The 1,153,433-nt window shown below is 44.2% G+C and overlaps 4 protein-coding genes, 4 long non-coding RNA genes and 5 other non-coding genes across 19 annotated transcripts; 4 read left to right on the top strand and 9 right to left on the bottom strand.

The window, feature by feature from the left end:
• Nucleotides 1-35,006: 35,006 nt before the first annotated feature.
• On the bottom strand, nucleotides 35,007-46,711 carry TLR4 (toll like receptor 4). Its single transcript, XM_029062102.2, has 3 exons — nucleotides 46,420-46,711; nucleotides 39,297-39,463; nucleotides 35,007-37,790 (listed from the first exon to the last, which is right to left on the bottom strand). The coding sequence occupies exons 1-3, from the start codon at nucleotides 46,591-46,593 to the stop codon at nucleotides 35,546-35,548; spliced, it is 2,586 nt and encodes an 861-aa protein (XP_028917935.1). The 5' UTR covers nucleotides 46,594-46,711; the 3' UTR covers nucleotides 35,007-35,545.
• A 3,591-nt stretch (nucleotides 46,712-50,302) lies between these two features.
• LOC100077751 (CMP-N-acetylneuraminate-beta-galactosamide-alpha-2,3-sialyltransferase 4) lies at nucleotides 50,303-112,371 on the bottom strand. Of its 3 annotated transcripts, none has more exons than XM_029063427.2 (11): nucleotides 112,021-112,371; nucleotides 69,036-69,197; nucleotides 63,131-63,182; nucleotides 62,759-62,806; nucleotides 59,355-59,467; nucleotides 58,485-58,548; nucleotides 57,097-57,192; nucleotides 53,968-54,160; nucleotides 53,453-53,581; nucleotides 52,113-52,259; nucleotides 50,303-51,295 (listed from the first exon to the last, which is right to left on the bottom strand). In XM_029063427.2, the coding sequence occupies exons 2-11, from the start codon at nucleotides 69,127-69,129 to the stop codon at nucleotides 51,245-51,247; spliced, it is 987 nt and encodes a 328-aa protein (XP_028919260.1). In that variant the 5' UTR covers nucleotides 69,130-69,197; nucleotides 112,021-112,371; the 3' UTR covers nucleotides 50,303-51,244. The 3 variants fall into 3 exon arrangements, with proteins under 3 accessions (XP_028919260.1, XP_028919262.1, XP_028919264.1); XM_029063429.2 differs by having other exon boundaries at nucleotides 69,036-69,150; XM_029063431.2 differs by lacking the exon at nucleotides 112,021-112,371 and adding an exon at nucleotides 96,600-96,664 and having other exon boundaries at nucleotides 69,036-69,150.
• Nucleotides 112,372-208,543: 96,172 nt separating this feature from the next.
• On the top strand, nucleotides 208,544-260,955 carry LOC114811109. Its single transcript, XR_003758813.2, has 3 exons — nucleotides 208,544-208,615; nucleotides 259,881-259,995; nucleotides 260,829-260,955. It is a non-coding gene; the product is annotated as an uncharacterized LOC114811109 (long non-coding RNA).
• A 3,551-nt stretch (nucleotides 260,956-264,506) lies between these two features.
• Nucleotides 264,507-1,134,064, top strand: ASTN2 (astrotactin 2). Of its 3 annotated transcripts, XM_029062728.2 has the most exons (23): nucleotides 329,302-329,390; nucleotides 400,021-400,208; nucleotides 464,881-465,271; nucleotides 516,989-517,138; nucleotides 547,717-547,824; nucleotides 593,163-593,309; nucleotides 609,196-609,363; nucleotides 633,968-634,052; nucleotides 634,539-634,613; nucleotides 635,555-635,692; nucleotides 710,263-710,413; nucleotides 737,407-737,573; nucleotides 746,172-746,360; nucleotides 806,636-806,760; nucleotides 808,536-808,640; nucleotides 810,321-810,500; nucleotides 884,354-884,619; nucleotides 918,237-918,370; nucleotides 918,867-919,015; nucleotides 1,051,518-1,051,659; nucleotides 1,111,051-1,111,151; nucleotides 1,112,073-1,112,256; nucleotides 1,133,172-1,134,064. In XM_029062728.2, exons 2-23 carry the CDS (start codon nucleotides 400,023-400,025, stop codon nucleotides 1,133,407-1,133,409), a joined length of 3,579 nt encoding a protein of 1,192 aa, XP_028918561.1. In that variant the 5' UTR covers nucleotides 329,302-329,390; nucleotides 400,021-400,022; the 3' UTR covers nucleotides 1,133,410-1,134,064. The 3 variants fall into 3 exon arrangements, with proteins under 3 accessions (XP_028918562.1, XP_028918561.1, XP_028918563.1); XM_029062729.2 differs by lacking the exons at nucleotides 329,302-329,390; nucleotides 1,051,518-1,051,659; nucleotides 1,111,051-1,111,151; nucleotides 1,112,073-1,112,256; nucleotides 1,133,172-1,134,064 and adding exons at nucleotides 264,507-264,571; nucleotides 933,164-933,751; XM_029062730.2 differs by lacking the exons at nucleotides 329,302-329,390; nucleotides 400,021-400,208; nucleotides 464,881-465,271; ... (5 more) ...; nucleotides 634,539-634,613; nucleotides 635,555-635,692 and adding an exon at nucleotides 666,103-666,315.
• Nucleotides 324,717-328,994, bottom strand: LOC114811163. The gene is made up of 2 exons (XR_003758845.2): nucleotides 328,849-328,994; nucleotides 324,717-324,962 (listed from the first exon to the last, which is right to left on the bottom strand). It is a non-coding gene; the product is annotated as an uncharacterized LOC114811163 (long non-coding RNA).
• Nucleotides 365,679-365,813, top strand: LOC114811852. The gene has a single exon (XR_003759548.1). It is a non-coding gene; the product is annotated as a small nucleolar RNA SNORA7 (small nucleolar RNA).
• Nucleotides 417,176-417,313, bottom strand: LOC114811680. The gene has a single exon (XR_003759376.1). It is a non-coding gene; the product is annotated as a small nucleolar RNA SNORA7 (small nucleolar RNA).
• LOC114811162 lies at nucleotides 438,430-457,015 on the bottom strand. Its single transcript, XR_003758843.2, has 4 exons — nucleotides 456,864-457,015; nucleotides 452,647-452,687; nucleotides 444,080-444,146; nucleotides 438,430-438,883 (listed from the first exon to the last, which is right to left on the bottom strand). It is a non-coding gene; the product is annotated as an uncharacterized LOC114811162 (long non-coding RNA).
• LOC114811617 lies at nucleotides 480,504-480,641 on the top strand. The gene has a single exon (XR_003759313.1). It is a non-coding gene; the product is annotated as a small nucleolar RNA SNORA7 (small nucleolar RNA).
• On the bottom strand, nucleotides 531,043-531,180 carry LOC114811644. Its single transcript, XR_003759340.1, has one exon. It is a non-coding gene; the product is annotated as a small nucleolar RNA SNORA7 (small nucleolar RNA).
• On the bottom strand, nucleotides 802,306-802,443 carry LOC114811943. Its single transcript, XR_003759638.1, has one exon. It is a non-coding gene; the product is annotated as a small nucleolar RNA SNORA7 (small nucleolar RNA).
• On the bottom strand, nucleotides 830,952-840,766 carry TRIM32 (tripartite motif containing 32). 3 transcript variants are annotated; one of them, XM_029062732.1, is made up of 2 exons: nucleotides 840,686-840,766; nucleotides 830,952-834,704 (listed from the first exon to the last, which is right to left on the bottom strand). In XM_029062732.1, the coding sequence occupies exon 2, from the start codon at nucleotides 834,616-834,618 to the stop codon at nucleotides 832,609-832,611; it is 2,010 nt and encodes a 669-aa protein (XP_028918565.1). In that variant the 5' UTR covers nucleotides 834,619-834,704; nucleotides 840,686-840,766; the 3' UTR covers nucleotides 830,952-832,608. The 3 variants fall into 3 exon arrangements, with proteins under 3 accessions (XP_028918565.1, XP_007660034.1, XP_028918566.1); XM_007661844.3 differs by lacking the exon at nucleotides 840,686-840,766 and adding an exon at nucleotides 837,436-837,850; XM_029062733.2 differs by lacking the exon at nucleotides 840,686-840,766 and adding an exon at nucleotides 835,561-835,682.
• On the bottom strand, nucleotides 879,636-890,980 carry LOC114811164. The gene is made up of 2 exons (XR_005659925.1): nucleotides 890,811-890,980; nucleotides 879,636-879,913 (listed from the first exon to the last, which is right to left on the bottom strand). It is a non-coding gene; the product is annotated as an uncharacterized LOC114811164 (long non-coding RNA).
• Nucleotides 1,134,065-1,153,433: the final 19,369 nt, after the last annotated feature.

The following is a 1,153,433-nucleotide window of genomic DNA, read 5'->3' as shown; positions in this document are numbered from 1 at the left end:
AAATGGGTATAAACAAGTATCAAAGTGCTAAAGATTGCTGGTAGGTTCATGTGACCTGGGATGCTGGGAATTAATTCAGAAAGGCACAGTTGAAGGAAGTGGATTTTCAGGGGAACATTGAGTATGGGGCAGACTGTGGACTGTCAGATTTGAGAGGGAGGGAGTTCAACGCCAGGGAAGCAGTGTGAGAGAGGGAACAGAGGTGGGAGAGGTGGGGGTTAGGGGAGAGGCTTCATTAAGTGGTTAGTTCTCACTGCTTCACTTGATTTCATCCTAGAGTTGTGAAGAAGGACCTGGAGGTCTTCATAAAGGATTATTGTCATTTATAACTATGACCCATTTATTGAGAGAAGTCCTCCAAGATGAGCAGTTAAGCTGCTCAGTAGCTCACCATCTCATCCATTGCCTAAATGGCTCAAAATACATGGTTACCAGCCTAGCAAAGAGGAGGTGGAGCCGGGGGAGGAGGAGGGTCGGACATTCTGTGAACCCAAGTCCTACCCCTTCCACAGTGGCCTCTCTGTCTCCCTCCTATGCAACACATCAGCAGAACACAATCTTATCCCCATTTTATAGATGAGGTAACTGAGGGACAGATAAGTGAAATGGCTTGACCAAGAGTCTGCCAACTCTATTGTTTTGTACTCTCCCAAATGCTTAGCACAGTGTTCTGCATGTAGCAAGCATTCAATAAAACCATTGACTGATTGCCTGGAAACATATTCATAGACATAGAAACAATGCTTGTTTTCTCTAGTTCTAGGCCCAGCTGTTGGGAGATTGGGGAATGGGGGCTTAATTTCCCCCTGTGATGAGTCTGTGGAGCTGGATCCTGGACCTCTGAGCAGCTGTTGGTGGTGCTGGCAGGGGCAAATGGCTCTCATTCCATCCACATAACATTTCCTCACTTAGATGTTTGATCACCTTCCGGGGCTATTGACACTGATCAAGCAATTACTGTGAGTTTCTATCTCCCATATAATCAGAGGTTGAGAAGTCCATTACAACCCATTTTGTACTGGAAAGTAAAATTCCTTTCAACAATTGACAGAAATACAGAAAGATAGGTCAGAAAAGAAACGTATGAACATGAAATTGTTTTTAAGGGCATGCTTCAGGCAGTCATTTATTCAACAATATTGAATGAGTACTTACTTGGGAGAACACAATACAATTGGTAGACATGATCCCAGCCCTTACGGAGCTTACAGTCTAAAAGGGGAGGTGAACATTAAAATATATTATAGGTTAGGGAAGCAACCAGGTATAAGGACATGTACATAAGTGCTATGAGGTTTAGCATTAAAGTACCTAGGAGGTGAGTCTAAGTGAATGGGTGAGGCAGTATGGAAGGAAAATATGGTGGGTGGAATGATCGCTTAGTCAAGGAAGCTTTCCTGGAGGACATGATTTCAGTAGGGCTTTGAAGATGGGGAGAATGCTGATCCTTTGAATGTGTAGTAAGAGAGAGTTGTAGGCAGGAGGGAGGGTATGAGCAAGGAGTTGATGGCAGGTGAGACCAGAGTGATGTTCCGTGAATAAGTTGGGGTAAGGAGGTACTCTGGAGACAGGAAGGTCAGCACAGAGGCTGATACAGTAGTCAAGATGGGATTTGACAAGTGCCTGAGCCAGTGTGGTAGAAGTTGGATGAAGAGGAAGCAGCAAATTCTGGAGTGGCTATGAAGTTAGAATTGACCAGATTTAGTGGCTGCCTGAATATATAGTTGAAGAAGAGGGATGAGTCAAAGACAATGCCAAGGTCCCAGGTTTGTTAAATCAGAAAGATCCCTTTTTTGGGGTACAATATCATGAAGGTTATTCTTTGTGGTTCCCTTAATTAAAGGAACCCTACAAGACCACCAGATTACAACCTGATAGAACTTGAGCTGTTCAATTTCTGCAGGGCCTCACAGACAGAAAGAAATATTACGTACCACAAAGCTTATTATCGAAGGCACATTTGCAGGATTTCGATTTCCTTCTTCTGGATCTGAGAACATCCCATACCCTTCTTCCTATTCCTCCCTCCCGGCCCACACCCAGCTTCTTTCTTGGGCTGGGAGAATGTTGAGCCTGCAGTGATATTGTTAGTTGTATTAATTTGTATCTCCTTCCAAGAGAAGAGGCCAAGATATTAATTGTTTCTCTGTGGTGCCAGGCAGCCAGATTTCTTCTGAAAAGTTTTGTGTCCCTCCTTTGGCAATGGTTTCTTGCAATTAAAGCCATTCAGAGCCAGAAGTGTGATTAATAGCTGGGAGGTTTCTTCTTTGCTGACAAATGAGAAAAGAGAAATCAGATAGGGAGAAGCCGGCTGCATTTGCTAAGCACAGGGGCAGTGTAATATATTCTGCAAAGAAAGAACCAAAGCAATTTCCTCAAACCTGAAAGAGAGAAAAATAGAAAGAGTTCCAAGTCTAAGATACCTATTCACAAGCCAGAGCTGGCTGGAGACTGCTTGGAGTCTGGACTTATGGTGAAGGGTATGTCAGGAGTGAAGTATGGATAAACTTCTGCTCTGCACTAGCTCTGTCTCACAGACTGCTCCATTAGGTTCAGTGTTGCTACCAGGGCTATCAGAACCCCCTGCCCCATCTCTGCAGACCATTCTCTCCCTCCATGTTCAAGGGGGTGGTGACAGTGGCACAGGAGGAGGATCAGGATTAGGTCTGGGAGCCATGGTGTCCATTCTGAGGATCATTATTATTAATGATAATTATTAATGATAAAAATTTGTAATTGTTGAGCATTTATTACGTGTCGAGCACTGGCTTGAGCACTGGAGTGAACAGTAGACACAAGTTAATCAGATCAGATATAGTCTGTGTCCTGTGCAAGGCTCACAGTCTGAGGAGGGAGAGCAGGTATTTAATATAATTTTACAAATGAGGAAACAGAGTCTCAGAGAAATCAAGTTATTTGCCCAATGTCACACAGCAAGCAGGTGATGGATCCAGAATTAGAACCCAGGCCTCCTGGCCTTCAGGCCTGTACTCTTTCCACTAGTCCATGCTGCTCAGTCCTCTGTCAGTGATGGGGTGTCCCATTTGGTTCCCTCTTACCTCTAGTCCTTTAACAAATATACCAGTCATCAGGCAATGCATTTTCCAACACTTTTTATTTGGAAGATAATCATGGAGAAAAAATTATTCTTTTCATTTTGCAGATGGAGAAGCTGAGGTCCACAGAGGGAGAAAACTCTTGCCTAAGGCCGCTCAAGCTGTCAATTATCAACCTAGGAAGAGCAACCAAACCTCATCACTTGCATTTTCTCCCTTCTGGGTCTGCTAAACTTTTCCCTGCAACTCTGGAGCCTGAATAAGTTCAAGGAGGCTCATGAGATTGAGACTCCTGATCCCACAGATGTAGCCAAGAAAAACCCTACTAGGTTTAGGTGCAGCTCAAATTCCACCATGGCCTCCTCTCCTCAGTCAATCAACCAATTAGTTGATAGTTTTTAAAGGGCATCTACTGAGTGAGATACATTATACCATGCCCTTGGGAGAGTATAGCAGAAAAAGAAACATATTTCCTGCCTAAAGGAGCTCCCAATCTAAGGGGAAAGATAGACAAACAATATGATCAACAAACAGTGCATGAAGCAGGATAGGACAGAAACATGAAGCAGAAAGTAGTTTGAGAACATCAAGATGAAATAGATGACTACATAATTGCACGTACAAATGCAGTAGCACTGCCTAATGGGTAGACCACAGACCTGGGGGGCAGCGGGATCTGAGTTCTAAATTTTACTCCACCACTTGCCTGCTGTGTGATTTTGGGCAAGTCACTTAACTTTTCCGTACCTCAGTAAAACCTCATATGAAAAATGGGATCAAGACTGTGAGTCCCATGTGGAATATGGACTGTGTCCAACCTGATTAGCTTGCATCTATCCCAGTGCTTAGTAGAGTGCCCTTTATGTAGTTAAATAACATTAAAAAGAAGTATCTGAATGTAAGCTCCTTGTGGGCAGAGGACATTTCTCTGTTGTATTACACTCTCCCAAGTGCTTTCTATAGGACTCTTCATATAATAAATGCTCAGTGAATACCACTGATTGATTGTCTGATTGATTGGAAAAGGAAGAGAGGAAGAGTTTGTGGTAATCATTCACTTACCACCATGTTTTTGAGGACTGAATACTGGACAGAATGTATCATGGGGTAGACAGGAGGGGTGAGGTGATTCCCTCTCATTATGATCAGCTTTGGCCTAGGTAAGGATACCGGAACAGACAGACTTAACTAGACTACAGTAATCAGATGCAGCGTGATTCTGTTTGATCAAAAGGGTCAGGTATTCCATGTGTGAAAGTGGTAGAGTCTAAAATATTAATCGTCTCTGTCAACAGCAGTCAGAATCCCAAACCACAGAACAGCCTAATAGATGATATGGAAAGCTTGATGACCAAGTATTGGTTCTTTGATGCAAACCCACCCATATGGAGAGCAAAATCTAGAAAGCAATCCACTCACAGAGTGTCTGTCATCTTTGAATACAATTGGCAAGTTTATGGAACATACGCCTATATATATATATACACACACACACACACATCTATGTCAAGTTCTCCACTAACTCTTATTTCGAAGTCCCAACTCTTCCCCCCAGAGTTAATTTTCACCTGTGTCACCACAAATGCTCATGCTAAACTGTAAATAATTCAAGTTACAATGGAGGAAACTCTCACTTATGGTATTGCCATAGTTACCGAGATTGCAAGTTTAGCTGCTATATTAGAATTAAGAGCATGGTAATAATAGAAGCCAGAAAGAGTGCCAGTTCTTGTTTTCCCTTAAAGCACCCTTCAGGGCACATATACTAGAGACAGTTTTCATTAAATTGCAAAGTTGGGTGTTTCTTTTTTGAGAAAAAAATTCAAATAATTGCTTTAAAATCTCTTGGCCTCCTCAGGCTGGTTAACCCTAGCACTGCCCATACTGTCCTGAAACAATAAAAGAAGGTTAAAAGAAAAAATAAGTGCCCAGTGTTGCTATGGAGACACAAGTGAAAGAAAAAGCATGTCAATTTAAGGTCTAAAATATATGTGGAAGAAGAGCAAGAAATAGAGATAACAGATAGATAATGTTAACTCTGCCTCTTTTCAATGTATAGATTATCCAACTTTCCTCCTCACTATCAAAAATGGAACTTTGTCTCTTCTTACCAAAGATTTGGAGGTCAGATTTCAAGCATAATAGAAGCCAAGACACAGCTGAATAAAGTAACAAAATCCAATGCAAATTGGATGGAGCAATTTAGTTCAAACCAAGAATTGGAGAAATGGTCTGATAGTCTCTTGTGCCAAGCTATATCATTCTATTATTATTGACCTCCTACTGTATGCATAGCACTACACTATAACCTTGGAACAGTGTGATAAAAGTAGAAGGTATAGTCCCTGCCCTCAAGAAACTTACACTTAAATAGGAAAAATATGAATGATATACAAAGAATGGGAACAGGAGAGGAAACAAAACAATGGTTGATCCCAGGTATACAGAAGAACCATAGAAAAATAAGGAAATGAATATATGAGAAGCAACATGGCCTAGTAGATAGAGCATGGGGAAGGGATTCAAAAGGATCTGGGTTCTAGTCCCTGATTTGCCACTCATCTGCTATATGATCTTGGGCAAATCACTTCACTTCTCTGTGCCTCAGTTACTGCACCTTTAAAATGGTGATTATGACTGTGAGCCCTATGTGAGACATGGACTGTGTCCAATCTATCTTGTATCTATCCCAGCACTTAGTAAAGTTCTAGCACATAGTAAGCACTTAAGAAATACCATGTAAAAAGACGAGATATATGTAAAATGCAAAGGAGAGGTATAGCCACTGACTGGCTCCTAGACCCCCTCCATTCTCTCCTAGACCCCCTCCAATCTGGCTTCCGTCCCCTCCACTCTACTGAGACTGCTCTCTCTAAGGTCACCCATGACCTCCTTCTTGCCAATCCAATGGCTCCTACTCCATTCTAATCCTCCTTGACCTCTCTGCTGCCTTTGACACTGTCGACCATCCCCTCCTCCTCCATACCTTATCTCACCTTGGCTTCACGGACTCCGTCCTCTCCTGGTTCTCCTCGTATCTCTCTGGCCGGTCCTTCTCGGTCTCCTTCGCTGGTGCCTCCTCCCCCTCCCATCCTTTAACTGTTGGAGTTCCTCAAGGGTCAGTTCTTGGCCCTCTTCTGTTCTCCATTTACACTCACTCCCTTGGTGAACTCATTCGTTCTCACGGCTTTGACTACTATCTCTACACAGATGACACGCAGATCTACATCTCCGCCCCTGTCCTCTCCCCCTCCCTTCAGGCTCGCATCTCCTCCTGCCTCCGGGATGTTTCCACCTGGATGTCGGCCCGCCACCTAAAACTCAACATGAGCTAGACTGAGCTCCTCATCTTCCCTCCCAAACCCGGTCCTCTCCCAGACTTCCCTATCACCGTGGATGGCATGACCATCCTTCCCGTCTCTCGGGCCCGCGATCTCGGTGTCATCCTTGACTCGTCTCTCTCGTTCACCCCACACATCTTATCCGTTACCAAGACCTGCCGGTTTCACCTTTACCTTGGGTATGGTACCACCCAAACGGCTACCCCTTACTGCTACGGGCTCTCGTTATATCCCGGCTAGACTACTGTGTCAGCCTTCTCTCTGACCTCCCTTCCTCCTCTCTCGCCCCGCTCCAGTCTATTCTTCACTCTGCTGCCCGGCTCATCTTCCTGCAGAAACGATCTGGGCATGTCACTCCCCATCTTAAACAACTCCAGTGCTTGCCTATCAACCTCCGCTCCAAACAAAAACTCCTCACTCTAGGCTACAAGGCTCTCCATCACCTTGCCCCTTCCTACCTCTCCTCCCTTCTCTCTTTCTACCGCCCACCCCGCACGCTCCGTTCCTCTGCCGCCCACCTCCTCACCGTCCCTCGGTCTCGCCTATCCCGCCGTCAACCCCTGGGCCACGTCCTCCCACGGTCCTGGAATGCCCTCCCTCCTCACCTCCGCCAAACTGATTCTCTTCCCCTCTTCAAAACCCTACTTAAAACTCACCTCCTCCAAGAGGCCTTCCCAGACTGAGCTCCTCTTCTCCCTCTACTCCCTCTACCACCCCCCTCACCTCTCCGCAGCTTAACCCTCTTTTCTCCCCATTTCCCTCTGCTCCTCTCCCTCTCCCTTCCCATCCCCTCAGCACTGTACTCGTCCGCTCAACTGTATATATTTTCATTACCCTATTCATTTTGTTAATGAAATGTACATCACCTTGATTCTATTTAGTTGCCATTGTTTTTACGAGATGTTCTTCCCCTTGACTCTATTTATTGCCATTGTTCTTGTCTGTCCGTCTCCCCCGATTAGACTGTAAGCCCGTCAGACGCCAGGGACTGTCTCTATCTGTTGCCGACTTGTTCATTCCAAGCACTTAGTACAGTGCTCTGCACATAGTAAGCGCTCAATAAATACTATTGAATGAATGAATGAATGAATGAATGAGTGCTAAAGGCAATCGTTGGATAGACATATGACTCTGTTCCCTTCCAAAGACCTCTCGACAGTTGAGCCAGAGATTCCATCATTTTTGTACCCAAGAATGATGGGTGGTGGCAGAGTAGATTTGTTCAATCAGTGGGATTTACTGAGTGCTTACTGTGCAGAGCACTGTAATAAGTGCTTGGAAGAGTACAATACAACAGAATTGGTAGACAAGTTCCCTGCCTAAAACAAGCTTCCAGGTGGGGCAACACTGTCATCTCCAAGAAATACTCTGAGGGTCAGAGACCAGCTTTAGTTGCAGCAGGGAAGAGCAAGTGAGATACTTCTTGAAAGAAAATTTCAGAGCAAGAAAATAGAATTTGGATTTTAAAAGTTTTGAAACCCTGATAGAGTCAATTGCTCCACATCTACAGACCTGGTACCTATGGAGCAGTTTTTTAAGTGAAACCAAGAGATTCCTCTGCCCGAGGGTAATCCTGTACATGGAAAGACTGGGAGAGTCTGTTAAAGAATATATAATGTAATATAATTGTTATATATATTTTTAATTGTATTTGTTAAATGCTTTCACTTACTATTTATGAGGCACTGTAATAAGTGCTGGGTTAGATAGAAGCAAATCAGGTTGGACACAGTCCAAACCCCACATAGGGCTCACAGTCTTAATCCCCATTTTATAGATTACATAACTGAGGCACTGAGAAGTGAAGTGAGTTGCCCAAGGTCACACAGCAGACAAGTGGCAGAGTTAGGATTAGAACTCAGGTCCTTCTGACTTCCAGTCCTGTGCTTTATCCACCAGGCCATGCAGCTATTTTTATATTGCCATATTGTACTCTCCTAAGTACTTAGCATAGTGCTCTGTTCATAGTAATTGTTCAGTAAATACCATTGATTAATTGATGGATTGGTGAGGCAAGGGTGGAATCTGGAATTTTAGGGAAGATTCAGACCAGTAAACTCCTGTCCACTTTCAGATAAATCTGAGGTCTGCCAGGCTGCCGTGTCTGTGCTAGCCTGGTTTACCCCTGCAGAGCCATTTACTGTGCAGGCCCTGAATTTCTGCCTGCAGTTTCCATTCTGCTCACTGGAAACAGCACCTCTTCAAGTCCCAGATGCCCCTACCACCCAGCTGAGCCAACTGGATTTCACTGAATATATCGCACCCTCGGGAGAAAATGGATTCTTAGCCCAGCTCCTGTGATTGGAGAGAAGTTCAGAGTTTAGCTGAAAACAAGCATTTGCTTCATTTTTGCAGCAATCACTGTATGATATTGATGTCAGGAGTGTGGGAATTGCTGTCATTTTTCTACTTTGCTCCAGACGCCACTGAGGCTTTAAATGCTAAGAGCTGTGAAGATGGAAAGCCTGCCCACCGTGACTCAGTCTCACTAAGCCCCCAGAAACCAGCTTGTTTGGGGCATCCTGGAGGATTGATCCTCAGCTCCAGCAAGAGGGATTATCTCCCTGGCGTAGTGGCATAGAAAGCTGTCTGCAACATAAGGTGGACAGTACACCAAAGAAACCATTGACCGATTAACTCAGTCATGTCATTCCTACCAATCTTGTCACTGTTCCCTACTCAACCCACTTCCACAGCCCTGGGAGAAGCAGGAAACTGGACCTCTGCCTATCTTCCAGCTTGGCTGCATGGATGAGCGTGGGTGGAGTCTGGCGGAGGCACTAGTCCCGCCACGCTGCACCCACAAATGGGCTGTCCCTTTCCTCAGCTGGCCAGAGGGGAAATCAGGACTCTTTGACTTTGATCCTGCATAACGTAGTGAGCCCAGGCAGGCACCACTACTATCTGCACCTGGTTTCCTTTTCTCTCCTCCCTCTACCATGGCCAAGCAAGGAAATCATGGCAGAAAAGCAGCATAGACTAGGGGAGAGTGCACATGCCTGGGAGTTGGAAGGACCTGCATTCTAATCGTGGCTCTATTTGTTTGTTGTGTGACCTTTGGGCAAGACCCTAACTTTTTTGTGCCTCAGTTAGCTCATCTGTACAATGAGGATACCTGTTTTCCCTTCTACTTAAACGGTGAGCCTCATGTGGGACAGGAACTGTGCCTGATTTAACTAACTTGTATCTGTCCCAGTGCTTAGAACAGTGTTTGACACATGGTAAGAACTTAACAAAAAACATTAAAAAAAAGAAGAAACCAGTATCTGCCACCTTCCTTACAAACAACCATGGGCCCTGGGTATCATCATGTTCTTTGTGTGCTGGACCATGGGGATATGAGCTGATGCCACTTGGCTTTTCCCCACAGAAACACTGGACAGTCAGCCATGTTGTTTCCCTGGAAACTGGTAAATAATAATAATGATGTTGGTATTTGTTCATTCATTCATTCAATAGTATTTATTGAGTGCTTACTATGTGCAGAGCACTGTACTAAGCACTTGGAATGAACAAGTCGGCAACAGATAGAGACAGTCCCTGCCGTTTGACGGGCTTACATATGTTAAGCGCTTACTATGTGCCAAGCACTGTTCTAAGCGCTGGGGTAGATACAGTGTAATCAGGTTGTCTCATGTGAGGCTCACAGTCTTAATCCACATTTTACAGATGAGGTAACTGAGGCACAGAGAAGTTAAGTGACTTGCCCAAAGTCACACAGCTAACAAGCGGTGGAGTCAGGATTAGAACCCACAACCTCTGACTCCCAAGCTCGGGCTCTTTCCGCTGAGCCATGCTGCTCCTCAAAATAATAATAATGGTATTTGTCAAGCACTTACTATCTGCCAGGCACTGTATTAAGCATTGGGGTAGATACAAGCAAATCGGGTTGAACACAGTCCCTGTTCCATATGGGGCTCACAATTTTATTCCCTATTTTACAGATGAGGTAACTGAGGCACAGAGAAGTGAAGTGACATGCCTAAGATTGCACAGCAGACAAGTGATGGAGCCAGGATTAGAAACCATGACAGGTTTTCCTCCACCCTGACAAGAAGACTCCATTCCATCCTGCTCCCCACCACACCAGGAAAGAGAATATCACCTGCATCATGAGGTCTCAACAAAGATTTGGGAAGGTGGGCAGCTGCTGTACTAATTGTTGGGAAATCATTCAGGGGTGGAAATTAGACATGACCCCTGACACTCAAAGAGCTAACAATTTTAAGATGTAAAGACAGAGGTGGGAGCTGGGGACAGACCAATAAAGAGTGATGAAATGAGAAAACATTATCATAATGGTATTTGTTAAGTGCTTACTGTATGCCAGGCACTGTATTAAGCGCTGGGGTGGATACAAACTGATTAGGTTGGACCCAATCTCTGTCCCGTGTGGAGCTCACAGGCTTTATCCCCATTTTACAGATGAGGTAACAGAGGCACAGAGAAGTTAAGTGATTTGCCCAAGGTCACACAGCAGGCTAGTGGTGGAGCTGGGATTAGAACCTATGAAATTCTGACTCTCAGGCCTGTGTTCTAGTCACTATGCCATGCTGCTTCTCTACTAAATCAACAGATATGAACAAATACATGAAATAAAAATAAAAATAGGCAGGGTGCTGATGGTAGAGGAACAGAATTTCAGGGTCCTCAAGGCTCAAAATGTGTTCAAAATGAATAAATCAACACTCTTTAAAGACATCAATCCCCAGTTACTTGCTGGTATTTAAGAACTACACATATATGGGCACATGCTACATACCTCAGTCTACACACATGTTCCCAACTTGGTTCCGCCAATGTTGCATATGTGTCCAAGCACCTCTGTACAGGTCTTCCCACCCTAACAGGTCAATCAGTCATTTAATCAATCAATGGCATTGACTGAGTGATTGCTGCATGCAGAGTGCTGTACTAAGCGCTTAGGAGAGTACAATAAGTACAATATAACAGAGTTGGTAGACACCTTCTCTGCCCACAATGAGTTTACTATCTGGTGGGGAACCAGACATTAAATAAATAAATAAATAAATAAATAAATAAATAAATAAATAAATAAATAAATCATAGATATGTACATAAGTGCTATAGGGCTGAGGGAGAGGTAAATAAGGGGTACAAATCCAAGTGTAAGGGTGATGCACAAGGGAATGGGAGAAGAGGAAATGAGGGCTTACTCAGGGAAGACCCCCTAGAGATATGCCTTCAATAAGGTTTTGAAGTTGGGGAGAGTAATCATCTGTAGGATATGAAGGGGGAGGACATTTCATGTCTGCAGCAAGACATGGGCAAGAGGTCAGCAGGAAGATAGATGAGATCAGGTTACAGTGAATAGGCTGGAACTGGAGGAGTAAAGTGTGTGGTCTGGGTTGTAGTAGGATAGCAATGAGGTAAGGTAAGAGGGGACAAGGTGATAAAGTGCTTAAAAGCTTATAGTAAGGAGTTTCTGTTTGATGCAGACGTGGATGGGCAACCACTGGAAGTTCTTGAGGAGTGGAAAACATGGATTGAACATTTTTGTAGAAAAATGATTTGGGCAGCAGAGTGAAATAGGGACTGGAGTGAGAGAGATGGGAGGCAAGGAGGTCAATCACATGTCTGATGCAGTAATCAAGGCAGAATAGGATAAGTACTTGAATTAATGTGGTAACGGTTTGGATGGAACAGAAAGGGCAGATTTTAATGATGCTGTGTAGAACCTACAGGATATGGTGACAGTTTGAATATGTGGGTTGAATAACAGAGATGAGTTGAATATGACACCAAGGTCATGGGCTTGTCAGGCAAGAAGGAAAGTAGTGCTGTCTACAGTGCCAGGAAAGTTAGGGGAGGACAGGATTTGGATGGGAAGATATGGAGTTCTTATCTTTCTGGCCGGTCATTTTCGGTCTCCTTCGCAGGCGCCTCCTCCCCCTCCCATCCTTTAACTGTTGAAGTTCCTCAAGGGTCAGTTCTTGGCCCTCTTCTGTTCTCCATTTACACTCACTCCCTTGGTGAACTCATTAGCTCTCACAGCTTTGACTACCATCTCTACGCAGATGACACACAGATCTACATCTCTGCCCCGTCCTCTCCCCCTCCCTTCAGGCTCGCATCTCCTTCTGTCTCCAGGATGTCTCCACCTGGATGTCGGCCCGCCACCTAAAACTCAACATGAGCAAGACTGAGCTCCTCATCTTCCCTCCCAAGCCCGGTCCTCTCCCAGACTTCCCTTTCACTATGGATGGTACAACCATCCTTCCCGTCTCTCAGGCCCGCAATCTCGGTGTCATCTTTGACTCGGCTCTCTTGTTCACCCCACACATTCAATCTGTTACCAAGACCTGATGGTCTTACCTTTATAATATTGCCAAGATCCGCCCTTTTCTCTCCACCCATATGGCTATCTTAATGGTACAGGCTCTCATAATAACCCGGCTGGATTATTGTGTCAGCCTTCTTTCTGATCTCCCTTCCTCCTGTCTCTCCCCGCTCCAGTCTATTCTTCACTCCGCTGCCCGGCTCCTCTTCCTGCAGAAACGATCTGGGCATGTCACTCCCCTTCTTAAACACCTCCAGTGGTTGCCTATCAACCTCCGCTCCAAACAAAAACTCCTCACTCTAGGCTTCAAGGCTCTCCATCACCTTGCCCCTTCCTACCTCTCCTCCCTTCTCTCTTTCTACTGCCCACCCCGCACGCTCCACTCCTCTGCCACCCACCTCCTCACCGTCCCTCAGTCTTGCCTATCCTGCCGTCGACCCCTGAGCCACATACTCCCGCAGTCCTAGAATGCCCTCCCTCCTCACCTCAATCTAATTCTCTTCCCCTCTTCAAATCCCTACTTAAAACTCACCTCCTCCAAGAGGCCTTCCCAGACTGAACTCCCCCCTTTTTCCCTCTGCTCCCTCTACCGCCCCTTCACCTCTCCGCAGCTAAACCCTCTTCTCCCCCCTTTCCCTCTCCTCCTCCCCCTCTCCCATTCCACCCCCTCAGCACTGTACTCGTCCGCTCGACTGTATATATCTTTATCACCCTATTCATTTTGTTTATTTTGTTTAACGAGATGTACATCACCCTGATTCTATTTAGTTGCCATTGTTTTTATGAGATGTTCTTCCCCTTGACTCTATTTATTGCCACTGTTCTTGTCTGCCTGTCTCTGCCGATTAGACTGTAAGCCCGTCAAATGGCAGAGACTGTCTCTATCTGTTGCCAACTTGTTCATTCCAAGCGCTTAGTACAGTGCTCTGCACATAGTAAGCACTCAATAAATACTATTGAATGAATGAATGAATGAATGAATGAGTTCTATTTTGGACATGTTAAGTTTGAGATATCAGTGGGACATCCAAGTAGAGATAAACTGAAGTCAGGAAGAAATGCGAAAATGCATTGAGAGAGAGAGAGATCAGGGTTGGAAATATAGATTTGTGAATCATATGCATAGAGGTGAAAGTTGAAACCAAGGGAACACGTGAGTTCTCCAAGGGAGTGGGGGTAGATGGAGAATAGAAGGTGACCCAGAACTGAGCATTAAGGCAATCCCACAGTTATGGGGTAAGGCAGAAAAAGCGCTTGCTAAGGAAGCTGAGAGTAAGTGGCCAGAGAGATAGGAGGAGAACCAGGAGAGGATGGTGTCAGTGAAGCAGAGGTTGGATAATATTTCCAAGAGCGGGGGGCGGGTGTCGACGGTGTCAAAGGCAGCTGAGAGGTAGAGGGGGATTGAGATGGAATAGAGACCATAGGATTTGTCAAAAAAGGCATCAATTGTGACCGTTGGGAGGGTGGTTTCTGTGGAGGAAAGGGGCCGGAAACCAGATTGGAAGGAGTCAAGGAGAGAATTGGAGGAGGACCTGAAGACAGCAGGTATAGACAACTTGTTCAAGGAGTTTGGAGAGGAATGTTAGGAGGAAAATGGGGTGATAACTGGAGGGAGCCATGAGGTCAAGGGAGGTTTTTTGTGTTTTTTTAGATTAAGGGAGACATAAGCATGTTTGGAAACAGTGGGGAAAAAAACCACTGGAGAACTAGCAATTGAAGATGGTGATCAGGGAGCTACGAAGAGAGGGGGAAAGTGCATTACTAAGGTGCGAAGAATTGGAATTGGATGTGCAAGTGGAGGAGGTGGATTTTGAGAGAAGCCAGGAGCTCTCTTGAGATACCTCTGGCAAAGATGGGAGAGTTGAAGAAGGGGCAGGGGGAGGGAAGGAGTGAGATGAACAGGGGAAATTTTAGGGAGCTCGCACCTGATGGTTTCAATTTTCTCAATGAATAATAATAATAATAATAATAATGTTGGTATTTGTTAAGAGCTTACTATGTGCAGAGTACTGTTCTAAGCGCTGGGGTAGATACAGGGTCATCAGGTTGTCCCACGTGAGGGTCACAGTTAATCGCCATTTTACAGATTAGGTAACTGAGGCACAGAGAAGTTAAGTGACTTGCCCACAGTCACACAGCTGACAAGTGGCAGAGCTGGGAGTCGAACCCATGACCTCTGACTCCGAAGCCCGGGTTCTTTCCACTGAGCCATGTGACTAGGTCATTAGAGACAAGAAATAGGGGAGGCAGGGGGATTCGGGCTTTGAGAAGGGAGTTAAACATCTGGAATAACTGAAGAGGGCAATTGGCATCATTTTTCTGTGCAGAGTTAAAGCACGCAAGAATGGACTTTAGGTGGACGTGGTTGGCCTGATATCTAGAATTCTGACAGTAACCCCCTTTGACTCATGTGCAGGAGTAAAGGAAGAAGACTGTGGAAAGATCCAGGGCTGTGGGTTTCTGGTACAAGACTGATGAAGGGATAGGGAGTGAGTAAGTTGAATTCAGTAGAGAAAGTGATGTTGAGGGTGTCAATTTGGTTGTCAAGGGAAAGTAACTAGGGTATGGAGGCTACATGGGGCACAATGACTTGAGAAAATTGGATACGGTCAAAAGATTGAGCCCAGTCCTGGGAGTCAGAAGGACCTAGGCTGTAAACCCAGCTCTGCCACTTGTCTGCTGGTAAACCTTGGGAAAGTCACTTCACTTCTCTGGGCCTCAGTGACCTCATCTGAGGTCAAATGGAGATTTAGACTGTGAGTCTCCTGTGGGACAGGGACTGTGCCCAGTGATTAGCTAGTATCTACCCCAGTACTTAGTACAGTGTCTGGCACATGGTAAGTGCTTAATATATCACAATTATTATTATTATTATTATTAAGATTGGAAATCCCTGCGGGGGGAGCAGGTCAGAATTGCAGGGAAGGGGTGTAGGAGAGAAGCCAGGTGAGAAGGTTGTAATCAGAAAAAGGGATTTCAGAGTTGGTGAGGGTAAAGATTTTTCAGTGACTAGAGATGATGAGATTTCCTTCTCTCCCTCCTCCCTGCTTTAGCTGGGCTCTATTCCATGCCCTATGGTAAATACATTGAGTAAGCCACCATCTCTTTTCTCCCATTCTCCCTTTCTCAAAATAAATTCTCCTCATCCCATTCCAACCCCAGAAAACAAAATCCCACTTCTCATTAAATTCCAATTAAACACTGAAGTAGTTGGAACCCTTCCTAAAGGTGGGATTCACCTTGAGAGTAATCCTGATGCAGCTATGCAAGAAGCAGATCCTTTTTCTCTGCTGCTCTGTCAGCTTCACTTTGCATCAAAACCTCCTTGATATGTCACAGAGTTATTAAAGTTGTGGGTTGCAGTACAGTGTCCGTTTATGTTGTGTTTAAACTGGGTCAGAGAGGGATATCTCCCTGTAAAACTCTGGCTCCATCCAAATCTGCCCATGCGTGTTGAGGCTGCAGTGATGGCTTCATTTTCTTTTCCCATCATGCCTCAGGGAGAGCAGATAATTCCCCTGTCATGAGGTTCCTAACAGTATGTCTTCAATTCCACCATTCCTGAGGTAAATAATTTCCAACCTGTGAATCTTAGGAGATTCTCTGTTTTTTCTCTCTCTCATCCACTTCGGTCACTGAATGCTCTGAGGTCTCGCTTTTATGAGGCTATTTTTATTGCACTTCTGTCACAAGAGGAGTAGCTAAAGGGCAGCAAAATCAGCTCTTTTGAAGATAATCCAGGTTTTTCCTCTGGGGATCCTTTATTTCTTTCAACCCCAAGCCCCTGCAAGTGAAACTAAAGTTAAAGTCACCAGATGTCCAGCATTATGGGGAAGGGTTGGGAACTTCTCTGTTCTCAGGTTTTTGTTTTTTTACATATTAGGGAAGCAGGATATGTTGTTGACATGTTGTTCAGTCTGCCCTTCAAGACTTTCACAACATCTCTAGAATCCATCTTTTCCTCTCCATCCAAACTGTTGCTACACTGATCCCAGCACTTATCTCTCCTTGACTACTGTACCACCCTTCTTTCTGACCTCCCTGCCTCCTGTCTCTCTCCACTCCAGTCCTTACTTCACTGTGCTGTCTAGATCATTGTTCTGTAAAGCCATTTAGTCCATAGCCCCCCATTCCTGAAAAACCTCCAGTGGATGCCCCTCCATCTTAGCATCAGAGAGAAACTCCTTACCATTAGCTTTAAAGAACTTAATTATCTCTCTCTTTCGTACTTTCTTTGCTGATCATCTTCTACAAGCAAATCTGCACATTCCATTCCTCTATCTCCAACCTATTTTCTATACCATGATCTCATCTATTCCAACCTTGATCACTTGCCCTCATTCTTCTTCTGGTTTGGGACTACCTCCCCCTTCATAACCAACAGTCCACCATTCTCCCCACCTTCAAAACCCTTCTAAACTTACATCTCCTCCAAGTGGCTTTCTCTGAATAACCCGTCATTTCCCCTACTTGCCCCCAGCCGCACATATTATACACTTGTCTATGCACCCTTAAGTACTTTGATACTCACCTCAGCCCCACAGCACTTATGTAAAATATTCTTAAACTCTAATATTTCCCATATCTGTAATTCATTTTCAAAACTATATCCCCCTGTAGACTGTAAGCTCCTTCAGGACAGGGATTATGTCCACCAACTGTATTATAGTGCACTTCCTTAAGAGCTTATTTCAGTACTCTGCACACAGTAAGTGCTCTCTGAATACCATTGATTGAATGAAAGCTTTCCCATATTTCTCCTTTCCCCGAACCCACATTTATTATTACTATTGTACTTGTTGAGTTCATACTCTGTGCCAAGCACTGTTCTAAGTGTTGGGGTAAATACAAGTTAATCAAATTAGACACAGTTCCTGTCACACATGGAGCTCATAGTCTAAGTAGGAGGGATTAGAATTGAATTCCACATTACAGCTGAAGTAACAAGCCCAAAGAAGTTAAATGATTTGCCCAAGATCACACAGCAGACAATAGGTGAGCCAGGAGTAGAACCCAGGTCCTCTGAGTCCCAGGACCGTGCTCTTTCCACTAGGCCATGTTGCTTCTCAGGCCATACTCTGCTTCTCATTTTTGACACATTTTCATCACGTTATTGACCCCAAGCTTCAGCCTCCTGGCTCCCTAAGTCTACCACAGGGAAGGTCTCAGGTCTGAGAGCTGACTCTCTAGCCAAGTCAACAGATCTTTGAGAATTGCTGTACTCTACCCCTTGCAAGTGCTACTCATCCCATCTTCTTTCTGAACTGAAAGCAGGCCTCTATCTTGATCAGTGGGGTAATCAATGACATTTAAGTAGAGACTACTGAAGATAAGGCTCTGTATTAATTCTTTGGAGAGTTCAGCAGAGGCATAAACAAATTTCTTGCTCTCACAGACTCCACAGTCTAATGTGGAGGACAGAGAGATCTCTAACCATCTCAGGAGTTCACTGAATCATGGAACCTGGGACAGTAATCTAGGAAGGCCTTAACTGGTGCTGGTACATGCACATTCAACTGGGATTCTCCAATCCCATTTCACTGAATTCAGCTGCAAGACCTGTGCCAGGTGCAGAATGGTTCCAGCCTCAGTACCACTGGTGGCCAAACAGTAACATTTTGTAGATATTCACATGAAGCTGAGGGATGGAATTTGGGACCCAGCAGTTTCAAGATGGATATGGCTTCTTTCTGGTGATGCCTTCAGCTCAGGGAGAGAACGATAACCCTGAGCGTGACAGCAAACCCCGGGGAGAGTGACACTGGGTCCTGTTTGATTTCAGTGACCTCGTTGACCAACCGGGCTGGCTGCAAGACAAGACCATCAACCTTGCTTTTGAAAGGGTCCCAGATGGCAGAATTGCTGTTCTGCTTTGGGTGAAGGCTTGTCAGTTGAGCATGAGAGCAGGAAGCTGCTCCAGAGCTTCTCCACCCTTTCCTCTCTGTATTTCCTCTCAGAATTCCCTGGATCAGAGATCTCCTGACAACTTCATATGCTGATGATGAAGAAAACTTCTATCCTACAACCGATCTGCAGGTCCTCTCCTCAGATGGAAAAATCTATCAGTGAGGAAGAAGCTTAAAACTAACTTAACACTGCAGAAAGACACTAGCTCCAGAATCCTTACAAAATCTGGGTACATTAGGAAGAGATTCTTTTTCTTATTGCAGGGAAGGAAATTGAGGGGCAAACAGAATATGTGCCTCTGGCTACACAAAGAATCAGAATACACTGACAAACATTATTTGTGCTCAAATCTGAACTTCAATAGAGGGACTATGTAAAGGTTCACATTAGGGTAAATTTTTGCTAATAGCACACATCATTCCACTCCTCAAAACCTACAGTGGTACTTATTTCACATTTCCTTCCACATCAAGCAGAAGATCCCACCCATGGCCTTTGAGGTTCTCCACTAACTCTCTCCTTCTTAAATGTCTTAACTCTGTATTTACCAGGCCATGCTCTCTGCTACCTCTAAACTAACCTTCTTCCTGTGTCTGGCTCCCAACTCTCCCACCTCTTACTCCCTTATGCATGCTCATTCCCTTATCTGGAACTTCTTCCACCTTAAATCTTTCCAAATCGTGATCTTTCCCATGTTCAATGACCACCTGAAAACTCGCCTCCCCCAGGAAGCCCTCCCTGATTATTTCAACCACTTGACTTTTCCCTCTCCCCTTCATCTGTAGGCCCATTTCCACTTTCCTCCATGACAAACAAACCATATCCTACCCAACACTTCCCCCTCCTCCTTCCCACTCTAAGAATATGCAAGCATGAGTGATGTCATTGCTGGGTCGTGTCAATGCAGCATCGAACTCATATTTCGGTCTTCGCCAGTAGCAACATAATGCTTGGAGGATCCATGTGATGTTTGCCCTCAGTGACCTTCAAGAAGCATGACGTAGTGGATAAAGCACGGGCCTGGGAGTCAGAAGGTCATGGGCTCTTATCCAAGGTCTGCCACTTGTCTGCTGTGTGATTTTGGGCAAGACACTTCTCTTCTCTGTGCCTCTGTTACCTCATATGAAAAATGGGGATTGAGACTGTGAGCCCCATGTGGGACAATGATTTGCTTGTATCTACCCCAGTGTTTAGAACAGTGCCAGGCACATAGGAAGCATTTAATAAATACCAAAACTATTATTCCACAGTTAGTTTTGGACCCTCTCATCACCACTGGTATTCAATGAACACCTAAAGTGTGCAGAGCCTAGTTCTGATTAATGGGTGTTATACAATAATGGCAGAGAACAACTTCCCCCTTTATATCCTTAACTTTCCCTCTAGGAGAGCACTTGATAGATTGTCTTCTTCCAGAAGTTACTGAAGGCCTGGTCCTGCCTTTTGATTCCCAATTTGGCATGGAAGTGCTGTCATTAGAACTAGGCCCAGTTTTGATTCTTTCCTCTTACAGATTGGGTGACTCTGTTGCCTGGTAAACCTTTTGCTTAGCCTGGGTCTTGATGCTGTCCTAAAAATAATAATAATGACAATAATTGTGTTAGTTGTTAGGCACTCTGTGCCAAGCACTATACTAAGCCCTAGTGTTAAAAACAGCATTCTGAGCATAGCAGCTCTTGATCTAAATGACTCTGTTTTTGTCTCAGGAAGTCCCCCATTTCAGGTGGGATGTATATCACATCTGCAAATTCCAAATTCAGGGGGACAGGAGATTGCTTCTTACCCAAAACAGATGAGGCCTGCTTGGACAGGAGATTGCTTCTTACCCAAAACAGATAAGGCCTGCTTGAAGAGTCTCTTTTGTCCATTGAAGAAAACACATTGTCCGAGTTCTTTTGTGATTGGCTACTTCTCCTATATGTTGCAAATAAAGGCACAGCCAAACAGGAGAGGGGGGCCGTTGTGTCACTCGTACCTCTCTGGAGGTGAACGGGCAGGGCAATCGGTCACTTTCCTCCCTTTTCTGATCTATCCAACACTGTCTCTGAGTGTTGCTTTTCCTTGCTTGTGTCACCACCTTGTTTTCGAATCCTCACTGCCTTTTAGTTCCATTCCCTTTTCGAGTACACCTAGGATTGGTCCAAGTTCATCAGGTTCCACATGGGGCTCGCAGTCAGTAGGAGGGAGAACAGACATTGAATCTCCATTTTACAGATGAGGGAACTGAAGCTGAGAAGTAAAGTGACTTGTCCAAGTTCACACAGCAAGAAATTGGCAGAGCTGAGATTAGAACCCAGGTCCTCTGACTCTCAGACCCAGACTCGTTCCATTAGGGCACACTGCTTCCTGCCAACCAGCTCTAGTTACCATTCTCCCAAAGCTGCTCAAGCCTTTTTTTGACTCGGCTTTCCGGTCCTGTTGGAACATTGTTGGAGTATTACTGAGAAAGCAGAATTCACCAATGACATGGAACTCTGTTCTGTGTTCTCCAGCCTTCCCAACCCTGTGCTTTGCCTTCAAGGCCAGGATAAGTGAGCATTAAACCATTTGGTTTCACCTTCCCTTTGTGGTCTCAGGCAAAGCTTGAGAATCTAACTTCAACCCTGCCCTTGAGCCCACTGAATGTGTTTGTGTCTAGCTCTGAGCCTATGATTGGGGGAGGGACTAAGGAACCTCCAGCAACTTTCTGCTCACTAGGAACACTGGGTTCCACCTATGTGATGAGTCATGAGGGGCTCTGGATGCTTTGGATTTGGTGAAATAAAAACCAATTACACTTGTAACCAGGTCAGCCTAGATTTCTTATTCATTAGCTCAGCAATGAGCTTAGAGGATCTCTGAGCCAATGACTTTTCCACTAATTGTGAGAAATGATACATGATATGCATATCCATCGATCTTTCTGTCCTTTGTGAATGAAGATCTCCCTCTTGGTATCCTATCTGGTGTAACTGAAAATGGTCCCACAAGCCATTCTACACTGATTTCACAAAATGAGAGACCCAGTGATGAAAGATGGATGTGAATTTTTCCAGAACCAAACTGCAGCAAATGCTTTTGCCAGAACTGGCTGCCTCTGGCCGCTGACCCCTGGGCCCTTGTCCTACCTTGAGCCTGGAATGCCATCCCTCCTCAAATCTGCCAGACAATCACTCTGACTCCCTTCAAAGCCCTACTGACCGCACATCTCCTCCAAAAGGCCTTCCCAGACTAAGCCCCACTTTTCCTCAACTTCCACTCCCTTCCACATCACCATGACTCACTCCCTTTGCTCTTCCCCTCTCCCCACCCCAGAGCACTTGCGTATATGTATGCATCTATAATTCTATTTATTTATATTGATGCCTGTTTACTTGTATTGATATCTGAGGGCAGACTGTGAGCCGCTGTGGGCAGGGATTGTCTCTCTTTATTGCTGTATTGTACTCTCCAAACACTTAGTACAGTGCTCTGCAAAAAGTAAGCACTCAATAAATATGATTGAATAAATGAATTAATTAAAAAGGTTTCTGCTGTTATGCCCATCACCTAGAGCTGAATGTTTGGTGGAATACTTATATTATACTCCTTTTCCTGCCTGCCTGTCCCTACCAACTGTGTTTATGGCAGTGCCTGCCTTCCTGGACTCTGATTACAAAGACAGTGAACACATGGGGAGCCAACAGGACATAAGTAGATACAGCATGCCTATATAAATGCTAAATATAATGTTTTCTTTTAACATACTGGGGCTAAATTGGGCCTCTTTTCCCCACTGACTTTTTTCCGAAGCATAATCAGGAAACGGAAGAGAATGAACAGAAGTAAAAAACAAAAAAAAACAAAACAAAAACAGACCAGATAAAGATGGGTGATTAGATTGGGTAAGGCTGACTGCCTTTCCCGCTTTGGGAGTGTTTGCTCAAATCAAATTACCTCCTGCCTACAATGTTCCATTGTTATTTACATAGTGCTCCAGATAATGAGATAAATGTGCCTCCTTTTACCAGCCTAATGGAAGAGAGAAGAGGAAAGAGACAGAGCAAGATCACTATAGGTATTTTATCATGAAACAGCTGAAATTTATCAGGCCTACAGGCCCTTGTCATAATCTGTGTTACCTGGCACTGAAAGGACCTTAATTTAAAAGGAAAGAAAAGATAAGAGCATTTCCTTATGTACTACATCTCATTCTTCCTCACTGACCTTTACTTCTCCCTCAATTTGTTCCTCCATGGTCAGAAACAATAGAGTTTGTGAGTCTCCCAAGAAAACACCAGATGCTAAGTCTCATGCCCTCCTCCTCCATCTTCTCTTTCTACTCCAACTTGGTAATTTTCTTTCTGTCCCCATATCTACCTGCTTCTTAGGTCTCTCTCTCTCACTCCCTCTCTCTCAACACTCCCCACCCCCATACAAACACACACATTCTTCCTGGATGATTCATTCTTCACCTGGGCAGCCCTAACAAGAGAGATTAAAATAGTGCCTGGCATATAGTAAGCGCTTAACAAATGCCATCATCATCATTATTATTATTATTATCAGGCACCCAGCACCATAAGTAGACATTTTAGTGCCTGGAACAAGAAAGATAGTGCCACTTACAAGGGCTGCCCTGAAGATGACCCTACAGGTGGTCACAACCCAGATGGCTGGTCAACTTTCCTTGATGCCAGACCGCAAAGGACATTTAGGCATTGAAGCAGTGGTTCACAACAGACCCACAAGTGCCTCCTAGCTCTAGAAAAGCAAAATAGTCCCTGTTCCTATTCCATCTTTCCCAACTCTTGAGAGGAATGCAACACCACAGTTCTAAAACATGAACATTTCAGGTAAAAGCATTACATAAAGACACTAAATTTCCAATAAAACATGAGTGACTGTGGCTTGAAGAGCAGAGATTTATTCCCAATTAGCATACTAGGAAGAAGGTTATTGGGTAATGTCCTTTAGTATGCCTAAAACTGGGATAGAAGGAATCACATTATATTAGATAGTCCCCGTTCAGATTTTTATTGTGCTATTTCACGGGCTTCATCAGGAGCTTCTGGCCTGATCGCTGCAATATTACAACAGAAATACCCTTCATTCATTCATTTGTTATTGTAAGTGACTCTTCTTGTAGGAGTTTTGTACTAGGTACTTAGAAGAGCACAGGAATATTGAAGACCTAGTCCCTGCCAATATGGAGCTTAAAAATAAACATAGGAGGCAGCCAGACAAAAAATTATATACATACAGTGGGAGAAACAGAAAAAATATAAAATTAGTAGGGTATTGAAAATAAAATGAATGGATATAATGAATACATGAATAAAAATGAATACATGAGATAATATAAGAACATATTCATCAGTGTTAATGGTGAATGTAGAATGGCATGACCATATCTAGTAGAAATTACTTCGGAAAAGCTACTTGGAGGTGGGTTTTCAGGGTTTTTTGAAAAGGAGGAGATCTGCGGTCTGGTGGATTTAAAAAGGAGAGATGTCAATGGTTGGGCAATGGTGCATGCAACAGACCACAGATGGGATTGATGAGAGGAAGTCACTGTGAGAATCAAAGATATTTATTGGGTGCTAATTGTGTGCGGAGCAGGGAACTAAGAGTTTGGGAGAGCACGATGCAATAGATTTGGTAGACACGATTCCTGCCCTTCAGGAGTTTATAATCTAGAGAGAGTTGATTTGGGAGAAGAGAAAAGTCTGGTAAAGGAACAACTGGAGACCCTTGAAGTCAGTCATCAACTGCTTCCTGTGCCCTTCTAAAACCCATATTGCCATTGTCACCAACAATTAACAAATGACACTATTTTTAATTCTGTATAGGAACTGTGTCTTCTATTGCTGCTCTACTCTCCCAAGTTCTTAATACAGTGAACGGGACACAGTAATTGCTCAATAAATGCCACTGATTATTTGTTGTTCGCAGTATTATGGGTGCTTATGTGTTTTAACACACCTACCTTTTTTGCTGTAAGGTTAGTGATAGATTTGTGAATCGGGATTTGCATAAGTACCCTGAGGTCAGAGAATATGTCTTGCTCTTTTTCCTTTTAACCCTACAGGTGTGCTGCCCATGATGAGCCCTCTAATAATAGAGCAGAAACACAGGAGCAAAACTGGCGGTCCTGGTCATTGTTCAGAAACAAAATAGAAATGGATATGAAACAACAGGCTTTGACTTGGCTAGGTTGAGGATTCCTACTTCCAAGGGAAATGCCGTGACCTAATGAAAAGAGCACAGGACTGCGAGTCAGGAGAGATGAGTTTTAATCCTGGATCTACCCCTTGCCTACTGTGTGACTTTGGTAAGTCACTTCTTTGTGCTTCAGTTTCCTTACCTGTAAAATGGGGATGCAATACCTGTTCTCATCTGCCACTTAGACTGTGAGCCCCATGTGGGACTGAACTGTCTGATGGTATTATAGCCATCACAGTGTTTGGCACATAGTAAGCACTTAATTGTGTTTTACTTAGTACTTTTTGTGTGCAGAGCACTGTACTAAGTGCCAGAGAGAGTACAACAGAATTAGCAGACACGTTCCCAGCTTATGAGCTTAATACCACAATTATTATTATTCCTGGCCATGTCACAAAAAAGCACTGCTCCCATCTCTGCTCTTAACTCAGAGAAAGAAGCTGCCTGATTTAAGGGCTGGGTTTATCCCTAAAGAGAAGTTGAATTAGTTAATATGTGCAGATCAGGAGCAGAGTCCATAGTAAAGGGGCTCTTGGACAACTGCTTCATTTGCATTTAAATAGATTTTAAGGGAGGTGATCTCTCTTATTCTATACCACATTTGGAATGCTCAGTTTTATTCAAAGACCTAAACGAAGTAATCCAGACTGATCTACTTAGCTGGAGTGCTAATCCTCTGATTCAAGAGAAACATGGAGTCGGCTTCTTGCCAAGAGGACTACTGTCCACATAAATGGCCCCAACACGATATTTATAATCTAGTTCTTGCTTTCTCCAAAGAAATTCAAGGACAGTGAGATGTGTCCTAAGACAGGAAATCCCATCCCAAGCCATCAGATGATGATTCTCCAGATAGAAGGGAGGTGGCTTCTGCTAAATCAATCAGTGACATTTATTGAGCACTTACTATGTGCAGAGCACTGTCCTAAGCACTTGGGAAAGTAAACCAGAATTAACACATTCCCTGCCCAGGCTACTCCTGCCCCAACTCCCCCAAAAAACTCTTTGCCTCCCATTTCCACTGCATAGAAGTTGATTGACAGCTTGGAAATTCTACTCACCTCCAAAAAAACCACATTGAAGTCAATCTCTCTGTGCCCTCAGGAGAAATGCTACCTTCTCACACAAGATGAATTAGAGAATCAGAATCTGTCAACTTCAGACAATACCCAAAATGACTTTGCTTCAGTAATGCGTGTTATTGGGTGGTGGCCCCTAAAGAGATCATTTGGTCCAGGTCCCTGCCTCTGTGAATAACTAAATCATACAGAAAAGATGGTTCTCTTTTCTTCCCATGATATTTCTCCAGTGTCATTCCAATGTTCATCTCCAGAACAAGAAGAGGTTACTTGGACACAACTTTGAAAGTGAATTACTAGCCCAAATAAATAACCTTCCAGGTTTGACCATTTCAAGATCTCTGGGGCTAGACTGCTCTAATAGATTATTTTATTCTCTTGTGCAGGTAGCCTCAAGTGCTTTACCCCCATCTTCTCCACCATCTTCAAGTCACATCTCCGATTATGTCAAGGGAGAGAGGCATACATGGCATGGTGGATAGAGAACAGGCCTAGGAGTCAGAAGGTCATGGGTTCTTATCCTGACACCACCAGTTGTCTGCACTTAAAAAATACCATAGTTATTATTATTATCATTGAGCATCCACTTGTTATGGTGCGCTGTATTAGATCCTTGGGAAGTAATAATAATGATAATAATAATAATAATGGTATTTGTTAAATGCTGATGTGCCAGGCACTGTACTAAGCGCTGGGGTAGATATAAGCGAATTGGGTTGGACACAGACCATGTCCCACATGGGACTTACACTCTCAATCCCCATTTTACAGATGAGGTAACAAGCACAGAGAAGTTAAGTGATGCCCAAGATCACACAGCAGACTAGTGATGGAGTCAGGATTGGAACCCATGTCCTCTGACTCCAGGCTTGTGCTCTATCCACTTTGCCATACAAAGTGAAAATGGTCTCTGTCCTCAAGGAGCTTAGACTGTAATGGCTTAGACAAACATAAAAATATTTACAAGTTGGAGTAGCCAGAATAAATAATTAAGAATGCATATTGGCATGAGTGCTGAAGAGAGGCCTAGTGGCACCTAGCAAGTCTTGTTCTATCTAGATTTGCTGTTTTCCTTTTTTGAGTCTGGGGAATTTCCCCTGCTGGGCAATCAAATCTGTTAGTCAAGAAGCCACTCAAGCTTGTTCATTCACCTATCGCTGGAATGTGACTGGGTGCTGATGCTATGGAGGGAATGGGACATTGATTTCTCTTTTAAATTGGTTTCCAGGAAGTGAGAGGGGACCAGTAGGCCTTTCTAGGGTTATTAGAAGTGGGGAAGTGAATCTGACAAGCTGCAAATCATAAGAGACGGTTGCTTAAAAAGGGAAGGGGAAATTGCATAACTCAATTAAGCAATTTGCTGTTCAGTTCAGTGACAAGTCCTAGTCCAGAAGTTTGGTCAGGCAGAAATTAAAATAAAATAAAGTCTAATTTTAACACGATCATTTGCATGAACACATTTTCTGTGAATGGCCACCGTTAATCACCATTAATACAGTAAGTGAACTCCTGAAGTGGATTGAAATGAGGTTCAATCAGTCAATCAGTGATATTTATTGAGTGCTTACAGTGTACGTAGCAGTATACTAAGTACTTGGGAGAGTACAATACAAAAGTGTTAGTAGACATGATCCCTGCCCAGAAGGAGCCTACAGTCTAAACTGGCATAAGCACAGAGCTGAAATTGCTTAGGCACATTATACAGCCCGCCAGAGAGACACCTCCACTACTTCTTGCTTGTAAGCTCATAGAAACATGCTCACATTCAGATTTAAATCACTCCCACATTGGAAAAGATGGAATCAGTAAGGAATTTTAGAATTTAATGTTTGGCAAAGCTTCAGAGACAGGCTAAAGAGACTTTCACTTTTAGGTTTCAGATTTAGCCTAAATCATTACCAAATGGCTTTGTGTTGTTTTTTTTCTTTTAGACTCTCCCAAGAGCTTAGTACAGCCTACTGATAGTCAACTTTGGTTCAGGGGCAAGGATGTGTCTCTGAAAGATCAGAAACGTAGATTCTAGTATTGGCTCTGCTATAGGGGCATACTTGTTGGGGTCATTCTAGACAGTAAGCTCTTTGTGGGCAGGGAACAGGTCCACCAACTCTGTTATATTGTACTCTCCCAAGTGCTTAATATATTCCTTGGCACAGAGTAAGCACTCAGCCAATACCTTGATTGATAGTCCATGAACGTCTTGATGATGGCTTAAAATTGGGTAGTGATAGTAAGAGGAGAAAGGATAAGGTTTGAGAAATATGCCTGAGGCAGGCCCAGCAGGATTTAGACACAAATTCTACTTGGGAGAAAACATAAGGCTGCAAGTCACCAGGCTATGGAAGGTGTTGATGGGGGAAAGTAGGAAGAGGAAAAGATATGCTCTGCCACCTGTTTGCTGTATGATCTTGGACAAGATATTTAACTTCTCTGTGCCTCAGTTACCTCATCTGTAAAATGGGGATTAGACTGTGAGCCCCATGTGGGACAGGGACTCTGTTGAACCCAATTTGCTTGTATCCACCTCAGTGCTTAGTACAGTGTCTGGCACATAGTAAGTGCTTAACAAATGTCAGAATTATTATTATTATACCATCAGTGGGGAGATTTCTGACCAAAAAACCACCTCAGGCATTCCATGTGGTAGACAGAGCCAGATATTTTTCAGGATTCTTCCTGGATAACCTGGGTGATGAAAACCACAGTGGCTTCCAAGGTGACTACTTACTGGGTTATGGCACTATGGCACGTAATGACACTATGTTATGGTCATGTTGGCCCTATATGGGTCCTATGAGTAACAGGAAAAATATTTCTTAAACTCCACAATGTGCCACACCCAGCCCTGCTACTCCCTTGTTGCAATTTATACCCCAGAGGGAACATGAGAATGTGAACGAGACATTAAGCAAACTGCTAGCATTATCAATAATTCCTTCAGATTCGTTCCTGTCCTGAAGTCTTCCACATCAAATAGAAATTCCTTCCCGTTGGCTTTAAAACACTTAATCACCTTGCCCTCTCCTATTTCCCTGATTTCCTATACAACCTGCACGTCACTCCTCTAATGCCAACTTACTCACCGTACCTCGGTCTTGTCTATCTCACTGCTAACCACTCACCCACATTGTGTCTCTGGTCTGAAACTCCCTCCCACTTTATATCTGACAGATGTTCACTCTCCCCACATTCAAAATCTTATTTAAAATACATCTCCTCCAAGAAGTCTTCCCTGACTAAGCCTTCATTTCCTCTTCTCCCACTTCCTTCTGTCACCCTTGGACTGGGATTTTCACCCTTTATTTACCCCTCCTTTCGCTCCATAGCATTTATGCATAGATCTAATTTATTTATATCAGCACATAGTTCAGTACTCTGCACATAGTAAGTGCTCAATAAATATCATTGATTGATTGATGTCTTTCTCCCCTTCTACATTGTGGCAGGGAACATGTATATGAACTGTGTTATACTGTACTCTCCCAGGTGCTTAGTACAGTGTTTTGAACACAGTAAGCGCTCAATAAATCCAATTGATTGAAGTATTAGCACTGAGGGCCATCCACTGTCCTAGAGAGACTCGATTACTCTGTACACAGTAGGAAAGTAGGCCCTTTATTTACTTATTGATTTTGTCGGTGCTATGAAGACCAGTGGGATTCAATCATTGATGCCCAGTTCAACTGGGGAGCTTTTCGAACTGGGCTTCATGACTTCTCCCTCCAGGCCCCTGACAAGGCCTGAGAGTTTCCAGTCAGAGTTGAAAAAAAACAAAGTGGTGCATTTTTGGCCTTTTAGTTCTTTAGTTCTTAGACACAATCTTAATCCATCCCCTGGCCTTTTTCTTTTTGATGGACATATGTCCATTTGAACCACAGATCCTTCCTGGGCCTGTAGTTAGTGAGGCTTCATTATGTATCTTCCTAGCTCAACCCACCAGCCTGGTTTCAGAGAATGCTTTCCCAAGAAATATGCCCAAGGATTATTTGTGAAATAGTGAAAATAGTGGCTGGGCAAGAGATTCAGGGTTATCCCCTTACTCAGATGCTACACCTATACCTGATTTCCTGTAAGCACTTACTCTGTGCAGAGCACAGTACTAAGCACTTGAGAGAGACGAGATCCATCTCTCAAACTAAGCACATACAAAAGTACACACAGTTCCATAACAGAAAGACTCTACTTACCAGAAGTCTGGAATGCCATTTATGTTTAGACTGTGAGCCCGTTGTTGGGCAGGGATTGTCTCTATCTGCTGCTGAATTGTACATTCCAAGCACTTACTACAGTGCTCTGCACATAGTAAGCACTCAATAAATATGATTGAATGAATGAATGAATGTAGGTCAGATTATTTTGGTGCCAAATCATTAAATTGCTTCCTGCATTTACATTTAGTTGTTTGAATGCTAGACAAATTATATGCATGCAAAACAACATTGACTTCAATCCATATAATTGAGCGCTTACTCAGTGCCAAGCACTGTACTAAGTGCTTGGGAGAGTAAAATACAGTTGTTAGTTGACAAGATGGCTGCCCTTGATGATTCTATGATCTAATAGGCAAGTCAGACACTAAGGTAAATTATAGGTACGGAATATCAACAGAATTTAAAAAAATACACTAATGCGCTACCCAGGTGGAGACGGGGCAGAGCCGGGGAGGAGGCAGAGGGAGAAGTGGGAAAGGGGTGCATAGGGGAAGGGGAAGTGCTGAAGTGGCGGTAAGAGGAGGAGAAATAAGAGTTAATCAGGGAAGGCCTCTTGGAGGAGATGCAATTTTAGAAGGGCTTGGAAGATGTGTGGAGAGAAGTGTGCTTTGGAAGCACATCTTGAAGAACTATTATTTCTTATACTAAATCTTATATAGGTTAGCTGCAGAGTGTTGGAACATCAGAATGCTCATGAAGAAAACAGAAAAAAAGCATTTAATCAGCACATCTGATAATGAAACATTAATAACTAGTCCCTTTGGTGAATTCATTTGCCTTCACCAAGAGTGACCTAATTTTTCTCTTCACCCTAGGATCTTAAAAGGAATGACAAGGGCAGCAAAACAGCATAGCCTAGTGGAAAGAACACAGACCTGGTAGTCAGAGGTTCTAATCTCCTCCAGTTGTCTTCTCTGTGACCTTGAGCAAATCACTCTTCTGTGCTTCAGTTACCTCATCTGTAAAATGGGGATTATGACTCTGAGCCTCAAGTGGGACATGGTCTGTGCCCAACCTGACCTACCCCAGTGCTTAGTACAGTACCTAGGTACTGGAAAATGCTTAACAAATACCATAAAAAAAAGAAAACCCAGAAAACTCAACCTCAGTCCTGGATTTTAGCAAGGCAAAGATGAACTATTTCCACCTATGGCTGAAACCTGTAAAGATCGAGCTGGGGTTACTAAAGTCTAATTCTGCCTTGGTGATTGAAGGCATTTGGAAGGACTAAGTTTATTACGGATTGGTTTATATTTAAATATATACTTGGGAAGTCTGTGAAGAGTACAACCTAAACCTAAACTCTGGTTTAACATTCAAGCAAAACATTCACCATCCAAACAACACATCTGTTTTAGAACCTCACAATGAATCTGAGAACTTCCTGCAGACTTTCAGGAAGCCATTATTTTATCATTACAATCAAGAATCTTAGGACACTGTAGTCTGTGTCCCAAATAGGTTTTTAGTGCATTCTGGATTGCTAGTCGTGGATTCAGAGATATGTATGTTTCTTGCATGAAACTCAAGGTCAGGGAAACCAGGGAACTTGTATGTTTTGGTCCTTGAATCGGATGGGTCCCAAATTTTTCCTCTTAAACTGATTTTAGCCCCCTGGTGGCCCCTCCATTGCACATCTTCCATGGGCCGGAAACCATCAATTTCACAGAGAAGATACAACAGCAGTTCAGGGTGTTGACACATTTTCCCATATGCTTTAAAAATGCACTCTGAGTTTCAACAGTCTCATCACTATTCACCTCCCAGTTGCCCCTCTTCTCTGGCCTGCAACCCTATTCCCAACCATCTATATTAATCCAGTTCCTATCTTTTTTGTTCCCCTCCCCAAGAATCCCCCCCTCTCTCCTGTCAGGACACCTTCCTTCCCTTCCTACTAAGGGTACACACAGCATATACAGTCGATTAGATGGTAAGCCTGTCATTGGGCAGGGATTGTCTCTATCTGTTGACAAACTGTATATTCCGAATGCTTAGTACAGTGCTCTGCACATAGTTAGCGCTCAGTAAATACTACTGAATGAACGTTCACTGATATTAGCTACCTACAGGCAGAGCAGGACTATAAACAAGGTCTCTGGATTTACAGAGCAATGCTCTTATCCACTGGACCAACAGCAGAATAACTTTAAGAATACAGCTGTACATGCATCCAGAAAATCTGCTGCTGGAACAGCAGGAGATCCAAACAACTCTATATGGAGAGCTGAAACTGGAAAAGTGAAAGTAAGGAAGGAGGAGGGAATACCTTAAGGATATGATGGTTAAAACAGTCTCAGACAATGCTGCATTCCAGCTGAAAGCTGAATCAATTTCAGAGTCAGTCAATCCTATTTATTGAGAGCTTACTTTAGAATTTCACCATTAACGATGTCTTCCTCAAAAACAAAGGAATACATATTGTTTCACTTTATGTATCCTGCATAGGTAGAGTTTTATTTAGTATCTCTACCCATGCATTCACTCTCATCTGAAATCTATCTCCTCTAAAACCCTCGTCTAGATCAAGAGGGAGAGATGTGGAGGGAGAAATACACCAACTCACAGCATTCAATTCCAGATTTGTCACAAGTTCCCCACTGCCTAAGTCACCTTAACTAACAGATTGTCACAAGTCAATTATTCAGGACTAAGGTCAGTTCAGACTACTGAACATTTGGAAAACCAAACATAATTGGGTTTGGTTCTTGCCCTCAACTTCACACCCAATTTTGACCATGCTTTTTAAAATGATTCAAATTAGGCTTGAGAAAATCAGATTTTCCCCAAAATATTATTGCAATATAATTACTGATGCATTCATTTATTTTTGTTCGCTGGTATTCTTTATGTATCTGATATATATCATACACATTTAATGTTTTTATTTACATGTATGCCTCGTTGCCCTGTTTTTCTAGCCATCTGTATGCCATGCATTGTACTTTATGTATAAACTACATAAATAAAATCATTGGATGTGTTTATTTGTATAACTGGATTAGAGCGATTGATGAAATGGAAAGCTATTGATTTGAGACATCACACATGCCACACATACAACTGAACTTGAGGATAGGTACAATTTCTTGAAAGCACAATTTGACTAATTAGAATGCATATCTACTAAACTATTTTTCATTGAGAAAAATCTCCATTATGCCCTGTTCCCAGTCCTCAATATTTTCCTTCAAGCCCCGGTACACAGTGTGACCTAGTGGAAAGAGCATGGGACTGGAGGTCAAACAGATCTATGTTATCCCAGCTCTGGCCTACTGTGTGGTCATGGGCAAGTCCTTTAACCATTAAGTGCTTCATTTTCCTCATCTGTAGAATGGGGATGTTAGCTCCAAGACTGTGAGCTCTAGGTAGCTTACAGATTGCAATTGAGTTGATAATCTTATATCTACTCTAGTGCTTAATAAATACCACAGTTATTATCCTGTCCCTTTCGAATGTAAGCTCCTTGTGGGCAGGGAATTTATCTACCCACTCTGCTTTATATTCCCAAGTACACTTAGTAAAGTGCTCAATATCCTGGGTCTTCCACTTTTCTGCTGTGGGACCTTGGGTAAGTCACGTCACTTCTCTGTGCCTCATTTCCCTCATCTGTAAAATGGGGATTAAGACTGTGAGCCCCATGTGGGACTGGGACTGTGTCATATCTGATTACCTTGTACCTATCCCAGCACTTAGAACAGTGCCTGGTACACAGGCTCAGTGGAAAGAGCCTGGGCTTGGGAGTCAGAGGTCATGGGTTCTAATCCCAGCTCCGTCACTTGTCAGCTGTGTGACTTTGGGCAAATCAATTCACTTCTCTGTGCCTCAGTTCCCTCATCTGTAAAATGGGGATTAAAACTGTGAGCCCCACACGGGACAACCTGATCACCTTGTATCCCCCCAGCGCTTAGAACAGTGCTTTGCACATAGTAAGTGCTTAACAAATACCATCATTTATTATTATTAACAAGTACCATTAAAAACTCAGCAAATACCAGTAATTGATTCATTGATTCCTCCAACCTACAGAATTGGTGCAGAGCAGTCAACAGTCTCTGTCCTCAAATTAAAGCTCATGCATACATTAAAATAAGCATAACTGGAGCACTGGTAGTGATAACTTATTACTCAAAGATTTGAAATTACAGTCTGTGACACATGACAAAGATGGGCAGAGGGGAATTCTTAGATTGGGAGTTCTATGTAGGACAGGGTTGGACTCTGCTTTGAATACCTTGTACTCCAATGTGAAGCACAAAGTAAGAGCTTAATAAACACTATAATTATTTGGTCCTCAGCATCCATAGATACAAGCTAGCTGAGACCCTCCTCCACAACTCCTCCTCACTTTGGGGAGGGGCTGGGAGGAAGTGAGCAGTTATTTTCCCTTTCTCCATCCCAGAAGTAATGCTGCTGCCTCTGACTGGCTCTGCCACCCTCCAGTGCTGCTTCTCACTGCCATGATCTCAGAGGTGGAACCCTTCTGCGTCACTCTGACTTGCTTCCTTTACTCAACCCCCCTCCCAATCCCACAGCACTTATATACATATCTATAATTGTAATTATTTTAATGTTTGTCTCCCTCTCAGACTGTAAGCTCATTATGGGCAGGGAATGTGCTTGTAATATTGTTACACTGCATACTCCCAAGCACTTAGTTCAGTACTCTGCACACATTAAGCACTCAAATAGGATTGACTAACTGGCTGACAGGTGGTATCAGGACTCAGGAATACTGACCATCCCTTTACTGCCTCCACCATGTCTCTCAGCACTTAGAACAGAGCTCAGCACTTAGATCAGTGCTTTGACACATAATAAGCGCTTAACAAATGAGGACAATACTACATTTCTGTCTCCCCCAATTAGACTGTAAGCCTGTCAAAGGGCAGGGACTGTCTCTATCTGTTGCCGATTTGCACATTCCAAGCGCTTAGTACAGTGCTGTGCACATAGTATGTGCTCAATAAATACTATTGAATGAATGAATGAATGAATACTATTCATGATAATGATATCCCAATACCAAACAGGGCATAAACTAGCTGAAACCTGGACAAACAGCTAGCCTAGCCCAGAAAGGAATTTGATGGGCAGCCCAGTATGCAAACTGCACCTTCTAATGGCTAGGGTCCTTGCAGGGAGCCCTAGGTGTCCCAGGGCAAGCTGTTGCCCAGTGTATACTTCCCAATTCCTCCACATAGCTGTAAAATCTCATTCCCAGGCCTAACCACTGGGGAACACATGTCTAATGCAGCCATTCAGCCTTGGAGAACTTGGGAGGAGCACCAGCCCCAATTCAAATTTCCCAGAGTTGTCAGGTGGTTGAATTTGACAATGGGAGGCAGAAATTTCAGTCAGGGGATTGGTAAAAGACAGTAAATTGGGGCACAGACAGTGATGGAAAAAAAATGGAGCCTTAAATGGAGGAGAAGGATCTCCATGAGTTGTTCCTCTCTTTCTGCAGCTGCCATTAGGTCCCTACTTTTTCCCTGATTCCACTGGGCACACTGCCGTCCAGGAGGGCATTTCTGAGCCGCCTCCAGAAGATGTGTCGACTGATCTTATTGTCCTCCCACTCCAGGTAAGTGTTCCTGTGGAGATAACGAGACAGCCCCATCCGCCGCTGAAGCTGAGACTTGTCCACTTTCTGCAGGACAATAAGGATGATGCCAGCCTGACTCTCGAGGAACTGCCAAGTCTGAGCAATCTCGAACTCAAAGCTGCACCACCGGCTCTCCATGAAGTGCTTGGAGACAACCACGATGACTTTCCGGCTCTTGTGAAACCCTTCCTGGATGATGTTGGAGGTGATCGCCACCCCTGGCATAAAGTCTCTATAATGAAGGCACAGCTGGAATGGAGGCACCCCTTCTTCAAGATTCTTCACTAGCTCGTTCCTCACCCACTCCTCATCCTGGCTGGAGTAGATGACAAAAGCATCGTAGGTGTTCCCTCCTGGGCCATATCTTTTGCAACCTGAAAGGAGCATGAGATGGAAATAGAATTTATAAACCAAGACCACAATGAAAGCTATAGCCAACACCCCAACAACAGAGACCCACATCAGGATCCTTTTGACTTCACAGACAGAGGGCTTAAAATCCAGGACTAAGGTGTTTGCTAGATCGGATGGTCTGGCACAGGTCATTCGCTCAGGCTTCCATAACTGCTTTCTATGGTCTTTGACCCACTGCAGAAACCCCAGATGGTCACAAAAGCAGTCCAAAGGATTCTGGGAAAGATCCAAGCGAACCAGAGTCTGTGATAAACTTCTCAGGGCTTCTTCTTCAGGTGCTGCTATGAGATTGAAACTGCAATCCAGGACCTTGAGGGACTGGAGTGGGGCACAGGCGACTGGAAATGTGAGGAGCTTGTTGTGACTAATATTCAATTCTTGCAGCTGATGGAGAGAAGTAAAAGCCTGATGGGACACCTGTTCCAACTGGCAATTGGAAATGTCCAGATAAAGCAGGCGAGTCACATTTCTGAAGTTATCCTTTAGGAACCTGTTATGGAAGGTGTTACCTGCCATTTTGAGTACTTGGAGGCTTTCCAAGCCATAGAAGGTGCCTGCAGAGTCAATGTGCGTATTGGTGTAGGAAATATCAAGGTAGATGAGTTTTGTAAGCAAGACAAAGGCAGAAAAATGGCCAGGGCCATTCAACTTTGAATGCTGCAGATCCAGGTACTGCAACTCCACCAGCCCCATAAAGTTTACCGTTATGTCGATATGAAAGTTGAAGCTCAGGTTCAAGTGCTTCAATCTTGGAGTGCCAAACAGCGTTTCAGAACAGCAGCTCTTGAAATTAAGACGGTTTCGACTGAGATCCAGGGATTCAAGATTGGGCAGACAAAAATCCTGCTCAAATTCCTTGAGTTCATCATTCTCAGTGATCTGGAGCTCCTTAAGCTGGGTGAGAGGTCTAAGTGACTTAGCGGGTACCTCTGAAAATCCACACCTATTGAAATGTAGGGTTTGCCATCTGGTAGCCGCTGGGAGGTTGGCTACCTCATTTAAAGATGTGGACACCACCCTAAGAACAGAAACATTCAGCAGGCAGTTGGAAAAAATGTTGGTATTATAGATTAAGCCCTTATAGTAAACAATCCTAAACTCCTCAATGTCCACCTTGCACAACCCATCAAAGACACCAAAGTCCTCAGGCATGTCATTATGATTTTCTCTAAAGTCTCCAAGGACAAGTTGATGGACTTGCAAACCAGCCAGTGCATTGATACAAGTCTTTGTGACATTCACATCATTAAAACAACCTCGCATCTCCAGTGCTTGGAGATGAAGCCCCTCAAAGGAGCCTAGTTCAATATTCAGGATATTATTCAAGGACAGAACTAAGGTGAGAAGAGGCTGCTGTCTTTGTTTCAAAACATTCAGGTCTTCTAACAATATCATTGAGATCTTATTTTTGTACAGGTTCAAATACTGCAAGGAGACCAGGTGAGCAAAATACGAGGGTAGTTTGGAAGATCTGATGAAATTATGGCCCAAATTCAGCTCCCGAAGGGCAGTCAGATGTCCCAGGGGCAGATCCTCCAGAGATACCACCTGCATCTCCACCGCAACCAGCTTCTGTAACATCTTCAGCCCAGAGAAGGCGCTTGCTCCTAATCTTTGCACAGGATTGCCAGTCAGAATCAAGGTGGACAGATTGCATAGACCTCGGAAAGCATCATCTTCAATCACCTGAATTTGACATCTGGAAGCAAAAAGGACTCAGATGAAGAACAATCACTGCTGGGGAACCACCCAGAAATGTTACTTTCAGCACAGCTGCTTTGGTAGACATGTTAGCTGGGGGATGTGCACAGGCAGAGTGATCAAGCCAAGCAGGCTTGACACAGACACAGGCTCGTTCCAGCCAGGTGCATGCACAGACACTGTATTATAACACCAGCGTCTCAGATAAACATGGTATTATCACACCGGGCACATATGTAAATCAAAGGCAACACTCTTGAACCCAAGGGAAACAGGTATTTGAACCGATATAGCTCAGCATCACAGCCTAGAATGTTGGATCTCTGGGGAGCATTTCAGAACAATGGTCAGGGAGAGGAAGAGGTTGGAGGGTCTCTCCTTTCCTAGAAAGGGATGTATGGCTGTTGAACACCTTGTTTATGAACATCAACGTTTACCAGCCCACATTCTCTTGCTGCCTCTTCCTGGCATCTTTTACAGCTCTCCTTGCCCAAATCATTCCTGTTTCTTGGTGAGTGGTTGGTAATTGTCCTCCTGGGAAGATTGGGTTGTGACTGGCAGGCAGAATCTCTGCCCAACTTTTCCTGCCCCATCTTAATAGTTAGAAGGCATAGTGTTCTGCAGGGTTAAACAGTGATTATCTAATTCATCACTGGTTTCTTCTGTCCTCAGGTTGGGGGCCCTTCCCTGCATTGTCTCCCACTTGAAAATCTATTGAGTGCAATGTCCTCAAACTTATCCCTGCCCTTAGAATCTGAGAGGCTCCCCCTTTCAGCCAGTCTCACTTTGTGGAACATAATGAGCTTCCCTAAGTGTGGCTATATCTGATGTTCATGTAGTATGTCTTTTTCCAGGAATTTCCAGACCCGCTTTTGAGTCAAATGAGCATGATCCCTCTTTCCTGAGAAGCAGTGTAGCCTAGTGGATAAAGCACGGGCTTGGAAGTCAGAAGAACCTGGGTTCTAATCTCATCTCTGCTACTTGCCTGCTGTGTGACCTTGGGCAAGATGTTTCACTTCCCTGAGCCTCAGTTCTCTCATCTTTAAAATGGGGATTAAGACCATAAAGACCATAAAACCCATGTGGGACAGGGACTGTGCCTAACCCTATTTGCTTGGCACCACCCCAGCACTTAGTACAGTGCTTGACACAAAGTAAGCACTGAAAAATATCAAAATTATCATTATTGGGGGCTGGAAGAATAGAAGGTCAATGTCTTGGACTGCATCCTCAGTGGAGGGAGGAGGGTGGGGAATGGGAGAATCGGGTTCAACGGAGCTCCTCCCAAACTGGATCCCACCCCTGTATCACTGTTCTCAGCTGCACTTAGAAGGGTCAGCCCTTGTTCTTTGGAAGAATTGGTCTTCATGTATCCATAAGAAGCTGACTAGAAAAGAAGGGCAAATGAAGAAGATTGGGTCCTTCCAAGCCCTCCAACATTTGGACATGTACTCTGCCTTTCTAGCTAGGCTCTCCTAGCTAGGGAGATTTAAGGAGGTGTTACCTGGTTAGGTCCAGCATCCTCAGGTCAGGGAGCATTGAGAAGCCCTTTGGAACCAATGTTCCCAGTGGGTTGAAGCTCAGGTCGAGGTTCTGAGCCGAAGATGGGATCTCAGCAGGGACTTCAGAGAGATCCAGTTCCATGCATTGGTATGTAATGTTAGCAACAACCTGTAAGAGTCACAGACCCAATCCAGAGATAAGCAGCCGTACCTCACTACCCACAACAATGTTCTGCACATCACAATGTCCCTCTCCTTCTCCCTACACACCAACCTATTAGTGCAACTTTGCCAGACTATACAATAGTGAATAATGGTGGTATGCTAAGCATTTACTAAGTGCCAAATGACTTCTTAAACACTAGGGCAGATACAAGATAATCAGGTCAGGCACAGTTCCTGTCTTAAATGGGAGTCTCAGTCTAAGAATAGGAGGGAGAACAGGTATAATCCCCATTTTACAGGTGAGGACAATGAGGCACAGAAAAAATTAAGTGACTTGCCCAAGGTCATAGATATCAAGTGGCAGATTAGGACCCAGGTTGTCTTATTCCTACATCCATGCTCTTTCCATGAGGCCAACCAGGGAGTGGAAGTTTTGAAATGTGTTTCATTCTTGTGTCTGTCTCCACCATCTCTTCACTAAATCCACATCCCAGATCACAGATCCAGGGCTTTTCCCCTTTGGTTACCTATGGGTCATTGTGGATTATGTGGGAGGGAACATATGATTTTTCCAACATTTCCAACATTTTACCAACATTATTATTTTTCTATCAGGTTGGAGGTTGGAGATAGGAAAGCAGCATGATCTAGTAGAAACAGCATGGGACTGGTCATCAGGAAATGTGAACCTTAATCCCTGTTCTGCTCCTGGCTCTTAGCATGACCTAATGCAAGTCACTTAATCAATGGTATTTACTGAACATTTACTTTGTGCAAAGGACTATGCAGAGTGCTTCAGAGAGTATGTAAGCTCATTGTGGGCAGGGAATGTGTCTGTTTTATTGTTAAATTGTACTCTCCCAAGTCCTTAGTACAGTGCTGTGCACACGGTAAATGCTCAAATAAATACATCTGACATTTTACAACTAACTACAATAAAACCGATTTGGTAGAAACTTTCCCTGACCTCAATGATCTTTAATCTCTCTGTGACTGTTTCCTCATCCATAAAATAGGGATACAATATCTGCTTCCTCTACCTCTTAGATTGCAAGTTCCCTCTGGAAGAGAGACTGTACCTGATCTGATTACAGAGAAGCAGCGTGGCTCACTGGAAAGAGCACGGGCTTTGGAGTCAGAGGTCATGGGTTCGAACCCCGGCTCTACCACTTGTCAGCTGTGTGACTTTGGGCAAGTCACTTAACTTCTTGGTGCCTCAGTTACCTCATCTGTAAAATGGGGATTAAGACTGTGAGCCCCACGTGGGACAACCTGATTCCCCTGTGTCTACCCCAGCGCTTAGAACAGTGCTCGGCACATAGTAAGTGCTTAACAAATACCAACATTATTATTATTATTACTTTATATCTACCTCTATGCTTGGAACCTTATGTGTACTTAACATTGTTATTATTATTCCACAGCATTTATGTATACATGCATAATCAACTGTACATTCAATTATTTTGCTTACTCTTTTTGTAAATATTTCTGTCTCACATATGAGTGTAAGCTCCATTTGTATCCAGTGAGTGCTCAATTAATGCCATTACTACTACGATGAAAACAGGATCTATTATACTACTACGACTACTATTGTTCTTAGGCTGTTAGACCCATTGAAGCTGAAAGGTCAACCAACCCATTTCCAGGGAAGATGTAAACCTGGGAAATGGAAAATCTGGGCATATTTACTCTTGGAAACTCTTGGCAATAAATACGATCGATTGAGATATCAATCGATCGTATTTATTCAGCACTGTGTGCAGAGCACTGTACTAAGCACTTGGAAGAGTACAATATAACAACATAACAGACACATACCCCACCCACACTGAGTTACAGTCTAGAGGGGGAGACGGACATTAATATAAATGAATAAATTGTGGATATAGACGTAAGTGCTGTGGGGCTGGAAAGGGGGATGAATAAAGGGAGCAAGTCAAGGTGATGCAGTAGGGAGTGGGGGAAAAGCGGGCTTAGTCAGGGAAGGCTTCCTGAAAGAGATTTGCCTTCAACTTTCAATAAGGATATGAAGGTGGAGAGAGTAACTGTCTGTCAGATATAAGGAGGGAGGATGTTCCAGGCCAGAGGGAGGATGTGGGCAAGAGGTTGGTGGCAAGATAGATGAGACTGAGGTACAGCGAGTAGGTGGGCATTAGAGGAATGAAGTGTGTGGGCTGGGTTGTAGTAAGAGAGTAGTGAGGTGAAGTGGGATAGGGCAAGTTGATTGAGTGTTTTAAAGACAATGGTAAAGAGTTTCTGTTCGATACTCCTGCAGGTTCTTGAGGAGTGGGGAAACATGGATTGAACATTTTTGTAGAAAAATGATCTGGGCTATAGAGTGAAGTATGGACTGCACTGGGGAGAGACAGAGACAAGGAGGCCAGCAAGGAGGCTGATACAGTAGTCAAGGCAGGATAGGAAAAGTGCTTGGATTAACATATCAGTCTGGATTGAGAGGAAAGGATAGATTTTAGTGATGTTGAAGAGGTTGATCTATATGTCTACAGATCTGTGTGTGTACACACACACACACACACACACACACACACACACCATGATCCGCAGCATTCATGTACTTAGTTACTCCCTCTTTAACACTCATGTATATATGTATATTCAGTTTTTTAAATCATATTTTTTATATTTGTCTCTCCTATTGTAGTGTAAACTTCTTGTGGGGAAGGAATCTGCCACTTCATTATTCTGTATTTCCCAAAAGTCTAGAACAGTGCATTACACTGCTGCTACTACTACTACATAAATGGCAAGGAACATGAGAAATTCATTCAAAGCAATGAGGTACTATGGATGGAGGAACAAAGTTTCAGGCTCAAGGTCTGACAGTAGTCAACAGACTGCGAGAAGCAGCGTGGCTCAGTGGCAAGAGCCCGGGCTTGGGAGGCAGAGGTCAGGGGTTCAAATCCTGGCTCTGCCACTTGGCAGCTCTGCGACTGTGGGCAAGTCACTTAATTTCTCTGTGCCTCATTTACCTCATTTGGAAAATGGGGATTAAGATTGTGACCCTCACAAGGGACAACCTGATTACCCTGTATCTCCCCCAGTGCTCAGAACAGTTCTTCTCTTCTGTTCTGCTCTTCTGTTCTCTGTTCTCCATTTACACTCACTCCCTTGGTGAGCTCATCTGCTCTCACAGCTTCTACTACCATCTCTATGCAGATGACACACAGATCTACATCTCTGCCCCTGTCCTCTCCCCCTCCCTTCAGGCTCGCATCTCCTCCTGCCTCCAGGACGTCTCTACTTGGATGTCTGCCCGCCACCTAAAACTCAACATGACCAAAACTGAGCTCCTCATCTTCCCTCCCAAGCCCGGTCCTCTCCCTGACTTCCCTATCGCCGTGGATGGTATGACCATCCTTCCCGTCTCTCAGGCCCGCAATCTCGGTGTCATCCTTGACTCGTATCTCTCGTTCACCCCACACTTCCAATCCGTTACCAAGACCAGCCGGTTTCACCTTTATAATATCGCCAAGATCCGTCCTTTCCTCTCCACCCAAATGGCTACCTTACTGCTACAGGCTCTCATAATATCCTGGCTAGACTACTGTGTCAGCCTTCTCTCTGATCTCCCTTCCTCCTCTCTCGCCCCGCTCCAGTCTATTCTTCACTCTGCTGCCCGGCTCATCTTCCTGCAGAAACGCTCTGGAAATGTCACTCCCCTTCTTAAAAATCTCCAGTGGTTGCCTATCAACTTCCGCACAAAACAAAAACTTCTCACTCTAGGCTTCAAGGCTCTCCATCACCTTGCCCCTTCCTACCTCTCCTCCCTTCTGTCTTTCTACTGCCCACCCTGCACGCTCCACTCCTCTGCCGCCCACCTCCTCACCGTCCCTCGGTCTCGCCTATCCTGCCGTCGACCCCCGGGCCACGTCCTCCGGCAGTCCTGGAATTCCCTCCCTCTTCACCTCCACCAAACTAATTCTCTTCCCCTCTTCCAAACCCTACTTAAAGCTCACCTCCTCCAAGAGGCCTTCCCAGCCTGAGTTCCCCTTTTCCCCCTGCTCCCTCTACCCCCCACTTCACCTCTCCACAGCTAAACCCTCTTGTCCCCCCTTTCCCTCTGCTCCTCCCACTCTCCCGTCCCATCCCCTCAGCACTGTACTCATCGATCAACTGTATATATCTTCATCACCCTATTTATTTTGTTTAATGAGATGTACATCACCCTTATTCTAATTATTTGCTATTGTTTTAATGAGATGTTCTTCTGCTTGACTCTATTTATTACCATTGTTCTTGTCTGTCTATCTCCCCTGATTAGACTGTAAGCCCGTCAAAGGGTAGGGACTGTCTCTATCTGCTACCAATTTGTACATTCCAAGCACTTAGTATAGTGCTCTGCACACAGTAAGTGCTTAACAAATACCAACATTATTACATCTGTCTATAATAATTAATAAAGGTCTTATATGCCAAAGACTGAATATAATCCAAACCTGTACTGAGTACTGGGGTAGATGCAAGTTAATCACGTTGGGCACAGTTCCTGTCCCACATAGGGCTCACAGTCTAGGTAGGAGAGAGTAGCATTTAATTCCCATTTTGCAGAAAAGGAAACTGAGGCACTGAGAAGTTGTGACTTACCCAAGGTGACACACAGACAAATGGCAGAGCTGGAATTAGAGCCCAGGTCCTCTGAGTCCCAAGCCCAGGCTCTTTCCTCTTGGACACCCTATTTCTCTATTTATCTAAATCTAAAGATAGATTTAGAACTGCAGAAAATGACGGTTTGAAAATATCTACAGATGGGCTTATTTTTCAAAGATGACATAAAAATATTAGAGTCATGAATGGAGCGGACAGAGCAAACAGAAATGTTATCCACCAAATCCCTCACCAGTAGGACTAGGGGACATCTATTTGCTCAAGACAAACAAAAGGAAGCATTTCTTCATTCAGTGGGTGGGAAGCTTAAGAGATTCATTACCATAGGAAATATAAAAATATGAGGTGTTTCAAGAGGATTTGGATAAACTCATGGGCGAACAATTCATAATAGTTTATCGCAGGGAAGGATAGATGTACGGGGAGGGGTTGGATGATATACATCCATAAGTATGAAGATGAATGACATGAAAGGAAACCATCACAATGCTTCTCAAAGCATTTGACAGTGGATCTATGGTATTTGTTAAGTGCTTATTATGTGCTCGGGACTATACTAAGTGCTGGGGTAGATATAAGTGAATCAGGTTGGACACAGTCCATGTCCCCCATGGGACTCAGTCTTAATCCCAATTTTACAGAAGAGTTAACTGAGGCACAGGGAAGGTAAATGACTTGCCCAAGATCACACAGCAGACAAGAGGCAGAAATGAGATTAGAACCCAGGTCCTCAGACTCGAATCTTCTGATCTTATATACTGTATGTTAGCACCATTTTCCCAGGTTTTAAAACTCGGGTCCATAATATTTGATGAGGAGAAGGTTGACTGAACTAACAGCATGGTAAAAGCTGCAGAACAGATTCAGAAATAGAAGGAAGACAGCTCAGAATGTCAGTGCTTGTAAATCTATTATTTCATGTTATTTATGGTAATTAGTAAGCTTTTATTATGTGCCATGCACTGGAGTAGATACAAATTAATCAGCTCAGACACAGTCCCTGTCCCACATGAGGCTCACAGTCTAAGTAGGAGGGAGAACAAGTTTTGAATCCCCATTTCACTATTGAGGAAACTGGGGCACAGAGAGGTTGAGTGATTTACCCAAGGTCACAAAGCAGACAAGAGGCAGAACCAGAATTATAAACCAGGTCCTCTGACTCCAAGGACAATGCTCTTTCCATTACACCATGCTCCCAGTGGTTGCTAAGTGCAGGGTCAGATGCTCACTTGCAGCTCCTAAAGCACCTGAACAATGGCTTTTGATCCCTGGGAGACTGCCTTTCCTTTTGTGTTCTAGTGCAGTAGCCAAGATCAGCTAATGTATTGCTACTGACATTTCCCCGGATTATATACAACACGGCATCTCCCGGGGAAGAAGAAACAAACTCATCCTGATTGAGCGATCAGTGATCTCGACTATTGATCCATGCGAATGAAATAATTTCAGGCAGCAAATCCACAAGATAATGCTGCTTTTGCTATTTTCAAGATGATCAGCCAATTATACAATTTTAAAAAATCAATTGATCATGTTCTGGTATTTATTGAGTACTGTGTGCAAAGCACTATACTAAGTACTTAGGAAAGTACAATACGGTTGACAGACATGATCCCTGGCCTCGAGGAGCTGATAATCTAAAAAGTGAGTCAAACAATAAAATCAATTATAGGTTAAGGAAGCAACCTAGTATAAGGATGTGGGCATAAGTGCTTTTGTAGTTGGGGTGATGAAGTACCTGAGTACTTAGAGGCGGAAGGACTAAGTGCAGAGGTAAAGCAGTAAGGAGAGAAAATGGAGTGCGGAGGGATGAGAGGTTAATCAGGGAAGGCTTCTGGAGGAGATACAGTTTCAGGAAGATTTTAAAGATAGGGAGAATCCTGATCAGTCAGATCCACAGGGGAAAGGCAATCCAGACAGAGTGAAGGACATGAGGAAGGGGCCGACTGTGGGTGAGGTGAGAATGAGGGACGTGAGGAAGTTGGTATTAGAGAAGTAAAATATGTGAGGTTACACTGCTAGAGGAGTGAGGCTAAGGAAAGGGGAGAGTGCTGATTAATGTTAAAGAAGCATCACTAGGCAAAAGGAGAAACCATAAACTCCTCTAGGGCAAGAGATTATTTCTACTAGTGATACTGCTTTCTCCGTAACTCTTAGTACAGTACTGTGCAAACAGGAGGCGCTCAATAAATGCTATTGCTTAATTAATGGACTTTTAAGTTAAATAAAGAGACTGTAAATGGCACAAACAGTGTTGCAAGGTGGGAGGCTCAGAAGTTCCCACCCAGGGAATCCAAGCCATTTCAGGAAAGGCAAAAGTTTGCATACCTCCAAGCAGAGCTTCCGTTGGTCAGCAATCCAACAGGTCCAGAATAGCACTGATGAAATCAAAGCAAAGATGGGCAAAGATGGTGTTTTCATCCTGGCATCTTTGGTGAAGAGTGGAGGTGAGGTATATGCATGAAAATCACAGCTGCTGCCCAGGACAGAGACCTGAGTCATATGCAGACTCACAGCAACTGCAGGATAAAAGAGGGGCAGGGGCGGGGAGGAAAGAGCACTAAAGAGGAAGTGAGAGTGACTCCGCCAGCATGCTGGGTAAGCTTTGCTCTGATGCTTCTCTTTCCCCCGTGCAAGAAGCGACAGGAGGAAAAAAAAATCACTCATATTTGTGGTTGACAATTGCAATAACTGCGGTATTTGTTAAAAGAGCATACTCTACGCCAAGCACTGTACTAACTGCTAGGGTCACTGGCCCACATGGGGCTCAGTGTTAAATTGGGAGGGAGAACAGATATTTCACGCTCATTTTATAGATGAGGAAACTGAGACACAATGCAATTAAGTGACTCATCCAAGGTCACACAGCAGGCAAGTGCAAGAGCCTAGGTTACAACTCATGTCTCATGATTCACATGCCTGTGTGCTTTTTTCACTAGGCAAATACTAGACTTTGAATTGTAGATTTTGGCCATCCCACATCGTCTCTGTCCCCTCCTCCTGCAGGGCTGAAATATTTTTATGTCTTCTCTCAAGAACTCTAGAGACTTGCTACTTCACTCTCCCAAGCACTTAGTACAGTGCTCTGCACACTGTAAGTGCTCAATATGATTAAGACCTGCATCTCCTGCATCCATCCCCAACTCCAGAGGTGGAGGAGGAGAGACAGGTCATTTCTGGAGTTTACAATTGGGCAAATTGAGGCACAGGAAGACTGAGTCCCTTTCCCAGAGTCACATGATAAATGAGCCAAATAACAATAACAATAATTATTATTATGGTATTTGTTAAGCACTTACTATGGTACTAAGTGCTGGGATACATGTAAATTAGGTTGGACACAGTCCCTGTCCCATGTGGGACTCACAGTCTCAATCCCCAATTTTACAGGTGAGGTAACTGAGGGACAGAGAAGCAAAGTGACTTGCCCAAGGTCACACAGCAGATAAGTGGAGGAGTCAGCAGTAGAACCCCTAACCTTCTGACTTCCAGGCCTGTGCTCTACCCATTATACCACGCTACTTCTCCAGGTACAGATAGAAAGAGGTGTCACACCTCTTGCCTCCACAAACAGAATGCAAGGCTTAGAACAGACTGCTTCCTTTTTGGCACCAACAGTCTAATCAGATGCATGCAAACTTGGTCCGCAAAGAGTCACTTATTGGTAATTCTGACCATCAGGAATCACTGCAGCAGACTCATTTTCAAGTGGCTGCATGGTGAGAGGGACCTGCAGGAGTCCTGATGGATCATAGATGATGAGAAGCAGCACGGCTTAGTGGAAAGAGCCGGGACTTGGGAGTCAGAGGTCATGGGTTCTAATCCTGGTTCTGCCGCTTGTCAGCTGTGTCACTCTGGGCAAGTCACAATTTCTCTGTGCCTGTTACCTCATCTGTAAAATGGGGATTATGACTGTGAGCCCCACATGGGAGACCCTGATTACCGTGTATCTACCCCAGTGCTTAGAACAATGCTTGGCACATAGTAAGCACTTAAATACCATAATTATTATTTTCAGTGCAAAAGAACACTAAACTGGGAGACGGACCACCTAAATTCTAATCCCGGTTCTGCCACTTCCCTGCTGGGTGACCTTGGGCAAGTTATTTGGCTTCTCAGTGTTCAGTATTCTCATCTGTAAAATGAGAATTGAACACCTTTTCTCCCTTTCCCTTAATGATGGAATTTGTTAAGTGTTTACTATATCAAGCACTGTCCTAAGCACTGGGGTAGATAAGCTAACCAGATTGGACACAGTCTCTGTCCCACATGGGGCTCACAGTCAATCTCCATTTTACAGTTGAGGAAAGTGAGGCACAGAGAGGTTAAGTGACTTGCCCAAGATCACCCACCTGGCAAGTGGTGGAGCCAGGATTAGAACCAAGGTCCTCTGACTCCCAGACCCATGCTCTTTCCACTAGGCCATGCTGATCCCTTCTGTCTTCAAGACTGTCATTATTTCATTTGGCATCACTCAAGAAGAGACTCTATCTTTCTATCTAAGGGTTATTGGTTGGTAGCTTAAGTTTTGTGGTTATGCAGTGTGGAAAACTAACCACCAGTGAGTACTCAATCTTTCCTTTCTTATCTCTAGTGTTTAGTTCCAAATTAGCCCGCTGGCAACAAATACGGATCACTGGAATCAGCCTCAACCTAATAAAATGTTGAATGAATGCTGGTTTGGCCCTGGCTGGCATTTATGATGTAGGTTAATTCCCTCATCGTGTTCACTTCATTAAGCACCCATACATTTCCCTCTGCCTGGGCTCTAATCAGCAAGGTGTAGTGAAAGGATAAACAAGATTGTTGTGGCAGCTCATGAAGGAAGGAAACAGAGTTGGCTTGGGGATGTGCCCTCTAAGGGGTTGTAATGCAGGAGTGACACTGAACCTCCTTTCCTCCATTTCCTCACCACCCTTGTTGATTGGATCACTCTCTTGTAGGGCTGAGCAAACCCAGGAACTCAAAATTCCTCAGAGCAAAGGGAAATATTTTCTGGAAAATGGAGTTTTCTACTCCAACCTACTCTGAAGTTCAGCGATGCGGGAGTTTAATGGCTCAAACCTCTCTTACTTGAGAATTACTTGCCTCCTTTCTAGCCTCTCTGATTAACACTCCACTGTCATTGCCTTCCTTAAGCCCTCCTCTCCTCCCACTCCCTTCTGCGCTGCTTACTTGCTCCTGCATTCATCCTCCCTCCCATCCCCACAGCATATATATACATATAGGTATATCTGTAATTTATCTATTTATATTAATGTCTGTCTCCCCCTCTAGACTATGAGCTTGTTGTAGGCAGGAATATGTCTGTTATACTCTCCCAAGTGCTTAGTATAGTGCTTTGCAAACAGTAAGCGCTCAATAAATATGATTGAATGAATGAATCAATCTCTTTCCAGTCTCAAGTACAGGGCTAAGCACATCAATGCAGACAGAGCATAATAGGATCTAGCCCACAACTGCCTGGGCTGGGCAACAGTTCTGTAGTTTTGTTCTACTTGAGAAAAACAGAACAAAAGGGTGAGAATGAAGGCTCTTGGGGACTGCCAAAGAAGTCAGTGGAGAAAGTGACTCAAATTTGAAATAGAGTGAATATGAAACTCAGAGTTAAATGGCAAACGTTACAGAAGCACCATGGCTTTTTGGAAAGAGCACGGACCTGGGAATCAGAGGACCTGGGTACTAATCCAAGCCCTACCACTTGTTGGCTGTGACCTGAACAAGTCAAAACTTACCCGTGCCTCAGTTACCTTATTTGTAAAATGGGGATTAAGATGTGAGTTCACGCAGGACATGGGCTGTGTCCCACCTAATAATCTTGTTTATATAAATTTTCTGATTATCTCGGTGCTTAGTACAGTACCTGGAATATAGCAAATGCTTAACAAATACCATAAAAAAAACCCAAATAAATTAGAACAGTTAAGTTCCCTGAGAGGAGTGGAGGATCGCACAGGCAGGGACAGGCAAATGGGACCAGAGACAAGGAAAGATCAGAATAGGATGACCAAAGGGATAAAAGTTGGGAACCAAACCTAGGAAGGGGCTGGGGGCAAGGTGGGGCATGGGCTCTGATAAATTCCAGGGAGGGGGCAGAGCTTGAGGAATAAAAACCCTGTTGACATTTTCAGGAGAAAAGACAGTTTCCCATAGGAAAAACCTGGATAGGGTGGAAAGAAACCAGGAACTCAGAAGTAGAAGGAAGAACAGCTTGCCATGAAATCACATTAGTGAGGTCATGAGTCCATCAACAGTTTAAAACCAAGGGCAAAGTGGCTTCTCAATTAAACCCAGAAATAAATAGGGGAGAGACTGAAGTTACATACTAAACATTTTACATTTGCGCATCCAAAATTGCTATCTCTCTGCAACATTTGCACACGGGAAAAATGTTTTTATGAAGAAATGTTTATTGGAACACTAGCACCCCTGAATGCTGCATAGAACAAATCAAGATTTAGAAAATCATAGAAAATCTCCATCTCTGACAAGTTGCAGATGTTGTAGCCCAGTTAATTGGATCAGCCTCATCTTCCAGCTTCGCCTCACTAGCAAATCCATGGAGAAATCTGGTGTAATATTGCCACTCAGTGCTATTACAGACCTAAACATCTCAATTAAATAGTTAACGCAAGAACAGGCAGAAAATGGAGGGAGAGAGGGAGTGAGAACACTCTGTGAAGAGGGAAAATCTCTCTATGCTTACCCAGAAACCTCTGATCAGCCATTTTGGTGGTGGCAGAGGTCTTGGGAAACAAGGACAAACACAGCTAACATTTTTTATTATTGTATAAACCAACAATAATCTAAGGCTTTACTTTTGGGAGCACAAAGCACCCATCAGGGCCATCTTCCTTCACCTCACAACCGATGTGTGAAGTAGGGTGGGACCCGGGATCAACTCCTTATTAAACAATTGGGGAAACTAAAGCTCAGAGGAGCAGGGGGAGATGAACTCAGGTCACAAAGTGAGACAGCATTGAGACCAGGAAGACAAGTGGAAAAAACTTTGCACCCAATCCAGTGGCATTTCTCAAGGAGCCAAGGACAGCTCTCAGCCAGATCCTGCCAGGAGGCAGAGGAGAGGGTCCTGGAATCTCAGTTACCCCAGACCCACGAGGCAGTGAGGGACAAGTCAGAGATGAGACCTTTCTCACCAGTTCAGCAGCCACATTTGCTCCGTCGGGATATCATGAGGCATCAACTGCAAAAGAATAAAAAAAATCAGGCCTTAGGGAAACGGGGATGGATGGAGAAGCAGGAGGGAAGCATCTGTCCATGAGGATATCTCTAACAGAGAATTTCCCTCACCACAAGAATTAAGACTCACAGTTCAGCACCCTTCATCATCATCAATGTTATCTATTGAGCACTTACTGAGTGCAGAGCACTGAACTAAAGGTTTGGGAGAGTATGGTACAACAGGGTTGGTAGACACGTTCCCTGCCCTCGATGGGCTTACAACCTAGAGGGGGAGACTGACATTAAAATAACATATATTAAGGATTACGTGTGACTTCCTGTCCTAGTATCCCAAAGTCACTTGTTCTGCTTCTGTACCAGGAGTTTGACCCACCCTGAGGCTAAATCACCAAAACCAACATTCTTTATTATGCACCCAGACTAGAATGTTAGTTAACCTGGGCAACAGGGTAAATGCTCGCTCAAGACTGGCTCTGAAGCTTCTCTCTGCCTTTGCAAGTTCCTCTTCCTTTAGGGAACATGGGATCACTACTACTACTACTACTAATGATATCTGTTAAGCACTTACTATGTGTCAAGCACTGAACTAAGCATTAGAGTAGATACGAGTTAATCAGACTGGAAACAGTCTCTGTCCCACATGGGGCTCACAGTCTAGAAGAGAGAGGAAACATGTATTGAATCCCCATTTTACAGATGAGGAAAACTGCGGCACAGAGAAGTGAAGTGACTTACACTAGATCACCCATCAGGCAAGGGATTAGAAACCAGCCAAGTTCGCTTACTTCCAGGCCCACGCCATTTCCTTACAGACTCACCCTAAGGCTGCTCACGTAATCATTTTTGTAATAATGCACCGGAGTCACATTGTCGTTGATATCAGGGTAACCGAAGCCCACAATGCTGACCTCATGGCAGATGTGTAGAGCTAAATTCAAGGCAATGAACCCCGTGGTGGACCATTTCTGAGAGAAGAGAATAAAGAGCTTTGAAATGATAGACAGGTGTCTCACACCATACCTATACTGGAGTTCAAGACTAATTTCTGAATTCAAATGTATTGATCCCTTATTTACTAGTGAAGAAATGGTTCTCTCTGCTTGCCTTCCCCCTCAGGAGTATATTCTGGAACATGAAACCTTTTGGAGACACTGACTAGTGGTTCCAGTAGCTGGGAATCCATATGGGGAAGTTTCAGTGGATTGCCTCAAAATATTTAATGGCATATCAATACACAGCCATCTGCTTTTGTCTCTAAATCATCCTCCTTCCATCTTCCTGACTCTGTTTAAAACCATTAAATTACCATGGTCTCCTTTTATTGACTGATAAAAGGAGATGACCCCTAGGAATCCACTCGTTCCTTTCTCTTGGTCATGATCCCCAAAGAAGCAGAAGGCTTGTAGTACTAGAGATAGACATAAGGGTAGCACACTGCTTTCTTGTTCCAGATCTCGGTTCTCAAGTCCCTACTGAACTCACGGGGCTGTTTTGAAGAAGACCCAGTAAAAAGGGACCTGAACCTTAAAACATCTTGTATTTCTTCAACTATTCCTCATCATCCTCATTAGGAAAGAGGGCAGATAATTTTCTTCCTTACTAGTCTCAAAGTGCAATTGAAATTCATCACGAGCTGCAGAGGTCTTTTTTTGACAGGGTTTGCCCCTGGAGCTCTTCTGATGATGCCGAGGCCCACCTGGCCCATCCATCTGCTTTTGGGAAGGTTAACTCCTGGAATACCTAGTTCTGGAGATTGTGAATTTCTAAGAAAGGAGATTACACGGGGAGAGCCCACCGTCTCTTCTACCTCCAGTCTTGTAATTGCTCCCAAACTACCTGGAATCTAAACATAGTACTGCTGCCACCTCACCAGCCTGAAGCTGAAGGCTATGCTAGGATTGCTGCTGACCCCTAGCCCTGCTCAGACCATTGGAAGCTCTGCTATTTCCCACAGCCTGCCAATCACAATGTCAGAATTCAGACAGGGTAACAGGCTATACATAGTGGTGTCTTCAGAGGTGGCTTGGACACATTAGTGCTAGGGCACTCTCACTTTCCTGGGATAACACACTATTAGGAATGACTGGTATTATAACATGAAGGACCATGATGGTTCAGAGAAGGAGTGGGAGGGCGCAATGGAAGCCAATTGTCCTACCTGGCTGGATTTCCTTAGCTTAAGGATGATGTATGTGGTCTCATAGGTGACAAAGGGATTCAGGACTCTCAAGTGGGAGGCTTTCCCATTCCAAACTTGTGGAGGAGGCTTCCAAAACCCCTTGCTAGTCTGAAAGAGAACCATCAGACCCAATCACCACCCCCTGCCTGCCAACTGATCAGAAACTGTCAGAGCCCCAGGGAGAAAACAAGTAATTAATACCAACAGGTAATGAGCATTTGCGGATAATTGCCGGTAACAGTCAGACAAGCTCCTTATGATTAATAGCAATAGGCCCCATAGAGGTGATTAATAATGAGCCAGGCTGCGTGGAGGTAGCATGATTAATAATGAAAGTACAGGGGAGCCCATGCTGGAAATGGTGGGTAGGATGTAGTCATTTGTGGAACCCCATGTTTCTAGTTAAAGGCAAGTATCCTTCCCCGAGGCCTAAGGACCAGAGCAGTGTCACCACACCACCCTTTCCTGGGAAAGCTCATGTGCACCAGGTTCACCTTGGAGGGAGTCTTCCTCAGTATCTCTTTGACCCATATGAAGTCCTCAGCCTTGAATGGCACAAGAACCATCAGGGTATCTTCCTCATTGTTGTCCAGAGGATTGGGCAGGGCTGATTCAGGGAAGAAGAGGCGGATGGTGGTTTTCTCCCCGACATCCTCCTGGAAGCCTTTCACAGGAGCATCGTTCAATCTGTTTCAGGTGACAAGGTCATGGAGGATGTTAAATGGTGCCATAACAACAACATCATTATTATACTTAAATACCATAATAGTTATATCTTGTACAATAGATATTATTATTATGGTATTTAACTACTTACTCCCTGTCAAGGACTGTTCAAAGTATTGGGGTAGATATAGACTGTAAGCCCCATGTGGGAAGTGATTATCTTGTATCTACCTCAGTCATTAGTACAGTGCTTGACATAGTAAGTACTTAAAATAGCATGATTAAGTTAATCCAGTTGGGCATAGTTTCTGTCTCACATGGAGTTCACAGGAGGGGGCGAAGAACAGGCATTGAATCCCCATTTTATAGATGAGGAAACTGAGGCCCAGAAAGGTTAAGTGACTTGTCCAAGGTCACAAAGACAAGTGACTTCCAGCCCTATGCTCTTTCTATTACTGTACTCTTCCAAGTGCTTAGTACTCTGCACATAGTAAATACTCAGTAAATACAGTTGATAAGGCCACCCTGCTCTTCAATAGTAGTAGTAAGAGTGCTTACTATGTAGAGAAAACTACTAAATACAGAGAGAGAATACACAGGTGGGAATTAAACATGGTCCCTGGACCTCATGGAGCTCAAAATAATAATGCAAAAATAACAGTAATGATAACAACAACAATGTTTTTTAAACACTTATTCTGTGCCAAGCACTTTGTTAAGCTCTGGGGTAGATACAGGATAATTAGATCAGACACAATCTTTGTCCCACATGGGATTCACAGTGTAATGGTGACTGTAAGCTCACTGTGGGCAGAGACCATGTTTACCAACTCTGTTATATTATATTCTCCCAAGTGCTTAGTATAGTGCTCTAAACATAGTAAATGCTCAGTAAATAACTGATGGAGATAGAATGGATAATCAATTCCCATCATACAGATGTGAAAACTGAAGTACAGAAAAATTAAGTGACTTGCCCAAGGTCACAGAGCAGGCACATGACTGAACTGGGGTTAAAACCCAAGTCTCCTGAATGTCAGTCCTGTGCACTTTCCATTAGGCCATGTTCCTCCTGCTCCCCAGCTCTAGGACATAAAGAAGATGTAGGAAAGGGGTGAGCTCAGGCCACTTTGTCACAAAAACTGTCCTTTCTTCTTTGGTTTGATGGTTCCCCCTAGCTCTCTGGCATTATCCACACTACCATTCCACTTGATCCTGGGTTCTCTGCCTCTAGTGGCATCTCTGCCTCTCAGGCTGAAATCTTATAGGCAGGGGAGAATGTCTTGGGACTACCCATCTCAGAGGAGACCCAGGGACACTAATAATACTTAATAATTATGGTACTTATTAAACACTTACTACGGGCCAAGCACTGTTCTATGTACTGGGGTAGATACAAGGTAGTCAGGTTGGACCCAGCCCCTACCCTATATAGGGTTCATACTCTTAATTCCCATTTTACAGATGAGGTAACTGAGGCCCAGAGAAGTGAAGCGACTTGCCCAAGGTCACACGGCAGACATGTGGTGGAGCCAGGATCAGAACCCATGACCTTTTGACTCCCAGGCCCGTTCTCTACCCACTAAGAGACACTGTTCTCTTTAGCATTCATAGATATCAGAAGCTCTAGGAAAAGCTTCTCCTGGCAAATATAAGAAATGCTGGTGTACCTGGTTGAAAGCCCATTTGGCTACTACTACCATCATTTTCAGCAGTATCAAAATTATTGATTAACAATGTGGAGAAAGCCATACTAGACATTTCTGCACACACAATGGTAGTGAGAGAGAGACATGGCCCATACTCTTGAGGAGAATATTTCTAAAGGGGGTAGACAAGTAGACACAAATAGACAGCCACACAACAGGTAAAAGAGTAATGGCAGAGCCACCAATGGTAAAAAGAAAACGATCACATAAAGAATCATTTATGCATACTAGTATTAAGAAGACTAATTATAATTGTTTTTAAGTACTTACTATGTCTCAAGCATTTTACTAAGTGTTGGGGTAGTGACAAGATAATTAGGTAGGAAATTGTCTGCCCCCCATGAGGCTCAGCCTAAAGTAGAGTTGGGATTAATGGAAAATAAAAGGGGAAGTAGAACAGAGCCCTGAGTGATTTCCACAGTTAGGGGGTAGTAGTCAGAGGAGGAGCCCATGAAAAAGACTCAGAAGGAGTGGTCAGAGAGATAAGAAGAAAACCAGGAGAGGATATGTGCATGCCATTCTTTCTCTATAGAAACTGTTAAAGAAGGAGTTCTGGTGAACTCTTCTGTGAATGAGAGTAAAGATGAGCTTGCACTTGAATTTGCACACTTTATTCAGCCCACCCTAAGCCCCACAGAAGTTATGTACAAATCCATGATTAATTTTAACATCTCTCCCTCTAGACTCTAAGCTCCCTGTGGGCAGAAAACATGTCCAGCAACTCTGGTGCACTGTATCCTCCCATGTGCTTAGTAAAGTATTCTGTACAGAGAAAGCATTTAATAAATATGATTGATTGATGAGTTCAACGATCAATCAACAAAATTAGTAGCACAAGAGAGCTAATACCCAGAAAAAAGAGATTGGAGGCAGGGCTTCCCCCCACCCACCCAACTCTGTTTTGTCACTCTGTCCGTCTCCCCCGAATAGACTGTAAGTCCAGCAAAGGGCAGGGACTGTCTCTGTTACCAATTTGTACATTCCAAGCGCTTAGTACAGTGCTCTGCACATAGTAAGCGCTCAATAAATACTATTGAATGAATGAATTTACTGTTTCTCAAACGCAGACCTCCAAATTCAATCTCTGGCACCAACATTATTGACAGATATTTGTTCCTGTTTCCAAGGGCTACTTGTTGAAAGCAGACTCTAATACCTCTAAAAGGATTTGTTTTAACAAAGGTACTCCCCACCCTCTGCACTTCCTATAATGCCTCTGCTATCCCTGCAGGTGAGCTGCTGAAATACCTTATGATGATATCGAAAGAATCAATCTTTTGCCCCAGACCTCGGCCTCGGAGGGAGAAGCTGTTTCCAACAACAATGCACTTTCTGCATGGCAACCTGGGCATGGGAGAGAAAGGGAAGAGAGCTGAGACCTTTCAGAAGCACGTATGACCCCACCTTTCTTACGTGCCACTGATGAATAAACCCTGTCCCCATTTGATGAAACATCTCAGACCTGGAGATGCTAGCCACAGCAATGGAGAGGAAAGAATGCAAGGTAGCAGTGGCTTATATATAATAAAACTGGCTGGAATAATGATTCAGAAGTACAATAGGTGATTTTGCTCATGCTTTACACATCACTTATTGAACTGTACAAACATGTCCCCTTCACCCAATGCCTCCTTTCCCCTTAGCTCCCACTTTTCTTTCCCTGAATGGACTCCGACCCCAGACTCAGCCTAGAAAAATCAGATGTTGGTCTTTACCTAATGAAACCAGTCTCAACTAGGGTAATGGAAGGGTTCTAGAAAAACATAGCCATTCAAAACTAACCAACAGTGCTAGAAATTGCAGCCTGCTTTCTTGTTCACTCAAACCAACATGCAAATACAGTGGGAAAATGTACTCAAGTTTTTTCTCAGTTTAATATACACCCTAAGAAAAGGGGTTATCCAAATCTGAAAAACAATAACAAGATAAAAAAAAACACCTAATAAACCCCAGGACTTGACTCTGCTTTTCATCTCAAGTCCAGACATATGCACAAAAAAAAATGAATGAAAATAGATAACAGGAAAACCTCTTCAGACTTCAGCTGGTTATAATAATCATATTAATGGCATTTGTTAAGTACTTACTATATGCCAGGCACTGTACTAAGCGTTGAGGTGGATACAAGCAAATCCAGTTGGACACAGTCCCCTGTCCCACGTGGGGCACACAGTCTCAAACCCCATGTTATGAGATCACTGAGGTACAGAGAAGCCAAGTGACTTGCCTAAGGTCACACAGCAGACAGGCTGTGGAGGTGGAATTAGAATCCATAACCTTCTGGCTGCTAGGCATGTGCTGTATCCAAGGGACTCAGGAGAACCAGGAATATTAAGGAAGGAGGAAGTCTAGAACCTGAACAAAATGGACCAACTTGTCCAGCCCCAGGTCCTTCAGAAGGAAGGAGAAAGAGCAGGATGCCTGTGAGAAGACAGGAGGCATAAACAAAGAGGAGGAGGAAAAATGCAGAGAGGAGAGGGAAGACACAAAAGAGAAAGGAAAAATAAGAAAGAAAACAGAGAATTCGAGCTTTTCAAATTATTGTTAATCTCTCAAAACTTGGTGTGGTTAGATTGAGGGCTTCACTTGGGATAACCTATATTCATCCCAGAGCAAATGAAACATCTTGTTTTTACCTCTTAATGGACTTCGGCAGCCCTTGCTGGGGCAGAAGCAGCAGAACTTCAGCTGCGAGAAACACTGAGGGAGAAGAACAGAGAGGAGTCAAATGAGTGCATGGAGTGCTTTCATATTGAGTCCTTTGGATTAGTAGCTCACACTTCCTCATTAGTAAATCTTCCACCCTTGCATTGGTGAACTAATTGTCAGAGCATCATAGGTAAAAAAAAACAAAACAAAACAGAAAGGCCCATCTGGACAGGGGTAAGGGAAAAGACAGATGGCAGCTGGGAAGAATCCATCAATTGTATTTATTGAGCTTTTACTGTGTGCAGAGTACTGTGCTTGGGATAGTACAACATAACCGAGTTTGGAGACAAATTCCCTGCCCACAAGTAGCTATATAGAAAAAGAATTCTCAAGTTAAAGATGGAATAAAGGCCAAGGGGCAGAAGTGTCAGGAGAGGGGTAGTTTTTCCTTTTATATGTATTGTGATCTCACTAAAGGAATTTCCGAGTGCAATGTGGGGGGAAACCTTCATTTCCCACTCCCCTCATCCTTCCCCCATTTTCCCAACACACATACAGTGACACATAGTGATTCTGAACAGTACTGAAAAAGGAAAACTTCCTGGTTATAAAGAGCCCACCGACAGTCAACGGATATTTTACTGAGTGCCTCTGGAATACAAAGTACTTTCAATCAGGTTCCTGTGCTGGAGACAGTGGTTAGATACCTTTTTCCCCCCACAGCACCAATATCAGTCCATGAACTTCGGATAACCTTTTCCTTTATCCCTGTGGGAAAAGTTGGGAGTGAGACCATCTTGTCCCTAGCTGGGTTGGGAGGGCCAGGAAAGAAAGAGACTTTAGGACTGTGGTCATACCTGTGTTGTTTAACCCGAAAGGAAGGTTGTTTTGGAAGAGCTCCTTTGACTGGGAATGACGGGTCAGATGCAATTCTTCAGTAGTTAGGAAGGGAGTCCAGGAGGGATCCAACCTAAACCACAAAAGAGGATGTCAGCTGGCAATCTGACTAGAGGGAGAAAGGTCCAGCACTGCTGTTCCCAAATCCCTGTCCAGACCTACAGAGTTGTTGAATACAGACAATTCAGTCCATAAAAAACATTTAGGGGACAGTCCAGTCAGTCATTTGTATTTACTGAGTGCTGACTGAGTACAGAGCACTGCACTAAGTGATTGGGAGAGTAGAATATAAGAGTAAACAGACACATTCCCTGTCCAGAGTGAGCTTAGATAGAAAACACAGTGATAAATACCACATTTATTATACATTTCCCCTCTTGTTTTATGGCATTTTTAATGTGCCAGGCACTGTACTAGGTGCTGAGGTAGATATGAGCTAATGATGTTGTGAAGGTAGACCTGACTGGATGTGGTGACAGATTGAATATAGGGGTGGTATGGGAGAAATGAGGTGAGGCACAGACTCCTTCAGAGCCATCAACACCTCTTCTTCGCCCTGTAGGGTTAAGGTTAGGTTAAGGTTAGGATTAGCCAAATTGCAGATTTGAAAATGCAGAAACCTGGCTTTATATAGGGAACTCTTCACTAAAACAGTGCATTGGTAAAGTAAGTACTGTAGGCACTGACACATCATCATCACATCATCATCAAGGAGTGTATGTGCATCATGCTGGGCTAAGTACTGTAAAATATTCAAAAAAAAGGATATGACCTGACCCATACCGTCACTCTTAGTTATAGGCAGTCGAGTTATAAGTCGAATGGACAAGATAAACAGACGATAGATTTAGAGATAAAGATGTGAAACATGCAGTGAGGCTTCACGGACTCCGTCCTCTCCTGGTTCTCCTCATCTTTCTGGCTGTTCATTCTCGGTCTCCTTCGCAGGCTCCTCCTCCCCCTCCCATCCTCTAACTTGTAGGGGTTCCTCAAGGGTCAGTTCTTGGCCCTCTTCTGTTCTCCATTTACACTCACTCCCTTGGTGAACTGATTTGCTCCCATGACTTCAACTATCATCTCTATGCAGATGACACACAAATCTACATCTCTGCCCCTCTCTTCTCCCCTTCCCTGCAGGCTCGTATCTCCTCCTGTCTTCAGGACGTCTCTACCTGGATGTCTGCCCGCCACCTAAAACTCATCATGTCCAAAACTGAGCTCCTCATCTTCCCTCCCAAGCCCTGTCCTCTTCCTGACTTCCCTATCACTGTGGATGGTATGACCATCCTTCACGTCTCTCAAGCCTGCAACCTTGGTGTCATTCTTGACTCAGCTTTCTCATTCACCTCACACATCCGTCTCCCCCGATTAGACTGTAAGCCCGTCAAACGGCAGGGACTGTCTCTATCTGTTGCCGACTTGTTCATCCCAAGCGCTTAGTACAGTGCTCTGCACATAGTAAGCGCTCAATAAATACTATTGAATGAACATCCAATCTGTCACCAAGGCCTGCCAATCTCACCTTTATAATATCGCCAAGATCCGCCCTTTCCTCTCCATCCAAACGGCTTTCTTACTGGTACAGGCTCTCATAATATCCTGGCTGGATTATTGTGTCAGCCTTCTCTCTGATCTCCCTTCCTCCTGTCTCTCCCCGCTCCAGTCTCTTCTTCATTCCGCTACATGGATCATCTTCCTGCAGAAATGCTCTGGGTATGTCACTCCCCTCCTTAAAAACCTCCAGTTGCCTATCAACCTCCACATGAAACAAAAACTTCTCACTCTGGGCTTCAAGGCTCTCCATCACCTTGCCCCCTCCTACCTCTCCTCCCTTCTTTCTTTCTACTGCCCACCCCACATGCTCCGTCCTCTGCCACCCACCTCCTCATCGTCCCCCGTTCTCTCCTATCCCGCCGTCAACCCCTGGCCCATGTCCTCCCACTGTCCTGGAATGTCCTCCCTCCTCACCTCCGCCAAACTCTCTTCCCCTCTTCAAAGCCTTACTGAGAGCTCACCTCTTCCAAGAGGCCTTCCCAAACTGAGCTGCCCCTTTTCCCTCTGCTCCCTCTGCTGCCTCTCTGTCCCCCTCTTTCACCTCCCCTCAACTAACCCCCTTCCCCCCTTTCCCTCTGCTCCTCCCCCTCTCCCTTCCCCTCACCACTGTGCTCATTTGCTCATTTGTATAAATTTTTATTACACTATTTATGTTTTTAATGAGGTGTACATCCCCTTGATTCTATTTATTACTATTGTTTTTGTCTGTCTCCCCCGATTAGACTGTAAGCCCATCAATGGGCAGGGATTGTCTCTATCTGTTGCCAAATTGTACATTCCAAGTGCTTAGTACAGTGCTCTGCACATAGTAAGCGCTCAATAAAAACTACTGAATTGAATTAACAACTATATATGTATTTTATAAAATACTTTGCATTGTATAATGAATAGATTTTGTTTTTTGAAGGCAGAAATAGGAAAACAGTTGGTCCTATGAGTGGAAGCAGGGGAAGGCAGGGAGGGGGTGCAGGTATTAACCATGTAATAGGAGAGGAGGTTCACAGTGCCATTAGGTCAAGATTTAACAAGAAGGAGGAGATTGAGAGTTCTGAGAGGAGATGGAAGGGATTGTCTTCTGGGAACCCAAGACCACTGTATACTTGGAGGAAAGAGACAGCCAAATTGAAGCATTGACATTTCTTCCCCCTCATCGTCAATGGTATTTCATTCATTCATACATTCAACTGTATTTACTGAGCACTTACTGTGTGTAGACCACTTTACTAAACACTTGGGAAGTACAATACAACAACAAACAGTGACATTCCCTGCCCACAACAGCTCACAGTTATAGACAGGGAAACAGACATCAATACAAATAAATAAAATTACAGATATGTACATAAGTGATTTGGGGCTGGAAGGGGAGAAGAGCAAAGGGAGCAAGTCGGGCAATGCAGAAGGGAGTGAATGGATTAGCTCAATACACATATGACCAATGAAAATAAAAATCATAATTATAACTCTGGGATTGGGGAGAGATTAAATACAGGAGACCAATGAAGAGGCTGATTCAGTAATTGAGAAACAATGAGAACTTGAATTAGGAAGGTTGCTGCTTGGATGGAAAGGAAGGGGAGGATTTGAGAAATCTAACGAAGAAAGAATTGTTGGATTTAGCAACTGAACATAAGGGTTAAAAGGTAGTGCAGAGTCAAAGATAACATCAAGGTTATGCCCTCTGGGTCAGGGAGTAAGGTGATATCATCAACAGAGATGGTTAAGTTAGGTGGATGAGTAGGTTTAGGATGGATGATGAGTTTATCCTCAAAACTTTCTAAATTTAAAAAAAAAAAGAAATGGAACTAACCTTCCCAATGGTTCTTTCCATGCCAGTGGTTTCTTGCAGATGTCCTTCCTATAAAGGAAAATAAACCTTTGTTTTTCTACAACCATGTCACCTACACCCTACTATCCTTCCTTCATATTTCGCTACTTGACCACTTAGATACAGTTATCTTCCCCAGAATATCCACCATCCCGTAGCTCACCCTTTCTTCTCTAAAGACACAGCCATTTTCCCAATGCTCAAAAATCTGCTGGATTACATTGAGACAGGTGGCCTCAAAACTTCTGCATGCTTCCTTCAAGCCCAGAGCTTCTTTTTCTGTAAGATCTCTCTGAAGCTCCCTAAATGGGCCCAAACAAAGGAAAGCAGGAAGGAGCTGAAGAATTCTCCTACCTGAAATACATGTGAGCCGTCGTGATATAGTGGAACACTTCAAAGCACAGACCTGTCCAAAACACCATATGCACAAAATGGGCAGAGAGAAACAAGGAGGCAAATTGTCTTCCCCATTCTGAGAGTGGGGAGCTCCACTAACAGTCCTGATCCCAAGCCTCAATTTTGAGTGCAGTAGATGCAAAAGGAAAATCTAGTAGTCATCTTTTCTGGTAGGGAGAGGAGAATAGACTACCATGATAAGCAGCATGCTCTAGTGGATAGAGAACAGGCCTTGGAGTCAGAAGGACCTGGACTCTAATAGCAGCTCTGCCATTTCATTCATTCTTTTAATGGTATTTATTGAGCACTTACTGTGTGCAGAGCACTGTACTAAGTGCTTGGAAAGTACAATTCAGCAATAGAGACCATCCCTACCCAGCAACGGGCTCACAGTCTAGAAGGGAGAGACAGACAACAAAACAAGCAGAACCGCATCAATACCATCAAAATAAATAGAATTATAGACATATACACATCATTAATAAAATAGAGTAATAAATACGTACAAATATACATAAGTGCTGTGGGGTGGGGAGGGGGGTAGAGCAGAGGGAGGGAGTAGGGGTGATGGGGAAGGGAGGAGGAGCAGAGGAAAGGGGGGGCTCAGTCTGGGAAGGCCTCCTGGAGGAGGTGAGCTCTCAGTAGGGCTGTAAAGAGTGGAAGAGAGTTAGTTTGGTGGATGAGAGGAGGGAGGGCATTCCAGGAAAGAGGTAGGACATGGTCTAGGGGACGACAGCAGGTTAGGTGAGAATGAGGCACAGTGAAGAGGTTAGTGGCAGAGGAGTGGAGTGTGCAGGCTGGGCTATAGAAGGAGAGAAAGGAGGAGAGGTAGGAGGGGGCAAGGTGATGGAGAGCTTTGAAGCCAATAGTGAGGAAGTTTTGCTTCATGTGAAGGTTGATAGGCAACCACTGGAGATTTTTGATGACGGGAGTGACATGCCCAGAGCATTTCTGTAGAAAGATAATCTGGGCAGCAGAGTGACATATAGACTGGAGCGGGCAGAGACTGAAGGATGGGAGATCAGAAAGGAGGCTGATATGGTAATCCAGTCGGCATATGATGAGAGATTGTACCAACAAGGAAGCAGTTTGGATGGAGAGGAAAGGGCGGATCTTGGCGATGTTGTTAAGGGGGACCGGCAGGTTTTGGTGACGGATTAGATGTGTGGGGTGAATGAGACGGCAGAGTCAAGGATGACACCAAGGTTGCAGGCTTGTGAGATGGGAAAGACAGTAGTGCGTCCACAGTGACGGGAACCTCAGGGAAAGCACAGGGTTTGGGAGGGAAGAACAGGAGTTCAGTCTTGGACATGTTGAGTTTTTGGTGGCGGGCGGACATCCAGGTGGAAATGTCCTGAAGGCAGGAAGAGAGAACAGGGGAGGAGATGTAGATTTCGGTGTTATCTGCATAGAGATGATAATTGAAGTCATGGGAGCGAATGAGTTCACCAAGGGAGTTAGTATAGATGGAGAACAGAAGGGGACCAAGAACTGATCCTTGAAGAACCCCTACAGTTAGGGGATGGGAGGGGGAGGAGGAGCCCGCGAAGGAGACTGAGAATGAACAGTCAGAGAGATAAGAGGAGAACCAGGAGAGGAAGGAGTCCGTGAAGCCTAGGTTGGATAACGTGTTGAAGAGAAGGAGATGGTTGACAGTGTCAAAGGCAGCTCAGAGGTCAAGGAGGTCTGCTGCATGACCTTGGGCATGTCCCTTCACTTCTCTGTGCCTCGTTTACCTCATCTGTAAAATGGGGATTAAGACTGTGAATTCCACGTAGGACATGGACACATACTAAGTGCTTAAGAAATACCATAAAAAGGCCCTAATCCACCTGCCAGCCTATCTCTGCTGAGCCAAGCTTGCCTGGAAGAGCTAGAATCCCTGATATCACCAAGAGTATCAGTGTTGCCCAGTGGAAAGAGCTCAGGTCTGGGAGTCAAAGGACCCGGGTTCTAACCCCTACACCACCACGTCTGCTGTGTGACTTGGGATAAGTCACTTCACTTCTGTGTTCTATCCTTTAGGCCCTTCTCCTTTCTCTTGTGTGTTTGCTATATAAGTCTTCATCACAGTGAGCTTTGTTTCACCAGAGTTCCTTAATTTCTCTGTGCCTCAGTCTCCTCATCTGTAAAATGGTAATTATAACTTCCTCCCTCTGGCAGACTGTGAGCCCTATATGGGACAGGGATTGTGTCCAATATGATTAGCTTGCATCTACCCCAGCACTTGGAATAGTGCTTCATACCCACTACATGCTTAACCAAATGCCCTAAAAAAAAAAAAAGTTCAGTGTCTTCCTGTCCTCCATATGCCTACCCTCTTGCCTCCTTCCCTGCTCATTCAGTACTGAAGGGTGAAGACTGCAGAAGCAAAGCTTGAAGGAAAACCTTAATGGATCAGTGGGCAGTGGCCTGGTGAGCAAGTCAATAATAACGACGACAATAGTAATAGTTACTATCATCCCTGTCCCACACAGGGATCACTGTCCCCTTTTGTTTTTCATCTGACATATGAAGAAACAGGCACAGAGAAATTAAGGAACTCTGACGAAACAAAGCTCTCTGTGATGAAGACGAATATAGCAAACACACAAGAGAAAAGAGAAGGCCTAAAGGATAGAATACAGGCCTGGAAGGCAGAAGGACTTGGGTTCTAATCCCAGCTCCGTCATTTGTCTGCTCTGATAACTTGGGCATGTCACTTCACTTCTCTGTGCCTCAGTTACCTCATCTGTAAATGGGGATTAAGACTGTGAGCACTGCGTGGGACAGGGACTGTGTCCAACATAATTATCTTGTATGTACCCCAGAGCTTAGTATAGTGCCTGGTGCTGACCCTTTGGTTTTCCTCTTGTCTATTTAGTAAATGGAATCTCACAGCAAAAGTCAAGTCAAACACAGTATTGCAGATGAGATTTAACACATGCAAATGCCAGGAAATTCTACTGTCTGGTTCCATTAGCACTTATAACTTTGGCCGCATAGTACTGGCTGTATATTAAGAAATAAATTCAAGAGCACATACAAAATATTGTATGTGTGCAGAGATATGGTTGCTGTGGGAACAGTAACATAAGGTAATATAGAAGAATTACACACACACACAGAAACACACACACACACACACACACTCTCACACACACTCTACTGAAGAATCATGTCACCCTCATTTTTTGTTGGAGGGTTGTCATTTTCCAAGAAGTATAAGGTACAACTCTTCTTCCCTAAGATATTTACACTTATAAAATAATCACGGCTGCATGGGATGTCAAGAGACCAGAGGGTACAGAGCTCCCTGGTCCAGGCTGTGAGTGGTTACGCCATCCAGGGTAGTTGGCTGCCTAATCTTTTCTGCAAGATATTCTTGCATGGACACAATACGTGCTTATTTCAGTGTTCTGGTAATCAGGCAGTTTTTCTGTATATCTGGACTTTATCCTTCTGTAAATGATTCCCTTCATCTTCACTAGTTGCAAGGAAACCCTCCATGTGGGGGAAGTAGTGTTCCTAGTGGAAAGAGCACCATTGTGGGAGTCAGAAGCCCTGGGTTTTAGTCTCAGTTCATCCACTTGTCTGCTGGGTAACCTTGGACAATCACTTAACTTCTCTGTGCCTCCGTTCTTTCATCTGCAAAATGGGGATTCAATCCCTGTTCTTCCTCCTACTTAGGCTGTGAGCCCCATGTGGGACCTGATGATCTTGTATCTACCCCAGCACTTAGAACAGTGCTGGGCATGTAGTAAGTAACTTAAATACTACAATTACTATTATCTACCTGAAGTTCAGGTAGTTCAGTTGCTTCTCAGTCTCCTTCTCCAGAGACTGAGCGTGGCAGTCTAAGAGAAGCAGCGTGGCTCAGTGGAAAGAGCACGGGCTTTGGAGTCAGGGCTCATAAGTTCGAATCCCAGCTTTGCCACTTGTCGGCTGTGTGACTGTGGGCAAGTCACTTAACTTCTCTGTGCCTCAGTTCCCTCATCTGTAAAATGGGGATTAAGACTGTGACCCCCACGTGGGACAGCCTGATTCCCCTATGTCTACCCCAGCGCTTAGAACAGTGCTCGGCACATAGTAAGCGCTTAACAAATACCAACATTATTATTATTATTCTCCAGGCCAAACAAGCCCAGGGCCTTCGACTTTTCTCAGAGAACAGATTTTCCCCCATTTTATTTGTTTTTATTGGTCTCCTCTAGTCCCTCACTGTTTTTTCCAAGTCTCTTTAAATATGCAGCTATCAAAACCAGACAAGAACACTAACAAGGACCTGCTTAACTCACCCTGTGGTAATTTTCCCAACTGTGTTTTTCACCAGAACCTTCTGGCCTAGTCCTGAAATGCATTCAGAGTAAACTGCACTCCACCATGTACTATTCATTCAATAGTATTTATTGAGCGCTTACTATGTGCAGAGCACTGTACTAAGCGCTTGGGATGAACAAGTCGGCAACAGATAGAGACAGTCCCTGCCGTTTGATGGGCTTACAGTCTAATCGGGGGAGACGGACAGACAAGAACAATGGCAATAAACAGCGTCAAGGGGAAGAACATCTCGTAAAAACAATGGCAACTAAATAGAATCAAGGCGATGTACAATTCATTAACAAAATAAATAGGGTAACGAAAATATATACAGTTGAGCGGACAAGTACAGTGCTGTGGGGATGGGAAGGGAGAGGTGGAGGAGCAGAGGGAAAAGGGGAAAATGAGGCTTTAGCTGCGGAGAGGTAAAGGGGGGATGGCAGAGGGAGTAGAGGGGGAAGAGGAGCTCAGTCTGGGAACGCCTCTTGGAGGAGGTGATTTTTAAGTAGGGTTTTGAAGAGGGAAAGAGAATCAGTTTGGCGGAGGTGAGGAGGGAGGGCGTTCCAGGACCGCGGGAGGACGTGACCCAGGGGTCGACGGCGGGATAGGCGAGACCGAGGGACGGTGAGGAGGTGGGCGGCAGAGGAGCGGAGCGTGCGGGGTGGGCGGTAGAAAGAGAGAAGGGAGGAGAGGTAGGAAGGGGCAAGGTGATGGAGAGCCTTGAAGCCTAGAGTGAGGAGTACATATGTACTACATATATAGATTCTTGTCTGGAGGCCTGGGTCCCTACTCCTGCCTCCAAACCATCCAAATATCTGTCAGTGGCTTGAAAGGATGACTGGAAGCACAGAACAAAGTTCCTGAATTTGGGACATATTCGATATGAGCCAATCTGGAGCAGCAGTCTTGTCAGTGCTTACCTAGCTATGCTAAATGCACTAGTCTTCCTTTGCTTCTAAATGCCCAAATGAATGACAGGGCACCTTTGCCACCTCAGCTCTGTGAGTGTGACTCTATGGGATGGAGAGGGACTTTGCTGTCATAGGAGGAGGAAGAGAAGATGAGAGGGAGAAGGAAGAAGGTGAAAGCAAGGAAGAAGCAAAGGAGAGGGAGGAGAAATAGTGGTACTGGCAGCAGGCTCCAAAGCCTGAAATGGAAGAGGGGAAATAGACCATCTCATATCTAGAATTCCTCTTCTTCTTTAGAAGAGGTGTGGTCTAGTGGAAAGAGCAGGCCTAGGGGTCAAAGGACATGGGTTTTAATCCTGGCTCTGCCACTTGTCTGCTGGGTGACCCTGGGAAAGTCACTTCACTTTTCTATGCCTCAGTTACCTCATCTGTAAAGTGGGGATTAAGACTGTGAGCCCCATGTAGGACAGGGACTGTGTACAACCCAATTTTCTTGTATTCACCCAAGTGCTTAGTACAGTGCCTGGCACACAGTAAGTGCTTAACAAATACTACAATTACAATTATTTTATTATTAGAATTGACCATTTGATGCCCTCCCAAGACTTCAAGTGGTGGGATATTACAGCAGGTGAACTTGCGACCCATTCTCTTACCCATGATCAAGAGGTACAGTCCAATTCTCCAAATTTTCCTGGTGAAAGATATCTTGGTCTGGAACTGTAAACTTGAGGGGAGTTCTTTGTCCATGAGGCTGTCACTCTATCCAGCCTAGAGAAAGAGAGAGAGCGCATCCAGAGGGCTCCTGACTCAGCAGCCTGGAAAAAGTATCAACAGAGTTTAACATGGACTGTGCATTCTTCAAGAGCCCCTCTCCATTCTGGGCATGGGGCAGTTACATTCTCACCTAACTGTGGGAAAGGTACCTAAGTAGTTCTCTGGACAGCCAAACCCACCCATGGACTATCATAAGGCAATTTACAGTCATCATAGTCACTTTTTTTGGATGATATTTGTTAAGTGCTTACTATGTGTCAGGCACTGAACTAAGCACTGGGGTAGATTACAAGTGAATCAGGTTGGTCATACTCCATGCCTCATGTAGGGGTCACAGTCTTAATCCCCATGTTACAGATGAGGAAACTGGGGCACAGAGAAGTTAATAATAATAATAATAATAATGTTGGTATTTGTTAAGCGCTTACTATGTGCAGAGTACTGTTCTAAGCGCTGGGGTAGACACAGGGGAATCAGGTTGTCCCACGTGGGGCTCACAGTCTTAATCCCCATTTTACAATTGAGGTAACTGAGGCACAGAGAAGTTAAGTGACTTGCCCACAGTCACACAGCTGACAAGTGGCAGAGCTGAGATTCGAGCTCATGACCTCTGATTCCAAAGCCCGAGCTCTTTCCACTGAGCCATGCTGCTTCTCCTAAGCAAGTTGAGTGACTTGCCCAAGGCCACACAGCAGACAAGTGGCAAAGGCAGGATTATAACCCAGTCTTCTGACTCCCAGGCCCATGTTCTCTCCACTGGGCCATGCTGCTTATCTAATTGAGAATGACTCAAGTATTGAGTCAGAGCAGCAATTCAATCACTGGAGCAGAAGCTAGGGCACTGCCACAGTGATGGAATAGTACTTAGAGAAGAAGACATAATTACTATTATTATCATTAGTAATATTATTATTTAATTTGTTAAGCACTTACATGTCAAACACTATTCTAAATGCTGGGATGGATTCAAGTTATAAGGTTGGACACAGTCTGTGTTCCACATGGGGCTTGCAGTTTAAGTAGGAGGGAGAGCAGGTACTTAATCCCCATTTTACAGATAAACAAACTGTGGCAAAGAGACATTTTGAGACTTGGCCAAAGTCACACAGCAGTCAACTGGCAGATCTGGGACTAGAACCTAGGTGCTCCAACTCCCAGGTCCTTGCTCTTTCCACTAGGACATGTTGCTCCTCTGTCCTTTCGATGCTTTCAGTGCTTTCATTAAATGTTGGGAGGCATTCAATGACTTGATTTAAAATGGCCTCTGGTATCCAGTGGGATCACAATCTCTCCCTGACCCTCTAAGAAACACTGGAAGGATAAACTTCAGGGCAGGTCCTAAGATTGTAAGCCTTGGCCCCAGGCTAATCTTGAGTTATGAATACCCAAAGGTTTGCACAGGAAATGAGATTATGGAGAAGGCCTCAATAGAAGCCAGTTTTCCAAATCGTTCTTTCACCCACAAATTGTGACCTGATTCCAGACAGGGTGGGAGGAAAGGAAACTCTGGAGGCAAAAGTCTGTTTACTGACAGTATACACTCAACTCCAAGACAAAAGATAGGAGAAGAAACTTGGTATTTCTCAGCATCTTCAATAGAACCACAAATTTCCAAGGGGCATCTCTGCACACATGCTATCACTTTTACACCTAGTAGATAGAGCATGGGTCTGGGAGTCAGAAGGGCCTGGATTCTAATCCCAGAATTTCCATTTGCCTGCTGTGTGACCTTGGGAAAGTCACTTCACTTCTCTGTGCCTCAATTCCCTTATCTGTAAAATGGAGTTTAGATTGTGAGTCGATTTGGGACATGGATGTGTCCAACCTGATTACTTTGTATCTAGTCCAGCACTTAGAAGAGGGCCTGGCAGATAGTAAGTGCTTAACAAATACGACAAAAAAATTAACCAGCTTGTCAACTCAGTATATCCCACCACTTCTCGAAGAGAGTTCTGGATATGTGCGTGTGTGTGTGTGAGAGAGAGACAGACAGAGACACAGAGAGACACAGAGAGAGACAGGCAGACAGAGAATTAGCTGTTAGTTAATTCAGTTTCAGTCTAAGGGCCAGACCTTGTCCGAAGCCCAGAGCAAGGTAAGTTGGCAGCAGGCATTAATAGGTGTAGAGAATGGCGTGGTTTTCAGCCTCTTTCTCTTCTTTAATTTAAAACCTTGTCCCAAGGGAATGATCATTCCTTTAACTGGCAAAAATGCCCACTGAAATCTGCCTCTCTTCCCTCCTGTCTTCCCCTACACATAACACAGGGTTGAACCCATCACCCACTGCTCAACCTAAGAGACTATCTCTCTTTGGTTCTCTCCATCCCACTCCCTGTTCTTTTTTTTTCCCCTTCTGACTGGAGGGAGGAGCCACAAGCCAAGACCTCCTAATGAGACAGTTACAGTGAGTTCAGCTCCATGCAATACAGAGTGGAAAAAATCAAGACTGGTGTACTATTTGGAAACTTCTCTGGGCTCAACCAAATACTTGCCCTCTTCAGTTTTCAAACTCATCCCTTCCATCAGCATCTTCAAAAAAAGTTGCTTTTTAAACATCAAAGTAGAACAACCACAGTCTCTCCCATCAAAAAATAAGCAAGGATGACACAGGCAGAGAGATTTAGGGCATCCAGGGATTGAACAATGAACAAATACCAATGGAATACCCATAGAAACTGTGGACTCCAAAGAGGACAATTAAAGGATTTTCAACATGAGAGAGAGAGAAAGAGAAATGGAGAAAGAGACAGAGAGAAGCAGCATGGCATTATAAATAGAGCATGGGTCTAGGAATCAGAAGGACCCAGGTTCTAATCTCGATTCCTCCACTTGTCCATGGTGTGACCTTGGACAAGTGCCTTAACTTCTTTTTGTCTCAGTTATCTCATCTATAAAATAAGGATTAAGCCAGAGTCCCATGTGGGACATGGATTGGGTCCAATCTGATTAGCTTGTATCTATCCCAACAATTAGTACAGTACCTGGCTCATAGTACTTAGTACCTAAAAAAAGAAAGAACCCAGGGGAAGAAAATGGGGGGAAGGAAAGGGGGGAAAAGGAGAGATGGGGAAAAGAAGGGGGGAAGAAGGGGTGGGGAAGGAGTGAGGGAGGAAAAGATAGAGGGGAAAAGAAGAGAGGGGAAAAGAGGAGAGAGAAGTGGGGGAAAGAGGAGGGGGGGAGGAGGAGGAAGAGGAGAGGAGGGAGAAGGGAGAGGAGGGAGAAGAGGAGACAGGAAAAGGAGGAGGAAAGGAGGGGGGAAATGAGAGGGGGAAATGAGAGAGAGAGGGGGAAATGAGAGAGAGAGGGGGAAATGAGAGAGAGAGGGGGAAATGAGAGAGAGAGGGGGAAATGAGAGAGGGGGAAGGAGGGAAAGAGGGGAGGGAGGAGAGAGAGAACACAAATGTGCATTGGTGTTTGGGTTTGAAGAGGACATTCTGGCCAACAATTTTGATCAATAGAACACAGTCACTCCCTAGTCCCTGCCAGCCATAGTGCTTTGCATGCCCAAAGGCCATAGGGGAAATAGAAAATGAAAATGAAAATCTTAGAAAATGAAACCCTGGAGTGCTAGCCAGCTCCACTACTATCCCTCTGCCTACCTCTGCTGCAGAATAGAAATGCTCAGTCTACTCTTGGCAGTAAACAGCAAGGTTGTGCAAGTCTTTTCCTTCTCCCAATCTCATACTGAATGGCATATTAATGCTATTTGGGCCAATTATTTTTTAAAAGTCTCTCCCTTCCAGAGTGGCAAAAAAGCTGAGAGGAGGTGGAATCAATCCAACATCCTCGGAACAAGAGAACTGTTTTCTCCACCTGGACAACACACTGAATTCTCTTATTGTGCCTGGATTTTAATGGCACAATTACCCTGACTGATTAATCAAGATTGCTGTTTGTTTGTACAGAGAGGGAAACTCATCATAGCAAATACGCATTATAAGACTTTAATATATGCATTTATTCAATTAAGTGTAATGTATTATTTAAAATTCTGCATATGTTTTTCATGAGAATTCACCTATTTATACAGATTATAGGGTGCTAATTATACATCCACCTTGTGATGACATGCCTGTTGCCAGGAAGGGATTAACCCAAGGGATTTGGGCCAGGAGAGAGAGTTTCTTCACATTTCTGCTAGTGTGGAACAATTGGTCCTAGACACAATAATCCATTAGGGCTGGAGGGGTACAAGCTCTCATGAGTACAAGCTGCATGCCCTAATGGATAGAGCACGGACCTGGGAGTCAGAAGGACCTGGGTTCTAAACCTGGCTCCGTCACAGGTCTGCTGTGTGACCTTGGGCAAGTCACAACTTCTCTGTGCCTCAGTTCCTCATCTGTAAAATGGGAATTAAGATTATGAGTCCCACGAGGGACAGAAACTGTGTCCAGCCTGATTAGCTTGTATCCACCCCAGTGCTTAGTCCAGTGCCCACACAAAGTAAGCACTTAACAAATACCACAAAAAAAGAACAGTGACTGCAAATTGCCTGTCCACTTGACATATGGGTCTTGTAGCAGGCAGGGAAATAACCTCGGTGATCCCTGGAGGTGGAAGTCTGACTTTAAGCTTCTCTTTCATTTGATGTGTATCTGCCTAAAATAAGCACTCAGACTCATGTTATCAGTCAAGAAGAGCACAAAACTTAGATTTTTTAAAGGTATTTGTTAAGCACTTACTACGTGCCAAACACTGTACTAAGAGCTGGGATATGAGATAAGAGGTTGGACAGAGTTCCTGTCCCACACAGGGTTCCCAGTCTATATCCCCATTTTACAGACAAGATAACTGAGGAACAGAGAAGTTGTGACTTGCCCCTGGTCACATAGTAGACAAGCGGCGAATCTTTGATTAGAAGCCAGGTTCTCTGATTCCCAGGCCCACACTCTTTCCACTAGGCCATGCTGCTCCTCAGATCACCTGCTGCACCAAAGATGTGGGTTTAGGACAGCTCTTATCACATATGCTCCTATACAGGAAGGCTGGATCCTATCCTCTCAGCATTCAATCACACTTCACTAGAAGCACCAAGCCACACCACTGCATTAAGAGAGACTCCTAGGGAGAGAATCATGCAGAGAAAAGAGTTGAAAAAAAAAAGGGGCAACATCTGGAAAGGTTGACATGTGGCAGCTTTCCCCACCTAGGAGAATGGTACCTCACATTTTCCATGTCCTCGTTCATTTACTCATCAGTATTAAGCATTAATTGTCAACTACAAGAGGTGTACTGAAATTACACTCCATGCCAATCTGTCCTTCCCACCCCCAGCCTTCCCAGAAAACTCAAGTCTTTTGAACCTTTCCTATTTTCTAAAATCATCATGACCCATTTGGTCTCCATACACAACTTTCCTTCTTTTGGTACACAAACTGACAGTGTTGAGGGTGTACTTTCTACTGAACTCAACCCCCTCGCTCCCTTGTCCTTCAGCCAGTCTCCTACCACTAACCCACAGACCTGGATCACCACCACAGTACATATCCTCTGCTTTGGTGTTCAAGCTGTGAAGAGCTGCTGACATTAATTCAGACACCATGGCTTAGTGTAAAGAGCACGGGCTTGGGAGTCACAGGTCATGGGTTCTAATTCCAGCTCCACCACTTATCAGCTGTGTGACTTTGGGCAAATCACTTAACTTCTCTACGCCTCAGTAAAATGGGGATTAAGACCATGAGCCCCACGTGGGATAGCCTGATTACCCTGTACCTACCCCAGCACTTAGAACAGTGCTTGGCACAAAGAAGGCGCTTAACAAATACCATCATTATTATGTCTCTCTCAAACTTATCCTAAACTCCTCTAACTGCCCTCTCTTCCTTTCGGCAACAGCACTTCTCCATCCTTATACTGACTCCCATGCCCATTGTCAATGCCAACTGTTTCAGACTTAACTCTCTCCACAATCTCCACCCCTTGCCCCCCAACTCTTGTCCCTGAACTGGGTATTAACTTTATCAATAAAATTGAAACCATTAACATGATCTCCCTAAAATCCCACTCCCCCGCTCTTCTCCCTGTCCCTATTTCAACTCTCTCATCTTTCACAGAAGTATCTCAAGGAGATCTCCCACCTATCATCAAAATCTACCCCTCCTCCTGTGCCTCCATCCCCACACTTGATACTTTTTCAAAAGATCTGCCACTCCCTTATAATTTCCCTGACCAAAGTTTTCAAATCATTCACTATCCAGTGGCTCCTTAGCCACTGTTTTCAAAAATGCTCATGTATCTTCTATTCTAAAACCCTCTCTTGACCCCACAGTACCCTCCAGTTATAGCCCCATCCCCCCACTACCATTCCTCTCAAAAATCTCTGAACAAGATGCTTATGCCTGCTGCCTCCACTTCTTCAATTCTCTCCCTGACACCCTGAGATCTGGCTTCCACCCCTTTCACTCCACAGCCTCTACTTGATCTTAATTCTCTTTGGATTTCTCACTGCCTTCAACACTGTGGACCACTCTTTTCCTGGAAACACTATCAAACAATGCCTTCACTGACACTATCCATTCCTGATTCTCCTCCTTCTTCTCTGGCCACTCCTCAGTCTCTTTCACAGGCTCCTCCTTTTCCTCCCACCCTCTAACTGTGGGAGTCCTTCAAGGTTCAATTCTGGGTCTCTTTCTATCCTTCACTGAACCCATTCCTTTGGAGAACTCAGTCTTACAGCTTCATCTATCATATCTATGCAGTAGATTCTCTAATAGACATCTACAGCCCTGATCTCTCTCCTCCTCTGCAGTCCCATATTTCTACCTGCCTTCAAGACATCTCTACTTGGACATCCCATTGATACCTCAAACTCAACATGTCCAAAACAGAATTCCTCATCTTCCCACCTAATCCCATCCTTCCTCTGACTTTCCCATCACTATAGACATGCCACCATCACAATCTTCCCTGACTCACGTGACATCTCTCTCATTCAATCCTCACATACAATATCACCAAATCCTGTCTGTTCTTCTTTCACAACATATCTGAAATCTGTCCTTTCCTTTATATCCAAATTGCTGCCTCGCTGATCCAAGCATTCATATCCCACCTTGATTACTGCATCAGTCTCCTCACTGTCCTCCCTGTATCTCCCCACTCTAGTCCATACTTTGCTGCCCAGATCATTTTTCTTGAAAAAAAAAAAGTTCAGTCCATATCTCCCCACTGCTTTGTTCATCCATTTCCATCCACAAACAGAAACTCCCTACCTTGGACTTTAAGGCAGTTAAATCACCCCTTTCTACCTTATCTTGCTGATTTCCTTTTACAACCCAGCCCATTCATTTTGCTCCTTAAACACCCACCTACTCACTGTACCTTAATTTCATCTTTCTCACCACCGATCCCTTGCCCACATCCTTCTTCCGGGCTGGAATTTCCATCCACTTCATATTTAACAGACTATCACTCTCTTCACTTTCAAAGCCCTTCTAAAAAATAGCATATCTTTCAAGAGCCTTCCCCAACTAATCCCTAATTTTCCCTAATTTACTCTTCATTCTGTGTTGCCTATGCAATTCTATCAGTACTCTTTAAGCAATTGAAATTCACCTCACCCTCAGCCCTACAGTGCTTATGTACATATTCCCAATTTAAGGTCTGTCGCTCCTCTAGATGGTAAGCTCCTTGTGGGTAGGGGATGTTTCTACCAACACAGTTATATTTTATTCTCTCAAGTGCTCCATTCAAGTGCTCTGCAAACAATAAGTGTTCAATAAACGTCACTGAGTGATTGATACTTTGCTTGGCTCTTGGGAGTATAGACTATTTTATCAGTCTCCTCCCTAATTTCATGGTCTCCAGTCTCTTCCACTTCTGAGCTATACATGTTACTGCAAAGAGCAGTTTCTTAAAACATCACTAGGCACAGCTCTCCACTTCTCAAAACCCTCCAATGACTTCCCATTTCCCTCAGTAACAAGAAAAAAGAATCCTCAAAATAGCTTCAAGACTACCCTAAACCTCCCCTTCTTACATATTGGTTTTTTCACTTACCACCCTTCCTAGTTCAACTTCTAAATGAACCTTCCTCTCGAGTCTCCCACTTCTGGGTTCTCTTGCTCATGCTGCTCCCCCACTGCCTGGAACTTCTCCCCCATTCACATCCTATAGACACCCCTCTCCCCATTTTCAAAGCCCATCTTTTTCAGGAAACCTGTCTTGGATAATTTACAACACTCTAGTCTCATCAACCCCCTTTCCCTCCGCCGCTCTTGCTCCACTAACCCACAGCCCTGGATCACCTCCTCTGTCCGCCTCCTACGCTCCTATGTTCGAGCTGCTGAGCGCTGCTGGCGAAAGTCCAAGCACCAAGCCGACCTCACACACTTCAATTTATCCTTTCCTGCCTTAACTCTGCCCTCTCCTCCACCAGGCAAAACTTCTTCTCCTCCCTCATCGACACCCATGCCCGTCACCTCTGCCGACTGTTCCGGACCTTTAACTCTCTCCTTAGGCCCCCTGTTCCTCCCCCTCCCCCATCTCTCACCCCGCTCCTCATCTTCCCTCCCAAACCTGGTCCTCTCCCCGACTTCTCTATCACCGTGGATGGCATGACCATCCTTCCCGTCTCTCAGGCCCGCAATCTCGGTGTCATCCTTGACTCGTCTCTCTCGTTCACCCCACACATCCTATCCGTTACCAAGACCTGCCAGTTTCACCTCTACAATATCGCCAAGATCCGCCCTTTCCTCTCCACCCAAACGGCTACCTTACTGCTACAGGCTCTCGTTATATCCCGGCTAGACTACTGTGTCAGCCTTCTCTCTGACCTCCCTTCCTCCTCTCTCACCCCGCTCCAGTCTATTCTTCACTCCGCTGCCCGGCTCATCTTCCTGCATAAACAATCTGGGCATGTCACTCCCCTTCTTAAACAACTCCAGTGGTTGCCTATCAACCTCCGCTCCAATCAAAAACTCCTCACTCTAGGCTTCAAGGCTCTCCATCACCTTGCCCCTTCCTACCTCTCCTCCCTTCTGTCTTTCTACCGCCCACCCCGCACGCTCCGCTCTGCCGCCCACCTCCTCACCGTCCCTTGGTCTCGCCTATCCCGCCGTCGACCCCTGGGCCACGTCCTCCCGCGGTCCTGGAATGCCCTCCCTCCTCACCTCCGCCAAACTGATTCTCTTCCCCTCTTCAAAACCCTACTTAAAACTCACCTCCTCCAAGAGGCCTTCCCAGACTGAGCTCCTCTTCTCTCTCTACTCCCTCTGCCACCCCCCCCTTTACCTTTCCACAGCTAAACCCTCTTTTTCCCCTTTTCCCTCTGCTCCTCCACCTCTCCCTTCCCATCCCCACAGCACTGTACTCATCCGCTCGACTGTATGTATTTCCATTACCCTATTTATTTTGTTAATGAATTGTACATCGCCTTGATTCTATTTAGTTGCCATTGTTTTTACGAGATGTTCTTCCCCTTGACTCTATTTATTGCCATTGTTCTTGTCTGTCCGTCTCCCCCGATTAGACTGTAAGCCCGTCAAACGGCAGGGACTGTCTCTATCTGTTGCCGATTTGTTCGTTCCAAGCGCTTAGTACAGTGCTCTGCACATAGTAAGTGCTCAATAAATACTATTGAATGAATCAACCCAACAGGAACACTTACCATGTGTTTTATTTCCTCTCAGTACTTAAGTCCATATGAATGCTTTTATTAGGATTTTCACTTGTATACTTTAACCACTTATTCTGCTACCTGTATCTGATACACTCAAACCATTTCTGATTATACCCCCATTCACACCATGTCTGTCTTCCCCATTAGAATTACAATGTTCTTGTCCTTTTATTTTTTTAAAATGATATTTGTTAGGCACTCTGTGCCAGGCACTGTTCTTATATCTACCTCAGTGTGTGGAACAGGGCTCGACACATGGTAAGCACTTAGCAAATGCCATAATTAATTAATTTTCAGAGAAAGAGATTCCCGGATCCACTGCATTCCCCCACTGCCCTCCTCTCTCTGCACCTTTCCTCCACGGGCTTATTGAGCCCCTCCTGTGGGACAGGTTGTCCCTCAAACAATTGCTGGCCCTGATGTGGAACATGTGGTGCTACACAGGGAATATCCAAAACCCTACCATGCCACAACTCGATGCACAGAGAGAAGATGGGAGGGTGTTATTTTTTTCTTTAGTTTTCTCGAGGAACAATTGCCTTGCTCCACTGTCACTACACTGTAAGAACATTGTAGGCAGGGAATGTGTCTGTGAACTGCTATCCTGTACTTTCCCAGGCAGTGAGTAGAGTACTCTGCACACAGTAAGTGCTCAATAAATATGATTGACTGATCCAAGCACTGGGGTAGATAAGAGGTAATCCGGTTGGACACAGTCCGCATCCCACACGGGGCTCACAGTTGTAATCCTCATTTTAGAGACGAAGTAACTGAGGCACAGAGAACCTTAGTGATTTACTCAAGGTCACAGAGCAGACAAATGACAGAGTTGGGATTAGAACCCTCCCAACCACTCAGTAGGCAACTGATAAAAAACATTAATTGATCAAATATAGACATATCGCTACTCACACTAGTTGTTTTGTTTTGTTGTCCATATCCCACCTTCTAGGCTGTAAGCCCATTGTTGGGTAGGGATTGTCTCTATCTGTTGCTGAATTGTATTTTCCAAGCACTTAGTTCAGTGCTTTGCACACAGTAAGTGCTCAAAAAATACAATTGAATGAATACCCCCTAAGTAATAATCAGGATGTCCTCTCTTGGATAGTTTGAGATTATTCACTCACACAGGTCAAGAACATATGTGAAGTTTTCTTGAGTGATTTTTCCCCTCATTCCCTCTCTAGTTGGAAACTAGAACTATAGAGGCTAGTTTGGTGAACAAATAGATTTTCCATTTTTAGATTATGAGCCCGTTGGGCAGGGATTGTCTCTATCTGTTGCTGAATTGTACATTCCAAGTGCTTAGTACAGTGCTCTGCACAGAGTAAGTGCTCAGTAAATACGACTGAATGAATGAATGAGGAAGATGGGTAGAGGGGTAAATAAGGTATTTATCTCTGCAGGAGGAAATGGGGAAGAAGACAGACATCCCTGAAAGGAAACCAATTTTTATTTTGAATGTGTGAAATATAATTGGGCAGAGAAATCATCTTCAGACACTCAGGAAACTCCCTGTGTTTCCAACCAGAAGAAAAAAAAAAAGAATGAATTCTTGTTGTGTGGAGTTTTGAGAGAGAAATGAAGGTGAGGATAGATGGCCTCCAATATAGATTAGATCAAACCTAAGCCCGTCGATTAGACTGTAAGCCCGTCAAACGGCAGGGACTGTCTCTATCTCTTGCCGACTTGTTCATTCCAAGCGCTTAGTACAGTGCTCTGCACATAGTAAGCGCTCAATAAATACTACTGAATAAATAAATACTATTTATTGAGCATTTACTGTATGAAGAGCACTGTACTATGTGCTTGGATGAGTACAATAAAATAGATTTAGCTGACACAATCTCTGACCTCAGGAAAGCAGAGTGGAGAGAGCTCAAGTCTGGAAGTCAGAAGGACCTGGGTTCTAATCCCAACTTTCCCACTTGACTGCTGTGTGACCTTAGGCAAGGCACTTCACTTCTCTGTGCCTTTATTTATCAAATCTCTGTAAAATGGGGATGAAGACTGTGAGCCCCATGTGGAACAGGGACTGTGTCCAACTTGTATATACCCCAGTGCTTAGAACAGTGCCTGGCACATAGTAAGCTCTTAAATACCATAAACCAAAACAATAATAGTACTAATAATATTTGTTAAGCTCTTACTATGTGCTAGGCACTGTACTAAGCGCTGGGTGGATACAAGCAAATTGGATTGGACATAGTCCCCATCCCATGAGGGGCTCAGAGTCTTAATCTCTATTTTACAGATGAGGTAACTGAGGCATGGAGAAGTTAAATGATTGCCCAAGGTCACACAGCAAGCAAGTGGAAGACCCATGATAGGAACTCAGGTCCTTCTGACTCCCAGGCCTGTGCTCTAGCCACCCGTAGGGCCCCAGTGAGTCACTAGAGAGGAGGCCAGGAGAGCCATGTCCTTGTCTCCTCCTGGGCTTTGTCACTTAAACCTATTCCAAGTCCTCAGAGGTTTTCAGATGAAAACAGCATTTATTATTATCCCTCCGTGTCCACTGAAAGTCCCATCTCTCATGAGAATAGGGAATAAGGGAAGTAAATGAATCAATCTTCCATGGGATGCCAAAGAATTGTTGAAAAACTATTTATTGTCTTCCAGTTGTAATTGATTAGGTGATGAGCCTGTTTATCCTCCCCACCTCCCCCCAAACTGCCAACTCTGAAAGGAAAGGTTAGGAAACAGAAAATACATTTTCTTGCTTAACTCCCACCCACTCAGCCTCTTCTGCTTCCGAAGCCCCAAATGACTTCTAAATCTCTTCTTTAAGCATTGTTTTTGGGGTTTTTTTCAATCACTTTTCAGAAGCACTGAAGGGAAACAGATTAAAATGATTATTATAACCAGACATAGGAACCATCACAGAGAGAGAGAGAGAGAGACAGGCAGAGAGAGCAGAGAGACAAGCAGCAGAGACAGAGCGACAGAAATACAGTGACAGAGACGTAGAGACAGAGAATGAGCCTCAGAGAGAATGAGACACAGAGAGAGAGAGAATGAGACACAGAGAGAGAGAGAAAGAGACACAGAGAGAAAGACACAGAGAGAAAGACACAGAGAATGAGAAAAATGGAATGAGACAATGATATGAGTGAGAGTGAGAATGAGAGAGGGAATTAGAGAAAGAATGAGAGAGAATGAGAGACACAGAGAGAATGAGAGACAGAGAGAATAAGAGACACAGAGAGGATGAGAAACACACATATGCAAAAGCCCACCACTCCCATTCCACTGGCAATTGAATTTTTTTTTCCTTTTCTCTTAAAAGAGAAACTTAGATAAGTCAGGCTGAGGGTTTGGGAGGGATCGATTGGATGTGTTTAACAATATCAAAATAAAAGCAGTTTCCTAAGATACAAGAAGAAGCCCTGAAATGAAGACACTAGCTCTGAATGGACAGGATTCTGATTGCCAGAAGGAACAAGGGTGGGAAGTGGCAGGTGCTTGCTTTCCTTCCAATTTCCACGCTACTTTTCCCTCTGCAGAATGCAAGCTATTGCTCTGCCACAAGGTATTTGTATTTAAGGGATATTTTTTCCTCTAATTCTTCAAAGCTCTGGAAATATATTAATCTCCTCCGGCAATCTACTGGGAACAAAAGACTACTCTCAAGTGAAGAAGCATGCCACTGGCACTGGGATGAGTTGGAGAGGAGTTAGGGGAGAAATTTAAGGCTCAGATTCTCTTCCCAGAGTCCCTCAGATGGATTCATGTTCTAATTCTGGGAATTTCACATGATGATGGTATTTGTTAAGCACTTAGTATGTGCCAAGCACTGATATTAGCACTGGAGTAGATATGAGGTAATCAGGTTGCCCCACATGGGGCTAACAGTCTTAATACAGATGAGCGAATTGAGTTAAAGAGAAGCTAAGTGTCACAGAGCAGACAAGTGGAGGAGCCAGGATTAGAACCTACTAACTCTGACTCCCAAGCCCGGGCTCCTTCCACTAAGTCACGCTGCTTCTCTATGGTGCATCCTGCTGCCTATTCTCCAATACCCACTTCACCCTGCTCCAGAAGCATCATATCATAGATAGCTCCTTGCCGCTTTCTTGATTCGGTCAATGTCGTATATTGAATGCTTACTCTGTGGACAGCATTGCCCCGAAGGCATGGGAGAGTTGAATTCATGTTGGATAAGTACCCCTCCCATCCATTTTACTTGCCAGGTCGCAGACGAGTCTTCCCTATAGGAAATGGGCAAAGGGAATACCAAGTGCATTCAATTTCTGATTCCAAGTTCGGGGAAGCCTCAAAGGTCATCTGCCTTCGGCTAACATCTGGGCAGGTCCTAGGCTGATGGACAGAAGCTGAGAGAGTGTCTGAAGTGGTCCCTGAGGCTAACATGGCTCTCCTGTCCGCTGCCGGACCTTCCTCCTCTCAGAGACATCTTTCTTTGGGTCCTGAGAGGCCCGGACGACGGTGCACAAGGCTTTGCGGAGAGTTCACAAGCTCCCGAGGTTGCCCCCTAAACCCCGCAGAAGCAATTGGGCCCTTTCGTGACCCTGCAGTGCCATCGTGTGGCCGAGGTCTGCACTGCACCGGAGCCGGGAAAGAACCGGGAAAACCAGCAGGGGCCCGCAGGTCTTTTTTGTTTTAACTTTACGACATTCGTTAAGTGCTTCCTATGTGCCAGGCACCGAACTAAGCGCTGGGGTAGACACAACCTACGCATAGTGAACACAGTCCATGTCCCGCATGGGGCTCATGATCTTTGCCCTCATGTTACAGATGAGGTAACTGGGGCACAGAGAATAATAATAATGTTGGTATTTGTTAAGCGCTTACTACATGCAGAGCACTGTTCTAAGCGCTGGGGTAGATACCGGGGAATGAGGTTGTCCCACGTGAGGCTCACAGTCTTCATCCCCATTTTACAGATGAGGGAACTGCGGCACAGAGAAGTGAAGTGACTTCCCCACAGTCACACAGCTGACAAGGGGCAGAGTCGGGAAGTGAAGTAACTTGCCCAAGGTCACACAGCAAATGGCGGAGGCGGAATTGGAGCCCAGGTCCTTCTGACTCCCAGGCCCGTTCTCCATCCACTAGGTCACACTGCTTAATAATAATGTTGGTATTTGTTAAGCACTTACTATGTGCCGAGCACTGTTCTAAGTGCTGGGGTAGACACAGGGGAATCAGGTTGTCCCACGTGGGGCTCACAGTCTTAATCCCCATTTTACAGATGAGGTAACTGAGGCACAGAGAAGTTAAGTGACTTGCCCACTGTCACACAGCTGACAAGTGGCAGATCCGGGAGTCGAACTCATGACCTCTGACTCCGAAGCCCAGGCTCTTTCCACTGAGACACGCTAATAGCTCCCGGGTTCTAATGTGGGGTGCTCTCCCTGTCTAGTCTGCTCGGTCCCTATTAGAGTAACATGGGGTCGGTAGAGTCAGTAAGAATTATTTTCTTGGCATTGTTCTAGAGAACTGGCCCCACATCTCTCCTCCCAGTTCCCAGCTACAAAAGGAAGGGCTTAGTGAGAAACCAGAAGCTGAGGTCCGGAGGCATAACAAGGAGAATCTCAACTGACTACTGCGACAAAGCCCACCACTGTCCAGAGTCCTAGGGCTTTAGCCTAGCCCCAGGAGGGCATACCCACTGTCCACAGCTCAACAGCCTAGCAAAGCCTAACAGAGTGAGGAGCGATGCCTGCATGATGTGCCACATGTGTAACTGTCCCTGTGGCATGTTAGACTCACTGACCTGAGAACACAGGGGCAAGCACACTTCTGCCATGCATGATGACCCCAGAGTTACTGTCCTTGTCAGGTTTCCTTCCCCTCCAGGGCCAGAGGAGGCTGCAAATGAAGGGACGTGGCCAGTCTGGTCCATGCAGGGCTTTCTGGCAGGCCACCGACTGTCTCTAGCGAGACAGTCAGCCGCTGAGCTGCCAGAGCTGGTGGAATGGCATTAAAAGGCTTTAACTCCCAGTGCTAATTGCTGTCTGATGTTCCCCTTTTGCTTTTATATTCTCAACGGTTACATTATTGTTATTTAATTTGCAATAGACCAGAGGAGTCTGACTGTAAATGGCTCTAGGCCAGGACCGTTAATGGGTGAGCCAGGCGCCGTTGAAAGCTCAAGACAGTTGTGGTGGTGAGAGGCCAACCTCGGCTTTTCTCCCTCCTCCTCTACCCTGCCGAAACAAAAAATGCTGTAAGGATCACACGCCTCTGTGACCCCACTGGGGACCATCATTTTCTAAAAGAGTTTCATCTATAACTGGGGCAGGGAAAGGAAATATGGGACCAAAATTTTAGAGATCCTCCAACCCACCTCATCATCCATAGTCCTGTCCACATCAATCCTGCACCAATCTTGGCCATTAGCATGTGGGCAGGGAACATATCTGCTTATTTTCATATAGTGCTCTCCCAAGCCCTTAGTATAGTGCTCTGCACAGAGTAAGCACTCAATAAATACGATTGACTGACTGACTGACAATATCCCATGCAAGGTGCCAGGATTCCACTCTGCTTCCACTGTTGGTCATTCATAAAAATGCCACCAAGCAAACTCACTCTTGCACTGACCCCAAGCCCTATTCTGCCATTCCAAGGCACCTCTTCCCCAAGGGTTCTAAATCTCATCCTCCTTCCAGATCTGGTCACTTCAGCTTCTACCATTGGAAAAGTGGCTGTCCCACTCCATGTATCTCAACACCGCTCCCTGAACAATTTCACAGCAGTGTGGCCTAGTGGAAGGAGATTGATTGGCTCAGGGAGTCAGAAAACCTGAGTTCTAACCCCATTTACACCATTTGCCTCCCATGTGAACTTGGGGCAAATCACAACTTCTCTGGGCTTCAGTTTCTTCATTTCTAAAATTGAGATTCAACACATTCTCCCTCCTTTTAGACTGTGAACCTCTTCTACCTTCCCAAGCCCAAAGCATTTATGTACACATCTGTAGTTTTGTTTATGTGCACTGATGTCTAACTCCCACACTCTCCACTATGAGCTCCTTGTGGGCAGGGAATGTCACTGTTTATTTTTACATTATACTTTCCCAAGAGCTTAGTACAGCTCTCTGCATAAAGTGCTCAATAAATATAATTGAATGAATGAATGTGGAATAGGAACCCAGTCTGACAGGAATATTTTATATACTACTTTGATCATCATCATCATAATAATAATAATGTTGGTATTTGTTAAGCACTTACCATGTGCCAAACACTGTTCTAAGCACTGGGGTAGATACAAGGGAATTAGGTTCTCCCATATGGGGCTCACACTCCTCATCCCCACTTTACAGATGAGGTAACTTAGGCACAGAGAAGTTAAGTGATTTATCCAAGGTCACACAGCTGACAAGTGGCAGAGCGAGGATTAGAACCCACGACCTCTGACTCTCAAGCCCAGGCTCTTTCCATTGGGCCACGCTGCTTCTCACAATAAGAGCTTAGCAAAAGCCAGTTATTTACCCTTGATGCACTTTACCACGAAACACTCCTATACTCATCCATAATAACTGATCATTTAAGCCAGGTGGAGAAAAAAGCCTTCCCAGATTGAGCTTCCCCTTTCCCCTCTGCTCCCTCTGCTGCCTCTCTGCTGCCCCTTCATCTCCCCTCAGCTCAGCTCCCTTTTCCCCGCCTTTCCCTCTGCTCCTCCCCCTCTCTCTTCCTCTCCCCTCAGCACTGTTCTCCTCTGCTCATTTGTATACATTTTTATTACCCTATTAATTTTGTTAATGAGGTGTACATCCCCTTGATTCTATTTATTGCTATTGTTCTGAGATGTTTACATCCCCTTGATTTTATTTATTGCTATTGTTTTTGTCTGTCTCCCCCAATTAGACTGTAAGCCTGTCAATGGGCAGGGATTGTCCATCTGTTGCCGAATTGTACATTCCAAGCACTTAGTACAGTGCTCTGCACATAGTAAGCGCTCAATAAATACTACTGAATGAATAAATCATAGCAGGATATTCTTATAGGGGATGGGTGGGTGGCTAATAAACACTTTAAAAATGAAGAAGTCTTGGTAATTCAGGCACGGATCATCCAGGTTGTGCTTACCCAAAGCCTTTCCTCCTCTTCCTCAGTGTTCACTGACACATGTCCTAAGGGTGGTGAGGGGTGGTGGGGCACTCAAGGGCCTCCCAAGTAGACAGAGAGGATGAGTAATTCTGATTGGTTACTCTGGCCCATTTATGTGGCTCTGGTAAGAGAAAGTAAATTGCACAATCTGGGGGTGTTTAGGAGATATTGACAGACTGGCTGATACCATCCTGCATGTAGATCAGGGATCAACAAGGAACAAAAAGAGAGGAAATACAGTGTTCCTGCCTCCACTACTGCAGAAGTGACAGGATAGTCAGGATTCCTGGAGTCTATATTTCCATGCTGTCCCTCAGGCTAAGATAACAAAAATAGTAACCTAGATTGAGGTCTGTGAAAACTAAAGCTCAAGGAGGCTGTGACCTATCCATGACCATCTAGCATGGTCACTGAAAGTCAAGGAGTAAACCTTCATCATTTGTATTCAATCCTATTGGTGGGCTCAGAGCAGCATGTCTCCTGAAAGCCGTACTTACACAGCATCTATTTCAGGGCTCTGATGCTGAAGGAAACATGTATTATAGACAGGAAATCAAAGTTAATAACATCTAAAAGTCCTGGCGGAATGGATTGAGGATTAAAGATGGCTTATGATTTAGTTAGATCGGCCCAATAGGAAGGATTATTTATTAGTCATTATTTTATACTCATACAGGGCTTTTCTTGAAACTACTCTAGGCACTGGCTGAACATTTAAAAATCCTCAACCTCCCAAGATTCTTTGTGAACTGGAAACTATTCAACTCACAGGTGTCATCAAAGTCTTGCTGCCCACTGGAGATTTAAGGACGTGCTCATCCATAAAGGAAGGGGAATTTGAGGTAAGATGGGGGTATAATTGGCAGCAAGGGGACAAAATTATTCCAGATTAGGAGGAGATGGCAGGGTGGGGCAGAGAAGAGAGACAAAAAAAACAGCTGTGACAGGCTGCAGTGTGTAGTTTTCACCCTTTTTGGATAATGGTGAGCTCAGATGTGCTCGGCCCATAGTAAGCGCTTAACAAATACCAACATTATTATTATGTGGGCAGAGGATGGCTTTCTACCTGCTTGGTGAAGTTAGTTACTTCTCTAGAACCTCCCTTGGGAAATCCAAATCAATTAAGAGAAGAGCAAACTCTCTGATAATGAAAAGACTGTGTTCTTTGCAAAACCCTCACATTAAGGCAAACTCACATTAAAGTAGTTCCCCAATCCAATGCCCCAGGCATCCACTAAGGCACAGGTGCACACAAACCATTTCTTGCTACAGTGGGAAGCATTTGAATGCAAACAGGCATGCCATGTCAGACCAACACTCCTGAATTCCCAAACCACCTTCTAGCCAAAACGCATAGTGAAAATGCACTTTCGGGCAGAGCACTAACTACATATTTGGGAGAGTGCATGTTGCCTACCCTCAAGGAGCTGACAGCACAAAGCAGGAAGCCAGGTGACAAAAATACTGAGAAAAAGGGGGAACAAGGAATTCCAGGCAGCGGATATAGTGTAAACAAGGGGAGAGAAGCAAGAGAGAGGAGAGCAAAGGGCCATGAGAATATTTGCTTGGAAGGAGTTTGAAGTAGGGAGTGGCATGTAAAGAAAGTGGATTGGTAATAAGAAAAGAACTGGTGCAGAGCCTTCACATGAGTAGTCAAGACCTTTTGCTTTTTAGGTATGGAAATTTGTAGCCATTGTAGTCTTGTAAGGAGTAAAGAGATGAGTGCTCAGTAATATTTTGGGAAGATGATATGGGAAAATGGGAGAAAATTCCATGAAGCAGATTTTATTATATAAAATTTTACTTATAAAATATGGAGCTTCTCCCCTCTATTGACCAGATCAGTGGTGAGAAAATGGCATCCTGTGACATCCTGCCTGCCACTCACTGACAATGACTATCATCATCATCCATCACCAATAGCATTTATTGAGCACTTACTGTATGCAGAGTAGGCATTAAGTGTTTGGGAGAGTACAATACAACAGAGTTGGCAAACGTGGTCCCTGCCCACAAAAGGATGAAGGCATTGATGTCTGATACAGGCACTGGGAACCATTTCCTAAGGAATAAGTCTGCCTAGAAGCCAGAGTGTCCAGGTCCAGCTTAGATCATAGGCCTACCGGACAAGGCAGAGCCCCATTAGCTCCCTAAAACCTGTCTCATTTTCTACCCCACTACCTATCTTAAAAGGCATGTTCACTAGTCCAGTTCCAATGATCTTGAGTGAATACCAGAGGCAAGGAGGTGAGGGATGAATATTACATATTAATGCAGGGATATTGCTATGGTGTTTTCCTGGATGCCGCACAAAATAGATGGGCCTCCAGTACATTTGCATAAGATTCACATCAGCCTCCAGGGATTATGCAGTCTATTTTCAGAAAGTTTCCAAGTGAAAATATCATTGCTTTCTCAATAGATGCCATTTCTTGATTCTCCCTTCCGGTCACCGAGAATCCCTAAACTTAATCCCTTCCCCATCAGAGAACAACAGAGAAGGAAAGACACAGATATGGGGCCAGGCCAGGCAACGCCCAGGGACCCCAAGATCTCCTGACTATTGCTCTTGTCTCTGTTTTCTGTGTTTTTTTTCCCCATACAACAGACTATAAAGGACAACACCTTGAGACGACTGCTCCGGTCATCACAGAACCTGGAGGCTCTTCCCCATCCTGCAATACATGCACTCTTTTCTCCAAAGGCATAATCTCTCCTGCTATATGTACTTATCCCTAACATTTCCTATTCTGTTGGCTATCAATTGCTTCTAAGATTTACTAAGTTTACTGCACAGAAGCCCTGAAATCCACTGAGGCAAATCAATCAATCCATTGACCTTCATGACTTCCTACAATAGGCAGAGGGGCTATATACTGCAAGCTAGTTGTGGGCAGGGAATGAGTCTACCAACTCCGTTACAGTTAACTCTACCAAGTGTTTAATTCAATGCTCTGTACACAGTATGTGCTCAGTAAACGTCTTTGATGATGATGAGCCTATCCTATATGCAGAGTACTATCCAAAAAATTGGGAAGAGTAGACTGAAGGAAATACATGATTCCTGCCATCAAAGAGTTTACAATCTAACAGCTTTCTACAATTTCTGAAAGCAGGAAAAAAAGCACTCAACACAGAGATTCTGCTCTTCTTCTTTATCTATATTTTCGCCATCAGATGCATAACAAAAGCTCACTGTTTGCCTGGCCTTGAAAGTACCTTCTTTTACACCTGAACAATGAGTTCTTTAGTCTTATCTTTTACCCTTCTTCCATTATTACCCAAGGGTAGCCAATTATCACCCTCGAGTTTTCTGTCTGGAAGGTATGGACGTCTTTCCCATAGCCATCCTATGTGGGAAGCACATCTGATGGCCTATTTGGAGAAGAGGAAGGTGATTCAGAAACAGAAGTTAAAATGTAGAAACTCTAGTGATGGCAGATCACAGAAGTGCATATTATGGGGCAAATGAAATGAAGTCCACTTTGACTGTGGGCCCCAGAGAAAGATGCTCATTAACTATGCTCCAAGTGACACAGCTGAAGTCACGAGACAGCTTCAGCATTCTAATGGGTGGTGGTGGCAAGTGAGCCCCTCATCCATGTGCTCTTACTCCCTTGCTGTCCCCTTTGTGGCAGCAAAGGTGGACTTCAGGCAGATCCCTTGCAAAGGAAGGGACCAGGGAGCTGCCTTGGGATGTGGACTGGGACAGAATAGACTGGCTCTGAGTCTTGAGGGATGATGATCAGATGGAAAATTGCTTTCCTGTTAGTCCCTTCTCTGTTCATTTTTCCTGGGGGGCTGGCTGGGCTTGGCTTCAAAGACCTCTCTGCCCATTTCCTCAAAACCCAGGGTTTCCAGGAGCCTCAAGGCCAGTTCAAGTTCCTCTTGGATGGAATTCTTTCTTCATTCATTCAATAGTATTTATTGAGCGCTATGTGCACAGCATTGTACTAATCGTTTGGAATGTATAATTCGGCAACAGATAGAGACAATCCCTGCGCAATGACGGGCTCACAGTCTAATCGAGGGAGACAGACCAACAAAAACAAAACATAGTCACATTAAATAGAATCAAGGGGATGTACACCTCATTAACAAAATAAATAGGATAATAAAAATATATACAAAATGAGCACATTGCTGAGGGGAGGGGAAGGGAGAGGGGGAGGAGCAGAGGGAAAGAGGGTTTAGCTGAGGGGAGATGCCTATCAACCTCCACGAAACAAAAACTCCTCACTCTGGGCTTCAAGGCTCTCCATCACCTTGCCCCCTCCTACCTCACCTCCCTTCTCTCTTTCTACTGTGCACCCCTCACACTCCGCTCCTCTGCCGCTCACCTCCTCACTGTCCCCCGTTCATGCCTACCCCGCTGTCGACCTCTGGCCCACATCCTACCACTGTCCTGGAATGCCCTCCCTCCTCACCTCCGCCAAACTCTTCCCCTCTTCAAAGCCCTACTGAGAGCTCACCTCCTCCAACAGGCCTTCCCAGACTGAGCTACCCCTTTTCCCTCTGCTCCCTCTGACCCATCTCTACTCCCCCTCCGCCCTCATCCCATCTGCCAGAAGCTGGAGGGGAATAGGGAGAGATTTTCCAACTGTTATCTGGATCTGAGGTAGGTCCCAAATTGTGGCCTGAAACTGCCCTGGCCTAGTCAGCTGGGGATATTCTGGGGCTCCAAAAACTGCCCCCATTCCCAACTCCGGGTCTTAAGAAAGCTCCATTTTTGACAATGATGTGGCATTTGGGTCATACAGCAATGCTGTTGAGGGATTAGAGCTAGGGCATAAGATTAGGAGTGCAGATTTTGTAACTGATTTATCCATCATCCTCTTCAGAAGTAGCATGTCTTAGTGGAAAAACATGGGCTGGGAGTCAAAGAACTTGGGTTCTAATCCTGATTTGCCACCTGCTTGCTGTGGGATCTTGGTCAAGTCACTTCACTACTCTAGGTCTAAATTTCCTTACCTGTAAAGTCGAGATTAAATACCTGTACTCCCTTTCTTTTCACGGAGAGGTCTCTGTGGGATGGAGATTGCATCTGACCTGATTATCCTGTATCTACCTCAGCGATTAACCAAATTATCATCATCTTCACCAGTATGAGTGCCTACCATGCATGAAAGCTGGCACAAAGCACTTGGAACAGTTCAACCGAATTAGAAAACACTAAAATCCTTGCTCTCAAGGAGTTTATAATCTACATTCCAAGATCCTGGGCAAGTCATTAAAGCCATTTCATGTCTCACTTTCTCCACTGATGAAATATGACTGACATGTCTGTCCTCTCAGCAACCTAGGATACAATGATGAGCCCTGAATAAGTTTACCCCAAAGAATGAGTCAGATAAAAAGAATTGCATGAAGTCAAAGTTATCATCAGCCTCATCCATAACTATTAAAGCAATCATTAACCCAAAGCATTATCATTGTCAGATTAATAAGTAACAATAATAATAATATTGGCAGTGATATTAATCTCTATTTGTTGCCTCCCACTAGCAAGAAGAACCAGCCTGGGACCCTGAGTAACTTAGCTGACACGATTTAGAAAAAGAGGGTGACAAAGTGATTCTGCAGCCAAACCAGGTGGCTAGTATGCCTAAGTTGTTTCAATTGAGGGTTGATGTTAGAAGTTGAGCATAATACTGGAATTTGGTGCCCAGTGATGGCACTGAAGGAGTGCAGATGGCCCTTTGCCCCACTCCAGGAAACAACAGATGTACATTATGTGATGCATGTTATATAACAAAGGATCATGGAAAGACTTTGAGTAAAGACACAGAATCTAAACCATATCTGCTGGCAGACGTCCACTATAAAGTAGCCCAGAGTCAGTGCTCTCCCCACCCTTTAAACAGGAACACCACTTCCCAGCCACAGGACTGGGTGCCAGCAGTGAAGGCAGAGGCAGAATGGGCATTTAAAATTAAAATACCAGACCTAAGCCATCCAGTGCTATAGCAGTACAGGACAGAGACCAGCTGAAAACTGGATGTATGGTCACCCTACACTAGAGGAAGTCACTTCCAGTGTAAAGAAACTGATCCTGTTGTCCAGAGGACAGAGAATTACATAAGGACCAGCTACTGCCTTCCCCCTACCTCTAGGACAAACAAGCATGAGGCATCAAAACTATAGAGAATCCATGGAAGGGTTAAAAGAATAGTAGTAACAATAGCATTTATTGGGTGCTTTTTGTGATGCACTTTACTACATGCTTGGGAAGTACAGAATGTAGAAGTGACATGTTCCAATCAATCATATTGAGTGCTATGTGCAGAATACTGTACTATGCATTTGGAGAGTACAAGAGTACTCTTCCAAATGCTTAGTACAATGTTCTGCACTCGGTAGGTGCACAATAACTATGATTGATCACAGTATAACACAGCATGGTGTAGTGGATAGAGCATGGGCATGGGAGTCAGAAGGTCTTGGGTTCTAATTCCAACTCTGTCACTTGTCTACTGTGTGGCGTTGGGCAAGTCATTTCACTTCTTTTTTGGTATTTAAGCACTTACTATGTACTTCTCTATGCATAGTAACCTCAGTTATCTCATCTGTAAAATGGGGTTTAGGGCTGTGAATGCTATGTGGGACTTGGACTGTGTCTATCCAGATTATTTTGTATCTACCCCAGTGCTTAGAACAGTGTCTGGCACAGAGTAAGCACTTATCAAATACCATTAAAATAAGATGAACAGTTGATTGGGCGGGGGGAAGACTTGAAACTGCTAGGTCAATTAATTACTCTCCAGTTAAGCATGAAACTAATGAATATTCACAAATGTGGGTAACACTGCAGGAGAAATCAGTGTGAATTTAAGGGTTTTAAATCCACTTCCAGGGTAGTAGACCTAATGTTAAGGTGAGTTTCCTAGGGAAGACCCAGAATCCAAATCCCTTGTAAAGCTAAGAGTTCTGTGACTCTCATTTTGTTAGGAAGGCAGGTTGGCCTAGTGGAAAGAGCACAGGACTGGGAGCCTGCAGATCTGGGTTCTTGTTTCAGCTCCTTTATGACTTTAAACTGGTCAGTTAATCTTTTTGTGCCTTTAATTTCTTCATTTGTAAAGTGAGGACAAAATACACATTCTCTTCTTCTTTGACTTTGACCCCAATGTGGGACAGAGATTGTGTCCATTCTGATTATTAGGGTCTTACTACATGTTTAGCACTGTGCCAAGCGCTTAAATAGATGCAAGATAGTTGCTATTATCATCACTATTATTAAGCATAGTGATACTAATAGAGAGTTTGTGGGTCTAGGAAAAGGAAGTCTGCAATTCCTTTGCAGAAGCAACACCAAGACAAAAGATGATCTTACAATTTGTACTTAAGAAACTTGGGTGCTGTTACGTTTGATTTCCTTTCAAATCACTGAAGTGCTTTTCCGAGGGCTGTTGAAGGTAAAAATGCCTGAAAAGCCTCTCTTAACAGCATCTTTCCTTAAGATACCTGAAGGATAAACTTGAACTCTTAAAAGTTCAAGTTTGGATAGCAACTTCAAACTAAAGGATTTCCAGTGGTCTTCAACCAGATTACATGCATTCTGTCCAAACCTTTACCAAACTCAAATCAGGACACGTCCAAACTCTCATCAAGTAGCAGAACTGCCATGCGAAAAGCATGCCACATTCAGTAAATTGTATAAGGCTCTGCTCACAGGAACTATGAGAAGCAGCATGACCTAGTGGATAGAGCCCAGGCCTGGGAATCAGAAGGACCTGGGTTCTAATACCATCTCTACCACTTGTCTGCTGTGTGATTTTGGGCAAATCATTAACCTCTCTGTGCCTCAGTTACCTCATCTATAAAATGAGTATGAAAATTGTGAGCCCCATGTGGGACAGGGATTGTTGTAACCTGATCAGCTTGTATCTACTCCAGTGCTTAGAACAGTGCCTGGCACATAGTAAGCACTTAAATACCATTAAATAGCAATAACAACTAATAAAAACTGCCCAGCTGGGAGGATTCACGGTATAGAGAGTATCAATCACATTTACTGAGCACTTAATTCACGATGGTCCAGGCACTTGTCGGATGCCAGCTTAACTACTGCATCAGCCTACTCCCAGACCTCCCTCCCTCCAGCCTTTCCCCTTCCCCATTGCACTCTGCAGCCCAAATCATTTCTTTTTAAAACGTTGTTCTGCACACTTGTCTGCTCCTCAAAACCTTCAACGGTTGGCTATTCCTCTCTGAATCAAGTGGAAATGCCTCACCATTTACTTTAAGACCCATGATCAGGTATCTTCTTCCTACTTGTCCATTCTTCTCTCTATACATCCCAACTCATACTCCTGGTTCCTCTCAAGATAATCTATTAATATCCTGCTGATACCCTCCTTCCTGCCTGGAACAACCCCAACCTCCCACCCCTGCCAATCACACACATTCACATCTAATGGTCTCCTCATAGTTGAACTCCTTTGAAATCACATCTCCTCCAGGAAGCCTTCCAGATGGATCTTCTACTTTTTTGGTGTTGAGGAATTTGTTAAGCACTATGTGCCAGGCACTGTACTAAGCACTGGGTTAAAATAACATCCGTAATTTCAGTACTTAAGCACTCAACTGTCTATCTGTAATTTTCACAAATGTCTGTCTCCCCGTTAAGATGATAAATTTTTTGCGTGCAGGGATCATGTCTGCCAATTCTACCATACTCTCCCAAGCACTTAGTACAGTGCTCTCTGCCCATAGTAGGCCTCCAGCACGGTGGTCTTCCCACATATCCTGATGACTGACAGACAGACAGCACCTTCTCCCTGAACTCTCTATCTTAGCTGGTTGCCCTACCCCCACCACCCTCACTTATATCCACCTCAGTCAAGTCGGCCCATCCCCAGTCTCCCTACCCTGCCTCTTTGCCTTTTCATTCCCTGCGGTTAGCGTGGCCACCCACTCTGACATCAGACAAGGAGACGCACGAATCACATCAGTTGTGGGGTACTGTGATGTCAGTTGCCCATTTTAAAAAACAGTACTGATCTCACATTCTCTCAGCGTCCCTCTGGGAAAATTCCCCCATCTTCCGTTCCCTTCCCAGGCCCGAACGCACGCTCCGGGCTGCCCCTGAACTGAGGAGCTCTGGGGCAGGAGCTGCGGAAATAGGGAAGAATTTTAAGACCGCCCTAAAAGGATCCTGCACCGCCTCTGTCCCCACACTGGGTCTGTCTTTCCTACTTTATTCAATTCAATAGCATTTATTGAGTGCTATGTGCAGAGCACTGTACTAAGCGCTTAAAATGTACAATTCGGCAACAGATAGAGACAATCCCTGCCCATTGACGGGTTTACAGTCTAATCAGGGGAGACGGACAAAAACAAGACAACTTAATCACGATAAATAGAATCAAGGGATGTACACCTCATTAACAAAATAAATAGGGTAATAAAAATATATACAAATGCTGTTATACAAATATATACAAATATACAGTGCTGAGGGGAGGGGACTTCTTAGATTAGAGGCCCCTGAATGGTCAGGGAGCATGTCTCTCACCTGTGTATTTTTCCCCCCGAGCTCAGTAAAGTGCTCTTCACACAGTAGGGCCCTAAGAACCACTCGATACTACTAAAACTGGACTCCCCAGCACATTAAAAGGAGTTTTTGGCTCAGCCTACTTCGTCACCCCTGCTGCCTGGGATCCAGTCAAATTGAGAGGTTAACGCCTCCAAATAAAGGCCAGAACAATTCTCCGAGAGATCCATTTCGGCTCCCTACCCTCGGGAGCACTCACCCCGGGCCGCGATCCTCGTGGAAGGGGACAGCCTGGGGCTCCTGAGCCAAAAAGACAGGACTGGAAAATCTCCCCAGGACAGAGGGACACCAGCTCCTCTTCCTCATCAGAACAGGAAGAGGACGTTTTGTCGCCCCCTAAGGGCAGGCTCCTGCACTTCCTCACCCACTCCTATCCCCAAGTGCAGGTCTACTCGAAGACAGTGTGAGGCTAGAACCTTCTTGTCCCAGGGAGAGTGGGAATGGAGTCCCTATTCACACAACCCCCTCCCCACCTTTTGCCTTGTTCCCCCAGTTTAATCAAATAGCCACCTCTCTGTAAAGTGTGAGATAAGAAATCTCACAGCCCAGCTCCTCAGGTTAAGCAGTCATCAACAGAAAGGAAGCGTAGCTTTACTTTCCAGTTCTCAGGCGTTACATCTGGACTACGTGGCAGCCTGGATAATGAAAAGGCTCAATGTCGTTATGGGATTGATTATATCAGAGCCTGTGGGCTCAAAATCTGGTACTAAGAGGGTGGAGCATTCATCTAGCCTACCTCCTAGGCAGAGGGGGAGTCACAGCTCTGTTCAGAGATAAACAGGCTCCTTTTCAATCCAGCCTACAGAACAAGATTAAGCCTGAGATCAATGGGTCAAGTGTGTTTGCTTTTATTTATTTGTGTTATATATAAGGATTGCATGGAGAAAAATGCCAGGAGACAAGTTAAGAAGCTGTCTGGAACACACCAATGCCTGACGGATAACTTGAATCAGGGTTCCTGATCTTCTGAGAAGGACTCTTTTCTCTATTCCAGTTGACTTTAGAGGTCAAGGTGCTTTGCTGGCATAGCAAAGGGCTAGATGTTAGCTGAGATTATGTTGCCCAACAGTTCCCAGAAACCACTGAGTTTGTATGGTTCCTTATCCAACCCCTCACTCATCCCCACCCTCTCCCCGCATGGTAAGGAAGTTACCTGCTACAGGATTGGCAACTCCTGACAACACTTTTTGCAAAGGGTATAATAAAAGGGACTGACTTTCAAAATTTAATCATTTGATTAAAAGTGGTAAAGAACAAACATTCCCTAGTATGTTGGTAGAGGGACAAGAAGAGAGGGAAAATGGTGGCAGCTAAACAGTCTCAGAACAAAACCCACTTCCCGGCATAAGCCACTTTAAAAGAGGTGGTGATGGAGTGGTGGTGACTGTGGTAGCGATGATGCCCAGAATTCCTCCTGCCCCTACTTTGGTGTGGCTGCTGCATCTTAGTAATCAAGGAACCTGGATTCTAATGATGGGTCTACTACTTGCCTGCTGTGGGTCCTTGGGCAAGTCATTTAATGTCTCTGGGCCTCAGTTTCTCCATCTGCAAAATGGGGATCAAATGCCTGTTCTCCCTGTATCTTAGACTATGAGACCCATGTGGATCAGGGACTGTCACTGATCCAATTAAATTTTATTTATCCCAGCTCTTAGGACACAGGAAGTGCTTAAATATCACTATTGTTATTTTTGGTTTTTACAGGCTTTACAGACATAACTGTAGAGTCCTTAAACAGAACTCTGTCTTCCTACCAAACCCTTCCTCTTGGAAAAGCAGCATGGCCTAGTGAATAGAGTACCGGCCTGAGAGTCAGGAGGACCTGGGTTCTAGCCCCACGTGGGGCAGGAACTGTTTCCAACCTGATTAGCTTGTATCTATCCCAGTGCTTAGAAGAATGCCTGGAACATACTAAACACTTTATACCTTTTTTAAAAAAAAGACAAAAAAACAACAACCCTGTTGTCTTTGTCTTTCCCATTGCTGTAGACAATGCCACTAACCTCCCTATCTCACAAGTTCATAACCTTGGTGTTGTCCTAGACTCATCTCTCATTCAACCCACATATTCAGTCTGTCATCAACTCATGTCAGTTCCACCTAAAATCCACACTTTTGTCTCCATCCAAACTGCTACTACGCTGATCCAAGTGTGTATCCTAAACTACCTTGACCACTGCATTTATCTTCTCACTGACCTCTCTGCCTCCCGTCTCTCTCCACTCCATACTTCACTCTGCTGCAAGGATCATTTTTCTAAGAAAACATTCAGTCCATGTCTCCCCACTTCTCAAGAACTTTCAGTGGTTACCCATCCACCACTGCATCAGACATACCTTACAACTAGCTTTAAAGCACTCAATCAGCTCCCCACCCTAACCTTACCTGACTTCCAAATTCAGTCCAGTCCACACACTTCACTCTTCTAGCAAAAGCTTGCTCCTTGCCCCAATTATACCTATATCACCACAAACCCCTTTCTCACATCCTTCCCCTTTCCTGGAATTCCATCACCTCCATATGCCAGGCCACAATTCTCTCTACCTTCAAATAATAATAATAATTGTGGTATTTGTTAAGCTTTCTATGTGCCACACACTTACTAAACAGTGGAGTAGATATAAGATAACTGGGTTGGACACAGTCCCTGTGCTTCATAGGGCTCACAGTTTTACTATCCAATTTACAGATAAGGTAACCGAGGCCCAGAGAAGTGAAGTGACTTGCCCAAGGTCACACAGCTGACACATGACAGACCTAGGATTAGAACCCATGACCTTCTGATTCCCAGGCTGGTTCTCTATCCATGACACCCTATATGGCTCCCAGTCTCAATCCCCATTTTACAGATGAGGAACTGAGGCACAGAGAAGTTAAGTGACTTGTCCAAGGTCACACAGCCAACAATTGAAAGAGTAGGGATTAGAACCCAGAAACCTCTGGCTCCTAGGTCCATGCTCTGTCCACTAAGCCATGCTGCTTCTCCAAGCCTTACTGAGGTCACATCTTCTTCAAGAAGCCTGCATCAATTAATCCCACTTTTCTCCAACTTCCTCCCCCTCTGTGTCCTCTATGTACTTAGATCTGTCACGTTTTGGATTTGGGTATTTGCCCTACAGGATTTATGTACACATTTAAGAGTCATACATTATGAATTCATATTAATGTCAATCTCCCCCTCTAGAATATAAGGTTATTGTGGGCAGGGAATGTGTCCACCAACTCTATTATATTGTATTCCCCCAAGTGCTTAGTAATCATTCAATCAATACCATCAGTGAAGATCAATTTTAACATTACCCCTGTGAATTAGGAATGGATGGCAACCCTGCCCTACTTACAATCCCATATGAAGTGAGTTAGAACTGTTTGCCCTGCTTAGGAGTTGAGGAAACAAAGGCACAGAGAGAACAAGTGACCTGACCTAAGTAACACAGTATGAGAGTCACAGAGCCAGGATGAAAATCTACAGCCTCTAAGTTTCTGGTGGGTTGCTTAGCCCATTCAATAGACTAGAAGCTTAGTCTCTGGAAGGACCTTGGACAGCAAAATGACACTCTTTGATTCTGATCTCTTCTGCTGATGACAAAGCCAGATGCCTGCCTAAGAAACAAGGCCAGATTGAAATTTAACATGAGGCCTGCTGACTCCAAAGAAAAAGCCATACATGACTGAATGCTTGACTGTTCCTCCAATATTCATCTCCTACTAATCTTCCAGGCAATACCCCTTTCCAACTTCAAGCCTTCTGAGGCATCTTTTCTGTATGATCTATTTTTTTTCATTTAACAATCTGCCAATTCATCATGGAAGGATTAAATACTTTTTCATTCAAATTTGATGTTGGTGACAGGCAGCAGAATGACTGTTGGAGAGGAAGAACCAATCAGTGATATTTATTATTTAAAGCTTATTATGTGCAGGACACTCACCGTAATTAGCACTTGGGAGACTACAACAGAGTTGGGGGACTTACCCGGCCCACAAGGTGCTTACCATCCAGAGGGTTAGACAGACATTAAAATAATAATGGATATATATATAAGTGCTGGGTGGCTGAGGGCGGGGTGACTATCAAGTGCCTAAAGAGTACAGATCCAAGTGCATGAGTGATGCAGAAGGAGGAGGGAGTAGGGGAAAAGATTGTTAATCTCTTGGAGGAGATATGATTTTTTGCAAGGTTTTGAAGGTGAGGAGAGTGGTGACTGGTCATATATGAAGGGAGAGGGAGTTCCTGGCTCAAGGAAGGATGTGGGCAAGGAGTTGCAGAAGTGATCAAGGTTCAGTGAGTATGATGACAGGAGGATAAAATGTGTGGGCTGGTTTATAGTAGGAAATCAGTGAGGTAAGGTAGGAGATGGCAAGCTGACAGTGGTTTAAAACCAATGGTAAGGAGTATCTGTTTGATGCAGAGATGGATAGATAACCACTACAGGTTCTTGAGGAGTGGGGAGACATGGCTGAAAATTTTTTTTTTTTTTTAGAAAAATGATCTGGCCTTCAGAGTCAAGGACTGGACAAGGGAGAGACAGGAGGCAGAAAGATCAGAGAGGAGCCTGGTGCAGTAGTCAAAACAGGAAGAGGTTAAGTGCTTGAATCAACATAGTTGCAGTTCAGATAGAGAGAAGGAATGGATCTTAGCAATGTTGGGAAGGTAGAACGAACAGGCTTTGGTAGACTGAATAAGTGGGTTAAATGAAAGAGATTAATAGATAAGGTGATTCATTTTGAGAAAGAGAGGATAGAGGTGTTGTCTACAGGTTTGGGTGGGAAGATGAGGAATAATGTTTTGGACATGTTTAGTTTGAGGTATCAGCGGGACATACAGGTAGAGATATTCTGAAGGCCAGAAGAAATGTGAGACTATGGAGAAGGAGAGAAGTCAGGGTTGGATAAGAGGAATTGGGAATCATCTGCACAGAGATGGTAGTTGAAGCAATGGGAGCAAGCGACTTCTGCAAGGGAGTGGGTGTGAATGGATGGGAAAAAAAAAGGGAACCAGAACAGCTTGACTGATCTCTAATTCAGGGCTGTACTTCTTCCAGGCTCAAGGATGCCATTCTGGACCAATGCCTGATTAAACTCTTCTCAGATCAGGTGGTGGGTGGAGAATGTGGAGGGGAGTGTGCAGTGAATGATGCTGCCACATTTTTCCATTCTGCAGGGGACCAGAGAAGCTGCATTGCCTGGGCATTCCTGGACAGGCAGTCAGTCTAAGCTGAGCTCAAATAACACTAGGCCCTCATAATTATTTTATTCAATCATATTTATTGAGTGCTTACTGTGTGCAGAACACTTACTAAGTACTTGGAAGTGCACAATAAAAACAACAAACAGAATTGTTCCCTATCCACAATGAGATTACAGTCTAGGGGGGAGATAGACATTAAGTCTAGCTAGAGGGGAGCACTTAATAATGATAATACTATTTGTTAAGCATTTACTATGTCCCAAGCACTGTACTAAGCACTAGGGTTAATACAAGATAATCAGGTTCCATTTGGTGCTCACAGACTAAGTAATTGGGAGAACAGATATTGAATCCACATTCTGCAGATGAGGGAACAGAAGCACAGAGAAGTTAAGTGCCTTGCCCAAGGCCATTCAGCAGACAAGTGGCAGAGGTAGGATTAGAACTCAAGTCCTCCAGGGCAGCAGAGACTTTATTTACTCAATCTGCTAGCTAAAGCTCAAGTTTTCTGGCACAAATTCAAATGCTTCCCCCCCTGCCCTGATAGAGTGAGCAAGCTAAAAAACCTGCATCAGATTCCATACAGAAGACCTGTGAAACATAGCACTCCTGAGTTTCCATCTCATTCACTCATTCATTCAATCGTATTTATTGAGCATTTACTGTGTGCAGGGCACTGTACTAAGGGCTTGGAAAGTACAATTCGGCAACAGATAGTCCCCACCCAACAACGGGCCCACAGGCACTGGAGTGGGGGGTCAAAGAAAGGGGCTGACATCAGATCTCGGGATTACATCGGACTGTGGGTAATGGCTAAAAGAAACCGGGGTAGGAATTAATGAGTACATGATTGCCCCTGCCTTCTGGGAAGCCAGGGGTCTCAATCTCTAGTCTATAAAAATAACTGTATTTAAGCATTTAACATCTGCCAAAGCCGGTATTAAATCCTAGGGTAGATTCAAAACAATCCCACTGCAACTGTCCCTGTCCCACATGAGGCTCCAAAGAGGAAGAACAGGCATTTATGTCCAGCATTATGGATGAGGAAATGTACTCAGAAGAGTCTTGACCCATATAATAATAATAATAATGATAATGATGGTATGTGTTAAGCACTTACTATGCACCAGGCACTGTACTAAACTCTGGGGTGGATACAAGCAAATCGGGTTGGATACAGTCCCTGTCCCACGTGGAGCTCACCGTCTCAATCTCCATTTTACAGATGAGGTAATTTAGGCCCAGAGAAGTGAAGTGACTTGGCCAAGGTCACACCGCAGACATGTGGCAGAGCCGGGATTAGAACCTGTAACTTTCTGACTCCTAGGCCTGTGCTCAATCCACTACACCATCACACAGCAGGCAAGTGGCCGAGCTGGGATTAGAATGCAGGCCTCCTGACTCCCAGACCAGCACTCTTTCCACTGAACCACACTTCTCAAGAAGAGGTAACACCAAATACCAACACCAACACCTGGTGGACACTGCCCCACTTTAACCTCCTTGGGCCTAGATGATCTGCCACTTACTTTCCCTGCAGGTGATATCTACTTGTTGGTCCCTCTGGGAGGGCCTACTTCTCTTCCCCCAAGCATATTTTATTGTGATAATGTTGTTTTATTGTGATAATGTTGTTTTTATCATGATAATGCTGTCTTGTTTTGTTTCGTTCTGTTCTGCTCTGCCATCTGACTCCCCCAGTTAGACTGTGAGTCCATCATTGGGCAGGGATTGTCTCTATCTGTTGCCGAAATGTACATTCCAAGCGCTTAGTACAGTACCCTGCACATAGTAAGCGCTCAATAAATACTATTGAATGAATGAATATATGCTTCAACTCTCCTCTCCCCCTGGCATAGCAGTTGCTTTTTTTAAAAAAAGGGTGTTTGTAAAGCAGTTATGTGCCAGGCACTGTACTAAGCATTGGGGTAGATACAAGCCACTCAGTTGGGATGCAGTCCATATCCCACATAGAGCTCAAAGTCTTAATTCCCAATTTACAGATGAGAGACCGGAAGCCCAGAGAAGTGAACTACCTCACCCAAGGTCACACAGCAGACAAGCGGCGGAGCCAGAATTAGAACCCAGGTCCTCTGACTCCCAGGCCAGTACTCTTTCTACTAAGCCACACTAATTCTCAACGGAAACAAGCACTTAGTACAGTGCTTTGCACATAGTAAGCGCTCAATAAATATGACTGAATGAACGGAAACCATCTAGCTGAACTCTGGAGGCAGATTAATTCATTCAACTGTATTTATTGAGCACTTGTGAGTGAACACCAAACAACAGCGCTTAGTGCCAGCCCTGGCACATAGCCAAGTGCTTAACAAATACCATCATCATCAACAGCTGCAGTAGCAGCAACACTTAGTACAGTGCCTAGCACATAGTAAGCACTTAAAAAATACCATCAGCAGCCGCAGCACTCAGTACAGTGCCTGGCACATAGTGCTTAACAAATACCATTACGAGCAGCAGCGCTTAGTGCAGTGCCTGGCACATAGTAGGTGCTTAATAAATGTCATCAGCAGCAGCAGCATTCAGTGCAGTGCCTGGCACATACTAAGCGCTTAAATAGCAGCAGCAGCATCGTCCCAGGTTACTTCGGTACTCTCTTCATGACATCCAGAAGCCCCTGCCCACGGGCTCTAGATAAGCAGAGCACAGGCTGGGGAGTCAGAAGTCATGGGTTCAAATCCGGGCTCTGCCACTTGTCAGCTGGGTGACTTTGGGCAAGTACCTCAGTTACTGCATCTGCAAAATGGGCATCAAGACTGTGCCCCACGTGGGACAACCCAATCAACTTGTATCCTCCCTAGTGCCTAAACAGTGCTCTGCACATAGTAAGCGCTTAACAAATGTCATTATTATCATTATTATTAAGTCAAGGACTGTTGGGGAGGAGCAGGGCAGAGCCGCTGCTATTTGGGGACTTTTCGGCCCAGATGCTTTGCTCCACCCTCTCCTCTTCCTTCTCCTAGTCCTCCTTTCCCCCATCCTCCTTGTCCTCCTCTCTGAGCAGCCCCCACCCCAGCTGATCAATGTCATATTTACTGAGTGCTTACCATGTGCAGGACAGAATTGATAAATACATTCTCTGCCCACAATGAATTTAGAGTCTAGAATACCAAAACACTTATTGCCCTACCACTAGCCCTCATCCCTACATGGTACTTTAAACTCTCCCTTTCTTGATAGCCTGGAAATTCTACTAAAAGTGCCTTGGGAGACAGATGGGGGGCAGTTTCAGTGATGACACAAATAAAATTGACTACATGACTAAGGGATGCAATTGGTGGTGATAACCGAAGAATTACCCTGATAAATATTTGATACAATTTTGAAAGCAATAACATTTTCTTTTTAGTCCACAGTTTCCACTGGGAAGAACCAAGGGGAGAAATGCTGGAAAACAAGGTAATTGCAGCATAATTCTTCTTCGGTGAAATCATCATTGCCAAACAGTGGATCAATTTTCTGCCTGACAGCAGGGTGGGTGGGATTAATCTACGCGGCCTTGGTCCTTGCCTCCCCCATACAGATGGCCCTTAGACCCAGAAGACCATTTTATAAGCAGTTAAGAGAAACCACAAAATTTTGTTATTGAAAACCTCGCTGGGCTTCTAAAAGTGAAACAAAGAGTGAGACAGAGAGAGACATGCAGAGAGACACATGCAGAAAAAGAGAGCATAAGAGAGCGAGAAAAAGAAAGACAGCGAGAAAAAGAAAGAGAGCAAGATGGAGAGAGAGGGTACGAGAGAACATGAGAGAGCACCAGAGAGACAGAGACTGCGAGAGTCAGAGAGTGCGAGAGAGAGCATGAGAAAATGCAAGAGAGAAAGAGGGCACGGGAGAAAGAAAAACTGAGCTCAAGAGAGAGCAAGAGAGAAAGTGTGCAAGAGAGAAAGAGTGCGAGAGAGTGTGAGAAAGAGTGCAAGAGAAAGAGAGATCGAGGGAAAGAGAGATCAAGAGAGAGATCGAGAGGAAAGAGAGATCGAGAAAGAGAGTGAAAGAAAGAGTGAGCAAAAGGGAGCGAGAGAAAGAGAGCAAGAGAAAGAAAGAGAGCGAGAAAAAAAGAGCAAGAGAAAGCGAATGAGAAAGAAAGCGAGAGAAAGAAAGAGAGCGAGAGAAAGAGCGAGAGAGTAAGAGAAAGAAACACAGCAAGAGAGAGCAAGAGAGAAAAAAGTGTAAGAGCAAGAGAGAGCAAGCCAGAGAGAGTGAGCAAGAAAGAGCAAAATAAAGAGAAAGAGAGCAAGCGAAAGAGCAAGAGGAAGAGAGCAAAATAGAGCAAGAGTAAAGAGTGAACAAAAAGGAAAGAGAGCAAAAGAGTGAGCAAAGGGGAAAGAGAGCAAGAGAAAAAGAGCAAGAGAAAGGAGAGCCAAAGAGAACAAACGGGAAAGAGAACAAGAGAGTATCAAAGTGAGAACAAGAGAGAGTGTAAGAAAAAGTGAGAGTAAAAGAAAAAAAGGGCATTCCAGTGGTGAGCTTCAATAACCTACTGCTTATCAGAAAGTGTTTTTCTGATTCTGTATCTTATCTCCACCAGCGTTTTACAAAGCAGGATTTTGACTAAGGAGAATTCAGAGGTATATGTTCTAATCCTGACATTGCATGGTTCTTTCTGAGTGACTTTGGACAGGCTAGTTGGACTCTCTGGGCAACTCTGATTCCTACTGAGTAAAATGGAGAGAATTAAAGCCGTTATGTTTCTGCTTCTCAAGTATCTTGTGAGAATGAATTAAATAATGTCAGAAAAATACCTAAAAACAAAGGATGGTGCTGAATGTGAATAATGGATGACTTTTTTGCTCAATAATAAGGCATTTGGAGCGCTGGGGTTTGACTGAATTTTGTATGTCAGACACAGCCCATGATTGGGGAGAAGGAAAGGTCTGAATATGAGAGTTGAGTGAGAAAGAGGTAGAGGAGCAGAAAGAGTGGAAACTTCAGGTATGGGCAGGAGGGCAGGCAAAGGAGAGAATAAGGATGAAATGGAAAAACAGAAGGTGGCAGAGAGGGAGTATGGGCTTTTCAAATGATCGCTTCAGTGTTATCATAAAGTAATGCACTGGAGAACAGGCAGCAAGCTGGTCCTAAAGTTGGGCATTATTTTGGATCTCTCTTTCATAAAGTGTCTCGATGAGAAATTTAGTTAAATAAATTTGAACAGTGTCTCTTCCTCATTCCTTAAACCGGCTGTTGGATTATCTTTAAGCCCAGTGTCACAGCCCCAACCCTCTGTTTCCTTCCCAGAAGGGCTAAGGGATTTGCAGCCATCTGCTGAGTTCTCCCCCAGTATAACACACCATCAGGGGCTCACTAGTTGGAAAGATGGAAGCTTTATTTCTCTCCTTCCTCCGCCTACAAAAATCCTGTTAAATCCATTGTCCACAGGACCTGTAACCCTCCCTTCGCAAGTCAACTCCATTGCCCCCACCTTTCCACTCGCCCACAGCTGGCACTGCTGTGGTTTCCATGGCGATAATGAATGGCAACAGGCAGTAATCAAAAAGGGTCACCAGAGTCATAAGTCATTACAAATTGTATTCAAAGGGACCCTGGCAAGTTTAAAATGATAGATGGCCTTTTCATACCACCCTCCTCCCCTCCACAGCATGAAAGGTTGACTTGTCATGTGTCCTCATCGATTACCTTTGGAATTTTATTCCATATGGGCAATAAAATGGGACCAGTCAGTTTTGCTTTCTGTGTCCTGTCAGTTTCATTTTATGGTACATCAGCCCACTCCGTTTGGAGAGTGGGAAGTTGACAGACACTGACTCCTTAAGTTTGATCAGAGCAAAAACAGCAATAAAACAAATGGCCATTTTTTATTTTAAAATCTTGTAAGTAGGGTCAAGGTGAAATGGCAGTTAGAAATGTCTTCCTATTTTCTTTGTATAAAACTCATATTTCGAGCCTTAATGAGACATTAAAGAGCAACCTGCCAGAAGGTTAAAAAAAACACTATTTCTGACCTTAAATCTGAAGTCCAGGTCTTCTCAGTCTGTATTTTTATTGCCTTATGCATAGAAGAGGTATGAGCTTTTCACATTAAAACAGTGTGAAGTGAAGAGCCAGGAAATGAGTTCAGGAATATGTTCAGATGGCAGGTATTCCTCATGGTAAAACATCACTATTTTTGAGATTTCTTCCTGATCTATAATACAGACTAAATTGCATATCATCAATACTCCTTTTTACTTCTGTGTGTCAGTTTTCTAATTAGGAAGCCCCACAACAATGGTACAATTTAGATATTCAGTGATCCATCTTCTAATATTAAAGGATATTAATAATATTAGAGATTAATTATACATGTTGCCTGGCAGTGGTCTGAATCCAAGAACAAATCAACAGTGGCAGCTATAGCATTTAGTGTTGTTTATCATCATCTTGAGGGGATGAAGACTGGGGCAACTAGAGTGATTTAGTATCATAAATTTCATTATTAAATTTTACTTTGTCCTCCATTCAGGAGCGTTAATGGAAGCTAGACAACTTTAGAACCCTCAAATTTGCAACTTTAGTACTATTTATACTCTCTTTCAAAGGTTTTCAATATATTACTTTCTCCAATATAATCTTTTCCAATATACTCTAATAAGGCTTCATCCAGCAATTCTTTGAACGGCTCTAGCACTTTCTCATGCATTCCTTTAACTCTATGAGCTCTCTAGAGGACAAGCACTATGCAAATCCAAGGAGAGAGTGAAAAAAAAGTCAATATTATTATTAAGATTATTCAATTTGATTTCCCCAATGCCTAAGTCACTCTATTATAATACATCTGGGACAGCAGCAACCAGTTTATAGGACAGTGCTCCTCCAAAGCTTCTTTTGGAAAGTAGCATGTGCATGTACTTCCCACAAACTCTACAGTATTGTGGGAGGGGCCAGGGTAAGGGTGGGGGGGGGGGGCTGGCTCCCAGATCATTCATTTTCATTCATTCATTTAAAATGGCCATTTCTTGGAGATCTGCATCTCTGTGAACTTAATCGAGTGTCCTGGTGACCAAAACAAGTGACTGTGACTCCCTAAAATCCCAATTTCCCTCCAGAGCATAGAAGAGACTTGAGTTCCTCAGGAGCATTATTATTGCTTCTTTTTGTTGTTTCTATCATCATGTCATTATGATTTCCCCAAGGATTCCACACACTTTGCAGTCAAGAATGTATTCATCTTCCCAATTTCTCTGGGCAGGAAGAGACATTATGTGAAATGACCTTTCCCTTCGTAACCAGAAAGGTGCTCCCTATAACAAAAGATTCTTCTTTTTCTCTCTTCCCCCTCATTTTTTTCCCCTTACTTCTTTTCCATTTTCATCTCATCCTTGCCCTTCTATCTCTAACCTCCTTCAACAGCAATAATTCAGCATTCCCCTGTGCATGCGCTGTACTAGAGGTTGAAGGGGATTGCAGAGAAAGTGAAAATCCATGGTCTCTCCCCTCAAGGAATTTACAGAATAATGGGGAAATCAAGCAGCATGAAATCCAACAAAAAGAAAAGTGTCAGACATGTGAATAAGAGTCCAGAGTCTAGAAATACAGCTGTGAGTGTGATATACATAAATTCTGACTATGACCAAGCTTGGAGGCTAACCAGGGAAGGCTTAATAGATTTAGGGTTTTCATTTTTTTTAATATTTGTTAAGCATTCACTATATGCCAGGCACTGTACTAAGCACTGGGATAGGTACAAGCTAATCAGATTGGACACAGTCTATATCCCCATTTTACAGATGAGATAATTGCATCCCAGGGAAGTTCAGTGACTCATCCAAAGTCACACAGCACACTAATGATGGAGTAAAATTAGAACCCAGGTCAGAGACTCTCCAGCCCATGCTCTTTCCATTAGGGTACACTGCTTCTAATGCTTCATTGCATTTTTGAATGGTGGAGGATTGCCTTGCAAGGGGCCAAGGGGAAGATGCTAAAGGGATGACTCAATCAATCATATTTTAGTGCTTACTATAGAGCACTGTATTAAATGCTTGGGAGAGTACAGCACAACAATATAACAAACTCACTGACCAAAATGAGCTTACAGGCTAGAAGGGGAGAACGGCAAGTACAAAATCCGGTAGGGTCAGTGAACAGGTGGTCTGAGGCAGAGCCAGGGGATGAGGGAAAAAGATGCCTCAGTTGGAGGCAGCCACTGAGTGGACCTGGAAACCTGTCTTTCAGAGCTGGAGTTCAATCAGTGGTACTGATTGAGTGCTTACTGTGTGTAAAGCACTGTACAATACAATAGAGTTGGTTGACATGATCCCTGCTCTTAAGGAGCTTACAGTATAGTGTGGGAGACAAGCATTAAAATCAGTTGCAGATAAGGGAAACTGAGTACAAAGATATATACATAAGGACTGGTGGAGCAGGTGGAAGGCTATCAAAGTGTTACAGGGGTACAAACCTAAGTGCATAAGCAATGCAGACGTGGGTATGAATAGAGTGAGGAAGTGAGGGATTAGTCAGGGATGGCTCATTGTTGGCAGGGAACATGTCTACCAACTCTGTTATATTGTACTCTCCCAAGTGCTTAGTACAGTGCTTTGTACACAGTAAGCTTTCAATAAATATGACTGAAGGCCTCCCTCTTGCAGGAGACATGATTTTAGAATGGCTGTGAAGATGGGGAAAGTGGTGGTCTTTGAGATATGAAGGGAGAGGAAGTGACAGATTGGCATTCCAAGAGACAGAATAGAAAATAGCAAAAGGGGCCCCGGGCCTGACAATTCTCGGTCTGATGATGATGACATTTGTTAAACACTTATGAGTCAAGCATTGTTCTAAGCACTGGGGTAGATATGAGTTGATCGGTTCAGACACAATCCCTGTCCCACATGGTACTAAAAGGCTGACTCCCCCCCATCCAGTAACTCCCATTACAATAATTCAATGATTCCCTCTCTGGTAACCTCCATATTCCAGTGATGCCAGCTCCAGTGTACTGGACACCTTCATATTGTCAACCTCCCAAGCCCTTCACATGTAGTAGACCACTGCTCTTCCCATTTTCAAGGACCTTTTGAAATCACATCTCCAGGTAGTCTTGCTCATCTCCTCACCTTAGTCTCACACTAATTGCCACTTCTACACCCCCTAAGAACTTGGGAACTCACACATCCCTGATACACTTACATGCCTGTCTTTATACTCCATTGATCCCCCCCATACGCAATTGCAGTGTCTTTTACCCACTACACTGTGAACCCTTAAGGGCAAGCATCACATCTATGCTCTGCAGACAATAAGCACTCAAATATTATCAGTTGATTTAAAACAGGCAGCCTATATTCATTCCACAAGAAAGCAGAGAGAGAGAGCAATTCAACTCCCTCTGCTCTGTATATTATGCTTGCATAGTTTGGGTTTCAATGATATCCTGCAGCATAAAGGGTCCAGGTTCAAAGGCAATATATGACCTCCTAATTATCAAAGACAGCACTACTAAGTCTTGTGTGCAAAAGCGTCCAGAAAAAAACAATATACTCTTTAATGGCTTGTACTTTAAGATAGATCTTTGCTGTGGTTAACTGGAGTTTCTGATATGGGGCATCTCTATTGTTTATCCTACTTCTTAGAATGTCAAATGTCCATGAAACCTTTGATAAAAAAGAGCAACCCAACCCCTAATGGCTGCCCACTTGACTGGTTTTTCCATTGGAGTAGTCGCCTAGTGATCCATTTTTTTTCCTTGCATTGTTTGAGATTGGGTATAAATCAGTCTTGAAATTGTTTATTCTGACATCCCAGGGTATGCCTACGCCATTTCCACCTCACCATACCCCAGCAGCTTTTTATCCTACTGCCACCCACCCTCCTCAAATCAGAGAACTTTCATTAGCAAATTTTAACTGCTAATTACCAATCAGTAGTATTTATTGAGCACTTCCTATGTGCATAGCACTATACTAAGAACTTGGGAGAGTACAGTACAACAAAATTTGCAAGCACATTCCCTGCCCATAACAAGTTTACAGTCTAGAGGTGGCAGAGCACTCCAGTAAGTGCTTACTAAATCAAATTCCATTTTCCCTACAGAGTTACCAATAGAGCAGATACATGAGGAATACCAACTGGGTTCAAGGTGGAGAATGAGCAGATGCCAAGAGGACAAGACTCTATACAGAGAAAAGGCATGGCCTAGTGGAAATAGCAGAAGCTTGAAAGAGGACATGGATTCTAATCCCAGCTCTGCCACATATCTGCTTGTGACCTTGGGCAAGTCACTTCACTTCATTCCTCAGTTATCTCATCTGTAGTATGGGGATGAAGACTGTAAACCCCATGTGAGACAGGGACTGTGTCCAACCTGATTTCTTTGTACCTACCCCAGTGCTTAGAACAATGTTTGGCACACAGTAGGTGTATAACAAATACCATAATTATTATGATTCCACAAGAGACCACACTTACTTACCTTTGGCCCAAAATTCAACCAGCAACCTGCAGGTAGTATCATGATGACCTCGGACTCAACTCTCTCCAGTTGTCAGTTTCAGTTATAGTTCTCACCACAGGGATATCAGCATATTAGGGCAAGACCCTCTCAAGTTCAAACTTTTTGCCTCTCAAAATCACAGACACTCCAACTCTGAGAAACAGCAAAACAAATAAATTGCTCTTTCTCCTTTCCCTTCTTACCAGCACCCTAATAATTCAAATAATAGATAGCTTCTAGTCTACACTTTCAAACACTCCTAAAGCCAGATGAAAGTCCCAACAGACCCTGTTATGTGATCACATGTTCTTTCTACAGCCTATACTTGGCCTCTTTTCCTCTGTTGTCTCTTTGGGATTACTGCTCACCTGGGTCACATCTAGAATCACCATGCTAAAAAGAACTCCACTGATTCTGATTAAACCAGAAGTTCTTGATTTAAAGTATCTAAGTGTGGTCTAGTGGATAGAGCCTGGGAGTTAGAAGAACCTGAATTCTAATCCTAACTTTACCATATGTCTGCTATGAGACCTTGCACAAGTCACTTAATTTCTCTGTGCCTCAGTTACCTCATCTGTAAAATGGGAATTAAGACTGTGAGCCCCATGTGGAGCTTGGATTGGGTTCAACCCGATTACCTTTTCTCAGCCGCAGCTCTTTCAACAGTGCCTGACACATGATAAGGGCTTAACAGATACTATAAAAAAAAACTTTCCCAATTTAGTAATGATACTGGGATTTGTTAATAATTACTTTCTATGTGCCTAGTACAGCACTATACACTGGAATAGATATAATATGATCAGATCAATCTACTTCTTTCATATGATGAATTCCTCCTTGTGTAATAAGCTCACTATTTATTGTTCAGTCCTCAGAAAAGGTGGAGAAATGGTGACCATCTTCCATAACGAACTATTCAACTTTCTTGTGTTGGCTTTTTAAGAGTTTTTAATGTAACTTTGTTTATATGAACTTTTTTCAACTGAAAGAGCTGAGTAATATTAAATAAATAAATTTCTTCTCATCCCTGCTCACTAGACCAGAATAAAAAGTTTAACAAGATTAACTGACTTGTTGCTTAAGGCCACCCAGCAAGTAAATTGCAAAACACCTGGCTCCATTGAGCACTTTCAGCTGTTTTCTTAGTTAATGAAATTTATTCACCCTAACCTTCCTATAGGCTCTCCTCATGCAGAATGATTAAAAATGCTAGAAACGGTGTGGCCTAGTTGAAAGAGCATGGGGACTGGTAATGTTGGTATTTGTTAAGCGCTTACTATGTGCCGAGCACTGTTCTAAGCGCTGGGGTAGACATAGGGGAAGCAGGTTGTCCCACGTGGGGCTCACAGTCTTAATCCCCATTTTACAGATGAGGGAACTGAGGCACAGAGAAGTTAAGTGACTTGCCCAAAGTCACACAGCCGACAAGTGGCAGAGCTGGGATTCGAACTCATGAGCCCTGACTCCAAAGCCCATGCTCTTTCCACTGAGCCACGCTGACTGGTAGTCAGAGGACCTGGGTTCCAATCCCAGCTCTGCCACTTATCTGCTGTGTGACCTTGGGCACATCACTTAACTTCTCCGGGCTTCAGGTACTTCATCTGTAATATGGGGTTTAAGACTTTAAGCTCCACATGGAACATGGACTGTGTCCAACCTGATTAGCTTGAATGCTAGTCCAGTGCTTAGAACAGCCCTGGGCATACTGTAAGCATTTAACAAATACCATAAAAAAACTACACATATTAAAAATAATTGTTTTTGGTTTTGGTTATTGCTGAACACACCAGTTGCCTTCAATATGGTATTGATCTCAAGAAAAATAGACCACTGGAGAAGAAGGAGGGAAAGGACTGGAAAGAGGAAGAGTGGTGCTGTTTTCTACTGTCTAGTCCAGTTTTTAGCTGGTCTGTTCTTTCTCTGGTATGGTTGTAACACAAACCATTTTTGTTTCCAGAATTCTTACTGTATGTGTTCAGCCTCCCTCCAGCTTAATACCTGCCACTGAGTTCCATGGCTTGGAAACAGTGCCTGTATTCCCAGAGACTTGGAAAGGGAATGGAAAAGCACTGGAGTAAAATGGGGAGATTCATGAGTCCCTCCAGAGAAATGGTCTAAGTTCATGTGGACTTGAAATAACTTTTGCAAAATGGTGCATGTGACATCATTAAGCTATATGGTGTGTCCAATGTAGCTCATGTGATGTAACATATCCCTGAGTGTCTAGAATCCACAGAGGTCATCTGTCAGTGGACAGGTTAGTACTGGAAAAGAGGATGAGAGAGGAGGGAGCCAGGAAGCAGTCATTCAAGCTAGGGATGAACATCTAGAGCCATGAGGACAGCAGAGGAAGAGAAAAGAAGCAAATCTGCACCCTGACTGTCATGGCAACATGATTCAGGTGGAGGCTGTTCTGGGAACATGATCCCTGACAGGAACAGAGGAAAAGATAATCACTGTGGTATTTGTTAAGTGCTTACTATGTTCCAGGCATTGTTCTACAAGATACAAGATAATCAGGTTGGACACAGCCCTGTCCCACATAGGTCACACAGTCTTAATCTCTATTTTACAGATGAGATAACTGAGGCACAGAGAAGTGAAATGACTTGCCCAAGGTCACACAGCAGGTAAGTGGCAGAGCCAGGATTAGAATCCAGGTTCTTCTGACTCCCAGGCCTGTGCTCTATCCACTAGGCCATGCTGCTTCTCATGCACAGGACCAGGTCAAAGATAGCATAACCTAGTGGAAAGACCATGGGCCTGGAAGCGGGACCTGGGTTCTAATCCCTAGCTCTACCACTTATTTGCTGAATGATTTGGAGATGTCACTTATTCATTCAATAGTATTTATTGAGCGCTTACTATGTGCAGAGCACTGTACTAGGCGCTTGGAATGTACAAATCAGCAACAGATAGAGACAGTCCCTGCCCTTTGACGGGCTTACAGTCTAATCGGGGGAGACAGGCAGACAAGAACAATGGCAATAAATAGAGTCAAGGGGAAGAACATCTCATAAAAACAATGGCAAATAAATAGAATCAGGGTGATATACATCTCATTAAAGAAAATAAACAAAATGCATAGGGTGATGAAGATATATACAGTTGAACGGACGAGTACAGTGCTGAGGGGGTGGGACGGGAGAGGGGGAAGAGGAGAGGGAAAGGGGGGAGAAGAGGGTTTAGCTGCGGAGAGGTGAAGCGGGGGGTAGAGGGAGCAGAGGGAAAAAGGGGGGGCTCAGTCTGGGAACGCCTCTTGGAGGAGGTGAGCTTTAAGTAGGAATTTGAAGAGGGGAAGAGAATTAGATTGACAGAGGTGAGGAGAGAGGACATTCCAGGACCGTGGGAGGATGTGGCCCAGGGGTCAACGGCGGGATAGATGAGACTGAGGGACAATGAGGAGGTGGGCGGCAGAGGAGCGGAGCATGCGGGGTGGGCAGTAGAAATAGAGAAGGGAGGAGAGGTATGAAGGGGCAAGGTGATGGAGAGCCTCGAAGCCTAGAGTGAGGAGTTTTTGTTTTGAGCGGAGGTTGATAGGCAACCACTGGAGGTGTTTAAGAAGGGGAGTGACAAGCCCAGAACGTTTTAGCAAGAAGATAAGCCGGGCAGCGGAGTGAAGAATAAACTGGAGCGGGGCAAGAGAGGAGGAAGGGAGATCAGAGAGAAGGCTGACCAGTTGTCTAGCCGGGATATAACGAGAGCCTGTAGCAGTAAGGTAGCTGCTTGGGTGGAGAGGAAAGGGCGGATCTTGGCGATATTGTAAAGGTGAGACTGGCAGGTCTTGGTAATGGATCGGATGTGTGGGGTGAACGAGAGAGACGAGTCAAAGATGACACCAAGGTTGCAGGTCTTAACTTCTCTGTGCCTCAGTTTCCTCAAATCTAAAATGGGGATTCAATTCCTGTTCTCCCTTCCTCTTTCCAGTGTGTCCCATCAGGGACAGGGACAGTGCCTGACCATCTTCTTCTACTGCAGCACTTAATAGAGGACTTGACACATAGTAAGAGCTTATCAAATACCATCGTCATCAACATTATCCTCATCAAAGCCAAAGACATTCAGGCATGGATCTGGCATTCCTACTTTTACTTCTTTCTCATAAATAGCATCAGCAAGGATCCAGGAAAAGAGGCCCGCAGTGACTTGGCCTGTTCCTGCTATTTTCACAGGCTTCTAATGGGCCCCTGACAATGATGAAGAAGAATAACCAAGTCTGGCACATCTGATTTTCCCTCTCAGCACTCATCCTCCTCCCTACCTCATTGTTTAGCAGCCAGCCCCACTGCCTCCGAAACGAGATGAGCCAAACCAAGAGCTGTTCCTGGTGACGATTTATTCTCAAACGCTGGAGTCTGATGGAGTTGAAAAAGATTCAGGAAATTGTACTGGTTCTTTTTTTCTTCATCTGACTTTTCCCCATCCAGTGATTGCCAGGTGCTATAATTGGATATTGTTATTAGCAAGAATATAACACACATATTACACCTGCTCTGGGCTTAAACTCATTTGGATGAGAACATGTTGGTACAAGTTGTGTTTTTAAGGCTCAAGATGAACCATTTCTTTCCTCCTCCCCCCCCACCCCCGCCCCCACCAGGAGGAGAGGAAAGAAATGGTTCATCTTGAGTCTTAAAAATCTGCATGCAAAGACAGGGATCCACTGTCTTGTGGGTCAGGGATTGTGTCTGGTCTGATTGTTTTTTATCTATCTCAGAGCCTAGTAAAGTATTTGGCACATAGGAAGTGCTCAACAAGTATTACAATTCTCACTGGAGAGCTTTAACTAGGAGTGTTTAATGGCAAGGAATTAGTCCCCTTAAATAGGAGGTGGGGGATGGCCTACATATTTAATTTAATAATTTAATTTAATAATGATATTTGTTTAGCACTTACTATGTCCCAGACACTTTATTAAGCCCTGGGGTAGATATAAGCAAATTGGTTTGGACACAGTCCCTGCCTCATGTGGGGCTCACAGACTCAATCCCCATTTTACAAATGAGAGAACTGAGGTACAGAGAAGTGAAGTGACTTGCCCAAGGTCACACAGCAGAAGGGTGGCAGAGCAGGGATTAGAATGGATGACCTTTTGACTCCCAGGCCAGTATTCTATTCACTGTGCCATGCTACTTCCAATGCTGCTTCCAATCGGCCAAGAAGCATCTACTGACCTCTTTGGGGCAGAAATTTATGAATGAAAAGGCACAGTCTCTGCCCTAGTGGAGTTCAAAGTCCAGTAAGAGAGGAAAATCCTTAATCTTGGTGAATAAGCAAAATTATTCTAAAAAGGAGTTCCAAACAGAGACTCCACAATATTGATTGAGCACTCATTGTGTATAGAGCACCACACTAAACACTTGGCAGAGTCAATAGAAGTTAAAGCCAGGGTCCCTATCCTCAGGTTTTTACCATCTAAAGAGGGAGTCAAGAAAATATATACTATAATTTGTGGAGTTGGAAAGAAAAACATTGCATGACTACAGAGAAACAGTGTGGCCTAGTAGGTAAAGCATGAGCCTGGGAGTCAGAAGGACCTGGGTATTAATCTCAACTCCACCGCTTGACTGCTTCACTTCTCTGGGCCTCAATTACCTCAACCGTAAATGGGGATTAAAACTGTGAGCCCCATGTGGGACATGGATTGGGTCCAACCTGATTATATCAACCCCAGCTCTTAGAACAGTGCCTGGCACATAGAAAGTTTTTAACAAATACTACTTAAGAAACAGAAATGAATATATGAGCAAATACGTAGAGAAGTGGATTTTGGGTTGTGCAGACTGACTGGACTTCCTGCAACCTCTTAAAAAAAAACAGAAAAAACAAACAAAACAAACTCTAAAACTGTTCTCAAGCTATCACTGAAAAGGGCTGGAATTAATCCTGCAAAGAGGAGCCAGGGATCTTCTAGTGCAAGGGTGGTGATTTACACCCCTGCTTGCATTGTCAAGAAGATTCTGGAGCTGGGGAAAGCCTGATCCTTCACAGAAAAGTCCTCCTGATTCAGTAATTATACCATTTATTAGCACTTACTGTGTTCTGGGGTAACTACAAGGTTATCAGATAGGACATGGTCCCTGTTGCACACAGGTCTCACAGTCCCTGTTATTCCCCTTTTCCAGATGAGGGTACAGGCCCAAGATCACACAGCTGGCCAGTAGTGGGGCTAATATTAGAATCCAGTTCTCCATACTCCCGGCCTTGTGCTTTTACCCCTACGCCATGCTGACCTTGACTTTTAATAGCCAGGCTTCCTAGTAGTAATATTAGTAGTAGTTGAAATAGTAGTAGGGATAGTATATATTGGGTGCTTACTCAGTGCAGGGCATAATCCCTGGGAGATAATACACAGGTGTGAATCAACTCATTCACCCCAAACATCCAATCTGTCACCAATGCCTGCCGGTCTTACCTTTACAATATCTCCAAGGTCTGCCCTTTCCTCTCCATCCAAATGGCTATCATACTGGTACAAGCTCTCATAATATCCCGGCTGGATTATTGTGTCAGCCTTCTCTCTGATTTCCCCTCCTCCTGTCTCTCCCCACTCCAGTCTATTCTTCATTCCGCTGCCTGGATCATCTTCCTTCAGAAACGCTCTGGGCATGTCACTCCCCTCCTTAAAAACCTCCAGTGGTTGCCTATCAACCTCTGCATGAAACAAAAACTCCTCACTCTGGGCTTCAAGGCTCTCCATCACCTTGCCCCCTCCTACCTCTCCTCCCTTCTCTATTTCTACCGCCCACCCCGCACACTCCGCTCCTCTGCCACCCACCTCCTTACCATCGCCCGTTCACACCTATCCCGCCATCGACCTCTGGCCCACATTCTACCGCTGTGCTGGAATGCCCTCCCTCCTCATTTCTGCCAAACTAACTCTCTTCCCCTCTTCAAAGCCCTACTGAGAGCTCACCTCCTCCAAGAGGCCTTCCCAGACTGAGCTTCCCCTTTTCTGAGCTTCCCCTTTTCCCTCTGCTCCCTCTGCTCCCTCTGCTCCCTCTGCTCTCTCTCTGCTCCCCCTCCTCCCACTGCTCCTTCCCCCCTTCACCTCCCCTCAGCTAAGCCCCCTTTACCTCTGCCCCTCCCCTCCCTCCCCCTCCCCTCAGCAGTGTGCTCATTTGTATATATTTTATTACCCTATTTATTTTGTTAATGAGGTGTACATCCTCTTGATTCTTCTTATCGTGATTATGTTGTCTCGTTTTTGTCTGTTTGTCTCCCCTGATTAGACTGTAAATCCGTCATTGGGCAGGGATTGTCTCTATCTGTTGCCGAATTGTATATTCCAAGCGCTTAGTACAGTACTCTGCACATTGTAAACACTCAATAAATACTATTGAATGAATTGAATGAATGAGAAGCAGCATGGTCTAGTGGTTAGACCACAGGTCGGGCAGTAAGAAGGACCTGGATTCTTATTCTAGCTCTGCCACCTGTCTGCTGATTGACCTTGGACAACTCATTTCACTTCCCTCTGCCTCAGTTCCATCATCTGTAAAATGGGGATTAAGACTGGGAGCCCCATGTGAGACATAGACAATGTCCAACCTGATTAGCTTGTATCTACCCCAGCGCTTAGTACAGCGCCTGGCACATGTGTTTAAGTGTTTGACAAGTATCATAAAAAATTAAATATAGTAAAAAAGTATCATAAAATATATATAGTAAAAAAGTATCATAAAAATTATATATATATTACACATAGTCCCTTTCCCTCAGGGGGCTCACAGTTGAAGAGTTTAGATGAGGAGGAGGGATTGGAGACAGATACATCAGAAGGATGAAACATCAAAATACAACACAAATACACAAAATGGGCTCAAAGTCTCAGTGGGGCGTGAAAGAGTCTGAGTATGTGCTGATGTATACTGGAAATGGGAATCCTCACTGGTGTGAGGGAAGACCCTGGTTCTGGGGTGTTTTTCTTGGTGGGGTAGTCCTAGGGGTATAACGTAGAAACCAGACACTGGAAGAATCTAAGAACTAAAATGGAATGGTGAACCTCCTAACTGTCCTGCAATGAGCTATGGAGAGCAAAGAGGGGGAGTAATGGTAAATCAGAGCAGGAATTGTTTGATTGGTGGTGGATGGGGAGGCAAGGCTTTGAGGAGACTGTGAGGATGATTAGAAGGGGGAATCCATGCCAAATTTTTTCGATAACACAGAGTTTGCAGTGAGCTGCATGCAGACCTGCCTTGCCAGCATTTTTGCAAAGTCCTCTCCAATTGTCATAATTTGAAAAGGTCACGGTGTCATGGACCATTTTTGTGGGCCCCCTAACCTTTTCTGCAGAGAAAAAGGCCTGAAATTTCTCCATTTAAAACATGCCTGTCAGCTCCACACCAATCAAGATGGGGAACTGACACTCCAAATTAATTTCCCCACCCTGTTGTCCACCTTTTGGGTCACATCTGTGCTCTTCAATACAGTAATTACCTCCTTCAGCTCCCGAGTCCCCTCTGGCCAGTGGAGTGGGAGTTGAGCCCATCACTGAGCTCAAGGTGCTGTCCTCCATCCTTTCCTCGCTACAGGTTCATTAAGCCTCTATCTCTGAGTGGCTCCAAAGTCAGTCAGTCCATTAGTCAGCAGTGATTACTGGATGCTTTTTTTAAAAATGGTATTTCTTAAGTACTTACTATGCACTAGGCACTATACTAAGCACTGGGGTAGATACAAGCTGATCAGGTTTGACACAGTCCATGTCCCACATGGGGCTCACAGTCTTAATCCTCATTTTACAGATGAGGTAACTGAGGCACAGAGAAATGAAGTGACTTGCCCAAGGTCTCATAGTAGATAAATGGTGGAGTCAGAATTAGTCTTTTTGACCTTCAAGAGTAGGCTCTATCAATTAGGCAACACTACTGCTAACTAAGCTCCGTATGCAGAAACCAGCACTAAGGGCTGGTGTTCTGCAGAGGCAGAACAAGACACCAAACTTGACCCATAGACACTTACAGTTTGTTGGAGTACTAGAACAGACCCAAATATACCCACATGGATTAAGTGTACTATCAAACCCAAATGACAGTAACATTGAGAGCTTTTCAAGGATTGAAACATGACCCCATTCATTCTAGCCTTAATATTGTCCTCCACCATTTCTGTGATTTCGCTAGTGGACCATCAGCAGAAATGATGCAGGAGCGTGAGGGACAACAAAAAGGAATGGAGTCTGAGAACAAACAATGGTAAGATAGAGATGTAATTTATAATGGCTTGCTTAAGCCTTATAGGGTCAGAGTAAATAGAGTCCAATTGGGTTAATCCAGGAAGAATTCAAAGAAGAGGTGGGTTTAAGGTTGGGGGCAGTTTGGGCAGTAAAGTTCAGAGTCCCAAGGCCCTAAGTAAACTGAGACTGTGGTGGATATAACAGGTAAGACTGATATCTTCCCCATCTCTTCCATACCAAGGAGTTCCCTATGTTGTTAAATGTCCCTTTGCTTGAATTTTATTACTGCTGCCCTGTTTCTGTCTACAGCCTGTTTTCCTTGTTTATACAAAGTGAATAGGCTTTGCCAGCCCCAAACAGTAAAGGCAGATTTTGATTGTCCAGGATTCTAACTCTTAGAGGTAGGAATGAAAGGGGCAACCAGCTTTGTAGGGACCCCAGGTTCAGGGACCACAGGTTCTATCCTAGAAATGAGGGACCTTGTCTAGCTATGTCAGGTCAGAGGTTATTGCATTCAGGATGACACTTTGCTGCTGTCACAATTGCCCCATGAAGTCATGCTGATGAAATGAGTTTGAGAAAGGCGAGGGCACCCAAGGTGAAAGAGCTTGGGGAGGAGAGAGACCCTGCAGCAGGCATAACTTCATCAACCATATCCAGCACATTCTCAGCTTTTGGATTGGGTTGCCGGCAGTTGATAATGACGAGCTCACACATGCTGCTCTCTCACCGGGCTGGGTGCCGACAATTCCAAGGACCAGATACTGTATGTATGTCCTGGTGTACCGGAATAACTATCTATTTCAGAATGCCTAGAATCTGTGGGAGGGAAGTGCCAAAAAGAGACGGAATCATGATTGTTAAAGCAAGAAGTAGCGTAGTTAGCTGCATTCCTCCCAGCACCACCAGACGGCCTGCTGCTTAAACCCGTTTGGGGCCAGTATGCTGTCCACCCACATCTATGCCACCGCTCTCTCCATCTTCCTCCTGGGCCTTTGTGGGCTCACACTAAATCCCCCATGTACTCCTGGGCAAGTTTCTGCAACACACACTCCCAACCCCCTGATCCACACAGATTTGCCCTTTTTTTTTTGGATTAGATTACACACACACTTGACCTTCTAATAATGTCAATAGGATAAAGACAAGAACAGGGGCAAATGGGGTCTTACTACCCAGAGTAGGTCAGAAATGTGGATGCTGGAGCAGCTAGAAGAGCAGGAGCACAAGGCTGTTGGCTCCCTTTACCAAGTGCTAGAAAATGATGTGGCTTCTGCAGAAAGGTGCACTTTGAATCAGCAAATGGATAAAACATGGGCCTGGGAGTCAGAAGGTCATTGGTTCTAATTTCCGCTCTGCCACTTGTCCGCTGTGTGATCTGGAGCAAGTCACTTCACTTCTCTGGACCCCAATTACTTCATCTGTAAAATGTTGATTGAAACTGTGAGACCCTCGTGGGACAGGGACTGTCTCCAACCTGATTTGCTTATATCCACCCATGTGCTTAGTACAGTACCTGGCACATAGTAAGTGTTTAACAAATACCACAATTATTATTATTATTGTTATTATTATTATCCCATCCCGGCACTGGGACCACCCAGCCAGGTGCAAGGAGGTGAACCACTTCTCTTCATGCTCCTCTTCAAGGGGGGTGGAGGGAAATGAAATGATTCTGCCTTCAAGCTGGCTCTGCTGGGCCTGCCAGAGGGCACAAGAGTCCACGGCATCCCACTGCATCCCCAGTGAGGATTTCCCAGGATGCTCAGGTTGGGGCAAGGCAGGTGGTCAGCCCCTTCCTAGAGGAAATCAGAACATTAGTTCAGACCCAGCCCCAGAACCAGGCAAGTATCTGAGAATAGGGGGTGGAGACAGAGAAAGAGAAGGAGCAGAAGCAGCAGTTCTCTATTATTTTATCTACTATTATATTATTTCCCCTATCCATAATCGATTTTACTGTATACCTCACCCTGTACAAGGTAAACTCCTTGTAGGCAGGAATCACCTCTCCAACTCTGTTGTATTGTACCTTCCCAATCCCTTAGTACTGAGGTCTGCACAGAGTAAGCACTCAAATACCATTGACTGGTTGGTTGATTCTCTTCTCTCCTACCCCCCATCTTGGCTGATTTCTCTCTTTTCTACTCCTTCTCCTCTTATTGTCCCCTCCCTCCTTCTTCCCCTTCTTTTCACTCCCTCTCTTCCTCCCTGACTCTCCTATTTTCTTCCCTGCCCTTCCTCTTCCCGTATTTCCTCAAAGCTAAGCCCCAATACCCTTACTTGCTCTCTCCAAGATCAGCCCCCAAGTTTACCCCCAGGTTCTCCCCTAGATTGTTGTTTATTAAAATAGAAGGCCCTTGAGATCAGTGACATAGATAAGAATTTAAGGTTTCCCAAGCTTCTAGTAGAGTATTGAGCACCTGGTAGGCCCTCAGTACACACTTGGTGAAGATGACCACTATGACAATGCGAGAACGAGAAGAATTTCCCCCGAAGGACAAGTGCCTAGTTCAGTGGGAGCAGGAAGCAGTAAGTGGTGGGGTTGAGAAATCAAAGAGAACAGGGTGGTCTAGTGGATAAATCACAGGCCTGGAAGGCAGAGGACTGTGGCTCTTATCACAGCTCTGGCACTTTTTTTTCTGTGGAATTGGTTATATACTTACTATGTGCTAGGGACTGTATTAAGTGCTGGGCTACATGCAAGCTAATCAGTTTGGACGCAATACCTGTCCCACATAGGGCTCACAGTATCAATCCCCACTTTGCAGTGTTGGAAACTGAGGCACAGAGAACTTAAGGGACTTGCCCAAGGTCACACAGCAGACAAGTTGCAAAGCTGGGGTTATAATCCAGTTTCTTCTGATGCCCAAGCCCATACTCTGTCCATTATGCTACATGGCTTCCTCGTGATCATGCTGCTTCTCATAGCTGCCTGCTGTGACCTTGGGCAAGTCCCTTAACTTCTCTATGCCTCAGTTTCCACCACTGCAAAATGAGGATTCTATGTCTGTTCTCCCTCCTACTTAGCTTGTTAGCCCCATGTGGGATAAAGATTGGGTCTGATAAACTTGTTTTTACCCCAGCACTTAGAACACTGTTTGTCCTGTAGTAAACACTTAACAAATACCATTAAAAAAGCAGTCTCGGGCTGACACCAAAGGACTTCTGAGCTGCTGTGGACAGTGTGTTTTGTTTTGAACCACTTTTTAAATGTTAGACTTATTAGCAATATTGTCAAATGGTCTCTCTGAAAGGCTTTTCTGTGGCTGTTGGAGCCTTAATGTTAATTGGACAAAATGTCTCCGGTTTTGAAGTGAAAAATTTGATTAATGAAACAACTGTTAATGAGGTTGGTAGGAGTGATTCTTTCACCTTTACTCTCTGTCAAAGGGAAGCCAACATGACTCTGTAGCTTGTCATGTGGCAGGGATGGGCTGGCAAACAGGGGCAGTTATAGCTCTGTGGGAATCATGCAGTGGAACAGACACAAAGGATGGAGGTGGGAGTTGGGGACCTAATTAGAATCCCAGAAGGTTTGGTTTCAAAATAAGACTCACTTGGCCTTCAAAAGCATTTTCTTCTTTGAACTGGAGCAGAATGAGTCAGGATTATGAATGAGGACTGGCATTTGGAAGTTTCTGATTGGAAGTTTCACTAGATTGAAAGCTCCTTGAGGGCAGGGATTCTGTTGTATTTTCTGCTTTCAAACACTTATTACAGTGCTCTGCACAGAATAAGCATTCAATAAATAACATTGATTGATTGATTGATTCTGAGGCTCAACCCATAACCCAGGATCCTGCCCTGCTAGCTCAGATTTCGTTTCACAAACTGAAAAATTGTTGGCTTTGTAAACTTGTAAAGTTGTTGAAGGAAGAAAGGGAAGTGGACCGAGAGTGGGAGGAATTTAAATTCCAGGCCTTTAGATGCCACCATGATAGAGATCAACATGAACAATAGCATTGGGATTCCCAGAGTTTTGGGTTCCCTTTCCTGAACCAGTATGGTCTAGCAGAAAAACATGGTCCTGGAAGTCAGGAGACTTAAGCGGGCTCCACCATTTTCCTGTTGTGTTACTTTGGTCAAGTCACTTGACTTCTCTGGAACAGTTGTAAAATGGCAATTTAATACCAGTTCTCTCTCCCTTTAGACTGAGAGCCCCATGTGGGACTGAGACTGATTCTGATCTAGTAAATACCTAAGTGTTTAGTACAGTGCTTGGCACATAGTAAGTGATTAACAAATATCATACATATGTTATTATCTTTGTATCTTTGTTCTTTCTCCTGCTCCCACTATTTGAAAATAATTTGATTCTGCCTGTCTCCCTATTAGATTGAAGACAGGAGACTGTGTCTTTTGCTTTGGTGTATATACTCTTCAAAATTCACCTCTTCCAGAAGGCCTTCCCAGACTGAGCCTCCCTTTTCCTCTGCTCCTCCTCCCATCCCCAGTGCCCCTACTCCCTTCCTCTGCTCTACCCCCCTCCCTATCGCACAGCACTTGTGTATATTTGCACATACTTATTATTCTATTTATTTTATTAATGATGTATGTATATCTTTAATTTTATTTATTTATTTTGATGCTATTGATGCCTATTTCTTTTGTTTTGTTGGCTGTTTCCCCCCTTCTAGACTGTGAGCCTGTTGTTGGGTAGGGATTGTCTTTATTTGTTGCCGAATTGTACTTTTCAATTGCTTAGTACAGTGCTCTGAACATAATAAGCGCTCAACAAATACAACTGAATCAATGAATGAAAATCCATAATCGGGTGCTCTGCATACAGTAGCACTCAGTATCAAGCAATCAGTCAATCAAAGGTATTGACTGAGAACTTATTGAGAGCTTTATTCAGAGCACTTCACTAAGTGCTTGGGAGAGTATGATAAATAGAATTAGCAGATACAGACACTGCCCATAGAGAGCTTACAGTTCAGAGAAGGAGACAAATATTAATATGAATAAATGATTTATAATTTAAAGATACGTACATGAATGCTATGGTGTTGGGGGTGAGGTGACTATCAACTATCCAAGTTCACAGATCTAAGTGCGTAACTAATGCAGAAGAGAGAATGAGCCTAGGGGAAAAAAAGACTTAATTGGGGAAGGCCTCTTAGTGGAGATGTAACCTTAACATTACTTTGAAAGTGGAGAGAGTGGTCCTCTGGCATATATGGAGGGGGAAGAAGTTCCAGGCAAGGGGGAGGATGTGGGAAAGTGGCCAACAGACAATGTTGCTTTATTGACAACTACATATAGTTTCCATTTATTCTTGAAGAAAATGCCCTTACAGGTGAAATTCATCTGTGAATACATGGAAGGCTAAAAATAAGAGAAAATAGGCTAGGATTGTAATGCGAGAAATTCAGATCAGATATAAGAATTTATTGCCCTAGGATCTGGAAAGGGCTAGGACATATTACCCAGCAATTTTTAGGAATTTCTTTCCCCTAAGAGGTCTAAGAACAGAATCTATTCACACACCCCTGCCCAGAATGATTTGGACAAACTCTGCCTCGAGGTTGGGGATGAACTAAAAAACATTTAGAGCCTCCCTCCAGCTCTAGGCTGGACTTAGAGAGGCAGAAGCATCTATCATAGCCCATTGCATTTGCCACTGTCTCTTTCCCAGGGGCTCATCCCCTAGGGAGCATCCCAAACAAGTAACATTCATTTTTTGAGCACTTATTGTGTGCATAGCACTGTAGCTGTGTGACTTTGGGCAAGTCACTTAACTTCTCGGTGCCTCAGTTACCTCATCTGTAAAATGGGGATTAAGACTGTGAGCCCCACGTGGGACAACCTGATTCCCCTGTGTCTACCCCAGCGCTTAGAACAGTGCTCGGCACATAGTAAGCGCTTAACAAATACCAACATTATTATTATTATTATTACTAAGCACTTGGTAGAGTATGATACCACAGTAAATTGCCTGCTAACATCTAATCCCTCTTCCAGGCCATCATCAGGGAAGGTCTCTGGCTCTCCTTGCTTCCTAATGTTTCCCTACTTTGAGGCCTGAGGTCATTACTGTGATACACCTCATGTGGGACAGGGACTATGTCCAACTTGATTATCTTAGAATACTGCTTGGCCCATATTAAGCACTTAAATATGAAATTGATGATGATGATGACTATGAAACAGCATTAATACTTTTGTGGCAAATTTTCATTATTGAGACTCACAAAGGAGAAATATGATCATTTTGGATAACTGGCCATTGACTTCCACTTATCCCCTTGTCATCAGCCCCTAGGTGATCATTCACTTAGTGTTGGATCTTGCAGCCCCTCATTCCTTTGTCTCTCTTATGATTCAATCACACCTGGTATTGACTAAGTAGTGAATGGACATTTCTGAAGCTGGAGATTATAAGGTGATTCTTTGAGAATGAGCAACAGTTTTGTTTTGTGTTTTTTTTTCAGTTAGGCCATTCCTTTTCCAAATAGACAGAGCTCTCCCTCACCCCACTGGAAAAAACAAAACAAAAAACTACATCATGAATTTTTTCCAGAGCTTGAATTCCTTGGAAGGGTCCTTCTCTTTCCTAAACTAGCAGCATGATGAATTCATTTGTTGCAATTTGAGCTTCTTTCTTGGGCCACCCAAAGATGTTTATTGAGAGCTCTACTGGATGGAAAAAGAATCATCCCAGGACCCAGAGGTGTCAACAGAATGATAACCATTCAGAAATGTCAGTAAGCCCACTGGCCCACATTTCCTCAGAGAGACCTCCCTTGGACACCTTATAGTAATTCTTACTGGCCCAACTCTGCCCTCTAGAGAATAGGCTGGTCCTACACAGTCTAAAAACTAAAGCATACTTGAATTCTTGTGGAAAAGTAAATGTTTCATGGTTGGGTAATTATTCATTGATCCTTGGCATCAGCTGCTGTCACATTCTTTGGAGGTGCCTTTCTTGTAGAACCTTTTACAAATGATTATTATATCTAGAATCAAAAGGGTTTAAAATCTATGACAGGCACAAAACTGATGAGGTGAGAAATGGCAGATAGCTCTTAAGACTGACAGTGCACGGTCACCCATGGAGACATTGCCTGAGAAGTGGTAGAGCTAGTGAAGGAAGAGGATTTATTTGCTTGTCATTGGCTGTTCCTTTCAGATTTGCATCTTGTTTGTCCTTTCTCCCTAGCCTTCCCTCTCTTCAAGGACTGCTTCCTCTTCTCCAACCTGCACATAGTCAGAATCTCTTTGAAAGGGCACAAAGGACATTTGTGAGAGATGGGAGAGCCTTCCTTGCTCCGGAAAAGGGAGTGTGGACCTTGTCGTAATCAGAGAATAGTATTCATTGAGTGCTTGCTTTGTGCTGGGCCCTGGGGAGACAACAAAATAAATGAATGCAGATCTGGTCATGTCCATAGAGGGCTCATAATCCAGGTTAGAGAGCATGGGTAGTTAGAAAAAAGAAATAAAGACAGCAAGCCACAGACAAGGGGAGTTTTGTAGAATACCAAAATGAGTAGCTGAGGGAGAAGAAAAGTTTAAGAACAAATGAAAAGTCAAAAGAGGGGCAAACCGGATAATAAGAACAATAACTATGATATTTGTTTAGTGCTTACTATATGCCAAGCACTGTACTAAGCACTGGGGTACATACAAGATTATTATCATTATTAATAATAATAATAGTAATAATCACATTTATTGAGCACTTACTGTGTGCCAAGCACTGTACTAAGCGCTTGCTTAGAAGAATACAATATAACATCAGATTCCCATCCCACAAGAAGTTCACAGTCTAGATGGGGAGACAGACATTAATATAAATACATAAATAAGTAAATAAATTAAAGATCTATATGGATATATACAGATGTGCTGTGGGGATGGGAGGGAGGATGAATGAAGGAGCAAGTAAGAGCAGCTCAGAAGGGAATGGGAGAAGAGAGGAGGGCTTAATCAGGGAAGGCCTCTTAGAGGAGAAGTGCCTTCAGTGCTCTGCACAGCAGGTGATCAATAAATACCATTGATTCTGCATCTGAGAAGCCCTTGCCCAGCTCAGAGCAGGTGGTGGGATGACTGCTCCCAGTTCAAAGGTCCCACAGTAGCAAGAATAATTGGCATTGCAAAGTGCCAGGGAATCTCCACTTCTGCCATACCCTCTAGATCCTGACCCTGACTGCCATCTTGCCTTTCAGAACTCTACTCACATAAATATGTATGAAGGAGTACAATGGCATGATATATAATACTGCTAATATCAGCAAATCAAGGCTAAACTAGATTAATGAACAAGAAATAGGCAAGAGAAATATCAGTTTCACCAGAGCCCCTTTTGAAAAATCACAAAAGTAGAAAATCAAATCAAGAAGGCAACTGTGGACTTTGTAAGGGTGACAGAGTGCTTGTCCTCTATGATGAATGAAGATTCATTCCCAATTGAAAGATTGAAAGGCTATGATTGTATCCAATCTTCTATGTGGCCATGGGACTTACTATGGAAGACACTTCCTGCTTCAACAGTAGTTTCACCAACGAGACCTCTCGTTGTGTAGGGATTGTCTTTATCTGTTGCCCGAATTGTACTTTCTAAGCACTTAGTATAGTGCTCTGCACCCAGTAAGCACTCAATAAACACGATTGAATAAATGAATGAATAAATAAATACCCAACATCAAATAGCAGTCAGGTTTAATAACTATCAGCTCCTGAACTGTAGTGAGCTCTTACTAGCTTTGAGGTAATCCTAACTGCAACACAGCGCTAGACTGTAAGCTCATTGTGGGTAAGGTACATGTTTACCAACTCTGATAAGTCCTTAAAATAGTGCTCTGCACACAGTAAATGTTCAATAAATATGATTGATTGATTGACAATTTTCTTTCTCTGATTCACTCTCACTGGGGAAACTGTTGTTGTAACTTGTGACTGCTTAGATCAAGCACATTTTTTAAGAGGTTTCATGTCTAGAAATTTCCATTTGGGGCCTCAATACTGTCCAGGAATATCTACCATTAAGCTTCAATATTGGCTGGATGATCTTGGAGTGATGTGCTACTATCCCTGCCTCTGAGGCTGCCCTAGGACCCTGAATGTCAGCTGGTTTGACAGAAAACATTGCAGGCTTTATCACTCTCCATCCAGGCCTTGCTTCTGACTCCTCCCTGGAGGGAAAAAAGGGTGGAGACTTGTCAGGGGGCTGTGTTCATGGGAGGGACTCAGGGTAGTATTCTGGAAGTAGCTTTGAGGAGAGAAAAATCTGGATTTACTAGCACATCTGAGAAGGAACTGTCAAGGTATGCCCAAAGTAACTGTCTATCCACCCTGCAAATACTTTCCCTTCCTCTGTGTTGAATTGTGGCCCAAAGTGCCAGTTTCCAATTTCAACAATATTCACTAACTTAAAGGGCAGCTGTTTTAGTGTTTTAGTGTTATTATGATAGTCAGCTTCTGTAAAAATTGTTTCATTCTGACATGCAGAACATGTCAGTGTTGCTTACAGAATGAAAATATGTCCTATTGAGCAGAACCAAGGTGACCTTGGAAAACCTACCAGGAATCACAGACATAAAGGCTTGAAATGGGGTCTTAGGTCAGTGGAGTAGGTTGAGGAGAGGAAGATCCTATTCCTTTATTTAATATTCCCATGCTGATCCTCAGAGGATCCAGAGCCAGTGAGCAGTTCACAACTCTGTCCCACTGAGTATTCCCCCATAACTGTTGCCATGGTCCAAATCTATCAGTGCACCGGGAGTTTCCCAGTAGCCCAAGTCTGACCCTGCTTTTGAAAAGATGGGAGGCAACTAGGACCTTTGGTGACAAAGCAACCAACTAGAATTGTAAATAACTGGCTTGGATTTATGGAGACCGAGCAGTACCTTATACCTGATACCTACCTCCTGATTGGCCAGTGGTCACTCATGACTGCCAGCTGCTGCCTCGGGTCCTTGGGTCCTTGTGGCCTACTCTGGGTGTGCATGTTGGTCTGGAAACTGCTAGGGTACTAAGGCAGAAATCAACAAAATGCCCTGGATCAATCAGTGGTATTTATTGAGCACTTACCATCTGTAGAGGACTGTAATAGGCGCTTTCTGGTATTTAAGTGGCTGTTCCATTATCAAGGATCATGGAAGGCGGAACTAGGAGCCCATGGCTCCTAAGCATTAATTTTTCTGACGTTGTAGGATCCTCTGGATGGTAAATACATTGTGGCAGGGAAAATGTCTAGCAACTCTGTTCTACTGTACTCTCCTAAGAGCTTAGTACGGTGCTCTGCACAGAGTAAGCACTCAATAAATATGATCAATTATAAAAGTGATTAGTATAAGGTCAGTTCCTGGCAGTTTTAAAGTAAACATGAATTGTCTCTGCAACAAGCATGTTTGGTCCAAGTAGACAGATGCAGTATGTGACTGAACTTCCAAAGGGCTGGTGAAATTACTGAAGACTATTCTTGGTGCCTGCATCAACACACAGTTTGTCAGCCCAGCTAGGCCTGTCTGGCCATCCTGGACCAGCTTCTGGGTCGGAACCCTGCTGTGTTCTGGGTGGAACTGCTTGCTCACCGAGGCTCTCACTCTTGGGACTCTGAGTGGCCAGCTTCAATGCAACAGATTCACTCATAGAAAAATTTATTTGGCAACTGGTATTGGATGCTTGCACCGTAGGGAGCCAGAGAACGGGCATCCATAATTCATTATCCATCAGAGCCCAAGGTGCCCCCAAAATTGGACGTAGGCAGAAAACATTTCCCCTTTCATGTCCTTCTCTCAAGTAAGCCCTAAATACAAGCCCAAGTGCAGCAGCCCAGGCCAAGCCTTAGGAGCCATCCTGGCTACACTCATTGCATCCCAGCTGCCAGCCATTAGTGACTGCTGAAACACCCCAGGCAGGAATAGCCAACAGAATGACCAACCCACCCCATCACTCTTGTATCCCTTGACCACTCTGTGCTGTTTTGATTTTCCAGGAAATGACAGGTAATTTCCCCACCCGCCCCCCCGCAAAATGCAGGTATTACCAGTAGCAGAGAAAAGAGGGTCTTTGTTGGGTTTTGTTCATTCTCAGTTGATCTGGATGTGGGCTTTATTGTGGGGGCTCTCTGCAGAATTGGGTCAATCAATCAGTCATTGACAATTACTGAGTGCTTGCTATGTGCACAGTACTAAGCACTCAGTAAAATACAACAGAGCCCACAATGAGCTCACAGTATAGAGGGGTCAAGCTCAGACTGGCACTGTCCAGCCTGTTCTTTGGGAGCCTGCTGCCTCCTATCTTTAGTAGGGACTCAAGTTCCCTGCTTGGAACTCGTCTGCCCTAAACATGGCAACAGATGTCAAGAAAAGTGTAAAGTGGCCCTGATATCTGAACACTCTTGACTGCCCTTTATTTGTTATCCCTAAAAAAGAGATAAGGGAACTAGGATTGTTTGGCTTTCTTCAAGTATATATTGAGAAAATAGAATGCTGACAAGAGGAAATGGACCTCCACTGCAGCAAGAGAGATTTTAGCTAGACATAAGGAAAAACTTCCTGGGCATCAGGGGTATATGGATCAGGGGAATATGCTTAAAGCCTTCTTGCAAAAATATGTCCCTCAAACTTTGGGGACATGACTTCATCTCAAAGTTGATGAAACTACCCTTTCCCATGTTCTGAAAGAAGAATGGGTTAGGCTATATCACCTGCTGTGTGACCTTGGACAAGTCACTTAATTACTCCATTATTCATCTGTAAAATGGGATTAAGACTGTGAGCTGAATGTGGGACAGGGGCTATGTCCAACCTGATTATCTTTTTTCTACCCTAGAGCTTAGTACAGTGCCTGGCACATAGTAAGTACTTAACAAATACCATTATTATTATTATTATTATTATTATTAATAATAATAATAATAAACACCTTAATCATTATTGAAATGGTGATGGTTAGAGGTCTCCAGCCCTAGGTCACTGCTGAAATAGCATTCCCTGGGATCACTTAGGAGTGCTTTATGCAGAAAAATATGATTCAGTGGCCTGGTGGAAAGAGCACATGCCTCAAGACCCTGAGTTCTAATCATAGTTCTGCCACTAGCCTGCTGGATAACCTTGGGCAAGTCACTTAATTTGTTTGTGATTCAGATTCCTAATCTGCAAATTGGGGATTGAAGAAGTAAATCAAGAATTATATAACTCCGCTTCATCCCTCAGACTGTGAGCTCCCTGTGGAACAGCAAGTGTGCCCAATCTGATGATACTGTACCTACCCCAATGCTTAGTACAGTGCTTGGCACATAGTAAGCACTTAACAAATGTGACAATTAAATTTTGTCCCGACTCCTGTTAGCAACTTCTTCATCCTGAAGCCTTCTAGTTCCTCCCTTCAGAGGAAGACAGGATTTGGGGTCACCCTTCCTAGCACAGGGTCTGTGTCTAATTTCTATCTGTATACACTTTCTCAGGACTTACTACAGTGCTCTGCACACAGTAAATGCTTAATAAATACTATTACTACTGCTACTATTGCTGCACCTCTTCTTTTGCTGCCACCCATCCTTTGTCCCTAAACCAGACTCTTTTTATTACATTTGTTAAGTGCTTACTATGTGCCAGGTGCAGTATTAAGCACTGGGGTAGATACAAGCTAATAAGGTTGGACGCCGTCTTAATCCCCATTTTACAGATGAAGTAATGAAGACATGGAGAAGTGAAGTGACCTGTCCATGGTCACACAGTAAACAAGTGGCAGAGCCAGGATTAGAGAAACAGCGTGGCTCAGTGGAAAGAGCCCGGGCTTGGGAGTCTGAGGTCATGGGTTCAAATCCCAGCTCTGCCACTTGTCAGCTGTGTGACTGTGGGCAAGTCACTTCATTTCTTTGTGCCTCAGTTACCTCATCTGTAAAATGGGGATTAACTGTGAGCCTCACGTGGGACAACCTGATTACCCTGTTTCTACCCCAGCGCTTAGAACAGTGCTCTGTACATAGGAAGTGCTTAACAAATACCAACATTATTATTATTATTATTAGAACCCAGGTCCTTCTGACTCCCAGGATCATGTTCTATCAACTAGGCCAGGTTCTTGTAGCCAATCTCCAGAGGGGAGATGGAGGGCTGATCCCTGAATGATTTCCATACCTTAGGGGAATATGATCATCCCAGTTCACCTTCTGTCTCTGACAGCTGGGGCTCACTGAGCGCATTCACTGGGTGACTTTCCCTTTCCCTGCTAGCGGAGGAAAGGAATGTCTACCTACTATATTCCTAGAGAAGAAAACTCCGGCCATTATCATCCCCAAGAGCATTTGTTACCAGTGCAGAACAGTTCTAGTGCTAGGCAATTTTAAATCAATCAATTAATCGTATTTAGTAAGCACTTACTGAGTGCAAAGCACCGTACTAAGTGTTTAGAAGATACAATAAAGCAACATAACAGAAACATTCCCTGCTCACAACGAGTTTACAGTATAGAGGGGACCAGATCACCAGATTCTTTAGAATCTAAGCGGGAGTTAGGCATTTAGAAGAATTGACTGATAAAAACTTTTCCCAGTCAACTCTCCATAGGCAAAATAACTACTCCCCATCAAGCCAATGAAACTGAGTCTTTGAAGTTTTCTTCCCAACATGCCCTGCGAGGAACGTGAGTAACATGAGACCTATTCCATCCATGGGACACTAAGGCTCTGAGGGACCTAAGTAAAATGAAATCATATATTGGGGGAGAAGATAGGCTTTCTCTGTCTCTAGGGCTAGGAAGTCAAAACTGAGCACTATGTAGGAAGCTCTTAAGAAAAAAATCCATCAGAGACACTCCTTCTCTCGCCAGCAATCTCTTAGTCACACAAATTAAGAAGCAGAGGTCACATATTTTCAGATTCTTCACGCTCAGTCAGGTTGCTTGTTCGAAAGCCCAGTTCCATTCCCAGTGCATCACTCTGAGGGTAGCTGACTGATAATGTAGCAGACCTGCAGTGGCATACTTTAGTTTATTCATGATCTCCCAGTTTGCTAAAAAACGTTTTCTGAGATGGATGACTACCTCAATAGCAATTGCTTATGAAGAGCATTCCTTCATTCCCCAGACTCATTAAGGCCCAGGGACACAGGAACGTTCAGGTAATTTCGGCCCACAGATAAGTCAGAGGCTCCCTGTCCTCCTGCTGCCTACCTCACCTTCTCATTTTAGAGAAGAGGGCCATTATTCACACCACTTTACCATCACTAACACAGCAGGTGCAGTTTGATGGAGACATCTAACAGTGTGTTAATAAGATACCTAATGAAGATCCAAAATAGTTTGCCTGTCACTTTAAGTAATGTCAGCCCTAGGAAATTGAAATGGCATATCATACCATATATGGTCTATTTTCTTCCTTCCACCCTTCACCCCTGGCGCCTATGTATCAATCAATCAATCAATGATATTAGTTGAGCGCTGCAAGTGCACTATAATAAGTCCCTGCAAAATGCAATACAGCAGAGTTGGTATAAACAGCTCCTGTTGATACCAAGTTTGTAGTCTAGAGGGGGAATCAGACGCTAATGCAAATAATTATGAGAAACATTTTTGCTTAGTGGATAGAACATGGGCCTGGATACCTCACTTAACTTCTCTGGGCCTCAGTTACCTAATCTGTGAAATGGGCCTCAGGTGGGACATGGACTGTATCCATCCCGATTAGTTTGTATCTACCCCAGCATTCAATACAATGCCTGGCATGGAGTAAGTGCTTAACAAGTACCATTAAAAAATCATAAAAAATAAGTGGTGAGAGAAAGAGATTGGTGTAATAATGACCTTACACCAGTTAATAGTCAACCTAGCCACGTATTCTCTCTAGGATTCAGTCTTCCCATCTGTCAAATGGAAAAGACATATTGTCCTCCAACCAGTAGCGACTGTCTAGCTGCTCCAGTGAATGGATTGAACTGGCATGGTTTCTTAAACTCATTTATTCAACAAGCTGTGAGCACTGGGGTAAGTGGGAGTAAATAGAGCAGGTGGGATTGAACCACTGGGAGAGCCCCTGTAGGCTGCTGCCTGCAAATACCGGTCTGGGCTGTGTCCACAATCACAGAGGATGAGTCTGGAGGAGGAGCTATGTGTTCCTTATAAGCTCCGCAGACTATAAGGAGCACCCTGCCAGGGGAACGGTCACTCTAGCCCCTCCTCCCTCCACAACACCCACTCTCAAACTATCATGCTGGGGGCTTTCTAGGAAGCTTGTCAGAGCCCACCCAGCACTGACTCTAACATCCCCAGAATGGTATGCTATGCCAAACTTACTCCAGTCTTGAGAAGTAGCATGGCCTAGTGGAAAGAGCATGGATCAGGGAATCAAAGGATTTAGGTTCTAACCCCAACTCCAACTCTTGTCCACCACAGGAACAGGTCAATGATGAAGGGAAGCTTTCCCATAATGGAGTGGAGCTCTACAGGCCTTACTTGGCTGAGGCTATGGAAGGTGTGTGGGAGGAGGGTACTGCTCAAGGGGAGGGCTTGGATGGGATTGAGCTGTCCGGGGCTAGCAGGGGGGAAAGGGTAATGGGTAAGGGCACTGGGAAAGGACAACAGGAATGGGGTGGGGGAGGCAGGCAAGGAGTGAGGGGGAGTTGGATTGAAGGGGACATTGAGGGTGGGGTGCTGGGAAGGGAGGACAGGAATCAGCTGACTGGGGGTACATAGTGAGGTTAGAAATGTTTAAAGAATGTGGGTGATCTGAACAGCAATAACTGCTTAATCCGGCGGGTCAGTGATTAAATTGCTGAATTATATGCAGGTATTTGGGTCCTTGAGAGTGAAGAGGCAAATGTTTAGGAGTGAACGGAAGGCTTGGTTGATGTAACAGTAGGCAGCTGTTAATATGTAAAAGTCCGGGTCGTTGTCACCTGAGTGTCAGAAAGCCAAACCTGTTCTGTGTTCCCCACTGTAGATTCAGGCCAGGCTGCAGGGAGAGTAAAGATGAAGGAATGTGAATGTCAACTCCCAGACTGCTTCCTAAAACGTGTTCTCATGGGGCAAATATCTTTGAAATCTCTGATTCCTAGGCTACACATTAAGGCCTCCTTATATGAATGCTGGGTAAGGTGGGAAGTAAATAAACTGACTGCATCCAGCTTGAATGGAACATTCCCAAATTTCTGCAGGAAAAAATGAGGAAAAAGGCCTCAATGTCTTGGAACCAGGAAGAAGCAAGGTTTCTGGAAAAAGCAAGTAAACAGGAGTCAGTAGACTCATATTCTAATCTGAGCTCTTGCCTCAGCCTGCTGTGAAACCTTGGGCAAGTAATTTATGCTCTCTGTGCCTCAGTTTCCTCATCATTATAATTGGGTATAAGATGCCTGCTCTCCCAACCTTTAAGATTGTGTCTGCTCGCTACAATAAGTAGAAAATCTTGACTATTGGCTTTAAGGCATTCAATCAATCTTTTCCCTCCTACTTTCTCTCTTCTCCCACTACACCTCAGCTTGCACTCTTTACTCCTTTCAAGCTTACTCCCTGTGCCTCTCTCTCAGCTGTCCCACAACCAAACAGCTTATTTACACTTACCACCCCCCGACCTGAAACTCCCTCCTCTTGCTCTTCCAAATTCAAAGCACTTCTGAAATCATAACTCTCCAGAAAACACCCCCTATTTATTTCTCTCCCACTCTGTGCCTTATCGCTCCAACCACCATCTCTGCCCTTCTTCATTTCTACATTCCTCCATACCCAAATTATTTCTGTACTTATCAATTTACATATCCTACTATTTAAGAATGAATTCTCATACATATTCACTTATCCTTCTTCCTCTTAGTAGTTAATATTTCAGTTTCTGTCATCTTCACTATGTTAGGAACTTCTTGAGGGCAGGGATCCAGCATGGCTTAGTGGAAAGAGCACGGGCTAGGGAGTCCAAGGTCATGGGTTCTAATCCCGGCTCTGCCACTTGTCAGCTGTGTGACTTTAGGCAAGTCACAACTTCTCTGGGCCTCAGTTACTTCATCTGTAAAATGGGGATTAAGACTGTGAGCCCCATGTGGAACAACCTGATTACCTTGTATCTACCCCAGCACTTAACGCTTGGCACATAATAAGCATTTAAATACCATCATTATTATCATTACCTACTAACTCGATTGTACTCTCCCAATCACTTAGAGCCAGTGCTCTCTGCACAAAAAATGTGCTCGATAAATTTAATTGATGATTAGGTGATTGATTGTTGGGGGAATTCTCCTTGGGTATGGCATATTGAAAAGCATGGTGAGAGTGATCAGGTTAAACATTCATCCTTTGGGCTGCAGGCACTGTTGAAATAACTGATATTTTTAAGTGTGAGTAGGGCTCTGAAAGACCTATTATAGTTCTAGTTCCATGTGGTTTTGTTTCAGAGAGGCTGCTTTGAAGGTCTCTGCTTTAGTCTTACCATAAAACTACCTGCTCCACTGTCCTTCTCCCAGAAGGCCCTCTAATCCACCTTCACCTTTGTTGAACATTTACTCACAACAGTCCAGGCATCTATCTTAATTAACCTAAAGATTGGCAAGGTTCCACAGTCTCAGATCTGAAAATAAATCAGACTGGGGGTAAAGCCAATCAGTCAGTGGAGTTCAAAGGGAATCTTATGTATTTTACAGCTCCTTTCTGAGTCCCTTTTAGTTAGCCTTTTATAGGAACTTGTTTTTTAGAACCTTGAATGAGATTACTATAGGCCAACATTTGCATCCCTTAGCCTAATGAAAACAGGATGCCTGAGCAACTGGTTTGTAGTCAACTCCAACTGGGAACCTTCATGTAGGAAGAACAGAAGAAGCCATCAAAAGGAACAGTGAAACGAAGCATCAAACTCTGTGATAGTGTCATAATAATGTTAATAATGTTGGTATTTGTTAAGCGCTTACTATGTGCAGAGCACTGTTCTCAGCGCTGGGGTAGACATAGGGGAATCAGGTTGTCCCACATGGGGCTCACAGTCTTAATCCCCATTTTACAGATGAGGAAACTGAGGCCCCGAGAAGTTAAGTGACTTGCCCACAGTCACACAGCTGACAAGTGGCAGAGCTGGGATTCAAACTCATGACCTCTGACTCCAAAGCCCGTGCTCTTTCCACTGAGCCAGGCTGCTTCATGCCTTATTGGGAGAAAAGAGTACCACAAGCCGGCCAAGCAGCAGTCAGAGGAGCAAAGGGTTTGGAAAATCAGGATTCCAAGAGGCAGTTTCCAAAACAGAGACAGATCCTGAATGAGGCACACTCATGAGTACAGCAAAGAATCATGGACCATGGTCACATCTTGATCTTTTTGGGACACACCCCCTCTTGAGGATCAGTTTTCTGTGTCACTAGCAACATCTTCAAAACCAAGGGACAGTTACATACTGTGCATAAGGAGAAAGGGAGATGGAGAGCAATTATTAGTAAGAAGCAGGCAGAGGAAGGACATACTTAGTCATATTTATAAAGGGCTTACTGTGTGCAAAGTACTGTACTAAGAGCTTGGGAAAGTACAATATAACAATATAACAGACACATTTCCTGCTTAGGAGTGAAGCTCAGTCGGGGGTAATTTTGGAAAATGTGGATGCAGTCCGTTAAAATTTTGCTGTTGTGTGACAATTTCTGCCATCTCACCTGAAGATGTTATGGTCCTCTCTTCAAGGCTCAAAGCCTTCAGCCTGTCTTCCCCACACCATGAGGGGAAGTGCTTACATACCATAAAAAGAAGTGAAGTGATTTGCCCAGGTCCAAACAACAGACAAGTGGTAGAGCCAGAATTAGAACCCATGATCTTCTGACTCCCAGGCCCATGCTCTATCCACTATGCCATGCTGCTTCTCCAATACTAATTGTGTTATTTGTTAAGTGCTTATTATGTGCCAGGCATTGTACTAAGCACTGGGATGGACACAAGAAAATTGGGTTGGACATAGTCTCTGTTCCACATGGGACTCACAGTCTCAATCCCCATTTTACAGATGAGGTAACTGAGGTCCAGGGAAGTGAAGTGACCTGCCCAAGGTCTCACAGAAGACAAGTGGCAGATCCGGGAATAGAATCCATGACCTTCTGACTCCCAGGCCCATACTCTACCCACTGCACCTTACTGCCTCCTGCCCACAAGGAGCTTACAGGTCTAGAGGGGCAACATTTTTGAACCTATGGACAAGGCTCCCTTCCTTTCTCTCTCTCTTTCTCTCTAGATAGAATATATATGTATACACACACACATATCCCTCTCTGTGTCTTTCTACATTTCTGTTTTTCTCTCTTTCTCTGCCTCTCTCTTTGTCTCTCTAGCTATCTCTGTTTCTATGCCTCCCTCTGTCTCTCTCCCTTTTCACCTTTCTCCCCACAACTAACTTGAAGGGATATGTGTTCAATAATGCTCCTCTTTCTTTAAACCAGTACCAAGTCTGATCATTCAAAGCTCCTGGAAACTTAAAACCCCTCAACCTTCTGTAGGATTACCAAATTTGCACAAGAAATCTGTTCCCAATTGCGACAAGCATCTCTCAGAGGAAAGTCTCTAGACACTGCCAGCTAGCATTATCTGGGAAATTCCAACTAGCTTCCCTCCTCCCTTTCCCTACTCTTGTTTGTTTGTTGTTTTAATCTTTCTGTCCTCATCTCCTATGCAAGGAGAGGGACTGATTGACAGATAACTGTTTAAAATCAATATGAAAAGCACTTTGAGATTAAAGCAATTTAAGCAAGGTGTTTACGTGGTTTGGAGCTAAAAACCTCTCTTGGAAACCAGCAAAGGCAAAGAAGGAAGTGGGTCAGAAATAAGGCATCGAGAAACAGTGTGAGTGGAAGTGAGATTACAATAGGGCAGTGTGGCTTTTTCATCAGAGAGACGACTTTTTTCCATAAAGAAACCCTAATCTTGAAATTGCTTTAGCCTCCTACTGATTGTTCCATCGATTTAAACCCAGGGGACTCACCCCCCGCCCATTCTTCCCTTAGCTTTCCCTCTCTAATCTCTGCTATAACTCCAAGTCCCTGATATACAGCCCTGTACCTTGGGTTCCAATGAGAGAAAAAAAAAAGGAAAGGAAAAAAATCTTTCTTATTGAGACTCAAAGATCCAGAGATAAGAACAATCAAAAATGTTTACTCAACAATAGGGTTAATAGAACAAGATTAGAAGGAAGTAAATGGATCTAATAGAATGCTAGCAATTTAATGCAGGGAAGGAATTTATAATAGGATGGAGAATTGCATAGAGGTGTTGCCTCTATCAGCAAGGACAGGGTTATGGGTAAGTAGCTTCTGTTTCCAAGTCCAACATCTGAATTCATAGTGGCAGCAACACCTGAAGGTTTTGTACTGATGTTAGGTTGATTCTGTCAATTTTAAATTTCCCTGGGCCTGCTACATCTCTACTCTCTCTTCTGTTCAGCAGCACTACTGTACCTTTCTCACTGACTACTCTGCCCACACTCACCATTCCAGACCTTGTATTCTCCCCAGAATCATTCAGTTCTCTCTCTCTCTCTCTAACCCCTGAACTATACCAACTACTTGGTTGATAAAACTTGCACCAGAAACTTCCTTCCCTTCATCGGAGACAAACCACAGGTCTACCCGTCTTCAAAGCCCTACTAAAATCACATCTTCTACAGAAAGGCTTCCTTGACTAATGCCATTGCTCATTTCCCCATCCTATTTTTCCTCCCATCTGCATCACCCATGCACTTAGTCTTCCCACCTCATAAGCACGCAGGTACTCACTCTGACACCCTTTCCTATAGCACATGAATGTATCCCTCCCCTAACTGTAATGTCTCTCTCCCTTGCTAGATTGAAAGATCCTTGAGGGTAGGGATCATGTTTATTGTACTCTCCCTATTGTTTAGTGCTCTGCTCTGCATGCAGCCAAGTGCTCAACAAATATCACTGATTGATGGATTGATTCAAACAGAAACCATCAGGCATGCAGCAGCTTAAAAATTCCCTACCTGTTCAATGTCTGGCAGTGGCATTCTATAACTCAGAAGGGTTTCCTTTTAGAACTTCTTAAAGACTTGACCTTGGGGCCTTACCTACCCCAGCCTCTGCAGCTCTAGTCCTTCAGTTTCTAAGAAACAGCATTTAATGTTTCATTTTAAAACAAAAATAGGACTGCTCTCCCTTTCGTCCTCTTTTTCTCCCTGGCTCTTATTTTTGGTTTTTGCCCTTTAATTAAGTCCTACATTTAGGCAGCAGTGGCAGAGTAAGAGGTAAATAAAATCAGCAAGGAGTGTGTAGCAGTGTGTTCCAACCCCTTAAAGTTAAAATCTCGGTTAGAAACACAAAAACAAAGCAAAGGGAAAATCAATAGTCCTCAGCAAAACTCATTTTCAAATGTGAATGGAGCTGGTGATTAGTGAGGGTCTCAATGGAAAGGGTTTGTTTTGGGTTTTTTTGCCAGCTCAGTTTACCCCTCTAAATGTCAGCCTTGTGGAAGGAAGCATGGTCAAGGGAAGATCTTGGTGAAAACATGGGCCAGGTTCAAGAACCTGGCATCTCCTCTTGGTGAATCAAAGAGACAAAATTTATGGAAAAGATATGTCCTTGTGATGAGAGTGTATTGATCTGGAAGTTACCAGTCCAGAGACTTATTACTGAGTCTTCTTTAGGTTCTCCTGGGGGACCTCTCCATAAATTTTGACATCAAAATTCCCACTGTACTACTACTACTACTCCTTTTTTAAGGTATTTGATAAGCACTTACTATGTGCCAGGCACTTCTCTAAGCCCTAAGGTAGATACAAGATAATCATGTTGGACACAGTCCATGTCCCACATTGGGCTCACAGTCTTAATCCCCATTTTACAGGTGAGGTAACTGAAGCACAGAGAAGTGAAGTGACTTTCCCAAGGTCACACTGCAGACAAGTGGAAGAGTTGGGATTAGAACCTAGGACCCTCTGACTTCCAGGCGAGTTCTCTATCCACTAAGCCACATGGGCTCACAGTCTTAATTCCCATTTTACAGATGAGGTAACTGAGGTACAAAGACATAAAGTCAGTCAGTTATTCAGACAGTCAAATTTATTGAGTGTTTACTGTGTGCAAAGCACTATACTAAGAGATTGGGTGAATACAACACACATTAAGTAACTTTCCCAAGGTTTTACAGCAGATAAGTGGTGGAGCTGGGATGAGAACCCCTGATTTCCAGGCATGTGCTCTTTCCACTAGACCACACTTCCTTATACTACTGCCTCACTCATTTCCTTGACTGTCCTTGAGCTCAGAAAACCTTAGTGTATCTCAGACTAAGAGCAGCGTAGCTCAGTGGAAAGAGCACAGGCTTGGGAGTCAGAGGTCATGAGTTCAAATCCCACCTCTGCCACTTGTCAGCTGTGTGACCGTGGGGAAGTCACTTAACTTCTCTGTGCCTCAGTTACCTCATCTGTAAAATGGGGATTAATTGTGAACCTCACATGGGACAACCTGATTACCCTGTATCTACCCCAACACTTAGAACAGTGCTCGGCACATAGTAAGTGCTTAACAAATACCAACATTATTAAGAGAATAGCAAACAGTCCAAAATTTCATGGTCCCCCACTTCCTTGCTGGAACCATTGTTGGACCCTTGCTATCACGTGGAATGTCATTTTAATATCTCAGAAAATGGCTGGAAATGGGAAAAGGTGAACAAGACTTCACTAATCACTAACTCCATTCACATTTGAAAAGTACACCAAATGACAAATCATTTTTTTCCAACTTCCTTGCTCTCTTCTCCCTTGTATTTATCAATCAAGGCTGCCACACAGCAGCCATGTTTGCAAAGAAGTTGGCTGCAAATTCAAAGGCAGGACCAGACTTGTCCACCTCTCATCTTGCCTTCTCTCACTGTATCCTAGCAGAGGTGCTAAAAACCCAAGACGAGCCAGAAAATTCAACTGGCTTTTCCTTTCTCCTCGGCTGTGCCCGCAGTTTAAAGCAGTCCATCTTGGTCCTGCAGATAAGAGGGAAAAAACTGTAAAACTCTCTGGAATTGGGACCATGATCCCTCTTCCTGCTCATCAGATAGGGTCCACCTCCTCTTCACTGAGCTGCTTTCAGAAGGACATGAGGAAGCCGGACTGTCAGCAGCTGCAGTGGTCACCACCCCAGGAAAGAAATGGAATGAGGATGGATGTGTGGGTCAGAGGGGAGGAAGCAATTTCCCTAAAGATACTTCCAGTAACATCATGGACCTTTCCCCTTTGGCTCCCTGTATGTTATAGTGTCTCTCTTCCTTTCCTCTCCCAAGCCTACTGCACTTATTGTTATTAAATTTGGACCCCAACAGTTCATCCTTTCTGCCAGATTAGAAAGCAGCCATCTGCCTCAGCACGCTCACTGCTGAATGCTGCAATCAGGCTTGATATTGGTGTTTCCTTCCCTTAATTGGTTGTGCACTGTCCTGGCCTCCTATCAGCTGCTTATTTTCTTGTAGGACATCCCTTGCCAGGGAATTCAGGGTGTGTGTGTGTGTGTGTTGGGAGTGGGGGGGTTGGTGGAGTTTAGACCCTGTTTTCTTGTTCCTGTGGTGGTCCGCAGATGCCCTCTGCTCTGTCCCATCCATTTGCTCTCACAGTACTGGCCACATTAAGTCTTGCACAACTCCTGTACTAGGGATACATTCCAAATGTGGGCATCCTCTGAAACAAAAAATCCTGCCATGTCCTAAAAAATGCTTTTACTTGTGCCACATTTACTAGGTAACCATCCCTTTCAACTTTCTCATCAATGCTTTTCATCCTGGTTTCAGCGAGTTGGACCCTCATTCATATATCATTCTGCCTGCTACCACCCCTGGTCTTTGCAGCAGAATTCCCACCAATATTTCATAGCCATCTCTTGATTCTCCCATCCCCTATGCCCTCCCTCTCCTGTCTCTTTCATAAGGGAGTCAGTAGTTACTGTGTTCTCACTCTGTCATTTCTTTTATCCAAAGTTGCATTAGAAATCTCAGCCAGAGGTTTCCTTAAGCTGCTTGTTGACGGTCCACTAAGTTCAGGAAGGACCCCGGGATTCTTTTCTTCAGGAATGTTTCTGTCCTTCCTACTTCTTGGGCAGTATTTTTTTTGGGGGGGCCACCAATTCGTTCAATATCCTCTGCTGGTTGTACCTTCTTGGTGAGAAACTGAAAATATTCCTCCATTCCTTTCCTATTTCCCTTAGGTTTGCATAGATCTGAGACAAAAGAATCTTTCCTTGCTTTCAACTTCTGCCCCTATCTTGACCTGGGCTTTGTTGTTCCTTCCTGCCTTAAAAGACTCTCCCTCTCCCTCAGTTCATGCCAGTGAGGCTTTCTACAAGAAAAGGGTCTTATTGTATCTTCTTCCTGTTCCTGCTGTTCTCTTTATATATGCTTCCCCCATTTGCACGTTAATCTCCATTATTTATATCATTACTTCTTACTCCATTCCTCCTGCCAATAGGTACTTCAGTTCTGTGTTCTGTTTCTGTTTTTTAAATTGCTTTGCATTATTCCTACTCCTTATCACCTTCTTTATGTCTTTTTCCTGCATCTCCCACCAATCATGAGTCTCCTGACAAAAGAGCAGTATTTCATGCCCTTTAATTATCTGCCTCTCTGTGGTCTTTGTCTCCCTCTGCTCTCAACAAAATTTACTAAGACTCTAAACCCCTTTCACAACTCCTCTACCTTTTCCAAATTCACTGCAACCTTTAATACCACACAGTCTAAAAAGGCCTATGCCCTTATTTGGTATCAGAGGTTCGTGGTCAGCATGAGACTACTGAGAAATCTAGAAATGGGGCACTAAGCACTGAAATGTCCATTGATTTTAAAGCAACATGCCTTCTTGACACTCACATTCCTTTGAGGAAGCAACACAAGATTGCCATTTCATGTCATGACAGTCTGCCTTCCTGATGCTTTCATCACTGGTGAGTTATTGCACAATAGCTTAGTTTATTTGTGGAAAATTGTGAGGGAAGCTGGGGTAGGGGCACAGGGCACGGAGTTGGGTTGACCTCCTGGAGGTTTTGGTGACCTATAAGCTTCATTTCAGCAGTAGAGCTGCTGGTGGGTCAGAGGGCACCAGTAGTATACAACCCATCGACTTCAGATCCACAGTGAAGATAGCAGTCTTTGCTGAGAACAGTCGGTTTTGCGAGGGGGAAGCTAGACATTGTTTGTGGTATGTGACATTATTTGTTATGTTGAGCTTATTGCATCACTTTAAAATATGCCACACTCCACTGCTTTGTGTTTTAATATGCATAATTTTTTAAACGCTTGTTTGTTCAGGCAATTGATCGATCATGTTTATGGATGCTGAGCACTATACTAAGTGCTTGAGAGAGTACAGTATAACAATATAACAGACACTTTCCCTGCTCACATTGATCTTACATTCTAAAGAGGGGATATAGACATTAATGTAAATTATGGACAAGTACATAAGTGCTGTAGGGCTAGGAGGAGAGATGAATAAAGGGAGCAAGTCAGGGTGAGGCAGAAAGGAGTTGAAGAAAAGGAAACGAGAGCTTAGTCTTGGAAGCCTTCTAGGAGGAGATATGCTTTCAATAAGACTTTGAACCGGGGGGGAGTAATTGTCAGATATGAAGGGGGAGGGTATTCCAGGCCAGAGGCCGGATGAGGGCAAGAAGTCAACGGTGAGATAGAAGAGATTGAGGTACAGTGAGTAGGTTGTCATTAGAGGAGTGAAGTGTGTGGCCTGGTTGTAGTAAGAGAGTAATGAGGTGAGGTAGAAGGGGGCAAGATCATTAAGTGCTCCAACACTGATGGTAAGGAGTTTTTGTTTGATATGGAGGTGGGTGGGCAACCAATGGAAGTTCTTGAGGAGTGGGGAAACATAGACTGAACATTTCTGTAAAAAATGATCTAGGCAGGAGAGTGAAGTATGAACTGGAGTGGGGAGAAAGAGAGGAGGTTGGGAAATCGGCAAGGAGGCTGATGCAGTGTTCCAAGTGGGATATGATAAGTGCTTGGATTAACGTGGTAGTAGTTTGGATGGAGAGGAAAGAGTGGATATTAGCAATGATGTGAAAGTTGAAACAAGAGGATTCAGTGATAGATTGAATGCGTGGTTTGAATGAGAGAGAGAGGAGTCAAGGATATTGCCAAGGTTATGGGCTTGTGACATAGGAAGGGTAGTGGTGCTGTCTACAGTGACGGAAAACTCAGGAGGACAGATAAAGAGATCTATTTTGGAAATGTCAAGTTTGAGGTGGTGGCAGGAAGGCAGGAGGAAATGTGAAACTGCAGAGAGGGAGAGAGATCAGGGCTGGAGATGTAGATTTGGGAATCATCCGCAGAGTGGTGGTAGTTGAAGGCATGAGAGCTAATGAGTTCTCTAAGTGAGTGGGTAAAGATGGAGAATAGAAGGGGACCCAGAACTGAACCTTGAGAGACACCCACAGTAAAGGAGTGGGAGACAGAGGAGAAGCCTGTGAAAGAGAATGAGAATGAGCCGCCAGAGAGATAGGAGAACCAAGAGAGGAGAGTGCCAGTGAAACAAAGTTGGATAATGTTTCCGGGGAAGAGGGTGGTCAACAGTTTCGAAGGCAGCTGAGAGGTCGAGAAGGATTAGAATTAAGTAGAGATCATTGGATTTGGCAAGAAGGAGATCATTTGTAAGCTTTGAGAAGGGAGTCTTTGTGAAGTGAAGGAGGTAGAAGCCAGATTGGAGGGGGTCAAAATTGAATTGGAAGAGAGGATCATGATACAGTAGGTGTAGACAACTCTGTCAAGGAGTTTGGAAAGGAATGGTAGGAGGGAGATAGGGCAATAACTGAAGGGAGCAAGCGTTGACAGGCACACACTGCTGTCTTCTCTCGAGCTAGAAGGAAGCAGCCACAGTCATAGACTCTTCTGGTATTGCATGTTTTCCTCTTGGTATCTCTTGTCTGATCCTCTAGTCTCAGTATCCTCTGCTTTTTTTCTTTTTTTATGTTTTTACCTTGTGTGTCCTTGCCATACATTATTTTAGTGCTTTTATCATTTCATCTTTTTGTATGTGTCTGTCACAGTTACCTTTTCTGGCTTTTATGCAGACTGTGAGCCCCTTGACCACATCTAATTCCCACCTATATATTCCTTTCCAGGGCTTTGCACACATTAAGTACTTTAGTATGACTGTCAGGCTTCTTTATTACGTGTGTCACATTTCACCTTTCTTCTCTGAAAGTCAAAAAAGACTTCACTGCTGACCTTTTAAATCTTAATTTCGATAGCATTAATTGTTCTTACTCCCAGTTAAGTTCTGACATGACTTACAGTTGCCCCAATCAACAAGCAATGAGAGAGAATATTTCCTTTCATTTCAGACCCCATGTACCTCTTTTCAATATATCATTGCATAAAGAGTTTCTGTTTAATCTTTATTTTTGTGCCTGTCTCCCCCATTAATTATTGGCACTTTTTAAGTGTTTATGTGTCAAGCATTGTGCTAAGCACTGGGGTGGATACAAGTTAATCAGGTTGGACACAGTCTCTGTCCACATGGGGCTAAGAAGGAGGAATTAGGATTTAATCCCCATTTTACAGATGAGGTAATGAGAGCCAGAAAGTTAAGTGACTTGCCCAAGGTCACACAGCAGAAATGTGGCAGAGCTGAGATTAGAATCCAGGCCCTGTGTACTGTGCTCTTTCCACAAGGCCACACTGAATCTCACTAGATTGTAAGAACCTTAAAGGCAGGTATCATATCTATTAATTGTATTTAAGCTCCCAAATGCTTAATTCGGTGTTTTGCACCCAATAAGTACTCAATAAGTACTACTGATTGATTGATATGGAAGCCATGTGGCTTAGTGGAAAGACCACAGAACTAAGAATCAACTTTGCCACTGGCCTCCATGATTTTGGGCAAGTCAATTAAACCACCCTGGTCCTTAATTTTCTCATCTAAAAATTGGGATAAAATAGATTATGAACCCATGTGCAAGAAGGACTGTAGCTAATCTGATAACCTTATATTAACCTAATGCTTAACACACTGTAAGCACTAAACTGTAAGATCCTTGAGGACAGGGATCACATCTACCAACTCTTATGTGCTGTCCCATTTGCTTAATACAGTGCTCTGCACAAGGTAGCATTCAATAAATACCACTGATGGATAATAATCAGTATTGATTAGTAGTTGCCTTGTCCTCTTTACTTGGACAAGAAAAGAGCTGAATTTGTATAGCAACTTATTTTTTCCAAAGCAATTTCACATCAGTTGTCTCGTCTCGTCCACACCAGAGCCTCGTGAGGCCGAGAGAAGCAGGAATTATGATCCACATTTTACAGTGAAGGAAATTGTCCTGTAGGGTGAAGTGACTTGTCTGAGGTCACCTATCAGTACAATGAGAGCTAGAACAAGCACCAGATTTTCTAACATCCAGTCTCTTACACTTTTCATTGGCTCACACTCTCTGTCATGTTGTTTTCCAGTACTTCTACTGGAATTCTCACTAATACTTCCCTATTAGACTCTGAACTTTTCTCAACTCTCTGCTCTTCCTTCACCACCTGCTTGACCTTAACTTGTGCAACTCCTGTCTCGGGGTGGAGGTGGGTGGGGAAGTCAGTATTGTTGACCTATTCATTTTCTCTTCCCCCTCCTGCTAGAGCTTTTTTATTTTTTTTAATAATTCTACTCATTTGTATGCAAAATGACACTTAAATTCCTTTCTCCAATCAATCTATTAATCAGTCATTTTGACTGAGTGCTTACTGTGTGCAGAGCATTGTACTAAGCACTTGGGAGAGTAGAATATACCAATAACAGAGTTGGTGGATAGGATTCCTGATCACAACAAGCTTATAGTCTATAGAGGGAGACACACATTAATATAAATAAATTGTGGATATGTACTTAAGTGCTGTGGGGCTGAGGGAGCTCAGAATGGTGCTTGGCACAAAGTAAGCACTTAACAAATACCCTAATTATTATTATTAAATAGAGGGAATAAATCCAAGTGCAATGGTGAAAAAGGCAGTGAGAGAAGAGGAAATGAGGATTTAGTCAGGGAAGGTCTCTTGGAAGGGATGTGCCTTCAATAAGGCCTCTTTCTTAAGCAACCTAAGATGATAAGTTACACTGTGGGCTAAGACTCTGATCCATACAGTCCAGAACATTGTCACTGCAAGAGCATTTGGAATCTTTGAGGAATCATGTGATTCCTGCCTCCTTGACATCATTATCACATTTAGGGATGGACCATCTATTCTCTTTAACTTGTTCACTCTAATTACAGACCACAGGTCATTTTTGCCCCATAATTATCTAAATTTTTCTTAGACCTATTACAGATTTTTACTTTAATGGCTGAACAGACTCACAATCACCTCTTGCCTTCTGGAAATCCTTTTCCCCTTACTCTGGGTTCTTGGAGAAACTTGGTATCTTTTAAAGCCCTGATAAACAGTAAACTGTGTTATTGGGCTTCTGTATCTCTACCTGTTAGAGTAAGTTTAATGGCCTTTGTCTCCCTCCCTGTCAGAGTAGGCTTAACACAGGCCCCTACTGAATTGACCTTTACTTGATTGTATCTTCCCAAACATTCTGGACTAAGCTCGTCCCTAGACTGTAAACTCGTTTTGGCTAGGGAGTGTGTGTATTTATTGTTATACTGTACTCTTCCAAGTGCTTAGTACAGTGCTCTGCAAACAGTAAGCTCTAAAAAAATGTGATTGATTGCTTAGTATACACAGTAGTCACTCAATACATACCACTGATTCATCGACTTATTGGTGATCCCTAGATCCCCTGTTTTGCAGGGCTGTCTCTCTCAAGCAAAAAAGTTAGTCTTCCGCAGGGTCACCCAAATCCCCTGTCACGGGTCCACTTCCCTCTTCCAATCTCCTGATCACACCCAGATTTGGTAATGATCTTATTCCACCAATTTACTACAGCATTAGACCTGTTCAACCATGGCAACCTGACATCTTCAGAGACTATTTCGCTTCTAAACATTATGCTAACAATCAGTTTCCTTGGCCTGCTTAATAGTCTGACTGCATAATCTGACAGAAGTTCTCTTTCTCTCCGGTTCCTTCTCTTCCAAAATAAAAGCTTTTTTTTGCCTCACTCCTAAAACTCACCTCATAGTCTTTTGAATCAATTAAAGAATTCTCTCAGTGGACAGCTGAATACTTAAGGTTCCCATGCCTTAGGTTTTAGGTGGGCCTCACTAATGCAATTTTCCTTTGAATTTGGTCTGAAGGATGAATCATTGTTTAGATGTTCCCATGATTTGGGACAATGGTTCCTTTTCTCCCCATAATGGTGGCAGTCAACTTTTCACTCTTTCCCTCTAAAGATGGGGTAGGTATTGTTCTCATTGGACAGATGAAGAAATGGAGAAGTGACTCGTCTAAGGCAACACAGCAAATTAGTGACAGAATCAAGTCTCCTAACACTCATTTCACTGAACTCTATTCTAGCTTATGGTGTACAATAAATCCAAATCTCAATAACAAAGTGAATGAAGGACATTCCCCTTTTCTTTAGTAATAAGCAATTTTGCAATTGTAGTGATTCTATCAATCAATGGCATTTATTGAGTACTTACTGTGAACAGAGCACTGTATTAAGCACTTGGGAGAGTGAAATATAACAGAGTTGGTAAACAGGTACACTGCCTACAGTGGCATCAAGAGAATAACTGTCTTTCATTCCCCAGATCTTTCTTTACCTAATATTGTGTTGTCCTAGATTTTCCTTTATTGCCTGTAGCCTGAAGCTCAATTCACTTAAGAACAAAGACCGTAAGTGTGATGAATTCATAAGTGAATTTGAGATTTTGGGTCCTCTGCTGCTCCCTCCAGGTTTTGCTGAACTGTCCTAGGAAGAGGAGGAAAGGAGAGCAACCGAGCAAGAGAGAGAGAGAGAGAGAGAGAAAGAGAGAGAGAACATGGGGGTATAGGGCTCATGCAGGGTGTCAGTTTTGCCATTCTAAACCCCAGATGTTACCTGTCCTGGTGTGTTTGACTTGAGGGTCACTTCTCTTCTTCTGCCCAGTTGCACCCTGAACCTTGTTCAAGGCACTACTTATTTACCCACTACTTATTTACCTTGTGCCCTTTGGAGGCCTTCTTAGTGGCCTATTCCCAATCATTACCAGCTCAGACTAGATTTAATGAGGCCAGAGGTCAGTAGATGAAATAAATGCTGGTCCCCAAACCCTCCAAACCAAAGCTAATGAAGAATATATGCTCTCTCACTTTCTCATTTTGCATCCTGCAAATTATGTCTCCTAATGCACACCGGCTCTCTGCTCCTCCATGACTTCAGACGTTGAACTTTGAATCTTTGTCACATAAGCAGCACCAAGTAATTCCATACAGAAGTCTGACATTTCCAGTTGAAAAAAATAAATTGATTAAAATTCAACAGGCATGTAGTGTTCAGCATTTAAAGGTCGGAGAATCTAGGGAACTATCAACTGTAAAATAATTCCACATTTAGGGAGGGGTAGGGACCGTGAAAACGTGTTCCACCCTTTACTGTCTGACTTTTCCTGTTGGGAACATAATTGTGGCAAATTTAATTATAGTCTTTCGGGCAGAATATCTATCTGGTTAGTCCTTCTTTTGGACCAGAGAAGTGATAGTTCTGATTGTCTCTTGAGGCAGGTCAAGGTGAGCGTGTGCAGATTGCATTTAGGGACTGCAGTAGCATACGACATGGGGCCCTCCAAAGTTCTGGGTCATTGGCTGATTTTTTAGGGTCAGCTGTGCAAGTAAACTCTGAGCATCCCCTCAGCAGAGTTGGTTTTATGGTTACTTCTCTCTAATCTGTAAGCTTATTGTGAGCAAGTAATGTGTCTACCAACTCTATTGTACTGTGCTCTCCTGAGCGCTTAGTATGGTGTTCTGAACATAGTAAGTGCTCAAAAAATATGAGTGATTTATTGATTTATTGCTTTTACTGTTTTAGTTTACTTAGCTTAGTTGAGTTAGTTGTGATAGGTATTAGGGCTTATTAATTACTATGCCCATTACTATTAATTGCTGTGCCCAATTCCACTGGATGTCAGATATTCAAATCAATCATGGTCCCTGTCCCATACAGGGCTCACAGTCTAGAAGTGGGGAGAGCAGATTCATCACTTTATGTCCCCCAGTGCTTAGTACAGTGCTCTGCATACATGAAATGCTCACTAAATGCCACTGATTGATTGATTGATCTTCTTTGTTCAGTTGGGGAAACTATCCCCCACTGAGGATCGAGTTCCCTCCCTTTTCTGGAGTCACCTCACAGCCACACACCAATTCTGCTGGGCACAAGCCATGCCATTTTCTTCTGGCCACCTCTTGGTATGTGCCTGAATTCTTGGTGCAAAACCACTCAAATAAGCCATTATGAGCATCTTAATACTAATTTTTGTGGTATTTTGTTAAGCACTTACTATGTTACAGGCACTTTAACTGTACTAAGTTCTGGGGTAGGTATAAGCTAATGAATTGTCCCACATGGGGCTCATAGTCTAAATAATAATAATAATAATAATAATAATTGCTGTATTTGTTAAGCACTTACTGTGTGCCAGGCACTGTACTAAGTGCTGTGGTGGATACAAGCAAATCAGGTTGGTCATAGTCCTTGTCTCACATGGGGCTTACAGTCTCAATTCCCATTTAAAAGATGGAGTAATTGAGGCACAGAGAAGTGAAGTGACTTGCCCAAGGCTACACAGCAGATAAGTGGCAGAGCAGAGATTAGAACCCATGACCTTCTGACTTCCAGGCCTGTGCTCTATCCACTATGTAATGCTGCTTTTCATTATTCTTAATTAGTCCTAATCTACATTTTACCAATGAGGCTATTGAGGCTGAAAGAAGTTAAGTGACTGCCCAAGGTCCCCCAGCTGGTTCCTCCATAAACCCAGAGAACTAACTGTTGTTGACAACTGCCCTCTGTAGAAAATGTGCTGGTCCCTGAAGAGAACCCTCAAAATCCATAACACCCTCTTCTTCATCACAGTTACCATAGAATGAACCATCCTGCCAAGAGGACCAGACCAGTGAAATTTACTGGATACAGGAATACCTGGCCATCCCACCCTGGCACACTTACCAGTGGATCTCAACCCACAGGGCAGAGTGCAGCAAAGAGCATGGTCTCCCTCACCCCCCGCACCCAGTAGTCCATGCTCCTCCCTGGTTCTGCCCCCAAAGGTGTTTCCTCATCTTCAAAGTCATCTCTTTGGCGGTCTGGGATGTTCCTGCATATTCTGGGGTGTTTCTGGCTGACAGTCCCAAGAGAACAGTAACATGTCATTTTCCACAACCCTGTGCTTGACAGATTCTGCAAAGTCCTTTTATAAGATCACCATCAGTTCAGCTAGCAAGAGCTCTGTGCCTGGAGAACCCCTTTATCTGACACAATTGCTGCCACTCCCTTACCTGAAGATAGTCTTGAAGAATATCTCAAGATGAAGATAGAAATTTGTACTTCTTTGTGATGAGGTCTTGTCAATTGTCTAGAGGTAATTAGGTTAAGTCACTGCCCCCTTTTCTGGTCACAATCTATTCCTTTTTAATCAGCCTACCACTGGTATTTATTGAGTGCTTACTGCATACAGAGCACTGTACTAAGTGCTTGGGAGGGAATTTTTACCCCCCCAAATAAGCTCCTCCTTTGCCCTTTAAAGATACCTTTCTTCTCCCAGCTGCTCCTCCACCCTGCCCTTTCTACTTACATTTTGTTTTCCTCTGCAGATCTTTGCATATCACCAAATACTCAAAACCCTTATAGGCCAACCTCCATCAACACTCATATTCATCTTCCATCAAAAGAGCTCTATCTAGTGAGCCCACAGCTCCCCTGCCTCTGGCATGGTTATAGTGATGGTCTGGACTGCTATCCTAACTTAGTACAGTGCTTTGCACACAGTAAGCACTCAATAAATACAGTTGATTGACTTATTTTTCCCTCTGCTCTCCTGACAGGCTAAAAAAGACTAGTATGTGACTTTCCATTTGCTATGTCCAGGGGGAAAAAAAATATCCTCAGATTGTCATGGCAACAGCATCATTTTTTTTTTTTTACACTCCAAGAATAAACTCCATTCCTCTTTCCCCCAAATCTGAACCACCAGGGCTTCCTGCTCAGAGGAACACACATCAGATTTGTCCACAGGTACCCTGCAAGGAGTTTTGCTCTGCTGACTCCTCGCTCCCTTTCCTTTCCCCAACACCTTTCCTTCTGTGAAGCTGCAATCACACCATCCATTCCCTCCCTTGCCTTCCCCTCTTCACTACTGAGCCCCTCCTTTCTGCCCCTTCCTCTTCCATCAGAACATTTTTTGGCGTGCCATGTCAGAAGGGCCAAAATCCCTCTTCCCTTCAGGCCCCATGAATTTGAGCTACAAGGCTTAATCAGTCAATTCGAAGTGTTAGTGGAGTGTTTTGTTGTGCAGAGCACTGTACCAAACTCGTGGCAGAGCACAGTAGGGTTGGTAGATACCATCCCAGCCCTCAAGGAGTTAAAATTATCACTCCGCTCATTCCCCCTTTACATCCACTGGTTCCCCTGCGCTGTCTGACTAGCCACTAGCTAAGGCCTTTCAAAACCCTCCTGCTTCTGATTAGCTGTTTTCCTATCTCTCTGTGAATAAAGACACAGAAGAGAGCATCCCTCATAGGAAGATTTTCCTCCCGGGGGACATTTGTGAAGACCGCTGCATCAAAACAGACTTCAGAGTTCCTACTGCTTAATTACTTGAGCTCCTTGCTGGTTAACCCTATCCCAGCAGCAGTGGACTCCTCTCTTCCTTCAGTGCTGTCTTCAGGACTAAGGTAACTGATGTACCAGAAGTGAAATCTTCCACTGTCAAGCGGATTGTAATTCCCAATGTTTGTCTTGTTGAACTGAAAAATAAAAACCCAACAAAAAATGGACAGGGCTTTTTATGGAAAAGTGTGTACTTAATTTTCCCTCAAATGTTTACTTTAGAGAGTGAACAGCCCTTAATAGATTGGAATGTCTCCAATGGGGCTCTTCAGTTTTACTGTGTGCATAATCCCTCTCCGCACAACAAAGACCTGGCTGATTATGTACTTAGATGAGAGGCTGGACCACAGCCAGAGGGATAAATACTATGCACTTCTTAATGAGTGTGAAAAATGGAACTTTCTTGGGGGAAAGAAAGTCCTGTTTAGACTGTGAGCTCCATTTGGGACAGGGACTGTGACTGTGTCTGACCTGACTATACTCTATCTACGCAGCTTTTAGAACAGTGGTTGACACAGAATAAGCGCTTAACAAATGCCACCATAATTAAAGAACTGGGAAGCAGCATGGCCTAGTGGAAATAACATAGAGTATGCACTTTAACTAATACCACAATTAAGGAAAAAAAGGAAGGAGAGTATGGAAAGGAAGTATCAGGAAAAAAAAATGGCAGACAAGAAAACACTCCCAGAACTGAGAGAAACTTAAATAAACTGAGGGAGTTGTAAATAACATTGAGGTCAGGACTCCAAAGCAAGCACAACCAAGAATTGTAATAGCCTGGGACTGCCATTCAGATATCTGTGTCTGTAAGCACACCTCAGTGCCCTGCAATACAAAGTTTTCCAAAACAAAAGACTTTGAAACCCAGGACTCCATATGTAAGCTGCGTGATACATATGGCCATAGCAACTCTTTTTAGAAAAAGCTAGGCCTGGATCCAGTGCTGTGAGTTGGACTTTTATGTAAATCTAGGAAGAATGCCACTGCATAGTATGATACAGCATCACCTTAAGACCCTTAAAAATTAAAATCAGAACACTCAAATGCAACCAATACCAGAAGTTGTCCTAGTTTCTCTGCGGTGTTACCCACTGCTAAAAATAATAATGATAATAATGATGATGTTTAATAATTATAGTATTTGTTATCCACTTACTAACCCAATCACTGTTCTAAGCACTAGGGAAGACACAAGTTAAACAGGTTGGACCCACTCCCTGCCCTACATGGGGCTCACACTCTAAGTAGGAGGGAGAGGAGGTATTGAAACCCATTTTGCAGTTGGGAATAATGAAGCTCAGAGAAGTTAATAATAATGTTGGTATTTGTTAAGCGCTTATTCATTCATTCAATAGTATTTATTGAGCGCTTACTGTGTGCAGAGCACTGTACTAAGCGCTTGGAATGTACAAGTCGGCAACAGATAGAGACAGTCCCTGCCATCTGACGGGCTTACAGTCTAATCGGGGGAGACAGGCAGACAAGAAAAATGGCAATAAATAGAGTTGGGGGAAGAACATCTCATAAAAACAATGGCAAATAAATAGAATCAGGGTGATGTACATCTCATTAAACAAAATAAACAAAATAAATAGGGTGATAAAGATATATACAGTTGAGTGGATGAGTACAGTGCTGAGGGGGTGGGACGGGAGAGGGGGAAGAGGAGAGGGAAAGGGGGGAGAAGAGGGTTTAGCTGCGGAGAAGTGAAGGGGTGGGTAGAGGGAGCAGAGGGAAAAAGGGGGAGCTCAGTCTGGGAAGGCCTCTTGGAGGAGGTGAGCTTTAAGTAGGGATTTGAAGAGGGGAAGAGAATTAGATTGACGGAGGTGAGGAGGGAGGGCATTCCAGGACCGCGGGAGGATGTGGCCCAGGGGTCGACGGTGGGATAGGCGAGACCGAAGGACAGTGAGGAGGTGGGCAGCAGAGGAGCGGAGAGTGTAGGGTGGGCAGTAGAAAGAGAGAAGGGAGGAGAGATGAGAAGGGGTAAGGTGATGGAGAGCCTTGAAGTCTAGAGTGAGAAGTTTTTGTTCTGAGTGGAGGTTGATAGGCAACCACTCGAGGTTTTTAAGAAGAGGAGTGACATTTCCAGAGCGTTTCTGCAGGAAGATGAGCTGGGCAGCGGAGTGAAGAATAGACTGGAGCGGGGCAAGAGAGGAGGAAGGGAGATCAGAGAGAAGGCTGACACAGTAGTCTAGCCGGGATATAACAAGAGCCTGTAGCAGTAAGGTAGCTGTTTGGGTGGAGAGGAAAGGGCGGATCTTGGCGATATTGTAAAGGTAAGACAGGCAGGTCTGGGTAACGGATCGGATGTGTGGGGTGAATGAGAGAGACGAGTCAAAGATGACACTGAGATTGCGGGCCTGAGAGACGGGAAGGGTGGTCGTACCATCCACGGTGATAGGGAAGTCTGGGAGAGGACTGGGCTTGGGAGGGAAGATGAGGAGCTCAGTCTTGCTCATGTTGAGTTTTAGGTGGCGGGCCGACATCCAGGTGGAGACATCCTGGAGGCAAGAGGAGATGCGAGCCTGAAGGGAGGGGGAGAGGACAGGGGCAGAGATGTAAATATGCGTGTCATCTGCGTAGAAATGGTAGTCAAAGCCGTCAGAGCGAATGAGTTCACCAAGGGAGTGAGTGTAAATGGAGAACAGAAGAGGGCCAAGAACTGACCCTTGAGGAACTCCAAAAGTTAAAGGATGGGAGGGGGAGGAGGCGCCTGCGAAGGAGACCGAGAATGACCGGCCAGAGAGATGAGAGGAGAACCAGGAGAGAACAGAGTCCGTGAAGCCAAGGTGAGATAAGGTGTGGAGGAGGAGGGGATGGTCGACAGTGTCAAAGGCAGATGTGAGGTCAAGGAGGATTAGAATGGAGTAGGAGCCATTGGATTTCGCTAGAAGGAGGTCATGGGTGACCTTAGAGAGAGCAGATTTGGTAGACTGGAGGGGACGGAAGCCAGATTGGAGGGGGTCCAGTAGAGAATGGGAGTTTAGGAATTCTAAGCAGCGAGTGTAGACGACTCGTTCTAGGATTTTGGAAAGGAAGGGTAGTAGGGAGACAGGGTGACAACTGGAAGGGGAAGTGGGGTCGAGAGCAGGTTTTTTTAGGATGGGGGAGACATGGGCATGTTTGAAGGCAGAGGGGAAGGAGCCATTGGAGATTGAGTGGTTAAAAACAGAAGTTAAGGAAGGGAGGAGGGCAGGGGAGATGGTTTTTATAAGGTGAGCGGGAATGGGGTCCGAAGCGCAGGTGGAGGGGGTGGCACTTGCAAGGAGGGAGATCTCCGCTGAGGATACTGCAGGGAAGGATGGGAAAGTAGGAGAGAGGGTTGGTGGGGGGAAGGGAGAGGAGGAGGGGTGACTTTGGGGAGCTCAGACCTGACTGTGTTGATTTTCGTGAGGAAATAGGTGGCCAGATCATTGGGGGTGAGAGATGGGGGAGGGGGAGGAACAGGGGGCCTAAGGAGAGAGTTAAAGGTCCGGAACAATCGGCGGGGTTGACGGGCATGGGTGTCGATAAGGGAGGAGAAGAAGTTTTGCTTGGCAGAGGAGAGGGCAGAGTTACAGTTATCGTCCTATCTCCCTACTACCCTTCCTTTCCAAAATCCTAGAACGAGTCGTCTACAATCGATGCCTAGAATTCCTTAACTCCCATTCTCTCCTAGACCCCCTCCAATCTGGCTTCCGTCCCCTCCACTCTACCGAGACTGCTCATCCTTCCCGTCCCGCAGGCCCGCAATCTCGGTGTCATCCTTGACTCGTCCCTCTCGTTCACCCCACACATCCTATCCGTTACCAAGACCTGCCGGTTTCACCTCTACAATATCGCCAAGATCCGCCTTTTCTCTCCACCCAAATGGCTACCTTACTATTACGGGCTCTCGTTATATCCCGGCTAGACTACTGTGTCAGCCTTCTCTCTGACCTCCCTTCCTCCTCTCTCGCCCCGCTCCGGTCTATTCTTCACTCCGCTGCCCGGCTCATCTTCCTGCAGAAACGATCTGGGCATGTCACTCCCCTTCTTAAACAACTCCAGTGGTTGCCTATCGACCTCCGCTCCAAACAGAAACTCCTCACTCTAGGCTTCGAGGCTCTCCATCACCTTGCCCCTTCCTACCTCTCCTCCCTTCTCTCTTTCTACCGCCCACCCCGCACGCTCCGCTCCTCTGCCGCCCACCTCCTCACCGTCCCTCGGTCTCGCCTATCCCGCCGTCGACCCCTGGGTCACGTCCTCCCGCGGTCCTGGAACGCCCTCCCTCCTCACCTCCGCCAAACTGATTCTCTTTCCCTCTTCAAAACCTTACTTAAAAATCACCTCCTCCAAGAGGCGTTCCCAGACTGAGCTCCTCTTCCCCCTCTACTCCCTCTGCCATCCCCCCTTTACCTCTCCGCAGCTAAAGCCTCATTTTCCCCTTTTCCCTCTGCTCCTCCACCTCTCCCTTCCCATCCCCACAGCACTGTACTTGTCCGCTCGACTGTATATATTTTCGTTACCCTATTTATTTTGTTAATGAATTGTACATCGCCTTGATTCTATTTAGTTGCCATTGTTTTTACGAGATGTTCTTCCCCTTGACGCTGTTTAGTGTCATTGTTCTTGTCTGTCCGTCTCCCCCGATTAGACTGTAAGCCCATCAAACGGCAGGGACTGTCTCTATCTGTTGCCGACTTGTTCATCCCAAGCGCTTAGTACAGTGCTCTGCACATAGTAAGTGCTCAATAAATACTATTGAATGAATGAATGAAAGGATATTGTGCAGAGCACTGTTCTAAGCGCTGGGGTAAATACAGGGTAATCAGGTTGTCCCACGTGAGGCTCACAGTTAATCCCCATTTTCCCTCATCCTCATCTTCCCTCCCAAGCCCGGTCCTCTCCCAGACTTCCCTGTCACCGTGGATGATACGACCATCCTTCCCGTCTCTCTGGCCCGCAACCTCGGTGTCATCTTTGACTGGTCTCTCTCGTTCACCCCACACATCTGTTCCGTTACCAAGACCTGCCGGTCTCACCTTTACAATATTGCCAAGATCCGCCCTTTCCTCTCCACCCAAGCAGCTACCTTACTGCTACAGGCTCTCGTTATATCCCGGCTAGACTACTGGGTCAGCTTTCTCTCTGATCTCCCTTCCTCCTCTCTTAACCCGCTCCAGTCTATTCTTCACTGCCCAGCTCATCTTCCTGCAAAAACGTTCTGGGCATGTCACTCCCCTTCTTAAACACCTCCAGTGGTTGCCTATCAACCTCCACTCAAAACAAAAACTCCTCACTCTAGGCTTCAAGGCTCTCCATCACCTTGCTCTTTCATACCTCTCTTCCCTTCTCTCTTTCTACTGCCCACCCTACACGCTCCGCTCCCCTGCCCCCCCCCCCCCCTCACCCTCCCTCGGTCTCACCTATCCCACCGTTGACCCCTGGGCCACATCCTCCCGCGGTCCTGGAATGCCCTCCCTCCTCACCTCCGTCAATCTAATTCTCTTCCCCTCTTCAAATCCCTACTTAAAGCTCACCTCTTCCAGAGGCCTTCCCAGACTGAGCTCCCCCTTTTTCCCTCTGCTCCCTCTACCCACCCCTTCACTTCTCCGCAGCTAAACCCTCTTCTCCCCCCTTTCCCTCTCCTCTTCCCCCTCTCCCGTCCCACCCCCTCAGCACTGTACTCATCCGCTCAACTGTATATATCTTCATCACCCTATTTATTTTGTTTATTTTCTTTAATGAGATGTACATCACCCTGATTCTATTTATTTGCCATTGTTTTTATGAGATGTTCTTCCCCTTGACTCTATTACTGCCATTGTTCTTGTCTGCCTGTCTCCCCCGATTAGACTGTAAGCCCGTCAAACGGCAGGGACTGTCTCTATCTGTTGCTGATTTGTACATTCCAAGCGCTTAGTACAGTGCTCTGCACATAGTAAGTGCTCAATGAATACTATTGAATGAATGAATGAATTTTACAGATGAGGTAACTGAGGCACAGAGAAGTTAAGTGACTTGCCCACAGTCACACAGCTGACAAGTGGCAGAGGGGGGATTCAAACTCATGACCTCTGACTCCCAAGCCCGTGCTCTTTCCACTGAGCCACGCAAGGTCAAACAGCAGACAAGTGTCAGAGCCAGGACTAGAACCTAGGTACTCTGACTCCCAGACCTTTGCTCTTGATATTAGACCACACTGCCTCCCTCAGTAGAAATTGAAAATGAAAACACACAAGGACAACTGTCACCTCGTTCCCTGTGGGTATCCTATTCCAGCCCCTTGCTGCATCTCTACCCACTGGGAACATGACTGTGAGAGATGGCAGGTTGTCTAACCGAAATTCTTCATGACTTTAGCAAGGCTCACCTACTGCTTAAGACAGGAGATTCCATTATTTTTGTTCCTTACTTATCTTCCCTGATGCTCTTGCCCAATACTCCATTGTCCTTCACCCTTTAATCAAGAAGCTACTTTTTCCATCCCATCAGTATCAACCATGCCCCGCCCCAAATCCCAGTCACCTATACAATTTCTATGCTTAAACTAAATGATTTTAAGTCAGCGTGACTTTAACTGTATATTCAAGTCAGGGCTTTAACAGCACACAAGAAAACCCGTTAATTTTGGAAACACTGGAAAATCATACTGAGCAGGACATGAGATTAATTAGAGCATGCTGAGGGATTGGATGGCATATTTGAGTCACACTGGCCCACCAAAAGGGAGTATAATGATTGCACATCATAAGAAAATCAATAGACATTTCAGTATATTGTGTTTCGACTGCAGTTTTAGATTTCTGATTAATCATTTCATTTCTTTGTTATTAACTGAGCCCCTAGTATGCAGAGCACTGTACTAGATACTGGGGAACCATACATTAGTAAAGACATTGTCCCTACCTTCAAAGAGCTTGCAATTCAGTGGGGGACACAAACAGGCAGAAGATAGGCTTGGATAGCTAATATGTGCTAACTATGCCCTAACTACATATCTCTCCCTAAATTATAGATGAATTTAAAAGATGTATCTTCTACCCAAATGGCCTAGTTTGAAGAGGAATACAATAGGCGTGACAATCCAGTGTACTATAACTGAGGGCTGCTTAGCATTGGAAGAAAGATCTCTAAACTCCTGGATTGGAAAATCACCAACAGCAAGCTCTACACTGGGTGAGTCGAATTGAGAGAAGAGAGAACCAGCCTGGCCTGGTGGAAAGAGCACAGGTCTGAGGGTCAGAGGATCTGGGTTCAAATCCCAACTCAGTTGTCTTGCATCCTGTGGGACAGGAAGCACTTCAAATTTGAAGAAGGTAAAAATATGAAACTAAAAGTAGTATTGATCAAATCTGAGAAATGGTATAAGCCAAAAAAGAATGAGACATTCGAACAACATAAATTCTTTATCTCTGGGTAAAAACAGGTGATAGCATACAGCAGTATGTCACCCAACTGCAACAAAGAGCTGAGTGATACGTGAGCATTTGGGAATTTAAAAGATTTTTCTCAAGAGAGATTGGATTGTCAGTGGGATCACAAACAGTGGACAATGATAGAGACTATTATGTGGAAGTGGCATAATTCTTGGAGATAACCAGCAGCACCAGCTGTGAAAGGCCAGATAGATCAGTGAGTTTAATAAGAACATTATGAATTTTGTAGTCTTACTTTCCAAAGCTCTTTCACTCTCTGCACTTGTATTTACACACCATCCCTCTAAGGTAGGACAGACAGGCATTATTATCGCCATTTTACAGAAGATGAAATTGAGGTCCAGAGAGATTAAATGGATCACCCAACGTTACATAGCATTCCAGCCGCAGAACTGGGACTGGAAATCACCAACTCTGCTGTACTGTACTCTCCCAGGTGCTTAGTAGAGTGCTCTGCACACAGTAAATGCTGAATAGATATTTATTTTTAAGATTACATATCAAGAAAGTCACCATGGAAGACTGAGACAACAATGGCACATCCAATTTCCTTCCAAGTTATAGGACTGTAAAACTAAGTTAGTGCTCAATCTTCTACATGGCTGTGAGACCTGAATTTATCATAGTGGGCAAGGCTAACTTCCAGAGTTGTTTTACAATGTTTTCTATGGACACCTTGGTGTCCCTGAATACAAACATTTCCCCAGCTTTGAGATAACAACTAACACAGTGCAGCAGGAAGCAGGATACACAAACCCATAAAATGGGAGGGCAGAACAAATATTGCCACTTCCTTGCTGTGTGCTCTTGGCAAGTCACTCAACTTCTCTGGGCCTTAGTACCCCACATTGTATAATAGGAATTCAATATCTGTTCTCCCATCCTCTTATACTCTTAGCCCATTGTGGGACTGGGACTGTGCCTGATATTATTTTATATCTTCCCCACCCTTAATACTTTGCTTGGCTTATAGTAAAGGCTAAACAATTATTATTGTTATTATTATTAGCAGTAGTAGTATTTTAAAGACACTTTTTTATTTAGTGGCCCTGAAAGACCATGACCTTAGGCAAACCAGTCTATTTGTAGCCTTCTGGAGAATATCTGCTCTCTTTGAGCAGAGACTACAGGAAGTTAAAAATATCTCTAGACTCAGTCCTTTCCTCTATATTCATACTTCTACCACACTGATCCAAGAAATCATCATTTCTTATCTTGTCTACTTAAACAGTCTCTTCGCTAACTTCCGTGCCTTCTGTCTGTCCCCACTTCAGGCCATGCTTCATTCTGCTGCCTGGATCATTTTTCTATAAAAAAATTCAGTCCACATCTCTACTCTCTTCTAGAACCTCCAGTCGTTGTCCATCCACCTCCAAATAAAACAGAATGTCTGTCACCCTTCTAGCTGGTAAGCTCTTTGTGGACAGGGGTCATATCTACCAATTCTATTGCATTGTACTTTCCCAAATGCATGGTATCATGCTCTGCACACCATAAATGCTCAATAAATACCACTGATTTATTGTTTGAACCGGCAGAAACTTAGGAGGCCGTTTCATATACAATGGCCAGGTCTCAAATGGCAAACTAGTGCCTATAATAGGTAATTCACTGTTGCTTGGGCATTGGTCTCTTTAGCCCAAAACATGAATAACCTTAGGCTCTCACCATCAGGATGGGACACTTTGAAGATGAAGGATGACTATGAATGCATTCATGCCGAAATCTGCCCTCTGCAAGTCATGATTTAGGCAAGGCAAAGCTAGCCAGAATAGAAGAACTGCCAATTTTCAGTACTTCTTAGTCACTGTAGAGAAATTTGTTTATGGCCAGTCATGCCTGAAGCTCAGAGACCTCTATGAGGTAATCAAGAAGGGCAATTTCAAAGTGCCAGCTGGAGATGAATTCCTTGCAAATACAATCATTTTCCCCAGCAGATCTGCTTCTTTAGGATTTTGGCACTTCAGATGAACCGAGGGATGGTGAACTGAGTCAATTAATCAATCAGTCAATGGTATATATTGAGCACTTACTATATGCAGAGCACTGAACCAAGGACTTGGGAGAGCATAATACAACAGAATTAACAGAAATGAGCAATGAGCAAATTGGAGTAGGCTGCCCAGGTAATGCAAAATTAGTTTCCATGCTCTGATAGTGTTAGAATATGTGACTGTAAAATCTTGACTCTACTCCAAACGCCTGTGAACAGTTTGTTAAAAAGACACTAGCTACCTGTTTGGAAAAGGGAAGGCCCTTTGCATAGTGCTACCTTCCAGGCACAGACTTGGCCTTAGAAAGGGAATGAAACAAAGGAAGACAAGCCAGTTGAGGATATCTCCTGTGATGAACTAGAATTGGTTCAGAATTAGCTGGGTAGTAGTTGGGGGGGGGGGTGTGAGGGGCAAGGGCAGATAAGCAGCAAAGGAGCAGGAAGTGAGGGCTATTTCCTCAGTGCCATGAGGATGAACAAATTAATCATTGATGTTTATTGAGCAGTTTTTATGTGCCTAACACAGTGTTAGGCACTTGAGAGAGAACAATAAATCACAATTGGTAGACATGTTCCCTCTCCACAAGGAACTTACAGTCTAGAGGGGAAGATACACATTAAAATAAATTACCAGTAGGGGCAAAGGAAGAGTACCAGGTTATGTTCATAAGTGCTATAGGGATGGGACCACAGGTCTAGTGGGGAAGATACACATTAAAATAAATTACCAATAGGGGCAAAGGAAGAGTACAAGGTTATGTTCATAAGTGCTATAGGGATGGGGAACACCGGTTTCCAGTTCAGACCAATTTAGGGAGGTCTGTAAAGAGGGAAGCACAGGAATGTATTGTAAAAAAACCTAGGTAAAATCCATGGAAGGCCTACAAGTTTATAAACCTGGATTTGTATTTCAAGAAATGGCATAGAACCAGGAGGAGATTTGCATTTTCTTGTCTGGATTTTATTTTGTCCTCTTTTAACCTTGGAATGGTATGATTTTTGTCATCAATTGATTTTCAATGCAATATCTATTGTGTTTATGATTTTCATACTTAAATTACCTTTATTTATTTTCTCTTACTCTTGTATCTTGTCTTTTGCTCCCCTCCTCCAGCCCTCCCCCTGCCCCATTTTGGGACCACAGTATAGAAGGAGGGATTAGGATTCAGAAGGATTCTTTTTGAATTTACAACAATTCCTGAAAGGGGTCCAGGAGTCAGCCACAAAATCTTTGAGTTTATTACTGGGGAGGAAAGTTCCATTAGTGTATTCATTCAGTCCTCAAAATAGGAGGAATTTAAGCAAAAACTTAGGGTTAGTGTTAAGTCAGTGCTAGAAAGAATTATAACAGCAAACACAAAATCAATTACAGAAGTGCAGTTTGAGGAAAACTGAACTGATTTCACTGAAGACTGTTTTCTGCTGGAGGTCTGATTCAGTATGAGGAAGGCCTGAGTCATGGATATACTGCTGCTCTGACCCAAATAAAATGATGCAACATTTTCTGGGGTTGGTAATAATAATAATTATTAATATAATTGTATGTGTTAAATGCTTACTATGTGCCAACTAATGTTCTAAGTGCTGGGGTAGATACAAGATAATCAGACTGTTCCACGTGGGACTCACAATCTTTATCCCCACTTTACAGATGAGATAAATGAGGCACAGAGAAGTTAAGTGGCTTGCTCCAGCAGACAAGTGGTGAAGCCTGAGTTCTAATCCAGGCTGTCAGTCTCTGATTCCCTAGCCCATGCTCTTGGAACTAAATCATGCTGCTTCTACACTGCAAAGCTGCAGCCATGCTGTTGGTCAGTTACTTGGGGAAATTCATCTAGGAGTGCATTTCTGGAGAAATGAATATACAGTGTTGGCATGAATCCCAGAAAGCACCATGGCAACACTGGGGCAAGAGAAGAACCAGCATATACAGCTAATGACACAATTAGACTGTGAGGTCATTGTGAGCAGGGAATTGCTTGTTTGTTGTTATATTGTATTCTCCCAAGTGCTTAATACTGTGTTCTGCACACAGTAAGTGCTCAATAAATACAACTGAATGAATGAATGAATTACATGAATATTTCTCCTCATGTCTCCTAGAAAGATCTGGTGTATGATCATCTCTGGAAAACTTAGTGGCATATGTTTACAATTCAAAGACGGATCGAAGAGGAATTTCAAGGAACATTGTTCATCTATGAGATTTACTCAATAAATGCTTATAGTCCTACTGAATATGCAGAAGCTGACCGCAGGCCTTGCTAATATCAGACAGGAACCCATTGACCAACCACAGTGAAAAGATTCAAAAAATGATGATTTAGACCAGGAAGCTGATGCATAAGGAAGGTCATGTATTCAAAATATTCAGTATTTAGAGCAAACAAATACACAGTGAAGGTAGAAAAGATATATGGGGTTGTAATGAGAGCCTATCAGTTAATCAGTAATATTGAGTACTTACTCTGCAGAGTACTGTAATAAGCACTTGGAAGAGTACAGTAGAATAAGCATACATGTAGATTTAATTATCCGGGCATACCTATATAGGGATCCCTCCTTCCCCACTGTAGTGCTCTTCATTTAGTGCTCTTTTATCATTGTGCTATTTAATGATGATACTTCTTAGAGTGCTCTCTCACTTTGTGATGATACTCTGTAAATGCTCAGTTTTACAAAGGGTGATTTCCAAAGGAATCAAGATTTTGCAGCCAGGAGTCTCCAATGCAACAGAGTCACCTAGTAATCACAAAATGGGCAAATGGAAAAAGGCAGGCTGGAATGCTATGTTCTGGCAAACCATCAACCGTGACATTAGCAGATGTTTTATTTGCTGGAAATGTCAACTAGCCAGAAGAGCCACTGAAAACTCCCATCTTTCCAAGAGAGGAGGTGAGAAGTGTGTTGGCTGGGAAGGGGGGGGCGGTCGGAGGAGGGCATGGGGTGGGTAAAAATGTCTTATGTATTCGAAGATGATGTTATCAAAATGTAATTACATCCATTTGTCAGGAGATTGCTGACAAGACTTCAGCACGACCCACCCTCAGCACCTTCTTTCCTTCTACAACCCAGCCTGCACTTTTCACTCCTCTATCCATCTCACTGTGCCTCAATGTCACCTATCTCGCTGGTGACCCCTAGTCCATGTCCTGCCTCTGGCTTGTAGGGCCCTCCCTCCTCAAATATGAAAATTACTCTCCTCCCCTCAAAGCCTTATTGAAGGCACATTTCCTTCTAGAGGCCTTCCTACCCTAAGCCTCACTTTTCCTAAACTCCCATTCCCTTCTGCATCACCCTGACTTTCTCCCTTTTCTCTTCCCCTCCTCCCAGCTCCATAGCATTTATGTACAAATCTGTAATTTCATTTTATTTCTTTTGATGTCTGACTCCCCCCACCCCATCTAGACTGTAAGCTCATTGAGGCCAGAGAATGCCGTTTATTGTTGTAAGGTACTTTCCCAAACACTTAGTAGAGTGCTCTACACACAGAAAGCACTCAATAATTACAACTCAATGAAGGAGGGGCAATGATTTATATATTTCATGCTTGTCCATACTGTAATCCATCAGACGTCATTAGGCAGAACCTGGGGACACCCGTGATGCTTTTCTCTTACGTGACAGGTGAACGATGGTGCTATCTGATTCACATGGTGCTATCTGATTCACCTGTTGAGCAGGAGTTGACCAATGTTATTTAACTTTTCAATCCTATGTGTTCTAGTGACATTCAAAATTACTGCCTACCTAAGCTAATGGTCTCCTTCATAGTGTGTCTGGCAGACTATGGTACCACTGCAATAAATCTGTCCAGCTTCTTAATGTAGTTTTTTCATTTTCATCATCAATATTGGTTATTGTTGGACATACCCAGTGTCATTTGTAACAACAATAATAATAATAATAACAATAGACATTGTGGTATTTTGTGTCAATCAGTTGTATATATTGAGTGCTTACTGTTAGCAAAGCACTGTGCTAAGCACTTGGGAGAGTACAATACAACTGAGTTGGTAGACACATTCCCTGCCTACAGGAGATTAAGCATTTACTATGGGCCAAGCACAGCACTAATAGTTGGGATAGATAGAAGTTTCCTGTCACAATTGGGACTCCCAGCCTAAAGGGTAGGGAGAAATTTTACATATTTTACAGATGAAGAAACTGAAAGACAGAGAAGTTATATGGTTCACCTAAGGCCACCCAGCAGGGAAAGGACATAGCCAGGATTAGAACCCAGGTCCTGCGACTCCAAAGCCTGTGCTCTTTCCACTAGGCTGTGCTGTAACAAAGCACTTTTGTTTTAGAGACAAAGACAGGGCCATCAGTGAGCCAATTACAGAGACTTGAGACTAAAGAGCGTCTGACTACCAAGTTGATAGGAGGGAGATATGACTCTGAAGAAAGGAGACTTCACGACCTGTCTCCAAAAATGTCCTTCATCAGGACTGAAGTAACCTATTCACTTGGAACTCAGTCGTAGAATTCTTATCCTTTGCAACTGATGAAAGTCTTCACAGTCAGCTTCAAACTTCTCCTCTAACTCTCCTCATCTTACATACCTGCTCTCTTTACCTACTACTCCCCAGCTCCCTCTCTTCATTCCCCTCAAGCTAACCCTCCACTCTCCCACCTTTGCCCCCTACCCTCAAGTTTTTCCCCCAGCAACCCTCCTCCTGAAATTCTACCTCCTCCAGGAAAACCTCTCCAATTAATTTCACATCCCACATGAAATATACCCTAAGTATACAAAGTATAAAATAAGATGATCAGGAGGATGAAAGGCATACAGGAGCCCTTGCACCTGAATTTGCATCCTTTATTCACCCCACCCTCAGCTCCCCAGCACTTATATACGTATCTGTAATCTATTTGAATGTCTGTCTCCCCATCTAGACTGTAAGGTCCTTGTGGGCAGAGAACATGTCTATCAACTCGGGTATATTGTACTCTCCCAAGCTCTTAGTACAGTGCTCTGCACACATTTAGCACTTAGTAAATACCACTAATCAATTGAGAAGCAAAATAAAAAAATGGTACTTTAACAAAGTGTCTGCCAGTTTTCTGTGCTGAAAGGAGGTGTCCAGAACAATTTAAGAAATTATGTTTAAAAACATAGACCTGGAGATATATTATAAAATAGTTGACAAATCCTTATATTTCCCGGTTCAGGCAGATCAAGGATAGGTGCATTCCATAAGGTCATGCGCTCCCAGAAATTCCACTCCCTGTGGGAGAACAGAAAGAGCAGCATGATAAGCAGCGCGGCCTAGTGGAAAGAGAAAGGGCCTGTGAGTCAGAGGACCTGCGTTCTAATCCCACCTCTCCAAAATGCTTGCTCTGTGACTTTGGGCAAGTCATTTACCTTCTCTATGCCTCAGTTCTCCTGTTGTCCCTCTACTTGGACTGTGAATCCCTTGTGGGTCAGGAGCTGTGTCAACTTAATTTATTTGCACCTATCCCAGGGCTGAAAACAGTGTTTGACAAATGCCATAAAAAAAAAAGACCTGAACTGTTCTCAGGTTCTGAAAGCATCTCCTTAATCAATCAAAAAGACCTGACAGAACATAGCAATCTCCAGTGAGAAGTAGATAATCCAGTGATCCTCAAGCAAGGACAAACCACCCACTAGACTAAGAGAACACCTTGTAATACATGAGGCTAGGCCCTGGGGAACTGAGCAAGAGTGTGGATGGCTCAGGGCAAACCATTTTAACTACTGCAAAAACATCTCAAGCACATGACTTGGAAAGATCAGGGTTTTTTCCTTTTACCAGGGGTATAGGGGAAAGACTGTGAAACTGGGAGTCAAGGGACCTGGATTCTAGTCCCCACTTGCCCACTTGTTTTGAGCAAGTTACTTAACTCTCCTAGATCTCAGTTTCCTCATCTGTAATATGGGAATAAAATATCTGTTCTCCCTCCCTCTTAGACTGAAAGCCCTAGTGGGACAGGGCCTGTGACCAATCCGATGGTCTTGTATTAACCCCAATGCTTAGTATGGTACTTGGCATAATAGTAAGTGCTTAATAAGTATTAATGCTTGATACTATTAGTAATATTATTAATAAAAACAACCAGAGCCGGAAAAAGGACACTACTCTATTTCAATGGACAAGTGTATAAGAGAATCTTTCTCAATGACATGCTCATGAAAAAAGTTACATATTGGGGAATCATCTTCAAACCACAGGATACAAACATGTGTTAAAGTTTGTAGTGATTGTTTACATTGGTCTTGAAAGAAAGTATGTTAAACTGACATAGGACTATGCTAGCAGAATGAGGCTTGAGAGATGATCCCTAGCAGAATGAGTATGCATGCAAATATAGATCTATATAGCTCTCTCTCTTCTCTATATATGTATATACATATATAGAAAAGTCGTCATCAGTAAGGACAAGTACACACATTTATGTCCAAGCGTGTGTGTGTACTTGTCCTCTTATTCCTGTGTGTGTGTCAGTGCGTACTTGTCCTCCTCTTTTAAGATGACATTTCTAAAATTAAAGCCCTATAAATGTCTGTGAGAGGCTGAAAAAAGTAATGCGTGATCAACTATCTCTTCAGCACATTGAGGGTATGCAAAGATAGTTCCTTGCTATGCAAAAGTACTTTTTCCATATATGGCCTGTCTCTGTTTTTAAGCTGGCTTCCTAATGTATCAATCTTTCCAGCGCTTTTGCTCAATTTCTGTTCCCAATTCCTGCCTGCTAGACCAGTCTGGCTGCTGGAATGCTCTCCCAATACTACTATGTTGCTTTGATTGACACCGTGCTTCATTGTGTCTTTAAACTATTTGTTTGTGTCTCCCGGCTAGTGTGTGCCCTTTTCCGTTCACCATCCTGCAACAGCTTGGGTATCCTGCTGTCATCCATTCTTCTCACATGTCCCACTCCTTCCTTCAATGCTGGTGAGCTAACTGCATTCTAGGACACCATTATCTGTCCCACCCTTTGATGCTGACTTTGTCTCATAGGAGTCCTGATGAAATTACTCAAGAAGCTGGATGTGTCATCTGTAATAAGTTCCATTTTCACAACCATATAAGAAGGTGGACATTTCAACAGCCTTAAAGAACTGTAGATGTTTATATCACTATGGAGTTTGATACCTCTTTCATGTCTCACTCCAACTGCAGCTTTCCAAAGCCAAGATGGAATGTTTTCTCCCATTTTCTATTTCTCTTTCTTTGCTTCATTGAACAGAACACTGCCTAGGTAGTAGAATTCAATTACTGCTTTAAGTTCTGCACCAATAAAAACCTTTGGTTGTGTGTAGTGTTGTCTTGGTGTAGGTTAGTATGTGGCTTCCACGTTCTTCAGACTTACTGTCATCCCACAGTGCTGTACCTGCAAACCAATTCATAATAATAATAATTATGGTATTTGTTAAGCACTTACTATGTCCCAAGCACTGTTCTAAGACCTGGGGTAGATACAAGGTAATTAGGATGGATGCATGGGCCTCACAATCTTAATCTCTGTTTTACAGATGAGGTAACTGAGGCACGGAGAATATAAGTGATTTGCCCAAGGTCACACGGCAGACAAGTGCTGGAGCCGTTATTAGATCCCATGTCCTCTGATTCCCAAGGTTGTGCTCTTGACACTAGTCCATTTTGCTTCTCAGTCATTTTTATGTCTTCTTGTTTATGATCCTTTAGAGGTTAGTCATCTGCACACAGTTTCTGAACACAGGTCTCAGAGACCTTTGATTAGTCAATCAATAATATTTATTGAGCATTCACTCTGTACAGAGCACTGTACAGCACTGGAGAGAGTACAATATAGCAGAATTTTAAACATATTCCCTGCCCACAAGAAGTTTACAGTGGTCATAACCCATTTAATTGCAAGAGACTCCTCATGGATCAGAAGCATATTGGGACTTCAGCTTACAGAGCTTCCACTCTACACTATAAACTCATTGTGGGCAGGGAAACTGTTTTATTTTCATCTCTCAAGTATTTAGTACAGTGCTCTGAATGCATTAAGCACTCAATAAAGAAAAGCAGTACAGCCTAATGGATAGAGCATGGGCCTGAAAGTCAGAAGGATTGGGTTATAATTCCAACTCCACCACTTGTCTGCTATGAGACCTTGGGCAAGTCACTTCACTCTCTCAGTTCCCTCATCTGTAAAATGGGGATTAAAACTGTGAGCCCCATGTGGGACATGAACTGTGTCCCACCTGATTAACTTGTATCTACTCCAGTTTTTAGAAAAGTGCCTGGCACATAGGAAGCACTTAACAAAACCTTAAAAAAATACAATTGATTCATCTGTCAGTAGATAGCAGAGTATCATAGGTTGAACAGATTCAGACTTCCCATCCAGCCCTCCCTCACTCTGACAGTGATGGGGAAAGCGGAAGGGTTTCTTTAGCCCTGATTGTGCTGATCATTCTATCACAGAGTAGCCTCAATGGAAAGAGCCCGGGCTGGGGAGTAAGAGGTCATGGGTTTGAATCCTGGCTCTGCCACTTGTCAGCTGTATGACTGTGGGCAAGTCACTTCACTTCTCTGTGTCTCAGTTCCCTCAACTGCAAAATGGGGATTAACTGTGAGCCTCATGTGGGACAACCTGATTACCCTGTATCTACCCCAGCGCTTAGAACAGTGCTCTGCACATAGTAAGCGCTAAACAAATACCAACTTTTTTTTTTTTGGTGAATTTCTCAGAGCAGCCAGATTTTGCTGAACAGTTTTCAGAGTTTCGACCTGGTGATTGTGTCAAAAGCCTTTGTAAAGTCACTGAACGCAGATAAAGTCCTGAATGTTCTTTCTGCACCTCACCTGTATCAGACATATTGAAGGTTGGACACCACAACAGTTTTATAGACCTTCAGCTTGATATGGAGCTGAATGTTCTGTGTCACTATACTCTGTCAAATCTGTTGAAAGTCATAATGGTCCTGTTGATTCTGTAGGAAGCTCAGCTATCCCTTTAAAGAAGGAACCATTTGTGCCGGTCTCTATATTGCAATGAATGTTCTATCTCAGACATAAAGTGTCCAGGATTACCAAACTCAAAAATCATTACAGGAGAGAAAATATGAGCTCACGTAGCCTGGCAAACCTAATTTTCCACTGGTATGATCTGCCGCAAAGACAGGATGGTTTCCTGAAATGAGAATAAATTCTCCCTAATGATTTTCGATAAAGAATGGAATTCGGATGATGGCCAGAAGTGAAAGGGAAGAAAACCCAATCCTAATTTTTGAAATAACAACCACAACAAAAATCACGAACATTTCTATTTGTGCATTATTTATTCTAAAAACAATTAGCTATTTTGGGAAATGCTTGTATGCTATAAGCAATTCATTTCCAAATGAATGCATTTTTAGCTCAGACTTTTAACAAAACAGGGTCTGGAGAGGTAAGTGCTTCAGAAAAGGTTTCTGAAAATTTGAGAGAAGCTTTTTTTTTCCTTCTGCAATCTTTAGAGCACCGGAGATTAAACTGATTCAACCGTCTCATAATAATAAAAACACAGCATCTCAGATTACACTCTATTCTCTTCAGATCTCATCTATTTTCCTGAGAAATTACATAGCCTCATGTCTTAGGTAACAAATTTGAGACACAAATAACTTGCACTACTCCAATACCAAACCAGTGACATCAGCACCAGAACGAGCAAACTAAGATCTGAAAGTAGACTTGTAGTTTTGAACAAACATAGGTTTAAAGCACAATATTTTCCCAAACAGTGCAGGGGAAAGGGAGGGATAAAAGGCCTTATAGGTTCATTAGACATCAATCATGTAGTGAAAAAGTAATGGGGCCAGGCAGAAGAGAGCATGGTCCCAAAATATTGACATTAAGGGCAATACAAAGGAAGAAGGAAGCAGTTTGGTTGGAACTTTGTGGTTATTATTTTTATTTATGCTCCTGGTAACCCTTCTTTCAAGCATCAATATAATTCCCCATATTCATCTTTGGCTTTCACTATTCTACAAGGAAATGTGGTCCTGCAAGCTGGAATGGTACCCTGACAGAGAATTGAAGAATAACTGTAACAACCACGTCTTTGGGCTTTTAAATCTCTTTCCATTTGTAAATATTTCTGTAAAAAAAAATCAAATTATTAAAATCAATAAAAAAACTCCTCTCAAGAATACAGGGTCCCATGGGAACAGGCAAAACCTTTGAGAATATTTTGGTTTGATCAAGATACACTTCCAACTTGGTTGCAATGTATCACACAGCTCATAAAATCCTCTTCCCCTCTATCTCTTTCCATCTTTTCCATTACTCATCCTCTAAAACCTGCCCATATAATCCTTTTTATGGAATCTGTGAAGCACTTACTATGTCAGGCGGGGGTAGATACATGATAATTAAGTTAACCCATTCCATGCCTTACATGGAGCTCACAGTCTTGATCTCCATTTTACAGATAAGATGACTGAGGCACAGAACAGTCAAGTGATTTACCAAAGTACCGAAAAGTAGCAAACGAAGGGTCACAGGATCTGTTTTGGCCCTGGTTCAGTGCAATTTCTCTGAGCTTGTGGGAATGCACCCCCAATCCAAACATAATATAAAATTCCACCTCTCCAATTTCCACTTATTCAACTAGCATAACATTCTGAAACTGTTCCTATCTTCCTATTAGGTGCACCAAGGTAGGAGCTGGTAAGGACTTGTGTGTAGGTTGTTCTGCTGGTTATGGGTTGGTTCCAACTAGGCTATGGACAGTATTGGCATTGGAGGGAAGCCTAACCATTCCTGTTACAGTAGGCTGGGACTTCAGAATAATAGTTGTAGTAACCGTGGTTTTCATTAAGCAGTTAATATATGCCAAGCACTATACTAAGTGCTGGGATAGGTACGATACCATTCGAACAGAGATCGTTTCCATCCTACATGTGACCCCCAGTCTAACGGGGAGGGTGATCAGGTATCTTTTTCCCCATCTCTGAGTTAAAGAGTAGTTAAGTTACTTGCCCGAGATCACACAGGACACAAGAGGTGGAGCCAGGACAAGAATCCAAGTCTTTTGACTCCAGCCCTGTGATCTTTTCTCTATACCATGCTACTTCTCCAAATAGCAATGAATCAATCACATTTACTGAGTGCTTACTATATGCAGAGTCTAAACTAAGTGCTTGGAAGAGTACAGTACACCAGAGTTGGTAGACGTGTTCCCTGCCCACAAGGAGCTCACAGTCTAGAGGGGCAGACAGACATTAAAATAAATTGCAGATAATGTACATAAGTGCTGTGGATCAGAGACCTTTCTTGTTGGAGCCTCAAGAAGGATGATCTTCAGGGCAGGAGAGGATGGGCAAGAGAGATGGGCCTTGAATTCTGGCTAATCAACTTTTCGAAGGAGGATGTTTCCAGTACCCAACCTCTACGTTAAGATTAACCAGCTAAACACAGCAAAATGATGCTAATTCAAATGGAAACTTGTGAAGATGCTTTACATTTTTTATTTTTAATTGGCAAAGTAATTCGCCATTAAGACCAGAAATTGGTTCTACATAGCTACCCCTCCTGACATCTTTGAGATCTCGTTATTCTGCTTTCCTTGGAGACGAAATAAAATGATGCATTGAAGCAAACACTGCTGTCTTGTCTTGCTGTGTAGAAAACGGGATTAGGCCAAGCCTCTTTGCAAAATTGTATGTGTTCATTGTCAGCCTCATTTCCAAGTCCCTTGAATTTACAACAGGGGTGATTCTTCTCCGGACATCTCCAGCCCAGATCGGGAGAGCGTAGGGAGGAGAATTTGGAACCCTGAGTTCTTGGCATGCTGATGCCTACTCCTGACTCTGTTTCTGATTTGCTATGAATTTTGAGCTAAATTAATTTTCCTTTTCCAGGCTGTTTCCCAAACTCTCTGGAGTTAGGTAGTGGGACAGTGCTAGTCAAATCAGAGATTTTTTTCATACCATCATACTCTCAGACCTAGTCATTCATTCATTCATTCAACTTACTGTGTGCAGAATACTGTACTAAGCACTTGGAAAATGCAATTTGGCAACAGATAGAGACAAACCTTAGTCCTCTCCCTAACTCTAAGAAAGGACTGTCTTACTGGAATCTTTCTGGGTGTTACAGGTCGCCAAATAAGGTTCCCCAATTCTCCCAGAATAATAATTCCACATTTCTGCATTTTGAGCCAGATGTCTTCTTTCTGAATTTAGTGAGGATGGAAAACTGCTAATCATTATCCTCTGAATACTAATATTTCACAGACCAAAAAACTTCCATTAAATCCATCTCAGCCTTCTCTGGCATAAAAAATACATTTTTTTCTTTTAAAATCTAGTTAATCCCCTAATAATAATAATAATAATAATTGTGGTCTTTGTTAAGTGCTTATTATGTGCCAGGCACTGTACTAAGCACTGTAGTAGATAGAAGGTAATCAGGCTGGATACAGTCCCTGTCTAATATAGGTCTCACAATCTTAATCCCTTTACAGATTAGGTACCTGAGGCACAGAGAAGTGAAGTGACTTGCCAAAGGTCACACATTTGACAAGTGGTACACTCAGAATTATAATTCAGGTCCTTCTGACAACAAGGCCTGTTCTCTATCCACTAGGCCACAATTGTGAACACTTTGAGGGAAATAATTAGGTCTACTAATTCATTACATACTCTCCCAAGCACTTAGTAAAGCTCTCTGCTCATGGTAAGTGCTCAATAAATACCACTGATTGAATGACAGTGATTTCACTGTTCTTCAGAGATCTCATTTTTCAACTCTTAAATCATTTTCCTGACTCTTTTTACATTCCTTTAACTTACAAAGCCCAGAACTAGATATAGTTCTAGTAAGGGCCTGACCTCTACCACTCTTAATGGGACAATTTACCTCATAGATTCTAGTGGTAGTAGTAACACCAGTAATATTATTTTTTAAGTGCTTAATGTGTGCTGAGCTCTGTACTAAGCACTGGGAAAAAATACACATGGGGAAATTAAGCATGTTACATGCTGTTTCTCTATTTATGCACTACACTTGTATTTTTAGGGGTTGCTACAGAGCTGATTCACAGTCAACAGAGGTAATCAGTTGCTACTCTAAGGTGCTCCCTCAGGACACCACCCAGAATCCTTTGGTAGGAGGTGACTTGTGTTCACCCCTGACCTAAACCAGAAATAGAGCTTTCAAAGGCCTTTTCCCATTCCTGTATAGCTCTATAAATCATTCATCTCTTTCCATGACTGCGTGGAAGACTCTGTGTGTTTGGCAATAGAATGCAGAGAGGTGGAACCGATGAGCCACGCATACCTCTCCCCCGTCCTCCGGTGAAACAGTGACATCCATGCATGACTTGGGCAGCCCTCTCACAAACAGCATACAAAGACACCCCAGCGAGGAGCCACACACTTCTGTGTTCCTGCTGAAGATAGAAATTAAATATGTTTGTGGAGCCATTACCACACCATCTCTTACACTGCATTAGATTTGTGCCCTGACAGCCTGTCCGGCACTGGGTCTTTTTCAAAATCTGTTTTTAATCAATTGTGTTTCTGCTGTGTGCGGTAAAATACAGGCACTGATTTTCCCTGAGGGCATCACTCAAGCCCTTCTGTTGACATGTGTTGCTAAATGTGCACAATGAAGCTTATCGCAGGCTCTTCTACTTCAGCTCCTGAATCTTAGCCGGTTTCATGCAAATGTACGATAAATTCAGGGTGGAGGAAAAGTTTCAAGAGAATGGCAGTATTGGAATGAAGAGCCATAGATTATAAGCCTCTTGAGGGTCAGGGTCTGTGTCTAAATCTCCTCTTTTGCAGAACTTAGTACAGTGCTCTGTAGACAGTAAGCTCTTAATAAATACTGCTACTACTTCTTCTACTACTCCCATGATGGGTGTGGAATGGGTGCAAGTCGTTGGGCTATGCAATGTGAGGTTAATGTCCTAGAGGGTATAAAGACCAGACGCTGGCCCATTGGCCATGATCCAGGCAGGAGAACAGAGTTCCTCCAGAGCTCCACTTGAACTTGTCTTTCCTTGTCTTATGCTGTTGAGATGTATCTGACCCATAGTGACTCTATGGACAAATCTCTCCCAGAATACCCCACCTCCATCTGCAATCATTCTGGTAGTGTATCCACAGAGTTTTCTAGGTGAAAATATGGAAGTGGTTTACCATTGCCTTCTTCCGAACAGTAAACTTGAACCTACGCCCTCAACTCTCCCCATGCCTCTGCTGCCCAGCACAGGTGAGTTTTGACTTGTAGCAGATTGCCTTCCACTCGCCAGCCACTCCCATAGCCCAGACTGGTAAAGTACTGAAAACTCTCCAGGTGCCATCCTGAGAGGGGCTTACTTGAACTAGCTCCTGGAAATCAGTATGGATCCTCTGTAGAAATGATCTGGGTGGAGATGGTTCTGGAGAGGCAGGAAAGCCATCAGTGAATAGAAGGGAGAGGGGGAGGAGTGGAGGAAAAGGGGGAAAAGAGGGTTTAGCTGCGGAGAGGTGAAGGGGGGGTGGTAGAGGGAGAAGAGGAGCTCAGTCTGGGAAGGCCTCTTGAAGGAGGTGAGTTTTAAGTAAGGTTTTGAAGAGGGGAAGAGAATCAGTTGGGCGGAGGTGAAGAGGGAGGGCGTTCCAGGACCACGGGAGGACGTGGCCCAGGGGTCGACGGCAGGATAGGCGAGACCGAGGGACGGTGAGGAGGTGGGCGGCAGAGGAGCGGAGCGTGCAGGGTGGGCGATAGAAAGAGAGAAGGGAGGAGAGGTAGGAAGGGGCAAGGTGATATAGAGCCTTGAAGCCTAGAGTGAGGAGTTTTTGTATGGAGCGGAGGTTGATAGGCAACCACTGGAGTTGTTTAAGAAGGGGAGTGACATGCCCAGATCGTTTCTGCAGGAAGATGAGCCGGGCAGCGGAGTGAAGAATAGACTGGAGCGGGGCGAGAGAGGAGGAAGGGAGGTCAAAGAGAAGGCTGACACAGTAGTCTAGCCGGGATATAACGAGATCAACTGTATATATTTCCATTACCCTATTTATTTTGTTAATGAATTGTACATTGCCTTGATTCTATTTATTTGCCATTGTTTTTACAAGATGTTCTTCCCCTTGTCTCTATTTATTGCCATTGTTCTTGTCTGTCCGTCTCCCCCGATTAGACTGTAAGCCCGTCAAACGGCAGGGACTGTCTCTATCTGTTGCCGACTTGTTCATTCCAAGCGCTTAGTACAGTGCTCTGCACATAGTAAGCGCTCAATAAATACTATTGAATGAATATTTTAGGTGACAGTTAACACACTTAAGGCAAGAAGACCAAGACAAGCACTGGGGAGTCAGCACAGATGTTGGCTGCTTCCCATCGGTGGAAACAAGACAACTGGTCAGTGCCTAAGTCCAGCTTCCTCCACAGTGGTGGACACCAATGACACTCCAACAGTGGCCTCCCAGTAGCCTCTTTCTGTTATTGCTTACCCATTGAGCCCAGCAGTCAGTCCCCTTGATGTTGCCCCCTCCTCCTCCTTGTCATTCTGTGACATAATGGAATCAAATTAAAGCCCCATTTACTAGTTTTATTGCCTATTATTTATAATACTCTGGTTCCAAAGTGCTCTTTTATAGAGTGCTTAAGCTGCCATTGCTGGATAGAGTTTGCCATAAATGTCTCCACATGCACAAAACATAATGTCCCACTGCCACAGCAAAAAGGGAAGAGATTATTCTCAATTATTTCATATAGTCTATTTTATTGTCTTATTGTAATAAACTGTCATACCCTACACCACTTTAAAATCAATAGTTTGCATTAAAAATAATGAAAAGCAGCTATTAATCTTGCTTAGCTTTTCTGCTATTACTTCTGATAGTGATTCTGTAATAGAGGGAAGGTGATAATTATTCACTTCCGATCAATAGGAACATTTTCAACGGCTCCTGTGTGTACCAACGTTAATACAACAGCATGAGCTAATGATATCAGGGGCGAGAGATTTAAGGACTCCTGCTTGGCATGCAGTTTCTCTTCCCACCCCCACCACAACCATGCTCCTATGTTACCCACTCAGTCATTTGGAAAATAACAATTCTTCTGGGTAAAGAAAGAAAGGAAGCGTTTTGCTTTTGTGCTCTAAAGGCGCCTTAGTGTTTGCAGGTACACTGAGAAAGTTCTCCCAGCTGGCATTCAAACCAGCAAAAGAGAGTATTTGTTTTTCCCCACTTCTCACCAAGTTCCACCCCAGGTCTATAGTCTATAGTTCCAGCCAAGTATCTCTCACTGCTCAGTACCCATCTTTAGGGTCTCTCTGTGAGAAACCCAGCTGTCGATTTTGCCATGACACTGGAGAAAGTATAGCATCACCCCCTTACTCTTCAATGATTTTAAAGCCTCTGAGGGGATAAGAATGTACGTAAAACTTGGTTTTGTCAGTAAACAAAGCCCAGCTTAGACATGACTCATAGATGGGTCACAACTAAGACACAATTTATGTGGTTGCTTTTACAGCTACACACACAATATGATTGGTTCACATCCTCTTCCTGGCAACATTTCCACCTTGAAGTTGTCAGGTGTCCTCTGGAGACCACCACATAATGGATCCCTTCACTTGTTGAACTCAGTCCCTACTCATTTTAGAATATTCCTCAGTATTTTTGATGGAGAAATTCAACCGGCAGTTGAGTTAGTCCAAATTTTTGCTTTCCAGCAGTAATGAAAAGCCCCAGAACATTAATTCTCTGGGCTGATATCATCACAAACCCACCCTCCTTCTGCCACAGTGGTTATACTGGAATAATATAAGAGGAGTGTTTATCTGTAGTCAGTGTCTCTAGCTGCTGGATAATAAAACACAACAATAATAAAACTCAGATTGAATTATCTTCGACTATGATTAAAGATCAAAGAAAAAATTTTTTAATAAAGCTCATCTTTCCCTATTTGTCAGAAAGAGGTTGGGTTAAGCTTGCTGGATGAACTGAGAAATGACAACCAGAGTTATTTTCATCAATCTAATAGGGGACAGAGGAGCAGGATAGAAAGTTGAATTAGACAGAGTATGATTGCACTCCCCTGGGAAGGTCATAACTGTACCTGAGGAGCTTATTGAGGTATCATGATGACACCTCTGGCAACATCAGAGTTGGAGGGTTCTTTCTGATTCCTTCTAAGTCACCAATGGAGTAAAGCAGGATCGTACTTTCTTCATATTTGTTCTCTGGAAGGTCATCCTCAAGCAGATATGCAGGAGAGGGTGAACCTCTTCTCAAAGTCAGCAAATGCTCTGGAGTGATAATTAATCTGAAGAAGACCAAGGTAATGTACTATCTTGCATCTGGCAATCTGTACTATCTTGCACCTATTTACAAACCCAGAACTCCTCAACAGGTCCACAGACCTGGAAGGGCTGTTATTTAATTCTGTAACTTGAGCCAATGATGTAACATGATGCAAATTCAGGAAATCAATCCATCAGTCAATCTGATATTTATTGAGCAGTTACAATATGCAGAGCACTGTGCTAAGCACCTGGGAGAATACCCTACAATAGAATTGGTAGACACAATCCCTCTCGTTCACCCCACACAACCTATCCGTTACCAAGACCTGCCGGTTTCACCTTTACAATATCGCCAAGATCCGCCCTTTCCTCTCCACCCAAATGGCTACCTTACGGCTACGGGCTCTCGTTATATCCTGGCTAGACTACTGTGTCAGCCTTCTCTCTGACCTCCCTTCCTCCTCTCTCGCCCCGCTCCAGTCTATTCTTCACTCCGCTGCCCGGCTCATCTTCCTGCCGAAACGATCTGGGCATGTCACTCCCCTTCTTAAACAACTCCAGTGGTTGCCTATCAACCTCCGCTCCAAACAAAAACTCCTCACTCTAGGCTTCAAGGCTCTATATCACCTTGCCCCTTCCTACCTCTCCTCCCTTCTCTCTTTCTACTGCCCACCCCACATGCTCCGCTCCTCTGCCGCCCACCTCCTCACCATCCCTCGGTCTCGCCTATCCTGCCGTCGACACCTGGGCCACGTCCTCCCGCAGTCCTGGAACGCCCTCCCTCCTCACCTCCGCCAAACTAATTCTCTTCCCCTCTTCAAAACCCTACTTAAAACTCACCTCCTTCAAGAGGCCTTCCCAGACTGAGCTCCCCTTCTCCCTCTACTCCCTCTACCGCCCCCCCTTCACCTCTCCACAGCTAAACCCTCTTTTCCCCCCATTTCCCTCTGCTCCTTCCCCTCTCCCTTGCCATCCCCTCAGCACTGTACTCGTCTGCTCAACTGTATATATTTTAATTACCCTATTTATTTTGTTAATTTTGTTAATGAAATGTACATCGCCTTGATTCTATTTAGTTGCCTTTTTTTTTATGAGATATTCTTCCCCTTGACTCTATTTATTGCCATTGTTCTTGTCTGTCTGTCTCCCCTGATTAGACTGTAAGCCCGTCAAACAGCAGGGACTGTCTCTATCTGTTGCCGACTTGTTCATCCCAAGCGCTTAGTACAGTGCTCTGCACATAGTAAGCGCTCAATAAATGCTATTGAATGAATGAATGAATGAATGATCCCTGCCTTCAAGAAGCTTGCAATCTAGTTGGGGAGAAAGACATTATAAATTACAGATGAGGGAAGGGGCAGAGTATAGGGAGATGCACATAGGTGCTGTGGGGCTAGGGTGAGTATTAAAGTGCTTAAAGGGTTCAGGCTTAAATGCATGGGTGATGTAGAAAGGAGGGAGAAGAGGGTAGGGAAAAGAGAAGTCAGTCAGGGAAGGTTTCCTGGGGGAGCTGAATCAAGAAGGCTAGTGTGTTCTTTGGATAATAATAGAGTGTGGTGCCAACAAGGCATGAAGATTTATATCAGACCACACCTAAGTAGAGGAATCAGAGTATCCAACTTTCTTGATCAGTCCACCTTCTTCTTATGGAGAGGCCCTTCTTCTTCAAAGCAACATACACCATTTGGGTGTTGGATTCACTGGCCTCCCAAATCTACACTAGCAAAAGTGATTGAAGTAATGCCATCTGTTGAGAAGCAGCAAGGCCTAGTGGAAAGAGTATGGGCCTGACGAAGGACCTGGGTTCTAAACCCAACCCTGCCACTTCTCTGCTCTGTGTAACCTTGGCCTCAGTTACCTCATCTGTAAAGTGGGGATTAACACCGTGAGCCCTAGGTGGAACAGGGTCTCTGTCCAACCTGATTTCCTTATATCCACCCCAGCACTTAGTATAGTTCTGGGTGCACAGTAAGCACTTAAATACCACAATTATTATCTGCCTCTAAAGCAAAAGTGCTTTGCTACCACCATTAGTCCCATTTGATTGTAACTCCTTATGGGTAGTGACCATGCCCACCAACTATATTATACTCTCCAAAATGCTTTGGATAGTGCTCTGCTCACAGTAAGTGCTCAATAAATACCATTAATTGAGTGACAGTGCATATGTCCCCAAATATCAATCAATTGCATTTATTGAGCACTGCATAAAGCACTTCATGGAGTACAATAAATGTAGAAGACACAATCCCTGCCCATTAGGACATTACAACCTAAAGGAAGGGCCACACATAATTATTTACAGATAGGAAGAAGAAGGGCTGGAATGGAATACACAAATCACTATGTTCCAAAATGAAGCATACAAAAATGTACAATGCAATGTACAAAAATGCAATGTACACTGAAAAGCAGCATGGCATAGTGATTAGAGCACGGGCCTGGGAATGAGAAGGTCATGATTTCTAATTCTGGCTCCACCACTTGTCTGCTGTGTGACCTTAGGCAAGTCACTTCACTGGGCCTCAGTAACCTCATCTGTAAAATGGGGATTGAGCCTCACATAGGACAGGGACTGTGTCCAACTCGATTTGCTTGTATCTAGCCCAGCGCTTAGTACAGTGTAAACATAAGCACACAGTAAGCACTTAAATACCACAATTATTATTATTATGAGTTGAAAAGTTCTTAGATGATAGTAGAGAGGCTGCAACCTATGTAGAAGAAAAATTAATCTGGGAGAGCTTCCAAGAGAAAATAGGATTTCAGAAAGGCTTTGATGATGGGGAGAGCTGAGGTCTGGTGGATTTAAGTTGGAAGGGGTTCCAGGAAGAGGAAGAGCACAAGACAGAGGTAGGATGGAGAAGTGTTGGGAATGGGTCAGGTAATCTTAGGAGGAATGGAGAAGGCATCCTGGGGTGTAATAGGGGAAAAGAGTACCTAAGGGTAAGGGGAGTGAGCTGATGGAGTGTCTTAAAACCAATAGTCAACAAATTCATTTATGTGCAAGAGAGAAATGGATTACAATTAAAAGTTTATGAGGAAGGGATGGATACATGCAGAATGGTATTTCAGAAAGATGATTTGAGCAGAAGAGTGAAATTATACTGAAGAAAGGAAGAGGACTGACCAGTACAAATATCAGTGAAAAGAGAGAAAAATTCTATAGGGATCTATATAATTCCAAAATCTGACAAATCAGTCTTCATGGGAGATTTCAGTATAGTAGACAATGATGCTGTAATAACAAAAAGACTCACTGGACCCCATGGGATTGGAAGGTTAAATAGAAATGATCTACTTTTGCTCAACTCCTTCAGGATCACACCTGGAGAGTTTCCAGTACTCTACCAGTCTTGACTACAGGAGGGAGAGTCGAGCAGAGACATATCCATTCCCTTCCTAGAGTGGGTAATGGTTAGCAAGTGGGAGGCTATCTGCCATAAGTCAAAACTCACTTGTGCTGGGTAGCAGCATCACGGGAGAGAATCGAGGACAGAGATCAAGTTTCCTGCACGGAAGAAGGCAATGGTAAACCACTTTTGTATTTTTTATCATGAAAACTCTATGGATACAATACCAAAACTATTACAGATGGAAGTGGAGGGGTGGGAGAGATGTGTCCATGGAGTTGCTATGAGTCAGAGAAGACTCAACAGCTTAAGACAAGACTTTTACTCAGCAAACGTGCTAAATATCAGCTTGCTTAAAATCACAGGAGAAGTTAGCAAAAGGGGATGGAGGTTGAGGTTAAGAAGATGTCTATAGGTTCTCCCAGCATGGAGTTGGGTGAAAACTGCTTTTATCCCCATTTTAGCTGTTGCCTAAATTAGCATCTCCGAGAAAATATTAATAATGTATTTATAATAGAGGACATAATAAAATTCTATCAGAATTGATGTCAGTGCCTACAAGAAATATGGTTAATGTGTAAGTCAGTTAAGCTATGCTCTAGGGAAGGTTTGGAAGTCTGGCCAGTGCCAAAGAAATGGCTCGAACTGTGCTTAGTGGGTTGGATTGAAGTGTGAGCAATCAGCTATAAGAGTTCCCATTCTCATGTCCTGACAATGGGGTAGGGTACATTTCTCCAATTACGGATTTGGGAGATTTTAGTTCCTCAAATGAGCACTTCTTTTCCCCGATCATACTTGGCCACTGGTTCTGGATTGTACATGTCTGAATCTTCTTCAGTCTGTTTTACCCCGTGTTGTCCATATGAAATTTTAACCATCAGGAGACTGCATTCTTGTGCATTTCACCTGCTTGGTAAGTTTCCTGATGTATGCATTTACTCCTGAATGCTGAAGTAATGACACCAGCAGTTGGGTCTATATTATGCCTCACCTACCCCCTGATGCAATGCTCAGAGCAGCATGGTTCTGTTGGGTGGGTCTTGTGAGGAGAATGCATGTCAGCAGGACACCCAAGGAATTGATGAATGGGGAACTCATTGTGGGCAGGGAAAGTGTCTGTTTATTTTTGTATTGTACTCTCCCAAGTGCTTAGTACAGTGCTCTGCACAAAGTAAGCGCTCAATAAATATGATTCAATGAATGAACTGACTGAGGCACATGCAGACTGGGATAGCAATGTCCCTAGGATTCGAGTCCCAGCTCTGCCACTACTTTACTGTGTGACCTTGGGCAAGTCACCTAACCTTGATGGGCTTCTGTTTCCTCATGTATAAAGTGAGGATAATCTAGATTATGAGTACTGGGTGGGCAGGGACCATGTCTGGTCCCAGAACCTTGTATCAACCCCAGTGCTTAGCATATAGTGTTTAGTAAATGCCATTAATTTCTATTAATGAACATTATTATGATGATGAGTTATGATGGGAATAGCTTTGTGGTTAGGGACAAGGAATGCAGCCTTTGGAGCACTGACCTGCTCAGTTTCTGGAGCTGCCCTACTCCCTTGAATGAAGGTAAAAACTCCACTGCTAAACCTATTCCTTCTCCCCGCCGCCCTGCAAAAAAAAAAAACAGAGGAAAAGTGAAATGGAGGAATGAAAATTTATCCAAAATGAAGTTATAGGCAGGCAGAGGTACAAATCCCTGTCCCTCCCATACCTCCACTCTTCTGCTCCCTCTATTGAAAAGCAGCATGGCCAAGTGGAAAGAGCATGGGTCTGGGAGTCAGAGTACTTGGGTTCTAACCCCAGCTCTGCCTCTTGTCTTCTGGGTGACTTTTGGCAAGTCTCTAAACTTCTCTGTGCTCCAGAGACTGAATCTGTAAAATGGGGATTAAGACTATGAGCTTCATGTGGGACAGGGGCTGTGTCCAACCCAGCTAGCTTATATCAACCACAGCAATTAGTTCAGTGCCTGGCACAAAGAAAGTCCTTACCAAATGCCAAAAAGAAATTATGGTGTAAACCATCCCTTTCACCATCTTTGTCCATTCTGTTCCCCATGTGGGAGTCAGTGCCTCTTATCATAGAGAAGACCTAGTAAACCCGGGAGGAGGAACTGGCCTGAGTATGTTCACTTACGGTAAACAATGTGTGGCTTGCTTCTATTGTGCTTTCCCCAATCAAACATTCAGTCAATTGTATTCATTGAGCACTTACTATGCAAAGCACAGTACTAAGTATTTTGGAGGTGTAGTATAACAGTATAATAGAGTTGGTAGACAAGTTCCCTGCCCACACGAGCTTACAGTCTAGAGGAAGAGGCAGACATTAATATAAATAACAGATACATACATAAGTGCTGTCAGGCTGAGGGAGGGATAAATCAAGGGAGCAAATCCAAGTGCAAGAGTGAAGCAGAAGAGAGGGGGAGAAGAGGAATTGAGGTTTTACTTCGAGAAGGCCTCTTGGGGAAAACATTCCTTTAATAAGGCTTTGAAGCTGAGGAGAGTAGTTTGTCAGATATGGAAAGGGAAGGAGTTCCAGGCCAGAGGCCAATGTGGGTGAGAAATCAGTGTTGAGATAGATGAGATCGACCGAACAGTGAGTAGATTGGCATTAGATTAAGGAAGTGTGTGGGCTGGGTCGTAGAAGGAGAGTGGCAAGAAAAGGTAGGAGAGGCAAGGTGAATTAGTGCTTTAAAGCCGATGATAATCATAGTTTGTCGTGGTCAGTAGATGCTCAATAAATAACATTACTACAACTATTACTACTATCATTGGTTGGAGCTTGGTAAAGAGAAGCTGATCACTACTGCCTTAGCATCCTTGGTAGTTTAATGGTCAAAGGATGAAGAGACCCAAGCAGAAGTAGAAGGCAATTGCTGGTAATCCTCACACCAAAAAAAGGAGATGGAAAATGGGAGATGGGGAGACACGGTGGCTGGACACTGTTTGTGGAGGATGCCATGCCACTCTGACAACATTCTCCAAAGCAATTGTCATGTCAGGCTAATTGTCACATGTGGATCAACTTAGTATTGAAAAATGACAGTCTAGTACCTATGCAGGGAGGGGAAAGGAACCCAGATCCCTGGCCACCAGAAAAGGCTCATAGGCTTATAGTGGGAAAGTGGATGGGAGGATCATGAAATTCCTCATTCTTTGTATGCTGGATCCAACAAGGAAGGGAAGAAGAAGCCAGATAGCTTTTACTCTGATGGCAGTCCTCTAATCTGTTTTTGACATTATCTGAAATTAAAATCAAACCTGACATATGAAGCCATGGCAGAAATGCATTACACTGCTCCCACCTGAGATTATCTCTGCTTAATTCCCCGCTTTATTGAAAGGGGGCAGAGGAAGGATGGGACCTAGATTTGCCATTTTCCACCAGCAGGATTGGCTGACAGACTTGGTTCCACCAGCGCTATTGGGTTGAGCCTTTGACAGAGAAGTTTTTCTGGGATGGGACATGAGCAGGGAAGCATCTCCATACAGAAAGGCAAACAGCAGCCCTGCACCATCCCTGTGCCAAGCAGCAGCAACGAGGCCTGATCCCGGGTACACCACTTGCTTTCTATGTGACTTCACTTCTTTGGGCAAGTCACTTCACTTCTTTGGGCCATTTGTAAAATGGTGACTGAGACTGTGAGCCCCAGTGTAGGACAGAGACCATGTCCAACCTGATTAGCTTGTATATATAGCTTGAATCTACCCCAGCACCACTAGGGGTGGCCAAGCTGTTTCCACTAGGCCAATCTGTTTCAGCCTTCTTATGTGAGTGGAGGCTCCCATCAGGATTGCCAGATAAGCCTTGGTCTTCAGAACTGAGGACTGAAAGCCTATGAGGAGGAATTGATTATCATGCTAATGACACCCTCTCTTCCCTGCCAATCCCATTCACGGGGGATCCCAATGTGCATTGAGGGAGTTGGTAGGCAGGTGTGCAGCACAATGTGGAGCACATGTATAGGCTTCCCTGATGTGAGCCACCTACGGGCAAAACTTTGACTAAATTAGAGGTCTCCTGATTCCAGTCAGTCACATTTATTGAGCATTTACTATGTGCATAGCACTGAACTAAGTGCTTGGGAGAGTTTGATATAACAATGAACAGACACATTGCCTGCCCACAACAAGCTTACAGTCTAGTTCACTGAACCAATAGCAAGACTTGGCTCCCTTTACTTAGGGGTGAGTAGGCAAAGACAGGGGATCCTTCCTAGAGATTCTAGCATATGACAACACCAACATCCCAGGCTAAAATCAGGCCTGAAATGAACGTGGAACTCCATCTCCAAATTCTCATCTGCCCAGGCAGGACCAACTCTACTCTATTAGCAAACTAGGCAATTTTCTCAGATTAGCTCTCTAACTGGGGATTCTCTTCTCTCTTTCCAATTTATACTTCCAACACTTTATTTAATGCTATTTGTTAAGCGATTGAGGAACCGAGAAATTAAATGATTTGCTCAAGGTCTCATAGCAGACAAGTGTAAGAACCCAGAATAGAACCCAGATCTACCTCCGGTAATTGACCATGCCCCTCTTTATCAAACAGAAACTTCTTACCTTTGGTTCTAAGTTTTTCAGTCAGCTCTCCCAATCCGACCTTATCTTGCTGATCTCCTACTACAACCCAGCGTGCACACTTGGCCACTCTAACGATTGCAGCATGGTCTAGTGGATAGAGCATGGGCCTGGGAGTCAGAAGGACCTGAATTCTAATCCTGGCCTGCCAATTGTCTGCTGTGTGACCTTAGGCAAGTCACTTCACTTCCCTGTGCCTCAGTTACATCATCTGTAAAATGTGGATTAACACAGTGAGCCTATGTGGCACAGGGCCTGTGTCCAACTTGATTAACTTCTCACTACCCCAGTGCCTAGTGCAGTACATAGTACATAGTTAGCACTGAAATACCATAAAAACCCTACTCATTGTACCCCAGTCTCATCAGTCTCCCCACAAACTTCTTGCGTACATCCTCCCTCTGGAACTCCCTCCCTGAAAAGTCTTGTGCCAGCCCTGCCCTAGGTGAGACTATATGTCTGGCAGTGCTCTTTGTCCAACCCGCTCACCCCACCCACCCATGGGTCTATTAGAGCTATAACTTACTTGAATTGCCATGGGCCTCTGGGGCCCTGTTCACCAAGGTGAGAGGTCACCATTGTCAATTCTGTTGGTGATGCCAAGATCTCCTTCCCAATCGTGCAGCACTCAGAAAGTCATTCCCCCTGTACTCCCCAACTAGAATTGTGAATATGATGCTGGACCACAATCCAGTGTCACTAAAATGAAATGCAAAAGAGGACCTGCAACACAATTCAGCTTCAGAGCCATTCCACCCAGTAATGGCTCTAAACAAAATATAATGAGTAATTTACACAGTAATACAGCCCTAATTACATTTCAGGAATTCTCCTCAATCCACTGCTACCCAAAACTGAGACAGAGTGAAAGGAAAAAATCCCACACAATTAAGCTTCCCTAGCTAAAAAGTCTGGTGTAGCTGGGAAATTTAGCAGGGGGAAAACAGATGGGAATTATTGGGGACAGATTCTCTTTACTCTGAAATTGCTTTGGGCAGAAGCTCTGCAAGAAGGGAATTGATTTACTCGGAAGCTTGGGTCCACTTACCTCCTTTGAATTTTAAAACAATTTCCTGGTGATGGAAGACACTGGCATGAGGCAACTGAAGTGATATCTCTGTCCAAAAAGTATAGCATCATTAGGATCCCAGGCCCCAATCTGCTCTCGTCAGTCCAGATGTAAAGCACCTCATCACTTTGCCCCCTTCTACCTCTCCCCTTGCTTCTGTCCTTCTATTCATTCATTCATTCAATAGTATTTATTGAGCGCTTACTTTGTGCAGAGCACTGTACTAAGCGCTTGGGATGAACAAGTCGGCAACAGATAGAGACAGTCCCTGCCGTTTGACGGGCTTACAGTCTAATCGGGGGAGATGGACAGACAAGAACAATGGCAATAAATAGAGTCAAGGGGAAGAACGTCTCGTAAAAACAATGGCAACTAAATAGAATCAAGGCGATGTACAATTCATTAACAAAATTAATAGGGTAATGAAAATATATACAGTTGAGCGGAGGAGTACAGTGCTGTGGGGATGGGAAGGGAGAGGTGGAGGAGCAGAGGGAAAAGGGGAAAAAGAGGGTTTAGCTGCGGAGAGGTAAAGGGGGGGTGGCAGAGGGAGTAGAGGGAGAAGAGGAGCTCAGTCTGGGAAGGCCTCTTGGAGGAGGTGAGTTTTAAGTAGGGTTTTAAAGAGGGAAAGAGAATCAGTTTGGCGGAGGTGAGGAGGGAGGGCGTTCCAGGACCGCGGGAGGACATGGCCCGGGGGTCGATGGCGGGATAGGCGAGACCGAGGGACGGTGAGGAGGTGGGCGGCAGAGGAGCGGAGCGTGCGGGGTGGGTGGTAGAAAGAGAGAAGGGAGGAGAGGTAGGAAGGGGCAAGGTGATGGAGAGCCTTGAAGCCTAGAGTGAGGAGTTTTTGTTTGGAGCGGAGGTTGATAGGCAACCACTGGAGTTGTTTAAGACCCTTGAGGAACTCCAACAGTTAAAGGATGGGAGGGGGAGGAGGCGCCAGCAAAGGAGACCGAGAATGACCGGCCAGAGAGGTAAGAGGAGAACCAGGAGAGGACAGAGTCCGTGAAGCCAAGGTGAGATAAGGTATGGAGGAGGAGGGGATGGTCGACAGTGTCAAAGGTAGCAGAGAGGTCAAGGAGGATTGGAATGGAGTAGGAGCCATTTGATTTGGCAAGAAGGAGGTCATGGGTGACCTTAGAGAAAGCAGTCTCGGTAGAGTGGAGGGGACGGAAGCCAGATTGGAGGGGGTCTAGGAGAGAATGGGAGTTAAGGAATTCTAAGCATCGATTGTAGATGACTCGTTCTAGGATTTTGGAAAGGAAGGGTAGTAGGGAGATAGGGCGATAACTGGAGGGGGAAGTGGGGTCAAGAGCGGGTTTTTTTAGGATGGGGGAGACGTGGGCATGTTTGAAGGCAGAGGGGAAGGAGCCATTGGAGATTGAGTGGTTAAAAACAGAAGTTAAGGAAGGTAGGAGGGCAGGGGCGATGGTTTTAATAAGGTGAGAGGGAATGGGGTCTGAGGCGCAGGTGGAGGGGGTGGCACTTGCGAGGAGGGAGGAGATCTCCTCTGAGGATACTGCAGGGAAGGATGGGAAAGTAGGGGAGAGGGTTGGTGGGGGGGAGGGGAGAGGCGGAGGGGTGACTTTGGGGAGCTCAGACCTGATTGTGTTGATTTTCGTGAGGAAATAGGTGGCCAGATCATTGGGGGTGAGAGATGGGGGAGGGGGAGGAACAGGGGGCCTAAGGAGAGTTAAAGGTCCGGAACAATCGGCGGGGGTGACGGGCATGGGTGTCGATGAGGGAGGAGAAGAAGTTTTGCCTGGCGGAGGAGAGGGCAGAGTTAAGGCAGGAAAGGATAAATTTGAAGTGTGTGAGGTCGGCTTGGTGCTTGCTCTTTCACCAGCAGTGCTCAGCAGCTCGAGCATAGGAGCGTAGGAGGCGGACAGAGGAGGTGATCCTCCTTCTACAACCGAGCCTACACATTTCATTCCTCTGGTGCTAACCTTCTCACTGTGCCTCCATCTCTCCTGACTCACCACTGACTACTGGCTCATGTCCCACCTCTGACTTGGAACGTCCTCCCTCCTTAAATCCGCCAGACAATTACTCTCCCCTGCTTCAAAACCTTACTGAAGATATATCTCCTCCAAGAGGCCTTCCCAGTTTAAGCCCCAATTTCCTCATCTCCTACTCCCTTCTTTGTCACCCTGACTTGCTCCCTTTGTTCTTCCCCCCATCACCATCCCACAGCACTTATGTATAGATCTTTAATTTTATTTATATTGTTTCCTGTTCATTTGTACTGGAGTCTCCCCCGCCCCCCGCTAGAGTGTGAGCTCATTGTGGGCAGGGATTGCCACTTTTCATTGCTGAATTGTTCTTTGCCAAGCACTTAATACAATGCTCTGCACATAGTAAGCACTTAATAAATAGGATTGAATGAATGAATGAATGTTTAGCCTAGTAATGAAAGGTCAAGCTAACAGTCAGGGTCCAATGAGTCCACCAGGGAAGTTGCCAATGGTTAATAAAAAGCTTCCAGTCCCTACACATTAATATATTCAAGTTGATTTTAATATCTGACTCCCATTCTAGACTGCAACAGTTTTATGGACAGGGAACTTAGCGACCAACTCTGTTGTGTTGTACTCAAGTGCTTAGTACAGTACTCAGCACATAGTAAGCACTCAATAAATACAACTGATTGATGGATTGATTTCAGGCCCAGGCAGGGAAGACTAACATTTCATCAATAATGGTCTAACCCAACCACACCCCACATTTTCCATCTGGGCATGGAGGACATGTGAATTCCAAATCTAAGGAATTACATGCCAGTGTTTCTGGCATCTATTTGCAGGTAGCTTTGCAAACAAGGATATTGTGTAGACTTGGAAGTGGGTGACATAGGTTACATTCCTGACTCACCATCAAATCATCATCAAATCATTGTTCCATCATCTTCTGTTACCTGTAATTATTTTAATGCCTGTCTCCCCTACTCAGTGGATCATGTTTATAAACTCTATTGCACTGTAATCTCCCAATAATAATAACAATGATGGTACTTGGAAAGTAATTACTACATGCCAGGAACTGTAATAAGTGCTGGGGTAGATACAAGGTAATCAGGTGAACACAGTCCTCGACTCACATGGAGCTAACAGTATAAGTCAGATGGGGGATTTAATCCTCATTTTACAAATGAGGTAAGTGAGGCACAGAGGAGTTAAATGACTTGTCCGAGGTTAGAAAGACAAGTGGCAGAGCTGGGATTAGAAGCCAGGACCTCTGACTTCCAGGTCCATGTTCTTCTCACTAGACCACGCTGGCTTCCTAAGTGCTTAGAATAGTGTTCTGCCCACAGTAAAAGCTCAATAAATTCTACTGATCGATTGCTCATCATCATCATGAGAAAGCAATTATGGAGCAATACAGAAGGGGTTGTCCTTCACTTTGAGCAGAAAGCCATTTAAAAAGTTTCAATAAAGCTGTTCAGGGTTGCACACAGAATATTTGGTGTTCACAACACCTATCAATAAGATAGCTATGGCATTTATTGGGTCATTCCCATCCAAATTTACAACTCTTATAAACATGCTAATAAGTCTGATACAGATATTCCCATGTGCAATATATTATTCAGCTTTTTCTTTTTGCTGAGTTGAACTGGGTGCCAGATAAAATCTACCTGTGGACTGCATATGGAAGTGAATTAACTTGTGGCCGCATACTCCCCCCACTCTACTATAGTCAGGATATGACTACAGAGCAATTGACCTAACCAATCAATCAATCACATTTATTCAGAGCTTACTCTGTGAAGACTACTGTCCTAAGTGCTTGGGAAAGTATATTATAACAATATAACAGATTTGGAAGACACATGCCCTGCCCACGACAAGCAAAGTGACTAAATCTTGACTGGAGTCCAAGTCTTTATTCAGTAACCACTGCCTCTCTGTTCTCCTTACCTTTTATTTTCAGATCTTTTCCTCCTGTTTTCTGCTCTCAATTTCTTTTCGCCTCCTTCATCCTCACTCTTTCCACTCACTTTCCACACACACACACACACACACACACACACACACACACACACAGAGCAACTTCTCTGTTCCCCTTATGGAAACTAATGATCCATTTCATGGAGGATGAACAAAGATAGATCATTACCAGTTGTCAAAAAATTATTAGAAAAAAAAGGAACACATCCTAGAGTTGGCCATTTCTTGCCTCCCATCCAAATAAAGTCAGTAAATCAAAGATACTTGTTTTTCAGCTGCTCAGGAAACAGCTCTGTTCAATACTTTGAGGGTCACAGCAGTTCCTGCCACAGTCTTGGTAGCCCCAGGAGGAGAGATGCTCTTTCAGTGTGTTTGGGATTTTTCAATACTTTCCTCTCAACCCTGCCACCTCTCCCCAACCTTGCCCTTCCTGCTGCTCCTGAGTCTTTTCAAGTCATAGTCCAAGAAAGGGTCTGGGCAAGAGGTATACTGGGACAGGGGCAGGTGAATATCCTGGATTGCTTTAGCCTGAGTGAGGGACTGCCCTATCACAGCATTCCCAGAGCTCTGGAGCAATAGGAAGCCCAAATTCAACTTTTCTACTTACTGGAGGTTTTTTTTTTTTTTTTTTTACAGTCTTTGTTAAGTGCTTATTATGTTCCAGGCACTGCACTAAGCATGTGGCCTTGTGGAAAGAGCATGGACCTGGGAGTCAGAGGACATGGGTCCTAATCCCAGGTTCACCACATATCTGCTGTGTGACCTTGGGCAAGTCATTTAACTTCTCTGTTCCTCAGTTCCCTCATCTGTTAAACGGTGATTAAGATTGTGAGCCCCATATGGGACAGGGACTGGGTCCAACCCAATTATTTTGTATCTACCCCAGCACTTAGAAAAGAGCTTATCATGTAGTAAGCACTCAAGTACCACAATTATTAAGATATTCAGGTAGGACACAGTCCCTGTTCCTCATGGAGTTCACAGTCTTACTCCCCCTTGTACAGATGAGGTAACTAAAGCACAGATAACTTAGCTGACTTGCCCAAGGTCACTAAGCAGACAAGTGACAGAACCTGGATTAGAACCAGGGTCTTTTTACTCCCAGTCCCTTGCTCTATCCACTAGGCCATGTTGCTTACCTGTTGCCATTTTACCACTATTTCTCTTGTCAACCTACTTATCAATCAGTGGCATTTATTGAGTACTGACTATGTGCAGAGCACTGTACTAAGCACTTTGAAGAGTATAATTAGACAAATCAATCAAAAGAGAAAAATCAGTGGTATTTATTGAGCACTTTCTGTATGCAGAGCACTGTACTAAGTAGTTGGGAAAGTACATTACAATGGAGTTGGTAGACATAATCCCTGCCACAAAGGAGCTTATAGTTTAGAAGGGGAAACATAATATTAAAATAAATTACAAGGGAAATGGCAGAATGTAAAGATATGTATATAAGTGCTGTGGGTCTGGGAGTGGGATGAGTATCAAGAGCTTAAGGGGTAAAGATCCATATGCATAGGCAAATAGAAATGAGGGCAAATAGGGGAAATGAGAGCTTTGTCAGGAAAGGCCTCTTGATGGGAGATGTGATTTTAGTAGGGCTCTGAAGGTGGGGAAAGTGGTGGTTTGTTGGGTATGTAGAGGCAGGGAGTTCCAGGCCTGAGGGAGGTCATGGACAAGGGATCGGGGCAAAATAGACAAGATCAAGGTACAGTAAATAGATTAGTGTGAGAGGAGTGGAGTGGGCAGGATGGGGTGTAGTAGGATATCAGTGACATAATATAGAAGGTGATTAGTTGAGTGAGTGTTTCAAAGCCAACGGTAAGGAGTTTATGTTTGTGGGTGTAGTGCACTGTACTTACTATTGTTTGTCTCCCCCTCTCAACTGTAAACTCATATGCACTGGGAATGCGTCTAATTCTGTGGTACTGTACTCTCCCATGTGCTTAATACAAGATTCTGCACATAGTAAGTGCTCAGAAAATACGACTGTTTGATTGATTAGGAGAGTGCGCTACAGAGGTGGTAGACATGATCCCTGCCTATAAGGAACTTATAGTCTGAGAGCTGAACCAGAAAACTCTGCAAGTCTCACACCACGAGCTCCTGTACCAGAAAGACTCCTTTAACTTACGCACTACATGGCTGGCTCCCTGAACCTATTTTGGTGTTTGCAAGGATGAGTGGGATCCTGGAAACAATCAAAAGTCACCCTCCTTTGCCCCATTATGGAGACAAGGAAAAACCAATGTGAATCAAAGCAGCATGGTGTAGTGGGAAGAGCTCAGGCCTGGGAGATACACAGGACCTGAGTTCTAATTCCAGCTTTGCCATTCTGCTGTGTGACCTTGGGCAAGTCACTTAACTTCTCTGTGCCTCAGTTGCCTCATCTGTAAAATGGGGATTAAATCCTCCTCCATCTGACAGATGGTGAGTTCCCTTTATGACAGCAACTGTGTCCAACCTGATTATCTTGTGCCTACCCCAGCAATTAGCACAGTGCCTAGAACATAGTAAGTGCTTAACAAGCACCATTAAAAGAAATTCTCAAAGGATTTCTTTTGTGCTCATTTCTTTGTAGTTTTCTTGACGACCCCAAAGGTTGGTCTGGGCTAATGAACCTCAGAGAGCAAAGCTGTGTCCTGTTCGTTTGTCATTTTGAGTTTTTCTGGTTGATTAAGATCCATATTGGTAAGACGGCATACATCGATATGCTATTCTAAGAGTGAGGGTGGCAGGAGAGGTTTCCAACCCCAAAATGCTGAGCTAGCTAAGACCAAGCTCTGTCCCCAGCCCCTCCCCCTCCCCCCACCCCCCGCTCTAACGGGGAAGCAGAACTGTGAAAAGCATTCTTTTTCCATTTGAATAGCTTTTCTTTTATCATTTTATGCTTTGTTTCACATCTCCAGTAAATCAGGTATTCTTCTCAAAGTGCAGAAATTCAATTCCTGGTTCCAGACATAAACTGCAAATGAAACAGACGCTGAGGAGGGCCAAGGAAGCAATCCACGATCACAGGACATATTGTGCATCCCGCTTCCCACCCCCCACCCCCCACTCCACCCCCCAGCTCCTTCCTACCCCTTCCTCAAGAGATAGCAAGCACCTCGTCAAATCAAATCTGCAAGGGAAATCCCCCAGGTGACAGGGTGCAATTATTCCAACTGGAGTGGGTCCAAAGCAGGACTTTTGTTGAGATGCATTCATTCTGAAGTATTAAGCGATACCAATGAGGCAAGCAGCATTGCCACCCCCAATTCCTCCCTGAAAACAAAAAACACGGCCACAGTTCAGTCTTGAGAGATGGAAACATCTCCTTTGAAGGAGGGCTGAGCACGGGGATTTGCTTAGATGATGTGCTGAGGGAAGCAGGAAACACGTGGAGGAGCAAATAGGTTTATTTGAAAAGAGCAATAGTAGACCAAGAGAAACCAGAAAAAGTCACAAGCTGATGGTTTGGAGTGAGAAAGCCACTTATGAGGCACATCAATTAGCCATGATGCAAACAATAATGCCAGCATTAAAAGGTCTAACTTCCTGTTTCCTTTCTCGCTCTCTTAATGCCACCTTTCCCAACATACCAATACTGCCCTCTTCTGTAATAGCAGTGATATGGCATCCCATCGTTTTTCCAAAATTTGGAGATTGGATCCAATCTCAGGTGGTGGGATAATAATAATCATAACAATAATAATCATAAGACTAATAATGATATCTGTTAGGCACTTATTATGTGCCCAAGCACTAGCCTGTGAATTCATTGTGGGCAGGGAATATGTCTGTTTGTTGTTGTATTTTACGCTCCCAAGTGCTTAGTACAGGGCTTGACACACAATTAGCACTCAATAAATGCGACTGAATGAGTGATTAAAGCATTGTACTAGTTACTGGGTTAGAAACAAGAGAATCTGATCAGACACAGTCCCTGTGCTACATGGGGTTTAGACTGTCATTAGGAAGGAGTACCGGTATTGAATCTCCATTTTACACATAAGGAAACTAAAACCACAGAGAAGTTAAGTGATTTACCCAAAAGGAAGGTGGTGGAGTGGAATTAGAACTCAGGTCCTCTGACTCCCAGGCCCGGGCTCTTTCCACTAGGCTGCATTGCATTCTTGAGGGGCCTGTGTTTTACAGATTGTGTCAATCAACTGTATTTATTGAGCACTTACTGTGCTCAAAGCACTTTACTAAACACTTGGAAGAGTACGATAAAGCAATGTAATAGAGTTGGTAGACATACTACCTGCCCTCAACAAGCTTACAGTCTAGAGGGGAGAAGACTTTGAAGTATAACATTGGAAATGAATCAAAAAGTTTTAGCTTGCCTGAATGGAATTAGGCTCTGCCAATTCTTGTGGTTCACAGGTTTTGTCACCAATCTTATCCAATAACTCTTCCTATTTCTCCAGTTTCTGATTACTTCTTCATCTTCCTAGTATCCTCTCTAGTATTTTATCTCATTTAAATGAGCACATAGCAGTAATCCTAGCTGCTGGTTCTCTGCAGTGGATATGCAATTCAGTAAGAGTACATGAAAGAGGTTCTTTAAAAAGCATAAGGGCTATAAATGGATATATGTTTGTATAAGCAATGGATTTATTTATTCTCCTCCTGACAAGTATCAGGAAAATTTCAAATTCCTGCCACTGTTCGACAGAGCAGTGATGAGGCCAAATTTTACAGCATGGAGGGGTTTGGTGGGAAACTGCCAAAAGCTCCAGGGTGACAGCTGATCTACATGCTGATTTACATAAATTTACATGTATCTTAGATCAAAAATAAGTGCAGATATTATATAAAGCTAATTTCCCAAAAATTTACTCATCTCCAAGTTCAACCAACCTTCAAGCTGAACTGGACAAAGTTTTGGGTGTTTCTCCTCTGGTCCCCGTTTAAGACTTGATCTGGAGTGATTCATTCATTCATTTATTCATTCAATAGTATTTATTGAGCGCTTACTATTTGCAGAGCACTGTACTAAACCCTTGGAGTGTACAAATTAGCAACAGATAGAGTCAATCCCTGCCCATTGATGGATTTATAGTCTAATCAGGGAAGACAGACAACAACAACAGCAATAAATAGAATCAAGGGGATGTACATCTCATTAACAAAATAAATACGGTAATAAAAATATATACAAATGAGCGGACGAGCACAGTGCTGAGGAGAGGGGGAGGAGCAGAGGGAAGAGGGGGGAAGGGAGCTTATGTGAGGGGAGGTGAAGGGGGGGCAGAGGGAGCAGAGGGAAAAGGGGAAGCTCAGTCTGGGAAGGCCTCTTGGAGGAGGTGCTCTCAGTAGGGCTTTAAAGAGGGTAAGAGAATTTAGATGGGATGCAAGGTAACTTTTCTGAGGCAATGAGGTGTGTGACTGAGGACACAGGGAAGAGACTCCGGTCTGTCAAAGCTTGGAGAGCATCCTGCCTTCTCATTCCTGGGAGGGAAGGGCTTGGAGCCACACATGAGAAATCCCTTTCACTGAATGAACCATAACCATGTAACTGTCCACCGCATGTTCCGAAGTCCTCACCTCTCCCTCAACCCCTTCTCATAATCACTACTCTGAACCCCACTCAGCATCAATCTGCAGAATAGAACTGCCAACAGTGGGGTTCTGGAACACAATCAGTTCTCCAGTGCTGAAGGAAGAGTAACAACTGTACAGCTTTGCTGAGTGGAGCATAGGAGAAGAAAGGGTGACATCAGGAAATGCATAAAGCTGTTGGATGGAGAACTGAAAAGTACCAGCTGAAAGACAAGGATAAATAATAAGAACTCATGATGAAATACTGTCTGCAAAAATGCAAAATAGCAGAGAACTGTTGGAATCAATCAATGGTATTTACTGAGTGCTTACTATGGGCAGAGTCCTGTAAGTGCTGGGGAGAGTACAACAGAATTCAGACAATACATTTCTCTCCTGGGAAATTCATTACATATACACACATATATGACAAATTTATATATTATATGCATGTTATATATTATAATAATGGGTGATATATATTATATTCACCTATATAATGAATTTGTCCTTCATATTAGAAGACACCACTGATAGTGAAATTCACCAATGAGTGTTCCTAACTGCAAAGGCCAAAGCAGGATGTGCAGTCCCAGCTATGGGCTGGAGATAATAATAATAATAATGTTGGTATTTGTTAAGCGCTTACTATGTGCCAAGCACTGTTCTAAGTGCTGGGGTAGACACAGGGGAATCAGGATGTCCCACGTGGGGCTCACAGTCTTAATCCCCATTTTACAGATGAGGTAACTGAAGCACAGAGAAGTGAAGTGACTTGCCCACAGTCACACAGCTGACAAGTGGCAGAGCTGGGATTCGAACTCATGACCTCTGACTCCAAAGCCCATGCTCTTTCCACTGAGCCACGCTGCTTCTCACGCTGCTGCTTGGAGACGACTTGACAGCATAAAACAAGACAAGGGATAGATACAAGAACATCAGGAAAGACACAGTCCTTGTCCCACGTAGGGGGTCACAATATAAATGAAGGGAAAACAGGCATTGAATCTCCATTTGACTTTGTCCCCCTCCCACCCTCCCACCTCTCCTCGCTATTCTCCTGTGACAATCCAGTCCGCACACTTACCTTCTCTAATGCTGACCTTCTCACTGTACCTCCATCTTGTTTATTTCACCGCTGACCTCTCGCCCATGTCCATTGTTGAGGAAGATTAGGATGGAGAGCCTTTGGATTTGGCAAGAAAGAGAACATTTTTGACCTTTGAGAGGGTGGTTTCTGTGGATTGAAAGGGATGGAAGCCAGATTATAGAACTGAAGTAGATACAATGTAATCAGATCAAACACAGTCCCTGTCCCACATAGGATTCACTAAGTGGGAGTGGGAAACAATTATAATTATATATAACATATATTTGTTCAGTGCTTACTATGTGCCAAGCACCATACTAAGTGCTGGAGTAGATATAAGTTAGTTATTTTAAATTCAATCTAAATAGATAATGAATCCCCATTTTAAAAATGAGGAAACAGAGGCACAGAAAAGGCAGGTGACTTAGCCAATGTCACACATCAGGCAGCTAAGTGGCAGAGTCAGGAATTGAACCTGGGTCTCCTAACTCCCAGTCTTTTACTTTTTCCGCTAGGATAAACTGTTACTTCTCACCCTCATTGCCACCTAAGCTACGTGTCTCTTTTTGATCTTCAGCAAATGAGATCATGTCCTTCCTCTGTGTTTCAGGGGAATAAGGAATTCCCAGAAGCTGTGTTCCTCCAAAGGCTCATCATTGGCTTAACTCACATTTGCCCTAGAGAGCCCAGCAGGCACACAGCATTAGTCATTCCCTTTTCCCTGTCCAAAAGGAAAACTCTTCTCTTGGAGACTCAAGTGGCTCAGGGATAAAGGAGCTCTAATCAATCTAATTATTTATTTAGCATTTACTGTGTGCAGAGCAGTGTGTTGAGCACTTGGAGAACAATATAATAGAGTTAGTTGGCATGATCCCTGCCCACATATGAACAGGGAAGACTGACATTAAAATTAATCATAGATAAGGAAATGGCAGAGTATAATGTACATTTTTGCTGTGGGCATAGGGGTGGGGTGAATATCAAAATGGCCAAAAGTTATACATCCACTGCAAAGGCAACAGAGAAAGGGAGGTGAATAGGGGAAGCGAGGGTTCAATCAGGAAAGAACCTTTGGAAGAATGATTGTGATTAAGAACACCACAATCCTCTGATTGGCTCAGCAAAGTCTTTATACTTTCCTCAGGGAGGAACTCCATAGAAGGACTCTCCTGGCTCTCTTCTCCCCTGGTAAATGTGGGAGTCAGTGCAATTTGCCATCACAGGCACCCATTTAGAAAGAGAAGGATCAGTCAATCAATCAATGGTATTTATTGAACACTTCCTCTGTGCAGAACACTGTATTAAACACGTGGGAAGAGGACCATTCAACTGAATTACTGGACACATTCCCTGACCAGAGAACTTATAGTCCAGAGGAAAAGGAGTACAGTGCTAAGTGCTTAGTACAATGATGGCATAGTGGATAAGGCATGGGCCTGAGAGTCAGAAATTCATGGGTTCTAATCCTGGCTTCTCCACTTGTCTGCTGTGTGACCTTGGGCAAGTAACTTTACTTCTTTTATGCCTCAGTTACCTCATTAGTAAAATGGGAATTGAGACTGTGAGCCCCACGTGGGAGAGGGACTGCGTCCAATCCGATTTGCCTCTACAGTCAGTACACTTAGTACAGTTCCTGGCACATAGTAAGTTCTTAACAAATATCACAATTGAATATGATTGAATGAAAAGAAAGAGGAAGGATCTGCACTTTACTCCCCAAAACAATGCCTTTAAGATGGTGCCACTGCCACTTCCTGAACTGCAGCAGCCTTGGGCCATTGTGCAAGCATCACTTCTCACTCAGACCTCAGGGATGATCCAATTCCCATTGGTAAGCAAGCTTTTACAGGGAGAGGGGAGTCTGCCTAGCCTAGGGCTGTCTCAAGCCAGCAGTCAGACTACCCCAGGAAATACCTTATTATCATATTTGTAAAGTGCTGCACTAAACACCAGAACACGGGGAGAAAATCTGGTCAGACCCACACGAAGTATGACCCAGACCCTGACCAGACCCTGACCCACATGAAGCTCACTATCCAAGTAGGAGGGAAACAAGTACTGAATCTCAATTTTACAGACAGAGGAAACTGAGGGCCAGAGAAGTTGTAACTTGCCCAAAGTCACATAGTAGGCATGTGACAGAGTCAGGATTAGAATTCAGGTTCCCTGACAACCAGGCCCATGGTCTTTCCACTAGACCACACTGCTCACCTCTATTCTCTTTCTTATCTCAGTAATAATAATAATAATGGTACTTGCTAAGTGCTCACTATGTGCTAAGCATTGTTCTAAGCACTAGAGTACATACACGGTGATCAAGTTGGGTGCAGTCCCTGTGCTCTTGGGACTCACAGTCCTAATCCCATTTCACAGATGAAGGAACTGAGGCCCAGAGAAGTTAAGTCACTTGCCCAAGATCACACAGCAGACATGTGGAAGAGCCAGAATTAGAACCCAGGTCCTTCTGACTTCCAGGCCCGTGTTCTATCCACTAAACTATGGTACTTGTTACGCACTTACTATGTGCCAAGTCTTGTTCTATGCACTTGGGGTAGATACAACTTAATCGGGTTGGTCATAGTCCCTGTCCCATATGGGGCTCACATTCTTATCCTCATTTTACAGATGAAGTAACTGAGGCAGAGAGAAGTGAAGTAATTTACCCAAGGTCATACAGCAGGCATTTGGCAGAGTTAAGATTAGAACCCAGGTCACTCTGATTCCCAGACCTATGTTCTATTCACTAAGTTATGCTGCTTCTCCTTACTTACCTGTCCTTCTGATGGACAGCCCAGTGCTCTAGAAATAAGTTTGATGATTTCCCCCTCAAAACTGTACGCTCACTGTAGGCAGGCAATGTGTCTACCATCTCTGTTGTATTCTATTTATTGCTATTGTTTTTGTCTGTCTCCCCCGATTAGACTCTAAGTCCGTCAATGGGCAGGGATTGTCTCTATCTGTTGCCGAATTGTACATTCTAAGCGCTTAGTACAGTGCTCTGCACATAGAAAGTGCTCAATAAATACTATTGAATGAATGAATGAATGAATGAATGTATTGAAGCCACCAAAGCGCTTAGGACTGTAAGATCATTATGGGCAGGGAATGTGTCTCTTATATTGTACACTGCTAAGCGCTTAATACAGTGCTCTGCACACAGTAAGGGCTCAATATATGCGATTGACTGATTGACTACAGTGTTTCAGTGCTTTGCAGGCAGTGAGGGCTCAATAAATATGATTGCTTGATTGATTGACTAGCAAGGGGCAAGTTAAGAAATGCAGCAAAGGAGTCTAAAATGCAGCACTTCTGGGTCCTTCGAAATAAAGCGGAATGATGCTGAAACAAAGGCTTCAGACTATATACCTTTTCTAAGTACAATGAAGCTGCACTCTCTTGGGAGGGAACCCATCTGGGAGCGAAATGTTCTGAACTTTCACTCTCTACATCTTCCTCTCCTCAGGACCTCCCTTGGCTCAGAGCTGGAAGGGAGGTGTGAATCATTTGGATAAAAATAAAAACACTACTCTCTAAACTTCAGTGACTTTGTTTCTCATTGCTGCAGGCAGCAGCTGATATGCATGCCAAGCAGTCTTCAGACTTCAGATAGCCCATTGGGAAGCTATTTTGCCTGAAAAGCAGGCTCTCTCTACTTCTGCCATCCCAGCCTTGGGGGGATTTGGGAGAAAAGGTCCCAGGCTGAGGCCAAGAAAAGAAGTATGGCCTACTGGATAGAGAATGGGTATGGAAGTCAGAAAGACTTGGGCTCCAATGCTACCTCTGCCACTTGTCTGCTGTGACTTTGGACAAGTCACTTAACTTCTCTGTGCCTCAGTTACCTCATCTGTAAAATGGGAATAAGAGTGTGAGCCCATTTAGGACATGGACGGTGTCCAACCTGATTAGTTTATAACTACACTAGCACTTAGTACAGTGCCTGGCACATAGTAAGCATTTAAATACCATTAAAAAAGTAAATAAATGAAAGAGGATACTGGGAGTCAGTGAGGTGGGAGATAAATTCCTCAAGTTCATTCTGGAAAAGGGAAAGCTGTGGACCTTGACTTTCTGGGTACTGTACTCTCACATACCTTGACTCTTACACAATCAATCACCCCTGACTACTCCTATTCACCTCCCATACTTTGACCCTCTGAAATCCCTCCTTTACAATAAGTACTCTTGCCTTCCCAGGCTTTTGTCTCTACACCCTCACTATTTACTGAATTTGGTAAGGGCTTACATTGTGACAAACATTGTACTAAGCCCAACAAAAGGGAGTATCAATTAGTCAATAGTATTTATCTAGTACCTTCTATGCCCTTACTCTGGACTGGAATAAATGCATGAGATAAGCAGTGAAATGAGCTCAGACCTGGGAGTCAGAGGAGTTGAGTTCTAATGCCACCTCTGTCACTTGCCTGCTGTATGATCCTGGGCAAATCACTTAAATTTTCTGTCCCTCAGTTATCTCATCTGTAGAATAGGGATAAATTATCTGTTTTCCTTCTTGGACTGTGATCTGGTCTGCTTATATTGTATTAATCTGACTGATTAGTACAATGCCTTGCACACAATAAGAAGCAGCATGGCCTTGTGGAAATACCAGGGACTTGGAAGTCAGAGGGCCTGGGTTCTAATCCCAGATCCACCACATACCTACTCTATGACCTTGGTCAAGTCTCTTTGCCTCACTTCCCACATCTACAGAATGGGGGTTCAACACTTGTTCTCACTCCTACTCAAACTGTAAGCCCCAATTGGGATCTGATGACCTGTGCTTACCCCAAGGCTTAGTACAGTGCTTGGTACATAGTAAATGCTTAACAAATCCCACAGTTATCATTATAGTAAGTGCTTAATAAACACCATAATTATTGAGAGAGTGCAATAAAATTAGACAATAAGGTCCCTGTCATTGAGGAGCTTATGCTCAAATGGGTGAGCAGAGAAATGTGTCATTGTACTCTCCCAAAAGCTTAGTACAATGTTCTGCACAGAGCAAGTGTTCAACAAATATAGTTGATTGATGGATTAAAAGGATACTGAATTAGATCAACTTTCTGCAAATACAGTTGATTGATTGATTAAAAGTATACTGAATTAGATCAACTTTCTGCTCACAGGCAATTTACAGTAAAATGGGCAAAGGGCCAGAAATAACTGGGCATTTTCAGTAAAGAACAACCCCACTAGAATTACAGTCATATCAAGTAAATCAATCAGTGGCATTTATTGAGTGGTTTTTTGTGTGTGAAAAGCAGTAAATGCTCAGAAGAGTACAATACCTATTGTATTGGTAGACCTAATCCCTTCACTCAAGGGGTTTACAATCTAGTAGAGGAGATAGACATTAAAATAAATTTCAGATAGGGGAAGTGGCAGAGTACATAAGTGCTGTGAGGGTGGTGAATATCAAAGCACTTAGATGGACATCTATCTTTCCCAGCACTATCTCAGCTTCCTCTCAAAATCCATCCCCTGCACCTGTGCCTATGACTCTATCCCTTTGCCCCTTATCAAAATTCTCAAGCCCCCATCCCCCACTTCTTCCTCCTCTACTGCTGTCTCACAGGGTGTCCTTTCTCAAATCTCCTTACCTCCATCTTCTATCTCTAAAATGGGAATAGTAACCCTACTATTCCTACTGTAAAATTAATCTAATTGGGTCTTCAGAGCATAGGCACTTTAGCACATTGCTTCACTATTAAAAGCCAGTTAGTTCACTTTGGTCTTAAATCAATCATATTTACTGAGCGCTTACTGTGTGCAAAGCACAGTACTAAGTGCTTGGGAGAGTACAATATAATAATATAACAGAGTTGATAGACACATTCCCTGACCACGAAGAGCTTGAAGATCTCTCTCCCTAGAGGACAGCTAAACTTCTAGAAATTTGCACCATACAGGGTGGATCAGAACTGAGGACCCCAGGTAATAATGATCTCTTGCTTTTTATAGCACTTTATGGTGGCGATGAACAGTAAAATGACTTTGGACTGATTAGGCCTTATGTCACCAGATGGGTCAGCATTATGATCCCACCTTATAGCGGGGAAGGAGATTTTCTCCAGATCACTGAGCCTGTGGAAAAGATAAAGGATGCAGTGATCCTGAAATGTCTCTCCCTTGCTTAGTCTGCTGGATTTTGGCTGTCCACTGAGCTTCAATGGGCAGCTAACATCCCAATCCATGGAAGAGCATCTCTCTGACATAAGGACGAATACCGTTTGGAACCCTCAGCAATGTTTTCCCCCCACTCCTATTCCCATATTGATACTGGGTTCAGTCTGATGTTGCCGATATTTAGAGAGCCGAGCAAGACCAAGATGGAACAAAACACCAGAGTCCTGAAGGAAGGACTGTCAGTTGCCATGACGTAACAACTTCATGGAGTTACTATAGCAACCAGAGCCCTAAAACGATGCAATCAGATTTCCAAACGATGTGATCAAAAATGACAGGCAAGGGAACAAAGGACCAAAGTTGTTATGGCAGCTGGGATCCAGGGCTCTGCTCTCCGGGTACATACTCGGAACACAAGACATTATTCCAGGTAATTAAACTAAATATTATATTTGCTGACTAATTTCAGAATAGCATTCAAACATCCGCCTGCCTGTCCCCACCAATCCTAGCTTTCAGCAACATCGTCTTACTTGGAGAAGTCTCCTGGTAACAACACTCTCATTAACCTGCCACCCTCTGAACGGCATCGTACATCTCCTCTTGGCACTGGGCCAGCTATGCCAATGACTTTTTCACTCTGGCATTTACTAAATTTGCATATTTTCACTCTCATCTAACCCAGTGCCTATCTTCTTTCTTTCCAACTTCTTGTCTCTTTAATGTTTCCTTCCTTCCTCTCTGTTTTTCTTCATTCCTCTGTCCATTTTCACTTATATCAGAGCCTCTCCAAGGCTGCCTGAACCACTAGCAAACAGATCAGGACAACTCTGTGTGATGTCGGTGACCTACTTTCAGGGGTGTCGCCAGTGGAGGCAGGTATCCCTTTGAGACTCAAAAGAAGTAAAAATGGCTTCGTGGAAAGAGCATAGGCTTGAGAATTGGAGGATCCTGGTTCTAATCCCAGTTCCATCTCTTGTGTGTTCTGTGACTTCGGGCAAGTCATATGACTTCTTGGTGCCTCAGTTACCTCATCTTTAAAATGGGGATTAAGACTGTGAGTCCCATGTGGAACATGGACTCTCTCTAATCTGATTATCGTGGGTCTACCCTAGTGTTTAATACAGTGCCTGACAAACAGTAAGTGCTTAACAAATACCATTTAAAAAAAAAAGCCATGAAAACCCCTCTCCCAGCTCCATTATCCCAACTTGATGAAAACTGAAATGAATGGAAATTCTAAATGGGGGTACTATCTTTTTGACCCTCACAATTGTGGTTGAATGCCAGGCTTCATCAGGACTCCAACCTGGGAGTCTGGCTCTAATTACCATGGAACATAGTGTAGTTGCATTCCTCTTGTTGAGCCTCAGTTTTTCCTTCTGTGCAGTGGTCTGGCTAACAACACTTTTCTAGCCAGGGCATGCGAGAAAGAGCTACTCACTACTATGATTTGGAAATAAGGACACCCAGCCAGTGCCAAACAAATGATCTCCATCACTGTATTTTGGCTTTACTCTGTGCCATGTGGCCCCAGCAAAGATCAAAAGGGAAGATGCCAAAATCTCCTTCCACAACCCCCGTGGAATCCCCGCAGAGGAACAGAGAAGCAGTGTGGCCTAGTAAATAAAGCTTGGGTCTAGGAGTCAGACAGACCTGAATCCTAATCCTGGCTCCACCACTTGTCCACTGTGTGACCTTGGGCTCATCTCTTCACTTCTCTGTGCATCAGTTACATAATCTGAAAAATGGAGATTAAGATTCTGATCCCCATGTGGGACAGGGACTATGTCCAACCTGATTTGCTTGTATTCATCCCTATGCATACTACATGCACATAGTAAGCACTTGAATGCAACAATTATTATCATTATTATTACTCAGGAGAGAGTCTAAGTCCACCACTTAACCACCCTTTGGGGCTTAATTTGGGTTGGACCTCCTGAGCTTTCCCTGCAGGGATTTTACACAGGATGACCAGAGGGTGACAATGTGACCTAATAATAATAATAATAATACTTTTGGTATTTGTTAAGCGCTTACTATGTGCAGAGCACTGTTCTAAGTGCTGGGGTAGACACAGGGGAATCAGGTTGTCCCACTTGGGGCTCACAATCTTAATCCCCATTTTACAGATGAGGAAACTGAGGCACAGAGAAGTGAAGTGACTCACCCACAGTCACACAGCTGCCAAGTGGCCGAGCCAGAAATTGAACCCATGACCTCTGAGTCCAAAGCCCATGCTCTTTCCACTGAGCCACGCTGATTTGGGTCTTTTACTGGCATGATGGATGAAGGACCTAGAACCTCTGGAATGGCTATGGAAGTACAACTTCTCTATACCTGTTCTGGAGAGGGCCAAAGCCAGGTTGGAATCATGGTCCATCCCTTTTGGCCAAATGTTCCTATCCCAACACTGGCCACCTGTTATTTTTTTCCCCCCATTACTTACAGACAGTGTTCTTGGTACCTTCTACCCTTTGAAAATCTTATTCTTATCAAGAATGAGTCCCTTTAAATGGCTCAGGCTGCTAGGAATCAGTCCCAGCAGGTTTCTGTGAAATTAAATGCCCCTGGGGAACTTGAAAAGCTGGGGAGGGAGCCATAAAGGGAGACTAGAAGGTCAGTGAGTCTACTGGAACTGTCAATGGGGCAATTAGCCTTTGCCAGATGGGATGCAGAGAGTGGATCTTCATTTCCCTCACACAAAGCTTTGCACCAACCCCAGAGAAAATCCTGGCAAATCCCCTTTATGCAAAGGAAAGCAAGATAATTGGAAAGGAAGTAAACAGTTATAGGCAGACTGGGCACGAACCTCTGAACTGAAGAAAGTCATTCAGTCTGGGCGGTAGTCAAAACCCAACTGCTCCCACTCACTTTCCTTTCCAATCGTGTTCCCTTCCATAGAATAGAAATTAGCCAGAGAGCCAGGTTCTCAGTTCAGGCTCAACTTCCGTCTCTTCGAGTGCCAAGACGTTTCTTGTCCGCATAATATCCATTTCAGCAGCGAGCCCACACACTCCCCCAAGCATTCAGGAGCCACAAGTGGCTGCTGTTCCTGATTTAGAAAAGCGTTACTGGCCGCCTAATCCCCCAGCGGTCATTTGAAAGAGCTAAATGGATTCTTAGTACAACTTGGAAAAAGAAATGAGTATGTTGCCCTGGCCAACCCTACCAGAGAGCATTCCTGGCTTTCTGAAATAAGCAAGGCTATTGCTGGAAGAAGAAAGACATTAGGTGTTGGATGACCCTCAGGCCAACAACAATCTGCTCTGGTCAGATCATCTGGGGGCCTCTAAAATGTAGGAGGAAAATGAGGAGGGCACTAGCAGCAAATCGGTTGGCTCTTTGGACAGGTAGGGGAAGGACAGAGGTGGGTGGGAGCTGTTCCTCCCGGACTCCTTCCTGGTCACTGTTGCCCTACAGATTTCGGGTGGGAGGGGAGGGAGGGATGGGGGACAGGGGACATCTGAAGAAGGCTGTAGGGGTTCCGAGTGGCAGAGAAGGCACAGGAGTGACCAAGGTGGAATAATCTTAAACAACAGCAGTCAAAAGAAAAAACAGGGAAGTGTGCTTTCCTCTGCTGTCCCAGCTCATTAAACTGGGCTCCGAAGCACTGGTTGAAGCAGGCAAAATGGAGAACCCTCTGTAGCTCCTTGCCAAACCCTGAACCGTGAGGATTTGTGCCACCCAAGTCCGTTTCCTCACTTGTTATGCCAGACCCTATAAAACAGGAAAGTTGCTTTTCCCATCCACTCATGTTTGTTTTCTTCTTAAACATATATATTAAAGAATATACATATAATGAAAGATAAAACTAGGGTCAACTTTTCTTTTCCCTTTCCCGAATGGGCCTGTGACTAGCCCCCCCATTCCAGTGTTCAAACTGTGCCTGCCACTCACCACCCACCGTGATGTGTACACTGGGCCTGTGCAGCAACAGATAGGCTTCAGATTGCTTCGTATGACTGGCAGGATGAGAAGCGCCATGTTGGATCGTAATTCAACCCCTTCACCTCGGGTTTGTAGAACTGATAGGACACCCAGATAAATTTAGAAGCCAACCAAATGCCTCTTATGCAAATCACACCCCTGTGCATACCTTTTCCCAGCACCTGTATGAAATGAGGAACAACAAGCCCAGCAGGGGGCATACTGGCCTCCCCCGTTTGCTAGTGTTTCAAACTGGGTCAAGGAAATGCACTTTGTTTCTCTTTCTCTCTCTTTCTAGTAACCCAGATAATTAGTCTAGAGGCATGGTCCCATTATGTCAGAGTCATTCTCTGGGGCTGGTTGGCTTGTCTCCCTTACATCTGCATGCAGGCACATTTCCATCGTGGGTAATGCTGTGAGATGATACAAAACTCTCAATCCCCTCTGACTTATCTGGAGAGTACATCTGTCATCGGCACAGCAGCCCTGGCCATCACAATGGCATAACTGCTGTGGACCATCATTCAATAACACTATGTCCTGTCCGGCACTTGTTCCCACACTCCCTCCCCGCCTAAGTCCTACCCATCTATGGCTTCCATCTCAAATTGTTCTCCCAGAGGCGCCCAAGGAAGAAAGCATCCCACACCTGCCTTTGCTCCTTCTTTACATATTCCTCCATTAGACTTCACAGACAGAGACTGTTTCCCCACCCCCTCATCATCAGACAGAAATCCCTCCCCCTCTACCCCCTGCTCATTCAGGCTGGCACAGCCACCCCCTGGTCTCATCTTTCTTTGGTTTCTAATAGAGTAGAATCTTATTTGTTGGTCATTTTTTTTCCTCCCCCCTCCAAGAAGTCTTAAACACATTTCACCATTCAAGTGCTTTTTTCATGTCTGCCAGTTCCCGCTGGGCTGCAAAGCAATAAAAAGTCAGAAAGAGGTATAGGCTCCCCTTTTGGCTTTGTCATTTGGATGAATAGCACAGTAAAAAGCGGCGAATGCTATCGGTTAAAACGAACTCTTTGCTCTTCCAAGTGCATTTCGCCATGTTCTGATGCAAGGCAGATTGGACAGGCGAGCCTCTCCAGGAGATGGATAAGTTGTCGGGTTAAAGATTTTGCATTAAAAAGAGATTCCAGTTATAATCTCCCACAGACAGTAATGGTTTGCCCCCCTATTTTTTGTGTGTCATAGACATAAATCCAGGGGAAACAGAAGCTGTGGTCAGGAAACCTCTGGGAATTGTCCGGGTGGCCTTCCTCAAAGTTCAAGTGGTAGGAAAATGGTCCCCAGAGTCTCAGGTATTTTCTTCCCCCATCTTTCTTCTCCTGCTTTCTTCTTTTTAATCTTTCTTCCTCTCTCCTATCTCTCATCAGTTTCCTGATCAGGCCTGGGCTTCAAAAGGGAGCATAAATAGGAGAGAAGAGGGGACCTTGTAATATATTTCACACTTTCACCTGAAAAATACTCTGCTCCAGAATGTTAATATCTAATCCCAGATAAGGCTTCTGAGAAGTTGCTAGAGAATTTCCCATTAAGATACTGAGATACTTTGAAACTACTTTCACCAATGTGAGTGGGCAAGGAGAGGGAAAGATTTGTTGTCAAACTATTTGAAATAGGCTCTTAGTAGGAGAGACTGATATTGAATCAGACCTTTCTGTGCTTAACATCTCCCAAATAATAATAATAATAATAATAATAATAATGATAATATTTAATCACTTACTTTGTACCAAGCACTGTACTGAGTGCTGGGATAGACACAAAATAATCAGATCAGACACATTCTGTGACCCATGTCTCGCAGTCTAAGGATGGGTGGGGTGGGTTGGGGGTAGAGAAGAGACATTGCATCCCCATTTGACAGATGAGGAAACTGAGGCACAGAGAAGTTAAGAGACTTGTCCAAGGTCACACGAAAAGCAGGTGGCAGAGGCAGCATTAGAATCCAGATATCCTGACTCCCAGGCCTGAATTCCTTCCATGAGGCCCCACTTCTGGGCATGGCTTGACCCCTCCACACTACACCTGGGCAGAAAGGATGAGGGAGGCAGGATGGATCTCAGACAAAGCCAATTGGCCACCTTAACCCCAGCCTGGTAGCCCCATCGCTAACATTGGCACACCCAGGTAAAGGCCTCAGCCTGGCTGGCAACTGTCTACAGAGCCCTCACCAGTCAAGTCTATTAGATGTAGGGAATGAGAGGATGCTGGGTTGTCCCTACTCTGCAGATCTAGGAGCCTACTACCCCCTAACCTGTCCATAAGTCACCTTTTGCCAGCACTAAATTCAATTGAATAGAAAGACACATCACTGAAGAAGATGTGTCATCTTCCCTCCCAAACCCGGTCCTCTCCCAGACTTCTCTATCACTGTCGATGGCACGACCATCCTTCCCATCTCTCAGGCCCGCAATCTTGGTGTCATCCTTGACTAATCTCTCTCGTTCACCCCACACATCCTATCCGTTACCAAGACCTGCCGGTTTCACCTATACAACATCACCAAGATCCGCCCTTTCCTCTCCACCCAAACGGCTACCTTACTGCTACAGGCTCTCATTATATCCCGGCTAGACTACTGTGTCAGCCTTCTCTCTGACCTCCCGTCCTCCTCTCTCGCCCCGCTCCAGTCTATTCTTCACTCCGCTGCCCGGCTCATCTTCCTGCAGAAACGATCTAGGCATGTCACTCCCCTTCTTAAACAACTCCAGTGGTTGCCTATCAACCTCCGCTCCAAACAAAAACTCCTCACTCTAGGCTTCAAGGCTCTCCATCACCTTGCCCCTTCCTACCTCTCCTCCCTTCTCTCTTTCTACCGCCCACCCCGCACGCTCCGCTCCTCCGCTGCCCACCTCTTCACCGTCACTCGGTCTCGCCTATCCCGCCGTCGACCCCCGGGCCACGTCCTCCCGCGGTCCTGGAACGCCCTCCCTCCTCACCTCCACCAAACTGATTCTCTTCCCCTCTTCAAAACCCTACTTAAAACTCACCTCCTCCAAGAGGCCTTCCCAGACTGAGCTCCTCTTCTCCCTCTACTCCCTCTGCCACCCCCCCCTTTACCTCTCCGCAGCTAAACCCTCTTTTTCCCCTTTTCCCTCTGCTCCTCCACCTCTCCCTTCCCATCCCCACAGCACTGTACTCGTCCGCTCAACTGTATATATTTCCATTACCCTATTAATTTTGTTAATGAATTGTACATTGCCTTAATTCTATTTAGTTGTCATTGTTTTTACGAGATGTTCTTCCCCTTGACTCTATTCATTGCCATTGTTCTTGTCTGTCCATCTCCCCCGATTAGACTGTAAGCCCGTCAAACGGCAGGGACTGTCTCTATCTGTTGCCGACTTGTTCATCCCAAGCGCTTAGTACAGTGCTCTGCACATAGTAAGCACTCAATAAATACTATTGAATGAATGAATGAATAAAGGAAATTGAATACCCCTGAATCCCCGTGTCCCTGTTCCATCCCTGAACTATGTAGAAAGCTCTTTCCCAATCCCCTCAGCATTGCTCTGACTTGCTTCCTTTAACCATCCCACCCCCCAACCCTTATGTATATATCTGTAATGTATTTATATAAATGTCTGTCTCCTCCTCTAGACTGTAAGCTAATTGAGGGCAAGGAATGTGTCTGTTAGATTGTTATAGTGTACTCTCCCAAATGCATAGTACGGTGGTCTGCGCACAATAAGCGCTCGATAAGTACAATTGATAGAGGTTTTTCCTTTTGGAAAGTAACATAGGACTGAAATATAAACGGCATGAGACCCAAATTAATCCTCTGTAATGCCTCAGCTAAAGGGTCTGTTAGCAAAGACAATAGAGAGGCCCTGGAAGGTTGCCATTTGCAAACTAGCAGAGATGGGTGCGGAGTTAAGGAGAAGGAGGGTGAGGCAGACCCCCAGTGGATAATAGCCACATGTCTCTAAGGGGATCGATCCCTGAGGCTGGCAAGGGACTGAGGCTCCCCAAGAGAGGGAGAAAAGGCCCTGGTTGTCTTTGCTTTTTGCTTTTGTGGTGTGATGTACTAGTTGTGGATATAGATGGGTCAGGCAGGAAATGGGCTCCAAGCCCTGCATTTCTGCTTCTGACAAAGCCAAGCCAGCTTCCCCTAACAAATTCCCTTCCATTTCACCAATCCATCAATCAATCAATCGTATTTACTGAGTGTTTACCTTGTGCAGGGGACTGTATTAATTGCTTGGGAGAATTCTGTAGAATAGAGTTGGTTGACTCCCTGCCCTCAACAGAAAATTTTCCCTCTGCTCCCTCTGCTGCCTCTCTGCACCCCCTTCACCTCCTCTCAGCTAAGCCCCCTTTTCCCCCTTCCCTCTGCTCCTCCCCCTCTCCCTTCCCCTCTCCTCAGCACTGTGCTCATTTGTATTTATTTTTATTACCCTATTTATTTTGTTAATGAGGTGTACATCCCCTTGATTCTATTTATTGCAATTAAGTTGTCTTGTTTTTGTCCATCTGTCTCACCCGATTAGACTGTAAACCCATCAGTGGGCAGGGATTGTCTCTATCTGTTGCCGAATTGTACATTCCAAGTGCTTACTACAGTGCTCTGCACAAAGTAAGTGCTCAATAACTACTATTGAATGAATGAATGAAGCTAACAATAAAGTGACTGCCAACCTAAGGGATTGCCGCTCATGGGCTTCAGTCCTTTTTTCCAGTAAGATAGGCCTGGCTCAGGGGAAGCCTCAGGGCCTGCTGATGGCTGGGAAAATTAGCTATTGCAGGCTGGAATGTCCCTCTCACTCTGGGGCTCTCTTCATGCTTCTGTAGGTACCAAAGGGGAGGGGCTGATAGAGTGTTCTCCTTGACTGGAATTACAAATCCATTGTCCCTACTACAAAGTGGAAGGCTCTTTGACCCATAGGACCCACCTGGCAGTAGGAAGAACAGGCTGAGCACCGGGAAAGGGGTAGTAGTAGTGATCATACTTATTAAGCACTTACTTTAATTTTGTTAAGCGCTTACTATGTGCTAGGCACTATACTAAGTCCCAGGGTAGATACAAGCTAATCAGGTTGGACACAGTCCACGTCCCACATGGGGCTTACAGTCTCTTAATTCCCATTTTACAGATAGTAACAGAGGCCAAGAGAGTAATAATATTAATAGTATAATAATAATTGTGGTATTTGTTAAGCGCTTATTATGTTCCAGGCATTACACTAGGAGCGGGAGTAGATACAAGCTAATTGGGTTGGACACAGTCCATGTCCCACATCACAATCTTAATTCCCACTTTACAGATGAGGTAACTGAGTCCCAGAGAAGTTAGGTGACTTGCCCTAGGTTACACAGCAGACACATGGATTAGAACACAGGTCTTTCTGACTCCCAGGCCCATGTTCTGTCCATTAGAGCACCCTGCTTCTCTACAGTGCAGAGCAATGTACTAAATGCTGAGAGAGAATGTGCAGATGGGAATCAGATCTGGTCTCTGTACTTTGGAGGCTCACATAGAGAGGGTGTCTCTTGTCAACCACCGGGATATGAGCAGACTCCTCTCTCACTAATGTGACTGTGGAACCTATCGGCAGGTCCCCATTGGCAGGTCCCCCAATAACAGGTAGGAACCTAACCTGCTGACTTAGAGAAGCAGCATGGCGAAGTGGATAGAGCATGGGCCTAGAAGTCAGAAGGTCATGGGTTCCATTTCTGACTCTGCCACATGTCTGCTGTGTGACCTTGGTCAAGTCATAGAAGCAGCATGACCTAGTGGCAAGAGCACAGGCTTGGGAGTCAGAGGTTGTGGGTTCTAATACGAGCTCCACCACTAGTCTGTTGTGTGACTTTGGGCAAGTCATTTAACTTCTCTGTGCCTCAGTTACCTCAGCTGTAAAATGGGGATTGAGACTGTGAGCCCCACATGGGACAACTTGATTGTCTTGTATCTACCCCATCGGTTAGAACAGTGCTCAGCACATAATAAGCCCTTAGCATAGACCATAATTATTATCTGGGCCTCAGTTACCTCATCTGTAAAATGGGGATGGAGACTGTGAGCCCCATGTGGGACAGGAACTGTGTCCAACCTGGTAAACTTGTATCTACTCCACCCCTTAGTACAGCGCCTGGCACATAGTAAGCACTTAAATGCCACAATTATTACTGGAGACTCAGCAGCAGAGTGCAGGGACCACAGGACAATTTCAAGTGTTCACAAAATTCTTATACCAGGAACACTTCCAGCAGAGAGTGGGGTATCTTAGCCGAGGTTCTGTCCTTTAATTTCATTTTGTCCCTTTATTTTGGGAAGGAATGCTCAAGCAGGTTTAAAGATGAACCCTCCTACTGCTTCCCTCATCATTGGAAGGTGAGAAACTACAGAAAGAATAATTGTTGCTAATAATGATAACAATTGTATTAATGGCATTTGTTAAACATTATCCTATATTCCAAACACGGTACTATGCACAGGTGTAATTGCAATACAGTCAGATATATCACAGTCCCTCTTCCTTGTGGGAATCATATTATAAGGAGGGGGAGAATAAGTATTTAATCCCCATTTCAGAAAGGAGGATAATGAGGCACAGAGAAGATAAGGGGTTTGTCCAAGGTTGCACAGCAGGCAATGGCAGAGCCAGAATTAGAACCCAGTTCCCCGGGGCCCTTTCCACTATGACACAACATGGTTGCTTCTCATTGCTATTAATTAGCAGGATCTTTGGATCAGAGTAAGCAAAGGAATCATTCCTCCAGAGGAACAATGACAGCTGATGACTCCCACAGATGTCAGATAAGGATACTCCTTTGATGTACCTTGTGCTACACAGGCATGGAGCAGAATGGGATGACATCACAGCCGTCATTTTGTGGAAGGAGGATGCCTACTTCAGATGACCTCAAACTGTTTCTCTGGGGAAACTCTTTTTTTCCATCTCCATTTACTCCAGAGCCTTTGTGTTCCCTTTCCAGTGCTGAATCAACACGGATCACCACTTCTGAACCTCAAAACTTGGCTGCAGGAACCAAGGAGGGAGATTTAAATTATATATTATGAATTATTTATTTGTATTAATGTCTCTCTCCCCCTATACACTGCAAGCTCATTGTGGGCAGGGAACATGTCTGCTAATTCTGATGTATTTTACTCTCTCAAACTCTTAGCACAATGCTCTGAACATAGAAGCACTCAATAAATACCATTGATTGATTGATTGATTGAGAAGAAGCATGGCCTGAAAAGCAGCATGGCTTAGTGGATACAGCACAGGGCTGGGAGTCAGAAGGATCTGGGTTCTAATCCTGACTCTGCCTCTTGTCTGCTATGTGATCTTGGGCAAGTTACTTCACTTCTCTGGGCCTCAGTTACCTCATCTGTAAAGTGGGGATTAAGACTGTGAGCCCTATGTGGGACAGGGACTTGTATTCAATCTGATTTCCTTGTATCTACCACAGCGCTTAGTACAGTGCCTGGCACATAGCAAGCACTTAACAAATGCCACAATTATTACTATCCATTGATTGGAGGCTGGAAGCTGAATATTAAAAAACAGGGTTGTAAAGTCATCCAGTTCCCTATCCATCCAAGACAGGACTCAAGACACCTTAAATGTCCATTACATTTCTTCCACCTCTCTTCCTGCCCTGCAGGGGATGAATAAAGAGAGCAAGTTATGTTGCCACAGAATGGAGTAGGAAAAGAGGGCTTAGTCAGGGAAGGCTTCTTTGAGTAGCTGTGCCTGTAGAGAGTAATTGTCTGTTGGATATGAAAAGGGAAAGTGCTCCATGCCAGTGGCATGATGCAGACAACAGGTCAGCTTCAAGATAGACAAGATCGAGGTAGAGTATGGAGGTTGGCATTAGAGGAGCGAAGTGTACGGGCTGGATTGTAGTAGGAGTATAATGGGGTGAAGTAGGAAGCCGCAAGGTGATTGAGGGCTTTTAAGCTAACGATAAGAAGTTTGTTTGATGTGGAGGTAGATGGGCAACCACTCACAATTCTTAAGGAGTGGGGAAACATGGATTGAATGTTTTTGCAGAAAAGTAATCCAGGAAGCAGAGTGAAGTATGGACTGGAGGTGGGGGAGAGACAGGAAGCAGGAAGATCAACAGGGGGGCTGTTAGGTTAATCAAGGCCAAATAGGTTTAATACTTGGATTAACAAGGAAGCAGTTTGGATGGAGAGGAAAAGAGATTTTAGTGATGCTGTGAAGGTTGAACCAAGAGAATTTAGTGATAGACTGAAAATGTGAGAGAGAGGAGTCAAAGATAATGTCAAGGTTATGGGCTTGTGAGACAGGAAGGGTGATGGTGCTGTCTACAGTGATGGAAATATCAGGGAATGGACACGGTCTTTGTGGGAAGATAAGGAGTTCTGTTTTGGACATGTTAAGTTTGAGTTAATGGTAGGGCATTCAAGAAGACATGTCTTGAAGGCAGGAGGAACTGCGAGACTGCAGAGAGGGAGAGAGATCAGGGCTAAAGTGTAGATTTGAGAATGATCTGCGTAGAGGTAGTAATTGAAGCTATGTGAGTGAATGAGTTCTCCATGGGAGCGAGTGTAGATGGAGACTAAAAGAACACCCAGAACTAAATCTCTAGGGTCACCCACCATTAGGGGGTGGGACTCAGAGAAGGAGTCCATGAAAGAGATTGAGAATGAGCAACCAGAGAGAAAGAAGGAGAACCAGGAGAGGACAATGTCAGCGAAGTCAAGGTTGGATAATGTTTCTAGGAGAAATAGGTGGCTGACAGTTTCAAAGGCAGCTGAGAGGTCAAGGAGGATGAGAATTGCATAGAGGTCATTGGATTTGGAAGGAGATCATTTGTGGCCTTTGAGGGGGTGGTTTCTGTGGAGTGAAGGGGCAGAAGCCAGATTGGAGGGATGTCAAGGAGAGATTTCCTAGTACAACCCCGCTGGCATGCTTCACTCCTCTAATTCATTCATTCATTCATTCAATCAGTCATATTTATTGAGAGCTTACTGTGTGCAGAGCACTACTCAATGTCTCATCTATCTTGTCGCTGACCTCTTGCCCACATCATGCCACTGACCTTGAACACCCTAGCTCTTTATATCCAACAATCACTCTCCCCACATTCAAAGCCTTATTAAAAGCACATCTCCTCCAAGATGTCTTTCATGACTAAGCCCTCTCTCCTCCAAGGTGTCTTTCATGACTAAGCCCTCATTTCTTCTCCCACTTTTAAGTGTCACCTTGACACTTGGATCTGCACCCTTTTACTCACCCCTCCCTCAGCTCCACAACATTTATGTACATATCTGTAATTATTTATACTAATGTCTGTCTCTCCCCTCTAGACTCTATGCTAGCTGTGGTCAAGGAACATGCCTACCAACTCTGTTGTATTCTCCCAAGTACTTAGTACAGTTCTCTGCGCACATTAAGTGCTTAATAATTAAGATTTATTATTATCAAGTATTATAAGGCACAATGTACACAAGACACGATATACCGAAAAGAACTTTCATGTGGTGGATATTTTGATATAACCAACTAGATTTGCAATTCCTTCTTTCTTACATGGACAGATTGGGATGAACACAGGGTTAATGAAACAGCTTGAAGAAGAGGGTTGAACTGAAGTGAGGTACAAAGACACCACTTCACTCCCAGCTTCACCCAGGATCTCTCACTCTCTTTCTCTCCAAACCTGTGGGTTCTGGAAGGACCCTCACTTCTCTCCCCACAGTAAGGTTTCATTTTCCTCAGAATACAAAATGCTGCAAGGTAGACAAAGACATTCTGGGAAAAAAACAAGTCGCAGTTGGAGCAGAAGTGGTGCTGTCCATTTTCCCTCAATTCCTCTACTTCTTCTGTTCAGCCTGAAAAATGCACTCTTCCAGGAGATTTTAAAACAGGAAGGAATCATTTCCTCCTCACTCTCTTCTCCTTTGGCCTAGGAAGGTTTTTTTTATCCTCACACATTCTCTCTTCCTTCCCTCTCCCTCCCAGCTCTGAACAAGTGGTCCCCATGCTGATATTCCTAACTATATCTCCCAGCTCCTCCCCACTTCTCCTTCTTTCTCCCTCCTGCCTCCCCTCCCTACATTTCCTTCCTCTCCTGGAGAGAAGACAGCCAGTCAGTCTGCGGAAAACCACTCCTGTCAAGAGAACGAAGGCAGACTCAGCAGCCGAAAGCCACCTATTGTCTGTGTCCTAGGACATCTGCCAAAGCTTGGGCGACTTGGCTGGGGATGTGGAAGGAACTCTGTTCCTATTCCATCTGCTCTGGGCAGGGATGGAAGGGGAGGTTGGGAGAGGGAGTTGAGCCAAGCTGATCCCCTCCCCCCAGGGCACTGTAGTGGGGTGATGGGGACTGGGTTGCATTGCACTGGCCAAATGGGATGAAGATAACATTGAGGTCATAGAGTCACAGACTTTCACTCGAGGGGGGGGGCCTAGAGGGAAAGGTTGAACTTTTGGCCTGGAGTTATGGATGTGAGCACCCCAATCTTCTTCCCCCTCTTTAAAATGATGAAAATAATAATTGTATTTAAAAATGTTTATGTCAAGCAATGTACTAAGCACTGAGGAAGACAGAAAAGCTGCAGTGTGGCCAAATGAAAAAAGGATGGGCCTGGGAATCTGAATTTTCAATTAGACTGTAAGCCCGTCAAAGGGCAGGGACTGTCTATATCTGTTACCGATTTGTACATTCCAAGTGCTTAGTACAGTGCTCTGCACATAGTAAGCGCTCAATAAATACTATTGAATGAATGAGTCAGAGAACTGGGGTTTTAATCTTGCCAGTTGCCTGCTGTGTGACCTTGGGCAAGTCTCCTAACTTCTCTGTGCTTCAGTTATCTCATCTGTAAAATGGGAATTAAGACTGTGAGCCCCATGTGGGTTACTGTCAGTCAGTCAAGCATAGTCATTCATATTTACTGAGTGCTTACTGTGTACAGAGCACTAAGAGCTTGGGAGAGTTCAATATAACAATAAACAAATTATCTGCCCAAAATGACCTTACAGTCTAGACGAGGAAACAGACATTAACATAAATAAACTATGTCCAACCTGATTATCTTGTAGCTACCCCAATGCTTAGTACAGTGCCTGGCACATAGTAAGTGCTTAACAAATGCCAATGGAAAAAAAAGATAATTGGGTTGAACACAGTCCTTGTCCTGTAACGAGCTCACAGTTTAAGGGGAAGAGAGGGAGGACAAACTTTACAGATGAGAAAACTGAGGCACAAAGAAGTTAAGTGACTTGCTAAAAGTCACTAAACAGGTAAAGGGTAGAACTGGGATTTGAATCCAGCTCTTTTGACTTCCAGGTCCATGCTCTTTCCCATTATATTATGCCGTATCCCATATGGGAGAGGACCTATGTCTGACCTGACTGTCTTGTTTTTACCCCAGAGTTTGGCATGCAGTAAGTGCTTAACGTATACTATGATTGTCATTATTATTATTGTTGTTGCTGTTAAAAGAAGCCTAGAAAGGACACTGTGCTCTGGGCTGGCCACAGTGTGAGGATATAACATCGGTGGGAATGCCTCTTTAGCATATTATCTGATTTAACCCAAATTCTATCCTAAGAATCATGTTTTTCATATTTTGAGTAAAATATGTTTTTTAGGTACCCAAAAAATTAAATTTTGTTTGTCTTAGTGCTTGTGTGACCTAATTAGACTGTCTTGATTTGTAAATCCACCTTTAAATCCTACCACAATTAACTTAATTACCAAAACTCATTAAATCAATTTGATTGTCAATATAATTGGACTGAGGGTTTTGCTTTGGGAGAGTGAAACTGGGGTTCCTAGGTTGTATAGCACCAAATTAGGACTGAAATGACTTACCACCCTATTTCTGTTGGGATCCAAGGAGTTTAGAGAATTAAGAGCCCCACAGAGACAGGAACCATGCCTAACTGCCATCTGTGTATTCTCTCCCAGAGCTTAGTACAGTGTTCTGCACACAGTAAGCACTTAATAAATAGATCCAGCATGGATCCAGTTGAGAGTTTCATTACAACCTCAGCAACCTCCGATGAACCAGAGTCCCAAACAAGATTTTGTCCGTCTGTCTCCCCCGATTAGATTGTAAGCCCATCAGTGGGCAGAGATTGTCTCTATCTGTTGCCAGATTGTACATTCCAAGCTCTTAGTACAGTGCTCTGCACATAATAAGCTCTCAGTAAATACTATTGAATGAATGAATGAATGAATAAAGATCAAAATGACAATTTTAATCAGTACTGTAAATTGGAAAGCATAGCAACAGAAAATTCAAGAGTCAGTGTTTATAAAGTAAGATTCAAAACTGCCAGGGCTAAGCTAATGATCTCTCTGACAGACATCAGTCACCAGTGCGATAGCTATGCAGGGCCTGGAAGTTTGCTTGGGGAAATGGCTGGGAATAGGGTAAAGTCCAGGATAGACTCCCTTTTACCCCAGTAATAATAATTAGTAATTACGGTATTTGTTAAATGTTTACTACTACTAATAATAATAATAATGTTGGTATTTGTTAAGCGCTTACTATGTGCAGAGCACTGTTCTAAGCGCTGGGGTAGACACAGGGGAATCAAGTTGTCCCACGTGGGGCTCACAGTCTTAATCCCCATTTTACAGATGAGGTAACTGAGGCACAGAGAAGTTAAGTGACTTGCCCACAGTCACACAGCTGACAAGTGGCAGAGCTGGGATTCGAACCCATGATCTCTGGCTCCAAAGCCCGTGCTCTTTCCACTCAGCCACGCTGCACTATGGGCCAGGCACTGTACTAAGCCCTGGGGTAGATACAGAAATTAGAGTTGGACCCAGATCCTGTCCCACACAGGGCTCACAGACTCAATCCCTATTTTACAGATGAGGTTACTGAGTCACAAAGGAGCTAAGTGACTTTTCCAAGGCAGGCTGCAATGGAGAGAAACGCTTTACCATGTGTGACTCTCTTCTGGTTGGATCTCAGAGGGGCAGGCAGGCACAGCAGACCACGTGATGCTCCAAACATCTGTCTGAACCCTCCAATCAACTACACTAGGAGGACTTGGGTCATCCCCTGGAATCTCTGTCTCCTGTCGTCTTCTGTCCCCCTCCTCCCCATCTCCCCGCAGCCCCAAGAGGGTAGAACTTTCCGGGAGTTCAGGCAAAACCAGCCTCTATGGGTATTGCTGTTTTGAATGATAGCTTCTCTACCCGCAACCCCCCTACCAGAATTCCTTTGACAGGATATTTAAAGCTCACTGCTGTGATTTTTCTGTCTCACAGATAGCTTGGAATGTGATACCTAAAAGGATTTGCCATTTTAAAGGATACCATATATATTTTATTCCCTGAGACATTTCCTTCCTTCTCACTCAGTAAAGAATCTGATGTTTCCTTGAATAATAGATTTCTATGGTCAGTTTTTGCATATCTCTTGTGAAGTAGTTGTAATGGTGTAAGCTGACTGTGGGCAGATAATGTCTACCAACTCTGTTGGATTCTCCCAAGTGCTTAGCATATTGCTGTGCAGGCAGTAAACACTCAATAAATATGATTATTTATTAAACACTAGCTAGGTGCCATATATTGTACTACATGCTTGGGAAAGTACAACAGAATCACAAGGCACATTCACTACCCATAAGGAGCTTACATTCTAATGGTAAAGAGAAAAATGCTTACAAAAAGAGTAATCAGAATAAGTAATTCAATTTGCACACACAGACACATGAGCGCACACACACATGTAGGGTGTCATCCTTTTACTTCAATTTAGAGCCATTACCTCCAAACTCCAAGATTTGGATTTTTTTTGTACTTTTATCCAAAACCCCAAATCAAGCGACATTGCTCTAACTGCTATATATCCTAACAGGAACTCTAGTGTCGAGGGTTTCTATGGATATGTAGGAGGGAAAACATCACCTGAAAGTCATCCTGATTATTTTGTAGCTACCCAACAGTATTTAGCAGAGGGCTTTGGCAGATAGGCTATTAATAAGTGCTATGATTATTACTCTTATTGGCAACAATTAATACTGATTATTAATATTGTTCTTAGTAATAAAATTATTAATAAAGTGAGCAAACATTCCCTAATGGGAGTAATGTCCTGACATCTGACAGGCCCAAGATGGGACCCGTTAAATATCCCTCTTCTGGAGCGGGCAGAAAAACCAAATCCCTCAGGCACTTGGTGATCACCAGGAATAGAGGGAGCCTTAGGCCTCGGGCATAGACACATGATCCTGACTGTCCCCAACCTCTACTGAACCTCTCTTTCCCCACTTGAGGGGAAAATGCTGCTGCTCAGGAGTAAGTTGCTGTTGAGAGGAGCAGTAGAGGAGACTAGCCTAAAGGTAATACGCTGCAGGTTGTGTCTGGCAAACTCACTCCCTTTGACATCTCCTTGATTTATTCTCTTTATTCACCCCTCCCTCAGCCCACAGCACTTGTGTTCATATCCATAATTTATTTATATTAATGTCTGTCTCCCCCTCTAGATTGTGAGCTCATCATGTGCAGGGAATGTGTCTACCAATGCTGTTGTATTGTACTCTCCCAAGAACTTAGTACAGTGCTCTGTACACAGTAAGTGCTCAATAAATACAGTTGATTGATTGATGGATAATTACTTCTTGGGGGGAAGGCCTCTCCCTTGGCAGGCCAGGGGTCTCTCGATGGGGATGATTTAACTGTGCTGGTCTGTCAAGGACAAGGGAATAAAGCGGTCAGACAGCAGGACCTTATAGATATTCAGGAGTGAAAGTGTCACCTCTAAATTGATCCAATTATTTTGTATCTATCAACCAGAGTGCTTAGCACAAGGCCTGGGTCTGGGTGGCCAGTAACAAAACTCGTGAATACCAAATATTGAGATACATATAACAACAAATGTGTCACAGAACATGGCCTAATGAAGCTGTTAACAGGGAAGTGGACACAGCTTTGCTTTCTTTTCCGGGCAATAGAATCTGCCTTTCCTTATCCCTGTCCTCACCACCACATGACCTGCCACCATCCAAGCAGCAAGAAGATTTGGTCAGCTGGGAAATGCACTCTGCCAAAAATGCAACCTGACCAACCAACCAGGTTCCTCCTAAAGATGAGTGAACCACGAGGGGCTCTCATTTCCAGGTGTTCTGCGGATCTGGGGCAGAGAGCAGCCCCCACTCTCTGCGTATCACTTAGTTCCTAGAACATTCTGATTCGGTTCAAAATGACTCCTATCCAGGTCCTTCCAGCTCCTAAAAATCTGTTCAGCTGGGGATACCCCAAGGGGACATGGATCTTCTTTGAGCATCAGTGGCCAGCAAACAGGGCTTCACTATTACCAAAATTTACCAGTGGTTACTCTGTCATCTTGAAAACTGGAAGCTCGTAGCCCCTGCTCTTCTGGGCTTCACATTTACTTAGAAAAGCAAAAATATAATCTCTAAATATGATTTATAGCCTGCTTTAAAAACAGAGTTCCTATGATTAAATATGTGGCAATACATTCAGTTTTAACCATACAATGTGTTTTCTCTATGTGTTTTGATTTGAACATGGTGGTAGATTTTTTTTATGGTACTTGTTAAGCACTTACTCTGTGCCAGGCACTGAACTAATCACTGGGGTAGGTACAAGCTAATCAGTTTGGACACAATCCCTGTCCCAGCTTTAATCCCCATTTTTCAGATGAAGTAACTGAGGCACCAAGAAGCTAAGTGACTAGAGATGGTTTTTTCTGACAGTGGGCATCTGTACACAGCACAGTCCAATAACAGAAGAAACTGTTTCATAAACACCCAAGTTATCAAACACAGGTTGGTACTGCAGCATGAATTTTCCTTAACTTGGGATTCTGCAAGATCACAGTATTGGAGAACTGAATCAGTGGTATTCATTGAGCTTTTACTTTGTGCAGAGCATTGTACTAAGATGCATTGCTCATTCAATCGTATTTATTGAGCGCTTACTGTGTGCAATGCACTGTACTAAACCCTTAAACTAAGCATTGTTGTCACTGTAATTAGTACCCTTTCGATCAATTAGGACTAATTGAGCACCTTCTGTGAAAAGCTCACCCACTATGTATCGCTGATTTCCAACTGCAATCCAGCCCATACAGTTCACTCCTTTAACATAAATTTACTCACTGTACCTTGATTTCATCTATCTCACTGCCAATCCCTTGCCCACATCCTCCTTCTGGCCTGAACTCCCTCCCCTTCCATATGTAACAGCCATTTTCCCCATTTTCAAAGTCAGTCACTCAATCGTATTTATTGAACACTTACTGTGTGCAGAGAACAGTTCTAAGTTCTTTGGAGAGTACAATATAACATTATAACAGATACATTCCCAGACCATAATGAGCTTACAGTCTATAGGGGGAGACAAACATTGATATAAATAAATTACAGATATGTAGATAAGTACTGTGGGGGTGGGGGCAGGCGGGGGCAAGGGATAAATAAAAAGAGCAAATCAGGGCGATCAGAAGGGATTTGAAGAATAGGAAAAGAGAGCTTAGTCAGGGAAGGTCTCCTGGAGGAAATGTGCCTTCAATCAGACTTGGGGCCAGCAGGGGGGAAGAGAGCCTTATTAAAAATCACATCTCCGAGAGGTCTTCCCCAGTTGAGCCCTGTTTAAAGAATAATTATGGTACTTGTTCAGCACTTATGTGCCAAGCACTGTTCTAAGCACTGGGCTAGATACAAGTTAATCAGGCTGGAGACAGTTCCTGTCCTAAATGGGGCTCACACTCTTAATCCTCATTTTACAGATGACATAACTGATGACCAGAGAAGTTAAGTGACATTACCAAGGTCACACAGCAGATATGTGGCAGAGCCAGGCCTAGAACCCAGGTCTTCTGACTCCCAGGCCCATGCTCTATCCACAAAGCCGGGCTGCTTCTCTTTCCCATCCGTATCACCTATGTACTTGGATTTGTGCCTGTAAAGCACTTGGTATTCACCCCCAACCTCAGTCCCTCAGTACTTAGATGCATATCTTTAATTAGTTTAGCAACTAAAATAAATACAGGGAACCAGTCTACCAGCTATCTTTTTCTCTCCCAGTTGCTTACTACAGTGCTCTGCATAAGGTAAGTACTCAATACCATTGATTAAGTGCTTGGGAGAATATAATTCCATGGGAAGACACAATCCCTGCCCTCAAGGAGCTTGCAGTTCAGCAGGGGAAAGAGGCAAGTAAATAAATTACAGATGGAAGGGAAAGGAAAAGTGGATATATAGATGAGTAACTGCTTAAAGTTCTACAGAGTGCTGTAAATGCTGCAGATGATGAGTAATTCAAGTAAAAATTCTGAGCTGTTAGTAGTATTTCCACATGTTATAAAAAAAAAAAAAAAAAACCACTTGACCCCAGGCCCATTTCTTCATAAATTAAGCTCTTTATACAGGAGTTTCTCCCCATTATTCCAGTATCATATTCCACCCCCCAAGTAAAATAGTACCAAAAGAGCAGGGAAGAAAGAATCTGCATTGCCTTGTCTTGCAACTTTAGAATGAAATGTTAAATATCCTGAATTTTTACGGTCTCCTTCCTCTGAAGAGCTAGGCTGTAAAATAAATATTCAACTTAAAGAAGACACAGTTGAAGTGCAGTTCAATAACTGGTTTCCAAGGTCTGCAGGTTATCATTTGGAGATCAGGGACCAGATGAGTTCCAGCTTTTTGGAGAACAAGGGGAATGGATTGGAATTACAACAGGTGGGGCTCTGCTCCAAGGCAAGGGAGAGCTTTCTAAGCAGAAGTGTCATTCAGAATGGAAAATGGTTGCTAGAGGGAACTTTGGAGTCTCTTTATGAACAGGATAGACACTCAGCTGTGTGAAATGGTTTAAGTCAACACTGCCGTTTCAAAAGGTTGTCAGGATAATTCCTGGACAGTTGATATTTGAAGATTTTATCTGTTCTTTTCCTGAAAAATTTGCAGAAGTGGAGAACTGGGTGTTGCCATGACCATTTCTGCCATAAAGAGGGAAATGAATCTTCCAGCTGTGTATGTGTGTGCACGAATATGTGTGTGTGTGTAATTGCTATGGATTTTTCAAAGGCCAACTGCTGAAGAAAAAAATATCACTTGGTAACAGTCCGGATTAGGCATGCTCCTATCCAGAAGTGGCAAGCCATGCGAGAGACCTCTATGGGTTCTATTTCATTCATTCAATCGTATTTAACTGCTTACTATATGCAGAGCACTGTACTAAGTGCTTGGAAAGTACCATTCAGCAACAAATAGAGACAATCCCTACCCAACAACGGGCTCACGTTCTAGAAGGGAGAAGACAGAGAAGAAAACAAAATAGACAGGCATCAATAGCATCAATATAAATAGAATTATAGATATATACACATCATTAATAAATAGAATAATAAATATGTACATATATACACAAGTGCTGTGGGGTAGGGAGAGGGGTAGAGCAGAGGGAGGGAGATGGGGAAATGGGGAGGGGAGGAGGAGAAGCGGAAAAGGGGGTCTCAGTCTGGGAAGGCCTCCTAGAGGCGGTGAGCTTTCAGTAGGGCTTTGAATGGGGAAAGCATACTAGTTTGACAGATGTGAGGAGGAAGGCCATTCCAGGGTAGAGGTAGGATGTGGGCCAAGGATCTACATTGCTTCTCAGTAGTTCAGTAGGTCATATCAGTGGTATTTAATGAGCACTTACTATGTGCAGACCAAGCTCATTATGGGCAGGGAATGTGTCTACAGTAGTTATATAGTACTGTCTCAAAAGCTCAGTGCAATACTTAGTACACAATAAGCACTCAATCCAATTAATAGTACAATGCAGAGTTGGCAGACATGTTTCCTGCCTACAGCAAGTTTAGAGTCAAAGACAACAGGATTACAGAGATCTAGGTTCTAATACTAGCACTGCCACCTTTCTGGGTGACCTGAATAAAGTCACAACCTTTCTGAGCCTCAGTTTCTCAACTCTAAAATAGGAAGAATATTACCCACTCCTACCGCATAGTTTGTCAATGAAAAACAATGACAAATGGTAGAATCCATAGGAAACAAAGCACTCCAGAAATCTGAGCAATTATTGAAGACAGGAGATGTCATATTTCACCAGGGCTGGACCATATTCAACTTTAAAGAGGAGCAGAATTGATCTGCCTGACACACTGAATTGTCTAGAACCAGGTGTACATCTCTGATTGCCTTTCCATGAATTCTTTTTCCCCCTTTATGCTAATGAATGTATGAATTTAATTCAGGGAGAGGAAAGTGGGATGTGAGGGATTTTTTCTGATGTTTACAGGGAAGGTCTTCCTAGCAGAGGTTGAAATGATGACATCGCTTAGGTCAGTTGTGTCTGTCTGTCCAGATGAGACTATCTGTGGACACTGCCAAATCAGAGCATTTCATTGAGCAGGGACACTGAGAACACTTCCAGAGGAGCTGAGGCTTCATTAACCTAACAGTCACAATAACCCAATATTAGCAACTTTCCTAAACCTCAAGTGGCCTGTCAGGAGAGTCACAAACAACCAAAGAGTTTGATCACACCTATGGCCTTAGGGCAGTGCTCTGCTCAATTGGTGATGCATATGAGGAAAATGGATAACAGTAGGATTGCCAAACAGGTCATTTTGGAGACTGATTTGGGGTAATGGTAAATGGAGTGGGCAGAAGAGAAGCTTTAGAGATACAGTGAAGACAAACCTCAAACAATGTGATAGAACCATGGAAGTTGTGTGACAGCATCAGAAAACCTTGGAATAAATTGACTAGAAACAGGAGGGGGCAAAGAGCGATCATTACAGAACAGAGACTTCTTCAAGAAGACTGTGGCACCAAGAGGAAGATCTGAAAGAGTCAGATTACATAGTTAGTGCCACAAAAAATTATTTTTCCATGCACAAATGTAGAAGGGATTCTTGGTCACACGTTGACAGCAATCTACTGTTCTCACTGTCTTGCAGGGTGTTTTTTTTAGTGGTATGTTATACGTACTTTCTATGTAACATGCACTGTATTTAGCACGGGAGTAGATTTAAGCTAAACAGGTTGGACACAGTCCCTGTCCCACGTGGGGCTCACCTTTTTAATCCCCATTTCACAGTTGAGAAAACTAAGGCACAGAAGTTGAGTGACTGGCCCAAGGTCACACAGCAGACAAGTGGTGGGGCCAGGATTAAAAAGCAGGACTTCTGTTGTATTGTCTCTGACTCTTTAGAATAGGGAGAAACCCACAAATACTGAGGCCAGACAGCAGGAATAAGAGGCACCCCCAGGACCATTTCTATTGGTATAAGGCAACAAGAGAACTATCTCGCTTGAGGAGGAATAGGGACCCTATAGATCCTCTCCCACATTTTAGAAGCAAGTGAATTGCACAAGTTTGAACGTTATTCCCAGAGCAGAGTGGTTTGTGTTTCACCAGCACTTACTCTTTGTTTTAAATGTGGTTTTCTAGAGTGACTGACATTGTCTATTATGTGGACAATGCCTGTGGGCATTCAAGCATAGCTGAACAAACACAAATTCAGTTATATTTTGGGTGCATAGCAGTGGCACCAAGTGACCCAACATACCTTTCACTTTCCACTGTGTACAGTGGTATGACCCAGAACAAAGCTCACCATGCTTCTGCTTTCATCTCAATTAAACATATTTAAATGGCAATGTGGGCATCAAAAGTGAGACATTGACCCCAAGAAAAAGAAAGCAATCTTTCCTTGTTTCCTTTATGGTACATCATTATTCAATCACCAGAGTTTAAATCAAACCTCACACTTCTACTGGCAGCTTTGAAAACTGCCTGCTCCCGAGCATTGTGCTGGCCTTTATTGACCTCACTCACCCTGCTCAGCATCCTGTCCTCTCGCCTAGCCACACCTGTCATCTGATTGTGCCAGCATTCCAAGGGGCAGCTTGCAATCAAAGCTCTCTGGCCAGGTCTCCATCAGGACCCCAGAGGCAATCATCTAGCTCATTCAAGCAAAAACTGGGCAATTCAGCCTGAAATGGAGGCTGGGCTTGAATTCTCATGAAAACCTAACGAAATGGTATTAGGTTGAGTGTATTCCATTTCTTTGAAGTCCACTGCTCGATTCTGGCAGGCTCTGGGCAGGAAAATATGTGCTCATTTGCATGGCTGACTTAACACCCTTTGTAAATATCCAGGAAGGAAAGTTAGAGAGTAGGTTCAGAGGAGGAAAGAAAATGTGGAGCATTTTTTTAATATCACTACAGCTTGAATGTTTTATCTAAGTGGTAAGAGGTGAGAGGAGTACACCTGACTATTGGAATTTTCCTTTCTCTTGTTTCTTTTTGTTTCATTCCTATGGTTTTGGCCTCTGTTCTCTCCCCAGTGGTGAAAGGAAGCTTGGTTTTAAATTCCAGAGACAAGCCAGAGAACAGCATTTACATTCACTTTGGAACTCTGAATCAGCATGCAACTCCCCCCTGAATCAATTATATTTATTGAGCACTTACCCTGTGCAGGGCACTGTATTAAGCAGTACAGCAGAAAGAGTACAACAACAATATAACACATATCCTGCCCACAATGATCTTACAGTCTAGAGGCAGAGATAGACATTGAAATAGGTAAATAACGGATATGTACATAAGTGGTGTGTGGCTGGAGGTGATGAGTAAAAGGAGCAAGTCATACGAGAGTGGTAAAAGAGGAAATGAGGGCTTAGTCAGGCAAGGCCTTTTGGAGGAGATGTGCCTTCAATAAGGCTTTGAAGGTGGGGAAAGTAATTTTCTGTCAGATATGAAGAGGGAGAACATTCCGGGCCAGGCCTGAAAAGGTCAGAAGCTTACCTTCCTGGCTGGCCAACCTCAGGGTGTAATAGGCACGGGAGGAATCCCCATCTGAATCCCTGAAGGGATGTTCAGAATCCATTTCCCACTGGCTATATAGGAGTTAATGAACCAGTTTCTCTCAGTGTGGAAGTCCCTCCTTGGGAATAAGGAGAGCCTCCAGGAAGACCATTAGCTGGTTAGTGCACTGCAATGATTGCTTAATCCACAGGGAGCACACTTGGGTGCCGAAATCACTGGTGACACGCAGAATCCGAGAACTCCACTGAGAGCTGAGGAGTGGGGAATAAAATTTTCCTTTTCCTCTCTTGTTGGAGCACTTGCACTTACATTAACTGCAGGTGGGGCTGGAGAAGAGATGAGGAGAAGGAGGAAGGTGGGAGGGAAATAAGCCAAATCCCCAAGCACTGCAGGGAGGTATATTCCCAGAGAGAGACCCAGATGCTCTTGTAGGATCCAATTGGTTGGAGTCTTAATGAACTCCATTAGAATTAGAGAGGGACTTTGGAAAGAACATTAACTCTTTCATGTAGGAGAGCAGGGATGGCCTGATCATCTCCCTTCCCTTCTTTACCCCTAGCTTTATAGATAGTTCATCTTGCTCCTTCTCCTCTAAAGCATTTAAATATCTGCTTCTGAGTGATTCTACACTGATTCTACAGACACTGTAGAGAGGAAATAAGATGTGGTCCCTGCCCACTTGGAGCTTAAGGGGCAGCTTTGTTTCTGATCAAACAAAAGTGGATTTGCAAGGAGTCCTTTTTGTTACACTATATACAGATTAGTTGAAGGTCATCTGGGGCAGTAAAGGCAGGCTCTTTTGGCAGAGAGCACTTATACTAAGATCTAAGACCCAGAACCCCTGATATGAGTCTGCAGAGGGCAAAATTATTCTAAAACATCTTTTTCATGGGCAATAACCCCTACTATCCCAAATCTAGGTTTGGTAACTCTGAATTTGGGGCCAACCTCAAGATTGTGGGATAGTGCTAGAGGCAAGGGGGAATTTTTTTGTTGTTTGCTTTATGGCATTTGTTAAGCACTTACTATGTGCCAGACACAGTACTACACACTGGAGTAGATACAAGGTAATCGGCTTGGACACAGTCCATGTTCTTCAGGAGTCTCACAGTCTTATCCCCATTTGACAGTTGTGGTAAGTGAGGCACAGAGGTGTTATGTTACTTGCCCAAAGTCACTGCAGATGAGTGGCAGAGCTGGGATTAGAACCCATGTCCTTCTGACTCCCAAGTCTGTCTCTTTCCACTAAGACACACTGCCGCTGCTGTTTGGGAACCCAGATAAGACTAGCCCAATCACATCACAAATCTTTGTTCCTTTAAGACACACGTGGATTCTCCTTTTTGCTTCTGATTTTGGCCTTGCAGATGCAGCTTCCACAAAAACAGAGCTATTAAGACCAAAAAGCCAATGAACAAGCATTAAACAAAGCACAAAGTGAATTAAAGTATTTACATGTAATGCAAGCCAAGTCAATAGCTTCAGAAATGATTTTCTCCCCCCTATACCTAAGCAATTTCCCTCAGGTCAGACCTCACCTCAAAAGAAGTTTATGGTTTCAAAGGCTGATGAGGTTGTATTTGAATGGAGCATGAAATAACAACTGATTAAGTGTGACAAGTTTATTGCTTCCAGATCAACTAACTCAAAAGCAGAATCAGCTGGATTGATTTTTCTCAAACTGAAAAAAAGAAAAAAAAGAAAAATTGCTCTGCAAGTTCTGCCAGACAGAGAGGTCTCGTAGGTTCCGATCCAGCTGACATCAATTGGCTGAGGATCCTGGCTGGCAGTGATGATAAATCAGCCACACACGCAAACAAGTATATCCACATCAACTTTGTACTTTCACGGGCATCCTCATTTTCACTCAGCTCTAAAAGCATTTTTGTGTCTTTGTATCGCTCAATCGTCAAATACTATACAGGCAACTTGGAGGGGCTTTGGGGTTACTTTGGGGTAATCTCTGTGCTATAGGTGGGAAAAACCAGTGCTAATTCCTGTGGGTCACACATTACACTTTCTTTTGTAAACCCCAAAGGTTGAACATTACTAAAAAATACCAACAGAGGGCGTCAGGATTTAATTCTCCAGAGCTGGAACACTCCTATACCAATTCTCAGGACGGGCTCCAGCCTTTGAGACCTGACTCCTTTTTTCACAGACTATTCCTGGTATTTTTACCTCTCCCTTCCCCGTGGGTGTCAGCTTTTCCTTTTAATTCTATCTGTATTGGGGCTCTTCATTATGGGAATATCTAACATCAGTTTAGAATGGCTACTGCAATCCCTTCAGTTTAACACTGTGATGCTCAGCATTTGAGTCCCTTAACTACAAAAAAAAATGCCTTATGCAGCTTTCCAGGAAGTGTGTCCAAGGCCAAGCAAAGGCAGACACTTTTCTCTTCACTCCTGCTGCAAGGAACAAAACAAAAAGCAGCAAGAGAACTTGGTCTGGGGCCCAGGTGGCTGCTTTTGGAATGGTGAACCCACTGGGAGGCTGTACATCTTGCTAATGGTTTAGAGGGAGGCAGTGGAGGGAGTCAGGGACCACAGGAAAGGGAGAAATGAAGCCTGTATTCTGCTCCCAGTCATTTTACTAACCAACCAGTTGGTTCTCAAAAAGATGAACCCCTCAGGGATTTGAAAGAAACACAGTAAGTCTGAGCAAACCCTCCTGCTTCTTAGCCCTATTCCCAGACTTGTTTATCAATCAAGGGACAGTGTTTAGTGCCATTCTTGTGGCAGTTTAGTGTGATGCACCTTGGGTTGAGCTTGTGGAAACAAGGCAACAGGTCTGTGATAATATAGTTTTCTTGTGTGTACTTCCTCCTCAGTCTGTGAATTTTTATGATTGACAGTTGAGGCCTGAGGATTTGGGCCACCCTGTCTTCTCCTTTACTGTCTTGGATGCTAGGAATTTTCCTGAATCCAACCAGGCTGGGAGCAAAATAAGGGTACACAAAGTAGAATTAGGGAGGTGTCATAACTCAGTGAGTTACTCTCTGGCATTTACCAAGTTAATGTTTGCAGGCCACACCTAGCTATCTAAATTAAGGGCAAAAAATGAGTAGTGCTGAATTTAAGAAATTTGCATTGGGATAAAATTTCCTTGTTATCCCTTCCAATCTGTAATTCACTCAGTTTATATGGTAGCAGAAATCGAGATCAAAATCATTAAACTACTTGCCTAAGCAAATGATTCAGCTCCCTCTTTGACATTTGTTACTAATTGAAATTTTTATGAAGCACTTACTATGTGACAGGCACTGTACTAAGTAATGTAGGAGATACAAGATAATCAAATCACCCATAGTACCTGTCCCACATGGGGCTCTCAGTCTAAGTAGGAGGGGAAAAAAGGAATAGAATCCCCATTTTACAGATGATGAAACTGAAGCTAGGATTAGAACCCATGACTCATGCCCAAGCTATTTTCACGATGCCACACTAGTTCAGGAGGAGGAGGAAGAGGGCTATTTATTGATAAAAAGTAAAAGTAAAGGCAGATCTATTTTTTCCACAAAGATATTTTTATGTTAGAGTAGAAAATAAGTGAAGATTTATTACAACCAATGAGATGATAGAACAACACATGTGGTACGATGTGTGTCTTCACGCCCCAAAGGGCTTCTGGGATTCTTTGGTCCCAGTAGCCCTTCTACCCAGAATGGAAAAAAAGAGACACTGTGGCACAACTTTCCTGTTTCCATTCAGCTAAGAAGAAAGGGAATGCTGTAACATCTGTCCTTTGTTTCATCAGGCTGAGACTACCAGGAAGGAGGAGAAAATGAAGTGATAAAGGAGGAATATTAGTAGAGAGAACTAAGCTGCCACCAGTTCTTTTCTGAGACCCACAGTACTGGTATCCATATTCTGAATCCCCAGAATTTCACCGTGACCCCTAGCTTTCAAATGACAGCCCCCTGTCTCCCAGCCACCTTACACATACTCTATCCCAGAAAGATAATGATCTTTCCTTTTCCTCAAGAGGATGATGCACTTTCACTTTGAACAGTGTTTGGCACATAGTAAGTACTTAATAAATACCATCATTATTATTATTTAGAAGACAGAGAGAGAGAGAGAAAAAAAAGAGAGAGAGTACCTATGTGTGTGTTATTGTGGTAGGGAGATGGTGGCAGTTCTGTTTAGAGGAAAGATTTTTCTCACTTATTGCCTTGTTTATTGCTTATAGGCTGTCCAATTAACTTGTGAGATTTCAGCTATATGATGCCTATCCCTGATTGGCTGCAAGGTTATCTACTGGACATATGGTCCCCACTAGTGACCTTCACATGGCCTTAAGCAAAGGGACTGGCTCAAGAAGTTGTTGTTTCTGGATGGTGGTGGAAGTCCTGGAGAATGCTGCTAACAGTTTGGCTGGGAACTATGTATGTCTGTTGACAAAAAGGGTGATAGAGAGAGGGAGCTGGGAGCCAGGAGCTTTGAGTCTTTCCTCTGGTCATCTCAATGTCTGGAAAGTGAGGTGTCCTGCACTCTTGGCCTAGGAGACATGAGAGAATTCTTGATCATGTCTATCCCAGCTTTTGTTGTGATGGGAAGGCAGAGAGTTAACAAGCACTGATCGAGCAAAGCCTTATCCTGAAAGCTGAAATTGAGTTCTTGTGTCATGGGGCCCAAAGACTGAATTTAAGTTGGAGTAAGGAGAGGAAGCCAGGAATGATGTTGATGGGGGCACAATCTTGGAAGTATGGAGTGGGGGGGCTGAGGATTTAAGGTTCCATGTCACAGTAGAGGCTTAAACCAAGTTTCTCCCATTAGACTTTAAGTTCCTTGTGGGCACTTTTTACCAACTCTGTTGTATTGTACTCTCTTAAGTACATAGTACAGGTCTCTGTCCACAGTAAGTGTTGAGTAAATACCATTGATTGATTGACAAACTGATTTCACTGTGAGACCTGGAAGAAGAGGAGAAAGCAGCATGACATAATGGATAGAGCATGAGCCTGGGAGTCTGAGGTTCTAATCCTGGCTCTCTCACCTGTCTACTGTGTGGCCTTTGGTAAATAACTTCTCTTCTCTGTGCCTCACTAACCTCATCTGTAAAATGAAGATTAAGACTGTGAACCCTATGTGGGACAGGGATTGTGTCCTACCCAATTTGCTGGTATCCCCCCCAGAGCTTAGTACAGCATCTAGAACATAGAAAGTGTTTAACAAATATCATAACTATTAACTATTATTATTAAATATCCTTCCCCAATCTGATAGGGAAGGGAATCAGATCCCATTAAAGGATGGATGAAATTGGCTATAGAGTGCAGGTTGGAAGCTTCATAGCTGCCTGGAGGAGGTAAGATACAGCTGGCACTCTACTGGCAGGCTGGGGTGGGCAGGGAGGAGGTGGGGGGGGTGCAGAGTGTAGCCAAGCAGTGAAAGGAACAGAGGGACTGATATAAGAGGAAAGGATAGAAGAGCAGATTTAGCTTTCAGTGACTAAGAGAATACTTATAATTGTCCTCTGTGGCTAAAGATATCAGTGCTGAGGTGGGGAACCAAAGAATGTATAGCCTTGTGAGACAGGATACAGTTCTCCTTTAAAGGGACTGGCTGGAAATGAGAACAGGAAGAGACTCCCATTTATTTCCTTTGAGTATTATACCTCTGGCCCATGAAATATGAACCTGTAGTTCCATAGGTCTGCAAGTCCCACTCAGCATCAAATAGCAAGCTGGAATCAGCAATTAGGAGGTCCTGGAAGACAGTCTGCTCTTTAGCACTGAGGAAGTGGTCAGACAATTACTCTCCCCACTTTCAAAGCCTAATTGAAGGCATAACACCTCCAAGAGGCCTTCTGTGACTAAGCCCTCACTTCCTTTTCTCCCACTCCCTTCTGCATCACTCTGACTTGCTCCCTTGATTCACCACCACCACCCCTCCAGCCCCACAGTCTTTATGTACATATCTGTAATTTATTTATATTAATGTCGTTCTCTCCTTCTAGACTATAAGCTTTTTGTGGGCAGGAAATGTGTCTTATAGTTTTGTGTGTACTCTTCCAAGAACTTATTACAGGGCTCTGCAACAGTAAGTGCTCAATAATTATGACTGATCATTGCAGGACAGCATAACCTAATGGAAAGAACATGGGCCTGGGAGTCAGAAGACCTGGATTCTAATCCTGGCTCTACCACATGACTGCTGTGTGACCTTGGGCAAGTCACATAACTTCTCTAGCCCTCCATTACCTCATCTTGTAAAATGGGGATTCAGTGCTTGACCTCTCTCCTAGATTGTGAAACCTGTATAGGACAGGGACTGATCTGACCTAATTATCTTATATTTTCCCCAACACTTAGAACAGTGTTTGTCACATAGTAAGCACTTAATACCACTATTATTAACGTCACTGGATGAGTCTTGAATAGAGAAGGGACAATAGTGATGTACATTCTTTAGATGTTTGGAGCAGTTCTTTGCTCTATGACACTCCCACAAAGAGGGCTCCACAAACTCTTTCAAGGCACAGTGAAGTATAGTTTGACTAAACAATGTGAATGAGTAGCAAAGTATTGGGAGATAACCACTGCAGAGACCAGTCAGTTATGTAGCAATCAGGAGAAGGTTTAGTGTTCTTGATTAGAGGTCTCAGAGGGTTAGAACATCAGAGGGAAACTCCAAAACAACCACAGATGCTGCAAGTGGCAAAGGATTTTGTTTATCTTATGCGCACAATGTGGAATGGATGGTCAGTTTTGTATATATCTTTTGAGGCTTACTCACATGCAAAGATTAGATCACCTTCTAAACTATAAGCTTATTGTGGGTAGGTAACTTGTCTGTCCACACTGTTGTGTTGTTCTCTTCTAAGTGCTTAGTAGTGTTCTGCAAAAAGTAAGCTCTCAGTAAATATTATTGATTGATTAGAAGAATACTCTTGATTCACACACACTTTTATATTTTTACTTGTAAGTATATGTGTGTATAAAAATATATAGCTGTCCTTCCTACACAAGTCTTTGTCCAGAGGAGATCAATCCAGAACCTCCCCCCATAGAAACAAATCCTCTTTCCCAAGCCTAATGAGAAAGAATCAGGGGACAGAATGTACTGCATTTTTTCCATCACCTTCAACTTCCATTATCTCATTAGGGCTGGAGATTATTTCCATGGATTCAAGTTCATAATGGATCAAATGAACTAAGGGAAATTTCTGTTTTCTTTTCACTTTTCTGAAGTCTAGCTGCAGTAAACTACAATAAGATTAGTCCCACAGATTCCCTCCCTAAAGAGAAGCAAGCCATAAACTCCATTCTTGTACCTCTAGAAGGTCAACCAAGCAAGGCAGGAAAACACTGTCAAAGGTAGTTATTAAAGCATATTTGATGTTTACCTTTCCTATGATTTAAGAAATATCATCACTATCCACTTGTAAATATGTCTGGAAATCTCTCACCATTATGGAGAATTTGTTCCAAAAAGTCATATTGGCTTAGGCTGGTTGGGAGTATGAAATACTTCTTGAAGAAGTCATTTCATATTCATAATGGAAACATTATCAAGCCCTGCTTGGAAATTAACATCATTAGATATTTTCCTGCATCTTCTATTAACACTTCCCTTTCTCTCATCTGCTACTGCTTTAAAGAGAAGCACTGAGATCGGAGAAAATATTCAGTATTTGGAGGTGAGGTTAAAGCATTCCTGCCCCTCTCCCCCTACCTCATTCATCTCCCCTTCCCCATCTTTCCCAGAGTTCTGAGCATTCCAGGCAATCAAAACAGGAAATTGAAAATACTGTTTGGGAACCTCAGACCAAGATGATGAAAGTCTGCCCACAGGATGAAGCAAAGGTTCAGAGACCTGCTCAGGCTATGATCTGAGGCTCAATCTGGCCTGAACCCCCAAATCTCATCCTCCAGCAAAGGCATCTAATTCCAATCAAGACCCTAAGGGGGTCACGGGGATGCTGATTTGAGGGCCCTGGTGCTTTAAGGTACTCAATGGTCCTCTCCCTCCAATCAATCAGTTAATCAGTGGTATTTACTGAGTGCTTAATGTATGCAGAACACTGTACTAAATGCTTAGGAGAGTACAACAGAGTTGGTAAACATGGTTACTGCCCTCAAGGAGCATACAATTTAGTGGGGGAAGCAGACAATAAAATGAATTATAGATAGGGGAAGAGGCAGAGTATAAGGATATATACATAAGTGCTGTGGGATTGGGGTACAGTGAGTATCAAAGTGCTTAAGGGTGATATTAGGTGGGAAAAATTAAGACTCAAGTGCACAGACAATGCAGAAAGGAGAACAAATAAGTAAGGATATGAGGGATTATTCAGGGAAGGCCTCTTGCAGGAATTGTGATTTTAGTAGGGCTTCAAATATGGGGAGAGTGGTGGTCTGTCAAATGAAGGGGGAGGGAGTTTCAGGGCAAAGGAAGGACATGAGCAAGGGGTCATCAGTGCCATAGGTAAGATTGAAGTGCAAGAAGTACTTATCCACTCTTTCCCCACTACACCTCAGCTCACTCTCTGCTTCTGTCTAATCTACTCACTGTGCCTCCTTTTCATCTCTCCCAATGCAAATCTCCTGCTTACACCCTCCCACCTCCTGATATTCCCTCCTCCTTCAAATCTAACAGACCACCCACACCATTCCCTTTTCCAAAGCCCTGGTGAAATCACAACTTTTCCAGGAGGCTTTCCCTAATTAATTTATTTCCCCAGGGCATAGCCTCCTGAATGCCACTTCAACACTTCTGTACAAATCTCCCATACTACCTATGCACCAAACATACATACCCTATTCCTTAAGCACTAACTCATGTACATATTCCCTTTACTTTCTTCTTGTTGTAATACTTTCTTTTTGGTAGAGTACTTTCACTTTTCTGAAGAGCATCAAGCATTTCATTTTTATCCTCACAGCATACCCATGAGGTAGGGAGCAGCAGTTATTTTACAGATGAGGAAGCCAAGGCCCAGAGAGGTTATATGACTTACCCAAGGTCGCACGGCAGAACTGGGACTGAAATGTGGATTTCCTGACTCCCAGTCCCACACTATTTCCACTAGACCACACACAGTCTATCTCTGAATATTTTGTAATAAAATACTCTCTAGAGGTTAGGGGAAGTCTGCGGCTTCTGGCTGATATCTAAAATGGGCGAAGGTCCGTCCTCTCTCCTCTTTCAGGAACATTTTCGGAATGCTGTGTTAGTTCGATGAAAAAAAAAAGCAAAGCTAAAAAAAGAACAATCGAGCAAACTAGCAAGCACACAAAGCAGAAGGTCGATTGCTCAGGGATGAGGTTCACATTTCCAGGACACAGTTTCTCATCCAACTCATCCCCCTACCCACTCCATCAGACAGCCTCTCCAGCTTCTCAACGCCACACAGCACTGCTCTCCACAGGGTGATGTGAGACATTTGTACAACATCTGAGTCCAATGGGAAGACACTACTTACCACATCAGGCACTAATTCAGCTGAACAAATTAGCATAGATTCACTGTACCTGAGCCTGAAATAAATTAATACAGGTAGAACATGTCTACCAGTTGTTTAAGTATACTTTCCCAAGTGCTTAATATAGTGCTCTACATACAATAAGCACTTGTTAAATACCACTGATTGACTTTGATTGATTGTTTAAAGGACAGCAGGATGTAAACCAGTAGGAAATCATATAAAAATGTAAACTTGGGCATCCTGCCTATAAACATTGCCCAAATCAGGACTCTTCTTTTACTCTCATCAGTTGGTGGGAAGAGCACTTTCCCCTCAGCAATGAAATGTGGACAGGAACTGTAGACCACTTGTCCTAGATCTCCTGATCCCCCAGGTTAAGACACCACGGGTCAACTATTTCAGGGATTCCAAGAGATGCTGAAATTAGCCCAGGGTCGCACAGTGAATTGATCTTCAAGAAATATTGATTAATGGGTTTGGTGACTGCAATCTCCAGACAATCACTGGGAAAAGTTCTTTCAGATCTCCAAAACTTCTAATGCTGGCTTCTAGAAGCCTATTTTGAGGAGCAGAGAAAAATTGTAAAGTTATGAAGTGATGTGATTCAGAAGCTAGATCCTAGACTAATGTTGCAACCTACCAAATTCCATGTTTAAACCGGGAACTAAACAAGGGAGCTCCAGCTAAGAATCTGAGCATTAGAGTTGAGCCCTGAGCTCATTTTAAGGTCCACACTGCAAATGCTGAGAACACATATTTTTCATTTGGATTCTGGATGAAGCAGAATACACAGAGATACTCTAATTAAATTCTGCTTATGAGCTAATTAACCCATTTGTGTGTTTCTTCCTTTGTGTAGCAGGATCACATAATTGGCTTTCAGATCTTTACAATCTATCACTTAGCCTTAATTTGGGAGGACCTGGTTGGATGTGATGGGATCTCAAGAATGTTCCAAAACTGAGCAGTGGATCACTAGGTTTCTATTCCCAGGCCTTAGCTAAAAAAAAAGGCATTTATTAAGGCCTTACTATGTGTCAAGCACTCTTCGAAGGGCTGGGGTAGATACAAGCTAATCTAATTGGGCACAGTCACCATCCCACATAAGGTTCAGAATCCTAATCCCCATTTTACAGATGAGGTAATTGAGGTACAGAGAAGTTAAAAGACTTGCTCAAGGTCACACAGCAATGTGACCAAATCAGAATTAGAACCCAGGTCCTTCTGATTCCGAGGCCCAAGTTTTATCAATTAGGTCATTCTACTTATTCTGAAGGTCCACAGGTTTTCTGGGTGGAGCAGATGGATTATGGAAGTGACCTTGAGTGGCCACTCCTTGGTAATCAGATCTAAATTGTTCATAATCTTGATCCCCTCTTTTACTCCATCCCCTGGTTTTAAAAGGTTGCCCTTGCAGAAAAAGCCGGCTGCTGTCACACTGGTTCTCCATGAACACTATTGCTTGAAATTTGCCAGCACTGCAATAGGCTTATCTGATTGACAGTCTGTATGACAGTTTCAGGATGGGGAAATTTTTCTGTGCCAAAAGCCCTTGCCTCTTCTTGGCACTGCCTCAGAAAGATATGATTTATCCCTCCAAGAATAATGTTTCAGAAAACTTTGAGCAGGCAAACTCTGCCTCTGGCAAATGTGTGTGTGTGTGTGCGCGCGCGCACATGTGCATGAGCATGCACTCATACATGCATGTTGGCATCAGGTGCAGGTTTGGGGTAAAAGAATCTTGTTGATTTTGCCAAAAAGCATACATACATTGGGAGGTGCATATACTTGTGAATATACTTCCCTAAAGGCATGTGGTACTTATGATACATAACATGGAGAGGATTACTGTGATGTGTGCATGCTGCCTTAGAACACATATTCCTGGAATGCAGGGATTGTGCAACATAGATGAAAACATTTCTAACAGCTAACCCTCAATGAACAATATATAAGTATTAAAAGATAATAATAGCATACCAAATACACAATAGTCTCACTGTTTACTCTTGTGCATTGCCCTGTACTAAGTCCTTGAAAGAGAACAATAAAATAAGTAAACATGATCCCTATTCTCAAAGAGTTTACAATATAGCACAGTATGTGTGTGTTGGGGAGAGATGGGGGGCGGGGATAGTTACTTATTTGGGTGTATGAAGGAGGTGTTCCAGTGACTAGGACAAAAGACTTGTGAAGCCAAGACTCACACTGTTGGGCTATCACAGTGGCTCAGATTCATGCCTCTTTGTTGTGAAAGTCACATATGGTTGTCTTTTCTGACTTGGAACCTTGAATCTTGATGATATTGATGCCTGACTACTTGTTTTATTCTGTTGTCTGTCTCCTCCTTTTAGACTGTGAGCCTGTTGTTGGGGCAGGGATTGTCTCTTTCTGTTGCCGAACTGTACATTCCAAGCGTTTAGTATAGTGTTCTGCACACAGTAAGCGCTCAGTAAATATGATTGAATTATAAACAGGACTTTCTGACGATCACCCTGGCAAGTGCCCTGTCCATCCATCTCTGATGTCGGGTGGTGAGTAAGGTGATTTTCCTTAAGCCTTAATAGTTCATGCATCAGAGAAGTTTAAGCTTTTAATATGAATCCTGATTAATTAACCAGGGGGTGAAACTTACATGTAGTTCCCATTTCTTTTATCTCAGAAGAAAAGAATCTTTTGGCAGGTAGTTCTTGTTAGGTACTAGTTAAGTTTTTTTAAGAACCAGCTTTGATGGGCTGAGTGGATGCAATTTTTTGGATGAACAACAGTGAAGAGTGATTAAGGAACTCAGCTCTTGAAGATGAAAAACAAATTAGTATCATTTCAACTCCCCCCTCTCCCCAGTTGATTTGTCCATAAACTGGAGGCCAGAAGTCCATGGATGAATTAACTCATAAAGCAACTTTCTTCCTGAAAACAGAGCTGGTTGGAGAGGCCATTTCCCACTGACAAGCTGATAGGCTCTCTAATTCACATCAATCCATTAGAGACTCCAAAGTCATCCAAAGTCTCCAAAATCCAAAGTCAGTTGGAGAAGCAGCATGGCTTAGTGGAAAGAGCCCGGGCTTGGGATTCAGAGGTTGTGGGTTCTAATCCCGACTCTACCACTTTTCAGCTGTATGACTTGGGGTAAGTCACTTCTCTTCTCTGTGCCTCAGTTCCCTCATCTGTAAAATAGGGATGAAGACTGTGAGCCCCACGTGGGACAACCTGATAATCTTGTATCTACTCCAGCTCTTAGAACAGTGCTTGGCACATAGTAAGTGCTTAACAAATACCATCATCATTATTATTATTATTCTCTTCCTGGTAGCATTCCCTGATTAGTCCATTCATTTTCCTATCTGTCTGTACATTCTATGACCTAGAGAAACAATGAGGCCTACTGGAAAAATCATGGACCTGAATTTAAATCCCATATCTGCTGCTTGACTTTTGAGTGACTTCAGGTAAGTCACTTAACTTTTCTGTGTCTCAATTTCCTCATCTGTACAAAGGGGATTGAATCCTACTTAGACTGGGAGCCCTAAATGAGACAGGGACTGTCTCTGGCCTGATTATCTTGTATTATCATCATCATCATCATCATCATCATATTTATTTAGCCCTTACTGTGTGTCAAGAACTGTTCTAAGCTCTGGGATAGATACAAGTTTATCAGGTTGGACGCAGCATCTGTCTCACATGGGACTCACAGTCTAAGTAGGTGGGAGAACAGGTATTGAATCCCCATTTTACAGATAAGGAAACTGAAGCTTAGAGAAGTTAAGTGGCTTGACCAAGTCAATCAATCAATCATATTTATTGAGCACTGTGTGCAGAGCAGTGTACTAAGAGCTTGGGAGAGTACACTACAACACAGTTGGTAAACACATTCCCTGCCAGCAATGAACTCACAGTCTAGATGAGGAGAGAAGCATTAATATAAATAAATAAACTAAGGATATATACATAAGTGCTGTGCGGCTGATGGAGTGTTGGATGAAGGGAACAAACTGGGTGATGCAAAAGGGTGTGGGAAAAGAGAAAATGAGTTCACACAACAGGCAAGTGTTCAGAGCTGGGATTAGAACCCAGGTCCTTGACTCCCTCATCTGTAAAACGGGGATTAAGTCCTACTTAGAGTGGGAGTCCTAAATGGGACAGGGACTGTATCTGGCCTGATTGCCTTGTGTTATTATTATCATTATTGCTATCATCATATTAATTAAGTGCTTACTATGTGTCAAGAACTGGTCTAGGCACTGGGGTAGACACAAGTTTATCACAACAGACACAGTCCTTGAACCACATGGTGTTTACCGCCTAAATTGGAGGAAGATTTAATCCACATTTTACAGGTAAAGTAACTGAGGCAAAGATAATTTAAATGACTTGCTCAAGGTCACAAAGTTGACAAGTGGAAGAGCCAGGATTAGAATCTAGGACCTCTGACTTCCAGGCCCATGCTGTTTGCACGGGCCATGCTGCTTCTTATATTGGATTGGGACAACGCCTAATTTTCTTTTATAGATCTCAGTGCTTACTAGAGTGCTTAGCACATAATACAAAGCAACCTAGTAAGTCTACAGTAAGAAGCAGCAGGGCCTGAGAGAAGCAGCAAGGCTTAATAGAAGAAACACAGCACTGGGGTTCCATAGAGGGTTGGAGCACTGTTACTACTTATTAATCAGGCAAAGTCCTTCAAGATGATCCAATAAAAGAGCATTTTATCAACTGTCTTCATAGTTTACATTACTAAATCATTTTATCTTCCAACCAGAGCAGGGCTCTGAGGAAGTGGGAGGTGGACTTTTTTTGGTTTTTGTAAAGTGCTTACTATGTGTCAGACCCCACTGGGGTAGATACTCAGTCCCTGTACCACATGGAGCTCACAGTTTTAATCCTCATTTTACAGATGAATTAACTGAGGCACAGAGAAGTTAAGTGACTTGACCAAGGTCACACAGCAGACAAGCAGCAGAGCTGGGAGTAGAACTCAGGTCCTATTGCTTTCTGCAATAGGCCATGCTGCTTCTCACTGAGCCATACTGCTTCTCACAGTCTGGAAGAAGAGTATGGACTTTCTGTGAAGTTCTGAAGGATGAAGGCACTCAGGTTAACTTCAGGTAGGCAGTTGTGCGGGGAACAGATTGTCAACAGGAGGTCACATGTGCATACAGTTTCCTTTGAAATTGAAGCAACTCTGTCCCAACTTTCCCTCCATATCTCCCAGACCTCCAGGCTTCTGCTCCTCCAGCCTTCTCACCAGACCCAGATCCTCTGGCCCCAGCCCCAGGGAGGGGAGACAAAATGAAAAGACTCATGTTGTTTTCTTTTTATTAAATAATAAATCCCCTGGGGCAAGCAGGACTCTCAGGCAGGGGTGACCCCCAGATCAGGAAACATCAATGTTAGGGAGGACGGAGGAGAAAAATCCAGAAGCTTGTGTTTGTTCTCTTTTAATTTTTAAAAAAAAAATAAAAAATAGAACCCCCGGGGCCAGCAACCCGGACCAGGGAGGGCTGCTGCCATTGCGGGGCCCAAAGCAACCATGTTCAAGCCTCCATCACAGCTGTATGAATGCGCAAGATGGGCAGGCACTAGGCTGGCATCAGATTACATCCTATAACTGGCAGGGAGAGGTGGCATCATGTTGGATAGTAGTTGAACCCCTTCTACTAAGGATTGGTATATATGATAGGACACTCAGCCAAATTTGTAATCCAACCAACTGTTTTTCATGCAAATCGTATCCCCTTCATGGACCAGGTTGGGGATTCATGGGACCTGAGTTTTAATCCTGACTCTACCACTTGACTGCTGCAGGACCTTGAACAAGACACTTATCTTCTCTGTGCCTCAATTTCCTCATCTGTAAAATGAGGATTCAGTACCTATTCTCCCTCCCTTTTAGACTTTGATCACAATGTAGGACAGAGACTGAATCTGATTATCTTGTAATAATGATGATGATGGTATTTGTTAAGCACTTACTATGTGCCAAACACTGTTCTAAGCACTGGGGTAGATACCAGGTAATCAGGTTGTCCCACGTGGGGAATCACAGTTTTCATCCCCATTTTGCAGATGAGGTAAGTGAGGCACAGAAAATTAAGTGACTTGCCCAAAGTCACATAGCTGATAAGTGCCAGACCTGGATTAGAACCCACAACCTCTGACTCCCAAGCCCCGGTTCTTTCCACTAAGCCACGCTGCTTCTTACCTTGTACCTACTCCAGTGCTTAGTTCAGTACATGACAAACAGTAAGTGCGTATCAAGTCAGTAAGTCGATCCGTCGTATTTGAGTGCTTACTGTGTGCACAGCACTGTATTAACAGACACGTTCCTTACTCACTACGAGCTTACAATCTAATAACATTATATTATTATTATTATCATTATTACCTTCTCATTCCCTTCCAATCATCTTTGTAATCATTGAATTTAAGAGTACCAAGTTGCATTCCCAATAGACTTGAATGTCTTATTTCTCTCATTAGAACAAGGCAAGCATGATGTCAACATTCTAGTGTTTATCCTTAGCCTTAAGTATAGCTCTTTGAGGACGAGCAGTTTGGAGATGGGGATCTTAATATCACATTCTTACCTGAGCCAAGACCCATTCAGCTTCCAAATTCTGGGTTCACTGATTGTGCAGAAAGAATTCCTAATGTCCTTCTCCCTGGTGCTCAAACAGAACCACCCTGGGATAAAACACAACCACATATAAAGAATCACACAAGTGAAGAACCATTTGAAACTGCAGGGAGAATATGAAGAACACTGCACCCCCCTGAATTTGTCTACACCTAATTCATGCTAGTAATTCTCTTTTTACGAGACACAACATGTGCTCAGCAACGACTGATGATCATGCGGTTAAAACATCACATCACTCCACCCCCTCATTTTATAAGAGTCTTGCTTCCCTCTGGAGCCTCTGACAAAAGACCCTACCCATTTAATCCCCATACAACTTTTCATAAATTCTTTGGTGGCCCCCAGGGAGATCTCTATCCGATCACTGACATGGAGCTCTACTTCATTTAAGAAATCTGTCGAGGTTGCCATTTGAGATGGGAGGATGATAGCGCACAATCCCTCTGCCCAGTTAATTGGGTGGTATTTCCTGTAGAGTATGACTCCTGCTGCTTCTCTTCTCAGTAGTGTTATTGATGCTGACAGAAGGCCTCCCAGCTGTGAAATATAGGCCACTGATTACATCATAGCTGTATGTTATGAGCTATTTTTTCCCTAGTTGACAGTGGGATCTGTGCCATCTCCATTATGGAGTATAAATAGTTCCGCATACTGTAAATATAAATATATGTGCATATATATATATACATATGTATTTATATGGAATGCTTTTTAATGTTCCTCTTGCATATAAGTATCTATGGACATGATAGCCAACTGAAGACAACTTCAGAAAGCAAATTGCTAACCTTTATTGATATCTTTGCAATAACCCCCTAATCTTCTATGCTGGTGCATAAAAGATGCATTAGTGCCTGCCTGTCAAGAACCCTCACTCACACTGCTGTAAGTCAAAGCGATCTTCCACCTGTGACCACTTAGAAGATGCTGGGAGGGTTTTCTTGCTCCTTTTTAACTTATGTTTTATTGACATTTTAAGCTTTTCCAGTTAAGACACCTGCTCATGGACACCCGGAGAGGCACAAATCACAGTCTAGAAGAGTCGCACACAGAATATTCTAATACTAAAGAAATCAAACAGAGATCTACCTCTGTCTGAATAAAAACAGAGCCGGAGATTTTAAAATTCAAATTCAGCTTAGTTTTTATTCCTTGGAGATCAAGTGAAGAGGGCGAAGGGTTGACATTGGTCTTTGCATAGTTGGTATTGGGCACACCTTTATCACTTCCCATTTGCCCCAACGATCATGCCAACTTTTCCTCTCTACCTCCTTGGTATGCAGGGAAGTATTACTGCAGATGGGGAAAATCAAGCCCAGAAAGATGACCCTAACATCATCTGGAAGGAAAATATTTGCTCCAAGAACCTTGACTGCATTACTGTTTGACCATTTCTATAGACCCCAAAGATTTGGAAACTGCTGGAGCCAGAAGGTTCTGAAATGGGGTTTTCTGACATTCTCTTCCTCCTGATCCTGCCCCAGCACCCAGACACAGTGGAAGTCAATACCCTGGCATTATGAAGACTTCTTCAAATAGTTTAATCGATAAATGTTCACTGGAATTCACTTATTCATTCATTCAATCTTATTTATTAAGCAGTCCTTGTGTGAAAAGCACTGTACTAAGTGCTTGGGAGAATACTATATAATAAGAAACAGACACATTCCTGCCCAAAATGAGCTCACAGCTTAGTGGGGGAGACAGACATTAATATAAATATACAAATTGCAGGTATATATATTGGAACCAATAAGGCTTGACATTTGAGCTACTGATCAAATCAGATCAGCCCCAGTGCTCTAGACTGTGAGCTTGATGTGGGCAGGAAATATGCTTTTGCTTAGATTGTACTCTCCCAAGTGCTTAGTACAGTGCTTTGCACATAATAGGCTCTCAGTAAATACGATTCAATGAATTCATTTATTCATTCAATCGTATTTATTGAGTGTTTACTATGTGCAGAGCACTGTACTAAGTGCTTGGAATGTACAATTTGGTAACAGAGACAATTCCTGCCCAACAATGGGCTTACAAAACAAAACAAGCAGAATGGCATCAATACCATCAAAATAGATAAATAGAATCATAGATATATACACATCATTAATAAAATAGGGTAATATATACAAATATACACAAATACTGTGGGGAGGGGAAGGGAGTAGAGCAAAGGGGGGAGTAAGGGCAATTAGGAAGGGAGGAGGAGCAGAAGGAAAGGAAGGGTTCAGTCTGGGAAGAGAGTTAGTTTGGCGGATGTGAGGAAGGAGGGAATTCCAGGTCAGTGGTAGTATGTGGGCCAGGGCTTGACGGCGGGACAGGTGAGAACGAGGCACCGGGAGGAGGTGAGTGGCAGAGGAGTGGAGTTTGCGGGCTGGGCTGTAGAAGGAGAGAGGGAGGTGAGGTAGGAGGGGGCAAGGTGATGGAGAGCTTTGAAGCCAAGAGTAAGGGGTTTTTGCTTCATGCGAAGGTTGATAGGCAGCCACTGGAGGTTTTTGAGGAGGGGAGTGACGTGCCCTGTATGTTTCTGTAGAATGATAATCTGGGCAGCGGAGTGAAGTATAGACTGAAGTGGGGAGCGACAGGAGGATGAGAGATCAGAGAGGAGGCTGATGCAATAATCCAGTTGGGATATTATGAGAGTTTGTACCAGCAAGGTAGCAGTTTGTATGAAGAGGAAAGTGCGGATCTTGGTGATGTTGTGAAGGTGAGACCAGCAGGTTTTGGTGAGGGATTGGATATGTGGGGTGAATGAGAGAGCAGAGTCAAGGATGACACCAAGTTTGCAGGCTTGTGAGACAGGAAGCATGGTAGTGCCATCCACAGGGATGGGAAAGTCAGGGAGAGGACATGGTTTGGGAGGGAAGCTGAGTCTTGGACATGTTGAGTTTTAGGTGGTGGGCGGGCATCCAGGTGGAGATATCTTGAAGGCAGAAGGATATACATGCCTGGAGGGAGGGACAGAGAATAGGGGAGGAGATATAATAATAATAATAATGTTGGTGTTTGTTAAGCGCTTACTATGTGCAGGCACTGTTCTAAGCACTGGGGTGGACACAGGGGAGTCAGGTTGTCTCACGTGGGGCTCACAGTCTTAATCCCCATTTTACAGATGAGGGAACTGAGGCACAGAGAAGTTAAGTGACTTGCCCACAGTCACACAGCTGACAAGTGGCAGAGCTGGGATTCGAACTCATGAGCCCTGACTCCAAAGCCCGTGCTCTTTCCACTGAGCCACGCTGCTTCGGTGTCTGCATAGAGATGATAGTTGAAGCAGTGGGAGCGAATGAGTTCACCAAGGGAGTGAATGTAGATGGAGAACAGAAGGGACTAAGAACTGACCCTTAAGGAACCCCTACAGTTAGGAGATGGGAGGGGTAGGAGGAGCCCATGAAGGAGGCCAAGAATGAACAGCCAGAGAGATAAGAGGAGAACCAGGAGAGGATGGAGTCCGTGAAGCCCAGGTTGGCTAATGCGTTGAGGAGAAGGAAATGGTCGACAGTGTCAAAGGCAGCTGAGAGGTCGAGGAGGATTAGGATAGAGTAGGAGCCATTGGATTTGACAAGAAGGAGGTCACTGGTGACCTTTGAGAGGGCACTTTCGGTGGAGTGGGGGTCCAAGAGAGACTTGGAATTGAAGAATGAATGAATGAATGAATGAATATAAATGAATTAGCAACAGTACTCCTGCTGTTTCCCTTTTTGGCATGTCTGGAGCAGGGGCAGGGCACTGACCTGGGTAAAGACATGGTAGTGTACACAGAAAGAAAGAGAGTCATCAGAATGATGGTGAATTGTGATCCTCTCTAGAATGTGAGCTCACTGTGGGCAGGGATTATCTCTCTTTATTGCTGTATTGTACTTTCCCATGTGCTTAGTACAGTGCTCTGCACACAGTATATGCTCAGTAAATATTATTGATTAATCTTATCTTGGCCTTATTTAAATCTATCTCTTTGGAAGCTAATGACCTCATGTTCCCTCCAGGGGTCTAATCTTAACCAATCTAGTGAGGTACTTCTGTGTTGAACTAGAGCCAAGTGCCAGGAAGCAGAAATCCTAGTTTGTAATCCTGATCCAAAGCAGAAGACCTGGATTGTAATCCTGATCCTGACTGGTTTATGTGGTATAAATCAAAGCTACAAAACCTTTTCGGAGAACCATAACCAACTAACCTCATCCTGGTTTTGCCACTTGCCTTCTGCATAACTTTGAGCAAGTCATTTTAATTTTCTTTGCCACAGTTTCTTTATCTGTTAAATGGAGATAATGTTCTCTCTCCCTCTCAGACTGTGAGCCCCATGTGGGGCAGGGACCATGCCCAATGTGGTTATCTTGTATCTATCCCAGGCTTAACCCAGTGCTTGGTACATAGTAAGCAGTTAAAAAATACCATGATTATTACTATTACTACTATTATTCCTATTGCTACTACTATTACTGCTATGTGGATTAGTGGTTAGACCATCGGCCTGGGAGTCAGAAGGACATGGGTTCTAATCCCATGTCTGTTGTGTGACCTTGGGCAAGTATTTTCACTTCTCTGTGCCACATTTACCTCATCTGTAGAGTGGGAATTAAGAGTGCAAGCCCTATTTTGGACAAGGACTGTGACCAACCTGATTAATTTGTAACTACTCCAGCACTTAGAACAGTGCTGGGTACACAGTAAGCTCTTGATATGTACCTTAATTACTACTACTACTACTACTACTACTATTACTCTGTGTGTAGTACAGGAGCTAGGAAACTGATTTGAGCCTTCTTATCCTTTATCTCAGCTTCTCAAGGAGTTCAGTAATAGTAGCCACTACCCAGGGATGCTTGAACAAATTGCTCCTTAAAATAAATAATGCCACCCACGTATTTAAGTCTGATAGTATTGCTTGAGTAACAAGTCAGAAGAAAACTCTCCAAAACAGTGTCTACTGGGAATCCTTTCAGTGCAGGTCCTGGCAGGGAATGGCCATGGACTGAAAACTATTAGAATAGGATTGTTCCTAAGGATTGCCCCTTTGTAGCTGGAGAATCACAGTTTCAGCTATTCAATCAATCAATCATTCAATATGTATTGAGTGCTTGCTGTGTGCAGAGCACTGTACTAAGCACTTCAGAGACTACCATACAACAGAATTCATTTATTCATTCATTCATTCAATCATATTAATTGAGTGCTTACTGTGTGCAGAGCACTGTACTAAGTGCTTGAAAAGTACAATTCAGCAACAAATAGAGACAATCTCTGCCCAACAATGGGCTCACAGTCTAGAAAGGATGAGAAAGACATCAAAACAAGAAAACAGGCATCAATAGCATAAATAGGAATAAATAGAATACATATGTACATACTATGTAAATATGTACATACACAAATTATCTGGGGCGGGGGGGGGGTAGAGCAGAGGGAGCAAGTTGGGGCGATGCAGAGGGGAGGAGGAGCAGAGGAAAAGGGGGGCTTAGTCTGGGAAGGCCTCCTGAAAGAGGTGAGCTTTCATTAGGGCTTTGAAAGGGGGGACATGTGCTAGTTTGGCAGATGTGAGGAGGGAGGACATTCCAGGCCAGAGATAGGACGTGGGCCAGGGGACGATGACGGGACAGGCAAGATTGAGGCACAGTGAGAAGGTTAGCACCAGAGGAACAGAGTGTGCAGGCTGGGCTGTAGAAAGCAAAAAGGGAGGTGAGGTAAGAGGGGGCAAGGTAATGGGTGGCTTTGAAGCCAACAGTGAGCAGTTTTTGCTTGATACAGAAGTTGATAGGCAACCACTGGAGAATTTTGAGGAGGAGGGGTGACATGCCCAGAGAGGTTGGTAGAGACGTTCAGTACTCTTTCCACTCAGTCCTTCTCCTGTCCCCCACATCTTGTGATAGGATCAGTCTTTCAGTGTCAGCTCTCTGCTGAGATACCTCATTTAGAGTAAAGGAGAAAGCTGTGGCAATGAGCTGAATAATTTAATTCAGGCAAAAAAAGATTCCACCTCCTGATTTCAACATCCTGGCTTGAATTCCACCTTTCACTCTGAATCAGATTTGTAATGACAGACAAATGGAAGGTTTTTTTGTTGCATTTTTTCCCATATTCCATTACTAGTCTTCTAATTATCCCATTGTCCCAGCAGTAGCCTAGGAAAAAGTTAAAGCATAGTTCAAATTCTGTGTGTATTCAAAGACTCACCATCTCCTGCTTGTCCAACAAATCCTTAGCAATTCAGATTTCTAAAAATCCTGGAATTGACCTAACTCTCAGGCTAACTTGATGGCTTTGCTGATTTCAGTGAATGAGAGGCAAGTTGAAAATCATGGTATGTAGCTTAGAAGTAGAAGGTCAAATGCACATCAACAATCATGAATTTAAAATAGTTTTTGAGATATGAATTAAATAGAAAGCTTCTTCAAAAACTGCACAAGTGTGTTGGAGAGGTAGAGTGTTAGACTGTTAGATCAGTTCCTGAAAATCTTCACAGATGTCAAGGACTGTTAGTTGGCAAAGGAAATACTAGAATTCTGATTTTTTTTAAAGTATTCATTTCTCAATTGGTCTCTGGGCATCAATTTATAATGAATGTAAGAGCTAATACCCAATACAATTTACCAATCTCCTCTCATCCGTCTACATGTTTCATCATCTATCCTCTGGTCTGGGCACCACTTCATTTCTGGGACCTCTCTGCAAGGAATCTCTCTTGTCCTTTCCCCTCACTAAAACTGAGATCATTGTTATTATTACTATTATTTTATTATTGTTATATATATATGAAGCACTTACTTTCTGTCAAGCACTGTTCTAAGCGCTGGGGTAGGTGCATGTCAATTAAGTCAGTTAATCCTGTTGTATTGTACTCGCTCAAGCACTTAGCACAGTGCTCTGCACATAGTAAACTCTCAATAAATGCTGATTGATTGATTTGGTCTAACACAGTCACTGACCCACATGGGGTTCATAGTCCAAGGAGGGAGAACACTAAGTGCCCCTTCCTTGAGCACCTGAGACTGTTGATGAAGCAGAGGCCAAGCTATTTATAAACAGGGGCAAGGGAGGGCCCTTCAACAGACTGGAAGAGATATGATCAATTTACCACCCTGGCTCTGGCTTTTCTTCAGTTCCAAGTCCCCCAAGGCTAAAAATATCTTGCCACCTGCCAGCAGCTTAGGAGTTGGGTTTTGTCAGGAGCAGACATAGTGATGTGGAACCTCATAGAAAGGACTTTTATCTTACATTTAGGCTCAAAGAATAATATAAGATGGGGTCTGATTCCAGTCTCAAGATGGGCAGGAGAGTGGGCATCCTAACCCCCCAGAAGGGTAAGCCTAGGGATAGAAGCATGGCATAGTGGGAAGTGCACAGGCCTGGGAATCTGAGGACCTGGGTTCTTATCTCTGATCTGCCTCTTCCTTGATGGGTGACCTCGGTCAAGGCACTTAACTTCTCTGGCCCTCAGTTTCCTTATGTGTAAAATGGAGATTTGATTCCTATCCGCCCTCCTACATGGACTGTGTTTGACCTGATTATCTCCTTTTACACCCCAGTGATAAGCACACAGTGAGTGCTTAAGAAATGTCATTACTACTATTATGGTACCTGAACAAACAACGAGATGAGTCTGGATGAAACGTAGAGGTCCGGAAAAAGCCTTAACTCTCTGTATTTGTTAGACTGCAGATGGAAAAATGTAGTTGAATTGTACTCAAAGCCCACCTGTTCCTCCTGAAATATATTTTCTAGTATTCTAGGTGAATAGCCCAACTGGAAAATTATTCTTTGTCAGATAACAAACTGTTAAACCAACGTTGACTCCTACCAGGGTCTGTGTCTGAAGGAGTAAAGGGGCAAAATAGATTGCTGGTCTAATGAGCAGAGAACAAAATCCAAAGTTTATTTTTAAAGGAAAACCTACAACCATATGTTTCTTAATATCCTGACCATTTTCAAGTTCATTTTCAGATACTCTCAAGGAGGAAAGACATTTCAGGGCTCCTCAGGGCACCTTGCGGCTACTGTTAGAGCCCAACCACTGGGCTGGATGGCTCATTGATTTAGTCTAGTACTGGTGTTGCTCATGGGTTTTCATAGGTTTTTTTTATCTTAACGGTATCTGTTAAGTGCTTATTATGTGCCCGGCAGTGTACTAAGCACTGGGATCGATACAAGCTGATCAGGTTGAACACAGTCATTGTCCCACATGGGGCTCACAGTCTTAATCCCCATTTTACAGATGAGGGAACTGAGGCACAGAGGAGTAAAGTGACTTGCCCAAGGTCACACAGCAGACCACGTGGGTTGATGTTCCTATTATTAGTTGAATCCAGGAGAGATTGGCAAACCAGAAGTGATGTTAAGTCAATCAATCAATAGTATTGATTAAGTGCTTACTATGTGCAGAGCAGTCCTTCCTTCCTTCATTCATTCACCGTATTTATTGAGAGCTTACTGTGTGCAGAGCACTGTACTAAGCACTTGGAAAGTACAATTAAGCAGTAAAGAGAGACGATCCCTGCCCTGCCGGGTTTACAGTCTGGAAGACAGGAGAACCGTACTAAGTGCTTGGGAGACTACAATACAGGAGAATTAGCAGACATGTTTCCTGCCCATAAATATTTGGGGATTGGCTGAAAACCTAGACCAGAAGGGATTTTTGCTAGCCTTAAAAAGGATGCCTCCTCACTGGTCCAAGAGCCTACCTGAGTAGGCTGGCCCTGGGGGAGGCCAGCTAGCCCTGTCAGGCATCCTGAGACTACTTTACAGTTGTCCATGGTCATAGTGGCCAGTAAGGCAGGGGTATGGTGATTTCAAGATATCTGGGATAGGTTCTGCATCATCTAGGCACTTGGGTCTGTAGCTCTTGAGTACTTTGAAACTCACCCCTTTCCAGGCCCGTAGCATTTATCTACATTTCCTTATAATCCATCATTTCCCCTCACTGAAATTTATTTTAATGTCTGTCTCCCCTACTAGATTATAAACTTTCTGAAGGCAGGGATCATGCCTATTGGATTGTATTCTCCCAAGCAGTTAGTACAATGTTCTGCACACAACAAGTTCTCAATTAATGCCATTGATTGATTAATTAATTTAACAGAGCTAAAGCTAAATACCCTAAGTCCAAATATTGATCATTCCAAAAAGCAAGACAACCTGCTGCCAATTTCAATCTTCAAAAACCTCATTAGTGCCAGGGTTAGGGTAAGAATGGTAGGATTAAATTTAGCATTAAGGTGAAGAGTTGGTAGCTGATTTGGAGAATCATATGAATCATTGTCATAATTAAGAGCTTACTATGTAACAAACACAGTACTAAGTGCTGGAGTGGATAAAATACACTCAGATTAGACACCATCCTTGACCTACATGGGGTTCACAGTCTAAGGCGGAGGGAGAACAGACATTTAATCCCCATTTTACAGATGAAGAAACTGAGGAAAGAGAAGTGACTTGCTTAAGGTCACACACCAAGCAAGGGGCAGGTCCAAAATTTGATTCCAAGTCTCCTGTGCTCTTTCCATTAGTCCACACTGCTAACTCAACTTGAATATTAAATAATTGATTTCTTGACATCTGATCTTCAAGGTTTGGAGATCTTGAGTTTTTATTGTTGGCTGCAGAAAATTTGTTCGTTAGAATGTAACCTCCTTGTGGGCAGGGAACATGTTGCTCTGTTATTCGGGAACGTACTTCTCAAGAGTCTATCTAGTACAGTGCCCTGCACCAAGTGGCTGCTTAATAAATGCTACTATGACGACGACGACAACTACTACAACTACTATCACTACAACTACTACTATGATTACTATAACTACTACTATAATTCTTGACAAGGATTGATTTGCCCCACGTACGTTTGGGTCTACAGAGGAAATTTTCTTCAAAGAAATGCTTGCCAGAAATACACTTTGCCTTGTCCAGACCCAAACACTCAACCCAAATTTTGATTTTCAGGGTTGAAAGATAAGATGGATTGAAGAAACACAACACATAAACAAAAGTTAATTATGAAGGATGGATGGAAAAATGGAGGAGGAAAGAGACAAGAATAGGTTCAAGGATTAAGCAGGTAAAAGGTGGAGAGATTTAGAAGAAAGAGAATGAATGATGGGAATGAATTAAAGATGAGTCGATTGGAAAAGAAAATGTGAAAATGAATGAGGAAAGAGGGAGAGTCTTTAAAGAAGTATTGTAGGAGTTTTTACTGGCTGGAGAAAGAAGAATGTGAAATGGCTATAGTAAATCACAGAGAAAGCAAGGATTGATGTCAAGGGTCTGGAAAAGGAGAAACATGAGCTGAAGAAAAAGGTAATAGATTTAGGGATTTCTAAGGGAAAAAAAAGCAAGGTGAAGAATTAGGCTGAAACCGAAACCAGTAAAAAGTGGAAATTAATAAAGAAAAGTCAGTCAATCCATCAGTGTCATTTATTGCACACTTACTGAGTGCAGAGCACTGTACTAAGCACTTGGGAGAGGGCAATACTGAACTCGTACACATGATTCCGGCCTTCAAGGACCTTACGATTCAATGGGGCTGACAGGTATTAAAAATCAATCACAGATAGGGGACGCCACCGAGTATAAGGGTATGTGCAATAGTGCTTTGCAGGAGGGGTGAATATGAAAGTGCTTAAAGGGTATGGATTTAAGATGCAGAAGGGAGGGAGAATAGGGTGAGGAGGTGAGAGTTAGTCTCCTCCTTTCTGGAGGAGATATGCTTTTAGTAGAGCTTTGAAGATGGCCAGAGGGTTGTGTGTAGGAGGGCTCCATTGGCTATTGGGAAGAGAGAGTACCAAGCAAGAGGGAGGGTATGAACAAGAGATTAGGAGAGGAGATTGAGAGGAAAAAGAGAGGAAAGGTAAGAGAGAGAAGGGAAAAATAATTGTCCTCTGTACTTTATAGGTCATGCTGCTGACTTCAGATGTTATTTATGTGTGGAAATGTGGCTAAAAATGAAAGGAGTTAACGACAATGGCAGAACAGTTTCAGCGAGGGAAATGTAGAGATGGACTTTAGAAACATTCTGCATAGGAGGTAAGCAGTAGAGGAGAAAAAGAATTTCAAATTAGTTAGATCAACCAAAGGGAGAAAGAAGATATGGGAACATTAACATGAGAAGGGAGCTGGGGTTTAAGGTTTAAGTGAAAGGGGAAAGTGATTGAAAGAGTGGATCCATAAATAATAAAGGATTTAAGGATTGCTGTTAACCTTGTAGTTGACCCATAACCAGTCTAAAGAAGGGAAAGATGGGGGTGAGATCTTGGATAGGACCCACTGGTGATGGATGGCTGAACCCCAAGAGAGAGGCAGTGGTGCAAGAAAAACAGAAGAAAAGTGTCTGCTCACAATGGAATGCAGTGCGATGGATGATAAATGAAGTTAAGAAGTGGGAGGGATAGACGCAGGATGGAAAGAAGGATTGCCCAAGTTAAGGATGAGGAAATAATTGAAGAGAGAGGGGAAGGGATGGAGAATTTCAATGCATAAGAGAGGAGACTGAGACAAGATTTAGTTTAGATAGAGTAGAGATGAAAGGAATAGAGGTGGGACTCCATTGTTTTCTAATAGGAGTTGTATGTGTACTGAGGATATTCTGAGGAATGAAGACGGGTGACTGAAGAGAAGACCTTGAATTAGAAAGAACAATACAGAAAGAATGGATAGAGGGAATTGAGACAATCAAGACTCGGATAAGGTAAAAAGAGATGGTAAAACACCATGAAAGGCAAATATCAAATATGAAAGATAAATCCAAAGAAGCAGCATTTGCTTGGAGGGATGGAAGGAGGTTAGAAAGAATGAAAAGGAATTTCAGATAAGGGAAGAAAGGGAAGGGATGAAAGGGGTTTGAGAAGAGAACAGAGGGGATCAATACAGATGTGGACTGAGGGCCGGAAAGGAATTGGACCATCTGGGAATGAGGACTCTCAACCGAGACTAAGGAGGGAAGCAAGACCCAAAGGGAATAGCCTTCCCGGGTTGAGGGTGTCTCGTTTCTGCCCAACTCAGGTCTGAAGCCTCTGATGGGATGGGGGTGGTGGGGGTGGTGTCTGGGAAAGATATTCCTATGCATAAAGTGGGTATCTGGAGGAGCAGTAGGAGTCGAAGGGAAACTAGACTGTGAGCCTGTTGTTGGGTAGGGATTGTCTCTATTTGTTGCCGAATTGTACTTTCCAAGCGCTTAGTACAGTGCCCTGCACACAGTAAGCACTCAATAAATGTGATTGAATGAAACTATGTGGGAGGAGACACTTACTGGAGTGGAAAGAGAAGAGGAAGCTAGTTGAAAAGAAGATGGAAAACAGACAGCTGGAGCGAGGCAGGGCAGAGGTGGGACGTCCCTCCTGAGGAAGCAAGGGAAGGAAGTTAGAGTGAGCTGCGAGGAGGAGTAGGAGGATTTGCAGGGGGGAGGGTGGGGATGACAGGAGGGGGTGGCACGTGGCTCTTTGAAGGAAGGCGGGAGGCGGGGGCAAGGACGGGAGGGAGTTTCCAGATATAGAGGGAAATGCTCCAAAAGAACGTGCAGGGGCCGGAGGGAGGGCAGCAAGTTTTGGGGTGTCACTGAGGCCCAGTTCCACAAAAGAGCCTAAGCCAGACACTTGGGAGAGAGGTGAGCGAGGAGACCAGCGGAGCTGAGGGTGAAGGGGTGGAGGAGGAAGAGGAGAGGAAGAGGAGGACAAGGAGGAGGAGGAGGAGAAGGGGACTGATGGGAAAGGTGAAGGTGACTCGGGAGATGGGAGCGGTAAAGTGGGCGAGAAGGGAAAGGGGACAGAGGGTGGATCGGTGGGGGTGCAAAAGTTTGGGAAGAGCAGGCGGTAGGAGCAGCTGGAAGGGGCTCGAGGGCGGATTGAACGCGACGGGGATGTAGGGGAAGAGTGGCTTGGCAAGGAAATGGAGTTCGACTTCCCACCGCTCAGGAGGCAGCTGGGGGCGCCGAGACGCCGGAGAGGCGCCCAGTACGGGGAGGAAGGTGAAGGGCTAGGTGTGGGGAGAGGGCGGCGGCAGCCACGGACGCCTGCCCCCCCCCCCCCCATCCTTTCCAGGCATTTCGATCCGAAAAGACCCTCATCCACCCACCCACCCACCCACAAACACAAAGCCACCTAAGAGAAGCAGCGTAGTTTAGAGGAAAGAGCAGGGGTTTGGGAGTCAGAGGATGTGGGTTCTAATCCCGACCCCGCCACTTGTCTGCCGCCGTGTGACCTTGGGCAAGACACTTAACTTCTCTGTGCCCTCAGTTCCCTCATCTGTAAAATGGGGATTATGACTGTGAGCCCCAGATGGGACAACCTCATTACCTTGTTTCTACCCCGGCGCTTAGAATCGTGCTTGGCACGTAGTAAGCGCTGAACAGATAGCATTATGATTATTGTTATTATTAGACAGAGACGACTAGGAGCTGAGAGCAGCCTAGGAGCCCGAAACAGTGGGGGTCAGTGGGGGTTTGGGGAGACGAGGGCCGAGGGTCCTAGGGGTCGGGGAGGGGACTGGGGGCGCGCGGCCCAGGGTGGACAGGGGCGGGGAAGGGTTAGAGTCGGGTCCGGGTGAGGTCAGGAGCGAAGAAGCGTGGAAAGAAAGGGGACGGAGGAGGCGGTGGCTGGGGGCGGGGAGGAGGGTCAGAAACGGGAGGTACAGGGAGGGCGCTCGGAAAGGAGGGTGCAGGGGAGGGCATCCCTCGAAAGGCGTTAGGGTTTGGTTGTTCGTTTGGGGGAGGGGGCGAGGGATGATGACAGAGGGCTCGGGGGTCCCGGATGGGGAGCGGGCAGCGAGGGGGACAGGCAGCGGGGGGTCCCGGGCCGGCCGGGGGTCCCGGCAGGAGGAGAGGGGGGCGGGCCCGAGGGGAGCCGGGGGAGGGGCCGGGCCGGGCCGGCGGGAGGCGGAGCCCGGGGTAGGGGCTGCTAGAAAGCGGCTCTCGCTCTGCTCCTTCCCCTCCAGCTCCTCGGCTCCCGCCGCCAACGCCAGCGCCAGCGCCGCTCTCCGCGCGTCCTCCCCGGCTGCAGCTCCAGCTCCCTGGGCCCGGCCCGGCCCGGCCCGGCTCGGCCCGGCCCGGCCCGGCATGGCAGCCCCGGCCGCCTCCCGTGCGCGCAGCCCCGGCCCCGGCCCCGGCCCCGGCTCGGGCTCGGTGCTCCGGGTGCGGGTGCGGGTGCGGGTCCGGGTCCGGGTCCGGTCCTGCCGCCCGGCGCCGCCGCCCGCGCCCGCCCCGCTGCTGCCGCTGCTCCTGCTCCTGGCCAGCGGGCCCGGCTCCTCCGCCTCCCGGCAGCCCGACAGCCCCTGCCGCCTCAAGACCGTCACCGTGTCCACGCTGCCGGCCCTGCGGGAGAGCGACATCGGCTGGCCCGGGGCCTCCTCGTCCTCCTCCTCGTCCTCCTCCTCGGCCGCCGCCGCCGCCGCAGCTGCAGCAGCAGCAGCAGCAGCAGCAGCAGCGGGAGCCGCCGGGTCCCCGGGCCCCGGCTCCCCCGGCTCCCCCGGCTCCCCCGACTCCCCCGGCACCCCCGGTCCAGGCTCCCCCGGTCCAGGCTCCCCCGGTCCAGGCTCCCCCGGCCCCGGCGACTCCCGCCTCCTCCTCTTCGTGCGCAACGAGCTGCCCGGGCGCATCGCCGTGCAGGACGATCTAGACAACACGGAGCTCCCGTTCTTCACCCTGGGTAAGAGCCGGATCCCGGGCCCGGGACCGGACGGACCGGACCGGTGGGACGGGCCCTGGGGGTAGCCTTTTCTCCGCCTCCCTTTTCGCCGGCCAAGTGGCCTCCAGCAGACGGGTGGGGGCTGGGGAGGTTCAAAGGACCCCGGAGTCCTTTAAGCCAGCCGGCCACCCTTCTCCAGCGTGAAGCAGCGTGGCTTAGTGGCAAGAGGCCGGGCTTGGGAGTCAGAGGTCGTGGGGGTCCAACGCCACTTGCCAGCTGGGTGACCTTGGGCAAGTCACTTCACTTCGCTGGGCCTCAGTTCCCTCATCTGTAAAAGGGGGATGAAGACGGTGAGCCCCTCGTGGGGCAACCTAATTCCCCTTGTAGCTACCCCAGCGCTTGGAACAGTGCTTGGCACATAGTAAGCGCTTTACAAATACCAACATTATTATTATTATTACTATTATTATTCCCCTCCGAGGATAGCCAACATGACCCCGTGCGTCGCCAGTTCGGCAGGAGAGTCGGACTGGTAGAGGAGTGAGGTGGGGAGGACTGGGTGGGTGATCGGAAGGAGTGACAGAGATGGAGAGAGACGGTTAAAGTCCCTCGCTCCTCGGACCGACGCTGAGGGTTGGTAGCCAGGGGCAAGGCGGGCGGGCAGAAGAAGGCGGGAAGGGATTTGGAGGGAAGAAACTCGCCGTCCCCTTAGGATGGACAGGGCCGGACCAGGGAGCCAAGCACAGGTGGTTGGGGAGTGGGGAAAGGGATGGGGAAGGGAGGGGAAGGGGGTCAGTATGGGTTTGAGGTGTGACCTTCTGGGGAAAGGGTCAGCGGAGGCGGTGGGGCTCAGAGTCAGGGCTGGCTTGGATCCAGAGGGCCGAGGGCAGAGTGCCCTCGGGGCTCACCTCTCCCCGGAGCAGAGAGCCCCTGCCAGGAGGCAGAGCGGAGAGGGGAGGCGGAGAGTGGCCCATAAAACGGGGAAGGAGAGGGCGCTGTCCAGCGGCGGCTTCGGCGGAGCGGGGTCCAGTCGGGAAGGACGCGTCTAGGAGGGGTCGGCGGATGATAATGAGCCTTCGGGGGACGCCCCCGCTGCACCGCCTCGACAGGACAGCAAGTGTGGAAGGGATAAAGGTGCTCACCGGACAGCACTGCGCCCAAGTTGTTAGGGCACGAGGTTTCGGAATAGTGGGTGTAAGGCCTCTGGCTTTTCCCCGGGATTCTTTCTGGTTTGACTTCGCTGACTCGGGATGGGTGTGTGTGTGTGTGTAAGTGTAAGAGACAGAGAGACAAATGGGTAGAGCGAGCACATTGGACCGGGAAGGGGGCTCGGAAGGAGGAACTGAGAGAATGAGAATGAATTATGAGGGATTCGGGGGGAGGGTGTCATTTTGATTCATACAAGAAATGTTCCCCGTGGTCGAAGATGCGCTGGAACTGGGATGAACGTAGACTCCGGCAGTTTTAGTTTTACGGTCCCTGCCGGCCCCTTTCCTCTTCCATCACCGGGGAAGCGGGGAACTACAATTCCTGGAATCTCGCGCTTTTGCCTTTTACTAATCACTAACACTATAATTTAGGAGGACATATACACACACAGACGCCACAAACATACATACACAACTTCTAAAGCCAGGAAAGCCACCAGGGAGGTACATGGGTGGGTGGGTGGGAGAGTGGGGAGCGGGTTCTGATCTGTTCGGTCTCCCCCTGAGTCCCTCAGAGGTGGCCATGGAATAGGGGTGGGTTTCTCTTCCCTCCCCGGCCATTGATGGCTTAATTATCTGGCAGAGGAGCGGGCGATGTTTGCCTCCTTGTTTCTCCGATTTCCCTCCAACCTCCTTAGGGGAGTGGAAGGCAGAGATTCGCTGACAGGATTTTTAAAAACGGAGGAATGAGCTGACACTTCTTAAAGGAAAAGGAGTCCTCTTATACTCCCCGCCTCCCTTCCCAGTCCCTGTCCCTGTCCCGTTCCGGGCCACCTACGGGTTGCAGCCCCCGGTGGGGGTCTATTCATGTCTTGTCGGTGTCCCGGCCTCTCTCTTCTCCTGACCGCTGCGGGTCCTGCGCTCTCTGGGGGCTGGGGGAGATCCTTAAGTCCCCACCCGTGTCGGAGGCTCCATTAAGGCATAGACTGTGAAATCCCCTGGGATCCATTTCCAAGCCCAGTCTCTCCCGCGGCCGAAAATCCGCGGGCCTGGGGTGATGATTTTGGTGCTTCTTCTTCTTTTCCCAGCTGTACCTGGAAGACCCTCTCAGACTTATTTCCCATGTCCTTCTCCCCCTCCCATTCCTTCTCCTCTTTCTCTCCCTCCTGCTCTTCTCCTCCCTCCTCCTACCCTACCCCTTTTTCCACCTTCACTTCCTCTTCCTCCTCCTCTTCTGTTCTCCCTCCTCTTCCTTCTCCTCCTGCTTCTCCTCTTCTCCCTCCTCTTCCTTTTCCTCCTCCTCTTCTTCCTCTTCCTTCTCCTCTTCTTCCTCCTCTGCCTCATTTTCTTCTTCCTCCTCCTTCTCTTCTTCCTCCTCTTCTTCTCTATCCCCTCCTCCACTATTTCCATCTCTCCCTCTTTTTTACATTGCCCCCTCCCTCTTCGTCCCTCTTCAACCTGCTGTTACCTTAACACTCTCTAGGATTCTCCCGGGAGTGGGAAGAACAGAGAGGGAGGAAGGGAGGGAGGGAGCTTATTGCATTTCCTTGGGGGTATCCTGGCAGCTGTGTCTAGCTTGTGAACCTACCACGTGTGAGTATGTGTGTAACTGTGTCTGAGTCCATCTCGGTTATTTCCTCATTTCCCCTGATAAGTGACAGACTTTACAGCGAAGGTACACAGGAGGCTTACTTGCATGACCCTGGAAGTTCCTGTGTTGCCTTTCAAGCTATCACCAGATTCTTCCATTCTCTAATTATAGTTGAGTGGTAGTTCCCCTCCTCTCTCTAACCGCCCTTAACTTCAGGCTGTTCTGGACTTTGGAGAAGAAGCCACAGTGTGCTGAGCTGGGTACCCTGTCCCCAGACTCCCATCTTCATCCCTGGAAACCTCTGTCCCCTCACATGACCTCCTCAACCCAGTCTCTCAGCTCCCACTCTGTCCCCTCCCTCAACTTCCCTATCCCTGCTCTCTCTGCTTCCAGTCTGTCTCCTCCTTGACTCTTCAATGCCGGGTCTCTCTGATCCTACTCTGCCCTCTTCCCATCCTCCCTGACCCTGGTCTTTCTGTTCCCACTTTATCCCTTCACCTGGCCTTTCTACCCCAGTGTCTCTGCTCTATTCTGACCCCTCCTCTTCCCTGCCACACCCCTCCCCCCACAACCCTGGACACTTGAACACTTAATCCTTTCCAGAACCACTTGTTCCCAGGGAGAGAATAGGGAGGGAGCTTGGTTTATGTCCCATTGATGGCTGAGAGATCTCCCAGCTGGTTGAGGGAGGGTCACTTTTAAGTCCCAGGCACTTTTGGGGCAAAGAGAATGGTGACAGAAAAGTTAAGGGGAAGGGGTCTGAGGGGTGTAATTGAAAAAATGGCAAGACAGGATCATCAACAATTACACTCTAGAAAGAAGTCGGTCCCCTCACATCAAAACTGTGCTCTCTTCAACTATAGCTGTCCTAGGTTGTACATGTAAGGAGAATGAGGGACCGCACGATGCCCAAGCAGCATCTCTTTGGAGAGGTGAATTTGGGGAACTGGAAATATGGAGGACGGAGGAAAAGTTTTAAGGACATAATAGTAATTATGGTATTTGTTAAGTGCATACCATGTGCCAAACACTGTTCTAAGCACTGGGATAGAGACAAGGTAATCAGGTTGTCCCACATGGGGCTTGTAGTTTTAATCCCCATTTTACAGAGGAAGTAACTGAGGCAGAGAGAAGCTAAGTGGGTTGCCCAAGGTCACACAGCAGACAAATGGATTAAAATCCACGTCCTCTGACTCCCAAGCCTGTGCTCTTTCCACTAAGGCATGCTACTTCTTGATACACTCCTCAAGGCTGGCTGAAGCCCAGTTGAAAATTGGGTGTCTGCTGATGGAGTTAGACTAGCATGGTATACCGCTTTCAAGAAAGGAGTGCTTTCTTTGAACAGAAGCTTAGTAAGCATGGGAAGACCTAGAAGCAAAGGAGAAATCAGCAGCAGTTGCTGAAAACATCAAACATGAGAGCACAACCAGGACCCACATTTTTATGTCAAACCCACATTGGCCTTTTCATCCAAACATCCAGTCATAAGAGATACGTATGTGTGTATGTGCACGTATGTGTGCATCTACATGTGTAGATGTGTATCAATAATTCACGGGAAGGTTTTCAGGGCTGGGAGAGGCTTGGAGAGCAAAAGGGGAAGGAATAAGAGGAAAAAAGGAGTAGAGACCTAGTAGTGGTAGTAGTTAGTATTTATTAAACACTTTCTGTGTACAGAGATCTATACTACACAGGTGATAGTTGGACATGGTCCCTTCCCAAGAGCCCTCAGAGCTTGGAACTTCGGGTCCTGGATTCTGGACTTGCCAAGTTAAGGAGCTGGCTGGAACCAGAGACTGGATTACAGGATCAAGAGTCTTTCGGGAATGAGAAGGTTGGGTACTTGGATGGATGATTTCTGCCCCATATCTGTCTCTCAAAGGCCTAGATGCTTAAAAGCTAGCATCTTGCAGCCACCTCTTGGGTGAGTTATAAATGATCTCTGCATTCCCAGAGGATTGAAGAGAATTGCCAGTCAATGGCATCCTCTCTTCTCCTATCCCTCTCTCATGCCTCAGGCTCCCCTCCTGTGGCCTGCCAGTGAATTTTATCGCCCCTAGGATGAGACTCTCCCCTTTCTCTGTGGTGGCTGCCAGCATGTGCTGCTCCAGCTGCCTCTGCTCCCCCATCGCCCAGCCCCCGCTGACCCGGGCCCACAGTCCTGTGCTGTGCCCTGCTGGGAATTTGGCTAGCAGCAGCAGTAAGCAGATGGCTGGGGATGGCAGGAGCTGTGTGCGTAAGAAAAGAAAAAAAAAAACCAAAACCCGTAGGATTTTATTTGTATTGGTCTTAACTAATGTTTGCGGGTAAACAGTGAGTTCTGAGCTAACACAGCAAGTCCCCAGCTTCCGGCACAGCCTCCATGATCAGAACCAAGGGTGACTTGCTGCTCCGGGTTTTCTTCACCCGGCCTCTGGGGCCAAGCTCCTTCAGCTGAGATCTATCATTGCTAGGTCTTCCAGGTTCTTTGGCAGCTTCTTGGCCTCTCAAGGCCTCATCCCTTCCCCTTATCACCCCTGTGGCTCCTTGTCCTGGCTGGGCTCTCTAGAACCTCAGGCACCCTTCCTGAGCTGTGCACAGCACAGGGTGCAGAGGGGAGGGTGCAGGATGCAGAGAGTGCAAGCTCTAGGTGCAGAAGAGGGGAGGGGTTGCAGGTCACAGAGCCACAGCCCACTGGGGCAGGGAGGCCTCAGAGCCCTGTTGCTGCAGGCACAGTTTCCTATCTCTCTTGGGGCTGAGTTCAAAAGGGAAGAGAGGGTTATGGTCTAAAAAGTAATATCAGGGACATTTTTTTCCCCAGGCCCCTGAAGCCACACAGCCTATGCCCCAGCAAACAGTGGTACTGGTTTCCATGATCGTGGCTGCCTTTGATGCACTGACTACACTCCTTGTTGTGGCTCCAGGGCAGGAATTCAGTCTGTCTTCAGGTTCTCAGGATCAGAGTTATCTCCTTCTCTTCCTCCTTCTCCTTGGGCCTATTAGCACCACAGATGGCTTCATGCAGGTTCTTTTTCTTTTAATGAGACCTTCCCTCCTCAAAGAACGGTCTTTTTCAAAGACCCTGATCCAAGAATCCCAACTGAAGGAGCACTGGAGGAGGGGGATGGAGGGGAGTTGGAAAGAGCAGTAAGTCTGAAATTCAATTCTCTTGTATTAATAAAGAAGCTGAGGCCAAGCAGTGGGTGCCTGGTTGGGAACTCTGAGATCTCTGAGGTCTAGGGCCTCTTCAGCCTTGGACTCCAGAAAGATAGGCTTTTCTCCCTTCTCTGGGACTCAGGAGGCAATTGTAGAGAGGAGATAAATGCAAAAAAATTGATGTGAAAAGAGTCTGGCAGTTAAAGAGTTAAAGTAAGTGTGTGTGTGTGTGTGTGTGTGTGTGTGTGTGTGTGTGTGTGTGTGTGTGTATTGGTTAGAGTAAGAGTCAGCCTGCAAAGGCTTTCTCTCCTATGTGCTTATGAGCGCACGCATGTGCGCACAAACACACACACATACAAAATGAGAAAGTCAGGGTTATGATTATTATTATTATTAGTAGTAGTAGAGGTAATAGTAGTAGCAGTAATAACAACAATAGTGGTATTTTTTAAAGTGCTTGTTATGTGCCAACTATTGTAATAAGCACTGAGGCAGATACTGGATGATCAAGTCAGTCACATTCTGATGGAATTATTTATCAGTTTTGGTTCAGCAAAACAGGAAGAGGATTGAATAACCTTTCCTTGTCTAGCAACTCCAAATATTTTATTTGCATGGAAAACTGGCTAATTGGCCTGTAATTTTGAGGAGGAAGGGAGAGACAAGGAGGAACAGAGAGATGGGTAGGTAGTGCCTCTTCTGAGAAGGCGGGATTTGTGATCCCAAAGGATTTAACCAGTAGGTTACTTTCTAGAGAAGCTCATGGCCTGTGGATGGAGAGGTAGATGAGGCAGGTTGATGGGATCCATTTAGAGAAGGCTCTAGAGAGGGCCATATGAATGGTCTTGTATTCTTGTTCCCTCTTCCCATCCCTCTCCTTCAGTTCCCTGAGCTGGACTAATAGGCAAACATTTTTCCAGAGTTTTGCCAATGCATTCATTACAATGTAAAAAAACAATTTACGTTTCCAGCAGATAATCACCATGCCTTCGGTAATCTAGGTATTGTGCTTGAAACACCCAGTCTCTGGAATCACAAATTTAAATCTCAACCGAGTTGTCAAGCAATGTTACTTGGCTGTAGCCATTTTAAGGTCTCAAAGTGGAGTCATATGATAAAGCTTATCTAAGTTTCCCTCTCAGTGTGGTGAGCCCTGAAGACTTCTTGGCATCAGAGGCTAAATCCATGCTGAGATCTTTCACAGAGAAGCAGCATGGTGTAGTGGATAGACCTTGGGCCTGGGAGTCAGAAGGTCATGCGTTCTAATCCTGGCTCTGCTGTTAGTATGCTGTGTGTCCTTGGGCAAATCACTTCACTTTTATGAGCTTGAGTTACCCCATCTGCAAAAACATGAGCATTGAGACAGTGAGCCCAAAGTGGGACAGGGACTGTGTACAACCCAATTTGCTTGTATCCACCCCAGTGTTTAGTACAGTGTCAGGTACATAGTAAGTGCTTAACAAGTGCCACAATTGCAACTACTTCCTGAAATTTTGGCCTGAGTCCCTCTCTAAGCTCGCATGGGTCACAAAAGGGGAAATAGGAAGTGTTAGGTGGTCTATCCCATGAGGATAGATGCCTAGAAAGACAAGCCTCATCACATGGTACTTCCAAGCATCTTGTTGCTACTGATGGAAGCAGAATCCTGGCATGGATGGACAATAGGTCTGGCCCAGGAGTAGCTTTTCTCATGTTTTTATCTGCTAGACACTGTTGGGGGACCTGCTCATGCCCAGAAGCAGCCAAATTATCAACTCTAGGAAGTGACTATGTTTATAATGGGCTATATTGGAGCTTTTCCAGCTACTGGGAGTAGTGAGGTCAGCAAGCCAGGTTAATTATTTAATTGTGGTATTTTAAGCTCTTCCTATGTGCCAAGCACTCCTCTAAGCACTGGGGTAGATACAAGATTACCAGGTCCTATTTCCGGGGCTCACAGTCTAAGTAGAAGGAAGAACAGGTACTGAATCCCCATTTTACAGATGAGGGCACTGAGGCCCAGAGACGTTAAGTGACTTGTGCAAGTTCACACAGTAAGCAAGTGGCAAAGCCAGGGTTAGAACCCAGGTCCTTTGATTCCCAGGCCCAAGGCGTTTCCACTAGGCTACAATGCTTATCTAGGATATAATAATAACAATAATGGTATTTGTTAAGTGCTTACTATGTGTCAAGCACTGTTCTAAGCACTAGGCAGAGTGGAGACACTGTTTTTTTGAGTAAAAGGAAAGGGAAACTACCATATAAACTGATGGGGTGGCTCATAGACTGAATACTTGTCCCAGCTGAGCTTATGTCTTGGAACCAGAATTGAGAAGCAGCATACCCTGGTAGATAGAACAACAGATCTGGGAGTCAGATGGACCTAGGTTCTAATGCTGGCTCTACCACTTGTCTGTTTTATGACCTTGGAAAAGTCACTTGACTTCTCTGCACCTCAGTTACCTCATCTGTTAAATGGGGATTAAGACTGGGAGCACCATGTGGGACAGGGACTGTGTCCAACCTGATTAGCTTGCATCTACCCCAGTGTTTAATACAGTGCCTGGGATTTTAGGATTTTAGTAAATGCTAAACAAATACCATAAGAAAAAGCCAAACAAAACAAAACAAACAAAAAAATCCCAGGTCCCACATTGGATTCAAAAGTCAAAGTAGGAGGTAGAACAGGTATTGGATCCCCATTTAGCAGGTGAGGGAACTGAGACACAGAAAAATTTAGTGATTTGCCCGAGGTCATACAGAAGGTAAGGGGCGGAGGCTGTACTAGAACCCAGGTCTTCTCACTCCCAAAGGCCAAGCTCTTTCTTCTAGGGCACACTGCTGCTTTTATTTGGGAAGAGAGACTCATCCATTTCAGTTTCCTATACTCTGATTGGCAGGATTGGCTGACAGCTCAGGAAGGGTGTTGGGAGTGGGAGGAACAGAGAAAATCTACCCTTAGAAATACACTCACAGAAGAGCATGGGCCTGGAAGTTCGAGCACCTAGGCTCTAATCCTGACACTGCCACTTGCCTGCTGTGTGACCATGGGCTAGTCATTTTACTTTTCTGCGACTCAGTTTCCTCAACTGTGAAATGGGGATTCAAAATTAATTCTCCCTCCTATTTAGACTGTGAGTCTATGTGGAACAGGGACTGTGTCCAACCTGATTAACTTGTTTCTACCCCAGGGCTTAGAACAGTTTTGAAACCATAGTAAGCACTTAACAAATACCATAATTTTTTTTTTAAATGAAGAGAATCTTTCGGGGGCAAGCTCCAAATGGGTGTTTTTGAGGATAAGCTAAGTTTTAGGCATTCTAACCCTGTGGACCATGTTAATAATCAAAGATTTTCAGTGGGAGAAATTCCCCTCCATAGGACTGAAGTCAGCTGACTAGGATTTGCTTCCAGTGGCTAGAATCTCCTTTAAGGACAATGGACTTCCCACCAACTTGACAGTTCCTTTGCTTCTGTGGAAGAAACCAGACTTGTTCATCTTTAACAAGAGCTTTGAAGTTTCAGAGGCCATAATTTGAGTGCAGACAGGAACATGTTTTTCTGAAGGAACAAAGTTTCTTGAAAGAACAGATGCTTTCCCAAGTACCCTTATTGACCAGCTAGTGGCAACACAAGATTAACTATAGTGAGAGGGAGAAACATCTCCTTCCCAACTGCATCATCAGGCAGTCTTTTTGGAATGAGCCTAACAGGACACATGGTTGCCTATTCAGCCTGCTTCCTGCTCCATCCTTTTCCTCTTCTGCTATTCCCTTCCCCACACCCACATCTATCTTCTCGTTTCCTGCTCTCTTCTTTCCTTTTCTGGTTTACCTTCCACATTTCTTTGCCTCCATAAAAGAAACTGTCGAATCGAAAATAAAAGAGAGGGTCTGTTCTTTGAGGCTATAATAAAGTCAGCATTGCCCCTGGACCAGGTCCACACATGCTTTTCTTTAAGCCAGCACTGAATCTGGATGTTTCAGGGAGGGGGAAGCCCCCAACAAACACAAAAGGTTTTGCCTTTAACTCTTTATTTTGTACTTTAAAGATCAAAACACGAACCAAAAGGGCTCTCTCCACAAAAATAAAAGAGGGACCAGCTGCCTGGCTAGTAGTGCGATAAGAGGGAATCAGAATCAGTCTGACCTTGAAGCTTAAACATAGGCTGTAGAAGGCAGTGAATTCTTACTCCCTTAAGAATGCTTGTGTGGGATCAGAGCCCTCAGGGGTTTTGGGAGATTGATGCCTGGATAATATTGCTTGGCTCTGATTCCTTCATCAGCTGTTCCCCACTACAGCTAGTCCTCGGATTTACAAAGCAGTTGGTTTCTGAAAACTGTGTATTGAGTCAAAACTTAAGTGTTGTAAGGCAGGACCAATGTTTCCATATAAACAATGAAATAAATGAGATATCGGTTCCTAAACCAAAGTTTAATATCCTATTTTTTACCAAAATTACTCAGAATTGTGTACTCAATAAATTATAGATGAAGAGTATGACTGTGTTAGTGTATTTATATTAAGAGAGGTTTCACAATAGAGCAGCTTATTTTTCTTCATTAAAGGTAAAACGTGTGTTTCCTCCTTCTCTGCTGACTCTGATTGGAGATCAGATAACTACTCCCTCCTGAGCCCTGGCAATTCCTGCTCCACCCTCCGCCCTCTCTTTAAACATTTCTCCCCCATTCCCATCCGCCCCCAAATCTCGCCCCCCTCCCCCACACATTGCCCTGTCACAGCTTTTAAAACCGCTTTCCCAGTTCCCTGATGTTCCTTTCCCTTCTCCTTCTCTACTACGTGCATCCCTGGAGCTAGAGCCATAAAGGAAGCTTGTGTTGTGAAGTTAAAACCAGTGTGTTGTGAAGATGAAACAAGATGGATTTTAGAGATGTTGTAAGTGCTATTTTTCTTCCAGTAAAAGTCTTCACCTTTCCTGATTTTCCCTGCAAACTTCCTCTGTTGTCTACTCTCCTCCCTCCCTCCCTTCCCCCCCAAGTCTGCTGACATCTGCCCAGAAGAGACTGTGCATATTCCCTTTCTTGATAGATGTGGCATCAGATTTTTCTTCTGTAAATAATCTGAGAGAGGGGACTCAGGAAACAATCATGAGAGAACATTTAATTATGCTGCCACCACCCCTACCTAAGCACCTGTTGCTATGAGGCTTAGAAGCAACTCCTCAAAGACTTTAACTAAAGGAGATCTTTCAAATGGGCAATGCCTTTACAAAGCTGGAATCGCAACCATATAGAAACACCATCCCCCTCTACCCAGGACTTGTCTGGCAAACTAAAAAAAAAAATCTGGATTCATAACTAATTTGCACTAATGAGAGAAGAACTTGAGCCTCCTCCAAGTGAAAGGAAATGGCCCAATCCAATCATAGCCATCATCTCTCAATCCACTGTGCACAGCTCAAAGTTTCCCATGATGCTTTCTCATTCTGCTATTTAAAAATCAACTGGTGGATCTCTGCTTCTCTTCAGACTCATCTTCCATGTGAAGTAAGTTGGATCTTGTCTCCGGAACCATGATTTCCCCGAAAATAGAAGATGTTTATAAACTTATCTATGGAGGGAAAAGATACCAAATATTACCAGTTTCAGAGACTGACCATTTCTGGAAGGGTCAAACCTTACAGGGATTGAAAAACACCCATTAATATCTCTTTCAGTCTTCCTGGCACTTTCAGATGCTGGCTTGTTAGCCACCTGGCATAAGCAGGATCTGGCACTAATACTTTTGGCTGCAATTTGGGCTGATAAATCTCAGAAATGTATAGAGGGCCTCTTGGAAGCAAGGTATTTTTACTTGGAGTTTATCCTAGTGTGGGACTCTTACTGACCCAGAATCTGCCTGTTGGACAGCAGCTGGCTGGGTGTGCGGGGACTCCTTGCCGCCCTAGTCTTTCAATTAATCAATCTATCAATCATTTATTGATCATTTAACACATGTACAACACTGTACTAAGTGCATTGAAGAGCACAACATAACAGAGCTGGTAGGTGCATTCCCTGTCCACAGCGAGCTAACCCTCTAGCATATAGTCTTTCAGTCTACTCTCTCCTTCACTACCAGTTTGCCTGGACTCTGGTAGCTTTCCTTAAACCCTTGGTGGGAGTGGCTTGTGGGGAAAGAGGCACTTCTCCAATCTGACAGATGTTCTCTGGCAGGAAAGCAATGTAACCTAGTGGAAAGAGCACTGTCCTGGGAGTTGGAAGTTCTGGCTTCTAATCCTGTCTCTGCCACTTGCCTGCTGTTGTGACTTTGGGAAAGTCACTTAACTTGTCTGTGCCTCAATTTTCTCATCTATAAAAGGGGGATGAAATACCTGTTTCTCTCTCCCTCTTATATTGTGAGTGCCAATTGGAACAGGGACTTTGTCCAATTTGATCGTATGGTATCTACCTTACTACTTAATTGGTGCCAGGCTCATAGTAAGCACTTAACAAATTAATGATGTGTTGATATCAGGGTGCCTGAGTTAGGCTTGGAGAGGCAGAATTAGGAATCTGAGCCTTTGATGTGTTGGGATGGCACACTTCACTAACCTGTGGGGCTCAGCAATAAGGTAGTCCATGATCTACCCAACATCTCCCAGAAATTCTCCTTAAAAAGCACACTTGTGCCACACACATATGACTTCTTAAACGATGGCAGGTTGGAAATGAGTGTCTCCTGCCCTAGATTGAAAGTTGCTTATGGGTAGGGATCAATTATGTCTATTAGCTCTTGTGTACTCTCCCAAGAACTTACTTCACACACTTCTCTTTACAACATGCTCAGTAAATAATGCAAATAGATCTTTTGTTCCTTTTCACCCTTCCATTTTGCTGCCTTGCTCTTAATCAGATTCTTAGTCCCAGGCAGAGGGGAGGAATCAATCAATAGTATTTACTGAGCACTTACAAGGTCCACAACCGCCTACCAAGCCCATAGTCTACAGAAAAAGCATAGAAACCTATTTGGAACTGACAGTTGAAGCTCAATGTCAAACATTCATTCAGTAGTACTTATTGAATGCTTACTGTGTACAGAGCACTGTATTAAACACTTGGGAGAGTGCAATACAACAAAAAACAGACACATTCCCTGCCCACAATGAGTTTACAATCTAGAGATGGGGAGGCAGACATTATCTAGGTCACTCAACATCTCTGGCCTCCCACTTGGAGAGGTAAACTCTGTCTAGTTATTTCCAGTGGCCCCCAGGTGTTTTCTGCCTGTTGGGTGTCAAGAGAAAAGGCAGAGGTGAGAAATTATCTGCTGGATAGTGAGTCTATTCAGAGGAAACAGGTCATTCCTTAATGTCTTACCACCTAGTTTTTAGCATTCTTCCTTCCTGTCCCACTCTTTTCAGGAAATTGCTATCTCCCAGTTTTCCATGTTGATTTCTTAAGGGAAGCAGAGCAGACCCTGGAATAGGCTACTCTTCCCGGCTTCTCAATGGAGCTGTTTTAAAAACTTCAAATAAGGTACAATGTGAACCAATACTTGTTGACTTATTAACATTTTGTACCTCAAACAGTGTCTATACCATAAATAAATCAGTGGTTAGCAATGATCTGATTAATTTGACCAATTTACACTGTCAAAATGATAAACTACTTCTCTCTTCCTCAAAAGTGGGATGAATGAGAGGAATGGATAATGCCTAGAACTCCCAAGAAGGTTACGTGATGGGGGAATGATTTGGATAAAAGACATTTGGTTGGATGATGAATTTGTCTGGGCATCCTATCAGTTCTACCAATTCCTAATGAAAGGGGTTAAATTATAATCCAACATGGCACCACCTCCCACTACCTGTCAGACAGGATAGATTATGACAATCTGCCACCAGCCTGGACCCTGTCCTCTGCCCCCCTCCACCCCCAACCAACTTGTGCAACCCCCTGCCAACTTGTGCATGCTTGCAGCCATGATGGAAACATAGGAGAAGGCCCATTGCTATCATCAGGGTAGATGCTGGGGCTGCTGGGCCCTGAAGCATGGGCCGGCCCTTAATGGGGTCAGCTTTTGCCGGATGTAGGGCAGATGAGGCCAGTCAAGATGGAGGACTAGGCTCCTCCCCCATTGGACCAGGCAGTGGCTGCATTGCTCCCAGACTCAGAGATTTTTTCCCCCTTCTCTGGACCAACCAATTGTGGAGCAGATGAGCCTTTTGGTAGCCAGAGTGGCCCCCACAGGCCTGTTCAGAGAGGGGAAAATGATAGTCAAATTTATTTTTATCATTTTTAAAAAATAAAAACAAACACAAGGAGCAGGGCAAATCTGGTGCCTACATCTCCTCTTCCCACATTGGGGTGGAAGCCAGGGGGTCTGGGATCTGGTGAGGAGCTGCAGGTGCTTTCCTTCTTTTGAAGAGAGGGAAAAGAAGGATTTCACCTCTTCAGAGCCTGGGCTGATAAGTGGGGAGATGGACCTCAGTCTCCCCTGCCCCTGAGGGAGTGGCCCCTCTATCTTCTAATCCATCAGTGAAAACTGCCCAAATGCACATACCCCGTCATCCACACAACCTCTGCCTCTTCTCTGCCCCCTGGTCCAACAGTGAAAACTGCACATATGTTTGCCTTTCCCCAAACAGCCCCAAATGCACCATTCCCTTGTGAAACCCCAGAAAAAGGTATTATGTAAATGCAAAACAAAGCATCCACTGTTATTGTTACTCCAGGGAGGTCCAACAAGAGGGCTGGTTTCACACTCCTCAGTCAGAGCTGACCAGCTCAATAATAATAATAAAAATATGTAAGCACTTACTATGTGTCAAACACTGTTCTAAAAGCTGAGGTAGATACAAGATAATCAGGTCCCACATGAAACTCACAGTCTAAATAGGAGGGACAAGTGGTAGTGAGTCCTTTGCAGATGAAGGAACTGGGTCACAGAGAAGTTAACTGACTTGCGCAAGGTCACACAGCAGGCAAGTGGTGGATCCAGGATTAGAAAACAGGTCTTCTGACTCCCAGGCCCCTGCTTTTTCCACTAGGCCACTTTGCTTCTCCCTGACTTTCCAAGATCTCCAGCCCTAAGATGAGTATGTCTGATCCTGGGGTGGGGGGGTGGGAGTGTGAATCAATCTATCTCCTCTCTTCCTCTCATTCTCTTCTTCTTCTGTTTGACAAAGCTCTGCTCTTTCACAGTCAAAGAAGTCACGAGTGGCTTTGTAAGCAGCTGAAAAAAGGAAGAAAAATTTCCATCAGCAGCATCAGCAGAAAGATTTTCAGTCACCGGGTAACAGCTGAATTTAGGGAAATCATTTAGGGGTGGCTATATTTCCAGGGTTTCTGTGTATCAGGATCAGAAATGGACAGGAAAGGTTGGGTGTGAAGATGGAGGCAGGGGATATAAGGGACAAGTTGACCAAGAGGACAGAGTTATAGCCTAGATGTATTTGCATCTGTGAATTGGATCCTAGTGTAAAAGTAGGTCAAGGAGATACTTTAAATTTCCAAGTAGAGGATGGATGAGTGTGATAGGAAAAAAACAGTGGGATTTTCTACTGTATCCAATTAGGTGATGAAAGGGTGATCTTCGGAGATAGGAGGGTGAACTTTCCTCAACTTGTCCTTACTGGTTCCCTTTATACCTGACCTTGGTTTCCTCAAGTCCTCCACCATGGAGAGCAAGAGAGGGAGAGGCAGGGAGTTGTCAACAAATCTCAGAAGCTTGTACTCCCGAGCAAATTGGTTGAGTTCTCTGAACCTTTCTCCTTGATTGTTTTTCCTCTGTTCCTTATCTCCAAAATGGGAGCAATGATTCTTAAACTTCAAGGTTGCTTAGAGGCAGAACTAATAACAATTGAATGACTCTAATTGTGTGGTGGTGACACTTGGGAGGGTGGCTGTAGATTGTAAGCTCCTTGTGGGCAGGGATCACCTCTACCAACTCTTGTACTGTGTTTACCCAAGCCGAGTACTGATTGACTATGGCATCCCAAAGAATGACATTGAAACAGGTTGATGCTGAAGGTGAGTTCTTCCCCAAATGGGTTCTCTCCCATTCTGTCATCGATACCCCAGTGGGAGCATTTACAACAGAAAGAGAGAGAAACAAAGAAAAAATGAGAATGAAGGCAGGAGAGACAAAGTGAGAGGAACATAGAGTGGACCCAAGGCTGAGAAAGCAAGCACAAGCTTTCTCATTGCTCCTACTCCCATTGCTGAATGGGTGGCATGTAAATCAATTGACTGAATCTGAACTTGGGTGTGCCTCTGGGCTGGAAATCCCAGTCACGTTCATTATTTAAGGGGCCCATTTCAATTACTCTCTTTCTTGCTTTGCCCCGGGGGAGGAAATATGAGGGGCAAGAATAACCAATTACCTCCCTACCGATAGTCTTAGGAATAGGAAAGAGCCCATTTCTACTCCCTTCTCCGTTCTCCCACCCCTCCAACTCCCAGGGAGCAGCCTCAGATTTCATGGTTCAGCTCCACCATCAGAAAATCCAAACCTCCCAACTGACAGCTGGTCTCAGGTCCCCGTTATGAAGCCACTAAGGCTGATGAGTGCCGCTTTTGGCAGCATTAAGTTTTCATAAAGACTTGGGTAAACAGGTTATATAAGCCAGGGCTCCCCATTGAGAGTCTGACAGGCAGGAAGAAATGGCACAAGAGGAACCACACCAAAAATAGATAAAACATCTCCACTGGAGGCAGTTAAGTCATGGCTGTGGTGGGGAGAGCACCAATGGTCAAGGGGAGGTGACCCCACTGGAGTCAGAGTGCTCAATCCCATCTCAGGAAGCAGGGTAAGCTTGGTGACCATAGACACCACCTCTAAGACTGACTGCAGATTTCCCAATTTTCATTTCATTCAGGTAGGCAGAGGGCTGGTCTCCTGGACAGGGATCAGAGTTGAGTGGGCTATAGTTCTTCAGAAGTGAAACATTTTCTGGATGGCTCTAAGATAAGGCATGATGGTTCTTTTAGGGGAAAAAGTATAAAACCCCTCTGAAATACTTTTACTCCCACTGTTGATCCTCACTGTATATCTCTGAAAACTGAAGCACAATGAGTTAGTGGCAAAGTCTGGTCCGGAATGTACACTGTACCCCCATTCCCCTACCTCACCTTTTACCTCCAAGTGGGTAGAAAGACAGCTCAGTACTCCCTGAATGCACCCAACACATCCACTGCAGCAGCCCAATGACATCCCAATCCTCTCCCCTACTTTCCCATACTTTCCTGCAGTATCCTCAGAGGAGATCTCCTCCCTCTTCGCAATTGCCACCCCCTCCACCTGTGCTTCAGACCCCATTCCTGCTCACCTTATAAAAACCATCACCCCTTCCCTCCTCCCCTCCTTAACTTCTATCTTTAACCACTCACTCTCTAATGGCTTCTTCCCCTCTGCCTTCAAACATGCCCATGTTTCCACCATCCTAAAAAAAACCCTCTCTCGACCCCACTTCCCCTTCCAGTTATCGCCGTATCTCTCTCCTACCCTTCCTTTCCAAACTCCTAGAACGACTCATCTACACTCGCTGCCTCGAATTTCTCAACTCCAACTCTCTCCTGGACCCTCTCCAATCTGGCTTCCATCCCCTCCACTCTACCGAGACTGCTCTCTCAAAGGTCACCCATGACCTCCTTCTTGCCAAATCCAGAGGCTCCTAATCTATCCTAATCCTCCTCGACCTCTCAGGTGCTTTTGACACTGTTGACCATCCCCTTCTCCTCCACACCTTATCTCACCTTGGCTTCACGGACTCCGTCCTCTCCTGGTTCTCACTTTGGCTTCAAAGCTCTCCATCACCTTTCCCCCTCCTACCTCTCCTCCCTTCTCTCTTTCTACTACCCCCCCAACATTCTCCGCTCCCCTGCCACTCACCTCCTCACCGTTCCCCGTTTACGCCTATCCCGCCGTCGACCTCTGGCCCTCGTCCTCCCCCTGTCCTGGAATGCCCTCCCTCTTCACCTCTGCCAAACTAACTCTCTTCCCCTTTTCAAAGCCCTACTGAGAGCTCACCTCCTCCAAGAAACCATCCTAGACTGAGCTTCCCCTTTATCCTTTTGCTCCCTCTGCTCACTGGGCAGGGATTGTCTCTATCTGTTGCCAAATTGTACATTCCAAGCACTTAGTTCAGTGCTCTGCACATAGTAAGCGCTCAATAGATACTACTGAATGAATGAATGAATGAGGTAGAGGGGGGAGGGAAGAGATAGATAGGCATATTCTTCTCATGATATAATGGCATAAAGAAAATGCAATTCCATCCCAGAAGCCATCTAGCAACTTACTTCAAGGCTCTTAGAGCATGCTTCATTACAGCTCTCTGCTTGACGCTCTACCTCACAAGTATTTTTTTTCATAATTGATTCTCCTGTCTGGGGAACTAAAAGAAGAACATAGCACAGCAAGTGTAGAGCAGGAAGGGGAGCAATTATCAAAATGAATCGGAGGCGGGCGTCTTTCTCTCATTATTTGACATGATTGACAGAGTAGGCCTCGCTCCCCTTCCTGTCGGTAAAGTTTTGTATATGGCGAGTGAGACAAAATGCCTCCTGTAAAGCATGGATTCCTAGGAATTTTTTTGATCCATTTGCCTTTGGGAGTTTCACCTTTGTTAGCCAGAGATGCGAGAGGGAGGAGTTGATGCAAAAGATTATTGGAAGATATGGAAGAGAGAGACTAGATCTCTTTTCCACTATGCCAAGAGCCCTGGGATCCCAAAGAGAGCTGATGAGATAAGGGGAAGGAGTTGGGAAGGGAGAAGCAGCAGTATAAGTTTGAGCAAATGTTTATGACAATGCTCAGAACTCTTAATACCCTTCGCTTCTGTAGCTACTGGAATTCTGAAGCAGTTTGCAAGCTGAATTAAAAACTGCTCTCTCTCTCCCTCTCTCTCTCTCTCTCTCTCTCTCTCACACACACACACACACACACACAATATTTACCCAACCTTATGCTGCCACCACCTCTAGTGCATATTTATAGACTGCATTAATGGGTTCATCAGAAGACATTCCTTCCTTTTGCACCTTATCGACTTCGTCATTGTCAGAGAATGAAACTTGAAGGATCTTCAAATTACTAATACTTAACATGATGCTGAGGGTTGGGTGGATCATTCCTTAATACGAGCTAAACATCCACTTGACTCTAAACTCATTGTGGACAGGGAATGTATCTATGAACTCTGTGGTTTTGTACTCCCTCAAGCACATAGTATGGTGCTCTGCACAAAGTAAGCACATCAGTAAATATCATCGATTGGTGTTACAAAGAAAGAAACACAAAATGAGGACTGAATCATTCAGATTTTCCTGGAGTAGGTCTTCTAGTTATGCTCAAAGCAATCTTATGAGAGTGATAATCCCCACTTTCCTCTACCAATATGTCCAGCAAATGGGCTCTTTCATAAAAAAAAACTCCCTGCCAGGTAACTAATAAAACTATGGATTCTGTTAACTTCTGGTTTGGTGTGACAGGAATGACTGAGATCAAAATGCAACTTGCTGCAAAATAAGCAATACATCCCAAGTATCTTGCAGCCATTTATGGACATGATGAAAGGGTTTCCTAATGGTGAGATCTTAATCATCAGGGTAGATATGACTGAAAAGACCATTATGCGACCAATAATCTATCCCTCACAGTGAGCACATAAAGGCTGTCTTTTGCTGCATTGATGTCTTTGCAGGGTGGTCATAGCTTTCAATTCTGCCTCTTGATCTCCCAGTCATTCCAAAGATTCTCCTCAAAAGGAGCCCTCCATTTCCTGATTGGCCAGTGGAGGCTGCTCTGTCTTGTCTCCCAGCAGTCCCCTGCTGTGTCCAATGATTTGAGCTTGTTCCTCATTATGTAAAGAAGTTATGTGGCATAGTGGAAAGAGCATGGCCCTGGGAGTCAGGATTTATGTTCTAACCCAGACACTGCCACTTGTCTGTTGTGTGACCCTGGGCAACTCACTTCGTTATGCCTAAGTATCCTCATCTGTTAAATGGGAATTCAGTACCTGTTCTCTTTCCTGCTTAGACTGTGAGCCCCAGGTGGAACAGGGATTGTGTCCAACCTAATTATCTTGTATCTCTCCCAACACTTAGAATAGTGCTTGGCACATAGTAAGTGCTTAACATTGGAAAAAAAAAATCTCTGCATCAAGCAAAAACTCCTGACCATTGGCTTTAAAGGCACTGAGTTATTTTTCTCTTCTCTATGCATCCTTATTCTTCCTCCACTAGATCCCAGCTTGCACACTGTAATTTGCTCATATTAACCTACTCGTTTCACTTCTTTCTCTCAAGCTTCCCTTTTCTTGAAGACCCAATCCCTTACTCATAGTCTCCATTTGCATTTGACTGAACAATGCTCTCCCCATCTTCAAAGCCTTTCTGAACTCACATCTCCTCCAGGAGACCTTTCCTGACTAATCTATCAGCTCCCCATCTTCATTGCAACCACAACTATTGCAGTGTCACCTAAACATTTCTGTATTCATTCCCAACCCTAGTAGCACATGTACATATCTTTAATATGTGTTGGTACTTATTTCTGTAGTGTATTTTAGTGTCTGTTTTCCCTACTAGACTGTAAGCACCTTGAGACCAGGGATCATGCTTAACTCTTTCGTACTCTCTTTTGAACCACTTTGATTATTTTCTCTTTCCACTGCTAACTTCCTCTCACTTCTCAACTCCACTGACCTCCTGCTTCACTACACCTCACCCACTCACTAATTTGGATGCTCGCTCAATCTTATCATCTCTAATCATTATACAATCTTCAACCCTAACCAACTGTGAAATTCCACTTTTCAACTACAATCTCCATACCCACCTTCTCTCCCACATTCCCCCTCCCCACAAATCTGTCCTGTTCCCCCACAGAGACCTCAATCTCTTGACCCCCTCCAATTTTCCAAAGTCATCATTTCCCATTTGATCTTAAATCACAGCCTCCCTTCTCTTGTCACACAAATCCAACTCTCAACTTCTCCCTTTCTACTGAACTCAATTCCCTCTCTCCTGTTTCTCCATTGATCTTGTACCATCAACTTACCACTCTGGACCACCCCCACAGTATGATTCCCCCACTTTTGTTGACAAGCTATAGAGCACTGTTGGAGGAAATTCAGAGATTAAGCCAACCTAATCATCTCATCCTCATCTCCTATAGTTCTGCCCTCTCCTCAGCCCTGCAACGATACTTCTCCACCCTTGACTACCATGTCCATTGCCAGTGCCAGCTGTTTCAGACTTCTCTCTCCTTAAACCCCTGTTCCCCAACTCCCATCTCTTTCTCCTACTGACCCTGGCACCTATTTCATCAATAAAATTAAAACCATCGAGTATGATCTCCCTAAAATCTCCCCTACACCTCTCCAGTGCCACCCTTCTTTGCCCACTCTTCAACTCTCCCAATCCTATAAGCAGTATTGCAAGAAAATAGCTCCCACCTCCTCTTGAAATCTATTCCCTGTAACTGCTCCTCTGAACTCCCTTCTCCTTACTCTAAAACAGACCACCACGCCCCCAACCTTCAAAGTCCTCCAAAAATTACATTTCCTCCAAGGGACTGTCCTGACTTAGCACTCCTTAACCGTATTTACTTTCCCTTCTGTGCCGCCTGTGCACTTGATCTGTACCTTTTAAGCATTTGATATTCACCTCACCCTGTGCCCCACAGAATTTATACACATATTCTTATACTCCACCATTTCCCTATCTTTAATTTCATTATTTATCTCTCCATCTAGAGTAAAAGCTCCTTGTGGGCAGGGATCTTGTCTACTAACTCTACTGTATTTTACTCTCCCAAGCATTTTTTTGTGGTATTTGTTAAGCACTTACTATGGGCCAGGCACTGAACTAAACTCTGGAGTAGATACAAGCTAATTAGGTTAGACACAGTCCCTGTCCCACATAGGGCTCATAGCCTTAATCCCCATGTTGCAGAAGAGGTAACTGAAGCACAGAGAAGTTAAGTGATTTGCCCAAGGTAACACAAGCAGACAAGTGGTGCAATTGGAATTAGAACCCAGGTCATTCTGACTCCGAGGCCCATATCATCCACTATGCCATGATACTTCCCATTTAGTGCAGTGCTCTGCATTCAGTAGGAGCTCAACAAGTACCATTGATTACTTCATTAATAGGTTGATCTTAAATACTTAGTGCAGTACTTTGCACAAAGTAAGCAATCAATACCTATTATTGATTGAAAGATGAGGCTGGACTACCCCACTGTGTTGCCAGGGAAGTCCCGCTGTGCTGATGCCCCTATGGACCATTCTGAATCATGTCTAGCTCCCATTAATTAGTGACTTAATTGGAGGTCTGAACAAACAAGGAGCTGTTTGGAGCCAGAGTTGCTTAGAGATCTGGCATGGGAGAGTTGCTTTGTACTGATACAGAAGAGGAGAAACCTGTGCTCTTCAAATACCTCGTTCTTCCTCTTCCCCTATTCCTCTACCTTTAGCTGTTCATCCTGGGATTCCCAGTAAAGATTTTCCAGTCCAACCCTACTCAAGGCTTGTTGTGAACAGGGAATGTTCTACCAACTCTGTTGTATTGTACTCTCCCAAGCCCTTAGTACAGTGTTCTGCACACCATAAGTGTTCAATAACCAATTGACTGAGAATGGAATGTCAAGTTTCTCCATTCTTGTTCAGATCCTAGCCTGAGTTCTCTTGAGTCAGCCTGCCCCCAGAAACATCGTTAATTAAGTGCTACCAAAAGTCCTCTGGGAGATGATAGACCAGAACGCAGCACCAACATGGAAACAGAATCCAGACCAAATCAAAGTTCTATAGAGCAGCTGTATTGTTGAAACTTCTTTGTGGCTGTGAAACCTGTACTTACTACAGATGCTACATCCAACTTGTGGAGATACAGAACTAGAATCAGTTATAGGTAATACTTACAACAGATGTCAAGACAGAATCACAGTGCAGTCAGTGCACTGCAATCCTGGAATACAGTCAATCCATCAGCATCAAAGCAATGCCTGTCATAATAATAATGATAATAATGATAACTGTGGTAGTTGCTAAGTGCTTACTATATGTCAAGCACTGTTCTAAGGGATGAGGAAGATACAAGATAATCAAGTCAGGCAAGATCCCTGTCCCACAAAGGGCTCATAATCAAAGAAGGAGGAAGAATAGTTATTGCAGTCCCATTTCACAAATGGGGTAACTGATACACAGAGAAGTGAAGTGGCTTTCCCAAGGTCATACAGCAGGCATGTGGTAGAGCTGGGATAAGAATCCAGGTCCTCTGACTCTCAAACCTGTGCTCTTTCCATTTAGCCACATTGCTCATTGCCACATTGCCACATTGCTCATTGCCACATTGCTCAGAGAAGCAGCGTGGCTCAGTGGAAAGAGCACGGGCTTTGGAGTCAGAGGTCATGGGTTCAAATCCCGGCTCGACCACTTGCCAGCTGTGTGACTGTGGGCAAGTCACTTCACTTCTCGGTGCCTCAGTTACCTCATCTGTAAAATGGGGATGAAGACTGTGAGCCCCACGTGGGACAACCTGATTCCCCTGTGTCTACCCCAGCGCTTAGAACACTGCTCGGCACATAGTAAGCGCTTAACAAATACCAACATTATTATTATTATTATTATTATTGCTCCTACCTTTGTTGGGTGGTGAGACATTCCAATAAATTCTCTGCCATAAATCCTGACTGAAAAAAACCCCAAGAATCACTTTAGGTGCCTCCAGATCCCAATCAACATTTGCTGAGTCCTAAAGTTTTTCATTTTTCCAGTTCTCCTCATGCAGGTTTGGGGGATCTCTTCTGCTTCGAGCTCCCCAAATCCCTGCCCCCCGTTGCTGCCACCACTCTTCAACTGAAGTGTAGGCATTTATCAGAAAGCAAAGGGGTTATCAGAGACTAGCCTACCAGCCCCATTCTGGGGCTGGCTGCAAGAAGCTCATGGAAAAAGCACTCCCTAAACCTCACCCCCACCCCCATACTTGTGGCTCTCAGAGCTTCTCTCCAGTCCTACCACAGGCAAACATCAAGATCTGAGATCTGAACAATATGTAGTGGTATCTTAAAAAGGTAGCAGTGAAAACCAATCTGGTTCAAGCCGTTTTTTCCTGTATCTAACACTTACCCCCAACCTGGAACCTCTGTACTTCCCTTTAGGAGCCCCAAGGCTCATATTCCTCTGATCCTTCCCTTTCTCCTCTCAGGGTGTCCCAGGTTCCAGTCTCACCCTCTCCAAGTCATTTGGTGGCAGGGTAGTCTTTCTTTCCACCAATTACAGGAGCCTCACTTCTCTGGGCTCCTAGCCACTGGTCGCCAAATATCCAGGATATCCAAACCCTAATCTGAGATCCTTTCCAATCCCTTCCTATGGCGGTTGTCCACTGAGGATCACAGCATGAGTCTTCCTAGTGCCCCATTCTCCTTGCCCTGTTCTCCTAGGCATACAGCTTGCTAACTTCTCACTTCCAAGATGGATGAGACTATTCTTCATCCACAACCTGATACCTCTACTTCTTCCCCAATCATTCTTTCTGATTGGCTAGGTTATATCTTTACACTTCCCTCAGGGAGGAGTATCATCAAGTGATTCTCCCGACTTCCTCCTCTCTCTCTCCCCTAAGTGTGTGTGCGTGTGTGTGTTTGTGTGTGTGTGTGTGTTGCGGGAATGGGGTGGGTGGCAGGCGGTTGTGGAATTGGTCATCCTAGGTGGAACAGGTGAGGGCAATAGATTAAAGATGATAGCTACACTACAGTGAGCAGAAATGGGAGGGCTGTAAACAAGGAGACTGATAAAATGTTCTAAGAACTCACTGAAGCAAACGTTCAGCTGTGAACAGAAGAGATACAGCAGTGACAAAGTCACTGCCTGGCAAATAACTTTGAAAATATTTTAATGCCATAAGGCAGAATAGAAAATGGCTCTAGGCACTGCAGGTAACAAATGTAACAGCAATTCAAAGGACAGTTTCTCTATGTGCTCAGTGTGGAAGGGATTGTTGATTGCAAATCTATGCCTTTTTAGCTGCACTCAAACATATGACTATAATCTAACCATCAGAAATTCTGAAGGAAAACCTGCCCCTATGGACTCGGTGGAGAAGAGCCTCAAGTAGGAGTAAGATCTGTTTGACTCTATTGCTATCTCTGAATAAGCCACTGTACCTCAGTTTACCTTTCATTGAATGGCAGGTTGACAGACAAAACATGTGACATTCTTCTATTTTTGGACATGCTTTCTAAAAGGAAATATTCCATTGGAAATCAAACTTGGATTATTGAAGTCTATTTAGGGCAGACTGAGTCCTGTCTCCTGCAGAGGGGGAAGTAGATGAAATTTTTGGCTGGAATGAGCTCAGTTAAAACTTGGCTGGTTTATGGGGACTGGTGGGTGTCAAGACCTCATTTTCAAAATTTCATTCAAATAACTGTTTTATTGCTTCACAGAACCTTGGCAGGCATGAGGTCACGACACATCCATCACAAGCCCACTGTCAGGTTCACTAGGTGGTGTTCCATTGTGCCTCAGTCAAACAACCAATTCCTGTTAGCCTCTGAATTTGGGTTTCATCTGGACTCTGGCTTCTCTTTGAGAACTATGGGAAGGTGAGCATCTTTTTGTGAAAATGATAGAGATTTGAACCCCAGACAAGAATGTAAAAGCCAGGGACTGGGAAAATATTTTAGAGAGATAGGAGTACCTTTCATTTAAGAATAATAATTTAATAATAATTTTGGTATTTGTTAAGTGCTTACTATGTGCCAAGCACTGTTCTAAGCGCTGGGTAGATACAAGGTATATAGGTGGTCCCACATGGGGCTCACAGTCTGAATCCCCATTTTAACAGATAAGGTCACTGAGGCACAGAGAAGTGAAGTGACTTGCCTAAAGTCACACAGCTGACAAGTGGAGGAGTCAGGATTAGAACCCATGACCTCTGACTCCCAAGCCCGGGCTCTTGCCACTGAGCAAGTAGGCTACATTGAATAGTCTGCCACACTGTTAATCTGATATTGGAACTTTTTAAGAAGCAGGGAGTAGAAGCAGGGGTGGCAGGGGGGTGGTCAATGGTGATCTTTCCTAGACCATTGAAACTCTCCTAGGAGACCACTTGGTGTCACTGTGTACCTTTCACCCTGCTGCCTGAGAGGCTCTTCGTATGGTGGTGAGGAGACTTTTAAAGGAGAAAGTGCTGGGGTCCCAGGGACTCCATGCCATCCTCAGATTTCTCTTCAACACTACAGTCTCCATTTCACCCAGTCTACCAAGTCTGGGATGGAGGAAAGCAGATGAATGGAAACATCTGTCACCACTAAGAGAGAGGAAGATCTGCTTCTTTGGAGAGTTGTTTAGGGCTAATGAGGTGGAGTGTGGGGTAAGTAGTGGACTGCTGAGGGTACTGAGCATGGGCCTGGGTTCTAGTTCCAGCTCTGTCACTTGTCTGCTGCATGACCTTGAGTAAATCACTAAACTTCTCTGTACCTCAGTTATCTCATCTAGAAAATGAAGATTAAGACTGTGAGGCCAATGTGGGACAGGGATGGTATCCAAACCAATTTGCTTGTATCTACTTCAGTGCTTAGCTCATAATAAATGCTTAAGAAATACCACAATTATTATTGTTAGTGGAGATTCCAGAGGAACATTGCTGAGACTGGCTGGGATAGACATGGAGCACCTGGGATTCCTGGATGATTCTCTCAATCTCTCCCTCTTGACTTAGAGACCCTTATACAGCTGAACCTAAGAGAGAGAGCCTTAATTGTCAATGCCTTCTAACTGGGTTTAGAGTCCTCAACATTTCCTGGAGCAGTTAGGTGGTGAGGGACTCTGCTGGCTTTAGGTAACCTTTGTATGTTGTCCAAAGCCAGAGTTAGTATTAAATGGGAGGTATTTGTGCCCTTTCCCCTCTCTTTTTGTCTTTTTTATAGTTTTGTTAAGCACTTACTGTGTACCTGGCTCTGTACTAAGTGCTGATGTAATTACAGGGTAATTAGGTTGAACACAGTCCCTGTCTTACATAGGACTCACAATCTTAATCTCCATTTTACAAATGAGGTAATTGAGGTACAAAGAAGTTGAGTGACTTGTCTGAGGTCACACAGCAGACAAGTGGTGGAGGCAGGATTAGAACCCAGGTCCTCTGACTCCCAGGTCCTGCCTCTTTCCATTAGGCCACACTGCTCTCTCGGACCCTGTCTCTCTCTCCCTCTCTCTGTCCCTTTTTTTCTCTCCAATCTTCGTTCATTTAGGGAGATGCTTTCTTGAGTGAAAGCATCCACTGTTGTGGATAACACCCACCAAACTCAACCCCCTCCCCCCATCCCACCCCTCTGAGGTTCTGCTCCTTCTGCTCCTTTGATTTCCAAATCAGAGGCTGTGGAGCCAGGTATAAGGGTTGAAGAACCGAGGTGTGAGGACGAATTTAGTCTGGATCCTAGTTCCTTGGCAAGTTTCCCTGTTTGGTTTATGAGGTGCGGAATGTAATTCAAAACAAATTTTTAGGATGTCTCGGCCCATAAAATCTTCCTCCAGCAGGAACGATTGAAAATTTGTTTTGACTTTCCTGGTGCATGTTTTTAAATATCTCCGCTGATGTCCGCTCTGTCCCCCAGTCTAACCCTCTCTCTCTCTTGCCGCCCACCCCAGAGAACCCTGTTCTAATTGTTCAGTGCAGTGAGACCCGCTTGCAGAAGCAGGGAGCCCAGTTGGTAGAGGGGAGTGGATTCAGGATCTATCCTTGTTGGGGCCTGGGGTGTTGGGGGAATCTTGCAGGATAGAGGTGGCACACTTGAAAATACCAATGGAGGCACTCTCAGCAGAAAAAAAAAACTTTGAATAAGGAGCACTGTTTCTTTGAATATTTTTTGTGACTGTGCATAGGCATAGGCAGTGGTTTTCACTTCATTTTTTAATGGTATTTAAGTCCTTATTATATGCCAGCCACTGTATTAAGCTTTGGGATAGACATAAAATAATCAGGTATACAGTCCCTATCCCACATAGGGCTCATGGTCTTAATCCCCATTTTACAGATGAGGCAACTGAGCCATAGAAAAGTCAAGTGTCTTGCTCGAAGTCATATGTAGACAAGTGAGTGGAGCTGGTACTAGAAACAGGCCTTCAAACTCTTAGGCCCATGCTCTTTCCCCTAGGTCAAGCTGGTTCTCTACAAGCCACTTTACTTCTCTTTTGTCTTCATGAGGCAATCCTACCCTATTCTCTTTAAGACAAGGGGCTGAGGGTTGAAGGACCATATGGGGAACTTGGGACCACTAGACTATAAGCTCGTTATGGGCAGGGGAACATGTCTGCTAATTGTTGTACTCTCTCAAGTGCTTAATACAGTGCTCTACATATAGTAATCACTCAATAAATACCAATGATTGATAAACACAAACCCACATGCTTAGCCTCTAATTCTCTGGGGCATCCTGGGCCTGCCCCTTATCTTCTCTGAGCCCACCTTTCCTTTAAAGTGAAGGTGATAGCCTGACTCATGTTTGTGAAGAAGAGCCAGGAAAGAAGATGACTGTAAAACACTTGGAAAGAAAAGTGCTAGTTATGTGGAACATAACAATAAAAGCTTCTTTATTAATAATGTTGGTATTTGTTAAGCGCTTACTATGTGCAGAGCACTGTTCTAAGTGCTGGGGGTGATACAGGGTAATCAGGTTGTCCCACGTGAGGCTCACAGTTAATCCCCATTTTACAGATGAGGTAACTGAGGCACAGAGAAGTTAAGTGACTTGCCCAAGGTCACACAGCTGATAAGTGGCAGAGCCAGGAGTCGAACTCATGACCTCTGACTCCGAAGCCCAGGCTCTTTCTACTGAGCCACGCTGCTTCCCAATATTACTTATTTTGCCTCTCCCAAAATCTCGGTTCTTTCTGTGGTGGAATAACTGATGAATTGTTGCAAATAGTCTCAAAAGCTCCTCACCAAAATTCACCTGTATCAGCCCCGCTGGACTGATAAAAGCGTTGAGGCCATGTATCAGTTAGTGCAACCAGCCACCCACCTGGGAAAAGTGAAAAAAAATTAGGAAATAATGTTACACAGCCCATACGAGCTCCCATAGAGCCTTATAAAATTCATATTAATTATCTCAGGCCCCAGTGCCTCCCTACACATTCACTAGGTCTGGACACTTTAAGGCCTGAGGTGGGAAGAGGAAGGGAAAGATGTGAACACCATATGTATATTTTTTTGTTTGTTTAACTGTTAGTTCCTCTCTCTCCTCTTTCACCTGCCTCAGAAGTTTTGGAGACAATGCAGGGGTGAATTTTAGGGAGCCCATACTTAAAAACCTTGAGGTCTTTGAAGAGTGGGGAGCAGTCCATCCTACAAAGCTTTATGTTCCTTAAATAATAATAAGAATGTTGGTATTTGTTAAGCGCTTACTATATGCAGAGCACTGTTCTAAGCGCTGCGGTAGACACAGGGGAATCATGTTGTCCCATGTGGGGCTCACAGTTTTCATCCCCATTTTACAGATGAGGGAACTGAGGCACAGAGAAGTTAAGTGACTTGCCCACAGTTACACAGCTGACAAGTAGCAGAGCTGGGATTCGAACTCATGACCTCTGACTCCAAAGCCCATGCTCTTTCCACTGAGCCATGCTGCTTCTCTAATAATAATGTTGGCATTTGTTAAGTGCTTACTATGTGCAGAGTACTGTTCTAAGCGCTGGGGTAGACATACAGGAGAATCAGGTTGTCCCACGTGGGGCTCACAGTCTTAATCCCCATTTTGCAGATGAGATAACTGAGGCACAGAGATGTTAAGTGACTTGCCCACAGTCACACAGCTGACAAGTGGCAGAGCTGGGATTAGAACTCATGACCTCTGACTCCAAAGCCCGTGCTCTTTCCACTGAGCCAAGCTGCTTCTCTAAGGAAAAAATGCCTGTAGTAGATCTTAAAGGCCCCTGATGGAAGATCACATGTCCAAGACTCCATGGAAGAATCATTAGAGGTCTTTCATTTTCCAAAGGACATTCCTCCATTATTAATTCACTTATTCATTTTTATCCTTGTGGGATAGGGAAAGGTAGGGGTTACTATTCACATTTGAGGAAACAGAGGTGCATAGACCTGAAGTGACTTGCCCAAGGACACCCAGCATGCCAGTGGCAGAGTTAGGACTAGAACCCATGTCCTCAATCATCCCGACCCATTCATTCGATTGTATTTATTGAATGCTTACTGTGTGCAAAGCACTGTATTAAGCACTTGGGAGATTACAGTACAACAATAAACAGACATTCCCTGGCCACGGTGAGCTTAGGTCTAGAGGGGTATAGGCAGACATTAATAAGAACAAATAAATTACAGATATGTACATAAGTGGTGTGGATCTGGGAGGGGGGAAGAACCAAGGGAGGAGACCTGCCCATGTCTCCCTCATCCTAAAAAAACCCTCTCTTGACCCCACTTCCCCTTCCAGTTATTGCCCTATCTCCCTACTACCCTTCCTTTCCAAGCTCCTAGAACGAGTCATCTACACTCGCTGCCTAGAATTCCTTAACTCCCATTCTCTCCTGGACCCCCTCCATCTGGCTTCCGTCCCCTCCACTCTACCGAGACTGCTCTCTCAAAGGTCACCTATGACCTCCTTCTTGCCAAATCCAATGGCTCCTACCCTATCCCAGTCCTCCTTGACCTCTCAGCTGCTTTTGACACTGTTGACCATGCCCTTCTCCTCCACACCTTATCTCACCTTGACTTCATGGACTTCGTCCTCTCCTGGTTCTCCTCTTATCTTTCTGGCCGTTCATTCTCGGTTTCCTTCGCAGGCTCCTCTCGGTCTCCTTCACAGGCTCCTCCTCCCCCTCCCATCCTCTAAATGTTGGGGTTCCTCAAGGGTCAGTTCTTGGCCCTCTTCTGTTCTCCATCTATACTCACTCCCTTGGTGAACTCATTTGCTCCCACGGCTTCAACTATCATCTCTATGCAGATGACACCCAAATCTACATCTCCACCCCTGTTCTCTCCCCCTCCCTTCAGGCTATCTCTTCCTGTCTCCAGGACATCTCTACCTGGATGTCTGCCCGCCACCTAAAACTCAGCATGTCCAAAACTGAGCTCCTTATCTTCCCTCCCAAACCCTGTTCTCTTCCTGACTTCCCTATCACTGTGGATGGTACGACCATCCTTCCCTTCTCTCAAGCCCGCAACCTCGGTGTCATCTTTGACTCGGCTCTCTCATTCACCCCACACGTCCAATCCATCACTAAGACCTGCCGGTCTCACCTTTACAATACCGCCAAGATCCGCCCTTTCTTCTCCACCCAAACAGCTATCTTACTGGTACAGGCTCTCATAATATCCCGGCTGGATTATTGTGTCAGGCTTCTCTCTGATCTCCCTTCCTCCTGTCTCTCCCCGCTCCAGTCCATTCTTCATTCAGCTGCCCGGCTCATCTTCCTGCAGAAACACTCTGGGCATGTCACTCATCTTCTTAAAAACCTCCAGCGGTTGCCTATCAACCTCTGCACGAAACAAAAACTTCTCACTCTAGGCTACAAGGCTCTCCATCACCTTGCCCCCTCCTACCTCTCCTCCCTTCTCTCTTTCTACTCCCCACCCCGCCCACCTCCTTATTGTCCCCCGTTTTCATCTATCCCGCCGTCGACCCCTGGGCCACGTCCTCCTGCTGTCCTGGAATGCCCTCCCTCCTCATCTCCACAAAACTCTCTTCCCCTCTTCAAAGCCCTACTGAGAGCTCACCTCCTCCAAGAAGCCTTCCCAGACTGAGCTTCCCCTTTTCCCGCTGCTCCCTCTGCTGCCTCTCTACCACACCATTCACTTCCCCTCAGATAAGCCCCCTTGCCCCGCCCCTTCCCTCTGCTCCTCCCCCTCTCCCTTCCCCTCCCCTCAGCACTGTGCTCATCCGCTCATTTGTATATATTTTATTACCCTATTTATTTTGTTAATGAGATGTACATCACCTTGATTCTATTTATTGCTATAGTTTTAATGAGATGTACATCCCCTTGATTCTATTTATTGCTATTGTTTTTGTCTGTCTGTCTCCCCTGATTAGACTGTAAGCCCGACAATGGGCATGGATTGACTCTATGTGTTGCCAAATTGTACATTCCAAGCGCTTAGTACAGTGCTCTGCACATAGTAAGGACTCAATAAATACTATTGAATGAATGAATGAATGAAAGGGAGAAAATCAGTGACACAGAAGGGAGTGGAGAAGAGGAAAGCGGGGGTGGGACCCTAGTCTGGGAAAGCCTTTTGGAGGAGATGTGCCTTCAATAAGGCTTTGAATGTGGGGCGGGTCATTGTCAGATTTGAGGAGGGAGGGCATTCCAGGCCAGAGGTAGGATGTGAGCTAGGGATCGGTGGTGAGATAGGCAAGACTGAGGCAGTACCGTGCACATTAAGAGAGTTTTGAAAGTAAAAAACTCTGTCATTTTCTCCATCTATTTCTCTCTCCCTTTCTTTCTCCTCCCTTCATTCTCTCTGTGTCTCTTTCTCTTCTCTCTCTCACTCACATACTCACTTACACATATATACACACACACATACATATATAAAGTCTCACTTTTCTGATTTCTCAGCCATTTTCACCCTGGAATCAATTAATCTGGCTTGTTTCAGTCCCTTCCTAAGCAACATGGGTCACTGAGGAAGAGGCAAGGCTCAAGCCCCCATCAAAATCACTGAGCTCAGCTGCACTTGATAAATCTCTCCTTGAGCAAAGCATGTTGGGAGTGTGACACCATATTAAGTAAAGTCTAATGCTGGGGGAAGATGGACAGCAGAGATGCACATGCCACTCAGACTTTTTGCTTCCCAGAAATTCCTTTGTAGGGTGATGCCAAAAGAGGGCTTTTTAGGTCTTTGATAAAGAAAATAATGCCAATATCACTTCAGAAATAAAGCCATCACCTCCTTGGTATTGCTGTTTTTTTCAGATGTGGCTCACTTTGTCTGCCAGGTGCACACACAGCACAAGATTGCAGAGTCTAGCACTGATGCATAGAGTTGTGCTGACCAGGAAGAACTCAAGTCATGAGATAGCATATTGTACCTGCACAGTGGGTTATGCTGCTCCTAAAGAAGATGTGGAAGTGGGGGTAGGGGGGAGGCAGTAGCAGCCCCAAATGGCCTCAAGTCCCCTTAGTTTTCTTTCTTCTTTTTATTCCTTTTACTTTGATTCTTTGTTAATATCATTTTTAAATGCATTTCCAGGGAATGTGTCTATCAACTCTGTTAAATCGTACTCTCCCAAGTGCTTTGGACAGTGCTCTGCAGACAGTAAGCACTCAATAAATATGATTGCTTGAGTAATTTGATTAGGGCCACCATCTTGTTCTGATTTAGGGAAAAAAAACCCCTCATTATTTATTTTAGGTGGTGAATGAGTGTCCAGATTCAGGGTGAGATTAAATGGCCAGGTTCACTGCCCCTTGTACCCCACCCATCCCGTTGACCCAGCATATTGCTAACAGCAGTTCTGACCTTTATTCTGGGAAAGAATTTACTTCCAACACTGCAGTGTCATTTATAGCACCATGTCAGCTATGATGGGTGTAATTGGCACGCGCTGTTGAGATGGGTGTGAGGTGTTCCCTGGGTAATATTGGAGGGCTCCCCTAAGGATTGGGGGGGCTCCCCTGAAGATTGGGGGGGCTCCCCTGAAGATTGGAGGGACTTCCCTGAAGATTGGTGAGCAGGATTCCCCTAAGAGCAGGGTCTTAAAACTGCTGTCCTTTTTGTCCAGTGGCTACTGTAGCTCTCCTCAAACTATAGTCAATCCTTACCATAATACATTTCATGCTGAAACAAGCCATGCTTACATTTGTAAATTTATACCTTACTTTGGCTTTATGACTGATATTTTGGGGTTTTTTTTGTCTTTTTTATGATGTTTGTAAAGTGATTACTATGACCAGGCCCTGAACTAAGTGCTGGGGTAGGTACCAGCTAATCAGGTTAGCCTACAGTCTTAATCTCTATTTTACAGATGAGGTAACTGGGGCACAGCGAAGTTAAGTGACTTGCCCAAGGTCACACAGCAGATAAGAGTCAGAGCTGGGATTAGAACCCAAGTCGTCTGACTCCCAGGCTCTTTTCAGTAGGCCATGCTGCTTCTCAATGGTATAATCCCTGCCTTCCTTGTTGGTAAGGATCAAATCTACCAACTCAGTTATTTTGTACATTCCCAGGAACCTAGTTTAGTTCTCTGCACACAGTAAATCCTCAATAAATACCACTGATTGTGTGGCAGAGCCAGAATTAAAATCCAGGTCCTCTGACTCCCAGGCCCTTGCTCTTTCCACTAGGCCACCCTGTTTCCCAGTGGTTTTGATTTAAAATATTAGTCACTTTTGTGGCACTAGTTCTGGGGGTGAGGACATGGGAACTGTGGGGAAATGGGGAAACAATTTGAAAAGCCAAAATTGAAGGAGAAAATTTGAAGAGAGTTGAAGGACAGAATTGCACAAAGTAGGGAGGAAGGGATGGGAAAGGTTTAGGGATGGGGAAGGGGGAGAGGGAGGTGGGGGAAAATTTCCCGATTGTCAGGAAGAATCACCTGGGAGGTTCAACGTGAAAATTTTATTCCAGGGAAGTGAAAAGCAGCTACCCTATTATGGAACTTCTCTAACTCAATATAAATACATTGTTGTAGTATATTACTCATGTATAATTTATTGAATGTTCAATTCTGGGTAGTTTTTCTAAGAATAGTCGAGACAGCCTAGCCTAATGGAAAAGCAAAATGTGGAGTTGAGTCCCAGTGCTATCATTAATCTATTGTGTGACCTTGGGAAAGTCACTTTACCTCTCTGTGCCTCAGTTTCCTCATCTGTAAAAGGGGGCTAAGGAAGAAGAACTCAATCTCATCTCCCACCAATCTGTGTGACCTTGGGAAAGTCACTCAGTTTCTTCATCTGTAAAATGGAAATAAGGGAGAAGAACTGTCTGATCTCATTACTTTCTGCCTACCCCAATGCTTAGCATATAGAAAATGCTTAATAAAATACTAATTATTAATAATCAATCATTGATCAGTGCTTACTGTATGCAGAGCACTGTACTAAGTGCTTGGGAGAGTACATTAAAAGAGTTGGTAGAAATATTTCCTGCCCACAGTGAGATCACAGTTTAGAAGGGGAGACAGACTTAAATCCTAATAAATGACAGATAAGTAAGTGCTGTGAATAAAAGGAGGGGTGAATAAAGCGGGCAGATCAGGGAGTGGGAAAAGAGGAAATGAGGACTTAGACAAGGAAGGCCTCTCAGGGGACATGTGTTTTCCATAAGGTTTTGAAGGTGACGAGAGAAATTGCCTGTCGGTTATGAAGAAGGAGGGTATTCCAAGCCAGAAGCAGGATGTGAGCAAGAGGTTGCAGCAAGATAGATGAAATTCAGGTACAGTGAGTAGGTTGATGTAAGAGGAGTGAAGTGAGTGGATGGTTCCAGCTGTAGGAAATCAGGGAGGTGAGGTAGGATGGGGCATGGTGATTGTGTGCTTTAAAATTTACGGTAAGGAGTTTCCATTTGTGGAGGTGGATGGGCAACCACTGGAGATTCTTGAGGAGTGGAGAAATGTGGACTGAACTGTTTTATAGAAAAATGATCCTGGCAGCAAAGTGAAGGATGGACTGGAATGGAAGGGGACAAGAGGCAGGGAGGTCAGCAATGAGGCTGATACAATAATCAAAGTGGGATAGGATAGGTTTGGGTGAAAAGGAAAGCATGGGTTTTATCAATGTTGTGAAGGTTGAACCGACAGGATTTAGTAATAGATTGAATATGTGAGATGAATGAGAGAGATGAGTAGAGGATAACACCAAGGTTATGAGCCTGTTAGAGAGGAAGGATGATGTCTAGAGTGAAAGGAAAATCACAGGGAGGAAAGGGTTTAGGTGGGATGACAAGGAGCTCTGCTTTGTTCAATGTTAAGTTTGAGGTGTCAGTGAGTCATTCATTCATTCATTCATTCATTCATTCAATAGTATTTATTGAGCGCTTACTATGTGCAGAGCACTGTACTAAGCGCTTGGGATGAACAAGTCGGCAACAGATACAGTCCCTGCCGTTTGACGGGCTTACAGTCTAATCGGGGGAGACGGACAGACAAGAACAATGGCACTAAACAGCGTCAAGGGGAAGAACATCTCGTAAAAACAATGGCAACTAAATAGAATCAAGGCGATGTACAATTCATTAACAAAATAAATAGGGTAACGAAAATATATACAGTTGAGCGGACGAGTACAGTGCTCTGGGGATGGGAAGGGAGAGGTGGAGGAGCAGAGGGAAAAGGGGAAAATGAGGCTTTAGCTGCGGAGAGGTAAAGGGGGGATGGCAGAGGGAGTAGAGGGGGAAGAGGAGCTCAGTCTGGGAACGCCTCTTGGAGGAGGTGATTTTTAAGTAAGGTTTTGAAGAGGGAAAGAGAATCAGTTTGGCGGAGGTGAGGAGGGAGGGCGTTCCAGGACCGCGGGAGGACGTGACCCAGGGGTCGACGGCGGGATAGGCGAGACCGAGGGACGGTGAGGAGGTGGGAGGCAGAGGAGCGGAGCGTGCGGGGTGGGCGGTAGAAAGAGAGAAGGGAGGAGAGGTAGGAAGGGGCAAGGTGATGGAGAGCCTTGAAGCCTAGAGCCTATTCAAGTAGAGATGCTTTGAAGGAAGGGGGAATTTAGAGATTGCAAAAAAGGAAAGAGACCAGGGCTGGAGATACAGATTTTGGGAATCATTTGCATAGAGGTTGTAGTTCAAGCCTTGATGTGTCTTCCAGGCATCTCGCCAATGTTAATCTCAATACTTCAGCCCCTCTTTCATTATGGCTGGTGGGCATTTTTGTTTGCTATAATAGATTTCTTATCACTCTGTCCATGTGATGGATTATGCAGTTTAAACATGTGCATTTTCACCTCCTCTGAAGAGCTTTGCAGTGTCTTCTACCAATATAGGATATGGCTAGACAGTGAGGTTTTCAAAACACCTCTTTTTGCCCAATTCTGTCCTCCTTATTCCCCCTAATCCTGCACCCCTTCTCTTTGCCCCAGGAAAGCCCTTATAGATTGTTCTGCCTGGAGAAACTATCTAGAAATTGAACAAAGGTGGTGGGAGAAAAGGAACTACATATATTAGACAAAGGGAGTATGATGTCGCAGGAGGTTTTTTTTATACACAGGGGGAATGGTTAAGTTTTATTAGTTCTCTGCCTCAAAAAAATAAATCTTTTAAAATATAACTTGAGGTAGCTAACGATTCATCCTGTTTTGTTTGGCTTGAATTCCTGGGCCTGGCTATAATATTCATCCTTGTTCCTCTGCTCATTCAATAAATAAATTTATTTTACTGAGTATGAGGAGTGACTGCTGTGTACATTTATATCAAAGCCTTCTTGGAGATGACTGCTGCCTGAATTCTAGAAAGGTGAGTGAAAGGAAGCGATGTTAACTAGCTGTTCAGTCTTCAGAATGATTTGGGTGGGAGGCTGAGATGCTTGGTGTTTTGAGCATGTGGCAAATGTGGAAGGGGTCTCAGGCATGACCATCCGAGGGGGCCCAGTCACATTACTGCTGACCCCAAGGCTGCACCCAAACCATTCTCAGGAGTCCAGCCCCTTTCTCCTTTGCTAGAACTGGGAGGCAAAGAAAACAAAAGCAGCTGGGATTAGAACTCATGACCTCTGACTCCAAAGCCCGTGCTCTTTCCACTGAGCCACGGTGCTTCTCAGCCACGCTGAGCCACACACTCAGCCACGCTGCTCTACCTCTAATGAATATCCTCTGCCACCCACTCTTCCATTCCTGAGCATGAACATCAACTCACTGGCTACTGCTGTGCTCAGATGCAGGGAGAGGCAGGTAGCCACCTGGGAGGAGCCAAGCACAGACAACAACCACCTTTTCTAAAAGAAGCCAGACAAACATTAACTAGAAAAGGATACATTTTTCGGAGAAATGAAGGCTCTTTAGCAGAAGACAAGTGTGCTGTGAGAAGCCCCTCAGCCTTGTCCCTTGGATCTTAGATGAAGCAAAATCAGCTGCTAAGCCTCTCGGATCTTATCAAACTTAGGTGGATTTGTCTTTTGCCTTCTCTGCTAAGCACTCTGTCAGCAGGGAATATGAGTTTTGGTTCTATTGTACTTGACAAATAGTACAAGCGTATTACACTCAGTAGATATTAATAATGTTGGTATTTGTTAAGCGCTTACTATGTGCCGAGCACTGTTCTAAGCGCTGGGGTAGACACAGGGGAATCAGGTTGTCCCACGTGGGGCTCACAGTCTTAATCCCCATTTTACAGATGAGGTAACTGAGGCACCGAGAAGTTAAGTGACTTGCCCAGAGTCACACAGCTGACAAGTGGCCGAGCCGGGATTCGAACCCATGACCTCTGACTCCAAAGCCCGTGCTCTTTCCACTGAGCCACGCTGCATTCCATACTCCATTACTACGACTCTTCTCGAAAACAGCCCTCTCATGTGTAGAGTGCCTTCTTGAGCCATACTCGAACTCACATGCAGTTGCCCAGTACTGAAAGTCTACCAAAGATTCCAATATTTTTCACATTCACTAATTCCTGTGTTTCTATCTGTCTCTCAGTCTATTAAATCAGGGATGAGCCTGCATCATCCTGTCAGTTGTACCTTTACAACATAGCTAAAATCCACCCTTTCTTCTCTATCCAAACTCTTCATTCAAACTTCTACCACAATGATCTAAACACTTACCCTGTCCAACATTGACTACTGCATGAGCTGACCTCCCTACCTCCTGTCTTTGCAAACTTTAGTCCCTGCTTTGCTTTGCTAGCCAGGTTATTTTTCTACAAAACCTCTGTCCAAGCCTGTTTCCCCACTCCTCAAGAACCTCCAGTGGTTCCCCATCCTCCTCTGTATCAAACATAAACTTCTTACTATAGGCTTTAACACATTCAATCACCCTGCCCCCTCCTCCCTTGCCTCTGATTTCCCACTTCAACACAGCCTACACACTTTGCTCCTCTAATGTCAACTTATCCACTGTACGTCTATCTCATCAATAGCGCCAGCTCCCCTCACCCATAACCTGTCTCTGGCCTGGAATGCCCTCCCTGTTCATATCTGGCTGACAATTACTCTCCCCCACCTTCAAAGCCTTGTTAAAAGCACATATTCTCCAAGTCACTTTTCAGGACTAAGCCTTATTTCCTCTTCTCCAACTCTCTTCTGCATCACCCCTGTGCTTTCATTTGCATCTTTTATTTACGTTTCCCTCAGCCCCACAGCACTTATGCACATATCCATAATTTATTTATATGAATGTCTATCTCCCCCTCTAGAGTGTAAGCTCATTATAGGCAGGGAATGTGTCTACCAACTTTGTTATATTGTATCCTCCTAAGCTCTTAGTGCAGTGCTCTGCACACAGTAAGCGCTCAATAAATATGATTAATTGATCACCCTTCCATGATGTGTTTTTATGTAAATGACATCAACCTTTGGATGTCCAATCAAATACGCAAGAAACTAAACTTTGTCTTTTATCTGATTTCTATATTTATTTTATTTCCTCTTTTCTTTTGTCTCTGTCACCTAAGTTTTCCCCACTTTATTCTAGGATTGTGAGCCCCTGGAGGGCCAGGGACCAAGTCTAACTCTCACTTTTGTATTTTTTTCCCCATTGCTTAGTACAGAGCTCTCCACACAGAAAGTGTTTAATAAATACTATTGCTATTGCTACTACTATTACTCCTCCTCCTACTGTTACTCTTTCTCCTCCCCCTCCTACTTTTCCTCCTATTACTATTTCCTTCAGAAAGTCCTCCTCTAGTCCCACACTGGTTTTATTCCTTATGATTTTGCCCTAAACTGCTTTGTTTGCTCATCCTGTGCACTGTCTTAAATGGGTGACAATTTCAGATTGGATTGAAAAAGTAGAGTAAGGAGAATCTACCACCAGGGACTCATCACACCCTGAAGGGAGCTAGTCTGAGCTTTAGAGCTTTTCAGGAACCAGTCCTGTTGGGAAGGGGTCCAGACCTAATGTCCAACCCACCAGCTTCCTCCTACTGTCTTCATCCTTGGGCCTAACTTCTGAGAGTAATCCAAAGTGAAAATGAGATGAGACTCAGAGGCCGCTGAAGGGAGATAAGCTGAGACATAAACTGTGATTTTCTGGCCTGTGAGCCCTATGCATGGATTTCATCTTTTAATAGAAGTGCAGTAAATAAAAGCCATTTTCACAATAAGGCAAGCAACAGGTCATAAGCGTCTGAGCGGCTGAAATTGATAGAAGTGAGCTAAGCGTAACAAATCTCCTGAAATTGCACCAGACTCCACTTGTATCTACTCCCTTGCTGCATCCCCAATTACCGTGAGCAGCAATTATTTCTGAGCCAGAGGTTTCGCAGAATAAGATGTGGGGGCTGGAGGCACTCTCTTTCCAAAATTATTTTTAAGGGGTAAAGTCCACAGAGGAGAAAAGACGTTTATAAGAGGTCTTATCCTCCTAATGGAGGCCAAAGAGGCTGGAGAAACCTAAGCTGTGAGAGGTGGCTTAGCCATGACAGCAGCCACTAGGGCTACTTGGGTGTGCTGCATCTCATTCAATCTACTTTTTATTCCCCTCTTGTGTCCCCAACACAGACATCTTACCTTCGGTTTGAAAGCCCAGAATCAGCTCGCCCCCTCTGATCTTACCTCACTGATTTCCTACTACAGCCCAGACTGCTTTCTTTGCTCCTTCCATGCCATTAATAATAATAATAATAATATAGATGATAACCACTGTGGTATTTAAGTGCTTACTATGTGCCAAGCAGTATATTTAGTGCTGGGGTAGATACAAGATCATCAGGTCCCATATGGGACTTATTCTAAGGACGGAGAATAGGTATTGAACTAACTGGTTTCATTGTGCTCTCCCAAGCATTTAGTAGAGTGCTATGCACATAATAAGCACTCGATAAATAACATTGATTGAAAGATTGGTTCATTGATTGGTTCATTACTTTAGAGCCCCATTGTCCCTGTATGGAAGTTGAAGAGGAAGATTGGGCTTAAAACATGTCATCTCTTAACCCAGCTATCCTCAATCTGAATTCCCCTTTGGCCTCCCTATTTTGCTGTTAAGAAAGGGAAAACAAGCTTTCCCACTCATCTCTGGTTTGAGGGCAAGGCACCAGTTTCCTAAACAAGACCTACTCCATAAGCCAAAGCCTAAAAACACATCATTTCATCTATTTTGCCTCAGGCCTGGGTTTTGATAGTCTTCTGCCCACATCCTGCCACCTTTCTTTCCAACAAAGTTTCCTTCTTCAAAGCCTGGCAGTGACAGAGATATTTTGTATCATTAAGAGTTTAGTAACATTTAACAAATAATTATTTTTAGGCTTTTCTCTCAACAGAGTTTCAAGAGAGGTTAATATGAAATAGGTTTATCAGGATGCTGGGTGGAAATTTGGGTTTAGTGGTCTTAGTTATCTTAGTTACCTCTTGATTCACATATACATTTGTTTTTATTATAATTCACTCATTCATTCACTTTTTCATTCATTTACTTATTCATCCATTCATTGTGTACTACCTGAGAAACAGCATGACTTAGTGTATAGAGCATGGGCCTGGGAGTCAGAAGGACCTGGTTTCTAATCCCAGCTCTACCACCATGCCTTCTGTGTGACACTGCACAAGTCACTTAACTTCTCTGGACCTCAGTTAACTCATCTGTAAAATGGGGATTAAGACTGTGGGCCCTACATGGGATAACCTGATTACCTTGTATTCTCCCGAGTGCTTAGAACACTGCTTGGCACATAATAAGCCTCAGTTTCCTCATCTGCAAAATGTGGATTCAATACTGGTTCTCTCCCTGCTACTTAAACTGTGAGCCCCATGTGGGACAGGGACTGTGTCCAACTTGATTAATTTGTATCTACCCAGTGCTTAGAACAGTGCTTGGCATATAATAAGTTCTTAAGAAGTTCCAGTAAGTATCATTATTAGTTATTCCTCTCAAGATCAGCTCTTTAATGAATCCCAAATTCCTTCTGTCTCAGTTCCTTTGGCATGGAACTGGGATTTTGAAAGTGCAGGATCACAACTCTCCTTAACATCCTGATTGATAGTGGGGGATAGGGTTGATGGAGGAGGGAAGGGACATATTGGGCCAGGTTCAGATGAGGCCAGTACTTAGACAATCCCAGCAATATCCTGTATGTTCAGTGATCACATTCTGTCTCCCAGCTCAGTTACAAAACTGTGACTTTTTATCACCCCAGAATCATACCTCACAACAAGGGTAAACCAAAGTGTTGAGAAATGAAGTGATTTTTTTTTTCACAGAAGCCCCAGTAAGTTCAAACTAGAGCAGAGCACATATCAGGACCTAAGACTTTTCAAGTAGGCTGGGAAAACCCAAAAAGTCTTGAGTGGAGTTCAAAAGATGCCAACTATCCAGAACTGACCCTTTAGACAGCAGAAGCGAATGCTCTGCTCTTAATTAATGTTGGTATTTGTTAAGCCCTTACTATGTGCTGAGCACTGTTCTAAGCACTGGAGTAGATACAGGGTAATCAGGTGGTCCCGTGTGAGGCTCACAGTTAATCCCCATTTTACAGATGAGGTAACTGAGGCACAGAGAAGTTAAGTGACTTGCCCACAGTCACACAGCTGACAAGTGGCAGAGCAGGGATTCAAACCCATGACCTCTGACTCCGAAGCCCGGGCTCTTTCCACTGAGCCATGCTGCTTCTCTCTTGCTGACAAGGGCCTAGCAAACCTAGGAAATTAGCATTTCTAAATCTATATTTTCTATTCCAATTAAGCATCACAATAGTGAAATTATTCTCAATGGATCCAGTTTTACCAAATGTGACTGCCCAATGGGAAGGTCTTTAGCTGGCTCAGTAATAAACCTGCAATAATGAACAATGACAGCTGGGTGAATGAATGGATGCAGACCTGCTTGCTGTGTGACCTTGAGTAGGTCGCTTAACTTCTCTGTGCCTTAGTTTCTTCAGTGGTAAAATAATAGGGATTCAAAACCCGTTAGTTTTTAACTACTTATAAATTTAAGGCTCCTAGTACTTGAGGCTGTGCACCTCCATGTGGGACAAGGACTGTTTCTGACCTAATTAACTCCGTGCCTACCCCAGTGTTTGACACATAGTAAGCTTTTAACAAGTACCATGAAACAAAATCAACACATTTACTAACTCCCTTGGCCTGTGTTTGAATCCTTTACATTAGTCAGCTGTCTAAATACTGCCCTGTGACTAATTGGATCAATACTTCTTTGCTTTTACATTGCATCTACAGACCTGGGATGGTTTAGTTATACAGTTCAGGCAGTATGGCCCAGTGGAAAGAGCCCGGGCTTAGAAGTCAGAGGTCATGGATTCTAATCCTGACTCCGCCACTTGTCAGCTGTGTGACTTTGGGGAAGTAACTTAACCTCTCTGGGCTTCAGTTACCTCATCTGTAAAATGGGGATTAAGACTGAGAGGGGACAACCTTATTACCTTGTATCCCCAACCCCACCCCCAGGGTTTAGAACAGTACTTGGCACATTTCTGGATATAACCAAATACTTGAACCAGACATGCACTTGACAGAGTGCTATTAACACAATAGGCATGCAATAATCTATCCATCAACTGCATTTATCACGTACTTACTGTATGCAGACACTATACTAAATGCTAGGGAGAGTACATTAGGTGTAGGAGAAATGAATTCTGCCCAAAAGGGGAGTAACAATTTTAGTGGGAGAAGGAGGAAAAAACTAATTTACAAATAGGAAGAAAAAAACTCAAACAGCAGATCATGTAAAATGATGTGTACAGAAGTACAATGAGAAGTAGTGAGCTTAAAAGCCTCTAAATAAATGGTGTAACAGGGATGAGGTGATAATAGAGAAGGTGTTGATTTATTGGCCAGGATTTGCCAGAGATAGTGAGGAAGTTCTCCTTTTTGTCAGACTGATTTTTTACCTCTTGCAATTTATATCCATTTCCTCTAGTTCAATCCTTATAGATATGGAAAGCAACTGTTTAGTATCCTCATAAAAATCTCTCCATAAACTGGAGTTTATTAGAGTGTCTTATGCCAGGAATGACTGGGCAGGGGGTGGTAGATCCCAGTTTGCAGTGACTTTGAGTGAATCACTTATCTGTCTTAATCTCTTCATCTTTCTAATGAAAAGAGCAATATCAACATACCTCAAAGGACTTTCCTGTCCATCCTTTCCTCTCTATCCAAACTTTTATGGCTGATCCAAGCACTTACCATATCCCACCTAGACTATTACAGCAGCCTCATTACTGACCTCCCTGTCCCCTGTTTTTCCCCATTCCCATCCATACTTCACTCTTCTGCCTAGATCATATTCTAAAAAAAATTTAGTCTATGTCTCCCCACTCCCCAAGAATGTCCAGTGGTTTTCCAATCACTTCCACATCAAACAGAAACTCCTTACTATTGACTTTAAAACACTCAATCACCTTACCCCCTTTTATCTCACTGCATTGATTTCCTACTACAACCCATCCTGCACACTTTGTTCCTTCAATGGCAACTCACTCACTATACCTCTATCTCATCTATCTGGATGCCAACAGCTTGGCCACCTCCTCCCTCCCCTCCTCCCTGCTTCTTATTGTCGACAGACCATCACTCTCCCTACCTTCAAATCCTTTGTTCAACCACATTTCTGCCAAGAGGTCTTCCCTGATTAAATTATCTATTCCTCTACTCCCTCTCCATTCATTGTTGCCTAAACAGTTGGGTCTGTACACATTTGCCACTTAACAGTCACCCTACCCTCAGTCCCACAGCACTTCTATCCTTGTTATCCTTAGTATTATATTTTAGTGTCAGTCTTCCCCCTCTAGGCTGTATTTCCTTGTGAGCAGGGAATGGGTCTACCAATTCTAATATACTGTACTCTCTAAAGTACTTAGTACAGTGCTCTACACACTGTAAGTGCACAATAAATACCATTGATTGATTGAATGACTGCTTTGAGGAATAATTAATCAAGATGATATCAACCACTCAATACAATTTGCTTAAAAATGACAACAACAATTATTGAAAGAATAAGAACAATGCTGAATGAAAATTCCATTTTGCTTATTTCTCTCCAAATACTAGAACGGAAACAAATATCAATTTATGGTTGTGGATTTTCTACTCACGTTTCCAAGCTCTCTCAATCCATTCTTATTTTTTTGTTCTGCAGTTTGCAAACCTTCCCAAAGAAGGATCACGAGGAAATTTACATAACCCCCAATTTCGTCTTTTGTTTTTCACTGTGAGATAAGATAGAATCAAATTCAATAAGCTCCCCTCTTCTCTAGTACACTCTTCCTGCTCCATGCTCTAAAGAAGAAACATTGCCATCTCTTCCCCAGCACACCAAGATGTCTTGAGGATTAATAAATTAACATTTGCAAAGAGCTTTAAGCTCCATCATGCAAGGTGCTTTCTTTTGTACTTGAATTATCACCATCATTACTCTTTATTTACAGCTTTGAGCTAATTTTCAACCACACAGCTGTGCTCTTCTCTAAGCCAATTTGGGCTAATTTTGTGAGAAATATTTTTGAGTTATTGTGGTCCAGATTAAGTTATCTGTGTTCCTTTCAACCAGTGACTTTGTAATTCCATTGAAAAGCTATCATGTGTACCTGGTGCAATTTGTACTATTTACAACATCAGTGTCTGTGCGTTTGTAAGATTTTGTCCAATTTGTTAATACTTGCTTGGGTAAAAGCAGGAAAAAACGTTACAGTATTTTACCAAGTTCAGGCTGTCATAAAAGTACTTGCTGGCCGTAATTTTCATGGCTTATACTTCATGTGTTTTCTTCTTTAAAAGATCAAGATAACAGTTACTGAAGGTTTTTTTCAAATCTGTCTTCAGCTATCTTCCTATTGCTCCTTGACTTTCAGAAATAATTTTAAGTAGTTCAATAAGCACTTTAGTTAATTCCCTTAACACCTATGGATATGTGTCATCCAGACCTGATGATTTGTGTATATTCAAGTTCTCTAAATATTCCCTTAACTGCTTTATGTCAGAGCTATCGCTGCAAGATCTAATTACCTTCTAATTGTCCAAATTTCTTTTTCATTTTTCCTGCAAAAGACAGTGCTTTACAAATGAGTTCAGGATCTCTGCCATTTTGGAGTTATCATTAATTCTCTTCCTTCCTCATTATTAGAAGGGTGAGTCTACATTTCCTCTAGGATCCTTCACATAGTGCCTTAGCTAAAACCCTTCATACACTTAAACCCTCTTGAGTCCTGTTTAACTCATCCCTGACTTTCTCAGACAATGCCACCCACTCTTATTTTGTTCCTTGTATTTCTAATGGAGATTTTCCTGGTTTTCCAAGTGGTGTCATAATGGATCCCTCTTGAATGTTTATACTTAATCCATGGGAGTGTATTATCATATTTGGTAGTCCCAGTGTCCGGGGTTCTAGGGCAATGAATGAAATTGGCGTAAAAGATGAAGGCAGTACACTGGCAAGATTAGTATGATGATAATAGTTACAATTGCAATTACAACAACAAAAACAATAATATATATTAAGTGCTTACTATGTGTCAAGCACCGTACTAAGCTCTGCGGTAGATAGAACATAATCAGGCCAAACACAATCCCTGTCTCACCTGGGGCTCACAGACACAAAAAGAGGGAGAACAGGTATTGCATTTTCATTTTCAGATGAGGAAACTGAAGCAAAATGTGAAGTGACTTGCTCAAGGTCACGCAGCAGGCAAGTGATGAAATGAGATTAGAACCCAGGTGCTCTGACTTCTAGGCCTGGGCTCTGAACAATTATGACTGTGTCACAGGTTTTCCCACTCTTCATGATATCCCATCCTGCCACCTAGAAGAAATGATGCTCAATGGCAGAGGCAGCTGGCTCAAAGAACAATGGGGCTAATCGTGGAGGAGAGCCTGTTTCTAGTCATAAATCTCATCTATTTCTGCTTCCCAAATACTGAGGATCATGATTCCCATCTTCTTCCTTCCTCAGGATTTTGGAAGGAAAACTGATAAAATGTCTTTGAAATGCTTAAGTAGTTACCAGAGGAAGTGGTATTGAAGTACACTGTGACACCGTGTCCTAGTCTTTATTATTCCCAACAATTTGGATCCATTTAACTTCTGAGCCTGCTATTCAGCCTTCCCTAAGCCTTAAGCCCATATTAATGCTTTAACTGGTCCAGGAACTTGATTTTATGTTCAAGTAAATATCACTAGTGTAAATAACTTAAGTAGCGTGGCCTAGTGGATGCAGCATGGGCTTGGGAATCAGAAGACCTGGGTTCTAATCCCATTCATCCACTTGCTTTTTGTCCAAGGTCACACAGGTCAATTAACTTCTCAGACTCAGTGACCTCATCTGTAAAATGGAGATTAAGACTGAACTCTGTGTGGGACGAGAGCTGTGTCTAACCTGTTTATCTGGGATCTACAGAGCGTGACACAAAACCAAATATCAGTAAAAAAATCAAAAACAAACAAAAGGCATGTCCTCTCCCTGCTACTAGATCTTTCCTTTCTCAGTTGATCTGTACACTGAAGTTCAGTCTTGTGCACTAAATCCACATCTCCTCTATTTTGAACTCCTTGTAGCCTTTTCTGGATTCTTGTATTTATTCACGGCATTTCTGCTTTGTTTGATGCGCCTCAACTTTCAGTGTTCATGCTATAAAGGGAATGAGAAATACTTAAATAAATGAATTATAGAAGTACCACCAAAATTTTATTTTAGCTATTAAGCACAACCTCCCCCTTCAATCATTTTGGAGTCCTAAGGAGAAACCTTTGTCTGGAGGATTTGAGTTTCCCAGTTCCTCCCTTTCCCAATTGTCAGTAACTTTTATTAGGCACCTACTGAGTATGAATCACTATACCAAGCCCATGGAATAATACACTAGAATAACTGTGGTATTTAAGTGCTTACCATGTGTCAAGCACCGTTCTAAGCACAGGGGGAGATACAAATGTGGCTCAGTGGAAAGAGCCCGGGCTTGGGAGTCAGAGGTCATGGGTTCTAATCGTGCCTCTGCCACTTGTTAGCTGTGTGACTTTGGGGAAGTCACTTAACTTCTCTGTGTCTCAGTTACCTCATCTGTAAAATGGGGATTAAAACTATGAGCCCCACATAGGACAACCTGATCACCTTGTATCCCCCAGCACTTAGAACAGTGCTTTGCACATAGTAAGTGCTTAACAAATACCACCATTATTATTATTATTACAAGATAATCAGGTCCCACATTGGGTTCACAGTCTGAGTAGGAGGAAGAGTATGTATTGAATCCCCATTTGGTAGATGACAGAACTGAGGTACAGAGAAGTTAAGTGACTTGTCTAAGGTCACACAACAGAAACGTGGTAGAGCTAGGATTAGAATCATTGTTACTGATGCTCTTAACTGTGTGCAGAGTTGGTAGATGGTAGACACATTCCCTGCCCACAACAAGCTTACAGTCTAGAGGGGGAAACATTAATAAAAATGAAGAATCAATAATATATAATTTATAGATATGTACATAAATGCTGTAGGATTGAGGATGGGGTGAATACCAAAAGCTCAAAGGTCATAATTCCAAGTGCATTGATGATGTACAGGGGAAGGGGAGCTGGGGAAAAAAGGGCTTAATTGATGAAGAACTCTTTTACATAGTGTGTACTTAATAAGGGTTTGAAGGCGGGGATAGTGGGGGTCTGGCACACACTTCACTCCTTTAATGCTAACTTTCTCACTGTGCCTCGATCTTGTCTATCTTGCCTCCGACCCCTTTGCCCACATCCTTCCTCTGGCCTGTAATACCTTCCCTCCTCAAATCTGACAGACAATTACTCTTCTCCCCGCCTACAAAACCTTTTGAAGGCACATTAGAGAAGCAGCATGGTGTAGTGGATAGAGTTTGGGCCCAGATGGCAGAAGGTCATTGGTTCTAATCCTGACTCTGCCACTCATCTGCTGTGAGACCTAGGGCAAGTCGCTTAATTTCTGTGTCTGTTACCACATCTGTAAAATGGGGATTGAAATTATGAGTCCCAGGTGGGGCAAGTGACTGAGTCCAACTCAATTTGCTTGGATCAATCCCAGGGCTTAGTACAGTGCTTGGAATACAGTAAGCTCTTATAAATATCATAATTATTATTACCTCTTCCAAGAGGGCTTCCTTCTCTGACTAAGGCCCCCCATTTCCTCTTCTCCCCCTCTCTTCTACATTGCCCCGACTTGCTCTCTTTATTCTTCCCCCTCCCAGTCCCACAACACTTATGTACATATCTGTAATTGATTTATTTACATTAAAGTCTGTCTACCCCTATCTGGACTATAAGCTCATTGTGGGCAGGGAATGTGTCCATTTATTGTGATATTGTACTCTACCAAGCAATTAGTACAGTGGTCTACACACAGTAGGCGCTCAGTAATTTCGATTGAATGAATGAATGAATGGGAATGGAGGGGGAAGGAGTTCCAGGCCAGAGGGAGGACATAGGAAAGGCGTTGGCAGGGAGATAGATGAGACCAAGGCACAGTGAGGAACCTGGTGCTAGAGGAGTGAAATGTGTAGGCTGCTCTGTAGCAGGAGATCAGTGAGGTAAGGTAGGAGGAGGTTAGCTGATTGAGTGCTTTAAAGCCAGTGATAAGAAGTGTTTCTGTTTGATGTGGAGGTGGATGGGCAACCACTGGAAGTTCTTGAGCCTTAGGGAGAACCTAGGTCTTTTAACTCCCAGGCCCATACTCTTTCCATTTGGCCATATTGGTTCGTAATTGGGAGTATCACATGTATTCTCCCCTGAAGAAGTTCACAGTCTTACTCTCTGGGACTAGAACTAACAAACTGGGAAATGATTAAAAGATGAGCAGGAAGAAGAAAGAGAAGCAAGGATCATGAATAATCCACAGACTGGGACTGGGTAGTCAGCTCCTAAATAATCAAGAGTCAACTAAGCCAAAATTCTTCTGAAGACCTACTCTGAAGCTGGAAGAGAGAGCCATGTCCCTTTAAATGTATATTGAAATGTAGCTGGAGCTGTTGAAATAAGTTTCTGTAGCTTCAGCAGTTGCTGATCCTAAATCCTATTGTCTTGATCTTCCATGTCTGGGCTTCTTTTTATGCTCCATCCTGTTGTCCTCATCAACTCCTCAAGTTTTGTTCTTCTTCACTCCCTCTTCATGAGGAGCAAAATATTTGTCTTCGGGTATTTGTTAACTTTCGTTCCTAGTTTGATGTTGCATTGGACTGTTGAGAGAACACTACAACCAAATGTCCTCATGACCAGTAATCTGGAGAAGTAGTGTTCTCCTTCAGGAAGAGTGAGGTAGGAGGAACAAGCCCTGTTTGATTTCATTAATTGAGGTATTTAGTAAGTTCCTATTGTGTACTGAGCATTGAGCTATTTGGAGAGATAAAAATTAGTTAATTATTATGGTATTTATTAAGCACTTATTATGCGCCAAGCACTGTACTAAGTGCCCAAGTAGATTCAAGTTAATCAGGTTGGACATAGTAGTTGTTCCACTGACTCCCAAATTGATATCATGCATTAGGTAAGGTCCCAAACACTTGTAGGACATCAGGAGCAGTGTGGTCTAGTGGAAAAAGCATGGGCCTGAGAGTCAGCGGACCTGGTTTATATTCATGGCTCCACCACTTGTATGCTGGGTGACCTTGGACAAGTTACTTCACTTTTCTGTCCCTCAGTTACCTCATCTATATAATGGGGATTAATAATGTGAGCCCCATGTGGGATGTAGGCTGTGTCCAACCCCATTATCTTGTAGATTATCTTGTATCTACACCAGTGCTTATTACAGTGCTTGAAACATAGCATGTGCTCAACAAATACCATTTAAAAAATTGCAATGGCACCAATCTGCTTTAATCTTCCTTTTCTTCTTTCCATTCTTTAAAATCCATAGTATTGTTTTCCACTAGTTCCCTTTCACTGCCTGGATTGACTCAATCTATTTTCAGCTATTCTCTTTTGTAGTCTCTTATACATCATTTTTTTCCTCCTATGTTTGCTCTCTGGGGCTCAGACTCCTTTTGCCTTTCAATCTCCCCCTCCTCTGCTTGCTGTGTCTTCACCACTTCCTTTATTAGAGTCTCAGGGTGTCCATCTATCCTTTCTGCCAGACTGATCTCCCTAGAACTTTCCATAGACTCTAATTCCAAGCCTCCACTCAGTCAGAGCTTAAGGGTTGGTAAAGGCTGAACCTCTCTGATACTCACTTTTCTGTCCAGACTTCTGGAGAGAACAGGGGCTTACAGAACTCTAGTCTGTACAGTGGTGAATTCACACATGCTTAAGGGTGACTTCACACATTCAGTAGCCTATCTGGAGTATGGCGCTGGTAGAAATTGTGGCCAGCTGAGACTAGTCTCTCAGCTGCACCTTAGCCCAGGGCTTGAAATATTCAGCACATTGAGTTTCAACTGGAAGCAGTGTCAGCAGTGAGGAGGGAAATAAGATCTCAGTTGGCTATATTCTCTATTAAGGTCCTTTACCTTCAACGTCCTGATATTTTCTAGCCCTTCTGTAAATCAAGGAGCATGAAGATGTAGGGGGATGATCACTGAGACTCCTAGGCTTATGGGAGGGTTGTACTCTACCCAGAGCTTTGGTGTGTCCTGCTTGATTCTAAAATGTCATCATGTGTTTACTGAAGCCCTTACCCCAAGGCTTTGTCTCTTCTTCTTCCTTAACCCATTCCCTATGCCTCCCTAGACCTACTCCCCAAAACTCAGTATGTCAATTAAATAGACCTCTACCTTGAACCTGCTTGTGTATATCACCTTGCTATTAGATTTCCTGAGGTCCCCATCCTATTGCCCTCTGCCAGCACCATGCTAGAATGACAGATTTTCCCAGATGGGTTTTCCATTCACTCATAGAGTGAAAAAAGGCCCAAATCTGTGGCCCTGCCAGTACACATTTTGATCAAATATCCAGCTACCCAGTAGGCTGGCTTCCCAGCCTCACCAAGTGGCAACCTCTCTCCACTGCTGGCCACCCTCTATTGATTCCTGAAGACAGCCTTGAGCAGTGCCATGTCCTTGTCATCATCTCAGAGTGATCAGTCAGCATGCCTCATCCCTGCATTCATTAGATGAGGGGAATAGGGGGTTGAGGGTGCCTGGGGGAAAAGAGGGAGGGAGAGTTTTGATTGATTCTCTCTGTGTTCACTGCTTATGATGAGAAGTTTTTCTTTAGTCTTGGGAATTATATTTTCTTGGAGGGTTGTTAATGGAAAGCACTGAACCAAATTCCCTCAAATTGAATTTGGCTGCCTGAGCTGTCAGGAACCCCAAATATTTATGCCGTGTGATGGCCCAGTGCTGCCAGGGGCTGCATTCTGAGTAGATGGGCCGAGTGGGGGATGTTGGGTTACCTCATCTTTAGCCTGGCCAGCTTCTGGAGAGCTAACCCCTCCCAGGAATCTGCATCATGATGTAGCCAATTTTCAAAGATTGCATATGGAATGATTCATGTTCAATGATGCTGCTGCTGCTGCTGCTGAAATATTCTATGTGAAAATGACAGCTAACCCCCCCTCAGGGTATATGGGTGATGCTGAGAAGACTGATGGTGAACCACACCTCCCACAAGAAGAGACAGTCCTTGGTAGCGTGGCTGCATCCATAACCTGCAGCATCCATAGATGTCTTTAACTCCTATCCCTCTACTCATCATCATATTGAAGCCTCTGGCTCCTCTTGTTTCACACCAGAACAGTCTGTCCAACTGGCCCCTCATTCAGATCAGTCTCATACCTACTACTTGACTTGTTCCTCAAAGGGTTTCTTCTCCCATTCCTTGCTATCAGTGGTTATTCTGCTCTTGGCCATTCTTTCTCCATGCCTGATCCAGTGGAACTGGGGAGCAACCAGATTGAATTCCAAGGGGCATCGTGCATCTTTTCCCCAGATGTTCACAGAAATATACTGGTATACTTCAAAACATTTTCACATTCCTAGAAAAACAAGTGGGATTGAGATTACTATTCCATATACAAATGGGGAGAATTAGATCCAAGGGAAAAAGTAAATAGCTCAGTTGTCTACAAGACCAAAACCACCTTTGACGTGACCAACCCAACTGCTCTGTAACAGTTAATAGCTGAAAAACCCCTCACAGTAGTAATAACATGTACTGAGTCCTCACTTGGTGCAATGAGGTACAGAGAGCTTGGAAAGCATAGAATGAAGTAATGGCCCAGTCCCTGCTTACAAGCTCACTTGCTAGGAGTAACTCCTGGCTGAGAGAGACTCAATTCCTATTTCTCAGAGAGGATTTAGGGACAAAAAAAATTCTAGGAATGTTGTGGCTTGTTTCTTGCTTCTGGGCCTCCCCAGTCATTGCTCTGACACCATGTTGGTGTTCCAGCATTACAATCCCAGCCCTCTTCAGGTTATGCAATGAAAGTGCTTTGAAGTGCTCCAAGACCTCTGAGAGTTTTTTTAAGGTATTTGTTAAGCACTTACTGTGTGCCAGGCACTATGCCAAGCATTAGGGTTGATAGACTCCATGTCTCTCATGGGGCTCACAGTCTTAATCCCTATTTTACAGATGAGGTAACCAAGGCATAGAGAAGAGAAGTGACTTGCCCAAGGTCACACAACAGAAAAGCCTAATTGAGGCACATCTCCTCCAAGAGGCCTTCCCAGACTAAGCCCCACTTTTCCTCATCTCCCACTCCTTTCTGCATCCCTGACATGCCCCCTTTGTTCTTCCACCCCTCAGCCCCACAGCACTTAGGTACATATCGGTAATTTTATTCATCTGTTTGATGCCTGTCTCCCCCCATCTAGACTGTAAGTTCATTGTGGGTAGCAAATGTCACTGTTCATTGTTGTGTTGTACTTTCCCTAGCACTTAGTACAATGTTCTGCACACAGTAAGTGCTCAATAAATACTACTGAATGAATGAAAGAGGTGGAGTAGGATTAGAACCCAGGTCCTTTTGACTCCCAGTCCATGACTCTATCTACTAGGCAACACTGCTTCTGAGATGTGCTAAAGGGCTATTTCTCAGGGCATGAGATCCATCCTCTGTCCTTCAAAGCCTTCTCCCAAGCAGTGGCTCCCATCCCAGTCTCTTTCAAGAATAACCCTGAGCAGCCTAGACATCTGCATTTGGGACTTGGAGCATGAGCAATGAGAGCTTAACCCAACTCTGAGACTATATGTCCCATTAGTACTTAATAATAACAATTGTAGTATTTGATCCATGAATATTTGAGCCTTTAAGTGCCACAGGCTTTCATATCTGGTGACACCGTCCACCACTGGAGCCAGGAGGGAGATATGATTGATGGAGGAGATTGTCAGGACCAGGACAGTAGCAGTTCTACCATTGGCCAGAGGTAGGGTATGCCCAAACTGGGTGCAGAACCTTTGGCATCTAGTGTGCCAGGACTATAATAATAATAATAATAATAATAATAATTGTAGTATTTGTTAAATTCTTGCTATATACACAGCACTGCATTAAGCGCTGGTTAGATACTAGAAAATAAGATCCCATGTAGGGCTAAAAGTCTATATAAGAGGAAGAATAGGCATTGAATTGCCATTTTGGAGATGGAGGAACAAGGAACAGAGAAGTAAAGTGATTTGCCCAAAGTCACACAGCAACTGTCAGCCTGGATTGGAACCCTGGTCCTCTGACTCCCAGGCCCATGCTCCTTCCACTAGACCATGCTGCTTCTCAACAGACTATCCAACTGTTCATAGGGACTCAAAACTGAGGTGCTTCCAGGAACTAGTACCATCACTTTTCCTACAGTCAGGGAAAAATGGAGTAGGTGGTTCCATGTAAGAATGTTTGTGGCCTATGTTCAGAATAGAGACTGGCATTGAGAGCAGAAGGGGATGGTGTTTCTGTAGTCCTAAAGAGAAACAGGACTTGGATGAAGGAAGGAGACTGTGGTGTGAGTTGGGGCAGACATTATAATGAGAGGCTGGGTTACCCTCCCACTTGAATCGAGGAGAAGTGACTATCCCCTGGTGGGAAATGGGCCTCAATGAATGCCATTCACTACACTGAATAAGTGTAGTGACATTATCTTTGTTTTATAAGGTGAGAAAAATCCTTCTAAGTGTCAGCAGAGCTGAAGCTGCTCTGGAGCCTTAGGTATGAAGGAGTAACTTGTTAAAGGCAGATAAAAAATGATCAACTTTTTGCCCCTGTTCTGTAGAGTGTTCATGGTCCTGACTACCTGGCACAATAGAGCACTCACCAGTGTGGATGGAAAACATAAGCTTGATGGGGAGGGGAGGAGGGTGAGAGTGGAAGTGAGTTGTGCTGTTCAGGTATTTGCAGAACAAAGAACCACTTTTCCTTTGTATTGATCCTAATGCTCTTTCACAAATCTAAGAATCTTGATACAACTCTGGGGGCTGGGGTTCAACTCATGCTGGATTTAGCATCATCATCAAAAGCCTGAGTGCAGAGCACTGTCCTCAGCATTTGGGAACATACTAAAGAGATGACACATTTTTCTTCCTCTCAAGTGAATGGCGTACCTGCCTCTTAATTCTTGATAAATCTGTACTCCTTACCTTGTCCTTATTTGTCGTCCTTCAGAGTCTCTTTAGGAAACACCTTAACAGAGGATTTCTGAAAAATCCAAGTAAATCTTTTTCATTGTTTCTTTTGTGTCTGATTAGCTTTTTCAGAGAACAGTTTTGAGAGTAACCCACTTGCCAGACATTTCAAGAGTGGGATGTTCTGACCAGGCCACTCTTGGTGTGTCTGGAAAGTGGGTTCCTCTTGAACCTGTTGTCCGGTCAATTCTGGTTGGTCCTTAAGGCATCCTTCAGCTTTCCCAGGGATTCACTCTCTCTGGAACTTCAGGACTGTCCCAGGGGGCAATGTCCCAACTTTCAAGAGCAGAAGTGGGTTTGAAGAGCCTGTCTACTCTCTGGGCTGTATTAGAGAGAAAGGGGGTTGATGATAAGAGGGGCTTTTGCCAAGCTGGAAGAGGCATAGGGAATTTACAGACTCCCAAAGAAGAGTGAAATCAGGTTGGTTTGCAGACTCTGTTAGCATGTTTTAATACATTGTGGAAGTTAGTAACAAATAATTAGGCAACAAGCACTGTGCTAAAATATAAAATTATTAGATTGGGTGCAATCTCTGTACCCTGGAGATCACAATACAAAAGGTAGGTAAAGAGAGCCAGTATTTTACCCATGTTTTACAGATGAATATTAAGTGATTTTCCCAAAATCTCATAACAGGCAGGAGGAAGAGATGGGATTAATATCTGGGTCCCCTGACTCCCAGTCCCATGCCTTTTTCACCAGGCCACCTTTCCGTCCTTTTCAAATGTGAAAGATTTAGATATATTTGGGAAGCAGTATGGTCTAGTGGAAGGAGCTTGGGCCTGGGAATCAGAGGACCTGAGTCTTAATTTGACCTCTGTCAGTTGCCTGCTGTGTGACCTTGTCACTTAACTTGTTTGTGCCTCAGTTTTTTCAAATGGTAAAATGGGGATTCAATACCTGATCTCCCTCTTACTTAGTCTGTGAGTCTCATGTGGGACAGGAGCTCTGAAATGATTAATTCACATCTACCCCAGCACTTAGAGCAGTGCTTGACATTATAAATATGACAATAACAATATTATTATTAATGATAATAACCAACTTATTGAGGAGTTGCTGATGGGCTTGAGGATAATGTTTTCCATGGTAGGAGGGGGTAGAAAAGTGAACTTATTTCCAACAAGGGCTTTGAATGGTCCTTCCTCTTTTTTATGGTATCTGTTAAGTGCTTAATATGTGTCAAACACTGTTCTAACAGTTGGGGTAGATACAAGTGAATTATACTGGGCACAGCCCCTGTCCCACAAGGAGCTCACATGTCTTTAAAACCCAAATGTGAACTAGAGCACAGTTTGCTTTGAGACATAGATCAAAACAACTTAATCAATAAAAACATGGTATCTCCTAATTCCATGGTGCGAAAGAATAGAAAACAGTGTCTTAGTTGTTTTCCAGTTGCTAAATGGGGTTGGATATTTTTATCTGATAGCAACATTTTAGTGTGAGCTTTACTAAGCCCCAAACTGCTAACCCCTGTGACATTTGAACAAGGAGAAAGGTTAGCTAGCCTAAAAGAAGGAGTATGGGATTGGTATCAGTGGAATAAAATGCAAGTCCTGTTTCTGCTCCTGACCTACTGTGTGACCTAGGAAGAGGGCTGAACCTTTATTGTTCTACTATCACCATATTTGCCCAATTGTAGATCTTTAATCCTCTTTAACAGGAATGTTCACCTAAATCAAATAACTTGCACAAAATATTAAGCAGATTAGCCATGAGCAGAGAGCTATCTAGATCTCGGTTTGGGATTCAATGAACTAGGCTTGAGCTTTGATCCCTACATCCTCAGTAGCCTCGCTATTCCCTTTGACAGCAGCGGGGCTGCCACCCTTCCACACAGTTAACATACAAAATAATTATGGAATTTAATAAGTGTCAACTAAGAGCTTGGATAAATTCAAAGTTATGAGATCAAACACAGTACTCACCCAATGTGGCTCACCATCTATCATCCCTATTTAACTGAAGAGGAAACTTAGCTCAACCAATCAATCAATGGTATTTATTGAGTGCTTACTACGTGCAGAGCACTATACTAAGTACTTGGGAGAGTACAGTATAAGGGAATAAGCAGACATGTTCCCTGCCCATAAGGAGCTTACATTCTACAGAGGTTATCAGAGTTACTCTTGGTCACACAGAAGGCCAGTGGTAGAGCTGGGACTAGAACTCAGGTCTCCTAATGCCCAGTCCTATGCTCTTTGCATTTTGCCAGTCTCCCAAAAACTCTTGAGAATGGACAGAGTGGGTGGAGGTGACTAAGTTTGGAGCCCTCATCTATTTTTCCTCCTTTGGAAGTGCCCCTGGGAATAAGAATTTATTCATGATGTTGGGCCTGGCCCAGATTTACTGTAATTTGAGATTTAAGCCGCAGGATGTAAGGAATAAATAACCAGACACTCATTCTCTGAAGAGGGATATAAAGTTAAAATGTATGATTCTATTTTTTTTAAAAAAGGGAAGAAAAAAAAAACTCTACTCAACTGCTGTTTCATTTGAGCTGGAACAAGGAATATATCAGTCAGACATTAAAATGAAAAGCTCAGCTGGAGAGAGGAGTTATAAGGCTGAAATGAGTCAGAATCTAGAGTGGAGCCTTGAATCCCAGGGTGTGAGACTGTCTTGTTGGTTTCTATGGAGGGGCTGCTGTCTTTTGGCTTCTTAAACCTTTCCCAGAACTTGTTTTGCTCAAGCTCTTTCCTCAACCTACTCAGATGGTGCAGCCACACCACTGACAGATTTCACCCCTCCTTCCACACTGCCCTATTTCATCTGACAACCTCCCTACAAAGAATCATCAGCTGCCCTTTCCCCTACTTACCCTCATCCCAGAGTTCTTGGGTGCTCTTTGTGGGCATGGAGATCCAGTTTGGTCCATGATCCTTTGCAATTGATCAACTGCTTTCCCTACTCCAAGTTTCTTAGAGCTTTTGAGTCTGAAATATCCACACCCCATCCTTCTTTTGATCTGTTGTGGTTGGAAACCCCTTAGGAATAAGCATCCCTCCAAAAATAAAACAAAACACACAAAAAAAGAAGACATATGTTGAAGGGGAAATTTGGAGAGAGCATGGCAAGGGCATATTTCAGAGGGACAGAATCTCTTATTTATTGAGTACCTACTGGATGTAAACCACTGAACTAGGCACTTGGGAGCATGTATTAGAAGACACTATTTCTATCTACTCTCTAAGAGTTTACGATCTATGGGGGAGACAAGCAGATCCAAATCACATATGGCTGACTACTTGTTTTGTCTTGTTTTGCTTTGCTGTCTGTCTCCCCCTTTTAGACTGTGAGACTGTTGTTGGACAGGGATTGTCTCTATCTGTTGGCAAATTGTACATTCTAAATGCTTAGTACAGTGCTGTGCACACAGTAAGCGCTCAGTAGCGTGGCTAGAGAAGCAGCGTGGCTCAGTGGAAAGAGCACGGGTTTTGGAGTCAGAGGTCATGAGTTCGAATCCCAGCTCTGCCACTTGTCAGCTGTGTGACTGTGGGCAAGTCACTTAACTTCTCTGGGCCTCAGTTACCTCATCTGTAAAATGGGGATTAAGACTGTGAGCCCCATGTGGGACAACCTGATTCCCCTATGTCTACCCCAGCGCTTAGAACAGTGCTCTGCACATAGTAAGCGCTTAACAAATACCAACATTATTATTATTATTATCAGTAAATATGATTGAATGAATGAATGACAATGGCAGAAACAAAATACAGGTTCAGTACTTCAAAACAAAAGTAAGAATAAAATAAATAGAATGCAAGTGTGTGTGTGTGAGTGTGTGCACGTATGTGTGCACACACACTGGCTAAGGTAGGTAACGGGATGAATTGACCAGAGAGATGGGGAGTAGTTGAGAAAGGCCTTTTGGAAGACATGTCTTTAAACTAGAGAGGGATGTGGTTGGGAGGATTTTTAAGTCCGGAGGAATTTCCGAGCTTGGGAAAATAGGTTGAGCAGTGAGTTGAAGACAGTAGAGTTCAGAGTTCAGAATTGTATAGGTTAGCTTGGGAGGCGTGAAGTGTGAAGACCAGGGCTAAGCAGGAGAAGAGAGCAGAGAGGTAGGAAAGAGACAGCTGGTGGAGAGTCTTGAAGGGGCTGGTCAGGCCCTTATTTCATATCACAGTAACTTCCAAAAATTCTGAAACTTTGGGACGGAGTCTTCCCTGTTTCTGACCTTGGATGTTTTTCTGCTTCTTTTTAGCTCTAAAGCCTCCCTGTTGGGAAACCCGCTGGCTTTTCTCTCCCCACTACTACATTCTCCTCTCAGGGTATTCAACAACTTGTTTGAAAAGTGTCCATGAAATTTGTGACTTGATGTATGATCTGGCCTTATCCTCAGGACTGGGATGTGATAAGAGCAGCCCAGAAAAGGGGGAGATACTTCATCTTTTGCCTCTGTTCTCCCACTTGCTTTTTCTGGAGGCTGGGATATCAACCCTTAAGAGGGGAATAGACTTATGCTGGAGCCAATGGCCTACTCCCTTCAAGGACTTATTCCTAAAACATTCCTAGGAACTTTCTCCATTTCCCTGCTCCTTAAGCAGATGCTGTAAAAGTCACTTTAATGGGACACCTATCATAAATTATGAAACAATTTGCTTGCTTCACACAACTACCATGAACATGTTGGTAGCTCACATCTTGGTGATTAGGGGTGCCATGGACGCTGCAGTTACACAGATTGCTTCCAGTCCTAACTTGAAGTGCTCCTTACACCAAAGGAAGGAAACAGAAATGAAATTCAGATATTGGCCACAGTTCTTTCTGCAGCCCTGGAAACCAAATTTTATCAGACATCAAAGCAGGGCTGGCATTGTAGCTGAACAACTCTCAGACTGTCCTTGACATTCTCTGTTGGCTCCAGGCTGGTTTAAAGGCCTCTGCTGTGCATCTTCAGACTGTCTTCACCTCCAGGTTAGAGAAACATCTTGTAATGGCAGCCTCGCCTCTCTGTGCATCCTTCTTGTCATTCAGAGTGTGCCTGAAGCCACAGAAAAGACACCAAAGCTGATGATTTCATTTTTAATAGTATTCGTTAAGTGCTTACCCTTCCAGGCACTGCTCTAAACACTGAGAAAGATACAAGATAATCAGGTAGGACACAGTCCTTGTCCCACATGAGACTCACAGTCTTAATTCCCATTTTACAGATAGGGTAACTGAGTCCCAGAGAAATGAAGTGACTTGCCCAAGTTCACACAGCAAAGTGGCAGAGTTGGGTTTAGAACCCAAGTCCTCTGACTTCCAAGCCCATGCACTTTCCAGTAGGCGAAGCCACTTCTCTACATAAAATGCTATGCCTGCTCCTGGCATGATCTGTGTGCCAGCCACAGTGACTCCCCAGGAACTCTCAAGAGCTCCCCTCTGTACCATCAAGAAGACCCCATTCCATCATGTGGGAAGCAGCGTGGCTCTGTGGAAAGAGCCTGGGCTTCGGAGTCAGAGGTCATGGGTTCGACTCCCAGCTCTGCCACTTGTCAGCTGTGTGACTGGGCAAGTCACTTAACTTCCCTGTGCCTCAGTTACCTTATCTATAAAATGGGGATTAAGTGTGAGCTCCACGTGGAACAACCTGATTTCCCTGTATCTACCCCAGCACTTAGAACAGTGCTCTGCACATAGTAAGCGCTTAACAAATACCAACATTATTATTATTATCATGCTTTCCCTTCCTGGAGGCAAAGAGAACAGCACCTCCATAAAATTCAGGAGGTTTAGGGGCTTGGATAGCCATTGCTGTGGCTTCAGATACTCTGAGGACTTTGAAACACAAAAGCCTGAAATTCTACTCCTCCAGCCTTAGCTCCCTACAGATTTTTGTTTTTATTTAGTGTACTGTGTATTTGTTCTTGTCTCGTATGTTTTTTTTTCATTGCTTCTGATGTGTCTGTCTCAGTTGCTTGCCCTCACTTTTATTCAAAGGTTGTGAGCCCCTCTAGGGACAGTCTGCACATAATTCCCATTTCTGTACTCCTTCCCAATGCTTAGTGAAGTGCTCTGCATTCATTAAGCCCTTAATAAATACTATTCTTACTAAGGAAGGGACCAGGATTGGCAATCGGTACACCTACCTTTCTTCCCTCTAACTCAGAGAGTTCCAAGTGGCTAAAAAATACTTTTCCCTTCTTTCAGAGTTGCAAAAACACAAACACTGAAATCCTGGAATAAAGTCAGAATCAGCAGCATCAAAAAAATGCTCATCTCATCCCACCTTCATTGAGATGGACAACAGCAAAATAACCATACAGCTGCTGTTTGATGACCTGAAATAATGGAACTGTAAAGAACATGGCTGGAGGAATCAGTCTAGAGATCCAGTGAAGTGAAACCTCAGAAGATTCAAAATGGCCTTGGACAGTTGGGAAACAGTATTGGAAGACAGATCCATCTACCAGGAAGCAATCAAGTGTAGTGAGGGAGCTGAGGCTTTGACAAGATCATGATGTAGCATGGTCTAGTGGAAAGAGAACAGGACTGGGAGTCAGGAGAGCTGTATTCTAATTTCATTTCTGACACTTGCCTGCTGTTTGACTTTGGGCAAGTCACTTAACTACTCTGGGCCTCACTTTCATTGTCTGTAAAATGACATTTAAATAATCTGTTCCCTGTCCCCCATAGACTGTGAGCTCCATGTAAGACAGGAACTGTATCTGAGTTGTATTTACCCCAGCACTAGTACTGTACTTGCCACATATTAAGAACATAACAAATCTTCATCTTCTTCTTTGCATTACTGTCATCATTATCATTACAAAGAAGGAGAAATGAAATGCCACCAGGCACTGTATGCACTGAATACTAAAAAGTAACAAGGGTCTATATAACTATGCACAAAATACAGAAGGAGTTGTCAGTCATGCACCATCCCATCATGCTCTCTTACACACACACTCTCCTTCTCTCTCTCTGGATCCAAACCCTTTAAGCACTTGATCTTAACCCCACCCTGTCACCCGTCGCCGGGGACAGGTTCTTTCGGAATCGGCACGGAGAGAGAGAGAGGCTGGGGATGGAAAACCTGAGTTTTGTATAGAATTTATTCCATGGGGCGGATTGAATTAATTAATTATTTAGACGCGACTATCGGCCTTCCCTTCTGGGGGAAATATGGTGTTAGAGCTTCCCCTTTGGGAGGAATTTGGTGTTAAAGCTTCCCTGATGGGAGGAATACACTAGTATGTTACTCGAGTGTGGGCGGACACCAGGGTCCGCCCAGGAAGAGCTCATTAATGGTTTACTCACAATGTGGTGAGGCGGCTAGTTCCCACCATGTGCACACCCACTTGGGAGGAATCCACTTAAGTGTTCAATCTATTTATGTGCCGAACCCATTTAGGCCTTAGACTTACTTATGCATTACACTCACTCGTGCGTTAAACTCACTTGCGCGTTACACTCGCTTTTAAGCTACCCACTTAAGCACTAAACCCACATGTGCATTATACTCACTTATACATTGCTCACTTATACACTAAGCTCACATATGCGTTACACTCATACATTACCCACTTATGCATTTAACCCAGTTATGCGTTACACTCACCCATCCCGCGACCCCGTCTCTGTGCGTTGTTCCTGGTGGCAGAATGGTGTCTGGTGCTCGGGACAGGGTAAAACACGTGGGTGGCTGTTGCTACCGCTGTGATCTTCCCAGAGAGACCCGAGCACCAGATGCAACAGGTACTACCTTTGGTTTGGGTGGTCCCCACTTCCTTCCTGTTCAATCTCCGCCCCCTTCCGCTCCCTTCCCTTCCATACCTTATTGGGTGGGCACGGAGGTGAGGGACACCTATCTTCCCGTCCTGCCTCCTCTGGACAGAGAGGTTACGTCACTGATGGCATTTTGACCTTTGGGTAGCCGGTGCCCAGGTCCACCTTGGCAGACACCCTCAATACCACAGCATTTCATTCATTCAGTGTATTTATTGAGCGCTTACTATGTGCAGAGCATTGTACTAAGCACTTGGAATGTACAAATCGGTAACAGATAGAGACAGTCCCTGCCCTTTGACGGGCTTACAGTCTAATCGGGCTTATGTACATTCCTGTAATTTTTTAAAAAATTCTGTCTTCCCCTCTAAACTGTAAACTCCTTGTGGCTAGGGAATGTGTCTACCAACTCTTTTCCATGCACTTGCCCAAGTACTTAGTGCAGTGTGCTATACACAGTAAGTACTCAATAAAAGCCACTGATTGATGTTTAAAAACCTCTCCATTAGTGGCATGATCTTCCCAAGGTATTATTTCCATTTGGACCAGACATGACAAAATTTATTTAAATTGCAGCAGTAGTGATTGAGTTTAAGTAACTTACTGAACCCAGAAGTTATGACCCTGGACTATGATGCCAAGGAAGCTTGTGAAATACCAAACAATCAATCAATGGTATTTGTGCTTACGGTGTGTGGAGCACTGTACTGTGGGCCTGGAAAAGTACAATATAACAGAGTTGGTGGAGACTTTCCCAGCCTACAGCAATCTTATACTCTAGATGTATAGCAATCTTATACTCTTTCCCAAATATGAAGAACCAATCAGCCAGTAATTTTGAAGTGAGGCAACCCAGACTAGAAGCAGGAGACTAATCTAGTTGACCTCATGAAATCCCTTCCATGCCATACTAATTGGATAGAATGTTTGACTAAAGCCTTCTGTGTTGCTTCAAGGAGACTCAAGAAACTGAGAAACAGAATTTGCAATAGACATCACTCTAACCCAGCTGTGATTTGTTGAGACTTTAGGGGCAGCTCAGTCGGTTACATAGATAGGAGGAACACAGAAGCCCGAAGAGACAGGCTCAGTTGACCTTAACAGAAATATCAGTGCTTTTCAGGCTGGACCTTGACAGATTTCCAACAAAGGCTTACCTAGGGAAAAGCTTTCATTCAGAAAATAGTGTGAGAAGTCCAAATTCTTTAGGGACACCAAGGAAAACTTGTGTTGTAACATGAAGGGCTTCCTGAACTTTGATTAAGTTCATCCTCCACTTTCTTCTGTCTCTCACTTTCTATCTTTCCCCCAGGAATCTTCATTTTCCATTGCCTCTTCCTCAGTGGAAGAGGCTGGTGGCTCCTCCCCTTTTGCTCCAGGTGTTGCCACTCAGAGAGAATAGCGGGAGGATATGATTGCTGATAGGCTCTGGTATTGCCACCCAGGAGACTCAGCTTCTTTCCATTGCTATAATAACCCCCCAAATCAGGTGCTGGGAGCCTTTGGGAAGGAGCAAGACTGAAGAAAGATGGGTCTGGGGGTCAGGATCTGAATCTCTATTCTGCCATTGAGCTGCTTGCTGAGGGGTAGCAGGCAACTTCATCTCTTTAGATTTCAGTTTCCTCACTTGGAAAATAGGATTAATAATTCCTGCCTTTCCAATCCTCAGAGTGATATTATGAAATATCTCTGGAAAAATGTAAGTGTTACACACATGCAAGGTGTTGTCATTATTATCCATTTTGAGCTAGTGTATCCAATAGTTGCATGCACTCTTTGCTTCCCACTAGACTGTAAGCTTAATGTGGGAAGGGAATGTCTCTACCAACTCTGTTATATTTTACTCCCCCAAATACTTAATTCAGTGCTCTGCAACACAGTAAGCACTCAATAAACAAGTGATTGAATGATTTATTCCCCACCAAAACATCCATGCATACCTTTCACCAAGAAACCATGACAATCATTCCCTGAGGGACCTTAGTGCTTTTCTTCTGGCTATCCCAGTTCCAAATCTTCAAGCTTATCTAGTTAATATGTGTTCCTTCACTGGTTATATTAAGGTAGATGTGGTGAATACATGTTTCCTCTCTGCTTTATTCACCCAAGTATTTAAAATAGTACTTTACTATCAAAGGTAGTTGATAGTACTGATGAAGCTGCAAACCAATTATAATTTGGGCTAAGAATTAGTTTTTTGGGTCAGCATTCAAAAGTCAGACCTTTCTTGTTTTTACAAAGGTTTTCTCTTTGGTCTTTGCCTACAGTAGGTGAGGTTGCTGAAGCAAGACGGGGGTATTTACAACAGATCAAAAAAATATATTGGGCTGCTTGCTCACTGAGGAGGGCTGGTTAAGCTCTGCATCCAGTGGTGCTATAGGTGGTCAACTTACTTAGGAAAGAAGAGTCAACTTGACTCAGAAGTAGAGCACTAGGAGGAAAGGAACAGGATGATGAAGTTTTGAAAGGTAGAAGTAGGATTTGGTATGCTGCTTTACAATTAGTTTTTAAATCAAGTTTTAAATTGAGTAGATATAGCCATCTACTAAATGGCTTTGTCTCAATCTAAAGTATCTTTTGAATAGGATAGTGGTCCTTGGCAAAGAGTGGAGAGCAGGGCCAGTTTACTATGTAGGGAGTTGGCATCTAGATCCATTTTCCATAATTTTCTTGGAAAGAGTAGAGAGAGATAATATCTGGGACTTGAATCATCCCCTGTTCACTCTGTGACTGACTTAGTGGGCTTGAACAGATTTGTGTTATTCAAGATCAGTGCCTGCTGACCCATCTGACTTGCAATTGGTTAGTCACATAATGTACATCACCCTTGTCTGCTTCTCTGTGTGGGCCTGGTAATGTTATAGAATGTTATGAAGAGATAACTCAACTGTTTTGACTTCTCATCACCTTTTTCAGTAGTAGTCACGGAGTGAATGCAGAGGGTGCAACTATTAGGATTTGCACACACTTTCAATTCAGGTAGACATAAGTGTTTTTGTGCCAAATGGGTAATAAAACACAAACTAAAACATGACCGTTAGTCATTAATGACATGCTTCAATCAAACAGATTGCTTTGCATTGACAGAGTGTCTTGAGCTTACAAGTGCTCTAGTCCACAATTTTTTTAAAATCAGACATTTTCTTCCATGACTCAGTTTCTCCAATGCTTAAAATTGGTGTTGGGACTCTAAAGATGAGATTGACTTTAAAGATTCTCTCTCTGTCTTTCATTAATGATGAACAGTAACCTTTCCGTACTGCATGGGACAAAACATTCTCCCTTATGGAAGCTGAAAAATGTTTCTGAAATTACCTGTCAGCCATCTTATAAATAGGTTAAGCCCTCTCCTGCTTTTAAGCTAAACACAGACTTTTGAAATCAGTTATTGCTAAAAAATAATTAGAATACAATGTTGTGTAATATTTCAATCTAGTAAAAGGGTCTTTGATTTATACTCTCATGTGCTCTTTTTAAAAAAATTCCAGTTAATCTGGACTGCCACCTGAGTATTCCAGATAATGAAGGATTTGTCCCTGTGAGGTGGGTTGAAGCCCTGAGGTTCTGTATCTGCTGTATTCTTTTCCCTTGAATTCTCATTTTCCACTTCTGAGGGTTCAGGAGAGGGAGGGTTGGACATTGACTGTATTTGTTTTTTTTGTGTGTATGTGGTTTCTTCTTGTTTTGCTGTTTCCTCCATGAGTATCCCCAGGGTTAACTACATTGCACCTGGCCCTGCTATATTTCACACCTAATTCTGCCATCTGATAATGTTTTTCCATAAGTTAAGGGCCACTGAAATGACTTGCTTTTGGGTTGGATCTAGAGCATCTTATGACTCCATCAGTACTGGCTGTGTTCCAGCTCTATGTAAGCAATGATAAGCAATTTCTTAATTAAGGTTACAGCTAAATGATTTAGGTCAAATAGTCCTCCTTTCCTTTGGTCCTTTAGGAATGCAAATATTCTGGCTTAAGTTTGATTTTTCTGGTGTGCTGCCAGTTTTGGAGCAGTTTTAAATATAATAATTCTACTCAACTTTGCAGCATTTTTCCTGAATTGGCTTCTCCCCAGAAACTTTCTCCATCTCAGAAAATGCAAAGCCACCTCCTCTCTCAGCAAAGGCCAGTTTATGACCCCTGAGTCAAAATTTGCTTACACTCTACCCCAACCGGAGCAGGATCCCAACTCTGCCTACATCTATCCTCCCTTGCACTGTAGAACCATGCTAAGTTGATTGGATGGCTGCTGTGGAGTTGAGGCGTGCTATGCGGGCATCCATGATGGGTGTTGCTCCAGGGGTCAAGATGGTCTTGAGGGTGGTCAATTCTGTTAGCTCAGTAGCCATCCTGGCCCTGCTTCATCTTCCCATTTTCCAGTATGTACTTCAATCTTCACTGCTACTTTATTCAACTTTTCCCAGAGAAAAAACAAGGAGCTTTAAACTTGTCTTTTCTGGCAAGTAATTATTTCAGTCATTCTTGTAGAGTACTCCTTTAGTACAAAGAAGCTGGAACTTTTTTGGCCAGTCTGTAGCTCTAGAAGATGGTGTAAATAAAGACATGTGCCCTTGAAATATCCTTTTTTCTTTTTGATATTTTGACAGATTTTGAGATGAGCACTGAATGATGGAGGTTTCTCCTTTGGGAAGTAACTGACATTAAAATAGCAAAGCTTGTAGATGGACACGGGGAAGAATTTATTGTCTTAATAGTCAAGGTGTAAAGTTTTCCAGGGAAACACTTAGGGCCCTCAAGGAATGGTATTTCTTGAGTTATTACTGTGTGAGGCAGCAAGGCTTAGTGGAAAGAGCATGGGCTTGGGAGTCAGAGGACATGGGCTCTAATCCCAGCTCTGCCACTTTTCAGCTGTGTGACCTTGGGCAAGCCACTTAACTTCTCTGTGCCGCAGTTACTTCATCTGTAAAATGGGTGTTTTAGACTGCGAGACCCATGTGGGACAACCTGATTAACTTGTAACTACCCCAGCACTTAGAACAGTGCTTGGCACATAGTAAGCACTAAACAAATACCATAATTATTACTATTATTAATTTGGGAGGGTAAAACAGAGTTGCTAGATGTGTTCTCTGTCCAGAAGGAGCTTACAGTCTAGCTTACAAATCTTGTCCAAAGCAAACTCCTCATTTTCCCACACAAACCCTGGCCTCCCTCAGACCTTCCCATTCACTGTAGACAACACCGCCATTCTCCCGTCTCACCAGCTCCATAATGTTGGTGTCATCCTTAACTCATTTCTTTCATTCAACCCTCATATTCAAACTGTCACCAAATCCTGTCGGTACAATCTTCAAAACATCACAAAAATCCACCCTGTCCTTTCCATCCAACCTGCTACCACATTGATCCAAGCACTTATCCTATCCCACCTTACTGCATCAGACTCCTTTCTGACCTTTCTGTCTTCTGTCTCTCTCCTCTCTGGTCCATACTTTCCTCTGCTTTACAGATCATTTTTCTATAAAAATGTTCAGTCCATGTTTTCCCATTCCTCAAGAAACTCCAGTCATTGTCCATTCTCCTTTGCATCAAACTCCTTGCCATAGACTTTAAGGCAACATCACTTTGCTCCCTCCTACACTGTGCCTCTGATTTCCTTCTACAGTCCAGCCTGCACATTTCATCTCCTATAATGCCAGCCTACTCACCATAACCTACTCATTTGATCTTATCTATCTTGCCACTGATCACTTGCCCATAGCCTGTGACTGGCCTGGAAAACCCTCTCTCTTCATATCCCATAGATGATGACTCTCCTCACCATCAAAGACTTATTCAAAGCATATCTCCTCCAAAAGGCCTTCTGAGACTAAGCCCTCATTTCCTCTTCTCCCTCTCTCTTTTGTCATACCTGTACTTGGATTGATTCCCTTATTCACCCCGTCCTCAGCCTCACAGCACTTCATTTACATATCTGTAATTTATTTTTTCATGTATATATATCATTGCCTGCCTCTCCCACTAGGCTGAAAGCTCGTTGTGGGCAGGGAACCTGTCTACCAACTCTGTTACATTACAGTCTCCCAAGCACTTAGTTCCATGGTCTGTACACAGCAAGCACTCAAGTATGATTGATCTAGAGGGGGAAACAGACATTAAATTATGGATATGTACATAAGTGCTGCGGTGCTGAGGGTGTGGTGAATATCAAGTGCTTAAAGAGTAGAGTCAAGTGAGCTGAGGCAGAAGGGAGAAAAAATAATGGGAAAGAAGGCTTAACTTGGGAAGAATTCTTGGAGGAAATATGATTTTAATAAGGCTTTGAAGGTGAGGTCTGTTGCATATGGAGGAGGAAGAAATTCTGGGCAGAGGGGTAAGATGGTCGAGGAGTTGGCAGTGAGACAAGACCAAGGTACAGTGAATAAGTTGACATGAAGAGTGAAATATGCAGAATGGGTTGTAATAGGAAATGAGTTGAGTAAAGAATGCATTTAATTTTCCTGGAAAGTCTAGGCATTCGTGTGTTGCGAGGCAGGGAAGTGGACTACATCACATCTGGATGTCTCTTTCAGCTTTTTGCTTCTAAATGTGGAGTTTACTCCTGGATCCATCACTGTCAGGCAATAATGGCTCAGTCAATTTTGAAGATGATATGATGCCTAACTTCTATGTCCTCTTTTATTTGGAAAATATAGGAAAATGGACCAGAGGGAATTTTGATAAATGGAAGAATGGTGAGGATTTTCCATTTTGGGGGGAGAGAGAGGTGGGGAAAGGGAATGAACAAAATGTTCTCAGCAATATTGCTAAGCTACACGTCACATTTTTAGTGGTAAATTTTTAATAATTTCTATGTGTGCCATCTTAGATGGTGATCTTTCAGTGGGCAGAGGATATCTTTTATTTAATTTTGTTTATACACTGCAGGGATTCAGATGTCAGTAATGACTGGGGGGAATGTTTTGGGTGATGACAGCTATTTTTCTGGTAACAAAGCAGACAGTCCCTAGGCTGTTAAACTCATGTCTACTCCTAAGTTTAGCAGAGTGCATGGCACATACGTATTTGAAAGCACTATTATGCCTACTATGCTTATTACTATGCAGAACCTGTGTATCAGAAAAGCACAGCAGCATCATATGGCCTAAGTCAGATATTAAGAATTCAAATTAAAGTGGCTCAAGCAAAGAGGCTGAGTGGGGGTGGGAGCCTGCAAAGGATAAGAACCGATATGCCTCTAACATATACATTCTGTCCTCTGCATCTTCATTTGTCCCTTTCAATTCCAAATACAGCAGCTGCTTAGTTACCCTGCTGTCATCCATTCTCCTCAGTGAAACTGTGTTGCAGTGAGTATTGCCTCAATACTGTTGAGCTGACTGCCTTCCAAGACCTCTTTTTAAACCACCCTATCATAACCTGATATTTGTAAATGACATTGATAATATTACTTGAGAAGCCAGCTGCTCACACTGCTCTACAGAAGGCTGGACACCATTTCAGCACTGTAGATGTTGAATTTCATACCCAGGCATTACCAAGCTTTTCTGTCAATCTTTTGAAGCTTTTTTCATTTGGTTCCCTCCCCATTTTTTTTGCCCTTATCTATATCACTGAAGAGTGAGCTGCAAAAGTAACAGAAGTTTGACAACATTAAACTCTGTGCTGCTGGCTTGGGTGGTACACAACTTGATTTTCTTTGGACTCTCAGTTCTTAACATCGTGTTGGTTTTGCAGGTTGGCTCCTACTAATCTACCTAATAGCCTGTATATGTAGCTTGAAATAAATTCCCAGCATAGAGCAGTTCCTGAATGACTGTGCCTTAGCCTGTTGAGTTGCCAGAGTTTCTAGCTGAATTGGAAGCAAATTGACATTAGTTTCTAGGTCTTATGTAATATGGCACATAGGTCTTGCTCTAGTCAAACTATTCTAGCATGTAGCCTTCCTTTACTCTTACAAAGATGAGATGTTTTCTGAGCAGGCTGGCTACTTCTAATTCCAACCCTGCCATACATAGGAAGGAGGAACTAAAGTCCCTTTGGTGTATTTAGAGCAATGAATTGGGACTTCCACCCTGGTAACAATTGCCAGCTCTGATGATAGCTTCCTAGTGACTTTAATCAAGTCCTTTAGCTTCAATGAATTTATTTTTTCTTCTGGGAAGGACTTGAAGGCACTGAGGGTATCAATAAAGTCCTTGGCATTTTAAAAGCAGGATTATATATAGGAATGGACAAAAGGTTTTAGGAACCTTTGGAGAAATGAGCAAGGGATGGATGATGATATTATAATGTGCAGGGTATCAGGTAAACCCATTCCCTCCCTTCTCTACTTCTACCGTTTGCCTCTTCCATTCACCATTTTACCTTCTCTTTCACCCTCTTCACTGTCTGAACCTTAAGATCTTGCTCTTTGAACTAAATTAGAGATCAAAGGTCACCCTTTTCCAATTCCCTCTGCATTCTGGTTTAGAGGCAAATATGGAAACCAAATAAATCATCATGAAAGAGCACTTGAAAGTACCATGATACTTTGTTGGAAAAAGTTGCTAGTCCTTTGCCCCAGGGCCATGTTGTATAGTGTGCATATGTGCTTGCAAGTATATTAACAAAAATCTCCAATGTGGCACTATGATTTTTGTGATTCATAGTCCTAAGAGCTATTTGATGGTAAACAAAACTCTCTTTCCTTCTGGATTCATGGGTTGCAACTCATATGTATGCATGCATAATGTTCAAATTGGATTTGAAAATAGATGTGTCTTTGAGGCCTGGAAGTGGTAACCAGAACTCTTATTTTCTCACCCTCCTTTTGCACAAACTCCAGCAAACTACCAAACCCTACTTGATAACTCATGGATCTAACATCACTTCCTCTTCCTAGATTGCCTGGAGGTTATTTACTGTTCTAAAGCGCTTTGAAGTCTTGCTAAATATGTCACAGTGTTAAGTTAATGTTTCTGTTGGCAACTCATTTCCTGGAGATCTGTTTTCTTTCTTGTGTGTTTCTGGTGGTTCTGTTACTAAACCACAGCTAGAGATTACTATCTGTCTTTGGCATATTATTGATTTGAATTTATGTAATAGTAGGTCTGCCCGGCAGATTATGATCTGTCTTCAGGAAGTTACAATCGCCTGCCCTGCCCAGGTGAACCTCTCTGAGTGGATATCTTGCCTGGCCTGTTCAGAAGCTTCTCTTTCTGCTTGGGAGAATTCAGGAGACTCTTTAATCCCCAAGTTCAGGACAGTTGTGTTAAGATGAGGCCTGGAGCTAGAGATAGGGTAATGACAAAGGAAGGCTCAGTGCTTCCTATTGCTCAAAACCAGATAAGCACCATTTTTCCTGGAGATCCACCAGACAAGGGTCCATTTCACTACTAGAGGAGCAAGCCACTGGGCATGAAGAAGAGGGAAGCTCATGATTCTCTGAGCTTGATGCAGGAGACAACACTGCTTAATGATGATCCTTATTCCACCCCTGTGTGATCTTTCCTAAACTGCTTAAGCATTCAAGTATAGTACATATTTACATTTCAACTGTACATGCAATTTATTCTGAAAGGTTGTCCTGGCACATTTACACATTTCCTTGTGCTCCCACTATTGATATTTTTTTATTTAGGCTGTATTCTCATTGTGAACAGGGAATATGCTATATTGTTGTGTTGTACTCTCCCAAGCACTTAGTACAGAGTTCTGCACACAGTAAGTGCTCAATAAATACTAACAATTGATTTTGTCTTCCTACCTCACCCTCTACCATTATACCTTAAGCTCCTTAAGGGCAGGGAGCTTGTATTTTTTTGTTGCTGTAATTCCCTCAGTGCTTAGTACAGTATTTTGAACTTGGTAAGTGCTCAATAAATACCACTGGTTGAATGAGGTGATTCTTCTGGCTACTATGTGATGTTATCATTATTGTTGTATTAAGTTCTTGTTGTGTTTCAGCACTGTTCTATCACTGAGGTAAATACAAATTATGTTGGGCACAGTCCCTGTCTCCCGTGGCGATCCCAGTGGAAGGAAAATAATAATAATAATGCTGGTATTGGTTAAGCGCTTACTATGTGCAGAGCACTGTTCTAAGTGCTGGGGTAGATACAGGGTAATCAGATTGTCCCACGTGAGGCTCACAGTCTTAATCCCCATTTTCCAGATGAGGTAACTGGGACACCGAGAAGTTAAGTGACTTGCCCAAAGTCACACACCTGACAAGTGGCAGAGCGGGGATTTGAACCCATGACCTCTGACTCCCAAAAGGGAGAACAGACAATGAATTTATACTATGCAGATGAGGGAACAGAGGCACAAATATGTTAACTGACTTGCCCAAGGTGATACATGAGATAACCGTCAGAGCTGTGATTAGAACCCAAGGTCCTCTGATTCCCAAGCCTGTGCTCTTTCTACAAGGCTACATTACTTCTCCACTTAGGAGTGTTTGGAAACCTACCCAATGCATGATTTCAAGTTATTTTGCAAATATGAAATTGCTTTAGAAGTCCTAAATAATATCTCATGGACCTCTGAGAGAGGGGAAAAATGGCTGGTCCTCTCCCCAGCCACCCAACCAAAACAGCCCTTCCTTCAGCTTAAAACTTGCGTCCACCCGTCAGCTTGGCTAGAAAAGCTCATATATTCTCATTTCCCTAAATGAAGGATGCACTCAAGCAATTGAAAACAACTTCTGGGACAATCTTGTTCCATTATGTTTAATGGAATTGAGTGTATGTAGCGCACAGTGTGTGCTGATATTTTAGAGAAACAAAAGAGGGATTTTCCCATTATTCAGAGAATGGATGAGACGTGAAATGAACTCCTCAGAGGCATTTCAGTTTGTCACAACAGAGCCAGTGAGTCACATTCTGAGATCTGGGGAATGCTTTTTTTTTTTTTTGCTTATTCCTTTTTTCTCCCTCACCCCCCTTCTTCCTTGGCTAATACATTTGGTAGTGAGAGGCCCAAATAAAAGAAGGTAACTGACAGTGTAAAGAGATGTCATTGCTGTTTGGCATACAAATTGCCTCTTTTGAATAAGGCATTGTTTTTCTCCAGATTGCTCAAGATTGTTAGCTGAAGATACTTCTATTTTATTTATGATTAAATGAAAAGTTGTTTGGAGTATATGCCTGTCTCTCTCTAACTGTAGATCTATTTGCCTCTGACTCTTGCTTCCTGTCTCTTCTGCACAGCAGTGTTTTGGCAGATGCATCCTGTGATTGTGAATAAACTACTAACTGTGAATAGGGAATGGGGAGGAGATTTGGGGAATGTAAAGTGGTGGGGAGTTAGGTACTTGGTTGTCTGATGCCATCCTCTTTTCCCCCCATTCCTATGGTTTGATTATTCCCCTTGAGAGGGATGAGATTTCTTTTCTAAATGCATTTATCAGAGGTCTTGCTAAAATAAGGTCTTGCTAAACTTATCCAATGAGTAGTTTAGGTGTGCCTTGTTGGAGGGAGGCTAAAGGATTAAATGACCTTCTGTCATTCCTATGACTCTAAAAGTGTCTCTTTATGGTGGGGCACTTTGGAGTGAGGATGAGGGTCAAGAATATCTTCCATTTCATTAGCAGCCCTTCTTTTTGATTCCATGAAAACTTTCCTTGATTTCCCCTACTGCTCCCTCCTCTTTGCTGTTACCTTATTCACCTGTTAAGAAGAAACCTATTGTCTTTTAACTATAAATATTTTTGAGACAAAGGATAGACTAGATTTTTAAACTTGGATTGGGTTGAGTTGCTCGTGATTTTGCAGTGGAGTTGGGAAGGGCATTTAAAATAAAATTGAAAAAAAGATATTTCCTGACAACATATCAGCACATTAAAATCCTTAAATATTTGATCAGTATATGCTCCTCTGAGAGACATCTGCCATTCTATCTGACCTATTGTGGATTCTTCCTCCTTCTTCCCTCTCCCCTCACCTTCCCACTCCCCCACCAAACATTCAGATAATCTATTTACTAATGAACTCAAAATTAATATATCCATTTTTCTCTGTTAATGTCAGCTTTCATTAGAAAACATAGAAGGGTTGACATTAATAGGATGAAGGATTGGTCTCTGGAAAGCTCTTGGATCCTTGAAATTTGAAAGGGAAAAGATTCCCCTGGAAAAAGAATGGAGTTTATTGGGGAATCATAACGAAATTGGGATTTAGGGATTTTTTTTCCTTTCCCAGAATATGCTGATACCAGCAGACTTGGCAGCCAGCAGGGTTAATGACTCCAGCTACTGCTGTGTGTGTGTGTGTGTGTGTGAGAGAGAGAGAGAGAGAGAGAGAGAGAGAGATCTAAAAGGGAAAAATCTCAGTGTGTGGAGACAGGAGATAAGGTGTTTCCCAACAAACAAGTATGTGGAGGAGGATGTCACTCCACAAATTTTCCACAGTGACTTCAGTCCTGTCCTAGGCCCTTGTGAAATATGTTAAAGAATATATGTAGTCTTTTTCCCTGAAGGACCTAAAATCAAACAGGGTAGGTGAGGTAATTAACAGCCCCTTGTACATACAACTAGAGTTATGAGAATGACTTGATGGTACAGGAGAGTTGGAGAATGGGTGAGATTAACTGGGAAAGCTTTCTGGAGGAGGTAGGCCTTGACCTGTAGTATAAAAGAAGAGGAAGACATGAGTCTGAGCATGCTCAGGTCATCAGAGATCCCATATAAATGCCTTTTGGGTTGGATGGAAATTGGTACATGACCAAGAGTGGTTCTGGATCTCCAATGGAAAAGATAAGTGCTGGTTGCTGCCTTTAGAAGGTTTGGGGATTGGGAGCAGAGATGTAGGAATGGGTAGCTGCATTATGCAGCCTGGGCTGCATCTGAGACCTAAATTTGTCTCTGAAATGATATTGTTAGGGATAAGCTCTAGCTTTAGTTCAGTGGATCTGGTATAAACCTCCTATGGGGTAAGATGCTTTTTTAATGGAATTTAAGTGCTTATTATGTCCCGAGCACAGTTCTAAAATCTGGGATAGATACAAGGTTAGCAGATTATATATAATCCATGTCCCCCATGGGGCTCATAGTCATAATCCCATTTTACAGATGAGGTAACTGAGGCACAGAGAGGTTGTGACATGCCCAAGGTCACACAGACAAGTGGCAGAACTGGGCCTAGAACCCAGTTTCTTCTGATTCCCAGGTCCATGCTTTATCTACTAGGTCATGCTGCTTCACTTTGGCAGGCAACAAACACTAAGACCTAAATGGAATGGAGGGACTTCATAGTTTACTGACTGAGGTGACATGACTTCCTTGAGATTACTAAATAAAGAAGCAGGCATATTGACTTTTATCGTCTAAGATAGTCTGGCTTCTGAAATTTGCTTCTCTCCTTGTGGCTTCCAATTGCCCACAGTCTTCAGGTGAAATGTGATGGGATGTAACAATCTATTCCTGTTTTCAAAGCCAACCATCATGGTAAACTGGTTAAAGAGGCTGTGGGGTCTCTTGTAGGGTCAGGATTCAGGATTCATAGTCCAATGTCTTAGACTGACATTGGACTATGAATCCTGAATCCTGACCCTACAAATGGCAGGCTGGATGACTCTGTAGAATTCAGTCTATCTCCCTTGGCCTCCACTTGTAAAAAGGGAGTTCTTCCTTTCTTGTCCAAAATGATGCAAGGATGAATAAGATGATGTCCTTTATGCTCTTCCAAATGTTCTAAATACAAGCTATGTACATTATTCACTGTCTTTTTTATTATGTATTCATATTAATGACTGAAAACTTTGCTATGCAGCTGAAAAATGAGAGGAGGGCTCATTTCTTTCAATATAATTCTAATTGTGCTTGCATTCATTTTCATTCACATTACATCCCAGAATCCATTGTGGTGTATAATAATTCTAGAGTTAGGGAGAGAGAAATTAAGAGATGCACCTGAAGAGCAAAGAGATTATTTCAGCTAATGTTTCCAGAATGGCAGAGATTCACAAGAAATCTGTTCTGGATGGAGGGAGAGGTGGAGAGCGTGAGAAGAGATGACTCTTGCAGCTCGAGGAGGGAGGGAGGTAACTTGAATGTAGGGAACAGAGTCTGTCAAGACAGCCTGGAACAGGTTGCTATTCTGCTTTTTGATTGCCAAGAATTTAATATTTCCTATTCCTCATACCTTCTCTGGTAGGTTAAGTTCCTTACCTAGAATATCATAGGAAGGCTGGCCAAGAATGATTAATAATACATTTCTAAATTAGTGCAGTTTTATCGATTTACCAATGGAATTTATAGAATGCTTATTATATGTAGAGCACGGAACTAAGCACTTGGAAGTAGACAGTACAGTAGAGTTGGTAGGCATATCTCCTGTCCACAGGGGTTTATAGTGTAGTGAAGGAGACAGATCAGTCAGTGGTAAAGTGCTTACTGTATGAAGGGTATGCTACTAAGTGCTTGGGAGAATATATTGCAGCAGGTTTGGTAGTCATATTCCATGTGACTAGACCATCAAACACATACCATCATTATTATTCCATGCCCTCAAGGAGTTTACAGTCTAGAAGGAACTGTTCAAGAGAGTCCTGAGGTTCTATAGTGAAAGTCCATGGTAAAGGACAAGTGTAGCTTCTAGGGAGAACCCAAAAGTCAATACACTAGGATGGCCAAGTGGAAAAAGTACGGGCCTGGCAGTCAGACTATCTGGGTTCAGATCCCAATTCTGCAACATGCCTCTTGTGTGACCTTGGACAAGCCACTTAACTTCTCTCTGCCTTATTTATCTGTAAAAGGTGTTTCAATACCTGTTTTCCTTCCTACTTAGACTATGAGCCCTTTTTGTGACAGATTTTGTCCAGGATCATTTTGTATTTCTCCCACTGTTTAGAACAGTGTTTGACACACTAAGCACTTAAATACTGTTATTATTATTATTATTACTACTACTACTTCTATGGTTCTATAGGAAGCAGGGACCTAGAATAGCAAAATCCCAAGGGAAGATCCTGGAACCTGGAAAATGGATAAAGAAGGTTCTGCTATTCATAAATATTTGGGGTAAATATGAGAAGACATTTTGAACTTACATATAAAATGGTTATGCCTCTAAAAAAGAAAATACATTTGTTCGAGGAAATACTGAGCTTTGCAGTCAGTAAATTCTAACCCTTGGTCATTACTTTCACGGTTTCAAAGTCAGAGAAGTTAATTAAAGCCTCTAGATCCCTGGTCTGCAAGATGAATGAGGGGAAGCAGAATAGGGGATCTTTAGGACAATACTGGGGGATAGATGAGTGCTGTCCATTTGAAAATACAAAGTGGTTTTGAAAAGCTAAATGGAACCCTGAACTAGATTTTTGAGACCAATGAGGAAGAAGCTTTCTCTTCTGTGATCCAGAGACCAAAGGAGGCTAAGACTCCTCTTTGATAACTGCAAGTTTCTTTAAGCCTGGATCTGTGGCCTGGAGAGTGGAAAGGCTGGTTGGTGATGGGAAGGACTCCACTCAATCTGTCCATTTCCTTGGCAAAGTGGAAAGTAGTGTTCTGAAATCACTTTGGAGGTTTCACCTACAGAATATCAAGGAATTGGACAGAATAAGCAGTGAATTAGTCACTGGCATGTGTGGGACAGAGGTTAATTTATCTAAAGTGAGTGACAAATTCCTAATGAATTATTCTGGCTCATCTCTATGTGTACCCACATCTTCGCCCCCTCTCCTCATATGGAGTCATTGCTGATTAGACTGTAAGCCCGTCAAACGGCAGGGACTGTCTCTATCTGTTGCCGACTTGTTCATCCCAAGCGCTTAGTACAGTGCTCTGCACATAGTAAGTGCTCAATAAATACTATTGAATGAATGAATGAATGAATGCATTAAAACTGCCATCCACACTGGATTCTCTTGTCCCTCCCCTGGACTTACCTAGTCTTAGAACTGCAGTTTTTCAAGACCTTAGGCAGTTTGCTCTCTCTACCTAATACCTTCCTTGAGCTGTCATTGCATGTTATCAATTTGTTATATGAAGCTGTTATGTATTAATATCTGGATTTATGAGCACTGTTGAACAGTAACTCAGCATACACAGGGGCTGCTTTTTTCCCCCTTCCTATTAAGGTCAAATTAAAAGGAAAGCTTGGTATAGCTGAAAAGCAAGGCAAAGACTGAGCTTGCAAAATTGCTAGCCGGTATTCTGTGAGAAGAATGGACTGAAATAGAATGATCTATTTGAAGGATTGTAATCAATCATTGACTTCTCTGTGCCTCAGTTACCTCATTTATAAAATGGGGATAAAGACTGTGAGCCCCATGAGGGATAGGGACTCTGTCCAACCTGACAACCTTGTTTGTACCCCAGTGCTTAGCACAGTGCCTGGCACATAGTAAGTGTTTAGTAAATGCCATAAAAAATAGTGATATTTATTAACTGCTTAGTATGTGCAGGACACTGAACTAAGAGCTTGGGAGTGCACAATACAAGTTTGTAGACATATTTCTTGCCCACTTGGAGTTTACATTCTCAAAGGGGAGATAGACATTTAATATAAATACACTGCAGATATGTGCATGGATGTTATGGAGCTGAGGGTGGGGTGAATAGCAATTGGTAGTGTTAGAACCAAGTAACTCTAATCTAACCAATGAATCTGGAATTTTAGCTTCAAGTTGCACTTAACCTGACTAAGCATCCCTTTTGGTGTTATGGGGTTAAATTGATTTCAAAAGAGTTTTAGAAGATGAGGAACGAATAACTGGTATTTTAAAATTGTTTACTGTGTTCCAGGCACTAAGTGCTGGAGTGGATATAAGCAAATTGGGTTGGACACAGTCTCTGTCCTACATGGGGCTCACAGTTTCAATCCCCATTTCACAGATGAGAGATCTGAGGCACAGAGAAGTGAAAAGACTTGACCCAAGTCACACAGCAGACAAGAGGAAGAGCTGGGATTAGAAACCACAACCTTCTAACTCCCAGGCCTGTGCTCTATCCATTGTGCCATGCTGCCTCTCATAACTGTACTAGAGACTTCAGAAAATGGGGTGTGATACTAATCAATTCTAGTTGTTTCTTCCCCAAAAGGGGAGGCAGCATGGCCTAGTGAAAAGAGCACGGGCCTGGGAGTCAGAGGATCTGAGTTCTAATCCTGGCTCCACCACTTGTCTGTTATGTGACCTTGGGCAAGACACTTACCAACCTTGTGCCTCAGTTACCTCCTCTGTAAAATGGTGATTGACTGGGAACACTTTATAGAACAGGAACTATGTCCAGTCTGATTATCTTGCCTTGAACCTAGTGCTTAATACAGTGCCTGGCATATTATGTGCTCAAAAGTTACCATTAAAAAAAAAAAGTGTCTCTGCTGGTTCTTTGTCACCTCTGTGAGTGATGGGTATCATGGCCTGGCTGGTTGGGGAAATGCTGCCCCTGGCTTCTGCAGTGAAATGGCTATTGGAACATTCTCCCCTGAGCTCTCAGTGGGGTAGCTTATTGCAAGAGTCACACTACAGTGTCCCATTAGCTTGTTTTATTGTTTTTTGTATTTTATTTTGAAGATTTCTGATGCTGTTCATCTGAGTTATTGCACCAGGCTAAGAAGCAACTGAATGGGTAATAATGTTGAAGCATAGCAATGCCTGGCTTCCATATACTCACTGCTCAATGTAACTTCAGATATATTATATTTTTAATCACGTAAAAGCCAACATGACTGACGGCAACACTGGATTGGATTGGATGAATGGTGTTACTCTAACTCTGAGGAATCTGGGCAAGACCTTTGATTCTGAATACCTGTTTCCTCCACTTGTTCAGGAGAAGAGGCTCTAGAAACCCTCTTAGATTGCATTGCCTGGGGGTCGGGGGAAGGGGGGCGACTAAAGAGCATTCTGCATTGAGCCTAGATGCTTTAGAAATGTTCAACAGTACAGGTTGTTCATGCTCAGTCATCCTAGGTTCAATTTCTGCGCTTGAAAGGTCAGATCCTTTTCTGTTGGTACTCAAAACTGTGGTTTCAAAACAAGGGATCTGAAAGGAAGGAACTTCAATTGTGGTGAAAAGGAAATGAGTGACATGGAAAGTCATAAAAGAGGGAGACTAAGCAAACCATTAATTATGGTATCTACCCCTAATCTCTGCCAGAAGAGCCTTTGGTAAAATTCCTCTGATTTCCTTGGCAATGTCCATGAGGTGCAAGTGAGAATTAAACCAGGGTTGTGATTAGTAGGTTAGCACTCATTCAGTGCTCCCGCCCCTCCTTTCCCTCTCCCCTCCTTCTTTTCTCCATCCCCCTCTCTTCTTGGGTCACCCTAGCTTGCACTTTTTGTTGCTTAAAATTTACCACCTTCCTGTGTCTCATTCTGGTGTCTCTCGCTACTGTATCTGAAGCTTGAGAAGATATATAAGAAGTGAAAGGTGCAGAGTCTCTGCCCCAAAGAATTGAAAACCTAAAGGGTAATGTACTCTGACACACTTAAAACAGTGCTCTGCATAGAGTAAGTGCTCAATAAATGCAACTGACCTTGATCTGTACTGTTTTTCCCATTAGGCTATGGGTTTTTCTGAGGCAGAGACCATTTCTTCTTTCAGTGACTTATCTAGACTAGAAAAATAACCCTTTATACTCTACTCAGCCCTTATAAAGCACTAAATACAGGGCTTTGCACACAGGAGGTGTTAATAAATACTACTGATTGTACATACTGGATGCTAATTCCAGATTTGCTGGCTCTCCATTGAGAAGATGGGAGTGAAATGTTTCCCAAGTAACCTGGACTCAACTAACAATTTTGTCTCCAAGATTCTAATTATGGGACCAGTGCTTTCTACATTTGTGAACATTTGCCCCTTTGCTACCATCTGACTTGAGTGAATTTAATGAGGGAAGCAAATAAACATTTATGGAAAATTGGTTTCTTGGAACTTTCATAACATGACTGGAGAGGATTGATGAATATGTCTGTCTGCAAGTGGATTCTCTCAATGCTTCACATGCCACATTCCTTTTAGAGCTCCCAGCATCCAATTTCACCTGCCAACCAGGGTCATCTTCTGCTACAGCCAATGCAATTCCACTGTCTCTCTGTCACATTCCACCATGTAATGTCACTCTGTCCCCTTCATGAGAATTGAGTGTTATTTGAAGGGCATCCATTTTTGAAAAAGCTAGACAAGCTTCTAGGGGAAACATGAGGTTGTACTGGGCTAATTTCATGCCTTGTGCCCAGCAATCAATGCATTTTTCTCTCTTCCCCAAGTCTTTATTTCCTGTATTTGCATTGCTAAATTACACAGAATTTCTGCCACATACAGTGAAGGAAAGGAAATAGGCTTCAGAAGAGGAGAATCAGGACAAAGATTTCTCTCTGTCTACTTACTTGATCTCTTTGCCACTCATTCTCTTTTCCACCCACCATGTTTCCTTTTCTCCTTTCAAATGCTATAGCATTTCATTTTGCTCCAGAACTGAGTTGAAACAACTGTAGCTCTGAGCTGTAAGTGTTTGAAAATGTGTAGCTATCCGAAACCACTCATTGGTGCAGGTCACAAAATCATTAGCCTGTGCAATTTACTGGTGACCCTTGTTGATTCTGAGCACTGAGCCAAAACAGGCTTTATTTTACCTTTGTGTCCCGTGGGATTGCTGCCCACTTCCCCATGGCATTTGTAACCACTGTTCAGATGGGGAAGGGATGGGGGTGGGTGATCAGTACATTTTCTCCCAAAGTAAGTCTTGTGTTAGAACTGAGGAGAGAACATTAACCTTGGCAGGTTAAAGAAGTTATTTCTCAGAGAGACAATGTGACACCACTGGTAGAAACAGCGAGCACACACTGAAGCCTGGAGCTCTTGTGGCTTTACAGTGACTGATAATAATAATAGCTGAGTTATTTGTTAAATGCTTATGTGCCTAGCACTGTTCTAAGCAATGAGGTCTTCCACTGAGGTCAAGGGTCACTAAGGGCCTCGCTCTGAATACTTCCTCTTGGTAACCAACTGTGTATGAGTACAGGAGTGACTCTGTTGCTCTTTGCAAGAAGGAAAGCATCATGCAATTGAGCAAGTCTCAGAATTGGCAATTGATTTTAAAAGTAATGGTTTCCTCTGTCTTGCCTTTCTAGTTTCAAACCTAAAGAGGATCAAGGTGAGCATTGGGTAGAACTTTTGATTGTCTTGGTAGCAAGCGGAGGTGTGGTATTTTAGCCTACTATTAGCATTGAGTAAAGTTGAACAATTACTTCCCCTTTCTCAAACTTGTTCAAATGAATGAGCCAATGGCTATTCTGCAGCCTAGTGCTCTGTAGAGAATCAGTGAATAGTATTTACAGCACATTTATTATCAGTGGGTGCCCAGTGCATTCTGAGAATATGGAGTGAAAATGGCTGGGGTGGGTGAAGATGGCTGTTATCCAGAAGACCTTTTGAATCTTCGTGGAAGTGCTGCTCTTCGTCTCTGGTAGGAATTTAGTAAAAATGACCAAAGTTTTTATCATTCCACTGTTGAAAATGAAGAGCCTGAGAAATCCAAAAACAGAATGAAGCAGTAATTCATTTGGTGAGCTCTTCTATATCCCTTGATGGATAATTCACCAAGGGTCTTTTAGGCAGGGTTCATAGGAGGAGAAAGTTACTTCTTTTCTGTAACTCTTTTTGTTAAATGGTATTTGTGAAGCACTTACTATATGCCAGGCGCTGTGCTAAATTCTGGGGTAGCTAAAAGGTAATCAAGTTGGACACAGTCCATGTCCCTCGTGGGGCTCCCAGTCTTAATTCACACTTTACAGATCAGGTGACTAAGGCATAGAGAAGTGAAGTGACTTGCCAAGGACACAGCAGAAAAGCAGAGTAGCTGGGATTAGAACACAGGCTCTTCTGACGACCAGGCCCATGCTTAACCTCCTAAACTACACTGCTGTAGCTCAAAACAAAACTGTTATCACTGTCCATGAATGTCTTCTGTCACTGGGAATGATAATCTGTCTGTATGCCATGAGGATGGGAAACCGAATAAGACCTTTTGTGTAGCAAGGCATTTGCTGAATCAGACATCCTCCTGAACTTCTTTAGAATTCTAGAAGTCTATGAAATTGTGCGTGAGTCTGTTTATAGTTAAGATGGCTAATATGACAGTGACTTGATAGTGTTTGTGCTACATTTTCCTGACAAGCAAATGTTCCTTGGAAAAAGGCTGCTTACTCCACTGTGCCTTTCTTCTTAGACCTGATGGAGCAAAGGCCTAACTTCAGTGCCCACATGGATAGGCTAAAAAGGATGTTGCTGTCATTTATGAGAGGAAGAAAACCCAAATGAAGAGTTTCTTAAACTGCTCAGTAGTACTTAGAGAAGCAGAGTGGCTCTTTGGAAAGAGCACGGGCTTGGGAGTCAGAGGTCCTGGGTTCTAATCCCAGCTCCACCACCTGTCAGCTGTGTGACTTTGGGAAAGTCACTTAACTTTTCTGTGTCTCAGTTACTTCATCTGTAAAATGGGAATTAAGACTGTGAGCCTCACGTGGGACAACCTAATTACCTTGTATCTACCCCATCACTTAGAACAGTGGTTGGCACATAGTAAGTGGTTAACAAATACCAACATTATTATAAGTAGTAGTAATATTTATTGTGTACAAAGCCCTGAACTAAGTGCTGGGAAAGGATTACACTGGTGAGAATGTCATAGTCCCTGTCCCTCAAGAGTCTCACTGTTCCACTTTCTTAGAATCAAGACATTCTCCCATGTGTTACTTATCAGCTGAGCCAGAATCCTGTCCCTATGTTACCTGACCTCTTTGATAAAAGGTTATGGGGTGACCTCTGACACTGGTCTTAGGAGGTGAGGCCTCACTTCTAGGGGCTCTAAGATCATGAGAGGCCTGGCTACAGAGGCAATGCTTTACCTTATTACCTTCTCTTGGGTCCCAGTATGGGGGCCTGGATTGGCATTCCTGAGCACATGGTCCTGCTCACAGATTGGATTATTCTCTGTGAAAACATCAAATAACATTCTGACCACCCCAAACTTCCAGCATATCTCCCCAACAATGTTTGATCAGAAGCTTGATCTCCGTTTATTCTTAACTAGCATCCAGTCCTCTGGGATTTCTGCATTTCTGCTAAAAACCCCTTTAGCTGTCATGAATAATTCTAATAAAGCATCCATTTGGATTTTTGATCTCTAGAGAACAGATCGAAATAGTTTGGACAGAAGGCTGATACAGCAGTGAATCAATGAAAGCCATTCTCTACTGCAGTAGTTTACACCCTGGTAGTAATTTGATTCTCAAAGGAGAGTTCCCCCTCCTTCCCTTCTCATTTTAATCTCTCTCTCCTCTGTAGCCCAAGCCCAAATGGAAAATTAGAGGGAGGCACAGAATCCTGGCAAATGAGGTTGACATATGGGGTCCAACAGAAAACCCCATGATAAGGGAAACAGAACATAGTATTAACTCTGCCAGAGATGCTCCTTGTGGTCAGGGATCATATCTACCAACTGGTGTATTGTACTTTCTCAAATGCTTAGTACAGGACTCTGCACACAGGAAGCACTCAATAAATACCACTGGCTGATGGAGTGCAAGAATAAACAAGGGGAATTTTAGAGTGAGCTAAGGAGGACCCAGACAGCAAAGAATTAGCAGAATTGAAAAACACATTTGGTTATTTTTAACCTTTAATAGAAACTCTTAGGTCTTGTCAGAGACCTGGGGCAAAGTTTGGGCTCTAGATCTAAACGCTGTGGGAGCAATCAGCCAATGGACTAGGCACTCTTGTTCTCAGCTGTCCCCGAAGTGAAATGGTATGTTGCAATGCTTCATTGTTAACTCTAATTTTTGAAGAAGCTTTAGTTAATACTTGTTCTTCCTTCCCTCCCTCCTCCTCCCCAATTTCCTTCCTTCCACTCTCTTCTTACTCCCTCCCTGTCCCCTTAACACCACTTAATTTATCTTGTCAGGTGAGGGGAGTCAGGTATAAATGTTAAACAATGAAGTCCTTGGGTGTGCTGACTTAGAAAATCGACTGCTTAACAGGCAGAATGCCAGCCAGCTGCCTTCTGTGGCCAGAGTCATCCCATGACTCTGATCCTGCCCTACCTTATCTGCTGAGATGTAGCCTTAGCTAGAGTGGGGGCCCCTTTCAGGGGAATCCAGAATGAAGAATGTATCAGCTGATTGATAGACTGTGAAGTCCAATCCTGACTCTTCTGGTTGAACCATAGAGATGGTGATATTGGTGGGGGGAGAGGAGGGCAAGGAGGGGAATCCCATCCTGCCCCACCTCTTTGCCTTACAGGGCTCCTATAATTGTGTCTACTCTAGACAAAATGGAAAAGAACAAATATCACTCTGCTGATATAACAGCATTGCTAAAATCTGCCCTTTCCTCTCCATCCAAACTGCTACTACATTAATCCAAGCACTTATGCTATCCTGCTTTGATTACTCTTACAGCCTCCTTTCTGACCTCCCTGTCTCCTGTCTCTTCCCCACTCCAGTCCGTACTTCACTCTGCTCCCTGGATCATTTTTCTACAAAAATGTTTTATCCATGTTTCCCCACTCCTACAAAACCGCCAGTGGTTGCCCTCCTCCTCTGCATTAAACTGCTTACCATCAGCTTTAAAGGATTCAGTCACCTTGTCCCCTCATAACTCACCTCCCTACTCTACTACGATTCAGTCCACATGCTTCGTTCCTCTAATATCAACCTACTCACTGGAACTCAATCTCATCTATCTCACTGCCAACCTCTTGCCCACATCCTGCTTTTGGTCTGGAATATCCTTCCTCTTCAAATCTGACAATTACATTCCTCATCTTTAAAGCTTTATTGAAGGCACATATTTTCCCTGACTAAGCCCTGTTTTCCTTTTCTTTCACTCCCTTCTGTCACCCTGACTTGCTCTCCCTTTTCATCCACCTCCTCAGCCTCACAGCATTTATGTACATATCCATTATTTATTTATATTAATGCCTGTCTCCCACTATAAACTGTAAACTCGTTGTGGGCAGGGAATGTATCTGTTACATTGTTATACTCTCCCAAATGGTTATTACAATGCCTTGTACACAGTAAGTGCTCAATAAATACGATTGATTTATTGATTTTGAGGCCTCCATTCTCTAGCTCTCCAGTGTATAATGATATTGCCCTCATCATTTTTAAAAATGTCATTCTGCACCCACCTCCCCACCCCTTAAAAGACTCCAGTAGCTACCCATTTTTCTCCACATCAAGGAGGAGGATATAAGGTGCTCAGTCAGCTTTCACACTCATTATTCAGTCATTTCTCACTATACCCCACCTCACTCTCTGTCTCACCTACTCACTCATTTTCATCTCCTCCTGTTACCATCCCTAGCTCATGCCCTTTCTCCTGCTGGAAAATTCTCTTTCCTTTCAACATTCAACAAACATCGTTTCTCCCCATCTTCCAAGCCCTTTGGAAAGCCCATCTCTTCCAGAAGAAGAGATTCTGAAGAAGCAACATGGCTCAGTGGAAAAAGCCTGGGCTTCGGAGTCAGAGGTCATGGGTTCGACTCCCAGCTCTGCCACTTGTCAACTGTGTGACTGTGGGCAAGTCACTTAACTTCTCTGTGCCTCAGTTTCCTCATCTGTAAAATGGGGATTAACTGTGAGCCTCACGTGGGACAACCTGATGACTCTGTTTCTCCCCGAGTGCTTAGAACAGTGCTCTGCACATAGTAAGTGCTTAACAAATACCAACATTTTTATTCCAGAAGGCCTTCACTGATTCGTTTCTATGTCCACAGCTTATAATGGGAAGCAGCATGGTGTAGTGGATAGAGCACGGGCCTGGGAGTTAGAGTTAGGTCTAATCCAACTCTACCACTTGTCTGCTATTTGACCTTGATCAAGTTGCTTCACTTCTTTGTGCCTGTTACCTGATCTGTAAAATGGGGATTGAGACTGTGAGCCCCACATAGGACAGGGTCTGTGTCCAAACTGATTTGCTTGTATCCACCCTGTTTAGTACAGGGCTTGGCACATAGTAAGACCTTAGCAAATACCATTATTATTATTATTTTTAATAACAATTATGGTATTTAAGTGCTTACTATATGCCAAGCATTGTACTAAGCACTGGAGTTAGATAATCAGGTCCCATATGGGGTAAATATCCCCAACTGCCATTTCAGTACTTCCATATCACTTAAATACTCATAAATTTACCCTAAGAATTTCAATCTGTCAATCATTTTTTGAGAACTTACTGTGTACAGAGCTCCATACTAAATGCTGGAGAGAGTACAGTATGACAGAGATGGTATGTTCCCTGTTCATGAGGGACTTCCAGTCTAGAGGGGAAATGACCCTTATGTACATATCTTTATACTCCATTACACCCCTCTCTTATCTAGAATTTATTTTGTGCTGGTCTCTACCACTTGATTGTAAATTCCTTGAGTGCAGGGACCAGGTATATTAATTCTATTGTTCACATAATACCAAACTCTGTACACAGCACAAATGCAACTGTTTATTGATTGACTGACCCCTTTTAAATGAGACTATTCACTGAAGAATAAGCTTGCATCATAGATGGATCTGAGACCCTCTCACATTAGTAGTTGGTCTGAGAGATGATGCAGCCATTTCCCAGAAGATCAATTTTTTTATCCCTCCTGGTCTCTATGCCTGTGCTTACCTCAGGTCTCAATGGTTGGAATGATTTGACTTCCCTGAGATTGTTGGAGAGAATCTAGGAGAATGGAAGTATGGAACTAATCAATATATGAAATTTGAGTGCTTACTGCATGCAGAGCACTGTAATAAGCACTTGAGAAAGTACAATCAAATAGAATTGGTAGATGCAATTCCTGCTCTCAAGGAACTTACAGACTACAGGCTGTCTTCAATTTAAAAAAAGACATCAGTCAATGATGTTTGAATGCTTATTGTGTGCGGAGCTCTGTACTGAGCATTTGGGAGAGTACAATATAACAGTTGGTAGATATATTCCCTGCCCACAATGAGCTTACAGTCAAGAGGGTGAGATAGCTATTAATACAAATAACTCATTTTTTCATGGAGGCCATTTTAATCAAAGGGTGAATGAGGGTTATTGTTTCCACCCTACTGGGTTCCAGCTATGGGTATGAGGTGTTATTCAAATCTAACATACTGCAGAAGTTCCCTTCTCCAAAGTCCTCTTAAAACCCACCTCCTCCAGAAAGCACTCCCCAGCTTAATCTCTATCTTCTCAGGTCATGTCAAACCAACCACTAACCTTAACACTTATGTTTATACTCTGATCCCTAGCAATTTTGTATTGATTTATATTAACTTAATATTTAACTCCTTACCCTTCATACTCTTGTTTTAAACAATTGCAGTGGTATTCTTTCTCCTGCTTCTACTATCTATATAATTACTGTCTGCCTCCTCCCTCATATTGTAGGCTCTTTGAGAGCAGGAACCATGACCTTTACATTTGTGGTTTCTCCCCAGTATTTAATACAGTGCTCCTCACATAGCTGGTGCTTGGTAAATACTATAGATTTACTGAGGTGAGGCCTAGAAGATCCACTTTTCTGGGCAAGACATATACAATTGTGACTTACTATTTCTTCCAGAAATAATCACCCTACCACTGTATATCTCCCCACTGAACTCCTTGAGGTTGAGTTTGAGAATGCAAAGTCTTCTTGAATTGCCTACTTGCATTTTCTTCCTTAATTACTCAGGTAACTCCCTCCCTTACCTCCCTCTCTTCTTCCAATGTTTTGTCCTTGGATTCATTATATAGCAAATCATCACACATCTCCACTTCAAACTCCAGAGACTGACTGCAGGGAATGAAAGAGAACTAGAGAAATAGGAGCCTTGAATCAATCTAACTCATCCACGGAAATTAAAATTGACTGAACTGATTTGATTGTGACCTGGGTTGGAGGTGGATGGGTAGGAAGGAAGCATCATTCAGACAACTGGGTTGGGATATGGATTGGGAAGATCCCAGGTGAATAAGGTAAGTTGTAGCTCGGATAAGTGTAATACTTTTCTGAGCTTGGCTTCTGAAATGGTGGTTTATGAAATGAACTTGGTGTGCTAGGGAGTTTGGGAGGGAAAGAGTATACAGATGCAATTTAGATGGGAAATGCTAACATGGGATCAGTGGCATGGTCATTGTTGGGAGAGTCTATGTCCCTGTGCCAGCTCAACTTAATTTTAATGAGGAGATTCCTCATTTACTTTCCTGTTACCCTTCATCTTTATTCTCCCTCCAACTTGGGGAGAGAGAGTGGCACTGGGATTCTAGGATCTAGACAATGTTTTCATATGGAGATGCAGTGTGATCTAATGGAAAGAGCATGGCCCAGGGTGGCAAAGCAACAGTGTTCTCTTCCCAGCTCCACCAGTTCCCTACTGTGTGTGCCCTTGGATAAGTCACTTCACTTCTCTCTACTTCAGTTTCCTCATTGGTAAAATGGGGAGTCGATATCTTGTATCTACTCCAGCAACGAATATGGTACTTGACACATAGTAAATGGTTGACAAATATTATTGTTGCTATTATCATTATTATTCCATTGGATCAAGATTTAAATGGGAGAAACATTACTGCCATCAAAATAGTAACAAGCTGCACTAATCATTAGACTTGTACTGGACCATGTAAATGAAGCAGACCCAATTCCTGTCCTCTAGAAGCAGAAAACTGAAATCAAATTGAGCAGATAAGCATAAAAGACAACAGGTATATTAAATTGTCAGCTCCTTGCAAGTAGGAAATAGGTGTTTTGCTTCTGTTGCATACTCCCAAGCACTTAATACAATATCTTGCACTCAGAAGGTGTTGAATAAGTGCCATTATTGGTACTATGAGCATTGAGCAATTCTTAAACAAGCATATAGGGATTTAAAAGGAAAAGAGGGATGTCTGAGGACTTCCACCTCCAAAATTTATTTTTTCACTTGCCTTGATATAGTTTTATTTGACTCTCCTGCTAAGTGCTTATGATCCAGTGTTAGCACTGTCCCTACTTATCCTCACCTGATAATAATAATAATGTTGGTATTTGTTAAGCACTTACTATATGCCAAACACTATTCTAAGCACTGGGGTAGACACAGGGTAATCAGGTTATCCCAAGTGAGGCTCACAGTCTTAATCCCCATTTTACAGATGAGGTAACTGAGGCACAGAGAAGTTGTGACACCCACAGTCACACAGCTGACAAGTGGCAGAGCTGGGATTCGAACCCATGATCTCTGACTCCCAAGCCCATGCTCTTTCCACTGAGCCACACTGCTTCTCACCTAGACTGTGAGCATCATGTAGGGTAGGAACTGTCTCACCTATTGTGTCTGTACCTTCCCCAGGGCTGAGCATAGTGCTTGTCAAATAGTAAGTGCATGATAAATATCATAAATTACTTCTTGCTAATCTCGCCTAGAAATGGAGAGTCTTTACTTTTCTCAGTATTGAAGCTACGACTTTGTTTAAAAGGGCACATCTGGGTCAGAGGTTGGTATAATGGAAATCAATGTGTTTTTTATGCCCAGCATCCTCCCCCTCTTCCCCCTTTCTCCATCACTCTGTCTCTACTTCATTCTCATACTAATGTTGAGGGGTAAAAATAGCCCTCTTCATTAGGCTAAGGAAAAGGCTGTGCTCCCACCTTTCAATCCATCAGCTGTATTTATTGAGCACTTACAATGAGCAGAGCCCTATTCATTCAATAGTATTTATTGAGCGCTTACTATGTGCAGAGCACTGTACTAAGTGCTTGAAATGTACAAATCAGCAACAGATAGAGACAGTCCCTGCCCTTTGACGGGCTTACAGTCTAATCAGGGGAGACAGGCAGACAAGAACAATGGCAATAAATAGAGTCAAGGGGAAGAACATCTCATTATAACATTGGCAACTAAATAGAATCAGGGTGATGTACATCTCATTAAACAAAATAAATAGGGTGATGAAGATATATACAGTTGAGTGGACAAGTACAGTGCTGAGGAGGTGGGACGGGAGAGGGGGAGGAGGAGAGAGAAAGGGGGGAGAAGAGAGTTTACCTGCGGAGAGGTGGGGGGGTAGAAGGAGCAGAGGGAAAAGGAGGAAGCTCAGTCTGGGAAGGCCTCTTGGAGGAGGTAAGCTTTAAGTAGAGATTTGAAGAGGGGAAGAGAATTAATTAGATTGTCGGAGGTGAGGAGGGAGGGCATTCCAGGACTGCGGGAGGATGTGGCCCAGGGATTGACGGCGGGATAGACGAGACTGAGGGACGGTGAGGAGGTGGGCGGCAGAGGAGCGGAGCGTGCAGGGTGGGCAGTAGAAAGAGAGAAGGGAGGAGAGGTAGGAAGGGGCAAGGTGATGGAGAGCCTTGAAGCCTAGAGTGAGAAGTTTTTGTTTTGAGTGGAGGTTGATAGGCAACCACTGGAGGTTTTTAAGAAGGGGAGTGACATGCCCAGAGCATTTTTGCAGGAAGATGAGCTGGCAGCGGAGTGAAGAATAGACTGGAGTGGGGCAAGAGAGGAGGAAGGGAGATCAGAGAGATGGCTGACACAGTAATCTAGCCAGGATATTACGAGAGCCTGTAGCAGTAAGGTAGCTGTTTGGGTGGAGAGGAAAGGGCGGATCTTGGCGATATTATAAAAGTGAGACCGGCAGGTCTTGGTAACGGATTGGATGTGTGGGGTGAACGAGAGAGCCGAGTCAAAGATGACACCGAGGTTGCGGACCTGAGAGACGGGAAGGATGGTCGTACCATCCACGGTGATAAGGAAGTCGGGGAGAGGACCGGGCTTGGAAGGGAAGATGAGGACCTCAGTTTTGGTCATGTTGAGTTTTAGGTGGCGGGCAGACATCCAGGTGGAGACATCCTGGAGGCAGGAGGAGATATGAACCTGAAGGGAGGGGGAGAGGACAGGGGCAGAGATGTAGATCTGTGTGTCATCTGCGTAGAGATAGTAGTTGAAGCCATGAGAGTGAATGAGTTCACCAAGGGAGTGAGTGTAAATGGAGAACAGAAGAGGACCAAGAACTGACCCTTGAGGAACTCCAACAGTTAAAGGATGGGAGGGGGAGGAGGAGCCTGCGAAGGAGACCGAGAATGACCGGCCAGAGGGAAAAGAGGAGAACCAGGAGAGGACAGAGTCCATGAATCCAAGGTGAGATAAGGTATGGAGGAGAAGGGGATGGTCGACAGTGTCAAAGGCAGCTGAGAGGTCAAGGAGGATTAGAATGGAGTAGGAGCCATTGGATTTGACAAGAAGGAGGTCATGGGTGACGTTTGAGAGAGCAGTCTCGGTAGAGTGGAGGGGATGGAAGCCAGATTGGAGGGTGTCCAGGAGAGAATGGGAGTTAAGGAATTCTAAGCAGTGAGTGTAGACGACTCATTCTAGGATTTTGGAAAAGGGTAGTAGGGAGATAGGGCGATAACTGGAAGGGGAAGTGGGGTCGAGAGAGGGTTTTTGTAGGATGGGGGAGACATGGGCATGTTTGAAGGCAAAGGGGAAGGAGCCATTGGAGATTGGGTGGTTAAAGATAGAAGGTAAGGAAGGGAGGAGGACAGAGGCGATGGTTTTTATAAGGTGAGCGGGAATGGGGTCCGAGGCGCAGGTGGAGGGGGTGGCACTTGTGAGGAGGAAGGAGATTTCCTCTGAGGATACTGCAGGGAAGGATGGGAAAGTAGAGGAGAGGGCTGGGAGGGGAGGCAAGAGGGGGGCAGGTGACTTTGGGGAGCTCAGACCTGATTGTGTTGATTTTTGTGATGAAGTACATGGCCAGATCATTGGGGGTGAGAGATGGGGGAGGGGGAGGAACAGGGGGCCTAAGGAGAGAGTTAAAGGTCCGAAACAATTGGCGGGGGTGATGGGCATGGGTGTTGATGAGGAGGAGAAGAAGTTTTACCTGGCGGAGGAGAGGGCAGAGTTAAGGAAGGAAAGGATAAATTTGAAATGTATGAGGTCAGCTTGGTTCTTAGACTTTCACCAGCAGCACTCGGCAGCTCGAGCATAGGAGTGTAGGAGGCGGACAGAGGAGGTGATCTAGGGCTGTGGGTTAGTACTTGAGAGAGTAAAACAGATTTAGCAGACATCCTCTGCTCACAATAAGCTTATAGTCTATAGGGAGAGACAGACATTAATATAATTTATAATAAATAATTTAAAGGTATGTGCATAAGTGCTGTGGAGTTGAAGCTAGGGAGAATATCAAATACCCAAAGATCACAGATCCAAGTTTATGGATGATGCGGATCAGAAACAGAGACTTGATCCAGACTTGATCCTCATCAACAGCATTGATTTTTGAGTCTTCTGGCTTCAGAGCACAGGGCTGGGCCCTCGGGGAAGGGCTCCTCATAGGTCTGTGACTTGCTAATCTACAACTCCCAAAACAAAGGAAAGCTTCTGGGAAACATTTGCAGAGCTGATTCTTCTGAGTGAAACATTGATTTATAATCTGCTACTGTTGTCCTCTCATCCTGTTCTCCCAGGCTGCCCCCGATATACCTTCTACCTTCGCTCTTCCCCTCTGTGATAGCATTGACAAGACTGTCTTAGTACACTTGTGAAAGTGAAAAGTTGCATTGTCAAGCCTTCCCTGAAACAGTTGATCATTGGGGAATTTGCCAAATATGAGGATCTCTATCCATAAAGTTGGATTGGCTTCATTGTACCCTTGGAAAGAGAAAGAAAATATCCCCCCACCCCACCCCCCGCAGCGTTTAGAATCTAATGGAGAGAACAGCAGTGCTATTAGCTGTATTAACCTTCTCCTCCCTAGTGACAGACTATGATTTTTCTACAGAAGCTAAAGCCCTAGGAAAACACTCACTTGTCAGGGACATGGGGAGCAAACTCTGCTTCAGATTATTTTCCTGGATCGATCATTTTCAAGCATAGAAATTGCCTAGTTCAGCTTCTTTCTGGCTCTTTTCCCTGGTACCCAACCTTGAGGAAGAGAGGAGCAAATGGAAACTACAGAGGCTGGTGACAATGACCTTCACTTGACTCCCATTCCATCTGCAAAGAGTTTAAAGTTGTTTTGGTCTCTCTGGCTAAAGCTGTATGATACCCATTCAATTTGGACCAGGAAGCTTCAGATAATAATTATGGGCCTCATTTTGACCACTTATGAGCACATGTGCATATTATCTGGGGAAGGAAGGCAATGGATGGCATAAAAAGGGCTCAGGTTCAAATCCTGGTTCCGGCAAGGAATGACTGTGTGTGCCAAATCTCTTCACCTCTCTGCACTTGTGGCTGCCTTGAAAAGATGAGAATGATGTTTATCCATGCAGAGCAAAGGGGACTAATAACAGTGATTATGAAGGGGCTTTTCATACACAAAAATTCCATGAATATTAAAGACACTAATTATAATAATCAAAGCAGTGCGGAAACTTGAGCAGGAGCTAAGAACAAATTCTGCCAAGGGGTAGTCTGGGAAAAAATAGTTCATCGTGGAAAGGAATAGGATGAATGACTGGAAGGGTCTCAGTCAAAGATCCTTTCCTATTTTTCCCAGCAGTATCTCACCTTTTCTCATTCTACCCCCTTCACCTATGCTTTGCAATTGCCCCTTCCCTTCTTCCCTCTCTGATCACCACCTGTAACATCTCACTTTCCAGTAATTCCTTCCCCACTACTTTCAAGCATGCCTATATAATCCCTTATCCCAAAACAAACTCCCTTGACTCAGTGGAACTCTCCAGTTGTTGCCCCAGCTCCCTCCTTCCATTCCTCTGCAAACTTGTTAGTTGTTTACCACTCTCTGCCTCCACTTCCTCTCCTTCAACTCTCTCCTTGACCCCCTACAATTCAGTTTTCCCCCCTCCACTCTATTTCTTTCTACATGGTGGACCACCCCCTTCTTCCTGAATCATCACTTCTCCTGATTCTCCTCTCTGAATGCTGCTTCTCAATCTCTTTTGTGAGCTTCTCCTCTACCATCCCTCCCTCCAACTGTGAGGATGCTTCAAGGCTCACCTCTGGTCCCCTTCCATTCTCCATCTACACCCACTCCTTTGTAGAACTCTTTCACTCTCCCAGCTTTAACTACCATCTCTATGTGAATATGTCCACACCTACCTCTCCTACCCCTCTGCTTCTCTGCAGTCTTGCAATTCCTTCTGCCTTCAGGATTTCTCAACTTAAATCAATCACTTTGAGTCCCTCCTATCTTACCTTACTGCTTTCCTGCTGTAGCCCAGCCAACCTACCTACTGAACCTCGATGTCATCTATTTCACCCCAACCTCTCACCCACATCCTGCCTAAGGCCTGAAATGTGCTCCCTCCTAATATCTGACAATCACTCTCCCTTCCTTCAAAACCTTATTAAAAATACATCTTTCAAGAAGCCTTTTCTGACTTAGTCCTCAATTCCTCTCTTCCCACTCTTCTGCATTGACCTTTCACTTGAATTTGTACCCTTTATTCACCCCTCTCTCAGCCCCACAGCACTTATGCACAATATTAATATCTGTCACCCCCTCTACACTGTAAGCTCACTGTGGGCAGGGAACATGTATGTCAACTCTGTTATAATGTACTCTCCTAAGTGCTTAGTACCCGTGCTCTGCACAGAGTAAGCACTGAATAAATGCAACTGATTGGATGTCCCATGGACACCTCAGAGTTATTCTGTCCAAATGAGAGAAAATTCAGGAGGAGGAGAAGTGTGAAAATGAGGAGTTCTGTTTTGGACACGTTACCACCATCCTCACTGTCTCACAATCACATAACCTTGACATTATCCTTGACTTATCACTCTCATTTATCCAGCACATTTAATCTTTCATGAAATCTTGTCAGTGTTACCTTCACAACATACCTAGAATCCTCCTTTTCCTCTCCATCCAACTGCCATCACACTCATCCAAGCACTTATCACTTCCCACCTTAAATCCTGCATCAGCCTCCTTGCTGACCACTCTGCATCCTACCTCTTCCCTCCAGTCCATACTTCATTTTGCTGCCTGGATCATTTTTCTTAAAAAAGGTCAGTCCATATTTCCCTACTCTTCAAACCTCTAATGGTTGCCCATACACCTCCACTTCAAATAGAAACTCCAACATAGGCTTTAAAGCACTCAATCAGCTCTCTCCCCGCCACCTAACCTCACTGATTTTCTACTATAACTCAGCCCAAGTGCTTTGCTCCTCTAACACCAACCTACTCTGTACCTTTATATCATTCATCCCTCCACTCCCTCTTTGCCCATGTTTTCCCTTTGGCCTGAACTCCCTCTCCCTTCCATATCTAACAATCCACCACTCTCCTCCTTAAAATTACATATCCCCTGAGAGCCTTTCCCTGACTAAACCCTTAATCTCCACTATTTGCTCTCCCCTCTGCATTATCTATGAGCTAGAGTGTGTACTTAAGCATTTTGATTCTCACCCTCATCTGAGCCCCAGCCCTACTTAACATATGCAAGTATTCTTGTACTCTATTATTTCCCCTATCTCTAATCAACTTTGTCTCCTGATATAGATTGCACGTTCCTTTTGGGCAGGGATTATGACTAGCAACTCTACTGTACTTAGTAAAGTGCTCAGTGAATATCACTGATATCCTTGCAGTTTATCTGCACGTGTCCATTGCTGTTTTCAGAGATGAAGCTCTCTTGGAGAAAAGATGAGTAGTGGGAAGAACATTCATCTGAGTGTCAGGACATCCAGGTTTTAATTTAACTTCTAGCATTGATTTGTTGCATGAGTTTGGGCAAGTTGTTTAAATGCTCTGCACTTCAGTAGCATCATCTGTATAAGGGGAGGAAAAATTCCTGTTTTACTACCTCAAAGACAGTAGGAAAGGGACTATGTCTGATCTGATTATCTTGCATCTACCCCAGTGGATTGGAAAATACTAAACTCTAAATGCCATTGTTATTAATAATAAGACCTCAGCTCATCTTCTAGACTGTAAGCTCACTGTGGGCAGGAAATGTCTCTTACTATATTGTACTCTTCCAAGTGCTTAGTTACAATGCTCTGCACACAGTAAGTGCTCAATAAATCCTTTTAGATGACTGAAGATGTTCCACATTTTCATCCTTATCTTCTTCCCCAGGATGCTGAGCACTGGAAAATTTTCCTTTAAGTGTCATATTGGCATATAGGCTTGGGTTTGCTTTGGGGAAAAAAAAACTCAGGAGAAAGAATCAATAGCTTATGTGGCTTCAAGTTGATTTACTATTGGAAGGTGAAATTAGGACATGTTTTGTGTTTGGGTGGTTTTACGGAGAGGTGGAGAGAGCAGTAGTAATGGCGTTTACTAAGTACTTCTATTCAGAGCAGTGTAGCTTGAGGAAGTTCAGCATAGAGAGCCTGAACTCTATATGCAATTAATTCATTCATTCAATAGTATTTATTGAGCGATTACTATGTGTAGAGCAGCAGCATGGCTCAGAGGAAAGGGCCTGGGCTTGGGAGTCAGAGCTCATGGCTTCGAATCACAACTCTGCCACTTGTCAGCTGTGTGACTGTGGGCAAGTCACTTCACTTCTCTGTGCCTCAGTGACCTCATCTGTAAAATGGAGATGAAGACTGTGAGCCCCACGTGGACAACCTGATCACCTTGTATCCTCTCCAGTGCTTAGAACAGTGCTTTGCACATAGTAAGCGCTTAACAAATGCCATTATTATTATCATTATACTAAGCGCTTGGAATGTACAATTCTGCAACAGAGACAATCCCTGCCCATTGACGGGCTTACAGTCTAATCGGGGGGGAGAGACAGACAAAAAACAAGACAACTTAATCACGATAAATAGAATCAAGGGGATGTATACCTCATTAACAAAATAGTGTAGTAAAAATATATACAAATGAGCACAGTGCTGAGGGGAAGGGAGAGGGGGAGGAGCAGAGGGAAAGGGGGGAAAGGGGGCTTAGCTGAGGGGAGGTGAAGGAGGAACAGAGAGGAAATAGAGGGAAAAGGGGAAGCTCAGTCTGGGAAGGCCTCTTGGAGGAGGTGAGCTCTCAGTAGGGCTTTGAAGAGGGGAAGAGTGCAATGTGTAGTAGGGCTAGATGGAACACACGAATGGAGGGGTGCTTAGTCTGGGGCATAAATCATTCAATCAGTGGCACTTACTGTGTGCAGAGCACCATACTATGTGCTTGGGAGAGTACAGTGCAACAGAGTTGGAAGATTGTATGGTCAGATTCAATGGGGAACATTAAGGCCGACGATCAAGGCCGACCACCGTCCTATTCTGCCTCGTCGACTGCACAAAGCCAGTGTAATGCCAACCTCAGGTGGGAGGAAGAAGGGACACATGGAGGAAGGAGGGCCTCATAGCATGAACAAGACCGTATGAAGGATGACAGCCAAGTGCCCTACATACGTTGTATGAACCTTGGGGCCCCAGGGATATCTGGAAGGGAGCATCGAGACAGATGGCTGATTCCTCCCCAAACAGGGCCCCCTTTGTTCTTGGCACACCAGAGGGGATATAAGGCAGTGCATGTGAGGAGAGGGTGTGTTATGATCTCTCCAAGTCTGCCGGCCGCCATGGATTGTTCTGTAAGTAAGCCCTCCCCACTGTGTTCCACTCTAAATAGACCACCAACCTAAATTATCTGCCTCTTTCTTTGGTATTCCATTACAATTGACTTATAGGGGACAGGCAGTCTATGCAGGCTCTGGTCCTGCCCGGTACAAGGATCCATTCCCTGCCCTCAGCAAGCTTTTATATTCTAGTGGTCTAGACTAGTCTAGAGAAGTGACCCATTGAGAAGCAGGCCCAGATGGAGAAGCTCTTTCTTTCTTCAGATGAGAAACTGACATTTGCAGAGGGAGAACAATCTTGAGAACTCAGAGGAAAGTAAGTTGCTGGGTGCAAAAGTGGAACCTTTGTAACCTCCCCACTTCTATCCTCATTTCATTCATTCAATCGTATTTATTGAACACCTACTTTGTACAGAGCATTGACCTAGTGGATAGAGCACAGGCCTGGGAGTCAGAAGTTCATGAGTTCTAATCCTGACTCCACCACTTGTTTGCTGGGTGACCTTGGACAAGTCACTTAACTTCTCTGTGCCTCAGTTCCCTCTTATGTAAAATGGGGATTAATATTGTGAGCCCTGTGTGGGACAGGGTCTGCGTCCAACCCGAATATCCTGTATCTACCTCAGTGCTTAGTAAAAGGACTTTAGTCCTTTTACAAGAACTCTTCTTCTGAGGATACCATCTGAAACTCACCAACCCATTTCCCCTAAGCCCCAGGGCTTCTTATGTGGCAGACATCTATTTCTGATTCTTCCTTTAAACTCAGCCTTGTCTCATGCCTTCCCCCTCTCCACGGAATGCTTGACAGTATCATTTGTCGTCTTCCAGGAGAAGTGGCATTATCTTGACAGTGGTACATTTTAGAGTTCTGTAATCCCTACTCATCCATCCTAATGACTTCCTTATCAATCTTCAGGAGGGCAATGTTACGATGGTAATTGGTGCGGGGGGGGGGGGGAATTAATGAGCCACTTTTAATAATTGAGCAGCATCAGGTGAAGGGGTGGGGTATAGGCTGCTACATGGTAAATGGGGAGAAGGTCGCTGATCATGGTCTGCTCTGCCGCCTTCTAAGGGATCAAAGCAGATCTGGGAAACAGAAGCTCAGGTGTGCAAATTCTGATCAAGAGGTCAAGCAATTAGAGTATTTCCAGATAGTTTCCCAGGTGAGAGCTGCAAGAGACAAAACTAGCCACGTCAGTGTTTGGGACTGAGGAAAAGAGGTGAAAGGCAGACATAATAATAATAATGTTGGTATTTGTTAAGCGCTTACTATGTGCAGAGCACTGTTCTAAGCACTGGGGTAGACACAGGGGAATCAGGCTGTCCCACGTGGGGCTCACAGTCTTAAACCCCATTTTACAGATGAGGTAACTGAGGCACAGAGAAGTTAAGTGACTTGCCCACAGTCACACAGCGGACAAGTGGCAGAGTAGGATTCGAACTCATGACCCCTGACTCCAAAGGCCATGCTCTTTCCACTGATCCACGCTGTTTCTCCATGGATTTCTTTGCCTGAGCTTGGTGGGGAGGGAGGAAGGGGGAGGATATGCTTTTGCTGGAGTCCAACCTGCCACTCTGATTTCCACTACCCGACACTGAGTTTCCCTTCTCAGGGTCTCACCTGGAGAGTTTCCAGTGCTCTACCATCTCAGCTATGGGAGGGAGAGTCAAGCAGAGCCTACCATTCCATTCCTAGCTTGGGCAGTGGCTAGTGAGTGGAAGACAATCTGCTACAAATCAAAACTCCCCATGCTGGGCAGCAGCAGCAGCATTGGAGAGAGTGGAGGGCGGAGACTTGAGTTTACTGTGCGGAAGGTGGCACTTCCATATTTTTACCAAGATAAGTCTATGAATACACTACCAGAACAATTGCAGATGAAGAGAGGGGCATTCTGGGAGAGATATGTCCATGGTGTCACTATGGCTCAGAAACGACTCATTGGAAGAAGAATAGAAGTAGAAGGAGAGTAGGTTAATACCAGACAAGGAAGGTACTTTGCAGTAAGCAGGTTGTGTTTCTTGAGCAGTGACTTAGCTGCCTGAGTCACAGTGAGTATGATGTGGGTCTGGAGAGCAACCTGTGTCTCTTCTGTTTAGTGTAGAAGTGGATACAAGGAAGTGGTTGTGTATGTGTGAAAATTTCCTGTTTACTATTGGGCTAACCCTGTGCTGAGGATGGATTAACGTCTGTCTCCAGCACTGTCAATTTGGTGATTTCACCTGGACTAGGAACTTAAATGAAAGCAGAGGCCTGAGAATTAGAAAAGGGAGAGTGGGATTGCAATCTTTTAGTCTTTTTCTCTTTACTAAATTTCATACTGGAAATTCCAGACTCACCATCTCCCTGCTTTTATTACAAGCCCCACAGGCTCTCATTAACAAGCTGGTTTCAAGCTTGCAATAACATCTTTGGAAAGGCAGGTGATGAAATTATAAGATCACTGTCTCTTCTGTCTGCACATTGTTTTATCTGGGGCAGCTGACAGTCTTTTGGAGCCTGCTGGGAGTATCCTCCCCCTCTTATGACACTATCAGTTCACTGGCCTTGGTCTGGAGCACCAGGGATGGAGGAAGGCACTAGAATGGATGCCTTATGTCTGAAGAAGGGTGAATGATCTGTCTTCCTGAGCCAAAGAGCGGGTGGTGGAGACAAATGCAGCATCCCCATAGAACAGCCTCACCCAAAGGTGTAGGGAAAGAAGGTTCTCCAGTGAGAATCCCCTCCAAATCTGATGGAGAGGAAACTGTGAAGAATATTAACCACTAAGACCTTGGTGATAGGTGCTCCTTTTTTTTTTTTGAAATTTTAGTGTTTAGTATATGCCAAACACTGTATTAGGTGCTTAGGTAGCTACAAGCTAATCAGGTTGGACACAGTCCATGTTCCACATGGGGCTCACGATATTAAACCCCATTTTACAGATGAGGTTACTGAGGCATAGAGAAGTTGTGACTTGACCAAGTTCACCCATTAGACCCATGGTGGAGTCAGAGTTAGAACTCAGGTCCTCCCTACTCCCAGGCCCAAGCTCTAGCCTCTCGACCACTCTACTTCCCATCTTGCTTTTCTGGAAGCTCACAGATACCATGCATTTGCCAAGAGGCTGACCTAGCCCAACAAACATGGATTGTCGAACAATAAACTCTCCTGGTGAAGGGTTTTCCCTATTTTTATTATCCACTCCGGGAAATCCATAAGCCTGAAATTCAGACTCACCGCTAATGGTATGAAATGTTGAAGCTGCACCAGCGATCACATTTTCACTTCCAAATGCCTCCTTTGATTCAGCGACAGTGTGCCTCTCTTGTTCCATCTCCCCTTTTAGGTGAGTGGCCGTGAAGCAGAGGCAGGAAATAATTTCTTTGACAGGAAATGTCATGTGTGGTGTGAGCTGTTTGAGGCAGGGAAGAATATGACACCACCTCTGGAGTGTCTCCTGGCTGCAGGGGAAGATTCCCAGCAGCCTCAGGGAAGGGCAATTAGTGATTGATTGATTGGGGTCTGATTTCTCAAGGGAAGCCCCTGGGACATCCTGGGTCCTGGCCTGGTAGAGATTGAGCTTCATTGCTATGGATTTGTGTAACACCTACCATATTTTTGGAGCTCAATAAATATTTAATAAAAAACAGGGTCAAGGAGGACTTTTGCCCCTAATTATTGGGTCGATCTGACACAAAAACTATTCTCTTGCCGTAAACGGTTCTCCCACGTGAAGTGAATGAATTTTCAAGGCATTTAGGGTTGCAATGGAAGAGGCAATTTACTAAATGGCACCCTGGAAAAATGAATTTGACTTCATTTACCTCACCCGGGTGAAGAGTGTAGGCTCCCGGCAGGATCAGACCTATTGCTGGGTTACTTAAGTAATTTAGTAGCACTTTATATTAACAAAGTGCTTTATAACAATAACAATAAGACTTTCAATGATTTGGAGTTCCAAGCCCTTCACACACATGATCTCAGTTATCCACAGAGACTAGGCAGAAAGTAAAAGAGAGGTAGGCCTTTGCAGAAGGCAAATGGATATTCCTAGGGTACACTGAATGCTTGTGGCAGAGCTGAATTAAAGCTCCAATCCCTGCCTTGTTTACTCTTTGGGGCTGGCCTATCTGTCTCCTAACAGGATTTCTCTCAAAAAAACAACAGGGAAAGGGCTTCTCTTACCTTATGGACAAGCTCAAGTTACCTGGATCTTTTGTCATAAGATTCCAGGACTGGATGTATCAGAGATGCTGAGATAACCTAACATGGATGGCTGAGGCTGTAACCAGGAGCCAGGGAAGCACCATCTCCTAATCCATTTCGACTCTGAGTGTTGTGTCTGCCACTGACTGGAAGATGACTTGAACGAGCAATGGGAAATAGCAATTATCTGTGGAAGACTCTGACTCAACCCAAGTCAGAGGATGTGGATTCTAACCCCGGCTCCACCACACATCTGTTGCATGACCTTGGGCAAATCAGTTCTCTGTGCCTCAGCTATCTCATCTGTAAAATGGAGATTAAGATTGTGGGCCCCATGTAGAAGGGGCCATGTCCAACCTGATCAGCTTGTATCTACTTCAGTGCTTACAACAGTGCTTATCATGTACTAAGTGGCTAACAAATACCATAATTATTATAATTATTGGGAGGAGTGGGATAGATGATTGATATTTATAAAGACAACTAGATCTGACATTCTTGCAGTACCAACATTTACTCAGTTCCATTCTGTGCATGGCTCCGTGCTGAGGGCTGTACAAAGTGATTTCCACGAAGGTATTTCTCGCCTTCCAGGAGCTTACAGTTGCTGCTCCAAAGGTTGATGATGCTGTGTCTCATTGAATTTGGACAAGAGGGTGCATAAGCAAATAGATGCCCTTTTTAGAAGACTACCTCATTGATGATGAAATTTGCCTTTGAGTTTGTGTGGCTTCCTCATTTGAGGTGAGCAGTGCCCTCTATATTAGGACTGCTCAGAAATCCATGGTGTTGCTAAGGGATATTAATAACTCAACAACTGATATCCTGGACTGCCACTCACATAATGCTTGTTTGAATGCAAGTAACAGATGTCCCACCATCAATAGGGATTTGCACGTGAATGAGAAGCAGCATGGCCTAGTGAATGGAGCGTGAGCTTGGGAGGCAGAAGAACCTGCGTTCTAATTCTGGCTCTGCCACTTGTCTACAGTGTGGCGTTGGGCAATGTTCTTAACTTCTCTGTGCCTGTTACCTCATCTGTAAAATAGGGATTAAAATTGTGAGCCATCTGGGAGACATGAACTGGGTCCAACCTTGTTAGCTACTATCTACCCCAGTGCTTAGTACAGTGCCTGGCACATTGTAAGCACTTAAATGCATTTAAAAAAAAAAAAGGTTTCCATTAGATGTGATGTTTTGTGCTGAGTCTTCCATGCTCTTTTGTCCTATCCCCCAAAGATAATGCATACCTTTTGAAATGGTTGGGGTTTCCATGTCATCTATGGCCACTGAAGAGTGTATCCCTGTCTGTCCTCTAGTTAACAGCCCCTGCTGTGGCCTCATCTGGTTTGTTCATGGCTTTTAAGTGAGATCATCCCATTTCCCCATTTCTAACCAGATGCTCATATCCTCGTACCAAGATTCAGTGCTAGGACTGAAGAAAACAAGCCCCTCTCCCTGATGCCCAACTACCACACTTTTTCCAATCTCCACAGCAGCTTCCTCTTCCCAGTGGTATTTCAACTGTGTGGTTAAACAGAGTTTTGAGCAAATACATGATAATTATATGCCAGCAAGTTAAATTGCACTGCTCAGGGGAGCCGGCCAGCTCAATTGTTTCCCCTCTCCCTTCTTCTCTCCCCCCAAGGAAGGGCAAACCAGAGCATCTTTCTTCCTTTTTTTTTTGGCCATTGAGCTCTGTGGGGTTATGAATTATTGAACGAGAGCTGTCTCTTCCATTTAGCAATATGATGATGGAATGGAAATGCGGAACTCAGAAGGTTACTGTCCCCAGCTTGGTAGCTGCCACACATGCATAACGAAGCCCAAATGCCCTTCCCAAACCAGCACCGACACCCCTGCCAAGGGAAGCCTGGGGAGATAGGCTAGTTACTGTGACTTAGCTGCTCTGGCCCACCTGCCAATTCCCAGCTCCTCACCCTCCCTCTGATCACCTTGGCAACCTAACGGCTCCCCTTCCAGACCAGAACTGCTTGGGATGAGCATTGGCACACCCAGACAACTCTGACATCCCACACATGGGGAAGTAAATCCCAGAAGTGCAGTTTTCCAGCTTTTCACAAGTTGACTTGGAATCAGAGCAGATACTATGTCAACTTGTATATGACCGACTCACCACCCTGATCCTGGTTTGAGGTCTACAGCAGATCCCATTAATGCCTAGATCTGGTGTTAATAATAACACTAATAATAGTATTTATGTGCTTACTATGTGCCAGGCACTGTACTAAGTGTTGAGATGGATACAGGCAAATCAGGTTGTACACTATCCCTGTCCCATATGTGGCTCATTGTCTTAATTCCCTTTTTACAGATGAGGTAACTGAGGCACAGGGAAGTGAAGTGACTTGCCTAAGGTCACAAGGCAAACAAGTGGCAGAAGTGGAATTAGAACCCACATCTCTATGACTTCCAGGCCAGTGCTTTAACCACTAGGCCATGCTGTAATTCAATTTTTGCCTTCAGAAGGAGATCTGGCTAATACCCCAGAGTTTGGATGCCAGGACAGAGGACGTGGCAGCTCCAGCACTAAGAGCCTGGAGTCATTCATAAGCACACTTGAGAAGGGATTTTACTCTGATTTCTGCCCCATCCATAGCAGCATTTCTTGCTCTTTAATCAATGATATTTATTAAGCACTTACTCTGTGCAGAACACTGGACAAAGCACTTGGGAGAGTACAGTGTAAGTAGGCTGGTACACAGGTTCCCTGCCCACAAAGAGCCTACCATCTACAGGTGGATACACATGCAGGATGTGCTGGAATCTTGAATTTTCTTGCTTCCTGCCCAGGGGTAAAAGAGTGGCTCCTAATAATAATAATTATAAGTGTGGTAGTTGTTAAGTGCTTAGTATGTGCCAGGCACTGTACTAAATGCTGGGGTGGAAATCAGGGGTGGAGAAACAGCATGGCTTAGTAGAAAGAGCATGGGCTTGGGAGTCAGAGGTTGTGGTTCTAATTCCGCCTCTGCCACTTGTCAGCTGTGTGATTTCAGGCAAGTCACAACTTCTCTGTGCCTGTTACCTCATCTGTAAAATGGAGATGAAGCCTTTGAGCCCCACATGGGTCAATCTGATTACCTAGTATCTACTGCAGTGCTTAGAACAGTGCTTGGCACACAGTAAGCACTTAACAAATATTAAAAAAACAACAAAAAAAGGGCAAATAGATTAGGACGAAGATCCTGTCCCACAGAAAGTTCACTGTCTCAATGCCCATTTTACAGACAGGATAACCAGGGCACAGAGAAGTTGAGTTGCCCAAGGTTACACAGCAGAAAAGTGGCAGAGCTGGGATTTGAACCCATGACCTTCTGACTCCCAGGCCTGTGCTCTTTCCAGTACAGTACTGTGGCATATAACTTTGTGAGATCTGCCACTGATTTGCTATGTGACCCTGAGAAAGTCTATTAACCTTTCTGCTGCATCCACAGACCCTCTGTGAAATATAAAATGCAACCCACCACCCCCAGGGAGGAAAAACAATTGGAATGGAAATCTCCCCCACCCCTACTACATCTATCTAGGCATTTCCACTATACTAAGTGGTTGCTTCCTAACTCCTCCAGGAGTGGACTTCTTGAAAGCAGCGGATAAACAGCGTGGATCAGTGGAAAGAGCCTGGGCTCGGCAGCCAGAAGTCATGGGTTCAAATCCCGGCTCTGCCACCTATCAGCTGTGTGACTGTGGGCAAGTCACTTAACTTCTCTGTGCCTGTTACTCTTCTGTAAAATGGGGATGAAGACTATGAGACTCATGTGGGACAAACTGATTACCCTGTATCTACCCCAGCACTTAGAACAGTGCTCTGCACATAGTAAGTGCTTAACAAATACCAATATTATTATTATGAAAGCCCACCAAAGCAGAATCCACACTGAAATGGGAGCTCTCCCAAAGCCTCTACCACCCTTGAGAAGAAAGAGAGGGGACTTAAGCTGGGAAAATGTGGCAGAGTGAATAATTGGATATAAACCCAGAGGGAGAAATGGAATGAGAATTGATGTCCAAATAGTTGGAAACAACAGCTCCTGTTTTGCTTATAAAATGGTCAATTCAAGTTTATGTAGGCTCCTTGTGGACAGGGAATACATTGCTTCTTTGTTGTTGTTCCATGCACTTAATCCAGTGGAATGTCCCAGTTGAGTACTTTAATGAATTGCAGTACTATTACTGAAAATGCCACTAGTAGTTACAGCTCCCCTGGTCACTGCAGGAACAATCAAAGGACAAGAGCAGGAAGCCATTCTTTCAGTCAGGTTTTATGCTTCCCTAAATTGCATTAAAAATTCCCTGGAAAACCCATTCTCCCTTACTTGAGCATTCCCAAAATGGGAATTTTTCAAGTGGCCATATTGGAGATGAATACTATTTCTCCTGCTTCTAATTTAAGCTTATCATCCAGTCATTTCCCTACTCTGGGTCCTCATATCCTACTTCCCCTGGAAGTATTATTGAAAAACAAACCTCTCTTCTGTACTTGATTTGATTAGCACCTATGTTGGGTTTGTTCATGTACTGATGGTTCCCAGGGTGTTTGGATGTGGCTATTAATTTTTAAAAATCTATTTGCCTTCCACATAGCTTATAAAAGGAAAGCACCAAACCCAGGAGAGAAGGGAGAAAAGAGGCTGAGGATGGAATAGGAAGAACAGATTTCCTTTCCTTGACCCTTGTGCGGTAGCAGCTTGTTATGGAGTCCTGTCCTCTGCTTTTCCTTTTCTGAGGGGTTCAGGTGAAATGCAACTAGTGGGAAGAGCAGTGTAATGAGAATGAAAAATCAGCTTCTGCCTCCAGACAAATCCCTTAGTACTCAACAATGATGGGTAAGGAGAATTTTGAAAGAGTCCATCATAGGCTATCATGTTGCACGTGTTCTTTACGTGATACCCTGTTGACACTCAGTTCTGTATCCTGGGAAACGTGGGAAAGTGTTAACAAAAGGTATATCTTTTGTCTTAATTGCTCTTTGAGGGCCAGTAGTAGCTGATAGATATGATACCAAGCTTTGACAGGCTCCTCTAATGCAATTAAACCACTTAACTCGGGGGAGGGGAGAGATGTGTTTATGTGTCTTAGGACTCTGTAACAGACAATTTATAGGACCTGCCACAAAGCAGATAAGGGACTAGAAATCCTCTAAAATCATTCAGATCCTCAGCTGAAATTCATTTGGGCCCTGATGATACAAACTGATGATAGCAGGTGTTTGAACCTTCATGATTGACACAGGGACAAATATTTGGCCCATGCAGCATCCAATGCAGAGTAGGGGCATGAAGGCAAAGGTACTTCATAAGAATTTCACCTCTTTGCCCAAATATATATAACTGCTGGTCCTCCCTTGCAATTATCTTAGTTACCTGGCTGGAAGGTCATGTGCTGAGGACAGAGGCCTTAGGCTTGGAGAGAAGTTAGAACTCAGATTTTCGGTACATCTTCATTCCTCCTCACCCTCCTGGCTTGAGAGGAGGGCCTAGGTGTGTGAAAGTGGACACCATCATCATGGAGCATCTCTGGAAGTCTGAATATTCAATGTGCCCCAATTCGTGACCATTAACCACAACTTAGTATCAGCAGAATGAGTTATCCTTTTTTATGGTATTTAAGTGCTTACCATGTGCCAGGCACTGTATTAAGCACTGGGATAAATACAAGATAACCAGATTGGACACAGACAATGCCCACATAAGGTTCACAGTCTTAATCCCCATTTTATAGATGAGATGTTTGAGGCCCTGAGAAATTAGTGATTTGCCCAACATCACAAAGCAAATGGAAGAGATGGTATTAGATCCCAGATTTTGTTCTTGAATCAAATATTTCACCTCTTCTCGGGAAATTTTGAAAAAAGCTGTGGCCCTCAACAAAGATCTAATCATCTTTATTATTAATAGTAGTAGTAGTAATAATTATATTTATGAAGCATTTACTATAGGACAAGCACTGTACTAGGCACTGGAGTAAATACATGATAATCAGATCAGGCAGATCCCTATCCCACAGAAAGCTCACAACATAGGTGGAAGTGTGAAACTAGGTATTGAATCTCCGTTTTCCAGATGAAGAAACTGAGGCACAGAGAAGTGTAGTACCTACAGTAATACACAGAAGCACTAGATAATGTGGGCCCCAGGTGACTCCTTAAAGTGAATGAGGATATAAGGCATTGAATATTGAATTCTCCTATGTGAGATGACAGGAAATGAACCTGAAAATCCATAGTGACCCACACATCCAAGTACAAATGATGTGCAGTAGCTGAATGCCACCCCATCATACTTTCAAGTCCTTTCATTCTGGGTGTCATTTTTTTTACTGAAGAATTGACATTATTTCAATAAAACTAGAAAAGCACAATTACTTTTATCCCAGATTCTTTGGTCTCTTACATTATAGATGGTTTTCATGGTTAAAAATTAGTGGTAGCTAGGGAATTCCAGAAGCCTGCTGCTCCCAGGACAGAAATCCCTCTCAGCCCCAAAATGAAGAGCCCAGTGGAAGGCAATATGGCCTAGTAAAGAGAGCATGAGCCTGGGAGGCAGAGGACCTGGATACTAATTCTGGCTCCTTCACTTGCCTGCTCTGTGACCTTGGGCAAGTCACAAGTTCTTTGTGCCCCAGTTTTCTCATATGTAAAATGGGGATCAACTTCCATTATCCTCCCCTTTATCCTGTGAGTCCAATATGAGACAGGGATTAGGTTCTATCTCATTGTCTGGTATCTACCTCAGGACTTAATACAGTGCCTGGCACAAGTAAGGATTTAACATATACCACAGTTATTAAGGAGCCATCATTGGGAAAAACTGACCATTTATCCAGCAGCAGTCTGGGTTGCCTTATTTGAAGGTAAATTTGAAGGTCAGGGAGAATCTGCCCAGGACCTAAATGAAATTAGGTGGTATGATTAGCAGGATGAGTTAGTGAGCTTAAAACCAACCAGTTCCTTTCCTCTTTCTATAGCAATGGCTGTAGCTGGTATATAACAAATACCCTTAAACAATATCCAGACCTCAATTACTTCTATAGGCCAACTTGAACTTTTCCCAGCCCCTGACAAGGGCAATAGCAGACTCTGCCCTGCCTAAATTTGGGGCAAGGTTCAGGCCTCATATTTGCTTCGCACTTTTCAGTCACTATGAGTCTTTCTCTGGCCAAGAACAGCACTAGCAGCTAGGCCATTCCTGGGAGAACTTAGAATCCATTAAAGCATTTGGGTGCCGGCTACTGTTTTGGGGGGTAAAGGGGGAAGGTGCACGAATGTGTTTGTGTGGGTGTGTGCATGCAGGAAACGTAGGCACAACTTGGCTGTGTTTTATGAAAACAATGAAATCTAAACTGTAATAATTGCAGATTTTCACTCCTTTCAGTGCAGCTGTCCCTGGGGAGTTGGGCCCAGAGGAGTCATCTAGCTCAGCATTAGGAATCTGTTAAAAGCTTCTGCCTTGTTAGCTAGCAAAGTGCTAGATAATGTCTTTGCTCAGATTCTGAAGAGGAGGCTTACCCGCGAGGAAACAATGGTGTGAAGGAACAGTGATCCAAAGCTGAGGGGGGAGGTCAATCTTGGTGCCTTCCAGGTAAGAGTGGAAGAAGATGCAGGGGCTCTACCAGGGCCTGTGAGAATCTTCCTCAGGATCTGAGAAAGCCAACTCGGAATGGGGGACAGGCCCAGTTCAGGTCTGGCATGGTGGAAAGAACATTGGCCTGAGGGTCGGGAGGACCTGAGTTCTAATTCTGACTCCACCACTTGTCTGCTACGTGACTTTGGGCAAGTCACTTCACTTCTCCGTGCCTCAGTTACCTCATCTGTAAAATGGAGATTTACACTGTGAGCCCAATGTGGGACAGGGACTGTGTCTAACCCAATTATCTTGTATCCACAATAGTGCTTGGCACATAGTAAGTGCTTAACAAATACCACAAATGTGTTGTTGCTGTTGTTAATATTATTTGGTCTGACAAGCCCCAGGAAGCTGCAGAGACAACTACACCAGCTGGATTTCCCTGGGCCTTTGTGCTGACTCTGGTGCTTTGCAAATGAGCTCTGGGTTCCTGGTTATGGACTCTGACTTGATAACACAGTCCTGGGGCTTGGCCCAGGCAGAGGGGATGAACCTGGGCATTACCAGCCTTGCAGGATTCTTACTTTGGGTGAATTTTCCCCCAATCTCCCGGCCCAGCCTCTCACCCAGCCTCCCCTGACTTAGAAGACATTTGTGTCTTAGAAATCTGTACCAGTAATAACAAGATTACGGGAAAATGTTAATGCTTTTAGCACTGCAGTGGTTGTCTTTAGTGCTGTAATGAATATACTTCAGGAATCCAGGTGTCTTAAATAGGGGGTTTTATTTCATTTTTCAGGAGTTATGTGGTGTCATGTGGTAGTTTGAGAGGCATTTTGATGGAGTACGACCTTGTAAATAAGCAAGCATTGACATGTCCCGGGAGCCAGAAAAATGGGGCCATGTTGATTGATATCCAGTCAGGGAGGTGGTAAAAAGTGTTAACTTGGTTATCTCCAGTTGACTCTCTGGTATCGGTGTTGGCTCAGTCAGAGGATTTTCCAATATGTTGAGAGGATTTTTACAGTGAAAATAATCTAGAATGTGAGAGAACTAAGACAATGTGGTATATGGGTAATTTAATTTCTCTAGTTTTATTGAAATATTTCAATGCTCCAGGAAAAAAAAGCCATATCCAGAATGAAAGCATAGGAAGTAGGATAGGTAGCAATCAGTTACTGCATATTGATTGTATTTGGAGGTGAAGATCATATATGGATTTTCATGTCCATTTCCTATTATCCCATGCAGAAGATTACACTTCACCCTGCCTCATGTCTTCATTCACTCCACTTAAGACTCACAATAACTAGTGCTCTGTGTGTGATTGTAGGCACTTCATTTCTCTGTGCCTTTTTCCTCATCTGGAAAATGGGGTTAATTACCTGGTTTCCCTCTCTTCTAGACTATGAGCCCCAAGTGGGACATAGACTGTGTCATTCTTGTATCTACTCCAGTTTTTAGTGCAGTATGTGGCATGTAGTAAATGCTTAACAAATACTATTATTATTATTATTGTCATTATTATTACTGACTCTAATGTGTAGAATTCAAATCTATAGCCAAGCATGGGTCTATCAGTAAAGGTCTTGATAGCAGTGTGTACTGTTTTTGCAAAGTGACCTGCAATTTATTTTAGTGTTTTTCACTACTAGATTCTAAACTCCTTGAAGGCAGTGATCCTGTCTAGTAGGTCCATCGTATACTCCCAAGTGCTTAATATTGTGCTCTGCTTAGTGTAAACACTGAGTAGCTGAGAGAAGGCAGGAGATAACATAAATTGTGTTTGTCCCAGGTATATTCTGGGTCTATTTAAAACAATTTTCTTAGCTTCTTAGTGGATTGTGTTACTGCTGGCAGGGCAAATGTTTGGCTCTGTCCTTTGTCCGTTGAGACCACTGAACCAGGGCCTGTTGTCTCTGGCTGCAATGTTCCCATGTATAAACTAGAACTGATTGGCCCAAGTGTCCAAATATCCTATCTGTTCTGGCTTTGAAGCTAAGTTTTGGGGTTATCCCCACCCCTCTAAATGGATGCTGGGACGTGATGATGTTGCATCATGCGCAAGCACCATTGAAACTGTGGAAGACATGGGAAGACATGGGCTTAGGGTCAGGCTGGGGTGATGACATCCTCTGTGTGGCTGCAGAATATTCTCTATCCCCTACTCCCCTACCCCTCTCTGACCTGCAGTAGAAATCTCACCCCCTGTACCTATCACCCCACTCTGCCTCTCTGGCCTGTTCAGCCTGCCCTTTCATTGACTTTCATTCTGGAGCTTGAACTAGGTAGCCAAATTTCCAGCCTGGAGTACAGGAAGATGGAGATGGCTCATTCCAGAACCAAACATTTAATGGCAGAGGCAGGGTTTCTAATCCCTCTTTCAGTTTAGAGATTATTAGTCCAGATCCAGTGTGGCATGGGATACCTGGATCAAATTTAGCCAATGAATGGCCATGGACTCTAGATCAGCCATATGACATTATCAGTCATCAATCAACAATATTTGTTCAGTACGTACTTTGTGCAGTGTGTACTTTGTGAACTAGGCACTTGAAAGAAAATGCAGTGGGTAGGCATAATCCCTCCCGTCAAGGATCTTACAGTGTAAGGGAATTGACAAGCATTAAAATAAATTACATATAAAGGAAGCAATCCAGTATTAGGATATGTACATAAGTGTGTTGAGGATGGGGTTGGGGAGCACAGAGGGAAGTACCTAAGTGCTTAGGGGATGCATGGAGGAAATGGGGGGCAGGGAATAGGATGTGAGGGATGAGCACTTTAGTCCAGGAAGACTTCTTGGAGGAGATATGATTTCAGTAGGGCTTTGCAGTTGATGAGAGTGCTGATCTTTTGGATAAGAAAATGGGAATTCCAGGCAAGAAGGAAGGTGTAAGCAAGGAGTTGATGGTGGGTAAGGTGAGAGCGAGGAACAATAATCAGGTTATTAGAGTGGGTCGTAATGGGAAAGAAGTGAGGATAAGTAGATGAAGAGAGTTGATTGAGTGCCTTGAATCAGTGGTCTTTTTTTTAATGCCATTTGTTAAAGGCATATGTGACATGAAATCTATTAAGTGCTAGGGCAAATACAAGATAGGTTGGCCACAGTCCATGTCCCACATGGGTGTCTCAATCTTAATCTCCATTTTACAGATCAGGTAAATGAGGCATGAGAAGTGTGACTTACCCAAGGTCACACAGCAGACAAGTGTAGGAGCTGGGATTAGACCCCAGATCCTTTTGACTCCCAGGCCCATGCTCTCTCCATTAGGCCACACTGCTTTCAATTAGATATTCTAAGGAGGAGGTGATTGGTGATTTTGGAATAAGCAGTTTCAGTGACCGAGGGGCGGAAACCAGATTGCAGTGAGTCTAGAAGGGAGTTTGAGGAGGGGGAAGTGGAGAGTGGGAACAAACTCATTCAAGGAGTTTGGACAGGAATAGTAGTAAGTAAATGGGGTCTCTGAAGCCACCCTACACCAGCAGACAATCCACCCAAACCTGCAATGTATCTCAGGCTAGGAGTTGGCAGAACCCAAGTGCTTTTTTATTTCAAGAGGGTGCATGGTGAAGGGAGGCGGGATCAGGGTGCAGAGCCTGTTCATTGGCAAGTTTTTTGGAGAACCTAAACAGATGGGAAAAAAATCCCCAAAAGTGACAAAATGTCTCTGTTTCCCTCATCTCTGTCTCTCTCATTCTATCTCTTGTTCTCTCTTTCTCTTTCTATGTACATATGTACATGTATCTATGTGTATGTGTACACACCTAAAGGGAGAAAGACACAATCACCCACATATACACATGAGTGTAGGTGAGTGTCTCCCTCTAGGTGTGCTTGTGCCTCACTTCCTTGACATGATGAGGTGTGAGTAGAATTTGGAGATTCAAACCTGAAATCAGATCTTCTTTTCAGGGCCCATCTGAAGATGAGAATTCATCTGCCATTCTTGTGGCTTCAGTCCTTTGCCAACATTGTGTCAGAAGTGGGAGCTGGAAATCATTACCTTGCTGCCCATGTACAGAGTCACCCAGGGAACTTTTCATAATTAGAGGGATAAATTTAGAAATCAATTATAATTCAACTGCCATTTTCCTGGCATCTATTAATGAAGAGACTTCCAAAAGAGATCATCTGTTAAAAGTGCTTCCCTCCCCGCCTTACATATATCAAATACCAGAAGACACCACCTTACATACTCCCTCTCTCAGACCTCAGAGTCCCTGATAAGCAATTTCTGGTGGACCATTTCTGATCCAATGGTATCTTGGTTGGATAAGGCCCATGCTCTTACTAGACCAAAGTCCTAGGGGGTTGGATCTTATAAAGTGGGTGATTAAAGAATGAAGATATTTAGTGCACTAAGATATGTTCTTGAGGACTTACACAACTTTGCCAAGCCAGAGAAACTCCATCAACTCTCCAGTTTTGTGTGTTGTTGCACATTTAGGAATGTTGACTTTATTGCAATTCTCAATCTTGATAGCATTCTTTGCCAGGTAGTTTCAGACAGCATTAAGTCTTCAAGACTTTTTATTATTATTATTATTCACCAAGTTTCCTGTGCCTTTGATATAATATACCAATATCAATCTTACCCTCTCTTAACCATTTTCATCTCATTTCCCTGCTCTCTTCACAGTTGCTCCACACCCCATCTCATTAGGCAGAGAAACAGATATCTACCTGTCATTCATTCAATTGTATTTATTGAGCACTTACTGTGTGCAGAGTGTTATATTAAGCACTTGCAATGTACAATTCAGCAACAGATGGAGACACTCCCTGCTCAACAACGGGCTTACATTCTAAAAGGGGGAGTACCTACCACACACACTCAAAAGTTCTCCACTGAACACCCTTTAAGGGAGGTAGAAAGGAAGATCTCAGTAAATTAAACTTGTCTGAAAATTTCCTCAAAAGAAGAGGGGTGGAAATGGTAGTATAGGGGTAGGGAGAGCAGAAATCTGAATAAAAATAAATTATTAATAAATGTAAAGCAGCAAGGCCCAATGGAAGGAACACGGGCCTGGGAGTCAGATTACTTGGGTTCTAATCCCAGCTTTATTAATTGCTTGCTATGTGACTTTGGGAAAGTCACTTAACTTCTTTGTATCTCAGTTCCCTTGGTTTCCCTCCTACTTAAACTGTGAGCCCCATTCATGACAGGGACTGTGTCCAACCTAATTCACTTGTATCTACCTCAGCACTTAGAACAGTATATAACATATAGTGCTTAAATACCACTAAAAACAAATTCTGGTATTAAGTGCTTTCAGTGGGCCATGCGCTGGAGGTAGATAAGATATAATACAATCAGATCAGACACAGACCCTGCCTCACATGGGATGCACAGCTTAAGGGGAGAGAGAACAAGTATTTCATTCCTATTTTATAGATGAAGAAATTGAAGCACAGAGAAGTTGAGTGATTTGCCCCAGGTTATATAGCAGATAAGTGGTGGAGATGGGATTAGATCTCAGGTCTCCTGATTCTCGGTCCTGTGCTCTTTCCTCTAAGCCCTGGAAGGGAGATGTGGCAGAAAGACCCAGCCCAAACAATCCACAGAGACAGACAAAAAGGGAGCCAGAGAAGCACCAGCCTCCCTATGCTCCATAATCAGTTGTATTTATTGAGCACTTAATGTGAGCAGAGCACTGTACTAAGCACTTGGGAAAGTATAATACAACAAAATGACACATTCCCTGTCGACAGCGAGCTAACAATCTAGAAGGAAGTGAGAGTCTCCTTGTTCAGAGGATTCAAGTTTAGAGTCTAAAGGGTCTCCTCCCCATTGCCTCTTCTTCTGCAGTCTCTCCCATACCTTGCCTACCTTCTTTGTGGGGAATGGAAGGATGGATGTTAAAAAGAAATTCCTGAGGCTTGGATAGGTGTTTCTGATCACTGACATTATTCTTTGTTTTCTTGATATAATAAATTCCCATAAGATTCTCTGCTAGATTTCTCTTAAAGCCTCCTTGACTTTTCAGCCCATTTTCTCAGCTGCAATAGACATTCTTGCCACAAGAGTCAGGGCACTGTTGGAATCCTCTCTGTACCAATGAGGATGGAGTCAAGTGTGGTTGCTCTGCCCTTGGTCAAGGACACCAACCAAGAAGAGAAGCTCTAAAAATTTATCTCTTTGTCTCTCTCTAAGGCACTTTCTCTCTCTCTCTCTCTTTGTCTCTCTCTCAGGATTAAGTGGATGGAGGGAACATTAGCAGAATAAAGTTGGTCCCATGGAATCCCCTGGCTCAGGCTGAGAGCTGCTCTCTGCTTCCCTCAAGGAGTTGGTGATAGTCACACTGTGGATAGGTAGATGTGATTCTAGCTGTATCAATGTGAAGGACTCAGCTCAGGAGTTCCTAGTGCAGAAAACAATCCTTTCTGAAGCCTCAGAATTTAGGTCTTGCTTCATAAGAGAGCCAGCCCAGAGAAATCCCCCACCTCTAGAAGGGTGGAGCTCAACCGGTACTCGTGCCCGGGAGAACCACTGGGGACTGAAAACAACTCCAGAGCACTAAGGGCATCAGGGAACTGCCTACGTTAAGGAGATGAGTTAGGAGATGCAGAAACAAGACGATTTCCTGACTTAAGGATTTAGGTCATCAGGTCTACACCTGCGAATGTTGTGGAAGGGCTTTTCTATCACACATTGGCCTCTTGTTTTCTTCTTTTTGTTCTACTCTCTGTTTATCTTGGCCTTCCCCAACCAGTTCCAGCTCACATCTGTTGTGTGATCTTAGCCCAGTCACTCATGTTCTCCGCGCTTCAGTTTGCTCATCTGAAAAATGGCTACTAAATATATGCTTTCCCTCCCCCTTAAACTGAGCCCTATGTGGACAGGGGTTGTCCCTGATCTGATTGCAGTCTTATTTACCCCAGGACTTAATACTATCAACACTTCTAGGAAGGAATAGTGTAGGTAGCCCCAAATTAGGGAACTTTAATCTGCCTCTGCATGGGGCTACAAGTCCAGGTACTGAAAAAGGAGAGGAGTGAGGAAAGCTGTCGGGAAAGTCCAGGGACACCCCATGGTAGCAGAGACTCCATGTGCGGGGAACCGGGGTGTCTGGGGTGCATGACAATGAGTGGGAAGGTGGGGGGCAGGGACCAATGCCAGCTTCATGGTGGAACCAGCCTGGGTTCACTTCTCTGCTAGAGAGCCTGGGCCTGAGAAAGGCAAGAGTACACTTAGTATAGTACTTGGAATATAGTAAAATCTTCAATACTGTAATAATAAATATAGTAATCATTACTATTATTAGTAAATCAAAATTTATTTTTGTGGTCACCCAGGGTCCGGAGTGGGAGAGGGCAGCAGCAACATTAGTCTATATTCAACTCTGAGTGAGATTATGGAGGGTGAAACCAATCTCCAGAGATCTGGTCAATTAAAAACTCTCCCAACTGGCCTACTTCCTCGCAAATATTCCATTGGTGGCAATTCAATGGTGATGAAGCTTCCTGTTGGGCTGGCAGGGCTCATACTTAGGATGGGTGATGGTGGTGCTGAGCTGTGAAGCATTTCTTCCCTTTTGGGCTCTGGATGTGAAAGAACTGAGAAGCAGTGTGGCCTAGTGCATTGAGTGTGGGCCTACAGGTCTGAAGGACCTTGAGTTCTAATCCCATTTCTGCCACTTGTCTGCTGTGTGACCTTAGGCCAGTCACTTCACTTCTGTATTCCTCAGTGATCTCATCTGTAAAATGAGGATTTAGATTGTGAGCCCCATGTGGGTCATGGACTGCATCCAACCCAATTATCTTGTATCTACTGCAGTGCTTAGTACAGTGCTTAGCATACAGTGCTTAACAAATACCATAAAAAAACCCTGACATAAAACAATGTCATCCTGCTCATTTCTCAGTTGTTGCTGTTGAAGGAAGTTTTCCTGGGTACCAATCTAACATTCACATTGAGAGAACAGGAGACTTAATAAAATCTGATTTTCCCTTTCACCCACTCTCTGTGATGGAGTCTCTGGGAGCCCAAAGTTTTGGAGAATTGTATGTCAGGTGAGCTAGCAAGTTATGTCAATCAAACACAGCCCCCTTGATTTTATTGGTTTTAACCACATTCATTCATTCAAGAGTATTTATTGAGGGCTTACTATGTGCAGAGCACTGTACTAAGCACTTGGAATATACAAATAGGTAACAGATAGAGATAGTCCCTGCCCTTTGATGGGCTTACAGTCTAATCGGGGGAGACAGACAGACAAGAACAATAGCAATAAATAGAATCAAGGGGATGAACATCTCATTAGAACAATAGCAAATAAATAGAATCAAGGTGATGTACATCTCATTAACAAAATAAATAGGGTAATGAAAATATATACAGCTGCGCGGATGAGTACAGTGCTGAGGGGAGGGGAAGGGAGAGGGGGAGGAGCAGAGGGAAAGGGGTGAAAAGAGGGCTTAGCTGAGGAGAGGTGAAGGGCAGGGTAGATGGGGAGCAGAGGGAAAAGGGGAGCTCAGTCTGGGAAGCCCTCTTGGAGGAGCTGAGCTTTAAGTAGGGTTTTGAAGAGGGGAAGAGAATTAGTTTGGCGGAGGTGAGGAGGGAGGGCATTCCAGGACCGCGGGAGGATGTGGCCCAGGGGTCGATGGCAGGATAGATGAGGAGACGGTGAGGAGGTGGGAGGCAGAGGAGCGGAGCTTGCGGGGTGGGCAGTGGAAAGAGAGAAGGGAGGAGAGATAGGAGGCGGCAAGGTGATGGAGAGCCTTGAAGCCTAGAGTAAGAAGTTTTTGTTCTGTGCGGAGACTGATAGGCAGCCACTGGAGGTTTTTAAGAAGGGGAGTGACATGCCCAGAGCATTTCTGCAGGAAGATGAGCCGGGCAGCGGAGTGAAGAATAGACTGGAGCGGGGACAGAGAGGAGGAAGGGAGATCAGAGAGAAGGCTGACACAGAAATCTAGCTGGAACATGCAACCCTTCGCACTGCCCGTGACGTGACAGGAAATCAGACACCACGGGCTGAATGACATCAAGGAAGCACACTGGCTGGTGGAGTCATGAGAGCTGTTTGCATGGAGTGGTGATGTCGACAACCTTGGAAGGATGCTGGAAGTTACAAAGTATTGACATTGCCAATGTTGTGCTTGTTGTACATGGATTCACCAGTTGACCCCAGGGCAGCTACTTGAGTGGATTGGGGAATTAAAAACCCTACACCAACAGGAGGAAATTTTACCTGATGTGACACACTGTTTTCTGAGCCTAATTTTGAAGATGTGAGTTTCTTTATGCCGATTTGAGGAAAAAAGGTATATTGCACATGGAGCAGAACAGCTCTGCTGACATGAGGGAGCTTAGTTTTCAGGCTGGGAAAGGATGTTGATAATTCATATACACTGTATTTTTACATCTCACCTTTGGCCCAGACCTTCAAGATTTTGTCAGTTTTTTTATCTATCACCTGTTTTGTTTTCCCCAAAGAGCTACTGCAGAGATGAGGGTATAGCCATGATTAGATTGGGGAGAAGTTGTGGGACTGCCTGTCTGCCTTCTGGAAAAAGCTCTAATATCAGATTTTGAAGCCAGCTCTAGGGCAACCCCCAGAAACTAGGTTACCAGACCCCCGACTAGAACAGAGCATGGTAGAACATACTTACTTCAACCCACGTGCCCTAGTAGATAGAGAATGGGCCTGGGAGTCAGAAGGCCCTGGGTTTAAATTCCAGCTCTTCCACTTAATAATAATTATGATACATGTTAAGTGCTTGCTGTATGCCAAGCAGTGTTCTAAGTGCTGGGGTAGATATAAGATCTCAGGTTAAATACAGTCTCTGTCCCACATGGGGCTCAGTCATAATCTCCATTTTAAAGATGAGGTAACTGAGGCACAGAGAAGTGAAGTCACTTGTCTGCTGTGTGAACTTGTATTCTCTGCCTCAGTTGCCTCATCTATAAAATGGGGATGAACGTTGTTAACCCCAAGTGGCATGCGGACTGTGTCTAACTTGATTAGCTTGTATCTAGCATTTAGATACTCCAGCATTTAGTGGCACATAACAAGCACTTAACAAATGCTATTTTAGAAACTACAACAACAACAAAAAATCAATTCCGGATCTCAGCCCACCTCCACCTGGCCTGGAAGCCGTCCCACTAGCCTGGCATGGTGTAGGAGGTTACCTACTGTCCTACCAGTTACCTTGGCAAGTAAGAGGTTGAAGAAAGACATTTTCTGACTCCTTGGGAGCAGCTGGCCATGTGGAATCTGTCTTTTCTAGAAGACTGGTCCTCAGGGTGCCTCCCTGGTAATAGAAATGGGATGGAATGGAATGAAATTGAAAGTCAAAAGGGCCCTGTAATCATTTTACAGACTGCCGGGGGCCCTGTGCTCAACCACCAGCATTATAACTAAGGGTAATGTACTAGTGACTGAATTACAATCAAAGCAGCCATAAGACCACAGAATGTGTACTGAGCTTATTTAAAGCATATAGAGTCAGATTATGATCTGCCGCCAGCATAGTATGGGCAAATCAATATCCATTCACTCCCTCGAACTGAAGCCAAGAAGCCTTTGGTTAGAAGGGGTAACTGATCAAAAAGATATAATTATAAACTTATTCCATAGGGGAATTTGGGGGTATCGGGTTCTCATCCCCTTTGCCCCTTTCCCAAATGAATGTGTAAGATCAACTTCAGGGCCAAGGCTAGGGGGCAGTCTCTTTCTCCTTCTCCTTTAACTTCCCTTTTTCCCCTGCTCTTTTCTTCCTGTCTCTCCCTCATGTCTCACTTGCCTCTCTCTTTGCTCACTTCTGCTGGCTTGTTGCCTCCCCCCTGTTCTCTCACTGCTTCCTTAATCTTTCCTCTTTTCTCCCCCTAGTTTCTCAGGGGATCTCTACACAGGTTGAAGTTGTTTTCAAAATGAAAAGGTAAAATCAGACCATTTTATGATGTATCGGTTCTCAATTATTTCTCAAAATAATCAGAAGTGTTTCTTGTATGGGGCAGTGCGGAGGAGCAGAGTTACATGGAACAAGTGAATCTGGACACTCAGCTCAAACCTCTCTGTGTGAGGAGTGGGTTCAGGAATAAGCACTCCCTCTCTTTTTCCCTCTTCATCAGAGGCCTGGACTCTCAGTGTCCTGCCAAACCTATGGTCTGTGGTGTCTGGAAAAATTCCCTTTGACCTTCCTCAGTCAATCAGTGGCATACGTTGAGACCTTACTCTCTGCAGAACACTATACTAAGCACTCAGGACAATAGAGGTAGTATATCTAATCCTTGCCCTAAAGTAGCTGATGATATAGGGGGAGAAACTAACATGAAAATAAATTATAGAAAAGGGAAGCAGCTGAGTGTGAGGAAATGTATGTAGGTGCTGTAGATGGGAGGTGGGGTGAGTAAGTATTATGTGGTAAGGTGACACAGAAGGGCAGGGGACTAGTGAGGGGAGTTGAGCTAGTCAGGGAAGGCTTTCTGGAGGAGGTAATACTTTACTAGAGCTTTGAAAATGGGGAGAGAGAAGTCTCTCGGAAACAAAGCAGGAGAGAGGGTGTGAGCAAGGGGTTAATGACAAGAGAGCTGAGAGTGAAGACAGTGAGTAGGTTGGGAATAGAAGAGTGAACTTTATGGACTGGAGTGCAGAAGGAGGACATTATTAAAGCTCCATCTCCTTCATGAAACCTCCCCAGGTTATCTTTGGTCATTTTGGGTATCACTTAGCACATATATGTACATCTCTGTACATAATGTGGATGTTTGCAACAGAATACATGTTTTAAGCTAGGTGCCTCTTTCACTCTTGCCTTATTTCACTCTTCCTTGCACATTTGGAATTGTATTGTGTGTACACATTTGATTGTAATCTTTTTGATAGAAAAGGTAGAAGTGATTGATATTGGTGTGTGTGCTTGTGGCAGATAAATCCAGTAAGTTACTGTTATGTTTTCCTTGCCAAGGGGAATGTAAAGATTGTCTTTGCTGCCCTGATGCTTGTATTCCATTGAGCGACTATAGCAATAGGCTTGCATGGCTGATGAACAGAATGTCCACTGAGGGAAAAGGTAATATTTTAGAAAAGGGAAGCTTATTTGATTGAGAAGAACAGGAAAATCCATAAACACTAATGCAATAGATTCAAACAGGAAATTAGTTGGGACAAATAGGATTTTGAAGAGCACCTTCCAAAGCAAGAAACTGGACAGCTGGAAGCCTCAGCTTTGATATGTTCCTGGATGAACGATCCATAATGTGTTACTAGAAGGAATTGCCAGGAGAACTAGATGATTCTTTGTTAAATATTAAGATGCATCTCATTGCAACCACTCCAAGGAAGCAATGCGGTCTAGAGGAAAGAGCATGGAACTGGGAATCAGAAGACCTGGGTTATTCCCTGGTTCATCACTGGCCTTCTGTATGACTTTGGGCAAGCCACTCAACCTCTCTGGGCCTAAATTTCCCAATGTGAAAAATGGGGATCAAAATATACTGTGATCGCTGTAGGAGAAAGGAACTTTTAACTTGCATACCCCAGTGCCTCTAGCATAAAGTAAGCACTTAATGAAAATGGAAAGAGCACAGGGCTGGGAGCTGGAGGATCTGCGTTATAATACTGACTCCACCACTTGGCTGTTGTATGACCTTGGGCAAATCATTTGACTTTTTGTGCCTCAGTTCCCTCATCTGCAAAATGGGGACCCAATTATCTTGTAATAATAATAATAGTTGTGGTATTTAATCATTTACTGTGTATCACTGCACTAAGCACTGGGGTAGATACAAGACTATTAGGTTGGACACAGTCCCTGTCCCACATAAGGCTCACAGTCTTAATACCCACTGTACAGATAAGGGAACTGAGGCAGACAAGTGAAGTTACTTCCCCAAGGCCACAAAGCAAGCAAGTGATGGAGCCAGGATTAGAATCCAGGTCCATCTGACTCCCAGGCCTGTGGTTTATCCATTAGGCCATGCTACTTCTCTTTCTACCCCAGTACTTAGTACAGTGTTTGGCACATAGTATGTGCAAAACAAATACCACAGTTATTATCATTATTATTATTGTTGTTATTATTAGCAATAGCTCTTCTCTGGGCAAATACTATGCATGAGGGCATCCCTGGTCATTCGGCTTCTCTCTGCTAGAGCACTTCTCTTTGCCCAGATCCTCTCTTATTATTGGCTGTCCTCCAACCATTGTCAATAGGTTGGTAATTTTCATGTTGAATTGTACTCTCCCAAGCACTTAATACAGTGCTCCACACATAGTAAAATACCATTGGTTTTTATGCAAAAAGAAAATACTCTTTCTTTTGGAAGAAGACCTGAGGAATGAGCATTTTCTCTATTCTAGGAATTTCTAGGTCTTCACTCTTTCCTCCTTTCACACATGTGAGGCTAGTATATCAGAGCCCATCACTGTCATGGAGAGCAGTAATGCTAACATTTCTTCAAGTTGGTCTGGTAGTCTCTGTCAGTGACAGAATACCTGGCTGAATGTACCACTGAACTCATCCAATCAATCAATTGTATTAAGTGTTTTTTTTATGGGGAAGAGCACTGTATTTAACACTTGGGAGAATTCAGTACAGTTCATTCATTCAGTAGTATTGAGCGCCTACTGTATGCAGAGCACTGTACTAAGTGCTTGGAAAGTACAATTCGGCAACAGAGACACTCCCTACCCAACAGGCATGATCTCTACCCTGGAGGAGCTTACAATCTTTCCAGGAAGACAGACACTAAAATAAATTACAAGTAGGGGAAAGCAACAAAGTTTAAAAATATGTACATAAATGCACCTGGGGATATTGCTGGGGCTGGAGAGAGGTGAGTGCCCATGGGCTCAGGTGACACAAGTGCTGAGGTAGTCATGTTGAGAACATTGGGAGGGGAGATGAAAGATTGAAGGAAGGCCTCCTTTAGGAGGTGGAATTTTAGAAGGGCTTTGAAGATAAGGAGACCAGTTGTCTTCTAGATTTGAAGGGCGTTGGGGGAGTTCCAGGCAGAGAGTGGGCATGATTAAGATGCTAAGGGTGAGAAAGAAGAGAGCAAGACACTGAGCGAGTCTTGAGGAACCAAGTATGAGAGCTGGATTATAATGGAAGAAGAGTGAGGATAGGTTAAGGCCAGGGAGCATTACTGATTGATCCATTACCTTGAAAGCAATGGTCAGGAGATTTTGCTTGATGCAGACATGAATGGGCAGTCACTGGGGGATTTTGAGTAGCTCATTCAATCATATTTATTGAGCATTTACTGTGTGCCAAGTACTGTACTATATGCTTGAGAGAGTACAATATAGCCACAAACAGACACATTGCTGCCCACAATGAGCTCAAAATCTAAAGGGGGAGATAGATGTTAATATAAATAAATTGCAGATATATACAGATATATACATTTGTGCTGTGGGGATGGGAGGGAGGTTGAATGAAGAAGCAGTGGGGAATGGTATACAAAATAATGTTCTAGAAAAATGATCCAGGCAACAGAGTCAAGTATCAAGTGGAGAGAGGAAAGGGGGGTTGCAGGGAGGTCTACAAGAAGGTTATGGTATTTGGTATTAATTTGCTATTATTAATAATTAACAATTATGGCATTTAAGCACTTACTATGTGCAAAACCCTGTTCTAAGCACTGGGGTTGATACAAGGTATATCAGGTTGTCCCATGTGGGGCTCACAGTCTTAATCCCCATTTTACAGATGAGGTAACTGAGGCACAGAGAAGTTAAGTGGTTTGCCCAAGGTCACACAGCTGAGGTGTGGCAGAGGCGGAATTAGAACCCACAACCTCTGACTCCCAAACCCGTGCTCTTTCCACTAAGCCACACTGCTTCTTCTCGTGGACCAATGGTAAAGTGTCTGACTGGAGATCAGAAGGTTGCATGTTTAAATCACATTGGGATCAGAAGCAGTTTTGCCTAGTGGATAGAGCTCAGGTCTGGGAGTAAGAAGGACATGAGTTCTAATCCCAGCTCTACCACTTGTCTGCTGTGAGATCTTGGGCAAATCACTTAAAATACCTGTGCCTCAGTGACCTCATCTTTGAAATGGGGATTAAGATTATGAGCTCTATGTGGAACATGGACTGTGTCCAACCTGATTAGCTTATATCCACTCCAGTGCTCAGTACGGTGCCTGGCACATAGGAGCTTAACAACTAGCATTTAAAAAAAAAAACAACAAAAAGGCCTGGATCAGTGTAGTGGTTGTTTGGGTGGAGAGGAAGGGGCAGATTTTGGAGAATGTTATGAAGAAAGAACAGAGATGATTTAGTGACTGACTGAATATGCTGGTTGAAAGAAGTGAGTCAAGGATAATGCCAAGACTATGGATTTAAGAGTTGGAGAAAGTTACCGCAGGGGAGAGGATTTGGAGGAGAAGATGTCTTGTTCATTATTTTATTAGGTAACTCTAGGACCCGAGAGTGGCAAAAATCTTACCCTCATGTACTGCTTCCATTTCCAGGAAAAGGTCGGCCCCTCTTGGCTGCCTCCCCTACCTCTTTGATATCCAGAAAGGATGGAGAGAAACATATTACTACTCTTCTTTTCCTAATCCCCCTTCCTTGGATTCCTCTGCCTTCCTCAAAATTCCTTAAATTGGTTTTCTGCAGCATGAGGCAGGTGCTCCCAGACTTCCATGGATGTTTGAAAAAGCAGAGCAGGAAAATAAGTAGGCTTAGCCTAGCTATACAACAACTAAGGGAATAATATAATGAATGTACACATACACATAGAGAAGAGAGGGAAATTGTTTAGGGTAGTATAACTAGGAGTAATGGCATCCAATTCCATCAAGTTGCCATCTATTTTCAAATCTAATCTGAAAAGATATGTTTTTCTCCCTTGCCAATACCTCTTAATTTCTTTCTTCCCCTCCATTATTTAGCTCGGTAAACTGTATTATTTATCTCAGCAAAGCATTTTTGGAAAACAGTTTGTGTGAATGATGTTGTACCAATGAAGTTGAATTGTGCAGCTTTGAAGCAGAATCTGGGAAAATTAATGCTGACAATTGGGGAGTGTTTCTGTACTCAAGGATCCTCCTTGCTGCCGCAGAGTTGTCTGTCAGAGGACAGCTGAGATGTAGGTCATTTGAAACTGAACTAATAAAAGTTTTTAGTGGGTTCTCCGAGGACTTACCCCCAGGGACAGGGTTGAGGTCACCCAACAGCATGTCTCCCATAGTAATAATAACTGGGGTAAAGAGCTTACTAAGTGCCAAGCACTATACTGAGCAATGGATAGATACAAGATAATCAGGCTTGAAATAGTCCCTCTCTCTCATGGGGCTTGCAGTCTAACAGATGAGGAACAGATGAGGAGTGATGAGGCACAGATAGGTGAGGAGGCTGTGAGGTTCACAGTCTAATATGAGGAAACTGAACAGAGGCATAGATAAGTTTAACTAACTTTCCCAGCTTCACACGGGCACTTGGTGTAGTTGGGTTTAGAACCCAGGTCCTCTGACTCTCAGAGCCATACTCTTTATACTAGGCCACTTTATTTCTCGTAGTGTTGCCTAATTGTACAAATTCATTGGCCAACTCCAGCATTTATGTACCTCAGCACTTTTGTACACATGCAATTCAACTGTACATTCAAGTACCCTATTTGTAAATACTGTTGTGTCTGTCTCCCCCATTAGATTGTAATCTTCTTGTGGGTGGAGAATGTGTCTTTATTGTGTCCTTTCCAAGCTATTAATACAATAAATTGAACCCAGTGGGAGCAAAATACATACTATTTCTACTATTTTTGCATTACTATTACTATAACTAATAATGATGATTTTAGAGATGGAGCTACTTCCCTGCTGGAGAATGGATTCTTTCCAGAAGGGAGTAGTACTAAGAGAACACAGGATCCCTAAAGCCAACTTTGTAGTTAAGCAGTCCGTCAATGGAATTTATTGGGTGTATACTGTGTGCAGAGCACTGTACCAAGTGCTTGAAAGAGTACAAAACAATAGAGTGGGTAGGGACATTTCTGCCCACAAGGAGCTTACAATCTAGAGGGGGCTAGGGTAGGAGAGGTAAGGATACACTATAACTTCACTATGCTGGGCTTCTTTGAACTGAGGGATAGCATGGCCTAATGGAAAGAGCACAAGTCTGGGAGTCAGAGGACTTGGCTTAGAAATCAAGGTCTGCAGCTTGACTACTTTGTGACTCTGGGCAAGTGATTTAACTTCCCTATGCCTGTTACCTCATCAGCAAAATGGGGATTAAGACTTTGAGCCGCATGCGGAACATGGACTGTTTCCATTGACTATCTTGTATCTATCCCAGTGCTTAGAACAGTGCTTGGTGCTTAACAAATCCCATTGAAACAAAACAAAAACAAGTGTCCTGCACACTCCTTGGAACTAATCAAGCACAGTATGAACCTCATTCTTCGCAGTCTTAAGGCAGGTGGAGATGAGGGCACTGGGGAGTGGAAAGGAAAGCTGGATTCACAGAAAAACTTCGGAGGGGATCAGAACTATGAAGAAAAATATAACAGCTTGGGTAGACAGCCAGATTTTGGTTATGCTTATCCAGGCTCGGGTGACTAAATCCCAGTCTGAGAACCTCATTTTGCCTGCTGCTGTCATCCTCACCAAGTCTTGAGAGAGACTCACTCCCTTTTACCTTCCCTCTGACAGCAGGAAACTGACTGATGCTCACACTGGGGTATGTAGCTGCTTAAGATGTGTTTCTTTGCCCATACCTTTCTGGGTCCTGAGAACTGAACATAGGGGGGATGCGTCATTCACTATCCATTAACCCAAGTCTCTTCTTGGGGTCAGACAGGGAGACAGAGGCTTCCCAGTGTGTCAAAATCACTCGTCACTGGGTCTCAAAGTCAGGTGATTGTTGCATCCGGATTCCAAATCCCAGCTTGATGTCATGACCCACTGTCTTGTGCGGAGACCTACAAGCACCAGCTCCAATGGAGACGACTGATCCTTGGCAACACTTCATTCTTTAAAGGCTATTTGAGAAGACATGCCTGGCAGACCAGTAAGCTCTGAATAAGCACAAGCAGTTTTAGTTATTCATAGGGGAGATGTTACTGGGACGAATAACAATAAGCCGAATGGCTTATTTTAATAATGACCTTCAGGAATTAAATAAAAATACAATAAGCGTGGTAGATTAGGAAGAGCAAGCCAATTAAACAGAAACATGCTTTGTAAAAACATGACAGATAAAGCAGGGCTCAACCTCAGGAATCAGTGAGGGAGGTTGAGTCCCTCTTGATTGGTCTAATCGGTGGGGCGGTGAGGGGCTTGAGCCCATTGAATATTTCAGGAGTTGCAGCTTGTTTTGGAAATAAAGTGGTAGGTGGAAAGGCTATTGCTGTGTTTCTTTATGCTTTCAGTAAAACCAAGCACAGGGGAGGGCGAAGACGGGGATGGAGTTAGCATGGAGCCGGAAGGCATAGAGTAACAATTCCCCAACTTTAATATCTGCTGTTTCATTTTATATTCATCATGTCAGCATAATCTGCTTTTATGGGAATCGTCTTGGTTCCCAACCAAATGCAATTTAGGCCCTTTTTCCTTAAAGTCTGATTGTAATGTGACTTGAAGACTTCAATGAAATGTTTATGTGTAAGGAACGTAGAAAGAGAGAGGGGGAAAAAATGCAATTGAAAAAATCAATCAGAGGAAAGTTGGACTCAGATCTCTCTCACATTCTCACTGATGGACTCTGACCTTGTCTGCAGGATGAAGTTTTCTTTTGAAGAGCTACCCACCCACCTCAAAGGGAAGTTATGAGGGCAGCAGTACATGCATTCAGCCTGCTACTTAAACTATATCCAATCAGAGGTTGTGGGTTCTAATCCTGACTCTGCCACTTGTCAGCTGTGTGACTTTGGGCAAGTCACTTAACTTCTCTGTGCCTCAGTTACCTCATCTGTAAAATGGGGATTAAGACTGTGAGCCCTTCGTGGATCAACCTGATAACCATGAAACTACTCCAGCACTTCTAACAGTGTTTGGCACATAGTAAGCGCTTAACATACTATCATTATTATTATTATCTTGTATCTACCACAGAGCTTAGTACAGTGAATGACAAATAGTAAGCACTTGAAAAGAACCATAAAAAGAACATTTCAATGAATTACTAGGCTCTGCCCCCAAAATAGAGGTAGTCCCTTCTCTTGGTCAAATGAAGTTCCTCCCCTTACCCTCTCTGCTCCCCAGAATTGTAAAGTATTTGAGAGAGCCCTGCAATCTTGCTATTATCATTCAATGTTTACTGTGTTCCAGTTGTTGCTGTTGTGAGTTAACATTTACTATCTGCTGACAGAGCATTCAGAGTGCACAAAACATGGAAATGAACACAGTCCCTGCCACTGGGCTAAATTGGTTACTTGAAAGTCTGTTATGGAAGGGGGAGGCCCACCTTGTATGTAATCAGATGGAACCTTTATTAAGAATTCCCAGCATGTGTGGAGACACCCCAGTGGCTTTCCAATATGAGATAGGCAGCCAGGCTACAACATAGGAAGAAAAGATGTGGAGTCTTATAAGAGCTATGTGCTACAAGGCAGCAGATGTGGAAAGAGAACTTTTCTCCTTAAGTGATTCAGAAGTGAGTTTTATCAGTAGGGGTTTGAGACTCAGACCTTAGTTAGGGGTGTAGGGAGATATCTGTTGGGGATCCATGTTCATCCTAGTGAACACACTACAGGAAGCAGTTGTAACCTAGAGGAAAGAGCAGGGGCCTGGGAGTCAGAGGGCCTGGGTTCTAATCCTGCCTCTGCCCCTTGCCTGCTGTCTGATCTTGGGCATGTCAACTCAATTTTTGGTGACTCAGTTTCCTCATCTGTAAAATAGTGACTAAATACTCATTCTCCTTACTATTTAGACTATTGAACCCCATGTGAGACAGGGGCTAATTATCTTATATCCACCTCGGTGTTTATTAATAATAATTATTATTATGGTATTGGTTAAGTGCTTACTATGTATCAGGCACTACACTAAAGAAGAAGTGTGGCTTAGTGGAAAGAGCATGGGTTTGGGAGTCAGAGGTCATGAGTTCTAATCCCAGCTCCACCACTTGTCAGCTATGTGACCTTGGGCAAGTCACTTAACGTCTCTGTGCCTCAGTTACTGCATCTGTAAGATGAGGATTAACTCTGTGAGCCCCAGGTGGGACAACCGGATTGCCTTGTATCTATCCCAGAGCTTAGAACAGTGCTTGGCACATAGTAAGCACTTAATTATTATTATTATTACTAAGCACTAGAGTGGATACAAGCAAATCAGGTTGGACACAGCCCCTGTCGCACATGGTGCACTCAGTCCCCATTTTACAGATAGGGCAACTGAGGCCCAGAGAAGTGAAATGACTTGTCCAAGACCACACAGCAGACAAGTGGTGGAGCCGGGTTTAGAACCCATGACCTTCTGACTCCCAGATCCATGCTCTATCAACTAATGCTGCTCCTCTACAGTTCTGACAGTTCTTGACATGTAGTAAGTGCTCAATAAACATTTACTACTACCATGGGCAGGGGTCATGGGAAAAGGAAGGGGAGGAGGGGTTGGTAATGTTTTTCCAAAGCTTGTGTTCACAGGATACATATTCCCACTCCTCCAGGGGTGTCTATCAATATTGAACTCCCAAACTGACCCCATAAGAACCAGTAGTTGTTTATAGATTGAAGAAAGGGAAATGTAGTCTTTCAAAGAGGCTGTGAAATTGGGAGTGTGATGATCTATGATTCCAGAAAAGGAGATGGAAAAATTGCTCTGCTCTGGTCAAACATAACAATTTAGCTGTGCTTGCTGTCTGACGAGGAAACTATTGTCTTGTGGAATATGTAGTTGAGATACTTAGGCACCAAAAAAGCTGGGCTCTATTCCCAAGTTTGATATTGACTGCTGTGATCTTAGGAAAGTCACTCAACCTCTCTGGGCCTCTTTTTTCACTCTATAAAGCAAGAATATTAATGTCCAGCCCACCTCAAAGGGAAGTTATGAGGACAGAAGTACATGCATTCAGCTTGCTATTTATACTATGTCCAACCTGATGATCTTGTATCTCTCCCAGTGCTTAGTACAGTGAATGACACATAGTAAGTACTTAAAAAGAACCATAAAAAGAACATTTCAATAAATTACTAGGCTCTGCCCAAAACATAGATGCTACTACTCTCCTTTCCATACAAAAATAATAAATTCTAAAGATGTTATTTAAATGCTTACTAAATGCTAAGCACTGGGGAAAATAACAACACAACAGAGACAGTTCCTGTCCCACAGAAGGCTAACAGTGTAAGGGGGGTTGAGGTGGGGTTACAGATTAGGTAGTCCCATTTTATCAGATGAGAAAACTGAGGCACAGAGAAGTTACGTGACTTGCCCAAGGCCAACCAGATGGCAAGTGGTAGAGCCAGAACTAGAACCCAGGTCTCTTGACTCTTAGTCCCATGCTCTTTCCATTAGGCCATGCTGTTTCCCATACCAATGAAAAACTTAGATGATTGCCCTCCTCTCACATGCTGACAGGCACTCAGATTGTCCAGAGAGGGAAGCTCAGTTTAGAACTTCTCCTGGATTCGTTCCAACCCCTCTCAGGGAGTAAGGCAAATGTCAAACCTGAATTACAAAGACCTCGTGCTCGCTGGTGAAGCGGAGATAATAAACTCTGAGGACAAACTCTCTCGTCCTCCTCGCATTTGGAACTAAGCAATGCTGGCCATTGTCTTGCATGTATCGATGGAATAATTAGCAGGGTGCTGAGCAAGGAAGTTTGCCATAATAGCCTAACCTTGTCTCTTTGGCTGGCTCCCAGCCAGGGGCACAGCTGCAGGCCCAGTATGTGGTGATAGGGCAGGGGAAATCTGATTGACAGGACCCTAAGTGGAAAGGAAAGAAACCTGTCTCTAGTTTTGCCCCGAGAACAACAGGCAACTTGTCTGCTGCTTTTTAACCCCACTTGGCAAATACTATTTGCCCAGAGAACCCACAGTAAGAAGGAGAGAAGCAGAATCCACAAGTGTTTTGGAAATGGGGTGGGTGTGGAGGATGGTTCTGATACCTTGTCAGTAGAGCTCTATTTTTCTAAGAGCTTTCACATTTTCATTTTATTACAAGAACAATTCTGAGAGGTAAGGAGCAGCAGGTATTCTGCTGCCCACTTTGAAAAAGAGGAAATGTAGGTCCAGAGAGGTTAGGGGATTTACCTATGATCTCAAAACATAATAGAGTCAGGAATAAAACCCAGATCTCCTGGCCCTCAGACCCATGATATTCTGCTAGGCCAGAATGTCACAAAAGTTGGTCTACTTCCCAAAACTCCACCGTATGGGAGTACCATTTTCCAAAGATTTCCCACAGATTATAAGAGAAAAGGGTCAGAGGGAGTGACGATAGCACATTTCTTTATCTAGCGGAGCCAGCCCCTAAGTGCATCTGTTGGAGTCCCATCAACAGTTGGGTGGCTGCATTTTGCCTGTGGGTCCTCTAAAAAGAGGATCTCTGGCTTCTGGTCTCTGGGAATTCCTCTTTCTAATATACCGTCATCAAATTGGTTTAAAAATTAGGGAGTTACTGTGATCTATGCTGAATGTGACTCTGTCCTATTTCACTTAGGCTATTTCATTTTACCAATTTCCAGTTATGATATGAAAATTGAAATCACTCTGAACACATACTCTATTGTATTCTGTGAAGTACTTAATACTGTGATTTGCACAGAGTATAAACTCAGTAAATGCCATTCATAGATTTAGAGAGAGGATCCTAACCCACCTTCAAATAGGGCAATAGGATAGGAGGGATTTCTTCCAGGAGCTGTACAAAGCCCCAGACAAAATTCCTGATGCTCCTTTTGTTATTTATATTCTGATGATGAGTCAGGGCCCCAAAGAATGAATGGTAGAGTCTGTAGGGAGCCTGGTCTCCTCTCTTCAGGTGCCTTTCCCCTGATGTCTGAGCAGGAGGAGATGCTGTGCCCACTGGAGATTTTCTGCTGGAAACAGAGCAGGAGTGTGAGGGATGAACCCTGCAGTAGGATCTCATATAATGGTTGGTTGGATACCCTTGGTGGTACATTTAGAATAAGCTTGTTTAATGCTGTGTGGCTTTAACTGGGCTTTGCGCTCCTCAGCCAGTTTGTGTGGTTCTCCGTTACTGGAGAGCAGGCAGCAGTCAGTGGAAACACCAAATGAAGACAATGAAGAAAAACGGGTTGATGATTTGCGTGTGTTTGCCCCACCTGCTGCCCCGTGGGTATTAGAAGGTTGTGGGGGAGTCTAAAAAGAATGGAATGGAGATGGTGGTAGAGGGGTATATGACTCCAATTACAAACCTGGGGGGTAGCAGAGAACCTGCCATGCCTGGCTGTTTGCTCATCAGTTCCAAAATTTTTTCAGTGATGTGGTTGGCCAAGTGAGTGGGGTGGGGTGGGTGAAGAGGAGATGTCTGTTCTGAACCAGAACCAAGTAGATTAGGTCATTCTAAAGACTTTCTAGAGGACTTCAGCTAGCCTCCACTTCCTTTCATACTAGAGATATTTGCCTGGTAGCTCTTCAGGTGCTTCTTGGGGAGAGGTGGTACAATACCCCATCCCAGTTAACTCTGACTTCCTTCAAAAGGAATGGTTTCTGTTCTCCTATCTTCTCCCTGTGAATGAAGCACATTAGAGAAGCAGCTTGGCTCAGTGGAAAGAGCATGGGCTGGGGAGTCGGAGGTCATGGGTTCTAATCCCGGCTCCGCGGATTGTCAGCTGTGTGACTTTGGGCAAATCAGTTCACTTCTCTGGGCCTCAGTTCCCTCAACTGTAAATTGGAGATTAAGTCTGTGAGCCCCACGTGGGACAACCTGATCATCTTGTATCCTCCCCAGTGCTTAGAACGGTGCTTTGCACATAGTAAGCGCTTGGCAAATGCAATCATTATTATTAGACCCTCAAGACTGGCTTTCCGAAGATGTTACCTTATCACTGACTCTCTGCCCAAGGTAACTGGCACTCAGTACACATCATGAAGGCAATGAAGAGAAAATATGAAGCTCTTACAAAGTTGTGAAATCCCTTTTTGAGCTGAACCCTTGGAAACAACCTTAAACACTTTTCAGGATAAACTTGCTGATCTGGCTCTGCCTGCCTATCTCCAGGGTGCTTCTCTCCTAGATCTGGGTGTCATCAAGAGAACAGAATGGCTGCTTGCCTCACCCAACCATTTGGCTTGGTTTCTTTCAGAGATGTCGGGCACAGTGGCGGATATCTCCCTGGTGCACTGGAAGCAGCAATGGCTGGAGAATGGCACTCTCTACTTCCACGTATCCATGAGCAGTGCTGAGCAGCTGTCTCGAGCCACCCCTCCCACACTGCAGGAACCTTCAGAGATTGTGGATGAGCAGATGCACATTCTGCACATCTCCGTGATGGTGAGTGAACTCAGTCTTCCTAGATAGGAGGTCAGTAGTTTGGATCAAGCACCTGCTAGGTCTGGACCTAGCAGGAAGCCAAATTGAGGATCTGTACCCTATGGTCAATGCTGAGATTGAGGTGGAGTTAGCAGGAAAGAGCTGGCCAATGTAGAAAGTTGTTGGGATAAGACACCAAAGAGCACTTGGGGGCTCCTGATGTCATTTGAACTGACACATCCCCATCCATCACTTGTCACCAGTGACAAACAAATAATGTTTTTAAAGCAAAATGAAAGGCTCGCCTCTGCCTTGGCCTTTTGATTCCCCGAGATCTATGGAAATGTCTGTTTAGCATCTGCCACCATTCTGTGTCTGGGCCCAGGGGTCTGCTCTAGGAAACTGTTGACTTCAGGGAACCCTCCCTGGTTTCTTCCTGGACCTACTGTATAGATTTCCCCTCTTGTGCTGCTTCTTAGAAGCGGTAATGATGTTTATCTTGGAGCAGTGATGCTAAGAGTGATCTGTCTGAGCTCGGAGCAAAGGTCCTGCAGCACTGCACATTGGTTGGAAAAAATACAAGACCCATGGACCATGTAGGCCATTGAATTTTGGGAAATATATACTGGAGTTGGTGTTTGGAATATATATTCTTGCTCACTGATGCTGATTTATGAGTTTCTTGCATTTAAACAGTCTCATTTTTGTCTGAACAGAGACAAGTAGGTTTGCTCTTTAGCAGAAAAAAAAACCAGCCAGTCATCAACTGAAATGTTGCAACTAACTTGTGGCATGTGAGGGGAAAATCAAGACCTTTTGTGTTCCTTAAGGAGTGTGTGTGTGTGTGTGTGTGTGTGTGTGTGTGAGTGAGAATGAGAGACAGTTGTCAATAATATTTTTTTTTCATTTTTTCCAAAGTGATGAGCTAAGCTCTTAACCACATTATGAGGTGGCTGTTCTTAATTATGTGCAGTTTACAAACCCATAGTTACGGTAAATGAAAGTTTAAATCCCAGTGCTATGGAAAAAGGGAGGGTGTTTGCTTAAGTTTAGGTGAGAGATGCACCAGGAGTCTACACTTGTGGGGTGCAGTTGGGAAGGGTGCAAAATGCAGAGTTGGGTGCAGGGGCTCTCAGTGAGACCTTTCTCACATAACTAACAGCAGTTTGATATCCACGAAATTGATGAGTCATCTTTACTCCTTCCCTTTAGAAAATCTGGGATCTCAGCTGGGAAGAGGAGGACCTGGGGAAGACTGCAGGCCCCCAAATTTCCTGATTCAGAATTTCACTGGGGTGTAATTTCATCCTGCTTCTAGCTTGCCCCAGTGCTTCTGGCCTCCCTGCCTGTGAAAATAGCAACAATAACTTTGCCTGGTTGGTGAAAACGTGGGGATGTCAAGAGCCATTCTGAAAATAGGAAAACACCTTCAAAAGTGGGCATCCATATGGATAATGTAATCCAGATGCCACTATGTGACATCTTGGATCTGGCACCTATTTGGGTAATGGCAGGGGATGGGGGTGGGGACCATGGTGGGGGGAAGGGTTGTCTCAATTTCTCCATCTGTACAATGGGGGAATAAGTATATTTCCTCCCTAGTTCTCTTGGAGGTATGATTTACAGAGGAATGATAATGTTCCCAAGGGAAGTCCTTGAATCAACAGGAAGAGCCTGTGACATATTAATAAGTTAATAATGTTACTAAGTGGCCCAGGCCTCTACAGTAAGAGTGCTGAGCCATCAGAGTTACTCTTGTTTCCATCTTTGGTGATGCTTTTAAGTATTGTTTTGAGTCTCCAAACATTAGTAGAAAAACAAAGACTTACCCGGCCCTTTCACAGGAATTTTGCATCTTCATCTACTCAAGGCCAGTCACTAGAAACCTGCTTGCCATTCTTGTGGATCTGTAGGGTAATCGAGTAGAGTTATGGGCTTGATAGGTTCAGTTTAGTGTCCCAAATGTCAGGTTCAGCTATACCAAAAGTATAAAGCTACAGTCCAGAAGGGAATTATGCAAGGCAGTATTTAAGATCCTATTTCCTTGCAAAACTTCAGGATATAAATTCTGAGCTATGTCTTTCAGCATCACTGCCACCCTCACCTTGTTCTCCCTCCCCAGGTAGTAGCTATTAAGATTCCCTGAGAGGCCCATGATAAGATGTTAGTCACCATCAAGGAATCAGCAAATCCCTGCAAAGTGTGGTAGGTGGTGCCCTCACAGGGACTCTGGTTTGCAGTAGCTTGTGAAGGTAAGGGATTGGATCAGGGGACTGGGAGCTGGAAAATGGGATGGGGAGAAGAAAGGCCAAAGAAACTTCTCTTTGCCCTACTCAACCAGCACAAACCTCAGGAAATCATATCTCAATCACTCAGTCAATCGTATTTACTGAGCACCGTACTAAAAGCTTTGGAGAGTACACTGTCATGGGGTTGGCAGACTTGTACCCTGCCCATACAGGACGTTTTGTGAACTAAACTGGTTTTTATGTGAGGGTGCACAGCTGGAATGGACTCATGAGTATGAGGAGTGCTGGGTGAGAGATCGGTGCCAGTTCATTCAATAGTATTTATTGAGTGCTTACTATGTGCAGAGCACTGTACTAAGCACTGGGAATGTACAATTTGGCAACAGATAGAGACAATCCCTGCCCTATGATGGGCTTACAGTGTAATCAGGGGAGACAGGTGGACAAAAACAAGACAACATAATCACGATAAATAGAATCAAGGGGATGTACACCTCATTAAGAAAATAAATAGGGTAATAAAAATATATACAAATGAGCACAGTGCTGGGGGGAGGGGAAGGGAGAAGGGGAGGAGCAGAGGGAAAGGGGGCTTAGCTGGGGGGGTGAAGGAATAAGCGTAAACGGGGGGCAAGTGAGGAGGTGAGCGGCAGAGGAGCGGAGCCTGTGGGGTGGGCGGTAGAAAGAGAGAAGGGAGGTGAGATAGGAGGGGGCAAGGTGATGGAGAGCCTTGAAGCCCAGAGTGAGGAGTTTATATTTCATGCAGAGGTTGATAGGTAACCACTAGAGGTTTTAAAGGAGGGGCGTGACATGCCCAGAGCGTTTCTGTAGGAACATGATCCGGGCAGCAGAATGAAGAATAGACTGGAGTGGGGAGAGACAAGAGGAAGGGAGGTCAGAGAGAAGGCTGACACAATAATCCAGCAGGGATATAATGAGAGCTTGTACCAGTACGATAACCATTTGGATGGAGAGGAAAGGGCGGATCTTGGCGATATTGTAAAGGTGAGACTGGTGGGCGTTGGTGACGGATTGGATATGTGGGGTGAATGAGAGTCCTGAGTCAAGGATGACATCAAGGTTGCGGGCTTGAGAGATGGAAAGGATAGTCATACCGTCCACAGTGACAGGGAAGTCAGGAAGAGGACAGGGTTTGGGAGGGAAGATGAGCTCAGTTTTGGACATGTTGAGTTTTAGGTGGTGGGCAGGCATCCAGATGGAGACGTCCTGGAGGCAGGAGGGGATGCTAGCCTGAGGGGAGCGGGAGAGAACAGGGGAGGAGATGTAGATTTGTGTGTCATCTGCATAGAGATGATAGTTGAAGCTGTGGGAGCAAATGAGTTCACCAAGGGAGTGAGTATAGATGGAGAATAGAAGAGGGCCAAGAACTGACCCTTGAGGAACCCCAACAGTTAGAAAATGGGGGGAAGGAGGAGCCCAGAAATGAGACTGAAAATGAGTGGCTAGAAAGATAAGAGGAGAACCAGAAAAGGATGGAGTCCATGAAGCCAAGGTGAGATAAGGTGTGGAGGAGAAGGGAATGGTCGACAGTGTCAAAGGCAGCTGAGAGGTCGAGGAGGATTAGGATAGAGTAGGAGCCATTGGATTTGGCAAGAAGGAGGTCATGGGTGACCTTTGAGAGAGCAGTCTCGGTAGAGTGTAGGGGACGGAAGCCAGATTGGAGAGGATCCAGGAGAGAGTTGGAGTTGAGGAATTCAAGGCAGCGAGTGTATACGACTCATTCTAGGAGTTTGGAAAGGAAGGGTAGGAGGGAGATAGGGTGACAACTGAAAGGGGCAATGGGGTCAAGAGAGGGTTTTTTTAGGATGGGGGAGACCTGGGCATGTTTGAAGGCAGAGGGGAAGAAGCCATTGGAAAGTGAGTGGTTGAAGATGGAAGTTAAGGAGGGGAGGAGGGAAGGGGTGATGGTTTTTATAAGGTGAGCTGGAATGGGGTCTGAAGGACAGGTGGAGGGGGTGGCACTTGTGAGGAGGGAGGAGATCTCCTCTGAGGATACTGCAGGGAAGGATGGGAAAGTAAGGGAGATGGTGCGGGGGAGGGAAGCAGAAGGGAGAGGGGTGAATTTGGGGAGCTCAGACCTGATTGTATTATTTTTCCTGATAAAGTAGGTGGCCAGATCGTTGGGGGTGAAGGATGGGGGAGGGGGAGGAACAGTTGACATTGGCATTGGTCCCCAAATATGGGCCAGTGAACCAGGAAAGTACAACACTTTGAGAAATCGCAGCCCTCAGATAGAAAGTGGAGAAGCAATGTGGCCTTGAGAAAAGAGCCTAGTCCTAGGAGTCCGGAGACCTGGGTTCTAATCCCTTTGTTGCTATATGACCTTGGGAAAGTTATTTAACACTCTGTGTCTCAGTTTCCTTTAAGCCCTTAGACAATAAGCCTCATGTGGGAAAGGGACTATCTCTGATCTGATTGAATTGTATTGACTCCTGCACTTAGCACAGTGCTTGGCATATAGTAAGCGCTTAACTAATACCATTATTATTATTATGTGTTCAAATGCCACTACTACAATTTAGTATTATTGTTATTATTAGAACAGTAGGGTTAAGAGGAAGAAAGCAAAGGGACAGGCAGTGCAGATCTGAGCTGTGAAGCTGAGAAAGCAGAACAAAAGGGAAAATCAGGAGAGTTCAGGTGGTTCGGCATCCCAGAGCTGAGTGGATTCACAGATATGGGAAAGGAGACACAAAAGGAATAAGCAGAGCACATCCCATCTCACCTTCAAGTAAATCCACAATTCTCTCTCACCTGGTCTCCTTTCACACTTGTTTTTGTTTTGTTTGGTTTGGTTTTTAATCTTTCCTTTGGATCCTGTGGGGTTTTCTTATTCTAATGAAACTCAAGAAATGTTTTTGACCAAAATATTAAAAAAAAATAACAACAGAAGTATACCTTCACTCCTGGCTGCCACATGGTGAAATCAGAAAATCCAAGCCCAAATGCAATGGGAATGATTGCAGAATGTGTCTATTGGTAGACTGGAGATTCTACTGTGGCTCAAAATCTAATAGGTGTTAGATGCAGTGTAACCATATATCATTCCATTGTGGTAATCATCCTCTTCTATAGAGCCATGGTTACAGTGCACCAATTACCCAATTCAAACTTCAGCTGCTAATGCTCCCCAGCTCAAGGGCATCTTTAATAGCAAAATAATACTTGTTTCTTTCTCTCTGTTTTTTCCTAATCTCTCCCCAATGAGACATAACATTAATTACCACAGTTAACAGAAATTCAGTTTCCATTACTGACTGCCACCCTTTACATTTTGGTTCCAGCATCCAAAATTCATTTCCCGAATGAAAAGGAAAAATATGCAAATGTGGGATTTTATTTATTTACCTCTCCACTCCTTCTCCCACTCTGTAGAGTATCAAGTAGCAAGGAATCAATGTTTTTATCATTATCTTGGTTGGAGCGTGTGTGTGTATGTGCATGTGCTTTTTTCATAATCTAGCTGTCATTTAGGTTTAATTGTGTTGTTTCCTCTTGTGTGGAAGTAAATCTTATCTGTTTTGGATTAAAATTCAATGAAGGTCATAGCAACTCAAAAACTTACCAGGCTGCTGCAATTAATGTTCATTTGGCTTTGATAAATTGGAGCGTTCCCCACAATAGAACTGGAGTGGATTTCAGAAGCAATAATTCTTCCATTAACTCAATGATTCCCTGTGTGATGGAGGACCATGTCAAGGTTCTGTTTGTCATCTGTCACTTCAAGGATACGGGCATATGCCTGATATGATCTATCATGATTATTGAGCCTGCTTGTGTCAAAACATTTACAAGTGCTAATTATTTTTGTCCCTGTAAATTGCTGAATTAAACAAAATGTAAGTTTTTCTTTTTCATTTTTTTTCTGGTTCTGCAGTTGACTTGCTTCTGGATTGGTGTGGAGCTATTCCAGTCTCAGTGGTAGGCAGTGGCAGACTAATGTCTGCTTTGGAAACAGAGGTTGTATAGGGAATTGAAAGGTTTCATCTTAATGGCATTTGAAAGGACCCAGCTTCTAGAGTGCATCCCAAGCACCATGAGATCTGCTTTGACCAATATCCAACTTTTCTGTGAATTCTCAGGATAAGTCAAAATACTGGGATCATGTTGGAAAACTCTGGTCAGTTATTATCTTTATCCACAGGAGGTGGGACAATGGGAAATAGGTTTAAATTTCCTTCAGCCAATGATGGCATGTAGAATTTTTCCCCCAGGAAACAGGGCAGGCAGAAAATAACATTAGGTACAAGAGGGACTCAAACAATTAGCTGAGAGGTTCTTATCTGAAGGTAAAGTTGTATGGGTCAAGAAGGGTTAAGGTAGTGATGGGTTCAAGATGAGTCATTAGAAGAGAAAGTTTGGGTTCTAAAAAGATGCATACCTAGAATGAGGATGGATTTCCAGGAGAATAAGCACCACACAAGTCTTCCAAACATCTTTTGTTGCCAGTGGAAGAAGCAGAATATTGGGTTGGAGAGACCACTGGTCTGATTCAGAATATTAGTTATTTTCTAGATGCAGCAGGCATTTGGTTAGGGAAGCAAGGGTTAGGGTTTAGAGGATTTTAACCCATTTGCTTCATCTTTAATGATTGTTAAATTGAGTTTGAACATGAAAAAAAATTTTAAAACAGTTTTTAATATTTTTATTTTTAAAATGGATCTAATTATGGCTGTATTGTACCTTCACTTTCATAAGTAGAATTAATAGATATTTTGGAATGTGATATCTAGTTTGGTCATTTTGTAATTGCATCATAATTTTTTTTCTGGGATATTCCCCTTTTCTTCACTTTAGTACAGAATGGGTAACTGGCTCCCACTGTCAGTTTTTACTTATCTCTTGGGTGAGTGTGATCATTCTTTTTACTTCAGTGTCACATTTCACATCCAAATCAAGAGTTGGAGATTGTTTTGGATTGATGCCAGGGTTTATTATCCCCAAATTAAACAAATTTGCCTTAACATTGTTAAAGATACTAACTGATATCAGCAATGTTGAGTATTTTGTTTTGTCACTGCATCATTTACAAAAGTTGGTATTTCCATAGAACATTTGTCATGCTTAAAATAAAAGCAGGATTTGGATTTCTTTGAAACTGAAGTGTAATTAAACATAATCAAATCTGATCATCAACCTCCAAATTATAGGTTTGTTGTTTTTTTTAAAACCCATATAATTTATGTTCCACTGATCCACTTTAAAGAAAGACATCCTGACATTTGGGTAGGTAAACAGTGAAACATTTGAACTCAGTGATGTTTCAAATATCCACTAAGAGAAATTAAAGGGAAAAAATACACAGAAATGTGCGCTTAGTAGATCAGTTGGTCTCCTGCAGGAAGATGGGGGCTAGACCAAATTGGAATAATCATTATTTACTACACGTAGTTTCAGAGCACAATAGTAAGAGCACAAATACAGCATGAATGATTTAGGCATGGTCCCTATGCCAAAAGGGTCTCACCATTTAAGTGGGGAGAGGATGGACCCTGAAAAAAGTAAAAAAATAAGTGAATAAATTACTTACAATAAGGGCAAATTTTTAAAAATTCCACAGTCCAAAATTAAGAACATTGAAATAGATATCTAAAATAGTTCTTGGAAGGAGCAAAGCTTCAGCCAACTGTTCTTGTTCCAAGTCACTGAACCTTCCCCACCATTTAAATGTTATCCCAGGCTTCACCCTCATGATGTTGGGTGGGAGGTGTCCTCTTGAGGTTTCTTCACTCTGAGAGAAATTATAAGGTGAATCCCCAAGGTGGAGCAACCAGCCTTTTTTTTATTGAATTTCTCCCAGATTAGCACCTAACCTTCCTCTTCATCTCAAGTCTCTTAGTTTATATCCATTTTCATCTATTCATCTTTTATTAATTCAGTAGTTACCTAACTGCTTAATGTTGTGTTTATGATCTCATTGTCAACTCCATTAAATGGCAAGGTCTTTGAGGACAGGAACCGAGCATTGTACTTCTGCTGTAGCTTTCCAGTAGCTCAATATAATAAATGCTATTCAAGATGATGAAGTGATAATAGTGAATTCAGCAAGGTACTGAGTGTCTCAACTATGGGAAGATGGTATCACTCACACTGGAAGCTCTCTGGTGCAGAGATGGCATTTGATCTAACCATCTTGTATATTCCAGTGTTTAGAAAAAAGGGAACTTTTGTTCTAAGCAGTGTTGCCTAGTGGATAGAGCACAGGCCTGGGAGTCAGAAGGACTTGGGTTCTGTTCCTGGCTCCACCATTTGTCTTCTGTGACACCTTGGGAAAGTCATTTAACTTTTCTGTACCTCAGTTAGCTCATCTGCAAAGTGGGAGTTATGACTGTGAGCCCCATGTGGGCTAGGATCTGTGTCCCACCTGATTGACTTGTACCTACCCCACCACTTATTACAGTACCTGGAACATAGTAAGCACTTCACAAATGCCATTTTAAAAAACTTCATTTTAATTTTATTAGAGATTCCATTCTCTGAAACTCATAAAATTCTAACCAGTTTTTCTCCCAGAAAAACTCAATTCAAGGAGGTTCTGAGGGCAGGAAATTTGGGGATGAACTATTGACTCAGGAGGGTGATAAGGAAATGATAGATGATATTTATATTTATGTCAGTCTCCCCCTCTAAACTGCAAGCTTCTTGTGGGCTGGAAATGTCTACCATCTCTGTTATTGTACTCTTCCTAGCACTTGGTACAATGCTCTCCACACAGTAAGTGTTCAATCAATATCACTGACTGATTGAGGCTATCTAGGCAGGTAGACTTGAGAGGGAGGTGCCCTGGATCCTATTCTCATTCTTTGGCCCCAGTATGTGACTCTTTCCATATGTAAAATAGGCTTAAGTTAATGTCCTCCCCCAACTCCATTGATTTGAACATAATCAATCAATGATATTTGAGTGGTTACTGTGTGCAGAGCACTGTACTAAACACTTGGGGGAGTATAATATGACAATGTAACAGAGTCGGTAGATCCCCTTCCTGCCCACAAGAAGCCATAAAATTTAGTGATGGTGAAAGAGTCAAGAAGGTAAGACCCTTGAAAAATGCAACTGGTAATGCTTTTTATGGGCCCTGGAAAGTAGGAGCAAGGATCCATTCTAGGTGGAATCTTTTTTTTTAATCTCCTAGAGGGATCTCATATCCTATGAGAATAGAAATCTGTCAGGGTCAACTTCATCCAGAGATTGAGTCATGACAAATCTGACCTTGTCCATCCCTTTGAGTCCAACAGAGGGTCTAAGTGTAAACAGTGTGGAGTCAAAAGATTTTACCATTACTACCAGAAATGGCCCAGAGCCAGAGAAAGGAGGAACCAAATAGAATTTGGAAGAAGCAAAAGACAATAAAACAGATAGAACAAGCAAACCAGGTTTATCATCCCATCCCAGACACCCTGTCAAAACCATTTACTTTTTCATTTTGCTGAAAAATGGCTCAGAAGTTTTTCCTCCCCGGTTTCCATGACATTTACTAACTTTTTTTTTTTTTTGTGGGGCAATGCAGCTCTTCAGAGAAAGATGGTAGAAAAGCCAGGATGAAGTGTAATTAAGTATGTAGTCTCACATTTAGGGAACAGTTTTCTTTTGATTTGTCTTCAAAATGTCATTCTTGTAACAAAGACACCTGTTATGTTAATGACTTTGCATTAGTCTCTCAATTGGAGGCCTCAATGTTTTCTTAGCAGAGCTACTGTGAATACATTATACCACATATAGCACTCTGGAGCCTACTTCCTCTTTCTCCATTAAAACATACGCCCCTTGACTTCTCAATTTAGTGTCGGGGATAAAACCCAGATGAACTTGCAAACTAATACCTTCCCCTGATGGGGAGGAAAAAGGACTGGGCAAGAAAATGCAGGAATACTATTTTCTGTAGGCAGGTATTAAGACACACAAAACCAAAGCCAGCACAGAAGATTGGGGACTGAGGGAGCTGAGCAAACTGTTTACCAGAGGATAATTCAATGTCTGGAATGTCTTCTTAGAGGTGTAACCAGAAATACAGGAAAAAAGGTCCATCAAGGAAAAGAAAATTAAAAGACAAAACTTGAAAAACCAAATGGGGGCAAGACATTGGAAGGTCCCAGGAAACTCGGCCGATTGGATAGTGTGAGGGAAGCTCATGGTGGCTATCCCCAGATTTTCCACTAGCCTCATGCAAACTACAGTAGCCAGATTAACTATGCCCACTTGCTAACTGCCACAACCTGCCTTTTCAACATCATTAGGGAAGGGTGAGAGAAATAAAGTCCTGCAATAGTAATGGAATTTAAAATTTTACTATGTGCTAACTATGCACTAAATACTGGAATAGATATGATGCAATCAGAGCATTCACTTAATGGTGTTTACTGAATGCTTACTGTGTGCAGAGCACTGTATTAAGATTTGGGATAGTACGATACAGCAATAAGCAGACATATTCCCAACCCAACCAGTCCGGGGTTGGGGGAAGACAGCCATCAATACAAATAAATTATAGGTATGTACTGAAATGCTGTGGGGCTTGCGGGGGGTGGGGGAAGAGAACAAAGGGAGCAAGTCAAGGTGACATAGATGGGAGTTCCAGAAGAGGAAAGGGACACCTTAGTTTGGGAAGACGTCTTGGAGGAGATATGCTTTCAAAAAGGTTTTAAAAGAGGGGAGACATTGCCCCTGACCCAGATGGTGCTTATGGTCCAAGGGGGAGGAAGAATGGGTATTGGCAATTTTACAGATGAGGAAGCTGAGGCACAGAGACATTCAGTGTGAACACTGAAGGCAAGTGGAAGAGCTAGTATTAGAATTCAGGTTCTGATGCCCAGGCCTGTTCTCTTTCCAAGCTGCCATGCGACTTCTCACTAGTACTTGCCATTAAGACCCATAGAAGTTCAGAAGTTCCAGCTTTTCACCAAGGGAACAAACACATATAGATCTGCAGTTCTTCTCTTTCACTCTTTTTTTTAAAAAATAAAAGGCTAAAAACCACAACAATCATCTGTCCCCAGGTAAGCTAAGACAGAGCTTAGGGATAAAGAACTCAGTTGTTCAGCTGTCTCCATAGTGATTTTCATCCGACACATTTGTTGCTGCCTGCTCTCAAAACACCCCCTCCTCCCAAGCACCCTGACTAAGGGACATAGGCAACTGCTGGTGAAAAATTTGACTGATGTGGTGGTTTTCTTCCAGAGTTGCCTGAGCAACCATTCTGAGCTGTAGAGATTCCTTCACCCCCTCAACCCCAACAGTATATAATACATTACCAGAATCTATAGGGACCAACTCTTCTCCAAGAGTTCCTGCAGCTACTGAATAGTGAGAGTTCTAACTGAAATAGATCTGAGCCTGGAAGAAGAATTCCTTCTCCAATTTAAGGAGGAAGGGAAGTATTGGTTTCAAGTTTCACCAGACTTTCTCCTTTTTACATGTCTATTCTCTTAACCTGCTAAAGAGAAGACTTGTTTCCAAGATATTCTTCTTAATGTGTTTCATTCTCAACTCCCCCACCTCCATTCTATCCTTCACAGCTGCCAACCACAGAACTCTCCATTTTCAAAGCACTCCTGAAATCTCACATCTCCAGTAGGCTTTCCCAATTAATTTCGTAGGCTTTCCCAATTAATTTCCACCATTCTAGGTCATGACATCCTACCCTTAGGATGTGTGTAATTCATTTACTTATTACCTTTTTCCATGCATTGCTCTACCAGCTGTAGCTATATTTTTCCTCCTGTGCCCACTATATGTAGACCATCTGTGTTTGCCTACCTCTCCATTAGACTGTGAGGTCAAAAGCAAAGACCAAGTATTCTGCTAGTACATTAATTCAATGACATTTATTGAGCACTTACTGTGTGCAGAGTACTGTACTAAGTGCTTGAGAGAATACAATACAGCAATAAACAGACTCATTCTCTGCCCGCAGCAAACTTACAGTCTAGACTGCTGTGTACCTAGTAGGTGCTCAGTAAATATTGGAGAGAGACTGTGATGTACAATCAATTGCATTTATTGTGGATTTACTGTCTGCAGAGCACTGTACTAAATGCTTGGGAGAGTACGCTATATTGGAGTTAGTAGACACATTCCCTGGCCACAACTCAAATTGAACAGGTTCTCAGAGGGTGGGATTAAGTTGAAGGCATTTGGGAAGAATGGTCTAACCATTTCCTAAAATAGGGGGAGCAGTGGGAGAGAGGCAAGAGGCATGACTGACCCAGTGGACCACTAATCCATGGCAGTCCCTCAACTGCAAGGTCCTCCTCTACCCAGAGCATCATGGGACTGTACCTGGCCTGAAAGATAGAAATAGCTCCACTCTGTTCTGGACATCATAAATGTTTTAATCCCAGATGTATTTCCTCTTTTGCTGTGAAACAAGAAAAAGTAATCATTGAACAAGAGACAGTAATTACAGGAATAAATGTATTACTTGTCAGCTTCATAGCTAAATATTGCCATTAATTTTGGTTCACTTCTTTCTGCATGTCTTAGGATTTCTTTTAATAATGTTGGTATTTGTTAAGCGCTCACTATGTGCAGAGCACTGTTCCAAGCGATCGGGGTTGATATGGGGTAATCAAGTTGTCCCACATGAGGTTCACAGTTAATCCCCATTTTACAGATGAGGTAACTGAGGCACAGAGAAGTTAATCCATAGGTGGGTGCATCCTCTTTATTTTCATTTTCTCCTTCCCTACTTCCCCAGTTGCACTCACAATGAAGCAACAGTGTGGAATTGACTATTTCGGCGACCTAGATTGTGTTTTCCCTCTCCCTGGCACCCACTCCAACACCGAGGGAGCAGAACCATATCTAATTCTCTAGTACTGCTCACAGCAATCACTTGATAAGTATTACTACTACTTCCTGCCTTCTTGTACCTTGTTATGACTGTGCTCTATAGTGTCAGGGATGGAGGGAAGACCTTGTATAGTGGGTCAACTGACTCATTAGTTCTTGTAGAGAATCTTTGAAACACCCATCTCTGAATTTGTGATTAATGCATTTATTTGATGTGAGGCGTGCACAAACATAGTGTGAGAAGGCAGAATATTAATAGTTTTGTCAAATCATTTTAAAATTGAGTTTAACTGCAGAAAAAACCAATGACATCTCCTCCCACACAAGGAGTGTCTTGAAATTAACTGGGATTTTATATGTATATATATATATATATCCAGCACCTATTCAGCCTATCAGGGAAATGGGATTTCCAAGGTGTGGGTCTTCAACAAAGATTATCTTGCTCCAGTTTTCCAGATGAACACAAGTGGCTCAAGTCGCCTGGAACTGAGTATGCCCCTTATGTCACCTGCTGCTTAGTGAAATTGAATGGGGCCACAAAAACATAGTCTATTTCATTCCACCACAGGAGCCTGGAATGATGTTTTGCAGTCAACTGCAAAGCGTCATGCTGCAGATTTGGACTGGCACCATAGATGATGCATTAGCTGGGAGTTATACACAGGGGGCAAGTCAATATTATTTCCCAGGCCAGGACATTAGCATCTTACAATATGTCTGAGATTGATCCCAGCATCCCTTGTGTGGCTATAATCCCCTGACTCAGGGATAGTTGTCTACTCAACCAGAATGAACCATCTACATGCTCAGAAAGCGATCCTTCTGAGATTTTGCACTCTTATCCCAAAGCCTGCTGGGAACTGAAGACAAGATTCTTGTGCCCCACTTAATTTCCAGTTTATCTCTTCAGACAAAAAACATGTTCCCCTGAGTATATAAAATCCTGAAGGATGGTCCTTGGCAAGGCAGGGTATCATGTTTCATGCTGGAATGAATGGACCATATAGATAGGTCTCACTGGATATGGGAGAAGGCACCAGCTGTTTCAAGAAAGCATTTCTTTTCTCTGGGGAAACTCTGTTTTTCTTTCCAACTTGAAATAACAAAAATGGCACCCAGGCCATGGTTTTAATCTACGGTATAAATTGTCACAGCTGCTATATCCACAAGGGTCAACACCTTCCTAAAAGAAGCTCACCTTTGTCATATGGGAAGAATTTAGGACAACACAGTTCCAGAAAAATGACCAGCAAGCATGGCCTAGTGGATAGGGCACAGGCCTGGGAGTCAGAAATACCTGAGTTCTAATTCCAGCTCCACCACTCGTCTGCCATGTGACCCTGGGCAAGTCATTTAACTTCTCTGTAATAGTTACCTCTTCTGTAAAATAAGGATTAAGACTGTGAGCCCCATGTGGAATGTAGACTGATTAGCTTGTTTCTACCCCAGTAATTATTACAGTGCCTGGCCCATAGAAAGCGCTTAACAAATACCATGAAAAAAGTCTCTGTGAGCCCTGATGTCTTCCTCCTTTCATTCATTCAGTCTTATTTGTTGAAAGCTTGTGGTGTGCAAAGCACTATACTAAGTGCTTTGGAGAGTAAAATGTAACAATAAACAGACATATTCCCTACCCACAAAGAGCTTGCAGTCTAGAGGAGGAGACAGACATTTTTATAAATAAATTACAGATATGTATATAAGTACTGTGGGGCCAGGAGGCAGGGGTGGGGAATGAATAAAGGGAGCATGTCAGAGTGATGCAGAAGGGAGCAGAAGAAGAGGAAAGGAGGTCTTGTCAGGGAAGGCCAATTGGAGGAGATATACCTTCAGTAAAGCTTTGAAGTGGTGGAGCATGATTGTCTGTCAGATATGAAGAAGGGGGGCATTCCAGGCCAGTGGCAGGACATGGGTGAGAAGATGAAGGTGAGATGGATGAGATCGAGGTACAATGTGAGAAGGCTAGCAACAGATATCAAATCCCCATTTTACAGTTGGGGAAACTGTGGCACTGAGCAGCTAAGAGTCTTGCTCAGTCACAAAGCAGGCAAGTGGCAGAGCTGGGATTAAAACTCAGATGCTCTGACTTCCAGGCCCATGTTGTTTCCACTAGGCCCCTCTGCTTGTCAAAATATTTTCTAGCCACTGCACCCTATAGATTTTTGTTTCCATTTTATGCACACTGTCAGTTTTTGTCTTTTATTCTGCTTTAGTTTTAGTGTCTCATTACTCCTGATGTGCCTGCAGCATGGCCTAGTGCTTGGAGCACGGGCCTGGGAGTCAGAAGGACCTGGATTCTAATCCTGGCTTTGTCAGATGTCTGCTGTCTGACCTTGGGCAAGTCATTTGACTTCTCAATGTGTCCATTACCTCATCTGTAATATGGAGATTACGACTGTGAGCCCTATATGTGACAGGGATTGTGTCCAACTAGATTACCTTGTATCTATCTCAGGGTTTAATACAGTATCTGGCGCATAGTAAGCGCTTAAATACCGTGATCATTTTAATCCCCCTCTCCCTTATTTCTATTGATAGATTGTGAGCCCCTTGAGGGTCAGGGCCCATGTCTAATTTCCACCTGTGCTTTTTCCCCTATTGCTTAGTACTGGGCTCTGCACACAGTTAGTGCTTAGTACATATTATTACAATTAGTACTTGGAAGCACACAGGCTGAACCTGGGGATTTTGGCCCTGTTATGAAGGAAGCTCCAAACCTCCAACCTCAGGTTTAATAAACTAAGCACTGTGACTGGGGCTCTGGGCTGGTTCTGCTTCATCTCTAGAACCATGGAGCAAGTTTAGTGAGAATTTCCCTTTGAATTGTTTGGGTACTTTCCAATACTCAGTTTTCAAATCATCCCAGGAATAAAGTCAGCATTACTAAATCTGTCTCCCCATAAGAAACCTGAGAACCAGAGAGGTTCATTGAATTTCCTTAAGTCAAAAGAGTAGGTGGGTCACAGAGCTGAAACTTCTATTCAGAGTCTCTGAATTTGTCTCCTATTCCCACCCCTCTTCCTGAAATTCCCATAACTGTCAACCTTATCATCTACCCTATTTGAGAAGCTTGTAGACCTGCCTTCATCCTTGATCCCTCACTGTTTTTAAATCTCATATATTTCACTTTCCTTTCTGCATCAACCTTGCACTTGGCTGTGTGACCCTGAAACATTTGGGTACTCATCCCAACCACACAGCACCTATGTACAAATCCTTACACTTTATCATTTCCCCTATCTGTCTTCTATTTGTCTGTCTCTCCCTGTAGACTGTAAGCTCCTTGTGTGTGGGGATCACATTTCCCTACTCTATTGTGTTGTACTTCTCCAGGCACTTAGTACAGTGCTCTGAACAACAGTAAACACTCACTAAATACCAGTGGATTGCAAGGCTTTCTGATCAGCAGTTTTTGTAGATCTTTGAGAATCAAAAAAACTTCATCTTCTCCTTCAGCCTAACATGACTCATTTTGACATTTTGGACTCACTTGTGAATGTATAGCTGTTCTTATGTGCTATAGGTCATCAAGAGTTAATCTCTGCCTTTCCCAAAGACAATTATTGTCCAAGGTGGTGCTCTCAGTGAGGAAACCTGCTTTCTCTACTTTTTGGATTGTGAGTCCTGGGAGGGTCAGGGTCTGTGTCTGATAAAAGCTGAGAACAGGCACACGATAATCTTACTCCAAGGTTCGGCCCATATGTGCTTAATCTGTCCATCTTTTTCTGTTTAGTCCTCTCCTACCCATAATGACTCCATTGTCGCATCTTTACCAGAATGCCCTACCTCCATCTGCAATTGTTCTGGTACTGTATCCATAGCATTTTCTTGGTAAAAATACCTTTGCCGACTTTGCACAGGAAACTTGAGACTCTGTCCTTGACTCTCTCTTATGCTGCTGCTGACCAGCACAGGTGAGTTTTGACTTGTAGCAGATTGCCTTCCACTAGCGAGCCACAGTCCAAGCTAGAAATGGAATGGGTATGCCTCTGCATGTCTCTTCCTCCCATAGCCAAGACTGGTAGAGTACTGGAAACGCTCCAGGTATGATTCTAAGAGGGCAAGTGCTTAATAACTACCACTAAAAAGACTGAAATATTTCAGGTATTCACACAATTCCATATACTGTTTGGCAGGAGGAAGAACAGTTAGCTGGGCTGGCTTTCTGCCATTAGTCTTTTGAAGTAGAATAGCAGGGGTCCCTTAATTCCCAATTCCCCTAATTAATAATGCTGCCATCACTTTCTGTTTATTAATCAGCTTTCTCTGAGGAGTTCAAAGCACTGACACATTTGGTTCAGCACTCACTCGGCCTCACCAGGTTGGAAAGAAGATAATATCAAGGGTGCTCTCCTGCTTCCTTGGTCCTCTTTGCCCATGGTGACTGTCTGTCACCTGTGGGGGCTTCTCTAGCAAGGTGGACATGCTCATGCAAAAGACTGGCCAGAAGCCTCTTACCTGTCCAACCCCAACCCAGACCTAGAAATGTGGGGAGATCCAATAAGGCAGTGAATCCTGCCCCTAAAGTGAGGAAATTCAAGTCCAATCTCACCTGCAGATCATCATCATCAATGGTATTTATTGAGCGCTTATGTTGTGCAGAGCACACGGCACGGATGCCTAGCAGAGTGTCCACAAAATGTCAACTCCCTGCGGGAAGGGACCTACGCTGTTGTATAATGGGAATTTGTTCAGTGGGAACTGTAAAATATGAAGACAATGGGTGTGGGGGAAAAACAGAATTCAGAAGCAAGGCAGTGAAATTGTAGTTTTGCTGAGCTTGGCATTGAGATGGCAGCCCTCTGCTACCGGGAAAGGAAAACTAAACAAATGAGTAACCCTGTTTAGGTCTGAGCTGAGTGTCGAGAGATGTCGTTACGTGGTAACAATTTGCAGCACTAAATTGAAATGGGGTATGATTGGTTGGAAAGCACTTGGCCTACATTTATGCCCAAAGAGGCTCTTTTGGTCTGATTAAGCTGCTGCAGATTTAGCTTGGCCTTCTTCCGAAGATCCATCATTATTCATGTCAGCACCAGGACTGTCAGGCTCTCTTTACCACAGAAATTAATGAATTGAACTCAGTGACCCTCTGGTGCGATGGACTGAGACTCTGATGGTTGGCCCCCAGCTGCTGGGAGCGACAGCCGATCCTTCCCACTGAGGGGCAGATGGGAGGTTAGGTGTGGGCTCATCTCTCCTTCCCTCCCTTTCTCCCCACCCTGCCCCAACTGCTGAGCTGACCTAACAAAAGGACGTTGGGGGGTCAGGAGGAAACCAATATGAATCTTTCATCACTTTCCCCCTCTGGCTTCCTGCAGTCACTTTGGCTATAATTGGTCCCGGTGATAATAACAGGCTCCCTGCCTCTCCTTGGTGGCAATGGGCACATCCCCAGAGGCTATGGTATTGTTTCACTGTCTCTTCCTTCTGATTTTACAAGTGCTTAATCATATTTATTGAGTATTTATCGTGTGCAGAGCACTGTTACTAAGCACTTGGGCAAGTGCAATATAACACTCCCTCTCTTCAGTGTCCTCCTATATTCAAAACATCTCTATTTGGATGTCCTCCCATCACCTCAAGCTTAACATCTCCAAAAGAGAACTTATCTTTCCTCCCAAGCCCTGTCCTTCCCCGTCTATCCTAACATTGTAGATAAAGGCACCACCATCCTTCCTGTCTCACAAACCCATAACCTTGGCATTATCCTTGACTCCTGTCATTCAACCCACGTATTCAATCCGTCACTAAATTCTGTCAGTTCCACCTTCAAAACATTGCTAAAACCCTCTCTTTCCTCTCCATCCAAATGGCTACCACATTAGTTGAATCACTTACCCTCTCCTGCCTTGGTTACTGTATTAGCCTGCACGCTGACCTCCAAGCTTCCTTAATCTCCCCAGTCCAGTCCATACTACACTCTGCTGCCCAGGTCATTTTTCTACAGAAATGTCAGGTCATATTCCCCCCCTTCAGAGGAAACCCAGCAACCCAGCGCACACACTTTGCTCCTCTAATGCTAACCTTTTCAGTGTACCTCAATCTTTGTCTATCTCACCACTGACCCCTCGCCTACGTCCTGCCTCTGGTCTGGAATGCCCTCCTCCTCAAATCCTACAGTCAATTACTCTCCACTCCTTCAAAGCCTTATTGAAGGCACATGTTCTCCAAGAGGCCTTTCCTGATTGAGCCCCCCTTTCCTCCTCTTCTACTCCCTTCTGCATCACCCTGACTTGCTCCCTTTATTCATCCCCCTCTCCCAACCCCATAGCACTTATGTACATAGTTCTCATTTATTTATTTTTATCTGTTTTCCCTCTACACTGTAAGCTTTTTGTGGGCAGGGAATGTGTCTGTTTATTGTTGTATCGTACTCTCCCAAGCACTTAGTACAGTGCTCTGCACACAATAAGCATGCAGTAAATACAATTGAATGACTGACTGAACGAACAATATAACAGAGTCGGCAGTCACATTCCCTGCTCTCAACGAGCTCACAGTCTTGAGTGGGAAACAGACATTAATATAAGCAAATGAATTATGGATATATGCATAAGTGCTGTGGGGCTGATGGGTGGAGGTGAAAAAAGGGGCAAATCAGGGCAATGCAGAAGGGAGTGGGCGAAGAAGAAATGAGATCTTAGGGAAACCATCTTGGAGGAGATGTGCCTTCTTGATCTAATTTTTACCAGGGCCTCAAGTGGAGGTGAGGTTTGCCCAGCACCACACAGCACCTGAGTCAGAGAGTCAGGGTTTGAAATCCAAATCTCCCAGTGCCTAATGTCCTGCTAAGCCCTGAGAGCCCCTCTGTTAACGGAGGTGAGACTAGCCACGTACATCCACTTTGGCATTGCTCCTTCCCTTCCCTCCTTTTATCTACTCCCCAGTGCAGGTTCCATAGAAAGGAAGCCAAAGCTATCAGGCTTTTGGGAAGTGGGCGGCCTCTAGAAGTAAAAGGAAGATGTTCTGACAACTCAACCACTTCTTCCCTCTATACAAAGCACCCCTAGTGAGAAGGCATGTTGTTTAAAGAATGCATAGTTATGAATAGTTTTGCTTCGGATTTTGGTATGCTGCCCCAGCTAATTTTAGATAATAATTATAACTGAGGTACTAGTAAAGCATTTATATGCCATAGGCACTATACTGAACATTGAGGTACTTGTAAAGCACTTATTATATGCCACAGGCACTGTACTAAACACTGGGGCAGATCCAGTATAGGCAGACTGGATCCAGTCCCCATCCCTCAGGGGGGTCATACTCCAAATGGAGGGAATTTTTTTTTTACAGATAAGGAAACTGAGGCACTGGGAAGTTAACTGGTCCAGGGTCACAGGTGGGGAAGCCAGGAATAGAAGACATGTCCTCTCGTGCCCAGGCCTGTACTCTTCCCACTAGGCTACACTGATTCTTCATTCTGCACATGCTTAAGCTAACCTGCACTGGCCCCCAGCTGCTTTGGCTCAGTTCAAATTCTTGGGCTTCCATTACCAAAATGAGGCCTGTGCAGTCTGTGCTCAGTTTATGTTCCATGACATTTTGGAATCTGTAATACAGACACCTCAGACAGTGGGAGAACTTCATTAATTTCATTATCTCTCAATCAACACTTCTCCCAGCTCCTTTCTTTTCCCTTTGCTCCCATGGTCACTGAGGAATTTTGATTTCTGAAGAAAACCATGGGCTTAGACTGTGTATGTATCCATGCATCACCTGTGTTACCATATTTAGTATGCTGAACATCTTCCATTTGCCTCAGGAGAGGAGGAGCTCTCGAGTGTAGGCCAGGTAGGCCGGGAAGCATTGAGGATGTAGGGTCAGAAAGGAGGGGGAGGGAATGAGAGGGCGTGGTGGCTAAAAATGAAGGGCAGCACAGATCTAAGGCAGAGGTTTCACTGATGAACCATGGTGCCAACACCTCCCCAGAGCTATTTGGAATCCCACAGCCCTAATGTCTGTGTTCCTCACAAAACAAACTCACTTTCTCTTCATCCCCTTTCATCCTCTCCCCAAGGGGACCACCTCCTAGATGTAGGCTTCGTAGGAGGTACAGCTTCCACTACATGTACTCTCCCAAGTGCTTAGTACAGTGCTCTGCATACAGTAAGCACTCAATAAATACTATGGATGATGATGATCTCTACTCAGCTCTTGGAGTGTTATTCAGTCCATCAATAAATGGTATTTAATGAATGATTACTGTAGGCAAAGGACTGTATTAAGCACTTGGGAGCTTACAGTACAATAGAGTTATACACCACAACTCTGACCCATGTTCCTCCTCAATGGGAGACCCATCTCCTATACAAGTCTCCCATGCCAGGTCAGGCAATCTCAGTCCTCACCTCTTTGCCTGAGCTACACCTGGCTGAGACCAAGCGAGGGAGCAGTTTAAGCCATGGACAGCAACACCCAGAGGACTGGAGCGAGAGCAACAAGAGTCATTTCATTAGCCGTTACAGACTAACTTGTACCGGGTCAATGGAGAAGAAGGGGAATCGAACACTGATTTACTGCCTCAGAGAAGCCCTTTGTCCTGGAGAATGTCCCTCTCTGTCAGCATCCAGAACCAGATGGCAATGGCAAAAATGAGCTCGATGTATGGTGATAAGGCCAACAGTACAAATTCCAGAGGACGAGAGAAATAGCATTAATTATATATCAGCAATGGGCTATGGTTACCCTTTCCTGACATCATTTTAATTTAAACCCAAGACTGTTGATCCAATGAAGATGGGCTGCCTTCTGGGTCATTCGGTTTGTGCTCTAGAATGATATTATGGCTTTCCCTTCAGCAGACTGCTTGATCCAATGCTTCGGCATTTTCTGATGCAAGATTTTCAAAAGAGAAAGAAACCATGACACTGAATGTTCTGTCTCCATCCCCATTTGCTCTGTGATGGCTAATTTGCATTTAGAGTTTGGATTGATTGTGATGGTTAGGTCAGTGTGTGGACCCTGTGTCTCTCTTTCTCTTTCTGGCACTCTTTTTTGCAAAAAGCCTCATTTGATTTACTGACCTCATTGCCATACTTTCTTAACTGAAGGATGGGATTTCTGAGGCCACAGTCTCTGGCTCTCCTAGGTTGACATAGGTGATGTCTTGATCCACTGGGGATGGACCTAATTCCAGATTCTTAGCTGCAGGGATAAAGAGACCAGCTGAGGTGGACTCTACCCTCAGGCAAGGTTAAGATGTTGCTCTTTATGCCTCGATTTAGGCTCACAGGAGAATTACCTGATTCTAGATGTCCAATACTTCTTTTATTCTCTAAAGAGAGGTTCTTACTAAATCTATACTTAAAAGGTTTGGGTTGGAATTACAAGGTAAAACTTGGGAAAATAGACCAAGCCAATATCTAACTCCTTTCCTACAAACCCTTTGAGAAAATATGTACTGGGGCAACTCATTCTGTGACAATATGTGATTGTGTCTCAATGACGTTCACTGAGATGTAACCTCACCTTCAGCAGTGTCAACTTTCAACATGTCAGGCAGGTAGCGAAACTTAAGGTTAGTTAGAGAAGCAGCGTGGCTTAGTGGAAAGAGCATGGGCTTGGGAGTCAGAGGTCGTGGGTTCCAATCCTGACTCTGCCACTTGTCAGTTTTGTGACTTTGGGCAAGTCACTTAACTTCTCTGGGCCTCAGTTACCTCATCTGTAAAATGGGGATTAAGACCGTGAGCCCCATGTGGGACAACCTGATGACCTTGTATCTACCCCAGTGCTTAGTACAGTCCTTAGCACATAGTAAACGCTTAACAAATACCAACATTGTTATTATTATTATTATTATAAAGGCACAAGGTACCTACTATTTTTCACTCTATGGCCAAGGAGGTATGGATGGTGTTAATTGGGGCCAGAAGGAACCAGCTTGCCTATAGTAAGACTAAGTAACACAAGATTAAATCTATCCTTTGGACATAGGATAAATATTAAAAAAGATATAAATAGGATAAATAATATAAATAGGATTAAAAAAATTAACCACTTGCTATGTACCAGGGACTATACTAAGCACTGGGGTATATACAAGTTAATCAGATTGGAGGTAGCGTGTGTCCCACATGGTGTTCACAGTCTTAATCCTCATTTTACAGATGAGGTAACTGAGGCCCAGAGAAGTTAAGTGACCTTGCCCAAGGTCACACAGCAGAGAAGTGACAGGGCTGGAATTAGAATCCAGGGCCTTCTGATTCCCAGGTCCTGCTCTACTCACTAGACCTTGCTGCTTCTCTACTGAGCACCCAGCATGTATTTAACTTTCACAAGGTCTGGAGCATAGAAGCAGTGTGACCTATTGGAAAGAGCATGGGTCTAGGAGTCAGAGGCATTGGGTTCTAATCCCGGATCTGCCACGTGTCTGCTGTGTGACCTTGGGCAAGTCACTTCTCTGTGTCTCAATTACCTCATCTGTGAAATGGGGATTTAATCCTCCTCCCTCCCATTTAGATTGTGAGTCCCCTGTGGAACAGGAACTGTGTCCAGCTTCATTATCTTTTTTCTGTAATGGCATTTGTTAGTGATTTACGAGGTTCCAGTCACTATACTAAGCACTGGGGTAGACACAAGTTAAGCAGGTAGGACACAGTCCATGTTCCACATGGGGCTCACAGTTTTAATCCCCATTTTACAGATTAGATAAATGAAGCTCAGAGAAGTTAAGTGACTTGCCCAAGGTCACACATCAGACAAGTGTTGAAGCTTGGAATAGAAGCCAGGTCCTTCTGACTCCCAGGTCCATGCTCTATCTACTAGGCCACATTTAGAACAATGACTGGCACATAGTAAGTGCATAACAAGTACAACCAAAAGAGTAGGTGTGGAACTGCCTATAATAATAATGTTGGCATTTGTTAAGTGCTTACCATGTGCCAAGCACTGTTCTTCGTTCCTCACCTCAAAGAGATTTCCATCTAATAGGTTAGCTAAAGCAGTCCATCAGTTAATCAATGATATTCATTGAGTGCTTACTTTGTGCAGTGCAGTGTATTAAACCCATGGGAGAATTCAGAGAGTGTGGGCTTGGAAGTCAGAGGTCATGGGTTCTAATCCCAGCTCTGCCACTTGTTTGCTGTGTGACCTTGGGCAAGTCACTTAACTTCTCTGTGCCTCAGTTACATCATCTGTAAAATAGGGATTAAAAGTGTGAGCCCCATGTAGGACCATCTGATAACCCTGTATCTACCCCAGTGCTTAGAACAGTGCTTGACACATAGTAATCGCTTAACAAATACTATCATTATTATTATTATTCAATTCGGCTGGTAAATATGATTCTTATCTTCAAGGAGTATATCTTCAGTATAGTGGGAGTATAATAGCCTGGAGCAAATTGGGGTCCAGGACATTTGATCTGTTTTTTGGGAAGGAAGGCAGGGATGGCAGGAGGGAGAAAATGCCTAACCTAAGGATCTGCCTGTCTCTTTGCCTGTCTGAGCAGCTTTCCCCCTGACTGAAAGTCAGCAGAGGTCCTGAGGATTTCACTGAACAGCTACGTGCCTGCTGCCTCTGAGGAGCTCTTTGGATAATGCTACTGGAGGGGGAGGGAGGGAGAAAAAGGGAAAGGAGCTATTCTTTGGCTTTTCAAGTGAATTGTGAAGCATCATAATTAAGTGGGTTCTGGGGAGCAGATAGTTAAGGAGATGGGAAGAGGAGAATTCCTCTTCTGATGAGGATCAGCTTTCTAGAGGCCTTGATCATTTTCCTTGTCCTTCCAAGAAATCTCTGCATCTGGGGCCAGAGAACTGAAGAGCTGGTGGTGCAATCATAGTCATGCTGACCATTCACATCACATTAATACTTCATATTCGCAATCGCTGTTTAGCCCCAGGCCCCCTGGGTTTGGTGGGCAGCTTAACGTTTGAACTGTAGTTGCTCTCAGTGCAGAGGGGTCATAGGGCACCTAGGGAAAGAGGGCACCAGGAGAGAGCTGCAGGGGAGATCTTAGAGCTGACAACCCTGATCCACACCCTTGCCATTGCTCAGGGTCTCTTCCAGGCTGTTGATGACCACTAAGTAGAAACTTCCATGATTGCCCAGTGTTTACCATTCACATTTACGTATTATTTCCCACCCTAGACCTATAAGGCAGAACAATTCATTTTACAGTTACAGGAATTGAGACTGGAGGTAACCTGAATGCCTTAGCAGAGTCAGGGCAGGGGCATGGCTAGATCTCCAGTCTTCCTGATGGTCAGCCTGTAATAATAATGATAACTGTGGTATTTAAGTGCTTATTATGCACTGTACTAAGCCCTAGGATAGATACAAGATAATCAGGTTAGATACAATCCCTGTCCCACAAAGGCTCATAGTCTTAATCCCCATTTTACTGAGGTAACTGAGGCACAGAGAAGTTAAGTAACTTACCCAAGGTCACACAGCAGACAAATGGTGAAGCTGGAATTAGAACCTAGGTTCTTCTGAGTCCCCAGCCTGTGATCTATTCATTAGTCCTTGCTGCTTCTCTAGGCAATAGATCAAGAATCATCTTCCAAGGGCTCTCAGGATTCACTGACCCTCTGGACCTGTTAGCTATAAGCAAAGGAGTAGGAGAGAACACTGAAGAGGAGGAGGATGTTAGAGTGCAAGGGAGCCTTCTCTTTCTCCTCTGCTTTCCTCTTGAGCATCCTTTATCTCTCTTTATTCTCCCACTGCTTCCACAAAATGGGTACTGGGAAAAGAGTTAAGAATCTAGAGAGACCCATACTCAGTACCACCCAGAGAAAGTTTGAGGATGGGGGGTTTATTCTAATTATATTCATTTATATTGATGCCTGTTTATTTGTATTGATGTCTGTCTCCCCGCCTCTAGACTGTCACACTTTTTGTTGTATTGTACTTTAACTGAGGCTCAGAAAAGTTAAGTGACTTGCCCAAGGTCACACAACAGACACGTGGTGGAGCTGGAATTATAACCCAGGTCCTTCTGACTCCCAGGCCCATGCTCTATCTAGTTGTCTATGTTGCTTCTCTGAATCCCCAGGGACTCTTCCTGCACACCCACTGCCAGCCTGGGCCTCTACCCTTCTGCCAGTCCTGACTTGTCTTTACACTGTGTGTTCCAGAATGACATTGGCTTTTCTATGGTCTACTGCAGGCTTTTAGTTGAGTCCTCTGAACCACACCAGTGCCCTGATTCATTTGTAAAAGGAATTTGGAGTCAGGGTCAGAAAGTGTTAAATCCAGCCCCCAAGACCTTGGTAAGACTGCAGAGCCCCTGAGAGTTGGTGGGCCAGCTCTGGGCCAGAGAGGAGCTGATCACATTCCATTTCAGTCCAGTAAAGTTCTTGGGAGGAGGGAGAGCACCATAATTAGCTTCTTTCATCTTTTTAATCACTAGATCCTTTAGCCTAATGGTGCATTGGCTAAGGCGATGGGGAGGAGAGAGGCTGGGGTCGGGGCTGCGGTAGAGAGGGAGGAGAGACAGGAGAGGGTGGAAGGTTGTTCTCAGGGCAGGTGGTAAGGTGGGAAAGGAGCTCACTATCAGAGTGCAGGGACTTAGCAGCATGATGAAGCCGGCCCCCTCTCCCCCTGCATTAGCCTCCCCTCACCTCTATTTCTCTGACTGATCTGGCCTTGGAAATAAGCGACATCTCCAATTATGGGAAGAAGGTGAAAGGGGCCCAGAAACCATCGCCCCAGGAGAAATCTAAATGGGTGTTTATGTAAATTGGAAGTATCCAGATATGCTTCCAGACCTGTCTATCCCCTGTACCTTCAGAGATTCTGAGCACGCTAAGACAAGCCCCAGCTACCAGGACAGGGACAGCGGTTCAAGCTGAGAGGACAGCCTTGAGAGGAAGTGCATCCATTTCTGATTTTGTTTTTCAATCTGGATTTCCCCTCCTCCAGGTTTCTTCCAGTTGAGAAAAATCGAGGAGGAGTTGGAGGGACCTAAAGTTTGAGTTCTAATCCTACTCTTCCACTAATTTGCTATATGATTTAGGGCAGGGCCACTCCCCTCTTTCACCTTTGTTTAATTCCCTGTAATCCAGAAAATGAGCCTTCCTATGGCACCTCTTTCCTGTTCTCAAAGATAGGTGAGAGAGAGAGAGAGAGAGACACAGACACACCAGGTTTAAAGCAGATTGAATGTGTTGGACATGGGAGGCTGGAGGAACATGACAAGTTGTAAGCACTATTGTGAGCAGCATTGTTTCTGTCTTGGGTAACTCTAGTTTGGATGCTGCTTTCTCTTCGCACCTTTCCAGAACTGGCATCAGTAAGATGAGGCGCACATGGCAGATGACCAAAGAAGGTGGTCCACTTGTGTTCAAGGCTCTGATATGCCTTCTCTCCCACCTCCAAGGGTTTTATCCTTGTTCCTTTTCTTCCCACAGCCTTTCCTATTTTCCCATCACCCGAAGCACACCAGGAACAGTTTGGGTAAAGCAGCCAGGAACACTGGGAAATGCCTACATACACTTCTTTCAGCTCTTTTACTCCCTCCTACCTGTAACTTTTTTTAGCCTCTGTCTCCCCACTGCATGTTTCTTGAGGGCGAGGATTATGTCAACTAGCTCTATTGTGCTTTCTCTAGCAGAGTAAGAGCACAATACTACTAATGAATACTACTACTGAACTGGCTTGAGAAGATCAAGCCGTGCGAGAGAAGAGTAAGATTAAGTAGTGTGGAGAGAAGTGACTTACTGCCTCCAAGCTGATGATTAGTTTTTTTCCCCCCCACTCCCTGACCCCTACTCCCAGCTCACACTCTTTGTTCCTCTCTAGATAACCTCACTATACCACATTCTACCATCAACCTATTTCTCATTATCTTCTTGCTGCCTGGAATGCCCTCCCTCTTTAAAATTTGATACATCAGAGTTTTTCCCATTTTCACAGTCCTCTTGAGATCACATATCCTAGAGAAGCTTCACTGAGGCTTGATTTTATGGGATTTGGTGAATCACAGTTCTCTGTTTTTCTGTCCAGACCCTTTGTAATTATTGCCAACTCCAATTTTACACCCCTTCAATCTCAAACTGTCTAGAATGATGAGTCCTAGCCTTTTCCACCCATTGTCCTAAGAAAGCAACTCCAGAACTCTGATCATGTTGGTGGTCCTGGTCTGGTATAGCTCCAGCCTTTTTATGCCATTCCAATGATGCAGGTCTTGGAACTGCTCGCAGTATTCCAGGCTGAGTACATGGGATTTTGTAGGAGCAAAAGTACCTCTTGTTTAAGCCTCTTGGGAAGGCAAGATGGTTTGTTTCTGAAGCAAGATTGGAGCTGGGTTTCAGGTCCAGCTTCCCTTTCTTCAACCACTAATCCAGGGCTAAGTTTGTGGGGCGGGAGTGGTGTCTTGTTTCCATAACAGTGATGAGCCCAACATGGTGACTCCAGGGGAAGAGGTTTTTCCCAATTTCCCCTCTTCTCTTGACTGTCCTCCTTTCATCCCTAGCCTTGAGAAATCCAGCTGCAGTTTCCCAAGTTGAAATCACAGAGAGTTAATCTTGTCCCGAAGCTCAGCGTCAAACTCTCTGGAGGAGTCAGAGAGTGCGCTGGCTGCTTATTGCTTCTGATTCCATTTACAGTAATGAATGCCACACAAGAGGAGACGCACCGCTGAGCGAGATGGGCTTATTCACAGGTGCTCAAGTGCCTTCGACACACAGATTAACCCCAAGACTGCGTCCTGGGACAGCTCATTACCTCCACAAGATCACTCCACATGGATTTTCATTTCTACCTTGCTGCCTTCTAAATGGCCACACGGCAAGAAAATAATAGATTCTGGGGGGGGCTTTCACCCCTGGAGAATCCTGAATGCTAAGGAAAGGGAGAGAAGGTGGGAGGAATCATCAATGAATAAAAGAACCTGACATTGGAATCCTTCCTAGAAGCACAATTCTTCTCCCCATCCCCCCACCCCAACCATCACAGGCCACCACCCAGGCCCCCAGTCCAAAATTCCCTCTAGGTTTATCTAAGGACACATCAATTTTTAGATTTGAGAATGTTTCCCTCAATAAATGTAGCTACAATATGCTAATTAGTCTAAAAGATATTAGTCTGACTCTAGAAAAAAAATCAGCTGGTAGGGAAGAAGAAATTAAGGGCATATTTGTGTGTATGTAATGACTCTCAGCAGAAAGAATTAAGGAGGTTCTCTGTATATAATGACTCTCAGCACTAGTAACACTATAATTCTTCAGGCAACTGACATTAAATTCATCATCAATATGGCCCTGGGAAGGACTGGAGATAATTTTGCAGGTGAATAGCAGAATTTTGGGCAGGCTCTGAATTGGGAGAATGGGTATGTATGTAAAGTTGCCTTCATGTTCTGGGTGTCTTCTCTGGTCTATTAAGGACTCATTATTCAGAGGAGGATAGATAGGTATTTTCTAGGCGGACTAAGGCTGCAGCATGAGGGATATGGGGTGCTTCCTAAGAATGGATTCTAGAGGAAGGTTATAGAAGTCTTTTAAAACAAAGAGTGTCCTAAAATTAAGACACAAATTGGGATGAATTTGGCCTTCTCCTATGGTCAGCAGGCCACTAATCCTGTGGACCTAGGGAAGGTAGAGGTAATCACAAGCTAGTCTGGCAGGAAGGCAGACAGGAAGACTGAAAAATGCTCATTTGATCTGCAGAGTCAATGAAAACATATTGCATGAGTATTCAGTCAATGCTATTTATTGTGCAGAGCACTGTGTTAAAGTGCTTGGGAGAGTATAATTTATTATAGAAGCAATGTGGTCCAGTGGAAGAAGCACAGGCCTGAGAGTGAGGACCTGAGTTCTAATCCCAGCTTTTCCACTTGTCTGTTATGTGACCTTGAGCTAGTCACTTAACTTCTCTGTGCCTCAGTTCCCTCATCTGTGAAGTAGGGATTCAATACTTGTTCTCCCTTCTGCTTAGAATGTGAGCCCCATGTGGGACCTGATTATCTTGTATCTATTTGTGCTTCATACAGTGCTTACACTTAACAAATACCACTGTTATTAGTAGAATTGGAAGGCACAATCCCTTACCAAAAGGACCTTACAGATCAAAGTTGAAGACAGACATTAAAATAAATTACAGATAAGGGAAAGGGCAGAGTATAAGGATATGGACATAAGTGCTATGGGACTGGAGATGGAGATTGAGTACTTTAAATCAAAATTCATAGGCAACACAGAATTGGGTGGTGGGTGGGGGGAGAATATGAGGGCTCAGTCAGGAAAGGCCTCTTGGAGATGTGGTTTAAGTAGGGATTTGAAGATGGGCAAAATGGTGGTCTGTCAGATACGAAGGGGAAGGGTGTTCTGAGTGAGAGGGATGGCAAGGTTAAGGGTTCAGTGATGAGAGAGATGAGATCAAGGTACAGTGAGTAGGTTGGTGTTCAGAGGAGCAAAGTGAGCAGGCTGGGTTGTAGTAGGAAATGAGTGAAATAAGGCAGGATGGAGGGAGCCTTAAAGTCAGTGGTAAGTGCTACCACTCCCCAGAGGAGGGTAGCCTGAAAACCCCCAAAAGGCAGCTTATTCCAGTCCAGGTAACTATTCCTATTCCCTCTAAGTAGGTCCCAGTACATTTCTACAGGTCAGGCGCTAAGCACATGCTCCCTACTAATCTGCTCTTTTATTACTTTGGCCATTTACGTTTCCTCTCTCAGACAATCATCCAGCATACATCCTCTACAGCCTTCCATTTGTAACTGGGCCATCAATGCATTCCTGCAGTTAATTTGCTTTTGCTGCCTATAGCATTCACTCCTCCTGAAGGGGCACTCTGGGACCTGCGATTAATCATAATAATAATACTTAGGTTGGTATGTGTTAAGCGCTTACTATGTGCAAAGCACTGTTCTAAGCACTGGGGTAGATACAGGGTAATCAGGTTGTCCCACATGAGGCTCACAGTCTTAATCCCCAATTCACAGATGAGGTAACTGAGGCACAGAGAAGTTAAGTGACTTGCCCACAGTCACACAGCTGACGAGTGGCAGATCCGGGATTCGAACCCATGACCTCTGACTCTCAAGCCCGTGCTCTTTCCACTGAGCCTCGCTGCTTCTATGTGATTCTGAGTTCACTACCATCACATGGTCAAAGTCCAGGGCTTGAGTGCTGGGCAGAGGTGAGGTTTTGGTGTTAGACTCCAGCTGGACTCCAGAGTGAGAGGGTCAGAGGGCTGGTCCTCCTTCTTCATCATTCTCCTTCTCTGTTCAAATACATCCACTCTTAGTAGACATTCTGTCATCGGTTTTCATTATCACTTTGCTTGGGTTCCTATCAGCTTGAACTCCATATCTAAGTTCTCAGCCATATGACCTCTTATCGCTGGCTTGGATGGAATTTGTGCTCCTGTAAAAGTCATCTAGCAATGTGAACTAAGACCCTGTTTTTCTGTCTCCTGGGTCTAGTAAAGTGTTGTACTCTTTGGCTGTTTGAGGTAATAGCTTGTGCTTTTAGACTTATACTAACCAGTCAGATTCCATTTTGCCTCCCAGGCCACAGTTCCCTCTAGGTGTTACTTGGGAGTGGGGGCAGAGAGGTTGAAGTTTGGATATATGGACTAATAAAAATGATGGTAACTTATTTGGCAACTGTGAAAGGGCTGGGGAGATATATGATCATTCTCTGGCTTGAGTACATTAAAGCTATCAATTAATATGCATGTCGAGAAAGAGTAATATATCTTCTAACCCAAAGGACTGCTATGGACACACATACATGTCTCTTGGATTAGCAGATAACAGCGCCCATAGTGAGATTTTTACTGGTATAAGGCCAACATGCGCTCAACAACCCTATTTATCCCACATGCTTGGTGAGACTGCCCTTCAGTGCACTGTCTCTTTTTTTTTAATTGGCATTTGTTAAGTGCTTGCTATGTGTTAAGCACTGTCACTAAGTGCTAGGGTAGGTACAAGATAATCAGGTTGGACACTCCCTCTCCAACATGAGGCTCACAGTCTTCATCCCCATTTTACAGATAAGATAATTGAGGCACAGAGAAATTAAGTGACTTGCCCAAGGTCCATTAGCTTTATATTAGGCCATGTTGCTTTGCAACTCACAGTCATCGCAACCCACAGTGTCTGGTACTGTCTTCATATCATTTTTTTGGTGTCACAGTTTTCCAAAAAATTGTGGGAAGGATTCCCAATTTTTATTCTCACTTCTTAAACTGGGCTGCCTTTTTATTGTCTTCTAACTGTTCATGGCTATGTCAAATCAATCAGTAGTGTTTGAGCACTTACAGTATGCAGAGCACTATACTAAGTAATTGAGAAAGTACAGTACAACAGAGTTGTAGTCATATTCCCTGACCACAGTGAGCTTCCAGTCTACTGTTGGGAGACAGGCATTAATATAAATGAATAAATTATGGATATGTATTTAAGTGTTGTGAAGCTGAGGCTGGAGTGAATCTCAAGTGCTTAAAGGGTACAAATCCAGGTTTTGCTTTATGGAGTATCTATAATATTTCTCCTGTCCACCCTGTTTACCCTTTGCCAGGTTCCAGGAAGGAGCAATCTTTATGTCTTGCTTTGTTATATTCTCCTTACACACACTCCTCCCAGTGCAGACCTGATGTGAACGGGACTGGTTAAATGCTGGAATAGTGACTGCAGCCTAACTCCTTATAATTGTTGCAGGCCAAGCAGTAATAATAAACATATTTGTTAAGGACTTACTATGTGTCAAGCACTGTACTAAGCAGTAGGGTAGATACAAGATAATCGGGTTAGATACGGTCCCTCTACCACATGAGGCTCACAGTCTAAATAAACAGTGGTATTTATTGAAAGCTTTCTGTGTGTAGAGCCCTGTACTAAGTGCTTGGGAGAGAACAGTACAAGAGAGTTGGTAGACACATTTCCTGCACATAATGAGTTTGCAGTTTAGAGGAGGAGATAGCCATTAATATAAAGTAATGGGGCTGAGTGAGGGAGTGGGATGAGAATCAAGTGCTCAAAGGGTAAATAGAAAGGAAAGCACAGAGAAGTTAGGTGACTTGTCCAAGGTCACATAAGAGGCAAGTGGTGGGGGGCAGGGGGGGAATAGAACCCAGCTCTTCTGACTCCCAGGCCTGTGGTCTTTCCATTAATTCATGCCATACCTCCATGGTGGAGTGATACAGTTCTATAATTTGGAGACAGAATGGGAAGTGTTATAATTTTCCTCTAGCTCTCATGCCACACCCCTCCTTCTGCCGTACCACTCTGATTATTTCTGAGCTATATTGCTCTGTGCATCTGGGACTGACTTCACTCCAAGAAGATTATTCACAGATGCTGCGATTCTATATACAATATTGTAGCAAAGACGTGCAGTGGCATCAGAACTGGGGACTTATTAGCCTGTTATTATCCGTTTACCCAAATATTCCAACTAATCGGTTTTCAGATGGCAAGAATTAATTGGTTTCCTTCCAGACATTGGGCACGCCTAATTGAAATGAATATTTTCTCCATTCCAAAGTGACGGCTTATCAGGCACAGTTAAATGCAGAGTTAAGGGATCCTATAGATGCCTTGTCACAGGGATGCCTCAGCATAGAGCAGCAGGGCTGCAAGGTTCAGCTATCATCAACACCAGTGATATTTATTGAGTACTTAACTGTGTGCGGAGCACTTGGCAGAGTACAATGCAAGAGAATTGACAGGCACGTTCCCTGCCTGCATTGAGCTTACAATCTAGTTGGGGAAACAGATATTAATGTAAATAACTACAGGGCATGTGCCAGGCTGGATCTGACAGGGAGGATAATCATCCCCAAGGGAGACAGCTGAGTGAGGAACAGGGTTTCAAGGAACAGGGTTTTGGGCTGGTAGGATATGACTCCCAGTAGGATATGACTTTGCAGACTTCTCTCTCCCCAGCCTCAGGCCTCTCTGAACAATAAGATCTGGCTCAGGACTCTCCCCTTGGATCTGAACCTATTCTTTTCCTACCTGCGATGGTTCCTTAACAAAATGTCAAACCAAATTGCCCCAGAAACCACCCAGTAATTCTTTAAAACACTCATTTAAGAGGCAGAGCCCTTTAGTTGTGGCGCTTACTCCTTATATGCAGCTGTGATTGCACAGAGTGCTATAAAGCTTTTACTGCTGTGAGTTTGGGATGATGGCAACGGTTCCCTGGCATACCTCTAACAAGGGACAATAAAACCTTTACAGCCCCTCAAACTAGTACAGCCCAGCTTCGCTTTGGATCCTCTGGTTTTTTCCCATCTCAAGTGCATTTGTTACTATGGGCCTCAGAGGGCACCCGCTGGAACAGGCACAGAGTTGAGCTCTTCCTGTCTGATGCTGCTCTGGACATTCAACAATGTTGGTAGTCACTGATTACTCCAAGAAACCAGGAGGATTGGAGAATCAAGGGGCTGGGAAGGATCTTAAGTTGTTGCTAGGCTCTTGTCACTTTCAAGCCTGCGTGTTTCAAGCCCTCTTAGAAAGATGGGAATTCCATCCTGATTTAAAAGGTGCACAGGGGAGAACCTACTTCATCCCTTATTACCCATTCCAGTGACACTCTCTTCTCTCTCTTTCTGATGCCCCCTTACCGAGTTGTGTCTTTTGGTAAAGCATGTAAGATACTTGAGTGACAAAAAATCAAGAACGTTCTTATCTTCCCCTTTCCATTTCTGATTAAGTCACCTACTGTTGGGAGTAGTATTTATTTGTTGAGCCCCTACACCATTTGGTAAAGTGCCCTGTATTTGGTGTTTGAGGAGTACGAAATAACTGACACATTCGCTGCTCGTAGGGAGCTTGTACTCAAATAGGGGAATGGAAAGAGCATTCTCTGCTCATAGGGAGCTTGTACTCAAATCGGGGAGTGGAAAGAGCATAATTATGGGAATCAGTAGTCCTTGGTTCTAGCTCTGGCTTTGCAAGAGGGGGATGCCAGCTGGACGGATGTCATCAATGGGGAAAGTGTCTGACCAAAGGGTCACCTTGGGTATTTTGGAAGTGGTCAGACCTGGCAGGAATCCCCCAAATTAGCTAACTTGGACTGTGAAGATCACAGCAGCTTCCAAAACAACTACTTGTTGGGTTTCAGGGCATCATTATTTTGCAGTGGACATTTCAACCATAAATGGTTTCAGCACTTGAGTATGCAGTTGCCTGCAATAATAATAATAATAATGGTGGTATTTGTTAAGCACTTACTATATGCTAAGCACTATTCTAAGTGTTGAGGTAGGTACGAGGTAACCAGATTGTCCCACGTGGGGCTCACAATCTCAATCCCCATTTTACAGATGAGGTAACTGAGGTACAGAGAAGTTAAGTGACTTGCCCAAAGTCATACAGCTGATAAGTGACAGAGCCAGGATTACTACAATGTTCCCCTCCTTGATAATTGCACTCCATATCTGAGCTAGAAGAGAGAAAGAGAAGGTGTGTTTGTGTGTGTGTGTGTTGGAGAGAGAGAGAACTATTAAATTGTAAGCTCCTTCTGGGCAGGGATTGTGTCTCCTACATCTTCTGTACTCTTCTAAGTGCTTAGTACAGTTCTCAATACACAATGGATACCTAATAGATACTGTTGAGTGAAAGATGTTGTGCAGGGCATGCTACTATTATCATTCTCAAACCCGAGGTTCATCTGCTATTCTCAGAGAAACACTCCCTCATCAGCTTCATAGGATGAGTTCAGATCATGGTCATGTCAGATATCTAACCCTAATTATCATCTGGGAAACTCACTATTGGCTTCAAATCTCTCCATCACCTTGCCCCTTCTTACTTCATTTCCCTTCTCTCCTACATCCCAGCTCACATGCTCTGCTTCTCTGGTCCTAACATTCTCATTGTGCCTTGATCTCTCCTGTCCTGCCATTGACCCCTGACCCATGTCGTTCCTCTGGCCTGGAATGCCCTCTCTCCTCAAATCCACCAAACAACCACTCTTCACCCCTTAAAAGCCCTACTGAAGGCTCAGCCCCTCCAAGAGGCCTTCCCAGACTAAGCCTCACTTTTCCTCAGCTTCCCCTCCCGTGCATGTCACCTCGACTTGCTCTCTTTGCTCCTCCCCCTTGCCCCAAAGCACTTTATATATGTATCTATCTATAATCCTCTTTATAGTGATACCTGTTGACTTGTTTTGATGTGTTTATATCTATAATTCTATTTATTTATTTTGCTGCCTGTTTACTTGTTTTTATATCTGTCTCCCCCCTTTCAAGACTGTAAGCCTGGTGTGGGCAGGGATTGTCTCTATTGCTAAATTGTACTTTGCAAGTGCATAGTACAGTGCTCTGCACGTGAACATTCAATAAATATGAATGCAGGAATAAAGCATCCGGCAGAACAAGGGGCCACTGGAATGGGTTTACTAGCTGATGAAGATGAAGTTGGGATCCAGTAACTTGGGGTCCCTGTTTGACTGCATCTTTCCCTGCCTCACGTAGCCTGATTTGAGATGGACTTCAGTAAATTAGCCCATTTCAAAGTCCTCCACTAATTAAAGCTTCCTTTAAAATGGGCCATCCTGTGGATCTGCCTGAGTGCTGTGAAAGTGTTAAAGGATTACCTTGATGCTTGACTCTCCAAGCGCTTAGTACAGTGCTGTGCACCCAGCAAATGCTCAACATTGTTGAACTGTTTGTCCAGACCCCTTGTCCTATTCCACCCATCTGGGCCTGGGGAGTGGAATCAAATCCTACTTTAGTGTTTGCATACACAGCTAGACTGCTCTCCACCCAACCAAGATCTGGAGATGCCATTTTACCCCCTGGTACCCAGTGTAGCATTGCTTTGCTTGTCCAGGGCTCACCAGCTCACTAACCAATTCCAAAACAACTATCTTGCTTCTCTTCTGCCCAGCATTTTTTATGGTATTTGTTAAGCACTTACTGTATGCCACGCACTGTACTAAGCATTGGAGTAGATGCAAGCTAATCAGGTTGGATCCAGTCCATGTCCCACATGGAGCTCACAGTTTTAATCCCCATTTTACAGATGAGGTAACAGGCACAGAGAAATTAAGCGAATTGCCCAAGATCACAGGGCAGACAAATGGTGGGGCTGGAATTAGAACCCTGGTCCTTCTGACTCCCAGACTCGTGCTCTATCCACTAAGGAGAGGAAGGCCCCTGTCGAATATTCCAAAACTCCTCTTGAGGGGTTACTACCAATAGGATGTCCTGTCCCAGGACTCCAGTCTTCACCTGCACTCCCAGGGATGTGTAGCCTGCAATCCCTAAATTGTGGGGAGACAATCTCTTTTTCAAGGGTCCCAAGGTCGGAGGGGAAACACCTTCTGTTTCTTGTTGGCATTCGGATGCCTCCTCAGAGCTATCTACTGCTAAGCTTCCTTCTGGGAGTCCCACCACATTCTTGTTCCCACCAGAGCTTCCTTAGATCCACTTGCAGTCTCTGCAGTCTCTGGACAGCTGTCAGAAACACCTGCTCCCTCCCTGGGCAAAGGGACCTGAATCAGGGAGAAACCAAACTGGAAGCCAGTTGCTACTCTGCATATAGTATCTCTCAATGCTAACAGACTAGTGGTCTTGCCTGGACTCTTAGAGAAAGCAAGATAGATGAAGCTGAGGCATGGATGTAGGAACACCAGGCTCAGTATCACAGAGACAGCCTCCCATCTTTTGTAACTCGAGCAGGAGCAGGGAGGGAACATAGTGGTAGAGAGAGAGAAAGGAGCTTCCCTGGAGGATACAGAGCTGTTGGGGTCCCTAGCCCCGCTCAGGTTGTCAGAGAGTCAGACTCCTGTTAAAGTGAGTGATGTAGAGTGGCTCACAGCTGGAGGAGACTTGGAGAATTTTAATGGCTCCCTTTGAATGTTGTATTTATTTTATTTTGGCTTTTTAATCATTTGTTTACTTGTTTGTTCCTGTTGGTGGAGATCTCTAGGGACAGGTTGGCTCACCAGCTGAGGAACGAAGCATAGAAAAAACAGATGAGATGCCTTTTTGGGAGACTTGAGTGAGGTTGTGCAGGAGACATCCCCTTTCATTTTTGCCAGGGAGATGGCCCCTTCCAGATAATAATTATAATTATACTAATATTTATTAAGGTCTTACCATGTGTCAAGCACTCTTCTAAGTGTTTGGTAGATACAAGCTAATCAGGTTGGTTACAGTCCCTGTCCCACAATCTTAATCCCCATTTTACAGATGAGGAAACAATCACAGGGAAGTGAAGTGACTTGCCCAAGGTCAAACATCAAAGTGGCAGATTAGGGATTCAAACTCACATCCTTCTAATTCCCAGGCCCTTGCTCTTTCCACTAGGCCATATTGCTTCACAATTCCAGATGCTGGAGTTGTCAGGAGGAGGGGATGTCAGCCTCCAGCAGGGCCTGAAGAGCAAAAATCCAGGATAAACTGCTGTATAAATCCACTTCCTCAAATCAGTGCAGGTACAGTGGAGAAGCATGGCTTTTTTGGGAACGAGCTCAAGCCTAAAATGGAGTGTGTCAGAGAGACAAACATTTCAAAGCTGCTGCTCTTTTGAGGCCTGAAGCTTTCACTTTTCTTCCGGTGCCTGGCCAGAGTTGGGAGGGAAGGGATAGACTTTCCTCAGGGATGTCACATTAGACACTCTAAAGGCTCCGTCAGCGTCAAGAAAACCACTTCTGATTGGGGAGCCCACGAGGGTGTCTGGTGTTCGTTTCAGATGCTACTGCTTTCTCCTTTCTTCTTAGACAGTGAAGCCTGTCAAATGACAACAATCCTTAATTAAAAAAAGCCTCGCTCCTTTTTGTTCAACACGGTTGTAATTAGAGCAGTGCGAGGTGGTGGGTTTTCACTTTGTACAATCACCTGTGAAAACTTCAAATTCGGAGGCTGGCAGGGAACGCTGTCAGCGTTTGTTCTGCATCTCTGTGGAGCAGAGATTCAGAGCTCTGAAAAACAGCATGACCTGGGGAGAGTATGGGCCTGAGAGTCAAAGCACCCAGGTTCTGATACTCGCTCCTTGACCTGCCTGCTGTGACACCTTGGGCAAGTTACTTAACTTCTTTGTGCCTCAGTATCCTCATCTGTAAAATGGGAATTCACTACCTGCTCTCCCTCCCACTTAAATTGTGTAATCCCATGAGATATACTGTCTGACCTGATTATCTGGTATCTTCCCCAGTGCTTAGTACAGGTCTTGGCATATAGTAACTGCTTAATAATTACCATAATAATAATAATAATGTTGGTATTTGTTAAGCGCTTACTATGTGCCGAGCACTGTTCTAAGCGCTGGGGTAGACATAGGGGAATCAGGTTGTCCCACGTGGGGCTCACAGTCTTAATCCCCATTTTACAGATGAGGGAACTGAGGCACAGAGAAGTTAAGTGACTCGCCCACAGTCACACAGCCGACAAGTGGCAGAGCTGGGATTCGAATTCATGAGCGCTGATTCCAAAGCCCGTGCTCTTTCCACTGAGCCACGCTGCTTACCATCATAATTACCATTACTAACTAAGCCTTCTCTAGATAGAAATGGATAATTCTGCTTCTCTTTCCACTGAGCCACGCTGCTTACCATCATAATTACCATTACTAACTAAACCTTCCCTGGATAGAAATGGGTAATTGTCTCTCCAATTCCTCCCTAGTGTTCCATGGCCTCAATTCTGTTAGATGGTAGATTCTGTGAGTCAGAGGAACTGGTTCCTTTAACTTTGGAAGCACCCCACAGCATCTAGTACAGTGTTTCTTGACTGGAAATGTGGACACTTTTCCTTCCTAAGAGTTTTATGTTTAGGACTCTTTCTGCCCCAAACTCTACATCCTACAGACATAGTTACCTATTTTGTGTCCATTTAACAGTTAAGCCCCCAAATGAACAGTGAGTTGAGGGGAGAGTCAGCCCATTTCTTCAGATTGGAAAAGAGGTTTGGTGCCCTTACCTCTAGACTCTAACACTAAATGGTCTTGTGATTTTGCATGCTTCCTCGTGTGGCTGGTCTGTAAAGGTGGACATGAGTGTGGTGTTCACTGGTGAGGCCTGGACACACTGGAGCTACTGTTGGCCCTGGGCTAAGGAAATAAAGATGCAGTGACTAGATATTTCATGGTAAATGGGGCCATAATGACATATAGACTTCCACCCCACTACCCAAAATATCTCCAGCACACTGATCCAAAGACCTGATTTGGGATGTAGCACAGGCAGCTGGGCATCCAACACAGAGCAGACAGAAGATGAGAACTTTCTTACAGCACATTATTGATTTATTTATATTGTCTGCCTCCAGCTCTAGACTATAAGCTCATTGTGGACAGGGAACATGTCCACCAACTCCGTTATATTGTACTCTCCCAAATAGTTAGTAGAGCTTTCTGCACACAGTTAGTGCTCAATAAATAAAATTGATTGAGGGATTGAACAGCTTTCCCTGCTTTTGCCACCATGGTTCCAGACTCCATTCGTCCAGCCTATGCTCGGACTGTGTGCCTGGGGCCACAGCTTAAACCTTAAGGAGCAGGCTGTAGAGGCAGTAGCAATGAAAGCAAAAGAAACAGCATGACGTAATGGATAGAATACGCATCTGGGAGTCAGAAGGATCTATGTTCCAATCGTGTCTTCTTGTCTGCTAGGTGATCTTGGACAAATCACTTAACTTCCCTGGGCCTCAGTTACCTCATCTGTAAAATGGGGATTAAGGCTGTGAACCCCATTTGGAACAGGGACTGTGTCCAACTTGATTAGCTAGTATCTACCCCAGCACTTAATAATAATAATAATAATGTTGGTATTTGTTAAGCGCTTACTATGTGCCGAGCACTGTTCTAAACGCTGGGGTAGACACAGGGGAATCAGGTTGTCCCACGTGGGGCTCACAGTCTTAATCCCCATTTTACAGATGAGGGAACTGAGGCACAGAGAAGTTAAGTGACTTGCCCACAGTCACACAGCTGACAAGTGGCAGAGCTGGGATTCGAACTCATGAGCCCTGACTCCAAAGCCCGTGCTCTTTCCACTGAGCCACGCTGCTTCTAACTAACTTCTAACTTGAAACAGTGTTACACAGTAAGCGTTTAGCAAATACCATAAAAAAGCAGCGGTGGAAAGGTATGTAGCAGCAGGATTCAAGAGGACATCTGTGTCCGTTGCCATTTCTCTGCTCTTAGCTTATCTGTCCTGTGTCAAGCACTGAACCAAGTGCTGGGGCGGATATAAGTAAATTGGGTTGGACAAACTCCCTATTCCATGTGGGGCTAACAGTCTCAATCCCCATTTTATAGATAAAGTAACTGAGGCACAGAGAAGCGAAGTGACTTGACCACGGTCACACAGCAGATATGTGGCAGAGACAGGATAAGAAACCCATGACCTTCTGACTCCCGGGCCCTTGAATAAGTGCTTCTCTGAGTGTTTGGGAGAATCTGGGTTTGTAGATGGGGATGTGAGTGTCTGTGGCCTTTACGTGGGGGGTGGTGAGGAGAGTGTGTGTGTGTATGAGTGCGTGATGCTGCTTTTCTGCCCCTGTCTCTTCTTTTCTAGTCTATATTTCCCTCTGTCTTTATCCCTGTTGCCCTCTCTTCTGTTGTCCTTCATAATTACTTGCCCCACCTTCAAGGACTTACTCTGCCTCCAGAAGCCCTGCCCCCTCTCCCACTTAAAGTGCCAGGAAATAGGGTTTCTCCAGAAAATTAGCTTAGGAAGCAGTCCCAGCAGGGGAGAGGCTCAAGGACTTGCTTCCACCCCTCACTTCTCTCTCACTCCAGACACTCCAGACCTAGCTGCAATTACATGCAAACAAACCATCAAAACAGAAGCAGGCACGTTGGTGAAGCAGCAATCACTCTGTAATGTGCTCTAATCATTTTTGCCCCTCTGCCCTTCCTTTGCAAAACAACTGCAACATCAAACACGAAATATGATTCCCGTTTGTCTCAGGCTCTGGCTGTTCGAGGACATTCATTACACTGATCTATTTATGCTTTAAAGACTGCCTAAATATATTTACATGATAGGCTGGAACATTCCCCAAGCAGCTGACAGCCATGACTATTCCAATAGTAAACATTTACTGGGGGATGGGGAAGGGAACCCCACCTGATTTCCCTCAGACATCAGAGGTTGGGTTCAGCTCTCTCAGTTCAGCATAATGCTTTGAAATCACCTGGAGGTGGGATCTTCCCAAAGCCCCTTGAAGTAGTTGCTTGGTATGGGGATGCCTGGGATCACCCGGTTGTAGTCAGGAAGGAAAGAGAGGAAAACATCTCTAGTTTTGCCTCCACCCTTCCAATTGTTCTGCTCCCTGCATCTGTTCAGGGAGGTTATCAGAAATTTGGGACCACTGGGAAGAGGGTTAACTATCAGAGAAGAATTAACTATCAGGACATGTTTTCCCACTCCTTAAGAAACTCCACTGGTTGCCCATCCACCTCCACATCAGACCAAACCACCTCACCATTGGCTTTAAAGTACTCAATCACCTTGCACTCTCCTACCTTACCACTCCTTACTACAACCCAGCCCATGCATTTAGCTCCTCTAATGCTGACCTCCTCACTGTGCCTCAATCTTGTTTATCGCGCTGCCTCCCCCTCGCACTTTTCTTGCCTCTGGCCTGGAATGCCTACTCTCTTTAAATCCAACAACTACTCTCCCCTCTTCAAAACCTTATTGAGGACACCTCTCCTCCAAGAGGCCATCCCGGACTAAGCCTTCCTTTCCTCTTCTCCCATTTCCTTCTGTGTCGCCCTGACTTGCTTCCTCTGTTCATCCCTCCTTCCAGCCCCACAGCACTTGTGGACATATATGTAATTTATATTAATGTCTGTCTTCCTATCTATACTGTAAGCTCATTGTGTGCAGTAAGTGTGTCTGTTTATTTTTGTACCATACTCTCCCAAATGCTTAGTATAGTGCTCTGCACACAGTAACCGCTCAATAAATACAATTGAATGAATGAATGGATAAATGGTGTTAGGATGTATCAGAGAGCCAGGGCCCTAGGCCCAGTCTGAGTCAGGCTGTTTCTGTCTCCTCTGTTTATTAGTCTAAACTTTTTACCAAAATAAAATGCCACCATTTGTGGTGGTTCCTTTCTGCTGCAATGAAGTAGAAAGCAGCTCCGGTTATAGCTACAGCTGCTTCCCCTTTCCTTTGTGGCTTCTCCTAACAACTGTGGAATTTGTTGAGCTCTTTATGCCGAACCTTGTATTAAATGCTGGGATACCAGGTTGGAAGTAGTCCCTGTGCCACAGTTTAAATAGGAGGGAGAATACATATTTAGTCTCCATTTTACAGATGAAGAAGCTGAGGCATAAATTCATTTGCCCAAGATCACACAACAGGAAAATGGCAGAGCCAGGATTAGGTCCCAGTTCCTCCAACCTCAGGTTCTTTTCACTAGGCCATACTGCTTAGTTCTTGGTCCTTATGTCATCATCCACCCAAGACCTAGAGAATCCATTATAACTGCCAAGTGTTTCTTCCTCATGGCACTAACAGTGCCCTCAGAGCTCTAAGCTCTAGAAGGAAGGGATTGTGTCTATCAACCCTATTGTATGACACTTTCCCAAGTACTTAGTAAGCACTGTGTGCCCAGGAAATACTACTGATTGCTGAATTGATTGATGAATGGGTTGGTGGAGCTGATGGGGCAAACACTGCATTAAATAAGGAAGCTGTAAGAGAATTCGCCATCTTTTAAGGTAGCGGGGGAAAATGCAGTGGGAAGGGAGTCACCATTGTTCCTCTCACTCTTCTTGTGAGATCTGTGCCTTCCAGAGAAGCAGAATGGTTAACTGCAGGATGGCTAGAAGAACATAGTTTTCAGCCTAAACTTCCAAATGAAAGTACTTGCCATCCTCCCACCACATAACCAATAAGTCAGGTTGACTTATTTTTTATGAATTGCTTGTTGAACCAGGAAACTGGGGAGCTGCTCAAACCTACTTACCTTTGTGCTCTGGCTGATGCTGAAGCAATGAAGTCCATTGTATTGTGAGCCCCTGTCCTCTTTGTATCTGGGAGGAGGAGAGCAAACAGAGGGTGGTTATCACAAAAGATAAGGGTAACAATTCGGACAAGAGGCAGCTGGGCAGGGACACAGTGGCAGCATTAGAAGTATTTTTTGAGTGTCTATATGCCCAGAACACTGAATTGTGTGCCTCCTGTGTACAGATCACAATACTGTATGTACTGTGAACAGAGAGCTTTACTGGGCACCGTTAGTGTTCAGAACATTATAATGGCCACCTGTTGTGCACAGAACTCTGTAATACACACTGACTTCATGCAGAGCACCGTCCTGAACATCTTTTTCTTCCATGGCATTCTTTGGGTGACTACTGTGTACAGAGTTCTGTTGTATACATCACCTCTACTGGGTGTCCACTGTGCACTGAGCAATGTGCTGGGAATGTAATATGTAAAGAACTTTGTACTAGGCACCTACCTTTGTGCAGAGCTTACACTGGGTGCCTATTTGATGCAGCCACTGTGATAAGCACGTGGGAACACATGATAGAAGTAACAGACACAATCCTTGCCCTTGAGGGACTTACAGCCTAATGGATTGAGTTATATCATTAATGAGACTGTGAGATAGGGGAACTTTGAAGGAAAATCCCAGGCAGTGATGATTTAGTATTATCAATATTAGTTCCATATTTTTACCTAGTCCTATTTCCCACAGGTAGCTTTGCAGACATCACCCAATTCATTATCATACCACCCACATGAGCCGGGAGTGTGGAAGAGGATGACTATCACCACTATCAATGGACCAATTCATAAATATGCTAATAAGAGTTTCAATTTCAAATCCCATTTTCCTTTGGCTGGTTTGTCTCTCTTAAGATTGGGTACCCTACTGTTTTTTGACTCCTATATTAAGGAAATTATCTTGGTCTTATGTATGTTTTCTAATAATGCTAATAAAAAGAAGAATAAAGTATGAACCCAAGAATGTAAATTCCTTTCCCCAAAGTGGTGTTTATCCTGTGGAAGCCTAAATTCAAGATATCGAGATCTGCACCTACCACAAAAGGCACATCAGTACTCAAGGTTTTCACCGCCTTCATTTATAGCATGTCATATCTGACATCAACTAGAAAAGCAGTGTGGCCAAGCACGAGACTGGGAGCTAGAGAACCTGGGCTCTAACTTATGACCTTGGCCAAGACACTTAACTTCTCTCTGCCTCAGTTACCTTGTCTGTACTAAATGGGGATGAAGCCTGTAAGCACTCTTTGGGACAGGCCCTGTGTCCAAACTGATTATCTTGTATCTATCCCGAATACAATTTAAAAAGAAACTAGCAAAACAGAATTATCACTAAGATCTAGAATACCATCAGCTCATTTGCACTGAGGCAATGCTCATTGCAACCAGCTCTTCTGAATGGAATCTGTAAGAAAAGTAAGTAGACTAATACAGGATACCAGACATTAGTAAAAGAGTCAATGACAATGGGGTGAGTGGGAGCAGATCAAAGGTTTGAGACTATTATGAAGCACTTGCTCAATCTAAGAACGTTTGAGAACCACCTGAAATTAACTGATTGGCTTGACATGTGGCATCCAGGGAACAGCTTTCTCTCTTTGAGCAGAGACTTTGGGAAGAGTAGAAAACTAAGAAGCAGAATCAAAAGCAATGACAGGCAGTGCATTTCCCACTAAAGTGTAAGCTCCTCATAGTCAGAGATCCAGTCTACCAACTCTGTTGTATTACACTCTCCCAAGTGCTTAGTGCAGTGCTCTGCTCACGGTAAATGCTCAATAAATGCCACTAATTGATTTGATTGACTGCTACTGCAGGACATACTAAATTGTGAGCCCCTCAAGGGACCGGGAACTTGTTGAATGCTAACCAGCACTTAGTATAGTGCTCTGCACTCAGTCCGTGCTTAGCTGCTACCTGCGCCAGCAACTACTCCTCTCCCCATGAGTTTCCCATCCTCTATCCCCTACAACAGCTCCACCCTTCCCCATGTTGGACATGCTCAGGGCTCCCTCCACCACCTCAGAGACATTTGGACTGTGAGCCCCAGAACTCTCCTTGCTGCTAGCCTTTTGATTTTGATCCGATTGACCCTTAGTCGACACCCGAACCTGGTCATCACCCGCTTATTAATAATATCTTATTGCATCATGTTATTATATTACCGTTTTCACATGTTTTTGTTAATTGTCAGTGCTGCCACCTACCTCTCTGACCTCACCATATCCTTCCACCCGCTCTCCTCCCATCTGCCCCTCCCAATCCTCACCTTCCCCTTCCCCTCTCCCGCCCAACTCTCTCCCGCTCTCTCCTCTGCCTCCTCCCCTCCTTCCGTCTCCCGCCCTAGAACCCCACTTTACCAGCGCCACCCATCTTCCCCCTCCCCCTGCCTCCTCCCCACCAAACCCCCTCTTCCCACCCCCTCCCCTTCCCTCTTCCCTACCCACGCCCCATCCCAGCCCTCCTGTCCCATCCCATCGCCACCCCTCATCCCCCTCTCCCCGCCCAAGCCCCACCATCTCATTCCTATCCAAGTCCTCTCCTCCCCCCATTTCCTCCCCCCTCCCTCCCCTGCACCCACAGCTGCTGTCAAGTGTGGCCTTTGGAATCCCGGTTCCATTACAAGTAAACTACCTTTCATCCTTGACCTTTTCCTTTCCCACTCTCTCCTCCTCCTCGCCCTTAGGGAGATCTGGCTCACTTCTGAAGACATGGTCTCTTCTGCTGCTCTCTTCAGCAGAGGCCTCTCCTTCTCCCACTTCCCCAGACTCACCGGAAAAGGAGGCGTCAGCTTCCTTCTCTCACTCTGATACCGCTTTCGCACTATCCCTCCTCCCCCTTCCCTCTCCTTCCCCTCCTTTGAAGCCCATATTATTGGCCTCTACCACCCCCTCCAGATTCTTGTAGCGGTCATCTACCGCCCTCCTGGTCACACCTCCAACTTCTTCAACCACCTTGACCCTTTTCTCACCTTCCTTCTCTCCTCTCTCTGCCCACTCTGATCCTCGGAGACTTCAACATCCACATGGATGTACCCGGTGACTTCTCTGCTGCCTGCCTGCTATCGCTCCTCGACTCTGCCAACCTCCTGCTTCACCACACCTTGCCCACTCACCAACTTGGTCACACCCTCGATCTCATCATTTCCTACCGCAGCACTATCTCCTCCCTCACCAACTCTGAAATCCCTCTCTCGGGCCATTACCTTCTCACTTGCCTCCTCTCTCACACTCTCTCCCTCTGCAAATCCGTATTACTCCCCCACAGAGACCTCTACTCTCTTGATCCCAGGCGTCTCTCCAAAAGCATCTCTCCCCACCTTGCCTCCCTATCCTCTCTTCCCACTCTCTATGATCAGGTTACCGCTCTCAACTCCACCCTCTCTACTCATCTCAACTCACTCGCCCCCCTTTCCCTCTGCCGCTCTCTCTCCACTTACCCACAGCCCTGGGTCTCTGGCTCTGTCAGCCTCAATCACTCTTATGCTCGAGCTGCTGAGCGCTGCTGCCGAAGGTCCAAGCACCAAGCCAACCTTATCCATTTCAACTTTATCCTTTCTTGCCTTAGCTCTGCCCTCTCCTCCGTCAGGCAAAACTACTTTTCTTCCCTCATTGACGGCCATGCCCATCACCCCTGCCAATTGTTCCAGACTTTTAATTCTCTTCTCAGGCCCCCTGTTCCCCCCACCCCACCCCTCCCCCCCAATGACCTAGCTACCTACTTCATCACGAAAATTAACACAATCAAGTCTGAGCTCCCCAAAGTCACCCCTCTCCCTTCTGCTTCCCCCTCCACCAACCCTCTCCCCTACTGTCCCATTCTTCCCTGCAGTATCCTCAGAGGAGATCTCCTTCCTCCTCACAAGTGCCAACCCCTGCACCTGTCCTTTGGACCCCATTCCTGCTCACCTTATAAAAACCATAGCTCCTTCCCTCCTCCCCTCCTTAACTTCTATCTTTACCCGCTCACTCTCCAAGGGCTTCTTCCCCTCTGCCTTCAAACATGCCCAGGTCTCCCCCATCTTAAAAAAACCCTCTCCCAAACCCACTTCCCCTTCCAGTTATTGCCCTATCTCCCTCCTGCCCTTCCTTTCCAAACTCCTAAAACGAGTCATCTACATTCGCTGCCTTGAATTCCTCAACTCCAACTCTCTTCTGGACCCCCTCCAATCTGCCTTCCGTCCCCTCCACTCTACCGAGACTGCTCTCTCTAAGGTCACCCATGACCTCTTTCTTGCCAAATCCAATAGCTCCTACTCTATCCTAATCCTCCTCGACCTCTCAGCTGCCTTTGACACTGTCGACCATCCCCTTCTCCTCCACAACCTATCTCACCTTGGCTTCATGGACTCCGTCCTCTCCTGGTTCTGCTCTTATCTTTCTAGCCGCTCATTTTCAGTCTCCTTCACGGGCTCCTCCTCCCCCTCCCATCCTCTAACTGTAGGGCTTCCTCAAGGATCAGTTCTTGGCCCTCTTCTGTTCTCCATCTCTACTTACTCCCTTGGTGAACTCATTCACTCCCACGGCTTCACCTATCATCTCTATGCAGATGACACCCAAATCTACATCTCCTCCCCTGTTCTCTCCCCCTCCCTTCAGGCTCGTATTTCCTCCTGCCTCCAGGACATCTCCACCTGGATGCCTGCCCGCCACCTAAAACTCAACATGTCCAAAACTGAGCTCCTTATCTTCCCTACCAAACCCTGTCCTCTCCCTGACTTCCCTGTCACTGTGGATGGTGCAACCATCCTTTCTGTCTCTCAGGCCTGTAACCTTGGTGTCATCCTTGACTCAGGACTCTCATTCACCCCACACATCCAATCCATCACCAACATCTGCCGGTCTCACCTTTACAATATCGCCAAGATCCACCCTTTCCTCTCCATCCAAACGGTTATCGTACTGGTACATGCTCTCATAATATCCCAGCTGGATTATTGTGTCCACCTTCTCTCTGACCTCCCTTCCTCCTGTCTCTCCCCACTCCAGTCTATTCTTCATTCTGCTGCCCGGATCCTCTTCCTGCAGAAACGCTCTGGGTTTGTCACTCCCCTCCTTAAAAACCTCCAGTGGTTGCCCATCAACCTCCCCTCGAAACAAAAACTCTCACTCTGGGCTTCAAGGCTGTCCATCACCTTGCCCCCTCCTACGTCACCTCCCTTCTCTCTTTCTACTGCCCAGCCCGAACTGTCCGCTCCTCTGCCACTCACCTTCTCACCATCCCCCATTCACGCCTATCCCGCCATTGCCCTCTGGCCCACATCCTATAGCTGTTCTGGAATGCCCTCCCTCCTCACCTCCTCCAAACTAACTCTCTGCCCCTCTTCAATGCCCTACTGAGAGCTCACCTCCTCCAAGAGGCCTTCCCAGACTGAGCTTCCCCTTTTCCCTCTTCTCCCTCTCTGCTCCCCCTCCGCCCTCTGCTTCCTCCCCCTTTCCCCCTTCACCTCCCCTCAGCTAAGCCCCCTTACCCTCTGCTCCTCTCCCTCTCCCTTCCCCTCCCCTCAGCACTGTGCTCATTTGTATATATTTTTATTACCTTATTTATTTTGTTAATGAGGTGTACATCCCCTTGATTCTATTCATTGTGATTATATTGTCTTGTTTTTGTCCGTCTGTCTCCTCTGATTAGACTGTAAGCCCGTCACTGGGCAGGAATTGTCTCTATCTGTTGCCAAATTGTATATTCCTAGCACTTAGTACAGTGCTCTGCACATAGTAAGCGCTCAATAAATACTATTGAATGAATGAATAAATACTATTATTATTATTATAGCTATTATATAAAAAGATGGTCTATATATGCCCTGAAGTGGATTTGATGGGTCTTTTCTGCTACATCCACAGGTGTGACTGGATTTCACTATCATTAGTGAGTATATGGGACCAGGCATTTAACTCTAAGTGCCACCTGGCCCCTCCTGCCAACCCCTGCCATCCCTGGCTTTCCTGTAGTATTCCCTTGTCTTGCTACCAGACACTTGTAGGATGTAGAAGAGCAGCAGTGCTATTTAGTGGAAAGAGCACAGGCCTGGGAGCCAGATGACCTGGGTTCTAATCGTAACTCTTCCATGTGCTTATTGTCACGTGGGGCAAGTCAATAGTAATAATGATGATAATTGTTAAGTGCTTACTATGTGCCAAGCTCTGTTCTAAACCCTGGGGTAGATGCAAGGTAATGAGGTTGTTTCAGGTGGGGCTCACAGTTTTAATCCCCATTTTACAGATGAAGTAACTGAGGCATAGAGAGGTTAAGTGACTTGCCCAAAGTCACATAGCTGACAAGTGGTGGAGCCAGAATTAGAACCCACAACCTCTGACTCCCAAGCCCGTGCTCTTTCTACTATGCCACACTGCTTCTCTGTGCCTCAGTTGGTACATCTCAAAAGTGGGGATTCAATACCTCTTCTCCCTCCTACTTAGACTGTGAATCCTGTGTAGGACAGAAAATAACTTTGCCTGACCTGATCATCCTGTCTCTTCCGCAGCGCTTTACAACAGTGTTTAACATAGAGTAAGAACTTAAAGAGTACCACAATTATTCTAACGTTCTGTAGAAACTAAAACTTTCTAGGAGTAATACAGGGCATTGACTCCACTGTCATTTCAGGAGGCTGTTTTAAGCCCTTGCAAGCAATGACAATTGGCTTATTTTGATTTGTCAGGGCTTAAATATCTCTGGTCTTTGCTCTATGCCACAGTGTTTTTAGCAGGACTATATTTTGCCTGTGGAGGCTCTCCAGAGTGTGCTGTAAAATCCCTGGAGCATAATCAGATGAAGCTTCACATTTATGTGTGTGAAAGGCAAGGAAGAGTTAGCAGAGACACTTGGTCAATTTCCAACCCCCTACAATCCTTTAGTCCCTCTGGTGAACTCTACCAGCTACCTGGGAGGGACATTATTGAGGTTTGCTGTGTTTTTTTTTCATCCTCTCCTATGTTCTGACTGGAGACCCTACCTTCAGTAGGCATTCCCCACAGATGCAAATGAACAGGTAATAGCAAAGAGAAGCAGAGTGATACAGTGGGTAGACCACAGACACTGGGAATCAGAAGGACTTGGGTTCTCATTCCCACTCTGCCGCTTGATTGCTGTATGACTCAGGGCAAGTCACTTCACTACTCTGTGCCTCAGTTAACTCATCTCCCACATGTTAAGACAAAACCTGCACCAAAATGTGGCTTATGAGTAGGGTTTAGTTAATTTGGTATTGGATTTCCAGTTCCAGATCACTCCCAAATATCCATTCCCCTAGGAAATTGCCTATTGTGGACCTTGCCATTTTATAGGAGATGAAGCTGAAGTTCAGAGAAAGGAAATGGCTTCGTGTATGGTCGTCCAGTGAGCGAATGGAATGTGATTTTGGACAAGTCCAGTGGCCTCTCTGACCTTCAGTTTCATGTGCCATAGACTATAAGAGCTTCCTGGTAATAACCAGAAGCAAAATGGAGCTCATAGGTTCCAAACCCCCAAAACGATTAGATTTCTGGGATGAGCTGAAGGGGGTGACCATTCAGACCTAGCTCAGATTTCTGACATGGGACTACAGCCATATACTGTACTTCTTTCTCCATGGCAACATATCCTTCAGTTGTACATGTCTTTCTCAAGGTGTGAAAACTGCTTCCTTCCTAATTGGGCAGTTCATCTCCCATTTGCATGGTTCATCAGTTTGACTGTATGAATCAAAATCAAATGAGGAAAGAGAATTCACTTAAACACTTCCCTTCCACCCTCCCCATCATCCGCCACAGCATAACTTATAAAGGGGATTTGGAGGTTGCTGGTGCATAATGGGATATCTTTCTAATTTAATTGGTGTATAGACTAATTTAACCCATTGCTCATTCAGTGCAGTGGGGACAGGATTAATTCAAGTGTATCATATTCTTCCTATTCAGAGCCAGTTTTCTTCTTTTTGCCCGCACCTAATTGGCTCCTTTCCACCTCTCAAATATATGATTAGATCACACTTTCAGGTTCTGACAAGGGCCAGAATGCTAACTCAAGGAGCGGCATGGCTTAGGGGAAGGAGTATAGATCTGAGAGTCCGTTGATCTGGATTCTTCTCCCAGCACCAATACTTGCAGGTGTGTGACCTTGGACAATTCCTTAACTTTTCTGTGCCTCAGTGTCTTCAACTATAAAAATGGAGGTATAAGATACCTATTCTATCTACCCCTTTAGAAGGTGAGCCTCATGTCAGATAGGCGGTATGTCTAATATGCTTAGATTGCATCTTCCATAGTGTTTAGTGCAATACTTGGTATGTAGTATTTAATAAATACAATTGATATTTTTATTTTTAGTAATCGTATTAACTAAGGTGGGGGAATTCACCACCTTTTTCATTCTATTTGGGTCTAAATTAGACCTCTCTTTCCTGGATGCAGATGTGTTAGCTTAAGAACTGGGTTAGCCTTGCTTGATGACCAGACAAGACAGATCTGATCCCTTTTTAAAATCTAGAGCTTAGGCAACATAAAGACTGAGTTGTTAAGGCAGGACAGAAAAGGCAAAAACCTGGGTAAGCAGGGAAGGACAAGATTTCTTCTTTGGAAAACCTGCAAAACAGAAAAACAAGCATCAACAGCTTGGAAAAGTGATTTCCACAGAGCTAATGCAGAACCCATTGGTTTCCCATTTGTGTGTGAATAAATATGATAGAGCTATCTATAGAAACCTATATATAGATTCTCATTCATCATTATTTATTGAGCTCCTACCATCGCCCAGCTGTAATTTATTTTAAAGTTTGCCCCCACCCCTCCACACAACTAAAGCAAGAATCACATGTTCCAACACTTTCGTTACCTCATCTGTAAAATGGGGATTAACTGTGAGCCTCACGTGGGACAACCTGATTATCCTGTATCTACCCCAGTGCGTAGAACAGTGCTGTGCACATAGTGCTTAACAAATGCCAACATTATTATTATTATTACTCTCCCAAATGCTTAGTACAGTTCTCTGTACATACTAAGCATTCAATAACAACAATTGATTGATTACTGTGTGCAGAGCCCTATGCTAGGTACTTAGAAGTATTAAACAAAAATAGAAGACAAGGTCAGTCACTGCTCTTGAGAAGCCTACAATCCAGGGCGGGAGACAGGAAGACATAGATAATCCAATGGGAACAAAAGAAAACACAGAGATGCAACTGTGAACAACAAAAGCAAAAAATGAATAAATGAATAAATAAGTATAACAAAATAACCAGTATATACACAAGTGCTAAAGTTGGTTCATGAGAAGGGGTAACATAGATAAAGTTATATTTAGATAGAAATGAAAGTGCATACGTATTTTTATCTGTCAGTCTATGTTTGTGCTCTCATAGATTCTGAGGGGAGATATCAGATAGAGGGCATTCAAAGCACATATTCAGTATCTTTATTCAGCTGTTAACCATGTATTTTCATTTTGTTTTCATTTCTTCTGGGAATGGAAACAGCACTCTCTGTGGCTTCCACATGGCATACAGGCCCCTTGGGGGAGTTAAAACTGAATCCAGGATTTAAGCTGACATTCCAGAAAAGGTCCATCCAAGGAGACTATGAACCTCATTAGGATAGGATGCTTTCCTGCAGGCTGAATTCCCATCAAAGGGATGAGCTACATTAGTAGTAGTAGTAGTAGTAGTAGTAGTACTGGAAGTAGTAGTAAACATCTACCTTAGGCAAAGCACTGGGAAAAAGTACATAGAAGAGATCTCAACACTGTTTCTGGCCCCTCTAGGGCTCAAAATCCAAGAGTAAGTGAGAACAAGAGGGGTTAGCAATGAGGAACGATGAAAACATAAAATATGAGAGGGTTAGCAACGAGGAACGATGAAAACATAAAATATGAGACGGGGATGGTGATGATCTCCCTAAAATCTCCCTGCACCTCTCCAGTCCCATCCTCCTCCTATCCCTTCTTTGGCTTTCTCACCCTTCCCAGGATTCTCACGAGATCTTCTGCCATCTCTTAAAATCTACCCCCTCCATCTGCGCCTCTGACCCCATCCTTTAGGGGTCATTACCTAAAGAGTATGCCCTTTGCCTCCACATCTCCCTCCTACACTTCCTTTCCAAATTTCTTGAGTTGTTTACACCCACTGTCTCCACTTGCTCTTTCTCCTTGGCTTCCTCCAATCTGGATTCCATCCCCTCTACTCCACAGAAACTGCCCTTGTGACAGTCAACTATGACCTCCTCCTTGTCAGTCTAATATCATCTTCTCCACCCTTCTCCTCCTCAAACTCTCAGCTGCCTTTAGCACTGTGGGCCACCCCTTTCACTTTGAAACAGTATCTAAAAATAATAACAATAACAATTATGGTATTTGTTAAGCACTTACTATGTGCCAGGCACTGCATTAAAAGCTGGGGGGATACAAGATAATTGGGTTGGACACATTGGCTGGCCCATGTGGGACTCACAATCTCAATCCCCATTTTACAGATGCGGCTACAGAGGCACAGAAAAAATGAAGTGATTTGCCCAAAGTCACACAGCAGACAAGTGGTGGAACTGGGTTTAAAACCCCGCTCCTTCTGACTCTCAGGACCTTACTCTATCCACTAGGCCATACTGTTTCTCCTTGACTTCACTGACACTGTCAATCAATCAATGGTATTTATTAAGTGTTTACTCTGCAGAACACCATACTAAATGCTTGGGAGAGTATAGTACAGCAGAATTAACAGACACATTTCCTGCCTATAATGAGTCTTAGAGGACTGTCCTCTCCTGTTTATTCTCCTATCTCGCTAGCTGCTCCTCTGCCTTTTTAACCCATTTCCTTCTCTGCTTTCTACCTTTTACTGTGGAAGTCCCTCAAGGCTTAAGTTCTGAATCTCCTTCTATTCTCCACATACACCCATTCCCTTGGAGAACTCATGCACTCCCCCAGCTTCAACTACCATCTTTAAATAGATGATTCTGAAATCTACCTCTCCAGTCAATCAGTGGTATTTATTGAATGCTTACTACCCAGCCCAAACCTCTCTCCTTCCCTGCAGTCTCACATTTCCTCCTGCCTTCAGGACATCCTTTTTCAAATGTCCTCCTGACACCATCTTAACAAGTCCAGAATAGAACTCCTCATCTTTCTGCCCAAACTTGTCCTCTCCCAAATTTTCCCCAAAATGTAGACAATACCATTATTATCTAAATCTCACAAGGCTGCAACCTTGGCTTTATCCTTGACTTGTCTCCCTGATTCAATTAATCAATTAATCAGTGGTATTTATCGAGCACTTACCATTTGCAGAACACTGTACTAAATGCTTGGGAGAGTACAATACAGTAGACTTGGTAGACACAGTCTCTGATTACAAGGAATTTACAGTCTAACAGGAGAGAAAGACACTAAAATAAATTACAGGTCGTGGAAATGGGAGAGTGTAGGGATATATACATATCTGCTGTGGGGCTTGAAGTGAGGTGACTATCAAGTACATAAGAGGTAAAGATCCAAAGGCATAAACAACACATTGGGTCACCAAATCATATTCGGTCACCAAATCATGTCAGTTTTATTGTCACAATATCTCTAAAATCTGTCCCTTCCTCTCCATCCAAACGGCTACCATACTGATCCAAGCTCTTGTCTTTCCTTGACTACTGCACTGGCCTCCTCAATGACTTCCCTGACTCTTGTCTCTCTACTTCCCAGTTCATATATAACTCTGAAGTCCAGATCATTTTTCTGGGAAAAAAAAAACCCTCTGTCCAATTCTCCCTTCTCCTTAAAAATCTCCAATGGTTGGCCTTCCATCTCTACATCAAACAGAAACTCCCTACCATTAGCTCCAAAGCACATAATCAGCTTGCCCCCTTCTACCTAACCTCACAGATCTCCTCCTACAAACGCAACCCACACACTTCACTCGTCTAATGCCAAACTAATCACTGTACCTCGTCCTCATCTATATCACTTCTGACCTCTTGGCCCATGTCCTCTCTCTGGCTTGGAACTCCTTCCCCTTTTGTATGACAGACCACCCCTCTGCTCACTTTTATATCCCTACTAAAATCATATCTCCTCCAAAAAGCTTTCTCTGATTAAGAACTGACTTCCCTTATTTACCCTCCCTTCTGCGTGCTGGACCACGTCCTACCACTGACGTGGAATGCCCTCTCTCCTTACATCTGCCAAACTAATTCTTTTCCCCTCTTCGAAGCCCTACTGAGAGCTCACCTCCTCCAGGAGGCCTTACCAGACTGATCCCTTCCTTTCCCTTCCCCCTCCCCCTTACCCCCTCTCCTTCCTCCTACTCTCTCCCTCTGCTCTACCCCCTTCCCCTCCCCACAGCACTTGTGTATCTTTGTATATATTATTTATTTATTATTCTATTTTATTAATGATGTGTATATATCTATGATTCTATTTATCTTGATGCCATTGACGCCTGACTACTTGTTTTGTTGTCTGTCTTCCCCCTTTTAGACTGTGAGCCCATTGTTGGGCAGGGATCATCTCTATCTGTTGCCAAATTATACATTCCAATTGCTTAGTCCAGTCCTCTATAAATGAATGAATCTATACACTTGGATCAGAAACCCTCAAGCATTTTCACCCCACAGTCACAGAATTTACATACATTTTTATCTGTAATTTGTTTTAACTCCTGTCTGCCCCTCTGTTGGAAGCTCCTTTTGGTAAGGCATCATGTCTACCAATTTATTTGCATTGTACTCTCCCAAGAGATTAATATAGAGCTCTGCACACAGTAAATGCTCAATAAATACCGTTAATTGATTGCTTCACTTCAAGAGCAGAAGGGCATTAGAGATGAAGAAGCAGAGCTTCACGATTCAGTCCAGCAATCAAAAAAAGGACCACCCCAGCTGTGGCCTTCCGAATATTCTAAATGTTGAGGTAGTCCTGTGATGTCTTGTCATGGTCTGGAGCAGGAGACCAGTGGTGCAAGGAATTTAATCCTCCTCCCCTCCTTTATGACATCACCCTAGCTTTCCATTTCCCTGGCAAGGAGCGAATTCTGCCCACCCCTCCAACTTAGTGCTGAGTTGAGCTTGAGCCCTTAAAACAGATTCAGACCTTACAGGATTCATTTAACTCTCGGGCCATTTCTCCTACTCTGAAAATGCAGTGTATTGGTGAGAGTCACTTTTTTCTCTCATTTCACATTCTTTTGTTTTGTCTCTAATTTAAACCAGTAAAATCAGCAAAGTGACTTGGAATTGGTTAGAGACAACTGAATAACGTCTGTGTGAGAAGCACTATACCCTCTTAGGAAGGTACACCAGAAACACAACACAAATTCCCTGTCCTCAAGTAGGTCATGATCCAATGGGGGAGTCAGGCAGATAAAAATAATTTGTAGATAGTGAAACTAAGAGAAAATATGAGTTATAACAATATATTGTGAGGTAAGAGGTGATTATATAATTGAATGTACAATTGAATATATGGATACATGCACACAAAGTGTTAGAGATGCTTAAGGAGTTTCTTGTGTTAATGTAGCCCAATGTGTTTTAAAAATAACTGTGGAAAGCTGAAGTGGGTGTGGTTTGGGATAGCTTTGAGGACTGGGGAGGTGCTGTGCTCTGTAAAATTTGAAGTGAGAGAGAGTTTCAGGCAGTGGCAACAATTTGAGCAAGGGATTGAACGATTGGGGAGTGTTGAGAATTGGATGAGTTAGAAGGTGACCTTGGAAGGAACAAAGAGTGTGAACCAGGAAATAGCAGGTGGTTTATAAGATCAGGAAGCCAGGGGAGAACTGAAAAACAATGATAAGGACTTTATGCTTAATGCATAGGGAGGTGGAAAATTACTGGAAGTTCCGTTACTAATAATTAGAGTGATAATTGTGACATTTGTAAAAGTGCTTACTGTGTGCACAGTACTGTACTAAGTGCTGGGATAAATACAAGGTAATCAGGGGAGACACAGTCCCTATACCAAATTTGGCTCACAGTCTAAAAGGAACAGAACTCCCAATTTTGATGATGAAGAAACTGAGGCACAAAGTTGTGAGTTATCCAAAGTCATCCAGAGGCAAGAGGCAGAGCTGGGGTTAGAACACAAGTCCATTGAACCCCTGGTCTGAGCTCTTTCCACTAGAACGAGCTGCTTCTGAAGGTTCAATTTAGATAGACTGGCCAGCTCCATTATGAAATTTATCTGATATACACTCAAGATTTAGTTTTATTCATCAATTTGGCATGTACCAGTAATGGGCTGTGGACTCTAGCATGACCGCCCCCAGGACTCCTCTTCAGGTTGATTTTAAACTCCTCTCCCTTTCCCCATGCAGGTCTTCACTAGCACTGTGGGCAGAGAAAAATAATAATAATGATGGCATTTGTTAACTGCTACTATGTGCGAAGCACTGTTCTAAGTGCTGGGTAGGATACAGGGCAGTCAGGTTGTCCACGGGCTCATAGTCTTAATCCCCATTTTTTCCCAGATGAGGGAATTGAGGCACAGAGAAGTTAAGTGACTTGCCCAAAGTCACACAGCTGACAAGTGGCGGAGCCGGGATTTGAACCCATGACCTCTGTCCCCAGCCCTTGCTCTTTCCACTGAGCCATCTAGAGTGGAGAAATTAGGATTAAAGCTATCATCAGGTAGAGGGAGGTAAAATGTCAAAGCAGAATAAAGTATTATTGTTCGTCCATTTATATCTTCTGGATCTCTGAAGCAAAGCATTTCTTTTACTTTTCCCTAAAATTATTTGGAAAATGGTCTTATTTCTCTACTGCTATTGTACTTTCCCAGGCATTTAGTATAGTGATCTGTATGCCATAAATGCTCAATAAAAATGATTCATTGATTTATTAGACCTGTTTGTATTATATGATCTCCACTCCACCATGTCTATTAGAGGACAAGATAATAAAAATAATAGTAATAATAATAATGGCACTTATTAAGCACTTACTATGTGTCAAGCATTGGGGTAGATACAAGAAAATCTCACTAGACAATGGCCCTGGATAACATACGACTCAAAGAGGTTGACAGAACAAAAGCTTAGATTGTGAACCCTGTGTGAGACAGGTCTCTGTGTCTAATCTGGTTAACTTGTCTACCCCAGTGCTTAGAACAGTTTTTGACACACAGAAAGTGCTTAACAAATACCATTTTTTTACAAAAAGTATATAATCCCTGTTGTACATAGGCAGAAACTGAGGCACAGAGGTAATAAGTGATCTGTCCAAGTTCACACACCAGATAGGTAGCAGGCCAGGATTAGAATCCAGGCCCTGACTCCCCACACCCATGTTCCATCCACTAGGCAGCACTGCTTTTCAGCTTATAGCTGGGCATGGAGCGGGCCGGGATGGGTTCTGGGGTAAGGGTGGGCCCAAATGAATATAGTGGTGGTATTTGTTAAATGCTTACTATGTGTGGAGCACCATTCTAAACACTGGAGTAGATACAAGCTAATCAGGTTGGACACAGTCCCTGTGGCACATGATTCTGATAGTCTTAATCCCCAATTTATGGATGAGGTAACTGAGGCACAGAGAAGTGACTTGCCCAAGGTCACACAGCAGACAAGTGGAGGAGCCGGGTTTAGCACCCAGGTCCTTCTGATTCCCAGGCCCGGGCTCTATCCACTAGGCCATGTTTCTTCGATACTGGTTGCTCCCCATCCAGAGATGTTTTGGATTTGCCCACATCTGGTACCTACTGGAAATGACAGCACCCCTCAGCCCCGACACCAGCAAGGCCCAGCCCATCTTGTGGGGGAGCAGGATTGAATGGCGAGAGGGGCATTATGCTTGAGAATATGCATGTTCACAGTTCAGAGGATTAAAGGCCCATGTTCTTATCACTGCTGAACAGAGTATTATAAATCCAGTCTTAGAATACCAAATCCCCTCGTGGCTTGGCCATTGTTTGGGAATATTAAAAAGTCCTGAGACAGAAATAATCAGTTTCCGAATGACACATTGTCAAATAAAACATTTCTCATATTATCCCTTTCTCTTCTTTCTTCCCAACCTCTCCCTCGACTGGATAATTTAACATGAAAAATAGATTAAAATGAGGCCAGGTTGAACGGCTGTCTAAGTTTGACTTTTCAGAAGGAACTCGGGAGGCATGTTATTTTTGGTGTTTAAACAAGGGAGCTGCAGGCAGAGGGGCCCAAAAGGAAGAGTGTTTCCTCTGAGGCAGGAGTCTTTAGGGGCAGAGGCAAAATTGGAACTGCTTTGCCAGGGTTTCTCCCCGGAGAGCAGCCTCGCCCTCTTAATACAAGTGGGATGGCTAAATTTGGGCATCTTGGGACAAATCCCCTAGGGCTGGGAGGTGGCTGGACCATCACCAAGATAGTAGTAGTGACTTCCGTCCTGATGGCTTTGATGGGGGGGTAGCAGCAAGGAAAGGAAAAAGGAGCTGAGACAGAAGGAACAGAGTAGGTTTGTTTAGCACTCACTGGGCATTACCTTAGAGCATTTCTCAAATTCTGCTGTGAGAGAAGATGTGTGTTGTGTGTATGCATGCCCATGCACAAAGTATGATATGGTGGATAAAAGGACAGTGTGGGTATATTGGTGCAGCAAGGCCTGGGGGACAGAAGGTGTGAAGTAATGTGACCCCGTGGAAAGAGCACAGGCCTGGGAATCAGTGGACCTGGGTTCTAATTCCAGATCTGCCACATGACTGCTGTGTGTTCTTAGGCACAACACTTAACTTCTCTGTGCCTCAGTTACCTCATCTGTAAAATGGGGATTAAGATTATGAGCCTTGTGTGGTAAATGGACTGTGTCCAACTTGATTAGCTTGTATCTACCCCAGTGCTTTGCACAGTGCCTGGCACATAGTGAACACTATGTTACTATGTTATGTTACTATGCCATGTTATGTTATGTTATTACACCATTTAAAAAAAATAAAAGGGTAACAAGGCTTACCGTATGGATCCAGGATGAACAAATTCCTGTGATAGCATCAACATTGTCAGAAAAAAACAGCATGAGCTAGTGGATGGAGCATAGGCCTGGGAGTCGGAAGGACCTGAGTTCTAATCCCAGCTATACCACTTGTCTGTTGTGTGACCTTGGGCAAGTCACTTTATTTCTCTGTGCCTCAGTTACCTCATATGTAAAATGAGTATTAAAAATGTGAGCACCATGTGGGACTTGGACTGGTCCAAACTAATTACCTTGTTTCTACCCCTGTGTTTAGTACAGTGCTGTACACATAGTAAGCACTTAACAAATACCATTACTATTATTAGTAGTAGTAATAGTAATAGTAAAGAACACAGGGCTGGAAGTCAGAGAACCTGGGTTCTAATCCTAGCTGTACCACTGGCCTGCTGTGTGACTTTGGGCAAGTCAGACATCTTTGCCTCAGTTTTCTCATCTGTAAAATGGGAATTCAATACCCTTTCCCCCTCCCCCTTAGTCTGTGAGACCCATGTGGAACATGGGAATGTGTTCAACTTGATCATCTTGCATCTACCCCAGTGCTTAGCACAGTGCTTAGCACATAGTAAGAACTTAAACAAATACCATTATCATCATCATCAGAGCAGTGACTGGGGGCACCCAGTATGGAAGCCTCACAGCCCACCAGCAGAGATGGGTTTTCCCCTCCCCCACTGCCTACATTGAAGCATCCCAGGGGTAGAGGGAGGAAGGATGACCCCATTTTCTGAGTCTTGGAACTGTTTTCCCTCCCCAAGACTGTACTGCTACTATAACGATTCCAAGAAGGTAAGGAATGGGGAAGGATTTGCATCTTTCATTGTTTTTTCTGCTCTCTCTGTAGTAGAATATGGTAATTCTCCAAACCAGAAGAGGAAAGGTAAAACTAATAACTTCTTATCCTGTGCAGTTTGCAATTTCACTGAAACAAAATCTTCTTGGCGGGGCCCAATCTAATTGACAAGTATTTTTATTTTCTGAGCTCTAAATGACTTCCCAAACTTTGACTGCAGCAGCCCCAGGTGTACACAGCATAAATCTATTTTGGGCATGGGGGAAGGACCTATTCTGTGTAGCTCCACTGACTCTGTCATTGCTCAAGAATTCACCCTACTCTTTCACTTAACTCTCTCTATGAGGCAGAATCTTACTGCATCTTCCCTTGCTTCTGATCCACTGACTCTTTCCACTCTGCTCTTCCTCTCCCTACATAATCCTAATCTGTCAAATGATCGGTTCACCAGTAGTATTTATTGAGCACTGACTGTTTGAAGAGAGCTGTACTAAACACTTGGGAGGGTACTGTTGCACTGATAGAGCCTATTCCTGCTGAGGAGGAGCTTACAGTTTTGTTGCTTGTGGTCCATCCCAAGGAATCCAAGACATCTATCCCAGCCTGACACTAGCACTTTCTACCATTTTGCTTGTGGCCCAAGTGGTAAATTAGGTTAAATCGTCATACTATTGATAATGATAACAATGATGATAAATTATATTTGGTAAGCACTTACTATGTGCCAAGCGCTGTACTAAGCACTGAGATAGATAACAAAACCATCAGGTTGGACACAGTCGCTGTCCTATATGGCTTTCACAGTTTAAGGAGGGAGGAGCAGCAGGTATTGAATTCCCATTTTTACAGATACAGAAGCCAAGGCACAGAAAAGTCAAGTGATTTGCCCAAGATCACCCAGAAGGCAAGCTGTGGATGTGTTATTGGATCCCAGGTTTCCCGACTCCCAGGCCTGTACTCTTTGCACTAGGCCATGCTACTCCTCCAAGATGTCCTAGAGAAGGTTGTTCCTGGGGAGATGTTGGCTGGAGAACACTGTGGGAGTGTCTCCTCTGCTTCTCTCTCTTGGTGGTTGTGGGGCAGAGTTCTGTTTGCATGGTTTCCAGCAGCCTCTTCCACTGCTACTTTGGGCTTGAGTAATCTAGCATGTAGGCCCTGCCCAATCAAATGCAGTTTGCCAACTTGGTGGGGACTCTGTAATTCTCCCTGGACTGGCTATTGACTGACTGCCTGTGGGCCGGAGAAGGATTACCAAGTTGAATGTAACACAGGGTTGACAGTGGAGCTGACCAGTGCCTGATTGTTCTCCAGAAGAAGTATTCGAAGGGGCTTGCAGATGGTATCATAGGTGTCTTTCATCAGAAGTAGCAGTAATACCATCCCATCCAGAGCCCATTTAGTGGTGTTAGGGACGAGCTCTCATTTATCCCACCATGGTGGAGGGCTTTACCCTCCAGGGAGAGTCTGAATTGGCTTCTCACCCACTAATTCGCAGCTTCAGAGTCCCTGTGTTTTAGATCCCCCTAAGTCTCTTTTCCCACCCACCCTACACCAGAGCTCAAGCAGCTCTGTCTGGTCACTAAAGTGTTACCTTGTCCTAGCATAAGTCTGCTAAATTGGGAAAGTCAAGTTGTGCAAAGTCATTCCACCTCCCTGAGCCCTTCTTCCTATTACTGTCAATTACAAGACCAAATGAGAAAACAGATGATAGTGGGGAGGGGAGGAGGCGGGGGAATCCTAATGAGAGCTGCCATATTGCGTTCCCATAGTGGTTTGTATATAGCAGATTGGAGGCCTGGGCCAGCGGTTCCTCCAGTCTCCACTTAGAATCTCTGACTACTATGCTAGCTTCCTTGGGATCAGTCACCTATCAAAGCATGAAATGCTTCAGGGATCAAGTTCCCAGAAACACATGAAAATTCAGTCTCCCCAGTATGAACTTTCTTTGCCCAAAAGCAAACCCTGATATGCCTCTAGCCTACCCTAGCCAGTTAGTTTCCCATTATGGATGAGGACAGTGGGTACTGGTTTGCCTAATTTAACCAACTTTTCCCTGTGCTCACTGTCCTCTTAGGTGAACCAAAGAGCTGATAAGTGGTTTTCTGTTGATAAGGAGTGATAGAAATGCTTAGGTGAAGCATTTCTTTCATGAAAAGGTTGTCTGGGGCATTGCATGACTAGTGATGGACTTAGAATTATTCTCTAGCACATATTCATTGAATCATATTTATTAAGTGTTTACTGTGTACAGAGCTCTGTACTAAGCTCTTGGGAAAGTACAATACAACAGTAAACAGTGATATTCCCTGCCCTCAAAGAGCTCACAGTCTGAGTGGAGGAATGCACCTTTCTGTGTTCAGACCCCAACCAATCCAGAACCTTGGGTAATTTAAAAGTTCCGCATGGTTCACTCCTCAGACACTCATCTTACTGCCTCTTTGAATTGAATGAGAGTCTCCATCTCTAAGGCAGATGCCTTTTCTCCTTGGTGCTCTCTTAGCTGCCTTCTGAAATCATTTATTTTGTCTTTCCAAATGTGTATAATTATTACGTTAAAATAGTATTTGCCCAAGATAACAATAAAAGTCATAATTGTAGTACTTACTAAGCACTTACTACGAGCCTGAAGCAATCGGATCAGACACGGTTTCTGTCCCACATGGAGACACAATTTAGGGGAGGGTAATACTGAGGCAGAGAGAAATCAAGTCTCCTGACTTCTAGTCCTTTGTTTTTCCACTAGGCCATGACACTTCACTCATACGTGGCCTCAATGTGGGCAGGGAATGTGTCTGTTTATTGTTATATGGTACTCTTCCAAACACTTAGTATAGTGCTTTGCATACAGTAAGCGCTCAATAAATATGAATGAATGAATGTGTTCTATGTAGACCCAAAAGTCTTGGGGAGTCAATTTCAGGGGGCGGTGTGTTTGTGTTTCAATGGAGGTTGACTTTTATGGGCACAAAATTCTCTCATTACTGAAAATGAAACACAAAAGAATTTGGGGAACAGAAACTCTCTTGCCTTTAACCTTTGATCATTCACTCCTCATCTCCCTTCCAGGGTGGGCTGATCGCACTGCTCTTGCTCCTGCTTGTGTTCACTGTTGCACTGTACGCCCAGCGCCGCTGGCACAAGCGGAGGCACATCCCACAGAAGAGTGCCAGCACGGAGGCCACCCACGAGATACACTACATCCCCTCGGTGCTGCTGGGGCCTCAGGCCCGTGAGACGTTCCGCAGTTCACGCCTGCAGGCCCACAACTCGGTCATTGGGGTGCCCATCCGCGAGACCCCCATCCTGGACGACTACGACTACGAGGAGGAGGAGGAGGAGGAGCAGCCCCGGAGGGCCAACCACGTATCTCGAGAGGATGAGTTTGGGAGCCAGGTGACCCGGACGCTGGAGAGTTTGGGCCGGGCCAGTGAGGAGAAGACTGACTTTGAAAAGAAAGGTTGGTTTCTCCCCCTCCTCCCATTTGTCTCTTTCTCTCTATTCACTCAAGCCATCATATTTAATGAACCCTTACTATGTGCAGAGCACTGTTCTAAGCACTTAGGAGAGTACAATGCAACAGAATTGGTAGGCACATTCCCTGCCCACAAGGAACATACAGTCTAGAAGGGGAAACAGATAAATGAGTTATGGATATGTACGTAAGTGCTGTGGAGCTGAGGGTTGGGTGAAAAGGTATAAATCCAAAGTCAAGGGTGACAGAAGGGAGAGGGAAAAGAGGAAATGAGGGCTTAGTCGGACAAGACTTCTTGGGGATGTGATTTTAATAAGGCTTTGAAGGTGGGGAGAGTGATTGTCATATATATATGGGGGGAGTACGTTCCATGGGCAGGTGGTCGGCAGTGAGACAGACATGATCGAGATAGAAAGTGAGGAGTAAAATGTGTGGTCTGGATTACAGTAGAAAATCAGAGAGGTAAGGTAGATGGGGACAAGGTGATTGAGTGCTTTAAAGCCAATAGTAAGGAGTTTCTGTTTGATATGGAAGTGGATGGGCAACAATGAAGGTTCTTGAGGAGTGGGAAGACATCTTCTTATGGGCATTCTAGCTGGGGGAACCTGGTCCTCAGCTGACTTTTTCCTTTGTGCCAGACTCTACAAGAGATAGATTGTGTCCTAGACTGAAGTGTTGAAGCTCCACCACAGTCCCTGGGGGTCTGATAGACTCCATGACTTCCTGCCTTGACTCTGGTTCCTCTTTTATCTGGGCTGCCCTGTCACATTGCTTCATTTCTCATTAGAAATAATAATGATGATATTAGTTAAGTGCTTACTATGTGCCAAGCACTGTTCTAAGCGCTGGGGTAGATACAAGGTAATCAGGTTGTCCCACGTTAACATGTGAGACACATGGGGCTCGCAGTCTTAATCCCCATTTTCTAGATGAGGTAACTAAGGTACAGAGATGACAAGTGACTTGCCCAAAGTCACACAGCTAACAAGTGGCAGAGGTGGGATTAGAACCCCTGGCCTCTGACTCCCAAGCCTGTGCTCTTTCCACTAAGACATGCTGCTTCTTGAACACTTACTGTGTTCAGAGCACTGTACTAAGCACTTGGGAGAGTACAATATAATGGTAATATAGGCTTTCACCTCAAATTTTGGTTGGGAATCAGGGAACACATTTGATGATGCAGGGATGTTTGGAGATAGTGTGAGGTTTTAAGGAATAGTTTGGGTATGTATGCACAGTGGCTGATAGGGCTAACACTACAACACAAGTTATTTTTAATGTGAAGTTTTGCATAAGTTGCCAGTGGTGTGGGTGAATGGGTAGACCATGGGCCTGGGAGTCAGAAGGTCATGGGTTCTTACTACTTCTCATGGCTTAGATAGAAACCCACCCCACCACCTAGAACTCAAATTCTTGGCTCTGAGCTATGCTGTTCATTCTTCACTACTGCCGCCTCTCAGTGAGACACTGAATGATGGCAGTGTTGTGGCTAGGAATGATGGTTAGGCTGTGCAGGAATTGACTGGGATCATCTCAAACAGAACTTCCATATGGAAAAGTGACTTAGGGAGCCTCCTTCACTTTAAATATCATGAGAGAAGTCCCTAGGTCCCTAGATCTCTTTCACCTGGCCTAGAAGGAACACAGATTAGGTTGGTTGATTTTTCTTTCCTCTGCCTTTGAAGGATAGTTAAAAAAAGTCACATCAAAAGTGCTCAGTTCTATAAAATTTTAGTCATCAGGCATGCACAGTTCCTGAACATGATTGATTTCCCATAAGAGAGTTGCATTTCTATCTACAAATGCCCTGTGATCACATCCGTGTAGTAGGGGGATCTCTCTGGGACACGGACCTCTGTCCATCAATCAATGCTGCTGCTTCTGGGTTCAAGGGCTGCTCTCATGAACCCCTTTAAATGGGTTCCAGATCTGAACTTAATAAAGGGGGAGGGTCTTTTCTGCTGCTCAGGCCTCTGGCTAGAAGTTACACATCAGGGTGGATCCCTGAGTAAACAAATTCTCTCTCATTCTCTGAGGAGGCCAGCTCTGGTCAAGGGGGGGTCTCAAAATTTCAGGGGAGCACGTAGTCCCTCCCAACCCCACACTACAAGTCTGGTGATAGGTCCCGATAGCTCCCTCCCTCCCCAACCTCCAAGTAGTTTGGATCAGTCCTGCACATTCTGCTTTCGACTTGGTGCTTGACAATTTTGTAGTTGGAGAGATAAGGAAAGGGAAGGCTTTTGGTACCAGTCCCAAGCCCTTCCCTCCCTCTGAGCAAGGTTCTCTCTTTTTTCAGATATTCATGCAAACCCAGTAAAGCTGGCTTCAAAGATTAAGCTGTTGTTTGCCTACTAAACTGAAGGCAGGTGTTTGTAAGATGAGGTTTGTTTTTTTTTTGCTGGGGTGGGGTGGAGAGGGGAGGAGGTGGAAGAGTAAAAGAGAATGCTCTGTGGTCCTTTGTTATGGTGAGAAGTTAAGCTTGTCATCTTTGTCACTTTAGCTAATGGCAGTTTCCTTTTATTTTTAACATTTTTCCTTTTGATCTGGCTCCTTTGTTCCACCCCTGGGCTGATCCCCAAGATTAATTGTACAGTGTTGTCAGGGCTTAAATTTTCCAGGATTTCAGGTTGCCATCTTGTCAGCAGTATCACTGTCTTCCTTGAGCGAATCAGTATTGTAATTGCCACCTCCAAGAAAAGCAAAAAATGAATGAATAAATGAATAATAAGTGGAATAAATAGCTTGATATACACATAATGGTTAAGGGGGACGGATGGGATAACCTGCCCAAGAAGAGGGGTGTAGTCAGGGAACACCCCCTGCAGGAGGTGGGGGGTTTTTAGGAACTTTGAAGATTTGGAGGAATGTTTTGGAGGAATTGACGTGGATGGGATGCTCAGGCGAAGGAAGGCTGTGAGCAGTGGGTTGGAAATTCGAAAACAACACTGTTGGATCTAGATAAGGTGATAATAATGATGGTATTTGTTAACCACTTACTATGTGCCGGTCTCTGTACTAAGTACTGGGGTGGATAAAACCAAAGCAGGTTGGACATAATTCCTAGTCCCATGTGGGTCTCACACTCAATTCCTGTTTCACAAATGAGGTAACTGAGGCACAAAGAAGTTAAGTGACTTGCCAAAGGCTACATAGCGGACAAGTGGTGAACCAGGGATTAGAACCCATGACCTTCTGTCTCCCAGGCCCATGTTCTATCCACTAGGCCATGATGCTTCTCCAGATGAAAGGTGATCTTTCATCCAGTTACTAATGGATCTGCTTCTGGTACCCACGACACCTTCATGCCCTGTATTTTTATTTTAAACACCTGGCTTTCTTCCCCTCTGCAGTCAAATCTCCTGTTTTGGAAGGGCACTGGAATGGGAGTGAAATGTCTCTGAAACAAGGCAGAGTAGTTGGAACTAGACGTTCTAGGTTCTGTGACCTTTAGTAACAAACCTTTACTGTGACACTAAGACACCATTATATTACATTGCATAACATCCATCATATACATCTATCTCTTCCAGAGATCTTTTCTCTGGCATTGCTGATTGCCATCAGTGACCGTAGCTTTGGAACAGAGGTTAACTTGAAAAGAGGTGAAGGATCAGAAGTAGATATACAGGAAGATGAGAAGAGGACAATAGCTGACAGGTAGCCTTGGTGATTGGATTCAATTGTCTTCCTCTTACTTATCCCAGCTCTCCAAATTCTATGGGCACAATGCTTATAGATGGAGTGATCTTAGAAGCTGTACCTCTGTTAAGGAAAACATTCTGAAGTAGGTGGAATAAAGCGGTACCAGCTAAAATATTTGGGCCTTGTCCCCACTTCAGGCTTGTATTCCCTTTGTGTGAAGGATGCACTCTAGGGGAAGGAGCATACTGTTAACGAGCAGTTAATGACACCCTCTCCATGGTGGGCTCTTATCGCCCTCTTCCTCCAAGATGGTCATAGGAAAATAAATTCATTCTTGTCCCAACCAGGCAGAAGTGACTCAGAATGAGAAGCAGCATGGTCCACTGGATAGAGCATGGACCTGGCAGTCAGAAGGTCATGGATTCTGATCCTGGCTCTGCCACTTGTCCACTGTGTGACCTTGAGCAAGTTACTTCACTTCTCTGGGCCTCAGTACCTCATCTGTAAAATGCGGATCAAGACTGTGAGCCCTAAGTCAGACAGGGACTCTGTCCAAGCCCATTTGCTTATATCTACCTCATTGCTTAGTACAGAACCTGGCACATAGTTAGCACTTAACAAATACCTGGATTAATACCATAATAAATACCATAATTGTTTATTATTATTATTATTATTATTAATGAAGGCTTTCCCAACATTCCACAAACAGTAAGCACTCAATAAATGCTATTACTACTTCTCCTCTCCCAACAAAGCTCTATTGCTGAACCCTTCCTCAAAGGGCCCAAGAAAGAAGATGAAGCATGTGTGCCAGGAATATTTAAACATTTGGGGACTTAAAAAGATTCACCACGGCCCTGAGAGATCTGCGCTCTGATTGTACCTCTGGGGCCAGAGAGATAGTAACAGATTGGCCAAGGGCCAATGAAACACATAACAACCAAGCCATGAGGGGAGGAGTTGCTTTGCTCAACACAAAGGTAAACTGACCTTCCTTATCCACTGGGCTTGTGCAGGGGTTTGACCAATCAAGCATGGTCAGCATCAACCCACACAGATTTCGGGGGGAAATCAACTACTGTAACTGGGAAATGGTTGTAGTTTCCTGAGGCATATTACTGTTCCCCTGCAAAAGAGGCCTGTTCATGATTCAGCCAAAGAAACTCTAGCAGGCAAAGAAATCAATTTATTTAGCACGCACCAAGTGGATCCCAAGTAGACTTAACTTCTCTGTGTCCCAGTTTCCTCATCTTTGAAATAGGGATAAAATGCCTGTTCACCCTCCCTCTTAGCTTGTGAGCCGTAATTATTGTGTATCTGCCCTAGTGCTTAGCATGGCACTTGACACTTAAACACCATAATTATTGTTATTTTCATTAAATGAGTGGGAAGTTGCATTACCTAATGGTAAGAGTTTAGGACTGGAAGTCAGAAGACCTGGGTTTTAATTCCTGCTTCGCCTCTTGCCTGCTTTGTGACTTTGGGCAAGTCCCATAACTTCTCCATGCCTCAGTTTCTTTATCTGCAATGTGCAGAATAATCGATCAATAAATAGTATTTATTGGCTACTTACTGTGTGCAGAGTACTGTACTAAGTTCTTGGGAGAGTACAGTATAAGAGACACATTTCTTGTCCACAACAAGCTCTCAGTCTAGAGTGGGAGACAGACATTACTATAAATAAATTAAGGATATGTATGTAAGAGCTGTGGGGCTGGGAGGGGAATGAATAAAGGGAGAAAGTCAGGGTGACACAGAAGGGAGTGGAAAGAAAGGAAAAGAGGGCTTAGTCAGGGAAGGTCTCTTGGAGGAAATGAGCCTTCAGTAAGACTTTGAAGTGGGCAAGGGTAATTGTCTGTTGGATTTGGAGAGGGGGGCTTGTCAAACCAGAGGAAGGACATGGACAAGATGTTGGTGGCGAGGTAGATGAGATTGAGGTACAGTGAGAGGATTAGCATTAGGGGAGCAAAATGTGTGGGCTGGGTTGTAGTAAGAGAGAAGCAAGGTTATTAGGAGGGGCCACGATGATTGCGTGCTTTAAAACTGATGGTAAGGAGGTTCTGTTTTATGAGTTGGATGGGTAAACCACTGGAGGTTCTTGAAGCTTGGGGGAACATGGACTAAACCTTTTCATAGAAAATTGATCCAGGCAACTCTGCGAAGTATCTAATGGGGAGAGGTAGGAGGCAGGGAGGCCAACAAAGGGGTCGATACAGTAATCAAGGCAGGGATTAAATGTATTAAACATCCATTCTCCTTTCCCCTTAGACCATGATCCCCATGTGGGACAAGGACTGTATCTGATCTAACTGTAGTGGATCTATCCCAATGCTTGGCACATAGTAAGCACTTAACACTTTCCACAGTTTTTCTTCATATTATCATTACTATGAATGGAGGATAGAACATTTTCTCCTCTCTCTTATGATAAAGAACCCTCTCATGATTTATCATCCTGGGAAGACAAGACCTCTAGAAGAAAGGGTTTCAGGTTGTTACCTAGGTGTGGATCAGTCAGAGTGCCCTCTGAACCCAAAGAGAAGCTGAAATTTGAACCCAGGTATTCCATGGCCTTATTTAACCCAACAAGGCTCTCTCCCTTTCTAGTTTAAGCCTGCTACTCTGGCTATGCTGAGTCAATATTAAGAATCGTCTAAAGACTGTAGGGTAGGGGAGCAAAGTGCTGTCAGTCAACTACCAGAAGCTTTGGGACCTGGAGTGGCAAGTGTGAGTCTTTAGGAAAAAATAGATGATGTTTTGCTGGATCCACTGGAAAGCTATTTCTTTCAAAAGGGAAAGCAGAATGGACAGGTGAGAAGCAATGTCACCTAGTGGAAAGAGCATGGACCTGGGATTCAGAGGACCTGGGTTCTAATTCTGATTCTTCCACTGTTGTGACCTTAGGCAAGTCACTTAACTTCTCTGTGCCTCATTTCCTGATCTGCAAAATGAGGATTCAATACCTGTTCCCCTTCCTACTTAAAATGTGAGCGTCATGTGGGACCTGACCTGATGATCTTATATCTACCCTAGTGCCCTGTACAGTTCCTGGAACACAGTATTTGCTTAACAAATTATCACAATTTTTAGGTGGCTCTGGGAGTAAAGGGAAGCCACACAACTGAATAAAGGAGAGAACCATCTCAGAAAAAGACCTCGGTACAGGAATAAGTGGGATATGGAGGCTTCTTGTCAATCTGTGTATGAAGGTCTTCCAGAATGCCCTTTGTTCACTCTGAGTTTTGAATAGAACATTGTTAGGGAATTAGAGAACTGCTTCTGACTATAAGCATCCATCTGGGTATTATACAGACAGATGTAGCTGTGAACACTCACACGGTATTGATTGGAGGCACACATACCCAAATGCAAGTTTTCCTGAAACCAGGGCTCATCAGGACCATCATCCCAGCACTAGAGACAACTGAGTATATTTATGAAGGACTTACTATATGCCAGATGCTGGGGTAGATGCAGGATAATCAGATCAGAGGTAGTTCCTGTCCCACACAGGACTCAAGATCTTAGAGGGAGAGAAAATAATGAGTTAATAATTGTGATATTTGTTAAGTGCTTACTCTGCTATGCCCTCTACTAAGTGCTGACTTGGGTACAAGCAAATTGGGTTGGACACAGTCCCTGTCCCATATGGGGCTCTCCGTTTCAATCTCTATTTTACGGATGAGGTAACTGAGGCATAGAGAAGTGAAGTGACTTGCCCAAGATCACACAGCATACAAAGTGGCTGAGCTGGGATTAGAACCCATGACCTTCTGATTCCCAGGCCCATGCTCTATCCGCTACTCCATGCTGCTTCTAGTAAATATCTTCTCTCCACTTTATAGATGATGAAACTGAGTCCAAGAGGTTCAGGACCTGGCCCAAGGTCTAAGGCAGGGCAATAACAGAGATGGGATTAGATTATAATGTCCTGACTCCAGTCCCATCCCTAATCCACTAGGCCATGTTGCCTCCTGATTCTTTCTGAACGCAGAACATGTCCCTGGGACACACAGTCTTAACCTGTTCTCAGAGATCTCTATAACCTTGGATCACTTGATATTCATCCTATCCTGAGCCCGACAATGGGTATGTACATTGCCATGAATTATTCTAATGTCTGTCTCTCCTAATTATTCTAATGTCTCTCTCTAGACTGTAAGCTTCTAGAGGGCAGGGAATGTGTCTTTCAACTCTATTGTATTGTACTCTTCCAAGATCTTGCTACAGTGCTCAATAAATACCAATTATTGATTTTATGCCTAATTATTCTGCTGCTAGTCCCCTAAACCGACCACTAGCCCTTAGGGGCTGGGTTAAAGGAGTGACTTTGCAGGAGAAGAGCTTTGCATCTTGACAAATCATTCCTCATAGCTGTCTCAAGGCCCTCTGCATTAAGATATAAACTGAGATTTGTCTTCAGACCACAAACAGCAGTGTCACTAAAGCTGTCACAAGAGCCCCTTAAAAGTGTCACTTTCAAGCATTAATTGCCAAGAGAGCAAAACAAATGCATCTTCCTCCAAGCTTGTGTTTGTCCTCTCTCCTCCCACGCTTCTACTTTTCTCTCCCTCACTCTTTTTGCTGTTCTTCTCACACTCCCTGCTTTTGGGCCCCCCTCCCATCAATGTCTTTGCCTCTGTTGACTTTGCAAGCCGCCCGAATGCTTTGGCTTGATGTGAATGTCATGAACAAGGTGTTCCATGCCCTGTAATTGATTAGAGGGAAGGAGTTTTGATAAATGTCAGATATTGATGAGCACAGCCCAGGTCCCCTGTCGATGTGAACACCTTGAGGCTGATGCTGTAGCAATTTCCCATTTGTTAAGAGTACTTCCATCTCTCTGAAAGGCCAAGCACCACAGAGAGCATGCTCATTGGTATGGAGAGCTGTATTTCTCTAAATGCACTGGTTTTGAAATTGTCATTCAATTAGATTACAGGGGCTGAGGCTCTGCCTCTGACAGTTTTGGCTTCACTGACTAGTGCAGCATTCACTCTATTTCAGAGAACAAAGGTAGGGGAGATGTCAGACTGAAGCGAGGGGCAATTGGGATAATCCTAAATGATCAGACTGTGTGAGTGCATGGGAAAGCCCTTCACAGGGGGCTGTTGTTTCTTGCTTGGCCCACAAACTCAAAGGTGGAATGCCTAGCCATATCATCAGGGTTGTAAGGTTGTGGTTGGGACTCTGCCTCAGTATAGTATAACTTGTCTCCTGCTGCTTCTGCTGTCTCTGGAGTCCACATCCTCATCTTCATAGCTCTCCTCTGTGCCTTCCCTCCTTATCCATGTGGGTGGAGGGAAGCAGCATAGCCTAGTAGAAAGAGCAATGGCCTGGGAGTCAGAGGGTGTGGGCTCTAAACCCAGCTCTGCCACATATCTGCTCTGTGACTTGGGCAAGTCAGCTTCTCTGTGCCTCAGTTACTTCATCTGTAAAATGAGGATTAAGACCGTGAGCCCAGTGTGGGACAGGGACTGTGTCCAACCTGATTACCTTGTATTTACTCCAGCACTTAGAACAGTGGTTGGCACATAGTAAGTGGTTAACAAATCCAACAATTATTATTATTATTATTCCAGATACTTAAGATAGGGCTATGGGGGAGACAGGTCAAGGGGGACTTAACAAGGTGAATGTCCAGGAGGGCAATCATCATTTCTTCTAAGGCTGCCACTGTCAGAAGCAGATTGCAGCTCCGGATGGAGCAGAGGTCTCACCTAAGAATGGCATTTCTGATATCCACAGGAAGCACAGATTCCAGAAGGGAAAGCTTAGCCACTCCAAGCCAGAAGTGGTGGCTGTTTGGAGGTCTTTCCGTCCCCTGCTGGCCTCCATCCCTACTCTTCGTATCAGCACAGCGACATAAGATGTTGTTGAAACTAGCGAGGCATAGGATACCCAAATCTAGAATGTCTCCCCAGGTGACCTGAAAAGTCCTGGAAAACTCCCATGAGTAAATAGGGGCCAGAGATGCTTGGAAATGACACCCAGCCACCGATGTGCCTGAACGATAACACAAATGAAATTACAGGTCCTGGAGAGGAGAAATATCAGACTCTGCCTATGCAAGATAAATGGAGGGACCCCAGAGAAATATTTATCCCATTCCCCCTCCCCTCCAAGTAACAGACCCTAATCCAGTCATAAGGGCCGGTTACAGTTATTGCTAAGCTACAAAATCACTTTTTGTTTGATAAAGGAAGAAAGCCTCAAATAAATAGCCTGAAATCAAGTGGACAGAGGAGGGGAGGCAGTTGGAGGCAGAACAAATAGAAAGAGGCGGATCCAGTAGGTATGTTGTATGTAAGATAATCATTATTTGAAGGGAAGAAATAGAAAAGCCTTGCGGGAATATTTTGCCCATTAGGCAGATTGGAGGGCTTTGTTCGAACACATGATGGGTTATATTAGCATTCTTCCTCAGTAAGGATTGTATTGGGTTTTGGAGTGGGCTGTGTGAGAGCAGCATGTACATTTTTCTGCAAGTGTTTAACTACCCAGACTAGGGGTAACTGACAAGCCTTTGGCTTAACTAATTTAGGAGTATGCGAGAAGAGAGGGCACTCAGCCTGCAAGGAAGAGTGGTGTGTAGGGGCGTATGAGTAAAATCATTCATTCATTCGATCATATTTATTCAACACTTGGTGGCTCAGTGGAAAGAGCCCGGGCTTGGGAGTCAGAGGTCATGGGTTCGAATGCCGACTCTGCCACTTGTCAGCTGGGTGACTGTGGGCAAGTCACTTAACTTCTCCGTGCCTCAGTTACCTCATCTGTAAAATGGGGATGAAGACTGTGAGCCTCGCGTGGGACAATCTGATTACCCTGTGTCTACCCCAACACTTAGAACAGTGCTCTGCACATAGTAAGCGCTTAACAAATACCAACATAATTATTTGTTGTGAGCTTACTGTGTGCCAGGCACTGTACCAAGAGCTGGGGAGGATACAGGTAAATCGGGTTGGACACAATCCCTGTCCTGTGTGGGGCTCACAGTCTCAATCCCCATTTTACAGATGAGGTAACTGAAGCCTAGAGAAAAGAAGTGGCTTACCCAAGGCCACACAGCAGACAAGTGGCAGAGCAGAGAGTAGAACCCATGACCTTCTGACTCCCAAGCCTATGCTTTATCCACTATGCCACACTGCTTCTCTCACTGTGTGCAGATCACTGCACTGAGCACTTGGGAGTGTACAGTATAACAATAAACCAATGCATTTCCTGTCCACAATGAGCTTACACTCTTGAAGGGAGACAGACATTAATATAAATAAATTACAGGTATGTACATAAGTGCTGTGGGACTTGCCAGGGGTGGGAGGGATGAATACAGGGAGGCAGTCAGGGTGATGCTGAAGGAAGTGAGAGAAGAGGAAAGAAAGACTTAGTCAGGGAAGGCCTCTTGGAGGAGATGTGTCTTCAATAAGACTTTGTGGGGGAGAGTAATTGTCTGACAGATTTGAGGAGGGAGGGCATTCCAGGCCATTGGCAGGATGTGGGCTAGGATAAGGGAGACATGGGCATGTTTGGAAGTACTGGGGAAGAAGTCATTGGAAAGCAAACAGTCGAAGATGGCCCTTAGGGAGTTAAGAAGGGAGGAGGCAAGTGTTTTAATAAGGTGTGAAGGAATGGGGTTGAATGCACAGGTGGAGGGGGTGAATTTTGAGAGAAGGCAGGAGATTGCCTCTAGCAATATTGCTGGGAAAGATGGGAGTATTGAAGAAAGAGGCAGAATGGGGGAGGGACTGGGAAAAGGCAGGGAAGATTTTAGGGAGATCATGCCTGATATTCTCAATTTTCTTAATTAAAGTAGGTGGCCAGGTCACAGACTTATTCCCCACATAGCCAAAGTGATTACAGAAAGCTTTGAGCTAGGGTGTTTGGCTATTGCCCTGCAATATTCCATCCTGGTTCCTTTCAGATTTGGGTAGCAAACTGCATTCTCTCATTGAGCAATATTTTTGGAGATTGAAACCTTCCAGCAGTCTATCCAGCTACCTCACCACCCACCCTTCTTGTCCCTACTATCAAAGGTACGCTGTATTGGATATAAGCATTTTTCCCTTAGGTAGAGCTGTCCATGTTTCAGGAATATTAATACCTGAACATTTTGTTCTATCATCTGCAACCCTAGGAGAGATTTAAGTATTTCACAAGGTAATGAATGAGACAATCTGAATTCGTGGATTCCACCTTTCTCAAAATAATTTCCTTGCAAAAAAAAGACCTTTTCCAGGGAAGAATTTTATGCCATTGAGCTATACTGCTCTGTCATCATCAACTTCATCTCACAAACATCCTCATTATGATCACTGAATGTTCATAATCATTTGACAATTTCATCAAAGTCATCATTGTCATGATCACGTGGATACTGTCTTCATCAACCCCTCAAGAAAAGATTCCTGGTCCTTCTTTGGGAACTTAGAGAAAGTCGAGAAGAGCTCACCACTGCCTGTTATGCTTGTTAAAAGCCATACAAAGGGCCAAGCTAAAAGACACAGAATAAAGTGTAGATTTGACACTTATGCAGTTAAATTGGTTAGACTTTTCCACATTATTTAGGATGCATGCTCTTTGAGGCCTGAATCCTCCAGGATGGCTCTTGGATTCTATTGACCAGGTAAAATGCCCATTCTGTACCTCACTTGGTTATGTGTTGTCCCAGAGAAAATCTTCTCAAAGTGTTCATATTTGCCAACAATAAATCCTACTCCCTCCTACTTAGACTGAGCTCCATATGGGAGGACTGTGTCCAACTTGTTCATCTTGTCTTTACTCGAGTGCTTAGTACAGTGTTTGGCACAAAGTAAAAACTTGACAAGTACCATAAAAAAGTCACACGGGGGGCTTAGGGCTCTGAGGACAGATTTTGCCACTGAAGCTGTAGCAGAGTGTGACTAAATGATCACAGCTGCATGACTAAGGGCTGGCAGTGGTTGAGCTGCTTTTGGTTACATTCCAAGTCCAGCCTTGCACACTACCTGTTTGTGTTGATCAGAAAAGGATGTCTGCCACCCTGCCGTTCTTTCTTTCACACCTAGAAAGAATTTTTCATATAGTTCATCCTGTTAAGTTCTGCTTTCTGAAATTCTCACAGGGTTTTTAAAAAAATTCCTGTATTACCAATCTTTAGGATCTAGCATGTACATATCATTAATCAGTAGCATCAGTGTTTACTGAGCCCCTATTGTGTACAGAGCACTGAGTGGGTATTTGGAAACATACTCTAGAAGTAAAAATCATGGTCTCTGCCCTGAAGAAGTTGACAGTTTAATGAGGAAGCTAACTGGGCACAAATAGCCAAACACATCATTGGTAAAAGACTAAGAGCATAGTTAGCAATTAAATAATAGATATATAATAATAATAATAATAATAATAATAAAAATGGTATTTGTTAAGCACTTACTATGTGCCAGGCACTGTACTAAGCGCTGGGGTGGATACAAGCAAATTGGGTTGAACACAGTCCCTGTCCCACAGAGGGCTCACAGTCTTATTCCACATTTTACAGATGAGGTAAATGAGGCACAGAAAGGTGAAGTGACTTGCCTAAAGTCACACAGCAGGCAAGTGTGGAGCTGGATTAGAACCCATGACCTTCGCCCGTGCTCTATCCATTATGCCATGCTGCACTTCTAGCATATATCGTTGTTTTGGGATGGCCGTAGGGATGAAATGACTAAGAAGGAGGGGATTAACCAGGAAATGGGACTTTGAGAAGGTGACTTGTTAGGGGGATTTGAAGGTGGTGGGTGATGTGATTGGGCAGAATATTGGGGATGGGAATTTCATGCAAGGGGAAAGTCATGAGCGGTGTTAAAGCTGGGAGAGACACGAGCAAGGTAGAATTAGACTATTTGCTTACAGGAAGCAAAGATTGTGAGATGGCTGTAGTGGGAGAAGACGATATAAGTAGGAGGGAGACTGCTGGAGAAACAGCTTAAACAGATTGTAAATGCCTTAAAAGGGTGTAGAGTTGTGTGTGGGTATGTGTGCATGAGAGAGAGAAAATCATCTTAGAGGTTAGGGAAGGACATAAAGGGCCTATTACTGATCAGTCTGAGAAAGCTTTATATATGTGAAATTCTAATCTGAGTTTAAAGAACAAGGAACAAAACTAACAGAAGGAAGCATTGTCCACAGAAGCTCTTTCAAGTAGTGGGAAGGACAAGTGAGAGGGAAGCTTCCTCTCCTGGTTCTCTTTTCTTTCTGGTTGTTCATTCTCAGTCTCTTTCATGGGCTGCTCCTCTGCCTCCCACCCCCTAACTGTGGGAGTCCCTCAAGGTTCATTTCTGGGTCCCCTCCTATTCGCCATCTCCATCTACTCCCTTGGAGAACTCATTTGCTCCCATGGCTTTAACTACCATCTCTATATGAATGATTCACAAATCTGCATCTCCAGCCTTGATAAAAACAATTGTAGTACTTATTAAGCACTTACTATGTTCCAAGCACTGTTCTAAGTGCTGGTGACAATACAAGGTAGTCAGGTTGGACATGGCCCCGTCCCAAGTAAGGCTCACACTCTTAATCCCCATTTTACAGATGAGGTAACTGAGGCCCAGAGAAGTTAAGTGACTTGCCCAAGGTCAGAAGACATGTGGAAGGGCCAGGATTAGAACCCATGGCCTTCTGATTTCCAGGCCTGTGCTCTATCCACTAAGCCTCACTGCTGATCCCTTTCCTTCTCTGCAATCTCACATTTCTTCCTGCCTTCAGGACATTTCTACTTGAAGAAATCCTGCCAACACCTCAAACTTGACTTGTCCTAAAGAGAGCTCTTCTTCCCACCCAAACCCTGGCTTCCCCCTGATTTTCCCATCATTGTAGACAGCACCACCACCATTCTCCCTGTTTCACCAGCCCATAATCTTGGCATTATCCTCGACTCATCTCTCTCATTCAACCCACATATTTAACCTCACCTAATCCTGTTGGTTCAACCACGCAAAATCACTGAAGGCTCACACTTTCCTCTTCATCCAAACTGCTCCAGGACTTATCCTATCACACCTTCATAAGTTTCCTTGCTGACCTCCTGCCTCTATTTCTCCTCTCTCCAGTCCATCTTTCACTTTGCTACCCAGACCATTTTTATACAAAATCATTCAATCCATGTTTCCCTTCTCCTCAAGAATGCCCATCCACCTCCACATCAAACCCAAAGTCCCTACTATCAGCTTTAAAACACTCAATCACCTTGCCCCCTTACTTTGCCTCCCTAATTTCCTACTACCATCCAGACTGTATATTTCACTCCTCTATTGCCAACTTACTCACTGAACCTTGATTTTATCTTGCCACTGACCTTTCACCCACATCTGGCTTCTGGCCTGGAACCCACTCCTTCATCTCTGATAATTACTCTCCCCACCTTCAAAGCCTTATCAAAAGCACAGCTCCAAGAGGACTTCCCTGACTAAGACTTCACTGTGTCTTCTCTCATTCCCTTCTGTGTCACCCTCACACTTGCATTTGCACTTTTTATTCACCATCCCTGCAGTCCAGTCCCACAGCCCTTGTGTACATAACCGTCATTTATATTTAGGGTCTGTAGTTCTCATCTCCCCTCTCAGGGTTGCACCTGGAGAGTTTCCAGGACTCTATGAGTTTTGACTATGAGAGGGAGAGTCAAGCAGAGGCATATCCATTCCATTCCTAGCTTGGGTAGTGACTAGTGAGTGGAAGACAATCTGCTACAAGTCAAAACTCCCCTGTGCTAGACAGCAGCGGCATGGGAGAGAGTCGAGGGTGGAGACTCAAGGTGGAAGGAGGAAATGGTAAACCATTTCTGTATTTTTACCAAGAATGGATACAGTACCAGAACAATTGTAGATGAAGGTGGGGCATTCTGGGAGAGACGTGTCTGTGGCGTCACTATGGGTCAGAGACGACTCGACAGCATAAGACAAGTTCCCATCTAGACAGTAAGCTGGTTGAGAGCAGGAAACTTCTCTGCCAACTCAGCCTGCCAGTAGTGTCATATTGTACTTTCTCCAGTTCTTAGTACAGTGCTCTACACCCAGTAAGTGCTCAATAGCTATGATTGATCAAAAGCCTTATCATCTCAGAAGAGGATCAGGAATTGTTCATGGAGAGATGGGGTAGGGAATAACTCCCTACCTCTGCCATAAACTCAGCAAAGTATATCCCAGGTATGCCAAAAAGATAGGCATTGGGCTGCCAAATATCCAACTGATATGATTAATGCAGGTTGTATTTATGGAATAGTCTCTTCTGGGGGAAAGGAAGTCCCCAATGCAAATGATGACCTACTTGCACATCCTTGTCAATAAATAATGCAGAAGGGAACTGGGGTCTGAGAAGTGGGGTTTTAGTAGATCATATGTGACTAATCCAGGATGCCTTGATGAGGCCAGTGAAGTCTGGAAAGAAGCAAAGAGTGGGGAATGAACTGAAGAAGCCCTGACCTGGAGTTTTGATGGAAGAGGAACCCAGGAATAACAAAGCAGCCTCACTGACCCGTATCTGATCAAGGTGCACTCTGTCTCTGGGGAATGTTGGGGGAGTAGGGACAGTGGGGCATGCTCAACCCAATCCTGAATGTTTTCCCTTGGGTGTTCAGTGGATCATCCACAATAATTGATCCTTATTGGTCATCAGGTAGTCCTCGGCTTTTTACTTTTATCATTAAGTAGAATGGTAAAAACACACATTATTATTAATAGTAACAATTTATGATTACATAATAGGGAAAGAGAATGGGCTTGGGAGTCAGAGGACCTGGGTTCTAATGCCGACTCCACCACTTGCCTGAAGTGTAACCTTGGACAGGTTGGGTTTTCTTTTTATGATATTTTGTTTAGCTCTTAATTTGTGTCAAACACTGTTCTAAGTGCTGGGGTAGATACAAGTTAATAATATGGACACATTCCCTGTCCTGCATGGGGCTCACAGTCTACAGGGAAGTGAGAATAGTCACTTCTATGTGCCTCAGTTCCCTCACCTGCACAGTGAGGATTCAATGCGTTTTCCCTCCTACTTACACTATGAGCCCGATGTGTGACAGGGACTGCGTCTGACCTGATAAATTTGTACCTACCCAGTGCTTAGAACAGTGTTTTATGCATAGGAATTGCTTAACAATGCCATTAAAAAACCCTACTTATTATCATTACTTTGTGCCAATTGCTATGCAATGTCTTGAGGTAGATACAAGGTTATCAGATTGGACACAGTCTCTGCCCCATAGTCTGAGAGAAATAAGCAGATACTCATCTCCATTTTACAGATTAGAAAACTGAGACACACAGACATTAAGTGATTTGCCCAGGGTCATACACAGTAGACAAGTAGAGGAACCAAGGGGTAAACCTACGTCTCCTCCCTCCCAGGCCTGGGACCTTTCCATTGTAGCTTTGGATCCATCTATCCAGGAAGTGTTTTCCACTTTATCACATCCCTTTCCCAAGCAATCAATGGCTCATTGCTTCTTCCTTGATTTTATTTTTGAAAGGATTGTTTCTACTCTAGCAGCCGGAATCCTCTGTCAAATCAATGGATTTTTCCTAGTTTTCTTTGAGTGAGAGTCTCAGCCTGCTGTTCAGCTTCCTCTTCCCTTCTCCAAGGCCTCTTTGAGATCCTTCCCTGTCCGCTCCCATGTCCTCCATCCCACTGATCGCCACTGCTGGCAGCCCTGGGCCTGTCACCTGCCAGGCCAGGTCAGCCACCTAACTACTTTCAGAAAATCTCGACTCCAACACTCACCTGCCTTCTTTAGCCCAGTGTCCAGCTGCTGCTGTGGACAGTCCTGCAGCCCCAACCCTTCTGATATCATGCTGTGTTGATCTCTCAACTGATGTTTGGGGCCATAATTTGAATATTGATTGTCTGGGTCTCTGCCTCACCTCTCTTGTCAGATTAAAAGCTTGCTGAAGGGAGGGACTGTGTCTACTTGCAAATGTGAATCCCAAGAGTGTCTGGGATACAGAAGTAGCATGCCTTAGTGGATAGAGCACAGACTGGGGAGTCCGAGGGACCTGGGTTCTAATCCCAGCTCTGCCACATTTCTGCTGGGTGACTTTGGACAAGTCACTTAACTTTTGAGGGCTTCAGCTACCTCATCTGTAAAATGGGGATGAAGACTGTGAGCCTCTTGTGGGACAGGGATTGTGTCCAACCTGATTAACTTGTATCTACCCCAGTGCTTAGAAGAGTGCTTGGCACATAGTAAGTGCTTAAAAAGTACCAGGTTTGATGAATAATTGCTGACTGACTGACAAGGAACACCACCAAGGAAACTGGGATACAAATAGACTGTAGAGAAGCAAGGTGGCTGAGTGAGAGGAATAGTAGATAATGAGCTCCAGGGCCCTGAATTCTAATTTTAGTGACTCGCAATGGGGTCTGAGCTTTGGAGTTACTGATGATGATAATAATAATAATAGTCTTGTGGTATCTGTTAAGCACTTACTCTGTGAAAAGTACTGTACTAAGTGCTGGGGTAGAAACGAAATAAGAAGATTGGTCACAGTTCCTGTCTCACCTGGAATTCATAGTCTAGAGTCCCATGTGTGCCACCTGCAAATTATCTCCCAGTACTTAGGACAGTACTCTGCATGCAGTGAGTGTTTATTAAAGAGTATTGCTACCAAGGAGGAGGGAGCTAGGTAATGAATCCCAACTTTACAGGTGAGGAAACAGAGGTAATTGATAGAACCACACTTGTATCATCATCATCATTGTTGTTACTACTACAGCTGCTACTACTACTCTACTCTAATACTCTACTCTACTACTACCACTACTACTCTTGGGTTTACTAAGTGCCAAATGCTGAAAGTAGAAAGAAGATCATTACCAGTATTTCTGGAGAGTCTAGTGGGTGCATAGAGCTGTACTGAGGGCCTATGGTGTGCAGAGCCTTGTACTAGGTATTTGGGAGCCTACAAAGAGGTTAGAGAAGGTAGAGTCCTTGGCTCAGAGGAGCTTAAAATCTAATCAGAAGCAGTGTTGCCTAATGGATAGAGCAGAGGCCTGGGAGTCAGAAGGTCCTGAGTTCTAGTCCCAGCTCTGCCTTTGTCTCCTTTGTGACATTGGGCAAGTAAGTCATTTCACTTCTCAGTGCCTCATTTACCTCATCTGTAAAAAGAGATTTAAGACCTTGGACCCTATGTGGGACAGGGACTTTGTCCAACCCTATTCCCTCAAATCTACCCCAGTGCTTCGTATACTACCTGGTACATAGTAAGTGCTTAACATATACCACAGTTCTTTGTTATTATTATTAGTAGTAATAATAATAAAGAGGATTGTGATTTTTCACTGGGAACTGCCTGGAAGACATGTTCACTGTGGGCAGGGAGCATGTCCACCAACTCAGTTTTATTATATTCTCCCAAGTGTTTAGTGTAGTACTCAGCACACAGTAAGCCCTCAATAAATGCCACTGATAATGAAGATGATGGCATTAACCCATTCACAGCACTGTGCAGACAATTGTGATTCACCTCATCCCTGTGTTTCCAGCAACCGTTAGACCTGGAGTTTGAGTATCCAAATTACTATGTATGCATCAGGGGTTATCACTAGTTCACTGGGAATAGATTATGTGAGGTGTTCGTGAAGGAGGTAGGTTTGGTTAAGAGAAATTGCAGGATTTGAGTGTTTTGTTTTTTGCAAAGCAAAGCAGAATGGAATTATTTATTCCTCTGCATAAATATGAATGAAGCTGACATCCCACAGGGAGCATAGAAGTGGGAGTGAGATCCTTGTGTGGCTGTGGCAGGGCCATGCCTGCTGCTCCTGGTGATCCATTAATCAGAGGGGAACAGGAGACATGTGAACTGTGAAATTGCTAACTCCCCAGAGTCTGGAACAGCAGCCGAGCACAGACTCGATTTCACAGCTTGAGGATGGCAGGGAGAGGGGCTATGGGGAGGGAATGGTACCTGAGTCAGAAGCCTTGGAGAACCTGATCTCCTGTGTACTGACAGTCTGGGCCTTGGGGATTAGGAGGGAGGGTGGAGTTACTTGGCAGGTTGGCTGGGAGAAAGAGAAAGAGTAATGAGAGGGGGAATCATGCACTGAAAAAAAAGAGGTGGGGAGAGAACAAAACAAATGAGAGAGATCAGATGGAGGGACGAGAGAGTAAGAGGTCAGAGCTTAAGTAGAGAGGTGGAAGCGAAGAAGGAAACATGGGAATGCAGAAACTCTTGTTGTGTCTAAATCAGGCAAGTACTTCAGCTCATCAGGAGATTTAGGTCCAAGGTTCATGCAGGCATGCCTGGGCTGCCTGACAGATCCACATTTCTACCCAATGGCCTGGGTGACCTACCTAGGCCCTGGTCCAAAAATTGCTGGCAGTGGGAGAGAGGAGGCTTCAAGGCCCTGCTTGGTCAGCAGTTTGTTCCACATTGCTTATCCCAGTTTTCTTCCAACTTGTCTTCAAAGGGACCTGATGGGAAGCTGAGCACTTTGCTCTATTTCCTCCTTTAATCCCCTATGACACTGCTGCAGGGCCAGAGAGGCCAGGACAGAAGAAAAGCAGTATTCCCAAATATGGAGCTGGGAGTCAAAAGTCCTGGGTTCTTATCCCAGCTCTGCCACTTGCCTGCTGTGTGACCTTGGGCAAGTCACTTACTTCTCTGTGCCTCAGTTTCCTCAACTGCAAAACATACTCAGTACCTGTTCTCCCTCCTACATAGACTGAGCCTCATATGGGACAGAGACTGTTTCATAACTGATTAACTTTTATCTATCCTGTACTTAGACTAAGCCTCGACACCTAGTAAGTGCTTGACAAGTACCACAAAAAAAAAAAAGGAAAAGGGGAAGAAGGGAGAGGGAACTTTTTCCTATCAGAACTGCTTGGTCCTCTACTACTTTGCTCCCCTTCATTCCCAGGTCACTACTCTCAGAAGGGAAAAGAGGATTCAACAGAGGAATGGGATGAAGTTTTGGTCTCTCACTGCACCATCTTTTCACGGCTGCCTTTACAATGACATGTTCACCAGGTGCAATGGTGAAACTCTGGCATGTGATTAATGGCTTCATTAGAGCTGGAGTTACTCTGCATGCACCAGCTGGGACCAACTCTGTCCCTCCATGGGTGCTGCTGCTGCTGCTGCTGCTGCTGCACAAATACTTGTTTTGATTTCCTCTTCCTCACTTTCCTCCCACCACTAGTTAACTATATATTGACAGATGAGGAGACTCAAGAGAACCAGGGGGAGAGTCAATTGGCCACTGCTGTTTCCTTGCTGGGAGAGACAAGGGAAGATGTTCCATTTTAATTTATTTCTCTTCCAGGTTGGAATGTTGAGTCCTCTCCATCCCATCTCCTGCCAACTAGCTAATGAGGATATTTCCAGAATTGGTAGAGCTCAGTCACTAAAGCCCTTGTGGTTGAGAGTTGGCCTCCCTTTTACTCTGGTTTAGTGGAAACTCTGTGGCGACTAGAGATGATCCCTTATTATAATCCCAAGTAGCAGAGAAAATTATTAATTCCATTTAGGATTCAGCCTGAATGCACTGAATTAATATAAGAAGTTATATTAGTCACCATACCACTTGATTGGAAAGAGTAAAATTTTACATTTAGTGAGAGGAAGAAATTGCATTTATTTTCTCAGAATGAGCCACCTGGTGGGGATGAGGAACTCAGATAAATAAAGTTGGGTTAGTAAACTAGAGGTATCATTAACAATAGAAGGAGTCTTAAGAGGACGGCTGGTAAGACCAAAGGGCAGCCTGACCTAGCGTAAGGAGCTTGAGCCTGGGAGTCAGAGGACCTGAACTCTAATTCCGACTCTGCCACTTATTATTATGTTGGTATTTGTTAAGCGCTTACTATGTGCAGAGCACTGTTCTAAGCGCTGAGGTAGACACAGGGGAATCAGGTTGTCCCACGTGGGGCTCACAGTGTTAATCCCCATTTTACAGATGAGGGAACTGAGGCACAGAGAAATTAAGTGACTTGCCCACAGTCACACAGCTGATAAGTGGCAGAGCTGGGATTCGAACTCATGAGCCCTGACTCCAAAGCCCGTGCTCTTTCCACTGAGCCACGCTGCTTCCCACTTATCTACTATATGACCTTCCACAAGTCACTTAACTGCTCAGGGCTTCAGTTACCTCATCTGTAAAATGGGGATTAAGACTGTGAGCCCCATAGGGGGCACAGACTGTGTCCAATCTGATTAGCTTGTATATACCCTAGTGCTTAGTACAGGGCCCATTACATAGTAAGTGCATAACAAATACCATTAAAAAAATGGTGGTAGGGAAAAAGATAAAGAAGCTGAGGGAAGGAGTCTGAGGTATAGAAAATTTAGTGTATGGGTTGTAAAGAGAAAGCTCCAAACTACATGGGAGGAGTTGGAACAGTAAACTCATTATGGGCAGGGAACGCGTCCACTAATTCAATAGTATTTATTGAGTGCTTACTATGTGCAGAGCATTGTACTAACACTTGGAATGTACAATTTGGCAACAGAGCTAATTCCTGCCCATTGAGGGGTTTACAGTCTAATTGGGGAGACAGAGAAAAACAATAGCAATAAATAGAATCAAAGGGATGTACACCTCATTAACAAAATAAATAGGGTAATTAAAATGTATACAAATGAGCACAGTGCTGAGGGGAGGGGAAGGGAGAGGGGGAGGAGCAGAGGGAAAGGGGGGAAAGGGGGCTTAGCTGAGGGGAGGTGAAGGGACAGCGAGGCAGCAGAGGGAGCAGAGGGAAAAGGGGACGCTCAGTCTAGGAAGGCCTCTTGGAGGAGGTGAGCTCTCAGTAGAGAGACCGCTCAGTCCGCTAATTCTCTTGTATTGTACCCCCTAAGCATTAGTACAGTGCTCTGCATATAGTAATCACTCAATAAATATGAATTTCTGAGTCATCGATCGGAGATTCAGGAGTCTCTGTCCTACCTGCACTAACTGAGGAGTAGCACATCAGCCCACAGTATTGTGGATGGAAGTGATCTGGCTCGTCGCAGATTTTCAACAGAGATCATTGGTGCAGTGGAAAGAACATGGCCCTGGAAGTCAGAGGACCTGGGTTTTAATTCTGGTTCAGCCACTTACCTGCTGTGTGATTTTGGGCAAATCATTTAACTTCTCTGTGCCTCAGTTCCCTCATCTACATAATGGGGATTCAGTACCTGTTCTCCCTCCTATCTAGCTTGTGAGTCCCATTTGGGTCCTAATTATCTTGTATCTACCCAGTGCTTAGTTCAGTACTTGGCTCCAAGTAGGTACTTATCAAATACCACAATTATTATTTTTATTATTAATGCTATCATTGAAGGCATATTAAAGGGGAAAGACTCTTGAGTTTGACCACTCAGTAAAACAAACATTTCTGCTGTTAGACATTACTTGCCAATTTCACCCAGCATTTTAGAATGCTGAATGCATGAATTCACTCCCAATCCACCAGACTCCTCCTCTTTAAAATCTTCTGAAAACCTAGCCTATCCATGAGGTTTTCAATTGTCCATTCAATTGTTTGCTTTGATTACTCTATTTGAGTATTTTTTAATCTTTTCCTCATTCCAATCTAAACTCAGTGTGAGTAGAAATTTGTTACTGCTTTGTACTTAGTAGAGTGCATTGCACCTGTGGATTTCCAATAAATGCTATGCTACCTCTACTGCGGCTACTACCACTCCTCCTGTGAATATTTCCCAATTAAAATCCATTTTTCCAGGTTGCATTCCTTCACCATGAATGAATAATGACATTATTCTCAATACCCTTAGGATTTATGCATATTCTCAACACAGGTTAACTTACACTTATTTAGCAATTGATCCTTCTTTGCTCCCACTCTCAACAGCTATACCATCATTTCTTTCTGCTCCAACTACTTGTTTAACTATCAGCTCCTTGAGGGCATGGCAGGGACTGGATCTCTTACTTTATTATTCTCTATGCTCAATACAAGTGATTGATTGACAAACCATTGCAGTATATCCCATACCCATTGAAAATATGAAATGGAAAGATACTTGGGTCTTACATCTAGAAAGTTTGTGTCTCATCTGATGAACTCAGATAGGCAGAACAGCCTGTTTTTCTTGGATTGGATGAAATAAGTGGAAATGTTACCTAGACTAAAACCTTTCTCTCTCCAGTCTTGGGTATTTTCTCCTGAAGGGCTTTAGTACAGTGATCTGCATTCAACAGGCATTCCTTAAAAAAAAGATTGATTGATTCAACCACCTTTGGAGAGAAATTTAATGTAAAAGAGGAGAAAAAGTGTTTCAGAAGAAACATTTGCAGAAATGTTGAGAGTTTGGAAGTGTAGAGTGGCTTTTCCTCTTTGTCTTTGGTTTTACTTCTGAGGAGTCTGCTTTTGTCATGGTTTTGTGTGGATTTGTCAGAACTTTGCCATTATTTGAATATTGTGGATTGCTGGGTTTTCATCCAGATTTAATAATTAATGCCTTGTGTGTTGGCATGAAGTCCATCCAAGCACAATCATAAGCAAATAAAAAATAAGCTGTGAAATGTTGGCTGGAGCAGGAAAACAAGTAGTCACACTCTATAAAACCCAGGCCCACAGTTTCCCTCTGCTTGCTCATAACCATAAATGTTTGATAAAGCATTTTACTTATTTATAATTCTGTCACTGCAGATAGGGACATTTTGACCATACTCTGCTTACATGTGGATATCCTGAAGGGAGAAAATTAAAGAGTCCTTTCTCCCCATATTAGGAACTTTTTTGAGAGTTTTTATCAAGTTTATAACTTTCATTGAGGGCCTGAGTTTCCTCACCTACGAAAGTGGAGTCAGTGAGCCTAGAACAGACTCTTGGCAAATTGGCAGCCTAAGAAATCAGACAGCAAATTGGGGAGGCTTGTTACAGCAGAAACACTGAACAGAAATCAGTGCCTCACCCACTGAGCTCTAAACTAAAGATGAGAAAGAGAATCAGTAGGGTTTGTCCAAATTGAGAACTAGCACACAAATCACAGCTCTGTTGTTTGGAGCCGAATTCCACGCTTAGGCATTTATTTATCAGTGTTTATTTGGGAATTTACAGAACTTTGATTTTCAACAACTCTCCCCTCAGTGTATCAGGGTACTGACCTCAGAGGTGAAAAAGGCTTAGAAAACACATCAGGAAGGCTAAAAAGGCTCAAGGACATAAACAAGTAATTGCTGAACACCCATTTAATGACTGGAGTGTAAATTCATTAGAAATGTATGGATTCCTTCTCCCCTTAAAATGGTCTCCACTCTGACAATTAAGGGGAAGTTGCTGAGGGCAAAGCGGAGTTTTGAGCCTGATTGCCATAATTGAAAAAAAACAACAGGCTGGAGAATTTCAGAACAGAATGAATTCTTCATCATCCCTTCCACTTCCTAATTCTAACCACAACACTAAGAGTCAGAACCAGTGGTCCAGCACTGAGTTTTGATGTCTCCGGATTGAGCACACTTTTGGGAATCTTGGCATCTCCTAAGACTCTGCTGGGTGGCTCTTCTGAACTCCCAAAAATCAATAAAGACACTAGTTTTTTTTTTCTCCCCCACTCCCAGGCTGGGGCATAGCCTGCCAGGATTTTAGATATCTGATTTGCTGAATTGGAAACACCAGCCCATGTGAGACACTGCTTGGAGAAGCCGTGTGGCTTAGTGATAGAGCATGGGCCTGGGAGTCATAAGGACTTGGGTTCTAATATCGGCTCCAGCACATGTCTGTTGTGTGACCTTGGGGAAGTCAGTTATCTTCTTTGTGCGTGCTACCTCATCTGTAAAATGGGAATAAGAGTGTGATCCTCAAGTGGGAGAGGGACTGTGTCCAACCTAATTAACTTGCATCTACCCCAAGGCTGAGAACAGTGCTTGGCACATAGTAGCACTTAACATGTACCATAATTATTGTTATTAATATGAGATCCCCAGACTACTGATCCCAATGATACACATGCATCTTTCAGGAGAGAGGCAGAGCAGTGTAAGAGAGTGGTAAAACTAGCAGGTGAGAAGAGAATCTAGGAAAGTTGTGTTGCTTGGACCCCTTCTGCCCTTTCATTGACTCATGATTGATGGCTTCGGGTTCGGGGTGGGGGTGTCAACCAAAGATAGATCCTCAGAGATAATGCTGACTCCTATTGAATTGTGAAAGAGAGACCAGTAATAGACCTCAATTGTGAATGCACTAGAGATCACATCTACTGTGAAAAGGATTTAGGATTAAAAAAACACGCTAAAAAGTGCTCAGACCCCTTCCCTCCCTTCTTGTGCCTACACCAGTCTTCGGTGTTACAGTGTTTTAACATTCCAACCATATCTAGCCATGTTCAAGGCCATATACTCAACTAGGATATGTGTTTCTATGAGACAGTGTGGTTCAGTAGGCAAAGCTAAGTCCTAATCACCCTCTGCTATTTGATGTTTGTCTCTGAACATAATAAATCACATTAATACTTCCCCAGAAGGAGGAACAGTGGTGTTTTCTCTCTCCTACTCCCTAGCTTTCTTCCAGGAGATTACCTGACATCTCTGGAGGCCTCTTATTCACTTCCCTAAGTGTGACCTGTCTGGATAAAATCACAATGTCTCTGAGCTGGAGAGGACAGCAGGCTGGGTGGTGTGGGGAGATCCTGCTAGCCCTAGTTTACTGCAGTTAGCTTTTGCTGTAGACAGTAAGTTTGTTATGGGCAGGGAAGTGTCCACCAACTCTGTTGTATTATACTCTCCCTAGTGCAGTGCTCTTCATATATTAAGCACTCAATAAGTATCATTGATGATGAAGTATCATGTCAAAGTCAGGCGATATTTGTTTCAAATATTGGTGGATGGAGACCTTCCAGATTCATGATTCTGTCTTGAAAGGATTTATCTGCAGAAATTATTATTCCAAATGAAACTGACTGTAGTTTTATAGTTTTATAATATAGATATCCCTGTGACTGCCAAGTAGTTTCTATGCCAACACAGAAGTCTATAGAGCATTCATTGTGGTCAATCTTTTGGACCTACCACAGATATAATACTTAATTGCTAACCAGCTCAAAAAATCCCAACTACCTGCCATCAAGTGGCAAGACAAGACCCCAGACAGTGATGTCCTTGAACACAGTTAAGGCCATCAGCATTAAAACAATCATCCTCACATCACATTGTCACTGGGAGGGACATGTGATTAGAATAGACAACAGCAATGCTCTTTGGTGTGCTAAAAAGATCTGACAATAATCAGGGCGGACTGAAGAAAAGCTTCAAAGACACCATGAAGCTAATCCTAAAACAATGTGGCATAGCTGTGGTCAGTTCAGAGACAGTTGCAGAAGGCAGATCAACTAGGTAAACAGCAATTAGAAATGACATGACATGTCTTAGAACAGAGTCTTAGGGGAGATTGTGACTTCAAGATAAAAGAAGGCAGCACCAGGCACAGTGTTGGAAGGGCCATCCTTTACAAGAACCACAGTTTGGAAAGGACTGCACTTTGGCCTTATCAGCCTTGAGAAGTAACGTGGTCTACTGGCTTGAGTTCTGACTCCCAGGCAGATGACTTGAGTTCTAATCCTGGCTCTGTCACCCACCTGCTGTGTCTCCTTAGGCAAGTTATTCTGGCCTTAATTTCCTCATCTATACAATGGAGTTTCAACACCAGTTATCTTTCCCTCCTAGACTGGGAACCCCATGTTGGAAAGGACTATGACCAAGCTGATTACTTTATATATCTATCCCAAGGCTTAGTACAGTGCTTGGTACATTGCAAATGCTTAATAAATACCATAATGATTATTATCAGCCACATGCACACGCACCTTTGGTAGAATCCTCTTTGAACCGAAAGGATAGATTATATATGTATGTGTACATAAATGGAGAGAGGGAGATATGTAAATATGACTGTATCCTTTCTGCTTCCCAAGTTTATTGTTGTGTTCCACAGTGCCACATCTGTTAGGCTTAGGCTAGGAGCATAATGGGTGCTTCATGGGACCTGACCAACTCAATAGACTCCCTGGATTGACCTTCAGATGAGGAGCTGAACTTCATCCTCAATATCATCTCTCTTGTAGTCTGGGCTGGTTGCTCCATTTTCTGTACTGTTTGAGATTTTCCAAGAGCTGACTTTTGCTGAGCCTTTGACCACTTACTTTGACATATTTGAAGCTACCGGGGCCCCCTTAAAAACTCCCGGACTGGGAATCTGAGAGTGTGGTACCCGAAGTTATTCTGGGAGGTCCACAAAAGCCCCTTGTTTCACTGGATCACTCATGTCAGTATGATGTACCTGTGACCCTGTTTTTTCTGCTACTTTCACTCAATTAGCCAATGATATGTATTGAGCACTTACTGTATCCAGAGAACTGTACTAAGCACTTGGGAAAGTACAATACAAAAGAATGGTATGTGCAATCCCTGCCCACAAGAAGCTTCCAGTCTACAAAGGGAGGCAGATATTACAATATATCAGACATGGGATTAATAGTAAAGTGTAAGAATATTTACAAAAGTACTGTTGGGTTGGTATGAGTAACAAAGACCTTAAGGGGTACCCAGCCGAGTGTATTGTCGATACAGAGGGGTGGGTGGAAAGGGAAAATAAAAGTCTTAGTCTGGGAAGGCTCCTATAGGAGATGTGACTTCAGGAGGCTTTTGAAGATGGAGAGAGGGATGGACTGTTTAATCTGAAGTGGGAAGCAGTTCCACGCTAGATGAGATAGAAATACAGAGAGTAGGTTGGTGTTAAAAGAGTGGATTGGGTGGTAGAAGGAGATCAGAGAGGTTAGGTAGGAGGAAGAGAGTTGATTGGGTGGTGTGAGCCCCATGTGGGACAGGGACTGTGTCCAATCCAATTACCTTATATCTACTCCTGGTGCTTAGTACAGTGCCTGATGCATAGTGCTTGCCTAAGAAATGCCACAATGATTATTATTACTGCTATCATCATTAAAGCCAATGGTAAGGAGTTTCTATCTGCTGTGGAAGTGGATAAGAAACCTTTGCAGATATTTGAGAAAGTGGGAAGATATGGACTGAACAATTTTTCAGAAAAATGATCCAGGCAGCAGAGTGAAGCAAGGATTGGAGAGGGAAGAAACAGGAGACTGAGAAGTCAGCACCCGAAGTGGGATATAGCATTTGGATCATTGCAATTTTAGAATGTTGTGCAAGTAGAACTGATAGGATTTGTTGACAGACTGAATATGTCGATTGTAAGAGAGCGATGAGTTAAGGATACTGTCAAGGTTTTGGACTTGTGAGATGGGGAGAAAGGTGGCGCTGTCTACAGTTATAATGGATGGGTGTGGGAAAATGAGGAGTTCTGTTTTGGATATGCTACATTTTAGGTGTCAGCAGGGCATCCAAGGAAATACCAAACTGCAAGGATGAGAGAGATCAGTGTTGTAGATTTGTAAATCCTCCATGAAGAGATAATATTTGAACCAATGAGTTCTCCAAGGGAGCGTGTGTAGATGGAGAATAAAAGGGAACCCAAGATTGAGCCTTGAGGAGCCCTAATAAGGGATGGGAGGCAGAGGAGGAGCCTGTGAAAGAGACTGAGAAGAAGCAGCCAGTGATAGAAGACCAGGAGAGGATGTTGTCAGTGAAGCCAAGGTTAAATAGAGAAGCAGCATGGAGCAATGGAAAGAATCGGGGCCTGAGAGGGGACCTGGGTTTTAATTCTACCTCTGCCAATGCTCGCTGTGAGATCTTAGGCAAGTCACTTGCCTTCTCTGGGCCTCAGTTTCCTCAACTGTAAAATGGGGATTAAATACCCTTTTCCCCTCCTACTTAGAGAACCCCATGGGGGACAGGGACCATGTCCAACCTAATTAACTTGTGTCTACCCCAGTGTTTAGAACAGTGCTTGGCACAGAGTAAGTGGGTAACAAATACAATACCCATAATGATAAGAAAAAGAATTGACAATGTTTCCGGGAAAAAGAGGTGGTCCACAGTGAAGAAGATAGCAGAAAAGTTGAGGGGGATTAGGATAGAGTAGAGGTCACTGGATTTGGGAAGAAGGAGGCCATTGGTGACCCTAGGAGGAGAGTTTTGGTGGAGTGAAGGGAGTGGAATCCTGATTATAGGGGATCAAGGAAGAGTTGGAAGAGAAGAAGTGGAGGCAGCATGTGTAGGCAACTACTCAAGGATTTTGGAGAGGACTGTAGGAGGGAAATGGGGCAGTAACTGGGGAGTGTGTGGATTGCTGCTTCCAAGACTCTTGCAGAAATGCCAGGACTCCTGTCTGTCACGTGTGCTTGACTCAACTAAACACTGTCATTAATAACCTGCTTCTGAGTTCACAGGATGCTTTTGGTGATGTGAGATGGGGAGGGCAGATGGTGGTGAGGAGTAGGGAGCAGAGGAGGGAGGGCAATTGAAACTCTGTCCTGACTTGACAGTTATTGATCTTTCCCTCGTCTTCATGGAACATGAAGCTGAGATTTCATCATGGGTACATTAACTACAAACAGGGATGCTTCCTCTTGAGGGTTTTATTTAATTTTTCAGTTATACCATAACCTTAACATCATGTGCCACCTGGAGCTGTGACATGGCAGAGATTCACCCAGTCCACTCCCTTTTAATGAAATGCTTGAATTCAAGGAGACTCCGTGTGGGTCGAGGACTTGAGAAGAGTGTGAGGCAGGGTGTTAGCTGATTATGAGGCTGTTCTAACAATATTCAATGAGGCCCTTGTGGAGTAGGAAGAGGAATCCTACCCCTAAACCACTATTCCTTCACTCTAATTGTGAGATCAATTCCCTTCACACCTTCTGAGACTTCCTGAGGACTGACACACCTAGATGGTAGGATGTGGGGATCTGGACTGGATCAAGGAGGAACCAGGATATGAGTATCTCAGCAAAATCTGAGGTGGGCATGTAGCCTGAGGTAATTTACTGAATAAAGCATTAGTCTTGGAGTCAGAAGGACCTGAGTTCTAATTCTGGCTCTACCATTTTTCTGCTGAGTGTGACCTTGTGCCAGTCACTTAACTTCTGTGTACCACATTAACCTCATCTGTAAAATGGGGAGCAAGACTGTGAGTCTTATGTGGGACAGGGATGGTATCCAATCTGTATCCAATCTACCCCATTGCTTAGTACAGTGCCTGGCATATAGTAACTGCTTGACAAATACCATTTAAAAAAAACCTCTTAGCTTGGAGCCTAGCTTCTGCTACCTACTTACCCACTGCTCCTTCTCTCCCCATCTTTCTCCCTCTCTACTTCTTAGTGATATTTACTGTATTTGTGCAGAGCACTATACTAACCCTTGGAAGACTACAATAGAATTGGTGGACAATGATCCCTACTCACAAGGAGCTGATAGTCTACTGAAAGAGCTTACAATCTAGTGGACTTCTCCCACTCCTTCTTTTCTACCCACTTCCTCTGAGGCCTGAGTTGGTTTCCTTTTGGTGTCACCCACCTAATCACCAGGTCGGTGGCACTGGAAAACAGGGAAGGGAGGGTACTAGAATCATCCAGTCTCCTTTAGGGTCCTTGAACCTACAATGAAGTTCACTTCCAGCAGGTATGTATCCCCTCTACTCACCCTCAAAGTTTTCTCTGGAACCTCCCCACTTCTTCCTCACCCCAAACGGTTCCAGCCTCCAGTTGTTCATCCTTGCTTAGAGGACCCTCTACCCCAGATCCCAGAGGAGGAACTGATAGATGGTTATACTGCCCCTATATCTTATGAGCCAATCCCAGCCTAACCATGCTTTTTCTGGTCAATCAGGATGGTATTGCTGACAACTTTCTACTCTGTGCTCTCTCAGTTCCTTCTGGGATTGTGTAAGTGTGACACTCCGCCCAGGAGTATCATGGGATGCCCAGACAGGGTTAAACATCCCCAAAGGACACAGGGAGCTACTCCTGAAACAATGTTTCCTGCTTTCCTGACTAAGTTTCAGGCCCTGTCAGAAGAGTACCCAACATTTACTCTGAGAAGGCCTGGTAAGCCAACAGCAGATACCAGATAACCCATGTTGGTGTTTCATCTTCTGCTATGTGTTTATAATTATGGAAAATTATCTTAATTGCCATGATGAAAGGAGGGAAAATAACTGCCCAAGTGAAGACTCCATGAGAGATAGCTTGCAGTTATTCAACAGTAGGACTGCGATTGTGGTTTTAATTGGAAAAGGCCTTATTAATACAATGCTTATTCTTTTCATATAATAATAAAAAAATGGAAGCACTTTTTGCAGTTACCCTACTCTAAATGAAATTAACATTCCATGGCATTTTCCAGTAAATGGTTAGTTTGCACACATGAGTGGAAACAGTTATCCAGGAAGTGATTGAGAGTACCGTGACTGGAGAGAGGATGAGGGAGGGTCAGTGATTGGAAAGGCGGAGAGAGTCTAGAGTTATTCCTCCTCGATGGACCTCCATTCTCTCCTCTTGTTCCTCCTCCTCCTCCTTTCCACCTCCACCAGCACCTCTGATGCCTATGGTTACCAGGACAGAGCCTCATCTGATTGAAGGATTCTGGGAATTTGTCCTTTTGCAAGAGGTCTGGAAGGGGGTGGAGACTGATGACTTCTCTGATGGATAATAATAATAATCATGGATCTTGCCCTGTTTGTAGATGCAGGGCTGATTTCAATCATTCAGTCATCTTGAGATGGGGGGAAAATCACCCATGCACCCTGTTTCTTATTCTGTCTTTATGTTTCACACACTCACAATAACTTAATGATATTATGCAAAGCTTTTTGTATAAGTGCAGTTCCCCATAACCCCTACTGCTGTATAGCCTCTCAGCCTCTGCCACCACCTCCACAGTCTTGTCCCTCCCACTGTCCAGTTAGGGTTAGGTACACATTGAGTACTTGTGGTAGGTCAACTCCAAAACTGTGACTTACAAGCCTCCATACTGCCACCATCTTTGTGAAGGACAATCACACTTCGATCTTTGAGTGGATCCCTGTGGCTGCTTTATCTATAAAGACTCAGGTGTCTGCTATATTTGAAAGATGCTGGGACACTCCTAGAATGCATGGTGGGATGAAATTGCCACCATCATCTTTGTAAAGAGCCACTCCCTCTTCTGGCATGTATCTTGAGGTGATGGTTTTTGTTGCTTATCTTCTGAAACAGGCTCTGTCTGAGTGGGGATGATTGAAGTCAGATCTGGGCCAGCCTTGGTTGGCACAGTAAGGTGGCGGAGAAGATTATCAAAAAGTCATAAGCAATGGCCAAGGGAAAATATGATTTAACCATCCTGATTGGGGCCAATGGCCTTTTGGCTGTCATGGAAAGTAGGTCCCAGAGCATTCTAGTATAAGATCAGAAATTGGCTTTTCCTTCATAGTTAAGACTCAGAATCAGTGTGGAAATGGACCAAAGCATGCTAATGAGAAAATGAGTCATTGTTTGTAACTTCATCAGGCATATTGATAGAGCCTAGGCATTTATAATTATTATTAGCAATAATAATGATAACAAGAGCAATAACTTGTTTTCTTGGTTTGAGTTTAATTCATTCCAGATTGTCTAATGTCATGATCTATTCCTGAAATATTAAGTCTGTAATGAAAGCTGGCATGTGATATTTCCAACTGTTATAATGCATGTGTGAGAGAGTGTATGTTTCCTGGGGATTCATTGTTTTTACTCAGATAACAAGGATAGCTATGAATCGACCCCTTAACGTGGCAGGAGAATTTGTGTATACTGATGAAGCTTAAAGCTATCCTATATAGAGTTACCCATAATAGACAGGTCTAAGCTGAAGCATCAGACAAGGTCGATTCACCTGTGCTGGGCAGCATCAGCATGGGAAAAAATAAAAGGCAGATGATCACGTGATCAAATTGTTGATCACAGACAACAGCAGAGACTCAAGTTTTTACTGCATGCAATAAGGCAATGGTAAACCACATCTGTATCTATACCAAGATAAATTGGTGGTTACACATAACAGAATGACTTTATGACAGAAGATGGAATGTTCTGAAGTGGTTATGTTCATGCGGTTGCTGTGTGTTGTAAACGACTTAACGTCATTTGAAGAAGAACAACGAAGATAATTCATACCTGTGCCGGTGGCCTGAGGAGCACTGTGATGCTTAAAGTTTTCATTTTAAAGTCATTGGAAGCCTACATCAGGCAATGAAAAAGAAACCTATGGAGATATCTTACTCTTTTGAGTTCAGCTGGCTAGGGAAAGGAATCAGCCACATGCCCTCCAAATGATAGCTTCAATTTTGCCTTAGTTTGGAAGCCTCATGAAGGCAGGTACAATGTCTTTTCCTTCTAGTGTCTCTTCCAAGCACTTATATATGATTTGTTTCTTGATTCATCATCAATATCATCATCAATCAATGGTATTTATCAAGCACTTCCTGGGTGCAGAGCTTTGTATTAGGTGCTTGGAAGAGTACAATACAAAAAAGGGGGTATTGATGATCCCAGCCCCCTTACAAACTACCAGGGGATGCAGACATTAAAATAAATTACAGATAGATATATATAATTGCTCTGGGGCTGGAGGAGGAGTAAATATCAAAACCAATATGATTGAATGAATGAATTAATGAAAGTGCTAAAGGGGGAACAGACCCAAGTCCATAGTTGAAGTAGAAGGAAAGTTAAGAAAGGGAAGTGAGGGCCTAGTCTGGGAAGGCCATTTGAAGGAGATGTGATTTTATAAGGGCTTTGAAGATGAATAGAGGGGTGGTCTGGTAGACATGAAGGATGAGGACTTTCAAGACAGAAGATGGGTAATAAGTCGGTGATGAGAAAGATAAAATTTAGTACTGTGAGAAGATTGGAGTTAGAGGAGTAAAGTGTGAAGGTTGGCTTGGAATAGATCATCAATGAGGTATGGTAGAAAGGGGAAAGTCCACTCAGTGCCTTAAAGCTGATAGTAAGGAGTTTCTGTTTGCTATGGAGATGGATAGTCAGCCAATGGAGGTTTTTGAGGAGAGGGAACATGTGGTCTGAACACATCACCATCACCAATAAGCACTGACCATCTCCACGCAGAGCACTACACTAGAGGCTTGGCGAACATATGGTGGAAATAAAGGACATCTTGGGAATCACAGTTTAGTGGTGGAGATGCACAGACACGAATCTCTAATCATTCAGTGGGAACAAGAGGAAAAAAAACCTGACACAAGTGATTAAAAAACATCTCATTCAGTCAAAGGCATCAGTTCAGCCAACAAATGAACAGGTATCTGAGAGCCATGGGGGGTGATTGGTAGCAGATCTAGGAAGGTGAGGGGCAAGAGGTCATTAAGGTAGGGGGCTCTTGGAGGAACAGACTCCTTAAGTGGCTTGAGAAGCAGCGTGGCTCAGTGGAAAGAGCCTGGGTTTGGGAGTCAGAGGTCATGGGCTCTAATCCCGGCTCCACCACTTGTCTGCTGTGTGACCCTGGGCAAGTCACTTCACTTCTCTATGCCTCAGTTCCCTCATCTGGAAAATGGGGATGAAGACTGTGAGCCCTACATGGGACAACCTGATGACCTTGTATCTCCCCCAGCGCTTAGAACAGTGCTTGGCACATAGTAAGCGCTTAACAAATACCAACATTATTATTAAGTGGACTGTCAGCCCCACTGGGCTAGGGTGGTAACAAGAGGTTGTAAGTAACTACAGTGTCTGGATGGTTTGTCTACATGGACTAGCTGTTGTTCCATGCAAGTTTGCCAAGCTGAACTTCCTCTCCCATTACAACGAGGAGAGGCTTGAGAGACTGTTAGGTTTATGGCATATGGAGGCCTGGTGGAACTTTGCACTAAACCAGGACCTCACTTGCATTCGACCTTAAGTTTTTAGTCTAGGACTTTAGGTTGAGGAGACTTCCTCTCTCAGTGATCTATCTCCTTTCTCTGATTTCCTAACAATTCAGTGTTGATTTTTCCAGAAACTTTGGTTTATCCTGTGGAATCTCTGGGAGCCTTTCACACTGCTCCTTAATTGGAAAGGCCTCAGGACTAGGAGTTAGGACATCTAGGTTAGAGTCCTGGCTCCACCACTTCCCTGCTGTGACATTGGGTGAGTTGCTTATCCTCTTTGAGCTTCAGTTTTCTCATCTGTAAAATGGGGATTGTTAGCCAAGGTCCCTATGCAGCTCCCTACCCTGTTCCCTGTCTGGGCTATGCACCAGCACATGACACCCATTTTATGAATAAAGCTGAATTTATTGCCTGGATTACATTCAGACCCTTGTCCCCTGGAAGAGCATCCTCTCTTCCGAAAAACCCAAAGACCATGAGTACCAGGACCCTGGTAGCAACCAGACCCCAGTGCGCAAGATTCTGACATGAGCACACAATCCTGTGCCATGGAGCGGCAGGGCTCTATTACAAGAACTCAGTGGCCATAGAAGCCCCTGTCCCACTCTCAGTCTCACAGTTTATTTCCCTCAGCTCATGTGAGCACCACCCAGGAGGTAGAGCAATGTTAGTCACTCCCCCTCTACCCACACAGTCCACTTGCAGGTTTAGTATGTACTGGCATTTTGCGTATATTTGGCATGAACATTCAAATAAGTCTCTTACTATGTAAACATCACCATCTTTGCCACCGAGCATGTCTAGTTGCTATGGCAAGGAGACAGGTTACCTGATAGGTGGCCAACTCCTCCCGTATTATAGAGGGACTCTTGGTTAATTCCTCACTGGTGCCAGGAAGTTTATCTCACTGTTTTCTCAGAGCATCCCTGACTTTTAGTACACAATCTTGTGTTCAGGCCTTGTAGAAAGAGCCCAGAACTGGGTGTCATAGGTCCTATGTTCCAATCCTGGCTCTGCCAGTTGTATGCTGTGTGACCTTGGGCAAGGCACTTAACCTCTCTGGATCTCAGTTTCCTCAACTGTAAAATAGAGATTCAAAACCTGTTCTTCCTCCTATTTAAACTGGGCGCCCCATGTGGAACAAGGACTGTGTCCAACCTGATTAACTTGTACCTACCCCAGCACTTGGAACAGTTTTTGAAACAAAGTAAGCACTTAAATACAAATTTTAAAAAATCCTGCTATCTTGGTGAGGAAGCTCCCCTAAGGACATTTCCTCCCTTATCAGGGGATTGAAGAAGGATAGAAAGTTAGTTTGGTGGATGTGAGGAGGGAGAGCATTCCAGGACAGCGGTAGGACGTGGGCCAGGGGTCGACGGTGGTACAGGCACAAAAAGGGGACCATGAGGAGGTGAGCGGCGGAGGAGTGGAGGATAGCTTGGGGGGGGTCACGTAATGGTGAACCCCACATGGGGCAGGGACTGTTCCCAATCTCATAACCTTGAATTTATCTCAGGGCTTGACACAGAGTTATGACCTTAAAAATGCCATAGTTCTAGTCATTATTATTAGAAGGGTAACCCTCTAGTTTCATTCTTACTATCCTGCATCACCTAGCTCTGGAGGTGGGTCCTACAAATGGAGGAAGGGGAAGGTAACAGTGGTAGAGTACTAGTAGTCTAGTAGTCTTTAGACCATAAGCTCATTATGGGCAGGGAATGAGTCAGATAATTCTGCTGTACTATACTCTCTCAAGTGCTCAGTACAGTGCTCTGCACATAGTAAGTGTTCAGTAAATACCACTGATTGGTAAAAGTATTAATTAAACACCTATTTCATCCAGAACACTGTACCAAGAGCCAGGGAAAAATGTAATAATAATAATAATAATAATAACTGTGGTAATGTTCTTATTATCTGCCAGGCACTGTACTGTGCACTGGGGTAGATATAAGATTATCAGGTTGGATATAGACCCTGTCGCAAATAGGACTCCCAGTCTTAATATCCATTTTAAAGTTGAGGTAACTGAAGCACAGAGAAGTGAAGTGACTTGCCCAAGGACACACAGCAGACAAGTAGAGGAGCCGAGATTAGAACCCAGGTCCTTCGGATTCCCAGGCTCATACTCTCTCCACTAGACCATGCTGCTTCTCTAGGTGGGAACCACACATGCCTAGTTCCTGTCACTCGAGAGGTTCCAAGAGGGCCATAGTTTTCCTCCCAAAAGTGCTGTCCTCAAGAGTCAGGCATTACACACATTTTACAAATCAGATGAGGTTTTTATAATTTTTCCTGAAAAAATTATAAAATAACTGGGCTTTCTCCTGCCTCATACTAAGTAAAAGGCCATTATGGCTCTGAGCCCAGAGCACTGGGTAAGGCTATGGAAGGGAAGAGTGAAAGGAGCTTTATAATGGTCTATGTGAAAAAGGAAGGTAAATTTGTTATTTTTCTCCCAGAAGATATCATTTTAAACTGAGATTTCCCCTTCCTCCTGCAGAAAATAATTTACAATTAAAAGAAATAGGTAGGCTTTGATAAGATATGTAAATTCTTGCTTTAATGCCAAAGGTGATGAAAAAAGACCAATATTGAGTATCTAATTTAAAAATACCTATTGTTGCATTTTCAAATTGTGGAGATTTTCCCAGACCTGAAGAAAAATATTTGCCCAGAATGCTTTCTCCAAGCCAGCTGAGGTGACACCAGGGGTCTGAGTTTGAGACAGCTTGATGGATAATATGAGGCTTGTTGGGGATAGAAGAGAAAAAAAATAGGGGGAGGAGAGGCAGGGAGTCCTGCCTTGCTGATAATCCCAGCCAGTTGTCATATCTGAAATTATCTGTGGATTCTGTGGGCTTTCAAAGCTATCAGCATTATGCACAGGGCTTCAAGATATGATCAGTTTTGGAGGCTTTTTGTATTACTGCTCTACCTCATCCTGCACATCTAGCAGAATGAGAGCATTCCTCAGAATCCACCGGCCCGTGTACGCAAGTCGCCCAGTGCGAATAGTTTCCCAGGATTGATCTATATTATTCTACCAAAAACATCAGAGTGGGTATTTGTTCTGCTCTACTAGAGACATTATTCCCAAGATCCTCGAACATCTTGGCTCAGTCCATTGCTGCTCTGAGATGGAAGAGGAGGAAGGAAAACCAAAACTGTACTTAACTGTTCAAGCCTGCCTAGAGCAGAAAGAAGTCATATAAATTTCCTTGGCACAGCCAATGGTTATAATCATGCTGGTCCACTACTGACCAACCCTCTGCTGTTCCTGGTGATCCCTAGAGCCGTGAGATGCTTTAATCACAGAGATTGTCATTTGTTCAAATGTTCAGAACTAGTCAAAATGAGCTTCAGTGGAGAAAATCCAGGGAGGGTTGCATCTCATTATTTATTGATAGCTTTAAATAATTCTTTGTTGCCACTGTGGGAGGTAGAATACAGAGCTAGGTGAATTAATGGTCTGACCCAGGAAGACATTGTACATGTTCTTACATTCTCATTATAAAACAGTGCTGTGCACTCAGGAAATGTTCATCGGTAATATGGTTGATGATGATGATGATTATGATGATAATGATGATAATGATGATGATGACACTTATACCTGTGGAGACTGGTTTAGATGATTCCCTAAGAAGTGTTAGGGAGTATTGGCTCTATGCTTTTTGCTGCTTTCAGTGCTACTGGAAAGGAATAAGAGCAAAGCCAACCCAGTTTAATTGAATAATTGAAATGACATCAGAAACCGAAGCCTAGATGACCACCACCAAGTACAAACTTGAGAAAAAATGATACATTTCCTTGTTCCTGGACCCCAGGCCTTTGCTGAGAGCACAAGAATCCTGTTCTGCCAGCTGCCAGCTGCCTCAGAAGGCAGGTTGGCCTCAGGTTTGGCAAGTCAGATTGCAGGAAGGGAACAATGGGTCTATATTCACTTCCCCCTGAGGAGCCCTCTACAGCCACAATCTGTTTCAGATTTCAGAGTCTTCAATCAGTTTCTGAATCTTCCTGGAGGCTCTGCCCAGGCCACTCAAGCAATCCAGGTTTATGGAGGATGACACGACATTTAGCTGGAGCAAAAGGCCTTACTTAAAGCCACTGGGGAAGTCAATGGCTTGATGGGATTTGAACCTAGTGCTGCTGGAATTCCCAGCCCTGCCTCTTAAGCCATGCCTCTTTTCTGGCTATGTGACTGAGGAGTCATATAAGGTTTATGGTATGTGTTGATTGTTGTTACTTTTTCTCCTTCATTGCCATGCTAGGGTATAAATTGAAATGCTGAAGACATTAAATGCCCAACTCTGAGTCTCATAGTAGCATCAACTCATCCTCATTACATTCATTGTCTACATATTAAGGTTCAGAGTCTAGGAGTCTAATGTTGAGAAATAGGACCTATTTGTAACATGAATGCATTAATATTACTCTAAAATCCTTACCATTTTCTTGGGATGACTTGCACATGTTTAAATTTATCTCTGTCATGCTGTATTTAGGAAATTTGTCTTCAATTTAAAAGAGAAATCGGGAAGTATAAGCTATGTTTTTGGGCAGTTGGCTTGTAGATTGACCATTAGCAGCCATCCTGGTCAGAAAATGCTGTAAACATAAGCTGCTAATCATTAACACTATCTTCTGCCTCCAAAATATGAGAAAAGGATATCATGGGTATGGAGTTAAGGCCAAAACATTGACTTTTTATGGATTAGACCAACAGCAAGATCTGGAAGATAAATGGAGCCCTTCTAATTGAAAACTCCAATTATCAATGTAACCAACTTTTGTAAAGCATCACCTAACCCATCAAGAAGGATAAATATCAAGCTTCTGGGGATTAAAGAAATCTTCATGAAATCTGTGACAGAGTCACCGAAAGTCTGTTGAAACAAAGGAATTCAGATACAACTAGAGATGTGAACAGGGAATGGGAACTTCTTCGAGACACTATTCAAGATGCAGCTGTGAAGACTTGTTTAACAAAGTCAACACAGATGTGTAAATTGTCTGCCACAAAACAAGAATTGCATTAAACACACCTTGTAAATCCTTATGGGAGGAAACCGATAAACCTTGCAACAGCTCAAGTGGAGAAAATGTTCTGTTCCCCATATAGCAGTGGTATTTATTGAGAACTGTGTGCAGAGCACTGAACTAAGCACTTAGGAAAGTATAATACAACAGAGTTGGTAGTTGTGATCCCTGCCACAAGGAGCCTATAGTCTACAGGGGGAGACAGAAATTGAAACCGACAGATAGGGGATGGGAAAGTATTGGAGTATGAGAATATTTAAAGTGCTGTGGAATGGGGGTAAGGATCTCCAACTTCACAACCCTTCGATCGTATTTATTAATGATGGGAGACCAGGGATATGTTGATCACCATCAAGCTCAGGACTTTCCTTCATCATCATAGAACCTATAGGGTCTCAGAAACTCTGCCATAGGACCGATGAAGGATAGAGATGGAACAGCGCTCACCACAGTTGATAAAGAAATCTCTCAGAGGTGACAAAAACAATACAGTGAACTTCTAAGCATATCTTCCAAAACTTGAGGGAAGTTCACCAATAATAATAACAACAGTAATTGTGGTATTTGTTAAGTGATTACTGTGTGGCAGGCACCATATGAAGTGCTGGCGTAGACCCATGAAAATTGGGTTGGATACAGTTCCTGTCCCACATGGGGCTTGCAGTCTTAGTCCCCATTTTACAAATTAGGCAACTAATATGTATGACCTTGGGCAAGTCATTTCATTTATCTGTGCCTCAGTAACCACATTGGTAAAATGGGGATTAGACTGTGAGCCCTATGTGGGACTGAGACTGTGTTCAATGAGGTCATTGTGTATCTACCCCAGTGCTCAGTACAGTGTCTGGAACATAGTAAGTGCTGAACAAGTGTCGCAATCATTATTCTTAAGGCATGCAGATGATTAACTGGCCTAATACTATAACCTGACACCAAGCCTAAGAAAATCAAAGGTTTGTACCAGCCTGCACCTGGGAAGCCTGATCAAAATTATTATAGGTATCCCAGGAGTCAGTCCTGTCACTGAATCCTGCTACCTAGGCAGTGTATAACTCGATCATATTTACTGAGCACTTACTGTATGCAGAGCACTGTACTCAGCACTTGAGAGAGTACAATGCAACAATATAACAGACACATTCCCTGCCCCAAATTTTCCAATAACGCATGGACACATGCCTGGAAGTGTGAGAAGGTGGCCCCACTGCAGACCCTCCACCAGTCCTGTACCAGACCATGAGGCACTGCTCGCCATCTCCACTGGGACCCTGTCATTTCCTCCTTGTCCACCTGGGAGGGTAAGGAAACAGTGGCATTATGCTGTCTCAACATTTCGATCATTATGGAGGCGTGGCTGCCACTGTGACTGACTGTACCTGCAGCCATGACTGTTGTACTCTGAGTCTCAAGGATTCTGAAACTTTGCTCTTCTAGCCACAGTGACAGATTCCTCTTGTAGTTATCAATGTTGTTCTCTTTTATATATTTTCTTTAACTTTTTAATCTTTCCTATGTGTCCCAGTCTTCCCTCCCATATTCTTACTTTGTGAGCCCCTTCTGTGTTGTTCTACAACACTGAGTATATGTTCTGCACAAAATACGTATTTAGCAGCATGGCCTAGTGGATAGAACATGAGTCTGGAACTCAGAAGGACCTGGATTCTAATCCTTGCTCTGCCACTTGTCTGCTGTGTGACCTAGGACAAGTCACTTCCCTTCCTCTGTGCCTCAGTTAACTCATCTGTAAACTGGGGATTGACTGTGAGCTTCTTGTGGGATATGGACTGTATCCAACCTGATTACCTTTTATCTACCCCCAGCACTTATAAAAGTGCCTGGTGCATAAAAAGCACTTTATATCACACCATACCATAAAATAAATAAATAATTATTATAACAACTCCACTTACTACCACCAGTAATAAGGAATTTGTGAGGTGATCAGGAGGAAGGTGGTAGCAACAGGGTAGCAGACTTCATACCAAACAGAAAATCTGAAGATTTGAGGTGGTATCCAATTTCTATATGCCTGTAAGACGTGGAGCTTCTTGGGAAGTTGACCCAGCCTCACCTGAATATGCAGCATTCAAATGGCAAGTCAAGAGTGCTCACAATCAGGCTCTGGAATGCAGTCAGTTCACCACCACTGAAGCAATGCTTACTGCAACACAACTTTAATGGTTGGGTCAAGTGAGGAAAATCAATTACCGGATACCCAAGTAACTGTTCTATGAGGAACTGAATGTGGGCACACCCAGCTGGGGAGGATAGATAGATATCTTAATGACACAGGGAAGTGTGGTCTCAAAAAATGAAATAGATTTTGGGGAAACCAGCACAGAAAATGGTGTAGCCTGGTAGAAGAAATCAGGAAAGAGGAGACTACTTTTAAGACAGAAGCAGATTTTGCAAATGGCAAATGCATTTAGCACATCAAGGAATTAGCTTTACAAACCCATAATGTAGACTCCATCATTTGTTGTACAATGGTCTCTTCAGTAACATCTGCTTGCATGTCAGAGAAGCAGCCTGGCATATTGGAAGGAGCATTGGCCTGGGAGTCAGAAGACCTGGGTTCTAATACCAAATTTGCCAATTGCCAATTGTGTGACCTTGGACAAGTTATTTAACTTCTCTGTGCTTCAGTTTCCTCAACTGTAAAATAAGGGTTCGATACCTATCCTCCCTTCTACTTAGATTGTGAACCCTATGTAGGACTGGGACCGTGTCCAACTTGATGAACTTATGCTTATATCAGTACTTAGAACAGTACTTGACACATAGTAAGTGCTTAATATAATAGTAATGATAATCATAATAATAATACCTGAGTGCTAACTTTTCATTTTGAGTGAGGGTACAAAAGATTGAGTAGGGGAAAGCATCAAATAGTTAACAGGCCAAAAAACACCTATTTGGGTCTTTTCAGCCCTGGTTAGAAGTCCTGATTCTCGCCAGAAACCTGGATCAAGAAGATCTAAGAATTCAGCTCAATCAGCTTTGGGGACAATTGTCCTATTATCTCCATGAAGTGATCACCTATACATGGAAAAAATTTTCCTGACAGTACTGTCATCTTTGAAAATGAAAGACAGAGTTTGTGCATGCTCTCTCTCTCTCTCTCTCTCTCTCTCTCTCTCTCTCTCTCTCTCACACACACACACACACTCTATCTCCTTCATATCAAAACACCCTTGGTCAGTGGGTTTGTCTTAAGCACAAGGGAAATTTCTTACCAAGCATGTGCTAAGGCAATTTTTCACTAGCTTATTACCTGGCTTTTTTCATTATGTCATCCAGGAAGAAGGACAAGAAACCTGGAATGTTTCAACTCCTGAAATTCATCCATCTTCTAGTTATCCAAGTTCAAAAAATACATACTCCTCAAATTGCTTTTTAAATGAAAAAATTGCTGGTTTTAGAGGGTAACTCAGAAATGTTGAAATTGTTCAAAGAGCCTAAAAAAAATCCCCAAACCTTTGAGCTGAGACTAGGAATGGAAAATTGAGCCCTAAATGGATTACTTTATTAAAAAAAGTTGAGATGGAAAATGGGCCTTCTACTGTGCACTTCCATGGTATTTTGGGTCTCCCAGTCATCTAGTTTCTGTATTCCTTGTTCTGTCCACTTTAGTTAACCCATTTCACAGCCATGTTTCTAAAATAGCAATTTTAATGTTGGCTCCTTCCCTACCTTATAGACATGTTGAAGAAGACTGGGATAATGGCCTTTATTATTATTATTATTAATAGTATTTATTGAGCACTTACAGTGTGTGAAGCACTGTACTAAGTGCTTGGGGGAGAGTACAATATAACATCAAATACATTCCCTGCCCAAAACGAGCTCACAGACTAGAGAGGAAGATAGAAATTAATATAAATAGATAAATACATTACACATATATACAGATAGATAGATATATATATATACATATATATTCACATACATATACATATGTGCCATGAGGAAGAGAGAGAGGATGAATGAAAGAGCAAGTATGAGCGATACAGATGGGAGTGGAAGAAGAGGAGACGAGGGCTCAGTCAGGAAAGGCTTCCTGGAGGAGATGTGCCTTCAATGAGGCTTTAAAGTTGGGGAGAGTAATTATCTGTCTGATAGGAGGGAGGGTGTTCCAGGCCAGAGGTACGTTGTGGGCAAAAGATCGGTGGTGAGATAGACAAGATCAAGGTACAGTGACAAGGTTAGCACCAGAGGAACCAAGCGTGCAGGCTGGGTTGTAGTAGGAGAGCAGCGAGGTGAGGTAGGAGGGGGCTTTAATGTTAGGGGCTTGAGAAAGCCACTTGAGAACTAGACTTTCATTAATTTGGTGTGTGTGTGAACACACATGCATATGTGTATTATGAGTTCATTTTTCAATCTGAAAAAGACTTCTCAACTCTGCCAATTAATAATTAGTATTTATTGAGCACTTACTGTTTGATGAATATTGCAATAAGTGCTTAGGAGAGTGTCCCAGAAACAAAAAAAAATACAGACCCTGTCCTCAAGACGTTTGCAGTGGAATGGCGAGGCAGGTACATACAGACAACAATAGCTTTTGGTCTTGTGTGGGTTCCAGATTCACCCATTCAAAGGTGCATCTTTTCCACTTCTGGGTTGATGGTGATATAGTTCTGTGGGACAAGCAGGTAGTTTAAGGGAATAGAATTTATTTAAGTGGCCAAGAAGGGTTTGGTTTATATTGAAAGAATAAGCATGAATGTTTGATAGAATAAGCATGAATGTTTTTCTGCTGGATGTAGTGATGAGGGAATCAGTAAATTATTTGACTGAAACATAATTGGCTAAGTATAATGTTTTGTTCATGTAAAAGGCAGACTGGATTTCACGCCATGCTCAATCATGCCATGAAATAACAATGATAGGGAAGAAAAGAAAATGATCCTAAAAATATCATCCTATGCAAATATCTAAAGATGTGCGTGGGAAAGGTCACTGAAATATAGATAGTCATTGGCATGAAGCATGTGTGAGAGCTGCAAAACATAAAAGTTAGGCCTGTTGCCATCTCAGCAAATTGCTTAGCCCTAAATATGCTTTGACCATCTTCAGCTGCTGAGAACATGGGCCAATCAGATTCTAATGGTTGTGCCTGTGACATATTCAGACTACTCCCCAGGATTTTATAGTATGGCCACTGTCTAGCCCAGGGAGGCATGTTGATTATAATAATCCAACTATCCCCAACAATATTGGCTTTTAAATGCATTATCATCTTGATTATGGTGAGGATGATGATGAGGACGATGATCACCATTCTCTCACTTGGAGCTCAGTGAGGTAGAGCAAGACACCGTACTGTGTTGCATTCTGTGTATAGAGCACTGTACTAAACGCTTGGCAGCATACAATATAACAGAATTGGTAGTCGTTCCCTGCTCACAGTGATCTTACAGTCTAGAGGGACATACCTTTGGGAGCATCAGAGAAAAAGCAAATTCCATCTATTGTCTCCTTTCTCTTCCTGAAGAACATGATGGCTTCCAGGTGTGATAAGTGCTCCCCTGCATACTGTCCTCTGCACATATCCCCAGTGAAGTAGAAAAATGGTGGCTGTGCTTCTGGTAGAGTTGCCAGGAACATTCCCTTCTTGGCCCACCCTCTAAGATACTCTGAACTGAGTTTGGCATCCCTGTAGCATCCTCCTGTCTGAGCCACTGGCGAGGTGGAATTCTGGAAATTCTTGGGACTCTTGATGATTTCAGTCTGCTGGGCCATATCTCAGTCATGTATGGAAAAACTATTATAAGGGATTTAGAAGAGTTCATGTAGTTAATTAGAACAGCCTGGCCTGGTGGAAAAAGCATGGAATGGAAGTCAGAGGACCTGGGTCCTAATCCAGACTCTGCCAATTGCCTGCTGTGTGACTTGCCCAAGGTCAAGCCACTTAATTTCTGTGTCTCAGTTGCCTCATCTTTTAAATGAAAGCAAATAGCTAATCTCCCTTCTACTCAGACTATGAGTTTCTTGTGGGGTAGGGTGTGTGTTCCACCTGATTGACTTGTACCTACCCTGGTACTTAGAATGGTGCTTGACACAAAGTAAACACTGAATGAATACCATTAAAAAAATGTAGTCCCCCAAATGCCTTGCTGATATCCATCATGGAGCTCATTTTCTGAGGTATTATGGAACATTGATTGAGGAACCACAAGACGGAAGTCAAACTTACAGAGTCATCAAACTTAGAGTCCACTCAGGCAATACCTGGAATCCTAAGAAAAGCCTGAGTTGGAGCCACCCATGGATATTTTCTCCTCCTGCTTCTCCCTCTCTGCTTCCTTCTTCTCATCTTGCTCCTACTCCTCTTCTTCTCCCTCCCCTCTTTCTCTTCCTCACCCTTTTCCTTCTCCTTCTCCTCTTCTTTCTCTGACTCCTCTTTTATCATCATTATCAAGGTCCTGCTCGAAGCTAGGTGTGTGGGAGCATACAATGGAAGTAGATGATATAGGCCCTCCCTTTGAGGAATTTATAATCAGTGGACTCAGCTGTCCATCTGTGGTCTTAGAGGCCTCAGCATCTGCCTTAGTGGGTTAAATGAGAGTTCCAGTGGAATAGCAGGCTGGAAGAAGACCAGCAAGTCTTAATTAAGATGCAGTGGCAGCATAGCTCAGCATTGGGTATAATGGCAGGAACCTTGTAAACAATGACCGAGATAGACTAGGTACAGTGACCTTCTGGATTTTTTTGGTTTGTTAAATCTTTCCTTTGCCTGAAGCTCAGAGCATATGGACAAAATGAGACAGAACTAATTATGGAGTCCCCCCTTGCCTATCCAACTGATGTCCACACTCTCACCATCCCCAACTACCCTCACTCCACAGGGTGGAGAAAGAGCTCTTAAGAAATAGACTAGAACACCACAGTCCAGGCTAGGGGGTTGATTTGGTAGAGGAGTAGAGCGAGATGGTACTTTCAGGTCAAGATTGATTGGTGAAGTTCTATTGACAATATAGTCTGGGATGAAGGTGTGCCAGCTGCTCTGCTATTGTTATTTTTTTATATTTGTTAAGTGCTTACTATGTTCCAGGCACTATGCTAAGTACTGGAATAGACACAATATAATCAGGTTGGACACAGTCCCTGTCCCACACGAGGCTCATAGTCTATCCTCATTTTACAGATGAGGGAACTGAGGTACAGTGAAATTACGTGACTTGCCCAAGGTCACACAGCAGACAAGTGGCAGAGTTGGGATTAGAACCCAAGTCCTTCTGACTCCCAGGCATGTGCTCCATCCATTAGGCCATGTTGCTGCTTGTATTATTGTAAGGGTCCTTCACCTCAAAGCTGAACTTCCTGGACAGAAGTGTGGGCAGCATCTAATACTAACCCTAGTCAAGGTGAAGGGATTGGAAGGCAAGAGCCAGGGAGTCAGAGGACCTGGATTCTAATCCCAGCTCTGCCACTTTCCTGCTGTGACCTTGGGAAGTCACTTCACTTCTCTGTATGTCAGTATCCTTATCTGTAAAATGGGGATTCAAACCCTGGTCTCCCTTCTACTTAGATTGTGAGTACCATGTTAGGTAGGGACTCTGTCCAATCTGTTTATCTTGTGTCCATCCCAGGATTTAGAATAGTTCTTGGCATATAATAAGTGCTCAACAAATATCATTTCTTCTTCTTATTATTATTATTATTATTGTTAAACCTGACTGAGTGCTGACCTTTAGGCTTTGAAGCATATTAAAAATCCCAAGGGACAAAATGATTCTCTTCTATTGAAATGTAGTAAGATCCTGTAAAACACCCCTCAGTGTATGTAGGAGAACACATGTGAGATGATAGACAAGGCATAGTGGAAAAAGCACAGAGCAGGGGGCATCAGGAGATCTGGGTTCTCATCCCAACTACCACCAGCTTGTGGTGTGACAATGGGCATGGTGTAGTGAATAGAACACAGGGCTGACACTTACTTGCTGTGTGAGTGACTTCACTTCTCTGTGCCTTGGTTATCTCATCTGTAAAATGGGGGTTGAGATTGTGAGCCCATGTCGGACAGGGACTGTGTCCAACACAATTTGCTTGTATACACCCCAGTGGTTAATATAGTCTTTGGCACATAGTAAGCACCTAACATACCATAATTATTGTTATCTTCTACAAATTTGGATAAAATGGATAATGAACCCTGGGTGAGACAGGGACTGTGTCCAAACTACAATCTTGTATCTACTGCAAGCCATAAAACAGAATAAGAGCTTAATAAGAACCACAGTAATTTCTGATGACTTGTGGATGTGTTCACAGGTGTGTTGTTGACTCTGAGTTAAAGTCAGGATGAATGGACCATTCTGATCCTGGGGTCCTGGGTTTTCTCTATCAGAGACGAAGCCTAGGGAAATGAACAATACCTACTCTACTCTCCACATAGCATTTCCAAGCACCACAAGATTATTCTTTTGTTTCCCTCTGTCCTAACAACTAGATGCCCTAGGAGCTCTACTTGTATGCTACACCACTATCATTTGTTTAAATTAACCTTGATAAGACTTCATTTGTCAACTAGAATGGAATTTCCCCCTCCCCCTCTTTTGTTTCTGCTGTGCTGCTCAAATCAAACTCCATCTGTTGAACATGCCTGGATGCTGATTTGGTGGTTCTTTTTCCTTGAAGCGTGGTGCTTAGGGCCTGGAGGTGGATTTCATGTTTCAGATTTCATTTTTCAGACCTCACCAGAGGTAAGGAATGTAGAGAGAAGGGAGTGAAAGCCTCCAGGGTGAAACTGAAATGAGCTTTCAGCTGCCACTTCTCCCTCAAGCTCTGACTTTTGGCAGGAATATCCAAACAGACGGAGGTCATATTCACAAACCTGGACTGGGGCTTCCCTGTTGCTCAGAGAACCAAAGCTCTTTCTTGAAGAAGGAAAATATACACAGGGACAAGAAGGGTTTGGATCCATTCATGGAAAATTGGTTTAAAATGTGTTTACAGAGGGAAAAGTCAAGGATGATTAAAGACCTATAGCTTACTATATCATTGGATAACAAGGAGGGTGTTTATCCCACCCTTCATGCAAATTCTTCGTTGACACTGACTATCAATCAGTGGTATTTAGTGAGCACTTAATATGTGTGGAGCACTCTAATAGGTACATGGCAATTAGTAGATATGATTAGGCCCTAGGAGTCAGAAGGACCTAGGTTCTAATTCTGCCTCCTCCACTTTTCTGCTGTGTGACCTTGGGCAAGTTACTTAACTTCTCTGTGCTTCATTTGCCTTATCTGTAAAAATGGAGATTAATATCATGAGCCCAACCTGATTAGCTTGTTTCTACCCCAGTGCTTATTACAATGCCTGGCACATGGTAAATACTTAACAAATGCCACTTAAAAAAAGGACCTTAGAATATGGATGAACCATTAGTCTTTTCCAAGTATGGTGTTGCTCTAAGATTTTTCTTTGAAGTGAGTTTCTCTTGTTTACCTCCATATCTTTGCCCTACAGTCCATTTGCTTTGTTTAGGGTTAATCAGATTAAGAATAATCAGGGGCTGGAGTGACATATTGTCCCATCTAACCCAGGTTGGTTTTAATGTGGCACTTGGAAAAGGATACTCTTTGGATCACAAATTCTGCCTTGCCACTACTGACTCCTCCCAGAAAAGAGGGAAACTCCCTATGCTTTCAACCCCGGGGAAGCTGGAGTTTCCTAAGGAGGGACTTGTGGGGACAGATGGATGTTACTAGAGAGGTATCACTGCCTCTCATCATATTGAGTTACATAGGTCACAGGAATACTGTACCCAGCCAGGTTTGCCTCTCATTATGACCCTATTCATCAATCAGTGGCATTTATTGAGCACTTACTGTATGCAGAGCACTGTACTAAGTGTTTGGAAGAGTACTCTTCCCCTGTAGTCATATTTGAATTAGCTGCTTCTGGTAGAAATCTGCTAAAGAGCTCCAGATGCAAGTGGTGAAATCTCCTGGTTGGCTTGTTGGACCAGTTCTTGGTTTGCCACTGTTCAGATTGGGTGAGCTCTGAAGATGGATTTTGCCTCTCTGGGTTTCCTGATGGCAATATCAAGCCCTAAGGCCAGTAGCCCATGATTACTGGGTCAAACCAATCATCCAACCAGGACAGGATTCTCTTTCCAGCAATGGCACAGGGTTCTCGGGGATCTGAATACACCTTCAGAGGTGGAGAAGCAGCGTGGCTCAGTGGAAAGAGCACGGGCTTAGGAGTCAGGGCTCATGAGTTCGAATCCCAGCTCTGCCACTTGTCGGCTGTGTGACTGTGGGCAAGTCACTTAACTTCTCTGTGCCTCAGTTCCCTCATCTGTAAAATGGGGATTAAGACTGTGAGCCCCACGTGGGACAACCTGATTCCCCTATGTCTACCCCAGCACTTAGAACAGTGCTCTGCACATAGTAAGCACTTAACAAATACCAACATTATTATTATTACATTATTATTACCTTCGTACATCTGATTCTTTGGTTAGGGATTATTTCACAAGAAGAAAAAGAGTACTGTCCCTTCCTTTTCTCTTCTAAGATGGGGTATTGGAAGAAACAGAGGGACTTGTAGCCATTATTGTAGTGAGAAAACCAATCAGTGGAGCAAGAAAGTGTGATTAGTTCCTTTCTGCTTTATCAGCTTGCTCTCTGCCTCTGTCAGTGTTGCACTGCTTTATCCCATTTCTCCCAATTCTTCCTGTCTACAAACATCGTTCTTATATCTTTGTTGCTCTTTCCACCTCTTCTCTGGAGACTTTCAATCAGGTATCTGAACATCTGGCGTCTTTCCCCGGCAGGCCACTTTGTTTCTGAACTGGCTTCTTGAGTTGGTCTTGTCTTTCTTTTACCATTCTCTTAACAGGTACAGGCCACTTTCTAGCTGCTTTCCTAGCAGGTTATTTCCCAAAAGAAGTAAACAAAATGGGAATGCCTTTTTACATATCCTATCATGAATCCCAGACAAATCTGTGTTCTCCATCTTTGATTTCCATGTTATTTGGTTGTGATTTATAGGTACTCAAAGATGAAATGTGGGATTCAGACTGTAACCAGAAAATGAAAAAACAATACTCTAGAAAGATTTTTTTAGCATTCCCAAGGGCTTAAAACACTACCAGAATCAGACCTCTCTCAGTGAAATCAGAAGCCTCTGAGGCTGAAAAGAACAGTGTAGAAAGGGACATTAACTTCTTGGGGAGAGACATTTCATCACCTTGGGATAAAGGGGATCAGGTCAGGCCGGTTGTGATTGGAAAAGGATCTTGGGTGCTGGGTGTCAAACATGCCTTAACCTTCGCCCCATTGCCCACATTGTAGCCACAGAGGTGACGCAGGAAACGGTGGAGTCCCTGATGCAGAAGTTCAAGGAAAGTTTCCGCACCAACACGCCCATAGAGATTGGCCAGCTCCAGCCAGCCCTGCGCAGCGCATCAATTGGGAGGCGGAAGCGGAGGAGCAAGCCTCGAGGTAGGCCGCTTCTGAGCCCAGGTGGGCCAGCTCTTCCTCTCCCAGAGGACAGGGAGCATGCTGGGCAGAGTGGGCTGCTCACTGACCTCCAAGAGGAGGAAAAGCCAGAGGGAGTCATCATGAGCTATGGCCACCATCTTGGCCACAATTATAAAGGTTTGGGATTGATTGATGGATGGACTGATTACATAGCTGCCAAGTGGGCATGGCACTGAATGCCAAGGAGGCTGGAGGAGTATTTGTAGGCCTGGAAGATGCTGAACACCTGAAAGGTACACACACTCTAGTTTCTATTAAATAGGAACACAAATGAGGAGTTTTTTGAGGGGGATACCATGGTGTGAAGTGTAGTAGAAATGACTAGATAGAAGCTTACTCTATTTTGCTTAATGGAAAGAGCATGGGCTTGCGAGTCAGAGGTTGTGGGTTCTAATCCCAGCTCTGCCACTTGTCTGCTGTGTGACTTCAGGCAAGTCACTCAACTTTTCTGTGCCTCAGTTACCTTATCTGTAAAATGGAAATTAAGTCTGTGAAGCCCTCGTGGGACAACCTGATTACCTTGTATCTACCCCAGCATTTAGAACAGTGCTTGGCACATAGCACTCAACAACTACCATCATTATTATTATTATTATTATTATTATATGGTACAGTGAATGGTATTTACCTAAAGCTTTGGAAGGGGACTCAGGAAATGTGGTCTCTTATCTTGGTTATGCTACTCTCTTGGGCAAGTAATTTTACTCTCTCAGTAGCTCAGTTTCTCCCTTTGTATAATGGGGACAGCAATATTGTTACCTTCTGCATTAAAAAAGATCGACAACAGATGAACCTTGAAGACAGAACCATTCCCCTAAAGGCACCTTTGAGAGATTTCATTTGGGGCTCTCTCATGGCAAAGTGTACTCATCAAAGGAAAATTTGAACTTGGAAACAAAATTGAAAATAGCGGGAAGGGTATCAGTGTGTGTGTGGTGTGTGTATGTGTGTATGTCTGTGTCTGTACAAGTGCCAGCGTAGCTTCTCAATACATAAGTGGCTAGTTTGAACACAGTGTAACCTTCTGTCAAAGTTACTCAGTTTTTTCTCCCCAGCATCACCACAGATACTGTTGGTCCTCTGTTGATGTGTTTGGTTATTCCTCTAGCCGCTGAGCCTGGAGGTTCTCGGCAGATCGTGCTAGTAGCCCCTGTTGGCTTATTGTTCTGTTTGTATCAGAGACCTCTCTGACCCAGCCCTGTGGATCCCTGATACTAACATACGTTCTGTGAGAACTGGGGGATGGTGGCAGGAATAACCCTGCAATCAATATGCTCTTAATCATAGTTCCAGGATGGATACTCTGGATTCTATCCTGATTCCCTTTTGGTACCAAGGAAATTCCAGCGCCCCCATTCTATAGTGCCTTTATTATCCACTGCCCCTAGTGCTCTATGCACACTATGAATGAGGAAGTCTACAGCACACCCTTCTCAGCATCCAGATGCCCCTGGCTCCCCTCCATTGATAGGAGACAGGTTCCTAGGATCAGAACAAAATCCAGACACAGAAAATGCCATTTGAGGACTTAGCACACTTGGAAGAAGCCATCACATGAGGAAGCAAAACCCAGACAGAGCAGATGCTATTGGAGGACCTAGAACACGGAAAAGAAGCCACAACCTGGGGATTCATGGCCCCCAACCCTAAAATGTGCAGCTTGGATGGCTCATCTCATATTCAGTCACCTGATGGCCAACAGCTAGAGCAAAGGGACAATCATATCTGGAAGGTCAAAGAATGATTGGCAACTCTTTTCCACTGTTGTGGTGTCCACAGATCTGGTGGCACACAGCTCAATTCTCTTTGGATCGCTCAGTCAAATGCTGGGGCCCGCAGGAATCAACCCTGGTTAGCAGACTGGGGCAGCCCCTCTGCCATTTATCCTTGGGTTTGTGTCTGAGTTCTTGCACCAGGAGGCAGAAACATTTTCTTGTCTGTTTACTCTCAATGGGGTGTTCATTTATTTATGAGCCTGAAACATGATCTTTTATTCTGGGTGCGTATTCCCTGGAACTTAAGCCCTGTGCTGGGTTTTCTTTTTATTACAGCTCCAGCCCATAAATTATTCACTTAGATTGAAGAAAATATTCAGAGTCTTTAATGGTTTTAAATTATTTGGCTTATTTAGTTGTTGCTGCGTTAAAATATTTAGCAGGCAGCAATGGGACAGACCCCCCTTCCCTGGGGTGCTTGCCATTTCCCAAGACACCCTCCTCTGCTGCCCCCTTTTGTAGTGGCCTCTGCTGAAGATCTGTGTTACCCCAAACTACACATCTTGTTGTGGAACAACTGAGACATTGCTCCAGATTTAATGCCGGGGTGTGTGCTGAGGAGCCAACCTGGCCCCACTGTGGCGGCAGCCCCTTGGTGGAGACCCCGGTGTGGGACTGGACTTCAGTGCTTTAGGTAGGCAGTTGGCCACCAACATCTCTGCTTGCTCCCGCAGCTAATGGTGGGGCTCTGGGTGGGGTGTGGGGTCTGCTTCAGGGTGGGGATGGGAGAAACTGACCTGAGCTCCTGCTGCAGCTTCTGGCCCAACCTAGGGGCCTGGGGATTCCCCTCTTTCACAGTGGGCATCAGGTTGAGCTGGAATCCCACTTCTCTCATGGTTTGAAATTCCTTGCTTCAACCCCCTCTCCCTCCCCATCTCCCCCTGCCCTCCATCCCCAATCCCATGCAACACCCATTTTAATTTAATTACAGGGCATATTAAAGGTGCCCTGGTCCATAACCCCAATCTGATCTGAGTCTAGTTTTCTTTCGTCCCTGCTCAGACGGGAGGTTTCAACTCAAATCTCTCAGCCCTGGTACCAGCCCTGAACCAGACTACAACTATCTTCACTGTCAGATTCATAATGATAGCTATGGCATTTATTAGTGTTTTTATGTACCTAAGTACTGGGTTAGATGCAAAATAATCAGTCCAGATACGTCTCTACTGTACACGAGACTCATATTCTAAATAGTGAGAGCAAGTCTCTTATGCACTCCACCTCCTCCACCCTCAATTTTATAGGTGAGGAAACTAAGTTACAGGGATATAAAGTGACTTGCCCAAGGTGACAGAGCAGATGAGTGGGAGAACTGGGATTAGAACTCAGATCTTTTGACTTTGAGTTCCATTGGTCCTTTGCAATCCCCTCTGGAAATAGTTCCAGCAGATGTACCCTAAAAAGGCAATTTGCTGCCATGGTTTTGTGTGTTGAAAGATTTGGACTCTCAGGAGGCACAGAAGGTTTGGGAGTTTCCCCACATTATGTGGTCAGTGAGCCCAGCAGCTGGTTGGAAAAGTCATCTGGGGATAATGAGCTCACATCACACACACTCCATGCCAGACTTGTTTATAGAAAAGAAATACAAAAGTATTCACTCTTATTTTCAGCAGTATCAATCTTCAATTCTTAATTCTCTCCTAGCAAGGACTCTGGAAACTCCCAGCAACCATAATTAGGGAACAGAATCTTTACACAAAAATCCTGGCTTAACTACAGATTGATGTAGACTGATACTGTCCATCCTCTTATTTCTCCTTGTGGAAGGCCAGGCCTGCTACATGGAGTTTCTATCTTGGACAGAAGCTTTTTCAGGTCAGGGTACGAAGAGCAAGTGAGGGAGAGTGTTCTCTCCTGTGTTTGCTGTGTTCTCTCCTGTGTCTGCCTCCCTATTTAAGCTTCCCTTCTACCATCCATCTTTGCCCAGTCTTCCCCTGAAACATTAGGTGAGCCTGTCACTCCAAGGGTGATTGACAGGTCATGTTATTACTTCTCCTCTTGTAAGGTTTAGGTCTTGTCGTGATACCTCTTTTTTTTATTATTATTTTGTACTTAAACCTGTCTGATGTTATTTTTGTGTTCCTATTATTTCAACTTTCCTCATGTGTCTGTTGTCAGTCCCCTTTCCTCTTTTACATTTAGCTTGTGATCCCCTAGACAGTTAAAGGGCTATGTAGAACAGCATGGCTTAATGGGTAGAACATAGGCCTGGGAGTCAGAAGGACATGGGTTCTAATCCCAGATCTGCCACTTGTGTATTGTGTGACCTTGGGCGAGTCACTTCACTTCTCTAGGCCTCAGTTACCTCGTCTGTAAAATGGGGATTGAGATTGTGAGCCCCATGTGGGATAGGGACTGTGTCCAACCTGACTAATTTGTTGTGTTTAGAAAAGTGCCTGGTACAGATTAAGCACTTATCAAACACCATAAAAAAGTATAATTCTCACCCTTGTATTTTTTCCCATACTTAGTATTTTGCTTTGCATACATTAAGGGATTAATAACTACTAGTAGTAGCAGGAGTAGTACTTAATCAAGCACTTATTGCATGCCCAACACTGTACTAAATGCTGGAAAAAATTCCACATGGTCCAAGTCCCTCCAAGGGCTTCCAATCTAAGAATAAAGTGGGGTTTAGAAGCAGACAACAAAAGACGAAACAATGAAAACAAATACCACATAGAAGGCAAGGACAGTGAAAAGCTCAAAAAGAGCAATAACTTGGTGAGCAGCAGTCTGATGTCAGAAAGGTTCTAGTTAACCGTTGGAATCCACGGAGTCACTCTGCTGTCCTAAATAGTCTGGAAAGACCATCACAAGCTTTAAAACTCAGGCTGCCTCCCACTTGAGCCACTTCATGTGTGTGGTCTATACTGCCTGTACTTCCCAGGGAGAGGGGAAAGTGGGTTAGCTTGGCCACATATCTCTAGGAAGGGCCAGAGTGATTGTCTCCAATGTATATGGAGATATTCACCCCTTCCCTTTGGTCTGCTCAATCCAAAGTCTCCAATGACTTCCTCTTTACCAAATCCAACAGAGAAGCATTGTGGCCTAATGAATAGAGCTTGGGCTTGGGACTCAGAAGGACCTGGTTTCTAATCCCATCTCTGCCACTTTCCTGCTTTGTGACCATGAGCAAGTCACTTTACCTCTCTGTGCCTCGGTTACCTCATCTGGCAAAATGGGGATGAAGACTGTGAGCCCCATGTGGGATAGGGACTGTGTCTAAACTGAATAGCTTGTATCTATCCCAGCACTTAGAACAATGCCTGGAATTTAATAAGTGCTTAACAAATACCATGATCATTATTAATTATTATTAGGCCAAGTTTATTGAGTGCAGAACACTGTCCTAAGTTTTTGGGAAGTGTAATGCAATAAAATTGGTGGACATGAGCCCTGCCCACAAAGACTTTACAGACTAGTGGGGGAGGGAGAGATTAAAATAAATTATAGAGAGGGGAAGTGACAGAGTGTAAGTATATGTTTGTAACTGTTGTGGGGCTGAGGCTGGGGACTCAAGGTGCCTGAGTGGTACAGACCCAAATGCATAGGTGATGCAGAGGTAAGGGCAAATGGGGTGGGGATATGAAGGATTAGTCAAGAAAGGCTTCTTGGAGGATGTATTAGTAGAGCCTTTGAAGATTGTGAGAGTGGTGGTCTGTCGGCTATGAAGAGGAGGGTGTTCCAAGACAGAAGGAGGATTTGGGTGAGAAGCCAGAGGCTAGACAGATGAAACAGAGGTACCTTGAGCAAGTTGGTGTTAGAGGAGCAAACTGTGTAGACTGGATTATAGAAGGTAATTGCTGAGGTTAGGAAGGAAGGGGAAAGCTGATTGAGTGACATGACTTTATAGAGAAATCCAGTTGTAAACCCAGGTGTGTATCACAGTTTGTGGTTCACCTTTTCCCTTTTTATCCTCCAGGAAGACAGAGGTACCATTTTGATTTTACAGAGAGGAAATGGAATTGAAAAATAATTTCTTGTTGGATTTGCTTGGGGTGAGAGGTTGAAGAAAGCTGGGAGAATTCATTTACCCAGTCAAATCTGTTCTGAATGGGTCTCTGACACTCTACAAAACCCACACCACAGGCCTGGGAGGCATTACCTTATGGTTGTTTTGGGCTGACAAATCTTGGATTTCTTCTCTATCTCTGGCCTGAAGGCTGGGATCTTGACCAGGACAAAGACTCAAACAGTAGTAGTAGTAGTACTATTAAACATATACTGTGTGCAAAGCACTGCAGTAAGTGCTGGGAGAGAAAACATGTGGGAATTTGTTATATTCCTTGTCCCTTGAGGGGCTCTGGCACTTCCCCCACAGGTGATGTTGGTCTGTGCTGGCTAAGCCTTACAAGCTCCATAGATTTCCCCAGCCTATGGAAAACAACGGTTGATTTGGATTCAGATCACACAGTTACTTTTCCATAAATCTTCTCTGACATGCCTCAGAATATTTTGCTTTTCTGAAAGTGCCTGTCTCCTTCAGGGGGTTTTGCTTGTGCGTCTGAAATATGTCGAGTTTCTCATTCAATGCCGTCTGGCATGGATGCGCAAAACAGGTCCCCACAAGCCCTATGGCTGAACTTCCACCTCGTCTGAGCCTTCATCGTTGCTCTCCTGCATGGGTGGAGTCAGAGTGCTCAGATAAATCTTGCAAGATTGAGTCCCACTCTCCACTAACCCTGGTGTGGTAGCTTACACTGGTGCCATATCTTTCCTGGGGGATGTTGGGTCCTAGCAACAGCAGGACTAAACCAGCCATCTAGTTCCAGCTCACCTGAAGAGAAGGTACTAAACCTCTGTGGACCTGGAGATTAGGGGTGGTGGTGGAGGCAGTTGTTTAAAAGGTTCAGTTTAGCCCAGAAGGCTTCAGGACTCTCCCTGAGCACACTGGCAGTTACAGATTTGAAAATGAGGATGAATCCCTTCTGCCACCCTCATCAATCCACTCCCACTTCTCTTCCGTGGTTAAACTCTGACCCTCTTGCACGCCGTCTCTCTCCCAACTACCATGCTACACGCTCTCATCTCCCTGGCTAGTCACTTTCAAGTCTCTGCCTTGGTGTCTGTTTCTTCTTGAGAAGCAGCGTGGCTCACTGGAAAGAGCCGGGGCTTTGGAGTCAGAGGTCATGGGTTCGAACCCCGACTCTGCCATTTGTCAGCTGTGTGACTTTGGGCAAGTCACTTAACTTCTCGGTGCCTCAGTTCCCTCATCTGTAAAATGGGGATTAAGACTGTGAGCCCCACATGGGACAACCTGATTCCCCTGTGTCTACCCCAGCGCTTAGAACAGTGCTCGGCACATAGTAAGCGCTTAACAAATACCAACATTATTATTATTATTATTTTGCCTTGTGGCATGTCTGATCTGGACTGGTTTTATTGTCTTCTGTTCAATTCTCTCTGTCTCCCCATCTCTGTCATTCCATATCTCTCTCTTTGTCTCAACTATCTTTATTTTTTTTAATTCCTTTGTCTTTTTCATGCTGTCTCTTTGTCCTTCTTTCTGTCTTTGGTCCCTGTCTTTCAGTGCCTGAACTTCTCTCAGTTGTCTCTTTGTTCTCCCTATCTGCCTTTGCCTTCCATTTGTCTTGTTGTCGCCTATTCCCTAGCATTTATGAACATATTTACATCTTCCTCAGCACACATGCGTATATTTTTATTCAGTTCTCTATTTTGCCACTCTAGTTTAAAATATTTTTACATTTGACTCCTATTAGAGGGTGTGTTCCTTGTGGACAGGGAGCATGTCACTCGCTATATTCTTTACTTTCCAAGCACCTAGTACAGTGCATTGTACCAAGTGGGAAGCAGCATGGCCTAGTGAAAAGATCATGTGCCTGACAGTCAGAGGACCTAGTTTCTAACCTTGACTCTGCTGCCACTTGTGTACTGGGTGACACTGGGCAAGTCACTTCACTTCTCTGCAGCTCAGCTACTACTTCCATATAATAGGGATTATTATCCTACTCCCTTCTACTTACACTGTGAGCCCCATGTGAGATGGGTATCGAGTCCAACCTGATTATCTTATACCTATCTCAGTGCTTAGTACAGTGCTTGGCGCATAGTAAAAAAAAGTGGGCACTTAATAAATACTTCTACTAGTATTACTAATTACCTTGAGACAAGGTAACCTAACTCAATCAATGATATTTACTGAGTGCTTACTGGGTGCAGAGCACTGTGCTAAGCACTTGGGAGAGTACACTACAACAGAGTTGGTACCTTTAGGAGACAAATATGTTCACACCAGGTATCCTAGTTCTATAGATTGGAAAGTGACCTTAGGAGGCAACCAAATGAGCCCAGTCAGAGGCAAGGTTATCAATTGTATTTATTGAATGCTTACTGTGTGCAGAGCACTGTACTAAGCATTTGGGAGAGTACAATATAACAAAGTAGACATATTTCTGTCATATTGTCAAAGGCTTCGGGGAATGAAGATGCCTCAATCCTCATTACTTTTGCTCTCAATCCTGGGTGTCCTCCAATATTGAAGACTGAGGAGTGAAGGTTATTGGGTCTCTCCAATCAGTCAGTCAATCAATGGTATTTATAGAGCACTTACTATTTGCAGAGCACTGTACTAAGCACTTGGGTGAGTACAGTGCAACAGAATTAGCAGACACATTCCTTGGCCAAATCAAGCTTTCAGTCTAGAGAGAAAGACAGACATTAGTATGAATAAATGAGTAATTTATCACATATAATTTAAAGATACATACTTAGGTGCTGTGGGGTTGGGGTGGAGTGAATATCAAGTGTTCAAAGGTCATTGATACAAGTGCAGTCTGTCTCTCAGGGTGAATTTCATTCCCTTTATATCTCTTCTGATGGTCTCTTCTACTGCCTCTGCCTTCAACACTTGCCTTCCTTTCACCTTCACAGAGGCTCATCTCCTACTGCCCACAGGATTTATCTTCTCTTCACCTTAGCAGAGGCTCATCTCCCACTCAGATTTTCAATGGCAGCAGATAAAATCCACCAAAAATCTCTTGGTGAAATCCTCTAATTACCCCAAAGGGGTCAGTATTCATGTTCCTCTTTAATGTTAAGGATATGGCATCTGTGGAAAGGGGATTACATTTTTGGATCATGACCCATTGTCCATCTGAAAAGAGCTCCTTTAATCTCTTCATGTGTATGGAAAGTTTTTATTTGATGAATGACATTTAATTGTCCCGCCTGCGTGTTAGAAATTGGAATGTGGCTGAACATTAAGGTTAAATGATGATATCACAACTTACTCTGTTTGCATTTTACATCCAACTGAAAACACCAACCCTTCGCCTCATTAATCCTTTGCAATCCAACCCCCCTTTCCACCCCCCAAATGAAATTATCCGTTTGGGACACATTTATTTCCTTTAACAGCCGCCTGACAGTTGCACTGATGGAGTTTGTATCCAACTTTGTTACTGGGTAGTGACAACTTGCCCTGACAGATATGTGGGCATAATTATTTTCTCGCAGTTCGATTTAATTAATGCTTAACCTCATCAGGATCTTGCAGCTGGAGAGCTCTCTCTCTGCAGAAACTGCTAAAGGCAAAAAGATTTCCTTCATAGTTGTGAGGTTCCAGAGGACTTTACAGAACCTAAATGAAACAAAAAAAGCCTCACAAACAAATCACAGAAGAGCCACTCTACTTTTTTCCCTCACCATGCTAACTGCATGCTAACCACATTTGAGGCTGCGAGTAGGTGATTTGGTCATTAAGTCTGATTTCATACTAAATGTCTCTAATACAAGCAGCTCAGGCATGGCCCGCCAGGAAGATATACATTTTTTAATATCCTGGCATATAATAAGGACAATCCAGCTTTATTTTATACAGCATGTTTTCTACCCACTGTCTCCCCAAACGGTTTTTGGAGTTCAATAATAAATAATTGCGAGAGAGAGGAGACATTAAGAGGAATCGGCAGGGGAGGTAGTAGGGGTTTGAAGATAAGATTTGGAAAGAGATTATTAGAAAGTAGATAATAAGTAGGAGGATTTTGTTCTTATGTAACCCCATTAACTATGGATCTCAGAATGCTTTACAACTGCTCAATTTCAGAACACTTATGAGATTCACATGCTGCATTTATTTTTAGAGTTTGGGAAACTGAGGTTCAGATAGGTTAAGTAAGTTATCCAAATAGCCTGTCTTACCATCCTTTTTTAATCTTTTTAAAATATGGGGACACCCTCTGCTAAAAGACGCAGTTAGAATAGAAAGGATGCTAGTCACACTTCATGAAGATATGAAATATCGATGGCTATTATTACTGGGAATTATCAGAGGCTTCGCCCCGCAATATCTCAGAAATCATTGTAAGCCATTCCTCTGTCCATCCTTAGGTGAATTGCACCCACTCTTGGAGGGAAAATGGCAGTTGTGTCAACAGGAAGGCTTCACAAATGTGCAGGGAAATAAGTAAAGGAGAAATGGGTCACAGTTTGAAGCAACTAGCCTTCCTCCACTTCATTTTCTCCCCTCTGTATTCTAAACTCTTTCCAGCCTGGAGGTGAAGACCTGTTCCATTTTTTCTCTTCTCTGCTGGGGATAAATTCTCTAGGATTGTTGGATCATCTGAGAGTCCAACTGATAATTTCCCAAAAGAACCAAAGGGTAAGCAGGTGATAAGAGCAGTAAGGGACAAGGAAGAGGAGAGCTGACTGAATTGCTTAGGGTCTAACTTTTCTTTCTGTGGGTGGGGTTAAAAAGAGGCCAAAGTGTGGGTTGTGGAGAAAGGGGGTGGGGCTTTGGAGCAACCGCAGTCAGACCTGGGAACTCTCAGGTCTTATCAGAAATCTGGGGTAAGAAAAACTGGGAGTCCAGCCCAGGAAAAAGCAACAACTCTACTATCCTCTCCAGATTGGAAATGGGCCCTCTCGCCTCCATACAGAATTGACCCTAGTACTTGAATGAGTGGAAGGCTGATTAAGATTTGAAACAATTTAGGCAGGTTGTCTTGCAAGACAGGGTGAGATTAGCTTGAGATATTGCTCAACCCAGTTTGAACATAGCCCCAAGGCCTCCTCTAGACATTAAGCTCCTTGTGGGCAGGAAACATATCTACCAAATATGTTATAGTGTACTTTCCTGAGCACTTGGTCCACTGCTCTGCACACAGTAAGCACTCAATAAATACCATTGATTGATCGATAGACTTATCTATCTCTGACCTGGACCAAACCAGGACCTCAGAGGACCTGTCCATATTTCTACACCAACCTGAAGGCTACTGTCTCCATACCTTCAAAACCCTCAATCAATAAATCAGTAGTTTTTACTGAGCACTTGCTGTTTGCAGAACACTCTAGTAAGCCCTTAGTACAGTTCAATACAACAGAGTTAATAGACACATCCCCTGCCCACAGGGAGCTTACGGCCTAGAAGGGAAGGCCAGCATTAAAATAAATTACAGATATGTACATAATTGTGGTGGGGCTGAGGTTGGGGTGAATATCAAGTGATTAAAGGGTAAAGATCTAAGTACCTAGGCAACTCGGAAAGATGAGGGAATATCGGAAAGGAATGCTTAATCAGGCAAAGCCTCTTGTGATAGGGATTTGAGGGAGGGGAGAATGAATCTGCCATATTTGAAGGTGGAGGTTGTTCCAGACCAGAGGAGAATGTGGCAAGAATAGGTGACAAAGTAGACCAGATCAAGGTATAGTGATTAGGTTGGCATTAGAAGAGTGAAATGTGAGGGCTGGGTTGTAGTAGTAAATAAGCGAGATATGGTAGAAGGGGGCTAGCTTATTGAATGATAATAATAATAATGTTATTTGTTAGCATTTACTAAGTGTCAAGCACTGTTATAAGTTCTGGGGTAGATAAAAGCTGATCAGGTTGAACACTGTCCCTGTCCCACATGGGGCTCAAAGTCTCAATCCCCAATTTACAGATGAGATAGCTGAGGCATAGAGAAGTTGTGACTTGCCGATGATCACCCCGCAGACAGGTGCCACAATTGGGATTAGAACCCAGGTCCTTCTGACTCCCAGGCTCATGTTTTATCCAGTAGGCCATGCTGCTTCTCATGATAAGGATCATGCGGTCCTCCCTAACTAAGCCTTCATTTCCTCAATTTGCCCCCACCTCCAAGTCCCCCTCTCTCCACAACCCACACCTTGGCCTCTTTTTAACCCCACACACAGAAAGAAAAGTCTGGGAATTCAGACAGTGAGTGCCATGAGGCACATGGACTGTATCCAACTTGATTAGGTTGTATCTACCCCAGCAATTATTACGGTACCTGGCACATAGTAAGCACCTAATAAATACCATTACCTGGCACATAGTAAGCACCTAATAAATACCATTAAAAATAAGAAATAAGACAAATAACTACTAATTCTCTATTAGAACATCAGATCAAAGATGGGATGAGGAATTTATGGGAGGGGACCAAGCAGGACAGGGCTTGGGAGAGGGCGACAACTTTCAAAGCACTATAACAGATGGGCCTGGGATCTTTGCCACCAAACTTAGAAACTCTTTGGTTTTGTTGAAGACTTTATTGAGGTGACAGTAGTTGGCAGTCTAGCCCCCCAAAAAGCAGCAGGGGTTAAAAGAACACATTTGCTACCTCTAACTAAAAACCTGTGAGAGCAAGGATCCCTCTAACCCCTGTGGAATTGGCACCACATCACAGCTAATTTGCTAGTCCACTCATATGAGGGGAAGTTTTGGGGGCAAATAAAGGCTCCCCTGCTGGGGAAAGCAGTGTGGAATCTACTCAAGTTTTACAAAACTTTGCTGTTGCTTCCAGCCATCGACTGACCGGTCATCTCTCCAATCTTGTCACTTTCCTGTTTTGCATTTCATTTAGAGTTAAGAGAAAAATCAAAGGGAGCCACTGAGGATTTGAGTCTTTCAAACAGGTGCTGTTAGACTTATGAAAGCTTTGCACCAAATGTTGAAATATTCTGTTTGTCTCAACTGCCAAAAAACAAATATAAAGGTTAAAGAACATCTTTTCTTCTTTTAAATAAACAAGAGACTAATAGATTACTTTACCTGGAGCTAATTTAATGTCCTTTGAAGGCTGTGTCTTTTAGAGATTCCCTGCTGGGCCTTCATTACCAAAGGTTATTTCTGTACAGGTCACAAGGGAAAGTCACTGGGGGGCAGTGAAAAGGCCGATAGAGCCCATTTGAAGGACTTGCTCGGACTTTTGCTCTCTTGCTGGAAAAAAATGATTTTTTATCCAGTTCAATGCAATCACCCACCCTCTTACTCCCTTGAGTTGTATTCTGGGAAATATGGACTGGCTGAATATGAACTTTCTGAACCTTAGAATACATTCTTCTCCCTGTGATTAGACTCTGCCTCCTTGAGGAGTCTCTGTCTCTCCCACCTCCAGTCCATACTTGACTCTGCTGCCCTTATCATTTTTCTAAAAAAAAAAAAACTTAGTCCCAAGTTTCCCCACTTCTCAAGAACCTCCATGGTTTCCCATCTAACACTTCATCAAACAAAAACTCCTTACCATCTTCTTTAAAGCACTCAATCACCTTGGCCCCTCCTATGTTACCTTGCTGATTTCCTACAATGACCCAGCACATTCACTTCGCTTCTCTAATGCCAACTGACTCTCTGTACCTCTATCTCGTCTCTTTCATTCCTGACCTCTCGCCTGTGTCCTGCTTCTAACCTGGAACTTCCTTCCCCCTTCATATCTGCCAGACCACCACTTTCCCCACCTTCAAAGCCATGTTAAAATCACACCTCCTCCAAGAGGCTTTCCCCTACTAAGTCCTCTTTTCCCCCTTACTCCCTCGCCCTTCTCCATCAACTAAGCACTTCGATCTGTGTCCTTTATGCACTTGAGATTCACTCTGCTCTCAACCCCCCAACCCTATGTCTTGTCTTATGCTATCGAGTCATCTCCGACCGATACCAACGCCATCGACACATCTTTCCCGGAATGCCCCACCTTCATCTGCAATCGTTCTGGTAGTGTATCCATAGAGTTTTCTTGGTGAAAATACAGAAGTGGCTTACCACTGCCTACTTCCATGCCGTAACTTGAGTCTCCTCCCTTGACTCTCTCCCATGCCACTGCTGCCCAGCACATGTGAGTTTTGATTTGTAGCAGATTGCTTTCCAATCATTAGCCACTGCCCAAACTAGGAATGGAATGGATATGCTTCTGCTTGACTCTCCCTCCCATAGTTGAGACTGGTAGAGTCCTGGAAACTCTCCAGGTGCGACCCTGAAAGGAGAATACATCTGTACACGTCTGTAATTTATTTTGATGTTTGTCTCTCCCTCTAGACTAAAATAGATGAAATGTATAAGGTCCCTCTCTTCTGTAGAAAGAAGGGGCAGCTGGTGGCAATGAACTAGCAGTCACATTAAATCTGCTCCTTCTGCCATTCCTGAGTCCCTCCTGTCCACCAAATCACTCTCCTTCTTTCTGCCTCCATCATTTTCAGAAGGAAGATGAAATCCAGATATTCATCTGCTAAGTTCTGGAAAGAGGATGACTGGGTAGTGAGCCATGATAGTAACTAAGAGGAAGTTTAGTACAGCGTTCAACATGCTGTGTTTGATGAAGGCCATTGGGTAGGTGATTGTTTGAAGGGTCCAGTATAGCATATAGTATGATTAACATTGAGCACCTTACTACTGCACTTAACTAGACCTTAAACATACATCTCACATTTGTCCACATTACCTATCTTCATGTACTGTGTGTACAGTGGAGAAGCAACATGGCATAGTGGAAAGAGCACAGACCTACAAGTCGGGGATGTGTTTTCTAATCCCAACTTGGCCACTTTTCTGCTGTGTGACCTTGGGCAAGTCACTTAACTTCTCTGTGCTGCAGTTACCTCATCTGTAAAATGTACTGTGGGACATGGACTGTCCCTGATTACCTTACCACTTGGTATTCATTCATTCAATACTATTTATTGAGCACTTACTATGTGCAGAGCACTGTACTAAGCGCTTGGAATGAACAAGTCGGCAACAGATAGAGACAGTCCCTGCCGTTTGACGGGCTTACAGTCTAATCGGGGGAGACAGACAGACAAGAACAATGGCAATAAATAGAGTCAAGGGGAAGAACATCTCGTAAAAACAATGGCAACTAAATAGAATCAAGGCAATGTACAATTCATTAACAAAATAAATAGGGTAATGGAAATATATACAGTTGAGCGGACGAGTACAGTGCTGTGGGGATGGGAAGGGAGAGGTGGAGGAGCAGAGGGAAAGGGGGAAAAAGAGGGTTTAGCTGCGGAGAGGTAAAGGGGGGGTGGCAGAGGGAGTAGAGGGAGAAGAGGAGCTCAGTCTGGGAAGGCCTCTTGGAGGAGGTGAGTTTTAAGTAGGGTTTTGAAGAGGGGAAGAGAATCAGTTTGGCGGAGGTGAGGAGGGAGGGCGTTCCAGGACCGCGGGAGGACGTGGCCCAGGGGTCGACGGCGGGATAGGTGAGACCGAGGGACGGTGAGGAGGTGGGCGGCAGAGGAGCGGAGCGTGCGGGGTGGGTGGTAGAAAGAGAGAAGGGAGGAGAGGTAGGAAGGGGCAAGGCGATGGAGAGCCTTGAAGCCTAGAGTGAGGAGTTTTTGTTTGGAGCGGAGGTTGATAGGCAACCACTGGAGTTGTTTAAGAAGGGGAGTGACATGCCCAGATCGTTTCTGCAGGAAGATGAGCCGGGCAGCGGAGTGAAGAATAGACTGGAGCTGGGCGAGAGAGGAGAAAGGGAGGTCAGAGAGAAGGCTGACACAGTAGTCTAGCCGGGATATAACGAGAGCCTGTAGCAGTAAGGTAGCCGTTTGGGTGGAGAGGAAAGGGCGGATCTTGGCGATATTGTAGAGGTGAAACTGGCAGGTCTTGGTAACGGATAGGATGTGTGGGGTGAACGAGAGAGACGAGTCAAGGATGACACCGAGAGTGCGGGCCTGAGAGACGGGAAGGATGGTCGTGCCATCCACGGTGATAGAGAAGTCGGGGAGAGGACCGGGTTTGGGAGGGAAGATGAGGAGCTCAGTCTTGCTCATGTTGAGTTTTAGGTGGCGGGCAGACATCCAGGTGGAGACATCCTGGAGGCAGGAGGAGATGCGAGCCTGAAGGGAGGGGGAGAGGACAGAGGCGGAGATGTAGATCTGCGTGTCATCTGCGTAGAGATGGTATTCAAAGCCGTGAGAGCGAATGAGTTCACCGAAGGAGTGAGTGTAAATGGAGAACAGAAGAGGGCCAAGAACTGACCCTTGAGGAACTCCAACAGTTAAAGGATGGGAGGGGGAGGAGGCTCCAGCGAAGGAGACCGAGAATGACCGGCCAGAGAGGTAAGAGGAGAACCAGGAGAGGACGGAGTCCGTGAAGCCAAGGTGAGATAAGGTATGGAGGAGGAGGGGATGGTCGACAGTGTCAAAGGCAGCAGAGAGGTCAAGGAGGATTAGAATGGAGTAGGAGCCATTGGATTTGGCAAGAAGGAGGTCATGGGTGACCTTAGAGAGAGCAGTCTCAGTAGAGTGGAGGGGACGGAAGCCAGATTGGAGGGGGTCTAGGAGAGAATGGGAGCTAAGGAATTAATTCTAAGCATCGATTGTAGAAGGTGAGAGGGAATGGGGTCTGAGGCGCAGGTGGAGGAGGTGGCACTTGCGAGGAGGGAGGAGATCTCCTCTGAGGATACTGCAGGGAAGGATGGAAAAGTAGGGGAGAGGGTTGGTTGGGGGGAGGGGAGAGGCGGAGGGGTGACTTTGGGGAGCTCAGACCTGATTGTGTTGGTACAGTAACTGGCACATAATAAGCTTTTAACAAATAACATTTAAATAAATAAATAAAAATATTCTGGCTGTTTATTCACCCTGAAGGCATAGAGGGAGGTTTGACTGGGGTGTTGTGGGCCACAGTGGTATTTAGAGGTTGGAGGATGAAGAGACACCGGCAGTTCTCCCTCAGGAGCAACAAGGCTAGGGCCTTCTCTGCATGCACAGTCTTAAATTCCCTGAAGGCAGGGATCATTTGTATTACCTCTGAACTCTTCCCATTTTATGTACAATGCACTGCACACAGGCACTCAATATCTACTTTTGGTTGATTAACATGCACCTTTAATGACATAACCCTGCTCCATGTGTTGGGGCAGGTTCTTCTGTGTGCGTGCTGATTTTGAAAGCCCAGTCCTAACCAGACTACATGTATCAATTAAAGGAGCAAAGCCAGGAGACAGTGCACTGCTTTACAGAGACCCCATCCAACACTGCCAGTTCTATTCTTTACAATGTATCAAAGGGCCCACCTTACCATGAGTCAGATATATATTTTTCCTTCCATCTTGGGGAAATTGAGGGTGAAACAGAATCTGGTTGATGTTGGGTTGTTAATCCCAGTCACTGCTTTTCCAAATTCCATGGTATATAGGCTGAAGCCTGAGGAATGGGCCAAACAGCATGACCTAGTGGATAGACCACAAATATGGGCATCAGAAGGACCCGGGTTCTAGTCCTGGCTCTGCCACTGGTCAGCTGTGTGACCTTGGGCAAGTCACTTAATTTCTCTGTGCCTAAATTACCTAATCTGTAAAATGGGGATTGCGACTATTAGCCCATGTGGGACATGGACCTTGTCCAACATGATTACCTCGTATATATCCCAGAGCTTAGAACAGTGCCTGGCACAATGTAGGCACTTAACAAATACCATTAAAAAATGGCCTTGCGTTATAAGAAATGAAATCCATTTCTGAGACGGAGAGAGAGACATAGACTTTACACCATGGAGAGCAGCATCTGCTTTTGTAAGGGAGGGGAAAAGGAAGGAAGACAACTCCAGTAGGTGGGTAAGTTCTGTTTGAGTGGATTAATGGGCTTGTAAATCAGCAAACAGGGTGCAGAGGAGAGAATCTCATCTAGACATCTGCACCTCTGTTGGGGTTTGGACAGATAGACTTCACCTTTCCCTATCTCTGAGGCATGGAGTCCTTGGTTTTCTGACTTCCATTCTCCCCATGCTGCTTTATTGCACAGTCAAGGAATCAGCAGGGCTTCTTCTTTTTCCCCAAAGCTATTTAAAACTTCCAAACTTGAAAAAAAGGAAGAAAGGAGGAGTGAAAATAGCAAATTAAATTCAGTCTATTTCTGCTTGATCAGTGTTAAGTATACTTGACATTTGGTTAGCTTCTTTCATCCTAAAACTTTTCAGATAAACTTTTAGGACACTTGCATTGCCCAGGTGTAATTGAGGCAGGGAACAGCAGTTAGGTAGTGGATCACTGAGCATTAGAACTCCTGAACTCTGCTTCCCTCAAGGTAAAAAAAAAATTGTCTACCATTCCTTGTCTTTCAATCTCCCAGTCTATCCACCTCTCCCTCTTGTACCCTCTCCCCTTCCTTCATTGAAGGGATTGAAAGAGAAACTATCAAATGAGATTTAGACTACAGCGCAGATTCACTGTGACTCTTGTGATGTCACTACTTTAGTGCCTTCTTTTTCTCACCTAGAACCTAGGAATGATAACCCCTGCCCTCTCCATCACTTAGAGATGATGTGAGGATCATTTTGAGTTCAGGCAGCAAGTCCAATGAACTAAGCAAAAGGCATAGAGTAAGTCAGATACAGCTATTTGAATGAATTTGGGCAACTACTAGATTATAAATTCCCCTTAGATTGTAAAGTCCTCAAGAGCAGAGGCCATGCAATGCATCTTGTAGTTATTTACTTATTGTGATATTTAAGTGCTTACGATGTGCCAAGCACTGTACTACTAAGCACTGGGGTAGATACAAGTAATTCTAGAGGCACAGATTCTGTCCCACAGGGGCTCACAGTCTAAGTACACATGCTCCTTACACATTAGGCACTTCACAAATATATTGATGAATTTGCTGATTCTTCACTACCCTCACCATCATCATTATCATCATGAGTATTTACTGAGTGTCTTATGTGTGAAGAGCACTCTACTATGACCTTGGGAGCATGTAATATAATCTTCAAGGAGATTATAATCTAATAAAATTTGGGAACTGGGTTTCAATCTAAGGAAGATTAATTTAGAGTAGGAAAAAGAGCAAATCCAACTACCTCTTTAGAAATGAATCTTTGAAACAACTCAGGAAATTTAGACTTGTCTGCTCATTCCAGTTGGACTTCTGAGATTTCCTTGAGTCCTTTCCAGCAGCAGAGAGGGTTACTTTGGGGCTTGAATCTTTTTTGGGGAAATATTCTAAAAACCCCAGGGTTTCTGTAGACTCTCTTATTTTCTGGATAGTGTCAACCAGCTGCATTGTTTACTCTCAAATACTTACTACAATGCCCTGTACACAGTAAGCACTCAGGAAATATCACTGATTGATTGATTTTCCCATGGAGGAGAGAGGACTGTATTGCAAGGTGGGACAGGACTGTCTCTCAGGCAGCTTGTCCTGCAATCACTCTTCATGTCAGAAGTGATGGCCAAGTGACATGGCAAAGGAGGATATATCTGATTTGGTGAGGCTGATCTTTTCCTGAATTTCCTGTCAGCGGTGAGCACTGATCAGCAGGGGACAAGATGGGACAGGCCCTCAGGTTCAAGGGACTAGGAAACCGTGATAAAGTCAGATGGGAAGCGACAGCAGGATGTGAGATTGAGTCTTGAATTGCCCCATCTTTCTTCTATGGGTAAGAAAGCAGGAGCTGAAGGTGCTGATTGGATTGAAACTATCTCCTAACCTTTAGAGTTATATTGTACTCTCTCAAGAGCTTAGCACAGTGCTCTGCACCCCGTAAGCACTGGATAAATACAACTGATTGACTGGAATAACAGTGGCTGTTTCCAAAGAACTTCTATTTGGAACTGGGGTTCCAATGACAATGAGAGAAATATTTTCCTCTTGGCTCCTCATGCTCTAATGAACACTGTAGTGATTCCTACAGATGTCCTTGGCCTTTGTCCTCAAGCTCCACTGGCTGCCTTTTGATTTTCCCAGCTGGGCATGGGATGCTGGGAAGGAAGGGTGGGGGAATGGTGTTGGGGAAGACATGGGAGAGCAGATAGGAGAGAGGGGCCTCTCATTCCTTGGAATTTAGGGATGCGTTCTTTAGTCACATAGTTCTCTATCCTGCTCAGTTCTGAGTAATCTAAAAATGCAATATCGTTGTCACCAGCTCATGGAAGACATTCAGTCTGAATAATTTAACATGTCACTGCCATCCATCACAGCTGCACAACTGGCGATGGAGCACTGAGCTGCAGAAGGGGGCTGAACAGGCACTGACCTTGCAGGTTTTGGGTTGGCATTTGCCACTCACTCACTTGCCAAGGACTGCAGGGCAGCAGTGGGAAGCAGAAGGGTTGGTCAACCCCTTCAGGCCTTTAGGAGGTTGAATAAATCCCAATTCTGAAATCCTAGAAGAAAATGGATCTTGGTCCATTCCCCAACTCACACTTTGCTTTGCTCCATCACCATTTATGTTGGGGTAGCCAACTGGCTCAGAGTCACCCTTTTTTGGAATGTGAATTAGGCCCCTATCTTTCTTAGGGGGTTTTATTGCCCAACCCTGCCCATTCCTGATTTATCTAAGAAACTGCCAGTGCTGCATTAGTGCAGTACTTGAGTTCAACAAAACCATCCACCCAAATAATACATGACTCAAACTCAGCTGTTTTCCCTCAGGGCTCCAGCAATCTACTGAATGCATCTTTTTTCCATCACCAGGCTCACCAGCGAGACTCCAATCTCATCATCTCTCCCACTGCTCTCCCCTCCACCCCCCAACCCCAACTACTCACTACCTAGAGGACCAGGTGTCTGAAAGAGTTGCAGCAGTTTATATGTTCATTCCTGTTAGCAGATAATCCTTCTCTGTTGTGTTAACATGCTCTAGTCTTTTGCTATCTTTAGCCCCCTAATGGAAATTTTCAAACCTCCCTGGGTAATTAATGACCGCACTTTGGTATCCTAAATCACACACTCAGTATTAAAATGCCAACAGCAGGGGCCTTTTACAGCAATCTGCCTCATCATGAGGCCCTTAATTGACTCTAGTCCTCTGTAGGTTGTGTTGGCACACCAGGGACAAGGCTTTGGCCAGATGCCACTTCTACCTCCAGGAGACTAGACCCCAACCATCACAGGTGAGCCCTCTGTACTTTGTCCAGGGCCAAGGAAACTCTCAATTTGTGATTAGGAGGTGCTCAATAAGAATGACAATTGCTACCTTCAGTGTGTTCCTGTGGAAAACAAGGACTGGTGGCCTAAGTTTTCAAGTATTCATTTTCAGGTTTTTCCTAAAAAAAGTTACCACTTTGTAACCTAGTTTCTATAGGATGAAACATCTTTTTACCCTTGTTTTAAATTCCATATGGGGCTCCTGGGGACCTACATCAAATTCATTCATTTAGTCATGTTTATTGGGAGCTTAGTGTGTGCAGAGCACAGTACTAAGTCCTTGGAAGAGTATACTATAACCATAAATGACACCTTCCCTGCCCACAGTGAGTTTGCATACATTAATATAAACAAATTATAACTATGTAAATAAGTGCTGTGGGGCTGGGAGGGGGGATGAATAAAGGGACCAAGTCACAGCACGGAGGGAGTGGGAGAAGAGGAAAGGAGGGTTTAGTCAGGGAAGGTCTCTTGGAGGAGATGTGCCTTCAAAGGCTTTGAAGGGGAGAAGAGTAATTGTCTGTAGATTTGAGGAGGGGAGGGTAGAATGGAAAAATGTGGCCTTGTGGGGTGATCTTAAGTAGTAATGGTATTTATTAAGTGCTTACTGTGTGCAGAGCACTGTACTAAGAACTAGGTGAGAATATACAGGTGGGAATTAGACATGGTCCTTATCCCTTAAGGGTCTCGTAATCTAAAATCCTAAAATGACTTAGGAAATAAGGACCTAAAACACTGGTCATTTTACCAGCTGCTGTCTACATGGGCCTGGGTGTGATTTTTGGGCTGGGCATTGGAATTACATTCCAGCCCCAGGTGAAGGTGGGGCAGTCTGCCCCTCTGTCTTGGGCTTCCTAAGGCAGAGGTAAACAAGGTTACTGATAAGAGCAAGACTTAATATACTCTGCTAGCACAGCATGAATTTGAAAAGTACTGTGTACCCATTAAGATACCCATCATCTCAAAGGCATATGCATCTGTGGCCCATTCTTTCAGAGACGGACTGATCAAAGTGAGTACATTGACTTCTTTCTTCCTGGATCAGGGCATGAGCTGGGCCCCAGATTTTCAGCTTGTGTGACATTCTATGTCATGTCTCCATCATCACCAAGGGCATGGTGTGCTGAGGGCTATTCATAAGAATTTATTTCCCAGCTGATGTCTCCATGGCTTTTGCTGCAGAGATGTTTTCCTGACTGTTTTAGGATAATTTCCTTTCAAAGAGTTACTGCCTGTTGTATGCCCCACCCAGAGAGCATCTCTGTAGGTTTATGCCCTGAATCAAATTCTCAGAGAAAACTGATCTCATTATTAGCTGCTCCTGGCTCTGATTTGCTGTGCTATGGTAGACCCTGTGTCTGGTGAAAGACACAGTAAACACCGAAGATAGCCAGAGGGTTTAGCTTAGATGCCTGAGCAAATTGGTTGTTCCTTTGTGACCAAATTCAATCTGAGAGAGATTTTCGGTTTTGTCCATCTCTTCTGTTTCATACTTTCCTTTATAGTTCCCAGTCCTTAGGGCTCCTCTAGTCTAAAGTCCTAAAAGTAAACTAATCCACTAGTCAGTAATATTTATTAACAACTCTGTGCAGAGCAATGTACTAAGAATTTGGGAGAATGCAATAGAATTAGTATATATGATTCCACTCCTCAAGGAGCTGGATGAGGATGTGTTTAACTCTGGGGGAAGAAGCCTTTTGAGAGTGAGCGGTTGAAGATGACTGTCAGGGAGGGAAGCTAAGTGGGTGCAAGTGATTTTAGAAGGAGAGAAGGGATGGGGTTGGAGCTGCAGGTGGAGGGGAGTGTTTCGCCTCCCAGAGGGGTGTAGTGTAGAGAAGATAGGGACAGTAACTCTCTCTCCAAGTCAGGCACCTTTAATTCCACTCCTGACCTGGAGGCTTCTGCGTATAGTGCTGGTCTAGGTATTGAGTAATGGCTGTTTCTACACCTGGCTTTGAACAGATCTGTTCATTTGTATAAGCCCACCCAAGCAGACACAGCCAGCTCCCCTTGGCCCTCCTGAAGATATTCCCACCAGCATAAACCATCATTAGTCCCTGTCCTGTCACTTGGACTCTGTGGCTTGTCATTGGTGGTTGAGAAGGAAGTTGACATCCCTTGATCTCCAGTGGTACGCATTCATCACTCATGGCCCCTCCAACCGTTTTTCTTAATGGGATTTGTTAAGCACTTACTACAGGCACTATGCTAAGTGCTGGGATAGCTACAAGTTAATCAAACATAGTCTATGTCCCACGTGGGTCTTACAATCTGAATCCCCATTTTACACATGAACGCACAGAAAAGATGTGACTTACCCAACATCATGCAGCAGACAAGTGGTGGAGCTGGGAAAAACTCAGGTCCTGAAGTGAGTCTTCCTGGTGATCTCCAAGCAGAGTCCTGACCTGCCCTATTGGAGCCAAGTGGTCAAGAGATGAAGTGGGGCAGGGACACCCCCAAAATACCAAGGAGTTGGGGAAAACATGGGGCACTAGCATCAACCAAAACTGCAGTGGGGTGGAGGCTGGAGGTGTCCTGCGGCATCAGCAGCTCCAGGCGATGCTGCTGTGTCCCAGGGCAGAGGCTGAGGGGTGCTCCATGGCCCCTTAGCATTATGGTGTGTGTGGTTAGGGGGCAGCAGGCCAGAGCTGCTGGACCCGGGCTGAAAGTGGTATGGGCGGAAAGTGGTACCAGGCTTCGGTTCTAGTTGACAGTGAGGGGCACTGCGCATGGGCATAAAAGCAGAGGTGCATCACAGAGATATTTTGTAACAGTGGCAGTTCTGGCCTTCAGGTTGTGCCACAGGGGAGAGGGGCAGGGAAGGGGACATTGGTTCCACAGAGAAGCAACTCAGAGCCTCATCTTGGTGCCGCAGGACTCCCTGGACCACAGGTGTGACACAATAGGTCAGAGCTCCTCCGCATCATGGAGCTCAACCCAAACTGCAGTTTGGAGCACGGGTGAGGAAAGCCACCTCAGCAGCCTAGGACACCCTGTAGGTGCAGAGACTCTATGAGCGGGGCTCCAGTGCACTTGGGGGTCAGGGAAGGAGGAGCATGATGCTGACAAGAAGATGGCGAGCAGGGACCAGTGTTGACTCCATGGTGGAAGTAGCCGATGTTCACCTCTCTGCTAAGAAACCCGATCCTGAGGAAGGCAAGGGGAACAGGGAGAGATTTTGAAAGTAGTGAGCAATCTCCTTTCGAGGGATGACGTCAGGCAGGGAATCCCCAGTTCTTATAAGCAATTTTAAAATCTTAATAACCCTTTCAGACCAGCTCAATTTACTGAATCATTGCCAGCATCTACATCTAGAGGCAGTATAGTATTAAATGCTTTGGTGAAGTCTTCAAAAACTATAAAGAGGACTTAGTGCTTCTCTCTGCACTTCTCCTTATGCTGTGCTTGAAGATTAAGTCCATTGTGCCATCATGGTCCCCATTTTGAATATGGGAAACAGTGTGGCCTCATGGAAAAACCACTGGTCTGGGAGTGAGAGAACCTGGGTTCTAATCTTACCTCTGCCATTTGCCTGCTGTGTGACTTTGGGCAAGTCACTAAACCTCCTTATGCCTTAGCTTCTTCACCTGTAAAATGGGGATTCAATACCTGTTCTCCCTCCTACTTAGTCTGTGAGCCTCATGTGAAATGGGGATTGAGTCTGATCTGCACATACTGTATCTACTCCAGTGTTCAGTACAGTCTATCTGTTGCTGACTTGTTCATCCCAAGCGCTTAGTACAGTGCTCTGCACATAGTAAGCGCTCAATAAATACTGTTGAATGAATGAATTTGTCATGAAGTAAGCACTTTACAAATACTGTTATTATTGTTACAATTGTTACTATTATAAATAATATTACCATTATTGTATGGGGAAACTGAGTCCCAGAGAAGTTATTTGACCTGTCCAGAATCATACAGCAGCAAGCAAGAGGTGGAACTGGGACTTCAACACTTCTGATTCCCAGTCCAATGTTCTTTTCACCGGCCACTCTGCCTTGCATATATTTAACTTAATTTGCATGTCATGACAGTTTTTTGTAGCCTCTCTCATCTACTTTGGCAATTTGTCAACACTCCTTTTCTAATTCCCTTCCCCATTCAGGAAGAATCATTTATTCCTGAATTGGGCTGCTTAGGCATCCTTGATGCTACTAAACTCTGCTTCTGCTACTGTGATACGGAGCATTGTACTAAGCACTTTGGAGAGCGTACAGGATGTAAAAGGCACTGTCTCCAATGTTTAAAGGTTTCTAAAAGAGTAAAAACAGACTTAAATCATTCACAAATAGTGGGAGCAGGAGGAAGAACATGGATATAATAATAATAACATTGGCATTTGTTAAGCACTTACTACTAATAATAATAATGTTGGTATTTGCTAAGCGCTTACTATGTGCCGAGCACTGTTCTAAGCGCTGGGGTAGACACAGGGGAATCAGGACGTCCCACGTAGGGCTCACAGTCTTAATCCCCATTTTACAGATGAGGGAACTGAGGCACAGAGAAGTTAAGTGACTTGCCCACAGTCACACAGCCGACAAGTGGCAGAGCTGGGATTCGAACTCATGAGCCCTGACTCCAAAGCCCATGCTCTTTCCACTGAGCCACGCTGCTTCTCCTATGTGCAGAGCACTGTTGTAAGTGCTGGGGGAGATACAAGGTCATCAGGTTGTCCCACGTGAGGCTCACAGTCTTCATCCCCATTTTACAGATGAGGTCACTGAGGCACAGAGAAGTGAAGTGACCTGCCCACAGTCACAAAGCTGACAAGTGGCAAAGCCGGGATTTTGAATGCATAACCTATGACTCCCAAGGCCGGGCTCTTGAGACAGTAACACAAATAGGTCAGGATGAAATAGCTGAATAATTGACTATCACTTTGCACAAGGGATGTGGATGGGTATTATTAGATAAATGATATGGTAAGTGACTGTGAGCTCATTGTGGGCAGGGATTGTCACTGTTTATTGTTGTATTGTACTTTCCCAATTGCTTAGCACAGTGCTCTGCACACAGTAAGCATTTAATAAATATGACTGAATAAATGAATAAGGCTAGCTGTTGGGTTGATGTGATTTGGGATGTTGATAATTAACTGGGAAAGGGTTACTGGAGCAGTTAGGATTTGAGGAGGGCTTTGAAGATGAGCAAGATATGGTTTGGTGAATTTGATGTGTCATAGTGTTCCAGGCAGGGAGAAATGGAGTGGTCAAGGAAACAGAGGTGGGAAAATCAAAAGCAACCAAAATAATCTCACTATCAGGATGCATTTGGATTTTCATCCTTAATTCACCCCTCCCTCACCCCTACAGCTCTTATGCACATACCCATAATTTATTTATTTATGTTTATGTTTGCATCCCTCTCTAGACTGTATGCTCACTGTGGGCAGGGAACATGTCCACCATCTCTGTTATATTGTACTCTCCCAAGCATTTAGTACAATAAATTAGATTGATTATCAGTAGTGTTACTTTTCAACTCAAAGGACAGAAAGGTACATGAATATACATAAGATTTTTTACTCCTTTTCCTTCTCCTCACCTCACACTCCTTCCTGGTGATGATTCACTTGACCAGCTTGCCTGGGAACAACCAAACCCCTGTTTCATTGTTAGTCCCAGCACTTTGGCCATAGGGAGGAAGCTCAAGATCTCTTGTCTCCTAGGCAGATGAGAAATGTCACAGAAAAGAAAGGTCACAGAAAATCGCTATAATCCAGGATTAAGTTTGCAAACATTTAGATGCAATTTCTTGGGGGGAAGCTGGAGGCTATTAGGTGGTGTTGTGTACCTGCGGTGTGGCTTTGATACCTCCCTAGTGCCCCTCCCAGAATGCTGCCCTGCTCCTGGTCTGCAGGAGGACTTGGGACAAGTGAATGGCACTGATCTGTGCTCTGGGGCTTCTTGGCTTTCAGACCTGCCAATCCTGAGGATGCTCCACCACAAGGACCAGGAATATTCCCTATCCTAGGGAATGCTTGGGAACTAAAACAGGAAATTATGTAAGTTTATGTTTGGAATCATGGCTAGGAATACAGCAATCCATCAATCAATAGCATTTATTGAGCACTTATTGTGTACATATATTAAGCACTTTGGAGAATACAGTATAATAGACGTGGTAGGCATGTTCCCTGATCACAAGGAACTTGTAGGCCCTGTTACCATTAGTAGTGTTTATTGAGCACTTACTGTGTGCAGAACACTGTACTAAGCACTTTGGAGAATACACAATAACACAGTTGGTGGACATGTTCCCTGCTTACAAGGAACTTACAGTCCCTCATATTATCAGTGGTATTAATTAAGTGCTTACTATGTGCAGGGCACTTTACTAAGCACCCAGAAGAGTATGCTATAAAAGGGTTGATAGACATGTTCCCTGCCCATAACAAGCTTAGAGTCTAGAAGTGGGGACAAATGAATGAATAATTTACAGATAAGTGCATCATTTCAATGGGCCTGGAGTGGGAGGTGAATACCAAATGCCCAATGAGTACAGCATGTACATTAGGGCCTGGACTCCCACACGGCCACCCTGAGGAGCAAGTTGTTCCACTTTCAAATGGAAAATTCCCTGAATGGTCTCTAACCAGGGATAATAGGCCATGAGGGTGCCACCTCTCTGGGAAGAGAAAATGATGAGGCCCAAGGTCCAGGAGGTGTGTTGAACTCAGCAAGAGAGAATTTTGGTCAGTCCATGCAGGCCACGTCGATCAATCACCTCTCCACTTCCTATCTTACCTTGCTGATATCCTACATTGTCCAGGCCGCACTCTTCACTCCTCTAAAGCCAACCTACTCATCATGCTTCAATCTCATCTACTTATCTGCTGAAGCCTTACCCATCTGCTTCTAGTTTGGAACTTTCTCCTCCTTCATTCCTGAAACCATTCTAAAATCATAACTCCTCCAAAAGACCTATATTGACTAAGTCCTCAATTCTTTCATTCACCTTCCCATCTATGTCACCTCTAAGCATCTCATAGCCAACTCACCTCCAGCCCCAAAGCACCTATTTACATATCCTTATGCTGACATCCACTGTCTGCAATTTCTTTTAATATCTTTCTCTCCCTCTAGACTGTAAACTCCTTTTGCTGGGATCATGTTACCAACTCCATTGTATTGTGTTCTCCCAGGTGCTTAGTACAGTGCTTTGTGAACAGTAGTGCTTAATAAATATCACTGCTTAAATGATTTATTTATTTCCTCTCTGGAAACCCACTGATTTTCTTCCCCACTTTTTTCAGTGGAAAAAAGTGAAAAATTTATACAGCACAGAAGGTAACTGCTTCATAGGCTGACTTTTTCTTCCTAACCAAGAATTGTAGCCCTTGTACTTGTGCCTAGAGGAACAAAAGGATTTTTTTAACAATAAAATATTTTAATGGCAGTTTAAAAGGCCTTGCCAGTCTCAAGAGACCTCTCATTTCCTACCATTTTCAAAAGCATTGGCAGTCAGATGCCAATTCCACTTCTAGCATTATCCCTTTGAAAGAGAACCATGTCTGGCTGATTTTGAGATTGCCTCCCCGCAGCAGGACCCTGGGGTTAGACTGGATTTATGAAATGGGGGAGGATCTCTATGTTGGGGTCTTTTAATAAAAGCTCCAGACCTCTAGAAACAAGTTCCTTGTGGACAAAAAACACGCCTATACATTCTGTTGCATTTTACTCTCCCAAGCACTTAATACAGTGCTCTGGACACTGTAAGTGTTCAGTAAATATCACTGATTGATTGCGTGCCGAGCAGCAGGGGGCAGCGGGACTGAGTGGGAACCTAGTCGGGCCTTTCGAGATCAATGACAGTGTCTGCCCTGGGCAAACTGGAGGTTGAGTTTGGTATTTCAGAGAGAAACATAAAACCAATGTTGTACATACAAACTTACATTTGGTGAATGTTTATTTCTGAAAGGAGAAAACTGGACAGTATTTCCTGTTATGTCTGGCCCATCCTCTAGCCTCTGCAGGTAAGTACGTGGGTGTGAAATCCAAGTATGCACAGAGACTGATGCAGAATTTCACAGTGTTTTATCGACATTTTCTCTGGTGCAAATTATTATTCCTCTGATGAACAGATGGAGAAACTGAAGCGTAGAGAGATTAATCAGATTGCCCCAAGCCAGAAAGAAAAATGGTGATGGCACACAGACTCCAACCTGTTTGCTCACTTCAAGCCTAGTGCTTTGACCATGGACCTTTTATCTCTGCAGTAATGATAACCATGCATTATACATGGACCACTAGTGGACACCCTGCAGATGACCGTGGACTGTCAAAAGGCAATGACATTTCATTTGAGCCTTTAAATGTGCCTCTGTGTCCTTTGAGCCTGAAGGTGCAGCTAGTTCCATGTACTGGCATTCCTTTTTGAAGTACTGCTGTTGCATAGTCAACATTTGTTTCTGCTTGGTCTTGCCCGCTGATTGTAAGCTCCTCGAGGATAAACACCATGCCTTTTATTTCCACTGAATCTTCCAGGTGCCTTAACCCTCTGCATTCAGTAGGGGCTTAATTGATGTGATGGTGGATAATGTATTTCTGCTGTCTTGTTCCCTGGCCAGGCTCTGAACAGAATCTGATGTGGTGCCCTGATGTCTTTCCTCCTCTGCAGTCTCCCATTTCTTCCTGCCTTCAGAGAATGTCTACTTGGATGTCGCACTGACACCTCAAACTTAACATGTTCAAAATAGAATTCCTAATTTTCCCACTCAAACCCCACCCTCCCTGATTTTTCCCACTACCCTTTCTGTCTCCCAAGACTGTAACCTTGGAATTATTCTAGACTCATCTCTGCCATACAACCCACATATTCAGTCTGCCACCAAATCCTGTCAGGTTTAACTTCACAACATTACAAAAATCTGCCTGCCCTTTTTCATCCAAACTGCCACTGTGTCGAACCAAGCCCTTATCATATCCTATCTTGACTATCGCATCAGCCTCCTTGCTGACCTCTCTGCATCTTGTCTTTCCCCTTCTAGTCCGTACTTCATTCTGCTACCTGGGTCATGTTTCTGACTCTCCTACCTTACCTTGCCCACACTCTTTGTTCCTCTAATACCCACCTACTCATTCTCATCTCCCTTGCTGCAAACCCCTTGCCCACATTCTCCCTCTGGGCTGGAACTCTGTCTCCTTTCATATATGGCAGACTCCTCCCAACTCTACCCACCTTCAAAGCCTTATTAAAATCACAGCTCCTCCAGGGGGCCTTTGCCAACTAGCCCTCATTTTCCTTTCTTCCCACTTCCTGCTGTGTCATCTCTGAACTTGGATCTGTACTCTTTAGGCACTTGATATTTGCTTCAGTTCCACAGTATTTATGTACATATCTGTACATCTCCATCTAGACCATTAAGCTACTTGTGGGCAGGGAACATGTCTACCAACTCTGTTGTCTCTGTTGTCCCAAGCGCTTAGTACAGTGCTCTGCTCACATTAAGTGCTCAATAAATACCATTGATTAATTGATTGAATAGGAGTTGGATTGAGAATTGGGATTAGCAGACAATCTACTGGATCCGGTTTCAGATCACCCTGAATGAGGTGTGCTGGGTGGTGTTTTCAGGTGCAACATAGCCATGGCAAGGTTTTGGCCCCCTAAGACCGTGGCCCTAATGTCTTCCTTACTTCTTTGCAGGTGGAATTGGCTTTGGGAGAACCAAAGGACATTCGGGTTCTGAGGCAGACGATGAGACCCAGCTGACCTTCTACACTGAGCAGTACAGGAGCCGCCGACGAAGCAAAGGTAAACAGCAAATCCACCTCTGAATTTCACAGTGAGTGGTGGGTGGGAGAGCTTGTCCCCAGAGTGACCGCTTGTATGTGCCATTGGAGGCAGGTTTGAGCACAAGCACAGGGTGGCTGAGAGCAAAGCCACTCTAAGGTTAGCCCTGACCCAGACCTCCCCAGGTAGCTATCACTGGGGTTCTGACATTTTTCTCCCTTCAAGGAATTCTGTTCTCTGGATTACTTCATCCCCAGCTTAATAACCCCAGCCACAAGCCTAGTTTGCCTTTGAAACAGGGTCCAGATTTAAGCATTCTGTGTCAACTCTTACCCGGCTGGGGCCGGCCTCCTTGGCAGTGAAATATAATTGGTTCGGCTACACACTAACTTACATTTCTCACCCTTCTTATATTGGCCACAGGAGGAATTTAAGCATGTGGGGTTAGCATTTCTTCATCTGTACCCATCCTGGCACCTTTGGCTTACTCACAGTTTAGACGTAGAAGAACCCAGCCTGCACCACAGAGTATTTACAGCTAATTGGAAAAACATTCATCATTTAGGAAGCTTGGCCGTAAATCCGCGTTTAAGTTAAAAAAGAAAAAGAAGGCCCAAACTGCAATTCTCCAGATAAATGATTTAGCCAACTGCCTTGTTACAATCCTTGAGCTGGTTCATTGTTGTGTTTTCATTAGCGCGGAGAGGAAGGTCAGCGTTCTCTTCCATTTCAAACTGTTGTTTTCAGTTGCTTGTCTCCTTCTACTGTATTACCTGATTGTTGCTTTCATGGTCTGGAATTTTCCAGCTTGTTCTTAGCTCAAAGGTGAAATCTTTTTGACCCAGTGTGTTTGTTATTTGTCCATCACAGACAGTGGGCTTAGTGCTTCACAGCCCATGCAAAGGCACAACCCCACATCCATCCGTCTGGCCCCAAGGACTTAAGGGTGAAGCAGGTGGGGCAGCAGCAGTCCGATACCAATCCTCAGGCTGTGAAGGCCATTGGATTTCATTGCTATTAGTGTTTAACATTTATATAGCTCTTTATGCTTCACAAAGAGTTTGGAATTTTACATTCATTTTTATAGAGCTGTTCCCCACCTGGGAAGCCAGCAGACTCACAGTATATTGAGGACGGGCAATAAAGTGACTTGCACAAGGTCACTGTGCATTAGGAATTGCACATCTACCTGGGCCGTGCTGATAAGGGGATGAGTGCAGTTCTGGAGATTTCCATTGTTCTGAAAGGGGTTTTCAGGCCAAACTCTTCAGAGAGGAACAGAGGGAGTGGGAGAGAGAGAGAGAGAGGGATATAAATGAAAACAGTCACAGGGGGAAAGTGGAAATGAGAGTGGAAGAATTCAAGGCAGAAGTGATAATACTAATAATAATAATGTTGCTATTTGTTAAACGCTTACTTTGTGCCAAGCACTGTGTCCCACGTAGGGTGCACAGTCTTCATCCTCATTTTACAGATGAGGGAACTGAGGCCCAGAGAAGTTAAGTAATAATAATAATAATAATAATGTTGGTATTTAAGTGCTTACTATGTGCCGAGCACTGTTCTAAGCACTGGGGGAGATACAGGGTCATCAGGTTGTCCCACGTGGGGCTCACAGTCTTCATCCCCATTTGACAGTTAAGGTAACTGAGGCCCAGAGAAGTGAAGTGTCTTGCCCATAGTCACACAGCTGACAAGTGGCAGAGCTGGGATTCGAACCCATGACCTCTGACTCCCAAGCCTAGGCTCTTTCCACTGAGCCGCGCTGCTTCTCAATGAGATGAGAAACAGCATTGTCTAGTGGTTAGAGCACGAGCCAGGGAGACAGAAGGACCTGGGTTCTAACCCTGGCTCTGTCACTCATCTGTTGTGAGACCTTGGACAAGTCAATTTCTCTGTCCCTCAGTTACCTCATGTGTAAAATGGGGAATAAGACTATGAGCCCCATGTGGGGCATATACTGTGTCCAACATGATTAGCTTGCATCTAGCCCAGCACTTAGTACAGTGCCTGGGAACATAGTAAGCCATAAGATGCCATAAATGAAATAGTGATGGACATCAGGCTGGTGATATTTCATCAGGCGACCCAGCTGGTTGTGTGGGTTCTAATCGTAGCCTAATAGTAACTTTGATATTTGTTAAATGTTCACTATGTGCCAAGCATTGGGCTAGAGACACTATAATCAGATCGCCTAGGAAACCTCAACACTATAATAGCAAAGGGAGAAACTGCACCTTTGCAAAACAAAGATAATGAAGGGGGTACTGCAATGTGAGGTGAAGAAGAGTTGGAAGCGGTCTAGCACACAAGAGCAAGAGTTGGGAATTCAAAATTTCAGAAGGAATTTTTTTGTAAATCATCTCCAAGCAATGTCATGTGAGAGCCTTAGGGGTTCACAGCAGAGACACTCAGGGAGGGAGGTAATACATTCAGTACGCAGAAAGAATTGAAGAATGAGCTTGTTGTGGCCAGGTGATATGTCTGTCAACTCTGTTGTATTGTACTCTCCCAAGCGCTGAGTATAGTGCTTTTCACATGGTAAGCCCTCAATAAATGCCAATGACTGACTGAGAGTCCCTATCCCACAAGGGACTCCCAGTCTAAGGAGGAGTAGGGAATATGCATTGTTCTCATCTCCACATCTGTATGCAGTGATTCTTGCTGCAAAATGTGGGTGTCAGCCACACTGCCACTAGGTGGGCCACCGGGGAGCAGGCTGTCATGAGTCCAATCATAAGGGAAGCAGCGTGGCTCAGTGGAAAGAGCACGGGCTTTGGAGTCAGAGGTCATGGGTTCAAATCCAGGCTCTGCCACTTGTCAGCTGTGTGACTGTGGGCAAGTCACTTCACTTCTCTGTGCCTCAGTTACCTCATCTGTAAAATGGGGATTAAGACTGTGAGCCCCACGTGGGACAACCTGATTCCCCTGTGTCTACCCCAGCGCTTAGAACAGTGCTCTGCACATAGTAAGCGCTTAACAAATACCAACATTATTATTATTATTCCAAGTCATGAAGAGAGTCTGCTATCGGACAGCCGGAGGATGGGAGGATGTTGTTTGAACTCCGTTGCTAGCAGCGCAGTTTTTAGCAGTGTGTGCCCTGTCTTGAGTTGCATCCTCTCTGCCAATGGCTGAGGCTGAGGCCTGAGCCCAGTGACCCCGCCTAGAGTGGAGGTCTTCCAGGATTTGGGGGGGCTGAGTCCTGGGGTGAACTAGGGCTTCATTGTGTCTAGGTCTCTGGGGTCACTGCACCACAAAGAGAGTGAGGCCCGTTGGCAGTGTCGTTCTAATTGATTTGTCTACTGCTGCATTTGAAAATGCCACTGTCTGAAGCTAGAAGCCTACATAGACATGAATTTCCCTCCACAGGGATAATGGAGAAATGGCTATCTACTTCCAAATGCAATTAATTTAAAATCGGACGGAAAAGCAAAACATTTTTACCTGGGGAATGGAGCTGCTTCATCTTTGAGCGTGCTGATGCTTCTCTTCCATACAAGTCCAGGCTCCTCTCCTCATTTCCAGCTTTTCCTGGGGAGTGAGACTGAGATTTGGCATTGCAATATGCGGCATTTTCCACTGGCTGCTTTGCACATTTCACCTTTAAAGCGCCTGTGAAAAAAACCAACAGTGGCAGAATGACATGTGTGGTAGCCAGCAGCCTGTTTGCAAATACAGCAGAGTCCTGTTTGTGCTGCCTTTCTTCAAGTTCACTTGCAGTTTGTGTCATTTGTGAAGGATGTAATGTGCCTAATGAGGCTCTGAGACTCGGCAACAAGAGAAGGGAAGGGGAGGGGGAGAGGGAGGGAACAGCAAGAAAGGAGAGGGATAGAGCTGTCCTCAACTCCTCCATTAGCAGCCTCAGAATGCTGCTCATCTGGAAATGCAAAGATTAATCAGGAACCAATATCTTAGCTTCCCACTTACTTCTTAAGAACCTTGACCCTGTGGGCAGGGATTATGTCTACCAACTCTATTGTTTTGGACTCTCACAAGCACTTAGTATAGTACCCTGCACACAGTAAGCGCTCAATAAATACCACTGATAGATGGATGAATTCAAGTCATTCTTGAGCCTCAGAGAGTAATATGAAACATGTAGGGACTGAAATGGTCTCTCTCTGAGAGAAGCAGGATGATGTACTAGGAGTGGCAGAGGCCTGGAAGTTAGGGAGTTGGTTCTCATCCAGGGTTTCCCCTAGCTTAGGCAGGTCATCTCCCTTCTACTTTGCCTCAGTCCCTCCACTGCAAACATTCAGTAAGAGCTAGATAAATACCATTGATTCAGTGAGACAGAGCCTTGTTGATGCTGTGACCAGGACATCAACCAATCAATGGTATTTTTTGAGTGCTTACTTTGTACAGGGCACTGAACTAAGTGCTTAGGAGAGTAGTACAGTATCTGACACATAGAAAGTGCCTAACAGATAACATAATTATAATTATTATTACAATACAGCAGAATTAGCAGACACATTCCCTGCCCCTAATGAGCTACTGCCTAGGGGGAGGCAAACATTAAATGTTGGACATGTTAAATTTGAGGTGTCAGTGGAACAACCAAGTAGAGACTACAAGAGAAGGAGAAATATCAGAGCTGGAGATGTAGATTTGGGAATCCTCCATGAAGAAATGGTAGTTGAAGCTGTAGGAGTGAATGAGTTCTCCAAGGGAGTGGGTATAAATGAAGAAAAAAGGGGACCCAGAAAGGAACCTTAAGGGACTCCCAGAGTCAGGGGTTGGGAGGAGGAGTCGGGTCCTGGGAATGAGTGGCCAGAGAGATAGGTGGAGAACTAGGTGAGAATGGTGTCAGTGAAGCCAAGATTAAGTAATATTTCCAAGAGAAAGAGGTGGTCAGCAGTATCAGTGTTACCTGAGAGGTTGAGGGGGATTAGGGTGGAGTAAAGGCCATTGAATTTGGCAAGTAGGAAATTATTGATGACCTTTGAGAGGGCAGTTTCCATGGAATAAAGGGAACAGAAGCCAGATTGGAGTGGGTCAAGAAGAGAATTGGAGGGGGGAAAACTGGAGGCAGTGGATGTAGATAGGTTGCTTGAAGAGTTTGGAGGGAGATAGGGCAATAACAGGAGGGAGTCATGGGGTCAGGGAAGCTTTTTTTGTTTTTTGTTTTCTTTAGCATAAGGCATACATAGACCTGTTTGAAAGCAGTGGGAAAGAAGCCTTTGGAAAGTGAAAAGTTTAAGATGGAGGTCAGGGAGGGGAGAAGAGAGGGGGCAAGCACTTTGATAAGGTATGAAAGGGTGCTGTCCTAGGTTGAGGTGATAAACAATAGGCAATACCTCCCATTATATTGTGTCCAGGGCCCTGCAGAGACCCCCTGAGGCCAGACCAACTGCTTTATTTACATCTCAGAGGCTTCATGGTGCATCCTATTTCTCTCCAATCTCAGTGGAGACTGATTCAATACTGCAGCCTGATTGACACCCCTCCTCGCCACAACTTCTAGGCTTTGTGACCTCAGACCTCCCCTTGGAGAGGCAATTTGGAGCCTCCCCTCTTCCCAGCTTTTGGGACTACCCCTTGGGCTTACACCAGTTTATGTTCTGAGGACTAGAGGAATTGCTTTATGAAGCTGCAAGGCCTACCCTCCCCTTTACAGCCTAATTAAGATTACTGGGCTGCCCAGGGAGATGGGGGGCTACACACCAAACTGGGGTCAGCAAAACGCAGTCCGCCTTTGGGGCCTGTGGCTTCCAAAGATGAGAGAACCGGTCTCCAGTCTGGAATGACCTGGCAGTGAAAACAGCGGCTAGGTTTAAGACAAATTAAATGGCTTCAATTACCTGGCTGGTTATTGTGGCAGTTACCGATGGAAGTGTGGGTGTGTGCCTGGCTCTTGCCAGCAGGGTGTTCTCAGGACTGTTAGAGGAGTGAGAAGCTCAACTTTGATCTGCTTCTCTATTTGCTCTGTAAAACAAGACCCTTCCTAGGTGAAAATTAGGTATTCACAAGCCCTTAGGTGTGTGTGGAAGGGTCTCTTTGATCCCCTTCCTCTGCTCCAGTGTCCCCGGTAACCCTGGAAGAAACACTTATTTGATTATTTCATGGGTGAAAAAGTAAAGCGAATTATGAAATGAAGCCAGGGCCCTGCCTTCTCCTGAACCCTCAGCAGTGTCAAGGGCATCTGGAAGGAGTAAGTGTACCAGGAGACATCAAATACTTCCCCCCACCCTCCAGCCACCCCCGCCTACCCAGAGACAGTCCCTGAAATATGGTTTAAATCGTGCTCAGATTTCCATCTCCTTTGCAGTGCCATTCGGCCCGGCTCCCAGACAGCAGCAGACTTCAAACTAAAGGAGACTGCTGTCAGGAATCAAATGGGAGACAAAAGGCGATAAACCGAACATGTAGTTTTGAGTTGCTTACACTGGCGAGAGGGAATAATCAGGCTCCCTCTCCTTCTCGCTCTTCAACTACATTCAGTGGGATTTCTTTTTTCCCTTTTTCCATTCACTGAGTTTCTCCCTTGTGTCCTTGCCAAGGAAATCCCTGGGTCATTAGTGTTTGCAATTCTGTGGACAGGCTAGGCCCAAAGGAGAGGGCTTCCCCCCAACCTTGATTGCTTGTTCCCCATAGAAGGAGCATTCTGGGTGCATGGGAAGGAAGTAGTGAACACCCCGCTCTCAGCAGTTAGGGATGGCTGGAAGACAGGGACTGTAGGACTGTAGTAATCCAAGCAAGCAGCCTCTGGCATTCAGGGGTAGATTTCTAGTGGAACAAGGACCCAGAGAAGGTGGTATCGTCATCCCAACTCCACCACTGTGGCAAATACTCTCCAGAGTTATTTGTTAAATCAGTCAATCAATAGTATTGATTGAACACTTTCTGGATGCAGAGCACTGTACTAAGTACTTGTGGGATTACAACACAATGTAGTTGGTAGACACATTAAAGCTCCACCAAGAGTTTACAGTCTAGAGGGGAAATCATCTCCTAATCAGGGTGGGCGGGGGGAGGAGAGAGGGATGAAGATGCCTGCTTTTCCATCCTCCTAGGACTACAATGAAGATAAATAATGAGGGCATTTGCTAAGCATTTACTATGTGCCAGGCTCTGTACTAAGCACTGAGGTGGATACAAGCAAATGGAGTTGGACACAGTCCCTGTCCCACATAGGGCTCATGGTCTCAATCCCCATTTTACAGATGAGGCAACTAAGGCACAGAGAAGTGAAGCAACTACCCAAGATTACACATCAGACAAGTTGCAGGACCGGGATTAGAACCTATGACCTTCTGACTCCCAGGCTCGTGCTGTATCCACTAAACTATGCAGCTGCTTCTCCCCTTTGTCCCATACCTAGATAACTGCTCCTTTGTGTTTTAAGATGATGATACTATTGATGGTGAGATTCTATACATGCATGAAGGTGCACTGAAAAGACTAATGAGGGCCTAAAATGCCCTCCTGCATTGTGTACAGGTAATGATGGAATCTTGCTGTGATTACATTTTTATTTTTTCCCAAACAGGACTTCTCCCCATTTTTGAGTGTCCCTCTTGGTAGCTGATTCTTCCCCAAGTCTTTTTACAGTATCAGCAGCCTTTCTCCCAATTACTGCCTCCTAGGTGGGTCTGTCACTGCAGAGCATGGGCTTGAGATTCAGAGGTCCTGTGTTCCAATCCTTTCTTGGGCACATGTCTGCTATATGATCTTGGACAAGTCACTTAATTTATCTGTGACTCAGTTACCTCATCTGTCAAATGGAGAGTAAGACTGTGAGCTCCCTGTGGAACATGGACTGTGTTCAGCCTAATTATCTTTTATCTACCCCAGGGTGTAGCACATAGTAAGCCCTTAACAAATGCAATAAAAAAAATAAAGTGGCAGGATGAGATTACCATCAATATGGTGCTGGAAAATTTTCAGCTCACTATGACTGAAGCAATATATGTAAGCAGCACAGCCCTGTGAGGTGGGACCCAGGAAGTTAATAGACAGCAGCAGGCTACCCCAGCAGCTGCTGTTGGGTAAATTGGAAGGGATCACGTATAAGATAGGGGCCAGAGTAAACAATTAAAAAGGCCCATGGAAACACAGTCTAAAACAATAGCAGGGATTGTTGGAAGAACACGATAGCAGGAAGGTTAGCTTGGTGGGCAGCAAGCAACAAAAGGACTCCCTTGCTTCAGCAGGAGCCCATGTAGAACAGAATGACAAGAGGCAATCTCTAAAGCAGTCAGGCTACATAATTCAATCAATCAGTTGTATTTATGTGCACTTATTGTGTGCAGAACACTTTACTAAGCACTTGGGAGAATATAATACAACGATATAACACATACATTCCCTGCCTACAAGGAGTTTACAGTCTAGAGCAAGATAGACATTAATCTAAATAGATAAATTATGGCTATGGACAAAAGTGCTGTAGGGCTGGGAGGAGGGATGAATAAAGAGAGCGAATCAGGATTATGCAGAAAGGATTGGAAGGAAAGAAAACAGGGCTTAGGGAAAGCCTCTTGGATGGGATGTGCCTTCAATGAGGCTTTGAAGGCAGGGACAGTAATTGTCTTTTGGATATGAAGAGGGAGGGCATTTCAAGCTAGAGGCAGGATGTGGGCCAGAGGTTAGTGGTGAGATAGACAAGATTGAGGTACAGTAAGTAGGTTGGCATCAGATGAGCAAAGTGTTCATGCTGGGTTGGAGTAGGAGAGTAGCAAGGTGATTGCGTGTTTTAAACCCTATGGTAAGGAGTTTCTGTTTAATGTAGAAGAGGATGGTCAACCACTTTAGGTTTTTTCAGGATTGGGGGAACATACACCAAAAATGATCTGGGCAGCAAAGTGAAGTATGGACTGGAATGGGGAGAAACAGCAGTCAGGGGGGTCAGCAAGGAGACAGATTCAGAAATCTAGGCAGGATAGGATAATTGCTTGGATTAACGTGGTAGCAGTTTGGATGGAGAGGAAAGGATGGATTTTAGCGATGTTGTGAAGGATGAAGTGACAGGATTTAATGTTAGATTGAATATGTGGGTTGAATGAGAAAGAAAAGTTAAGGATAATGCTAAGGTTATCGGCTTGTGAGACAGAAGGGATGGTGGTACTGTCTACAGTAATGGTAAAGTCAGGGAAAGGACGGGGTTTGGGTGGGAAGGTTAGTTATGGTTTTGACATGTTAAGTTTGAGGTGACAGCAGGACTTACAAGTAGAGATGTCTTGAAGGCAGAAAGAGATGTGAGACTGCAGAGAAGGCTGAAGACGTAGATTTGGGAGTCATCTGTGTAGAGTTGGTAGTTGAAGCCATGTGAGCAAATGAGTTAGTAATACACGCATCACCAGAGCAAGAAAACATATTTACCTCTACCCAGAGTATAAGGGAGAACCAGTCATGGACTGATCTTTAAACCTATATAGATTATCTAAATGAAGGCCAGCTATAAATACATAATCATATATTACTTGCCTTATTGAGGGAGGAGGAATGTAATTTGAACTTTTGCATTAAACATAATCATCAGGTAGCTAAAGCAGAGAGTTGGCTCACTGTGCATCATCTCTCTGCCCCTGTGAGTTTTGTTTAGGGACCTTTCCAGCCTCCCCCATACCCAGCTCCTTCCCATCAGAGGATCTCTAATCGCACAGGATGATGATGACTATCTACCACCTGTCTGGGACTCAAGAAAGGGTTGAAAAGCTCTGGCCTTGTAGCAACTTAATTTTGAATTCTTCCTAGAGGCTGGCAGCAGGTAGCTCATTTATCTTGATAATTTTATCAATCCCATAAGCCCCACCTCTCTGCAGGTGTGGAGTGGCCGGTGTAACCAGACAGCAGACTTCATCCTGGTATTTGCAAAACTGAAATCTGCCTCCTCCTTTGCCTCCTCCCCCTGAACACACCCTAGCCCTGGTCTTCTCGAATTGAATCTGACCTGCAGGACTCATGACGAAAGAACTCCAGATCCCAATCTTTCCTTCCAGTTTCCCTGGGCAGTGTTCCCCATGTTTCCTCTATTCCTCTGAGCTATCTGTCGGGATAGCTTGTGCCCAGAGCTGTCAGTAGGATGGGCGGCTGGTTAGCTGAACAGCAGTGGAGCGCCACAGCCCCCACCTTGCTCCCTACCTCTTGTAGCCCATCCCGTCTCCATGGTGACAGTCTCTTTAACTTCCTCTGGCCGGTGATAGAGATAACAGCTCTTACATCTGTTCCTGGAGGTGCTGCCTCTGTTGTTGTTTGCTTTTTTTGCGTACTTTTTTAGATTGTATCTGATCCAGCTTCACTGGGTAATTGAGTGTTTGAGAGTGAAAAATTATCTCCCCAGCTTGGCCCTTATCTTGACAGCAAAGCAGCACTTTTAATTTAATTTTGTTCGGAGACACTCGGGTAACAAATTTCACTAATCGCTGGGCTGTCGCCTTCCGCATGGTAACCAGACGCTTGTTCCTGGGCCATAAAATACACACACTTTGGCTGGTCTCAGAGGAGACAAGAGCTTAAGAGGACAGAAAAAGAGAGAGAGAGAGAGAGACAGAGAGAGAGGGGAAGACAAAGAGAAAGATACGGAGACAAAGAGAGACAGATACCGAAACAAAGAGAGAAAAACAGACACCCAGAAAGTCACAGAGGCAGGCAGAAAGACCGCGTACAGTGGGAGAAAAGGAGGGAGGAAGGAGGAATAGAGTTATGTCTGGACCCAAAATTATGTCTTCATCCATTGTGCAAGATTGCCAGTAGATATCTTTGTTCGAATGTGGCCAGAAGATCTCATGTGCCCCTTAATTCTCCCCTGGGAGGTGGCTGGGAGCCCAGTTCTCTCTGTAGCATTTGGGATGCAACAGAGCTCAGGCCCATCCAACAGAGAGAAATGTATTTTACCTTCGTGACCACAGTCTTGAATTTATGAGCTTCTTCGGAGTCATTCTTTCAGTCCTCGAGCGTGGGGCTCGTATGGTCTCTTTCTCTTTTCTACCTTATTATCAGTCTTATCCTGGGCCTCTGTTTCCATCAGGGATTGGGCCAGTGAAGGGCAGTGTTCTAGAAGCAGATCCCCAGTGGGGCTGGGATAGAAATTGCTGCTGGGGACCATCCCATCACATAGAGGGAAGAGATGAGCTGCTGTATTCCAGAACTGGTCAGCATCTAAAGCTGCCTCACATGAGGCCAAACTCGTAATTCCATGCCCATCAGTCTCCTCTTCAGAGTAGTTTCTTCCCCTTGCCCCTTGGATTTTCATGGAATTTTTCCTAATCATATTTGTTAAGCACTTACTATGTGCCAGTGACTGAACTAAGCTCTGGGATAGATACAAGTTAATTAGGTTGGACCCAGTCCCTGTCTCACATGGGGCTCACAGTCCAAGTCAGAGCAGGAAAGACTTAATCTCAATTTTTCTGATGAGGTAGCTGAGGCACGGAGAAGTTAAGTGACTTGCCCTAGGACACATAGCAGACAAGGGGCAGAGCCGAGATTAGAACCTAAGTCCTCTGTCTCCCAGGCCTGGGGATCTTGTCAGTAGGTCATGCTACTTCCCTGAATAATTTGAATATTCACCTGCCCATGACCTGTTTGCCCTCTGTGAACTCTACCATCATTTAGTTGTATAAAAGGCTGGCAGGGGGAGCAGAAGGGCTCTAAGTCCTGGCTTCAGTATAATTCATTCATTCATTCAATAGTATTTATTGAGCGCTTACTATGTGCAGAGCACTGTACTAAGCGCTTGGAATGAACAAGTCGGCAACAGATAGAGTCAGTCCCTGCCGTTTGACGGGCTTACAGTCTAATCGGGGGAGACAGACAGACAAGAACAATGGCAATAAATAGAGTCAAGGGGAAGAACATCTCGTAAAAACAATGGCAACTAAATAGAATCAAGGCAATGTACAATTCATTAACAAAATAAATAGGGTAATGGAAATATATACAGTTGAGCGGACGAGTACAGTGCTGTGGGGATGGGAAGGGAGAGGTGGAGGAGCAGAGGGAAAGGGGGAAAAAGAGGGTTTAGCTGCGGAGAGGTAAAGGGGGGTGGTAGAGGGAGTAGAGGGAGAAGAGGAGCTCAGTCTGGGAAGGCCTCTTGGAGGAGGTGAGTTTTAAGTAGGGTTTTGAAGAGGGGAAGAGAATCAGTTTGGCGGAGGTGAGGAGGGAGGGCGTTCCAGGACCGCGGGAGGACGTGGCCCAGGGGTCGACGGCGGGATAGGTGAGACCGAGGGACGGTGAGGAGGTGGGCGGCAGAGGAGCGGAGCGTGCGGGGTGGGTGGTAGAAAGAGAGAAGGGAGGAGAGGTAGGAAGGGGCAAGGTGATGGAGAGCCTTGAAGCCTAGAGTGAGGAGTTTTTGTTTGGAGCGGAGGTTGATAGGCAACCACTGGAGTTGTTTAAGAAGGGGAGTGACATGCCCAGATCGTTTCTGCAGGAAGATGAGCCGGGCAGAGGAGTGAAGAATAGACTGGAGCGGGGCGAGAGAGGAGGAAGGGAGGTCAGAGAGAAGGCTGACACAGTAGTCTAGCCGGGATATAATGAGAGCCTGTAGCACTAAGGTAGCCATTTGGGTGGAGAGAAAAGGGCGGATCTTGGCGATACTGTAGAGGTGAAACCGGCAGGTCTTGGTAACGGATAGGATGTGTGGGGTGAACGAGAGAGACGAGTCAAGGATGACACCGAGAGTGCGGGCCTGAGAGACGGGAAGGATGGTCGTGCCATCGACAGTGATAGAGAAGTCTGGGAGAGGACCTGGTTTGGGAGGGAAGATGAGGAGCTCAGTCTTGCTCATGTTGAGTTTTAGGTGGCGGGCAGACATCCAGGTGGAGACGTCCTGGAGGCAGGAGGAGATGCGAGCCTGAATGGAGGGGGAGAGGACGGGGCGGAGATGTAGATCTGCGTGTCATCTGCGTAGAGATGGTAGTCAAAGCCGTGAGAGCGAATGAGTTCACCGAGGGAGTGAGTGTAAATGGAGAACAGAAGAGGGCCAAGAACTGACCCTTGAGGAACTCCAACAGTTAAAGGATGGGAGGGGAAGGAGGCTCCAGCGAAGGAGACCGAGAATGACCGGCCAGAGAGGTAAGAGGAGAACCAGGAGAGGACAGAGTCCGTGAAGCCAAGATGAGAGCAACTGGGGAGATGGTGGGAACAAAGTAAAAGAGAGTTTAGGAGCGGAACTGGAGTAAGTTAATCATGACACTATTGTAAATGTCCCAATAATAACAATATCAATTATGATATTTATCAAGCACTTCCTATGTTAAATGATAAGGTGGATCCAGGATAATCAGATTGGATATAATTTTTGTCCCCCATAGGGGTCAGTCAAAAAGGTAAGGGCACCAGGTTTCATCCAGGATAATCAGATTGGATATAATTCTTGTCCTACATAAGGATCATGGTCAAAGAGGTAGGGAGAGCAGCGTTCTGATCCCCATTTTATAGTTAAGGAAATTGAGACAAAGGGAGGTATAATTACTTGCCCGAAGTCTCACAGCAAGCCAGTGGTACAGCCTGGGACTAGAACCCAGGCCTCGTGACTCGCAGACCCCTGCTCTCTTCACTAGGCCCTGTGATCCTGAACTTCTCTAACTCAGTTTCTGAGAGAGCAGTGGCATTATTAGGCATCTGTTCTCAGGTTAGGGGGAGGTGTACTCAGAGAGGAGAAGTGACTTTCCCTAGGTGACATAGCAAGACAGGTTCCTAGGCAGGAATATAATCTGGGGCTCTTGCCTTCCAGACTCCTGTTTTATCCACAAAGAGTATGTTGCCTTTTAACTTCAAGAAGAGAATTGGTTGAGAGAAGGGATACACTTCTTTGTTCAAGTACTGTAATAAAAACTTTTCTTTGTTAGCCAAGCAGTGTAGAGCTTTAGAGAAGATGTGTCCTACGGTGTGAAAGTAATGCTGCTGGCAGTGAGATTGTATCCATGGTCCATGAAGGAGAAACTCTTGCACATTTGCAGACTGGGGCCATGAAACTACACTCTACAAACTTTCTGTCCCCTTGCAATTTTGGTTGAGCACTATACAAACTTTCTGTCCCCTTGCAATTTTGGTTGAGCACTATACAAACTTTCTGTCCCCTTGCGATTTTGGTTGAGCATTGCTTGATTACCAATGGTTAAAGCAGACCAGTAGGACTTCTGCTTGAGGATTTTTTTTTCTTGCAGTAGTTGTGGTGGATCACATTGAGCCATCCACACTCTATCTCAGGCACTGTGAAACAGCACTCCACTCCAAGTCAGGTATTGGGTGCAGTCACTGGTCCCAGACCAGAATATCTCTGAGATATCAAAAATGGCAGACACCACTGTACCCTCACCTGTATGATACTCAGATATCTTTCCCATTTTCTTCTAAAAAAAAAAAACAGGAAGAAAGCAAAACAAACAAAACTAAAGGACTTCAAGAGGAGCAACAGCAAAACATATTGGTGGCCTTCCACAAACTAGTCAGATCAGAGGAGGAAAAGGACATGGGCATCAGAGCAGGGTACGGTCAGGCAAGGTTGTTTCAGGGGTAGTGCAGTGGCATCAGAGTCACACCTTCCTCTGGGAAGATTTGAAAGGCCTGTGCCCAGGACCTGTAATGCTGAGAAGTATTCTCCAGTGGACACTCATCCAATAAAGATGAGATCCAAACAGGGCACATCCAGTTCCTATCCCAGGGAGCCATTCCTCATCAATGCTGGGGTATTCACTCCAGCCTATATGCTACAAGGGTGATGTCTGTTCTCACTGATGCTCAGCAGCCTGAAAGTAAAGGGTACCTATGTGTGGAAGTGGCACATACAGATGGTGAAGGAGTGTTTAGACAAGGTTAAAGAAGCCCTGAACTCCTTACCTCACCATCCAGTAAGCCAGGCAGAGATGAACCAATCTTCTCCAGAAGTACCCATTCCTGTCCTTCTCCAGTGGAAAGGTGGGTGATTTCTAGGAAAGACAAATATGAAATGTAAGGGAGAAGCAGCAGGCCCTAATGAAAAGATCACAGGACTGGGAAGCAAGAGAACTGGGTTCTAATTTCTGCTCTGCCACTTGCTTACTGTGTGACTTTGAACAAGTAACTTAACTTCTCTGGGCCTCAGTGTCCTCATCTGTAAAACGGGGATTAGACATCTCTTCTCCTACCCCCTTTAGACTGTGAACGCCATGTCAGACAGGGACTGTGTCCCAGCTGATTATCGTCAATCTACCCCAGTGCTTAATATAGTACTGTGCTTGGCATGTGCAACTATTTAACAAATGGAACAATTATTATTATTATTATTTTTATAGGGAGAGATGGATTTCCCTCCTTAGCGTCCTTTATTGTCTGTCTCCTCCTCTAGATTGTAAGTCTGTGTGGGCAGGGAACGTCTACTGACTCTGTTGTAGTCTCCCAATCGCTTAGTTCAATGCTCAGCACATAATAAGCACTCAATAAATACCACTGATGATGAGGATATAGACCATTAATTGCAGCTGCTTGATCCTGGATCTGGACACCAGAAAAAGGGGTCCTTGAGAACAATGGAGGTTTTCCAGCGCTGCTCTTTCAGGATAAAGACCTGGGTTTGCCCAGGAGCTCCTCCTAGTGGTTTTGAGAACAGAAAGGAAAGCAGGTGTTTTTCCAGCCTAACCAGCTTCTCAGTCCCCCAGTCTCCCTGTTTCTACTTCTCCCCATGTGATTTGTCCTTTCTCTCTCTCTCTCTCTCTCTCTCTCTCATTCATTCATTCATTCATATTTATTGAGCACTTACTATGTGCAGAGCACTGTACTAAGCGCTTGGAATGTACAATTCAGCAACAGTTAGAAACAATCCCTGCCCAGTGAGGGGCTCACAGTTTAAACGGGGGAGACAGTCAGCAAAGCAAAACAGAACAAAAAAACAACAACATCAAGATAAATAGAATCAAGGGGATGTACACCTCATTACCAAAATAAATAGGGTAATAAATAATATATACAAATAATATATACAAATGAGCACAGTGCTGAGGAGGGGGGAGGGGGAAGAGCAGATGGTGGGGGGGAGGGGAGGGGAGAGGGAAGGGGAGGCTCAGTCTGGGAAGGCCTCTTGGAGGAGGTGAGCTCTCAGTAGGGTTTTGAAGAGGAGAAGAGAGTTAGTTTGGTGGAGGTGAGGAGGGAGGGCATTCCAGGACAGCGGTAGGACGTGGGCCAGGGGTCGACGGCAGGAGAGACATGAAAGGGGGACAATGAGGAGGTGAGTGGCAGAGGAACAGAGTGTATGGGGTGGGCAGTAGAAAGAGAGAAAGGAGGTGAGGTGGGGGGACACGGTGATGGAGAGCTTTGAAGCCAATAGTGAGGAGTTTTTGTTTCATGTGAAGGTTAATAGGCAACCACTGGAGGTTTTTAAGGAGGGGAGTGACATGCCCAGAGTGTGTCTGTAGGAAGATGATCCGGGCAGCGTAATGAACAACAAACTGGAGTGGGAAGAGACAGGAGGAAAGGAGACCTAAGAGGAGGCTGACACTATAATCCAGTCGGGATATTATGAGAGCTTGTACCAGCATGATAGTCATTTGGATGGAGAGGAAAGGGCGGATCTGGCAATATTGTAAAGGTGAGACCAGCAGGTATTGGATTGGATGTGTGGGGTGAAAGACAGAGCTGAGTCAAAGATGAGAAGGATGACAGAGCTCTTCTGATTCTCATCCTTGGGTGGGATAAAATGACTACATGCTTCTTTTCACTCAAAAACCTTTCAAGCCCAAGGAGGAGACCAATATTTGAAAGAGGAGAGATATCAAGACTGTGAAAAACAGCATAGTTTAGTGGAAAGAACGTGGACCCGGGTTCTAATCTTGACCCTGCCAAATGCTTGCTATGTGACCTTGGACAAACCACTTAGCTTCTCTGTATTTCAGTTTCCTCAACTGTTAAAATGAGGAAACTACTAAACCCTGCCCTTCCCCTGACTTTCCCATCACTGACTTTCCAAGCACCACCATCCTCCCTGTCTCACAAGCCCATAAACCTGGCTTTATCCTCAATTTATCTCTCATTCAATCAATCAATAAATCATATTTATTGACTACTTACTATGTGCAGAGAATTGTTCTAAGCACTTGGAAGAGTGAAATGCAACAGAGTTGATAGACATCTTCCCTGCCCATAATAAGTTAACCACATTTTTCAGTCTTTAACCAAATCATGTCAGTTCAACCTTCACAACATTGTAAAATCCTCTATTTCTTCTCCATCTAAACTGCTGCCACCTTAATCCAAGCATTTATCCTATCCCACCTTTATTTCTGAATCTGCCTCCTTGTTGGCCTCCCCACCTCCTGTCTTTCCCTACTCGAGTCCATACTTGTCTGCTTGGAACATTTTTCAACAAAATCATTCAGTCCATTTTTCCCCACTCAAGAACCTCCAGGCGGTCGCCCATCCACCACCATATGAATCAATCAATTCTTCAATTAATGATACTAGAGTGCTTACAACATGGAGAGAATTGTATTAAGTGCTTGGAAGAGTACAGTGTAACAGAATTAGCACAGTCCCTGCCCACAGTGTGCTTACTTAATACCATAATGTTTAAAACCCTCAATCACGTTGGCCCCACCAACCTTACCTTCCTTATTTCCTACTACAACCCAGCCCACACACTTGACTCCTTTAATACCAACTTACTCAATGTACTTTGATTTTGTCAATTTCTGTGCTGACCCCTCACTCATGTCCTGCCTCTGGCTTGGAAAGCCCTGTCTCTTCCTGTCAAGGAGATGATCACCTTCCCCACCTTCAAAGCCTTATCAAAAGCACTTTGCCTCTGAGAGGCCTTCCCCGACTAAGACCTCATTTCCTCTTACCCCACCCCCTTCTGTGGTGCCCTTGCACTTGGATTTTTTATTCACCTGTCCATTAGTTCCACAGTACTTATGTACATATATGTAATTTATTTGAGAAGCACTGTGGCTTAGCGGAAAGAGCACCGACTTGGGAGTCAGCAGCCGTTAGTTCCAATCCCTGCCTCACCGCTTGTCAGCTGTGTGACTTTGGGCAACCCACTTAACTCCTCTGTGCCTTAGTTACCCCATCTGAAAAATGGGAATTAAGACTGTGAGTCCTACGTGGGACAATCTGATTACCTTTAATCTACCCCAGCGCTATGAACAGTGCTTGGCACACAGTAAGAGCTTAACAAATACCATCATCATCATCCTTATTTTTGTAAATGTCTGTCTTCCCCTCTAGATTGTAAAATCATTGTGGCCAGGGCATGTTATCTACCAACTCTCTTGTACTGCACTCTCCCAAGAGCCTAGTACAGTGCTCTGTACACAGTAAGCACTCAGTGAATATGATTGACTGATTGATTAGGGATTTAATATTTGATCTCAATACTTAGACTGTGAGCCCCAATGGGACAGAGATTGTGTCCAACCTGATAAACCTATATCTACCTCCACACTAGAATAGTGTTTGACACATAGTAAGCATTTAACATATAAAATAATAATCAATAATAATAGTAATAATAATAAATGTTTTAATACACCGGTAATACAATTCACAAAATCTACTCTTAGCAGAGACTTTTGGAGAGCCTATTAGAAACAGGTTAGAAACATTCCAGTGGCCCAAAGATCAAACAGAATAAGGACTGTAAAGATGTTAAACATTTTCTTTTAAGGTGATTTCTTTCTCAGGGAAGACAAGAGCTGGGAACACTGCCAGGCTTTGATTTTTTCCATTCAGAAGTTGTGATATGGGGGGCAGGTCATGGCCACGAGTTAATGAGAAAAGGGCCTTCCCATGTCCCCTATTAACTAATGAAAATGTCTTCACTTAAAATATTGTCAAGGGTCTTATTAGAGGAAGGCCACCGGGGTCTTATGGATGGGATTGTGGGCCAGGAGTGAAAAAAAAAAGAACTGTGCCAAATTCTGGCTATTCCTCTGTTTTTTCTGGGTTACCTTGGATAAGTCATTGCAACTCTCCCTTAACTGGTTGAAACTAGCTCAGAATGCTGATCCAAGCTCCAAATCTCAGTGCCATCCATTGTATAAGAATCTTGGCTTTGAATGGAAGACAGTAACATAAAGGGTCTCCTGAAGCAGAAAGCGAGTGCCCTCATGCCTCAGTGTATTCAACCCCCAGTAATTTGCTGCTGCTTTTGAACCTTCTTCATGCAACCATTCTTGCTCTTGCTTGTTCTTTTGTTTTTGGTTTCTTCCCCATTGCTTTTGTGAATTTACTCTGTTTCTTCCCAGCCTCCATTTCAATCTCCCTCCTGGCCCTGGCCTGAACTTGAAGGGTATTCATTTCATTTGAGTAGTCTGATCTGATAGTTGTATATGTGTCATGGTGCTTGGCACATAATATGTGTTTAACAATTATTATTATTATTGTTGTTTTAATTAATATTAAGTGGAGCTAAACAGAATAGGTGCTGTGTTTACACAGATGATTCCCAAATTAACCTCTCCAGCCCTGACCTTTCTCCTTCTCTGCAGTCTTGCAGTTCCTCCTGCCTTCAGTATATCTCTACCTGGATATCCCACTGACACTTTGAACTAACCATGTCCAAAACAGAAGTCCTTATCTTCACAGCCAAGTCCTGTCCTCCCCGTTTCTTTCCCATCTCTTTTACACAGCCCCATATATTCAATCTGTCATCAAATCCTTTCAGTTCCCACCCTTTCCTCTCCATCTAAACTGCTTCATGCTGATCCAAACAATTTTATCTCATCTTGACTACTGCATCTGCCTCCTTACTGAACTCCTTGCCTCCTATCTATCCCTGATCCAGTCCATACTTCACTCTGCTGCCTGAATCATTTTTCTAAAAAAAGTCTACCCATTCATTACTCAAGAATCTCCAGTGGTTGCTCATCCACCTCTACATCAACAGAAACCCCTTACCATTGGCTTTAAAGCACACATTCACCTTTCTCTTCCTACCTTACTTCACTGATCCCCTACTACAACCCAGCCTACTCATTTCACTCTTACAACACCTGCTTGCTCGCTGTGACTTGATCTCATCTCCCTCACCTCCAAACCCTTTCCCAAATCCTCCCTGTGGCCTGGAACTCCCTCCCCATTCCATATATGCCAGAGCACCACCACCCTCCTCACCTTCAAAGTCTTATTAAGGTAACATCTCCTCCGTGAGGCCTTCCCCAATTAAACCCTCTTTTCCCCAGTTCCCTCTCTCTTTTGTGTCATCTGTGCACTTGGATCTGTACCCCCCCTACGCACTAGATATTCACCCCACCTTCAGCCCCACAGCATTTATGTATATATTGGTAATTTATTTATATTAATGTCTGTCTCCACCTCTAGACTGTAAACTTATTGTGGGCAGAGAACATGTTTACCAATTCCCATGTATTATACTCTCCCAAGCTCTTAGTACAGTGCTCTGCATACAGAAACTGCTCAATAAATATCATTAGTTTATTGATTGACTGAGCCAGTTAGAGGTCATGCTTCCTGAAAACAGTCTCATCTTCTGGCTTATGGGTTTTAGGTTCTACCCCTCCCTCACAAAAAATCTTTAATCATTTCCAACCCTCATGAGCCCTACATTTCCACCTCCCCTCTTTGCCCCCCCCACCACATATATTTGGTGTCACATGATTCAGAATTCCTGGCGCATTACAATGATTACATTCTATATCCCCTGTTGGCCACCATTTGCCACTGCTATTGCTTCTACCAATGATTTGGATTCCCCACAGTGGTTTTGCTGTTCATGTGGAGACAAGGGTGGATTGTGGAGAGTGACAGGGAGTCTGGGGTAGTAGTTTAGGCCCAAGGGACAATGATATAGGCTGCAGTGATGAGAAGAACTGGGAAGTTCATGGCGGTGTCAGCTTCTGAGCTGCAGTCAGGGAGAAGCAGTATGCTCTAGTGGATAGATCACGGCCCTGGGAGTCAGAAGGACCTGAGCCCTAATTCTGGCTCTGCCACTGGTCTGCTGTGTGACCTTAGGCAAATCACTTAACTTCTCTGTGCCTCAGATCCTTCACTGTAAAAGTGGGATTAAGATTATGAGCTCCAAGCGGAACAGGGACTGTGTTCAGCCTGATTAACTTGTATCTACCCCAACATTTAGAACAATGCCTGACTCATAGTAAGTCCTTAACAAGTACCATTATTATTATTCTCAACATTATATTGGCTTGCCTGGTGGTGCCTTCTGATTCGTGTGACTGGGTACTACCACCTAGATTCTAAAGGTTTTGGGAAAATGGAAGAGTCAAATATCACCAGTGGGTTAGGAAAAATCTGCTGTGCAACCTTAGAATTGTGTAAAGCATGAGGAATAGGAGAGAAATGGAGAAGTGAAAGTAGAGAGACTGGTAATATGCTCAAACACCAAATGAAGAGATGGTAGATGTTGGGGGTTAATGATAATGATTATAAAGATTATAGTCCCTTTTTAAAGAGACTCTCTTAAGGGGGAAGTTTGTAATATTAGAAAGCTCAAGAACCATTTGATCTGTGGACAATAGTTCCCTGATGAATTAGTAGAGGGAGAAGTTAGGGACACTCAAATGTTGTATCCCAACGTACGGTCGGATTTCTAGGAAAGAAACCAATGAAGAATCATGTTTGGATGGACAACTGGTCTGACCCAAGAATAGGCATTATTCTTTGATACCATCCTGGAGGTCTTGTATACTTCCCAGATCACTGCAGGTATTCTCTAGACAGTAAGATCATTGTGGGCAGGGAATGGGTCTGTTTATTGTTGTATTGTACTCTCCCAAGCACTTAATACAGTGCTCTGAACATAGCAATAATAATAATAATATTAGTATTTGTTAAGTGCTTACTATGTGCAGAGCACTGTTCTAAGTCCTGGGGTAGATACAGGGTAATCAGGTTGTCCCACGTGGGGCTCACAGTCTTCATCCCCATTTTACAGATGAGGTAACTGAGGCACAGAGAAGTTAAGTGACTGGCCCAGAGTCACACAGCTGACAAGTGGCGGAGCCAAGATTTGAACTCATGACCTCTGACTCCCAAGCCCAGGCTTTTTCCACTGAGCCACGCTGCTTCTCTCATAGAAGGGCCCAATAAATATGATTGAATGAAATTTTAAAATCACCTCCTTTGAGTGAGCTGTCTCAGATCTAGGCATACCATTTTAGTGGGATAATCCTGTTTTATCAGTAGTTTGTCCCACTGAGCACATTTAATCTCGAAGAAGAATGAAAAAAACAAAAAACCTGCACTCCTGGAAACCACTAGGGAACAACAGCAGGCAAATCAACATGGTACGCAGGCATCATGAATAGGATTGATCATTGTGGATTCAAAGCTTAGAACAAAAGGAAGAGCTGCATCCAGTCCTAACTACAAATTGCAGGCACTGGTCAAAGGACTGTCCTTATGAAGGTGAAGTGTTGAAGGAACTGTTGTACTTTGCTTCTCTAGCCTGATCTATACCCAAGGAAAGGGAATCATCTTCAGAGTTAAAGTAATAATAATGATAACAATAATGGTACTTGTTAAAGACTTACTTTGCATCAAACACTGTTCTAAGCACTGGGGTAGATACAAGTTAAGCAGGTTGGATATAGTCTCTGTCAAACATGGGGTTCACACTCTTAATCCCCGTTTTATACATGAGGTTACCGTGGCCCAGAGATATTAAATGACTTGCCCAAGGACACATAGCAGACTTGTGACAGAGCCAGGATTAGAACCAAGGTTCTTCTGACTCTCAGGCCTGTGCCCGTGCTCTATCCACTAAGCCATCCTGCTTCTCAAAGGACAGCTATATGCCAGTCTATCCATTCATATATGTATCTAGCTGCAGTCCCACAGTTCATGCTCATTGAAAAGTATATGTAAAAGTGTGTTCTTACATTAAGCTGAAGCTACTTCAGTGTAACGTATTTTCACATAATCAAATTAAATTCTAGGGATCCATAGGGTTTGATTAAAAAAAATAGTTGGCTGTACTCTACTAGGCTTTCGTGGTGTCCAAACTCCTATATGGTTGGGAGACCTGGACTTTCTAAAGCATGTTCATCAGTTCCACCTTTGAGCCATACCCAGTGAAAAAAAGGCAGGACAGGATTACCAAGAAGGAGGCCCAGAAGTGCAGTCAGCTCATTAGCATTAAAAGCAATGCTTAAAGCAGTACAGCTCCAATGGTTGGGACATGTGAGAAGAGTGGATAACAGCAAGTTATTCAAACAGCTGCTGGGTAGGGAGCTGAAGGCAGCCTGAAGAACAAGAAAAATAAGTTCAAGATTTGATGATGAATAGTCTCAAATACTGCAAAGTAGCAGTAAATGGGGGGCTAATGCAGCAGGCAGATCACACTGACAGGCAGCCATGAGGAGCAAAGACTTAACCAAGAGGCAGACTTGGGAAACAGAGGCAAGACCTTTATGGGACAATCTTATACAGGAACTAGCTTTATGTGTGCCTGATGTGAGTGGAACTGCCAGTCTCTCACTGATCTATTCAGCTCCACTTGCACATATAGATAAGACTTCACCATCCCTAACTTTGCCTTTTAAAACAAAGGACAGAGATAATATGCATATCTATGATCTGAAGTAACAACACTATCTTTTCCCTCATTCATTTGCTAAGGTTGTGTAAGAGAAAATGATAATAAGAGGAGTTGGGAGAAGACAGGTCTGAAAATCTAGATGGGCTGGAGCAATGACAGGAGGCTAAAGATGGAGGAAGTGTGGAAGGTGGCTAAGGGAGTTGGAATGGGTAGGGGGCATTTGAAAGGATCAGTGAGATACAAACAGGTATGGGGGAAAGGGCTTCAAAAAGATTGACCAGGCCAGATTTGGACTGTGAGGGCCACAGGGACTTGAACCAGGGTTACTTGGGTGCTGTGAGAAGCTTGTCAATCAGCAGCTGCATGAAAGCACCCAGCTGCCCAAAGCACATTATTGGATGGCAAGAACAGCTTTTTAACACTGTGGTTAATAAAAATCGGTATTAGATTTGATTGTGATGATTTTCTGCTTGTAAAACACCTTGAGATGTTTCTGTGAGTGTGTCCAGGAAATTCTGCTTTACTGTATTAACAAGTGTCAGCCAGAATATGAAAGGAGATTATTAGAGCCAGTAAACTCATCTGATATACACAGAGTAGCAAAAGCTCCAGGGAAAATGATCCTTTCCAGGTCTTGAGTGTTTTGGGAAAGTGGAAAGAAGAGATTTGGAGGGTCACTCTGCGTGTTATTTAGAGCTTTAAGGAAGTCTATGTTTGTCTAGCCCTTCTGCCCTTGACCACATTCAGTGCTTTGCACTTATTATTTGTTAGTATTGACTCCCATTTTCATTCCCAAGGCAGCTGAAGCTCAGATGTGTGAAAAAACCCATTGGTTCTTGAGGTCAGTTTCCTTTTGCCTTCTGCTCATGTACCACTTACTCAGTGACACTTAAATTTTTAAAAAGACGATTAAACTCCACCCTGGCAATTTAAGAACTTACAACCCAAGCTGCGAGTGGTATGATTTGTTTGATGAAAAAGGGTTTGACCTTGGCCCAGGATGTAAGTACTTCAGTTCCTGATTTTCAGATTTGTTCAGGAACTCGATTCCTTCCCAGTTCCCAGAATGTGGATGTGCCCTGATATTCAGAGGCCTAGTTAGGCTCAGCTCAATCCCACAAGTTGTTACCATCAGGGAAAGGGGAGAGTGTGTGAATCAATCAATCAATGACATTTATTGAGCACTTATTGTGTGCAGAGCACTGTACTAAACACTTGGGGAGTACAGTATATTAACAAGCAGACACATCCCCTGTCCATAATGAGCTTACAGTCTAAAGGGGAGGACAGCATTAATATTAATAAATTACAAATATGTAAGTAAGTTCTGTGGAGCTGGGAGGGCAGATGAGTAAAGGGAGCTCACTCAGGGAAAGCCTCTTGGAGGAGATGTACCTTCAATAAGGCTTTGAAAATGGGGAGAGAGTAATTGTCTGATGGATTTGATGAGGGAGGACATTCCAGGCTAGAGGCAGGAAGTATGCGAGAGGTCAGCTGCAAAATAGATGAACTCTAAGTACAGGAAGAAAGTTGCCATTAGAGATGTGAAGTGTGTGGACTGGGTTGTAGTAGGAGAGTAGCAAGGGGAGGTAGGAGGGGGCAAGGTGATCGAGTGCTTTAATGCCGATGGTGAGGAGTTTTTGTTTGACACAGAGGTGGATGGGCAACCACTGAAGGTTCTTGAGTGGGGAAACATGGTCTGAATGTTTTTGTAGAAAAATGATCTGGGCAGTAGAGTGAAGTATGGACTGGAGTGGGGAGAGACAGCAAACGTGGACGTCAGCAAAGAGGCTGATACAGTAATCAAGGTGGGTGAGGATAAGTATACGATACAGTACAACAGTACAATACAACAGAATTGCTAGGCAAGTTCCTTGCTCAAAATGAGCTTACAGTCTAGAGGGGGAGACAGACATCAATATAAATGAGCAGGTGATTGGTGTTTTGGCATCCTCTTCAAGCTGGCAGCAGGAGAAGCAGTATGCTCTAGTGGATAGAGCATCGGCCTGTGAGTCAGAAGTACTAGGATTCCAGTTCTGGCTCCACCACTTGTCTGGGTTTTGACCTTGGGTGAGTCACTTCAATTTTCTGTACCTCAGTTCCCTCATCTGTAAAACTGGGATTAAGACTGTGAACACTACGTGGGATGTGGACTGTTGTCCAACTTAATTAGCTTGTATCTACCCCAGCGCTTACTACAGTTCCTGGCACATAGTAAGTGCTTATCAAATTCCATAAAATAAAAGCAAAAAAAAAAACCTAAGTTATAAACTGGCAAAGATTAAGTAATTAAAATTACTGTTTTCCTGGAATTAACTCTCAACCATTTATCTCTAAGCCCAGTTTAGAAACACCATGGGACCAAGTTCCCAGGATATTAGCTTCACTCACTAATTCTCCTGGCTTCCCTCTTTAACACATGGCAAGAGATAGCAGAAAGAAGGAAATCGCTAAGCTTCTCTAGCACAGTGGGTAATGGCCGAAGTAAGTAATTAGCAGCCTCAGAAATTAGTATTTCAATATCACTCTCATGCCATGAGTCTGGGGCCTGAGGATTTACAGAAGCAAATCCTCCAGCAGTTGTGTGATCTTTGGGGGGAAGAAGACATCCCCAAACTTTGTTCAAAGACAGTGTTCATTCAACAAGGCATCTAATTGGTGTCTGGGTGAAATGGCATCAAAGCTTGGAGAGCCAGTTCTGTAACATCTGTGTCCAGGTAAAGCATATCCCAGGGACTAATTGCATTGTTCCCTTCCCTGCATGCAGAAAGTAGTTAAGATAATAACACTTGCAGTGCAGGTTAGAAAAGGGAGGGCTGTCTGGTGGCCACTGTGTCACATTGGCTGTCAAAAGCCTCAGGTTTTGTCCCAAGTATTGGGGCGGTCATGGCTGAATATTTGTGCCTCAGAATCCTCAATTGCTGTGACAGACCATATGGTTATCCCTGCCAACCCCATTTGCTTTGCCTAATGCTGAGAAATGAGACAAATGATTCAAAGTAAGCCCATCTCTCTGAGCAACAATTCAAATATAAGTCCAGTGTTATTACCAGTCATATTTGTGTTTTTCCTCTTGCCCCCACTACTAGATAACTTTTTGTTTCTGTCTGTGTGTCTCCGCCAGCCCCATTAACTTGTAATGGGACCAAGGATGTTCTCTTTACTTCTCATATGTCTTCCCAAGTGTGCTCTTTTGATTAACTGGGGAACTTTGGACACTGGTCATCCAAGACAATATTACCTTCCATGGTCCTGTTCTCATGAAAAACATCATTTTCTATCATACTAGAATAAAGTGTCCTAGATGAGTTTCTGTCATGAAATTCAGGAAAGAGAAAAAGAAAAAAAATTAGTATCAAATAAAAATGCAGGATTGAGACAGGGGAGCAGAGAAACTGGTCTTAGAAATCCTTCTGCCTGTTTAAACATGCTTATATCTTGATAAAGTCACCGAGTTCTGCAGTGTAGGAAGGAGAAAGCAGGTCATGAGGACATGTCTTAGTACAGACATGTCAAGCTGATGCTGTGATGGCCATCTGGCCCCAGCAGGGAAGCAGGAGGGAGAGCTTAGATCCCCACCATTTCTGCTGCCCTTTTGGCTCCTTGCTCCTCTGTTAGACTAAAAGAGGCAGCTCCTGCTATGTTATGAGGTTTGGAGTTTCATGGGGACATTTGACAAGCAGCACCCCCCCCCACTTAATTATCATAATCAATAGCATTTATTGAGCACCTTTTATATGCAGAGCCTTGTGCTAAATACTTGGGAGGGTTCAATGGATTTGGAGGACAGGATGCCTTAATCAATGATATTTATTGAGCATTTACCATGTGCTGATCACTGAACTAAGCAATTAGAGAGCATAATACCAAATATTATATTTGGTAGACAAGATCTGTGCCCACAACTAACTTACAATCTAGATAGGGAGATAGATTTTGAGATTATAAAATAAATTGCAGCTATATATAAGTGCTGTGGGATTGAAGGTGGGATGACTAGCGAGTGCTTAAAGGGTACAGATCCAAGAGCTTTGGTGTTGGAGAAGGGAGAGTGAGTAAGGGAAATGAAGGATTAGTTCCAGAAGCCCTCTTGGTGGAGATGTGATTTTAGTAGAGCTCTGACAGTGAGGAGTGGGATGATCTGTCATGTATTAAAGGAGACAGAGTTCCAGGAAAAAGGGAGGACATGCTTAAGGGGTTGGTGGTGAGACAGAAGAGGCAGAAGCACATTGAGTATGTTGCCATTAGAGGAGTGAAGAGTGTGGGCTGGGTTGTAGTAGAAATTCAGTGAGGTAAAATAGGAAAGGGAGAGCTGAATGAGTGCATTCAAGCTGGTGGTAAGGAGTCTGCTTGATATGGAGGAGGATGAGCAAACCACTGGTGGTTCTCGAGGAGTGGGGACATGAAGACTGAACTTTTTTTAGAAATGTAACTCTGGCAACAGAGTGAAGTATCGACTACAGTGGGGAGAGAAAAGTGTCAGGGAGGTCAACAAGGAGGCAGATGCAGTCGTCAAGGCAGGATATGAAAAGTATCAGTGTAGTAACAGTTTGGATGGAGAGGAAATGGTGGATTTAGTGAAGTTGTGAAGATAGAACTGACAAGATTGGGTGACAGATTTGGACACTGATTATTTGCATCTGTCTCTGAATAGTCCCTTGGTACACAGAGTTATATTTGGCCACATTACAGCTGCACACAATTGGTAGGGAAAATTGGAATTGTGGTATCCTTCCTTCCAGGCACTGGCCTGTTCTCTACTCTGTCAGTGAAAGGTCCTCTCCCAAGCACTTAGAACAGTCTGCACATAGTAAATGCTCAATAAATAACATGGACTATGGTTGAGCATTACCAGTTCTTCAGGGGTGCCGTATCTTTCCAGGAGGGAAATGGTCCTACTGTATATTTACTTGTTGGAGACAAGTGATCCTAACAAGGAGGTCCCTAGTCAGATGGAGCTTGATTTGCTGGCTGCCTCACTTGCTGGCTGCCTCACTCCATTTCCCCAAACAACAGCACTTCTTCCAGCATGACCCCCTGAAAAGAGCCCAGGCCTTGAAGTCCAGGGACCTAGGTTCTAATTCCAGCTCTGTCACTTGCTTGGTGTTTGACCTTGGGTAAGTTACTTAACTTCTCTCTGGCTCAGTTTCCTCATCTGTAAAATGGGGATTCAATACCTGTTCTCCCTCCTACTTAGTCCATGTGCCCCATGTGGGACAGGGACTGTGTCCCACCTGATTAGCTTGTATCTACCCCAGCACTTAGAATAGTGTTTGATGCATAGTAAGCACTTAACAAATACCATAAAAAATAGCAAAAGAAAAACCTAAAAACTTCAGTGCTTGTGTTCTGAATTCAACTAAGGATCCTTGATGCTCTCAGCTTCCTCCAATCCTGCACTGTTTGACCTGTGTCTAAATCTCTTCTCCACACCTCTTCTATTCCCTGTGCTCTCTACTCCTCCCAGGTATTGAGAATCAGGCAGTCAGTGGCATTTACTGAGTACTTAACTGTGGGCAAGCACTATTTTAATCACTTGGGAGAGAACAATGTAACAGATTTGGTAGACATGTTTCCTGCCCACAAGGAACTCACAACTAGCCTCCATTGCCTGTGGCTTCCGATTTACCTCTGCTCCTGTAAAGGAGCATACATTTGAGGCAGAGCACACATTAGCCACCAGGAGCACTTCCTTCTTTTCTATCACTTCTCCCTCTCAGTTCTACATGAAAGACCTACTTCCTTCAGGAAGTCTCCCGTGCTTAATTCACAGTAACCCAAATAGAAACAACCCAACAGACACTCTTAGCCCTTGTATATTTTTTCCAATCAGCATTTATGGCCCTAGATGGTAAATGATTATTTCAAGTGTTTCATCTTCACAGCATCATATTAGTACCTATTTCTTTGTTATTTCTCCTGCTCCCACTGTGTAAAAAAAGTAAATAATTGTCTCCTCTTTTTACATTATCAGATCTTTGAGATCAGCAAATGTGTTTGTTATATAATCCCAAGCACATAATGTAGTGCTTTGAATTCATTAGGTTCCCGTAAATACTGTTGATAGATTGTTTCTGAGCTGCGATGATAGCCAGAAAAGTTGGGGGAGAGAGAATCAGGATCAAAGCATAATGAGGCAGTATTGAAGCAGAGTAGCAAAGTATCTTCCAGATCTTCCACCAAAGAAATGTAATGTTGACTCCCATCTCTTAATCTCACTGTAAACTCTCTGAGGGCAAGGAATGTGTCTACCAACTCTGTTACATTGTAGTCTCCCAAACACATAGTACAGTGCTCTGCCCAGAGTAAGAGCTCAGTAAATACCATTAATTGATTGACATTAACAATCAGAGCAATTGGATTGTAGTGTATTGCACTATCCATTTTGTGACTCAGCCTGAAACCCTTCCTACTCTGTTAAGGTATGGGAATGTGGACTTCGTTTTTGGCTTTGACTTTAAAATAATGATTGCCCCTCTTTGAATCATCTCATTCTGGGAGAAGGTTCTTCTCCTGAGTCCAATACATCATCCACTGCTCTCAAGATAATTCATAAACAACTTGAGTTTTAGCACTGAAAAAATGAGTATTTGACATGTCTGAAGATGTCAGGATTGTAAAGAATGAAGTTATTGGGAGTAATAAATCATGAATCACAAGTGCCATGATATGATTTGTAGAGTAAATTATTAATACTTTTCTAAACTGAGGTACTTCCCAGTATATTTACGTTTTCTGGGCAGTGAAATAAATACTGTTATCCTTACATTTTCAAAGGGAGAGCATACATGCCATTAAAACCCTTTAAGCAAGTATCCTCAGTGAGTAGTAGGGTTATTTCATGGGATAGCCATCATTCGTTTAGGGGTTTTTCCCTCCTGGTTTTCATTCTTTCTACTGTTTGCTGCTCATAAACCAAGATGATTCAGTGCCAAAGAAGAAATGCTAATACAGTGTTATGGCTGAGGATTTAAATGGAGGAGGAAATTCATAGTTATGGTTCCCTCAGCTACTGTTACTTGAATATCCTGTGTGTTGAGTTGATATATATGGCCATGCTTATATAAATAAATAATTGCCTAGGGTTGCTCTTCAAACATTTCAGGATCTTCAGAATTGGCATTTTATAAATAACTGGGCATTAATATTGTTACTGTTATTGCTATGCCATAAATTTAACAGCATAAACAGAAACACAAAATACTACCTTTGTGGAAAGTACAAGAATTATGCTTTCATAAGGTACTAAAGCAATGGAGTTCCCAAGCTTTCAACCCTAATTCAGCATTAGTGTGGCTTCTTGTGTGGACTGTTTCTAAAGGCCTTATCCCTTCATCTTCAGCAACTGATAGACACTGGGGCAAAGTTTCATCTTAAGTATCTCCTTATGCTATAGTGTGAGAGCCAGAGCCCATCAGTATTTTCCAGGTTTGGAGCTGTTGACTGGTCTTTCTGGCTTCAGGGATTGTTTCATTGTCATTTGAAAGGGTTGTTATCTGATTAACCCACTGCTGCATATACCAAGGAATTGGGCAGGGTGCAAAGCAGGGCAGAAAACATGGCACCAGGTTCACTCTTGCCATAGACACACAACCTGAGCAGGCACAGTGACACATTTGTGAGGTGGGTGGAAAAGAAAGCTAGGGTAGAGGAGTTGCTTAGATTAGTTGGGTGGCAGCAGTGAGGTTTTCTGGGGCTCACCCATCTGCAAGGACATGACATTTATTCTCCTGGAGGTGGAACAGTGGACCCATGCTCTGATTTCAGGACAAATCGCTGAGTATTTCCCCAAGGATACCAATACCCTCCTGAAGTCTCTGAGCCCATGGTCCCTGAATTAACTTTCCAGAAGACCTGAATGGGTCCCAAGGTATATGTGGTTCATTCAAATTTCATTCTGTCAGAGCCTAGGTCATCCCTGGATACAAATCAAGCACTTTGAGGGAAGCTAACAATCTGGCCACCACACAACAGTCTCAGGCCTAGATGCAGTACAGGCACAATGCACTCTGCACTCACTAAGTCACTAGTGGTTGGAAAGAGTTAATGCTCCTCCTAAAATGCCTTTCTTACTAATAGTGAGGCAGCATGGCATAGTGAGAAGCAACATGCCGTAGTGGATAGAACACGGTCCTGAGAGTCAGTAGTCATGGATTCTAATTCCTCCGCCATTTGTCTCCTGTGTGACCTTGGGCAAGCCACCTCATTTCTCAGGGTCTCTGTTCCCTCATCTGTAAAATGGGGGTTGAGACTGTGAGCCCCATGTGGAACAGGTACTGTGTCCAACCCAATTTGCTTGTATCCACCCCAGTGCCTTGCATATAGTAAGTGCTTCACAAATACCATTATTATTATTATTAATGGAAAGATATTGAATCTGGGAATCAGGAGACCCAGATTATAGTCCAGCTCCACCACTGGCCTGCTAAGTGACCTTGGGAAAATCAGTTTCGGTTTAGTTCCTCATTTGAAAATGGGAATAAGGCACAGTGTGAGACCCATGATGATCAGAGTCCATGTCCAATCTTATCACTTTGCAGTTACCCCAGTATTTAGCACAAAGTAAATGCTAATAAATATAATAATATTATTATTCATAATGAAAACATCAGGCTTAGGATACACTCACACTTTTAACATAAATAAAAACAATAATATGAACAATAAAAATATTTTCATTGCTGCCATTGTTTGACATTCTCTATTGAGGTTCTGGGACATTTCCCATGTTCTTTCAGTGTGTCTATTTCACTGAGTAGACAAGTCAAAGTTGGAAGTTTTTTCATGCTGGAGAAGCACAGTCTTTAAGGTCTCCCACTAACACCAGCTTTGTTGCCACACACAACAGTGGCTTGTGAAATGGCTTAGAGGACAGCATGGTCTGCTGGTAGCAAAGTCTCACAGAGATGTCCTTTTCCACAACCACAGTCTTCACCTGTTGTCCTGAGTCACCTCACATCATGAGCTACTAGTCATGGAGTGTCCATGAGAGAGGGTGGATGGATTTACATAACCCATCACCAGTGCTTCTTAAACATATCAAGCACATGACTGGCTGATGGCTGGATAGACCATCTCTCTCCCCTTGATCCTAAACCAAATAAATACCATCAATTGATTGATGTGGTGAAACACTGGGAGTCCGACTCTGGCCTCTTGATGAGGGAGGACTTAGCAGAATCCTGAGTGTCTGGGCAATCTTAATTAGGGATCAAGTGCTCTCTCCAAAAGGTGAGGGACCAGATAATGGGCCTAACTAGACTGACAGTGACAATCACAAATGGAAGCAAGTCACACTATCAACAGTATCGTCCTCAAACACAAAAGTCAGATAAAGGAATAGCTGTGTTTACACATTTAGCAATCCAAATAAACCATGATCAATACTACTTCAGAATAGGAATCAAGAACATTGCCCTTTGTCAAGATAAAGGGTTGTGACTGCCACTTGCAAATTTACTGGATCAATTTATCACCTGAGCAGACTGTACATTCCAGACCATGACAAAACCAGTTGAGTTTTAGCTTTCAGTGATTTAGATGGTCAGCCGGTATCATCACTGAGAAAGCAAAGTGGAATATTGAGCAATTATGTGATGAATTTGGGAGATATAGATAAACAACCTGGATAAATAAGTGGAAAGCAACTTTTGTTTTCTCAGGGGTTGATGTTTTCTTTGCCCTGAATTATTCAGACTACCACCTCAACTCTCCACGTCTCTATCACTTGTGTAGAAACTGTAATCAATGAAATTTAGTACCTATAATGTACTAAGAGCTGTCAATCAATCAATGGTATCTATTAAGCACTTACTATGTGTAGAGCACTGTATTAAGCCCTGGGAGACTATGATACAACAGAATTAGCAGACAGTGTAGAGGGGTAGATGGATATTAATATAAGTAAAATATGATACCTAATTTAAAGATATGTACTTTTGTGCTGTGGGGTTGGGGATGAGGTGAACGTCAAGTATCCAAAGGTCACAGATCCAAGTGCATAGATGATGCAGAAGGGAGAATGAGCCAAGGAAAAGGTGGCATCAGAGAAGGCCTCTTGGAGGAGATGTGACCTTAATAATGCTTTGAAGGTGGAAAGAGTGATGGTCTGGCATCTATGGAGGGGGAGGGAGTTCCAAGCTAGTGGGAAGATATGGGAAAGGGGTCATTGGTGAAATGTATGAGGTTGTGGCACAGTGAATAAGCTGGCAGTAGAAGAGTGGAGTGTGCAGGCTGGGCTGTAGTAGGAGATCAATGAAGTGAGGTAAAATTGGGGGAGCTGATTGATTCCTTTAAAACCAATGGTACAGAGTTTCTGATTGATGCAGAGGTGTTTGGGCAGCCATTGGAGGGTCTTGAGGAGTGGGGAGACATGGAACGAATGTTTTTGTTAAAAAATGATTCCGGCAGCAAAGGGACATATGGACTGGAGTGAGGAGAGACAAGAGGCTGGGAGGTCAGTGAGTAGACAGCTAAATTAGTCAAGGTGGTTAGGATAAGTGCTTGGATCAGCATGGTAGCAGTTTGGATGGAGGGAGGGGAAAAGGTGGATTTTATCAATGTTGTGGAGGTAGAAAACACAGGATTTGGTGATAAAGTGAATATGTGGGTGGAATGAGAGAGATGAGTCGAAGGCCACACCAAGGAAAACAGGTTTGTGAGATAGGGAGAATAGCAGTCAGTCAGTCCATCGATCGTATATATTGAACCCTTACTGTGTAGGTTCAAGCAAATCAAATGGGGGACAGTCCTTGTCTCACATGAGACTTACAGTTTCAATCCCTATTTTACAGATGAAGTAACTGAGGCTCAGAGAAGTGAAGTGACTTGCTCAAGGTCACACAACAAGTAAGTGGCAGAGTCAGGATTAGAACCCAGGTCCGTCTGACTCCCAGGTCTATGTTCTCCCCACTAAGCCACTGGCAGCCTGATAGTGTTCTAATGGCATTTAGAAGATATGAGATGGAGAATTAGAAATCAATTCAGTGAGACCATTTGGAGGTGATGTGATTTGAGAAGACATGGCCTAGTGGAAAGCGTATGGTTCTGGGAATTGGAGAATTTTGTTCTAATCCTGGTTTTGCCACTTGCCTATATGTGACCCTGAGCAAGTCACTTAACTTATCTGTGGCCTCAGTTTCCTCATCTGTAAAAATGGGGATTTAACACTTGTTGCCTCTCCTGCTTAGTCTGTGAATCCCATGGGGGAGAAGTTCTGTGTCCCACCTGATGAGCTGGTATCTACCCCAGTATTTAAGACAGTGCTTAGAACATACCACTTAACATACGCCATCATTATCATAATAAGAAGGATTTTGATGATGTGGAAAGCAGTTATCTGATCAAGGGTCTCAAATCAAGTGTTCTTCTTTTAGAGAGGGGGAGGAATCAAAAAGAAACAAGGCTACCTATAGCTTTCAAATCCCTGTAAAGTTCATAAACAGAAGAGGCATAGTCTAACAGGGATATGTTCCTTAATAGTGTTATATCAAGATTGGTTTTATCATGGGTTTGTTTTCCAATAGAATTGCATGTTTAAAATTAGAATCCATTCCAGAACCTCTGGAGAAATATCGTAATATGCAATTCCTTAAAATGCAAGACACTCCAATGATGAATGCCACTAAAATATTGCTTAATCTTTTTGTAATGATTCAAAACATAACGTCACAATAATAATAGATTAGTTATAATTTTATTAGTCTTTGCAGGAGAGTGTAGAAATGTGTTTTGTTAGCGGTGGTGGTGATTTTTCAATTTAAGTGAAGTTTGGCCAATTTAGCTTGAACAGTAGCCTTCTTTTTTCATAAATCACCTTGTAGCAGGTTATTTTCTTCTGAACAGTTCTGGCACCTTTGAACTCCTCTTTCCACTATGATCTTCTTCAATCATATTTAAAAATTCATCTGCTCTCTTGAAAATTGATACAGTACTTTTTAATCTCTAAATCCTTCGTTCGTTTCAGCATCTTGCAGTAATGCATGGAATTGTCAAAGTTTTATAAGATCTTCATTGGACAATGATTCCTAAGACTGACCTGCAATTAACTAATCAACATCTGTACTATTCTTTTCTAAATTAAAATTGCCTTTCCAGCTCCACGGCTTCTTTGGTTACCTGGGACTGCTTTTATCCCTTGAAAATCAAACACAAAATGTAGGCAGAACTGTTCCAATATGCATATGATCTCAGTCAAGCGGGGAAAAAGGTGAGGAGTGAGCATTGTTGTGCTCTCTGACAATAGAGACCACCAGTTGGACGTGTGTGAGGGTGGAGCATCAAACAGTAAGGATCTGTATACCTGGGCTGGTTGTATTAGAGGATGATTGTATAGTCCAGGGTGGCTGTAATATGGGGGAATGCCCATCACTGGTTATTGCTACATTAATGGCTACAGAAGGCAGTATCCAAAACAAAAAACTAGGAGCACAATTTGAAAGCCAAATCATAGGGCATAAATCCCAGTCCAAGTGGAGTTGTCATATTCTCAAACTTTACCAGACTGCACTCTCCCACTATTCTTCCCATAAGATAACTAACAGGAAAGTGCTTAGAATTCACTCTCTTGTTTACACACACACATAAACTCTCACACTTGCCCTCTGCCCTCGAAGACACACCTGACAGTTCTTGTAGTTGCAAGTGTTGCTATAAAGGACAAAACACATAAAGACTGTTTTTTGTTGTGCCAGTGGGTTTGCTGCTTACAGCATTTGACACGCTTTCTGCTTTGTCTCACAATCCATAAGAAGCTCTGCCCTAAATGACTGGCTCTTCTTATTTTTAATTCATTCAATCATATATTTTGAGCATTAACTGTGTGCAAAGTAGACAGTATGGTGTTTGTTTTATGGTGTTTGTTAAGTGCTTGCCATGTGCCAAGTACTGAACTAAGCTCTGAGGAATATACAAGGAAATCAAGTTCCTCAGTAGGGTCATATCAAGATTGTTTTTATCATGAGTTTGTTTTCCAATAGAATTGCATGTTTAAAATTAGGATCCATTCCAGAACCTCTGGATAAATATCATAATATGCAAGTCTTTAACATGCAAAGCACTCCAATGATGAATGCCACTAAAATATTGCTTAATCTTGTTGTAATGATTCAAAACATTACATCACAATAATAATAAATTAGTTATAATTTGATTGATAGTCTTTGCACAGTCTTAATCCCCATTTTACAGATGAGGGAATTGAGGCACAGAGGAGTTAAATGACTTGGCTTGCCCAAAGTCACACAGCAGAGAAGTTGTGGAGCCAGGACTGCTCTATGCTATCCTGGTTTATCAATTGTAAATAGTTCACAGTTTCAGATGAGATGCAACACTGCATCAAATTTCAGGACAAATGAAGATTTTGTTTTTCTCAAATGAACCAGCTACTCATCAACAGAGCTGAGAAATTTGGAAAAAAAAACTTAGAAAGAGGCCCCAGGAGAACAAGAACCCTGATGGAGATAGATCTTAAGATCTTTGAGGTCACATTTCGTGTCTTCTATTGTTCTGCTACCTTGCGTTTTCTTTTCTCTGGGTAATAGCTTGTCATTGGGCAAGTAATCTGTCCAACAACTCTGTTGTATTGTGCTTTCCCAAGTACTTAGTACAGAGTTCTGCACCTAGTAGTGATCTCTACATAATCTTGCTGCTGCTGCTGAAGATCACGAATGAGAAGAAGAAGAAAAGGACCTGGGAAGGTGGTTAGACAAAATCAATCAATCAGTCAATCAATGGTATTTCCTGAGTGCTTACTGTGTGCTGAGCTCTGTACTAAGCAGTTGGAAAAGTACAATACAACAGAGTTGATGGATATATTCCTTGCCCAATGACAAGCTGTTACCCAGAGAGGTCATTTTAAAGCTCTGATAGTTGTGAGAAGCTCTTTTCTCCCAAATGAAGGTCCAAGAAGAAATGGGTTGAGATCACAGTACGTTGGATATCAGAAGAGAAGCCTAACTTTCTAGCAGGGTTCCTACTAGGTAGCTTCCAGCTATGCTGGCCTAAACTCACTGGGAGAGAAGGCACAGCCCAGCTTCTCTATCCATAAGACACAAGCACTCAGGGAGGTTTAGTCAGAACTTCCAATTTCTGAAGTGCTAATTTGATCCTAGACTGGCAAAATCCCTGTAGGGAAAGCTACACTTACATTTTCTTTGCTGATGGTGCTGTATGGGGGAAAGAAATAAAACAAAGTAGGGGAAAACCCCAAACTGCTGAGATTTGTTTAGTGAGTGAAGGGTCATATTTTTTTTTGGCCTGGAAAGGTCTGAGAGTAAAGCTGTTTATCTCCAGATGGATGTTTAAACACAGTGTAAAAGTACTTATGTTGAAATGTGACTGGTTTGGAGAGAAAGCGATGGATTGGAAAACAAGAGAAATGTCCCTCCATTTAAGGGTATAAGAAGGACATATTTATTTTAATAAAGTATGAGAGAATGTGGTAGCAACAGATTCAAGAGCAATAAAGGCTGAATTAGAAATCCAGCATCTGTTCAAAGGGAAGTCTCTCACAGTGGCTCAGTTGGCCAGAATTGCTTGCCCTCCAGCCCTGAGGACTTATTTCCATTAGGGAGACTTTGTCCATAATTAGATTTGAGCAGGAGAAATGAAAGGAGAGGACAGGAGCTGGCCCAGAGAGGAAAAGGTATAGCCTTTCCTCTCTCTCCCTTTTCTTCAGGAGAGATCAGAGACACATGCCAGGTTTCCCCAATTTGCAGATGTTTTGATTCTTTGTCCCATAGGTGGAGAGAGCTGATAACTGTTTCCTCTTTGTGTATCATTGCTTTCTCCAGGAAACATCCAGTACCAGGAATATTATCTCACACTCCCTATCAATATTTCCTCCCTGAGGAGGTAAAGAAGTTCTTCCTGTTTGGCAGACAGGGAAACTGAGGCACGGGGAGCTGAAGCAAGTTCCTCAAGGTTATACACGGGCAAAGAACTTGGAGAATTGGGAACAATAGATGAAGGCAACTTCCTTCCACCCTCACACAAACCCCAGTCACTGAGGAAAAAAGAGTGTTAATTATGATTGTGAAATTTGTTAAGCACTTAATATGTGCCATGCACTGGGGTAGATACAATACAATCAGATCAGACATAGTCCCTGATCCACATGGGACTCACAGTCTAAGGGGAGGAAGAGCAGGTATTGAATATCTTTTTTTACAGGTGAGGAAACTGAGTCACACAGAAATCCCCACATGGTGTTCACAGTCTAAAGAGAACGAGGGATAGGTATCTAATCCCCATTTCAGAAATGAGGAAACTGAGGCCCAGGGGAATCTAGACTTGCCCAAGGGAACTAAGCTGGCAAGAAGTGGAATAAGGAATAGTAGCAGGTCTCGCGACTCCCAGTCCTGTGCTCTTTTCAGTAAGCCATGATGCTTCTTTAATTTTCCTGATTGACAATTTGTATAGGTCAAAGTAGCTAAATGCTCACTCGGTTGTCCACCTCAGTGCATTTTGAATGAAAATCCACTAGACTTTAAGGACCTAGAGGGCAGGAAAAGCATCTTTTTTATTTATTTTAAATGACATTTATGTTTTGTTTTAATGGTATTTGTTAAGCACTTACTATGTGCCAGGCACTGTATTACACTCTGGGGTAGATAAAAGGTTGGACATATTCCATGTTCCACTTGGGGATCACAATCTTAATCCCCATTTTACAAATAAGGTAACCAAGGCACAGAGAAGTGAAGTGACTTGCCCAGGGTCACCCAGCAGACAAGTAGCAGAGCTGGGGTTAGAACCCCAGTCCTCTGACTCCCAGGTCCATGTTCTTTCCCTAAGCCATGGTGCTTACTCTTTTGAGGTCTCCCAGTGCTTAGTACAGTGCTCTGCACAGAGTAAGTGCTCATTAAACACTATTGATCAATTATAAATCAAATAACTTATGAAGCTACTTGGTGAAGAGAAAGGCCTCTTCTGTAGCCTCATCTCTAAACCTATATCCTTTACCTTCATGCCAAGGAGAAAAGATGGGGGACCACCTCTGCCATAGGCTGAATTGCCTCTTGGGATCCATGCCTGCCCTGCCCTGCCCTGCCCTGCCCTGCCCTGCCCTGCCCTGCCCTGCCCTGCCCTGCCCTGCCCAGGATTTCATTTCTTCATGTCGTAGGAACACAGGAAAGTGGGAAGCCAATAAGAATGGCACCAGAGGTCCTGATAGCAACAGAGTGCTTGAGGTGCACATTCCCCTGAATGTAAAACGTGATTGATTCAACTCTTGAATTTAACTGAGATTTGATTGATTCTGTTCTCTCAACCTGGTATTTCCTGAAAGAAGAATAAATCAAACCTTAAATTATAGGCAGCCTATGTATCAACAACATGGATATATTCCCATTTGGGTTTCCAAAGCAATGTGTTTCCAGGCTTTCTTTGTCATTGTGAGGGGAAGAGAGGTAAATGGAAATTAGACTATTACCATCTTCAAGTCCCAGAAAGCAGTGCAACCTTTACAAAAGGTTGTTCAGCCTGGATCCTGCTGAAATACAGGAACTTTCCCTGAACTGTTGAGGTGTGTTCCTATGGGACTGAGGTGAGCACTCTCCTATTTTGGTAATTTTCTGTAGAAATAGGTGCCTATTTATAATTTGGAGTGGGTGTGCTAAAAGGACAGAGGTTTTAAAAAGAAATTGGGGCTAGGAAGAGTCAGAGCTAATAGTCCTGAAAGCCTCCATATGGGGTCTTTTTCGTTGCTGTTTGGAATCACTCAGGTTTGGTCAAAGGCGGTAGATGAGAGATTGGAAGTCTGGGTTACCCAGCTGTGGGAGACAACAACCCAAATAGCCTCATGGAGTTGTCACCTAAGTCTTAAGTGTGGTCTAGTGGATAGACCAGAGGCTTTGGAGTTAGAAGAACCTGGGTTCTAATTCTGCCTCTGCCACTTGTCTGCTATGTGACCTTTGGCAAGTCACTTCTCTTTGTGCCTCAGTTATCTCATATGTCAAATGGGGTTTAAGACTGTGAGCCCTAGGTGGGACAAAGATTGTGTCCACCAACTTGATTACGTTGTATCTACCACAGCACTTCAAACAGTGCCTGGCACATAGTAAGTGCTTAAAAAATACCATAAAAATAGAACAAAAGTTTGCGGATTCAGATGTAAAGAATCAGTGGTGCAGCCCCTAGAGTTGGTGTTCACCTGCCTGCAATGATTTCCGTTAGTTATGTTTACTATTAAATTTTGAGAGAGAATTTAGCATCCAGCTTCCCCGAGACTGATCTAAATGAACTGAAAAGATAAGGGTCACACATGTGAGCACCTGAGTTTTATTCAGAAAGCACCAAAAATTAACTGGAAAGGAGAAATCTAAAGAGAATTTGAAGTCTTCCCTCACCTTGCTTAAACTTCTCCGAAAAATAAACGTATTTCAATGTCATATTTATTGAGTGCTCAACTATTTGCAGGTACTAAGTATTAAGTGCTTGGGAGAGTACAACACAACAATATAACAGACAAAGTGTCAGCAGACAATGTCCTGTCCACAGTGTCATTGTCCCGTCCATAATGACCTTACAGCCAGGTTACAAATTGAACAAGGGGCGGAAATGGATTACTCTTCACTGTGGAGGTCTTTCTCAGGAGACAAACAGCCTGGCTTCAGGAAAACACACTCTAAGCACCAAGGGAAGAGAAACTGTGTAACCTAGTGGAAAGAGTCACAAGGATCTGGGTTCCAATCCCAGCCCCACTAGCTATCTGCTGTTCATCTTTGGGCAAGTCACGTAACTTCTCTGTGCTCGATTACCTTATTTGTAAAATGGGGATTCAATCCTACTTTTCTTACTTTGATTTCGAGCCCCATGTGAGACAGGATCTGTGTACAACCTGATTAACTTATGTCTACCCCAGTGCTTAAAATAGGGCTTGCTACATAGTAAACATTCAACAAGCACTATTATTATTATCATAATCATAATCAATAATTAATACTATCAACAATAATGATAATAGTAAGAATGAGATGGTTTACTTTCTGGCTTTGAATATTCCCTCCTCCATCCTCCCTCCCCAACCTCAACCCCCACCCACCCCCTGATTCCTTTGCTGGAAAGAAGTGCTGAGAAATAGCTTCTGGACAGTGTAATCTCGGAAATAGGCTTTGATATTTCCAGGTCCTGTTTAGGATCAGGAAGTGGCCTTAGCCTTCTGGGAAATGTAGTCTCTAGGGAATCAATCAATCAACCAATCAATCATACTTATCGAACATTTACTGTGGACAAACACTTGTGTAAGAGCTTTGGAGAGTACATTTTAGCTGAGTTGGTAGACATGCTCCCTGCCTAAAACAAGCTTATGTCTCTCTACTTCATAGCCCATTTTCCCTCATTGTAGCTCCATTTCCTAAATGGAATTCTTGATGATAAGAGTAATACTGATGGTATTTTTTAAGCACTTACTATGTGCCAAGCACTGTACCAAGCATTGAGGTAGATACAATATCATCAGGTCAGGCATAGTTCTTGCCTCGTATGAGTCTCATAGTCTAGGTAGTAGTAAAAATAGGAATTAAATCCCCATTTTACAGATTAGGTAACTGAGGCACAGAGAAGTTAAGTAACTTGCCCAAGGTCGCGCAGCAGACAAATGGCAGAACTGGGATTAGAGCACAGTTTGAGTGTTCAGTTTGCAAAATGGCATTTCTTTATACCTCCTATGAGGTATGCTCCTGAGATGTTAAGTATCTCACTAGTCCACACTGCTTCTGTGATGACTTTGGGGCTCTTCTCCAAGGTAGAAAACTGAATTGTTTTCCCAAATGCAGAACACTTTTTCCCCATGTATGCTGAGTTTTCTAGGACAAGAACGCCTTGTCTTCCTGGAAATCTGTAAGCCTCCTATATACCCCATGGTGTCATAAACAGGTGGTGTTGCCTTGGCAACTTCATAGGACCAATTTGCTGCTCCCTGGACATCTGTATACTGCACAGACTATATCCCTGTCTTGTTCTTTCCTTTCCCTGAGCTAAACCACAGGAAATTTGAGCCCAGATGGCACTCGTTGAATCTTTCCCTTTCTCCTCCCTTCTGTCGACATGACTCCCTTTCTGCTTCTCTGTCCCAATCCTTACTGCTCCTTTGTTTCTTTCTCAGAAAGGTGAATGTGATCTGCTGTATTGTAGTCTCCCATGTACTTACAATAGTGCTCGGGCCAAAGTAAGCGATCAATAAATACTGTTGATTGATTGATCTCATGTTATGTCCCACTAGAGTCAATTAGGGACAAGGGGGCTCGTGAGTTAGATTTTCAGATGTAACAAACCACAATATTCAGTATTACAGAAACAAAACAGTTATTAATGTACAGAAAAACATCAAGCTCAACAGATCCTGCTTCTTTTAAGCCCTCAACCCAGGGACGGTGAGATCTCTGACACTATTTAAGCCCTCAACCCAGAGGCATTGAGAATTTCCTACTGTGGGATGATTGGCCCCATTGGGTGTTCAGATCCTTAAGGAACCAGACCAGCACAGAAATCCTCTGACCAAGAGGTCTTCTGCTTGGGCTGTCCCTCACTTTGAAGGACAGTGACCAACCAAGGACTGGCCTGGACCAGTATGAGTATCAGTCAGAAGGTCTCCTGCCAGGGCAGTATTGGTTTTCTTTTCAGAGCAGCAGTGGCAGGCCTTACCCCAGGCTTTATACTATGCTTGTTGACCCTTATATTAAAGTTCTTCCTCCTAATGGCCCTAATTTACTAATTACAGTCCCATTGTCTTCTGCTCTTTGAACACACCTCCTAGAATCCTTGTGGGTGTGTCAACATATAGGTCTTCCCCAATCCATGTAGCTCACCTGCAATCACAGGAAGCAGTATGCCAAAGGGCATTAAATTTAAATGGTATTTAGTGGACTTGCACGCTTTATCTCATAATCAGGCCTGGACAACCCATAGTGTTCTGTCAGGAACAGCTTAGATGTTGGTAGAAATCCATGCTGACCTGTCCCTATCTGAAGGGGCCAAGAAAGCAGCTCCTATGCTCACACCCAGAGTCTAGAGGATAGAACGTGACACAGGGTGGGATTTCCTTTGCAAGTATTTATCTCTTTTGACAGCGGATGCCCAGATTTCCCTTTTAATGAAATGGATGAAAGGTAAATCTGTTGTTTTCCTCCTGTGTAGCAACTATGGTGAAAGAAGGGGCTAGAACAATTCAGCAGAGTGGTCTGTAAATGCCCCAGGACCTTAGGACCCCACTGATCGTGTCCCAGAGGGATCATCCTGGAATTCCTTGGTGCTGCACAGTGGTTGCATTTTTTTTATGGTATTTGTTAAGTGTTTACTATGCACTAGGAACTGCACTAAGCACTGGTGTAGATACAAGCTAATCAGGTTGGACACAATCCAAGTCCCACGTGAGGCTCACAGTCTTAATCCCCATTTTACAGATAAGGTAATTGAGGCACAGAGAAGTTAGGTGACTTGCGCAAGGTCACAGTGACAGTGCTGGGATTAGAACTCAGGTCCTTCTGACTCCTAGGCCCATGTATATCCACTAGGCCATACTACTACTAATAATAATTTGGTATTTATATGTTGGAAAATATTTTGGCTTGGACAAGGTGATTTTTAGTTGCATTAGTATCCATGCTGGAAATGGATACTCACTCTCTTGTCAAATAGAGGGGTCCATTTGGGATAGACATATTTTCTTGGTCACGGTTCTGGGCAGTAAATTTTCCACTGAATTTCATGTCAGCTTTTCTCTGGGAACCACTACAATGATCTGCTCCTAGTGAGAGTGCAAGAGGAAGAACAAGGTTACAACAGGTACCCTAGCACAAGACAGGGAGACTGAGAAGCTTAGTGAGCTAGCAGACTAATGCCAGCTGTGCCATGTGGCCTGCTGTGTGATCAAAAGCAAGTCACTTGATCTCTCTGTGTCTATTTCCCTACCTGTAAAATAGGAATAATCTATTTTCATAATAATAATGATGTGTGGTATTTGTTAAATGCTTACTATGTGCCAGGTCCTGTTCTAAGCTCTGGGGTGGATGCAACTAATTGATATGAGCCCCAAAGGGGCTCTCTGTGGGCAGGGTACATGCCTACCAACTCTGTTATGTTGTTCTCTCCAAAGAAGATAATGCAGTGTTCTTCCCACAGTAAATCCTTAATAAATAACATTGATATCATATTGACTTCAGTGCTTAGGGAGTAGTGAATTGAGCATGGGCCCGAGAGTTAGAAGGTCATGGGTTCTAATTCTGGCCCCACCACATGTCTGCCATGTGACCTTGGGCAAGTCATTGTACTTCTCTGTGCCTCAGTACCTCAGCTGTAAAATGGGAATTGAGACTGTGAGCCCCACCTGGGACAGGGACTGTTTCCAAACCGATTTGCTTGTATTCACCACAGTACTTAGTACAGAGTTTGGCACACAGTGAGTGCTTAACAAATACCATAATTATTATTATTTAGTACATACTACAGAAATCCCTTAATAAAAATTATAATTACTGAGACAGGGTTGTGATGTTATCCTCAAAATGGAAATATTCAAAGGAGGTGTCGGTTTGGGAGGGGAAGCGAATAGCTTAGTTTTAAACATGTAGAGTTTGAAGTGCTGGTGGTGCATTCCAGAGCAAATGCCATGAAATCAAGAGAAAAACCAAAATTAGCTGGGCAGCTGCCTGGGATGGCGAAGTCAATATGGGAGTAATCCACAAAGAGAAAGATTGGGGGAGGTCTCAGAGGAGGTAACGGACCCTGGGAAGCTCACGCCTGATGGCTTCTATTTTAACAACATAGTTGTGAGGTCATTGTGGTTAAGAATGGGAGAGGTTAGGTGAGTAGGATTTTTGAATAGTTGATCAGGAGCTGCTCCCTTAATTAGAGAGTATTCATTTCTCTTTATGGAGCTCTGTGTGTGTGTGTGTGTTTGGGTGTGTATGCGTATGAATTTCAGGATCGCTGAAAAGCCCCGTGAACAAGACAGCACTGACGTTGATTGCGGTGAGCTCCTGCATCCTGGCCATGGTTTGTGGAAGCCAGCTCTCCTGCCCTCTGACAGTGAAGGTGACGCTACACGTGCCCGAACACTTCATCGCAGATGGTAAGAACTGATCAGCAATTCTTCAAGGTGTAACCATACCAATAATCATCATTATTACTATTATCGTATTTGTAAAGCACTTACTATGTGCTCCGCACTGGGGTGGACACAAGATGATTGACAGTCTCGGATTCATACAGCGCAGAAGAGGGAGAGCAGATTCTTATCCCCATTTTACCACTGAGGAAAATGAGGCCCAAGATTATATAGCATGCAAGTGGAAGGATCGGGATCGTAACCCAGATCACAAAGCACTTCTTAGCCTTCAGACAAATGTAGGAGACTGTTGAGATCTCAATAAATCCACTTTATAAAGTGGATTTGCATAAACCCTTGGGCACAGAGAGACCAAGTGAAAAATAGCAAATTGGTGGTAGTAGAACTAAGAATGCAATTCTGTTGCTTTCCTTCTGTTTCTGGATTTGGCCATGAGAGCAGTGTCCTTCTTCCTTCACTCCCATGCTCCTGATAGATCTTCATTCAACATGCCCTATGTTGCTCTGTTTTTTATGGGTTTTTTTATAGTATTTGTTAAGTGCTTACTATATGCCAGACACTGTACTAAACACAAAGGTAGATACAAGATAATCAGGTTAGATAGAGTCCATATCCCACTTAGGGCTTACATTCTTAATTCCTATTTTACACATGGGATGATTGAGGCACAGTCAAGTTAAGGGACTTGCCCAATATCACATAGACAAATGGTGAAGCTATGATTAAAACCCAGGTCCTCTGACTCTCAGGCCTGTGCGCTTTCCACTTGGCCATGCTGCTTCTCTTCTGAATCTCTTCCTCTTAGAAACCTTATTAAGCAATCAATAGTATTTATTGGCACTTTCCTGTGTGCAGAGCTCTCTGCTACATGTTTGGGAAGTTCAATACAAGAGATTTGGTAGACATGATTCCTGCCTTCAAGAAGTATAGTGGAGGAGACAGACATTAAAAGAAATAACAGATAGGAAAAATGATAGAGCCTAAAGTTGCATGTATACATCAATCAATCAGTCATACTGACTTAGTGCTTACTGTGGTCAGAGTACTAAGTGCTTGAGAGAGTACAAGATAACAGAATTGGTAGACACATTCCCTGTCCACAGGAGGAGGCTGAGATTAATATAAATAAATTACAGATATGTACATAAATGCTGTGGGCTTGAGGGAGGGGTAAATAAAGGGTGTAAATCCAAGTGCAAAAGTGATGCAGAAGGGAGTGGGAGAAGAGGAAATGAGGGCCCAGTTTGGGAAAGCCCCCCTGAGTGATCATCTGTCGGATATGATGAGGAAGGGCATTTCAGGCTAGAGATATGATGTGGGCAAGAAGTTGACGGCAAGATAGATGAGATGGTGGTATGTTGAATAAGTTGATAGTAGAGGAGCTAAGAATGTGGTCTGTTTTGTAGTAGTAAAGCAGAAATATAAGATAGGAGGGGGCAAGGTGATTAAGTGCTTTAAGGCTGATGGTAAGGAGTTATTGTTTGATGTGAAGGTGGATGGGCAATCACTGGAGGTTCTTAAGAAGTGGGGAAACATGGACTGAACAGTTTGGTAAAAAAAATGATTTGGGCAGCAAAGTGAAATGTGGACTGGAGAGAGGAAAGACAGAAGGCAGGGAGGTCTCAAAGGAGGCTGATGAAGTAAGTAATCAGGGAGGAGTATAAGTGCTTGGATTAATGAGGTAGCGATTTGGATGGAGAGGAATGAGCAAAGTTTAGAGATGTTGAGAAGGTTTAACTAATGAGATTTGGGGACAGATTGAATATGTGGGTTGAATGAGAGAAATGAGTCAAGGATAACGCTAGTATTACCAGCTTTTCATTCATTCAATCAATCATATTTATTGAGTGCTTACTGTATGCAAAGCACTGTACTAAGTGCTTGGGAGAATATAATATAACAACAAACAGACACATCCCCTGCCCACAGTGAGTTCACTCTCTAGAGGGGGAAACAGACAATATAAATAAATAGATAAATAAATTACATATACAGATATATACATATGTGTTGTGGGGATAGGAGGGAGGATGAATGAAGGAAGAAGTAAAAGTGGTGCAGAAGGGAGTGGGAGAAGAGTAGAAGAGGGCTTAGTCAGGGAAGGCTTCTTGGAGGAGATGTGCCTTTAATAAGGTTTTGAAATTAGCAATTATCTGTCTGATATGAGGAGGGAGAACATTCCAGGCCAGAGGTAGGATATTGGCAAGAGGTTGACGGTGAGGTAAATGAGATCAAAGTACAGTGAGAAGGTTAGCATTAAAGGAACAAGGTGTGTGGGCTGAGTTGAAGTATGAGAGTGATGAGGTAAGGTAGGAGGGGGCAAGGTGATTAAGTGCTTTAAAGCCAATGTTGAGGAGTTTTTGTTTGTTCATTTTATTTTAAAATAAAATGAAATAAGATAAAACAATTTATTATTATTATTATTATTGTGTTTTTGTTTGTCTCATAGGCTTGTGAAACATACATGCTGTGGTGATGGTGGTTGGGGAGAAAATCAAAGTGCTTAAGGGGTGTAGACCCAAATGCACAGAGGATGCAGAAGGGAGGGCAAGTAGGTCAGGGAAATAAGAGATTGATAATGAAAGGTTGTATGGAGGAGTTGTGATTTTAGTAGTGCTTCGAAGATGGGGAGCGTGGTGGTCTGTCATGTATGAAGCAGAAGGGAATTCCAGGCCAGAAGGAGGATGTGAGCAAGGGTTAAATGTTGAAACAGACAAGATTGAGGTACAGTGAGCAAATTGACTTTAGATGAGCAAAGTGTATGGCCTGGGTTGAAATGGGAGATGATCAAGTCTAAGTGGAGAGGGAGAACAGGTTGAGCGTCTTAAATTCAGTGATAAGGAGTTTCTGTTTGATCCAGCAGGGGTTGACTAACCAATGGAGGTTTGGAAAATTATTCACTGAACCATTTTTTAGAAAAATGATCCAGGAAGTATAGGGAAGTATGGAGTGGAGGCAGGGAGGTTAGTATGGAGGCATATGCAGTAGTCGAGGTGGGATACATACAGTGCTTAGACCAGCAGAAATTTGGATAGAAAGGAAGGTGCAGATACTATAGATATTTTAAAACCCACAGTATTTGGACACAAACTTAATACTCAGATTGAATGAAAGAGATGAATTTATGTTATGGATGGAGTGCTAGATCAAATGTCCTAATTTGACTCTGGAACAAATTCTGCCCTAAGCTGGAAGGAGGCCTAGCATCAGGAGCTATGAGGGGAGATGTGACATGACTCATCAATGTCAGTATCATTAATGAATGGCAGATAAAAGTGGCACACTCACTGGGCCTTCTGGAAGGCTGGACCTGGGACAGCAAAAGAGAATTAGAGCAGGGAGGTGATGTGGTTGGAGGTGGTGAAGTGGATATGAGGAGCTACAGGATCCACAAACATTGCTGGCCCATCAATTCCTTCATGGGCCATCTGGTGATCTCCACAGTGTGGTGGGAACCTCACCTATAGCAAATTCCACAGTGGAGAGGAACAGATATGGCAGACAGAGACACCAGTAGGATGGATGAGTAGGCACCTGTTGTCTAAGGGGTTGACCCTTTAAGGAACTGAATTGAAAACACACGGAAGGGAGGTATGGAGGGCAAGATTAAGGATCCAGCTAGGTAGATATGAGCACCTTCTATCCTTGGAAACATTTCATTTTCTTTTTCAGTTCCCCTCCCAAATTTGTGGAGACACACCCTTCCTTTAAATAAAAAGTGTTGGTGCCTTAGGGAGAGGCTGGCTTCCTGGGTGAAGGTGAATTTCTGCGTTTTCCAGGTCCCTTTAGAGTAAGCGAAACTCATTTACTGGTGGCTGAGGAAGATATTTAGATGTCTCCACAGAGTCACCCTTCTCTCTTTCCTGAGCAGAGGCTGTGGCTTCCATTTTTGGATCAAGCTACTCCCTGGGAAATCTATTTCAAGTCAGAATAGCTTCCTTTGACTTCAGCCCTCCAGGAAGTACGAAGAGCTAAGTAAAGTCCCTTTGGAGTGGCTGCATTCTCCTCAACTCCCCTCCTCAAATCTCCCACCCTATGTACTTTCAGCTCTCTCTGTTGCATGTCTTCGGGTGGAGTGGTAGGCATGCTCCCAGCCAGGCTCAAGCAGTGTGGAAGGCAGTGGCACAGAGGAATTGAAACAGACTGAATAATGGATTCTGTCTGCAGGAAGAAAATGAAATTTGCCCTCATGTTAGTGAAAGTTGCACTTGATGCTTGCTGCGCATTATGTGGAAAAGGTCAGTAAGACACAACACTCTCCCAGAGCCAAGCTGGCAAGAGCAGTAAATACTGACAGCAGCAGCCCTTATTCAGTTCCTTGGCATGCCTTCCCCTGCATCTTGCCCTCCCCTGTCTTTTCTCCAACACCAGCAATGTCCTGCTATTGGAAGCTTCTGCACTGTCGGAGGCAGTTGTAGGAAGAACACCATATTGCAGGGTCCTTTGGAGCCCGCTCTCTGAGACCAGCAGGAATAAAAATCTGTAAAAATGACAAGCTTAAAAATAGAAACCCAAAGGTGAGGTCTCTACCCTCTCCTTTCTCCACAGCCCTCACTGTCAGCAAAATTCTGGGTGGGTTGTTCCTTAGCAGGCTTGAAGGATTCTGGGCCTAATCTTTCGGCTCATTTCTCATTGTTGCCCTTGGGAAAGTCACAGAATGGAAGTCTGTTTCCTCTGTGGATAGATTGGGAAACTTTCAATGACTCTTCCAGCTTCGCAGAGGCAATAGTCATAGTATAACGCTTTGCTATCATTCAAGAATAAGTCCCCCAAAGTATGGCTCCAGTCAATCTTGTTGATAGAGCACTTATTGTCTGCAGAGCACTGTACTAAGCGCTTGAGAGAGTACAATATAACAGAGTTGGTACACTTGTTTCCTGCTCACAGTGAGCTTCCAGACTATAGTGGTAAATGGTGGTAGAGTGGCTCCACCCAACATTTATAATTTGAAACATTCTAACTGGGGGTTTTCACCAGTTCCCAAAGGGCAGACCTCAGGGCAAAGCATATTCTCTCCCCTCAGATGTTGAAATCACATTGTACACAGTAAGCACACAGTAAATACCACTGATTGATCATTGAGAGAGCCAGGAATAAAACCTTTGAGGCCTTGATCCTGGTTCTGTCTCCCTTGGAGGGAGAGGGATAGTGTCCCTTTGAGGAAGATTCCTACCAAACATATGCCTACCACGGGACATGAAAATGAAGTGGGTTGGGTCCCAGACTGTGGGATGAGAAAAACCTAAATGAAACTGAGATTCACAACACCCAAGGGAAGGTGGCAATGAAATACCAATAAAACAGATTAATATGCTGAAATCAGGGAAAACAGGGTGAACTCCAACCCTGATTTAATGAGTGTGGAAAAGAAAATGTGCAGCTGGAAGTAGAGGGAGGGTGTCAGTTGGAATTCAAATGAGATCCATAAGGAAACTGAAGCTATAATTATAAACTGTGGAAAGTCTTTCTCCCCCTCTCTGTTTTGATGGGCAACTTGTGTGGTGGTACCCACAGGCTGCCACCAGGAGCAATACAAATCATTGTGGTAGTATCAGTTTTCCCCAAATCTCTTCATTTGATGCCCAGAACTCCCTTTGCTGCCAATGGAGAATTGCTTGGAGCCATTCTTTTCTTAAATAACACCAAGTCCTCAGGTAAAAACTGGTCTGCCAGCTGAATATTCTCAAACATTTATAAGGACATCACAACCTCCATTTGGGTTGGAATTTTTAATGACACTCTGTCGGGATTCTGGCTTGCCTCCATCCCAGTGTGAATCGTTGCTAATTTCCCACTTTAACAAAGGGGGATAACTGAGTTTGACATCCAAAATTGGAGACTAATTTCTCTGTTTTGATAGCAGCTCGCATCCAATAATATGTTCTCTGGAACCGGGGGCGTGGGGGTGTGGGGAAGGAGGGAAGCTTAATTTCCTCCTCTTAATAATTCCACCCTGCTGTTGGGAGCAGACAGTGAGCCATCTTGCCTTCTGTCGTGGGGAGGCGGTGGGTTAGGGGGAGACAGAGCAGGCTGGGTTGCAGTTCCACTTATAGTTAGAGCCTTCTGCAGAGGAAACTAGTTATTGTTTAGCACTTTAAATTGCTCAGGGTTCTCTCTGCCCTAGGCCATTCCTACTGTGTCTGTGGACCTTCAGCAAAAGACCAATTGAAAGGGTATTTCACCCAGACTAAGTCAGGTGAGGTTTGTCTTAGAGTTCTCTCCAGGCTCCAATGAAAGCCACAGTTCCACAGAGCCTGAGGCTGAGGCTAAACCTAGCCCGGGCAGCTGCTAATGGCATTCCCACCTCTTTCAACAATAAAGAACAGAATCAAACTAGGAGCATCTGCAGCTGATGAAATCCTCTTTCATACCAAATCAGATGCCCTTTGAAGAAAGCTTTAAAGAATAAAAGCAGGCATCCTAAAGCTTTTTAAAGCTCCCCAGTCTAACCTGATAAAGAGGGAAGCTTCTTGAGATAGTTATTTTCCCAGCAACTGAAGCAGAGCAGTAGTAGCTAGGGTAAAAGTGAGTGAGGGAAGGAGTATGGTCCAGATTCTTGGGATTTGGACTCTGGTCACCAGAGAGCAGAGAAAAATCAAATGTGGGTTGAAAGACAAGTGGAAATAGGAGGTGAGTCAGTATCAAGAAAATAATTAAAGCCCTTATTTCTTGCTATATGGGGGCTAGCTTTGGAGATTCGTTGGGGCAGTTCTTTCTCCTCCTCTCAGGACAGAGCCAAGTTTATGCAGCTATTCTGTCTTTACTTTCTCGGGCAGCAGGATAAATCAAAAGTGTAGCAGCCAAGCTATCAGTGTAGCAGCCAAGCTATCACCTTTACCAGCAAAGAAACAGGCTGGTGGGGGAGAACTCCTTGCATCTGCTTGAGGACACAAGTCGTTTGTGTCCTCAACTCTTCCCTGCTTTCATTCCGCTTTTGCGTGGACGGTTCAGGGATGTGTGCCTTCACCCACTCTCACAAAGATGATGTCGCTCACAACACCACAACCCACCCAGATTGAATAACCATTTGCATTCAGTGCATTTAAAGACAGAGGGGGAAAAAACACCCAAAACTCTGATGAACACACACTGTTAGGACCTTTCACAAATCCATCTTGGGTAGGAATTATTATTTGGAGATGCTATTGCTCTCTTGGAATAGAATCCATTTATCAAATTGCAGAAAACCACTTCCCTGAAGATTTGCACCATTAGAGTGACATTTAGGAGGAGCATCAGAGGGACAGGAAGAAAGTCCCCATGTCGGGATAAAACACCCAGGAATATAAACTGCTTTTTGATGATGCGTTACAAGAATGATAGTAAAACCATACCTTCATAGAGTCTTGAGGTGGAAGGAGAACCGTCACTGAAGGGCTTTGGCATAAAGGAATGGATGTCCTCATTTCAGCACAGCTGGAAATAGGGTATCAATTTTAAAAACCAGCTTTACAACAAATGGGGAAACTAGAAATAGGAGAAGGAGTGTTTGTGTGTGCGTGTGCGTGTGTGTGTGTGTGTGTGTGTGTGTGTGTACATGCGAGAGTGAGAGTAGTGAGTGTGTGTGTACATGTGTGCATGTGTGTCTTCAGGACATATTCAAACCATCTGTGAAGTAAGTCTGTAACATATGTGGATCTGGAATGCCTGGAGTACGGGTGGAATTTGATCCCAATATGAAATCAAATCAAACTGAAGGACTGCAAAGTGACTGTAGAATAGAAGCCTTCTTCAAAACCTTAAATGATGAGATGTAGTGGTGGGAAGGGCGAAAATAGTAACATAATAATAATTGTAATATTTAAGTGCTTATTATGTCTTAAGCACTGTACTAAGCACTGGGGTAGTTATGAGATAATCAGGTCAAAAACAGTCCCTGTCCCACATGGAGCTCAACAAGAGACAGGTCACAGGCAGGGGACCTAAAACAATAAAAAATGAAGTAAGATTAGGAGCAGAAGGTTCAGTAAGATTTTGATATCAAGAGAGAAACAAAAACAGTTCCAGGCATTTTGGGTAATGAATGTGACAGTGAAGCAAGGATTCATTCTTACAGGTTCCTAATGCAGAAAGGATTGTCAGTCACACACTGTTCTTAGTCACATTAAGACATGACTGATTCAATGTCAAAAAAAAAAGGACTAACAATGATTAGAATCATATTGCAACATGAAATGAGGCTATGTGAGACTAGGACCTGGGTCTGTTCTGATTATATTGTGTCTACTCAGTGCCTAGCACACTACTTGGCACAGAGTGTGCACTAAACAAATATCACAATTAAATACAAACATTAGCATCTTTAGTTTGAATGTCTCCCCACTTCTCCAAGTAGCCTACAGAGCTTTACAGTCACAGTCTCTTGATCCCTGTAACACTCCTGGGAGATTAGGAAGGGACCGGAATAGTCTTGCCTATTTTTCAAAGGAGAAAAATGAGGCCCAGATAAGTAAATAACTTTCCCCAGATCCCGCTGGAAGACAGAGGCTCAGCCATACCTCAAGCCCAGACCACTTGAACCAAGTGATTTGTCTGCCTTGTCCTCACTTCCTCTCATGTGTGTGTGGGTGTGTGTATGTTAGGGTTGCTACACACGTGGGCTCAGGAACAGAGATGATAGATGGTAGCCTGTGATGTGGCATACCCTGCATATACCAGTGCACATACTGTGAGGAAGTGTCTCCTTGGATAATATACTTTAGGGAATTCCATGGAGCTTTCTCTAACAGAGGAAATGAGAAGCAACAACAGATAACCAACTTCTAGCCTTGGGATGCTATTCAACAATTATTTCTCACAATTGATCGTTAATTGTTTTATCCAAAGATTATGCATCTCCCTTCCTCATGCCTGCCTCCTCTTAGAGGCTGGAGAATTGGATCCGGCTATTAGTACCACTTACTAATTTCCTCTGAGTCTTGCTGGCTGAAACGCCTGGCTTGGAACAACTTTTAATTTTGTTTTTAATTAAATTTCAGTTGTTTCTAATCATTCACTTTTAATGTCATTGCTTTGCAAACCTTAGAGAAAAGAAACAGAACTGTGTTGGGTCCTATGAGCATTAGGCGTATACATACACAAATGCTTTCTATGTACTCCTCTGTCTATGTGTATCCATACTCAGGTTAGGTCTCACATTTCTGCAACCATCTATACCTGATGTATCTGTGTGAATACATATTTATGAAACACTCCTGAAATACTTCAGTTACACCATTTGGAATCTGGGACAGTTCTAGGCAAAGGAGTATTTTCCTGGTTTCCCTCCCCCTGCCCTCATTGTCTTCCTGAACTGTGGAAAGGGAAGGAGTACAGCCTAGTGGGAGTCTGGGATTCAGAGGACCTGGATTCTAATCCCGGTTCTGCTACTTGTCTGCTCTGTGACCTTGGGCAAGTCACTTAACTTCTCTATGCTTCAGTTACCTCAGCCGCAAAATGGGGATTAAGACGGTGATCTGCATGTGAGAGACAGACTGGGTACAACCTGATTAGCTTGTATCTATTTCCATTCTTAGAATAGTACCTGGAATATAATAAGTGCTTAACAAACACCATTTTAAAAATATGAGTGAAAGATCTCTGCCTTTTTGAAGATACAGGATTTATTTTGTTCTAACCAAAAAGGTGGATCAGGTGTGTTTTGCCTCACATTTGACACATATCTTCAATGATCCCCCTTTTCCATTTCTTCCAGAAATGAACCCAGTCTTCTGAGCATCCTCCAGCCCAGCCTCAGTCAGTGAATGGAGCCACTGACAGATGTTTTCTAGCTTCCCTCAGGTGCATATGCACTTGCTAATGTTTCTCCAAGTAGCAATGGTATATATTTAGGCAGCTGCCAGAAAGCAAAATCTGGTCCATCAATGGGAATGGTCCAAACACAGGTTTTTGGAAGCTTTATCCTACCCAGTCATTTGGAGAAGCATAAAATAATTAGATTTAAGCTTGGCATTAATTTGAATTATTGTCCAGTTTCCAGAAAATATCTCTTGGAAATGTCATGAGAAAGCAGTATGTGTCTTTGGAGATATTAAGGATTGAATTACAATAGTCTCCCCATCCCGAATGATCTGATTTATGTGTCAGCCATTGAGTGAATGTCTGCCAGAGCCTGCTGTCCATGCATTGTTGAATGTTCGCTGGTCAGCTCATTCCCGGCTGGAAGATAGGGCCCAGGCTCAGCCAGATCCAATTCAAGGCTGACTTTTATGGGCCTCACAGTGTGCGGTTCTCGGGGTGGGGGGGATCCTGGGATCCACCCTCACATTTTGGGAGGCTGGATCCTTAATTGGATCACATCCCTCATTTTATATTTTTTATTAAATGCATACTCTGTGACAAGCACGCATTAAACACTGTGGTAATCAGATCGGACATAGTATTTGTCCCAAATGAGATTCACCATCTTAGGAGTAGGGTGAGGTGGTTTTTTAGTACCATTTTACAAATCAAAAAAGCTGAGCCAGAGAGGCTAAGTGACTTGGCCGGAGTCACACAGGAGAATTGTGGTAGAGGTGGGATTAGAGCCACCTCCCACTTCCCAGGTTTCTGCTCTGTCAATTAGGCCTCATTGACTCTACACCTTTTTGCTCTGGATTTAATAGTAATAATAATTGTGTTTTTTTTAATCACTTACTCTGTGCCAGGCACTCGATTTAGCACTGGGGTAAATACAAAGTAACTGGATTAGATACAGTCCCTGTTCCACACTGTGTTTACAGTCTTGATCCCCATTTTTCAGATAAGGTAACTGAAGCACAGATAAGTGAAGTGACTTGCCCAAGTTCACACAGTAGACAAGTGGAGGAGCCAGGATTAGAACTCTGGTCCATCTGACTGCCAGGCCCATTCTCTATCCATTTGGCCATGCTGCTTCACTATTCAAAGAGTGATTTAACAGACTGGAGCAGGAAGAAGATACAAAAGCTGCAGTGTCTGCTGAGGACGGTGGGCTCTTTCTGTCCTAGGCTGACTTCTGATTCCACTTATTGGGTGGTGCAGAGGCCTGTCCTGTTGCAGGGTGTCCTGTGGCCTCCTTTAATCCAAATCTGGGGCCAGGACTCCAAACTGCCCTCTAGGCTGATGTGAGTCTGAACAAAGCTTTAGACAGAGGTGTGGTGGGTAGAAAAAGAAGAAGAGGAAGGAAGAGAGTGAAGGAAGAAAAGTGGTGGTAAGGGAAGAAGACAAGTGGTAGAGGGAGAAAGAGAGCAAGGAAAGGAGGAAGGGAGTGAGAGAGAGGAGAAGAGAGGAAGAGAGAGAGCGAGTGAGAATCAGTCTCTATAGCAGGGCACAAGAAGTAATTCTCAGTTCTTTAGCCTGGCAGAAACCCAGAGTTTAGCAATAAAAATAATCCTGGATGATTTGTCAATACAGTTATTCTTAGAGCACACAAGACACAGATCATTTTCACCAATGCAGCCTTCAATTGGGAAAAAAGTATTCAGCATCTCACAAAGACCCAAGGCCACCGGGGTGAACATTTGGGCATGAATTGAGACTTTCGATTTCTGCTGGAAATAAACCAGAGAGTGTTAGTATGAAGGGGAAGTGCAGATACAGATGCTCAGTTCTTCTTAGGGCTCTGACACTGTAGTCATTCAAGAAACGCTAATCCTTGGATCAAAAAATAAAAACCACTTTCATTGGATTGATCTAGCCAAGAAATCCCAAATGAGTTCAAGAGAAATAAGGGAGAGAGACAATAAAAAGCTGAAACACATTCTTAAGTTAAAATAAAAAATGTTACATTTAATCTTCCTTAAAACTAAAAGAGCATCTCCTTGTTGGCAGCCTTTCCTGACTTTCTTCTTTTCCCTTGTTGGCTATCTCAAAGATGAGCTGCTTTATGCTGGAAAAAGTTGTGGGTTTTTTTTAATATCAAAGCTTCAAACCTTTTTTGTTGGGAACTTAAACAGCTTCACTCAACTTTGAAGGTGGAAGCTGGAGATGTCACGCATGCGCACACCCACACACAAACACACTTCTGCTGTTGTCAGAGTTTGGCTTACTTTGATCACAACTGGAGAAGGGGAAAGATGAAAACAAGACAATAGCCTGGAGGATCTCAGAACCTCAGTGAGCCAGAAAACGTCTGTATTGAGACTTAGAGTTCTATACTCTCTTGGACTGAAGCACTTGCCATTGTGGAGTGTGTTTAGGGTAGACAGCATCCTCTGTTGCAAATATTCCCTGCCCCAAGTTGGGGACTGTAATAAGCAAACTGAACATGGTGGTTGTAGTGAAAATATCCCTTCTTTAACTCTTCTGATGGCTCTTATCCAGATGTCATTGTATAGGTTGTTGTTTTTGACCTTCCATTTGTTGGACAATAAATTTTTTAGTAAGGGGCATCACACATGCCACTCCCTGCGATTAATGGGAAAGAAGAATAACAGATAGCATTTTTGAATGATTCCTCAAATTCACTTTTGGGTTGCTCAGTTGTCAGGTGTATTACAACATTCTCATGTTGAATATCAGAAACAATGTAAATGACTATTTCTGTACATTATCCAAACTGGGTGGACTTTTTTTAGCTGGTTAGCTGTAGTTTAACTTTGGGCCAACTGCTTCAGGACAATTTTCTAGCATTTCTTCTTAAAATGAAGTCTCTTCATCTTGGGGCTCTTACGTCTTTAATTCTTTTTACCTCTTGCAGAATAGCAAGAGGTGGCTTTAACACCCTCTTGGGAGTTTAAATTTTGGAGTTGATGATCTGCCATTCCATGGTAGCCAAGTGCCATTAAAGTAAAATCTTTTTCTTGGAAACTTAGCCTTTTTCTCACTCTCTGGACTCATCAGGGCTCTTGAAATCCGAGATAGAATAATGTGGAGACTGCTGTTGTTGCTGGCTGGTTCTCTGGGAGATTTTCATCTCGTTGCTGCCTTCTGTTCTTTTCTGCTGTCATCAGCGCTTCTCTGTCTCCTTAGTGGACTACCTGCTCCCAGCTTCACAGAATGTTGTGGAATGGCAAAGTTTCATCAGTTCACCTCTGATCTATGCAGCACAATTACAGAAGCAGGCTTATAATCAATGTAATTGAAGATCAGAGTTAATGAGGACCTCAGCGTCTGTGAAATCCCCTCAGCAATGCTGGGCTTCAGATGTTAGATAAGGAAATGATTGGGCTGAACTGAAAATCCATTTGGCTAATTAGATGATGCATATTCCCACAAGCCAGTGGGAAAAATACATTTAAAAAAATAAACGTCACATTTCTTAAGCTGTTTGGCCAGGATTTATTTCTGAACCTTTGCACTTAGATAAAGCTGTTCAGAGAAGAGAATTTTGTTCCATTTTCTGAGACCCGAGGAGTGATATATTTCATTCAGAGGCTGGCATCAGAAGAAGTTGATCCACGAGACTCCAGAAAGATGATAATAATGATAATAAGCAATGGTATTTGTTAAGCACTTACAATGTACCACGCTCATTACTGAGCACTGGGGTAAATACAAGTTAACTTTATTATACACAGTCTCTGTCCCCTAGGAAGCACACAGTCTAAATAGGAGGGAGATCAGGTATTTAATCCCTATTTAAAAGATGAGGAAACTGAGACACAGATAGGTTAAATGACAAGCTCTAATGACCAGTTCCAGTTCTCAATCAATCAGTCGATCATATCCGTGGAGTGCTTACTGTGTGCAGTCCATGGATCTGAGTCATATGTAGACTGAGACTTTGGATTGAGAATTAACCCTTTCTAAACTATGCTTTAGGGTCACCTCCAAGGAAAAACTTTGGTCCTCCTTGAAGGGTCATGTGGCAAAAACTAAGTTTTGACATGGTGATTTCAGAGTTGGACAGTGCCACTCTGGGGCATCTACCTGGCCTATGGTCTGGGTTTGTACACTGTCCTGAAGCATTTACTCATGGTACATAGCTCCCAAATAGTCACTCATAGCATGAGTGTTGAGAATATTAATAATAGGAGAAACAGGAGGAGGAGGAGGAGCAGCAGTATTTATTGAGCACCCACTTGATTCACAGCACTGGACTAGGCACTTGGCAAGTACAGGATGAAGAAGTGACACATTCCTTGTCCACAAGGAGCTTAAGGCCTAATGGGAGAGACAAACTTAAGGTGATTTACAAATAGGCCACTAGAATGGTTGAAGCAATCATTGAATTAACATCTAGACTTGAGCACTGAGGATAGGTATAAATAAGTGCTTGGGTTGGCTAGATGGGTTTATACAGCTCAGAGTGCTGGAAAATTAATTGGGTCACTCAGGTCTTTAGGCAGGAACAGACCCACTGGGAGACAAGAGTTGAATCTAATGGATCATTCTGGAGTTATCAATCAGTGGTATTTATTGAGCACTTAATATGTGCAGAGCATTGTACTAAGTACTTGGGAGAGTGCAATACAACAGAATTAGCAGTCACATTTGCTACCCCCAACAAGCTTAGACTCTAGAGGAAGATAATCAGTCCATGGTATTTACTGAGCATTTATAGTTTGCAGGAATCTCTACTAAGCGCTTGAGAGACTACAGTGTAACAGAGTTGGTAGACACTTTCCCTGCCCTCAGCAAGCTTTCAGTCTAAAAGGGAGACAGACATTAGTATAAATAAATAGATTATAGATAAGTATATAAGTGCTGTGGGGCTGAGGGTAGTGTGAATATCAAGTGTTTAAGGGTACAGATGCAATTGCATAGATAACTCAGCAGGAAGAGGGAATAGGGAAAAAAAGCCTTAACTAGGGAAGGTGACATGGAGGCGATGTGTCCTTAATAAGTCTTTGAAGTTGGGGAAGTGGTGTTCTGTTGTGAATGAAGTGAGAGGGAGGTCCAGGCCAGAGAGAGGATGTAGGAAAGGGGTTGGCAGTGAGATAAAATTGTGGCATAGTGAGAAAGCTGGCACTAGTGGAGTGAAGTGTACAGGCTGAACTCTATTAGGAGATCAGTGAGGTAAGGTAGGATGGGTGAAGCTGATTGAGTGCTTTAAAGCCAATGGTAAGGAGTTTCTATTCAATGTGGAGGTGGATGGGCAGCCACTGGAGGTTCTTGAGGAGTGGGAAGACGTGCACTGAACTTTTGTTAGAAAAATGATCCAGGCAGCAGAGTGAAGTATGGACTAAAGTGGAGAGGGACAGAAGTCGGGGAGATCAGTGAGGAGCCAGATTAAATAGTCAAGTTGGAATGATATATTTGCTTAGATCAGCATTGTAGCAGTTTGGATGGAAAGGAAAGGGTGGATTTTAGGAATGTTGTGAAGGTAGAACTAACAGGATTTGGTGACACTGAAAATGTGGGTTGAATGGAGAGAGATGAGCTGAAGATCATGTCAAGGTTAAGGGCTTGTGAGATAGGGAGGATAGTGATATTTAGTATAGTGATGAGAAAGGCACGGGGAGAGCAGGGTTTGAGTGGGAAGCTAAGGAGTTCTGTTTTGGACATGCTTAGTTTGAGGTGTCAGTGGGATATCCATGTAGACATATCCTGAAGGCAGGAAGAAACACAAGACTGCAGAGAAGGAGAGAAGTCAAGGCTGGAGAGGCAAATTTGGGAATCATCTGCATAAAGGTAGTAGTTGAAGCCATGGGAGGGAATATGTTCTCCAAGGGATACAAGGTCATGTATGCTTGCTTCTTAAGTGGGACCTCTGGTTAAGATATGGATGGATCCTATAGCAGGATTATTGCCTTGACTGATAGGAGGTTCTTTCAGGGAGAAAATTGGATTAGAATTCTGGGAACTGGGGCAAAAATTGAAGAGAGAAAACACTTTCAGATATGCACATCTTTGCTGATGATTCTGATCTTCATGTATCTCCTTAACACCCTCTACTAATCTTTTATTTGTCCTTGTTTCATACTTTTTAATCTCATCCAAGTATCTGTCACCTCTTTAATGCCTTTCTCTCTCTCTTCATCTGCAGGAAGCAGTTTTGTTGTGAGTGAAGGGAGCTACCTTGACATCTCTGATTGGTTAAATCCAGCCAAGCTATCCTTATATTATCAAATTAATGCCACTGCTCCCTGGGTGAGAGATCTGTGTGGACAGAGGACCACAGATGCCTGTGAGCAACTCTGTGATCAGGAAACGGGTGAGTACACAAGAGGGAATTTCTCTTTGTAAGATGTTAATAGGAAGGGAAGAATGGAGTAAGTTGATGTTATATCTGTATAGTCTCTTTCTAACTCAACTGCAATTTGGCATAAGAGGTTGTATGCAAGAGTTAATCCCTTACATCCCTAACAGAACTTCTGTTCATTTTATAATAACAACTATGCATCAAAGGAAACTGCTAGATAGGTATCCATCAATCCAGCCTGCCTTCCTGTGGTTCATTTGTGGTTTAGCTCTGGGGCTATGTTAGATTTAAAATCCTTAGTTAGAGGAAGATCTGCAGGTACCTCTTGTCCTACTGATTCCTCTAGGGTCTATCTATGTATTCCCTTACTGTTGGGTGGCTTGAAGAAGTTGGATGTCCCACATTCCCAGAACAGGTAGTTTGAAGTTTCTCAGCTAGATGACCACAGTCTACAACCTTCTTCGCCTTCTGCAACCATGGTAACTCTGAGGTGATTCATTGTCCTCAATTCATTTATTCATTCTTTTATCCGGTGTCTACACAAACATGGTGTTTCCTGGGTGCTGATGGCTCCAGTTGAAGGGTCAGGAACAAGCTATGGTGAAGGAAGGTGGTGGCTGGATAGAGGTCCTGTGGGATGCATAAACAGGCAATAGTATTGTGGAAAAGTTTTTGGATAACACAGATATAACTGGTCAAGGATCAGTGATCAGTCAGAGAGAGAGTCAATCAATAAAGGTTTAGTAGATGGCACTTGGCTTAACACACTTGCAGGCCTCAGAGATTGTTTATAGGTATAATGCTGGCAGGTGAAGGCAATGATTTTCAGCTGCATGCCTGCAGGCCCTTGCTAGCTTGTCCTGGGAACCAAGGCAAAGGACCCTGTTTGCACATCTCTGGTGCTTTATGTCGAATGTAAAGGAGAAAATGCTTTTGCTGTTTACTGTGTTCAGTAGAATTTTGGGAGATCCTTATATTTACTGAGCAGCCCCTCCGGGCAAGAGGTGTCAGCTTGGTAGGGGCAAACTTTCCACAGCATTGATCCCCTGCTCAAACATTTGATGAGGCTCCTGGCTGTCAACTGGGTAAACTCAAAACTCCTAAACTTAGATTTCAAGAATCCCCACTGATCAGCCCTTTTCAACTCTACCATCACTTCCTCTTCTACTGATCCCATGCACAGTCTAGCTGTCTGACATACCACACACCCATCTACCCATCATCATGACTGTTTTGAACACTCTTCCGCATCCTCTAATTTAAAGCCCTCCTCCTCCAGAGTGCCTTCTTGAATTCACTGCCCTCTTGCCAACCCTGACCTCGAGCATTCAGACTCACTCACCCAGCCTCGTTCACCTCTGAAAACTATACACTTTACACTTAGATTTGCACTTAAATATCTTTGATGTTCTATTCTCCTGTCACTTACAGCTCGTCTGTGTGCTGTGTATTATTTTTCTTTTTATACTGTAAACAACTTAAGCACAGGAACTGTGTCGCATTTTGTCCTTTGTAAATCTCTTCAGTTCACTCAGTTAGCCCAAACTACTGCAGATGAACAGGCAATTTCAGGCAGCACCTTTTCAAAATTTGGTTAGGACCTGGAAGGCCAAAATGCAGTAGCAGCAATTTTATTTTTGCTGGGCTTTAATTCTCCTTTTGAAATGGTGTGAGCAGAGATAAGCCTGCTCCAAATGGAGAATTAGGAAGAGCTTTCTCACTCCTTTGATCCCTGATGGTGTGTTGCTCCAAAGAGGAGAGTCAGACTTTGTCCGTGATGTCAGGTGTCATGGAAATGTTATAGCTGCTTCATATCATGTAAAACCCCCTCTAGACTTTGGGACCTCAAAGGAAAATCTTTGGATCAAGTCCAGTGACAATGGTGTCCTCTGATTGTTATGTAATGATATAAGGCTTCTTATGTAATTCTGGGGCTCAAGTCCTGATGTGATGTTACATTTGAAATAAGTAATGCCTCTGAATGGGCCTCGTTGTTCTTGCCTTTGGTACTAGTGATAAGACCAGGGCCATGAACTGCCAGTTCCAGAGATTCCAGGGTGGCACAAAGACACTGATCTGGAGGAGGTTCAGAATTGTCCATGGATCTGATCTTTTCCCTGACAAAATGTGTCCCATTCAGGATCTAAGTTGTGGAGAAGATTTCCAAAGGACAGAATGACATTTCTCCCAGAGTGAGTTAAGCAGTGATATTTACCGAGTATTTACTGTGGACAGAGCACTTCACTAAACCCTTGGAACAGTCCAGGACAGTTCTCTCTCTCTCTCCCCTCTCCCCAAAGCCTCAAATTGAAGATCATCTGGCACTCAAGGAGGGAAATGGTCTTGGTATTAATCGGTTGTTGCCTGCACTGGAATTATGCACATGTGATCTTGGTTTCAAGAAAAGAAATCATTGGTCGAAAGTTGCCACATGTGAACCTTGATTCTCTGGAAAAGTGTTTCAGAACTTGGCTCTCCCTCTCCTCCCCTTTTTCCTCTTTCATCCCTTCCCCACTTAACCTTCTCTTATCTCAGCCTGTCCATACGGCAAAGTGGGACAGATACTCATCAGAGAGAAGGAATCTTATTTTCAAGTTCCCTCCCAACAAGAACTGAAGCTGTGAAAGCCTCTTCCAAAGCAACAAGACCCTGAAATGCAGGGCAGCTCCTTGAGGAAGAGATCTTTTTGGTTTAAGCCAGTTAAACCTTTAAAGCTTTGTCACTTTTAGGGCTTCTTCGCCTCCCCTCCTAAGCTCTCAGTGAGGGACTCTTAGGTCCAAGTCATTTCTGCTTCCTTTCAGCCTAAGGAGACCAAGCTAGGAAGGGATTGTGCCAGGCTAGTTTGCCAGAGGAGTATCATACCTGACTCACCTCTGCCAGACAACAGCTGGGAGCTCAGTGCTCTAAACACCATAACTCTTCTGTTAATCCTGCTGGTGCTGATACTGATATTTGTCTGTGAAGCAGGAGCTGCTCAGAAGGCTCAACCTCAACCAGACTCCAATCTCCCTCAGCTTTGCTTGGAAACCTTGATCAGAACACCTCACTCCTGAATACTGCCTTAATGTTCTCATGTAGATATGCTCTCCTTCGAATCCTGGTATAACTGCTGTTATCTTGGGCAAGTCACTTAAGTTTTCTGTGCCTCAGTTATGTCATTTGTAAAATGGGAATTGAGACTGTGAGCCCCATGTGGGACAGGGACTATGTCCACCTGATTTTCTTGTATCCACCTCAGCACTTAGTCTAGTGTCTAGCACAGGGTAAGTGCTTAAAAAATCTTAATTATTATTATTACTGATAAAGAGGCTCCATGTGGTTTATTTTTGGTTATTTTGCATTTGTTTGTTTTTTAGGAATGCTAGAAAGCTGCATCAAAACAAGAAAATGATTTGAAACTAGGGACAACTGGTTTGATCAAATCTAGGCTGCTTGCTTTCCTGGCTCTGGCATCCATTTGGGTTTTCAGAGCATTCTATCCCTAAACATTTGGATGTGGGTCAGTCACTTGATTCCTCCAAGCATCCTGTTGCCACTGTTGGAGACAGAATCTCATACTGGATGGACAATTGCTTGGAAAGAGTAATGCCAGTGATTATGTCCTTAAGACAAGTGAACAGTGAAAAATCAATCGGAACCTCTAAATCCTGGGACACCACATGTCATCCATTCTCGCTGCTGGAAAATCCTGTTTCCAAATCTGAGCAGTGAGTCCTTGTGGCAGTAGTAATAGTATTTATTAAAGATTTACTGGAGAAGCAGTATGACGTAGTGAATAGAGCACAGGCCTGGGAGTCAGAAGGTTGTGTGTTCTAATCCTGACTCCACTTTTCTGCTGTGTCACCTCAGGAAAATCAGTTCACTTTTCTGTGCCTCAGTTACTTCATCTGTAAAATGGGGAGTGAGACTGTGAGTACCATGTGGACCAGGGACTGTGTCCAACCTGATTTGCTTGTATCCACCCCAGAACTTAGTACAGTGCATGACACGTAGTAAGTGCTTAACAAATGCCACAATTATTGTTATCATTATAATTATTATTACTGTGTGCAGAGCACTGTACTCAGTGCTAGTAGTCCCTGTTGTCTTTGGGGTAAGCCATTCTTTCCTTTATACCCCAGTAACCTTCATCGTGTGGAAGTAGATGCCAATGTGGAAGTAGATGCCAATTGCGGGGTAGGATCCAGACTTTCCTCCAAGAGGCCTTCCCTGACTAAACCCCTGTTTTCTTGTCTACCACTCTCTTCTGCATTGCCCTGACTTGCTCCCTTTATTTAATCCCCCCTTCCTGCCCCTCCTCACTTATGTCCATATATTAATACTGTTTCCCCCTCTAGACTGTAAGCTCTGTTTTATTGTACTCTCCCAACTGCTTAGTTCAGTGTTCTCCACACAGTAAGTGCTCAATAACTATAATTGATTGATTGCTTCTGTTCTCCCTGCTCTGAATGTTTCCAAACCCCCAGCTGAGAAGGATGGACATGATGGCCCCCCGTTGCATCCCATTCTCCATATTTCTCCCTCAGAGGTGTGGGCAGCTTGGCTTCTACTTCCAAGGGAGTTACCCATCCTTTTTGGAGGCACTGGGAAAGCATAGACAGGGTGGAGTGGGGCTGGAGGTCAAGGGAAGCTTTTACCAAGCTGATTGGCTCATGATTCTTGGCTTTCCTGGAACTCAATGTCATGGAAGAAGGATACTTCTTCCAACTGGCAGGGAAGAAGGAGGTGGTGTGGGGGGAGATTTAAGTGACATGATATATAGATGACTTCAGACGAGGTTCCTTGGAAGGGTGCCCATAGCCCAGAAGCTTGCAGGGAGACACAGCTCAGCCCGCATTGGAATTTCCCATGCACAGCACTGGAATTTGCCAGATGGGGAATAGTCAGGGACTCTGACCCCACAGCCAAGAATTAGGAGCAGGGCACAGGGAGGGGCAACTTCAGGGCTGGACCTGACAGGAAGAAAATGAATAGTTTTTCTACTTGCTTGTTTTTTTAACAGATCACCATAGCTTTCAGGCTAGAACTAAATACCCTCCTTTTGTTGGGTGAGCAGCATTATCCTCCTCATTAATGCTTGAAAGACACCACTCATGCCTGGCTCCAAAAGAAATGCTCAATAGAACACAGAGGAACCTCTAACCTAAAGGTTTAATTTTACAGAAGGAGAAACTGGAACCTTGAAACAATTAAGTGTTAGAGACAGTTTACATCAGAGATGGGACTGAAGCTATAATTCCAGGCCCTGAACCCCAGGCTTTAGTTGTCTCACCTAGATGTCTCTGTTCTGTGACAGCCCCTATTTTCCTTAGTTACAGACCCTGGCTGACAATGTCTACATTTATGTCTTAGGGGGAGACAGGGAGAAATCATTATGGGAACAAAGATTCAGCCCACTCCCCCATCATGATTGCTTCCCCAGTGGTGAGGACAGTATGGATATATCACACCTGCCACACTTTTGGCAAGGCTTCATAGCCTGAACCAAATTCTGTTCTGCCCACACCCACACTATATTTTGCAGACGCACAGAAGGAGGTGAAGTTAGCTTCCTGCATTTGTTATTATCTACCCTGGTAGCGTTTTGGCAGAGAGGAGGTGTAGGTGTCTCCTCCTTGTTAGTTCAGCAGGGAGATTAGAGAATTCAGGACCACAAGAAGTGAAGCAGATGCTTCCCTGCCATAAAACCTGAGGACTAATAATGGAAAGGACTGACTATATGCTCCTAGGGCCTGAGGAAGGTAGGCGGGTGTATGCTTGTAGGTGGATATTTTAATGCTCGATTTTTACAGTCCTAAGGTAGCTCATCCTAAAGTTTTATGACGATATAAATTCAGGCTGGGATTCAGAGTCATCAGGAATTTTATGAACTCTTTGGGGGTAAAAGGAGATTCCTTCCTCACAGATCTCAACCACTCCAGAAAGACCCAGACTGAAAAGAACAGGAGAGAGAGTCCTTATCAGCTGGGTTCAGTATTTGCTGGTATTGTCTGCTTGGAAAACACACTGAAATGCAAAACTCTTCATCATCATTTCCCAGCAATAGGGGTGGTGTTTGCTCACTTCCCTACCCGGAAGGGTTTTGACTCCTGTGCCCCTGGCTCTGTGATCTCAGACAGTAATGCTTTGATCTGATGGGTCATGGCACTGACTGCCAGGGTTATGATTGCCCTCACTGGCTTCAATCAATCAATGGTATTTATTAGTCACTTGCTGTGTATAGAGTACAGTACTAAGCACTTTGGAAAGTTCAATACGGTAAAATTGGTAAATGTAATCCCTGCTTTAAGGAGCTTAATGTCTAGTCTTTCTGTGGCTACTGAACATTCTACAACCTTGCAGCAAACAGTCATAATTCACAGAGTCTCCCTTGATGGGTGCTCCTGATGGTAGAAAGCCTCAGAAGGTCCCACAGAAGAAGTAGCTTTTGTTTCAAGCTAGGTGATCAAACCAAGGTTGATTTTGGGGGTACACTAGTTAACCTCCATCTAGTTGAAAAGTCTTCAAATGGGCTTCTGCTAACCCAGGGGGCCTTGGAAATTTTCCTCTAGGCCATCTAAAGCAATTCCTATTTGTTTCCCCCATCCACACAATTGGTTTTCCAGCAAGCCAGGCATTAGACCTCAGATTTGGGGAGCCTGACACCTCATCTGCTAATGACCTGTGGCCAGTGACCAAATTCACAAGACTTAAATAGAAACCTGGACTGCAATGCTGATTTTCAGCCTGGGCTTTGTTCGGGTGTTTTGACACGGGTAGCTTAATTTTAATGATTCATGATCATCCTCTATCATATACCAGTAAATGTACTGTAAAATGTTTTGTAAAAGTAATGAAGTCTTAGTAATGTGAGCTCTCACTACTTTGCTATTAAATCATTGCTGGGAAGTGGGGGCAGACTGGATAGGGATGTGGGGAGGAAGGGAGAGAGTGCAAGCAAGTGAACGTGTGAGAGAGAGAGAGCAGGAACAACAGAGAGAGCAGGAGAAAGAGGGAGAATCATCATCATGTTTGAAGGTTAGTAAAGTGAGAATTAGTGAGGTTGTGTAGCTGTACTTAAACATTGTATAAAATGGTTTAGTATTGTAAGTGGAAGAGCCAGGGCAATGAATAGCATGAACTACAATTTCCTAGACAAGCCAACTTGTGAAGCTTGGAATCTTCTTGAACCAAGGATCCTGCTATGCTCTGAAACAAAATTCATTTTTTCATTCATTCAATAGTATTTACTGAATGCTTACTATGTGCAGAGCACTGTACTAAGTGCTTGGAATGTACAAATCGGCAATAGATACAGTCCCTGCCCTTTGATGGGCTTACAGTTTAATCGGGGGATACAGGCAGACAAGAACAATGGCAATGAATAGAGTCAAGGGGAAGAACATCTCATAAAAGCAATGGCAAATAAATAGAATCAGGGTGATAGACATCTCATTAAACAAAATAAATAGGGTGATGAAGATATATACAGTTGAGCAAACGAGTACAGTGCTGAGGGGGTGGGATGGGAGAGGGGGAGGAGGAGAGGGAAAGGGGGGAGAAGAGGGTTTAGCTGCGGAGAGGTGAAGGGCGGGGGTAGAGGGAGCAGAGGGAAAAAGGGGGGAGCTCAGTCTGGAAACGCCTCTTGGAGGAGGTAAGCTTTAAGTAGGGATTTGAAGAGGGAAAGAGAATTAGATTGACAGAGGTGAGGAGGGAGGGCATTCCAGGACTGTGGGAGGACGTGGCCCAGGGGTCGACGGTGGGATAGGTAAGACCGAGGGATGGTGAGGAGGTGGGCGGCAGAGGAGCGGAGCGTGCGGGGTGGGTGGTAGAAAGAGAGAAGGGAGGAGAGGTAGGAAGGGGCAAGGTGATGTAGAGCCTTGAAGCCTAGAGTGAGGAGTTTTTGTTTTGAGCAGAGGTTGATAGGCAACCACTGGAGGTGTTTAAGAAGGGGAGTGACCTGCCCAGAATGTTTTTGCAGAAAGATGAGCCGGGCAGTGGAGTGAAGAATAAACTGGAGCGGGGCGAGAGAGGAGGAAGGGAGATCAGAGAGAAGGCTGACATAGTAGTCTAGCCAGGATATAATGAGAGCCATAGTAATGTTGGTATTTGTTAAGCGCTTACTATGTGCAGAGCACTGTTCTAAGGGCTGGGGTAGATACAGGGTGATCAGGGTGTCCCCCGTGGGGCTCACAGTTAATCCCCATTTTACAGATGAGGTAACTGAGGCACAGAGAAGTTAAGTAACTTGCCCACAGTCACACAGCTGACAAGCTGTACTCATTATAAGTAAGGGAGATTATTGAAGGGGAATCCAGTTACTGAAGGCTGCTGAGAGCTTACATTATAATAACAAAATAATAATTATGACAATAACACCCATTTATCATTTTCCTCTATTCCATAGAGTTATTTTACTTCCCTCTATCCCTGAAGGGGAGACTGGGAGAAGCAGGTACATATATCTATTTTACAGCAGGGAAAGTTGAGGCACAGAAAGATTAATTTGCCCTAGGTCATACAGAATTAGAGCCAGGATTTCCAGGCCCCCTAGATGAATGTCTTCCCCACTAGACTTCTCTGTAACTTTTTTTAATGCAGGAATGAACTATTCCTGAGGTCTTCTAGGGTTTCAGGAGATCCTTAAGAATAAGCCAAAGAATTACCAATCTCCTGGAAGTTGTTTAAATTCTCAGGGCCTTTGTTTTAATCAATCAAGCAGTCATATTTTTAGGTTCTTGTTCTGTGCAGGACACTGTATTAAGCCCTTAGGAGAATGCAATTGAGTTTTAGGAAGCTACTACTTTTCCACACAGGTTTTAATGAGTGATTATTTAAATGCAGATGGAAGAAACACTTCCCTTTAATCTTTTCTCTGAATGGTAACATTGCCAAGCAATTTTACAGGTTCATTGTAGCACTGCAGAGTTCCCTCTGAGAGGTGGCTGCATCTTGATAGACTGAAAAATATTATCTGATTGAATGTTTGCATTTTAGATTTTCTACTAGGAAAATCCCATAAAAATTCACTGTGGTTATTCCTTGAGATCTGGGTGATTTGTAGTGTGTTTGTGGGATTACTTACTCATCTCTGCTCAGCTCTGCCAGATATACTGGATTACAATCTTTGAACTTTTCATTTTAAGGTGGGCAGAAGACACTGAGTATATCTTGGCCATTTATAGTAGGAAACAGAAACATCCCTGGTCTCTGAATCCAAGCCTAATGGAATGATCAGATTGTTGGGAAATGAGTAGAGGTTGGAAAGGACATTTGCAAATGTGCAGATGAGTCTTCTGTCTCTTTCTGTTGGAAAGAAGAGAACATTCTACAGGAAAGATTGTCTGCCCTACTCTTTGGGATCGATTTTTGCCTTGTTCAATGGTCTGGTTCCTATTTGACCTTAGAGAAAGAATTTTGTTGATGCATGCACACTGATGCTTGTAGCAGTGATTATAATAATAATTATGATTATCATTATTATTATGGCATTTAATAAATGCTTGCCATGCACCAAACAGTATGTTAAGAGCTGAGGTAGATACAAGATAGTTGGATCAGATACAGCTTATGTTGGGCTGAGAAGCTAAGTGGTAGAGAAAGACGTATCTTATCTCCAGTTTACAGATGAGACAATTGAAGCATAGAAATCTTAAATTACTTACCCCTGGTCTTAAAGTTAGGCCACTGGTCCAGTTGGGTCCAGAACTCACGCTGCTTAATTCTCAGTGTATAAGTAAGAACTGCTTCTCAGAATCGGCAAAAAACTACTGGCAGACAAGTTTCAAGAAGATACAAGGTTATGAACCATCCAACCATCCTTAACACTGAACCTGCCTTCTCCATTGGTAACCCACAGATGAATACTATCACTTAAAGTATGCTAAGTAGGCAGAACAGAGTTCAGTGATACAGGCTAGCAAAGATTTAGAAAATCAAAACAAGAAGGCAGACAGAGTGTGGTGCCAACATGACATCAAAGCTACAGACCAAATTGAAAATCTATAGAGCAATTTTTCTGTGCAAACATCTTCCTAATATGGAGAACTAGACCTATCCCAAGTGTAGCATCTGACTTTTAGAGCTATTACAACTCCACTTGTATGTACAATACTTAGCATCAAGAGGCAAGGCAAGATCAAAAACATTGAGGCTGAGCGACGTGTGAGGAGAACAGTGATTCTATGGTGAGTTCAAGTGGAGGAACTATAAACAGAAGAAACCCTTAAAAGGGACAATGAATAAAACTTCAAATGAGTGGCAAAACAGAGGACATTTGGGAGTTGGGAGTACGAGAGAGGTTGACCTGGTGTATAGCAGTTGGGAATAGGGTTACAATTAGAAATGGGAGCTCTGGGCAGTCACCAAAAGGAAGAAAAGAAAATAATTCCAAGTATTGCAGGTAAAATACAACAGTACAGCAAGGGGCAATCGTTTTATGTTTTATTATTAACCATACATTGATTCAATCAGCTACTCTTTAACACATGGATAAAAACACATTGGCAATTGCATCCCTCTCTATATATGTGTGTGTATATATATGTATATACACACACACGAACACATTACACACATTTATATCAGTCTGTTTTTTTCTGTGCTCCAGGTTAACTATGTACTCTGTGCTCTTTTCTGTACCCAGAGAAGCAGCATGGTGTAGTGGAGAGAGTACGGGCCTGGGAGTCAGAAGGTCATGGGTTCTAATCCTAGCTCTGCTACTTGTCTGGTGTGTGACCTTGGGCAAGTCACTTAACTTTTCTGTGCCTCAGTTATCTGTAAAATGGGGATGGAGACTGTAAGCCCCACGTGTGACAGGAACTGCTTCCAATCTGATTTGCTTGTATCCACCCCAGTGTTTAGTACAGTGCCTGAAACATAGTAAGCACTTAACAAACACCACAATTAGTAATTATTATTAACCAAAATAGGAGGTAGAAGCATAATTTGATACTAAAACCTACATAAAACAAAGAAATAATTGCAGAAAAATTTGCAAATTAAGCCAGTCTTTGACTTAGCTATCCAGCTGGTAGCTCAAGAACTCTTGCTTTGCAAGAGAAGAGATGAAAAAAAAGATTATAGTTCAAGGGACAAAAATCATTTGTTGCAGGTCATCATTGCTGTTACCTCTCCAGATGTGGCCATGCCTTTGTTCTGTTGAGCTCTTTATAACATCAGCAATACCCGAGCCTGTTGGAGGATACATCTGGGATTTTTCAGGCATAAGGGGAAGCTCTGAGGCCACTGATGGTCTTAATAACAGACCTTCTCCATGGAGTTCAAAGCAGCCTACAGGCACTGTGTAATTTAACAGCATCACACCCACTGAAACAGAAAAGGGGCAACTGTTATCTCCATTCTGCAGATACAAGAACTAGGCCCCAGAGAGGTAGATTACCTCTCCCAAAGCCACCCATTGTGCTGGTGACAGAACTGGGATAAGATTCCAGGTTCCGTCCCTCTGTCCCTTGGTTGGACTCCTTAGAGATATTTAATGATAGAATGGGCTCTGGGGGCTACCAAAGTCCCTGTGTGCTTACACTGCTCCTTAGCACCACTCACTATTCATTCATCTGTGGCCAAGTCCCACTTCTTCCCTGCAAGCCGCAGGTAGTTTGAGTTATTCAACTGTACCTAGGATGGGTAGTCAGGAAGGGATTTGTGTTGCTTGCTAACTCACAGATCAGTAGGTTTTGGGTCCCTTTGGGTCTTTGATAAAATGTCAGAGATTTCTGGAAGCCCCAGGATGCCTGCCTTTACCAGCAAGACAAAAATGAAAGATTAGAGATCAGACTGCTGGGTGAAAAGACTATTGGAGTTTGTCAGCAGGGCATGACCTGGAAAAACAAAAAGCAGTTTCAGATTGGCAGACCTGCTATAAGCCACCCCACTAGTGAACCCTGATCAGTCTGCAACATTGGCCACTGTGACCTATTCTGGGTAAGCACTGCAAGTGAATACTGGACTCTAGCTCGAACCTCTCTCTGTTACTAAGGATCTCAGACTTTCAACTCCAGCTGTGTCTCTCCTCCTTCCCCTCTCTCCTGTCCCTTCTTTCCTCTTCCTCCCTTCCTCTTCTCAGTCCCTCTCTCTTGTCCTGCCTCTGTCATTTATTTCTGCAGGGTAGATGTATGACTCTTCCACCTGCATGAGGATGACTACCAAATCTACCTTACTTGTCTGATCCTCTCTCTTACTCTTCTTTTGTTATAAGTTGGACCATGGCACTGTTTCCTAATTGTAAATAATTTGTGTGCCTGGTGTCTCTAGTACATTTCCAAGGGCAGGGATCGTACCTTTTACCTCTATTGTTCAGGACCTCTATCGTTCAGGAGACTGATAAATATGATTAGTTGGTTCATAAGTGGCACTTGGTTAAATAAGTGGCACGAGGGAAAATCCAAAGGCAAAGTGGTTCTCGCCTTTCAAAGGGTAACATTAATGTTTCTGCTAGGTAACGAAGGGCATATTTATCCTTCCCTCAACATGTGAGGAGAAGAATGGAGGCTGAACTGGATGTCCTGTGGCGAGTTATTCCAGAGCATAGAAAGTTGCCAAATAGAGACACATTTTCTTCTCTCCAAGGTTCTTATCTCCAATCTGATTTTTACTTATTCCTTCATAACCCCTCCAACCTAGATGTTTAAAGACACTTGGAACATGGAATTCTGCTAGGGAAAGTTAGGTGCATTGCTACAAACTGATATTCTCTGTGGGCAAATCATCAAGTATTTATAAGGCTTCTCAAGGGTGCACAGCATGACCCTCAGAGTTTGTGTTCATGCTAGCGATTAGGCAGTCCCTCCCTTTATAATAATATTGGTATTTGTTAAGCGCTTATTATGTGCAGAGCACTGTTCTAAGCGCTGGGGTAGATACAGGGTAATCAGGTTGTCCCACATGAGGCTCAGTCTTAATCCCCATTTTACAGATGAGGGAACTGAGGCACAGAGAAGTTAAGTGACTTGCCCACAGTCACACAGCTGACAAGTGGTAGAGCCAGGAATCGAACCCATGACCTCTGACTCCCAAGCCCAGGCTCTTTCCACTGAACCACACAGCTTCTCTAAGTTAAGTTACTGGCAATCTAATAGGAGAGATTGGACTGTCAAACAGAGTGCAAATCAATATGCAATCAGAAATGCAATCAGAAGTGACACTCGGGTGCTCAGTTTCCGGCACATGATGTATTCTGGACAAGAGGCAGAAACATACCTTTTTAGTTAGGGTAATAATTATCATCATAAGCTTGTTAGGAGGGAGTGTGTCTGCTAATTCTGTTGTACTCTCCCAAATGCTTAGTACAGAGCTCCCTTCATAGTAAGCATTTAATAAGTACCAATAATTTATTATTGATTGATTATTATCATTATTACTAGTAGTAACAGTAGAAGTAGTAGGATGATTATTGTGGTTTTTGTTAAGCATATATTATGTTCCAAGCACTGTGATAAGTGCTGGCATAGATCTGATCAGATTAGGCACAGTTCCTGTTCACATGGGGCTCACAGTCTTAAGGGAATAGAGAACAGCTGTTTAATCACCATTTTGCAGGTGAGGAAACAGGTACAGAAAAGTTAAGTGATTTGCTATAAATCATAGTGTAGGCATCTTATACAACCAGGATTAGATCCCAAGTCTTCTGACTTCCAGTCCTCTGCTCTTTTGGACTGTTAAAGACCCAGAAGTGTTAGAGGAACTGGGACTAATGTGTAATTCAGAGACAGTGGAAAATATTCCAACCAGGAATCATACGCCCTCTCCTCTCCCCATCCCCTGACCCCATATCTGCAACCTCGACTTCTTCCAGAGATGCTCAGGTGCCTGATCCCCTCATCAACCCTCTCCTTCTCTTCCCTCTCTTCCCAATCCCACAAAGTTGGGCAATGAAGGCACTGTAGGTTGAGACTCTGACATTTCCTTACTTTGATGATGCATTTTCACCATTTATTGTTATCCTCAACTCATTCATCATAGTGCTGGAACTGCAAAACCTCCTGGAAAGGCTGAAAATACTGCAGGCTGTTGGCCTAGGAATGGTTTCCCTGAAAGAAAGGGAAGGGAGGGAAAAGTAATTTTCCTTTTCTTTCAGAAGCTCTGCTTCCTAGTTCAGGATGGCAGTGGGCTGATAAGCCTACCTGTGACAAGGACAGTGAGAAAGGGGAGATGTGAAAGAGAAGAAGGAAGATGGTTTGAGTTCCAAGCTGCTGGGGTTTAGCATAGTTGGTAAAAATGAGAGAAAGAGGGAATGTATTTCAGGATAAAGGTGTGAGAGAAAAAATAAGCATGTTCACTATGATTCCATCTTAAGGATGTAACAGAAATATCAGAGAAGATCTGATGGTTAGTAATGGAGGAAAAATGGAAGGTAGTTATAAAAGCAGTGTCCCCTTTTACCTGAATAAGAGATGTGAACTTAGCAAAGCTCAAATCACTCCTCACCCACCTGGATCGCCCCTCTCCCATTCTCCCCACTTCCCTCAGAGAAAAACTCCAGAAGCTCATTATGGGCAGGGAACCTGTCTGCTAATTCTCTTGCATTCTACTTTCCCAAATGTTTAGTATAGTGCTTTGCATACAGTAAGCACTCAATAAATATGATTGATTGATGCTATAAATAGTGCCACCAGGCCATTATAGAAAAAGCCTGAGCATCAGAGACTTGGGTGTCCAAATGGCCCATTTGCTGTTCCAGGCTTTAGAGAGCCCTTACCCATCCTAAATTTTTTATCACGCAACTCTTCAATTTCCGGGAAATGATCTTTCTGACACCCTTCCCTCCCACTAGTAATTTATAGAAAATTGTGCGTAGTTGGCTCAGTGTGGTGGCTGCTGGGAAAGGAGTCTTGGGTCAGGGGTGAAGGGGCTGGGATCACTCTACTGCCGGGATGTGTTATGCTTGCTGGAGGTGGACACTTTAATGCCTCCTATCTCCATCCTGGGTCAGTGGCCTGTACCTGTCATCCCTATTTGACATGCAGGGGAATGTCTGACATCAATTAGCCCCTTGTTCCAGAGATTAGGGGCTCCGATCTATGACAGCCCCAATCTCTGATCTGGTTCTTCTTTAGCATTTCATCTTCTGATTTTTCCTAAAATCCAGATGTGCTGATGAATGGGAATGAGGGGAAGTCGGTAGAGTGCTGGAAGTGAGGCTGACAGCTCTAGCCTTCAACTGGCGTGGGTGACTGCTTAGAATAAGGGAAGAGCAGTACCTCCAAGGCAGGTGATTGTAGTATTTGTTGAGAGCTCATTATATGTCAGGCACTGTACTATGTGCCAAGTGCTGGAATTCATACAAGATAAGCGCTTAGTACAGTGCTCTGCACACAGTAAGTGCTCAATAAATATGACTGATTGAATGAATGTATAATCACATTAAACACAGTGCCTGTGCCACATGGGGCTCACAATCTAAGATTGAAAGGTTGTTGATGGTAAATTCCCTCACAAGATTGTAAGGATCTTGAAGGGCAGGGATCACATCTACTAACTCTGTTGTTCTCAAGGCCTTAGTACAGTGCATCCCCAGAAGATGCTTGCTGAATAATAATAATAATAATGATAATGATGGCATTTGTTAAGCACCTACTATGCGCAAAACACTGTTCTAAGCTCTGGGGAGGATACAAGGTGATCACGTTTTCCCACATGGGGCTCAGAGTCTTAATCCCCATTTTACAGATGAGGTAACTGAGGCACAGGGAAGTTAAGTGGCTTGCCCAAGCCACACAGCCAACAAGCGGCGGAGCTGGGATTTGAACCCATGACCTATGACTCCCAAGCCTGTGCTCTTTCCACTGAACCACGCTGCTTTTCCAAGGTAATCAGGTTGTAGGGCTCACAGTTTTCATCCCCATTTTACATATGAGGTAACTGAGGCAACAGAGAAGTTAAGCGACTTGCCCAAAGTCACACAGCCAACAAGTGGTGGAGCCGGGATTAGAACCCATGACCTCTGACTCCCAAGCCCGTGCGTGCTCTTTCCACTAAACCATGCTGCTTCTCATATGCTTCTCAACCAAATACAACTGATTGAAATATGACCTTAAAGTGAGCTGGCAGTATTTACCTGCAGCAATTCCAACATCACTTCTGCTTAAGGTCACAGGTTTGCATCTGTGACCTTTCCACCCAAATAAAACTCATGAAGTTTGGCTCAGCAAAAGTGGAAACTGAAAGAAAAGTCCATCAGAGCTACTTTGGTCATTTGAATTGACTGTGAGCTTTCCCTGCTTCCCAGAAGCATCAGTTATCACCCTTCTGGAGTGTTTTATGCCCTTTGTATTTGCTGTTGGCTTTACACTATTGCTGCTAAACATTCTTCACAAAGCACATTTCACCTAGTTATGGAAAGATTAAACACCACTGGATTCCTGTGGACAGTTCTCTGGATACCCCCTTTCTCTGCCTCTCACTTACTCATACTTTGTTCTATTGATTTGTCTCCTTTCTCTTCTATCAACCCATTCTTATCCCCATATTACCACCCATGTATTCTGCTAACCTGATCCCTACTTCGATGTCATTGCCTATGTCTGCCCAAGGCACACACAATAGCAATTTGCAAAGGTTTAGTTGATTCTGCTTGTACATTACCATATTACATTACTGGTGTTTGATTCTCCTGCCCCCTATCATTGATAGGGTACTTAATATTACTTCATTTTGTTGAAATGTAATAATAATAGTGGTATTTGTTAATCGCTTACTATATGACAGGCACTTACTAATTGCTGGGGTGGATACAAGCAAATCATGTTGGACACAATCCCTGTCCCGCAGGGGACTCACAGCTTTAATCCCCATTTTACAGATGAGGTAAATGAGGCACAGAGAAGTGATGTGACTTGCCCGAGGCCACAAGGCAGACAAGTGATAGAGTGGGATTAGACCTCATGACCTTCTGATTCCCTGGCCTGTGAGGAGATAGCTGAAAAGTTTATATTGAGGCAGTGCAGACAGGGAATCTTCACCCTTGCCATCCCAGAATGCATCATTGTGCACAACTCCTGATTGATCAAGCAATAGCTAGAAAAAACAGTTGCTGCCAAGGGATACAGTCTCTTTGTTCTCTACCTTCACTCCATGTCACCATGGCCATACATATGGGAATGGGTTATTGTGTCCCCAGCAGCTCTCTGACAATCAAATGGATGTAATGAAATCAGAGCTACCAGGATAGGGGTAAGGATCTAAGACCCAAGTCCTGTCTGGCCAGGATAGTCTACAGAAGCATTAGGTTGGCACCTAACGTTAGATTGTCCTTATACGGACCTAGATTCCCAATATCATTTCCTTCATGAACATTATCTTCTAGAAATATGCCTGATTCTCACAGAAGTGGTTCAGGATCAGACATCCAACACCCAATTCATATCCCCATGATCCAAGCTGTCTCTCCAGTCCTCCTCTTGCTTATTAATAATAATAACAATAATAATGATAATTGAGGTATTTGTTAAGCACTTACTAGGTGACAAGCACTCTTCTAAGTGATGGGGTAGATACCAGGTAGTCAGGTCAGACCTGGCCCTTGGCCCATGTGGGACGCACAGTCTGAATCCTCATTTTACAGATGAGGTAACAGAAGTCTGGAGAAGTTGGGCAAGAGACTTACCCAAGGTCACACAGCTGACATTTGGCTTCTGCCAGCAAGCTGGGTGTGCTGTGGTGAAGGGTAAGTCCATGCCCTGTGGGGAACTGAATAAGCTTGGAATGGATGGCTGCCCATCCTCTGATGGGACGTGGTGACCCTATACCTTGAGCTTGGCGGGAATGTACCATGAATGGGGATTGGGACACTGACCTGAGTTGGAAGATGGGAAGAGTAAAAAGTGTGGTCTACTTCCGGGATCACACACTGGAGGCAAACACCACACCTATCCACAGAGACTGCCATTTTCCTTCTCAAGAGTGAAAGTCTGGGAAAGGCTGAGAGCAATCTTGAAGATAGGTCATCCAGAGCTCTGCACTGTAGTTCAGCATTGTATGTGACTGACTCCTGCTTCTGCTGTAATTCAAATGGCTTCTGGAAGCTCTCTTCCTTCCCCATGGTCATGACGGAAGGCCCAGTCAGCACTGCCTCTGCCCCCAGGGTTCTGCCCAATGGTTCTGGGGCACCAGAACAGGTAACAGCATAAATTAAGCCCTGACAGTGGGGAGAAGTGGATTTTTAGCAAAGCCAAATATTAGTTGGAGTTATGAGAAATAGAGATAATCAACATCTCCCTTCCTGCTCAGGCTGCTGCACATAGGAGGCAAAGCGGGGTTGAGGCAGGTATTCAAGCATGACTTAAATTTTATTTCTCATGTAAGGCTCTGATATAATGCAAGAAACCAAAAGAGCATTGGAAGGATTGGAAAGCTACCATGTGCTCACCTAGCTTGACATGAGATTGAGAAACATTACAATACAATGTTGCCAGTCTTCCAGATTTCTGGTTGGTCATGCTTTGCAGTACTTGCACTCTTTGGATGTATATCTCAGAGCTCTAGGCTGACTCCACAGTCTTGATGGGGGTCTTCTCCCACATAGCAACAATGAAGCCTGGGACTTATCTTTCCCTGAGCATCAATTAATCAGAAAAAGCAGGCTACTCATATTAAAATTGGCCTCCACAGAATTCTCTGCATTTTGTGGTACCAGAGGGCATAGAAGACGAGAAGCTTTGTCACTTTGGATAGTCCAGTCTTTAAACAGCCCCTTCCTATACTGAACCCATAAGACTTTGGTGCTGGGGTCCATCACCAGAGAAGAAATTTGGTGTAGGGGAAAGAGTACAGGACTGGCTGTCAGGAAACCTGAGTTCCAATCCAGGCTCTGCCACATATCTGTGGTTTGACCTTGACCTTAACTTCTCTGTGTCTCAGTATCCTCATCTATAAAATGGGGATTCAATACCTGTTCTCCCTCCCCGCTTAGACTGGGAACTCCAAGTGGGACAGGGATCATGTCTGATCTGATTGTATAGAGAAGCAGTGTGGCTCAGTGGACAGAGCATGGGCTTGGGAGTCAGAGATCATGGGTTCGAATCCTGGCTCTGCCACTTGTCAGCTGTGTGACTTTGGGCAAGTCACTTCACTTCTGTGCCTCAGTTACCACATCTGTAAAATGGGGATTAAGATTGTGAGCCCCATTTGGGAAAACCTGATTACCCTGTATCTACCCCAGTGCTTAGAACAGTGCTCTGCACATAGTAAGCGCTTAACAAATACCACCATTATATCTACCCTGGCATCTAGCACAGTGCTAGGCACATATTAAGTACCTAACAAATAGCACAATTATTATCATTATCATCACTGTTATTAATAGCATGATCCCAAATCCAGTCAGGGGGAAAGAGCAGTTTAGAGGGCTAAATTACTGTGGGTGCAGTGAGTTCTGCTCCTTAAGCTTCACCTCCTCCTCAGGCCCCTTCTTTCTAAAACTTTAAAAATGCGAGGGTGACCAGGCCACACCCCAACCCTATCAAGATGCAAAGAATACAGGCTTTGGACTCTGTTGCTCACAACAAAGGGAGGAGCTTGGAAATTGATCCCCCTTCAAATGGTGACCTCAATCAGCTGCAACTCTCAAAACAGTCTGCAGCAAAGGAATCTAAGAGAGATGAAGGAATGCTAATCACAGGGAAAGGGATCCAATGGGTGTGAGGGATGCTAATCATAGGGAAAGGGAGATCCAAGAGAGATAGGCAATGCTGATCACAGGGATAGGGTCATCTGAAATGGTCCTGGAAGAACAGCAGCAGCAATCATCAGGTGGGAGAAAGGAAAGTGAACAAGAAATGAGCAATACCTCAGGACAAAGGAAGTGAGATTGAAATTGCAAGGGAGATGGAGCCTGGTACAGGAACGAGGCAGGCAGGCAGGGCAAGGGGAGATTGAAGATCCAAGCGACATGAGGTAATACAATTGCTCGGCACTCAGGTGACCCATCTGGAGGACCAGTAAAGTTCTCATAGCACTTATAGAAGCAGAAGGACGAGAAACAGCATGACCTAGAAGGAAGAGAACAGGCCTAGGAGTCAGAAGGACCTGGGTTCTATCTTTGACTCTGCCATTTGCTTGCTGTGTGACCCTGGGCAAGTCACTCAACTCCTCTGTGTCTCAGTGTCCTCAACTGTAAAATGAGAATACCTGTTCTCCTCGCTACTCAGACTGTGAGCCCCATGCAGGACAGAGACTGTGTCTGACCTAATTAACTTGTACCTACTTAGAACATTGTATGACACATAGTAAATGCTGAACAAGTACCATAAAATAAGTCTTGGGAAGCAGAGCTGCAGGGTTCACACTGGAAACTGATGCTACAGTCTTTGTCGCTTTTCCTCCACTCTGCATCTGACATCCCTTCCCTCCTAGAGAAGGTCCCTGATGGGCACTGGAAAAAGAAAGGAAAGATCAACTTTCATGTTTCCTGGGCACTTATCCTCAGGGTTGCTCCCAGATCAGTTAAATGCTGTTGGCTTTTCTGGGAGTTTGCAGGGAAACTTAAAGGTACTTGGGTCATTGCAGGGGATCTGACAACATTGCTGACAACACTATTCCGACAACAGCACTGTTTTCTGATATCTGAGTGAGGAAACCTGGGTTCAAAATCTTGCTCCACCTTTTGTCTTGCTGTGTGACCTTAAGCAACTAACTAAATTTTTCCATGCCTCAGTTTCTTTGTTTGTAAAGTGGAGATTAAATTATGTGAAACCCATGTAGGACAGGGACCCACACCAAGAAGAAACACTGTCTCTGCCACCTTTGTCTTTCATCCTGAAGACCTTCCACCCTTTTTTCTAGATCTGGGGAGTTAGTAACAGAGGAGGCCAAAGGTCATCTATGATATTCTGGAATTCTCCCATGAGAAGAAATATATCAGGCTTTTCATGATCTTTCTGTCCTGGAAATATGACTCCAGCACAGGCATCAGAGGGCAGGAGGGATTAGCCAGGAGTTAATGCCAGGGGCAGCTGTGGCTCTGAGCCCTACTAGAATGAAATGTGCTGTTGCAAATCTTGGCCTGAAAGCTTAGCTAGTGGGATTGGGGCATGGAATCAATAAAGCCAATATTTCTGGAATTGATGACAATCTTGCTGCAGACACCAAACTGACTGCAAAGAGTGATTGCAGCAGAACCCAAAATAAACCAGGCATGGCGGGGGGTGGATGGGGGAAACATGACCAGTTGACTTGTATTAGTACAAAAGCTATGTACAGTCACTCCGAACAGCGCTCCAGCTTCGAATCTCCTTTATGGAATGTCTCCGCCAGAGCCCGGGGTATTCCAGGCATCAGAGCCATTGTGCCCTGCTGTGGGACACCCCCTTAGCTCCCCAGCACCAGACTGCGCCAGCAGCACAAGCTGCCTCTCATTTGCAGAATACATATTTGTTATGTAATGCGTGTCAAGAATTAATGACCCACCCAATGGCGGGGAAAACCTGCGTGCTAAGCATTCGTAGGGGAAAAAAAATTCATTTTCTAATGAGGCTTCCAATCCATTGCAGAGTTTCTGCAGTAGAGCTGGGGGAGAGAAATCCCAGTTAAATGGAGGTAGCAGTGATGGGCTCAGTGGGGGCATCTGGTTCCCTCCTCGAGATCAGAACAGTAGGCTCCCCCTCCCCAAACCCTCCCACCCCCAACTCCTTGTCCTGTTCCCTTTCCTGAGGTAACCATTTTACCGTTCCTGCTATGAATCATGAGGCTCGCGGCTTCTGGCAGATCATAAATCAGCTCTTTGGAGTCGTGGGGACAAATCCCAGGACTTTTAATCTTTAATATTAGACGTGTTTAAGGCGGTGAATATTTCATGAAGGCGCTGTTGCATTTTAGCAGATCATTAACCAATGAGATGTTTTCTCTCCTTTGGGTAGACAGACCGTTCCCATCACAGTCACAAGGATCCAAACTTTTCTCCAGCTTTCCTTCCCTCTAGCAACAGAGTTCCTGCCTCATCCCCTGAGAATGCTTTGGGGCTTTTTTTTTAAAGCCCAAACCCATTCCCACCAAGGAGCATATGATTATCCATCTGTCTGTCTCTACTGCCTCTCTTCCTGGAAGCTTTTAGTGTCACTGCAACAGTGACCTATCAGTCTCAGGAAGGAGAGAACTTTGGCAGAGAAAGGCAAAGGGAGATGGGAGGGGAAGAGGGGGAAACACAGCACTGTTCAGATTGAAACATAGGACTGCTGAGGCTCAACCCCGACCTCCTCACCCACCCAACAATTACACTCATGTCTCAGGTTTAGTAAAGAGAAACAAGGAGAAAGACAGAGATCCTTGATTTCGGTCAACCCCACTGGACCGTGATCTACACTGCTGGTCACCCTGCCGATCTTCCAAAGCCCATGCCTGGGAGTCACATGACCTGGGTTCTATTCCCAGCTCTGCCACCTGCCTGCTGTGTGATCTTAGACAAGTCACTTAAAACCCCCTGCCTCAGTTTCCTCAATGGTAAAATTGGGATTGAAAACTTGTTCTCCTTACTTAGAGTGTGAGCCCAATGTGGGTCAGCAACTGTGTCTGACCCAATTGTCTTATATTTACAGTGTTTGGCACGTAGTAAGTGTTTAACAAATGCTACAATTTGTTGTTATTGTTGTTGTTATTATTATTTTTATTATTGTTACCCTGCACTTTGTTCCTGTTCTGCTCTGGACTTGCTGGGTGATGGGAGACTGCAGTGGTCAGAGAGGCCTCCACAGACTCTAGAATGTTGGGAAGGCTTTGGTTCTGGGCTCTGGGCAATCTGACCAGCAACCCCTTGGAGTCCCTGCCAGTCCCTATTATCATCTGTTATTTCTTTACCTTTCTTTATGTGTCTATTGCCAAACACCTCCCCAACTTATTCTTGAATCATCAGCCCCTTGCAGGCCAGAGACCTGTCTAATACTTACCTAGGCATTGCTTTCTTCCCAGAGAATAATACAGTGATTTACACACAATAACCACTTAATAAATACTATTACTACTATTCCTACTGCTAATACTTCACAAGGGGGTAATAATAGCTAAAATATTAATATGGTATTTGTGAAGCACTTACTACGTGCCAAGCATCCTTCCAAGCTCTGGAGTAGATTCAAGATTTACAGGATGGACACATTCTCCATCCCACTTGGGGCTCACAGTTTTAGTAGAAGAGAGGAGAAGCATTGAATCATCATTTTACAGATGAGGGAACTGAGTCCCAGGGAAGTTAAGTGACGTGACCAAGGTCACAGAAACAGTCAGATGACAGAGCCTGGATTAGAGCCCCGGTCCCCTGATTCCCAGGATCCAAGGGGAGATAACTGTGCTTGTTGCCACTCAGAGGAACACAGTGTCCTCCTGTGGCAGAAGTAGATGGGAGAAAGAGAGCCCTTTCTGTGCCCAGCAGGAGCTGCTGGAGCGACATGGGGCCCAACTGATGAGTCATTGAAAAATTGTTGAATTATCACCTGCCCAGGTGTGGGGATTGGGAGGGGCGGGGGTCTTTCTCAGTGATTTCAATAGCTGTCCAGCCCCTTTTCACAGGGATCAACCCACCCCCTCACCCACCTCAGGAGCTCTGAAGAACGAGAAGCCTGTGGCTAATGTTGAGTTATCCTGGCCCAGCATTGCTATGCCTATCCAGCCTCTGTTATAGGCAGGCCATCTAGGTCAGGATGGGTGAGGGATAAAAGGGGACAGAGAAGAGAAATGTCAAGAAATGCCAGTGTTCTGGCTAAAAACAGTAGCATTTCAACTCAAAACTGCTAGCGAGTAGAGTGAGCAACCTCCGCAGCCAAATGTCAATAATATGCAAATATGTATTTTGAGTTGCTAACAAACCCGGCCCTCAGGAAAATCCAAGTGGAGACTTTCAACCTATTGGATCACTTCCCCTTGCTTCAGTATATGTTTGTCTATGACTGGGATTTTTTTCAGGATGAACAAAGGATTTTTCCATTATCCCCTTGACAGTACTTCTCTGCAGGCAGAATAAAGACTGAATGGTGAGAGACTGCTTGACTTTGAGGGCTGTGGTTGCTATGCTTCCCCTTTTCAACCCCAGTCACTGAATTCTCACCGTTCACTGTGATAGTCATTTAGTATATGTTTACAGAAAAACTAATTCAAGATTAATTCTGTCAAGTGAAGTTGTGAGCAGGGGAACAAAGCTTAAGGACACATTTTATGCTTAGAATAACCTCTTTCTTTGTAAGGAAATTAGTTGATTCTTAAAGATCCATGATCAGATTTTGGATTATCCATTCTTTGAATTATCCACTGTGATTTAAAAATACTTCCCTGCCACAGATCTGCTTTCCTTCTGGTGTTCTTCTTTGCATGGTACTTCTAGTCTCTGGCAGTGGTTATCTCCTGGGTTTACTGAAGGGCTCCTTCCTCCCAGCAGGCCTAGAAAACTCTTCTCCACAGTTCTCCCTCCCTCTGGCTTTTTATTATCCATGCCCTTACTCCTCTCTACTAGTGCTAAATAATTGAGTGGTGGCATCAGAATAGGGGGCTTAAGAAGATTAAAGTCTGGGGAATTCTGAACAACCTGTGAGTCAGGAAAGGAACCACAGGAAGCTCTCAGAAGGAGACCTTTTGCTTTGGATTGAATTTTTTCTCTGACTGTGCCTCTTAAACATGCTTCTTCTCTTTCCTTTTAAAGGTGAGTGCAGCTGCCATGAAGGCTATGCCCCCGATCCAGTTCACCGGCACCTGTGTGTGCGAAGTGACTGGGGACAGAGTGAAGGGTGAGCTGTGCTGTGGGCTGGGTGAGGATCAGGGAGAGGAAACTCAACCAGGCATCTATGATCCATCAATCTATGGTATTTATTGCATGCTTACAGTGTGCTTAAGAGAGGACAATGTAAGAGATGGTGGACACATTCCCTGCCCACAAGAAGCTTACAATCTAATGGGGGAGACATTAAAATACATTGTAAATAGGGGGAGCAACAGAATATAAAGATATGTCCATTTAAGTGCTCTGGCAATGAGGGTGGCGTAAGTAAAGAAATGCTGAAAAGGTAGAGACACATCCGCACTGACATTGTAGAAGGGAGGGCTAATAGGGTGGAGGAAGGAGAGGTTAATAAGGGAAGACATCATAAGAAGATATGATTTTAATAGGGCTTTGGAGGTGGCAGAGTTGTGGTCTGACACTAGGCCAGAGGTTCTTATTTTACCTAACCCAGTGGTCCCTGTCTCTTCCATATCCTTTCTTCACCTCCCCTCAGGCCTTGGCCCTACACAACACTTGAAAGGGGATATGATTTGGTGACCGGAGAGCAAGCGCCAGAAAAAATCCTCAGGTGAGTTGAGAATTCTGGCCTCAGGGCTATGGAGGTGGGGCTGGGGTAAGGATGGCCATCTCATCAAGGGGACTGTGCTCAGCTCTTTGTTTAACTCTGTCGAGAACAAGGATGTGGGGGCTGGGGACAATGTTCAGAGATCCACTGAAGACGATATTGCTCACTGGAGCAGTAGTAAATTGGGAAACCCCTGCTGTTGCTCACAGGAGAAACTGACCAATAGCCAGCAGCTTCCTGGAACCAAAGTGTTCCCATCAACCAGCTTCTTGGTCATAGACACCTGTGAATGGGAAACCAAGGAAACCAAGGATTTCTCAGTGTACCCCTGCCCCCCTCAACCCAAATCTCTGCCCTTGAAACCCTTAGTTCTAGGAGCAATCAGATGGGTGAATAGTATCCATAAAAATGGCAATAGAAATTGGATCTCATTGCTCCTGAGGGCCTTATCATCATAACTTTATGATGCCTCTCTGCAGCATCCAGTCTGAGGGGACTGCATTAGCCATGCCCACTTCCATCCTCTAGAGAGTGAGCCCTATCTAGGGCTTGAGAGACCAATGGAAATTCAATCAGAACAGTCAGCGAGGACAGAGACGATAGCGAGTTGGGTCCCGTGCACCTATGTCACTCAAAGAAGAACAGAGATGGGACTGTTTGTGGTCTGAGGTCCATATTTGTTTTGGCTTGCACTTTCTACCTATCTCTCCCTCACCCAATGTCAACCTTTAGTTTTATAGTCTTAAAAGCAAGTGGTACACAGCAAGATACATCCAAGGAGCATGCAGTTGAGAAGCCATGCAACCCTTGGGATTCCCTGCAGCTCCTCCTCCTCTCACTTCCAAGACTTGGCCATTGCATTTGGACTCCTGACCTGGACACTTGCCACTGTGCATGTTACCTCCATTGCATGCCTTCAGGCAGACTCATCATTTCCCTTCCAGGTCCACATACAGCTTGGGTCAGGGCCTCTGGCTGCCGGTCAGCAAGAGCTTTGTGGTGCCCCCAGTGGAACTTTCCATCAACCCTCTGGCCAGCTGCAAGACAGATGTGCTGGTGACTGAAGACCCAGCTGATGTCAGGTAAGAAGAGTGGTCATTTCTCCTATCACCTCTGCATTTGAAAAGAATGTTGCCAAATGGGGAATTCATCATCATCATCTTCATCACCTACAGTATTTGACCTGTATTGAACTGGGTGCTAAGAGACTAGGAAGTAGAGTGTTTAGAACAAGGTTCCTGCGTTTTGGGAGCATACATTCAAATAGAAGAGAAAGATAAACACAAAATATGAATATGCAACCTAAGAATAAGAATATAAATTGGAGAAATGGATGCCCAGCTTATATAGTGCTAAATAATCTGTAGTCAGTGGTTAATCAGAGAAGTCTTCCTTCAGAAGTAGGAATCTTGTGGGACTTTTCAGGAGGGGAGGGTTGTGGACATCCATCTTGTGTGAGCGATGACTTAGGGGTGTGCAAGTCATTTGTGGACAGTTGTGAGGAGCTGTGGTAGAGACCAAGAGCTAGGGTGAGCCAAGAGAAACATTCAGCTGATATGAATGGACCAGTTGATTGATGGCCTTGAAGCTGAGAGTCAAGAGAGTTCGGTTTGTTGCAAGTTGTAGTTGGACTGCTGTTTTCAGATTTTGAGAAAGGGAGGCTGTGATTTGATGGCTATTGCAAAAAGATGATGTGGTTGCTGAATGTTGAATACATCGGAGAGGGTGAAGGGCAGAGGCAAGACATTGACCAAGAGACTGATGGAGTAATTCAGCTGAAAATTGCTTAAGGCTTGTATTGAGGTTCTGCCTAGGAGAGTGGAGAGTAATAGCTGGATCTATGAAAGATTGGAAAGTTAATTTTATCAGAACTATGGGGAAAAGCTGGTTATGGCAGGTAAATATGAGAAGAGTCAGAGGTTATTTCACTTCTTAATTTTGTTTTAGATCATTTCAATCTATTCTCTTAGCCATTGCCTTTTCTCTACACGGTAAATGCCAGGGTAACTGCCTCAGTAGTTCTGTACTCTTCCCCACCCACATTATTCATTTATTGGAGGGATTCCTGTTGAATCTATTCACCTTGCCAAATACCTTAGGTGATTCTTCCAGTGAGAAACCTTAACCACTGGTGGCATAGACTCAGCAGTCACATCTACTTCTTGCTGTTATCACCTCACATCTGCACCCTGCTGAAGTCACTTTAAGCAGAATTTTTTTTTTTAATTTCAAATGTTTGCTTTCACTTTGCAGTGGGCTCTATCTCTGCTTGCTTATTCCCTCACTGCTCTGAATGCCACAAATGGAACCCAGCTGACACTCCCACTGTCACTCCCTTCTGCATCACCTTGACTTGCTCTCTTTATTCATTCTCCCTCCCAGACCCACAGCACTGATGTACACATGTGCTATTTATTTATTTAAATTAAAGTCTGTCCCCTCCTCTAGACTCATTGTGGACAGGGAATGTGTCTATTACATTGTATTCTCCCAAGTGCTTAGTACTCTACTCTGCACACAGCAAATGCTCAATAAATACGATTGACTGAGTGTGATTGGGACTACACAAACCATTAGCACAGCTGGTTACTTTTCAGGGTTCTCAGTTTGGAATTCTTTGTAACTGTATTGAGGCTTGCCAGCCTCTTAGAAGAGGAGATACTATCATGTGGTAATTATGCTCCCATTCATTTACCCTATTATAGAATAAATCCCTTTAAGGCAAATGTCACACCTTTTCTTTTTGTGTATGTCCCTAAAATCCCTAGCACAGTGTTCTACACACATTAGCACTCAGTATAGAGTTTTGTCCCCAGTAGGTTCTCAGAATAGCATTCTGTACCAACTAAAGTGATCAGTACTGGGCTCTGCACAAAGTAGTTGCTGAAAACAGTGTTTTGTGCACAGGAGGGTCCTCAATCATCAGTGTTTGATGGCATTAATAAGCACTTACTATGTGCAGAGGACTGTATTAAACACTTGGTAGAACACAGTACAACCGAGTTAGTAGATTCATACTCTGCCTACAATGAGTTTATGGGAGTCAGTAAATGCTGCTGATGGTGATAATATCTCTTCCTGATAATCTTGATCCTGGGTTCAGTAAAGCACCTGTCACAAAGAGACATCTTCCAGGTTTGCCTGAAGGAAGGTTTGCTTTCTTCAGCTCTGAGCAAGAAGAACTTAAATTAAGGAAAAGCAAAACTGGCTGAGATTCCTGAGGTTGATAGCAAAAGGCTGGGAGCAATGAAGACTCAGTGTCCTGCTTCCAAGTCTGGCTCTGACTCATAACGTGACCTTCAGCAAGTCGATTTTACCTCAGTTCACCTCTCAGATTGCCCATCTATAGATGGAGTTTCTGCAGTTGCTGCAGTAACTTGCTAGTGGGGGGTTGGAGGGGGGAGGGCAGCAATCTGGTTGGTTCAGTGCAATACTTAATAGCCAATTGGTGGCTACAGTCTCAAATGGGTAATGGGGGAAGGCAGCTCAGTTTAGAGGTGAGAGTTTAAAAATACCTGCAGTTAATACAGAAATGACAGGTGAGGTGAATACTGTGTCACTGTGGAGATACTCTATGGGAGTGCCAAATACTTGTTTAATATGATGTTGTTACTCTTAATCATATGAACAGTAGTCCTGACTACTTGCTGAGAGATGTGATACTGTATTATCAGGCAAATCAGCTTACCTCAAGCAAATTTATCCACCTTGTACCATCTGGAAATATGGATGAAAAGCAGAATTGCGACAAATTGAAAACCAGAAAACTGCATTTGGGTTGAGCTATTCTGGATGGGCTAATAAACCTTGTTTGACATGGCATTGCTCAGACAAACATATCTCTGGGCATTTTGAAGAATTAATAAGGTGCAATCAGATGATGTTACAATATTAATAAAATATAAGAGTTCATAATTATAGATAGCCAATAACACCACCAGCAAGTCAAACCAAAGAAATTAGAAGAAAGTGGCTGAGCAGAAAATTAAGGAGATACAGGGATAAAGAGAGAGGAGGTAGAGAGGGAGAGAGAAGAAAAGAGGTTTCTAATAGGATTTGGAAGATGGGTTATCAGGCCTTCCTTTCTCTGAAGGATTCTGAAACTTCCCTTGAGAATTCCTTGAATGTGAGAGGTTGTGTGTTTGAATCTCCTATTATACTCTAAGCTCCTTGAGGGCAGGTAATGTGTCTGTTGCTTCTGTTGGCCTTTCCCAAACACTTAATCTAGTCACCAGTAGTAGATGCCCTCTTTTAACTCTGACCAGAGGGAATGTCTTGCAGTAGTAGTATTATGTATGTATGGAGCAGCCTTGTGATGCAATACTCTGTACTAGGCACTTGACTAGATACTGGACAAGAGCCAGGGAAAGATTGAACTGAATACAGGGTAGGAAGAAATCTGCTGATAAACTGTAATCTTGAGCCTATAAGAATTCTGGGAACTGACTGAACAGTATCATCTCACCTTTCTTCTGAGTTAAAAAGGTATTGTTTCCCTCATGAAGGAGAGGGCAATTATTGCTACAAGTTGTCAGCACTCTAAAACTTGCCAAGATGCTTTTTCCTGGTATCCCAAAGCCCTCTTAACTAATCCTCTAAGTGTCTTAAACAGTGAAAGTTTGGAATTCGCTACTCTGAATTCATTTTATCTTCCTGATAGAGCATTTTTACTGATTCAACATTTTTACTAACTTTCACTGTTTTAGGTTGTGGGCTGATTCAAAAAAGACTCTACACTTTTGACCATTACTCTTAGTCTGTTAGTGATTGCTTTCCCACCTATTTTTCCCACCTACCCTGAAATGTGTCAGTTCTGAAGGAGTCCCACTGGGATCCGAAGGCAACTGGAAATGGCACATGCATAAATGTCATTACTGTTATCAATATTATCATTATTATTATTTACTACAGTGCTGAACAGGTTTCAGGTTGGTCTTATAGCCTATAGAAACTGTAAGCCTGGGCCAATCGATTAATCAATTGTATTTATTGACTGTTTACCGGATGCCAAGCACTGTACACTTGGGGGAGTGCAATACAAAGAGTTGGTAGATGCAGTCCTAGCCCATAACCTAATTCTCACTCCTTGACTAGTTCATCAGGTTTCCTTTTCTATCTCAACAAATGCAGATCTCACTCCAGAACTCTGGATCTTAGAGGAGAATGAGTTTCTTAACACTGACAATTAATACAGTGACTTTGGGTGGCCCCCAAATGAAATGCATCATAGAAAGGGCAGCATTTTCCTGAAACTGTTCTGACACTCAGATCATTCATTCATTCAATCGTATTTATTAAGTGCTTACTGTGTTCAAAGCACTCTACTAAGCCCCAGGCAGACATTCTGCACATACACGAGCATGCATGCGCGTGCATGCATGCACACACACACACACACACACACACACACAGAGTCTCACTCGCTCACTCACACTTAGACGAAGTTTAGTTAGCCATTATTAAAAAAGGGAATCATATTCAAATGAGTTTCCTACTAGCTCGAATCAATCTCTTTAAACAGTGATTTGAGGAGGATTCCTGCTGGTCTTGGCCACTGGCAGGAGGTGAAATTCATATCATTAGTGTACTGTGAGAAGAAAAAAAGCACAAAAAGCTTGAGGAATGAAGACTTACTTTGGGCTAAGTGAAGCCTACACCTAAACTGCAAGTTATAAATATTGGAGTGACCCAGGTAGAATAAAGGGAACTGGTTCACTGAGCATCTCGCTTACATGCAGGAAACGTTAAATTATTAAAACTTTAATAAACGTAATAATAAATATTTGATGTTGAATTATAGAAGTCTTCAGAGATACAGTGAAACTGAAAAACGACCTGTAATATCTGAATTAGAAGTTAAACACTTTTCAAATGGGACTTCTGAGGTTGAAACAGGATTGTGATTCTCCATGTTAAAAAATAAAAGTCATTTGGAAACTGAAATTGGGGTGGCTGAAGAAGGGTTTGTATTCATGGAACATTAGGTGCCCCAGTCCTGGAATAGAGCCGGGGTGGTGCTGTCTGGAGAAGGATCAGCACGGTCACCAAAGAGGAGTCTCGGAGGCAGAGGTTCATGGGTGTGGTGATTCTGAGACCCCATTCAGCTACCTATGGCTAGAAATTTCCATCTGGTGGACTGAATGATTGCTGAGGACCTCAGGGCCCTGATCTCGAGACGGAGGTGTCCAGCATTCTGGGCTGGGATGCTGTCCAAATTAGTGGAGTCATGACTCTGTTGCTAGAGTTTCCTGGAAACTCTGCTGAATCACAGTAAAGGCAGTGATATTATGCCATAGTGCAGACAGTGCCTGGATCTGGAATGGTATTTTAATGCCCAGTGGAAAGTTTTGATAACAGGACTCAAGTACATCACCACCAACCTTTTCAGGCATGCTGTTAGGTCCCAGGAACTTCATTTTGTGGAAATCAACAATAAACCTCACTGTGGGCAGGGAACGTATCTACCTACTCTGATATATTGTACTATCCCAAGTTTTAAGTACAGTGCTCTGATGACAGTAAATGCTCAAAATATAGGATCGATTGATTGATAAAGCATCCTATTCATAGGATGGGGAAGGACCTTGAGGGGGCTGCTAATCCATCCTTCTGCCTGTAAGCCCTTAAATAATCCTGGATGAAAATTAAGAAAGAAGTTGATTATATGACCACCCTTGGAGATACGTCTTAGTGTCCAGTGACCCAATAATGATAATAATAATAGTGATAATTGTGGTAGACTTTGCGCTAGTCTTGTCAAAGTCACACAGCAGACTAGTGGCAGAGCTAAAACTATAATAGTAACAATAATGATTAATATCATTAGTTTATTTAGTAAATGCTGGCTTATCTGCCAAGCAGAGTGCTAAGCACTGGTGTAATTGAATCAGATCAGACACAGTTCCTGACCCACATGAGGCTCGCAGTATTAAGGGGAAGGAGAACTGGTATTTTATCCCCATTTCATGGATTAAATTAAGTGACTTCCTCCAAGGTCACACATTAGACACCTGGAACTGCTGGGGTTAGAAAAGACTCCCATTCCTGTTTCTGAACTGTAGATTTCTTGTGGGCAGGGAACATGCCTAGCAAATCTGTTATAAAGTACTCTCCCAAGTGCTTAGTATAGTCCTGTGCTCACAGGAAGTGCTCAATAAGTACAACTGTTTGCTTTCTTAACCTCAATGCCCCACGATTCTGGGGATAGCACTCAATTTCAAGGAAACAGTGTGAGGCTTTTGTGGAATTAAAGTCTCTCAAGGGTTATGCTGCTGTGCCCAGAAAGAGAAGGGTGGGGTTTCCTTCTCTTCCCAAAAGAAATCTTGAAATTCTCTTCCCAAAAGAAATCTTGCAGGCTGGAAGATCCTGACTCTGGTGATGTTACTAACCTCCTGTAATTTAGCTGGTGGTTCCCAACCAACAGCGAGTTGTGGATGCCTCCTTTTGTTGTGCTTAATAGCAAAATATGCCAGGTGCTTCCAGACCTTTCATTAGACTGGTCCTGTTAGGCCCTTGGCTCACTCTGCTCTAAGAGTTTAATGGAAGAAAATTGCTGAGAGCCTGTTTTTGGAAAGCTCAGATGAAGTCTACACAACACAAAGGGCAAAAGATTCAACGATAGCCTTGTTTTTATGAAGATGCCTAGGAGTGTCTAAAGGATAAAAGGAGTTCTTGTTACATGGGTTTTCTGCTCTAGGGAAGATTCTAGCTTCCCGCGGGTCCAGTGTTTACTGAATGTGTCACAGAGGGAAGATTATTCTTCTAATATGACCAGGCTGACTTGCTGGAATCGTGTAAACTTTCTGCTTGTATCAAACCTTCCCAGTTAAAGCTAGGACTGTGTGCTCTGTGGGTCTTGGCGGAGAGCATGGGGAATTAAGGGACAACGTTTTTCTTTCAGGGCAGTGGACTAAGGGGAACATGGTACCATAGAAATGAGTCTGAGGGAGTCATTATAGACTAGTGGAAAGGGCACAAGCCTGGGAGCCAGAAGATCTGGGTTCTAAGTTCAATGCTATTCCAAGGCTCAGTTTCCTATCTGTAAAGTAGCGGTTAAGGTACCTATTCTCTATGCTTTGAAGAGTGTGAGCCCCATGTGAGTCCCATAATTCTGATATGATTCTCTTGCATCAACTCCAGGGTTTAGGAAAGTGCTTGGCATATAAACAAGCACTTAATAATGTAATTAATGATTACTGTTATTACTCTAGTTTTAACTCTGCCATTCTCTGCTATGTGGATTTGGGCAACTCTCTAAACTGCTCTGTGTCCTTGTTTCCTCAAATATAAATTAGGGATAATAATTCCTGTCTCTCTCTACTTCTATGGATGTCATGAGAAAAAAAAATGAAATGAGTACTATGAAGAGGGCTGTGGAAAGATCAAATCACTCTACAAATTTGAGGTGTTTTACCTCACATTGAAATGGTTTAGCATCCATTTCACTTGGGATCAATGTGGTCGCTGAAGGAGCAGGTAACTCTGCCCTCTCCTCCGCCAGGCAAAGCTTCTTCTCCTCCCTCATTGACACCCATGCCCGTCACCCCCGCCGATTGTTCCGGACCTTTAACTCTCTCCTTAGGCCCCCTGTTCCTCCCCCTCCCCCATCTCTCACCCCCAATGATTTGGCCACCTATTTCCTCACGAAAATCAACACGATCAGGTCTGAGCTCCCCAAAGTCACCCCTCCGCCTCTCCCCTCCCCCCCACCAACCCCCTCCCCTACTTTCCCATCCTTCCCTGCAGTATCCTCAGAGGAGATCTCCTCCCTCCTCGCAAGTGCCACCCCCTCCACCTGCGCCTCGGACCCCATTCCCTCTCACCTTCTTAAAACCATCGCCCCTGCCCTCCTACCTTCATTAGCTTCTATTTTTAACCACTCAATCTCCAAGGGCTCCTTCCCCTCTGCCTTCAAACATGCCCACGTCTCCCCCATCCTAAAAAAACCCGCTCTTGACCCCACTTCCCCCTCCAGTTATCGTCCTATCTCCCTACTACCCTTCCTTTCCAAAATCCTAGAACGAGTCGTCTACAATCGATGCCTAGAATTCCTTAACTCCCATTCTCTCCTAGACCCCCTCCAATCTGGCTTCCGTCCCCTCCACTCTACCGAGACTGCTCTCTCTAAGGTCACCCATGACCTCCTTCTTGCCAAATCCAATGGCTCCTACTCCATTCTAATCCTCCTTGACCTCTCTGCTGCCTTTGACACTGTCGACCATCCCCTCCTCCTCCATACCTTATCTCACCTTGGCTTCACGGACTCTGTCCTCTCCTGGTTCTCCTCTTACCTCTCTGGCCGGTCATTCTCGGTCTCCTTCGCTGGAGCCTCCTCCCCCTCCCATCCTTTAACTGTTGGAGTTCCTCAAGGGTCAGTTCTTGGCCCTCTTCTGTTCTCCATTTACACTCACTCCCTCGGTGAACTCATTCGCTCTCACGGCTTTGACTACCATCTCTACACAGATGACACACAGATCTACATCTCCGCCCCTGTCCTCTCCCCCTCCCTTCAGGCTCGCATCTCCTCCTGCCTCCAGGACGTCTCCACCTGGATGTCTGCCCGCCACCTAAAACTCAACATGAGCAAGACTGAGCTCCTCATCTTCCCTCCCAAACCCGGTCCTCTCCCAGACTTCTCTATAACCGTGGATGGCACGACCATCCTTCCCGTCTCTCAGGCCCGCAATCTCGGTGTCATCCTTGACTCGTCCCTCTCGTTCACCCCACACATCCTATCCGTTACCAAGACCTGCCGGTTTCACCTCTACAATATCGCTAAGATCCGCCCTTTCCTCTCCACCCAAACGGCTACCTTACTATTACGGGCTCTCGTTATATCCCGGCTAGACTACTGTGTCAGCCTTCTCTCTGACCTCCCTTCCTCCTCTCTCGCCCCGCTCCGGTCTATTCTTCACTCCGCTGCCCGGCTCATCTTCCTGCAGAAACGATCTGGGCATGTCACTCCCCTTCTTAAACAACTCCAGTGGTTGCCTATCGACCTCCGCTCCAAACAGAAACTCCTCACTCTAGGCTTCAAGGCTCTCCATCACCTTGCCCCTTCCTACCTCTTCTCCCTTCTCTCTTTCTACCGCCCACCCCGCATGCTCCGCTCCTCTGCCGCCCACCTCCTCACCGTCCCTCGGTCTCACCTATCCCGCCGTCGACCCCTGGGTCACGTCCTCCCGCGGTCCTGGAACGCCCTCCCTCCTCACCTCCGCCAAACTGTTTCTCTTTCCCTCTTCAAAACCCTACTTAAAAATCACCTCCTCCAAGAGGCATTCCCAGACTGAGCTCCTCTTCCCCCTCTACTCCCTCTGCCATCCCCCCTTTACCTCTCCGCAGCTAAAGCCTCATTTTCCCCTTTTCCCTCTGCTCCTCCACCTCTCCCTTCCCATTCCCACAGCACTGTACTCGTCCGCTCAACTGTATATATTTTCGTTACCCTATTTATTTTGTTAATGAATTGTACATAGCCTTGATTCTATTTAGTTGCCATTGTTTTTACGAGATGTTCTACCCCTTGACGCTGTTTATTGCCATTGTTCTTGTCTGTCCGTCTCCCCCGATTAGACTGTAAGCCCGTCAAACGGCAGGGACTGTCTCTATCTGTTGCCGACTTGTTCATCCCAAGCGCTTAGTACAGTGCTCTGCACATAGTAAGCACTCAATAAATACTATTGAATGAATGAATGAAAGGTAGAGGAGCAGGTCAGATGGGGATGCAGTGCTCTTGGGAGTTCCAAATCAGTGGAGGCAGGTGTCGTGTACATGATTGTGGGTCCAAAGTGGACAATTGGGATATGGGCTTTGTGCAGCGTGGCTCAGTGGAAAGAGCACGGGCTTTGGAGTCAGGGCTCATGAGTTCGAATCCCAGCTCTGCCACTTGTCAGCTGTGTGACTGTGGGCAAGTCACTTCACTTCTCTGCGCCTCAGTTCCCTCATCTGTAAAATGGGGATTAAGACTGTGAGCCCCACGTGGGACAACCTGATTCCCCTATGTCTACCCCAGCGCTTAGAACAGTGCTCGGCACATAGTAAGCGCTTAACAAATACCAACATTATTATTATTATTTTGGAAGGAAGCAGCTTGGCCACACTTTTTCTACTAAGGTTATGAAGCTAGTCAAGACATACAGGGTGATTTGGCACTGGTATTCAAAAAGTGGATGTTCCATTCTTGGGTCTCCTGAAGACAACATAAATTAAATATGTCTGTGAACTCAACTTGCCTCATAAACATTTTCCTCCACTTCACTCACATAATAACTAGTATCACTATCATCCTTTTCTCTGAAGCTGGCAATCTTGGGATTATCTTTGACTGCTCCCTCTCTGTTATGGCCTAGTAAATAGTGCCAGGACCTAGGAGTCATAAGGACCTGGGTTCTAATCCCAGCTCCACTACCTGTTTGTTGTGTGACCTTGGGCAAGTCACTTCACTTTTCTGTGCCACAGTTAACTCATCTGGAAAGTGGGGATTAAGACTATGATCCCCAAATGGGACATGTTCTGCATCCAATGTGTTTAACTTATTTCTACTCCAGCACTTTGAACAGTGCTCGGCATATAATAATAATGTTGGTATTGGCTAAGCGTTTACTATGTGCTGAGCACTGTTCTAAGCACTGGCGTAGATACAAGGTTGTCAGGTTTTCTCACATGGGGCTCACCGTCTTAATCCCCATTTTACAGATGAGGTAACTGAGGCACAGAGAATTTAAGTTACTTGCCCAAAGTCAAGCAGCTGAAAGCACTTAAAAAATACAACTTTAAAAAAAAGGGTTGAGCTAGGCTGGTGGATATCCTATTAAGATCTTTCTGATGAGAGATATGTGTAAGGACCATCAGCCAAGCTTCTGTTGTATATCCTAGACCACAGAGAAGGTATACCCAGGCAGAATTACTAGGACAATGACATCATTTAACTGATCTTTGCTTTCTTTCTTTAGAATTAAGGCCTAACCTTACTTCATTGATCCTATTACATCCCAATCTTCACACTTTGTTCCTCTATAGCCAACTTAGTCTTTGTACCTTATCCCACCACCAACCTTATCACACCATGTTTTCCCCTGGGCTAGGAAATCTGCACCCACTTCATATATCCAGCGCTTAGAACAGTGCTCGGCACATAGTAAGCGCTTAACAAATACCAACATTAACATATATGACAACACACCACTTCTCCCCCAGCCCTTCAAAACCCTCCTAAAATCACATCTCCTCCACGAAGCTGTCTCCGTGGAGAGTATATTTCCCTTATCTATCCTCCCCTTTGCATTGAATATGCATTTGGTTGTGTACCCCTTAAACACTCTGATACCCCATTCCCACAGCATTTAAATGCATATACCTATACTCTACTATTTCCACTATCTGTAATTTATTTTAATTTTCGTCATCATTTGTAAACTGTAAACTCTATTTTAAATGGTACCTGTTATGTGCTACTGTGTACCAAGCACTGTACCAAGTGCTGGGGTTGATACAAGCTAATCTGGTTGGACACAGTCCATGTCCCATCTGGGGCTCACCATCTTAATTCCCATTTTTGCGATGAGGTAACTGAGGCTCAGAGAAGTTAAGTTACTTGCCCAAAGTCATACAGCAGAGATGTGGTGGATTCGGGTGTAGAACCCAGGTCCTGTGACCCCCAGACCCATGCTCTCCATTATTCCAGGCTGCTTCTCCTTGTGGACAGAGATTGTGTCTACCAACTCTGCTGTGTTGTACTTTTTCAAGCACTTAGTGCAATGCTCTGCACACAGTAAGTACCATTGATAAACTGATTGCTAGATGCCAGGATTGCTCTCCCTACCTCAGGTCCCAGCCCAAAATGAGAGGACCGCTTCAGAACTCTTAACCAGTAACTGATCTTAACAATAAAACAAAAGTTTATAATCCCACCTGGGCACACATCAATCACCACACTGAGCTGCAGCGGCAGCTGACGTGATTTATGGCTACAGCGTTATAGCAATGGAGAGAAACACACACACGCAAAAGGTCTGCTTGTGCTTGACAGGCCTTTGAGGTGGCCCTGATGGAGAGGCAAATGTTCCAGAGGAAGAATGAATTTCTCTTGAACTCACTGTCAATTTATCTTCATTCTGCACACAAGTGATCCCCTTTGCTCTCCAGGTTCTCTTATAAAACACAATCAACAGTTTTGTTTTGTCTTCCTTCCATCTTTCATATTTTGTTTCTTCTTTAAACTTCTCTTTGACTGACTTATGCTGGGGGCTCCAGTTTAATTTTCATCAAAAATCAGACCTGACTGATTCCCTGGCATTAGGTGAGGTCATGGGATGTTGGGGGTTAGGTGGTGGGGAGGCTTCATATCCTATTTTCCTGCCAGGAGAAGCAGCGTGGCTCAGTGGAAAGAGCATGGGCTTTGGAGTCAGGGCTCATGAGTTCGAATCCCAGCTCTGCCACTTGTCGGCTGTGTGACTGTGGGCGAGTCACTTAACTTCTCTGTGCCTCAGTTCCCTCATCTGTAAAAAATGGGGATTAAGACTGTGAACCCCACGTGGGACAACCTGATTCCCCTATGTCTACCCCAGCGCTTAGAACAGTGCTCGGCACATAGTAAGTGCTTAACAAATACCAACATTATTATTATTATTATTGTCTTCTCTCTGGACTCTTGACCTATCTCAATCCTCAATCACACATCCCTCCCCTCCTGTCCCTCTCCAATTTGTGAATCCTGTGGAGGTTGACAAGCGTTCTCACAGCTGCAGTTACGCATCAAACCCATTCCCAAGACCCTCAGGATCCATTTTCCCAAAGAAAAAAACATGCTTGAGAGTTGATGGAAGAGTGGGGGGAGAAGAAAAGCTTTACATTTCTGCTAAAATCAGTCTGTTGTCTCTCAGGCTTCTTTTCAGATTTTGTTGGAGGCCAGGCTGAGGGGAAGATTGAATTTATCCCAATCTGATGCCTCTATCTGAATATTTTTGAGGTAGCATGTAGCCTGTCCCAGGACCAGGAAGCACAGATTCCAGATATTCCCCTACTACTAATCTGCTCCTTAAGGGCAGGGTTCATGCCTCATCTTTATAATTATAAAAACGGAGGTATATGTAAAGTGCTTACTGTGTGCCACACACTGTGCTAAGCACTGGGGTAAACTCAAATTGATCTTATTGGACACAGTTCCTCTCCCACATGGGTTCATGCCTATCCCACCATCTACCTCTGGCCCACATCCTACCGCTGTCCTGGAATGTCCTCCCTCCTCACCTCCGCCAAACTAACTCTCTTCCCCTCTTAAAAGCCCTACTGAGATCTCACCTCCTCCAAGAGGCCTTCCCAGACTGAGCTTCCCCTTTTCCCTCCACTCCCCCTGCTCCCTCTCTGCTCCCTCTCCACCCTCTGCTCCCTCCCCCTTCCCCCCTTCACCTCCCCTCAGCTAAGCCCCCTTTCCCTCTGCTCCTCCCCCCTCCCTTCCCCTCCCCTAAGCACTGTGCTCATTTGTATATATTTTTATTACCCTATTTATTTTGTTAATGAGGTGTACGACCTCTTGATTTAATTTAACGTGATTATATTGTCTTGTTTTTGTCTGTCTCTCTCCCCCAATTAGACTGTAAGCCTGTCTTTGGGCAGTGATTGTCTCTATCTGTTGCCGAATTGTACATTCCAAGTCCTTAGTATAGTGCTCTGCACATAGTAAGTGCTCAGTAAATACTATTGAATGAATGAATGAATGAATGAATGAATGAATGAATGAATGAATGAATGAATGAATGGGTCTCACATTCTGAGTATGAGGGAGCGCTTGTATTTAAACCCCATTTTACAGATGAGAAAACTGGAGCGCAGAGAATTTAAGTGACTTATGTAAGGTTATCAGCAGGCAAGTGGCAGATCCGGTTATGGGACCCAGATCTCCTGATTTCCAGGTCTCTTTTCCACTATGCCACCCTGCTTCAGTCTTTATTAGTTAATTTCACAGCCAAAATTTAAAATGTTAATACAGAGGTGATAAGTGTATGGAATTTGTTACAATAAATTGAATGGGCTGAAAGCATAAGTAGTTCGAGTGATTTAGGTAAAATCCTGGGTAAGTGGTTCTTAATGAGTTTTTAGAGAGAAAGATAGGGTTATAGAGGGGAGAAAAACTGGGGTTAATAGGAAGGCCATCTTAAAACATTAGAAGCAATGTTCAGGTGGGCACTATCCCCCGATTCATCCAAACATTCAGTTGCCAATGTTGGAGGCAGAATAGGGAGAGGGATGAACCACTGGTATTTCTTTTTGTTTATGTCGCTAGATAGTTGTTAAGGGAATTGTGCACTCCTGGGCACTGAGTAAACCCATGGCAACATATGTTGATCCTGATCCCATGGAGATTCCTCCCCTTACTCTTAAGTGGACAGCAGTTCCTTGGGCCCTATTTTTTTACATTTATTCTTAGCCCTGTTTGTGCCCTCCAATCAATTAATCAGTCACTGGTCTTTATTCACTGCTTAATGTGTGTAGAGCACTGTACTACTTGATTGGGGGAGTCCAATACAATGGAGCTATGATCACTGCCCACAGAAAGCTTACCATCTAGAAGGGGAGTTGGAGATTTAAATAAAGTTCAAATGGGGGATATGGCAGTTTAAGAATAGGTACATAGGCGTTGTGGGGCTGGGAGTGGGGAGCTTGAGGGATACAGACCCAAGTTCATAGGTGACTGAAAAGGGAGGACAGGAAGGGAAATCAGTTACCTCCTCTGTAAAATGAAGATTAAGTCTGTGAGCAGGGTCTGCGTTCACACTTCTTATCTTGTATCTGCCCCAGCGCTTGTACAGTGCCTGGCACATAGTAACCATTTTACAAATACCATTTAAAAAAGGAAATTGAGGGTTTAATAGAGGTCAGGAGTGTGGCAGTCCAATCCTAACATCTTTGGTCATGCCCTCATTACACTTTGCAGCACAGGAAGTCTTTCCTGACTGATCACTCATCTCCCCACTTTATTTTCCCCCCTTACTGGATCCTTTGCACTTGAGCTCTCACCCACTAAGCACCTAGTTACTCACCCCACTCATGTACATATCTTTAAAACTAATTGCTTGCCCTACCTGTAATTTATTTTACTGTCCTCAACTTGATTGTAAGCTTCATGAGAGCAGGAGTCATGTCTACTAACTTTATTCTACTCTCTCAAGTGCTTACCACAGTGCTCTGCACTAAGCAAATGCTCAATCAGTCCTATTGATTAATTGGTTGATTGGGTTGGACTGTAGGCAAAGCTTCTTGGTGGTCTTCTTGAGCTTGATGAGTGATGTGAAGAGAGTCAATAGTCACTACAGCTCCTGGTTTCTCAGTGCTCTACTCAGCAAGTAATACCCAAAAGCACTATTCATGTTGGCAACACTTGATTGTTTACACAACCTCCAGGAAGCTAAATTGATTAGGCAGTGTCCTGGGGCTGGAAATCCTAGCTGGTGAGAACTGATGATGGATGGGGAAGCAAGCAAGAGATTAGGACTGTAATATCCTGAGCTGCTTTATGAGAAGGGGCCATTAGCTGGAGAGAGAAGATACAGAGTCTGATGATCCTGAAGCACCTGTTTGGAAGACAGCCTTTGGACTGAGTTGTGGACCCTCTGAAGTGATTCACCAGACCTCTTTGCTCCTGAAGCAGCCCCCTCGCCTTAGCAGAGGTGAGAGGAGTCAGCATCTAGCAAATCCTTCATCTGCGACTTTAATCAATGGCAGCCTTGAGCCAGAGAGAGCCACCTTCGAAGGCTATTGCTCTGTCAATACCAGCAAAAGCCGCTGCCAATAAAAGCAGTTCTGAGCATCTGACAGCAGGTGCAGATGATGAATGGGTGGCTTAACATGATGGAGCAAATTGATCATTGCATCACCAACCACAACTTATTCATTTCTGCAAAGAGAACCATTCGTTACCCTTGCATGTCACACAGGCGGTGTCATCGCCAGAGATAAAGCCCTCACTGCCTTTCATCACTCTGACGGCTGCTTCTTCCTGGAGAGGAGGTAAATCAGGGTGGAGCTGGGGCCCAGATAGAAAGCTTATAGCTCAAGGCTGCTCTGAGTTCCTTATTTGCTGCTAAGAAGGGGAGAAGCCAAAGAGATAGACTTTGTGATCTCAGCCATTGGGACTTTCTCCAATGCCTGAGAAACTGCTACACCCACACGGTTAAGGGCAAGAGATAATGTTGGGTTCTCCCTTTTGAATGTTGGGTTCTCCCTGGGATCAGTGTTTAGGAGCTCCAGATCCTAAAGAATAATAATCAGGGTACTTGTTAAGCACTTACCATGCTGCAGGGACCATACTATGCACTGGAGTAGATACAAGATAATAGGCCCCAAATGGGGCTCATACTAAGAGGGAACCATAAGAGATAAGTAAGAGGGAGAACCGGTATTGAATCCCCGTTTCACACATGAGTGTACCGAGGCACCCAGGAGTGAGGTGACTTGCCCAAGGTCACACAGCAGGTAAGTGGTGGATCTGCAATTAGAACCTTCTGACTCCCAGGCCTATACTCTTTCCATTAGGCCATGCTGCTTCTTAATAGATAAGCTATGTTTCACCTGCCTTTATTCTCCATTGACTGCTCAGAGAAAGGATTCGGCGTTCACCATGTTGGGAGCGAGGCCTCAGAGAGAGAAGACTCCTCCTGAGAATGGATCCCTCAGTTTCAGGAGATGGTTTGGTTATCTTCTCAGCCATGAAATCAATCAATCAGTCAATCAATGCTCTGTAAGCTCATTGTGGGCAGAGAATGTGTCTACCAACTGTGGTGTATTGTACCCTTCCAAGCGCTCAGTGCAGTGCTCTGCACATAGTAAGTGCTCAATAAATATGATTCACTGATTACTGTGTGCACAGCATTGTACTCAGGAGAGTTCAATACAATGGAATAGGTAGGTATGATCCCTGCTCAAAAAGAGTTTACAGGTCAGAGGAGGAAACAGTAAATAAGTGCTGTAGTTCTGGGAGTACTGGAGAATATCAAAGTGTTTAAAGGGTGCAGACTCAAATTCATGGGTGACACAGAAGGGCGACACACTTCCCTAGTATTAAAAAATTAGAAATAGATCATTCTAAATCTACTAATGTTTTTAACCTTACAATTAGCAGATCTTGAAATTTTAATACTTTGCAAGGTCTAAATAGAAAATCCTTTCCAAGTTGTGAGGCCTCCCTGCTACCCAGAGCTCTGCCTCTTCTTCTGATAGTGCTGCCAGGCAGAGCTGCCTCCCTTTCTCATTATATAATAATAACTAGTATTTGTTAAGCACTTACTACTTGCTAGGCACTGTACTTAGCCTTGGGTAGATACAAGCAAATTGGGTTGGACACAGTCCCTGTTCCACATGTGGCTCACAGTCTCAAACCCCATTTTCCAGATGAGGTAACCGAGGCACAGAGAAATGAAGTTACTTTCCCAAGGTCACACAACCAACAAGTGGCAGAGGCAGGATTAGAACCCATATCCTTCTGACTACCTGACCGTGCTCTATCCACTATGCCATGCTGCTTCTCTGATATGAAGCTGGCCCTTGTTCACAATGGTCCCTCTGGTCTCATTGCCTATTTATTGCCAGTGGACAAACACATCACATATGAGTACTTATTAAGTAGAGCTGAAGCAAAATCAGCATCAACATCCGTTACTTCTTGTGCCTGCATAGAGTGCCTGGAACAGTACAAGACATTATTTGTGTGGGTAAGATCCCAAGAGGTACTGCGAAAGCAATCCCACTGACTTTCCACAGTTCCTCATTGCCAGAATTGTGTGGGTACTAGTGAAAAGACACAGAGAATTTTAAATCCAGGATGTTCCCATCGAAATGGCGGTGAGGTGGAGGAAGTGTTATGTGCAAAGAGAAAAGGAAATTCTTGATGAGGCCCTTTTCAGCACTATGACGTAGTTCCAATCCTGAGAGAGGCTACCAAAATTACATGGTAAATATAATGATGGTGATGGTGAATAAGTCCATGCCTTAAAATGATAAAACCATCCTTAGGTTATTGCCTAACAGCTCTGATTTTCTCAATCCAAGATGAAAGAACTAGGTTTAACCAACATAGAAGGGGATTGTGAGATGAGAGGCCACCTTCAATCTCTAGGAGTGACAGATTTTGAGCAAAATATGAATCCATGTCTCTTTAACAGAACTCCATGCTAATATGGTCTGATCTGGTTTTCACCCTATCCCATGACCTCTATACTCTAATCCCATTCCTTTATCTCAGACTAGCTCACCTTCCTCTATACTCTGACAATCAGTCAATGGTATTTATTGAGTATGTACTATGTGCAAACCACTGTGGTAAGCACTTACCCTGCACTGTACTGGCAGCCCTCCCTACCCTAGCTGTGAAGACACTTGCCCTCAACTCTGCCCTCTTCAGCAAACTCACTCCTTTGCCCCATCCCTTTGTACCTCTCATCCTTCCAACCCCAGCCCTTTAACACTGCCAGAGTTGTTCCCTTTACCCCTGCTTTCCTGCTGCTCAAAAACAGTTGGCAGAAATCCAGACACAAGGACAATTTCTGCCATCACAAATTCATTCTGTTGTACTATGACTCAGCTCTGTTTTCTGCTCAGCAATTCTATTTTTTCTCCCTCATTGATTCAGTCCCCAGAGATGCTGTGTGGTTTAGTGGAAAGGGCATGGGCTTAGGAGTCAGAGGTCATGGGTTCTAATCCCAGCTCCGCCACTTGTCAGCTGTGTGACTTTGGGAACGTCATTTAACTTCTCTGTGCCTCAGTTACCTCATCTGTAAAATGGGGATTAAGACTGTGAGCCCCACATGGGACAACCTTATTACCCTGTATCTACCTCAGTGTTTAGAACAGTGCTTGGTGCTTAGTAAGCAATTAACAAATACCATCATTATTATTAGAGACTTTTCCAAGTCTTCAACTCCCTCCTGAATCAATCAGTGGTATTTAATGCTTACTATGCACTGAGTACTGTACTAAGCAACACCTGGCCCAGGGAGAAACTCTTCTTTTTCAATCCCAAACTAAAAAATTGTAAGAATCCCTTGATTTACTCTCTTCAGGCATCTTAAAGGGGGGTGTCTGGATTTGTACCCTTCAAGCACTTGATATTCACCCCTCCCTCAGTCCTACAGCACTAATGTACACATTAGTAATTTATTTATATTAATATCTGTCTCCATCTTGTAAACTCTTTGTGGGCAGGGAACATATCCATCAACTCTGTGGTATTGTACTCTCCCAAGTGCCTAGAACAGTGCTTGGCACATAGTAAGTCCTCAATAAATTCCACTGTTTGATTCATTGTAATTGCCCTGGTAGACAATGTTCCCTGCCAACAAGGAATGTACAGGCTATTGTGGAAATTACAGTCTACAGAAGTTCCCAGTCTCTCCAACCACTCTTTCTTTCTCTAAGTTTTGATGACCTGGCTAACTACTTCGTTAGAATTAAAAATCATCAGGTGTGAACTTTCCAAAACTTCTCTCTCTCTTCCTTAGCACTACTGCTGCTTCTCGCCTTTTTCTAAAGAATCTGTCTCCCAACTATTCTCTGTAATAATAATAGTGGTGTTAAGCACTTACTATGTGCCAGGCACACTGTACTAAGTGTTGGGTCGATACAAGCAAATCGTGTTGAACCCCCATATCCCATGTGGGGTTCAAAGTCTCAATCCTCATTTTAGTGATGAGGTAACTGAGGGCCAGAGAAGTGAATTGGCTTGCAGAAGGTCACACAGCAGACAAGTGGTGAACCTGGGATTCTGACTCCCAGGCACGTGCTCTATCCACTATACCATGCTGCATCGATCCACTCCTCTTGCACCCCCACCCTATCCCTGCTTACTACCCAACATTTCTTGGTCCTAATATCCTCCCCTCCCTCACTGCTATTTCCAACCTCCCACTCACTTATGATTCCTTTCTCTCTGCTTTCAGGCACTCTCAAATATTCCCCATGCTAAAAAAAGCCCCATGGCCACTCGGTTATCACTTACTCTCTGCCCATTCAGTCAGTCAATAAATTGTATTTATTGAGCACTTACTATGTGCAAAGCACTGTACTAAGTGCTTGGTCAAGTACAATACAAGATAAATTGGTGGACACATTCTATTCAATCAATTGTAATTACTGAATGCTTACTTTTTTTTTATTACCATATTTGTTAAATGGTTACTAGGTGTCAGGCACTGTACTAAGCTCTGGATTACTGTGGGCACAGAGCACTGTACTAAATAAACACTTGGGACAGTACAATACAACCATGAACAGACACATTCCCTGCCCACAGTGAACTCCTATCGAAACTCCTAGAATGGGTCATATAAACCCACTGCTTTCATTTCATTTCCACCAACTCTATTCTCCAACCACTGCAGTCAGGTTTTCAACCCCTTCACCCCACTGACTACAAGCTCTGAGGCCAACTATGCCCTCCTTGGAGTCATGTCTAAAGGTGTATTCTCAGTCTAGTCTCCCCTTTGAACTCTCATCTGTTTTCTATTAGGAAGCATTTTCTCATCCACGGAACACTACAGGCCTCAGGTTAGCATTTGTAGTACTAACCTCCTCATCTTACTTCCCCAACTGCTTTTTTTCAGTTTAATTTCCTGGCTTGTCTTCTGCCTCTCATCCTTGTATTTCCCTCCTCTTTCATTAAGCCATTGCCTATTAGTTCCTAACTCTCCAAGTCAAACAAAACCTGTGCCCACATTTGCATTATGCACTTGTTATTCCCATTCTGATAAATTTTGCATACATGTTATTCTACTGTACATCTACTTTGGATGTGCTTTTTATGACTGATTCCTTCATTGAAGTGTAATGAGAAGAAGGGTTGCCTAGTGGAAAGAATACAGGCCTGGGAGTCAGGGGTTCTGGGTTCTAACCCCAGTTCTGCCATTTGCCTGCTGTATGACCTTAGACATGGCTTGTCAATTAACTGCTGTGTCTCAGTTTCCTCATCTGGAAAATGGGAGTGAAACTGAGGAAACTGAGACAGACAGTGTTAGGAGGCTAGTAGAACTGGTTTGATTTTCTTAGATGAATCTCAAGATCATTTTGTAACATCCTTAGAGGGAGCTCAAGAAATCTACTGATACAGTCTTTGGTCATGCAAGTCTATTTGAAGATAATTCATAACAGAGGGACTCTTTATTTTATGTATAAGGATCCCTAAGTATGGAAAGTTGGTGGTTTCCCTTGGTAGCCTAAACTGTGTTTAATCTCTCTTTGAATCTAGAAGTTTTTTAGATCCAGCTGAATTCTCTCAGTGCTATTCTAGCTCTTTCTCTATTGTTCTGTTATTCATGGAGATTGAAGGTAACTGATTGACATGATATGAATATTTGTCCCGTATCGTATTTGAAAACAGTTGTTTCCCCTAGGTTTTCCCTGGCTGAACAATTCCAACATCTTTAATCTCTCCTCACAAACATTGTTTCCTAAATTATTAAGTCTTTTTGTTGGTCTTCATTCGACCCCGGATTAGACTGTAAGCCCGTCAAACGGCAGGGACTGTCTCTATCTGTTGCCGACTTGTTCATCCCAAGCGCTTAGTACAGTGCTCTGCACATAGTAAGCGCTCAATAAATACTATTGAATGAATGACCCTTTCCAGTTTGCCACTCTAAGTCAGGAAGAACTCTGTGATTGGTTGAGTCGGTGATACTCATTTGGAAACTAAAATGCAAATTGTATCAACAAATCCTTTAATTCATTGAGTACTTCCTTGGAAGTGCTACAAGAGAGTTTGTAGACCTGATCCCTGACCTCAAGGATCTTACAATCTAGTAGGATAGACAAACATTAAAATAAATTACAGCTAGGGGAAGAAGAGAAGATAAGGAACAACATGGCGATTTGGAAAGAGCAAGGGTCTGGGAGTCAGCAAACCTGGCTTCTAATATTGGCTCTACCACACACCGGCTGTGTGACCTTGGGCAAGTCACTTAACTTCTCTGGGCCTCAATTACCTGACCTGTAAAATGGGAGTTCAATACCTGTTCTCCCTCCTATTTAGATTTTGAGTCCTGTATGGTACAGGGACTACGTCTGACTTGATTATCTCTATCTTCCCCAGTGCTTAGAACACTGTTTGACACATATTAAGCACTTAACAAATACCAAGTTAGCATTATATTAGTAGTAGTATATGTGCTGTGAGGGTGGGAGTCGGGGGAGTATCAAAGTGGATCCAAATGCATAAATGATGGTAAAGGGAGGAATAGTAATGTAGGGAGATGTGAGGGTAGTCAAGAGATGTCTTCCTAGAGGAAACATGATTTTATTATGGCTTTGAAGATGGAGAGAGTGCTGGTCTGTTGTGTATGAAGGGTCAGAGAATTCCAGGCAGAAGGGAGCATAAGTAAGGAGTCAGTGGCTAGAAAGACAACAATGAGGCTCAGTGATTTGGGTGGTGTTAGAAGAGCAAAGTGTGCAGGCTATGTTGTAGTGAGAGAGGAACGAGGATAGGTATCTCACCGTAACTCACTGTAGTCTCAGTGTCATGTATCTTAGAAAAGCAGTGTGCCCAATGAGTAGAGCATGGGCCTGAGTGTCAAAAGGACCTGGATTCTAATCTCAGCTTTGCCACTTGTCTGCTGTATGACCTTGGACAAGTCACTTAACTTTTCTGTGCCTCAGTTACCTTATCTGTAAAAATAGGGCTTAAGATTGTGAGCCCCACATGGGACATGGACTGTGTTCAACCCAATTTGCTTGTATATATCCCAGCGCTTAGTACAATGCCTGGCACATACTAAGTGCTTAACAAATACCACCATTATCATTCTGATTATGGAAAGGTCTATATCACAGAGGAATGTGGTTGCCACTCCTTGGAAGAGGATGTATGCCAAAATCAAGTGTAAACATGTTTGTTTATCTTTTCCTTCCTCTCTTCCCCTCTCCTTTTTCTAATTCACTGGTAATGATTATTGGATTGCTGCAGCCGGAGGGCAAAATTATTAAATTCTTCAGCTGCAAAACTTTCTTGGAATCTAATGATCTGAGAGTGTTGGAGCTGAGATGAAGGATGAAAACAATAAAATGCAGGAAGGAAAAGAGGCGGGAAGAGGGGAAATCAATTACTGTTTGCATTCTGATATAGTACTAGCTAAGACTGGAAATATCTCTGGGAATGAAGCGGAGATTACCCACAACTTAGTTCCTAATAAGAATAGCTGAAATAACATCAGGCAGTGAAAGGAGGAGTGTAGTCTCATGTCCATAAAGAGAACAAGGATCAAGAACACAAACTCATCAAAGATTATGAATAACAGGTCTGAAATCTGAGTAGTTGAAGGCCGAAGAACAGGTTCTTCCATGTTAGAGAAGTTTATTCACTGCTATGTTGTTACTCTCTTTCAAGTGTATTATTCCCTTTAGCTTGTAGGATAATAAATCTTTGGTGGCTTCTTCATTCATTGCCACCACGCTTATTGCTTTGGATCAACTCCATTCTCTTTGACTGGCCCTCTAAGTCAATAACTCACTTTAGAACCTATGAAGTCATTTGTTTTGCCCTGATGTTGGTATACCCAGTGAATTATTCATTAGTGTTTATCAATAGGGCTTAAATAACCCCATCTGACTGCAGTCCTCCCCATAGCTAAAATAAATGATCATTGAAGTTCATGAGATAAGCCAGAATAAAATCATCTTAATGTGAAAAGTCTCTTGGAAGTAGCTCTGGGTAGCTCTGCTGTTGGTCCAATAGAAAGAGCAGTGCTCTGGGAATTAGGCCCACCTTTGACTACAACTCACAAGAAAGCAAATTGCATTTTGCTTAAGGAGCAAACTGCAGTGCTTTCTTCTGATATAGTGAGTACTTACAATAACTGTGGTGTTTGCTAAGTAACCACTATGTGCTAAAATCTAGGATAGTTCCCCCATCCTACAGGGGACTCACAGTCTAAGTGGTAGAGGAGTGGTATTATTGTGGTGTTACGTGCTTACTATGTGCCAGGCACTGTTTTAAGTGCTGGAGTAGATACAAGCAAAATGGGTTGGACACAGTCCCTGTCCCACATAGGGTTCACAGTATTAATCCCCATTTTACAAATGAGGGAAGTGAAGCCCAGAGAAATTAAGTAATTTGCACAAGGTCACATAGCAGACAAATGGTGGAGCCAGGATTAGACCTCATGTCCTTCTGACTCCCAGGCCTGTGCTCTATCCACTAGGCCACGCTGCTTCACTGAAGTTATTGAATCCTCATTTTATAGGTAAGGCAACTGAGGCACAGAGAAGCTAAACGACATGCCAAGATCATACAGCAGGCATAAGGAAGAAAAAGGAATAGAACCCATGCCTCCCGACTCTCAAGAATTATGCTCCATCCACTAGGTCATGCTATTTCTCACTATAACCAGCAAGTGTGTTCAATTTTGCAAGGTCTAGAAAATAATTTTTTTCTCTTTTTCATCCTAAGAGGGGAGAGGGTTAGTGGATGTCTTGCAATTTTCTCAGCGATAATTTCCTATTTGGAGAGAAAACACATTGGCCTGAAAATCAATTAATCAGATTAATCAGATCTTGGGCTTGAATTCAAACACAGCCCTGGCTCCAAGGTTGTTACCAAACAGCAGCTGTTTGGTGACTAAAGTGAAGCCAGGAGGCAGGGTTTTAGGAATCCCCCATTTTCATCCATTTTGATTCATTGCTCCCCTTTCTCTGCCACAGTGAAGCTAGGAGGATTTAGGGTGTGCTGCCCTGTTCTGGGTGTGCTGTCAGCAAGCACCGACTGGTTTGCTGTCTTAAGAGAGAGGCCCTGAGCCTGGAGGGGCCATGAAAGTAGAATGACACCCTCAGCATGAATGTCTGTCAGGGGACAAGTTATAAATTGGAGCCTGGAGCTGCTGTTCCACTTGCTGCAACTATAAATAGAGGCTCTCACACGCCACGGTAGTCTGGCACCTTTTCCTTTGCATTAAAATGCTGTCAAAGCCCCAGAATAGCCTCAGCTTTTATAAAACCCAACACAATCCACACTCATTTTTTGGTGCCTTCTGACTCCTACTGCAGCATGTCAAAGTGACCACACAAGCTCTTCATTTTGACTCTAATGTGAATGCCCAAGTCATTTAGCCACCTGGCATAGTAAGACAGTTTACAAATTCAGGAAATCCTCAGATTTATGACCCAATTCGTTCCTGAAATCTATGTCAAGTCGTTTCTAAGTTAGAACCAATTATCTCCTGGAAGGAATGTGATCAAGGTGAGAATCCAATCCTGAACCAAGGCTGGGATGACCTATTTTTTTTTCATTAAGACAACATTAAATGGAATATTCACTAGTTATGAATGTTTAATGTAGTTATAGTCTTGCATGCCACATTATGTTGGCCAACTTTCACTTCCTAGGAAGTTTAATGGTCCTGAGACCTTCTCTTATTACTCCATCTAGTGAGCATGAACCACCTCCAACTCTGCTCCCTATTTCAACTTTCTCCCCACAACTAACATTTAACATTGTTTCCCCATCTCCCCAAGGGTCTCGTGTTCTGGTCATGCCCTACACCATGAAGGGTGTGTTCTAAAGTTAACAGGGTGTGAATTTAGAGATGTTGTAGGTGCAATTTGTCTTACCTTAAAACTCTTTAAATGAAGGACTTTCTGAACCAACCAATCATCTCTATCAAGAGGAAGAGAAATGGAGTCTATTCAGGGAAACAGAAACCATTTTCTCCCAGAAAGGACTAGAATACAATTGGGTATTCTGAGAAGGCTCACAAGAAGGGTAGACTGCCTCTTCTCTCACCCTGATAATCATCCCATTTTCACCCTCAGATATATTCCTGAGAATAAATGAATTCATTTATCCTCTGGTGTGGGTTATTGTAAGGAACTGCAATTGGTTGAGTCCAAATACCTTTCATTGCTAAGAGGTTAGGTAGGTCAGATTCTTATCTTGAAACAACTGGCCAGAGCAGACAGAGGAAGCCTTCCCCGTGATTTTTCAGGGGTATGTTCAAGAGCTATAAACCCTATTAAATTTGCCAATGATGGTGGCTGTAGGGCAGTCAACACCACCTCTGAGGTCACTGTAGCTTTTTCCCTTGTCATACCAGAACAACTACAGATTTGGCAGAAGATAAGGCATTCTGAAGAAAATATGTCCATAGAGTCGCTATGGATCGGAAACGACTTCACGGCATTTGTTGATGATGATGATGAATAGAGATTTCTCGTCTCTTATCTTCATTCATTCATTCAATAGTATTTATTGAGCGCTTACTATGTGCAGAGCACTGTACTAAGCGCTTGGGATGAACAAGTCGGCAACAGATAGAGACAGTCCCTGCCGTTTGACGGGCTTACAGTCTAATCGGGGGAGACGGACAGACAAGAACAATGGCACTAAACAGCGTCAAGGGGAAGAACATCTCATAAAAACAATGGCAACTAAATAGAATCAAGGCGATGTACAATTCATTAACAAAATAAATAGGGTAACGAAAATATATACAGTTGAGCGGACGGGTACAGTGCTGTGGGGATGGGAAGGGAGAGGTGGAGGAGCAGAGGGAAAAGGGGAAAATGAGGCTTTAGCTGCGGAGAGGTAAAGGGGGGATGGCAGAGGGAGTAGAGGGGGAAGAGGAGCTCAGTCTGGGAAGGCCTCTTGGAGGAGGTGATTTTTAAGTAAGGTTTTGAAGAGGGAAAGAGAATCAGTTTGGCGGAGGTGAGGAGGGAGGGCGTTCCAGGACCGCGGGAGGACGTGACCCAGGGGTCGACGGCGGGATAGGCGAGACCGAGGGACGGCGAGGAGGTGGGAGGCAGAGGAGCGGAGCGTGCGGGGTGGGCGGTAGAAAGAGAGAAGGGAGGAGAGGTAGGAAGGGGCAAGGTGATGGAGAGCCTTGAAGCCTAGAGTGAGGAGTTTTTGTTTGGAGCGGAGGTCGATAGGCAACCACTGGAGTTGTTTAAGAAGGGGAGTGACATGCCCAGATCGTTTCTGCAGGAAGATGAGCCGGGCAGCGGAGTGAAGAAGAGACCGGAGCGGGGCGAGAGAGGAGGAAGGGAGGTCAGAGAGAAGGCTGACACAGTAGTCTAGCCGGGATATAACGAGAGCCCGTAATAGTAAGGTAGCCGTTTGGGTGGAGAGGAAAGGGCGGATCTTGGCGATATTGTAGAGGTGAAACCGGCAGGTCTTGGTAACGGATAGGATGTGTGGGGTGAACGAGAGGGACGAGTCAAGGATGACACCGAGATTGCGGGCCTGCGGGACGGGAAGGATGGTCGTGCCATCCACGGTGATGGAGAAGTCGGGGAGCGGACCGGGCTTGGGAGGGAAGATGAGGAACTCAGTCTTGCTCATGTTGAGTTTTAGGTGGCGGGCCGACATCCAGGTGGAGACGTCCCGGAGGCAGGAGGAGATGCGAGCCTGAAGGGAGGGGGAGAGGACAGGGGCGGAGATGTAGATCTGTGTGTCATCTGCGTAGAGATGGTAGTCAAAGCCGTGAGAGCGGATGAGTTCACCGAGGGAGTGAGTGTAAATGGAGAACAGAAGAGGGCCAAGAACTGACCCTTGAGGAACTCCAACAGTTAAAGGATGGGAGGGGGAGGAGGCTCCAGCGTAGGAGACCGAGAATGATCGGCCAGAGAGGTAAGAGGAGAACCAGGAGAGGACAGAGTCCGTGAAGCCAAGGTGAGATAAGGTATGGAGGAGGAGGGGATGGTCGACAGTGTCAAAGGCAGCAGAGAGGTCAAGGAGGATCAGAATGGAGTAGGAGCCATTGGATTTGGCAAGAAGGAGGTCATGGGTGACCTTAGAGAGAGCAGTCTCGGTAGAGTGGAGGGGACGGAAGCCAGATTGGAGGGGGTCTAGGAGAGAATGGGAGTTAAGGAATTCTAGGCATCGATTGTAGACGACTCGTTCTAAGATTTTGGAAAGGAAGGGTAGTAGGGAGATAGGACGATAACTGGAGGGGGAAGTGGGGTCAAGAGCGGGTTTTTTTAGGATGGGGGAGACGTGGGCGTGTTTGAAGGCAGAGGGGAAGGAGCCCTTGGAGATTGAGTGGTTAAAAATAGAAGTTAAGGAAGGGAGGAGGGCAGGGGCGATGGTTTTAAGAAGGTGAGAGGGAATGGGGTCCGAGGCGCAGGTGGAGGGGGTGGCACTTGCGAGGAGGGAGGAGATCTCCTCTGAGGATACTGCAGGGAAGGATGGGAAAGTAGGGGAGGGGGTTGTTGGGGGGGAGGGGAGAGGCGGAGGGGTGACTTTGGGGAGCTCAGACCTGATCGTGTTGATTTTCGTGAGGAAATAGGTGGCCAGATCATTAGGGGTGAGAGATGGGGGAGGGGGAGGAACAGGGGGCCTAAGGAGAGAGTTAAAGGTCCGGAACAATCGGCGGGGGTGACGGGCATGGGTGTCGATGAGGGAGGAGAAGAAGCTTTGCCTGGCGGAGGAGAGGGCAGAGTTAAGGCAGGAAAGGATAAATTTGAAGTGTGAGGTCGGCTTGGTGCTTGGACTTTCGCCAGCAGCGCTCAGCAGCTCGAGCATAGGAGCGTAGGAGGCGGACGGAGGAGGTGATCCAGGGCTGTGGGTTAGTGGAGCGAGAGCGGCGGAGGGAAAGGGGGGCGAGAGAGTCGAGATGAGTAGAGAGGGTGGAGTTGAGAGCGGAGACCTGATCGTCGAGAGTGGGAAGAGAGGACAGGGCGGCAAGGTGAGGCGAGATGCTATTGGAAAGACGGATGGGATCGAGAGAGCGGAGGTCTCTGTGGGGCAGTAGCGAAGATTTGCAAGGGGAGGGAGTGTGAGAGATGAGGCAGGTGAGAAGGTTATGGTCCGAGAGAGGGATTTCAGAGTTGGTGAGTGAGGAGATAGTGCAGCGGTAGGAGATGACGAGATCGAGGGTGTGACCGAGTCGGTGAGTGGGCGCGGTATGGTGGAGGAGGAGGTCGGCAGAGTCGAGGAGGGATAGCAGGCGGGCGGCAGAGGAGTCGTCGGGTACATCCGTATGGATGTTGAAGTCTCCAAGGATCAGAGTGGGCAGAGAGAAGGAGAGGAGGAAGGTGAGAAAGGGGTCAAGGTGGTTGAAGAAGTCGGAGGTGGGACCGGGAGGGCGGTAGATGACGGCGACAAGTAACTGGAGTGGGTGGTAGAGGCGAATGATATGGGCTTCGAAGGAGGGGAAGGAGAGGGAGGGGGGAGGAGGGATAGTGCGGAAGCGGCATCGGGGCGAGAGGAGGAAGCCGACGCCTCCTCCCTTACCGGTGAGTCTGGGGGAGTGGGAGAAGGAGAGGCCTCCGCTGGAGAGAGCGGCGGCGGAGACCGTGTCTTCGGGAGAGAGCCACGTTTCCGAAAGGGCGAGGAGGAGGAGAGAGCGGGAGAGGAAAAGGTCATGGATGAAAGGTAGCTTGCCTGTAATAGAGCGGGGGTTCCAGAGGCCACACTTGAAAGTAGCTGTGGGTGCAAGGGGAGGAGGGGGGGAAGGGCGGGGGGAGGGGAGGGTTTGGATGGGAAGGAGGTGGCGGGGCCCTGGACGAGGAGAGGGGGATGAGGGGTGGCGGTGGGACAAGAGGACTGGGATGGGGCATGGGTGGGGAAGAGAGAAGGGGGGAGGGGGTGAAGAGGGGGTTTGGTGGGGGGAAGAGTAGGGGGAGGGGGAAGAGGGGTAGCGCTGGTAAAGTGGGGTTCTAGGGCGGGAGAGAGGAGGGGGGGAGGAGACAGAGGAGAGAGCGGGAAAGAGCTGAGCGAGAGAGGGGAAGGGGAAGGGGAAGGGGAGGATAGGAAGGGGCGGGAGGGGGGAGGGGGGAGGAGGGACATGGCGAGGCCAGAGAGGTGGGTGGCAGCACTGACAACAATAAACAGTAATAAACGAAATCGATAATATAGCAACATGATACAATATGATACAATACAGTGGTGCTAATATAGCAACATGATACAGTATGATACAATATAGTCGTGTTAATAAAAGGGGTGATGACCAGGGTCGGGGGTAGACTCGATTAAGGGGCGACCTGATCAAATTCAAAATCTGACGACAATAAACAATAAAAAGCGAGATCGCAAATATAGCAACATGCTACAGTAAGGCATACTACAATAGTGTTAATAAGCAGGTGATGACCAGGGTCGGGGGACGAGCCGACCCTACCCGATCAGACTCAAAGTCAAGCGGCCAGCGGCCGAGAGAGTCCCAGAGCTCATGACCAAATAACCCTGTGGCGGCGGGGGGGCCCTGAGGTTGTCCGGGGTGGGTGGCGGCCGTAGGCGGCGGCTAAGGTAAGGTAACATGGTGAGAACAAGGACGTCGTTGCCCGGGGCGGGGGCGGGAGGGATGAATCACCTCAAGAGGGAAGAGGGAGTGAGGCCTTCCCAAAATGGCCGCCTCAGACAGAGTGGGGGCTTCCTAAAATGGCCGCCTCGGGCGGAGTGGGGGAGCGGTTGGGGAGCACAATGTCCCCGGGCCCGAGCAGGGGGACACAATGATACCTCTACTATTTCCTCTGTTAATTTGTGTCCTATCTCTCCTATTCTATGTGGGGACAGAGCAAAACTGCTGTAATACTCCATTCTAAATAAATATCAGAAAATATGATTTTAGAAGCAAACAAATCTCTGCTCCCCAACTCCAATCCCAGGGAGATAAATTTCATTTGAAATCCTTTCTCATGCACCATAGCTTAAATATTCATTCAACAACCCGACCAAATGGGTCAGGCCATTACTTCATTGCAAGGTTGCTTCAACCGCCACACTTCATCCAATTACCTCGTAAGTTTATATGTGCATTAACTTCGGTTAGCATTACTGTTATAAACTTAGGAATCTATTAGGAATTCCTGGTAGATGTTTTGGAAGAATATATGGAGATTGTTGGCATCTATGTAGCTTTTGAAAATGTGTGGTTCTCATCCAAGACCCAAAGGCTGCTCTTTGGAGGCAACACTGCTCAATATGTGGATTATTGAATCTCTTTTCATAGTCTGGAAGAGTTATTTAGTCAGAAGATAGCAGTTCAGGTCAGCTGCACAGATCTATATTTTGTTTTTTATACGTAGTTTATAAATGTGTGTGGGTTTCAACTTAATTGGTGTGTTCTGCACAGTAAATTCAAATGCCCCTGCTATTTTGGTAAATCAGGAAATTTTCTTGGCTCTTAGGAAGCTTTGGGAATGGTACCTGACAATAACTAATATCGTTGGTAGATTTGACATTGCCAGTCTATTTTTTTCTCTGAAATGCAAGCAGGCCCAGTGCTGGAACTTAATTGTTTGTGTTCTTCTTTCAAATCCAATCTCTACCAGAACTATGCAACACACAGAAACATTTTTGAGCACCCACCTTCTCCTTTGGATGTTATTTACACACACTTAACCTCAAACTGCCTAATCTCCTTTTTTTACTGAAGCGAGTAAAAGAGCAAATGACAAAGCAACAACAATATCATCTCTGAACTGGATGAAACAGGCTGCAGGCGAGAAATGATTTTTATGGCTTCGACTGGAGGGGCTTTTCCAGGCCAGGGACTCCTGCCAAATTTATACTATTTAGCAGGAGTTTGCTGTAAGGTGAGGGTGAACAATTAAAAAAATCCATTTCCCCACAAGGACAACAGTAGGAAGCCAGGCAAAAGTGAGCCAGTGGAACAAGGGAGAGAGGCAGAGTGCAGGAGGGAGGCAGAGTGCTGTGAGGTTAGGTAGCCTCAGCTCAAATCTCCCAATACCACAGCCCTAGAGAAGCAGTATGGCCTTGTGGGAAGAGAATGAGTCTGGGAGTCAGAGGATCTTTGTTCTAAACCTGGCTCAATGACTTGCCTTCTCTTTGACATTGGGCAAATAGCTTTTCTGTACTTCAGTTTCCTTATCTGTCAACTGGGGATAAATGCCTGTTTTCTGTCCTACCTATTCTGTGAGAAACCTGGAGACTTTGTCCCCAGCCTGTCCCCCACCTCTCTGCCAAGAGAAGTAGAGTAAGGAACTAAAGCTGGGGCCAGGAAATCAATCTTCCTTTGATGACGGAAAGGAGAGAGGGCTAACTTGTCAGTACCAAATTTTCACCCATTAAGATCTCTTTGGTCATTGCCCATCAAATATGGAAAAAAGTATCCTCAGAATACAGAATTTTGTCATTATAAACTCTTTCACTAGATGATATTTATTGAGCTCTTACTCTGTGCAAAGCTGTGTTCCAAGTGCTTGGGAGAGTGCAATACAACAATGAGCAGATCCATTCCCTGCCCACAACAAGCTCACAATCAAGATAAGTTGAATGAGAGTGGCCCTGTCAAACTCCCTGCCCTGCTTCACCACAAGGGTCCCACACTTTATGGGCAGGGAATGTGTCTACCAACTCTCTTGTACTCTACCAAGTGCTTAGTGCATTGCTTTGCAGATAGTAAGTGTTCAGTAAATACCATTGATGATGATGATAAGGAACATTTACTTTGGACTCACAGGTGCTTCCAACTGCAGGAGTGGAGGCCCCTGGGCTAAATGCAGACATCCATCAATCCTGAAGATCTGGTCTCATTTGTTTAGAGCACAGGGATGCATTCCAATGGAGCTATTAGGACCCAGATATCTTGACAATGGCAGAAAGTAATTGCTGCTTGCCTCATTTAGCAGGAGGGGTCAAGAAACATAAAGGAATGTACCCAAACCCTAGGGGGGAAACAGTAATGATTTTATTATCAGATTGATCAACTACATCTATACTGGGATTTCAAGAGCAAATGAAAAGATATATTGTTAAACATAACTCTGATAACTACTGTTTTAACTCCTGGGTTACAACTGGCACACCTAGAAGAGGGTCGGTCGTTCTGTATCACTACTCAATCCTGCAAGTTACCCCTTGCTAGGTTCTTAGTCAGTAGCAGCTATTGACTGAGTAATTTCTCCCCGTGTACACGTTTTCACTGGTGACCTTTCTCCTCTGAATATGAACAATTGGAATTTGCCCCATGCCCTTTCATTATTCAATTGGCACAGCATTAGACCTCTTGACCATTTTGATGCCCATAATGTAACAGACTCTGAAACAGACTCTCTGAACTAGATGAATTTAAAAGTGGTGGTAGCTCCAGAATAGAAACTGTGCAATTAGGGGAATCCCTGGAAAGGGAATTTGAGAGGTAAAAGTTATCATTTTTGTTCGAATATTGGTTTGCTGGGTGGCTTTAAACACCTTCCTTACCTTCTCTTGGCCTTGCTTCTCTTGGTCAGCATATAGATCACCTCTAACCGATGCTAAGAGGAACAGTGACTAAAATTTAATGGTCCAGAGTCTGTGAACCTGCTTTTCAAGCCAAGCTTGCCTGTGAACTACCTGAGACAAACTCATGGCACTCCATATCAAAGGTTTATTATTTGGGATGTAGTCCCAAGGAGTCCATGTTGCAAAGAAGTCATAAAAAAAGTTTAATTCCCCTTCCTGGTCCCTTCTGGTCTTTGTCATTGCCCAGAGGCTCCTTTGTCATCATCCCGGTTCTTTGTCTTCCATTCCTTCTATGGACAACCCTGTTTTTCTTCACATATTGGACTGTGTGCTGTGTCCAGTTAAGGTCACCTCTTGTGGGTAGAGCTAGAGGTAACTTTTGTGCTGTTTTCTCTACTGAGTTGGCTCTAGGTGGCATCACCATCTCTTAGCCCACATGTATTAGCTCTCTGTTTTCCTTAGTTTAGCCTTGCCCTATGCTCTTGCATCTCTTCTTGTGGCTTTCATCTATTTTAACTTATTTTGCCATAACTAACCCTCCAGTCTCTTCTTCCACCTTTTCCCATGGACTCTGCTTCTTCTGCCTCCCAACCAAAATGAGAGGCAATCTATTTCATAAATAGTAAGGACAGTGGAAATGTGAGGGAATGGAGTCAGCTTAGAATAGAAATCTAGTCTGAGGATATTTGTTTATTTTTTAAAAAATTTGCTATGTGCACTCACTTCCCCAGCCTTTGGCTAGCATCTACCCTCTTATCAGCGTGGCTTAGTGGAAAGAGCACGGGCTTAGGAGTGAGAGGTCGTGGGTCTAATCCTGGCTCCACCACTTGTCAGCTGTGTGACCTTGGACAAGTCACTTAACTGCTCGGTGCCTCAGTTACCTCATCTGTATAATGGGGATTAAGACTGTGAGCCCCACGTGGGACAACCTAATTACCCTGTATCTATCCCATTGCTTATAACAGTGCTCGACACATAGTAAGTGCTTAACAAATACCAAAATTATTATTATTATTATCATTATCAGGGGTAAAGAGACCCTGAAATCGTCCAGCCAGAATATTATCCCTGAGCGAGGATTCCTTTGGCCTCTTGTCTCATGCTGTAGACTCGTCTCTGACCCATAACAACACCATGGTCACATCTCTCCCAGGATGCCCCACCTTCACGTGCAATCATTCTGATAGTGTATCCATAGATTTTTCTTGGTAAAAGTATGGAAATGGTTTACCAATGCCTCCTTACATGCAGTAGATATGAGTCTCCACCCTTGACTCTCTCCTATGCCACTGCTGCCCAGCACAGAATAAGAATAAGGTTGGGGATAGATGTGAGGATAGAGGAAATACATATCACACCCTCAGACTATGATTCAGGTTACTCTTGAATTAACCACTGGCTTGCTCTGCTCAGGATTCTTTCTTGGTCAGGGATGCCAGGAGCTTTTCAATCACTGATATTTATGTGAAGACCACTGTACATTTCAACAGGGATGTCAGGCAGGTTCCCTGTCCACAAGGTGCTTACAGTCTAGAGGGGGAGACAGTAATATAAAAAAATAATTAGGGACTGGGGAACTGTGTGATGGTTCCCCTTCTGTACACCCATCTTTATGGTTAGAGATGAACTATTCAACATGCCGGGCTTTACTTTGAGTAACTCATAATGGCCTTCTTTCACATAATTTTTTTTCCAAATCCCTCTTGAATTTACTGGCATTTTCTTTTCACACAGCTTCCTATAGTAATAATAATTGTAGTATTTAGAACAGTGCTTGGCACATAGTAAGCACTTAATAAATACCAACGTTATTATTACTATGTGCCAGGCACAGTGCTAAGCACTGGGGTGGATTCAAGCAGATACATTTGGACACCGTCCCTGTCCCACATGGGGCTCACAGTCTGGAAAAAGACTTCATATTCTAATGAGGAAGTGTTTCTTTTCATTTTCTTTGAACCTACTACCTTCCAACTTCAATGGGTGCCTCTTGCCGTGGGCCATGGAACTAATTTGGTGAACAATTCCTCATTCACCTTGAGCATTTCCAGGCCAATCCTAATAATAATAATAATAATAATGTTGGTATTTGTTAAGCACTTACTATGTGCAGAGCACTGTTCTAAGCGCTGGGGTAGATACAGGGTGATCAGGTTGTCCCACCTGAGGCTCACAGTTAATCCCCATTTTACAGATAAGGTAACTGAGGCACAGAGAAGTTAAGTGACTTGCCCACAGCCATCCAGCCGCTAAGTGGCAGAGCCGGGACACTGCCTACAGGAGGAGACAGTGTCTGACCATGTTATACAAAGAAAGCCATCCCTTCTGTTCCATTTTCAGAAAAGAAAGATATGGCTGCCTGGAAGGTAATTGGATTTTCTCTCTTTTTCCTACCTGACTCCTTCCTTCCTGCTAGCTCTTAGCTCATGATCCCCACGTAGCTCACTCTGTTGCCCGAATGAGTTCTCACCTACTGATGGACTTGTGTGGAGGAGGTAGAGAAAGCTGATTTTCTGTTCACCAATGTGTGAGAACAGCCTGTATCTTCCTCCCTCCTCACTAAATGCTTTGCTGTTGCTGGGGCCGGGAAAGTGGTCTAGGGCATCTGACCACTGCGATTCTTTCATCAAGGTGCTAATGGAATTGGTTTTCTTTTTTTCACAGCTGGAGCAGAAGATGTCCATGGGCAGTTGTGTATCTATTGGGGGTGGGAGTGGGAAGGATAGGAATGGAGATTACTGTGAGAGGAGAGAAAAGCTATACCTTCTTTCCATGCCTTCTTGTGCAGTAACAGGTGAGAATTGCAAAATCATGTTCCTTTTAGCTGGCTCCAGGTTGTTTACCAGAGAGAGCAGAGAGATGACTTGCATTCAATTTCACTGCTGCATATTAACGATAAAAAAAGAGTGGTTATTTTGGTGCCGACTCACAGGCATTAGGGTGAATCTCTGGACTTGCAGTTACCACTACTCCCTGGACATAGCTGGTCAAGGAAAAGGGATGAGGGCCAGTCCAGGCCACCTAGCCATGCAGCTCTGCTCCAGTGTCCAAGTGTCCTTCTGATTTTTCATCTCTCGTCTTTCACCATTCTCTGTGTCCTTGCTTTTAACCCCTTTTCCCTCCCATCCCCTCAAATGCCCCACCCACCTTAAAATGCATCTTTAAATGGTGCAACTTCAATAATTATTTTTAAATTGAAGTTCTGGAAAGATTTTCAATCCAACAACTCCTATTAAGGTTGCAAAGATGGTGAGATATGGCCAGGTCAGTCAGTCAGTCGTATTTATTGAGTGCTTATGGTGTGCAAACCACTGTCCTGAGCATTGAGGTGAGTAAAATACAACAATAAACAAATGAATTCCCTGTCTACAATGAGCTTAGTCTAGAGGGGACTTACAGTCTTTAGCTGAAAAACAAAGCCTTCTCCTCTTGCTCTAACTGGCCAAGTCCAAAATTCTCATTATTTCCTAAAAATATATGTGCACACACCTGATTCTTTTTCCCCTACCCCTCACAGTTGAAAGTTACCTTACATACTTCCTGTGGTCAAGGGAAGGTCCCTGCTTTTTGTATCACTTTTCAAATGGTCACACACCCCAAATGTGGCTTTACCTGAGCTTCCTTATGTTGGCGAGCAGTTGCTGCACATATGTCAATATGACAGTGCCCTTATTGCATATCTCAGAATGTCCTGGGGCCAGTGGATATGATCTCACTCTAGAGGCAGCTCTGCCTTTGTCTTTGCAAGTTTTCAGAAAGAGAATTACCAAATGAGAGGAAGACCACTTTGAAGATTGAAAGAGTTGTGTTCCCTGCTCTGTAATCCTGCTTCCTAGACTAAACCTTGTGAGGGAACCCCTTTCCTCCTACAACTGATGATATGTTGGTTATATGATGTATGATACTGCTTCCACCAGCAAAATTTGCCCAAGTAATAGATGCAGTAGGAGGAGGAAAATAGTAGCAGTGGCAGTAACAGTAGCAACAACAGCGGTAATAGTTGTAAAAGTAGTCGCATGCAGTTTAGGCTGTAGTAGAAGTTTCAAGATGCTACACAAATCAATCTGATATTAAGAAATCAGTGCCTCACGCATTGTATTAACCAGTAGAATTAGTAGACATGATCCTGCCCGCAAAGAGCTGCAGTCTAGTAGAGGAGGACACTGAAGTAAACTACAGATAGAAGGCAGTGATAGAGTACTGGAAGATATGTACCTAAATCTGACTTCAGAGCTTCAGTGACATGGAAGTACCAAAGAGGTAGTTGAAGGGGATATAAACCGTGGGAATAGAAATGAAGCCGGTAAGCCTTCCTGGAGAAGATGCAAGTTCAAAAGAGCTGCGAAGGTGGAAAAACTGGTGTCAGATAAAAAGAGGGAGTGGGTTTCAGATCCGTGGCTTGTGATAAGAGTGTGGGCTGAGAGTCAGAGGACCTCAGTTCTAATCCTGGCTCTGTGTCATTTTGGACAAGTCACTTAACTTCTCTGTGCCTCAGTTTCTTCATCTGTGAAATGGGAATGAAGTGCCTGTTCTTCCTTCCCTTTAGACTCTGAGCCCCATTTGGGACAAGGATTGTGTCAAACCTCATTCTCCCACATGTATCCCAGCTCTTAGTACAGTTCTTGACACATAGCAAGCACTTAACATATACCAGATGTATTTAAAAAGATATATTTACAGAGTGACATTTTAGAAAAAATGACTTGGGAATTACTGTGAAGTATGGCCTGGAGTGAGGCGAGGCTAGAGTCAGGGAGGTCAGCAAGGAGGCTGATGCAGAAACATAGCTGGGCTATGACAAGAACTTGGGCCAGCATAGTAGCCTTTTGGATGGAGAGGAAGATTCGGGTTCTGGAAATGTTGTAGAACTGACAGGATTTGGTGACAGATTGATTATGGGAGGAGTTGAAGGAGAGGGAGGAGTTAAGGATATTTCCAAAGTTACAGAGAGATAGGGAAGATGGGTTGGCTCTGGGGAAGGTGGGTTATTCTTACCTCCTTTTCCCATTCCATTTGCCACCAATCCTATCTTTTTCTACTCATCAGGATTCAAACCTGAATTCTCCCATAAGTCCATCATCCTCCCCCCACCCTAGCCACCCCACTGTTAACAAATGCAGGGCTCTAAATCTTTACTGCTGTGTGTTCTGATCCAACTAGCTAAAGCCTAAGCTCAGATAATTGGATGGAGGATCTTTTAGCATTGGGGTGTTGACACTACCAAGGTTAAGACTTGTCCAGCATGCAAGAGATTGTGATTTCCATGACTCTCTATGGGCTGTATCTAGCAATACAATTCTAGGAAAAAGAGCAACGCAGTCTTCCTAATGAGTTCTCTTCGGTCCAGGATAACTGCAATAAATATTGAACACTTACTCTGCGAGTGTATGCAGGCAGTTGGAGTTCCCACCTGGTACACTTGAACTATTGGTTCATTCCCTCCATTCAGCCCCTCTCCACCTGCTGAGTTAGACTGCAGCTTTTCTAAGGCTGAAGTGGTCACCTGCCCCTTCTCCTTCAGCTCCTCCACTGAGTATCCCGAGGAGGAATCCTTCCCAGTTCCTCCCAGCAACTTCCATTAATATTCTGGGAATGGCAGGGAAGATTGACTGCCTCATTAACAGGCATCGTGTGGAACTCTGACAATAATTAACAACTCAACATTTCATTTGCTGGCCTATCACAGAAGTATTCAATCAAAAATGTAATTTGCTTGACGCTCCCATTTAGCATGAAGAGAATATTCCTTCAAAGTTTTAAATAGTCTAATTAAGAGGGAAGAAATAGAGGGAAAAATTATTAACAGTATAGTTTTAATGGGAAATTACTGGAGCGTATTAATAATGCAATAACCATTTTTAACAGCTGTCTGTCAGTTTGTGAGCCACTGTAATTAAATTAGCCAGCAAAGGGTTAGTGGAAATGGATGACAAAGAGTGTCACTGGGTCTCCAGAAGGTGCCTCAGATTTAATGATCTTATATTTGGAAGAAAACGGGCAGGACCAAAGCCCCCAAGGTAGATATTTTGGGAGAGATTCTTCACTCAAAGCTCTGCATATATCAAGCCCAGAAGCTTTATATCAAAGGTGATCTGGGAAAACCTTTGGGCTGTTCAAGACTGAAATCCAGATTATCAGCATAGGAAGAATAGCATCTATATCAGAGTAAGAAGGAAATTGAAATTTTTGCCACATCCTACAAGCACTAATGTTAATACCTACAAATGGTGGAACAGTGCATATATATTTTTTGAGTGTGAAATGTATGCATATATGAGGGACTGTAATTCAAAAAGAGTGTAGGAGATTTCATATGCATTTGGGCAGCAGGTTGGCCGAGTAGAAAGAGCATGGATCTCGGAATCAGAGGACCTGGCTTCTAACCCTAGCTCCACCATTTGACTGCCGTGTGTTTAACTTTTCTGGGCATCAGATTCCTCATCTGCAAATTGAGGATTCAATACCTCTTTTCCCTCCTACTTAGACTGTAATCTCCACATGAGCCAGGTACTGTGACCAATCTGTATCTACCTCATCTTGTACCATGTGTCTACCTCAATACCTACTGTGGTGCTTGACAAAGTAAGCCCTTAACAAATACCAAATTATCGTTATTTTTATAATTATCATTATTAGTAGAATATGCACAAGAATATAGCTGTGAATTTGAGGGGCATGGTCAGTGAGAGAATCTGGGATTTAGGATTGTTGTCAGGGAAAGGTCTTGCATGGGTGGCAGTGTGGCACCATGCAGAAAAAAAGCACTGGGAGTCTGGAGACCTGGGATTGGCCTAGTGGATAAATCTTGTTTAGGGAGGACCTGGGATCTAATCCTGGATCTGCCAACTGCCTGCAGTGTGTCCTTGGGCAAATCATTTAGCATCTCTATGCCTCAGTTACCTCATCTGTAAAATGGAGATTCAATACTCATCTTCCTCCCTACTTAGAATGTGAGCCCCATGTAGGACAGAAACTTTGTCAAATGTGATTAATTGTATGTACTCCAGTGCTTAGAACAGTATTTGACAGAAAATAAGCACTTAACAAATACCATTATCATTACTATTATTCGTTTAATCCTAGTTCTTTCACTGCTTGGGAATGTCACTGGGTGTGACCATGACATCTCTGGGCCTCAATATCCTCACTTGTAAAATGAGCACAGAGTAAGTACTGAATAAATACAACCACAAAACTAATAAATATCCAGGGAAGCATTAAGAGAGTGAATTTGTCAAGGTAGGACTGAAAATGTGTGGTATTAATAATGTTGGTATTTGTTAAGCACTTACTATGGACAGAGCACTGTTCTACGTGCTGGAGTAGATACAGGATAATCAGGTTGTCCCACATGAGGCTCACAATCTTCACCCCCATTTTACAGATGAGGTAACTGAGGCACAGAGAAGTTAAGTGACTTGTCCAGAGTCACACAGTTGACAAGTGGCAGATCTGTGATTCGAACCCATGACCTCTGACTCCCAAGCCTGGGCTCTTTCCACTGAGCCATGCTGCTTCCCATTATTGTGAGAGGAGCAGAGATAAGTTGGGGTTAGAGAGTGAGTATGAGGGAAATAATCACTGTACAAATGAGGCCATTGTGTATGGCATGGTTGTGTGTTAGTTGTGAAGAAAGAGAATGAGTTTATGCATTAGCTCCAATGAGCTGGGTGGGATGATTCATATGGAGTTGTGTATGCAAAGTGAATACAATCATCTGGGTAGGTTTGTGTGTGGCTTAGTAGGGGAAGGGAAAGTCTAAACATGTTGGAAATTAAAATTAAGTTAAACAAGAACTGATTTCCCAAGCATTAATTTGATTGCTTCTGTATTCATTGCACAAAAATTCTGTTAATGGCTCAGGGTACCTGGTGGTGATTTTTGTTTTCTTTTTAGAACAAACATTTCAAAGGAGAAACTAAACCCTAATTGTTACGTGGAACAGGGCAGCACCTAGCTGTCGAGATTGGACAGTGTTTACCCAGAGTATCTTGAAGGCAGATGTCTCCAGGGAATTTTGATGTACTATTCAGAATTTACAGAGATATCCAATGGCCCTCCCCTCTGCCATGGTCCTTATCTGGAGCACTGAACAGCTAGAGAAACTAATCTGGAAGAGAGCAGGCAGTTCAATCCATAGCTGCACATACACACATGGTTGCCCAGGAGTAGAAAGATATTAGTATTTCTTCATGTTTTGTGTTGATGGTAGAATAAGAGTGCTTGTCTGAGAAAATTGTATTGAGTGGGAGGAAGTATATAAAGGGAAGGTTTGGGGAAATAGATATTTGTGACAGAGTAGTGTTTGTACCTGTGTGAATAATAATTTTATGCTAAATACAAGTCATTTCAGGCAATGGGCCAAGTTTCCTGATCAGTCCAGCTGGATTGACTTTTTTTTTGGTGGGTATTCGTTAAGTGCTTACTAGGTGCCAGGCATGGTATTAAGTGCTTGGGTAGATTCAAGCTAATAAGTTGGATAAGTCCATGACCAACATGAGGCTCACAGTTATAATCCCCATTTTACAGATGAAGTTACTGAGGCACAGAGAAGTCAAGTGCCCAAGGACACACAGCAGTTAAATGGTGAAGCCAAGATTATAACTCTGGTCCTTCTGACTCGTAGGCCTGTGCTCTGTCCACTAGGCCAAGCTACTTCTCAGTTTTCATTGTCTCTTATAGGTCAGAAATGATACAACTTAATCAGTTAAATTTGTGCAGCACCCTGAGTTGGCTCTCCACCAATCAGGGATCCCCGTGCATTATTCACTTGTGGTCACATCCCGTGCCTACACTTGCATGTAGTTAGGAGCGGTGAGGCCGAAACTATAGTTTATCCTAGCAAAATGGATATTTCAGGTGAAATTAGGTTTTTGGACTAAATTGTCCAGATGATTCCAAGTTTATTTTTACCCACATACTTTGTATACTGCTCCCAGTGCCTTTTTTCCACAGAAATGTTGGTGTTCAATAACTAACAAGAATCCTAGCATCCAAAGTCTAAACTAAGCAAAGAGAAGCAGAGGGAAAAGAGGTTTTTGTTCTTTGCTTTTTTACAGAGATTCATAGCCCCCATGGCCACAATCAATAGTTTAGAACACTCCACTGTGGTTCTTGGTACCAGGATTTTGGAGGAATGAAGGTTCTAGTTACGCTCAAAGGTGACTGCTCACCTGGGGTATTTTGGGGTAAAAAAAGGTACTTGCCCCCCCCCAAGTCCCCCAGTAGCTCTAAAAAATCTTGCACCCACTTTCTCTACCAAAACGAATTAGTGGTATTTATTGAGCACTTACTGTGTGCAGAGCACTGTACTCTGGGCTTGGGAGAGTAAAGTGCAAGAGTTGGTAGACACATCCCCTGCCCACAATGAGATTTCAGTGTTGGCAATGACCTCCTTCTTTTCCCAACCCCCCAAGGGCCTCTCATCATGGGACTTCTTGTGTCTTTTTCCTCTGAAAATAGCATGTGTATGTAGTCAGTGATGATAATAATATTAATGATGGTATTTGTTATGCACTTATTATGTGCCAATCACTATTCTAAGCCCTAACAGCAGCCCAAAAGGACAGCTCTGACAGCTCTTGTTTTGCCTTTCCTAGTGGGACTCCATCAGCCACCAGGTTTCATATTCAGAGTGTACTCTTGATCTTTTGATTTCTCAGTTCAGGCTCTCTGTCTCTGTCTCTCTCTCTTCCTCTCTCTCACTCTCTCCCTTTTCCTCAACCCCTCCCTCCCTCTCTCTTCCTCTGTTTCTTGCTCTGATTTCCTTAATTAATCTGTTAATGTTGGAACCTACAGGTTCTGGAATGTATCGCTCATGCCTTCATCCTATTAAAAAAAAATTACAACTCCATAAAGCAACACCGGCTGCCATGCAATGGCCTCTTACCTCCAGGGTGTTCCAGGTATGAGGTAGAAAGAGTGGGTGTGTTTCTGAGAGGGAACTGTGTGCTAAAGAACAGACTCAATGGAGGGCTCATATAGGGAAATTTTCATCTTGGCTCCTAGAGGAAAATGTTCATTGTTATTCTGGTTTCTGCTTGCTGATTTGCTCTGGGCATCCTTCGCCTACCTATCCTAGCCCAACTCCATAGTATCAGCCTTGATCTGGTTCTGAAAAGATTTTTCTGTTTTTGTCTTTGTAAAGTGCTGACCACTTTACAAGGACCAGGGATAAGCCAACCAGGAAACACTAAGGTTCAGATAGATAGTTTTGTTATCCTGTCTGTGGGGAATATAGAGCTGTGAAGATAGAAAGATTCACCCTGGCTTTTTTGGCATATGTTGATTTCCAACCTAAGAGAGTTTCAAGAGAGGAGATTCTAAACTCTCAATGATTCCTATGATGGTTTTGCTCAAGAGAGGAAGAGAAGATAGCTATATGTCTCCTAGAATTAGTGATGCCTCAACCACTCTTGTGCACATGGGCACTTCACACCCCTCATTGGTGATAATGATGATGATCTGGAAGAAAAGCATTTATGAACTACTCACCTTGAGGCCTTGTCTCAACCATCTCTGAAGTGGACAGGGCCAGCCCAGCTGTTCAGGATTTAAAGGGCAGGTGGTCAAATTCAAAAAGTAGGGGAGACTTTACTCAGCCTGAGCAGAAGTTTCCAGGTTGGATTTTGGCCAGTGGAAGAGAGGAAGCAACCCCAGTGTTGAGAAAAGCAGTCTTGGGCTCTTTAGACACACTATGTTCTCCCTCTTCCGGAGGGCAACAATTAGTAATAAAGAAGTCCCCTCCTGGCTCCTGGGTAACCCATAGAGGCTGCCCATAAATTTGTTCCCAGAGTGAGTTTGGGGCAGGGAAATCACAAGAGCTCATTCTGGGCCAGGAATGGGTCTACTAACTCTATCAAAATTACTCTTCCAAGTGCTTAGTGCACTTTAAGTAGGGAATGTGTCCGTTTATTGTTATATTGTACTTTCCCAAGAGCTTAGTTGAGTGCTCTGCACACATTAAGAGCTCAGTAAATATAACTGAATGAATGAATGCTCTGCACACAGTAACCACTCTATAAATACCACTGATTGATTGAAAGCCTACTTGCAGACCTGGAGCAAGGGATCCAGAAGTCCCAGTGGATGGCTTTACATGAGTATACTGCAGTAGAAGTCTACATTTCTGGTTTAAAAAAAAAAAAAATTCCTCCATTGTCACTATTGGAGGAATTGTTTCAGGAGAAAAAGAGACAGCCTCAAACTTTCCATTCTGAACTGAAATTATGAAGGAGAAAAGGCAGTGAAGTTAGCCTAGAGAAATTTTAAACTCCAGGATGCAACAGAGTGGTTCAGGGGAATCAGAACAGGAGGGGTGGAAGTAGAAGATAGCGAACACTGGTTTGGTGGTCTGGAGTTCTGACTTCTAGTGCCTGCTGTAACACTGCAGTGTGATCCGGGGCAAATTGCTTCCTCTCCCTAAGCCCCAGCTTTATTATCGCCTAAATGGGATCCTAGCAGTCCCCACTCTACCTTGTAAGAATATTGTGAGAATGAATTAGGTGAAGTGCCTTGTGCTTTAGGGAGGAAAACCATGATGAAAATACAAAGCATTTTTAATTATCATAGTAGTATCAGAAACAAGCAACCGGAATATAGTCTTACATCAGCAGATATCCTTGTCCAGAATTTATATTGAAGGATTAATTAGCCTGCAAAAATGGCTTCCATCCAGCCTCTTCCCTTGCTCTTCCCTGTACCTCTGGGTCTAGCTAAGTCTTCTAAATATTGATTCTGTGACAACAAAGACACCAATTTTGCCTCTGGTCTCCCCCTTTTGCTCTCAGCGTCCTCCAGGAGAGGAGAAGGGCAAGCATAAGGAAAACCCCAAATTTGGTAGCATATGCAAGATTTTTGACCCAGATTTCAACAAAGCAAAGGCTGGAGACTCAAAGCAAGGAGCACCTCTCACCTTCTCACATGTTGGAGAATTACGAGCGGTATAGATTATTTTAATGGCTGTATTACTTCCAACTGTGCCTCTACCATCTGTTCTTACCCAATTATGAATGCAAAACCCCAGCATGCTTCTCCTTTCCGGCAGTAGAGAATGAAATATAAGTGCTATAAAAGGGAGTGTATTCTTTGAACAATGCAATTGGCACCTGGGAAGCATTTTGCACATTTTAAACCCTTGTTGGCTAGGATATTGGATTCACTTCTGAAATGCCATGGTTCTTGGTTTCACAAAGACCAATACAGTCATTACCCACAAAGACTCTAGTGCCATGTGATTTTCCCTCTGGACAGGATAAGTGAATTATTAACTCGACTTGGTCATCCAGGCCCTGGTCACCCAGAACTGTACAAGAAACTTTCACCTCCATCCAAGCAAAAAACAGGATTTGAAGTGACAGCGGAAATGGTGAAAGGGTTTAGCAAGTCCCAAGTTCCAGAAAACAAATCGTTCTTTCAGTGAAATCGAAAATCCCCTAAATGTTTTATTAGCAGACCTCAACAACTACAAATATTCAGAGTGAAAGTGATAGTGATTTAAAGTTCAACTACCTAAACTTGTTGGTGAATTAAGCATGAAAGTCTCTTGTCTGAAGGGAAGAAGTTAGGTGGATTAGCCCAGCTTGGCTCTGAAGATTTGGAAAAGGCAGTGAAAAAGAAGAGAATTAATATGTTGACCTAGACAATTTAGTAGAGCTAACAAAACTATTTCCTGTAAATCTGGCCTCTTTCCCTTGGTCATGCAAAGGTTTCAGTAAATATTTGCTTAATTTAGACATCTTGCATCAAGCTTAACTATCACTGAATCTTTATCCCAATGACCTCCTTTTGCCCCATTAGGGAACCAAATCTTCAAGAAGTCACTTGGCAACATCTATGGCCTTACTGTTCACTGTCTGTTGAGACTTTTAGGTTAACTCTCAGGTTTGAAAATCTAAATCCTAAATCTACCACCCAGTTTCAACCCAAAAAGTACCTAGAATGTAGTTCCATGACACACAGTGCTTTCCTTTGATCTCATTTTAGTTCTGCCTCTTGAAAAGCATGTAGATTGGGGATAACTCAATTTGAGAGATGAAGGAGTGAGTCTTGGTTACTTAATTTAAATGTTTGTAAGTAACTTGCAGGTATTTTATACCTTGTGTTGTTTTCCTGTGCCTTATTCTGAAGATAGCCTCTCTACCTTGAGCTCTGGATTCTGGTAAGGATAAAAATGATTTTCCACTTACATAGCCCCTTCCTGCCAAATTGATCCCCAGTCACTAAGCAGGTGTTACTTGCTGATCGTATTGCCCATCGGTCTTTCTTTATCACTCCCTGCTCCTCAGCTGCAGCTCCTGCTAGGGTAAAATATTACAGTTATTTAACAGTGCTTAGCACCAACTTTCCACAGGCATGAGGGAAGTGCAGTGAAGAGAAAGCATATTTCTACTTGAAATTCCAGCACAACTTTAATAAATAAGTGTGGCACTTGTTAAATGCTTACTATGTGTCAAATGCTGTTCCAAGTGCTGGGGTAGGTACAAGATAATCATATCCCACTTGAGGCTCACATTCTGAGTAGAAAGAAGAACAGGTATTGAATCCCCATTTTGCAGATGAGGGAACTGAGTTTCAGAGAAGTTAAGTGAGGTGCCTAAGGTCATACAGCAGACAAGTGGTGGAGCCTTCATTGGAACACAGGTCCTTCAACTCCCAGCCCGTGCACTTCAAAATGGGTCATGCTGCATCTCAACTTTAGCATTAGGTTGTAGATGTAGAGTGGGGAGATCTTTAACCATACTTGAGTGAATGGGCTTTCTTTTTCACTTGTAATACTATGTTTTCTCCAGTAGAGTCACCCTGCAGGGTGGCTTATCACTGTCTCTTCTGGAGAAATGATTGCACCTATAGGTACTTCTGCGCGGGCTTTGAAGTCATAGGTCATGGGTTCAAATCCCGGCTCGGCCACTTGTCAGCTGTGTGACTTTGGGCAAGTCACTTAACTTCTCGGTGCCTCAGTTACCTCATCTGTAAAATGGGGATTAAGACTGTGAGCCCCATGTGGGACAACCTGATTCCCCTGTGTCTACCCCAGTGCTTAGAACAGTGCTCGGCACATAGTAAGCGCTTAACAAATACCAACATTATTATTATTTAGAGGAGAGGCGTGGCTCAGTGGAAAGAGCACGGGCTTTGGAGTCAGAGCTCATGAGTTCGAATCCCAGCTCTGCCACTTGTCAGCTGTGTGACTGTGGGCAAGTCACTTCACTTCTCTGTGCCTCAGTTACCTCATCTGTAAAATGGGGATGAAGACTGTGAGCCCTACGTGGGACAACCTGATTCCCCTGTGTCTACCCCAGTGTTTAGAACAGTGCTCTGCACATAGTAAGCGCTTAACAAATACCAACATTATTATTATTATTATTACTTCTGGCCTGTAGCAGTGGTCACTGGCTTGAGACGATCCCTGCTCAACTCCCTTCTTTATCAAACAAACTGTGGCGAGTCCCACCATGCTTCCTCTCCCAACTCTTCCTGCAAAGACAATAGTTTGGAACTCAAGAGCTGACACCAAACTAAGGAGTAAGTCTGAAGTTTGCTGGTATCAGTGGTGTTGAATCCCAGCTTTAAAAATAAGGCGTCTTCCTCATCCTTGAGACATTTATCCCACCTGAACATCATCTTCCTTCCCTTCTTTCTTCCTCTTCCCCAATCCTGATCATTGCCTGGATACTTCCCAGGAGAACAACCACAGGAAAGTAGCTCAGGTCTTGTGGCTTAGTGGTAGGAGCCTGGGCTTGGGAGTCAGAGGTCGTAGGTTCCAATCCTGACTCTGCCACTTGTCAGCTGTTTGACTTTGGGCAAGTCACTTCACTTCTCTGTGCCTCAGTTATCTCATCTGTAAAATGAGGATTAAGACTGTAGGCCCCACGTGGGACAACTTGTTAACCTTGTTTCTTTCCCAGTGCTTAAAACAGTGCTTGGTACATAATAAGCGCTAAACAAATACCATCATCATTATTATTGTTAGATACGGGAGGGCCTTTGCATCCTAGCCTTTATACTGCTTCAGATAATTTGGGTGGGGAAAGAGGGGAAAGGGATTTAATGAAGGATTTTTATAGGCAGGTTGCCATTCAACTGTTTACCATGTCTCCTGGGGATTCCATAATAGGAAATGGGTTTAAATTGCATAGGAGTGATTTCTGTAGCGAAAACTCATTGATTGCAAGAGTGATAAAATCCTGGAACACACTAAAGAGAGTCAAGTGTCCACCCCGGAGAAGGTTTAAGCATTCACCCAGTCTGGAGGCAGGGACCTGGACCAGATGATCCTTCAAGTCCCTTCCTATGTTAGCAGTCTAAGAAGTTGAACTGTACTCTGTCCCTCTGCAGGGCAGCATATGAGAATTGGAGATAAATTGGCCAGCAATTCAGTACTGGCCTTTGTAACTCCATCCCAAAGCTTCTGACCTCACACAAGAAACATGTTGCTCAGTCGAGGAAATGCAGACATTATGTTTTTGGACGGCTTTCTCAGGTTTCCTGTGCGCAGGGAGCATGATGTTTTTCAGGTTGAATCTGTTGGATCTTTCCTGTTTCCTTTTGTACTCCGGCTGTATCATGGTACAGTGTTAAAGTGTTTTGTAGTGCTACAAATGCCCCTTTTGTATCCTGCCAATTCCTGCTGGTGGCTTTCCATCTATGACAATGGATTTTATATTTATTTCCTCTGGAAACTTTCAAAAGAAACCCCTTTTATTCTGCCCCATTCTTTTCCCCCACTACTCCCCCATCTTGGAGAACTAAAGCACCAGATTATCTCTGAGGGGATTCTTTCTAGTTTCCTTAAATAGCCAAGTATCCAACCAGGAGGATGTTGATGAGGGCGAGACACCTAAAAATGGCCATACAAAGGATTTTTCTGTTTTGCTTTTTGTCTCCAGCCGCTGGATGCTGGTTGCTAAATGTGCGAGCAGAGAGCACATTCTCCGGCACACCTCTGCCTGATGTGTTTTGACAGGCCTAATCAGGCAGGCCCATTGAATACTCTGTCCTACATGCCAGCGGCTCCTGTAGTGAATTTGAGTTTGAACTGAAAATCCCTCACAATTTCACTGGGAGCTGACAGGGAGTTTGAAAGATCATATATCAGGCTCTACCTGCACTGCTAGAGGGGGTGCAGTAATCCTTTCTGGCTTCCCTTCAGGAGTGTACCTGAAGGGACCATGAAGAGCTATATATGTTGCCTGGGCTTCCAGTGGCGGGGTGGGGGGTGGGGGGAAATCTCTCAGACCCTGAGGGTGTATATAGGACCCCTCCTGGTGAGAGAAGGAGCATGGCGTAATGGAGAGAGCACAGGCCTGGGAATAAGAAGGTAATGGGTTCTAATTCCATCTCTGTCACTGTCTGCTGCTTGACTTTGGACAAGTCACATCACTTCTCTATGCCTCAGTTATCTCATCTGAAAATGAGGATTGAGATTGTGAGCCCCACTAGGAACAGGGACTGTGTCCAACCTGTCTAGCTTGTATTCACCCCAGCACTTAGTACAGTGCCTGGCACATAGTAAACACTTAGCAAATACCATAATTATGAATTACTATAATGTACCATTAGTGGGCATAGGAATGGATAGAAATAAGCACTAGAGTTGGATGGTGGGTTTATATGGCTTATATTGAGGAGGGTGGGATTCTAGGGGATCTTTGAAGGCAGCATAGCATAATGATGCCATACAGATCAGAATGGTATAGTGGATTTTTCCTAGCTGCAGGACAGCCAAAAATGTATTTAACCCTCATTATACAGAAGAGGAAAGACAGGCATAGAGAGGTCAAGTGACTTGTTCAAGTTCACACAAGTGGAAGATTGGAATTAGAATCCAGATCTCCTGACTCCTGGTCCTATGCTCTTGCTACTAGGTCAGGAAGCCTCCTTAGCATCAGCTTTACCAGAAATGGATTTCATGGTGATCTTCTGTAGGGAAAATCAGGAAATGATAGGCAGATTCAAAAACAGTGACAGCTTCTGGAGAACAGAACAGACCAGCTAAGGTTCCATACAGTGTGGAATGGAATGGAGCTCACTTGTCAGAACTTTCATTTTTTTTTCCAGTGACATCATACATGTGAGTGGGACTTATCATCAGTCAATCAGTCAATGGGTTTTTTTTTTTGAGTGCTTATTGTGTTCAGAGCACTGTACCAAACACTTAGGCAAGTATAATACAACGGAGTTGGTAGTCATGATCCCTGCCACAAGGATCTTACAATTTGTAGTACTTTTATCTCTGAATATGAAGGGCGTGCACGTGCGCACACACACAATACTATTAGGATGCTCTCTTAAAACACTACCTGCAATAAGGAAAATGCTCTGAGAAGCCCTTCGGGATATTTCTTTCCTTGGAATCCTGCCAATTTCATTAACTGTTTTCAACTATGCTACTGAAGAACCAAACCCCATTAATGGGTTGAACATTATGAGATTCTCTGGATGTCCAATTCCCCAAGAATGTTTGCATATAAATATGCATGTACATTTAATTTTTTTCTCTCTCAAAACTCAAAGCTCTTTTTCACCTACAATTTCATTTATTTTCCCAACATCTATTTGAGAAGGGTAAAATGAGAATTATACTCCCATTTAGAAGATGGGAAAACTGAGTCATGGGAAAGTTTAAAGTCCTTGTCCAAGGTCACACAGGGAGTCAAGGTATATTGGCTCCTAGTTCTCTGTTGTTTCCAAAGCACCATGTGACGGCTTTCATTTTCAAAAATGATGTGCAAGGGAAAGATTTTTCATAGAAGTCTTTACATTGGTTGCTATATTCCTGCTGGAGAGCTCCACTATGACCTCATGGGAATCCCTTCCTGTGGAGGGATTTGCCCTCAGTTTCCTATATTTGCGTATTTGCCAGATGTCAGTCCTTTATCCCTTCCCCTTCTTGCAAATGTCCTTCCAGTGTCAACTTAGACAAAAGATCAAGTTTGCAAGGATCTACTCTAGATTACTCAACATCAGGTGGTACTGTGTGGAAATATTATTCCATTATTCTTTCATTACTCTTTGCCAAAACCCAGTCCACCAGGAGAGATTAAGTTACTGGTTAGAGTTCAGCAGCAATACTCTAGGGACTGTTTTTTGTTTGTGTGTTTGTCCTGTAATTATTGGCATTAGGATTATTTATAATAGCTTAATTTCTTTCTTTTCCCTTTTAAGGCTGTTCTTGCAGGGCTGATATCTTAATTCTGAAATACAGAGTTTCAATAGGAAACAGGCCCTGGCTCTGATACAGTATTGACACTTCTATTTCTTTAATATATGTTTTCCATCCCTCTACCCAAGTAAATGTTGATGTTCATTTCACCCTGATCACTGTTTAGCTCCTTTGGTTCAATTGATCTAGTTTATTGACCTGAGCAGGAAGCCAATATGTTCTTCATTTGCCATCAAGTTCAATACCAGAAATTTTGATTTATTGGAAACTAAAACAGAGGCAACAAAGCACATCAATTAGGAGATACCTCGTCACTGATGCAAGATTTCCCTTGCACTGAAGAGTGGCTGTTTTACTGGCATCACAGAAGGGCATTGCAAGTGGCTGAAAGGGGAACAAAAGTGTTTCTCGTGACTTAAATCTCACGGAAAGGCTCCTTGAGGATATGCTGAAATATAATTAGATAAACCTAAGGATGAAATCACCTCTGGGATATGAATACTGGGCAAACAAAATGCTTCAAGATCCCTCACAAGAAAAGGTGCATTCTGTAGACAGCAAACATGGCTGTAGGTGGTAATATAATAAACTAACAAGAAGATTTCATATAACTATCATGCAGGGATGTTGCTAGCAATTTGAAATGTTTATGTGTATTCCAAGCATCCAATCACTCACATGGCAGGTGCAATTAGATATACAGAACAACCCGAGAGTTTATAAAAGGCCGGATGAATCCCCAAAATGAACTTGTCAGTCAATGTAAGAAATGTTGCTCTGAGAGAATCAGGAAATTAGCCATTGTCCCCTGGGGCCAGGCAACAGATTCAGTACCAGTGAATACACGTTATGTGCTGTTGGTGCAGTTTTCTTCCTACCAGTGCTGATTACCAGGATATTTGAGTCAATTGAGAATTGGTTCAATAAACAAGATATATTGATCCCAAATCTAAACTCTTGCTAGATGAAATGAACATCAGCATTTACCTGAGGCGGCAGGAAGGAGAGGTAAGCTCATCCATCTAAAGAATGGGAGTGCCACTACAATAAGCAGCACAGTTTATTGTTTGCTAAAATAGAGCTCTGAGTTGTAGTGGCTTTCTGCCTTCCCGACTTAGGTATCATTCTTCTGCTACCAAGATAATTCTGGAGCATAATTGTGACCTTGGATCAGTCTTTCCACCATTCATTGTTCCCAAATGGGGAAATCACTGTGCATAATGTCTACTTTGAATGCTTCAGATTAATGAGATAATGTCTGGACGGCAGGATGAAGACCCAACCAGGGATTTCATTTTATTTCTCCTTCACATAGTACAGTGGCTGGGAACTAAAGGTGTTCAGGGGATCAGGGCTGAAGGTGCCATCAGTGACTTGAACTCTCACCAAGTGATATGAAAATTAAAAATGAGCAAGTGAAATGAAGTGTGTGGGTGTAGAGTGTATGGGGGGAGGGCACATGTGTGTGTTGGTTGTCAGAGGAAGACTAACGAGAGGGCAAGTGTAAGATGACCTCAGTTTTAGCTTTCATCTGGATTTGACTGCTCACTGAATCGCTTCATTTTCCAAAGAACTGACCCTAGGACATTCTCAGAATACTGAGAAGGAAACAGTAGAGCGGGAACAAGAGGTTTGTCTTCATTGCCTCTTGTCCAGTAGTCATTCCAACATATTCCTGACCCTCTCTCCCATCCTGAAAACTATCTGGGGGTGGGGGGCGGGGGTTGGTGGTGAAGATGAGAGGTACGGTGCATCATGCTTGACATTGGTTATTGGGGAGAAAGCTTCTTGGAAATTTATGCATCTCACTGGGCGTGGGCACTAATAATGACCGCATGTTTCCTTCTAGATTGTAAGCTCCTGTTGGGCAGGGAATGTGTTTACTAACTCTATTGTATTAACACTCTCCAAAGCACTTAGTACAGTGATTTGCACAAAATAGGCACTCAATAAATGTCATTAATTGATTGATTCCTCTCTTCATAAATAGACAGGCTGTAAATATTGCCTTTTTTAAGAAAATAAAAACCCAAGGTGAGATTTACAGGTGGCGAGTTTTAACTGCAATGAATTATTCTATTAGAATTTCAGAAGCTTGGTGTAGTTGATAGAGCACAAACCTGGGAGTCAGAAGGTCATAAATTCTAATTCCGGCTCTGCCACTGTTGTGGGACCTTGTGCAAGTCACTTCACTTCTCTATGCCTCAGTTATCTTGTCTGTAAAATGGGGATTGAGACTGGGAGCCCCATAAGGGACTGGGACTGTGCCCAACCCAACTTGCTTGTATCCACCCAGTGCTTAGTACAATGCCTGGCACATTCATTCATTCGTTCAATTGTATTTATTGAGAGCTTACTGTGTGCGGAGCACTGTACTAAGCACTTGGAATGTACAATTCGGCAACAGATAGTGACAGTCCCTGCCCAACAGCAAGCTCACAGTCTAAAAGGGGGAGACAGACAGCAAAACAAAACAAGTAGTCAGGCACATAGTAAGCACTTAACAAAATACTATTATTATTAAAACCTAGTAGCCAATTAGAATGTTCTCTAGACTTCTCAAACTTAACAAAGCCATCTCCAGCTTCCTGCCAGCATCTCCAGTCTCTGCTCTTTCCCTGTCAATGCCCTTGCCCTCCACATCAAACAGAAACTCCTTACCAAAGGCTGTAAAATAATCATCTTGTCCCATCCTTCCTTACCTCCCTGATCTCCAGCTACAATGTAGCCCCCACACTTCCTCCTCTAATGCCAACCTACTCACTGTACCTTGATCTCGTCTATCTCTCTGCTGACTTCTTGCCCACATCCTACCTCTGGTCTGGAATGTCATCCCTCTTCATTTCCAACAATCACTGTTTCCAATTTCAAAGCCTTATTAAAAGCATGTCTCCTCCAAGAGGACTTCATGACTAAACCCTCATTTCCACTTTTCCCAATCCATTTTACATAACGTGTGCCCTTGGATTTGCACTCTTATAAGCTTAAGCTCTTTGTGAGCAGGGAATGTGTTTCTTATATTGTTGTGTTGTGCGCTCCCAAGTGCTTAGTACAGTGCTCTGCACACAGTAAGTGCTCAATAAATAAATACGATTGATTTATTTACTGATCCCTCAGCCCCACAAAATTTATGTACATATATTTAATTCATTTATCTAAATGTCTGTATCCTCCTCTAAACTGTAGGCTTGTTGTGGGCAGGAAACGTGTCTATCAATTCTGTTATATTGTACTTTCCCAAACAGTGAGTACAGTGCTCTGCACCCAGTAGGTACTCAATAAATTTATTGATTACCCCTGCTCCTCTCCCTAGGGTGGCTGTGGCCCTGGCTTTCTCCAGATAAAGCTCCCAGATCCTGCTTTTATCAAATTAGTAACCTCTTTGCATCTCAAGCAGGAGCATTTACTAAGCACTTACTGTGTGTCTCCTTCCTCCACCTCCCCTGACCTAAAGCACCATGTCCATGCAGCAGGAATAGAGTTTATCAGGGTTTTTCACCTTAGAGCACTAGTGTGTTGTTCTGATGCAGGAACAGGAGGGAATAGGGAATAAAAACAACACTTACTGTCATAGCCCAAATAAGTTTACCCATTGTATTCAGACCCTACAGCTCAGTGGCATTCTCTAATATTTCCCTTTTATTTGTTTATATATGTATGCATTTATCCATTTACTTATTTCTAATCATGAGCACTTGCTTTGCATATATCACTGTATTAGCTCGTATCAATACAAACACCCCAAATTCAAGATTATACACTCGTTGCCCACAGTGAATTTATAATCTTAGTGGCCTGTTTGGAGAAGACAAGTGCTGAAACAAGTAATAATCCAACAGTGGAGAAGCTCTATCCCTTTTCCAACCTTTCGAGTTCCCAGACCAATTAAACCAGAAAAGTCCCAATGTTCTAAGATGAACAAAGGTTCTGTCTCACCTGCCCACTGCTCCCATGGGTATGGGACTTAAATGCTCCTATAACAGGCAGAGATTCTAGAAAGAGCATGAAGAGACCACCCCAGACATCCCAGTCCCAGGGGTAGAAGTCAGGACCATTGCTTCTCATTTCACCCAAACCCAGCTCGAGTGGGGTTGGGGTGGGGTGGTTTTCAGGATTTTTAAGCATTTGTCCCAGGTTCTCAGGAAACATTCAAGAAGAGCAAATAGTACTACTTACCCGTGGAAAAGTAGGAATAAAAAGGATGCTCTCATCTCCCCTAGGGTTGGTCTGGGTAAACTGAGCCTGGAAGAATGAGAACAGTGCCCATCTCACTGGAGTCATTTGTGTGTTCACTCATTTTATTTTAACTGGATTCAGGGCTAGTGGTGGTAGTGGAGCATCATCTCATTTATAAATGGTTAACTTCTGCCTTCAAAATCTGATTTTTTTTTCCAATTTTACAAATCTGGCCACCCTACTAAAGAAGGGCTCTCTAACAGTTACTATGGCAGTGCGGCTGTCAATTCATTATGAATGACATGTTAACCTCCACCAAAACTCTCTTCTGAGCATGGGGAAATTGAAGTTGGCAGTGGGTTTGGGAAATAAAAAAAAAGAAAGATGGCAGAGGCCCTGAGTTGCTTTTGCTATGGGAAAGCAAGGTTGTTTGCTTTGGACTGTGAGAAACCTATCTTCAGAGGTCTTCCCAGATAACCTTAATACTAAGACATGTCAGCTCAGTTTTAACTGAGAGCAAACTCAGATGATTCCATCAAGCCCTGGATTGCTATAGCTCTGTTAAGTAGTGACATCGTCTTAAGCCAGGTGGGCAGCATGACAGAGTGGGAAATAAAGATCGTACTGCCTGCTTTTTACCAATATTGTCAGGATGATTCAGGGTCCATTTCTCACTGATTAGGGATTCTAGAGGTTTGCGTGTTGTTTAAAGTCTGAGGCTACAGATAGATCTGCCTCTGAGTGGACCCTGTCTGGAGCTCTTTAGGCCTACTACACAATTGATTCAGACCATGCTGTCTGATTTGTGAATCTGAGTCATTTCAGCTTGAAATATCTAGCCAAAGTAAATTTTTACCCTTCATAATCCATTTGTGTCTAATCAAATTCAGTACCAGCTCAATTCAGCATAATTCATTAAAAAGGCTACAAAGAGAAGGGACATTTGACAGAGATTCAAAGACTAACTCCTTGAGACAGATTGGATAGTGACTATTGATTCCACACATAGAGGAAATCTCACTGTCAGTAGCATCATCTCCAGATGCCCTTATATAGCCATCCTCCATGCTTAAAGATGAGCTACTAGTGTGAAGATCCCATCTGTGGAAGCGGCCACCAATCCTGACCACACTATATGAACATAACTGGTCAAACTGATGAATTTATCACCTGCAGCCCTGTTGTTGTTTTCCAGTTTTCATTTTGATATCCTTATCTTTCCAAAGGTTCCACTCAAGGGAAGCAGCTCATCTTGGATTGCTAGTATCAGACCAGTATGTTTGCTGCAACTGTGTTCCATGGGCTACTGCTAAACCTCATTGTTTGAGAATGTGCTTCATTATCCTTTTGAAAAGCTTCTTTGGCTCCACTTAATTACAGATGGCTCACTATTGCTTGAGTACCTGGCTGTCACATAGTGCTTTTACCTAGTGTTTTTACCCCTTGAACCTTTGTAGCTATTAACATTGTCTCAATGCTGGCAGGCTGACTGTGTTTCAGGGTCCCTTCATTGACTCTTCTTTCTCATTATTTGATGATGAATATGGATCATAGGTGTCACAGCTGAAACTGCTAGAAAAGCCAGAAGTGATTTTTTTTTCCTGGTAGGTGAGTTTCACAATCATATGTAAAATGTTGGAGCCCACTACAGCTTTGTAGCCTTTTAATTCATGATGAACTTTGATGCCATGATGTTCCCAAACCATGCCCACCAGCCTCACAAAGCTCATGGTGACCTGTTTAATTTGGATTCTAACTTTTCCTTCTGGGTGCATCGTTGTTATATATTGCCAGGTTAGCAGTATTAAGCATTGGCAATAAGTTCTGCTCTTTTGATGAAACTCTTTTACTGTATTTAGGGTTTCCCTGGGGCAGGCTGCTACAGAAACTGCAATCTGCATTCTGACAATGTCAGTCAATAGCACCCTCCGCTATTTTGTGCAGATTCTATAAAGTCCTAGGTAAACTCAACTTGATGAAGCTCAATTCCAACATTCAGAATCCATATATTAATCCACCTAAATCTCATAATAAGGTTTCCTTGAAGAAATTGAAGCATCAATTTCCACAGGGAAATGCTCAAACTCTGGAAAAGATTCTTTAGTGCTTCCTCACAAACTAATACTTTAAAAGCAAAATTAGAGCCTTTGATCATTTAACACAATTGTTATAGATATTGATTTAGTAAAAGCAGTTACCTAGTGCTTTTATGTATTTTAAAATGGCATTTCAATTCACTGCAAAGAGCGACGGTGCTATTAAGCAGCAATATTTTTATGTACATAATGTAATAAATGAATTAATTGGTCTTGAATTATGGAAATATAATCTCCTTTACTAATTGTTTTTGCAAGTGGGTAGTAGGCTGGACAACATGTTTTACTGCTTATTAATACTTTCCATTTTATGTAATAATTCTTGGAAGGCAGCTGTTAGATTTGCTTAGCTTTTCTGCCTCATTTTGTGTTCACATTCACAAGAATTGGCCCTTTCACTGACACTCTTTTTCCACTCCCCTTCCCCCCAGCAAAAATATCTATATTTTTAAATATATTCATATATTATATATATATTCATAGAATAAAAGTTCATCAGTAGTACTAGAAAGTTGTCCATTGTGTCTTCTAAGTAGTACCTTTTTCCTTCCCATCATTCAAATATTTCCAGCATCCTCTATTCCATGAAGCTTCCTCAAACAATTATGAAAGAGTTGGTGACTTAACACCTGCTTTATTCCTCTGATTTATCTCTCCAAACCACTTTATATAGAATGCCCTTAAACCATTTCAGTGGACCTAATACAAGTACTTCAACTTCTTATGTTTGAGGTGTGCCTGTTAAGTTTATCTGCATGTGTGATGCACTGCAATATGTCCATCTGCAGCAGTGCCCTCCAAGAGGGCAGGGAACAGTCTCCATAATTTTCTCCATAGAGTGCCCCATTTAGTGCCATAACAATAACATTAATAAATGTGGCATTTGTTAAGCACTTACTATGTGCCAGATACTGTACTAAGTGCTGGGGAAAATACAAGTTAATGAGGGTGGACAGTCCCTGGCACACATGGGCTCACAGTCTTATTCCCCATTTTACAGAGAGGAAACTGAGGCACAGAGAAGTGAAGTGGCTTGCACACAGCAGATAAGTAGCAGAGCTAGGGTTAGAACCCAGGTCCTCAGGCTCCCAAGTCTGTGCTCATTGCACTAGGCAATGCTGCTTCTCTGCACAAGGGTGGGCTTAATAAGTATGTACTGGTTGTGTTAAGGAGTGGCGAGGAGAACCTGGCTCTGATCCCAGCAAGAAAACAGCTGTGTATTAGGGTTCCATGACATTCTTGGGAATCAGGTAGCATTTTCAGTGAGAGTCAGGGCAAAGCATATTTACAGCAGTTGTACCTGTACATCTTTATCTGCTCCCTCTTAAACTTCTGAATCCATGTCATTTCTATATGCCAATAATTGTAGTTTGGCAAGATCTGGATGGGTGAGGCAGGCATATTACAAAGTATTTTTATTTTTCTGTATATGGTAATGTGTGCATGTACACATATAAAGAGAGGAGAGAGAGAGAAAGCTCTCATCTTCACTTGCTATTTCACTGCCCAGCAACAGTGCTTTTCCATACTTATTGACTCCCATGCCACTTGTCCATGCCAACAATTTCAGACTTTTAACAATCCCCTCAAGCCCTTTGTCCCTCTGCCTCCTCCATATTTTTCTTCTAGTGACCTTGCCACCTAATCTACTGAAAGCAATGAAACCATCAGGCCCAATCTCCCTACAATCTACCCAGCATCTCTCCAGTCCCACCCTCCTCTTACCACACTCTTCTACTCTCCCATTCCCCCCGACAGTATCACAAAAGGATATCTCCCACCTCCTCTTACAATCGATCCCCTCCAAATCTATCCCCTCCACCTGCACCTCTAACACCATCCTTTAATTCAACTGCTCACTCTCCCATTGGCTCCCATAGCTTTCAAACATGCCCAAGTGCCCCCTTTCCTAAAACAAAGCCTCTATTGACCCCATGGCACCTTCCAGTTATCACCCCAACTCCCTTCTACCTTTCTATTCCAAACTCCCCAAGCAACTTGTTCACACTCCCTCCCTCCACTTCTAATTATCTCCTAGTTCACTTGCAGTGTGACAGCCATCACCCCCTCTCCATGGAAACTACCCCCTTCTAGGGCCAACAGTGACCTCCTTTTTGCAAATTCCAATCACCTTTCATTCATTCAATCATATTTACTGAGTGTGTACTGTGTGCAGAAAACTATACTAAGCACTGAGAAAGTACAATTCAGCAACAGATAGACAATCCCTGCCCACAACAGGCTCACAGTCTAGAGGTGGGGAGACAGACATCAAAACAAGTAAACAGGCATCAATAACATCAATATAAATGAATAGAATTATAGATATATGTACACATTAATAAAATAAATATAATTATAAATATGTACATATATACACACGTGCTGTGGGGCAGAGAGAGCAGTAGAGCAAAGACCAGCTGAGTCAAGGGGGACCTGAGGAGAATGGGGGCTTACTCTGGGAAGGCCTCTTGGAGGAGGTGAGCCTTCAGTAGGTCTTTGAAGAGGGGAAGAGTGATTTTTTGACGTATTTGAGGAGGGAGGGCGTTCCAGGCCAGAGGTAGTATGTGGGCCAGGGGTTGATGGTGGGACAGGCGAGAACGAAGCACAGTGGAGAAGGTTAGCACCAGAGGAGCGGAGTGAGAGGGCTGGGATGTAGAAGGAGAGAAGGGAGGTGAGGTAGGAAGGGGCAAGGTGTTGGAGAGCTTTGAAACCAATAGTGAGGAGTTTTTGTTTGATATGGAAGCTGATAGGTAACCACTGGAGATTTTTGAGGAGAGGGGTGACATGCCCAGAACATTTCTGCAGAAAGATAATCTAGGCAGTAGAGGGAGGTATGGACTGAAGTGGGGAGAGACAGGAGGTTGGGAGATCAGGAAGGATGCTGATGCAGTAATCCTCTAACCTAATTCTCCTCAATCTCTCAACAACCTTAAATTTTGTGCACCACTCCCTCCTCCTGGCAACTCTATGTAACCTTGAGTTCACTGACACGTTTTGTTTTGTTGTTGTTGTCATTATTTTTGGTTCAATGAGTTAAGGCACCTAAATGAATCTTCCTGAGTCTAATCACTAAACCCATGACTCCTGAAAAACATGCAGGCTTTCAAGGGGGCCACCTGCAGTCATGAAGTCAAACCTTCTGACTCTGCGGATAATTATGAATCAGGGAAGCTAGAAAGCATGGCTACTAAAGCATAAAATTTACAAGGCACATAGGAATGCATTTTATCACCTGTGATAAAGGTCTCAGATTCTTTTGAAGCTTTGTCTAGCAAAGTTGCCTAGGAGACGGGGTAAGTGTTGGAATATACAGGACTGACTAGCTTGCACAATGTTTGTTCCATTGTGGAGAAAGAATCACAACTATTCTTTTCAAAGAAAAAAAATGAGGATATGCAAATGGTACTCATTTTTTGGTTAGCTAATTGGGATGGGCATTATATTGAATGCTGTAGTGCTGTTCTTGTCATGCTTTGGCCATGTATGTAGTGGGTAAACAATGGATAATAGAAAAATGTTTACAGCATCCAGAATGCTTTAAAAGGAAATCTAAATATATGCTGCTTGACTTGTCAGCTTGGTTACTTTCCCAAGTGCTTAGTGCTCTGCACACAATAAGTAAATATCACTGATGATTGATTGATGCAGATTCAGTACAAATATGATTTGATACCACAGAAGAAACTTCAGTATAACAAAGAGGAGTTAGGGTCTGGACTTTTTTACAGTGAGAGAAAACAAAGGTCCAGGCAACTTGATAATGCTGCACATGGGGAAGATTCTGGTTATGCCTCCTCTCTCCCTTCCCTGTGAACCCCAAATTCTTTCTGTTTTTGTCCAGAAGCAGTTTCCTCCCTCCTGCTCAGAACATTCTGAGAGGCATAGCCTGTGCAATACCACAAAACTGAGCTTTAAGGGGCTCTCTTTGAAAAGACCTAAGACTAAATGTTACCTGGTTGCTCCCATAAGTCATTGGCATATCAGTCCCTTAAGGTACCATTACTGATTATCACATCATTTTGAATCAATCATCGATGAGAGAGGTGATGGTAGCATTGCAGTGGGTCAACTGTGAGCTTGGTATATGATACATGTTATGTTGTCCTTGGAATGTGGTATGTGGCATATAATAATAATGTTGGTATTTGTTAAGCACTTACTATGTGCAGAGCACTGTTCTAAGCGCTGGGGTAGACACAGGGTCATCAGGTTGTCCCACGTGGGGCTCACAGTCTTAACCCCCATTTTACAGATGAGGGAACTGAGGCACAGAGAAGTTAAGTGACTTGCCCACAGTCACCCAGCTGACAAGTGGCCGAGCCGGGATTCGAACCCATGACCTCTGACTCCAAAGCCCGTGCTCTTTCCACTGAGCCACGCTGCTTCTCATATGAAAGGAGATACACTGAATACAATGCATTAATCAATCACTCATATTTATTAAGTGCTACTGTGGGCACAGTACTGTACTGAATACTTGGGAGAGTACAATATAACAGACTCATTCCCTGCCACCCCTTTCACAGTTATCATCCGCATTAACTCTGGATTCATCTGCATTGTTAGATTTCTTCCAAAGTCTGTAGGCTCTCTGTGGGCAGGGATTACATCTCCTTACTCTATTCTACTGTACTTTCCCAAACACTTATAACAGTGCTTTGCACACAGTAATAGCTCAATAAATACAATCAATGGATTGACTGATGTAGAATGTCCAGATCAAGTTTGCAACAGGTGACTCCCCCTAATTTATAAGTGATTTGCCTCTATTGCTGCCATCATGGAACTTGTACCATTTTAATACCAACTTGGTTCACTACCCTCATTGATTTTATGCTGAATCTTTAGTTGAGCAGGTCTTGACTCCCTGTTGAGGTAGCATGCTGTAGTTAGGTGCCAAGTCTTCTCCTAAACCTCCATATACAAGGTTGATTTGCAATCTGCAACAACTCCTAATAATAGGTTACTCACTGTTTGAGATTGGACAGTGTGATAGGCTAAATGAACTAAGATAACAGAAACAGGAGAATGAAGGTAAATCTGTTAAACTCTATAAAGAATCAAAACTAGTTCAGAAAGGTGGTTGGAAGTGGTATGATGCCAAGTGAATTGGAACAAGATCCTAGCTCAAATCTCCTAATCAGCCTAGGCAGATAATGCATCCAATTTTTTCATGATATTTGTTAAGCGCTTACTATATGCCAGACACTGTGTTAAGTGATGGGGTAGATACAAGCTAAACGGGTTGGACAAACAGTCCATATAATAATAATAATAATAACAATAGTGGTATTTGTTAAGTGCTTACTATGTGCCAAGCACTGTTCTAAACATTGGGGTAGATTCAAGGTAATCAGGTTGTCCCTTATGGGGCTCACAGTCTTAATCCCTATTTTACAGATGAGGTAACTGTGGTACAGAGAAGAGAAGTGACTTGCCCAAGGTCACACAGATGACAAGTGGCAGAGCCGGGATTAGAACCCACGACCTCTGATGCCCAAGCCCAGACTCTTTCCACTAAGCCACACTGCTTCTTGTATCCCATATCCCACATGAGGCTCAGAGTCTTAATATTCATTATCCAGATGAGGTAACTGAGGCACAGAATTTAAGTTGCTCAAGGTCACACAAGAAACAAGTACTGGAGCTAAGATTAGAACCCAGGTCCTCTGATTCCCAGGCCCAGGATCTTTCCAAGCTGCTCCAAATTCACATATCCAAATTGACATAACCATTTTCCAAGGCTCCCTCTGGACTGAGACTAAATAAACCTGAAAGTGGGTAAGAAAATCTGGAGTAGAGGAAGTAAAAGGAAACTGGATCAGAACCTTATGATTGATTGCATCTGATATTAACACTTAATGCTTGTGTGTGGGTGGCAGAGAGGGATTGTCCAGTGAGGGTATAAGAACGGTGAACTACATATAAATTTCATAATCATCTTAAAGATTACATAGTGCCCACTGAAATCATACAAGATTATAGTAGGTGCTCTGAGGGGTATACATTTAGGAATAAGTAGTATGATTTTAAATTCTAGAATGTTCACGTGACTCCAATCCTTTAAATACCTTAGTGATCAGAGATTACATTTCTTATCCAGAAATCCTTATTCTTTAGATTTTCTTTGACTTTTACTAATAACATGGTGAGAGATCCTTAACTGAGTGATCTGCAGGGCACCAGGCAGATGTTCATTTATTCATTCAATCATATTTATTGAGTGCTTACTGTGTATAGAGCACTGTACTAAGCACTTGGAAAGTACAATTCAGCAATAAAAGGAGGCAATCCCTGGCCATACTGGGCTTACAGTTTAGAAGTGGGGAGACAGACATCAAAACAAGTAAACAGGCATCAATATAAATAATAGAATTGTAGATATATACATATATATATATAAATGTTGTGGATCAGTGAGAGGGTGGTAGAGAAAAGGGACCTGAATCAAGGGGGATCTGAGGAAAATGGGGGCTTACTCTGGGAAGGCCCCTTGGAGGAGGTGAGCCTTCAGTAGGGCTTGGAAGGGAGGAAGAGTGATTGGCAGATTTGAGGAGGGAGGGTATTCCAGGCCAGGGTTAGGGATGTGGGCCAAGGTTGACGGTGGAACAGGCAAGAATGAGGCACAGTGAGAAGGTTAGCACCAGAGGAGTGGAGTGTGTGGGTGGGGATGTAGAAAGAGAGAAGGGCGGAGACATAAGAAGGGGCAAGGTGATGGAGACCTTTGAAGCTAATAGTGAGGAGTTTTTGTTTGATATGGAGGTTGATGGGCAGCCACTGGAGATTTTTGAGGAGAAGGGTGACATGCCCAGAACGTTTCTGTAGAAAGATAATTCAGGCAGCAGAGTGAAGTATGGACTGAAGTGGGGAGAGACAGGAGGTTGGGAGATCAGGAAGGATGCTGATGCAATAATTCAGTCAGGATGGGTTGAGTGATTGTGCTAACATGGTAGTGGTTTGGATGGAGAGGAAGATGTGCTGCCAAACCAGCTCTCAGAGTAGGACTTGGGCATCAGTGAGATGATGTTGATGGCATTTACACCTACTACTTAGTTGTGTGCCAGCTATTGGCAAAGTGTGATAACCAGCTGGTAGAGGGATCTGGTGTGGAACTGCAAGTTACGTTAGTTCTTTGTAGGAATCTTGTGAAAGTTCCTGCCCCAGGGCCTCCCTCAGCCCATCCTCTCCATGACAGCACATATGACTGCTCGCCCGGATCACTTTCATTCACTTCCACCTTCCACATGTACCCTAGTTGTTTGCTGTCACTCTGCAGGAGGCCAGGTGGCTGGTGACCTTCACAAAAGTCAGTGGGATAGAGGGACAGTGGGTAAGTTCTGAAATGGAGGTTTACCCAGGAAGATACAGAGCCAGTGTATTTCACCTTCGGCCTATTTCCTTTGAAGAATCAAAACACTAGTGAACAATGGAGTTGCTAGAGCAGCAACAAAATTCAGTAGATAGAAACCTATGAAGACCATAGCATTGTTGAATCATAAGGTTGTTGAATCATAAGTGAACAAAGGATGAAAGAAAAATGCAGTGGGATTTTTCCACTGTCCCTGGGGGTATCTGCCTGGACACAGCCTCCCCTCACTAGCATTAGCAATGGGTTCATGACCTTTGGAAGAGATAATGATAGAGAAGCATCCTGTCTGAGTATTTAACAATGAATAATAATAAAATAATATTATTATGGAATTTCTTATAAAGCACTGTGTGCTATGTGCTTGGGTAGATAGAAGTTTATGAGATTAGACACATTCTGTGTGCTACACGGTGCTCATGATCTATTTTATTCCCATTTTATAGGCGAGGAAACTGGGTTCCAAAGAGGTTAATTGACCTGCCTGAGGTCATACAACTGGCCCATGTTGGAGCTGGAACTAGAAGCTAGGTCTCCTGATTCCCATTTCTGTGCTCTTTCTATGACACCATACTGCTTCTTTAGTTCAGCAATTTCCTCAACTGTGAAACAGGGATTAATTACCTGTGCGCCCTCTCTCTTAGACTGTGAGCCCTGTGTGGGATGGAGAAAGTCTGATATAATTGTATTGTATTTACTCCAGCACTTAGCAAAGTGCTTGTCATACGGAAATTATTATTATCATTATCAATCAATAGGTAAATGGTATTTATTGAGCATTTACTAGGGACAAAGCCCTATTCTAAATATTTGGGCTTTTTATAAGACAACAGAGTTAGTAGACACCTTCCCTGTCCACCAGGAGTTTACATTAAAATAACGTATATATATATATGTACATAGGTGCTGCAGGGCTGAGGTGGGGTGAATAGCATATGCTTAAAGGGTACAAATCCAAGTGCAAGAGTGACTCAGAAGGGAGAGAGAGTAGGGGAAATAAGGGTTTAGTTGGGGAAGTCCTCTTGGAGGAGTTATGATTTTAATGAGACATTATTTTAATTTGAGAAGCAGTGTAGCCTAGTAGAAAGAGCATGGACCTGGGTTTAAGTCTCAACTCCTCCAACTGCCTGCTATGTGACCCTGGGAAAGTCACTTAACTTCTCTGTGTCTCAGTTCCCTCATCTGCAAAGTGGGAATTCCTGTCCTGACAGCAGGAAGAATTGTGAGACTGGAGAGAAGCGGAGGGGTCAGGACTGAAGATGGAGTTTTGGGAATCATTAATATAGAGATGATAGTTGAAGCCATGGGTGTGAATGAGTTCTCCGAGGGAGTGGTTGTAGTTGGAAAATAGAAAAAGACCCAAAACTGAACCTTGAAGGACTCCCACTCTTCGAGGGTGTGAGACAGAGGAGGAACAGGTGAAAGAGATTGAGAAGGAGTGGCATCAGAGTTAGGAGAACCAGAAGAGGAGAATATCAGTGAAGCCAAAGTTACATAATGTTTCCAGGAGAAGAGGTTGGTCCACAGTGCCAAAACCAGCTGAGAGGTTGAGGAGGATAAGGATGGAGTACAGGTTGTTGGATTTGGCAAGGAGTTAACTGGTGACTTTAGGGCAGTTTTCATGGAGTGAAGCCAAACTGCAGGGGGTCAAGGAGAAAATTGGAGGAGAGGAAGTGGAGGCAGCTGGTGTAAACAACTCACTCAAGGAATTTGGAAAGGAATGGTAATGGGTAGATGGGGCAATAACTGGAGGGAGCCCTGGAGTCTAGAGTTTTTTTTAATTATTATTTTAGGAGTAGTGATACATGAGCATGTTTAAAAGCAGTGGGAAAGAAGCTGTTGGAGAGTGAACAGTTGAATATGACAGTGAGGGAGGGAAAAAGAAAGGGGGCAAGAATTTTGATAAGGTGCAAACAGATGGTGTCATAGACACAGGTGGATGGGTTGGATTTTGAGAAGCAGTTGGAGATCTCTTGAGTTATTGCATGGTGTAGCCAAGAAACTGAGAAAATGTTTTAAAAAAAACTTTTGATTCTGAGAGAACAATGCATGGTAGGGAGGTACAAATGGTTCTCTGTTGTAGCTTCTCAGAAATGAATATTGAATATCAAACCAACCCTAGTTGGGTAGATGTAGAGAGAAGTGCTGGCATTATTAAATCAATCAAGAGAGCAGTAGAGATCTCAAGACTTCCCCTTTCCACCAGCAGAAGGCATTCTCTTTTACAGATGAGGTTTTCCCAGAGCCCAGATTCCAGAACCCAGAGTTCATCTTTATTTGGTGCTTGAGCAACTGGGCCTCTGGCCTTCCAAAATGCCTCAATGAGCATATGGCACTACAGAGTTCTGCAATTAGCCAGATGGATGGGTCATAGAGTTTTGAAAATCTGGTCACCCTGACAGAAGAGCTACTTTGTTAAAGGTTTGTGCCTCAAAAAATCCTCTCCATCCAGATGGCAGGAGGAGCCAGTGACAAAGCCAGATAGCATCTGCTCTATTTCCATGGGAGTCATAAGGCACAGGGTAGAGGTTACGGAGAGGTCCTTCTCTTTCACCCCTTTGAAGAGAGTGTGGCTCTTCAGACAAGGTAGAGGAAAGGGAAGAGAGTAAAATTAATTGATGGGTGTGTGAGTCCTAATTTTTCCCAGCCATGTGGCTGGGATAGAAGAGTTGGAATTGTATCAAAAGCCAGTCTCACTCTCTCAATATTCAGAGCCTCCCCTTAAAACGTTACAGCAGGAACAATTCCCAGAATAAGAGCTTCTGAACTACCTTGCCAAGGGTTAGAATGAGGCAAGAGCCACTACACTGCTGCATCTGAACACACTGGCAAAAGGAGGAATCTGAAGAGCTGCATAACAGTGGAGAGGACTGATCCAGAACATGGAGAAAGTAATCTGTTCCCCAGATTTGCTCCAGAGACAGTGGTGCTCCAAAAAGGAGATTGTCACAATGAGCTCTTCTCTGAGAAGAGAGCTGTAGGGGACTCAAGTATGGGTTCATGTGACTATTTCACAAATAAGTAACTTCCAGCTACATTTATCATTGGATTTTTTTTTCTTCTTAATGATGAGATTTGAGAGGGGGGAGGGCTTGGGGAAGAAGGGATGAAGAAAAGGACCAGAAATGGTAGGCCGATTGGGCTGTTCTCCTGATAGATTCCCTCCTCTTTGTGACACTGAATAATGATAACTGTGGCATTTGTTAAGCGCTTACTATGTACCAGGCACTGTACTAAGTGCTGGACTAGATACAAGGTAATTGGGCTGGACACAGTCCCTGTCCCACAAATTGGCCTCCCAGTTTTCATCCCCTTTTTACAGATGAGGTAACTGAGGCATAGAAAAGTTAAGTAACTTGCCCAAGGTCACACAGCAGACAAGTGGCAGAACCGGGATTAGAACCCAGGACCTTCTGACTCCCAGGTGCATGCTCTATCAGCTAAACCATGCTGCTTCCCCACTTCCTCTTTGGGGTCAGAGATACTAACCACCCTGCAAATTCCTGAGGAATTCTTTTCCCCAGGAGGTCAATTATACTCCTGGAGATGGAGTCCTGAAAAAGGGAGTTGATTTTTAATTGGTGGTAAATGCTGTAGCTGAAGTGAAGGCAACAACTTCTTTGAGATGGTAGTGTAGCTTGTTGACTGGAGTTTTGCCCTCCTCCAAATGGTATATTAATTTCATATTTTTATAGTGGCTTTCAGTCTTGACTAACACACACAAAGAATGGCTCTCTGTGGTATCAGGGTAGTGAGCATGTTGAATCAGTCCTCTGATTTAGGGTGACTCTGAACACCAATAGGAATGTCACTCATGGTGTAGTGGATAGAGCACGGGCCTGGGAGCCAGAAGGTCATGGGTCGAAACCTGGCTCTGTCATGTGTCTGCTGTGTGTCCTTGGGCAAGTTACTCAACTTCTCTGTGCCTCAATTACCTCATCTGTAAAATGGGGATTGAGACTGTGAGCCCCACATGGGACAGGGACTGCGTCCAACCCATTTTGCTTGTATCCACCCCAGCGCTTAGTACAGTGTCTGTCACATAGTAAGCACGTAATGAATACCATCATTATTATTATTATCTACAACTAAAGGACTAGCATTGATCAGAATGATAGAAGAGAACCCAAAAAGGAATTGTCTTAGTGCCTAATACAGCATTTTGCACATTAGAAGTGCTCAGTGGATGCTTGTGAGGTACAGCCAGTTAACAAATATTCATTGTTTCTAGGCCCTCAGGATAGAGGTTCAGCATAGTTATGGCCTGTAAAGATATTACATTTGAATAATAATAGTGTTGTCATTTATTAATAATAATAATAATGATAATAATGATGTTGGTATTTGTTAAGTGCTTACTATGTGTAGAGCACTGTTCTAAGCGCTGAGGTAGATACAGGGTAATCAGGTTGTGCCATATGAGGCTCACAGTTAATCCCCATTTTACAGATGAGGTAACTGAGGCACAGAGAAGTTAAATGACTTGCCCACAGTCACACAGCTGACAAGTGGCAGAGCCGGGAGTCGAACCCGTGACCTCTGATTCCGAAGCCCAGGCTCTTTCCACTGAGCCACGCTGCTTCCCCAGTATTAACCAATTACTGTGTACAAAGCACTAGCCAAGTAAAGTTGATATAAAATAATCAGATTGGATGCAGTACCTGGCCTACCCAAAGCTCAGTTTATTAGGCAGTCAGTAATATTTATTGAACTCTTCCTGTGTATGCAGCACTGTACTAAGCTTTTGGGAAAGTACAATATAAAAATATAACAGACACATTTCTTTCTGACAACGAGCATACTGTCTGAGATTCCAGAGGGTGCGCTATTTACAAAATGGAGCCAAACTGTAAACTTTGAGTCAGAAACTGGACTGGTAGACTGGAGAAAGTATGTATATTAATTATGGTATTTGATAAGTGCTTACTATGTGCCAAGCACTGTTCTAAGCACTGGGGCAGATAGAAGGTGATCAGGCTGTCCCATGTTGGGCTCACAGTCTCAATCCCCATTTTACAGATGAGGTAACTGAGGCACAGAGAAGTTAAGTGGCTTGCCCAAGGTCACACAGACAAGTGGCAGAGGTGGGATTATAACCCACCACCTCTGACTCCTAAACCCGGGCTCTTGCCACTAGGCCATGCTGCTTCTCGGATTAAAAGCAGAAAGATAAGAAGAATCCACCTTTGTAATGAGATCAAGATAAGAACCCTGGGACTCTGGGGAGCAGGTAGATAGTTGGGGCAGAATTCACTTTGACAGGTAAAACATGAACTGCAGGAGTAGAGGTCCTGAGAGAAAAGGCCAGTTGGAAGCAGCATGGCCTAATGGACAGAGCATGGGCCTGGGAATCAGAAGGATGTGGCTTCTAATCCTGTCTCCACCACTTGTCTGTTGTGTGATTTGGGGCAAGTGAGTTCGCTTCTCTTTCCTTCAATTACCTCATCTATCATATGGGGATTAAGAGTGCGAGCCCCATGTGGGGCAGGAACTATGTCCAACCTGACTAACTTGTATCTACCCCAGTGCTTAGAACACTGCTTGACACACAGTAAGTGCTTAACAAATACTTTAATTACTACATCTGGGACTCCGGAAAGTGTTGAATCAATGAATCCCCAAACCTGAGAGTGTTGAGAGGTACTACTGAGAAAAGAGCAGCCTCTGCCATTGCTATCCCTGCTACTTCAGAGTCCAGACCCTCCCTCCCCATCCTTGAGCTTCTACTCAACATTCAGAGGGAGACATGTCTCATCAAATTGCTTGGCATCTCCGTCTAAAATCTTGTGCTAACACCTCTTCTTGAGTGACATCGACCTTTCAGGGCGATTATTAACAAGAGGACTTGTCAGCATCTGTTACCAGTCTCTATTCCTAATGTTACTCCTACATGCAGTTCAGATTGACATGAGCAAATGGGACCTGGGCAATGTAGATGCATCCTAAAATTAGGTGGAAGAAGGAGACATTTGGTTTAAACCTCACCCAGACAGGGGAGGTCTCTCTGAACCGATAATGAAACCGACTCCTAATGGGAGGGGTGGGTGCCTGTCTGTTATTATCACATTGATGGGGAGTGGGATGAGGGGGTGGTGAGAATATCAGAGTTTGCCCCTGACACTTTCATCCAGGGGAGGATTTTAGGGATCAAAGGAGTACAGTAAAAGGACACATTCATCTTTGATCATTGTGTCCCTCCTGTATTCAGGCTCAGTTTAGCTTAGAGGAAGAAAAGACTTGGTGGATGCTTCAGTTCAAGTGAAAAATCCTGAAGGCCTTTGCAGAGTCCTGCTCATGGGATTCCCTAAGCCAGGAGGGGCAGTGGCAGATCCTAAGTGAAATTTAGGTGAAGAGGTATGAATGGCCTCAGTACTGAATTCTCTATTCAGGTAGTTGTACTGGTCCAAAGTTAGATAGTTGGGGTCTGTGTGTGGGTGTGTGTGGGGGGGTGGGGGGGGTGAGTCCCATGTTGGAACTGTTGGGTGGCCAACAGAAGGGACTAGGCCCTGAGCTACAGGGGGGGAGGAGAACTGAGTAGATGAGCAAAGCAAGGAATGGTAGTGTGTGCAGAAGGAAAAGACTAAACCTCCAGTTGGTACAAATTCCATTTTTAAAAGTATACGCCATCATCATTATTGTCAACATCATCATAATCAGCAGTCAGTGAGTACTTTTTATTGAGCTACTGCTTTATGCAATGCACTTACTAATTGCTTGACAGGGTACAATCAAGTTAGAAGACAGAATCCCTTCCCTCAAGGTGCTTATAGTCTGGATTATATTCTCTTTCCCCTTTCTGTATCACCTATTAGTACCCTTCAAACATTTGATAGTCACCTCACCTCCAGCCCCACAACATTATATGCTGATCCATAATTTATTTTAATGTCTGTCTCCCCTTCTCGTCTGTAAGCTTCTCACGTGGCTCAATGGAAAGAGCACGGGCTTGGGAGTCAGAAGCCATGGGTTTGAATTCCATCTCTGCCACTTGGCAGCTGTGTGACTGTGGGCAAGTCACTTACCTTCTCTGTGCCTGAGTTACCTCATCTGTAAAATGGGGATTAACTGTGAGCCTCACGTGGGACAACCTGATTACCCTGTATCTACCCCAGTGCTTAGAACAGTGCTCTGCACATAGTAAGTGCTTAATAAATACCAACATTATTATTATTACTGTGGGCTGGGAACATGTCTTCCAACTCTGTTGTATTCTCCAAAACACTTTGTACAGTCCTCAGCACACAGTAAGTCCTCAACAAATACCATTTATTGATTGACTGATTTTCACCATGTGCATATCTCTGTTCTAAGGTGTTTCACACTTTGTTTAGTTTAGATCCAGTAATGACATTTGAAAACCCTTCCAAGTCATACTGTTTGACTGTCATTTGGGAAAGGTGGGAAGGGTGGGTGTAAGTGCCCATTCATCAAGAAACTTGATGCCTGAGGAAGGAACAGTGTTGATCTCATGGCTTATCTCATAGAGCTCCTGGCCTCCAATATTTCAGGTTTTCACTTTGCTCCACAAACTGAACTCTAAACCTCAACAGACAGGAAAGAGCATGGCCTAGTGGAAAGAGCTTGGGTCTGGGAGTCAGAAGACGTGGGTTCTAATCCTAGCTCCATCACTTGCCTGCTGTGTGAACTTAGGCAAATCATTCAATATCTCCGGGCCTGATTTCTCAGCAGCAAAATGTGGATTCAGTATCTGTTCTCTCTCCTACTTTGACAGTGAATCCCATGTGGGACAGGGACTTTGTCCTACCTGATTAAGTTCTACCTACTCACTGTGTAAATCAGTGCTTGACATATAGTAAGTTCTTAAAAAACACCATAAAAAAATGAGACCCCCACTTACAGGAATAGCCAGTCTGCCCTCCCAGGCTGGAAAGTCCTGATTCTGAACCAAAGAAATGCCATCCCTACTGACCATGTTTCACCCCTTGTCTGACAGTCCCTCTTCCCTACTTAGTAAGATCTCCTCTTGTCAGGTCTTCCTATTTAAGTAATATTCCCCAACTGAAACAAATGTTTATGCAGAATCAATCCTTTTGGAAATTAACAGCCTCTCTGTTTGTACAGACAGAGCTGTCACCCTGTTCTGCTGAAAGGTGACATTTAGTGCTTCTTCGCTTTTACTCTCTCATTCTCCAGCCGAGGATGTTAATATTTTAATACACTTAATGGCTCACCAGGACTCTCAAATCCTTCTCCATGTTTCACCAGTGACAGGACTTCTTTGTGATCTGGATTTTTGAGAGAGCTACTTCTTTCTGTCCTGTCCCCATTAGCTAACCCCAGCGGACATGAGGCCCCAAAGGCAGGGTGTATGAGCTTTGTAGGTCTGATTCAATATCCTTTGTCTCTCATCCTCTGGCCAAAAACATTTAGAAGTTAAGTCCCAAAGACCCTGGTCGGAAGGGGTAGATAAATCAATCAATTGTATTTATTGAGTGTTTACTAAGTGCAGAGCACTGTACAACGTGCTTAGGAGAGTACAGTACGAACAGAATTAGTAGACACATTCCCTTCCAGTAATGAGATTATAGTCATCTAGTCTGAATGATGAAGTAATTGATAATGTATAATTTAAAGAGATGTATAAAAGTGCTGTGTGGTTTGGGGTGGGGTAAATGTCAAGTGTCCAAGGGTCACAGACTGAAGTGCATAGATGATTCAGAAGGGAGAGAGAGAAGGGGAAAAGAGGGCTTAATTGGAAGAGGGCTCATCTCTTGGAGGAGATGAGACCTTAGTAATGCTTTGAAGGTGGAGAGTGGTGGTCTGGTGTATGAGGGTGGAGAGTAGTGGTCTGGTATATGTGGGTGGAGAGTGGTGGTCTGGTGTATGTGGAGGGAGAGGGAGTTTGAGGCTAGGGGGAGGATGTGGGAAGGGGTTAGGCGGCGAGGCAGATGAGATAGGGGTAAACTCTCTCTAGAAGAGTGGAGTGGTTGGGTTAGGCTGTAATAGATTAGTAAATTGAGGTAGTATGGGGCAAGCTGATTGAATGCTTTAAAGCTAATGGTAAGTAATTTCTGTGTGATGCAGATGTGGATGGGTAGTCACTGGAGGTTCTTGAGGAGTGGGGAGACATGAACTGGACATTTTTGTTGAAAAATGTTTCTTGCAGGAGAGTGAAGTATGGATTAGAGTGGGAGAGACAGGAGGCCAGAAGGTCAGTGAAGAGGCAGATGCAATAGTCCAGGCTGGATAGGATAAATCATTGGATTAAAAACATGGTAGCAGTTTGGAGAGGAAAGGTCAGATTTTTAGCAATGTTGTGAAGGTAGAACCAACAGGATTTGGTAGCAGATTGAATATGTGGGTGGAATGAGAAATGAGCCGAAGGACAAAGCCAAGGTTTTGGGCTTGTGAGGTAGGGAGGAGAGTGGTGTTGCCTACAGAGTTGGGAAAGACGGGGGAGGACAGAGTTTGTCTGGGAAGATAGGAGTTTGGTTTTGAACATGTTTAATTTGAGATGTCTCTAAGACACCCAAGTAGATATGTCTTGAAAGCAGGAGGAAAGGTGAGATTTCCAGAAAAGAGGGAGGTCAGGACTGGAGATGTCAATTTAGGAATCATCTGCATAGAGATGATAATTGAAGCCATCAGAGTGGATCTGACTGGGGTGGCATTCGGGGGCAGTGATGGGGTCAAGCTGTCCATCTGCTGGGATTTTAACTAGTCCCTTTCTCTCCAAGGGAAGAAGCTATGCTGTCCACTTACTTTGAAACCATCAATGATCTGCTAGCCTCATTTGGGCCCGTTCGGGACTGTTCGCGCAACAATGGAGGCTGCACGCGCAACTTCAAGTGTGTGGCGGACCGCAAGGTGGACTCCTCTGGATGTGTGGTATGTCTGTCCCAGTCTGTGAGGACCAGGGGATTCTTCACCAATAAGCAGTCTATGAGGCTGGGATCCTGGGTGGGAGAATGTGCACAATATGGGAAAATCAGTCGGCTTCAAGGGTTCGGCCCCTAGAACGCACTGGGCAGTGCTGTAGCATTCTTGAGACATGATATGCAGCCAACATTTATCGAGGCTCGCTGTGATCATTACTCTCTGGGGAGTTCAAAGGAAATTGAAGATGGTTTGCTTGCCCTCAAGGAGCTTGTGATTTATTAGGGGAAGCAGAGCAAATGCATGAAAACATGTATATGCATGACCCCTAATACAGATTACCCATGATTAGTAAATATAAGGGACATGGGCATTATGAAGCATATTAAGGGAAAGGGAAATTATTGGATGGATTGAAGTGACATAATCAGTATGAGTATCCTGAGTGGATCTGACGGACCAATGAATTCCGTCACTTTCTTCTGCAGGTCTTTTAACTTTGCTTCCTTTCTTTCACCTGCCCCTTCCTGGGCTTCATGATTGATCTCCTATAGTTCCCTTCTTCAATCTTGCCCCTCTCCCTCGAAGGATTTCGGTCTTTTTCTTACCCCATCCTGTTAGATGGACATAGTTATATGATATGGCTGTAATTATATCTCAGATGAAAATAAAAAACCCTGTTCTTGCAAAACAGACCCCAAAAGTGAAGTTTAAACACATCCCACTGAGTTATTGACATCAGTTCCTGAGAGAAATTGAGACTTCCAGTATACATCTTAAAAATGGGTTGATATTCACACACCCACACTCAGGGGTTCGATTCTGATGACAGAAAACATCAGTAGAGGGGAAACTAGTAGAAATTTGCAACCCTCCTCCAATTCCATAAAAACTTCTCCCATTGATGTTTGAAGTCTAACAATGGGCTATAAAGGATTGCTCACCATATGGTGAGGCCTTTCTTGGGAGAGAAAAATGGCTTGGCTTCCAGCAGACCCACTCCAGGCACCAAGAGGAGAGATCAAGAACTTCACCTGGACTTCTCAATCCCCATGTACCTCTGCAAATGAAAAGTGCAGGATATTAATAGCAATAGTTTTGTTATTAAGCAATTAGCATGTGCCAAGCACTCTACTAAGCCATGAGGTAGATACAAGATAATCAGGTCAGACACACTGTCTGTCCCACATGGGGCTCACAGTCAAAGGGGGATACATTTAATGGGGATTAAATAGGAATTTAATTGTGCATTAATTGGCACAATAAGTACTTAATATCCATTTTACAGATGAGGAAACTGAGGGACAGATAAGTTAACTTGCCCAAGCTTGCACAGAAAGCAAGTGGCAGAGTCCAGGTCCCCTAAATCGCAGTCCCACATTCATTTCACTAGGTCATGCTATTTTTCTGTGAAGTAAAATCTAAGGAATCTCTACTGTTCCCAAACCCTGTTTAGAAACAGTACATCCCCTTTGGCTTCTGGGTGCTGTAGGTAAATCTTCTCCACATTCCTCTTCACTCAGGTCCCTCATTTCCACTTCTGAAAGAGGTCCTGGTGCCATATTTGTTTGCAAGACCACACAGTCTAATATGTCTTTCTCCATCTCAATTTTTCTTTGTTTTACTTTTTTTCTTCCTTTGGTTCTTGCTTATATTCCCCCCTTCTTGTCCCTAGTTCTTACCATTTTTTCTTGTACTTGTTAAATGCTTACTCTGTGCTAGGCACTGTACTAAGCACTGGAGTAGAAACAAGATAATTAAGTTGGTTACAATCCTTGTCCCACATAAAGATCACAGTCTAGGTTGGAGGGAGGAGAATTTCATCCCCATTTTACAGAAGAGGTACTGAGGCCCAAAGAAGTGTAGCTACTTGCCCAAAGACATAGCAGACAAGTGGCAGAGCTGAGATTAGAACAAAGGTCCTTGGATTCTGAGGACTATTGCTTTCCAGTGGGCCACACTACTTCCCTGTTGCCCTCCAATTCCTCTCTACATCCTCCTGGCCTACTGCCAAAGACACTTCCAAGGTGTTTCTTCCCCAGAGGTACAATAAATCCCATTTGGGTCTGAGGACTTCGGATACTTGGTGAGTGAGGAGGCCGAAGTCAGCTTTAACTCTCAAGAGGTTACCTGATCTCCTGTTCTGCTGGCAGGAAGATCTGTAGTATAAATAACTGCTTAAGAAGGCAGCAGGACAGCAATTTTGTCTTGTCGAACCCAGCAGGATTCTCAAAAGACTGTTTTTAACCAGTAGTGAGACAAAGGATTTTAGGTCCTTCAGCGGCTTCCCAATATCAAAGACTTTAGGCCCTCAGTCTTGAACTCAGTTTGAGAAGAACAAGAAAACCTAGTTAATGTCCTGAAAGGGACTCCCAACCCCAATTTTCCTTCTCCTATCCCGATTCACCCCTCTCCTGAGAATTGCCACCTCAGAAGAATCGAAGAGTTGGACAGAGCCAGAGAAAGAGAGTGTGTGGGTGTGTGTGTTTGCGTGTGCCAAGAGACCTGATCTTTGCAATAGATACAGAAAACTGTGAGCCCCATGTGAGACAGGGTCTGTGTCCACCCTGATTATCTTTTATCTACCCTAGTGCTTAGAACAGTGCTTGACGCATAGTAAGCACTTAAATGATTATAATAATAATTGCATTTGTTTTCCATGATGATCCATCTGGCTGTCAGATGCGGAAGAACCTTGTATGACCATTTCCCCACCAGCAAAGGACTAAAGCAGAGCAGAATGTAAGGTCCTTATAGTCAGCCTGTATTTATGTATTCGTACTTGAAGATGCAACAAATCTGGCATTTTCTGAAGTCCTTGAATTATTAAGCATACCCTAAAGAATGTGCAATGGAAATACATATACACACACGTACAAGAGGGCCTGCAGGTGATTATAAACCACTTTCAGAATCAATAAAGTACTACAGGCTGACAATTAGACCAAATAAGCCTGAAGTTATGTGGTAACCTGTCCCTGAAAATCTGACATACAAGCAAAAATCTTAATCAGCAACAGAGATGAATGTTGTCCCCCCACTTGGCTACCAAGAGTGCACACTGTCTAATCATGCAAGGGATGGCATAAAAAGAAAGAATCAGATAAAGGAGGCTGGCTTGTCCTTTGGGAAATGGACAGATGGCAGATCTGTGCCAATAGGACAGCAGATTTCAATTTTACAGTGGAATTTATAGAGCAACTGGAGTGTGCAGGCTTTTATGTGATAGTGAGATCTGGATTTACCTCAGACATCACATCTGGATTAGAGATTGGTTACATCAGGACCACCTGTCTGTGCTCCTCAACATCAATTTGCAAAACAGTATCACAGATAAGGAGGATATGTAATGAGGTGGAACCATCAGCATCCAAGCAATGCTTGTCATAGCACCCCTTCCCTTGGCAGGATGTGAGTGGAGGATGGACACCAGCAGGGAGCACTATCAGCTGCCTTTATATTAAACTTAAGTAGAAAGGTTGTAAACAAAGAGGATAGAAGAAATATTTTAAAGGAAAAATAATAGTAATAATAATGAAAAATATATTTGTTTAGCACTTCCTATATGTCAATCCCTGTGTTGAACTCTGGAATATATTTAATCAGATCAGCGAGGCTTAGTGGATGGAGCACGGGACTGGGAGTCAGAAGGACCTGGTTCTACTCTCAGCTCCACCACATGTCTGCTCTGTGACCTTGGGCAAGTCACTTCAGTTCTCTGTTCCTAAATTACCTCATCTGTAAAATTGTGGATTAAGAGTGTGAGCCCCTTGTGGGACAGGGATTGTGTCCAACCTGATTAACTTGTATCTACTGTAGCACTTAGTACAATGCCTGGCACATAGTAACTGCTGAACAAGTACCATTATTATTATCATTATTATTATTATTAGATACAGTCCCTGTCCCACAAAGGGCTCACAGTCCAATTAGAAAGGAGAACTGGTATTTTATTCCCACTTAGAGCAGAGGAAATTGAGGCAGAGAGATGTGATTTGACCAAGGTCAAACAGCATTCAAATGATGGATCTGGACTAAGAACCCAAGTCTTCTGACTCCCAGTCCTATGTTCTTTCACTAGGCCATTTTACCTTAAATGGTGAGGCATGAAAATTAACATTAAGGCCAACCATTTTACATGAGGCAATTAGAAATGGGGTATTCCAGTGCTTAGATTACTTGGAGTTAAGTCGTCTGAGTGGAGGCCTGGTTTCTAGTCCTAGGACTGACAGAGCCTCAGGTAAGTCATGAGACCTCTCATTTCAGTTATCTCATCTATCAAATGGAATTTTAGTTCCTGCCTCACAGGAGTCTTGTAAGAATAAAGTGGAACTTGTAGTGTCAGAGCATTTAGGAAAAACACAATTGCTGTACACATTCAAGGTATTAATTTATCCTGCAAGAAGTGCTGGAAATTGAATTTCTTCAGCTCCCCCAGTCAGTCTAATGACTTCCAGGGTCAAGAAAAGGCAGGACAGAGAGTTATGCTTTTTTTAAAAAAAATGGTATTTGTTAAGTGCTTACTATTTGTCAGACACTATAGTAAGTGTTGGAATAGGCACAAGATAATAAAGTTGGACACAGTCATTGTCCCACTTGGGGCTTACAGTCTTAATACCAATATTACAGATGAGGTAACTGAGCCACTGAGAAGTGAAGTGATTTGCCCAAAGTCTCACACAGCAGACAAGTGGAGGAGCTGATATTAGAGTTGAAAAGATAGATTTTCAGGACCAAGTTCTGAGGTCCTAATCCTTGCTTGATTTTCTCTCAGGTAGAAGAAAGCTGAACTGGGTAAACTAAGGCAAGTTCTTTCTAATGGTAATAGGAGAAGGTGGTTTTTTGGATTGCTGGGTTCCCTCCATATGTCCTTCTGTGCCTTAGAGGTTTTTCTTTTTTTATGTTATTTGTTAAGCACTTACTATGTACCAGGCAAGGTACTAAGAACTGGGAGAGATACAAGTTAATGAGGTGGACCCAATACTTGTTCCACATGGGGCTCCCAGTCTTAATACCCATTTTACAGATCAGGTAATTGAGGCCCAGAGAAGTTAAGTGACTTGCTCACAGCTAACAAGTACCCAAGTCCTTCTGACTCCCAGACCTGTGCTCTATCGCTTAGGCCATTTGCTGCTGCTCATTATTCTTCCCCAGTACTTAGTACAGTGCTCTGTGCAAAGTAGGTGTTTAATCAATACCATTTGTTCTACCATAATACCATGGAGCAGAATCAAATATGGGGCTAGATACTTAGGGTAACAAATATTAGCAGTGGGCAGTGATGCTTAATTTGCATGCCTGAAATAAGGAAAGGATTGTCAGTAAATCATAGAGGATTGCTTTGTGTGTATATACACATGCTTATATATCTACACACATACTTATATGTCTTACTTCAATTAATACGTATACAAATATGAAAGGGTGTTTTTTTTGCTATGACTAAATAACCCAAGTGATTCTGAGAAGTCAACAGTTCTTTAGACTGTAAACTCATTGTGGTCAGGAAACATGGCAGTGTGGCCTAATGGAGAGAGAATGGGCCTGGAAGTCAGAGGACCTGGTTCTAATTCTGACTCTACCAATTGCTTGTTGTGTGACCTTGGGCAAGTCATGTAACTTCTCTGTGCCTCAGTTTTCTCAAATGTAAAAATACGATGCATGTTCTTCCTCATAATTAGACTGTGAGCCCCATGCAAGACAGGTACTGTGTCCAACCTAATTACCTTGTGTCTACCTCAGGGCTTAGAACAGCGTTTGAACAGCTCTCAATCACTTTGCGCCCTCCTACATCACCTCCCTTCTCTCCTTCTACAGCCCACCCCATACACTCCACTTCTCTGCTGCTAACCTCCTTACTGTGCCTCATTCTCGCCTGTCCCGCCGTTGACCCCTGGCCCAGGTCCTACCTCTGACCTGGAATGCCCTCCCTTCTCACATCCACCAAACTAACTCTCTTCCCCTCTTCAAAGCCCTACAAAGAGCTTACCTCCTCCAGGAGGCCTTCCCAGACTGAGCCCTCCCTTTCCCTCTGCTCTTCCTCCCCTCCCCATTGCTTCTACTCCCTGCCTCTGCTCTACCCCTTCCCCTCCCCATCCCCTCCCCAAAGTACCTGTGTATGTTTGTACATATTTATTACTCTTTATTTTGTTAATGATGTGGACATATCTATGATTCTATTTATTTTGATGGTATTGATGCCTGTCTACTTGTTTTGTTTGGTTGTCTGTCTCCCGCTTCTAGACTGTGAGCCAGTTGTTGGGTAGTGATTGTCTCTATCTGTTGCCAAATTGAACATTCCAAGTGCTTAGTACAGTGGTCTGCAAACAGTAAGCGTTCAATAAATATGATTGAATGAATGAATGAATTGTAAGTGCTTAACAAATACCACAGAAAAACACTGTCATATTATACTCTTCCCCAGCACTTAGTACAGTGCTCTGCATGAAATAAAGTAATTCTCTTGAGCTTCAGAGAAAATTCCACATTTTGAAATACCCCTCACACCATAAAAGGAAAACTCTAGTTAATTGCTGAGGGGCCTGTGGTTCAGGAAATGATTTCCCTTCATTTTAACTTAGGCTATCTCTTTCTAGTTGTTCTAATATCAAATTGAAAGGAAATCATTATCGTGCTGACCCAACAGCTTCTGAATATCTGACGTACCTTCTGTCACCCATTGCCTTGCTTCCTCATCCTTTCCTGCTTCCCTTTGCCATTTCGTCCAAGAAACAGATCTGTGTCACACATATTGTCAGAAACAATCATGACTGTGATTTCCATGGACTGCAGTGAGGCAACAGGGAGGTACCCTTTTTTAGCAATTAGGAAGGAACAAGATAGAAATTGTCGATAAATTAGAGGCCCAGCTTTCTTCTGGATTGCAAGAGAAGCAGCAGAAATGGAAATTTGTGTCTGTCAGGAAAGTAAAGAGGATTCCTTCTCCCCCATGCCTTCCTGTCTAATGGCTAATTTGGGTGGTAATTAAAGGAAACCAAAACAAAATAGGACAGGGAGAGAGAGAGAGCAAGAAGAGGCAGTGGAGTGAGAAATCACCGTGGAGTCTGTCCCAGACCTGAATAACCAGGGTTGAATTGGCCCCTTCCACACTGGCTGCTGCTCTCGCTGCAAGGTAGCAGTGGAGAAGGTGGGAATGGATCAGACTCTGGCCGGGGCATAAATGGGCCCCTAATTTGTCCCCTCTGCAATATCAGCTTGAGTGAAGCTGTGGGGGCTGAGGGAGTGGGGAGACCCTATAAAATTCTATCATATTTCATCCAGAGAACCAAGAAGGATCAAGGTGGAATAGGGGAAGGACAGTCTTTTTCACCTCTTTTCAAATGGGAGGACAGGATTATTTCTGTTGTTATCCAAGGGAGAGGTGAAAGTCAGCTGTCTTCATTTCTCTCCATGTTCCTCCTGACACAACCACAGTGAAGAATGTGTAGCATTGTGAAAGAACAAGATTGGCATTCTGGAAAATGGAGTAGGTAAGTAGGAGCCTCTATCACTCTAGAGAAGGAGGTTCCATGCCTCTCTCCATATGGAACAAGACTCTTAGCCCTCTGTTTCCTGAATGTTGGTCCCCCTTCCCTTTGCCCCTTCCTCATCTCTCATCCAATCAATTGATCAATAATCAATCAGTGTGTGTGTTTGTGTGTGTGTGTGTGTGTGTGTGTGTGTACACACATATATATGTTATGTTGTTTGTTAAACTCTAGACTGTAAGCTCATTATGGGCAGGGATCATATTTGCTAATTCTCTTGTATTGTACTCTCCCAAGGGTTTAGAACAGTGCTCTGCACATAGTAAGCACTCAATAAATACCTCTGATTGATTGACTTATTATGTTCGAGCCACTGTACTAAGTATAGGGGTAGATAATTGCTAAATCAGGTTGGACACAGTCCATGTCCCTCATGGGGGTCTCAGTCTTAATCCCCATTTTACAGGTGAGGTACCTGAGGCACAGAAAAGTTTAGTGATTTGCCAAGGGTCACACAGCAGACAGGTGACAAAATGGGATTAGAACCCAGGTCCTTCTGACTCCCAGCTCTGTGCTCTATCCACTAGACCACATTGCTGCAAAGCACTATGCTAAGTGCTTAGAAGAATGCAATAGAGAAAGTAGACCCAATCCCTTCCCTCAGAGATCTTACCATCTGGGAAAGAGAGACATTGAAATAAATAACACATAGAGGAGGCAATCGACTATTAGGATATGAGCATAAGTCCAACAGGGACAGGGTAGGTGGGGGGAGTATGTGCTTATGGAAGACTCAAGTACATAGGGGATACAAGAGGGAGGGAAAATAGGAAAATAGGAGGTGAGTGACTAATCTGGGAAGACTTTCTGGAGGAGAGTAGGGATGCAAAGATGGGGAGATGGATGATCTGTCAGTTATGAGATGGGAAGGAGTTTCAGGTTGGAGTGAAGGCCTGAGCAATGGGTTGAAGGTGATAGAAGGGAGCAAGGTGTACTGAATAGGTAATGAATGGTCAGCCAGTAAGTGAGCCAATAGGTGATTCAGAAGGGGAAAATATGGCTTGTAATTTTTTCCTCCTTTTTCTTTTTCCCCTTCCTTCTCTCTGAGTCTTTCCCTTCTTAGTGCCCTGCTAGCCTCAAGTGACATCTATAGTTTAAATACTGACTCCTAATCCTGTGAAGGGTGAAGTTGTTATACCACATTAGTGAGCTAAGAGTCTCACTAGAACTGCTCTTTCGTTGTTTGTGCTCTCTCCTTCTCTTCCCACATTTCTCTGTCTCCACATCTTCTTTTTCTACTGTCTCCTCTTCAGATCAATCCTTTAGATACCCTGCAATTGCCATATCCTCAGGGCCTAAGACTACCAGAATTTATGCCAACAGTCTTGCCAGGAGAAATGGGCACACAGAGATTTCCCTTTTGGTTAATTCCTAGCTCTCTTTTGTCTGTGGTCTTTTCTTCTTTCTCCTCTTTAAGGATGGAGAAACTGTTTGAAAGGGGCAGAGAATTAGAAAAGGGAATGGGTCAGTTAGCAGGTAATAAATTGGTCTATATTGATCAACTGTTTGGCAGGCTGCTCTGTAGCATCAGGAATGCAGAGGACAGGTGCCAGGGCTGGCAACTGACCTAGTGGCTGTTTAAAGACTTGTTAAAGCAGTACAGGAAGGCATATCTACCCTGTGGCCCTTGAAGCAGTACCCTTCAGGACAAGGGCCAAGAGAGGAGTTTTGGACTGGTCCTTAATGGGAGGGTGATGTTGGTCATGAATTTTGGATGGTGACACATTACTAGCTATTAAATGGTCAACAGCAAAGAGAGACAGGGTGGGGATGGAAGGTTGTGAGTTAATGTGGAGGGGAAGAGCTGAGAGAAAGAAATTGAATGAAGATTGTTTTCTGATGGAAGAGAAACGGCCACAGGGATCATTTCTCTGATTTCCACTCTCAATACTGGTGGGCTAATCATCTTCCTTTTATACCAGGAACTAGGGTGAGGGAGAATGGATTTTTGCAATTACAGAGCTAATTGGTAGGAATCTCTTTTATAGAAATTGGCTCTCTAGTCTGCAAAAGAGTCTACATCAAGAGGAAGAAATAGTCCTGGGACCAATTAGGATTTTTCAGGCTGGGGCCTCCTCAAATTTTCTCCAACCATCTAGTTGGCCGTATTGAGTTTTCTCATAAAGGATCCAAACAGGACCCCAAAGGCAGGACCACAAATGATGATATTTTGTTTTGATCTACCCAGCAGAGATGCGGCTTCTTAAATCGTTTTAGTCTCCCCGCTCCATCTTGAGTCCAGTTTCATCTAGATTGAATCAAGGACAAAGAGACATCCAAAATTTGGCAATCAGGATTTTTTTAATAGTATTCATTAAGTGCTCACTAGGTGCCCCGCACTCTGTTAAGTACTTGGGTAGATACAAGCTAATCAGGTTGGTCAAAGTCCATAGGACTCATTGTCTTAATCCCCATTTTGCAGATGAGGTAACTGAGGCTCAGAGAAGGTAAATAACTTGCCCAGTGTCACATACCCAACAAGTGGCAGAACTGGGATTAGAACCCAGGTCTTTCTGATTCCCGGGTCAGTGCTCTATCCAGTAGGCCATGACAAACTGCTTTCTTTTGTGTATATTTCTTCCTTTCCATTTCCTCTTCCCAGGTCTCACTGTCGCTTCATAGAACTTGTGGCCACTCCAACCCACATTCTTAAATCTCGAGTGCTATGACCAAACATTCCACATTAGATAGGATGGCTACTCATTTTAGGGCTCCACTACTTGGGGATCCCCTAAATGGATCTGTTGGGAGGGCGAGCAGAAGACCCAACACCTGCAGTGTTGGCTATGTGGTAGCAGTGGAAAAGTCGGGGAAGAGGCTGTCTCTGTTGCTCTGCCACAGCTGAAATAGATTCTGGCCCAAGCATTAGGACAGAATTCTGAATCAAAAACTCCAAGATAAAGCCAGCGGTGATAATGGGAAACTTTCTGGAATGGGCTGGGAAGTCCAGGCAACGGGAGCTCTGATGCAGCTAGCGGGAAGTGCATATATCTGTGGATGTATGTTATTGTGTGTCCACCACTCTTGTCTTCTGCCTTATTTCTTCCTTCTTCTACCTACCTCTGTCCCAATCTCTTTGTCCTCTCCTTTATCAGTTCCCTATTTCCCCCATCCCTACCTCTCTTTCTTTGACTCTTGCCTTTCTATTCCTCTTGGTCTCCCTGTCTGTATACCTCACTGACTGTCTCTCTCTGCCTTACCTGTCTTTTCAACCTTATTTCCGGAGGTCCCACCACCCTAGCCCACTCTGAGTTCCTCAAAATACAGTCACTTTAAAGCAGGAGTGGAGTATATAAGTCTGGACTGAAAACATCACAAGTTCAGAAAGCTAGGAATGACAGAATGTAATTTGGTTAGTCTGGAAGCCTTCTCAAAACCCAGATTCATGGCAAATCAGATTATACCTGGGGTACTTGGCACATACAAACACCGGTTTCTGCATTTACTCTCCAACTTGGGAAGCAGTAAGGTAGAGAAGCAGCGAGGCCTAGTGGATAAAACCTAAGCCTGGAATTCAGAAGGACCTGGGGTTCTAATCCCAGCTCTGCCACTTGTCTGCCATGTGACCTTGGGAAAGTGAAATACAATAGAGTTGGTAGACACAATTACTACCTACAAGGAGTTTACAGGCCAGAGGATCAGTTGAAAACTGAAGCCCTACCTGTGGAATCTATGACAACGGAGAGGAAATATGGTGACAAAAGAAAATGTAAATCACTTAGGCATCATCCCTTCAATGAGGAGATTTTGTTGTTCCTGTAGGTGAATGTATTGGAAGGGGAACTTTGTTTTTGGATATTTTACCAGGTTATACCTGCCCTCGATTCATTGATTGAGAATATTTCCCTAAGGCCTCCTGTGTATGGAGCACTGCACTAAGCACTTAGGAGAATTCAATAAAAGTAGGAGAGACAGTTTCTGCCCTTGAGAAGTTTACAGTCTGATGTGGGGGCTTACAATCTGTCAGGAATATCTGTTGCTCTGCCATTTGGAGAAACATGAGTAACATGGCAGGGCACCTATCAGCCATTGGGAAAAATGAACATATTTCAGGGGTCAAATGCAAGGAGACAGTTATGACTCATTGAAAAGGTGCCAGCAGGTCTATATCACACAGCAATCAGGGGCAGTGCTAGAGACATACATGTAGGAACAAATCTATGGGATGGGAGAGGAAACACTGTTGACACAGAAGAAAGGATGGAGGGTTTGGAGCAGTTTTCTAAGACCTGACCTTGCTTACCTAACCTCATTTGAACTTGAGACTTTTCAGTTTTCTCTTTGACTGTGGGGTCATGAGTTAGTTCTCCGACACACAGAATGATGATGATGTTGGTATTTGTTAAGCGCTTACTATGTGCCGAGCACTGTTCTAAGCACTGGGGGAGACACAGGGGAATCAGGTTGTCCCACATGGGGCTCACAGTCTTAATCCCCATTTTACAGATGAGGTAACTGAGGCACAGAGAAGTTAAGTGACTTGCCCAAAGTCACACAGCTGACAAGTGGCCGAGCCGGGATTCGAACCCATGACCTCTGACTCCAAAGCCCGTGCTCTTTCCACTGAGCCACGCTGCTTCTCTGAAGCAGAAGCCCTCTCTCCCCTCCTCTGCAGGCTCATTCGCCAGTCAACGGGACCAACTCACCCAGACCTGCTCTGAAAGATGTCAGAGTGGCCAGCCATACAGTTGAGATGAATAGTGAGAAGCACCGTGACTTAGTGGATAGAGCACGGTGCTTGGGACTCAGAAGGACCTAGGTTCTAATCCTGACTCCAGCACTTATAATAATAATGTTGGTATTTGTTAAGCGCTTACTTTGTGCCGAGCACTGTTCTAAGCGCTGGGGTAGACACAAGGGAATCAGGTTGTCCCACGTGGGGCTCACAGTCTTAATCCCCATTTTACAGATGAGGTAACTGAGGCACCGAGAAGTTAAGTGACTTGCCCAAAGTCACACAGCTGACAAGTGGCCGAGCCGGGATTTGAACCCATGACCTCTGACTCCAAAGCCCGTGCTCTTTCCACTGAGCCACGCTGCTTCTCTATCTGCTGTGTGATCTTGGGCAAGTCACTTGACTGCTCTGAGCCTCAGTTCTCTCATTTGTAAAATGAGGATTAAAACTGTGAGGCCCATGTGGGACATGGACTTTGTCTAACCTGATTAGTTTCTATCTACCTGAGTGCTTAGAACAGTGCTTGGCACATAGTAAGCACTTAACACATAAGATCACTATTAATATAGAATCAGTAGTGCTTTGGGGACCATGGATTTCAATCAGGCATCTGGTGGTGGGAGGAAAGAGGGTATTTCCTGTATTTTTTTTAATGCTTTATCAGTGTAAACCTTTGGGTTCCATTTGTATAACCCAAACAATGACCCAGAGAGCAAGGATCAGGAATAAACACTTCACAGCTTCAACAAAAAAATGCATTAGTGTAAGAAAGGAAACATTGTGAATGTGGAAAGGCCTCACCCCCGTCCACTGCTCTTCCACTAGCTGAAAATATAATACCACCCTGGATTTTTGTAACAAAGGTTGTCAGGTGTTCTGAAGGCAATTATTTAATCTGTATCAAGAGTGTCTCATTGGGGAGAGAAGCAATTGGAGGGAAGATAGGTTGCTAAGTACTCGTGAACTCTGCACTTAGCACCACCTTAACCAACCACCCTCTGCCTTGAGCTTCTGCTTTCGAGTATCCCCAAGATCTCTTGTGCAATTCTCTGTGATCTTTAGTTAAGGATCTCTTCCAGAAGCAGCTGGTGTTTTTACTGTGTGAGGGGACTGAAAACAGCCAAACAAACTGGGCTCCTGTATGTAACTTGTAACTTGTGCATCTGTAATGCTGCTCAATTGGTAGGGTATAGCATACCACCTTCCTTTCCATCCCGAATAAAGTGTCTGAGGTATAATGTGAAAGCATCATCATCATAACACTGTCTTCTCTTTTAATGATATTTGATATTCTATAAACCCCTGACATTTGTAGGCTTTTTTCTTGTTTCTTTTTGGGTGGGTGGCAATACTTCCCCTTATCTTTGTGAATTTAGAATAACCCAATTTTATTGAAGTACATTTTTTTTTTTTTAGAGAAACTATGATTTTGTCTATCTCACTGCTGAACCATTGCCCATGTCCCACCTTTGGCCTGGAATTTCCTCCCTCTTCATAGCTGACAAATGTTCACTATCCCCACCTTCAAAGTCTTATTAAAAGCACATCTCCTCCAAGAACCCTTCCCCGACTAAGCCCTTTTTGTCTTCTTCCACTGCTTTCTGCATCATCCCGAACCTGGATTTGCACCTTTTATTCACACCTCCCTCAGCCCCACAGCACTTATATATATGTTCATAATGTATTCATTTATATTAACGTTTGTCTCCCCTCTAAAGGTATAAGCTCACTGTGGACAGGGAATAAATCTACCTTCTCCGTTATATTGTACTCTCCTAAGTCCTTAGTTTAGCTCTTTGTACACAGTAAGCATTTAAAGTTGATTGATTGATTGGTTAGAGGACACAACTCTATTTCATCAGAAAGAGTAGAGAAATCAAAATCATTTTATAGAACTCTAGATTATTCACAATGGGAGAACCACAGGCAGCTCTGGTGGATTTATCTGAGGAAATTGAAGATTCTTCAATATGGAAAACCACAGATTGAGAGGGACATAATTGAAATTTGTAAAATCATGGATGTATAGATAGGATGCACCTAGATATGTTGTTCTCTAAATGCTGCAATAGACTAGGTACACCATAAATGAAGCCGATAGCCTCATGATCACAAAAGGAAACACTTTTTCATGCATGAGGGTGGTAAATATGTTTCCCAGGAATTTGAATATGAGCAACCTATCAGAGATTCAAGATGGGTTTGGACAAATGCATGGAATATTGGAACAAAGGTTAGATAGAATGGTTAAGAAGGCTTAAATAGAGGAAATTAGAGATGTGAGATGGTATGCTCTTTTCTGTCATGATGGATTTCCAGGAGGGCAATCATTTTCCATGTGTCTTGCTGCCACTTCTAGAGACCCAACATTGGATGAATGGGTTATTGGGCAAGTCATTTAATGGAACTGTTCACAGCCTTATATTCCTGCCTCCTGGACTTGTTAGGTTCTCAAAATCTTCCATGGAAGAGATTAACAGGGAGGCATCAGTACACATGATCAAATTGGAATGCCCTTTTGTGGGTTAAAATAAATAGTGTTTACAGTTATAATAGAGAGTAAGCATGGCCTAATGGGAGGAACACAGGCCTTGGAGTCAGAAGATCTGGGTTTTAATCCCAGCTCAGCCATGTGTCTGCTGGGTGACCTTGGGCAAGTCACTTCTCTGTGCTTCAGTTACTTCATCTGTAAAATGGGGATTAAGACTGTGAGCCCCACGAGGGACAACCTGATTACCTTGTATCTACTCCAGCGCTTAGAACAGTGTTTGGCACATGGTAAGCACTTAGCAAATACCATAATTATTAATAATCATTATTATTATATTATTGCCTACTAGGTGACGTAAGAAAGCCATGTAATGTCTCTGTACCTATATGTTTAAAAAATGGGGATAAAATTCCTGTTCCCGTTCCCCTCGCTCTTCAACTGTGAGCCCCTCGTGGGACAGGAACTGGGTCCAGTCTGATTGTTTTGTATTTACCCCATCACTTAGCATGTAGTAAGCATTCAATAAATGTCAACATTAGATGTTCAATAGGGGCATCCAGGGGTTGGGAAATAGAAGAAGGGATTTTCAAGGGGGGTGGATCTAAACTCCAGTTTGCCTCATTCCTGAGCTCAGTTTCTAGAAGAATGCCTGCCAGCCCAAGAATAGAGATGGGCAGAAGGAACCTTCCAAGATGCAACTGAATAGCAGTCAATCTGTTAACCATATTTACTGAGCATTTCCTGTATGCAGAGCACTGTATTAAGTACTTGGGAGAGTACAGTGCAACAGTAAACAGATACATTCCCTGCACACAGTGAGTTTATAGCCTAGAGGAGGAGACAGACATTAATATAAATAAATTACAGATATGTACATAAGCGCTGTGGGGCTGAGTGGTAGGGGAAATGAATAAAAAGAGCAAATCATAACAATGCAGAAGGGAGTGGGAGTAGAGGAAAGAAAGGCGTAATCAGGGAAGGACTCTTGTAGGAGATGTGGCTACAATAAGCCTTTGAAGGCAGTTAGAGTAATTGTCGGATATGAGGAGGGAGAGTGTTCCCGACCAGAAGTAGGATGTGGGTGGGAGGTTGTCCGTGAAATAGATGAGACTGAGGTACAGTGAGAAGGGTAGCATTAAAAGAGTGAAGTGTGTGGGCTGGGTTGTAGTAGGAGAGTAGTAAGGTGAGATAGGAGGGGGCAAGATGATTGAATGCTTTAAGGTAAATGGTGAGGATTTTCTGTAGCCAGTAGCACTCCCTTAATCACAAGGCTCTTCTATCACCCTTGACTAATTTTTCAGTGACTGTGAGAGGATCATGTCCCATTGGAAGGGCAGGCAGTGTGATCTAGATCCAACTGTGGAACAGATATGCTGTGCGACCTATTGCAAATCACTTCTTAGAGCAGCAGTAATTCCCAGTGGAGGAAACAAAGGCCTGAGAGTGAGAAGACCTGGGATTTAATCCCAGCTCTGCCACTTCCTTTCTGTGTAGCTTTAGGCAAGTCACAATTTCTCTGTCTCAGTTTCCTCATAAGTTAAAGTGGAAGCTCAATACCTGTTTGTTCTCCCCCTTATACTGTGAACTCCACGTGGGAAAAGAATTGTGTTAAGGCCTGATTATCTTATAACTATCCCAGTGCTTAGCACATTGTTCAGCCCATATTTAACAGTGAACAAATATCATTTTCCAACTCTGCCTATTCTGTTCTCTTCTGCAAAATCCCGACATACCAAAAATAGATTGAGAGTTAGTAATAAAAGCACCTTGAAGAAGCATACTAAAGAAATACAAGATATTATTAGATCCTCAGAAAAAAAGGCAGAAGATAAAATCAGGTTTGAGGGGATGTGCTCTCACTGCCCTTTGGGCCTTTATTTAAGTTAGTGCCTTGGGAGGGAAATTACTCTTGTTAGTTTGAATATCATCGCACTTTTCATGTCTTTTCAAATTCTTCGTTGACTTATTTCTGCTCCCTAACCTCTTTTATTTCCCCTCAAAGCACTCCACTCCAACCTAATTTTTGCTATAGCTGATGGGGACATGAAAGTTATCAAGCAAGGGTATTTCAAAGCCAGGGGAAGGGGAAAATTTGATTGGCCGATACCAATCACAATGGTCTATTTAAAAAACAAATTGTTCATGGGGAGTGAAATAGCTAGAGGGTTTGAGAAATTGGCGGAAACACATTAGCCTCTGGGAAGCAGTGATACTGAGGTGGAGGCCATGCATTTGTGTAAAGGCCATTAATGAGACCCCCCCAGTGGAGAAAAGTGCCATTCTCCATTACTTCAGAATGGTCCAGGGCCACAATTTTCCCTGAGAGTTGAGGACCAGTGTGTAGTCCTGGAGTTAGAGCTGATTTTTTCCGATCCTTATGTTCTTTGGTTTTTTGCCATTTCCTTTCACAATGATATGAGTACTTAGCACGACATCTGAAGGCTGATAATTGTGTGTGGCTAAGGAAGGTCCAATCGACAGAGCTCTATGCTCCACATCATGGTTAACATCTATGCTCCACATCATGGCAGTCAGGGTAATGAGGGATGGTCCTCTCACCTCCATCCCCTTTTCTAATGGGGTATACACCTCCCAAAGCACTGTAAAATGGCACTGTAGTGCCCATACTTAATTTCCATGTTTAGACTCAAATATCAGTGCTCGAGGGACTGGGGACCAGGAGCTGCATGGGGTTTGCTTTTTGCTCAAGCCCATCCTTTAATCAACCAATCAGTCAATAGTATTTCTTGAGCACTTACTGTGTGCAGAGGACTGTACTAAGCACTTGTAAGAATACAATACCAGGCCCCTGCTGCCCTCCGGCCTCCATTACCTCTACCCATTGGAGACACCGCCCCCATGGGTGCTGGACCCCAATCCCTTCCCCCCGCCTAACCTTCCCTCTGCCACTTGCCTGCCAAGTGCGGGTGCCCCCGGGCCTCACACAGTGCCCTGTCACCTTGGTTAAGTCACCTTAACTTACCTGGACCTCCATTCCCTCCTCTCTAAAATGGGGATTAAGACTGTGAGCCCCTTGTGGGACCAGATCCATGTCCAACCTATCTTGTATCTACCCAGAACAGTGCCTGGCACATAGTAAGCGCTTAACAAATACCATAACAATAATTTATTAGACAAGATCACTCCTACCTTATCTCCCTGATTTTCTACTACAACCCAGCCAGCACACTTCACTCCTCTAATGCCAACCTATTCACTGTACCTCCATTTCATCTATCGCACCACTGCCCTCTTGTCCATGTCCTATTTCTGGCCTGAAAAACCCTCCCTTTTTGTGTCGGATAGATGATCTCTCTTCTCACCTTCAAAGCTTTATTGAAAGTACATCTCCTCCAAGAGGTTTCCCTAACTAAGCCCTTAATTCGTCTTCTCCCACTGCCTTCTCTGTCACCTTTTCACTTGGATTTGCACCCTTTATTCACACCTCCCTCAGCCGCAAAGCACTTCTGTACATATCCATAATCATTTATATTAATGTTTGTCTCCCCCTCTATATTATAAATTCATTTTGGGCAGGAAGCATATCTACCAACTCTTTTATATTGTACTCTCTCAAGTTCTTTGTATAGTGCACTGTACAAAGTAAGTGCTCAATAAATATGACTGACTGAATAGTGGGCTTAGACAGGAAAGGACTCTTGGAAGAGATGTGATTTTAATATGACTCTGAAGGTGGAAAAAGAGAGGTGGTCTGTTGGATTATATAGGAGGGAATTTCAAGCCAAAAGAACATATAACAGAGTTCCATACCAACTCTTGTTATACTGTACTCTCTCAAGGACATAATACAGTTCTCTGCATAAAGTAAGTGCTAAATTAATACCATTGATTGATTGACTGGAGAACATGGATAAGGGTTGGCAGCAAGATAGACACAAATGAGGTACAGTTAATAGGCTGACCTTGGTGGAGTGGAGTGTGCGGGCTGGGTTGTAGTAGGATATCAGCAAGGTGAGGTAGGACAGAGAAAGCTGATTGAGTGCCATTGGTAAGGAGCTAGTTTGATTCGGAGATCTGTGGGCAGTGATTGGCAATTTTTGAGGAGTGGAGAATTGTGGACTGAACAGTAATTAATCAGTCAATTGTATTTATTGAGCATTTACAGTATGCAGAGCACTGTACTAAGCCATTGGGAAGGTACAATATAGCAATAATTGGACACATTCCCTACCACCCAATGAGCTTACACTCAGGAAGGGGAGAAATACATTTATATAAATAAATTACAAATATGTACATAAGTCCTGTGGGGCTCGGGGAGGGAGGAATGAATAAAAAGAGCAAGTCAGAGCAATGCAGAAGAGAGTGGGAAGAGATGAAAGGGCTTAGTCAGGGTAGGCCTCTTGGAGGATATGTGCCTTCAGTAAGACTTTGAAGTAGGGGAGAGCAATTATCTGTCAGGTAATTTAGAAAAATGATCTGTACAACAGAGTGAATATTATACTGGAGAGGGAAGGAACAAGCACTAGGGAGGTCAGTGAGGTGACTGATACGGTAGTCAAGGCAGGATGTAATTAATTCTCCCCAGGACCCTCAGTAATTCCTTGTAGGTGTCCCATGGCTCGTGTTCCTCTGGTCCTTGCCCCTCTTTTATTGGAGCATCCCAGGTAACGGTCTCACCGAATTTTAGCCATTGGACACAAAACCTGCAGTGTTATCCAAATTCTAATCTAAGATCCTATTTTATCCCTCCCTGTGCCTTGTCTGTCCAGGGTCACAATATGAACTCTCCCTGTATCCTGCTTTCTCCAAGCACATAACTAGCTACCTCTCACCAAAGGATGGCCAAGGATATACTTCTCCAACTACCTGGCCCCTCTACTTCTTCTTCAATCCTTCTTCCTGATGGGTTTGGCTAAGTCTTTACAGTTCCTTCAAAGATAAGCAACACAGAGTGACTCTTCTCACTTCCACCTCCCTTTGCTTAGTTTGGGGGCCAGTGGAACTGGATCTCATGGTGGACCATCCAAGTAGAGATGTCCTAAAGGCAAGAGAAAATGTGTGACTGCAGAGAAGGAGAGTGATCAGGTTTGCAGAAATAGATTTGAGAATCAGCTGCATAAAGATAGTAGTAGAAGCATAGACTGAATGAGATCTTCAAGGGAGTGAGCATAGATGGATAATAGAAGAGGATCCAGGATTGAGCATGGGAGGATTTCCCCTGTTAGGGAGTGGGAGGCAGATGAGGACCTGGTAAAAGAGATTTAGAAAGAGAGGACAGAGATAGGAAGAGAAACTGGAGAGGACAGTATCAGTGAAACCAAGGTTGGTTAATGTTTCTGGGAGAAGGGAGTGGTCCACAAAGTTGAAGGCAGCTGAGGAGTCAAGGAGGATTAAGATAGAGTAGAGGTCCCTGGATCTGAGAATAAGGAGGTGACCTTAGAAAGCACAGTTTTTGTGGAGCGGAGAGGGTGGAAGTCAGATTGCAGTGGGTCAAGGAAAGAATTGGAGGGGAGGAAGTGGAAGCAGCACATTTTAAAAACCTCACTTGAGGTGTCTGGAAAGAAATGGTAGAAGGGAGATGGGATGGTAAATAGAAGGAGTCATTGGAAAGTGAACAGTTGAAGGTGTCAGTGAGGGAAGAAGGGGGGGGCAAGTGTTTTGACAAGGTGTGAAGGGATGGGGTCGGACATTCAGGTGAAGGGGCTAGATTTTGAGAGCAGATGCTATCACGAATGAAGAGAGTCAAGGAGAGGGAAGGAGGAGGGTGGGACTAGAGACGTTCAGCTGAGATTTTAGGAAGATCATGCCTGATAGTTTCAATTTTATCAATATAGTAGGTGGCAAGGGCATTAAAGGAAAGAGATGGGAAGATGGGGAGACAGGGGGTTTTAGGAGGGAGTTAAAAGTCTGAAACATGTGGCATGGGCCCTGGGCATTGAAGTCAATAAGGAAAGAGAAGTATTGTTGCTGGGCAGAGAAGAAGGCAGAGTTAAAACAGGAGATGAGTTTGAGTTGGATGAAGTCGGCCGGGAAACTGAATTTCAGCTAGCAGCGCCCTGCCATTAACCATGCAGAAGTTGGGGGCTCAGAGGGAGTAGGGCTTGGGATGTCCTGGGGTGGTCCCTGAACACATCTAGGCCAGGTGTGGCCTATTTTAATTACTTGAATTCTCATGAAATAACTGTGCAGATTGATTTATTTGTTGTTTCTGTGGAATGTTTGGAGGTGGCAAGGGATCAAAAATTTGGTGACTTGCGATCATATTTGAATCAGACAAGTTGGAGAATACTCACTATGTGGGGAGGGGTTTTGGGAAGGGCTAGGTGGTGGTGTGAGAAGCAGAACAAGTGAGCTGGGCAAACTCATTTGAAGAAGTTAACTGTTGGAATCAATATATGTAATCACTGCATTTAATAGTCAAATTCAATCCTTTCAGAGGAAGTACTTTAGAAAGTTTCACATTGAGGAGAGATTCACCACTGGTTTGGAGTTGTGCCAATATTTGCAGCATTTTGACTTTTGGCAGCAAAATGTAGTATGTCTTCTGCCTGATGCTGGCGGCCCTAAAACTTTTTTTAACTCTCATCTCAGCTAGCAGGATTTCACACCTTCTGACATTCAAGGCTCTGGAGTCTTAGCTGCTGTCTAAGACTGCCTGAAACACCCTAAACTCGCTGTCCTGTAGATAGGTTCACTTTGCATTAACTGGCAAAGCATGTTCCTGTTCCTCTAGCTAGAGAACATTGGCAAGAAATCCCTGGTAGACTATCTTTGGAAATTGCCTCACAACCCTATCTTCAGCATAGACTTTCTGAGCCCCTTTACCTTTTGTGGACGCTGACCTCTGCATCTCCGAACTCATCCAAGCATCTCTTTTTTTCCCTCCCTTTTCTTCCAAAGCTTTACAGGGTCTGTCCAGGACATGATTGTCACTGCTGAAGTCAGGTTGGTTTTAAGTTGTGGAATATTGCCTAGTGGAAAGAGCATGGGTCTGGGAGTCAGAGAACCCCAGGTTCTAGTCCTGGCTCTGTCACCCTCATGCTGAGTGATCTTGGGGAAATCACTTCACTTCTCTGTGTCTCCATTCTTCATCTGTAAAATGGAGGAGAAATTGCTGTTTCCCTGCTCTCTTTACTCTCTGAACCCCATGTGCATTTTGTATCTACCTTAACGCTGAGTAAAGTGCTTGGCTCATAGTAAGCACAAAGCAAATATAACAATACTACTACTACTAATTATTATCATTTCACTATTAATATTTTTCCCATAGCAAGGATTGTAAAGGGCCAGCACATCAGCCTGGGTCTTTGGTGAAAATGCTTATTTGCCCCTTCCTGTTAGTATTACTTAACCATTAATTGATTGACTAATTCATTTTTAAGTATTTATTTAGCCCCTTCTGTGAACAGAATCCTCTCCTATGCACGTGAGAGAGCACAATAAAATTAAGTTATGTTTCCTGTTCTCAAGGAGTTCACCATCTAATACAAGCTTGTCTTGTCAGCCCTGACTGAGTGCTTACCAGGTTCAGCACACTCTCCTGAACTTCTTCTGCCTACATCTGTCACCATTAAAACAAATGCATATATTTTCCCTGGCAAATAAAGTATATAAACCATGCAAACTACGCTTAAGTAGGATATATATATATATGATATATAGAATATATATATATGATATATAGAATATTTATATATGATATAGATATCCTGCTTGTATATATATAGTATAGATATATATTTATAATGTAGATGTTGATATATAAATCTATATCTATACAGATAGAGATATATCTATATAAAATATATGGATCGATATCTGCCTGAAAACATATGTTCAATGGCTTTTGCTTCATACTTTGGAGTCAACAAGCATATAAAATAATTTCTGGTGTACAGTACTGATTATCAGTAGAAAAAGCGACAGTGCACGGCTCTGACGGCAAAGCTGCAAATTGAGTTTTTACTTACAAAGATGTGGAAACAGAAACAGCCTGTTAAACAATAGAGCCACTGTCAGACCTCAAATCTTCTCAATCTGGATGATTCCAGGCAAAACCAGTCTCCTGCAATCTTCCTTAATAATTGGGACGTTTGTTAGGCACTTCCTATGGGGCAAGCACTGAATTAAGCAGTGGGGTAGATACAAGATAATCAGACCAGACCCAGTGCCTGTCCCACCTGGGGGTCCCAGTCTTGAGGGGAGAGACTACAGGTATTTCACCCCTCCCCCAAATTTTACAGGTGAAGAAACTGAGGCACAGAGAAGTTGCGACTTGCCTAATATCATACAGGAGGTAAGAGGTGAAGCCAGGATTAGAACTTGGGTCTTCTGACTCCCAAGCCCATGCTCTTTCATTAGGTCAAGCTATTGGGGAAAATTCCTTAACACTGAGATATGGAGGAAAGAATACCCCAACTTTGTTCCTCAAGCCAAAGGGTCTCCCCATTAGGACTTCCTTGGTCTCGGGTTCAAAACATTCTTCCGCTTGCAGTCAGTTGTCCATGAGGGACTCAGACTCATTTTGTCCAAGGCTCAATACATCGATATTCCTGATTACTATCAGAGACCTGAGCCAAAGCACAGTGATCAGACTGCCAGTTCATGGGTAGACAAGTTCATGGTTTATATTCTGGGAACTACTTAGTGAATGGCTGGCTGGGTTGTGTCTCGTTCTCCAGGTCTACTAAAAAGGTGTACCCCCTAGGGGAAGGGCTAGGGACTTGGTATAGTGGTTTGCCTCACCAGAGCTATTGGTAGAGTTGGATATTGATTTTTCTAATCATTTTTCAAAATATAGCCCCTCCCATGTCACTGCAGTACCAGACCACAAATTGAACTGCCTTTGAATTGATGCAAGATTGATTAAAACTCACTGTAATTACGGTCTCTTTGCTGCCCCAGCCACACAAATCAATGCCTGTAATAACTAATGTGGCCCCATGTGAAAGCTTCAGCTAGTTGACAGCTGCAGTCAGTATACAGAGATTCCCCCAACCTCATCCTACTGAACAACAGGCACCTTCCCTGGAGATCACTTTTAGCAGACAGTGAGAAGACCCACACAATTCCCCTTTCTCCCCTGAGTCTGTCCACTCACTGGGTCTTGAAGGCAAGGCTCAGCTGTGCCATTACTAAATCCCCCAAGTGCTGGCAGCTAGTTCTCAGGATCTGTGTTAAAATTTGGGAAATTAGCTTTCTGTGCCACCCAGATGGGAGGGATGGGCTGAACTCCGCAAATTCGGAACTACCTCAGCTGTTCTGACACCAAGCCAATCCTTACTGCCCTCCCTGGAGTGTCCTCACTCACCTTGCAAGACACTACTCAATCTAGAGTAGAGGGCACCACCTACCTTTGTAAGGGGCTAAACCAGTGGAGTTTCTCTGGCCAAGAGGGAACAGAAAGGTTTCATTGAAAGTAAAAACACCCAGTGATTTTAAATATTTTTCTTTTTTTTTTTAACAAGGGTGAGTCGTAGAATGGAAACACCCTCTTTTTTTCCCTCTCAAATTGTAGTTTTCTTGCTAACAGCATAGAAGCCACTTGGTGGATTCATTTAACTGCACCTTGCAGTTTTTTTCTCCCAGCAGTGGAAGCCACATACTTTTCTTCAAACTGTTCAACTGTTTCCGAGGGACCAAATGAAATCTCTGGAAAGTAGCTGAGCTGTTTCTCAGGCCACAGTCAGGGGTTATTCCTCTCACCAGCCACACTTAGGAAGTCTCCTCTGACTGTTTATCACATTTCACTGTTCTAACCCAAAGATAAGGTTTCTCCCCCGAAACAGCTGGTTTGTCATCTCAGGTTGAGATGGTAGAGCTACTTTTACACAGTTCATGCCCAAGGCAATATGCATTCCTTAATTAATGAACATGAAAATGCATAATTACAAACAGAAGCAAATGGCAGCATGAGGATTCAGAAGCCCGTTCCAGTTTGGAAAGAGGGAAACTGAATTGCAGTGAGTGGACTCAACCCGGGAAGGCTAAGACATCTAAAATCCAGGAGGAAGTCCCTGGGCTCCTTCTCCCAAAGCTGCCCCCTGCCCAGGGTCCTGATTCTTCTTCTTTATTAAGGGATGCCTGAAATTCCTTTCCGGAGAGAGATTAGAATTCAAGTCTCTCTCCCACCAGCTAACCTGGATCAGTGGCTGGCCTCCTACTCCTACACAGATCTTTTACCCAAAAGCATGCCTGGAGGAAACATACTGGCTGAATTTACAGGAATATGGGGAAAATATTTATGGGATCACCCCAGTGAGGGCCCTTTTCTGTGATAATGTACGCACACTGGCAACATGTCCTGCCTTTCTTCTGTAAGGACTTGGCAGATTGGGGAGCATTTCTAGATAGTTTGGGGTCAGAATGGTGAGGGGAGAAGGATTGTCAGGGTGGAAATTCAGTCTCTGATCAAGGACTCAAGGCTGTGGTAGAGTTTCTGGTCTTTGTGGGAGAGAAATCACCACAGTCGTTCACTTGGAAGCTTTCCTCTTGAGCAAAGCTCAGGGCAAGATGAGGAATCTGGGGAATGTGGGGAGATGGGAGAGTCAGAGAGAGAGAGAAAGATAGGGAGAACGAGCAAGAGAAACAGAAAAAGAGAGATACAGGCAGAGAGAGAAAAAGAGCAAGGGGTGGGAGGTAAAGGGTGCTGTTCACCCACTTCCCCTAATGGCTACTATTAGCTCCCCAGCCTCTAGTCCTTTAGTTTGCCTGAGGCAGGACCAGCTCTGACTTAGGAGGGGCCGGGCTGTCCTGAGTCCCAAAAATTCTGCCTCAGATTGGGCTCGCCTCTCTAGTCAGTTCCAAGAAATGAAAGTGGGAATAAAGTTTTCCTTGGGGTAGGGTGAAACATGCTTCAGCTCTGTAAGCCAGCCCAGCCTGTCCTTCTTTCACACAGCTCCAGTTACAGGCCTCGGTCTCCTTCTTGCTTGTGAGGCCTCCCTGACCAGAAGGGGTCTCAGCAGAGGGCAAGGCCAGAGCCACGCCCTTCCCTCAGGGTCTCTGGATCAGGCCTCATCTGGTGGGAAATACCAGGTGATTGGCCAGGAAGATGACAGAGGTTTCTGGGAAAGATCAGGTCAGGCCTGGAGATGGAAGGGGGTCTGGCTTTGCACAGGTCCTAGGAAGGATTCATTAGTTTGTGGTGAGCCAGTGTGGTCTGACGGGGCATCCATCTCTTGGGGTTGGCGTGTGCATCCCGAGTTTAGTTCCAATTGCACCGCTAGTGGCCTGATGACCAGTCATTTATCATGTCCAGTACCTTCTGCCTGGAGATGAGCACATCAGCAGCCAGCTCTGGAGCAGGGGATCTCTTGAACTTTTATTAATATGTACGACATTTCATTCACTTGGAAAATTGATTTTCTTTTTTAAGCACAAAATGTAGCCATTTTATAACCTTTCTTCAGCTTGACAGAGATCATTTATAACCTGCCTTCACGGGCACCTGTGTAGGCCCCAGTTTAACTCATCTTCAGGAACTCTATAATGCATTTTTAATTGTGAGCTCTTCTCAGACACAATTCATTTTCCAAAGGACTGACCTTTTTTGTTTAGCTTTTTTTTCCCCCTTCAGGGCAGAGGGTGGAGGGCGGTGAGAGAGTGAGCAGAGCTGGAGAGCATTTTAATCAGGGAATCTTGTGATTGATGAGATTTTCTAGATGCTGGTTTTCATCTTTGGGGTCGGGAAATTCCACCTGGGGATTTGAAATTAAAACCCAGAAAACAGGGAAGGCAGTTATCACTTTCTATCCATGGTGAGTAGAAATTATGAACTGACATAACTTGGGGAGGGTGGGGAGGAGATCATGCACTGTTTCTCTTCCCTAGGAGGATGTCATATCATCAGGCACATATGCATGGAAGAGATTTAAGTAAGCTTGGTTTGGATTTCTCTAGGAATGGTTAATGCTTGTTAAAGTCATGTGTGTGACTTTATTTACTGCTACATAGACAGAGAAATCAATTTCACTGTCAGAGGCATGGTCTTTGAATACTAAGGATGACTATGTTTATGTTTAGAGGCATTGAAATGGGGCCCACTAACAAAGATGGCCCCTCTGTTCTTTGCATGCACTTTGCCAGATTGACTTGTAATGATCCATTTCTCCTGCACACATGCAGCGTCCACACATTTGGCCCCTGAGTCTGCTCTGGCTTTTTCACATAACCACCTCAGTCTCTGGCCCAACATCAGGACAGAAGTAGGTATCAGGACCATGGGGCTCTTGACTCCTGAGTGGATGAGTACATTCGGTTGCCTTTCCAAGTAAAATAATTTGTGGTGAAACATTCTGGTAACCTTACCTTTCTTTCTCTCTCATTGTAGTGCCCTGAGGAGCTGAGACCAATGAAAGATGGCACAGGTTGCTATGATTATTCCAAAGGAATTGACTGTTCAGATGGCTTTAATGGAGGCTGTGAGCAGCTGTGTCTCCAGCAGACCCTCCCTCTGCCATACGACACATCCTCCAGCACCATCTTCATGTTCTGTGGGTGAGTTTGACCCCAGCCTGCTTTCAGAAGCCCACCCTTCCATGACAAGGACTCAAGGGATAAAAAACAAAATATCTCATTTTGGCTTCTATATCTCTTCCCTGAAACGGGTCTGCCAGAGACCATAAGGAGAGGTTGAGAAAGGGGTGAGGAAGGTAGGGCAAGAGGCACTTCATGATCAATAATTTTAAAAAAAGGAAATTCATTAAATTCTGTGCAGCCCTAAATTGAAACAGACTTTCTCCAGCTTAAGGGCCTGCAGGGCAATGACATGTAGATTATGTGTGGCCATAGAAACAAAGGCTGTGTACAAAACAAGCTGCAAGTCTGCTCTTTAATCATCCAAGTCGTTTGCTATTTTCTGTGGCTGTGTCTGGGTTCAGGGATATCTGTAATGTCCAGAAGGGATGCCTACATGTGTGGGCTATCCAGGGATCAGGGAAACTTTGTTCATTGGAAGCAGGTGGGTCTACAGTGCCCTTGATCCATCAATCAGTGGTACATACTGAGCACTTTGTGCAAAGCAATGTTGTCAGCCCTTGGCAGAGTACAATAGAGCTTATTCATTCAGTCATGTTTATTGAGTGCTTACTGTGTGCAAAGCACTGTAGTAAGCATTTGGGAGAGTACCATATAATAACACATAGACACATTGCTGCCCACAACGAGCTCAAAGTCTAGAGGGGGAGACACACATTAATATAAATAAATCAATAAGTAAATTACACAGATATATTCATATGTGCTGTGGGGATGGGAGGGAGGATGAATGAAGGAGCAAGTATGAGCGTCTCAGAAGGGAGTGGGAGGAGAGGAGGGCTTAGTCATGGAAGCTTTCTTGGAGGAGTTGTGCCTTCAATAAGGTTTTGAAGTCAGGTAGAGCAATTATCTGTCTGATATGAGGAGGGAGGGCGTTCCAGGCCAGATGTAGGATGAGGGCAAGATGTCGGTGGTGAGATAGACAAGATCGAGGTACAGCAAGAAGGTTAGAATTAGGGGAACCAACTGTGCATGCTGGTTTGTAGTAGGAGAGTAGTGAGGTGAGGTAGGAGGGGGCAAGGTGATTAAGTGCTTTAAAGCCAAAGGTGAGTTTTTGTTTGATGTGGAGGTGGATGGGCAACCATTGGAGTTTCTTAAAGAGTGGGGAAATGTGATCTGAAAGTTTTTGAAAGAAAATTATTAGGTCAGCAGAATGGAATATGGACTGGAGTGGGGAGAGATGGGAGGCAGGAAGGTCAGTGAGGAGGCCAATACAGTAATCAAAGCAGGATAGGATAAGTGCTTGCATTGATATGATAGCAGTTTGGATGGAGAGGAAGGAGTGGATTTAGGTGATGTTGTGAAGGTAGAACTGACAGGATTTAGTGCTGGCATGAATATGTGGGTGGAACAAGACAGAGGAGTCAAGGATAATTCCAAGGTTACAGGCTTGTGAGACAGGAAGGATGACGTCATCAACGGTGATAGGGGGTGATGGGAAGTGAGCAGGATGACAGGGTTTGGGTTGGAAGATAAGATACAGTTGTTAGACAATGACCGTTACCCTCAAGGCACTTGCAGTTTAAGGAAGGAGCTTACAATCTAGCACTTTCACAATAACAGAGAACTAATAAGTCTTGCATTCAGTAAAATTTAAGAACCCAGATTTCTGGTTTCCTCTGCCTAGGTATTTTAATAAAAATAATTATGATGATGATATTTGTTAAGCGCTTACTATGTGCAAAGCATTGTTCTAAGCACTGGGTGGGAAACAAAGCGATCAGGTTGTCCCACGTGGGGCTCACAGTCTTAATCCCCATTTTACAGATGAGGGATTTGAGACATAGAGAAGTTAAGTGACCTGCCCAAAGACACACAGCTTACTTGGTGGAGCAGGATTAGAATGCATGACCTTTCATTCATTCGTTCATTCAATAGTATTTATTGAGCGCTTACTATGTGCAGAGCACTATACTAAGCGCTTGGGATGAACAAGTCGGCAACAGATAGAGACAGTCCCTGCCGTTTGACGGGCTTACAGTCTAATCGGGGGAGATGGACAGACAAGAACAATGGCAATAAATAGAGTCAAGGGAAAGAACATCTCGTAAAAACAGTGGCAACTAAATAGAATCAAGGCGATGTACAATTCATTAACAAAATAAATAGGGTAATGAAAATATATACAGTTGAGCGGACGAGTACAGTGCTGTGGGGATGGGAAGGGAGAGGTGGAGGAGCAGAGGGAAAAGGGGAAAAAGAGGGTTTAGCTGCGGAGAGGTAAAGGGGGGGTGGTAGAGGGAGTAGAGGGAGAAGAGGAGCTCAGTCTGGGAAGGCCTCTTGGAGGAGGTGAGTTTTAAGTAGGGTTTTGAAGAGGGAAAGAGAATCAGTTTGGCGGAGGTGAGGAGGGAGGATGTTCCAGGACCGCGGGAGGACGTGACCCAGGGGTCGACGGCGGGATAGGCGAGACCGAGGGATGGTGAGGAGGTGGGCGGCAGAGGAGCGGAGCGTGCGGGGTGGGTGGTAGAAAGAGAGAAGGGAGGAGAGGTAGGAAGGGGCAAGGTGATGGAGAGCCTTGAAGCCTAGAGTGAGGAGTTTTTGTTTGGAGCGGAGGTTGATAGGCAACCACTGGAGTTGTTTAAGAAGGGGAGTGACATGCCCAGATTGTTTCTGCAGGAAGATGAGCCGGGCAGCGGAGTGAAGAATAGACTGGAGCGGGGCGAGAGAGGAGGAAGGGAGGTCAGAGAGAAGGCTGACACAGTAGTCTAGCCGGGATATAACGAGAACCTGTAACAGTAAGGTAGCCATTTGGGTGGAGAGGAAAGGGCGGATCTTGGAGATATTGTAGAGGTGAAACCGGCAGGTCTTGGTAACGGATAGGATGTGTGGGGTGAACGAGAGAGACGAGTCAAGGATGACACCGAGAGTGCGGGCCTGAGAGACGGGAAGGATGGTCGTGCCATCGACAGTGATAGAGAAGTCTGGGAGAGGACCTGGTTTGGGAGGGAAGATGAGGAGCTCAGTCTTGCTCATGTTGAGTTTTAGGTGGCGGGCCGACATCCAGGTGGAGACGTCCTGGAGGCAGGAGGAGATGCGAGTCTGAAGGGAGGGGGAGAGGACAGGGGCAGAGATGTAGATCTGCGTGTCATCTGCGTAGAGATGGTAGTCAAAGCCGTGAGAGCCGGGAGCCATGAGAGCCATGACCTCTGACTCCCAAGCCCAGGCTCTTTCCACTGAGCCATGCTCTGACCCTAGGGATTTAAAACCTGATGAGAATGAGGAGAGGCCTAAAGGAGAATATGCTTAACTACAAACCTTTGGTCATATCACCACTAGCAGTCTGTAAGCTTCCAAAGGGTAGGGGATGGTGACATTCTCCCTGCACAGAATCATAATAATAGCAATAATAGTAATAGTAATTATACCAATTGTGGGATTTGTTAAGCACTTACTATATTCCAAGCACTGTTCTAAGCACTGGGGTAGATACAGGTAATCAGGTTCGACTCAGTCCCTGTCCCAAATGTTGCTCAGTGTCTTAATCCCCATTTTACGGATGAAGTAACTGAAACACAGAGAAGTGAAGTGATTTGCCCAAAATCACAGCAGAAATGTGGCAGAACCAGGATTAGAACCCATGTCCTCTGACTCCAAGGCCCATGCTCCTTCCACTAGGCCACACTGCTTCTCTGCATACAATGGTATACTTTCTGCCTGTGCCCAATAGATATTTAATGATGATAAGGGTGATCAGAATATCTTCCTCTATAAGCATTATGCATTAAAATGCATGGAAATCTTTGTTTTACTAGGAATTAAAAGGCAAGGAATTATCTGAGACATACTACACTGGATAGTGAGCAGGCAATGACGTGCTTGTCTTAGGCTAGATTTCCCAGTTTGCATCATCTTCTTTTATTTATTTATTTCCTCCTCACATATCTATAAATATGGTTCCACTGAGAGCTTGGCCAGGATTCTATGTGCCGATGCACTTTAGAATATCTGTAAGAAAATCTCCCAGATGACAGGCAGAATGTTCTAAAAGAGCCATATAATTACGTGGCTCTGTTCAAAAATAAAACCCCCTTCAAATAAATCATATGGTGCCCTAGGGTGGCTTGGAAGAAATGGCTGCATATGTTACATGGCTCAGGAAAATGTTTCTGCTTAACAATTCTTCATGCTTGGAGCTCAATGCCTACTCCATGACCAACTCTTCAAGTGGGCTGGCAAAAAACAACATCTACCACCATGCCATGGGGGTATTAGGGTGCTAATGTCACTAAGGAAGGCAGTGGACATGATGCATCGTTCCTGTAGCAACATTGCAGATCAACTGCAAAGACACTAGGTCAGGAAACCAGAAAGCACCTCTCTCTATTTCTACCTTGTAAAGCAACTGAAACGCAAAGAACCTTAAACGCTTCATTTGCGATTGCTGCACGCAAGCATAATGACTTCAAGTCCTTCCCCCTCCTTCCACCCCCCCACTCTGTTCCATTTTCACCTCCCCACCAGGGGCCCCCCATCCTGCCCTCTTTCAGAATCAATAGATGTACACTTCCCCATTAGATTTTAACTTTCTGTAGGGCAGAGATTGTCATGTTCTTTTACAATGTACTCACCAAGACCCTAATACTGTGCACTGCACAGGATAAGTGCTCATTGCATGCAGCCGATGTGAATGCTGATGATACCAGTGATGATGATGATGAGAGTAGGTGCCAATATGTCTTCATTACAAGCATATTAAAAGTGCTTATTATGAGCCTATACTAAGCACTGTGGGGGAGTGGGTCTTTCCTCATTCTATCCGTCACCCTCAAGCAATAACAAATTGTCAGTCATTCTCCTGTTGAGACATTTAAATTGTTGAATTTTAACACATCAGCTTGATGTTCTAAATTGGATTCTCACTGTTATTACTCTGGAAATCTGCCTTCTCCCATGGGATTTTGGGCCCTTCATGGGAGCATGGAGTGGGTCTTTATTGCTTTGAGTTCAACCTGTTCTCCCTCCTGATATTATTGGCATCCACACTTTGCAGGAAGAATCCCATCCTCTAAGAGGCAAGCAAAAGAGAGGCCATCCTTCCCTTCTAAGAGTAATAATGATGATATTACTATTGTTTCTGTCTGTCTCCCCCGATCAGTCTGTAAGCCCGTCAATGGGCAGGGATTGTCTCTATCTGTTGCCAAATTGTACATTCCAAGCGCTTAGTACAGTGCTTTGCACATAGTAAGAGCTCAATAAATACTATTGAATGAATAATCACAATAATAATTGTGGTATTTGTGAAGCATTTACTATGTGCCAAGCACTGTTCTAAATGCTGGGGTAGATACAAGGTAATCAGGTTGGACATAATTCCTGTCCCACATGGGACTCACGGGCTTGATCCCCATTTTACAGATGAGGGAACTGAGGCCCAGAGAAGTTGAGTGACATACCCAAGGTCACAAAGTAGACATGTGGCAGAGCTGGGATTAAGAACCCACATCCTCTGACGCCCAGGCTTGTGCTCTTTCCACTAGACAATGCTGCTTCTCAAAGAAGAAATGACAAGAACGACCCTAGCTCATCCTAGGCACTGAGATTCAGGCCTGGGAGCCAGAAAGCCTGGGTGCAACCCTGATTTGCTTCTGACTTGCCCCTGACTCATGGGATTCACCATCTTAAACCCCATTTTACAGTGGAGGTAACCGAAGCACAGAGAACTTAAGTGACTTGCCCAAGGTCACACAGCAGACAAGTGTCAGACATGGGATTAGAACCCAGATCCTTCTGACTCCCAGACCTGTGCTCTATCCACTAGGCCAAGCTGCTTCTCTAAACAGCTTAGAGCACTTATTACCATTTACCAACACAAAAGAGAACAAACGTGAATCAAAAGAGAAAGAGGAGATGACAGTGATGATGGCAATAGCAGGAACAACAATAACAATAGTGACGTGGCTCAGTGGAAAGAGCACGGGCTTGGGAGTCAGAGGTCATGGGTTTGAATCCCGGTTCCACCACCTGTCAGCTATGTGACTGTGGGCAAGTCACTTAACTTCTCTGTGCCTCAGTTCCCTCATCTGTAAAATGGGGATTAAGACTGTGAGCCTCATGTGGGACAACCTGATTACCCTGTATCTACCCCAGCACTTAGAACAGTGCTCTGCACATAGTAAGTGCTTAACAAATACCAACATTATTGTTATTATTATTCTGATATCTACTAGTCACTTACTATGTGGCAAACACCATGCTAAACACTGGAGTAGTTATAAGATAGTCAGGTTGGACAAAGTCCCAGTCCCACAAGAAGCAGGAAGGACAGATAAGCCCCATTTTACCAATGAGGAAATTGATGTACAGAAAAGTTAAGTGACTTGCCCAAAGCCTCACAGCAGGTAAGTGGTAAAGGTGGGATTAGAACTCAGGTCCCCAGACTCCTGGGCCTTGGGGTTTTTTCTAGCAGTTCTCCTCAGGAAATTTATATCTGAAACTTCGAATGTCCCTTATTTTTTCCAAGATACTGTCCCACCCATAATCTTATTGAATCCAATAGCATCCTTTTAAAAAGAGGTAAAAGAGTTAGATGACTACTGTCTATTTCTACAAATAAGAAAACTGAAACTCAGAGAGGTTGAACAACTTTCCCAAGTTCACACAGCAGCCCAGGGGCAGGAATTCTGGGATGCCAGAGCCACACTCTTGTCTACTAATCCCTACTGACTCCATGTCCCCTATGCTTCATGCAAACTCTTAGATTTACCTAGAGTTGCTCAGGTTGTCTTTGACCTTGAAGGACTCACACACTGCAGATTGTGCACAAGAGAAGCAAATTCCCCAGAAGATCTCGAAGGTGCATCTGTCAGCATGTGGCATATCCAGGTGCTTGAGCAGCCTAGATTCCTTACAGCTCTGGGCTTGCAGGAATTCCCCAGGGGTGGACTTTGTCAGCTAGTTTCTCTCTCTCTTTTATTTTATCATTTTACTATAAGCATGATTGAGTTATTGAAACTGAAGCCCTGAGCCTCAGCTGGCGTGAATAATTTTTTTATTTTGATTTCCTCAGTGAAGCAGGACAGAGACACGGGAAACACCTGAGTCTGCTCCAAGAATACAGTTGGGGATGGTGAGGGTTGTGAGGGGGATGGGGCTTGGGAGTGGAGAAGAGAAATCCAAGTCTATGAGCTTTCCCTACTGCTAGGTGCGGAGAGGTCATCTCCAGTGCAGTTCCTTCCTATTTGAGTTGGAGTTAAGGGTTCAGAACAAGTCTGTGGCTTGCCCTGGTTGGATTTAAGAAAGACCAATCACAGATGTGCAGAGAGGTGTCCACGGTGCTGAAAGATCTGTACTCGCTGTTTCAAGGGTGAGCAGATCATTGCCTTCAACAGAGTTCTCATCACGGACAGTCAAGCTCTCTCTCTCTCTTTCTCTTAATGGTATGCATTAAGCACTTATTAGGTGCCTGCACTTTACTAAGCACTGGGTTATATTCAAGATGATCGGACTGGTTACAGTTCCTGTCGCACATGGGCCTCACAGCTTTAATCCCATTTTACAGATGAGGTAACTGAGGCAAAGAGGAGTTAATCTAATTTATTGAGCACTTTTGTGTAGAACACTGTACTAAGTGCTTGGAAGAGTACAGTGCAACAATAAGCATATTCCTTGCCCACAATGAGTTTACATTCTAGAGGGGGAGACAGACATTAATGTAAATAAATAAATTACAGATATGTACATAAGTGATGTGAGGCTGGTGGGGGTGGGGTGGAGGATGAATAAAGGGAGTAAATCAGGGCAACACAGATGGGAGTGGGAGAAGAAGGAAGTGGGGACTTAGTCAGGGAAGGCCTCCTGGAGGGAATGTGCCTTCAGTAAGGCTAAGCATGAGGAGGGAGTAGTTGTCTGTTGGATTTGAGGAGGGAGGACATTCCAGGCCAGAGGGAGGATGTGGGTCAGGGGTTGGCAGCAAGACAGATGAGATCAAGGTACAGAGAAAAGGTTAGCATTAGAGCAGCAAAAAGTGTGGTCTGGGTTGTAGTAGGAAAGTAGCGAGGTGAGGTAGGAGCGGGTAAGGTGATTGAGTTCTTTAAAGCCGATCGTGAGGATTTTTTATTTGATATGGAGGTGGGCAATTTAAGTGACTTACCCAGATCACACAGCAGACAAGTGGCAGAGCTATAGCTATAACCCAGGTCCTCTGACTCCCAGGCCTGTGCTCTTTCCACTAGGCCATGCTGCTTCTCTTCTGCAAGGAATAGTGTCTGGTTTCAGATACTACTTGTTAATTTTATGTGAACTGATCTGACACACTTTTAAAGTCTGGGTTCCTCCAGGGAGGAGTTTAGGAAAGCTGTGTGTATGAAGAGTGTGGCTGGGTGTGGATATGATTGTTTCTCCAATCCACTAAAATGTCCCAGGTGTTCTGCAGATTTTCAGGATAAATTTTCTGCTTTCTGGAGATGAATGTTTTTCATGGATTTTAGGCAAGACAGGGTCTTTTCCCCATAGTAGTGTAATCTCTATTATTAAACCCGAGTTTGCTCAAACCCCTCATGCACTAGGGGATGGGAGGATAGACCCAGTATGTGTCTAATTCTTTATATTCTCTTTTTCCAGCTGCGTGGAGGAATACAAACTGGCCCCAGATGGGAAATCCTGCCTCCTGCTCTCAGATGCCTGTGAGGGTCGCAAGTGCCTCAAACCCGATTCCAAGTTCAACGACACCCTCTTTGGAGAGATGCTGCATGGTTACAACAATAGAAGTCAACATGTCAACCAAGGTCAAGTCTTCCAGATGACCTTCAGGTATGGGCTGGAAATCACCTGGATGCTGGAGAAAGGGTGTGAGAATCGCTGATCCATAAGTGGGGTGGGAGAGGTCCCTCTGCTTCTCAACCTGTTGAGCTTCGTGGCAGAACCACTTGGTCTCCAGCCCCTGGACTTGTTGTGGGGTGGAAGTTATCATGAAGGTCCCAGGTCCTGAGGTTCATACTAAGTGGATTCCTTGATTTCTGTCTATATGCTCCTCAGGCTTGTTTATGTGAGCTCCTCGAGGGCAAAGACAGTGTCTTTATCTTCTATTCTATGGCCCAATAGCATGTTCTGCACTCAATAGGTACCAGTACAGTTCTCTCCATACAGCAGGTGATCCATTCAGTGGTCTTCAATACTAGGTGCCCAGTTTCATGCTTGAAAAACAGGAGATGTTGAGTGTTCAGTGCAATGCTCTGCAAATAGAAGGGCTCAGTCACCATCAATGATGATGATAATCCACTAATCAGTGGTGTTTACTGAGTGCTTACTCTATGTGCTTGGGAAAGCACAATACAGTTGAGTTAGTAGATGTGATCCCTGTCCACAAGGCGGTTATAATAATGATGATGAGTGTGTGAGTGTTCTAGAAGTGAAAGCTTGACTATCCAACCGTAGTTTCTCTTTACCTCCTTTCATTTCCTCTCCCCACCACCATGCAGTCATCATGAAAGTCACTAGATTGCCTAAAGAGACAGGGAATGTGTCTGTTTATTGCTATTTTGTACTCTCCCAAGTGCTTAGTACAGTATCTGCACACAGTAAGGGCTCAATAAATACAATTAAATGAATGAATGAATGAATGAATGAATGAATGACTCCACATTTCCCACCTTGGCATTTTGTCTTTTTTTCTCTCCCAGTGATTGATTTCAGTTTCATGAGCTCCACCCTCTATAGAGTCCCTTGTGGGTCAATACTATACTGAGACTCATTTGCTTCACATCCAAAGCAGCTGTATCCTGACCACTGTCTTTTCTGCCACAAACCTCCATTGAAAGGGGGTATCATCTCTTATCTGGATCATCTAATAGAGAGGCCTTGCTTCCCACTGCACAGGAGCCTAGAGATCCCTGCCTCTCACTCAGACAGTTCCCTGATTGAAAGGCCCGTTTTGTAGCTGCCTATAAGCTTAGCCAGTACTAGAGGTATTTCCTCTCTGTTTGCAGTGTTCAGCGGTGGGTGAGCTCCTGGTTGACAAGTGAGATGGTAGAAATTGCGGCAAACTAGAGTGATTAGGAAAAGGCCAGCCTCTCCTTGCCTTCCTTCCCTTCTGTCTGCACAACTCTAATGCTGTATAAAGCTTCTGGGTTTATGTTGCTCCTGGAAACTGTCAGGATGTCCTTATCTGACCAGTCCAGGTGCTTTTCATTTTGTGTGAGGATTAAGAGAGAGAGGGAAAGAGTGAGAGGGGGATCTTTCCTGAGGCTTATGCCAGTAATAACAAGGGAAGGATTTATAACTCTATTTTAGCCCAGTTTAAACCAGAAGGGGTTAAGTTGGGGTGGGGGTGGGGGCGGAGGCAAGAGGGGGACTTCATTTGATTCTCTAGCACTGTTCTAGTAAATTCCCAGGTATCATTCAGAATTAGCCTTGCACAAAACATAAACACTTGATCCCAAGCATCATCCTCCAGCCTTTGCTATATCCTGAATCATTTTGAGAACTCTAGGAATGATTAGCTATCTGCTCACAGGCAAGGAGATTAAATATGGAGGTGCTACATGGATCTTTTTCTGACATCTGTAGCTCTGGAGCCATGGGATGTGGGGGAGGAGACCTGGGACTCACCCTCATTTTGCAGTGCCTATATTTTGTCCTCCTACCAGGGTCCTTGGGCTAGGAAATCCTCATGTAGTCTTTGAAACCTGCCAGGTAGTAAAGTGAGTCCTCAGGTCTAGATCCATGGGCCTTTCCTCTGGTCCAGGGACACCTTCCTCTATCTACTCCACTCTCCGGTCACTGACATTGCCACCATCAGTTCAGTTATCGTCACTGACATCATCATCATTATCATCACCACCACCGCCACTAAGCTAAAAGGGCCTACTTGCACTGAGCACTGCACTTGGATTAGTGGAAGCACATCAGATCCTGACCCTGTCCACTAGGCTTTTAAGAAGTCAATATTCATGTAGACAGACATGTTTAAGTGAATTCTGTGTGGCTTGAGTTCATCTGACCACATTAAAGACATGAATCAGTTAATTGCTTAGACCTCCTCTTCCCTTAGTCTGTGCCAACCAAAGCTTCAGGTGCTAGTGTTGAGTCATGTATTTACTATGTGGCAGAGAGTGAAGAAAGACTCTTTGGAGTCATGTGTTCAACTAGGAGGTGTTAGGAAGGAAATTACCTTATTTTTTCCTGTTACTCTTGTCAAATATTATCAGCCTTCCTCTGGAGAGTTTGCCTGAGTTTGAGAAACTCCAGTAAGATAATTCCAGGGAATTGAAATGTAATGCCCATTTTTCTCTCTATTAGCAAGTTTTAGAGGGATTTTGCAAAAAGCTCACAGAGAAAATACCTGGTCCCTCTGAGCATCAATCTTTGAGAGCTCTGACTAATTCTTCCCATAGGGTTTGGTAACACCTGGAAGGGTGACCTTCACCTGCTGTCAGCATAATGGTCCCCAGAGTCCATCTTGATTGAAACAGTAATAATATTTGTATTTATTGAATGCCCACTTGGTCCAGTACACTGTATTTGGAGAATACCAAATAAAGAAACAACATGTTAGAGAGGCAGTGTAACCTAATGGAAACAGCATGGGCCTGGGAGTCAGAGGATATGGGTTCTAATTCTGACTTCCACAGATGTCTGCTATGTGATCTTGGACAAGATACTTCACATCTCCTTGCCTCCATTATCTGTAAAATGGGGGATCAAGATTGTCAGCCCTATGTGGGACAGGGACTGTGTCCAACCTGATTAACTTTTATTTACTCCAGTGCTTAGTTTGGTACCTGGCAAATAGGAAGCACTTAACAAATACCATAAAAAGGTGTTCCCTGCCTAAAAGGAGCTTGCATTCTAACAGGGAAGACAGACATAAAAATAATATTTACAAGTAGAGTAGACCAAATAAATAGTTAAATTTACAGTTGAATAAACATAAATTGGTTCAAGAAGATAGTTGGCAGAGAGGAAATCAAGGCAGTTGATGTATACAATTTGACCTGAGAGGTAGGTTCCCCTCGGTTCTTTTCCACTCCCTCCAGGTGAAATATTCAGCTGGGGACCAAAATTATGGATCAATGTAAACCAGGACTGTTCCTAGCCTGGCTGCCCCAGGGGATTGCCATGAAAAGGCCTGAGGAGCAGTGCTGGCAAGAAGCTAAGAAATCAAAAAGAGGCTGCAGGGTGTGGGCTGAGTGGAGAACAAAAGGACTCACTGCAAGATCCAGGTGGAAAATAGAAAATGTTGCTAATGCCAGAAGCCTACTCAGATGCCGTCTGGAATGACCTATAAAGGGGGAAGGCGTTGTGAAAGAGACTTACTAGAAAGGAAAATTTCTAACTGTTCCAGTTTTGGTCTGCATATATTAGCACGTAAAATGCATTCTGTTTTATCTATGGAATAGTCATCCTGCCTATAACAACCCCAAACCCTCTGTTTCTGGCCATAAGGACTCCATTTTTAAAAAGGCTAAAAAATCCTATCTTGTTTTAACCTCCTTAAAATCACCCACTGTACATCTGCTATGGACACTGAGTCAGGGATTAATAATGATTGTGATGTCTGTTAAGCTCTTACTTTGTGCCAAACACTAGGTAGATACAAGATAATCAGTTTGAACACAGGCCCTGACCTACATGGGGCTCACAGTCTAGATGGAGGTAGAAAGGTATTGAATCCTCATTTTACAGATAAGCAAGCTGAAGCATAGAGTACACAACAGGCACATGGCAGAGCTGGGATTAGGACCCAGGTCTTCTGACTCTCAAGACCCTGCTCTTTTCACTAGACCAGACTGCTTTTGACCCACCCCAAATTCCCTTTATAATTCCTCCAGTCAAGTGTTCTACAAGCACATTTAGCAAATTACCTAGTCCAGCTATGTGTTTGTGGGCAGGGCAAAGGAGGAGAGGATGGAGGGAGGAGTTGAAGGGCTTTTTAAGAACCCCTGGCCAGCTGTACACTTCCTATTTAGGAGCTGGGAATGACCTGGGCATGGAGTTCAGGTGATGATATTGAGCCTACTAGGGGAAGGAGCTCTAGTCACCCTGCTGTGCTCTGCTTCCATTTAGTGGCCAATGGGCAGAGCACTGGATGCTGAAGGGGAGCAGTCCAGATCCCTTCAGAGTGATCTGAGGCCTTCCTTTCTTCCATGAACCTGACCAAAGAGCTACATATTGCCAAGAGCCCCCTGCCATGAGTCCCTCTAACCAGGTTCAGAGGGGGATGGGGGGAAGAGGTGGGCTTAGGACAGGAAAGGAGGGACCAGGGCCTCTAGCTAGATATCCTGGACTTGAGGAGACTCGACCGGTCTGAGTTTTCTTAGTCCACTTTCCTGTCATTTGATTTCTGACAGTTTAAAATCACAACCTTGATGAAGCATGAAAGTCCTCTTTCAGCTCTTGAACAACAGTCTCCAGAGGAAAGTCCCAGAGCTGTGGTTTGCATTTCAATGAAGCTATGTGTATTCTGGTCACCAAATACTTGGACAGGAAAAGAAGCCTGAGCTCCCTCATGACTTGGAATGAAAGTTGGGTTTCCCTGCTTCTCCAGTCCCAGGATTCCCCACTCTTCTTCTTCATCGTCATCATCATTATGTTGTTTGTTACACACTTGCCATGTGCCAGGCACTGTACTAAATGCAGGAGAATGTACAAGATAATCAGGTCAGACACAGTCTCTGTCCCACATGGTGCTCACAGCCTATGTAGAAGGGAGAAAACCTATTTCAGATGAGGCAACAAGCACATAGAAGCCAGGTAATGTGCCCAAATCACACAGCAGTCAAATGACTGCTGTGAAGAAGTGTGACCTAGTGGAAAGAGCATGGGCATGGAGGTCAGAGAACCTGGGTTCTAACCCCAGTTCCACTACGTCTGTTATGTGACATTGGGCAAGTCACTTAACTTCTCTGCCTCAGTTATGTCATATATAAAATGGGGATTTAGACTGTGATTCCCAGAGGGGACATGGACTGTGTCCAACCTGATTAGCTTGTGTCTATTCCAGCGCTTTAGTACAGTGCCTGGCACATAGTAAATATTTAACAATACCATTTATTAAAAAAACACACAAAATAACTGGCGAAACAGAGATTTTGACAAGTGGTCCTGACTCCAAAGGAGAATACCCAGAAATCAGAAATCAGCCAGGCTCAAAGCAGTGGCCCTTAGGATGACTTTTCCCTTGGTCCTAGACGTATTGCTCAGTTTTGCTGTCTCTCCTGGATGTCCCCCATCATCCACAGACCTTTCCCAGGGACTATGGGTTTGGACCTTAGTAGAAAGGTAGATAAGGCAGTTTTGTGCTAAGAAGGGAAGTCCTTTCCCCTGCTTAAGGGAGAAAAATTTGGCCTTTTCAGTGGAAATCTATTCGAATAGCTCAAAATGACAAGCTGATCTTCCTCAGCTTACCTCAAATAATTGACCTTATAGTAAAATCCAAATAGTTTACATATACGTCTTCGAGGATAATTCCTTAGTGAGTGAGGAATCAAGGTACTTTGGCCAATTGAGCTATGGCATCTTGGAGTGATGTTGGCCTCAAAAAACCTGAGATTCCTTCCACCTTCTTTTAGCTAAATCCATTTATAGTAGCTTATCAGGACATTTCTACAATTTTCAACTAAAGCACTGTCTTTAAGGACTACTTGTTTACTCCAGATTTAAGATGCTTTTCTGGAGGCCTGGGTTTGGAAGTGAATTCCCTGGTTCTCTGACTGGTTGTGCTACACCACTTTCTGGGCCAGCCATAATCTTCCTTCTCTTTATTCTGCTCCCACCATCACCCTGCTTTTAGATCAGTCCAATCAGGATAATCCTCTTCTGTGTCCCATTCTGTATCTCTCTGTATCACCGGCTGTAGCAGCATACAATTCCTCTCTCCATCTTTTGGCTAATACCAACTCCTTGCCCACCCCCACCTCAGCCCCCAATTTATGCCATCATCTTCCACCGCTACAACTCTCAGCCATGGTTCGGCTGCCCCTGGGTCCATGGAGGGCTATGATCTAGAAACACGATTGCATCATCTTGTAACAAGAGAAGAATAGGAGGTTAATGGGGAAGAAATTATTAACTAAAAGATGTAATTTGCCTTTGATTTTCACACAAATTCAAGAACCTCTCTGAGCATTAAGACACCAGCTGTTCAAGGAGCCCTTAATTTGTTACATTTGAAACATTGCAGGGAGCTGCTTAATACAGGGGATTAAAAGCCTGTTTCTGCAAAGTAGGAGCAAGGAACAGCCTCTGTCAGGAAACAGGGTTGGGTATTGGGAGGGATTTGGAGCCATGGGGCCCTGAGCTGCACAGACAGAGAAGTGATCTTTAACCCCCCGTGTTTCAGGCTGCTGAGGCTCTGGGCCTCACAGGGCTCTGGTGTGGGGACTGGGCATCAAAGCCTCAGGCCGCTGACGGCCCCTTCAACCTGACAGAGCAGGAGAACATGGAGGAGTTCCACCCCAACTTGTGCTCCTGGTGGACTGCTGAAGGAAGTCACTTCCCAATAATTTTTCTTTTCATTTCAGAGGGCTACTCTGAGAGAACATTTTTTCTTGAGAATACCTGTCAAGGCAGGGTTAGGGGACGGAGAAACTTTGAGGAGAAAAGTGCTTGGAGCAGAAATAGACTCTTTAATTTAGAGTAAAAAAAAATCTCCTCGATGAGTGACAGGTGTCTCAAAGTATAATAAATCCAGCATAAATTTCATATTCCTTTAATTCTTCCTCTCTTCCCTCCCCCCACACACATACAAATGTATCCATCACTCTCTATTTCTATTCATAGACTGCACTCAATTTCATATATTGATTTTGCACAGACACACACACATAGGGGACAAAAACAAATGCATACGATACCTGACCAATGCCCTCCAGGAATTAAATGTAGTGTGCATGTTTCTTGCTTCTTCTACTTCTTGGTTCTTCTTCCTCTAGATTGTAAATTTGTTGTGGGCAGGGAATGTGTCTGCTTATTGTTATATTTTACTCTCCCAGGTGTTTAGTACAGTGCTCTACACAGTCAGTGCTCAATAAATATGATTGAATGAACTGTATTCTCCTAGGTGCTAAATACAGTGCTTCACACTCAGTATGTGCCTCGTCTAGCACTCAGGTATTTATTTTGCCCTTCCTCAGCAACTTGTGAGGGTATGTACACATAACTAAGGGTACATCAATGATTTACTCTGAATTCTTGGGTAAATATTTTGAGGTCTGTTCCCCTGCCTTGCCCCCATTAAAGGGTAAGCCACTCAACAACTACTACTATTAATGATGATGATAACCAGAGTCACTCTTGGAGCTCTAGGGCTGCTCTTTGCCCTCCTCCTTTTGGCACATAATCTCACTACCCACAAACCCTAAAATATGCCTCTGTCTTTTCACCTCTACCGATGGCAAGATTTTTACATGGGAATGAAAGTTAGACGTGTGACCGACTCCCTCTGCACCACCCCTTCACAGTGCTTGACTCCTCCTGCATGGTAGCTCTTGCTACCTCTTGTGCCCGGAGCTGTTTTCCATTCTGCCTTTTGCTCCCATGATCTTCTGAAAACTTCTGCTCTAAAAGAGCCTTCCCTATTCACCTCACCCTCAGGCCCATAGCACTTACCTTCAAATCTGTAATTTATCTATATTAATTCCTGTCTCCTCCTCTAGACTATGAGCTTCTTGTGGGCAGGGAACGTGTCTACCAACTGTTTTTTTTAATTGTATTTGTTAAGCTCTTATTGTGGGTCAGACACTTTACTAATCAGTGGGGTGGATACAAATTAATCAGGTTGGATACAGTCCCTGCCCCTCATGGGACTCAAATCTTAATCTCCATTTACAGAGGAGGCAACTGAGACCCAAAGAAGGTTTGTGATTTGCCCAAAGTCACACAGCAGACCAGTGGCAGAGACAGGATTACAACGCAGATCCTTCTGACTCCTGGGCCCATGCTCTATACATTAGGCCACACTACTTTTCTGTTGAAGTCTCCCAAGTTCTTAGTACAGTATTCTGCACATAGTGAGCATTTCACAAATACTCTTGATAGATCAATCAATTTCTTCATCGTGCCCCAAGCTAGGCTGGCCTCTCTCTACCTGTTGTTTCCAGCCACCCATACAGCTGCTTTCTCATCCTAAACTGGGTCCATATTTCATTGAGCACAGCCTCAGGAAGGGAAACGATTCTGCCTGCTCCCCACTGCTGTATTTTCCCTCCTTCTCTCAGACTCTCTTTTTGACTCTCAAACTGTCTCTCTCCCTAGACATACTCAATCACATTTTTTATCCTAGCAGCACAGTAATGGTGAAGAACCGACACTTCACAGTCTAGACACATGCCTATTACCCAGGACCCTAGAGGCTGCCTTACAGAATGAGCTGTGTCCTTCTCTAGATAATGTTTTTACACCCAACCAAATGTGTGGGTTTGTGGGTAGGGAGTTAATGTGCCAAAAAGATATGGGAAGAGCAGTCTCAGAATTTCAAGAGTGATCTGGGTGGGTTTAACAGCTTTCGCTGCAAGCTCTTACTGCCTTCCTTGAGCTATTGCAGGGGTGTTAGCGTTGTCAACTATCTATCAGATCAATCAGGCAATCAATCAAAGACATGTATGGAGGGCTTATTGGGTACAGAGCGACTAAACTAAGTCCTGGGAGAACACAGTACATTGGAGTTTGTTGACATGGCCCCTGCCCTTAAGGAGCTTGCCCTCCAGGTGAGCCTGGGTGAGCCTGGGTGAGCCTGGATGAACCTTCCTTCCTCCCCTCCTTTTCCTGCCAGCTGTTGAGATCCCGATCTCTGTGTCAACCATGCTTATGTGAGGCCCAGGGTTGAGTTCTTCAGCCTGGACCCATTTTCGTGTCTTGATTTGGGGAAGTGGAGGTTGGAAGAGAAGCAGCATGGCTCAGTGGAAAGAGTACGGGCTTTGGAGTCAGAGGGCATGGGTTCGAATCCTGGCTCTGCCACTTGTCAGCTGTGTGACTGTGGGCAAGTCACTTCACTTCTGTGTGCCTCAGTGACATAATCTTTAAAATGGGGATTAAGACAGTGAGCCCCACGTGGGACAACCTGATTCCCCTGTGTCTACCCCAGCGCTTAGAACAGTGCTCTGCACAAAGTAAGCGCTTAACAAATACCAACATTATTATTTTGTCAGCTTCAAGAGACCTGGCAGTTGTTAGTACTGTACCTGGAGCTCATGCTCTCTGACTTCCCCCCAGGCTGAATCTATCCCCTGTGCAGGTTGAGTTCCAGAGTGGAAGGTGAAGGCTAAATATGAGTTGGTGGGGCTAGGGAACAGCAGAAAGGATGAAATGGAAGAAGAAGGAGGCCAAGAAGACCAAAGAATTATAAGATTTTTAAGTGCTAGACTGTAAGCTCCTTGTGGGCAGGAATTATGTGTCCATTTTATTGTGGTAAATTCCCAAGTCCATAGAACAGTGGTCTACATGGAGAAAGCTCTTAATAAATATTTATGATTGTTTTCCTGAAGAATGAAAGAGAAGGTCCCTTGTGTTTTGCACCTGGCTCCCAAAGCCTCTGGGACCCTGTCTCCCTCACTTCCACCCTAGTGCCTGCTAGGTTTCTAATTTCTCACTTTATGGGATTTAACTTAAAATCACCAGTGCCCATGCTAATTGGCACAAGATGCAATCAGTGATCCTGTTTATCCAGTCCTCAGCTTTTTAGGGAGGATCTGAAGGGAATAAAGACTTTACCCCATGGTGACAAGGCTCTGATTATTTTGCTATAATTCGAATGCTGAAAACACCAGATGAAGACATTTTAAACTCATTCTCAAAAACCCATTTCCCTCACCTCATCCCTCCCTGCCTTCTCCCCTCTCCCCCTCTCCCCACCCCTATGACCACCCCCAGGGATTGTGACCAACAAATTCAAAAATGTTCTGGTAAAATGTTACATTTGTAGAATATGAATAAATACGGATAATGGGGAAAATGGGGAGAGAGGAGGGAGGCCAAGGGAGTGGGAGAGAATATATGTTGCATCCTTACTTTGAGATTTAGCTCAGAGCTCAGGATTGTATTCAACTCAATAAAGAGGACATTAGCAGCAGTTTTTACTTACCAGTACATTCCAGCATGATCAAAAGCTTGCCCTAGCTCTCAGTTTGAGCAGAAACTATTTCTTGAATTCATTGCTTGCTAGCTTCTTATATATTTGCATCAACTCTCCCTATCACTTCCCCTCCACCTTTTTCAATACCCCTTCTAGCACTTCATCCTTGGAGTCTTTGTCCATCCTGGGTCTTGGGATCTGGCAGAACAACTATGGGTAATAATAATAATAATAATAATAATAATAATAATAATGGTATTTGTAAAGTGCTTACTATGTGCCAAGCACTGTTCTAATCACTGGGATAGTTACAAGGTTATCAGATTGTCCTATGTGGGGCTCACAGTCTTAATCTTACCTTAAAGATGAGGCAACTAAGGCACAGAGAAATTAAGTGACTTGTCCAGAGTCATACAACTGACAAGTGGCAGAGCCAGGACTAGAACCATAGACCTCTGACTCCCAAGCCCATGCTCTTTCCACTAAACCACGCCCATAGGGGACTTGGGAGATTGCAGAAAAGGATCAATTAAAGGGGCAGAGAAGTCAGGATATTGTGGGGACTGAGGAGAGGGCACTCAGGGTGTGGCAGCCAAATTTCTATGCCTGGTATCCACAAACATGGAAAGTTATGCATAAGGCACTTAATGGGGAAATACAATTTGCCTATCTGCTGTGTAACTGACTCACAGGATCTTCATATCTGGATGTGATCTTGGAAGGTCATCTGACCCAGCCCCCAGGCTCAAGGCAAGAATGCCTAAGCAATCTCTGACTTAAACTTTTCCATTCTTTTCTTAAAATTATCTAGTGTTAAAGGCTCTACATTCTTCTGGAGTCACTCTAGATAGGGTCAGCAGAGAGAGAGGTTTCGGAGTGTAACCTTGTGGTGGGCAGGAAACGAGTGTGCTAATTCTGTGTACTGTACTCTCCCAAGCACTGAGTACAGTGCTCTGCACATCGTCTTGTTCAAATGTTGTCAAGACATTTCCGACCCGTAGCAACTCCATGGATACACCCCCTTCAGAACGTCCCACCTTCAGTCATAAAGTCATTCTGGTATCTATATCCTAAGAGTTTTCTTGGTCAAGATACAGAAGTGTTTTGCTATTGCCTTCTTTCATGCAGTAAAAACTTGAGTCTCTGTCACTGTCTTTGATCAGCATTTTGATAACCTGATCCATTCATTCATTCAATAGCATTTATTAAGCACTTACTATGTGCAGAGCACTGTACTAAGCTCTTGGAATGTACAATTTGGCAACAGATAGAGACAATCCTCTGCCTTTAACTCTTTCCCATGCCTCTGCTGCCCCGCACAGGTGAATTAACTGTCTGACACTTCGGTTTAGACCCTTCCTTCTTGCCCTATATAACAAAGCTCTAAGCTTCCTCAGCGTACACAAACTCTCCTGCCATGAGAAGGTGTCAATACATACGAAAGGCTCTGCCTATATTAAGTGCTCAATACATAGCACTGATTGATTGATTTTATATCACTATCAACTTTCCTTACATTTGTTGGAAACCATACTCATTCATCAGTTCTGGAGAATCTCCTCTATATTGCTGATCCTGGGGGTATTTAATATCACTTACCAGAGGGATGCCACATGATGATCCTCCTCGGGGTGATCAAGTGCTGGCAATGGTCTTTGAGATGAGAGCCACCCCTGTGAGAAATGGCTCACTTGCAATCCCTTGGGTTGTCTGTTGCATGAATACATCATAATTTATTTGGAGGGCTCTCCTCCTACCTCACCCACTGAGCTAAAGTCAAAGGGGTTTGTCCAGGTTATTCCTTTGGCTGTTCAGATCCCACATTGGGTGTCTAGGTCAATTGCCATCTAATATGCTTGATTTTCAGTTTGAGCTAGATAGTTGTCTTTCGAATTCAAAGAAAACATCACTCTTGGTGAAATTCATGTATGACCGTGTGTGTAACTGAAAAAACCAAGGTAGGAGCCAGAGCCCCAACCATGCTGTGCACAGAAAAAGGCTGTCCCTTGGGTTGTCATGCTTAATGTTTGCCTCCTTGTGTCTCATTCCTTATGATGCTTTTGCTCAAAGAGAACAGCTCCTTTCTTGATGCTAGTCTACCCCCCAAAACTGACTCCTAGTTTTCAGCTGAGATGCAGCATTTTCTGAGGCTTCATTTTACCATGCCCTGAAAACTCTTCTTCTGCACCTCCCCACCCCTACTTGCTTTCAGTTTCCTAATTTCAGCTTTCCATTTCATAGTCATTTGGGTCTCCTGCTCTAGTTCATTCTCTTCACATATCTCAACAGCGTACCTATGCAAGTGAGCATTGCTTCCATGCTATTACACGCTGGGATAGGTTCATATTTGAAACCAACAAAAGCAACACATTTGGGGAAATCTAGACAGGCAGAACATGAAGCGCTAACACCAGTTTTCATTCATTCAGTTGTATTAATTGAACAATTATTGCTTGCAGAGCACTGTACTAAGCACTTGGGAGAGTACAATACAATTACCAGACACATTCCTGTTTTACAAAGCACTCGGCCATAATTTGCATTCATTACTCCCAAGATAGGTCCACAAAGTAGGAAGAAATCCCTGACAAAGGAGCAGTGCGGAGATTCTAATGGAGAGTACAGGCCATCCCTCCAAGAGATCTGCAGAGGACACTACAAGATTATTTTTACCCTCCTTTATAGAATATGAACATCATCCAAGGGAATTGAAGTGTGCTAGTTGCCCCAAACCATGTTCTGTCAGAGTAAAATTCCTCTACCCTCTATATAGCCTCTGTCTATTGAGTTCTCCCATTTAGCCAGTACAGTTTTCTATTCACAGGAGGCACCCAGTACGGAGGTCAGTACACAATACGTGCCCAGGACTGTGCTTGGCATACAACAGGTGTTCAGTATAGTTCTCTGCATATAATGGGGCTCAATACAGTGCTCTATACTCACAGTGGGTGCTCAATAAATACTGTAGACTGAATGAAGAATAATGTGTGAGATCGTGTTTACTTTGTTGGCTTCAAGGCTGGATTAAGAAGCAGTATGACCTAGTAGATAGACCATGGATCTGGGAGTTAGAAGGACCTGGGTTGTAATCCCACCTCTGCCACATGTATGCTTTGTGACCTTGGGCAAGTCACTTAACTTCTGTGCACATCAGTCAATTTTCAGTCAATTGTATTTATTGCACATTTACTGCATGCAGAGCACTGTATTAAGCTCTTGGGAGAGGGCAATATAACAATATGATAGACACAGTCCCTGCCCACAGCCAGGAGATACCTTATCTGTCAAGTAGGGATTAAGACTGTGAGGCATATGTGGGACATAGATGGGGCCCCACCCTTCTATTTTGCATCTAGTCCAGCGCTTAGTACAGTGCCTGCACATAGTAAGCACTTAACAAATACCATTTAAAAGAAAACTTATAATGACTTGGGAATTGTAAGCAAGTAAGCATATTAATTTGTGGTTTATCCAGTTAGAAAATCTATCCTGTTGCATTTTATTGGCTGCAAGTGCAGTGAATTTTGGGAGACTCCCAAAGCATTGATTTTAGGTGTGCTAAGATCAGCGTGGCTCAGTGGAAAGAGCCTGGGCTTGGGAGCCAGAGGCCATGGGTTCGAATCCCGGCTCTACCACCTGTCAGCTGTTTGACCGTGGGCAAGTCACTTAACTTCTCAGTGCCTCAGTTACCTCATCTGTAAAATGGGGATTAACTGTGAGCCTCACGTGGGACAATCTGATGACCCTGTATCTACCCCAGCACTTAGAACAGTGCTCGGCACACAGTAAGCGCTTAACAAATACCAACATTTGGAAGCAGCGTGGCTCAGTGGAAAGAGCCTGGGCTTCGGAGTCAGAGGTCATGGGTTCGACTCTCGGTTCTGCCACTTGTCAGCTGTGTGATTGTGGGCAAGTCACTTCACTTCTCTGTGCCTCCCTCATCTGTAAAATGGGGATTAAGTGTGAGCCTCACGTGGGACGATCTGATTACCCTGTATCTCCCCCAGCGCTTAGAACATTGCTCTGCACATAGTAAGCGCTTAACAAATACCAACATTATTATTATTATCTCCTTTAATCTAGTTGGGGTGACACTGCCCCATTCTCTTTCCCCCTCTGCCAACCACTAACCAACCTTGAATAAGGTTGACATTATGCACGTAGCTCTTCTATAACTATGTGCCATGCACGGTGCTAAGTGCTAGCATAGGTACAACATAATCAGATCAGACACAGTCTGAACAGATGAAAATACATCTTCTTGGCTGTGTGGGTGTGAGCGTTAGAGGAAAATTGCATTTTTAAGGAACTATTCAAGTTGCAGGGGGTTGATCTGAATAGAAATGAATTTTATAATAATAGTAATGCAAACTCCATTAATAGTTTATTGGATGTGAATTAGCATAGAGGGTACTAAGACATGGGAGAGACTTTATGATAATATCACCACAAAATTATTACTGTTAATGACAGTAACAGTCAAACACCTTAAAGGTAGCTTTGAAGATTTCAGAGTAAGCATTTATTTTACATCTAATAAAGATATACATAGGTGGGTGGATAAATGAGCAGTTAATTGGTAGTTATTTTCTCTGGGGGTATGGAGGAGAAAAGCCATTTGGCACTTGAGATTTTAGTTTTTGTTTCATTTGCTATGTGCAGAGACTGTGGAGTAAACACTGGACTGAGAAACAGGAAGCCTATTTTCTATTCTGATCTCTCCTCCTCAATCCTGTTGTGACCTTAGAGCTGCTTAGTGTCCTTATGGCTTTGTCAGTTTATGGATCATATCGAGATGCTCCAGGGAAATCTGTCAAATTGAACCAAGTATAAATTGAAGGTCTGTGCAACGCAGAAAGTTTGGGAGGTCCTTCTTGACTTGCATGTGACTTCAACTTGGACTGTTACACCCCAGTGACTCCAATAAAGTACAGTGTAAAATGAAAGAGCACTAAAAAATACATTTTCCCGCTGCAAAGTGTACTCATGCATACCGAGGATCAAAAAAAATTGACTAAAATAATACAGATGTATTTTTGAAAGGGATAAAAAAAATAAAAATTCTAGTTACATGCTTAAATTGCATCATACAGACCAAGAATGAAATTTTAGAAATTCAATTTTAATGTGTACATTTATAAAAGCCTCAATTTCAAAATATGGCCTTTAAGATCCTAAGCAGCAAAAATTCACCTTTTGCCAACACACCAGAGATCTGTTATTATTTAAAGCTAATAGATAACAAGCAGCTGTTTAAATGGGCTTTATTCAAGTCAATCCAAACACTTTAAGGTTAAAGGGCAAGGAAATAGAAAGCATGTGGGCCTAGGTAAACTTTGCATGCTCAGCAAAAACCAAATGTAGTCCAAAATGAGGGAGCACTCTAAGAAATACTTGCATAAAATGTCAATAGTGCTATAACAAAAGTTCCCTAAAAGGAAACATTGCAAAAGGAGATTCCTGTAAATCTCTTTTCAAGTACTGGGGGCCTAAAAGACTTGAGGGAGAGGCTTGTACAAAGGTCCTTTTGATAATATGGTAACTATAGAGAAGTTTGAGTGTGGTGTCCTATCCTAAGGTTACTGTTCACTAAATAAGATTCATTGATTTATTTTCTATCTCAATTCCTCCCTATTCGGAACAATAAAAATAATAAAAATTATGGTATTTGTTAAGCGCTTACTGTATGTCAAGCAGTGTTCTAAGTACTGGGATAGATACAAGGTAAGCAAGTTGTCCCAGGTTGGGCTTGCAGTCTTAATCCCCATTTTATAGATGAGGTAACTGAAGTACAGAGAAGTGAAGTGGCTTCCCCAAGGTCACACAGCAGACATATGCCAGAGACAGGATTAGAACCCACGTCCTCTGACTCCCAACCCCATGCTCTTTCCACTAAGCAATGCTGAATAGGAAGCTTTCTCAATGGACAAAGACCATTGACCATGGCACAGACCATGATGATGTTCTAAGTCAGTAAGCTTCTTGAGGACAGGGATCATATCTATTAACTCTTCTAATGTACTCTCCCAAGTGTTTAGTATAATGCTATGCATACAAAATGCATACAATAAATACCACTGTTACACTGATCATTTGAGATCATTTTGGCCCCACACAGCCTCATGCACCTGGACCTTCACACCAATCAGTCAATGGTATTTACTGAATACTTAGTATATACAGAGCACTGTACTAAGTGCTTGGGAGAGTACAATAGAACAGAATTTGCAGACATGTTCCCTGCCCATAACGAGCATTCAGAATAGGAGTGTGTTTCGACTGATTTTTGCTACTAGGAATTGGTAGAGTTTTTTTTTTCTTTCCTTCCTCCTGAACTCTGTGGGTAGGAGTCTGTGCACCCTCTGCCTGTGTCACTGGGGAACCAGGCTAGTGTTCTGAGCAGATGAACACCAACACTGGAATCTCCCACAGCCCACGTGGAGGTCCTCAGGAAGGGCTAGTTCCAGTCAAGTTTGTCAATATTGTCAGCCGCAGTGTTGAGTTGCTGAACTGATATGTGGGAATTGTCACAATATTGATGGGCTGTTTGGCAAGTTAATTTTCAATCTGTCACCTCACTCTTCTCCAGCTCTCATTCCTTAATAAAACTTCGCAATGATTGTGGAGCTCAGCTGACAGCTGGAGAGTGATCGTCTCAATTGCAATTGCTATGTGACAATTCCTTTTTCCTCTCCCTTTGAGCTCCTACGCCCTCTCAACTTTTTGTTATGTAGTTGCCCATATACACACGTGCATGCACATGCACACACACACAGACACACACATACACATTGTCTTTAGGCTTACTTGCACTGCAGACAGCAACCCAAGAAAAACCCCAAGCCTAGATTTGAATCCTCCCCCTAGTCACTGTGCGAGCAGAGAATTTTGGTTGGGAGGAAGGGGAAGAGGTTTATCAATTTGGCAGAGAAATCTCAGTAATAATAATAATTGTGGTATTGGTTGAGTGCTTACTGTGTTCCAAGTATTCTACTAAGCATTGGTGTAGACACAAGATAATCAGGTGAAAGACAGTATGTTTTCCCAATGGGGCTCACAGTCTAAAAGGGGGATGTGTCTGTTTTATTATTGTACTGAACTTTCCCAAGCACTTAGTAGCTTAGTACAGTGGTCTCAATACAGTAAGTGCTCAATAAATACGATTGAATGACTAAGGAGGAGGAGCAAAGGTATTTAATCCTAATTTTTTAGGTGAGAAAAATGAGAGCCAAGTGACTTGCCTGAAGTCACACACAGGAAAGTAGCCCAGTCAGGATTAGAACTCAGATCCCCTGCCACCCCAGTCTGTGCTCTACCAGGCCATGCTGCCACTACTGCACTGAAGCCCCTGCTTTGCAGAAGGCACAGGAATCTCTAGGATTTGAAGGCCCTATGATTTCCCTTCTTCAGGCAGGGGGACAGAGCCTGTGAAAATTATCTGCTACCTCAGTGTAACCTGAGCCCAAGGAGCAGTGTGAGCAACTTTGACAAATGGGAACCTCCAATGGCATAGGGGAAGCACAAGCCTCAGGTCTGTGTTCAGGCATCTACTGGGGTGCCCAAGGCCCCTGATACACACACAAACCCCCAAATCGAAGATAGCTTCCCTCTGCCTCCCTTCCAGCCTCCTTCAATCCAACCTCCAACCTTTCCTTCTGCTGCTGTGCTATCCCTGAAAACCTCCAAGCTCAATACACTGTCTAGAGCACCATCAATCAATCAATCAGTCATATTTATTGAACATTTACTGTGTGCAAAACACTGTATTAAGCACTTCAGAGAGTGGAATATAACAGAGTTGGTAGACACATTTCCTGCCCACAACAAGCTTACAATCTATGTTAAGACATTAATATGAAGAAATAACTTAGGGTTATGTACATAAGCTATGGGGCCCAGGAATGGTAAATTAAATGGAGTGGTGAATAAAGGGCGTAAATCCAAGTGAAAGGGTGATGCAGATGGGAGTGCGAAAAGAGGAAATGAGGACTTAGTCACAGAAGGCCTCTCGGAGGAGGTGTGCCTCCAATAAGGCTTTCAAGCAGGAGAGAGTAAATGTCTGTTAGATGTGAAGAGGGAGAGTTTTCCAGGCCAGAGGTCAATTATGGGCAAGAGGTCAGTAGTGAGATAGATGAGATCAAGGAACGGTGAGTGGGTTGGCATTAAAGGAGCAAAATGTGCAGGACAGGTTATAGACTGTAAACACTTGTCTTTCTCAGGCAAAGCTGATACTGCCCATAATGAGATGTATGATTAGCATAATTTTTAATAAAGATGGCACTTGTTGAGAACTTGCTAACCACTGTGAACCCCATGTGGGACATGGAAGGTGTCCAACCTGATTATCTTGTATCTACTTCTGCATTAACACAGTGCCTAGCACACAGTAAGTGCTTACTATGTGCTTAACAAATAACATTAACAACAACAACACTGTAATAAGTGCTGGGAAAGGACTAAGGATATTCATTCAGACAAAGACACAATGTACTCACAATCTAAAACATTTCAGGGGGAAATGTGCTGGGGTGGAGGAACCCCTTGCAAGCGGCTGATGCAGTAAAAGCAACAAGGCCTGCCTCTCCTAGGAAGAAATGGTCCTTATCCTCTTTATCATTCCAGGCATAACCTTCTCCATCATCCAGAAGTTGTTCATGGGGATTTGATAATAATAATATTAATGATGGTACTTAAGTGCTTACTATGTGCCAAGTACTGTTCTAACTGCTGAGGTAGAGACAAGTTAGTCCACCATGGTGCTCATTGTCTTAATATCCATTTTACAGATGAGGTAACAGGCCCAGAGAAGTTAAGTGACTTGCCCGAAGCCAAACAGCAGACATGTGCCAGAGCCGGAATTAGAAACCAGGTCCTTCTGACTCCCAGGCCTGTACTCTATCTATCCAGTAGGCTGCCTCAGTAGGCTGGGTCTCTATCCCGGGGGTGGTGGAGGTTCGGAGAGGTGCCACCCCATAGAATCCTGGATCTCCAGTGAAACTCTCACATGCCGAGATTCCATCCTTCTGTGTGAATATAATTATTGAAGCTGTCTCTGTTACCCTGTACCTCTATAAGAGGATTAGGGCACATTTTTGGAAGCCACACTCATTTAGGGTGAACAGTGCAACCTAAATGGGGCCATCATAAGGGAGCACAGGGCAGGAGAGATGAGTATTGGGCTGCCTTTCTTACTCGGAACTTAAATGTAGACTTGAGGAGACAAGATATGGCAGGATATACAGTTTGCAAACTGCAGAGAGCATTCTGACACCAAGTGATGGGGAATCAAGTATCTCTCTGCTTCCAAAATACCTTTAATAGCTCCAGCATTCAAACTGCCGCAGCAAGAATGGGGAGGGAATTGGAAGGGAGGTAATTTCAAGAAATATGCAACACTTTTGAAAGTCATGATGGCTTTCTAATGAGCTCTTTGCACAACAAACTAATAACGACGCTAATAAAACCCAACCCGATGAAGCTAAAACCATCATTTTCAAGACTGCCTCGAGCACTAAAGGCAGTTTTCTCCATTGGGGCACTCTCCAGAATGGCTATTGCCTGTTAGCTCCTTGTATATATCAGTGCAGGGTTTTCTGCCGCTGCGAGATTTTAATTAACACAGAGCATTCTGCTCTGCTTCTGCGGGGGCTGTTCTGGCCCCCTGGTGGGGTCACTTCTATCTCAACTGAACAGATGGGAAAACTGGCTCTGGGAAGTTGTGGTGGCCTTGGGTTCACAAGTACAGCAAGCCAGAGATGGCATTTCAGGGGTGTTTCCGATGGGCTCCAGAGTCAGGGTTCTGTACCTGCTGCCGACCTGCCTCTTCCAGCACAGTAGGAATGGAATTCACAGAGTCATTTAAGGACCCCAGTTTAGTCTGAGAACTGGATTGGATTCTTTTGCCAGAACCCTCCCCAGCCAAGTAGCCAGAACAGCGTGACTTAGTGGATAAAGCACGAGTTTGGGAGTCAGAAGGACCTGGGTTCTAATCCCTACTTCGCCACATGTCTGCTATATGACCTGGAGCAAATAATTTAACTTCTCTGAGCCTCAGTTAGCTCATCTGTAAAAAGGGGATTAAGACTGTGAGCCCCATGTGGGACAGGGGCTGTGTCCAACCTGAATGACTTGACTTGTATCTACCCCAGTACTTAGAACAGTGCTTGGCACATAGTCAGGACTTAACAAGTACCATTATTATTATTATGTGGCTTCAATGGTCAAAATCATTCAAATATTAGAGAGGATCTTAGAAGGCTTCTGACCCAGGCTTTACTCTGGCATTTTATAACCTGGTTTAAATCAATCAGTGGTATTTATTGAGCACTCACTGTGTGCAGAACACTATGCTAAACACTTGGGAGAGTACAATACCACAGAGTTGGTAGACATGTTGCCTGCCCACAAGCAGATTACAGTCAAGGGCGGAGAGGGGAACAGACATTAATATAAATAAATGATTTACAGGTATGTGCATAAGTCCAGTGGAGCTGAGAGTGGGGTGAGTACAAAATGCCTTAAGTGTAGGGATCGAAGTGCACAGAAGCCTCAAAAGAGTGAAGGAGTCAGGGAAAAGGCTTAATCTACAAAGGCGAGGAGATGTGGCCTTCAGTGTATGATATGCTTTTAATGTTGCTTCTATGATCATGTGTGACGTTCATTGCCTTCCTGATAAACTAAGGGTGAATAAAATATTAGAGATAGAATCCACTCGGGTGAATATATTGTTGCTTGTCTTTTCTCTACTACTAGATCATGAGCTTCTAGAGGGAAGGGCTAAACTGTACCCCTGGTGGCTAATACAGTGCCCCTGGTTTCTAATACAGGGTCCCTGATGCCTAATATAGTGCCCTGTGGTTGCTCCATAAAGGCAGGGTGACTGGTGATGCAGCTGAGTGTTGGTATGCTGCCTAGGCTCCACCCAGGGCTCTGCGACTAGGGTAGGGTAATGACAAAAGTCTGTCCATGAGTTTGGAGATGATTGAAGGACAACTGGGCAGCTTGGCTCCATGTCCTGCTTAGTGCAGGGAAGGATGAGGTAAGAAAAGGGGATCAGAGAGGATCACTTTGCTGGGGACTGTAGAGGACTTTGCACCAGACCAAAGACACGCCAGGAATTGGGGACTAATTTTGAAGGGGAATCTCATAGGTGGGCCACTTTTTGAAATTTTCCTTTATCCATAATTCAGTCAATCAAATGATAAGCATCTCTCCTCACCTTGCCACCCTGTCCTCACTTCCCACTCTCGATGATCAGGTCTCTGCTCTCAACTCCACCCTCTCTACTCATCTCAACTCTCTCTCCCCCCTTTCCCTCCGCCGCTCTCGCTCCACTAACCCACAGCCCTGGATCACCTCCTCTGTCCGCTTCCTATGCTCCTATGCTCCAGCTGCTGAGCGCTGCTGGCGAAAGTCCAAACACCAAGCCGACCTCACACACACACACACACACAAATTTATCCTTTCCTGCCTTAACTCTGCCCTCTCCTCCGCCAGGCAAAACTTCTTCTCCTCCCTCATCGACACCCATGCCCATCACCCCCGCCAATTGCTCCGGACCTTTAACTCTCTCCTTAGGCCCCCTGTTCCTCCCCCTCCCCCATCTCTCACCCCTAATGATCTGGCCACCTACTTCATCGCAAAAATCAACACAATCAGGTCTGAGCTCCCCAAAGTCACCACTCCGCCTCTCCCCTCCCCCCCACCAACCCTCTCCCCTACTTTTCCATACTTCCCTGCAGGATCCTCAGAGATCTCCTCCCTCCTCGCAAGTGCCACCCCCTCCACCTGCGCCTCGGACCCCATTTCCTCTCACCTTATTAAAAACATCACCCCTGCCCTCCTCCCTTCCTTAACTTCTATTTTTAACCACTCAATCTCCAATGGCTCCTTCCCCTCTGCCTTCAAACATGCCCATGTCTCCCCCATCCTGAAAAAACCCGCTCTTGACCCCACTTCCCCTTCCAGTTATCGTCCTATCTCCCTACTACCCTTCCTTTCCAAAATCCTAGAATGAGTCATCTACAATCGTTGCTTAGAATTCCTTAACTCCCATTCTCTCCTGGACCCCCTCCAATCTGGCTTCTGTCCCCTCCACTCTACCGAGACTGCTCTCTCTAAGGTCACCCATGACCTCCTTCTTGCCAAATCCAATGGCTCCTACTCCATTCTAATCCTCCTTGACCTCTCTGCTGCCTTTGACACTGTCGACCATCCCCTCCTCCTCCATACCTTATCTCACCTTGGCTTCACGGACTCCGTCCTCTCCTGGTTCTCCTCTTACCTCTCTGGCCGGTCATTCTCGGTCTCCTTCGCTGGTGCCTCCTCCCCCTCCCATCCTTTAACTGTAGGAGTTCCTCAAGGGTCACTTCTTGGCCCTCTTCTGTTCTCCATTTACACTCACTCCCTTGGTGAACTCATTCGCTCTCACGGCTTTGACTACCATCTCTACGCAGATGACACGCAGATCTACATCTCCGACCCTGTCCTCTCCCCCTCCCTTCAGGCTCGCATCTCCTCCTGCCTCCAGGATGTCTCTGCCTGGATGTCGGCCCGCCACCTAAAACTCAACATGAGCAAGACTGAGCTCCTCATCTTCCCTCCCAAACCCGGTCCTCTCACTGACTTCCCTATCACCGTGGATGGCACGACCATCCTTCCTGTCTCTCGGGCCCGCAATCTCGGTGTCATCCTTGACTCATCTCTCTCATTCAGCCCACACATCTTTTCCATTACCAAGACCTGCCGGTTTCACCTTTACAATATCGCCAAAATACGCCCTTTCCTCTCCACCCAAACGGCTACCTTACTGCTACAGGCTCTTGTTATATCCCGGTTAGACTACTGTGTCAGCCTTTCTCTGATCTCCCTTCCTCTTCTCTCGCCCCGCTCCAGTCTATTCTTCACTCCGCTGCCCGGCTCATCTTCCTGCAGAAACGATCTGGGCATGTCACTCCCCTTCTTAAACACCTCCAGTGGTTGCCTATCAACCTCCGCTCCAAACAAAAACTCCTCACTCTAGGCTTCAAGGCTCTCCATCACCTTGCCCCTTCCTACCTCTCCTCCCTTCTCCCTTTCTACCACCCACCCCGCACGCTCCGCTCCTCTGCCGCCCACCTCCTCACCGTCCCTCGGTCTTGCCTATCCCGTCGTCGACCCCTGGGCCACGTCCTCCCGTGGTCCTGGAATGCCCTCCCCCCTCACCTCCGCCAAACTGATTCTCTTCCCCTCTTCAAAACCCTACTTAAAACTCACCTCCTCCAAGAGGCCTTCCCAGACTGAGCTCCCCTTCTCCCTCTACTCCCTCTACCACCCCCCCCTTCACCTCTCCGCAGCTTAACCCTCTTTTCCCCCCATTTCCCTCTGTTCCTTCCCCTCTACCTTCCCATCCCCTCAGCACTGAACTCGTCTGCTCAACTGTATATATTTCGTTACCCTATTTATTTTGTTAATGAAATGTACATCACCTTGATTCTATTTAGTTGCCATTGTTTTTACGAGATGTTCTTCCCCTTGACTCCATTTATTGCTATTGTTCTTGTCTGTCTGTCTCCCCCGATTAGACTGTAAGCCTGTCAAACGGCAGGGACTGCCTCTATATGTTGCCGACTTGTTCATTCCAAGCGTTTAGTACAGTGCTCTGCACATAGTAAGCGCTCAATAAATACTATTGTTTGAAATAGTATTTATTGAATGTTTACTCTGTGAAGAGCAAGAAAACAAGGTCCCTGTCATCAAGGAGTTCACAGTCTCCTAGGGGAAGCAGGCACTAACATAAATTCCAAGGAAACAGGGTTTAAATACTTCTGCAGAGTCACCTTCCCTTAATCTCCCTTGAAGCCGGCCATTTGATTTTCCATTAGCTGCCAGGTTTCACCCTAGAGCTAGATGTGATGGTCTACCCTAGAGCTAACTGCCCAGGGCACTTTCAGGGATGTAGCAGAAGGTTGTAGCTGCACTGTGGGTTATTTAACAGGGGCTAAAGTGGGAAGAGGTTATTAGAGGTGTGGGTTTATGGCTTTGTTTTACAGTAGTCAAGAGTAGTAGGGTTTGCCCAGATGAGCCTGATTGACCTCTGAAACCTTCTTAAAGCTCCTTAAAGACCCCCAGTGTCTGCATTTCCTAGTATGCCCACATCTGAAAATATGTTTTTTGAGTCAGTATGTGAGAGGCATACCGGCTATGAGTAGCTGAAGGTTGGTAATATGAAGAAAAGGGATGCTGGGAAGAATTGCTTATATTAAGCAAACTGGCAAGAGCAGGGACATAATGGTTTTATATTAAAGGTAGAATTGAGCCAGGGTATTAGAAAGTCAGCTCAGGCTGTAACGATGACTGTCAGAGGCATTTTACCTGGTGAGGTTAATTGGTTGCAACACCACCATCTCAGTGACTTAAAGCAAGAAGTCTGCGGTAAATTTAGCATAAGGTTCTAATTCTGGTTTGTTGTGCTGTGCTGGACCTATTATCCAGGAGCCTTCTCCTGCAGGCTTTTTGCTGAACGTAAGCAAAATCTCTCCATCAGCAATGTGAGTGCACTTTCTCTGCCCCGACCAGTCGCTTCAGGTAGAGGAGGAAATCTGTTCAGAATGTGGTGTACCCTGGAGTAAAGAGAGTTGTCTGTGGCCAGGAGCATGGGTCTAGGTTTTATTGTAAGGGAGGTGATGGGGACCTGGGAGGGCACTGGGAAAGGGATGGAGGGAGCGCTGAGGGTCCATCACAGTCACCATGTTGTTGGGGGGTGGGCGGAATAGTTGAGGAGAAAGAAAGGGGAAGCTAACAATTTGGTAAGAGGAAAGCTCCCCAGATCTTCTCCTATTCTGGAATTCTCCTCCCTCATTATAGCCTGTTCTCTGATGGGGTCCCTCCTCTGATGGGCTCCCTCTGATGGGGTCCCTCCCTCCCCTGTAGAAATAATTTAGACTTCGGCAAACCACAATGTATTTCTGCAGAATGGCAATTATGACATTTTTCTTTTTTTTTTAAAATGGTATTTGTTAAGCTCTTACTCTGTTCCAGGCACCATGATAAGCTCTAGGGTAGTAGATCCAAGCTAATCTAATTGGACTAGGTATATGTCCCACATGGGGCTCCCAGATTTAATCTCCATTTTACAGATGAGGGAACTGAGGCACAGAGAAGGGAGGTGACTTGCCCAAGGTCACACAGTAGACAACTGTGAAGCATTAGAGAAGCAGCATGGCCTAGTGGAGTACGAGCCTGAGAATTAGAAGGACCTGGGTTCTAATCCCAGCTATGCCACTTGTCTGCTGTGTGACCTTGGGCAAGTCACTTTACTTCTCTGTGCTTCAGTTACATCATCTGTAAAATGGGGATTAAGATGGTGAGCCTTATGTGGGGCAGGGACTGTGTGTAACCCGACTTGCTTGCATCCACGCCAGCACTTAGTAAAGCGCCTAGCACATCATAAGTGCTTAACAAATACCACAATTATTATTATTATTATTTTGTGGCAGAGTCAGGATTAGAACCCAGATCCTTCTGACTCCCAGGCTCATGCTGTATTCACTAGGCCGTGCTACTTATTCATTCTTTCATTCATTCATTTATTCATTTGTATTTATTGAGCACTTACAATGTGCAGAACACTATACTAAGTGCTTGGAATGTTCAATTTGGCAACAGATAGAGTCAATCCATGGCTCAGTGGAAAGAGCCTGGGCTTCAGAGTCAGAGGTCATGGGTTCGACTCCCAGATCTGCCACTTGTCAGCTGTGTGACTGTGGGCAGGTCACTTAACTTCTCTGTGCCTCAGTTACCTCATCTGTAAAATGGGGATTAACTGTGAGCCTCATGTGGGACAACCTGATTACCCTGTATCTCCCCCAGCGCTCAGAACAATGGTCAGCACATAGTAAGCACTTAACAAATACCAACATTATTATTATTATTATTATTAATCCCTGCCCAATAACGGGGCTCACAGTCTAAATGTGGGGAGCTCAGTAATTCTCAACCCTGAGTGTACGGTGTCATGTGAGCAGTGTCATGTACCTCTCCTTCTCTGGTCTTTTGAATGCTTTCTGTGGTTACCCTAACTGCTCCCTGCCCTCACAGTCTGTCCCAGATTCAGTAGAGAGTGTGTGAAAGTCAAGCAGTGCTGCAGAGCACTGAGGGATGTGGAGTGGGGGAGAGGGAGGTTTAGGGGTTCCTACCCAGAGCTGCTCTCATTCTCCTCCTAACTGGGCACCCTAGTGGCCAGCATCAGACGGAGGAGCAGATTAATTTGTCTAAGGGCAGTTTAGCCCACTTTTCCCCAACCTGACTGGGGAATCTTCACCTTTGCAGACACAGAAGATGCGGCTGGCCAGGACAATCACAGACCATCAGATTCAGTCTCAGATTCCCTGAGGTTTGGGTCACTGGTTTGGAATTCCTGAACCCTGGAGGAAGAATGGCTGGGGGCCTTCAAACACCACCTCAGAAGGGGACCCAAAGTTGCCATAAGCCCTCCTCTAGAATTTTTCTGGAAACTCTCCCCTTGAGAAAACAGTGGTACTACCAGGAATCCAGCTCATTTTCTATTGTCTCTTCTACCGTGCCTCAGTCCCTCCTGCAACCTTCTAAGAAAACCAGTTGGGGTTTCCAACCCAGGCACAGCAAGTCAGAATAGTTCCCAAGCTATCACCGGGCTTCACTGTTCACCAAGTTACCCTCTTTTTAGGTCTCAGAAACATGGCATTGCAGGAGGCAGACATGGACAGCAGCTCAATTGATCATCCGGTCTGTCTGTAATCTCCCTAAAATCTCCCAGAGGTGGTACCTTAAGAGACCCACTCCCCTGATGCTTTTATCTTAGTAGATACCTCTTTCTTTCATGACTAGGGCTTTTAACAGGTTTAGAGTCCTCCAGATCTCTTCCCCCACTGTCTAGCAGGGTAGTCCCACCAGCCATGGCTGTGAACATCATTCCATGCTGACTCTTATTTAGTGGCTCCTTCATCATCATCATTAATAGTATCTATTAAGCACTTATTATGTGCAGAACACTGTACCAATACAGTACATCAGGGTTGTTGACATATTCCCTGCCTATAGCGAGAGCCATCATTTGGCTTTCTTTCTCAGTTCCACTGGGAGCCTCCTCCTCCCTGCTGGCATTCCCAAAAGGGTGCAGATGTCCACTGTGGAGTTCTTCCGCTTCATCTATGGAGGAACTGAGGCAGCAGGACCCTGGTGCCAGTTCCCCCAGTTCAGTTGACCCAGGATTCACAGTGGTCCATAGTTTCCATTTGCAATAATAATCACCAACATGACCTTGTTCCGAGTGGAGTCAATTTAAATTAATTTGGCAAGTAAACCATCATAGGACACTGTTGCAGATACTTCACTGGAGCATAGATCTATAGGGTTTACTGCACTCCCTTCCTCCACTAATTTTGTAATTTTGTCAGGAAAAGCTATCAAGTTGTCTGGCATGATTTGTTCTGCCTGAACCTGCAATGCTCCTTATTGCTCACGATTCCATTATCTCCCTGATGTTTACAGATTCTCTCTGGGAACATCCGTCCAATTATTTTACTAAATATTGACATCAGACTTACTGGACAGTAATTTCCAGTATTACCTCTCATTAACCTCCCTTGAAGATCGGTTCTGTATGGGGGCAAGTCTAATGCCACTCTTTTTCTCTCCCTACCTATCCACACCCCTATCCTAACACACACACACACACACACACACACAAAAGCACATACACTACCACCCCACCCCCCACCTCTGGTTCTCTTGATGATTTCCAAATAAGCCAGGTGATTTAATAGCCAATTCAGCATTTTCCTTTGCTAACCCAGGATGAGGGCCTTGCCTTCTAGTTTGTTTGTTTTCTCCCTCACCACCTTCCTATCCACCAGATTTTGCCAACTGCTTCTTCGCAGGTCTTCATGAATTCCTAATTTTCCCAATATCTTTTTTTGGTTTTTATGGCTAAAGATATTTTGGGCCATTAGGCTTGAGAAGGCAGGAATGGTCTGTGGGGTATCTCTGTGGTGAACACTTTCTTCAACTGCTCTAGCATAATAAAAGTAAAGTACGAGACCACATTAAATTAATTTCATTGATTTTTTTTCTTTGAAACACCAGAGAGTGGAGGCTATAATTGGACCGTTTATTATACCTCTGCCAGTGTTCTCAGTCGACCTCACCAGCTCCTGGAGCCCAGAGTGGCTTGTTTCCATATTATCCTTCAGGATGGGATAACAGATGGGACTCCTTTCTGGTGGCTGGCTTCTATTTCATTCCCTTTATTATTGGTCGCGGTGATTCTATTACCTGGTCACAGTTTCAAAGATATGAATGCAGTCACTGTGGTAATGATGGCTTTCAGAGCTGGACTAATGATGCCAATACGGTTTCTACAGGCAGAGGTCTCTCCAGCTCAAAGTCCAGGCTGACTCCAGCCACCAACCTTCAGCAGCATAACCTCAACAAGTAAGCAAAATTGAAGTGGATGAGCATTATCTCTGAGCATTAGAGAAGCAGCGTGGCTCAGTGGAAAGAGCACGGGCTTGGGAGTCAGAGGTCATGGGTTTGAGTCCCGGCTCTGCCACTTGGCAGCTGTGTGACTGTGGGCAAGTCACTTAACTTCTCTGTGCCTCAGTTACCTCATCTGTAAAATGAGGATTAACTGTGACTCTCACATGGGACAACCTCATTACCCTGTATCTACCCCAGTGCTTAGAACAATGCCTTGCACATAGTAAGTGCTTAACAAATACCAACATTATTATTATTATTATGTTTTAGTGTTGGAATATGGGTGTGTGTCCAGGAGCCTCTGTGGTGTGTGTGCATGTGTGTGCCTAAGTGTTTGCGTGCATATGGATGTTTGGAGGTAGAGATAGAGAGAATGGGGTATGGGATAGAGGGAATGGGAATGGGATCCATTCTCACTTAGAGAAATGACACACATGAATAGGAAAGGCTGCCACATAAACTGATTATGATGGTATGGTTCTCTTTGAATCACATTCAAAGCAACACCAGCGGGGCAAATATAAGCATGGTGCCTTAGAGTAGAATCTATTTCTGATTAAACCAGGTTTTATAAGGAAAGACAAAAATGCAAAATGATGAGAGGGGACCTAAAAGTGTTAGTGCTTTATCCAAGAAAGCAACATAAAGCGGGAACTTTTTAGGAACATTTTCCTAAGGGGCCCTCAATCAGTCAATCAATCATTCAGTGATTGATCGATGGAAAAAATTGAGCACTTATTGGGTGCAGAGCATTAAATTAGGCACTATGGAGAGTGCAATGGAGTAAATAAACATGAACACTGTCCTCAAAGAGCTCGCAATGTAGCAGGGGAGACAGACTCTAAAATCAATTTTACAGGTATGAGAGGAAACTGAGTACATGCATGTGTTAACTTCTCACTCTAGGCTTCAAGGCTCTCCATCACCTTGCCCCTTCTACCTCTCCTCCCTTCTCTCTTTCTGCTGCCCATCCTGCACGCTCCGCTCCTCTGCCGCCCACCTCCTCACCGTCCCCAGTTCTCGCCTATCCCACCGTCGTCCCCTGGGCCACATCCTCCCGCGGTCCTGGAATGCCCTCCCTCCTCACCTCTGCCAAACTAATTCTCTTCCCCTCTTCAAAACCCTACTTAAAGCTCACCTCCTCCAAGAGGCATTCCCAGACTGAGCTCCCCTTTTCCCTCTACTCCCTCTACCCCCCATTCACCTCTCCGCAGCTAAACCCTCTTTTCCCCCCATTTCCCTCTGCTCCTCCCCGCCCCTTCCCATCCTCTCAGCACTGTACTCGTCTGCTCAACTGTATACATTTTCATTGCCCTATTTATTTTGTTAATGAGATGTACATCGCCTTGATTCTATTTATTTGCTATTGTTTTAATGAGATGTTCATCCCCTTGATTCTATTTATTGCTATTGTTCTAGTCTGTCCGTCTCCCCCGATTAGACTGTAAGCCCGTCAAAGGGCAGGAACTGTCTCTGTTACCAATTTGTACATTCCAAGTGCTTAGTACAGTGCTCTGCACATAGTAAGTGCTCAATAAATACTATTGAATGAATGAATGTTAGAAACTAAGTGCTTAAGTGCTAAGTTGTCTTGTACTTTCCCAAGCACACAGTAAGCACTCCATAAATACAACTGAATGAATGAATTAATTAATTAATTAATACTAAATACAGACTCAAGTGCCTAAGTGAAATAGAGGGAGAAAACAGGGTGGGAAATGAGAGGTAAGTTTGGCAAGGCTTCCTGTAGTAGGGCTTTGAAGATGGGGTGGTGGGTGGAGATCATCTCTCCTCCAAGAGGCCTTTCACTATTAAGCCCTCTTTACCCTGGCTCCCTCTTCCTTCTGAGTCATCCACATATTAGTATCTGTTACCTTTGGGCATTTGACATTTGCCCTACAGCACTTTATTATTATTATTATTGTTATGGCATTTGTTAAGCATTTACTATGTGCCAGGCATTGCACTAAGCACAGGGGTAGACACAAAGGAAATCAGGTTGGACACAGTCGCTGTCCCACATGGGGCTCACAGTCTCAACCCCCATTTTACAGATGAGGTAACAGAAACACTGAGAAGTAAAGTGACTTTATTATGGTCACAAAGCAGACAAGTGTTGGAGCCGAGATTAGAACCTATAGACTCCCCACTCCCAGGCCCGTGCTCTATCCACTACACCATGCTGCTTCTCCACTTATGAACATATGTCTAAATTACATATTATAAATTATTTATATTAATAGCTGCCTCCCCATTTAGACTGTACCCTCACTGTGGTCAGGGGGTGTGTCCATCAGCTCTGTTATATTATACTCTCCCAAGCACTTAGTACAGTGCTCTGCACATAGTAAATTCTCAATAAACATCATTGATAATGATGATTTGACTTGTCTGTTGGATTTGATGGGGGAGGGAGGACATGATCAAAGGGTAGAAGGTGGGTGAGCGAGGAATAATAATAATAATAATGTTGGTATTTGTTAAGCGCTTACTATGTGCAGAGCACTGTTCTAAGTGCTGGGGTATACAGGGTAATCAGGTTGTCCCACATGAGGCTCACAATCTTCATCCCCATTTTACAGATGAGGAAACTGAGGCATAGAGAAGTTAAGTGACTTGCCCACAGCCACACAGCTGACAAGTGGCAGAGCTGGGATTCGAACCCATGACCTCTGGCTCCCAAGCCCATGCTCTTTCCACTGATCCACGCTGCTTGCTTCTCAGTGAGTTGGAACAGTGAGGAGCAGTGAGTTGGTTGATACTAGAGGAGCAAAGTGTGTGGGCTCGGTTGTAATAATAATAATAATAGTATTTGTTAAGAAATTACTATATGCCAGGAACTGTACTAAGTGCTGGGGTAGATACAAGATAACCGGATTGGACTTAGTCCCTGTCCCATAGAGGGCTCATAGTAGCAGCATGGCATAGTGGATAGAGCATGGGCTTGGGAGTCAGAAGGTCATGGATTCTAATCCCAGCTCCACCACTTGTCTGCTGTGTGGCCTTGGGCAAATCACTTCGCTTCTCTGTTTCTCAGTTACCTCATCTGTAAATGAGGATGAAGACTGTGAGCCCCATGCGGGACAGGAACTGTGTCCAACCTGATTTGCTTGTATGCACCCTAGTACTTAACCCAGTGCCTGGCAAAAGGTAAACACTTAACAAATACCACAATTATTATAATCATTATTTCAGATGATATAACTGAGGTGCAGAGAAGTGATTTGCCCTTGGTGACACAGAAAACAACTGGTGGAGCCAAAATTAGAACCCAGTTCCTTCTGACTTCCAGGCTCATACTCTATCCACCAGACCATGCTGCTTGGTTGTAGAGGGAGAGGAGCAAGGGCAAGTAGTGGAGAGAGAGATGATGGAGGCCCTTAACTCCAATGGTGAGGAGTTTCTGCATGGGCAAACGTGGGAGGATTTTGCAGTGTAAGAAGCCAGATGCAGAACATTTTGACCTTCGGACCCTAAAGGATGGACTGATTTATCCTTGATTTTCTTAGCTGTCTCAACCTGTGTACAGACATCATCCACTACTCCTGCCAAAAGCTACCTCAAAGGACCACAGAAAAAAGGGGGTCTGGCCTGGATGGTGTAGCCTGAGGTGGCTCTTGACTTGTGCTTCTGGGAGGTGTCATTGGTTCAGAATGATCAGGGGCTGTTTTGCCTTCCCTCTGCTGATAAGACCTGAAAGGGAGGAACATAGAAAGTGCTCCGAGGAAGGGACTACTTCCCCGACATCTCTTTGAAGAAGCCGTGTTGTCTTTCTTCTGGTGTTCCTTACCTCTTAGACGAGTTCTTTATTACTGTTGCCTTGTTACACTGCTATTAGATGCTGTCAGCTTCCTCTGTTTCTGATATTCTCTTCTGCTTTGAAACATTTTGTTAGCCCTGCATTCTCCAAGAGAGCGGAGTTCTGAGCTCAGAAGGATAGTGTTACCGCAACTCTTGTAAGGGGTCTCTCGGTATCTTGCTTAATTAGTCCCAGCTAGATCTCAAAGCCACCATCATCCCTCATCAGACTCTGTATAATCAATAGTAATAATAATTATTGTATTGGTTAAGCACTTCCAATGTACCAAGCACTGGATTAAGGGCTAGAGGCAGGAACAAGGCACTAGACTGTGAGTTTGTTGGGGGCAGGGAATGTGCCTCCCAACTCCGTTGAATTGTACTCTCCCAAGCACTTAGTAAGTGCTTTGCACATAATAAGTGCTCAATAAATATGATTGGTAGATCGATACAAGATAATCCCTGTCCCATGTGGAGATCAAAGCCAATTAGGAACGAGTAGGATTTAATCTCCATTTTACGTGCCAGGAGATGGAGGTACCAGAAGTGAAATGACTCAGCTTTTTTTGGTTTCGTTTTGCTTTAATGGTGTTCACTAAGTGCTTACTACCGGCCAGGCACTTTACTAAGCGCTGGGGTAGATACAAGCTAATCAGGTTGGATACAGTCCCTGTCAATCAATCAATCAACCAATAGTATTTATTGAGCGCTTACTATGTGCAGAGCACTGTACTAAGCGCTTGGAATATACAATTTGGCAACAGATAGAGACAATCCCTGCCCAATGATGGGCTCACAGTCTAAATGAGGGAGACAGACAGCAATGCAAAACAGAACAAAACAGAAACAAGACAACATCATCAAGATGAATAGAATCAAGGAGATATACATTAACACTATACAATAACAAAATAAGTAGGGTAATAAATAATATATACACTGAGCACAGTGCTAGGGTGGGAAGGGGGAAGAGCAGAGGGTGGGGAGGGAGGGGAGTGAGAGCAGAGGGAAAGGGGGACTCAGTTTGGGAAGGCCTCCTGGAGGAAGTGAGCTCTCACTTGGGAGAGGACTCTCCAATAGAGTTGGTAGACACAGTCCCTGCCCACAACAAGCTCACAGTCTACAGGAGAATTTCATTCTCTCACATCTCATATCTGGATGACTTTCTGAGGGTCTGCGGGACCTCATGTCCTGGGGAGCAGCAGGCAAGCTCAGCTGATGGTTCCAGAAGCAGCAACCTGAGGTCAGATCTAGGGCTGGAGGCAGCAGTTCTCTATCAGGCCTGACCTTGGTTCATCTGGTGGTCCTGCAAAAGTCAGAATCCCACAGTTCCACAGCACAAGTCTGCAAAGGCAGCATCATCTGTTTGGTCTCAATCCTATTGGCCATGGACTGGAAGAGGCCTCTCTGCTGTTGGCAGTAACTGCTGCTGGTTTTAGCCTGCTGGGCTGGTGGGAGAACCTGCAGGGAAACCTTATTCATCTGGGGTTAGTGTACTGCTGTGATTCAAGTTCATTTGTTGAATTCCTCAACTGTTTCTGTGGATGGTGTCAGATCTTGCCTGAACATCTGGCTCTGGGTCCATCCCGCGACTCCTGTCTCTTTGTGTCTGTTCTAGTGGCAGAATGGGCGTCTGGCACTATGGGGAGGGAAAGACACGTGGGTGGTTGTTGCTACCGCTGTGATCCCTGTCCCACATGAGGATCACAGTCTTAATCCCCATTTTACAGTTGAGGTAACTGAGGTACAGAGAAGTTAAGTGACTTGCCCAAGATCACACAGCAGACAAGTGGATTAGAACCCACGTCCTTCTGACTCCCCGGTCCATGCACTATCCACTAGGCCATGCTGCTTCTCACTTGTGTGCAGAGAGTTATGTCTACAAACTTGTTATATTGTACTCTCCCATGTGCTTAGTACAGGGCTCTGCACACAGTAAGCTCTTGATAAATACAGTTGATTGATTGAATGATTGATTGATTGACTTTTACAGGGTCACAGCAGACAAGTGGCAGAGTTAATTCATTCAACTGTATTTATTGAGCACTTACTGTGTACAGAGCACTGTGGGATTAGAACTCAGGTCCTCTGACTCTCTGGCTTTTCTTCTCTTCAGTAGATCATGCTGCTTCCCCTCTTGTGGGAAGTTACTCAGAAAATAAACAAAGAAAGTTCTGGGAGCACTGTACCTATAGAGCCGGTGTGGTCTCTGGACTGAAAGGTTTGTGGTTTCTCTGATGAAGGGAGGTGTTGACTGAGTGGACTAATGCCTGTGCAGTGCTTACCCTCTCGAAATGAAACACCCCAGTGTGCTGCAGTGCCCCGGCTTCCTAAAGCCAGGAATTGATTAGACTAACCTGCCTTTTGCATATACCTAAAACTGGGATGTCTTAACTGAATTTGTTACAAAGCAAATGGAAAACCAGATTAATTCTTACAGGGCTATGTGCAAATGCTATAGACATATCTATTGAAACAGTCAAGAAAGGTAGCATGTGAAATAAAAAGACTCATACCCAACCACATCAAAATAACAAACCAACAAAATAAATAACACAGGGCTTTTTGCTGTGTTTCTAGTGATTGCATCATGTTTGTTGACCATTCATTCATTCAGTCATATTTATTGAGTGCTTACTATGTGCAAAGCACTGTACTAAGCATTTGGGAGAGTACAATATGACAATAAACGGACACAATCGCTGCCTACAGTAAGCTCACAGTCCAGAGAGGGATACAGATATTAATATGAATGGTAAATTACATTACATTGTAGATATAATAATAATAATAATAATGTTGGTATTTGTTAAGTGCTTACTATGTGCATAGCATTGTTCTATGCGCTGGGGTAGATGCAGGGTAATCAGGTTGTCCCACGTGAGGTTCATAGTCTTAATCCCCATTTGACAGATGAGGTAACAGAGCTACCGAGAAGTTGTGACTTGCCCGAAGTCACGCAGCTGACAGGTGGCAGAGCAGGATTAAAACCCATGACCTCTGACTCCTAAACCTGTGCTCTTTCCACTGAGCCATGCTGCTTCACAGTCCATGTCCCACATGGGACTCATTAATCCCCATTTTACAGATGAGAGAACTGAGGCACAGAGAAGTGAAGTGACTTGCCCAAGGTCACATAGTTGACAAGTAGAGGAGCTGGGATTAGAACCCAGGTTCTTCTGACTCACAGGATGCTGGGCAGCAGGAAGGCGAGAGACCTGAGTTCTGGGTGGAACTCTATCCACTAAGCCATGCTGCTTCCCAGCGTGCAAGGAGAGCATTCCAGGCAGGAGGCAGGATGTGGGCAAGAGGTCGCTGGCGAGATAGATGAGATTGAGTCATCAACCACATAATTTCCTAACACAGAATTTGTTTGGCCTGAAAAATCCTAACCACTTTTATTCTTCTCATCTCCCAATTTCTGATTTCCTGCTTTCAAAAATCTCTATCTCCCCTCTCCTTGGAGCCCTCAGCAATTCCAAGAAAATCATAATTTCCCATCATCAAAGTAAATTTATGGAGCTCCCACAGAATGTATGACCCCATACTGACACCACCTTGCAGAAGCTGTAAGGAACAAAGTCAGTGCTCTTCTATCTTCATACCTGGTGATCTCAAAGAATACCCATCAATCTGTAAACCCAACCATAAAAATAATGCTGCTATTTCTTAAACACTAATGATGTGCTAAGTGCTAGGATATATAAAAGATAACTGGATAAGACCCTGCCCCCCAAATGCAGCTTACAGTCTAAATAGGAAGGAGAACAGCTATTGAATCCCCATTTTACAGATGAGGAAACTGTGGAACAGAGAAGTGAAGACCTTGGGCAATTGGCTTAGCTTTTCTGTGCCTCAGTTACTTCATCTGTAAAATGGGGTTTAAGACTGTGGGCCAGGGACTGTGTACAACCTGATTAGCTTGTATCTACCCCAACACTTAATACAGTGCCTGGCACATAGTAAGTGTTTAACAAATTTAAAAACCGTAAAAAAAGTGAGAAGATTTGCCAAAGGTCACACAGCTGGCAACTGGTGGAGCTGGGATTAGAAACCAGAACTCCTGACTTCCAAGCCCTAGCTTTTTCCATTAGGCTATGCCCTATCTTATGTCACTTCACTGTTCTCCTACTACAGCCCAGACTGCACACTCTTCACCTTTAGGGCCAGCTTACTCACTGTGCCCCAGTCTTGTCTAGCTCACCACCAACCCTTTTCCCAAGTCCTCCCCCGAGCCTGGAATTCCCTCTCCCTCGATATATGCCAGACCACCACTCTCTCCACCTTCCAAGCACATAGTAAGTGCTTAATAAATACCACTGATTGATTGATTACATGTTCTTGGAAGGCTAGAGAAGCAGCGTGGCTCAGTGGAAAGAGCCTGGGCTTCGGAGTCAGAGGTCATGGGTTCGACTCCCGGCTCTGCCACTTGTCAGCTGTGTGACTATGGGCAAGTCACTTAACTTCTCTGTGCCTCAGTTACCTCATCTGTAAAATGGGGATTAACTGTGAGCCTCACGTGGGACGACCTGATTACCCTGTATCTCCCCCAGTGCTTAGAACAGTGCTCTGCACATAGTAAGTGCTTAACAAATACCATCATTATTATTATTATTGAGATCTAAGGGGTGCCCGAAGAAGCAAAATTCAGGGTGGATGAGTATTCCCTTAGGGAAGAAGAGAAACCGAGCAGAAGACGAGGCAAGGGCATATGGGTGAGTGTCTGGTGGTATTGATTGCTGAAGCCCTGAGTAATAAAACATAGCAGACACCAACTGCTGCCCTCATGTTGAAAAATTGGCAACACAGCTTGTGCTAACATCTCCAAATTGCTCAGCTCTGGGGCAGATTTACACTACCTGACACCCCCAAAAAATGCATCCTCTGAATTTATAGTCGGTACCTGTAAATGTTTTGGGATCCTGCCATGAAATAGCAATGGCTTCATCAATCTAGTTGTTGCATCCACACGGCTATAGTTGGATACTGAAGCTAATAATAATAATTCTGGTATTTGTTAAGTGCTTACTATGTTCCAGGCACTGTACAAGCACTGGGGTGGATACAAGCAAATACGGTGGGACACAGTCTCTGACCAATGTGGAGCTCCTAGTCTGAATCCCCATTTGACAGATGAAGAAACTGAGGCCCAGAGAGGTGAAGTGACTTGCCCAAGGTTACATAGTGGACAAATGGCAGAATTGGGATTATGAGCCACAACCTTCTCACTTTCAAGCCTGTTCTCTATCCACTATGCCACGCTGCTTCCCAAGTTTCAGGGGACATGATTATTTTATCTGTGTCTTCTGGGAAAGCTTTATATTTCTCCAACCTCGACATTGCCCCACAGACCTGGATGGTATGAGGGAGAGAAAGAGGAAAAGTTGTGGGGGCACAATTTCTTTGTGGTTCTTTGGTTGTTTTTTGTTTTGTTTCATTCTGTTTTTCAAAAGCAAGGCTTAACCTGTCTCTCACCAATTGTGCTACCCAATCAGAAACACAAATCACTTAGATGGCAGGATGGGAATAAGGATGGAACCCTCAACTGTTTTCCCTCCTACTTATATTGTGAGGCCCATGAGGGACAGGGACTGTGTCCAACCTAATTAACTTGGACCAAATCCAACACTTAAAAGGATGATAGACACATAGTAAGCACTTAACAAATACCATAAAAAAACCAACAACCCTGGAGTGGTTGGGCAATTTGCAACTTTAACTTTAACTTAGAGTAATTCCCCCAGCCTATACTGTGGGGCTTTGGTCCCAGTGTATCTCATGCTGGATTTATTAGTAATAAAAATAGTGGTATTTGTAAAGTGCTTGCTATGTACCAGGCACTGTACTAAGTGCTGGGGTTGGGCACAGTCCCTGTCCCACATGGGACTCCCAGCCACAACCCATCCTTTTACAGATAAGGTGACTAAGAGAGAAGCTAAGTGACTTGCCCAAGCTCACACCTCAGACAATTGCATAGCCGGGATTACAGCCCAGATCCTTCTGACTACCAGGCCTGTGGTGTGCCACTTACCTGTAGAAACCAAGAATCATAGACCTTCTAGATATTAGGGACTAAAAATCACCAAATCATTATCCAGGCACCTAGGCTCCCTACCAGGAGTTGATTGTTCCGGAAACTAGCTGTGACCCAAGGGGGTGTTGAGGAGGCAGTAGGCAGTATGAGATGACCTCTTGAAGAGGAGTCTTTCCAGATAATAATAATAAAAGCAATGGTATTTGTTAGATACAAGCTAATCAGGTTGGACACAGTCCCTGTCTTATATGGGGTTTACAGTCTGAATCCCCATTTTACAGACTAGGTAACTGAGGCACAGAGAAGTGAAATGACTTGCCTGAGGCCACACAGCTGATAAGTGGCGGAGCTGGGATTAGAACCCAGGTCCTTCTGACTCCAGGCAAATGCACTATCCATTAGGCCATGCTGCTTCCCTGATCAATAAGGCCCCTGGAGTCTTGCCTTAGTGTCTGATATGTGGGAGAATTGAGAAACAGGGTGGTCTAGTGGAAAGGGCATGGGTCTGGAAATCAGAGGAACTGGATTATTATCCCAGCTTGGCCACTTACCTGCTGTCTGATTTAGGCAAGTCACTTAACTTTTCTGTGCCTCAGTTTCCCTGCTATTCAAAAATGGGGATTGAATATGTTTCACTCACTCTTTGACTGCAAGCCCTATGTGGGAGAGGAACAGTGTACAGTCTAATTGTCTTGGATCTGCCCAACACTTAGCACATAGTAAGCACTTAATAAAAAGAACCTCTTTGAGAAATGGAAGAGTGGATTTTCACAGGGTGGATCTGAACTCCAGCCCTCTTAATTCCCACTTGTATGTTCTCTCCCAGCATTTAGTACAGTGCTCTGCACACAGTAAGCATGTAATAAATACTTTACTACTACTTCAGCTACCACTGCTTTCCTCCTTCAGAAGCTCAACTGTTACTAGACAGATGGCCAGTGCAAAAAAGCCATAAATGCTCCCTTATTCACAAGTCTTCTTGGTCACTCTTGACTTGTTTCTAGGAGTTATAGCAGAGACATGTCCTAGCCTCTCTTCCTGCCCATTGTAAGGGCAGACTTTGGGATCTAATCTGAGTAATAATAATTATAATAATAGTGGCATTTGTTAAGCACTTACTATGTGCCAAGTATTGTTCTAAGCGCTGGGAGGGATATAAGGTAATCAGGTTGTCCTACATGGGGCTCACAGTCTTAATCCCCATTTTTTACAGATGAGGTAACTGAGGCACAGAGAAGTTAAGTGACTTGCCCAAAGTCACACAACTGAGAAAGTAGCAGAGCCAGGATCAGAACCCATGACCTCTGACTCCCAAGCCCATGCTCTTTCCACTGAGCCATGCTGCTTCTCTGGAGTAATGGAATACCTATACTGAATGACCTAGGTGAAGTCACTTTGTAGAGAAGCATCATCTCACAGTGGAAAGGGTGCAGTCCTGGAAGGCAGAGGACAAGGATTCTACTGCCACCTCTCCCTCCTGTTTGATCTTGGGCGAGTCACTTAACTTTTCTGAGCCTTAATGTCCTTCTCTGTAAAATGGAAATTATGCACTTGTATCTCCCTCTCTCTCCCTTAGACTGTGAGCCCCATGTGGGACAGGGACTGTGTCTTACCTGATTACCTTCTATCTCCCCCAGTGCTTAATACAGTGCTTGACGTGTAGTAAGTGCTTAACAAATACCACAATTCTTTTTACTAGAATTCTGCCTTGACCTTTCCCTGTGACTCTGCCCCAGGAGGAACCAGTTAGTATTCTGAATTCATGTCTTTTCCTCTCTCACCTCCCAGAAATCTTCTATACTTCTGAAAAATACCAAATAGCTGTTTCCCCAGCCTCTAAGTTCTTCCCTCCCTAAGCACCCCTGATAGTACATATATTTTCTGCTCCCACAGATGTTTGTATTTATTCTCTGTAGCCGATGAAAATATTCATTATCACATTAGCTGCTGTGAGGAAGTAAGTTCGGATTTTGCATTTTCCCATATAATCAAGAAGCACAAACAGCACTCACAACCCAGAGAGGACCCATCCCACTGGAACCCCTAGGATGGAAGATAGTTTGGAGAAATCCCTTGACTGAGCTGATTCCCTCCAGGGATGGAGTGGCTTTCAAATGTGATGGGAAGGCTCCCAGATCAATGAAGCTAATGGGGTGGATCTTTGGGTCGGTCTTTCCTTCCTAAACTAAACTCTTGCTACTGAAGCATGTATCTGGTCCTTTGGTCGAGGTATGTATTAGACTGTTTGCCCAGAAAATCATCCCTTTTGCCAGGAAAGGGAGACCTCCTGACTTAGAGGGAAGGCACAAGAATGGACTCAAGAGTCCAGGGTTCTAATCCTAGATTGTCCCAGTGGCAACAGGGATGTTCTGTGAGCACAGACAAGTCATTTGAATTTTCAGTGCTTCAGTTCCCTCAACTGTAAAATGGAGATCAGATTCCTGTACTTTGTCCCTTTTACACTGTGAGCCCCAGTTGAAACAGGGTCTCTTATTTGTATTTGCCCCAGCATTTAGCCCAGTGTCTGCCACATACTAAATGCTTAATAAATGCCAGTATTTTATTATTTTTATCATTCTCCCCCTCCTCCTGCTTCTCCTCCACCTTCTCCTTTTTCTCCACCTTATCATCTCTTCCTTTTCCATCTCTTCCTCCTTTTCCACCTCCCCCTTCTTCCCACCTCCTTCTCCTCTTTCCCCACCTCCTCCCTCTCCTTCTCACCTCCTCCTTCTCCTTCTTCTTCTTCTCCTTTTCCTCCTCCTTCCTCCTGCCCCTATTATTATTATTCCTGTGTCAGAAATGCAGGAGAGTAGGAAAGATTTCCTTATAACCACTGTCCAAGTAGGAGTCTTCTCCCCTTCACCATGGCCCTAGGACTAAGTGGCTTGTTTAGAAGTGTGCTCATAAAGCAGTTATGTTGAACAGTGGCCTCTGGCTAACCAGTGGGCCTCCTGGCTAGCTCATAACTCTACCCTTAACATCGTCCTAAAAAGAGGGTCACCTCTCTCTATCTCACTTTCTTACCTTCCTCAATGAATCACTCAATTTCTCCAGCAGTTTCTCCAGAGGGAGATCTTTCCTGCCCAGCAAAACAGCCCTGATTCCCAACTCCCAAGTAATGGAGAGGGGTAGACCCTCTGATGGAGGACTTTGGGGCCCCTGGGCAGGAGCTTGGGGTCTGCCTCGAAAAGGATAGACAAGCAACAACCCATCACAGGCTCCTTATATATCTGGTTTGTCTGGAATTAATTAGGGTGGGGATTATTGCACTTAATCTGCATGATCAAGAGATCAAGGATGTGGGGCAAGCTACAGAAGAGGGACATCCAAGTATCCGGTGTTTCGGGACCTGGTTCAGAGGCTGGGACTTGGAGCCGGAGGCTTGGAGATGAGCCTGTTGTCCTTGAACACCTGGCTTTTCTGTTTCTGCTGCTCTCCAGTGGAGCAGGGAGTTATCCCTTTGTTCCTGCAAGCACTCTTTTCAACCTTAACCAAAACTGCCATTTCCAGCTGACTGTGTGAATATTAAGTGCTGGCCTGGGTTTTTCTAGGGACATTCTTGGGCGGTAATTAGCATCAGCACTAGGAAAGCTGAATTCTCAATAGGCTCAGGGAGCATACCCGCAGAGGTAGATACAGAAGCCATGCTGGGCAGCAACTATCCCACATCTGCTCCCCCCGACAATGTTCCTGCATTATAGTCATGGAGGGGTTTGGCCCTTCCATCTCCCCCAGCCCCTGGTCCTTCTCCCATTGGTCCTGGCTATATCATCTCAGACATTCACAGAGCGATTCTGCCTTCGAGTCTGATCATTGCCCACCCAGCAATGTTGTTGCTGTGCATAGTAATTATTACAAGCCATTTTAAAGTGTTGAACAAAGTATTCACCAAATGCTCTGTAATAACATGGGAAATGAGTGTTCCGCAGTACAACACAACATCTGACACTGGAACTGGGCACCAGGAAGGGAGAACCTAGTGTCATGGTAGAAAAGTGTTTCTGTTTGAGGGGCTGTCAAAGACTGTTTTCTAGGGAGCAAAGAAAGCAGGTTTCCTCCCGCTTCGTCAGCTTCTCTGCTCAACCCATGCCTTCCCCACACCTTAGTTTGAAGGGGGAATGGGGATTGATTTGTAGTTTAGAGGGGCTGTGGAAGTTAATAGTACTGATCACTTAAGTGCCTAGCACTGTACTAAAAGATGGGGTAGATACAAAATAAGCAATTCAGACACAGTTCCTGTCCCATGTGAGGCCTACAATGTTTAGGGGGAGATAGAGCAGAAATTTACCAAAGGTACAGAGGCACAGAGAAGTTAAATGACTTGCCCAAGGACACAGAGCGGACAAGTGGCAGGGCTGGAATTAGAATCCAGGTCCCCTAACTCCTAGGCCCATACTCTCTCCACTAGGCTCTTTTCCACTGAAAAAGTTTGAGATTTGTTCATTCAATTGTTTTTTATGATGATGATGATATTTGTTAAGCGCTTATTATGTGCCAAGCACTGTCTTCCAATTGTATTTATTGAGTGCTTATTTTGTGCCAAGCACTGCACTGAGTGCTTGGGAGAGTACAATATAACAATAAACAGACACATTCCCTGCTCACAACAAGCCTACAGTCCAAGGAGGCGGAACAGATTCTAATATAAAAACATAAATTACAGATAGGTACATTAAGTGCGTAAGACTTGAGCATGTACCCTACAGCCTAGGATGTGTAGCTTCACTCACTTGGCTCCTTCTCCTGTAATTGCAGCACCAAACTTTCCCACCAGACCCTGAAAGCCACATAGACCCCATGGGAGTAGTCCCCTCAAGCCAAGGAATCAGGGCTCTGAGACTCCTAGGCTCTCCCAGCTACTTTGAGGGTGTGGGGGAATGTCAGTCAGCAGACAGAGGACCCTTTGCCATTGTTCAGCAACCTCAGAGGTAGCCTCTTTTTCAGAGGCAGGCCTCCACTACCAGCAGAATCGCAGAGGGAACCGTTGGGCCCATGCCTATGACAGAGGGAGAACCAGGGCTCTGCTGTCTCTGCTGTCTCCCCAACCTCAGATCACTGAGGCTGAGAGGTTCAGCCTACCCCTTCATCACTGACTTGGGGACAAGAGCAGTGTATAGTTTCTGTAATTAACTTTACATAAACCAAAAAGAAAAAAAAATGGAAGATCTGCAGATGTGGTCACAAATTTTAGCTAATAAACTATATGGTCTGGATGGCTGACAGAGCCAAGGAGGCATTCTGGGTTCAGGCTACTTTCCTGGGAGGCTGGGTGCAGACAGGGTGAGCTCCAGGAGAACTAACCACTTCATCTGCCCAAAATCAAAGAAGGAAGGACCCTGAGCAGACAGCATGTACACATAGACAACTTTCTCCCCTCTGGGGCCCTCTGAGCTCTGCCAGGTGTGGCTCATTCTGGGGACACTGAGCCTAAAGATGGGGGAGGCAGAGGACACGGGACAGTCTCTGCCCAAGCTAGCACTGGGGCCTGATGTTCCTGCCCCGTGGCTGAACTATGTACAGTAGACTATGGGTGCTGCAGGAAACTCTGGTGGAGGCTGCAGAGTCAGCCAGCCAATCATATTTACTGAGTGCTTACTGGGTACTTAGCTTGGGAGAGCATAATATAGCAGACACATTCCCTGCTCACAATGAGCTTACAGTCTAGAGAGAGAGATAGACATTAATGTAAGTAAATAAATTACAGATATGTATATAAGTGCTTTGGGGCTAGGAGGGAGGATGAATAAAGGGAGCATATCAGGGTGATGCTGAAAGGAGCTGAAGAACAGGACAAGGAAAAGAGGGCTTAGTCAGGGAAGGCCAGAGTCTGAGGAAAGGAACATTGAGTGGAAACCTGGGTGCAATTCCTAGCTCAGCTAACAGCCTAGTGAAGGACTAGCCAGAGTCTGAGGAAAGGAACATTGAGTGGAAACCTGGGTGCAATTCCTAGCTCAACCAACAGCCTAGTGAAGGACTACAGAGGAATTGATTTTCTTCTCTGTGCCTCAGTTTACTGACCTCTAAAATGGGTGACACTGTGCATCCCCCTCCAACCACCAAGGTCCTATGATGACTCAGGATTTGCTAAGCAAAGAGAATTCTTTTTAGAAACCTGCTAAGAGAACTTGAGGAGGGAAGAGAAGCAATCTGGCCTAATGAGCCCGGGCCTGAGAGTAAAGCCTGCAGGGTGACCTTGGACTAATCACTTAACTTCTCCATGCCTCAGTTGTCTCAGCTGTAAAATGGGCACTGTGAACCTCATGTGGAACAGGGACTTGTGCCTGAACTGATTAAGTATCTATCCCAGTGCTTAGAATAGTGCTAGAAAACTTCTAAGTGCTTAACAAATCCCATCACTGAATCCGTACAGTCATAGAATTAAAAGGGAACTTTAGAGGTCATCTGGCCCATTCCCCTGACCCAGGGAAGAATCCCTCGTGCCTCAATCAAGCAAAATATGTCAGATATCTACAGAGAGGACTACATTCATTGTTCCTTGCAGGGAGAAATTTCTTCTTAAGGTTTAAGCACACTCCTGGATTAATCCTATCTCCTTGTATTTGTCATTCCCTAAAGATAGAGAACAGAAGGTCCTTCCTCCTCCTTCTCTTTCCATAAGGAATTTACCTCTCAGGTTTTCTTTCTTAAGACACATAGTCACCTCTCTTTTAGCCTTTCAGCTTTGTGTTAATCTAGCCAAGCCTTGGCGAACAGTAAGTCATTAGGAGTTACTGAGCACTGTGTTTGAAGCACTGTACTAAGCACTTGGGAGAGTCCAATAGAGTTAATAGACAAGATCCTGTGAGAAGGGCATGACTTACCTCTAAATGTCATCTTCAGTTATTTGTAGTTATCTCTACACTGCTCACTGTGGGCAGGGAACGTGTCTACCAACTCTTTTATGTTGTACTCTCCCAAGCACTTAATACAGTGCTCTGCATACTGAAAATGCTCAATAAATATGATTGATTGATTAATTGCATGAGCAAAGAGACTCCAGTTTTTGTCAATCTAGTCTCCCTTGCCCTCCCAGATGTCCACCAACCCTACTTCCCAGCAAGCAAATAGCATATTTTTTTAACTATATGCTTTCAGAAAACTGGACCAAGACTAACCAGCATCGTAGAAGGGTTTAAAGATTAAAGTTAATAACACTACTCAATTCCTTCAGGACTAGTACCTCAGTGGCATCCTAGCCAAGTGGCCTGCTGTAAAGTATACAGGCCTGGGATTCAGGGGACCTGGGTCCTAACCTCAGCTCAGCCACTTGCTGTGTGGCCTTGGACAAGTTACCTAACGTATCTGAGCTTCCGTTTCCTCATATGTTAAAAGGGATACAATACTTGTTAATCAGTGGTATTTATTGAGAGTGTTTTGTGTGCAGAACAGTGTAGTAATTTCTTGGGCGAGTATAGTATTAAAGAGTAATTATAGATAATCCCTGGCCACAGGGAGTTTACAGACTAGTGGGGACATTGAAATAAATTGCAGATAGATTACATAATAAGGGCTGTGGGCCAGGGGTGATTATCAAAGAGCTGGATTTTTTGTTGTTTGTTTTCTTACGGTATTTATTAAGCACTTATTATGTGTCAAATACTGTTCTAAGTTCTGGAGTAGATACAAGTTAATTAGGTTGGAAATAGTCCCTGTTCCCCATGGGGTTCACAGTCTAAGTAGGAAGGCAAACAGGAGAACTGAGGCACAGAGAATTTGTTCATTCAGTCATATTTATTGAGTGCTTATTGCATGCAGAACACTGAACTAAGCTTGGGAAAGTACAGTACAACAACAGACACATTCCCTTTCCATAACGAGCTTACACTCTAGAGAGGGGGAAGTTAAGTGATTTGTCCAAGGTCACATAGCAAACAATTAGCAGAGCCAGGATTAGAACCCAGGTCCCCTGATTCACTAGACAATGCTGCTGGGATGCCACAGAGAGTCACTAGTCTTGGAGGAATTGAGTGGGGCTACTATCTTTAGTCTTCCAGCCCTTTTATAGAAAATGTACTCTTTGCTTGCTGGGAACTAATAATAATAGTAATGATTATAGTATTTGCTAAGCACTTACTATGTGCCAAGCACTGTTCTAAGTGCTGGGTTAGATAGAAGCTAATCAGGTTATCCCACATGGGGCTCACAGTCTTAATCCCCATTTTACAGATGAGATAACTGAGGCACAAAGAAGTTAAGTGACTTGCCCAAGATCCCACAGCAGACAAGTGGTAGAGCCAGGATTAGAACTCACGTCCTCTGATTCCCAAGCCTGTACTCTTTCCACTAAGCCAGGACATCCAAAAGGGCCCAGACTGTGAGCCTGGGATTAGGACAGACCTGATTATCTTGTACCACTCCAGTGCTTAATAAATGCTTAAAGATACCACTTTTATTACTATTATGAAGGAAATGGGCAGGGGACTGTCCAGTTGTCCCTGAGAATCCTGGTCCAGTATAGAGGAATACAAAGACATAGATGTCACCTATTGGAATTATGCAGATCCCAGTGTTCCAAGAGTTCACACCACTTTTTCATCTCATCTATCTTCCCATAAACCCTGTTGGGTGAGAAGTGAAGCAGGATTACATTTTGCAGATGGGGATTCAGGGAGGTTAAGTAACTTGTCCAAGGCCACCCAGCTGATTGTAGGCAGAGCCCGAAATAGGACCAGAGTGTCCTCCATCTTCATATCCAGCAGACAATTAATCTCCAACCCTTCAAAGCCTATTGAAGCCACATCTCCTTCAAGAGGCCTTCACTGTCCAAGTCCCCCTCTCCTCTTCTCCCACTCCCTTCTACGGCTCCCTGACTTGCTGCTCCCTTTGTTCGTTCCCCCACCCAGCCCCACAGCACTTTTGTACATATCTGTTTTTTTATTTATTTCTATTAAGGTCTGTCTCCCCCTCTAGACTGTGAGCTCATTATGAACAGGAAATGTGTCTGTTTCTTGTTATATTGTACTCTCCCAAGCACTCAGTACAGTGCTCTGCACACAGTAAGTGCTCAGTAAATACGATTGACTGATTGACCCCAGGTTTTCTGACCCTCCAGCTCAGTGTACTATGCCCTGCTAGGCCGAGCCCATCAATTAACACTTGTCACTGTAGTAAGAGAAGTTTACATGGTGAGAGTCCTTAGAAATATGGCCTTCAGTGTCCAGTGATGTCAGGAGAGAGAACCATAGTGCTCGGTACATAGACAACTATTCATTAGTGGGGCAGTGTAGAAAATCAGTGCTAATCCTGCAGTCTTTCCACTGCCTTTGGGTGTTTTCTTTCCCTAATGCTAATGACTAATAGAAAGGAGATAAAGCAATTTCTATTAGATTTCCCTCCAACTGCAGTGAATTTCTTATTTTCCAAAGCTCATTAGAGTTTGCTATATGAGAAGACCAAGGAGCCCAGAGGGGAAAGTAGGGAAGACAAAAGGGAAAAGGAGAGACCTTCAGAGATATTGTGTGAGCCCAGAATTCACAGCAGAATTGGCCGGCCTCCAAGTCTCCCAACACAAGCTCACTCCGTTGCTGTGTTTTGAAGGTCAACAACGTGTTTTAATTTTTTTCTTCATTTTAAAGAGATCATTTTTCCATTCCGAAACCATTAACAGGAGACGCGTGTCATCTTTAAAGTTCTGAATATATTTATGTTGCCAATTGGTTTTGGTCTTAGTTGATTTAATATCTGGGTTTTGCTCTCTGAGCTTGTCCCTGGCATGGTTTCTACTCTAGCCAAAGCTGTCCCTCAATAACCATCTTCAAACTAGCAAGGAGGAAGGGTCACCAGCTTTGGGACTAGGCCAAAATGGCAAAAAAGATGCCCCCAAAATAGAGTCTGCTCCTTGACTTGTGCTCACTATTGTATTTCTCCCAGGATTCCCTTATGCACCTGCAGTTTAGAAAGAGGGAATCAGCCATATTCAACCCAACTAATAGGGTCGTGTGCATCGGTCAGAGTCAGAAGGGTTTGGTCCAAATCCATCAACCTTCTGTTCTCCTTAGGGAAGGACATTAGCCAATGTGCTGATGTCCATTAGAAGATGGGCCAACACCTGGCCAGCAATCCACTCTCACAGATGTCTTATCCTCTTGGTGCCATTTGTGAATGCCCAGCTTCCATAATAATGCCCCTGGCTATCAGCTGATGCAGCTCAAATGGTTTAAAAACTATATAGTTCATGCACCACTTTGTTGGAAGACACATCTCCTTGGGACCACTAGGAGCCTTTTGCTTCAGGACCCAAGGGATCTGGGGAGTAGAACAGCAGGGAGGAGATGGGAGAGAAAAAAATCAGAGCATGCTGCCTGCTCAAGTGCAACAGATACGTGTAGTTTATTGCAGTTGGGGAAGAGGAGACCTACTTATCTTTGGGAATCCCTCTTCCTGCAAATGACTTTGGGTAGAGATGGAAGAGGACTCTTCAGCCCATGCACATTTTGCCACAGGTGAATTCTGGTGCTCACATGATATGGCTTTTGTCACCATCACTGAATCATGTGTTAAATAGCAGCAGATGTCCTGCTGGAGATGCCAGGGCCAAGAAAGAAGCAGTACCTGGGGGACTAGTAATGGTGAATGTGTTTTTTCCTCCACTAAAGGTTTTTCAGCTGGCCCTCTGAGGAAGCATAATCCTGTGCTGTATCATCTTAGAAATAGGAGCTAAGAGATCTGAGTAGCCTTTCAGTAGTCCTGGGTTTGCCACTGACTTGCTGGGAAACCAGCAGTGACCTAGCACCCAAGATCTCAGTTTTCCCATCTGGCCAATAGGGAGATTTGGGGGAAATGTCCAGTCTTCAGAAGCGTTACAGTATATTCCAGCCTGCTAGTCCCCTTGGACCAGGGGACTTATAGTAGAGCAGAGAGGGACTTGGAGCTGAAGGGAATATGTTCTCTGATCAGAGATGAATTGTGCAGTTGGTTGTTCCATAGGAATGGTATCTGTACTGAACTGGTCTCTTGACTTTGCGATCAGCACTTTCTGCATTATTGGTGAGAGAGCTCTTGTTATGGGTCTAGAGGTCTCAGTTGAACCACAGCCTCAGTCTTGGGGACTGAGGAGTGAAGCTGGGGAGACTACCCAGGGACACCAGCTCATGCCAGTAAGATGTGTCCTAGCTTACTCCCTAGTATCTCATTTTCCTTCTTAGGCTGCGTTTATGTGTGTATTTTTTTAATGATATTTGTTAAGCACTTACTATGTGCCAGGCACTGTGTTAAGCGTTGGGCTAGATAATCAGGTTGTACAAGGTCCCTGACCTATAGAGGGCTCACAGTCATAATCTCTATTTTACAGATGAGGTAACTGAGACACAGAGAAGTTAAGTGACTTGCCCAAGGTCGCAGAGCAGACAAGTAGTGAAGCGGGGATTGGAACCCAGGTCCTTCTGACTCTAAGGCCTATTCTCTATTAACTATTTGTATGTGTGAGTGTACATGTGCACTGGCTAGTAGGGTGACTACTGGGGAGGAAAAAGGAGTCCAGTGGCTCCTCTAAGGTAAACTTTGTTTTCTGCCCATTCTGTGGTCTTCTATCCTTTTCTTGGTCTCCTGCATGTTGCTTTGGGCTCCACTTAGGGCTCCCTTGCCCTGTATCACTAACTCCACATATGGCCCTGCTGCTCGTCATTTGCTGAAATCAGTCAGCCTGCTGAGTGTCATTTGTGACACAGAACCGGGGTCCACACTTGCAGCAAACCTCAGCGGTGAAGAGTAGCCCTGGGCCCTGGAAGCCATTCCTGCCTCTTGGAAGGGTGGTCTGAGGTGTCTGGCAAAAGAAAGGGAATTGAGGAGAAACAAGGCCATAAATCAACCACTTACCATCAACCTGAATGTGGAGTTTTGAGGCAAGATGCAGATGACTACAGCTTGCTGTGTTATTCAGAGTCTGTAATGCAGAGGGGGTTGGTCATGGTACTGGATTTCCCTTTGTCAGCAGACTTTACATTGAGTGGTGATGACATGCAGTGCACCATCCCCATTCACTAGGCTGTGTGACTTAGGAACCTGGAACCTGAGCTGGCTAGCCAAGTCTGAAGTGTTGATGATTCAGTTGGGAATAGGACACACAGAAGATTTGAAGCCCACTAGTTTCTCTTTATAGGCTTTTAAAAATAAATACTGTAAATTCCATGTTGAAGATCAGATGAGGGACCACTCCCTCCTTGCTTTCTGTAGCTTAGGAGAGAGTTTAGAGAGCAGTTATGGGTGGGAACTCATGGGTTCCCTTTCAGACATCATACTGACCTACTGTTTTACTGAGGTTCAGACCTCTCTGGACGGTCTAGGTTTCCAAATGAGGATCCTAATCTAGGTTAATGAGGTGGAGGTACCCTCAGATGACTGTCGCATAGTGGTGTGTGCTGCTTGTTGGATGTGCTCTCCAAGGAGAGGGTCAAGACTCAACACCAGGATGTCTCAAAGTGTCACTGGTGCCCCTCCCTCGAAGAAGGGCCTTCTTCTACCCCTCCCCAGTTTACAATCTGTGGCCTCATGTCACGGCCCTCCTGGATTTCAGTGATTTCTAACCATCAATCAATCGATGGTATTGATTGTCAGCTTTGTGCAGCACTCTACCTAAGCACTTGGGAGAGTACAATATAATAGAGTCATGATTTCTGCCCTCAAGGAGCTGACAGGTTATAATGGGGGACAGGCATTAAATCAAAATTACAGGTAGGTGAATGACAGAGTATAAGGATATGGAGATTAGTGCTCTAGGGGTGGGAGAAGCAGGGAATTCCTAAGTAGATGCTTGACTGAGAGAAGCGGAGGCTTAAACTGCAGTCACACCATCTAACCTAGGCAGGGAATGGCGGTCACTGAATCCAACCTGGTTTCCCCAAAGAGAAGGTTGCAGGCCCTCCTCCACCCCCTATGTGAGGGCCCCCTACCCCACAGACATTACAATAAATCACAGGTAGGAGGGAGAAATAGAGTAGGAAGGTACATACATTCATGCAATGTCAGGGTGTGAGAAGCCAAGTACTTGAGTGATACAGAAGTGCCCAAGTAGCAGTTGAGAGGGAAATAAGGTGGAGAGATGAATGAATCAATCATCGTATTTACTGAGTGCTTATGATGTGCAGAGCACTGTACTAAGCATGTGGGAGAGTACAATGAGAGATGACCTCCTGGAGGAGATTTGATATTTAGGAGGGACTTGAAGATGGGGAGAGCAGAGGTCTGCTGGATATAAAGAAGGAGGGAGCCATCCCCTTCCTCGACAGTCCTTAATGCTGTGAAGACTTTCAGGGATTTCTGTGGGGGATGTTTTCTTTTTCCAGTGGGTCAAGCTTCACAGCAAATCTAATCTGGGGAGAGGGGCTTGGATGTACACCCGGGTTGACTGGGTTATGGGATGGGGGTCTCCCTAGGCTGGGCTTGGCTGGACAAGACCAAACTGCTGGGAGAGCCTGCTGGATCCTCTGAGTGCTGCAGCAGCAAGGGAGTGTATCAGCATGATTAGTAGTCCGCTGCTCAGATCAGAGAGCTGCCAAGACGGAGCCTGAGGCATTTCGCCAGCAATGATGGACTGAATCGTTTTCAACACCTCGCAATTACTGTGCAGATAACTTTATAGCGAGAGATGCTGAGCACCCCCCCGGGGAAGGAGAGAGGCAGAGATTCAGCAGAGAGGATGGCCTTGGAAAGCCTAATAGTCCAGGAAGGTTGTCTCCAAAGTGGAACAGCAGTCATCATAGGGCTCGGGGACCCTGGGCTGACTTAAGACAGTAAGCAAAATAAGCCATCACTACAGGGTACTGCCCAGTTGGGTAGCCAGCCATGCCAGACCACCTATAGATGGCAGCCATGGAGGTCCTTCCAAAGATGGATGCTGCCCGGCCCTTCTCAAATATGTGAAATGTGGCAGCTGGAAATATGATCACCAACAGACCTCCCATATACCAGACGAGGAAATGTGCATAGCATCCCATGTAACATTAAGCTCGCTGTGGGCAGGGAACTTATGGACCAACTCTGTCATATTGTACTCACCCAAGTGCTTAATACAATGCTCTGCACACAGTAAGCACTCAATAATTCCCACTGATCAATTGATTACACTGTCCATGCAGTGGAAGTTGATGAAGTCGGGGGTGTTCTTTTTTGGAAATGTAAAGGTTTTGTACCACCTTCCAGAAGTTTTCTGGGGGAACTCCTGAAGCTCCACTTGCTCCAGAGCTTTTGCATTCCCCTTGCAGATCAGTTTGAAGTCTGGTGCAGCATCCAAGTAGCGAGCAAGACCCCACAACGAGAGACACTAGATATGGAATCTCACTGCCCAAAATACAGAACTGCCATAAAACTATCTGATTCCATATCAGAACACAAAGAAGGGATGGGCCTAAACAGGTCCGCTGTAAGATCAGAGGCAGAAAGGAAGTTACCTCCTATTGCACATGAGTCAAGGTCTCAGACTTGAGTGGCTTAGGGGCTTTGTTGGGGGCAGCTGTGGCAATGGGAAAACATTTCCAGACAGAAGATGCATGTAACATCATTATGTTATGTGGTATGCAGTGGCATCAGCACAAAATAATAATAATATTTATCCTGGTATTTGTTATGTGCTTAGTCTGTGCCAGGCACTCTGCTAAGTGCTGGGGTGGATACAAGCAAATTGGGTTGGACACAGTCCCTGTCCCACATGGGGCTCACAGTCACAACCCCTATTTTACAGATGAGGTAACTGAGGCCCAGAGAAGTGAAGCGACTTGCCCAAGGTCACACAGTAGACAAGTGGTGGACCTGGGACTAGAACCCATGGCCTTCTTACTCTCAGACCCGTGCAATATCCACTACCCCATGCTGCTTCTCTACATATTGTGTGTGTAGTGTGTGGTGATGGAAAACTAAGAAACATGGCCACCGTATTAAAATCATACCTCCTCCAAAAGTCCTTCCCTAATTTACCTCTCATTTCCCCACCCTTTTCTCCCTCCCCTCTTCCCTTCATGACCTATGCACTCAGGTCTGTAGCCCTTAAGCCTTTTGATCTAAACCCCCTGCCCCGCCCCCCTGCCCCAGCCTCATTTTGTAAATATCCTTACATTCTACCACTTCCCCTATCTGCAATTTATTTTAATGTCTGTCCCTCTCTATACCCTGTAAGCTTCTTGGAGGCAGGGATTTTGTCTACCAATTCTACTGCATTGTACTCTCCCAAGCACTTAGTACATTGCTCTGCACACAGAAAGCACTCAATAAAAACCATTGATGGATTGAGAAGGAGGCAGCCAATTTGGCTGCATGTTAGGGTGGTTGATAGCTGAAGCTACTTGCTTCAGGCCCTTGGTGGCATTGATGAGGGTACAGAAAAGTGCACCCAGAACTTTAGGGAAAGATGGGGAAGCGGGCAGGTGAAGAGGGAGACTAGAGAGAGGAAAGCTTAAAGCCATTTCCTTGGGATGGAGCTGGAGAATAATAATAATAATAATGTTGGTATTTGTTAAGCGCTTACTATGTGCAGAGCACTGTTCTAAGCGCTGGGGTAGACACAGGGGAATCAGGTTGTCCCACGTGGGGCTCACAGTCTTAATCCCCATTTTACAGATGAGGTAACTGAGGCACAGAGAAGTTAAGTGACTTGCCCACAGTCACACAGCTGACAAGCGGCAGAGCCGGGATTCGAACCCATGACCTCTGACTCCAAAGCCCGTGCTCTTTCCACTGAGCCACGCTGCTTCTCTGTGCAGATGTCCTTTCATTCCTCATCCTCAGGCATGTGAGTAACCAGTTCCAACAAGAGTTGAGGATGGGCCCCCAAGGCAGAGATATTTCTACTTGGATTTGGGGTTTGGACTCCCCCTTCGGAAATTTTTGTTGTCCTGAGAATAAGCAGGCATTCTGGCACACACCTCAGAGATGTCTTCCCAAATTACCCTTCCACTCCTCTCCCAACCTTAAGCCCCCCACCAGGAAAGTTCCCAGACATTGTTGGTAGGAACTGGTACAGCTCTGAGCTCTTGTGATTTACCTCCCCGAAATACCTCAATTTAAATGCTAATTTTGCTGAACCAAGGGGTAAGCAGCTATTGAATACTGTTGGCTGTTTATTAATGGATCTGAAACATGCACACATATTCTTTAATGGAGATGGAGGGAGTGGGAGGAGGGGGAGAGGGAGAGGCCCAGGCAGCTAAGAGCCAGACTGAGGAACCATCTTGCTTTGGATCCCCGCAGCAGTGGGCTTGACCTTGACTGACCCTGGAGTTTATCGCTCTCCCCCTTTCAACATTTCCTGCAAGAAGAGGTTGAAACTGCTTTTCCCTCAGCCTCAAGCTAATCCCGGTTCAAAGAGATGCCCTGTAGTTGGTTGGTTTAGCGGAGGGAACCCCTGTGCAGACTATGAGCTCCAAGTGGGATACGGACCGTGTCCAACCTGATTTTCCTGGATCTACTCCAGAGCTTAGCACAGGGCTTGTCTTAAAGCTCTTAACAAATACCACAATAGTTACTTTAGGAACACACTCTCATTGACCATCATCCCTCTAATAATGAGGAAAGCAGTGTGGCCTACTGGGTAGAGCCCGGGTCCGGGAGTCAGAAGGACCTGGGTTCTAGTCCTGGCTCTGCCACCTGTGTGCTGTGTGACCTTGGGCAAGTCACTTCACTTCTCTAGGCCTCAGTTTATGTCATCTGTAAAATGGGGATCAAGACTATTAGCCCCATGTGGGGAATGGATTGTGTCCAACTCGATTAGCTTTTATCTACCCCAGCTCTCAGAACACTGGCCGGCACATAGTGCTTAACAAATACCATTAAAAATAAAATAATAATAATAAGAATAAAGGTATTTGTTAATAATAATAATGTTGGCATTTGTTAAGTGCTTACTATCTGCCAAACACTGTTCTAATCTCTGGGGTAGATACAAGATAATCAGGTTGTCCCACATGGGACTCACGGTCTTAATCCCCATTTTAGGACTCACAGTCTTAATCCCCATTTTACAGATGAGGTAACTGAGGCACAGAGAAGGTAAGTGACTTGCCCCAAGTCACATAGCTGACAAGTGGTGGAGTTAGGATTAGAACCCATGACCTCTGACTCCTAAGCCCATGCTCTTTCCACTAAGCCACTCTGCTTCTTGTAAGCACTTACTGTGAATTCCAACCACTGAACTAAGCAGTAGGGTCTTGTCTCGCCTTATGCTTTCAAGTTGTCTCTGACCCATAGTGACACCATGGCATATCTCTCCCAGAATGCCCCACTCTCCATCTGAAATACTTCTGGTAGTATATCTACAGAGTTTTCTTGGTAAAAATATGGAAGAGGTTTACCATTGCCTTCTTCCATGCAATTCACTTGGGTCTCTGCCCTTGATTCTCTCCCATGCTGCTGCTGCCCAGCACAGGTGAGTTTTGTCATGTAGCAGATGGTCTTCCACTCGCTACCCACTGCTCAGGCTAGGAATGGAATGGATATGGCTCTGCTTGACTCTCCCTCCTATGGCCAAGACTGGTAGAATACTGGAAACTTTTCAAGTGTGATCCTGAGAGGGGAGGCACTAGGGTCTGTACAAGATAATCAGGTCAAGCACAGTCCCTTTCCCTCAAGGGGCTCCTAGTCTAAGCAGGAAGGGGAATAGGTATTAATCCCCATTTATAGATGAGGAAACTGAGGCCCAGAGATGTGACTTGCCCGAGGTCACACAACAGGCAAGTGGCAGAGCTGGGATTAGAACCTAGGCCCCTTAATTCCAGGCCCGTGTTCTTTCCTTGAGTCTTCCTCTGCCCTCTACAGACCTCAGAGACACTTTAGACAGTAATAATGTCAGGGCAGTCAGTTTGGGGACACTGTGACTCAATCTCTGCTCCTTAGGCAGCCACACCCCTAGTTGTGCCCTGACTCTCCCCACGGGACTCGCAACAACTCTGAGCGCTTAACTTTTGCCCTGCAGATGATGCCCAGAGGATCTGCTTTCATAGTTCTCCCTCATGCCACTGAGTCCTGGGGCTCAGATCTTGTAGAGATGGAAACAACATCCCAGAGGACTACAAAATCCTCTGATCTCCTCCAAAGAACAGCTGTCAGCTATGCTACTCATTAGCCCAGTACCCCAGGGAACTGGCTGAAATGGATGGCATGTGATACTGAGGAAACGGGGAGCCAAGAGGCAGGGAGAGAAACGAGGCATCCTTTAGGTTTCTAAAAGTGATTTCTCTATCCTGCCTCTTCTGTTATTGGAGGGATGGAGTCCCCAACCCATCAGTCTCCATTAAAACTTCCACATTCTGTCCCAGGCTTCCCAGTTCTAGCTCTTGTGAAGCAAGTGCATCAGAGAACAAGGAGTCCTGGGTGGTGAGAGGATTAGCAGGAAAAGAGGAGAGGTGTGGAATCAGGCAGAATTGCCGGACTGAGGCTGAAGGGAAGAATGAGTTCAATTGTGATTGTGACCTCTGAGTGGTTCTTCCTGTCAGTCAAGTCCAGCATCTGGAAACAAGAGGTCATGGCACAAGTGCCCCAGCACTTGACACAGTACTTTGTCCATGATAAGCACTTAAACAATACCATTACTTCTCATAAATTCCCATTACTGCTCGTGTTCCTGTTCTTGGGACTGTGAGTGAAGGAAGGAGTCAGGATGGATTGGGCAGGGTCGAGGCAGCCTCGAGAAGCATCCAGTTATTGGTCTGAACAAAACCACCCCAGAGGAAGATAATAGGCCTGGAAAATCCAGGCCCAATTTTTCATCCTGGATTGTAAACTTTCTGATGTTGCCCATGACCTCCTTCTGTCTCTGAACTCCCTTCATCTTCATACCTGATAGACCACATGTCTCTCCATATTCAAAGCCCTACTAAAATCATATGTCCTCCAAGAGGCCTTCCCCAAATAAGCCCTCCCTTCTGCAATGCCATTGAATTTGGTTGGTACCCCTTAAGTACTTTGATATACCTTTGTCCTCTAGCCCCATTCATTACCAAAGTTGGTATTTGTTAAGTGCTTATTATGTGCTGAGCACTGTTCTAAGCACTGGGGTAGATACAGGGTAATCAGGTTGTCCCACGGGAGGCTCAGTCTTAATCCCCATTTTACAGATGAGGTAACTGAGGCACCGAGAAGTTAAGTGACTTGCCCAGAGTCACGCAGCTGACAGGTGGCGGAGCCAGGATTAGAACCCATAACCTCTGACTCCTAATCCCACTGAGCCACGCTGCATTCATTCAATCGTATTTATTGAGCACTTATTTGTGTGCAAAGCACTGTACTAACCCCACAACACTGACGTACACATCTGTCTAATTTATTTCAGTGCCTGTCCCCTGTCTAGTCTGAAAGCTCTTGGGGATAGGGATCGTCTACACCCAAACACTTCATAGAGTGCTCAGCACCCAGTCAGCAGTCACTAATACCATGAACCAGGGCCTCTACTGTTGCTGTAATGCTCCCAAACTCCCAGCTCAGTGCTCAGCACACAGTGGGCACTTAATGAATTATTGTGATGATGCTGAGGGGAGTGGTGTTGGTGGTCTTTTTATGCTTATGCTTTCCCAGCACACGCTCCTGTCTGACCTAGTGCAGTTCCCATCCTCCATCTTCTCAGTGCCTCCGCAGAGGAGGGGCAAGAGGAAAAAGAGGAAGATCTCCTCTTTCCCAAGAGCTCTTTCCTTCACAGTTGGTCCCGCCCCTAAGGCTGCTCCCCACAATCTATGTGCAGTCCTAAAACCCTGGCTGGGAGCACCCCAGCCCGGCTGGAACTTCCCTGGACAAGCCTGTGAGCAGCTCTCTCAGCTGCAAGGCTGTTGAGAAAGGTGAAGGAAAAGAAGCTACAGCCATCTGCTGACGGTGTCCTCCCATTACATCAGCCCGCCTGCTGGCTGACAGATTTGAGTTAGTCAATTCTATTTTTTGACCGCTTAGTTTGTGCAGAGCACTACTAAGCGCTGGGCAGAATACATTATAATGGATGCATTCCCATCCCACAACAAACTTACAGACTAGAGGGGGAGACAGGCATTAATGTAAATAAGTCTGAGTGGGAGCAGCTAAATTGGGGCCAGTGTGAGGGGCATTTGCCTCAAAGTGTTTTACTTTACAAATTCTGTTTTGAATTATTTCCTTCACCTCTGTCAATCTACTCAGATTCCTCTCCCTCCTTATTCTCTCACTAGACCATCCTTCTTTCCTCAGTTCTATCCTACTTTCCTCTCCTTCCTTCTCAGGGCGAATCTAGCAGGGGCTTCATCTAGGTCATTCATTCATTCACTCATTCAATAGTATTTATTGAGCACTTACTATGTACAGAGCCCTGTACTAAGTGCTTGGAATGTACAATTCGGCAACAGATAGAGACAATCCCTGCCCACTGACGGGCTTGCAGGTCCTGGGGAGGGGTTGGGATTGAGAAAACATCCTCTAATTATCTCCCCTAACAAGAAACAAGATGCCAGGGGTGTTGTCCCCAGGTGATTGAGCCTGCTTACCTGGGCCCAAGGAACCATGTGGACTCTTCCTATTTTCTGCCCTAAGTGGTTATTTCCTAACATGTCTTGCTGTTTTCTGTGGCCTTCCCCTCCCCCTGAAAGTGTGAGTGCACAGTGGTGAGGGTGGTGTGATCCAGCTGTCAAATGAGCCCAGACAATGCTAGGCTGACAGAACAGAGGGTACACAAAGACAAGCCTCTTTGTAGTCAAAATGCATTTCATTACTCTAAGCAACAGAAGTCTTGGTGAAAACCTCTTCCCAGAAGAAGATGCCCAATTCTTTTAAAACCTCTCAAAGCACCTCCCCCTTCCCTTCAGCCTCCCACTCACTCCACTCCTCCCCAGCAGGGGACCTGCCTACCAATTCTGTGGTACTGCACTGTGAGACTGGGAGATTGTGTGATTCCTCCCCATAACTTTTTCTGGGAAAATAGGATCTGGCAAAGGAAAACAAGGCCATCCAATCCTACAGATAATGCCAGGCAATTCTAAAATACTTGCTGCAGCTCACTTTCCCCAGCATCAGCTGGGAGCCCTATTCAACATAAAATGGCAGAACAAGATCAGGAATACAAAAAGCTCACTAGCAAAGAGGCATTGCTTGAAGAAACACAGCTTTATTGCATGAGTCACATGAGAAAAATGGAGACTACAGGGTACCCAAGCTCTTGCTATATGATTAATTGGTATTTGTTGAGCACTTACCATGTGCAGAGCACTGTACTAACCACTTTGGAGAGTATAATACAGCCCATTTGGTAGACATGTTCCCTGCCCACAAGGAGCTTTCAGTCTAGATGAATGGACAGAAGCACTAGTAAACTGAGAGGTCAGAATAAACAATTGAAAGACATAATCTCATGGAATGTGACACTGCAGTGTGCTGTTGAAAGCTTCTGCAGCAGACAGCAAATCCTGTTGGGCAGCAGTCTGGAGAGGGGTTGCTCTCTTTGATCATGAAGATGCAATTATCAAAAGGTGAAAGGTACACTTGTAAACAAAGACAGGATGTGAGCATGTATGTGTGGGGGGGAGTGTTCGTTGCAGGAGAGAGGAGGCCTAACAGTTTCGGGGGGGAATGGCTGGAAGTTTGCAGAGGGGCAGGGGGTAAGCAGAACAGTGAGCGGGGGGAAGGAAATCTTCCTTTACCCCTTCCCTGCTCTTTGTTTATTATTAAAAACTTCCCTCTTATCATCCACTCTGTGGGCCCCCTTCTCTTAGCCCCCCTGTGCCACTGGGTTTGCCATCTTCCTTTCCCTCTCCCCAGGGAGAACAACTTCATCAAGGACTTTCCCCAGCTAGCTGATGGATTGATGGTGATCCCGCTGCCAGTGGAGGAACAGTGTCGGGGGGTCCTCTCCGAGCCCCTGCCAGACCTCCAGCTGCTCACCGGTAAGCCCTCCCCTTCTCCAGTAACTTCAATCCTGGTTTCCTTCTGTTCCATTTTGATGGTCCAGTCTAGAGAGATCTCGGGGTGCTTCTTCTAGAGGAAGATTGGCTAAGTCCTGGGCTGCCCTGGACCCTAGTCAGAAAGGCTAAAGACATGGGGAGGTTCGCATAGTTGGAGTGAAAGCTGTGTAGTTAAGATTGAGTTGGATGGATGACCTTTAGTCTGCTCGACAGAATCTGGGGTGTCTGGGGCTAGTTCCCCTCTCCTGCTATGATGTCTCCAAATTCTTCTACTCTCTTCTTTATCTTTAGAGAAGTAGAAAGGGGGGGTGTCTAGAGGAAAGAGCACAGGACTGGAGCAAGAGACAAGGGCTCTAATCCGCCAATTAATAATAATGTTGGTATTTGTTAAGCGCTTACTATGTGCCGAGCAATGTTCTAAGCGCTGGGGTAGACACAGGGGAATCAGGGTGTCCCACGTGGGGCTCACAGTCTGCATCCCCATTTTACAGATGAGGTAACTGAGGCACCGAGAAGTTAAGTGACTTGCCCAAAGTCACACAGCTGACAAGCGGCAGAGCTGGGATTCGAACCCATGACCTCTGACTCCAAAGCCCGTGCTCTTTCCACTGAGCCACGCTGCCAATTGCCTGCTGTGTGATCTTGGAGAAATCCCTTAACTTCTCTAAGCTTCACTTTCCTCACCTAGAAAATGGAAATAAAATATCTGTTCTTTCTCTTCTTAGACAGCAAGCCCCATTTGGGACACTGCGTCCGGTCTGATTGTATTATATCTAGCACAGCACTTGGCACATAGTAAGCACTTAATGAATAACACTATTTGTACTGCTATTATCATCACCCCCGAGTGATCTTCCCCACCCCAATCATGCCCCTCTTGCCTTGCCTTCTTGGTGCCCTTACCACCATACCGTTCCTCACTCACTAGGTTATCTCCTCCAGAGCTCACTCCAGCACCTCTTTACAGAGGCTTTTTCTGAGAGGCTCTGTACCAGCTACTGTCACTGGGGAAATTGGAAATCAAAACCAAACATCAGCCTCCAACTCCAGCTGTGCTTCCAATATGTTCTCCCACTGCAATCCCTAGATCCCCTGTACCTGATCTCTCTGCATGCCAGGACACTGAGGTGGGATCTTCTGCTCCTGCAGAACAAACGAGAAGAGTGTCCTTTTGGAAATAGTGAAAGCCTACGGACGTGGGCATGGTGATCCACGGATTGGTCTGAGCTCCATCTCTGACTGCTTGAAGCATTTGGTCTGGGACGTCTAGAGGTGGTCCTGCCCCTCCTGTCCTGCTTCTTGCGATTCTAATATGATGATGATATTCATGATTTTGATAATAATAATAATGCCAATGATAATTTTGGTATTTGTTAAATACTTATGATACGCCGAGCACTGTACTGAGTGCCGGAGTTAAGTGTAAGCAGATCAGACTCATTCCTTGCATCATGAAGGGCTCAAAGTCTGAGGGGCAAGGAAAACAGGTATTTAACTCCCCATTTTACAGTTGAGGGAATTGCGACTCGGAGAAATGAAGTGACTTGTCACACACAAGACAGGTGGCAGAGCTGGCATTAGAACTGAGATCCTCTGACTCCCAGGTCTGTGCTCTTTCTATTAGGCTCAACTGCATCTAATGTTGTAGAATTTTGACCCACTCAGCAAGACTCAAAGCACACTTCTACCCATCCTCTGTCCTAGTTTTTTTTTTAGGTCTGTTCTCTAGAGTCTGAATCTCTGCTCTCCTTTCACAGGTGACATCCGTTATGACGAAGCAATGGGCTACCCCATGGTGCAACAATGGAGGGTCAGAAGCAACCTGTACAAAGTGAAACTCAGTGCCATCACCCTCTCAGCAGGTGAGACCTTCCTACCTGTGGCTCAGGGCCTCAGGTCAAATGATTGGAGATTGACTTCTAGTCCACAACAGGCCTCTGTCACATAAAGGCATAAGGCCTCTTTATCACGTAGTCTGACTATATGGCCACTGGGTCAACTTTATCACGTAGTCTGACTATATGGTCACTGAACAGGGAGAAACAACTTCAGAGGGGCCAGTTTTTTGCTCTGGAGCAGGGGTCTGCTACCTGTGACCCAGAAGCTCCATCTGGATCTTCTTGGAACCAAATGTGGCTCTTGAGCTGGGGGACAGTGGAGAGGGAAGTGAGACATTGGAAACTGTTACATACTCCCAGTGAAATGAGGTATGTTAGTGTGTATTGAATTGGAAGTCAGGAAGCCTGAGTTCTAATGCCGCTGTACTGCTTGCCTGCCACGTGATCTTGGGCAAGGCATTTAACTTCTCTGTGCCTCACCAAAATGGGAATTAAATTCCTTTTCTCCCTCCCTCTTAGACTGTGAGCTCCATGTGGGACAGGAACTTTGTCCAAAATGATTACCTTGTTACTACACTAGCACTTCCTACAGTACCTAGTAAGTGCTTAACAAATACCCCAGTTGTCATTATTATCATGATTAGACTCTTTGTTCAACTGCTCAAAGGCTTAATTTTGTCTGGCCAACTCCTCTGGTATGTTTATCGAGGGATTTCTCACACACACACATACACACAGGCCATTCTCCTACTTCTCAACTAATCATGCTCTGACAAGAGAGAGACAAGAAGCCAAACAGGTAGCCAATTTCCAGGAATGGGGCAGCAATTGCCCAGCCTCCAAAGCTGGTGTTCTGTTTCACCAGGATGCCCCATGGCTTCCTGGGTGATTACCCTCCCCATCAGCCTGTCACGGAGCAATAGTTGGATGTTGCAGAGACCACCCTTTCCAACTAAAATGGGGATGATTTGGAGAGGAGCTGAATCACTTTCTGCAGCCCTATTGGCATCTGGCTGGTGCATAAGATGCTTTGGCTGTGGAGGGGAGAATGGAGGCTCCCTGGATTCTGTTCAGAGATTTCTGGCTAACTTTACAGGCAGATTTTTCCTTCCCCATTACTCCAGTGGTGAACCAGAGCAAAGTTACCAGCTGTTTTCCCCCTGACTGGTTGTGGTGGGGAATCATTTGTTCATGTTTGTAAAGTTCTCTGGATCACTGGGTGAAAAGAGCTGCATAATTACTCCGCATTGTTCTGACTAATTACTTTGCACGTATTAGAATGATGTTATTCACATCACCATATTCATTACTTAACAACATTAATTCATTAATTGATGTGAGCTGCAAGGTTGGGGAAATGAGTGTTTTAAATCAAACCCATTTCCACCAAGTTTGCTTGGTCAAACATTTCTCATTTGGGACTTTTTCTCCTGACATGAACATGGCAGTGAGATGGATGAGTTCTCCTTTTTTGTTTGAGCGATCCATTCCCTCATCCTCTGTTTGGCACCATCATTATCTTTAGATTTAGCACTACTTCCGAAGGTGGTTTAAATCCCCAAGTACCTAAACAGAAACAAACCACCTGAAGCTAATACAGTTAGTTCCCTTCCAGCATTTTCAGAAGCAGCTGATCTAAGGCCCCTTGGCCACTGATCTCCTGAAACAGTGACCCATCTGCTTCCTTGCTTGTCACCCCTCTAGGGTTTAACAATATCCTCAAGATCCTCAACAAAGAGAGCAGCCGCGAGGAGCTGCTGTCATTCAACCAACAGTACGGCTCTCACTACATAGCTGAGGCTTTGTATGGCTCTGAGCTCACCTGTGGCATCCATTTCCCCAGCAAGAAGGTCCAGCAGCAGCTCTGGCTGCAGTATCAGAAAGGTAAGAAGAGCTGGAGAAGGTGTGGGTGGGGCTGCTGGGCATGACAGATGTTGATAGGGCACTTGCTCCCAGGTTCCATCTCCCCAACCCTCAGGACTCTCACCCCTTTAACCCTGATCTAGTCAAAGGATGAGGTTCACAGGTGGTTAGGAAAAAAGCAGGGGTTCAAGGTTGCAGGTGTAATTTACTGTAAATGGATGGGCATGATGGGATGGATGTAAATAGGAGGTGGGGATGGAGGAGGATGAAGACAAGGAGAAAGGTGTATGTAGAGAGATGGGGAAGCTTCTTCTTGTGATCTCATTCAGACAACTGGTCTGAGCACTCCCAGCGTGCAGAATATAGTGCCTGTTTGGGAGCTAGAGGAATGCCCTGTGCTTGGACATTTTGTGAGTTATTTGTCTGGTCTCCAACCTGGAAGCATGAACTGAGTGTGACTGTGGAGGGTTTCAATGTCCCCACTTCTTTGTGAAAGAACCAGCTTCCATCACTTACAGTCATCTGGCTCACCTGAAGGTACATGAGCAGACTAGAACATTTCTAGAAGAGAGGACAGTTTCCTGGAGACATTTGGGCTTCCCTGTATCGGCTATTCTCCAGACTGTTTGTGCCCAGGAGTAACTTAAATGTTGGGACTTTACAAAGGGTTAAGAAGTATTGGGCCCTTTGGTGGACTCCCTTTTGGGTGGCCTCCTGGAGTAGTGTACTCTCATCAGTTACCAGGGAGTCAAAGACCAAGGCCAAGAGACAGGTCCCTCATTTTGAATCCTCTGGCCCCATCATTTCCTGCTACCACCTTTTCCCCTGCTGGATTCCATCTCACTCTCATCCCCACCCCAATCTCCTCCTAACAGGACAGCAACAGTCAAAAGCAGATCCTTGACCTAGGGTCTGTCCTCCCAACCACTGGCATCCAGTCACCTCCTCTGGCCTCCATTTTGGCCCCATCCTGTCACCCTCTAGCAAAACCTGGGTGATTTGGGGGAGGATTGTGTAAGTGCGACATATAATTGAGCTGTCTGGGACTAGCTCCATTTTATAGCTGTGACAATGACGGTCTTTAAGGAAGTGTATTAAATCAATAGAAGACTCATTGTGCTACACTATAAATAAGGAGACACATCATTAAACAGGGCAATAAACTTCAGGACTTTGAAGTAATACAATTAGGTTATGTTTATAAAAACCCTGTTATCACTGTACCTATTCCCTGAGCCAATTTATTTCATCCCTGGTGCTCACTGCACTTCTCAGACTTGTTCTTCTAGATTCCACCTCCCTTGGCCAGCCCACTCCCCCATTCCTTGCCTCTCTACCTCCAAGAAGGGGTGGTTGGGGCAGCAGAGACGGAGCAGTGTGCAGGATATATGGCAACATTTGTTTCAGTGATCTCAAGCTTGCAATGAGAATTTTCACCCTCTGCTGGTTTGGGATGCTGAAGACTAGCTACCACCTTGCATCCTAAAGGCAGTAATGCTGAGTTTTAGAATGGTAAAAGCCATCAGGGAAGGGGTGTTTGTGGGTGTTTTTTGTGTGTGAGTTGTGTAATGTGTGTTTGGTAGGGGTGTGGTGGGAGGTAGAACATGGATATTTTTCCCCCTTGCTTTTTCCCTCACAGCTGCAAAGATGATTGAAGTTGCATTCAAATTTGCACTGCTCCTGTGGTTTTATTTTTAAATCACGTGAATCAAAGGAGCCTTTTCTATAGTGATGCCCTTGCAGAATTCATTGAATGTAGTGGGGAATGTGCAGTCTCCACTACCCAGTTACTAATCATTTAGCAGACATGGCTGCCACTAAGGCCTCCTGGCATGGGGATTGGGTCAGATTAAACTCGGACCTTAGAAGTTGTGCCTTCCAGAGAGAGAGTTGGGGGAGGGAGAAAGATAATTACTGTGATATTTATTAAGTGCTTACTATGTTCCAGGCACTGTACTAAGTGCTGGGGTGGATACAAGCAAATTGGGTTGGACATAGTCCCTGTCCCACATAGGGCTCACAGTCTCAATCCCCATTTTACAGATGAGGCAACTGAGGCTCAGAGAAGTGAAATTACTTGTCCAAGGTTACACAGCAGACAATTTGCAGAGCCGGGATTAGAACCCATGACCTTTGACTTCCAGGTCTGTGCTGTATTCACTATGCCATTCTTCTAGAGGTGGGGATGTCAGATTTCCTCCTATCATTGCCCTAGGTATTTGCCCTTGCATTCCCTGTTCTAAGATGAGGCAAAATGAGGGACATGGGGATCACTTGCTGCTCCCTGGTCCCTCTGCAGAACAGTCTGTGGTAAAACAGAAAGCAGGTTGGGGAAATTAGCTTTCCAAGGTTTTTCCTATATCAGAGAAAATGATTTCCCTTGAGGCACTGGCAGAACACCAGCCTTCCTTCCTCCTTCTGTCCCCAATCTCTTACCTCACACCCAGCTATCTTCATGGTCCCTCCAAACCTCAAAACGCTTGCTCTCCTCCTTGACGTCATCTCGTTCTGCAGGCACAATATCCCACGATTGCAGTTTGTCAAGAAATCTTTAACAGGTTTTTGGACCATCTGATGCCTTGGTGTCGGGGGATGGTGGGAGAGAAACGCAGGAATCAGATTTAGCGAGCAGAGAGCAAGAGTCAGATTGAGAGGGGTGTTTCCCCATGTTTTAAGCCAGAGGTGGAGGCCTCTGGGAAGTGCTTCCTCCTCTTGTCAGCTTATGATTTGGTCCCATACAGGGTCATCATTGGGATCATATGCTCCCTCCCACCAGAAACACATACAAACATACACGCTTGCATGCAGACACACACACACACACACAACATTCTTCTGCCTAATTTTTTAGCAGGACACAACCAAGAGGCTTTATGTGGAATCCGGCCCAGTTGTGTCACACATCCCTATAGCAAGGGGAGGGGAAATAAGTGCAGGAACTGCTGATGTCCAAACTCCACCCACTTACACCCCATTCCATTTGCTTTTGTCCAGTTGTTGCCTCTGTAATGAAATACTAATACCCACTACATACCCTCTCAGGTGAATAATAACAATAATGGTATTCCTTAAGTACTTATTATGAGCCAAACTCTCGGAAGATACTGTCCAATCACATCAGACACAGTCCCACATGGGGCTCACAGCTGGATGGGTAGAACAAGTATTTTACCCAATTTTGTAGATGAGGAAAATGAAGCTCTGAGAAGTTAGGAGACCTGCCCAAGGTCTCAGACAACAGGCATGTGGCAGAGTCAGGATTAGAAACCACGACTCCTGACTCCCAGGCCTGTCCTCATTCCACTAGGCCAAGCTGTTTTTTTTTTAATAAATGCTAACTTCAACATACATAACAAAATAGTCTAGGCTTAGTCAAACTGATTTACACCATTTAAAACTAATGCTCACTGCTTCAGTAACTTTATGAATTGCATATCTAAAAATTCATAATGAAGCCTCTTTATCTTGGGCAACCCCGCATTAGAAAATACTTTACCTAATTCTGCTGGGTAGCTGCTTTACTTCTACCATTCTCTTGGGGACAGAGATGGAGAGAAAATTAGCCAACTTTCTGTTTTTCCAAGGTTGCATCTCCAATTATTTGTAGCAAGTGATTACAGAAGCTGCGCTTGCTACATGTGGACTCTTACAATGTGTCTTTGTTTTGCCAGATGCCTTTTATTTTAATTGCTTTAAAAAATTTTGGAGAGAGAATGACAGAATAAGAGAGAGAGAACAAGAAAGAGTGAGAAAATGAGATGAGAGAATGATAAGGAGGTCAAGTAGTTGAGAAAGGAAAGATGAAAGATATCAATAAGTAGTATTTATTGAGTGTTTTGTAGAGAAAACTATACTAGGTACATGGAAGAGTACAATGGAGTGACTAGACCTTATTCCTGCTCTATAGGATCTTATAGCAGAGGAGACAGACACTAAAATAAATTACCAGTAGGGGGAAGTAGTAGAATTTGAAGATAGGAATATAAAAGCTGTCGTGTGGGTCTGAGAGCCTAGGTAATGGGAAAATGCTGAGGTGGTAATAATTGGGGAAATAGGGTGGGGGAATGTGAGATTATTCAGGGAAGGCTTCCTGAAATAGATGTGATTTCAGGAGGGCTTTGAAGATGGGTAGATAAGTTTTCTTCTAAGTGTGAAACAATCTATCAATCAATCAGTGAGATTTATTGAGTGCTTATTATGCACATAACACTGTACTAAGCACTTGGGAGGAGGGTACAAAAGAGTAGGTAGACACAATCCCTGTCCTCAAGGAGCTTACACTGTAGCCGGGGAGACAGAGATTAAATGGAAGCAATATCCAAGCAGAAGGGAAGATGTGAGGAAGTGGTCGGCAGCTGGAGACAAAATCAAAACAGTGAGTAGGTTGGCTTGAGGAGCAAAGCATGCAAGCTGGGTTGTAGTGGAGAGGAGTGAGTAAGTGCTTTAAAGACAATGATCAGGAGTTCTTATTGGTGTGGAGGAGACTGAGCAACCATTGGAGGTTTTGGAGAAGAACAAGTGAGGAGCAATGTTAGAAAAATTATTAGTACAAAAGAGTGAAGAATAAACTAGGGAGGGGAAAGACTGGAAGCAGGGAGGTCTGTAAAGTGGAGGATAACAGGTGCTTAGACCAGCATGCTGGCAGATTGAATGGAGAGGAAGGGGTGGATTCTGGAGGTGTTTGTGAAGGAAGAACCAACAGGATAACAATAATTGTAGTATTTGTTAAGCACTTAGAATATGCCAGACACTGTACTAACTGCTGGGATGGGTACAAGCAAATTGGGTTGGACGCAGTCCCTGTCTCACGTGAGGCTGTGTCTCAATTCCCATTTTACAGATGAGATAACTGAGGCACAGAGAAGTGAAGTGAATTACCCAAGGTCACACAGCAGACAGGTGGTGGAGCCAGAATTAGAACCCATGACCTTCTGACTCCCAGGCCCATGCTCTATCCATTAGGCTATGCTACTTCTCTTATGGTAACAGACTGAATATGGGGGTTGAAAGGGAGAAGGGAGTCAAGATAATGCTGGGAGTGTGTCTGCTAGCTCTGTTGTATTTTTCTGTTCCTATTATATTTTTGTATTTACCATCAATTGATTGAGAGTTCTTTGAAGAGAGGAGAGACAGAAAGAGGGAGAGAGATGAGGAAGGAGAAGAGGCAGAACAAGAGAGAGAAAAGAGAAAGAGTGAAGTGATTGAGAGAGAAACTGTAACTTTTTCGATTTGAAAAGCAATCAGTAACTCTTTTGTAAAGACAGACCTTCTGTACATAGGCTGGTGTTCTAAGGCATCTTGAGACTAAAAGTCAGGTGCAGATATACTCCTGTCTCTGTTTTTAAAAGGTGTTTTATCTCTAGTATCATTTCCCTGGGAATGAAGATTTTGAATTTCCATTTGTATTATAATGAAGTTTTAAATGTTAGCTCTAGCATTCCCCCACCAATTTTAGGTGGGGCAGAGAGGGAATGAATGTCAGGGATGGAGAAATGAGCAATAGAGGATCCAGGTCAACCAGCACCCTCCCTTCCTAGGAGAAATCACATTCTGGTAATCCAGTGACCTCAAAAGCTTTTCCGGTTTGAGGTTGTGTTCAAGGTCAACAAGTCAAACACTAAGAGTATTGAGTTGAAGGGGAGAAAACAATCTCCCCCCAAAATCCATTCAGTTGAGTTATTTGGACTAAAGAGAAGATTAAACTGCTAAAGGTTTCCGACGAAAACACCACTGCAGAAAATGTGAAGGACCTGCTAAAGAATAATTAGTCATTTTGGTATGAAGAGCTACCTAGATATTTTTGCTTCATTTTAAAAATAAAATAAGGCTAACAAGTACTATTCTTGATATACACCAAGACCCAGAGCCAATCAGATTCCTCAGTGGGGCCATCTTTTCCCTTAAATAGGAAGAGACTATACAGCATGTGTTTAATTAAACCTTTATCCACCCACGAGACTGTCATTTTCTACTCGATGAAACTTCCTAAAAAAAGAATGTAGTCCCAATTTTAAATTGTGCCCATATGGAACAGACTTTCCTCATGCTTTCATCATAGATCCTGTTGAATGACAGCCTCCTCTTCAGATCGGGGCTTCCTTCCCCAATCACCTTGCCTCCTCTTCAGTGCTGGGTAAAGCTTTATGCCACAGCAGAAGTCAAGAATGCTGCTTTGATGGATTTCGTCTCCTGTTGGGAGGTCAGCTTGGCCCATTGGAGACATTTTGATGTAAGCCTCCTTGGACTCACACTTGTCCCTCATTTCACCTGTGTTCTTTTTGGTCTTTTCTGGAACCCGGATTGAAGTCTGCCATTATGGAAGCCCCTTGGGCACTGTCTTAATGACCAAGCTCTCCTTCTGAGCACATTGCCTCTCAGAAAACATTGTCTCAAGGGCACAAGGAGTTCCATGGACAGTCCAAGCCATAGTTGTGAGTCCCACAGGTCTGGGTCCAAACACTTGTCACATCCCAACTTGACTACTCTATCAGCCTTCTTGCAGACCTTCCTGTTTAATAATAATAGTAACAATAATACTTATGATATTTAAGTACTATGTACCAGGCACTGTACTAAGTGCTGTGTAGGATGCAAGCAAATCCGGTTGGACAAAGGCCCTGTCCCACATGGGGATCACAGCCTCAATCCCCATTTTACAGATGAGGTAACTGATACCCAGGGAAGTGAAATGACTTTCCCAAGGTCACATAGCAGACAAGCGGCAGAACCGGGATTAGAAACCATGACTTTCTGATTCCTGGGCCCATGCTTTGACCACAGTTATTCACTCTACTGTCCTGATCACTTTTTAATAGGCTTTTTGCATTACAACCCTTACCTCAAAAATCTCCAGTGGCTACACATTCCTTATGGAAAGCTGACAAACCTTCAGTAATTCTCAATTTCTCTTTCCTTGTAGGCATGTGATCATGCTGAGCTATGCCTTAGATTTCTAGGCCACTTTTCTTAGGGACTTGTTAACATTCATCTTATCTTTTTTTCTCCCAACTCTGTGAGAGGTAGGAAGAAGCATGTCTTATCTTCATTTTACAGATGGGTAGTCTGAGACACAGAGAGGTTGGGTGACTTGCTCAAGGTCACACAGCAATTTGGTGGCAGAGCTGGAACAGAAACCCAGGTGTCTTGTCCTCTAGCCCCATACTTTGTCCAGCAGCGCTCAGTGCTTTGAAGAGTGTTCAGTGCTTAGAAGACTGCTTGGCACATAGTAAGTGCTTAACAAATACCATCATTATTATTATTGTTATCCATCTTTCCTCATCCCAGTGATGTGAGGATAAAAACTGCCCAAGAAGTATTTTGAGGAGCTTGGAACAAGTGGCAGTAGGTTATTATAATAGTATTTGTCCAGAGTATTAATCTGAACAAAGAGAAAAGTGATAATGCTCTCTTAAGTTAAAGCATTTCACAGGGTAGGTTTAGTGGGAAACCTGGCAGGCTCAGCATTTTGGGAGACCTACGCCCTTTCTCCATTGAGAAGGTAATAATTGTGGGATGTGTGAAGCACCAAACACTGTTCTAAATGCTGTGATTGGTACAAAATAATCAGATTGTACACAGTCCCACATGGGACATACAGTCTAAGGAGGAGGGAGAGCGGGTTTTGAATCCTCATTTTACAGATGAAAAAACTGAGGCACGCAAGAGTTAAATGACTTGCCACAGGTCACACAGCAAGCTTAATGGATAGAGCATGGGCCTGGGGGTCAGAAGGTCATGGGTTCTAATTCTGGCTCCACCACTTGTCTGCTGGGTGACTTTGTGGGCAAGTCATTTAACTTCTCCAGGTCTCAGTTCCCTCATCTGTAAAATGACATTAAGACTGTGAGCTCTATGTGGGACAGGAACTGTGTCCAACCCGATTATCCTGTATCTACCCCAACACTTAGAACAGTGCCTGGCACATAATAAGCTCTTAGTAAATACCATTATTATTATTAGTCAAATGGCAGAGCCAGGATTAGAGCAGATCCTCTGACTCTCAGTTCTGTGCTCTTTCCACTAGGCCATGCTGCTTCCCAGTGTCACTTACATTCCCCCACTTCTCCATCTCTCCTCCTAATCACATACTAGAGGAGGACATGGGAGATTTCTGTCCTAGTTTTTGTAGCTGGGTGCAGTGGCCGCTGTGAGGAGTCGGGTAAGAGGAAGGGGTGGGAGATTCTGTAGCTGACAGAGTTGCACTCTGCCATTTGACACACCTAGAGAAAATGACAGTAAAAGTTTCAGCCTATCGACTGCAGCTTCCCCCTCCTGGACACTTTCCTGCTCTTCTTTCTTTGGCACAAGTGTTTGGAAGCAGATCAAACTCCAGTAGCGATTTGTTCTTGTTCTTCTTTTTAATGGTATTTATAAATCACTATGTGCCAGGCACTGTACTAAGCACTGGGATAGATACAAGCTTATTAGCAAGGACACAGTTCCTCTCCCACATGGGGCTCACAGTCTTATTCCCCATTTTACCAATGAAGTAATTGAGGTCCAGAGAACTTTAGTGACTTAACCAAGGTCAACAGCAGACAAGTGGCGGAGCCAGGATTAGAACCCCGGTCTGTCTAACACCTAGGTCTGTTCTTTATCCACTAAGCATTGCTACTCCAGTTCTCATCTTCATTTGAACATCTGCTGAGATTACCTGACTGGGGGTACTGGTGTCATAAGTGCTAGGGGTGAAGGACGGTATTTTCCACAGACCCCTGCCTCTTGGGCCCTGGGCTGAGAACCAACAGATTCATTTTGGGTTGAGGCCTGCCGTTTAGCCGAGGGGATGAGAAGAGCTATAAGCCCCTTCCCCAGCAACTGAAACAACAGGAATCCAATTATGGTAATAAAACCTCCCACAGTTTGGAGGGATTCTTAATGCTGTGAAAACCCCAAAAGGTGCCCTTCCCTCTAGCTTCAATCACTCCTTCAGAAAATAAAAGTAGGGATGAGTGGAGGGGGAACAGAGCATGTTAGCAAAGCAGGTTTGATTTTGTTTGAAATGATTAAAGGGGTTTGTTTCAGGTCTGCCTGGCTCTGGCTCCATGTTACCTAGCAACACTTTAACTCATTATAGTGAGGACAGCTGAGCCGTGCCTCTGAAATCGACCTGACCATTGATCCACTTGGCTGGAGCCAGCCTCGGTTTCCTCCTCCACTGGCGCCTGCTCCTGCTGCCACCGGCTCCTCGTTAGTCATGACGCTGCATCTGAGGAGGTCTTGATTCAGCCAGCACCTCCAGAGAGGGGGATTCCTTCCCTGTACAACCACTGCCCTTGCCAGGCACAGCTATGCAGAGGACAGAACCTGGACTACCAGCTATGCTAGAAACTAAGCCTGTCTGTCATGCAGAGCTCAAGGGGTCTGCTGCTTTGGTGGCCGACTTAGAACGAGAGAGAAAATCCCTCAATCAGTCACCTACTGGGGGTGGTGCATTGTACTAAGCTCTCGGGAAAGTAAACCAGAAGCATGGGGCCTGTTCTCTACCCTTTGGGAGTTGAGTTCTAATGGAGGAGAAGAACATAGCAATATTTACAACAATGTCATGTGATGAGGATGGGTATAAATAAATACTCAAATGCTAGAGGTGGTTGTTGGGGTGATTCAACTTGGTGTGTTTGGAATTCATGAGGGAGATTTTAGGAAGACTTTTCACTTGAAGAGAACTACAGTTTGTTGAATTTGGGAGGGAGAGACATGAATGAGTCCATGTTGGAAGTGACTTGTCCCACCAAAAGAGAAGTCAATAAAGGCACAATCTCGACCTGGAAAGCCAAGAATGTTCCCCTGGTAAGGAAGGTGAGAATCTACTGGCTATGTAGCACATGGACATTTTTTTTTTAGTTTGTGGGGTACCAGGCTAAGGGAATCTGGGGTCATTTTTAGACAGCCATTCTGTTTCTTCATATCACTCTAAGGTCTATGATTTACATTTGCAGTCACACAGGCTACTGATTCCCCTGAATCAGCTAACCAAGGAATTGTATTTATTGAGAGTTTACTCTGTGTGGATCATATAACAACCCCCCCCCCCAGCCCCCTCCCCAGGATATCAGTCTTTATTCTAAACCTAGTTTGGACTCCTGCCATTTAATCAGACCAGCCTGCCCTCAATCCAAGACACAGGTCAGATCTCTCTTTGAGTACCCATATGTGACTGTTGCCAGGAAAGAGCAATAAAGCTGTGTTAACAGCCATTTTGTATGTGAGAAGTGCTTCACAATTGTTATCCTTCCCTCTACCCATCCCAGGGTGATAGCAGATATCACTATGCCTACGTCACAGTTAGCCAAGGCAGAATCAGCATGGCCTAGTGTAAAGAACATGGCCCTGGGAGGCAGAAGGACCTGGGTTCTAGTCCTGGCTCTGCCACTTGTCTACTGTGTGACTTTGGAAAGTTACTTCACTCATCTGTGCCTCAGTTACCTCATATGTAAAATGGGGGCTAAGACTGTGAACCCCATGTGGGACATGGACCGTATCCAACCTGGATTAGCTTATATCTACCCCAGCTCTTAAAACAGTGCCTGGCACATAGTAACTGATTAACAAATACCATAGAAAATCTGTAAGTGAAGTTTTTCAGCTCTATTGGACATGGCCGAGTCAGGAAAGAGATGCCCAAGTGACTGCTGAAGGGGTAACTAAGGAGAAGCAGCAGCAGCAACAAGATGAGTTTTGGCAGAGGACTCTCCTAAAGAAAACACTGAAGCCCAACTTTAAATGATGCTGTGTTTCTGGAACTTCATGGGAAGCCAAAGTGGCAAGTAGATCCAGCCTTCTTCACTTGGAGCTATTTATATATTCTCCTCAAATAAGCAGCCTGTCCCTAACACACCCTCTGGTGTTCTGTATCCTCAAACTCGACAGAGAAGAAGCACAGGCCTAGGAGTCAGAAGGACCGGGATTCTAATCCCTGCTCTGACATTTGTCTACTTTGTGACCTTGGGCAAGTCACTTCACTTCTCTGTTTCATTTTACAGATGAGGTAACTGAGGTGCAGAAAGGTGAATTGACTTGCCCAAGGTCACACAGCAGGCAAGTGTCAGAGCAGGGATTAGAATCCAGATCCTTCTGACTCCTAGGTCAGTGCTTTATTCACTAGGCCACACTGCTATTCTCTCACCAAGGCATCCCCCTAATTCTAGCCAAGGCCAGCTATATGGTCCAAGCTCTTGCTGTCTTTGGATCCCAGCCTGTTCTTGCTGAATAACACATCTTTACTATGACTGCCTCTTAGGCGCTCAGTAAATATCACTGATTGATTGATTGATAGTCCACATCCCAAATAGCTCTTCCCTTGGGCTTCCTAAACCCTGTTGGTTAGTCAAGCCAGCTGAGGTTGGGGTACTCATGGAAGGCCATTAGGAGAAGGATCACTGTCACCAAGGAAAGAGTCTTCGGAGTCTTTCCCTCCTCTGTCCTTCCTGGATATTCTAGGTGAAGTCAAGGACCGTGTGTTATCGGAGGTGTGGGTGAAAAAAAGACAAGAGAATTCTCCTTTACTGGTATTTATTGAGTGCATACTGTGGGCATAGAGCACTGTACTAAATGCTTGGGAGAGTACAATACAACAATAAATAGACACATTCCCTACCCACAACAAGCTATAAAGCTGGGTCCTTAAAGACTAGGACTTTAAAGAAACAGTGTGGCCTAGTGGAAAGGCATGGATCTGGATGCTAATCCCAACTCTACCATTTGCTTACTGTATGACCTTGAACAAGTCACTTAACCCCTCTGCACCTCAGTTTTCTCACTGGTAAAATGGGAATTCAGTACTAATTCTTCCTCCCCCTTAGACTGTGAATCCCATGTGGGATAGGTCTGTGTTTGATCTGATTATATTTTACCTCTCCTAGAATTTCAATTTTCAGTCACATTAATTGAGTGCTTACTGTGTGCAAAACACTTGAAAGATTGCAATAAACAGATACATTCCCTGCCCACAATGAAGTTACAGTCTAGAGGGGAAAACAGACATTAATATGTATAAATAAATGAATGACAAATAAGTACAACGTGCTGTGGGGCTAAACTTAGTACCGAACTTAGTACTGAACTTAGTGCTTGGTACATAGTAACTGCTTAAAAATTATACTATTATTATTATTAGAGATCAATCAGTGCTATTGAGGCATACTGTGTGCAGAACACTATACAAAATGCTAGAGATAATTCAATGTATCAGAGTTGGTAGACACATTCCCTGCCCAAAAGGAACATACAGTCTAGAAAGGGAGATAGAAATTAATGTACAGAAATAAATTGCAGATTTGTGTGTAAATGCTGTGGGAATTAGGATAGGGTGAATAAAAGGTGCAAATCCAAGTGCAAGGGCAGTGCAGAAGGGATAGAGAGGAGGGGAAATGAGGGCTTAGTTGGGGAAGGACTTTGGGAGGAGATATGATTTTAATAAGGTTTTGAAAGTGGGGAAAGTGATGGTCTTTTGGATATGATGGAGGAGGGAGTTCCAGGAATGAGGCAGGATTGGGCAATTGGTCAGTGGCAATATAGTTGAAATTGAGGTAAAGTGAATAGGTTGGCATTAGAATAAAGAAGAGTGAGGACTGGGATGTAAGTAGGAAATCAGAAAGGCAAGGTACAAGGAGGAGACCTGATTGAATGCTTTAAGGTCAATTGTATGGAAATTCTGTTTGACACAGAGGTGGATGGGCAACCAATAGAGGTTCTTGAGGTGTGGGGAAGCATGGAGTGAATGGTTTTGTAGAAAAATGATTCAAGGAGCAGACTGGAGTATGAAATGAAGTGTGGAGAGACAGAGGCAGGTAGGTTAGTGAGGATGCTGATGTAGTAATCAAGTTGGGACAGGATAAGTGCTTGGATTTACATGGTAGCAATGTGGATGGAGAGGAAAAGATGAATTTTAGTGATGCTGTGAGGATAAAACTGTTAGCATTTAGTGAAAGATCAAATATGTGGGTTGAGTGAGAGAGATTAGTCACAAATAATGCCAAGATTACAAGGTTTTGAGACAGGGAGGATGCTGGAGATGTCTACAGTGATGGAAAAGTCAGGGGGAAGAGAGGGTTTGGGATGGAACATGAGGGTTTCTGTTTTGGACATGTTAGGTTTTAGGTGTTGGCAGGGCATCCAAGTAGAGATGTCTTGAGCCGTGCAGAAATATGATACTGGAGAGGAGAGAGATCAGGACTGGAGATACGGATTTGGGAATCATCCTCATAGGGATGGTAGTTGAAGCCAAGAGAGTAGATGAGTTCTCCAAGGGAGAGGATGAAAATGGAGAATAGAAAGGGGAGCTAGAACTGAGCCTTGAGGGCCTCTCACAGTTCATTCAATTCAGTCGTATTTATTGAGCACTTACTGCATGTGGAGCACTGTACTAAGTGCTTGGAAGAGTACAGTATAATGATAGACATATTCCCTGCCAACAATGAGCTTACAGTCTATAGTTAGAGGGTGGGAGGCAGAGGAGAAACCTGCAAAGGATACTGAGCAGGAGTGGCCAGAGAGATAGGAGGAGAACCAGGAAAGAACAGGGTAAATGAAGCCAAGATTACAAAATGTTTCCAGGAGATGGGGATGATCCACAGTGTTAATAGCAGCTGAGGGGTTGAGGAGGACTAGGATGGAGTAGAGGTCATTTTATTTGACAAGAAGGAGATCAATGACGAACTCTGAGAGGGCAGTTTCCATGGATTGAAGGGGACAGAAGCTAGATTGGAGTGGGTCAAGGGAGAACTGGAAAAGAGAAAGTGCAAATGGAAAACGTACACAACTCATTCAAGGAGTTTGAAGAGGAACGGTAGGAGGGAGGTGGGGTGATAACTAGAGGAAGTTGAGGGGTCAAGGGAGGGGTTTTTTTAGGGTAGGGAATATATAGACATTTTTGAAAGCAGTGGGAAAGAAGGGATAAGAGAGCGAAGAGTTGAAGATGGGGGTTAGGAAGGGAAGAAGGAAGGAAGCAGGTGTTTTGATAAGGTGCAAAGGGATAGGGTCAGAGGTGCAGGTGAAGAGGGAGGATTTTCAGAGGAGGTGGGAGATCTCCTCTTGAGATATTGCTGCAAATGATGGGAGTCAAGAGTCAGGAGGAGGGAAAGCCTGGAGAGGAGAGGGGAGATTTTAGGGAGATGTGGAAATGAGGAAAGTTGTCTTGGTTAGACTTCTGAGGGAAGTGTATCCTAACACTGTATAGAGGATGATTTTTTATTACCTTTCACTCACACTATCCCTTTTTTTGACATCACAAACTTAGTATTTTTCATGCAGAGTTTTGTAGGAATCCTTAGAAAAGCAAGTTTTTTAAGTCCGTTTTTCTCCTTTAAAATTGATTCTTCTGCCAAAAATTTGAGTTTACTCCCCAAAATACATGCTGTGAGTCAGTGTACTGAATAGCCATAAGAGCAGCTCATTGTAATCAGAAATTGCTGAACACCAACTATAATTAGTATAAAATGAATTTAGTGGGGGTTTTTTGAGGCTTTTGTTTACTTCTCTGAGCTAGTGACTAATGATGTGAAAAAAAAAATCTAGCCATATACAAAACTAGTTTTTAAACACAAGCTTCTGGGCTTTTTATTTTCCTCCCTTGACCTCACTTAACCTCAGCAAAAAGTCAAAACGTAGCTCAGCTATTTTAATCAAATCATTAGCTCCCAGACTCAGGTTCTGTGCTCTCAGCTTGCCCTCAGAATAAAGTTCTGCGGCTGAGTTATACCTCTGTTCTAACAACACTCCAAAGAGGTTTATTAATTAAGAGACCAAGCTGAGCTTGATATTGTAGCCCCCAAATGTGACCGAAACCACTTCTCCATAGTGGCTGCATTCTATGCCCCAATCCCCCAGAAAAGGTAGCATTTCCTTGACCTGAAATGAGGGAACAGTTCTTTTGGCACAGCCTCCAAGAGATAGTTGTGTTTGAGTTCTCTGCACCAAAGTTTCTGGGCTCCTTTAAGGAGAGTCATCCAGGCTGGGGTTTCTCAATAAAAATAATAATAATAGTAATGAAAAAGGTATTTGTTATGCAAGTACTTTGTGCCAAGCACTGTGCTCGGCACTGGGATGGATAAAATACAGTCAGATTAATCAAGGACTAAGATGGAGTAGAGGTCATTTTATTTGACAAGAAAGAGATCATTAATGACCTCTGAGAGAGCAGTTTCTGTGGAGTGAAGGGGACAAAATGGAGATAAAATGGAGATGATTATTATTAGTAATAATCATAAAAGTCATGATACTTGTAAGCATTTACTTTGTGCCAAGCACTATTCTAAACACTAGGGTAGATACAAGTTAGATAGCTTGAACACAGTCCCTATCCCACATGGGGTTCACAGCCTTAATTCCCATTTTACAGATGAGGGAACTGAAACCCAGAGAAATTAAGTGACTTTCCCAAGGTCACAGAGCAGACATATTGGTGGAGTTAATATTAGAACCCAGATCCTTCTCCCAGGCCATGCTTAGTGGATAATGCAGTTCCTGTCCCATATGGACTCACCATCTAAGGGGGAGGGAGAACAAGTCCCTCCACTGATTGCATAGTACTCACCTGCAGCCCTGGATCACTTCCACAGTTTACTTCCTCTGCCCTTGTGTTTGAACTGCAAAGCACTGCTGGCATAAACACGAATACCTGGCTGACCTCACACTACTACAATACATCCTCACCTGCTATTCCTCTGCCCCCTCCTCCACCCAACAACAATATTTTCCCATCCTTATTGACTCCCATACCAGCTGTTTCAGACATTCAACTCCCTCCACCATCCCTCTGCCCACTGCCCCGCTCCAGCCCAATCCCCGTCTCTTTCTCCTAATGTCTTGGCTATATAATTTTTTGATAAAATTGAATAGATCAGGTGTGAGCTCCCTAATATCTCCCTTGCAGATCTTCAGTCACACTCTTCTCCTCCACCCTCCCCAATGTTCCCATATTTCCCAGCAGTATTTCAAGAGGAAATCTCCTGCCTCCTCTCCAAATCTACCCACTCCATCCGTGCCTCCACCCTATCCCTTCCCATCTTATCAAAACATTTGCCCATCCTTTCTTCCCTCACTGACTGCCACCTTCAACCATTCACTTTCAAATTGCTTCTACCCCACTGCTGTCAAACATGCCTATATCAGCTATCCTAAAAAAAAAAAACAAAAAACCCTACCATTCCTCTCCAAACTCCTTGAATGAGTCGCCTACACCTGCTGCCTCCACTTTCTCTCCTTGACCCTTTCCGATCTGACTTCTGCTACCTTCACTCACTGCAAACTGCCCTCTCTAAGGTCACTAATGACCTTCTTGCCAAATCCAACAGTCCCTATTACATCCTAATTCTCCTCAACCCTTTGACAATGTGGACTACCCCCTTCTCCTGGAAACATTATCCAACTTGGCTTTACTGACACTGCCCTCTCCTGGTTCTCTTCTTATCTCTCTAAACACTCCTCAATTTATTTTACAGATTCCTTCTCTGTCTCCTAACCCCTAACTGTGAGGGTTCCAGAGGGCTCAGTTCTAGGTTCCCTTCTAGTCTGCATACCCACTCCCTTGAAGAACTCAGTTGTTCTTATGGCTTCATGGTTTCAGCTACCTGCCACTCTGTGAGTGACTCCCAAATTTACCTCTCTAGCCCTGACCTCTCTTCTTCTGTACAATCTTGCATTTCCTTCTGCCTTCAAGGCATCACTACCAGAACATCCCTCCAGCATTTCAAACTAAACATGTCCAGAACAGAACTCCTCATCTTCCCACCCAAACCCTATGATCCCTGTCTTTCCCACCACTGGAGATACCACCATTATCATTCCTATCTCACAAGCCCATAACCTTGACATTATTTCTCATTCAACCCACATATTCAATTTGTTACCGAATCCTGTTAGTTCAACCTTCAAAACATCACTAAACAATGACCTTTCCTTTCCATCCAAACTGCTTCCACAATTAATTCATTCATTCAATCATATTTATTGAGCACTTACTGTGTGCAGAGCCTTGTACTAAGCACTTGGAAAGTACAATTCAGCAATAAAGAGAGACAACCCCTGCCCATAACAGGCTTACAGTCTAGAATCCAAGCACTTATCCTATCCTGGCTTGATTACTGCATCAATCTCTACATCAACCTACCTGCCTTCAGTCTCTCCTCACTCTAATCTACACTTCACTCTGTTGCCTGGATCATTGTTCTACAAAACCATTCAGTCCTTGTTTCCCCACTTCTGAAGAACTTCAGGTGGTTGCCCATCCACCTCTGCATCAAACAGAAACTACATATCTTGGCTTTAAAGCACTCAATCAGTTGGCCCCTTCCTATCTAATTTGCTGATTTCCTACTACAATCTAGTCTGCACACTTCCTTCCTCTTGTGCCAATTTATTCACGGTAGCTGGATTTTGTCTGTCTCACCTCTGACCTCTATACCTTGTCCTTCCTCTGGCCTGGAGTTCCCTTCCAGTCCATATGAAACAGACTACCACTCTCTCCACCTTTCAAGCCTTATTAAAATTCACCTCCTTCAGGCAGCCTTCCTGGATTAAACCCTCTTTTCCCCTATTCCTTCTCCCTTCTGTGTCACCTAAGCCCTTGGATCTGTACCTTTAGGCACTTGAATTCACCCCACAGTCAGCCCCATAACACTTATGTACATACCCATAATTTATTTGCGTTAATGTGCCTCCCCCTCTAGACTCCAAGCTCCTTGTGGTCAGGAATCATTTCTATCAACTCTGCTGTACTGTAATCTCCCAAGTGCTTAGCTCAGTGCTCTACATATAGTAAGTGCTCACCAAATACCAATGATTCACTGGTTTATATGTATTGTTTGGAGGGAGCCAGGTTCATTCATTCATTCAATCTTATTTATAGAGCACTTACTGTGTGCAGTGCACTGTACTAAGCGCTTGGGAAGTACAATTCGGCAATAGATAGAAGCAATCCCTATCCAACAACGGGCTCACAGTCTAGAAGGGGGAAAAAGACAACAAAACAAAACAAGTAGAGAGGCATCGATAGCCTGGTTTCAGAGAAGGCAAGAAGGAGGAGTGCTCAGGTCAGGAACAGGTTGAAGATGAAGGGGATTTCGAACAGGATGGAATGCAGGTTTCACAGGCCGCATTTATATGGAGTCATGGAGTGGAGGAGTGGGGAAGTGGTACAGGGGCAGAATGGATGGGAGTGGGCAGAAGTGAAAGTGTGTGATGATGAGGATGGGTGATTTGGAATGGCAGTGAGAGAGGAGAACCAGGATGTGGTGAGCAGAGGGTAGGCTGGAAGAAGACACAGTCAAGTCATATTTGCAAGAAAAGGAGCATCACTTAGAGGATGGAGCATGGGCCTGGAATCCAAAGGACCTGGTCTTTAATCCTGGCTCTACCACTTCTCTGTGCCTCAGTTACCTCATCTGTAAATTGGGAATTAAGACTGTGAGCCCCATGGGGGATTTGGACTGTTTCTAATTTAATGATCTTGTGCCTACCCCAGCATTTAGTACAGTGCCTGGCAAAGAGTAAGCACTTAACAAATACCATTAAAAAAAAGACATACAGCCCCTAGTCCTGAGTGCAGCTTCCCAGATTCCTGAAGGTGAGAAGGGATACTCTAGATGTGATGGGCTACAATCTGATGTCTGGAGAGGGTGTGTCATGAGCAGTGATGGTGTGATGGGCTCTGTGTCTCTGGCAGTGGCCTGGGGGGTGGCAGGGAGCATTCTGAGTCATTTTTGTATTTTTCCAGAATGGCTTTACACCGTACAAAAATATGTGGCTGTCCTGCTCACCAAGGCATATCATCAGCCTATACTTAATTCTGGGTCTCCCGAAGCTCGAGGGAATAAAAGGGATGATATCCACTTTCAGAGGCGTTGGTGTTGAAAGTGCCTACCTCTTGACAGCATTATTCTAAAATTGAAGATTCCCACATCAGCAAAGATAGTCCTATCTGTCCTTCAAGTCTCTCTGTCCCTGCCTCACCTTCCATTATTTCTCTCTGTGTCTACCCCCTTGCTCTTTTTCTTCCTTCTTCAGCCTAGCTGTAAGATCAAATGCCTTGTACCGGCTCGAAAAAGTATCTGTCAGACCGGTCACAGAGAGGCCCCACTTTAGCTGCCTGGAGGGTATAAGATATCTTTACCTGGGAAAGGGATATAAGGTATTCATCGATAGGAGGCGATAAGGTGTTTTGCCTTGCCAACCATTGACCTTAGGAGTCACCGCGGCAGCAGGGATGCGATCATAGGCTTCTTAGTGGGGCGGAGACAGGGCTTTCCCAGATGCTCCTTGCGACTCGACAGTTCACAACAGGAAAGCCCGTTAAGGAAGGAAGGAAGCAGTCCATTAACTTCAGCATCAGGAGCATCTTCCCACGGGGAAGATGAACAGAGCTCAAGCGGTTGCATTTTTAATCTCATTCTAATTAATGGCCACTTAATATGAAGAGCTAGCCCGCTCTAGGAGGAGGGACAGAAGGGCAGGTTCCATCATCTGGGACCCAGGGGCTTTCCTCGAACCTGACCGAGATATCGATTTGCACCTTGGTGATGGCGGCATGCTTCCACAGAAAGTCAGCCACGGTCTTCAATGGAATGAATAAACAGGACTGTGGAGAGGCAAGCAGCTGCCAGCACCAACGACCTGGGACTAAGACATGTATCTTCATCAAATCATCATCATTAATATTTATGGGACCTTCACAATGTGCGGTGTCGTACTCTGCTTCCTGACCAGCTGGCTGCCCTCCTGTGCCTTCTTATCCACAGTTGTAAAAGGGGAAGGACATGGGGCATTCTACCTCCAGAGGGGTATCAGGTCACATTATAACCAAGTGCTAAATAATTGGCCCTTTGCCTCCCCCTGGTCCCACTGTATCCACAGAACAGAAAAGTAATGTACAATCCTCAACTCCTGCCTTACCTGTTGGTAACCTGTCAACCAAAGAAGCAGCATGGCTTAGTGGAAAGAGCACAGGCCAAAGAGTCAGAGGATCTGGGTTCTAAACTCAGCTTTACAGCTTGTCTGCTGTGTGAGCTTGGGCAAGTCACTTCACTTCTCTGGGCCTCCGTTTCTTTCTCTGAAAAATAGGGATTAAGACTGTGAGCCCCATGGGGAACATGGACTCTGTCCAACCTGATTAGCTTGTATCTACCTTAGTACAGAGTACAGTGCCTGGCACTTAGTAAGCATTTAACAAATACCATAAGAACAAAACAAAAGGGATCCTAGGTGTGACTGGCAGAGGGCTGTGCTACCGAGTCCCAGTGGAGAAAGGGCAGGGAGGAATGATCTTTCCGCTAGCAGCAGGGCTGACAGAGAGATGTTGTGGACGTTTCCTCCAAGCTCACTGACGTTACTGAGTTCTCTTTTCAGCGGCAGATTGAACAGAAGGCTGCTGCCTCGGTTTATTTTCCGGGAACCACCTTACTCTGTTGACAGCAGAAACTGATCTCCCACCTCAAGGCACTCTGACAGATAAAGTGTTTTTAATAATGAGACGAGCAGTTTGTGATACACTTTTAATTGGATCAATTTTCCTCCTATTACACTATCTTTTCAAATCAGACCCAATTTCATAATCAAAGGCGAGTTTTCTCCGGGAGGAAAGCACAAGACAAACTAGTTAAGCACCCTCTTTAATTACTCTATTTCCTCTCCAAGGGGAGCTAATCACAACAGGAACAAAAAATTATAGTTTCAAGTCAGGTTGCCTGGCCAAACGATCTTCCCAGTGAATATAGAGCGGGTGGAAGAAAAGCTTCCCCCACATCTATGGCAGGACGGCCATGACTTCCTTTCCCATTTTGGGACCTAATATACCAGGGCAGCAGTTTTCTTCAGACAAATTTTTAGGCATCTACACTAGATCCTTAAATATATCTTCTTAAAAAAAAAGTTGCATCCTTTCTCAGTAGCTCCCTAGTAATTAGAAGGCCGTACAGCTGGAGATTTAACTCAAAACAGCTCAGTGGAGATTGAAAACCACCAACAATCGTACCAATTGGGGTGGAAATTTTGACCTCCCCAACCTGTGCAGTTGGTTTGGAGGGGCCAGAAAAAACAGTTCTTTCACAGTGGGCTTTTTGGATAATACTGCTTGCTAAGAAACCCAATTTCCCCAGATGGCTACTTCTGCATAAAAAGGGCCCTCCCACATTTAGTAAAGGAAAGAGCATGGATGCTGGTAGAATCACCCCTAATTATTTAGTGCTAAGGCAAGGAAATGACACCTGAAACAAAATGTTTTACCCTCCAATGGGATTAAAAGCCAGATAAATATCAAGTGAAGGGCCTTGCAGTAATGAAGGAGAGAGCCATTTTTCCCCCTCTCTGTTTTAAGTTTCTCAGACAACACAAATCACAGACCATTGGAACCCTATCAAGAAAAGGAGGGGAGCACACTTGCGGGCTACGGAAATTACAAATGCGTCCACCATTTGTCACATTTGATCTGGTTTACTAAAGTATTTCCCTACTTTGGCCACATTTCAAGTCCCAGCACCCACTGGGAGGCAGGCCACATCGAAATTGGTTATTCCCGAGAGAGTTTTCGGCAGAAACTGGTGGGGGGGTGGGTGTCAGCTCCTCCTTTCTCCTCCATACTTGGCCAAGGCAAATCCTGTTGTAGAAAGTTATTTCTGGTCCTTGAAGAGCTCAGCTGAGTAGTTAGTGTGCACCCACCCTCCGGGTGCACTGCACTTGATTCACGCTGGGAGAGGTGAGTTGGGCTCAGTCACAACACGATGGGGACAGGACTTGTGAAATGACACTGATGGCGAACAAGGAGCAAGGGAGAACGGTGTCCCCCGACGACATGCTAATTCTACAGGGCAAGCGGTGGTCCCGGTCCCCAGGAGGCACGCCGATGACCCCCAGGTCTCCAACAGAGTTGGCAGCTGTTCGGCAGGGTGTCCGCCAGTGGGGCTCATCGGTCCTGGGAACAGTAAGGTGGAGGCACAGACCAGTGGCAAGCCGGGGCCTCCAATGCAGCCTCACACCCGCTTTCCTCGCTGGATCCTTCAGATCCTTCGAAGTCTAGACAGCCAAAGGGACAGGACTTATACACACCCCCAGAAACCCGCGAACCTAACTTATGGCACCACCAACCCCTAGAGGGGCTCCCCAGAGACCACTGGGGTGAGGGGAGGCCCTCTGGGCCTTCCTAAGGGGTGGAATATCTCCTCAGATGGTAGCTGTAGATCTTGATGCAGTGATCCCAGCAGTCCAGCACCAGCAGCTGTCCCTTGGGGGTCAGAGCTATGCCCACGGGGCAGGTGAGTCCCTCCCGGATGAGGACACTGTAGCCCCCACCCTTGGGGAAGTGCAGGATCTCCTTGCGGCTGCTGTCGGCCACGATCAGATCCCCGCGGGCGTCCACGCACATGCCGGCGATGCAGCGGAAGTCCTCATTCTCCGAGAAGAAGTGGCTGATCTGGCGGCCCAGCTGTCCGTCGGGGCCCACGGAGCCTATGGAGAAGCCTCCCTCCAGGTGGTGCTCGATCTGCCGGTTCTCCAGGTTGAGGCCCAGTCCCTGGGTGAAGTAGACAGTCCCCTCAGCATCACAGGTGACGAACTTGGGCCTCACGGCGCTACAGAGGCAGCTGTACTTGACCACACCCACCGCTCGGTCGACCGTAAAGCACCAGAGTTTGCCCCCTTCCACGTCGGTGACCACGAACTGTCCCGAGGGCAGGGCTGCAATGCCCCAGGGCTTGCTCAGCTGACTGCGGTGGCAGGCCACACAGTGGCCCTCCAGGGTGTAGACCTTGACAGAGTTGTCGTAGCTGTCGGTCACGCCAATCAGTCCCTGGCTATTCATGGCTACTGAGAGCGGGGTGAGGTTGGGCAGGTCTGCCCCTAGGAAGCTAAGCACGAAGCTGTCGATGCCGCTGGGGCTCCGACGGATCTCCCTCAGGAAGCCCTTTCGGGTGAACACCTGGATGCGGTAGTTGCCGCGGTCGGCCACCAGGACCTCCCCCTGGCCCCCGACATGCAGGCTGACGGGGAGGTTGAACATCCCTGGGCTGCTGCCCTTCGATCCCATCTTCTTGAGGAAGTGGCACTGCTGGCCACTGGCCGCAGGCTCAGGGCCCCTCTGCCGGGCCGGGGAGGCCCCGGGGCTGGGGGCCGCCTCCTCGGGGCTCGGGTCTTGGTCTCGGAAGGCCGCTGCAGAGGTGGAGGCCACGGCAGCCTCCTCCTCCTCCCCACCCTCCGCCTCCCGCCTCGCCGCCCACAAGTCCTCCAGTCTTACAGTCCGTGGCTTCCTGACCGCCTGCCCGATCTGTAGTGGGCCCACGTGGCCCACCTTGAGGAACTCCACCTCCTGAAGGGTCAGCTCCCGGAGCAGACTGGCACTCGGCTCCAACTCCTCCTCCTCCTCCTCAGCGGCCGCCGCCGCCTCCTCCTCCTCCAGGAGGGCCACATCCCCCTGCTTGATCTTGGCCAGGAGGTAGTCGCAGCGAGACACCGCCTGCACAGCCGCGATGTTCAACAAGTAGGCCTGCTCCTCCACCACTAGGGTGTTGGCTTTCTCAACCTCCACCAGGGAGCTCGTGAAGAACTTGCGGGAGCGGGCCAGCTCCTCCTGGACCCGGCGCTCCTCGCGCCCATATTCCTGCAGCACCGCCTTGGAGCGGGCCTGCAGGTCCTTGGAGACCCCCTCCAGGGCAGCCTTCCGCTGCTGCAACTCTGCCATCTGCTCCCTCAGCCGGGCCAGCCTCCGGCCAAAGCCCCGCCGCCGCTCCTCGGCCGCCTCCTTGACGGGGAGCAGGGCGTGGCTGGGGCCCGGGTGCCCCGCCTCCCCGCAGGGATCGCACAGCACCACGCGGCACGTCTTGCAGAACTGGCGGGGGAGACGGCGCCCACAGGCCCGACACAACGGGAGTCCCACAGCCTCCCCCAGCCCCGCAGTGTCCAGGATCTTCAGCACCGTCAGGTTGTCGGTCAGTTGGGCCAGGCTGGTGAGGCGGGTGATCTTGCTGCAGAAGGGGCAGCGAACGCCATTGATGCTGCCTGCCAGTAGCTTCTCCAGACATTGCTTGCAGATGGTGTGGCCGCAGTGGAGGAGCTTGGGCCGGAGCTGCTCCTCTGTGAAGGACTCCATGCAGATGGGGCACTCCAGAACCTCCCGCAGTGCCTCCAGGTTCAGGGGTGAGGCTGCCGCCGCCGCCATGGTTCTCCCAGATGGGTTCCCGCTAACACGGCCCCGATGATGCCCGCTTGTCGCCTGCTTTCATGCCATGAGGCTCTGACCCCTGCCTGAGAGAAGAGAGGGAAACAGTGATTCATCCACCCATCACCTTGACACGCACACAGACCCAGGCTTATTTATCGACTCTGAAGGGCCTGTTTGGCTCTCCTCTGTCCTCAGTGGGAATTTAGCCCAGAGTCGGTCCACTACGACTTAACCCCTGCTGGTTGCCAGCCAGCTGGATAGATGGAAGGATTTGCCTACTCTCGACCTCAGGTCCAAGATGATGGTCAGAAAGCCTCGGCCCTGAAGCAGCATCTCCTGGTTCCCAACTGCTCCCAAGAGTTCCCTGGCTGGGCAGGGACTCGGAAATGATCAGCCCGTCCGGGGAGAAGCAAATGTCACTAGACCATTGAGCTGCTTTAGCGTTAAGCCTCGGGAGGCAAAGGTGTGAGGAAAATATCAAAGCACAGTAAGTGCACAGTGGTAGTACTCCTAAGACTTCTAACCGCCCCCAAACTGTGGCATTCTTGAAACCCGGCCCAAGGAGTCCAAGCACAAGGTGAGAGGTGAAAGGACTCGGCTGGTCAGTTCCCTTTGATTAAGACATTTTGATTTCCCTCTTAGTTGGAGCTAACGGAAAGGCTGCCATGCGCAACAGCTCAGTACTTTCTCCTTCCCAAGCAGCGTCATCACTCTTTTTTTCGTGCAAAGTTTGGAAACTGAGCTTGCGGGAAGACGGGGGGAAAAGGTTTTTCCCCAAATGACAAAGAAGCAGGAATGGAGAGGTGGCTGGAAAGCACACAGCAAACACTGAGCTCCTAAATAACTCTTAACTCTGCCAGGTCCACCTGGTCCGGTCACGCCCTTTCACCAGTCCGCTCCTCTTTCCCTCGCATCCCAGCTCCAAATAGCTTCCCTCACCTCATCAGGGAGGCCAGATTCTGGGCCCCAGTGGGCTGCCTGGACAGCTCCTCCTTACTTCAGTCCAACAGGATATCTGCTCTCTGTCCCAGCCACTGCAAACAGCCTAATTACATATTTCCACCAATCTGTGAAATGCCAGAGAATATCATTTTTTGAATCTGTGACCCTATATCCTCCCCCATCCCTCTATCCCACCTAAGTCATGAGATGGCTCTTCTCTTTGTTTGACCTGTCCACTTGTCTTCCCTAACATGGCCACTGCTCTTGCCCTCACCCCAGGTTGTGTGCTGGTGGCCTGTCTATGGCCTGAACTAATTTCAGTGAAGTGAAGCCTGCTCTTCAGCAACCATTTTTGCTGAAGAGGAGTTCAAGTTCCCCACTCGGGTGCAAGACAGAGAGGTTGCTACCATTTTTTTTCCTCCTGCCCACTTGCCTGGACAGAAATGAAGTCAGTTCTATTTCCCATCTACAAAAGCTGTTTTCACAAAACCCTCAGCGTGAAAGAGAGAAATCTCCAAAAACCTCTAGACCCTCTGCACCTTCCTGCCACAGACTAGGGTTTTTAGAAAGCAGTGTGGGTGAGTGGAAAGAACACAAGGCCGGGAGTCATGAGACATGGTTTCTAATCCCGGATCTGCCACATGCCTGCTGTGAGACCTCAGGCATGTTGCTTCACTTCCCTGTGCCTTGGTTTCCTCATCTGAAAAACGGGGATCCAATACCTGTTCTCATTACCCCTTAGAATCTCTCATGTGCTTCGGGGACTGTATCTGATCCGATTGCATTGTCTCTACCCCAGCGCTTAGCACAGTCTTGGCAGAGAGTAAGCAGTTAAACATCATAATTATCCCTATTATTACTGATTCCCATGTCCTTCCCTCACACAATGAAGGGACCAACTAAGGGGAGCACCTGATTCTTGGAAGTCCCAGCATCGCTTATTAAAGGGCCTGGCACGAAGCTACCATTTGAGACTTGAGCTTGTTTTTTTCCCCATTCCAGAACAGAGGCTTGGCACCTTATCACTGCAATGTTCCTGTTCCTTGATGGGGTGGAATTTCAGGTTAGGGTCACTGTCCCAAACCTTTATGTGTGGAGAAAGAGCAAAGTGCTGAGATGTCCCTGTCAGACAGACAAGCCCACCCATCTTACTGCTGGAGTTCCAGGAGTGGAGCAGCCCTGTGGGGAAACCCCAGGAATGAGGCTGTTGCTTTCACAAGCTGACCTAGTTTGTGAATAAGAGATTGATAGCTAGTGGACACAGTTTTTGTGCTTTGTTCCCATTCCTCCAAATGGAGGAACCTCAGGTAATCAAAAGTATTTATGGAGTGCTTACTCTGCAGAGCATTGTACTAAGCACTTGGGAGAGTTCTGGAGTTATTAGACAATCTCTGCCTTCAAGGAGTTTATTACAGTCGAGACAGGGGAGTCCTCCAGAAGCAGAACTAGATTGTTGTTTTAATGACTGTGATCTGTAAGCACTTACTCTGTGCCAAGTTCTTTACGAAGCACTGGGGTACATGCAAGATCAGACAGTCCATGTCCCTCATGGGGTTCACAGTCTAAGGTGAAGGGAGAACAGGTATTGAATCCCCCGTCAGAAGGTCAAGAGTTCTAATCCTGGCTTGTCTGCTTGTCTGCTGGGTGATCTTGGGCAAGTCACTTCACTCCTCTATGGCTCAGTTCCCTCATCTGTAAAATGGAGATTAAGACTGTGAGACCCATGTGGGACAGAGACTGTCCATCCCGATTTGCTTGTCTCCTCCTTAGCGCCTAGTACAGTGCCTGGTACATAGCACTCAAATACCAGAATTATTATTATTATTATTATTAAATGAGGAAATTGAAGCCCAGAGAAGTTGAGTGACTCACCCAAGGTCACAGAGCAGGCAAGTGGTGGAGCTGGAACAAGAATCCAGGTCATGTGATTCCCAGACAAGTGCTCTTTCCACCAAGTCATGCTGCTTTCTGGAGCTGAGATACAAAGTCTATCACATGGGTTGGCCTCACCCTGCAGAGAAAAGACTGATGTCCATCAGTCAAACAAGGAGCTTTGGTTTCAGGGTGCTCCTCTGGGAGCATTCAAGGGGAACTAGACAATATGAGTGATTGGGGAATTGTCAGCAGGGTTCTTCTCAAGTGGGTCAGGGGCACTGGCAGCCACCACTTGCCCAGATGGTCTGTACCAGAAAGGCGACTATTTAGAATTATCTGCTTAAAGCCCACCCACTTGCTGCAACTGGAGAAGAAACCACTGAATGGAGCTTTGGGTGAATCCAAATAATCCCTTTGGATTATTAAGCATCAACCCAGACCCCCACACCCAGTCAACATTGCCTCTTCTTACAATGTCATGAAGCCTAGAACACAACAGAAGGGGTGATATTAATGTATGTTACAGGACCTTTCGAAAAAGCCCGTCAATGACAAATGAAGAACCTTCAGCCAATGAGGCAATAATAGGTTTGATGGCAAGGCTTCTTCTGTCTAGGAATTATACGCAGCCTGTGTAGACAAAGTGCCCCTCCTTATTGTCTGCAAACATTTGGATAACTGAAGCACTAAGGATGTTACAGAAACAATAACAGTCAGCGATACCTGTGTGAACAGAGCAGGTGCAGGAACCCATTTCCAGCACCAAGTCCCACGTGACCCTGCTCTCCCAAGTCCTGCATGGGCGATTTAGGAATCAATCAATCAGTGGTATTTATTAAGCTCTTTCTAGGTACAGAGCACTGGTCTAAGCACTTGGGAGCCTGGACCAGGGTCCAGGCCCCTTAAATTGGGATTGACTATCTGGCCTGGGGGCCAGGGAAGACAATCCAAGGGGTGAACAAAGCAGAGAGAGTATTTGGGGGGAGGAGGGGCAGTAATGGAAACTACTGCCACAGCAATTGAGTTCCTGGGGCAATTGAGAGCCCAGGATCATTCCTCCTCCTTAAAATGCCACTCTCTCCAGTTACTCAACTTCCCAAGGTAAGGGGCTCTGGGCTGATGGAAACAATAATACTAATAACAGTGCTATTTAAGTGCTTATGATGTCCCCAGAACTGTAGGCAGGGAAGTTGTCCGTTTATTGTTACATGGTATTCTCCCAAGGACTTAGTACAGTGCTCGGCACACCGTAAGTGCTCAATAAATATGACTGAATGAATGAATGTACTGAGCTCTGGGATCGATACAGTGCAATCACTGTAAGCGCTCAATAAATACAACGGAATGAATAATTAAAGGGCAGTGGAGCTATCAAGAAGTGAAGTGGTCAGGGCTAAATGCTGCCTGGAGGGGGCACAGAAAGTGCTTGACAACTGTTTGTCTCCAGCCGTGAGGTAGACAAGGCCCTAAGAAAGTGTCTGCAGCCAGCCCCCAAAGAACCCCTTAATGAACAGATAGAAGATCAAACCTAATCTCTCTTCTTCTCTGCTCCGCTCTCCCAGTCCCCTTCAGCCCTCTTTCCAGAGCACTACCCAGAACCACAGACAAGTTTTTGTCACAACATTTCCCCAGTTGCTCTGGCCACATGGTACAGGGGATCAAGCTGGCTTGGGAGATTAAGTTGCCTTCTCCCTGGGCTTGCCTCTGTCTGCTGCTTTCATTCATTCAATTGTATTTATTGAGTGCTTACAATGTGCAGAGTACTGTACAAAGCACTTGGGAAAGTACAATGCAACAATAAACAGTCACATTTTCTGCCCACAATAAGCTTACAGTCTTTCCAGCTGCCTATGGCTTCTGGTACTGCCTTGAAGCATCCCTTGGCAGAAGGCCTGCTGCAACCTTGCTGGGCCAGATGGTAGCACAGGGGTTTGGGGGAGACAAAAGGAGTCACCCTAACACTTCTCCCCAGCTCCTGAATTTGACTCTCTCTCCTCCCTCTGGAGCTCTCCCTGCTCTCAAGTCCCATTGTGGGCACCTTCTCAATCACAGGTCCATCCCTGTTCCCCATAATCTCCTTCTGGTATCTCCCCCAGGCCCCTCGGTCCTCCCTGGCCCTACCCCTTTAATAATAATAATTATGGTGGTATTTGTTAAGCGCTTACTGTGTGTCAAGCATAATCATAATGGTGTTATTTTTTAAGCACTAAGTGCCAGGCACTGTACTAAGCGCTGGGGTGGCAGTATGGCTCAGTGGAAAGTGGGTGGGCTTGGGAGTCAGAGGTCAAGGGTTCTAATCCCAACTCCGCCACTTGTCAGCTGTGTGACTTTGGGTGAGTCACTTAACTTCTCTGTTCCTCAATTACCTCATCTGTAAAATGGGGATTGAGACTGTGAGCCCCACATGGGACGACCTGATCACCTTGTATCACCCCACCCCCCGCGCTTAGAACAGTGCTTCACACATAGTAAGCACTTAATACATTATTATTATCATCATTATACAAGCAAATAGGGTTGGACACAGTCCCTGCCGCAGGTAGGGCTGAGGGTCTCTATCCCTTTTTTACAGATGGGGGAAGTGAGGCCCAGAGAAGTGAAGTGACTTACCCAAGGTCACACAGCAGACAAGAGAAGCAGCGTGGCTTAGTGAAAACGGCCCGGGCTTGGGAGTCAGAGGAGGTGGGTTCTAATCGCGCCTCCGCCACTTGTCTGCTGTGTGACCCTGGGCAAGTCACTTCACTGGGCCTCAGTTCCCTCATCTGGAGACCCCCAAGTGGGACAACCTGATTACCTCGTAACTACCCCTGCGCTTAGAACAGTGCTTAGCACTAGTAAGCGATTAACAAATACCATTTTTAAAAAGGGGGGGGGCAGATCTGGGATCTTTACCCCGCCCCTGCCCCCTCCCATCCCCCTCCCAATGCATCCAAGGCCCAGCTCGGCCCTGCAGCGCCCCAGGCTCTGTCCCAAGGTATCCCCCCGCCCATCCCCGAGCTGGAGGAGGACCCCCCACCCCCGGATCCCCCTTCCCCCCTCCCCCGGCCAAGGTCTTGCCGCAGACCTTCGCCCCGCCCCCCCCGTCTCCCCCAGCTGGTACAGTCCGAATCCCCCGGACCCCGAGGCTGCTCCAGCCCGGCCGGGCCGGCCCATTTTGGGGATGGGGGTGCCCGATCCGCCCCGCCGGGCCCCTCCCACTCCTCCCGAGGAGCCGGTCCCCGGCCCGCCCCACCCTACACCGCCCTACCTCGCTGCCCGCCGTTCCTGCCACCGCCGCCGCCGACCTCATGTGCGCATGCGCAGCCGGCGGCCCCCGCGGGGGGCGGGGCTCTGGCCTCCGCTTGTCAATCACTCTCTGAGCATCCTGGGAGTTGTAGTTTTTCCTTGCCCACGGCGGCCCTCGCCCCCTTCTGCTCGGGGGAACCATTCGGTCGTATTTATTGAGCGCTTTCTGGGTGCAGAGCACTGTACTAAGCGCTTGGAAAGTACAATTCAGTAACAAAGAGAGACCATCCCGCCCCTAAAGGACTCCCGGTCTAGAAAGGAGGAGATACACATCAAAACGAGTCAACAAGCATCGATAGCATCAATATAAATGAATAGAATAATAATCATTCATTCATTCAATAGTATTTATTGAGCGCTTACTATGTGCAGAGCACTGTACTAAGCGCTTGGAAAGAACAATTCAGTAACAAAGAGAGACCATCCCACCCCTAAAGGACTCCCGGTCTAGAAAGGAGGAGATAGACGTCAAAACGAGTCAACAAGCATCGATAGCATCAATATAAATGAATAGAATAGTAATCATTCATTCATTCAATAGTATTTATTGAGCGCTTACTATGTGCAGAGTACTGTACTAAGCACTTGGAAAGAACAATTCAGTAACAAAGAGAGACAATCCCACCCCTAAAGGACTCCCGGTCTAGAAAGGAGGAGATAGACGTCAAAACGAGTCAACAAGCATCGATAGCATCAATATAAATGAATAGAATAGTAATTATTCATTCATTCAATAGTATTTATTGAGCGCTTACTATGTGCAGAGCACTGTACTAAGCACTTGGAAAGAACAATTCAGTAACAAAGAGAGACAATCACACCCCTAAAGGACTCCCGGTCTAGAAAGGAGGAGATAGACGTCAAACCGAGTCAACAAGCATCGATAGCATCAATATAAATGAATAGACTAATAAGCATTCATTCATTTAATAGTGTTTATTGAGCACTTACTATGTGCAGAGCACTGTACTAAGCGCTTGGAAAGTACAATTCAGTAACAAAGAGAGACAATCCCGCCCCTAAAGGACTCCCGGTCTAGAAAGGAGGAGATAGATGTCAAAGCGAGTTAACAAGCATCGATAGCATCAATTTAAATGAATAAAATAATAATCATTCATTCATTCAATAGTATTTATTGAGCGCTCTCTGGGTGCAGAGCACCATACTAAGCACTTGGAAAGTACAATTCTATTTATTGCTTTTGTTCTTGTCTGTCCGTCTCCCCCGATTAGACTGTAAGCCCGTCAAAGGGCAGGGACTGTCTCTATCTGTTACCGATTTGTCCATTCCAAGCGCTTAGTACAGTGCTCTGCACATAGTAAGCGCCCAATAAATACTATTGAATGAATGAATGAACAATTCAGTAACAAAGAGAGACAATCCCGCCCCTAAAGGACTCCCGGTCTAGAAAGGAGGAGATAGACATCAAAACGAGTCAACAAGCATTGATAGCATCAGTATAAATGAATAGAAAAATAATCATTCATTCATTCAATAGTATTTATTAAGCACTTACTATGTGCAGAGCACTGTACTAAGCGCTTGGAATGTACAAATTAGTAACAGATAGAGACAGTCCCTGCCTTTTGACCTGCTTACAGTCTAATCGGGGGAGACGGACAGACAAGAACAATGGCAATGAATAGAATCAAGGGGAAGAACATCTCATTAAAACAATAGCAAATGGCATTTGCTCAGCGCGTACTATGTGCCAAGCACTGTTCTAAACCCTGGGGTAGATTTAAGGTCATCGGTTTGTCCCACGTGGGGCTCAGTCTTAATCCCCATTTCGCAGATGAGGTAACTGAGGCACAGAGAAGTTGAGTGACTTGTCCAAAGTCACCCAGCTGATAAGTGGCAGAGCCAGGATTAGAACCCAAGACCTCTGACTCCCAAGCCCGTGCACTTTCCACTAAGCCACGCTGCTTCTTCATATAGAATTATAGCTGTATACACATCAAAACAAGTAAACAAGCATTAATTATAAATAAACAGAATTATAGCTAGGTACATAAATACACAAGTGCTGTGGGGCGGGGAGGGGGATAGAGCAAAGGGAGCAAGTTGGGGCTACGGGAGGGGAGGAGGAGCTGAGGAAAAAAGGGGGGCTTAGTCTGGCAAGACCGCCTGGAGGAGGTAAGCCTTCAGTAGGACTTTGAAGGGGGGAAGTGTGACTGTTTGGCAGATTTGAGGAGGGAGAGTGTTCCAGGGCATTCCAGGACTATCGGAGGGGGATCTTGGTGGGCCACATTGATGGGTAAATGCAGTAGTCAAGGAAGAGCCCCGAAGCAGCAGTAGGATGAGTTTCTGCAGAAGAGTGTGGAATTGCTCTCGTTAGAGAGCTGCAGAAGGATGGATGGGATCTCAAGTTCACTGATGGCACGATGGAATTTGGACACCCCTTTGCTGATCCCTCCACCTTACATATTTTTATTTTTTTCCCTTGCAAATAATCAGATTTTATTGTTTTAAATTGATTTTAGCTTCCAGACAGCAAATAAAAATAGCAATAACAAAAGAATTACAATATCAAATGTAAAAACTAAACAGCTGGTTTGAATATACCTTGTTGAAATTTTACCTCGGTGGCTGAAACTGATATGGTGGTTTCGGGGTGAGTCAAACGGGGAAGGAAGGATCAGGCAGGAGCTAGATGGGTTATCACTGTTGGAACCTGGAAGCTGGAGCCAGAAATGATTTGGCTTGGACAGCTTTCCCAAAATCCTAGTTCTCCAACAAACCTTCTCTGATTCATTTTCTAGCACCCTAAGCTATATGAATCTATCAGCCAACTTTAACACTCATGCACTTATATATACACATCCTCAGCACCCTGGTAAATATGTTTATTCAAGAGCACATTGAATTATTTATTTATCTGCTTTAGAGAGGCAGCATGGTCTAGTGGATAGAGCACCGATCTGGGAGTCAGAAGGACCTGAGCTTTAATCCCCGTTCTGCCACTTCTCTGCTGGGTATCCTTGGACAAGTCATTTCAATTCTCTGCCTCAGTTACCTCTGCTATAAAATGGGGTTTAAGACTGTGAGCCCCGAGTGGGACATGAACTGTGTCCAACCTGATTAGCTTATGTCTACCCCAGCACTGAGTTTAGTGCCTGGCTCACAGTAAACATTTAACAAATCTTGTCCTGTCTTAGGCTGATACCGTTTGAAAACAGATTGATCTAGTCATGAATATTTTTATATCTGTCTTCCCCATTAAACAATAAACTCTGTGTGGCCGGGAACATGCCACATCTTTATTCTCCACTTGTAGGGGAAGGGAGGAGGGAGAGGAGCCTTTAGGAAGGGCTGCACCGTGGACTAAACATCTGGGGCGGCCATTCTGATCCCTTCTCCATTGGATTCCAAACAGGGGAGAGGAAGAGGGTGTGGAGTGCTCAGGCCCCAAGGGCATCCGCTGAGGGTGGTGCACAATGGACAGCCTCCCTTAGGCCAGGTAATAATAATAATAATAATGTTGGTATCTGTTAAGAGCTTACTGTGTGCCGAGCACCGTTCTAAGCGCTGGGGTAGATACAGGCTAATCAGGTTGTCCCACGAAAGGCTCACAGTGAATCCCCATTTTACAGATGAGGTAACTGAGGCACAGAGAAGTTAAATGACTTGCCCACAGTCACACAGCTGACAAGTGGCAGAGCCAGGATTCAAACTCATGACCGCTGACTCCAAAGCCCGTGCTCTTTCCACTGAGCCACGCTGATATGACCCAGGATAGACAAACCTCCCTTGGAGGTCTGCCCCTGGCTCCTTAATCAGGCCAGCTGGTAACATGCACCATTTTGTAGAAATTAACCAATTCCACTCAGTCTGAGATTATTTGTCCAGAAGGAACTCTGACTCTCCCCCTCCCTTCTCTCCCTCACCCACCCACATATGTTCCAAAGATATCCTGCTTCCCTTCCAGGACTATATGAACTCTGCTACCATATCTAAACTGCAATTCTTAGCAGCAGACATCACAGAGAAGGGAAGCTTGGTACTGAAAATGAAAAAAAGGGGATAGCCATAAAAATGCACAACTCTGTATCAGTTCCAGACAGGGACAAGCCAGCTAAAAGCTGGACTGTCCAGTGTAAAACCAGACAAATGGCTACACTAATCTCAAGGGTGTAACTCAGAGGCAGGAGGCTGGATGGAATGATCCCCTCTGCCAATTCCTTCCAGGTCTTTCATTCTTTGTTCCCTTGCTCTGAGCTTCAGTTTCCTCCTGGAGATAGCCCAAAGAGGGGAGGCCTTCCAGGAGCATGGCAGAACTAACAATTGTCAGGAGCCAGTCTTCTTGCAAGGAACAGTTGCAGTATCCCAATAGCTCTGGGCCCCTGCAGGGCAGCAGGGTGTGAGTCACAGCTCCTACTAATGCCCTTCTCCTGACTCTCTCTTCCTACTGGAGGTAGGAGAGAATATGGGGTAGAATGAGGCGGCTGCACCAAGAACATGAAATGGCCTCTGCCTAAATAGTGAGACCGAGTGCTATAGATTATATCTTTTATTAATGTCTGCCTCCACTTCCAGACTGTAAGCTCACTGTAGTCAGGGAAAGTATCTACCAACTCTGTTATATTGTGTTCGCTCAAGCACTTAGTACAATATTCTGTACACAGTAAGCTTTCAATAAATACCATTGATTGATTGACTGGGGGGCATGCTTTAGGTCACTGGAGAATTCCACTCAGTTAATACAAAGAGTTGGGAGGGTCAGCTCCATGGCCTGAGTTGCTCAGAGCCATGAGTTTACACTGGCTTCAAAGTTCAAGCCTCCTATGCTCAGAACCATCTGTGATCTAATATTAAAGAAACTGTGCATGCTGTCTGCATTAAGTTAAGTTTCTGCTGAGATTAAAGTTCTTTAGAACAGTGTCAACATTCAGAATTACACTCAGGTGCAACAAGGTGTCTTTTTCTCTGTTATGTGCTGCATCTTGCTATATGCCAAAGACATAGTTACCTGATTGACGCTTATCTTTCCAGCAAGCAGGAAAATGACCACAATCTTTGGAATGGTTTCTGAAGCTGGTTACTGTGCCTGGTAAATGTGTTTGGGGAATGGACACCAAAAGGTGAGGGAAATACGTAAGCATGGACCTAGGAGTCACTGATTCCATGGGCATATCATAGTCCAGTTCTCATAACCAACTTTACTAGGTAGGGGGTGGGGGAGACAACCTCTTTGAAACTGGTGGAAGTAGGGATCTTGGCCTGAAACTTTTAGAATTGGACTGGATGGAGGATTGTGTTTGGTGTCTGAATGGAAATAGTGGGAGATGAGAAAATTAAGCATGTTTCAACTAGCCTAATTCCCTAGGGCTGACGGACCATGGAAGGTCCAGGTCAAGAACACAGGGCCATTAGGATCACAGCCCCTGGCCACCTGCTCCTTCTGGGTGTAGGGGACTGGGGAGAGGGATGAGAGGGAAGGAGCCAAATCTAAGACAGAACAGATACTCAAAGAAAGGATATTTGGGTTGTGGGTAGAGTTGGAATGTTAATTTCTAAGACTTTTGGGTCTGTATCTGCTTTCACAAAAACAGCCTTTCTTTTAGGTGCCTTCAAAAATATCCTTCACTGTGTTTTTTTCCCCCCAGAAACAAATAGGTTAGGTTTTGTTTGTTTGGTTGGTTTTTTAATGGTATTAGTTAAGCACTTATTTCGTGACAGGCACTGTTTTAAGCTGTGAGGTGGTTACAAACTAATCAGGTTGAACAAAGTCCAGATCTCATATGGGGCTCACAGTCTTTATCCCCATTTTACAGATGAGGTAACTGAGGCATGGAGAAGTGAAATGATTGCCCCAAGGTCACACAGCAGACAAGTGGCAGAACCAGGATTAGAACACAGGTCCTCCTGACTTCCAGCCTTGTACTCTGCCCTGCTGCTGCGCTGCTTCTAAGGTTTGAGGTTTATCCCCCCATTGTAAATGGAAAAAGCTTTCAGTGGTTGGTAGACATGTTCCCTGCCCACAAGGATCTTACCGATGTTGGGAGAGCAAAGATCTTATCCCTGCTTTCCAGAGGAAGAAACTGAGGCACAGAAAGGTTAAACGATTTGTAAACCAGAGAGCGAGGTCGGATTAAAAGCTGGTCTCCTGACTCCAACTCCCAGGCCTTTACACCAAGTTGTTCTGCTTCCATAACTCAGCAAATGTGCCAGCATTATGATGAAATCACCAGAACTATCTTCTACATCTTAAATAAAAGAAAGACATCAAGGATGTACCCATCCACATATCATGAATACATTTAAGTGAAGGACTTTCTTAGACTACATCAGTGTCCATTAGAAGAAGGTGAAAAAATGTGTGGGTAATTGCAGCCCTGGCAGGGTCTGAATGCTAAACTAAACCATCACCTCATGTGTTGAGAAACAGCTTGGCACGTGTGTCGCAAAAGGAAGAGCCTAGTACTGGAAGTCAGAAGATCCGGGGATCTGGGCTCTAAATCTGGCTTTGCCACTATCCAGCTGTATTCATTCATTCAATAGTATTTATTGAGCGCTTACTATGTGCAGAGCACTGTACTAAGCGCTTGGGATGAACAAGTCGGCAACAGATAGAGACAGTCCCTGCCGTTTGATGGGCTTACAGTCTAATCGGGGGAGACGGACAGACAAGAACAATGGCACTAAACAGCGTCAAGGGGAAGAACATCTCGTAAAAACAATGGCAACTAAATAGAATCAAGGCGATGTACAATTCATTAACAAAATAAGTAGGGTAACGAAAATATATACAGTATAAACAGGCCACGAAGAGCTACAAGGGAGGGAATGAGCAGGCCCTAAAGACCTGCATGGGAGGGAAAAAACAGGAAAATGAAGGCCTGTGAGAGGGAGAGTGAGTAGGCCATGAAGACCAGAAAGGGAGGGAATGAGCAAGCCATGAAGACCTGCCAGGGAGGGAATAAACAGGTCATAAAAATCTGCAAGGGAGGGAGAAAGTAGGTCCTGAAGACCTGCCAGGGAGGGAGTGAGCAGGCCCTGATGGCCTGCAAGGGAGGGAGTGGCAGGCCCTGAAGGCCTTAAAAGGAGTGAGCAGGCAATTAAGACCTGCAAGGGAGGGAGTGAGCAGGTCCTGAAGACCTGAAAGGGGATGGATTGAACTGGCCCTGAAGACCTAATAAGGAGGGAGTGAGCAGGCCATGAAGAACTACTAGAGATGGGGTGTGCGGGCCCTGACAAACTGCTAGGGAGGGAGGGAGCAGGCCCTGAAGACCCAGAAGAGAGGGAGGGAGCAGGGCATGAAGAACTGCAAGGGACGGAGTGAGCTGGCTATGAAGACCTACAAGGGAGGAAGTGAGCAGGGCCTGAAGACCTGCAAGGAGATAGAATGAGACGGCTCTGAAGACGTGCAATGGAGGGAAAAGAGCTGACCCTGAAGGCCTTCAAGGAAGGGATTGAGCAGGCCCTGAAGACATGCAATGCAGGGAATGTGGAGGTCCTGAAGACCTGCCTGGGAGGGAGACAGCAGGCCATGAAGACCTACTAGGAAGGGAGAGAGCAAGTCATGAAGACCTGCAAGGGAGGGAGGGAGGAGGCCATGAAGACCTGGCAAGGGAGAGAGTTACCAGGCTCATAGGATCATGTAAGGGAGGGAATAAACAGGCCATGAAGACCTGTATGGGAGAGGGTGAGCAGGCCATGAAGATCTACAGGGAGGGAGGGAGCAGGCCCTGAATACCTGCAAGGGAGGAAATAAACAGGCCAAGAAGAGCTACAAGGGAGGGAATGAGCAGGCCCTGAAGACCTGCAAGAGAGGGAAAAAACAGGCCATGAAGGCCTGTAAGAGGGAGAGTGAGTAGGCCATGAAGACCAGAAAGGGAGGGAATGAGCAAGCCATGAAGACCTGCAAGGGAGGGAATAAACAGGTCATAAAAATCTGCAAGGGAGGGAGAAAGCAGGTCCTGAATACCTGCCAGGGAGGGAGGGAGCAGGCCCTGAAGGCCTGCAAGGGAGGGAGTTAGCAGGCAATTAAGACCTGCAGGGGAGGGAGTGAGCAGGTCCTGAAGACCTGAAAGGGGATGGATTGAACTGGCCCTGAAGACCTGAAAGGGAGGGAGTGAGCAGGCCATAAAAACTCCTCGAGATGGGGTGTGTAGACTCTGACAAACTGCTAGGAAGGGAGAAGGCCCTGAAGACCTAGAGGTGAAGGAGGGAGCAGGCCGTGAAGGTGTTCAAGGTAGGGAATGAGCAGGCTCTGAAGACATGTAATGGAGGCAGTGAGAAGGTCCTGAAGAACTGCAAGGGAGGGAGACAGCGGGCCATGAAGACCTGCAAGGGAAGGAGTGAGAAGGCCATGAAGACGTGAACGGGAGAGAGTGAGAGGGCCCTGAAGACCTGCAGGGGATGGAATGAGCTGGCCCTGAAAACCTGCTAGGAAGGGAGTGGGCAGGCCCTGACAAACTGCTAGGGATGGAGGGAGCAGGCCATGAAGACCTGCAAGGGAGCTGTATGACCTTGGGAAAGTCACTTCACTTCTCTGTACCTCAGTTTCCTAATACGAATAATGGGGACTAAGTACCTGTTCTCCCTCCTACTTAGACTGTGAGACCAATGTGGGGCAGTGCCTTTGTCTGACTAGATTATCTTGTATCTGCCCTATATCTGAATATCTTGCTTTGCACCTAGTCTGTGCTTAACAAATGTCACAATTATTATTATTATTAATTGTTTTGTGCTCCAAATTTGAACTATCAGTTCAACCAATGCATGGTTAAGGAGCATCCAAATCATGAAGAAGGCCAAGTATCCATCTTCTGTCACTCCCCTTCTTAAACACCTCCAGTGGTTGCCTATCAACCTCCGCTCCAAACAAAAACTCCTCACTCTAGGCTTCAAGGCTCTACATCACCTTGCCCTTTCCTACCTCTCCTCCCTTCTCTCTTTCTACCGCTCAGCCCGCACGCTCCGCTCCTCTGCCGCCCACCTCCTCAATGTCCCTCGGTCTCGCCTATCCCACCGTCGACCCCTGGGCCACGTCCTCCCGCGGTCCTGGAACTCCCTCCCTCCTCACCTCTGCCAAACTAATTCTCTTCCCCTTTTCAAAACCCTACTTAAAACTCACCTCCTCCAAGAGGCCTTCCCAGACTGAACTCCCCTTCTCCCTCTACTCCCTCTACCACCCCCCCTTCACCTCTCCGCAGCTTAACCCTCTTTTTCCCCAATTTCCCTCTGCTCCTCCCCCTCTCCCTTCCCGTCCCCTCAGCACTGTACTCGTCTGTTCAACTGTATATATTTTCTTTACCCTATTTATTCTGTTAATGAATTGTACATCGCCTTGATTCTATTTAGTTGCCATTGTTTTTACGAGATGTTCTTCTCCTTGACTCTATTTATTGCCATTGTTCTCATCTGTCTGTCTCCCCCAATTAGACTGTAAGCCCGTCAAACGGCAGGGACTGTCTCTGTTGCCGACTTGTTCATTCCAAGCGCTTAGTACAGTGCTCTGCACATAGTAAGCGCTCAATATATACTATTGAATGAATGAATGAATGAATGAATGAAAATAAAGAAATCAACAAGTTACTCAGTGACAACAACAAAGTAGCTCTGATGGAACTAGGATCCCCTAGCTCTCATCACAAACCTAGAGGGAATCTTATACAGGTGGGAAAAAAACTATTAACCAACTCCTAAACCTATCGTCCACCATCTAGGAGGAGATCATTCAAGGTACAGAAGAATGTAAACATGACCCTAGCTCCAACTTTTAAGGAAATAACCGCCACAGTCAAAGCTGTGGAAACTGCCAAAGCACCCAGATCTGATGATTTCTTTTTCCTCAGTAGATGGAACACTAAGGAAATACTACAAAACTTTAAAGATGCTATTGCAATCACCATCTTCAAAAAGAAAGGGGAAAGGTGTATTTTTATAAACTGTTGTGAAATTTCACTGTTTTCCACTACCAGCAAGATTCTAACCAGAATCCTTCTGGACAGAGTGGGAAATTAATTCAACTGCCCCAACCATATCAGAACGTAGTAGCAGCAGTGATATTTATCAAATGTTTGCTGTGTGCAGAGCACTATACTGAGCACGCGGAAATAATCCACAGGTGGGAATTAGAAACAGTCCCTGTCCCTCAGAAGACTCACAATCTAAAAGTGTAGTTTCAAACCAAAATGCAGTGCAGCACATTTCATCTTGGCATCACAAAAGATACCAGAATAGAAGAGAGGCAACACCAAGACCTCGATACTGGGTTCATCAATCTTACAGAACACTTGTTACTGCCAATAAACTAGGGGTCAGGCAGTTAGTAAGTAAATTTGAGGGACCAGAGGTATCCGGGGCTCTATCCTGCCCTATGATGAGATAATCAACCAAGTCACATTTGAGAGTGATCCCTTTCTGATCCCTTTCCCTATCTCTGGAATAATGATAATAATCATGGTATATCTGTTAAGCACTCTCCATGTACCAAGCACAGTGACAGAAGCAGCATGACCTAGTGGATAGAGCACAAGTCTGGGAGGAAGAAAGTCATGGATTCTAATCCTGGCTCTGCCACTTGCCTGCTGTGTGACCTTGGGCAAGTCACTTTACTTCTCTGTGACTCAGTTATTTCATCTGTAAAATGGGGATTGAGACTGTGAGCCCCATGTGGCACAGGGACTCTGTCCAACCCAATTTGTATCTACCCCAGTGCTTAGTACCGTGCCTGGCACACAGTAATCTCTAGAATCACATACCCAAGAAGACATGCAAGTGATTATTAATCACTCCAGATTTAGCAGAGCTGTGGATTTGTAATGTAGACAATCTAAATTATATGTCATTCTGTATCTGGGAACCTCCACATAGAATGTTCATCAGCAACACAAAAATTAATGCTGATATTTTATTCACCTCCAACACCTCTTGGGAGTTATCATTTTTGGCAGATTGAGTTTAGCAACAACAGTGTGTCACCCCAAGTTAAAAATCTATAAACCTTTTGTGGTATCCATGTGGCTATATTTTCTGATGTTTGAACTTATTGGTAGTTTCACCAGCTTCTCCTACAGGCCATAATCAACACACAAGAGCAGGATTGGATTAGCCATAGGGTCCTGTTAAGGTGCTCTTGAAGCAATTCTTCTAGAAACACAGTTCCCCTGAACCAGACTAGTGAGGAGGATGAATGAACAAAGGATTATCCAAGTTGCTGCTGAGTGGTGGATTGGCAGGGAGGTACATTGTAAGTACTAAGATGGCTACTGGGGTGGGGTGACAAGGAGAGGGGGTAGATTACTTAAGGTATTTTTTAAACAGTATGGGTCAAGCATGTTGCTAACTACTGAGAAAGATGTAAATAAAGAGCTTCAGACATAGTCCCTGTCCCACAAGGGGCTCACAGTCTAGGTGACAGTAGAAAGAGACAAGGGTAGCAGTAGATTTCAAACAACAAGAAGCATAGACTAAAAAACTAAGACAATAATGTCAAGCCAAGTGACAGAATGGACCTTGGATGCAGGAAGTTTTTTTTTTTAATGGTATTTGTTAAACACTGTGTGTCAGGCACTGCAGTAAGCACTGGGATAGATACAAGCTAATCAGGTTGGACACAGTCCATGTCCCATAAGGGGCTCACAGTCTTCACCCCGATTTTACAGATGAGGTAACTGAGGCACTAAAGTTAAGTGACTGGCCCAAGGTCACACAGCAGACAAGTACCAGAACCAGAATTAGAAACTAGTTCCTCCGACTCCAAGGACATTGCTCTTTCCACCAGGCCACAGTGCTTCTCAGACTCACTGCTGCTCCAGATACATAGGTTTTAGCAACACATCTTTGGAGCCTCCTCAAGGTTCTGAAAGGTGTAAAAGCAGTCTTTGGCATATTAGGGAAATTGGCCCCTGTGACAGAAGCAGTCACTTGAGTCCCAATCCTAAGGGGATTCTGAGCCACATTAGGGAATTTCTCTTGGAAGAACTGGCTTCAGACAAGGGGTTGAAAGTTTTTAAGGAGAGGGTGTTTTCAGAAGATGATACTCCATAACTATGTAGGTTGGGCTGAAGAGGAGAGGGTAGTTGTTGTGTATCATATTTTCCCATGTATTTACTATCAATCAATCAATCAATGGCATTTACTGAGCCCTTACGATGTGCACAGCACTGTACTAAGTGCTTGGAAGAATACAATACAACAGAATTAAAAGAAACATTCCCTGTCCATAACATGCTTACAATATAGATGGGGATACAGGCATTGGTATGAATAAATAAGTAATTTATCATCTATAAAATGACGACATATGCACAACTGCTGTGGGGTTGTGGATAGGGTGAATATCAAATGTCCAAAGGTCACGGACCCAATTGCAGAGATGGCATAAAGGGAGAGCATGCCCAGGAAAAGATGATTTAATCAAGGAAAGCCTCTTGGAGAAGATGTGACCTTAATGATGCTTTGAAAGTGGAGAGAATGGTGGTCTGGCATAAATGGAGGGGGAGGGAGTTCCAGGCTAGAGGGAGGATGTGAGAAAAGAATCGGCAGTGAGATAGATGAGATCTGGTTACAGTATTTGGGTTAAGCACTACTAGGTTATGCACTCAATAAGTGCTCAAAAAATATCACTGATGAAGAGGAAGCCTTTATTGGAAAGGTCTTGATTAGATTCCCACTGGGAAGACATGCAGATGTTTGCGTATAATTTGGTCCAATGTCATTTGACTTTATTTAAATCTTTTATTTTTCTATCTGGCAATCTCTCAATATACACTCAGGAATTTATTCATTCATTCATTTAATAGTATTTATTGAGCACTTACTATATGTAGAGCACTGTACTAAGTGCCTGGAATGTACAATTTGGCAACAGATAGGGACAATCTCTATCCATTGATGGGCTTACAATCTAATCGGGGGAGACAGATGGACAAAAACAAGACAACTTAATCATGATAAATAGACTCAAGGGGATGTACACCTCGTTAACAAAATAAATAGAGTAATAAAAATATATACAAATGAGCACAGTGCTGAGGGGAGGGGAAAGGAGAGGGGGAGGAGCAGAGGGAAAGGGGGAAAGGGGGCTTAGCTGAGGGGAGGTGTAGGGGAGACAGAGAGGGAGCAGAGGGAGCAGAGGGAAAAGGGGAAGCTCAGTCTGGGAAGGCCTCTTGGAAGAGGTGAGCTCTCAGTAGGGCTTTGAAGAGGGGAAGAGAGTTAGTTTGACGGAGGTGAGGAGGGAGGGCATTCCAGGACAGCGGGAGGATGTGGCCCAGGGGTCGACGGCGGAATAGGCAAGAACGGGGGACGGTGAGGAGGTGGGTGGCAGAGGAGCAGAGACTACAGGGTGGACAGTAGACAGAGAGAAGGGAGGAGAGGTAGGAGGGGGCAAGGTGATGGAGAGCCTTGAAGCCCAGAGTGAGGAGTTTTTGTTTCGTGCAGAGGTTGATAGGCAACCACTGGAGGATTTTAAGGAGAGGAGTGACATGCCCAGAGCGTTTCTGCAGGAAGATGAGCCGGGCAGAGGAATGAAGAATAGACTGGATCGGGGAGAGACAGGAGGAAGGGAGATCAGAGAGAAGGCTGACACAGTCAACCAGCTGGGATATTGAGAGCTTTTACCAGTAAGAAAGCCGTTTGGATGGAGAGGAAAGGGCGGATCTTGGCAATATTGTAAAGGTGAGACCGGCAGGCACTGGTGACAGATTGTATGTGTGGGGTGAATGAGAGAACTGAGTCAAGGATGACACCAAGGTTGTGGGCATGAGAGACATGAAGGATGGTCATACTGTCCACAGTGACAGGGAAGTCAGGAAGAGGACAGGGCTTTTTTGCCTTGTGATTTCACCCATGTGTCTTTACCCTGATACTTTCCTTATGGACCTGACAAGTTTCCCTGATAAATGGTTTTGGGGTGGGCTTTTGAGGGTTTGAGGACAGGGCTTGGGAGGGAAGATAGACATGTTGAGTTTTAGGTGGTGGGCAGACATCCAGGTGGAGACATCCTGGAGGCAGGAGGAGATAGTCACACTGTTTCATTGATTTATATCTGGAGGGCACAAAAGTAGATAAAACATTTTAGCCTCAGAGTTTTTGTTTATTTGTTGGTTTGTGGCCAAATTCCTGTCAGACTAGAGAAATCGCCATTATTTCAGGACTGAAGAGAGGGGTCATGGATCAATTGAGCAGTGTTACTTACTGAATGCTTACTGTGTGCAAGGCACTGTACTAAGAGCTTGAGAAAGTACAAAACAATAGAGTTGGTAAGACATGAAACCTAGCCACAAGAAGCTTGCAGACAGTAAAATAAATTTCAGCTAGGGAAAGCTATGGAGTGTAATGATATGTTCAGAAATATTGTGGGATGAGGGAGCGGGAATATCAAAGCGCTTAAGAGCTACAGATGGAAGTGCGTAGGTGATGTGGAAACTAGGGCAGACTGTGTGACCTTTCAACCAGCCTTCCTAGGACAGTGGGGCCCCTGTAGGGCTCCTGTGGGGCCCCCTCTAGATTGTAAGCTCACTGTGATCAGGAAAGGCATCTGTTATGCAGAGGAATGCAGGGAATGCGAGAAGCAGCATGGCTTAGTGGATAGACCATGGGCCTGGAATTCAGAAGGTCATGGGTTCTAATCCTGTTCCACCGCATGTCTGCCATGTGACCTTGGGCAAGTCACTTCACTTCTCTGGGCCTCAGTTCCCTCATCTGTAAAATGGGGATTGAGTATGAGCCCCATGTGGGACAGGGACTGTGTCCAACCTGATTAACTTGTATCTACCCCAGTGCTTGGCACATGGATAAACACGATTGACTGACTGTATCTCTGGGGCCTCGGCTGAGGCTGGAGCCAATGAGGATAAGCCATCAATAAAGATGGAGGGGAAGTGACTGGACCCAGGATGGCCCCCACTGACCACCTGCTCTGGTTGGAACAACGGTTTTTATCACATAGTCTGGAGTAATTTCCATAGGTTGGAAAAATAAGGGGCTTTGAAAAGCAGAGGATCATACCAGGTGGAACGCCCGTCATCCAAAGACTAAGTCACAAATGGCAGCTTAATCCCTCTCAGTATAGGGATTTTGCAGATGTGGGTAAAGGAGGGGTGGGGGTAGTGAAAATGGAAATGTGTGTAGGCGGGGGGAGAACCGAGGCAGGACATCTGAGTAAATTTGCAACTGGGCATCAGGAGGAGGAAGGGGCTAGGCAGATTTGGGGGTGGACTGATCACAGGCATGTTTGCTGACCAAATTTGTGAGCAAAATCACCTTCTGCTTTTGCCTAGATCAGGTGGTTGACTAGTGATATCAGAGATGAATGACTCCGGGCTTTAGGGAATTTGGTTTCAAAACAAATCTGGAGCTGAAGTGGAAGGATTCAACTCCAAACTCCTTGGCGTGGGATCAGTGTCAGTTTCTCAGTATAAAAGTAGACTCAGAAGGCATCTGTCTTTGTCGGGGGATGTAGCCAATGAGGAGAAAGGATTGGAGGAGTGTAGCTTCTGCCTACTGCCTCTGTTTTATAGACAAACAGAGAATGTTTGGAGCCATAAATCCAACCCTGACCACGTTCACCAAATACTTTTTTTAAAAAAATGGGAGAGAAGCAAAGAAGCGGGTTTGTAGCTGGCGTGCGATTGAAACATTATTTATCTGCTCTATAAATGATGTCTGAATAAACTTGGTTTGTTATTAGGGAATTTGTTAAGCACTTACCTGATGACAAACGCTGTGCTGAGTGTTGGAGTAATTACAAACCAATCAACCAGGTCACAGTCTCCCTTCTATATAAGGCTTACAATCTATCCACTCCAGTCCTTAGTACAGGGCCTGGCACATAATAAGCCCCTAAATACCACAATTATTATTATTATTATTGTAATTATGAATAAGAAGGGAGAGTGGGTATGCTATCCTCATTTTACATATGAGTAAACCAAAGCAGAGAGTGAGCTTCCCTGGGTGTAGGGAACCCACACTCGAGGATGGAGTGTGAGGATCGCAGTTTATCATTTAATCGTATTTGTTGAGCACTTATGGAGTGCAGAGCACTGTACTAAGCACTTGTAAGAGTACAATATAACAATGAACAGACACATTCCCTGCCCACCATGAGCTTACAGTGTAGACAATTAGCACTGTGAGTCTGGCAGAATTGGCTGTTCCAGCCAACTCCTTTGATTTTCTCTGGGCTAGGGGCACATGACCTAGTGGAAAGAGAACAGAACTGGGAGTCAGGAGACCTGGATTCTAACTCTTGCCTGCTGTGTGACCTTGGGAAAGTAATCTAACTTCTCTGTGTTTCAGTTTCTTCATCTACAAAATGGAGTCATTAGATCATGAGTAGATTGTGACTGATCTGATAATCTTATACGTTCCTTGATGTTTGACATACCATAAGCTGCTGCTGCAGCTACTGCCACTACTATTATGACTATTCCTTTTATTATTACTACTGCCACTTATACTACTCTTGGCAACAGTTGTATCGCGTGTAACAAGGCCTGAGCACAAATGAATGGAGTAAGGCTTTGAGGGCATCTGCATGGAAAACAGGCTCTCCATTGTTCATGTCACTGAGAGACGAGGCATTCAGAGCAGTACCATCAGCCAGGGATCCCAGCCTGATCCGGGACAATTCCCTGTCCATGGAGAGCCTGGGCAGACTCACCACCCTGACCCCTCACAAACCCAGATGGTCAGGTCACAAGACAGATCTCAGAATGTTTTCCTGGCACCTTCCCCACCCCCAACAAGGCTGGGGGAGCTTGTAAACAACCAGCCCTCGGCAAAGCGCGGTGAGAGAAGAAAGCTGTGGACCCTCGACCCCCACCCACCCCTCCTGCTCCCTGCCCACCATCCGACCCCTCTAAAGTATTCAGGTACCTAATCACATGTAGACTTTACAATGATAGATGTTTTCAAAATAAAGGTTTTATATTTTGCCTTGGGATTTCACCCACGTGTCTTTACCCTGATACTTTCCTTATGGACCTGACAAGTTTCCCTGACAAATGGTTTTGGAGTGGGCTTTTGAGGGTTTCTCTTTTTTTTCCAAACATGTTTTAAAATTAACTCCCAACTTCCCAGCCCCAAAGTTACATAAAGCTCTCTCCAAAGCTGTCAGTGACATTCTTCTCTCCAAATCAAATGGACTCTACTCCAGCCTTCTCCTTCTTGACCTCTCAGATGCTTTTGGCACTGTGGAAACCTCCCTAATCTTGAAAACACCATTTAACCTTGGTTTTTTTTTTCTGACAGTTTTCTACTGGCTCTCTTATTACCTCATTGTTTGATCCTTCTCAGTCTCTTGCACTGGATCTTCCTCTGCTTCCCATCCCTAACTGTGTGTGTCCTTCAATTCTTTGTTCTGGGTCCCCTTCTATTCTTGTTATATACATTCATTGAGGGAATTCTCTCATTCCCATGGCTTCATCTCCCACCTCTATGTAAAGATTCCCAAATCTGCATCATTAGTCCTCACATCTCTCTGCAATGTAACATTTCCTTTTACCTCCCAGATATCACTATCTGAAGACCCTGCCAACACCTCAAGCTCAATATTTCAAAACTGGGCTCCTTTTCCCCTTCTAATCCTCTCTTCCTTGAGGGCAAGGATCATGAACACCAATTATACTAATGTACAATAGTCACTTAGTATAGTGCCTTGCATTCAGTTGGTGCTCAGTAAGTACTAGTGATTTAATACCAGTTTTGCCAAATCAAATCCCTCTATTGAACTTCCAGTCCCTGGGGCTGTCTCCAAAGGACCAGAAGCAACCATTTCTTGTGGGGAATACAGGTGTTGTTGAGCCAGCTATGTTCTTCATTGGGGAAGTGGAGAGACAGGAAGCCTCATCTAGTTAAACTTGCCAAATGAGGGGATGGCAAAGGGGGGAAAAGAATACAATTCCCTGTGCCAGAATGCCATTGAGATGTTACCACTCTTTGTCATTCACCAGGGCTGACCCATCATTCTAAGTGTTTTCCTTTGAGGTCTGATTGATCCCAACTGGAACTCAACAGATACAAGTTTTCTGATTATTTTCCAATGTGAATTGGTTCCAACGGATACTGGATTAAACTGAATTGCATCAGAATAGCTTCAGACAGAAGTGAATCAGTTTTGAAGATTGAAAAACAGGTTTGAAACTCTTGAATCCTGGTGAGCAGGAAGTATCAGCTAGAGTGAGCACACTCAGATTCTTCTGCCTCTAGCAGGAGCTGGGCTGGGTAAGAACAAATCAAATGGCTGAATGCTAAAAAGGTCAGAGTTTGGGGGACACATTTGCTGCTGGTTTGGGTGTAAGAAAACCTTTACACCTGAATTATTTCCTGGAAACTGTGAGTGTTTATATAATGGAAGATCTAATATGCTATTATTGACAGGCAGTATGTTCTAATGGTTAGAGCGCAGCTGAGTCAGACGAATCTGGGTTCTAATCTCAGCTCTGCCATTTGTCTGCTGTGTGACCTTATGCAAGTTACTTAACTTCTATATGCCTCAGTTATCTCATTTGTAAAATGGGGATTAAGACATTGAGCCCCATGTGGACCATGGACTGTGTTCAACCTGCGTGGCTTGTATCTACCCCAGCATTTAGTACAGGGCCTGGTATATAATAAACCCTTAACAAATACTAGCTTTCCCAGCGTGTACTTTCTGGTTGGTTGCTATTCAGGACAGGAGGCAATGGCGAGCAAGACATTTCATGTAGTGCTTTCCTGGCCAGAAAACTCAAAATGTGGCATGAACACTATAAAATAAAATGAAGCATCCTTATATCTTAGTGTAACTTAAGTTCATTCAATCAATCGTATTTGAGCACTTACTGTGTGCAGACCACTGTACTAAGCGCTTGGAATGTACAATTTGGCAACAGAGACAATCTCTGCCCAACAATGGGCTTAAGTTCATTATGCTTACCTTCTTTGAGCCAGAACAATATGAATATACTTTCTTATGTCATGCTCTGTGAGCATGTCTTTCAGATGTTTCTGATGCCACTTTTTTTTCTTGCTTTACATGAATGACTCAGGTCAAGTTGCCTTAAAATATCTAAAGTCATTTGGGTATAGATTATGTAGATGGCTGAGGGTACAGGGTAGAGGGAGATAGGGGAAAGTTGGGAAGAGAAAAGGATAAAGGTAACAGGCAATATTAATTCAGAATGAAAGTAAAACCCAGACAATATTATTGTTTCCTACTAATGAATGATATTTGGCAAAAGATAGAGACAATCCCTGCCCAATAACGGGCTTACAGTCTAATGGGGGAGACAGTTGGACAAAAACAAGACAACTTAATAGCAATAAATAGAATCAAGGGGATGTACATGTCATTAACAAAATAAATGGGATAGTTAAAATATATACAAATGAGCACAGTGCTGAAGAGAGGGGAAAGGAGAGGGGGAGGAGCAGAGGGAAAGAAAGCTTAGCTGGGGGGGGGGGGGGAGTGGGAAGGGGGAAGGAGCAAAGGGAGCAGAGGGAAAAGGGGAAGCTCAGTCTGGGAAGGCCTCTTGGAGGAGGTGAGCTCTCAGTAGGTCTTTGAAGAGGGGAAGAGAGTTAGTTTGGCATAGGTGAGGAGGGAGGGCATTCCAGGACAGCGGGAGGACATGGGCCAGAGTTCGACGGCAGGATAGGCATGAACAGGGGACAGTGAGGAGGTGAGCGGTAGAGGAGTGGAGCGTGCAGGGTGGGCAGTAGAAAGAGTGAAGGAGGTGAGGTAGGAGGGGGCAAGGATATGGAGAGCCTTGAAGCCCTGAGTGAGAAGTTTTTGCTTCGTGCAGAGGTTGATGGGCAACCACTGGAGGTTTTTAAGGAGGGGAGTGACATGCCCAGAGCGTTTATGCAAGAAGATGAGCCAGGCAGCGGAATGAAGAATAGATGGAGTGGGGAGAGACAGGAGGAAGAGAGATCAGAGAGAAGGCTGACACAGTAATCCAGCCGGGATATTATGAGAGCTTGTACCAGTACAATAGCTGTTTGGATGGAGAGGAAAGGGTGGATCTTGGCGATACTGTAAAGGTGAAACCGGCACACATTGGTGACAGATTGGATGTGTGGGGTGAATGAGAGAGCCAAGTCAAGGATGACAGCAAGGTTGTGGGCTTGAGAGACGGGAAGGATGGTCATGCCATCCACTGTGACAGGGAAGTCAGGAAGAGGACAGAGTTTGGGAGGGAAGATAGGGAGTTCAGTTTGGGACATGTTGAGTTTTAGGTGGCAGGCAGACATCTAGGTGGAGACATCCTGAAGGCAGGAGGAGATATGAGCCTGAAAGGAGGGGGAGAGAACAGGGGAGGAGATGTAGATTTGGGTGTCATCTGCATAGAGATGATAGTTGAAGCCATGGGAGCGAATGAGTTCACCAAGGGAGTGATACAGAAGAGGGCCAAGAACTGACCCCCAAGGAACCCCTACAGTTAGATGATGGGCGGAAGAGGAGGGGCCTGCAAAGGAGACTGAGAATGAACGGCCAGAAAGATAAGAGGAGAACCAGAAGAGGATGGAGTCTGTGAAACTAAGGTGAGATAAGGTGTGGAGGACGAGGGGATGGTTGACAGTGACAAAGGCAGCTGAGAGGTCGAGAAGGATTAGGATAGAGTAGGAGCCATTGAATTTGGCAAGAAGGAGGTCATGGGTGACCTTTGAGAGAGCAGCCTCGGTAGAGTGGAGGGGAAGGAAGCCAGATTGGAGGGGGTCCAGGAGAGAGTTGGAGTTGAGGAATTCAAGGCAGCGAGTGTAGACGACTCATTCTAGGAGTTTGAAAAGGAAGGGTAGGAGGGAGATAGGGCAGTAACTGGAAGGGGAAGTGGGGTCGAGAGAGGGTGTTTTTAGGATGGGGGAGACATGGGCATGTTTGAAGTCAGAAGGGAAGAAGCCATTAGAGAGTGAGTGTTTGGATTGGAGTATCCCTGGAGTAGGTTAGATTTTTAGAAAGTATAGAACCTTATGTGACATTCCATTCTTTTGGCCTGACCTATTTTAAAATCCATCATGATCCACTGATGGGCTAACCTGAAAGCTTTGGGTTGAGCTAATGCAGAATGGGTATTTTTTCTCAAGTGTGTGTCCTCATGCATGCTTCCCGATTGACCCAGGAGTCTCCCTCAGTTGATGACCATAGCCCAGTGGGTCAGCAGCTCAGCCCTACCTCCATCGCCTGCTTCCAACCTGCCTAGATGTTTTAGGCATGCTCAGAGCCCTCTGGGAAGATTGAGGCTGCCAGAAGGCAATACCGTGGGCAAAGAAAAGCTCCAGATGCTATCTATCAAGTAGGATGATGTGCTGACATCAACATACCACCTGAGGAGCGTCGGGGAGGTGGTGGTGGTGGTGCTTGAAGGTGGAATTAGTGGCCCATGCCTCTAAAAACATTGATCCTGCCGCAGTTCCAGTTCCGGATTACATTAGTGATCCCCTGCAGATTCAAGCAAAAAAAAAATGGAATTGTCTCCCTACTGTGCCAAAAAAATCCCTCTAAAAAAAGGCTGTTTCTGTGCAGACAAGGCTAGTGAGAAAGTCCCAGGGCTTTGAAGTTTGGCTCCCACTGTTGTTTCCCAACACATAAGGAAGAGCTTCTTGACAATCAGGGTGATTAATCACTGAAATAGAATTCCGAGGAGGATTTCAGAATCCCCACCCTTGAAAATCTTTTAAAAAAAAAGAATCTACAGCCATCCGTCACGCACAGTTTAGGAATTCCCATGCCTGAAGGCAGGGAGCTGGACTAGGTGACCTCTTGTGGTCTCTTCCAACTCTAAAAGATTGCTGCTGTGGCAGGCATGACCTCCTTGAGCCCCCAGCCAATCCCCATTAATCATGGTCACCCTGTTTGCCTCTGGGGGTAGAGTGACCATTATCTCTGCCAGCTGGGCTCAGCCTTGAATTTCATTCCTTACAGCCTTTTTCTCTCCTGGTGTTTCAGGATTTATATCAATGGGATAGGTCAAAGTATGTGAACTGTCGTTTTCCCTCAAAAAGAGTTTTCAAAAATTCTAAAGCAGGGGAAAAGTGATCTGGCCTGCAAAATTTACATTGGCCCCTCCTCTCTCTCCCTGGGTTGATTCCACCTCTTCCCCCTTACTGGCCTCTCCCTCTTTTCTACTCCCACTTCACTAGTTGAAGAGAATACAACATCAGCCTGCAGCAAATATTTTCAGGGTTCCCTCCAACACAGATTCCTATGAAAACCAGACATATGAAGAGTCTACAGAAGAGGCAGATTACATATTGGTTCCTGAGGTCTACTGTCTGGCTTGGCTCAGTGGAAAGAGCCCAGGCTTGGGAGTTGGAGGTCATGGGTTCTAATTCCGGCTCCTCCACTTGCTAGCTGTGTGACTTTGGGCACGTCACTTAACTTCTCTGTGCCTCAGTTACCTCATCTGTAAAATGGAGATTAAAACCGTGAGCCCCACGTGGGACAACCTGATCACCTTGTATCCCCCCAGTGTTTAGAACAGTGCTCTGTACATAGTAAGCACTTAACAAATACCACCGTTATTATTATTTAGACATAATAATGGTGGTATTTGTTAAACACTTACTATGTGCAGAGCACTGTTCTAAGCACTGGGGTAATACAGGGTAATCAGTTTGTCCTACGTGAGGCTCACAGTCTTAATCCCCATTTTACAGATGAGGTAACTGAGGCAAGAGAAGTTAAGTGACTTGCCCATAGTCACACAGCAGACAAGTGGCAGAGTCAGGATTCGAAACTATGACCTCTGACTCCCAAGCCCATGCTCTTTGCCCTGAGCCATGCTGCTTCTCTAGACATGGTACATGTGGGCTGTTGCTGATTTCCAAACAGAGGCATGAAGTCAGGGCATGCAGATCGTGCAGTGTATGACCATCCTGGAATCTAAAAATGTGACCAATACCCCCTAAGTTATGCAATTATTATTATGTGCATTTATTAGGCTTGTTTTGGGGGGCTAAGGCAGTCCAAGTATGCCTTCTAACCTTTGTCATGTTATTAGAATCCCTGTGGCCTATTGGAAAGAGTCCAAGCCTGTGAATCAGGGGACCTGAGCTGTAATCCCAACTCTGCCATTTGCCTGCTGTGTGACCTTGGGCCTCAGGTGCCTCAGTTCTCAAATGGGAATTAAATCCTACTCCCTTGTACTTGGACTGTGAGTCCCAAGTGGGAAAGGGACTGTGTTCAATCAGATTAATTTATACCTCCGCCAGCGCTTAGAACAATGCTTGACCCAAAAGAAGCACTTTACAAATAACCTAGCAATAACACCAAAAAATATGTGAATTCTAATGATTCCACACTACCTTGTTTTCTTGCAGGATGTCAAAACAATGACTTATAAGTACGGCGCTAGTCATGCTAAATTAAATTAGTTTATGATATGCACAGAAATGGTGTAGGCGGAGTGGTGGAGAAAACCTGGCATCAGGTAGCTACCCTTTAGACAGCTGCAAAATCACCATGAAAGGTGGCGAAGAGAAGGGCAGGGGTAGCGAGGAAGATTAAAAGGGAATGAAAATAGTATCCCAGAGTAATAGCTTGGAGTTCCTAGATAATCAAAGATGATGTTTAGGAAGCTAGGCGAACCCCTATGTACAATAATGTTATTTGTTTTGAGTTGAGGTCAGTTTTCCCATAAAGTTACATTCTTGAAGAACCCCTCCTTAGGGAAAACTTGCATTATAACATTCCTACTTTTTTCTCCACCATCCACATGCATACAACCATTGCTTCGGACCTGCCATCACATTCTACCCAGGCAGATGACATGTTGTTGGAAGAACGATCCCTAACTCCCATTCAATGAGTCACATTTATTGAAGCTTACTGCAAGCAGAGCACTGTATTAAGCACTTGGGAGAGTACAGTATAACAGAGTTTGTAGACATGTTCCCTGCCCACAGTGAGTACAGTCTAGAGGTAATTCCCCAGTGGTGTTCTTTTGATAAGTGGTGAAGGCAGATGTTACAGGAGAATGGACTATGCTACCTGAACTGTTGGGATGTGGTGACTTTTTTGTTGTATGATTGAAATTAAAATCCCTCCATCCCTGAGTTCATGGCATCCGTTAGAGTATGCTTTCAGGTAGGCTGACATTCTGCTGTGCTCTAAGTCTGGAGACCACCCACCGGCATCTCCTCAACTTTTTTTCAGTTTTTCTCATTGTAATTCAGGACAGAAAGTATAACCTAGTGGAAAAAGTGCAGGGATGTAAATCAGAGAATCTAAATTCTAATTCTGGCTCTGCCACACTTGCCTGCTGTGTAACCTTGGGGAAGTTATTTAATTTTTCTGGGCCTCAGTTTCCTCATCTGTAAAATGGGGATTCAATGCATGTCCTCTTTTCTATGTAGCCTTTGAGCCCTATGTGGGACTGGGACTGTGTCCGATTTACATAAAATGCATCTACACCCGTGCCTAGTAGCTGGCACATAATAAACGTTTAATAAATGCCACATTTATTATTATTAATTGTGGTATTTGTTAAGTACTTACTATGTTCCAAGCACTGAACTGAACAGTGGGGTAGATAAGATCAGACACAGTCCCTGTACCACATAATAATTGTAATATCTGTTAGGCGCTTACTGTGTGCCAAGCACTGAACTAAGCAGTGGGGTAGAAACAAGATAACTAGGTCCCATGTGGAGCTCATAGTCTAAGTAGGAGAGAGAACAAGTGTTGAATCCCCATTTTACAGATGGGAACTGAGGCCCAGAGAAGCATAGTGATTTGCCCAAGGTCACCCAACAAAAAAGTGGTGGAGCCATGGAGCTCACGGTCTAAAGTGAAGGGAGATCATGGTCTAAAGTGAAGGGAGAACAGGTGTTGAATCCATTTCACAGCTGAGATAATTGAGGCACTGAGAATTTAAGTGACTGACCCATTGTCACTCAGCAGGCATGTGGCAGAGCTGGGATTAGAACCAGGTCCTCCGACTCCCAAGTTTGATGCCTTTTCCCACGAGGCTGGCTAGTAGATAATACTGACAGATCACCTGCTCTTAGCCAATCCCACACCACCCGCCTACCTAACGGGTTGATTTTCCTTCTGTTTAGCTGCAGTTCTTCTCTCTCCTGGATCTAGGAGACTGAGGTTTGGAACTTTTTTCTGCAGAAATCTTTGGGGAGGGAGGTGCTGTAAGCGGGTGTCTCCCTGAAACATTCCACTAGTCCTCTTCCTCCACACCATCTGATCGTCTCCTCCTTTCCCTCTGACTTTATGCCCCACGAGGGATAGAAGCAGAGATCTCAACCGAACGTAACACCGGAACAGGTCGGTCGCATACACTGCCTTATTTTTCCCAGGAATCATCATCAGGAAAAAGCACTAGAGGGCAGCAGTTGATCACAGATGACCTTCTCAGGGCCTGATGCCCCGCTGAGGAAGGAATTGATGTTTCCTTCAAGTTCCTGTCCTTTTCAGTGGAGATAGAGAAATGACCGTTTAACACATTAACATCCATTCACTTCCTCTGTTCTCTCTTCCCCTCGCTCACAGGCTTCATGTGGATCTAGGTGCCCAGAGCTCCCCGGACCCACAGTCAGAACGGGGTGTAGGTCTCCTCCACTGGATTGCGAGCTCCTTGAGGGCAGGGAATGTATCTACCTATTGTACTCTCAAGTTCTTAATACAGTGCTCTGCACAAAGTGAGCTCTTAATAAATATCATTAATCGTTAGGGATTTGGTGGTTCCTGAACATTTCCCTAGCCAGGCAGTTGCCCCCTGCCCCCAGACCGAGCCCATGAAGCTTTGGTTCTGGGTGCCTGCTCTGGACCTTATGTCCATGAGCAGGTGACTTTGCTATTCCTGATTAGAGAAGCTGAGGGCCTGAACAATATAAGGCCTCTAAGATGTGTTCCCTGAATACTGGAAGCCCCAAGATATCCCTCTCCCCGCCACCCCCAGTCACCACCCTTAAATTGTCTCTGTTTTTCACCTGCATTCAAGTCTGGACAGTTGTCCCAGGAGACAATGAGTCGACAGGGTTCCTGGCACTGGGCATGGGGTGGGGAACTGGGAGGGAAGGGCCCACCAGTTCACCTTCTTACTGCACGTGAAGCTTCCAAGGATAAAAACAAAGAATGTCAAAGGAAAGGGGAAAGTCAGAAGGAAGGGGGAAACCTAGGTCAGCTGAAAGCTGCATGAGACATTTGTGAGTCCTACATTAAGCACTAGGAAATATACACTGTCGAGTAAAACACACAACCCCTGCTCTGCAAGATGTTACACTCCCAATGGGAGAGGCAGGGTGAGCAGACCACATTCACTCAGTGGGAGCAGTAAAAAATAAAAAAAAACTTATGCAAATGATTACAATAAATAAACAGCATGGCCTGTAGAGAAGCAGCATAGCTCAGTGGCAAGAGCCCGGGCTTTGGAGTCAGAGGTCATGTGTTCGAATTCTGACTCTGCCACTTGTCAGCTGTGTGACTGTAGGTGAGTCACTTCACTTCTTTGGGCCTCAGTTACCTCATCAGTAAAATGGGGATTAAGACTGTGAGCCCCACGTGGGACAACCTGATTCCCCTGTGTCTACCCCAGCGCTTAGAACAGTGCTCTGCACATAGTAACCGCTTAACAAATGCCAACATTATTATTATAGAACCCGGACCTGGGAGTCAAAGGACCTGGATTCTAATCCTGCCTCTGTCAATTGCTTGCTGTGTGATCTAGGGCAAGTTATTTAACTTCTCTGCACCTCAGTTCCTTCAACTGTAAAATCGGGATTAAATACCTGTTGTCCCTCTGATTTAGACTGTGAGCCCCAGACAGGATAGGGATCATGTCCAACCTAATTAACTTCTACCTACCCCAGTGTTTATTACAGTGTGATGCATGCCATAAAATAAATAAATGGAAGCAAAAAGTGAATTAATAATTGAATAAATGAGTGCAAGAAAGAAATGATTCCTCCAAAAGTGCTAAGAGTGACTGATGAGATAATGTGATTCCAGCAAGGTGGAGATTCATTGAAAATACCTGCTGGAGCACATGGCTTTGAAATTTGGGAGGGACGTGAATTGGCAAATTTAATTTCCCTCCTTTTTAGCCTCCGGAGTGGCTCTCCTGCTTTCCTCCCCCTCCCTCTCCTCTCCACCCTTCCATTCTATCACCAATCCCAGGTCATTACTTCCCACTCCCAAGGGGAAACGTCAGAGTCGGGATGAAAGTGGTCAAAGGTGGGCTACCCATCTTTCCCATGAAGCACTGAAGTTTCTCTACCAGAGCTAGGAAGAGGCCCTGCCTGCTTAGTAACACTTAGCTGAAGTATCCTAACCAGCAGCTATATCATGACTCTCGAGTAGAGGGGCTGAGCAGCAACAACAAGAGGCAGGTGTAGATATTAAAGATATGATCAATTAGTAATATTTATTGAGCACCTATTTTATGCAGAGCACTGTACTAAATAATCGAGACAGAGCAATATTGTTGCTAACCACAATTCTTGCCCTCCAGGAGCTTGCAATCTCTAGTGGATCCATCACTCCCTGCTCCCCAAATGCATGCCTCTTTCCAAGTGGGCAGTGAGGTGGGTCAAATAGGACAGTGACTGAAGAATTCCAAAGACAAAATATTGGGCAGGATGGACCGTTACGTTGGCCTGGCCTGGAATAGTGCTGCTCACGGTCCTATGTTTTTATGCACCCCTCGCCTCTTACCTTCTGCTAAGCAGCGTGGCTCAGTGGAAAGAGCACGGGCTTAGGAGTCAGAGGTCATGAGTTCGAATCCCAGCTCTGCCACTTTGCATCTGTGTAACTGTGGGCAAGTCACTTAACTTCTCTGTGCCTCAGTTACCTCAACTCAATCTCCAATGGCTCCTTCCCCTCTGCCTTCAAACATGCCCATGTCTCCCCCATCCTAAAAAAACCTGCTCTTGACCCCACTTCCCCTTCCAGTTATCGCCCTATCTCCCTACTACCCTTCCTTTCCAAAATCCTAGAACGAGTCGTCTACAATCGCTACTTAGAATTCCTTAACTCCTATTCTCTCCTGGACCCCCTCCAATCTGGCTTCCGTCCCCTCCATTCTACCGAGACTGCTCTCTCTAAGGTCACCCATGACCTCCTTCTTGCCAAATCCAATGGCTCCTACTCCATTCTAATCCTCCTTGATCTCTCTGCTGCCTTTGACACTGTCGACCATCCCCTCCTCATCCACACCTTATCTCACCTTGGCTTCACGGACTCCGTCCTCTCCTGGTTCTCCTCTTATCTCTCTGGCCGGTCATTCTCGGTCTCCTTCGCTGGTGCCTCCTCCCCCTCCCATCCTTTAACTGTTGGAGTTCCTCAAGGGTCAGTTCTTGGCCCTCTTCTGTTCTCTATTTACACTCACTCCCTTGGTGAACTCATTCTCTCTCACGGCTTTGACTATCATCTCTACACAGATGACATGCAGATCTACATCTCCGCCCCTGTCCTCTCCCCCTCCCTTCAGGCTCGCATCTCCTCCTGCCTCCAGGATGTCTCTGCCTGGATGTCGGCCCACCACATAAAACTCAACATGAGCAAGACTGAGTTCCTCATCTTCCCTCCCAAACCCGGTCCTCTCCCAGACTTCCCTATCACCGTGGATGGCACGACCATCCTTCCCGTCTCTCGGGCCCGCAATCTCGGTGTCATCCTTGACTCGTCTCTCTCGTTCACCCCAAACATCCTATCCGTTACCAAGACCTGCCGGTTTCACCTTTACAATATCGCCAAGATCCGCCCTTTCCTCTCCACCCAAACGGCTACCTTACTGTTACAGGCTCTCGTTATATCCCGGCTAGACTACTGTGTCAGCCTTCTCTCTGACCTCCCTTCCTCCTCTCTCGCCCCGTTCCAGTATATTCTTCACTCCGCTGCCCGGCTCATCTTCCTGCAGAAACGATCTGGGCATGTTACTCCCCTTCTTAAACACCTCCAGTGGTTGCCTATCAACCTCCGCTCCAAACAAAACCTCCTCACTCTAGGCTTCAAGGCTCTATGTCACCTTGCCCCTTCCTACCTCTCCTCCCTTCTCTCTTTCTACCACCCACCCCGCACGCTCCGCTCCTCTTCCGCCCACCGCCTCGCTGTCCCTCGGTCTCGCCTATCCCGCCGTCGACCCCTGGGCCACGTCCTCCCGCGGTCCTGGAACGCCCTCCCTCCTCACCTCCGCCAAACTATTTCTCTTCCCCTCTTCAAAACCCTACTTAAAACTCACCTCCTCCAAGAGGCCTTCCCAGACTGAGCTCCCCTTCTCCCTCTACTCCCTCTACCACCCCCCTTCACCTCTCCGCAGCTTAACCCTCTTTTCCCCCCATTTCCCTCTGCTCCTCCCCCTCTCCCTTCCCGTCCCCTCAGCACTGTACTCATCTGCTCAACTGTATATATTTTCTTTACCCTATTTATTTTGTTAATGAATTGTACATCGCCTTGATTCTATTTAGTTGCCATTGTTTCTACGAGATGTACTTCCCCTTGACTCTATTTATTGCCATTGTTCTTGTCTGTCCGTCTCCCCTGATTAGACTGTAAGCCCGTCAAACAGCAGGGACTGTCTCTATCTGTTGCCAACCTGTTCATTCCAAGTGCTGCCACTTCTCAGCTGTGTGACTGTGGGCAAGTCACTTCACTTCTCTGTGTCTCAGTTACCTCATCAGTAAAATGGGGATTAAGACTGTGAGCCTCACGTGGGACAACCTGACTACCCTGTATCTACCCCAGTGCTTAGAACAGTGCTCTGCACATACTAAGAGCTTAGTAAATACCAACATTATTAGAAGAGAAGCAGTGTGGCTCAGTGGAAAGAGCCCGGGCTTGGGAGTCAGAGGTCATGAATTCGAATCCTGTCTCTGCCACTTGTCAGCTGTGTGACTGTGGGCAAGTCACTTAGCTTCTCTGTGCCTCAGTTACCTCATCTGTAAAATGGGGATTAACTGTAACCCTCATGTGGGACAACCTGATTACCCTGTATCTACCCCAGCACTTAGAACAGTGCTCGGGACGTAGTAAGTGCTTAACAAATACCAACATTATTATTATTATTATCTTGTACTTACCCCAGCACTTAGTACAGTTCTTAGCACACAGTAAGTACTTGACTCATATAATAATGATTATGATCATTCTTATTATCTTAATAATAATTATTATTGTGAGCTCCTTGAAGGTAGGGATTGTATCTACCAACTGTACACTCTCCCAAGTACTTGGTATAGTGTCCTTCACGAATAAGTGCTCAACAAATACTCATGATTCATTATTAGCAGAGCACTCCCTCAAGAAGTCAGGAAAGTGTAATACACCTTAAAAATACAACAGTCTTTCTTTAAAGAGAAAGGAATCTATCATGGGAGGCAAAGTTACAAAACAACTCACAAATAAAAATAAAAATAGAATGCAATGATGGATGAAGTGAATAAATAAGATCTTAAATAGGACATGTGAATCAAGAGTACAAAATTCAAGTAGTTGACTATGAGAGCATCACATGCTGAGCTGATAGTTGGGAAGGTTTTATCTGTTGGAAGAATCGATTAATCAATCAATGGTATTTATCTAGCACTTAACTATGTGCAGAGCACTGTACTAAGTGCGTGGAAGAATACAACAGAATTAGCAGAAGCATTCCCTCTCATAATGAGCTTCCAATCCTAGAGGGAGAATAAAATTAATGGGGATTGCCTCCAGGAAAATGGATTTCAGCAGGAACCATAAAGCCTATCTGACTTTATCGATCATGATTCTTCTAAAGGGTGAATTCTTCAAAGGTCTATAGTTTTTAACGTGACTTATCAAAGTGAATATTCCCTTTTTCAAGTTCACTAAGGCTAGATTTCCGCCTTACTATAGAAGAGGGAGGATGGAGGGAGGAGGTTTCAAACAGTAATGAAATTCCACCAGGATTGGTGTCCACTCAAACCCCAGCGACCCATTCTGATTGTCAAGAGACTTGGGAAAGAGTGTCTCAGAGTGTCCCCACTCTGACCCTCCCTCCCACATTCAAAACCTGAGGGGTTTGCATCACTCGCACCTTGTCAGGCAGATTTTTCCCACCAGACAGAGTGTGGCAAAACTTCAGTAAGCAGATTTGCCCAGGAAAAACAGATCCTGCCTTGGGGGACCAATCAGAGGAGGGAGTAGGAAGGACACATTGTAAACAGTTGTTTCAACTGGAAGAATCTGACCAAGGAAAGTTGTCTAAATCCCATCATCATATTTGTGGCAATCATAGGTTAGCAAGCTGCCCGCCTACTTAATATGACCTTTCAGGAGAACTTTAAAGATAGGGAGAGCTGTAGTGCAGTGAATTTGAAGGGAGAAGGGGTCTTGACAATGGGAAGGGCCTGGGCTTGGGGTCAAGGCCAAGACACAGTGAGTTAATTAGCTTGGGAGGAACCAAAAGTACCAGACAGGATGTAGTAGAAGTGTGCTGATAAATAAGAGGGAGGGACTTGATGCATAAAGTCCCCCCCACTTTACCTCCCCTCAGCTTAGCTCCCTTTCCCCCCTTTCCCTCTGCTCCTCCTCTCCCCCCTCCCCCCGCCTTCTCCTCCCCTCAGGACTGTGCTCATTTGTATATATTTTTATTACCCTATTTATCTTGTTAATGAGGTGTACACCTCCTTGATTCTATTTATTGATATTGTTTTTGTCTATCTGTCTCTCCGATTAGAATGTAAGCCCGTCAGTGGGCAGGGATTGTCTCTATCTTTGCTGAATTGTACATTCCAAGCACTTTGTACAGTGGTCTGCACATAGTAAGAGCTCAATAAATACTATTGAATGAATGAATGAGTGAATTAATGAATAAAGGAATGAGTAACCTTTGGAGTCAGTCAGCCAGTCAGTTCTATTTATCGAGTGCCTACTATGTGCAGAGCATTGTACTAAGCACATTGGAGAGTAACATAATCCAATATAACAGACATATTCCCTGCCCACAACAAGGTTTTTGAGGAGTGGAGAGATATGTGCAGAATTACATTTTAGAAAAACGATCTGGGGGACAGAGTGAAGGTTAGAGGCTGAAGACAGGGAAATTGGTGAGTTGGCTGATACAGTGGAATGTTTAGTTGTTCGAACTCAAAATATATGCCATAGGTGGTGAAATTTACCTAAGGTTTGGTGTATGACCAGAATGGCCAATGGGAAACCCACAGTCCCAACTACATTGTGCACATAGACAGGCTGACCCCATGAAGCCATAGTACTAGGGGTGAACCAAGGTCCTTTTCAGAGCTAACCTGTCTGTTGTTTGCTGTACCTGAAGCTATATTCTCTTTTTCCTCCTCCTGTCAGTGAGACAATGAGACAATAGTCTAGTTGAGATGTGGGAAGTATCTGGACCAGGGAGATGGCTATTTGGATGGGGAGGAAGGAATGACTATTATTATTTTCTCTCTATCCTTGGAGAGCTCTTTTCCTTCCAAAGAAAGTGTAGGTGAGAATACTCTCAGAGTCCCTGCTCCCTTTACCCTCGAACCCAGAAGCTGTTAGTGTCTTATGCTATTCCCTGGAAAAGACTAAGTGGTATCATTTATTCCCATCTTGAGAAGAAACATGATGTGGAAGTCACTAGGTGTTAAATCTGGATTATCTAATCTCTCAGTGATAACTTGGTCATAGGTCCAAACAGACAGCACACCTTACAGGACTTGATTGGGGTCTCTCCAGTAGGTTGAAGATTATGCCCCAGGCATAGGCCAATTACTTTCTAGCAAGCTCTTCCTTTTCTTCCAGGGGCTGCTGACTTGAGTCCTCTGATCTCTGGAGTAGTCATTTCTTCTTTTCTCCAGAACAGACAGTTTCTTCTATCTGGGATGTCAGGACACTGATACCTGTCCTCAGTTCTCCGTGAGGCAAGTCTGGAGTCTGGTGTCTGGAGTACTAGGGGCTGCCCAAGGTGACCAGTGGAGTCAGCCAGACTCCTTCCTCAAATGGGCCTCTTCCTCCTCCTATTGACAACTCTGTTCAACCTTCAAGGTTTTTACGTTCAAAACAAGCAAAAGGAAACACTTCTTCACCCAGCGGGTGATGAGCATATGGAATTCATTATCACGGGAAGCTGTGCAGGCAGAAAACATCAGTAGGTTCAAGAAGGATTTGGATAGATTCATGGATGGGAGATCCATGAATCTATCCAAAGAAGGCAAGTTAGGTATGTGGAGGGAAAGGTCACAGGTGTTAAATGGTCTATCCTTAGGCATAAGATTGGGTGTCCAGAGGGATGATCATCATGAAATTCCCTCAAGTCCCTTGATGCCACTGAGAAAGGCAGATTCCTGGGCTGAATAGAGCCCTGGAGCTAATAATCTACCTCTCCTTAGAGCTGAAGCTGCTGTCAGAGAATGCCTACAGGGTACAGAAGGAACGTGGCAGAGGGGATCCAGCACAGGCCCGGGAGTCAGATGGTTGTGGGCTCTAATCCCACCTCTGCCGCTTGTCTGCTGTGTGACTTTGGGCAAGTCACTTCACTTCTCTGTGCCTCAGTTACCTCAACTGTAAAATGAGGATTGTGACTTTGAACCTAATGTAGGACAGAGACTGTGTTCAGTCTGATTTGCTTCTGTACACCCCAGCGATTAGTACAGTGCCTGATACAGTAAGCACTTAACGAATACCACAATTATTATTACACTGAGCGCTGATTGCGACCTTCCACCAGGCTCTTCCCTGCAGAGATCTATGTTCCCAGAGTATCCTTCAGATCTATGTAATGTCAAACATCCTAAGACCATGTCCTAGGTACAAGCATGAGAAGAAGAGATGCCCCTGTCATAAATAATGTTGGCTGTACAATCTCAACACATTATTCTGCTTATTCCTTACTTTCTGGCCTGGCCAACATAATAATAATAATAATGTTGGTATTTGTTAAGCGCTTACTATGTGCCAATTACTGTTCTAAGCTCTGGGGTAGATACAAGCTAATCAGGTTGTCCCACATAGGGCTCACAGTCTTCATCCCCATTTTACAGATGAGGTAACTGAGTCACAGAGAAGTTAAGTGACTTGCCCAAGGTCACACAGCTGACAAGCTGAGGAGCCAGGATTAGAACCCATGACCTCTGAATCCCAAGCCCAGTCTCTTTCCACTGAGCCACCACATTTCTCATAACCAATATAACCAACAACAACAGCAACAACAAAAATGTTCAACACAATCCCTTGTTAAGGAGCTCATTCCTTCCCCACCTGGGGCATTTATTGAGGACATACTATGGGCTGAGCTCTGGGGTGAACATTAAGAGAATTCTCTGTTTGTTTTAGGGATTCACCTCACTCTTTATCGGAGCTATTACCCTCATCCCTGTGGCCATTATTTCAGAGGAAATACCAAAATTCCTTTTGGTTTTCATCTTAGACACATGCTGGGCCTGATATAAAATGATTAAACTCAAGGAGAGCCTGAAATATGATCTCAAGTATAGGATTCTAGACACAAGGCATCTTATGATTAAATGATGCCTATTATGTATGGTTAAGCTTATCTGTAGGTGAGAGTGTGGCTGAAAAGTCCACTGCAGGATTGACAGACCCATATGAACTGTGCACACCAAAAGATTGTCCCTTAACCTGACCTGGCTCCTGGTTGTGGTACCCAGGGCTGTTTCATTCTGGCCAGCTCTGTTATATTGTACTCTCCCAAGCGCTTAGTACGGTGCTCTCTACACAGTAAGTGCTCAGTAAATACCACTGATTGATTGGTTCTTAGTTTCTTGGTCTCTTCGAAGTCTCTGTTGGAAATCAGCTGCTCCATTATTGCCTGCAGTGTACCAGGTGTTTGTCTCTGCTTTAACTGTCTCCCAACATTCAACTGTGATGCTGAATTGCTGCCTTGTCTGAGGTTGCATTTTACCACATCTTTAAAACATCAGTCCTCTAGACTCAAAGCTTTTTGTGGGCAGGGAATGTATCTACCAACTCTGTTGTATTGTACTCTCCCAAGGGCTTAGTCCAGTGCTCTGTACAGGGTAAGTGCTCAGTAAATACTATTGATTGACTTCTTACTTGATTTTGCTTACCCCATTTTAGCTTATCGTAGAGCAACTTTTAAAAGAGCCTATTGCCAACCATGAGGAGGAGGAGGAGATGAGGCTCTCTGTTTTGGACATTAATCAAATCACTTATTGTATTCCACCTTGATTACTGCCGCAGCTGCCTCACTGACTTCCCTGGCTTCTCTCTCTCCCCGATCTAGTTAATACTTTACTCTGCTGCCAGATCATTTTTCTACAAAACCATTCAGTCTGTGTTTCCCCACTCCTCAGGAACCTCCAGTGGTTGCCCATCTACTTCTGCATCAGACAGAAAATCCTTATTGTTGACTTTAAAGCTTTCAATAAGCTCTCCCCCTCCTACCTTACCTCTCTGATTTTAAATTATAACCCAGTCTGCACACTTAGCTCCTCTAATGCCAACCTACTCACTGTACCTCGATCTCGTCTATCTTGCTGCCGACACCTCATCCACATCCTCCCTCTAGCCTGAAACTCCCTCCCCCTTCAGATCAGACAGAAGATCAATCTCCCCACCTTCAAAGCTTTATTAAAATCACATCTCCAAGAGGCCTTCCCCAGTTAAGACTTCATTTCCTCACCATTTTCCATCTCCACATGAAACAGAAACTCCTTACCATAGGCTTTAAAGCACTCAAGCACCTTGCTCCCTCCTACCTCACCTCGCTGCCCTCCTACCTGATCGATTGATCTTCTCCCACTCCTTTCTGTGTCATCCTTACACTTGGATTCACACCCTTTATTCACCCCACCTCAACCCCACCCCACCCCACACATCCATAATTTATTTATTTATTTATACTAAAGTCTGTTTCCTCCTGTAGAATGTAAGGTCCATGTGGGAAGGAAACCGAACGTCTACCAACTTTGGTATATCATACTTTGCCAAGTGCTTAGTTCTGTGTTCTGCACTGAGTAAGCACTCAATAAATATGATTGATTGAGTGATTGATTGATTCATTCTTTTCACATGCCCCAACTAAGAGATCTGGGTTGAGGTGGCCCGCTGGCCTTACTTGGTTTAATGTCTTCAATTGGTTCTGATCCCATCTTGTTATTTTATGATGATGATGATGGTATTTGTTAAGTGCTTACTATGTACAAAGCACTGTTCTAAGCACTGGGAGAAGGGTTACAAGGTAATCAGGTTGTCCCACGTGGAGCTCATAGTCTTAATCCCCATTTTACAGATGCGGGAACGGAGGCATAGAGAAGTTAAGTGATTTGCCCAAAGTCACAGAGCTGACAAGTGGAGAAGGCAGGATTAGAACCCACAACCTCTGACTCCCAAGCCAGTGCTCTTTCCACTAAGCCACACTGCTTCTTAACATGATGTTAAGTATGACATGTAGGCCACCCTGATGGAACTACTCAAGTAGCTTGATTCTGCATTTGTGGTATGTTCAGATCTCACAGTCAGAAGATAGAAAAGCAAACAGTTCTCAGTCCTGATGGTTGGAAGGGAGGGGTTCATGGTGCTGCTACACTCTGATGGTCTCCCAGAGAATATACTAGCTTCTCAATTGGTTATATACTTCCTCCTTTGGTAATGAGGCATTTGGTGAGGTGTTGCTTAGGTAACAAAATTCCGGGATGGCATTCAGCTCAACGTTGCTTATGACTCTCTCTGGTTGTGGGTGCAGATCACTGATGCAGGTTGTTACAACAACAGTTTGGTTTCCTTTAAATTTATTGTCAGTTCAGAGCACCTGACTGACCACAGAGTAGTTCACAATCATGCATGCCTTCTCTGGCTAACTGTAGACAGTTAAGCTCCTTGTGGGCAGGGAGGGTGTCTGCCATCTCTATTGTTTTGTACTTTCCCAAGCATTTAGTACATTGCTCTGCCTACAGTATGCACTCAAAAAAATACCACTGATGAATTGATTTGAGTATAAGCGACTAAGGGCATAGTGATATCTGAATACTGACCCTGGGTCTTGTGATGATATCCTTTCAAGTTGAAAGATTTTCTTAAAGGGTTGGAAGCATATTCCAACATTCAGGTCCCTTGTTGCACTCTCCAGAGTGCCTTTAAAGAATGAATTGGACAATTGATGTATGTTTTGTAGGGGTGCTGAATCATTTAACAAAGCAATAACATTCTTTCAACTGGAAATATTAATACCATCTCAGAAATTCCTGGGGGGAGTAGCTGTTATAAAGGCAAGTATTTATAATATGAAAAATTTCTCACCCATTCCTTTCCACCCCCTTCCCCTGCCACCTCCCCCCCTCACGCCCTTCTTAATGTTTCTAATTCAAGGCGCTGTAGCCCCGGTAGGGTCCTAAAATGCTGAAAGTGCAAGCTTATTGCATAATTGAACCCGTCTGACCAGCAAGTCAGTTCCCTGATCTGTTGCCGAATATTTAACAAATATCAGAACAAGCTTGGCCCTTTGAGGGGCCCTTGGTCTGATGCCGTTGTTTTGTTTCTGGTTAAGGAATAAGATACCACCACCTCCTGCCGAAAGCTCTGGATGTCTTCCCGACCAAGAATTGTCACTCTGACCAGGTTTTCATGGCAACAGAGAATTTCCAGTGGGAATTTGGTAGAGGGAAAAAAATGATTTTTCTTTGGCAGGTCTCAAGTGAATGGGATGCAGCATCCCTGGAATTGAACTGAGTTTGAAAGCAAACACAAACCCATTCAGGAAGCGGAGTTTGGGGAGAGGGCTGTGTGACAAGAGGATAAGCACCTCCAGATGTACAGTTCACATATGGCTGCAAAAGGATGCTCTTCGTTCCAGCTCTATCTCTGAACCCCTTTGAAGGTTGGAATACATTAAAGATGATAGGTTCTTAGCCCACTGCTTCTCCACCTTGTTTGCCTGGTTCTTGACCACCTGTGGACATGGGTAGGGGTGGACATTGGTAGGAGTGGGCATGGGGGAAGCAGCAGAGGTCAAGGAATGCAAGAGGAGTTTGGTGGGTGTCCCAGATCCCACCACTTGGACTCAGTATAACTACCCCAACCTCATCATAGTTGGCAGAGAAGTAGGAAGATTTTTATGAATGCCAGGGGTGGCCCAGAAGCACATGAACCTTCCTCTTAGCCAGAAGGAATGAAAAGGAGGGACTGTGGCTTGGTAATAATAATAATAATAAGTATAATAATGATGGTATTTATTAAGTGCTTACTATATGTGTCAAGCACTGTTTTAAACACTGGAGTAGATATAAACTAATCAGGTTGGACGCAATACCAATTTCATATGGGGTGCCCAATTTTACAACACATTGTACGGATGAGGTAACTGAGGCACAGAGAAGTGAAGTGACTTGCCCAAGGTCACAAAGCAGGCAAGTGGTGGAGCTGTGGTTAGTCTTTCAGACTCTTGCTCTATCCACTAAGCATGCTGCTTCCTCTCTGTTTGGTGACAAAAAGAATCCAAGTTTCTGCTTCATGGGTGACGATTTGTCAAGACTTTATGACAGCCACAGGAGCCAAAAGTTTATCATCACGGTTACTGCTCAGAAAGTGGCCCCACTGCCAGTCCTTTGGGTGATGAGCCCCATGAGGGAAAAAGGGAGTTGGATCTTTAGAAATTTTTTGACCCATTGAGCACTCTCCTTCTCCACCCTTGAGCAGATTGTCATCTGCCCTGGACCCCAAGGGAGGAGCTAAGTCTCTATTATCCCCCCAATTTCCTCCATCACCCAAGTTCCCCAATTAGTTCAAGCAGCCTCTTGGCCAAGCAGGCAGCAGCCTCTGCGAAACAGCTGTGTATTCTGTGTGGCTTTCTGAGATTTCACTCAGCAGCTCAGACTCTTGCAATAGTTAACGCCCCCCCCCCAGTTAGGGGATTATTTTTCCCACTTGTTGGGGGTGACGGATGGTGGTTGCGGGGGATTTACTGGACAGCAGTTGATGGGGAAAGATCTATGGACTGTTTTTGTTGCAAAAGAGAAGGCTATATTTTAAACTGATGGGTACAAGATGATATTTTGTGTCGAGTGAACTTCTCCAATGAACGGATAAAGGCACTGGGTCACATTCCTTCCAAATTTATCTACAACTTGCAAGGTGCAGGTCCGGGACACATCATCTCCATGCCAAGGTGGAGGCAAAGCATGGACTCTCATTACTGTATCCTTCAGTCAGGGTGAACAATAGGCAGGTGGTAAGCAGACGTGCTGCAGTTAGGAGCAGCATTCTAGGGTTTATGCTGACTGTGGGGCAAACAGGGAATGCAGCCTCTAGGTTTCTCTAAGTTTTCTCCAAACTGCTCCTCCCTGGGCTGGAACATTCTGTCTCAGGAGTAGAGAACTGTAATGATAATAATAATAATAATAAACTGTTAGGTGCCTACTATGTGCCAGGTACTGCTCTAAGCACTGGGTTAGATACAAGGTAATAGGGTTGGACACAGTCCCTATCCCACATAGGGCTCAGAGTCTTAATCCCCATTTTACAGATGAGGGAACTGAGGCCCAGAGAATTTAAGTGAGTTGTCCCAGGTCATACAGCAGAAAAGTGGCAGAGCCAGGATTAGAGCCCAGATCCTTCTGACTCCCCGATCTGTGCTGTAACCTTTAGATCACGCTACTTCCAGCTCTTGCTGTCAGATCTAGGGTGATGGCCTGTCACATAACTTGGCAAGGAGAAGCTAACAAGAGGCAGAGTGGCCCAGCAGAAAGAGCACGGACCTTGGAGTCAGAGGGTCTGGCTCCTAACCCCAGTTCTGACATGCCTGCTGGGTGACCTTGGAGAGATCGGTGAACTTCTTTGGGCCTCAGTTTCCTCAACTGTAAAATGGATTTTACATTCAATGCCTGTTCTCCCTCCTATGGAGACAGTGAGCCTCATGTGGGACAGGGACTGTCTGACCTCATTATCTTGAATCTACCCCTGCGCTTAGTACAGTACTTGGCACATTGCAAGCACTTAACAAATTCCACAGTTATTATTAATTCCTAAGCCTACAGCCTGAGAGACATTGTATTCCAGGGAATGCAGCCTTGGCTGCCAAGAAAGAAGTTGTGTGCTGGTTCTTTTGGGGGTCCAGGGAGCCTTCCTTGACTAGAGGCAGAAAAGTACAGGGTCTCAGTGAGGTGGTGTTCAGGGAGACTATAAATTCCTTGAGGGCAGAAAACATGTTTACTTAGTAAATTGTACTTCCTCAAGTGCCTAATCAGATGCTTTGCACACAGTAGGTGCTTAATGAATATCGGTGATTGATTGACTGGTTGGGAGAGCTGGGGACCTAAACTCCGCCTCTCCCAGATAAGTTCAAATGTGAAGGGGTGCACTTTTCTGCGTATTCTTTGCAAAAGGAGAGTTTCTCCTAGGCATTTTGAATGGCCAGTTCTCTTCAAAATTATTTCATGAAAACACTAAGCATGCAACTCACCCAACATGCACACCCACCACTACAAACACAAGTTCAAGTAAACACACACACACACACACAAACACACACACAAAAACACACACCATTGCCGCGGATTGGCAATGAAAGAGTTCAAGCCTCTGCTCCACAGGTGATGAAGCGTGAAGACTCTGTCAGCTATAGGAAACAAAAGTTTATCGGGTTAGTTCTCACCCACGTAACGCAGGAAGCCAGCAGTTGGCCGTGCTGCCATTCCTTTGGGCAATAGCTCTCATGGGAAAAAAGAGTTTAATTTAAACTTAATTTAAATTTAGTTTAATTTAAATGACTTTAGATGTCAGCCTGGCAACCCTACCGGTACTCCCCCAACTCCCCCACCAACCCCCGAAAAGCATAAACCCCCCACAAAAATCAGTGTCCTTGGCTTTTGAGTGCAGGCTCGATCAGGTTTTCCCACAGGATTGAGAGGTGGTTTGCCCAGGGTTACACACATGGTAAACAGTGTGCTAGTAGTGTAGGGAAGAGCCTGCTGTTTCCCAGGCACCCCCAGCCATTGCTAGCTCCAGGATCTGGAGAGGTTCATGCTCCCAAAGAAGAAGAGAGAGAGACGTGGTAACCCATAATCAAGTTAGAACCAATTTACTGTGTGTTTCTCCCGTCTGCCACTGTCCTTTCATCACGTCCCCTAAGACCCCTGTGGTCACCTTAGCTTTGCTTGTCAATTCATCCCCTTGCCTGACTCGAACGTTTCCTCCCAAGGAACTGGCTTGTGCACAATTAACTCAGCAGCACGATCAGATGAAGGGAAGGGAAGAGAAGCGGTAATTGTTGCCAGAGTTAAGGAGAGGTGGAGGGGAGGAGAGAGTCAGAAAACCTTCAGAGCGACCCCACCGCCCGAACTCCCCGGGCCCCGTGGGCTGGTGTGGCTTCGTGGGCTCCTCTTCGAGGCTTGAAATTGCCCGGAGCCACCTTTCAAGAGTATACTCCCTCTGGTAACCAGTTCCAAATTTCTTTTTACATGTCTGTATATACTGCTGTCTCCCCAGCTGCTGAGATGCCTCCTTCACAGCCTTGTTTTGTTTATCTTAGTAACTACCCTGCTTTAATCCCACTGAAAGATTGGTTAGTTGGAATTCACTCAGTCTTCCTCTGGAGTCTTTGATCCCGTGCACATAAGCATTTGCTGACAGCCAGACGGAGAAGGTGGAGCCTCCATCCCTGGCCCGCAGGGGCCTCGAGAATAATGAATGAATGCTGCGTTTATTTGTATTTCTAATTGGCAAGTCGGTTGCCAGATAAGCTGCGTGTCACTGCAGGCTGAGGGCATGAGGCAGCCTTCCTCCTAACTCAGCCCTCTTCTGCAGACCCTTGGGCCACGGGGACTGGCCTGGCCCTTCCGGGGCCCCTCCCCTCACGGCGGGCGGGGTCGTGTGCCGGGTGTGCCCCAGGTCACCCACACCCCATCCTGGAAATGAATGTATTTGGGCGGGAGGGGAGGAATGGCATCTTTGGCACCCTTTTCCCTTTGCCTGAAAGGCCCCTAGATTGCTGACAGGTTGAACAAGGCTGTCTTAACCAGAATGTCCTGACTCCACTGGAATCTGCCTGTTCCCTGCAGGGAGCTGTTTTGGAAAGTCCCTCCATCACAAATGCTTGATGGCATTTCAAGTAGCTTCGACACATCTCCGGTGCCTTTCACATGAGGCTTTCCAAGTAGTCTACGATCTCCCCTAATTTTCCTGTCCTGGCCCTGGGGAGGCAGGAGTGATTTGGAATGGAGCATCTTGGGTGTGGCTGCTCTGCCCTCTCTGCCCTTCCTCCTGCTCATCCCCTCCTTTCCTCTCCCTCTTGGTTGGGTTATAAGCAGGTGGCATTGATGGGAAGGGATTAGAAATGAGGTCAAGGGTTAATGGAAGGGGACAGCAGGCCAGGCCTCCTGGCCACTGAGAGTTTGAAGAAACAGGTGGCAGCCATAGCCAAATGGGGTCAAGCTTTAGGCCTCTGGATCCACAGAGTTCTGTGGCTGCACTGGGCAACTCCTCAAGTCTACATTAGGTCTTCCAAAGCACTGCACACTTCTTTCCATTGAGCCTTTCCCCTTTCCTCCTTCAAAATTCGGCTCGACTCTCATCTCTATGATACCTTTACAGGGGAGCCCTACTTAGCTTCTTGAGCTCTCTCTCCCAACGTTTGGAAGAGATGGAGTGTAATTGGCTGTATCTCCATTCATTTGTGCAAAAAAAGATTCAGTATTTCATGAACCTTCTGAGCAGATGAATTGAAAGGAAACAAGGGGTCGAAAACATGGTCTTTCTGGGAAGAAGCCAGTATAAGCAAGATTTTTATACGTTTACCATATTGACTCATATTCGGTATCACTGTACCCAAGGTGCAGTACTCTTGCTTAATGTTGATAAGCATTCCCCAACCCTCTGTGCCTGGCGGTGTTCCACAATTGTATTTGAACATGGCTTGAGAGTTCACAGTCTGTTAGACAGCACAAACTGTCTAGGCAGGTATCTCCGATCTTGTTTCATTTAGAAAACCCCCGAGATTGATTAGTCCTAAGGAGAAAAAAACGCATCTCCAGAAGTTAGTTCAGAAGGTATCAGCCTTTGTTCCTGGGCTGTCTTCTTAATGATCCCCCTGACCTCACCTCCCAAAGCAGACCTTGTTTCATTCCTTAGACTCCCCAGCAGCTGCTTGGCATGTATCTCTGCTGATGGCTCAGTTGCCACTGGGTCTCTTCTGCCCCCCCCAACCTGTGCCAGAGGCTGGGCCGGGATTCCTCAGGACCACTGGAAAGCAAGACCTACCCTAGAAAGGGGTTATGTGGAAATGTCAGGGTCTCATGATGGCATAGAGTTACAGTCAGATGTCCACTCCTCAAGTGGCCAGAGAGCAGAGTTAAATAGTTCCTTAGGAGCATCCTTCCAATTGTCAGGCGGAACTCCTGCCCTCCCCTGCGCTCCCAGTGGAGAATGTCATTTCTGAAGCAGAAAACTCAGCATCCACTTCCTCTGATCTGGTGCCGAACTGTTCCTTTGGGTGGGTTTTTGATACCCAATTACCCCATCAGAGGTGTGGTTAGCATGGGTAAGTGGTACAATAAGTCAGTGCGTGAAAACAAATACAAGATTAGCTTCTTCTTTGCATTTTTCCCTGTAAATCTCATCTGGGGATAACCCAGCCCAGTCCCACACCCCCTCCTGTATGTCAGAAACAGATGCACAGACCCTGGCAGGCTTCCAGCCTAGAGAATGTGACTCTTAATCTGCCTGAGATTTATTTTGTACTGTTTGTCTCTTCCCCTGCCATCATCCCCTTTCCCGTCTCTCTCTACCCCGATCCCCCTCTTCCTCACCTCCATCCCCTAGAAACGACTGAGCTGGGCAACAAGAAGGAGCTGAAGTCCATGCCCTTCATCACTTATCTGTCGGGCCTGCTGACGGCCCAGATGTTGTCGGACGACCAGCTGATCTCCGGAGTGGAGATTCACTGTGAGGAGAAGGGCCGCTGCCCCTCCACCTGCCACCTGTGCCGGAGGCCAGGAAAGGAGCAGCTCAGCCCCACCCCGGTGCTGCTGGAGATAAATCGAGTGGTCCCCCTGTACACTCTGATCCAGGACAATGACACCAAGGAGGTGAGCCAATCTCACTCCCTGACACTCCCTGCCCTCGCTCACCCCTGTTAGTCCAGCCCCAGCTTCACCTATCTCTCTCCCCGTCTCCATCTGTCCTCGTCCTTGTCCTCCACCCACAGTGGCTCTCTGCCTGCCTCTCGTACTGCTCAGTGGCCCAGGAAGGAGAGAGGATTGGACTCCTGACCTCAGCTCTGACATCCTGCTGCATTCTCAGTGTGGCTTCCTTCGCACTGGCCCAGCACATCTCATGCACATGCTGTGTACCTGATAGCTGGGAACGCAGGCTGGGATGGGAGCCACAGTGGGAAGAGATGAGCTCTCAGGACTAATAGGAACAGAAACCAAACCTGGAGGTTTATGGTCGATGGTTTTCCACCGGGGCAATTTAATTTACCACTGGGTGTCACTCTTTCTCTTACAGGTGAGCTTGGGAGGATTCCTCCCCAGCCCTGGTGGAATAACTCCTGGGAGTTTACTTGCGTGAAGGAAGGTTAGGCCTGAAAGGGCAGGGTGTGGAATGGCACTTAAACTACTTGGACTCCCCACCCCCACCCTAGCCCTGGACTCCTCATCGTCTCTCTTGCTCTCCGTAAATCCTGCAAGAATTTAAGTGCTAATTATATGTAGATGTATTTCTTGGTTTCTCCATTTCCCTACCCTCACCCTTTTCTCAAACCAGAAATGACAGACCTGTTTAGAGTCACTTATTAGTGCTGGGCCTGCACTTGATTAGGCATTCAAAATGAGCCAGTCTGTGGCAGCTGTGGGTGGGACAGGGAGGGCGGCAGGTCTGGAAATAATCCCGGCGAATGGAAATATGACCACCAAGTGTGAGGGGGTGATCTGGAGGGAGTCAGTCCCGGGAGCAAGAGAAACTCGATGTTTCTCTCATGCTCTCTGTCCAACCCCACTCTCTGCCTCTCCGTTCTTCAATCCCTCCTCCTGTGGTTAGCTCTCTGCTTTTCCCCTGTACTTCTAGAGTCATGTCTGCTCATCCTTTCATCCTCCTGGTGTGCCTCTTAGGACAGAGGTGGGAAGAGAATCTTTTCCCTCTGTCTGTTTAAAGGCTCAGTGAACTTTGGTCCCCTCAGACGTGCACCAGCTTAGTGTGGCTCAACCCTTCTTTCCCTATGATCCTGGCCCTCTTCCTTTCAGCTAGGCCCAGTTCAGACAATCCTAAACAGAACAGATTGTGGCTAGGGAGTCTAAACCATAAAGAGCCTGAAACTCTGCCTCTGAACGTGCCTGCCCAGTCTGTTGCATTGCACTCTCCCCAGCACTTACTGTAGTGCTCTGCACATAGTAAACACTCTATACCATTGATGATGATGAGGATGATGCCTCTCTTGCCAGAACAGGCACTGATTTGGGGTTTTATTTTGTCCATTTGTCCTGTCTTTCATGTTGTTTTTGTGTTTCATGTCTCTGTCTATGTCTGCCACAGATCTACCCACCACATTATTCTTAGATTGTGAGTCCCCTAAAGGCTAGGGACAGGGTTAATTCCCATCTCTTGATTCTATTCTGGCACTTAATACAGTGCTCTGCACACAATAAGCGCTTAATGAATACTAGTTTTACGGATACCACTGCTACTATTGCTACTAATGATAATAATAATAATGATGGTATTTGTTAAAGTGCTTATTATGTGCCAGGCACTGTACTAAGTTCAGGAGTGGATACAAGCAAATCGGGTTGCACACAGTCCCTGTCCCACATGGGGCTCATGGTCTCAACTCAGGAGTATTACTACTACTACTACTACCACTGTTACTACTTTTAGTCACTGTCAAGGGACTATTTTGCCCTCAATCTTATCAGACCATCCTGAGGAAACTCTAGGGGAGTGGATGTATTGGGATTACCTCTGAGAGAGACACTCTGGGATCTAGAGGAGGCTTTAAGAGGGATTGCTTAATAATAATAAGTGGGATATTTGTTAAATGTTTTATTATGTGCTAAGATCTACACCAAACACAAGGGTAGATTCAAAATAATCAAGTCCCTGTCCCACCCCAGGGTTCACAGTTTAAAGAGGGAGGGAGAACAGGTATGTCATCCCCATTTTACAGATGAGGAAATGGAGGTCTAGAGTCATTAAATGACTTGCTGGAGGTCACACTACAGGCAAGTGGCTGACTCCTAACCCTGTGGTCTTTCCATTAGGCCACACTGCTTCCCAGGCAGGGCCCTTTAAGTCAGCTAGTGTTCCCACCAGGAAAAATCTTCTGCTTCTACCTTTCTCCTGTCAAGTATAGCCCTGAAGATCCAAGCTTTAGGAGGCAAGACTTGGTGCTCATCTATAGGCTAGTGTTTGGGTTATGGCTGCATGAGATGAGTCTATCCAGTGGTTGTCTGCCTTAGACCTTTGGTACAGTAGAGCCTGGGAAATGGTGTCTGGCGAACTCAACTGAGATGCCACCTTCCTTGGCTCCCCCAGAAAGGAATGTCCCCTCAGGACTGCCTTGGGCCTTTCCAGATGCTAGCAGGGCCCTTCAGAAATAACCGATGCCATAAAGAGTCCCCATTCCCACCCAAGGAAGCGAAGCGAAGCGAAGTGGGAAAGTAGCCGTCTCTGCCCCTAAGGATAAGAGTCTTCTTTTTCCACCACTGTCACCTTCTTTCTTCGCTTCCCATCTCCAGAGCTGCACATGGGAGCTGAGGTGGAGCCCAGATGCCGGGCCTTGCCCTGCTGCCCAGACGTGCTCTGGAATGACCATGTAGGGCGTTTGTTTGGTCTGCCTTGGATACGGGATGCTTTGCTCCACCAAGCCGCCTCTGTCCATCCCACTGAATGCATGGGAAGGGATTAGTCCTCCAGCCGTAGCTGGAAAGGAGCCCCTAATTACCCTTTCTGCTACGGTTCTGAAAAAAAGAAATCTTTATAATGGAGAATTTGATTAATGCACATGACCTCCTCCCTGCACCTGCTAAATGGCCCCACAAACACCCTAAAGCCTTCCTGAGCTTGGCTCGGCAGGACTCTGGGCTTTGTGTTTGGTATGAGGTGTATCCCTTTGAGCTTGTAAAAGCAGGTGTGCATCTGGGCATGTGTTTGTGTGTGTGTGTGTGCTTGTGTGTGTGTGTGTGTGTGTGCAGCAATGACCATAGTATTGTTTGTAGAAAGCATGTCGTGACTATTTGATTTCAAACAGTATTCCCAACCTTTTCTGCATTGTATCTCTGTACAATCTCAGCCAATGTGAGTTACACTAGGAGTTACACCCAGAGCAGATGAGGAAATGGAGATAGTTTAGGTTTGTGGGGAAGTTGTGTGACCTCATGGTTCTACCCGGTTACTCCCTACCCCTCCACCCAGGCCCTCCTGAGACCATGAGAATGGGGGGTTGCTATCTTCCTTTGGAACACCCTCTTCTGGGAATTCCTAGAAACAGCAAATGGAGGCCAGGACCTCAGACCCGAGCCCTATTTTAGAGACTGGGCGATTAGCAGCCTTTGGCTCATCTCCTCCTGCTATTTGGATGGGCGTCCTTGGCCCCAGTCATTCTATATAGCAAAGAAGCACTGGGAGTAACTGTCTTTGAGCTACTTTGAGGAGAGGCTTTCTATACACTCTACTCAAAGCATCTTTCAAGTCTCCAAGCTACTGGAAACTGTGATTGTCTAACTTGGAGGATTTGGGAGATGGAGAAAGGGCATGTACCTGAAACTTGTCATCATCAGCATCATCACTGTCATCATCATTATCATCATCATCATCATCATCATCATCATCATCATCCCTATCTTTGAGGAACATTTATGGGGCACTCATGTATGCAGAGCCTAGTGCTAGGTGCTTTTTCCAACCTATCTACAGTCTACCATTATAGAAGTTCCTAACATTTATCGAGTCCTTATGGTTTAACTCAATGCTGAACTATTACTCATGTTCTCCCTCTGGTCTGGAACACTGTCCCTATTCATATTTTACTATCACTCTCCTCATCTTTCTGAAGGCAAATCTCCTCCAAGCGACCTTTCCCTACAAGGCTCTCAATTCCACTTCTCCTACTCCCTTCTGCATTACCCTTGTACTTGGATTTGTCTGTCTCCCCATCTAGACTGTAAGCTCATTGTGGGCAGGGAATGTGTCTACCAACCCTTGATATAGTGTACTCTTCTCTGCACACAGTAATAATAATAATAATTGTGTGCTTACTATGTATCAGGCAGTGCACTAAGCACGGGGGTGGAAACAAGAAAATCAGGTTGGACACAGTCCCTTTCCCACTTGGGGCTCACAGTCTCAATTCCTATTTTACAGATGAGGTAACTGAGACATGGAGAAGTGAAATAACTTGCTCAAGGTCACACAGTAGATCAATAGCAGAGCCGGGATTTGAACCCATGACCTTCTGAATTCCCGGCCCATGCTCTATCCACTACGCCATGCTGCTTCTGAGTAAGAGTTCAATAAATATGATTGATTGATTATAGTGTGTAAGCCCCAGTTTTAATCAATCAGTCATACTTTTTGAGTGCTTATTGTATGTAGGGGACTGTACTAAGCACTTGGGCGAGTACAACACAACCATAAATATAAGACATAACCCCTGCCCACAACAAGCTTACAGTCTAGAAGGGGATACATACAGTCTAGAAGGGCATACATTGCATATTAATATATAAATAAAGAAATTCTGTATATGTACATAAACGCTGTGGGGTGGTTGTTGAATAAAAGGAGCATATCAAAAAAATGCTGAAGGGAGTGGGAAAAGAGGAAATGAGGGCTTAGCCAGGGAACACCTCTTGGAGGAGATGCACCTTCAATAAGGCTGTGAATGTGGGGAAAATAAGTTGTCAGATACGAAAAGACAAGCTGTCCAAGGCCGGAGGCAGGATGTGGGTGAGAAGTTGCTGGTGAGATAGATGAGATGGAGGTACAGTGAGAAACTTAGCATTAGAGGAGTGAAGTATGTGGGTAGGGTTGTAGTAGGAGAACATCAAGGTGAGGTAGGAGGGGGCAAGGTGACTGAATGCTTAAAAGCCGATGGTAAGGAGTTTCTGTTTGATGTGGAGATGGAGAGTTTCTTGAGGAGTAGGGAAGCATAGACTTAAAGTTTCTGAAGAAAAACGATCCAGAAAGCAGAGTGAAGTATTGACTGGAGTGGTGAGAGACAGGAGGCAGGGAGGTCAGTAAGGAGGCTGATACAGTAATTAAGGCAGGATAGGATTAGTGCTTGGATTAATGTGGTAGTTTGGATGGAGGGGAAAGGATGGATTTTGGCAATATTGTAAAGGTTGAACTGAGAGAATTCAGTGGTAAACTGAATACGTGGGTTGAATGAGAGAGATGAGTCAAGGGTAACACCAAGACTACGGAGCTTTTGAGACAGGAAGGATGGTGGTGCTGTCTACAGTGTTGGGAAAGTCAGGGGGAGGACAGGGTATGGGTAGGAAGATGAGGAGTTCTGTTTTGGACAAGTTAAGTTTGAGGTGATGGCAGAACATCCAAATAGAAATGTCTTGAAGGCAGGAGGAAATGCAAGACTGCAGAGAGTGAGAGAGATCAAGGCTGGAGATGTAGATTTGAGAATCATCCATGAAGAAGTGGTAGTTGAAGAGTTGGAAATGAATGAGTTCTCCAAGGGAGTGGGTGTAGATGGACAATAGAAGGGGATCCAGAACTGAACCTTGAGGGATCCCCACAGTTAGGGAGTGGGAAGCAGAGGAGGAGCCCATGAAAGTGACTTGAGAATGATTGTCCATTCTCTTGGAGCTTTTCATGTGCCTTCCTCCGCACTCCCCTCCTTTGATTTATTTTGTCTCTCTGAGGGAAGTTTTTGCTGTCAATAACAGAGCTTGAGCATGGTCAGAAGAATGTAAGCTGGGGACCTCATTAAGCAGAAATGGGGAGAGACAGGATTTTGACTCACCACTCCACCCCACAATAAGCCAGACATTCCTGAAACGGGCTTCTACTAACATCACCCAAGCGCTTAGTACAGTGGTCTGCACATAGTAAGTACTCAGCAAATACCATTGATTGCTCACTCCTTTACCAGGCTATAAAACTTGCAGATCTCTTCTCCTTCTAGTTCTCAATCTATCAACCAGTGGTATTTATTAAGTGCTTACTGTGTGCAGAGCATTGTACTGAACGCTTGGGAGAGTACAGTGCAACAGAGTTGGCAGATATGATCCCTGCCCACAAAGATCTTCCAGTCTACAGGGGAGCTTACCATCTAGAGGACAGCTCTGACTGCTCTTTTTTTTGGTCACTGTGTTTCCCCATCTTCTCTCTTCCTTCACCCTTGCTACAATCCTTTGTCCTCTCTTCTGCCTTTTCCCTGGCTCTCCTAGCAGTTCCCCCTACCCCCCGATTTTTTCACTCCTTTCTGTGCCTTTTTTTCTCACTCTCCTATTCTCATTTGGCTGAGAGAGGCCTCTATGACATCATAGTAAATCGTGGTATAATTCATAGCAGCCGTCACAGAGCCCCCGGCAGGGACTTGCAATAACTACTGTGGAAAGAAATGAGTCAGGTCTCTCCATACCAGCATGAGGCAGGGGGCCAAGACATTTCCTGTACGGTTCTTCCAGCAGGCTGCAGAGGCAGGACTTGGTACACCAGATGGGTTTTCTACTGAGAAAACAGTGTGAGCCATGTTCTTAAGAAAACAACAACCCAAATTGAAAGTCAGGCCCCAATGAGGCCATTTCATACCCATGGGAGAGGTCTCAGGCCAACTGAATGGTCTTGCCTTAAGGACCCTATGTTGTGGTGGTGGTGGTGGGTTGGAGGGGGGTGGGCTGTACAGAGATCACCTGTTCTCTCTCTCCTACAGCCCCCAGGATACTTCTCCGGCAGTCACTGTTTTCTCACCTCTTACCTTCTTCACACCCAGAGCTTTCCAAGCTGCACCTACCTCCCCATTCTGATCAGTTGAAGAATTATGGAGGGATTCCTCTGCTGCAGTCTTTCAGTGCTCCTGGTGTTTGGAGATGAGTCAGGGTGCTGAGGGCCTGGTGTCAGAGCCCAGACCCCGCTTTTTTTCTTGGGCTCGTGTGACCTTGGAAAGGTTGTGATCCACCCAAGATGGGATTCATTATATGTAAAAAGAGAAGGAAGGTGCCTGATTGCCTCACTTCCCTATTGCCCAGAGATGTGTGAGTGGACCACCGCCCGCTGCCACACATTCACATTCGCAAGAGCGTGTACTCAAACACAGACACACACACAGATGCACACACACAGATGCACACACACATAATCTTTGAGGTCAACAGTGGAAGTGCTCATTTTGAGAGCAAAAAATTCTCATTGTTCAGTAGTCTTTTTTTTGCTCCTTTTGAAAAGCACACAAAGTCCAGGATGTGAAATGCTTTACCTATTGTCTTTTAAGAATGTATAAATTAAAGAGTTCTTTTCCTCATTCACTGAACAGTAATCCAGCCCACAGACTGTTTTTGCCTTGTTTTTACAAACTATGGGAATCTCATTTTCTTTCATCAGAGAACCTTACTCCTTCAGCCTCCCTTTTTTCCTTCTCTTTTTTCTCCTCCTCCTCCTCTTTCTCCTTCTCTTCTTCCTCCTCCTCCTCCTCTTTCTCCCCACATCGGTCCAGAGCAAATGAGTCATTCCAGATTAAGCTACCCACAGTGGTACTGGTGTTGGGTGGCAGGATGGAATGTGAGATTCTGCAGAGAAAGCAGTTGCTGGGCTATTTTTGCTAAGGACTCAGGGGAACTTCAATCCCACGTCTGGCGCTGCCATACCAGGGTCTAGGGCAGATCACGTAACACCGTCCTGCCTCCGACTCTATAAACAAAAATAGAATGTCTAACCTAGGAACCTGGGAGTGAAGGTGGAGTGGAAGAAGTGGGCATTGGGGTGTTCGGCTCAATGAACCTCACTCTCTCTTTAGGAGAAGGGACAGGAGGTTGCACTGAACTGGCAGAGATGAACTCTCTATTGCTATATTTTAGGAAGGGGAGAGTGTCATTTGTCCATGCCCAGTATAGCTAAGTGAAATTTCTGGGTGGTCCTTGCCAACCCCCTTCGGTGGGCACAACTGGCAGCATATAACCTGGATACCACATGTATGTATTGCCACAGCATCCATTCATCAGTTTCCTAAACATCTTCCCAAACTGCATAAGAAGCCTCAATTCTCCAATCAGGACTGTCCACCGAGGATTTAGAGATTACTATTTCTCTTGTAGGCTAGGGAGAGAGGAGTTAAAAGTGAAGTTCCACCCCTATAAATAATAATAATGTTGGTATTTGTTAAGTGCTTACTATGTGCAGAGCACTGTTCTAAGCACTGGGGTAGACACAGAGGAATCAGGTTGTCCCAAGTGGGGCTCACAGTCTTAATCCCCATTTTACAGATGAGGTAACTGAGGCACAGAGAAGTTAAGTGACTTGCCCACAATCACACAGCTGACAAGTGGCAGAGCTGGGATTCGAACCCATGACCTCTGACTCCAAAGCCTGTGCTCTTTCCACTGAGCCACGCTGCTTCCCCAATGCCCTGTTCACAAGGAGCTTACAACCTACAGGGAGAGGCAAACATTAAAATAAAGTATAAATAGGGGAAACATAGATTATAAGGAGATGTTGCAAAAGTGTTATGGGGCTGGGGGTGAGTATCAAAGGGCTTAACAGGTATACAGACAAGTGCAAAGTCCCCTCCCCTCACCAGTCCAACAAGAAGAGCTTTTTACTCTTGGAATTGAAGTGTATTTCTGCTGTGTGTCTGTCTGCCTGCCTCGATAACTCCTTTATCTGTCTATCTGAAAATATACTGGTATGGCGCTAAAGGTATATTCAGGATTGATAATTCTCATGAATTAAGTTAAAATAGCTCAGGATCGCTCTCTCTGGGGCTAAAGCATAACCCATGTTCCTTCCATTACCGGCAAATCTTCTCTTGGACTCAGATATTAGCATTCCTAGTCTCCTCACTTTCCCAGAAAGAGTGACAAAGCAGCATACTCTCTCTGCATTTCTGACTGCCTTGCTGCGGGGCAAATGACTATCAGCAAAGCTCAGTATCATTCCTCACAAGAAGGGTTATTATAAGGAGATAATTATCTCCCCATCTCCAATAATGACAAGAAGAAAGGAAATGAGTTTAAATGGCAACAGGCGGTATTGAGGTCAGAAATAAGGAAGACATTCTTGTACTTATTAGTTCTTAAAAACTGGAATAGGAGGAAGAATGATTTTCCCCTGATACTGTAAAGAATATGATAGTCAACCACCTCAGATGGTGTAGATAGAACCTTCCTGGTAGCAGGGGAATTGACAAAATAACCTCTCAATTCCCCTCTACCACTGAGGCAGAGATATAGAAGGACAGAGAAAGTACTTATGTATATACATTATTCAATTTTGCATTCAGTTGTTTTGATTACTCTTTGTAAATATTTTAATGTCTGTTTCCCTTATTAGAGCGTATGAGTTCCTTCTTGGTAGAGAACATGCCACTTCTCTGTTTTGCATCTCCCAAGAGATTAGTTCAGTACACTGTAGCCATTAAATAATACTACTACTTCTGTTAATACAAAGATAGAGAGAGAGAGAGAGAGAGAGAGCAGATAACTCTATAAAGTCACGTAGAAGTCCAGATTCCTCACAACGGGAAACAGAACTAGATTTTTGACCTCGATTGATGCTAAGGTAAGAAGCAGGGCACTATCCTATTGGTCCAGGAATGGAACAGGGAATCTGGAAAGGCTCCAGGATCTTGGGCAGCCTTTCTGACCCTTCTCGGGGCTCAATGGAACAGTAAAGGGTTATCGACAAGCTTTCTCCTCTCTCGTTTCCACAGTGTTCTCAGAACTTCTCTCCTCCCCGACAGTTGATATATAGCAGCCCAGGCAGCTGCAGAAACACTTAGATGATGGGATGGGAGCTGATCCATCGTGTCCCCTGGGGGGAGCTTTGATTCAGAGATCTGTTGTTTGTGTTTAAGAAGATAAATGGATGTCCAGTTAGATGTTTAGGAGACCTCAGGGAAGTTATTTAATTTTAAACTTGAGTAATTTCTACATTAATCTTTATTCACATCTGCCTTGCCACAAATTGTGTCATTTTAATTTATAGGATGCTGGAGGAGACCCCCAAACTGCAAAATTAATATGTGGCTGTTGATTCATTCATTCAATCATATTTATTGAGCGCTTACTGTACGAAGCGCATGGGAGAGTACAATACAGCAATAAACAGACACATTCCCTGCCCACAGTGAACTTGCATTCTAGGGGGGAAGCTTAGTTCACACAGTAAGTCCTCAATAAAAATGACTGAGTGAATGAACGAATGAATAATTAAGAAGGTGGTTTTGGGGGCTGAGAGGTAACCCCATTAGGCTTTTTCATGGAGAGTTGGGTTGTTTGAGATATGGTGGGAGTTTTGGCATCCAGTGGAGGAGGAGGAGGGTGATGATGATGAAGATAATGATGACACAGGGTGTTGGTGATGAGGAAGATTTTTTCTAAAAGGGCACTCCCTTCTTTATGACTCTAGCTATGAAGACTAAATGAGAAGATTACCTTATATGTGAATTGAGAGAAGCAGGGAGAATGAGAAAGGAAACAGAAAGCTTTGGTTGGCGAGAAAGAGAGATAAGAGAGATTGAGAGGGCAATCCCTCTGGTCTTTGATGCCATCATTTCTTTACCAGTTTTCACCCTTCTTGACTTCTGTGAGAGTCAGAAGCTCGGCATGACCTAGTGGATAGAGCACAGGCTTGGGAGTTAGAGGACTTAGTTTCTAATCCTGGGTCTCCTGCCTGTCTGCTCTGTGACCTTGGACAAGTCACTTCACTTCTTTGTGCTTCAGTTAGTTCATCTGTAAAATGGGGATTAAGACTGTGAGTCCCACGTGGGAGATGGACTGTGTCCAACCTAATTAGCTTGTATTAACCCCAAAACATAGTACAGTCAGTCATTCAGTCATATTTATTGAGCACTTACTGCATGCAGAGCTCTGTACTAAGCACTTGGGAGAGTACAATATAACAATAAAACAGATAGATTTTAGTAGAGTGCCAGGACTGTAGTAAGTGCTTAACAAATGTCGTAGAACAAAAAAGGGCAGTGCAAAATCAGATAGATTTTCCTTAAACTGGATCCAGTAGCCTTTTTCAATGACAAGAGAGAGTCGTATTAGAATGATTTAAAGATGGACTGAGGCTAAGAACCACTGGGCTGAGGAATCCTTAACCTTGAAAGTTTTCTGAAACAGGATAGTGTTGTCCTGGAGCAGGATAGTGTTGTCCTGGCGTTAAGGAAGGTAAAGTGATATCTAATTTCTTCCAGCCCTTTTAGTACTAATAAGTTATGTTGATCTCTGAAATGTGCTCATCACTGCAGAGTTCTTTTATCATTTGGACCATCATGAGCCTCCTGCTTTACAAGAGCGACCCTGGGATGGAGCCCTCAGGCCCTTCTCCTCTTAGTTAAAAGTGAGGTTTGTATCAGTTAGCTTGTTGCTTTGGCTTTAAAAATGTTACTAGAAGGACCTTTTTCCACTTCAGGAGAATAGCTTCTTTGGGAGACTGGATCTCCTCCTCTCAGCCATTAGTAATGCCATGAATCAAGAAGCATCTTTTGGTATCTGGCTACTCTTTTTTTAATGGTATCTGTTAAGTGTTTACTCTGTGCCAAGCACTGTACTAAGTGCTTGAGTAAATAAAAGCTAATCTAGCACCTCCCAAGGTCATGCCCTACACTAAGTCTCTTCTGTCCCAGTTGCAAGGAATTGCCCTCCCTTAAGTCACGTGGTCCCAATCAGGTCCACACAAATCAATTCCTCCTTTTCAGGGAGAGGAGCAAAGCCGGTCGGGGGGGTGGGGGGTGGGTGGGGGATGGGGTCCTGATGGATCCAACAGATGGAACCAACCTCTGTGTAAAGAGAAGAAAGTGCAGTATGTTCACTCATTGCCCCTTGCCCTCTCACTGGGGGACAATGGAAGGAGGCAGTTGCTATTTCTCCTGGCCATTTGACCTTCAGGATAAATAGGAAGAGGCTGCAGTCTCTACCATGTTTCCTTTCATTTCTCAAATGGCACTTATGGGGAATTCCAGAGATAATAATAATAATAATAATGTTGGTATTTGTTAAGTACTTACTATGTACCAAGCACTGTTCTAAGCACTGGGGTAGATACAAGGTAATCGGGTTGTGCCACGTAGGGCCCATAGTCTTCATCCCCATTTTAGTGATGAGATAACTGAGGCACAGAGAAGTTAAGTGACTTGCCCAAGGTCACACAGTTGACAACCGGCAGAGCAGGGATTAGAACCCATGACCTCTGGCTCCCAAGCCCCGCTCTTTCTACTGAGCCACGCTGGTTCTGTGAACTGTAACTCTGTGAACAGTGAGAACCAGGCTTCTCCATCTGAAGCTGATGATGGCAACTTCAGAACAAACCAAAGAAAAAACTTCCTCACTTTCCTTATCTGTTCTTCTTCACACTTAGATTGGGAGCCCCATATGGACAAGCAGCATGGCTTAGTGGAAAGAGCATGGGCCTGGGAGTCAGAGGATCTGGGTACTAATTCCAGTTCTGCCACTGGTCTGCACTGTGACCTTGGACAAGTCACTTAGCCTTTCTAGACTTCAGTTGTCTCATCTGTAAACTGGGATTAAGATGTGAGCCCTGTATGGGACAGGAACTGTGTCCAACCTGTTTATCTTCCTTCTACTCCAGTGCTTAGAGCGGTTCCTGGAACATAGGAAGCATCAAAAAAAACCATAATAAAAAAATAGAGGATGGTGTCTGAAGTGATTAACTTGTATCTGTCCCATTGATTAGTAGAGTGTTTGGCTCACAATAAGTGCTTAACAAATTATTATCATTATTATTTATTCACCTAGAAAGTGGTGGACATTTGGGATTTGTTCCTAAGGTAGACCTACAGGTGGAAATATTGACATGTTCAAGAGGGTTTGGGTAAATTTATGAGTAAGCAGGTAATACTTGAGGGTTAGTGGGTATGTTAATCATCCCTTCCTAAACATCAGCATGGGCATCCAGGAGGATAACCATCCCAGCATTTCTTCAAATAGCCTATTGGCCCATCATAGAGTCCTAGGTTAGATGACTCATGAGCTGAGCCAGGGTTGGTGATGCCCATACTCATATGTCCCTATCTCATGATTTTCTCTCAGCCCTCTCCCTCTAGGCCTTTATCATCTGCTGGATCACTAGGAAGAGACCCTGGTTCTGACAAGCTCTGAACAGCTGAATGGAGTTGGGACAAAGAAAGAACAGAGTACAATGTGGCCCTAATCTTTCACAGATCATAAGGTCTGAGCACTCCCTAGCTCAGGCCGCTGTTCCATTAGGAAGGTCCCAGGTCCCTGCCCACCGAATAAAAATGTTATGAGGGCTTTTGGGTGTTGCCAGTCACTTTAGATGTCAGAACTGTTTTAGAAAACTTAGCGATCATGGCAGGGCCAAAAATCAGATATTCCCTTTTTCCCTTCAATTCTTCCACCACCCACATATAGACTCACCCAAACTCTTTCTCTGGATTTGAGAGTGTGAGACAGACTGTGATCTATAACATTGTCAGGCTGTGGAAAGGAGTTTCTCACTCTTTCCACTCCCGACCCCCTGGCCTTCCCAGATGGGACTATGGTTAGTTTGCTGGTTTCCCTCATTTACTCTGACCCCATCTTTTGCTGAGATCTACTCAATTTCCCCAGGGCAAAGCACATCCAGGCTGGTGGAATGGAAAACTCCTGACAGGTGAGGGAAGTGGGGCTGAAGAATGGAGACTCCTTAAGGCAGGAAGCAAACCCTTTCCCAAAGACTGTGCTCTCAAAGTTCGGATCAGGCAGGGGGTTCATATGTGGGATGAGAGACTGGAGTTCTTGGAAGACCCAGTTCTGATTCTGAAATGGAAGAAGAAATCAGGCAGGTGACATTAAAAACAAAATGAACCTCAGATAGGACCTCTCATTTTGGCACATTCTCTGGACAGCAGACTGATACAAGTCATTTCAGTGCCTCTTGGGGCACCAGTATGCTATGTTGCAGATGAACAGTTTTTGCCCCATGTGATACTACCCCTATTGGTGATAAAGGTGAGGAGAGAGGAGTAGGTCAAGTCACATACATTAAATTTAGTCAAGAGGTTTGGTAAAGCCAGCAGGTCTCTTAGAACATCTGAACCTCTCCCCTGCCACCTCTTTTGTGGTATTTGTTAAGTGCTCACTTATGTGTCCCACTAAGTACTGAGGTAGACATACTCAGAAGGATTTGGGTTCTAATCCCAGTTCTGCCACTTATCTGGTGGATGACCTTGGGTAAGTTACTTAACTTTTCTGTGTCTCAATAAAAAAATGGAAATTAAGACTGTGAGCCTCATATAGACCTGAACTGTGTCCAATCTAATTATCTTATATTTACCCCGGAGCTTTTTATAGTGCCTGGCACCCAGTAAGCATTTAACAAATACCATTTAATACATAAAAAAAGTCAATCATGTTGGCCACATAGAGCTTACAGTTTTAATCCCTATTTTGTAGATGAAGTAATTGATATACAATGAAGTAATTGATATACAGAGAAGTTAAGTGACTTCTCCAAGCAGACAAGTGTCAGAGACCCTATACAGGGCTGCATTCTGATATTTTAGATGAAGGAGGCCCTAGTCCTTTGATAAGCACGAATGTCTTTTAAGTGCCATAAACTATTTCCTAGAAGTACTGTAGCACCACCAAATAATGAGGTTACAAACCCCTCCACTAGATTGAAAGCTCTCACTCGACTGCAAGCTCCTTTTTTATGGTATTAGGTGCATGCTATGTGTCAGGCACAGTTGTAAGTGCTGGGGTAGGTACATGGTAATCAGGTGGAACACAGTCCCTCTCCCACATAGGGCTCACAGTCTTAATCCCCATTTTACAAAGGTAATTGAGGCACAGAGAGTTAAGTGACTTGCCCAAAATCACAGAGCCGTCAAGTGATGGAACCAGGATTAAAACCCAAGTCCTCTGCCTCCCGGACCATGTTCTTTCCACTACACAATGGTGTTCTTTGAGAGCAGGGAGCATGTCTCCCAACTCTATTCTATTGTACTCTCATACAAGCTTAGTACAGTGCTCTGCTCACAGTAAAATAAATAGCATTGATTGATTGATTGATTGATTGAATAGCAGTATTTGAGAGAAGAGGGAAAGTTGCCCAAGGGTAGGAAAAGTTGCTCAGTCCATCAGCCATTCTGAAATTGTTCATGGACGATTTAAAACCCCCAAAAGACTTTGTGTGTGTGTGTGTGTGTGTGCGTGCGTCTTCCCTAGGAAAAGAGACATTTGGAGCTGTCTAGAATTTTTTATGGCCTTTTCTATTATTATCCCTCCACGGGCCATGACCATCCTAGTTTGAAGAGAATCCATGTTAGGTTCAAAAAATTGTCAAACAAAAAATACAAATCCTAAAGTTTATCCAGAGTGATTTAAATTGATCTAAATCTGAAACAGCCTCTACAAGGCTGCAAAGGAGAGAGCTAATCTCTGATTGGCACAGAATGTTTAATAATCAAAGGAAACATATCTTTTGGCTCTGCTTGTAAGCCATGATGTTTACCAAACATTACTACTGCACTGTCAATGGTGGTAAGATGTAAAAAAATAAAATTAAAATTGAAGATAAAAACCATGTGAATGCAAATGTAATCAAATGTGAAAGCATAAAATCAAAAACCCTTGACAGAATGCACTCAGTTCACCAGCATTAAGCTCAGAGATGGCAGTGAGACTACCAGGAAGGAATGTATAAGAAAACAGAGAAGTCAAATTACAGAAATTGGGTCTGGTCCTCAGGCACTCTAGACTGTCTTCCTAGAGGAGCTTCTGGTCTCTTGACCACAACTTGGCACTGTGACCTTTGGGCCCCATGTTGAAAATTGCAGTCTATCCCCTTATTGGTTACCATACTGCCTCATTGTCAGAGACAGATTTGATGATATGAGTCCCACATTTCTTGAAAACCAAGATGAGTTTGGGAGACCAGTTTTAGCAAGAAAAACAAAGTCGTTCTTTACATCTGCAGGTGGCTAAACCCAAATTCAGTATTTCTTCAGGGCTGAAGAAAAAGGCAAGAGATATGTGTTTGCATTTTGTTTTTCTGTATATATCTCTCCTCTTTCCTCTTTGTCTTTTTCCCTTCTGATACACCTTCAAGCTGATATTTCAGACATTTCCTACTTGGTAAGAACAGTAATAAAGTATATATTACTAGGGATTACATAAGAACAGTAAGATAAGATGGGATCATTAAGATAGAGAGATTGCCAATGGAGAGAGGAGTCATGACAGATGTTTAGGGTTGGGGAATAAAGTGATTAAAATAATTATGTTTATATTCAGAAGCACATAATTTTAAGGGATTATCTTGATTCTGGTACAGTAATATAAGTTAATTTCACAAATATAGAGGTATTGGTAAGTCTCCTATGAGTTTGAAGAGGTTGTGTTATTTTAATGATCTGTTTGAGAATCTAGAAAAGAATGGTGTTCCATAGACAGTTTTTATTAAATTTGTGTTAGTTTTAGGAGTTTTTTGCATTTCAATATTAAGGGTTTCCAGTCAGGGCTTTGGGGGAGCTTTTTTTTTAAATGGTATTTGTTAAGCTCTTAATATGTGTTGAACACTGTTCTAAGTGCTGGGGTAGATACAAGTGAATTCGTCCGTGACCCATAAGGGGCTCAGAGACAAATTAGGATCTTATTTCAGGTGAGTCAGGCAAATCTCGGGGGGATCTTGTTTAAGTTGTCTTCATGGTGAGCTATATATTCCTGAACAGAACTGCTCAGGCACTCAAGTTGCCACCAAAACTCTTTGCTGCCTCATCAGTAATCAAGCAGCGAATCCCAAGCTTGTGCTGCCTATTTGCATGGGACTTTTGTTTCAAATTTCTCAACATCAGCAGCTCATGCACTTGAACTGTTTCTCCAGGGATAGTGATGGACTGCACTGAGCCATCCACACTCATGGATGGAGTCTGTAGTTGCCTCTCTCCTCAACAGCAAGTTTTACTGTGCCTGGGTCTGCCCATTTGCCACTCTCCAGGAGAATGCTTCCTTTAAGGAAAAAGCCTTGGTGTCCTTTGTTGCTTTCATAATTGGTGGCTTGTACAATGGCAGGTGATTCATTTGATCACGCCACCATCTTGTGATGCTATTTTAATGAAATAATAAACTTGAGGAATTTTGAAAAAGTGGTATAGCACATGTATTAGCACAGCAAACACTTCTTTCTTTGATTATTTCACAAGTCATCAAGGCAACTATAGGGGACTTTTCTATGTAATTGCTTTTCATTCATTTTTTCTGCCTATTCACTAACAGGTAGCCTGTCGGTCCTCTTCCCCACACTCCCTGCCACCCCAGATTGAGAGGTAGATAGAAAGGGGGAATGAAAGAAGGAAAAATAGGAAAAAGAACCCTTTTGGTAACAAATATTTGTATATGTTTGAACAATTAGTGATTTCTTCTCTATATAATACTATAGTCTGCTTCTCTGGTTATATAGAGTATAACATCTTTCTGTTCATATTCTAAGAGTCTATATTCCAAGGACAAAAATGTTGTTACAATAGAACACTTGCCAGCCAGCTCACATTTCTTAGCGCCCTCAGCTATTCCCCTGATTCATATGCAGAACTGAACCCTGCACTAGCCTGTATTGGGTCTTGTCCAGGAACCTGACCTCTCCCCCAAATTGTTGAAGTCCCACAACAGGAGAAAAAGCTCCCCATGGTCTGACAGCCAGAGGAAAGCAGAGAGTGTTGGAAAATGAGATCACCTGCAGCAACGGTAGGGAAATTTCATCCTTCCCCACTAAAAAGCTTGCTGTTAACCTGAGCCAGGATTTAAAGACATGAACTTCATGATTTTGGAAGAGTTTTCATGTCTTGAAGTCTTCCCATCCACCTCCCCTCTCCAGATGTTTGAAGACCACTGGGGAATACAGTTACTGTCTGTCAAAGAGCATCAGCCCACAGAAAATGTGGAGATTGAGAAGATGTGGCTGGATTGCGTGGAGTTGAAATTCATGGTTGGACTCTGGGAGAGACCATGTTTCATACATTTAACACTCCCAACCAGTTCACCTAATTGAATGCCAGTTCTTAAAAAATGGGAGAGGTGAAACATCATCAAATAAATTTCCTCTAATTTTTCGCAGTTCTTGTTAACAAAAAGGTGAAAGACAGTAAGAGCAAGGTGCCTATAAGGAGAAGGAGCATAATTAATGATTAGTTGACCATAGTAGACCACGAGCTGAGTCAGTGTGGTCCTGTTTCTAAAATGGAGCCTAGGATCATGGGATATGACTTGCAAGAGCTGGGGAGCAATCTTTTCTCTCTTCTCTGCATTGATCAGACTCTCAATAATTAACCGTTTAAACTGTGAGCCCGTCATTGGGAGGAATTGTCTCTATCTGTTGCCGAATTGTACATTCCAAGCACTTAGTACAGTGCTCTTGCACATAGTAAGCACTCAAGAAATACTGTTGAATAAATTAATCATAATTATTGCTTGTTAAGTGCTTACTCTGGGCTAAGTGTTGTAGTAATGCTAAATGTTGTCTAGTCCTCTGGACTGTAAGCTCGTGGTAGACAGGGAAGGTGTCTACCAACTTTGTTATAGTGTATTCTCCTAAGTACTTAGTGCAGTGCTCTGCACATAGTTAAGTGCTAAGTAAATATAATTGATGGACTGATTGATTGATGGATACATGGTTATGAAATCATACAGAATTCCTGTCTCACGAGGGCCTCACAATCTATTTTATCAAGGAGGAAATTGAAGCTAGAGTTAAGTGACTTGCTCAAGGTCCTACAGAAGTCCCAAGGCAGAGCTGGAACAAGAACACAGGTCTCCTGACTCCCAGTCCTGTGCTCTTGTCCAATAGACCTGCCTCCAGGTTGTAGAAAATTGTGTCAAATTTGGTCTCTTGATTTTACAAAATATGTGGAAATTCAGGAGAGGAAACAGTAATTGTTTAGTTAAAAATGGGTCTTAGGGAAAAAAGTTAGGAAAATGGGATGTTTTCCTTGGAGGAGAGAAGACTGAGGACTGATTTAATTATGGGCTTGAAGTAGATGACAGATTTTTATGAAATTGTTCACCAGGTCCATCACTGAACAAGGGGAAATGAGCTTTAATTGCAGAAGAAAGAATTTGGTTAGACAGAAGCAACATGACCTAGTGGATTGAGCATGGACCTGGGAGGAAGAGGACCTGGATTCTAATTCCAACCCCCACCAGTTGTCTGCTGTGTGAAACTTGGGCAAGTTGCTTATCTTCTCTTTGCCTCAGTTCCTTCCTCTGAAAAATGGGGATTAAGACCATGAGCTCCATGTTGGATATGAACTGTGTCCAACTGATTAGCTTGTATCTACCTCAGTGCCTAGTACAGTGCCTGGTACATAGTCAGCATACAACAAATACCTTAAAAAAGAACAAGCTACTGAAGGTGTTTTAAAAAGAGAATAGAAAACCATCTGTCTTGGATAGTTTAAGTCCTTCACCTGCCTGAAGGCCAAGAATGAGTTAAAAGATACCACCTTTTGCAGTGCAGCACAAAGGACACTGACAAAGTTTTTAGACCATCCTCTTTGGGTAGACTTGGTTGGGTGTTGGGATTCCTTGCTCCTTCAACATTGCTCCTTCTTGGTATCCACTGTCAGCATATCATGCAAGAAAATGCACTAGTTGAAAGGGTAGGCTTAAATGATTTTGGAAAAGTATTTTCTGTACAAAACCACTTCTCCATTAGAAAAAAAAGAGTGCTCTGGTGGCTGCTGGTTAATACGAATGTTAATGGAGGGAAAAAAATATGAAAGGCTCTCAACTTTTCCAGGTTGGCCAGGGAGAAAAGACATGGATGAGTTTAAGGATGTGCTCACTAGAGGGAGTACATGGGATTAACAAGAAGGCCATAAAAATGTAGAGAAGCATTGGCGTTCTCTACTTTTCTTGACTGAAGATGCTCCTTGGAGGTTTTCAAATCTGGACCAATTTAAAAAGTCTTATACTTAATCTTTTTGCTAAAGGTGTTTTCCTTAATGCCTGTGCAAGATACCAAAGCAAAGACATGAAGGGATAAGAAGCAGATGGACCATGGATTACTGTTCATTTTTGAACTAGGGTCTTGCTATTTTTTCCACTGTCCAAATGTGTCTTTGTGGTCCAGTTTTGTTTTATTGATCAGTCAAGGTTAACCCTTAGAAAGAGCTCATTGGATGTAATTTTATTAACTGGGTGTCTTTTTTGATCTTAAAAGGTCTAAAAATATACTTTCTTAGAGTCCCAATTATCTAAAGGTACAGGATGTTCAAGTTGAGATGTCCTGGGTGGAGGCCATTAAGTGACTGGGCAGCTGTAATCATGACATACATGCTTTGTTACTATTGTTTTTGACTTACAAGAATGCATGTTTTCTCCTAAAGTCTTTTTCCTTCTTAATTTGGTCTGTCAAACTGTACAGCTAGGCAGGGCTATCTTTTGTTTTAACCTCTTTTCCTTTCCACTCTCATGATTTCAGAATCCAGGTTACTCTGGTGAACACCTCCCAGAGTGCACTAGACCAGTGAACGGGCAGCATGGCTTAGTGGGTAGAACACCAGCCCGGATGTCAGAAGGACATGGGTTCTAATCCCAGCTCTGCCACATGTCTGCTGTGTGACCTTGGGACAGTCACTTAACTTCTCTGGGCCTCAGTTACCTCATCTGTAAAATGGGGATTAAGACTGTGAGATAGGTACTGTGTCCAATATGCTTAACTTTTCTTTCCCCCAGCACTTAGAATAGTGCTTATCACATAGTAAGTGCTTAACAAGTACCATAATTATTAATTATTAGTCAGCCATTCATTACTTAGTCTCCTTAAGTTCAGCAAGCCTCAGGTATTAAGTGCTCAGTCAACTACAGATCTGACTGCAGTGACCCATAAAATTTAATCATTCAAGCCACTGGATCTAATCCCATTTGCCAAACAAATTCTGGCTTCAGGTCACAGGGTGTGCTTCTCATCTGAAAATGTCAATGCCCTTTTTGAAGTTAAGGAGGTCTTTCAAAAATCCTTCTGTTTAAAAAAAATCAATCAATGGTAATTATTAAGTGCTTACTATGTGCAGAGCACTGTACTAAGTGGTTGGGAGAGTACATTACAACAGAGTTAGCAGACACATTCCCTGCCCACAGTGAGTTTACAGTCTAGAAGAGAAGACAGACATTAATATAAACAAGTAATTTATAATATATAATTTAAATAAATTAAATAAATAAAATAAATGATAATCCTGGAAGAGCCAGCCCATCAAAGACACAGTGAACCCTAGGAACATTAAACTCCCTCCTGTATATGCCTCTAACCTCAACTTGGAAGAAGGAGGGAAAGTCAAATCTTCACATCCAGGCCATTACGATTTTCCTTGGTTGAATTAGTCTTTGATAAATTTCCCAACAACATGTGACCAAATGACTAAAAGTTAATACCGCATCAATCTGACAGTGATCAGTTTCAAATTTAGGGTCCCATCAAAACCAACTGCCAAGCTGAATCTTTTGCAGATAGGGTTAATCCCTCAATCACCAGCCAAAGAGCTTTGCTCCTAACCTCAGGCTTACCCAAAGAACTTGGTGAGGGGGAGTGAGGAAGGATGGGTGTGACAGGGAGAAAAGGGGCAGATCCTCAGTGACCCAAGCGAAAAGCCCATTGTCACAAACCTTCCCAGAATTCTAATTGTTGGATAGAGTTGGCTCTCACTACATAACGTGGAAGGAGAGTCTGGCCTGGGCACCCTCTCTGGCTGTAGACCCCTGGTAGCAGGGACAGTCCAGACTGCTTTGTTCAATTGAAGATTCTTAATTATGTCAGTGTTTTTGCATCTATTTTGGAAGTGGTGATAAAGTATTTATTATTGGTTAGTCATGTCCCTAAAAATAGGCTGGAACTCACAATATAATAATAATTATAATAATTGTGTTTGTTAAATGTTTATTATGTGCCAGGCACTGTACTAAGAGCTGGGGATACTAAGGAAGGAGCATGGTCTAGTGGGTAGAACACAGCCTAGAAATCAGAAAGACTTGGGTTCTAATCTGCCTCCACCATCTATCTCCTGTGTGATCTTGGGCAAGTCTCTTAACTTCTCTGGGCCTCAGTTACCTCATCTGTCAAATGGGGATTAAGACTCTGAGCCCTATGTGGGACAGGGTCTATGTCTAACCTGATAAGCTTGTATCTACCCCAGTGCTTAGAACTGTACTTGACACAAAGTAAGGGCTTAAGAAATACCATCATTATTACTATTATCATTATTAACTAGGCCACTGAAGATTGATTGGATTAGTGATGGTGAGCTGAATTTGAATATCCCAGTACTCCTTATCTCAGGAGCTTCCTGTTTTCTCTTCCCTCTTTCTCCACCCCACACATCCAAACCTCAACTCTGCATGTCTAGTGAAACAAAAGGACTCAATGCATACACACACATGCCTCCACTAAAAGATCTCAGAGGATCACATATATCATACATATAAATGTATATTCATATCACATGTAGTCATTAACTGGCTTAAGTGTGACAAGAGGTTTGAAAATTCTTTACTTTTTATTCCTGCTACAACAGATTAACTGTCTGTCCTGAGGAGAAGCTATCAGTCTGCGGTCCATGGGTGGATGTGGAGAGGGAATTTAATTATGCCTAAAGAGCAAACTAGACATTATTTCTATGATTCATATGATGGTATATCTATCTGCCCAAGTTCTCATCCCCAAAATAATCACTTATCAGCTTATTATTTTTCTTTCCCCAAACCCTCCTTTCATACATAACCCAAGAGATCTGACTGAGGGTAATGGCAACAAGATCTACAAAGTTTAGCAACTTGTGGAAAGTTGACAATTGATACTCAGCCTAGCCCCATAGTACTTATGTACAGACTGTATACCCTACTATTTCCCAAATCTGTAATCTATTTTAGGGTCTGATTCCCCCTATAGACTATTCTTTGTGGACAGGGAACACATTTACCAACTCTATTGTATTGTTCTTTCCTAAGTGCTCAGTCAGTATTCTGAACATAAGTGCTCAATAAGTACCATTGATTGATTTATTACCTATAACAAGGAGGCTAGTGCATCGCATATTCACCCTTGGACACATGCCCACAGTACTAGGCAGCTTCAACTAGCCCAGTCATTGTAGTAGTTGCTTTTGTTGTTTCCCCTTTGCACTGCTTTTTGGTCATAACCTCCATACTGGGACATTTGGGTCCCAGCCACCCCCCATGGCTCAGAAAAAATGTCTGGCTATTTTAAAGAGTCCATTATAGACCCACAGGTAATTTCTGGAGACCCCACAGTTCTCCAGATTCTCAGAAACCCATTCAATCCTCTTCCAGGGAGAGAGGGTACACCAGGTTGTGAGGAGAAAGGAGGGAAAGATTACACGGTGAAGTCCCAAGGCACGGGCTAGGACACAGGGCTTTGAAAGAGAGAGCAGTGTATCTGGAGACTGGGTGGACCCTTAGGACATCACTCCATGATTTCCAGGAGTGGCAGAATTCCACTCCATCTCAGTTCTTCCATTTAGCTTCCAGATCTATTCACCACAGGATCCTCCATTGAAATAAGCTATTATAATGATTCCTTGTCTCAGTTCCCCACCTCCTTCTATGAACCCTTCCACATCTCATTAACCTTCTGCAACATGCACACACACACACACACACACACACACACACACACACACACACACATTAGGTTCCCTTCCTGCTCCTCCCCTCCTTTGACGCCATTCTGTTCCTCGCCATTAACAAAATGACAGCAAATTCAATAGCTGCTCATTTTGGGATCACCAGGCTATCAGATTCTTGGAATAACTCTGTTACTGCCAATTGGTGCGCAGGCCTTAATGGGCACAACCGAAGGCCACATCTTTTGAATAACCTTGTTTGCTTAAAGGTTGACAAAAGGCAGATTGCCATTCAGTACCTGGTGGATCTAATTAAACTCAGTTTTGTATTCACTATAGAATGCAGAGGCGAGGAGAGAAGGGAGTAGAGATTTGGAATTTAATTTGTCTTAAAGGGCACAGGGTTTCATTGGCAGGAAATATCTTCAGAATACTGGGAAAGAGTTGGAAGAGTAGTGGCTTGGAAGACCATTTTATCCCATACCCTTTGATGTCTCTGGGATCCTTAGATCTGGAGTAAGCTGTTGGTCCTGCACTTACTATCCATGTTGAAGAATTCCCTTGGCAATTCCAAAGCAGTCTTGGGCAGGTTGAGACTGTTATATAGAACTAGGGGAGAAGTTGAGTGCTTATCCATAAGGGTGGGAGTAGCTGACAATAGTCCATTTCTTGAGTGTGAGTACTGTTCCAATGCCAGTGTTTGCTGACACAGTCTTTGGGGAAGAAACTGGCTTGCAGGAACTGTTGGTTAATTCAGAGACTGACTGGAGCTTAGGCTGTAAGTAGGCCCATTGATGATTCCTCTCCTGTCATCAAACAATAGTATTTACGGATAGTCTATTGTGTGTAGAGCACTTAACTAAATGCTGGGGTGAGTGTAACAGATGAGTTTCAGTAGAGTTAAAGAAGGCTCTTCTGTCCTTCAGGATGATTGAACAGGATTCTGAGAAGGGCTGTGACATCATGCTTCTTGAAAACCCTTTAAAGTTTGTATCTCTCACTGTAGCTGGAAGGTATCCCTGAAAGTTGAAGGATTGAACCAGACAGCCTCCTGAGGTTACTTCCTGCTCCAGCTTGGATGGGTGATTTGGGTCTGGGAAGGATGCTTTCTGTCACCCATGATGGACAGCAGCAAATGACAGAAGGCAAGGAGAGCAGGGCTTTGACCTTGTTGCTCTCTAAGCTCTCCATAAATAAGGAGCACTAACTCTTCTTTCATACCTGTGGTCACAGTGGCCATGCCAACTGCAGAATTGAGTGTGGAGGGAATGCAGGGGCAGGAGGAAAGGAGCACTAACTACACATGTCCAGATTGGGAGAATGAGAGGAAGAAAAGCCCAGAAAAACACTGTAAATGAAAGATGCATCCCAGAATGGCTAATTAAAGGGAAGAGAAGCTCAGAGATGCTGGTGGGGTAAAGGGGGAGGGGCAGAAACTACCAAGAGAAAGGCAAAACAGGAGTGCCAGTGGATGGCTAGTGAGAAGGACTGGACAATGAGATCTGGTGGGTTTTTAGCAAGTCATGAGAAGCAGGGATGCCTAGTGGAGATATCATGGGCCCGGGAGTCATAGGAACCTGGGCTCTAGTCCAGGCTCCACCACTTGCCTGCTACAGGACCTTGGGCAAGTCACTTCACTTTTTTAGGCCTCAATTAGCTCATCTGTAAAATGGGAATTAAGATTGAACCCCATGCAAGACAGAGACTGTATGCTACCTGAAAAATCTATACTACCCTTGCACTTAATACAGTGCTTGGCACATAGTAATCTCTTAACAAATACCATAAAAAAGAAAAAAAGTCAAGTACATTATAATCCATCATACTTACTGAATGCATACTGAGTGTAGGGCACTATACAAAGCGCATGGGAGAGTACAACACACGAGACAAATTCCCTGACCACATTGAGCCAGAGTCTATATGTTCCTTTTCACTTTCCTTGATTCTTTGAGATCCAATTGAAAATTAATGCTAGAAACAATAGTATTTTTAATGAAAGAACTAAGCGTGACCCACCCAGACAGATGGGTATGGATATTTCACAACCTCTCTCAGGAGTCTATTCCAATTCTGGACTTGCCCTCATTGTCAAGAAGTCGATCTTCCCACAGTATTTCCTATTACAGTTTCTGGAATATGCCAATGATACACGTGAACAGGTTTTATTTTGGTATTGGAAAAACAAACAAGGGATGAAAGTGCCTATTTTCTCAGCATTCATGTTCCCATGACAGACCAGTTTCCAAGCTGGTGAATTACAAAGCTGTCACTGATGGCTACCTATTTTTTTCATTTTGTTTTGTTTTTAGATTTCCAGAGATTCCCTTATGAGCCTGTCCATATAATTCAACACCCTGAAGTCCAAAATTCATTCTTGTTTCAACCACATTCTTTCTAGTAGTCACACAGTAAGCACTCAATAAATACAATTAAAAAAATGAATGAAGCATAATAAAGAACCAGCCAAGACAAAATGGAGCATATGGGTTATCACAGTGCTTCTCTTGGTGCCTCTCAGAATACTCTGGCTTTTGCACCAATGGTATTATGTTGCTGATTCATCATTCAGCTTGGAATCTCTTATGGATCCCAAGTCTTTTTTCAGACCCCTCTTCTTAGCAGCTGATTCTGTAACAGCTGTTAAGCATTAAGAAATAGTAGTAGCCAATGGCAGCATAATGAGGGGAACTTTCCCTCACTTCTCCAACCTATATCAGCTGAGCCATGAAATAGCTGATCATCAGTTAGGTAAAGTAGAAGAATGGAGGAGTGAAAGTGGAAGCTCCTCCAGCTCAAATATGAAGGAGAAAAGGTCAGAAGGCTATGTTGGTAACGACAATGGGCTTTTAGGAAGTAAGAGTGTTGGTATGTTTTTGTGGCAAAAGGATATCTTGTGTTGTTGATTCAGTTTATTGACATAGCGGAGGCAGTACCATGAAAGGGAGAAATGTGTCAGGAGTAGTATGGAATCAGTCAGGAGTCTGTTTGAGCTCTGAACATCATAGTTGCAGGGGAAATAAGGACATAGAGAAGGGATGTATCAGGGACTATGAGCCTGGCTCCCATTAGCTTAAGAGCATCCGCTGTTTGATGTGGGTAGTTTATCTATACATGCCTGTGCTCTGTTCCTGGCCAGGCCATGGTAACAATCTCCATTCTGATCTGTAGTGTTCTGGGAAAGAGTACACAGCACTGATATATACTTTTATTCAGAATTGTTTTCTCAGTCTTCCTGGCCAGTAATTTACTCTTGTTGACATCATAGGGAGATTTTTTCCTGTTATTTTTACAAACTCAAGGTACTGTTCAACTACATATGCTTACATAAAGTGCTTTTTAACTCACCAGGTTTCTCTCTCTCTGGTTTCTTTGGTTTCTCTGGTTTCACTTTACTCTCCTCCTACCTCTATCACTTTCACCACATGGCCCTAGTTTCACTATTGCAATAATTAAGCTCTTAGCATTGGCTGGAGATGTAAGAAAATCTGAATCCACTGCAAAATGGTAAACATAGGTCCATCAAGCAGGAAAGTACAAAGTTGAGCCCCAGAGGTCTCAGCAGTCAAGTATGACCTCATTCCTTTTCCCTTTTTTCCTTCCCTCTCAAAATCTACCTTTTCCCAATAGCCAGCATTTATTCTCTTCCCAAACTCTTGAAACTCTAGAATCCAGGATTCCTTTCCTTGGAATTTGGCAGCAGCCTGATAGGGTGGAATGTGGGAAGTGACCTACTTGTGATGGGCCTTATGAGAAGGGGAATTGGGGCAGAAGGAAATGTTGCTTTCTAGGTTTTGGGCTTCCTAGCATTTTGGCTTTCTGTTGGGGAATTTGTGGGGCATGGCTATATGAATCTTGTCTTTCCCTCTTCTCCTTGGTCAAGCTTTCCAGGGCATTCAATGTGATCCTTGAGCATTCCTGTTCTTTCTCTATAGCTGTTGCCCAAGTGATCCAGAAACAGAGTACATTTCTCTGTACTTTAAAGGGGGAACTTTCATGAGGTGGTCCACAGAGTAATCCTCCTGTCTAAAGAGAATCAAACCTTTTTACTAAAGGCTTTGGGGGAGAAACCAATTTATCAGTCAGTGGTATGTACTGAGCACTTATTGTGTATAGAGCACTATACTAAGTGGTTGGGAGAGTTCAGTACAATAGGGTAATATAAGGGGAAGCAGCATAGCCTAGAGGACAGAGTATGGGCCTGGGAGTCAGAAAGACCTGGGTTCTAATCCCAGCTCTGCCACTTGTCTGCTGTGTGACCTTAGGCAAGTCATTTCCCCTCTTTGTGCCTCAGTTACTTCATCTATAAAATGGGGATTAAGACTGTGAGCCCAGTGTAGAACAGGGACTAGGTACAACCTGACTGGCTTGTACCTACCCCAGAACCTAGTACAGTGCTTGGCACATAGTAAGCGCTTGACAAATACCATTGAAAAAAATTGACCCCTGCCCGCAAGGGACTTAATCTAAAATATTGGAGACCAGAATGGGTGCTTTGCCTTCTGTTAAGGTTTTGTTGGGTTTTTTTCTTAAAAATAGTGACAAGGAGCCACCTTCATTACACTTTCACATCTTCTCCCTTTCCCAGTCATCCTTGCCTCCTTGGCCCACCCTGCTCTGCTCTGAAATCTTTGAGGAGCCCTGATGCAGAAAATGAAATAAGATCAGTTAGCAAGTTCAATTTAATTTATTTAGTATTCATTGAATACCTCTGGTCCCTTTGTATTTTATTGAAACACTTGCCCCTTTCCTTCTTCCTTCTCTGACAGCTGTCTTCAGCTTCACTCTTCAATGGTTTCTTTCCTTTTGCTTTCCAACATGCTCATGTATGCCCTATCCTAAGAAAAAAATCTCTCCCTTATACCCACAGTTCCCTCCAGTTATCATACCATCTCTTTCCTACCACTCCTCTTCAAACTCCTTGAGTGAGTTGTCTACACAGACTGCCTCCACTTCCTTTCCTTTGATTCTCTCCTCGGCTCCCTCCAACCTGGTTTCTGTCCCCTTTACTCCATGGACACTGCTCTGTCAAGGGTCACCAGTGAACTGCTTCTTGCTAAATCCCATGGTCTCAACTCCATCCTGATCCTCCTCAACCCTCTCAGCTGCTTTTGACACTGGACCATCCCTTCCTGCTGAAAACATTATCCAACCTTGGTTTCACTGACACTGTCCCCACCGGGTTCTCTTATATCTCTAGTTGTTCTCAATCTTTCATGGGTTCCTTCTCTGACTCCCACCCCCTAACTGTGGGAGTCCCTCAAGTTTCAGTTCTGGGTCTTTGTCTATTCTCCACCTACAACCACTTATTTAGAGAACTTATTCAACTACCATAGCTTCATCTACCATTTCTCTGCAGTTGTTTCCCAAATCTACATCTCTAGCCCTTATGTCTCTCATCCTCTACAGCCTCATATTTCTTCCTGCATTTAGGACACCTCTACTTGGATGTCCCATGGATACTTCAAACCTAACATCTCCAAAACAGAATTTCCCATCTTCCCACCCAAAACTTGTCCTCCCCATGACTCTCCCATCACTGTAGACAACCCCACCAACCATTTGTAACCTTGGCATTATCCTTGACTCATCAATCTCATTCAACCCACCTATTCAGCCCACAAATTCAGTGTCACCAAATTCGTCAGTTCTACTTTGACAATATTGCTAAAATCCTTCCTTTTCTCTCAATCCAAACTGCTACAACTCTGATCCAAGCACTTATCCTATCCTTCCTTAACTACTGATCAGCCTCCTTGCTGTCACCTCTGACTCCTGTTTCTCCCCACTTTAGTCCATACCTCACTCTTATGCCCAGATCATTTTTCTATGCATCCATTCAGTCTGTTTCCCAACACCTAAAACACCTCCAGTGATTGCCCATGTACCTCTGTATCAAACAGAAACTCCTGACCATTGGCTTTAAAACTCTCAATCACCTTGCTCCTTCCTTATCCTACCTCACTGATTTCCTATTCCTACCCAGCATGTTCCCTCCTTTAACACCTACCAACTCACGGTACTTTGATCCCATCTGTCTTGCTGCCAAACCCAATGCTTGCCTCTCACCTGGAACTCCCTCTCCCTTCATATCCCACAGATGATCACTCTCCCCACCTTCAAAACCTTATTAAAATCACATTTCCTTCAAGAGGCCTGCCCTGACCCCTCATTTCCTCTACTCCTTCCTCCTTTTGCATCACTTATCCACTTGGATTTGTATCTTTTTTCACCCTACCCTCAGCCTTACAACACTTAAGTACTTATCCATAATTCATTTTAAAGTCTGTCTTTCCCTTTAGACTGTAAGGTCCTTGTGGTCAGGGAACAAACCTATCTACCAACTCTATTACATTGTACTCTCCCAAATGCTTAGTATTGAGAAGCAGTGTGGCTTAGTGGAAAGAGCATGAGCTTGGGAGTCCGTGGTTGTGGGTTCTAATTCTGGCTCTGCCATTTATCAACTGTGTGACTGTGCAAGTCACTTAACTTCTCTGTGCCTCACGTACCTCATCTGTAAAATGGGGATTAAGACTGTGAGTCCCATATGGGACAGCCTGATTACCTTGCATGTACCCCAGTGCTTAGAACAGTGCTTGGCACATAGTAAGTACTTAATAAATACTATCATTATTATTATTATTATTATTACAGTGTTTTGCACACAGTCAGGGCTCAATAAATATGATACTGTACTGAGTACAGCAGCAGTGAAAGGCACAGTCTCCACCCCCAGGGAGCTTGGAATCTAATGTTCACCAGCCTTTAGTGAACATGAGGAGGAGCAAAATTTCCTGAATAGGAAACAGAGACAGGCCAGAGCTTATCATACAAGTAGTCTTAATATAGTGTATTAAATACACATATTAAATAGACATAAAATAATATGAATAATGTACTTGACTGATATTCTTTTGGAGTCTGACACCAACCCTCTAGGCTGTGAACTTGTTGTGGGCAGGGATTGTCTCACTTTATTGCTGTATTGTACTTTCCCAAGTGCTTAGTGCAGTGCTCTGCACACAGTAAGTGCTCACTAAATACAACTAAATGAACTCAGTATTGACTTTCTCAGTACAGTGAGAACAGTGACATAGTTTTAACTCAGAAAAACTGGGGCAGCAGTATCACTGTGATTCCCAGTTCTTGGTTTCCATCACCTTAGGGGCTCAGAGGACTTGAGTGATAATTTTCCCTTGCTCTCCTGGGATATCAGGGGCTTGGAGTTCATTCATTCAATAGTATTTATTGAGCGCTTACTATGTGCAGAGCACTGTACTAAGTGCTTGGAATGAACAGCGTGGCTCAGTGGAAAGAGCATGGGCTTTAGAGTCAGAGGTCATGGGTTCGAATCCCAGCTCAGCCACTTCTCAGCTGTGTGACTTTGGGCAAGTCACTTAACTTCTCGGGGCCTCAGTTACCTCATCTGTAAAATGGGGATTAAGACTGTGAGCCCCACGTGGGACAACCTGATTCCCCCTGTGTCTACCCCAGCGCTTAGAACAGTGCTCGGCACATAGTAAGCACTTAACAAATACCAACATTAACAAGTCGGCAACAGATAGACAGTCCCTGCCATTTGACGGGCTTACAGTCTAATCAGGGGAGACGGACAGACAAGAACGATGGCAATAAATAGAGTCAAGGGGAAGAACATCTCGTAAAAACAATGGCAACTAAATAGAATCAAGGCGATGTACAATTCATTAACAAAGTAAATAGGGTAATGAAAATATATACAGTTGAGCAGACGAGTGCAGTGCTGAGGGGATGGGAAGGGAGAGGGGGAGGAGCAGAGGGAAATGGGGGGAAAAGAGGGTTAAGCTGCGGAGAGGTGAAGGGGGGTGGTAGAGGGAGTAGAGGGAGAAGGGGAGCTCAGTCTGGGAAGGCCTCTTGGAGGAGGTGAGTTTTAAGTAGGGTTTTGAAGAAGGGAAGAGAATCAGTTTGGCGAAGGTGAGGAGGGAGGGCGTTCCAGGACCGGGGGAGGACGTGGCCCAGGGGTCAACGGCGGGATAGGCGAGACCGAGGGACAGTGAGGAGGTGGGCAGCAGAGGAGCGGAGCGTGCAGGGTGGGCAGTAGAAAGAGAGAAGGGAGGAGAGGTAGGACGGGGCAAGGTGATGTAGAGCCTTGAAGCCTAGAGTGAGGAGTTTTTGTTTGGAGCGGAGATTGATAGGCAACCACTGGAGGTGTTTAAGAAGGGGAGTAACATGCCCAGATCGTTTCTGCAGGAAGATGAGCCGGGCAGCAGAGTGAAGAATAGACCGGAGCGGGGCGAGAGAGGAGGAAGGGAGATCAGAGAGAAGGCTGACACAGTAGTCTAGCCGGAAAATAACGAGAGCCCGTAGCAGTAAGGTAGCCGTTTGGGTGGAGAGGAAAGGGCGGATCTTGGCAATATTGTAAAGGTGAAACCGGCAGGTCTTGGTTACAAATAGGATGTGTGGGGTGAACGAGAGAGACGAGTCAAGGATGACACCGAGATTGCGGGCCTGAGAGACGGGAAGGATGGTCGTGCCATCCACGGGTGATAGGGAAGTCTGGGAGAGGACCGGGTTTGGGAGGGAAGATGAGGAGCTCAGTCTTGCTCATGTTGAGTTTTAGGTGGCGGGCCGACATCCAGGTGGAGACATCCTGGAGGCAGGAGGAGATGCGAGCCTGAAGGGAAGGGGAGAGGACGGGCGGAAATGTAGATCTACATGTCATCTGCGTAGAGATGGTAGTCAAAGCCGTGAGAGCAAATGAGTTCCATCTAAGGGGCAAGGGACAGTTGGAAGCGGGGGTTCTTGAAAGAGAGGATGGCAGAGTTGTAAACTAACTCTAAAGAGTAATATAGGGAAGCAGCATGACCTAGTGGATAGAGTCCAAGCCTGGAAGTCTGAAGGACCTGGATTCTATTCTCAGCTCCACCACTTGTCTACACTATGACCTGGGGCAAGTCACTTAACTTCTCTGCCCCTCAATTTATCTCATCTGTAAAATGGGGATTAAGACTGTGAGTGTCATGTGGGACAGGGACTGTATCCAGTCTGATTAGCTTGTATCTATTCCAGTGCCTAGAACAGTGCTTGCCACAAAGTAAACACTTAACAAATGCCATAATTAATAATATAGAAATAATCTCATTTATTGAGCCCTTACTAGATGCCAAACACTGTGCTAAATGCTGGGGTTGATAAAAATATAATCAAATAAGACATTTTCTGGGTATTACTAGGAGTTCAAATTCAAAGAAAGGATGAAGAAGAGGTATTTAATCCCAATTTTACAGATAAGGTATCTAAGACTGTTTACTGAAAGCTTCTTGTAGGCCAGGGAACATTTCTACCAACTCTGTTATATTGTACTCTCCCAAGTGCTTAGTACAGTGCTCTGCACACAGTAAGAGCCCAGTCAGTCGGTGGCATCTACTGAGCACTTACAGTGTACAGAGCACAGTCCTAACTGCTTAAATACTGCTGATTGAAAAATTGAGGCACAGATAATTTAAATGAGTTGCCCAAGGTCATATGGCAGGAAATTGGTGGAGCGGGACTATAACCTGGGAAATTCCAGTCCTGAGCCTTTCTCCACTAGGTCTTATAGTATTGACCTGTTTAATGCCAAATCCTCTCCTAGTTTGGGAGGATTTTTCCTATGGTGATAAAGGTTGTGGAAACCTACCCTTAAGTCCACAGCAGTGGAATTTTATGCCAGTCTGGCATTAGCATATCAGAATCTCTAAAGTAAACCAATAAGAGCCTGTACCTCAAAGTGTAGGGGCAGACATGGGTCTGGAGCAGTTTCACCTCATTTCCTGCATTATCTTCTCTCTCTCTCTTCCTGGTAGGCTAGAGAGAGAGAGGGAGAGAGAGAGATGCATGCAAGGGCCTGAGCCTCATGAAGAAGCTGATTGTGGGCTTCTTGATGTTTTCCATAATCAATATCTTCTCTTCTTCCAGGCCTTCAAGAATGCCCTGATGAGCTCCTACTGGTGTTCGGGGAAAGGGGATGTGATCGAGGACTGGTGCAGGTGTGATCTCAATGCCTTCGATGAAAACGGACTTCCCAACTGCAGCCCACTCCCACCTCCAGTGTATGTATTGCTCTTTCAGCAGGGTTGGAAATGGCAGCCCGACTTCCCTGGCATACGTGTTTGGTGGGGTTGGGGGAGTTGTTGTGGTCCTTGCTAAATCTCTTAGGATGACACGTTAATGTGTGTGTCAGCAAAAGTGCCAGAGCACAGAAACCTCAGCATATCTTGGTTTGTCCGGTGACTCTGAAGGTGATAGGCCATGGGAATGGGGCTGGCATTTACAGGGGGAAGGGATGAAGGTCCTATGAAGGTCTACCAGATTCCAGGTAGATTCTGACAACACCACATCTAGCCAAAGAAGTTCTGTGAAGCCTCTAGCAAGATGAGGAATTGGTACTGATCCAGTCAGACTACTGGATTCAATGCACCAAATACCAATTATTTTCCTGAATGCACAGCTGGCCCTCTTAGAATCTACTTAGTACTGTGCTTGGCAGATAGGAAGTGCTTAACACATCAGAATTGTTACCATCCCATTTCCTTCTATTTCTTTCAGACTGCGGCTGTCCCCTGGAGTAGAGCCATCCAGCACTGTTGTCTCCCTGGAGTGGCTGGATGTCCAACCAGCAATTGGGACCAAGGTCTCTGACTACGTCCTTCAGCACAAGAAGGTGGACGAGTACACAGACACTGACCTCTACACAGGTAAGGGAGGGAGCTGTCAAGTGTGGTTCTGCCCTAGGAAACAAATGCAACTTAGAGCTGGGTGAAATAGAGCCTGGAAGAAGGTGACTGCAGGACGGATTATGTTTCTCTGCTGACAGTCCAGAGACATGGAGAATGGACTGAAGTTAATCTCTCATTTCCTTTGCTTCCCTCACATCACCTCCACACCTCCAACTCTATTCTCTCTCTCTTTCTCTGTCTCTCTCCCTTTTGGTTGAGAGAGATAGTGATGGGAAGAGAATCAACATCTCAGAGATTCTAAGAAAGCATGTATTAAAAGACAGTCAGTGTGTTTTCTCAGCTAAAGAGGTTTTCACTGCCACGAAAGTGAAGGCTAATTCCATAGCATCTGCTTCCGTACTGGAAGTAGGAAAGTAGGGCAGCATTAAAAGCTATTGACTTGTCAACAAGGAGAGAAGAGGAGTCCATCCAGAATTGGGGTGTATTCCTCCATTGTTGGAATGGATCCAGGTAAAGGAACTATTCCATAATGGTACTTATTCTCTCCCTGCATCCCAACTGTGCACCCTACATGTCCCCAGCTACAGACAGAGCTTCTACTTGGTGAACTTCTATTCACTGCTATTTTGCTTTGGCAAGGAAGAGGTATCCTGCTGATGAACTCAGGGGAGCCTTGTTCCACATCAGAGGAGGCACCCCAAACTCATCTCCCAACTCCGGAACTACTCTCTTCAACATAAACCCAGAACCCAGTTCCATCCCAACCCCCATGCTTTGTTGCTTTTTTTTCCTCCCCCTCAAGCTTCAGTTTCTCTGGTATCTGGACCCTCTCACAAGCCAATCCACTAGGGACTGCACTGCAGGGTGGCAGGCCTCTGGCCCTCCACTTTATTAGTTTGGAAAGGAAAGGACTTTTTCCCCCCTCTGGCTATTTTCACATTGCTTCCCCTGATGCCGGGAAGAACTAGTCAAGGGAAGTTGTTAAAGGGAAATTGGCCATGGAGGGAGGAAGAGCCTAGAGCACTGATGTTGTTAAAAGTTGAGTTGGTTGGTGACAGGAGAGCCCTGATCACAGACGTTGTGAAGTAGAATTGGCTGGTAAAGGGGAAACCTAGAGTCTACTTTTGTCCCATTAGACAGGAAGAGCCCACAGCCGAAATTGAGGTGATGCCCTCTAAGTCTGACTATCTGAATCAGCTATTGCTTTCAAAGGTATGTGTGTGTGCGTGCGTGCCTGCAGGCAGTGATGTGGTTTATGTGTGCACATATGTATAGCTACTGGAGCATGTATCAGGAATGGAAGAGGGGAAAGTGTGGTTTCTCGGAGACAATGGATTGTCAGTGGGGAATAACAGATTGTCAGAGAGGGGAATTTGGTCCATCCCATGGGGAAAGAGAGAGAACCAGAGGGAAGAGACAACTAGGAAGCTGCAGCTCTTTGGGAAACAGATGGAAGGAAATAATTGGGGATCCTTCAGCTTCTCCTGTTTCTAGTCTGGTCCCAAAGAACTACCCATCACACCACCATCCTGCCCACTGCCCAGTTCAGACAGTCACTTCCCCCAACAATTCCTCTGCAGCAGCGGCCCCCACGGCTCTGATCCAGCTGTCTACTGGGCAGTTTTGTTCTTTATTTTGGAGAGACGTTCCCCGATACTGAAAAGGAAACAGGAGAAAGAAAACAAAATAACAAGCAAAAGAGCTTGTTTTGGATGAAGAGTCCAGATTGCTCACACATTTGGTCAGGTGAGGCCAGAGCAGGAAAACACAGTGTTTCTCCTTTGATCTTTCTGGATTTCTGCCTGGCAGACCAAGTGCAATGCTGGGATTATTTATTTATTCTTTTTTTTTATGGCTGCCATCTGTTTGACACCCTATTGAACGTCTGCTGAGAATCTGTCCCCTCCCTCCCTTCCTCTCCCCTTCCCTCTCCTCCCTCAGTCCCTCCACCCCCATCCCTGCCCCAGGTCCTGTCCAGGTTTTCTTTCTTTAGGGAAGGCCTCCGCCAGTTTTGGGAAACCAAACCCCAGCCCAGCAGTGAGCGCTCTCCTTTTCCAGTTGTTTTGACCAGAAACCATTCTCCTATTAGTTGTTTGCTCGCATGCTAATCATCTGTCTCCGATATTGAAAACAGACCTGCAATCTCCAGTGGGTTTGCAAGAGGGAAATGGGAAAAAGCTTTTCCCTCTTCCCACTTTCTGGACTGTGATGGACATTGGTGGGGGGTGGATCACCTTCTGTAAGCGGGACAGGCTCGGGGAAAAGGGACTCACTTGCTCTGGATGAGAGCTGGGAAGCAGATAGGTCCCTGGGGTGACACCATAGGGATGGGGGTGGGGGGGCATGCTTGATACTTGGGAAGGACTGATGGTCAGTTGACTTGCTCCAATAAGAAGCAATTAAAGCTGTGAGGGGATGTGCAGGCAGATGGATTGCAGGCTCTGCAGAGGAGGATAGGATTTGGGGCTGCCTGAGGGAGATGGGGGAACAGATGGTCATATTGGCCTTGTGGGAGAGGGAGAGGCAGCAAGATCACTGATAATTGTGCTCGAGACCCGCACAGGCCATGGCTCACTTAATGAAGGTGGGGCTCTGGGCAGATTTGTGGTTTATTTTCCTCTCAGAGTTCAAAGAAATTAGAATTTTGGGAGTGGGTGCCTTTCCCTTTCCCATGTATCCAAGTGCTCAACCTGGTCATATCAGAATCCCTTGTCCCAGATCCTTCTAAGAATTCATACTGCCAGGTTTGCACCACTCTGGACATTTGGCTCTCTGCTTGCGTTCCACCCAACCCATACACTGCCTCCCTCCACGGTCACCGCTGAAGGCAGCAGGGTTTGAGGAGAAGGACTCTCCTGATTCAATTCTCTCCTGGCCCCTGGAAGATTAAGCCCTTGCCCCCCCAGTCTCCCTCACTAGTAACATCATTTCTTCCTTCTTTTGGGGGAGCTATGGTGGGGTTTGGTCAGGGTGTTGTGGGAGGGGGCTGAGGATTCAGGAGAGTAAAAATGAATTCAGGAACCAACTCCTGGCTCCCACCCCATCGGTCCCCCCATCCTCTTATCTACAAGCCTCTCTTCACCCGTTTTTGAAGAGATGTTTTCTTAGTCTTCTTGCTCGAGACAGTCTGAAGCTAATGGGACTGCTCTAGAGGTGAACTTGTATGAGGAACAAACCACAGTTTCAACACATCAAGAGGCATAAGACTCTGCTCTCACTAGCCAGCAGAGAAGACTCTGGAGCAATTACATCCAAATTGTTTATTAAAACTTGTGGAAATTACTCATAGTTCCGTGCACGATGGCTTTGTAGTTGAGTGATGCTCTTTGTTTGAGTGTGCAGGGCCCTTGCGGTCTGTGTGCTGTTGGATAAGCCACAAGATGATGTCATAGAAGAATCAGGCTCTGCATTTGGAGAGCGAGAGAAAGAGAGAGAGAGAAATGTGTTTTACAGGGTGAGGTACAAACTGAAATGACTATGAACATCTGGAACTGATATTAGGAGGTTTGGAAAATGTTTTCTGTCACTCCAGTGCTCTTCGGGCGAGAGGTTTTGAAAGTTAAGAGCCTCCAAAGGAAAACAGTGCTTCGAGGATCTTAATTCCCTGGGTTCTCTTTGCCACACAGCCTGCGTCCCTTTCACCTCCTGACAGAGCAGTATATCCTAGGGGCTAGAGTAAGGTGCTGGAATTGGGGTTTGTAAGGCACAGGACTAGTTTATGAATGGAGGGAGGTTTAGCAAACTCCTTTGAATGTCTTTTCAAACAGGAGATGTTTTGCCATGGAGCCAGGTTTGCAAAAAGAGTGGCAGATTTCTGCTGACGAGTTAACCTACCCAGCCACCAAATCCTAATCCATCAGGATTGCCTCTGGGATTTTTTTTATGCTATTTGTTAAGCGCTTACTATATGCCAAGCACTGTTCTGACTGCGGGGGTAGATACAAGTTAATCAGTCTGACATAGTCCCTGTCTCACATGGGCCTCACAGTCTAAGTAGGGGAGAGAAGCAGAATGGCCTAGTGGAAAGGGGCAGGGAATGTCTGTTTATTGTTGTATTCTCCCCAAAGCTTAGTACAGTGGTCTGCACGCAATTAGATCTCAATAAATAGGATTGAATGAAGTGCCTTTAAATGGAAGAAAACTGGCCTGGGAGCCAGAGGACCTGGGTTCTAATCCCAGCTCTACCACTTGTCTGCTGTGTGACCTTGTCTCTGTGCCTCAGTTACCTCATCTGTAAAATAGGGATTAAAACTCTGAGCCCCTTGTGGGTCATGGACTATATCCAACCTGATAATATCTACCCTAGGGCTTAGTACAGTGCCTGGCACATAGTGCTTAGCAAATACCATTAAAAGAAGAGAGAAAACAGGTATTGAATTCCTATTTTTTTTATTTGAGGAAACCGAGGCATAAAGAAGTTAAATGATTTGCCCAAGATCACACAATAGGCAAGTGGCAACATGGGATTAGAATCCGGGTCCCCTGGTTTCTGTATTTTAACCATTAGGCCACACTGGTCAGTGGCAGTCTGTCACTCAATCATATTTATTGAGCACTTACTCTGTGCACAGCATTCTACTAAACACTTGGGTGAGCACAGAGTAACATAGTTGGTAAACACGTTATCTGCCCACAAGGAGCTTACGGTCTAGAAGGAGAAACTCAGAATAACACCCTAACATGGAGGACCCCAAGGCTATGCAGGAGGGTGCTTCCCCTGTCACACTGAGAGAAGCATGAGGTTCAGTGTGCAGAGCAGAGGGTTGCATTCATTCAGCTGCATTTATTGAGCACTTTTTCCTGCCCTGACTGATCCATGTGATCACTGGTGGAGTCTGCAGAATAGGTGTTCTTTGGGGTTATGTCCTCTTGGTGTGTTGGCTCTGAGGTTTTTCAAATAAAAGTGAGAGGGGTGAGGAGAGGAATGAGAAGGAATTAGAATGAGACGGCATTTCAAGGAACTACTGTCCTACCACAAATTTAAGAATCTATGGGCACATCCCTGTCTTGATTTCCCCCATCTGTGAATCAATCATATTTATTGAGTACTTACTGTGTGCAGAACACTGTACTGAGCACTTGGGAAAGTACAATAATGGACACATTCCCTGCCCATAATGAGTTTACCATATACAGACTGTGAAATGAGACTAATGATACTGTTGGGCCTCCAGGAGAAAGTGGCTGAATTAATATCCATTTAAATCAGACTTAACAGACCTTGAAGGGCTAAATCAATGTTATTTCTTGAGTGCTTAGACTGTGCAGAGAGAGTATAGTAGTGTTGCTAGACTTGATCCCTGCCCTCAAAGAGCTTGTAATCTATAGGGGGAAAGATACTACAGGAAATTATAGGTAGGAACAGCAAGGCCTTAATGGGTAGAGCACAGGCCTGGGACTCATGATCCATATTAACAGGGAATTTACAAATCTAACTGGGGAGACAGACATATGGTAATTCACAGATAATTAATAATGGTACTGAAGCCCTTTGTCCCTGTTGACCACCAAGGTAGGAATAAAATAATCAGTTTGGACATACTCCTTAATCCATAGGGCACTCACATTCTAAGAGGGAGGGAGAGCATATAGAAAGAAGGGGAGCTCAAATAATACAGCACATGAATGGATATCTACAGAAACACTATTTGAGGGTGTGAGTACATAAGTGCAGAGATGGTAGATGGCAGGATATTACCTGATAAGAAAAATTAGTTGGGGAAAGCTTCCTGGAGGAGGTGGGAATTCAGGATGACTTTGAGCGTAAGGTGAGGTAAAGTCTGGATGATGTAAAGCAGGAAAGGAATTCCAAGCAGAAGGATGGGTGTGAACCAGGGGTCCAAGATGGGAGTCTCAGGAAGTAGGTACAATGAGTTAAGCTTTGAGAGATTGGAGTCCGTGAACTGGGAGTCTAGTAGGTGAAAAGTAGATGAGTGAATTGATGGAATACTTTAAATCAGACAATAAGTAGTATTTATTGAGCACTTACTGTGTGCAGACCATTATATAAAATAACAGTTGGTAGACACATTCCCTGCCCACAATGAGTATAAAGTCTAGAAGGGAGACAGACATTAATATAAATTGTAGATATGTACTTAAGTGTTGTGGGGAATAAAGGGAGCAAATCCAAGTACAAGGGTGATACAGAAGGGAGTGGGAAAAGAGGAAGTGAAGGCCCAGTGGGGAACATCTCTTGGAGATGTGTCTTCAAAAAGACTTTGAAAGTGGGGAGAGTGATTGTTGAATATGGAGAGAGAGGGCATTCTCGGTCCGAGGCAGAATGGGGGAGAGATGGTCGGGAGTAAGATAGATGAGATGGAACTACAATAAGTAGATTGGCATTAGAGGAGTGAAGCATGTGGGCTTGGCTTTAGAAGGAAATCAGAGAGGTAAGGTAGGAAGCAAGATTTCTGTCTGATACAAAGGTGGATGGGCACCATTGGATATTCTTGAAGAGTGGGGAAATATGCACTGAATGTTTTTTGTAGAAAAATGGTCTGAGCAGCAGAGTGAAGTATGGACTGAAGTGGGACAGACAGAAGAGAGGGAGGTCAGCAAGGAAACTGGCACGGTAGTTAAGGCTGGATAGGATAAATGCTTGGATTAACACGGTAGCAGTTTGGAGAGGAAAGAACAGATTTTAATGATGTTATGAAGGTTGACTGACAGGATTTGGTGACACTGAATATGAAGTTTGGATGAGATTGATGATTTGAGGATAATTCATTCAGTTGTATTTATTGAACACTTTCTTTGTGCATAATGCCAAGATTATGGCCTTGTGAGTCAAGGAGGATGGTGGTGCTGTCTCCAGTGATAGGAAAGTCAGGGGAAGGACAGGGTTTGGGTGGGAAGATAAGGAGTTCTGTTTGGTCATGTTAAGTTTGAAGTGTTAGAGGGACATCCAGGTGGAGAGATCTTGAGGGCTGGAAAAATTGTGAGACAGCAAGAAATTGGGGATGGAGATGTAGATTTGGCAATCATCCGTATAGAGATGGCAGCTGATGCCATAGAAGTGAATGAATTCTCCACGGGAGCAGGTGTATATGGAGAATTGAAGGAGACCTAAAATTGAGCCTTGAAGGACTCCCACAATTTGAGGATGGGAGGCAGAGGAGGAACATGCAAAAGAGACTGAAAATAAGCAGGCAGAAAGAGGGAAAACCAGGGGAGGGAAGTGTCAGTGAAGCCAAGGTTGAATAATGTTTCCAGGAAAAGGGAGTAGTTTGAAGGTAAGGAATTTCTGGAGTAAAGCCTCTGTCATCGAACAGAAGTCCCAGCATTAGGAGAAAGCATTAGTGCCCTGATCCATTTAAACAGATGAAATGTGCCAGGAGGGAGAGAAGGAAGCAATGTTGCCTAGTTGATAGAGCATGAGATTGGGAGTCAGAAGGACCTGGGTTCTAATCCCAGATCTGCCACTCTTCTGCTGTGTGACCTTGGGCAAGTATTTTCACTTCTCTGTGCCTTGGTTACTTCAGCAGTAAAATAGGGATTGAGACTGTAAGCCCCTATGTGAGACAGGGACTGTGTCCAACCTCATTAAATTTTATCTATCCCAGTGCTTAGTACAGTGCCTGGTACATAGTAAGCACTTCACAAATATCATTCTTCTTCTTATTATTATTGTTATTTTTAACTTACCACCTCTAAATCCAAAGACTGCTCCTCATCTCTCTGAATCATTCCATTTGCTTTCGTATTTGCTCTTCTCCCTTGCTAAAGGGCAGAATATGATATCTGATTCCAAGAAACACCAGGCCTGTGGAAGACTGGAGAGCAATATCTGGAATGCTATAATGGCTCCCAGAGAGGCTAGAGATTGTGATCAGGAGCTTTCTAAGAGTTACCTCTTTGCATATGAGTCCTGGGGTACACTTTTGGGTCCCGATCAGAAGGGAGATATCATCCCTCTTACACAGGGCAAGCCTGTTCTTAGTAGTCCAGGGGCAAGAGGGAGATTAGTGAAGGCAGAGATGACCTTGAAAAGTGGAGTTCTGGGAAGCAATAACGCAGTGCTCGCCTGAGAAAAGAATCAGTCAAATTGTCTTGCACATCGTATTGCAACATTTCTTGTCCTGACTGTCTTACTGAGAAGACACCTTTAATGGTGAGGTGTTTTGCAGGAGAGCTCTGCCTCCTTAAACAATTCCAGAAAATCAAGTAACTGAATACTTTAATAACCAGAGTGTTCTAGAACCTACCATTTTCTTTTCTCTGTCCAGTGCAAGAGCTGTCTTGGTTGATTCCCTTCAACTAGAAGTAGAAGGTCTGTAAAGACCAGACTATGTCTGTTCGAGCAAAGGCTATGTCCCCTTTGGTAGAAATGGGACTGGTAAAGTCAAACTCGGTGCATCTCACTGAGGTGTTTGGCCTAAGTGTTTGGTGGGAGGCATGGCCCAAGTCGTACAGCCAATGGAAAAGGGGTATGCTAGTCTGAATAAGTCAAACCTCCATCTAACAAGTGTCAGTAATTGGATTTTGAGGCATTGCTCCCTTCTAAATACCTGAATTTGAGTCTAGGCAGGTGAAGACTTGCCAGAAAGCAAGAAACCTTTCCTCCTGCTGTCTGCTTCCAGCAGTACTTCCTCCAACTAATAGGCTTACAGCAGGGACTAACTCCTAAGTATAAGGTTCTCACTAGTCACTGGTGTGAGTGTGCAAAGTGTCTTTTTTATGGTATTTGTTGAATGCTTACTATGTGCCAGACACTGTACTAAGCTGATCAGGTTGAATACAGTCTATGTCCCAAATGGGGCTCATGGTCTTAATCCCCATTTCATATCTGAGATAACTGAGTCACAGAAGTCAAGTGACTTGCCCAAGGTCACACAACATACAATTGGCAGAGGCCAAATTAAACTCCAGGCCATCTAACTCCACGACTGTGTTGCTGCTTCTGGGAATTAATCTTTATGGACCCTCCTGAATCTGATTTTTGACTATTGGGCATTACCCATTTCTTTAGCATAACAAATAATCAAGGATTTACTATAGTTCTAACACTTGAATGAGATCCGTTCATCTGTGTTTCCTTTCCTGTGAAGATCTCAAAGGGCTTTACACCTAACTGGTAAGTCAAAAATCAACATGTAGGATTGCAGTGGAGTTATTTGGGGTGTAATGGAATTTAATTTCAAATTCAGTACTGTCCTTCTTTATATTTTCATGTTTCCTTCTGTCTCTGGGGCTTCTCCACCTGGATCATTCATGGGCACCTTAAGCTCAGTATGTCAAAAACCAGACTCCTCACCTTTCCTTTTATATCTTATCCTCTTTCTGACCCCTTCTGCCTCTTCCTCTGCCCTCATCCCTTACAACCTTATCAAACACTTATCCCTTCCTGTCTTCCTTCCCTGAACTCAATCTTCTACTCCTCAATTTCCAGTGGCTCCTTCCACACTGCTTTCAAATAGGCTTAGCCTAAATAAAAACCCTCCCTTGACCCCACATGACCCTTTTTATCACCGAAAGTTTCCTTCTACCGTTCCTCTCCAGACTCGTTGAGTGAGGTGTCCATACTTGCTGCCTCCACTTCCACTCCTTTAATTCTCACCTTGACCCTCTGCGATTTGGCTTCAGCTTCCTTACTCCTCAGAAAAGATCCTCTCTAAGGTCAATTCTTATCAAATCCAAAAACCTCTACTCCATCCTAATCTTTCTTGACATCTCCACTGCCTTCAACAACTGGGGACCACTCCTTTCTTGTGGACACATTATCTAACCTTGACTTCACAAACACTGTCCTCTTCAGATTCTCTTCCTAAATCACTGGCTGTTCCTCAGTCCCTTTCAGGCCCCTCCTCTGCCTCCTCCCCTCTGACAATATCCCTCAAGCCTCAGTTCTACAACCTCTTTCATTCTCCATCTACACCACTTCCTTGGATAACTCATTTACTCTTACTACTCCAACTTACCATCTTTGGGCAGGTGATTCCTGAATCTACTTCTCCAACCTGATCTTTCTGTTCCCAGGGATTCTTGCATTTCCTCCTGTCTTCAGAACCTCTCTACTAGTCTGTCCTGCTATCTCCAACTTAACATGTCTAAATGAGAACTACTAATTTTCCTACCCAAACCTTGTTCTCTCCCTGACTTTACCATCACTGTACACACCACCATTCATTCATTCAATAGTATTTATTGAGCACTTACTATGTGCAGAGCACTGTACTAAGCGCCTGGAATGTACAAATCGGTAACAGAGACAGTCCCTGCCCTTTGACGGGCTTACAGTCTAATCAGAGGAGACGGACAGACAAGAACAAAGCAATAAATAGAATCAAGGGGATGAACATCTCATTAAAACAATAGCAAATAGAATTAAGGCGATGTACATTTCATTAACAAAATAAATAGGGTAATGAAAATATATACAGTTGAAAATATAGTTGAGCAGACGAGTACAGTGCTGAGGGGATGGGAAGGGAGAAGGGGAGGAGCAGAGGGAAATGGAGGGAAAAGAAGGTTTAGCTGCAGAGAGGTGAAGGGGGGTGGTAGAGGGAGTAGAGGGAGAAAGGGAGCTCACTCTGGGAAGGCCTCTTGGAGGAGGTGGGCTGTAAGTAGGGTTTTGAAGAGGAAAAGAGAATTAGTTTGGCGGAGGTGAGGAGGGAGGGCATGGCCCAGGGGTCGACAGCGGGATAGGCGAGAATGGGGGGCGGTGAGGAGGTGGACAGCAGAGGAGCAGAGCGTGCGGGGTGGGCAGTGGAAAGAGAGAAGGGAGGAGAGGTAGGAGGGGGGAAGGTGATGGAGAGCCTTGAAACCTAGAGTGAGAAGATTTTGTTTTGCGCGGAGGTTGTTAGACAACCACTGGAGGTTTTTAATAAGGGGAGTGACATGCCCAGAGCGTTTCTGCAGGAGGATGAGCCGGGCAGCGGAGTGAAGAATAGACTGGAGTGGGGAGAGAGAGGAGGAAGGGAGATCAGAGAGCAGGCTGACACAGTAATCTAGCCGGGGTATTAGGAGAGCCCGTAACAGTAAGATAGCTGTTTGGGTGGAGAGGAAAGGGCGGATCTTGGCTATATTATAAAGGTGAGGCCAGCAGGTTTTGGTGACAGATCGGACGTGTGGGGTGAATGAGAGAGCCGAGTCAAAGATGACTGAGGTTGTGGGCCTGAGAGATGGGAAGGATGGTCGTACCATCCACAGTGATAGGGAAGTCAGGGAGAGGACAGGGCTTGGGAGGGAAGATGAGGAGCTCAGTTTTGCTCATGTTGAGTTTTAGGTGGTGGGCAGACATCCAGGTAGAGACATCCTGGAGGCAGGAGGAAATATGAGCCTGAAGGGAGGGGGAGAAGATGGGGCAGAGATGTAGATTTGTGTGTCATCTGCATAGAGGTGATAGTTGAAACCGTGAGAGCGAATGCACTGAGGGAGTGAGTGTAGATGGAGAACAGAAGAGGGCCAATAACTGACCCTTGGGGAACCCCAACAGTCAGAGAATGGGATGGGGAGGAGGAGCCTGCGAAGGAGACCGAGAATGACCGGCCAGAGAGATAAGAGGAGAACCAGGAGAGGATGGATTCCGTGAAGCCAAGGTGAGATAAGGTGTGGAGGAGAAGGGGATGGTCTACTGTGTCAAAGGCAGCTGAGAGGTCAAGGAGGATTAGAATAGAGTAGGAGCCATTGCATTTGGCAAGAAGGAGGTCATAACTCCCTGGCTCACAAGCCTGTAACTTCGGCATTATCCTTGACTCATCTCTCTCATTCATTCCATATATTCAATCTGTCACTGAATCCAATTGGTCTGCCTTCACAGCACTGTTAAAATCCACTCTGTGATCTCTATCCAAACTATTCATATACAGTTTCTAAGACTTATCATATCCAGCCTCCTTCTTGACCTCCCTGCATCCTGTCTCTTCCCACTCCAGCCCATACTGCACTCTGCTTCCCAGATTGTTTTACTGAAAAAAAAAATTAGTCCACATCTCCCCACTTCTCAAGAATCTCCAATGGTTGCCCATCCACCTCAGATAGAAATTCCTTACCACTATCTTTAAAGCATTCAATCAGCTCTCCCTGTCCTACCTTACCTTACTGATTTTTCTTACTACATCCCAGCTTGCTTTCTTCATTCCTCTAATGCTAATTTACTCACTGTACCTCAATCTCATCTTTCTACCCTGACACCCTGCCAGTGGTCTACCTCTGGACTGTAACTCCCTTTTCTTTCATATATGAAATACTCCCACTCTCCCCACCTTCAGAGTCTTGTTAGAATCATATCTCCTTCAAGAGGCCTTCCCCAGTTAAACCCTCTTTTTCCCCTAATCTCTCTTCACCTCTGTGCCACTTATAAACTGGGGTCTATGTATTTTAAGTACTTGATATTCACTTCACCCTCAACCCTACAGCACTTATATGTATCTAATTTATTTTAATGTTGACTCCCTTTCTAGCCTGTAAGCTCCTTCTTGAGGGAACATATTTACCAACTCTGTTGAATTGTACTCTCTCAAGTACTTATTACAGTGGTCTGCACAAAGTAAACTCACTAAATGCCACTGATTGATTGATTTACTCTGCTGCCTGGACCATTTTTCCAAAAAAATGCTCCATATGTATTTCCCCACTCAAGAACCTCTAGTGGTTGCCCATCCTTCTCTGCATCACACAGAAATTCCTCACCATCAGCTTTAAAGCACTCAATCACCTTGCCTCCTCCTACCTTACCTTGTACTCTACTACTATAACACAGCCAACACACTTCGCTTTTCTTATACCAACCTTCTCACGGTACCTTATTCCCATCTGTCTTACTTCCTACCTCTTGCCCGCATCTTGCCTCTGGCCTGGAATGCCCTCCCTCTTCATATCCTACAGATAATTACTCTCCTCACCTTCAAAGATTTATTGAAAGCACATCTCCTCCAAGAGGACTTCCCTGACTAAGCCCTCATTTCCTCTTCTCCCACTCCCTTTTGAATTATCTTGACTTGTTCCTTTTATTCATCCTCCCAGCCCCACAGCACATGTACATATCTGTAATTTCATTTATTTATTTTAATGTCTGTCTCCCCCTTTAGACTGTAGGCTTGTTGTGGGCAGAATGTGTCCGTTATATTGCTATATTGTACTCTCCCAAATGCTTGGAGGAGTGCTCTGCACTTAGTAAGTGTTCAATAAATGCAATTGACTGACATAGTTAGCACTTAACAAAATCCATAAAAAACAAAGAATGAAACTGTTATTTATTATTTTGCTCCACTCAATACAGTGCTCTAAACAGAGTAAGCACTCCAACATACATTTTTGTTATTGCTGCTGCTGATTAAAGGATGAACCCCTTTTTTCAAGGGAATTGTGGTTATAATTTCAGGATTAACTTGTCATTTTCTCTCTTCCTCTCCCCTTTCACTTTCTCCCTATCTCCCCCACCCTCCCCCAATCCCCCCAATGAAGGATGCCTCACCCAAATCTTGTACACTCAAGCTCTTGGTTTTATATCTCTTGGATTCTGCTCTGAAGTGATCTCTTTCCCTATTTTACTCCATCTCACAGCTCAAAGCAGATAAGTTATGGTGGGGAGTATCAGTAGTTTTTAGGAATTAAATTTTTGGTCATATTTTCTGAAGGATGAAAGGCTAAAGTAAACCAAGATCCTGTCCTTGTCTCCCTGGGGTCGTGTCCTGCACCAGGCAGCCCCACGCTGACATGCTTCATCCACTGGGTACAGATGTTCTGTCAGCATGCACATGATGAATCACAGGATTAAGATTTGCAGATTTACATCAGTTGGACTCCCTTGCTAAGTGAGGGGGCCTAAGCTTTGGGAGTGATAGAAATTCAGTTAATGTAATCAACTACACCAAAATGCCAAGAAAAGCTCAAGTAAATAAAATTAAAATGTTTAAATGTCAATTGGCATGACATGTTACTTGGGGCTCTTAGGAGATGGCTAGGTTCCTTTTATTTACACTCCAGAAAAAAAGGGGTTGGGATATTAAAGTGTATTTAGTATTATGGCATGCAATATATACGTTATGATGGAAAATGGAAGTCTGTAACATTCATTCAGCTTGTACTATGAGCTAAGTGCTCTACTAGGTACTGGGGAGAGACCAATTTCTACAGAGGACACAGTCCCTGCCCTGGAGAGAAGTTGCTAGATTTGTTTACATAATATTCTCCTTTGTCATTCACATCTTGCTTGCCTTTTAGCGGATGGAATTAGCTTCCCGCTTTAACCTCAACTTTCCAGGACATTATGAGTATGGAGGGATTGCCTGTGTACCTCAGAGTTCATTCATCAAGCCCAAGATCCCGTCTTCAGCCCCAGCCAACACCCAGTGCTTTGGAAGATGTGGGAAAAAGACGATATATCATCCCCTAAAGCATGAGATCTGATTTCCTTTTATCTCCACTTGCGTCCGTACAGATGTTTCCAGTCTCTAAATTCACCCAGCCCTTCTTCTGTCCAGCCACAATATCTGACTCATTGACCTCCTTTGATTTCCACAGGCTGACCGCATACTTGGTGGACAAGTGGTCCCTTTGTTCACGGGATAAGAGCCACCCCCACCCTAACCTTCCGGTGCGTGGTCAATACACAGTCGGTTTTCTGGGCATTACTTCTCTGACGGTATGCGCTCTGCCCCAGATGTGCAGACCATAGGAACATTAGGAATTGATTAATTTGCCTGCCATTGCTCAGTCTCCCATCTCCACCTCCCCACATTTCATCTAGTTTTACTGCAGGGCATCCTCCTGTGATCATCATCATCAACCTCAGCATTTAATGAATGCCTACTATTGCAAGACCCTTGCCCTTGAGGAGCTTATATAAGCTCATTATGGGCAGGGAACATGACTGCTTATTCTCTTGTATTGTACTCTCCCAAGCACTTAGAACAGTGCTCTGCACAAAGAAAGCACTCAGTGAATACCATTGACTGTCTGATAAACCTTTTCATCTTTTAAAGGCATTAGCTTTGGATGGATCACTTTTCATTTTCTCTCTCTTGTCTCTAACAAACCTGGTTTTCATTCCTCCTTTATAAACTTACTCCCAATTATTTCACTGTCTCTGAAGGTCGTGCTTTATGCTATTCCCAGCATTCCTCAATAAATACCTTTTGGTGACGTAATAAGAACTGTGGTATCTTTTAAGTGCTGTCTGTGGGACAGGCACTGCATAAAGTACTGGGGTAGAAATAAGATAATCAGGTCAGAAACAGTCCCTGTTTCACTTGCGGCTCACAGTTTAAGGGGAGGGAGAAGGATTTGTTTTCTTTTTAACAAATGAGGAAACTGAGGCCTAAAAGAAGCCAAGTGACTTGCCAAAAGTTTTACAGAAGACAAGTGGCAGAGCCAGGATTGGAACCCACATCCTCTGATTTTCAGTGTTCTTTCCATTAGCTCCTGTTCACTGTCTTTCCACTTTCCACTGCCTTTCCTATGATCTCTCCCACAGTTTTTGCATATATATCCATATTTTATTCATTTACATTAATATCTGTCTCCTCCTGTAGACTGTATTCATTCATTCAATAGTATTTATTGAGCGCTTACTATGTGCAGAGCACTGTACTAAGCGCTTGGGATGAACAAGTCAGCAACAGATAGAGACAGTCCCTGCCGTTTGACGGGCTTACAGTCTAATCGGGGGAGACGGACAGACAAGAACAATGGCACTAAACAGCGTCAAGGGGAAGAACATGGGACCGAGTCTACCAACTGTCATACTGTACTCTCAAATGTTTAGCGCAGTGCTTAGCACACTTAACACACAGTAAGTGCTCAAATAATACGATTGATGAATTGGGGGTGGAGACTCAGACATTTTGGATGTCTTGTTTTATGCCATTGAATTGCCTCCGACCCATAGCGACGCCATGGACACATCTCTCCCAGAATGCCCCACCTCCAGTTGCAATCATTCTGGTAGTGTATACATAGAGTTTTCTTGGTAAAAATACACAAGTGGTTTATCATTGCCTCCTTCCGTGAAGTAAGCTTGAGTGTCCACTCTCACCTCTCTCCCGTGCCATTGCTGCCCAACACAGGTGAGTTTTGACTTGGAGCAGATCGCCTTCCACTTGCTAGCCACTGGCCAAGCTAGGAATGGAATGGGTATGCCTTTGCTTGAATCTCCCTCCTGTAGTGGAGACTGGTAAATTACTGGAAACTCTCCAGATGTGACCCTGAGAGGGAAGTTTGAGTGAGGGAAGACATATAACTTGATTGGAAAGAGCAGAGTTTCTCACATTACCTTCGAACTGCTTGGTATCTCTTAGATTAGGAATCAACTATGAGCTGGCAACTAGGTAATATAGGACAGATCATTCTAAGTAGAATATACTACTTCATGGCACAATGGGAGAAAGGATCTCAATGTCCCTTCTAAGGCAAAGAGGGGAAGTGACCTCAGATCAGAGACAACATGGAGAAAACCTTTTCTTGCCTTCTGGTTGCCTGCAACCCAGAAGAAAGTCAGAGAGAGAAGAGAGCTAGAGCTGACTAGGAGTTTCCAACCCCACCTCAGACAACCCATTTACAGAAGGGGAGAGTTGATTGTTTTCAGAGGCCCCTCCAATCCCTGGAGGCTGGCTATAAATCATAAAAGTTGCCATAACAACTGGCTCATTCAGTCAAATGATTTCAACTCCCATCCCTATTCTGGTGACTCAAATCTGCAACTCCAGTCTAGACTCCTAATCCATTCTGTAATACTATATTTTCTCCTATCTCCAGGCCATGTCCGTTCTGAAGACCTGCCAGCACTTTAAACTTAACATGACCCAAACTGAAGTAATCTCTTCTCTTGAAACCTCTCCTCTTTCTGACCTTACTATCACTGTAACAGCAGTCTCATGTCTGTCCCCCAAATTCACTATGTTGGCATCCCTTTTGGCTCCTTGCTTTCATTTTCCTCCCACAATCAGTTTGATTGACTGGCTTTTTACATTTTGTGTAACTGCCACTTCTTCTTTGCCTTTACTACTACCGGCCTGTCAAAAGGTCTTGTTACCTCTCCCAGACCACTATAATTGCCTCCTTTCTGGTCTCAATCGATCAGTTGTATTTTTTGAGCATTTGCTGTGTGTGGAGCACTGTACTAAGCACTTGGGAGAGTACAGTATAACAGACATGGTAGACACATTCCTTGACCACAGTGAGCCTTCCACCTCCCTGCCTTAAGCCTTTCTCCACTTCAAGCTATTTTTCTCCCAGATGCCCATATTATTTTTCCAAAACACCAAATGGAGCTCAGCTTTCTACTTGAAAATCTACAGTGGTGCCTCATGACTTCTGTCTTTCAACAAGATCCCTGAATGATTTCTCTCAAGCTCTCCATCATGTGGGTACCCCTATCCTAGCCATTCTCTTTTCCCACTATAATCTAGCTCCAACTTAAATACCCCCAAGTCATACCTCTTTGTATCCTTCAGACTAATTGCTCACCATTATCCCCCTTGTCTGGTTTGCCTTCCACACTCAGCTTTGCAAAATCATGTCCCCCCTCACCAACTGAGCCCCTCTTTAAGGACATGTCTTCCCAGAAGTATTCCCTGATTAACCCCTGAACTTTCTTGATCATGTCATTTCAGGCATGTCTTTCTTTATTCACATGTGTATTATTTCTATTATTTTATTCTTAACTCTTCAGGATTTATTTCCAGAGCCTCAGCCATTGAATTTAAAGCTACTAGAGGGCAAGAATTGCAGTCTTTTTGAATGTTCCCCAACCACCTAAAGCAGTCCTCCTACCAATCCTGGCTCTGCCACTTGCCTTCTGTAAAAGCTTTTGGCAAGTCACTTGGCTTCTTTAGGCCTCAATTTCCTCATTTGTTAAAAAGGAAACAAATCCCTCTTCTCCTGCCCTTTAAACTGTGAGCCCCTTGTGAAACAGGGACTGTCTCTGACCTGATTATCTTATTTCTACCCCAGTACTTAATGCAGTGCCTGTCCCACAGACAGCACTTAAAAGATACCGCAGTTATTATTACGTTACCAAAAGATATTTTTTGAGAAATGCTGGGAAGAATAGCATAAAGTATGACCTTCAGAGACAGTGAAACAAATTCCACTGGTGCTAATAGAAAATATCATTAATCTAGCACCTCAGTACAGAGAATGTGAGATCAATGGGTATGATCATGTACCCCAAGATAGCACAAGTCAGTCTTGCTGCTTCCAATGTGGTACCTGCTTAGTGAATAAACAGAAACATCTCCTGCAGAAATGTCTCCTGCGGAAATGCTCTGGGCATGTCACTGCCCTCCTTAAAAACCTCCAGTGGTTGCCTATCAACCTTGGCAAGAAACAAAAACTTCTCACTCTGGGCTTCAAGGCTCTCCATCACCTTGCCCCCTCCTACCTCACCTCCCTTCTCTCTTTCTACTGCCCATCCCGCACGCTCTGCTTCTCTGCCGCTCAACTCCTCCCTGTCCCCCCTTTAGTCCTATCCCCCCGACGACCTCTGGCCCACATCCTACTACTGTCCTGGAATACCCTCCCTCCTCACCTCTGCCAAACTAACTCTCTTCCCCCTCTTCAAAGCCCTACTGAGAGCTCACCTCTTCCAAGAGGCCTTCCCAGACTGAGCTTCCCCTTTTCCCTCTGCTCTCTCTGCTCCCCCTCCGCCCCCACTCCGCCCTCTGCTCCCTCCCCCTTACCCCCTTCATCTCTCCTCAGCTAAGCCTCCTTTCCCTCTGCTCCTCCCCCCTCCCCTCCCCTCAGCACTGTGCTCATTTGTATATATTTTTATTATCCTATTTATTTTGTTAATGAGGTGTACATCCCCTTGATTCTATTTATCGTGATTATGTTGTCTTGTTTTTGTCCATCTCTCTCCCCAGATTAGACTGTAAGCCCGTCACTGGGCAGGGATTGTCTCTATCTGTTGCCGAATTGTACATTCCAAGCACTTAGTACAGTGCTTTGCACATAGTAAGCGCTCAATAAATACTACTGAATGAATTAACAGAAGTCTTTCCAAGGCAGTAAATCTGCCATTATTAATTAAAAGTGCTGTATTCATTGTAAAAGTGTTTTATGAGAAATAGTCGAACAGAAGTTCAGTGTTTTGGAAAACTCTTCTTGATGTGGAAATCTTCTTGTGCTGAGCATCCAATCCAGTTTAGGAGGACTGAAATTTCCTCTTAGGAATAATGGCAGTTGTTTCCACCTAGAAATGTCATTTTCTGTCCTGGAAAGCAGATTCTTGGCGAGGGTGACCGAGCTGTCTAATTATTTCATTGAGTCAGGTTTTCTTGTGTGGTTCCCAATTTATTGAAAGGCAGTTGAGTAGAACTGAAGATACTTCCAATTAATTTCCCCCCATTGATCTTGATTCTTAAGACAATCTATTAGCAACCTTCTGGTGATGGGTGAAGAGGTGCAATTCCTTTTGGTAGATGTGACCATAGTTATTTCACCTACACTATGTCTCTAATGCTTGGGTCTGGTAGTAGATTGTGTCACACTAGAATGTTAATTGAAGAAATCCACAAGATTAGGAGTATGGATTTATAGCAACATTTTTTATGGTATTTAAGTACTATGTGTCAAATACTGTTCTAAGTGCTGGGGTAGATGCAAGCTAATTAGGTCAGACACAGTCCCTGTCCCTCAAGGGGCTCACAGTCTAGGAGGGAGAAAATCTCCATTTTAAAGTTGAGGAAGCTGAGGCTCAGAGTAGTTAGGAGACTTGCCCAGAGTCACACAGCAAACTGTTGGCAGAGCAATTGACAGATCTGAGATTAGAACCCAGCTCCCTTGACTCCCAGGCCCCTACTCTTTCCACTAGGCCATGCTGCTTCTCCTATGGGACAAAACACTTTTCCTACACAAATGTAGAAACTTGTGGCAAAATCTAGAATTTGTTGGTCATGTAGAAAGGATATTGCTATGGATTTCTGCAGCCATATTTAATATCTGTCCCCTTGTAGAGTCACAAAATGATGCCATTCTGCATTAAAGAGAAAGATGATTAAAAGCCACAGCTACATCCAGCTTTGAAGCCCCACTGAAATCCTACTTCCCCCAGAAAGCTTTTCCTGAATAATATCCACCACTACAAATCACATCAACACAATGACTTCTCTTAATACTTTGGTAAATATCTTTCTCCAGTGTAGTCATTTATTCATCCATTCATCTTTCCATTCTCTTCTATTCTCCAACTATGTATTTGCCCTTCCTCCTCCTCACCATCTTCCACTCTCTGGGATGAGCGGCATGTCTCTTGCTTTGATGTACTCTTCCAAGTTGCTAGTGCATTGCTTGGCAAACAGAGAGAATCAATAAATATTGATGACTGATTAAGTTAAGATCTTGCTTGGACTTTGGAGATTTTATATCAGCATTATGTTCTGGAACTCTCTGGATATTTAAGGCAAGGGAGTTTTCAAGGTATGATGACTTGGACTTTAGGTCATGTCTCAGAAAAAAATGACTGAAGTAGGCTGGGGTCTATAAGAGTAGGATGCCACTTGTTTAAGAATGAGACTTGCATGCCACTTCATAAGAGTGAAGTTTTTGAGGCAAGATTCTATAATTAAACATGTCACCATAATTTTGTGAAAACCCAAAGGTCCAGGGAGTCAGGAAGAAAATTTCCCAAGTTACATTTTGGTCTTGGTTGGGATGATTTTTTTCTTTCTCAGGGAATCAGGGATGGACAAGAACTGAAAGGCAAAGAAAAATGGTGGTATGCTGGGACCATATTATGGTTCTGTCCTTCCTTTTACTCAGGTCTTTGACTTGGGCTCTTTGTCATACTGTGACTGAAGAATCCCTAGATTCAGGATTGACAGAGAATGATTTGATTTCTCCTCAACCTGGAGTTTACAAGAAGTTTGCCAAAGGTCCAGTATCCATTACTGGATGGAACATTTCAATCCAGACAGACATACCAATTGAAATGGCGGATTCTTTGGCAAATTTATCATAATGTGAAATGAATGTCCCACCCAGTCCCTTTCCAGTTTTTTAGCTCCTTCCTGAGTGAGACATAATCCTCACAACTGGGTTATGTCACATTTCACTTTGTTTAGATAGGATAAGATTTTCCTTCTGTTAATTGGGTGATTGAGTCTGTGTGTGTTCTCAGATATAATCTCAAGACCCTGGGGGGGTTAAATTTGGTTATTGAGACATAATAGGAAATAGTGTTGTGGCAAGTTTGGGTTACAAGGAATGATTGGAGAGCATTCCCATGGCTGATGTCCCAGTTAGAGGCCCGCGTTGTGGGGCTGAGAGAGCATCTCAAACACCAGATGGGTTACTTCCACCTCTGAATCTCTTCCCTGAGTGGCTACAGAGTATGCTTCTCCCCATGGGTCAAGGGCTAAATGGCCAAGGGGCACGCAACCTTGAGTCTCCCTCACTCAAGGCAAAGAAAACAAAAGTACCTCCGGCAAGAGCAGCTTGTCCAGTTCAGAGACTGAGGTGCCCTCTCTGAGTCCCAGATGTATTGGTCAAGGCAAAGTTTAACAAGGGCCCAGTTTTTCCCTTCATGAGAAGCTCCCAAAGCATTGACTGGCAGTACATGGATCAGGCTTTGAGTCTTTAAGAGAGCAGGCAAGTGGGACTGTCCCAGAAACTGAATTTCTGCAAGTGTTCCTGTTTGACAACAAAATGGCAGATATCTGGAGGTAGGGAAATTATGGGGAGGTCCCTTTGTCTATCCCCTGTCTCCAAGAAGAGCCCTTCTTAACTCCCTCAAGACAGCTCTGGATCATCCTCTTTACAGACAGCTTCAAAGAAGTGATTCCTCCATCTTACCCGAAAATGTATTCCCATGTCATCTAAACTGCATTGTTGGGAACTTCGCTTCACTGAACCAAATCCTCATGCTTCACTACAAGCCAAAGGGAGGAGGGACTCATTGAGAAGCAGGGTTTGAGCTGCATGGACAAGTATAAATTGTTTCCATTTCAGAATTTCCTCTGAGCCGACGCCAACCAGCAGCCATCATCTGCCCACGATGGGGACTGGGCTAATAAATGCACTTTAGGTACAAACAGGCAGATGCATTGAATTCTAGAAGTTTCCAGTCAAAAGTAGGAGCGGTCCTATAAACTCAAGTGCAGTATTGCTCTGTTCGTGCTGAATGTTCAGCATGCGAGGCAGTGTGGTCTAATAGATAGATCATGGGTCAGGGAGTCAGAAGGACTTAGTGGATAGAACACTGGTCTGGGAGTCAGAAGTACCTGGGTTCTAATCCTAGCTGCACTACTTCTCTGCTGCACAACCTTGAGCAAGTCATTTTTTTTAATGGTATTTGATAAGCACTTACTATGTGCCAGGCACTGCATTAAGTGCTTAGGTAGTTACAAGTGAATCACAATGGATACAATCCCTTCCCCAAATGGGGCTCATAGTTTTAATCCCCATTTTACAGATGAAGTAACTGAGGCACTGAGAAGTGAAGTGACTTGCCCAAGGTCACAGAGCAGTCAAGTGACAGAACCGGAATTAGAATGCAGTTCCTTCTGATTCCCAGGCCTGTCTTCTGTCCACTAGCTTATGCTGCTTCTCACTTCTCTGTGCTTCACTTACCTCATCTGTAAAGTGGAGATTCAGACTGTGAGTCACATATGGGACAGAGACTGTCCAAACTGATTAACTTGTATAATCCCCAGCGCTTAGTATAGTGCCTGACACATAATAAATGCTTAACAAATGCCATAAAAAAAATGTCAGCTCCTTGTGGCCCAGAAATGGGTCACTTGGTGATTCTGCACTGCACTAAATGACAATCAATGTTCCTGTTATTACTGCTGCTCCTCCTCCTGCCCTCCTCCTTCTCTTTTCTCTCCTGGCATTCAGTGAAACCAAATAACATTGGAACAGGAAAGGCCTCATTAGGATTACGCAACTGCCAGTGGTGTCTGGCTCCCTCCCAGGTCTTCTCCAGGAGGGGCGAAGGGTGGACTCCTTTCTCAGAATATTCTGACCACCCTGTGGTAAGGAAATAATGATTTCACTTTGTGTATAGCACTTTTATGTTTCCAAAGCACTTTGACATTAATGGTCTCCTTTTATCCTCAACATGCCCCAGTGAAGGAGTATAATTCGTATCCCCCTATATTAGATGAGGACACCGAGGCTCATGGAGGATAAGCAACTTGCACAAGGTCACATCACAGTCCACTAAACCATTTGGTCTCTACTAAAGTGGACTTTTTTTTTTTACTAATATTATTGTTATTACTGCTATGACTCTTCTTGACCATGATTTCTGCTTTTGTATAATTTGTAAGTTCAAAATATTGCATCTGAGAATGGACAGGGGGCAGGGATGGAGGAGAGTGCCTACATTTCCCAGCTGTTCTGTCAGATTTCAGGAACCACCTAGGATCTAGTGGGCTGGATTCCACCTCATCTTTCTCACTAGTTGACTGACCGTTGTTGACAGACTGTCTAACTTGTCGTGGTAAGGATTTCCTTTTGGGAAGAGAGCCTGCACTTAGGACATACATCAAAACCTTCTATTTAATGTTCATGTCGGTCATCAACCTCTGAAAGGAGCCCAATCAAATGTATTTCTATCTTTAAGTGCTAGAGACAACTCTCACATAGTCACTGACCAATGATCCAGTTGTACATTGTCATTTCACTCTCATGGCTCATCGTCCTTTGGCTCCCTGATTTGAGGGGAGAGGATAATGCAGTCACACCTCACACATGGATAGGAAGAGATTAAACTCAAACATTTTCATCGTTGTCACCTAAAAATAATAAGGGTCATGATAATTGTGGTTTATAAGCACTTACTATGTAGTCAGCACTGTACTAAGTACTTAAGTACAATGTATGCATACCAGACATGGTACCTGTCCCAAGTAGCACTCACAATCTAAATGGGAGGAAGATCAGGTAATTGATCACCATCCTTCATAGGAGGAGACTGAGGCATAGAGAAGTTGAGTGACTAACCCAAGCTCATGTAGGCTAGTGGTGGAGCAGGGATTAGAACCCAGGTCTCCTGATTCCCAGTTCTCAGCTGTTCCCATTAGGTTAGGTTGCCTCAATACCAACTTAAGATGGGAAGAAGGTTGGAATTTTTGAATGAGGATCATCTATTGACTTCAAAAATCCACACTTTCCATGTCCTTCAGTTACCTGGAAAACCAAGAGTTGACTGTGACATGTTTTTAAACAGTATTTATTACATTCTAGCAGTGTGTAAAGCACTGTACTAGTCACTGGGGGAGAATACACAGGTGGGAATTAGACACTGACCCTACCATTCAGGAGGCTCAGAATCTAAGGTGCCTTGAGTTCTAAGACAGTTTTCTGTGGAGCTTACACACCGTAGCACACACCTCACCCATGATTTATGAAATGGTTTATTAAACTATGGAGGGGAAATTCAGGCAAAAGAACAATTTCAACTTGATTCAGAGGACTGCAGGATCCTCTTTCCCCATCCCTCCTCCTATCAGTCAATCAATCAGAGAGTGGTATTCATTGAGCTCTTACTATATTTGAAGAACTGTACTAAGCTCTTGGGAGAATAGAATACAGCAGAGTTGGTAGACACAATCCCTGCCCAGAGCAAGCTTACATCTAGAGGAAGAGACAGACATTAAAATGATTTACAGATGTTCCATTTCTTGGGACAAAGTAGGGAGCAGGGAGAATTTTCACTATTCTTAGTAAGGGAAGAGCAGAGATGTTGTAGCCTATTTGGTGAATCAGATGCAGAACTGGGACTAGTACTGGTGACTTTTCCAGCTCTCAGGACTCTCATGTTGAATGTGCCCATGCTTAATAAATGTCAGTAAAATGATGACTGGCATTACGGCTCTATCATTTGGTTCTAATCTTGCTGGAGTTGAAGTTGACCAGCAAGGTGGTGTACTTTAATTGAAAGTTGGCCTTTGTTTATTCTTGGGAGACAGGTGGCCTAAATCCACATCCATTTGCCCTGTGCTCTGCTTCCTTTGAGCAGTGTAAAGAGGCAAGAATGATTCTGCTCGCCCATGCACTAGCAAGTGACGTTTTTCTCAAATGAAATTTCAAGTTAAAATTTTCACCATCTGTGTAGACACAGCTCTCCTTTAGAGAGGAGGTTCCTGCTAGCTCCACCTCCAATCTTACTGGAATCTCTGTAATCACTACCTCATAATGACTGGCAAAGAGTAGTTTTGACCTTTTCTAAGCTGTAAGATCACTATGGGCAGGTAATGTGTCTGCTAATTCTGTTTGTAGTGCACTCTACCAAGCACTTGGAACAGTGCTCTGCACATAGTAATTCCTCAACAAATAACATTGATTAATTGATTCAGGTTCTGATACTTTACTCTCCATATCCTTTCCTTAGTTCCTTACAGCTCTGTTAGGTAGGAGGTTGAGTAAGAATAAGAATAGTAAAAATATGTGTTAAATTCTGAAGTAGATACTTTCAGGTGAGAGGCAGACCCTGTCCCATAAAGGAGGGAGAACTAATATTTTTTCCTCATCATTCAAAGATGAGGAATACTGAACCACATAGACAAGTATGATATATGCAGACTGGATGCAGTACTCTGCACATAGTAAGCACTAAATAAATATGATTGATTCTCATTTCTTTCCAGATGTGATACTATTCACTGAGCCACAATCTATAAACCTTTGTTGGGGGTGACACATACCTAGCTGACATTTGTTTTCAAAGCCAGCATTATTTATGACAGCATTCTTTCTCTCCATGAGTGCCAATATACTGCCTAAAAAGACCAAGTAGTAACTGACAGTCCCTCCATGTTTTTGTACATAACAATAGATCCGTGCTGTTTGAAGCATTTGTCCCTTGCAGGTTTTCTATTGCTTATTGTACATCGAGATTAAAGTTCTTCAGCCATGGTCCTTTGGTGAATCAGTTTTGAGTTTGGGGATGGAGATGATGTGTTTCTGGGATCTTTCCTGGCTAATATCTTATCTCCCCACCCTTTTCACACTCTCCGGGCAACTATGGCTTCACCTTTGTAACTGAGTGCTCAAACGCAAGGTCTAGGACTATTCCACCAGGTCCTAAAAGAACACTTATGTGCATTGTTGGAAGCTCTGTTACTTCTCCCTACCTGTAATTTATTTTGGTGTTTGTCTCCAACATTATACTGTAACCTCCTTCAGAGCAATGGTCATGTGCTCTGCACAGAATAAGTGCTCCTTAAATACTACTGATTGAAAAAAATGTTACTTTGGTAGTCCCCTCCCTATTTTATGGGAATAGGGCATTCCCAAGTAGGGCTGGTCAGACAACTGAGGGATCATCAAATGCTACCACATAATGGTTGAACAACCAAAATTGTGAGCCATCTACTTACAGAGGACTTTGATTTGGAGTAGAGAGAGGGGATAATCCACTTTCGGTCGGTAAGAGGTGTTGGTTCTCATCGCAGTGATGTATTGCACTGAGTTGTGTAACTTTCCTTGCCTGATCAAATTGCATAAGAGGTACCAGGGTTGTAGGTAGACTGTAAAGAAACACATAATATCCCTAGCCCTGTCTAACATAGTGTTACTCGATGATCTGCTGAAAGGAGCATGAGCTTCAGCTCTTCAAATTGGCTTGTGTTGAGTGAAGGCATTAAGATGGTGGGAATGACTTTTTAGTGAAGCACACTGTGATTTCCTGCAGATTAAGTGGTGAAATCAAGCTAATAGTACTGCTTCTCAAATCCACTGCTGCTTCTAGAATCTGGTGAAGCAGCCATGGCCAGTGCTTGACTCCTCTGGATGAGGCAGGGAGATTCTCCTAGCTGAGACAATGTTTCCTGCAGGCCATGTTTGTGTTGTAACTTCAGACCTATGTGCCAGTCTCACTGGGTTCAGTCTAGCTTGAGCTAAGTGGCAGTAATGGTAGAGGGTGGTTCTTTGTAGATATGTGAGCACAGCATTAATTTTCATGAGGGAGAGGTGCATATCAGTGAAGCAGGAACATTCAGGTTTTCCTCCTGAGGTGCTTTTCTCCCCTCCTCCTGGTCTCTGAGTCTTATTAGCTAGAAAATGTAATGTTTGACACCCATATATATACACACATATACACTCACACAGAAATATATATTTATATGTATATATGTACACAAGAGAATGAGCGAGAAGTGTGGACCCCATTTCAATTCTTGACATATTTGTTAAATACTTCCTATGTACCAGGCCCTGTACAAAACACTGGGGTTGAAACAAGATAATCAGGTTGGACTCAGTCCCCGTGCTACATGAAGTTTGCACTTGAAGGAGGAGGGAGAACCATTATTGAATCCCCATTTTACAGGTGAGGAAACTGAAACTCAGTGAAGTTTCTTGCTTTAGGTCATACAGCAGGTAAGTGGCAGAGTCAGGATTAGAACCTTGTTACCAGATTCTACCTAGATTGATGATAATTATTATTGTTGTTGTTGCAGTATCTGCTAAAAGCTTACTATGCACCAAGCACTATATTAAACACTGGAATGGGCATAATATAGTCAGTAACAACATGGGCTCACAGTCTCTAAGGGAGAGAGAGAGTGAACAGGTGCCCTATCCGAGCATATTACAATTTAGCGTATTAAAATTATAATTACAACTACAATTAGAACATTACAAGTGGATCTTATGCTGCTGAGTAGTTTCTGACCCTTAGCAATGGCATAGGCACATTTCTCCCAGGAGTGCCCCACCTCCATCTGCAATCATTTTGGTAGTGTATCCATAGAGGTTTCTTGGTAAAAATACAGAAGTGGTTTTCCATTGCCTCTGTCCATGCAGTAAATTTAAGTCTCCACCCTCGACTCTCTCCCAAACCACTGCTGCCCAGCACAGGTGAGTTTCAACATGTAGCAGATTGCCTCCCACTCGCTAGCCACTGCCCAAGCTAGAGATGGAATGGATATGCCTCTGCTTGATTCTTGATTCTCCCTCCCATAGTCGAAACTCTCCAGGTGCAATCCTGAGAGAGGTACAAGTAAGTACCTGGTTAGCAGGGGAGTCCTGGAATGGGGGTAGTCTTAGTTAAACTCAAGCTTGGCCTTCCTAGCTTATGGCACTAGGGCAGCAGGGATCAGTCAATCAATGGTATTTATTGGCTGCTTACTGTGTGCAGAGAGAAATACTAAGTCTTTATCATTTTTCTAAGTACTTATTCAGGGGTGGAATATATGCATTCACCTATTTGAGATCTATCAGATTGCCTGAGAAGCAGCATGGCTTAGTGGTTAGAGCATGGACCTGGGAGTCAAAGAATCTGGATTCTAATCCCAGCTCCACCACTTGTCTGCTGCATGACCTTGGACAAATCACTTAGCTTCTCTGTACCTCAGTTTCCTCATCTGTAAAATGGGGATTAAGACTGGGAGCCCCATGTGGGATATAGACTGTTTAACCTGATTATTTTCTATCTACCCCAGCACTTAGTACAGTATCTGACACTTAATAAGAATAAATACCAAAATAATAATTACCTAATAGGCACCTTGACAAATGACGGAGGACTTGATTAACCAGGACCCAACTATATACTGTAGTAGTCTTCCAGATGTGAATATCTTTTCTATCACTATACCTGTGTTTCTGAAATGAAAATAATTTTGAATGTTAGAATGATGTAATGTGATATCAAGGAACTTGGTGTCCCAAGATTTACATTGGATGTGATCATTTTCTTGTTGAATGATGGGCTCTCCTTTCTAACTTCCCAGACTAATTTCTCCTCTAGAAATGGTATTTCTGCCTATCCAGATGTCTCGTTCCCATCTAATAGTGGCAACCAGATGCTAGGTCTAGGTTGGATCTTCACCTGCGAGCTATTGGTACCTTGTTCAAACTTTTTCCTACTTCTTAGTGAATCACTGATCCCTAGTCAGGTTCTAATAATAATTGTAGTATCTGGTTGGTGCTTACCACATGCTCAACAGTGTATTAAATGTTGAGGTAGGTACAAGATAATTAGGTGGGACACAGTCCCAGTTCCTCATAGAGCTCACATTCTAAGAGGAAGGGAGAACAGTTACTGAATTCCCATTTTACAGATGAGGTAACTGAGGCACAGGTAAGTGAAGCAACTTGTCCCAGGTCACCCAACAGACAGGTGGCAAATCCAGGATTAGAACCCAGGTCTCCCTGCATCCCATGCTTGTGGCCTTTCCACTAGGCCACATTGCTTCTTGGCTGATTTGGTACTCAACTTTGCAATTGGGTGTGGGTGGGTCCCATGAATTCCATGCAACTCTTCTATTCCCTAATTTCCCATTTTGTCTTCTGTGCCCTTTCTCGGCTGTAACTCTTCTGACTGGAGAATACTACAAGTCCACAAAACCCGAGAGCTACAAAATATTTCAAGAAGTCATTTAGTCTAGCCTCCTGTCTCTAAGCAAGCAAAAACTGAAGTCACTGGACAGATGGTATATGTTGTTTTTGTCTGTTTGGTTAATTGAGGATGTAGATTCCACAGTTGGTCTTCATAGCCTTTCCTGCCATTCCAACCCAAAGAAGTCATTCCAAAGAAGTTCTTCAAGTCTACCTGACATCCTGGGACAAATTCAATCCACGACCGCGTGTTGGTCCATTAGGCAAACTGAAAGCAAGTGGCAAACATCTTTTTCACAGAAATCCTTTTTATAATAGATGATCATTAAGCATTGCCCTATTATTTAAGTGTGCTACAACATGACATCACAGAGTTTAAATGCCTTTGGAATAACCCCGGCTGGGAAACTCCCCTGGTTGCAAAGCTCCCCATTTCTAATGTGTTTATGGCTTCCCTGGACTACCAAAATGCCCTCTAAATAGCACCATGACACTGCAGGGCACATAAGACCTTCACAGAGCAACAGAAAGTTCATTCACCATTTTAGTAAAAACCAGATTACCGTATGGCCAATTATTTTGACAGAAACAGCCAGCCCAAAACATTTTCAACTCTACAACTCTGCTGCTCCCTGAATTAATTTTTTTTTTGGTCTCTTCTCTCCACCCTCAATTGATGTTTTTTACCAAATTGTCATTTTAGTGTTGTTTGAGCTTGTTTTTTCTTCAGGGCTTGTTTGCTATTATTTCTCTTTTTTCCAAGGTTCAGGCTAATTAAAGGAAGTGTAAATCACACCTCATTTGCACAAAATACCTTTCATGAGGTCTGGAAGAGATCTGACTTCTGTCTGCCAAAGGTCTTTAGGAAAGAAAAAACAATCCTCTGGGTATGAAAAAGATTAATTTCTTTGTGCCAGAAAAATTCATTAATCTGTGCCTCCTCTTTGTGAGTTTTTTGTCATTTGGCTTTTTATTTTGTTTTTTTCCAATAGTGTCAATGTAAAAATGGTAGCCTGGGGCAAGAGAAAGAGAGAACTCTGGCTCTGGATGCTCTCCTGTCTGGCCTCCCTTGACAAACTACCAAGCCCTGATGGAGCATTTATCCTAAGGGTGGTAGTGTGGAAATAATTGGGGGTCTTCAGTGGTCTCAGCTAAATGAAGCTTTCTTGGTTGGGCAAGATTGCTTAACTTCTCCTTAAAATTGGCAAGCATTCCAGAGGCTCGGGAGGTGCCTCAAGTATTAGATTGACAGTGGAAATTAGGCAGAGGTGACCTTGCACATCAAGGAGGAGGAGGATAGGAGCACGATAGCAGCACTCTAAAGGCTTGACCATCCTATAGGGACAGTTCCCAAATAAGCCTGCTCTAACCCTATGAGGAGATGAGAGAGGATGTGAGCTTCTGAAGCTTGCACTATGACATTTTCCCCTGTGTGAAATTAACTTCCAAAATAAATAAAAATAAACAGAGTCAATTCAAGCATGAAATGTGCAGGTTGGTTTTCTGCTGATCCAAACCTTCTGCAATTTCTCAAAAGGAGGGAAAACTTTACAAACCAAAATATCCTTAGCTGATAGCGGATTGCCCTGTGGATTCCCCAATCTTTTGTTCTGCAGGGCCCAACTTGGCATTTTGTTATGGGAACAACTGATAACAAGGCTGTAAGATAGAAGCCAAAGTGTTTTACAAGTTCTGGAGTGAGAAGGGGTTGGGAAAGGGAGACCCATTATCTAAAGTAGAGAAGCTAGGAGGGAAATAGTAAAGCAATTTTTCTGGACAAACTGGTGCCCCAGAATTGACATTAAAGTATCAATCAATCAGAAGTATTTATTGAGAACTTACTCTGTGCAGAGCACTGTACTAAGTGCTTGGAAGGTATAATACAGCATAGTTGGTAGACATATTCCCTGTCTACACTGAATTTACAGTCTGGAGGGGGAGTCAGATATTGATATAATATCTGCTCCTAAGTGCTTAGTCCAGTCCTCTGCACATAAGTGCTCAATGAATGCCATTGATTGACTCTTTAATAGTTTATGGATATGTACATAAGTGCTGTGGGTCTGAGGGTGGGGTACTAAATGCCCAAAGGGTACAGAATTCAAAAGGCGTTCAAAAACATGGGCATGGAAAGCATGTAGAGCAAATTGGAATTTCCCAAATCTCTCAGGAACCATGGTGCCAAGGATGGATGGTGGGTGGGACAAGGAATTTTCCCTTCCCTAAGGCTACTTAACTCATGACCAGACAGGGAAACCAGGGAAATCCTGGGCTGTGACCCAGGTGTGCTACTCTGAACCACTCTTGGTTGTCCACTCAAGCTTGTGGGAGAACATTGGGCAGAAAGAAAGAAGCAGCATGGCCTAGTGGATAGAGCACGGGCCTGGGTTCAAATCTCAGCTCTGCCACTTGTCTGCTCTGTGACCTTGGACAAGTCACTTCACTTTTCTGTGCCTCAGTTCCCTCATCTGTGAAAGGGAGATTCAGACTGAGCACCCCATGTGGGAGATAGACTGTGTCCAATCTGAATAGCTTGTATCTATCCCAGCACTTAGTACAGTGCCTTGCACAGAGTAAGTGCTTAACAATGACCATAAAAAAGAGTAGAGTTCCCACTCCTCACCCCCATTCCCACCTTGCTCCCAAGTCATCACACTGGGATTTCCCAGGAAAGATTTAATCAACCTCGGTCCTATTCCACATCATCCAGATTTTCTTGTCACTACAGTAAAGGAGCAATGTGACCTAGTGCAAAGAGCATGGGACTGGGAGGCAGAGGACCTGGGTTCTAATTCTGGCTCTGCCACTTGTATGCTGTGTGATCTTGGGCATGTCACCTAACTTCTCTGTGCTTTAGATTCCTCATCCTTAAAATGGGTTTCAAAGCCTATCCTTCCTCCTACTTAAACCGTGTTAACTTGTTATGGGCAGGGAACATATCTGCTAATTCTGTTTTATTGTAATCTCCCAAGCACTTAGTACAGACCTCTGAGCATGGTAAGCACTCAATAAATATCCTTAGTTGATTAGCTGTGTGCCCCATGTGGGACAGAGTCTGTTTCTGGCTTAATCCACTTGTATCTACCCCTATCTATGTGTTTAGTAAGCACCTAACAGATACCATAATAATATGGACAGTTCTCCTTGGCCCCCTCACCAAATCAGTGTGTGCTACCATGACATGCACTCTGCTTAAGGCAGAGTCTCTCTCCTTTTTGTTCATTTCCTGGAAGGTGGTTGTTGTTGAAAACCTTCCCCTCTTTGTACCATGCTCCAATTGATCAAAGGTTCTGCTAGTTGTCTTGACACAACTCTGCCAAGGTGCCATAATCCTGACCTGCAGCATTTCTTGTTCAGTTGCTGGCTTTCTCTTCAGCTCAATTCATGCTTTTATGTCCTGCCCTGCTGTAACGTTTGCTAATCCTGCTGTGGGCTAATGGAGCTAACCTGGGTCAGTTTAGCGTATTCTTGCCATGCCATTCTCTCCTACTCATTCATTTGCTCATATTTATTGAGCAATTACTGCCTGCAGAGCACTGAACTAAGCGCTTGGGAGAGTACAATACAACAATAAACAGTCACATTCCCTGCCCACAATGAGTTTACAATCTGGGGGTGGTGCAGGGGCGCTGGGGGTGTGTGGGGAGACAGACATCAATACAAATAAAATAAAATTGCAGATATGTACATAGGTGCTGTGGGACTGGGAGGCGGGGATGAGCAAAGGGAGCAAGTCAGGGCAACGCAGAAGGGAGTGAGAAATAAGGAAAAGTGGGGCTTAGTCGGGGAAGGCCTCTGGAAGATGTCTTCAATAGGGCTTTGAAGACAGGGAGAGTAATTGTTTGTTAGATTTGAGGAGGGAGTGTGTTCCAGGCCAGAGGCAGGATGTGGGCTAGAGGTCCGTGTTGAGAGAGGTGAGATGGATGCATAGTGAGTAGGTTAGCACTGGAGGAGTGAAGTGTGTGGGTAGGGTTGTAGGAGTAGGAGAGAAGCGAGGTGAGATAGGAGGGGGCGAGGTGGTGAAGTGTTTTAAAGCTAATGGTGAGGAGTTTTTCATTCATTCAGTCTTATTTTTTGAGTACTTATTGTGTGCAGAGCACTGTCCTAAGAGCTTGGGAAAGTACAATACAGCAATAAAGAGAGAAAATCCCTTTTTGTTTGATACAGTGGCGGGTGGGCAGCCACTGGAGTTGTTTGAGGAGCGGGGTGACATGTCCTGGATGTTTTGTAGAAAAATGATCCAGGCAGCAGAGGGAAATAGGGACTGGAGTGTGGAGCGACAGGAGGCTGAGAGGTCAGCAAGGAGAGTGTTGCAGTAATCCAGGTGGGTTAGGATGAGTGACTGTATTAACATGATATCAGTTTGGATGAAGAGGAAGGAGTGGATTTTAGCAATGTTGTAAAGGTGGGACCAAAAGGATTTAGTAGTGATGGATTGAACATGTGGGTTGAATGATAGATAGGAGTCAAGGATTCATTCATTCAGTTGTATTTATTGAGCGCTTACTGTGTGCAGAGCACTGTACTAAGCTCTTGGAAAGTACAATTCAGCAATGAAGAGAAAGAACCCCTGCCCACACCGGGTTAACAGTCTAAAAGGGGGGGGGGGGAATAACACCAAGGTTACAGCTTGTGAGACAGGAAAGGTAGGGGTGCTGTCTATAGTAATGGAAGAGTTGGGGGCGGGGGGGTGGACAGGGTTTGGGTGGGAAGATAACGAGCTCTGTTTTGGACTTTTTAAGTTTGAGGTGATGGGAGGACATCCAAGAAGAGATGTTTTGAAGGCAGGAGGAATTGCGAGACTGGAGAGAGAGAGAGAGAGATAAGGGCTGGAAATGTAGATTTAGGTATCATCCTCATAGAGGTGGTAGTTGAAGCCATTGGAGTGAATGAGATCTCCAAAAGAGTGGGTACAGATGGAGAAAAGAAAGGGACCCAGAACTGAACCTTGAGGAACCCCCACAGTTTGTGGGAACTGCTCAATTGACCTCTTTCTGTCGTTCATTTCTTAGAAATTAGATTTTGAAGTTAGACTCTAAGCCTCTCATGGGCAGGGATCATGCCTACCAACTCTATTGTATTGTACTCTGAGCTCAGTAAATATCAAGGAATGACTGATTAAATAATAGATTAGGTATGTTCTCAGGTAAAGAAGCTCTTTTCCATAATGTTTACCACAATAAGGTGCTTGTTGATAAGATAAAATAATTTCTAAGACCTCATTTCATTCTTAAAACGTTGATACTAGTATATCAGCAAGTACAGTAAGTTAATTGAGGATAATGAACAGAACAGACTTTCAAAAACATCTGGTGGTCAATGAGCATGCTGACTTTTGTACCCACCACATACATTAAGGGCATGTGGGGAAGGGTGGATTCATGAACATGAGCCGCATGGACCAAGGAGTGTGTCTGAGGATGCTTTCATTTTTAGAAAAGAACTTGGCAGACATTTCAGAGGGTAGAGAAAGATGCTTTGCACTTTGTCCTAAGATAGGCAATGAAGAGGGAAGATAATTTCCCTCATTCTTTTGGACAAGCCTTACATTCCTATCTGGTGGCCTTTCCTGGCTCCTTCCCATTTTACAGATGAGGTAACTGATGCACAGAGAAGTGAAGTGACTTGCTCAAGGCCACACAGCAGATAAGTGGCAGATCTGGGGTTAGAACCCATGACCTTCTGTTTCCCAGGCCCGTGCTCTACCCACTACACAATGCTGCATAAGACAAGCCTCTTATTTAAATAAATTTTAAAAAACAGTTTTTTTTGCAGGGAAAGCAAACCTCTTTTATCTAAATGGCTTTGGCATATCCAGGGAAATTCAGTTGCTACACCATGAACACCACTGAGAGTGGTGGAATGAATATGAAACCTGGAGTCAGGACACCTAGGTGCTAGTCCCAGCTCCTCTGCTGTAAGGTTGATCTTAAATAAGTCATTGAACCACTCTAGCCTTCAGTTTCTTCATCTATAAAATGGGGATAAGATAGATTGTAGGACAGGGACTATATCCAATCTAAGAGCATTGTATGTACTTCAGTGCTGAGCCCCAAGGAGCGTATAATAAGTGCCCAAATTGTTAACTATTCAGAGTCCAATGACTGTGACAAAAAAGCCACTAGAGATAGATAAATGTTCAAAGACAAAAGACCCCCATATGGAATTAAATATTCTCTGTAGCTCCAACCTACTCTTCTCTGTTAGGTTTTCTTGGGGAACGAGGTCCATAGAACAACCTTAAGTTCTTCTAGGAGATGCTAGTACTCTTAGTAACTGCAGTGGTAACAGGCAGACAAAGGGCAGGGGTGGGCCATGGGCAATGTAAATTTCCGAAAATGATTTTTGACGTTGAGCTGAACCTTTGAATTGTCAGTCAGAACTAGAGAGGGGTCACTGCTTTGTTGTGGTGCCTCAGCCCTGATTTAATAAAAAGCTCAATTTTCAAAAAGCCCCCGAAAAAGATTAGGATGATATTCCAGATAGCTGAGTTTTTTGGCATTTATTGAAAAGAGCTATGTTCCCTGGGTCACCTGCAAATAATAATAGCTATTATTATCATAATGATTATTATTGTATTAAGAACTTAATAATTTGTTAATAACAGTGTTCCAAGCACTGCACTAAGCACTAGGGTAGATACAAGACAATCACATCAGACCCAGCTTCTGTCCCACAATGGGAATCTCAATCTAAGTAGGAAGGAGAGCAAGTATTTACTCTTCATTGTATGGATGGGGAAACTGAGGCACGGTCATAAAGCTGGCAATTTGGTAGAGAACGGATTAGAACTCAGGTCCCCTGACTCCCAGACCTGCAATCAGACAAAATGGGAAGACTGAAATAATATACTATAGTGTTTAGTCCCTTGTACACTTACTGTATTTGAAGTGATTAGTAGTTGGCACTGAATGTCCCCTTTATGATTTGTTATATGCTATGTATCAAGCACTAGGGTAGATACAAGATAATCAGATCAGACACAGTCCCTGCCCTACGTGGGAATCACAATCAAAGGAGGAGGGAGAACAGGTATTGAATCCAAGTTTTAATTTTACCAATGAGGAACAGAGAAGTGGCCTATCTTGCCCAATATTATCCAGCAGGCAAGTGGCTGACTAAAGTAGATTAGAGTACCTAATCTGCCTTATCTTCTCATTTACATTCCGGGGTCACTTAAGTCTTCTTGAATCTAGTATAAGCATATGTTTTACATAAGTATTTTTCTGTGTTTAGAAACACAAAGTGTAAATGTCCAGATCTCCCGGATAAGCATAGACTTCCTAAATGAATTTTAGGGATAGTTGAAATCCAGATACAAGAGTCTTTACAGTATTTCCAACTCAGCAGCAACTTGTTTGTTGTTGTTTGTGCTTTCAGCTCAGAGGGAAGGGGACCCTTAGTCAAATTTCAGGACAGAAAACAAAGTTCTGAGCCCTCTGACAGCAGGGTTGTACCTTTGTACACGGTGACCTGCCTCCCAGTCTTGCTTAGATCAGACACGATTTCACCCATTTACATCAAACAAGGCATCAACCGCCCCCATAACCCCCTCCTCCCTTTCCTGGAAATCTTTTTCTCTGCTCCAGGCTGAGCTGCCTGTTTCACTGCTCATTAATGATTAGAAGGAGTCCAGAGTTTCAGTGATGATCTCCTGGGAGGGCTGGTCACTCAGGGTCAGGAGTTCAGTATGAAGCTGGTCATATGGTTGTCGGGCAGGGGTGGAAGAAACATCAAAGATGACAGGGCTGAAAGCCTAAAGAGAATGGAGTCCTCTCTGTTTGGAGGAATAGAACACTGAAGGCTGTGTCATCCTTAGGTGGGTTGGGCAGGGGGAAGGAGCCAGAGGAAGGCAGGGTGGGGAAGAGAGGAGGGATGGGGGGGAAGATGGGATGGGCAGGAGGAGGGGACAGAAAATGGTAGGGTGGGCAGGGAGAGATGGGGCCAAGGAAAGGTGCGATGGGCAAAGGAAGGGAGGGGGCATGGTGAAAGATGGGAAAAAATTCTGGTTTGGGGCCAGGAGTCTCAGAGCAGGCAGATAGATTCCTGTATTTTCCTGATTCCTGGTTTCCCCTAAGCCAGTCTCACTTGTATAGTCATCTTGCTCTTTACACAGATAAGCCTAAAGGTCAAGTAAAGTGAATAGCTGTAGAGAGGCATGCCTGGCCTTGTTGGAAATTGGACATGCCAGAAAGACTGCTACAACAGTATGTGGATTGCAGAGCTGCTATGGCCGAGGGAGGGAGGCAGAGGGGACTTTACCAGGTTAAGCCAGGTATAGTTTGGGCTGAGGCAGGATTGAAACTAGACCTATATGAGAAATTTTTTTCCCCCCTTAGACTAAGGTATTTAATTAGGGTATTCTTAGACCCTGTTTCTCTGGATTTTATATAGAAAAACATAACCACCATTAACAACATGGTCATCATTATCATCACCACCTCCACCATTTATTGAGCACTTTGGCTGCAGAGCACTTGGGAACGTATAACCATAAAATGGTGGTACTTACTATTACTATTTACTTACTATGTACCAAGCACTCAGCTAACCCTGGGGAAAATATAATCAGAGCAGACACAATCCTTGCCTCAAGGGATTCACAGTCTAAGGAGGAGGGAGAAAGGGTATTGAATCCCCATTTTACAGATGAGGAAAGTGAGACACAGAGAAGGTAAATGAATTGCCCAAGGTCACACAGCAAGCAAGTGGCAGAGCTGGGTTTGGCTCCCCGCCTGATGCTCATTCTGCTAGGCCATGTTGCTTCTTTTACAGAAGCAAAAGCCACTGTCCCTGCCCTCAGGGAGCTTACAATTTGATGTGGGAGACAAGCAGAAACAAATGGCCCAATATACAATTGGTTACAGTGTAAGAGAGTAAAACTCAAATGATTAAAAAAAAAAGTAAGCAATTAATCCAAAATAAAAAGTAAATCTATATTTTATCTATGGTGACCAATGGAGTGTACTGGCCAAAAAAGTGTAGCAGACTCTCCAGGGAATGTCTCTGTGAAGAAGTGACTGTTGAGGAGAGCTTCAGTGGCGAGGAGGACTGTGTTTCAGTGGAGCAGTCACACAACTCTTATGCAGTTACAGGGTGCATTGCAAGAAAATTGCTCTTATTTCAGCCTGCTTTTAGATCACATATACCTCGCTTTCAGCTCATTGGCTGCATCAGAAATATGCAGCATAGACAGAGATGGGGGGACTGACTCCCTTCTCACAACTGCAGAGACCCACGTGACAGGCTCGGACCCAGTGAAGAGCTTGTGTGCTGTGGATGTCATGGAAAACTCCATCAGCAGATGCTTTGGGTTCATTCTGCAAGGGAAGCACAATTAGCACTCTCATGTGTGTTCATCATGATGATTTTAATTACCCACATGAGGTACACTGATGAATGTCTTGATTCTTCATAAGCGGTTAGACTTTTTATTCCAGTTTTCCTCTAAGCCCATGCCTGAAAAATCCATCTAGCCCCATATCTTCCTGTAAACCAGTAGCCCTAGGGAACTACCTCTGCTCTTTCTTACCTCCTTTTCCATGACCTGCTCCCATTCTTCCCTCCAAAACCCAGCCATCTTTGTGATCAGTGGAACTAGTCAACATACTGCATGTTCTAATTTCTCTGTGAGGTAACCCATCGATCTCCACTTTAAGGAGCTTGCCTGCTGCTACTCCATGATAAAAAGAATCAACTCCTGTCCCTCTGTTTATTCCCCCAAAACCTTAATGAGTCAGATCCTGTTTCAGTTGCTCACATCCACCTGCACTGCTGGCTGACTCTATTTGCTGAGAATCCGGAATATGTCAGGATTAATGTATTCCCAAATTGCTTTTCTTTCTGGTGAAGATAGAGAGGGAGAGATGTATGTACTGTCCCACTCCGCTATGGGAACGCACTTTCCTGCCTCATGACTGAGCCTGGGAAGTTAGTGTCATTATTTTTGCTTAATGTTGAAACATCTCAGAGTGAAATGGAAAATGTGATATCTAAGACAACAGCACATCTGGAATGCCCAGAGTTCCTCTGCAGTGGCTATCGATTGCCTTTTGGGGCTGTCTCTTTTGTTGTTTTTTCCTTCTCTCCCTCCAGGCCACTGCACAAAGGGGTCTGAGGTAAGTGGAGATCAGCCATTCCCATCAGAGCCAATTCCAGGCTGGCTTTAGGAGTCTCAAATCAGAAGGTTTCCCAAGCATGCAGTTAGGCCTGCTAGAGGAGGTCCCCAGCTAAGTCATTCTCCATCTCTCTCTTTGTCTTTCAAGGTTCAAAAACATAGATGCCAATAGGGGCCGTTGCATTCAAGGGTTTCCATCTGTGAAGGTAAAGCCATTGTTTCATCCTCTCTCTACCTATCAGTTTGGACTGTCACCTTCACTCATCCCAGATCTCCAACAAGGCTTGGTAAAACTGGCTCAAAAGCCCCAGAATTGAATCTTTGTGACTGTGAGCTTGTGTTGGGCAGGGAATGTGTCTGTTTATTGTTGCATTGTACTCTCCCAACTGCTTAGTACAGTGATCTGCACAAAGTAATAATAATAATAATGTTGGTATTTGTTAAGCGCTTACTAGGTGCCGAGCACTGTTCTAAGCGCTGGGGGAGATACAGGGTAATCAGGTTGTCCCACGTGGGGCTCACACACTTTTAATCCCTATTTTACAGATGAGGGAACTGAGGCACAGAGAAGTTAAGTGACTTGCTCACAGTCACACAGCTGACAAGTGGCAGAGCCGGGAGTCGAACTCATGACCTCTGACTCCGAAGCCCAGGCTCTTTCCACTGAGCCACACTGCTTCTCCAAGTGCCCAATAAATATGTTTGACTGACTGAGCTTGGCATAATGGAAAGAGCTAGGGCCTGGGAGACAGAAGGTAATGGGTTCTAATCCTGGTTCTGTCACTTTGTCAGTTGTTACCTTGAGCAAGTCACTTTACTTCTCTGGACCTCAATTACCTCATCTGTAAAATGGGGATTGAGCCTGTGAGTCCCACATAAAACAGGGATTGTGTCCAAGCTGATTTGCTTATATGCACTCTAGTGCATAGTACGGTGCCTGACCCACACTAAGTGCTTAACAAATACCACAAGCCTGCCAGCCCCTCCCAAGACCTTCACCACCTGCTTCTTCTCTATGAGCCCCATCCTCTCTTCTCTCCCCTACTCCAAATTAAATGTTAGCATCCATGCTTAGAGTGCAGGGGTTGGAATTGGTCTGTACTGGAAGCCGTGGAGAATGGAAAGAGAGGTTGCTGAAGCTCCTATAGGGGTCTTCAGAAACAGGAGGGAGTCTCATCAATTGGATGTGGTCCTGAAGCAGGGGAATAGACTAGATGACCTTTCAGCTTCTTTCCAGACTTCTGACTAAAGTGAGTGGGGGAGCTGAAGAGAGTAATTTATAGACGTCAAATAGCTGCCCAGAATGACTTTTGAACTTTCCTTTATCTTCCATTCTCTTCTTCGGTCTCACACTATTCAGCTATTAGCTAGCTATTCCTCAAAACGATCCATTGGTTTCTCATGTCCCTCTGCATCAAGTAAAAGCTCCTCCCAATGGCTTCAGGGCTCTTCACCAACTCACCCAACTTGAATAGATGCTCTTTCCACCTGCTTCTCCCCAATTTGCTCTTTGTTCCTCCCATGCCACCCTTCTAACTGTATCCTCCTCTTGACTGTTACACTTCCATCCCGTCACTCATGCTGTTCCAACAATCTGGAACACTTTCCCACCCTCCCTAAATCCAATCATTTTGTACCAACCCACCCTTAGAACTTTTGTGTATATGTGTAATCAATTGATCATTTGAGTATTTTGTTGATAATAATGATGATGAAGATGATGATGGTATCTTTTAAACACTTACTATGTGTCAGGTGCTGTACTAAGTGTCGGGGTACATGCCCAATAATCAGGATAGATGCAGTCTGTCTCTCATAGAGCTCACAGTCTAAGGGAATTGGAGTCCCCTATTTGGAAATATTTTATATCTGTTTCCTGATCAGAAAGTAAGCTCCATGAAGTCATGGAACATGTTGCTTACTTAATTTGTACTTCCTAAACACTTATTTCAGTTCATTTCAACCAGTGGATGCTCAACAAATACTGCTACTCTTACTACTACTACTACTACTTTTCCATCTTTGGATGGAATTTAATTAACGATGCCAATTTAACCCTCGTATCTAATGGAGAAAAAGCTTATCTTTATAGTTATTTGAAAGTGGGGCAAGTCCTAGTTTGGCACAAGAATGCATAGGTCGTTATGGGTATCAGAATCAGTTAATGATGGGCTTTCACATTCCAGAGACAGTAGTCACTTACAAATTGCTTTGCTATCAAGAATAATATCCTCATGACCATGAGGCATCATACAACAGCAGCAAAAAATGACAAGTCACTTTCTTGTGGTAGCAGGAGGTTCAAATTCAGTCCCAGATGCCAGGGATCACTCCTTAGTTCTTAAGGGCAAGGCCTTCAACCGCTGCATAAGAGGTTGGGATCTTTTGATTCAGAAAGACTTTCATTGAGTTTATAGATTCCTAAAGAGAGGAAAGAGAAAGCAGCAAACATCAGGCTTTCCTTTGGTCCACTCATCCTCAGTGTTTTTGTGGCTTTAGGTAATATGGGGGATATATTTAGGGAATAGCCCATAAGGATCTTCATTGGATGCTCTGGCCATGGGGAAGAATAGCTTTTTGGAACAGCAGAATGTCATCCTATTCTCTCTGGAACAGCCTGCCAGTGACAAAGAAATGGCTACAAACTTCCCTCAGAACAAATTTGTCATGGAGAAATGTCAAATTAGGTCTCACCACTTGGCGTTCCATGGAACATTGCCCAAGATCAGGAGAGAAGTTGAGGAAGTGACCCAGATTCCTGAGATGCGAATGGGTCATGGGTGAGCAAGGTAGCAGCTTTTTCTAAAGGCCCCTCCCCACACACCAGCCTTCCTTCCCCATCATCCCTGCCTTCTCAACAGCTCCCAGCCCCACCCTCTGGCCTGGACTCGGAAACCCAAGGCCACCACCCGATCTTCAGCTCCTGTGGCAACGTGCTGTAGATGGTTCATCCGTGGGTGCTGATTTGTCATTAAACCTTCTCAGTTCATTTATATGAAACAGAAGGTCCCCGATAAAATCTGCAAATGATTTGCACATATTTGTGTGTCTGGGCAGCCTATTCTCAGGCAATTTTCAAGTTATAAAGTTATTATTGCTACCCTGAGGTCATCATTTCTTGACTTTTTTCTCCTCTATTCTTGCTCACTCACCATCAGTGCCCTAGTTTCTCTGCACCAGAAGGTGGGGCAGATGTGGGAAAATGTCTAGAAGCAAGGAGCAGGATTGGGATTGGATGACTAACATTCTCCCAAGAGTCTATTCTGGATCCCAAATTGAGGCTGCACTCGACATGATTCTGGAGCCATGGTAGATCTGCCTTTCCAGCTCTCCCTGACCTGAATAGGAAAGCAAATATCTATCTCTTCATTTTCTAAAAATGTGTAGGGAGAATTTAGGGTCCAAGTATGTCTCATTCCAGGCATGGCCAGAACAAGAATCAGAGATATAGGAGTAGTTCACGGTAGCAGAAAGAGCCAGTGCTTCAATTTAGCATTCCTTGGACCCCCAGAAAGCTGCTAGTGGTCCTGGTCCCCTATCAGGGGACCCCACTGGAGGAATTCCACACAATGATGTGAAGCATGGACTTTTCCACCTGGAAGACACCTGCCATGCGTGGTCAACAGAGGGAGCTCCCACACCGTGCAATGGTTATGGAGGGCGGAAAGTGAAATGAAAAGGAGTCACAGATGCTGCCAGCTGACCTTTTTCAAACAGTTCACGGGTTTCCAGAGCAGCTGAGGTGTCAGCGGTGGAGAACAGTCACAGCTTCCCAGGCGCTGAAGGAGGAAGGCAAGGGGCACCCGAGAGGGGAGGAAACCTTCAGAGAAAATAAGGAAACCTTGCAATCTGTTAACCGTTTCTAGACCCAATCAGGGAGAAGCACCAAAAGAGAAACCAGGGTCTGAGGGAGGATGGGTGGGTTGTTTGTTGGGGGGGGGAAGGGTCGGGGGGAGCAGGGCAGAGAACTAATAGCTGTTTCTGCTTTATTAAATGACTTTTTCCAAAGGTTGCCCTGAGGTGGAAACCTGGGGGAGGCTATGTCCCAAATGGGTCAATCACATAGGTAGAATCTGCCTGGCCTGTCAGGACAGAAACAGCATGGCCAAGTGGAAAGGGCATAGGCCTGTAGTCAGAAGATGTGGGTTCTGATTCTGGCTCTGCTGCTTCCCTGCTTTGTGACCTTGAGCAAGTCACTTAATTTTTCTGGGACTCAGTTTTGTCATTTGTTAAATTGGGATTTAGTACCTGTTCTCCCTCTCAGACTCTGAACCCCATGCAGGACAGGAACTGTGTCTGATCTGTTTATCTTGTATCTACCCCAGCAACTACAGTGCTTGGTACATATCACTAGTGCTTAACAAATATCACTAATTGTATTCAGACATTGTACAAAGCCATGGGAGAGAATACATAGATGGAAATTAGCCACTGGTCCCATCATTATTATTAGGTCCAGTCCAAATCATTCATCTTTTTGGCAGGTGTTGGTCATAAGTGTTTCTAAGGAAGGAATGGACCATGAGCTCAGCTGCACAGCCAGGCCCATTACAGTGTGGTCTAGAGGTTAGAGCACAGGCCTGGGAGTCAGAAGGACCTGAGTTCTAGTCCTGATTCTGCCATTTGTCTCCTGTGTGTGACCTTGGGCAAGTCACTTCACATCTCTGTGCCTCAGTTATCTCATCTGTGAAATGGAGATTGACTGTGAGCCTCATGTGTGACAGGGACTGTGCCCAACCTGACTACCTTGTATCTACCCTAGCACTTAGAACAGTCCCTGGGACACAGTAAGCACTTAAAAATACCATTTAAAAAAACCCCAAAACTTCGAGTCCAAGGATTTAAAAATGCATTACAAGAGAGACACTTCTTTTCTGAAACTGCACTTCAGCTGGATCCATGTGTGGCTCAAGACCCCTAGTGTACTGAGCCGCCGGCCCCTGCCTGCCCCTCTGGCTTACCCAAACGAGGTAGACACGGGACATGGAACAAGTCATTAGTCTGCACACCCAGCTAAACTGGTGGGGAGAAAAAGCTTCTTTGTAGAGGAAAGGCAAAACTCAGATGATCTTGGGAGCCCAATCACCCCATAAGGGACAAAGAATGGTCTAGCTATGGGTAAAGTTAGCCTGTTACCTCACCGGACACATAAAGTCCACACGCTTCTTGGAAAGTCCAAGACCTCTCTGTTTTAAGTGATAATTAGAGTTGTTGGTAAAAGGTAATCCTGACCCACTACCCTCATTAGAAATGAGAAATATCTCCCTGCAGTATTACCCAATTTCCAAGAATGCTGAAATGGAACAGCACAATTTTCATGAACAGCAATGATCAAGTGACTTCTGGGTGTATAGAACAGTTCTATAGGAACTTAAGTTTGGGCAATTGGAGGAAAAGATATGATTCCTGCCCTCGAGAAACTTATAATCTACTAAGGGAGTGACTCTTTTCTGTTTCCTTCTATCCTGGTCTCCCAAAACCCACCCAGAAGGCCCCACTAGCAGTACCCAAGATATTTATTCTCAATTGAAAAACTAGTAATAATAATAATTATCCTACTTCTTAAGCACTTACTCCGTATCAAATACTTCTAAGTGCTGGGGTAGATACAAGTTCATCAGGTCAGAAACAGTTCTGATCCCAAATAGGGCTCACAGCCTATGTAAGAGGGAGACCAAGTAATGAATCCCCTTTTTAAAGTAGAGGAGACTGAGGCACAGAGAAGTGAAGTGACCTCCCCAAGGTCACACAGCAAGCAAGTGGTAGAGCTGAGATTAGAATCCAGGTCCTCTGACTTCCAAGCCTGTGCTTTTCCCACTAGGTTACACTGCTTCCCTGCTTCTAGGCAAAATAAATTGTGGGGCAGAAGTAGGTTCAGGGGCTTTGTCTCCCATCTTTCTCTCTCTCCCTATCCATCATTTTATACATGTACTACTCATCAATATTCTGGTCTATCATCTTTCTTATAATGTTGATCTGAAAGGTTTTTTGATGAGTCAGTGCTTGAGGATAATATGTGTTCTGTCCCCTCTTCCTGTATCTCTTTAGGTCCTGGAGCTTCATAGAGGAGTAAGCAGGGAGAGTTGAGAGGACTTCCCCCTGAGAATATGCAGACCTTGAGTTAAAGCCTGTTGTGGGCAGGGAACATGTCTACCAACTCTGTTGCACTATATTCTCCCAAGTGCTTAATACAGTGCTCTGTGTACAGTAAGTGTTCAAGAAATACCATTCACAGGTTAAAATCCAGAGTCTAGTAGACCACTTTACCCACTAATTGGGGTTACCCAAAACAAGGCCAATCCCTTCTTGTCTCTCTCAGAAAATGCCGCTGGTGCCAGTGGAGTGGATGGAACTCACTGTGAATTTCTTGACATACTATCACTTCATAGACCTGACTAGGATTCCCTTTGTGTAGCTTGCTTTCTGCCCAAGCTCTGGTCAAAACCCTTCTCTTGGTTTATTTGTTCTAGCCTTGGAACCCAGTAGGATTTCTCTTGTCTCTTCTACATAACCTAGGCTTTTCCTCACAGCTGGCCCTGGGCCTCCTTGATCCCTTACTTATCTCTACTGTTTCCCTTTCTTTGACTAAATCTTTATCTTCCCTTGCTGTCCTCAGACTCTAATAAACGGCCAGCAGACTCTTACTGCTATTCCCCCACCCTGTTTGAAGCCTCTGAATTCCCATTGTGTAAAATGGAGATAATACTCTAGGGAAATGTTAATTGCTTTGTGTTCCTGGAATAGATAATACTCTATCCTTATTACCTGCCAGTCCCTTTCCCGCCTCATCTCTTTCTGTTATCAGTTTCTTGAATCGCCTGTACTCTTCCTTATTTGTGCCAGGAATCTTTTCTAGATGCATCCTCATTGACTTTATCTTTTCTTAGTAAGCTACCCATTGCACGTGTATTGGGAAAGAGCCCTTGCTATGTCACCGTGATCTGGGCTTGCTACACACCAGTAGTCAGAAAGAGGAAGCAGGCTCAGAGTGCACCTTGCAAAAGGTAATGATGCGGAGAATTGGGCAGCAGATCACTTGAACAGCAAAATTTTTTAAAGTGTTTTTGTTTAGTTTGGATGGGGTTGGCATTTTAAAAATCAGCAGGATTTATCCTAAGTCTATTCTGCTTTGTCTTCTGTGTCATGTTCACTGTTCCAGAGTCACTGAATGGAAAATAGGACGATAGTTGTCTTATATAAAAATATATATCCTCCTTTTTATAAGTTACCGGGCTTCCAGATTTGATGATTTTAAGTTGACCCTGTTCTACCTTAGGAATGGCCTGCAGATCTCAGAATCCAATGAACAGGATCTGGGGGCTATCTTACTGAGCCCCAGCTTCTCTAATAGCAACTTGGCCTTCAAAATTCATCTCATTCTTCCTGAGGGTAGTTAGGTCTCATCATTCATTAGAGCCAAAGCCTCCAGTAGAAAAGGAAGCTGCAGAATATCAGATTGGCTCTCAAATGTACTAGCTGAAGTGCATTCCAGTTAGTGGGTCTTCTGGAGGGAAGTGTAAGCTTCTCTAGAATACAAGCTTGTTATGTCTACCAACTCTTTTGTGTCCTAGTCTCCCAAACACTTAGTACAGTCCTCCACATACACTAAGTAGTAAATAAATACGAATGATTGATTGTAGGTAGCAAAGATGGGAAATTCCATTCGTGAGACAGATCTCCACTAGTGAGAAGAGAAAATAATGATATAGTTTGCAAGAGGAGTGTGTTCATTTACCTTGGGTGCAGGTAAATGACAGTCAATGTGGGTGAGGGAAATGCCATCTGTGGCTTTGTGACTGTGCCTGAGAATGACAAATAAATTGAGGGCAGCAACCATCTGAATTGGGATGAGTTGGAACAGAGCACCTGGGTGAAAGCTGTAGCCATGGGTGAAATATCAGTACATGTATGTGAGGGTAGGTTTGCTTTAGCATTGAGCTGACCACGGATTTTACTCTTTTGCAACAGTGCAGCTGGGCTACTTGGGCACCAACACCAATGGTGCTAGTCTATTAGTTTGCTCATTCATTCATTCACTGTTGTATTTATTGAGCACTTACTGTTTGCAGAGCACTGTACTAACCACTTGGAAAATCCTTTTTGGCAACAGATAGAGACAATCCCTACTCAACAATGGGCTTACAGTCTAGAAGGGGTCTGTACCCCTATCCCTTGCACTGGAAATATTCTGTAATGTTGGCTCTGGGATGGGTATCCTTCTTGTATCTCGGGCCTTTGAATTTGAGGCCAAAACTGTAGCGGGAACAAGTGATTTCCTTGCATTCAGTCAATCAGTGATATTTATTGAAAACTTACTGAGTGCAGAATACTGTACTAAGTACTTTGCTGGGGGAATCTTCTTCCTCTGTTGTTCTGGTCAGGTTTTGATCTGGACCTAAGGTTTGGCCCCTGGAAGTCTAGAAACCCACATTCTAATGCTAGTTCACCCCCAAAAGGGGCAAGATGATTGGCAATATCAAAGTGAGATCCTTCCCTACTCTAGAAAGTCCAGATTCTGGCAACAGGCTGGACACAGCTGGGGAAAATGGAGTTGTTTCGACAGAGTTTTGATAGGGAAGGCAACAGAATTCTTGCTGGGTTGGTTGCTGCTTATAAATGAATCCTACCTATCCACCTCTTTCATCATTGCTAAATTCTTCCTGAAGGGTGAAGGGCAAGGCCCCTGAATGGTGCCTAAGGGTTGAAGAGGGTGTACATGTGCCAAGGCCTCCACTTGAGTTTTGGAGTCTAGACTGTCTGCTTAGACTGTAAGCTCATTTTGGGTAGGGAATGTGTCTGTTTATTGTTATACTGTACTCACCAAGTACTTAATGAGTGCTCTGCACACAGCACTCAAAAAATATGATTGAATGAATGAGAAGGTCATGCTCTACCAAGGCAGCACACTCAGGCATGTGAAAGTGGGAGGGAGAAAGATTTTTGCAGTGCCAATAAACAGAAGAAGATTGCAATGAAAAATCAAGCTGACCCTGACAATGCATGCACAGTCATCATTAAATGGAATAGGATAATGAGCTATCACTGAATTCACTTTGCTTTTTAGGCAGGAAGTAATCAATATACCTGGCAAGGGAATGGAAAGCAGACCAATATGTCATCCCGTCTTTTGGCTGACAAACAGGTGGGTTTGGGACAAGACTAAGGCAGAGTCTCATTCAATCAAATTGTTTGGTGACCATCATTCTGTTTTCACCCAAGAGTGGAAACTGTGTCCCTTCCACGTGATGCAGGGCATCAGCTATATAACCAAGGTGGGGGAAGCCACTCCATAGGCTTATCATAACTCAGATTCTCAGTTAGCAGGACAGCAACAGAAACATTCTGACAGGATTGGCCTGCAGTAGACAGAGCAATCCATTAATCAGTGATATTTATTGAGTACTTACTTTTTGCAGAGCACTGTACTAAGTGCTTGAGAAGGTGCAATATATTGGATTGGCAGAGATGATCCCTGCCCTCAAGATTTTTACAATCTAGTTGGAGAGGCAGGCATTAAAGTAAATTACAGATAGGGGAAGCAGTTTGAACCAAGCTATTGATCTGCTAATAAAGAAAAAAAGAGAAACCCAATGCCTAGCAAACTGGAAGTCTACTCCTTAAAGAAGGTATAGTCCAGAGCAGTAGGAGCCAGAGTTACATATTAGGTGTATCAGTGTATCTAGACTCGGAGGAGATAACACTTGAAGATTGTAGATTATAGGCTCCTTAAGGGCAGGATTTCATGTCTACTAACTTGATCGTATTCTCCCATGTGCTTAATACAGTGTTCTGCACAGATTGGGAAGCAGCGGAGCTTGGATTGGCCTGGGAGTCAGTGGACTTGGGTTTTAATCCCAGCTCTGCCATTTGCCTGCTATGTGACCTTGGGGAAGTCACTTAACTTCTCGGTGCCTCAACTTCAGTGAATGAATGAATGAGCAAACTAATAGTCAACTTAGTATTTGACTAGCTGATCTGATTAGGTTATATCTTAGTTCAGTGCTTGGCACATGATAAGTGCTTAACAAATACCAGTTATTATTAAGGGCATATAGGAAGTACTAAACAGACACCACAGTTATTATTAAATGGTAATTGTCTTGCTGAATTCTAAAAATAAGCCAATACAGTGACAAAAATCTATTACTTGAGCTTGTGAGTCACAGAGCCCAGGCCATAACAACTGAACCCCAACTCCCTCTAGGTAACTCTGGTGCAGTGGGACACTTGGATGGATAGTTATAGCAGATGTTCCAGGGATTGATGTCTCCAGAGAATATCAATTATTGTTAGTAAAGCTGATAGAAATAGCCCTATGCAATTTCCAAATAAAAAGAGCAGCACTTGGGCGGTAAGAAGACGGGAGTTTTCTCCAAATGGCCAAGTGCAGTAAATCAAACTGCAGGTATTTGAAAGGAGAATTAATGAGGTCCCACCTACAAGGGAATTCTGCCGGGTGAAATTCATCACGTTGCTTGCAAATGGATCAGCAAAACTTGACCGAAGTGAATCCACCATTGCAGTAGACTCTGTTACACATTAGTTTATTAAATAAGCTATTAACTGACTAGAACCAGTAGTTTTCATTCCTACCTGACATCATGAAATGAATTCCTAGAGTTGTTTTGGATGGATGGCAAAGTGGTCAGATAGTTGCCCTCCTCTCCTGTTTTTAAAACTGATCATCATAATGCTGGGTCATGGTTTTGAAGGTGATTCCATTTCATGCTGATCCCGTGACTGACTGGTAGAAGGTAGGTCCTGAGAAAGATAGTATTGAGAAAAGTTATCTTAGTTTGGTGGTTGTGCACGCTGACATACATTTGGAAGTGGATGGCTAGTATAAAATGATTGTGGAGTCTCCTTCAAGAACAGATAATCCTTGGTCCTGGTGTTTCAGGACTGAGAACAAATCAATCAGTCAATGGTATTTATTGAGTACTTACTGTGTGCAGTGTACTGTACTAAGCATTTGAGATAGTACAATATAACAGAGTTGGTAGACACATCCTGCCCATTACAAATTTACATTCTAGAGGTTAAGTAGAATGATGATGGTTTCCATGATGTTACTTGCACTCTTATTTCTTCCAGTCTCATTCCTGTTGGGACAGTGGAAGGTATGGGGACTCAAAGGGTTTTTTTTATGTCTAGGACCTATTTACAGCTGAAGTAACTCAGTTTCTTAGAGCAAGTTCTCTGTAATGACATCATGACCCCATAGGCGATCACCTTGATAATCACTTTGATCTGTTCTGCCTTTGTTAACCAGCTGTTTTTCAGGATTCTTTCTGAATCTGCTCACACCATAGTTGATTTGGCCTCAGTGGATATTTCCCTGCTGTTATAGCCGGGACTAGACTTCCAGAGCTATTTGTTTTTTTCCTATTGCACCCCTTCTCCATAGCTCCTGAATCTAAGGCCCTCCCTCCTCAAATCCTCCAAACAATCACACTTGCCCCCTTCAAAGCCCTACTGAAGGTTCATCTCCTTCAAGAGGCCTTCCCAGACTTAAGCTGCCCTTTTGCTCAGCTTCCCCTACCCATCGCCCTGACTCTCTCCCTTTGCTCTACCCCCCTACCCCACAGGACTTGTGTATATGTGTACATATCTATAATTCTATTTATTTGATGCCTGTTTACTTGTTTTGATATATATATATCTGTAATTATATTTATATTGATGTTATTGATGCCTGTTTACTTGTTTTGATGTCTGTCTCTCCCCTTCTAGACTGTAAAACCATTGTGGGCAGGGATTGTCTCTATTTCTGAATTGTACTTTCCAAAGCTTAGTACAGTGCTCTGCACATAGTAAGCACTCAATAAATACAACTGAATGAATGACTGAAGGACTCTGCACACAATAAAAGCTAAATAAATGCCACTGTTTGATTTGAGGCCACTGTCAATCCCAGTTATGACAAATGTCTAGATTAGCATGGTAGTCCTTTGGATGGAGAGAATGGAACATCAGAACCATAGAATCATAAGGACTTAAGGAATCTCATAAAGATATGTAATCCATCCCCCTACCTCTACAAAGAACTATACTCTTAACTTCCAATATAGACTTTTGCCTTTCCTATTCTGGATCATCCCAAATGTCTGTAAAATAGAGATTCAACCCCTGTTCTCCCTCCTACTTGTGGTCTCCTTCAAGAATAGATAATCCTTGGTCCTGGTGTTTCAGGACCGAGAACAAATCAATCAATGGTATTTATTGAGTACTTAGTGTGAGCAGTGTACTCTACTAAGCATTTGGGATAGTATGATATAACAGAGTTGGTAGACACATTTCCATTAGTTATCCATTAGTCAGTCAGTCTTATTTATTGAGCACTTACTGTGTGTGGAGCACTGAATTAAGTGTTTGGGAGAATACAATACAACAATAAACAGACACATTCCCTACCCTCAAAGAGACTGGGTTCCAAATTGGACAGAGACTGTGTCTGACCCTCAGAATTTGGTTTAATACTTCACACATAATAAATGTTGAACAAATACCACAATCAACATCATTATCTACAGAGGAGAAGATTCTAGTCTCCTTTGCTATTGTGTTACTTATGTTACACCAATGATTATTATTTTGGTATTTGTTAAACGTTTACTCTGTGACAAGCACTTTTTTAAGCACTGGGGATATCACGTTAGACACAGTCCCTGTCTCAGAACTCACAGTCTCAGTCTCCATTTTACAGATGAGTTGACTGTGGCACAGAGAAGTTAAGTGACTTGCCCAGGGTCACACAACAGACACATGGGTAGAGCCAGGATTAGAACCCAAGGTCTATGACTCCTAGGCCTAAGCTCTTTCCACTAGGCCATGTTACTTTTCTGTTCAGGGTTCTTCCTGACATCTGTTGAGTTCCCTTCTGCTGCTATCTAAGTCCATTTTCTCTTGTTTTGACCTTTAGGGTAAGAGAAAAGAGTTAATCATCAAACTAAACAATATTCTAATGCACTCTACATCCCATTCACATCTCTTCCTCCCCCTTTAAAAGTCTGACTGAAGGCTGTTCCCCAAGTTCATTGGTGGTGGTGTCTGGTTTCCCAGATAGTGCACAGTGTCTATCTCCTGTGGAAAGCCATTCCTGAGCCTAGTGACTGACTCTGAGATACTCTCCCAGGCCAGCGTACCTGTGCTTGCCTGGCCCAACCATGGTATGGTAATGGACCTATGAAGGGTACAGTTAATGGGCCTATGAAGGATAAAATTCTGACAAACCTATTCAGCAGAGACCTATGAACCACAGAAAATTCACTTCCCCCTCACTTGTGGCCTGTGACCAAGGACAAAACAGAAATTTCTACCAGCCAAGTGGGGTTTTTCGCCTTGATACCTAGGTGCAATTCTATGAAAGGATGTTAATGTTCCAAGCAGCTTGGGCAATCATTTATTTGGGAAAACAAGTATGAAATGTGCAGAATTGTGTCTGAAATGTGTTTTTGTATGCCTGAAATCTGCACTCTCAGAAGATCCATTTCACCACATATTTTTCTTGCTGGGCAAAACCGCGAGTGTCCCCTCTTTTCCTGCCTTATTAGGCAATTCAGTGACACAAGACCCAGTGTTTTGCACAAATGTGGCTACTCTCTCTTCATAGAGGAGTTATTCAGGGTGAATATCCATTCTTAGGGTTCATCCTGCATGTGGCTCCATGACCCAAATGTTATTCCTCAGTTAAATCCACATAAGTCCAGATGAGGCAATTATGAATGTGATCAGGGCACGCTCATTTGCAAGTGAAGCTGCATGGCTCAGTGGAAAGAGCACGGTCTGGGGAGTCAGAGGACATGGGTTCAAATCCCGTCTCCGCCGCTTGTCAGCTGTGTGACTTTGGGCAAGTCACTTAACTTCTCTGGGCCTCAGTTCCCTCAACTGTAAAATGGGGATTAAGACTGTGAGCCCCACGAGGGACAACCTGACCACCTTGTATCCTCCCCAGCGCTTAGAACAGTGCTTTGTACATAGTAAGTGCTTAACAAATGCCATTATTATTATTATTGTTATTATTATTATTTGCAGGGTGTCCTCAGAACCACAGGAGAATGGCTTTCACCACTGTCACTGATAGAACCTTCAGAGGACATTTCTAAGTTACAAGTAACCCAGGGAACCCAACTGGTCTTGGGCCATAGTATTCTGTCGATCCAGAATCTCTGAGTAATTTTTTTTAAAATTGTATTGTTAAGCGCTTTATTTGTGCCAGGGACTGTACTAAGTGTTAGAGCAGGTACAAACTAATCAGGTAGGACATAGTCAATGTCCCATGTGGGGCTCACAGTCTTAATCCCCATTTTACAGATCAGGTAACTGAGGCCCAGAGAAGTGAAGTGACTTGTCCAAGGTCTCTAGACCTGGAAAGGCTTCAAGAACTTTGTTCAGACACTGTTCTTTTCATCATGTGATAATATATTTTGATAGGATTGGAAATAGCATGGACCTGAGAGTCAGCAGACCTGGGTTCTGGTTTTTGCTCTGCCACTGGCCCTTTGTGTGACCTTGGGCAAGTCGCTTCATTTCTTTTTACTGCAGTTTCCTCAACTGTAGAATGGGGATTCAATATCTGTTTCTGGTAGTTGGCCTGTCAGCTGTGGAAGGAATAGGCACTTTAATGAAATCTGAATTTTTCCTCAGTATTTGAACTGTGAGATTTAGACTGTGGCCCTGGATTTCTAGGGCACATGTAAGATGTATAGATGGATGGATGTCACCAGTTCTTCTGCAAGTCTAATCTCACATTTGTCTCAGGCTAATCTGTTTAGGCAATCTCTAATCTCTCAGGCAATCTATTTCAGACATGCCATGAGGGTGTTCAAAAAGTGCTTTGAGGTGCTTGGATAAGTGAGGTTAGCAAAATGGATATTGATCATTTATCTGCCTCCTGGACCTAGCATTAGAAACTTCCTTGGAAGGAAATTTCTTAAAAATGAGAGAATTTTGTGAATATTCTTGTACTTCCAGAAAATAGGATTGAAGTATTCCCCGGAAGGTACCTCTCTGTATCTTGAGGATGCTGGTGTAGTAAGTAAAAGGAAAACTCAGAGGCTCCCAACTCTCCTTTCTGGAAAAAAGCCCTTCTAAACTATTGCCCTTCCCACTCCCATTCAAGCATCACTATCCATTAGAGCAGCCAGTGTGTTCCCTATTTTCTCCCATGGACCTTTACAAGGAGACCTCTGCCTCTTCTACAATCACCCTTCTAGCCTTATGAAGTTCACTTTTTTGTATGTTGTGTGTGTGGTATTTAAGCACTTACGTGTCCCAGACACCATACTAAGCACTGGGGAAGATACAAGCTAATCAGGTTGAACACAGTCCATGTCCTACATAGGCCTCAGTCTTAATCCCCATTTTACAGATGAGGTAACAAGCACAGAGAAGTGAAGGGCCTTGCCCCAGGTCACACAGCAGACAAGTGATGGAGTCAGGATTAGAACCAGGTCCATTTGAATCCCAGGAACATTCAATGCTATTGTATTTTCCTAAGTGACTAGTCTCTGCACAAAGTAGGCATCTTCTATTCATCTTCTCAAACTTTTGCTATTAGCTGTTATAGCTTTTCTCTTTCTCCTACTCCCACTATTCATAAATGCTCTGTGACTGTTCAGGATTCATTAGACTGAAAGATGGGCTGTAGTCATCATTATTATTACCATTATTATTATTAGGTACATTCTTACTAGGTGCCATATATAGTGCAAAGAAGTAGGGTAGATAAAATATTTGCAGAATGTGCACAATGCCTGTCTCACATTGGGCTGCTCACTCTCCAAGTAGGAGGGAGACCAGATATTTCACCTCTATTTTACAAATGAAGAAGCTGAGGTTCAGAGAAGTTAAGTGACTTGCCCAAGACCACTCAGCAGGTAAGTGATGGGGCGAGGATTAAAACCCAGGTTTCCTGACTCCCAGTCTTGTAATCTTTTATTTTAATTATAGTCCTCCAAGGGCTTAGTACAGTGCTGTGCACATATTACACACTCAGTAAATATTATTGGTGATAGTGAAGAGGAGAAAGAAAAGAAGGAGCATTTATTGAGCACCAACTGCATGTTCTTGGTTTTGATGAGTGAGTAAAGAGAATGAGGAAATCAGCATAAATTGAAAGCAAAAAGAAAAACAGAGTCTTGAAACACTGGATTGGAGGGCCTTACAGAGTCAGAAGTCCTCCTCTATTCTCCCAACCCTCCCCCATCACCCCCAACCCTGACCCATCACCCCCAACCCTCCACTGCATTTCATTGGCTGCAAGTCTCCAGCACTAAATCAGCATCTCGCCTGAAAGTGCTCTGGAGTAAGGTTACAGGGCAGAAAAGAAAAGCATTGGCCCAGAGGACCCAGGAGACTGCCCTGGTGGTCTTTGGTTCAGCTCGCTTCTAAACAAGGGCAGAACTGTGAATAAAGGCTAAAAACACCTGGGATTTGACATACTGTCCTCAGCTAAAGGGGCCATGGAGTGGGGAACATGGAGAAAATGAGAAAGATCAATTGAGAGGAGAGTGAGAGTATACAGAATGAGCAAGTCAGGAACACGCAGTACCTCAGGCTCCAGGGAAAGAGGGACATTGCTCCTTTGCTAACTTCTCGAGTAGGCAGAACTATAAATGTTTGGCAGGTCAGTTCACACTGGAAAAAATCAAATTAGTAGTGGTATGTAATGAATCCTGCTTGATACCCAGGAGGATGGGATTTTTTGCCTCCCCTGAGATTAGCATGTAGAACGCCCACTCTGGACCTGGCAGGGAGAGAACTTGTCTGTGCTACATTTCTCTTGGGACAAATCAAAGGAACTTTCTCTGACCCTGAACTGCGAGGTACAGTTGAAATCTCCAGAAAGTCAGAAATGGTAACAGAGATGACAAGGAAGTTAACCAGAAGAATGTTTGCAAAATTGCCAGCCCAGGACAGTTTGGAGGTGCTGGTGCTGCTGCGGCCTGCCACAGAGCAACAGGAGTGTTTATTGCTGAGTTTGTCTATGCCCCATCTCCAGAAACAGAGAACCAACATTGTCTGTACATTTAGATGCTTCTTCAGGTCCTGAACTATAGATTCTGCCTGCAGGACATGCATTTTCTTGGGATCACTTGTTGTTGTGAAAAAGGGAACATTTCTGTGGAAGAAGGTGCAAAAGGTTATAGTGTAATGATTTAGCTACCTCAAGGGTAAAAGCTCCAGGGCTCCAACTTCTGAAAAAGAGCTTAAAGACCAGGAAAGAGTTAGCCTCAAGGGACTAGAAAATGAAGATTGTAAGATCCTTTTCCCTTAAGGGCTCTGATCTGAATCAGAATGGCAGACACTGGGAGTTCTGGTTGCTTGGGGCCTGATGGGAAATTACTTGATGTATTAAGAGGGGAGGTGTTCACCCCTCAACTTAACTCCTGTGCACAGACCCAGAAAATGACAAGGACTTGGAGATTGAACCCTTTCTGTGGGGGATTTGGAGGGGAATGTGGTGAGGGTCAGGCTAAAAGACCCTTACTGCCCTAGCCATGGCTGAATTTGACTGATGAGCAACAGGTGACAGGAAGTAGAACCTAGTTTAAATCTTCTAGAGAATTTAAGCTTCAAGAGGTGTCTGTTTGTTCCCTTGCCCAGCCCCCTGTATTCCATCATAATGATAGAGATACGTTGGGTTAGAGTATGAAATGTTCAGTCAGTAGTAGTGGAAATGGTATTTATTAAATGCCAATTGGGGCAGAGCACCCTACTAAGCACTAGGAGAGAATATACGGTTGGCAGGTATTTATTGAACAGCTACTGTAAGCTGAACACTTGGGAGAGCAAAAGAGTGAGTGAACATGCTCCCTGACTTTAAGGATCTTGCAGTCTTGTGGGGAAGACAGACACTGAAGTAGTTTTCAGATGGGAGGAGGAAGAAAAAGTGGTTATGTGTGTGAATTAATACTTAAATAGTAGGTCATGTAAATTAGTACATAGAGAAGTACTGTGAATAGATGAGAGTATCCAAGAGATTGGATGGAGCAGATGCTGTACTGGTAGTTGGGGGTGGGAAAATATAGGATGGGGATTTGAGAAATTAATCAGGGAGGACTTCCTGGAAAAGAAGTGATTGCAGAAGAGCCTTGATGATGGAGAGAGTAGTGCATTTAGTACATGAGATGGGGGTCTCCTTTTTAGGAGAGAATTACTGGACTGAATGGGAGTATGTGCTCATAGGACCTCATAGGGGCTCTCACCTAGGTGGAAAGGCACCAGGGTGCCTTCCACCTCCTCTTTCTTCACCAACCTTAAGATATGTAGAACCCCTTTCCTAAGTACATCTGCAGAAACAATCTGAGCCTGGATGCAAAAGAAAGTCAGCTGGTGGATAATAATAATTGTTGTGTTTTTGGAAAGTGCTTGCTATATGCCAGGCACTGTACTAAACGCGGGAGTGGATACAAGCAAATCGGATTGGACACAGCTCCAGTCCCATGTGGGGCTCAAATTCTCAATCTTCATTTTACAGATGAGGTAATCTAGGACCAGAAAAGTGAAGTGACTTGACTAGGGTCACAAAGCAGACAAATGGCAGAGCCAGGATTAGAACCCACAATTTCTGACTCCTTGTTCCATGTCCTATCCACTAAACCGTGCTGATTCATGGATTTTTCTTAGTTTTTCCTTTCTGTTTTTTCATTATGGGAGGGAATATTACCCCCCATCTATGCATTAGAGATCTGTGTCTTACCTAGAGCGGCAAGTAACAGTACTACATAAAACCTGATTCCAAGAAACCTGTTCTGCGACATTTGCTAGACTGGCCAGAATATGATGTGATGGCCCTTATGGCCACCATTCTGCAGAAGTCTGTTCAAATCAGCTGGAATTAAGCAGCACCTGAAAGGTTCCTCTGGGTTTCTCCAACCTTCCCAATTTGCCTTCCTTTCCCAGGTCTGTGTGAAGTTTTGTCCAGGGCCTGAGCTGCCAAATTCGAGGTGGAAGTCAGGCCAGAAGGAGGCTCTGAAAACTCCAAAGTACCAGGGATAAGTCAGTGTACATGCCAGTTGAACCCCAGACTGTCTGATATAATTTGAGATCTCTGATCATCCTTATCTTAAAATGTCTGTGTAGACCTATCAGGAACAACAATGCTGCCCCAAAAGCCAGTGGAAACACTCAAAAAAAGCAGGATCCTTCCTTCCTCCTTGTCTGTGCTAGTCAGCACCCTCAATCAGCACTCAGCACCCCAGCCCTCAAATGTCCAGTCCTCATTGAATAGTTTGGCACCTGTCTCTGAGAACCTGAAACCACAGTTCCCAAAGTCATAGATAGCTATAGGAAGAGCCCCCTGAAAAGTAGTCATTCCCAGATCTAAAAAACAAAAACCTGCCCCCTGATTCCCAATCAATACTGGGATTTGGGATACCAGCTGCTAAGCTCTTAAACCACACTGTTCAGCTCCTTGGCGGGCCTTCAGTTAACAACAGGTGTACCTGGTGAAGATGGCTCTCCAGGGCCATACCCCAAAGGGTTAAAGGAACAATTACCCCAGCCAAATCCAAAAGAGCGAGAGGAAAATGATGTTAATGAGGTTTTCTGTGTGGATTTCTAGGGGCTGCCCTAAGCTGGAATAACCAAGGTTTCCAAATGAGGGACTGTAGACTTAGTAAGTGGAAAGAGCATGGGCTTGGGAGTCAGAGGTCATGAGTTCGAATCCTGTCTCTGCCACTTGTCAGCTGTGTGACTGTGGGCAAGTCACTTAACTTCTCTGTGCCTCAGTTACCTCATCTGTAAAATGGGGATTAACTGCGAGCCTCACGTGGGACAACCTGATTACCCTGTATCTACCTCAGTGCTTAGAACAGTGCTTGGCACATAGTAAGCACTTAACAAATACCAACATTATTATGATTATTATTATTATTATTATTAATAAGTATCTCTGTTGGTGGGGATCACTCACTATAGGGCCATGCCCCCCACCCGCTGGAGAGATGAACTTTACTGATCTCCTGGGGACCCTTCAGCTCTTTCTGGTTTCATGCCTGAGGCCCATGAGACACTCAGCAGGAATTCTGGGCTGGTCACAATTTGTGTGTCCTATAGGCAGCCCTGCTTATTGTTCTGAAAAGGTTAAAATAGTCAACAAATTCATAGTTTTCACCACCCCTTCACACCTCTTTCCCCCTTTAATGAGAGCCTGGGAACCTTCTTTAAGTGTCATCAAAATTGTGTCCAATAGCTTTTTTCAATGAGGCTGGATTCAGTGGAAGTTTTAGGGGAATCTAAAAAGATTGGAAGGAAGGAGGAAGGGATACAGGGAAGGAGAATCCCTTTTGTCTCCTCTTTTCTGCTGTTTTCCTCTGATCTGGTTTCACCCTTGAGGAATCTTCTTCTCTACAGACCGTGAGGGCTGGGGTAGACATGGTACCGTCACCTTTGAAGCCGTGTCACCCCCCACCCCCCCGCCACCTCCGGTTTTGATTTGGCTCTCAGCTCCATCTGCCATGCAGGACACTGCTGAGACCAAGCAGCTGGGCTGCTCCCTCGCCTCTTGGCTCAAGTGCTCAAGGGGGCCCAGGCTGGGTTCTTGGAGAACTCACATGGTACGGCCCTGGCTCTCCATCTGTCCGAGTATGTGTTGTGGGTTAGTGTTTTTTGTTGTTGTTGTGTTTTTAATTCGATTGTTCCCCCCTGAATTTAAGAACTCTTTGTACTTCTGAGTGGCTCACCAGACTCTCTCTTCCTCAGAAGAGCAGCCAACAGAGGGGCATCACCTTCAGGACATTTGGATCAAAGTACTTAACAAAACTCTGGATATCAAGTTTTCCCTGGGCCTCATAGGTTTTTTTTTTTATTAAATGGTGGGGGAGAGCAGTGTGAGCTTGGGACTCTTAAGAGATTCCAGGTGGATGGCTCCTAAGACTGGAATCCTCTTTCGACGGAACAAGCTGGAGAAGTTCAAACACCCTTTAGAGTGTCCCCTGTTGGGACTGTGATCTCTTAGGAGCAGGTTCTAGTGAGATTCAGAGGTAGGAAGACCTCCTCATGCATGTAGCCAGACTTAGGGTTTGTGACTTTGATCCTGGGCACCTACTGAAGGTCTTTTCCCATATAAGTTTCTTCTGTACTTCAGCTTTGGGGGTAGAGAAACTTTTCCTCCTAGAACAAGAGGCCTTTGAATAAATCATCCTGCAACCCAACAAGAGGATTTCTGGCCACACATGGTTAGAAGGACAATTCATCATTTCTAGATAAGCTGACCATATTTGGCAGCTTAAACCGGCACCCAGACTGTGTGAGAGAAGGGGAAGGGGAGGTAAAGGGGAACTGGAGGGTGGTATTGTTTATGTCCTTTGAGGGCTTATGTAGGCTGTAGTCAGAGAGGATATCAAGCAGGCTCAGAAAGAAATATTAGGGGGTTATTTGGGGTTCTTATGACATGAGTGAAATTTTGAGGACCGAACACCTCAGAGCTCATGTCTGGTCAATACTGAATAATAGCAAGTACTAAGTACTTACAGTATGCAAAGTACCGTTGTACTGAGGGTTGTACTGAGGGCTGGAAAGAGTGCAAAATTGCTCATTAGTCACACTGTCCCTGACCCAAAAGGGATTCATAATGTAAAAGTTGGGGGTAAGGGAGGGGGAAGAGAATGGACACATGAGGAAAGGTCAGCAATTAAAATGAGTCAAAACAGGGGAAAAAAACAGATAGAATGGAACAATTGAATTGTTTTAACAGCAAACACTGAAACCATCTTTTCCCGTGCAGTTCTCACTGTTCCAGGCAAACAGTGCCAAGTGAGAAGCCACCACAACCTTCCGAACATTTTAACTGTGCAGGGGATATTTCCCAGGGCTGATGGTGACCTGCTGGGTAGGGGGAGATCAGCATGGTCCTTGGGCAGTCCTCTACCAACCCCAGGCTCCAGACTTCCCAGGGGAGACTTTAAACAGTCAGGATGGAACATCTGTAGCCCGAACTAGAGGATTTGGGGATTGTCCCACCTGCACTTGGAACTCAGAGTTATAGAGCACCTGACACCTGGTCCCACTTGCACCTTTTTATCTAGCAGCTGCTCCCATCTTGATTAACCCATTTTATAGTTAAGGGAACTGAGGTAACAAAAGATGAAGGTGTTTACCCTAAGCCAACCTGAGAGCCAGAGAAAGGCTCTCTGGCTAAACGCCCAAAGTTACACTTTCTGAGCTATGAGTTCATTAGATCCTTCTGGGATCCAGAATTCTGAAAGAAAATCAAATAGTGTTCAGTCACAGAGGGGTTTTTTTTTCTTCTTTGTAATGATCAGTCAGTGAATCAATAGTATTTAGTTAGCACTTACTGCATACAGAACACTGAAATAAGCACCTGGGAGAGTATGATACAGTAGAATAGCCAAAAAGTTCACTGCCATAATGAGTTTTCAGACCTTCATTCCTACAGCCTTCTAGTCTGTAAATTCATTGTAGTTAGGGAATGTGTCTGTTGGCAAGAGCACATGTTTGGGAGTCAGATGACATGGTTCTAATCCTCCATTTGCCACTTGTCTGCTGCATTACCTTGGGCAAGTCACTTTCCTTCTCTGTGCCTCAGTAACCTCATCTGTAAAATGGGAATAAAGACCGTGAGCCCCCTGTGGGACAACCTGATTACCTTGTATCTACCTCTGCACTTAGAACAGTGGCTGGCACATAGTAAATGCTTAAATACCATCATTATTATTATTACTCTCCGAAGTGCTTAGTACAGTGTTCTACACACAGTAAGTGCTCAACAAATACAATTAATTGAATAATTAATAGAATCACATCATTTCCCTACTTGGGTGCTTCACTATTACAGTATTGGAGTCAATCCCTGACAGGTGATTCCTTAATCACGGCTGATGGAGCAACATGGCCTAGTGGATAGAGCACAGGCCTGGGAGTCAGGAAGACCTGGGTTCTAATACTGACTCTGCCAGTTGGCTGCAGTAACCTTGGGCAAGTCATTTACCTTCTTTATGCCTCAGTTACCTCATCTCTTAAATGGAGATTAAGAATGTGAGCCCCATGTGGGTCATGGGATATGTACAATCTGATTAGCTTGTATCTACCTTAGCACTTAGTACATTACATGGCACATAGTAGGGACTTAACAAATACCATAAAAAAAAATAGAGGAGACCCAAGTATTTGTAAAAGTCCAAACCCAGCTAGCTTGCCAATTCAGGAGAAACCCACAGTCCTTCTGCAGTGTGGCCACTTCTCTCAGGTTGCTAAGCAAGCATGGGTTAGTTTTCTTCAGTGAAGATCCACTGTCTACACAGCTATCCTACTGCACCCTGCTCCTGGTCCAGGTTTGAGCTTGTTGATTTTTTTCCTATAGAGGCATAGCTAAGGAGACCTCACTGGATCAGCACAGAGCACTTAGCCATGGGTGCAACTCTGGTGTCCAGAGATGCTAAGAACAGTAGGGACTGAAGAGGTGGTGACCAACTAAGAGAAAAAGGTTGAAACCTAGAGAGAACAGAACAGGGAAATTGCATACTAACTAATTTGAACTTTTGGTAAGCCCAGCCGCAACTATGCCCTTAAGAGATCAGTGACTTCCAGGTGAAACGTTGAACAGCATTTCTTATATTAAAGCATACGTTTCCCATTATCTCTTTATGACACAGCAAATTAATCAATGGTATTTACTGAATACTTACTATATGGAGGGCACTATACCAAGTGCTTGGGAAAGTACACTGCAGCAGAGTTGGTAGATAAATTCCCTGCCCACAATGAGCTTACAGGCTAGAGATGAGTTTACAATCTAAATGTAAGCTAGAAATTTGTTGGAAAATTGTGGGAAAGGTGTTGGTGTGAAGTAGTAATGGAATTTAGAAGCAGTATGGCCTAGTGGCAAGAACACGGGCTTGGGAGTCAGAGAACATGGGTTCTAATCCCAGTCCGCCATTTGTCTGCTATGTGACCTTGGGCAAATCACTTTACTTCTTTGTGATTCAGTTACCTCATCTGTAGAATGGGGATTAAAACTGTGAGCCCCACGTGGGACAACCTGATTACCTTATATCTACCCCAGTGCTTAAAACAGAGCTTGGCATATAGTAAGCACATAACAAATACCATAACTATTATTATTATTAATAATAATATTTTGAGGGCCCATCAGATGCAAAATACTCTGTTCTGGGACAGTACAAGAGATACACCAAACATGTCCTCTGCCCACAAGGAGCTCATACCCTTAGACATAATAATCTTGTCTTGTATCTACCCCAGTGTTTGGTACAGTGCCCGGTACATAGTAAGCACTAACAAACACCACAAAAAAAAGTAGTAGAGGAGGCTGTTTGGTTGATATGACTCAGGGTGTTGAAAGTTACTCAGGGAAGACTTGTTGGAGGAGGTGGAATTTTGGAAAGGCTTTGAACATGGGGAAAGATATGGTCTATTAGATTAGGATGGGGAAGGTGTTCCAAGATGAGGGAGCAGTGGGAGTGAAGGAATGGAGGCAGGAGAGGTGAGAGCCAGACACGGCGAGAAGGTGATTGTTTTTAGCAGGTTGTATGTGTGCAAAAAATAGATGATACCAGAATACCCAAACACCTCCTTCATCGTGATCTGGGAGTGGCCAACTTGAGAAAAGGTTTGCCTCCCCCTGTAAACTGTAAACTCATTTAGGGCAGGGAATGTGTCTGCCAACTCTGTTGCATAGTACTCTCCCAAACACTTAGTATAGTGTTCTGCACCTAGTAAGTCTTCAATAAATACAATTGATTGATTAATTGAGAAGAAAAACTATAATGTCACAATGAAGCAACACCTCCATGCCTCCTAGCAATGGATGGTTGGGAGGCGGGTCTGTCTGGTTTACAGCAATCAGAATTGCAGTGATGTCTTCAAGCAGAGACATTGGGAAGCTCACAGTAGCAAGAGGGAGGAAGGGAAACAGTAGTAGAAACTGTTGATAAAGAATTCAACAGCAGAAGAAGGGACAGTTGATCCGTGCACAAAATATCAATGGGTTGTAAAGCATTCATTGACCTCACCACCCACACATCTCGTTGAAATCTGCTCCCCTGTAGATCAGGCCCCAGGGTTGATACTCTAAGTCAAGCCTGCTCAGCTGTTCCAGACAAAGACTCTTGGTTGGATGATAATAGGATTCTGAAAACAGCAAAGAAAAATAGAGGGAAAAAGCAGAGCCTACAGCTACCTGCTTGCTATCCAGTTCTAGGACCTTGCTCAAAGATGCACAGATAGACAAAGAGGTTGAAAATGGAATCAAGAAAGCTAAAATATCCTGTGGGAGACTGGCAGACTATGCTCGGCGTCAGTGTAGCATCAAGCTTCAGATCAATTAAGAGGTGAAAAAAGCAATTCTGTTATCTGACCTTATTCAGGACTGTTAGACCTGGACCTACAACAGATGCCACATTTGATTTCCAGAACAGTGTCATCGACTCTACCTATGCAAATTTTTTTAATATCAAGTGATAAGACAGGATCTCAAAGTCCTGGAAAATAGAAGTACAGACAGTACCTCACAAAATGCTCAAAATCACAGCTTTCCTGAATATGAGGTGAGCAGATGAGAGCAAGATACCCAAATAGCTGCTTGCTGGTGAGCTGAAATGTGATGACTATAAAAGGGGTGGACAGAAAATATTACTTAAAGACATAATGAAGTAAAACCTCAAAACATGTAACAACAGTAACCATGTGTCTATCCGGCTGGCTTGTGGCAATTAAGATAGGGTGGATTAAAGAAACCTTTGAAATATACAATGAAGTGAAACCTTTAAAGATAAGGCTTAAGGGTATATGGATGGAAAACAGAAGTAATAATAGCTCTGAACTAAATTCTGGGGTAGGTATGTGATGAACAGACACTGTCTCTGTTCCACATAGGACTCACAATCTCAGGGAGGTGAACAGCTATTTTACCATTTTACTGATCAAGAAACTAAGGCACAGAGGAGTGAAATGACTTTCCCAAACTCACACAGACACCTGGCAGAACTGGGATTAGAACCCAGATACTCTGGCTCCCAGACCCATGTTCTTTCCATTAGACTATAATAGCAAAGGACAGATCAACACAGCCAGGGATAAAGAATCAGAAGTGGGAAAATTTCCCATGGGGATCAATTACAAACATGCAGAAAGAGAAATCTTTACATGCCTTCACAATGGAAGGGATCATTCTTGTGGATAGAGATCATGTCCACTGACTCTACTGAACAGAAACCTCTGAACTGAACGGAAACTCCTTTAAGCACTCAATCATCTTGCCCCCTCCTATGTTCTCACTGATCTACTACAGCCCAGCTCGCACAGTTCGCACCTCTAATGCCAGTTTGCTTACTGTGCTCTGATCTTGTTTATCTCACCACCACATTATCTCTGGGCCTGGATCACCCTCCCCCACCATATATAATAAAACTACCACTTCCCCCCCACCCCCCCAAGTCTTAATAAGATCACATCTCCTAATAATAATGGTGGTATTTATTTAAGCGTTTACTATGTGTCAAGCACTGATCTAAGCTCTGGAGTAGAGTCAAGCTAATCATGTTGGACAGAGTCCCTGTCCCATATGGGGCTCATTTTTTTAATCTCCATTTTATGTTTGAGGTAACTGAGGCATAGAGAAGTTGTTACTTGCCCAAGGTCACACAGCAGACACCTGGCAGAGCTGGGATTAGAACCCAAGTCCCTCGGACTCCCAGGCCCATTGAACCCTTTTTTCCCCTGCTCTCACTGCTGTGTCTATCCACTTGGATCTGTGACCTTTGACCACTTAGCATTTGCTCCATCCTCAGCTTCACAGCAGTTATTTAGATATCTATAAATTTTATATTATAAATTACTTCTTTATATTTGTCTGCCCCTGCCACCCCAGACTCACTGTGCATAGGGAAGGTGTGTACCAGCTCCCATTGCATTGTACTCTCCTTATAATTGCACTGTCCTCTCTTTATTAAGCCCTCTCCTTACAGGACTTAATACAGTGATCTGAACACATAAGTGCTCTATAGTAATTGTGGTATCTGTTAAGTTCTTATTTTGTGCTAAGCACTGTAATAAGCTCTGGGGTAGATACAAAATAATCAGGCTCCACATGGGCCTCATAGTCAAAGTAAGAGGGAGAACAATTATTGAATCTGCATTCTGCAGAAGATGGAACTGAGGGCCAGAGAAGTTAAGTGACTTGACCAAGGTCATACAGCAGGTACATAGCAGAGCTGGGATAAGAATCCATGTCTTCCGACTCCCAGGCTCATGCTGCTCAATAAATGACAGTGATTGACTGATTGTCAGACTAGCATCAGATTAATCAACACATTCTTACACACTGATCAAATCTAAACATCAGTGGAGTCATCATTCGACTTCTAGGTCATTTACTCTTGATGCACCTGTGATCAACACCCACATTTACCCATTCATGGTTACAACAGAGAGAAGCAGGGTCTCTAGGGGAGAACTAGAAAACTGAAGTTCCAGTTGCTTACTAAGTAGATGGGTTGTCTTGGTAGAGTCACTTAACCAATCTGTTCTGTTTTTTCTCATTTGGATAAAAAAATGGGGTGGTAGGGAGTAGGGGTTCAGTTTTCCCTACTAACTGTATCTGTCTCCTTCACTTTGTGCCCTTTAGGGATGCTCATTTGGGATGTGATCTGTTTCTGTTTTTCCTGCTAGCCATTCACCAAAAATTGGCTTGGGGAAACAAACTCAGTGAGTTCTTGATATATGGTTAGGATGAAGGCACTCTTTGCTTATTGTTTTCAAATGCTGAAAAAATTCTAAGTCTTGGCCACATCCTCTTACCCCTTAACCCCTGAGAGTCTGCCTCTTCCACTTCTGTCTGTCCAAGTCATTATAGGGGTTCAGGAGATCCCAGCACCTGACCTATCTTTTGCAGTCCTGAGGGGGTTCCCAGCAGAGGAGAGACTCTACTCTGCTTCTTGGCAGTGCCAGGGAAGTCACTGAGCCTCCATATTTCCTCCTGTCCCACCATGACCCCAGGTGTAACCACACGCACATTGAATGTGAGACAAGAATCTGTGTTTCTTTGTATTCCTGCTTACATGCCCACGAGCCAGTCAGTGTCAAAGGGAGTTGATGCTCCATGTGGTTTAGGGGCATAAGACACAAATTTTAGTCTTACCACCACACACAAATCAATTCACCACCACACTACCTTCCAGAGCTGGAAGATTTAACATGATTTAAAAGTAAACATTGACACTTTGAGGCCTTTGAAGATAGGCACCATGTAAATACCCATAGGTGGCTTTTTTGTGTGTTAATTTGGGTCAGGAACGATGGATGAGGACCCAACCACTATTGATGCTATCTCCTTCAATAATCTTAGGTTGGATTTCTCTGTTTTCTTGGATTTCTCTGTTTTCCCTGGACACTTCAGCAGATCCACAGAAACCCACAGTGAAGTTTGGGGCAGCCAACTGGTTCTAAGAGAAAAAAATCATTGAGAAATAATGCTTGCCTGAGCCAGGGTAAAATGTCTCTTAAAAATTCCTGTCAAGGGAAAGCCCTATGTATTGTTCACCGTTGCCCTGCCTGCCTGCCTACCTAACCCATGGCCCCAGTCCAGTTGAGACCACCCTCTCCTTGATCCTAGCCACTCTTTCTGCTCTGCCAATCATCAGTCCAACAAGGGTGCTGATGTCCTGCACCCTGGGCTTTGATGCCTACCATTTTCTGCATTACAATAATAATTTTATAGATTTCCATGGGAACTATAAACCCCACAAAATCCCTTACATGTAGATTTCTCTTGGCCCCATTTCTTCTGGTTTGTCCTGTGAATGTTATTCTTTCATTGAGTAAGATAGCTGGCTATGCCTAAAGTTGGGTGGCCCCAAGGTTGTTGACACAAAAATAACCCGCAAGGTGGAACGTGGAGTTTCTGGCTGTTTTTCTGATGCATTTGAGTCTCTCATTCTCTGTCTATAGCCCTCCAGGTCTTTCCACTCCTTTGAGTCCAACTATTCTCCTAAGCATTTACACAGGATTCAATCTTTCTCAAATTTTTTTTTAACCTTGGCATTTTGGCACTTGGGGAACCTGAGGCACAGAGTTGGGAGGACCTTTCTGAGCCTGAGGATGAGTCAGGGATGGAGCTGAGGCTAGAACTCATGATTCCAGGACATCTGCTCCATCTGTTTTTCCCCTGGTTGACCACAGAACTGTCGCCTTTGTCCTCTTAACACGTTCCCCATGTCCTGGCTCCATCTTCTAACGCCCAGTGAGGAGAGAGTATTGATTGTTGGAAGGTTCAAATGTCCCTGGCCATCAGGTGCTCTCCTAGGCAGAGTCACTGCAGTGAGAGTTCCTGGAGAACAGATGTCAAGGAAATTTCCAATAAGTTATGTCCAAATTATTGCAACCAGGGAAATGTGTGGAGAACATTGTTGAAAAATGAACTTGCAGATTAATTTCCAAAATCATTAGGCAGAAAGAATTCTTATTTTCTCCTCACCCACACTTACTGATGCCTCCCATCACCCCAACTTTTCTCCCCACTTTTCCTACTTCTATCTTAACGCTGGGCTACGGAATCTGCTTCCCCTTGCAGCAGATATGATGTTTCTCCATTTCCACAAACACCCAGAAGGAGGGAAGATTAGGAAAAATAAGAAAGCTGAGTTTTGTGCTCATCCCACCGTCTTATTTCCTTAAGGCAGGCCATGATTTCTTTAGGGTCATGAGACATGGGACAGTATTTATCTTCATGGCAGTGGGAATTGCCATGAAATGCTCTGGCAGCTGAATGGAAGCCTATTCAAAAGGCCCTGAGAACTCCAGTACATAATTCAATTATACTTTCAGGGCAGATTATGGTGTGGGCTGAGTTTTCCATCATTCTTCTGTTTGAATTACTCAAGGAAACTGTGTGTGACCTTCACCCCTAAGAACCTGTTAGTCCTTCTGTTGCTGTTGTTGGTCGAGTGTCAGAGTCCATAAACCTTCCCCTTCCCAGGGATCCTTTCAGAAATAATTTTGTTAATCTGCTAATTAACAAGGGGGTGATAGACTCTGAACACTCTCTTTTGATGAATGAGAGGACATAGAGGTGAAATGATGTGTCCAAGAGCTCCAAATGAAGTCTGGAGACAAAGTGCCAGGACCCTCCCTCCAAACCATTCCTCTCCAAACTCCTTGAGCAAGTTGTCTACAACTACTGTCTACTCTCCTCCAAATCCCTCCTTGACCCTCTCCAATCTGGCTTCCATCCCCTTCACTCCAGAAAAATCACCCTCTCAGAGGTCAAAAAACATCTGCTTCTTGCCAAATCCAAAGGCCTCTCCTCCAGTCTAATTTTCCTTGATCTCCTAGCTGTCTTTAACACTATCAACTACCCCCTTCTCCTGGAAACATTATCCAATCTTGGCTGTATTGACACTCTCCTCTCTTGGTTCTCCTCCCATTTCTCTGGCCATTCAGTCTCTTTCATGGGCTTCTCCTCTGGTTCCCACACCCTAACAGTGGGTGTCCCTCAAGGTTCAGTTCTGTGTCCCCTTCTATTCTCCATCTACACTCACTTCCTCAGAGAACTTACTCACTTCACAGATGAACAGATTAGACACACTCTCTGTTCCAAATGGGGCTTACAGACAAAGTAGGAGAGGGAACAGGGATTGAATCCCTATTTTACAGATGAGGAAACTGATGCAGAGGATAGTTGAGTGCCTTGCCCAAGGTGACCTAGCAGACAAGTCACAGAGCCGGGATTAGAACCCAGATTCTCTGACTCCCAGGCTCAGGTTCTTTCTGATGTATCTAAAGTTTGTGATTACAATCAGAATAGAGTCCTGCCTCTCATTGATTGGATTGGTCACTGCCCCTCCATATGCCCTGTCTTCTAGACTGTTGAACATCCAAAGGAACATGGTTTAGTGGAAATAGCATGGGTTTGGGAGTCACAGGTCGTGGGTTCTAATTCCAGATCTGCCACTTGTCAGCTGTGTGACTTTCAGCAAGTCACTTAACTTCTCTGGGCCTCAGTTGCCTCATCTGTAAAATGGGGATTAAGAGTGTGAGCCCCACATGGGACAACCTGATTGCCTTGTATCTACTCCAGCACTTGGAACAGTGCTTGGCACATAGTAAGTGCTTAACAAATACCATTATTATTATTACTATTATGTGTTCTGTGGAGCAGTAACACCCCAAAAAGAGTTTCCACTCAACTCATCCTTGAGATCCATAATGGGTGAAAGATATTTCACTTCATTTCCTAGGAAAGAGGCCTGATGATTGATCTCTGAACATCAGCCCTCTCATTCCTGGTCTACCTGATTTAGGCTTGGGCAATGCCACCAGACTCCTGAAACAACTGTTCATTTGTTCTCCCTGTTTTCCCTCCTACTTAGACTGTGAGCCCCATGTGGGTCAGGGACATGATTCTGACCTGATTAATCCAGTGCATAGGACAGTGCTTGACACACAGTAAGTGGTTAACAAATTACTACTACTACTACTAAATAGGTCTTAATGGATCCTGATGCTATATCCCCACTTTTGCTGTCACCATTAGAAAGTGATGTTGGATTCAAATGAGTAAGAATTGGTGGGAAGTGGAGTAGGAAGGAGTAAGGGGATGCTGTTCTCCAGAATGGACCAAAGACTGGATCAGAGGTGGGTGAATGCAGGGCTGTCCCCAGCAGGGGAAACTGCACTGCTAGAGCACCCTTGCCCATGATCAACACAAAATGCAGACCTACATCTAACAGTTAGTACATATGGTGTTCCTGATGGAAGCAGAGACTCTGACTTCACATCTTGGAAAAGAAGAGCTTTGGAAAGTCTCGGGCTCAGAAGAGATTTCCCTCCCTCGATAAAAGGCATGAAAACCTCTGAGACGCCTTTGGCCCCTCTATTAGGCAATGAGTCTCTTTGCTGTGATGCCTTGGCTGCCCCCTTCTCTCCCCATTAAGCTCCCCCCCCCCACCCCAGGCTGAGGAAACCAAGAAGAGGCGTAACGGCTTGCCCTAAGTCACTGGCCCAGAGGCCTCTTCCAAACACAGTGTCCAGCCTGCAGTCCCGATTGAGCAAGAGGTTGGAAGAGAAGAGCGAGTTTCTGTGACGCAGGCAAAGTTAGGAGAGCCCCACTGAAGCCTTCAGCACACTGGGCCTCTGGTCCCAGCTGTTATTTCGGCCCTTCGCTTTGTTGGGTTTACTCGATACGGACTGTACAGCCAAGTTTGTTTCAGAACATCAGTGATTCATTGTAAATTGTAGAAGTTTCTCTTGCCTCCTGATTTTATTTCTCCTCCTTCTTCTTCTTGCTTTGGAATTACCTTAAGCAAACACCACTGCATCCCAGCTGAGCCAGTCAAGAAAGCAATACCAGCATCTTTGCCAGATGTAGGCTTAAAGGCAGGGCACAGACACAGCTCCATTAAGCCAGGCTGAGTCTTACGGGAATCATTCCTGGCCCTGTCTTGAAAAACAAATATAGCACGTTGGTTTTCTTTGGCTGCATCCCGAGAGGGGGTGTCGGGGAGATCACTCAAGGACACAGGTTTGCTGTTCCGATCTGAAGCAAAGTCCAAAAGAGAAGAGTAATGGACTAGAGAGTGGTGTAAATGGCACAGCATCGTTTGCAAGTCCAGGATACACCCAGAAAATGCTGAGAATGAGCTTGTGCTGATAGCATGGGCTCCTGTTGCATTGTGCTGTCAGGTGTGGAGAGTAATGAAAGGGAGACGGGGAAGAAGAAACTACTTTGAACTTCTTGCAGAGTGTGCGTCAAACCACTGAAGGGTGAGCAAAATCACCATGGGTAATATCTTACTTCTTTGCCAACGTCAGGCAAACAACGACTGCCCTGTCAGATGTCTGTTTATTGCTGGCTTACTCCAAATTTTCTCTCCTACTGCCTGAATTGCAGGTGTAAAAGTGCATGCACGTGTGTACTCACACTCAGGTGCACACAAACACACACACACATACATACACACATACACTCTGTTATATGGGACAATGCCCTTCAGCACACCCATTCTTCTTGATGCCCACCATATATTATTATTAATAAACAGTACTTAAGTGCCAGGCATTATTCTAAGTGCCAGGATAGATATTAGATCTATCATTCATTAGATCATATTTATTGAATGCTAACTGTGTTTAGAGCACTGTATTAAGCACTTAGAAAAGTACAGAGCAACAATAAACAGATACATTCCCTGCCCACAATGAGCTTACGGTCTAAAGAGGGGGAGACAGACATTAATATAGGTAAATAAATTACAATTATTTAAATAAATGGTGGGGCTGAGAAGAGGGGATGAACAAAGGGAGCGAGTCAGGGAGACGCAGAAGGGAAGGGGAGAAGAGGAAAGGGGGGTTTATCCAGGTAAAGCCTCCTGGGGAAGATAAGCCATCAGTAAGGCTTCGAAGTGGGGGATAGTAATTCATTGGATTTGAGGAGGGTGGGCATTCCAGGCCAGAGGCAGGATGTGGGCAAGGCGTCGGTGGCGAGATAGACAAGATTGAGGCACTGTGAGAAGGTTAGCATAGAGGAGCAAAGTGTGGGATGGATTGTAGTAGGAGAGTAATGAGGTGAGGTAGGAGGGGGCAAGGTGACTGAGTGCTTAAAAGACAATGGTGAGGAGTTTTTGTTTAATATGGAGGTGGATGGGCAACCACTGGAATTTCTTGAGGAGTGGGGAAACATGTCCTGAGCGTTTTTCTAGAAAGGTGATCCAGACAGCAGAGTGAAGTATGAATTTGACTGGGGAGAGACAGGAGGCTGGGAGGTCAGCAAGGAGGCCGATGCAGAAATCCATGTGAGTTAGGATGAGTGATTGCATTAACGTGGTAGCAGTTTGGATGGAGAGGAAAGGGCAGATTTTAGCAATGTTGTGAAGGTGGGACCAACAGAATTTAATGATGGATTGAATATGTGGATTGAATGAGACTGAGAAGTCAAAGATAGCACCAAAACTACAGGCTTTTGAGACAGAAAGGATGAACAGTCCTCGTGCCACACTGGACTTAGAGTTTACGGAGGAGTAGATGTACAATTTGTCAATGATGTTTATTGAGCATTTTCTGATTGCAGAGCACTGTTCAGTGCACTTGGAAAAGTATAGGTGAGTAAATAGATGTAATCTCTGCCATCAAGGAGCTGACTGTCTCATTGAGCAACTCCTCCTTTTCCTTGCATCTATTCCCTCTCAGGAAATTTTACCCAGGGCTTCCCCACCTCAACCGCATACTTTCCCTCCCACATTGTCATGACCTTCAGGATGTACTATTGAGGTTCAGCTTAAAAAGCGCTTAACATTCTCAGGATGAAGTGCTCACTGTAAAAATAACAGGCACCATAGAAATAAAACAAACATGAAATAATGTTGTTACACCCCCCGGCTTAACAGGCACACTGAGGCACTCACAGAAGAGGGGCCACTTGTCTATGTAAATTCAAACAATCCTTATGCATATGTATACACATCTTTAGTCTCACACACCTCTGTATAAAGTATTTATATGGCAAGGTATAAATTCCTTTAGAACTGGCATATTTGGGCCTTACTTGGCAGTGTGGTGATAGGCTACTCACCATCACAAATCTCTTCGAGTATTACCACAGCTATTGAAAGATTTTTTTCCCCTACTTGAGCTCAGATGAACACTTAAGCAGAGATTTACAGCCACTTTGCTTGCACTTCATGCTTTTATTCAATTCATTCATTCATTCATTCAATAGTATTTATTGAGCATTTACTATGTGCAGAGCACTGTACTAAGCTCTTGGAATGAACAACTCTCTATCAGGTCTTTTAACTTTCTCCTGTGAAACCTATATCATTACTTCCATTTTACAGATGAGAGAATTGAGGTGAAGTGATTTCCCCAAAGTCAACAGGAAGTCAGCAGTGGGGTCAAATTCTGATTGCATAATAAATCCTGTGTACTTAATAAATTTCACCTGACTAAGATCTGGGGATAGTTGGCATTTAGTGGGGCTGCCCCAGTCCTAACTGGCTCCTCCAGATCTTTTGGGGTGCTGGAGTGAGGTGTGAGGAACATCCATCATCCCAGAAACAATCAAGAAGGAGGAATATAATAGAAAGGTTAGAAGGATCATGGAGCAATAGTGTTCAGCACTTGCAGTTTTTTAAATGGTATTTCTTCAGGGTTTACTATGTGCCAGGCAATGTATTAAATGCTGGGGTAGATAAAGCTAATCAAGTTGGACCCACTCCGTATCCCATGTAGGGCTCACAGTTTTAATCCCCATTTCACAAATGAAGTGACTGAGACACAGAGAAGTGACTTGCCCAAGGTCACAAATAACAGACAAGTGGCAGAGCCGGGACGAGAACCCAGGTCCTTCTGACTCCCAGGTCTGTAGTCTAACCACTAGGCCATGCTGCTCCTAGCATAATATTATTGTCCTCTCTGTTGTGCTCGTGAGAAAAGAAACTTGAAGGCGAAAAGGTGCAATGCTTGATTTCAATATTGGCAAATTAGGGGCTGTAGCTTGTGGAAAGATCCAAGTATGGGAGTCAGGGGAGTTGGTTTCGGATCCTGGCTCCACTGCTTGCTGGCTGTGTGACCTTGGACAAGTCACTTCACTTTCTAGGCCTCAATTTTCCCATCCTAAAATGGCAATTAAAAACTTTTTCCTACTTTGTGAGCTACAAATGGACAGGGACTGTGCCTGACCCGATTATCTAATGTCTTCTCCAGCACTTAGTACAGTGCATTACATCAACCACACATGCATTCAGAGGTGACTTTTACTGTCAGTGGTCTCTTCTTTGAATACAAAAGGCAAATAAATATATATATGAGAAGGCGATAGAGAAGGAAAAGATGCATTGATGTCTCCCACTGCTGGACTCAGAGACTATAGCATTCTCCAAGTGGGCAGGAAGAAGGGGAAGAAAGCAAAGCATTTCACTGTTTTCAAATGTATAATTCTTCAGGGCCTTTCCCCAGGTGTTCCCAAATTGTGCTATAAGATTTTGTGATTCCTTAGGGGCCTGGCCAAGGGCTCAGAGAATCAAGCTCTCCCCTGTACAGATCCTCTCTTCCAGAGATTTCTCAGCTCAGAAAGCCCTGCTCGCTGTCACCCGCTGCAGGTGGAAACTGAGTTGACTGGCCCGGCCAGGCTGCCCCAGGGGGCTCCCCCATTTTGGGCTCGATGTGCCAGACCTGGAGTCTTTGGCCCCACTCTGGCACAGCTGCGTCCTTGGCACAGCACAAGGCCAAGAGCAGCTGCAGCCTTCCAAGAACATCAGTCAATGGAGGCGAGAGAAAACAGCACTGGGGAGACAGGGTTGCTGTTCGTCTCTCTCAACTCTCCCATTCAAAGAGGAGAGGGGAACAGATTGGGGAAACGACTTGTGCGAATGACAGGGCTAGTGGGGCAAAGAGCTAGGGCCTAGGCAAGGGTCAGCCCCATCGGGTCTGCCGAGATCTCTAGCTGACAGAACGAAGTGGGAGCGGAGAAGAGGGGGAATCCCTCTGATGTCATATATTGTCTTCTACGAGCAAAGAGCTCTTGCCTCTTTGGGGCAGCCAACAAAGTGACTCTCCTTCTGCGTCCTAGTTTCCTATTGGATTGAAGCATGGAAAAGGATTGTTCTGTTTGCTCCTGCGGTTTTGAGACCGGCAGCCATCACAAGGTGAGTCACTGTGGGCAGACACTGAGCATGTGCCCTGCCAGCCCCACTGCCCTCTCTGCCTCATCCATGCTGGCCTAGAAGCCTGTAGCTCTGGGTGATGATCATTCATCCCAAGAGCCTTTAGCTCTGAGTGATGATCATTCATCCCAACCTGGTCTCTTCTGAGGGCTCAGGAACCCTGAATTCATCCTTCTGGTAGTCCACCCATCCCCTCTGATCTTTCAGAAAGTGTTTTCTTCCTGACATCATTTCCTTCCTTCTCCCCAACCACACAACATTTTCAAGGCTGATCCTCTCTCTGGGATCACCTCTCCAAGTTGACAATAGAGCCGAGATCAGAACTCAGGATGCTCCACTCTCTTAGCATTCCGGACCCCAACTGACTTTGTTCCATGGATGGGGGCTGCAATCAAGCCTGGCAGCATCTTTCTGGCATCAGAGTTTGTAGACAAAGGGTTTATCAGCAAATTCCAGTGATGGCTGGGGAGGCCTTATGAGGCTCCCCAGAACAATTCATTTGTCAGGAAACAAAAATTCCATCCTAATTTTGAGCAGCTGTGAAAGAAGAAGATTTTGAAAGGACATCAGATGGAAGAGAGAGGCAGAGTGCCTCTTGCCTGAGGAATGTGTTTATAAGAAAAGGAATAATGTTCTACAGGAAATGAGGGTGAAGCCATGTTACCTGATAAGCTCAGAGGGTCCCAGAAACACAGTAAGGCAAAGCCCATCTTGGCAAGTGGGAACAGAAAAGCACAGAGATGGGGACTTACATTCCATCTGTCTGGATCTCTCTGTGGGCTCCTCTGTCTAAGTGACCCTTCCTCTTAATCCACTGGTCTCCAAACAGATGGCAGTGGAGAAATGGCATGATGAAGCAGCGATATCCAAATCCAGCTGAACTGGACTTTGGCTCTGTGCCACCGATCAAAAACGCTTAACCTTACAGTCCCAAAGGAGAGACTCGAAGAGAATGTAGCGTCAACTTTCCCTAGCAGTAAAATGAAAGGCAGTACAATGTCCAAAATTACCTCTTAGAAGTAGGGTTTAAAAAAAAAAGAAATCTTTGAAAGTCTGTGGTTTCATGAGTGGCAGTGTCTTGCCCATCCCTATCCTACTTTATCTTTTCTCCTCCAAAGGCATAGTACTGTGCCGATTCTCCCCCGCCTGTGAACAAAGATAAAAACACACATCTTTGTGAGTTGTAAGCATTTTCCCTGCCTGATTCATGCACTCAGTCCTCTTGCACAGAAAGTGGCCAGTTTTTCATTGAGTCTTCGCCATGGATTATGACTTAACATTCCAGCTTTCTTCATCTGTGATGCAAGAGAGTGGGAAAGAGAGTGTGAGGAATGGGAGTGTGCTGACGATGCTTTCCAACTTGATTTATGAGAATCACAGAGAAACTCTAGGCCATCTGTATGCAGCTTCTCCACCCCAGCTGTGCAAGACCAAACTGTCCCTCTGAATGATTCTCTGCTTCTATCCTCAGCCTCATCAGCAGCTTCCTTGCCAAGACACTTGCCCAAACTTAATGATCCTCCTGAGGAAACTGTGCTGTATTTTCTGGGGTTGGATGTCAAAAGGAAAACTGTATTCCACTGAAATCTGGTCATAGAAATACCAATAGTCTCTCAAAAATCAACCCTACTCTACGTTAGAGTGATGGTCTTGAGTCCTGATGTAGAAAGGTGAAAGAGGGAGAAGGAAGCTACTTAGGTCAATTAATTATGCTAAGTAACCCATCGTCCAGTGACATGAGAACTGATAAAAAGGTAGAAAACCAAATTAAGAAGACCAGTGTTAACTTCAAGAAGGTGACAAGTTTCAATCCAAAATCATCAAAGCATTGTAAAGTCTAACCTTCTCTGAGGGCATCAGACCAGGATTTTCCACAGATGCTCTGACTTGTAATACCATTTTCCCCCATGCCACGTGTGCCACATTTAACATCAACTAGTCACTGGAGGATCCCACTAAGGACCTGGAATGCAGTGAATCTACAAGAATCAAAGGAATATTCATCAAATCACACCTTGGCTGGACAGAATGTGAAAGGAGCATGGAAGATAGCGGGATATCCAAATAACTGCTGAATGGAAGACTACGATGGGAACGTCATAAATAGGCAGGTCAGCGGAAATGTTTTGAAGACATAGTGAAGCAAAATTTTAGTTGAAGTGACTTTGTTATGGACAACTGGAAGACTGCGATAGCTGATAGCCTCATCTGCTGAGCAGCAACTGGAAACTTTAAGAAGAATGGTAATCCCTGGAGGCAGAATTGAAAATGGCACAACATTCTGTACTTGGCCCAGACTACCCTACAGAAATGGACAGTGTTTAAATGCAATGTGGAAAGAAGTTTTGGCTATAAATTAACTTTTTCTGCACCCTTCAAAGATGACATCTACTTACCTATATATGAAAGAGGAAAGAAGGTCATGCCCTCTTAAAAGATGTTGTAAAACCTGAAAGAAATAGAGTTCCATTTTATTATTTTGTAATGGGATCACAAGGTGATGAGAGGGCAGGAAGATGGTTTTAGATTCCTAACAGGTCAGTCAGCCAATCAGCAGACACTAGCTTTGCTGGCATAAACATGTCTAAATGTTGCTTGAAAGAAATCATACCCTATGGTTCTTTATCTCGTTGATGCTGACCATTTCTCAGCTGTCTCAATAGTCATCTACCTCCAGGGGGATTTGAAGCTCGGACTTTGTCCTATTGTAGCTTGGAGGGGCTGGGGTATTTTTCCAGAGGAACACATTCTCTTTGGTTGACCAGTGTGAAACTGCTACTAGAAGATTGGTAGGACTGCATTGTTCTTTTTACCTGGCCCCAAGAATGTCTGCCTCAAGAATGGGAAAGCGTATCCTTTTATTGAAGAGTGAGGCATGGACCTGAGACAAAGACACACCAAATTCCTGGAGCAGTTTCATCAGCATCATTGTTGAACCAAAATGATCCACAGTGGGGATCCTGGAATGCTCAAAGTCACACAGTTCTGCCGGGAAGAGCAGGGGAGGAAAGTGGAGCACAGCTGGAGGTCTACCTAGCTGCTGCATTGGGAACTTAAAAATGCCCACAAGCAACCCTGGAAAGTAGAAAAAGATATTTCAGAAGAATAGTGAAGCACAGTTTCAAGCAGCATACCACAACTGTGGACTGTTGAGAACCCACTGCAGGGAGAAGACAAGAATCGAGAGTGTTTTCTATCCTAGAGCAAAAGCTTCACAAGATTGCGATAGAAGGAAGCAGACAAAAAGGGGATTAGGGGCAAACCCATTAGTGTAACAATAATAATAATATTGGTATTTGTTAAGTGCTTACTATGTGCAGAGCACTGTTATAAGCACTGGGGTAGATACAGGGTAATCAGATTGTCCCACATCCAGATGAGGTAACTGAGGCACAGAGAAGTTAAGTGACTTGCCCACAGTCACACAGCTGACAAGTGGCAGAGCGGAGATTTGAACCCATGACCTCTGACTCCCAAGCCCATGCTCTTTCCACTGAACCACACTGCTTCCCAAGAATCTGTCCTGACTTGTAAGCCAAAAGCAAGTTGAATCAATCCCACATCAGTCTTTTAGTCACACAGCAGGCATCAATAGGACCTCACTATCAGTGTCATATTAGACAAGAAATGCTACAGATGATATTCTACATGATATGGTATATAATATGTATGATATACAGTATTCTCTGGAACACCTCTGGTCCCCTTCATATAGAATTTGTGTTCCAGGAATCTGTACAGCAGGAAGCATCAGCAAGTACAAGAGCATCTTGGTTAAATTCATTTATGGATAGTCCTTGATACGTTAGAAGGAAAGGTAGGGAGAATAATACAACTGTAGTATTTGTTAAGCACTATTATGTGCTAAGCACTGTACTTAATCACTCCGATTATCATTATCTATCGGAAACAGTTCCTGTCCCACATGGGATTTGCAGTCTAAATAGGGAGAAAATGTACTGAATCCCCATTTTATAGATGAGGAAACTGAAGCACAGAGAAGTGAAGTAATCTGAATAAGATCAGAAAGCAGGCAAGGGATGGAGAGGAGAAGGTTAGGGGTGTTGTGATGGAACAGCCTTTACCATGAGGATGGATATCTAGTTGGGTATCCACCACACAATTCCTCTGAACATTCTGCTGCTACTGTTGGAGACAGCAGACTAGGCTGGTTGGTTTTAGCCAACAGTGGCATGTCTTAACAGGAAACGCAATCCCTGGCCTCAAAGAAGCTTGCAATGCAAAGAGAAAACCCAATCAATAAATCTGTACATAAACTGTAATTTTCCTCACTTAGAAAACATTCAATAGGAGGGTTTCAGGGACGACAAGGAGAGGAGATCAATATTGATTCCATATTCAATATGGTTCAATATTGTGACTGTGCACCCAGCCCCATGAAAGAGGGGAGCTAGTGATTAGGTGCTCACCATTCCCCTGGACTTATACTCTTCAAACTGCTCTCTGCTAGAGGGAGAGAAAAATGACCCCATCAGCAGTGCCAAACCAGTTTTTCTGCCAGCCGCAGAGGGTTTCCTTAACTCTACCCTCCCCCTCACCCCGTGTCCTGTTCAAAAGGCAACTGGTATGAGCATATGTGCCCCGCGCCCAGCGCAAGAGAGCTACCGCCTGTGCAGACACACACAACTGCATTGACTCCATGACGCTGGAGGAGACACCAGCCTGATGGAATAAATCCCCCTTTTTTCTCTTTTCTTTACCAAGTGTGGAAAACAGCATAGGCTATAAAATATGTTCCACACTCGGGCAGCCCCAGCGAGGACGCTGTCCTCAGGGACACAGCTTTGACTTTCCGCCTGTGTTTTCAGGACCGGTTTTCATTAAACGAGACTTTTGAAAATGGTAAAGTAATAATTTGCTAAATCAGGCCCTGTGAACTGCCCAGTTTAGCAAATTATTACATCTTTAATTTTAGAACCCAGTGCAAAGGAAACCCCAGTAAAACGAAAGGTGGCCACGTTTGGCCAAGCTGAATATTATTAACCTTTCCGTCCATACGTCACCCCTACCCTAGGTATGTGTTCATTAAAATGACTACATTTAATGAATAGGCACACTCTGTTCTCTGGGTGGCAGCATTATCTAGAGGATGAAGTGGGGAGCCAGGAGGCAGAATTCCTTGGTTCTTTCTTTTTGTCCCTTTGATCTGAGGGTTTGAGGGGCAGACAGCAAAATATTGACCGAACGAGTCATTTGTTCCCATTTCCTCTTCACTGAATTAAGAGAGTATTTGGGTCCTTCTTACAGGGATGAGGTGAAGTTTCATATGATGGTTTCTGAATAAGGTCTTGGGGATCACTAGCACCCCAAAGATGGATGGGGATGGGGCTCAGTTCAGCATTTTAGAATCCTGCTTAGGTCCTTCCACCTGAGGTCAGAACTCCTAGATCTTGAACCAAGGCAATCTGTTTCAAAAAACTGGCCAGCAGAGATTGGAATGCAGGGAAGTAGTGTGAGTTGAAGATGCTGGGGTCTGGACAGCAAACAATTCAGAAGCGGTATTCACTGTTGTACCCATTTTCCCAGCAACAAGGTTACTGACAGGGTCAAGAGAGAATGTGAGTGGCACCACATGGACCAGTGGTATATCATCAATTCTAAAGCACAGTACTCGGGCCTGGTGTCTTTGTGACTTAACCAAGGCTCAGTCATTGTTCACCATGGAATGCTTATCATCACATCCATCAATTATTGCTCTCGCTATTTACTGAGTGCCTCCTATGCACTGAGCCTCAGGGTGAGACCCAGAGAGAGCATTAAGGAATTTTGAGTCTCCCTAATGTGTGGACTTCCTGGAGTGAAGTAACTGAAACTAGTAATCACAATCCTCCATTTCCTCAAACCCTATATGGCCACCACTGAGTTCTCACTAAGAACAAAAGTTCAGCCTAATCCCTGCACAATCTAGTAGTGCGACTACGGTTGCTGAAGATATAGCTTAGGAAATCAACCAGTAGTATTTAATCAGTATTTACTGTCTGCAGAGTACTTGTACAGTACAATCAAGTTGGTAGACTATGATCTGGAAGCCCACTGGGTTCTTCATCCCCGCACCATAGCCTGGCCACTATTTACTCTCCTCCAGTGATCCCTTTATCTCTATCACTGTTTGAGCTTCTGGTCAGCTTCCCATTTGTTGGGAAATTTGGAATTGTTGCTTTTCTTCTAACTAACCTGAGGTCACTCAGCTGCCTTACTGAAAGTTAGAGAAGTTGGAAGAATAACAGTGGAATCTCCCACATGACTGTGGTTCTAGTAGGTTCCCCTAATGTTATGTCTAAATAAATATTAATAAGAAAAATGGTATAAGAGCTCATTGAGAAATCCTGCAAATATTTGTCCTTCATTCCCTTTCCAGCCACCTGGCTCTTGCTGAAGTGCTCAGCCCCCTCAAACCAAAGTTTGTATGTAGCTCTGCAGACCACATGAGGATATAAATGTTCACTTTCTCTTTTGGAGGGAGGAAGAACAGAACTGAAATAACTTTATGAACTCAAAAACTCATCCTCCCTGCAGATTGTCAAGCTGCTTGGGCTACTTGATGCCAGGGCCTCACAACTGGCTCTAGCCCTCAATGGCCACCTCTCTATTTTCTTCTTTCCATTATCACCTCTTCCAATTTCCCTTTTTCCCTCTGTGTTTATCCAAATAATGAATCCCACTCCAAACACACCTGTTTATCCTCTCTGGCTTTTAATCTTATTCCAAAGTATAGTTCCCAAGGTTTACTCAGTTCTGTAGAAAGTGGGGAGGGGCACCCCTGACCAATAATGTAGAAAAAAATAAAACTAATGTTATTATTTGTTAAACATTTACTATGTCCTGAGCACTGTTCTAAGTGCTAGGGTAGATACAAGATGATCAAGTTGGACATAGTCCCTTACCCAAATGGGTTCTTACAGTCTAAATGGGAGGGAGAACAGAAATAGAATCCCCATTTTACAGATGAGGCAACTGAGGCCCAGAGAAGTTAAGTGACTTGTTCAAGATCACACATCAGGCAAGTGATGGAGCTGTGATTAGGACAAAGGTCCTATGATTCCCAGGCTCCTGTTCTTTCCACTAGGCCATGCTGAGGATTAGGTTGGTGGAGGTTTTTCTCTGAGGTCACTGCTGCCCTGCTGACTTTTCTCCAGCCTTTCCCCCTGACTCCTCTTGTCTCTTCCACATGTTATCAGTCTTGGTGGGAATGACTCTGGCCCTTTACCCTTAGATGCTACTGGAGAATCATTGCTCTGTTAGTGACAATTTGTTAGAAGTTCCCTTGCAGATATGGGAGATGTGCTATTACCAAGAACTTGGGATCTTGTGGTTTCACTTCAGAGGGTGATGTTTACAGTTTATGACTTTATTAATATTGTAACTATTAAAAGCTATCTAGGGTAGGGCCTCTTTCAGAGACTGAATGATTATCATTTGACATTTCTCAGGTTTGGGTTGGCTGATGTTGAAATTCTGCATTCAGATAGTGGTTGTGGGTAGTTTTTCAGTTGATCAGGACATTTTTGACTTGGGGTGGTATCCAGATATTTTATTACTCAGCACATCAAGGAAGGGCAGTCTGTTACTACAACCTAGCTAATCTACTTTGCTACTCTAATGCCAACCTACTCAGTAAAACTTGTTCTCATCTATCTTAATAATAATAATAATTCTGGTATCTGTTAAGCGCTTACTATGTGCCAAGCACTGTTCTAAGCACTGGGTTGATATAGGGTAATCAGGTTGGCCCATGTGGGGCTGACACTTTTAATCCCCATTTTACAGATGAGGTAAATTAGACACAGAAAAATTGAGTGACTTGCCCAGGATCACACGCAGACAAGTGGCAAAGGTGGAATTAGAGCCTACGTCCTCTGACTCCCAAGCCGGTGCTCTGTCCACTAAGCCATACTGCTTCTCTTCTATCTTGCCCCTGTCCTCTTGCCCATATCCTGCCTCTGACCTGGAAAGTCCTCCCTTTTCACATCTGACAGGTGATTTCGCTTCCCACCTTCAAAGCATTATTGAAGGCACATCTCCTCAAGGAGGCCTCCCCTGACTTAAGCCCCCATTTCCTCTTCTCCTACTCCCTTCTGCGTTGCCCTGATTTGCTCCCTTTATTCATCTCTCCTTTAAGCCCACAGCACTTATGTACATATCTGTAATTTATTTATATTAATGTCTACCTCCTCTAAACTGTAAGCTCACTGCAGACAGGGAATGTGTCTACTGACTGTTATATTGTTATATTGTACTCTCCCAAGTGCATAGTACAGTGCTCTGCACATATTAAGTGTTCAGTATCCACTTAACATCCACTATTTATAGAAATACACAGTCATCTTAAACATCAGTTTCCAATCAATCACTGGTATTTATTGAGCATATATTGTGCACAGAGCACTGTACTAAGCTTTTGGGAGAGTACAATTCTCTCCAAAGTTGGTGGACACAATCCTTGCCCACAAGGAGTTTACAGGTTAGATAATAATAATGTTGGTATTTGTTAAGCGCTTACTATGTGAAGAGCACTGTTCTAAGCGCTGGAGTAGATACAGGGTAATCAGATTGTCCCATGTGAGGCTCACAGTTAATCCCCATTTTATAGATGAGGTAACTGAGGCACAGAGACAGGCATTGAAATACACTGCAGATAGAAGTGGCAGGTTGTAAGGATATGTATTTAAGTGCTATGGTGTTAAGGGTAGATGAATATCAAGTGCTTAAAGAGTACAGATCTAAGTGCATAGAAGTGTCAGAGAAGGGAGAGCAAATAGGAGAAATGAGAGCTTAATCAGGGAAGGCACCTTGAAGGAGATGTGATTTTAGGACAGCTTTGAAAGTGGAGAGAGTGATGAGCTGTCATATATGAAGGAGAAGATGGTCCAGGCCAGAGAGGGGAGGAAGACTAGGGATCAGTGGCGAGTTTGACAAGATAGAGGTTCAGTGAGTAGGTTGGCATGAGAGAAGTGTAATGTTCAGGCTGGGTTCCACCACTCAAATCCCCATTTTCACCCCACTCTCTCAATCCTCCTTCAAGGAAGTCACTGTATCATAGAGGAGGTGCTGGTTTCCTAGTTCAGAGCACTCTGGCCCCTCTTCCTCCTAAAATTCAACATTGGGCAACAGGGAGTATCAGGTTGTGAATTCTTTCCCAGAGCTTAGTACAGTGCTCTTCACCCAATAAGTGCTTAATTAAATACTACTACTACCACTGCTACTACTACTGCTGCTGTTGCTGCTGCTGCTGAGGCAAGCTGAACAATCTGGAATCCATGTAGATTTCTTATATGGGATCAGATTTGATTGATTCCCTTTCTTGATGTTTGGGTTACAGATTAGTTAGTCCAGGGACCCTGTTCTAAAGATTTAATTTTTATTTTACCTTTCATGTGGCATCATTGACCTACTCTCAGATGTAAGCATCAGAGTCTTTGTTTAGCATCACTGACATGATGTTGTCTTCTTCCTGTGTTCACAATAGTATTACACTTCAATCCTTAGAAGCTGAGAGTTCTCCAGGGAGTTTTGACACCTCTGAGGAATACAACTTTCTCAGAAACCAGATCAATTCTGCTTCTGTCCAGTTCTTATATGTTGAAGATAACTTTTCCCTTTCCTCAGTTGATTTTATCTCTTAGGGGTTGTTAGGGGCTCTGGCACAGTTAAAGACTTTGACTAGACCCAACTTGGTCCCATCATTAAGGAGCATATCTGTTAGGTTGTGGGCACCCAGCAGGATAGATGTTTATGAATGTTTGGTATTTTTCACGTTTTCTGAGATATCACTTTTTTATGATGATGGGAAAATTAGGAGGATCTGAAGATTTAGGAGGTAAAGGAGTACAGTTTTAAACACAGTTGCATGAGGTGGCAATGGGCCACCAATTAGAGATACTCCATCAATAGGATAAAATACAAGACTATTACTGGAAATGGTATTTTTTGAGCACCTGCTAAATGTAATGCACTGTATGCAACTCTTAGGAAGCCCAATAGAAGGACAAGACATTTTTCTGTCCACAGGGATCTTTCACTTTAACCAAGAAGATCAGATATAGTTGAATATACATATCCATAATTGTTGTTTGGGCATAAATAAATTAGCACACAAATGCAAGGGACAGCTGAAGTGATGATAAGAGCTGAGGTAGTAATAAGGAGAGGTAGATTTGGGACTGAAAATTTGGGTTGGAGTATATTGTTGCTGCCAAAATATGAGTTTAAAACAAAATAAGCAAAAGTCCTAGGACCAAAATGGGGGACAGCAAAGGAGAAGAGAAGCAGCAGCAGCTAGAGATGTATGAGGAGAATGAAGAAGGCCAGGATTTCCAAAAGGATGGTATTATAGGTGGGATCAAAGACAGAGATTTGAAGAAGGGTTAGGATAGCGATGACTGTTGAATTTGCTTGGAGAACATTGAGAGAGACAATATTGAGAGACTGTAAGTTCACTGTCGGCAGGAAACATATCTACCAAGTCTGTTGTATTGAATCCCAAGCACTTAGTACAGTGCTCTGCACAGTAAGTGCTCAATAAATACCATTGATTGATAGTGAAGAGTGTGAAATCCAGATTTTAGAGAGCTGAGGAATGTGTTGACAGAGAAGCAGCATGGTCTAGTGGAAAGAGAACAGGACTGGGAGTCAGGCAACCTGGGTTCTACTTCTACTTCTACCACTTGTCTGTTGAATGACCAGATAAGTTTTTGTAAGTTTTTTCATGGTATTTGTTTTGCACTCACTATGTGCTAGGATCTTAACTAAATGCTGGGGTAAAAACTATTTAATCAGGTTGGTCGCAATCACTGTCCCACATAGGGCTCACAGTCTTAATCCTTATTTTACAGATGACATAACGGAGGCACAGAGAAGTTAAGCAACTTGCCCAAGCAAGTCATGCGCAGGAACTACTTGCAGCCAAAGTGACTGCCATGTAGACCTTATACCCATGTCCTGCAACCCCAGCAGGCAGTTGCATTGTTAGTTGCTGCAAGCTTTAATAATTGCAGTATAATAATAATTGCAATATTTGATAAGCACTTACTATATGTCAGAAACTGTACTACTGGGGTAGATACAAGAAAATTGGCTTGAACACAGTCCCTGACCCATGTGGGGCTCGCAGTCTCAATCCTCATTTTACAGATGAGGCAACTGAGGCACAGAGGAAGAGAAGTGACTTGTCCAAGGTCACACAGCAGACAAGTGGTGGAGCTGGGATTAGAACCCATGATCCTCTGACTCCCAGGCCCATGCTCTAACCACTACACCACTCTGCTTCTCATTGTGCCATGCTGCTTTGCCACCCCTGTTATCCTGCTATTTTCAGGATTCTTGATCAATTGTATTGACTGAATAAGCAGGCATGAGTGAGCACATTACAAAGTGCATGCAAAGGACTTTGGTTGTTGTTTTTCATGTGCAAGACCTGTTTGCAGCCCAACTCTCCCAGAACTCTTTATGTGGTCCCTTTGCTCAGAAACTCCTTCATTGATGGCATAGTTCCAGGAGGTGTTCCCCTCTTTGCAAAACCAGGACTGGGGTTCAGGTCTCCCAATTCCAGAATCATTCCCCTTCTAGACTGTGGGCAGAGAATGTGACTACCAACTTTGTTGCAATGAACTCTCCCAAGTGCTTAGTGTTGCCTTGTGCAGGCAGTTTGTGCTCAATAAATACCACTGATTGATGGATCGATTGACGGATGCTCTCTCCACTGGAAGAAGACTAGAGGGTAGTGAAAAAGTGTTGATGTGTGGTGGAGGAGAGAAGAGTGGGGAGAAAATGAGGTAAGAGGGAGTTGGGGTCTCAGGCACAGGTGGAGGAATTAACCTTTGGGGGAGAATAGCCATCACCTCCTGAGAGACAGAAGGGATGGGAAGAGGGTGGATGTAGGAGTGACCAGTTGAGGGAATTCACAGCTGATGGCAAAGTAAGGCACAAGATAACGAAGGTACTCAGTAATTAATGAAGGAGGGAGAGAATTGATGGACCCAAGAAATACAGAGGAATTTGAAAGCTTGAAATGGGTCATTTGAATTATGGGCAAGACAATTAATGAGGATTATAGACCCAACTGGTATAGGAAAAAGCCATGATCCTTTCCAAAGTTGTGTTTTAGTTCTACTATTACTAGATGTGAAGCCAGGAACATTGAGAAGCATAGACAGGGTTGTATTCCCAGGTATAAGGGAAGATGTGGATCAAAGACACTATTGTTTTCATACCATACTGAAGACTGAAACCAGGCTCTCGAGGCCGATGAAAAACAGAAGGCTCCAGTTGGCACTAGAGATGCGATTCTCTAATATCCTGCTTAATCACCTTTCCGGGCATTGTGGAAAAGCCAGAAATAGGGCGGACTTTGGTGAAATGATTAGCTTTAAGATACAATTTTCCAACCAAGCCTAATAGCTGTCACTCGAGAGGGTCTGGCATCTTGCCCTCCTGCCAGAAGTGCCACCCTTGGCCAGAAGTGGCCCAGGCACTCCTTGGTCTGACCCTCCGTGTCAGGCATAGCTCCATCTGGCATGTTGCAAGCAGCAGTTTCTTCTTGGCCTCCAAGAATCTCTGCAACTCAGAATGGCTGAAATGTGATCAGAGAAGATGCAACATTTATCTCCTGCTGCCACAGTGCTGGAGCCTGAAGATCTGATCCTTTAGCAATCACTTAGTCTTACCCAGAAAGGAAATGGAAAACTCTTCACAGCCAAAGTCATTACCTTTTTATGTGCAAGAAAACACTCCTCAGAGAGGAATTGAGCATTCTTTTTGCAACACTGCCTGGCCTTCTATTAGTGTGGGGATGGGCTCGGGCACCCACTTCCTCTCCTGCTGCCCCACTCTTCCTAGCTGGAAATCCATTTCCAAACCCAAGAGACCCTTTTTGACTCTCTCTGCATCCTCTTTATTGAAACCTGGCCTTTGGGGCTTCCGCTGGGTGAGTTCTGCCCATAAAGAACAAGGCACAGGTACCCTGTTTCCTGTTCCTAAATTGCAGAGAGTGGGAGATTGGGCCAGCATCATAAGTGCCTCCTCTCTCATCTCCCTTTGCCTTGCTTTTTTTTTCCAATTGTAATAACTTCAGCCATCAGCTGACTTGGGCACTTGGGATTTGATGTTGTTAAATGAGATGGCATCCATCTGCATTCCTGTACTGTTTTTAGGAAGGGTCCTGGCTCCCTAGACAGAGTATGGGACTAGGGGTCTGGAGACATAGATGGTAGTCCCAATCCGACCACAGGCCGGAAGTGGAACCCTGGGCAAGTGGCCTAACCTCTCTGACCCCAGTGTCCTCATCTGTAAAATGAGAATAAGACATCTGCACTCTCTCTACTTCTTAAAATGTGAGCCCTATGTGGTCAGGGGTTGAGTCTAGGATGATTAATCAATCAATATGATTAATCAATCAATTGATTGTATTAAGCACTTACTCTGTGCAGATCCTAGTACTAAGCTCTTGGTGGTGAACAACATAACTATTAATAGACACATTCCCTGCCACAAGGAGCTTACAGTCTAGAGGAGGATCTTACAGTCTAGAGGATTATGTTATATCTAATCTAAGACTTTAACCCTAACCCTCTAGACTGTAAGCTCGCTGTGGGCAGGGAATGTGTTTATTGTTATATTGTACTCTCCCAAGTGCATAGTACAGTGCTGTGCATACAGTAAGTGCTTAATGAATACAATTGTATTGAACTTTGCACAGTGCTTGACCCATAGTAAGTGCTCAGTTATTACCGATATTACAGTATTATTAGAAAATGACCACAACCAATAGCATTGTCCAAGTTGGGTGTTTCTTTCCCATCAGATACCATCCTCCTCCCTCCTCCCTCTGGGCTGCCTGCATTGAACTCAGGAGGCTGCTGTCCAGGAGAGAGGAGATTAGACAGCAAGCCAGTGCCATGTGATATCAAGGTACATTGTTTGTAGCAGCGGAAAAAGAGATAGGTGCAAAGTCGTGTCTGCCTCCCACCTTTTCCAGCAGAGGAGTAAGACTGCAGAGGAGGTGTGAATGCCAAACGAGACACTCACTAGTCCAGTCAACGTGGTTGGGCCAGGCTGCCTGTCACTGAGCGAGATCAAACTCACACCTGTTAGAAATGCGTGAGTGGAGTCATTCCCATATTTATATTTTTACTATGTAAAGTCATAAAGTCTATGGGTTAGGTATGAATTAGAACCTTATAAAACATGTTTACTCATTCAGCATAACTCAAAGCAGGACTTAAACAGTAGGAAAAACTGACCGGTAAAATTTTCCAAGCTAAAAAACTTTTTGCAGATTTTATTGTAGACTTGATGGAGGTGGGGTTCTTTTTAATCCCTTTAAAAGGGAGATTTTAATATAAAATAAGAGGCAAAGGATGGGGGAATGTTAACAGATGGAAAAAAGAAATTAACATCTAGTGGGGAGGAGGAGGAGGGAATTCCTCTGGGCAATTCATGGAAAAAATGGCAGCCGCCCTACCCCCTCTGAAAAGGGACCTCTATTATGCCTCCAGGAAACCCATTTCTCTATGCCAGTCACACTCAGCCATATCTTCTGCCCATGGTAAAGCCCCCAATCCCAGTTTTCACCATGGTTCTCTTCTTGAAAGTCCTTCATTGGAAAGAAAATCTCACCTTTGTTTCCTGAACTCCTTCAACCATGAGTGCAGGATACTGGGCTGAGGAATAGGACTAGACCAGATCTTCACTGCCATCAAGTGCAAACGTGCCAATGATCTGGTACATCTACTCCACCTAGGATATCAGTGTTCTAGAGAAGCAGCGTGGTCTAATGGAAAGAGCATGGGTATGGAGGTCAGAAGTCCTGGATTCTGATCCCAGCTGTGTTATTTATTGTGAGATCTTGAGCAAGTCACTTCACTTCTCTGAGATTGTTTCCCTTTCTGGAAAATGGGGATTAAATATCTCTTCTTCCTCTTAATTAGGCCATCAATTCCATATGGAACAGCCACTGTGTCTGACCTGATTTTCATATTGTCTATCCCAGAGGTTATTACAGTATTTGGCATAGTGTTTACCAATTATTATTATTACTATTATTATTACTGGGAGTCCATTGCTGAAGATACACCAGCATGGTACACTGCCAATGAGAAGGGAGTGGCTTTCTTTGAGCATAAGCTTTCTTGGGAAAGTGAGACAAAGAGGCAAAAGAGAAAATAGCACAAGGCACTACCAGCAGTAAGAGAAGTAGCATGGCATAGTGGATAGAGCACAGGCCTGGGAATCAGAAGGACCTGGCTTCTAATCCCAGCTCCATCCCACATCCGCTGTGTAACCTAGGACAAGTCACTTACCTCATCTCTATAGGGATTAAGATTGTGAACCCCATGTGGGACAGGGACTGTCATCCTGTTTAACTTTATTCTCCCCAGTGCTTAGTACAGTGGCTGTCACAGAGTAATAGCTTAATGAATACCACAAAAAAGTACAACAATGCAAGACACAACTTTTTTGTATACTGAATATGTTAGGGAAGGGATGATGCCTCGTTCTTTCTACTATTCACATGTGCGCACACACACACACACACACTCATAGGTGAATTTAACTGTCAGTGGTGTCACCTTGAATATGAAGGACAACTACACATATATATATATACCTATATAATTATATGTATTCATAATATATTTTTGTATAATAGCTATATATTGTCAATGTATAAAATTTCATCCAAAATGGGTTTTTCTGGCTCAAATTACTTTTGTTGGGCTTTGTATATGGATCAGATTAATCAGATGTTTGTCTAATCTTGCCTATCTTTTGACTACATAGACCTGACCAAGGGGTTGAGGGATGGAAAACCCCTCCCTGTTTTAAGGACAAGGTGGCATTAGCTGGGGGGATAAAGGACAAAGGAAAAAAAATGAAATGAACACAGACTTTGCCTCAAACCATGATTCTGAGTCATTTAACACTGGACTGAACAAAGCCCAGGAGGATGAACTCATGGAGCACAACCCTGCATGAGCCAGGAGGAACAGACCCAGTGATTTCATAGGGCTGTTCCATACATAAGGTCTGAGAGAGAGTCAGCAAAGGATGCATAGATTTGAGATAGTGTCCCATCATCCTCACTGCCCTTCACTAGGGCACAAGAGGCACATTCCTTCTCTCTTACCCAATCTGTGTCTTCCTTCCTAGGCAGTACGGGAATGGTGTTGCTCACATGACTAGAAAGCCTGCCTCTCCTTTGCTTGTACATTATTCTTCCCCCTGCTGTGGTCATCTCCCTGCAGGGGGCAGGTGAGCATGAGGGTAGAAAGAGCCTTGCGTCTCACTTTTTTCCCACCTGCCCTACATAGGTCAGTCTCAGAGGAAGCTTTGATTTCAAACTTGGACACTGGTCTAGAGCCTGGCCAGGATAGGAGCACGCAGGAGTCTCTTATCTTCATGAAACATCCCAGCTATTTGCTAGAGTTTGATTCAGTTTTTATATTTAGAAAGGGGAGGACAGAAATTACAACACAGGAGTAATTCAGCAGTTTTTAATCACCAGATGGATGGTTCATAATCAGTCTTTGTCTGAGATCAGGAGATGTGATTGGAGGCAGGTGAGCTAATCAAACTCCTTTCCTTCCCCCTCCCCACCACCTTCTCTCACCCCCACCCTTCTTTCCAGCCCTTGGAACTTCCTGCTTTCTTTTCTGTGTAATCAAGTGCTGTTCACCTCAATACCCTCCATATTCTGAAGGGAAATGGAAAATGGTGCTTTTCCAGGTTAGAAGGAGATTCCCAGCCCTGGAAGGATTTATCTTGGATTAGTTTTATAGTATTGATGGCTTGGTTTGCACCACCCACACTCTCTTGGTAATAGTACAGTAAAGGATAGTGTATAGTATAGGCTAGTAGTAGGAGGAGTATGTATTTATTTTATATTCTCTATTACTTCCTCATATTTTTACCTTTTTTAAGTGTCAATCTTCCCTGATAGATTACCTGCTTGTGGGCAGAGATCATGCACACTAATTTCTATTATACTCTATCTACTGAGTTCTTAGGGCAGATGGTCAATAGCCACTCTAAGTAGGCACTCAGAAAATGTTAATAATGGTTTGAGAGTATTGGCAACACATTGTATGTCATGCACTTTACTGAGCACTTGGGAAATAGAGAAAGGACACATTCTCTGCCCAGAGGGACTTACACATTAACCAGGGTGATATCTGACCCATACCCCTGTTGCACAGAGTGAGGTGGCTGGTGGTTTAAGACCAGTCAATACTATTTACTGAGCATTTACTGTGTGCACAGCATTGTACTAAGCATTTGGGAGAGTACATTACAACAAGACTGGTGGACACATTCCCTACTCACAAGATGTGTACAGCCTAGGAATAAAGCCAAATTGCTAGAGAGGGAAGATTCTCTTTTTCCCTGCAACAATGCTTACATAACATCTGTAGGCACAATCTAATAATAATGATACCGAGGAACCTTCAGTGTTACCACTGAGGCAGAACAAGTGTGCCATTCTTTCTTGCTAACTCATGCTTCAGTTTCTTAGTACAGTCATGGAACATTCCCCTTTGCAGATGCCAACTGAAAGATACCTACACTCTTAGGCAAATAGTGAGTTTCTGAAGTTCACTGGGACTGTAGAAACAGGAACCAGAGTCAAGAGTCGGATCCATGCCTCCAGCCCTGGCTGCAGCTCCCAATTTTCCATTTGAGGTTTGCATGGTAAAGTGTCCCACTGGGAGTACATAGAACAAAGCTTGAACAAAGTGCCTGGAAGTAGATCAAACCTAGGGAACCATCTCTGGGAAATCAGTTACCTGGTGATTTGAGTAGTAATAGTAGATTATGAGCCCTTTCTTAGATTGTGAGTCCCCTGAGGGACAGAGACCATGTCTCATTCCCACCTGTGTATTCTTTCCCAGTGCTTAATACAGTGTTCCTGCCCTTAATAAATAAACACTATTACTAGCATTAGAACTAGTAATAACAATTCTAGTAATAGTAGTGGAGATTACATCTACCACCTTTATTTTATTGTGCTTGCCCAAGCACTTAGTATTCATTCATTCAATAGTATTTATTGAGTGCTTACTATGTGCAAAGCACTGTACTAAACATTTGCAGTGTACAATTCGGCAACAGATAGAGACAATCCCTGCCCAGTAACAGGTTCACAGTCTAAACAGGGGAGACAGACAGCAAAGCAAAACAGAACAAAACAAAACAAGCAGTCTAGCACAGACATCATCAAGATAAATAGAATCATAGAGATATACACATCATTAACAAAATAAATAGGGTAATAAATAATACAAATACAGTGCTGAGAGGAGGGGAAGAGCAGAGGGCAGGAGGAGAGGCAATGGGGAGGGGAGGAGGAAAAGAGGGAAAGGTGGGGCTCAGTCTGGTAAGTCCTCTTGGAGGCGGTGAGCTCTCAGGAGGGCTTTGAAGAGGGGAAGGGGAGGGAGGGCATTCCAGGACAGAGGTAGGACATGGGCCGGGGTTGACGGCGGGATAGGCGTGAACGGGAGACAGTGAGGAGGTGAGCAGCAGAGGAGTGGAGTGTACGGGGTGGGCAGTAGAAAGAGAGAAGGGAGGTGAGGTAAGAGGGGGTAAGGTGATGGAGAGCTTTGAAACCAAGAGTGAGGAGTTTTTGTTTCGGGAGTTTTTGTTTCATGCGAAGGTTGATAAGTGCTCTGCTCACAGTAAGCAGTCAGTAAGTATCATTGATTGATGGTAGTAGTTGTAAGTAGTAGTAGGAACTGTGTTCAACCAGATTTGCTTGTATCCACCTCAGCACTTAGTACAGTGCCTGAAACATTGTAAGCCCTTACAAATGCCACAATTATTTTTATTATTGGTAATAGTATTAATGATATTTACTATGGTGTGTAGTGTTCTGAACTAAGCACTTGAGAATTAACAGACCTGTTCCCTGCTCACAAAGAGTTTACCTCTAATGGAGACAGATGTACAGTATTTGCAGGCTCATTATGAGCAGGGAATACATCTACCAACTCTGTTATATTATACTCTCCCAAAAGCTTAGTAGAGTACTCTGCATACAATAATTGCTCAGTGAATACGATTGACTTGATTGAGTGAAATCAGAAAAATTGACTGTTTCCTAGAATGTACATATCTTCAAAAGTACTGATATTGGGTATCAATAAGTATGTAAGTATTAGAGGTGGCTGTTGGGTTGATGTGACTCAGGATGGTGGAAATTAATCAGGAGGGCTTGTTGGAGAAGGTAGGTTTTTAGCAGGACATTGAAACTAGGGGGTGCTGAGGTCTGGTGGGAGGGAAGGGAGTTTCAGACCCCAGGTGAATGGAGGGAGTAGAGGAATCAAGGGGCCAGAGGTAGGTGAGAGAGGAGCAGGGCAGAGTTCAGGAAGAGTGCTTGAGAGGGACGAATAGTTCCAGCTGTGGAGGGAAGCCATTGTGTAAGATAGAGAGTTGATGGAGTGCCTTGAAGTCAGTCAGTCAGTCGTATTTATTGAGCGCTTATTGGGCACAGAGCACTGAACTAAGTGCTTGGAAGAGTATAAGAGACACATTCCCTGCCCACAACGAGCTTACAATCTAGACGGGGAGACAGACATTAAAATAAATAAATAAATTACAGATGAAGGCAATGGTAAGGCATTCTTGTTTGATGAGAAGGGGGAAGAGCAACGATTGGAGGGTTTTGAAAGGAGGGGAGATGACCTTAAGGAAGGTGATCAGGGCATCAGCAGGAGTGGGGAGATTACTGCAGTCAGGGAGATCAGGAAAGCAGCAGTCTAATTGTGATACGCTGAGTGCTTGAACCAGGGTGGTGTAGAGCAATATGCAGTGGAGTGATTTGTCCATTATGGGAGCTTAATGAATGTTAGCAACAATAATAATGCTCCTTAAGTAAAAGTGATCCATATCTCTATAAAAGTGACCCACAAGTCTTTGTTATGCAAGTACAATTGTAAGTAGAGCTCGCTTACTAACAAATAGGAATCTTCTAACTCCTAGCTCAGGGGATGTTCCAGGCAAAGCTATGAAAGAGTATCTATTTACTTTCAATCTGACTTCTCCAGATCTTCACTTACCCATCCCATGCCTCCTGTTAAGGGTGAGTCATTTAATGGGGCCACATTTCCTATAAAAATGCACCACTCAGTGGCTTGGGCAGACTTTCAATCAATCAGTGGTATTTATGAGTGCTTACTGTGTGCAGAGCATTGTACTAACCTCTTGGAAAAGATCCATACAATAATAATAATAATAATGTTGGTATTTGTTAAGCGCTTACTATGTACCAAGCCCTGTTCTAAGTGCTGGGGTAGATACAGGGTAATCAGGTTGTCCCACGTGAAGCTCACAGTCTTAATCCCCGTTTTATAGATGAGGTAATTGAGGCACCGAGAAGTTGTGACTTGCCCAAAGTCACACAGCTGACAGGTTATGATCTCTGACTCCTAAGACTGTGCTCTCTCCACTGAGCCACGTTGGCTTGATCCCTGCCCACAGAGAGCTTACCTCCCAGGAGGGGCAAAGGCAATAGAATAAATTGCAGATAGGGGAAATGGCAGTGTGCAAAGTTATGTACATAAATGCTATATGCCTGAGGGTGGAGTGAATATCAGGTGCTTAAAGGTACAGATCAGAGTGCATAGGCAATACAGAGAGGGTGGTCGGTAGGGAAAATGAGGACTCAGGGAAGGCCCCTTGGAGGAGATGTGATTTTAGTAGGGCTTTGAAGGTGAGGAGAGTGGTGGTCTGTGAAATATGAAGGGGTAGGGAGTTCCAGGCCAGAGGGAAGATGTGAGTAACTCATGTGAGCAGTGGGATAGGCATGAATGAGGTACAGAAAGTATGTTGACATTAGAGAAGCAAAGTGTCTAGCCTGGGTTGCATTGGGAAACCATTGAGGTAATATAGGAGCAGGCAAGTTATTGAATGCTTTAAAGTCGATGGTAAGGAGTTTCTGCTTGACACACCAGCAATAGCTTCCTGTTACAAGCCGGACATTCTGCCTCATCCCTGGGGCTGAGCTTGGTTGAGAGGATATGGGGAGGGGGCAGTAGTGGCAGAGACACTTTTTTCACCTGCCTTTTGCAAATAAAAAGAGCTAGGGATCTGATAGGAGTGAGACCAGATGAATAAACTGGAAAAGGAAGGGTTTGGAAGTATTGTAAGCTCTTCAATATGTCCCCCTCTCCCCTTCATTCACATAGTAATTCTACACTTTTACCGGTAGTTTTTTTTCCAGCTCTTTGTCTTTCCTTTCTTATGCTCCCTTACTTGGCTTCTCATACTATCTTGCGATTGATTGACAGGGCTCTGTTGTTTCTCCTCTTGCCATTTATACATGCCTTCTATTTCCCTATCATTCCTAAACAGAGTCAGGGACCCTCTGTTGGCTTGCTGGGCATGCCAGCTGGGCACCATGATAGTCCTTGGACTTCTCTTGCCCTGTCTAGAGAGACTACAGCTGAGACTCCTGCCAGTGTCGATGAACTAGTCTGTCCAGACCTCTGAAAGGATCAGGTAATCCAGTACTGGAGCCAAATTAATGCATTTATAAGGGGTTGGGTAGAGGCCAAACAACATCCCTCAATGTGAATGGCTGGAAGGAGGATATCCAGCAGGAGAAAGGCAATATCATCAGTTTTGGAAGACCTCATTTCTACTCTTCAGTTAGAGATGCTGCACCTCTTCCTGAAAGTTCTGGTGCCAGTCCCAGGGTAGTTTCGAAGCAACAGTGCTATTTAGGATATTGCTTCTCATTGAACATGGCAGTGAAAGTATGAACAGGATAAATGATCAGTCAGGTTGAAGATAGAGTAAGCCTAGTGCTATTGAAATGGGGGATTGAGTCTGCTGTGGGTGTCAATCCAGAAAAATCCAAGATTTCAGGCCAATGAGCAATTGTTCAGAGCAGATGGAAAGCTTTGAAACAAAGATAATGGTATTTTGATTGGTACAGAGAGAAATGAGGAGTCTGTGGGGTTAGCTAAGAAGAGGTGAGATGTGTACTGAAGGCTGTTTTAGAAAGTTGATCCAAGCTGCTGAGTATAGACACTTCTACCTACTGTAAGCATCCCTCCTCCTTGATTAAACAAACAAAGGATGTTATTATACTTTCCTCCTCAGCACTGCAGATTGTCTGCTACACATTATGGAGCAGCGATGTTGGGGAAAAAGGAAGACAGAATTTAAAAGGGCAAGGCAAAGGCTCACAAGTTCCAGGGCATACAGAAAGACAAGGTTTGAACTCCACTGATCTAGTCCTTGTGCATTTACTTGCACGCATCCTCAACACTTCAGTACACAGGGTTAATCTATTGTACAATCTATTATTTATCCTGGTTACTTCATTTATAAGCATATTTGTGTCTGTCACCCCCATTAACATGTAAGATCCTTGTGGACAAACTTCTTATGCTTCTGTTGCTATTGTTTTCCAAGCACTAAATATTCAATAGTATTTATTGAGCACTTACTACGTGCAGAGCACTGTACTCAGCGCTTGGAATGGACAAATCGGTAACAGATAAGAGACACTCCCTGCCCTTTGACGGGCTTACAGTCTAATCGGGGGAGACGGATGGACAAAAACAATAGCAAAAAAATAGAATCAAGGGGATGGATGAACATCTCATTAAAACAATAGCATTTCACTCTTATGGCTTAATAATTGTGGTATTTAAGTTGCTATTAGAGAAGCAGTGTGGCTTAGTGGAAAGAGTCCGGGCTTGGGAGTCAAAGGTCATGGGTTCTAATCCCAGCTCTGCCACTTGTCAGCTGTGTGACTTTGGGCAAGTCACTTCAGTTCTCTGTGCCTCAGTTGCCTCATCTGGAAAATGGAGATTAAGACTGTGAGCCCCACCTGGGACAGCCTAATAACCTTGTATAACCTTATATCTCCCCCAGCATTTAGAACCGTGCTTGGCACATAGTAAGAGCTTAACCAGTGCCATCATTATTATTCTTTGTCAGACACTGGAGAAGATGCAAGATAATCAGGTTGAGACTGTTCTTGTCCCACACAGGGCTCATAATCTAAGTAGGAGGGAGAACAAGTGTGAGGTAACTGAGGTTGAATAATGCAGGTTGGTTAAAAAAAAAAAAAAAAAAGAATCAAAGTCTAAGATTGTGTCATGAGTTTTCAAACTTTTAAAAGCATGTGCCTGATTGTCTGGAGAATCAAAGCTATGGCTATATGATTTTCAGTAACAGTTTGGGTAAATTTTTCTACTTTTTCTTCATTACACTAATAAAACATAAGCATCTGTTGCATTGCAAATGGTCATTCACAGTGGAAAAGTCAAACAGCTTGCCTCAATACCCGTGGTCACCTACAAATGCCTGATTTATGGGCACAGATGATCATTTGGAGATAGAGTCCTGCCAGAACAAATTCTTATACAATATACAATAACATTTTTACAGTTTGATTTATTCATTTTTGGATTTAAACACCAGGATGAAAGCCTCATTTGTTCTGTTTCTCTAAAACAATGATAAATGAAGTTAAGAGTTTAGAAGAAAGTGGTTTGGGGGGATAAATACTGTGCATTGCACCTAGTGGGCACTCAGTAAATATCATTACTAATAATATAATAATATTATTATTGTATGTTATATATATTATATATTATTATATACATTATTATATATTATAATAATATTGTTATTGATAATATTAATAACAACAACAATAATATAAGCAATAATAGTGATGATAATACTTGTTATATTTGTTAAGTGCTTAGGACAGGCCAAGCTGAGTTAAATACAGTATCCAGATATATATACCGTAGCCGACTTTTCCCTCTGTATTGCAAGCTCCTTGAGGGCAGGGATCATGTCTACCAACTCTATTGTATTGTACTCTCTCAAGCACTTAGTACAGTGCTCTGCACACTAAGTGCTCAATCTTATCAAATGCCATCACGTCGTTCCCAATTCATAGCAACTCTATTTTCTCCAGAATGTCTTATCTTCTACCATAATCCGTAACCTCGCTAATGGTTCTTCCAAAGTGCTCAATAAATATCATTGATTGATATGAGCAGAGTGGATACAGTCTCTGTCCCAACGTGGAGCACCCAGTCTCTAGGAATTACTACTACTATCACTGTTGTTGTTGCTGCTGTTGCTGCTGCTACTATTCATTCAATACTACTACTATTACTATAGTTGAAAGCTCTTGAGAGTCACGAGATGGGCATCTCTTGCTAGGTCATATTCTGAGTGGTTATTCATTATTATGATGATGATTATGGTATTTGCTAAGCACTTATCCTGTGTTTAGCACTCTTCTAATAAATACCATTGATGGATATAAGCAGATCAAACAGTCCCTGACCCACATGGGGCTCACAGTGTGAAGATGTCAGTTAAAGCTCAATACACTTTTTTCCCTTGACACTTTTTCCATCTTGTATGGATGTTGTGATGAGTATCTGGGTGGGGCAAATTGCCACCACCAGTGAGACTTCAACAGAAGGAGCCTAGACATTGGCAGAATATGTGAAAGTTCATGAAAGATTGGAATGAAGTGTTGGGCACGATGAAGTTGAGGTAAGACAAGCACATAGAGTAGACCAAAGATAGATTCAGAAAGCTAGGGGGACTAGGAATTTATCCTCCTTGATTCCCTCCCTCCACATATTGCATGTTTGAATAAAGGAAGGGGTCAGAAAGAACAAAATTTGACTGCAGCCTGAGAGGGAGAAAAAAATGCAAAGAAGAAAGTAGGTGATCAGCAGCACAGAGGAGACTATAGATCCTGGGGAGAAATAGTTCCATGTAAATGGATCCGAGGTCCTTTTCTGTTGCTTCTTCACAAGTCCCTGGATAGTGAGGCAGTGAGTAAAGGGGGGTTTGGAGAGTCAGGAAGCCTGGAGAGACTGTTGTGTTGGCAACACTGATCTAATACTTTTCAGCTGAATGAGTCAATCCTTTGCTCCCAAGGGCCAGAAATCAAATGTGAGCTCTGGGCTCAAAAATTCCTATGGTAACCCTGCTTGGGAGAAAAGGGAAAACACAAGCCAGTAGAGGGAACAAGCTTGGAAGCAAGCAAATTTGATTTTTAGAAAGGAGGATGATGAATAGGAGAGCCTTTTTTAGGAAGGCCCTGTTCTAGAGTCAGGCTCTGGGGGCAAGTCAACAAATCCCCCCACAAGGAATATGTGGTAGGGACTTTATGGTAAACACATTAGCCAGTCCCCAAGGTATGTATGTGTGCCAGAAAGGATGAAAGTCCTGAGACTTGAAGGGGTATGACACAGCTTTCATAGTTACACTTTAGCTTATATTTAGAAAAGGGAGAGAAGGGATGGCAAATTAGGGTAACTGGGCAATTTTTATTGCCAGATATGTACTTCTTCCTTGGTATTTGTCTGGGAGTGTCTGTTGGGCAAAAGTGGACCATTTAGGAAGCATTTTAGAAGACTTACCAGTGGAAAAGGAAAAAAAAATGGTTGTTGTTGACTTTACATACATACCCTTACGTAGACGTGGAGTCAAGACTGTATAGGTAGTGTTCTGAAACCAAACTGTGGCAGTGGAAAAGGACATGTTATTGCAATGTGGTAAGTCAATCAAGGGAGCATTTGTGGTTCCCAAACTCTTCCAGTGTTGCCCTAAGAGAAGAGGAAACCTCTTAACCTTTGCATCCAAACCACTGAGACTTGCAGAGACTCCCATAGAGGGAAAGAGGTGTGACCCTTTAGTTTCAAGCACAAGCTGGCAATCCTTCTAAACTGCTATCCCAAGGACTATTCCACCACCATCAGAGATTTAGCACCCCTTGGAAAAATCCCTTTAAGAGATCAATTCAGAGTCTGCCTTAGCTATAAATGTCCTAGATTAGTCTTCCATTGCCACCATCTCCCACATCCTCTCCTCCATCCTCTTGCTAAAAGTCTTCCCCATTTTTCCTACCTTATCCCTGAAAAACAAAACCATAGACCTAATTCTCTAGAGATGACCTCACCTCTAATCCCACCAACATTGGACTTGTTGCCTCAAAATATCAATCAATCAGTGGTATTTATTGAGCACTTACTGGGTGCAGAACACTGTACTAAGTGCTGGGAAAGTACAATACAGCACCTCACCACCTGGGCAGTCTCCCATTTTCAGTCAGGTCAGCCCCAGGCACTCCTGCCACCTCTCCAAACACACTGTTTCTCATGAACACATTCAGTGCTCTCTTTTGGCCCTGGAGTTTGTCACTGCTTCTTTACATGCACCCAGACCAGAAACCTATCTCTGAGATATTCCATGAAATCATCTGAAATCTCACCATCTACAAACAACAGCAGAGGAAGAACTGACCTACGGCCCATACACATGAATGCAGCTCCCTGTGAGCAGAGTGTATCAGGTGTCTGTTGAACTTTCCCAAGCACTCAGTACTGTGTCTTGCACACAGTCAGTCCATTATAAGTGCTATTATTATTACTGCTCAACTAATGCTCATTAATACGCAGTGTTTGTGCACCCATAGTATTGCTCCTCCTTTAAAGATCTATAATTGCAAGTCTCTCTGGCTCTTCAGCCACTGCAGAACACTCTTTAAACTACCAACTGAACTCCTTTGTTATATTTATCTCAGAATGTACAAATTATGTCCTTTCTTCAGTACAGAAGAAAAAGTCCTTCGATGTGATTTTCCACCACTTTAAATGACCTATTTCTTCCTTCAACCCTGCTAGTACAGCTTACCTTTCCCCTCCATGTATGTCAAGGACCTAAAAGTAATAGTATTAATAATTGTGGAATTTGTTAAGCACTTATTATATTCTAAGCATTAAGTGCTGGGGAAGTTACAGGATAATCATATCAGAAAATAATCACGTCAGAAACAGTCCCTGTCCCATATGGGGCTCACAGTTTAAGAGGAAGGGAGAACAAGTATTTAAACCCCATTTTACAGATGAAGAAACAGGTTCAGAGAAGTTAATTACCCAAGCTCACACAGCAGGAAGATAGTGAAGGTAGAATTAGAACAAGGTCTCTTGACTTCCAGGCCTGTGCTCTTCCCACTAAGCCTTGTTGCTTTTCAAAATAATCTTCCTTCTCCTCTTCTCTTCAGTTACTTCCCTAGATACCTCTAGAGAACAAATGGAGGATTTTTGATTAAATTAATAGAGTTTTGAGAAATGAAGATATAGGGTTTTCAAATAAAAAATATAATGCTGAGTCTTAGTCATCCAAGCTAATGGCAAACATGGTCATCTTAGACTTATTTAGTCTACACATAATTGTAAAATCTCAGTTGACTTTCTAGTTTCAGCCTTCCCAGAGAAATGAAAAAGTCACACACTGACTGATGGGAGTTTGTTCCCTTGCCCATCCTTTGGGGTAAAAGGGTCTGTACCCTCAGAGTCATTCTACTCAACCCAACCTCGATGTTTTCTTCCGGAAACATCCAGTCCTAAAGGTTGCCCAGTATGGAGTGTCCCTTAGAGATACCCAATAGCTGGGTCTAAGGTACTCCAATTACTGCCACAGCACCCTGGAGTACAAGTGACTCGATCCTCAACGTAGACCAAGAAGACAACTTAAGGAAATGGCTAATACACTGTGATGATGACATTAACATTACTTTCCCCATGGAGGGTGACACTTGAAAACAAGAGCCTGCCAGCTGACTGCATATATGTGGCTTTCACTGCATCACTGGATGAAGTTGCCACTGAAGTCAGAGTCATAGAGAATGGAAAATATCCCAGAAATGTTGACATGCCAGCTAAGGTCTTCAAGGAAAAAGACAACTTGCTTCTCAGTCAGGAGGAGGAAGTCAGTAGAATCACTACATGGGTCCCCTTCTTGAGTGAAGGGTGAAGACTTAGCTTTACCAATTAGAGAGAGGGATTAGAGAGGAAGTAACTGGTCCAGGCTGAGAAGACCCTTGACCATATTGTAACTAGAGAATAACAAACTGCATGCCTGGGAGATCAGAACACAGGGGAAACTTGGGCTGTTGGCCCTGGATGGACACTGGGCATAGGGAAGGATCAGCGAGGTACGCTGGAGGTTTGGAGGCCAGCGGCTAGAATGCTGGAAGAGTGAGCCTCTTGCCCCCAAGGCGAGAAGAATATGATTCTACAGGGAAGTGCAAAGGGCCTAGAAAGGGAAGTAATAGATGGAGGGAAAGGTAGTTTGAACTGGATTTGTTTTCATTTGTTACCTTGTTAAAAACTTATTAAATTTTGTGGAGATCTCAGATATTGGTGTCTGCCTGCAGTAGGAACCACAAGAGGAGCTCTAGGTTCTGGGGAGTCACATGGACTGGGGAGCTGTGGGCATGGGAGGGAGTTTTTTGCCTGAGAACTTCCTGTAGCCAGCTCAGGGAGGAGATGTTGGTAGGCTAGTCCCCGATGACCCCTCTGCCTTTGGGGAGATACTTGGACTTCAGCCATAGAGGATGGCAGCAAAAGGGGTGCAGGAATTGGAGGAACAGGGATTAGGATGCCCCAAAATTTGCTGTAAAAGAATAGATGAATTGGAGGGCTTTAGGACTCAACGGAGGCTGATTAAGCTCCAGGTGCACCTTAAGTGCTGTTTTGTCCAGGATTTAGGGTTGAAAACCCCAGTAACATCACAGTCAGCATTAGCACCTTGTCTGGTTGAAAGGAGAGACAAGTTGAAGAGGAATCTGTGAAGTTACTTGAGGTTCTCAATCCTAAATCCTGGTCCCCAGAGTCACTTTAGGAGTGCCACATCCCCAGTTAGTCACCTGTTGGGCACAAAACTAGCACAAGGGATTGGGTTATGTCAAAGGAAAGTTATGTTGCCCCCATTTGACAGCTGCCTCCTCTAAAAAACTGATGTCCATCAATGCAGCTAACAGGTCTGGGCCCCACTCAGATGAGTATCAGTTGGGGAAACTGGGGCCTAAGGAGGTTGAGTGGTTTATCTGGAACTGGATTAGAACTCCGTCTCCAGAATTTAGATTTCTTGTTTCAGCTACAGAACTATTTAGCTTCCTCTCCCTGAGCTCACTCTCTATGTTGAAGGGAAGAAGCCAGTATCCGAAAGGGAAATACACATTGCAACCTTCACAGAAATGATTCACTCTCTCCCGGGAAAATCAGTAGAGTGACATTTGTTTTTAGCTGGGTAGAAAGTGATTCTCTCTTTTGGAGTGATGGTGGCCCCAAAGTCCAAGAACCCTGGGTCCAGTGTTCATTCAAACCACTTTCACCCTGGAGCCTAGTGAAGGAAAAGCAGCAGGGACAATCGAAAACTCATTTTCCAATCGCTTAGAGCAGCAAAGAATCCATTTACTCCCCCAGTACAAAGAGAATTTAAGCAAACACTGGCTGATTGCTCCTAGGAGTGAGTTTACAATAATTTGATTTGACAAATTACCTGAGGTGATCATGTTTTCAGAGAATAATTACATACTTGGAGTTTCTTTCTAGAATTTTTTTTCCCTTTCCATATTTGGTATTTGAGGCTTTGGGGAATCTTTAAACATTGCTTTTGAAAAGGGCTTTGGATCAGCAGAGCTGAAAATGAAGGATTGTCAGCCCAAGGCCCCCACAGCTTTCTTCTCTTCCTGCCCAGATCAAAAGCCTTGGGCTGGTGGATCTTGAGGGCATAGGGTCTCTCCTGCCCCTGCTGGGAAAAGGCCAGGACCTGCCAGCTTGCAATCCTTCTCTCTACCCTCCCAGGACTGAAGCAAGATCCTTTAGCCTTCTTTCAGGAGAAGATTAGATTATACGCAAGTAGGGCCCCTGCTTCCTTTGGCAGCTGCTTTCTGGCCCTGGCCCTGGCCTTGGCCTCAAGGGATCTACCTTAGTGCCTGGGAACTGAGAGGGGTTGTTTGAGCAGTGTTTTTGAAGTGGAAAAAGTGGTAAGAAAAATAACTCATTGGGGCTCTTTTTTGAGTGGATTTGCACCCCATCTTGGGGTGTTAGATAATAGGATGAAATCAGACTGAGATTAGGTGCATTGGGCCTAAACTGGGGTCGTTCTGCCTCTACCCAGTGGGTCTAGAGCTAAACTAGGGGGGAATTGGCATGAGACTAAGACCTGTTTGTGTGTCTCTGGGAGGGGATCCTGGGTCTTGTTCAGTCCAGAACCCCTTCTGCTCTCCAACATAGGTCAATCAATAAATCAATCAATCAATCATATTTATTGAGGACTTATTGTATGCAGAGCACTACTAAACACTTAGGAGAATACGATATAACAGAGCTGGTAGACACACTCCCTGCCCACAAAAAGCATATAGTGTAGAGGGGGAAACAAACATTAAAATAAATTATGGACATGTTCATAAGTATCCACAAGCACTTTCTGTGGTCTGCGTGAAGCATGGTTCTAAGTGCTCGTGCAGCTAAACTTCATCAGGTTGGATACAGTCTCTGTCCCACATGGAGCTCACAGTTTATGTTGGAGGGATTTAATTCCCATTTTACAGATGATGCAATTGAGACACAGGGAAGTTAAATGACTTGCTCAAGGTCACAACAGACAAGTGGTGAAGCCAGGATTAGAACCCAGATCATCTGACTTCCAGGCCTGAGTTCTTTCCACTAGATCATACTGCTTCCAACCATCTTCCCCCAGTTTATTGTCAAAACAAGGTTGACACAACGGAGAGTTAAGACAACAACTCTCCACTATAGAAGGAACAACTGTACTTTTAGTGTTCCAAGAAAGAAGCCATCCATTTAAATAGATCAGTCATATTTATGGAGTGCTTACTGTGTGAAAGAGTACTGTACTAAGCACTCACTTTCCCAGAAGGGGATATTCCAGTTTAATGAATCTCAATGATGGGAAGAGCTCTGAGTGTAGGGATTAAATCTTCTCAGCCTAATTGCTGATGATTCCTCTGCATTTCTGGTGATTTTCCAGTTACCGGTATTTTATGCCTTCTCCTGGTCCCAGTCAGAAGTTTGCCATACCCTCTAAGGTATTCCAATTAAGCCAGTTCTCTGTACCTCTTTCATGGTTCTCTCTTCCCCCCTCTAGACTGTGAGCTCATTAGGGGCAGGGATTGTTTCTCTCTACTGCTCTATTGTACTTTCCCAAGCACTTAGTACGGTGCTCTGCACATAGTAAGTGCTTAATAAATATGATTGAATTGTTGTGAATAGCCTTTGCCCAGTTATGTTATCACTAGGATACTAGAATGATCCCAGAGCTTATTAATCAATCAGTCAATGGTATTTAATGAGTGCTTATTGTGTGTAAAGCACTGTACTAAGCACCTGGATGAGTACAGTACAACAGAGACACATTACTTGTCCACAGTGAGTTACAGTCGACAGGGGAAACAAATATTTATATGAATTAATATGAATGAAGAATGTAGAGAGATTTCATAAGTGCTGTGGAGCTAAGGGTGGGATGAATGCCAAGTGACCAAAGAGTACAGATTCAAGTGTAAAGATGATGCAGAAGGGAGAGAGAGTTGGATAACAAGTAAGCCCTCTTTTCATGGCATTTGTTAAGCACTAACTATGTGTTTAACACCGTCCTAAGCACTGGGGTAGATACGATTAATCAAGCCAGAAACAGTTCCTGTCTGGCATAGGACTCTCCATCTAATTAGGAGAGAGAGACCAGATTTTGAATCCCCATTTTTGGTTGAGGAAACCAAGGAACAGAGAACTTAAGTAATTTGCCCAAGGTCACACAGCAAACAAATGACACCAAGATCCACCCTTTCCTCTCCACCCAAATGGCTATCTTATTGGTACAGGCTCTCATAATATCCTGGCTGGATTATTGTGTCAGCCTTCTCTCTGATCTCCCTTCCTCCTGTCTCTCTCCGTTCCAGGCTAGTCTTCATTCCGCTGCCCGGCTCATCTTCCTGCAGAAACGCTCTGGGCATGTCACTCCCCTTCTTAAAAACCTCCAGTGGTTGCCTGTCAACCTCCGCACGAAACAAAAACTTCTCATTCTAGGCTTCAAGGCTCTCCATCACCTTGCCCCCTCCTACCTCTCCTCCCTTCTCTCTTTCTATTGCCCACCCTGTAGGCTCCGCTCCTCTGCCGCCCACCTCCTCACGGTCTCTCGTTCTCGCCTATCCCGCCATCGACCCCTGGCCCACACCCTCCCTTTGTCCTGGAATGCCCTCCCTCCTCACCTCCGCCAAACTAACTCTCTTACCCTCTTCAAAGCCCTACTGAGAGCTCACCTCCTAAAAGAGGCCTTCCCAGACTGAGCTTCCCCTTTTCCCTCTGCTCCCTCTGCTGCCTCTCTGCCCACCCCTTCACCTCCCCTCAGCTAAGCCCCCTTTTCCCCCCCTTTCCCTCTGCTCCTCCCCCTCTCTCTTCCCCTCCCCTCAGCACTGTGCTGTCTGCTCATTTGTATATATTTTTATTACCCTATTTATTTTGTTAATGAGATGTACATCCCCTTGATTCTATTTATTGCTATTGTTTTTGTCTGTCTCCCCCGATTAGTTTGTAAGCCCGTCAATGGGCAGGGATGGTCTCTATCTGTTACCAAATTGTACATTCCAAGTGCTTAGTACAGTGCTGTGCACATAGTAAGCGCTCAATAAATACTATTGAATGAATGAATGGTGTATATGGAGGGCGTGGGAGTTCCAGGCTAGAGGGAGGTCTCTCAGAGGGAGGATGTGTGACAGGGTTTGGTGGTGAGATAGATGAAATTGGGGCACAATGAGCAAGCTGGCACTAGAGGAGCAAATTGTATGGGATGGGCTGTAGTAGGAGATCTACTAGTAGTAGGAGTTGAGGTAGGAGGGATTTCGTGCTTTAAAGCTGATGGTAAGGATTTCTGTTTGATGCAGAGGGTATTCACTTGCATTCATTCTGCATCACCTACCTCCTTGGATCTGTACCCTTTAAGCACTTGATGTTCACCGCACCCTTATTTACATGCCTGTAATTTATTTTAATGTCTGTCTCTCCCTCTAGGCAATAAGTTCTTTGTGGGCAGGGAATGTGTCTCCCAACTCTGTTGTATTGCAGTTTCCCAAGCGCTTAGTACAGTGCTCCCAACACAGTAAAAATGTTCAATAAATACCATTGATTGATTATATTCCATCATATTCAGCTACATCATCCTTAAGCATATTTGTATTACTTTTTGTAATGCCCTTGTTCTTTCTCTTGTTTCCACTAACTGTAATCACTATTGTTTGTCTGTCCTCCCCATTTCATTGTAAAATGATTGAGGGCTTTTGTTTGTTAGACTCCCACAAGCAGTTAGGAAGGTATTTTGCATTCATAATACAATCAGTCCATCTGTGACATTCATTGAGTAGCTATTGAATGCTTCTGTTACTAAGCACATGGAAGAGTACAACAGTTGGAAAGTAGTTGTGGTCTAGGGGAAAGAGCACAGGCCTGGGAGTTAGAGGACCTGGGTTCTAATCTTAACTTTATCACTGACTTGTTGTGCCTTGAACAAATCACTTAATTTTTATGGGCTTCAGTTTTATCATCTGTAAATTGGTGATGAAATACCTTTTCTCCCTGCCCCTTAACAATTGTGTGTGTTAAGCAGTTACTATGTACTTGTCAAACTAATAATTACTAGTATTATTATTATGATATTTGCTAAGCACTTACTACTCTAAATACTCTAAAGAGTGCTGGGGTAGATACAAGGTAATCAGGTTGATACAATACAATCATTCAGTCGTATTCGTTGAGTGCTTAATGTGCGCAAAGCACTGTAATAAGCACTTGGGAGAGAATATAACCATAAACAGACCTATTCCCTGCCTACAGCAAGGGATAACAGATATATAATCCCCATTTTACAAATGAGGAAATTAAGGCATAGGGAAGTTAAGTGACTTGCCCAAGGTCACATATCAGAAAAGTGATGAGGCAAGGATCAGAACCAAGGTCTCCTGACTCGTAGACTTGTGCGACTGGAGTAGTTGTCTTGGTGGTCTGGGAGGAGGATTTAGGGAAAGAAAGGTGGAAAAAAATACCTTATGGAGAGAATGAAAGATAAAGAATGGACAGGGGAACTTTTAATGGAAAGTCAGTGGCATATATAATTCCACAACAAGGGGCCACAAAAAACACATGGAGCCTCAGTTGCAGGCACCCTGATGACAAATGGCATTGACATGGGTCCCAATTTATGAGTCTGCAGCTGTATTTGAAGTTCACAGAGATGAATCAGGATGCCATATTATTTTTTTTCCTCTGGGTGGCCACATACCAGCCCTGGACCTCCAAGGGCTTGGATCTGTGCCTTGAACAAAGCCATCCCATTTTCTCTTATTCTGCTGGAAGTGATACACAAAACACCTGCTCACTTCATTTTCCCACTCCATGTAGTATTCTGCCGTGTAGTGGTTCACATTCCAGAGGTAAAACTCCCTGAATAAGCCTTAGAAGCCAGGCAATGGATGTCTTGTTTGGGAAGGGTTATAGCTTTGGAACGTAGGGGATGGAGGTCGGTGGGGGTGGAAGGGTGGAGTAGGAGGGCGACAAAAAACAGGGCTTTAAGGCATTTGGTAGGTGAGAGATCAGAACAGGAATATGCTGTCTGAAATAAGGTTACAGTATCATGTGAGTGGGGAGATATTTCACCCCCATTTTACAAATGAGGAAATAAGGAAAGGAGAAATTAAGTGACTTGTCCAAGGTCACACCAACAGGTAAGCAGCAGAGCCAGGAACAGAACCCAGATCTCGTGACTCAGTCCTGTGCTCTTGGAGTGCTGGTCTAGGCCGGCTAAGAGAAGGATTCAAGGAAAGAAAGGTGATAAAATCACAGGCTAAATTGGTATAAATAACTATTCAAAGTAATTGCCAAGAGAGTAGAAAATAGTATTTACACAAAAGATTTCATCAGAAACTGCTCCGGTAACAACAGCCTTTTATCAGGCTATTTTCAGATAAGCTAAGTGAACTCCTACCAGGGTTGTTTAATGTCATATTAAGAAAGGGTGAGATGACCCAAACCAGGAATCAAGGATTACTGTCAATTATCCTGAGAGGGCACGACAGAACAAGCATTGAAAAATGAAGACCTTTAACACCACTGGGTGCATATTTTGAAATATGAACTAAGATTCTGAGGAGGTTAAAATGTCCACAGAAAGGATGGTGCCGGAAACTGAGATGTGTTGTAAGAGAGAGGAAGAGAACAGATAGTTTTATGGTATAGGGAGAAATAGTTGCACATTAAAACTATGGTCTAGATATCCTGTGGGATATCAAGATGTCAAGATCAGAGAAAACACTCAAGGCAGGGAATGGAATGAAGGCTTTCAGCTGCCATGAAAATAAGCATGTGCTGAGACCAGAAAGAACAAGCAGGGTGGAAAGGAAATAAGCTCACAAGCACGAGGAGGAATTGAAAATGCTGTGCTACATAAATGCTGACTTTTCATTTTGAGTGTGGGAACAGAAAGGGGAAGGGGCTTTTTGTGGGGTGGGGAATGGGAGAGAACAAGCTTCAGAGAGCTTTAAGGCCTGAAATCCTCCATCTGGGGGACTTTTTGACCCTGACTGGAAACTCTAAGGTTTTGTCAAAGACTTGGGATGATGATGATGATGATGATGATAATAGTAATGTGTCTTTGTTAAGCACTTACTGTAATAGTAATAATGGTGGTATTTTTTAAAGCATTTACTATCTAACAAGCAACATATTAAGCTCTAGCATAAATACAAGCTAATCAGGTCAGATAGTTCTTGTCACACAAGGCGCTCACAGTCTAAGAGGGAGAACAAGTATCTAATGACCATTTTACAGATGAGGAAACCAGCACAGAACAGTGAAGTGACTTATCTACTGTCAGACAGTAGACAAGTGCTTAGACACAGAATTGGAACCCAGGTACTCTGGGCCCTAGCCCAGGCTCTTGCTTACTAGAACTGTGGTAAGTGCTGGGATAGATACAAGACAATCAGCTTGGACACAGTCTCCGTCACGTGGGGGTGGATGAGGCCCCATCACCCAGGTAAGATTTGGTACTGATTTTCTCCAGAGCCCATGCTTCTAGGGGTAATGTGGAGAGAAGGAGGTGAAGGCAGAGGTTTATGTTGCTGAGTACAGGGTGTTGTGGAACAGTAAGAAAAGTTGGGCAGGTTGCAGCACTGGTAAATGTGGAAAGCTGGTGACCAGAGTGGACCTAGGCATGGCTGGTGCAAATTCGCCGGCCTAAAAAGAATCTCTGTGTCCTATCGACATTTGAAAATTATTTGCAAGGCTGACTTTATAACTTGAGTGTTAAGTTTAAATGTCACAGAACTAGAGAAGAGAATAAAATTAATACTGGCTTATTCAAGATCGCCCAGAGTTGGAAGAAACTGCTCTACCTCAGTCTTATTGTTCTTGAATAAAAAAAATGGAATAATCCAAAGCCAATTAATTCAAAGTCAATGTTTCCAATCCTTTGTGTTTCCAGTTAATGAGTGTTTCCTGTACCTTGCAATTTGGCAACTAAATGAAAACATGGATAACAGTGTAACAAGCCTGAATTGGAGAGGAATAACCAAATATCCTCATGAGCCAAGAACCCTGGAGTTATGGAGGTGGAGGAAATGTTGTAAGGCCTGCCCACTTTCTTTCCCCATCCTTCACAATTTGCAGAAGTCTCCCTAACTGTTGGCAAAAGAATACTAGAAGGATTTCTACCCAAGCTAAGATTCCTGCAGGCAATTATGTAAAGGCATTTTTGAACTTAAGCAGCCCTTGTGTGCCTAGATTTTTCACTTTGCATGGTGAAGCCTCTTGAAATGTAATACTCTTTTTAAAGTGGAAAATTAACTCATTAGGTCCTGTCAGATGATAGGTCATTTGTTTTTGGACAGGGAGTGGGGTATGCCAGGGTCAGAGGCAGTTGAAGCTTGGTGGGCATATTGTCCAGGAAGCAGCAATAGCACATGGAAACTTGAGGAAGACGAGAGGTGTGGGGGTGCGAAGAGACCCGGGCCCCTCCACTTTGTCCTTCCTGAAATACACTTCCTGGATGCTGCCTCAACCCAGCCTCTTGGTGTCAATTGGCCAGAAATTTTTGCATCCATGATGCTCCCTCATTCACTCATGCACCAATGCAGCCAGCCAGTAGTTTCTGATCATCATCAGCTTCCACTTTGCACTAGCAGAATAGATAAGAGACCCTGGCTATAAAATACCTAGGGTGTTGTAGCAGGAAAAAAACCCTGACTTTTTCACTAAGACTTTTTGAAGCACTAGGAGAGGGAGGCAGTTCCCTGCACTTTACTTGACCTGAAGACGTGGTGAGAAGTTTCAGGTTGCACAGAATAATTAGTACTGGGGTGGGGGTATGGACCAAATGTGAGTATATTCTATAGCATTGAATGAATGAATGAATGAGTAGCCGCTGCCACCAACACCACCACTATCAGAAATAGTATGGTCCTGGGAGTCAGGAGACGTGAGTTCTAATCCCATCTCTGTCACTTGCCAGCTGTGTGATCTTGGACAGGTCACTTAATTTTTCTCTGCCACAGTTTCCTCATCTGTCTAATGAGGAGGAAATATCTGTTTTCCCTCTGGCTTAGGTTGTGAACCCTATGTGGGACAGGGACCTACTCTAATCTAATTGTATTGTATCCACCCCAGTTGTATCCACCCCAGAACTGTAAAGCTGCCCCTCTCCTCATCCACATTTTTACCCTCTCTCTCTCTCTCTGTGTGTGTCTCTCTCTCTCCCTCTCCCTCCATCGTCGTCTTCCTCTTCTGAGCCACGCTGCCTTATTCAAGCCATTATCAGTCCTCCCTAAGGGAAGTGTGGTGGGTCAGATAGGAGGGCAGGGTGACCACTGGTAGCAGGAGAAAGACCAGGTGAATGTGAGTGAGTCAAACAGAGCCTGCTGCCCTGCCCACTCTGCTATAGAGACTTATAGTAATCAGAGTAAACTGAGCCAGGCCCATGGATCACCACGGGAAAGCTATGTGCCAGGCTGGATAAACAGACCTTCGTGACAGGTTCCTGGTAAGGGTGATTAGCTTGTAATATGGGGCAAGAATGGACAATCAGTGTAAAATTTGTGCAGGTCTATTTGGACAGTGTCTTGCTTTTACTAAAAAGGAAGGTTTGATTGTTAACCATGTAACCCAGAGGATTTCAGAGAGGAATTCTGTATCCCTTGGAATGCTTCACAGCCCTGTAAGTGCTCCACCTTTCATTCATTCAATCACTCATATTTATTGATCACTTAGTGTGTGCAGAACACTCTACTAAGTGCTTGGAAAGTACAGTTCAGCAACAGATAGAGACAATCCCTACCTAACTACGGTTTCACATGGTGTGTGACCTTGGGCAAGTCACTTAACTTCTCCATGTATCAGTTTCCTCAAATGTAAAATGGAGATTCAACTCCTGTTCTCCCTCCTGTTTGGACTTTGAGCCTCATGTCAGGCAGTGTGGCAGGGACTTGATCCAACTTGATTAACTTGTATCTAATCCAGTGTTTAGAATAGTGCTTGGCACATAGTAAGTATTTAACAAATGCCATTTTAAAAATAGGGAACAGCCATTATGACAGAAAATAAACTTCATTATGGTAACTCTGATCAGGGCACCAAGAAGGAGGAGAGGCAGGAACCAGAAAGAAGAGAGTGCAAACAGGATTTGTAGCAAACAGGAGTTGTATCTCTTTTTCACCTGCTCTGGCCACTGCTTCTCCTTGCTCTACCAGGAGGGCAATTTAGTCTTTAGTTGGTATTTCTCTGCATGTGTTTGAGTGGAGATGTGTTGGGGGTATGTGTGAGAGGGTTTGAGTGGAAAGGGAAGGTTATTAATAATAATAATAGTAGTATTTAAGTGCTTACTATGTGCCAGGCACTGTACGAAGCGCTGGGGTGGGTATAAACAAATAAGGCAGGACACAATCCCTGTCCCACGTGGGGCTCACAGTCTCAATCCCCATTTCAGATGAGGTAACTGAGGCACAGAGAAATTAAGTGACTTGTACCAGGTCACACAGCAGATATGTAGCAAAGCCAGAATTAGAACCCATTGCATTCTAACTCCCAGGCACATGCTCAATCCACCATGCTACGCTGCTTCTCTATTGCATCACCCTCCCAGCTGATCTCCCTTGCCTTCAAACTTTCTCACTCCTTCTCCTATATTATGCTCTGCTGCATGAATCATCTTCCTGAGACACCACTCAACTCACATCTCTCCACTCCTCAGATAGCTCCAAAGGTGACCCATCTCCTTCCTTGTAAGGCAGAAACTTCTTACCATTGGCTTCCAGGTTCTCCACCAGCTTTTCCCATTGTATCTATCAGCACTCTTAGCCCACTCTGCTCCAGGTCATACTCTTCCCTCCTTCCAGACTATTTTTTATGGTACTAGTGAAGTGCTTACTATGTCCCAGGTGCTGTACTAAGTACTGGGCTAGATACAGGTTTATCAAGTCAGAAACAGTCCCTGTCCCACATGGGGTTCACAGTTTAAGAAGAAGGGACTAAGATTTAATCCCCATTTTACAGATGAGGAAACTGAGGCACCACTAACCTACAGCCCTAGATCACCTCCACTGTCCACCTCCTTCATTCTTATGCTCAAGCAGCTGAACGCTGCTAACCACCGGGCCAACTTTGTCCACTTTAAATTTGTCCTTTCTTGCCTTAACTCTGCCCTCTCCTTTGCCTGGCAAAACTATTTCTCTTCCCTTATTGACACCCATGCCTATCACCCTCATCAGTTGTTCCAGACATTTAACTCCCTCCTAGGCCCCTTGTTCCTCCCCCTCCCCTACCCCTCACCCCCAGTGATCTGGACACCTACTCACTAGGAAAATTAACACCATCTGGTCTGAGCTACCCCAAATCACTCCTCCCCCTCCTCCATCCCCCTCCTCTCAACCCCCTCTTTTATTTTCCCAGCTTCCCCCCAGTATCTTCAGAGGAGATCACCTCCCTCCTTTCAAGTGCCACCCTCTCCACATGGATTTCAGACCCGATTCCCCCTCAATTTATAAAATCTCTCACCCCTTCCCTCCACCCCACCCTAACTTCCATCTTCACCCGCTCACTCTCCAGTGGCTTCTTCCCCTCTGCCTTCAATCATGCCTATGTTTCCCACATGCTAAGAAAACCCTCCCTTGACCCCACAGCCTCCTCCAGTTATCACCCCATCTCCATCCTACCCTTCCTTCCCAAACTTCTGGAGTGAATAATCTACACTCACTGCCTCAAATTCCTCCCCTCCAACTCTCTCCTGGACCCCCTCCAGTCAGGCTTCTGTTCCCTCCACTCCACCGAAACCACCCTCTCAAAGGTCACCAATGACCTCCTTCTTGCCAAATCCAACGGCCCCTACTCCATCCTAATCCTCCTCGACTTCTCAGCTATCTTTTACACTATGGACCATCTCCTACTCCTTAATGCATTATCCAACCTTGGCTTCCCTGACTCCGTCCTCTCCCGGTTCTCCTCTTATCTCTCTGGCTGTTCATTCTCAGTCTCGTTCACAGTCTCCTCCTCCCCCTCCCATCCCCTAACTCTAAGGGGTTCCTTCCTTCAAGGGTCAGTTCTTGGTCCCCTTCTATTCTCCATCTATACTCACTCCCTTGGTGAACTCATTAGCTCCCATAGCTTCAACTATCATCTCTCACAGATGATACCCAAATACATATCTCCTCGCCTGTTCTCCCTCCCTTCAGGTTCACGTCTCCGCCTGCCTTCAGAACATCTCTACTTGGATGTCCCCCTTCCACCTAAAACTCTACATGTCCAAAACAGAGATCCTTATCTTCCCTCCCAAACCCTATCCTCTCCTTGACTCTCCTGTCACTGTGGACGGCACTACCATCATTCCCGTCTAACAGGCCTGCAACCTGGGTGTCATCCTTGACTCTGCTCTCTCATTCACCCCACATATCCAATCCATCTCCAAAACCAGCTGGTCTCACCTTCACAACATTGCCAAGATCTACTCTTTACTCTCCATCTAAACTGCTACCTGGTTAGTACAATCACTCATCCTATCACAACTGGATTACCGCAGCAGCATCCTTTCTGACCACCCAATCTCCTGTCTCTTGCCACTTCAATCTATACTTCACTCTGCTGCCCAGATTATTTTTCTACAGAAACATTCTGGGTATGTCACCCTCCTCCTCAGAAATCTCCAGTGGTTGCCTATCAACTTCCATATCAAGCAAAAACTCCTCACTATTGGCTTCAAAGCTCTCCATCATCTTGCCCCCTCCTACCTCACCTCCCTTCTTTCCTTCTGCAACCCATCGGGTACACTCCGCTCCTCTGGTGCTAACCTTCTCACTGTGCCTCATTTTTGCCTGTCCCGCCATCGACCCCTGGCCCATATCCTACCTCTGGCCTGGAATGCCCTCCCTCCTCAAATCCACCAAACAATCACTCTTCCCTCCTTCAAAACCCTACTGAAAGCTCGCCTCCTCCAAGAGGCCTTCCCAGACTTAGCCCCCCTCTTCCTCAGCTCCCCTTCCCCTCCCCATCTCCCAATTCTCTCCTTTGCTCTACCCACCCTCCCTGCCCCACAGCACTTGCGTATATATTTACACATCTATACTTCTATTCATTTATATTAATGCCTGTTTACTTGTTCTGATGTATATATATATGTAATTCTATTTGTTTATATCAGTGCTATTGATGCCTGTTTACTTGTTTTGATGTCTGTCTCCCCCATTCTAGACTGTGAGCCCATTGTGGGCAGGGATTGTCTCTCTTTATTGCTTAACTGTACTTTCCAAGCACTTAATACAGTGCTCTGCACACAGTAAGTGCTCAGTAAATACGATTGAATGAATGAATAAAAAGTAAAGTGACTTGCCCAAGGTCACCCAGCAGATAGTCTCTGGAGCCCAGGACTAGAAACCAGGTTGTCTGATTCCCAGGACCCTGCTCTTTCCACTAGGCCATGCTGTTTCTATATTTTGCTCATAATTTTTTTGTCCCCTCCAACCTTCCACTCATGCTGTTTCTCCAGCCTATAACTACCTCCCTCTCTCCCAAATACAGCAGACCAGAGCCCCCTTAGATAGAGGAGCAATGTCTAATTCCCAACTGTTTATTCTTTCCCAACACTTGGTAGTCAGTACCCTGCACTCAATAAACACTTGATAAATACTCTTATCACTACTACAACTACTCATCTTCAAAGACCTCTTAGAACCCCACTTCCTTTAGGAAACCTTCCCTGATTGATTCCCCACACCCAGTCACATCAACCTCAAACTCCCCTGTGAATTCACATATTGCATGTCTATCATCATAACTTGGGTTTGTTTTTATTTGAATTTGTATTTTCAATGATTAATTCAGCTATCTCATCTTGAAATATTGAGTGCCACTTATTGCTTTAGGCTTGTTCTTCCTCCTGCTTTCTCTATTTGTAAATCATTTTTGTCTGTCCATCCTATATGATTATAAACTCCTTGAGAGAAGTGATTAAAGATCTTGCTTCTGTTTCACTCTCCCAAGGTCTTAATACAGTGTTCCACACTCAGTCAGTTCTCAATAGATACCATTGGTGTTAATTATGGTTCATGAGTGGGTCTCGTGATTGGGTTTGAAGAAACACCTGTAGCCAAAGAAACAATTTCAATAGATTATTCAACGGTATTCATTGAGTGCTTACTCTGTGCAGAGTACTGTACTAAGCACTTGGGAAAGTACAATTCAAAAAAATCAATAAACATGATTCCTGCCTTCAAGGAAATTATAGTCTAGATGGGGAGCACTGCCTTTTCCATTTAATAAAAAAAATTTAGGGAAATCAAACCACAATAATAAAGTCTTTGCACAAGCTTAGAGGAAAGCAGATGGTAAATATACACTTAAGTGTCTTACCCTTTGGGTGAACACCTGAAATTTATTTCAGTCTTTGGTCTGATTCATGTGGGATGTGGTTATGGGGCAGATTTAATCCCTATATTTCTGTGTGAGAGATTAATGGATCATTTTCTTCTAGAAGGTATGAGGGGGTTAAGGACTGTCAACAGCAGGGGACTGTATTCCAGCCCAGAATTCCCTCAGTCAGTCAGTCAATCATATATATTGAGCTTTTACTGTGTGCAGAGCATTGTACTAAGTGCTTGAGAGAGTACAATGTAGTAATAAGCAGATACATTCCCTGTCCACAATGACTTTATAGTCTAGAGGGAGCTTAGAGTGTAGAGGAACTCCTCACCCACCTCCCAAATCAACCACTTCACAGCTCTTCTCATCTTTGAAAACTTCCCTTTTCCAATTCATAACGCCCAGGTCTTGTCAACCCAACACCCACCATGAACACACACAGGTGGGGAAGGGTTTGGTGACAGGACAATAGGAAAGTTGAAATAATATAAATACAGAAATAGCTCAGAAGACAAAGATAAGTGTTCAACAAGTCTGGCGATAGAGGGGACTTGAGGGGCCTCAAGGTGCTGCCATGCAGGTAATGGAGACTCCAGTCACATTCCAAGCTTCCCCAAGTTCTAGAACAAGGGGGGGCTGCAGACTGCCACTGCTTCAGAGCCTTGTGGCCCCGCCCACACAGTGCATGCTGGGACCGTGGGCACTGGGTGTCATGGTGGGAGGGCGACAGGGGTTGTTTCATTCACCAGTACAAACCTAGGAACTTTGTGCTTTCAGGCTTCAAGCATAGAGATTGACAGTGAGGATGACGATGATAATGGTATTAGTTAAGAGCTTATTATGGACCTAGCATTAATTCATTCAGTAGGATTTATTGAGCACTTACTGTGTGCAGAGTTTGGGAGAGTAGAATATAACAATAAACAGAAACATTCCCTGCCCACAACAACCTTACATTCTAGAGCCGGGGGAGACAAATATTAATAAAAAATCAATTACACATATGTACATAAGTGCTGTGGTGCTGAGGGGGAAAGAACAATGGGAGCAAGTCAATGTGATGTAGAAACGAGTGGGAGAAGAGGAAAAGGAAACGGGGGACTTAGTTAAGGAAGGCTTCCTGGAGAAGATGTGCCTTCAAAAAGGCTTTGAAGCAGCAGGAGCGTAACTGTTTATTGGATTTGAGGAAGGAGGGCATTCCAGGCCAGGCGCAGGATGTGGGTGAGGGGTCAGCTGCGAGATAGGTGAGATAGAGGAACAATGAGAAAGTTTGCGGTAGAGGAAAGAGTTTTGCAGGCTGGGTTGTAGTAGGAAAGGAGGGAGGTGAGGTAGGAGGGGGTAAGGTGATGAAGTGTTTTAAAGCCAATCGTGAGGTTTTTTTTTGTTGCGGAGTTGGATAGGCAACCACTGGAGTTTTTTGAGGAGTGGGGTGACATGTCCTGAATGTTTTTATAGAAAAATAATCCGGGCAACAGAATGAAGTATGAACTGGAGTGGGGAGAGGCAGGAGGCTGGGAGGTCAGCAAGGAAGCTGATGCAGTAATTTAGGTGGGATAAGATGAGTGATTATATTAACGTGTTAGCAGTTTGGATGGAAAGGAAAGGGTGAATTTTCATGATTTTGTGAAGGTGGGATCGACAGGATTTAGTGATGAATTGAATATGTAGGTTGAATGAGAGAGAGGACCCAAGGAAAACGCCAAGGTTACGGGCTCACAAGACAGAAAGGAGAGTGGTGCCACCTACAATGATGGGAAAGTCAGGGGGAGGACAGGGTTTCGGTGGGAAGATACGGAGTTCTGTTTTGGACATGTTTAACTGAAGGTGATGGGAGGACATACAAGTAGAGATATCTTGAAGGCAAGAGCAGAGAGGGAGAGCACTCTACCTGGCCTTGGACTAGATAGGAGATAATGAGGTTAGACACAGTCCTTGTCCTACATGGGGTTCCTAGTCTAAAGGGGAAGGAGAACTGATGAGGAAACTGAGGCCCAGAGAAGTTAAGTGACTTGCCCAAGGTCATACAGCAGGTCTGTGGCAAAGCCAGGGTTAGAACCCAGGTCCCCTGTCTCCCAGAGTCATGCTCTTTCCATTAGATTCTGCTGCTTCTCATGGAGTGGTTGTTTCTCATCAGTTGTCAACACAAAGCTTGGAAGACTCTCCTTTTTTTATGATTTTTGTTAAGTGTTTATTATGTGCCAGACAGTAGACTGTAAGCCCGTCAAACGGCAGGGACTGTCTCTATCTGTTGCCGACTTGTTCATCCCAAGTGCTTAGTACAGTGCTCTGCACATAGTAAGCGCTCAATAAATACTATTGAATGAATGAATGAATGAATACTAAACGCTAGGTAGATACAAACTAATCAGGTTGGACACAGTCCCTGTCCTACATGGATCTCACAGCTTCAATCCCCATTTTACAGATGAGGTAACTGAGGCCCAGAGAAGTTAAGTGACTTGCCCAAGGTCACACAGCAGACAAGGAGCAGAGCTGGAATTAGAACCCAGGTCCCTCTAAATCCCAGGCCCATGCTCTATCCAGTAGGCCATGCTGCTTCCCCTTCTCCCTTCTATTCCAGCTCATAACATCTGGGAGAGATGGTCATTTTACTGTGAAGACCCATCTATGTGACTGACCAGATGATTGTAGTGACCCAGGGGCTTTCTGAAGACTACTGGAAGCCCCCATCTACCAGCTCCCATGCTCTGCTTCCATTAGCACAGGTTGCTGGAAATGGCAGCTCTGCTCAGGTTTTTCAGTCTGTACCCGCATGGGTCTCTGACATTCTTTGCTGTTTTTCTTTCCTTGAAAACAGATAGGAAGTTGGGAGCTGCTGTGTAGGAATGTGCCTGTTCCCCATTACAGCTCTACTGGGGCTGTAACTTGATCAGACCCCCACACATTTATTTATCCATACAGGCTCTCTCCTTGTTCTCATTAAGTTAGGCAGAAAAGGTTAATCTTGCTTCTGCTGAAGCTTCAAAACCAACCCAGTGAAATAAAATGTAATTTTTAAAAAGAGGAGGGCTTCTTTCCCCCCACATCTCTTTTCTCTCCCTCTCCCTCTTTCTCTTTTTTCCTTTTGAGTCCCAGATTGAGTTGAGGTCACAGTCAGAGTTGGCCTCAAGAGCAAATTGAAAACAGGTCAGAAGAAAAAGAAAGAAAAGCCAAAAATATCCTAGGAGAGGAGCTGGCAAAATTGTAAGGGGAGTGGGACAGAAGAAAAAGCTAGCGATCTATCTGGAAACATCAACAAACTGTCCACTTAGAGTTGCACATGCTTCTGCCGGCCTCAAACTCTTTCTAGGAATCCCCGCAGCACTTCCCAATTGAATTTCTGTTCCACCGGGGTCAGCACAACTTGTCTTTTGTCTAGAGTGAATACCGCAACCTGAACTGCATCCACGACTGAGGCACAAAAAAGTACCTGGAGTTGAATACTGAGGTGAAGTAGCTGAAACAAGGCATCACCAATCAATCCATCAGTCAGTTGTATTTATTGAGAGCTTACTGTGTGCAGGGCACTGTACTAAGCACTTGGGAGAGTAGAGTTGGTAGACAAGTTTGCTGCTCATTAAGTCCTGGTGGATCTGGTACAGATGTAGCCACCTTTCCCTGGAGAACAAGCACATCCCCTCCTGCCTCACCCTTTGGACATGATGTTTCCCCAACACGATTAGGTCTACCTTTAACCGGGAACAACCAAGGCAAAGAAAAGGGATTGAGGTAAGAGGAAAGTACCTTGGGTTGACCTTTTGATGGCTATGAAGGGCTCACATCTCAAATTTGGGGGCTTCACTCATGTTGACCTGGAGTAATTGCTTCATTTGCCCAAGCTTAAAGCATCACTGATTGGGAGATTAATTGTGTTTGTGTGTATGAGTGTGTGTATATGCACACTTGCATACGCGCTGTCCCTTGGATTCATTCATACATTCAGTCATATTTATTGAGTGCTTACTGTGTGCAGAGCACTGTAGTAAGCGCTTGATGCACTGGAAGTGAGACTATTATCAGAGTGCCTGAGTGTAATTGTTTACACCATTATATGACTGACCATCCCTTTCTTGTCATGTACTGCGCAGTGGCAATTGCTACCCATGGTTGCTGGAACCATCTTCAATTCTCTTTCTTAGTTACATAACCTTCCTGTAGCCTTGGGTCACCCCATTCATATTACTGTACATCCCATCAGTTTGTTTTCTGGCTGCTATCTCCAACTTGTAAAATATTATGCTATGGGATTAGAGGGTTTGCTCCAATTTGTCTCTAAAATATTTATTCCATCCATTCTGTTTATAAATCCCCTTTGCAGGTAGTCATAGCTGTTTGGATAGCCTGCTGTGGTCCATTCTCCCAGTGAAGGTGTGATGTGGCAATCATGGTTTTGATGTCGCTGGACTTCCTGCATTCTATCAATCAGTCGATAACGTATTTATTTATCTAGTGCAAACTGTATGCAGAGCACTGTACTGGGCTTTGGAAAGTAAAATATAGAGTTTATAGGTCTTGTCCCTCTCTGCAAGGAACTTACAGTCTACAAGGGAAGAAAGACATTAAAATGAATTATTCATTCATTCATTCAATAGTATTTATTGAGCGCTTACTATGTGCAGAGCACTGTACTAAGCGCTTGGGATGAACAAGTCGGCAACAGATAGAGACAGTCCCTGCCGTTTGACGGGCTTACAGTCTAATCGGGGGAGACGGACGAACAAGAACAATGGCACTAAACAGCGTCAAGGGGAAGAACATCTCATAAAAACAATGGCAACTAAATAGAATCAAGGCGATGTACAATTCATTAACAAAATAAATAGGGTAACGAAAATATATACAGTTGAGCGGATGGGTACAGTGCTGTGGGGATGGGAAGGGAGAGGTGGAGGAGCAGAGGGAAAAGGGGAAAATGAGGCTTTAGCTGCGGAGAGGTAAAGGGGGGATGGCAGAGGGAGTAGAGGGGGAAGAGGAGCTCAGTCTGGGAATTACAGATAAGGGAAATAGTAGAGTATAAGATATGTACGTTAGAGCTGTGGGGTTGAGATGGAGTGAATATCTAATGTTTAAAGGGTACAGATTTAAGGGCATAGATGATTCAGAAGGAATGATGGGTAAATGAAATGAGGGCTTAGTCAGGGAAGGCCTGATTGAAGAGATGTGATTCTAGGTGAGTTTTGAAAATAAGGAGAATGGACTGTTGGATACGAGGGAAGAGGGGTTCTGGGCCAGAGGGAAGAAGTGGGCAACGGGTCAGCAGTGGAATAGACTGAATTGAGGTGCAAATAGTCAGTAAGGGTTACAAGAGTGGAGTGTGCAGATTGGGTTTTAGTAAGAGATGCAGCGTGGCTCAGTGGAAAGAGCATGGGCTTTGGAGTCAGGGGTCATGAGTTCGAATCCCAGCTCTGCCACTTGTCGGCTGTGTGACTGTGGGCAAGTCACTTAACTTCTCTGTGCCTCAGTTCCCTCATCTGTAAAATGGGGATTAAGACTGTGAGCCCCACGTGGGACAACCTGATTCCCCTATGTCTACCCCAGCGCTTAGAACAGTGCTCGGCACATAGTAAGCGCTTAACAAATACCAACATTATTATTATTATTATTATTAAGAGATCAGAGAGGTAAGGTAAGAGGAAGAGAGCTGATTGAGTATCATAACCAGTTGTAAGGAGTTTCTGTTTGATGTAGAAATGGCTTAGAGTTTTTTGAAGGAAAAGGAGATATGGACTGAATGTTTTTTCAGAAAAATGCAAGGAACCGAAGGAAGTATAGACTGGAGAGGGGACAAACAGGAAGCAGGGAGTTCAGTGAAGAGGTTGATGTAGTAATAAAGGCAGGATAAGATAAGTGCTTGGATCAGCAGGATATTGTTTGTTCTAGAGAGGCAAGGATGGATCCTAACAGTGTTGTGAAAGCAGAACCAATAGGATTTTATGACAGACTGAATATGCAGTGGAATGAAAGAGTTGACTAGAAGATAATAATGTGATCCAGGGAGATTGGTAGTATTGTCTACAGTGATAGGAAAGTCAGGTGAAGCCCAGGATTTGTGTGGGAAGATGTTCTGTTTTGGATATGTTAAGGTTGAGGTGTCTGTGAGACATTCATATAGAAATGTCCTGAAGGCAAGAGGAAATGCAAAACTGCAGAGGAGAGAGGTCAGGGCTGAAGAGGTAGATTTGAGAATCATCTGCATATAGATGGTAGTCAAAGCCATGGGAGCAAATGAGTTCTCCAAGGAACTGGTTGTAGATGGAGAATAGAAGGGGATCTAGAATTGATCCTTAGAGTATCCCCACAGTTAGGGAGAGAGAGAGGCAGAGTAGGAGACAGTGAAAGCCTCATCTGCCTGCCTCATCTCTCACACTCCCTCCCCCTGCAAATCTTTACTACTCCCCCACAGAGACCTCCGCTCTCTTGATCCCCTCCATCTTTCCAAAAGCATCTCTCCCCACCTTGGCCCCCTGTCCTCACTTCCCACTCTCATGATCAGGTCTCTGCTCTCAACTCCACCCTCTCTACTCATCTCAACTCTCTCGCCCCCCTTTCCCTCCGCCGCTCTCGCTCCACTAACCCACAGCCCTGGATCACCTCCTCTGTCCGCCTCCTACGCTCCTATGCTCAAGCTGCTGAGTGCTGCTGGCGAAAGTCCAAGCACCAAGCCGACCTCATACATTTCAAATTTATCCTTTCCTGCCTTTATTACTACATCAACTACAGATGCCTTAACTCTGCCATCTCCACCGCCAGGCAAAACTTCTTCTCCTCCCTCATCGACACCCATGCCCATCACCCCCGCCAATTGTTCCAGACCTTTAACTCTCTCGTTAGGCCCCCTGTTCCTCCCCCTTCCCCATCTCTCACCCCCAATGATCTGGCCACCTACTTCATCACAAAAATCAACACAATCAGGTCTGAGCTCCCCAAAGTCACCCCTCCTCCTCTTCCCTCCTCCCCCAACCCTCTCCCCTACTTTCCCATCCTTCCCTGCAGTATCCTCAGAGAAGATCTCCTCCCTCCTCGCAAGTGCCACCCCCTCCAGCTGCGCCTCGGACCCCATTCCCACTCACCTTATAAAAACCATCGCCCCTGCCCTCCTCCCTTCCTTAACTTCTATCTTTAACCACTCAATCTCCAATGGCTCCTTCCCCTCTGCCTTCAAACATGCCCATGTCTCCCCCATCCTAAAAAAACCCTCTCCCGATCCCACTTCCCCTTCCAGTTATCACCCTATCTCCCTACTACCCTTCCTTTCCAAAATCCTAGAACGAGTCGTCTACAATCACTGCTTAGAATTCCTTAACTTCCATTCTCTCCTGGACCCCCTCCAATCTGGCTTCCATCCCCTCCACTCTACCGAGACTGCTCTCTCTAAGGTTGGTATTTGTTAAGCGCTTACTATGTGCCGAGCACTGTTCTAAGCTCTGGGGTAGACACAGGGGAATCAGGATGTCCCATGTGGGGCTCACAGTCTTAATCCCCATTTTACAGATGAGGTAACTGAGGCACAGAGAAGTGAAGTGACTTGCCCACAGTCACACAGCTGACAAGTGGCAGAGCTGGGATTCGAACTCATGACCTCTGACTCCAAAACCCGTGCTCTTTCCACTGAGCCAACCTCCTCCTTGCCAAATCCAATGGCTCCTACTCCATTCTAATCCTCCTTGACCTCTCAATTGCCTTTGACACTGTCGACCATCCCCTCCTCCTCCATACCTTATCTCACCTTGGCTTCACGGACTCCGTCCTCTCCTGGTTCTCCTCTTACCTCTCTGGCCGGTCATTCTCGGTCTCCTTCGCAGGCGCCTCCTCCCCCTCCCATCCTTTAACTGTTGGAGTTCCTCAAGGGTCAGTTCTTGGCCCTCTTCTGTTCTCCAGTTACACTCACTCCCTTGTGAACTCATTCGCTCTCATGGCTTCGACTACCATCTCTACGCAGATGACACACAGATCTACATCTCTGCTCCTGTCCTCTCCCCCTCCCTTCAGGCTCGCATCTCCTCCTTCCTCCAGGACGTCTCCACCTGGATGTGTGCCCACCACCTAAAACTCTACATGACCAAAACTGAGCTCCTCATCTTCTCTCCCAAGCCTGGTCCTCTCCCTGACTTCCCTATCACCGTGGATGGTACGACCATCCTTCCCGTCTCTCAGGCCCGCAACCTCGGTGTCATCTTTGATTCATCTCTCTCGTTCACCCCACATATCCGATCCGTTACCAAGACCTGCCGGTTTCACCTTTACAATATCGCCAAGATCTGCCCTTTCCTCTCCACCCAAACGGCTACCTTACTGCTACAGGCTCTCGTTATATCCCGGCTAGACTACTGTGTCAGCCTTCTCTCTGATCTCCCTTCCTCCTCTCTCGCCCCGCTCCAGTCTATTCTTCACTCCGCTGCCTGGCTCATCTTCTTGCAGAAATGATCTGGGCATGTCACTCCCCTTCTTAAACACCTCCAGTTGTTGCCTATCAACCTCTGCTCCAAACAAAAACTCCTCACTCTAGGCTTCAAGGCTCTCCATCACCTTGCCCCTTCCTACCTCTCCTCCCTTCTCTCTTTCTACCGCCCACCCCGCATGCTCCGCTCCTCTGCCACCCACCTCCTCACCGTCCCTCGGTCTCACCTATCCCGCCGTTGACCCCTGGGCCACGTCCTCCCACGGTCCTGGAATGCCCTCCCTCCTCACCTCCGCCAAACTAATTCTCTTCCTCTCTTCAAATCCCTACTTAAAGCTCATCTCCTCCAAGAGGCCTTCCCAGACTGAGCTCCCCCCTTTCCCTCTGCTCCCTCTATCCCCCCCTTCACCTCTCCGCAGCTAAGCCCTCTTCTCTCCCCTTTCCCTCTCCTCCTCCTCCCTCTCCCGTCCCACCCCCTCAGCACTGTACTCGTCCCCTCATCTGTATAAATCTTCATCACCCTATTTATTTTGTTTAATGAGATGTACATCATCCTGATTGTATTTATTTGCCATTGTTTTTATGAGATGTTCTTCCCCTTGACTCTATTGATTGCCATTGTTCTTGTCTACCTGTAATAATAATAATGTTGGTATTTGTTAAGCGCTTACTATGTGCCAAGCACTGTTCTAAGCGCTGGGGTAGACACAGGGGAATCAGGTTGCCCCACGTGGGGCTCACAGTCTTAATCCCCATTTTACAGATGAGGTAACTGAGGCACCGAGAAGTTAAGTGACTTGCCCAAAGTCACACAGCTGACAAGTGGCCGAGCCGGGATTCGAACCCATGACCTCTGACTCCAAAGTCCGTGCTCTTTCCACTGAGCCACGCTGCTCCCCCGATTAGACTGTAAGCCCATCAAAGGGCAGGGACTGTCTCTATCTGTTGCCGATTTGTACATTCCAAGTGCTTAGTAAAGTGTCTGCACATAGTAAGTGCTCAATAAATGCTATTGAATGAATGAATGAGACTGAGAATGAGTAGAGAAAAACCAGGAGAGGATAGTGTCAGTGCAACCAAGATTAGGTAATATTTGGAAGAGAGGGGGATGGTCCACAGTTTGTTGGCCCCAGGAAGGTTGGGGAGGGTTAGAGTGGAGTTAGAAACCATTGGATTAGTCAAGAAGAAAGTCATTGGTGACCCTGGAGACCTTAATCTGCATGAAGTGAGGGGGACAGAAGTCAGATTGCAGAGTGTCAAAGAGAGTTTTGGAGGAGAGGAAATGAAGGCAGCAAATGTAGACAACTTGCTCAAGGAGTTTGGAGGGGAATGGTAATAAAGTGATAGGGTGATCACTGCAGGGTGCCATGGGATCAAGGGAGGGTTTTCTTAAGATAGAGGATTCATGGATAAGTTTGAAAGCAGTGGGGAAGGGATCATTGGAAAGTTATCAGTTGAAGATTATGGTCATGCCATTTGACACTACAAATCACATGAGTCATCTGTTGTAGATTTCAGTCTTTGAACCATAAAACAATTAGGTACCAGAGTTGCTTTGTACACCTTAAATGTGGCCTGAACCTTGCCAATGTATAAACAGTGCATTCAATCTGCTGTTCTCCCTGATCTCACAGTAGGCTGTTTGATTCAATTTTTCTACTTCCAGATCTAAACTGCAAGCTCACTGTAGGCAGGGAACATTTCTATCAACTCTGTTATATTGTACTTTCTCAAGCACTTAGTATAGTGTTCTGGACAAAGGAAGCTTTCGATAAATATGATTGATATCTTTCGTTGTTGGAAATTGTTACCTAGGTAACATAATCTGGTGACACCACTCTAGTTATCAATGTAGACCTTTGCTTATCAAGATGATTTGTCAGATGTTGGCTAGTGCATACCTTTGTGCTTCTTCAGAATAATTGCCATCAGTATTATCTTGTTGGTTCAGAAGTCGTTTGTAATCATTTGAATGTCTTCTTGTGAGGGTGCTTTGAGTGGTCCATGACACTTAATGATGCTCCCAACCTGCTGAGGTGAAAGAGTTTTATGGACTGCGCACAACACATTGTACCACTTACATTTAACTCTTGTGCTTAAAAAAAAAGTTCAATTCAATACCTGTTAATCTTTAGTCTTTTACCATCATGAAACAATTCTTTGAATTAAGAAAAGTTCTTTTGGATCACCTTAAATGATCCAGCTCATCCAGAAGAAATAAGCTGTTAGCTAGAGTGGAATTGAGGACAAACTGAATTGAATGGAATTAAGATATTACTGGATTTATTGCTCTGGTCCTCAATTAGTGTTTGCTTGCTTTGTTTCTTTGTAAAACAAAAAAATGTAAAAATGGAAAATGGTGATAGAAGAGATTTTCTCCTTTGAGAAACTGAGGGGAAAAATCCAACTAATACAACAGGTTGAATTTTAATGGCACATAGGAATGAACAAATAAAAAATTGATTTCTTTGTGAAAATAACTGTTTTTAGGGGTTCTCTTAAATGGACATTTGGTTAAAGTACCCAAATTTAAGTTATTCTATTCCTCTACGGACATTTAAATAAATTATCCAGATTTAAATTGTTTGACATGAGCTGAATGCTTTTGTACTCCTGGAATTATCATTTCTTATTCTGTCATATATTTTGTGCTCCTAAATGTCACTCGGGATATGGGATTTATAGTCCTCAATCTAGTCTACTGTTAAAAATAAAATTTTAATTGGGAAAGAAATTCAGTAAGAAGAGAAATTCTTCTAAGAAGGAAAATTATCCTCTGATATGTGGGACTGTGATTCCTGCAAGGAGTCAGTGACAAAACCCACAGAAAAGTGATTGAAAGTAAGAATATTTATCAGATAAGAAATAGTGAAACTTTGATATGAGCATAATGAAAATATTAGTTCTATAGCACATTTCTGAACCTGTTGTTCATTTGCAAACATTCTCAGTAATTAATATTCCAAATGGGATGGGATGGTGGTTCTGAAATATATCAGACCATGAAACAATTCAGAGAGGTGAGAATCCAGTTGGGTCATTTTTTTTTCTTTGGCAGGGGAGTGAGGGTGGAAAAAAGGGGAATCTGCTTCCAGAGATTTTCTCTTTTAGATGTGGGTGGGAGGGTGCCCACCTCCAGCTCAAAACCATTTGGTAAGAAGGCCTTTTTAAAATGGAAACATTCAGCCACAAGTTAATTTAAAAGATGGTGCCAAGGATTCCCAGTAGGGGCTAGGTGCTTGTCACAGGTTCCAGGGAGCAAATGGCAGCAACTCACTAATGAGAAAATGGAAACTCATGGAAGATGTCCTTTCCTAGTTGTAGGTGAGAAGTAGTGTGCCTAGTAGAAAGACCAAGGCCTTGGGAGTCATAAGTCCTTTTATTCATTCATTGATTCATTCAATTCATTCAGTCACATTTATTGAGCATATACTGTTTGCAGAGCACTGTACTAAGAGCTGGGGAGAGTACAATAATAAACAGGCTGACAATTTAGAGGGAGAGACAGACATTAAAATAAATAAATTTCAGATATGTACATAAGTGCTGTGGGACTGGGAGGGTGGATGAATGAAGGGAGCAAGTCAGGGTGACACAGAAGGAAGAGGAAGAAGAGGAAAAGAGAGCTTATGCAGGAAAGGTTACTTGGATGAGATGTGCCTTCAATAAGATTTGAAGGGGAAGAGAGTAATTGCCTGTCAGATTTGAGGAGGGAGGCCATTCCAGGCCAGAGGTAGGACATAGGTGAGAGAGACGAGATCGAGGTACAGTGAGAAGCTTAGCATTAGAGAAGTGAAATGTGCAGGCTGGTTTGTGAGGTAGAAGGGGGCAAGATGATTGAGTGCTTTAAAGTCAGTAGTGATGAGTTTTTGTTTGATGAAGGGGTGGATGGGCAACCATTGGAGTTTCTTGAGGAGTGGGGAAATATGGCCTGATCACTTTTGTGGAAAAATGATCTGGCAGCATAGTGAAGTATGGACTGTAATGGGGAGGGACAGGAGGCAGGGAGGTGACCAAGGAGGCTGATATAGTAATCAGGGTGGAGTAGGATATATGATAATATTGATGTGGTAGCAGTTTGGATGGAGAAGAAGGGATGAATTTCAGCGATGTTGTAGAGGTGGAATCGACAGGATTTAGAGATGGATTGAATATGTGGGTTGAATGAGAGAGAAGAGTCAAGGATAAAGCCAAGATTACTGGCTTGTAAGACAGGAAGGATGGTGGTGCCATCTACAGTGATTGGAAAGTTAGAGGGAGGACAGGGTTTGGGTGGGAAGATAAGTTCAATTTTCAAAATATTAAGCTTGAGGTGATGGGAGGACCTCCAAGTAGAGATGTCTTGAGAGCAGGATGAAATGCAAGACTGCAGAGAGGGCATGAGATCAGGGCTGGAGATGTAGATGTGGGTATCATCTACATAGAGGTGGTAGTTGAAGCCATGTGAACGAATGAGTTCTCCAAGGGAGTGGGTGTAGATGGAGAATAGAAGGGGATCCAGAACTAAATCCTGAGGGACCACCAAAGTTAGGGGGTGGAAGGCAGAGGAGGAGCCTACAAAAGAAACGGAGAATGCGAGACCAGAGAGTTATGAGGAGTACCAGAAGATCGTTTCAGTGAAGCCGAGGTTGGATAACGTTTCCAGGAGAAGGGGGTGGTCGACAGTGTCAAAGGCAACTGAGAGGTTGAGGAGGATTAGGATGGAGTAGAGGCCATTGGAATACTCAAGGAGGTCATTGGTGACGTTTAAGGGGGCGGTTTAGAAGGAGGTCACTGGTGATGTTTGAGAGGGTGGTGTCTGGATTCTAGTCTTGGCTCTGCCACTAACCTGCTATGTGACCTTGGGCAAGTCATTTAACTTTTCTGTGCCTAAGTTCCTTCATTCTTAAAATGGGGATTCAATACCTATTCTTCCTCCTACTTACCCTGTGAGCCCCTTGTGGGACCTGATTATCCTGTATCTACTCCAGCAATTAATACAGCGCTTAGCATATAGTAAGTGCTTAACATATACCACATTTATTATTAGAAGAAGGTGAGTCTGCCCACTGACCATTAGATGCTACTGCCTCTGTTGGGTGATGGTGTCTCTTTAGCACCTCAGTTTTCCAAGAGCTGAACTAGAGGGCCAGCTTAGCTGCCCACAGGCTGCCCTCAGATTGAGGTTGATGATGCTTGTTGTGGGAGGGGAATGTGTCTGTTATATCGGTATATAGTTCTCTCCCAAGTACTTAGAAGAGTGCTCTCCACACAGCATTCAGTCAACATGATTGATTTTTAAGTGGACTGCACAGTAGTATTAAAATGCCAGGAATGAATTGAGAAAGTTTTGCTCCCAATAACCTCCTTCCTCTCTTGTTTTCTGCAGGAGAATTTTTGAGTTTTGCTGATGACTTACTTTCTGGCCTTGGGACGTCCTGTGTAGCAGCTGGTAGAAGCCATGGAGAGGTGCCGGAAATCAGCATCTACTCTGTCATTTTCAAGTGCCTGGAACCCGATGGTCTCTACAAGTAAGACATGATGAGAGCATGGGGAGAAGGAGGAAGAGAGACAGGAAGATACAGCTTCAGGGAGGGAGGAAATGAGTAATTCCATCTGGAATAGCTGAATGTTGTGCGTGTTGGACTGCCTGCCATGAGAGGTAGAGTTTAGTGCAGTTCTCAATGGGGAAGTTTTTTAGGCAATGAAATGAGTACTGACCTCTTGTAAGAGGACCAGAAATGCCTCTATTGCCTAGCTATTCCCATTCAAGGCATTAGGCAGATTATTTCTTGAGCCTTTCCTTTTTTGTCCATCCCATGAATGATGACTGATGCTGAGACTGAATTTTTTTTTTCCAAGATTAATCTATTTCATCATCTATTTCATCTATCACATCTTGATGGTGTCCATTTCCTAACTCAATGTGTGCATCCCTCCCCTCTCTTCAGGTCCCCAACACTCACCCCTGCCCATAACAAGAATTCTCACTCAGCTGGGCCCCAGGTGGATACAGAATGATGTATCTGCTGGCAAACAGTAACAATAATAATAAAAATAATTGTGTTATTTAAGTGCTTCCTATGTACCATGCACTGTACTAAGTGCTTGGGTGGATACAAGCAAATTTGACACAGTCCCTGTCCTACATAGGGCTCACAGTCTTAATCCCCATTTTACAGATGAGGTAACTGAGGCACAGAAAAGTGAAGTGACTTGCCCGAGGTCAACCAGCAGACAAGTGGCAGAGCCAGGACTAGAACTCAGGTCCTTCTGACTTCCAGGCCCAACCTATACCCACTAGACCAAAGAAGAAGTGGCCACTGCTCCTTTGTCAACTTGAGGCCTTATTTACCAATACAATTTCAAATACTGCTTTCTAATTGGCCTTTTAGAGTTTGTTTCTTTGTTGGAGTGCTTCAAATGAGAGGAAGGGTAGAGAAAAGCAAGCTTGTAATATCTTTCTTTAGTGTAATTGGTGTCAAAGAGAACTCTGGCTCCTTCTATGAGAGCAAAGTCAAAAATGTGTGCACAAAAACTCAAAAATATTTTGTGCTTTGTACATATATATGATATGCTATTGGCAGAAATTTTAGGGAATGCCTCAGGATTTTTTTCAAACAATTGAAGTGTATGTATTCAAAACATCAAGTCTCCCAGAGCTACTACAGGTGCACAAGGTTCTCCTATAATGTGGAAGTTGTGCTCTTTCAGAACCCTGGGATTAAGGAAACCTTGTTTCATAGTACTCACCATTTCTGATTTGGTGCACATGCACAAACCATTTCTTCTAACACCCCACCCTGCTCCCTCCAGACAGGTTGGTGTCAGAAGAAAGTTCCCTAATCCTGCTGTTACCCTTTCGTCAAAATGCAGAGTGAAAACACATGTTCTGGAAGGACTGAGAATACTGTTCTATGTTTATCTAGTTTAGACAAAACATTAATGTTTTCACCCAGAGAGATATTGGAAAGACATATCAATGATTCAGGAATCATAGACTCAAAGAACAGGATAGGGACCCTTAAGAAATAATTTGGTCCAACCTCTTTTTTTTTTATGGTGTTCGTTTAGCACTTACTATGTGCCAGACACTGTACTGAATTCTGGAGTAGGTACAAGGTAATCAGGCTGGACATAGTCCCTATCCTAACTGGGGCTATACAGTTTTAATCCTCATTTTGCAGATGTGATAACTGAGGTACAGAGAAGTTAAGTGACTTGCCCAAAGTCACACAGCAGACAGCCTCCTGATTTCCAGGCCTATGCTCTGTCCACTAGATCACACTGCTTCTCTTGCCTCCACATATATGAATAGATAATCTATCCAAGTCAGATGAGTGTCTATTCTTTTTTAAAACAAACTCCACAACAATGCTTGAAACCAGTTCCAGTGTCTTTTCATCCAGACAGTCGATTAATTACATCTAACATCACATTCTTGCTGCAGTTTAAGCTATTATCTATTAAATCTTCTGTGAACATAGGAAAAACTTGCAGCAAAAAACGTCTTCTTGGAATCTGTAATGACTCCCCTCCTTATTCTGCTGTTCTCCAGCCTAAGCGTCTAATTCCTTTCATAATAATTGTAATCATTGTTACATGCTTAATATGTGCCAAGTACTCTATTACGTACTCAGGTAGATACAAGATAATCAGGTTGGACACAGTTCCTATCCCTCATGGGGCTCAATCTAAGGAGAAGGGAAAACAGGTATTGAACTCCATTTTACAGAAAAGGAAACTGAGGCACAGAGAAATTAAGCGAGTTGCCCAAGGTCACACAGCAGGCAAGCAGCAGAGCTGATATTAGAACCCAAGTCTTCTGGATTTCAGATCCATGTTCTTTCCACTAGACCAAGCTGCGTCTCTCATAGACTTTTATGACTTTTCCTGTCAAAAATAATGAATGAGCCTTGGTCCTGTCATGAAGACTGAAAAACCTCTAAGAAGGAAATTAATTGCATTTGTGCTTTGCTACTCATGTTCCCACCAGGGGCCACAAGCAAGTAGGCAGGAGGGGGTAAGGCTTATTGTAAAATGTACATAATCAATCAGTGATATTTATTGAGTGCTTACTGTGTTCATAGTACTGTTCTAAGTGCTTGAGAGAATGTAGTGCAATAGAGTTAGTAGACGTAATCCCTGCCTTTTAGGAGCAAGAATTTTACATTCATTCATTCATTCATTCAATAGTATTTATTGAGCACTTACTATGTGCAGAGCACTGTACTAAGCTCTTGGAATGTACAAATCGGCAACAGAAAGAGACAGTCCCTGCTCATTGATGGGTTTACAGTCTAATCAGGGGAGACAGACAAAAACAATAGCAATAAATAGAATCAAGGAGATGTACATCTCATTAAAACAATAACAATAAATAGAATCAAGGTGATGTACATCTCATTAACAAAATAAATGGGGTAATTAAAAATATATTTGACTCTATTTATTGCCATTGTTCTTGTCTGTCTGTCTCCCCCAATTAGACTGTAAGCCTGTCAAACGGCAGGGACTGTCTCTATCTGTTGCCGACTTGTTCATTCCAAGCGCTTAGTACAGTGCTCTGCACATATAAGCGCTCAATAAATACTATTGAATGAGTGGACAAGCACAGTGCTGAGGGGAGGGGAAGGGAGAGGGGGAGGAGCAGAGGGAAAAGGGGGGAAGGGCACTTAGCTGAGGGGAGGTGAAGGGGGGGGTAGAGGACAGCAGAGGGAGCAGAGGGAAAAGGGGAAGCTCAGCCTGGGAAGGCCTCTTGGAGGAGATGAGCTCTAAGTAGGGCTTTGAAGAGGGGAAGAGAATTAGTTTGATGGAGGTGAGGGGGGAGGGCATTCCAGGACCGAGGGAGGATGTGGGCCAGAGGTCGATGGCGAGATAGGCAAGAACAGGGGACGGCGAGGAGGCGGTTGGCAGAGGAGCGGAGCGTGCGGGGTGGGCAGTAGAAGGAGAGAAGGGAGGAGAGGTAGGAGGGGGCAAGGTGGTGGAGAGCCTTGTAGCCTAGAGTGAGAAGCTTTTGTTTCATGTGGAGGTTGATAGGCAATCACTGGAGGTTTTTAAGAAGGGGAGTGACATGCCCAGAGCTTTTCTGCAGGAAGATGAGCCAGGCAGTGGAATGAAGAATAGACTGGAGCGGGGAGAGACAGGAGGAAGGGAGATCAGAGAGAAGGCTGACACAATAATCCAGCCAGGATATTATGAGAGCCTGTACTGGTAAGATAGCCATTTGGGTGGAGAGGAAAGGGCAATTCTTGGCGGTATTATAAAGGTGAGACAGGCAGGTCTTGGTGACTGATTGGATGTGTGGGGTGAATGAGAGCAGAGTCAAAGATGACACTGAGGTTGCGGGCTTGAGAGATGGGAAGGATGGTCGTACCATCCACAGTGTTAGGGAAGTCAGCAAGAGGACAGGGCTTGGGAGGGAAGATAAGGAGCTCAGTTTTGGACATGTTGAGTTTTAGGTGGCGGGCAGACATCCAGGTAGAGACGTCCTGGAGGCAGGAGGAGATACGAGCCTGAAGCGAGGGGGAGAGGACAGGGGCAGAGATGTAGATTTGTGTGTCATCTGCATAGAGATGGTAGTTGAAGCCGTGAGAGCGAATGAGTTTACACATTCAAAGCCCTTTTACACCCAAAGTGACTGTAGCATAATGTTGATGATTAGAAAACACGTCAGAATTTTAAAATGATGTAATCAATCAGACAAGCCATATAAGTTGGAGGTAAAGGGACTAAGGTGAATGCTAGCTTAGGGACACAGGCATTTTTTTCTCTTTGTTATTGACTATATGACAATTAAGAAATCACTCAACCTTTTGATTAGCCTTGTATATTAAACTAGCCATAATGCCTATGACTTGTAGTGTTGTCAGTTTGAAGTCTTGTTTTCCCCTTTCATACATGGCAGGATTCTAACTGAAAACTCTCCTCACCACATGGGGAAATGAGCTTGTTATGTAGGTGAGAACAGGGCATGCAGACTTTCTGTTCACCAAGCACCATAAGAGCAGCAGAAGCAGAGGCCACCCATTGACACTTGACAGTAGTAGATGAATAAATGGAATCACTTTACACAGAGGGTAGTGATTTTATGGACTTCCTCTCCACAGGCAGAAGATTCCAGTGGACTAAAGAAGGGTTTGTGGTTAAATTCATGGATGAGGGTTTCATAATTGGCTGCTAAAGGAAAAAGTGAGGGATATTTGGAAGGTTCATCCCTAAGGGTGGGAGTCAAAGGAGGACAACCAGAACACAATTCCTCTGAGAGTCCACTGGTGTGTCTCTTTAGTATTTAGAGGATGAGCTGAATAGACCATTGTTCTCACCCAGTACGGCACTGCTTATGGTTTTTAACTGAGCGGCAAAGACCTCAGAGGCTACCAGGGCAACCATCCTCCAGGTCATGACCCTATGGCATGGCATTGGCTCTTCACTGTAGACACTTCAAACATAAATGGGGCCTGAACATTAAAAACATTCACTAGTACTTGACGATGTGCTACACCTTGCCTGTCTACTAGCTTGTTGAATTTCGTGCCCCAGAAGATAATGATGAGACAGTGCAAGTCATCTTGTGCAAAGCTATTAACCTAGAATTGACTCCTTTCAGCATGGCTTGAAGAAGTAGCATGGCTTAGTAGATTGAGCAGGGGCCTGGGAGTCAGAAGGACCTGGGTTCTAATCCCAACTCTGCCACATGTCTGCTGAATGACCTTGGATGAGTCACTTCACTTCTCTGTACCTCAGTTACCTCATCTGTAAAAACTGGGGATTAAGAGTGTGAGCCCAATGTGGGACAGGGACTGTGTCCAACCCAGCACTTAGAACAATGCTTGGCACATAGTGCTTTAACAAGTACCATAATTATCATTATTTATTAAGTTCTCAGTTTTAAAGTCTCAGGACCTAAGCTCATCCATTGTTCTTGGCAGGAGACTCTATTATCAATCAACCAACAGTATTTATTAAGGACTTACTGTCTACAGAACACTAAGCACTAGGGAGAGATGGTAGATGTGATTCCTGACCTTCATCCCTTACCATGTATCTGGGGAGACAAACACTGAAATCAACTACAGAGAGGCAGAAGAAATCGAGTATAAAGACATGTACATAAATGTCACTAAGGAATGTGAATACCCAAGTACTTAGAGGGCACAGTGCTGTGGAAATGGAAATAGGGGTGGGGATTTGGGTGGTGTTTTGGCAGATGGCTCATGGATGGCTTTGGGAGATTTGATTTCAGAATGCCTTTGAAGAGTAATGGTCACAGAGGTGAAGAGGGAGGGAGATCCAGCCCGAAGGATGGTTAATGGGTGAGAGGGATGAGAACAAAACAAAAATCATCTTCCCCCATCCTTCCCTTTTTTCCTCCATCTGTCTCCATCCTCTCCTGCCTTTTCCTCCATCCTCCTCCCCCATTCTACCCTATCTTCCACCATTCTCCTCCATTCTCTTCCATCCTCCCCCATTCTTCTCCATCCTCCCCCTCTGTCACCCATGTTTTATGTGCCTGTGCAGGCCTGGAGACTCTCCCATCTGCATGTATCTCTGAAGACCTAGGGAGAGGTGGGGAATATCATTTTTCCACAAACTATTCCAGAGGGTCCTAATTGTGACTTGTCATCTGTGACTCTTTTAATATCATAGTGTGGCTCTTAGAGCACATTCACTTGGTGGCTTTCCACTCCTTATCCTAGCTGGGTCTCACCTCTTACATCCTTCCATAAGTAGCACTACCAGTCTCACTCACCATCCAGCTCCAATCTGGCTTCCGTCCCCTCCACTCTACCAAGACTGCTCTCTCTAAGGTCACCCATGACCTCCTTCTAGCCAAATCCAATGGCTCCTACTCCATTCTAATCCTCCTTGACCTCTCAGCTGCCTTTGACACTGTCGACCATCCCCTCCTCCTCCATACCTTATCTCACCTTGGCTTCACGGACTCCGTCCTCTCCTGGTTCTCCTCTTACCTCTCTGGCCGGTCATTCTCGGTCTCCTTCGCTGGCGCCTCCTCCCCCTCCCATCCTTTAACTGTTGGAGTTCCTCAAGGGTCAGTTCTTGGCCCTCTTCTGTTCTCCATTGACACTCACTCCCTCGGTGAACTCATTCGCTTTCACGGCTTTGACTACCATCTCTACGCAGATGACACGCAGATCTACATCTCTGCCCCTGTCCTCTCCCCCTCCCTTCAGGCTCGCATCTCCTCCTGCCTCCAGGACGTCTCCACCTGGATGTGTGCCCACCACCTAAAACTCAACATGAGCAAGACTGAGCTCCTCATCTTCCCTCCCAAACCCGGTCCTCTCCCAGACTTCTCTATCACCGTGGATGGCACGACCATCCTTCCCGTCTCTCGGGCCCGCAATCTCGGTGTCATCCTTGACTTGTCTCTCTCGTTCACCCCACACATCCTATCGGTTACCAAGACCTGCCGGTTTCACCTTTACAATATCGCCAAGATCCGCCCTTTCCTCTCCACCCAAACGGCTACCTTACTGCTACAGGCTCTCGTTATATCCCGGCTAGACTACTGTGTCAGCCTTCTCTCTGACCTCCCTTCCTCCTCTCTTGGCCCGCTCCAGTCTATTCTTCACTCCGCTGCCCGGCTCATCTTCCTGCAGAAACGATCTGGGCATGTCACTCCCCTTCTTGAACAACTCCAGTGGTTGCCTATCAACCTCTGCTCCAAAAACTCCTCACTCTAGGCTTCAAGGCTCTCCATCACCTTGCCCCTTCCTACCTCTCCTACCTTCTCTTTTTCTACCGCCCACCCCGCACGCTCCGCTCCTCTGCCGCCCACCTCCTCACCGTCCCTTGGTCTCGCCTATCCCGCCGTCGACCCCTGGGCCACGACCTCCCGCGGTCCTGGAACGCCCTCCCTCCTCACCTCCGCCAAACTGATTCTCTTCCCCTCTTCAAAACCCTACTTAAAACTCATCTCCTCCAAGAGGCCTTCCCAGACTGAGCTCCTCTTCTCCCTCTACTCCCTCTACCACCCCCCTTTACCTCTCTGCAGCTAAACCCTCTTTTCTCCCTTTCCCTCTGCTCCTCCCCCTCTCCCTTCCCATCCCCTCAGCACTGTACTCGTCTGCTCAACTGTATATATTTCCATTACCCTATTTATTTTGTTAATGAATTGTACATCGCCTTGATTCTATTTAGTTGCCATTGTTTTTACGAGATGTTCTTCCCCTTGACTCTATTTATTGCCATTGTTCTCGTCTGTCCGTCTCCCCCGATTAGACTGTAAGCCCGTCAAATGGCAGGGACTGTCTCTATCTGTTAGCTACTTGTTCATTCCAAGCGCTTAGTACAGTGCTCTGCATGTAGTAAGCGCTCAATAAATACTATACTATTGTATCCAGCTCACCGCAGCAAGGTGGAATATTATTAATGAAAACAATCTGAGTTTGAATAGTAGCAGTGGCTAGCAGGTAGGCAAGAAAAAAGGACAGCCTTGGCATTGTCTGAATCTCTGCTTCCATGAGCATCTGCTCCCCTTCAGTATCTTTGGCTTTTCTGTCATTGAACTTCTCAAGATGATCTTTTTCAGTTTTGCAAGATTGGTGAATTTTGAAATTTGTGCCCTAATGTGTATTTTGTGGTATAAAAGCAGTGTGATCCACTGGAATGCCCCGGGACTGGGAGTAAAGGGACCTGAGGGGCACACCCGACTCTTCCACTCACTTCCTCCGTGACTGTGCCTCAGTTTTCTCATCTGTAAAATGAAGATTGAATACCTGCTCCTCTCAGAGAAGTAGCGTGGCTCAGTGGAAAGAGCCCGGGCTTGGGAGTCAGAGGTCATGGGTTCGAATTCCGGCTCTGCCACTTGTCAGCTGTGTAACTGTGGGCAAGTCACTTAACTTCTCTGTGCCTCAGTTCCCTCATCTGGAAAATGGGGATGAAGACTGTGAGCCTCACGTGGGACAACCTGATGACCCTGTGTTTAACCCAGCGCTTAGAACAGTGCTCTGCACATAGTAAGTGCTTAACAAATACCAACATTATTATTTCCTGCTAAGACCTTGAACCTCATGGGGACAGGCACCATATCTGATCCGATGATCTAGTGTTTACCCTAGCACTTAGCACAGTTCTTAGCCCATAGTAAGTGCTGAACAAATACCACAGTTATTATCATTAGTATTACTGCACAAAGGACTATTCTTACTGTCCTATTTGCCCTCAGGTACTGTTATGGAAATAGTCATTCACCATTTCTTCCTTCTATTGCACCTCATCAGCACATTGTTACTGAAATGTCCATGAAGACACTGAGCAACAACTTTTTGCTAATTTAGGCCTGAGGACGTGTTTGTGTGTTTTGTTTTAATGTAGGGAGAAAACATGAAATATTCCTTTTTTTCCTTGCACTTTGCCTTTATCTCCTCTTCCCTTGCTATGTCCATGTCTCTCTTGGTCTCTGTATCACTTTCAGACACAGTGATGGTCTCTCCCCTTCTGTTTCCACATCTTTCTCCATAAGATGCCTCTACACACCCCTGGCTGTCTGTTATATGTGAATCCCATGTGTTTTTCACAGCAAACCAAAATTGAGTTTTATTTTTATACAGACTTCTCCATCAACCAAGTCATAGAATTTATCAAGCAATTACCCTGTACAAAACTCTATAGTAAGCATTTGGGAGAGCATAGTAGCACAAGTAAAGATGATTCATCCCCTCAAGGGCTTACAATCTAGTGTGAAGAGATGGACACCAAAATAAATTATGGATAGGGAAAGAAACTAAGTATAAAGGAATGTATATAAGTGTTTTGTGGGGAGAAGAGAGCAGTAGCCAAGTGCTTAGGAGGTGAGGGCTCAGCTTTTTTAGTTTTCTCGTTATATGCCGATCAATGCCAAGAAATTCAGATTAGTGAAGAGAATATTCTCTCAGTCACTTGTTGCTGTCTTATATTTTAGGGGTTTCAGAGCCAGCCAACATTGCAGTAGGAAGCCTCAGGCTGCTTCCCTGACTTTATCCCACACCAATCACCAAGGTGCCTCCAGTGTGGTCGGAAGAGAAAACCTCCAGGTTTCCATGTTTAATTTAGGCCCACCAGTAGTAGGAGCATGATTTCTTCTCCTATGACTTTTATCCAATTGCCCACACAACTCCAACAGAGCTCTGGGGAAAGAGAATCCCAAAGGTATTGGCACTGTTTCAAGAACCAGGGTGTTGCCTCACCTCTCTCCCCCTACTCCTTTCCTTATCCTTTCCCTCCCCATGACAATGGGCATCTGAGGGGGATGGAAAGCCAAAGAGTCATACAGCCAGAAACCGCATGGAGGGTTGAGAAGACAGGACTTTGGGAGCCCACTTGAAAAGGAAAAGGAAAGAAAGGAACTCAAGGGACCAAATGTCAGCAGCTGAAATAATTAAAACACATTTTGTAGTGAGTAATGAAACCTTTTATGGGACCACAAAAGCCGTTGAAGCTGAGAGCTGGCAAATCGACTGTCAACTTTTAAATATCTTGATTAATACTTTCCCTGCCTCCGTTTTCTCCTTCTGTTAAATATGTTGACTGACTCTGAGCAAGGAGAAGACCTTTATTACACATTTCTTGTGCTGGGTCAGGGAATGTAGTGAAATTACTTGCTCTTAATAATTTTTAAACAATTCCTTTTTAAAATTGATTATATTAGTATCCTTGGGGAGGAGATTACTTTGAAAAAATGCCAGGGTCTGGAAAACCTAAAGATTTTTCTAGTAACTTCCTTCTAATAAAATACAGGTGTCTGCTCTCACCTGGGCTGCACTTGCCCATTCGTCTAAAGTCAAGAGACATTTTCTTAAAATCAAGCATTTTTGAATGGTTTCATTCAGCTTTGTTATTTCCTTTATTACGTGTTCCTGCTACACTGTTTTGCTTGCTCCCCCCCACTCTGATTTTCCCTTTACCACATTCATCCTTTTTTTCTCCCTTCAAGACTCTCTCCCCTCTCTCCTATTTGCTGATTCTCATTCTCTCTCCCTTACCCCCTCTCCTTTTGGCAATCCACATAATTTTGCTTTCATATCCCAGTGAGGACAAATACATGCTACACAAATACCCTTGTGTATAATTATTCTCTTTATAAATATCAAGTCACTCAATAACAGCAGGTTTAAGTAAGAAAACAGTGTCAGCAACACCCGCCATGTCTCCTGACACCTCCAAACCTGCCGTGCAGGGAAAAAATGGATTTCAGGATTGCCTAAATTTTGAAGGTGCTGAACCCTCCAGGCCAGTGAAACTAGATAAAGTCTTGAGGGCTGGAGGTGTTCCAAGGTGTCTTAGCCTGAAACATTCCAGTAGGCCCTCTGGTGCCTCTCCTGAGGGGAGGATGGATATGGGGGAAAGACATTGCAACCCTCAGCTTCTTCTGCTTTCCCCATTCCCCTGAGCTCTTAGTAGGTACACTTGAGGTCTAATACAGAAGCCACACCTTTAAACACTCAAGAGAGATGTTCCACTTTTCTTTCTTGGTCTTTGAAGTACAGTTGACTGAAATCCAGTTTGCACCAATATGCAAATGAGCACATTTACTCCCACTGGCAAAGAATGTTTGACCCCGCAAACTTTCAGAGGCCTGCATATATGCTTCCAAGTGCTTACAGAGACATTCTCCTATGTCTGTTTAAGAGCGAGTGCTCATGCTCACACACACACACACACACACACATCCCTGATCATATCTCCAAGAGATAATTTCATTTTAATAGCCTCCATCTATGTAATGTTAAATAGTACCACAGCCTGAGAGAAGTCAGAAAAGTGAAAATAGAGGCTAATTTTCTGTCCTAAACTCACCCCAATGTAGCAAAACAAATACATGGGCTTAGAATCATTTTTAAATTGAATTTTCTTGTTTGTTTCTTTTGTTTTGTTTTTGACAGGAGGGTGTGAAATCCTTGGAAGATTCTAAAGTAAGAGCCACCCCAGGCCCCCTGGGAACTGGCAATTCAGCTGAAATTTTGCTTTTTGTCTGATTGATCAGGTCAATTTCTGCTTCTTCTGGGTCCCTTCAGTGCCAACCAATTTCAGCAGCTTTGCCAGAAGCTGGATGCTCAATTTTCCCTCCCCACTCTTGCCCACCTCCCTTTCGAGTTACCTACTGCAAGTAGACAATGCTATATTCTAATCACCAGTCACATGTCCTTTCTTTGATCAGAGGGGTGCTGGAAAGCACTCTCCCAGTCCTTAGACTTGTGTTTCTATGCATTCAGTAATTCAAAACAACACCACCAGAGAAGCACCTACCTTTAACTAAGTGGAAGTGATTTCCTGTGGCTTCCAATCTGCTATTCTTCTGACTAGAGAATAGCTCTATGGTTAAGAAAATGAGATATTTACTCCGTAATAAAGAGGATTAATAACGTGAGAAAGGTAGCCCCAAGGTCACTGTTTCAGGCCTCTCTGTTGCTGGAGTGCTGCTTCCAGTTGCACTTTTCCTTCCATCTTTCAAGAAGACTTAATGCAGAATCTGAAGACTTGTGTCTGTCACTGTTTTAGAAAACAGTCATAGCACAAATAACCCTGGGGAGGCAACGCTTCTTTAACAGTATGTCAAACCTGGTTCAAGCCAGACAGAATCCATGGGTGAAGGAATGAAGCTTGCTTTGTCTGTCAAAACTGGGTACATCATGGCCAAGGGGGTTTAGTTACCCCCTTGGAAGGGTGATCTGCTGATCTGTTATGTCACCCAAGATTTCAGGGAATTGCCAGGTCTCTCTTTTCAAGTACTTGTAGCAACAGAGTGATATGAAGATGGCATTTTGGTGTCTTTGGGCCACTAAATCAGAGTTTTAGAGTCCTTTCCTTCTCTAGTCAATACTCAATTACTTATGTTCTAGAAGGGAGAAGTGACACAGATAAGAAGAAACAATGGATGATTCAACAAAGGTGGTATTTGGGGGTTTGTGAATTTTGGATCATTGGTATGGCAGGTGAGTCTAACTGAGGATCTGTTTAAGCGATGCAGCTAGGAAGGGGTGTAACTGGAATGCTGAAGCTGTGGGCAGAGAGTCTTGTAGAATAGGAGAAGGTCAGAAGGATTGCAGGCTCACATCTGGGAAAAGTCCTTCACAGATAATGCACAAAATGGACAATCCATTCACAGATTTCCAAGAGGTGACTGCATTAAGGATGACCTCCAAATAATTCTCCTCTCCATACTCACTGTCCCCAGAAAAGCCCAAACATTTCATTGCCATATTCAGCCAGCTGTTCCCTCCCTCTTGGACATCTCTGCATTTCTTCAGTAAAGACTGGTTTCTCTGGAGAGAAAAAAAAAGTGGATTGTTGTGAAGAGACAGAGAGACTGGGAGGCTAAGCAAGATTTGTGAGAGGCATTCAGCAAGATGTCCAATAACCCTTCTCCTACTATTCCAAATGCCTCCCCATCTCTGGCCCCTGGGTGGATCACCCTTTGAAGTGCCTTGCAGAAGCAGAGCAGCAGCAAGCAGCAGCTGCCATTGCCACCGCCATGGATACTATAATTATATATTAGATTAAATCCCAATGTTTCCCTTTATTTACATTCCTAACCTACCCTATTCATTTCCGGTGTTTGTGCCAAGAATCAGCACAGAATTTACTGGAAATAATATGGAAATCATCAGGAATCCTTCCAGGCTGGCTTCTTAGAGAGCAACTGTCTATTCAACAGGTCCTTCTAGCTGCTGTGGGTGAACAAGTCCCTAGCCAGAGCAGATGATCTCACCTCGGTGGCTCACTGACCTAAACTCATATTTTGCTGTCTTCTGAGTTTGGGGTCTGTGATCCCAATACAGAGAAACAGACTCTGTATTGGTCAACAAATGAAGGGAATTTAAAGCAGAAAAAGGGAAGTCAAGGGACCATCTTTTGGTGGCTCTGCCCTTTCTCCTCTTCCCTAACCACCAGACTCTAGGGACTTATTTGTAGCCAAGTAGACAACTGTGGGACAAGAGCTCAGAGATGCAAAATTCTGAAATGCTCTTCATCCAACAGGTGGAATGGCCAAAATAGGCATACCCGCAATCACTGAATTATGAACTTTGATAATATGCTCAATCATCAAACGCATGTGGAGAAAAAGCTCAGAATGAACCTTGTTCTGGGAAGATGTGGGCAATTTTCTTCTGGAACTTTCTTTCCAAAGTACATGTGTGGCCCATGCAGACATGCCCTCAGCTGAGAGATCATGGAAGGGTGTGTCCCTCTGGGTGTTCATATGAGTCTATGTGAGTCATGAGCCAAGCATGTTGATGGCTGTGTGTGAATGGGCTGTTTTCCTTGGTGGGCCTGAGTTTCTCCCAAAGAAATCTGTTTGCTTGGATGTTCACTCCTCTTGAGGACTGTTTGAGTAGAGGGGGTACCATTGAGCATATGGTCCCCCTCGTCTGTTCCCAGCTGGTGCAGGTAAAAGCTTGGCCACAGCCCATCCACACACCAAAGGAAAGGAAAGAGAAAATAAGAGCTATGGCAGCCATTCAACAGTCAGATTTCTCCAATCCAATATGGGATTTCTGAGTCAGTCAGGGAAAGTCTGCTTTTGCCTTAGCTGGGCTTTCAGATTCTGTGCTGGTTGTCTATACCATAATGAAATTTGGAGTATTGTAATTTCCAGTTTCCTAGAGCCTGGATGATCCTTCTGTGCAGGGAATTCTATATAGTGGGGGCTCCAAAAGTCATGATCTAAAAAAAAAATCATAAGAGGACCAGTGTTCTGTGAGGTGGTGACTTCACTGAGGTAAAGAGTCAGGGCAGGGATCATGTCAACCAACTTTGTTAAATTGGCCTCTCCCTAGTGTTTTTACAGTGTCCTATACACAGTAAGTGCTCAATAAATATCATTGAATGATTATCCAAGAAGCAGTTTGGTGACAAGAGCCAATGGCCAATGAAGGTCAGGCTTTGGGGTTCCTCTCAGCCCTTAATACTCCCCTCACCATACAAGACCAAACTTCAGGGAGTGTGGATGTTCTGTTACCCCCAAGCTTGAGTTCTCTGTGTCCTCTGGTTTTCTCCTCCCACTGTTGGCCCCTGAGGCACTTCAGCCCTTAAGGTGAGTGAGATGCTGGAGAACCACCTGTGGGGCCAACACTGGGAAGAGAAAACTAGAGGATACAGGGAACTCAAACTTGGGGGTAAAAGAGCATCCACACTCCCAAAAGTATGACCTTTTACGGTGAGTGGAGTATTAAGGGCTGAGAGGAACTCCACAGCCTGACCCTCATTAGCCATTGACTCTTGTTGGCCCTAACCTAGGGGTGGCAGTTCCTGGCCACGCCCTGGGGCCCTGCTTGACATCAGAGGCAATTCCTTCTCAAGGATGCTGCAAACCTTTGAAATATGGGGTGAAACAAGGGCCTGAAATCTTCCCCAAGAGTCTCCATGGACTTCCAACAACACACTCAGGGTGGAACATCAGAGTGAACTTTGGTTGCTCTAAGATTGTCTCTGTTAAAGCACTAGGGAGGTATAGAGAGCATCACTGATGATGTTTTAAGTTAGAATCCCCTCATATTTCTTCCACTATTTGCTGCCTACCTCTTTCTCTTCCTGCAGGGACCGCTCCCACCTACACCAGCAATTCATTTTCAAGTCCATTGCAGTATTCTGGTGTCTTAGGTCATAGCATCCATGTAGCCGATTCATTAATCAATCAGTGGAATGTATTGAGTATTTACTGTGTGCAGAGGATTGTACTAAGCACAGTAGAGTTTCTTGGCTGCAGCTCAGTCATAGCCCTGCCTGTTTCATAACCAATGAAAATGGTGACTGGTCATAGATTCTCATTGACTTCTCCTTTCTGGTTGGTCCTTTTGAATATCCCTCTTCTTCATCTCCCTCTTCCCCCCAACCCCAACACCCCCAATCCCCACCCCCACCACATTACTGATTGTTTCTCATCCTTTGCAAGCCATCTGAACCTGTAATTATCTTATTCATGCTCTTCCATGGTCCTTGGTGTATTGTGTACCCTACAGTGATAATCCAAGTAATGCACCTCTTCAAAAAAAGACTGGAGATATTGGAGAAGTTTCTCATCCATACTTGGAGGGAGTATGACACATATAGAAACAAACCACCTTGTAAATCTAGTAGTTCCTTCCCCCCTCACTATAATGACACACACACATTCTCTCTCTCTCTCTCTCTCTCTCTCTCTCTCTCTCTCTCTTCCCCCCTCCCGCCACTTCTTCACTCCATGATTTTCCTTTCTCTGTTCCCCAGGTTGCCAGGAATGAAATAACATTCCTTGCGTTTTTGTTATAAAGCTCCTGGCAGCCATTCTCCCTACCCCCAGTCAGGTCAGAACTTATTTGCATTCATGTATTTGAGGCCAGCACTGAGGGGAGATTGGAAGAGGTTGTGTTTTCAGAGAGTTTTATAAGACACAACATCCAGCCAAAGAAAGAGTTCTTATTTCTTTCGGGAAAATGTTAACAGATTAAAAAAAATGTTCTTAGCTGTCTTGCCTGTTGATAGGTTGATTGGTGGCCACTCTGTATTGGTCTCACTGCTCTCTCTTTTTCAACTTCTCTCACCCTTATCGTTTGTCTAACTCTGATTATTTTCACTCGCAAGTGTGTAGTAACTGAATGCCATTAAATAGATCATTCTTAATCTTATCTTCTCAGTGTAACAGGAGAAAGACACAGAGAGAGAGAGAGAGAGAGACCCAAGAGCTACAAGATAAACAAATAGAGGGATGTTATTGGCTTCTAAATGGATACAGAATGAGCAGAAGCAACATCTTAAAGCAACATCTTAAACTTTTTTAGGGCACTGCCAACCCTTGAAGGAGGTTTTTCCTTTTATCCTTTTACTGTCTATGGTATTGTAGTCATAACATCCATCCAAGTATCCGAGAAGACTTCATAAGCAATCTATCAACTTGTCTTCATTTTTAGTAGTACTCAATCATTGGTATTTATTGAGTGCTGTCTGTGTGCAGAGCACTATACTAAGTCCTAAGGAGAATATAGTGTAATAGGTTTGGTGGACACATTCCCTGACCCCTGATCCCTGATTCTCCTTATATACTTCTTAAAGGTGGAGTAAATGCTCTGAGGAAACACTGTTGAAGAGCTTTGAAATCACTGGAAAACACAAAACATTATCTCCACATATTATTTGGCTGAAGGCAACAGAGGTCTATAAGCAAAACCATTTCTGGATCAGCCCCATGGCCATCCAGCCCAGGACTCTGTCTCTAACCGTAGCACCAAAGTATTGGTGAAATAGTGTCATGTTTGTCCTCTTGAACACCCATCTCGTGGTTAGGGAAGATCTAGCCATCATCCCTCTAGGGTATAAGCTTGTCCCCTAGATTGTAAGCTCGCTGTGGGCAGGGAATGTGGTTACCAACTCTTCTTAGAACAGAGTACTTAGTGCAGTGCTCTGCACACAAAAAGGTTAAATAAATGCCATTGATTGATTAATTCCAAACATTTCCCAGGACTTAAATTTTGCACAGACACTATGATCAAAAAAAAGGTCAAAAAGACCTTCTTGCTTCTATGGTAAGCCAGGGCTTTGACTGGGAATCAGACCCATACAGTAAAAGTATGTATGTATGGCAGTATGTACAGTATGTATGGCACATGCAGTAAAAGAGGTACACAGTCTCTTCAGGGTGGAAGTCATCTGGGTCTAGCAGCTTGTTTCCTCACCATACCAAATCAACCTCTGCTTAGGATATCTTCAGACTGTGTCAATGCCAAACCTTGATGACTTGGCTGTCTTGTGTGCAAAGAATCCCTGATACAACCCCCTCACCTTCTGATGTTGCTAATGTGGTCAACAGCTATATTCAGCCTACCCAATTTGACTCAAAGTTTAGATTGGCCAGAGCCACTCCCCCTAACTCTAGAGTGATGGAGATGGCTACTCTATGTCCAAGGCCTTGAGAATTACTCTAACCCTTCCTCCCTTCCATAACACCTCCTCTGGTTTTCCTTGAAATAGGCAGTTGCTGCAAAGGTTTAATTCATTGATTTTAGTAGGTACTGATTTCCTTTATTATGTATATTTTTGTATATATTAAATTACCAAGGAATTGCCAGGTTCTCCCCCTCTTCACCTATTCATTTGCACCTCCTCGTGTGGGGTAATTCAATGGGCCAAGGAGCGGGTGGGGGGCTGATGGCAGAGGGTGGCACAGGGAAGAGGGCCAAGTGGTGTAAAGTCAGCCAACAAGCTTCATTGAGGCTGGGAGTCAGAGATTGCTTGGACCAAGAAGTGTGGATGGGCGCTCTGCCCAGTTCCAGAAGGGACACCATGGTTGCCTCCTTCCAGGCTGAGCTGCATAGAGCAGGAGCTGCATGCAGCTTCATGCAACAGTTTTCTAGTCAAGGAGTGAATGGTGCTCCTTCTTCTGAGCCCCCAGTTTGGCAACTGCTGGATTCTGCAGATGCTTAGCCTGGAAGCTGATTATGCTGTTTTGGGGTAGGGAAATGTCAATACAGCTCACTGGCCCTCAAATCACCTCATCCTTTAGAGTTTCTACTCCCTTTTCCTTTTCCTCCAGGCCTGGCATCTACCCCATTCATCCAGGGCCCAGCACAAAGTCAGATGCTGCCTGTGACTGGACCAAGTGGCCAAGAAAAAATATCAGGGGCTCCAAAATAAGCTCCCTGCTTGGCTGCTCAAGTGGCATAACATTTTGGTGTCATACAACTCTCCTTGAATAATAATAATAATAATGATAATAATGGTATTTTGTTAAGTGCTTACTATGTGCCAAGCACTCTATGGATAGTCACAAAATAATCAGGTCCCACATGGGGCTCAAAGTTTCAGAAGGAAGAAGAACAAGTATTGAATTCCCATTTTGCATGTGAGGGAACTGAGGCACAGGGAGGTTAAGTGACTTGCCCAAGATCCTACAGCAGGTATGTTGCAGAGCCGGTATTAGAACCCAGGGCCTTTATCTTCCAGGCCTGTGATCTTTCCACTAGTCCATGCTGCTTCTCTAATGCCACTGGTTGCAGGTGCTGTAGATGGAGAGACCTTGGAATGTTGCCTCACAGGACATGCCACCTTAAAGCCAGCCCTGCCAGAAGCACTTCATTTCTGAATGAAGGTTGATGACAGGTCCCTCCACTGTGGGGACTGTTGGGGGTGACTTCTTTTGCTTCCAGTCTACCTTTGGCTTTAAACTCTCATCCCAGATACAATTGAGGATTGAAACTTCTCTTGAGTTAGAGGGTGAGGGCAGTTACAAGGGTCCTCAGGAAGATTAAAAGAGAGGCTCAGATTGGGGAGGGACACAAATGGAAATATGGCAGTGTGGAGGGCCTAAGTGTCAATGATAAAGTCAGGCAATATGGCTGCCTTATGTTATTTGGGTAGCAATTCGGGGAGCACAGACTCTGTGTCTCAGATAAGGAGCTGCCAGGATAGCTGAATTAGACTGGAACTCCACTGATGTTTGGCTAGGAGAGATCCTGGCTTGATCCCTATGAACTGATTCTCCTGACAGTTCTCAGCCATCACTGAGCTGGGAGCCACCTAAGCACTTGGCTACTCATGCCCCAATTCCTTTGCATTTGTGTACCCCTCTTTCTATTCTATTGCTTCCCTTTACCTGATTCTTTTTTTTAGTGTCTTTCACTCCACCAAAATTGTAAGCTCCTTGAAGGCAGGAAGAATGTCTACTAACAGTATTGTATTCTCTCAAGAGCTTAGTTTAGTGGTCTGCACAGAGTAAGCACTCAGTAAATACTATTGATTGATTTATGGTTGATTGGGCAAGCCTAAATCAGATTCCCTGAGGACATCCCAGGATGACCTGGACTTCCAAAATAGTACAACAGAACACTGTACTAAGAACTGGGAAAAAATACGATGTCTGGTGAGGTGAGGGGGTGGGGGGAGGAGAGAGGCACATTTGTCCTGCGGGAAGACAGGGGACTCTGAAATGGCCCGGGGGCCCAGAAGTAACACTTTGGAGTCAAAAGCTGACTACCAAGTAGATCTTCTCCTGTTATCTCATTCCTTCCCCATCAACCCTAGAATCCACTCAAATCCCAGGTGGAATTTCTATTTGAAAACATCACCTTTGGGAATTCATAAATAATAGCTCAGCTTCACTGGTCATGCACTTGGTTGCTCTCCAGAATCTCAAAGCTTTCAGGGTTTCTAGGAAAGAAAAAAAGATCCAGACAGCCTATATCCACCTCTGTATTCTCTATAGGAGGCAATTTCCCCAAAGGCTGCTATGCTAAAGTGTCAGTCCATCCATAAGTCAGTCAATGCTATTGACTGTGGCATAGTTCATGCTAGGTGTGGAGCGTTAAACTGGAAGCAAAGACCATGACCCTGCCCAAAAGGGGCCCCCATTCTGATGGGGAGGTGGGACAGATGCCCAGTGATATAAACATAAAGACCCACCGAACCCCCATTGCTGAGATATGTAAGCTCATTTGGGGCAGGGAATATATCTGCTAAATTTGTTGTATTGTACTCTCCCAAGCACTTAGTACAGTTCTCTGAATATAGTAAGTGCCCAATAAATACCACCGATTGATATATACAAGAAGCATAAGGACATGAGTGGCAAAATGCTTTAAGCAGATATTTGATAGAGATTTCGAAAAACTGGGATTACTGGGAGTAATCGGAGGGATAGACACAAAAATAATAATAGTAATAATAAATTGTTAAGCACTTAGTATGTGCCAAGGGCTGTAACAAATGCTGGGGTAAATTCCAGATAATTAGGTTTCCACCATCCACAGGGGGCTCACAGTCTAAATAAGAGTAAGAACAGGTACTGAATCCTCATTTTACATGTGAGAGAATTGAGGCACAGAGAAGGTAAGGGACTTGTCCAAGGTCACAGACCAGACGAATGGCAGAGCTGGGATTAGAACCCACGGCCTCTAAGTGCCAGTGAAGTTTCCAATAGGCCATGCTGCTTCTTCCATATCTTTCCATTGGAACTATAGAACAGAACCATATTTATTTTCAACTCAACTACACCACCTTTAAGGGCTGTTTAGGCCATTTTCTGGGGAAAGCTGTCCTTCCTTTCTGCACCCCACTACATTAGAGATCCAAAATCTCCTGCCGCCTGACTTGAGAACAGTCTCAAAGACTAGAGAAGGCAGCAGCTCAGTTCCAGCTGACACCTGCAACTTTTTTTTTTTTGTAACAACCATGTGAACACAACCCAGGCACACCAAGTCCCATTGGGCCTTATCTCTCCTGGGACACTTATTTCTTTTTCTCTTTCATGAAAAAAAAATATATGCCCTTCTAATCTCTCAATTACGCAAAACATTACGTCTTGACTGCCCCTTCCCAGGTTCTGCTATGGCCTTTTATCAGGGCCAGATGCCCCTGCCATACATTTCTAACCAGGCTCTTCATCCTCACAATTCAAGGTTTCTAAGACAAATGTATCTAGTCTGTTTACATGATTATTTTGGAGGCCAAAGTGGAGCAACCCCTCTCCTAGACATCCTCCTCCCAGCCCAGGTTGGGAAGCAGGGAGTGCTGCCAAAACACAGATGTTTTCCAACATTCCTAGTGAACGAGTCTTTATCAAAGGTGGTGTTGGCGTGTTGCCTCCCTGCAGCTTGGTTTAAGACCAGACCTTGACCTGGAGGGCTCAGAGGGGCTCTCCTTCTGCCTCTTTATGGTTGATATATTTTCATAATGCTTTTTTAAGTGGGGAGCCCAGTGTTCACTCTCTCTGGAGGGCCTCAAACAATTAAAAAAATGGATCTGGAGTTGGTAATGTAGCAACTACAGTACCACCAGTCCTGGGATGGACAGCTCTCCAAGGGTGTTCAGGTGAAGAGATAAAGGCTGGGTCTTCTACCCTGGAAAAATGGCTTCCCTCTTATGGCTCCAATCTAATGTCCATACAAACATTTTTCTCTCCCTCTTCCAATGTGATGCGACAATATAGGGTAGGTCATGGACTTGATTCTATTTAGTTGCCTTTGATTCTATTTTGTTGCCATTGTTTTTACGAGATGTTCTTCCCCTTGACTCTATTTATTCCCATTGTTCTTGTCTGTCTGTCTCCCCCAATTAGACTGTAAGCCTATCAAACGGCAGGACTGCCTCTATCTGTTGCCGACTTGTTCATTCCAAGCGCTTAGTACAGTGCTCTGCACATAGTAAGCGCTCAATAAATACTACTGATGGACAGGTCTTATAAAACTTGCTTTATGGAGGGACAGACTGATAGATCGAGAGAATTACTGATATGCTCAGGGAGCGTCTGCCCAAATCCCAGTCCCTAACTCCCTCTCCAGAGTTCTATCCACCAGCACCAAGCTTACCTATTCCAAAACTCTCTGCTTACTTATTCTAAAAGCTAGTTTATGGTTTTCTTCTTTCTTCTCTCTTTCTCCATTCTTTTCAGGAATGAGATGAATTGATTACGGCAATATGGTTTCTTTTAGGAGGAGAAAAATGAAACTCTGCACAGTTTCCCACAAAGCCAAAAGTTATTCTGCAATTAACATTTTTTTCCCTTTATGGAAACAGCCCAAGCTGAGCAGTTTCTTGGAAGCTAAGTCCTTGGTCAATCCCAGGGACCTGATGTTCAGGGCAGGTGTTCAGAGCAGTGGGCATTCACCAAGAACCATGGGTGAATGGTTCACCATGACCAGAGCTGGAATCCTCCTCCACTCTGACTCCTTCCCCTCTTATCCACCCATTGGCCACTGTGTCAACCTGACTCCTTCCCCTCTTATCCACCCATTGGCCACTGTGTCACTCCTCTACCTACCACTGGGTGCATTCCTGTCAGAGTTTCCAGGAATCTGCTCCTGAGTTCACTCCAGCTATCAATGGATCTCCAGAGCAACAGTGCTGGGGCCCAGGATGCTTATTAAGAAAGCCCAGTTTGTTTTCCACGTCTCCTAGTACATTCCTTCCCTCTTGAACCCCGAGTAGAGCCACCTGGTCAGTGACTTCTTTTCCTCAGTCCCTTCTCCATCCAGAACCTGGCCTCCACATCCACTCCCGATGCCCCTCTATGTTAGAGGCTTTGACCTTAAATCTCCATTCAGAATGGAAGCTTTCTTTTTGTATGTGAATTATGGAGGGACTGAGAGTTCTAGAGAGGCAGGAATGAAATAGGGGCCAGTCTCTGTTGCCAGGAATCTCAGCCAACAGTAGAGGTATCACTGTGGCCTGGTGCCTTCCTGGGCATCAAATTATTAAAGGAGCAGGATGGGAATTTCAAGGAAGGATATTCATAAGGACCTGGGTTTTAATCCTGACTCCTCCAATTGTCTGCTGTGTGATCTTGGGCAAGTCACTTCATGTCTCTGTGTCTCTGCTGCCTCATCTTTAAAATGGGGATTAAGACTGTGAGCGCCATGTGGGACGGGGACTGTGTCCAACCTGATTAGCTTGTATCTACCCCAGCACTTAGTAGACTGCCTGGAACATAGCACTGAACAGATACCATTTAAAAAAAGAGGGAAGTTGGCTGAGTGTGTTTTAACCTAAGTATTTGAGGGAGGTAGGGAGGGAACAATGAGGAAAAATCAGCTGTTCTCCAAATCAGGCATCAACAACCAGGCATGTCCCCATGGGAAAAAAATCCTCTGTGATTTCAAGGAAGAAAAAGTCCAAACAGCTCCCAGTTCCTCCCTCTTCAATCTAGCAGAGGAAAGAATCTGCCCTGACTCCCATTCCACTGGCCATTTTTGAGGCAAAGACATCCATCTACTAAATCCACCCGACACCAGCCCATTTCTAGCTGGGCCTCCAGCTCTAGGCTGAGTCAGCCCGGCTTCCGAGTTTTGGCCAGTTCTCAATGCGAAGGCGACAGCCCTGATCCGGCACTTGGGAAGCCGCTTGGTCCTGCAGCTATCCCTTTATCTCCCAGGCCTCCTTGCTCCCTCCTTTGTTTTGAAACCAATTATATGCTGGCTTGTGCAGCAAGTGCCGCAAAAGGCCCCATGCATAATCAACCTCTGTGCTTTGTTGTCAGAATTGTGCCTTGTGCGGCTTTTTCTTTCCTGTCTGCTTGACAAAACCCCCTAAAAATGTCCTTCATATAAATAGAAAGAGATATTTAGAGCAAGAGATGCTTGAATATGAAACTTACCATGAGAGGACTGCAATTGTTTTAGTTTATCTTCTGCCATCTTATTGAGGGAATCTGAAGGCTGAGCCAGACTTACTGAGCTAATCCTGTCCTCCTTTCCTTCTCCCTGCTGAGCAGACTCTAGAAAGAATAACTGGCTCTCTTCCATCCCAGTGGATTGCCTTGAAATCTCCACTAACAGTGGCCTGAGAGGAAGAATCCAACTTTATCCCAATGAATCATGGGTAGCAGTGGACTCTCTGGAAGATAGCATTCTGAGGAACCTTCCAAAGGCACTGCTCTTGGCCACAATATTCAGTGGGAGAGTGAAAATAAAAGAAAGGAGAAAAGCAGAGGCTATTATTATTCACATCTTGCCCATCCTTATTACAAGAAAAACTTTTAGGTGATGGCCCTGTATGGTACTTGCTTAAAAGTAACAACCAAAGATTCAATTGCCTAAATTATTAGGTTATTTAAGAGTGTGTTTTGGACATTGGCTTTTATTTAATATCATTTTAAAAGAATTTAGAAGCCATGTTTGAGAGAAACTACTGAGAGTGGATGTGAAATAGTAATAGCCAAATACATACAAGCCTCAAAATACTTCATCAGAATTGGCTTATTTGGACAAAAGTTCTTTAACCAATTCTACTGTCCTCCCTTGCCATCTGTATGGATTTTCTGTTTTAATATGCCCCCATTTTACTCATGGTCTTTCTCTTGTTCATCCTGCCATCCTGCTTAAAGCTGATGGTAAAGAGTTTCTGTTTGATGCAGGTAGAGGTGGATGGGCAACCACTGGAGGTTTTTGAGGAGTGAGAAGATATGGACTGACCTTTTTTTTTTAGGAGAGTGATTTCAGCTGCAGAATGAAGTATGGGCTAGAGAGGGGAGAGATCGGAGGCAGGGAGGTAATCATGGTCAACATTTGTTAAGGGTCTGATGTGTGTCAAACACTGTAGTAAGTGCTGGGGTAGATATACTTCCTCAGCAAGTTTGACACAGTCCTTCTGTTACCTAGGGCTCACAGTCTAAGAGGAAGGGAGAACAGGTATTATCCCCATTTTATGCATGAGGTAACTGAGAAATAGCATAGTCAATAGCATAGTCCTCCAGAAGTTACGTGCCCAAGGACACACACTGCAGACAAGTGACAAAGACAGGTTTAAAATTCCGGAACACTTACTCCCAGGCCTGGATTCTTTCCAATGGGTCATGCTGGTTCATGTTGGAATTGTTCCGGTAGAACAATTTCTGTGGGAAGATCGAATGGTGGCAGTTCAAATGGATTTTCACCTACTGTTATTTAAACAAACTGGGAAGTGAGCTAGAAGTAGGTTTCTGGGCACTCACTCTGGGCATTCTAGGCAGCTCAAACACGTAGGCTCAAAGTGGCCTGCCTCAGCTTGGAAGGTAAAAGGTGATTGGGTCATTGGAGGTGGGACAATTACATTGCGAACTCCTTGAAGATAGGATTTGTGACGTGTATTATTTCAGTAAGGATATTTCCTTCCTCTTAAGCTACCTAATCCTCTTACTGTATCTCATTTTTGACTCTTTCTCACCTCTGACCCCTTGCTATCACTCCTCCTATTTCCTAGAATTCCCTCCCTCTTAAAATCTACTATACTATAACTCTATCCTTCTTCAAAGGCCTCTTGAAATCCCTCTGTCAAATGCCTCTGTCAAAGGCATTTCCAATCCAACTTCACCTTCTCTGGTCCAATCCATCTAACTGCTGTCCTAAGCACTTAGGTTCATTCACCTTAATGAATGCACACGTTCTTCACTTGGATTAATTTGCACTTGTTTATTTTTAGTTCTATGATTTTGCTTTCTATGGCTCTAGAGTTTGTAAATAGCTTTTCTCTATCAGCCACCACCTTTGAGACTGTAAGATCCTTGAAGAAAGGATCCATTTCTTCTACTTAATTGTACTCTATCAAGTGTTAGAACAGGACTCTGTTCACAGTTGCTACTCAAGAACTAATAGTAGTAATAGTAAGTAGTAGTAATAATAATAGAAGGAAGAACAGGAACAGCATTTACTAAATACCCACATGTTGCAGTGCACTGTACGAGGCACACAGAATGTACAGAAACTGAAATGACACATTCCCTGCCCTCAGGAGTTTACATTTTAATGAGGAAGACAACTATAAAAATATTTACAACTAGAAAGGTTAAAAATAGAGGACCCACACAAACACACACACACACTCACATGCTGCCTTGGACTCTTTTGTACTCTTCCAAGCACTTAGTACAGACTGAATGCAGTAACTGCTTAATAAATGCCAATGATTGATTGATTGATATACCCGCACACACATACATAGACACACAGACACACACATAAGTGAGTGCTAAGGAGGATGCCAGTAAGTTCATAAGTGCAAGAGTTAGCTGAAGGATTGATATGGCACAGGGTGCTGGGAAATCAATTGGGGAAAGCTTGTTGGAGGACTATGCTATTGATTAATTAATTGATCATTAGGCTCTAAACCCAGAAGGTGCTCAAAAAACGTTATTGATGACAATGAAGAAGTCTTACTTTTCCTTGGGCTCAGGCTTGAAATATTTCTCCCTTGCCTAGGAAATGCCTGTCACTAATTCAAGCATGAATAGAAGACTTCAAGGAGCAGTATTGTCAACCACCACCCCATTCATCTGCAAAGCATACTTTTATTTTCTAAAAACTCATCAGTCTCCTCCAGGGAAAGATCAGTTTGGGTTTAGGCTTCATTCTCATCCCTTTATAAGTTGAATGGAATCCAATAGGATTCTCTGGCCAGTCCCCAAATGCTAGCCATCCTTTCCATGCCAGACAGTGTGGCTAATGCTTTCAACGGATGTCTGCTTCCTGGCATGCGTCTGTGATGAGGAGAGGGATAGAAAGATAACTTCCTCCACACTGTCAAATGAGAAGGCGGTTGAGATACCACATTTTGACTACAGAATAAAGTCCTGTTACTCTGCTTCAGGGGATCATAAACTTGCTTCGATCTCATCTCTACTCTTCTCTCTCTCCCTTCCTCTCTCTCTCTCCCTTCCTCCCTCCTTCCCTGAGGCACTGTTTGGAACTCTGGCAGGGACTCTGGCAGCTAATCCTTCAGCTCTTCTATTCCCTAGACTCCTTGGCAGGAGTCTCTTCTAGAGGAGAACAAACCCTGCAGGAGGAGGCTTGTGTGATCAGAGAAGGGCTACTTGGGATCAGCTTGGGTTAGAGGATGGCATAGGGCAATGCTGGCCAATGGGTAGGTGGGGAAATGGTTGGTAGTGGTCAATTGGATAAGAATGGATTAGAAAAATCAGTCAGTCAGTCATTATTGAGTACTTACTGTGCGCAGAGCACTGTACTAAGCACTTGGGAGAATACAATATAACAATAAATGGGCACATTCCCTGCTCATAATCTCATGGGTGACAGTACCGAGATCACTGTCCCCAACCCACCCTCAAAGATGAAAATGCTACGGATCTCAGCTCAATTCCTCACAGAGCTTCATTTTGACCAATTCAAAGGCAAGTAAGGGTATGGGAAGAGAGTATGTGTTCTTGGAAGGGGGAGAGCACTTTTTTTGACATCTTGTTGTAGTCAGTCACAAGCCCTCATAAAATCCTCAGGAACACAGAGTGCAGCTAATCTAATAGTCTCTAACCTCCTCCGCACTGTGACAGTCGGTTATGTGTTTATCCAAGCCACAGCCTGGAACTGATGAGCATGATCACAAACCAGTATGCCTCCAACTGTCTTCCCTGTTCTATCGTTCCTGGCTTGAAATGGGAGAATGAGACTTGGTCTTAGTTATTGTCAATCAATCAGTGGTATTTATTGAGCACTTACTCTGTACAGACCACTGTACTAAGCACTTGGGAAAATAGAGAAGCAGCATGGCTCAGTGGAAAGAGCATGGGCTTGGGAGTCAGAAGTCATGGGTTCTAATCCTGGCTCTGCCACTTGTCATCTGAGTGACTTTGGGCAAGTCACTTAACTTCTCTGAGGCTCAGATACCTCATCTGTAAAATGGGGATTAAGACTGTGAGCCCCACGTGGGACAACCTGATCACCTTGTATCCCTCCCAGCGCTTAGAACAGTGCATTGCACATAGTAAGCACTCAACAAATGCCATCATTATTATCATTATTATTAATACAGTATAACAGAGTTGGTTGGTACAATCCCTGCCCACTAAGAGCTTTTGTCTCTGCCCAGTCGTATGTCTATGAGCAGGAGGGGGACATTTAGGAAGCTGCTACTGTCTGGACATTCAATTAATCAATTAAATAATCATATTTATTGAGCACTTACTGTGTGCAGAGCTGAATTAAGTGCTTGGGAGACAACAGTATAGTGGAGTTGGTAGACATGTCCCTGCCCATGGGGAGATTACAGTCTAGAAGAGGAGATAGGTATTACTGTAAGTAAATTATTATTATGTTCATAAGAACAATGGGAATGGGGGTGAATAAAATGTACAAATCTAAGTGCAAGTGTGACACAGAAGAGAGATGGAATAGAGGAAATAAGGGCTTATTCAGGGAAGGCCTCCTTGGAGGAGATGTGATTTTAAAAAGGTTTTGAAGGTGAGAAGAGTAATGGTCTTTTGGATATGAAAGGGAAGGGCATTGCAGGCCAGATGCAGAAGGTAGGTGAGGGGTCAGAGGTGAGAGAGATGAGATCGAGGTTCCTTGATTAGGTTGGTGTTAGAGGAGAAAAGTGAATGATCTTAGTTGTAGTAGGAAATCAGTGAGGTAAGTTAAGAGGAAGCAAATTGATTGAGTGCATTAAAACCTATGGTATGAAGTTTTGGTTTAATGTGGAGAGGGATGGGCAACCACTTGAGGAGTGGAGAACCATAGAATGTTTTTGTTGAAAAATGGTCCAGGCAGCAGAATGAAGTATGGACCTGAGTGGAGAGAGGCACGAGACAGGAAGGTCAGCAAGGAGGCTGATGCAATAATCAAGACAGGATAGGATAAATGCTTGGATCAAACACTGATGTGTGTCTGTCCCCTCAGGAGAAACCTCTCAACACACTGGAGTGTTTCGGGCATGGGGCTGGTTCTAGTTGATGAATGCCATGATAGGTTTGTAAACCACAGTAAACAATCGGGGTCATGTAAACATAGGTGGCTGATGCTTGTGCAGTGTCTGAGGAGGAAGCAGATTTCCACAGGTAATGGTTTCAGGCATGTGTTTACACCTTCATCCGTGTGGGTTCATGGATCCTGGATTGCTTTTTTACATACAGCTGCTTAGGATGAACAGCTGCATCGGCAGTGGACAGTTGTGGGTCATGCGAGGTGAGTCTAAGAGAGCGAGAATGATGATGGATGCCTGCCCAGGACTGAATGTTGGAGCATGTTTGGGACCACATGTGTTTCTGTGAGTATGTGTACAAGTGGACGTCTGATTCATGGTCAGAAGAGATGAAAGGAAGGATTTCCAGCTCCTGCCCAGAGCTTGGCACTAAACCCACCTTTTGTTTTCTTGGCTGGGCAGGATCCATGGAACATGTGCTCATTTTATTTCGTTGTGGTTGGTCATTTGAGCGTCCTTATTTATTTCTCTTTAATTATTAGCATTCCCCTTTAATATGGCGCAATCAAGCTGCAGCAAAAGCAGAGAAGCAAAAAGAGACAAAACTTCCTTTAAATAAACTGGGGGCCTTGTTTTGACATGGATAATGGTGAGTTTGAAAAAAAAAACTGGAGAAATAAAACTTTACAATGTTCACTTTTTCCTTGGTTATTCAGTGCTTATTCCTTAGTCTGTAGATGAATCAGAATTATTAGGTACTTAAAGGATGTACTGTATTAATAGAATTACTAGTCACAATCCTGCCCTTGCAGACAGGGACCCTACAAGTTGTATCTGAGACCCTCCAAATCCAGAATCTCAGTTCCCAGTTAGAGACAGTTGAAGACAGTTCACTGACTTGAGGCCTAGTAAGCTTTATCCATTCTCTCCCTCCCTTTCTCTTCCCATTTCCCTACCCTTGTGATTCCTAGTCTACTTTTTCCTTCTGTAAATTCTTCTAGACTGCAAGGAACCAAGTCCAGCTTCTCAGGCCTAGGGGACACCTGCTCCCTGCATCTGATCCCATCCTTTCCCTAAGTTTGGGGCTTTCATTTAGACAATTAAATCTACAGGGTTGGGGTTACTCCAAGGAGGCTAATGCAATAGCCTCATGATCCAATTTTGATCTCTGCCAGCAGGACCCTCTTCTGAGAAGAATGTGGTAAACCTGACTGAGGACTTGGGGTATCCTTTGCTTTTCAGTCTACGGGACTGTAGAGAGCTGGAGGGGAGATCCAGTTCTACAGACAAGAAGATGGAATAGTTCCTCCATCCACATTCTGGTCAGGGTGCTGTTGAAAGCAGAGTCATTAGTCTAACTCCAAGGCCTAATAGGACCTCCCCTTCATTCATTCATTCATTCAATAGTATTTATTGAGCGCTTACTATGTGCAGAGCATTGTACTAAATGCTTGGAATGTACAATTCAGCAACAGATAGAGACAATCGCTGCCCATTCACGGGCTTACAGTCTAATCGGGGGAGACAAACAGACAAAAACAATAGTAATAAATAGAATCAAGGGGCTGTACATCTCATTAACAAAATAAATAGGGTAATAAAAATATACACAAATGAGATGACCACAGTGCTGAGGGGAGGGGAAGGGAGAGGGGGAGAAGCAGAGGGAAAGGGGGGGAAAGGGGCTTAGCTGAGGGGAGGTGGGGGGGGTGCAGAGAGGCAGCAGAGGGAGCAGAGGGAAAAGGGGAAGCTCAGTCTGGGAAGGCCTCTTGGAGGAGGTGAGCTCTCAGTAGGGCTTTGAAGAGGGGAAGAGAGTTAGTTTGGCAGAGGTGAGGAGGGAGGCCATTCCAGGACAGCGGGAGGACATGGGCTAGGGGTCGTCGGCAGAATAGGTGAGAACGGGGGACGGTGAGGAGTTGGGTGGCAGAGGAGTGGAGCCTATGAGGTGGGCAGTAGAAAGAGAGAGGGGAGGAGTGGTAGGAGGGGGCAAGGTGATGGAGAGCCTTGAAGCCTAGAGTGAGAAGTTTTTGTTTCGTGCGGAGGTTGATAGGCAACCACTGGAGGTTTTTAAGAAGGGGAGTGACATGCCCAGAGCGTTTCTGCAGGAAGATGAGCCGGGCAGTGGAAAGAAGAATAGACTGGAGCGGGGACAGATAGGAGGAAGGGAGATCAGAGAGAAGGCTGACACAATAATCCAGCTGTGATATTATGAGAGCCTGTACCATTAAGGTAGCCGTATGGGTGGAGAGAAAGGGGCGGATCTTGGCGATATTATAAAGGTAAGACCGGCAGGTCTTGGTAACAGATTAGATGTGTGGGGTGAATGAGAGAGCCGAGTCAAGGATGACGCCAAGGTTGTGGGCTTGAGAGACGGGAAGGATGGTCGTACCATCCACAGTGATAGGGAAGTCAGGAAGAGACAGGGCTTGGGAGGGAAGATAAGGAGCTCAGTTTTGGACATATTGAGTTTTAGGTGGTGGGCAGACATCCAGGTAGAGACGTCCTGGAGGCAGGAGGAGATAGCCTGAAGGGAGGGGGAGAGGACGGGGCAGAGATGTAGATTTGTGTGTCATCTGCATAGAGATGATAGTTGAAGCCATGGGAGCGAATGAGTTCACCAAGGGAGTGAGAGTAGATGGAGAACAGAAGAGGGCGAAGAACTGACCCTTGAGGAGCTCCTACAGTTAGAGGATGGGAGGGGGAGGAGGAGCCTGCGAAGGAGACTGAGAATGAACAGGCAGAGAGATAAGAGGAGAACCAGGAGAGGACGGAGTCCGTGAAGGGAAGGTGAGATAAGGTGTGGAGGAGAAGGGGATGGTCTACAGTGTCAAAGGCAGCTGAGAGCTCAAGGAGGATTAGGATAATAATGTTGGTATTTGTTAAGCGCTTACTATGTGCAGAGCACTGTTCTAAGCACTGGGGTAGACACAGGGGAATCACGTTGTCCCACGTAGGGCTCACAGTCTTCATCCCCATTTTACAGATGAGGTAGCTGAGGCACAGAGAAGTGAAGTGACTTGCCCAAGGTCACACAGCAGACAAATGGCAGAGCTGGGATTCGAACTCATGACCTCTGACTCCAAAGCCCGTGCTCTTTCCACTGAGCCAGGATAGTGTAGGAGCCATTGGATTTGGCAAGAAGGAGGTCATGGGTGACCTTAGAGAGAGCAGTCTCGGTAGAGTGGAGGGGATGGAAGCCAGATTGGAGGGGGTCCAGGAGAGAATTGGAGTTAAGGAATTCTAGGCAGCAAGTGTAGATGACTCATTCTAGGAGCTTGGAAAGGACGGATAGTAGAGAGATAGGGCGATAACTGGAAGGGGAAGTGGGGTCGAGAGAGGGTTTTTTTTTAGGATGGGGGAGACATGGGCATGTTTAAAGGCAGAGGGGAAGAAGCCATTGGAGAGTGAGGGGTTAAAGATAGAAGTTAAGGAGGGGAGGAGGGAAGGGGCGATGGTTTTTATAAGGTGAGCAGGAATGGGGTCCGAAGCATAGGTGGCAGGAGTGGCACTTGTGAGGAGGGAGGAGATCTCTTCTGAGGCTACTGCAGGGAAAGATGGGAAAGTAGGGGAGAGGGTTGCGGGAGGTGTGGAGGCAGAAGGGGGAGGGGTGACTTTGGGGAGCTCAGACCCTTCCATCTCACCTTTCGGTGATGCAGCAACAAGTCTGCCTTTGGTGTTTCACATCTAACAAAACTTGTCACCCAGGGATGGAGCTTCCAAGGATCAGTGAGCCTTTGCTCGGGCCCTCTGAGCTGCTCTTCTAGACTGTCTGGGTAATAATAATAATAATAACTCTGGTATTGAAGCATGTACTCTGTGTCAGGCACTGTACTAATCACTTGGGGGTAGGGGAGGAGATGCAAGCAAGTTGGGTTGGAAACAGTCCCTGTCCCACATGGGGCTCACACTCGTAATCCCCAATTTACAGATGAGGTCACTGAAGCACAGAGAGGTGAAGTGATTCACCCAAGGTCACACAGCAGGCAAGTGGCAGAGCTGGGACCAGGTCTGTGCTGTATCCACTAGACCATGCTGCTTCTTGGGGCCTTTCAATCTTGATCTCCATCATCTGCTGCCCCAAAATACCCTTCCTTACCGGCTTCCATGTAGCTCTGTGATAATACCAAAATTTAGCCATAATTTAGAGAAAGTCAGACATCAGAATTCCAAGTCTCAGACTGCCTCAAGCCCTCTCGCCTTCCCTCCAGGGCTCTGCCTCCCACTGTGCCCTGGACAAACTTGTTTACAAAGAGGAAACCTGAGTTGGAGTATTTAAGCCACGAGGGCCTTTCTGTGCAAAGCACTGGGATTAAATATTTATGTTGGCAAAAAGCATATAATAGGCAGCTTGAGATCTGAGATACTGAAATGGAGGTGGGGTGATGGGGAGACAAGTCAAGCTTTGCAGGAAGAAGAATGAATGGAAGAAAAATCTTAGTCACTGATATTGTTTGTTCTCCATCTCCAGCCAGCCCATAAAGGTCTAACTTCACATTCTCAGATTAGGAAACATCAGGACCCAATTGAAATGGCAGGAGGAACATGGAATTGCCCTTTAACATTCACCATAGTCACCAAGCAGAGGTTTCTTACTTCCAGGTGCACAGTGATAGCTAATAATGATACCTGTGGCATTTGGTAAGCACTTTCTTTTGGCAAGAGCTAGGGTAGAGGCAAGATAATCAAGTTTCCCACATGGTGCTCACAGTCTAATGGGATGGGAGAAGAGGTGGTTCATCCTCTTTTACAGATGAGGAAACTGAGGTACAGAGAAGCTAAGTTACTTGGCCCAGGTCACACAGCAGGTGAATGGCGATTAGAACCCAGATCTCCCAACTCCCATTCCTGTGTTCTCTCCTCTAGACCATGCTGCTTCTTGAGGGCCTCTGAAGCACATAGGATGACTTTCCCTTAGGGAAACCCTCTGTAACTGAGGAATCCCTTTAGACTATAAGTTTGCTGTGGGCAGAGAATGTTTCTACCCACTCTGTTGTTTTCTATTCTCCCAAGCATTTAGGACAGTGCTCTGCACACAGTAAACAGTTAATAAATACTATCAATGATAATGATAATGAGTCTCCTTCAAAATTAGCATCATCAACACTATACTACGTGCTTGGGACTGTGCAGAAGACCAAACACATCTTATTCACCGGCTCTCTTCCTTCACAACTCTGCAGCTCTCACTCTTGTTCCTCCCCATATCACCGTTTTTAACTGTGCTCTCCTCTGATCTCTCTTGCCTCTGATCCCCCTGCCCCCTACCCCTAATGCAGACTGTATGCTCATTGTGAGCAGGGAATGTGTTTGTTTAGTGTTATATTATACTCTCCCAAGCACTTAGTACAGGGCTCTGCGAACGGTAATGCACTCAATAAGTACAATTGACTGACTAGGCTGATCCCCTAGTGGGGAACTCCAACCCCACTACAAATCCAACAGACCATAGTTCTCTCTAATTTCAAAAGCCCCTCAAAATTGTATCTCCTCAAGGTAGTATAATTACCAACCACAATATCATATCCAACAGACAACTCCCTCAATAGTAACATATTTGTACCCATCATCGCACTTACATACAGCCAGTTGCACATTCAATAATATTTTATGATATTTCATCCTGGCATAATCGCACATTTTTCACTGATTATTTTGTTATTGTTGTTTGCCTCTCGCTCCCACTCTCTGGATAGTTTTTGTCTATCTTTCCCTTTCCCCTATTAGACTGGCAGCTCCTTGAGGGCGGGGAATGTGTGTTTTGCAGCAGTTTTACTCTCTCTTCAAGTACTTGATACAGTATTCTGAACTCAATAGTCATTCAGTAAATGTCATTGATTTATGGAAGTGAAAAAAAACAAGGTCCCTGCCATCAAGGAGCTAGCAGTCTAATGGAGGAAACAAATTGCCACAAATCTCAAAATATATAATAGATAAGTGAATGAGAGAATAGAAGTGATGAAAAAAGTAAGAAACTAAATAACGCCTAATGATAATAATGATAATTGTGATATTAATGATTATTTGCTAAGCACTTACATGTGCCAAGCACTGTTCTAAGTGTTGAGATAGATACAAGGTAATCAGGTTGGACACAGTCCTTGTCCCTCATGGGGCTCACAATCTTGATCCCCATTTTACAGATGAGGTAACTGAGGCATAGAGAAGTTAAGTGACTTGCCCAAGATCACAGAGCAGACAAGTGGTGGAGCCGGGATTAGAACCCACAGCCTCTGACTCCCAAGCCCATGCTCTATTCATGCTGCTTCTCTAAATGAACAGATATATACATCTGGGTGGAAAAGGTGGGAAATGGAATGACATGATCAGAAAAGTAGATGAGTAGTCAGGGAATGACTCCTGCTTGGGAGAGTATAGAAGATTGTTGGTATGGATCAATCAGTCAGTAACTGGTATTTATGGAGCACTTACTCCTTCTCCCACTCCCCCAGACTCACCGGTAAGGGAGGAGGCGTCGGCTTCCTCCTCTCGCCCCGATGCCGCTTCCGCACTATCCCTCCTCCCCCCTCCCTCTCCTTCCCCTCCTTCGAAGCCCATATCATTCTCCTCTACCACCCACTCCAGTTACTTGTCGCCGTCATCTACCGCCCTCCCGGTCCCACCTCTGACTTCTTCAACCACCTTGACCCCTTTCTCACCTTCCTTCTCTCCTTCTCTCTGCCCACTCTGATCCTTGGAGACTTCAACATCCATACGGATGTACCCGACGACTCCTCTGCCGCCCGCCTGCTATCCCTCCTCGACTCTGCCGACCTCCTCCTCCACCATACCGCGCCCACTCACCGACTCGGTCACACCCTCGATCTCGTCATCTCCTACCGCTGCACTATCTCCTCACTCACCGACTCTGAAATCCCTCTCTCTGACCATAACCTTCTCACCTGCCTCATCTCTCACACTCCCTCCCCCTGCAAATCTTCGCTACTGCCCCACAGAGATCTCCGCTCTCTCGATCCCATCCGTCTTTCCAATAGCATCTCTCCTCACCTTGCCGCCCTGTCCTCTCTTCCCACTCTCGACGATCAGGTCTCCGCTCTCAACTCCACCCTCTCTACTCATCTCGACTCTCTCGCCCCCCTTTCCCTCCGCCGCTCTCGCTCCACTAACCCACAGCCCTGGATCACCTCCTCCGTCCGCCTCCTACGCTCCTATGCTCGAGCTGCTGAGCGCTGCTGGCGAAAGTCCAAGCACCGAGCCGACCTCACACACTTCAAATTTATCCTTTCCTGCCTTAACTCTGCCCTCTCCTCCGCCAGGCAAAGCTTCTTCTCCTACCTCATCGACACCCATGCCCGTCACCCCCGCCGATTGTTCCGGACGTTTAACTCTCTCCTTAGGCCCCCTGTTCCTCCCCCTCCCCCATCTCTCACCCCTAATGATCTGGCCACCTATTTCCTCACGAAAATCAACACGATCAGGTCTGAGCTCCCCAAAGTCACCCCTCCGCCTCTCCCCTCCCCCCCAACAACCCCCTCCCCTACTTTCCCATCCTTCCCTGCAGTATCCTCAGAGGAGATCTCCTCCCTCCTCGCAAGTGCCACCCCCTCCACCTGCGCCTCGGACCCCATTCCCTCTCACCTTCTTAAAACCATCGCCCCTGCCCTCCTCCCTTCCTTAACTTCTATTTTTAACCACTCAATCTCCAAGGGCTCCTTCCCCTCTGCCTTCAAACATGCCCACATCTCCCCCATCCTAAAAAAACCCGCTCTTGACCCCACTTCCCCCTCCAGTTATCGTCCTATCTCCCTACTACCCTTCCTTTCCAAAATCTTAGAACGAGTCGTCTACAATCGATGCCTAGAATTCCTTAACTCCCATTCTCTCCTAAACCCCCTCCAATCTGGCTTCCGTCCCCTCCACTCTACCGAGACTGCTCTCTCTAAGGTCACCCATGACCTCCTTCTTGCCAAATCCAATGGCTCCTACTCCATTCTGATCCTCCTTGACCTCTCTGCTGCCTTTGACACTGTCGACCATCCCCTCCTCCTCCATACCTTATCTCACCTTGGCTTCACGGACTCTGTCCTCTCCTGGTTCTCCTCTTACCTCTCTGGCCGATCATTCTCGGTCTCCTACGCTGGAGCCTCCTCCCCCTCCCATCCTTTAACTGTTGGAGTTCCTCAAGGGTCGGTTCTTGGCCCTCTTCTGTTCTCCATTTACACTCACTCCCTCGGTGAACTCATCCGCTCTCACGGCTTTGACTACCATCTCTACGCAGATGACACGCAGATCTACATCTCCGCCCCTGTCCTCTCCCCCTCCCTTCAGGCTCTCATCTCCTCCTGCCTCCGGGACGTCTCCACCTGGATGTCGGCCCGCCACCTAAAACTCAACATGAGCAAGACTGAGCTCCTCATCTTCCCTCCCAAGCCCGGTCCGCTCCCAGACTTCTCCATCACCGTGGATGGCACGACCATCCTTCCCGTCCCGCAGGCCCGCAATCTCGGTGTCATCCTTGACTCGTCCCTCTCGTTCACCCCACACATCCTATCCGTTACCAAGACCTGCCGGTTTCACCTCTACAATATCGCCAAGATCCGCCCTTTCCTCTCCACCCAAACGGCTACCTTACTATTACGGGCTCTCGTTATATCCCGGCTAGACTACTGTGTCAGCCTTCTCTCTGACCTCCCTTCCTCCTCTCTCGCCCCGCTCCGGTCTATTCTTCACTCCGCTGCCCGGCTCATCTTCCTGCAGAAACGATCTGGGCATGTCACTCCCCTTCTTAAACAACTCCAGTGGTTGCCTATCGACCTCCGCTCCAAACAAAAACTCCTCACTCTAGGCTTCAAGGCTCTCCATCACCTTGCCCCTTCCTACCTCTCCTCCCTTCTCTCTTTCTACCGCCCACCCCGCACGCTCCGCTCCTCTGCCGCCCACCTCCTCGCCGTGCCTCGGTCTCGCCTATCCCGCCGTCGACCCCTGGGTCACGTCCTCCCGCGGTCCTGGAATGCCCTCCCTCCTCACCTCCGCCAAACTGATTCTCTTTCCCTCTTCAAAACCTTACTTAAAAATCACCTCCTCCAAGAGGCCTTCCCAGACTGAGCTCCTCTTCCCCCTCTACTCCCTCTGCCATCCCCCCTTTACCTCTCCGCAGCTAAAGCCTCATTTTCCCCTTTTCCCTCTGCTCCTCCACCTCTCCCTTCCCATCCCCACAGCACTGTACTCATCCGCTCAACTGTATATATTTTCGTTACCCTATTTATTTTGTTAATGAATTGTACATCGCCTTGATTCTATTTAGTTGCCATTGTTTTTACGAGATGTTCTTCCCCTTGACGCTGTTTAGTGCCATTGTTCTTGTCTGTCCGTCTCCCCCGATTAGACTGTAAGCCCGTCAAACGGCAGGGACTGTCTCTATCTGTTGCCGACTTATTCATCCCAAGCACTTAGTACAGTGCTCTGCACATAGTAAGCGCTCAATAAATACTATTGAATGAATGAATGAATATGCAGAGCACTGTACTAAGCACATGGAAGAGTAAAGCACAATAGAGTTTGTAGGTATGATCCCTGCCCACATAAAGCTTACAGTCTAATGGGTAGACAGGCATTACAATATATTCCAGATAGGGGAAGCCATTGAGTATAAGGCTATGTACCTAATTGCTGTGGGTCTGGGGGGAGGGGGTGATGGGGAATATCAAAGTGCTAAAATGATAGAGACTAAAGTGCATAGAAGATATAGATGGGAGGTTAATTAGGGTGCGGAAATGCAAGGTTAGTCAGGGAAGGCCTCTCTAAAGTACCTGTGTGTCTGCAAAGGCCAATAAGGGACCCACAATTCGGGCCACATTATGCCTTCCAAAAGACTGTCCCTTGTTATGTTATATTTGATATTTGTAGTAGCTGGAGTTGTTTTCTTTCTTGCCTCCTTACCCCTTGTACCTAACTAAGTTTTTGCTCTAAAATAGTCGCTCCTTTCTTGAGAGCAGTGCACAATGCTTGTTTGTGGTTGGCGTTGCCTAAAGCTTTGCTTTGCTGTGTTCTTATGATGTTTCCTCTGCCCTCTTGGCTTTTGGTTCCTCAATTTCAGCTCTCCGTTAATTCATTCACTTATATTTATTGAGTGTTTACTGTGTGAAGAGCACTGTACCAAGCGCGTGGGAAAGTACAATACAGCAATAAAGAGAAACAATCCCTTCCCACAATGAGCTCACAGTCTAGAACGGGGGAGACAGACAGCAATATAAATAAAGTCTAAAGGAGACAGATATTAATATAAATAAATGGCAAATATGTACATAAGTGCTGTGGGGCTGAGGGTGGGGTGAATATTAAGTGCTTAAAGGGTACAGATCCAAGTGCAGAGGTGACAAGGAAAGAAGAGGGAGTAGGGGAAATGGGGGCTTACTCGGGAAGGCCTCTTGGAGGAGATATGATTTTAGGAGGGTTCTAAAGATGGGGAGAATGGTGGACTGTGATATATGGAGGAGGGTAGTGGGAGGGAGTTCTTGGAAGAAGAGCTCAGGAGAGAGGGCACACCCTGCCCAACCCTTTCTGAGGCTTCTCTCAAGATGGTTCTTGGGTGCTTAATTCCTGTGGCAGTTGGGGCTGGGGAATTTGATAGATTGCAGTTTACTAACTGCATACTTTCAGTAGTTCCTCTATCTTCCTGGAGCTCAGGGGAGAGGAGAGAAAACCTTCCAGCTGTCCCTTGCTCTTAACTCTCCTGCCTTAGTCCTCTCACGCTAAACCCAATTTGGAACTTCTTCCTTCCCTCCCCAAATTAGAAAAAAAAAGCTCTCCCCACATTCAAAGCCCTCTTACAATCCCACCTCTTTTAACAAGTTTTCCCTGATTAACCTCTCAGGACCATGAATCACACTTTCTACAGCCCTTTCCACCAATCCTACAGCTATCTCTCCAACCAATAAAGTAATTATTCATCATATTTATTGATTGGGCAGAGCACTGTACTAATTGTTTTGTAATAGACTGTAAATTCCTGTAGGCAGGGATCATGTCTACCAATTCTATTGTAGTGAAGTCTCCCAGGGGCTTAGTACAGTGCTCTGCACAACATAAATGCTCAGTTATTATTGTCATTATTATTACTATTATCATTGTATTTGTTAAGCCTTAACTATGTGCCAGGCACTGTATCAAGCACTGAGGTAGCTACAAGATAATCGGTCAGACAAAATCCCTGTCCCACAAAAGGGCTCACAGTACTCGTAATCCCCATTTTACAGATAAGGTGACTGAGGCACAAGAAGTTAAGTGACTTGCTCAAGGTCACACAGCACCAAGGGCAGAGCTGGGGTTAAAACCCAAGTTCTCTGACTCCCAAGCCTCTGCTCATTCCACTAGGCCATACTGCTTCTCTAACCATTGATTGATTGATTGAGTACAACACAGTAAAAGGTGCAGTCACTTCCCTCAAGTAACTTGCAATCTAAAGGGGTTGATAGATATGTAAGAGTACTTCCAAAGAGTAGAAACATAGAATAGAATAGAACTGATAATAACAAGAGCATGGCTGATGAAACAGATGAAGAAAATAGTGACTCATTCCATAGCATAAAAAATTCATTTATACTTTTGACTCCTGCTGGGTAAGAAACGCATCTGCCAACTCTACTGTACTGTACTCTGCCATGGACTTAGTACAGTGTTCTGCACACTAAGTACTCAGTAAATACTACTGACCGATCGATTAACCTAGATATCCATACAGACATAATTGCTGAGGAAGGGTGCAAATATATAAGTGCCAAGTTGTAAATATGTAGGTGCCAAGTCATCTGTTGGGTTGACAGAACTTGAGGTGGGAATTAATCAAAAAAGTCTTCCTGGAGGAGCTGGGATTTTGTTGTTGTTGTGGTTGCTATTGTTAGGAAGGTTTAGAAGATGTGGAAATTGTGACTGACAGATTTGAAGGGGAGGAAGTTCCGGTAGGGGGAATGGAGTCAGCAAGATGTCAGAGGCAGGAGATTCAAGAGTGAAGTACAGTCACAAGGTGAGCTGAGCCAAGTGTGTAAGCAGGTATATAGTATGGACAGGGCTTGTGGAGAAACTGATAGCAATGGTATTTTTGGCTTTCCTTGATGTAGCCATTGGAAGTGTTTGAGGAGTACAGGTACATGCCCAGGGTGATATTTTACTCTCAGCAGTCCTGGGTATGAGAGAAAGGCAAGAGTTACTATCCCTATTGTACAGATGAGATAATAACAGTAAAGTTGTTGTTTTTATGCCATTTGTCGAGAGCGTCTATGTCCCAAGCACTCTACTAAGCACTGGGGTAGATACAATATCATCAAATCCCACACCTGAGGCACAGAAAAACTAATCAGTTTACCAAAATCACACAGGAGACCTGTGTCAAAGCTGGAATTTAATCCAGGATTCCTGACTCCCAGGCCTGTGCACATTCTATAGTGCTGTCAGACTCCAAATCCTTTGAGGAATCATTTGATTCAGTAATCACCCTCCGTACTTTCCTCTTTGAAGGAGGAAGGATATGAAGGGAGAGACTGGGAAATACAAGGGAGGGGCCAGGAAACCAGGTTTGCCATTCAATACATGCAACATTCTGGACCAGGCTCCCCTTGGTATCAGGTTGCCCCAGAATAAAAAAACAAAAACAAACCCAAAACACCATTCTCATCATTCTTCTCAGTTTAGAGTTACTGAGTACCTGGAGTTGGCTTCATTTTCACCAAGACTTGAAGAAAATTGGACAGGCAGCCTCTGTCGCTTTCAGGAGCTTTGTACTGAGAAAGACAAGACAGAGCAACTTTTAGCAAAAAAATAGCACCTCTGAAGCTTTTTTATGGTATTTGTTAAAGCACTTACTTTTTGTCTAGCACATTCTAAGCACTGGGGTAGATACAACGTAATTACTCTGGATACACTCCCTGCCCCAACATGGAATTTACAGTCTAAGTAGGAAGGAGAATACCCATTTTGCAGTTGAGGCCCAGAGAAGTTAAGTGATTTGCTCAAGGTCACACAGCAGGCAAGTGGCAGAGTCAGGATTAGAACCTAAGTCTTCTGGTTCCCAGGTCCATGCTTTATCCACTAGGTCACACCTGCTTCCCAGAACCCTCCTGAGTTCACTCCACACTATATTCAGCTACACCAGGTGGCCCCAGGTTGGACTTTGCAGGACTGGAGTAACATGGAATGAGGAAAGCAGGTAGTTTGGCCAGGTCTATGAGGTGAGAGAGGGAGGGCTATAGCTGAGACGGGGATGGGGACTAGGCAGAGCCAGAACAGGGAATAAGTGGTGAGTCTGGACAGCCCAAGAGATCATTTTGAAGCCCCAAATTCCAGAGCGGAATCTTCCATAGACAGTTCAGGGATCCTATTTCCCTTTCCTGAATGCAGCATGCTCCAATCAGACAGCAGTTGCTTGGCTATGTTCTCCTCCGACATCCCCACACTAACCTTGGCACTGAACGAACATTTTGGCATCCCAGTGGGCCCACCCAGCAGAGCAAGGCAAATTGCAGAGCGGGTACAATCCGGGCTGGGTAGGCAGCTGCCACCACTCCCCGCCTGGCAGGGCAGTGGACCAGGGCCAGTGCCACTCTGTTTCTGGATCAGGGCTGGGAGGCTGGAGGGGAAGGTGGGATGTTTTCTTAAAGGGCAGGAGCCTCTGTCAGGGTTCCAGAAGGGAGTTTCACAGGAGGCTGCTGCCTTGCCTTTGTGATAAAGTCCGGAGTTGGGTTCTGTATCCTTTATGCATTTTTCTCCCCCCTAGGTCAGCTCAGGGTCAACATTGCCAAAAGTAGACACACCCAGGCCTCAGGAAACATTCTAGGGGTCAGGGTCTTACTCTGTCTACCAGCTATACACCTCACCCTCACCCCCAAGCTGGCATGGAACTGGCCTTGGGACATCAGGAGTAGTCAACAGCATTTATTAAGTTTTAGTACAGTGCAAGTATTTAGTACAATGCTCTCCACACAGGAAGTGTTCAATATATACCATGGGTGAATTACTGTGTGCAGAGAACTATACTAAGCACTGGGCAAGACTACAAAGGTGGGAGTTAAACATGGACCCTGTTCCTCATGGGGCTTACAGTCTATGAATATAGATGGGGGAGAGGACTAGAGACAGACACATCAGAAGCAATGAAACAATAAGACGTTAAAATGGCATAAGGGACAAGGACAAATAATCCATTTCACAAGATAAAAACACAAGTCAATAGAGGACTGTGGCTATGGGAGCAGATTTCAGGAACTTTATGATTTGGAGACAGTGAGCCCATTATTGTGCAGGGATTGTCTCTATCTGTTGCCAAATTGTATATTCCAAGTGCTTAGTACAGTGCTCTGCACATAGTAAGTGCTCAATAAATACTATCGAATGAATGAATGAATGAGTCCACGGCACATCCATAGTCCCAACAGTGGCTATGGCAGCCGCTAGTCTTCCTGAGATTCATTCAATAGTAGTATTTATTGAGCGCTTACTATGTGCAGAGCACTGTACTAAGTGCTTGGAATGTACCAATCAGCAACAGATAGAGACAGTCCCTGCCCTTTGATGGGCTTACAGTCTAATCGGGGGAGACAGACAAGAACAATGGCAATAAATAGAGTCAAGGGGAAGAACATCTCATTAAAACAATAGCAAATAAATAGAATCAGGGTGATGTACATCTCATTAAACAAAATAAATAGGGTGATGAAGATATATACAGTTGAGCAGATGAGTACAGTGCTGAGGGGATGGGACGGGAGAGGGAGAGGAGCAGAGGGAAAGGGGGGAAAAGAGAGTTTAGCTGTGGAGAGGTGAAGGGGGGGATAGAGGGAGCAGAGGGAAAGGGGGGAGCTCAGTCTGGGAAGGCCTCTTGGAGGAGATGAGCTTTAAGTAGGGATTTGAAGAGAGGAAGAGAATTAGTTTGGCGGAGGTGAGGAGGGAGGGCATTCCAGGACCGTGGGAGGACGTGGCCCAGGGGTCAACGGCGGGATAGGTGAGACCGAGGGACGGTGAGGAGGTGGGCGGCAGAGGAGCGGAGCGTGTGGGGTGGGCAGTAGAAAGAGAGAAGGGAGGAGAGGTAGGAAGGGGCAAGGTGATGGAGAGCCTTGAAGCCTAGAGTGAGAAGTTTTTGTTTTGTGCAGAGGTTGATAGGCAACCACTGTAGATTTTTAAGAAGGGGAGTGACATGTCCAGAGCGTTTCTGCAGGAAGATGAACCAGGCAGCGGAGTGAAGAATAGACTGGAGCAGGGCGAGAGAGGAGGAAGGGAGATCAGAGAGAAGGCTGACACAGTAGTATAGCCGGGATATTTCGAGAGCCTGTAGCAATAAGCTAGCCATTTGGGTGGAGAGGAAAGGGCGGATCTTGGCGATATTATAAAGGTGAGACCGGCAGGTCTTGGTAATGGATTGGAAATGTGGGGTGAACGAGAGAGACGAGTCACAGATGACACCGAGGTTGCGGGCCTGAGAGACGGGAAGGATGGTCGTACCATCCACGATGATAGGGAAGTCTGGGAGAGGACCGGGCTTGGGAGGGAAGATGAGGAACTCAGTTTTGGTCATGTTGAGTTTTAGATGGCGGGCCGACATCCAGGTAGAGACGTCCTGGAGGCAGGAGGAGATAAGAGACTGAAGGGAGGGGAAGAGGACAGGGGCAGAGATGTAGATCTGTGTGTCATCTGCGTAGAGATGGTAGTTGAAGCCGTGAGAGTGGATGAGTTCACCAAGGGAGTGAGTGTCAATGGAGAACAGAAGAGGGCCAAGAACTGACCCTTGAGGAACTCCAACAGTTAGAGGATGGGAGGAGGAGGAAGAGCCTGCCAGAGAATGACCGGCCAGAGAGATAAGAGGAGAACTAGGAGAGGATGGAGTCAATGAAGCCAAGGAGAGATAAGGTGTGGAGGAGAAGGCGATGGTCGACAGTGTCAAAGGCAGCTGAGAGATCAAGGAGGATTAGAATGGAGTAGGGGCATGCTGCAAGTTCAGTTCTGTTTCCCACTGGGGTGGTGGATAGGAGAATGGGATGGGAACTCCTCGATAGTGCAGAGGAGAACCCGTGCCAATTCCTGTGGGGTGCGGGGGGCAACGTTGTTGGTGCACAGAGCATGCTGGGGGGCATTGGGCCTAGGTGTCGGGGAGGGAAGGCAATTTAGTTAGTCATAGGTAGAGGGAGCTCTGGGAGCATTCAGGCAAGAGGTTAAGGTGATCTTAGGTAGGAGAAACAGGATCTCTCCCTCACCCACAATCAAAATCCAAATATCTTGATCTAGGAAGGGGTAAGCAGGGTGACTTAGTGGAAAGAGCCTGGGCTTGGGAGTCAAAGGTCATGGGTTCCGATCCCACTTCTGCCACTTGTCAGCTGACACTTAACTTCTCTGAGTCTCAGTTCCCTCATCTGTAAAATGGGGATGAAGTCTGTGAGTCCTATTTGGAACACCCTGATTACCTCATATCACCCCTAGCATTTAGAACAGTGTTTTGCACAGAGTAAGTGCTTAACAAATGCCATAATTATTATTATTATTGTTACATTGTTGTGCTATCTAGGCCATTCTCCTAACTTGGGGACAAAGCTCACTTAAGCCATCCTGAACAATTGAAAATCTCTTCTATGTTTAAAGATCTTTCATACTGAATCCCCAAGTTCCCATGATAACTTGGTGCTAATCCTTCCCAGAAAAGCTTCATTCCATTAAACCTAAATCTTTTTGCTCTTTCCTTCTGATTCTATCCTCAAAAAAGGTGGGGAGTAGTCTACTCACCTCCTCTGGGGATGAATCCTTCTTAGTTTATTAGTGAATAGTATTTATTAAGGACCTTACTGGGTAGAGTGTGTTGCTCTAAGCACTTGGGAAAGCATGAGAGCATAAGAGAACCAGTTCCTGCCCTTAAGAACCTTGCACTCTAATGAGGGACTCTGACAGACACAAGCCATTCATATAGACCGTGAGCCCATTGTTGGGCAGGGATTGTCTCTCTCTGTTTACGAATTGAACATTCCAAGCGCTTAGTACAGTGCTCAGCACATAGTAATCCCTCAATAAATATGATTGAAAATGTATATAAATGGAAGACAAAAGAGAAACAATGCCACAGCTGCTGATAGCAAAGTAGAGAAGGAAGAATAGATAAATGAATAGGTATAAATATAAGTCCTCTTTCCCATGCCATCCCCTTATACACTTTAGATTTGTTGTAGGCAGGGAATGTGTCTATTGTTATATTGTACTCTCCCAAGTGCTTAGTACAGTGCTCTGCACACAGTAAGTGCTCAGTAAATACAGTTGAATGAATGATTGAAGCTTACTTCCCTGTCACATCTGACAGACCACACTCCCCATCATCAAGGCCTTTCTGAAATGACATGTCTTCTAGGAGTCCTTCACTGATTACACCCTCTTCTCCCAAATCTAGTTCTCCTCCAGAACCCCTTCAGCCCTTCTGTTTACCTCAGCATGTGGGCACTTGCCCCCATCCCCCGCAGCACTTAGGCACAGGACTATGAACTATGTTGCTTCCCCTTACTTGTCATTTCTTTTAGGATCTTTTAGTGTCTCCCCTGTTAGATTGTAAGGTCCTTGAGATCAGGGATCAGGTCAGCTAATTCTATTGCGCTCTTCCAAGTACTTAGTACAGTGGGATGGTCAGAGATGCTCCTGGTGAAACTCTCTAGATTTTGTGGAGATCCAAAAAGATCCCATATGACATCATTACATTTATTAGGTTCACTACATTATTTGCATAACATATGTAATGAACATAACATATGCTCATCTGTTATTTCTGAGCTGGTGAAGGGGTATCCAGAATATTTGAACATGATTGGTGGTCACTCTAGCATGAGCGAGGGTTTGAAGGCAGTAGAGTTTAGAGCCAGGTTCAGCCAAAAAGTTAGGGAGGAATGGAGAATGTGAGCTGGGTTGGGGAGAAGGTGAAGTGAGCAGATAAGATGGAGCTGATGAATGACTTGAAGCCTTTTCCAGGAGTTTCTGCTTGATACTGAGAGGAATGGTAATCCACTGGGGATTTTGGAAGAGTCAAGCAAATGTTTCAGAAAGATTATCTGGGAAGCAGCATGAAGTATGGATAAGAATGGGGAGAGGTTGGAGACAGGGAGACCCATGAGGAGGCTGATACAATAGCCTAGCCAGGATATGATGAAGGCCTGGACCAGGGTGATGACCATTTAGATGAAAAGGAAGGGGCAGAGCCACGAAATGTTGTGGAGGAAACCCTAGCAGTATTTATCAGAAGATTAAGCATAAGAGGTAAAGGCAGCGAGAAGGCATGGGAAATGAATGTCAAGGTTGTGAGCTTCATAACCTTGAAGACCATCATTAAATTACCCTTCACCCATCTCTTCTCTAGGATGAATAATTCTGGAAGTGGTCTTCCCTCTTTCCCTTCTCCCAGGTCATCCAAACTGTTTTGGGTTGAGGGGGTGGTGGTCGGGGAGGAGGCAGGGAAGGGGGCAGTCCTGGCTTCCAATCCCTTGTTCCTTTTGGAACTGGGCTTGCTTGGAATTAATTATGAGAAAACCTCAGCTGAGGAATTGGTAGGAGCCAGCTCTTCTCCCTTTGGGGTGAACTCTCCCCTTCTTAGCTTATTTCAGGGATGCTTTTTGGAAAAAAATGTTGGCCCTGGTTCTTTTACTGGCTATCAGTGGGCTTTGTTTAATGCCATCACCCCTCTGGGGAATTGTCCTGCTCTTTCTTATTCAGGAAGTGTAAAGCTTTTACAGAAAAGACGTGCTCAAAATGTAATGCAGACACTCAGGAAATGGAAATCTTATCAAGTATTCTGAACTCTGGACAAATTATCTGCTACTTCCAGTGACTAGAGAGTAGGGGCGGGGGATGGGGTGGCCCCGACTTTCAAAGAATGGATCAACAAAATCGCCTGTTGCAAGCTTTTTTCCATCTTAAGGGGAAAGTTTTTGGTTTTGGGGTTTAAGAGAGGGGGGCGGGGGTGGAGAAGCTGAAAACAGACTGAGGTAGCTATCTGCAATCTGAGGTAGAGGAGAGGATCATGGGAAAAATACCTAGACCTCTTCCCACCCATCTTCCTTGGACTCCAAATTCCAAAGGGCACCTATGAAGATGGCCAATGTTCTTCTCATGGCTGCCTAGAGCTGAAAGAGTCTTTCATGATGAAGGAATACTCACCTCCTTCATGAAGCCAAACCATACTCTGGAAAGAGAGCCAGGTTGTGGAACGCACAAGGTGGCTCTGCACGGACTTAGCCCCAGCACAACTGCCACTTTCAGGAAGTGGAATGCCCTGCTGAACCCTCCCCTTTCCCTTTCTCTTTGCCACCCCTCTAGAAGTATTGCAACAAGGATACAAAACTTAAAGAGATTGATGAGCTACCACCATGAGCTTTAGGCCCCGTATAACCTGACTCCAATGCACCTTGTGTGATACACGGGAGTGGCTGAGAATGAAGCTTTGGAAAAAAGACCTCTCCACTCCCTTCCTTTTACCACCACCCGGCCTTCAGCCTTGGGGCAAAGTTTCACGAGCACAAAACATCTGAAGGTTCTGGGCAGGGACTTTTGCTACCCTTCACTTGAACCCCAAAGAGTGCACCTCCTCACCTTTTGGTTTGGGGTTTCCCTGACCATCTCACACGTTGTGCGCCCTCAGAGTCCTCATCCCATTCCTTCCTCACTGATGGCCAAGTGATGACTTCAGAATATGAACTACCTAGGGAGCAGAGTACTCTGCTCCTGTGTTGTCCTTGGGTTGGAGTCCTCTCTGTTTCATTCAAAAGCAAAGTAAGGACATTTTTCCAGAATCGAGAACATGAATGGGCCAGCCCCAGAGTCAGAGCAGAGGAGTTCATGCCCTGCAATTTGGATTCATCCCTGTCATGATCCAGACATTCTGTGGGGAGTGAAGTTGCAAAAGAGAATGCCCTGTATCCATTATAAATCCTTCACTTGGAACCCCAGATATCCCCACAAGTATCATTAAATGAGCAGCCAGCCCAGATGGAAATTCTTGTGGTGCCAGCTACGAGAAGCCAGCTCAGGGCACATGGTGGGTGTGAGCTGTCCCTATGGGCCAACCCAGATCCTGAACTGCTCTGGACCACCCTCCCCCCCCTGCCCCCAGCGGAGAAGAATGTAGGGAGGATCTAGTTACAGGGCACCATAAACATGAGCATGGCATGACCAATCAGGCTGCTGACAAAAGGAACCAAAAATTCTTTTCTGCTCAAAGAATGTTGTCCTCCTATTGTTTGTTGTTTTGTGTGAAGAGGGGGGTTTGGGTGCTAATTTACTGTTTCTCAATTATATTGAGTCACCAAGTTGATATCAAGCAATAAAATGGAAATTTATTCCTGTGGCTTCTGTGATCAACTGTTTTCTTTTCTCTTTTCTCTCTCCCTTTCTCCCTTCCTTCTCCTCTTTCTTCCTTCCTTTTTTCCTTTTTCTTTCCTCTCTTTTGACTTTCTTTTCTTCCTTTTCCTTCCTTCCTTCCTTCCTTCCTTCCTTCCTTCCTTCCTTCCTTCCTTCCTTCCTTCCTTCCTTCCTTCCTTCCTTCCTTCCTTCCTTCCTTCCTTCCTTCCTTCCTTCCTTCCCTCCTTCCTTCCCTCCTTCCCTCCTTCCCTCCTTCCCTCCTTCCCTCCTTCCCTCCTTCCCTCCTTCCTTCCTTCCTTCCTTCCTTCCTTCCTTCCTTCCTTCCTTCCTTCCTTCCTTCCTTCCTTCCTTCCTTCCTTCCCTCCCTCCCTCCTTTCCCTCACCTCCCTCACCTCCCTCCCCTCCCTCCCTTTCTTTTTTTCCTTTCTTTTTTCCTTTCTTTCTCTCTTCTTAACAGAACATTTTCCTAGGTTGGAGTTATTCATACTGCCTGTCAGTTCCATAAATGAATACAACACACATATGTAGGCTGGCACAGTATACATAAACACCCTCATTCTCACTCATATACTCAAATACATCCAGACACCTTTTATCTACCAAGACATCAAGTAAATCACTTACACAGTTAACATGCATAAACACAGTTATGATGAAAATCAGATATGGGAACCCATATCTAACCATACTTATAGAAAAACAGGTACACACCCAAAGACAGCTGTCAACTTTTATGTACTCCATTATGTATACACTGGAGAAGCACCAAAGCCAAATAACCTTACCTGAGTGCTTGAATAAATAGAATTGATTGATTGATTGATTATTTAGTGCATTTCAGAATCTCATACCCAGAGTAATTGTAGATTCTGCCACAGTGTGTGTTTTCATTCTGTGCTGGAATAATAGGGGAAAACAGTTGCCATAACACAGTTGTTAATTGGTTGGGAATTGATTTTAAGGCTTTGGTGCTTTGCCAGGAATGTAATTTCAGGCAGAAGGGGGTTTATTTGGAAATAACTGTTATCTGTCCTACATTAGAATTGTGAAGGGAATCATTTCCAAGTATTCAAAATTCATTGATCCTAGATATGGATTTTAATTAGTGCTAATTGGTTCCCAGTGAAGTGTTGCCAATTGACAGGTGTCAGAGAAATGTCAGAGTAACAAGTGAAGTACAATAGTTGGAGTTTATAAGGCTAAAACCTAAACTGAAACAAACCTCAGAAAATTTTCATCTTCCACAACCTTCTTGAATTTCATCATTGTGTTGGAAGCCAAAAATCATTTCAACTGTTTTCAAATCATTTTCTTCCTAGCCTTTATTTCCCATTGAAAGAATTGTTGACACAGGATTTTTGGATTACATAGAGTAAATTGTCTGTACTTGGTCAAAATTTAATTATTGCCTAGATAGTGTGATAATCATCCATCCATCCAGAGACTTTGTGTGATCTGATTATCTTGTATCTACCTTCCTCCTTAGCATATATTAAGCTCTTAATAGGTACGATAATGAATCCAAATGTTGGACTGCTAGCATTGCAGCACTCTGTTGGTCTATTTCTAATGGGGACATACCACACTCTTACTCTGAGGGCTTCTCACTGGAAGAGATTTTCTAGAGTGCCTACATTACCAGATAACAAAGTAAAGGAAAATCACATCCACACATGATTGAATATGGGGGGAAGTGAGCATAAGTATTAATGTGTTTTGGTATTCTTACTCAGTAATACATATCTTAGTTTCCTTCTTATGCAAGTCATACCCTAGTGGAACTAGCACAGGCTGGGCATAAGAGGACCTAGGTTCTAATTCAAACTCTACGAGTTGCCTGCTGTGTGACTTAACTTGTCAATGCCTCAGTTTTCTCAGCTGTAAAATGAAGATTCAATGCCTGGTCTCCCTCCAACTTAGACTGTGAGTCCCGAGTGAGACAGGGGCTGTGCCTGACCTGATTATCTTGTATCTACTTAAGCGCTTAGTGCTTGGCAGCCCGTGTGCAGAGAGTGCCTCTATCTGTTGCTGAATTGTACTTCCCAAGAGCTTAGTACAGTGCTCTGCACACAGTAAGCGTTCAGTAAACATGATTGAATAAATGAATGAATGTAATAAGCACTAAAACATTATTATTATAATGTGGGTGAGGTTGAAAAGTCCAATGTGTGACAGCAATTGACTTCCACCTTGTGTACAAGTCAAGAGAGCCTTTTAGTAAACTAATGTACTTGTCTACAACAGTAATAATAATAATACTTTCATTCGCATTTGTAACACTATTATTTTTCCAAAGTGCTTTCACATCAATTTTATAAAATCTACCTCTGGTCTTGAGCCTGTCTCTTGATATTCTGTTCTTCATGAAGCTTTTATCTCAAAGTGAACAGTCCCTCTCCTGATGGCTGAAGACTGATCTGGCTGCAACATTGGTCTTCCAACAGACCAATGCCAACTCCCATTATTTGACACTGATAGAGCTCATGGCATCTTACCATGCGGTCCTCAATATTTGTCTCACCACTCTATCAAAGATTAGGAAGTCTATTTGATGATTTTCATTGAATTAATTTAAGGAGATAGATTGTAAACTTCTTGACAGGAATTCTACACATTAATTCTATTATTAGGACAAGTCTATAGCACAGTGCTTTTCACAAGGTAGGTGCTCAGTAAATATCGGTGATTGATTGATTAATTGATTGAATATCATTGAGAACTAAGAGAACTAAATTAGGGGAAGCAGTGTTGCCTAGCAGATAGATCATGGGTCTGAAGGTCAGGAGAACCTGGGTTCTAATCCTGGCTACATCACTTGTCTGCTGTGTGAACTTAGGCAAGTCACTTAATTTCTCTGTGCCTCTGTGTCATCTGTAAAATGGAGATTAAGACTAGCCTCATGTGAAGCAGGGACTGTGTCCAACCTGTTTACCATATATATATCCCAGTGCTTAGAATTGTGTCTGGCACATAGTAGGTGCTTAACAAATACGATAAAAATAAAGAAGTAATTTTAAAAGCCCCTCAAGAACTGAGTTTCCATGAGTAGCACTAGGTAAATATTATAGACCTGTACGGGGAAACTCTTTGGTAATATAAGAAGTGAAATGTGTTTCTTCTCTCTAGGTCACAGTGGAGACCACCTTACAAAAATAGGGCTAGCTCATAAAGAGATGTCAAAGTGGGAAGTCACTAGTCCATGGAGCTTCTTGCACAATCCATTTCAGTGATAGACCCTGTTACAGGAATCTCTTGGGTGTAAAGTTAATACTGAACCCCTCTAGGAGATCAGTGAGGAAAGTGGAGTGGTGATAGGGCACTCTTTCCAGAAGCCCTTCATGTGGTCAGGTAGACCAGTGAGCCGAGCCGTGTTACGCACTGAAGGCTTAGGCTAGCTCCGACCACCACTTCACCTCCCTTGGAATGCAAAATGGTTTGTGGTTGGGATGAGCCAGAGGAGGGAACCAAGATTGCTGTGTAAGCACCAGGTGTGAGAGCAAAAGCAAACTCCTGGGCTAAACTCCGGTGGATTTGAGGGCCATGTTTTTTTCTTTTTTAAGCACTATGTGCCAGGTACTGTACTAAACACTGGAGTAGCTACCACAGTGCCCATTGTTCTAGTGCAGTGGAACTGAATCCCCAGTGACAGACACAAGAGTCTTAGAGAAGCACTCGCCAATCTGTCCTTGGATGGTGTTTGTTAACTCTGGGGACTCTCTGATCTCAATCAATCTGCCTTTGAAAGTCAGCAAATATTGATTAACCACACCCCATAGTGCATAGTTATTTTTCCTCCTCCTCATCCCCTCCATCAGTATGTATCGTGCCTTCACTTCATGCCTCTGGCCTGGAACTCCCCATTCATGTCCAATAGACGATCCCTCTCTCCACCTTCAAAACTTTATTAAAAGCACATCTCCTCCAAAAGACCTTCTTCTTCTAAACCCTCATTTCCTCTTCTCTCCCTTCCTTCTGCATCACCCTTGCACTTGGATTTGCACCCTTTCCACCCTCAGCCGCTGTCTCCCCCACTAAACTCCTCATGGGCAGGGAACTTGTCTACCAATTCTGTTATATTGTACTCTCCCAAGTGATGAGTACAATGCTCTGTACACAGTAAGTGCTCAATAAATACAACTGATTGATTGATTACACAGCCTCATGCTACATGGAAAATGAACAGAGCATGGAAAAGCCCCTAGAAGTCTGCTTATAGCAAGCTTCAAAGCTACATATTTTGTCTTTGGGACAAGCATATTTAGCTGGTTATTTCTCTAACTGTGAAATAAGAGTACATACTCTTAACTACCCTTAACTATTTCCCAAGATTAGTGTGGGAATACATGCATTTTTGGAAAGTGCTCCAAACTCCTTGGAGAGTGGTGATCTGGAAACCCAAGACATTTTTTTTTGCAGGAGAGAGAGGGGAATGCCTGCCACTTTTCTCACTTAATCTCAGGGAGATTTTAGAATTGAGGTATGAACATTTCTGACCAGCCAGCATTTACAAGAAGATAGAGTTAGAGACAATGCCTGCACAATAATAAACACCCCATTCCATGTGTCTCCCCACCTGCTCAACAGGTTCCAGAAAACTATTTCCAGATGGCCTCCCATCTCCGCTTTCTGCCCTCATCTTTTTGGAAAAGGGTAATTGTGGACGTATTGGTTGCAAATGGGAAACATATATAGGACAGTATAAACACTGCCCAGAATTCAGAGAGAATCTTGCTCAACCGAGTCCAAAGTTAGCAAGTGCATCCTCAAGTAGATGAAGAGAAAAGAGGATATGAGGCGGTATGTTTGTTTCGGACCTTCTTTGGCCCATAATATTAGTACTAGAATCATTAGTACCAATTCAGTGCAATGTTCCATACTAGGTACTTGGAAAGTACAGAATGAAGAAGTGACATGGTCCCTGCCCACAGGAGCTTAGATGCTAAAAGGGGATACAGACAAGAAAGAATATTTACAACTATATTTCGATGAAGCAAATTTCAAGCTTCTCCTGCCTTTTTCCTTAGGCTTGGATCATTTTTTCTCCATTTATTTTACTCCCCAAAGCACAGGTTTTCCTTCAGTTCCTAAAAAAGACATTCATGGAGATTTCACAGCCCATTTTATTGAATTGTCTTCGCTCTCCTAGGAGCTAGCATTAATCTGAGGTAGGGGTAGGAGGGGAAATAGTAACTCCAGAATCACCATTAAAGAAGCAATTAGAACTCATAAGACCCTAGAGTCATTACTCTGAATCACTCTGACCAATTATCCACCTGATATCTTTTTTTATTTTAATACAGCAGGGCTATGCAGAAGATCCTGCTACCTACATTGCTTTGGATATCCTTCCCCTTTTTCTCTTTCCTCTTACCAATAAGGATGATGACACAGGAAATCCAGGGTAGACTAGCCGTAATGGAAAGGGGATCACATGGGAGTTACTGCGGAAATGGAGGGAAAAAAGAGGAGTGGAGGGTTGGGAGAGGGGAGGTTCACCTTGGTCTGAAGCAGAAGAGGGATTTGGATAAATTCATGAATGAGCAGTCCATAGTGGTTGTTAAAGAAAAATAAAGTGGTATACAAGTGATAAATGTTAAGAATGTTGGATGGTACATCTATAATTATTAGAATGGATTCAGGGAGGGTAACCAACACGTAGTTCATTCAAAAATCCTGTTGTCTTTCACTGAAGTGTATGGACCTTGGGACTGATCCAGTAAACATCTTTTGCATGGTCTTATCCTATGAATAGTCAAGCTTTCTGGTTTTGGGGATTCACCATACAACTAGAGGCTAATGGAGGAGCATGAACCTGAGAGTCAGGAGACTTGGGTTCTGCCTCTGGCTCTGCCAATGTGACAGTCTGTGACAGTCCAACCCCTGAGTTCCTCGGTTTCCTCATCTGAAAAGCAGAGATAGGATTCCGGCTCTTCTTGACTCATATTGTGAGCCCCCCCCATGTGGGACAAGGACTGTGTCCTTTCTGCCCCATCTGACAGTCTTGTATCCCCCCAATGCCCTTGCAAAGTGTTTAGCACATAGTAAGCACTTAGTAAATCCCCTAACAAAATGATCATGAATTGGGCTGAGGTAAGAGGTGAGGGAGAGAGATGATAATACAGACATTCTGAATTTCATTTGAGGACCAAAGAGTGTAAGATACTTCAGCTCAATGTGGGAAGGGAACATGTCCATCAACTCTGTTGTATTGTATTCTCCCAAGTGCTTAGTACAGTGCTCCAGACACAATAAGTGCTCAATAAATATCATTGACGAGGATGATGACTACTTAGGGATTGCAAAGCCAGGCAGAAGTATGTAAAGACCAGAAGAAAAACACAAAGTGTTGCTCTAAGCTCCCACTGTCAAGCAGGTGTATGTTTGTGGGATAGGGAGGTGTGTATGGGGGAAGAAATACAGGGAACCCAAAGACAGTGAGAGGGAAGGGATGAGATTAGGTTAGAAAATGGGATCATCAAATGTCACTGAGTTCTCTGGTGTCCTCCCTGCAGCTTAGAGAAAGTCTAAAGAAGCAGACATCAGCCCAAGATTTTGTTCCAGGCCAGGCTAGTTGAAGAGGATGGAACTGTTTGGGAAAATTGTGGTGGCTCTGGTTGATTCAAGATTCTTTATTCAGTATCTAGATACAGGCAAGTATTATTCATTCATTCAATCAATCATATTTTTTGAGCGCTTTTTGTGTGAACAGCACTATACTACGTGCTTGGGAGAGTATGCTACAACAATAAACAAACTCACTCTTTGCCCATAATTCCCCTTTTGCAAATGAGGAAACAGGCCAAGGGAGGTGAAGTACCTTGGCCAAAGTCACACAGCAGGCCGGGGTAAGGCTGGAGCTAGAACCCAGCACTCCCTGTTTGAAGCCCCAGGTGCCTTCTACTGCATGAGAAGCAGCATGGCATAGTGGATAGAGCATGGGCCTGGGAGTCAGATGGTCATGGGTTTTAATCCCTGCTCTGCCACTTGTATGTTGTGTGACCTTGGGCAAGTCACTTCACTTCTCTGGGCTTCAGTTACCTCATCTACAAAATGGGGATTGAGACTGTGAGCCCCACGTGGGACAAGGACTGTGTCCAACCTGATTGGCTTGTATCCCCCCAGCACTTAGTACAATGAATGGTGTAAAGTAAGTGCTTAACAAATACCACAATTATTATCACTATTATTATTAACTAGACCACATTGCCTTCTAAAAAAACTACATTACAGAGAATTTCAAAGCCAGAAAGTCTAGGAGAGCATAGGTTTATCCCCATTTACAGAGAGTTAAATTTGAAATTCGGAATAGCAGTATTGTGTGTGTGTGTGTGTGTGTGTATGTGTTAAGCACTTGCTATGGGTCAGGCACTGTTCTAAGCACTGAAGTAGATACAAGACAATCAGGTTGGACATACTCCATGCCCCACATGTAGCTTAGACATACTCCATGCCCCACATGTAGCTCACAGCTTTAATCCCCATTTTACATTTGAGGCACCTGAAGCACAGACAAGAGGTTTACCCAATGTCACAGAGCTGACAGAGTGGTAGAGCCAGGATTAGAAACCAGGTCTTCTGACTCTCGGGCCTATGCCTTTCCCACTAGTGCATGCTGCTAGTAGTTAGGGACACAGCATGGCCTAGTGGAAAGAGCACAGGCCTGGGAGTCCAAGGACCTGAGTGTTATCTTGACCCCACCATTCATTTGCTTTTTGACCTTGGGCAAATCACATAAATTCTCTTTGCCTCTTTTCCTCATCTGTACAATTGGGATTAAATTCTACTCCCTCTACTTTCATTGTAGGGCAGAGACTGTTCAGCCCGAATATCTTGTATCTACCCTAGTGCTCAGTACAGTGCTTGGCACTTAGTGAGTGCATAACAAAAGAGAAGCAACGTGGCTCAGTGGAAAGAGCACACGCTGGGGAGTCAGAGGTCATAGGTTCTAATCCTGGCTCTGCCATTTGTCAGCTCTGTGACTTTGGGCAAGTCACTTAACTTCTCTGTGTCTCAGTTCCCTCAACTGTAAAATGGTGTTTAAGACTGTGAGCCCCACGTGACACAACCTGATCACCTTGTATCCTCCCCAGCGCTTGGAATAGTGCTTTGCACATAGTGCTTAACAAAGGCCATCCTTATTATTATTATTATTATTAACAAATGCCATAATTATTCATTACAATTATTACTTATTAGTAGTTACAGCATTTATTAAAGGCCCCCTTAGTGCAGAGCATTGCACTGTGTGCTTGAGAAGTACAGAATCAAAAAGTGACATATTCCCTACCTGCAAGACCGTATGCCCAAATGGGGGAGACGAACATAAAAATTTTTACAAGAGAGGTCAAAGTAAATAATTGCACGTTTGAGTGATTTCCCTCTGACCCATACCCCACAAGTTAGCAGAGTCAATAATGGAAGGTTGGGATGCCTCACTGCCAGCTTTATTTAAAATGAGAGGAGGAATGGTCACCAAATGGTTTGCTTCCCAGACCATGAGTTTAAAACCCCAGATCTTGCTCCCTAATTAGGTGAAAGCCTTTTTACAACTCAGAAAAATCCCTTCCAGCTTAGGGTGTCCAACAGTAGGCAATATACAGATTGATGTCTTGGAATTTTCAGTTGGACAGATAAGGCCAATTTTGGGAATCTTTAAGCGACTCATGGTTTCAGTCAGCCATGATTGGAGTTGGGACTAATAGTGTGGGAAAGAGTGAAAGGGGAAAAAAAACCCTTGTCATTATTTTGTTATTTTTTAATGCAATATATTGTACTCTCCCAAGCACTTAATGCAGTGCTTTGCTCACAGTAAGCCCTCATTAAATATGATTGAATGAATGAATCTTTGAGATAGATAAATAGGATAGAGACAGCATAAAGAAATCTGGAGCAGGAGAATGGAAAGAAAGCCATTTATGGTCCACTACAGTTCCCAGAGTGTAGACACCTTGGCTAAGCAAACTAACTTCAATTCCTGAGCCCTCCAATCTTTGTGTGTGTGTGTGCACGCATGTGCATGTGTCCATAGGTATTTTTGAAGGACTTACTAGGTATGTATATCTCTCTAATTCTTTTTATTTATGTTGATGCCTGTTTACTTGTATTGATGTCTGTCTCCCCCATCCCAGACTGTGAGCCCGTTGTGGGCAAGGATTGTATCTCTTTATTGCTTTATTGTACTTTCCAAGCACTTAGTACAGTGCTCTGAACATAGTAAGCGCTCAATAAATATGACTGACTGAATGAATGAATGAATGAATGAATGAATGAATGAATACCAGGCACTGTACTAAGTGCTGGATAGATAGAAGGTAATCGGGTTGGACACAGTCCCTGTCCCACATAGGGCTCACCATCGTAATCTCCTTTTACATATGAGGTAACTAAGGCAGAGAAATGATTTGCCCAGGGTCACACAGCAGTTAAGTGACAAAACTGTGATTAGAATCCAGGTCCTCTGCTTCCCAGGCCCATACTGTTTCCACAAGGCCACACTGCTGCTCTTTGGTGTGACAGAAGGGGAGTTTAGTTGAAAGAGAAAGTGGGTTAATTTTTTTCACCAGTGTGGTTTTGGTCAGAAGATCATAAACTAGATTTATTTAGGATTTCCATAGTCCAAATCTGGATTCAGCCAATAGATGTCTGGGACTGAACTGGCTAGATCAAAAGGACAAATGGAAATGAGCCCTATGGAGGGCTTGGGTAGCAGTAACTCTGAAACTTTCCTGGTTACTACTGAGTGGAGGCTGGTGCTTTATCCAGTGACTGCTGAGTTGTAAATTCCTGAAATCTCAAAGTGCTCTCTTTGCAGGTGGTTCAGCATACTTGCATGAAACTTGCTCCCCCTTTCCCCTGGACCTTTCCAAAGTAAGAATGGTCAAGGATTCTTCATGCTCTTTGTCTCAGATGGAGATGATTCAGAAGTGACAACATCTAGTGGTCTAGATTGAGAAGGACATTTTATTTCATTATGAAACAGCAAATACTAAGATCCTTGTTGTAGGCAGGGAATGTTTCTACTAACTCTAATGTATTCCATTCACCCAACTGCTTTGTGCAGTGCTTTGCGCACAGTCAGTGCTCAATACATACCATTAATGATGATGCTTTTCAGCTCAACTCTTCCCCATATGCAGTTTTGGTGGCCAGATGTAAAGGGAGGTAAGGGTGCTTTCCATTCCCAGTTTAGGACAGAGGGTAGTGAATAACTCATATCTAATAACTTCATGTTCAGGCTAATAGGAGAAGCCAAAATTCTAACAGACTGCAATTGGACCAAAAGGCGTAATGCCTCTATAGTTGGCCTGTTTTCTCTCACCCTACAAATTGAGTGAGTTGCTAATGTTCAATTGCTAGAGCATGAGATTCTTAATCTCAGGGTCATGGGTTTGTGCCCTGTGTTTTGACCCATTTTTCCTTCTAGACTGTAAGCTCACCGAGGGCAGGGATGCCCACAGTAAGCACTCAGTAAATACAATTGACTAATTGATTGACTCTTGGTTGTTTTTTAGGTTCACCCTGTATGCTGTGGATACCCGCGGAAGACACTCAGAACTGAGCACTGTCACACTGAGGACAGCTTGCCCATTAGTAGATGACAACAGGGCAGAAGGTACATGTTCCACCTCTCTACTTCCACTGCTCCAAACTCAGGGGCAGCTTCTGCTTGTAGATTCTGGCAGCCTGGGTTATTTATGTCCCTTTTCCAAGAGTTCCCAAGAGGAGGGGAGGGAGGTGGAGAAGAAAGTTAGGAAGTACAGTAAGAGATGTATTGACTGAATCAGAGAAGGTGGAAGGTTGATGGAAGAAGGAACAAATGAAGGGAGGAAAGGTCAGGAGCTGGGGCAGCAGAACTTGTTATTCTCTCATTTAGGAAGAACTAGGTATTAGTGCCCTAATCATGATTACCCCAGGAAGTAGCATGGCCTAATGTAAAGAGTACAGGTCTGCACTTCAGAAAAACTCAATTCTAATCCTGGCTCTGCAATCTGCCTGTTGCGTGACCTGGGGTAAATTGCTTCACTTCTCTGAGCCTCAGTTTACTCATCTGCAAAATGGGGATTAAATACCTGTTCTCCCTCCCCCGTGGAATGTGAACACTTTGTGACTTGTTTTCCTTCTCTTCTTCCTCTCCTCCACCTTCCCTTCTCTCCCCTCCCTCTCTTCCTTTGCTTTCCTTCTCCCTCCACTTCTTCCTCTTCCTCCCCCTATATTAGTGGAAATAATGATCAAGATGAGATCGAGGTGCTTCCCTATCTTGAGTTGCATCCACGTCCTTCTGTTTCAGTAATTGAATCCATAAAAAAAGAACTTAGGCAACAGAGTTTTGAGACCTTTTGTCTTAATCTGTTTAAATCTAGTCAGTTACTTGGACATCAGGAGTAGCTAAAATAAGATCATCCCAACAGAGCACATTCAGGGCATCTCTAGCCTCAAATTCCTTCCTTCCTTACTGTTTTTTTTCTTCTCTTGCAAACCATTCCGCTGTATCTCTCACTGTCCAATGAGCCATTCCCCTTCTGTTCACTTTCAGAAATAGCAGACAAAATCTACAACCTGTACAATGGATATACAAGCGGGAAGGAGCAGCAGACAGCATACAATACGCTCATGGAGGTTTCTGCCTCGATGCTCTTCCGTGTCCAGCATCACTACAACTCCCACTATGAGAAGTTCGGAGACTTTGTTTGGCGTAGTGAAGACGAGCTGGGTCCCAGGTAGGGTGACTGGTCTTCAAGCTGCATAAACAGCAATGGGAGTCAGGAGTGGCCCTGGGCATGGTTCATGACCATCACTCTACAGAGCTCATCTTATCTAGGCCCTTGACAAAGGCAGGCTTGCTTCTCTACCCCAGAATAATGTCGATGTCATGACTGGACCATCTCAGGGCAGAAGAACTATTAGAGAGTACTATGACAAGGTGCAGGGGCAGCTGCTGTCCAGGACTATGGAGCCCAATTCTCTGTCTGCCCCGGCCTGGGGGATTGGAAGGAAGATTGAACTCACACAAAATCTTCTGTATGGGCTTATGGAGAGGGAAAAAAATCCTCTCCCTCCTCCAGCCCTCTCCCTCCAGTTCTGAGCATACTTTGTTGTGTCTATCCCAACATCCGTCCATGCGGGACTGAGAGAGAAAAACTGGGGATGTTCAATGCTCTGCACATAATAAGTGCTCAATAAATACTATTGATTGATTGATTGATGGGCCAGAGAGAATAGGAGCCTTGTAATTTTCAGGTATCTCCACCTTGCATTGATACCATGTGGATTCAAACTGCATGAAAGGAAACTCCTACTGTTGGCCACCAACAAAAAGTTGAATGTAGAGTCAGTTTCAGAGGGGAGAAAGTGCATAGGGGATGCTGAATGATCCTCACCCCCTTGCCTCTGGGGATTGGACAGGGCAAAGAGACCATTTTTAATTCTCCCTCCAGTCCTACAAACCAATGGTTTGATTATTCCCCTTTTGCAGATAAAGGACCAGAGTCTAATATAGCTTTACACAGAATTGATGGATCTGCACAGGAGAAAACAAAAAGAAATTAAGAACACAGTGGAATTCAAATTTTTATAGTCCTAATTATTTCTCATACATTACCGAGGATTCGTCTTCTCATTTTTGATCACAATTGAGAAGTGTTAGACTAAACCATTACAGACAAAGACTTCCCTCTAGATTGTGTTCTTGTGCAGCCTGATTGGTCCAGGAGTCTGCCAAATTGGCAGCTCCTGCCCAGGATAGTGGCAACTATACACTTCTACGTTCATCCTGCTGTCAACCTTCTTGGTATCTAGGAGCTGCTTATGTTTGTTGGGGATCAGGGATGAGTAATGGAAAATCTCCAAATAAAGATGATTTGTTAGGCAGATGCTCTAATGTCAGAGCTCCTATGGTAGACTCAGTACTACTAGAATTTAGGCTACAGGAATGTTCACTGTATCTGTTTGGAGTCTAGCAGAAAAATAGCTATGAGAAAATCAAGGAACAACCCTTCCCTAAAAATATTTTAGCCCCAGCAGACCTGGCCTGACAAGGCTTATGGAAGTCAGAGGTAATGCTGGGTTATAAGCAAACAATTATTATTATTAATAATAACAATAATAGTATTTGTTAAGCACTTATTATGTGCCAGGCATTGTACTAAATGCTGGGTGGATACAAACAAATAAGGTTGGATACAGTCCTAATCTCCATTTTACAGATGAGGACACTGAGGCATGGAGAAGTTAAGTGACTTACCCAAGGTCACACAACAGACATGTGGCAGAGCTGGAATTAGAACCCATATCCTTCTTACTCCCAGGTCCCTGCTTTATCTACTAGACCACAGTGCTTCTCAATTCTTGAGTTTAAATTATGTTCTCTTAATCAGTGATATTTGTTGATCTTGTCCTGTTTGCAGATAATGGTACTAAGAACTTGGGAGAGTACAATATAAAAGAGTTGGTAAATATGTTCCCTGCCCACAGGGAACTTTCAATTAACTGGGAGGATCTTATAGCCTAGCACCTTAGTGGCACTGTTACATTACTAGTGGTTCTCAGCCCAAATCCCTGATGAAAGAGCTCCTGAAGTCATTTTACCCCTTCCCCCTCCCCCTCCCTGGGGCTGACTACAGGAAGCTATGGAGAAAGTTCTCCCTCCTCTCCCATGGCCCTACAGGTCCACATATTGTTTCCATGGCACTGGGAACTCTTCCTCCAGTCCCTACCACAGGCAGGCACCATGATCTGGGATTTCAACAATGTCAAATAAGTTCTAAACAAGGTAACAATGAAAACAATTTCAGATTAAACTGCCTTAGGTCTGATACTTGCCTTAGGTCTGATACTTTTCCTCCTAGAACCATCTGAGATCCCTGTAGATATGCCTGGGCTCATGTTCCCCTGGTCCTTCCCCATTTTTTCTTGGGGCATCCCAGATTCCAGTCTCTAAATGCTTCCGAATGGGGGAGCGGCTTCTTATGTTCCTTTCTTCCCTGAGCGGCAGGATCTACACTCCTCTGTAGTCCTCATTCTGGACCCCAAACCCCCAAGTTACCCTAACCCTACCCTGGCAACTTATCTGATCCTTCCCAGGTCTTGTGCTCCCAGGCACTTGGCTCACCACCTCGCTTCCCAGGTGTCCGAGGGTTCCCTACTTCCTCCCAAATCCTTCTCTCTGACTGACTCAGCTAAGTATTGATATTTCCCTCAGCGGGGGGCACCAAGGAGTGACTCTCCTGGCTTCCTCCTTCCTTTCCAAAGTGTGCTTGTCACAGGCACTCAGCTAGATTGCCTAGTGAGAAACTGTCAGGATTCTTAATGCTCAGACTACATGAGTAATATTTCAGGGGAAGCTGATGGTCTTGCTTATAGGAAAAGGTGCTGCAGGGTCATTCTAAGCCTCAAGCATGAGAAAAGTATACTTTCAGGTAGATGAATGCTGCTTGTAAGTAGTTTTATTCTTTATGTTCCCTCTAAACTGTAAGCTCTTTGTGGTTAGGGATCATGTCAACCAGCTTTCTTGTATTGCTCTCTCCTAAGCACTGAGTACAGTGCTTTTGCACACAATAAGTGCAGCATTGCCTAATGGATAGAGCACAGGCCTGAGAGTCAGAAGGACCTGCGTTCCAATCCTAGCTCTGTCACTTGTCTGATGTATGACCTTGGGCAAGTCATTTCTCTGTGCCTCAGTTACCCCATCTGTAAAATGGGGATTAAGGCTGTGAAATCCATGTGGGTCAGGAACTGGGCCTAACTCAATTTGCTTGTATCCATCCCAGAACTTAGTGCAGGGCTTGGCACATAGTATGAGCTTAACAAATGCCACCATTGCTATTATTCCTTAACATCAGTGATTGATATGTGCTCTGATCTCTATCTACCTATCTGTCTATTATCTTCTTTCTAGATCTCTTTCTCTCAATTTACACAGCAATTGATGTTCTGATCTAATGCATCCTCCACTGATAGGATGGGTTGTGGTGTGTGTCTGATGGGGGTGGGGGAGGGAAAAAATCCATAGAAGGAATTTTTGGGGGTGCTATAGGAAATTTGTCCCAGAGTGCTTATAGGAAAAGTAACATTACAAGTCAGGTAAAAGACCTATCTTTGGATATCCTATGTCTTTTGACCTCCAATAGATATCTGTCTGAGTCACCTTCTACTCCTACCTAAGGGTCTTCTGAGTGTTCTCTATCCCTGGCCCTGCTGCTGCTGCTCCTCAGGAAGGAGACAGGTGGGATGCTAATGGGTCCAAATCTCCTAAAAGAAGTGTAGGGGTGTCTCCTAAGCAGCCAACGTCCCAGCTGCATTATTCATTCATTCAATCAATCAATTGTATTTATTGAGTGCTTACTGTGTGCAAAACACTGTACTAAGCACTTGGAAAGTACAATTTGGTAACAGAGACAATCCCTAACCAACAACAGGCTCACAGTCTAGAAGGGGGGAGACAGACAACAAAAAAACAAGTAGACAGGCATCATTAATAGGTTGGATATTTAGTAGTTCTTCCCAGCCCACTACTGATGTTTGCTCCCTAGGGATACAGCTGAGGCTGAATGGATGAGTTCCTCACCACAGTGACTTCTACCCAATGTACATGTAAAGACTGTCCTTTGTGTGTATATCTGCAATTGTCTAGGATGCTTTTTGACTCTGCTCTTTGACTGAGTTTCCTTGAAACTTCTACTCAGAAAAAGCCTCCCACTTTAGCCACACCAAGTTGGGTGTCTCTGATCCCTCAGCCTATACCATTGCCCCACTGCCACATTACTTGTGGTTCATCGGGGTTTAAAGCTTTTATTCCACCCAATCCACTTGCGGTCCCACCAGAAGGCTCCATCAGAGTTATCACTATCAGTGTGGTGGATAGCGAAGGTTCGTTAGCACTTAGGGTTGCAAAGCACTGTGTCTGAGGTCTCTGTAACTCCTTAGAACAGCTCTGAGAGACTACACACTATTTAAATTCCTATTTTGCAGATGGGGAAAACCAAAGTTCAGAGTGACAGGTCTGTTGCTCAAGTTGCACAGTAGCAGAATCAAGCCCATAAGCCACACTTCTGTCAGTGCACCACATTGTTTCAACCCAGCTAAAGGAGCCAAAGGAAACAAGAGAAGCTGTAGGGTTGCTTGGTCCAGAATTCAGACCCTCAGACTCAGCAGCAGAGTGTATGAACTGCACAAGGATGGAGTAAATATCTCTCTGTGGTTTCTGTTTGCTAGCGGATCCTGCCTGTAAGATCTTGCTAGGAGTGACTAAAGCTGCTTTCTCAGACATGAAAGCCAGGCATTGCCAGTTAAAGGCAGAAAAAAGGGGTGACAGGCAGGCAGAGAGATCAATAGATAACTCCATGAAAACTGATTCATATGCCCCAAATTCCTCCAAGTAGCCAATAAACACATTTTGGTTTTACTATTATACCCCACATTGTTCATTGGTGCCCAACCTGACATTTCACTGAAGGTAAATCAAGGATCCACTCCTGACTCCTGCTTTGCAACTTGTTAGGAGCAATTTATGACCATTCTGGACATAAATTTAGGTTACTTTGTGATTGTCCCTCCCACAGAGTCAACCCTGGTTGTAATTTCTTTGATAACTCATTAACCTCCGACATAGGGCCATCGTCTTGTTTCTCCTTAGCATCCCTGTCAGTTCCTCTGCCTTAAACATCTTACTTCATAGCCAACTTTTGCTTTAGCATTGATCTAGCATCTTCACTGGCTGGAAATACTAGAAGCTCAAAACATTTTGCAGTGATCATTCTATTGATCAGGCTAACAGTCTTTGAAAATACATGAGAGGTGAGAGTGATAGGAAACCCAATACTGATATTTTCCTGGAGTCCTGAAGGTCAGGCCCATAGGAATGCATCGACCTGGAGAGATGCCTATTTGAGCACAATAGTGATTTGATCATGCTAGCAATGCCGTTGTCCTATGTTATCCCACACTTCTGGACCTACACACCTTTCATAAAGGGAGGCAAAGGTGTATTTCAGTCAGTCAATCAATCATTTATTGAGTGCTTTGTATATGAAGAGTGTTTTGTATGTACATACTAAGTGCTTGGGAGAGTACACTATAACAGTAGACATATTCCCTGCCCACAGTGACCTTACAGTCTTGAGGAGGAGAGAGAAGGGGGAGACACACATTAAGATAAATTACAGATATGTACATCAGTACTGGGGGGCTGGGAAGGGGGATGAATAAAGGGAGCAAGTCAGGGCAATGCAGAAAGAAGTGGGAAAAGAGGAAAGGAGGGTTTAGTCAAGGAAGGCCTCTTGGAGAAGATGTGCCTTCAGTAAAGCTTTGAAGTGGGGGAGAGTAATTGTCTGTCAGGAATGAGGAGGGAGAGCTTTCCAGACCAGAGGCAGGATGTGGATGAGAAGTTGGCAGTGAGATAAATGTTTAGTCCCTCTCAGAAGAGCTCACTACCCTATAGGCTATCCACAAGTAACATTGTTATCCCCATTTCCATACTGGAAATGAGAGTCAGAGAGGTTCAGCTGGCATATTGATATCACCCAGAGAGCCACTGAGAAAAGAACCTTCATCCCCGACATCCAGTGTCAGACCCTCAGGGTTAGTGGTTCCCAGCTCCAATAATAATAATAATAATAATAATAATAATAATAACGGTACTCATTAAGTGCTTACTATATGTAAATCACTGTTCTAAGATCTGGGGCAGATACAAGGAACACGTGGTACACACTCCTCTCAAAGAGATGTCCAAAGGCTCACTATGATACCAGGCAACTCACTGCCACCACCACGTACATCAAGCCCTGCCATGGGAGGTCATGAGAGCTCACCATCAAGGGGTTCCTCCTGCCTCAACTACTCCCAAACTCTTCCCAAGCAACTTGCTCCCTAACGATCCCATTCCACACTTTGCTCCCCATTCACTCCCAAGCCAGCTCCACTGCCCCTCCAGATGGCAGTCTCTAGGGTGACTGCTTCCCTCATAAATGCTAAATTTATGAAGTGGTCGGCCTACAAATCCTTGAAGTATGTTTCCTTTGACCCCGAATGAGGGTCTGCTGGAGAGAGAGACTAGGGCTGTCTGCTGCATCCTTACAGATGCACTTCCGGTCTGTCTGAGGGATCAGGAGCATCTTGATAAGTGGTTCCTTTCTATGGAACTGCTCCTGAACTTCATTCCCAGTCCCTTCCCAGACCTAAGATCTGACTCACAGTGCGGCTTTGCTGAACTCCCTAGCAGCAATGACCCAAGGGTTTCCCAGCACTGTCCTGCGATGGGAGTTTAATGGACAGGCCTGTCCTGGTTCCCAGGGTTCATTAATGTCGAACCTCAAAATGTTTATCAGATCAGCCTCTGGGCCACAGTAATGCGTGCTCATAAAACTTAGCGACAAGAGAGAGTCTATTGCCTTCATGTAATAAATACATCAGGCTGGCGTCCCCCAGAGCCCAGTTTCCATGGCAGCTACAGGTTACTGCAAACAGCTGCTGCAAGAAGACACACTGACATCCAGATGTCCCAAACATAAGGTTTACATTAGGAGACATTAAAAAACTGAGCTCATAGGTGGCCTCAAACCAGGACTTTCTGTGGTCAGGACATCCTTGGCACTTGGCTACTCCATCCTGTTAGTCTTCTTTGATAAAAAATGAACAAGGAGGGGGACAGAAAAAAAAAGTTTTCTACAAACTTGGAATGAAAATTTGTTCCAGTTAAATAGAAGGATCTGTCTGAACCTGGGAAGGCCTGAAGCTACTGTGCATTCAATGTTCTTTGGATAGTAATTTTTGGTCCATTAGACTCTATGCTGGATAGATGCATATGGAATTCCAAGAGTTCAGGGTTTTGGAGAGTGAGGGCTGAAGAATTTTAGGGAATACCCAGTCAGCAAATCTTATTGAACACCTTCAGTGTTCATAGCATAGTACTAGAGAATTGGGTTGATGATGAAGAGTAGACACTGTCCCTGTCCTTTAAGTGTTCATCACCTAAATATGAGCTAAGACAAGTATGCAGTCAATGCAAAAATATGAAATGAGGTTTTAAAGATCTTAAGGTTACTCTCTACTGAATTGTCCAGCTGTGTCAGAATTGACAGGGACATGTCTCACTCTTTCTCCATCATCAACAGAGGAAACAAGGCTATGATAGAAGTCCAATCTTGTCCAACAATTTTTACATAGTCATACTTGAGGACATAACAAGGAATCTGGAAGCTGGTGTCAGAAACTCATTCAACTCACCAGACAGCATCAACAGAAGTCCTTGAATCAACACTCATAAGAGAGCTCTTATATGCTTAGGGAACGGAACATGTTCCAGAAACACACCATCAAAAAGATTTGCAAGTAATAACGAACCACTTCTCATTATCAACAAAGCTATGGGCTGACAATTAGTCTGAGGACCAAGATTATATACCAGACTGCACTTGGCAAACCCTTTGCACAGTCAAATCTTTCCATTGATTAGACAGAGCCAAACACTCTATGAATTCTGCTACACAGTGATGCAAGAATGGACAAGGAAGTTAAATAAAGAAAGAAGAAAAGAAAGAGGCTACTATGATCTTCAGGAGGCTGGCAGGCAGAGTGTGGTGCAGAGAGTAGAGAAGCATTATGGACTAGTGGATAAAACACGGGCTTGGGAGTCAAAAGGACCTGAATTCTAGTCCTGGCTAGGCCACTTGTCCTTATGTGACCTTGGGCAAGACACCTCACTTCTCTGTGCCTCAGTTACCTCTTCTGTAAAATGGGGATTAAGACTTCGAACCCCATGAGGGACCAACTGATTACCTTATATCTACCCCACAACTTAGAACAGTGCCTCGCACATGGTAAGTGTTTAACAAATACCATTTAAAAAAATGACATCAAGACTTGACTAAACTCTTCAAATTTATTTATGGTTGGGACATCTGGTTCATTCAGAGGTACTGTATCCAATTCCTACATTAAGGCCACCTAAGTATTGCTATCATTATTATTATTATTATTATTTAGACTGTGAGCCCCTTATGGAAAAGGGACTGCATCCAATCTGATTATTTTGAATCTACCCCAATGCTTGATGCAGAGTACACGTTTAACAAATATCACTGTTAGGAGCAGCTGGATCTAGTGGAAAGAGCACAGGCCTAGGAGTCAGAGGACCTGGATTCTAATCCCAACTACACTACATACCTGCTGTGTGACCCTGGACAAGTCACTTACCTTCTCTGTGCTTCAGTTCCTCATCTGAAAAATGGGATATCAATAACCTGTTCTGCCTCCTACTTAGAATGTGACACTCAAGTGAGACCTGATTAATTTGTATCTACCACAGTGCCTTATACAATGCTTGCCACTTAGTAAATGTAACAAATGCCACAATAATAAATTATCAGTATTTTCATTAAGTAGCATACATAGCATTAAAGGATCACAGAAGATGAGATCTCAGAATACAGTCAATTTATCAGAACTGAAGTAATCCTCATCACACAAAACCTCTGCTGGTTTGGTTATATGAAGAGAATGGACAACAACAGGATAATCAAACAGCTGTTTTATGATGAGTTGAAATTGAGAATAGGGTGAACAGGAAGTGTTCAGCAATTAGAAATGAAGAGACTAACTTAAAACAGAGGTTTCTAGAAGAATGTAACACTGGAAGCAAAATTGAAAACAACACCCAGCATTGGGTCACAACCATAACAGTGCACATTGCCAAGGGACAATCTTTCCATGCACACCATGTAGAAGGGATTGGTGGTCAAATGTGGGGTTTTCAGCCACACCCACATCGACCGATAAAATCTCATAGCTGGCAGGGTCAACTTTCAACCCTAAGGGGAGCTGGATCTATAATATGCACATGTACAAATAGCTCCGGTGATGATAAGAATGGGCCCGAATGGAAAATAGGTCATGAATTATTCTAGTAGCATAGAGAACGGTGGAGTTGATCATGGAAAATTTCCTTCTAAAGCAAGTTGTGGCTGCTGATATGATCTCTGGCTGTCAGGTAGAGGGAGATTTAGCAGCCTGGGCTTGGACGACGACATCCCAGCAAGGCCCTCAGGGAATCTAGAAGGGTAGGGAGAAAAGATGTCTTAAATAGCACAAGACCCCACCAACTGCTTTTAAAACATGAGAGAAAGGGATTCATCTAGAACAGAGACTGGCATAGATGACCTCGGTGTCATAACTTAGTCTCCTATTTGAAGACTTACTGGCTTTTTGTAGTCAGCCTCTGCCAGAGCTGAAAGTCCACATCTGTAAGCAAAAATTCCTGCATGGGGGTGGGGCCTAAAGAACTTCTGTTCTTCCCCCAGAACTCAGGATGTCCAAGACAAAATTGCCCAGCAGAGGATCAGATTCCTCACAGGAGCCCCCTTTTTTGATGGCATTTGTTAAGCATTTACTATATGCCAGCACTGAGATCAATACAAGGTAATCAGGTTGGACCTAATGCATGCTTCACATGGAGCTCTCAGCCTTAATCCCATTTTACAGATAAGGTAACTGAGGCACAGAGAAGTTAAGCAACTTGCCCAAGGTCACACAACAGACAAGTGGCAGAGCTGGGTCTAGAACCCAGGTCTTTCTGACTCGCAGGCCCATGCTCTATCCACTAGGCCATGTTGCTATTCAATATGCCCCTGTAGTATTTGCTACCTGCCTGACCTACCAACTGAGAATAGATTCTCTTCAGTTTGCCTCTCCATATTTAAAATAAAAATAAATAAATGGTGGTATTTGTAAAGCGCTTACTATGTGCAAAGCACTATTCTAAGCAATGGGGGATACAAGGTGATCAGGTTGTCCCACGTGGGGCTCACAGTCCCCATTTTATAGATGAGGTAACTGAGGCACAGAGAAGTTAAGTGACCTGCCCAAAGTCACACAGCTGGCAAGCGGCAGAGCCAGGATTAGAAACTATGACCTCTGACTCCCAAGCCCGGGCTGTTCCCATGGAGCCACGCTGCTTTTCTGGGACACAGAAAGACAGAGAGGAATTACACTTATGTAGGCAAACATTAGAGGGATAATTTTCCCTTCTGCCTTACTTATATAGGCAACACTGACCAAGATACCTATTATTGGGTTTAATCGAAGACCCTTACTTTCTCTATCTTCTGGGAGGAAAATTCTCGTATCCAGCTTTCGATTGCTTTCCAAAGGAGATTTGTCTGGCTAAGCTTGCCCTATAGAGCTGCCCTTCAGCATTCGATGCTGACGCTACTGGAGGTGAGATTTTATCAGTGTGTGCAAGGGTGACTGATAAGACCAATGCATGACTGACAAACTCACACAATGTGTGTGTGTGTGCGCGCACCCGTAAAGTTGCTCTGAAATCTTTATTTAGATACTAGCTACTGAAACGGGCCTCCTGTCCGTGTCTTGAATTGTCTCTTTTTGAAATTCAATGACAGATCAGGGGGTGAGGGAATATTCAGGGTCATAACAATGTTGTTCCTATCCCCCAACCATTTATTCCTTCACCCTTGTTTGGAATGACGTGTTTGCCCAACCCACAGTCTGCGTCCTCATCGAGGAATGTCACGGGTGAGGCTGGGACAGCAGAGCTAAAGTCAAGCATCAGAGCGTGAGTTTATTGCTTGAGATCCCAGCATAAGCAACTCGTCAGTGCTGGCCGAAACCAGTGAAGCAGTGCGGACCTCTCTTTCAGATCTTGCCTTTTCACGGGGCAATAAACTAATTGTCTTGGGTTGGCTTACCCGTCCTCCTCTCATTTGCGGCAGGGAGGGCCAAGTCACAGTTTAGGAAGGTCTCATTTCCAGGATTTAAGAAGGTGGTCATTCTGACCTGCCACCTACAAGAGGGAACTCTTGGAAAATGCCTGAAGCATGATTTATGTGACTGAATTGGCACTGCACGGGCAGTGCCTATAATTTATTACCTAGCTTTCACCAGGAAACTATCATCTCTCATCTCTCCTCTCCTCTCTCCTCTTCCTCTCTCTCTCACACACACACCCTGTCTCCTTTTATTTCCCCCTCTTTTGTGTTCTCATGCTCATCCTCACAAAGCACTTTCTCTTCCTCCTTTCCATCCCTTGACTTATGTGGTTACTGTCCCATCAGCCATCCCTATGATCTTATTTTTGTTTTTTTAATTTTTTCTGTATTTCTCCCTCTACCTTTTGAGCAGAAAGTCCTACATCAAAGCAAAATTTAACATGGCAGAAGTACTGTCTGAGCACCCAGCAAAGACTGAGTTGTGTCTGGTTCCCTCCCAGGAAAGTGTTCAGCTTGTGGCTAGGAAGAGAAGTTCACAACACGGAGGATAACACATGTTGGCGCAACTTCCCCTCCTAAATTTCAACTTCTACTCAGGGCTCTCTTCCTGCCAACCTGCTTGCTGTCTCAACACCAAATGTTTTGGAAGTCATTCTCAAAGCCTTTACTGTTGTAATTGCAGATAAGCTAAAAAGAAGGAGCTTGCCTTTTAAAGCCTGAATAAATACCTCTATCCCTCCTTGGCCTTGACAAACATCAATCCCCTAAAATGGTAAATTAGAAACACCCCTCTCTATCATACATGCAGACTAGAGGAAACAGAACCAGGCATTTACAAACACTACCAAATCCTGTTGTTTCCACCTTCACAGAATCACCAAAATCTACCCTTTCCTCTCCAACCAAACTGCTACCACATTAACTCAAGCATTTATCCTCTCCCATCTTAATTTCTGCATCAGCCTCCTTGCTGACCTCACTGGCTCCTTTCTCTTCCCACTCCACTCAATACTTCATTCTGCTGCCTGGATCATTTTTCTACAAAACCACTGAATCCATGTTTCCCCACTCCTCAAGAGCCTCCAGTGGTTGGCCATCCAGCTCTGCATCAAACAGAAACTCCTTACAAGCAGCTTTAAAGCACTCAATCATCTTGTCCTCTCCTACTTCAAATCCCAGCTCTGCCACCTGTCAGCTGTGTGACCGTGGGCAAGTCACTTAACTTCTCTGTGCCTCAGTTACCTCATCTGTAAAATGGGGATTAAGACTGTGAGCCCCACGTGGGACATCCTGATTCCCCTGTGTCTACCCCAGCGCTTAGAACAGTGCTCGGCACATAGTAAGCGCTTAACAAATACCAACATTATTATTATTATTACTTTACCTGGCTGCTTTCCATTTACAACCCAGCCCACACACTTTGCTCCTCTAATGCCAACCTACTCACTATACCTCTATCTCATCTATCTCACTGCTGACCTCTGCCCTGAAACACCTTTTCTCTTCATATCTGACAAATGATCACTCTCCCCACCTTCAAAACCTTATTAAAAGGACATCTCCTCCAAGAGGCCTTCCCTAAGCCCTCATTTCTTCTTCTTCTCCTCCCTTCTGAATCATCCTTGAACTTGGATTTGCATCTTTTATTCACCCCTCCCTCAGCCCCACAGCACATAACCATAATTTATAAGTTTATATTAATGTCTGCTTCCCCCTCTGGACTGTAAGGTTGCTGTGAGCTGGAAATGTGTCTATCAACCCTGATATACTGTACTCTCCAAAGTGTGTAGTACAGGGCTCTGCACACAGTAAGCATGCACTATGACTGACTGATCACAACCCTTCAGCAAGGGATATTTTTGAATGCCTAATATGGACAGAACTGCATGTTGCACATTGGCCTGTATGCCACACATGCGCTCATAGTTGAACTTCACCGTCAGTGTATCTTTTTCAAATATGAAGGACAAACTGTGTATGTGTATATGTGTGAAGGGCAGCTATATCCTTCTACTTATCTATTAGTGGTATTCATTGCGTGCTTAAGTGTGCAGAGCGTTATACAGAGTGCTTGGAAGAATACAGTGCAAAAGAACTGGTAGTTATGATCCCGTCCCACAAGGAACTTACAGTCCAGAGTAGGAGACAGACATTAAAATAAATCACCGGTAGGGGAGATGGCAGGGAATGAGGATAGGTACATTAGTGTTGTGGAGATGAGGGTGCTTAAAGGGTACAGATCTAAGTGCATATGTGACACGGAAGGAGAAATGAGGGCTTAAGCAAGAATGGCCAAGTGATTATCCAAGAGGGAGGAGACAGTGAATATCAATATATCTGTCCATTTTCAAAAGTGAAACAACTGAGACAGATCTTATCCATGTGATCCAATGTGGCTGAAAGTACCATTAGTTGACTCATTCCCTTTCACATTTTTTCCTTACCAAGGAAATTCCTTGTTGCACTAATTTTCCTGATTTTGAGCCTTTGCTAGAGAAAAGCAATCCCTGTCTCAACTTCTCATTCATTCATTCAATCTTATTTATTGAGCACTATTTGTAGGGCACTGTGCTAAGTGCTCAGGAGAGTACAAATATAACAGTAAGCAAACATATCCTCTGCCCACAACAAGCTTACAGTCTAGAAGGGGAGACAGACATTGTGACTAAATAAATAAATAACTTACAGATCTGAGTTTTTGACTAGCCTATTTGCTGCTGTGATTTTCCAGCAGTCTGCATTCTTTGAGATTGTGCTTTACCGTGTCTTTAAATATTATTCTTATACTCATATGTTAGCCCCTGGGCTCAGGGAGCAAGCCTGACTAGATGTAAATCAGAAGAGAAAGAATACTACCAGCCACACATACCTAAGATCTATAGAACTGTAGAAGAGGAAAGGTGGATGACGCCACTTCTGAGGGCCTTTACTGCCCTAACCAATGCAGGTTTTGTTTTCCTCTTTCTCTGTTTTATTCTCTCTCCCCACTCATCCTGCCTCCTTCATTCTTTGTTCCCTTCCATATTTTCAACTCTGTTTTACTTCTCCAACTACCACTCCTCAGGTCGAGCTCAAATATTACTGTGGGTAAGCACAACTCTTCTTGTGGCCCTCAGGACTAAAGTACTAATGGGTGCCATGACTTTCACCTTGAGTGTACTGTGGAGGAGAATCAGACTAGATGCACTAGTGGCAGATTTGGGAAACCCAGGAAAAGGGAATTTTTCATCAGGAAGTCATATGTGTTTGAGGCTGGGCCTGAAGAGTATGGATCTGAAAGATGAGTTAGGACCTCTGAGCTATTTAATCAAATAAATGAGGGATTAGAGAGAAAAAAACATAGAATATGGACCCTAAGCAAGATCAAATAGAAAAGAAGCAGGCTTGGAAAATGTCCATTTGCACATTTGCAAATGAGTTAAGGGTCTCCACCTGAAGCACAGTCTAGTAAGGAACTTCAGTAGCCTCTGAGACCTAGCCAATCAATAGTATTTATTGCTCAATTATCATATGCAGAGCACTGTACTAAGCAGTTGGGAGTGTACCATATATTAGAGTTGGTAAGCATATGAACCCTCCCCCACAGAACTTGCTCCAGTCTAGCGAAGTAGCTTCCACTCAAGTGGCCACAGCCTTTACTTATTCAAGCCCCGGAAAACTGAGGTAGATGGTAAGAAGATGAGGCTGGAGAGAGGAGGAATTTGAAAATGATGATCCTAGAGGAATTTCCTCTTATTTCTTTGATCATGATGATGGTTGGGGCTGGGAGCTGTGGTAGAAATGTCACGGTTCTGTCATGTGAGCTTTCCCAGTGTTACTACATAGGTATGAATTCTTGGATCTCCAAGAGAGTTTCCATCCAATGGGGTTGATGGTACAAAGGGGACATTTTGAAAGGAATCTCGTAAATTGTGCCCACAAAATGTACACACATAAAATGGGCCATTTCACACACGCCATTCTGTTGTCATGCACAGTCACTTGTGGAGCATATGTATATATTAAGATGGCTAAAACATCCCTATCGCTTAAGCCTCTGGAGCATATAGGGGATAAAAACCAGTAGCAAATCTCTCTCAGTCAGCGTAGCCCCACAATGAATGCCCTTTTTTAATCCCTTCCACAGAATGATTCTTCCAGAGACAGGAGTTGTTCACCCACCATGTCGATAAATCTTGATGATGCCATGTCACTGGGTGGAGCTTCTGGGCTCCTCAACATCTCTTGTGAAGTCACTGAGTTGCTGGGATAGAGGAAGAGCTGACCACCACTGCTCCCCTCCCAGTTCTTCCTGGAAAGCTGCAGGCTACCTCTCTGGGCTAGCTCTGTCTTTTTTTTTTTTAAATCATATTTGTTAAGTGCATACTATGTGCCAGACACTGTCCTAAATGGTGATGTATACGAGAATTAATCAGGTTGGACACAGTCCATGTCCCAAATGGGGCTCACGTCTTAATCCCCATTTATCAGATGAGGTTACTGAGGCACAGAGGTGTTTAGTAACTGCCCCAATATCACACAGCAGACAAGTGGTAGAGCCAAGATAACCCAGTAGTCTCCTACCAAAACTAGGTGTGCAGACAAGTTTGCAGGAGTGTCCCAGGGCCCTAGACATTTAGATTCATTTCTGGCTGGCGTGAAAAGGCATAGTCATTCCAAAGCAATGTTCCCCATGTCTGAGCAGCGGGATTAATTTCACACCGATATCAGGAATGTTACTGTAAATCTCTTTTGAATTGTGTCGCTCAAAGATTGCAGTGAAATTCTCCATCTTTCAACAGGCTTCTCTCTGTAATCCCATCCAGCCGATGAATCTTGACAGCTCATGGTTGTCAAAACTGGAGTCCCGCTCTCTCTCCTCTCCTTCCCTTCACTGTCTCCCTCTCCCCTCCCCTCCACATTCGATTGTCTCTTTGAAAGCGAGGCTACGTGGGAGTTAGAGGACCTGGGTTCTAATCACTACTCCGTCACTTGTGCAAATCATATCACTTCTTTGTGCCTCAGTTGCCTCATCTGTAAATTGGGATAATACAACCTGATTATCTTGTATCTACACCAGTGCTTAGTACAGTGCCTGCCCCATATTAAGCTCTGAACAAATACTACAAAAAAGAAAAGTCAAAGGCACTGATAATGCCTGCTCAAAGCCTCCCCCAGCTTTATCCCAGCCACCAACTTCCCTGTCACAGGGCCAAGTTGTTCCAGGAAAATCCCTCACCCAGATGCAGGGATCAAAATGCCTCTGACAGATGGGGCTCCCAAGGTAAACGGAGTGGTCTGGTTCACAAATATTTCATTGTAACATTTGCAGGTCAAATGTACAGGCTCTGAATCCAAGTTTGGGCAGAGGAGAACTTGTTTTATTGTATTGCTTTAATTGGGGCAGAAAGAATGCTCATAAATCCAAATTTCAGCCTTGTTTCCTATGGAAAGGGGACTTATGATTCTGGCTCCTAAAGTCCCTATTCCCCCTAAACCCTTAGGCTCCTTCAGGCTGCTATTAACCCCACGAGACAAAGAGGTCCCTTGGTAGAGACAGTAGGATCAGCTCACAGATAGAGACCCTAGTTGCTCAGGGACAGTCTTTTGCAGAAAAGCCCCACTCGCCTACAACTAGGCATTGTGTTCTAGCTTGTTGGACAGATTTCTGGGTTTGGCCAGAGCATAATTTAATCTAGACTCCAAAAAGGGTCATTTCCATCCAGTTAGCATCACCACAGTCCACTGGAAATAACCCTGAGATGGGAATACAAAGCCCTAGTTGAAGTCCCAGCTCTTCCTCTGACCTACTATATGACTTTGGACAATCAATCCCATGAATCAGGGTATTTATTGAGTGCTTGCTGTGTGCTACCCTCTCTGAGCTGAGCGGGTAACAATGTCTGCCCCTCCAGAGCTCCAGGGGGATGCTGAGAGCCACCCTTACCTTCCTCCAGAGATAAGTTCTCCTGGTTCTCCAGAAGAAAGGAACAGCATATATCCTTGGTAAAATGAGATGAGCACTTGGCAGCACATTAAAGCTGGCACTAATCAGTTATATCTCACTGGTGCTAAGATGAAGTTGTTCTGATTTTTGGACAGACAGCTGTTCATTCATTCAATCATATTTATTGAGTTCAAACTGCATGCAGCCCACTGTACCTAGAAAGTACAAAGCTTGGTTGGGCTCAGAGCTATGAGGAGACTCTAACCACAATGCCCCTTTGGTCTCCCTCTAGATTATAAAATCATTGTGAGCAGGGAATATGTCTGTTTATTCTTATATTGTACTCCCCCAAGTACTTAGAACAGTGCTCTGCACAGAGTAAGCTCTCAGTAAATACTACTGAATGAATAAAGGAAAGTCTTGACTTATCTTTCATTTCCCATGTCTTCTGTGTTGATTTTGTATTTTTACCATTTTATCTATCCTTGTGTCCATTGTCAGCCCACCCCTCTTTATTCTTCTCCTTCTTATTATTATTATCATGGTATTTGTTAAGAACTTACTATGTGCCAGGCACTGTACTAACCGATGGGTTAGATGCAAGCCAATCAGGTTGTACACAGTCCATGTTCCACATGGGGCTCACAGTCTTAATCCCCATTTAACAGATGAGGTAACTGAGGCACAGAGAAGTGACGTGGCTTGCCCAAGGCCACACAGCAGACAAGTGGTAGAACCTAAATTAAAACCCATGACCTTCTGACTCCCAGGTCCATGCTCTATCCAGGCCTTTAATGGGCCAGAGACCATGTCTAATTCTCACTTGTATATTTTTTCTCAGAATTTGATATAATGCTTTGCACACAGTAGGTTCTTAATCCAACAACCACTACTATAACAACAATTTCTGCTACAACTACTATTACTACTACTACCACAGCTGTTGTCCTTTCATCTGTCATGCAATGTTCTTGTTCTTGTTAACAATAGAGTTGACTGGAAAACAGCACTGGTTTAAGTGTAATAAATTTCCTATCAGCAGTGGGGAAGTATGTCCAGGACTGCTTAGGCTCACCATTGTGCAAATCACCTAACAGTAGATCAGTGACCCAGCTCCTGAGAATTAGGGCCATCATGATCAAAGAAAGTCTTCCAGGCCTTCTACTAAGGTACATGCACTATAATACTGTGCAACTTGGACCATAGTTAACCAAAATCTATTACTATTATTACTAACACCACTGTTGCTATTAGTGTTGCTAGCTACTACTCATTCATTCATTCAATAGTATTTATTGAGTGCTTACTATGTGCAGAGCACTGTATTAAGTGCTTGGAATGTACAATTCGGCAACAGAGACAATCCTTGCCCATTGATGGGCTTACGGTCTAATCAGGGGAGACAGACAGACAAAAACAATAGCAATAAATAGAATCAAGGGGATGTACATCTCATTAACAAAATAAATAGGGTAATAAAAATATATACAAATGAGCGGACGAGCACAGTGCTGAGGGGAGGGGAAGGAAGAGGGGGGAGGAGCAGAGGGAAATGGGGGGGGAAAGGGGGCTTAGCTGAGGGGAGGTGAAAGAGGGATATTCTACCCCAATATATTGTGTATTCTCTCCCAGTGCTTTGTAAAGTGTTCTGCACAAAGAGCTTAAATACCATTATTACTGCTGCTGTTGCGCTGATATTTAAAGTAATAACAGTAGAATAATATTACTCTCATGATTGGAAGAGTACAATACTGTTGATAGACATGATCCTTGCCCACACAGACCTTATAATAAGAATGAATTGTTCAGACTCTGATGTTTCAAGAGATGTTTATGTTCAAGTATCCTTCCTTGTGATGAGTCACAGGATTCAAAGAGAAGAGTGAACTCTGACACAAGCAGGAAAATAGAATTAGAGAAAGAGAGACTGACACCCACTGTTACTGCAATGTGACCTTGGGCAAATCACTTAACTTCTCTGTGCCTCAGTTCCCTCATCTGTAAAATGTGAGCCCCACATGGGATATCCTGATTACCTTGTATCTACCCCAGCTCTTAGAACAGTGCTTGGCACTAATGGTTTAACAAATACCACCATTGTCATCATCATCATCTTCTTCATTGCAGGTGAGATTCATTTCTAGGGATTGAGTTTTTTCTGACTTCAAGTCTGCCGTTTTAATCAATCAATCAGTGGCATTTATTGAGCACTTCCTGTATGCCTAGTACTGTACTAAGTGCTTGGGAAAGTACAATATAGCCGAGTCGATAAACGTGATCCCCGCCCAAAAGGAGCTTTTACTCTATGTGTCTCCCAATCTTTCAGTCTGTATCTCACACTTTATGAGTTGATGAGATTTCCTTCACAGATTCTCAATCAGCAGGATGTTTTTGAGTGAAGAAGGAGCCGGTTCAGAAAACTGCCCAACTCTCTGCAGATCTGGGGTTGAAGCACCATAAAGCTTTCATAATCAAATAATCCTCTTGTTTATAACTAGCTGACTGAAAGCACTGCCCCTGACATATCATTATCAGGAATTTACATTCCTAGAGAAACGGCAAAAACCCCCAAACCCAAATCCAGGGCTTTGCTGCGGCACCAGAGAGAGGAAATAAACTGTGATCTTGAGACTCAAACCACTGAAATAAAGCTCTCTCCCCGTCTTTGTTTGATTTACCACTTTAGAAGAACTCCCAAGGTTTTTCCCCCCAACTCACTGAATTTGTTATGATTTCACTTTTTTCTGGGCTGCTGAGAAGTTAAGTTGGGTCAGGGGAATTTTCCTCCCCTGAGGGAGTAGGTCTGGCAGTCATTTTGCCAGGTCATTGTCAGGTACTTTAGGTTCTTTGCTTTACCTTGATCCCTGGCCACGTCTGCCCCTAGTGAGAAGGCTGTGGGCAAGAGTTGACCCACATAGTGACCTTAGGAATCTCAAAAGTCTGTTGCCCCAATGAGCCGAGATTCCAGCCACACAAGCTGGTAGTGCCATCCCCTTGTTCTCGCTCTTTTCTCTTGCTCTTTTCTCTTCCCTAGGCTTCCAGGAAAACGTGCCAATGCTGGGAGAGTGGGCAGGCTGCCCCAGAGAACAAATTGAGTGAAGCAGGAAGACAGGACAAAACAGGACAAGATTCCTTTAGAGAGATTCATTCTTTCTCAACTTAGGCCAGCCCTAGAATCGAGCATTGTCCTGTCTCCGAACACTGGAGGTCGTGTGGACCGAGAGTGGGAACCAGAGTCAGGAGCCCTGGGTTTTAGTCCCAGCTCTGCCACCAGTCTATTTGACCATCAGTGAACCACTTCCCCTATAGACTTAGGTTATCTCATATGTTGAATGGAGATAGTAATGCCTGTCTACCCCTACCTCTCCTGGCAGTGGTGTGGAGAAAATAAGGTAACCATTCTGAAATTGCTTTGGGAAAAAGCAGAAAGAATTCTATAAATCCAAGCGTTATTGTTATTATTATTCTTATCATCATCTTCATCATCAATCATCAGGATCATTATCTCTAGACTGTGAACTCATTTTGAGCAGGGAATATTTTTACCAACTCTGTTATACTGTATTCTTCCAAAGTGCTTAGTACAGGGCTTTGCACACAGCACTCCATAAATATGATTGTTTGATCCATCGATTATCTCTCCCTTTCAAAGCCTTATTAAGGTCACATCTCCTTTAAGAGACCTTACTTAATTACCCCTCATTTCCCCAGCTCCTACTCCCTTCTATGTCATCTATGTACTTGGATCTGTGACCTTTGGGCATTTGCCCCACCCAAAACACTTATGTACATATCTAAAGAGTATATATTATTAATATATATTTATATTAATGTTTTTCTACCCCCTAGAATGTAACTCATTGTGGATAAGGAACTCTGTTTTTTTGTATATTCCCAAGTGCTTAGTACAATGCTCTGCACATAGTAAATCCTCAGTAAATTCAGTGGTCATTATCATTTCCTCTGCTTCCTTTCTTCCCTTCAGGAAAGCCCACCTGATTCTGAGGAGGCTAGAGAAGGTGAGCAGCCACTGCTCTACCCTGTTGCGCAGTGCTTACATCCAGAGCCGCGTGGAAACTATGCCCTACCTCTTCTGCCGCAGCGAAGAGGTCCGGCCGGCGGGCATGGTCTGGTACAGCATCCTCAAGGACACCAAAGTGACGTGTGAGGAGAAGATGGTCTCCATGGCCCGTAACATGTATGGAGACTCCAAGGGGCGGTGAGGGAAGACATTGGCCTTTGTCAGGGAACAGCCCAGAGACTCACTGAGCAAAGAAGATGAGGGCACGTGAGATTCCGGGGTCCCGGGGGGGAAGAGGGAAAGGGTGCCATTTGGAGGGGACCCCAAGGGCAGCAAGGCCAAACCAGATTGTCTCACAGGAACTGCAGAAGGGAATCATTTCAGCCCAATGGACTATTCATTGAGATGGGTTTTTGGTTTTTCCTTCTTTTTTTTTTTTAAAAAAAAAGCTACATGATCTGACCGTATAAACCAAGCCCCCACCTTTTTAAATCTTTTCTTACTGATTCCTGGACTGCACCATCAGAAATGGAAATGAGATCTTTAGGGTAGATCGAGATGTCGTCAGCCCAAGGGGGGGGTCCCTGACACTAGTGACCCTTCCTGATTGGTCCCTCTCGGCCCTGAAGCACACAGAGCAGCAACTCAGCACTATAAAGGCCACCGCGTGCTGGGCCGACCAGTGGCTGTCACCTGCCTACCTTACGGGACACCAGGACAGTCCCAACGGGAAGTCTCTTTTCTCTGCTCCCGGGTTTGCAGAACTCCTGCTGCGTCCTGCTGCTGTTGACCTTTTCCCCTGCAGGGACCTTCTGGGGGGTTCTGTACATTAAAAATTCATATTAATTAAGTCCACATTTCTGCCTGGGTGTCAGTTTCTTGCCAAAAGAGCATGTTCTAGAGATGGTCTGTCCAGTGTTCACATCACCTCATGTCCTGAAATGGGTTCTTTCCCAATCTGGCTGAAATGCTGATTCTCTAAAAAAAAATTAAAAAAAAAAAGGCTGGGAACAAGCCAGAGAAACCAAAAGCCGGGATGGAGGCAAATAGTTATGTTTATGAGAAATTGAAAACAAAAATAGCATGGAGGAGAATTAAATAGGTGATCCCTAACCTCTTTGCAGGCAGCTTCCAATATGTTCTTTCCACTTGGCCCCATTTTGATAGTTGCCCATGAGGAGAAGCAGTGTGATTGATCAATCAATCGATCAGTGGTATTTATTGAGCACTTACTGTGTTCAGAGCACTGGACTAAGCACTCGGGAGAGTACAATACAGTGGAGTTGGTAGCCACGATCCCTGCTTCAAGTTTACAATCTAGTAGGCCTAATTGAAAGAGCAGAAGCCTGGGAGACAGAGGACTTGTTTTTGATCTCTACTCTGCCATTCTCCTGCTTTGTGGCCTTGGGCAAGTCTATTAACTTCTCTGTCCCTTGGTTTCCTCATCTATAAAATGGGGATTAAATACCTGTTCTACCTCCCCTTTAGACTGTGAGCCCCATATGGGACAGGGACTGTGTCCGACCCAAATACCTTGTACCCACCCCAAGGCTTAGTAGAGTGCCTAGCACATAGGAAGTATTTAGCAAAAACCACAATTATTATTAGGAAGGAGAAGAAAAAGATTTGGGAAAATTCAGTGATCAATATTGACTTCAGAAGAAGAATCTAGTCTACACTTTGAGCCTACATAGTGATTTTGTAATGTGGGAAAAACTGTCAAGATTGGAGATTCTACTGAGAGAGAATTGATATGTCGCATGAACCTGGAAAGAGAAATTCAAAACTCTTTAATATTCCTCCTATGCATTCAAAACTACATAAGATTTGAAAACAGCCACTAGAAAATGGGAATGCTCATCTATGATTGGCCCTGTCCCTAAATATCTTTCCTCTTTAATGTTGCATCTGTCCTTTGTAGGATTTGTTTTCCATAGCTTCCTGCAAGTCAGGGTAACTTTATGGGGAAGAGAGAGAGCCAGCAACTCTATGAAACAGGTGTTTGTGTGCTCTGTGGCATTAAGAGAAGAGGTTAGAGAAATATTTATTAAGATGTTTTGTTGTGAAAAAAAATTATTCAAGTGCAAATAAGTTTCTACTCGACTCTTTGGCTGGTAGTGAGCTGCCTCAGAGTGGTGTGGCTAATTAATGTGTTGCCATGAAAAATACCCTCCATGGCATAAAATGCCACCTCTGAAAAGTCTCTCATTCTCAGTGAGCCAGCATGTGTTTTTGCATACTCCTGTGTCTTTTTACTGTATGTCTGCTGCAAACAAGCTGTATTTTTAGGACAGAGTAGAGTATAAGTGGATCTTAAATGTCCTGGTAGTCTACAGGTTAGCTCATATCCTGGGTGTATTATTCAGACCAACCAAATAACCCATCAAACTGTATGTGTTCAGGATGTGTCCAAGATCCTGAGTATCCTTGTATCCTTGTAAGTTACACATGTACCACTCTCTGCTGTCATTATTTGTGTTCGAGAATGAGGGCAACATTCATATTTGGACATGAATTCAAAATTTACCCTGATGCGTATGCATGCTTCCAAATACAGGAACACATGCTTTCTGGATATATGCATGTAGATTCATGTTGAGTGTGTGTGGTTGCACTCTACATACCCACCCAGGCAACAGTTTGCCATTCAGGTTATAGCAAGTTTGGTAAAATAGTTTGTGCCAATGTGTTTGGAAATGTTCATGCATGTTGCTTGATGTTAAGCAGAAGATGTGGAGGTGCATGTAGTACTTGACCATTCATTTGTGGGATGATATGTGGTTGGGTGGGTATGTGTAAGCATGCATTTAGGAAGTATGAAATGCTGCTAATAAATAGTTAGAAACATGTTAACAAATTAATAACATCACTATTAATACTAACGACACCAACACTATTTGACTATTTGTAATTAAAACATATGCAGTGGCTTTGTCACCTAGAAAGAAATGCTAAGCTGACTTTTCCCATGCAGCCCTTGCATATGCAATAATGTATCCTCCCCTTACACCCCATTTTCTTCATTTGCCCATTTTAGAATTGTCACCTGCAGTTATGAGCCAGTGTGGTAAGAAAGATTTTGTAAGGGCCACCTTGAGACACACCTGGAGGGGCATCATGAGGGAAGAGTAACTTCTAATTCTATTGCACTCTCCTTTGTGCTTAGTGCAGTGCTATGCACATATGCATTCAGTAGATATTTGATTGATTGATTGAGTGATTGGTTGGGAGAGGGAAGTCAAGGAAAAACTGCAGTGAGCACGCAGCCAATCTGGCACCCCATGATTCCTTTCCACTCTTTCACCAAGTAAAAACCCATCTTGCAATTCCTGCATAGAGGTACAACCACACCTCTCTGTGAATTAACTCAGATCCATTCTCTCCTCTGTAGGCAAGAAAGGGCAGGAATAGACTCAACAACCTAATCAAAGTTACCCCAGGATACCAAACCTGCAAAGCAGCCAGTCACAAACATAACAGGGCAGAACACATATCTCCCCAAATGGAGCTTTCTACTTGCTTGTGAGTAAACAAGTCAATCAATGGTATTTATTGAGTCCTTACTCTCTGCAGAGTACTGTAACTAAGTGCTTGGGAGAACGCGATAAAATTAGGAAACAAGATCCTTGTCCTTCAGGAGCTTACAATCTCATGGGGGCTGAGTGACACAAAAATAAATTACAGATAGGAGGAAGTTCTCCTGAAATCCAAGCAGATTTATAAGTTAGATGGGCCTACAGTGTGCATATGGATGACACGATTGCGTACATATAGCATCTTTCCATTTGTGTCTACATAATGCGGTAGGCATGTGTAAGCCCCATGTGATGCACATGCTGTGTCCTACCTGATCATCTTGTACCTTCTCCAGTGCTTAGTACAGTGCCTGGCATATAATAAGTGCTTAACAAGTACAGAATTATTATTGCAAAGTGGGGAACTGTGAGAGTTGGTGTGTGGCTGAAACCTTTTCAGGAATATGTAAAAAAAAACCCTTCTGTGTGTTTGAGCAGGGAATTTCTGTGTATGAATAGGTCCATAAAGATCTGTAAAGTGTAAGGTAATGCTCTTAATCCCCAAGATCAAAGCTGACTCAAAGCAGTGGAATAATAAAGCCTGTGATGGTACCCGGCTTAGGTGCTCAAGCCAAACAAAACCCAGGAATTATTCGAGGTTTCACATAAAATGGCCAGAGACTGAAAGGAGCATTCTGTATTCCCTTTTTGGAACCTCTGCTCTATATGTTTTTACACACAGCCATTCAAGGCAATCTCCTGTGCTTTTCTGTTTTATGGGAGTTGGCTGATGTGGAGGTAGTGGGCTCTACAATTGCCCACCGGTGTTCTCTTTTCCAGGGGTTTTAGGGCATGGACAGTCCAGATTCCAGGTTCTCTTTCAGCTGGATTTGTCCCGGGCCAGGCCTGAGATGGAACCTCTGCCACCTAAGCTTTCTGTTACCAAAGTGAGAAATGTATCTCTCTTGCCCACCGAGTCGAAATACTTCAAATGTGGCCTGGGAAATGCATTCATGGAAGATGTGTGCTGCTCTTGGGGTTATTAGGAATCCCCCACTCCCAGGAGTTAGGGAAAATGTGATGTGCTGGTTAGAGGAGGAGATCGCCTCGGAAACATCAGCCTTCTGCCCACTTGCTCTGGTTGAGCAGCATCTCCCCAGTAAGTATTCTTTTTTTTTTAAAGACATTTACTAAGTGCTTACTATATGCCAAGTACTGTACTAAGTACTGGGTTAGATACAAGCCAATCAACAAACACAGTCCATGTTCCATATGGGTGTCACAGTCTTAATCATCATTTGACTGATGAGGTAACTGAAGCACAGAGAAGTGAAGTGGCTTGCCCAAAGTCACACAGCAAACAAGTGGCAAAGCCCGGATTAGAACCCAGGTTTCTTACTCCTTAGCCTGGGCTCTATCTACTAGACCGTGCTGCTTCTCATATTCAAAAACTGAAGCCAGGGATCTGACTCCCTTTGAGGCTCCCTTGGTGGAGGTGGATCATTGCTCAGTATGCCTATTTATTAGGAAGGCTGGAGTCTCCTAAATCATTTCAATGGTCTTTATTATTCAAAATTAGAGCTCCTCTAATTCTGGGGTGCTAGGGCTCATCCTGCCATGGTCTAATGGGGAGATCATTGAATGCAAATAAATGGCAAATTCTCCTGAAATAACCAAGGTGACCCAGAGAAAGTGTTTTTCTTTGGATTCACCCCACCATCCCTATGAGTGTGCATGCGTATGTGTGTGTGTGTACGCACACACACACACACACACTTTAGGGAATGTTGTGTTCAAACCACAAGACAAGAAAGAAACATGTCTTAAAATATCTGGGCTCCCAGCCAGCTCTTTTTACTTGAACAGCAAATGAATGATTCTCCTGATGTATTCGCCCTTCAATGTGGTATCTTCACTTCTCTCAGCAGCCCCAGCAGGTAGCTTTGCACAGGAAAGCCCAGGGCTTGAGCTCATTTTTCTGTGTGTTTCCTTCTATTATTCTCTCCCCCATCTCTCTCTGCTCACTTCCTTTCCTCTCTCCCCACTTCCCTCACTCCATCCTTCCCTCCCTTTCTCCTTTATTTCCTTCTTTCCTTCCTAACTTCTTTCCTTTTTCCATCCCCCTTCCCTTCCTCTTCCACTTGTCTTTCTCTCCCTCACTCATACCTTCCTCCCTCTCTTCTTCTCTTCCTCCTTCTCTCTCATCCTCCCTCTCTGCTTCCTTTCCTACTTCCATTCCCTCTTCCATTCCTCCCTTATCCCCTTCCCTCTTTTCTTCCTATATCCCTCCTCTCTCCTTCCCTTCCCCTCCATCTATTCTTCCATTCATCAGCAAGTCATATTCTGCTTAATAGCAGTACATTTCTAACTTCCAAATCCACCCGCCCACTCTGTTCCACAGTTATGTTGGTCAATCTATTGGCTAGGCTCTGAATTGCCAGCATCTCCTTATTGTGGGGTCCCCAGAACGGAGACCTGCCAAATTGGAAAAGCTTAGCTGCAGCTGTCTCTGCTGCGCCTTCTCCTTGACCTTATAGACAACAAAATGCAGAGAGAAGAAGCCTCTACTTGAGTCTCCCTTGCCCCAGATTTGCTCATGAAATGGAGGTAATATTTCACGGACATGGAGTGGTATGTATTTTGCCAGTGGACAGAACTGTATTGCTAAGAGATTTTGCCAATTTGGTCTTCAGCATTGACCTGACCTCCTGTGTGTGTGTGTTGGGGGGATGGTGGGGAGAGGGTGGTGGGAGTGGGAGTGGGAGTGCTCCCATTAGAGCATTAAGAGAAATGTTTGTTCTGAAGGGAAATTCTTTGAGTTGATTTGCATTATAAATATGAAACATTCCGTGGTTCACTAGGTTTTAGTATCCACTGGTGACGTAGTTTCTGCAATTTCCACCCTGTTGCTCTGTGTCTTTTGGGTTGTTTTCAGAGTGCTGAAGGAAAAGTGTGTGCACGAAAAAAGGCCATGTGAATGACTGGAGCATGAGGAAAGGGAAAGGAGAGGCAGGGCCAAACAGATTGGAAGACCTCAATTTATTGGAAGAAGTAGAGCAATTATCTTAAAGAAAAAAGGCTTAGAAGTGGAATTTCCAAGGGTTTCCAGTCAAGACACAGCATCTAGGTAAAAGCTGCTTAAAAGAGCCCATTGTATAGCGACTTGTAGCAGCTTCTTTGTAAAATTAGATCCACTACTAACTTTCTGTTCCCTGGGCATTGGCCTGCCCTTGAAAAGAAGGAAAGGCTGTGGTATGAATTATTAGCTGGCAAACTGTTTTCTGTGTTCTAGTGAGCTGAAGATAAAGAAATGGGCTGAACATATAGAGCTCAGGTGGATTATGGAAGAACTTCTTGGCCGATTAATCCGATTAAACACTGAACCCGTCCACTTAAGACTATTGTGCAATATCCATCCCTTTAAGTAAATAATTGACAACTATCTGTCAAAAGCTTTAGGGATTCTCCTGCCTAGAGGTAGGAGGCTGGATCTTTTGAGACTCCTTCCAATGGTACAGTTCTTGGCAACAGAAAATTATTGAGGGAGCAGGTAAACCTACCCTCCCCATTTTCTTCTATGTGGCACTAATAAGGCCACATTCTCTCCATGAGACACACTGGGAGTCACCACAGCCACCCTCAAATATGCCTCTTTTCACAGCTTAAGATTCTAATACCAGCTTTGTGTTGAAGGAGTGGCTTTGCCAAAGGTACTTAAGGGACACCCCTTTGATGTTGACCCAAGAGGGAATATACTAGGGAGGGAGTAGAGGGCTATACCATTGCCCTGACATATCTGATTAAAGAGAGTCAGGCTCAAAACCTGGACTACTGAAACAAGGCATATGCTCTTAGTGCCATCTCAGAAGGGTTTCCTTTAAAAGAGTCTGAAGTTTTCTAGCCTGAGGTTCCAAGAGGTAATGGAGTCTTAATGGGTCAGATGGAAAGAGGAGGACCCCTGAAATTGTAGGGTGACTGATGGTGTCTGTACCCAAGATTTCCTGGAGCATCCAGTACATCTTTAGGGAGCTGTGTTCTCTTTGCTTTCTCTGGCACCTGCTGGGTTTTCCCTTGCCTCTAAATGCTTAGAAGGACTGTTGAATCCAAATCCACAGGAAAAAAAAAAGGTATCACCCAATTCAAATGCACTATTATTCAGTAAAAGACATTGGGCAGAGAGGCTGGGTGTGGAGAAGGTTTTTCCAAAACAAAAGATGATTATTTGAGTGGTTCAGAGTTTTCTTTGGCGGATCATGACACCATCCATTGTGTCATGGTGGAGGACTTTATGCCCTAATTACTTTTAAGTTTTTGAGCTAATCCACAGGCTGTGGAGAATCCAAACCGGCGTTCCACTCAGCACATCTGTAATTGGGTTAATGGTATTTTGACTTGTTTAATATATTTACTTCGGCGTCAGTGGAACGTAACAGTCACAGGACATATTGCAGCTCTTCTATTTAGCAAAAACAATACGCTATTTCAAAACATCAGTGACACCAACAGGAAGGCATAGTCGTCACAGCAGGGACTACTGGGATCTGACAGGAGACTTGGACTGAGAGTAAATATCCCTTTTGGGTGGTATTCAGTGCAGGAACTCAATCTCAGAATTTACCTGTTCTGAAGCCTGAAGACTGACTCACCCTCTGATCCAGTTCTCGTGACAAACTGGAAAACTGGAGAAAGAAAAAAAATGGTGAGGGAATGACTATTACAAGGATATGGGTTGTCACTGAATGAAACATTCTTCTGTTCTTGTGTTTAAAAAAAAATCACATTCAGGAGGTAGAGTCATCAACTATAGAGATTTCCAGGGCCTCAGTGGAAAGACTCCACAGAGAAATACTAATAAACTTTCCAATAAAAGGGATTCCCTTCCCCTCTCTCAGCGCACCCTCCCCTCCAGTAAGACAATTTAAAGGGCTCCCTGCGCTGCAATGGTCTGACATGATGGAAATTGTGGGGAGTTGTAATTTCCACACTAAAGAGCAGAAGAATGTTATTCCCCCTGTCACTGTCCAAGACCAACAGAGCATACTCTGGGTAGCAGAGGACAAGGAAATGGCTGAGCTTAATGGAAGACATGGTCTCTTTCTGTGAATCAGAAGTAGGAAGAATGGAATGGAGCTGGACACATGGAAGAAATAAGTTCTAGCACTTTTGCTGATCCTGGTCTGGAATTCCCTCTCGCTTCAGATACAACAATCTACCACTCTCTACACTTTCTAAGCCCTCCTAAAATCACATCTCTTCCAAGAGTCCTTCACCAACTAAGCCCTCATTTCCCCTACTCCCTCTCCCTTCTGTGTTGCCTCTGCACTTGGATATGCACCCTTTTAGCTGTTGATAGTCTAGACCATAAGCTCACTGTGGGCAGGAAATGTGTTTACCAACTCTCCTGTACAATACAATATTGTACTCTCCCATGTGCTTAGTATAGTGCTCTGCACAAAGTAAGCACTCAACAAATACCACTGACTGAATAATTTATTGATTGCTTAATCCAGAACCTTGTGCTCCACAGTGGCCAGGCATCTCCCCTCCGCACAACAAGGAAATGCAATCACTTTGGGAGTGGAATGGAAGAACTCCGAGGTGACTTCCCTCAACTGTTGAAAATTGGATGGACTGTGCCTGTTTTGTTGTTGCTGCTGTTGTGCTTTTTTTTTAAAAAAAAACAAACAAACCTAGCAGTGAGAAGTTAGGTACTAGTTCTTGAAAATAGGACCAGCTGTCTGCCATTCCTCTTGGGGCTCAGCTTAGGTAACTTTACTTGCAATTTCTAAAAATACTTTTGCTCCTGACAAATACATGAAATATGCCAGAATTGATGCATCCATTTCACAGGTGAGAAACTGAAGCAGTAGACTGGACCAGGGAAATAAATGAAAATCACAAATCCAACTGGATCCAGAACATAGGACACAACTACATTCACAACTGTTTAGGCTCTGATAGCAACCTTGTCTCAATGGCCCCCCATCCCCTTCTCTTCATTTAAATTCCCTTCAAGGGTTACAATGATCTGAAAGGAATAATTCTTGGTTCACAACACTCAGAGGATGAGAAGACCTGAAAATCATAGGTGAATCATTAGGAACTCACACTCGCATGTGTTCAAAATGAGTTATGGGAAGATTGCAGATGTTGAGATGAGAGGAGTTGGCAGTGAAACTCCATGGAAAATGTGAAAAAAAAGGGCAAATTATTTAGCCGCTAAAATGAAAGCCATCAAGTTAAAGGAAGAGAAATGCAGAGGCTTGGATTGAGGTTTGGGTGGCTCTGTTTTATTTGAAAAACCAAATAATTTTCTGAATTGCTCTTCGGAAAGAAAGTTTGAGGAAATTAGTACCATCGTTACTTGAAAAGCCTTGTCCGGTGGACGTGTGTGTGTGTGTGTGTGTGTGTGTGTGTGCCTGTGCAAGTACATGAGTGGGGGTGTTGTTAGTGCATATGTGCATGTGGAATGTATATGTTTTTGGGTGGGTTGGAGACAGTCTAGTCTAGTCATTCAGTTTACCACATGTGGTCTGTGTTACCTTGACATGTTCTTCTGTGAGTTTGAGAACTGGAAGAGAATATGCTTGTTTTAATGGGATGGTTTTGAGTGGGATTTAATGCTCCATTTTCAAAGTCCGGGTTTATGCTCATAGTTTGGAACTATAACCGCACCCTTCCTCCTCAACCCACGCCATCCTCTGGAGTCCTGCCCCTCTGTGGTAGAATACCCTCCATCAGGGTGAGAGAGTCAAAAGTGCAGGGGGCTAGAAGAGAAAGGGCTCCCTGAGACTATCGTTCTGGACTTTTCTGTATCTCAACCCCAATGTGACTGTTTACCCTCCAGACTAAACCGTTCTTTGGAGGCTATCTCATCCTAAAACACACTTGGCTGGAAGTGCTTTTAGTGAGCAAGTTTGGTGTCCATGATACGCTCTTGCAAGCTGATTTGTATATTGAGGTCTCCGGATCCTGGTCTTGGGTCCAAAGCAGACTCAGGGAGTGACCTTCATTCATTTTGAAAAGGAAATAACTAGGAGTCCCTAGCAGCTGACACTAAGTAAGACACTGAAGCTTGAGTCTTCTGGACACGAAAAAGTACCCCACTGCCCTCCTGATGAGAATTCCATTGGGGACAGGAGGAGGACTTGGTTTCTATTTTCTTTCAAACCCTTACTCATCCTACTGGACTGACCTAGAAGCCTGGAACCCTTCTAGAATGTCATAAACTTGTTCTTAGTCCTTCCACTAATTTCAGAAGGGTTCCACATCCCTCACTCCTCTAATGCCAACTTACTCACTGTACCTCAGTCTCATCTATCTTACCACTGACCTCTTGCCCACATTCTTCCTGTGGCCTGGAATGCTCTCCCTCTTTATCTCTGACAGACAATTATTCTCTCTACCTTCCAAACCTTATTGTAGGCACATCTCCTCCAACAGACCTTCCCTGACTGAGCCCTCATTTCCTCTTTTCCCACTCCCCTCAGTGTCACCCTTATTTGCTCCCTTTATTCAGCTGAGTTCCACAGCATGTATGTACCTATCTGTAATCCATTCATTTCTATTGATATCTATCTCTCCCTCGAGACTGTGACCTTGTTATGGACAGGGAATATATCTACCCACTTTGCTATATCATACTCTCCCAAACACTTAGCACAGTGCTCTGCACTCAGTAAGTGCTCAATAAATGCAATTGATTGACTGATTCCAACAGGTGCACTCTGACTTTGAGGGAAAGAGCTAATGGAGGTTGTTTGGTACCTGGGAGATAGAGTTTCCCATTTCCTAAAAACAACCATCTTTGACTGTCTCAGTCGATGTCGGAGTTGGCAGAAAGCAAAGACTTTATGGGCCATGAACACTTAATTGCTCTCCCAAACAAACTCTGTTCGCTCACTGGGGAGTCCTGTTAGGTTAATTTGGGCCAGGGAACAACCGCCCTGCTGTGTGTTTGGAAACACCTCACCACTCCTTCCACCTGGCACCGGCACTCAGCTGCTAGCAGTGGGACTAGCCACATGGAATGTCACTGGCCAGAAGAGTCTCTAATCCTCCTCCCTGCCCCCTTTTGATCTATGAGTATGAAGATAACAATAATGTTAATAATAACTGTTATGATTATAGTTATAGTCTTTGCTAAGCACTTACTTCATGTCAAGCACTGTTCTAAGCACTAGGGTAGATACAAGCTAATCAGGTTGGACACAGTCTCTGTCCCACATGGGGCTCACAGTCTTAATCCCCATTTTATAGATGAGGGAACGGAGCCACAGAGAAGTGAAGTGACTCGCTCAAGTTCACACAGCAGACAGTTAGTGGAGTGGGGATTAGAATGCAGGTCCTGACTCCTAGGGCCATGTTCTATCCACTAGGCCATGCTGCTTCTTGCCTGACCCACATCTATGTGAGGCCTTCCAGTTCTCTGATCTCTGCCTGTAGCTCTTGTCTATAATGGCAGGAGATAGTATCTCATATCCTCTGCTCAAGGGACAGGCGGCTTTTGGCCTTTGCCCTGACTCCCATGACCAGCAATGGGTTAAAAGGGGAATCAAGGAAACCACAGACCCAGCACTCTGGCTGGATTGTAAAGTGCTAGGCGCCCCAGGGAACTGTTGGATAAGGCCTCCAATGGAGCAGGCAGACAAAGCGCAAGCGGCCTGAGGCAGGGCTGTGTGTCAAGGAGAAAGAAAGCAGAAGCCCTGGAATGCACTAGTTACACCGCCTCCACCGCCTCTGGGCTCCCCAAGGTTTATCTCTGGCCTGCAGCCATACCACCTTGGCTGTAGTTGCACTGGATCCTATCAGCCAAACAAGGTCAGACCCTCAGTCCCGGGCTAGACGTCCCCAGGAGAGGTGGGGGGGAACTCCAGCAATGAAACGGTAGGGGGCACTTTTCCTCACTGGTGCCCCTGTGCTTACAAGGAAAGGAGAAACAAGGCCCTGCAGAGGGCACTGACTTTGTCCTAAAGTATCAATGCCTAAATCTTCCCTGTTGATGGCTATTTTATATAACCTGACCATTTGGGGAGTAGGATACTGAAAATTCAGTCTGCTTTCTTCAGTTCTCCTGAGGTTTCAATTATCCAATCAGAATGATGCCTTATATCTCCACCGTCCCCCTGCTCCCCTTCCTCTCCCCTTCCCACCCCCCCCCCCCACCCCGGTCAGCCTCCCCCTCCACACCATTCCTTAAATAACCCAGAGTTCTTACTAGGGAAAGACATCTTTTTCTAGAAACACAATATAAAAATCTACTGCTTCCCCTTTCCCCATCTTGCAATCCTCCACCTCTCTTTCCCCTTTCATTGAAGCAGTCACTTGAGGCAGTGAGGAGGGATGGGCCATGGAAGCCAAAGCTGGAAATTGGCAAAACAACCCAGAACTCTTAGGTGTCATCTAGCAGTCTAACCCCCAGCTCCCAGAGTCCCTCAGTGTGGAATACGTGTGCACTTCCTGCTGTCAATTGGCACTCTTGTGCAGATCTTAAACAGACATCTTCTCTCCGAAGTGAGTCTTCTGATTCCACGCTACGGCTATCACATCCCAGGTGATTCTGGATGACATGAAGTACAAGCCCCAGCTTAATGCTACCCTGGAGTTACCTAGAGAATAATCTGTTGAATTGAGGAGCTGGATTGAATCCCCCCCACACTTCAAGGAGTGACAGGGTATAGCATTTGGACCCCCTCAGAGGGGCCACTGGAGGTCACTGTCCTAGTGGACCCTGAAGCAAATCAATCTAAAACATGTTGGACTTCTCTTTTAAAGGGTATTAAGTGCTAGCTACATGCCAGCCCTGTACTAGACATCGGGGTAGATACAAGCTCATCAGAATGGACACAGTCCATATCCCACGTGGGGCTGAGAGTCTTAATCCCTGTTTTACAGATGAGGTAATTTAGACACAGAGAAATGGACTTGCCTGAGGTCACACAGCAGCCAAGTGGCAGAACTGGGATTAGAACCCAGGTCCTCTGACTCCTAGGTCCATGCTCTTCTCATTAGGTCACATTAATCTGCCTGCCCAACTAGCTGGGCTGGGGGGTTGATAATTCCAGAGCTCCCAGACTTTCAGGTAATCCCAGAGGCACTGTTTCGATGAGCCCGGATTTGGGATTCAGAGATCACGGGTTCTAATCCCAGATCCACCACTTGGCTGCTGTGTGACCTTTGGCAAATCACTTAACTTATCTGTGCCTCAGTGACCTCATCTGTAAATTGGGGATTAAGAATATGAGCCCCACATGGCACAACCTGATTACCTTGTAGCTATCCCAGCACTTAGAACAGTGCTTGGCACGGAGTAAGAGCTTAACTAATACCATCATTATTATTATTATTATTGTTACCAAATCCAGGCTCTGTTACAGTGCACCCAATTTTCAGATCCACATAAATCCTGCTTTAGCAAAGGAAAATACACATGCTGTCTCAACGCCCTAAAGGACAAAAGGTGTTTCATGAACGTAATATATTATGAGGTTGTTGAAAAACTTATTGCTGACTTGAGCCCTACGCACCTTCACTTGTAAAAACAGATTTTTCAAAGGGTGTTTTTTCCAAGTTGTACATTTCGTGCACTAACAAGAAACTACAGTTTTGTGGTTGATTTTTTTTCTTAGTGTTGGACCTACACACCCCCTTGGGCATGTAACTGAGATTTGTCCAGTTATGCACAGATGAAAACAAGTTTAATGGATTGCAGAGCTTCATTCTTTATGAGGTAAAAGAGATGCACATTTTCTCCATGTAAACAAGAGGGAGATTAAACTGTAAGCATTACCCATCCATGGCTCAGCAGTCAAATGCTGCAGTGATCCAATTTGAGGATGTGTGGATTCTTCCAACGTGGGAGTCTTCAAAGCATCTTAAAAGGCCAGTGGCCAACAACTGGAGGGTAAAACTGGCAGTCACGTGAATCCAAAGACAGCAGTGCCTGACCACATGGACCTTTATGAATATGCCATTTTCTTGGAAATCTGGAAATGCAGTTTTTAGAGAGAGCTGCAGCCCTCTGGATCTCTGTGGGGATCTTATTATTATTACTAATATTTCAATAAACACCACCAAGCATCATTTGCTTTCTAATGGGAAGCATATTTCTTTTCTTTGTCAGCTTGGCCTGGAACCTGAACAAAATGGTGATTAATTCATTATTTAATTATTCAGCAAAAGAAACCCATGTCAAAACTCCAAAAAGATGGCAGCAAATTAAATCAACTTACTGAATTTGAGTCAAACCTATTCTGGACAGCGGGGGGGGGGGGGGGTGTGTGTGTGTGTGTGTGTGTGTGTGTGTGTGTGTGTGTGTGTGTGTGTGTGTGTGGCCTGTATATGTACAGAAGTAGTACAGACTACAAAATAAGGGGAAGAGGGTGAAAGAAAGGCAGGGAGGGGAAAGAATGGAAAGCAGAAAGAAGGATGTTTAAATTGTAGGACATATTTCAAGTTTGCTTTTTAAAACACTTTAGATTTTTTTCTGGGTGGTAGGATTGTTTAATTTCAAAGAGTAGAAACTCATTTCAGTTGCTCAGAAAAGACACTTCTGATCATGTCATAGATGTCAGATGTGGAAAAGGCGCATTAGTTTGTGGAACTTGTAGCAAGTGCTTCTTTTAAAGCTTATTCTGATATTATTTGCGGTGTTTTGAGAATGTGATTTCCCCCTCTAGATTGTAACCTCCTTGTGGGCAAGGACCAAGTCCATCAACTCTGGTATACTGTTCTCTCCTAAGCAACTAGTCCAGTGCTTTGTACATAGAAAGCACTCAATAAATACATTTGTTTGATTAGGATGCCTTTTCCCTTGGAAAACTGGTGTTGGATTTGTACCTCTCCATCAATTTTTTATGTGCTTTCTTATTAACTTTCTTTATAGTTGTGGGGAGACCAAAGAAGTTCAAACTGACAATATGGTCCTGAAGTTGACAGGTGCTCCCATTTTCTTGAGGTCTATTGGGTAGAAGGGAGAAATCACTGGACATGATTGGAAGTTGATATTTCTGGATGTAGATTGCAGAAAGGCGTCTATCAGTCTATCACCTTGGCCAATCCCAGTCCTCACCGAATTATATAATAATGTTGGTATTTGTTAAGTGCTTACTATGTGCAAAGCACTGTTCTAAGCGCTGGCATAGACACAGGGGAATCAGGTTGTTCCACGTGGGGCTCACAATCTTAATCCCCATTTTACAGATGAGGTAACTGAGGCACAGAGAAGTTAAGTGACTTGCCCACAGTCACACAGCTGACAAGTGGCAGAGCTGGGAATGGCTTCAATGGAAACCCATAAATTCCCTTATTTTGTAAACTCCTTCTAAACTATAAGCTCCTTCTAGACTCCAAGATGCTTGTGGGCAGGGATTGTTTCTGCCAACTCAGATTGCTATATTGTACTTTCCTAAGCATTTAGAACAGTGCTCTGTGCACTTACTGTACTCAATAAATACATCCGATTGATTGATTGATCTTACTTATACCGTGAGCCCCAAAGGGGACCTGGATTGTGTCCAACCTGATTAACTTGTATCTATCCCAGCACTTAGAACAGTGTTTTACACAAGTAAGCACTTAAATATTACTATTATTATTGTTACTATTAATATTATTGTTATCATTATTATCTTGATTCCATAACCATTCATCAAAACTTACACCCTCTCTAGGATATAAAGCTTTATCAAACAATGTTCTCCTCATTTGAAACTTAATAGGTCTTGGGGTCACAAAATATGTCTCGGGCAAAGGCAGAGATGAATTCCTTGGCTCCTGATACCAGTTCATTGTGCAATGGGATGCTTGAGTGCTGCCTTTGTGGACATTATCAATCAGTGGTATTTACTGGGCGCTGAGCTTACATTATGGGTTGGTAGGGGTGAGAAGGTAAGGAGGAATCAGCTACCATCCATCATGTGGTACTGCCCAAGGGGAAATGGGTCTGGTGAGAAGAGTCAAGAGTCTCCGAAGCAAAATGAAGTAGATGATTTAAACTCCTGTTGCCACTCACTGTCCCTATCCCAGTTACCATAGGAGTAGAGTGTCAATGACTGACATGGACTTGTGAGGATCCAGTACCACTTTTGAAGCCTGAAGACCATGTCATTTTATCATACATTAGGAACACCAGAGATAAAGTGCAGATTTCCTGACTTTCATGGTTATATACCTTAGGTATGTGGCTACTTTCTCCCCCAACTAATGTCTCATCTCCAGAGCAAGTGAAAGGAGATTTCACTTGGAAACAGGACAGATATGTAATGCTTTAAGATGCTCTTATAATTTTGGGGCTTTTTGTGTCTGTTCTCTAGGGCCACAAAGTTTGAGTTTTCTCTTATGCCCAATTGTGTGTGTGTGTGTTTGCTTGTGTGTGTGTTTGTGTGTATGGGACTCACCAGAGTAAACAAACTCACACAATTCAACATTTAAGCATACAAGTTATTATATATTTTTATAATATAGAATTTTAAAGTATAGGAATCAACAATGGCAAAATATTTCTGTCTGTGACATTTTTAGTGAAATCCGACCTGTATTTGAGACCAGAAAAAACCTGTATGAAAATTTCCATGGAAAAAGAATGATAAAAAAAATCTCATGAACAGCAAAACAGGACAACTGTTAAAAATTGTATTGAAAAAATAAATTAGATGAACAATTGTGTAAATATAAATTAAAAAAAGATGACAATCTTAATAAATAAGCTTTACTATTTACATCTTTATATATTGCTTGGAGATTTAAATTAGATCCATTAAAAACAAACAAACAAAAACCCAAAACAAGAGCAGCAAATGTACACACGTGAGGTACAGAATAAAGATCGAACTGTGTTTTGCTTTTTGTGTTTTGTTTTTTTACAGTAGACCAGTTGAATTCTCATGAAAACAGATCTTCAGCACTTCAATGGAGTGTTGCTTGCCATATCTTCCAGAAGGTGCCAAACGGATTCCAAAATAATAATAATTATTATAATAACCATAATCATTATAACAATAATAAAAAGGTACAATATAATACATAAATATGGAAGAGCAGTTGGTAATATGAATACATTTTCTCTAGACGAGATCACAGTTTTATTTGTAAATATTACATTTAAATATATATATACACACACATATATGTTCAGCTATATATATACATGTGTATATATATCTATCTATATGTGTATATAGAGAGAGAGATATCTGCAGACAGGTAACTGATTATAGAGGCCAAACAAGGCAACTCCCAATAGTTTCAATTTATCTCCCCTTTTGACTGCTGGTGTGAAGGATGGTTCGAGTTCCTGTTTCTATGCACTCAGAATTCAGTATCTGTTTGGTGGCTGAGTTGTGACCTCTCACTCTTTGGAGAAAATATTTTAAACAAACAAACCAGAAAAAGAGTTTCAAACAAAAGAACATTGCAGCACTGAGGTGTTAGCTGAAGAATGTCGCATCTCAGCCCCAGCTCCCTCACTACTTAAAACCAGCTATGACAGTGTAGCACCAATGCTATCTGAATACAGTAAATCAACTTCTGCACTGCTTCTTAGTACACAGAGGAAGTAACTGGATTGTAATTGGACCTCAGAGCAGGAGAACAAGCCAAAATAATGAGGGGAGGAGGAAAGCTTTGCCAAACCCATTAAAATAAAATTAAAATTTTGAAAAGCAAAAGCCCACTAAGTCTCTCACTCGCTTGCTCTCTTTCACTCTCCGTCCCTCTCCCACTCTCCCCCAAGGTTACTGTAATTCAGAAGTACAGATGACTACTTGAAAACATCAAACTAGTGTTTGCACTGCTCCTTAATGATCAATGATCCCATTCTCTCTTTAAATGGGAACTCTTTAATACTAATACTTTGAGCATCTGTTGTCCTTCCTTCCAAGCAACTCAGAGTGCTTTTTAGATCATCAATTCATTAAGCCTCACAACCCCTCTGTGAGGTAGGTAAGTATTATTATCCCCACTTTGCTGATGGAGAAATTGAGGCACAGAGAGGTTAATTGACTTGTGCTTGGTGACACAGCAAGTCAGCAGCAGAGCTAGGTTTCACAACCCTAGCTTTATAATTGGGTTTCCTCTCTTGGCTTCTTTTTTTTGTTTCATCTAAAGTAAAAAGTCAAACTGGACTGGACACTTGGGGGTGTTTTAAGGAAATGGAAACAGAGAATGTATTTTTTTTTGTATTTTTTGTTTTTTTTCTTAAAACCAAAGGTGTGGAATTACCTGTCTGATCACTTAGCAGCGTTTTTGACGGTCTGAAATCGGACTGTGCAGTGAATCTGAGTGCAGTAATTAGAGCACAGTGAAATACTGGTTAAATATAGAAGTACAGTTTTATAATGTAAAAAGCACAAATACACACTTTTTTTTTCCTTAGAATCTGGTAAACCAAACCCCCCACACCCTTTCCTAAGGAAAAAAAAAGAGAGAAAAAAGCAAAACTCTCAAAACAGCAACAACAACGTATCAAGGAAAAAAAAGTTTAGCCTCATTTCCTGGACCTATCACAATGCACAAGAAAAAAACAAACATTGTTATAAAAACCCCACTGGATTTTTCTCTAGGGAAATCTACACATTAATGCCTAACTCGCTACTCAGTTTGCAGAATAAGTGTCTTCCTTTAGGACACATGAAAATAGTTTTGCCCTTCTTGGTTCTGGATCATGCATTATTTTTCTTTGTTTTCTTTCTCATTTCCTTCCTTTTATCTGTCTCAGTATTTGTACAGCCTCATTATCAGATTTGTTTTTCCACATGAATGAGTTGCAGCAAGAAACTGGTTTATTTGATTCTTTTTGTTTTTTTAAACACAGGTAAAACCTATAACAAACCGACAGTTACAACCAAGTTAAACCGAAACTGTAAGGGAGGTAGCTTAAACCAGTCTGAAAAGCATCCTTGGGGTCAAGCTATCTCAGCTTTGGAGAAAGGGAGCAGGAGCAATAGGAGAAATCCCAAGTCCCTTTTGATTCAGGTGGGATGGGTTTAGCAGCATATGGGGCCACCCACCCTATGACCTCACACTGGTGTCTCCTGTTTGTGTCTCTCCAGCTCCCTTATTTAACATCTCAAATTAGCAATGATCCCCGGACCCTGGGTCCCCTCACAGAAGAACAGTTGGCACAAAATCAGGGGCAGTGCAGTGCATCCTGGATCAACAGGTTGATAGGTTTTGTGGTTTTTAGTGTCTCTTTATCAGCCCCTTTAAGCCCTCTTATCCTTCTGAGTCTGAGGAAGTACAAGGGTTCAGAGCCCCTCTCCTACTTTCACCTCATTAGACCAAGGTCTAAAACACCAGCCCACAATGAATACCCAATTCTTAGGACTTTGGGTCTGCCATTAGCTGAATTTGCTTTGGAGAGATCTTCTCTAGAGCCATCTGTTCTGTGTGGGAAGAAGCAACAGTAGCTTGAGTAGCCTAAGGGACTTTAGCTGAAGGAGCTTGAAGGAGGATAAGCCAATCACAAGGATCCTCTCAGTAGAACCCAGTTAGTAAGAAAGGGAGATTCAAGCCAAACTCCTATTCTGTCCACAAAGCCAACCAGGAGGAATCAAGAGACTGTTGAGGGCAGCTTCTCCCTTTTCTATCAGACAACGGGCCTGAGAACTGGGTGCCAATAAGATGCTTTTGGCAAAGCCTTCTTCTAATCTGCCTGTGCGACCAAATTCCTTTACCTTGGAATCATGGGAAACCCCATTTTCTTTGATAGTGA

The sequence above is a fragment of the Ornithorhynchus anatinus genome, chromosome 4, assembly GCF_004115215.2.
Source record: "Ornithorhynchus anatinus isolate Pmale09 chromosome 4, mOrnAna1.pri.v4, whole genome shotgun sequence".
Lineage (NCBI taxonomy): Eukaryota > Metazoa > Chordata > Mammalia > Monotremata > Ornithorhynchidae > Ornithorhynchus > Ornithorhynchus anatinus.
This window is presented reverse-complemented; position numbering and strand designations above follow the sequence as displayed.

Excerpts from the sequence above, each read along its gene's own strand:
- ASTN2 (XM_029062728.2), top strand. The coding sequence starts at position 400,023 with ATGTCGGGCACAGTGGCGGATATCTCCCTGGTGCACTGGAAGCAGCAA. Across the intron at positions 884,620-918,236 it reads AGGACAATGACACCAAGGAG|GCCTTCAAGAATGCCCTGAT; the intron begins GTGAGCCAATCT and ends CTCTTCTTCCAG. Across the intron at positions 918,371-918,866 it reads AGCCCACTCCCACCTCCAGT|ACTGCGGCTGTCCCCTGGAG; the intron begins GTATGTATTGCT and ends TATTTCTTTCAG.
- LOC100077751 (XM_029063427.2), bottom strand. The coding sequence starts at position 69,129 with ATGGACAAAGAACTCCCCTCAAGTTTACAGTTCCAGACCAAGATATCT. Across the intron at positions 58,549-59,354 it reads TTTCGGGTTAAACAACACAG|TGTTTCTCGCAGCTGAAGTT; the intron begins GTATGACCACAG and ends CTTCTCCCTCAG. Across the intron at positions 54,161-57,096 it reads TCTTTCGATATCATCATAAG|ATTGAACGATGCTCCTGTGA; the intron begins GTATTTCAGCAG and ends CACCTGAAACAG.
- TLR4 (XM_029062102.2), bottom strand. The coding sequence starts at position 46,593 with ATGACTCAGGTCTCTGTCCTGGGCAGCAGCTGTGATTTTCATGCATAT. Across the intron at positions 39,464-46,419 it reads AACGGAAGCTCTGCTTGGAG|GTTGTTGCTAACATTACATA; the intron begins GTATGCAAACTT and ends TGACTCTTACAG. Across the intron at positions 37,791-39,296 it reads AGGATGCTGGACCTAACCAG|ATGTCAAATTCAGGTGATTG; the intron begins GTAACACCTCCT and ends TTTTGCTTCCAG.
- TRIM32 (XM_029062732.1), bottom strand. The coding sequence starts at position 834,618 with ATGGCGGCGGCGGCAGCCTCACCCCTGAACCTGGAGGCACTGCGGGAG.